At 38.6% G+C, this 1028649-nt stretch overlaps 5 protein-coding genes and 1 non-coding gene across 8 annotated transcripts; 3 read left to right on the top strand and 3 right to left on the bottom strand.

The window, feature by feature from the left end:
• Nucleotides 1-21850: 21850 nt before the first annotated feature.
• LOC137216583 (inositol polyphosphate 5-phosphatase OCRL-like) lies at nt 21851-32313 on the top strand. Its single transcript, XM_067722680.1, has 8 exons — nt 21851-21866; nt 25088-25275; nt 28284-28573; nt 28669-28830; nt 30032-30133; nt 30657-30771; nt 31886-32002; nt 32107-32313. Exons 1-8 carry the CDS (start codon nt 21851-21853, stop codon nt 32296-32298), a joined length of 1182 nt encoding a protein of 393 aa, XP_067578781.1. The 3' UTR covers nt 32299-32313.
• A 69856-nt stretch (nt 32314-102169) lies between these two features.
• Nucleotides 102170-102242, bottom strand: TRNAG-CCC (transfer RNA glycine (anticodon CCC)). The gene has a single exon. It is a non-coding gene; the product is annotated as a tRNA-Gly (tRNA).
• A 24960-nt stretch (nt 102243-127202) lies between these two features.
• On the top strand, nt 127203-233729 carry SH2D1A (SH2 domain containing 1A). Of its 3 annotated transcripts, XM_067723979.1 has the most exons (5): nt 127203-127514; nt 192505-192651; nt 227514-227577; nt 232204-232348; nt 233350-233729. In XM_067723979.1, exons 2-5 carry the CDS (start codon nt 192590-192592, stop codon nt 233388-233390), a joined length of 312 nt encoding a protein of 103 aa, XP_067580080.1. In that variant the 5' UTR covers nt 127203-127514; nt 192505-192589; the 3' UTR covers nt 233391-233729. The 3 variants fall into 3 exon arrangements, with proteins under 3 accessions (XP_067580080.1, XP_067580079.1, XP_067580078.1); XM_067723978.1 differs by lacking the exons at nt 127203-127514; nt 192505-192651 and adding an exon at nt 214592-214755 and having other exon boundaries at nt 232204-232339; XM_067723977.1 differs by lacking the exons at nt 127203-127514; nt 192505-192651 and adding an exon at nt 214592-214755.
• On the top strand, nt 201064-203028 carry TEX13D (TEX13 family member D). The gene is given in 3 exon segments (XM_067723980.1): nt 201064-201855; nt 201858-202598; nt 202600-203028. Coding segments are annotated over 3 exon segments (1602 nt in total). The 5' UTR covers nt 201064-201099; the 3' UTR covers nt 202705-203028.
• Nucleotides 233730-237988: 4259 nt separating the features above from the next.
• On the bottom strand, nt 237989-599753 carry TENM1 (teneurin transmembrane protein 1). The gene is made up of 32 exons (XM_067722679.1): nt 599723-599753; nt 598810-599050; nt 573917-574155; nt 540052-540179; nt 538504-538510; nt 531751-531758; nt 515314-515505; nt 513955-514165; nt 509069-509170; nt 507173-507367; nt 503263-503463; nt 428610-428795; nt 427016-427039; nt 425025-425171; nt 413570-413786; nt 397230-397349; nt 390459-390720; nt 381785-382052; nt 367426-367569; nt 359754-360003; nt 351540-351560; nt 346120-346352; nt 318990-319144; nt 284644-285010; nt 282719-283229; nt 271438-271610; nt 270052-270287; nt 258017-258313; nt 251524-251911; nt 249452-250672; nt 248730-248872; nt 237989-243308 (listed from the first exon to the last, which is right to left on the bottom strand). The coding sequence occupies exons 1-32, from the start codon at nt 599751-599753 to the stop codon at nt 242550-242552; spliced, it is 7677 nt and encodes a 2558-aa protein (XP_067578780.1). The 3' UTR covers nt 237989-242549.
• Nucleotides 599754-623268: 23515 nt separating this feature from the next.
• On the bottom strand, nt 623269-1028305 carry LOC137216580 (teneurin-1-like). Its single transcript, XM_067722678.1, has 4 exons — nt 1028237-1028305; nt 813890-814163; nt 735175-735435; nt 623269-623342 (listed from the first exon to the last, which is right to left on the bottom strand). Exons 2-4 carry the CDS (start codon nt 814104-814106, stop codon nt 623269-623271), a joined length of 552 nt encoding a protein of 183 aa, XP_067578779.1. The 5' UTR covers nt 814107-814163; nt 1028237-1028305.
• Nucleotides 1028306-1028649: the final 344 nt, after the last annotated feature.

Genomic DNA, 1028649 nt, shown 5'->3' with positions numbered 1-1028649 from the left:
ATGTAATTAACATATAACATTGTGTAAGTTTAAAGTGTACAACATGAATATTTGATACATGCATATATTGTGAAATTATTACCACAAAGATTAGTTAACACATCTACCACCTCATATAATTACCATTTTTTGTGTATATGGTGAGAACATTTAAGATCTACTCTCTTAGCAACATTCACATATACAATACAGTATTATTAACTATAGTCACCACCCTTCATTGTACTCTTAAAAAATGATTTATATCAATGTAACACTGGCACACTGGTCGTTTAGGCTACTTTGTAGATATTATAAGCCCAGTCTTCTGCCATTCGTGATGTGGAGCTGAACATAATAAATGACAGCTAAAAGCTGGGCACTGTTTGGTTTACATGCAGTAACTTACTAATAAGGCTCATGACAACAGGTGAAACATGTTATTATCATCCCCCCCCCTCCCCTACACCACCCCTGTCCCTCGACTTTTTTTTTTTAAAATCAGGAGGCCGTGAGGAAAATGAAGCACAAAAAAGTTAAAACACCTTGGGCAAGGTTATATGGCTAGTAGGTGATGCGGTTGGCACTCAAGCCCAGACAGTCTGGCTGCATTAAGTCCTGGCAGTATTGAAACTATTTGATACATAAGGATTACATAGATAATTGCATAAAGATAAAATGGCACATATTCATTGTGCCATGGTGAGGAAATGGAGCATCTTTAAGGAGTCCAGGTGGCTATAGAATTGAGTAGTATGAATCAACATAGTCCTTAATATGCTACCCAGCTGGCTTCTGTAAAGAGTATAAATTAAATCTGAGCCCTGAACACATTGATAGTTACTAGTTAATAGTTTTTAAAGTTGAGAGACTGGGGAAGAGGAGTAGGATTAACCAGAAGCGATGTCTTCAAAATCTTGCCAAAAAGGGAACTTGTAAGGATTCACATGGATTAATTCCAGGTCAGATAGATTATTCTGGGAGCTGTAATGATTCAGCAAAAGAAAATGAGCCAAGGTCTTTGATTATAAGGAAACTAGGAGATGAGTTCACTAAGCATCACTTCAGGTCAACAAATCTTACTGTCTACTGTGTGCCTGGCCTTGTGCTAGCTGCTGAGACCAAGAAGACAGACTTTGTTTTCAAGTTAATTACAGTTCGTTGGGGTGCAGATGCAGAACTAATAAAATGGGGTAAGTTCAGTGTTTTTACTGGGTGTTATGAGAGCCCAGAGGAGGGGCACTTACGGTGGGTGTGCTCTGGGAGGCTTCCTATAAGGCTGACACTTGAGTTTTTCCCTCAGCGTTTTACTATGAAAAATTTCACACAGCAACGCTGAATTTTACAGTGAACACATTTTACATTCTTGCTTTACCATATATCCATCTATCAATATGTCTTTTTCATGTAATTTAAAAGTAAATTGCAAACATGGGTACACTATCCCCTAAATATTCCAGCATTTATCATTAGGAGTTTAATATTTACCATGTTTTCCTTTTGGTATAAAACTCATATATGATGAAATACACAAACTGTAAGTATATATTTGCTGAGTTGTAACAAATGCTTACAGCTGTTTAACCCAAACCCCTATCAAAGATATTGAACATTACCATCAATCCAGAAAGTTCGTTTGTACTCCTTACCAATCAATCTCTGCTTTCATCCCCTCTGCAACAACTCTTGTTTATCTTTCCACCATAGATAAAATTTGGCTGTTCTAGAACTAGATATGAATGGAATCATACAATATCCTTTTGTGCCAGGTTTCTTTCACTCAGCCTGTTTTTGAGATTTATCCATACTGTGTGTATCAATAGTTTATTTGTTCAATAGCTAATGGACATCTGGGTTGTTTCCACTTTTTGACTATTATGAATAAAGCAGCTACTTGAGTTGAATTTTAAAAGCTGAAAGGTGGGCTAGGTGAAATGGGGGCAGGGTGACCAAGGCTGAGAATTCCAGGCAAAGGGGACAGCATAAATGACCATCATGGACAGCACTGTAAGTCACCTGTACTTCAATTTTTTAAAAAGTGGCCATCATGGGTGTAAGAACTATTTTGTAGCCACTTAGGGGTGGGTGGGGCAAAACTGGAAGATAGTTGGCCACCCACTACCTCACAACAGCTTTAAAAAAGAAAAAGGGCATTCACAGCTGTACCTTTGGTCACTTCATTGTTAAATGCAGTGTTCTCAGAATTGGCAAGTATCCAAGATAATAGTAGTAGTGTGCCTTTAAATGAGCTGTAATAAATTGATTTGTATACTAATATGATGGATTAGTCACATTAGGCCTTATTCTACCATTGAGAAAAATAATACATTCCCTACAGTTTCAGTTGTGTAGTTGTATTAAATTCCTGAGAAGTAGGTTCCTCAGTAGAAGTCAGTTTGGGGCTGATCGTGCAAACTTAAAATGGAGGGTCAGCTACAGTAAGTTTACTTGCTTTTTATTTTACCTCTTCCATCTTAAGTTCAGGATAGGCGGGAGGAGTTTAGTGAATCTTTGGCAAGTTAGCTTTTAAATAATTTTACGGTACTTATAGTAAAATTATAACTAATTTTGAAGAAATAACAGCCAATATTTGTTGGATGTTTACTGTATGCCAAACTAGTCAAAGCACTTCACTGGTAGTTAATTCTTGCATCAGATTTCTAGTTGATATTATCCACATTTTACAGATAAGGAAATGATGCACAGGTTAAATCAACTTGCCTAAGGGCACGTAACTCAAAAGTGATGGAATTTAGATTGAACCCATCATCTGACTCCACGGTGCATGCATGCTCTTAAACCACCTCTCTTCATCTTTGTGATACTAAAAATGTACCCAGCTACTTGCCTCTATTTGTATACACTGCATTTCCTTTTGTTACAGTGGAGAAACTGTCCCTGTATCAAAGACACTGGATTTCCCTCTCTCCTCTCCCTGCATTATCAGTTTTCCCCTCAACTCGATCACTCCTAACAACATGCAAACCTTCCATCTTCAAAACTAGGGAAAAAAAGCATTCCCTGGATTAAACATCTCCCTTTAGCCACTGCCCTGTTTTTCTCCTTTTGCTGTCTGAACTTCCTCTTCTCTGATTCTCTCTTGAAAGCTCTCCAATCAGGCCTTCCTTCCTACCAGTCCAATGAAACTCTTCCATGTGCCAGTCCTAGTGACCTTCATTTTGCTGGATTTCCTTACCAATATTCTCTCTAACCTATCTACAGAGCTTTGTTTCCTCCTCCAAATCACAGTTTCTCGCTCTGTACCCCAAGCTAACTCATTGATGGCCGGTTGAGAATCGCACCCTTCTGGTGGAGTTCTGAGGATGCCTTTCTTTGGCAGCCATCTCTCAGGGAACCGACAGAAGGGTGTTCCCATGTGGCTTTCCCATAGCCTGAACTTCTAACTGTTATATGAAGCCCCCAACCTCCATAGCTGTCAGGGTCTGGCTTATGCCACATGGAAACTTGCCAGTGATTTCCTTGTTAGTGAAGCAACCAATTTCATCATCTCCTCCTTTGCAAATGGCTTTGGTAGTGAGTTGAGAGAGGTTTGGATGGGGTGTTAAGATTAAGCTTGGAGCAGAGCGTGGCACTCGATTTCACGCCTGCCAAAACCTGTTTGGGTCATTCATTTTCTGATTCTAAATCTCTTGGGACCAGTGTCCTTTGTACCAAGTTTCAGTATAAGTGTAGACACATTTAACTGGCCCTTCCATAGCATTTAAAGGTTTAGCTGGCATTTCTTAGGATTTTAGCACCTTCAAAAGCCTTTTGTTAAGAATTGTCTGCTCTGAGAGCCCCAGTGGCCTCTGTATTAACTTCAGAAGGCTAAGCTGTTGCAAGGACAGACTCAATAGCGATTCAGTGGTTTAATACATAAATTTTCTCCTGCTGGTAGTAATTCAGGACAGCTCTTCCAAATTGGCAGGTGCCTTTTCTCTATGTGGTTGTTGAAAGACACAGGCTCATGGCAGGCAACTCTGACATCTTTAATACATGGTTTCCCAGGTTGTTTGGTCATCGCCATTCTAGCCCACAGGAGGTGGGGAAAGATCATGGATGTGCACCTGAAAATCGCACACATCACTTCTGTTCACATTTCATTGGAGAGAACTTTGTTATATGGCCACACCTAACTTGCAAGGGAGCTGGAAAATGTAGCCTAGCCATATGCCCAGGAAGAAGGGAGGAATGGATTTTGGCTGACCACTGACATTCTCTGCCTCAGACTTTCCCCTCTGGCCATCCGTGTATATCTCTCTTGCCATTCTTAGGACGTGCTTGCCCCATTCCCCAAGGGAAACAATCCAAAGTCCTAACCAGTTACTACATGCAACTCAAAATTTAGTTTCTCTGCCTTATGCTCAGTCTTCTCCATCAGGTCCAGATACAGATGGATATCCTCTAACACCCAATATAGAATAGTGCAGCATGAACAGAATAACCACAATGACCCACATTCAGAAGAAAGAAGGATGGCAGTGGAGGAAGTCCTTTGGTCAGATTCTCGTTCTGCTCTCTGGATGGGATTTCCTTATCCTTTGTCTTCCTTATCCTCCTTCTGGAAGTTTTTCCTTGTTCTTTATTCTCCATGGCCACCTCTGAACTGGGCAATGCCAAATACTTTATTTTGTTTGGCAGCATGCTGCTTTAAGGTACCTGATCTGTACTAGTTGGTGCAGGATACCCTGCTGTTAAGCTCCAACGATGGCTTACATACAGTGGCTTACATAAGAGGGTTTTTTTCTGCTCTTCTATAATCCAGGGTAGCTGTTCTAGGTTAGGATGTCATTCCTATGTGGTTATCCAGGCTGACAGTGAGAAGTTCTGTCATTTTTTGCAACTACTTTTTAGTATTTTACTGTGTTAAATTTAAAAATTAACACGAGGAAAACTGATATCTTTATGATGTTAAGCTGTTCTATTCAAGCGGTATCTTTCCATTTGTTCAAGTCTGCTTTGTATCTTTCAGGACCGTTTTAAAGTTTTCCTCACATAGGTTTTGCACATTTCTTGTTAAGTTTATTTCTAAGTATTTTATCTTCATTATTACAAGTTGAATGGGGTTTTCCTCTACCATTATCTCCCCTATTATTGCTTGTGTATATGAAGGCTATTCATTTCTGTATCTTAATTTTATATTCTGCTATCTTACTGGATAAAATGGTGCTGGAATAACTGGTTAACCTCAACCCTCATCTCACACTATGCACAAAATCAATCTGATATGGAATATAGATCTAAAGCTTCTAAAAGAAGACAGAGGGGGAGGGACTTCCCTCGTGGCACAGGGGTTAAGAATCCGCCTGCTAATGCAGGGGACACAGGTTCAATCCCTGGTTCGGGAAGATCCCACAGGCTGTGGAGCAAATAAGCCCGTGCACAACTACTGAGCTTAAGCTCTAGAGCCCGCGAGCCACAGCTACTGAAGCCTGTGTGCCTAGAGCCCGTGCTCTGCAACAAGAGAAGCCACCGCACTGAGAAGCCCACTCACCGCAACAAAGAGTAACCGCCGCTTGCCACAACTAGAGAAAGCCTGCGCGCAGCAACGAAGATCCAACGCAGCCAAAAATAAGTAAAATTTATTTTAAAGAAAAGAAAATACATCATCAGTATCTTAAAAATAAAAAGAAAGAAAACAGAGGGGAATATCTTTGTTATTTGGTGGTAGGCAAAGGTTTCTTAGGACATAGATAACAATATTTACCAAAGAAAAAATTGATAAAATAGACTGCATCAAAATTTAAAAATTGTGCTACTGAAATGACACCATTAAGAAAATATATAGTCAAGCTAGAGTGGGAGAAAATACAAAACATATGTCTTTAAGAGGACTGATATCCAGGATATATTAAAAAAAAAAACTCCTGACGGCTTCTGGGAAGATGGCGGAAGAGTAAGACGCGGAGACCTTCCTCCCCACAGATACACCAGAAATACATCTACACGTGGAACAACTCCTACAGAACACCTACTGAACGCTGGCAGAAGACCTCAGACCTCCCAAAAGGCAAGAAACTCCCCACGTACCTGGGTAGGGAAAAAGAAAAAAGAATAAACAGAGACAAAAGGATAGGGACGGGGCCTGCACCAGTGGGAGGGAGCTGTGAAGGAGGAAAGATTTCCACACACTAGGAAGCCCCTTCGCGGGCGGAGACTGTGGGTGGCGGAGGGGGGAAGCTTCGGAGCCGCGGAGGAGAGCACAGCAACAGGGGTGCGGAGGGCAAAGCGGGGAGATTCCCGCACAGAGGATCAGGGCCGACCGGCACTCACCAGTCCGAGAGGCTTGTCTGCTCACCCGCCGGGGCGGGCGGGGCTGGGAGCTGAGGCTCGGGCTTCGGTCGGAGCGCCGGGAGAGGACTGGGGTTGGCGGCGTGAACACAGCCTGCAGGGGGTTAGTGCGCCACAGCTAGCCGGGAGGGAGTCCGGGAAAAGGTCTGGAGCTGCCGAAGAGACAAGAGACTTTCTCTTCCCTCTTTGTTTCCTGGTGCGCGAGGAGAGGGGATTAAGAGCGCTGCTTAAAGGAGCTCCAGAGAAAGGCGCGAGCCGCTAAAAACGCGGACCACAGAGACGGGCATGAGACGCTAGGGCTGCTGCTGCCGCCACCGAGAGGCCTGTGTGCGAGCACAGGTCACTATCCACACCCCCCTTCCAGGGAGCCTGTGCAGCCCGCCACTGCCAGGGTCCCGGGATCCAGGGACAACTCCCCTGCGGGAGCGCACAGCTCGCCTCAGGCTGGTGCAGCGTCGCGCCGGCCTCTGCCGCCTCAGGCTCGCCCTGCACTCCGTGCCCCTCCCTCCCCCCGTTCTGAGTGAGCCAGAGCCCCCGAATCAGCGGCTCCTTTAACCCCGTCCTGTCTGAGCGAAGAACAGACGCCTTCCAGCGACCTACACGAAGAGGCGGGGTGAAATCCAAAGCTGAGCTCCTGGGAGCTGTGAGAACAAAGAAGAGAAAGGGAAATCTCTCCCAGCAGCCTCAGAAGCAGCGGATTAAAGCTCCACATTCAACTTGATGCACCCTGAATCTGTGGAATACATGAATAGAAAACGAATTATCCCAAATTGAGGAGGTGGACTTTGAGAGCAAGATTTATGATTTTTCCCCTTTTCCTCTTTTTGTGAGTGTATGCTTCCGTGTGAGATTTTGTCTGTATAGCTTTGTTTCCACCATTTGTCCTAGGGTTCTATCCGTCCGTTTTTGTTGTTTTTTTAAATTTTTTTTCCGTAATAATTATATTTTTATTTTAATAACTTTACATATTTTATCTTTATTTTACTTTATCTTCTTTCTTTTTTCCTTCCTTCCCTCCTTCCTTACTCCCTTCCTCCCTCCCTCCCTCCTTTCTTTCTTTCTTTCTTTCTTCTTCTACTAATTCTTTCTTTCTACTTTTTCTCTCTTTTATTCTGAGTCGTGTGGATGAAAGGCTCTTGGTGCTGCAGCCAGGTGTCAGGGCTGTGCCTCTGAGGTGGGAGAGCCAACTTCAGGATACTGGTCCACAAGAGACCTCCCAGCTCCACATAATATCAAATGGCGAAAATCTCCCAGAGATCTCCATCTCAACACCAGCACCCAGCTTCACTCAACGACCAGCAAGCTACAGTGCTGGACACCCTATGGCAAACAACTAGCAAGACAGGAACACAACCCCACCCATTAGCAGAAAGGCTGCCTAAAATCATAATAAGTCCACAGACACCCCAAAACACACCACCAGACGTGGACCTGCCCACCAGAAAGACAAGATCCAGCCTCATCCACCAGAACACAGGCACTAGTCCCCTCCACCAGGAAGCCTACACAACCCACTGAACCAACCTTAGCCACTGGGGACAGACACCAAAAACAACGGGAACTACGAACCTGCAGCCTGCGAAAAGGAGACCCCAAACACAGTAAGATAAGCAAAATGAGAAGACAGAAAAACACACAGCAGATGAAGGAGCAAGATAAAAACCCACCAGACCTAACAAATGAAGAGGAAATAGGCAGTCTACCTGAAAAAGAATTCAGAATAATGATAGTAAAGATGATCCAAAATCTTGGAAATAGAATAGACAAAATGCAAGAAACATTTAACAAGGACCTAGAAGAACTAAAGATGAAACAAACAATGATAAACAACACAATAAATGAAATTGAAAATACTCTAGATGGGATCAATAGCAGAATAACTGAGGCAGAAGAATGGGTAAGTGACCTGGAAGATAAAATAGTGGAAATAAGTACTGCAGAGCAGAATAAAGAAAAAAGAATGAAAAGAACTGAGGACAGTCTCAGAGACCTCTGGGACAACATTAAACGCACCAACATTGGAATTATAGGGCTTCCAGAAGAAGAAGAGAAAAAGAAAGGGACTGAGAAAATATTTGAAGAGATTATAGTTGAAAACCTCCCTAATATGGGAAAGGAAATAGTTAATCAAGTCCAGGAAGCACAGAGAGTCCCATACAGGATAAATCCAAGGAGAAATACGCCAAGACACATATTAATCAAACTGTCAAAAATTAAATACAAAGAAAACATATTAAAAGCAGCAAGGGAAAAACAACAAATAACACACAAGGGAATCCCCATAAAGTTAACAGCTGATCTTTCAGCAGAAACTCTGCAAGCCTGAAGGGAGTGGCAGGACATATTTAAAGTGATGAAGGGGAAAAACCTGCAACCAAGACTACTCTACCCAGCAAGGATCTCATTCAGATTTGATGGAGAATTTAAAATTTACAGACAAGCAAAAGCTGAGAGAGTTCAGCACCACCAAACCAGCTTTACAACAACTGCTAAAGGAACTTCTCTAGGCAAGAAACACAAGAGAAGGAAAAGACCTACAATAACAAACCCAAAACAATTAAGAAAATGGGAATAGGAACGTAAATATCGATAATTACCTTAAACGTAAATGGACTACATGCTCCCACCAAAAGACACAGATTGGCTGAATGGATACAGAAACAAGACCCATATATTTGCTGTCTACAAGAGACCGACTTCAGACCTAGAGACACATACAGACTGAAAGTAAGGGAATGGAAAAAGATATTTCATGCAAATGGAAACCAAAAGAAAGCTGGAGTAGCAATTCTCATATTAGACAAAATAGACTTTAAAATGAAGACTATTAGAAGAGACAAAGAAGGACACTACATAATGATCCAGCGATCGATCCAAGAAGAAGATATAACATTTGTAAATATTTATGCACCTAACATAGGAGCACCTCAATACATAAGGCAAATACTAACAGCCATAAAAGGGGAACTCAACAGTAACACATTCATAGTAGGGGACTTTAACACCCCACTTTCACCAACGGACAGATCATCCAAAATGAAAAAAAATAAGGAAACACAAGCTTTAAATGATACATTAAACAAGATGGACCTAATTGATATTTATAGGACACTCCATCCAAAAACAACAGAATACACTGGAATATTACTCAGCCATAAAAAGAAATGAATTTGTAGTGAGGTGGTTGGAACTAGAGTCTGTCCTACAGAGTGAAGTAAGTCAGAAAGAGAAAGACAAATACCGCATGCTAACACTTATATGGAATTTTAGGGAAAAAATGTCATGAAGAACCTAGGGGTAAGACAGGAATAAAGACACAGACCTACTAGAGAATGGACTTGAGGATATGGGGAGGGGGAAGGGTAAGCCGTGACAAAGCGAGAGAGAGGCATGGACATATATACGCTACCAAACGTAAGGTAGATAGCTAGTGGGAAGCAGCCGCAGAGCACAGGGAGATCAGCTCGGTGCTTTGTGACCGCCTGGAGGGGTGGGAAAGGGAGGGTGGGAGGGAGGGAGACGGAAGAGGGAAGAGATATGGGAACATAGGTATATGTATAACTGATTCACTTTGTTATAAAGCAGAAGCTAACACACCATTGTAAAGCAATTATACTCCAATAAAAAAAAACAAACAACAACAACAAAAACCTCCTGACAACTCAAATGAAAGAAATACCCAATAAAAATGGGCAAAAATTTGAACACACACTTCACCATGAAAGATAGACGAACGGGAAAAAAAAACCTATGAAAAACGTGTTCTATAGTATTAGTCATGAGGGAAATGCAAATTAGAATGAGATACCACTACACACCCACCAGAATGGTCAAAATCAAAAAGACTGACGGCATAAAATATTGGCAAAGATGTGGAGAAAGTGAAACTGCTATTTTGTTTTGGAAAAAGGTCTGGCAGTTTCTTAGGAAACTAAACATACACATACATACCCTGTAATCCAGCAATTCTACTCTTAGGTGTTCACCCAAGAGAAGTGAAAGCATATGTCTATAAAATGACTTGAACAAGAATATTCATAGCAGCTTTAGTTTTAATAACCCCAAACTGGAAAAAGCCCAAGTTCCATCAACAGGAAAATGGATAAGTAAACCGAGGTATATTTATACAGTAAATATGACTCAGCAATAAAAAGACATGGTGGAAAAAATCGTAACAGTGGTTGTCTCCACTGTGTAGAGGCCAGGATTGACTGGACAGTGAGACAAGCGAACAATATGTGGTGATAGATAAACTTTGTCCTGTGTGACTCAAATTCTTAGACTTAAGATTTGTGCATTTCACATTATTTATATTTTACCTACTAACAAAAACCATAAACAAATATTTAACTCTAGTTAATATTTATACTGAAGTGTTTAGGTGTGAAATGAACTTCTGTCTTATTTCAAAACGTACCAAAAATAAGAGTAATTCATGGATGAGCTGGATTAGATGGATAGATATGTGTAGTTAAAATGTTAGTTGTAGTCTCCAGGTGGTGGGTACATGAGTGTTCATTGTAGAAATCTTTCAACTTCTGTGTTTGAAAGTCTCCATAGCAAAATGTTGAACAGGAAGGAATGAGCAGAGAGGAAGGGTGGAGGAGGGGAGGAAAAGAAGAGAGGGAGAGGGAAGAAAGAATCACTTATCCCTAGCTTTAAGCTGGGACTATGTGGTCCGTGGAAACAAGGAAGGTTAACAATCTGTTCCTAGTACCGAATAAAGAGACTAGGTAGTTCACCGATCGTATGCAGACAATATACGGTTTTGGAAGACCACTTAATTTACCATTGTTTTAAAAAATACATACAGTTTTAATTCAAGAGTTTAAGTAAAAAAGCAACAAGAACACCACTGATGGCTTATTCACTTCCCCTACGGCAGAACTCCTCAAGCTTAAATCAATGCAATCTATTTAAATAAGATTTTGCCTTGTTAAATAATTGGTAGTGTGGCTGCATTCAGAAAGCTATTTAATTTTTGTGACTTATGATAGAGTGGCAGAGCTGGAAAGAACCTCAGAAATTTCTAATCCAACTCACCTCGTTCTACACAGAAGAAAGCATGCCCAGGGAATAACAAAGCAAGTTAAGGGCAAACCCAAGTTTTCCAACTACCTGTCTCTTGTTTTTCTCACTCCCAGGGATTTTCAAACATGTTAGAACTATTTTGTAAACTGAAATTGTACATGGAACCCCTATATGTGAAATGGATGAAAATAACAAATGAGTTCCGTAGGTAGTTTGAATCTCTGGTAGAAAACATTTAACTGAAGAACCTCTACTATTTCTAGGATCCCATTTTAGAAAATGTGGATAAAGGTAAAATGACTTTTTTATTTATGTCTTGGTAACTTACGATTTTCCACCTCTGCCTTGAAGGCAGTTATTGAAATTTAAGAGGATGTGCATATGGTCCTCTTGCCCAAATGACTTCTAGTTTGCTTTCTCTCAATATTCAAGGCCTTGTTTCTGTTCAGTTTCTTGTTTCTGTTCAGTTTCTTGTTTCTGTTCAGTCATGACTTGTAGAGGGGGCTAAACGGCCACTAATGTGCTTTTCAAAAAAGGATGCTTTTCAAAAAAGGATAATACAACAATATAAATATAAGCAAGCAATCAGGCTAGAAGACAATTACAAGTAAAAAATCAAGGTCCTGTATACCTGCTAGAAGTGGGCCATAAACTTGTTTCCAAGCTTTCTAAAGTGAACACCAAGAGTGAAAAAATAGTTACAGGATTCAGTGTCTCTAAGCATCTAAAACAAAACCAGTTATTCAGATTAAGCTTAACTCTTATGAATTCTTATAAATAGGATCCTGGGCAATAAATTTTACTTACTGTCAAAAATCTCACATTTCTAGTATATTTCTTGTGATATCCCTCAGTGTAAGCTACTAGTGTAATGCTAAAGTGCAATTCATTAGAAGTAATTCCAGGCAATTCCCTGATTGTCCAGTGGTTAGGACTTGGTTCTTTTCACTGCAGGGGCCCAGGTTCGATCCCTAGTAGGGGAACTAAGATCCCACAAGCCACGCAGCATGGCCAAAAAAAAAAAAAGAGTAGTTCCACAGCAGCATTATTCACAATAGTCAGAAAGTGGAAGCAACCCAAGTGTCCATCAACTGATGAATGAATGAGTAAAATTTGGCATATCCACAAACGGAATATTATTCATCCATAAAAAAGGAATGAAGTAGTGATACATGCTACAACATGGATGAACCTTGAAAATATACTTAGTGAAAGACTCCAGTCAGAAAAGACCACATATTGGATGATTCCATTCATGAACCATTTAGAAAAGGCAAATCTATAAGAGAAAAGAGAAGTGGTTGGCAGTGGATGATGGTGGTGGTTGGTGAGGGGAAAGAGGGTGTGACAGCTAATGGGTATGGGATTTTTTCTGGAGGGGAGTGATGAAAATGTTCCAAAGAATAACTGTGGTGATGGTTACACGACTCTGTGAATATACTAAAAAAACATTGAATTGTACATTTTATTTATTTTTAAAAATAAATTTATTTATTTATTTTTGGCTCTGTTGGGTCTTCATTGCTGTGCGCGGGCTTTCTCTAGTTGCGGCGAGTGGGGGCTACTCTTCGTTGCGGTGCGTGGGCTTCTCATTGCGGTGGCTTCTCGTTGCGGAGCATGGGCTCTAGGCTCTCGGGCTTCAGTAGTTGTGGCTCATGGGCTCTAGAGTGCAGGCTCAGTAGTTGTGGCTTGCGGACTTAGTTGCTCCATGACATGTGGGATCTTCCCGGACCAGGGCTCGAACCCATGTCCCCTGCATTGACAGGCGGATTGTCAACCACTGCACCACCAGAGAAGCCCAAATTGTACATTTTAATTTTTAAATAGAATTTTATGGTATGTGAATTATATCTCAGTTTTTTAAAAAGCAGTTAAGTTGGGGCCAAAGCAATTCAGTCCAGGGATACAGTATTCTTGTATTCAGGGGTACACTTTTTTTTTTTTTTTTGCGGTACGCGGGCCTCTCACTGTTGTGGCCTCTCCCGTTGCGGAGCAACAGGCTCCAGACGCGCAGGCTCAGCGGCCATGGCTCACGGGCCCAGCCGCTCCGCGGCATGTGGGATCTTCCCAGACCGGGGCACGAACCCGTGTCCCCTGCATCGGCAGGTGGACTCTCAACCACTGCGCCACCAGCGAAGCCCCAGGGGTACACTTTTATCCAGGGATAAATTTTAGACCAGAGAAATGGATGGACTTCATAGCCTTCAGGCAATCCTCCATAAAATTTGATTTCTCTCAGCAGAGCTTTTGATAAGTTGAGCAACTGTGGGTTTGAGGGTATGCGTCTGACAAGTCCTTAGAGCACAACTAGTCTGTGTTTGCCAAAGTACAGAGCCATGTGTTTTAAAAGTCAGCCTGAGTAAAAGATAAGCCAAACAAGAACCCATCCCGGAGTAGAAAGCCACTGCCCTTCAGTGTGAAGGCAGGCCAAGGGAATACTCACTGTCAGGGCCAATGTAAGTCTCGAGAATTAAGTTGGGATTTGCTTTAGCACACAGATGAATCAGATCCCCAAATTCTAAAGTAGAGAGCAACACTATAGCAATTTTAGGCTGGAAAAACTTTAAAGCAGTAACCAAATCTGCCATGAAAAAAGAACAGCAGGAAAGATTTAGCTTTGAACAGTGTGACTTCCTGATGAGCCAGCCACCGAAGAGGTACTAGTTGTAAAAGGTATGCCCAGGTAACCGAATGAATTGACTTACTGAATAAGATTGTTAGTGCTGAACTTGATAAATGTTGGGGAATGTCTACCCAAAATGGTGACTTTGATTTTTTAAAAGTGATATTAAGTTATGAAGGTACACCTAAACTGAGCAGGAGCTAGAATACATGCCCATTGGATGAATCAGAAAACTTACAATGGGTTAAGTGAAATATTCCTAGTGATTCTGCTGTTCTTGTTTACTTGGTGACTAGAGGTGCACTGAATATACATTTAGACAAAATGCTATATGCCCACATGTTAAAAACAATATTTTCCTGAAGCTAAGGCCAAAACTAAATAACACTATCGTAGGAAAAACTTCAGGAATAGAAGAGTAAATCCAAAATTTTATTGAAAAACTATTTAAAATTTTTGTTTAAAAATGAGGTTTTTCACATTAAAAATTTTGGCATTATGATGCAGGAACACTAATTTCTCAGCACTGTCAGTTTTGTGCACTGCTTGAAGAAAATGTTTTCTGAATATTTTTTAATAGACTTTATTTTTTAGAGCAGTTTCAGGTTCACAGCAAAACTAAGTGGAAGATATAGAGATTTCTTATATACCTCCTGCCCCCTCACATGCATAGCCTCCCCCATTATCCACTCTCTGCACCACAGTGACACATTTGTTAAAATCAATCAATCTATATTGATACATGATTATCATCCAAAGTCCATAGTTTACGTTAGGGTTCACTCTTGGTGTTGTACATTCCATGGGTTTGGACAAATGTATAATGACATGTATCCATCATTAGAGTATCAAAAAGAGTATTGTCACTGCCCTAAAAATCCTCTGTGCTCCACCTATTCATCCCTCATCCGCACCCCAACCCCAGGCAGCCGCTGATCTTTTTACCATCTCCATAGGTTTGCCTTTTTCAGAATGTCATATAGTTGGATTCATACAGTATGTAGCCTTTTCAGATTGGCTTCTTTCACTTAGTAATATGCATTTAAGATTCTCCCATGTCTTCTTATGGCTTGATAGCTTATTTGTTTTTAGCACTAAATAATATCCCATTGTCTAAATGTACCAGTTTATCTATTTACCTGCTGAAAGACATCATGGTTGCTTCCAAGTTTTGGGAATTATGAATAAAGCTGCTATAAACATCTGTGCGCAGGTCTTTCCATGGACCTGTTTTCAGCTTCTTTGGGTAAATACCAAGGAGCATGATTGCTGAATTGTATGGTAAGAGTATGTTTAGTTTTTTAAGAAACCACCAAACTCTCTTCCAAACTGGCTGCACCATTTTGCATTCCCAGCAGCAATGATTGAGAGTGCCTGTTGCTCCACATTCTTGCCAGCAATTGGTGTTGTCTGTGTTCTGGATTTTGGCCATTCTAATAGGTATGTAGTGGTATCTCATTATTATTTTAATTTGCATTTCCCTGATGACGTATGATGTGTAGCATCTTTTTTTTTGGCGGTACGCGGGCCTCTCACTGTTGTGGCCTCTCCCGTTGCGGAGCACAGGCTCCGGACGCGCAGGCTCAGCGGCCATGGCTCACCCGCCCAGCTGCTCCGCGGCACGTGGGATCCTCCCGGACGGGGGCATGAACCCGTGTTCCCTGCATCGGCAGGCGGACTCTCAACCACTGCGCCACCAGGGAAGCCCCTAGCATCTTTTCATATGCTTATTTGCCATCTGTATAGCTGCTTTGGTGAGATGGTTATTAAGGTCTTTGGCCCATTTTTTAAAATCAGGTTTTTTGTTTTCTTATTTAGTTTTAAGACTTCTTTGTGTATTTTGGATAACAATCCTTTATCAGATATGTCTTTTGCAAATATTTTCTCCCAGTCTGTGAATCAACTTTTCATTCTCTTGATAGTGTCTTTTGCAGAGCACAGAAAGTATTAATTTTAATGCAGTCTGGCTTATTAATCCTTCCTTTTATGAACTGTGCCTTTGGTGTTGTATCTAAAAAGTCACCATCAAATCCAAGATCATCTAGATTTTCTCCTGTGTTATATTCTAGGAGTTTTATATTCTACATTTAGATCTGTGATCCATTTTGAGCTAGTTTCTTGAAGGTCTGTGTCTAGATTCTTTTTTCTTTTTTGCATGTGGATGTCCACTTGTTTCAGCACTATTTGTTGAAGAGACTATTTTTGCTCCATTGTATTCCTTTTGCTCCTTTGTCAAAGATCAGCTGACTATATTTATGTGGATCTATTCCTGGGCTCTCTATTCTGTTCCATTGATCTACTTGTCTGTTCTTTAACCAATAACACACTGTCTTGACTACTTTATAGTAAGTCTTGAAGTTGGGTACTGTCAGTTCTCTAACTTTGTTTCTCTCCTTCAATACTGTGCTGACTATTCTGGGTCTTTTGCCTCTCCATGTAAACTTTAGAATCAATTTGTTGATACCCACAAAATAACTTACTGGGGTTTTAATTGGGATTACATTGAATCTGCAGATCAATTTGGGAAGAACTGAACATCTTGACAATATTGAGTCTTACTATACGTGAACGTGGAATATCATTCCATTTATTTAGTTCTTTGATTTCTTTCATCAGAGTTTTATAGTTTTCCTTATATAGATCTTGTATATATTTTGTTAGATTTATAGCTAAATTTTACATTTTTTGGTGTGGTAATGTAAATGACATTGCATTTAAAATTTTAAATTCCACTTATTCATTGCTGGTATATAGGAAAACAATGGACTACTTTGTATACTAACCTTGTATCCTGCAACCTTGCTACTATAATTGCTTATTAATTCCAGGATTTCTATTTTTTTTTGGTCTATGCATTCAGATTTTCTACATAGACAATCATGTCATCTGGAATAAAGACAATTTATTTCTTCCTTCCCAATCTGTATACCTATTATTTCCTTTTCTTGTCTTGTTGCATTTGCTAGAGTTTATGATGTTAAAAAACAGTGGTAAGGGGGAAGTCTTGCCTTGTTTCTGTTCTTAGTGGGAAAGCTCCAAGCTTCTCACCATTAAGTGTGATGTTAGCTATAAGATTTTTGTAGATATTCTTTCTACAAAAGTTGAAGAAATTTCCCCTCTATTCTTAGTTTACTGAGAGTTTTTATCATGAATGGGTGTTGGATTTTGTCAAATGCTTTTTCTTCATCTACTGATATGATCATGTGATTTTTCCTCTTTAGCCTATTGATGTGATGGGTTAAATAACTGATTTTTGAAAGTTGAACCAGTTTTGCATACCTGAGATAAATCCCACTTGGTTGTGGTGTATAATTCATTTTATGCACTGTTGGATTTGATTTGCTAATATTTTGTTGAGGATTTTTGCATCTATGCTCATGAGAGATGCTGGTCTGTACTTTTCTTCTAATGTCTTTGTCTGGTTTTGGTATTAGGGTAACACTGGTCTCACACAATGAATTACGAAGTATTTCCTCTGCTTCTATCTTCTGAAAGAGATTGTAAAGAATTGGTATTAAATACTTGGTAGAATTCATCTGGGCCTAGTGCTTTCTGTTTTGAAAGTTTATTAATTATTGGTTCAATTTTATTAATAAATATAGGCCTATTCAGATCATCTATTTCTTCTTTTTTTAAATTAAAAGTTTATTTTATTTTTTACAATTTTTAAAGTTACTTTCCATTTACAGTTATTACAAAATATTCCCTATATTCCCCGTGTTGTATAATACATATTGAGCCTATCTTACAATACTTTGTACCTCCTGCTCCCCGTCCCCTATATTGTTCCTCCCCACCCCTTCTGCCTCAGTTATTCTGCTATTGATTCCTTCTAGTGTATTTTTCATTTCAGTTATTGTATTGTTCATCTCTGTTTGTTTGTTCTTTAATTCTTCTACGTCTTTGTTAAACATTTCTTGCATCTTCTTGATCTTTGCCTCCATTCTTTTTCTGAGGTCCTGGATCATCTTCACTATCATTATTCTGAATTCTTTTTCTGGAAGGTTGCCTATCTCCACTTCATTTAGTTGTTTTTCTGGGGTTTTATCTTGTTCCTTCATCTGGTACATAGCCCTCTGCCTTTTCATCTTGTCTGTCTTCCTGTGAATGTGGTTTTTGTTCCACAGGCTGCAGGATTGTAGTTCTTCTTGCTTCTGCTGTCTGCCCTCTGGTGGATGAGGCTATCTAAGAGGCTTGTACAAGTTTCCTGATGGGAGGGACTGGTGGTGGGTAGAGCTGACTGTTGCTCTGGTGGGCAGAGCTCAGTAAAACTTTAATCCACTTGACTGTTGATGGGTGGGGCTGGGTTCCCTCCTTGTTGGTTGTTTGGCCTGAGGTAACCCAACACTGGAGCCTACCTGGGCTCTTTGGTGGATCTAATGACAGACTCTGGGAGGGCTCACGCCAAGGAGTACTTCCTAGTACTTCTGCTGCCAGTGTCCTTGTCCCCACAGTGAAACAGAGCCACCCCCCGCCTCTGCAGGAGACCCTCCAACACTAGCAGGTAGGTCTGGTTCAGTCTCCCCCGGGGTCACTGCTCCTTCCCCTGGGTCCCGATGCGCACACTACTTTGTGTGTGCCCTCCAAGAGTGGAGTCTCTGTTTCCCCCAGTCCTGTCGAAGTCCTGCAGTCAGTTCCCACTAGCCTTCAAAGTCTGATTCTCTAGGAATTCCTCCTCCTGTTGCCGGACCCCCAGGTTGGGAAGCCTGACGTGGGGCTCAGAACCTTCACTCTGGTGGGTGGACTTCTGTGGTATAAGTGTTCGCCAGTCTGTGAGTCACCCAACCACCAGTTACGGGATTTGATTTTACTGTGATTGCGCCCCTCCTACCATCTCATTGTGGCTTCTCCTTTGTCTTTGGATGTGGGGTATCTTTTTTGGTGAGTTCCAGTGTCTTCCTGTCGATGATTGTCCGGCAGCTAGATGTCATTCTGGTGTTCTCGCAAGGGGAGTGAGAGCTCGTCCTTCTACTCCGCCATCTTGTTTCCTCCAAAACCATGATTTTTAATGGCTAATATTTCGCCATAGATATGCACCAAATTTTATTAAATTAACTCCTTTATAAAATTAAGTCACTGTCAAGGAACATGGTATATCTATCTCTACTTACTCAGTTTCTCTTTATATCTCTCAGTAACATTTTGTGGTTTCTTCATAGCTATGATACATTTGTAGGTTAACTATTTTTTGATGGATTTTATTTGTTTGCTGCTATTGTCAGTGGAAACTTTTTTCTCTTATCTTCTAATTGCTTATTACTAGTATACAGAGCAGCTGTTGAATTTTAGATATTTACCTTTTTTTTTAACATCTTTATTGGAGTATAATTGCTTTACAATGGTGTGTTAGTTTCTTCTGTATAACAAAGTGAATCAGTAGATATTTACCTTTTATCCAGCCACTTTACAGAAATTTATTTTTATTTTTGGGGGGCTGTTTATTTTCTTTTTTGGTTTTGATAGACAGCCCTAGTCATCTGCAAACAATAGTTTTGTCTCTTTCTAGTAGCTATAACTATTAGTTTTGCTTCATGTCTCATTACACCAACAAGAATTTGGAAATCAACGTGAAATAATGATGATGATTTATGTTTAGGTCCTGGTTTCAGTGAGAATGCCTCAAGTGGTGCTTCACTGTTGAGGATGTTGTTGCCTGTTGATTTGATAGGGTTTTTTAAAACCATGTTAAGAAACTGCATTTATTTCAAGTTTGTGTGGTTTTTAAAATGGTGAATGTATATTGAATTTTATCAAACGTCTTTTGTATTTATAGAGATGGTTATATTGTTCTTCCTTATTTGACCTATTGATGGACTGTATTACACTAATTCCCTAATATTAAACCCTCTTTTATTCATTATTCAACAAATATTTGTCGAGTGCCTTCTATTTGCCAGGCACTATTCTAAGTGCTGCACAATCAGTAGAGAACAGCATAGGTAAGGTTGCTCCTCCAGCCTTGGTTCTTGCTTCTGTGCTGTTTGATGCTAGTGTCACGTAGATGCCTATAACCCATTAATGCATTCCATAAACATGTGAATACCTTTCATGTGCCAGGCGCTGTGTTCTGGGGATATAGCAGAAAGCAATGTAGTCATGGTACTTCATGAAACTTAGTGAAGGAAACAGAATTTAAACTGATAAGGTATAGTCGTATCATTGCAGGGGGGTTTTTTGGTTTGTTTTGGTGGGGGTTATTTTGGCCACACCGCGTGGTTTGTGGGATTTCAGTTTCCTGACCAGGGATCAAACCCAGGCCCTCTGCAGTGGAAGCCCAGGATCCTAATCACTGGACTGCCAGGGAATTCCCTGTAATTGCAGTTTTGATAAATGCTATCAAGGAGAAATACAGAGAGTTTATAAGAGTGCTAACTAAATTAGGCAGGGTACTCAGGGAAGGCCTCTTTGAAGAAGTGACATTTAAATTGAGACCAGAGGGGATAAGTAAGAGACAGGTGAAAATGGGGAAGAGTATTCCAGGTAAAAGGAACTGCATGTGAAAAGGCCCCAATTTGGGAAGTAGCTTGACACTTTGAAATGAAAGAAGGCCAGGATGCCTGAAATAAGGCTCAGGCACTAAGGTAGGACAGGCTAGGACCAGATCCAGTAGGGTCTTGTAAGCCATGAGAAGGAATCTGGATTTACAGATTTTTAAAAATTGAAAGAATATGAAGGATTTTATGCCTATGTTTGGGTGCCAGTTAGGAGCCTCCTTCAGTAGTTTAAGCTAGAGAGTAAGAATGGAGAGAAGTGGACAGATCTGATAAATGTTTTTGGAGGTTAAATCAACAGAGGTTGGTGTGGGTGCAGGGGGTGAGCTGAAGTGTCAAGGATGAATCCGAGATTTCTGGCATGAATGTGGATGGTGGTACCATTTGCAGAAATAAGAACGTTGAAGGAGGAATGAGTTTTCCTGGGGTAGGGGTCACGAATTCAGTTTTAGCTATGTTTACTTTGAGATTTCTTTGAGACATCTGAGTGTAGGTGATAAATTGGCAGTTGAATGTATGCATCTGAAGCTCAGAAGTAAAGTCTGGGTCTCTAGCACATAGAGGGTATTTGAAACCATGAGAGATGATGTGACTGTATATAGAGCTGTGCTCTCAGATACCATAGCCACTAGTCGTATGTGCCTATTTAAATTAGTTAGAACGAAATTAGAAAATCAGTTTCTCAGTTCCTCAGCACTCCTCAAGTACTCCTTAGCCACATGGGGTCATTGGTTACCATATTGGACAGTGCAGTTAAAGAACATGTCCATCATCACAGAAAGTCCTATTGGACAGTGCTGATACACAGTGAGAAAAAGGTTTAAGATTGAACTCACTCTACTTTTTAAAGTTCAGATAGAGGAGGAGATGCTTCAAAGGGCACTTAAAATTAGTGACCAAAGAGAGAGATAAACTAGATGAGCATGGTGTCATAGAAGCCTTTGGAAGAGACTGTTTCAAGGAGGGGTCAAGTGTTGATTTCTGCTGCTAGGTCTGATAAGATGACTGAAGAGTATCCGTTGGATTTAGCACTATGGAGATTATTGGTGACCTTAACAAAGCAATTTCAGAGGGGTGGTAGGAGCCAAAGTCATATTGGAGTGGATTAAAGAGAGAAATGGCAGGTGAGCAGGTAGCAACTGTGTGTCTTTTAAAGCTTGACTGCAAAGGGGGAATGTAGAGGTGGACCGGAGTTGGAGGAAGATATGGGGTCCAGGAAGGTTTTTTGTTTTTTAAATGAGGAGGATTTAGAACATGATTTATTTTAATGCTGATGAGAAGGAGCCTGTGTGAGGAAGAGGTTAAAGCTACTTGGGGGAGGTGTCTAGAGAATGACTGTGAGATTCCTGAGAGAACCTGAGGGGTTGCAATTCAAAAAGAAGATGGCCTTTGATAGGAGGACTCCTCCTTCGTGCATCAGAAGAGAAAGGAGAAGATGAGTACAGATACAGGTAGGTTTCCATGTGATGGCTTCCGTTTCCTCTGAGGTATGAGGTAAAGCTCATAAAGTATGAAGAAGAGAGCTTGAGAAGAGGGGGATCCAAAGATTGAGGATAAATGAGAAGGTGTGAATAGTGGTTCCAAATAGTAGTGGGAGACAAGTGGCCTATGGAAACTTAGATTGCTTCCTATCATATAGGGCCCCGTTGAGGTTAGCAGTCAATTTATAATGGTGTGTGTGTGTGCGTGTGTGCGTGTATGTATGTGTGTGTATGTATGTGTGTGCGTGTTGTATGTATGTGTGCGTGTGTATGTATGTGTGCGCGTGCGTGTGCGCGCGTATGTATGTGTATGCGCGTGTATGTATGTGTGTGCGTGTGTGTATGTGTGCGTGTGCGTGCGTATGTATGTGTGTCTGTGTGTGCGCGCGCGTGTGTGTGCGCGTGTGCGTGCGTGTGTGTTGTATGTATGTGTGTGCGTGTGTGCACACGTGCGTGTGCGTGCGTGTGCGTGTGTGTATGTATGTGTGTGCGCGTGTGTGTGCGTGCGTGCGTGCGTGTGTGTGTGGTTTTACTCCCTCAGACGTAAGTACAGAGAAGGCAGTTATTTTGATTTCTGAGGGTTAGGAGTTAGCCAGATAGGTGTTAGCCAAAGCAGAGTGAGAGTGGTAAGGCAGTTCTGGGTTTTTGCAACAGAGTGAAACGATGGCATCTGTTTGATAAAAAGGGAAGTGAAAGCAGGAGGAAGTGAATGGATACTGAGAAAGTGGAGGGATCAGTGCGCTGGAGGTTCCCATAAGAGCAGGTAAGCTGGAAGGAGTAACAGTTCAGAGTGGGATATTTGAATTAGAGATTTATGAGGTGATGGTGTTTCTGTGATGAAAGGTCCAGGGTAGAACTGAGGCAGCCCCAGTAGGGACTGAGGGAGTAGGTGGCTGAGGTGGAGGGGCAGGGTCGTTGGATGAGGAAATTGAAGGTGTTGACTGAGCTTTCTGTGCTAATTTTTCAGGGACGCAAAGTTAAAGCAGGGCTGTGAGTGGAGAGGAAGTCTTAATCAGGCCTGGATTTGGAAGTTTCTGGGAAGTTGGTACATGATTCCATAGAGGAGGGAAGGGAAGAAGCTGGCATAGCCCAGTGGGTGAGCCTCAAAGGAGAAGGGATTTTTCATGAGGGAGGAGGAGAGGGAATGGTCTGGAGATGGCATTAGGACAAATAAGGACATCAGTCTTAAATTACATAGGGTGTGAAAGGCTATAAATAGCCTCTAGTTCAGAGGGCCGCAGCGGGAGCTAGTCTCAGGGCCCAGCCAGTTTGCAGGTGACTCTGATTTTCAGTCTGGATGCACTAGACCACCTGGAGGAGTGTTTTAGAAACTCCCGGTGCCTGGGCTTCACCCCCAGAGATTCTGTTTTCTTGGCCTGGGATGGGGCCCCAAGTGGCAGTATTTCCTAAAAGCGTCTCTGGTAATTCTAATGCACGCTTAGTTGAGAACTACTGAGAGATGCAGGGAGTATTCAGAGGAGAAATTGAAGATAGAGGAGTGTTTGCTGATCACAAAGAGGCCAGAGGGGCTGGAAGGGAGGAGAGTAGAAGGTTGCGTGGTGGGGGTAATTTGTCCTCTTTCCCATGCAACGTGGTGAGAGAGCATCTAGTGTTACTTTGTAAGCAATTTCTGGAATCTTTTGTCCGTTAAGTGGGTCAGTTTATTTTTTATATTTGCTAAAATATATCTTTCAAGGATTGTGGGACAGAGAGAATATGTGTTCTTGTTCTAAGTCTGTATCAGGTAGGAACTGCTCTTTTTAAATTTTTTTCTACTTTTAATATAAATTATCTGAGAAAGAGAGGACTACTTGTGCCCTGAAGGAGGTTTTCCCATCGTATCTTCAAGGCTGCTCTAATTGACAGTCCTTATTCATGCCCCCTCTTTTTTTCTCCACCTTACAGAGGCACCCCCGTTAATTTTCTTACTGCTGGTCCTCTTGGGTGCCTTCTTTTTCATTTTTTCCTCTATGTTTATCTCTTTTATTCTGATCACTAAATATCTGTGAATACAGAAACTTAAAGAAATGCAAAGAAAGAGAGAGTCAAAGGTTCAGAAGTGGATTTCTACCATAAGAAACTAGGATTTTCATTTTATTTTCTCACCTCTTTGTTATTTACAAGTGTGAAAGAGTCCAGTTTGGGAGTCATTAAATGCCTTCTGTCTGTGAAGTCTGATGTCATTGTTATCAATAAAGTGACCGACGACCCGGTTTGCCTGGGACTTTCCCGGTCTTAGCTTTGGAAGTCTTGAGTCCTGAGAAGCCCCTCTGTCCCAAACAACCCTGGGAGACCATTGAGAGTGTTGTGTTGGATAACCGGTATGTGCAGCCTGCCTCTTGCCCTTAAGGAGCTTATCGTTTCCAGGGCCATGAGAAAGCAATAAATGTAATAAATCAGTTAAAATAAGAATGTAAACAAGGACATGGGTTTCCTGGGTCACCATATCCAGACAGTTGATGGTAAATAGAGGGCATTAGAAAAGGGGAGACAGTATGTTATATACATAAGAAACTAAAGTCCCAGATAACTTTGCTTCTAATTATACTGTTTTCCAACTGACTGTACTTGAACCAGACCACTCCTGGACATGGGTCATTATATTGTTTTTGTGAGTTTATTCAAGACATACATTTTTCACTTGACGTAAATGAGGTATACATGCTTCTTTTCAGAATAATTCAAACCAATCCCATTATGCTTTTCTTTTTAATTAGCTTATAAATTCAATTGCCTGGGTACAGTCTGTACCTAGGAACAAAACATCATATTTCCTTTTTTCCCTTCACACTTCAGAGACTCTTACTATATGATTTGGATTTGAAGTGGTAGGAATTTCCAGCTAGGAGATGGGAGGAGGATGGTTGAGGAATTGATCTTCTGCTAGATTTTGGAGGTGACATTTGAGCAATATATCAGAAAGTAGGAAACTGTGATTTCAGTACATACCATATCACTCTATCGGGCTGCTCATTTACACAGTTTATCAGCCTTCACTAGATTTTCCTCTGTGCATCACCCCCAGCACCACCACCACACCCAGTCCCTTGATCTTATAGGCATGCTTCACACGTTAGAGGTCTGGAATATTTGCAATCTGGACCTTCTCCTATTAAATTGGTAAGTTGAAAATATCCCAAGAAAACATTATTTTCCGTAGCTATATGTACATGGATTTCCATTCTTTTTAGGTGGCTGCAAAATTCGGATTCAGGGGGACTGGACCAGAGAGCGCCGCTTTGAAATCCCTGATGAGGAACGCTGTCTGAAGTTCCTCTCAGAGGTCCTTGCTGCTCAGGAAGGTAACTCAAGCCTCAGCAGTTTTCTTTCTACTACTTGCATGGGACATGCTGTACAGAGGCAAGTGGCCATTAGCAAAGTACCTCACCCCTAGAGCCTTGATAGGCGATTTTTTTTTTTCTTCAGGAATGGCCCCAGGGATAGGTTAGGGAATAAGTCTATTCAGCTTTAAGGACACTGAGTCAATTTCCAGAATCTTCAGTTTCATTCCTTGGACAGCTTACTGCAGACTGTAATCCTCCTCTGGTCTCAGATGATCCCAGAGCTGCCCTCATTTTCTTAGTCTCTTCCTTTGTATTCAAAAATGGCGCTGGCCCCTGCACTTGAGTGCTGAGTGAATGGCCTTTGGTTATGGTATATTCCATTCAATGGAATAGTCATTCCATTCTGACTATAACCCTTATCTCTCCAGCGCAGTCACAACTTCTTTTTTTTTTTTTTTCATTTTAACATCTTTATTGGAGTATAATTACTTTACAATGGTATGTTAGTTTCAGCTTCACAACAAAATGAATCAGTTATATATATACATATGTTCCCATATCTCTTCCCGCTTGCGTCTCCCTCCCTCCCACCATCCCTATCCCACCCCTCCAGGCGGTCACAAAGCACCGAGCTGATCTCCCTGTGCTCTGCGGCTGCTTCCCACTAGCTATCTACCTTACGTTTGGTAGTGTATATATGTCCATGCCTCTCTCTCGCTTTGTCACCGTTTACCCTTCCCCCTCCCCATAGCCTCAAGTCCATTCTCTAGTAGTAAGTCTGTGTCTTTATTCCTGTTTCACCCCTAGGTTTTTCATGACATTTTTTTCTTAAATTCCATATATATGTGTTAGCATACGGTATTTGTCTCTCTCTTTCTGACTTACTTCACTCTGTATGACAGACTCTAGGTCTATCCACCTCATTACAAATAGCTCAATTTCGTTTCTTTTTATGGCTGAGTAATATTCCATTGTATATATGTGCCACATCTTCTTTATCCATTCATCCGATGATGGACACTTAGGTTGTTTCCATCTCTGGGCTATTGTAAATAGAGCTGCAATGAACATTTTGGTACATGACTCTTTTTGAATTATGGTTTTCTCAGGGTATATGCCCAGTAGTGGGATTGCTGGGTCATATGGTAGTTCTATTTGTAGTTTTTTAAGGAACCTCCATACTGTTCTCCACAGTGGCTGTATCAATTTACATTCCCACCAACAGTGTAAGAGGGTTCCCTTTTCTCCACACCCTCTCCAGCATTTATTGTTTCTAGATTTTTTGATGATGGCCATTCTGACTGGTGTGAGATGATATCTCATTGTAGTTTTGATTTACATTTCTCTAATGATTAGTGATGTTGAGCATTCTTTCATGTGTTTGTTGGCACTCTGTATATCTTCTTTGGAGAAATGTCTATTTAGGTCTTTTGCCCATTTTTGGATTGGGTTGTTTGTTTTTTTGTTATTAAGCTGCATGAGCTGCTTATAAATTTTGGAGATTAATCCTTTGTCAGTTGCTTCATTTGCAAATATTTTCTCCCATTCTGAGGGTTGTCTTTTGGTCTTCTTTATGGTTTCCTTTGCTGTGCAAAAGCTTTGAAGTTTCATGAGGTCCCATTTGTTTATTTTTGTTTTTATTTCCATTTCCCTAGGAGGTGGGTCAAAAAGGACCTTGCTGTGATTTATGTCATAGAGTGTCCTGCCTATGTTTTCCTCTGAGAGTTTGATAGTTTCTGGCCTTACATTTAGGTCTTTAATCCATTTTGAGCTTATTTTTGTGTATGGTGTTAGGAAGTGATCTAATCTCATACTTTTACATGTAGCTGTCCAGTTTTCCCAGCACCACTTATTGAAGAGGCTGTCCTTTCTCCACTGTACATTCCTGCCTCCTTTGTCAAAGATAAGGTGACCATATGTGCGTGGGTTTATCTCTGGACTTTCTATCCTGTTCCATTGATCTATCTTTCTGTTTTAGTGCCAGTACCATACTGTCTTGATTACTGTAGCTTTGTAGTATAGTCTGAAGTCAGGAAGCCTGATTCCTCCAGCTCCGTTTTTCGTTCTCAAGATTGCTTTGGCTATTCGGGGTCTTTTGTGTTTCCATATAAATTGTGAAATTTTTTGTTCTAGTTCTGTGAAAAATGCCAGTGGTAGTTTGATAGGGATTGCATTGAATCTGTAGATTGCTTTGGGTAGTAGAGTCATTTTCACAGTGTTGATTCTTCCAATCCAAGAACATGGTATATCTCTCCATCTATTTGTATCATCTTTAATTTCTTTCATCAGTGTCTTATAATTTTCTACATACAGGTCTTTTGTTTCCTTAGGTAGGTTTATTCCTAGATATTTTATTCTTTTTGTTGCAATGGTAAATGGGAGTGTTTTCTTGATTTCACTTTCAGATTTTTCATCCTTAGTGTATAGGAATGCCAGAGATTTCTGTGCAGTAATTTTGTATCCTGCTACTTTACCAAATTCATTGATTAGCTCTAATAGTTTTCTGGTAGCATCTTTAGGATTCTCTACTTCTTGTTCCAGAGCAAAAGGACTCATCCAGCTGGTACCAGAAATTAGACACTGAGGACAACTCTGTTTTTTCAGGTACTGAAAAGATTCTTTTTTTCCCTGGTTGCTATGATTATTGCAGAGTCAATAGATTTTATCTGGGCAGATAAGATAATGTGGATTAATGTCAGTGTCAGATACCTTCTCCTATGGAGTGGTTTTATCAAGTCCGTACCCACTGACTCACGTTCACTCCTGATCCTTTCTGTGGCACATTAGCTCTTTCAGTGCCAGCTTAGCAGAGGGGTAAAAAGTGCAGGCTCTGGAGCCAGACTACCTGGGTTTGAATCCCCGTTCTCTGACTTACTAGTTATATGACCTTGGTCCAATTACTTTGACAACTCTGAGCTTCTGTTTCTTTTTCTGTAACATAGGAAGATTTTTAATAGCACCTACCTCATGAGGTCTTTGTGACAATTAAGTGAGATAATGATATAGCTCCTTACTATCAACCAGGCATTGTGCTAAAAGTCTTCTATAAAGACTAGCTCTTATTATTCACGTTCCAAGTTAACGTAACTTACTGTCATTCTAGTTAATATGTCAGTGCTTCAGGGACAGATGTGCTTCTTCCCCCAATCTACGTTATCACTACTCTTATACCTTTCTGTTTGGTAACGCCACTGAGCACAAAGTCCTATCAATCCTGGATAAGTTGGATGTTATCTTTTCCCCCCTTCCACTCTGGGTTCTGTGTCCTTCAGGGCTTCTTGGATTTGAGGATAATTTTTCATCTTTGAATTTGGACAAGAAAATAAATTTGCAGAATCAGCCTACAGGGGTTCATCGGGAACCGCCACCCCCACCATCTTCAGTGAATAGAATGTAAGTCCTATGTTGAAACAGATTTCCCACGTGTGAGACACACATGGGAATTGTTTAAGGCAATTTCACTTTTGAATTCCTCATTTATTTGCTAGGCTTCCACGTGAAAAGGAAGCTTCTAACAAGGAACAGCCCAAAGTGACCAATACCATGCGGAAGCTCTTTGTACCAAACACCCAGTCTGGGCAGCGGGAGGGTCTCATCAAACACATCCTGGCAAAGCGAGAGAAAGAATATGTCAACATTCAGACTTTCAGGTTAGTCTCTCTTCTACTTACTGAGGCTAAACGTTAGTACATATAGGAAAAAATGGTCTTTGGGTATTTAAGGTATTAGTTTAATTAGCTTAATTCAGAATAAAAGCATAAAGAAGAGAATGGTGAGCTGATTCAAGCCCCTGTCTTTATGCTGGTCAATAACATACATATCCAAAATAATGCCAGTGCTACAATTTCCCTTGGATTTTCTAATTACTAATGATACCACCTCTACTAACCTTTCTATCCACTCTTAGAGAACCAAGTCAAGCTCACAAGTACTAGAGAATTGTCTCCTAGTACATTCCATAAGCAAGTGTGTTTATCTATCTGACCTGCTGAATTTCTTCTTGCCAATATTGGAAAATTAAGTCCGCCATTACCACTAGACTTTAATTTACCTACTTTGGGAAGTTAACTGAAGGAAGTTTCACCCAAGCATCTTGATTGGGAGGTCTATCTTCGATTCTTTCCTCTATTATATTTTTCATTTCATCTTGGTGATATCTTCTTTTCTGGACTCACTACGTGTGGTGTGTGTCGTGTATCCCGATGTTCAAAGCAGCAACGCTTTCCTTTGTTATTTTCGAACAGCATGTACCCTTTTAGTCCAAGATTCCAGTCCCATCTGCTATCCCATTATGCCTCATTTATTCTAATTCAGTCATGACTATATCCCTATGCTGAAACCTCCCGATCTTCAGATTTCCCGTGATGCTTATATTTGTATGTAAACAGTTAAGACAGTCATGAGTTTTCCCTTCTGCTTTCCCCCTTAATACTATATCTGTCTCAACAGAATTTCCTACACAGATGTCCTTGTAATCCTTCGGGAAGTGAGTTTTTGGATTTAACTACAACTCCTTATGGAATAGTTATCCATGTTAGACATCCTTATAGCATGAAGATACCTCTTTCCCATCCACAAGCTCTCCCTTCAGATATGAGTTTGGATGGAATGTAATAGGAAGGAAATGTGGTAGAGCAATTAAACTTGTGTTTTTTAAATAGAGACTTGGTTCCTTTCTGTAGGTTTACCTGATGTAAACTTTGGAGAGAATAAGCCCACTGCCTTTGTCTTCTACAGGCAAGAGGGTTTTGTGTGTGTGTGTGGCAAAACAGTTTGAGAAATTATGTTGCTTATTGTGACCATCCACACTTGACCTTTGTTTTTAAATTATGTTTTGGAATCATGTATTAGGTTCTTTGTTGGAACATGGAACGTGAATGGCCAGTCTCCAGACAGTGGGCTAGAACCTTGGCTGAACTGTGATCCGAATCCTCCTGATATCTACTGCATTGGGTAAAATGGCGTCTGGAAGTTCATTTTGGCTGTATGTTTGGTGTTAGTTTACGTGACATTTTGCGCTTTTTTCCCCACCATTTGTAAAAACCTACTGTAGACTATATGTGAGAGTTAACTTGTGGGTCAAATTTGTGAGATCATAAAGGAACAGATACCTGAATTGGTGTAAGGAAGCATCTAATCCTCTCAAAACCCATAGAAAACTATATACTTCATAGAAACTGAGATTTGAGGTTAATTCTAACAGTGACTATTTCTAGGATATATAAACAAAGCTCTACAGTTATCCCTTATGGAGGTTTTTTTGTTTGTGTTTTGCATAGCCTGTGCATATACCTGTGGCGCGGAGTCTTTTGAAAAGAAAACTACTTGTCCTTACTGATCACCTGAGTCAATAGAGCAGTTCTCTAAAATTTATCTTTTCCGCATTGTTTCATCTAATGTCTCAGAAAATGGGACAGGAGGTAGTCAGAGATAATTATGGGATGTGTGTAGATCCGACATCCTCTTGTTTTCTCAGATTCCAAGAGCTGGACTTGAGCACAGAAGCCTTTTTCTACTTTGAATCTGTGAAGGAACAAGAGTGGTCCTTGGCTGTGGAGAGGGGTTTGCATTCCAAAGCCAAGTATAAGAAAGTAAGCCGCACTGAATTATCTTTTTTAGTATACAACTAAGTAGAACTCACTAGAAGTTACTCTGTTATCTATAGCTTGTTCCAAAAGAGTGGTTTAATTGAATTCTTCCCCATGTGTAATACTGGAATAGGGCAGACTAATCCTTTTTATTCCTATTTCCTAGAAAAAGAATTCCCTAAGTTTCCCGATCTTATAGTTTCATTGCTTAGGTAGTTTTTAGGAGAAAAGAAGAATTTTATTGTCCTCATAGCAGTAATTAATTCAAATGATGACACATAAGGTAAGTGATTTTTGCAATGAGAGTTTAAGATTGAAATTGTTTGCTGACATGGTCAGAACTGGATGCTTTACAGAAAAGCAGTTTGAAGCATGTGGGTGCATAGGGCAAGCTTTGGAATTGGAGCAAGAACAGGAGTGTTGTGGAATTTCAGTGAGCTCGAAACTTGGTTGTAAGTCAAGAATAGAGTTGACTTTAGCAAGGTGGCCCAATTTGTTGGTCTCTAGAAGGCACGTGGTAGAGGCTACCAGAAGAGTTATTTTAATTATGAGGCTACCATACCAAGCCCTTTAAAAGGAGTCATTTGTCTAAGTAATTTTCATCTGCATCTTCTAGCAGCTGATATAGGTGATAAGACTCCTGAAGATGTTATTCCTCTCGTATAGACTAATACACATTTCAGACATATTTCTAGTTCACAGACTTAAAAGTAAAAAGGAGTGTTATTTTATACATTTTAATTTCTTAGGAAATTGTAAATCAGAAACTAGGAAGAAGAGGCAAAAGGAACAAGCTGGGATAGAGGCTTTGTCATTATTATTCGAATTTTTAATGCTGCCTACTCACGGTAGGCTAAAAAGTGATTAAAATAATGAATCTAGAGCTGAGTGTACTCGTTGTCTCCAAAGACTTTTAACTCCTACTGGTCAGAGCCAGATTAAAGCTTTCCCAGAGAAGTTTTGTTTTCTCTTTATGAGGCCCACTGGGAAATTAGAGGATTTGGATTCAGATTAGGGCATGGTTATATCTTCTTGGTGGAAAATTAGTTGTGGGAATTCGATATGTGGCAAAGAGTGGTATTAACATGAACCTCTTCTAATTCCCTGCGACTCATAGGTTCAACTGGTCCGCCTCATTGGGATGATGCTCCTGATATTTGCCAGAAAGGATCAGTGGCGATATATCCGTGATGTTGCTACAGAAACAGTTGGGACTGGAATCATGGGGAAGATGGTGAGTTACTTCGGAAATGAGCTCAATTATGATTTATGTCCATGTGAAGTTCAGGTGCTAGTTGCATCTTTGTACTAACTGTGGATCATTACTCTTGCTAACAGGGAAACAAAGGTGGGGTAGCTGTGAGATTTGTATTTCACAACACTACCTTTTGCGTTGTCAATTCCCACTTGGCTGCCCACGTGGAGGACTTTGAGAGAAGGAATCAGGATTATAAGGACATCTGCGCACGAATGAGTTTTGTGGTCCCAAATCAGACCCTCCCACAGCTGAACATCATGAAACATGAGTGAGTGGTTAAGTCTTCCTTAGCCTTTGAATAGTGGTGGTGAGAAGAGACTAAACGTGGTGAGAAGCTATAGAAATGTGAAGAGTGAAGAGATTATTGTTTAGGGATTGGGGTCACGAAGAAGGGGGCGGGTTTGAGGAATAGCAGATGCATTGAGTCAGAGGAATTAGATTTGCTATCAGAGGAAAGGTTAGTTCTCTTAGTGGGCATCTAGAGTAATGGTAGAGGGGGGTCTGTCAATTGACATCAGTTTTTATTATTTTTTATTATAAAATAGAAATGTTCATTGTGAATGTAATAAAAGGTAAAAGTAAAAAATCCCTCATTTCTTACCTCTGCTCTCCCCGGCCAGTCCCTCCTTCTGAAGAAAAACACTGTGGACAATTCAGTGTGTATCCTTCCAGATCTGTGCTGTCCGTTATGACAGCCAGTAGCCATAGGTGGCTGTTGGGCACTTGAAAGTAGCTAGTCCAAACTGAGATGTGCTGTGAGCATATACACTGAATTTAGTAGGGAAAAAATGTAAAATATCTCAACTTTTTAAGTATTGATTACATGTTGAAATAACAAAAGTTTGCATATATTGAGTTAAATGGGATTTGTTTTCTTTTTAAAGAAGGCATTGGGGTTTTTTTGTTTTGTTTTGTTTTTTTAATTTATTTTTGGCTGAGTTGGGTCTTCGTTGCTGTGCACGGGCTTTCTCTCGTTGCGACGAGCGGGGGCTACTCTTCGTTGCGGCGCATGGGCTTCTCATTGTGGTGGCTTGTTGCGGCGCATGGGCTTCTCATTGTGGTGGCTTCTCTTGTTGCGGAGCACGGGCTCTAGGCGTGCGAGCCTCAGTAGTTGTGGCTCACAGGCTGTAGAGCGCAGGCTCAGTAGTTGTGATACACAGGCTTAGTTGCTCTGCAGCATGTGGGATCTTCCTGGACCAGGGATCGAACCCAAGTCCCTTCCATTGGCAGGCAGATTCTTAACCACTGCCCCACCAGGGAAGTCCCTATCTCTTCTGAATAGTGCTGTTATAGACTTTTCTCTATGCACACACAAACACACACATACTCATTATATAGGACTGTATTATCCTATTTATTGTGAATCTCTTTCCAAGTCAGTAAATAGAGATCTACATTATTCTTTTTACTGGCTGTGAATCATTAAGAAAAGGGGCTGTGGAGATTTAAAGACACCAATGGATAATGTGAAAGGTTAGTGAAGAATGGGACTTAATAAGGATAGAAACAAAAATCAGTTGAGGAATGGATTGTTAGTAGTAAATGGTTAGTTGTAAGGAAATTAATACTAGTAATTGAAATTCTGAGAGGGTGATGAGATTTGGAATAGTGGTTTGAGATGTGAATTAGTAGGAAAACAAAAGATAATTTGGGGGTATTAGGATCAGTAGAGAGTGGGGTAATTGAGGAAAGAGTAGGGAAAGGTAGTGATGTTGGCCTCTTTCCATATTGTCTCAACAATTAGGATCATATAGAATTCTGTTTCACAGTGGTAAAACCAGACCTTGACATCAGTAATCCATTCTTCTGCCTCAGTTATTCTGCTATTGATTCCTTCTAGTGTATTTTTCATTTCAGTTATTGAATTGTTCATCTCTGTTTGTTTGTTCTTTTATTCTTCTAGGTCTTTGTTAAACATTTCTTGCATCTTCTCGATCTTTGCCTCCATTCTTTTTCCGAGGTCCTGGATCATCTTCACTATCATTATTCTGAATTCTTTTTCTGGAAGGTTGCCTATCTCCACTTCATTTAGTTGTTTTTCTGGGGTTTTATCTTGTTCCTTCATCTGGTACATAGCCCTCTGCCTTTTCGTCTTGTCTGTCTTTCTGTGAATGTGGTTTTTGTTCCAGAGTTTGCAGGATTGTAATTCTTGCTTGCTCTATGTCTGCATATTTATTCCTGTCCTATCCCTAGTTTCTTCAGAACCTTTCTTTTTTTTTTTTTTAGATTCCATATATATGTGTTAGCACATGGTATTTGTTTTTCTCTTTCTGACTTACTTCACTCTGTATGAGGTCCATGCACCTCACTACAAATAACTCAGTTTTGTTTATTTTTATGGCTGAGTAATATTCCATTGTATATATGTGCCACATCTTCTTTATCCATTCATCTGTTGATGGACACTTAGGTTGCTTCCATGTCCTGGCTATTGTAAATAGAGCTGCAATGAACATTGTGGTACATGACTCTTTTTTTTTTTTAAGAAGATGTTGGGGGTAGGAGTTTATTAATTAGTTAATTTATTTTGCTGTGTTGGGTCTTCGTTTCTGTGCGAGGGCTTTCTCTAGTTGTGGCAAGCAGGGTCCACTCTTCATCACGGTGCACAGGCCTCTCACTATCGCGGCCTCTCTTGTTGTGGAGCACAGGCTCCAGACGCGCAGGCTCAGTAGTTGTGGCTCACGGGCCCAGTTGCTCCGCGGCATGTGGGATCCTCCCAGACCAGGGCTCGAACCCGTGTCCCCTGTATTAGCAGGCATATTCTCAACCACTGTGCCACCAGGTAAGCCCCATGACTCTTTTTGAATTATGGTTTTCTCAGGGTATATGACCAGTAGTGGGATTGCTGGGTCATATGGTAGTTCTATTTTTACTTTTTTTAGGGAACCTCCATACTGTTCTCCATAGTGGCTGTATCAATTTACATTCCCACCACAGATTGTCTATTTCTTCTTAACATGAGTTTTGGTAGATTGTATCTTTCAAGGAATTGGTTCACTTCATCTAGGTTATCACATTTGTTGGCATAAAGTTGGTGGTGGTATGCCTTCCTGTGTTACGTTTTTAATGACTATTAGATCTATAGTTCTTTCTTTCATTCCAGATATTAGTAATTTGCATCCTCTCTCTTTTTTTTTAATTAGCCTGGCTAAAGGTTTATCACTTTCATTGATCTTTTCAAGGAACCAGCTTTTGGTTTCAGTGATTTTCTCTGTTGATTTCCTGTTTTCATTTTCATTGATTTCTGCTCTAATTATTTTTTGAAATTAATTAATTAATTTTTGGCTGTGTTGGGTCTTCGTTGCTGCATGTGGGCTTTCTCTAGTTGTGGCGAGTGGGGGCTACTCTTCATTGCGGTGTGCGGTGGCTTCTCTTGAGGAGTACAGGCTCTAGGCGCACAAGCTTCAGTAGTTGTGGCACGCAAGCTCAGTAGTTGTGGCTCATGGGCTCTAGAGAGCAGGCTCAGTAGTTGTGGCACACGGGCTTAGTTGCTTCAAGGCACGTGGGATCTTCCCAGACCAGGGCTCGAACCCGTGTCCCCTGCATTGGCAGGTGGATTCTTAACCACTGCACCACCAGGGAAGTCCCTCTGCTCTAATTCTTATTATTTTTTCCCTTCTGCTAACTTTGGATTTAATTTGCTTTTCTTTTTCTAGTATGCTAAAGTGGAAGCTTAGATCATTGATTTTACATCTTTTTTATTTTCTAATATATGCATTCAATGCTGTAATTTTCCCTCTAAGCACTGCTTTTACTGTACTTTACAAATTTTGACAAGTTAGGTTTTCATTTTAATTTAGTTCAAAATATTTTCAAATTTCTATTGAGATTTCTTCTTTGACCCATGTGTTATTTGGAAATGGGTTGTATTTCGGAATTTTCCATCTACCTTTTGTTGTTGTTGTTATTGATTTCTAGCTTAATTCCATTGTAGTCTGAAAGCATGCATTGTATGATTTCTATTCTTTTAAATTTGTTAAGGTGTGGTTTTTGGCCCAGAATGTGGTCTATCTTGGTGAATGTTCCATGTGAGCTTGAAAATAATGTGTATTCTGCTGTTGTTTGATGAAGTAGTCTATAGATGTCCATTATATCTAGCTGGTTGATGGTGTTGTTGAGTTCAACTTTGGCCTTACTGAATTTTTGCCTGCTGGATCTATTTCTGATACAGGGGTGTTGATGTCTCCAACTATGATAATGGGTTCATCTATTTCTCTGTGCAGTTCTATCTGTTTTTGCCTCACTGGTTTGATGCTCTGATTTTGAACACATACACATTAAGGACTGTTATGTCTTTTTGGAGAATCAACCCCTTTATCATTATGTAGTGCCCTTCTTTATTGCTGATAACCTTCCTTGGTCTGAAGTCTGCTCTGTCTGAAATTAATATAACTACTCCTACTTTCTTTTGATTAGTGTTAGCATGGTATATCTTTCTCCATCCATTTACTTTTAATTTATATGTGTCTTTATATTTAAAGTGGGCTTCTTGTAGACAACATATAGTTGGGTCTTGTTTTTTCAATCCACACTATCTCTGTCTTTTAATTGTTGCATTTAGACTCTTGATATTCAAAGTGATTATTGATATAGTTGGATTAATATCCACCATATTTGTTACTGTTTTTTACTTGTTATCCTTGTTCTTTGTTCCTATTTTTGTCTTCTTCTCTTTTTTGGCCTTTTGTGGTTTTAACTGAACATTTTATATAATTCCATTTTCTCTCCTTTCTAAGCATATCAGTTATACTTTTTTTTAAACTTTTTTTAGTGGTTGCCCTAGAGTTTGCAATATACATTTATGACGAATCTAAGTTCACTTTAAAATAAGACTATACTGCTTCACAGGTAGTACAAGTACCTTATAATAACAAGATAATCCTAATACATCCCTCCTGTCTTCTGTATTATTGCTGTCATTTATTTCACTTATACATAAGCGTATACATATCTCATTTTATTGCCCCTCACTTCATTGCACTTCATAGATATTATGTACTTTACAAATTGAAGGTTTGTGGCAACTCTTCATCGAGCAAGTCTATGGCACCATTTTCTCAACAGCATTTGTTTGTTTTGTGTCTCTGTGTCACATTTTGGTAATTCTTGAAATATTTCAAGTTTTTTCATTATTATTATATTTGTTATGATGATCTGTGATCAGCACTCTTTGATGTTACTATAATGAGTTGCTGAAGACTCAGATGATGATTAGCATTTTTTAGTAATGAAATATTTTTAAATTAAGGTATATACATTGTTTTTTAGACATAATGCTATTACACACTTAATAGACTGCACTATAGTGTAAACATAACTTTTTATGCACCGGGAAAATAAAAATTTGTGTGACTTTGTGTGTAGCTTTATTTGTGTGTAGTTTTATTGCAATATATGCTTTACTGTGGTCTGGAACTGAATTGCAATATGTCCGAGGTGTGCCTGTACACGCGCACACACACACACACACACAGGCATAATAGTTGAATACAGTGTTGCTATTATTATTTTGGACAAACTATTTTATGTTAGATCAATTAAGAATAATAAAAATTAAAGTTTTAATTTTACCTTCAATTATTCCTTCTCTGATGCTCTTCCTTTCTTTATATAGATCTGTGTTTCTGATCTCTATAATTTTCCTTTTCTTTAAAAAAATTCTTTTAACATTTCTTGCAAGGCAAGTGTACTGGGAACAAATTCCCTCAATTTTTTTTTTTTGAGAAAGTCTCTATTGCTCTTTCATTTTTGAAGGATTCTGTTGCAGAGTACAGAATTCTAGATTGGTGGGTTTTTTTTTTTCACTCAACACTTTATATATACTCACTCTCTTCTTGCTTGCAGGGTTTCTGAGAAGTTGGATATAAATCTTATCTTTGCTCCTTTATAGGTAAGGTGTTTTTTTTCCCTTTGATTTCTTTCAGGAGTTTTTTCTTTATCTTTAATTTTCTGTAACTTGAAAATAATATGCTTAGGTGTAGTTTTTTCGGCATATATCCTGTTTGATGTTCTCTAAGCTTCCTGGGTCTGTGGTTTGGTGTCTGATACGAATTTGGGGAAATTCTCAGTAATTATTGTTTCAAATATTTCTTCTGTTCCTTCCTCTCTTTCTTCTCCTTCCAGTATGCCCATTATGCAAATATTACATCCTTTGTAGTTATTCCACAGTTCTTGGATATTGGGGGGTAGGTTCAATCTTTTTTTTTTTTTTTTTTTGCGGTACGCGGGCCTCTCACTGTTGTGGCCTCTCCCATTGCGGAGCATAGGCTCTGGACGCGCAGGCTCATTAGCCATGGCTCACGGGCCCAGCCACTCGGCAGCATGTGGGATCCTCCCGGACTGGGGCACGAACCCGTGTCCCCTGCATTGGCAGGCGGACTCTCAACCACTGCGCCACCAGGGAAGCCATAGGTTCAATCTTTTATCTGCTTGCTTTTCAGTTTTGGAGGTTTCTATTGAGATATCCTCAAGCTTAGAGATTCTTTTCTCAGCCATTTCTAGTCTACTAATAAACCCATCAAAAGCATTCTTCATTTTTGTTAGTGTTTTTGATCTCTAGCATTTCTTTTTGATTCTTTGTTTACATTGTCCATCTGTTCTTGCATGCTGTTCTTGCATGTTCTTGCATGCTGTCTACTTTATCCATTAATCATTGTTTTAAATTCCTGGCCTGATCATTCCTACATCCCTGCCACGTCTGAGTTTGATTATGATTCTTGCGCTATCTTTTCAAACTGTTTTTTTGCCCTTTAGTGTCTTGTAATTTTTTCTTGATAGGCAGGTATGATGTACTGTGTAAAAGGAACGGCTGTAAATAGGCCTTTAGTGGTGTGATGATAGGGTGTGGGGGAAGGGGACGGACTCTATAGTCCTGTATTAGATCTGTGGAAGAATGTTGCCTGCAATATCAGTAAACAAAAGATGCCATCAAGCCTTCAGCCACTGCAACCACCCTCAACTGTGCCCCCTGAGGGGATTCAGGATAGAGAAAAGCAGGGTACTGGCCCTTAAGGTGCGTATCAAAGGAATGATTTCAATGAGCCCAGACTCCTACATTTTTCTATACTTAGAAAAGTGCTAAATTCATTAACTTGAGATGTCTGGTTTTCTGTAATTAACAGCAATCTTTTGATGTTCCAACTACCTGGTTTTTTTTGCAAAACCTCCTATATATCCTGGCTCCTCCCTTACCTCTTCAGAGCAGTCCCTCAGAGCTATCTAAGAGGCTGTCTTCTGGGTTTAAGTCCTCAGAAATTCCTCCAAATAAAACATAATTCTCACCTTTTAGGTTGTACATTTTTTGGGGGGTTGACAGATCTCAGACTTTAAGGGAGACCTGTCCCTCTGGACTGTGAACTTCACATGTGCTTCTCAGGTTTTTTTTCTCCCCCCTAGGTGGGACAAGATGGCTTGAGTGGACTGGAGTTGGGTATTTCCCTTTTCCCAGGTGGAAGGCTAGAGTTGGCTGTATTTATTTCCCTTCCCCAGGTCAGTTAGGCTCTGATAAAACCCCAGCAAGTTAGGCTTTAGTTATTAAATAGTTTCTCCTGAGGGCAGAGCTTGTTAAGGAGAAAAGAATGCTCCAGCGTATTTCCTTTTCCCCTCCCCTTGCTGGAAGCAGGAGGGGATTGTTCTCTGACATTCACTATGAGAACCTGGTAGAGATCCAGGAGGTAAAACTCACAAAAATCTGGGGGACTCCTGATGGCTGGGTCCTCCTGCAGTTTTAAGGATGACAAAAAATATGTTACAGATGAAGGAGCAAAGTAAAACCCTACAAGACCAAATAAATGAAGAGGAAATAGGCAACCTACCTGAAAAAGAATTTAGAGTAGTGATGGTAAAGATGATCCAGAATCTCAGAAATAGAATGGAGGCATGGATCGAGAAAATACAAGGAATGTTTAACTAACACCTAGAAGAACTAAAGAACAAACAGTGAAGAACAACACAAGAACTGAAATGAAAAATACACTAGAAGGAATCAATAGCAGAATAACTGAGGCAGAAGAATGGATAAGTGAGCTGCAAGATAAAATGGTGGAAATAACTGCTGAGGAGCAGAATAAAGAAAAAAGAATGAAAAGAACTGAGGACAGTCTCAGAGACCTCTGGGACAACTTTAAACACACCAACATTCGAATTATAGGGGTCCCAGAAGAAGAAGAGAAAGAGAAAGGGTCTGAGAAAATATTTGAAGAGATTATGGTTGAAAACTTCCCTAATATGGGAAAGGAAATAGTTAATCAAGTCCAGGAAGCACAGAGAGTCCCATACAGGATAAATCCAAGGAGAAACACGCCAAGACATATATTAATCAAACTAACAAAAATTAAATTCAAAGAAAAAATATTAAAAGCAGCAAGGGAAAAGCAACAAATAACATACAAGTGAATCCCCCAACAAATAACACACAAGGGTTATCAGCTGATTTTTCAGCAGAAACTCTGCAGGCCAGAAGGGAGTGGCAGGATATGCTTAAAGTGATGAAAGGGAAAAACCTACAACCAAGATTACTCTACCCAGCACTCATTCAGAGTCAAAGGTGAAATCAAAAGCTTTACAGACAAGCAAAAGCTAAGAGAATTCAGCACCACCAAACCAGATTTACAACAAATGCTAAAGGAACTTCTCTCGGTGGGAAACACAAGAGAAGAAAAAGACTCACAAAAACAAACCCAAAACCATTAAGAAAGTGGTAATAGGAACATACATATCGATAATTACCTTGAATGTAAATGGATTAAATGCTCCAACCAAAAGACACAGACTGGCTGAATGGATATAAAAACAAGACCTGGGGCTTCCCTGGTGGCGCAGTGGTTGAGAGTCCGGCTGCCGATGCAGGGGACATGGGTTTGTGCCCTGGTCCGGGAAGATCCCACATGCCACGGAGCAGCTGAGCCCGTGAGCCACGGCCGCTGAGCCTGCGTGTCCGGAGCCTGTGTTCCGCAACAGGAGAGGCCACAACAGTGAGAGGCCCGTGTACCGCACAAAACAAAACAAAACAAAAACAAAAAAACAAGACCTGTATATATGCTATCTAAGAGACCCACTTCAGATCTAGGGACACACACAGACTGAAAGTAAGGGGATGGAAAAAGATATTCCATGCAAATAGAAATCAAAAGAAAGCTGGAGTAGCAATACTCATATCAGATAAAATAGACTTTAAAATAAAGACTGTTACAAGAGATAAGGAAGACGCAGACGTAGAGAATGGACTTGAGGACATGGGGAGGGGGAAGGGTAAGCTGGGATGAAGTGAGAGAGTGGCATGGACATATATACACTACCAAATGTAAAATAGATAGCTAGTGAGAAGCAGCCACATAGCACAGGGAGATCAGCTCAGCTTGGTGCTTTGTGACCACCTAGAGGGGTGGGATAGGGAGGGTGGGAGGGAGACACAAGAGGGAGGAGATATGGGGATATATGTATATTTATAGCTGATTCACTTTGTTATAAAACGGAAACTAACACACCATTGTAAAGCAATTATACTCCAATAAAGATGTTAAAAAAAAGAGATAAGGAAGGACACTACATAACGATCAATCCAAGAAGAAGATATAACAATTATAAATATCTATGCACCCAACATGGGAGCACCACAATACGTAAGGCAAATGCTAACAGCCATAAAAAGGGAAATCGACAGTGACACAATAATAGTGGGGGACTTTAACACCCCACTTTCACCAGTGGACAGATCATCCAGACAGAAAATAAATAGGGAAACACAAGCTTAAATGACACAATAGACCAGATAGATTTTATTGATATTTATAGGACATTCCATCCAAAAACAACAGAATACACTTTCTTCTCAAGTGCTCATGGAACATTCTCCAGGATAGATCATATCTTGGATCACAAATCAAGCCGTTGTAAATTTAAGAAAATTGAAATTGTATCAAGTATCTTTTCTAACCACAACACTATCAGACTAGGTATCAATTACAGGAAAAAATCTATAAAAAATACAAACACACGGAGGTTAAACAATACACTGCTAAATAACCAAGAGATCACTGAAGAAATCAAAGAGGAAATAAAAAAATACATAGAAACAAATGACAATGAAAACACAGTGACCCAAAACCTATGGGATGCAGCAGAAGCAGTTCTAACAGGGAAGTTTATAGCAATTCAGTGTCACCTCAAGAAACAAGAAAAATCTGAAATAAACAATCTAACCCCCTGCAGTTTTAAACTCTCAGACTTGGCCACACCGAGCTTCCAGCAATTCATCAATTACAATTTAGGTTTCCCTGCCCAGCACTGGTTCCCACAGAAGTTTCTGCTCAGGTTAAGTTGTGATTCTCCTGCATTCACCCGTTAGTCTCTCCCATTTGGTGAGCAGCAGTCTGCCCTGTGACATCATTTCGGTCACGGACCTAAGAAGAGTTGCTGAGTTTTCAGTTTGTTCAGCCTTTTAGTTGTTAGGTTGGAGAGGTGACTTCTGAGTTCCTTACATGTTGGACTGGAAACTGGACCTGTATTGTTAGTAATCTCTGAGATCCTTTAGGGCAGAAACTGTGTCTTGAACTTTGTCATAAACTCAGCAACTTACATAACGCCTGGCACATAATAGGTGCTCAGCTAATACTTGTTAAGTGAGAGAATAAATGAATGAAAGAATGAGTATTGGCAAAACAACTCACAGATGTCCTCAGCGAGATCTTCAGATGTTTTATAGCCTCCTCATGAACTCCCCAATTCTTTGCCCAATTGTATAGTACCAAATATGGGAAAAGAACTATTTTCCCTCCTAGTGGAGACTTACAAGCTTCTTTCATGCTGGACTGGAAACTGGAAGTTTTGCTTTCTTAAGATTTTTTAGATGCCATTTTAAGATTGCTGCCCTCATTTGTGTTTTTGTTTCTGATATTTTGTATGCCCTTGGTGTTTTTTTCCTTTTAATTAATTTTATTTATTTATTGTTATTGGTTTGTAACATTATATGTTTCGTGTGTATAATATTACATTTCAACTTCTGTATACCCTACAGTGTGCTCACCACCAAGAGTTTAGTTTCCATGCATCACCACACAGTTTATCCCCTTTACCCATTTCACCCTCCTGCAACCCCCTTCCGCTCTGGTAATCACTACTCTGTTCTCTGTATCTATGTGTTTGTTTGTGTTTGGTTTGGTTTGTTGACTTACTTTGTTTTGGTTTTGTTCCACATCTGAGTGAAATTGTATAGTATTTGTCTTTCTCCCTCTGACTTAGTTCACTTAGCATAGTAACCTAAAGGCCCAACTATGTTGTTACAAATGGCAAGATTTCACCTTTTTTAAATGCCTGAATAGTATTCCATTGTGTGTGTGTGTGTGTGTGTGTGTGTATGTTTCTATACCAACCACATCTTCTTTATCCATTCATCTGTCAATGGGCATTTAGTTTGTTTCCATACCTTGGCTACTGTAATGCTGCAGTGAACATAGGGGTGCATATATCTTTTCAAATTAGTGTTTTTGTACTCTTTGGGTAAACTCCCAGAAGTGGAATAGCTGGATCATATGGTAGTTCTATACTTAATTTTTTGAGGAATCTGTTTATACTGTTTTCCATAGTGGCTGCAGCATGGTATTGGCAGAAAAATAGACACATAGATGAAAGAAACAGAATTGAGAACCCAGAAATAAACCTGCATATATATGGACAATTAATTTATGGCAGAGGAGCAAAGAACATACAACAGAGAAAGGATAGTCTCTTCAATAAATGGTATTGGGAAAACTGGACAGCCACATGCAAAAGAATGAAACTAGACCACTATCTCACAAAAATCATACACAAAAATCAACTCAAAATGGATTGACTTGATTATAAGACCTGAAAACATAAAACTCCTAGAGGAAAACATATGCAGTAGATTCTTTGACATTGGTCTTAGCAACATCTTTTGATTAATTTTTATTTTAAATAGTGTTTATCTTAGTTTTCTTCTATTTCTCAATTTAACATACAGTAAAATTACTTTATTTTTGGTGTATAGTTCTATAAGGAGTCCATAAACCACTTTCTAGTGTCATTTTCCTGAGTCCCTCCCTCTCCACCAACTCCCTGGTCCTTTCTGGTTCCTAGGGCTCCCCTATTTGGTCCTCTGGCCAGAAAGCTGGGACTTTCGTTACCCTGTTCTGCCATGTACCTCTTGTGACCGTGTCCATATCTGGAGTAAAGAGAAAAAAAGCAATGGTAGTTTGCCTCACCCTTTTGGTACTACATCTTCCTGAAGAGGAAGGTTCCCCTCTCTGAGAGTGTTAGGCTTCCATGGGTCCCTGCTACTGCTACTGTCAGTGCTGTTTCCCCTGCCATCACAGGATTGCTTAAGGGTGCCAATTTTGTGGTACTTTGAATTCTTATTTTCCAAGATGTGTGGTAGCACTTACTGTACAGAGTTCTTAAATAGCTGCTCCATGCATTCTGTCCAGGTTTTATAGCTGCATTCAGTGACAGAGACAGAATAGAGTGTATACATCTTAGCAGGAATGGAAACCAGCCCTTGCTGTTTTTTTAAATCATTTGAGAAAATTTCCCTTTAATTTTTGGATCTAGAAATGTGACAATGGAGTGATGTAATTGACTCAAGGTATTAAAATCATCTATGAATTTCCACCTATATCTTAGTATTCATTGCATGTATATATCCAATCAACCCCCAGAGGTAGATTTACCTAGTTGACCCACAGCTGCCCATAGACACATGAAGAAGCTCAGCTGAGACCAGAACTGCCCAGCTGAGTACAGACTGAACTGCCAACCCAAAAAATTGTGAGCTAAATAAATGATTGTTATATTATTAAGCCACTAAGCTTTGGGGTAGTTTTTTTTTTCTTTTAACATAGAAATAGCTGATTCTGTAAGCAAGTAAAACAAAAGCATTAATCCATTGTGCTGTCTGATTAAAAATTTTTTTCTAGGTGTTTCTGCATGTCCAAGTGTATGATGCACAAAACTTAAAAAATAGCACATCTAATGGTATCACTAATCATTTTGTGCACAGTACAATATAATTCAGAAAAAAACGTTTTCCAGTAACTTAATTTCTAGCATAAACTTTGTACCTGGGATTTATAGCTTGGGCACATCTCAAAATCCTTCCATTTCAACTACTGAAAATCGTTGGCAGTCTATAAGTATCATTTCAACAAGTTTTGTTTAGATTTTTGAACTCCATAGACCTAAAATTATGAGGAAGTTGAAAGCATACCTGTAAAGTCTGTTGTTTTGAAGTTAGCTTAGTGAGAACCAATCTTTGGCTATCTCACTTGTCTCTAATACCTTCTTCTCTTTATAGTCACTACAATCTTTATCACTACATTTGGATAGAACACGATTTATCATGGGTGTTGTGCATGGTTTTGAAAATTTTCTTCGTTATAAAATTTTGAGATGGAAAAGTTGACATTTAGCTTTTATTACAGCTTCATACACCATGAAGGATTTTCAAATAAGGCTTCTTCTTAAAACATTCATTATAATTAAATAATTAAAAATCAAATATAGTCCTTAAAGGCTATTTTGCTTACTGTTATGAATGCTAATACAAAAGACAACTCTACAAAGGTTAGAATATGGTATCTAATTTTTATTTTTGTCTTATACTTAATTAAAAAATTATTGGCTCAAAGAAGATGATGCTTTTAAAGTTATTTGGTCACTTCATTTTTCTTAATAATTGTGTTGACTTCATATATTTCCCTATTTAACTGTAAGTTCCTAATAATTATTTTGGTACATAAAATTGAAAGTTTTCATAATCATCAATAAGTATCATAGCATTTTACTCCTGCCATGATAAATATGCATTTCTACTTCAAATGACTGAGAGATTTCAACATATAAAGCATATAGGGAGATTTTTCACTCCAACTGACATCTAGAATGCTTACCTATATTTGAAAATAAATGTTTAGCTATTAAAAATAAATGCAGGTGATATTCTTTGTTCATTTTTTCTGACATTTGGAGACTGATTATAAACGATGGTAACAGACAAGATTCCATTCTGCACGTGTTCCAGGATGGGAGAAGTGATATTGAGGTCGACATTTGGCCTTTAAAAGAGTGAGCCCATAGCTGAGAGATTTTGGCCAAATACTTCAGTACTTCCCTACAGTTGACATTCAGTAATTTCCCTGCTCCAGAACTTTCCTGGATTATGTGACTTGAAACAGTTGTGGGATGATTTTTATCCATAGCAGCACACAGAGGAACGTCATAAAATCCTGCTTCATTCAGCTCCACTTCCATATAGCATCATGTGTTTTCATTAACACCCCATACCTGCCCCAAGAAACACTAATTTCTTCCATTTGTGAGCTGGGTTCTTTTTTTTTTACATCTTTATTGGACTATAATTGCTATACAATGGTGTGTTAGTTTCTGCTTTATAACAAAGTGAATCAGTTATACATATACATATGTTCCCATATCTCTTCCCTCTTGTGTCTCCCTCCCTCCCACCTTCCCTATCCCACCCCTCTAGGTGGTCACAGAGCACCAAGCTGATCTCCCTGTGCTATGCGGCTGCTTCCCACTAACTATCTATTTTATGTTTGGTAGTGTATATATGTCCATGCCACTCTCTCGCTCTGTCACAGCTTACCCTTCCCCCTCCTCATATCCTCACGTCCATTCTCTAGTAGGTCTGTGTCTTTATTCCTGTCTTACCCCTAGGTTCTTTATGACATTTTTTTTCTTAAATTCCATATATATGTGTTGGCATACGGTATTGGTCTTTCTCTTTCTGACTTACTTCACTCTGTATGACAGACTCTAGGTCCATCCACCTCATTACAAATAGCTCAATTTCGTTTCTTTTTATGGCTGAGTAATATTCCATTGTATGTTTGTGCCACATCTTCTTTATCCATTCATCTGATGATGGACACTTAGGTTGTTTCCATCTCTGGGCTATTGTAAATAGAGCTGCAATGAACATTTTGGTACATGACTCCTTTTGAATTATGGTTTTCTCAGGGTATAACTGTTCTCCATAGTGGCTGTACTAATTCATATTCTCACCAGCAGTGCAAGAGTGTTCCCTTTTCTCCACACTCTCTCCAGCATTTACTGTTTCTAGATTTTTTGATGATGGCCATTCTGACTGGTGTGAGATGATATCTCATTGTAGTTTTGATTTGCATTTCTCTAATGGTTAATGATGTTGAGCATTCTTTCATGTGTTTGTTGGCAGTCTGTATATCTTCTTTGGAGAAATGCCTATTTAGGTCTTCTGCCCATTTTTGGATTGGATTGTTTGGTTTTTTGTTCTTGAGCTGCATGAGCTGCTTATAAATTTTGGAGATTAATCCTTTGTCAGTTGCTTCATTTGCAAATATTTTCTCCCATTCTGAGGGTTGTCTTTTGGTCTTGTTTATGATTTCCTTTGCTGTGTAAAAGCTTTGAAGTTTCATTATGTCCCATTGTATTTTTGTTTTTATTTCCATTTCTCTGGGAGGTGGGTCAAAAAGGATCTTGCTGTGATTTATGTCATAGAGTGTTCTGCCTATGTTTTCCTCTAAGAGTTTGATAGTTTCTGGCCTTACATTTAGGTCTTTAATCCATTTTGAGCTTATTTTTGTGTATGGCGTTAGGAAGTGATCTAATCTCATAATTTTACATGTAGCTGTCCAGTTTTCCCAGCACCACTTATTGAAGAGGCTGTCCTTTCTCCACTGTACATTCCTGCCTCCTTTATCAAAGATAAGGTGACCATATGTGCGTGGGTTTACCTCTGGGCTTTCTATCCTGTTCCATTGATCTATCTTTCTGTTTTTGTGCCAGTACCATACTGTCTTGATCACTGTAGCTTTGTAGTATAGTTTGAAGTCATGGAGCCTGATTCCTCCAGCTCCGTTTTTCGTTCTCAAGATTGCTTTGGCTATTCGGGGTCTTTTGTGTTTTCATACAAATTGTGAAATTTTTTGTCCTAGTTCTGTGGAAAATGCCAGTGGTAATTTGATAGGGATTGCATTGAATCTGTAGATTGCTTTGGGTAGTAGAGTCATTTTCACAATGTTGATGCTTCAAATGCAAGAACATGGTATACTCTCCATCTATTTGTATTATCTTTAATTTCTTTCATCAGTGTCATACTTTTCTGCATACAGGTCTTTTGTCTCCTTACGTAGGTTTATTCCTAGGTATTTTATTCTTTTTGTTGCAATGGTAAATGGGAGTGTTTTCTTGATTTCACTTTCAGATTTTTCATCATTAGTTATAGGAATGCCAGAGATTTCTGTGCATTAATTTTGTATCCTGCGACTTTACCAAATTCATTGATTAGCTCTAATAGTTTTCTGGTAGCATCTTTAGGATTCTCTCTGTATAGTATCATGTCATCTGCAAACAGTGACAGCTTTACTTCTTCTTTTCTGATTTGGATTCCTTTTATTTCCTTTTCTTCTCTGATTGCTGTGGCTAAAACTTCCAAAACTATGTTGAATAAGAGTGGTGAGAGTGGGCAACCTTGTCTTGTTCCTGATCTTAGTGGAAATGCTTTCAGTTTTTCACCATTGAGGATGATGTTGGCTGTGGGTTTGTCATATATGGCCTTTGTTATGTTGAGGAAAGTTCCCTCTGTGCCTACTTTCTGCAGGGTTTTTATCATAAATGAGTGTTGAATTTTCTCGAAAGCTTTCTCTGCATCTATTGAGATGACCATATGGTTTTTCTCCTTCAATTTGTTAATATGGTGTATCACGTTGATTGATTTGCATATATTGAAGAATCCTTGCATTCCTGGGATAAACCCCACTTGATCATGGTGTATGATCCTTTTAATGTGCTGTTGGATTTTGCTTGCTAGTATTTTGTTGAGGATTTTTACATCTATGTTCATCAGTGTTATTGGCCTGTAGTTTTCTATCTCTGTGACATACTTGTCTGGTTTTGGTATCAGGGTGATGGTGGCCTCGTAGAACGAGTTTGGGAGTGTTCCTCCCTCTGCTATATTTTGGAAGAGTTTGAGAAGGAGAGGTGTTAGCTCTTCTCTAAATGTTTGATAGAATTCGCCTGTGAAGCCATCTGGTCCTGGGCTTTTGTTTGTTGGAAGACTTTTAATCACAGTTTCAATTTCACTGCTTGTGATTGGTCCGTTCATATTTTCTATTTCTTCCTGGTTCAGTCTTGGCAGGTTGTGCATTTCTAAGAATTTGTCCATTTCTTCCAGATTGTCCATTTTAGTGGCATAGAGTTGCTTGTAGTAATCTCTCATGATCTTTTGTATTTCTGCAGTGTCAGTTGTTACTTCTCCTTTTTCATTTCTAATTCTATTGATTTGAGTCTTCTCCCTTTTTCTCTTGATGAGTCTGGCTAATGGTTTATCAATTTCGTTTATCTTCTCAAAGAACCAGCTTTTAGTTTTATTGATCTTTGCTATCGTTTCCTTCATTTCTTTTTCATTTATTTCTGATCTGATTTTTATGATTTCTTTCCTTCTGCTAACTTTGGAGTTTTTTTGTTCTTCTTTCTCTAGTTGCTTTAGGTGCAAGCTTAGGTTGTTTATTTGAGATGTTTCCTGTTTCTTAAGGTAGGATTGTATTGCTATAAACGTCCCTCTTAGAACTGCTTTTGCTGCATCCCGTAGGTTTTGGGTCGTCGTGTCTCCATTGTCATTTTATTCTAGGTATTTTTTTATTTCCTCTTTGATTTCTTTAGTGATCACTTCGTTATTAAGTAGTGTATTGTTTGGCTTCCATGTGTTTGTATTTTTTACAGATCTTTTCCTGTAATTGATATCTAGTCTCATAGCATTGTGGTCGGGAAAGATACTTGATAGAATTTCAATTTTCTTATATTTACCAAGGCTTGATTTGTGACCCAAGATATGATCTATCCTGGAGAACGTTCCATGAGCACTTGCGAAAAATGTGTAGTCTGTTGTTTTGGGATGGAATGTCCTGTAAATATCAATTAAATCCATCTTGTTTAATGCATCATTTAAAGTTTGTGTTTCCTTATTTATTTTCATTTTGGATGATCTGTCCATTGCTGAAAGTGGGGTGTTAAAGTCCCCTACTCTGAATGTGTTACTGTCGAGTTCCCCTTTTATGGCTGTTAGTATTTGCCTTATGTATTGAGGTGCTCCTATGTTGGGTGCATAAATATTTACAATTGTTATATCTTCTTCTTGGATCAATCCCTTGATCATTATGTAGTGTCCTTCTTTGCCTCTTCTAATAGTCTTTATTTTAAAGTCTATTTTGTCTGATATGAAAATTGCTACTCCAGCTTTCTTTTGATTTCCATTTGCATGGAATATCTTTCTCCATCCCCTTACTTTCAGTCTGTTTGTGTCTCTAGCTCTGAAGTGGGTCTCTTGTAGTCAGCATGTATATGGGTCTTGTTTTTGTATCCATTCATCCAATCTGTGTCTTTTGGTGGGAGCATTTAGTCCATGTACATTTAAGGTAATTATCGATATGTATGTTCCTATTCCCATTTTCTTAATTGTTTTGGGTTCGTTATTGTAGGTCTTTTCCTTCTCTTGTGTTTCTTGCCTAGAGAAGTTCCTTTAGCATTTGTTGTAAAGCTGGTTTGGTGGTGCTGAACTGTTTCAGCTTTTGCTTGTCTGTAAAGGTTTTAATTTCTCCATCAAATCTGAATGAGATCCTTGCTGGGTAGAGTAATCTTGGTTGCAGGTTTTTCTCCTTCATCACTTTAAATATGTCCTGCCCGTCCCTTCTGGCTTGCAGAGTTTCTGCTGAAAGATCAGCTGTTAACCTTATGGGAATTCCCTTGTGTGTTATTTGTTGTTTTTCCCCTGCTGCTTTTAATATGTTTTCTTTGTATTTAATTTTTGACAGTTTGATTAATATGTGTCTTGGTGTATTTCTCCTTGGATTTATCCTGTATGGGACTCTCTGTGCTTTCTGGACTTGATTAACTATTTCCTTTCCCATATTAGGGAAGTTTTCAACTATAATGTCTTCAAATATTTTCTTTTTCTCTTCTTCTTCTGGAACCCCTATAATTCGAATGTTGGGGCGTTTAGTGTTGTCCCAGAGGTCTCTGAGACTGTCCTCAGTTCTTTTCATTCTTTTTTCTCTAGTCTGCTCTGCAGTAGTTATTTCCACTATTTTATCTTCCAGGTCACTTGTCCGTTCTTTTGCCTCAGTTATTCTGCTATTGATCCCATCTAGAGTATTTTTAATTTCATTTATTGTGTTGTTCATCGTTGCCTGTTTCCTCTTTAGTTCTTCTAGGTCCTTGTTAAATGTTTCTTGCATTTTGTCCATTCTATTTCCAAGATTTTGGATCATCTTTACTATCATTATTCTGAATTCTTTTTCAGGTAGACTGCCTATTTTCTCTTCATTTATTAGGTCTGGTGGGTTTTTACCTTGGTCCTTCATCTGCTGTGTGTTTTTCTGTCTTCTCATTTTGCTTATCTTACTGTGTTTGGGGCCTCCTGTTTGCAGGCTGCAGGTTCGTAGTTCCCGTTGTTTTTGGTGTCTGTCCCCAGTGGCTAAAGTTGGTTCAGTGGGTTGTGTAGGCTTCCTGGTGGAGGGGACTAGTGCCTGTGTTCTGGTGGATGAGGCTGGATCTTGTCTTTCTGGTGGGCAGGTCCACATCTGGTGGTGTGTTTTGGGGTGTCTGTGGACTTATTATGATTTTAGGCAGCCTCTCTGCTAATGGGTGGGGTTGTGCTCCTGTCTTGCTAGTTGTTTGGCATAGGGTGTCCAGCACTGTAGCTTGCTGGTCGTTGAGTGAAGCTGGGTGCTGGTGTTGAGATGGAGATCTCTGGGAGATTTTCGCCGTTTGATATTATGTGGAGCTGGGAGGTCTCTTGTGGACCAGTGTTCTGAAGTTTGTTCTCCTACCTCAGAGGCACAGCCCTGACGCCTGGCTGCAGCACCAAGAGCCTTTCATCCACACGACTCAGAATAAAAGGGAGAAAAAGTAGAAAGAAAGGAAGGAATAAAGAAAGCAAGGAAGGAAGGAAGGAAGAAAGAAAGAAAGAAAAGAAAGAAAGAAAGGGGGGAGGGAGGGAGGGAGGACGGAAGGAAGGAGGGAAGGAAGGAAAGAAAGAAAGAAGATAAAATAAAATAAATATAAAATAAGATAAAGTTATTAAAATATTTATTAAGAAAAAAATTTTTTTAAAAGAAAAAAAAAAACGGACAGATAGAACCCTAGGACAAATGGTGGAAGCAAAGCTATACAGACAAAATCTCACACGGAAGCATAAACTCACAAAAAGAGGAAAAGGGGAAAAATCATAAATCTTGCTCTCAAAGTCCACCTCCTCAATTTGGGATGATTCGTTGTCTCTTCAGGTATTCCACAGATGCAGGGTGCATCAAGTTGAATGTGGAGCTTTAATCCGCTGCTTCTGAGGCTGCTGGGAGAGATTTCCCTTTCTCTTCTTTGTTCTCACAGCTCCGGGGGCTCAGCTTTGGATTTGGCCCCGCCTCTGCCCGTAGGTCGCCGGAGGGCATCTGTTCTTTGCTCAGACAGGACGGGGATAAAGGAGCCGCTGATTCGGGGGCTCTGGCTCACTCAGGCCAGAGTGAGGGAGAGAGTGGGGGGGGGGAGGGGCACGGAGTGCAGGGGGGGCCTGCAGCGGCAGAGGCCGGTGTGACGTTGCACCATCCTGTGGTGTGCCATGCGTCCTCCCGGGGAAGTTGTCCCTGGATCCCGGGACCCTGGCAGTGGCGGGCTGCTCAGGCTCCCCGGAAGGGGGGTGTGGAGAGCGAGCTGTGCTCGCACACGGGCTTCTTGGTGGTGGCAGCAGCAGCCTTAGCGTCTCATGCCCGTCTCTGGGGTCTGCGCTTTAGCCGCGGCTCGCGCCCGTCCCTGGAGCTCCTTTAAGCAGCGCTCTTAATCCCCTCTCCTCACACACCAGGAAACAAAGAGGTAAGAAAAAGTCTCTTGCCTCTTCGGCAAGTCCAGACTTTTCCCCGGACTCCCTCCCGGCTAGCTGTGGTGCACTAACCCCATGCAGGCTGTGTTCACGCTGCCAACCCCAGTCCTCTCCCTTGGGCTCCGACTGAAGCCTGAGCCTCAGGTCGCAGCCCCGCCCAGCCCGGCGGTGAGCAGACAAGCCTCTCGGGCTGGTGAGTGCCGGTCGGCCCTGATCCTCTGTGCGGGAATCTCCCCGCTTTGCCCTCCGCACCTCTGTGGCTGCGCTCTCCTCTGCGGCCCCGAAGCTTCCCCCCTCCGCCACCCGCAGTCTCCGCCCGTGAAGGGGTTTCCTAGTGTGTGGAAACCTTTCCTCCTTCACAGCTCCCTCCCACTGGTGCAGGTCCCGTCCCTATCCTGTTGGCTCTGTTTATTCGTTTTTCTTTTGCCCTGCCCATTTACGTGGGGAGTTTCTTGCCTTTTGGGAGGTCTGAGGTCTTCTGCCAGCGTTCAGTAGGTGTTCTGTAGGAGTTGTTCCACGTGTAGATGTATTTCTGGTGTATCTGTGGGGAGGAAGGTGATCTCTGAGTCTTACTCTTCCGACATTTTGCCCTCATCCGTGAGCTGGGTTCTTTTAAGATTAATAGGCGGGACAGTAAGTGGGGAGTGCACCTATAGTGGGGAAAGAGAGATACTAGAAAGAGATGAACGAACTTGACTAAGAGAGGATATGAGAAGAACCAGGGAGGACTCTGGTTTTCTTTAGAGAATAGAAGGCTGCAGAGGTAGGGCATCGTTTGAGTTATTAAACGATTGTTGGAGGTTACTCATTGTTTCTAATTTCCCCTAGGTATGGGTGTGAACATTGTTAAGTTTTAAGGAGAACAGTGTTTGATGGAAGAAGCCACGTTAAATGTTGAAGAAAGTTGCTGAGGCAGGATCTCAGGAGCAGTGAGGAGGAAAAACCAATGGAATGATGATATTCTCTGAAACCAGCAAACATTCTTACTAGGCAGACTTTCCACTTTGATGTCTTTATGGTTTTGTAAAAAGTGAGAATCACTTTGCTATAACAAAGCACAAAAGATGGGTTTCCTTCAAGCTCCTGGTTGTCTATTGCAGATTAAAAGGAAGGCCTGCTGAATGCAATGGGGTTTCCTGGATTGGATCCTGGGATAGAAAAAGGACATTAGTGGAAAAAACTGGTGAAACCTAAATCTGGAGTTTACTTAATAGTAATGTACCAATGTTGGTTTCTTGGTTTTGACAAATGTACCATGGTTATATAAGATAGTAACCTTGGGGGAAACTGAGTGGAGGTAAATGGGAATTCTCTGTACAAATTTTCTGTATATCTAAAATTACTAAAAAAAACTTAAAAATAACTAAAGTTGGGGGTAAAAAAGAAGGCTTCAATTTGAAAGAAGGATGCTGGGTTTTGGTAGAGAAGTGTTGCCTTTGGGGCAAGACAGACTCAACAGAGGTCAGATTAGAAAGATGGAAGGACTGCTCTAGTTATGGACTAGAAAGTAAGGTGATGGAACACAATTAAGGAAAGAAGTAGGCAGACTCGCATCGGGGTACTTAGTATAAATTTTAAGGAAAATATCTCAATAATAATATGCATATTATAATGAAATAGTAATGGTTGGCCTAATACAAACTCATTCTCTAACATAGGTTATCCTTTAGTCATTAGCCAATGTTCAGTTCACATGGAACTGACATTTGCCACCTTTGGTACAGGACACCAGATATATTTCTTCCCTTCTTCCCTATAGATGTGAGCTGCAGTTAAACTCTAGTTTTTGAGTGAGATGGTTCAGTTTTTTTCTTCTTAGCGTGTTGTTTCATAGTATCAAATTCTGCATTTAAAAAATTAAACAGCTTCAAACATGATCATAAACCACATCCACCTTTTTTTTTTTAAACCACATAATACAAGAAGCATGCTTTGGTAATGAGACTAGGCCTTCTTCATGTCCCCTGAGTCTGTAAATGATGGCTGGGCCTTAGATCACAACTTCTTGGATTTCTGAATGGTTACTACGCGTGTAACAAGTCACAAGACATTCCACCACCTAGCCTGCTCTCTACTACTAGGTGTGTAAATTGTGCCAGCCAACCAGTTTAGTTGCCTCACTCCCTTTTGGTAGACTTGGATAAGAAAGGTGTACTGGATAAGATTTTGGTTTTAAATAGTAAATAGTGTCTCAAGCCAGCTTAAGCAAAAAACCTATACATTGTCATTTACAAAAAGGAAATGGCGGAGGCCTCATGGTATCTACAGGCAAGAATGTAGGTGGGTCTCAGGTGGAAACTAGAACCAGGAACCAGAAAGCCAGCAAGGAACCCAGGAATCATACTCTCTTTTGGCCTCTCATCTTTGCTTCTCTTTGCAGAATGACTTTCTTGGCTTCTCTGTCTACACAGAGACTGACTATCTGACTCTAGGCCCCATGAAAAATTTCCCAGAGAGAAAAATCTGATTGGCTAACTCTGGCAGACACGACCCTTAGTCTAATAAACTGAAACCATGGAGGCAGAGTCACATAGTGTAAGCGTGGCTTCCTATCCATATAAGTAGAAGAATAGTACTGAGAGAAATAAGAAGTACTGTGAGCTATGGAGACACCTCAGAGGTTATCTACTAAAGGAAATGGTGATAACCATAACGCAGAGCAGAAAGCAGAGATCTGATTGTTGTGTGAAACCCACTCAAGCACACAAACCATGTGGTATTGAACATCCTCTTAGAGTTAAGCATCAAATGTTGCTTCAATTCCTCAAAGAATATTGAATATTTACTTTGTGCATAGGTTCGTCTAAGTACCATGGGCAGAAAAGAAGTTTTAGATAAGGTCTCAGCCCTCACTTGAGTTAGGAAGATGTGTCTATGAGAAAATAAACCAACACTACAAGGGAGTATAATATTAAATATCAAGTAGTACAGATGTTAAGTTTTACTGGAGTTCATGTCTAGAATGAAAACTTTTTGTTTATCTTTTGATTCAAGGTCCATTTTATTAATGGGGCAAATGCATACTGGTGTTAGTTTTATCTTATATAGTATGAAGACTGTAGGGGCTATGGAATGGCATAGGGTTAAAAGTCCAACTACTGTGTCTCAACAAGGAAGCTGTTTGAAGAAATCTGTGCAGCAGTGATCTAATTAAGCCCAGCACCTCCAGGTCCTGCCCCACCATAGGTGGGCCAAAAGACACAGTCTCATCTCCTCTGGTCATTTTTATGAACATTGCTCCACAAATTACTTTTGAAAAAAGCATATGCTATCTGGACTACCCTATTTGAGTGCAACTGCTCTTTGGAATACTGTATGATCAAGCATACCTTAGCATAGATTGGTTTATCTTATCCTAGAGAGTGGTAAACTTGGATGAGAAATCTGAAAAGATCTTGAGTATAGCGTATGGGCAATAGCCCCTTTGGGGGTCTGTGGTGGTGAATGATGAGGTGTAGAATGAGATGGTGAGAGGCCACTGGAAGTTACCTCACTTAGTTCAGGTTGTTGCCAAGTGTTCTGAAGTCTCCCCTAACTTCGGTTCCCAGAAAGCTTCTGTAAAAGTCTTAATGGCAAAGATTAAATCCTCTGTTGTCTTTTTCTTTTTTTTAATTTTTATTTTATGTGATCCTCTGTTTTCTTTTTAAAGTCCTATAAAGGCTTATACTCATACCAACTTTCCTCATTCTTGCAGAATCCTGTAAATAAATCTTCAGTTGACTGAAGGATCAAGATTAGGGAACATACTTCCGTCAGAAGAGCCAGTCATCTGTGTAGCCTCTTCCTCCCACCCCAAAATAGCTCTCTGACTGGTCTGATGCCAGGAAATTTCTTATTAGAGTCCTTGCTTTGGGGTATTATTAACCAAGCCTGGCCAAGATGGTGTTCAGTAGTATTTGTTGTAAGATATGGTGATGACATCAGGGATTAGCATGAATGTCTCTCAGTTTAATGAGATCAGATTACCCATATAAAAGATGTTGGGTGGGGGAAAGCTGGTAAAATATGTCATGGTTCTATTTATTCTATGACAGTGTAAACATAGGACATTTTAAAAGACCAAAATAGAAAGTAAAAACGGACCACGAGCACAATGTCAGAGAGAGGCTTACCACTACCACATCACATTGCTTCCCTTCTCTTCAATGACATCCTAGCCACCTGCCGATTGATGTCTGCTAAGAAGACCAGTGGTGGAGGCTGAACAGCTCTGCCAAAGTGAAATATACAAAGCTACTGCTTATCCCTCCTCAGCTGTTCCAAACAAATCATCAGAGGGTGGAAATAACTCAGTGGCTAGATTGCCTGCTTTGACTGGTTCAAAGCAATTTATCCAGATAAACCTTCCTATTTCCTCCATCATTCTGTGAAAAATACCATCAGAAAAGGTCATGCAAAGTAAATACACTAGGTTTTAAGGAAGTCTTTATATATTCCACTTTGAAGAAATATGTTTAAGGGAAACAAAATGAATTATGGAGTTTTCACTGCCGGTTTTAACACAAATCAACCATGTCTTCATCACCTGGTAATAACCTCGCCTTCTTTTGTTTCTAAAAAATTAGATAGTGGTTGTATATGGTGGAAAGTATGCTGATAAATCAAGAGGAAAAATTTTTAAATTTTAAAGTGAAATATTGAGATTAAAAAATTACACGGAGAATTTGGAGAACAGCTTGACAGAATTCAAATCAACCTTTGTCATTTTATAATACAGTACAATTGACTCCAAGGACCGTGTGTCTAAACCAGATTAAAATGACTAGGCCCTGGAGAGAAGGGATTTGAATGCATAAGTACTTTTCTATGTCAGCCATATTTTTAGTAAAATTCTGAGAAGACTTTAAAGCTCACATTTGCTACTAAAATTTTTATTTTTTAGAAATGTAGCTCATGCAAATAAAGGTCTCTTTGGGCCCAAATGAACATTATTTTATGAGAGAAACTGTCTCTAGTTTCAAAACTATACCATAACATACCTATCAGTATAAGAAAACAGTTCAATTATTTTTTAATATTTGTCCAGTCAAAATGGCACCGTATCTGACTTAATTCCATTATAAGAATTTCAATACCCTGCTATTACAGTATTGATACCCTGCTGCTTTTTTTTTTTTTTTTTTTTGTGGTACGCGGGCCTCTCACTGTTGTGGCCTCTCCCGTTGCGGAGCACAGGCTCCGGAAGCGCAGGCTCAGCGGCCATGGCTCACGGGCCCAGCCGCTCCGCGGCATGTGGGATCCTCCCAGACCGGGGCACGAACCCGTGTCCCCTGCATCGGCAGGCGGACTCTCAACCACTGCACCACCAGGGAAGCCCTACCCTGCTGCTTTTATGGTATGCCTTATTTTACAATAGCAATGAATTCAGAAAAATACACATGGAAATAGAATCCTGTTACCCTCCACTGATATTGTCTAATATGGTTCTGCTGATTAAGGAGACTGCTCAGTTACCCCTCCCCCCTTTTCCCTCTTTTGTCCCCATCCTCACCCCTGCCCAGTTCAGTAAAGTGTACTAGACCAATGGGATGGGGTGGGAAAGAGTGAAAAATTGCTGAATGCAAACCACCTCAGGGTAGTATAAAAACACATTTCATATAAATGGAATCATATATGACCTTTTGTGTCTGGCTTCTTTCACTCAGCGTAATGTTTTCAAGATTCACCCATGTTGAGGCATGTATCAGTACTTCATTCCCTTATATGGTTGAATAATATTCCATTATGTGGATATACCACATTGTGTTTATCCAGTTATCAGTCAATGTACATTTGAGTTGTTTCTACTTTTGGGCTATTATGAATAATGCTACTATGAAGGTGTGTTACAAGTTTTTGTGTGAATGTTTTCACTTCTCTTGGGCATATGCCTAGGAGGGGAGTTGATGGATCATATGCTATCTCTATGTTTAACTGACTCAGGAACCACCAAACTGGTTTTCACAGCAGCTACACTATTTTATATGGTCATCTGCAATGTATGAGGGATCCTGTTTGTCCACATCCTCACCGACACTTGTTACTTTCCGTGTTTTATTTTATTTTATTTTATTTATTTTTATTTTTTGCGGTACACGGGCCTCTCACTGTTGTGGCCTCTCCCGTTGCGGAGCACAGGCTCCGGATGCGCAGGCCCAGCGGCCATGGCTCACGGGCCCAGCCGCTCCGCGGCATGTGGGATCTTCCTGGACCGGGGCACAAACCCGTGTCCCCTGCATCGGCAGGCAGACTCTCAACCACTGCACCACCAGGAAAGCCCTCTGTGTTTTATTTTTTTAATAGCCATCCTAGTTGGTGTGAAGTGGTGTCTCATTGCGGTTTTGATTTTCATTTCCCTGATGACTAAAGATGTTGAGCATCTGTTCATATGCTACTTGGCCATTTGTATATCTTATTAGGATAAATGTCTATTCAAGTTCTTTGTCCATTTTTAAATTGTTTTTTGTTGTTGTTGTTGCAGTTGAGTTCTAAGAGTTCTTTATATATTCTGAATACAATACCATTATCAGATATATGATTTGCAAATATTTATCTCTCATTCTTTAGGGTTTCTTTTCACTTTTTTGCCGGTATTCTTTGAAGCATAAAGTTTTTAATTTTAATGAAGTCGAAATTATCTATTTTTTTCTTTTATTTCTTGTGCTTTTGGTGTCATATCTGAGAAAACATTGCTAATGAACATGATTTACTCCTATGTTTCCTTCTAAGAATTTTAAGATTTTTTTTTTTTTTTGCGGTACACGGGCCTCTCACTGTTGTGGCCTCTCCCGTCGCGGAGTACAGGCTCCAGAAGCACAGGCTCAGTGGCCATGGCTCACGGGCCTAGCTGCTCTGCAGCATGTGGGATCTTCCCACACCGGGGCATGAACCCGTGTCCCCTGCATTGGCAGGCGGACTCTCAACCACTGCGCCACCAGGGAAGCCCAGAATTTTAAGATTTTTAGCTCTTATATTTGTCATTGATATATTTTGAGTTGATTTTTATATATGGTGTGAGTTAGGGGTCCAAATTCATTCTTTTGCATATGTCTATCCAGTTGTCTCAGCACCAATTGATGAAGAGATTATTCTTTCCCCACTGAATGGTTTTGGTACCCTTGTTGAAAATCAATTGGCCAGAGATATGTGGGTTTATTTCTGTACTCTCAGTTCTGTCCCGTTGGTCTGTATGTCTGTGCTTAAGCCAATAATACACTGTTTTTGATTACTGTAACTTCATAGTATTGAAACCAGGAAGTGTGAGTCTTCCAACTTTGTCCTTTTCAAGATTGTTTCAGCTATTCAGGGTCCTTTGCCATTCCATATGAACTTGAGGATTGGCCTTTCCATTTCTTCAAGAAAGGCCGTTGAAATTTTGATAGGGACTGCTTTGAATCTGCAGATCACTTTGGATAGTATTGCCATCTTAAACAACATTGCCTTCCAATCCATGAATATGGGGTGTCTTTCCATTTAGTTAGGTCTTCTTTAATTTTATTCAGCAGTGTTTTGCAGTTTTCAGTACACAAGTCTTGGACCTCTTTGGTTTAATTTATTCTTAAGGATTTCATTCTTTTGGATGCTATGGTAAATGCAAATGTTTTCTTAATTTTCTTTTTGGATTGTTCATTGCTAATGCATAGAAATACAATTGATTTTTGGATGTTGATCTTGTATTCTGCAAATTTGCTGCATTTATTAGCCTAAGTAGATTTTTCTGTAGTCTTTGTAATTTTCTGTATACAGGATCATGTCATCTGTGAATAAATTTTTCTTCTTCCTTTCCAATTTGGATGACTTTTCTTTTTCTTTCTTTTTTTTAAACTGTAGCTTTTTCTAAAAAATAGATTTATTTAATTAATTTATTTTTGGCTGCGTTGAGTCTTCGTTGCCGTGTGTGGGCTTTCTCTAGTTGCAGCGAGTGGGGGCTGCTCTTTGTTGCAGTGCGCAGGCTTCTCATTGCAGTAGCTTCTCTTGTTGCGGAGCACAGGCTCTAGGCATGTGGGCTTCAGTAGCTGCAGCACGCAGGCTCAGTAGTTGCGGCTCACAGGCTCTAGAGTGCAGGCTCAGTAGTTGTGGCGCACAGGCTTAGTTGCTCCGTGGCGTGTGGGATCTTCCCGGACCAGGGCTCAAACCCGTGTCCCCTGCATTGGTGGGTGGATTCTTAACCACTGCACCACCAGGGAAGTCCTGGATGCCTTTTCTTTTTCTTGCCAAATTGACCTGACTAGAACTTCCAGTACTATGTTGAATAGCAGTGGAGAAGAGATGTCTTTGTCTTGTTCCTGAATTTAGGAGGAAAGCTTTCAGTCTTTTACCACTGCGTATGATGTCAGCTGTGAATTTTTTATAAATGCCCTTTATCAGGTTGAGAAATTTCCTTTATATTCCTAGTTTTCTGAGTGTTTTATCCTGAAAGAGTGTTAAATTTTGTAAATTTTTTTCTGCATCACTTGAGATGATTGTGTAGACTTTTTCCTTCATTCTACTAATGTGGCGTATTACTACATTGATTGATTTTCTTATGTTGAACTACCCTTGCACTTGCGGGATAAATCTCACCTGGTCATGGTTTATAATCCTTCTGATACACTGCAGAATCCGGTCTGATAGTATTTTCTTGAGGATTTTTACATTTGTATTCATAAAGGATATTGGTCTGTAAATTTCCTTTCTTGTGATGGCTTTGCCTGGCTTTGGTGTCAGGGTAATGCTAGCCTCAAGAATTAGAAAGTATTCTCTCTAATTCTATTTTTTGGGGAGAGTTTGAGAAGGGTTGGTGTTAATTATTTTTTAAATGTTTGATAAGATTCACCAGTATTGACATCTGGTCCTGGGCTTTTCTTTATTGGAAGGTTTTTTTGGTTTTTTTCCTTTGTTTTTGTTTGTTTGTTTGTTTTTTAGGCCATGCTGCAGCATGTGGGATCTTAGTTCCCTGATCAGGTATCGAACCCGCACCCCCTTCATTGGAAGCACAGAGTCTTAACCACTGGACTGCTAGGGAAGTCCCTGGAAGGTTTTTGATTACTGATACCATTTCTTTACTTGTTATAGATCTGTTCAGATTTTCTATTTCTTCTCAAGTCAGTTTCAGTAATTTTTTTTTGTCTTTTTTTTTTTTATTTTTTACTCGGGCCTCTCACTGTGGTGGCCTCTCCCACTGCGGAGCACAGGCTCCAGACGCGCAGGCTCAGCAGCCATGGCTCACGAGCCCAGCTGCTCCGCGGCATGTGGGATCTTCCCGGACTGGGGCACGAACCCGCATCCCCTGCATCGGCAGGTGGACTCCCAACCACTGCGCCACCAGGGAAGCCCAGTAATTTTTATCTTACTTATTTTTTTAAGTATTATTTTTTAAATTAATTAATCAATTTTTGGCTGAGTTGGGTCTTCATTGCTGCACGCAGGCTTTCTCTAGTTGTGGTGAGCAGGGACTACTCTTCGTTGCAGTGTGTGGGCTTCTCATTGCAGTGGCTTGTCTTGTTGCAGAGCACAGTCTCTAGGTGCACGGGCTTCAGTAGTTGTGGCACGTGGGTTCAGTAGTTGTGGCTCACAGGCTTAGTTGCTTCACAGTATGTGGGATCTTCCTGGACCAGGGATCAAACCCGTGTCCCCTGCCTTGGCAGGTGGATTCTTAACCACTGTGCCACCAGGGAAGTCCCTTTTAAAAGTGTTTTCAACATATGCATGAAATCTACTTTTCATTTCTGATATTGTCTTCCTTATTTATGTCTTCTTCCTTTTTTCCTTGAATAATCTCACCAAAACTTTGCCAATTTTATTAATCTCAAAAAAATTGGATTTGTTGATTTTTTTCTATTTTATGTATAGTTTCTATGTCACTAGTCTCTATTTTTTTTTGTTCTCTTTCCTCTGCACTTTGGTTTTTGTTTTAATTCATTGATTTTCAACCTTGTATATATATACATATATATATTAGGCTGGGCTATATAAAATTGTCTTTTTTATAGGAACATGATGATCAAATATTGGCAGCTTAATGTGATTCATTCTAATACTTAAGGCTAAAAAGGTTTGCTGTAAGCAACATTTCCCACAAGTTAAAAAAAATGATATTACAAAGTTATTTATTGTTTATGAGTGCATTTATTGGTAGTAAAAGTGCAAGTCATACATGGGAAATATACACACCAATTTCAGGGTAGTAGTTACCTCTGGGAAGCAAAGGAGGTAAAGGGATATATGTGTAATATTTTATTTCTTACAAGGAAAACTTTAAACTATAAATAAAGATGTAAAGCAAATAAGGTAAATTATCAATATCTGTTTAATTTTGTTGGGACAGTCCCACAAGATTTGATACTTTTTGTTATCATTCAGTTCAATATATTTTCTTATTTTAATATAATTTACGATTTCTTTCTTTCTTTTTTAACCTTTGAGTTGTTTGGAAGTCTATTTTCAAATTCCTAAGCATATGGACATTTTCTAGTTATCTTTGTGTGCGTGTGTGTGTGTAAATAAAGAGAGAGAAAGAGCGAGAGATGTGGTAATACATCTACATTTGAGGAATCTGGGTGAAAGGTATATGGGAATTCTTTTTTAGCATTCTTGCAACTTTCTTATGTCTGAAATTATGTCAAAATAAAATGTTTCAAAAATCTAAAAAACAAGATTTGCCTTTTCTAGAGACTCATGCTTAAAATGAATTTTGCTTCACATAATATTAATCCTAAAAAACTTGTATTTTAAACTTTCTCCTTTTAGCTCTTCCTTTTATAATACATTAAACAAGTTGATATGCTAAACAATTCCATTACTCATATTTGATATTCACTATACCTCATGACTATATCCAACTATGGCATATTGGGTTCTGTTGGTGAAATTAGCCTGTTTTTTTCTTATTGGGATAAATGTATCATGTTACTAAATATTATTATTTAATTTTCACAAATCTCCATAAGAATTATTAATATCATTTTATATAGTCAATATTCACTTACACTTACCTATGTACTCATATGTATATATATATTTTTGAACATCATTTCTTTCTAAATCTCAGGTTTTTTTTTTTTTTACATTTTTATTGGAGTATAATTGCTTTACAATGGTGTGCAGTTTCTGATTTATAACTAAGTGAATCAGTTATACATATACATATGTTCCCATATCTCTTCCCTCTTGCATCTCCCTCCCTCCCACCATCCCTATCCCACCCCTCTAGGTGGTCATAAAGCACCGAGCTGATCTCCCTGTGCTATGTGGCTGCTTCCCACTAGCTATCTATTTTACGTTTGGTAGTGTATATATATCCATGCCACTCTCCTGCTTTGTCACAGCTTACCCTTCCCCCTCCCCATATCCTCAAGTCCATTCTCTAGTAGGTCTGTGTCTTTATTCCTGTCTTACCCCTAGGTTCTTCATGACATTTTGTTTTCTTAAATTCCATATATATGTCTTAGCATATGGTATTTGTCTTTCTCTTTCTGACTTACTTCACTCTGTATGACAGACTCTAGGTCCATCCACCTCACTACAAATAGCTCAATTTCGTTTCTTTTTATGGCTGAGTAATATTCCATTGTATATACGTGCCACAACTTCTTTATCCATTCATCCGATGATGGACACTTAGGTTGTTTCCATCTTCTGGCTATTGTAAATAGAGCTGCAATGAATATTTCGGTACATGACTCTTTTTGAATTATGGTTTTCTCAGGGTATATGCCCAGTAGTGGGATTGCTGGGTCACATGGTAGTTCTATTTTTATTTTTTAAGGAACCTCCATACTGTTCTCCATAGTGGCTGTACCAATTCACATTCCCACCAGCAGTGCAAGAGGGTTCCCTTTTCTCCACACCCTCTCCAGCATTTATTGTTTCTAGATTTTTTGATGATGGCCATTCTGACTGGTGTGAGATGATATCTCATTGTAGTTTTGATTTGCATTTCTCTAATGGTTAATGATGTTGAGCATTCTTTCATGTGTTTGTTGGCAGTCTGTATATCTTCTTTGGAGAAATGTCTATTTAGGTCTTTTGCCCATTATTGGATTGGGTTGTTTGTTTTTTTGTTCTTGAGCTGCATGAGCTGCTTGTAAATTTTGGAGATTAATCCTTTGTCAGTTGCTTCATTTGCAAATATTTTCTCCCATTCTGAGGGTTGTCTTTTGGTCTTGTTTATGATTTCCTTTGCTGTGCAAAAGCTCTGAAGTTTCATTAGGTCCCATTTGTTTATTTTTGTTTTTATTTCCATTTCCCTAGGAGGTGGGTCAAAAAGGATCTTGCTGTGATTTATGTCATGGCGTGTTCTGCCTATGTTTTCCTCTAAGAGTCTGATAGTTTCTGGCCTTACATTTAGGTCTTTAATCCATTTTGAGCTTATTTTTGTGTATGGTGTTAGGGAGTGATCTAATCCCATACTTTTACATGTAGCTGTCCAGTTTTCCCAGCACCACTTATTGAAGAGGCTGTCCTTTCTCCACTGTACATTCCTGCCTCCTTTATCAAAGATAAGGTGACCATATGTGTGTGCGTTTATCTCTGGGCTTTCTATCCTGTTCCATTGATCTATCTTTCTGTTTTTGTGCCAGTACCATACTGTCTTGATTACTGTAGCTTTGTAGTATAGTCTGAAGTCAGGGAGCCTGATTCCTCCAGCTCCGTTTTTCGTTCTCAAGATTGGCTATTCGGGGTCTTTTGTGTTTCCATACAAATTGTGAAATTTTTTGTTCTAGTTCTGTGAAAAATGCCAGTGGTAGTTTGATAGGGATTGTATTGAATCTGTAGATTGCTTTGGGTAGTAGAGTCATTTTCACAATGTTGATTCTTCCAATACAAGAACATGGTGTACTCTCCATCTATTTGTATCCTCTTTAATTTCTTTCAACAGTGTCTTATAATTTTCTGCATAGAGGTCTTTTGTCTCCTTAGGTAGGTTTATTCCTAGATATTTTATTCTTTTTGTTTTAGTGGTAAATGGGAGTGTTTTCTTGATTTCACTTTCAGATTTTTCATCATTAGTGTGTAGGAATGCAAGAGATTTCTGTGCATTAATTTTTATCCTGCTACTTTACCAAATCCATTGATTAGCTCTAGTAGTTTTCTGGTAGCATCTTTAGGATTCTCTATGTATAGTATCATGTCATCTGCAAACAGTGACAGCTTTACTTCTTCTTTTCTGATTTGGATTCCTTTTATTTCTTTTTCTTCTCTGATTGCTGTGGCTAAAAATTCCAAAACTATGTTGAATAAGAGTGGTGAGAGTGGACAACCTTGTCTTGTTCCTGATCTTAGTGGAAATGGTTTCAGTTTTTCACCATTGAGGACGATGTTGGCTGTGGGTTTGTCATATATAGCCTTTGTTATGTTGAGGAAAGTTCCCTCTATGCCTACTTTCTGGAGGGTTTTTATCATAAATGGGTGTTGAATTTTGTCAAAAGCTTTCTCTGCATCTATTGAGATGACCATATGGTTTTTCTCCTTCAGTTTGTTAATATCATGTATCAGTTTGTTAGTATCATGTTGATTGATTTGTGTATATTGAAGAATCCTTGCATTCCTGGAATAAACCCCACTTGATCATGGTGTATGATCCTTTTAATGTGCTGTTGGATTCTGTTTGCCAGTATTTTGTTGAGGATTTTTACATCTATGTTCATCAGTGTTATTGGCCTGTAGTTTTCTATCTTTGTGACATCCTTGTCTGGTTTTGGTGTCAGGGTGATGGTGGCCTCGTAGAACGAGTTTGGGAGTGTTCCTCCCTCTGCTATATTTTGGAAGAGTTTGAGAAGGAGAGGTGTTAGCTCTTCTCTAAATGTTTGATAGAATTCGCCTGTGAAGCCATCTGGTCCTGGGCTTTTGTTTGTTGGAAGATTTTTAATCACAGTTTCAATTTCAGTGCTTGTGATTGGTCTGTTCATATTTTCTATTTCTTCCTGGTTCAGTCTTGGCAGGTTGTGCATTTCTAAGAATTTGTCCATTTCTTCCAGGTTGTCCATTTTAGTGGCATAGAGTTGCTTGTAGTAATCTCTCATGATCTTTTGTATTTCTGCAGTGTCAGTTGTTACTTCTCCTTTTTCATTTCTAATTCTATTGATTTGAGTCTTCTCCCTTTTTCTCTTGATGAGTCTGGCTAATGGTTTATCAATTTCGTTTATCTTCTCAAAGAACCAGCTTTTACTTTTATTGCTCTTTACTTTCGTTTCCTTCATTTCTTTTTCATTTATTTCTGATCTGATTTTTATGATTTCTTTCCTTCTGCTAACTTTGGGATTTTTTTGTTCTTCTTTCTCTAATTGCTTTAGGTGCAAGCTTAGGTTGTTTATTCGAGATGTTTCCTGTTTCTTAAGGTAGGATTGTATTGCTATAAGCTTCCCTCTTAGAACTGCTTTTGCTGCATCCCATAGATTTTGGTCATCAAGTCTCCATTGTCATTTGCTTCTAGGTATTTTTTTAATTTCCTCTTTGATTTCTTCAGTGATCACTTCGTTATTAAGTAGTGTATTGTTTGGCTTCCATGTGTTTGTACTTTTTACACATCTTTTCCTGTAATTGATATCTAGTCTCATAGCGTTGTGGTCAGAAAAGATACTTGATACAATTTAAATTTTTTTAAATTTACAAAGGCTTGATTTGTGACCCAAGATATGATGTATCCTGGAGAATGTTCCATGAGCACTTGAAAAAAATGTGTATTCTGTTGTTTTTGGATGGAATGTCCTATAAATATCAATTAAGTCCATCTTGTTTAACGTATCATTTAAAGCTTGTGTTTCCTTATTTTTCTTCATTTTGGATGATCTGTCCATTGGTGAAAGTGGGGTGTTAAAGTCCCCTACCATGAATGTGTTACTGTCGAGTTCCCCTTTTATGGCTGTTAGTATTTGCCTTATGTATTGAGGTGCTCCTATGTTGGGTGCATAAATATTTACAATTGTTATATCTTCTTCTTGGATCAATCCCTTGATCATTATGTAGTGTCCTTCTTTGTCTCTTCTAATAGTCTTTATTTTAAAGTCTATTTTGTCTGATATGAGAATTGCTACTCCAGCTTTCTTTTGGTTTCCATTTGCATGAAATATCTTTTTCCATCCCCTTACTTTCAGTCTGTATGTTTTTCTAGGTTTGAAGTGGGTCTCTTGTAGACAGCATATATATAGGTCTTGTTTTTGTATCCATTCAGCCAATCTGTGTCTTTTGGTGGGAGCATTTAGTCCATGTACATTTAAGGTAATTATCGATATTTATGTTCCTATTCCCATTTTCTTAATTGTTTTGGGTTCATTATTGTAGGTCTTTTCCTTCTCTTGTGTTTCTTGCCTAGAGAAGTTCCTTTAGCATTTGTTGTAAAGCTGTTTTGGTGGTGCTGAACTCTCTCAGCTTTTGCTTGTCTGTAAAGGTTTTAATTTCTCCATCAAATCTGAATGAGATCCTTGCTGGGTAGAGTAATCTTGGTTGCAGGTTTTTCTCCTTCATCACTTTAAATATGTCCTGCCACTCTCTTCAGACTTGCACAGTTTCTGCTGAAAGATCAGCTGTTAACCTTATGGGAATTCCCTTGTGTGTTATTTGTTGTTTTTCCCCTGCTGCTTTTAATATGTTTTCTTTGTATTTCATTTTTGACAGTTTGATTAATATGTGTCTTGGCGTATTTCTCCTTGGATTTATCCTGTATGGGACTCTCTGTGCTTTCTGGACTTGATTAACTATTTCCTTTCCCATATTAGGGAAGTTTTCAACTATAATCTCTTCAAATATTTTCTCCATCCCTTTCTCTTCTTCTTCTGCAACCCCTATAATTCGAATGTTGGTGCGTTTAATGTTGTCCCAGAGGTCTCTGAGACTGTCCTCAATTCTTTTCATTCTTTTTTGTTTATTCTGCTCTGCAGTAGTTATTTCCACTATTTTATCTTCCAGGTCACTTACCCGTTCTTCTGCCTCAGTTATTCTGCTATTGATTCCATCTAGAGTATTTTTAATTTCATTTATTGTGTTGTTCATCATTTCTTGTTTCCTCTTTAGTTCTTCTAGGTCCTTGTTAAATGTTTCTTGCATTTTGTCTATTCTATTTCCAAGATTTTGGATCATCTTTAGTAACATTTTTCTGAATTCTTTTTCAGGTAGACTGCCTATTTCCTCTTCATTTGTTAGGTCTGGTGGGTTTTTATCTTGCTCCTTTATCTGCTGTGTGTTTTTCTGACTTCTCATTTTGCTTATCTTACTGTGTTTGGGGTCTCCTTTTTGCAGGCTGCAGGGTCTTAGTTCCCGTTGTTTTTGGTGTCTGTCCCTAGTGGCTAAGTTTGGTTCAGTGGGTTGTGTACGTTTCCTGTGGAGGGGACTAGTGCCTGTGTTCTGGTGGATGAGGCTGGATCTTGTCTTTCTGGTGGGCAGGTCCACATCTGGTGGTGTGTTTTGGGGTGTCTGTGGCCTTATTTTGATTTTAGGCAGCCTCTCTGCTAATGGGTGGGGTTGTGTTCCTGTCTTGCTAGTTGTTTGGCATAGGGTGTCCAGCACTTTAGCTTGCTGGTCGTTGCGTGAACCTGGGTCTTGGTGTTGAGATGGAGATCTCTGGGAGATTTTCGCCATTTGATATTATGTGGAGCTGGGAGGTCTCTTGTGGACCAGTGTCCTGAAGTTGGCTCTCCCACCTCAGAGGGACAGCACTGACTCCTGGCTGGAGCACCAAGAGCCTTTCATCCACACGGCTGGCACAAGGTGGCCATCCCTGGTTTCACATCAACATGATCTCAGGCACAAACCTCCTTGTTTTTCCATTTTGTCTTTAAGTTACTTGTTGAAACAACCGGCCCGCCGTCCCCACGACTGTCGTGGCTTCGGCCGCCGGGGCCCCTCCAGAGCCTGCAGCCGCAGTGAGGCCGCCCTCCCCTCGGGCTCTGGGGCAGTTCCGTGACGGCGGAGGGAAGAGACACCTGGCCGTTTCCTTTAATTTTGAGAACTGTCAGTCCTATAGAGAAATTGACAGCCTGTATACCCTTTACCTGTATTCACTAACTGTTAATGTTTTGCTACATTTTCTTTCTTCTTCTCATTTTCTCCCCCTCTTTCTCTTCCTCCCCTCTTCTTCCTGTCTCCTCCTTTTTTTCCTCTTCTTTTTCTCTTTCTTGTTAACACTAACCCAATTAAGAGTACATTGCAGATATTATGACACTTCACCCCTAATTCTTCAGTATGTATCTGTTGAGAACATAGACATTCTCCTGTATAACCACAAAATAATTGTTACAGGATGCTAATGTTAATACAATATTATTACCAAATATTAAGTCCACATTTACATTTCCCCAATTATTCCAATAATGTCCTTTACACATTTTTTAAAAATCCATGAACCACCCCAGGACCATCGTACATTTAGTTGTCCTGTCTGTGATGTGTGAAGAAGTATCTTTCTTTATATGTATTCTGCTTCTGAATCATCGGGTTTCTTTAATCTGTTTATCGCTGTCCTTCATAGTTTCTGGAAAATTCTCAGTCATTACTTTCCTGTATATTGTCTTTGTCCAATCTTTCTCTCTTCTCTCTCTGGAACTCTTATGAAATACAGTAAATCCTCATTATTTGTGGATTCCATATTTGCAAATTCACCTACTGGCTAAAATTTATTTGTAACCGCAAAATCAATACTTTGTAGTGTTTTGTGGGCATTCGTGGACATGCGCAGAGTGGCAAAAAATTTGAGTCACTTGACGTGCGTGTTCCCAGCTGACGTCAAACAAGGTGATGCTCTGCCTTCTTGTTTCAGCTTTCCTGCTATAAACAGGTGTCCTTTTTTCAGCCTATTTAGTATCATGTTTTTTGCACTTTGTTTAAAATGCAATGTTGATTTTGTTGGTTATTTCTACTAGTTCTTGCTCTTGGAGTCTAGTTTCCTTGTGTGCTTAGTCATCTTGGACTGTGTGTTGCTCATTGTATTTAATTTTTTTTGTAAGAATAATTTGAGATCAAGAGTAAAGGTGTTTTCTGTTGGTAGGAATATAAGTTGATGCAGCCACTATGGAAAACAGTATGGAGGTTCCTTAAAATACTAAAAATAGACCCACCGTATGATCCAGCGATCCCACTCCTGGTCATAATATCCAAAGAAAACTCTAATTTGAAAAGATACATGCACCCCAATGTTCATTGCAGCACTATTCACAATAGCCAAGGCATGGAAGCAGCCTAAATGTCCATCAACAGATGAATGGATAAAGATGTGGTCTATATATATTTATATTTATACACACACACACACACACACACACACACACACACACACAATGGAATACTACTCAGCCTTAAAAAAGAATGAAATAATGCCATTTTCAGCAACATGGATAGACCTAGAGATTATCATACTAAGTGAAGTAAGTTGGAAAGAGAAAGACAAATACCATATGATATCACCTGTACGTGGAATCTAAAATATGACACAGATGAATTTATTTACAAAACAGAAACAGACTCACAGATATAAAAAACTTATGGTTACCAAAGGAGAAAGGCGGTGGAGGAGGAGTAAATTAGGGGTTTGGGACTGGCAGATACAAACAACTAAATATAAAATAAACAGCAAGGTCCTACTGTATAGCACAGGGAGCTATATTCAATATACTGTAATAAACCATAATGGAAAGGAATATGAAAAAGAATATATATATACATATATATGTATGTGTATATATATATATATATATATATATATATATAACTGAGTCACTTTACTGTACACCAGAAACTAACACAACATTGTAAATCAACTATACTTCAACTAAAAAAAAAAAAGGGCTTCCCTCATGGTGCAGTGGTTGAGAGTCTGCCTGCCGATGCAGGGGACACGGGTTCGTGCCCCGGTCCAGGAAGATCCCACATGCCGCGGAGCGGCTGGGCCCGTGAGCCATGGCCGCTGAGCCTGCGTGTCCGGAGCCTGTGCTCCACAACGGGAGAGGCCACAACAGTGAGAGGCCCAAGTACCACAAAAAAAAAAAAAAAAAAAGAGTAAAGGTGTCTTCCTCCAAAGAGGATATGGATTTGTTTCTGTTAGGCACTTGGGGGTACCAGCAATATGGGACTGCCTTAAGTCTAGTTCAAGGATTGAAGTTCTCAGAATGACCCAGAGAGTCAGATTTGGGCTGTATTCCTATGTAAGGACTGTCCCAATTCTGGTTCACCATTTCCCTGAGGGTGTAGCATTTTAGGGTCTAAGCTTATTGTGGGGAGAGTCTCCTGTTTGTGAGGGCTCTGGGCTTTGACTTATGTGCTGCTGCCACTTGTTCTGTGAGTTTCCAATGTGAAAATTTGAAATTTTTGGAATTGTCAAAAACCCCCAGGGAAAAAGTTCCTTTTGTTCTTATTCACCTCTCTGGTGAATATTTTCCCTTTACTTTTGGTCTGGTAGTTCCACACTGTCTTGTTGGGTCTTTTATGCTTTTAAGATGGTGATTTTTATATTTTTATCCAGGGTTTTCAGTTGTTTTCAGTAGGAGGGTTGTCCAAATAATCTAGCCCTCAATGACCAGAATTAGGAAGCTAGCATTTAATTCCATCCCATTTTATTTTCTATCTCTTCTGCAAGGTGAGAGCCATTCCTGTCTGTTCTTTCAGGCTCAATTTCTCATCTCCTGTATGTGAAGATATATTTCCACAAGAATAAGCAGTAGTTATAAGGCAAAGGACAGTTCCCCAGGGCAAAAAAACAAAAACCTGCAGAAACATAAGGTAACTGTAGTTCAACTACACCCAACGATTTTTGCAACACTTTACATTACCAAACAGAACTCAGTTCATCAGTCTAAAAACATCTTCATTCAGGTTGCTTCATAGTTTCCTTCAAGAACAAAGCATCTGGGCTTCCCTGGTGGCGCAGCGGTTAAGAATCCGCCTGCCAATGCAGTGAGAAGCCCATGCACCGCAATGAAGAGTGGCTTCCGCTCGCCTCAACTAGAGACAGCCAGTGCGCAGCAACACAGACCCAATGCAGCCAAAAACCAAACCAAAACAAACAAACAACGTATCATTATTTGCTTTGCATGTATGGAACTGAAGGGCCCGTTCAAGGGTTCTCCCCAACCTCTCCCCAGGAAGGAGCAGTTTGAACTAAAGATGGATTCACATTTCCAGTTTCCGAGCTCTGTGCTTGTTTTTTGTAAATAACAACCTTCTCAACTTTTATGTACCAATATTTTCAAAAAATTCCTAGGCCTCACAATTCATTCTAGGCACCTTGCTAACTTTCCATCATAACAGGCAGAGTCCAACTGACTCTTTCCTCCATTGTTCATGTTCCCAACCTTGGATAGTTTAAATGGAACAAAAGTTGATAACCTGCAATGCTGCCTTTCATAAAAGCTGCCTGTTGCTGAATAGGTCTTGCCAACACATTTGTTTATAAAAACCAGGCACCTCTGTGGCAATATGTTATTCCAATGATGCTATTTCCATTCTACCAGTACATGCCAGAAATGCAATTGTTTTGGTTAGTTGCCCTTAGTACAATGGAATCAACTGTTTAGCTTTACATTTTTTGGTCTTGTGTTTTGGCTGGCTAAGAAGCCCAAGCTGAGGTGTTTACTGAATAGGAAGAATATGAATAAGAAAGAGGGTGGTACTTGAAGGGGCTCTCTATTGGTTTTTTGTTTTTGTTTTTGTTTTTGTTTATGCAGTACGCGGGCCTCTCACTGTTGTGGCCTCTCCCGTTGCGGAGCACAGGCTCTGGACACGAAGGCCCAGCGGCCATGGCTCACGGGCCCAGCCGCTCCGTGGCATGTGGGATCTTCCCAGACCGGGGCACGAACCCATGTCCCCCGCATCGGCAGGTGGACTCTCAACCCCTGCGCCACCAGGGAAGCCCTCTCTATTGGTTTTTAAATTTGAAAATTAGTGCTCACTGTCCAGCAAGTTTTCAGTCATTATTTAATATAAGTACAGGATATTTCAAAGAAGCATCTTAAAATATTGAGTTTTAGAACAATTCGTTTTAACACGAGGAATTTTGTATAGTGGGCATAGATGGGAAAAGGAGGGAGAGTGTCTCTGTGTAATAGAAAATCCATCAGAAAAAAGGATGAAGGGAGGGAGGGAGGGAGTCAGCTGCTTCTTAGGCAAAGGAGAAGAATGGACAATTTGGTTAAAGCTGGCCACCTGCCTCCTCCTGTCCCTCCAAGTCTGTAGGGACATTAGTTGAGGATATTCTAGGTTATGACATGGTAACAAATAACTCCCAATGTTAGTGCCTTAATGCAACAAAGATGTATTTGTCTCTCATATCCAGTGTAGGTCTGAGGGACTTCCTAGCGCAACTGTACCTCTCTGTGGTAACTATTCCCTCCAGACTGATGGGGACCTTGCCATCTGATAATCGTACCCTCTTAAACATCTGGTTGTTTTAACCTTAGTTGATGTAATATTGGAAGAAAGAGAGTTTGAGGATCTTGCACAAGCAATTAAATACTCTGTTCCAGAAGTGATACATGCCACTTCAGCCCGTAAGCCACTGGCCAAACTTGTCATATGGCCCTGACCAAGTTCATGATGGATGGAGAAGTGTAATCTCCTATGTGCTTGGAAGGAGAGGAGAATAAGACATCAATGAGCGTGAGAAGTCTCTACCACAGAGGTGCACAACTGAGGTGCTTTCCCTGTCTTGCAAGTTATTGTGTCATAAAACATAAGTGGGAATGTATGGTTCTTAGCCACAAGATACAAGCCTGTCAGATGTATGGCTGTGGCACACGGTGTAGAGGAAGGAGCCATTTGTTTTTAGAAAAACTCACTCCCACTCCTACTGCCATTAGGATAAAGTCCAAGTTCTGATTTCATGGTTTGCAAGGCTCTCCACTACCTTGTTAAAAAGAAAAGCTCCTGGCCCAAAATAGCATCACTTGTGCTAAGGCCTATGATACCAAACCTAGATTTAATGCCTAACATAATTGCAATTTTGACATTCACTGGAAATGTAATCTTCATCACCCAGTCTGGAACTTTCTGGTCAGCACTGACAAGGTCATTTGTCATGTGGGCTCTCTCCATCCCCTGGAGAAAAGACAGTTTATTTGTCTTCCTCACCAGGATGTGAGCTCCATAAGGGCAGAGACCACCATGTCTGTCTTGTCCAATGCCTAGCACATGGCTTAGCAATTAATGGGTGTTCATAAACGTTTGTGAATGAATTACTAAGTAAAGGAGTGAATGAATGTCAGACATTCTGTAACTCCTGATGTCAGGATTCTCCCGGTACCTCAGCCTCCAAAGAAATTGCTGAGTTTTCCTGGGAAGGAACTCCCACCGATTTTCCTGTTTAATTTGACCCATATATGCAGCACTATCTTCCAGATACACACAGGGCAAAGCAGCCAAGTTCAGGGGTTCGAGGATGAGGCAATAGGGCAGTGGTGGTACTTGTGTTCCTGGTAGGTTAGTAGTATTGCCTGTGTAGATGAAGGCTAATTTTTTCATACTTGTAATTACAAAATTTTTTAGACAATTTCAACACAATGTAATAAATGTTATCATAAAGATATGTGCAGGAATCACTTTCTAGTGATTAGTTATTCATTTACACTAGTATAGTTATTCATTTACACTACCTACAGCATTTCCTCTTCATTTTTGGGTCCTCAGTGTCATGGCCATTGCCTCTTGCATCACAGAGATTTTTTTAAATTAAAGTATAATTGACCTATGACACTATGTTAGTTCTAGGTGCACAACATAGTGATTCCTAAAATTTTTCTTAATATCACATCTGTCTCTCTCAAGTGGAATGCCAGTTCCATGAGGACTGGTGCCAAGTTTTCTGCTACTTTTGGAGGCCTCTGACTTTGCTGGTCCAGTGCTTACCAGTAGATAAGGCAGCAGCCCCAGGGGCTGATTGAAAGTTTGTGTGCAGGGAGATTGATTGAATGCTTTGTTTAGCTCACCTTGCCAGAGGTAGCAAAGTTTTGCTGTTGCTGATTGGTTGCTGATGATTTTGAGGCTCACTGGCAAAGATAACCGATGAGAAGCATGCTCTTGCCCTTGTTTTATAGTGGTGTGGGGTGTCCTCTTGAGTGCAGGCACGGCCATATGCTAATACTGGGTTATTGTTATAACAACTCTGCTGTGGGAATAAAGTTTCTCCCCAGGTCTTTGTTATTCATTTTAATGTGTAAACATGTCAACTACGGAGTCTCCTTGGAAAATCCCACCAGCCACTTCTGAAAAGAAAAAGGGGCGCTTTACATCTGGAGGAAGAGATTACTCTTGTCGTACCCTCTGTATAATGAATGTCACAGTTTTGATTTTACTGTGCCTTTTAGTCTTCTCCTGGAGTTTAACTAACCATGAACCCCAGAGAACCTATGGTGGCTTCACCTAATAATTAACCCAGGTAGGACTGGTGCCCTCTCAGCTCTATAACAATTGGAATCCTGGAAGGTAATCTGTAAGCTGATACAATTCCCTTCCAGAAACCCTCCAATCCTGTCTCTTCCAGACCAGAGGCATACTGAACTACACTGTAGGTCTTGTAAAACAAAAATTCGAGGGCTATCTGAGTCATGATTCCTTCAGTGACTGTTCTTTTGCTAACAGATCCTGTACCCTTAGTGAAGAGGTGACCGCCTGACCTGAAGTGGACTAATCAGAATCCTTCCCCAGAATTTTTCATACTAATATAGGACATGAGCTGTAAAGATATAAGCCAAGATCTGTTTAAAGCCTTCTTCCCTACCTTGTGTGTAGAAAAGGTAGACAGCAGGAGGTAGAAAAGTAAACATTCCAAGAGAAGCAGCGATGAGAAATAGAGAAATGGAGATCTAGAGATAGTGAGCGAGAGCCAGCTAATGGTATTCGTGTCCCTTCAGCCAGTCATCACTAAGGTCAGCTCCATCCCTGCCATTTATACATTTTTGGTTCTTGAGTCAATAAAGGTACTCCCCCACCCCCATTGCTTCTTTGGCTCAGGTTAGTTTGAGTTGAACTTCTACCACTTACAACTAAATGAGTCCTGATTAGTAAAGTGGTTTAAGCAACTCTCTCTCTTCTTATTCTTATTTTAATGTGACTTTATGTCAGTGTTTCCCAACTGCTTTACATCACAACGCAAATGGAAAGTGATTACATTTGTATGGCACCTGGGGGTAAGCTGGAGGGGATTTGTGGGTGTCTATATGGGACAACAGTCATTACTTGTTTGTATCATTCAATTACGGTAAGAAAAATGAATAGAAAATATTCAAGAAGATATTAAATATGTATGTCAAACTTCTAAGTAAAATATTTTCAAAAACGTTTCATGAAAAACTTGAGGTTGCTTCCTTCAATATAACATTTTACATCTGGTGTTGTGCTTGAAATGATTATGTACAATTCCCTATCAAGATTTTAGTGGTGACTCTTTGAATTCTTCCAGGTCACCACTGACAAGGAATTTTGTTCCCACAAGTGGGTGATAAAGACAGTTTCAACTGTGTTTTACAGTCATTTCCAAAATTTACAACAGTTGAAATTATCTTTAGAATCTAACAGCTTTTCATTTTCTTTCACTGATAAATACTATGATGAAATATCTTATGATGACGCAAATGGATTTCAATTGCAATCGAACCTTTTCATGTCAGGTGAGGTATTTCAAAATAACGATGATGCTACAATTCGCAGCACACACGTGCAGTCACATGTGGCTAACTTGGATGCAACTAAAAGGGTGTATCAAACAGATGTTAAGTATGTGGCATGTGAAGATACGGATTTGAGTCTGGTACCTAGAGCTGTGCCACCCAGCAGCCCCCCTCCTCACTCTCTCCCCTAACCTCCTTCAAATCCCTGTCTGGTGGTGCAGCACCTCCTTGGGTGCACTCAGTGAGAAACAGTGGAGCAGCCGGAAGTGCCCTCAGTGCTGGCTGCCCGTGAAGACTGTAGGACAAAATCCCAGATTCTGTTCTACTGGCTCTGTCTTCTGAAGGAAAAAAAGCTCTATCAAGGCTGCTAGCAGCTGGTGGTGACTGGCCTGGGGGCTCTGGCTCCCCCAAGCCCTGTCTGATTGCTCCAAACCCCGAGAAGATAAAAAATTCTTGCCCACTTCTCACCCATTGGCAGCACCCAGTGTACCAAGGCCCGTCGGTTGGGAAGCTCTGCTTTATCTTTCACAAGAACTACACAAGAGGATAGGAGGAAGTCTCACCATTTTAGGCCTTCAGAAGAGGGGTGTCCCCTTGCATTGTCTCTCTCAACCCCTCTGTCTCTCAAGTCCCCCCAGTACTTGTTCTGAAGTCCCTCCAGCATTCTAACCCTCTTCCTTGAGAAACTTATCTCCTCAAGAGAAAGAGTTGCAGAGTGTTCTGGTTTCTTCATCTGAATGCAGATGGAGGCTTGCTACTACTCCGGCTTGACAGCTGAGGCTGAGGCCTACGGGTGGCATGACCTGCCCACACCTGAATATAACACTTCTGCTGCTACCCCCTCCAATACCCAGAGAAGCTTCTGTGCCTGTGCAAGCTTCAACCACCATGACACCAGGGATGGGGTTGGACTGCTGGACTCCTAGCAATGCCATGTTGTAGAAACAGCGACAACAGCTGAAGAAAACATTTCCTAGGTGGACCGAGCAGGCTTCCAGCTTTCTTTCCTCAAAGCAACAGAAACCAGCACTGACCCTTTGAAATGAGTATGTAGCCCTGAGATTTGTTGAACTCTTGTGAGAGGACGCACCCTAGAGAGGGCAGAAGTGTATTCCAATGATAGGTAAAGTGAGGGGCTAGGGAGAATTTAATTAGAAAAGTAATAGAAGTTTAATTGTTTTACTTCACGCTAGATAAATGGTATATACTTTTTTTTACACTTTTAATTTGTTATTTTCCAAAACATAATTGCCTTAAGTTATTATTGGCTTCTGGCACAACTGGCCATAAGGGAGATGTGATGACATATTAAAGGAGTGGAACAAAATGGGCTGCCCTCTCTGTTAATCTTGCCTGTTGTGGACATCAAATCTCATTCCAAACCTCATTTTCTTTGGGAAGCTAGTCCTTGCTCTGTCAGCTTCTTTAATCCTGGGTGTCCTTGGACAAGTAGAACAAAACTTTTGAATTTTTTTTCCTATTTGTTCATCTGCTCAGATGTACAGGATTTAGTCCACCAGCTGACCACTCAATGTACTGAAGTGCTCCCCATTCTGTGGCTCTGGCGTGCCTGGAGAACGTGAAGAAAAGAGCGAAGTACAAAGGAATGTTGCACCGAGTCAAGGTCCTGGGAGTTGCCTTCTTTTCTTCTCCTCGGAATTATAAATATCATTTAAGTCATGAAACTGCTACCCGGTAAGCAGCCAAGATACCGTCTACCGTCAGCGGGGCTGGTATTCCAGTTCACCAATTGCACTATTCATTTCTTGTTGACCCTCATGCTTCCTCCTCTATGCTCCCCTAAGCAAGTTAAGCTTTTCGCACCATAGCATTTAGCACCCTGCTTACTTTGTCTTCCCCACTATCCTAAAAGCTCCACGAGTCCAGGGCTTAAATCTGCCTTGTTCTCCACTGTACTTGCCACACCTGGCGTAGGCTCTGCCTGGCATAGAGTCAGCATTCAATACATATATATATATTTTTAGTATTTTTATTTATTTATTTAGGCTGTGCCGGGTATTAGTTGTGGTATGCAGGCTCCAAGTTGTGGCATGCAGACTCTTAGTTGCGGCCTGAAAACTTGTAGTTGTGGCATGTGGGATCTAGTTCCCAAACCAGGGATTGAATCCAGGTCCCCTGCATTGGGAGCACAGATTCTTACCCACTGGACTACTAGGGAAGTCCCCTCAATATATATTTATTGCATGAATTGAACCAAACTCTATTTGGCTTGGTGACCCAAGAAAATACATTCCTTTCTTTAAGCCCTATCTGTAAAATGAGGGCTATGGGGTAGATACTCTCCAAGGTCCTTTCAAGTCCTGACATTTTAGGGTTTACTTTCCTCAAACCTCAATCCAATCCCAGTCACATTTCTAACTGATGACTACACCTTCCATTTTGTAATCCCCAAATTGTCCAGTGAGATCTTGCAATATATCCTGTCCATTTCAAAATTAGTTTGCATAGCTGCCTCTTCCCCCTTTTATTACCTCTTGTTTCAAAGAAGAAAGCTTTCTCCTTCCAGCCAAAGCTCACTCCTTCATCCATACTCTCTACCCATCCCTGCCATTCTCCTCTGGGAGCTTACTTTCATCCATTCAGTCAGTGAACATTTGTTGAGCATCTACTATGTGCCAAACCCCATGCTAGACACCAAGGATAGAACTATAAGTGTCTAAGCCCTACCTTCAAAGGCTTTATACTCTTCCTCTATCATATCTCTGCAGATGCTCTCAAATCTTTATCTTCAGCCTAGATACTTTTCCAAAGCTTCTAGCTTTTTTTTCCATACGGATGTCCCATCAATCCCTCATATTATATATGACATAGCCCAAACTAAACTCTTCGCCTCCAAACTGTTTTCACTTCTTGTTGATATTCTTACTTGTGTTAATAATTCTATCATGATTTGAGTCATGCAGATTTGAGGTCCCAGAGTTACAGTTGCCTTCCTTCTTTTTACTACCTGTGATAGGTGAATAATGCTCCTCACACGATATTCACACCCTAATCCCTGGAACCTGTGAATGTTGTCTTGTACGGCAAAGGGACTTTGTGGATATGATTAACAATCTTGAGATGGGAAAATTATCTGGATGAGTCTGATATAATCACAAGTGTCCTTAAAAGGGAGAGGCTGAGGGAAAATTGACACAGAAGAGGAGAATGCCATGTGACTGTGCAGGCAGAGATTGGAGTGACACAGCCACAAGGCAAGGAATGCTGGCAGCCACCAGAAGCTGAAAGAGGCAGGGAACAGATTCTCCCTTGGAAACTTCAGAAAGAACCAGCCTTGCCTAAGCCTTGAATTTAGACCCATAAGACTCCTTTTGGATTTCTGGCCTCCAGAACTATAATAGAATAAATTTCTGTTGTTTTAAGCCACTAAATTAGTGGTAGTTTGTTACAGCAGTAATAGGAAATGAGTACACTGTCCTACCTCAAATCCACTGCTAAGTCCTTTTGAGTCTCCCTCTACCTGTCTTCCAAATCCATTCTTCCCCACAGCATGGCTACCACTAAGGCCCAGTTCAAGTTCTCATGACCTTTCCCCCATGTTACTGAAATAGCTTTCTAGCTAGTTTCCCTTTCTTTTTTTTTTAATATTTATTCATTTATTTATTTATTTGGTTGAAGCAGGTGGGCTCCTGAGTTGCGGCTCACAGGCTCCATAGTTGTGGCTCGTGGGCTCCTTAGTTGCGGCTCACAGGCTCCTTAATTGTAGTTCGCTGGCTCCTTAGTTGCGACATGCATGTGGGATCTAGTTCCCTGACCAGGGATCGAACCCGGGTCCCCTGCATTGGGAGCATGGAGTCCTATCCACTGCGCCACCAGGGAAGTCCCTAGTCTCCCTTTCTTAAGTCTTACCTCCTCCGATGCATCTACCAGACGAATGACGTTTTTTGTTCTAAAAACAAAGTGTGGATCCTAGCTGTCTTAAGTATTCCAAATATTTTGGCTGTAAATCTCTACTTGAATACATCCAGAGACGAGGAGCTTCCTGACTTATGATATAGTCAAAACGATTATCAGATAACTCAAGTTGTTTGACAGTTATTCCTGTAACATTTATTAGCCGGAAGTCTACCCATCAGGCCATTCCTGGTTTCCAGCCTCTACTTCTGTCCTTACTGTGCAGTTCATTCGGCTAAGCTGAACTACCTTTCCCAGAATTTCCTTCCCTGTGTAGGGAAGACAGATTCTTGTGTGACATTTGCAAGGTGGAAATGAAGCAGTAGCCATTTTGTAGCTCATACATGTTGTTCATCTGTTGACTCACTTCGTTGGTATGAGGCAGTCTGGGCCTGCCACTGCCCTACCTTCCCACGGATCTCTCTTCAGCATCTCCAACTCCTGGGACAGGTGTGTGTGTTTCTCAGGACACCCATACTACCAAAGTCAGTGGTGACCAGAACTGACGTGGGTTTTGGTTTGTCCTCCCGGGCTTCAGCTTGTGCTCGTGGGTTTCAGCGTGTCCTTGCTCTACTGCATTTTACATCCATCTTCCCTTGCCAACTGCCTGCCCTGTGGACTTCAAGCTGGAATATCCGATGCAAAGACCACAGCCTGATAGAGATCCAGAGAATGCTTAATCAGCTTTCACAATTATATAATGTCAAATCTCTGCAGCAAACCCATATAACCTACATATATACAGGATATATATGTAGGTATAGTGGCTCCTAGTGGCTAGGGCCACTCCTAGCGCCTCTGCTTCTTGAATTAAACCCTGACTGATGCACTCCCCCTGCTGGGACCATTTACTAGGGGATCATCCAGTTCCTGAGCTACAGTGTCAGCTCTGTCCCAGGCTCTAGGACCCACCCTGACCACGGGCCAGAGGGAAGTCGGTGATGGTAAGCCAGCACTCTGACACTCTTCCTCAGGTCACTCTTGCTTCTGGGCCAGCCTCGAGTTCAGGTCCCACTTCTGATAACTGGGCAGCTGCCTTCTTCTTGAGACCCAGTCTCCTCCAGGTTTGATAACTGGGGCCTGAGTGAGGTACACTTTTGCTCTCACCATGTTCTCACTGCAGCCCACATATGAGGCACTAAGAGGATAGAAACCACAGAAGCTTCTGAGTGGGGACTCATGAACCACATCTTTAGAAGCGCTGTCATTGATTTACACAACTCCCATCTCCTTCGGCACTTATGTGTCTCCCCTTAAGTCAGATTCCTAGAAGAGGGAGTTAAGTTGGTCTAGCTTGGGTCACATGCGCACCCTTGTGATTGGCAGTACAACAGAATCCTAAGAAGTGCAGGGGATGCAGATCCTCGGTGGACAGAAGTGAGATGTTCATCACATGTCTGCCAGCTTAGTTTATCCCCAGACCTTCAGCTTAATCCAGAAGTTCACCTTTCCTCAATTATGTATATCCCATCACAGGGGGCCTAGCAAATTTCCAACTATAGCCCTTCCCAGTGCTGTTTGTGGACTACATTTTTTTTTTTTTTTTGCAGTATGCGGGCCTCACTGCTGTGGCCTCTCCCGTTGCGGAGCACAGGCTCCGGATGCGCAGGCCCAGCGGCCATGGCTCACGGGCCCAGCCGCTCCGCGGCATGTGGGATCTTCCCGGACCAGGGCACGAACCCGCGTCCCCGGCATCGGCAGGCGGACTCTCAACCACTGCGCCACCAGGGAAGCCCTGTGGACTACATTTTGCTGTGTTCTCAAGGTATGAATTATTCTGCCTTTTGGAATAACGTAGAATAAGTCAATTCCTCTTTTATACAACATTCCTTTCAAGAGTTTAAAACAAGCTTCAGACTCTGCTTGACCTCGTTCCTTCCCTCTACCTTGGAGCCATCTCTTTTTCATGGTCCACTTTAAGTCTGCTTTTTGACAGCAGGAACTATACCTTAAGGCTTGGCACAGAGTAGGTGCTTAGTCATTGATCCATTAACGTGGTTTCTATACTAATCACTCTCCTGGTCAGTCTTCTGGAGGCAAATTGTCATTGGTTTCAATCGTGCACACAGACTGGTGCAGAAGAGAGTTGGAGGGATTCTTTCTTTGGCTGGGATGCTATGCTTATCTGAACGTAGTCCACTGAGCTCAGACCACATTTGAGAACATGATAGCAATAGCTCCATGATGACTGTTGAGCTCACTTCTACTCACAAACCCCACAAAAAAAGTCCAGAAGCTTGCTTAATTGCATTTTCTTGAAACTGCTTCAAAGGGATGCACTGGCAGTAAACCAGTTGTGCCTGTGAAAGAAAACATCTTAGCGCCCACCAGCGTGCCTGCACCAATATGCTGCCCAGGAATGTTAATTCTAGAGAAATAAGGGAAAATGAGCAAAAAGAAGAGAGTAAAATCCTACAATTCTGCCATCCTGAGGCAACCACCATTAATACTTTGGGTACAATATAGTTTATAACCTTCCAGGTTTGAATTCTGACTCTGCTAATGCTTTTTGACTTTGGGCAAGTTTTTAACTTTTCCTAGCCTTAATTTCCTCATCTGAAAAACTAAGATAATAATGCCAATCTAGCAGGGCTGTCGTGAAGATCTGACAAGATAATTTATGTAAAGCACTTAACCCGTAGTTACGCTGAAAATTGTAACTATTATTATTTTACCAGGTTATTCCAATTCCAAGTAACAGTCTTAACCACTCTTCTGATCTTTCTTGTGATGCTTTTCTTCCATAAAAAAAAGAATTGGAATATAGATGGAACAAAATTGGCCATAAGTTGATGATTATTGAGAACGTGGGTTCATTGTACTCTTCCCTCTACTTTCTATATGTGTGTGGGAGTTTTCCATAAGCAAATGTTTTAAAAAGACAAAAAACAGTAAGAAACCCTGAATTTAGATGTTGCCCCAATTTCTTGTTACAAACTTGTTTTCTACAGCTTAGGAGCTAGCAGGAAGGGACCTTGCAAGTTGGGGCTTGCAAGTATGAACTGGGGCCCAGAAGTAAGGGTATTTTGAGCTGTAAGTGTGTGGCCATGAGCATTAGTTTTGGATTGCATAGTTTATGGATATTGAAGTGAATGAGTGACTTTCTCCCTACAGGGCATAAAGCCTATGAGAGGTGGTCGGGGCAGTATAGAGGTCTGCGTAAAGAGGCTAATATGGTGGTGACCCGACTGTGATGTTGAGTAGTTCTTGCTATGAAGACCCTCTGGTACTGCCTAGTTGCTGACCTTCTTCTGTCTCCCTTCCATCCTGTGAGCTTCTCCCTATCAGCTCTGAGGGCCTATTGTTAACTTTTCAGGAATTTTGGGAACCAGATAATGTCACGTCAGTAGCTTGCAATTGGCCATGGTGGGAGTATTTATATGATGGAAATAAGTAAACCGTACGAGTCAGATTTTTTGTTGTTGTTGTTCTGAAGAGCTGGTTGTTAAATATTTACCAGTGTACCACCGACCAGACCATTCCAGTAAATTCCCTTTTTACTCAAATGAGCCAGAGTTGGATTCTGCCACCCCTCTCCTAGCTTCTCCGAGTAAAACAGTTAGTAAAAAGGTATACCTCGAAGAGAGAGAACAGCTTGTTACTGCTGCTGCTTCGAAGAGCTAAACATGGCATTGGGGCTCTTTTAGAGTCGGTGACTCCGTAGATACCGTTAAAGTGCTTAATTTCCTTTTCTAATTGTCAAACAGCTCTTTGGGGGAATCCTAAGTGACAGGTACCAGCACTGGAGGCCTCAGAGAAGGCAAAATGCACAGCGTCTTCTTCTTTTTTTTTTTTTTCACAGCCTCTTCTTGAACACCTCCAACCTGATACATTCCATGGTGTCATAACAAGCCTCTGTCCTTCTCTCTTTCCCTGTTCGCTGAGAGTGGAGGACTGGGTAGCACACGTCTCAGATTTAGTGGTTCACTGGTTCCTACTGTCATTTCCAGTTTTCTTCCTGGTTTTCGAATACAGTTTTCCTATGGCATTGAGGAGACCTGGGTTGTACACTTAACTTTGTCACTAACTCACTATGTCAACTTGGGCGAGTCGCATCTCTTGAGGTTGTGATCTATAAATTCATGCTGGGCTCTGGCATTCTCTAATTATGCTTGTTGCTGCTAGAGTAATGGGGCTACTACTGATTTCCCCCATCCCAATGTGTGTTAATGTTGTCTAAAAGCTTATCTTAAACAACTTTTTGAACTAGATGATTTTTTTTAGTGAGCTGAATTCACTGCTGTTCTAAATGTTCAAATAACATAGAGTTACATAGAGTAAAATGTGAGAGTCCTTCATTCCTTCCCCATTCCCCCATTTCTCTTCTTAGAGGTAGCTATGGTTATTAGTTTGTGTGTTTCCATCCACTTCTATTAAAATGAATTTACATACATACATAAATACATATACATGTATGCAGTACACACACATGAAATGGGATTATACTACACATCTTGGTTTATGACTTGCTTTCATGGGCTGAATCTGAGGATATCGAATCAGAACAATAGTGGAGACAAGGGACTCATCTTCAATGCCCCATTTCCCTCTACATGGCTATTTTGCTGTCTGATTTTGCTCTCCCCTCCAAGTCCCAAATCCTCTCACCCTCCCCCCTGACACTATAAGATAAGAATATTTGGCCTCCCCATCTGAGATTTGGGCAGAGGAAGAAGCCAATTGCCGATGATGTTAGGTTGGAATTTCTGTCACCATAGGGTATATATTGCAGGGTCTGTGATGCCATAATTTACTTAACCACGCCCCTATTGGGCACCCCTGTTTGCCTTCAGATTTTCACTATTACAATCTTGCAAAAAACATCCCTGTAAATATATCTTTATGCATGTGAGTGAATCCATAAGCTAAATTCCTTGAAGTGGAATTACTGAGTTAAAAGGAATTCACATTGAAAAATCTGAGAGATTATTACCAACTACACGCTAAAAGTTATTATTTCATATACCACCAATAGCATGTGAGGGCCTATTTCCTCACACATTACTGTCAATACTAGATATTCTCAATCTTCTTAGTTTTTGCTAACTAATAGACCAAGGATAATTTCATTTTAATCAGCACTTCACTAATAACTAGTGAGGTTGAACACCTGGTATTCATGACAAGTGATCACCTATTTTTCATCTTAAGAATTGCCTTAGGGCTTCCCTGGTGGCGCAGTGGTTGAGAGTCCGCCTGCCGATGCAGGGGACACGGGTTCGTGCCCCGGTCCAGGAGGATCCCACATGCCGTGGAGCGGCTGGGCCCGTGAGCCATGGCCGCTGAGCCTGCGCGTCCGGAGCCTGCGCTCAGCAAGGGGAGAGGCCACAGCAGTGAGAGGCCCGCGTACCGCAAAAAAAAAAAAAAAAAAAAGAATTGCCTGAAACATCACTGAAATGGCAAAACAGGGAACTCCAAAAGTCCATTCCTCCATAAAAACAATGAAAAAACCTGTGAATGCCGTCAGAATAAACTTTTTCATAACTCTGAAAACTAAACAAATACTTACAACAACCAGGGGAATACTTAAGCAAGAAACTGTATCTGAATCTCAGTAAGAGATCTGTGGCATTTAAGCTTACCCTGGTACCACTCCCTACCCCAAGCTTGGCAGTGGCCTTGAAAACAAGAGCCCATATTCCTGGTTACAAGCACCCAGTACTGGAGGAAGTAGAACAGACCTTATTCTCAAAGAACTGTGGTTAATATTTTGACCTATCTGGTATCTCCCTGGAGGATTAGCTCAAAAGGCTTGCGTTAATTTTACCTAACTTGGAACTTTCCCAGGGCTAAGGTGGCTACCCAGGGGATATTGGTTGAAAATATTTAAAGGCAAGTGTTTTCAGCTGCTGCTCCCTGGAGTAAGGGATAATAGTAGTAGCAAACAATAGAAAACTGAAAAGCTTGGGAGGAGAGGCTGGGAAATGAGATGCTTTGGGGGAAAAGACCTTTGAAAAGCTATGTATTCCTGGGAATCTACAAGGCCACGTGTATGCCCAAGGCTGTGCAGATGCTCAGGAAAGATCTGAGAAGGTTGTAAGCTCTCACCTATGGCTCACCTCGAGGATCTGGAAACAGGGAGGGAAGGTCAGGCAGAGCTGTAAAGTGCCTGAGCTAGTTGATGGCTCAGCACAACACACACAGAGGCCCTCTGCACAGACCAGGAGATTGTTGCTGTAGTTCCAGGCATTTAAGGAATTCTCTGTTAAATCACTAGCTGACCACTAAGTGTATGGAAGAAGGAGTTCAGTGGCCACACATGACAAAGAATACAAACCTTACAAAATTAGTTCAGAAAAGTCACTAAAGAAAGAAACAACAACCCTTCTCAAACTCTTCCAAAGTATAGAACAATAGAGAACACTTCCTAACTCCTTCTATGAGGCCAGTATTACTCTGATACCAAAGTCAGACAAAGATCCCACTGAAAAGAAGAATACAGACTAATATCCCTTATGAATACAGATGTAAAAATCATCAACAAAATACTAGCAAACTGAATCCTGCAGCATATTAAAAGGATTATGCTCCATGACCAAGTGGAATTTATCCAAGGTATGCAAGGGTGGTTTCAACATATGAAAATTAAACAATGTAATATGCCATATTAGAGGATGTTAATATTCTCTAATTAACATTCTCATATTAAAAGAATGAAGGATAGGACTTCCCTGGTGGCACAGTGGTTAAGAATCCGTCTGCCAGTGCAGGGGACATGGGTTTGAGCCCTGGTCTGGGAAGATCCCACATGCCGCAGAGCAACTAAGCCCATGTGCCACAACTCCTGAGCCTGTGCTCTAGAGCCCATGAGCCACAACTCCTGAGCCCATGTGCCACAACTACTGAAGCCCACACGCCTAGAGCCCGTGCTCCACAACAAAGAGGAGCCACCGCAATGAGAAGCCCACGCACCACAAAGAAGAGTAGACCCCACTCGCCGTAATTAGAGAAAGCCTGTGTGCAGCAACGAAGACCCAACCAGCCAAAAATAAATAAAGAAAAATAAATTTTAAAATAAAGTTTTAAAAACTCTTAAAAAAAACCCAAAACCACGAAGCTACAGTAATCTTAACAATGTGGTACTGTCATAAGTACACACATAGAGACCAAAGGAATAGATTTGAGAATCCAGAAATAAACCCATACATTATGGTCAATTCATTTTTTTTTAAAACCCACATTTGTTTATTTATTTATTTTTCTGGCTGTGTTGGGTCTTTGTTTCTCTGCGAGGGCTTTCTCTAGTTGTGGCAAGCGGGGGCCGCTCTTCATCGCAGTGCGCGGGCCTCTCACTATCGCGGCCTCTCTTGTTGCGGAGCACAGGCTCCAGACGCGCAGGCTCAGTAGTTGTGGCTCACGGGCACAGTTGCTCCCGCAGCATGTGGGGTCTTCCCAGACCAGGGCTCGAACCCGTGTCCCCTGTATTAGCAGGCAGATTCTCAACCACTGCGCCACCAGGGAAGCCCAAGGTCAATTCATTTTTGACAAGTCTGCCAAAACTGTTCAATGGAGAATAAATAGTCTTCAATAAATGACGCTGGGACCACTGGATACACACACACAAAAGAATGAAACTGGACCCCTATCTTAAAACATATACAAAAGTTAACTCAAAATGGATCAAAGACCTAAATGTAAGAGCTATAAAATGCTTAGAAAGAAACACAGGTGTAAATCTTTGTGACCTTGGATTAGGCAATGGTTATTTGAATATGATACCAAAAGCACAAGCAACAAAAGAAAAAAAGGAGATAAACTGGACTTCATAAAAATTAAAAACTTTTATGCTGCAATGGATAATACCAAGAAAGTGAAAAGACAATCCACAGAATGAGAAAAAATATTTGGAAATCATATATCTGATAAGCATCCAGAATATATAAAAACTCTTACAACTCAACAACAGAAAGAAAAACAACCAATTAAAATGTGCAAAGAAATAGACATTTTTCCAAAGAATATATGGAAACAGCCAATAAGCACATGAACAGATGCTTGATATCATTAGTTTTTAGGAGAATGCAAATCAAAACCACAATGGGATACTACTTTATACCCACTAGGATAGCTATATAAAAACAAACAAACAAACAAACAAATCCGAGAAAATAACAAGTTGTAGCAAGGATGTGAGAAATGGGAACGTTCATACATTGTTGGTGGGAACTTAAAATGGTACAGCCGCTGTTGAAAACAGTTTGCCAGCTCCTCAGTAAATTAAACAGAATTACCAAATGACCCAGCAATTCCACTCCTAGGTATATCTTTGAGAGATTTAGAAATATATGTTCACACAAAAACTTGTGTTTTTGGACAGCCCAAATGTCCATCAACTTATGAATAGATGAAAAAATGTGGTATATCCATACAATAGGAATATTTCAGCCATAAAAATGATGTATGTATTGATACATAATACAATGTGGATGAACCTTAAAAACATTATGCTCAGTGAAAGTAGCCAGACACAAGAGGTCACACATTGTATGATTTAATTTACATGAAATATCCAGAATAGGTAAATCCATACATTTATGTCAGCGGTCCCCAACCTTTTAGGCACCAGGGACGGGTTTTGTGCAAGACAACTTTTCCATGGACCTGGGGTGGGGGGATGGTTCAGAGGGTAATGTGAGCACTGGTTCAGGCAGTAATGTGAGGGATGGGGAGCTACGGGGAACGGCGGGTGAAGCTTCGCTTGCTCGCCCGCTGCTCACCTCCTGTTGTGTGGCCTGGTTCCTAACAGGCCTCAGACCGGTACTGGTCTGTGGCCCTGGGGTTGGGGATCCCTGATTTATGTAGATTGTGGATTTATGTAGAATGTAGATTAATGGTTGCAAGGGGCTTGGGGTAGAGAGGAATGGGTTACTTATTGGGATGATGAAGTGTTCTGGAATTTGCATAGTGGTGATGGTTGCACAACATTGTGACTGTATTAAAAACCCTCTAATGAAAAGAATTGCCTGTTTACATCTTTTGACTATATTTCTATTGTATAGTTGGTGTTTTATTAATTTGTGGAAACTCTTTATATTTGGTGGATATTTATCCTTTGCTTTATATGCTGCAAATATTTTCTCCCTGTCTGTTGCTTGTCTATTACATTTGTTTGCATTATTTTTTGCTGTACAGAATTTGAAAATTTTTACATAGCATGATCTGTTAATATTTTCCATTATGGCTTCTGAATTTGAAACTTAAGAAGATATTTTCCATCCCAAGATTATAAAAATGTTTTCAACATTTCCCTCTAATCTTATTGAGCTTTTATAAAATGTAGATTTTAAAAGTAGAATTTTTATATGTTTAGCATAAAGTGGGAGTTTAACTTTATTTTTTTCAAATGGTCCCACACAATTCATTGAATAATTCATGCTTTCCCCACTGATTTGAAATGTTCCCTGTACATATTTTGATAATAACATTGAAAATGTAGTCGTCTTTCACACTTAGGTCTTTCAGAGATTCCTCTGTAACAACTGATGGTCAGTGTAGCCTATTCTATTTGAATTATAGACATAAAAACAATGATATTTATACCTATGCAGTTATTTTAACTATTTTCCCCACAAGGCACTTTTGTATCTCTTAAATTATTTGATTGTCTCAACATTTTTCATGGTGGGTGTATTTGTTTGCTAGGGCTGCCAAACCAGAATACCATAGACTTGGTGTCTTAAACAACAGAAGTTTGTTTTATCATAGTTATGGAGACTGGAAATCCAAGATCAAGGTACCAGCAGGGTAGGTGTCTGATGTGGACTTTCCCTTTGGGCTGCCTTCTTCCTCTGTGCTCACCCAGCCTTTCCTAGGTGTGTGCATGGGGAGAGAGAGAGAAAGAACTCTCTGGTGTCTCTTTTTATGAGGACACTAATGCTATCAGATCAAAGCCCTATCTTTATGACCTTATTTAACTTTAATTACTTCCTTAGAGGCCCCATCTCCAAGTACAGCAACCCTGAGGGTTAGGGTTTCAACATAAGAATTTGAGGGACACAAACATTCAACCCATGATATTCCATTCTTTGTCCCCCCAAATTCATGTCCTTCTCACTTGTAAAATATATTCATCCTACCTCAATAGCCCCCAAAGTCTTAACTCATTTCAGCATCAACTCTAAATTCCAAAATCTCATCTAAGTCAGATATGGGTGAGGCTAGGTATGAGCATCCTGAGGCAAAATTCCTTTCCAGCTGTGAACCTGAGAAACTAGACAAGTTATGTGCTTCCAAAATACAGTGGGACAGGCATAGGACAGACATTCCCATTCCAAGAGGAAGAAATAGGAAAGAAGCAAGGAGTGGCAGGTCCCAAGCAGGTCTGAAAGCTAGCAAATTCCATTAGACCTTGAGGTTTGAAAATAAGCCTGCCATCCAGACCAACTGGGGTTTGCAGTGTTGTTCCCATGGCCCTACGTGGTGTTCTCACCCATGAAGCTCTGCTGGGTGGTGTTCCAGCCCCTGTGACTCTGCTCCAGGTTGTGGCAACCTGGTCTGTTGAAACTTGAGAGGTGGGCCTACCCTCAAAAACTGAGGAGGAATCAAGTTTGTCCCCTGGGACTGTGGTGGGAGTGGTGGCCCTTATGATCTCTAGCCATTCTTCTCTTCTGTGGAGGGATAACACATGTTTCACAGTCAGGTAGCTCTATGATCCCACCCTATAGAACTCAAGAAGTTCAACGGCCTTCTTTCTTTTTTTTTTTTTTAAACCCCACATTTGTTTATTTATTTATTTTTGGCTGTGTTGGGTCTTCGTTTCTGTGCGAGGGCTTTCTCTAGTTGCGGCAAGCAGGGGCCACTCTTCATCGCGGTGCATGGGCGCCTCACTGTCACGGCCTCTCTTGTTGCGGAGCACAGGGTCCAGACACACAGGCTCAGTAGTTGTGGCTCACGGGGCTAGTTGCTCCGCAGCATGTGGGATCTTCCCAGACCAGGGCTCGAACCCATGTCCCCTGCATTAGCAGGCAGATTCTCAACCACTGTGCCACCAGGAAAGCCTGGCCTTCTTTCTTTTTGAAGCCTCTCTCCCCCTTCAGTGGGAACTGGCAGTGTTTCTGCTTGTCTAATCCCAACATCTCTTTATTGAGTGATAGTGTAGGCACGCCGTACATGTTCTCCTCAGAACATCCATTTTCATATTTTGCAATATGAGCAGGGTGAGAATTTTCCAAATATTTAAGTTCTGATTCCTTTTTGTTTAACAACTTCTTCAATTTCCCTCTCCTCTCACATTTTACTATAAGCAGTCAGGAGGACCTGGGCCACACCTCCAACATTTTTCTTAGCAATCTCCTCAATTATATAGCCAATTTCATTGTTCATAAATTCTATCTTCCACAGAACAGTAGAACACAATTCAGCCAGATTCTTTGCCACTTTATAACAGAGATCACCTTTCTTCTAGTTTCCAATAACCTGTTTCTTGCTTTCCTTCTGAGACCTCAACACCATGAACTTTAATAATATTTCTACTAACATTCTGTTCATGAATATTTATGTGTTCTCTAATAAGATGGAGGCTTTCTCTCCAGCTCTCCTCTTTTCTTTCTGAGCTCTCCCCAGAATCGCCTTTATTTTTTACCATCAGTCCCTTTAAGGCAATCTAGGCCTTTCCTAGTCTGCACCTCAGAACTCCTCCAGTCTCTACCCATTACCCAGTTCCATAGCCACTTCCACATTTTAGGTAGTTGTTACAGAGGTACCACACTTCTTGGTACCAAAATCTGTATTAGTCAGCATTCTCCAGAGAAACAGAAACAAACAACTGCCCTCCCTAATGTGGGTGGGCCTCACCCAATCAATTGAAGGCCTGAATAGAATAAAAAGGCTGACCTTTGTGTGAGTAACATAGAACTCCTCCTGCCTGAGCCTTTGAGCTGGGACATCTGTTTTTTCCTACCTTTTGACTCAAACTGAAACACTGGTTCTTCTTGGGTTTTGAGCCTGCTGACTTTCAGACTGGAGCTGCACCTTCAGGTCTCCTGGGTCTCCAGCTCACCAACTGCAGGTCCTAGGACTTCTCAGCCTCCGTAATGGTATGAGCCAGTCCCTTAAAATCAATCTCTCTCTGTCATTCATTCTCTCTCTCTCTCTCTCTCTCTCCACACACACACACACACACACACACACACACACACACACACACACACTCCCTCTCTCTCTCTCTCTCTCTCTCTCTCTCTCTCTCTCTAGGTTCTGTTTCTCCCGCAAACCCTGACTAATACAGTGGGTGAAGCAAGTATTATTAACCTCATTTTGGTGATGGGTAAGTTAAAGCCCAAGAGTGGTTAAGTCTTACTAAATAAAGATCATTAAATGAGTTACAAACTATGACTAGGTCTTTCAGGTCACAGCCTCTTGTCTACTCAGTATCCCTACTGAGAATGCACATGGTGAAGGTCATTGTACCTGCCTACATTTTATAGTGTATCAACTCTTCTGAAGCAATGAAACCTCCTCTCAGTTCCTTGCATTATATTGATACTGGATAGCAAAAGCCCCTTTCACTTTAATATCCCTTTGAATGCAATTTCCCTGTTTTGGGGTCAATGACTTGTCCCCCATAGAGAGTCCCAGGAGGCCTGACCTCTAGGGCAATACTTAAAAACATTACTTAGTACTTTTTCTTATTAAGACCTTACTTTTTAAGTACTTTCTTCCTAAGTACTTTCTTACTTAGCCCTTAGAAAAATACTTTATTCCTTTCTCCTTCCTTTCCTGCATCCATTCTACCTACTTTTGGCCAGAGGACGTCAATTTCATTTTGAGAAATTCTCTCTATATGTAACAGATAAAGTCTGGCAGGAATATTAAAGATACCTTGTCCTCTCCTAGCTCAGGAGCAGTGATGTGGACCCAAGCTGGGTCAGTTAGAAGCTTCCACTTGGATTTGGCTAGTGAGTAGAGTGATAGAGACTAGACAAAATGCTAAGCAGTTCTTGCACAACACCTTCTGGAGTTGCCTGGTTTCTGCCCTAGTTTCTGGAGAGCTTGGTTCGCCAGCCTTTTCTTAAACCTGTTTGCTCCCCTGTATCTATCCTTCAATTAAATCCCTCTTTTTTCCCTAAGTTAACCAGAATTGGATTTTGTTATTCACAACCAAAAATCCCCAATTCATATAGTAAAGGTGATTCATTCATTCATTCAGCAGATATTTATTAAGTATTTACTATTTTTCAAGCACTGTGCTAGTCAGAGGGGAGGGCTTTCCAAGTGCTTAACAGGCTGATCTCTTTTTGTCAATAAGAGAGAAAACCCGGGGTTAACTCTACATGCCTTCATTTTAAGTGCCAGAAAAGAAAGAGACTCTAGGAAACTCCCAGTGCTTCACTGAGAGTTAATTATTAACTACCATTAAATAAAGTTTAATAGAAACAATAAAAACGTGAATGTTGGAATTGTAATACTTTTCTCTAACTGAAATATTTAGTTCAGAGCTGTAATAATTTTTAACTTTGTAATGAGTTTCTTTGGACGTCATATGTATTGTTATATTCTGGTGAGGTTTGAGTAGATCCCTGTTGCTAACCACTCAGGAACACAGTACATTGTGTTGCCTGTATGAGAAGTAGCTCCATCACAAAACAACGTTGATTATTTGAAGCATCTGTGCTTGTGATTTATTAATAGCCATGAGGCGAAAGATACTCAGTATTTCAGGCATTTAAAAGATGAAGGGGTAGTTTGAGGGAACGGGTGGTTTGGGGGAGTTAAATACTGATTCATCTCTACTGCACCCCATGGAAATATACAGTTTAAGCTCTGATATTATCTTAAAGATCTTGGAATTCTGAATGCTGCTTCATTAATAAAGATTTTAGCAATTTTGGGGGCTTAGTAATTGGCTCCGACATGACCTTTTCATTGGAACATTTAGGCTCTCCTTTCAGATTCCAGACATGGAACTGGTGTAGATTCCTTGGCATAATTGATTTGGAGCTCAAATTTAAAGGCACTATTTTCTCTAGCAGAAGCATCTGAATTCACAGCTCACATATCTCCTGATCAGTGGCCAAGTGTCTCTTTGAACTGGACTTTGGTTTCAACTGCCTGTGAAAGAACATGACTCCTGATTGCCCACCAAGCATTCTTCTCATTGCACTTTCATGTGCCCTTGAAAGAGCCTGTCTTTCCAACTGGCCCTCACATGGGTATGCCTTTCAAATTGGGTTTCCATCTCTCTTAAAATTCTCATTTAAAATGCTCTTGGTGACGTGAAGCTAATATTTATTACAAATCTTTGGTGTGGATTTTGTGGTATTTAATTTCTTTGTGTTCAGAGAAAAAACAAAATTAAAATTAATAAATTTGAAAAACTAATGCAATTTTGGAATGTCCTCTTCATCCATGACATTTTATTTTAGCAAAATTCATAAGGTGTACATTTCTTAACTCATACAAACCTTTCAAATTATGGGCCACATAATTCACTAAGAAAGGAAAAAACAACCAAGGCACCCTCCAGGGTCCCCAAAGTTAGTTTTGTCAATACAATGCATTCTAAATCACACCATCCTAAACATAGCCTGCAAATTTGGTGAAAATCTGTGTAGCTGTCTCCATACCACAAAGAAACAGACAAAACTGGATGTTAATTACATATAGATAAGACATAGGTAATCTGTCCAATCAGTGATGACTCTGGCCCTTTTTTCCTTGACTCCTGCTACTCCTTAGTAACTCCACCAGAGGGCAGGCAGTAAACGAGAAAGGAAAGGAGAGACCTGGCCGTGAGGCCCTCACGACACAAGGAAGGACTCAAGCTACCTAAACCCATTTCTGTACTCACTCCCCCATGGTCCTGGTGGGTCTAGCTTATTTGAGTGAAGTTCTTATTTCAGATAGGGACACTGGGTCCAAATCATGGCTCAGTCAGTTCAGGTAGTCAAGAACTATTTATTGAGTGTCTGCTGTATGCGAGGCACTGTTTTAGGCACTGGGGATGCAAGACAGACAAAAACATTAGCTTCTGGAACTAACATTCTAGTATTGTATTTTCATAATCCCTGTGAGCCTCAGTTTCCTAATCTGTACCATGGGGGCAATAATACTAGTTTCTGTGAGCATTTAAATGAGATACTTACACATCTAATGAAGTTTCTGGATTTATTATAATTTACAGTTTGTATACAGCTTTGCATAGTGTTTATAAAGTTTCGTGTCTGGGACTTCCCTGATGGTCCAGTGGGTAAGACTCCATGCTTCCAATGCCCAGGTTCTATCCCTGGCCGGGGAACTAAATCCCACATTCCACAACTAAGAAGTCTGCTTGCTGCAAGTAAAGATCCCACATGCCGCAACGAAGATCCTGTGTGCCGCAACTAAGACCCGGTGCAGCCAAAATAAATAAATAAATAATATAAGAAAGAAACATTAAAAAATAATGCTGCTTTAAAAATAAATAAAATTTTGTGTTCTACTTTACATTTTCATGAACGTTTTCCTATGAACATTTCTTTTCTACTCAGTATTTTAACAGTAATGTAATATCTCATTGTGTCAATTTATCATAATATTTAAACGTGACTCTGTTCTATTGTATACTTGGTTCATAGCAGGTTCTCAGTAAATATTTGTTGAAAGAAGACATGAATACCACACATTTATATTATTTGCATCTTTTCATTATCACAAATAATACTCTTTAGCTTCTGAATAATCTTTCTGGGAAAAGTTCTAAAAGTAGGGTTATTATATCAAAATGCATGACACAAGGCATGAATATTTTCATGATCCTCAATATATATTACCATCATGCTGCCATGAAGACTACTAATTTACAATCAATGACAACCACATTGTGGTTTAATCTGTATTCTATAATTATTCATATTATCTAAGTTCTTTCATATAGTTACTATTTGGATATCCCTGTTGTAAAACTTATGTGTTTGGGCTTCCCTGGTGGCGCAGTGGTTAAGAATCCACCTGCCAATGCAGGGGACACGGGTTTGTCCCTGGTCCGGGAAGATCCCACATGCCATGGAGCACCTAAGCCCGTGCGCTACAACTACTGAGCCTGCGCTCTAGATCCCGTGAGCCACAACTACTGAGCCCACATGCCACAACTAATGAAGCCCGCGCGCCTAGAGCCCATGCTCCACAGCAAGAGAAGCCACTGCAATGAGAAGCCTGCGCACGGCAACAAAGAGTAGCCCCCGGCTCACTGCAACTAGAGGAAGCCTGCGTGCAGCAATGAAGACCCAACGCAGCCAAAAATAAATAAATAAAATAAATAAATTTATAAAAAAACAAAAACAAAAAAAACCTTATGTGTTTGAGGGGCAGGACACTTTGGGGGGAAGACAGGGAAGACCCTACATGTAGGATGCTAATCGAGCAGAGCGAGCCTCAAAACTACCCCCTAAGCCATCAGGCCAGCAGGAGCAGAGAATGAGGTGACAGAGGAAGAGTGATGCAGAAAATAAATCAGAGGGACATTGAAGAGATGTGTTACATTTTTGCCAAAGACTTACAGATGACAGATAAAGACTATTACCACAAAGGAGTACCTCTTTGTTACATCACAGCAGGGGTGGGGCTGTTTTGTGCAATGAGCACCTGTGACATTGGAAGTGAAGTCTGCAAACCCTGCTGTCTCAGTTGGACTTGAGAGAGCTGATGCAGCACTGGGCATGGAAATGTTGATGAATTAGTTGATGAATTGGGGCCTGGTTAGCAATGTGATTTGCATACCTGTGGTTTGGGGTTAGGCGTACCATATCTTTACCTCTTTGCCCTGACGAATACAATTGGTTGAGAGGTTGAAATTAAGCAATGAGCCTTTGATCTGAAATGGGTTGGTAAAATAAGCAATTGTGTGGTTTTGAAAAATAATGTATTTTGAAATGTTTTCAAACCTACAGAAAAGTCACAAGTGCAGTACAAAGAACTTCCACATCCCTTTCATCTAGTTTCCTAAGTGTTAACATTTCACTGCATTTGTGCTCACTTGCTCTCTTTCTCCCTCTATAGTCCCCAGACTGACCCAGCAATGTTTCATTTTCCTCTCTGGTCCAGGATTCCATCCAGGAACATGTGTTGCATTGAGTTGTCATATCTTTCAGGCTCCTCCAATTTGATTTTTTTTTTTTTTTTTTTGGCCATGCTGCGCGGTGTGTGGGATCTTAGTTCTCGGACCAGGGATCAAACTTGCACCCCCTACAGTGGGAGGTGGAGTCTTAACCACTGGACTGCCAGGGAAGTCCCCAGGGACCTCCAATTTGAAATAGTTCCATAGTCTTTCCTATCTTTCATGTCCTTAGCAGTTTTAGAAACTTCTGGTTTTACATTTTGTAGGATGACCCACATGTTTCCTTAGGACTAGACACAGGCCATGTTTTCTTCTCAGTGCATCACATCAGAGGGCACACAATGCCAACCTGTCCTGTCACTGGTACCATTAACCTTGATCACCTGGTCATGTTGGTGTCTGCAGGTTTCACCACCATAAAGACACTACTTTTTTCTTTTTGTAACTAGCATTTTGTGGGGAGATATTCCCAGATTATGCCAACGTCTTGTTCCTCATCCATCCTCCACCAGCCACCCTTAGCCTCCTGAATCAACCACTATTTGTCATGGTGGCCAAATAGTGATTTTCTAGTTCCATCAATCTTTCTACATTTATCAGTTGGCATTCTACTATAAAGAAAAAACAGGATTCTCTCCTGTTCCAACTATCTGTTGCTGTGTATCAAAATATTCTCAAACTTAGTAGTTTAAAACAATAATCATTGATCTAGTTCAGGAATCTGCATCTGGGCAAGGTGATGTATCAACCAGTGCAGTCGACTGGGTCTGGAGGATCCACTTCCAAGGTGGCTCACTCACGTGGCTGACAAGGTGGTGCTGCCTTTTGGCTAGGACCTCAGTTGGTCAGCCTGAACCACTACATGAAGCCTCTCCATGTGGCTGCTTGATTTCCACTGCAGCACTGTGACTGAGATTCAACAGCAAGCATCCCAAGAGAGTAAGGGGAAAGTGCTTGGCCTTTTTCTGATACAACCTCAGAAGTCACAGGGCTTCACTTTCATTGTACTCTCTCGTTTAAAGAAGTTACAATTATCCACCCAGGTTCAAGGGGAGGGGACATAGCATTTACCACTCAGTGGGAAAGTTGTTAACATCACATTGTAAGAATGGCATGTAGGATAGAATATATTGTGGTGGGCTTCTTTGTAAAATACAGTCTGCCCCATTCTCCATTTGTTTATTCATTTGTTTATATCAATATGGACTCATGGATTCCAATTTTACATAATCGGTTGTAATCCGTTACTATCATTATTTATTTTGATGCTCAAACTGTCCCACATTTGACTATTGGGAGCCTCTTCCAAGGTGGTAGCTGTATTCTTTTGACATGTTGCCATTATTTTTTGCGCATTTTCTTTGGTGGAAGGTGGTACATATAAACCATGATCTGGGTACTTGGTGTGCTCATTGCTACCAGGCTGTCATTGTCTCTAGGTCCTCTTATAGATAGAGCTAGTCTGTAAGAGGGCCTAGAATAAACACACACACACACACACACACACACACATAGATAAATACATTTCCCCATCTCTCTGAGTATAAATGTTAAAAAACATGGGTTCATATCAAAACCTCCAATTTCAACTCAGAATCTTGGGGTTCAGTCTGGTCTTGCTCCTTTCCATGATTTTTCTATATTCTCCAACAGTAAGAAACCTGGTGTTTATTATCTTCAATATAATCCTCACTTATTTGCTCAATTAATATAACCAGTCTCGCAAATACGCTAGCTTCTCTCCTCCACCTACCACCCCTGCACCCTGCCACCAGCACTCTGCATTCTCAGATATCAGCAGGCACGTTGCCAATGTGCTTCAATGTGGCATCCTATACTGCTTCAACAACCCATATGTTTGGGCACTAACAGGCACACCTCCAGTGCATCTCTGTGCAGCTCCCCTCTTCTCCCCCTTACCATCCCATGCCCTTGGGTGCCACTGGGGATAATACTGACATCCCTCCATATAGCACCTCCTGTATCCCTCCCTAGCACTATATCCTCAGGCACCAGCAGGCATACCACTGATGTGTCTCCACGTGGCAGCTCTCTTCACTGCCACTGACTCCTCCAAGCTTGGAAGGGAAGATGGAAAGGGAAAGTAAGCAACTGTGTTTTAACATGATTGAAACTGGCCAATACGTGGTCCAGAGTCCTCTGTCTTTGAACATCCACACTAGCTCCTTTTTAATCATTTAAAAATGCAAACTTGATCTTGCTGTTCTGTTTCTTAAAACCCTTGGGTGATTTCCCGGCCCTAAGGCTAAAATCCAAAAACTCTAATATGACCTACAAGACCCTACATAATTTGACCAACCGCCTATTTTTTCCAGTATAATCTCTGTTTTATTTCTCTGGGTTCAGTCAGTTTCCCAGAGCAGAGTCTTCCAATCTCCAACTTGGAGTGTGTAAACTTTGGCTGCCAGTATTTTGGGGAACTGAGCCAAGGAAAGGGCCCGGAGGTCTCAATGATCAGAATGCAGACTTTAACTTAATCCCTAGTTTCAGAATGTCATCTCATGGTTGGTTTAAGTGTCTCATCCTTTACTCAGATGGAGGAAGGGATCTGGGAACTAGCTGCTCCTTATAAATATGTTCAGTCAATCATCCTGATTCCAACTGCATACTCCCATTTTCAGAGATACCTGGTACATTTAATTCTTGAGACCTTTGGGGTTTGCAGTACAAATAGCTTCCTTAGGTTTCAGCTTTCTCTAGTCTGCTAAATTAGTTACTACTCGTTTATCCATTTTCTAGTTTCCACATTTTGTTCGAGGTAGGTGGGGGGAGGGTGTTGTCTTGCCTGTTGTAGCCTCTCTTCCCATTTCTTTTGTCCTCATGGTGTTTGGCCTTTTAATTCCTTTACTGTCTTTTTTGTGGGGTCTCAGGAAGGAGCTAAGTGCATGTGTTCAATTCACCAAAGTTAACTGGAAGTGGAGTTGTCTTAAATAGCAAACACCCTGGTTCCTTTTAAAGCAGATTCCATGAACACAAATTGGATTTCATAGAATCATGAAATATTATATTATAATTAGAAACACTCATTCAGCCCAGTGGTTCTTTTTTTTTAATAGACTTGATTTTTTAGAGCAGTTTTAGGTTTACAACAAAATTGAGAGGAAGATACACACATGCATAGCCTCCCCCATTACCAACATCCTCCACCATAGTATTAGTACATTTGTTACAATTGATGAATGTACGTTGGTTGACACATCACCACCCAGAGTCCATAGTTGACCTTAGGGTTCACTCTTGGTGTTGTGCGTTCTATGGGTTTGGTCAAATGTATGATGACATGTATCTGTTATTATAATAACAATCAGAGTATTTTCACTGCCCTAAAAGTCCTCTGTGCTCTGCGTTCATCTGTCCCCACCCCCACCTCCGGAGATCACTGATCTTTTTACTGTCTCCATAGTTTTTCCTTGTCCAGAATGTCATATAGTTGGAATCATACAGTATGTAGTCTTTTCAATTGGCTTCTTTCACTTAGTAATATGCATTAAGCTTCCTCCATGTCTTTTCATGGCTAGACAGCTCACTTATTTTTATTTATTTTTTAAAAACATTTTTAAAAATATTTATTTATTTATTTGGCTGCGTTGGGTCTTAGTTGTGGCTCACGGGATCTTCGTTGCCATGTGCGGGATCTTCATTGCGGCATGTGGGATCTTCATTGCGACATTCAGGATCTTTAGTTGCAGCATGCGGGATCTTTAGTTGCAACATGCGAACTCTTAGTTGCAGCACGTGGGATCTATTTCCCTAACCAGGGATCGAACCTGGGCCCCCTGCATTGGGAGTGCAGAGTCTTAGCCACTGGACCACAAGGGAAGTCCCAGCTCATTTATTCTTAGTGTTGAATAATATCCCATTGTCTGGATGTACCACTCCTTGTCTTTTTACCACCAGGTACCTCTTTTATTATATATTCACCTTCCCTCACCAAATACCCATATTTGAAAAGAGTTAGACTTCCAAAACTCAGTTTGAGAAACTATGGTCTAGTCAGAGCCCTCATTTTACAGATGAGACTGAGCCCCAGAAAGGAGAGGTGATTCGCCAAAATCTCACAACTACTGATGGGGTTCAGGGCAGGCCATCCCAAGATGTGCCACTTTGGCATGCGGATTATTTTGAGCTGAAAACAATCAAGGCCCAAAAGCCTCAGGAAGAACTTTTGAGCTCTCCTCTAACTGCCTAAAAGAATTTACATAGAGGACCTGTTCTAGGAAGGGAGATATCACCACGGATAACTACAGCATAATATGAACTAGGTGTGGAGGGCAGGGAGGAACCTAGCAAAGTCTGTTAAAATTTCCCTCTGTGTCCCACTGTTTCTGTTTGGCCCAGCAATCGTTTGTTTACAAACATTTGCTCTTTTTCATCTTCCTGTGAATTGCCTTCCTTCCCTTTGAAGTCCCAGACCCCTACCCCCTTCTCCTTAGTCCAGGATGACACATATACCCTATTTTACCTGACTGTCCTGTGGGCCTCATAGTCCTACGGAGCCCACATATGCACAAAATTAAATCTGATTTTCTCCTCCTATTAATTTGTTTTATGTCATTTAAATTATTTGACCAACTAAAAGAACCAAGAGGGGAAGAGGGAAATATTCTCCTCCCTGACACTAATGAGGGGCCACGTTAGGATGTGAACCCAGGTCTCCTGCCTTTTGCTCTAGTGCTCCTTTTAGATCTGTGATATAAGATTTATGTTCCCCCAAACTGATAAGCAGGTGAGGGAAATCTTTCCTTCTGGCTCCATGCAGTGGTTTTTTCTCAGCAGTATCATTCGTGGCATTGAAACATTACTTCTTCTGGTGCCTAGGAGGAAAAACTGCCTCCCTCCCATCTTGAGGGCCACAGAGGGCTAAACACACTGGGAATCACTGGAGCTTTCTCAGGGCCCTGGGGGAACTGTTTGCTTGAAATGTAATAAAGGTTCCTCTCCACCAAACATGGAGAAAAAGCAATGCTGGAAACACGGCAGAGTCAGCGTGGGAGGTCTTGTCTCTCCTAGTCAACCAACCAATCGTCAGGGATAGATTAGACTCCTACTGTGAGCTCTTCTATGCTAGAAGTTACCAAGGATACATAGGCTTTGCCCTGAAGGGATTTATGATCAAATTGCAGAGACAAAAGGTTCCATCCTCTCAACCTCTCTGAAGGCACGGCCTTTGTCTTCCCCATTTCTAGCCGGCCTCAGTGCACCTGGCCTCCTTCTGGATACATGTTCGTTATCTATGGTTTGATTAAAGCTTCTTTGTTGCACTATTTCCTCTCCTACAAATGAGGAGGCTAACGATAAAACCCCTACTGTTTGTATAGGCTTTGTAGTTTACCTGATCTCAGTTAATCTTCTATCTTATCTTTTTCCTCAGCTGCTTTGTACACAAATGTTATTGATTCCCTCCAGAGGCAGCCATGTGTGGTGGAATAAACAGCATTAAAACTGGGGTTTTAGCACATACCCCTTCAAATAACTATCTGAGTGTCGTTAGGCAAGATGCTCCCTCTCCCCGGGCCTCAATTTACCTACATGCAGAAGGAGGAAAGGGTTTGGATTCCACAGAATCTGAGGCCCCTTCCAGTTTCTAATTTGAGTGCAGCGCCATTGTGTGGTTTTTGCTGTGCGTGTTGTTCCAAACCAAAGGGCAGGGACAGGATGCAGTCTGATAACCAGGGACAGAGGAGGAGTGGTTGAGCAGCTTTGCACATTTGTGGGTGCCTCGCTCCCCGTCCTTAGATTTCCCAGGCTGTTTAAGTTCACGATCCCAGGGCACTGCTTGTCCGCCCCCTGCCATACACGCCATGCCATTCAGGGTTTCTTTCCCAGGGTCTGCTTTGAAGCCAGAGGAAGATTTTCAGAGCTCTCGAATCTTCTTACTTCTTGCCCTCTTGACATCTGAGGCCTGAAAAGAACTTGGGTTGCCTGCCTAGGCAGGCTTCCGGAGGCCACAGGCTTCTGTCTTCAGGGGCTGGGGGCAGGAGGATGCCCGAGCGAGCGCAGGCAGTCATTGTTTGGGTATTGACTCAAAGGAGCCAGAGACACAATGCACAGGAAAAAGGATGAGCTCATGACGGCTAAATGAAAAGATTCTTATCTTGGAAACAGCGGTTTCTTATGCAAAACAGGGGGCGGCAATGTGATTGTGCCCCACGGAGTACATTCAACAACAGGGATTTCAAATGAAGAAGCTGTTTTGCATACCTACGGGAGCGGCAATGGGCCAGATTGTTCATTAATTAAAAAGGGGGGGCGGGTGCTGAAAAACCCACGCTCGCACTTGCTGCTGAACCGAAATAATTCATTTGCCTTCCTCTCAGTCCCAGTTGATCAGCTGGGAGACAAATGTCGTTTTTTCAACCGTAGCCACCTCTGGAGAAGGGAGGGGAGGGCAGAGGGGGAGGGAGGACGGGAGAAGGTATGGGCGGGGAGGGGAGCGCGTCACAGATAACTGGAATAGCGGTGATCTTTCAACCATTTCCACTTGGTGGTGTTCAAATGTATTGTACAGAGGTGGGTGGCTTTTTTGTTGCCTTCTCCCCCCCCCCCCCCGCGCCCCCAGGAGATTTACCTTCCTAGTTCTGTTTGATTTCATATGAAAGAAGTCTAAGCGAATCCCCATTGATGGGGTGGAGACGAAAGAAAAGAAGAGGGTGGGAAAGGGAGAAGCTAGGAATGTGTCCCTTAACTACAGTCCCCCTTTTCCCCAACTCTGACATGTGGTCCCCTGAGTGGATGGACCAGAGCTGTGGCTGTCCCGGAAATTCCAGAATAGAGGTCACCCACTGAATGGGTAATGTCACAAGTGGAGAGCAGGGTTGAGTGTGGTTGCAGGTGGGAGGCAGTAACCCCTCCCACGTAACTTTCCTACCAGCCAGACTGCTCTCCTTCTACTGCACATCATCTTTTGATTTAGGAATAAGATTGGTTATCATTTATCAAGCACTTTCATATACATTACTTCCTATGTTATGTCCTATCACTATGTTACACCTGGCGTCAGGCACTTTCACTTATGTTACTTATTTGAGCTTCTTAGTTACCCAGGGAGATAACTGGGTATTATTGCTCCTGTCTTAGAAATGAGGAAACTGTGGCTCAGACACATTAAGTGGGTCACCCAAGGTCACAGAAGTTGGAAATAACAAAGCTAGGATTTGAACCCACATCGGTCTGATGTCAAAACCTGTGCCCTAAACTACTGTGCAACGCTGACTCTCCTCCCTTTCCTCCATTCTTCCCTACTGTTAGTCAAAAGGCAAACCTCCCAAGGATGGCATTCTGGCAAGCAGGGCAAGGATGGAGGTCCTTCCTGAATGTGCGACATTCCCCCCAAACACGCATACCTTCAGTATGGAAGACAAGCTTGGTAGACCTTTTCTCTACCATAGGCTCACAATATGATTCATGTTTTTTAAAGTCCAGTTTATGGAGGTATAATTTTCATACAGTAAAATTCTTTCTAAAGTGCTGTTCAATGAGTTTTGACAAACGTCTACTGTTGTGTCGCCACCAACACAATCAAGATATAGAATATTTTCATTACCTCCCAGAAGTTCTCTGAGCTCCTTTGCAGTCAATCCCTTGCCCCTATACCCAACCTTTGGCAACCACTCATCTATTTTCTATTTCTGTAGTTTTGCCTTTTCCAGAATATTGTATAAATGGAATCATATCATATGTATACTTTTGAGTTTGACTTTATTTAGCATAATGCTTTTGAGATTCATCCATGTTTTAGTTCAGTCCTTTTCATTATCAAGTAATATTCCACAGTATGATTGCACTATAATTTTATACATTCATCAGTTGATAGACATTTGGGTTGTTTCCAGCTTGTAGTGATAATTAATAAAGCTGCTATGAATATTTATATACAGGTTTTTACATGAATATATATCTTCATTTCTCTTGGGTAAATAGGAGTTGATTGCTGGGTTATAGGGTAAGTGTATACCTAACAACAACAAAAAATCCCTGCCAGACTTTCCAAAGTGGCTGTACCATTCTGAATTCCCTTAGCAATGCATGAAAGTTCTAGTTGCTCTGCATCCTTGCTAATACTTGGACGGTCTTTTTAATTTTAGTGATTCTAATAGATGTGAATGTTAGCTGACTGTAGTTTGACTTTGCATTTGCCTAATGAGTGATGATGTTGAGGGTCCTTTCATGTGCTTATTTGCCACCTGTGTCTCTTCCTGGGTGAAGTATCTATTCAAGTCATTTGCCCAATTTTTAATTGGGTTGTTTGTGTCCTTATGATTGAGTTTTGAGTTCTTTATATAGTCTGGGTATATGTCCCTTATCAGATGTGTGTTTTGCAAATATTTTCACCCAGTCTGTGGCTCACCTTTCATTTGCTAAGCCTACCTTTGGAAGAGCAGAAGTTTGTCATTTTGATGCAACTTAGTGTATTAATTTTTCTCTTCTATTGTTCATTCTTTCTTTGGTCGTATCTAAGAAATCTTTGCCTAACCAGAAGTCACAGTTTTCTTTTTGAATATGTTTTATTCTAGAAGTTTTATAGATTCAGCTTTTACATTTATGTCTATGATCCATTTTGAATTAATTTTTGTATATGTATATGATATGAGGTAAGGGTTGAGGTTCATTTTTTGGCACATAGATGTCAAATTGTCCTGGTGCCATTTTTAAAAAAAAAATAAGTTTATTTATTTTGGCTGCATTGGGTCTTCATTGCTGTGCGCGGGCTTCTCATTGCGGTGGCTCCTCTTGTTGCGGAGCACCGGCTCTAGGCATGCAGGCTTCAGTAGGCGTGCGGGCTTCAGTAGGCGTGCGGGCGTCAGTAGTTGTGGCACGTGGGCTCATTAATTGTGGCTCGTGGGCTCTAGAGCGCAGGCTCAGTAGTTGTGGCGCACGGGCTTAGTTGCTCCACGGCATGTGTGATCTTCCCGGACCAGGGCTTGAACCCGTGTCCCCTGCACTGGCAGGAGGATTTTTAACCACTGTGCCACCAGAGAAGTCTAAATTACACTGATTGATCTTCACATGTTTAACCAGTCTTGTATTTCTGGGATAAACCTTACTTGGTCATGAGGTGTTATCCTTTTTATGTATTGCTGAATTCGATTTGCTGATAATTTGTTGAGCATTTTTTGGCCTGTGTTCACAAAGGATATTGGCCTATAGTTTTCTTATAACACCTTTGTCTGGTTTGGTATTTGTCTGGATTGCGTTTTGAATTGGAGTTATTTTTCAAGCGGAGGGACTGAATTTAGGGCTGGTCTGATGCAACAGTGTTATAAGAAGGCCAAGTTTCTCAGAGGCACTCAGTTTGCCTTCCTTTACTCTGCTGAGACACACTACTGACCTTCCCACAACTGCAGATGGTGCTGGACCCTCAATAGTCCCTGTGCTGCTCAGAGCGCTGGAATTTTCTGTCTCCCTTCTCTGCTCCATTTCCAAACCAACAACATGATGCACAAAACAATAGAGACCTGCTCCCTATGTGTAATATTTACCTAATCAGTTACATCAAACATCAGAGGCCCAAGAGACCCGTAGTCATATCTCTGTCTATGCTTCGGGTCAACTTGAATGCGCTCCAGGGGTGCCTGTGCACATGGTCACCAGGATGCAAGGGATGTCGAGGGAAGATTGCATCCAGCTTGTGAATGGGAGCACTTTCAAATCATCACCTGTACTTAGCAAAGGTTTGAGAGTTCTCTGTAGTATCCTAAGTATTTACCAAGCATTCTGATGCTGAGTAATGATTACAGCCGTACATAAAATAGAAAGATTAGAGTCTCAGTTCCCTGCTTAATATGTAAATGTATCCAGTTATGTGTGAGTGCTTTTAATGAAGTAACTTGCACTTCTGTTTCCTACACTGAGAGTGATTGATGCAAAAAACACTCTATAACCCCATCAGAAATTAGCAGCCCTTTGAAAGGGCTCTGTGGTGCTTGCCTGGCCTGGGGCTAGGAGGCAGTAGGAATGGGTTTTAGCCCTGGCTTTACAGTTAATTTCCACTTTTTTGGGCAACAGGAAGTAGACTGCCTTATCCCCAACTGAGCTCAGAGAATTGTTGGTGATGGATTGTGAAAGAATTCCACTCACTTATTTACTTTAGATTGGTTCTCATTCCAACACACAGGAATGGATAATAAAAATAGTAGCTACCACGTGCTGTGCTAAGTGCTTTGCTTATATCATTTCCTTCAATCATCATACCAATCTTGGAAGAGAGGAATTAATATACCCCTGCTTCATAGATGGAGAAACTGAGGTTCAGAGAAGATAAGTCCTTTGCCCAACCTCACCTTGGTAAGTTAACAGCTAGGCTGGGATTGGAATTCAGATTTCCATGGCTACACCTCACTGTCTCCCAATACCGAGGATGCTGACATCTGTCTGAATTTTCTCACATACCCGTAACGGGATGAGCTTGGAAGGACAAGGAGTGTTCTGTGTGTCTGTGATGAGGACCTAGTTGCAGACAGTGACTAGGGTTGAGCACTTCCTTCTGCACCCTACCACACACACACTGTTCCCAGTCTTTCAGGAGAAGGGCCATGATTTGAAGTGCATCTCTTCTGAAGTCTGGCTTAAGAAGCATGAATGAGTTCCACCTGCTATCTCTGTAGCAGAGAAAGGTCTTTCTCTGCAGAGGCCTCTCAGTGGCTGTGGGAATGCTGCTCTACTGAGTGTCTCTAATTGGAAAACAATTATATATAGCACTTATTAAGCACCAGACACTTCTCTAATCCCTTTATACATAGTAATTCCTAGAATCCTTATAACAGTCCTGTGAGAATCCTTATTATTCCCATTTCACAGATGAAAAAACTGAAGCACAGAGATGTTAAATAATTTGCCAAAGTCTCCCAGCTAATAAGAGGCAGCTCTGGGATTTGAACCCAGAGAGTTTGGTAACTCTAGACCTGTGCTGGTCCATGGTAGCCACTAGCCATATGTAGCTATTTAAGTTGAAATTTAAATGAATTAAAATGAAATAAAATTTAAAATTCAGTTTCTCAGTCATACCAGCCACATTTCAGGTGCTTAACAGCCACACGTGGCTAGTGGCTACCATATGGGATAGTGTATTTGTAACACATTTCCATCATCACAGAGAGTTATATTGTGTAGCACTCAGCTAGATTCTGTGCTTTTAAATGGCTAAAAGGCATTTAAATGGTATGGCCCTCTCAGAGAACAACCTGAGTACAGCTCCCTTTGTTCCTGGCTTGGTCTCCTCTTAACTTTCTCTCCAATTTTCTGTCCCATTCCCGCCCCCCACCCCCTTTTTTTTTTAGCTTGACTGGTGAAAGGGGAGTATTTTCAGCCCCTTTAAAAACTCTGAGCTAAGTCTTGTCTGCTGACTCACTCCCGCTGCCCCCTCCACCACCCCAACCAGGCTCACCTGACCTCAGACCCCTACTTAGGCTTTGATGTTTGAAAAGCCACAGCCTCTGCTCGGGACTTTGTGTTAAGACTGCAGACCCCTCTGGAAGCCTCAAGTCATGGCAGTGAAAGGAAAGATGCCAAGTGGGTGTTGGCTGTTAAGCCCCTTGCTACTTCTGTCTCTAGACCTTGGCCCTTATCAAATCAGTGCTGCCTACAGGAGGAGAAAAAAATAAAGGAGCTTCCAAAGAAGTGTCAAAGTCTGCAGCAGCTCTCCTCCGCTACACTGATTTATAGGCAATACCACAAAATTCCTCAGGACTGGGGCCAGCAGTCAAGTGATGGACAGTGATTACCAAAGGAGATTTTTGTGGGTTTTCAGAGGCCTAACGAAGTAGGGTCCTCCTTATTAGCAGGTGGCTATCTATAGGGAAACAGACAAAACTCTATGTCCCTCCACCCCTAAAATAAATCTTCCTCTGGACCTTGCAGGAAGTCTGTGATGTTTCCTCCCCTTCAAAGTGAGTGTGCTGTTGAGTCGTTGGCCAACACATCATGTCAACGTCAGTGGGGCAGAGTGTTGCCTGTTCTCACCCCGCAGGGCCCTGAGATGAGGGTGGGGATGTTTTGATGAGTGGGGAGTAGTTTGCTGAAAAGTTATAAATACGCCAGACACACTCCAGTTACTTCTCTCTTTAGCCTGTGGTCCTGTCTGTAGGTTCAAATTCAGTTGCAAGGAAGGTTTGCAAGGGTTCTTCAGCAGCACAATGCCTCTCATAAATGGATATTTCTCAGGGTCTGCCAGGACCAGAACTTCGAGAATGATAATGACAAGTTTTCAAAAAGAATGGGGAGGCCACGGAATGGTTATCTGTGGCTAGGTCTTGGCATCTGTGGTTGATACAGCAGGTGCTTTGCTGTCATGTTGACAGGAGGTGAGGGAGCGTGGTGGCAAGTATCCTACCAAGTACCCAGCACCTGGGTGAAAGGTGACTTGGAGAGACTATGTCTGAGTCAGGGTTGTCCCCTCTCCTCGTTCTTATTCTTGGAAGCAACCTGTTGCCCTCATGTGTGTTGTTATGAAACTTTTCAAGGCGAGAAACAACAAGTGCTGGCAAGGATGTGGAGAAAAGGGAACCATCACGCACTGTTGGTGGGAATGTAAATTGGTGCAGCCACTATGGAAAACACTGTGGAGGTTCCTCAAAAAACTAAGAATAGAACTACCACACAATCCAGCAATTCCACTGCTGGGTATTTATCTGAAGAACACAAAAACACTAACTAAAAAAGATACATGCACCGCTATGTTCATTGCAGCATAATTTACAGTAGCCAAGATATGGAAACAACCTAAGTGTCCACTGGCAGATGAATGGATAAAGAAGGCGTGGTATATATATATACACAATGGGATATTACTCAGCCACAAAAAAAAGAACAAAATCTTGCCATTTGCAGCAACATGGATGGACCTAGAGGGTATTATGCTAAGTGAAATGTCAGACAGAGAAAGACAAATACTGTATGCTTTCACTCATATGTGGCATATAAAAAAAAATCAAACAAGACAAAAACAAAGGCATAGATACAGAGAACAGAGTAGTGGTTACCAGAGGGGTGAGGGTGAGGGCAAAATGGGTAAAGGGGATCAACTGTATGGTGATGGATGGAAACTAAATTTTTGGTGGTCAGCATGCTGATATACAGAAGGAGAAAACATAATGTTGTACATATGAAACATATAATGTTACCTCAATAGAAAATAAATCTAGGGCTTCCCTGGTGGCGCAGTGGTTGAGAGTCTGCCTGCCGATTCAGGGGACACGGGTTCGTGCCCCGGTCCAGGAGGATCCCACGTACCGCGGAGTGGCTGGGCCCGTGAGCCATGGCCGCTGAGCCTGCGCGTCCGGAGCCTGTGCTCCGCAACGGGAGAGGCCACAACAGTGAGAGGCCCACGTACCACAAAAAAAAAAAAAATAAATTAAAAATAAATAAATAAATCTAAAAAAAAAAACTTTTCAAAATGCCTTGCTGGCCCATCTGTATAGAAATAATGAGCTCTCATGCCTGATTGGTCAGCTGCAGTTGATAGAGCATTTTTGAGCCCTTGGTCTGTCTTTACTCTCACCTGCTGTCTAGGAAGTTGGGAGGATGACAGTATCATCTCCATTTTTTTTTTTTTTTTTTTAGCCTCACTGTGCAGCATGTGTGATCTTAGTTCCCTGACCAGGGATCGAACCCATGCCCCGTGCAGTGGAAGCAGGAAGTCCTAACCACTGGACCTCCAAGGAATTCCCCATCTCCATTTTTTTTTTTTTTTTTTTTTTGTGGTACACGGGCCTCTCACTGCTGTGGCCTCTCCCGTTGCGGAGCACAGGCTCTGGACGCGCAGGCTCAGCGGCCATGGCTCATGGGCCCAGCCGCTCCGTGGCATGTGGGATCTTCCCGGACTGGGGCACGAACCCGTGTCCCCTGCATTGGCAGGCGGACTCTCAACCACTGTGCCACCAGGGAAGCCCATCCCCATCTCCACTTTAATGGTGAGGAGATGGAGGCTGAGAGAGGCCTCAAGGTTTCTTTGCAAGGTAGTGTTTGAAAGGTGCCTGACTGGAATCCCAGACATCTGGCTATCTTTCTGGTTCTCAAAGGTTCTAGTAAGCCCATCCTGCTGTCTCCTTTGCTTTTGGGAGAAGGTAGAGAAGTTTGGTTGCTGGGAAGGGGAGGCACCACAGCTGGCATGATGTGCTTCTTCATGGCATTGAGGTGATTATAGGGTTGACAGCACTAGTAGCTTCTGTAGGCTGTCTTCTGCCTCACTTTTTTTTCCTTAGCTCCTCCCTTCTAGCCCAGTCTCTCTTTCCCTGGAGTCAGAAAGCCCCTCTAAAACCATGCAATCCAGATTGGGACTTGAACCCACGGTCTTTTAATTCAGATCACACACCTGGTCTCAGGACTTAATGAAGCTTGGGTTCTTTATGTCTCATCACAGAAAGAATTCAGTGAGAGACAAAGTGATAGGTAAGAAGTAGATTTATTTAGAGAGATACACATTCCATAAAGGGAATGTCATCCATCTCAAAAGGTGAGAATGGCCCTTGGAGAAACACACTCCACAGAGTGTGGGCCATCTTAGAAGGTGAGAGGCCCCAAAATATGGGGTGGCTAGATTTTATGGCCTGGGTAATTGCATAGGCTAATGAGTGGAAGGATTATTCCAACTATTGATATTTTGGGGGAAGGGGTGGGGATTTCCAGGAATTGGGTCACGGCCCACTTTTTGGCCTTTTATGGTTAGCCTCTTCAGAGGCTGTCATAGCACCTGTGGGTGTGTCATTTAGCATATGCTACTGTATTACAACGAGCATATAATGAGGCTCAAGGTCTACTGGAAATCGAATCTTCCGCCATCTTGTACCTAGTTGGTTCTAACCAGTTTTTGTCATGTCCTATGGCTATGTCATTCTTTTAAAGGTTGTGCCCTGTCCCCTTCCCTGCTGTTTCACCTCCAGCATAACCCACCTCCCACCACTGGCCAAAGTCCAGCGAGGACAGCATAGATGCAGGAATCAGGGAATGTTCTGTGCTGCCCTGTCTTCTATCTTCCTGAGCTAGATGTCCAGCATGCCTTGCTGATTTCTGATGCTTATGGGGATTAAGCCATCCTTTCAGGACCATGGGGTACTTGAAATGGCAGGTTAACAAATTTGAGCTTTATCTTGTAGGCAGAGGTTAGCTGTGGAAGGGTCGGTGTGCTGGGAGTTAGAAGGAAACTCTGGGGGAAAGGTGTGCTCTGGGATGTTGTTGTAGAAAGATAAGCAGGAAGCAGGAGCAGCTCTGCAGGGTAAACAAGGTGAAGGCGTCACCTCAGAGGGATGATCCAAGGAAGACTTTGTGCCAATTAATCACGATAGCTGGTTCCCCACCTTCCAGCAAATGGTTACAGAAAGCTGGTCACAGCTCTCAAGTGTGCTGTAATTATCTGTTTACTTGTCTGCCTTCCCTGCTTTTCTATGAGTTTTGAGAGCAAAGGGGCCTAGTTTTATTCCCCATTTCCTAGCACAGGGCAAGACCTGGAGTAAATGCTTGTTTGAATGATGGGAATTTCATAACTTTGCTCACAGATACTGCAAACAAATGCCCATCAAGGGCTGCCAATCCTTAGCAGTCTTTCCTACTTATATATCAGGCACCTGGGTAGAGCCATTGGGGTCCTGCTTAGTGGGCTGAAGCAGGCCTTGACTAGCCAGAGAATAGTTGGCTAAAATGGAGTCCTGGTGCCTGGCAGAGGTAGTTTTTTCCCTTAAGGGCCTGTTAAAAGTTTTTTTGAGGCTTGTTAAAATGGTAAAGAAGACTTTCTTCAAGACTTTTGCAGTAGGGGAGAGAGACTGAACTCAACTCCTTTTTTTTAAAATAAATAAATTTATTTATTTGTTTATTTTTGGTTGCGTTGGGTCTTCATTGCTGCGCGTGGGCTTTCTCTAGTTGCGGCGAGTGGGGGCTACTGTTTGTTGTGGTGCGCGGACTTCTCATTGCAGTGGCTTCTCTTGTTGCAGAGCACAGGCTCTAGACGTGCAGGCTTCAGTAGTTGTGGCACGTGGGCTCAGTAGTTGTGGCACACGGGCTTAGTTGCTCCACGGCATGTGGGATCTTCCTGGACCAGGGATCGAACCCGTTTCCCCTGCAGTGGCAGGCAGATTCTTAACCACTGCACCTCCAGGGAAGTCCCTGAACTCAACTCTTAATATAACAAGGACAAGTGGAGATTTAAAGCCAATGAGCAGGGTGAGGGGGTAAGTGGATGCAAAATTACTAAGAGGAGTTTGATTAGATGTTGTTATGGACTGAATGTTTGTGTCTCTCCCATTCATATGTTGAGACCCTAATCCCCAATGTGATGGTATCTGGAGGTGGGGCCTTTGGGAGGTGATTAGGTTTAGATGAGGTCATGAGGGTGAGGTCCTCATGATGGGATTAGTGTCCCTATAAGAAGAGGAAGAGAGGCCAGAGCCCCTTACCCCGACTCCTCCCTCTTCCCTCTTCCCCTCTCCCATGTGAGGACACAGTGAGAAGGAGGCCATCTGCAAGCCTGGAAGAGGGTTTTCATCAGGAACTAAACCTGCCAGCTTCTTGATCTTGGACTTTCCAGCCTCCAAAACGGTAAGAAATAAACGTTGTTTAAGCTATCCAGTCTGTAGTAGCTTGTTACAGCAGCCCTAGCTAAGATAGACTAAGGGTGAGGGAATTCTTGCTAAGCTGGCTTAACAGTATTATTACTAAAGGGAAACCAAAGACTTAGAAATCAAAGGTGAGGGGTAGGAACTTGATCAGACATCAAGGGTGATCGGGTATCTCAGGTGGGGGAATTTTCCGCTAAACTGACTTTGCAGGATTCTTTGCCAAAGACAGGCCAAGGACAGGGCTGAAGAGGAGGTCTAGTTGAAAAGAGGGCTTAGAGGAGCCTGACTAAATGTTGGTCAAGGAGGGAGTCTCTTTCAGGCCTAGTCTGCTGGGGCATACCTTTGCTCATTATGTCTGGCATCTGCCACACCACTGTGACCTCCATTTGCCCAGGCAAATTTTGCATGGGTAGGCACACCTGGTGGGAAACCTAAGCTGATGCTGGTGGTTGCCAGGTGGAGCCGTCCATTAGAATCACCTGCGGAGCAGCTTTAACAATACCTATGCCTGGGCCCCACATCTGCTAAATCTGAATTGATGTGGGGATGAGGCATCTATATATTTAAGAAGCTTTCCTGGTGACCTTCATTATCAGCCAGGTTGGGGACCCAGAGGTTTACATGATGGATTGACCAAGAGAGTGATAGAAAGGGAATGGGAACTGATTGTTGGGGAGGGGGTGGGGAGAATGCTGGAGGGGATACGATGTCTACTTTGCCCCCTCTCCCCATAGACTTGGGTTCTCTCCACATTTGCAGGGTGCCAGGAATTGTGTACTCAGCAAAATAGCAAAGTAGGTGAACAGTGTTTGTAATGTCTGCCACTTTTGCTTCTCAGGTCTTTGTTTTTCTCTTTAACCCCTTCAGAGCATCTGTTCCCCCTCAGACATCTGGTACCCTCACCTTCTTTCTATTGTCTTCTTTCTGAAAGAGGCTGTTCACTAAGGTTCGTACTTTTGATGAGGCAGATTGGCATTTTTTAAAGGGGGCAGATCCAGAAGTTAAAGAATTGGATGTTCCAAAGTAGGAAATTCAGACATCTGAGAGGTGGCAGCAAGGTTGTGTGTGTGTGTGTGTGTGTGTGTGTGTGTGTGTGCGCGCGCGCGCACGCGTGTGTGTTCGTGTTCGTGCGTGTGTCCAGAGGTGGTGAGGGAAAGGCTCTCTAGTACCCCTACAACTGACACAGACGTAGCTGCCTTCTTTTCCTGTGCCTAAGGTTGGCTCAGATACGTTGTCTATGCCCCAGATTCCTAGGACTTTCTGGGAGCTATCAGGCAGACTTCTATCTTTTTCCTAAAAGAACTGAAAAATGAAAGGTTTAAAGCTAAATACTGACTCTCAGGTAAGATGCAACCCTTACTGAAATAGCACTATGTCAGCAGAACACGGTCTCATTGGTTCATTATCAAGCAAGGTCAGGACATTATTTCTGGCAGCTTCTGAAAGCCACAGCCTGTTAGAAAAAAGTCGTCTTCCTGAGAGTTTAATATAGCTTGCTCTCACTTGCTCTTCTCTGGAGCGCACGTGCTCTCTCTTTTCTTGGGCCTCCTTTTAAAATGCTAATTAAATTTGTTTGATCTCTGCTGCCCCCCACCCCTAGCTAATTTTGGAGATCAAGAAAGGGAGCTTGATATCTATAAAAGATGTGCCTGTTTTTCCACCTGAGCTACCTTTGTATTTCATTCTGTTTTATTACAGGAAATTGTGAGGGGGCCCTAAACACTAACATACATAACATTGATTGTATTCTGCATAACAAATTGGATTAGGATAATTACCACACAGATGTTAAAAAAAACGTTGAATGCAAATCAATGCAATTAGTCATGACTTAATATACTATAATTCACACATTGGAATGTCTTATTGTGATTATACTATTTTAGAACAAAATGCTTTAACAAAAAAAGAGGAAGAAAAGAATTCTTTTACTCTGGTGCTGCACGTGCTCTGAACGAGAAATTGTTTTATGCTAATTTGGAATTTCACTACTCAGAATTCTTATTAACTAATCAGATCCTTCAATTTCTCTTGCCCCCTTTTATATAGAGAAAGCTGCTTCTTTAGCAAGACAATTTCATGCGCAATTCAACTTAAATGCCACCATTATGAACAAAGGAATTTGCACACGGATGCTTTTGACAAACATGGCTTTAGAAAAGCAAGCCTTGGGTGGTGGGGGGCAGGGCCACCCCCCCCCCCACCACTGATAGCCCGGACCCTGAAACAAAGCAGACAGAAAGTAAGCAGTTGGAATGAATCCAAGTCAGCCAGCAAATAGGCGGATCTGTCACAAGGGCAGTAGGCTCAGAGCTGCCACAAAGGGTTGTGCAGCTTGTGCCTAGCTGAGGGGGCCCATGGGGGCTGAACTGCAGCCCAGGATCCATGCACCAAGCTGCACAACCAGGTGACCCAAGGAAAGGATGCCTTTTTCCAGTTCACACAAAGGTGCCTTATGGGTACAAGGCAGGAGTTTGGTCAAAGAGAGGAAAAAAATTCTCATGGCCAGAAACTACAGAAGCTGGGACCTCTGGAGTCTGAACTGTGAACTTGAATATAATTCCTAAATTTTCTGGTTTATCCTACAGCACCCCACCCCCCACCCCCCTTGTTTAGAATTCCCCGAGATCTAGGTTTTACACTCTGGAGTGCTTGCTCTTTGTAATTGCTATCATGTCAAAGCTTTGCACACCCAACTGAGCTGGGGGACCCTTGAGGGTGTGTGTAGGAGGAATCATTTTCCCTCTGTTCTTCTAGGTTCTTGGCTTAGACTCCCCACCCCGGAATAAAAACAGATTAACCGGAGAAAAACAAGTTTAATAACATGTGTACCTCTTGTATACCTGGGAGAGACCGGGAAAACTAACTCCTTGAAACGGGCCAAGCCACCACCTTAAATACCATCTCCAGCTAAAGACAAAAGATGCTGAGGGGAGGGTGGCCAGTTTTGGGAGGATATCAGGAAGAGCACAGTAAATGAGGGTATGGTTGTTATGCAGATTGAAGTGACTGCCTTCTCCATTGATGAGCATTTCTAGAGATTTAGTCATCTTGTGGTACAAAGAGGGAGACACCCTTATAAATGGAGATTTCCCTTATAAATGTAAATGTCTGTTACAAAAGGGTACCTTCTGCTCAGTTTTTAGAGTTTTCCCAGTGTCTGCTGTTTAATAATCAGCCTAAAATAATCCTTGTGCTGAAGAGGCACATTTCGGGGTGGCACATTGTGCTTCCCTTCAAGGGCTAGGCTTGTGTCATCATCATCCTGCCTGGAGTCTCCCCACCTAGAGTTGCCAGATTTAGCAAATAAAAATCCAGGATGCCCAGTTAATTTGAATTCCAGATATACAACAAATGCTTTTATAAACGTACAATAAAACAAATATATCCCATGCAATATTTTGGACATATTTACACTAAAATTAGTGTTGTTTATCTGGTATTCAACTTCAACTTGGTGTTCTGTGTTTTATCTGGCAACCCCACCTCAGCACAGAGCACAGAGCTTGTGGATTAAAATACATCTAGGCCAGTGGTTACCACATTGAGTGTGCACCAGAATCACCTGGAGGTGATTAAGACACAGACTGCTGGTTCCCACCCCCAGAGTTTCTGATTCAGCAAGTCTGGGGAGGTGCCCCCAAATTGGAATTTCTAACAAGTTCCCAGGTAATTGGGTGCTGCTGGTCTGGGGACCACACTTGAGGAACCACTGCTCTAACACAGCCTCAATAAATACATCCAATGGGAATGCAGCTCTTGTTGCCAAGTTGATACTATGCAAGCAGAAAGCTTCGCAGACTGCTTGCAGCAGGTCTGGGGGCTCCCAGGCAGTGCTCCTTCAAGGGGAGTGTAGTCACCCGTGCTGCCCTCAGCTACCTCCCTGCATAATCCCTCTTGACTGTGTTAGGTTGATGATAAGCAAAATTGCGGTTTGGATTTGTTGCTTCTGGTCTTGTTTGTACCTACATCAACTTTAACTCCTCTACCTCTGTCCCTTCCTCTAGGTGCCAGTGTCTTTCCATTCTCTAAACCAGGGATGTGAAGACACTGATTCACTTTGAGGCTTTCTTCCTTTCTTCTGGGCAAGTCACCAGAATGGCCCTTTAGTTACAAAAATAGAGATGACTACATGCCCATTGTCATAGGGTACTGACACTTGTCAGGGGAAATTTGTATAAGGAGTATCAGGATTTCTATTTGAGATTGAGATCCCGAATTTCTGACTGAGATCCTGACCCTTTCTACTTGAGGCCCAAAGTTATTGTAACATAATTGGGATGGACTAGGGTGGCCCTGGCCCATTCCAGGGTTCGAGAAAGGGTAACAAAGCTCCAGAGATAAAAAGCACTATGAGGGTAGAAGGAGCCAGAACCAGGTGGCTGGCCTCTGCACTGGAGGTCCTGTGGTACAAGGGGGATTGGGAGACATTTCTGCCAAGTCTTTGAAGCCACTGATACCAACATCTGCCTCAACATAGCCCCTCCCGGGAACAAAGTTAAGCCACAAGCAAAGATCCATGTGTATGAAAGAGTTGGAAGATAGAAACATTTGTCTGGGGCAATCAAGTCCCATCATCCTTATGGGACATAACCGGCCCAGCAGTCAAGGTCGTATACAGTCATCCCTCAGTATCCATGGGGGGCTGGTTCCAAGACCCCCACGGATACAAAAATCTCAGATGCTCAAGTCCCTTATATAAAATGGTGGCATAGTATTTGCATATAACCTAGCACATCCTCCCCATACTTTAAATCATCTCTAGATTTCATATAATACCTGATACAATGTAAATGTTATGTAAATGGTTGTAAATACAATGTAAATGCTATGTAAATAGTTACCAAGGCGTTGCAAATTCAAGTTGTAGTGTTTGGTACTTTCTGGAATTTTTCTTCCAAATATTATCAATACGTGGTTGGTTGAATGTGCAGATGTGAAACTCACTGATACAGAGGGCCAACGATCGTGGTCTCAGGGAGTGTGTCTGATACCCTGTGTTCTAAGGGACCCCAAGATAAAGGCTGAATTTTCTGTCAATATGGGCATATAAAAATCCAGTCATAATAATTTGAACACTGAAAGAAATGTTAAAATTTGTTCTTTGAGTTGGTGAAGTGGCAAGTACTTCTTATGCATGATATATATATATATGTTGTCACCTCTCTCTTTTGCTCTCATGGTAGACACTGTTATGTGATCACAGCCCTCTTTCCGATTGACCCTGGGCATGCCTTTTGTATCCTTCTGTTATTAGTTAGGGTGTTCTTGGTTGCAAGTGACAGAAAAACTTAAATCCTTATCTAGCACTTACTATGTGCCTGGCACAGTTCTAAAGTCTTTATAAATTTTCAAATTCACAGACTCTTTTAAATAAACCATAGAAGGTAGAGTTATTATCCCAATTTTACAGATTAAACAAAAAGGGGATTTTTTTTTTTTTTTTAGTATGGATTCAGGGGTGTCTCACAAAACCCAAGTGAATGTAAGTGAACTTCAGAGATGAACTGGGACTATGGGATAAATACTGCTTGGGTTCTCTCTTTACCACTTGTTTCTCTACCTCTTTGTACTGTGTTCATTCTTCTCTCTTATATTAGATCAGCTTTCTCTTTCTAGTCCATATGGAGGAAAATCTGGTGGCTAATACCACCCAAGTTTTACATGTTTTGAATCTGACCATCCAGAGAGAGAAACTGATCTCTCTCTTAATTCACACATCTTCTTGGAGGGAACTTATTAGCTCAGTTTGGGTTAGGTGTCCAGCCCTGGATTCAGTCTCTTGGGGATAAACTTTGGCTAACCAAATGTAACTCATAAAAGAGGGATTTACAAAACCATGGACAGAGGGCTGCAAGTCATGTTGTAGGAACAAGTAGTTCCTACTGATACCATGTGGAAAGACGAAGGAAAGGGAAAAGTCCTTGAAATGAAGTATGGGGAAGACAATAGCTGTTCACAAAATCTTAACTCACCATTCCATCTGCCTTCTACCCAGTGATCAGAACTGGTACATGGTACTATTTGTCATCTCTCCTCTGACGTCTTCCCTTTAGGATAGGTAATGAATGTGGTCGCCTCATTTACATTCATTGCATTGGTCCAAAGGGAGGATCCTCATATCTGTCCCAAGTTGGTCCTGTTCTCTGCCCCTGTGGCCCTTTTCTATTGATGTCCAATCTTGCTTGATCTCACCCTGCAGGTGAACTCAGTCAACTGAATGCACTTTCAATGAGCTTTTCCTAGACATGGTGACAGAGCTGTTATGGACAAGGAAATTACCCCAGAGAGGGATATGGCAATTAGAGGAGTGAGGCAGGGTGGATGTGTCATTAAGAACGTTTGTCTGTCTGGCAATTTAGGCAGGACCTCATAGGGTAATAATTAGGCCCAGAAACTGAGTTTTGTTAGAGATGCTTAGAGGTCAGTAATCTCCTGGGGATGGACTCATGCTAACCAGATTTAAATCACAAGCGATAGCGATCCAAAGCCAGAATTCCAACTTATTCATTTTCAGGGATACAGATACTGTTAATCAGACTGGAGTTGGCATGTCAGCCTGTCAGGCCAGATTTGAAAGGGAAGTTTAATGGTAGAAGAAGGTTGTTTGGGGAGAAAGGAATGAGAACTAGGGGAATTCCTTGAATTATCTCAACGGCATCTGCCATCCACCTGTGATAGCCCCACCCTAGGAACAGATCAGAGAACAAAGACTAAATACTCATATTTGTTTATGAGAATGAGCTTTTCTGGACCAGTTGAGCAACAATTGAGAGCTTCTTGTTCTTTGACTCACCACCTTCTAGATCTCCACACTAAGCTCTTCTTTGGTTAACACATCTATCCTCAGCTTCAGTCAAATTATCATGCAATAATTACCTCAAACAAGTGTTCTGAGAAAGGAACCTAGTTCTGCCGGATGATAACTGATGGTTGCAGCTAAAAATGTTTTCCAAGTCAACACGAGTTAAACTTAAGTAGGTTTCTTTTCCATAGGATTTCTCAGAGCCTTTAGTGAACTAACATGCACTGAGAATTTCTAATAGAAGGCTGGAGATCACAAATTTATTTGACCACTTAGTTGTATTTTTCAAAAGAAGTCATGACGGCAAGTATATTGGTTTCCTACCATTGCTGTTAACAAATCAGCATAAACTTCCGGGCTTGAAATGACACAAATTTATTATCTTACAGTTCTATAGTTCAGAAGTCCTGAAATCAAGGTGTAAGCAGGGCTTTGTTCCTTCTGGAGGCTCGAAGGGAGAATCTGTTTCCTTGTTTTTTCCAACTTCTAGAGGCCACCCACGTACCCTCTCCATCTTCAAGTCCACAGAATAGCAACTTTAAATCCCTCCCCTCTTTTTTCCCCTCTACTCTGCCATCACATCTTCTGACTCTGACACTCCTGCCTCACTCTTATAAGGACTCTTGTGATTCAGGATAATCTTCTCAAGATATTTAACTGAATTGCACTTGCAAAGTCCTTTTTGCCATGTAACCTAACATGTTCATAGGTTTTGGGGATTAGGATGTAGATATCTTTGTTGCGGGGTGGGGGTCATTATTTTACCTACCACAGGAAACAATGGGAAACACTGGACTGTGGTATTAAACACGCTAATACAATCATAGTCTTTGGAGACTGTGCTAAGGTCAAACTTCATTGAATTTGGGGGAGTTCCTGACATATCTCAGCTAACTGTTTAGAGGTTAGAATGGGCTCCTATACATCTCACAGAATTCTCAAAGGGTACTTACTACCTGTACGACCTAATGCTCTCTTCTTGCCGGGCAGTGGCAAAAGCTCCTGGATGGAAAAAAAGGAAGGGCTTGTGCACTGAAGAAGGGGACTTTCCCCAAGACTCCTTCCCAGAAACATGCAGTTCTCAGAGACTAAAGTCATGTAAAGGAATTCCATGGCAATGGGTTAAAGTTACTTGTTTAATCGAAAGTAGAGATAATCTATTATTTGAAATGGAAATTAGGGCTCCAGAATGTCTTAAATGAGAGTGTTACCACGCTGGGAAACCCCCTGCCGACTTGTGAGCCAGAAAGTAAGGCTGCAAGCAGGTGACCTTTTCATGCCACCCAGACATATTTGTGACAGGTGCTGCTCTGCGCTTGCAGAAATTGACACCCAAAGTTCTTCACTTTCCTGCAGAGAAAATCTGATCTCTTTTTCTCTTCCTCTAAAGATAATTTTAACACATGATGGTAATAATTCTTGACTTTGATCTAGTTTCTGTTGGGTATAGGGTCCCCAAAGCTCATGATGTCACCAGAAACCAAACTGAAGATGGAGTTACTGAAATTCCGTTAAACACTAATTTGACTACTTAAGCACCTGACTGTGCTAAAGATTCCATTGCAGGGCTTCCCTGGTGGCGCTGTGGTTGAGAGTCCGCCTGCCGGTGCAGGGGACACGGGTTCCTGCCCCGGTCCGGGAGGATCCCACATGCCGGGGAGCAGCTGGGCCCGTGAGCCATGGCCACTGAGCCTGCGTGTCCGGAGCCTGTGCTCCACAACGGGAGAGGCCACAACAGTGAGAGGCCCGCGTACTGCAAAAAAAAAAAGATTCCATTGCAGAGAGCAAGTAACTCAGATTGTTGAGAAATAATTCCACATGAGGCTTTGGGTCTGCTTGGGAAAATACATGCCAGAAGTTCCCAGACATTTTTGCTCACCAAATCTCAATAGCCTTTTCTTCACTCCCATGTTTTTCTTGTTCCCACTGACTACCCTAACTTACTAGATTTTAAAAATATTTTGGCTCCAGTGACCAAGCCCTATGCTAGTTTTCCTTCTATCCCTTTGGCCACACCTCTTGTACTTCCCGGTTCTCTTTTTTTTTAAAAAAAATTTGTTTTTATTTTTGGCTGTGTTGGGTTGTCGTTGCTGTGAGCGGGGCTCTCTCCAGTGTGGCGAGGGGTGGCTGCTCTTGTTGTGGAGCACAGGCTCTAGGCGCGCAGACCCCAGTAGCCGCGGCACATGGGCCCAGCAGTTGTGGCTTGCAGGCTCCCGAGCACAGGCTCAGTAGTTGTGGCGCACGGGCCCAGCCACTCCGCGGCATGTGGGATCCTCCCGGCCCAGGGCTCGAACCCGTGTGCCCTGCACTGGCAGGTGGACTCTCAACAACTGTGCCAACAGGGAAGCCCTCTCTCTTTTCTTCATTCAAACTATGAATTCTCCTGAAGACACAGTCATTGGCACTCTTCTCTTTTCTTTATGTGTTCTTTCATCCATCCATCAAACATTTTTAATGTTTATTTATTTATGTTTGGAGACTTAAATTGCACTCTGGGGATACAGAAATGTATTAGATACAATCCTTCTGAGAACTCAGATTAGGGAAGGAGACGGACAGGAAATCAATGAACACAATATAGTGTAATATCTACTATGAAATATATGTGAAATCTTTTAATGGAAATCCATGGCAGAGGCATCTATATGTGTTTCCAAGTGGGACGCTTTCAGGTGCAAGTAACAGAAAACTCAAGATGACTTAAACCATAAAAACAAATATTATTTCTTATAAAAAGGTATATCTAAAGGTAGAGAGGTCCCAGAATTGCTCAGTTCAGTAGCTCAAGGACCTCATTAAGAACCCAGTCATTTTCCATCTTTTCATCTGCTATCTTTAGCATATCCCTTGCAGAATTGCAAGACGGTTGTAGCAGTTCCACATATTACATGTAGAAATGATGATGTTCATCTAAAAAAGGTGTTTCCTGCAGTGTGTTTAATTTTATGAGTAAGAAAACCCATCTTCCATACCCCCACCCAACTTCCCCTTGGGACCCATCAGCTATAGTTACCTAAGTCAATTACTGACAAGGGGAATGAAACTACCATGATTGGTTTAGATGAGTGGATCTCAACTTTGTCTGCATATGAGAATCACCTTGGAGAACCTTTTAAAAGCCCATGCCCCAGGACTTCCCTGGTGGCGCAGTGGTTAAGAATCTGCCTGCCAATGCAGGGGACACGGGTTCAAGCCCTGGTCCGGGAAGATCCCACATGCCATGGAGCAACTAAGTCCGTGCTTCACAACTACTGAGCCTGCGCTCTAGAGCCCGCGAGCCACAACTACTGAGCCTGTGTGCCACAACTACTGAGGCCCACGTGCCTAGAGTCTGTGGTCTGCAACAAGAGAAGCCATCGCAGTGAGAAGCCCACGCACTGCAACGAAGAGTAGCCCCTGCTCACCGCAACTAGAGAAAGCCTGCATGCAGCAACAAAGACCCAACACAGCCAAAAATAAAGAAAGAAAGAAATTTATGAGATGCAGACGTAGAGAATGGACTTGAGGACACAGGGAGAGGGAAGGGTAAGCTGGGACGAAGTGAGAGAGTGGCATGGACATATATACACCACCAAATGTAAAACAGATAGCTAGTGGGAAGCAGCCGCATAGCACAGGGAGATCAGCTGGGTGCTTTGTGACCACCTAAAGGGGTGGGATAGGGAGGGTGGGAGGGAGACGCAAAAGGCAGGAGATATGGGGATATATGTATAGCTGATTCACTTTGTTATACAGCAGAAACTAACACACCATTGTAAAGCAATTATACTCCAATAAAGAGGTTAAAAAAAAAGAAAGAAAGAAATTTATGGAAAAATAAATAAAAGCCCATGCCCCAGCATGTCTTAGAGCAATCAAATCAGAATCTGACTGTAGGATCTGGACATCAATGTTTTTGAAGTTCCCCAGATGACTCCCCTGTGCAGCCAAGGTTGAGAACCATTGGCCTAGACCACTCCCTCTGATTTTTTCCTCTGCAGCAGAGGCATGCCTAGGCTCCCTTAAGAGCACAAGTATCTGCTATAGGACAAAACTGGGATTCTGTAAGCCAAGAAGAAATGAGGAAAAGCTTTGTGGTAGGCAAAGCACAATGTCTGCCACAGTAACTAATCAACATTCGTGATTTCAACGAGCACTTCTATGTGGAGACTGACGCTTCTGGTTCTGACTTCATCTGAGCTCCTGACCTATTTCAACTGTCTCCTGGCATTTCTACTTGGAGTTTTTGTCCGCACCTCACTCTCAATTTGTTCCAAACCAAGTGTTCCAGCCTGCTTTCCGTCCTGATGACATTATTTCCATCATGTGGTACCAGCATTCTCAGCGTACTTCAGGCTCAAATTCTTGGAATCTTCTCTTATCCATCCTATTTTTAAAGTCACCCTGGTTTTTTTTCACCGTTAAGCTGCAACATTTTAATTCTACTCCATCATATCACCTTCTATCCTTGTTCAGGCTGCCCTACAGCACTGCATGCTTGCATTCTGTAACAGCTACCTAGCCGGTTTCCTGATTCCAGTCTTTCACTCTTGGGGTCATTCTGCATATCACTGTAGCTTCATATTCCTAAGATAGTGCCTTCTGCATGTGATTCTGCCTTTTGATGGTTACAGATTCTTACCTGTTTTCAAGGCCCTTCAAATTTCAAGCCCTCCACATCTTTTAAGGCCTGGTTCAAGCCCTAGTTCCTCCAGGAAGCATTCTCTGTTTACTCCAATCCTCTTGCATTCAGACAGCACTTGGTTGAACTCCTGACTCTGCTACTTACTACCTATGTTTCCTGGGCAATTTGCATAACCTGAGTTACGGATTCTCATCTGTACAGTGGGGATGATACTAGTTTCTACCTTGTAGGGTTATTAGAAGGATTAAATGAGTTCCTTTTCTCCCTGCCTCTTTTCTGACCTCCTATGTTGCCTACTCTTTACTACATAACTTTGCCTTTTATTATCTAATGCCCTGTACCCGGCCTCATTGTTTCATGGATATAAGTATCTTTTCTCCCCAACTTGATAGTAAAGCTCTTTTAAGGGCAGGCACCGTACTTGCCACTTGTCTCTGATGCCCTCTGAATTCTCCTATGGTACACTGAGCCAACACAGAAGATATTCCACACATGCTTGCTAATTTTGTAAGTATTTAGTAGCACAAACTAAAAGTACTATAGGAGCTGGGAGGAAAGAACTGTCTGCAGCTTAAGGGGATGGAGCTTCCATACAGAGTTACTTCCTTTTTGCTACCTCCCTTCCTGTCAGCAACGTTCATGCTTGCTTCCCTCATGCTTGCTTCCCGGCACTGAGTTTCAAGCCAGAATCTTATTTGGATGGAAGAATCTCCACCCCAGTTTGTATTGCTTCCACCCTTGGGGCAAGGTGGAGGCCTGAACTGCTGTGGCACTGAACTTGCATTCAGCGACCTGTTCATCACATCAGTAAAGGCCAATGGCTTTGCCTTCCGGTAGGGTGGGTGGAGTAGTTTTATGTGGTAGTGGTATGATTTTTCTCCTTTGAATCTCTATTTGGCTGTTGCCTCTGAGTGTTACCAAAGTTGTTGCAAGATGATACTGCAAATGGGGATTAAGAAAAGTGTGACTCTGGGAATTCCCTGGCGGTCCAGTGGTTAGGACTCCACGCTCTCACTGCTGAGAGCCCGGGTTCAATCCCTGGTCTGGGAACTAAGATCCCACAAGCCGTGCGGCACGGACAAAAAAACAAAAAAACAAAAACAACATCAAAAAAAACTGTGAGTGACTCTTTGGAGAAAAATGTGTCATGTATTTTGCTCTGTGGCTTTACACTGTTTGGTTTCTTTTGTTTAGTTGTTTGATTCTTTATCTCAATTGTGATATTCTCCTTGCATGGAACCCCGTTTGAACCTGAATCTACATAATTGGAAGTTGAGTTGAAAAAGCTCTGGGAGGAGAATTAGAAGACCTGAGTCTGTGTGTACCTTTAGCCAAGTTACTCCCTTTCATTGTGCCTCAGTTTCCTCATCAGTAAAATAAGAATAATGCCTGCCTTACCTATCTCACACTGGTATGGAGAGAATAAGATGATTAGCTGTGTGAGCATGCCTAGGAAAGTGAAAAGCCTTAACAGCTTAGGATGTGTTATTTTAAATGGAGTTTAAACACAATCTGGCTTCGGGGGAACATTCTTTAACCACTGGGAGTTGGTAAATTTGCTTGTGTGATTAAGCATAATATTTATATTATTGTCTAAAGGTATTTGATGGCTTCCGCAGCCTTTTCCTTACAGCGTTTATAGTTCTGCATGTGTGGTGGTGGTGGGCTTCTGGAACCTGTACTCTATATGATTGTACTTTGGTTAGATGTGATTTATTTAGAAATCCTCTTTTTTGCACTATAACTAAATCACACCCCGCCCTTTTCACTGTTTTTGCAGGTTTTAATGTCATAATTAAATTCATTTCAAAACATAATAATAACAATGAACATTCTTTGAACACTTACCATGTATTGTAAACTGGCCTTAGTCAATTTAACTGTATCTGTGTTTGTTTGGAGATAATGGGAGCTGTCAAAGAAGTTTGAGTTTGAGATGGATGACGGTCTCACTTTTTCACAATCTCCCTATGAGGTTATAATGAAAGAAAGTCTTGGATGATGAAATTTTATCATACACATTAACATTTATTAAATGAATATTCATTAATAGCAGTGACAAAATATTTCATGCAACCAGTTCTATAAGCTTGATAATGTCCCAGCAATTAATATCCCTGTCATTTAAAAGGCTTTGACCACAACATGCCTAAGAAAGGTCACAGAAAGAAGGTACAACCACACTTCAGAAGAAGGATTTTAAAAAATTATTCCTTTGGTTAACGTAAAATTCAGACAACATAAAATTAACCGTTAATCATTTTAAAGTGTACGATTTCGTGACATTTAGTGCATTCACAGTATTGTGTAAGCATCACCACTAATTCCAGAACATTTCATCATCCTCAAAGAAAATCCTATACCTATTAAGAAATCATTCCCTACTCACTTTCTCCCTCCCCCTTTCCCAGCCCCTGAAAACCACTAATCTACTTACTGTCTCTATGGATATACTTATTCTGGGAATTTCATATAAATGGAATAATGCAACATGTGGCCTTTTGTGTCTGGCTTCTTTCCTTAGAATAATGTTTTCTTTTTTTTTTTTATAAAGATTTTTCCTTTATTCTGTGCTGTGCCTTTCAACTTGTCACAGTCTTTTTTTTTAAGGTCTAAAACATTTATATTAACATATTTCCATACAAATAACCCAAAGAAAGTTTAGTATTAGTTGTTTTTGTTTGTTTGTTTGTTTATACTGCAGGTTCTTATTAGTCATCAATTTTATACACAACAGTGTATACATGTCAATCCCAATCGCCCAATTCAGCACACCACCATCCCCACCCCACCGTGGTTTTCCCCCCTTGGTGTCTATATGTTCTCTACATCTGTGTCTCAACTTCTGCTCTGCAAACCGGTTAATCTGTACCATTTTTCTAGGTTCCACATACATGTGTTAATATACAATATTTGTTTTTCTCTTTCTGACTTACTTCACTCTGTATGACAGTCTCTAGGTGCATCCACGTCTCAACAAATGACTCAGTTTCGTTCCTTTTTATGGCCGAGTAATATTCCATTGTATATATGTACCACATCTTCTTTATCTATTCGTCTGTCAATGGGCATTTAGGTTGCTTCCATGACCTGGCTATTGTAAATAGTGCTGCAATGAACATTGGGGTGCATGTGTCTTTTTGAATTATGGTTTTCTCTGGGTATATGCCCAGTTGTGGGATTGCTCGATCATATGGTAATTCTATGTTTAGTTTTTTAAGGAACCTCCATACTGTTCTCCATAGTGGGTGTATCAACTTACATTCCCACCGACAGTGCAAGAGGGTCCCCTTTTCTCCACACCCTCTCCAGCATTTGTTGTTTGTAGATTTTCTGATGATGCCCATTCTAACTGGTGTGAGGTGATACCTCATTGTAGTTTTGATTTGCGTTTCTTTAATAATTAGTGATGTTGAGCAGCTTTTCATGTGCTTCTTGGCCATCTGTATGTCTTCTTTGGAGAAGTGTCTATTTAGGTCTTCTGCCCATTTTTGGATTGGGTTGTTTGTTTCTTTAATATTGAGCTGCATGAACTGTTTATATATTTTGGAGATTAATCCTTTGTCCGTTGATTCGTTTACAAATATTTTCTACCATTCTGAGGGTTGTCTTTTGGTCTTGTTCATGGTTTCCTTTGCTGTGCAAAAGCTTTGAAGTTTCATTAGGTCCCATTTGTTTAGTTTTGTTTTTATTTCCATTACTCTAGGAGGTGGATCAAAAAGATCTTGCTGTGATTTATGTCAAAGAGTGTTCTTCCTATGTTTTCCTCTAAGAGTTTTATAGTGTCCGGTCTTACATTTAGGTCTCGAATCCATTTTGAGTTTATTTTTGTGTATGGTGTTAGGGAGTGTTCTAATTGCATTCTTTTACATGGAGCTGTCCAGTTTTCCCAGCACCACTTATTGAAAAGACTGTATTTTCTCCATTGTATATCTTTGCCTCCTTTGTCATAGATTAGTTGACCATAGGTGCATGGGTTTATCTCTGAGCTTTCTATCTTGTTCCATTGATCTATGTTTCTGTTTTTGTGCCAGTACCATATTGTCTTCATTACTGTAGCTTTGTAGTATAGTCTGAAGTCAGGGAGTCTGATTCCTTCAGCTCCGTTTTTTTCCTTCAAGACTGCTTTGGCTCTTCGGGGTCTTTTGTGTCTCCACACAAATTTTAAGATGATTTGTTCCAGTTCCGTAAAAAATGCCATTGGTAATTTGATAGGGATTGCATTGAATCTGTAGATTGCTTTGGGTAGTAGAGTCATTTTCACAATATTGATTCTTCCAATCCAAGAACATGGTATATCTCTCCATCTGTTGGTATCATCTTTAATTTCTTTCATCAGTGTCTTACAGTTTTCTGCATACAGGTCTTTTGTCTCCCTAGGTAGGTTTATTCCTAGGTATTTTATTCTTTTTGTTGCAATGGTAAATGGGAGTGTTTCCATAATTTCTCTTTCAGATTTTTCATCATTAGTGTATAAGAATGCAAGAGATTTCTGTGCATTAATTTTTATCCTGCTACTTTACCAAATACATTGATGAGCTCTAGTAGTTTTCTGGTGGCATTTTTAGGATTCTCTATGTATAGTATCATGTCATCTGCAAACAGTTACAGTTTTACTTCTTCTTTTCCAACTTGGATTCCTTTTATTTCTTTTTCTTCTCTGACTGCCGTGGCTAGGACTTCCAAAACTATGTTGAATAATAGCAGGGAGAGTGGACATCCTTGTATCATTCCTGATCTTAGAGGAAATGCTTTCAGTTTTTCACCATTGGTTTGATGTTTGCTGTGGGTTTGTCGTATATGGTCTTTAGTATGTTGAGGTAGGTTCCCTCTATGCTCACTTTCTGGAGAGTTTTGATCATAAATCGGTGTTGAATTTTGTCAAAAGCTTTTTCTGCATCTATTGAGACGATCATATGGTTTTTATTCTTCAATTTGTTAATATGGTGTATCACATTGATTGATTTGCGTATATTGAAGAATCCTTGCATCCATGGGATAAATCCCACTTGATCATGGTGTATTATCCTTTTAATGTGTTGTTGGATTCTGTTCGCTAGTATTTTGTTGAGGATTTTTGCATCTATATTCATCAGTGATATTGGTCTGTAATTTTCTTTTTTTGTAGTATCTTTGTCTGGTTTTGGTATCAGGGTGATGGTGGCCTCATAGAATGAGTTTGGGAGTGTTCCTTCCTCTGCAATTTTTGGGAAGAGTTTGAGAAGGATGGTTGTTAGCTCTTCTCTAAATGTTTGATAGAATTCACCTGGGAAGCCATCTGGTCCTGGACTTTTGTTTGTTGGAAGATTTTTAATCACAGTTTCAATGTCATTACTTGTGATTGGTCTGTTCATATTTTCTATTTCTTCCTGGTTCAGTCTTGGAAGGTTATACCTTTCTAAGGATTTGTCCATTTCTTCCAGGTTGTCCATTTTATTGGCATACAATTGCTTGTAGTAGTCTCTTAGGATGCTTTGTATTTCTGCGGTGTCTGTTGTAACTTCTCCTTTTTCATTTCTAATTTTATTGATTTGAATCCTCTCCCTCTTTTTCTTGATGAGTCTGGCTAATGGTTTATCAATTTTGTTTATCTTCTCAAAGAACCAGCTTTTAGTTTTATTGATCTTTGCTATTGTTTTCTTTGTTTCTATTTCATTTATTTCTGCTCTGGTCTTTATGATTTCTTTCCTTCTGCTAACTTTGGGTTTTGTTTGTTCTTCTTTCTCTAGTTCCTTTAGGTGTAAGGTTAGATTGTTTACTTGAGATTTTTCTTGTTTCTTGAAGTAGGCTTGTATAGCTATAAACTTCCCTCTTAGAACTGCTTTTGCTGCATCCCATAGGTTTTGGATCATCGTGTTTTCATTCTCATTTGTCTCTAGGTATTTTTCGATTTCCTCTTTGATTTCTTCAGTGATCTCTTGGTTATTTAGTAACGTATTGTTTAGCCTCCATGTGTTTGTGTTTTTTACGTTTTTTTCCCTGTGATTCATTTCTAATCTCATAGCGTTGTGGTCAGAAAAGATGCTTGATATGATTTCAATTTTCTTAAATTTACTGAGGCTTGATTTGTGACCCAAGATGTGATCTATCCTGGAGAATGTTCCATGTGCACTTGAGAAGAAAGTGTAATCTGCTGTTTTTGGATGGAATGTCCTATAATATCAATTAAATCTATCTGGTCTTTTGTGCCATTTAAAGCTTCTGTTTCCTTATTTATTTTCATTTTGGATGATCTGTCCATTGGTGTAAGTGAGGTGTTAAAGTCTCCCACTATTATTGTGTTACTGTCGATTTCCTCTTTTAGAGCTGTTAGCAGTAGCCTCATGTGTTGAGGTGCTCCTATGTTGGGTGCATATATATTAATAATTGTTATATCTTCTTCTTGGATTGATCCCTTGGTCATTATGTAGTGTCCTTCCTTGTCTCTTGTAACATTCTTTATTTTAAAGTCTATTTTATCTGATATGAGGATAGCTACTCCAGCTTTCTTTTGATTTCCATTGTCATGGAATATCTTTTCCATCCCCTCACTTTCAGTCTGTATGTGTCCCTTGGTCTGAAGTGGGTCTCTTGTAGACAGCATATATATGGGTCTTGTTTTTATATCCATTCAGCAAGCCTGTGTCTTTTGGTTAGAGCATTTGAGCCATTCACATTTAAGGTAATTATCAACATGTATGTTCCTGTGGCCATTTTCTTAATTGTTTTGGGTTTGTTTCTCTAGGTCCTTTTCTTCTCTTGTGTTTCCCACTTAGAGAAGTTCCTTTAGCATTTGTTGTAGAGCTGGTTTGGTGGTGCTGAATTCTCTCAGCTTTTGCTTGTCTGTAAAGCTTTTGATTTCTCCATAGAATCTGAATGAGTTCCTTGCTGGGTAGAGTAATCTTGGTTGTAGGTTCTTCCCTTTCATCACTTTAAGTATATCATGCCACTCCCTTCTGGCTTGTAGAGTTTCTGCTGAGAAATCAGCTGTTAACCTTATGGGAGTTCCCTTGTATGTTATTTTTCGTTTTTCCCTTGCTGCTTTCAATAATTTTTCTTTGTCTTTTATTTTTGCCAATTTGATTACTATGTGTCTCGGCATGTTTCTCCTTGGGTTTATCCTGTATGGGATGTGCTGTGCTTCCTGGACTTGGGTGGCTATTTCCTTTCCCATGTTAGGGAAGTTTTCGACTATAATCTCTTCAAATATTTTCTCTGGTCCTTTCTCTCTCTCTTCTCCTTCTGGGACCCCTATAATGCGAATGTTGTTGCGTTTAATGTTGTCCCAGAGGTCTCTTAGGCTGTGTTCATTTCTTTTCATTCTTTTTTCTTTATTTTGTCCTGCAGCAGTGAATTCCACCATTCTGTCTTCCAGGTCACTTATTGGTTCTTCTGCTTCAGTTATTCTACTATTGATTTCTTCTAGTGTAGTTTTCATTTCAGTTATTGTATTGTTCATCTCTATTTGTCTGTTCTTTAATTCTTCTAGGTTTTTGTTAAACATTTCTTGCATCTTCTCGATCTTTGCCTCCATTCTTTTTCCAAGGTCCTGGATCATCTTCACTATCATTATTCTGAATTCTTTTTCTGAAAGGTTGCTTATCTCTACCTCATTTAGTTGTTTTTCTGGGGTTTTATCTTGTTCCTTCATCTGGTACACAGCCCTCTGCCTTTTCATCTTGTCTTTCTGTGAATGTGGTTTTTGTTCCACTGGCTGCAGGATTGTAGTTCTTCTTGCTTCTGCTGTTTTCCCTCTGTTGTCACAGTCTTTTTATTTGCTATATAATATTGTTAGGATAAAGCTGAGACTGGGAAGCATGGAGAAAGGTAACTGGAGAAAAGGAAAAGGTGAAGGAATCATTGCTCTGCACAGGCACAACTAAGGCACAGATTTCTTCACAGGACGCTGGTCCAGAAAGTCAGCATAATGTTTTCAAGGTTCATCTATACTGTAGCATATGTCAGTACTTCATTCCTTTTTATGGCTGAGTAATATTCTGCTGTATACATATTCCACATTTTAAAAATTAATTTTTATGGAAGTATAGTTGATTTACAATGTGTTAATATCTGCTGTATAGCAAAGTAATTCAGTTATACGTAATTTTTTTAACATCTTTATTGGAGTATAATTGCTTTACAATGCTGTGTTAGTTTCTGCTTTATAACAAAGTGAGTCAGCTATACATATACATATATCCCCATATCTCCTGCCTCTTGCTACATTCTTTTTTAAATATTCTTTTCCATTATGGTTTATCATAGGATATTGACTGTAGCTCCCTGTGTATATTCCACATTTTTTAATCTATTGATATGGCCATTTGGATTGTTTCTACATTTTAGCTATTGTGAATAGTGCTGCTTTTAACATTGACATGCAAGTATTTGATTAAGTTCCTGTTTTTAATTCTTTGGGGTATATACCCAGTAGTGGAACTGCTGGGTCATATGGTAATTTTATGTTTAACTTTTTGAGAAACTGCCAAACTGCTTTCCACTGGACTGCCACATTTCACATTCCCACCAGCAATCTATGTGTGTTCCCATTTCTCCACATCCTCACCAACTCTTGTTATTAATATATTTTTAAAATTATACTCATTCTAGTGGGTATGAAGTGGTATCTCATTTTGGTTTTAATTTGCATTTCCCTAATGATTAATGATGTTGAACACCTTCTCATGTGCTTGTTGGCCACTTGGATATCTTCCTTGGGGAAATGTCCATTCAGATCCTTTGCCCATTTTTTTCATTGGTTTTTTCTCCTTTGGTTGTTGGGTTAGGCCTTTCTTGTTCTTCAATTTCTCCATTACTACCTTCTTTTATGGTTAATTGGTTTTTCTTCTAGAGTACAATTTTGATTCCCTTCTTGGCTTTTTTTCCCCTGTATGTTTTAAAGTTTCTTTCTTTAGAGTTTACCCTAGAGATTACAGTTAATATCTAAATTTTATACCAATCAAGTTTGAATTAATACTAATTTAGTATTAATAAAATCAATAGTATACAAAAACTGCTCCTTTACATTTTTGTGCCCCTGCGTTGTGTTGTTTTCACAAATTACATCTTTATATATTGTGTGCCAATTAACATGGCTTTGTAATTATTATTTTACACATTTTTCTTTTAAATCATATGGGGACAGAAAAGAATGATAAAAAGGAGTTAGAAATCATATATGCAATATCACTGGCTTTTATGCTTACCTATGTAGCTTCCTTTACTATTGTTCTTTATTTCGTCATGTATCTTTGGATCATTGTCTAGTGCGCTTTCATTTCATTCTGTAGGATTCACCTTAATATTTATCGTATGGCAGGTTTACTGGTGATGAACTCCCTCAGTTTTTGTTATCTGGAAATGCCTTAATTTTTTTCTTCACTTTTCAAGGATAGTTTTGCTAGATGTAGAATTATTGGTTTACATTATTTTTCTTTCAAAACTTTAAATATGTCATCCTACTTCCTCCATGGTTTCTGAAGAGACATTGGCTATTAATCTTTTGAGGCTCCCTCATATGTGATGGGCTGCTTCTGTCAAGATTCTCTCTTTGTCTTTTGACAATTTGACTATTATGTTTCTTGCTGTGAAGCTCCTTGAATTTATCACGACTGGGTTTAGTTAAGTTTCTTGGATATGCAGATTCATGTTTTTCATCCAATTTGGGAAATTTTTGGCTATTATTTCCAACATTCTTTGTGCTCCTTTCTGGCTCTACTCTCCCTCTGGGAATCTGTTTATGCATATGTTGGTACGTACTGGAAGGTGTCCCACAGGCTTCTTAGGCTCTATTAATTTTTCTTTACTCTTTTCTCTTTCTGCTTCTCTGACTGAATAATCTCAACTGACCTATCTTTAAGTTTGCTGTTTCTTTCTTCTACTTCTTCAATCAGCTGCTAAACCCCTCTAGTGGATTTTTCATTTCAGTTTCCATTTGTTTTTTTATAATTTCTATCTCTTCATTGATAGTCTCTATTTATTGAGACATTGTTCTACTGGTTTCCTTTAGTTCTTTGTCCATGGTTTCCTTAAGTCTTTGAGCATATTTGACAGTTCACTTAAAGTCTTTGTCTATTAAGTCCAACACTTAGGCTTTCTAAGGAATGGTTTCAATTTTTTCCCTATGGATGGGCCATACTTTCCTGTATCTTTGCATTCCTTGGAAATTTTTTTTGTTGAAAACTGGGCATTTTGAATATTATAGTGTGGCAGTTCTGAAAAACAGATTTTCCACTCTACCCAGAATTTGTTGTTGCTGCCTGTTGTGGGTTTTTCTAAACTTTTCATAAAGTCTGTATTCTTTGTTATTTGTGGCCCTGAAGCCTCTGTTCTGTTAGTTTAGTGGTCAGCTGGTGTTCTGACAGAGTTACCTTAAATGCCTACAGCCAACAAAAGATAAAAGGAAGAAAAAATAATAAAGAAAGAAAAAGGACTACTCTCCTAGTCTTTGCGGGTTGATTCTGTGTTGGGGTTCTCCTTCAATGCTTAGCCAGGCTGATTACAACTCTTAGTCTTTACTTCCTACTTGTATAGAGCCTGAAAGCTAGCCAGACATTAAAGCTTAGGGTCTTCTCTGGCCTTCTATGAATATGCATCCCACGTAGGGCATGTGTATGCATTCCTCGATTCCCTGGTATACATGGGAGCTTGTTAAAGCCTTTATTCCCACATGTAGCTCCTTTCCCAACCTCTTCCTTCCAAGACTTCCTGGTCTCTTTCTTGTTGCAAATGTTCCTTTTCCCAGACTGCTTCAGCTAATACCTGTACCTTTTTGAATGCTTTTGCCCAGTAAACTGCCCTAGCACTGGGAACTCAGAGTTGGGCAAAACAAAGGGTAGCTGGGCTCTGGTTCTTGAGAGAAATGCCTTACAGGTCAAGGCCCAATTTTTTGAGAATAAGGTCCGTATTGCTCCCTCTGGCATTAGCAATCTGCATCAGAGGTGCAGGCTGTGGTTTGCACAGCCACTGCTAGTCTGATGTGTGTGGGGGGGGTGGGTGGGTGATTTAAAACAACACTGCACTCTATTACCGCAAAGCAACCTCCTCTTTCTTCACATCTCTCCCTGGTTATTGTCAGTTTTCGATTTTGTATTCAAGAGTTCCTCAAAAGTTGATTTTGGCAGTTTTTGCTGGGTCATTAGTTGCTATTTAGGGAGGATTCTTGTAGTCCTTTGTTCTTCTATATTCAGTGACATTCCTCCCAGAAGCAGGATTTTTGTGCCTTATAGTAGACATTAGACAACCAAGAAAAAAATTTTAAATCAATGGCTGGAATAAGGCTCTTTAGATATTTTCAAGTCTTTCATTAATGGTACAGAGAGGTTACGAGATTCGTTAGATTCTTATACCCTGTTCATGCAAGGGTGGGAGTGTCTCTAAGATATTTTTTTTAACCAGTTAGAGCCAATTTTTATATTTATCATTCAAGTTAGCAGGCATCAATGAAACAAACTTTTGACACTTGTTATGCTAATTACCAAAGTATAGGTTCCGTGTCGGAGATATAGGTAACAGAAACACTTGTGGTCATCAGCTCTGTATTGTGGCCCTTTCTGCTATAGCTCTGGCTCCCTTCCCCCGTCTATATCCTGATGAGGGCAAATGACTGACCCTAGAAGCAAAGCTAAAACCTACTGTCCCATATGTAATATCACACTGTGTATGCAGAAGTGTTATAAAGTAGATGGCAGACATCGTACCACATATATTATGTTTAATACTCACAACAATCCCATGAAGTAGTAGTATAATTATCATCCCTATGTCATAGAGTAGGAAACTAAAATTTAGGGAGATAAAGTTATTTGTTTAAGAATGCCCAGCTAGTAGTGCTAGAAGTTGGATTTTAACCCAGCTCCTTGAGACTCTACATATCTTAAGTATTTATGTCCAAAAGCATCTATTTTATGGTATTTTTTTGGTTATGTGAAGAATGCTTTTAAAAACTTCTGAACACCAAATGTTTTTAATGGTTGGAGGCTAGCCCATAGGTAGAATATGGTTGCCTGGCCTCATTACCTGCCTTTGGTCCTCTTACATGCTTGCCACATAGCAAGTCTCAGGTCCAAAGAAAGATTATGGGAAATGGGAGCACTGACCTCTATTGGGGGGTGTCTGGGAGGATCTAGTTATGGCTTTCGTGCTTGTGTCGTCCTGCAATGGACGAGGAATTGGACTGGAGCATAACTTTCTTTTTCCCCTCTGCCCTGCCACTAGAGTACTGCAGTGCTTGCTGAGAATTTTTGTTCCTCTGGCCTGTCACAGGGCCCTAGGAGCATACACAAGATGAGATGCACTTATGTTTGATAGACATGGAGAAGGACAGTCTTTTAGGACAGACTACTAGTGATTGTTGACTGGAAATAGTTAGGAACATGAATTCAGTTTTGCTCTTGAAGTATCAGACAGGTATGTGTTCTCATTATGGTTTTCTGAATGGACTTTCCACTGACTGTGGAGAGCATATTCAGCTTTCTGGTAACATCTTCAAGTTAACCCCAACAGAGTTAACTTTAAGAAGTGGCAGAAGACGTGGTCATCTACAAAATGAGATTTGAGGAAACAGCTGGCAGTGCATTACTCCCCCCAGTTCTGCTGCCAGTCGTTCCACCATTTCTCAATTTGCACCTAGCAAAATGCCAAATTCGGTAGATTCTACTAAAGCCTTTTCAGAATAGACCCCCCCACCCCCGAAAAGTGACTTCTTTTCCTTTTCATCAACTTTTGGAGGGCAGACAACAGCACAGGGATTGTCAAACTTACACTGAGGGAAATGAGGACGTCAGGAATTTTCCAGACGGCTTGAAATGAATGCAGGTGTGCCTGGAACTCTGCCATTGCTCTTCATCTTGAAATGGTAGTCAGTAAATGCACTTTTGGTGAACAATTCAAATTTTAAATATGCCAGTGGAATATGCTAGCTAAAGAAACGCAGCTATGAATCTGTTTATTCAGCAAATAAGTGTCCCTGTTTCTGAAATTTGCATTTTTATTTGGGTTCTTTAGATTCTTAAAGTGGTTTCAGAACTGTCATCACAGAAGAGAGTTAAAATAAGTACAAATGCTTATTTAGATGGTGTGAGTTGTAGGGGACCCAGAAGGAGAGAAGAGGAAAGATTTATGCTGATGGGCTACGGGGTGTGTGTGTCTGCGTGCCTGTCTGGCGGGGAGAGGTAACTAACATGTTTACTCTCTGCCAGGCACCGTGCTAAGTGCTTTTCATGTATTATTTCATTTAATTCTGATGTCAACTCTAAGGTATATACAATTAGTCTCCTTTTGCTGCTTAGAGAGGTCACAGTACAGTAGAGATTTGATTCTAGGTCGCAGGAGACCCAGACCCAGATCCAGCTGTGTGACCTTAGGCAAATCACTTCTCTCAGGGCTTCAGTTTCCTCACCTGTAAAATGAAAGATTATCTTTTAAGTACTTTTAGCTGTGACAGCCTATGATTCTGCACCTGCGCTTCTTTCTACTGTTTTCTGGCTGTTTCCTAAAGAGACAAAGGCCAGAAGTCAACAATGACCGACTTGCAAGTAGGAATATTTCAAAATGTAGCTTTACTGTACAACTGAGCTAGTGTCAGAGACAGCAGGTTACCATGGACAATATATTTGTTTAGGTTTTTGTGTTGTTATTAGCGGTGGTTTTTCATTATGTTGATATGAGTTCTCGACACTATTAAAATGCTTTGTTATCACCATTAGCTTTTAAGAGAGATGGACACTTACAACATTTATAATAACTTTTTTCTTGACTAAATTTGGATTCCTTTAGTGCTTTTATTACCCCAAAGTGCTGTCCTTGTTGACTGGTATGATATAGATTCAGTCATTCAGCCACACAAATTAATTGAGCATCTGCTATGTGCAAAATATTTTTCTAGGTACTGGAGATATATCAGTGAACAACAAACCCTCCCCCCACATTTCTGCCCTCATGGAGCTTATATTTTAGTGGACTGGGCAAACAATAAACAAAATATAGTAGTTCATTGTACAGTGTGTTAAATAAGTTCTATGGCAGAAAATAAAGCACGATGGGGGTTTGGAGTTCTGAGTACAGTTGCTTACTATCTCCCTGGAAAAATCAGTGCTGGTTCTCATCAGGGCTTAGGTAACAGGAAATTCTGTTAGGTAACAGGAAATTCTTAATTCCTAGGCAATTAAGCGTGGACTTTGGAGTCAGATAAACCTATTTGAATTCACAACTCTGCTCCCAGCTTTACGACCTTGGGCGAATAATTTTACTTCATTGAGCCTTGTATCACTCAGTGTTGAATTAGAGAAGCAGGACCATTAGGAGTGATATAAAACAGAGGATCTATCATGGGGATTTGACCTTAGACAATTGTGGGAGTGGATTAAACAGTTCACATCAGGCCGTTGCTTCTGCATTTGGTGTTGGGCCTGAAGTCAGCAGGACAGATAGTCAGGAAAGATGAATGTGAAGTAGAGGACAGCAAGGTCAAACTAGAACTTATAAGGACCAGCTGGAACCCATGAAACAAACTGGAATCCACATCAATCTCTCATAGTCTTTTAAGTCTCCAAATTCAAAGATGGGGCTGTCCTGCAGGAGAAGGTGGTGTGCTTCATTATGGAACTAAACTCACACCTGGCCCCTGAGTCAGACGGGCTGAAGGAGGAGGCTTAGCAGTCGCTGGGGGCTCAGACACTGCCCCACTCCAAAAGCAGAGCCAGTAGAGAAGAGGCAGCGTGCCTAGGCTGGAATAGCACCTGGCGCCCTGCCCCTACCATCTGGGCGTAAGAAAATGATGGCTGCCACTTCACTTACATCTTTCAAATTTCATGCAAAATCTCTCTCATGGCCCTGATAAAATTATTTGGAATAAGGAAGGAAATTCTAGAGACCCTAGTTCCAGCTTAGCTAGGTTGACAGAATACGAATCCACCACAAGCCTGTTTCTTAATTGGGATAATAATACCTAACTCATAGGATTGTTGTAAAAAAATTAATGAGATAAAATTTGTGTAAAAGTATCTAGCGCATAGTGGGTTGTCAATTTTCTTCCTTTCTCCTACCCTTTGGCCAAGGGATAGCAGAATTTCCAGCATCAGGGCCTGTGGAGAAGGTTTTACTGTTTTGGGGTTGTTTGGGGAGTAGTACTGGGGGAGACTGGGAGGGGGACTTTTTAATCGCTAAACAATTATATCAGATTGCAAGCTGTCTGTTATGTCTACATTTGAGGTTGGCCCTGTTTGAGGATATGAAATGAAAGAGAAACTGAATGACCTGGACCACTGAAGATATATCCAGCATAGAAACATACACACATGCAATGAAGATGGATTGGAAAAGACCACATAAGTTGGTGGAAGGCCAATATTTAATTAAGTCACAGTCTAGGAATGTCAGAGCTGGTAGGGAATGATGGGGAAACCGAGGCTCAGAGGGGGGCAGTTAATTTGCTAAAGGTGTAACTTGTTTGACCCAGGAACATTTTTTACAGGATTTTTTTTTAGAATCCTGCAGAAACAGTTAAATACATTTTAAGGATGTTGTTGAAGACTCCATCCACTCTATTATTCAGCGTCCTCCATATGATATCCCCACATGAGAAATTTTAGAACTAAGTGCCAGGAAAATCTTTTTTTATCCTGAGGAACTGGTATGCTTTTATTCCTCATGGACAATACAAATCTGGTAAATAACCATGCATGATCATATTGCTTTGGCTGCCAGGATGTTCAGAGCCAAATTTGAAGCTCCAACTTTATTAACCATGTAGGATTCTATGGCTTGAACATCTATGTCCTATTCTGCCCTCTGGCTTTGTTGCTTTTTTTTCCTCCCAATTTTGATATTTAGTTAATATAATTTTTACATGTAATGTGTTGTATGTATAAGTTTGTATACATAAGTATGTATAAGTTGCCTCAAATCCTCTGTGGTATGAGGAAGGACATTAACATATAAACAGACGAATCCTATATTATTTTACCTCTGTGGTATAGTGAAAAAGCACTGGATTTAAAATAGCTTCTAGTCTAAGCGCTATCATTTTAATAGACTTCTTAGAACTTCAGTTCCCTTTGATCAGTTTGGATAGTGTAACCCCTGGCATCATTCAGTTGATTATTAAAGAGGAGAGGTATCTGAAACCTATGTGATGATTGTCCCTGATTTATAAAAGGTGTGTGTGATTTGAAAGAAACTTTTTACTCAATTCTGGATAGGAAACAAGGATTAGAGTAAGTTTCAAGATTAGTTAGAGAACAGTACTTAAAGTAAAATATATTCACTTATTTGATTTAAATTTCTTTTAGTTTTTCAAATTATCATATATACAGTCATACATACAGTATGACTGTATGTATGACAGTAAAATTGACTTTTGGGGAAGTACACAGTTACATGAATTTTAGCACATGTATAGATTTATGTAAACCATCTCCCCAGAAACCTTCTTTGTGCTATCATTTTATACTCACACTCTCCTCCCACTCACATGCCTTGATTTTATTTTAAAATGTTCTACCCAATATTTTAAGAGAATACATTAAGAAGATGAATTTGATTCAACCATTCATTTACTCTAGAGTTCCTACCAGATGCTCACCTCCATGGTAAGTTCTGTAGGCTATGTAAGAAGTATCATATGCAGACCAGGGCTTCAAGGATGTTACAGTATGGTTGGCAAGATCAGCTTAACACATTGGAAGCAATTAGAGGACCATAGAAGACACTGTATAAGCAAGTGCAAATCTGGCACAGATCAGGAGATGGGGAAACATCTGTCTAGGCTGGACTAAAGGCTTCTGCAATTGATGACACACAGCTTGTATATGTATGTATCTTTCTGTGTGAGGACAGGTTGGAATGTATTTAGAAATGCAGAGTTAAGTTTTGCCTCTGAAAGTGATATAATAGTCTAAACAGATGAAAGGGAATCACATGCTTGTGAGAATATTTACAAAAGTCTTCAGACTCTACAGTCAAGGAAGTCTACCTAAGTACAAAAGATTATTATTTTACTTTTATAAGACGTGGAGAGACATATGACTGCCAAATGGCTTTGCTCTGTGTCCAGAGAAATTTAACAAAGCTGACATCCAGATATCTATTGCAGAAGTCTAACTAGAATTTTCCATTATGAATACAGTACATGTAAATTCTGAACATATGGCTCCCATCAGTGATCTATGAGGAGGTGATGGAATGTAGGTTGGGGAAGACAAGAGGAAGGCCAAGTCTCTGACTCTGAAGTGAGAGGCAGCTGGACACCATATGTGTGTGTTTGGACTTGGAGCCAGCTTTATGTCGAGGGCATAGGCAGTCACCTAAGCCTCGTGATTTGTAGGGTGTGGGGAAAGGATCTTCCTTTGTCAGATTCTTCCCCTACAGGCAAGCCCCAAGGCCTGAACTTCCCATTAGAGAAAGAAACAAAATATTGTTTGTTCTGGAGCCCCTCTCAAAAATATAGGGAGCTGGATGGGGAGGGACACCAATACATTAAGGTGGAAACAGTTATCAGAGACTTGCTGGGGAGGGGTTTATCTAATTAGTCTAGCAGAACTAGAGGGAAGAATAGGACCCATGGGATAGGGTAGGGGTGTGTGTGTGTGTGTGTGTGTGTGTGTGTGTGTGTGTGTTTGTCTGTATCTGTGTGCACGTGTGTGCATGCTAAGAGTCAGTGTGTTCGCAAAAGCTGACCCCATACAGATTACAATGATAGTATTTAGTGCACATGTATATATCTCAACTCATTGACCATATGTTTGGTGTCTGCAATGGTTTACTCTCTGAGATATTAGGTTGATTGCAGAGATCTGCTAAGAATTGATCAAGAAGATGGCTCACTGAAGCGTCACTGTCCTGAACATCTCAAGGGGCTTTCTTTTTTTTTTTGAGGATGAGGAAGAAGTTTATTATCTTGATTACTGTGGCAAAAGTTTCATGACTATATACATATGTCAAATCTTATAACATTATACATATTACTTTCAGTCATTGTATGTCAATTATACCTCAGTAAAGCTATCTATTAAACCCACACATATAAAACACATTTTTTAAAAGCCTGGTCATGGGCTGAATTGTCTCCCCAGAATTCATATGTTCAAGTCCTAACCCCTAATACCAAAGAATGTGACTGTATCTGGAGACAGAGTCTTTAGAGAGGTAATTAAACTGTAATGAGGTTATTACAGTGGGGCTGAATCCAGTATGACGGGGTCTTCATAAGAAGAGGAAATTAGCACAGAGACACACATGTATACAGAAAAAAACCTTGTAAAGACACAGGGAAAGACAGCTATCTACAAGCTAAAGAGAGAAGTCTTAGAAGAAACAACACTGCCAACATCTTGATCTCAGACTTCTAGCCTCCAGCACTGTGAGAAAATGAATTTTTGTTCTTTAAGCCACCCAGCCCATGGTGATATATTATGGAAGTCCTAGCAAACTAATATACCTGGTAAGAGATTCCATAATTTATATATGTAACTCACACTCTCCATGTGGCTATAGCATGAGTGCTTTCTTTCCTATCTCAATGATTTCCAGAAAGTGGGGGCAAAGTTAGGAGTGTGAAGCCCATGACGTGAATGGAGAGATTAGCCATTACAGAAGTTGTCACTTCTCTACAAATAACCTAGATACTTTAGGTTAGAAGCAGGACTGTCTGGTGTGTGTGATGCCTGCCAGAAGCCCCACCCTTTCTAAGCAAATGAAGTGATGTGGAAAGCAAAGCTTTCTGATTGTGTCCTCTATACTCTGTACTCTAGGTATGGCCCAGCCTTGCATCCTGAAAACTGACCTTACTTCTTAAAACAAAATTGCCTCTTGGGTCTTCTTTCCAAGCTATTTTTAGCAATCAGTCCAACCTCACTAAGCTGGGAAAACATAAAGCTCCCAGTTTGAAAGTGAAGGAAAATGTACTCTAAGAAGCTATGAAGATGTTGGACTTGACTACTTGAAATGTACAAGTAAAATCAGTCCAGAGTCTTGTCTAACCCTCAGAATATAGAAGGAGCGTTGGACCTACAAAGAAGGAACTTTATGGAACTTAAAATCTAAGGCCAAAAGGAATGCCATGGGGGGGGGGGGGAAGGAATGCCACGTTCATCGACACCTCTTTGACCTAAAATAGTTAATTTATCATCTCACAATCCCATCTCACTTTGTTAATTCTACAACTGAGCCTTTTGTATTCAGAAAGACATGTACTTTTCAGAATGGTTTGGGGTGCAGAAAATCAACAAAACCCCATGTGGGTGTGGTGTTGGCTTTTCTGAGTTTAATGTTGGATGGAAAATTCAGATTACTTCTCCATGAGTCATCTGAAAAAATTGGATTTGCTCATTTGCAGGTGGAAAATTTAATGTGCCCATTAATTTCTTCAGATGATGACATTTAAAGGTGAAAGTGATAATGGTGCTGGGAAGGTGCCTGGCGATCATGATCTTTATGGTGCCGGGGCAGAGAACTACTGTTGCGGTCACGTGAATGGGCTTTGTCAAAGGCAGAAGCCAGGGTTCCCGTATGGTTTCCCAGTAGATTGATAATGGAAATTTCCCATTACAGCTGGTGGGCATGTGATGTATAAGCGATTCATAAATACGGTTCTTGGGACCTGAAACCTACTTTCTGCCAGATGAATGGGTGTTTGTAACTTTTGGGCGGTATCTAGGGTTGGGGCCCCGCTGGCTTTCTCAGCAGCCTGCTCCATTTCCGGGGAAGTCAGGAAACTTTATTTCCAACCATGTCCCTCTTACTTGAATTTTGCTCATTTCTCCTTGATCAGTGTTTCATTTACAATGAGAACAGCTTCTCAGTGCTGTCCCCATCCAACCCCTTCATGGACCATTGGACCATACTCCTCAAGCCTTCTCTAGGCTAAATAACTTTCTGTAGTGACAACATAGGCTTTTCTCAGTTCACTCCAGAAGAAATGAATCTTTAGGTTTCTTGCTTTTACAATAATAATGATAATAATAATAGCGAATAATCATCATTTTTAAAAAAGCTAACATTTATTGAGTGCAAATTGCCAGGTATTGTGCTAAGGATTTTACGTGTATTAGTTCATTTTATCCTTCCAATAATCCAATGGGGGTAGATATTATTATTTTGCCATTTTAAAGATTAGGAAACTGAGACTGAGAGTTAATTTGCCCAGGTTCACATACTCAGTTTAACCCATATCTTTCTGTGATGCTCTGTAGCTTCTCTGATTATTAAGAGTACTCTGGTTTTCTTGTATGTTAATTTTTCAAATATATATATATTTGTGTGTATATGCATAACACATACATATATGTGCATATGTAAGTATGTATGTAAATTTGCTAAATGAGTGCCACGCTACTTTGTGCCATGCTGAGGTATTAACACTTTTTAAAGGAAAGACTAGCTGACCTTCATCTGTACTGAAATTATTCCCTCAGGAATATTCCATTTCTTTTTTCCATTAATAAGCTGCCTTGAAGAACAAATTAGTTCTATGAAGGATGCTACATTAAGTTTCAAAGTGCTAAATCCAAAGGAATTTTAATATTTTCACCTTTATTCTATACACATATGTCATAGTTGATAAAATTTTGCAGTAGCTCCTACTCTGTGCATTGCCTCCCAGTCCTAGGAAATGTCATGTGGTAACTAAGAGGAACCAATGCGTAGCCCCAGTGAATGGACCACAGGCCACTTTGCAACCCTTTATAGTCTGGTAGGAAGAATAAACTTAAGCATACACTGTAGGTGAAAACATCCCACGCTGCATGTGGCTTTTGTGCACTAAGTATATTTCCAGAGTTGCTCCTGGTCCTTGGAAGACTGAGGAACACAGATAGCAAAGTGGACATTTTCAGGGGGTTTAATAGTGTCTGGGAAGTCAGGGGTCCAGGATAAGCCATTCTGTTTAGGATTTGAAGGCAAGGACCCAAGGAGGATTAGAGGAGTTCCTGAAGTGGAATTCATTCGTTTTGTATTGGAATTGAGCTGCTGGCCCCAGATTGGCGCTGCTGTGTGCCATGTTAGGCTGGGGGCAGAAGGAAGAGGAGCGACACTTGAATCCTAAGCTTGGCTTTGCCATTTTGTAAGTGTGCAACCTTGAGCAAGTAAAATCTTCCCTCTGGGCCTCAGTTTCCTCACTTATAAAGTGGGCATGAGACTACATATATCTCATAGGCTTGCTGTGATGATTAAACAGGTTAATAAATGGGAGACTGCTTTGAGTCTATAGGAAGCATTAGAAATGTTAGTAATTACTAACAATTATATTTTAGGTACGTTGTATTCTATATGAAATTTCTTTATTAGCTTTTCTTTCTCAGAAACGTCTATTACTTTCATAAGAGTGTCTCACACTATGGAATTGAAAATATTGTTTTAGCACCTGATACTATTAAGTTTAGCCACTGATCCTATTTTGTCTCAGCTACTCCTTCAGCCCACTTCTGAGCAGACCTAGGATGGCCTTCCCCTGGTTAAGGACACTGTGTGAGCTACTCAACTCTCTTAATTACTCACCCTACCACCCACTTAGTCATTTGGCTTCAAAGTTTATGGCTTGCACTTAATCAGTAACCTAGGCCAGTGGTCTCCAAAGTGGAAGAAAGATGTATGGACCCCCAGGGGGTGTGCAAGATGACCTATTTGAGTATGAGGAAAACATTAAAATTTATATTGAATTTTTATCTCAAAAAGAAAGAAATTAAGCCTTACTAAAGTTTAATCTTTGGATTGACACTGCTCCCCTCACTTGGATCTCTGAGTTAGATGTGTCACATATATCCATCAGCACCGTGAAGGAAGAATGAGTGCTTCACAATTCAAAGTGGTTCTCAGCAGTGGCCTCACTTGTTCTTGCTTTCAGTGTATTACAACACGCTGTGGTCCACCTGTGCAGGGAGAAGGTTATGGCTCAAATAATCTTAAATAATAGAGTCTTTTGAATACTTTGTAGGAAGAATGACCATTGGAAATCTTTTGTACCACCCAGAGGGTTCACGAGTTATCTTGAGGAAAAGATTTGAAAAGTAGTTGAACTTAGAGATGTTATACTCTTTTCTTTTAAACAAAAACAAGTATTCCACATTTGCTGACTTTTACTTGCTAAGTAGTTGGCAATAATATGATATAATATTATATATATAATATATAATAATATAATATGATATCCAGAAGAGATTATTTAAAAAGAAAAAGACTTAATCTATCCCTTCAAGGTGACTTTTAATGAGTGAAAAGTAACTGCTTTTAAAAAAAAGTGTCTTTTAAGTGGTTTTGTTGCTTTGTCACCTAAGAAAGATCTCTGGTATCTGCATAATTTTTAAAAATTGAAAAAATATTTCTAACCTCTTTAAAACTTCCAGATGAAGAATTTTGCAGGCATAACATCAGGAAATATGGAAATTTGCTAGACAAATTACAACAAAAACACTTGAATGATTGGAGTATGAAATCTTTAAAACTGCTTTTGTGATGATACATTAAGCACAGGCAATGATGTACTTTTTCTCTTTGGATCTGTGTATCTTTGTGTCCTTTCTTTTTCAACCAAGATATCCAGTAAAACCTAGTATTGAAATAACCTAAATTTAGAACCAGTCCTTCAAATGGATATAAGATTTTAAAAATTAAGAAACTGTGTTGTCATATTGCTCTCATTTAATAAATTAAGCTGAATAATACTTTTAAGTGAGAAAGAAATTATTTTTGTACCATTAATAAAAATAGTCTTATTTCACTTATTTTTATGGAGGTATAGTTGATTTGCAATGCTATATTAGTTTTAGGTGTACAACATAGTGATTCAAAATTTTTATAGATTATATTCTATTTAAGGTTATTACAGAATATTGGCTATATCCCCTATGTATAGTATATCCTTGTAGCTTATTTCCTTTATACATAGTAGTTTGTACCTCTTAATATACTACGCCTATCTTGCCCCTCCCTCCTAAAGTTTTATTTTAAATACGACTGATTTTATCTTTTCTCATCCTATTAAAATTCATATTTTGTGTATGTTTATATCATGATATATGCAATCCATTAGTATAGTTGTAGTATGTATATATAATTTGTAAATAAATTTATATTTACTTTTTTTTTGGACTATACACCTTTTTTTAACTTAATTGTGTTAAAAATTTGGAGGCCACTGAACTAGACTAACTAGACTACCTACTTGCTCCAGACACTTGATAGGGAACATAACCTTGAATTGTCTGCCCTAGCCCTTATCAAGAGCCTGGTTGAGATAACTGACATTAGGTGAGGGACATGTTACCCACTCCCACCCCCTCCACTCCTATAGGTATTATGTGTTCTATCCTTGGCTCAAGGTAGACCACTGAAAGGCTACGTATCTAGGAGGTCTAAAGATGGGTTAAAGTGAAAGAGTAGAAGCTGGGAAGGTACTAGAGAATGAATATGGGTCAGTAACCAGAGACGGAGAAATGTACCGCCGTATGGTGAGACTGAAATTTTTTGACGCTCTCCATCTCCAGTTTGACCCACCTTTAATCCTTAGAAAGGTCATCCCAAGATAATATTCTACAGCACGTCTCATTCTCCTTATGAACCTGCCTCCAGTCACACAAAGCACACAAGACCACAAAGAGGAATGAGAAGTGCTGAGCAGTATTATCTGGTATTGTTCCTTAATTGTTTTATGCACGTAAGCCCTGGATAATGGAGTAATAGTTAAAAGCAAGAACATCAGACAGACCTTAATTTGAATCCTGATTCCACGGGTTGATTGCTGACTGTGACTTAGGGCAAGTAATTTAACCAATTTTTTGGTTAATCTTTGTTTTGAATCGTAGTTCCTTCATCCACAAAATGAAGATACAGTTGTCCCTTGGTATCCATGGGGGGGTTGGTTCCAGGATGCCTATGGATACCAAAATCTGCAGATGCTCAAGTCCCCGATATAAAATGGCGTAATATTTGCATATAACCTACGCACATCCTCCCGTATACTTGAAATCAGCTCTAGATTACTTCCAATACCTAATACAATGTAAACGCTATGTAAATATTTGCTGACGCACAGAAAATTCAAGTTTTGCTTTTTGGAACTTTCTGGAATTTTTGTTCCCTGAATATTTTCGATCCATGGCTGGTTGAAACTGCAGATATGGAGGGCCGACTGTACTAAACCTATCTTACAGGGTGGTTGAGAGGATTAAATTCATGTAAATTCATGGGAAGCATTTAGTAACGAATCTGGCACAGAGCAGGTACTTAAGAACAACAGCATTATCCCCCAGATTGTTACCTCCTGATGGTTGGGACCATGCTAGATGCTCTATGCTTCTTTCCTATCCCCACACTGCCTAACACAGAGATCAGAGTACACTAGGTGCTCAGTTAGTACTTGCTGAACTGAATAGAAATAGTGGGAAAGACATATCAGGACAAGGTTGATTTAGGAATCTAGTGCAAGCTGAGATTAGAAACTTTCAATCAATTTACCTCCTTCAGCCCACCAAAATACCTTCTTCTGGGACAGCATTCTGAATTTTTTCTAACCTCAAATCTTAGTGCAGCATCTCTTTTCATAGATTTATACGTTTCATCCCTTTAGGGGAAAAACAAAAAGCTTCCCTTTTCCATCAGTGGTATCACTTTTTATTAGTAAAGTTTGAAATACTTGGCTCTATCCTCTCCTTCAACCCTAATAGGCCAGTGCTAGCAATATCATTATGCTTCTCTCTGCATAAACACCATCTTCCCTGTTTGCCAGTGAAGCCCAAAGTCCTGAATCTGGCACTGAAGGCCTGATGTTTAACCTGGCCACATCTGACCTATCCAAATCTGTTTCCTACCATGCCTCCTGCTCCAGCCAGATGGGCCTTGCCATTGGGCTCTAAGCACTATGCACAACCCAAATTCTTATCTTTTCCTTTTGCTAGGGAGGGATCTCCCATTTCCAAATGTGACACTCTGCCTAGCTACTGAATGCCCACTGAGTTCTTGTACAATGCTCACTAGCTATACTGCTCGGATTCTTAGCTAAGTGTTGTATGTTGTATATTTGTTTTCCACAAATGAGATCTGACCCCCCCTGAAGGCAGGGAGAGTTATCTATTGCCCATAGTGCCATGTATTCTGCAGAGCACATAGTAAGTGATTGATTAAGATGAAAGAACCACGAAAGTGCTTTGTAAACCTACATATATATCAAAATTCATTCACGCATATAATAATGGTTTACTGGACACTTGCTGTGCTGGATAAGTAGGATAGATCTAAGGAATGTGTAAGTATTCCTTAGGGACTCTCAAAGACTCCCGGAGAGGGAAATCTGGTAAAAGATTAGATTTTCTGTAGTTAAGTGGGATAATGCTCAGATTTGGTCATTAAAATGTTGTGTGACCTCACAGATCAGTTAAATCAGAGATAATTAGGGGGCTTTCCTGGTGGTGCAGTGGTTAAGAATCCACTTGCCAATGCAGGGGACACGGGTTCGAGCCCTGGTCCGGGAAGATCCCACATGCCGCGGAGCAACTAAGCCTGTGCGCCACAACTACTGAGCCTGCTCTCTAGAGCTCGTGAGCCACAACTACTGAGCCCGTGTGCCACAACTACTGAAACGCGCGCCTAGAGCCTGTGCTCCTCAATGAGAGAAGCCACCACAATGAGAAGCCCGCACACTGCGACGAAGAGTAGGCCCCGCTCTCTGCAACTAGAGAAAGCCTGTGCACAGCAACGAAGACCTGATGCAGCCAAAAATAAATAAAATTTATTTTAAAAAAAGAGATAATTAGGTTGTAAATGTACTAACCTAGTTGAAAAAAGAGTGCACCCATCAGAAGGGATTTGTTAATATCTGTATTACTCACCATTACATCTTACTGCCTAGAACACCGAGTCTGGCACACAGAAGGCTCTTAAGGAACACTGTTGAATGACTAAAGGTGAGACTTCTGGGAGATTCAATTTACTCTGGGTACGCTGACAAAATAAGGCTCCCGAGATCATAAGCCTGAAAGTCAGACAATGGTAAATTCACTAAGTTGCCGTTGCCCCAAAAGAGTTCTTGGAAAACACCCAGCCAGGTTGCTAAAGGGCCCCCAATCTGTCCTTTTCTATTTGAAACTTCCTTAAAAGCACCTTTTGGCAATAATAACACCTTTTCCTCTCATCTGCGAACTAAAGTAACTTGATATATTTTTCATACATAATTAAAACACTGGATCTTAGTTTATCTTCTTTTCCATATCTGGCCTACATTCACTGTGTTACATTTTGTAAGTGCCACTCTGAAACAACCTACCTTAGTCAGTGTGTATCTCTTACTTGCGGTATTTGACACTCAAAAATTTTCAGTTAGCCGCCTTCTTCACTTTTAGCAACCTCATAGTAAACCACACCAAAATATGAGAAAACAGTTGCTCATTCTGTCACCTCAGAAGGCAGGTCATTTGGCAGTCATTTAGAAATACATGTAAAAAACTCGAGCCCAAGATGGGCTTGAGGACTAATTACTATTGCTGTTTTTGCTACTCAATCTAGGGAGGGAAAGTTCCCAAAATGATTTGGGAATCATTTTCATTCCACTGCTCAGAGCCAAATCATCTGGTTTGTGTGCTGAGTTCAAAAAAAACACTGCTGCATAGTTTCCCCAAGGAACAAGCCAGGGAGAGAGAATCTGAAAGATCACAGTAGGTTTTAGGTGAGAACTTCCAGAACTTCCTCGAAAATAAAGGTTACATGTGATAAAAATACTGTTTTCCAGCCATTGCCTCTGTGTTTTCTCTCTTGTATTAAATGGCAACGGAGGCAAAATGCCACTTGCCTCTCTGTTCTCTCTTGACCTATTTTTGGTGCTATTTCCTTCACTTCAGCCTTTTAAGTTGCTGTCCTTTAGTGGAAAGAGTGTGAAAGCAAGCATGGGGTGAGGATTGATATCTTGGGGGTTACAGGATGCATTTACCAGGCCGTATCAGCATTGGTCGTGTTACTAACTCTGGGAACAAGCATTGTGGCCTATGTTCTGCTTGGATTGCTCTTCCTTTGGCTCTTGGCATGTTGAACTCCTAGTTCTTCATTCCTCAGGTTATATGTATGGTTATGTCTTCAAAGAGGCCTACCCTGACCATCCCCTCTAATGTAGCTGGTCTCTCCCCAGCCTATTCGCTCTCTGTATCATATTCCTCTAATGTCTTTCGAAGCAACTTATCACTATCTGAAATAATCTAGTTTATTACTTATTTTTCCCCTCTTCCCTCCCCACTAGACTATAACCTCTATGCAGGCAGGGACCATGTCTGTCATGTTTAGCTGCTGTGTATAACCAATGCTTAGCACAGTGCCTGGTGCATTCTAGGTGATCAGGAGCTATTGTTTGTTCAATGAATGAATGAGGAGGACAGAGGGCAATGCAGGATCGCCACAGTGTTCCTTCTTCCTGGAGTGGACAGCCACAAAACAGAGATTCTGCCAAGATTTGTCAAGCTCACTGACCTCTATCCACATTTGTTGATTCATGTGGGAACAAATGAAATAATCAAGAGACTGAACGGGTTTGTTAGTGATTCTGAAGTTGGATGTGAAACTTGAAGGGCTTGGGAGTTATAGGTAGCATTTTTATTTCTTTCATAGGGTGAAAGGGATGACCTTGGCAGAGAATGGAAGATACAAGAAATTAACAGTTGACCACATTCATGATGTTGAGCAGGATCTAATTTTCTGGACTGTGCCTCATGGTAGAACAATGAGGCTTCTGCTTAAGGATGAAATGTATCTTGTGAAGACAGAAAAAATAGATTTGTTTAGGAGACTCATGAGCCTCCTCAGTGTAGGGTTGCCAGATTTAACAAAATCAAACAGGAAACCCAGGATGCCTAATTAAGTTTGAATTTTGAATTTCAGATAAACAATGAATACATTTTTAATATAAGTATGTACCATGCAATATTTGGTGTCCTGTATTTTACGTGGCAACCCTACACTCCAGTTTTCATCCAGTTCTCATTACTCTATAGTATTCACAAGAATATTATAAGAACTTTATCAGATTCACATCCTCATGTCATGTGACCAGCTTTGCTGAAAGTTTTGGTTCTGTCACTGGGCCAGGTTTTGTACTGGCTGACTTTACCTTTCCTCATGGGTACAAAGAGCACAGAAACCTGAGATGTGGGCCCTGAAGAAAAATTTTACAGTCTGGCTTAGGGTCTTGCTGCTATCCTCAGCTGTGTGAGCAAGCCAGGGCCGTTCAGGAGCCTTCTGAGGTTGTGTGCTCCTGACCGCATATGTGCCCAGCTTAGATGAAACCCTGTAGTGGCAATCATTCATTGCTTTAGACATATTTTGTTGCTATGGTTTTTAAAGTAGAGTATAACAATCTTAGTGTGGAAAAAACTAGTTTATTGTAGGAATTAATTTGTGCATAATTTTCTAGGTAAAGTCAAGAATGCATCTTCTTCAAAGGTAAACTTAATGACATTTGGTTTATAAATACCATCATTCCTCACTGTCAGTCCTCTGTGAATGCTCTAGCCTCTGACATTCAATAGAGCAATAAAGAAATCAAACATGCCTACCTAACCTTTAGGAAAATATTTTAAATTATGATTTAATTTTTAATCTCCCATGGCAGCAGTAAAATAAATGATATAAATCTCAACAGGACCAACTGTCTGCTTTGCAATAACACTTTAGGGTATGGCCTAGACAGTCAAGATTTCCTCTTAATCATAAACCAGTGTGGCATGGGCTGGGAAAAGGGAGGGTGATAGATGTGAACATTCTGCATTTCCTGGGGACCATATATGGTCTTTCACAGTGGTGGAGAGTGGAGAGACGGTTTTGACATGTCCTGTGTTAACAGTTTGGGTTTTCAAATAATGTCTTGTTCTTCCTTGCCACTAAACTTCTCCCTCTTGCCATTAAATAAACAAATACCAAAACCCTCAAAACACACAAAACAACCACCACAACAAGAATAAGGCGCTTCCAATGCAGGGGCTGTGAGTTCAATCCCTGGTGAGGGACCTAAGATTCCCCCATGCTATGTGGTGCAGCCAAAAAATTAAAAAAAAAAAAAAAAAAAGAAGAAGGCAAGAAAAAGTGTGGCTTTTCTGTTTAAAAGAAATGAAAGAATTACTCAGTAGTCTAAAAAGATGGGATTTGAGGTTTACAGAGTCCACTGTGAAACCTCTTACACAAGTAGCTGAGGCCTGGGGCACTATGCCACAGGAGTGGGAATGGGTAAATTGAGGGATGCCAAATTAAATAAGTTGGTTTATTGTGTTGAAATGATACTAATACAATATATTGTAGATGTAGTAACTAGTTTCTCAGTGTTTCCACAATTTAAAAAGCTAGAATCAAAAACCTCACACCCTTAGGAAGCAAATTTATTAGCTTTATAACATCTTGTGTATAATATATATTACATAAATGAATGGTTATATGAAGCTTAGGTTGTGAATACTTTGAGGCAGGCCAGAATCGAGCTCATATATACGTGCTCAGTACATGTATGTTGACCATGAATGTCTTATACATAACTGCAGTTTCAAGACAAAGTGATTAGATCTATGAGCAGTTGTCTATCCTACCAAATCTCTCTGGAACCTCTGGCAACTCAGCTAATCTCTTAGATTAAATTGACATGGTTTCTCAACCTAGGCATTGTTGACATTTTGGGCCAGATATTTCTTTATTGTGGGTCCTGTCCTTTGAATTGTAGAATGTTTAACAGCATTTCTGGCCACTACCCACTAGATGCTAGTAGCACACCCCTAGCTGTGACAACCAAAAATATCTCCAGATACTTCCAAGTATCCCCAGGGGGCCAAGGGGTTGGGTTGAAATTGCCCCCACTTAAAAACCACTGGGTTAGAAGATGGTAAAGTTTCAGGTTTCCATAAGTTGACTATAGTTCTGTATAGATCACAAGGTTCTGCCACACTTACTTTGACAGACAGGATCCAAAGACTTTCATGATTATAAGAGGAGGAGGCTCAAGATGAGAGGCCAGCCCAAAAGTCCACTAAATGGATAAATAAAATGTGATACATCCATATGATGAAATAGTATTCATCCTTAAAAAGAATGAAGTACTGATACCTGCTACACTGTGGATGAATCTTGAAAACATTATGCTAAGCGAAAGAAGCCAGACACAAAGTCACATATTGTATGACTTCATTTATATGAAACATCCGGAATAGATAGATCCACAGAGACAGAAAGCAGCTTGGTGGCTGCCAGAGGCTGGGGGAGGGGAGATGGGGAAAACTGCTTAATGGGTACCGGGTTTCCTTTTGGAGTGATGGAAATGTTTTAGAACTACACAGAGAAGGTAGTTGTACAACATCGTGAATGTACTAAATGCCACTGAATTGTTTACTTTGAAATGGCTAATTTTATATTATATGACTTTCAATCAATAAGTTAAAAGGAAAAAAAAAGGCCGGACAGATCCAACAGAGGCTCCACCAAGGGAGAAGGGAGCAGACTGGAGGAAGTAGAATTGCCCAGGTTTAAAAACTGTGTTTCATAGAAACAGTGAAAAAAGTGGTTGCCAGGGGCTGGGAGGTGGGGAAATAGGCAGAGATTGGTAAAAGAGTACAAACTGTCAGTCATAAGATGAATAAGGTCTGAGGATCTAATGTGAAACATGGTGACTATAGTTGACAACATTGTATTGTATAATTGAAATCTGCTACAAGAGTGGAACTTTATATATATATATATATATATATATATATATACACACATATATATATATATACATACACACACACACACATATATATATATATACACATATATATAGTGATTGATGTTTAACTAGATGGGAGGAATCCTTTCACAGTGTACATGTATATCAAACCATCACAACGTACACTTTAAATATCTTAACAATTGTATTTGTCAATTATACTTCAATAAAGCTGAAAAAATAAAATGCAATCTTGATAACTTTTCTCTTTCATGACACATTTCTTAAAGGGAACTATGAGAATGTGTGGGTGTAGAGGGACTTGAAGAAATGTGCCTGTGAAGAGAAAAACATTGATTGAAGGGACTTTGAAATGAAATGTATTTTGAGTGATCTCAAATTCCATACTGGGAGTTTAGGTGGCTCTTTCAGCTCTTTATGGGGAAAAAAAGGCTTTGGAGTACATCCTTTTCATTAGTATTAGACCAAGTTATTTTATATAAATAAGAAAAAGAAAGGCAAATGGGGGTTTTATGCTTTGGGCATGCTATTACATTTTTTTCCTTCTGATGCCATCTGTCTTCCCAGCAGATTCAGGAATTAGAGGGAGAGGTGAGGTAGAATTTTACCTACATAGAATCACAAACAAATGCATATTTGATCCACTGATGCTTTTCAGACTTCCTCTTTCTTTGTTTTTCCCAGTAGTATTGAAAAGTATTGGCTTCATATCAGATCTAGAAAAAGTTGGAGGGAGCTATGCACCGACGTGAAAAAAAATCACCTGATGAAAATATAATTCCTTCTATATAAGGAGATCCAAAATTGAATATAGATAAACATCTTTTATTGTTTGATTTAAACATTCCATTTCAATGGTAAATTGTATGAGCTTTGTTATTCTAGTGATGGATGTCTATTAGGAATAAAGACCCAGTGATTGGTTTTGCCTTTTCTAAATTCTGAGAAGGAGGTCTCAGAGGTTTCTGGCACATTTCCTACAGCAAAGCACCGGCTCCTTCTGAGAGGAAGGTTGGTTCTTTGGGCTGGTCATCTGGGGCACTCCACCTCGCTGCAGACTGCCTGCCCTGGACTAGTAGAGACTTCAGCTGGCTGCAAAACATGGCCATCAGAGACACATGCTCTTGCGTCTCTCAACAGACCAGAGATCAAGAAATGAGGCCCTGGACAAGGAACCTTGTGTTCAAGCAAACAGTAGGATTGTTAGCACAGTAGAAGCCTAAGCAAAGTTCTGACAGTGTTTCTTGTCCCTGAGAGAAGACAAGCCCCCTCTGGTTCCAACACCTTTGTAGAGGCCTTAAGAGTTGAGAGGCAGAGCCGGGAAGGGAGAGGGCCAGACCTTTCAACTCTTCTCCAGTTCCAGGAAAATAAATAAGAATGATTGATTTTTCAGGAAGGGAGCCATGTGCAAAAGAGGGCTCCAGGACCCCAGAAGAAGGCAGGGGGAGGTGGGAGGAAACAGATGTTTGAATAATAGCAAAGGGACCCAGGAGGCTGTTATGCCTTATCAATGATGTAATGCTCAATTGAAATGACTCCTAACTAGAGATGTGCAAGCTGTCCCTTGTCCTGGGAGTAAAGACTGTTCCCATGCAGGTGCACGTTCCTAAGTCCCAGACAGCAAGTCACAAATAAACTCGTGCGTGCTCCAATCTGTGTATGTCATTTCGGCCCAGTCTGGGTCTTAACGCTTGGATGCTGATTACTCTGGGGATAGAGATGAAAAAAGCTTTGCAATGTGATTCAGGAAGAGCCCACGAACCAGGGCTGGAGAGGACTGGTGACAGACCTTGAGCAACAGGTTTCCAGCTCTCCCAGTCTTATGCTTTCTTACCCTGCTTTCCTTGGACTGAAGTTCCCCTTTGATAAGACCCAGAACTTTTCTTATCTGTGGATTTCTCCTAGAAATCCCCGACAGTGCACAGATCGTCCCTAAGGGCACAGATTATCCCTAAGGGCTGGACTACACACTTTATGGTGAGAACTGGCAGATGCCATGAAAGAAAAAAAAGAAAAAAACCTAGTAGAAAACCTACCATTTCCTTTCTTTTTCCCATCTCTATAGATTCATCTTATACCACTCTACCCCCCACTTATTATGCTCTTGTCTCCCTGGCTTTCTATCAGTTTCTAGAACACGCCGGGCTTTATCTCACTACCAGGATTTGGCACTAGCTCTTTTCTCTGCTTAGAAAGCTCTTCCCTAAGATCCTTGATGGCTGGCTCCTACTCATTCTTCAGTTTTCAGGGCCTAGCCAGTGCTTAGTATGTACCTGGCACCGAGGAAACACTGATTGGGAGCAGACTGTAGTGGGATGACTGTGTTTCTTTCGGCCTGGTGATAGGAAGGGGCTGCAGAGAGTTGGTGGAGGGGCCAGGATTTCGGGTGAGAATGAAGATAAAGATGGGGCTGTGAGGCAATTTGTAGCTAGAAGGAACAAATGGAGAGAGTAGAGTGAGCAGGGGAGGGGCAGCGGGCGATCCTTGGGTTTACTCTGTTATCCAAGGCAGGTGGAGTTCTAGTACTGGGAATTCACTGATAGGTGCTGCTATAACCTGAAGCAAGGAGTAAAACACCTGGTCAGACTCACTTATTGACATAATCTAAGAAAGCCAAATAGCAGCCCCTGGGATTGCTAGGGAGAATTTCATTTACATTTTTAATTAAGAGGCTGATTATTGAATTATCATCTCTTCTTGGCTGATCTCCATCTTTGAGAGATCTTTTTCCAAACTCCTTCCCACTCATGGCTGGAATAAGTGTCCTTCCTCTGCATACTTCACGGTACTCTGTGCTTCTCTCCAACAAGACACTCATGTCACTGTACTGTGCTTGGCAGGTATGAGTCTGTCTTCCCCATCTGGTTGTGGGCTTGGTGAGGGAAGGGTCCATATCACTAGCAGGTGCCTGGCAAGTGTTAGGGATTTGTTGCTGGATGAATGAATGAAACATTCTCTGAACTTCCATATAGCTGCCCCTATATATGTGTATATATGTGTGTGGGGGGGCACACAATGTCTTACCATACCCACTCACTCAATCACTCATTCATTCAACAACCCTTTTTCTCTTTTTTAAGCAATGAACTCTATCAAGACTTCTACTAAGCGCTAGAGCTACAAAGGCAGATAGTGGAGGAGACAGACAAGCTAACAGGTTATTGCAGTACAATGTGGTGAGTGCTAAGAGAGGGAATGTAAAAGGTGCTCTGGGGCACAGACAGGAGACTAAAGAGCATTCCAGGTGAAGGAAACAGCATGTGCAAAGGCCTAGAGGAAAGACAATGTGGAGCAATTGAAAAAAAACTGGTTGGAGCTGACAGTAAGTCTATTGTTTTTAGATCTGCCGCCAGCCAGAACTTGTGGCCTTGGAAACTATGTCTTTTGGGTGTGTCATCACCCAAAAGTGAGACAGGTCCTGTGACCACTAGGCCCACAGACCACGTCCTCAAAGAGCTCACAGAGATGAAATGCACCTGCCTCTCACCCCATACAAAACACCAAAAACAAAACGACTTACCATAAACAAAGTGAAAAGACAAGTATTAGTATCCAGAGTATATTGAGAACTATAAATCAAGACCAAAAAGGCAATCAACCGAATAGAAAAATGGGCAAATGAAAGGGAATTCATAGAGTAGAAAACACGAATGGCCCATAAATAGGAGAAAAAATGCTCAACCTCACTAGTGATCAAGGAAATGAAAATTAAACACAATGAGAAGTCATTTTGTACCCATCAGACTGACAAAAAGTGAAAGTCTGACAGTACCAATTATTGGCTGGAATGTGAATCAAAGAGAATTCTTACTCACTCCTGTTGAGTAAGAGCATAAATTGGTTTTGCACACTTGAGAGAGGAATTTGACAATACATAGTAAACTTGACACTGTGCACATAACCTAGCAATTATACTTCTGGGTAAATACCTAGATAACTCATGTACATATGGACAAAAGCCATTCATTTTAGCATTGTTTCTAATGGTGAAAAATTGGAAACAACCTGTATATTCATATGTAGACTTCTAAATAGCAGATGAAAGGAATGATCTATATCCATTTGCAACAAAATGTTGTATGAGAAAAGCAAGTTGCCATATATGTACATTTTAAAACATACCAAAAGTATACTCTGTTATTTATGGATGCATGTAAATGTATTTAAAGTATAGAAGATGTTCTGGAATAACATACACCAAATTTATGATGGCAGTTGCCTCTGAGGAGGGGGAAGGATAATGGTATTGGGAGTGTGGGTCCAAGACAAGCTGAATTTACCTGTACGGGCTTTCTTTCTTTTATACATAAGCAGTAGTGTGCTGATAAATGTCTAACAACTGGTTCTCCAGGAATTAAAAAAACCCTGATTTATAGCATTTGTAGATTTCTGTGGTATAATACTCCCACCATGGAAAATTTCAACCTACCAAAGATTTAGCAGTCAGCTCTCAAAATTCCCCAAAACTTAACAAAAAGCTCTTGAGAATAAGTTATGAACTGGCTGCAGTGCAACAGTGTGTGTGTGCATGCGCGCAAACTTGAAGCATTGATGACAATATTAACAATCCTCAATTCTGTATAATGAAAATATATGTATTTTTTATATTATCCTCTGAAGTTTTATATACATTTTAAATTTCTTAGAAAAAAAGACAATCTTACAAGAATCAGAGTGAGTAGAAATACCTGACAGTTTAAATTGTAATTGGAAGTAGAATAAAGCAGGGCTTTGCCTTAGATGCCCTTCTCTCTACCTTCCATTTAAATAACTTGATAATTGAATATACTGAATAAACACATAGTAAGTCAAGCACCTTCTTCTCTGCTGGTGACATAGTTTTATGAACTAGAAGGAGCCTTCAGAAACAGCAAACTTTTACAATCAAATTAAAAAAAAAAAAACTTGTAAGAAAAAACCCCAGCAAACTGAACAGAATGGTGTGAATAATTCCCCAGTATCTCTCACAGGGCCTGACACTTTGTTGATGTGCTGTCAGAATATGTCTCATTCCATGGATGCACCACAAAAACGACTGCTAGATTATTTGGACAATATATTTTTTAATGAGCTTCAAAATCTTAGAGAAGTGATGATATATTATCCTACTGTATATATGCTGTTACTTCTTTCTGTTACTGCAACTGAAAGAGGCTCAACTATTAGTGTGGAAGGAACAGAGCAGTTAAATGTAATAAATAATTGTGCCTTGGTTCCCCATTCCCCTGCTATTTAGTGAGTGCCGAGAATGAATCTAGTTCCTATGGCTTTAAAACAGTTGTGAACTAATCAGGCATGCACTCCACTGAAGCATACACAATGAGGAAGTTATTCTTTCCTTAGTGATTGAATCTTTCCTTTGATTTTTGGAGATCAAAATGGGAAACCAGGAATCCAGAAAGAAATGCCTCAAAATGCCTCCTTTCTCCCTCTTTTATCAACCATTTATAAAATAATTTATTTTAGAAATAATATTCAGAAATTAATTCTATAAATAAGCTATATGATATCTGTTAAAAATATATTTATACTTAAAATTAGTATTTTATAAACAAATTCTGTTTATAATATTACAAATAAAATTTATAAAAATTACAAATTTATTTATAAAATAAATTAGGAATAAATTAGATTTATAAAATATACATTTAATAAATAATTTATTTGTAGATTTATAATGTATATATGAATCTTCTATATTTTCTAAATAAATCTGTAATTTACAAATAACACTGGAATAAAATGAATATTAATAAAGGATATTTGTGCTTTAGAATTAGATATAAAGAGAATTATTACTTGCTATGATAATTACATGTAATAAAAAGTCCTGTTATATTAAACATTTGTGTAAAATCAAACATTATAAGTAAAATCCACCCATGGAGGTGCCACACATAGGTTGCATGTTCTTGACCATTTCTAGCTTATGCAGCATGCTTTTTAGACAGATGCTCCTTCCATAGATCCAGGTTCATTATAAACAAAGATATACTCACATTCTTGATCAACTGGGAGTCCAGACCTCACTTAGCACATGCCACTGAAGAAGTTGAATTTTCTTATCTTTAATGCAGCCTATGCTTCCAAATCTTCAAATTGGATAGAGCACAGGGAATTGTTTCTAATACATTAATTTGGACTGTACCACTTAGTTTCCATGTGATGTTTTCTTTATTAAAAATACTTTATTTCTTGGAAAGATATACCATGCTCTTGGATTGGAAGCATTAATATTGTTAAAACGGCCATACTACCCAAAGCAATCTACAGATTTAATGAGATCCCTGTCAAATTACCCATGACATTTTTCACAGAACTAGAACAAATAATCCTAAAATTTATATGGAACCATAAAAGACGCAGAATTGCCAAAGCAATCCTGAGGAGAAAGAACAAAACCAGAGGCATAACCCTCCCAGACTTCAGACAATACTACAAAGCTACAGTAATCAAAACAGTGTGGTATTGGCACAAAAAACAGACATATGTATCAATGGAACAGAATAGAGATCCCAGAAATAAACCCACACACCTACGGTCAATTAATCTTCAACAGAGGAGGCAAGAATATACAATGGAGAAAAGATGGTCTCTTCAAGTGGTGTTGGGAAAGCTGGACAGCTGCATGTAAGTCAATGAAGTTAGAACATTCCCTCACACCATACACAAAAATAAATGCAAAATGGCTTAAAGACTTAAATATAAGAAAAGACGCCATAAAACTCCTAGAAGAGAACATAGGCTAAACATTCTCTGACATAAATTGTACCAATGTTTTCTTAGGTCAGTCTCCCAAGGCAATAGAAATAAAAGCAAAAATAAACAAATGGGACCTAATCAAACTTACAAACTTTTGCAAAGCAAGGAAACCATAAACAAAACAAAAAGACAACCTACGGACTGGGAGAAAATATTTGCAAACGATGTGACTGACAAGGGCTTAATTTCCAAAATATACAAGCAGCTCACACAACTCAATAACAAAAAAACAAACAAGCTGGGAATTCCCTGGCGGGCCAGTGGTTACGACTCTGAGCTTTCACTGCCGAGGGCCCTGGTCAGGGAACTAAGATCCCACAAGCCATGCAGGGCAGCAAACAACAACAAACAAACAACAACAACAACAAAAATCAAAAAATGGGCAGAATACCTAAGTAGACATTTCTCCAAAGAAGACATACAGATGGCCATGGCACATGAAAAGATGATCATTATCGCTAATTATTAGAAAATGGAAATCAAAACTACAATGAGGTACACCTCACACTGGTCAGAATGGCCATCATTAAAAAGTCTACAAATAATAAATGCTGGAGAGGGTGTGCAGAAAAGGAAACTCTCTTACACTGTTGGTGGGAATGTAAACTGATGCAGCCACCATGGAAAACAGTATGAAGGTTCCTTAAAAACTAATAATAGAGTTGCCATATGATCCAGCAATCCCACTCCTGGGCATACATCTGGAGAAAACTCTAATTCGAAAAGATTCATGTATCCCAATGTTCACAGCAGCACTATTTACAATAGTGAAGACATGGAAGCAACCTAAATGTCCATTGACAGATGAATGGATAAAGAAGATGTGGTATATACATACAGTGGAATACTACTACTAGGCCATAAAAAAGAATGAAATTATGCCATTTGCAGCAACAGGGATTGACCTAGAGAATATCATCCTAAGTGAAGTAAGTCAGACAAAGACAAATATCATATGATACCACTTACATGTGGAATCTAAAATATGATACAAATGAACTTATTTACAAAACAGAAACAGACTAACAGACACAGAAAATAAACTTATGGTTACCAAAGGGGAAAGAGGTGGTGGAGGGATAAATTAGGAGTTTGGGATTAGCAGATACAAACTACTATATATAAAATTGATAAACAACAAGGTCCTGCCATATAGCAGAGGGGACTATATTCAATATCTGGTAATAACCTATAATGGCAAAGAATATATATATATAACTGAATCACTTTGCTGTATACCTGAAACTAACATAATATTGTAAATCAACTACACTTAAATAAATACTATAACTTCATTTTCATGTTTTACTAATTGCAATTTTAGAAAATGTACATAATGCTGATTGTAGGGGGAATTCTTGTTTTGTCCCTGACTTTAAAGGAAATGCTTCTAGTGTTCTACCCTTAAGTAAGATTTTGGCATTTGGATTAAAAAACATTTTTATCTTAATAAAGAAACATCCTTGTATTTCAAGTTTATCAAGAGATTTTTTTCATTCTGTTTTTTAGAAGTGAAATTAATCAAATGTACTATTGCCATTGTGTTTATAAACACAATATTTTCTTCCTTTGCTTCAATGATGTGATGAATAGTATGGATAGGTTTCATTATATTCGTTATATTCCTGAAATAAACCATATTTAGCAACATATTCTTTTTATATGCTGTTGGATTCATTTTGCTGGTACTTTATATGGAATTTTTGCACATATACTCATAGCTAAAATTGGTCTTATGTTTGTGTGCACACACGCTATCAGCATGGAATAAGGATTATGATTACTTTGAAAAATAAATTGGAAGGTTTCCATTTTTATCCTTGTTTTTCTATTTAATAACTGTCATTTTGATTTCTTCTTTTTCTTTTCCTGTTAAGCTTTTGCTTTGCATTTCTGTTTTATCCCACCTTCAATGTGACTATTACCTGGTATCATTTCACTCAACTGTGAGCTCTAAGAGGGTGGGGACAGGGTCTATAAAAGCAACCTAAATGGCCATCAATAGACAAATGGATAAAGAAGTTGTAAGAGACATATTTATATACACCGCACAAAATGGAATATTGCTCAGCCATAAAACTGAAATCCTGCCATTTGCAACAACATGGATGGCCCTAGAGAAGTAAAATAAGTCAGAAAGAGAAAGACAAATATTTCATGATTTCACTTATATGTGGAACCTAAGAAACAAAACAAAGTGGACAAACATAACTAAACAGAAAGAGAGTCATAGATACAGAGAAGAAACAGGTGGTTGCCAGAGGGGAGGAGGTGGGGCATGAGAGAAATAGGTGAGGGAGGTTAAGAGGTACACACTTACAGTTACAAAATAAATGAGTCACAGGTATGAAATGTAGAGTGTAGGGAATATAGTAAAAAAATTATCTAATATCTTTGTATGGTGACAGATGGTAACTAAATTTTTCATGGTGATCATTTTGGAAGATATGGTTGAAGCACCTCCTGTACCCTTCCAGGGCCCCATTTTCCTCCATCCTTCCCTGCCCCCCCAACCCACCCCATGCACTATCCTGAACTTCATATTTAACATTTCCATGCATAGTATATACTTTCAATGTATACATATCCATAAATGATATTTAGTATTAGTTTTCTATAAAACTACATAAGTGGCATCATCGTGTATTTATCATCTTGCAACTTGCTTTTTGCTCAGTCATGTTTGAGAAATTTTCCACGTTGACACACGTAGCTCTAGTTCACTCATGTTGACTTATCTGTAGTATTCAACTGAATGACTGTATCACAGTTTACTCATCCGTTATCCTGCTGATAATCATTTAGGTAGCTCTAAGTTTTGTTATTGTAAGAAATACAGCAATGAACATTCTTATACTAGTTTCCTTATGTACATATGTAAGAGATTCTCTAAAGTATTTACCTAGAAGTGGAATTGCTAGTGCTCCCTCCCCCTCCTTCTCATCAAATGCTTTAGTAGCTTATTAACAATTATTTAACTTCAGTTTTTCTGAGACTTTATAAGAGTGCCTTGTATTAGAGTTTAGACTAAATCAATATAACGGAGATACAAAATATGCTGGCCAAACAAAATAGAAGTATATTTCTCTCATGTAGTAATCTAGAGCTCAGTTCAGATAGCTGGCTCTGTTCCATGAGTTGTTTCAGAACCCCAGGTCCCTCTGTCATAATGCTCTGACATTCCGTAGGGCAGGGAGCCACAAACTATAGTCCTAGGTCAAATCCTGTCCACCACTTGTTGTTTTATTTTTCCCCACCACTTGTTTTTTTGTTGTTGTTTTGTTTGTTTTTTTCTTTGTTTTGGCCACGAACTACGAGTGGTCTTTATATTTTTAAATGATTGGGGAAAAAAGACTATTTTGTGACATGTGAAAATTAGATGAAATTAAAATTCCGGTGTCCATAAATAAAGTTTTTTTGGAACACAGCCATATCCATTTGTTTCCATATTGTCCAAGGCTGCTTTTGAGCTATAGTGACAGAGCTGGGTAGTTGGGACAGAGGCTACATTGCCCACAGAGACTAAAATATTTATTTTCTGGCCCTTTATAAGAAAAAGTTTGCTGATTCTTACCCTATAGTGTAGTCCATGTCTACATGGTTCAAACTGGATAATGAGCATGACTTCTTCACTCTAGCCATGGAAAGAAGGAATGAGGGGTGGAGGATAGCCAGTTTCCTTTTCAAAGGATATAGTCCACTGATATCTCATTGGCCAGAACTTAGTTATCTTTTTGCTCTAATTTCTTCAACTTTATTTTAGAGCTTTATTTTCATTCTAATTATTTTTTTTCACTCTGTTACCCAGTTTTAAATTTCTAACAGCCTTTCCTTTTGTTCTCCAAATGTTCCTTTTTTATAGAGCCATGTTTTGTTTTGTGGATGCAATCTCCTTTCTTATCTCTATTAAGATATTAATATTTCTTAAAGTTTCCCTCAAATAGTCTGTTTCCTCCAAATTGCTTTTTGAAAAATATTTTATTGTAAATCAAAAGATGCAGAAAATAAACAAAACAAACATATAGTTCAGTGAACTACTATAAAGAGAACATTCTTGTAACTATTACCCAGATCAAGGAACAGAACTTTGCCAGCTCCCCCAGAAGCCCTTGCATGATCTCCATCCCAACTGCAACCCCCTCATTCCTGTCCTAAGAAACCACTATGCTGACCTCTAGAGTAATTGCTTCCTTGTGTTTTAAAAATAGTTTTATCATTAAAATATGCACATTTTGATATATCTTTTAAGTTTGTTTAATCTTTAGGCTCACCCTTTATCCCTCTCTTTTCTTTACAATTTAACTCTCAATGAACTCAGAGAATAAAATCTGTCATTTCCCAGTCTGGTTTTTGCTGATTTCACACTCATGGTGGAATCCAACATGTTTCTCCGTCCTCTGTGTTTCTGGAAAACTGGCAGGTGAATGCAGAGACTGGATCAAACTCAGGTTTGATTCCTTTGGCAAAACTATAGGTGGTGTTTGGCAAGAATATGGGAGGCATATAGTGTCTGGCCGTCTCTCTTTTTGTGATGTTAGCAGCTATTGATGCTTAATGCTTATATCTATTAAGCCGTAGAAGTTGCAAAATGGTGATATTTTAATTTTATAATTTCTTTTCCATTCATTAGTTGGAATAGATTTATGAAGAGCAATCACATTCATCTACTATTGGGTTAACCAGTGGCATAGTTCCTGTGATTTAAACATATTAGACCTGTTTCAATTCTCTGTAATTTTTATCAGCTTGGCTAAGCTGGAACTATGTTTTTCAGAATGTTCTTCCCTTTATGGTACCAGGTTAGAATTGGCCAAAAGAGAAATTTGTTTGAGATTTGGAAGGGAGAGATGAAGCAGCTATTTCACTCTCTGAAGGCTGTTGTCACATGCAGTGAGAGCCAGATGCAGAGGTGCCTGCCAGTTCCAGCTTGTCCTTGCTTTCCCCCAACTCAGAGTCCTGCTCGTCTTCCCAACTGCCAGACTTGCTGACTAAGGGCTATCCCTGGCTAGGGCTGTGAGTTGCCAGGTAAATCAGGACACCAGTTAAACTGAATTCAGAAAAACAATGGATAATTTTTTAGTATAAATATGGCTCATGGTATACACACACACTACCTATATATGTATATACATGTAATTTAAAAATATAAAATATATTTCGATGTAAAATATGTATATATACATATACACACATGCACATATGTGTATGTTTTATACACATATTAAAAACATACATATATATACATATGTGTCTTTATACACATTACACACACAGATTTCCATAGACTTCTCCATCATCAATCCTGTGAATTCCTACTCTGACAGCAGGACATGCCTGGATGTTTTGTGTCTTTCCCCTGATCTTCCAACTCTCTTTCTGATCCTTACTGTCCCAGCCTCTTTCACAATTATGTAAAGTTATATTCCTACAACAAATCTCTTATTCCATAATACATATAATTGTTCAGCTTCCTTGACTAAATCCTTTCTGCAAATACAACCACATGTTTCATTCCTTGTCCGTAGGCCAACTCTAAAATTAGAAAACTAAGTAAAAAATTATATATGTTCATATAATTGTCATTCGATACTGAGTCATGTAATGTTGGGCCAAGAAATGCCAAGCCAATCTGTGTTAAAAGTACATCACATTGGGCTTCCCTGCTGGCGCAGTCGTTGAGAGTCCGCCTGCCGATGCAGGGGACACGGGTTCGTGCCCCGGTCCGGGAAGATCCCCCATGCCGCGGAGTGGCTGGGCCCGTGAGCCATGGCCGCTGAGCCTGCGCGTCCGGAGCCCGTGCTCCGCAATGGGAGAGGCCACAACAGTGAGAGGCCCGTGTACCGCAAAAAAAAAAAAAAAAAAAAAAAAAAAAAAGTACATCACATTCTCTATGGAGCCTACTATCAAGGTGAAATGAATTTTCTGTATGTGTGTATTTTATAGTATTTCCTTACATCAGTTGAATAAAAGTTATACTAGTTTAGTTTGCTTGATGTTTGTAATATGGTTTCTTGTACATTTAAAATTTTTTTCTGGTATTTTATATTGGCTTTATTTCCTTCCTTCCCTCCTTCCCTCCTTCCTTCCTCCCTCCCTCCCTTCCTTCCTTCCTTCCCATGATTGGCAATGTTAGGTTTTTTTTAATTTTTAAAAACTTTTTATGGGAACTCCCTGGCGGTCCAGTGGATAGGACTCCACACTTTTACTGCCAAGGGCCCAGGTTCAATCCCTGGTTGGGGAACTAAGATCCCACAAGCCGCAGAGCGTGGTCAAAATAAATAAATAAAAAAAATCTTTTTATTAAAATATAGCACATGTAGAGAAAAGTAAAATGATCATAAATTTATTACAAAGTTAACAAACCCACATAACTACCACCAGGTCACAAAAAGTACATTACTAATCTCCCAAATGTTTCCATCATATAGCCTCCCAATTACCACTCCTCATCTTCCTCCAAAATAATCACTGTCCAGACATCTAGCGTTACAATTATTTTGCTTGTAGCTACAGTAATCAAAACAGTACAGTAGTGGTGCTGGGAGAACTGGACAACTACATGTGAAAGAATGAAATTAGAACATTTTCTAACACCATAAACAAAAATTAACTCAAAATGGATTAAAGACCTAAATATAAGACTGGAAACCATAAAACTCCTAGAAGAAAATACAGGCAGAACGAACACTCTTTGACATAAATTGTAGCAATATTTTTTTGGATCTGTCGCCTAAAGCAAAGGAAACAAAAGTAAAAATAAACAAATGGGACCTAATTAAACTTAAAAGCTTTTGCACAGCAAAGGAAACCATCTACAAAATGAAAGGGCAACCTGCTGAATGGGAGAAAATATTTGCAAATTATATTACTGATAAGAGGTTAATATCCAAAATATATAAACAGCTCATACAACTCAACATCAAAGAAAAGAAAAAAAAAACTTGATTGAAAAATGGGCAGAAGACCCAAATAGACATTTTTCCAAAGAAGACATACAGATGGCCAACAGGCATGTGAAAAGATGCTCAACATTGCTAATCATCAGAGAACTGAAAATCAAAACCACAATGAGATATCACTTCACACCTGTCAAAATGGCCATCATCAAAAAGACCACAAATAACCAGTGTTGGTGAGGATGTGGAGAAAAGGGAACCCTTGTACACTGTTGGTGGGAATGTAAATTGATGTAGCCACTGTGGAAAACAGTACGGAGGTTCCTCAAAAAACTAAAAATAGGACTACTGTATGTATGATCCAGCAATTCCACTCCTGGGCAATATCTGAAGAAAACTAAAACACTAATCCAAAAAGATACATGCACCCCAATGTTCACAGCAGCATTATTTATAATAGCCAAGATATGGAAGCAGCCTAAGTGTCCATCAACAGATGAATGGATGAAGAAGATGTGGTATATACTACACACACACACACACACACACACACAATGGAAATACTACTCAGTCATAAAAAAAGAATGAAATTTTGCCATTTGCAACAACATGGATGAACTTGGAGGATATAATGCTTAGTGAAATAAGTCAGAGAAAGAGAAATACCGTATGATATCACTTATATGTGGAATCTAAAAAATAATACAAATGAATGTATATACAAAACAGAAACAGACTCACAGATATAGAGAAAAAACTAGTGGTTACCCGTGGGGAGAGGGAAAAGGGAGGGGCAATGTAGGGGTAGGGGATTAAGAGGTACAAACTACTATGCACAAAATAAATAAGCTATAAGGACATATTGTACAGCAGAGGGAATATAGCCAATATTTCACAATAACTAAAAGTGGAGTATAACCTTTAAAAATTGTGATCACTGTGTTGTACACCTGAAACTTATACAATATTATAAATCAACTATACCTCAATTTTAAATAAATAAATAAAATGATTAGTTCAGTTAAAACAGAAAAAACACTGCTCAAAATACCCTCAACCACCAGCAGTTTTTTAAAAAAATTAATGTTCAGTATACTTGAAAAATTATAAATGAGTATGGTTAAACTGAAAAAAAAAACTATTTTGCTCATTTTGGGACTTTATATGAGTGAAATCATACGGAATATATTCTTTTATGTCTGGCTTCTTATATTCAATCTTTGTGAGATTTCATCAAACGATTGTGAATAGCTGTCATTTGTTCATTTTCATTTCTATGTTGTATCCATGGTAATATTAGTTTTGATCAATTGGTTAAGTTGCCCATTCTTTTTTTTTTTTAATTGTGGTAGGAATACACATGACATGAAATTTACCATTTGAGAAAGATATTTAGTACTTTTACAATGTTGTGCAATTATCACCCCATCTAGTCTTAGAAAATTTTTGTCACCCCAAAAGGAAACCTCATACCACTGAGCAGTCATAACCCATTCTCCCTTCTCCCAAGCCTCAGGGAAATGCTGATCTGTTTTCTGTCTCTATGGATTTGCCTATTTCAGATACTCCATATAAATGGAATTATATAATATGTAGCCTTATGTGTCTGGCTTCTTTCTCTCAGCATTTGAGTCCAAGATTCATCCATGTTGTAGCATGTATCAGGACTTTATTCCTATTTATGGCTGAATAATATCCCATTGTATGGTTATTCCACATCTTGTTTAACCATTCATCAGTTGATGGACATTTGGGTTGTTTCCACTTTTTGGCTACTATGAATAATGCTGCTATGAAGATTTGTTATAAATTTTTGTGTGAACGTATGTTTTCAGTTCTCTTGGGTATATTTCTAGGAGGAAATTCCTGGGTCATATTCTATGTTTAACTCTATTGAGGAATCACTAAACTATTTCCCACAGTGGCCACCATATTCATTCCTACCAGGAAAGTATGGGGGTGCTAATTTCTCTACATCCTCATTAGCATTTGTTATTTTCTCTTTTTTTGATTGTAGCCATCCTAGTGGGTGTGAAGTGGTATCTTGTGGTTTTGATGTACATTTCCCTAATGACTACTGATGTTGAGCATCTTTTTCTGTACGGTTGGTAGTAATTTCCCTACTTTCATTTCTGATTTTAGTAATTTCCATCTTCTCTCTATTTTCTTAATCGAGTTAAATGTTTAACAATTTTGTTGATCTTTTTTCAAAGTTCAGAAAACCAACTTTTGATTTAATTGATTTACTTCATTGTTTTTATATTATCTATTTCATTACTATCTGCTGTAAACTTTATTTCCTTCCTTCTGCTAGCTTTGAGTTTAGTTTCCTCTTTTTTTTTCTTCTTATTGATTATGGTGGAAAGCTAGGTTATTAATTTGAGATTTTCCTTTTTTTATTGTAGGTGTTTACATATATAAATTTCCCTCTGAGCACTGCTTTCACTGCATCTTGTAAGTTGTTATGTTGTTTTTTCATTTTCATTCATCTTAAAATATTTTCTAACTTTTCTTCTGATTTCTTCTCTGATCCATTGGTTATCTGAGAGTATCCACAAATGTGTACATTTTCCCAAGTTCCTTCTGTTGTTGATTTACAGGTTCATTCCATTATGGTCAGAGAAGATACTTTGTATGATTTTAAACTTTTCAAATTTATTGAGACTTATTTTGTAGCCTGCCATATGGTTTATCTGGGAGAATATTCCATGTGCACTTGAGAAGAATATACATCCTGCTCCTTTTGCATGAAATGTTCCATATACATCTGCTAGGTCTAGTTGGTTTATGGTGTCCTCATTTCCTTATTGATCTTTTGTCTATTCGTAATTAAAAGGGGAGTACTGAAGATTGCAACTATTATTGTAGTACTATTTCTCATTTCATTCCTGTCAATTTTTGCTTTATATATTTTGGGGCTCTGATGTTAGGTATGATATGTTTACAACTGCTATATCTTCTTGATGGGTTGACTCTTTTATCAACATATAAAGTCCTTCTTTGTCTCATAAAATTTTGACTTAGAGACTATTTTGTCTGATACTTATATAGCCAACCCAGCTCTCTTTTGGTTACTATTTGTATGGAATGTCTTTTCCCATCCTTTCAATTACAAATTGTGTCTTTGGATCTAAAGTAAGTCTCTTACAGACTTCATATAATTTGGCCATGTGTTTCTATCCATTCTGCCAATCTCTGTTTTTTTAATTGCAAAGTTAAATTTCTTTACATTTAATGTAATTATTGATAAGGAAGGACTTCTGCCATTTTGTTTTCTATGCCATATATCTTTTTCCTCCTCAATTCCTCTATTACTGCTTTCTTTTACATCTCATTGATTTTTTTCAGTGTACCATTTTAATTCCTTTCCCACTTATTTTCCCTATGTTTTTAGTTATTTTCTTAGTGGTTATCCTGAGGATTACAACTGACATGCTAAATGCATAACAAAGAAATTGAATTAATACTAACTTGTCTTCACTAGTATGCAAAAGTTGTATATAAAACTCCCATCTCATACAACTCTGTCCTTTTCCCTTTATGTTGATATTGGTGGCACAAATTACATCTTATACATTGCATGCACATTAACATAGATTTATAATTATTTTATTCATTTGTCTTTTAAATCATATAAGAAAAAAGGAGGAGTTACAAATGCAAAATACTGGATTTTATATTTACCTCTGTATGTAAAGAACATTTACTGGTGTTCTTTATTTCTTTATAGGGCTTTTACTGTCTAGTGTGCTTTAATTTCAGCCTGCAGGACTCCTTTTAGTATTTCCTAGAGGGCAGGTGCACTAGCAATGAACTCCTTCAGGTTTTGTTTATTTGTAAATGTCTTAATTTCTTCTTCACTGTTGAAGGATAGTTTTGCCAAATATATAGAGTTCTTGGTTAACAAATTTTTCTCTTTCAGCACTCTAAATATTTTATAGTCCTGCCTTCTGGCCTACAAGGTTTCTAAAGAGAAATTGGCTCTTGATCTTATGAGAATCCCTTATACATAATGAGTCACTTCTCTCTTTCTTATTTCAAGATTCTCTATCTTTCAACAATTTGATTATAATATGTTTTGGTGTGAGTCTCTGAGTTTATCCTACTTAGTGTTTGTTGAGCTTCTTGGATGTTTAGATTCATATATTTCATCCAGTTTTGGAATTTGGGGGCCATTATTTCTTCAAATATTCTTTCTGCTCATTTCTCTCTCTTTCTTTCTGGGACTTCCATTATGCCTATGTTGGCATGCTTGATGGTATCCTACATGTCCCTTAGGCTCTGTTCATTTATCTTCATTCTTCTTTTTCTGCTCCTTAGAACCTATCTTTAAGTTCTCTCAACCGTTTCTCCTGCCTGCTGAAATCTGCTGAACTGCTCTAGTGAATTTTTTGTTTTATTGTATTCCAGAATTTCTATCTGTTTCTTTTTTTGTTTGTTTGTTTTTTCAAACATCTTTATTGGAGTATAATTGCTTTACAGTGGTGTGTTAGTTTCTGCTGTATAACAAAGTGAATCAGCTATACATATACATACATCCCCATATCTCCTCCCTCTTGCGTCTCCCTGCCACCCTCCCTGTTTCTTTTTTATAATTTATTTTGCTTTATTGGATATTCTCTATTTGACACAGTATTCTCTTAGTTTCCTTTAGCTCTCTGTCCATGATTTTCTTTAGCTCTTTGAGCATATTTATGACATTGATTTAAAGTCATTGTTTAGTTAAGTCCAACGTCTAGGCTTTCTCAGGGAGAATTTCTATTGATATCATCTTTTCCTGGGAATGGGCCATACTTAGTTTCTTTGCATGCCTTGAAATATTTTGTTGATAACTGGACATTTTGAATATTAATGTGGTACATCTGGAGGTCAGATTCTCCCCCCTTCCCATGGCTTTTTGTTGCTACTTGCTTTGGGTTATAGTTGTTTGGTTGTTTAGTGACTTTTCTAAACTATTTTTGTATGGATTCTATTCTTTGTTTTGTGTGGCCAATGAAGTCTACAATCTATGAGCTTGGTGGTAAGCTAGTGTGTTGACAATCTTCTTAAATGCCTGGGGCCAGAGAAGGAAAAAAATCTGCTGCCATTCTTGACATATTAGCTTTGTCTTGGGCACTCCTTGAAACATTAGCCACATTGTTTACAACTCTGCCTCAGCTTTCACTTCATGCTTATACAGAGCGTGAAGGTCAGCCATAAGTGAAACTTACGGTCTTCTCTGGCCTTCTCTGTTTAGTCATTCAGCCCTGGGTATGTGCATGGCCTTCTCAATTCCCTGGAATATCTGGGAGCTTTCAAAATCTGTTATATCCACACATAGCTCCTTTCATAACCTCTTCCTTCCTATATGTTTTGGTCTATTACTTGTCCCCATTGCTGCCCCTTGCCACAATCTGCTGCAGCCAATACCTGTGCCTTTAATTGCTTTTGGTAAATACTACCTAAGAAGCTGTCCCAGTTGTGAGAATACTATGAGTCATGTGAAACAAAGACAAGCCTTTGTGCCTGTTCTTCAGAGGGCTGCCAGATAGGTAGAAATGGACAAGTCTTTGAGAAGAAGTTTTGTTGCTCCCTCTGGTACTAAAGACCTACTCCAGGAGTGTGGGCTGCCATCTTTGGAGCCACCGCCAATCTGGAGATTGGGGGATGATAGGCAGGCAATTTAAAATGCTGTATCTCTTTCTTTTACCATGTAGCAGTCACTTCTTTCTTCACCAAGCCTTCTCTGTATGTTTTAAGTTTTTGAGTAGATTCCAGAGTTCTGCAAAAGTTGATTCTGACAGTTTTTGCAAGCTCAATAGTTGCTTTTGTGAAGGGATGGAGCAGTGGAGTCCCCCACTCTGCAGTTTTTGGTGCTGTCACTCCCCTGTCCATTTGTTTTTAAAGAAAAATTACTGGGTAGCTGATGTGGGTTTTCTTTTTGTTGTTTTGGAAACCAGGTCTGTTTCCCAGGTAAAGCAGGTCTGTTTTCCAGGTAGCTCTCTTCTCTAACGGCTGACTGGGAATTCTGACAGGGAAGTCTTTATGAGGTAAGGCAGGCTTGGCAAGCTTTATTTCAGGGTTGGTAAGCTGGGAACTGATTGTCTGGCTATGAGCTCTCTAAATGCCCAGTGAAAAGGGCATTTCTCTGAGAAGCTGATATCCAAACTAGAAGTCTTAACTTTCTCTGTGGCATTCATTAGTTTTTAGATAAAAGCCCTCTAGTTTTTGTTTTGTTTTTAATTTTTTTGCTTGTTGGCAGATGCCAGTAACTGGTACTCTGGGCAAAGAATTCGGGGAAGATTTTGGTGGTGGAGACTGATGCAGCTGTTCTGTTTTACAAATCTTCAATTAATTCCCCAGTTTAAATCCCCACTTCTCATTCCTGCTCCCTTCTGTACTTGCTGACTCAGAGCCCAGAGTATCTCCAGGGTTCTGCCAGGCTGGCTGGCTCCCATCTCCTCTGTAGCTTCCTCATAATATATTCTAGACTGTGGTTTCATCCATCTGTTTCACCTGCCAACTTGCTCATATCCACTTTCCTTCTCCCAGAAATTTGTTGGAACCTCTTTTGTTGGCAGTCCCCTCACCTTCAACTCATTCTTTTTCCTGTTAGAGGTTCAGTCCTTTATGTACTGCTGTACTTTTATTTTAGTGGACTATAGGAGGGATTGTGAACAATGCATATACATAGGTCAATATCTTGAACTGGAGTCTACAAATAGTTTTGAGCACCTTCCCTATACCAGACACTATGCTAGGTTCTGGGGGTATAAAAGTGAGTTAAACTTATTTCCTGGTGTCAAAGAGCTCATAGTGTAGTAGTGAATGCAGTCCTATGCAAAAAATATTAAGATAGAACTTTCCTGTTTCGGTTTTAGATGAGAATCCAAAGTTGAAAACAAAGGGATCACATATTTAAAGCAAGGTGACACACCATCTTTATGGAATTTGCTAAAGGATGACTTCCAAAACATGATCTGTGGCCCCTTAGCCAGAGAATTGATTGAGAGAAAAGTAGTAGAAAGGATGATTTTGAAGAGAATTTTAAGAATGCCTTGGAGTCTTTTCTGCTCCTGGGGGAGTGGAGGAGGTACTTCCCACTCACTTAAGTGGAATGAGACTACAAGAGAAACAATCCAATGGCTTGATATGTATTCTCTGGGGATCGACATTTGCAGGGACTGGCTACTGACTTACATCTGAAAACAAAATCTTAAGGTGAGAGAGGCTATGGCTAAATCAGCCTGTGATAACAGACGAAAGGGCTGCACTTGCAGAGAGCTGTATTTCCACCAACATATGGGCAAAGCTGTCTATTTCTGAGGGGCCAGAAATAGTCCCCATGGTAGGAATTTAGAGTTGGGTCATCTTATAAGGGATGTCCCCTAAGAAGAATACTCAGAGGTGTGAAGTGACTGCAACAGAGGAATGGACTGACAGAAACCAGGGACAGAGGAGTTGAAAGAGGCTGTTGCCAAAATAAGTTCACGTGCCCAACACACAGTGGGGCCAAACCAAAGTGTTTGGAGTTTGGAGCAGAGAAAGGTTTATTGCAGGGCCAAGCAAGGAGAATGGGTGGCTCATGCTCAAAAGACCTTAACTCCCCAGTGCTTTTGGGGAAATAGTTTTTATAGGCAAAATTTGGGGTGAGGGCTATAGGATGAATCACTTTTTTCTGATTGGTTGGTGGTGAGGTAACAGGGCGGTGCTCCAGGAATCCTGTGCTCAGCCTGAAGTTACCATCCTCCACCTGGATGGGGACATTAGTTCCTGCAGAAGAACTCAAAGATATATATATATTGGGTTGGCCAAAATGTTCCTTTGGTTTTTAAGTAAAAATAAAAGACACATTTTTCATTTTCACCAATAACTTTATTGAACAACGTATTCACCCTTTTGCTCCACTACCTGCTGCTGTTTTTCAGGCAACTTCATAATTCCATCTTCCCAAAACTTTTTATCTTTTTGAGCAAAGAACTGTTCCAGGTGCCTTTTACAGTCTTCCAGGGAACTGAAATTGTTTCCATTAAGAGAATTTTGTAAAGACCTAAATAAATGGAAATCCAAAGGTGTAACATCTGGTGAATACGGCAGATAAAGCAAAACTTCCCAGACAAGCTGTAACAGTTTTTGCCTGGTCATCAAAGAAACGTGCAGTCTTGCGTTATCCTGATGGAAGAGTATGTGTTTTCTGTTGACTAATTCTGGTTGCTTTTCGTCGAGTGCCGCTTTCAGTTGGTCTAACTGGGAGCAGTACTTGTTGGAATTAATCGTTTGGTTTTCCGGAAGGAGATCATAATAGAGGACTCCCTTCTAATCCCACCATATACACATCACCTTCTTTGGATGAAGACAGGCCTTTGGTGTGGTTCGTGGTGGTTCATTTCGCTTGCTCCACGATCTCTTCTGTTCCACATTATTGTACAGTATCCACTTTTCATCACCCGTCACAATTTGTTTTTAAAATGGAACGTTTTTGTTACGTTTAAGTAGAGAATCGCATGCAAAGTATGGTCAAGAAGGTTTTTTTCTCTTAACTTATGTGGAGCCCAAACATCAAAGCGATGAACATAGCCAAGCTGGTGCAAATGATTTTCAGTGCTTGATTTGGATATTTTGAGTATGTTGGCTCTCTCCCGCATGGTATAACATTGATTGTTCTGAATTAATGTCTCGATTTGATCGCTATCAACTTCAACTGGTCTACCAGATGGTGGAGCATCGTCCAGTGAGAAATCTCCAGCATGAACCTTCGCAAACCACTTTTGACATGTTCGATCAGTCACAGCACCATCCCCAGACATCACAAATCTTTTTTTTTTTTTTTTTTTTTTTGTGGAGCACAGGCTCCGGACGCGCAGGCTCAGCGGACATGGCTCACGGGCCCAGCCGCTCCACGGCATGTGGGATCTTCCCGGACCGGGGCACGAACCCGTGTCCCCTGCATCAGCAGGTGGACCCTCAGCCACTGCGCCACCAGGGAAGCCCTGCACAAATCTTTTTTCTGTGTTTCAGTTGCGTTTTAATAAAGCACAATATGCCAAAAATGTTGCTTTTTCTCTTTCATCTTCAATATTAAAATGGCTACATAAAAATTCACCAATTTTGATACGTTTTTTAAAAATGAATGCTGAAATGACAGTTGTCACAATACAATCTAACAAAATTGTTTCGAATGAAGTTAAAGACAACTAAGCGCTACTAGAGCCATCTTATGGAAAAAAACGAACGAACTCTTTGGCCAACCCAATATATATACATACTTTTTGGCCACGCCGGGCAGCTTGTGGGATCTTAGCTCCCCAACCAGGGATTGAACCTGGGCCATGGCAGTGAAAGCGTGGAGTCATAACCACTAGACTTCCAGGGAACTCCCTCAAAGACATTGTTATGTATAGTCCTTGAGGAGGAACTAGGACTCTGCTTTATTGCTGTGCTATTGCTTCTTGACTGCTTCTCCTTTGCTCTTGACTACATTCCTTCCCTTCCCTGATTAGCAACTGTTTGAATTTGCCCTTTGGTACTCAGGGAAGGTCTAGGAGGCTGAAACCTTTTTCCTGCAAACAAGAAACAGGACACAGAGAGGCTTTTGTACCGAGGAAGGCCCCACAGGGTCCTGCTCAGTCTCAAGGCCAGCCAGAGGAGGTGTTGCCCAGGCCAAGGAAACTGCAGGTGAGAGATCTCCAGTGACAGGGGAGTTCCAAGTAACCCCCTGGAGAAAGTATCAGATTTGGACATCTGCGACACTCTCCAATGCCAGGTTAAAATTGAACCAATGAAGGAAAGCTTGTTTAGGTCCTTCCTTCTAGTCCTTCCCTGTGCTTCAACCCTGGAGGCAGGGTTTGAGGCAGTACAGTGAGTGGGGGAGGAGGGATAAAAGAGAAAAATGGATGAGGGGGGAAGCCAGCCACACTCCATACCCTTCCCCCACGGCAAGTTTCCTGGCTGAGTTAGACCTGAGCTGGGAGAGGGGAGAAGCTTGGAAATAGGTGACAGACTGAAGCTGTGATATATTAGACTGGACTGGAATTTTTAATGCCTAAAAAACAAAACTATTTTTTAATATCTGAGAGTGACTGAAAAAGGTATGAGCTCTGTCTGAAATTTCATGCAGGGGTGGGGAAAAATGATTCCACAGAGCTTGTGGTGTGAAGCAGTGGTGTGAAAGAACTATATTGCTTTCTGCTTACACCCTACTGTGTCTAGCTCATTCAATAAACTAGTTTATATAAGTGCCACACTATATGTATAGTCAAGGTTCAGTGAGTGGTAGCACATAGGAGAAAGTAATAAACTCTTCCCAGGGAGGCCAGGGAAGGCCTGACACCTTCCCTCAGAGGAGTTAGTGCTTGAGCTGGATTTTAAAGTACAAGAAGGAATTTTCTGGGTGAGGATGGGGTGGGAGGACATTCCAGGAAAAGGGAATGGTATGTACAAATGTAGGTATATATGCGCAACTGCATGTGGTTTAGTGATTTTGAATTACTATAGTATAAACTGTGGTTGGGTAGGGAAGGAGGTAGGCTAACATGTGGAAACATGCTTATGAAATGCCTTTTTTCTGAAAGCGACAGAGGGCCAGAAGAGCCAAGTATTTTAAGTAGGGGAGTGACACGATCATGTTTGCATTTTAAATGATCACTCTTGTCACAGTGTGGTGGGTAGATTGGTAGGGACTGTGGATACTGGGAAGCAATGCCAGGTTAAAACTGACCCAGTCAAGGAGATCTCTTGATTATGTACAAATATCCTAATAATAGACCCATCTAGTTTTAAAAACATTTCATCTACATATAGTAGGGTTCCCAGCTTGAGTCCTGGCTGGGATTTGGATTTGTCTGGGCTTATGCAATGAACTGCAGGGATGGGCAGCTATAAGTCTTTTAGCATGAGTACTCTTTAAAGAGAACTCATTCTAAGGCAGTGATTCTTAACCTGGGCTTCAGGAATAGAATTCATGGGGTCTGTGAACTTGGAAGGGAAAACAATTACAGCTTTGAAATTTAGCATTTTCCCCCAATTATGAACATAGGCAACAAACCACAATGGAGTAGCAGTATCTGTCACTCTGTCATGGAAACAAATCATAGATATTTTTATACCACACTGCGATTTTTTTCAAATGTCTCAAAATATTATTTACTCATGCACTACTTTGAATTATTGTGGTGTTAGACTTGCTGCTAGATCATTTATTTAACAAGCTAATAAAAAGCATATATATTACCATATAAAATTTGTGTTTAAAAATTGTTTGATAGGGACTCCCTGGTGGTCCAGTGGTTAAGACTTGTGCTTCCACTGCAGGGGGCGCAGGTTCAATCCCTGTTTGGGGAACTAAGATCCCACATGCCACGCAGCGAGGCCAAACAAACAAACAAAAAACCCCAAATTGTTTGAAAAACTGTATTTCAACATAATTGGTTTCCTTTGTAATCTGATGTATTTTATTTTATGCATATGAGAACATTATTCTAAGAAAGGGTCCATAGAGTTCTCCAGACTGCCAAAGGGGTGCATGGCATACAAAAAGGTCAGGAATTCCTATTTAAGGAAAATAGAATCACTCAGATTTGTCTCCCTGTCCATTTAAATGTGAGACTGAGTACTGTAGGGGAGGAAAAATTATTTCCCCTCTACCCTCTACATTCTTGGCTGCGACCCCTCCCTGTAATGAAACACAGATTAACATGAGAAAAATGAACAGAAGTTTAGTAGCATGTATTCCTCCTGCATACATGGGAGAGACCCAGGAAAACAAAGTAACTCTGAAATGGCCCAAGTCAACACCTTAAATACCATCTCCAGCTAAAGACAAAAGATGTTGGGGGCAGGGGAAGTTATGGGAGGTTGCCAGGAAAAGCACAGTAAACAAGGGTAAGGTTGTTAATGACACTTTAAGTCATTGCCCTCTCCATTGGTAAGAGTTTCTAAAGATTTAGTCACCTTCCCCTCCTTTTCTTGGGGGAGAGACAGAGAGAGAGAGAGACGTGAGTGCTTTACAAATGGAGATTTCCCTAATAAATTCTAATATATGTAAATTTCTCTCATAAAAGGGTAACTTCTACGTGGTTTTCAGGGCTTCTCCTGTGTCTGCTGTTTTTTTTTTAAAAAAAACCAACTTAAAATAATCCTTATGCCAAAGAGGTATAGTTTCATGTTGCAAATTCTGCTCCCCTTTGGTAGCTTATGATGAAAACGATATCTGCATGCTCCCAATAAGAATGATGAGGCTTTTAGTTCACTTATAGTATCCACTCTTCCTCCTTTCACTAAAAATAATAGGGCATAAGCAGCCTTCTTCCCCACTTGTCCACACAGCACCATGCAGATCTGACATCTCTAGACTCCAGTGCCTCAGCTTCAATGAGACATCGAGAAGCCTGGTAGAAGATGGCAGAAGATGACTAGAGGGGGACAGTGGTGCCTGGCTGATGCCATAATGCCCAGCGAAGAGAGTGGGTACGGAAGGTAGAAGCAGAAGAAATGGCAGAAACCACATGGCAGTTGATTAGACAGTGGTTAGAGTTGTTTGTGCTCGCAGGTGATACCCATTCCCCAGGAATGCCTAGAGGGCTCTTAATTGAAGAAGTTGGGGTTTTGGGTGCACTGAGTGGAAGAAACAGTAAAATTTGGTGATTACATTTAGTTCTGTAGTATCCACAGGCTAGAGGGGCCTGAAGAAATTTGTGTTCTAAAGGTATTTGTTGTAAGAGTAACAGCCATCATGTTGGCTTTTATTATTACTTTTTTATATAAAAGATAAAAACCAAGCGAGGTCTCCTTTTTGTGTTCAATATTCCATTAGCTGAACATCCTCTACATGTGTTCACAGAAATATTTTATGACCTGAGTGTAACTTCAGAGGCTGAGAGCATATTTCCCCTAGCAGTTGCTTTAGAGCTCGCTCGAGTAATCACTTCCCAGCTTCCAGAACAAATCTTAGTTTTCTTGAACGGCAGTATCATCAGTCATTCACTGATGTATATTTGAATGGAAAAAATGCCAGGTGTTTCAACTTCATCCCCTGCAGGTTTACAATTAAGCTGTCAGTAGTTTGCTGTTGGTTTTATAAGGTTTGTTTGGTTGGTTTGGTTTGTTCGTTTTATGAACAGAAAAGGAATTCTCTAATCCTTTGGGTGGAGATGTGCCACTGGAAATGCTGCTACCCTGTGACAGAAAAACGCTGGGTCTACCATCAGCGGTGTCCACTGAGATTTATCAATTGTAAACTGAGGCTCCTGCATTACAAATGCAGGGTATTCTCTCTCTTTTTTTTTTTTTTTGCGGTACACGGGCCTCTCACTGTTGTGGCCTCTCCCGTTGCGGAGCACAGGCTCTGGACGCGCAGGCTCAGCGGCCATGGCTCACGGGCCCAGCCGCTCCGCGGCATCTGGGATCTTCCCGGACCGGGGCACGAACTCGTGTCCCCTGCATCGGCAGGCGGACTCTCAACCACTGCGCCACCAGGGAAGTCCTGGGTATTCTCTTTTTCTGCAGGGTATTAATTAAAACTAGGCCATGGTATTAAATAAAATGATACGTGACAAGTGCTTAGAACAGAGCTTATTGGTACAGAATGAGTGCTTGATAAACGTTAGCTATCATCGTCATTATCACCATCACTATCACCATCATCACCCCACTCAAGAAGCATGAATTTGAATTCTACTCTCTAGGCTGCTGTCCTTCTGTATAGAGTATATATGTGAGCAGAGGGGCAGTGGAAGGGAGGAGTTGCAGACAAAGAAAGTCTTCTCACGTAGGTATGTGTTTGTTTGCAAGGTTATAGTTAATGCAAAAGGAGATAAACTAAAGCTTCAGCCTGGTAAGGGCTTAATTTGTTTAGGAGACAATTTCCCTAACCTTTTTCTGTGGAAAATTAGTCCTGCATGATTCCCTAGGAGAAAAGAGGTCCCTTGTCAAATAAGTTCGTGAAGCACTACATACTTTAGTTCTCTCTCAATCCCCACTTTGGAGAGTCATAATGTCCTTTAGCACATTAAGAGAGCTGAGAAGTCCTCCAGGAAAAAAAGCTATTTAATTTTTAAACTCAGTTTGACAAAATTCCTTGGCCACATAACTCCTTTTTCTGTCACACTTACTAACATCACCAAGCACTACTGTTCTACATGTAGTGGGTGTCCTATCCAATATACAATCAGCCCTCTGTATACACAGGTTCCAATTTCATGGATCCAACCAACCACTGATCAAAAATATTAGAAAAAAATTCTAGAAAGTTCCGAAAAGCAAAACTTGAATTTGCCATGCCAGCAACTATTTACATTGTATTTACAACTATTTACATAGCACTGACAATGTATTAGGTACTACAAGTAATCTAGAGATGATTTGAAGTCTATGAGAGGATGTGTGTAGATTATGCGCAAATACTATGGCCGTTATGCAAGGGACTCGAGTATTCACAGATTTTAGTATCTAGAACCAAACCCCTGAGGATACCGAGGGCTGACTGTAATTATATTTTCTCCTCTTCAGAGAAAGAAGCTGCCAGTTACTTTCCGTACAAGCAGTCAGAAGGGCACCCTGGAGCAGATCTTTGAGAGGCCATCTCAGTTATGCAGATGTTCACCAGACAGATGTACATATGTCTGGGGCAAGGGTGGGCCAGTCACGATGAGAAGTCCAGGGAGGGAAGAGAATTATATGTCCAGCCTCTCTGTCCTGAGATTTGGAGTTAGGAGGATCTATCAAGGTAGAGAGAGTGGCCATTTTTAAGGCCTAATGCCAGGGAAGGATAATAGGACCCATGAAATAAATTTACCAACAGTTTAAAGAGAGGCTGGTCTGGTGGGCTGTCGCTGGCACTGAGTAAAGAGGAGTGCAGGGAGTGGCAGCAGAACTGACAATATAATTTGTGGCGCCCAGTGCAAAATGAAAATGCAGGACCGCTTGTTCAAAAATTATTAAGAATTTCAAGACAGTAACAGCAAAGCATTAAACCAAGGGCGAGGCCCTTCTAGGCATAAGGCCCTGTGCAACTGCACAGGTTGTACACTCATGAAGCCAGCCCATGGTCTTGGTTTTCTGAGGCTGTGCACAAGAGAACTGTTCTTGCCCTGGCTCCTCTAGAGCTGCCTTACTAGGGAGGAAGGAGTTAGGTGTAAAATGAGATTGCTGGCCACTAAGAGCTATAACTAGATCCACTGAGGTCAGTTCCTTCATTTTCTATTGCTGCTGTAACAAATTACTACAAACATTAGTGACTTAAAACAACAAGAAGTTAGGATCTTCCAGTTCTATAATTCAGAAGTTTGAAATAGGTTTCACTGGGTTAAAATCAAGGTACTGGCAGGGCTAGTTCCCACTGAAGACTCTAGGAGAGAATGCATTTCCTTGTCTTTCCTAGTTTCTAGAGGCCACCTGCATTCCTTAGCTCATGGTCCCCTTCCTCCATCTTCAAAGCCAGATTATGTTGCATTTTTCTGATCATTCTTCTGTAGTCACATCTCCCTCTGACTCTACTCTTCGGCATCCTGCTTCCCCCCCCCCCCTTTTTTTTTTTTCTTTTTTCTTTTTTTGCGGTACACGGGCCTCCCACCGCTGCGGCCTCTCCCGTTGCGGAGCACAGGCTCCGGACGCACAGGCTCCTGACGCGCAGGCTCCGGACGCGCAGGCTCAGCGGCCACGGCCCAGGGGCCCAGCCGCTCCACGGCATGTGGGATCCTCCCGGACCGGGGCACGAACCCACGTCCCCTACATCAGCAGGCAGACTGTCAACCACTGCGCCACCAGGGAAACCCCTGCTTCCCCTTTTAAGGACATTGGACCCACCTGGATAATCCAGGATAATCTCCCTATCTGCTGATTAGCAAATATAATTTCATCCACAACATTAATTCCGTCTTTCTAGGTAACCTATCATATTCACAGGTTCCAAGGATTAGGACATCTTTGGGGCATTATCCTGCCTACCAAACTCAGGGAGATCCAAACCAAACTGGACCTTGCCTTTAAAACAAATTATTGGTTTTAACATATAAAACATGCCCAAATTTTAAGTGTACAGCTTGATGAACTTTATATAAATATACGCCTGTGTAGTGTGTAAATATACACCTGCATAACCACCACTCAAATCAAGATACGAAATAAATCTACCATGCTATCACATGCTCCTTCTCAGTCAATATCCACCCCCAAGAGGTAACCGGTATTCTGTCTTATATCAATGTATCGGTTGTCTATCACAAACCACTCCAAAACTTGGTGGATCAATACAACAAAACAACCATTTTATTTGCTCATAATTCTGTGGTCAGGAATTTACGCTGGACTCAACTGAAAATTCTTCTGCTGGTCTCACCTGTGGTGACTCATTTGGTTGCAGTCATTTGACAGCTTGACTGGAGCTGGATGGTCCAAGATGGTGTCATACATGTATCTGGTGGTTTGGTACTGGTTGTCAGCTGGGCCCCACTCTCCACATGGGTATTTAATCCTCAAAGAGGTTAGACTGGGCTGCTTCACATGGAGATCTCAGGGCAGCAAGAAGGCACAGCAAATTGCCCAGAAGTTGTACAGTATCACCCCCACTGCATTCTTTCAGTCAAAGTAAGACACAAGGCCATCCCAGATTCCAGGAGTGGAGAAATAAACTCTACTTCCTGATGGCAGGAGCTGCAAAAAAGCTTGTGGCCATTTTTTTTCATCACATTACAATTCGTTAATTTTGCCTGTTCTTAAACTTCAGATAAATGGAATCATACTGAAAGTATTCTTGTTTCTGGCTTCTTTTGTTTAACATTATGTATTTGAAATCCAACCATGTTTTTGTGTGTGGCAGTAGACGGTCCTTTTCTATTGCTGCTGCTCATATTCCATTGTATGAATATGCCACAATTTATTTATTCATTCTATTACTGATGAACATTTGACTTGTTTCTAGTTTGTGGCCATTATAAAAAAGCTGCTATTATATTCTTGTGCATGTCTTTTGAAGGGCATATGCACTCAACTATCTTGGGTATCAACTATCTTGGCTATGTACCTAGGAATAGAATTACTGGATCTGGGAGTAGGCTAGTATTAAGCTTTAGAAAATATTGCCGAATAGTTTTCTGAAGTGATTGCATTAATTTACACACCCATAAGCAATGTATGAGAGCTTTGGTTGCTCCACATGCTTGTGAACACTTGGTACTGTCAGACTTTTAAATTTCAGCCATTCTAATAGGTATTTAGTGGTATATCATTGTTTTGATTTGCATTTCCTTGATGACTAATGATGCTGAACATATTTTCACGTGTTTAACAGTCATTTGGCTATCTTTTTTGTGAAGTGCTTATTCAGTATTTTTGTGACGTGCCATTTAAAAAATTGGGTTGTCTGTCTTTTTCTTGTTGATTTGTAGAAGTTCTTTCTTTAGTCTGCCATGAGTCTGTTATTGTATATATCAACTGGGCCACACAGCAGGAGGTGAACAGCAGGCAAGCGACTGAAGCTTCATCTGCTGCTCCCCATCGCTCACATTACTGCCTGAACCATAGCTCGCGTTACCACCTGAACCATCCCCCCAATCGCTCACATTACTGCCTGAACCATCCTCACCAACCCCCACCAATTTTTCGTGGAAAAATTGTCTTCCACAAAACCAGTCCCTGGTGCCAAAAAGGTTGGGGACCGCTGGTATATATGTATTACAAGTGGCTTGTCTTTTCCTTTTCTTAATGGTCTCTTTTGATGGACAGAAGTTCTTAATTTAAACAAAGTCCAAATTATCAATATTTTCTTTTATGATGAAAGTTTTTTGTGTTCTGTGAAATCTTTACCCACCCCATTGGATCCTAAATGAGTTTTATAGCTTTAACTATTACATTTAGGTCTTTGATCCATTTTAAGTTCAGTTTGGTATATGGTGTGAGGTAGGGGTCCAAATTTATTCTTTGGCACGTGTTTAGCTTTTCCAGCATCATTTGTTGAAAAGACCATTCTTTCCCCATTGAATTGTCTTGACATTATGAATGACAGCTTCTCCACAACACTGAAAACTGACAACACAGTAAGGAATTATCATGTCAAAAATGAAGGGAAAATGGTAAAGAGCATGGAAGCTCAATATTATAACAGACAATACAAAATTTAAGGTAAAAATCATTACTAGAGATGAAAAGGGAATCTTCATACAAATAAATGGTTCAATTCACCAAGAGATATAAAAATGTAAAACATTTATGTTCCTAATAACATAGCCTCAAAACATAAAGGCAAACATTGAGAATACTACAAGGAGAATTAAACAAATCCACAATCACAGTGGTAGAGTTCAACATACTTCTCTCAATAGTTGACAGTACAGGCAGAAAAAAAAATTCTCTCTCTCTCCCTCTCCCTGTGTGTGTGTGTGTGTGTGTGTGTGTATAAAATTTGGACAATACAATAAATAAATGTTTTTAATAAACTTTTAATTTTGGAATAACTTTAAATATATAGAAAAGTTGCAAAGATAGTATAGAGAGTTCCCATATCCTCTTCACCAAGCTTCTATGCATATGAACATCTTAAGTAACAATAGAACATTTGTAAAAATTGAGAAATTAACATTGGTAGATATATTGTTAATTAATGTGCAGACTTTATTCAGATTTCACCTATTTTTCCACTAATGTCCTTTTTCTTTTCCAGTATCCAATCCAGGATACCACATTGCATTTAGTTGTCATGTGTCCTTAGTCTCCTCCAGTATGTCACAATTTGTCAGTCTTTGTCTTTCATGACCTTGGCTAAATTTGAATGATCAAGTATTTTGTAGAATGTCCATCAATTTGGGTTTGTTTGATGTGATATTTTCTCATGATTGAAATTTCATGATTTCTCTGGGGTTATGGGTTTTTGGAAAGAACACCATAGAAGTGAAGTACCCATCTCTTGCATCTTATGAGGGGGATATGTGATTTCAATATGACTCATCACCAATGATGTTAACTCTGATCACTTGGTTAAGGTGGTGTCTGCCAGGTTTTTCCACTGTGAAGTTACTATTTTCCCTTTTTCATAGTCTATTCTTTGGAATTGAGCCATTAAGTCCAGCCTGTACTCAAGGAATGGGGTGTTATGCTCCCCCTCCTTTAGGGTAGGGTATCTACATAGTTTATTTCAAATTCTTTTGCATGGGAGATTTGTTTCTTCTCCCCCATTTATATGTTTATTCAATTATTTATTTATATGTGTAGAGACTCATGGATATTTATTTTATTCTGAGTTATAATCCAATATTATTATTTACTTTGTTGCTCAAATTGTACAATGAACAAATTTGAGCTAATGAAAGGATACTGAATACTATACCAAAAACTGCAGAATATAATTTTTTTCAAGGACATGTGGAACACTTATCAAATATGATCATGAACTGGGCTGTAATGATATGCCTAATATTTCAAATAATTAAAATCACAGAGAATATACTTTCCAACTTTGACATAATTGAATTAGATATGAATTACAAAAATATATCCAGAAAACCCTCACATTTGGGAAATTAAGAAATAGATTTTGAAATAAGACTTGGATCAAATAAGACATTGGAAATTAAGAGATATTTTGAACTTCACAACAATGAATATATTACATATCAAAATCTGTGGGATGCAGTTAAAGTAGTACTTGGAGGGAAAGTTACAGCCTTAAGTGTATATATTAAAAAGAAGAAGCTTGAAATTTAAAAAGCTACGCTCATAAAGTTAAAAAAAATTAGTCCAAAGATTGCAGAAGGAAGAAAACAATAAAGATGATGTGAAAGACAAAATCACTGGACATTTAAGGAGATAATTTTATACAAGCTATTGCAATCAGGTGAATATTCCTTAAGAATGTCTTAAAAGGAAGGGGTCTGGGGTTTTATAGAAGCAGGTAAATAAGGGAATTGTAGGTAAGTCTTATGAGATTCACGAGGAGTGAGGAAGATGGATCTTACTTGAGGTGTTGAGGAAGAGTGGAGAAGGTATGTCTTCTTTAGGGATATGTGAGGGCAGGGTGGTCCTTTGCAAGTTAGCAGGAGTACTAAAGGGTGGGAACACAAAGCTCAGATAATGTTCAGCATTGTCAGTAAGAACAGAAATTAATGAAACAGAATATAAAATAATAATACAACAGAGTAGACCAGCAACACCAAAAGTTCTTACAAAAAGAACAATAAAGTTAACAAATCTGTAGCAAGACTGATCAAGAAAATACGAAAACAAAAAATGAGACATCACTACATATGCCACAGACATCAAGTAGATGATAAGAGTGTATTATAAAAGACTATATGGAAAACATTAGATGAAATTGGAAAATTCCTAGAAAAATATTACTTATCAAAACTGACTCAGGAAAAATTAGGCAATTTTACTCCTACTCATCCTTGCATGCCGTGTCTCTATAAATTGAAGAAAATTCATGAAAAGTTGTCAGGTTTTTGTGAACACTCCTTCTTTCCTCAGTACTAATTATGGGAATGGAGGTGGGTTTGGAAGCACCAGATACTCTTTTCCCCTGGTTATCTCTTTTGAAAATTTACAGCATAAGGTTCTTCTCCTTTCCTTGTCTGGCTGCTGTTGATGAATTTGGGGCAGTGAAAACAAGACTGTCTTTTCTTAATTAGCAATCTTAATACAGAATACAGCAGAATGAAGCAGAATTACCTAATTTCAACCCTCTTCCCTCCCAATTCTTACATGGTTCTTCTATGACAGCCCTTAGTAAAAGCCAAACACATATTCTGTGGTAATGTGTAAAGGGGAGCAGCTAATGCAGCCATATGTGTTGCTTTCTAATAGTCTAAATTAACATATGGTTAAAGGTGAAAAAAATCTTGAATAGTGAGTGTATGGTCAGAATGTAGCTGAGACCAGTGGTCTACAAACTCTAATTAACAGATCAACTGCATCAGGATCACCTGGGAGCATTTTGTCTGGGGCCAGGCCTGGAGATATGCATTCTATAAGTCCACTGGATAATTCTACTGGACATTGGGATGGGAACCAATGGCTTGGGAACCACTATCTTACACTGTTTCTCTTAGGCATCAGTTGTCTCAGCTCTGCTATTATGTTTAAGATGACTCTGTTTAGTAAGTTCTGAAATGCAGAAATTCTGTATTTGTAATCAGACTGAACTATATATAAACTGTTAAGACCATTCTGGAGAACAATTCAGCAATGTATAATAAAATTGGAGGTGCCTGTATGGGGAAAATTCCACTTCTAGGCATATACTCACATATATACACCAGTAGACTTGTACAGTGTTGTTGATCACAGCTGTTGCTAATGGTGAAAAAACTGGAAAATGCACATTCATAGAGTGAACTATTAAACAGCAGTTAAAAATGAATGAACTGATTTATAGTTATCAACATGTGAGGATTTAGAAAACATCACGTAAAGTGAAAAATGCAAGTTTGAAAACAGTTAATATCATTTACCACAGAGGTAATACTATATATTATTTATGGGTAAATACATATTTATAAAAGCATACCCAGGAAGATATACACCAACCTTGGGTTACTTTCAGAGAAAGAAGGAGGAAGGGAGAGAGGGAGAAAATGTGATGGAGGAGAACTTTAGTTGTATCACTAACATTAAAGTTCTTGAAAGAAAAAGATTGAAAACAAGTATGCCATCTTCACCAAAGTGTTAGATCCACCACTTCCTAGCTGTGTGATCTTGGGCAAATTACTTAATCTTTATGAGCCCCAGTTTCCTATCTGTAAAAAGGGATAATAATTGTACCTGTAATTCATAAAGTTGTTATGAGGATTCAATGAGGTAATATATAGTTGTTGTTTTTTTTTTTTTGCATAGTCACCACGTGAGCATTCCCTAAATCACAGCTGTTATTACCAGCAAGAAAGTGTCCAAAGCATTCACTCAGCTTTGGTCAGAGCAGATGGGAAAAAGTGCATTCCGGAGAGAGATGCTGGGTGGCACTTCAGAGCAGGAACACCTCTGGTGAGTGTACAGTGCCGAGCGTGCCCTTGAGCAGAGAGAGCAAGGCAGGAATGTTGCCCTCTCATTGTGCTGCTCTGTTGGGTACAGTGTCTGTCTCCCCTGAAGCGTTTGTATAAGTCTGTGTTTCTTGGGGTGGTGGGTAATGAGTGCCCCTATCTGGTACAAGGTTTTAATCTCAAATTTCCATAGAAAGAGGTGGTGCCTCTAGAGTGGTCTGCTGTCTTCCTAGCCACTGACTTGTGAAGAGCAGGACAGTAGTGGAGTGTGGAACTCAGACCCTGGCAGAGCTGGTGAAGAAGTCACCATCCTCTCTTCTCAGCCTTGAGGCAAGTCTGGAAGGATAACTGATTTCTTCTACCAATGGCTTTATGTCCTTCTCAGGTTCGGGAACTCTGGATAAAGTCCTATCAGCACTGCCTGTTGCCCATTCCTTTCTAATAGCTAAATGGAATCCACTGAGCAAGGGTCAAAAAGGTTATGGAAAAATCACAGGGATACCTTAAGTGGCATTTAAAAAAAAAAAAAGGCTGTGAGGTGGTGTGGGGTTAGGCTTGTCAGTGCTACCCTCACCAGAGAAAAACAGAAGTTGACTTCACCTCTTCCTGTTATTCAGTCATCAGCTATAGCCTATTGACCTTTAGGTATCCAGTGCCCTCAAAAGTCTCCTCCTTGCCTTCAGATCAAAACCAGAGCAGTAGTCATTTTACACTCTAGTATAAATGAATTTATATTAATAATATAAATGTATTTTGGAGATGGTGCTATTGGTAAGCTATTTCTAAGAACTGCTAGGGCAAAAAGGGCCTGTCAGTTTTCTCCAATTCTAGTCCAGTGATTTTTCCCAAAGGCTGCATCCCCAGTTTTTCTGTACCAGTCAGCCTATGCTTGTCCTGAGATAACTAGCTGCTCACAGATCTGCCACTTACTTGGTTCCTCCCCTTCTGCTTCAGCCCCCTACCTTCTGTACCAACCTTAAGACTCTCAGATCCTTGGGGATTGAGAGTCCATCCTTCTTTGTTTCACACCGCGGCACTTGGTTGATGGCTCATCTGTCTTTGCCCTCTCCTCCAAGTGTGGTGATCCAAGCGTGACTTGCCAGTCAGTTAGTCAGCTGGAGCTTAATGCCCCAGAGTTCCTGCCTCCTTGAGTTCTCCAGGGCACCTTGGAATGTGAGCAGATGTAAGAGGTTGTGTATATGAGTGTGTTTGTGGTGGGAATGGGGGTAGGAAGACATAAAATTGTGAGTGATTTCAGGGAAAATGTTCAATAGTGATGTTACTTACCGATACTTGAAAACTAACATGGAGAAAGGAAATACAAAAATCCAGTTTGTCTGTGTAAAATGAATTTACAGAATCTGCTTACTCTTCGTGGCTAATTTTACCATATAGACAATAATAACTATGCAAGTTGTCAATATGGGTCAGATGAAATTAATTGTAAGCTATATTTACTTACAATGTGATATATTGTGTTCAGCTATGCTCACACTTGGGTTGATTATCTACTATGGTTTCCTGCCCATGTATTGTGCTCACATGGGGAAAAGAATTCAGGGAACGTGGCTCTAGTATTTCTGAGATTAACTGCCCAGGTGCCTCCTCTCTTTTCTTTTGGCATCTTCTGGGCAGCTATATCGCAGAGGTCACTGTGGGTGCAAAGTACAAGAAAAGAAAGCCTATGTAATAAAAGGTGTAAATTTTCCTAAAGCCGTATAAAACTGTTCCTCAGTACTCAGCATATATAGCTTATATTTACTGTATATGCTTTTTCTCTATTCTGTTTACCACCTCTGATTCCTGGGAGATTAAATCTTCACAAGCGTAGATACATACTAATATGATGAACTTTAAAATGTTATTTTCCTTCCTTTATCATCAATGATTATCATTTAAAGTTGTTATGAAGGCTTTGTGACAGAGGTTACACTAAAATTGAAAGTATATGAACTTACTGAAAATCATGTAAAAATTAGCTATGTTTTTAATGTGGTTTCTCAGATTGATTAATTTATGCAATTGAATTGTTCTATTCTCTTGTAAACATATATTCGCACTTTGCAAACTTGCACACCTGCAAAGTAAAGTGTGGTGGTATTTGTGATGTTATCATTGTTTCATCAAGAATGATAACTCAGTCAGGTTACTTTTAAAATCTCACTTTACAGGCCATTATCTATCACTTTCCTGTTTCAATACAGTGGAAATTGATTCCATAAAGGTCTTAAAGGTCAAATGTATCTTAAATTTAATAATTTTAAAATACCTTGGCATTTATGAAGTGTTGTTGCATTAATTTAAAAATAGTTTGACGTTGTTATAAAGTTTAACATTGTATGAAAGCACTTCCCCACAAGATACATGCATCAGTTTGGCTATGGTGTATTTTTTTCTTTAGGGATGTGTATGTCTTTAACAAAATTACTATTTTTGGGGGGGCGGTGGTCGCGTCACAGAGTCCTAACCGCTGGACCACCAGGGAATTCCCAAAATTACTTTTTTAAAAAATTGAAACCATGACAAGGACATCCCTTTATAGGTTTCAGTTTGAATTTTAAACAGGATTATAGAAGTCATGGAATTGTCTGTTTCTCCCTCTTTCTTTCCCCCCATCTTCCATTATTCTGGTGTTCCTTCCCTTTGGCATTTATAAGCGCTATCATGTAAGTAGAACTATGTTAGGTGCTAGCGATCCAGAAATGAAAGGATACAGTCTCTGCCCTGGAGCGACTAGGTCTAGTTGGTGAAAAAGAAGAATAAAAAACTAATTACAGTATGGCTTGTAGAGTGGTCTTCCTGGAGGAGGTGATAGCTGAGCTGGAAGGATGAATGAGAGATGACAAGGAGATGAAATTAATCTTACTTGGATTATTAATGGTTTGGGGCTATGATAGCTTTCTTTATACCAAAGATGACAGAGTAGGGAACCCCAGGGCTCCATCCCTCCATTAAAGCAACTAATGAGCTGGCAAAACCTGTCAGAATCAACTTTTACAGAACTCTGGAGTCTAGTTGAAAACTTATAACAACCAGGGGAAAGCTTAATGAAGAAAGAAGCTGCTGCATTGCAGCAACAGAGTTCTCTGGTGTTTTAAATTGTCTACCAACCCTTCCCCACATACCAGATGGGAGGCAGCCATGAAGACAGCAGCCTGTACCCCTGGTGCAGGTTGCCAAGTACCTGAGGGAGCAATTACAGACCTTATTCTCAAAGAATTGTGGTTGTTTATTTCAATCTGTCTAGTGGCTCCTGGAAGGACTGGTACACAAGGGCTTGCCTTTGTTTCATCCGGTTCAGAGCATTCCCAGGTCTGGGGTGGCTTCCCAAATGGCATTTGCCAAAAGCACTTGAAGGCAAAAGTATTGGCCAGAGCAGCTTAGGGCAAGGGATAGCAGTCAGGACAAGCAAGAGACAGATCAAAAAGCCTGGTAAGAAAGAATTTGGGAAAGGAAATCTACAGGGGAGTGAGAGTTTTTAAAAGCTCCTGCTTAAGTCAGGGAATTGAGAAGGCCATGCATATGCCCAAGACTGGACACAAGTTCAGAAAAGGCCTAATCCTCAGAAAAGATCCTAAACTTTCACCTCTGGCTAACCTTCAGGCTCTGCACAAGCAGGAAGTAAAGGTGAGGGCAGTATTGTAAATGGCCTGGCTAAGCACTGAAGGCGTGTCCCAACACAGACAATCTTCAGGGAGTGGGGAGAGTTTTAAAAATTCTTTTAAAAAATATTATTGGGCTTTAGGTGTTTGTAGATACTCTGTCAATACACTAGTTGACCACTAAACTAATGGAACACAGACTTCAGTGGCCACATATGATAAATGGAAATTTTACAAAAATAATTTAGAAAAGTAACTAAAATGACAATAACAAGTAGCAACAACAGACAAAACCAAAAAATTGAGTTAATTTTTGTATATGAGCTGAGGTAGTAGTCTACCTTCATTCTTTTACCTGTGGATATCCAGTTATCTCCAAACCATTTGTTGAAGAGACGATTCCTTTCCCATTGGCTGGTCTTGGTGTCCTTGTCAAAAATCAGTTGACCAGAGATGACAGATTTATTTCTGGACTCTCAACTCTATCCCATTGATCTGCATGTCTATCTTTATGCCAGTATCACTCTGTTTTGATACTCTAACCTTGTAAGTTTTGAAATCAGGAAGCATGAAAGCATGAATCCTACAACATTATTCTTTTTTTTTTTGCTGCACTGCGCGGCATGCGAGATCTTAGTTCCCTGACCCGGGATCCAACCTGGGCCCCCTGCAGTGGAAGCATGGATTCTTAAACACTGGGCTGCCAGGAAAGTCCCTATTTTTCTTTTTAAAAATTGTTTTAGCTATTAGGGTCCCTTGAAATTCCATGTTAATTTTAGGATCAGCTTTTACATTTTTGCAAGAAAAGAAAAGAGTCTGTTGGGGCACTGCATTGAATCTGTAGATCACTTTGACATCTTCCAATTCATGAACATGAGATGTCTTTCCATTTACTTAACGTTTCCTTCACATTCAGCAATGTTTTGTGGTTTTCAGTGTATAAGCCTTGTACCTCTTTGGTTAAATTTATTCCTAAGTATTTTATTCTTTTGATAGTATTGAAAGTGAAATCATTTTCTTCATTTTCTGGAAATGAAATCGCTCATTGCTAGTGTACAAAGATACCACAGATTTTGGCATGTTGATCCCGTACCCTGCCACTGTGCTGAATTTGTTTATTAGTTTTAGTAACTTTCTTGTGGATTCTTTGGGAATTTCTCTATATAGGATCATGTCCTTTATAAAGAGAAACAGTTTTACTTATTCCTTTCCGATCTGGATAGCTTTTCTTTTTCTCGCCTAATTTCTCTGGCTAGACATTCTAGGACAATGTTGAATAGCAGGGGTACAACTGGCATTCTTATCTGTTCCTGATCTTAGCGGGGAAGCTTTGAGTCTTTCACCGTGGAGTATAATGTTAGCTGTGGGTTTTTCATAAATGCCCTTTATCAGGTTGAGGACATTCCTTTCTATTTTGTTTTTTGAGTTCTTTTTTTTTCTCATGAAAGTGTGTTGCATTTTTTCAAAAGTTTTTTTGGTATCTATTAGATGATCATGTGGGTTTTTTCCTTCATTCTAGTAATACGGTGTTTTACACCAATATTTATTGAGCCATCCTTGTTTTCCTGAGATAAATCCCATTTAGTCATGTTTTATAATTCTTTTAATGTGCTGCTGGATTCCATTTGCTAGTATTTGGTTGAGAAGTTTTACACCTATATTTATAAAGGATATTGGTCTATAGTTTTCTATTCTTGTGATGTCTTTGTCTGGTTTTGGTAACAACATAATACTAGTCTCATTAATGAGCTAGAAAGTGTTCCCTCCGCTTATATGTTTAGAAGAGCCTGAGAAAGATTTCTGTTAATTCCTCTTTAAATATTTGGTAGAATTCACCAGGGAAGCTGTTTGGTCCTGGGCTTTTCTGTGTTGGCAGGTTTTTGGTTACTTACTCAATCTCTGTACTTCTTATAGGTCTGTTCAGATTTTCTATTTCTTCTTGAATCTGTTTTGGTAGTTTTTGTGTTTCTAGGAATATGTCCATTCATCTAGGTATCTAATTCGTTGGCATATAATTGTTCATAGTATTTTCTTATAATTCTTTTTATTTCTGTAAGGTTGATAGTAAATGTCCCACATTCATTCCAGATTTTAGTAATTTGAATCTTTCTTTTCTTGAACAGTCTGTTTGTTTGTCAATTTTGTTGATCCTTCTGAAGAACCATTTATTGTTTCCTTTTTTTTCTATTGTTTTTTCTCTTCTCTATTTTGTTTATCTCCATTCTAATTTTTATTTCCTTTTTTCTGCTTGCTTTGGGTTTAGTTTTCTCTCCTTTTTCTAATTCCTTAAGGTGGGCTAGTTAGGTTATTAATTTGATATGTTTCTTTTTTCAAACATAGGCATTTGTAGCTATAAATTTCCCTCTGAACACTGCTTTCAGAGTCCCATTAGTTTGGGTATGTTGTGTTTTTGTTTTTATTAGTCTCAACATATTTTCTAATTTCCCTTGTTATTTTTTTCTTTGACCCAATGGTTATTTAGTAGAGTTATTTAATTTTCACATATTTGTATATTTTGCAAATTTCCTTGTTATTAATTTCTGATTTCATTCCATTGTGGTCAGAGGACATACTTAGTATGATTTCAATCTTCATAAATTTATTGAAACTTGTTTTGTGGCCTAACAAAAGGTTTATCCTGGAGAATCTTTTATGTGCACTTAAGAATATGTAGTGTGCTGTTTTTGGCTTGACTGTTCCACAGATGTTTGTTAAGTCTATTTGGTTTATAGTATTTTTCAAGTCTTGTATTTCCTTCTTGATCTTCTATCAAGTCTTTCTATAAATTATTGAAAATGGAGTACTGAAGTCTCCAACTCTTACTGTAGAACTGCCTCTATCTCCTCTCAATTCTGTCTACTTTTGGCATGTATTTTGGGACTCTGTTGTTAGGTGCATATATAAGGTGCACATATATTTATAATTGACATAACCTTCTTGATGGATTGACCCTTTAAATTTTTTATTTTATTTTATTGAAGTGTAGTTGATTTACACTATTGTGTTAGTTTCAGGTATACAGCAAAGCAATTCAGTTATATATATATACTTTTTTCAGATTCTTTTCCATTATAGGTTATTACAAGATATTGATTATAGTTCCCTGTGCTATACAGTAAATCCGTGTTTATTTTATATGTGATAGTGTGTACCTGTTAATCCCATACTCCTAATTTATCCCTCCCTTTCACTGTCTTTCCCCTTTGGTAACTAAAAGTTTGTTTCCTAAGTGGATTGACCCTTTGTTTAACATTATATAATATCCTCTTTTTTAATCCTAATTTTTGTCTTAAAGTATACTTTGATATTTGGAGAGCTGCTCTAGCTCTTAATTAATTACTGTTTGTACAGAATAGCCTTTTCTATCTTTTTACTTGCAACCAATTCAAGTCTTTGAATCCAAAATAAATCTCTTGTAGACAATATACATTTAGATCATGTTTTTTAAAAAGTATCCATTTTGCCAATCTCTGCCTGTTAATTGGAGTTTAATCTATTTGCATTTACTATAATTACTGATAAGGAAAGACTTCTGACATTTTGCTATTTGTTTTCTAACATGTCTTATATCTCCCCCCATTCCTCCATTACTGCCTTGTTTTGGGTTTCATTGATTTCTTTTTTTTTTTTTTGTAGTTTACCTTTTTGATTTCCTGCTCATTTTCTTTTCTGTATATTTTTTAGTTATTTTCTTAGTGGTTGCTCTGGGGATTACAACTAACATGTTAAATTATAACAGTATATTTTGGATTAATACAAACAATTTCAACAGTATACAAAACCTTTGCTCCTGTATAGCTCCACCCCCTTTATGTTGTTACTGCCATAAATGACACCTTTATACATTGTGTGCCCATGAAGACAGATTTGTATTGTTTTATGCAGTCATGTTTTAAGTCCTATATTAAAAAAGAGGAGTCACAAAATACAGTAATACTGTCTTTTGTATTTACCTATGTAGTTACCTTTAGCGTGTGCTTTATTTCTTTGCGTGGATTCCAGTTACCATTTAGGGCTGCCTGCAGAACTCCTTTAGCATCTCCTGTATGGAAAACACAGATCAAGAGAGAAGCATTTAGTTTAAAATAAGAGAGACATCGTCTGAGAACAAAGTTGATCAGGTAAACATGAGAGTGAAATTACAGGGAGAGTTCAGGAAAAATTCATGGCTCAGTCCCCGGATTTTCTTGATGACAGGGATTCTAAGTTTACCTGTGCAGGATGCTGAGGGAAGCGTGCCGACAGTGGGACTGACTGTATTAAAGGTCTGAAGTGTATCTAAGAACTAAGATGAAGCTGAGACAAAAGTAGAACTGCACCCACCTGTGCAGCTCCACCCAGCTAGAAATTCATTCCACCATGCTGGATATTGTCCTTCTGAAATTCTTAGAAACACTAAAGCCTTCTAGACGTTCACTGCGGCACCCAGTGCAGCTTCTGGCCTCTGCCACGTCTGGATTCACTGCTGCACCCAGTGCAGTTTCCGGCCTCTGCCACGTCTGGGTTCACTGCGGCACTCAGTGCAGCTTCCGGCCTGCTCACCCGGTAGGAGGGGCTCTGGCAGCGAGGTTGGTCCCAGCAGGCCTTGCGGAGCGACTCGGAGCTCACGTGTGACCCGTGGCGCCTGCGTCTGCCTTTTGGGGGTTGGCGCAGCGAGGGGATCTGCCTTACTTTCTGTGAGGAAAGCCGGACCGTGACAGAGGAAAGAGGCCGAGGAGGAGGCCAGGACTGGGCTAGAACTGAAGGAGGACTGAGCCGGGAGGTGAGGGGCTTTACCGGCGGCGGCGGCGGCGGCGGCGGCGGCAGCGGCATCTCCCGTGAGGCGGTTGGTTGACTAGGCCGCAGCGGCCATGGCCGTGGGCCTTGGGGACCATGCCAGCGGGTTCCGCCACAACGAGGTGATCAGATTCATCAACAATGAAGTCCTCATGAACGGGGGAGGCCCCGATTTCTACGTGGCCTTCTGCTCGCGGTCCTGGAATGAGGTAGAGGATCGGCTGCGCGTCGTCGTCGCTGACCCGCAGGTGCCGTGCGCCATCAAGAGGGCCTGTGCCTGGAGCGCGCTGGCCTTGAGCGTGCGTGTGGGCGCGAGGCAGCGGGAGCAGCAGGCGTTCCGGGTTCAGTGGCTGCAGGAGCAGGTAGGGGAACGCGAGGCGGCTTCCTGGGCCCTCTGAGCTGCGGCGCCTGCGCGAGGAGCGCGAGGAGTGGTCACGTAGCTGCGCCTCACGCGGGCCGCCTTGCAGCAGGCGCTGAAACAGCGCGATGTGCTTTGTGGGCGGCTGCTCCTGGTCGAGAGGTCGGCACAGGTCACCCCACTGGCCCAAGAGTTGCTGCCTGGGCCTCGAGCCGAACAACTTGGGGCTGCAGAGTGGCCCATGAGCGTAGAGCAGCAGAGAGATGTGGTAGCCATGGGGGAGCATGACAGGCTGTATTTCAAGAGCCAGATGCCAGCCCCGACAGATGTCCTTTATGTGCCGGGACCCCCGAGTCCTTGGGCCCAGGCCGTGCAACCCCCTCTGCCAGTGCCGATACCATACCCATTTCCATTCCATGCACCCTTCCCGATGGGATTCCCATTCTTGCCACCTGTACCACCAGCAGTAGCCATATGGAAACAGAAGCTGGAGTCGTCCCATTTCAGGTGCCTCCTCTGGGCATCTCTCCACCTGGCCCGTGGGCTGCAGTGGTCTTTCAGGGGGAGATGGCCCCACTGTGGAACCAGAGGAGCTACAGCCAGGGGGAAGGTCCTGAGATCCTGCAGGGTACAGTCCCCTTAGGGGATATCAGAAGTCTTAACCAGGAAGAAGGCCTAGAGAGACCCCAGGGGATGGTCCACTTGAGGGATAGCTGGAGTCTCAACCAAGAAGCAGGTCCAGAGAGCCCCCAGGGGGCCAATGGGAGCTACAGCCAGGAAGAAGTTCCCAAAAGATCCCAGGGGAATGTTCCCCGGGGGGACAACAGAAGCCAGAGCCAGGAGGGAGACCTAGAGAGGTCCCCGAGGACCATCCCCCTGAGGAACAGCAGAAGTCACAGGCAAGACGATCCAGAGAGGCCCCAGGGGACTGACCCCCTGGGGGTCAGCAGAAGCCAGAGCCGGGAAGGAGGTCCACAAGGGCCCCAGGGGATGCTCCCACCGCTGTTCAACAGGAGACATGGCCAGGAAGGAGGTCCAGAGAGGCCTCAGGCAACCGCCCAGGGGGACAGCTGGAGCCCTAGTGGGAGAGAAAACCCAAAGAAACAACAACCTCAGGGGCAGAAGACCAAGCGGCCAGAAGGGAAAAAAGCCTCAGAATCACACCACCAGGAGAAGTCTGCCTCAGGCTGCAGTTCAGTGAATTGGGAGTGCCCTGTGGTGTAAAGCAATGAATTTTCCATGGCACAAGGCTTGCTATGAATGCAAGAAAGTCTGCATGGCGGTTGAGAGTGGAGGCCCCGACCCAGGACAAACCCACTGATTTCAGGAAGGTAAGTAATAATAGAAACACTCCAAAGAAAAACCAGTTTTCTAAGACCCCCTCCTGATTAAAAAGTAACTCATTTACTTCACAGAAAATTTGTAACTAAAATTATGATATAGAAAATTAAATAAAATAATTCATTGTCCCATTACCCCAAATAACAACTTTTTATCATTGAGTACACACATAGATACATATGTATTTATATGCTTTCTTTTGTTTTTTCATTTACTTGAGCAAAGACGGATTGCTTTTGAGTATCACACTCACTCTTTAAGGAATTTCTCCTAATGCATTTATGTTTGCAGGTGCTGAATTCTGGGTGGCTGAAGCTGATTGGTTGACACCCTGCAGAAGCTGAAGTCAAGACTGTTTTTTTGAGGGAGACGCAAGAGGGAAGAGATATGGGAACATATGTATATGTATAACTGATTCACTTTGTTATAAAGCAGAAACTAACACACCATTGTAAAGCAATTATACCCCAATAAAGATGTTAAAAAAATTTTTTAAAAAAAGACTGTTTTTTCCTTTTTCACTCTTTTCTGTTTTCTTATTAACCTTGTTTTCCAGAAAATGCCATGTCTTTGGCTGGGAGCAGCCATGCATTTTTGGTTATAAGCTATAAGGAATTTTAGGAGCACTGATTTTCCTTGAAAATGCTATCGTTCCTTTGTAAACTACCGCGGTGTTCATGTTTGCTTCTTGTTCTCGTTTTCTAAGTTTTATAGGTGAGGGTCTGTTTTTATGTCTCTGAGCCCCACGGAATTTGCTTGTTGCTGAAGAATCTGAACCTATCCCATTAGAAGATCTTCCAAGAGCCTAAAGAAAAAACTCTTCGTTTCTGACTGACCCACACTCAGTGAGACCCCTACTGACTGGAGCCGAGAAGAGCGAAAAGTCAGGGAAGAAGAGATGCTTTGGCACTTGGGGGAAAAGGGGGGCAAAATAATTTTGTTAGGATGTAATTTCTCTGTTGGGACAAAGAATTAATTCATAAGATGTGGTGGTTGCAGTGTTAAATTGTATAGATGATAGCAAACGTGATGCATTTCATTTAATTCATTAAACAGTTATTGTCTGATATGTGTTAGGAGCTAGACTTACATGTTATTATCTGGTGCACACATTATAACCTGATTTGGTGAGTTTGGTTAGATAACAGGAGAGAGCCTAATTTGGGATACAAGTTATATCAGGAGTGACTTCTTTGCCTTGCATGTAGTGTGACCTTTGGGTAAGCCCAAATGAAATAACATCGAGATATTTCTGCAGTTCCGGGGGCAACAAAGAGACTTTAATGGAAGGACTTGATTGCCGAACTGCTCATCTCACTGGTCCCATGTGAGACAAGTGAGTAGTGGCAAAGAGTGGAAAAGTGGCCTAACAAAATTGCAGGCAGGACTTTTCTGATACTCTCCTCATTTCCTCCCTTGAGAGGGACAGCTAGTTTCCTGGTTGCCTGAAAGACCACTGGGCGACTATCTTAAAGAAGGACAGTGCTTGGGGGAGTGTTTGAGCCCTCAGCTTCGGGCAGCCACCATCCCAAGTCCCTTTCTGTTCAGTGGATGAAGAACAAAATGGATTCCAAGGACAGACATCGTGCTTTGGATGGCGCTTCTCTTGGGAGGACTAAATGGATTAAAACTAGAACTGGACTGGGACGAGCACGCTTGAGAATGCTCGTGGGCCCTTCTCTTCCACTTGGTGTGTTCTCTGCCAGCTTCTCAGAGGCAAGTGGAGCCCCGGGGCTGGGAAGTCAGATCAGCCTCCAGTCTGAGCAAAACGTGTCCTCGAGTTCCGCCAGGAGATTCCAGCTCACCAAGCTCAACCTTTGTCAGAGGTTTCCTGATTCTAACTAGTAATAAAGAGTGTGCACTTACTTGCTGTGTCTTCTGTGTAGTGTGTACCTCGGGGCAGGTTTGCTCAGAAGCGGCAGTTTGAATCTGCATCTTCCCTCCATCCCACTGAGGTGACAGAAAATCCAATCTCATTCACTATTGAAGGGCCCCTCCTCTTTCTGTGAGTTACTCAAGAATGGGAGGGCAGAGGGTGTTCTACAGGGTCGTCAATCCATTGTGATTGTCCCTGCTCCCCTCACTGTCCAAGTCCCCACGGTTCCTTGAAGGTGGGCATCTCTGCTACTCCTGGGCCCGTGGGGCACGAGAGGTGAGGTGAGGAGGGGGCTTCTGCCTAGGCTGGGAGCCCTAATGCCTGGTGTCCAGCCTCCCTACAGGCACCGAGAAGCCATTTCCCTGAGGCCCTGTATCCCAGAGGTCCCTTGAGCAGAAATTTCCCCCCTGCATTTCTGCCCTGCAAGACACTGCCCCCTCCCTCCTATGCATAATCCCATCAAGGTGCTCAGGATTCTGGAGAACAGCCAGGTTTAGACAGTCAGCTAACAAGACAAATGTTCCCTGAGGCAAAGGGGGGTAGAGTCTGGCTACCTGCTTGGTGTAGAGGCAGGGAAGGGGCAGAGAACAGACGTGAACCTGACCCACCAGCATTCTCTCTTCCCTCGGAGTCCTGATTACCAGGAGGCCTGGGTAACTCGGGAGGGCGCTGGGGAGGAAGGGGACCATCAGGGACATCGACCCAAAGCTAGGCTTTCTGGGTTGGAGAATGGCTTTGTGATACACTTGTGTATGCTGATAGCTCTGTAGAATTCTGGGAAGATGAGACTTGGGAATTTTCCAGCATAATCCATTTTGGTGTACCAGCAGATCATTTTAGATCTCACTACATTTGCTTTAATTTATGGTTTCAAATGGACTCTGCTATTCATTGGCATGCCTTTAGGTCTACATGAAAGCACTCACCCTGTGCATAGCTTTTATATAGTTTAATATGATTACAGTCTTTCAGGGCTGACTTTTTCCAAAGCAACCTGAATAACTGAGGCTGTCAAATCACTACTTTCTTCTGGAATGGGTACACACAAGAAAAGGCAGGAGGTTTCTTAGGCAAGAACCTGGGCTTTGGAATTAGAGAGACCTGAGTTCAGATACTTGCTCTGCTGTTCACTAGCTATGTGAACTTAAACAAGTTATTGAACTTCTCTGAGCCCCAGTGAGTGGTTGTTCCCTTTCCCTGCCCTCAGGGTTCTGCTCTGGATGCTGTGGGAATGAGTATAAGGGATTATCAATGGTCGTAAAATCATTAATACCATTGAGTGCTTACTGTGTGCTAGGCACTCTAAGCACATTACCATTTTGGTGACTGTAAGGTATAATAGGTACCTGTATTAATAGTTCTTCAAAGTGAATATTATTACCCCCATTTTATAGATGTGGTAACTCAAAAATTTGGGAATTGGTGAAGCCTGGCTTCAAAATAAAATTTTACTGATTCTAATGTCTGTGCTCTTTCCATTATATCACACTGCCTTAACCTTTTACCCTTACTAAGTAATGTATTTGTATGTTAACATGGATTATCAATGTCTAAGCTCAATGAAATGACTATAATGGAGAGACTTTGAGGCATAGTGACAGTCTGGTGGTCAGGAGCTGCTCTTTTAGAATCTCTCAGGCTTTGGGATACGTGATCATCTAGGCTGCCAGTAAGTAGGACCACTTATCTCAGGACTGCAAAAAGTAAAAAGGGGGGGGGGAATGGTAATTTAGGCAGTGGGAGTGGCTTGTATCTGATTCAGCAGACTGGCCTTATGAAAAGATCTTTGAGCCGAGTTCAGTACTATTAAGATAGAGCCCATCTTGATTGCTTATCTAAAGTCTGTCTGAATTACTCAGTTTTTAAGTGCGTAAGGTGCCAGCAGTAACAGTCCAATAGATATGCATACGTACTTTTCAGTGAGGAAGTAGGGGGAAAGGAGACTTCAAAAGCTCCAGACTCATGTTGCAAATGGTAATGGAATCGATGTTTTATTTTTTTTTTACATCTTTACTGGAGTATAATTGCTTTACAATGGTGTGTTAGTTTCTGCTCCATAACAAAGCGAATCAGCCATACATATACACATGTTCCCATATCTCTTCCCTCTTGCGTCTCCCTCCCTCCCACCCTCCCTATCCCACCCCTCCAGGCGGTCACAAAGCACCGAGCTGATCTCCCTGTGCTATGCGGCTGCTTCACACTAGCTATCTACCTTACGTTTGGTAGTGTATGGAATCGATGTTTTTAAAATCATGGTACTTTACAGATCAAGCAAACAGCATCCATGGAAAGAAGACTTCCTATGCACTAGGCAGCGTGTTAGACTCTGTGAAGGTGATCATTATTGCCCTCAGCGATGTCCTGTCCTGTTAGAAGAAATAAGACAAATATACACCAGACACCATTTATCAGTCTTTTTTCTTCAATTTTTCCAACATATTTTCTGGCCTGTAGATGCTGGTTTTCGAAGGATTCTGTGCATCAAACAGCACTATTTAATAAATGATTATTTTCTCAGTTAAAATTAAGAAAGCTGGGAATTCCCTGGTGGCACAGTGGTTAAGAATCTGCCTGCCAATGCAGGGGACACGGGTTCGAGCCCTGGTCCGGGAAGATCCCACATGCCGCGGAGCAACTAAGCCCGTGTGCCACAACTACTGAGCCTGTGCTCTACAGCTCACCAGCCACAACTACTGAGCCTGTGTGCCACAACTACTGAAGCTCGCGTGCCTAGAGCCCGTGCTCCGCAACAAGAGAAACCACTGCAATGAGAAGCCCGTGTAGCGCAACGAAGAGTAGCCCCTGCTCGCTGCAACTGGAGAAAGCCCACGTGAAGCAACGAAGACCCAACGCAGCCAAAAATAAATAAATTTTTTAAAAAAATTAGGAAAGCTTGTATAAAGTTTCCTTGCACAAGGTTGATATAATTCCAACTAAGAGCAGTCACTTTCCATTTAAGTTTAGGATTTTTGTGAGGATTCAATTAATATTATTATTATTACATGCAGCCTAATCGCAGGCAAATGGACCATTTTACTAGGCTGTTTGTAATACTGACAGTACCTCAGAATCCATCATTACTGCCTTCTTAAACTTCTATGAACCTTGGGAACACAAGTTAGGAACAAGGTGTATAGAAAGTTAGTAGTTTTAATACATGTTAAATACCAGTAAGTGCTAAAGGATTTTAGAGAAGTCCAAGTTCAGTATGGATCATTTTAGTTTGCAAAACTTCCATGATAGCCAGATGGTTTCAGATTGTGCCCTCATTTGATGAAGCAGTTGCTAGAAAAGTTGAGTTTGTTTTACTTCAAAATAATATGCAATATTACAGCTTCACTTGTGACATTCTGCAGCTTTTTGTTTTTATGTTTATATCTACTATTTTATGTTTTATTCTTCATTCTGCACTACATTACAAAAATAATTGCACACAAGGCAGAAAGTTGTGATTACTTTTCTGGCAGGCAGCAGTAAACCATACTCCAATGTTTATAAAATGATGACAAAGAGCCCTCTGAGGGTTTTGTCTGTAAGTAAAAATTTTAGGATATTTAACCTCATTTACTTTTTTGTTTGATATGTATTTACTTTGATCATTTCAATGAGCCATATTGGTTCCAGGAAAGAAAAGACTGAGCAAATGTTGAAAATTTCATGCTTTTGCCACTAAAATGCCTGATATTGTCTAGACAGTTTTGAAACTTCAGAACATATATGACCTGCTTTGTAAAAGACTCATACTGTTGAACTCCCTGTTGATCAATGTTTCTAACATTTTTTCATGACATATTTATTATTGAGAAGGAAAAGAAAAATAATGCCAATGTTGCATCTGTAACTACAAAATTCATTCAGAAATCCATTAGCTAGTTTCCTTGCTGGGATATAATTTTTTTTTAAGATTTATTTATTATTTATTTATTTTGTTTATTTTTGGCTGCGTCGGGTCTTGTTAGTTGCGGCACACAGGATCTTCGTTGAGTCATGTGGGATCTTTCGTTGCGGCACACGGGCTCTTCCGTTGTAGTGCGTGGGCTTCCCTATAGTTGTGGTGTGCGGGTTTTCTCTTCTCTAGTTGTGGCACGCGGGCTCCAGGGCGCGTGGGCTCTGTAGTTTGCAGCACATGGGCTCTAGTTGAGGCGTGCAAGCTCAGTAGTTGTGGCGCACGGGCTTAGTTGCCCCACGACATGTGGGATCTTAGTTCCCTGACCAGGGATCGAACCTGCATCCTCTGTATAGGAAGGCGGATTCTTTATCATTGGACCACCAGGGAAGTTCCTGGGATATAATATTTCATTTGTATTTACAAAGCTGCTTAGGGAAACATTTATAAAGTCCATTTCATTCCATTCTTTTGCCAAATTTTGGTGTTTGTGGTGTATAGATCAAACTGGTCATCCATGTTTCAAAGCATCAGAGATTTCCTAAAAAATGTTCAGGGAAAAAAAAAGTATGGATAAAATAGTCTTTTGGACTTTAATCTTTTAGTTTAAGCATCAGTGGTAGAACTTTCTTTTTGAGCTTCCAAGAAAAAGAATAGATTTTTACGAGGAACGCTGGAGCCTCCCTTACAAAGAGGTGATATTTTCTTGTCCTGATATCATACCTTGAGTGCCCACAGCCAGGATGAAGGGAGGTAGGAAGAAGATTCAGACACGATCCAAAGGCAATGGGTTTGAAGAGACCTAAAGGGCTACATGATGATTTATTTGTCTGTCAGGTGCTGAGATGTGAGTTATGAACTGTTGTTTCTATAAACCCATATGAGGCAGACCACAGGATTGTCATTGATAAACAGTGGATGTGAAAGAAGTCAATGTCAGAAATGATATACTCCTTGCGACAAATTTGCAAAGGGTTCTCTACGAAGGGAAAGAGGAAGGGGAAAGCAAGGGAGCTAAGTAGGTGCAGAATATGTGTTAGGATCTGGGTATGTAAAGAGGAATACGACATCATCCCTGTCTTCTAGGAGTTCACAGACTAGGAGGAAAAGAAACTTTGAGTGTCTCTTAGTTTCCAGGCACATCACATATGTCATTTCATTTTATCTTCACAAGGAAAGATAAGTAAAAACTGGCTAGGAGTGGCCTTCATTTGGTGTAGAAAAAGAATTGGGCAATAAGACTTTACCAGTATATCCAGGTCTTCCCAGGATAGAAGATGTCCAGACCACTTAAAAATCAAACAAACAAACTACTCAGGGATCTATTACTTTGCATGGATAAGCTGATGCTCCAGATCCCAGATCTTAAAGCCTGGACGAATAGACCTTGACTCTGGAAGAGCCTTCCAAGGCATACTGACCAATGAGGCCCAGGATAGAGCAGTGTATCTGATCTCATAAGGCATATATAGATAGACATAGACATGCTACAAGTCGGAGCATGGGAACATTTGACACTTGAGAAGTGTGAGAAGAATATTCTAGAAGTCAAAATTACAGTTGCTAGATAGGAAACTGAAGCCTGACCAGTCTGGTGCAGTGACCTCAGAGTTAATATTGGGAGACAGAAGAGGATATGGTGAGATGCACAGGCTCTGAAGTCAGCTGCCTGTGTTCAAATCCCAGGCCTCACACTGACCAGTTGTGAAACCTTGAGCAGGCTACCCAGGATCTCTGAGTTTTGGCTTCCCCATTGGTAAAATGGGGATAATAATAGTATTTGCTTCATAAGGTTGTTGATATAAATAAATGAGATAATATATGCAAAGTGCTTAGCAGGAAAGCCTGGAATGTAGTATTCAGTTAACATATATAAGCTATTTTTCCAAGAATAAAACCTCAGAAGCAGGCAGAGTTTCAGCTAGAATTAGGGAGTACCTTCTGAGTCATGAAGGAGGTAAACTTAGGACAAGTGAAAGGAACTGTACATAACAGACAGAAAGATAAAGACATTGCTGTCTCGAGCAGGTTGTGCAGGTTTAGAATGTAAGTTGAGTTAAATGTCCCATTACTGTGCCTCTAGAGCCCCATCCTTCCCTCTATCGCAGCTCTTATTGAGTTAATTGTAATTGTTTGTTTGCTTGTCTGTCTTCACTACACTATGAGCTACTTGAGATCAGGTATATGCTTTTCTTCTTTCTAACCTAAGTACTTACCACAGTGTCCATCATACAGTAGATGCTCATAAATGTTGGTTGAAAGAATAAACATATTTTTAGAAGGCTTAAATAAACACAACACTGTTTCTGAATCTTCACTTACAAAAGGGCATTAGGAAAATTAACCTCATAGGTAAACCAACATATCAAAAGGAGGTGCTCTTTTTTTTAAAAGATGTAATTTTTTTCTTTTCTCATTTTTGTAAAGGAAGTCAATTTTAGTAAGAGAGAATGTGTAAACTCACCACAGGTGACAATATCATAACACTGTCACAGGAGAATTCACACCTATAGATGAGCTAGTTGAAGAACAAAGTTAGTTTTGAAAGGTTAGAGAAAAAGATTTTGAAATGTCAGATCCACTCTATAAAACTAACCACCCTTGCCATCATCCTTTTAATCTATCTGGGTTTGAGAGTAGCCTAGGGCATTTGAAATGAAGGCAATTAGCACCTCAGACAGGGCATCCACAAACAAAATGCTGTCACCTCTCAGAGACCTCAGGAGGTGACAAGTTTAGATAAGAAGATACTTTTGACCTTGGCTGACAGTTTGTCAATGCTTTTATATTTGATTTAAATGGCATTTATATTCTAAAAGGTTGTAGTTTGCTTTAAGCTGTGAAGCTCTCTTCCTCTACCTCATGGTTTTTATTTGTTAGGTTATTTAAAAACAACAAGAACAAAAATCTTTCCTCTATTGGGTAAGACCTGAGGAAACAGCTCTTGCTTCTTGCACACAAATGAGTTCAGTCCATTCCCCCCTCTGGTTCTCTCTAAAGTATGCTTGGCTTTCGTTTAAAGCACAGAATGTTAAAGTTGGAAGTAGCCTTAGGGGTCATCTGGTTCAACTCCATTTGACAGATGGAGAAAATGAGGCTCAGAGAGAGGAAGTGATTTAGTGGCAAAATATGGAGTATAATCAGACTCTCATAATTGCTGGACCAGTGCTTCCAATTCATCTTGCTATTTCAAAAGTGGGCCAGAGGCACATAGAACCAAATTTGTGTGTGTGCATGTGTGTATTTTTTCCTCTTATTTTCTTGGGAGCACTAATTTCACTCATTCATTCACTCACTCAGCAAATACATTTAGTATCTGATATGTTCCAGACACTGAGGATACAATGGTGACCAAGGTACACAAAATCTAGCCATCATGGACCCTATGTTCTAGTGGGGGAGACAGACAATAAACAATCAGATAATTCTGCTTCTAAGGGAGCTATATTTGTATCACGGGGCCCATTCTTCCTAAGTCTTTCTCTATTGGTGCCTCTGCTATCTCTATTGCTCCCCTCTTGTATTTTTTGCCCTTTCCTCTCTTGTGGGTATGGTGAGAGAGAAGAAAGCCATTACAATTCTTCTTTCCCTATACTTCAAGCTCAGCGTGAGGTTTTGAATTTGCTAAAGTCAGGTTTAGTACTGGTGTAGCACTAGGGTGAAGATAGTATTTTTCATCAACACTGCAGTAGTGGGCTGGCTCAGCTGTCAGGCTGCTTGTGAGATGACAACGAGGGACGGGATGTGAGAGTTGTGCTATTACCTTATAATTTATCTGTTCCTTTTTTATACAGTTTTAGTTGTGCTGAACCCCATCGTACCTGGCTGCTTTGACAGGCGTGCTATTTTAGCAACACAGGACAAAACAGAGAACGAAAAGAAGAATGCATGGTACGCTTTTGCTGTCAGCTTGAGGTTGCCCTGTTCCTAAATTTGTGGATGATTTGTTCAGGGTTGTTCAGAGACAAAAAAGCTTAGGTTTTGTTTTTGCCTATGTGACACTGAATGTTCTCACAGTTCACCTCATAGGTGGGCTGTTGTCCATAGGGAGTGAATGTGGGGATCCCCTTCCCTATCATCTCCTTTCGGGTTTGAAATTCCACCACTCTGGGCTAATCATTTGCCCACTAATCTCTGGGCTAATCATTTGCCCACTCAAAACATAAAGAGTTCAGGGTGGACTAACTTCTCAAGTACTTAACATTGGTGTATGCATTCACTTATCAGATCAATTTCTTCCTTGACCCAAAGCATGAAAAAGGGTGAGAGGTGGAGTTGGCCATAGCAAGTGAGGTAGGCAGATAATGAGACAATCTTGGCTCAGTTCCCCAGAGCCATGCCCCAACATCATCTTGAATGCTGTTTTATTTTTTTATTCTTGGTGTTGGAAATGAATGTAGGAGGCTTATGTTTACAGTTTATCTACCAAGGTTGATAGATTCTAAGGCCGAGTATGCATCAATCAAGGAGAGTAACTATGAGCTGCCACTGAAATCGAAGAGGATTGTTTTCAACCCTAGCAGATGGACAGCAAATATCTGGCTTTTGGCGTAAGGCAACTCTGCACATCTGATCCATCTGTAGGACTAGTGAAGATTTAAAAATTGTTCTCCCGGGCTTCCCTGGTGGCGCAGTGGTTGAGAGTCCGCCTGCCGATGCAGGGGACGCGGATTCGTGCCCCGGTCCGGGAAGATCCCACATGCCGCGGAGCGGCTGGGCCCGTGAGCCATGGCCGCTGAGCCTGCGCATCCGGAGCCTGTGCTCCGCAACGGCAGAGGCCACAACAGTGAGAGGCCCGTGTACCGCAAAAAAAAAAAAAAATTGTTCTCCCTATTGGGCTCCCAGCAGTACCAGGTTCTCAAGGAGCTAGGTGCTGATGTTGTTGAAGAGATACAACAGACAACATAACTTCGGCTACTTAAATTCCAATTTAAAAAATTATTTTACATACTCAAAAGGAAAAATGTAGAAGACCGTTCAGCTTCAAACATTAAACAAAGTCTTGTTCTAGTGAAAAAGGAGGAAGTTTGGGGGAAATATTAACTGCACATCTTGAAATAGAAGAGAGAAGGAAATAAAGGTTGAAAGGTTCTAAAAAATTTATGATAGTTTAGCATCAACTGAACTAAAACCATATTCTCTATTAACAACAGATGATAAAAGTTACAACACAATTCTCAACACTCACAGTGTGATTTAAAACAAGTTCAATGCCCCAAATGCTAAAAGGTGGGCCCTATACATCAAAGGGCACGTACAAGTCCACATAAAGACAAAGCACCAATTAAATGGTTTATTCTCTCATCTAAGACCCATCAAATAGATAAATCTGGAACATTTTTGGATGCAGACTGATTTTTGTACCTCAACCAGCACCTTGGGATCTTGGACAAGAAGGTTGGGAAACTTTGATTTGTTCAGGATCAAGATTGCTGGAGATGACTAGGGCAGGGCGAGAGGAGGCACTTGTCCCAAGTCCGCTGTTCACTTACTACTTCTGATTCTGTAGGAGCCTCTTGGCTGTGCTCAGGGGTGTCTGTTCACTGACAGTACTGAGAGCTTCTGTGTTTTGGTCTCAGAACTTTGGGGCCTTTCATTCTCTGTCAGTGTGTTTCTGCCCCACATGAAGGTCATGTACAACTTGCCTCTATCATCAACCCCTTTGGGGACTGATTAGTTAAGCTAATTAAGTTAAGTCAGTTAGTTAAGCTAAGTCATGGTGGCCCCCTGGGAAAACCGCAAGGACAGGAGCATTACCAAGCATTCCTGTCTGCGTGCGTTGGGAGTACAGGCCAAATCTTGCAAAGTCCAATGGTCCTCCCCTCTCTGTCCACCCGTCCATCCGAACCCTGTGTTGCGTGGGTGGGCCTGGGACGGGGATGGAACCCTACGGCAATAACCAAGCTGCTAAACTGCTGAGCTGGTTTTAATTGAACCGTGAGAGGGAGGTTTTCAGGCAGGTAGACAACATCCTGTTGTTCGGGCGCTCCTCTCTCTTTTTTGCACATCTGGCTGAACTGGGAGGCGGGTGGCTGACTCGTGTTGGGTTGCGGCGGCAGCAGCAGCAGCAGCGGTGGCATCTGTCCGCTGCCGTTCCACGCCTAGGTCCTCCCAAGAGTTCCCCAGGCCATGGAGGCGGTGGCTGTGTATCATGGCAAAATCAGCCGGGAGACGGGGGAGAAGCTCCTGCTTGCCACGGGTCTGGACGGCAGCTATTTGCTGAGGGACAGCGAGAGCGTCCCGGGAGTGTACTGCCTGTGTGTTCTGTGAGTACATGGTGGGAGCCTCCACTGCCCACCGTGCGGCCCAGGCCCGGCGGATGCCCTTTGGGGTGGGGAAACGCAGTGTAGAATTTACCTTTGCTGCCGAAAGGACTCAGGCTCCCGATTTCAGTTTTGACCTCTAATAGAGGCCAGCAAGGTGGAGGCCTGCGATGGTGGAGCGGCCAGCTTTGGGGCCACCTCCTCAGGGAAGGAGAAGCCTCTCTCTCCAGCTCTCTTGAAATGGCTTTGGAGGTGCCTTCCCAAAGGAACGTCAAATTCAAGGAGAGGAAGAAGACTAAGAAACTGAATCTATTACTTTAAGACATCAATACCAGTTAGGTCAGGATGCAGAGAGAGGGATGTTTCTGAATAAAACCACCTCTCTGGATCTACTTACTGAGTTTTCTTTAGAGGAGTTGGCAGGCAGAGGGGAGTTTCAGAAATAGGGCCTTTCTTGATAAAAGCTTGGACTGACAATAGTCATAAAGGGAATGGAGGGAAAACACCCTTGTATGATTCAGTTTTGCTCTTTACCTAAGCATCTTAGTCTAACGCCCCATTTTGAATCAGATGCACCTTCATCTTTGCTTCAGGGCTCCAGAGTCAGGCAGATCTGAGACCTAATCTTGTGCTGGTCTGATGCTGACTTTGGCAAGTTAACCTCTCAGCCCCTCAGTTTTCTTGTCCATAAAATGTAAATAATATTACTACCTACCTCATAGGCGTGTGAGGATTAAATGCCATATGCAGGTAGAAAATTTAACACTGGACCTGACACATACTAAATGTTCAGTAAAAGTAAGCTGTTGTTGTTGTTGTTATTATTATTATATTATTATTTTTTCAGTCTGTTTCTTTCGGTACTCAGTATTATTATTATATTCTTTGTTTTTTTCAGTCTATATCTTTAAGTACTCACAGGGCATTTCTACGGAAGTACCTAGCTCGATCACTCTTTGTTAGCAGGACAAAAACATCCACGAAAACACCAGCCCTGCACAGTAGCTTCTAGACAGAAACAAAATGAGGGGAAATGCTTGGTAGTAATTTCGGTGTCTGACGATACACTGCAAGGTTTTGAAGTTCCTTCTGGGTCATTGAAGAGAGATTGTATTGAGCCTGGTGTTAGAGGATTTTCATTGTTTATTGTGTTTTTTTAAACGGTCAAGACATGTTTGTGGCAACTATCAGGCCACGCTAGATACATTTGTTATAAAAGCTTCCAGGACAATACGTGCAAGCTGTTGAATCTCTTGGGCTCAGATCTTACGTTTCCTTTATATTCTTGTTTTTCTCAAGTGGAAACTGGAGACAGTCAGTGAAAGCCAACTAGTATTCCTAGGCTCTTTTCTTATCAAAAGAAGGTGAAGGAGTGAGTAGACTGGTGAAAGGGGCTTCTTTAGGGAAGCTGATAAAGGAGGTAATGGGCCCCTTAACCTAGAGGTAAAAAATAAGGTACAAAAGAAGCCTAGGAAGGGGTGGAAGAGCAGGGGACAGTGTGTGGCAGGATGCTCTTAAGACTTCAGACACACTGGCCTCTTTGTTGTTTCTCGAGCTTGCCAAGCTGCTCCCTGCTTAGGATCTTTGCACTTAACTATTCCTTCTGCCTCTTCCCTCAGAGAGGACTTCCTTGACCATCCTATCTAAAATAAGTGCCCTCTCCCTGTCCCAGTTACACTCCATCACTTTGTTTTTCTTCAGGGAACTTTAAACTATCTGACATTTGCTTGTCTACTTATGTCTTGCTGGGCTTTCCTACTAAAATGTAATCTCCGTGAGAACAGGGACATTGTCTCCCACACCAGGAACACAGCCTGGCACGTAACAGGCATTGTGAGGCACGCAATAGGTGCTCAATAAACGGTTTTGAATTAATGAATGAACTGTCAAGACAAATACTGTTCTTTACTGCAGAAAGCTTTTGGGCTGATATCAGGAGGCCAGGGTGTGGACTCTGGGGAAATCACTCAACTTCTCTGGGTCTTGGTTTCCATATTTGTAAAACAGGAATAGTAATGTATGTTCTACCTTCTGCATAAGATTACAGTTGGTAAAAGATGCAAGAGAGAAGGATAATCTTAGCCTTTTTCCCAAGTAGGCCAGAACTACATAAGGTATTAATTTAGGCAGGTGGGAATTTCTCAAGTTAAGTTTTCACCCAAAGTAAATCTTGCATAAATGCAGTTTTTATGACTCTTAGTTCTCCGTGCACACCTCCTTATGAAGTAGCAGAAAATTGTCGGCAAATTGGGAGTCCCCCTAGCATATCTTACGATGGGCACACTGAGGCCTCTGAGTCCTGGAGGGTGATGGCCAGACTGCTCCAGAGGAAAGACACAAGGATGCATTGCCTTTTATGACAGTTTCTCAGCCTTTTTTGAGCCAAGGATCCCTTTTGATAAACGTAAACATTTCATTTCCTCCTTTTTACTACTACGCTGTAGTAACAAAATCAAATTTTATTTTGAAACAAACCACATACTCATTTTAAACCAAAACATCTATGGTTATGATATACAGCAGAAATAACAATGTAAATGGTGTCATATATATATGAACAGCAAGGTATAGCTAACAAACATATATTTGACTGTAGGGTTCACTCAGAATAGTTTCTCAATCTGTCTTTTGTTTCTTCTCATTATCCAAGAAGGTTTGGTTGAGCTTCAGTTTCTGTATTTTTATTGTAGAAATAACACATTGCATATGCCTTTCTAACTCTACTTTAAACTATACTTTCTAACTAGGTTTGCTCCTTTCCCCAGTTCTGAACCCCTAATCCTGGCCTTTAGATAAGGCCTTTTCCTCTGTTCATTTTGGGAAATTGAATCTCATAAAGTATTAAAGAAATTTTCCATTTATAGGATTGCTCACCTTCATTTAAAGCGAGAAGTTTTTCTTCCAATTATTTTCAATAAGTAAATCTAGATTTTGGTATAAGTCTATTAAAAATAGTTCCTAAACACTTATTCATATTGTAGAAAGTTTTTAAAATGTAGATAATGGAAATGAGGGAAAATCATCTATAGTTTTATAACCTAAAGACAATTATTGTTGAAAATTAAGTGTTTTTTCTTCTGTATTTTAATAAAACAAATTGCTTTATAAACATATGTGCTCTTACACTATTGTATTCTGCTGCATTTTCCACTTAATGTGAAAAAAACACAGTTATATATAATGTTCTTACAAATGATTTTAAAACATTATTTTTAATGATTTCATGATAGTCCAACCAGTCCAACTATATTTTCCTTAACCAGTCATCTATTTTTAGACATTTGAATCATTCCAGTTTTTTGCTATTATAAATTCCGTCATGATTCATATTTCAATCCATAAAGGTTTCCTTGTATTTATGATGACTTCCTTATAATGAATTTCAAGATGTGCAATTTTTAGATCAGAAAACATGAACAGCTTAAGATTCTTGATGTATACATGATCACCAAATATTTTTTCCTAAATGGTTATTCCAGTTTATATATATGCTCACCAGTACTGCATGAAAGTGTCTGTCTCACCGCACCATCCCTGGAAATGGGTATTCTTGTTAAAAAAAAAATTCTTCTTGAAATTTGGTGTCTCACTCTTTATTTCATATTTCTTTAGTGATTGAGTGTCTATATGGTTGGTAAACTTGTATTTCCTTGTTCATGAATTGGCTCTTTGTGTACTTTGCCTATTTAACCATTTGGATCTTACTATTTTTCTTAACACATTATGAGGTTTTTTTTTTTTTTTGCGGTACGTGGGCCTCTCACTGTTGTGGCCTCTCCCGTTGCGGAGCACAGGCTCCGGATGCGCAGGCTCAGCGGCCATGGCTCACGGGCCCAGCCGCTCCGTGGCACGTGGGATCCTCCCAGACCGGGGCACGAACCCGCGTCCCCAGCATCGGCAGGCGGACTCCCAACCACTGCGCCACCAGGGAAGCCCTTTTTTTTTTTTTTTTTAATGAGTGTTTATATACTAATCCTTGATCTATTGAAAGTATCTTTTCTCAGTTTGGTGTTTGCCATTACTTTTCTTTGACACACAAAAAATTAACATTTTTAGTAGTCAAGTCCGTCACTCATTTTCTTTGTGTTTGACTTCCCCCTTTGCTTCCCAACTTAGAAAGTTCTTTGACCTGCAGAGATGTCATAAAACTTCACTTCAATTTTTGTTTTAAATTTATGGTTTGGCTAGTTTATACTTAACTCTTTAATTCCATTTGGAATTATATTTTTATGTGGAGAAAGGATCCAATTTGATTTTGTTTTGAAATAGCTAATAATTTATAAATAGAACTTTCATTCCTGATTGATTTATTAGCCTACTTTACTATACATTAAATTCTTACATATAACAGTTACTGTTTTGCAGTTATCTATTTGGCTCAATTGATCTATTTATTTTTATACCACTAGCGCTATATATAGTATGATAATGTTTTAACACATTTAAAAAATTATTTGCTGTTCTTACCTGTTGGTTCTTCAAGATGAAATCTAGAATGATTTTGTTAAATGAAAAAAATCCCATTGGGGTTACCTTAAACTCATTAATAAGTTAAGGAGGAATTGTCATCTTTAAAGAATTTAGTCTTCCTATCCAAAAACCTGATATGTCTCTCCATTTATTAATTTTTTCATTTACATCCATCAATAGAGGTTTGTAGTTTTCTTCCCATAGCTCTTGCATAGTTTTTGTTGTTTATTTCTAGTTATTGTGAGTATGAATGTATGTGTCTATTTTTTTGTTTCTATCATGAATGGAATCTTTTCCCACTATATTTTCTTTTGCAACAGGAAAGCTACTGACTTTATGGGGTTTTTTTGTATCCATCCAGTATACTAAATGTTCTTATTAATGCAAATAGTTTAAATTTAATTTAATTTAATTTTACTCTTTTTGGTTTTCAAGGTATATCAAGTTTCTTTTCACTAAGGTACATGTGAGCTCTCACATTTCTCCCCTTTTCACCCCTAATGTAGACAGCCATTGGGAAAGTCCTAAATGCCCACTGGGATAGTTTGATGGTGATAAGAGAAAAACAAATTTAAAATATTTAAAATAATTACTTTGAAGAAATAGTTTATTTCTGTACATCCTCTGTACATATCTCAGTTTGCTACTTTTATCTGATGGAAGATTTGGAAAAAGAAATGCTATTATATTCTTTAGCCTCAAGGACACATAATGAAGTCATTTGACATATACGTCTTTAGATAAAAGGATAATTATCTTTTTGTCCTTTAAGATTTAAAGGATGACTGGGAATAAAGTGCCTATCAAACAATTGAACTGGAGAAATGGGTGAAGGAACAGTGACAAAATAAAACTCCAGCGTATCAGTTGTAATTGCAGGGAACAGAAGAATGAGAAATTATAAAACTTAGTTAATTTTTGAATACAGTTGGATATGTGTGTTGGCACCGCATTTATCTTCATGATAATTGAGGCCACTAGAATTACTTTGGATTATCTAAGTACAATCCATTAATGGCAGAGCAAGCCTGAAGGCCAGCCTAGGATTAAATGTGCAAATACACAAACCACCAAATGGACAATTCACAGGCCAATAAATCACGTGCTGACTCTGGTTGACAATGTAAAATTAAGTTGCAAGATTAGTCTGAAGATGTCATTTAGTTTAAAGCAAAAGGGAAGCCTAGGTTGACCTCTTTTGGGCTCTCCCCATCTTGTCTCTATGCTTTATACCCTTCCTTTGCCCTTTCTCTCCGGTCGTAAGGCCAAGCAGACTCCCTCCCTTTTTGAGAACTATGCTTTTGGATTCACCTTAAGATCAATTTGTTAACTCATTCCCTCTGATATAAGAGAGAGGCAGCATAGAAAGATGGTTAAGAGCCCATATCTTACAGCCAGACCCTCTGGGTGTGCATCTCAATTCTGGCCCTTAACCAGCTATTTTACCTTGAGCAAGTTACTTAAACTTTCTGTTTCAGGTTCCTTATCTGTGGAAAGGGTGACGGCAATAATAATACTACAGTACTTTACCTCATAGGGTTGTTATGAGAATTATTGCATGAGTTAACATTTATAAAGTTAATATGTAGTAGGTGTTTGTTAATATAAATAAAAGCTCCATAAATAATTGTGAGACAAAGTTAGACCATTGTATGAGTACTTAAATAAAACGTTCTGTGGCACTTCAAGGGAAGAAGAGATTATATTTATTGTCATGACTCATCGAAACTGGTATTACATAGTTTTACCATCAAACTTGAAGCTGAATGACTTTTGATGGTTCTGAAAAATTCAAATTCACTGAAAGAATGAAGATTGGGCCATAGGAAATTCAAAAACTTCTTGGATCAAAGTGGCTTTCTATAGGATACCATTCCTCTGGGTATAAAAGCTCTGAAGTATTTGTTACAAAAACAGTCACATCATAATTGTGCCTTGAATTTTGCATGTAACATTCGTTTGTATAGACATAGACAGCCTGGGCACTAGCTTGCTTTATTTGTGGTGTCATGAAGAAGTCAGATGTACCTAAACCTTTTCTTTTGTGTAGTCCTTGAAGTGGTATAAAGAAGGAATTGATGTGGTTTTGTCAATTGTAAAGCAAGACCTGTCCCCAACGCTGACCCTTTGAGAAAAGAAAAAATAAGTCAGGTTGCTTTCTTCTTGTCTCTTTCTAACCAGAACACTTTTTTAAGAGTTGGGGACAGCTTTTGAAAAATTAAAGGCAAATTTTAATATTAGCAGGGACTGAATCAACACATGCTTTGTGTCATTAAAATGCAAAATGTATTTTTTAAGAAATTAATTTTTTAAGAAAATTAATGGCAACAACAACAACAGAAATCTCTATTGTTTTCTACCAATTATTTATTTTCTAGATTTTTTCATGATAAATTTAAAATTCCAGGCTTATCATCAAGTGTGACAAAAAGGTTTGATGGAGGAAGGAAGTTAAAATTACACTACATTCTTGGTTTGTCTATATTAATGGGGAGTCAGAGGAAAAATAATCCTAAAAGGGATGTAACAGTTTTTAAAGACGAATGATATTTTTCTGATCTGTGATTTGCTTAGGCTAGATTTGTAAAGCTCCAAGTTGTAATTTTACTTCTGTTTCTTTAAAAAAATGTTGTTAGTCATTTGTATAACTTTATAAGGGAAATTACAAGACTTCCCTGGTGGTCCAGTGGTTAAGACTCAGTGCTTCCACTGCAGGGGGCACGGGTTCAATCCCTGGTTGGGGAACTAAGATCCTGCATGCGGTGGCGTGGCCAAAAGAAAAAAAAATGGAAAATTAATATGCAAGGACGCGTTTATATTAGTTTAAATTTACTTCTAGTTTATATACATATGGGGATAGTTTTGAACAGTAATCAGAGTGGCGGCTCTCCTTGAGTCCACTTCTTTCACATACCATCATTTTATATCAACATGGTCCAGGTGTTTAAAATTTTTTGAAAAATGTAGCTCTCTAATGCCTTTGAACTTTGGTATAGTTTTGAACCATTCTTTCTGCTGCCATTTCCTTATTTTGAGTAACATTCCTTAGGTTAATTCCATTTTTCATTATTAAAATAGAACTACTATGAAAATCTTTGTCAAATTGCTTTTTCCATTTGATTCCTTAGAGTATATGAAGATAAAGAAGGTCATTAGGTAAAAATACGCACAGTTTTATGGCTCTTGTTATAATTTGTCAGTTTATTTCCTAAAAGAGTGATTTTTCAGTGGACAGGGAGAGAGTATGTGTAGTTTGGAAAAAACATAATCAATATTTTCATTTACTTTTGTATTATAGAATTATTGTTTCATAATACAAGCTACAGAAAACAAAACTATGAAATCTTGTTGGGGAAGAGGGAGTAAAAAGTTCAGAAACACTGTTCTCTGAAGACCAAAAGCATTGAAAAAGCTTCAGCTTTTATTTAAATAAAATTTCATTCTTAAAGCATAGACTAAAAAAAAAAATTGAGTGACTATGGGGGTGGTGAAAGAAGCCAGCTTGACTTTGGAGAAATTGCCATCAATATTCCCAATGAGGTGTGAGCATTTTCCATGCATTTTAATCAATCCTTCTGTAACTTTAATGTTCCTACAAATCATCTGGAAATGTTGTTAAAACGCAGATTCTGACTCAGCAATTCTGGAGTGGGGCCTGAGAGTCTACATTTCTAGCAAGGTCCCAGGTGATGCACTGTTATTACCCTGGGAACATAATTTGAATCGCACTGTTTTAAATCTCTTCCATCAGTGATATATGAGAGTATATCAATGACAGTTGGCTACAGGGGATCTTTGGTCAGTGACTTCAGCAACTTGGAAGTGGAAGAGATGAACTGCTGGCTTGTTTGAGGGGTGAAACAATTTTGCTCATTCAGAAATTTGAGGAGTTGTGGAGTAGGAGATTGTTAAAATTGGATGGGTTAATCACAACGAGCTTTATGTGCCACTAGCACCAGGTTGTTCAAGACTGAAGGAGGTAAGGACTTTTGAAGTGGTACTCAGGTTCCTGCTGCTTAACTGAAAGTGCGATAAGATCAGATTCGTTAGGAAATCATTTTCAAAACAGACTCATTTATTTTGACTAAATGAGGCTGAATGATAGTAGGGAGATAGATTCATTGTATCTTTTAGAAACCCACTGTTTGAGAAAGTGGAAAACTGGTTGCCTATGATTTTGTTTGCATCGTTGCTGAAATTTTAAATAATGCATTTCCACAACACCTTTAATGATACTGAATTATTGCCATTCATCTCTTCCCATAGGGAAAATGGAACTAAAGGCCTATGCTATTTCCCTGCTCCTACCTCCATTTTGCCGTGTGACTTTTTTTTTCTTTTCTTTTTCCGGCACCTTGTGGGTCTTTGTTCCCCGACCAGGGATTGAACCCGGGCCCTGGCAATGAAAGCGCCGAGTCCTAACCACTGGACTGCCAGGGAATTCTCTGCTGTGCGACTTTAAGAAAACCACTTAAACCCTTATGTTTGGAGTCCCCATGGTGAAAAATGGAAATCAAAGCTCTTGCTTTGTTCCCTGTAGCGTACTTACTGAAATCAGTGAGGTACATTTCAATTGCTTAAAAAAACAAAAGACTTTACAATGTAATATTTTATATTTATTTAGCATATTATATATGCTAAAAAGTATACTATATGCATATATCAAGCTATTTCATATATGATCTAAGTATTCTGGCAGATCTTTATAACAAAAATGAAACATTTCCTGTAATTGTACCAGCAAATTAAATTGACCCTTTTTTGGGTTTCACAAATCGAATGAACGTGATTAGAGTGTTTTAGACCTAATTTTTTCATCCTTTAGGTAATAGTACTGATGGATAGTGATTAAAAATATAGTAATTTAATCCACATAAAGACTTTTAGTTCTATAGGGGATTAATGGTAAGTGAGGTCAGTTACTCAAGCTTGACCCTGTTTGAGATACTTTAGGTTCTTTTAGGTTTAAACACATTTAATTTTACCAGACTTTAGCATGTATTTTTTTTTCTTTTTTTAAAAAATTTTTTGGCTGCACCATGCTGCATATGGGATCTTAGTTCCCCAACCAGGGATGGAACCTGCGCCCCCTGTATTGGAAGTGTGGAGTCTTAACCACTGGACTGCCAGGGAAGTCCCAGCATGTATTCTAATCAAAGATATATTTTGACCCAAACTTGTGCCAAAGAATAGCAATCAGAAAATGTCTGAAATAAAACTCTGTGAAGATTCAGATTCATAATTTGAAGTAATTCAGCATAAAGTTTACCATACTTTTCTAGGAAGCAAAGGTTTGTTAGGCAAGTTAAGTAGCAGTACCATAGATACTAAAATATAATAAATAATCTATATCCATTACAGTGTGGGGATCAAAAGCCAGGGCTCTAGAGTCAAAGATGCCTGATTTAAATCCCATCTTTGATGCTTGATTTGTAGTGTGGCTTTGGTTACTTAACTTCTCAAAGTCTCAGTTTCCTCATCTATAAAATCAATTTCACAATATAAAGTTCATAAGATTACTGTGGGGCCCAAAAGAGATAATGCATGTGCTGTGGGCTGAATTGTGTCCTTGTCAAATTCATGTATTGAAGCCCTAACTCCCGATGGGGATGTACTTGGAAATAGGGCCTTTAAGAGGTAATTTAGGTTAAATGAGATCATAAGGGTGGGTCCCTAATCCAATAGCGTTCTGGCCTTATGAGAAGAGAGAGAGCACCCTCTCTCAATGCACACAAAGAAAAGGTCATGTGAGCACACAGCAAGAAGGTGGCTGTTTACAAGTCAAGAGAAGAGGCCTTGGAATGAAACCTTTGTTGCTAGCACCTTGATCTTGGACTTCCAGCTCCAGAACTGTGAGAAAATAAATTTCTTTTGTTTAAGCCACCCAGCCTATGGTATTTTGTAATGGCAGCCTGAGCAGACTAGTACAGATTTTGGTACTGAGAAGTACAGTGCTGCTGTAACAAACACCTAAAAATGTGAAAGTGGCTTTGGAACTGGGTCATGGGTAGAGACTAGAGGTGTTTGGAGATGCATGCTAGAAAAAGCCTACCAATACTGTGAACACAGTATTGGTAGAATGATGGATGTTAAAGGTCATTCTGATGAGGTCTCAGATGGAAATTAGGAACGTGTTGTTGGAAACTAAAGAAAAAGCCATCCTTAATTATAAATGGCAAAGAACTTGGCTGAACTGTGTTCTAGTATTTTATGGAAGGTAGAACTTGCAAAGTGGATATTTAGCTGGAGAGATTTCTAAGCAAGGTGTTGAAGGAATAGCTTGGTTCCTCCTGACTACTTACAATAAAATGCAAAAGGAGAGACATGAATTGAAGAAGGAATTGTTAAGCAAAAAGAAACCAGAATACAAAGATTTGGAAAATTCTCAGCCTACTCATATGGCAAAAAATGAGGAAGCTTGGTCTGGAGAGAATACCAAGGGAATGGCTGGATAATCACTCCTTAAGGAGATTGCCCATGATGTTAACTAGTCATCTCAACAGAAGCCAGGAATAGAGTTTGGACCAAAGCATCAGAGACACTGTCAGTTTGGACCAAAGGGAATAGGGCAGGACAATAGTGCAGTTTGGCTGCAAACATGCTTTATCTTTCAGGAAAATGGAAGAATGATCCTGAAGTTGTTTCAGAGATCATCAGGGTTACCACTCCCACCACAGGCCGAGAGTGCCTAAGCCCAGGTGGGCAAGGCTGCTTCCACCTAGATTTCAAAGGTGGGATCAGCTGCCCAACAGAGCCAAGTGGGTGGGGCTGCCCCTGCAGAGCCGTGGGGGTGGCAGTGCCACCCAGTGGGCCTGGAGGGCAGAGCGTCAATCCAAAAAGGATTATTCTCAAGCATTAAGATCTAATGGAATTTGCCTTATGAGATTTCGGACATTTTTGGGACCTGTCACCCCTTTTCCCCTTCAGATATCTCCCTTTTGGAATGGGAATATCTGTCCTATGCTTGTCTTCCTGTATTTTGGAAGCACATGACTTGTCTGGTTTCACAGGTTCACAGCTGGAGAAGAATTTTGCCTCAGCAGCAGTCATATCCCCAAGTCTCACCTGTATCTCATTAGATGATATTTAGAAGAGACTCTGGACTTTATTTAGACCTCAGAGTTGATGCTGGAATGTGTTTAAGACTTTTAAGGCTGTTGGGATGGAATGAATGTATTTTGTATGTGAATTTGGAGGTACCAGTGTTGGAATGCTATGGACTGAATCATGTTCCCTCTCCCCCCATATTCATATGTTGAAGCTCAACCCCCGATGTGGCTGTATTTGGAGATAGGCCTTTAGGATGTAATTAAGGTTAAACAAGGTTGTAAGGATGGGGCCCCAATCCAATAGGACTGGTGGACTTATAAGAAGAGAAATCTCTCTCTTCACACACACACACACACACACACACACACACACACACACACACACACACAAAGAAAAGGTCATGTGAACACAGCTAAAAGGTGGCTGCCTACAAGCCAAGAGTAGAGGCCTCAGAATAAAACCTATGTTACTGTCACCTTGATCTTAGATTTCCAGCCTCCAGGGCTGTGAGAAAATAAATTTCTTTTGTTTAAGCCACACAGACTGGTATTTTGCTATGGCAGCCTGAGCAAACTAATACAACATGTAAAACTCTTGGCATGTAGTAGAAATCAACTATACAGATGTACAATATGCGTACACAGTGAATAATGGGGGAAAACGTTTACCCCATCTAAAAGGACAAGCTAATTTCAAGTACTTTAGCAGGACTCCTTTTTAATTCGAATTACTATTAGTACTATATTATGTATTATAAAGTTATATAGTAATAGTAATATCATAGGAATATACCACATTTATATTTATAATTAATATTATTATTAACTTAAGTGGGCCTGATAGTATCTTATCCCCAGTGAAATGTTTTCACCTTAAGGCTCTGTATGTACTCAAAAAATAATATTACTATGCTTTGTTGAATCTGTTTAATAATTCATAATTTTTACCAATTACAATAGGTCTCTAGTTTCTTTCTGTCCCAACAGTCTCTCACCTTGACAAATCCTTAGAAGTGTGAGCACCCTCGTTTGAAAAAAAAATGAAAAGATAAAGAAGGCGTACTAGAAACTGTGATATGCAAGCAAGTTAGATTCCACAGGCTTTTCTTTCTATGAATGCAGTGGTGCAATATACGTGTGTCCCAGTATATGTATCATTTATATGTAATAGTTAAAGCTCAAATTTAGAGCATCCGTTGTTCTTTTGGAATTTTTCAGTAATGGAAGTTTATTCTTTCACAGGTATCAAGGTTACATTTATACATACCGAGTGTCTCAGACAGAAACAGGTTCTTGGAGTGCTGAGGTATAGCTCTTTTATTTATTTTTGCTTCTGGGGGTATCAGGGAGGTATTTGAAATTTAGACTGCTTTTATAAAAGAGCTGTCAAATCCTACGTTCCCAAAATATTCATCAGATTCAAATCACTAAAGCTCCAATCCAAAATTGCTCATGGATCATTAAGAAGCCTTTAGAGAATTTTGGTCCCAGTTCTGTTCAGCCACCACTGTATGGAGTGGTCTCACTTTGGGGGAAAGATAACAAAGTTAAAGGATTGTGTCAAACTTTTGGTGCCTGTGTGAAATTTTAGATAGCGTATCAAAAATATATTAAAAAATCAAATCGACAATTATTTACCAAATGATACTAATGCAAGTGTTGGCTCTATGGGGGATTAAACAACATGACTCCTGTTTTCTAACAGCCTGTAAGACCCTTGAGAGATACAACATGAATTAAACAGCAATGTGAGAGCCTGGTGTTTGCTGTCAGGTGGATGTGTGTTCCAGGTCTTATCTACCCCCAACCCCTTTCTGAGAGGTCTATGACCTTGGGTAGGTTACCTAATTTTTCTTTGAACCACTTTCTTCATCTGTAAAATAAGCCTAAAAATAGTCCCTTACTCATAGGGCTCATTTTGAATATTAAATGAGATAATGCATATAAAGAAAGCTCTTAGTCAAAGGACTAGCAAGCAAGCCCTCGAAAATGAGAACTCACCCAAGTTGCTGAACAATATGATTGTTTATAGTCAAGTGCTATCTAGCACAAGCATTTAAAGAATAGAGAATTTTCCAAGTATTAGGGTAATCAAGGCTACTCTTCTGTGGAGGCAGGACTCCCAGCTTAGCCATATGGGAAGGACAAGGATAGGTAGAAAAGAGAGAGAGGGAACATTCCAGTGACTCTTAAGCTATGCTCCGCAAAATCCTGAAGTTCTTTCATTTGAGTGCCTTGGAGTTGCCCAGGGGGTTACAGAAGGATAGGAGGATGTGTGGGTATGCTTTGGGTCCCCAATTTGTCTTTAATCTGAGCAGTCCCTTTTAGTTTGCTTATCAACTGGGGCTCTGAGAAAAATTTCATTAGAAAAATGGGTTCTTATGGCTTTGAAAACATTTGAAAGTCACAGTACCATTGCAAGAAATGCCTGTAGAGTGAATCTCTTTCCACATACCAGGGTAGTATCAATATATTACCATGCTAGCAAAGTAGAGGTCTCTACAATGGAAACTTCTGACTTCAAATGCTTTCTCTGATTTCTGACTTTTTATAAAAACAGTCTGTCTTTATAATGAAAGGACTTCATTATGAGTTGTTTGAAAACGTAAATGCTAATATCAACCTGTATTAATAACTCAGTCTATGCATTTAAGAAACTCTGAAGTCTAGACTTAAAAAAAAAAGTAAAATAGCTCTAACCTTTACAGATGCACTGGTGAACTAGAAAGCACAAATTGCAGACTACAAATGTTTTGAACTACTGAGATGAATTAGGGCAAGTTTTCAAACACATTGTTGCTTTATATCAGGATAATTGATGCTACCATTCTAATTAGAGGAAAAGCAGTACCATTTCTAATCAAAACTGTTTATACCCACTTATTTTTAAAAGTTCTCTGCATCACTGCAGAGATGATTGAATAGGTTATTAAATTTCATTTATTATGAGGAATAGTAGTGTATGATATATACATATATAGTTGTATATAATTTGACCAGAAATAGCCCTTCTTCCTAGAGAAGTAGCCTTCAGCTGCTGAAGAATATTCTTTATGGAAAGGATCTTAAATTAGTAGGGCTTAGGTAACGTTTTCTTTAAACTTGTTTTCTTCCATTTCAAGTATAACATCATATGCAGATTGTTACATGTTTGTGATCATGTTAGGGAAGAAAGGGCTTATTGAACACAAATGCTCTCTCATTCTGTTGTCTGGTCTGACCCGTTTATCTAATAATATTGTAATTATCTGCACCAAGAGAGCAGAAGATTGGCATGTTTTCTCCAAAGGGAAAACAGTTTAAAAAAAAAAACTCTTTAGATTTATTTTTGAAATGCATATTGCATTTTTTTCTATCTACTAAATTTGCCTTCTAGTTATGTTTTTCTATGGTGAATATTAAACTAGTGTGTATTCTTAGAGCTCATATCATCTGACTGGAAGAAATTTCTCTAGAGCATATTGAAGACCAGCTATGATCCAAAGCATGTTTCCATGGATAACTGTATGGGAAATGTGCAAATTTGAACAATAGCTGAGTTCAGTGACAGGATGGGAGATGTCAGTGGTACAATTCTTGTGGTAAATGTATTTTCAGAATGGGGTAAATAACAGATAATTTATATTGCTCTTTGGAACAATGCTTTAGTTTGCCACATTGCGGGAAAAATCTTGACAGTAGCACTAAATTTTCTGTGCAAAGATTGTGCTAGAAATCTAGGTGTGTCTGCAGTTTGTTTCAAAGAGTGGAGTGAAATCGAACCCTGGATCCACTGAACTACGAAAGACAAATATTATGTGATTTTCTAGCTTTAGGTAGACTTTTAGGTTTTATCATTGCCTAGTATATTAATTTATCTCATGTGACTCAGGCTAAAATTTTGCCAAATTGTTAATTCAGAGAATTCCATGTACAGTCACCTATCATTTATTAATATGTTCATTGTCTGTGGTACTTTGTAAAAAATGTACTAACATCCTCCTGCTGACTTCAGTGCTTTTGGGCTTTTCTGGATATTTGATCATCAGTAGATCAGTGGATGTTAAATAATTTTACTTATTGACCTAAGCAAAGCACTATAAATTCAGTCAGTTATTTGCCAATGCAACATTGCATGCCAAATTCAAATTGCTTTTTTACCTTCAGTGCTATTATTCCTCTCCATTGGCATGGAGAATCAAGTGTTAACTGCATACAAATCCTCATAAAAAAGATGCTTCTGTTGATAAATGGTTTTACAAGCCACAAGAACAGGTAAAAAGATGTGTGGTTTGAAATCTTTCCACACCGGGAGAGTGGATTAGTTTCCCTTCTGGTTGGTGACTCTAACTTCACTAGAACCTGTTTGGTCTCTAATCTGCCTAATCTGAAAGGAAAGAGACTGGGTCCTGGGATCTGGAGCCAGTTCTGCCTCTGGTTATCTGTGTGACCTTGGGCAAGCTGAATTATCTCTTTGTATTTCCATTTTCTTATCTGTCAAATGGGAGTAACCAAATCAGCCAATAACTGCCAGGAGATGGGAAAGTGCTTTGAAAATGAACAAGTACTCCAAGGAAGACATAAGAAGGTTATTTTGTGCCTATGGCCTGCCTTTGACATTTGGAGATTCTATCCTGGAGCCAAAGAACTGTTTGGATCCCTGTAAGAATGGCCATATTATTTTGGATGAGGTCTCAATAGAGTTCTGGGAAGGTGTTTTGACTGTAAGGCTGGAGCTGAGTGGGAGCGTATTCTGTATCTACTGAGTAGCTGTGTGAGCCTATGAGCTGACACTAATTTAAAGCTAAAAAGAACTTTTTCAGTGTTTTCAGTGAAAAACTCTTTACCCCAGTGTAGGACATGACCAAGAGTTATAGTGGACAGTGTGCTGTCTTTAGCATTTTGTCTAGCTGACACACGTCTGTATGCCAGCCTTCATGTTTTCTCATTAAATGCTAACAAACAAATAGCTCCCACCTCAAAAACTTTCTAGATGGAATAGCTGAAAAACAGCTTTCTAAAAAAACTGGTCATTGTTCAATTGCTTATAGCAATACTATTTTATTTCATGTAAAATGACAGTTTTGAGCTGACGCTTAAAGCTTGGCTCATAAGCTTTTGCAGGAAATTGTTGTTGATTTCAAGTAGTGTCTTTACAAGAGAATTCATGTCAGGAGAGGAGTACATTTTAATACTCACCTGCAAATAATGATCCCTTCAAAACCAAACAAATAAATAAAGGTGACCTTAGTCTTTCATTTTCGTGTCATAGAGAAAACCTTGTCACAGTGAAGTGTTGACATAAAGAGCAGTTTGGGGGAGGATAGGGAAGTTTCCCAAGGAGGAAAAAATTTAATGTGTAGGATGAGGCAGGACATATCGTGAAGTGAAAGAGTATGAGGACTAACTAGCCTTGCATTGTGTGCCTCATAACAGCCAGTTTTTAATTTCCTGTGTAGCATTTTATATTGTGGAATGATGGCAGGGAGGATGGGTTGTAGTTGTTGTTTTATTTGTTTGTTTGCTTTTTTTTTTTTTTTTTGGTTCTTTAGGCTTTTTATTAATGACCTGTAGGATCTGTGTTTTTTCTCTGTTTAACTGCATCCTCTCTGTTGGTGAATTCATTGTGGGTAATGGCCTGTGTACCCTTAGAGGTTCGGGATGTATGATGGGTAGCAGGCAGGAAGGGCAGGGCGATGAGCAGCAGCTTGTACAAACTAATACCACCCTCGGGAGAACTGAAATGACAGCTCATTAGCTCCTCTTACAGGGAAATTCAGCCAACCAAAGTAAGCTCTTCTAGAATGTTGTTTTTCCTTCTTCCTTATGTTTTCAAATATTTGAACAAGTTACACAAATGTTACCTCTCTAAGCATCGCTTGCACATTTTGTAGGCCCTTTTTTGTATCATTATGAGGTAGATGAATAATCTGCTTGGCCTTTTATTTTCCAGACAGCACCTGGGGTACATAAAAGATTTTTCCGGAAAATAAAAAATCTCATTTCAGCATTTCAGAAGCCAGATCAAGGTATTGTAATACCTTTGCAGTATCCAGTTGAGAAGAAGCCCTCAGCTAGAAGTACACAAGGTGCTACAGGTATGGTTTACTGTTTATTTTTGACAGGTTTGGAAGCTTAGGGCTATGAGTCACCCTAGTCATAAACATATAGAAAAATGCAATAAGAAGATGGAGCCAGCAGCCCCAGTGAGAGGGGGCTATTCACATACTATGATTTCCACATGCTATACTATAAACTTTTAATAAAACTCTGCAAAAATATAAAAAATTCTATGAGCCCACAACATTTTAATCTCTCTTATCCCGTCTTGTTTTCCCCAGCCTGTTTTGTCGCTCCATGAGTACCATTTCACTTCACTAATTCAGACACAAATAATTTGAAAGACGGGACAATTCAGAGAACATCTGGACTTGTCCTTTACTTTTGCTTATTATCAGGTAGTGTTTTCCCTTCAGGGATGGAAAGGCTAATGTTAGCTTGGTCCACATGATCCCGATTTCTGAATTTGTGGTGCTTGAATTAATACAATTTTATTGTAGCAAAGGAAAGGAAGTTAGTAGACTTTATTTTTCCACTAGCGCAAATTGTTACATCTCCTGAGCAAAGCTATTTTAGTGGACATGTCAAGCTAATCACCGAATACTAGCCGATGTCCTCAGCTGTCAGATTTGTGATAGTTGATATCTATTGAAGGGGGTTAATCATCTGTCTTGAGTAAGAGGATACGCGTTGATTGAAACAATAAATATTTATGATTAAATAAAATGAGTTGTTATTTCCTTTTTTGACAGGGACCCAGGCTCAGGCATAAACTGACAATTAGACTCAGACTCAAGTGGTGAATTAAATTAATGAGTAGTTAGCTTTTTTAAAAGAAATGTAAATAGAATTCCAATTTACAAATTGGCTCAGTATGCCATTCTCTATAACAGTTTTAAATACTTGTTGCTTGAGCTATATCATTGGATTGTATCTTTGTGAACTTTATGCAGTTGGAAATTTTATGTTTGAGTTAACCTGTAATTTTAATAGCTTGTAAGTTTATCTCTTCTTGATTTTTGTTATTATTTTTCTTTAGGGAGAAGAGAAGATCCTGATGTCTTCCTGAAAGCACCATGAAGAAAAATAAAACACACCTTGTACTTTATTTTCAGTAATTTAAATATATGCTAAGTCTTATATATAATTGATAATACAGTTCAGTGAGCTACAAAAGTATTTCTGAAACCATCATAGTCCTGTAATGGAAGCATCTATAGCATGATGTTAAAGCTGAAATGGACTTTTCGGATAATGAGGAGCTTTGAAATGAGGATTGGGGAAAAATAATTCCACAGGTTATTTTCAGTTATTGTATTTACAAATGGGAAATGACTTAAAACATAATGATACTTTATAAAAGATTAATGTCAATTCTTGCCAAATATAAATAAAAATAATCCTCAGTTTTTCTCAAAAGCACCATTTTTAGTGAAATATTATTTGATAGCTACTGATTTTAAAATGTCTTCCTTGATTATATGGCAGGAAGCTGGTTCGTGTCCCTCGTCTTTGTCATGTGCGGTTCTACATTAGGTATTATGCTCTCCAATAGCTATAGTGTTATAGGCTCTCTGGGGATATGTGAAACTGTGCACTGTGTGCTAAAAACAAGTACTAGATAGAGAGTGAAGAATTTCTGTTTAATTCTGAAAGCAACCTTCTTGCCTAGTGTTCTGACGTTGGACAGTAAAATCCACAGACCAATCTGTAGTTTAAAATTCCCGTAATTTAAAATATGCTCTAAATGTTTATTATATTTGATGCTATAGGATTTGAAATTATATTACAAATCTGATGAAGTGGACTTTTCTTCTTTTCATTTACCTCTGCCCCAGTAGTTGTCACTCCATGTAAAAACAGCAGCTGCGGCTCATCAGCTGTGGCTCATGAGTAGCTGATTTACAAGCAGTCTCCCTATCAGGTCGCCCTACAAGACCATTGGAAGCTTACAGGTTACATTAATTTTTAACAATTCCAAGTAATTGTAACCTAAGTGAGAGCCAAGATTGTAGGCAGTGATGGGTATTGGTATTTTCTTCTCACATTTATATTTTCATGACTCTTACAATTCAATTATATGTCAAGTTGCTTCGGGCCTCATAGAATTCATTCACCAGCAAACACAATAGGCACTGGGGTAGAGAAGTAAAAACACCTGGCCTCCACGCTCAGGTAGCCCCCTGCCTAGTTGGACAAGAAAACAATAGCAATAAAAGACAATAAAAGAAAATAACAATAAAAGACAAGAAAATAACAATAAAAGGTGGTAAGTACATGGTAAGTCAGGGTCCCAACATGTAGGTAGATCTTTTTTTTAAAGGTTCTACTCCATTTATAGTTATTATAAAATATTGGCTATATTCCCTGTATTGTACAATATATCCTTGTAGCTTATTTTATACAGAATAGTTTGTACCTCTTAATCCCCTACCCCTATATTGCTCCTCCCCCCTTCTCTCTCCCCACTGGTAATCAATAGTTTGTTCTCTATACCTGTGAGTTTGCTTCTTTTTTAAAATATTCACTAGTTTGTTGTATTTTTTAGATTCTACATATAAATGATATCATACAGTATTTGCCTTTCTTTGTCTGACTTATTGCACTTAGCATAATACCCTCCAAGTCCATCCATGTTGTTGCAAATGGCAAAATTTCCTTCTTTTTTATGCCTGAGTAGTAGTCCATTGTATATATATATATACCACATCTTCTTTATCCGTTCATCTGTTGATGGACACTTATGTTGCTTCCATAGCTTGGCAGTAAATAATACTGCTGTGAACATTGGGGTGCACGTATCTTTCAAATTAGTGTTTTTGTTTTTTTCGGATATATACCCAGAAGTGGAATTGCTGGATCATATGGTAGCTCTATTTTTAGTTTTTTGAGAAACCTCCATATTGTTTTCCACAGTGGCTGCACCAATTTACATTCCCACCAACAGTGTACAAGGGTTCCCTAGGTAGATCTGTCTTTAAAGGAAGAATAAGTTAACCCAATACTCTGGCCCATGGTCCATAGGAAGCTGGTTCCTTATAAGTTTCATTATAAACCAGTAACTTGGAATTCTGGGTTGTACATGAGAGGTGGTGAGCTTGGTTAATAATTAGCGAACTGCCAAGAGACAAAGCTACTCTCTCTGCTGGCAACATCTGACTTCTGAGCATTTAACCTGGATGCTCTGGGAGTGCAAAAGTGGGGTATAGCCACAATGATGTATTGAGCTCCAGTTACCATTTCTGGAAGTAAAAGCATCACTTTAATTTGTAAAGGAATTCAGAAAGCTGACTTTCCAAATAAAATGCATATGTTTAGATACTTTTTAATTATTTGTAGCTTGGGTTTAAATTTTAATAGGTGTAACTAATTTTTAATCTAATTTGTTCATTATGGAATAATCCTAAATATAGGAATTGTTTGCATGTTCCTTTACTAGGGCCTTTTTTGAATTATTTATGTTTTCTCATATTTTAATAAAGTATTTGAAATCTTTATTTTTCTAATTTGTCTTAAAATATTCCTTTCAAAAGTATTCAAAGATAGGTGCTATTAATATACTAAATAAAGCATCGATGAAGGTCATCTTATCTTATTGGACTGATTCACTGAAAAAGGTAAGTGCTTTTCTGATTTTGCTATTGTCAAATTTTCCAGTTGATGTGCCTACCCACTGTTTTCTTTTGCTGGCCTTTTATTCATCAAGTTTTTTGCACTTTTTCTTTCCTGGCATGAGCATCCTTGCTATTTCCCAGTACATAATAGCTTGCACCTTTACAGAAAGGTCATATCCTTGCCATATCTAAAATATTGCCATGTTAACATATACCTGTAAGATGCTGAGTAAAGGTAGAAAAATGCACATATATTTCTAAGTGCACACCTTTCTTCAGAAAAAAACATGTGTCAGCAAGCCCACAAGGAACATGACAGTTTATCAAATACTTGTTCATTTCCTCTGAAATTTGTTCTGAAGAGATAAGGTCAGTAGGGAGACAAGCTTAGGTAATTGTCCATTTGGCTGTTACAGGCAGGGAACTTTTGTGGTAGTACATAGGTAGAATAGGTCTACAGAGGATGCCTCTGATTAAGTCTTCTGGTATAAATCAAGGGCTGGATTTAAGATATTATTTGTGGTAGAATGGATAGAAAAGTTAAAATGTGAGAACCAGCTTTAAAATCTGTTAAGAATGTTTAGACATCAGCTTATGCTTTATTTGATTCACTTATTGAGTTCAGAATCCAAAGTCTATTAATAATAAAACCCAGATTTGCCCTTGAGCATTTCAAGGTTACAGATGCCTAGTCTTCCTGTTAGTGGGCTATAAATTCAACTTTGTCACCTATGTTTGCCCTTGCAGTAAATGGGACACCATAATTTTGCAGTTTGCAGCTCAGGGTGAAGTTAAACTGCCCAGTTTGGACACTTTCATAATTTGGGGTCATTGGCCCAACTTGCAGTAAAAGGCTGAATTTTCATCATTAGGTCATTTGCTTTTTAAATGAATATTTTTATGTGGAAAGAATATACCCTGATCGACTGGAGAGAGCCCATCAACATCGCAAATGAGACTTGAATTTGCTTTTCGGCTTTGTCACCGATTATGCCAGTGACATTAGGTAAGTCAGTCCGTTGCTGGTATTGCATTTGCCAAATAGGAACAATTAAGTCTTGCTCACCTCACAGGATTATTGAGATACTAGAATTATATAAATTTATGGTAGTAATATTACTAAATGTTTAAATAGCATTGATATTTAAAGATCTCTAAAAGTGAGGGTGAATAGGGAAGGAACATGGAGAAATCCCTTATCTCCTTTATAATTTTCTCCACGTAGGAGCTCTTGCTTCTTTCTTTTTGTACTGAGGGTGGGATGCATATTTTGAAAAACCAATCTCCTGGTGTTACTAATATCCCCCAACTCCACTCCCCACCCCCATTGCTTTTTGCTGATTGGTGTGTTGAAACAATCAGGATTGTCTTCTGCTCTGTCAATCTTTTCACTGTATCTCTGTATATATCAGTGAATAAAAGGCAGCAGGGCATTTTAGAGTGGTGTAAATTCCAGGATTCCAAGCAAGTTTCAGTAACAGGCTGTTTGGACTATAGGTACCTCATTACTATCAAGATGAATTTTGGAAGATCTGTTGGCCAGCCTTCCCAGTGTCACTCGTAAATGTCTTTTTGTGAAAAATAAGTGCCAATGGCCATTGTAACTGCCCAGGACTTCGGGCCTCAGAAGAGTTGTTTTTTAGTCTTTCCTGATTGCCTCCCCTGCCCCATTCATTCTTTGCCAATGCGTTGGGTTGCCCTGCTCTCCTAGCTCCCTCCCACCCCTGTTTTTCAATTCTTAATTTTCTTTCTATTGCCCAGAAAGGCATCAGCAGGAGAGAGAACCTTTATGAGTCCTAGCCTAGAGGCATTTAAACTTGAAACAGCTACTCTTTTTTTATTTTTATTTTTATTAAATGGTCATTTATGGCAGAGATCCTATATGTATGAAAAATAAAAGTGAAGAGGCGTCTGCTTAGGATTAGTGCCTTTTTGACTTATGCACCTATATTTTCAAGGTGATGTGGTTTTATTGCTCCCTTTTAGGGAGCCACTTTTCAAATCTCAGGTGACCAGACTGACTTGAGAATGCAGTTTGGCGCATGAATAAAATGGGACACAGTGTTCATTTGCAATTTTATTTTTTAAAAATGAAATATTCAAAGTACTTTTTTCTTTCAAATATCGACACATAATGTTTAACTTTAAATATTTACAGCATGTTGTGATGCTCTTGTAGAAAAATGCATGCTTCTGGCCTGAAAGCCAGAGCAAAATGCAAAAGACCATTTAACTGCAGCCAGAGAACATGAACCTGTACAGTATCCAGTCACTTTTCAGCACAGGATTGAGAGCAGGAATACAAAACTGGAACCTATTGTTTCCTAGCAACATGGCTCAGGCCATTATAACACAATTTCCTGTATGATTAGAACCTCTAACTGTTGTTATATAGAAACTGAAAATCTTGGCATACACTGTAAACATCTTTACTTCTCATGAGAAAGTAAGCAGCTAAAAAGAATATTTTTCTGACGTAAAGGCTATACTTCTCTTTTTCACCTTCTTTCTTACTGATGCTTTTGCCAGAAGAATAGTAAAGATTTAGACATTGTCATGAATCATACAAGTAAAATATTTTCAAGGACACAATCTGATATACTAACATTTATTTAAGAGGTTAAAGTCCACCACTAAATCTAAGGAAAGATTTTTTTAACTGCCAAACACGTTTCCTTTGACAAATAATGTAAGATGACAACTGCCAAGACAAAATCCACAGCAAGTTTAACTCTAACTATTTTCAGTTACTGTTTAGGAAGTAATTTCTTCTTACACACAGTAGTATAGTTGGTCCTTAATAGCTTTCACGTGAAGGACACACTGAAACAGTCACTATTTTGTGGTTGAATTCTTTTTTGTTGTTGTTTGTTATTTTCTGGTTTTTTTCTTTGTTTTGTTTTTTTGCTTTTTTTGTTTTTTTGTTTTTTTGCAGAATAAAGAACCTTACAGAAGGCTGTGGAAGAGCAGTCTGAGATCTGAAGTACTAGTCAGGTCAGCTATGTGTACGTGAGTTCCTCTAAGAACACAAGAACGTTGCATCCAACCTGTAGCCTTCTGTTTTTCCACAAGCTATAATACTCTCCAGTCTCTCCAAAAGTTCCTTTCAGTACTTGATTACTGTACTTTTGCTTCCATTACCACTGAACTCCATTACAGTTGCCCTTACAGGAACATATCTTTATAAATGCAAAAACTTTGCCCTGACTCTCTTAGGTGCTATTACAGTAGGGCCTGGTCTGGTTAAAAATTTTTTTAAAAAAAAGGAAAGAGAGGAAAAAAAGTAGAAACAACATGATAGGATGCTTGAAACTGTGTCAATAGTAATGAAAAAGAACAATCTTACAAAAATTAGAATTAATTGTATACCTCTCTACATAGCATGTGAATTCCAAATTATACATCATTAAGTTTTCATACATTTGGCTATGTTGTATATATTATATTATATATATAGTCTATATATTATAGATCTTCTAGATAAATTGACAGTAAAGGACACGCTTATTTTATACATTATTTTGTTGGGTTAAAAATAAAACATATGCCTATTTATATGGTGAGTGTTTCACTAAAAATTAGTATGAATTGGGCTTTATATCCCTTTCCTTCAGGAATCATGCTTCTAATCAGTAATGATTAGAATGACAACTAAAAATAAATATATTTAAATGTCTGTTCAACTGTGAACTTTTCAGCTCATTTGGATCTCTAGACTGTAGTGCAAGAGTCAAAACAAAATAAAACAAAGCACAAATAAAATGGGCCTAACTAGGAAAAAGAAACAACCATGGAGTATTCCCTGCCTCCGGCCCAGAATATTCTTCATAGGAGAGCCCAACTGCTGTGCTCTCACTTGAACTTACTTGAATGGTGTGTGGCTGTGTAGTGTCAGCCACCTGTCTTCTGGGTATGAGAAATTCATATATTTCTCTTTAAAATGCTTTTACTTTCATCAAGAAATACAAATGAATTGTTCTTTCATTAATTTAAACTTCAGAACTACAAGTCAATAAAGGCATCCTTTGTATTCACATGAATAGGAAGTGATGTACTCAGTATCTCCATGTTCTTATTAAGAAATGCCAAAATGTTTCTCTTAGATTTACTACTCATTAGTGCTAACCTTTTGGGTTTTTTTCTCTTTCCTCCTAAAAAACTTTGGAAGTGGTAAAGAGAACAGTAATAGTTCAAGGCAGTATTAAAACCACAGCTCTAAGTGATAAAAAGTGCATTTTCTGAATATAATACAAATATAACTTTAAGAAACTAAAGGCACAAATTAAATATGTATTTCAAACTAGAAATGCACAGTTCATGGTAATTACTATTAAGTAAAAGCTTCAAATACTTGTTTCTAATGGATATTTAAAGCAGTTTGAAAATGATACATCATCAGTGAATTGCAAAAAAGTATAATCGCTTAAAGTATAAGCAAAATAGACTCTAATATTGACATCTTGGATTAGTGATAAAATACATCATCACATTTATGAATGCACTCTTTATATACAGTTCATAAGTTACTTTTCCATTGATTTAAAAGAACATCAGAGGTTCTAGGAACTTAAGGTCCATTTTTAGGCTGGTGTGGAGGTATTCAAATTTTCAACAAGTTTGCTAGTAATTTTAGATCCTGTCCTGAATAAATACTATACCATTAACACAGGCCTGATTCAGGGGAAAAAAACCCCAATATGAGTTCATCGTGAATTCTTTCTCTCTCTTGGAATACATGTGTAATCCCAACCTGAAGGTTTTGAAAATGAAATGTCTGGATACACCCTCCCCTACTGTCAGCGGGCCCTTGCCTTTCTCTCACTCTTTGTGTAGTTAGGAGCCAGACTCTTTAAAAACCTTAATGTGAGCCTGGATTCTGACTTTGCATATTTTCAAAAAAGACTGTCATCACAAAGCAAGGCAATGACCCCACACTGCATTTAGGTAGTGGCTGGAAAGAATCCAAACTGCGACATTCCATCATAAATTCTCCTTCAGACATAGTGAGTGTCCAGACCTGGTGATGAAAGTGCTGAAGCTGGCTCAGGAGAATTTTCCACAGGCCACATTGTGCTGTCCTGTATTTTCATTTGTGGTAACTTACAATTGCACAGCAGTTTACAAACTGTCTCTTTGTCACTGGGCACAAAACTCCCAGCTCACCAAGGGGCTTCTTTTACGACAGGATTCATACAGATTGAGAAACTGCAGCTGATATTAACACTAATCCTGATCTTTTCTGCATTTTAAATGATTGTAGAACAAAATAACCCTTCCTGGAAAATAGCTATTTTCCTAGGCAGGAGAGATGATTAAATCAAAAATAAATGGGCAAAGACAGAGAACTAAAATAACTAACCATATAAATTATCTTAGTAAAAAATAGTCTGCCTCTCTATAATTAGTTGAAATGTTTTAGGTTGGAAAGGACTCACTTAATTAAATTTCCTATGGCTGGGAGATGTTCAATACAGAATTGCACATTTGAAAGATAAATCTAAGTGGGGTGAAACAATGTGGCAGCAACTTCCCGTGATGTTTAGTTTGGTCTTCCCTTTGGTACTTTCCTTTCACCTTAGTACTATGTCTATTTTTTTTTTTAAAGGTTTTTGGCTCTTATGAATTTCTGCAGTAGTAGTGAGTGTAATGTGTCGGCATCCCAGGCATGTATGCCTGTGAAAGCCTATTTTTTTTTTTGTACCAGAATCACACTTTGTAGTAAATTACCTTTCATGTGCACAAAACCATTGGATTAGTGTATAAATACTGAATCACGAATGTGAAACTATGACCAAAACACACCCTATATATAAATGAGAAATTCCTACCCAGGTTAATAAAAGCTATGTTTTCATGACACTAATACAGCTGGACAACTGAGTACAAAATGTAGTCAAAACAAGTTGGGTGGGAGGAGTTACATTGGCCAGCTGCCTTGGTATCATGTACACACGAGCAAATAGTGGCAATTGGGTTTGGTGACCACACCCACAGGGAAGCGTGGTAGACAGAACCCAGCCACCACACGCCAAAACACAGCACAACAACATGGCATCTATTTCAACAAGCAAGGAGGAATCATCAGGGATGAAGGGCAAATGGGTCCTGACTCTAGGAGATGGTGGCCGAAGACATTTTACACTTCTTTCAAAGTTTCCTATAACAGATCTGGAACATGTGAAAGAGCTGGCAGTCTTTCAAAATGCAAGGTTCAGATATGATTGCACCACCTTTCAAATAGCCCGCAAGTTCTGCCAAAAGCTGAATATGAAACCACGTGTCACAATAGACATAGAGAACCTTGGGTTCTTTCTTTATATTTGAACATCGGCATGGTTCCACAAATTGAAAGCGGTGCTTGCTGAAAAAAATTTTTTTTTAGTTGAGTTCTACTTGTGTTATTTTGAATACTGCCACACAAGAACTAAAAATCTCTGTCATTTCTTAAAGAGTTTAAACAAACAATATTAAAATACCATCTTCCGTCACATTGAAAGGCAGTTGGATATGTTTCTCCTCCATATTTACATATACAGAGTTCTGATCTAGAAAACCAATACAATAAACCATTTTATGTTTTAAAAACAGGCAGTCTTTGGTGACGCAAAGGCAGAGATTTTTTTTGTTACCTCCTGCCTATTTCGCTCTGTCTCATAAAGTGAATATTGTTGGCACTGTCAGAAAGTTCTAAATACTGCTCAACAGACAAAACAAAATACCCATCATAACTTTGTACTCTCCCAGTGCTCAGCAGCTGCTGCTTTTCCCCCTCTGTCCATGCCCGGATACCCTCTTCCCCTTCTTGCAGCCTTCTTTGCTCCTTAGTCCAGGCCTGGGCCACAGCACGCTGTCTGGCGATCTCCAACACGTGATTCTTTTCCTCTTCGACAGTTGTCCCATACCGGATGTTGAAGCACAGAGCCCCGTGCTGGAGCTGGATATCTGCAAACCGTCTAGTCCTCCCATTCAACACCGAAGTCATCTGGGACACAGTGACATTGACACCATTCTCCAGAATGCGCCTCCCCCCAGTGTTCCCGATGAGCACCAGGTCTTCCTCCAGAGACCCAAGCTTAATGAAGTAGTGCGTGTCCCTCCCCTCTATGGTAAAATGTAGGTTTTCCAGGTAATGAGCATTATTGAGAATGGCAGCCAGCCGCCTGCTATCTTCATTGGCTACTCCTATAATATCGGCTGTTACTATGCCATCCTTGATGGCGAATTTTATACCTTTGCCGAAAACAGAAGGAACAGCAGCAAACCTTGGTTGCTTCCCTCCTTCAAGGCACCGTCCATCATTATATCGGGGAGTCATAGGAAGTTGGTCCAAGGAAATGAAATTCCTGAGCTGTTTCTGGAGCTCACACTGGATACCCAGGATGGTCTAGGAAAGAAGAAAGGCACAGAGCAAAGGCAGCAGACGATTAGACACCTAGCATACGCTTGGTCACTGTAGAAAGCAAAGGCTTGCCAGGTTGCTTCCTTCTCTCTCTAATTTGCTGGTTTGTGATTTAAAAACAAGCCACGTTTGGAATCTCTTCACCAGAGCTTTGGAAAAGACTAACAGGTGACTTGATCACCTGGCATATATTTCTTGATATCTTGGTGAGTTAAGAGTTAAGCATAAGCAAATACGTTAAAACTTGATACCACAGAATCACAGAGCTAAAAGGCACTTAAGTGGGTCTAGTTCCCCCCAAACAAAGACATTTTATTTTTACCCATTCAACGGACACTGACTAGCTGTTTCTTATTGGATGTAGAGTAATACATTAGCCACAGTGAGGTATAAAGAGACGGTATAAGGCATCATTCTTGCTTTCAAGTAGCTTATGACCTTATAAATCACAAGGGCAAATCAGCAAGTCCATGGATCTTTTTATGTGGATTTTAAAAAAAAAACTTTTTACTATGGCAGATTTCAAACGTACTAAGAAATAAAGAGAAGAGAATAATGAACCTCCAAGTATCCATTGCAAAGCATCAGAAATTTTCAAAATTTTGTTAAACTTTTTTCAGGACGTTTAATTACAAAAAGCATTTACATGTTATATGTATTTACAAAAAGGGATAAGCCTATAGTACTTATTTAGAATTTCGTTTCCTTTATAATTTTTATACTTGAATTTCAAGCCCTCTCACCCCAAGTTTCAGTTTTATTTTGTTAAAGCCATTTTTTTTGGCAAACACAGATATTCCTCTTTCTTTCAGCTAAAAGATAAAGTTCTTTTCTTGTTGTCATTTGTACCTCATTAAGTGATGGAATTATCTGCCGAACCTTGAATGTTTTGGTATTCCTATTTTTCCAGAGACTTTCTCTCTGTAATATTTATTATTTTGCTTCATTACCCTTGTATACTGTTTTTTCTTGTTTTTTTTTTTAACATCTTTATTGGAGTATAATTGCTTTACAATGGTGTGTTAGTTTCTGCTTTATAACAAAGTGAATCAGTTATACATATACATATGTTCCCATATCTCTTCCCTCTTGCGTCTCCCTCCCTCCCACGCCTCCCTGTCCCACCCCTCTAGGTGGTCACAAAGCACCGAGCTGATCTCCCTGTGCTATGCGGCTGCTTCCCACTAGCTATCTATTTTACGTTTTGTAGTGTATATATGTCCATGCCACTCTCTCACTTTGTCACAGCTTACCCTTCCCCCTCCGCATATCCTCAAGTCCATTCTCTAGTAGGTCTGTGTCTTCATACCCGTCTTGCCCCTAGTTTCTTCATGACCTTTTCTTTTTTCTTAGATTCCATATATATGTGTTAGCATATAGTATTTGTTTTTCTCTTTCTGACCTACTTCACTCTGTATGACAGACTCTAGGTCCATCCACCTCACTACAAATAACTCAATTTTGTTTCTTTTTATGGCTGCGTAACATTCCATTGTATATATCGGCCACATCTTCTTTATCCATTCATCTGTTGATGGACACTTAGGTTGCTTCCATGTCCTGGCTATTGTAAATAGAGCTGCAATAAACATTTTGGTACATGACTCTTTTTGAATTATGGTTTTCTCAGGGTATATGCCCAGTAGTGGGATTGCTGGATCATATGGTAGTTCTATTTGTAGTTTTTTAAGGAACCTCCATACTGTTCTCCATAGTGGCTGTACCAATTCACATTCCCACCAGCAGTGCAAGAGGGTTTCCTTTTCTCCACACCCTCTCCAGCATTTATTGTTTCTAGATTTTTTGATGATGGCCATTGTGACTGGTGTGAAATGATATCTCATTGTAGTTTTGATTTGCATTTCTCTAATGATTAATGATGTTAAAGCATTGTTTCATGTGTTTGTTGGCAGTCTGTATATCTTCTTTGGACAAATGTCTGTTTAGGTCTTCTGCCCATTTTTGGATTGGGTTGTTTGTTTTTTGTTATTGAGCTGCATGAGCTGCTTGTAATTTTGGAGATTAATCCTTTGTCAGTTGCTTCATTTGCAAATATTTTCTCCCATTCTGAGGGTTGTCTTTCGGTCTTGTTTATGGTTTCCTTTGCTGTGCAAAAGCTTTTAAGTTTCATTAGGTCCCATTTGTTTATTTTTGTTTTTATTTCCATTTCTCTAGGAGGTGGGTCAAAAAGGATCTTGTTGTGATTTATGTCATAGAGGGTTCTGCTTATGTTTTCCTCTAAGAGTTTGATAGTGTCTGGCCTTACATTTAGGGCTTTAATCCATTTTGAGTTTTTTTTTTGTGTATGGTGTTAGGGAGTGTTCTAATTTCATACTTTTACATGTAGCTGTCCAGTTTTCCCAGCACCACTTATTGAAGAGGCTGTCTTTTCTCCACTGTATATTCTTGCCTCCTTTGTCAAAGATAAGGTGACTATATGTGTGTGGGTTTATCTCTGGGCTTTCTATCCTGTTCCATTGGTCTATATTTCTGTTTTTGTGCCAGTACCATACTGTCTTCATTACTGTAGCTTTGTAGTATAGTCGGAAGTCAGGGAGCCTGATTCCTCCAGCTCCATTTTTCTTTCTCAAGATTGCTTTGGCTATTCGGGGTCTTTTGTGTTTCCATACAAATTGTGAAATTTTTTGTTCTAGTTCTGTGAAAAATGCCATTGGTAGTTTGATAGGGATTGCATTGAATCTGTAGATTGCTTTGGGTAGTAGAGTCATTTTCACAGTGTTGATTCTTCCAATCCAAGAACATGGTATATCTCTCCATCTATTTGTATTATCTTTAATTTCTTTCATCAGTGTCTTATAATTTTCTGCGTACAGGTCTTCTGTCTCCTTAGGTAGGTTTATTCCTATATACTTTATTCTTTTGTTGCATTGGTAAATGGGAGTGTTTTCTTAATTTCATTTTCAGATTTTTCATCATTAGTGTATAGGAATGCAAGAGATTTCTGTGCATTAATTTTGTGTCATGCTACTTTACCAAATTCATTGATTAGCTCTAGTAGTTTTCTGGTAGCATCTTTAGGATACTCTATGTATAGTATCATGTCATCTGCAAACAGTGACAGCTTTACTTCTTCTTTTCTGATTTGGATTCCTTTTATTTCTTTTTCTTCTCTGATTGCTGTGGCTAAAACTTCCAAAACTATGTTGAATAACAGTGGTGAGAGTGGGCAACCTTGTCTTGTTCCTGATCTTAGTGGAAATGGTTTCAGTTTTTCACCATTGAGGACGATGTTGGCTGTGGGTCTGTCATATATGGCCTTTATTATGTTGAGGAAAGTTCCCTCTATGCCTACTTTCTGCAGGGTTTTTATCATAAATGGGTGTTGAATTTTGTCGAAAACTTTCTCTGCATCTATTGAGATGATCATATGGTTTTTCTCCTTCAATCTGTTAATATGGTTTATCACATTGATTGATTTGCATATATTGAAGAATCCTTGCATTCCTGGAATAAACCCCACTTGATCATGGTGCATGATCCTTTTGATGTGCTGTTGGATTCTGTTTGCTCGTATTTTGTTGAGGATTTTTGCATCTATGTTCATCAGTGATAGTGGCCTGTAGTTTTCTTTCTTTGTGACATCTTTGTCTGGTTTTGGTATCAGGGTGATGGTGGCCTTGTAGAATGAGTTTGGGAGTGTTCCTCCCTCTGCTATATTTTGGAAGAGTTTGAGAAGGATAGGTGTTAGCTCTTCTCTAAATGTTTGATAGAATTTGCCTGTGAAGCCATGTGGTCCTGGGCTTTTGTTTGTTGGAAGATTTTTAATCACAGTTTCAATTTCAGTGCTTGTGATTGATCTGTTCATATTTTCTATGTCTTCCTGGTTCAGTCTTGGCAGGTTGTACATTTCTAAGAATTTGTCCATTTCTTCCAGGTTGTCCATTTTCTTGGCATAGAGTTGCTTGTAGTAATCTCTCATGATCCTTTGTATTTCTGCAGTGTCAGTTACTTCTCCTTTTTTATTTCTAATTCTATTGATTTGAGTCTTCTCCCTTTTTTTCTTGATGAGTCTGGCTAATGGTTTATCAATTTTGTTTATCTTCTCAAAGAACCAGCTTTTAGTTTTATTGATCTTTGCTATCGTTTCCTTCATTTCTTTTTTATTTATTTCTGATCTGATCTTTATGATTTCTTTCCTTCTGCTAACTTTGGGCTGTTTTTGTTGTTCTTTCTCTAATTGCTTTAGGTGCAAGGTTAGGTTGTTTATTTGAGATGTTTCCTGTTTTTTTAAGGCAGGATTGTATTGCTATAAACTTCCCTCTTAGAACTGCTTTTGTTGCATCCCATAGGTTTTGGGTCGTCGTGTCTCAATTGTCATTTTTTTCTAGGTATTTTTTTGATTTCCTCTGATTTCTTCAGTGATCACTTCATTATTAAGTAGTGTATTGTTTAGCCTCCTTTTTTTTTTTTTTTTTTGTGGTACGTGGGCCTCTCACCATTGTGGCCTCTCCCGTTGTGGAGTACAGGCTCTGGATGCACAGGCTCAGTGGCCATGGCTCAGGGAGCCAGCTGCTCCGCAGCATGTTGGATCTTCCCAGACCGGGGCATGAACCCGTGTCCCCTGCATTGGCAGGTGGACTCTCAACCACTGCGCCACCAGGGAAGCCCATGTGTTTGTATTTTTATACTTTTTCTTTATCAGAATAATTTTTTTTTTTTTTGGCTGCATCATGAGGCATGCAAGATCCTAGTTCCCCAACCAGGGATTGAACCTGTGCCCCGTGCCATGGAGGTCAGAGTCGTAACCACCGGACTGCCAGGGAAGTCCCATTTATCAGAATAATTTAATTTGTTATTCCCATGCTCTTAATGCACTATGCCCTGAATTATTTTGCAGTTGGAGATCTGATGTTTTACGTCTCTTAGTGAACAATTTTCTCTATATAGAATCCATAATTGCCCCTTTTTTATTTTAAAGATTTTTTTTGATGTGGACCATTTTTAAAGTCTTTATTGAATTTTTTACAATACTGCTTCTGTTTTATGTTTCGGTTTTTGGACCATGAAGCATGTGGGATCTTAGCTCCCCCACCAGGGATCGAACCCACACCCCCTGCATTGGAAGGCAAAGTCTTAACCACTGGACCGCCAGGGAAGTCCCCCTCCATAATTGCCCTTGGTAGCCCATTTTAGAATTGTTAAAGTTCAGTTCCACTTTTTTCTTCTGCAGCAGTCATCAAGTCACACATTAGTCTTTTCTTTTCCCAAAGCTCCAATTCCCTGATCCTTTCCTCATGGAAGCTTTTTTCTACCTCCTTATTAATCATGGACATTTAAGTGAATATTCAAGAAGACTCAAACATAAGTAAGCAAATATATGTTTCACGGTGTTGGATGCTCTTCTGTTTTTTTCAGCTAAATAGAGATGGTAAAACATATACTAACCTTTCCAGGATCCCACTCTTGAGTTTTTGTCTGAAGCTGTAGAAGCTCATAAGTTAATTCCAAATTTTCTAATTCTGGTTTGGGAAATCCAGGTAGTACATTGTGTAGTTGGAAACCAAATAGCTCCAACCAACTTCCAATGTCTGTGAGACAAAAATTTAAAAGAAAAAAAGATTTTAAAGCCCATACTTTACAAATTTTGTGGAAAGCTTGAAAGATGCCTCTCCTGCCTTCGATATGTTTAGCCAATGGTAAGTTAGGGATAAACTCCCCCTTATGTCACCCACTCCAAAACATATGATCCGTTCCCCAGGGAAAGCTTTTGATTCATGGATAATCACAGAGATCAGCTCAGTTTACTGTGTGGAAATTCTCAATGTGGTAGTGGTAATAAGGCCACACAGACTGTGATATTAGATTTACTTGATGCAACAGAATCCCGATTTTTCTTCTATGAAATTATTTGTAGAAACTTTTAAGAGTGAAAACTACAAAAAGAAAGCTTAAAAGGAAAGAGAAAATGTACTGGGATGCAAAAGCATCATGTTTTATGCCAACATACACAGTTCTGCTCACTCTAGAAGACTAAGGAAGAGAGTGACTGCACAATAACTTGTGGGCTAGCTGGCAGGAAGAGGAAGCATATTTACAAAGGCATTGAGATTATGTGATAAACGAGTTTTCTCTTTACCTTAGCATAAAGTGTTACACCGTTTAAATACCTGTGGTATACTTTGCAACATCTTGAATTTTGCCAACTGGATAGTTATTTTCAAAAGAGTAGAGGTTGAATGGTTTAGGAAGGAGGTTCAACTGTTTCCATATGTGATGATTAGGCGTCGTCCATCTACCAGCAACAACATCATAGTCTCTTTGCCCCAGGTGCACTAATTTAGTAAGGAAATCATAGAGTCCTCCATGAAAACCAATGATGACCTGAAAGTCAGGGTAAGTGTCATGATAGATATCTCCATAAGGCGTGTACAGTATCTCTTTTATCACCTGACCTCGACTGCTGAACACGGCTAGCGGGGTTCCTGTATTATCACAGGCTACGTAATATTCTTCACCACTGCTTAGCTCCATGGCAATAAGGTGACCTTGGAGATCATAATACAGGGATGTAATCTCTGAGCTCGTGTGGTTGTACAAATGAGTAACTCTTATGGGGTTGGCAAGGTCTGCATAAAAGAACTGGAGGTGCTGTCCTAGGCTGGACTTACTGGCGACACGTCGCCCAAGCCCATCGTAGTAATACTGCACAGTCCAGCCAGAAGCCTTATTGTAGGCTTTCTGCAGCAGACCATTAGAATTATATTCGAATATGTCATTTCCCCTCTGCCTCAGAAAGCCATCTTCATCCATTTTATACTGAATTTCTCCTAGTCTGGTGATGCGATCTCGGAGGTCATATCGGAGAGGAGTAAGACGAGCACTATTCCCGTGGCTTAAGAGGTTGATGTTGCCATTCAGATCATAACTATAACGCCACTGGGTTTTATCATTTACAGAAACAGTTTGAAGTTGCCCATCAGCATCGTATTCATAGAAATATCTTGTTATATTGGCATCTACTCCTACTCTGATATCACATATTACCATTCGGCCCATATTATCATATTGAATAGTCATCCAGTAGGCAATTGCCTTTAGGATTTCATACTGGACTTCAATGACTTGTCCATTGGCGTTGAAGATCTTGGTGTGCTTCATCACTGTAGTAGTTATGACCTGATTTAAATCGTAATTAATTACACTGAATTTTCCAAACTGCTCTGTTCTACCAGAGACATCAACATATCGGTACAGATCTATGGGCAAAGGGGTTTCATTTATCACAGCTTGCATGCTGGTGACGCGGAAGTTGTTGTAGCTGTAGTCAAACCGAGCATTCACAAGGCCTTCTTCACTGAATCTGAAAATCTGGCGCCCAATAAGAGGTCCTGAAGGGATCAAAATAAAAATAATGAGAACAAAGCTAGGCGCTCAACACTGAACAATCAGAAAGTTCTAGTGTTCTTTTCTTTAGTATGGATGCTTTTACATTCAAAATAAAATATTAGAGATTGACCTCTGATATCTAATGCCTGGGCATCTCATCTCATAGATATATATATTCTCATAGTTGTGGTCACCAAATATGAAAAAATTTTAAATACTGTATATTATAATTATAGAATAATTTAACTATAGGAACTTTAGAAGTAATAACCCATCCAGTAGTTGAGGTGATGAAACTGATATTATAAACATGTTTTTTTAAAAACAATTACAGACAAAAATACTTTCAGTTTATTTAACCTGTGCTACAAAGTCAGAGGGTCAGGTTTTGACCAATTCCAGCATTCAAGTAACTGGATTTGGGCATTTTATAAACCGAAAGGATGAAGTATAATCAAAAGTTGTGACTTTTAAAGACATGTTGCCATCAACTGAGGCTTATAGAGGTTATATAGGGCTTGAGTTAGTTTCAGTGAGACTCATATCTTGCAGCTGCATTTTTGGGAAGATTTGGTGGTGAGTAGGGACCGGTACACAGTTAGACTAGGTACCTAGAACTCAACTTTCTTGAGAGCTGAGACACAGAAAGAGAAATGTACTGTATGTTTTTAAGGAATCAGCTTTCATGTCACTTATGTTTTTCATTTTCAATGGAAGATAATTTGATAATGCAAGTGAAATTTGGTTGAATTGAAGAATGTCTATAGGTTAATGCTTATATCTCAGACTGTGGCCAGCAAAAATTTCATAAGACTGATGTGGTTGTATACATCACCACCCTTTCACAACAAACCTGTTTGCCTGTATCTGATTGTGCAAATGAAGCCATCGTGCATCAGGTGTATTGTCTTAATCACTCCAGAAGACTCTTCGTATGTTAATGTGACCTGGGTGGTATCATAGAGAATCTCGGACAGCCTTGCTTGCTTGGTGTACTTGTATAAAACTCTGCGCCCTGTCCCCAGCTGCAGGGTCTGTAGTAGTCGGCCATCTCGACTATAGTCTTGGATAAAAGAAGTGCTACTGTCTGGTGGGGAGTAGATGTTCCGGTAGTAGCCCACTGAAAGCATGGTTTGTAAACTGTGGCGCACCATACTAGGCATGGTGACTGAGAGCAGACAATCCGATTGGTCATACTCAAAGATATAACGCCGCTGGCTATGTAAGAGAAGCATCACAGACTGAAACGAGACAAAGGCATGACAGCATAATAGTACCATTGGAGTTCAGGAGATTAAAGAAAATACACATTCATCCATTCAACACAAATTTATGGAGCACTTACTGTGTGCCAGGCACTGTGGTGGACCCTAGTGGATGCAGTAGTGGGCAATAATGTGTCTATCTTAAACTTACAGTTTAATGGAAGAGAAAGACAAATAACCAGACAATTATAATATAGTGTGAAATGTGTTATGACAGAGGAAGTACAGGGCGCTTATGGGAAGCGGAGGAAGAGCAGCTAACTCAGACTTAAGAGGTCAAGAAAGGCGTCCTGGAGGCTGGGACATCTGAGTTGAGACATAAAGGGTGACTAGGGGTTGCCCAGATAAAGGCAGGGTGGTGGGTGGAACAGGATGGGGAGAGTATTCCTGACACAGGGCATAGCACTGTGAGGGTCAGGATAAGAAAGAGAACATGGCTTTTTCAGGGAATGACAGGAATTTTGTGTGGCCAGAGTATGGGTGTGTTGGAAGGGGTGGGTGAATGGCAAGAGCTGAGGCCAGGCAGGTAGGCTGGATCTAGATCACACTGGGCTTTCTAAGCCACGCTAAGGAGTTTGGACTTTAACCTGCTGGCAACAAGGAAAACGCTGAAAGCAAATCGAAGGACAGGGCAATCCAGTAGGTAGTCCAGAAAGGTTACTATTGCTTCAATGTGGAGGTGGATTGGAGGGAGGTAAATGGGGGGCAGGGCATGCCACATATTAAGTATTAGTCACCAAAAAATACTTATTGACTTTATAGAGGTGTCTTTCTGAAAAGTTGTATATAAAATATTACTATTACAGTAGTCCCCTCCTTATCTGCAGTTTTGCTTTCTGAGTTACCCACAGTCAACTGCTGTCTGAAAATATTAAATGGAAAGTTCCAGAAATAAACAATTCATGAGTTTTAAATTGCACACTGTTCTGAGTAGTGTGATGAAATCTCACGCTGTCCTTCCCAGGATGTGGATCATCCCTTTGTTCAGTGTATCCACGCTGTATCTGCTACCCGCCCGATAGTACAGGAAATATCAGTATATATGGGGTTCCATACTATCCACAGTTTCAGGCATCCACTGGGGGCCTCGGAACGTATCCCCCGCAGGTAAGGGGGGACTACTGTATTGCTTTGCAATTCGTGTTTTAAACTATATTAGGGAAACATGCCATTAACAGTGAAGACTTCTCTGGTTATGCAAGCCCTCTCCCCCAAACTGATCTGTATTTCAGAAACAGTTATTTGTTGAGGTATAATGCTTTGCACGTTATGGGTGCTTCATTGATATTGGTTTATCTTATTTTAATTTTAAATATAGACATAAAAAGAACACTATTGTAGGGAGAACTCAAACCCTATTTCTAATTGAAAAGCATTTAAGCCTCATCTTTCAATAAAAATAAAAATTGTTCACCCCTGGGAATTCTGATATATCTCCCTAAGGGAGCTTTTACCCCTCCTTTCTTGAGAATTGGCTTATCAAGCAAAAAGATTTAGTTGAGCTTTATTTTCTGAAGTTTCTGTTATGAAAACAATAGGTATCTTTTCATTTTCTAAATATAAATTACATAAATAGTTATGAATATGAATTACATAAGCATATATAATGTACTTTTAAAACTTCTAAGTATGAAATTATACTCTAATATTGAACATGCTTCTTGAAACTGCACGTCATCCCTGCTCGTCTGAGAATTGATATGGAATCGCATGTCAGTACTGTGAAGTCAAAGTCAGCACTTATTTGCTTGTTCGCTTATCCTTTCCTTCTTTTCCACCAAGTACTCTGCCCGGGGATACAGAGCTGTGTGGAAATCCTATCACCTCATCACCTGTGGACACCCTGTAGCTCCAGAAAATCTGCTGAACAGAAGGCTGGAGACTTGGAACTCCTGCGGGGGCACGAGGACACAAAGGGACCACTGAGTCCTTGACCACGGCAGAACGCAACAGAACCTGGGAGGAAATTGGTGGGAAATGCCTTTGCATCACCTCTATGCTGAAAGCCAGATTTCTCAGCTACTTTCCACTCTCTTCTGTCAATTTGCCGTGAACAAATGACATCTGTCACCTGCGATGTGGGCCAGGGACAATCACCATATGGCTCGCACACATTATCTAGTACCAGCCTGCCTGGGCCAGGCCTTTTCCAGTCGCTGTACCAGCCTTGCCAAACATTTATAGCACATCGCCATTGTGTTCTCTCCCTGCTCTCATCCTCTGCGCTGCAGTAAACTACTGCCTGACCCTGTTCCTGGGTGGTGCTGATGCTGCGCTGTCTCAAAAGCTCCCTGGTCTGTTTTAAAGCTTCCTGCCAATGGCAAAAATGTGGATGATGTGATTAGAAATCTCATGAATGTAACCGTTGCGTTGCCAGACTACCATTTAGTTCTCACTTGCCTGCTTTTTCACTTTGGGTGGGCATTATTATCAGCTCTTTCAAAAACAATACTTATGAGTCCATCCAGTGCCCATAGTGCAGCTATACGGTAAAAGGCCATTTCTTATTCGTTGAAACAATGGAGTGGGAGACTTTGTATTTTTTAAAAATTGATTGTGAGATCCGAAAAGACTGTGACATCATTGTAAAGAAGAAAACAAGAACAATCATGGCTGTATACTCATTTGAACACGAGTAGAAATGAGAAATGGCAGAAATTTGAAAAATTAAAGCATTTGAATGACCACCAGATGGCAGTCTGGGGCCACCTGGAAGCACAAGCCAAAGGCTGCATTCTCTCCCTCGAGGCAGCCTTTGAAAATTTCAGCCCCAAAGAGGCAATTTTGTGTAAATGTATCAGACTAAAGCATCTTATTAAATGATTATAAAATATATTTAAATGTATTTAAAAATGAAGTTCTTAAGAACAATTTTAGGAAACGGAAAGATGTAAATGTAAATTTACTGTAATACAAAATTTTAGCCCCACAAGTCTTCAAAATATAATTAACTCAGGGAAGGCTCATAAATCAAGATAGAGAATTAATGGCCGCACAGAGAAAACTTAAGAAACAATAATTGATTTTCTTAAATAGAGATGAGATCATTTAAGCCACCGCAGCTATTAGCCAAATAATTATTTTTCTCCTAATGGCTACAAATCATTGCGCATGAAAATGATACGAGTAGTTTTTACTTACTCTAGAGGAAGTCAAACAATTTTTACAAAATTTCTGCACATTAAGGTGAAATATCTGCTGTTTGATTTTTAATATATCATGGTATAGGGATGGCAAGCAAATTTACAGAGGTACTACCAGAAGTATTTTGAGGTATAAAAAGAGACTTATATTTTAAAGTTTGAGAACTCTTACTTCAAAATATACTACTAGAGCCAGCCTCTTTGTCTTGCTCTGCCCCAGACATAGTGAAAGAATGTTCCAGCGAAGGCCATGTTAAAGAGAGGACTTTAAAAGAGCACGGGGAGGCACAGAACCTCATCACCTCACTGGAAAAGTTACATGTTAACTGGATTTTGGTAAATTGAATATTCTTTACCTTTTCTTTCTAGAATCACAATTTCAAAGTTGCTTTAATTTCCTTCCTTTTTTCCTTCCTTCCGTTCTTTCCTGTTTTAATTTACCTTCAAGTAGCAGTAACTGCCAGCCTTTAAGTTCTTCGATTCATATAAATACTAGAATAAATACTAGAATGCACAATTTAAATGGAAAGGAATTAACTTTTATTGAATGACTAGATGTGCTGGGTGCTTTATATTGTTATTTCATTTAATCGCTGCTTCTATTCAGTGAATTAATTATTATCACTGGTAATAATAATGTTAATAAAATCAATCTCGTGATAGATGATTTTTGGAAAGTAAAGAACCATTCCATAATTATGTGTTTTGTAGGTTCTGAGTTTTGCATAATAGCATTGCTTAAGTCACGGGCTATCTTGTAATTAGAGAACAAATTAAATGTGAAATCAAGAAAGGGAGAAAAGTCAACTAAAAGGCACAAGCGATTTGGCTGTCTCACTGGTCAGTTAACTAGTCTTTGGAAGTCACTGGGGCTTTTCTCCATACATTGTTTTGTGACAATAAGGTCTTATTTCTGTCTACTGCAGACACTGACAGTCTCAGGGAGCTCTCTTTGTTGTGTTTTTTTTTTTTAAAGAATTATTGCCAAGTAAGTTTCTGTAGCAAAACGGACGTATGTGAAGTTTGCTTCACATCATTCTTTGCTGAAATAACTGTGCTGAAATAATCAGTTAATCCAGAAAAGGGGAACAATAAAATTGCTTCATTGGTGTCAGAGAAGAGGCTAAATAACTACATGCAGGGCTGAAATTTAAGTTTCAACAGGCTCTTTTGTCATCGTATGGACAGCCTAAAGGGAAAGTTCTACGAGACACAGAAGCAACTGTCTACAGGCAGTTAGCTCAGTGGCCAGACTGTGGCGCTAATGAGGCTGGGGCTCTGAGTTCAAAACCGTACATACTTTTTTTTTTTTTGGCTGTGCCCGGCGGCTTGTGGGACCTTAGTTCCCCCGACCGGGGATTGAACCGGGCCCTGGCAGTGAAAGTGCTGAGTCCTAACCACTGGACCACCAGGGAATTTCCTCAAAACTGTACATACTCATAATGAGTGCCAGCTCCTTCACTAGTCACACGTAGACCTGTGGGAGGATCAGCACAAACCTATCCTCATTCCTGGAAAGACTAATCAGCCTACATTCTGCTAGAATCAGTGGCATCTTTTTTTCATATGATGGTCATCATTACATGCCTTGCCTCTGTGAACGTACACCAAATCTTTGGATTCAGTTAATTTTTTTTTTTTTTTTTTTTTTTTTTGCGGTACGCGGGCCTCTCACTGTTGTGGCCTCTCTTTGTGGACAGTAGTCATACGATTTTGCCAATCATCCTTGTTACTAAAATTCAAAAGATAAAAGATCTACTCTGTAAAATTCAGATGTTCCCAGTGTAGAGTACAGATTATAGAGATTTCATCGATTTCTTCAGCAGAAAAGGACAGGAGGTGGATACAGCAGAGAACTCCCTCCTTTACCCTGGCTCCCAAGTGGAGCTCTGCTTTATCTCCTAGGCATTCCCAACTTGGCAAATTCCCCAGCGACTGGCTCTGGGAAATAATACAATAGTTTTATAATAACATACAACCGCTGGCACACTTTTTTTAAAAAAAAACTTTCAGGGGTATATCAGAAAGGCTTAGCATCATTATAGTGAAATTTTGCGATGTGAGCTATGAATGCCCATGACTTTTCTAAGAACTTCTAGGGGTGACTTTGCACTGACTACCCTTGAATCCTCAAGGGAAGGCATCTTCCAGTTTTCCCAGAAATTAATTCAGGACTGATAAGTTGAATGGATAGATTTGGGAAAAAAGAGACAGTATCTTAGGACATCAGAGATTGAGATGGTAGATAGAGATCAATTTCTCTTATTGTCTTCTGATACTGATCCGGCTAGAAATCATTTTGCTGTGGGGGGCTGATGTTTGACAAATGGATCCAGTGATGGGATTAAAATCCTTGCCCATTCCAAGCAGACAGAGGCCACGAGCTCCTATTACAGATGCTACTGGAGAGTCATTACATACAAAGGACTATTACCAACGAGGCCCCACTGCTACCATTTCCTCAGACCGATTACTTGGGAAAATTAGTCTTCAAATGTATACCGCTAAACTTTTACTGACTATCCTAACAAAAGTAGAAGTCCTTATCCTCTGCGTAAGAGGCTCTTTTCCGGAGCTGCGATACATTAACACGCAATTTTATAATTTTCTACCTATTTTACTTCAGTGTGAGCTTTCATAATAATAAAGATACATTTTCAGGAGCATGAACAAATATGCTCAAATGAGGAGAAATCGAAGCCATTATCCTGACTTCAGTTTGAAAGAGTACCTGGCAGAGCGTGGGGTTGGGGAAAGTTTTCAGCTGAAAAACAGCTTATCCTTACAGGTATAATTTGTTGTTGTTACTTCTATAGAGCAGAACAGCCAGAACACAGACTTTTCTCCTGCAGGTCCTCAGCAAGGCGGGTAGTTCAGTGCCGCTTTCAATATTCTCATTCGGGAACTCAGAACTAGTTTATTTCCCCTACATGCTTACCTTTTCTAAGTAGGTATAGCTCCAAATTTTCCCATCAGCCCAAGTTCTTGAAATGATTTTTCCACTCTGGTCATATTCCATTTTTTCATTCCACGTCCCTCGTTGAATAAACGTCACCAATCCTGAAGGTGAATATGTGATATTCACTTCATTATATCTGCTTATGGGAGACCACAGAACAGGTCGTCCAGTCTGGTCATAAAGAATTCGAAGGGTGAATTTCCGATGGTCGTCATAGATCTTTCCTGTGCGAGTCATATGATCAAAATCTATGGAGAGCAGGTTTCTGTTATGGGCCTACAAAAAAGAGATAGGAAATACATTTGAAGCACTGCCTTAGCTCCCCTCATCAAGTGCATTCACAATTGAAAAGCTTTTTCTGTTTCTCCAGCAATGGGGTGTCTCTTGCCTTTGAATCCACCGGCTGCTCCTCGGATGACACTTGTCTTTATTCTCCCAGCAGACTGTACAGTCTTGGAAGGTTGGGGCTATGTCTTAACTACTGGTATGTGCTAGCTCCTCAACATACGGTTATTGATTGCTTTTGCCCAACTCAAGCCTCAAGTGTTCTGATACAATTTTCAGTGATTATGTAATCTTATTTTATGTGAGTCAGATGCCTACCAAGGAACGGGATTTCCTCCCCCTCTTTTACCAATGAAGTGGCTAAAACATAGAATGGTGAGTTATTTACATAATTAGAAATTAGAAAAAATGAATATAGAGCGCCCCCTCTAATTTATACAGAGAATCCCTTCTTGGGCTTCCTGTTCCTCTGGGCATGGAGCTTTATCACTTCACATCTATCACAGGGGAACACAGAGCAACTCAGATTGTCTCCTGAGATGGAAGCCCACTCAGCAATGTTTTACCAGAAGGTAAATGTGGCAGGTGTTGGTAGGCCCCCCAGTATTTGCGAGGGTGACACCACTCAGTGAGGTTAGAGCATGGAGTTCAATCTGGGTACCAAGTTTAGAAACAATTAGTAGCTCGGCTTGGTTCTGGTCTTAGGCTTCCTTGACTGCACGCCAGCATCCCCTCTGTGTACTTCACGGCCCCAAAGCTGTCCAGAGAAATCCTGCCTCTGAGGAAATTCAGCCTGGTCTACACAAGATAACCAAAGAACTAAATGGCTTAGTTAAAAAGTTTTTAAATTGGACAAAAGGCCACTTTTACTGGGTTTTCAAAGCAACTGGACAACTGACATGATCTGTTCTACTCTTCAGCTAGTAATGCCAATGTTTGGCACTCCCACCAGTAACTGCTATAGCAAGCTGATGACAACACAGAGCTGAAGAAGGCTCTGGAAGACAGGGGTTTTGAAGTAGGTGGGTGAGAGGCCAAGGGGAGGGCTTTAAAAATTTGTTTTATTTATTTTAGTTTAGCTCAGTTAAGTTTTCATTTCAGTGAGTCGTTTGTTTTGTTTTATTATAACTTTTTATGTGGAACTAGTCTGACTCACAAGAAGTTGCAAAAGTGGGGAATTCCCTGGCGGTCCAGTGGTTAGGACTCCAAGCTCTCATTGCCCAGGGCCCAGGGTTGATCCCTGGTCTGGGAACTAAAATCCCACAAGCCTCACAGTGCGGCCAATAAAATAAAATATGTAAATTGTTGGAGCTATTAAAAAAAAAAGAAGTTGCAAAAATGATACAGTAGCCATGTACTCTTCACCCAACTTTCAAGGAAAAGACTTCTTTTGGGTGAAGGGGGTCCAAGCATATCTGGAAGGAACCTTCTAGGTTCTTGGCTGAGACCCCCACACACTGCCACCCTCACCCTGTAATAAAAACAGGAGAAAAACAAGCAAGTTTAATAACATGTATACCTCCTGTACACATGGGAGAGACCCAGGGGAACTGATTAACTCTCCAAAATGGCCCAAGTCACCACCTTATATACTATCTCCAACTAAAGACAAAAGATGTTGGGAGGAGGGAGCCAGTTATGGGAGGTGACCAGGCAAAGCACAGTAAACAAGGGTAAGGTTGTTATGCAGATTTAAGTCATTGCTTTCTCCATCAGCCTAAAATAATCTTTATACCAAAGAGGCATATTTTGGGGTGGCAAATTCTTCTCCCCTTCAAATAAAAAAGGAGAAACTTTGAGAAGTATAAACAACAGTGGCTCTCGGGAGTCAGGAGACTGAATTAGCTGCTTGCCTGTGCACCAGCCATCTCTTGTATTCGGGCCTTAGTTTTCTTATCTGTGAAAAGGGAGTGATATTTACCACTCTACACCACACACCTGTGTTAAGAATTAAATGAGATTACATATACGGGTACCTGGTGATGTGTAAAAATAATATTAGTAATTGTTGTTTTTAGATATCATTACTTTTTGCATTTTAGTTAGGCTTCTGAATGGGCCCATGTGTCAGATTCCAAGGACTGTAGCTTGGTGTATTAGATTTATATCTGTAGGAATTGTCAACACGATCCTGAACAGAATATTAAATATCTGTTTAATGAGGTAGGGGAAAAAAACCAACATTAGGATTTGACTACATTAATCATAGTCGGACTAAATGGATTCACTAGCTATTCAACTAAACTTCATGTTCATTTATAATTTTTGTGGTCAAGGATTTCTTTAAATATCTGAAAGCTATATACTGTGTCCCCAGAAAAACGCACATAAGTACATAAACAAACATTTTAAACAAAATCTCAAGTGGGATCTGAAACTCAAACATGAAACCTTTAGGGGTCTTGAGTCCAATTTCAAAATCCTGGCTCAGAAAGAGGTTTTCAAAAATTTTTTGTTAAAATTTTTTTTTGCTATTTAAAAACTTGAGATATAACTGACATATACCATTATATTAGTTTCAGGTTCAATATGTGTATATATTGTGAAATAATTACCACAAAAATCTAGTTAACATCCATCACCATATGTAGTTACAACTTTTTTTTCTTGTGATGAAAACTTTTAAGATCTATTCTCTTAGCAACTGTCAAATATACAAAACAGTATTATTAGCTATAGTCACCATGCTGTACATTACATCCCCAGGACTTATTAATCTTTTAACTGGAGCTTTGCACCTTTTCACCCCCTTCATCCATCTCGCCCACCCTTCACTACCTGCCTCTGGCAGCCACCAATCTGTTCTCTGTATCTATGGCCTTTTTTTTTTTTTTTGATTCCACATCTAAATGAGATCCAGAGTTTTTATCTTAGTGCCCTACATGACTGCAAAGCCAGCATTCTCATTTCAGACTCTGGTTTTCCTTTGCTCAGTAATTTTGTGCACTTTGCTTTTTAAAATAACCTCCTTAACTTCTACCCCCATCATAAAAGTGATATTTTTTCATTGCAGAAAAATTGGAAAATATAGAAATATACAAAGAAAATAATCACCTGTAATCCCATCCTTCAATGTGAATCATTGCTAGTACTTTGCAGCATTTCATGCCCACTTTTGTTTTGCATAATCTATGCCCATACACTTAAAGAATACAATTAGAATTATACTTAAAGTTTTGTGTCCTACTTTTTCAGCTAATGTTTTGTCTTGAGCATTCCTCATGTTATTAAATATTCTTAAAATGTGGATTTTAGTGGTTACATAATATCTTCTACATGGTAAGCATTTATTTTTCCTTTCTCCTATTGTTGGAAATTAGAGTTTTTGTTTTCCATTTTTCTTTTATCTTTCATGTTCTGTTGAACATTTTTGTAAATAAATATTTCCTTAATACAAAACCCTATAAGGGAAATTATGGGGTCAAATGATAACGTATTAAAGACTCCTGATGCAACTCGAGATATTACTTCATGGTGCACAAAGGTTTACAAATTTATGCTCTTATTAACTAGCAGTGGAAGAGTTCAACTCATTCCATCCTTACCACCATTGAGTATTGTCATTGTTAGTATGCTTTTCCCAATATGAGAGTGGGAAAATAGTATGTTACTGTGGTTTAAATTTGCATTTATTTGGTTACTAATGAGGTTGAACCCTTTTAAACGTCTATTCGCCACATGTACATCTTCTATGAATTGTCTGCTATTTTCAACGTCTTTTGGTTTCAGTTTCTTCATCAGCCAGCTGGGGCTAATGATACTTGCCATTAATTTTGAGCTTCTGCAAGAAAAAAAAAAAAAAAAGGACAGCAAATGTTCCACGCCATGAATTCCAGAAGACTAGTGATTAGATACTCCAATTATTTGGGAGGAAGTCTTGTCAGTTGCAGGGGTATGTTTCATTCAGGGAATAGAGCCACAGATTGGGAAACATGACTCTTTAACCATCTGTAGCCAATGTGTGCAGTGCCGTGGTGCATAAATACACAGTAAACTGCTGTTATCACCTAAAAGGGGATAGAGAAGCGCGTATTTCCTGTCTTTTGATACACAGGGCTTGGAAACCTATACGAAACCAGGTGTTCTTTCTTCTACTACCTTTCCTGTGGTTTTATAGCCACATATCTCTAACTGTAATACTGTTCATTTACAATAGCTGTAAAATATCCATGTACTCCCAGAGACGGTTGTAACTGTTACAATTTATGTTATAATGATAGTTAAAGAGCCAAAGTAACAAGTGATTTCCAGTTCAACTAAATTTGTGGTTTTATTTGTCTGATAGATTAAGTTTACTACTCAAGAACACATTTCTTAATAAAGTCATTACAGCTACACAAGCAGGGACCACTGTTAAAAATCCACTACAGGCACTTCCCTGGTGGCGCAGTGGTTAAGAATCTGCCTGCCAATGCAGGGGACACGGGTTCGAGCCCTGGTCCGGGAAGATCCCACATGCCACGGAGCAACTAAGCCCGTGCGCCACAACTACTGAGCCTGCGCTCTAGAGCCCGCGAGCCACAACTACTGAAGCCTGCGCGCCTAGAGCCCGTGCTCTGCAACAAGAGAAGCCACCGCAATGAGAAGCCCGCACACCACAACCAAGAGTAGCCCCCGCTGGCCGCAACCAGAGAAAGCCCGGGCGCAGCAACGAAGACCCAACGCAGCCAAAAATAAATAAAATTTAAAAAAAAATCCACTACAAAGCGAGCAGAAGAAAACTCTGCCTAATGTTCTTTCCCTGCCTGCCAAGACTTCTGCAACCATGCTTCTGTTTCTGGATAATGCACTCGGATATTCAGATGTTGCTGAAACGCTAGTTTTAAAGTCAGGTTTGGAAGATAATGTAAAATTCGGCTAAGAGCTGAAAGGGGATGAAGGAATTGAAGATGCCACAGCCCCCCACCCTGCGAGTCTCCTATGGAACCCACATGTGAGAAGGCTGAGAGAAAGAATGCTAGGCTGACCGCCTTTGACTGCTGGGGTCATGAGCAAGGGTGGGAAAGCAACACGTTCATACAAACTCTTGTTTGCCTGAAAGACAACAATAGCCCTTGACCTAAGTGTGGGTCATCAATCCTTATTTTGGCTCTTCCTCCAAACAATCTATACCAATCTTTGCCCTGGAAAAGAGAGGGGCAAAGAAAAGGTTGACATTTGAGAATAGCCCCAAGTTAAAAAGAGTCTCTTTGGACATTGAGCAAGACACTTGAGTTTGGCAATTGATGAGTTGTATGTTGGGGTAAGAAAGTTGGACTTGGTAATTTTTTTAATAAGGAAAGTATTTATGCTTTAATTTATTCTTCGGTTTTCTTTAGGCTTTTTTTTAGCTTTGCTGAAGAGAAGTAAGGAGAAGGGCTTGCTTTTTTGTTCACACTTCGACCAGAAAGGGAAGAGGAAAGAGCATGCACTGGGGAGCCATGGGTTGTGTTGCCAGCAGAAATCAAAGTGCCTGCAAAGGGTGGGTACAGGCAGAAGCTCCAAAGAAAAGTGTCCTCTGCCTCCCCTCAGATCCTTTCCTTGCTCTTTCCTAGGAGTTTGAGTTTTAATTGCTTAAGAGAAAGTCCTTTCAACCCCTTGCAATTTGAGACTCATTCAATTAGCAGGATAAAAATATATTAGGTTGATAATATATAAAGATATATTAGGTTGATATATAGATATATAAGATATATAGACATATAAATATCCATAGGCAACTGCTGATATTTGAGTGTTTTGGGCCTACCAAAAGGGCAGTTTCCTATGGTTCAACCCAATACACACACACACACGTGCTGAACTCTAAGCTCCAATCATGGCAGTTGATTTTCTTCAGAATAAAGGAGGAGAAGGCTGAATTTTCAATGATGCTGTCTAGCATTTCAACTCACAAGGCAACTGAGGTACGTGTTTGATTTTTGCTGAAGAAGTTGAAAGGTGAATAAGTGAGATGGGCCAAATAACCACATTACAGTTTGGGAGATGCACTGCATTTAATTTCCATGAAGCTGTGGGAATGGACAGAGTCACAGCTGCTTTTAAATTGGTACACGCTACTCTATTCTCACTGGTTTTAAGGTAATTAGTACATGACTTTTAGAAATCGATCAATACAATTCTACAGATTTTATTTTTTATTGCTATTGCTACGCTGACAATGCAAACCGACTCAGGCTTGCTTCTGTTTCACAGAGTTGCCTACAGATGAACAGGGCATGTATGCAGGGTTAACATCAGCCTGCACGGCTCCACTGGGAATTTCTTTATACCTGTTTTTCTTCTTTTTTCCTCCCAAGGCACTCTCTTTACCTCGCCAGACCACAGAATCTTAGTGCCAGAAGGAATCTTACGACATGGGCTATTGACCTGGACTGCCTGGGTTCAAATCCTGTGTCACCATTTACTAGCTGTGTGCCCTCTGTGTGCCTTGGTTTCTTTATCTGTGAGAATGTTAATAAGAAAACACACCTGATAAGGTGTTATGAGTAATAAATGAGTTAATATATGGCCATACACAGATAATATTTCAATGAATGTTAGTTGCTATAATTATGATTAATGGTAATAATACTACTAGTCCTAATCATAGAGATTGTATAGCTCATATCCCTCATTTTATAGATGGGAAAAGTGGTGTAAAGTTATGGGCATACCAGTTCTTCTTCAAAACCTTACTCATTCCTCTCACTTGATTTCTGCCATACCATTTAACTTGGACACTTTGTGCACTAAAATAATTTGCTCTTGTTTAATTACTTTCCCGTTGGCGAATTCATCTGGGTAACCGTACAACAGGCATTTAAAAATTTTAATACCAAATCATTAATGCTTATATACAAGTGAAATAGTGTGTGAAATAATACTTTCTGTCTAGCTATCTTTGTGGAGTTGACCCAAGATTAACAAATATAGTAATTTGTTAAATTTACAAATCACAGTAAATTTCTGTGATTTGAAGGCCCCAAGAATCCCCTGACCCCAAAAACCAACACTGCCCAGTGGCCTCGATGCCTTAAATCTCCTGTCTCCAGGCGACTCCTTAGGGGTGAATACACTGCTACTTGGGACTGACACCCACAGATATATTTAAAAAATAGATGAATCTATCAGCAAGCAGGCTCCTTATCTAAATTTTCACAAAATGAAACCCTCCAGCAAACCTAGGGAGAACGAAGTTAAAAGTGTGAAGCAAACACATTTTCTGAGAAAGGAAGGAGACGCTGGAACCCTCTTGGCTGTCTCCCACATTCCCCATCATTTGTCAGCCTGGGACCTTGTGTTTCACCTGGGCTTGTTCCCCCTTTCAAAGCTCAGCTGGCATATGAACAGTCACATGTTGCATTTCAAAACAAATCTACCCTGTTCTCAGTTATCTTTGAATGGCGAGAAAAACAATCAATCGTGTGGGTTTTTAGATTAGTCTTGGCTTCATTTTGCTTGTAAAACATAATCATCTTACTTGATTTGATGACTTTGGTTTGAAGTGCTAAGCTTCTTGGTTTTTGTTTTTTTTTTAATAAAGGAGGCTGCAGTTCTGGAGTTTTGCTGTAACCTCACATCTCAGTCTGCGAAATCTTGTAAAGAGCTCTGAGGTCCAATGCTGGGATAAGTCACATTTAATAGCATTATTATCCACGGACACAGCAAGGTGCAATCTGGATGTAGTTCCTAAACCAGTGTGCTTTTGGTGAACGTCTAATTTCTCTATTGTCCAGGGAAATGTATTTATGGGGACAGACTGATGCAGCAGATGAGAAGGTACATAGACTGGATGGGAAAGTACTTTGTAAGGAAAATGATTCAAATACAACTCAGGTTGGGGGGGAAATGGCTTTTTAAAATAAATGAAATTTCAGGATGTTAATGTGATTTATTTCACTTAATGGAGCTGGTGCCGGATGGCCCAGAGGTAACAAATCCCTCGCCTGCTCAGGCTAAGCAGGATATCATGTTTCCCAGCAGTTTGTTTCCTCACCTTGAAGAGGACCCCCAGTGTGTATGGAAAAAGAAAATCACCGATGGTTGGAGAAAAGCAACTCTTGTTGCTTTATCTTCAAGAGAGGTCTATCATTTTCTGATTTTTTTTTCTTTCCACCTAGAAGGTCTGGGGTGGATGTGATAGGTAGCTTTGGGGAACATTTGATGTCCATCATCTTACCAAGGAAGCCTTTAAACGAACCTGTCATTCTGTGCCCGAACAATTAGTGTTTTATGACCTGCTGCCCAAGCACATTTGCAAATTACAAGCACACCTCTGTGTGGTTTTTCAAAGAGGAGCCCTATTTCCCCCAGGGCAGCAGGGGTTTCTATGTTGTGTGACTATCTGAACCTGTTATTCTGTCTGAAGAGCTCTGGAACAGCAGCTCCTCCAGGAGAAATAGAAGATTCAGTGCAAGGTCTCCAGGTACTTGGGGGCACCAGAGAGCCTTAATCTTTACATAGATGTTTACGAATGGGTCACCGCATATTTGGCCCAGAGAGAGAGAAAGTTACATCTCATGTGTCATCAGCTTGCCCCTTGAAAGCTACCATAAGTGAAGGGGGCACCATCTATGAAATAATAAAGTCAGTAAGGAAAAAGAATTTGCCTGGTTAAAACTGGATCTACACCTGCCTTTGGGGAGCGTATTCATTCCATTAAATTGGATATGCCTAATCTGGGGAAACTGAGGCAGTAATATAAGCCAAAGTGCCTAAGGATAGGGACAGCAGGTAAGGATTACCCAGTTAAACAGCCTCCTTCCTCTTGCCGCCTCCACACTTTGCCTGCCCGGAGGCCAGCCAGTTGTCCCGCACCATCCACACTTGCCAGTACATTAGAGTCGATTATTTGTCTCTTTTTGTCAGCACTGAAATGAGGAGTCAGGCCCTGCCAAGGTGGCTCCACTGAGCGGGGCAGTGATTTATAGATTAATTATTTTAAGGAACAAGGCAGCACAGCATGATGTAGTGGAAAGAGTGCTGCGCTAGGCGAAGCCCTGCATTTTAGTGCTGGCTCGGATCCTTAATAGCTGTTTGACTTTGGGCAAATCACTTAACCTCTCTGGGCCTTAGTCTCTTTATCTGAAAATTGGGAATAACAATAATTGATGGTTGTTGGACTTCCCTGGTGGCACAGTGGTTAAGAATCTGCCTGCCAAGGCAGGGAACACGGGCTCGAGCCCTGGTCCAGGAAGATCCCACATGTCGCAGAGCAACTAAGCCTGTGCACCACAACTACTGAGTCTGTGCTCTAGAGCCCGTGAGCCACAACTATTGAGCCTGCGTGCCACAACTACTGAAGCCCATGCTCTGCAACAAGAGAAGCCACCGCAACGAGAAGTCCACGCACCGCAACGAAGAGTAGCCCCCGCTTGCTGCAACTAGAGAAAGCCTGCACGCAGCAACGGAGACCAAATGCAGCCAAAAATAAATCTAAATAAATAAATAAATAAATTTATTTAAAAAATTGATGGTTGTGGTGATCAAATAAAACCCTGACTATGAAAGCATTTTATTGATTGTAAGGCACTAAACATATGTAAAGGATTGTTATTGTTGTTAGATTGCTAGGGACATGTACAGTAACACCACCTAGCCATTCTTCAGTCCCAGGACCTCAGGAAGAACCCTAGAAGTCATAGAGGAGAGGGCCCTGAATTTGTTGCCCTTATAAGCCGTTCCACAAATCTGCTCAACTCTACCACGGGATGGGAAACGGGTCAATTATCAATGGTACTAACTAAATAACACTTCACTCTACTCAACGCGAAAGAGCCCCCGTATGTTTTATGACCATTAGCTTCTCAGTATTAAGAACAATTTGGGATATGAGGTGCAAATTACAATTTACAGTCTCTCTCCATTATCCGTGCATATGGAAGGGAGAAAACAGGGTGGGTGATCGTAGAAAGTGGAAAATACTAAAGTCACATAGTATAGAATGAGTTCTCCTAAAGAATATAAAATCCCAAAGTCACATAGTGTATGATATGATTCACAATGTTTTATTCAGACTATAAGCTGGGGAGGCACTATGAGACCATTTATTTGATATAATTGTTCTGGGGTGAATCCATGAGGTTGGTGAGCCATATGTAGATAATTCTGACTTTTCTCTAGTATGACATTTCATTTCACAGGTGAAGAAAATAAAGGCGTTCCTTAAGCCAGTTGTAAGACTTCCCCATCGAGGGTTCTACCCAGGAGATCTCATTTCTAGAAGAACTCTGATAGAAACCCTCACTGCTCTCACACAGACAGGTTTGACTATTTGGACTGGTTTCACCTCCCAATTCAGTGGCATACCTAGTAAATAGTCTGGCCAATGGAATCAAAACCTACAAATTGACTTGTGCATGTAGACAACCTTAGTAGCTGTTACAAAAAACAAGCATGGAAGTCTGTGTCTTTGTGTTACCAACAGAAGTGACTGGAAAGTGAGCGCTAGTGTAGATCATTTAGTCCGTATCAAGCCATGGGACTGACTTGACGGCTTGTCACTGGAATTGGGTGGTTGTTTGGCATTGCGTTGCCACAGCCTAGAGGTTACCACATTTTTACTGTGAGTGAAATTTTACTGTGAGTGAAGAAAATGCAAGTGTTCCAGGTATCCCAGGCACGACACAGGTGCTCAAAGCAGGCCTCAATAATGAGTGATCTTCTCCCTCAGGCTGGCAGTTGCTCTCGGGCTGATATTGAATGTTACTATACTTGGAAAGTTGGTCATGTCATCCTAACATTGGTTCATGTTCAAGAAGGGACAGGTAGACAGAGCGCTGTGGTGTCTGTAGGCTTTGTGTGCTGCAGAAAGGCAATTTTGATTGAATGATCCCTGGTTAACTGTGGTGAACAGTGCTTGGTAAGAACTTGAAAACCCCCAAATCTTTCATTTCCCCGGGCAGCTGTCTCTGAGCACCATTAGCCCAATGTGAGTACTAGTCCTTGACCCCTTTGGCGCTTAATATGTATATTCATGACAATGATATCATTCACTGTTTTCGCCCTTTATCTTGCTTTTGTCCAGATGTTGCCTGATGTCTCACATCCTTCTGTGTGTGCCTGCCTGGCCTTTCCAAATGAAGTATCAACTACCGCAAAGCAGGGGTCTGGGACAGCTCAGTGGACCTGCTGACCATCTGCAGGCCTTGTGAGGGATTCTGGAGGGCCTCCCGACTAAACACATTTCTCGATCCAGATGTTCTTGGGGCCTGAAATTGCTATTGTCAGAGCACTTTAGCTGGCTAATGACAAAGAAAGCTCCTATTAGGAGGGGGAAGGGTAAGCTGTGACAAAGTGAGAGAGTGGCATGGACATATATACACTACCAAAAGTAAAATAGATAGCTAATGGGAAGCAGCCGCATAGCACAGGGAGATCAGCTCAGTGCTTTGTGACCACCTGGAGGGGTGGGATAGGGAAGGTGGGAGGGAGACTCAAGAGGGAGGGGATATGGGGATATATGTATACATATAGCTGATTCACTGTGTTATAAAGCAGAAACTAACACACCATAGTAAAGCAATTATACTCCAATAAAGATGTTTAAAAAATAAATAAATAAATAAAAAGAAAGCTCCTGTTAGAATGTTCATTTCAGGGTACTGAACCATTATCAGCCTTTAGCACCCTCTCTTGAATTAGTATACCATATAAGCTAGTCAGTCAGCTAGAAAAGCTTTGGAGAAATGGGACTTCCAAAGAGGGAGGCTCTGCCGTTTTCAAAACTAAAACACCAATTCTATAGCTTCTATCAGGTCGAGCCTTACCCTCAGCCTTCTTTCAAAAGCGGAAATGTTGCCTTTGTTCTGCTCCTTCCGCTGCCGCCACTCGATGAGGTTGGCGTTGTGCTCTCCGGGCAGTGAGATGTTGCATTTGCCCAGGGTGGGGTTGACCGCCCCGGACAGGATGTGGGGCTCTGAGCTGAGGCTGATCTCCATCCCGCTGGCAAAAGTGACACGTAGGGAGCCGTCTGGACTCACCCGATAGGTACTCTGGGTATTTTCTGCAGACAGAGGAGCAAAGGAGGAAGAGGGGGAAGAAAGGGAAGCACAGAAGCAGAGGAGAGACAAGTTTAGCTTTAGGAGGTAAGGTTGGGAAAGGATGAGCAGGTGGGGTGCCGTGGACCTAACTGCCCTCTGGGCTAGACAACCACTCTGACAGGCCAACACACTCTGTCCATTTGGGTCTCGTTATTTTCACAGCTGGGCTGTCTTGTTTCTTGGATAAAGGACTCCTGTGTAATACTGCAGGCTGTTTTTGTTTTGAGAAACTTTCTCACTTTTAAAGAATTCCCTCACAAACTCCCTTTCTGACTTGGTGGACTGGCCTCCTCCATTTGATATGCTGGGAGCTAGAATGGGCAGAGTATGAAGTTTAACTCAGTATCATCACTGCGGGGGGACACCAGCACGGTTGCCGGACTCCACAAAATGATACGCTGACAAAGGTCGCCACCGATCCTTTTACAGTGGCTCAGCCTAACAATAGAAGGAGTCCTTAATGACTGGGCAGAGAGAAAACAATTTCTCTGTGTCCACCTCCCTCAGCTTCCAAGATATTCTTTCCAAATCCACCTCCCTCCCTCCCTTCCTCCCTTCCTTCCTGTTTACTCCTCTATTTCTCCCCCTCTCTCTCCTCACTTCCCTCCTTTCTTCCTTCCCTCTCTCCCTTCCTTCTTCTTCCTTCCATTCCTTTACTTTCCTCTCTTTGAACAGAATGAGCTTTTAATTCTCTCATTTCCCTTATATTCCTGCTTGGTGTGTATCCTCATTCATCCTTTTTATTCACCCATGTCATCATTGCTCTAGAATGCTAATCTCAGATGGGACACAGACTTCATTTCTTTAGTATAACCCAATTGGAGCTTAAAGAGCCTTACAAACAGCTGCGTGTTGGGAAATGACTTGATGGAAGAGTAGATTTGGCAGGGATTTAACCTCATAACTCCCACTGGGATGTGGCCCAATGTTGCTATAGGAACTTTGTGAAAGGTGTGACTTTGTCTGGGCTTCAGCCTCCATAGCTGGAATATTGGGAGAAGAAGTCATCTTCTCAGCCAAAAGTGAATTCTAGTCATTGACGGTGTGCAGAGGTTTGATGGTAGAAGTAAGAGAGATGCTGTTAGAGTCTGGCGAAGTTGGAAATATTCTTACCTTGTTTTAAAATATATATGGTACTAGTTGCTGTCAAATTGGTTGACATGAGGACGTTTTCGCGGTTGGAAGTATCTAGCTCCACTTTTGTCAGCTTCTCCAGGTCACTGTGGAAGCTGCTGACCTCTCCAGTGGGAAACGTTGCATTGGTCAGATGCCCCTCGGGGTCATACCTGAGGAATGTAACCAATCCCAATGTTGAAGTCTCTTGGCAGTGATAACAGGCTTTTGCAAAACAAAAATCACTTGGCAGCTAATACAGTTTAACTTTGAGTGATAACAAGTATTATTAACCTTGTTCAATAAGAAGAAAAAGGTCAGAGAGATGATTAATCAAACGAAGGTATTTTTTGCTGCTTCTGAATTCTTGATGACTTCCTTGAGCTGTGCTGTTTTACAGAAAAAATATATCTGGTAATGAATCACTAGGGTGGAAAACTGATTTATGAGTCATGTCCTGCTGTGTGCAATGTTGCAGGGAGCCCTCCGTTTGCAATTTGGGTCGATCCCATCAGATGTGATGGGTCACAAGGACCAGCAGAGGGTGCTGTTGACAAAGAAAAAGGAGGCATGACTGTCCGCCGCCCCGCCCCCACCAGCCTGAGAAGGCTAATAAACTGATTCTGCACTGTGATAGGAAAATTATGTTTGCTGATCTTTAAGTTGCCAAATTTGAAATGAATGAATCATTCTTCCAACAAAATGACCAAGCACCGAAGACAATGGAAACATGTTCATTAAAACATTCTGGAGCCCCCTGATCTCAGTGCCACTTAATTTTTTAATCTTTTTATAATATAGTACATAATGTGTTGTAATTTGCCTATATGAGTAAGAGACGAAAACAAATAATTACCTGGGATAATAGGCAATAACCTATATCTAGAAATATAGTCTTGTGAGTTGACTTTTTTTAAAAAATCAGAATTGGCAATCTCACTGTCCTCCAAGTGGAAACTGCCTCCCTGAAGGCTTTTGGTGTGGAGCTGTTCTTTTATTGCCAATAGAACCATGAAAAATAAACCCTTCATTAAAAGTAAGGACATGCACTTGGAAACCCATTACTGCTTTCAAGTTGCAAATTACAAAATAGTTAAGTACTTTTTTTGTTTTTAAAATGTTAAACAATTATATTCTTTCTACCCAAAGTGAGCAGGATACAGCCTGGACACAGTGGTAGAGTCTGGCTCTACTGCCTTCTCCCACCAAAATTATGCAAAATGGCCTAGTGATTCAGTGTTAATCCACTACGCTTTAAAGAACTCAGCCTGGATAGCTGCTGAAATTTTAAAACTTAGACCAGCCTTTGGTAGGCTTGGGAAAAGGGGCTAGACATTATTTTATAGGACAAAACTGAACTTGAGGCTATACACAATGCCATCTCAAGTTCAGTTCTGTTTGTACATGAGTGTGTGCACTGCACACACATGCTATCAGTTAAAAGAGTCAGGCACGCAAATAAAAATAATCAAATAGGTCATTTGACATCATAGATATGGCAAGCCCTAGTTGTTTAATTGGATGCACGCTTTGCTTAAATGGATTTCAGTCAAAAAGGTTATTGGCATGTTGCAGCTATGCTGCTAAGGCCTCATTATCGAGGAAAGGCTGAAGGGTGCTGTTTGCGCCTGGGGTTAATGGCAAAATCCTCCCCCCTGCTCAGCCCGTTTGCCTGTGGCCTGCTCGGGGCTCTGTGGATGCAAGAAGAAGACCCCTGATGAGAAAGGGGCATGGAAGGGCCTGAACACCTAACACAGCTCCGACTTTGTCTGCCTGGTCTTCCTTCCAGGAGAGGAAAACGATATCCAGTTTTGATTCTTGCAAGGTACCAACCTGCTTTTCCCTGTAGGGAGGAGTTTCCAGGCAGCAGACAGAAGGGAGCTGCTGCAGGCCCCCCTCACTATGGAGACTGTGGTCCCACAGCCTGGACTACTCAGGCAGTTCCTCTCTGTTTCACATCCATCACCAGCAACTCTGCCTCATTGGTTTCCCTTTCCTGATTTCTGAAGGGTTTCCTCAGCACTTGGCAAGGTCACTCTTCATTATTCCTCCAGGAGATCTGACCTAAGATGCTACGCATGCAGGTTTCCAACGGGCTTTCCAGCTCAGGGCAGCTTCTTTCTTTCCCAGTCACATAGCCCCTTGTTTGAAAGCAAGATTTCATTGAAAGGTGATGGCAGTGGTCGTGCCCACTTCTCAGGGCAAGATGACAAGATCAGATGCTAACTGAGCCATCCATGAGCAGAGGTCAAAAATCTGAATGAACCTCAGCAGTGGCCTGTGGTGTAATTCCCTGGATAGATGTAGCTGGGAGGCTGCTGCCTGGCTCCTCGTCTGCTGAGAGAGGGAATGCAGTGGGGATAAGATAGAATTTCCCACAGTCCTGCCCAGGCACTAGAGAGCTAGAAAGTTGTATTGTCTGATTTCCTTTCTGTGGCTGGATAAGCCTGCTTATCTGAAAGTGTACATTTGACTTTATCATAAACAAAGCACTCTACCTTGAGGGCGTTATGCTAAGTGAAATAAATCGGACAGAGTAAGACAAATACTGTATGATCTCACTTATGTGTGGAATCTGAAAAAAAACAAAACCAAAAACCCGAACACAAAAAACTCATAGAAAGAGAGATCAGATTTGTGGTTACCAGAGGCGGGGGGTGGGTGGAGGAATGGGACAGAGGTGGTCAGAAGGTCGAAACTTCCAGTCATAAGTTACATAAGTACTGGGGACGCAATGTACAACACGACAATAGTTAACTGCGGTGTGGTATGTATGAAAATTCCTAAGAAAGTAAATCCTAAAAGTTCTCATCAGAAGGAAAAAATATTTTTCTTCTTTTTTTTTTGTATCTATATGAGATGACGGACATTCACTAAACTTACTGTCATCATCATTTTGCAATATATATAAATCAAGTCATTATGCTGCATGCCTTAAACTTATATAGTGCTGTATGTCGATTATATCTCAGTAAAACTGAAGGGAAAAAACCCAAAAAAACAAAGCACCCTACCCCCCCAGTACACTCACCCGCCCCAATTCTGCTAGTCACAGCCAAAGCAATGGCATTTGGTGGTGTCTGCAGTGTGGTGCCTCTCCTGGGCTCATTCAAAACCTACAGGCCCAAGTCTCTTCTGTGGGGTCATGTTCAAAGGAAGAGCAGATCCCACAACTTTGGAAAGATTGCTCCAAACTGGATAAGAAATAAAGGAAGCCTTTGATTTCTTATGGCTTGCTTGAGGTTTCTTTTTGTTGTTGTTGTTGTTGTTTCCCCTCCATCACAGGGGACTGCATGTTTCCAGAGTGAATGTCAAAGAAACAAGTTTAATCAAAATCTCTTACGCTGTTCTGTGGGCTTCCCTCTGGTGCCTGCATCCTTTGGTGCAGAGAACACAAGCCAATATGCTGCAACTGATCCCTTCAGGCCGTAACAGGGTTGTAACTTCCACCGCCCTGCCCCCACTCCCCCTCCCTACCCTGGGCTGCAAATTCTGGTCGGTGAATTGTGTGATCAGGCATTGACTGTTGCCTTCATGGTCATCAGGAGTGAGCTTGGGAAGAGGAGCTTTGCCATCACCTTGTCCCTTCCCGTCCCTGATTTTACAGAGTTCCACTGTGTGCGTGCGCACACACGTGTCCCCGTGGATCAAAGGAAACATTTGTAAAGGAAATTCAGAATTCATTCTTGTCCTTGAGGAACATATAGTTTATATTAGGGGAGATGATATTTACACATTATTAAAAATATATTTGGTCTGATATTTTCTCGTAAGGGATAGCCTGCCCTTTCCCTTGAGGACAATTTAAGCCAGAGCTAAACCGGGCAGGGTAAAAACTAGTAGCTCTTCCATCTTTGCTCTTCTTAAGAAAATATTGAAGATTATAGAAGAAAAATTCATTACTTATTTTTTTTAAAGGAAATAGACCCTCTTTACCCTCTCATGCCGGAAACCTGACCAACCTAATAAGCGTTCTTTAGGAAATACTGGATTGCCCTTTCTTCACCAATAACTTCATGTGGCCCCCTATGATTCAGCCCATGTCCATAATGCCCTTCTATCTTCACTTGTCCTTCACTCAATAAATATCAGTCTTGCGCTAGGTACTGGGGATACTGTGGTGAATGAACTTCAAAGTCTAGTAGCGTAGATAAGATACGCACACAAACCACTCTGGTGCCAGAACATTGCCATATACTTCTGTAAACAAGGAGCTGCAGAAGCTCAGAAGAGGCAGAAGTTACTTCCAGGCAGGCTGAGCAGAAGAGAAGGAGGTGGTACTTGAATCCTGGAGGGTAGCTGGAGATCAGTCCCTTGATAGGTAGAGACTAGGGACGGGAGGAAGGCACTCCAAAGGCAGGCACACCGGTGGCTGGGATGACCATCGAGGGAAGCATGGTGCTGGAGCACACAGGTCCTCTCGGAGGGGAGTGGGAGATGAGGCCGGAGAGGCACGTTGGAAGCAGAGCACGGGGAAACTGGGGTGTCAGGCTCTGGAGGAAAGCATGCAGTCAGTAGACAATGGAGAGGCGTAGGAAGCTCTTCAGGGGGAGAACGGTATGATTCAAGCAGTTCTTTGGTGGCAGTGAATCTCGGAAGGGAAGCTATGGAGCAGGAAAACCTGTTGGGAGGCTAACGCCTCAGCTTGTGTAAGAGAAGATGGTGGCCTCTTGCCTTTATGAAATGCGTTGTGATCGCCTATCCTTGGGACCAGTCTTCCTTCCTAGGTTGTAAACTCTCGCATCTTTAGAGAGAGGACAGTGTCTCATCACCTCTGTATTTTCGGTGTGTGGCACAGAGCAGACTCTCACTGCATATACTTGTTGAATGAGAGAAACAGGATCTGCCAGTGGAAATGGGAAGGAAGGGGTGGGTATGAGAGTCAGCGTGGTGAGAGGATAGACAGAGCCATCCCAGGTGGTGTGGAGGCTTAGCTTACACGGACGTCCTGTGAGGTGCAGCTCATTTCCCAGCCAGGCTCTGAAAGCTTGTTCGGCCAGCAGCCTCTCTTCCTTCTGTTCAGTCCCTTTCTCTTTGGTAGTTCTCTCTCCCCAGCATGAGCCACGACAGTTCTCTCTGCCCATTCCTGAGCCTTACCAAGGGCATAAAGCACAGGGGGAAGGAACTGAGCAAAGGTGTCCAGTCTGTCTCTGGAGTACTGAAGGAACTGTTGGCAATTCTACGTTCTTCTTGCTTAAATGAAATCCCTCACCTGCCCAGAGGCAGGGGCCTGGACCATGTGGTGCCTTAGCTCTCTCCCTACTCTGAGATTCTCAAAAGCACTGGAAACACTTCGATGTGTTTGGACTGACTATTCACTTACATAACCAGTTCCGCATGGGAATCACATCCTCTGCTTAGGCAAATATCTCACCCGGAGACGTGGCTTGTGTACCTTGCCCCGCCTCCCCGCTCCCCACCCCCGTTCTGCTAATCTTATCAGGGAGGAGAGAGAACCTCCCATTAGCCATCTTCCATAAGACTGAGCATTTGTAAAACAGCCTAGAAGGCACCTAGAGCTATCGTGAGGGCATTTCCAAGTTGTCAGTAAATGGCGTTTTCTTGGGGGGTGGGGGGTGGGGAATGTGCAAACCAAGTCCCGGGATAGAGAGAACACAGAAAACCAGGGATCAAGAGATCGTGCTCCCACAAAGGTCAAGGGCCTGAGGAACTGTCAGCTCGGCCTGCACTGGCAGCAGTGACAAAACTGACACTTTGGCCTCAGTCTGGGACCTTTTCAGTTGAGCGTAGCAGAAGCCTTTACCGGGGAAATGCTTGCGAAACAAGCAAGGGTGTCCTGGCTATCCTTGCAGCCTCTGCTGGGGCAGGGTCATCGCAATTAGGAGCCCGCCAGCCCCTCGGGCCAGAACCCCTGCCTCGTTCCTAGTTCTGCTTTGACAGCCATTTCTCTGTGGTCAGCTTTTCCCCTGACACTCAGGACACTTAGGCGCAGTCACATCAAGTACTAATACTTGGGGTGTGCAACTTTGATCCTGGTCCGAGTCAAACGGAATTATGGAAAGCAATGAACTATTTAAACAACATCACACTACACAAGACAAGCCCACATACTACCACGGCACCAGATGCATTTTAAAATCCCATTTGGACTGTCCACACTGTTCAGGGTCATCTGTGTCATTTCTCCCTGCGTTGTCGCTGATAACCGAAAGTTGAACGGATTACTGGCTTAGCTACCTCTATGCAGCAGTCTTCCATCCTTCCAACAATTTTGCTTCTGTTTCTCTTTTTCTGTTTCTCATCTCAGAACAGAAATCTGATGTCCACCTTAGCAAAGGATTTGTCACCTTTTGGCCAAAGAAGGCAGCCTCTCTCTCACCTCTGAGCAACGCTCAAGTTCTTTTAGGAGGGCCTGGTAACAGTGGCCCAAGGCCGCCTTCTACTGACCTCAGCATGGCTGTAACCCTGACTGGAAGAGTAGGTCCGATTCGGTGCTCCCTGGCTTCAGAAGGAGAAGGAAAACCTCGAAGGAGTGCTCAGAACCGGCTAAAGCGTTGGAGGATAAAAGTGAAAGAAGCCAGAGTTTCTACAGAGTAGACTGGGAAGAATTAGTTTCATTTTGAAGGTTGGGAAGTTGCTCATTCCCGTATGTACATGCAGGAACCGACAGGGACAGCATTCCCTTGGGGACAGAATGCACTGCTTCAGGAGGAAGAGGAACCTTCTCTCCACAGAGGGTTTCCGCATAATACTGGCTGGAGTCGAGAAGGTGGGAGAAGGACGAAATGGATATTCAGCCTCCCTTTCTCTTTCATGGCGCTCTCATACTCCTCTTGTCCTGCTACTGCAGCAGAAATCTTCTAGCTCCCCAGACTTCCCATGGTCACTCCTGTAATCCCAAATCCTCTTCCTTTTTCTGGAAGGCAGTGGGGTAGTAGTGGAAAGAGCAGTGGGCTAGAAGCTCAAAGATCTGACTCTAGACCCAGCCAACCAGCAACATGAATGGGCAAATTAGTCCCCTACTCTAGGCCTCCATTTCCTTATTTGTAAAGTGACCTCTGATGTCTCCTTGTGGCCATAAAATTCCATGATTACCCCCGCGTGAATGCCTGTGTTTCTCATCTCTTAATGCCTCAAGATTGGTTACCCAAAAACAATGATGTTAGATGCTACTTTTTTCTCACTGCCAGCTGAGTCCTGGTAACAGGCCTGGGCTCTGCTTGCTGTAAGTATCCGCCGGGACCACAAACTATCCGACTACAACATTCTGCTCTCTATCTGACATCATCAGTTTTCCCCTCTGTATTGGATTATTTTCATCAGCACACAAATGTACCATTATTTCTTTCATTTTAAAAACCTCCTTCTGATTACTCTGTTCCCCCACCCCGCTCCAATTTCTCTGCTCGTTACAGCAGTGCACTTCAGAAGGGTTCTTTACTCATTGTCCCCAAACTCTCCTCCCAGTTGCTCTCTTTATTATTATGATGATTATTATTGAAATATAATTAACATAGCATAAAAGTCACCATTTAAAAGTACACAGTACACAATTCAGTGGCTTTCAGTACATTCACAACGTGTGCAACCGTCAGCACCATTTCTAGAACATTTCCATCACCCCCAAAATAAACCCCGTACTCACTGGCAGTCACTCCCCGTTCACTCCTCTCCCTAGCTGTTGGTAACTGCTAACCTGTTATACTTTGTCTCTATGAATTTGCCTTTTCCGGATATCTCATATAAACGGAACTATATAATATCTGTCCTTTTGTGTCTGGCTTCTTTCAGGTAGCGTAACGTCTCTGAGGTTCACCCATGCTGTAGCACGTACCAGAACTTCACTCCTTTTCATGGATGGATAATATCGCATTGTATGGCTATACCACATTTCGTTTGGTTATTCATGACTGGATGGACATGGTCCTCTACACCTCTTGGCTATTATGAATAACACTGCTATGAACATGTGTGTATCCATTATCTCTTAAACCTCCTCTGCTAAAGCTTCTGTCCCCCAGTGCCCACAGCACCTGTTCTTGTGAAGGTACACAATGATATCCACAGTGTTGGATGGAACTGTCATTCTCCGTGCTTATCTTACTTGACTTATCAGGAGTATTTGACACGGCTGATCGCTCCTTCCTCCTTGCATCACTTGTTTTACTTCGCTTCCAGGACGTCCCACTCTCCTGGTTTTCTTCCTACTTCACTGGACTTTCTTTCTCCATCTCTTTTGCTGGTTCCTCTTCATATCTTCAACTCAATGTTGGGGTGCTCTAGGTTCCATCATCAGATCTCTTTTCTTCCTTGACTACACTCACTTTTCCATGAAGATCTCGTGGCTTTAAACACAGTCAAGACACTGGTGGACGCTAAATTTGGATCTCCAAATTTCACATCTCCAGCCGCTCCCCTCAATTCCAGACTCATAAATCCAACTGCCAACTTGATATTTTCCCTTGGATGTCTAAACTGATCATATCCAACCCTGAACTCCCACCCAGTATCATGTACTCCTTGCCTGGTCTTCCCCATCCTGGTAAATGGAAAGTCCAACACCCACTTGCTCAGGCCAAAAACTTTGGAGTTATTTCTGACCCTTTTTTTTTTCTCATACTCCACATCCCATCTGTCAGTCCTGACAGCTCTATTGTCAAAATATATTTAGAATATTATCACTTACTGCCCTCACTCCCTGGTCTAAGTCACCATTTTGCCTGGATTATTGCAATAGCCCCCTCCCTCCATTAGGTTCCTCTACTTCCACCATACAGTCTGTTTTCAATACAGAGTGATTCTTTAAAAATGGAAGGCAGATTCTGTCACTCCTTTACTTGAAGCTCTCCAGTGGTCTCACCTTTTACTCAGAGTCAAAAGGTCTTTACAGAGGCCTGCAAAGCCCTATGTGAAGTGGCCCTGGCCGCTTCGTTGATTTTGTCTCCCTACTGTGATTGTGCACTCCACTCCAGTCACAGTGGCTGCCTTACTATTCCTTGAACATGTCAGATTTGTTCCTGCTGCAGGGCCTTTGCACTTGCTGTTCACTCTGCTTGCAATGTTTTCGCCCTTCCTCCCCGGCAGATACCCACACGACTCACTCCCTCACCTCCTACAGGCCTTTACTCAAATGTCACCTTCTGAGCGAGGTCTTCCCTGACCACCCAGCCTGAAATAAAAACCCCTTCTGCCTCCAAATCTTGATTCCCCCTGACCCTGCTTTATTTCCTCCACAGAGCTTATCACCATCTGAAGTTCTGTGCATTTTACTTGTCTCCCTCCAGTACAATGTAAGCGCTATGAAGGTAGGGATTTGTATCTGTCTTGTTCACGGCTATATCCCCAGCACCAGAACACTGCCAGGTGTATACTAGCTGCTTAGCAAATATTTGTTGAATAAATAAATGAATGGTTAAACGGTTATTTTGTGGGGGCTTTTTCTCTAGTTTTATTGAGGTATAATTGACAAATAAAATTGCATGTATTTCAAGTGTACAATGTGATGATTGGTAAATAAGTAAACGGTTGAACTGGTTATTTTGAAAACTAGTTAATAATTCTGCCATTTCTTGTTGCTTAACTGAATTTAACCATTAGTTTTCAAAATAGTTGTTTGTCGGGCTTCCCTGGTGGCGCAGTGGTTGAGAGTCCGCCTGCCGATGCAGGGGACACGGGTTCGTGCCCCGGTCCGGGAAGATCCCACATGCCGCGGAGCGGCTGGACCCGTGAGCCATGGCCGCTGAGGCTGCGCGTCCGGAGCCTGTGCTCCGCAATGGGAGAGGCCACAGCAGTGAGAGGCCCGCGTACGGAAAAAAAAAAAAAAAAGTTATTTGTCTAATTTCAGCTGCAGTGTGATCTTGCATGAATTTTTGAAAAAAGATATTCTCATTAGAACTTTTATCTTTCTTAAGGGTAGTATATTTCAAAATGTGGGCTCTTGAGTCAGACTGTTGCAGTTTGAATCCTGGACATCTGTGTGAATCAGGACAAGCTCACCATGCTGGGCCTCAGTTTCCTCATCCATAAAACAGGCAAACCAGGAGCACGTATCCCATGTTGTTATTTTGGAGATCAAACAAAATACTTTATGTAAATCACCTACCCTAGGACCTAGCACATAGTAAACCCTCAGTGAACAGTAGCTTTTATTACTTTTATTAAGATGTAAGAGAAATTTTTCCAGAAATAGAGGAAGACCTGCGACAGAAACTGAATACATTTTTCTCAGTGAAACTAAAATAGCTGTCCAGCTCTTTTGTATAAGTGGCATTTCTTTGGGAAATGATCCAAAACTTGAAGGCCAACTGTTTTGTCCCTTTCCTCAGGAGGGTTTCGTGGGATCCAGTCTTTTCATATTCCCTACATTCTCACGGAAGAGTCACACCTGGAACTCCTCGTATTTAGTATCTCCGCTTCTCACGTTCCCCAACTTGAATGCCATTTCAGGCTCTGGGTTCAGTTCCATGCATTATCTTCACTCTGTAAACTGGTTAAAAATTCAGCAACTCCCTTCGTGGGGAAGAGGCTTGCCGAGCGCTGGCAAACTAGCTTTCTAAATGGGTTGACTTGCAAATAACGTTGTCCAGCCTTAAAAGGCAAGGACGATGGTCTCTATGTCCATGACAGGACACCTCCTAGTAGCCTGCCGTCAGACACACCTTCTGTTAATTCCCAGTTAAACAAAGTTATCACAGACCCGGTCTGTGAATACCCAAATGTATTGGAGTCTTTGCCTTGTGCAGGGAAACTGGGGGGAGGGCGCAGGCCTGTACTGAAGCTTTTGACTCCACATTTCCCAGAAGCAGCCAGTGGAGTGCAGCTTCCCCTGTTTCAGCATTTGCCCCACGTCATTTCACAACTTAAACTGAGTTGGGCTGGGCCGGGCTGCGCACACATTCATTCATTCATTAAACCCCACAGCGATCAATAAATACTAGTTAAGCTACACTGCTTCTTTGCTACTTTAGAACTATTTTCTAGTTTTGTCATTTAAATGAAATTTTCCCTTGTTTTCCCAGCTATGCTGTAAATTTCTCGAGCACATGGACTTCCGCCTCATTCTTGTCTCGTGCAGCACCATGCTTGATTCTTCATTCAGCCTATGTGTTTATTATTATGCTCTGCAAAAGTGCTTGCTCTGGAGAAATGGGTTCGAAGCCTAGGAGTTGGGTAAAATTTTCTCCTTGACTTTTTTTTTTTTTATTGTGGCTGTTAGGAGAAAATAGCATGCAACACTCAGCAATTACTAAGTCATTTTCCCACTGTAATACAACTGCAAATACAAACCTAACAAAGCCCATGTTGAGATTTAGAAACTTACTCATAAACGGTTGTCCATCCATTTTCGTTACTTTTGGTAGCCAGAAGCCCCGTGTTTCCTGGATAGGTCATCAAGGCCAGATTGTAGCCTTGGGCTGACACTCTTTTCAGGACTCCGTTGCTGCTTATGGTCAGCCAGTACACCTGCCCGCCAGGCACCACAAGCCAAAGGGGCATCCCGCTTGCGTCTCGGCGAATGTGCACAGAATTGCCGTTGTTGCTGGTAATCGCACCCAAGTCGCCTTCGGCATTGTAGGTGAAATTATACACATAGTCCCTCGTTATCAAGTTCAAGGTGTGCAGGTGGGTTCCATTGACAGTGAACTGGTACAGTTCCTGATCAGCAGGTGATGCAATCTCATAAAGGTTCATGTCATTCAAGTGAGCTTGGTTCCTGCTAATGGTACGAATTCGAACATTCCCAAGGTCTGCCACGTAGAGGGTACCATCAGGCGACACTGCTAAGGAGGAAGGGGCTTTCATCTTTGCATCTTTGGCATAGCCACCATCACCTGTGGGAGAAAGACCCTGATGTTAATAGTTGTGGTCACAAGCACTTATACAAACATACCATATACAGAAATCGCTGTGCATCAAGAATCATTTTAAAGGGAACAGTCAGTGAACCAACATTCTCCACATGCCCCAGCTGGATATTTGAAACCCGTTATTCCCAATTCTTGAGTCAGTGCCACTAAAGATGAACAGTGAGATGCAATTCTCTCAGTTAACACCAATTTTGTGAAATCGTCAATCCTGCTCTTCTGTATCTAAAGATACAAAAACAGCAAATGATGACAGCCACCCCAAATCTAGCCAGAGACTTACGCCTGTCCATGCTCATAGCATCTATCTCAGGGCTTTCCAGTCCTACTGTGCCCAGACACCTTTCTTCTGTTAACTTTCATTGTCATATTGTCAAAGTACACTAAGTCTGCAAGTGCGACAATCATTCAGAACATCAAATTTGATAACTGGAATAAACATTCCAGTTTTGCCTTGAAAGAAAGATATCAATTAGCAAAATAACTATAAAACTAGTTGTCTAGGAAAACATTGGAAATATCAATCAAAAGTCATATTGACCAAGTTGCTCACTCTTGATTCCTCTGTCCCAAGGAAAAGCAAAGGTTAAAAGAACCATTTGGGCGTGGATGAGCAGTTTAATAGGGCGGCATGCAGCATGGAGGGATGTCCACGTACCAGCAGTAAATGCATCTATTGACATTTACAGGACTGTTTACTGTCTGGAATATCCACTCTGTGTTTTGGAGAAAAGGCTCTTCTCCCCCCCCCATTTCAATTGAAGTAAAGGGCACTATTGGTTATGGAGAAAATTTTGGATTAAAAAAAAAAACAATGTAAGTAGCAGACTGATGTCCTGAGAACCCTCCATTGTGAGATTTAATTTTGCCCTTGTATCCTGAAAGCAGTCTGCTTCTAGTCCCTTTGGGTTTCAAATAGCACACATTGTTAATCTGGAAACCAGTCACTTATTGGAAGTAATTTTTTCCTTAGCTAAATCAGTAAATGTAGGTTTTACCTAGCTTCCCTTTCTCCAAAGTACAAATAATATCATGATCTTACATTTGTAGAGTGGTCTTAACTTCTTAGAGTACCAAAACTTTTATTATACTAGTTTATCTTCAAAACAGCAAGGTGATATAACTGAGACACGTGGTCCCTCTACTTAGCAGATGAAGTGAGTCATGAAGGGGTTTTATGGCTTTCCTAGGGTCACTCAGTGAGTCAGCTGCAGAACAAGGACAAGATACTAAGCTATCTCACCCTCAATCCATTGCTTTCTCCAGTGCCTCACACCAATGTTTACAAGTAATACTTCTGTTCTTTTTTTGACTTTTCTGATGCACGTTTTTCTTTTGAAAACAGAGAGGGGGAGCTACTGAATTGCTAGAAAGGTCATACCTGAAAAACAGTCACAGTTGGGATCAATTTTGCAGTCACAGTCAGTGGGGGCACCAGCCATGATGGAGATCTCCCCATTGGTGGTAACTTGCTGAATGCGGTTTACTTTCCTCTCGTCTGTTTCAGCTATGAAGAGCAGCCCGCTGTGGGAGACGCTGATGGCCCTTGCTGACTCCAGAGTGGAGTGAATTGCTACCTTGCTGACCAAGAAATGATTGATGCCTGGCACCTGGCAGTGAATGGGGCGCCCTGCAATGATCCGCACTCGCCTGTTCTCAGAAATTTGAAGCACAATGTTGTTATCCAAGACGTACAATGAATTGTCCAAGGGATTGACTGCAAGGTCTGTTGGCCACTCTAATCGCACCTGCAAAAAGAACAGAACACACACCATTAGGTTACAATATCTTTCCGGGGCCGTTTTACCTTGAAAGAAAAATTGGCTTATTGGTTCCCCGTCTCATGAATTTCAGCAATGTTGGTGTTATCCCGCAAAGTTCGGAAGGACAGCTGATTAAGTGCTCTGGTAAACACATTTACCATTTATGCCATTTCCAACATAATGTGAATTATTTTCTGCTATAATTCCGGAAGGATCCTTCTCAGAGTGTGGTCTCTGGACCAGCAGCAAGAGCATCACCTGAGAACCAGTTAGAAATGCAAATCCTCAGGCCCCAACCTAGACTTATTGAATCAGAAACTCTGGAGTTGGAGCCCAGCCAGCCACGTTTTAACAAGTCCTCCACGTGATTCTGAAGCACAATAAAGTTTGAGGGCCACTGCTCTAGGGCTTCTGTGGCACTATGAGATGCAAATCTCTCTCACTGCTCTGTAGATGCATGGAACAGCAAAGTCATAGAGGCATCTGGACAACAGAGTGCTAGAGAAACCCGATTTTACTCTATCAGCAACCTTTGGGGACAGGACCTTTCCTTGGCACAGACCTAGCAGCTGTCTTGTGGAGTACTCAGGTACAGTTCATCGGCTGGGGATTTGGAATCCTAAGTTGTAATGCACTGCTCATGTGGCTTGACCTGGTTCACTCCACATCCTTCTTTCCTCAGCAAAGAAACAGGTTGGTTTGTTCTTTCACTGGATGTTTGCTGAGCACCTTCTCTGTGCTAAGCCTTGTGCTAGGCTTTGGGCATTCAAAAGATCTCCAAAATGACACAGCTTCTGTCTTCAAATGCCTCATGGTCTACAAGAACCCTTGGAGAGCCATCAGGCAATTACTCTCCATGTCATGAGAAGGAGGCAGCAGAGAGGACGTGAGAGCTCTTTACCCAGACTAGGAGTCAGGAGGCAGGGTATTTCCAGAGAAGGTGGTACCTAAATAGGGTCTGCAATGACCAGTAGGAGAGGAATGGGGTGGAAATGGCAGGCAGCAGAGTTGAGGGCAATCCAGGGAGAGGGAGCAGCATGGGTAAAGGTTCAGAGATTAGAGACAGTATGGCCCATCCAGATACTACAAACAATCCAGTAAGGCTAATACAGGCTGAGTGATGGAGAGGTGATCGGTGAGAATCAGGAGGTAGACAGTGGCTAGGTATCAGGACTGAATTGTGCCCCCCTAAATTCATATGCTGAAGTCTAACCTCTAATGTGACTGTATTTGGAGATGAGGCCTTGACAGAGGTAATAAAGGTTAAATGAGGTCATAAGGGTGGGGCTCTCAGGTCCTTATAAGAAGGAGGAAATACCAGGAATGTGTATGCACAGAGAAAAGCCCATGTGAGGACACAGTAAGAGGATGGGCGTCTGCAAGCCAAGGAGAGAGATCTCAGGAGAAGCCAAACCTGCCGACACCTTGATCTTGAACTTCCCACCTCCAGAACTATGAGAGTATCACTTTCTCTTGTTAAAGCCACCTGGTCTGTGGTGTTTCGTTGTGGTAGCCCCAGCAGACTAATACACCAGGTAATGGAGAGATGTACATGTCCAGTTTTATTCTGATGGCTTTAAGTAGGGATGTGACATAATCATATTTGGGTTCTAGAGGGATCACCCTTTCTGCTGTTGAGATCATATTGGAGGAGGAGGTGAGATGGGAAACAGGCCGCTAGCTAAGAGGCTCCTGCAGTGGTCCAGGTGAGGGATGACGGTGGCCTGAATTAGGTTGGCGACAGTGGGGATGGAGAGAAGTAGATGGATTTGAGACACATTAAGGAGTTAGAAGCAAAAGGACTGGGGTGTGTGTGTGTGTGTGTGTGTGTGTGTGTGTGTGTGTCTGGCGTGTTGGTGCCAAGTGCTGTGCTGGGCACTGGGACACACAGGCCAAGCAAACATGGATCTACTCTAGCTCCCTTGTCGACACAGGAGTCAGCCCAATGTCTACCATCTCCTCGACAGCTGCTATTTATCACCGGGCACTTCTCAGAGAACTACGTTACGTGCACTCTCGACTCCACCACTCACTTATTCTGTACTTTCTTTCTCTTCTCTTATGGCTAGGCAAAGGCAGAAGAGTCTGCCCCATTCCTGGCCAAGATAGTAACAGTAATGTAGCTGCAATTCTTTTTGCCTTGAGTGAAAGCCCGAGGAAAGCTTTGTTTTTCTCATTGAATCCGAAAGTCTGAAAACAAGATATATGCTATCATCGCATTCTGAGGCCCACTATTTCCAGGTTGGAAGAGGCCTTCCACTCAGTAATGAAGTGGACAAAGGCCGGTCTGAGATAAAGCCCTTCCCTCTAATTCTGTCTCTTAATGGAGGACAACTGGTGATGTTATAAAGAAGACAAAGGTTGTCTTTGACCTCCCCTCTTGTACCACTTGGCTCTCTTTGTCCCCCGTCTCTGAGTGTCTCTCCCAGACATCCAGCAGCCTCAACCTGTCCTCCTGTCTCTACATGCCCGCAGCCTCGACATGGGCTGGCCTTCTCTGGTCAGCACCATATGCCTCTGGACAGCTAGGAATTTGAATGCTAATGGAGTATAAAGCTGAGCTTCTGTCATGCACGTTCTACAGAGCCTTTCAAACTGAGGCCATTGGATAAACATTAACAGCTCCCAGAGCAGTTTGCTGTGATGTGTTCCTCAGCACGTCTGTCTGAGGCCCTTGCATGTCAGCGCCCTGCCACGGAGAGGGAGAGCAGGGAGATGGAGCGCCTGCGCTGTGGACCCCTCCGCAGCCCTCACTCTGGACCTCTATACACACCATCGGGCTGCTACAGAAGCTGTCTGTGTGCGCTGGGCCTCTGGAGCACGGTCCCCCAGGAAATAAGCTGGGGCTGGCTGAGGAAGAGGAAACCAATTGATTTCAGTCCAACACTCGTATTTTGATCAAGTCTGAAGTCAGTGACCCAGAAAAAACAAAGCTGGCAGAAATGACGTTCTAATTATCCCCACTCTGAGAGCTGAGGCCGGGCCAGAGGCCGGGGACGGCACACACCTGGCAGAAGTCAGAGAAGGCCATGTTTTGGACTCTGCTCTCTGCTGTCAAGGCGGCCTCTGAGATAAAGGCTGGTAGTTGGAAGACGAGCTGTTAAATTCTCCAACTCGCCCGAGCTGATTTAAGTCAACGCTACTGGTGTCATGTTTATTAGGTTTAAAATTGCCTCAAAAATACACCAGCTATTGTGTCTGTTTGTTTTCTGTTCCATCAAATAAGTCACCCTCTGGCAGTTTCCTGTGACTAAAGTGGCCTCTGTGCTTCTGAGACACTTTCTGTATGAGCTACACAGAATCCCTTTAATTCCCATTTGATTTGTCTCTGAAAACGCCTCAGATGAAAGATGTGTGGCTACTTAGTAGTCTAGGGTCTGTCTTTTCAGAAACTGGACCTCTTCACCTCTCGTAGGTTGTTAGTTCCTTCTATCTGCTTCTCATGGTAGATACTCTCTTTTCCACGTAATTTTTCAAGGAACTGGTGCTTTATACCAAGGCATTTCCATAACACACAATGTAACATGCGGATTGGAGTCTTTGCCTCATTCCGGCTGTCAGAATTAGCATCTGTTAGCTGCAGAGAGACCCCAGAATTATAGACTACTGAGGTGGGACTAAGGTTAACCCCTGAGGGCTGTTGGCATTTGTCCAGGTGGAGAAAAATAAACATTTCTTTTGGGGGTGGTGGGAGAATCTTTGCACAGTAACCCAGCCTGCAGGGAAACCATTTGGCCTAATTTGTGGTCGGTGCCCCACCTTGTAAAAATACATTAATTTGCTTGAAATGTCAAAATGTATTCAAGCTAAACTAGCATTAAAGGTCACTGGTGTAGCCGCCAGCTGGTAGAATGTGCCCATCTCCCAACAACCTTCCCTGAGAAATAACCCAGAGCAGAAAGGGGCTCTTGGTCTGGATGTCAAGCCTTGACAGCACCATGTCTTCCTCTGCTAATTGAAAATCTGCCTTGAAGGCACTTGGCCCTCAGGTCAGCCAGTCCCATGGCTGGTTTAAAGAGTCAGCTAATTTTGACCTAAGTAGTAGTTTATAAAGCAACAGAATCCTATCGGGGAAAATCCATGTGTAACAGCAGTATCTAAATATGAGCCCTTGATTAGACTAAACTAGAAAATTCTTCAGTTATCCCACACTGTAGACGCAGACCATAATTTGTAAACTGAGGCTCTCCCTAACAGTTTCAAGGCTGGTTCCTTCCCATACTAGTAGTAATCCTAGGCAAATGAGGTATCGTCTATGAGTCTCTGATTTCTTCATCTGCAATAAGGAAAAGAAGCTGATGATAGTCTATCTACTTTTCAGAGATATTGCATGGATCAATTGTGATAAGGAGGCAAGGTACTGAGCCCAGTGCCTGGACAAAGTATGGGATAGCAAATGGTATTAACATGAAAAATGGTCTCAAAGTCATAAACCTTTAGCGCTAGAAGGAACCTAGTCCAGTTACCATTCAATATAGTTCCTTTTCAGCTCCGTTTCCCAGACTTCAGTTGTCCACATAACAGCTTCATGAATTTTGCCTTAGCTGTCCACCACTTGCACTATTATTGACTTAATATTTTTCTTTAAATTGACTTATTTTTAAATATAAATAGGTGCTGCCCCTTCCTTTGAACTGGTCCTAATCAGTAACATCTGTAAGATTACAGGCCCACTCATCTGAGCCTTTAATATAAGTAGCTACTGTTTACTGAGTGCTTCCTATGTATCAGGCTCTTTACATGGATTATTCCTTTATATTCTTAGGTCAATCACTTGAGAAAGAAACTATCAATATCCCCATTTTCAGATGTCTGCGCTTCGCCTCTATGCCGTCTGATTCCTCACCTAGAAGAGTGGACATGTTTCTTCACGCTCTCCTCACCAAGTCTGGCCGCCCCTTTACCTGGTTAGATTCAACCTAAAGGTTGATTTCAACCTTTTGTTTTGTTTTGTTTTGTTCCTGAGAAGGTCAAAGCTCATTAGGAGTTGAGTGATTGTCTTTCTCTCTGTCATTTGTTATCTTTCAGTTCAATGCTTTGTGGTGCCTACTCTGTCTCAGGCACTATTATAAAGGTAAATAAAAAAGGTCCCTGCCCTTTATGAGTTCACGGTCAAGTGACAGAAGGCAGATACAGAAACAGGTCATTTCAATATCACGTGGTTAAGTGACACGATAGACACATGCCCAGGGTGACATGGGAACACAGAGGAGGAAGCTTGGGGCAATACTCCTAGAAGAGAAATGTAAACTTAATCTTGAAGGATGAAGCAAAGGTACTGAGAAAAAGCAAGGTGGGAAGAGTGATCTCAGCAGAGGGAAAAGAATGAACAAAAGCACAGAAGCACGAAACCATATGGGAGTGTGGAGCTCACCGCAGTCTGGGATTGCTGGAGCATAAGTAGGGTAGGCAGTGGTGGTAAATGAAGTTTCAGTGTTTGCCGGGGACTAATTTTAAGTCTCTCCACTGAGGCACTATTGTCATTTGGGAGCAGGTGATTCTTCGTTGTGGGGCCTGTCCTGTGCAGTACAAGATATTTAGCAGCGTCTCTGGCCTTTATTCACTAAATGCAGGTAGCACCTTCCCTTGAGCTGTGACAACCAAAAATGTCTCCAGACATTACCAAATGTCCCCTAAGGGGAAAACTGTCCCTTGTTGAGAACCGCTGCATTAAGCCATGAAGGGCTGTGTAGGCTAAGGACTTTAGACTTGAACTGAGGGTGTTGAGGAGTCAATGAAGATCTTTAAAGTTGGGGGTTGACATGGTCAGACTAGGGCTTTAGAAAGATTACTTAGGCTGCAGTTTGGGGAGCAGGCTGGAGGGAGACCAGATTGATGCAGGAGAATCAATTTGGAGGCCAGATCTTCACCAGTACATTCACACATTTACATAGCTGTCCCTCCACGCCTCTCGCAAATATCTGATGCTGATTCAGACAGACAAGGTCCCTGCCTTCATGGGCTTAGAGTCCGCTACACTGTTTCTCATACTTTTTTGGATTTACAAAGTCCTTCGAGAATCTGATGGAAGCTATATACTCTCTCCGTAGAAAAAAGCTCAGATGTAGTAGAAGGAAGTGGTTAGGAGCTCGGGCTTCAGAGTTAAGACTTCCTGGGTTCAAAATTTTGTTATTTGCTAACTCTGTGACCTTGGAGCAAATCAGTTAACCTCTCTGAGCCTCAGTTTCCTTATCGAGAAATTGGGTATAGTAATAATACCTTCTCAAAAATTTATTATAGGAATTATACCAAAAAAATCTACATAAAGCACTTAGCACAGTGCCTGGTACACAGAAAGGGCTCTGTAAAGGCTACTTTTTATTATGGAACATGCCTGTATTTCTTCTCATTCCTGTCTGACTATGGACATGTTCTATTCCTTGGCTATCTCATGAACCCTTATTTGATTTTTTTTTTTTTGGGGCTGTGCCTCACGGCTTGTGGGATCTTAGTTCCCCAACCAGGGATTGAACCTGTGCCCCCTGAAATGGAAGTGCAGAGTCCTAACCACTGGACTGCCAGGGAAGTCCCTCTCATGAACTCTTAAGTGCAGTCACATCGTCATGCTCTTTCAAGGTTTCCCTTGCTTCTCTGTCACCGGCCATTCCCTCCTTGTTCATTTATTCCATTGCTTGAGAATCCTTTTAAGCTATGTGTCCTCCAAGAAACATTTGGCTTATATTGGGATATATTATTTCTCATACATTTGTCAGCCAATTTCATGGCTAATATTTCAGCTTATTACTTGGATTCCCCACTGTTATTTGTAACAGTACTCTTGGTGCAGTTCCAAGTGTAGAACATGCTACTTTATTTTCCTTTCTTCTGCCAATAAATGGCTCTTTATCCCATTTTAGGCATTATGCTAGGCACTAAGGAGCCAGCTCTAACCAACACAGACTAGGCCCTGCCCTCATGTAACTGACAACCTTTGGCTGACTTCATTTCCTTCATTTTCTAATAGATACAGGGTGTTGCCAGTGACACAGAGCAGTAGACTACTTCTGTTCCACTCCATCCATTTTAAGAAATTACTTTCCATGGAAAAGCCTCAGAAACACATCATGACTGTTACTATATTTTGCCATTGCTACCAAGTGCTAATAACTTCTTTTCCCCAAGTTCAACTGTGCTGAAGAAACCAGCTGTTTCCCAAACGGCCCTGTCTCACTATCCTAAACAGGACACTTCTCATCTCCCTCCTTTAGTACATTTCCAGCCTTGTGGCTCATTTGAAAAGTGACTGTTTGCTTTTGATCTCTGAGGCCTCTTCAGCAGGAATTTCAGGAAGCGTATGATTAGTGCTTCTGTAGTACGCCAACCTGGGGGAAGATGCAGTGACGGGACGCAGTGCTCTCTGCCAGGTGTTCTGCCAACTCCATGTTAGACTTCCCCATTCTTCTAAAAGCTGACAACTGCAGACTGTTAGCATCACTTTCTGTCAGTTTGCAAATGGCCTTCTCGTTTCTTGACACTGATACTGTCTGAGCTTCTTCAAATTTATAAAAGAGGGAAAAAACCGTCTGGAGAAAGTTTGGTTTTCTGCAGTTGGAAAGCACGATGACACCTTTGAGAGCGATGGACCTTATTGATCTTGCTTTTAAAAAGTGGAAATTATTAGAAGATGAAATACACTAAGACTACACGGACTCGTCAACCGGCAAATTATTTCCCATTATCTCAGATCCACATTCTTGTGTTTCTCTGAATAACGGCTGGAGAGTTTGAGGAACCCCTCAACCTTTGGTCAAATGTGTCAGCCTGGTCTGTGTCCATGGCTGCCCAATCAGAATAACTGACACGTAAGTCACATTATTCATTGCAGATGAATAGCCAGGATCAATCTAATCAAGAGTTACAATTGGACTGATCTTTAGAATCATTTTGCTGCAGAGCCTATAGATTAAATCACACCTACCCCAATGTTTCAAAAACATTGTGGAAGTTGAGGAAACAAAGCAAAGCAAAACAAACAAATAAAAACCCCCCAAAGCAGAGCTGGTATGTTTCATCTTGCAATAATTCACACTTTTTAAAAGGAAGATCAATAGGAACCATCACTCTGAAAAGTATCATTGTGCTTTCCAAGTGCCCCAAACCAAACTTTTTCCAGATGGCTTTTAGAAATTTGAAGAAGCTCAGACAGTATCAGGGTCAAAACAAAATGCTGAATTTGTGGTTACTAAGATGCCTGCGGCAGAGACTACTAGTTCTAGACCTACCCTATCATTCTTTCACTCTCTCCTCCTCCTTTAGTGCACTAATCTTAAAATTTGGGCATACTGCTATCTAGAATCGAAGGCATTCCAGCCTGATTTGCAGTTACCTGTAGCCATGTGATAAAGTTCAAGGCAATACGATGTAAGAGGAGGTGTGGAAGTATCCACACTTTTAAATTGATGCTGCTTAAGGACAGCTGACCCAACTGGAAGGAGCCTCTTTTTGCCCTTTCTTCCAGTATGCAATATGGATAGAAGTGGTGGGAATTTTAGCAGATGTCTTAGACCATGAGGTGGCCATGAAAATGGAAGTTCTGTGCCGGGTGGGCAGGGCAGAATTATAGGAGCCTGGGTCCCAGACGACCTTGTGGAACTGCCATCCAGTCCTGGACTATACTAGTGTGGCTGCTATCCTGCTTATGTCACTGGTGTGTGTGTGTGTGTGTGTGTGTGTGTGTGTGTGTGTGTGTGTGTGTGTGTGTGTGTGTGTGTGTGTGTGGCGGGGGGAAGGGGCTCTATTATTCTCAGCCAAATCCAATCACAACCAAGAAAATGTTCTGTTAAGCTTTGTTTTTGAATGGCGCTACTGACTATACCAATATGGTCAATCCGGTCTAACAAATTTCTAGGTTTACATCTCTGGATAGATCACCAGTGTTTGCAAAATTAAATTAAATTGACATAAATTAATGTCCCAAAGAGACTGACACATGTGCCAAAGTCCACTAGGGCAGCCCTTTGTTATGAGGATGACTAATTGCTTACACTTAGTGATTAACCTCAAGCATTCCTGAATACCCAGGGCTCCATCTTTGGGTACTTCAAGCTGTTCTTCCAGGTCCATGACTCATTCAGATCCAATGCTTCTCCATTATACTATAAATATTTGCTTGCCTTCCTTTGTCTTCTATTAGGTCTGTGAGTCTTCAAGGGCAGGAATGAGGTCTCATTCATTTTTGTATTTCCAGTATCTGGTATTACAGTTGACAAATGTTTATTGAATGAAAACATTAGTGCCTCACTGACTGTAACATCTTCAGTCCATGAATGCATTTTAAAAATTGTAAAACACAAATTAGCTCTAAGAAAAACTAATTTTCCTCAACATGTTTCGGTCAGTAAATCTGCATTTCCAGAGACCCACTGAGGTTAGTGGGAGTTGCCATATTTCCTCAATCTTAAGAACTGTATTTCCTACCCCTTCCATATTTTAAATTTTCTGAAGTGAGGTTGTGTCTTAAAATCAACGCATACATTTAATGGAGCATCTCTCCTCACCACCTAAAGTTATCAAATTGATGCTACGTTTTAGAACACATGGTGTCTTAGAATTGAGGAAATATGGTATTTCCATTTTGGTCTGCAGACTTCGGGGATCCCTGAGACTCTTTCAAGGAGGTCTGTGAGGTCAAAATTATTCTTAATACTATTTGCCTTTTGTACTTTCTTATGAGTATATAGTGGAGTTTTCTAGAGGGTGCCTGAGGCTACTATAGCTTTGTGTTTAAAAAAATTCACACTTTTACTTTCTAATAAAGTAAATAGATAAAACCCACATAGAGAAAAGCTCTTTGAAGTCTCCAACAATTTTTAGGAGTGTAAAGGGGTCCTGACACCAAAAAGCTTGAGAATAGGAAAGAAACAGTGAATGAAACCGCTCTGCTACATAAGAGTTTCATTCAAGCTCATTAAGAAAAAAGCACGTATCCCTTCCAAGATGGTTCCTGGGGCCATAAGCTCTGTCCAAAAGCACACTGACCGAGTGGCTGAAAATCTTTCCTTCCTCTAGAGACCCAAGGCCTGATGGGTGCTATAAAAGTTTGTTCTCAGAGGCTCCCTCAGAGCAATCGGCACGTACACACTCTGTATGAGTCTGCTGTGTAATTGCCACTACCTCATCTTCATAACAGGCATAATTGCTCTGAGTTTCCGTCACCCTTTCTTGCATCTCCTCTCTGAAGCCTCAATTTTGGAAATGGCACTTGTGAATACACAGAATGTTTAACCACTTCCAGTTTTTAATTTACAGTCAAAGTCATCTATCAGCAGGAGATGAAGGCCCAGTGTGAAAACTACAGCATGTCCTTCAGACTCCACAGCTAATTTGTTTGTAAATTTGATTGTTATTGTAAGAACACATTGTACACAATGCTACTTGCCGATTTACTATTTGTATCTCTCTGTATCTTGGGCTTTATCATTACAGTCAAAGAACTTAACACTTTCAGCACTTCTGCGGGTGGGGAGAGGAACATGAAAGTTGTACTGTTTTTTTGCTTTTTCTTTTGTGTCTCTATTTCAATTTAATTTTTTTTTTAATTATTTATTTATTTGGCTGTGCCAGGTCTTAGTTGTGGCATGTGGGATCTTTTAGTGGCGGCATGCAGGCTCTTAGTTGCAGCATGTGGGATCTAGCTCCCTGACCAGGGATCGAACCCAGGCCCCCTGCATTGGGAGTGTGGAGTCTTAACCACTGGACTACCAGGGAAGTCCCTCAATTTAATTTTACATGTATTTCTTAAATTCCCAGTGTATAGCCAGCACTGTGGGAGATACACATACAGAAGGGGAGATGACCAGAGAACAGTCCAAGGTAACACGAAATCCAATGTGAGACCAGGTGATGAGACCATGCATTCTGAGAGAATCTGAAGTAAAGAGAAGACCATTGTGGGTCTTCATGCAGTAGCGGGTGGGGCTCTTGTCGACAGACAAGGCTTTGCCTGCGTAGGAGCCAGGGACTTTGAAGAAGGCCCCGGAATCATTTGGTAGCGTTCCTTCCTGTTGAGCAGTTGCAGAAACTTGTCTGTTGCAGGTTGTTAATATTATAGTATTGGCTCGACAGGATAGACCACGCTTCCAATTCCCTTTGGCACCTAAAGCAATTTACGGGCCAGAAGTATGACTGCACTGCTTTTATGAAATGTTCTGATTTCATTGATCAGCCACTCTGAGATTATGCTTTCATTTCTGTAGCTACTGCTAACCCTGGTTTCCGGGATAATATTTCAGGAAGGAACTATTAAAAAATTTCACCATGGAGATCTTTAGAAGTGGGCAGGGTTCTAAATGGGAAGAGAAATGTCACAAGTCACGATTGCTCTACTCAAAAGTTTATTTCAAGTTAGACTAGAATTCCACCACAGATTGTGTCTCATCTTAACTCTGTAATGTTTCCAAATGATAAGGTCACTAATAAGGACAGATGGCCTAATGAACATTTAGAGGGAAGATTTAACTGGTCTTATTTTCATTAGGCCTCCAGTGCACTTCCGGGTTTTGCCCACCACTTCCCTGTGTGTAATACAAAACAGCACATCCTCAACAGATGGCCCAGCTCAGGCTTCATGCTTCTAGAACTCTGGAGACTGGCCATCTGACCACTTACCATGTGTACAGAATCATTTAAGGAAGCAGGCAGGCTACGGACTTGAGCCTGAACAAAAGCAAAAAATTGTGATGCGTATTGAGTACCCGAGCTTCAACAACAGGGGAGTCAGAATCACTAGCAAACAAACTGAGCAGCTCTGGTTGAGGTCTCCCCATAACAGCTTCTTATGGATTCAGTAATGATGAAATCCTCTGTGGCAAACAGTCCACTCTAATTAACATTTCATCCAAACCGTAAGCATATGTGAGTGACTCCGGCAGCAACAATGACATGGAAATCCAACACCTCGTTGCACAGTGTGTTAGTTAGTGAGCTATTGTCTCCCAGCTCCAGACTCACTCCTTTAAAGACACTGCTTTAGATGAACCGGTTTGCAGGGCAGAACTAGAGACACAGATGTAGAGAAACAAACGTATGGACACCAAGGGGGGAAAGCGGCGGGGGGGGGGTGGGGGGGTGGGAAGAATTGGGAGACTGGGATTGACATATATACACTAATATGTATGAAATAGATAACTAATAAGAACCTGTTATATAAAAATAAATAAAATAAAATTCAAAAAAATAAATAAAGGGCTTCCCTGGTGGCACAGTGGTTGAGAGTCTGCCTGCCGATGCAGGGGATGCGGGTCGTGCCCCGGTCCGGGAAGATCCCACATGCCGCAGAGCGGCTGGGCCCGTGAGCCATGGCCGCTGAGCCTGCGCGTCCGGAGCCTGTGCTCCGCAACAGGAGAGGCCATAACAGTGAGAGGCCCGCGTACCGCAAAAAAAAAAAAAAATAATAAAGACACTGCTTTGTGATACTGGGCTTGGGACTCTGCAAACTACATTTCTCTTTTTACCAGCTGGATATTTGATCCATCCTGACAATCTGGGAAATAAAGCGACTCTGGAAGGCTAGAGGAGGGAGAGGGCACTCACTCCTTCCTGCTTGCTTTCTGTTCCAGTCAGTGTTGCTATAACTGTAGCCCTTCATCCTGGTGGCAGTGGCTGGCTGCACTTTCCAGCTCCTCTCCGTAATCGGAGAATTGGTCTCATCATGCTCCCTCTCAGGGGCCGGAAGCAGGCTGACTGGTACCCTCTTCTCAGAGGAGTAGGTCCCACCTCTCTAGGTTCTGACAACTCCAACCCCTTTCTTTTGTTTCCCCAGCCCTAGAGGTGGTGACTGCCTCATGCAGATATTACCTCTTTTCTTGCAACCCTCTAACACCTGTGCAGCCCATTCCCTATATTAAATTTCTCTCTGTTAAAATCACTAATTTCTGTTTTTCTGACTGGATCTTAACTGAGATTCACAGCATCAACCCATATACAACGACAAAGGAAGAGCAATACCCACTGCAGGGCAGTGGTAATAGAAAACTAGTAAAAGTGAACCAGAACCAGCAAAGACTATCTGGTACTGCGAGAATTTATTAGTCAGTAGCATCCTCAGTGTATCTACTGGCCTGTGAAGCTGCCATGTCCAGAAAATAGCCACATAAAATAAATCCGCTGTGTTTGGACTTTAATGAAGTTGGTTGTGATTGACTTTAACCAGAGCTTCTCTGACTCTCTGGCGCTGCCATGTTGATGTCCTTACTGTTTAAAAGCTTCTCACCCTTGTGATTTTTGAGGATGATTTCATAGTGGATCATGCCACTCTCCCAAACATCTTTTGGAGAAAGAATTCTGTACTGAATGATTCATAAGGTGGGCCCATGACAATAGTTCCTGTGTGCTTAGAATTTACTTATTAAATAATAATACAATGGGCATTTACTACTAAATGGCTTTTATATTCTCTCTTGCTAGTCTCCTTGTCAGAAATTAGGATTGCTCCTTCAGAATCCTTTTCCCCTTGATTTGGAATGGGGAGTGTATTCTGAGGCGGATCAAATGAACACCTGTTTTTCTTATGTATCTCAAGATAAACACCTCTCAGCAGGTGTAGCCTCTTGGTGTTTCATATGTTCCCGTGTTCACTTTTTACATATATACTAACTTCTGCATGAAAAGATGACACGCCTCATGACAGCTAACAGAACTTTCTCTCTGAATTGTGTTTCCATTTAATAAATATGGGTTGGCACTGAATCATGAACCTCCCCTCCCACAGTTAATAGAGAGCAAGGCTATATTTAAAGATAAAGTCTGAAAGATAGTTAGGCCAATTGGCTCACATTTGGACTTAGCCCAGAATGTTGGGCATATAAGCCCTAGATGCTAACCACTGAATTTGCCAACCAGATACCTCTGCATCTTAGAGAGTTTCAGGTTTATTTCAGGTTATGGCGCCTGCCAGGCAAAATGTGTGCAAGATTGAGTGGTTCAAAAGTAGTTTGCAAGCTTTGCATCTTGTGACTCTCCCTGAACTCTGAAGATGCTTTTCCTCTAGTGCTTCATAGCTTTAATAAGAGCTAACATGCCATTGTCCTTTGTGTGGAAAGAGGACACTGCTGAGGGAGTTTTATTTATGCGATAAATTACGTTTTCGATATAGAATTGAGCACGGTACTTGACTTTTATTTTAAGGCCCCTGACAACTCTGGCTATTTGCTTGTGTGCAGACATTTCAGCAGAATTTGGATGTGCTGGAGTTGAAGATGTTGGCCTGCTGTTCTCCACTTCTTACATAAATAACCGAGCGTTCACTTTGGAGGGAGCAATGCAAATATCTTGCGTAATAGGCTATTCTACCCTGATTGTGATTTTACCTAAGAGATGTAGGCCTAAAAAGTGCAGTTAAAAGAAAAAGAGTTTGAATGAATTTGGAGAAGGGAAATGATTGATATTTAAAGAAACTCTGGGACTTCCCTGGTGGCACAGTGGTTAAGAATTCGCCTGCCAATGCAGGGGACATGGGTTCGAGTCCTGGTCCAGAAAGATCCCACATGCCACACAGCAGCTAAGTCCGTGCGCCACAACTACTGAGCCTGCGCTCTAGAGCCTGCGAGCCACAGCTACTGAGCCCACGTGCCACAACTACTGCAGCCCTTGTGCCAAGAGCCTGTGCTCCGCAACAAGAGAAGCCACCGCAATGAGCAGCCCGCACACCGCAACGAAGAGTAGCCCCAACTTGCCACAACTAGAGAAAGCCCACGCACAGCAATGAACACCCAACACAGCCAAAAAAAAGGAAAGAAACTCTGTGGGTAATTTTATTGTAATGCTTCTCCCAGTTTATAATTTTGTTAAATTTGGGTTTTTATACATTAGACTTTTTAAAACTGATTGACATGCTTGGAACCTGAATATCTTGATTAAAAAAAAGAAAAAGACAAAGCAACTCATAGACTAAACTTGCTTCAAAAATTCTAGGACACTGCTCTCTTTCTTACTATGAATATATTAGCCTCATAACTTCTTTCCTTTTGATTTTCCACTTAGCTGGGAGCCTCTGTTTTGTCTTGGGAGAGTCATATTCTTCGTATTGACCTAGAAAAACCCTGTCATCTTACTTATCTACTTTCATATTTAATTTTTTTGTGAAATTGACCCACCTAGGATGGCCACCCACTGAATGAGCTGCTCTTTACCTCTTGATTTCAAAGTGATGGAAGATGATCTAAAATCTATACATCTCAAATTCACAGACGTATGAAACTCACACTACATTCCAACCCTAGCTCCACAGTCCATGTGACACTTCTTGAAAGTAGAAAGAAAATGAAGGATTTGGGGCACCATTCAATGACTGCAGTGAACACGCTTTAAGCAATCTAGATAGAGCGTCACATTAGCATTAGGCACAGGAAACATCCTGTGAAGGTCACAGTAGATTAAGATCAGTCTCTGGAGCATATGCTTGATACAGCCCATCAAACTCATATACAGGTTTATGCATGCCTCTCTGCAAAAGGTACCCCTATGTACAAAGGACGGAAGGGAAGATTACACAATTTCTATAGCAGTTCCAAACTTCTTGGTCCTTTTATATCTTGGTTCTGTAAATTATCACTTCAATTTTCTGTTCTGTGAATGGAAGGTCAAATACTACTACTGGTGCTGCTACTGCTCATCCTGCTAATTTATTGAGCACTTATGAGCCAGGTACTTTGCTAAGTGATTTTTTATATATCAGTATTATCTCATTTAATCCTCACAACTTCCCTATAGAGAAAAGTATCACTGTCATCTCCATTTACAGATAAAGATTTTTTCCCAGAGGCACACTTCTAGCAAGTGGTGGACCTGGGATTCAAATCCAGGTGGTCTGTTTTCCCAACCATTCAACTTTACTGAATTTTTATATTAACATTATTATGAAGGAGAATCTACCCTAAAGGCCTGATTTTTGTCTCCTGCACCCTCTATTAAAGGATTAGAGAAAAGTTTGGCTCCCCTTTGCAGTTCCAGAAGGTGTTTTCCTGCATTTGACAGAGCAAGGAGAGTAGGTCTGGACTGAATGAGCAATAAATAACATTATCCAGGAATGCATTTAAAATAGAGACCGACAATCACAGATATTACAAAATCAGAATAAACACCTTGCAGACTTATTTTGTTCTTGTGTCCTCCCATTTTAGAGAGTGTATGATGAATCAACAGAAAATATTTCCTGAAGATGCCAATTAACATCTTACATCATCCCTTATATTTGTAAAGCAGTTCATACTTTTCCAAGTGCTTTCACATTAAAAAAAGCGATGACACTTAATCAACAATTGGGTCATTTACTGAATTAGCCTTCACAAGGAGGAATAATTAACCAGCTCTAAAATTCTAATGTGTGTTTTCCAAGTGTAGTGCTGAATTGGAAATGACAGAGAAACCTCTTTTAGGTCAAGAAGTAGACAAAAACGATTTAATTTTTAAAAAATATATTGCTAGAGGGAGAGACCTTCAAGAGGCAGAGGAGTAAGAGGTAGAGATCACTTTCCTTCCCACAAATACATCAGAAATACATCTACATGTGGAACAATTCCTACAGAACACCTACTGAAGGCTGGCAGAAGAGCTCAGACCTCCCAAAAGGCAAGAACTACCCACATACCTGGCTGTGTGGCTGACAGGGTCTTCGTTCTCCAGCCGGGTGCCAGCCCTGTGCCTCTGAGGTGGGAGAGCCAAGTTCAGGACATTGGTCCACCAGAGACCTCCTGGCTCCATGCAATAGCAAATGGCGGAAGCCCTCCCACAGATCTCCATCTCAACGCTAAGACCCAGCTCCACTCAACGACCAGCAAGCTACAGTGCTGGACACCCTATGCCAAACAACTAGCAAGACAGGAACACAACCCCACCCATTAGCAGAGAGGCTGCCTAAAATCATAAGGTCACAGACACCCCAAAACACACCACCAGATGCGGTCTTGCCCACCAGAAAGACAAGATCCAGCCTCATCCACCAGAACACAGGCACCAGTTCCCTCCACCAGGAAGCCTACACAATCCATTGAGCCAATCTTAGCCACTGGGGGCATATACCCAAAACAATGGGAACTATGAACCTGTAGCCTGTGAAAAGGAGACCCCAAACAAAGTAAGTTAAGCAAAATGGGAAGAAAGAGGAACACACAGCAGATGAAGGAGCAAGGTAAAAACCCACCAGACCAAACAAATGAAGAGGAAATAGGCAGTCTACCTGAAAAAGAATTCAGAATAATGATAGTAAAGATGATCCAAAATCTTGGAAATACAATGGAGAAAATACAAGAAACGTTTAACAAGGTCCCAAAAGAACTAAAGAGCAAACAAACAATGATGAACAACAAAATAAAAGAAATTAAAAATTCTCTAGAAGGAATCAATGGCAGGATAACTGAGGCAGAAGAACAGATAAGTGACCTGGAAGATAAAATAGTGGAAATGACTACTGCAGAGCAGAATAAAGAAAAAAGAATGAAAAGAACTGAGGACAGCCTCAGAGACCTCTGGGACAACGTTAAACACACCAACATTCGAACTATAGGGGTCCCAGGAGAAAAAGAGAAAAAGAAAGGGACTGAGAAAATATTTGAAGAGATTATAGTTGAAAACTTCCCTAGTATGAGAAAGGAAATAGTCAATCAAGTCCAGGAAGCACAGGGAGTCCCATACAGGAAAAATCCAAGGAGAAACACACCAAGACACATATTAATCAAACTATCAAAAATTAAATACAAAGAAAAAATATCAAAAGCAGCAAGGGAGAAACAACAAATAACATACAAGGGAATCCACACAAGGTTAACAGCTGATCTTTCAGCAGAAACTCTGCAAGCCAGAAGGGAATGGCAGAACATATTTAAAGTGATGAAAGGGAAAAACCTACAACCAAGATTACGCTACCCAGCAGGGATCTCATTCAGATTAGACGGAGAAATTAAAATCTTAACAGACAAGCAAAAGCTAAGAGAATTCAGCACCACCAAACCAGCTTTACAACAAATGCTCAAGGAACTTCTTTAGGCAGGAAACACAAGAGAAGGAAAAGACCTACAATAACAAACCCCAAACAATTAAGAAAATGGCAATAGGAACATAGATATAGATAACTACCTTAAATGTAAATGAATTAAAAGCTCCCACCAAAAGACATAGACTGGCTGAATGGATACAAAAACAAGACCTGTACATATGCTGTCTACAAGAGACCCACTTCAGACCTAGGGACACATACAGACTGAAAGTGAGGGCATGGAAAAAGATATTCTATGCAAATGGAAATCAAAAGAAAGCTGGAGTAGCAATTCTCATATCGGACAAAATAGACTTTAAAATAAAGACTATTACAAGAGTCAAAGAAGGACAGTACATAATGATCAAGGGATCAATCCAAGAAGAAGATATAACAATTGTAAATATTTATGCACCCAACATAGGAGCACCTCAATACGTAAGGCAAATACTAACAGCCATAAAAGGGGAAATCGACAGTAACACGATCATAGTAGGGGACTTTAACACCTCACTTTCACCAATGGACAGACCATCTAAAATGAAAATAAATAAGGAAACACAAGCTTTAAATGATACATTAAACAAGATGGACTTAATTGATATTTATAGGACATTCCATTCAAAAACAAGGGAATACACTTTCTTCTCAAGTGCTCAGGGAACATTCCCAGGAGAGATCATATTTTGGGTCACAAATCAAGCCTCAGTAAATTTAAGAAAATTGAAATCATATCAAGTATCTTTTCCAACCACAATGCTATGAGACTAGATATCAATTGCAGGAAAAAATCTGTGAAAAATACAAACACATGGAGGCTAAATAATACACTACTTAATAACCAAGAGATCACTGATGAAATCAAAGAGGAAATCAAAAATTACCTAGAAACAAATGACAATGAAAACACTACAACCCACAACACATGGGATGCAGCAAAAACAGTTCTAAGAGGAGAGTTTATAGCAATACAATCCTACCTCAAGAAACAAGAAACACCTCAAATAAACAACCTAACCTTACACCTAAAGCAATTAGAGAAAGAAGAACAAAAAAACACCAAAGTTAGCAGAAGGAAAGAAATCATAAAGATCAGATCAGAAATAAATGAAAAAGAAATGAAGGAAACAATAGCAAAGATCAATAAAACTAAAAGCTGGTTCTTTGAGAAGATAAACAAAATTGATAAACCATTAGCCAGACTCATCAGGAAAAAAGGGAGAAGACTCAAATCAGTAGAGTTGGAAATGAAAAAGGAGAGTAACAACTGACACTACAGAAATACAAAGGATCATGAGAGATTACTACAAGAATGCTATGCCAATAAAATGGACAAGCTGGAAGAAATGGACAAATTCTTGGAAGAGCACAACCTTCTGAGACCGAACCAGGAAGAAATAGAAAATATAAATAGACCAATCACAAGCACTGAAATTGAGACTGTGATTAAAAATCTTCCAACAAACAAAAGCCCAGGACCACATGGCTTCACAGGCGAATTCTATCAAACATTGAGAGAAGAGCTAACACCTCTCCTTCTCAAACTCTTCCAAAATATAGCAGAGGGAGGAACACTCCCAAACTCATTCTATGAGGCCACCATCACCCTGATACCAAAACCAGAAAAAGATGTCACAAAGAAAGACAACTACAGGCCAATGTCACTGATGAACATAGATGCAAAAATCCTCAACAAAATACTAGCAAACAGAATCCAACAGCACATTAAAAGGATCATACACCATGATCAAGTGGGGTTTATCCCAGGGATGCAAGGATTCTTCAATATACGCAAATCAATCAATGTGATACACCATATTAACAAGCTGAAGGAGACAAAACCGTATGATCATCTCAATAGATGCAGAAAAAGCTTTTGACAAAATTCAACAACGATTTATGATAAAAACCCTCCAGAGAGCAGGGCACAGAGGGAACTTACCTCAACGTAAAAGCCATATATGACAAACCCACAGCCAACATTGTTCTCAATGGTGAAAAACTGAAACCATTTCCTCTAAGATCAGGAACAAGAAAAGGTTGTCCACTCTCACCACTATTATTCAGCATAGTTTTAGAAGTTTTAGCCACAGCAATCAGAGAAAAAAAAGAAATAAAAGGAATCCAAACTGGAAAAGAAGAAGTAAAGCTGTCACTGTTTGCAGATGACATGATACTATATAGAAAGAATCCTAAAGATGCTACCAGAAAACTACTAGAGCTAATCAATGAATTTGGTAAAGTAGCATGACACAAAATTAATGCACAGAAATCTCTTGCATTCCTATACACTAATGATGAAAAATCTGAAAGAGAAATTAAGGAAACACTCCCCTTTACCACTGCAACAAAAAGAATAAAATACCTAGGAATAAACTTACCTAAAAAGACAAAAGATCTGTATGCAGAAAACTATAAGACACTGATGAAAGAAATCAAAGATGATACAAACACACGGAGAGATATACCATGTTCTTGGATTGGAAGATGAACATTGTGAAAATGACTATACTACCCAAATCAATGTACAGATTCAGTGCAATCCCTATCAAACCACCAATGGCATTTTTCACAGAACTAGAACAAAAAATTTCACAATTTGTATGGAAACACAAAAGACGCCGAATAGCCAATGCAATTTTGAGAAAGAAAAACGGAGCTGGAGGAATCAGGCTCCCTGACTTCAGACTATACTACAAAGCTACAGTAATCAAGACAGTATGGTACTGACACAAAAACAGAAAGATAGATCAATGGAACAGGATAGAAAGCCCAGAGATAAACCCACGCACATATGGTCATCTTATTTTTGACAAAGAAGGCAAAGACTATACAATGGAGAAAAGACAGCTTCTTCAGTAAGTGGTGCTGGGGAAACTGGACAGCTACATGTAAAAGAATGAAATTAGAACACTCCCTAACACCATACACAAAAATAAACTCAAAATGGATTAAAGACCTGAATGTAAGGCCAGACACTACCAAACTCTTAGAGGAAAACATAGGCAGAACACTCTATGACATAAATCACAGCAAGATCCTTTTTGACCCACCTCCTAGAGAAATGGAAATAAAAACAAAAATAAACAAATGGGACCTAATGAAACTTAAAAGCTTTTGCACAGCAAAGGAAACCATACACAAGACCAAAAGACAACCCTCAGAATGGGAGAAAATATTTGCCAATGAAGCAACTGACAAAGGATTAATCTCCAAAATTTACAAGCAGCTCATGCAGCTCAATATCAAAAAAACAAACAACCCAATCCAAAAATGGTCAGAAGACCTAAATAGACATTTCTCCAAAGAAGATATACAGATTGCCAACTAACACATGAAAGGATGCTCAACATCACTAACCATTAGAGAAATGCAAATCAAAACTACAATGTGGTATCAGCTCACACCAGTCAGAATGGCCATCATCAGAAAATCTACAAACAATCAATGCTGGAAAGGGTGTGGAGAAAAGGGAACCCTCTTGCACTGTTGGTGGGAATGTAAATTAATACAGCCACTATGGAGAACAGTATGGAGGTTCCTTAAAAAAGTAAAAATAGAACTGCCATATGACCCAGCAATCCCACTACTGGGCACATACCCTGAGAAAGCCATAATTCAAAAAGAGTCATGTGCCACAATGTTCACTGCAGCTCTATTTACAATAGCCAGGACATGGAAGCGATCTAAGTGTCCATCGACAGATTAATGGATAAAGAAGATGTGGCACATATATAGAATGGAATATTATTCAGCCATAAAAAGGAATGAAATTGAGTTATTTGTAGTGAGGTGGATGGACCTAGAGTCTGTCATACAAAGTGAAGTAAGTCAGAAAGAGAAAAATAAATACCGTATGCTAACGCATATAGATGGAATCTAAAAAAAAAAAAAAAGTTTCTGAAGAACCTAGGAGCAGGACAGGAATAAAGACGCAGACATAGAGAATGGACTTGAGGACACTGGGAGGGGGAATGGTAAGCTGGGATGAAGTGAGAGAGTGGCATGGACATATATACACTACCAAATGTAAAATAGATAGCTAGTGGGAAGCAGCCGCATAGCACAGGGAGACCAGCTCTGTGCTTTGTGACCACCTAGAGGGGTGGGATAGGGAGGATGGGAGGGAGACGCAAGAGGGAGGGGATATGGGGATATATGTATATGTATACGTATAGCTGATTCACTTTGTTATAAAGCAGAAACTAACACACCATTGTAAAGGAATTATACTCCAATAAAGATGTTAAATAAAATTAAAAAATAAAATAAAATATTGAAAAAAATATATTGCCATATTTCAGAGGAGAACAGAATAAATGATTCAGAAATAGATGTTCTGGGCTTCCCTGGTGGCGCAGTGGTTGAGAGTCCACCTGCTGATGCAGGGGACGCGGGTTCGTGCCCCGGTCGGGGAAGATCCCACATGCCGCAGAGCGGCTGGGCCCGTGAGCCATGGCCGCTGAGCGTCCGGAGCCTGTGCTCCGCAGCGGGGGAGGCCACAACAGTGAGAGGCCCGCATACCGCAAAAAAAAAAGAAAAAAAAAGATGTTCTTTTCCTCAAATCTAGATATGGCAACTAGAAGAATTGTTTATTTAGTGCTATTTTGTAATTTCCAGCCATAAACGCTAATGGATCACTCCTTTACAGGTGAGTAATGTGGAGAGTCACTAGGGACTCCTAAAGTCGACTTTCTTTATGGTTCTTGGTGCTGTTGTCAAATCAGAGTCTGAACAACAGTAACTGCCATCTCATGCTGTGTGACAGTATAATTTGATTGCTATATAGTTGGAGGTTTGTGAAACCTTTCCACATGCCACTCACCTAACTGGTGGGGCGAAGGAAAACAAAAGCCAAGGTTACATGTAATGCCATATGACCTCTCTCTTCACTTCTGATTAACACCAACAATTTACAGTTGCAAGTGCTTTTCAGAAAACAAAGGTCTTTCATATTTGTTTTCTTGTTTAACTATCAAAATAGCCTTAGGAAACAATACGGGCTTTTATCCCACTTTCTATTGTTGAGGAAGCTCAGACACAGAGACTTTAAGTAACTTGCCTGAGGTTGCACTGCTAATAAATGGTAGAATCTGGACTCACACCCAGGACTGGCTATGTTCTTTCTACTAGACATGCTACCTTAGTCAAAGGGAAGTGGGTGATTAGGAAATTGTCCAGAGAACTGGGAAAATATGGCTTAGTACTCCTGAAGAAGTGAATAATTGTTCCAAGCTTATAAACGTGTCTGACAGGAAGTTTGCTCATTTTTAGTCAATTGTCATCACTCTCTAATTTAAGTACTTTCACATTTAAGGTTATCGATATTTTGAGCTCTTTGAGAAGAGCGTGGCTAAGTTAGCAGCGCCTTCCTGCCACGGTTGGTGTAGACTAAGCTTCCTCTGTACCTTAGAGAGTGGCACTTCCCCCTCCCCCATTTTTACGTCCATGAGCCTTTGGATCTGCGGGAGGGACTGGCTGTGACTGACGTGGGTTGACAGAGTGCACGTGGCTCAAATGAATAGAGCAGAACATTCCTGACTTAGGATGCTTATATCTGGACTGCTGCAAGAACCGACTGCCGAGCAGCAAGACTGCTGCACTACTGATGCTGTCCAGGCATGAGAATAGGGAAAGAAAGTGAGAAAATCCATTGGAGGTTTGGTCGGTATGAGTTTATCATTATTATTGTAAAAAAAAAAAAACCCACGCATAACATTTTTACCATCTTAACCTCGTTTAAGTGTGCAGTTCACTTGTGTTAAGTATATTCACATTGTTGGGCAACAGATCTCTAGAGCTTTTTCATCTTGCAGTAATGACACTCTATACCCATTAAACATTAATTCCCTCTCTCCATTCCCCTTGGTATCTACCTTGCTACTTTCTGTCTCTATGATTTTGACTACTTTATTATTTTTTTTTTTAGGTAAGAAGTTGGATTTATTTAGAGAGAAACACACTTCACAGAGTTTGGGCCATCTCAGAAGGAGAGAAGCCCCGAAATATGGCGTGGTTAGTTTTTTTTTTTTTTCATTTTAACATCTTTATTGGAGTATAATTGCTTTACGATGGTATGTTAGTTTCAGCTTCACAACAAAATGAATCAGTTATATATATACATATGTTCCCATATCTCTTCCCGCTTACGTCTCCCTCCCTCCCACCCTCCCTATCCCACCCCTCCAGGAGGTCACAAAGCACCGAGCTGATCTCCCTGTGCTATGCGGCTGCTTCCCACTAGCTATCTACCTTACGTTTGGTAGTGTATATATGTCCATGCCTCTCTCTCGCTTTGTCACCGTTTACCCTTCCCCCTCCCCATAGCCTCAAGTCCATTCTCTAGGATTTTGACTACTTTAGATACTGCATATGAGTGGACTCATACAGTATATGTCTTTTTGTGACTGGTCTATCTCATTTTGCATTTCCTCAAGTTTCATCCATGTTGTAGGATGTGACAAGGTTTCCTTCTTTTTAAAGGTTATATAATATTCCATTGACTGTATGTACCAGATTTTCTTTCTCGTGATATGTTTTAATACCATCCAATTCATTATTTGGTGGTCACTATAGAAGTGGTTGATTCAGGGACTTCCCTGGTAGTCCAGTGATTAAGACTCTGCACTTCCACTGCAGGGCACATGGGTTCGATCCCTGGTTGGGGAGCTAAGATCCCACGTGCCACAAGGCAAGGCCAAAAAAAAAAAAAAAAAAGTGGTTGATTTAGTTGTTTAAACTAACCAGCCAAATAGGATGAAGTAAATGGTTGGCACAAGGGCTGTCAAATAACTTTTTTGGTTTCATTTTACTACTCCCTGGGCCTCATTAATCTGCTCTTTGAGCCATTCTCCACTCCCTAAACTTCTCTTATCCTTTCTGTCACCTCTCTTTTACTCCCACCTAGCTGTCCCTGCTGCCCACAGGCATTGCTGGCTCCTGATAGAGGTGTTTACAGATATTTCAGATTAACTTGCTTACATCTTCCCTGTTTGCCATTTACCGGCAAGTCACTCCTTCCTTCCACCGCACATCCCTTGGTCTGAATTATCTGGAGTTGGCCACAGACAGTTTCTTTGCTTTGACAGTGAGATAGGTTCCATAGTCACTGAGGCCTTGGGAGGGGGTGGTGGAGGGGGTGGAGGTGGTGAGATTTTCATCTCTGGTGCCAATAACTTTTAAAGTAAACTTTCTTTTTTTTTTTTTTTCTCCCTGGGAAACCCCTTTATTCAAGCAAACTTATTATAATTCATATTTTCTTGATTCCCTACAGAGCTTCACAAAATTCAGAAGTCTGTCCCTGCAGGGAATTTCACTTGTAATGGCCTTCATTCCAAAGATATAATTCTGTTCTCTTTCAGTGTGCACATGGGAGAGTGATGGAAGTGCACAAAGAAAGGCAAGTAACCCCTGAAGAACTTGAGTTTCAGTAGCTTCCATATCACTCAGGGTGATGGAGGACGTTCTGTAGAAATGAAAAGGTTGGCAGGGGAGAGAAGAAGAGACGATGAGGCACATTAGGCAAGAGTTTAAAAAGGGGAAAAGAAGGTGCCTTTTCTGTACTAAAATGACTGTTTCTTTTCTTTGTTCTCCCTGGATTGCTGTAACTTTTCATGCATGAATGTTATTATATATAGTTTTTCAAAACAACAGGAAATGCTGAATCCACTTGTATAAAATCGAATTGACATGTAGATTTCAAAGAGGAGGCTTATATTTCTCCTATCCAGTTGTGGTTAGGGTATCTGAGACTTGCAAAAAGTTTAAAGAACAATAGAAAATAGCTTTTCTTCAGGCACACAGAGACCTGAAGTCTTTCAGGGAAGGCAAAGGTCCTCGGCTTGGGGCAGGTGGTATAATGCAGATGGATGAGAGAGAGGAAAGTTTTGTTTCCTTTGTTAAACAGAATGACCACAAAGAACATTGAGTCAAAGTTACTAAAGTCCAAGATGGGTGAAGGGACTGTAAAATAGCACCAAACTTCTTTAAACTGAGTTCAAGTTTCCTGGACAGAAAGAATTACCTTTTAGAATTGCAAACGAGTTTTTAGAACCAAGTTTTACAATTACTGAGAAATACTGGGCAGTAGAAGATGTGTTGGACGATTAGAGGTGGTTAAACATAGGTCTGACCTCAAGAAGAATCCGAAGATGTGCCCCACAAACTGTAAGGAGGGAACCTGATGTTGATTTAGGAAAGGTCTTGGAATGGGTTATTAAACAGTTGTTTCTTAGTTCTTAGATGAGGATATGGTGTTTATAGATACTATGGCTGGAAACAAATTATGTCAAGGGATTCTTATTTTCTTTTAAACAGAGTTACCAACTTGGTAAGGTTTCTCATGATACCTTTGTGGATGAGTTAGGGGAAATATAGGTGAGTGTAGTGGCTTTCAAGCTTGTTTTGACTGTGACCCTCAGTAAGAATTATATTTTAGACCATTATTCAGGATATACAATTGAAATAAAAGTTTCATGAAACAATACTTATTTACCCTTACCACACATGATACACTCTGATTTTTTTGTTGTTGTTCTATTTCATTTTTCTTGAAAACTAGTCATAGGCCATCGTGTTGCTTTCCTGATCCACTATGAATCACAACCCATAGGTGATAGTTCAAACAGATGGATTCACAGTGTAAGAGATGACTACACTAGTGGTGCCACGATTTCATCTTAGCCTATCTATCCATCAGTTCTATCATGGATGAAGACATAGAAGGCATTCTTCAAGTCCATAGGTGACACAAGGCTGGGAAGGGTAGTGAAGATATTGGATAATAGCAGAATACAAAGATGGGGACTGAATCTAATGAGATGGAATTGAATACAGACTAACATAAGATCCGGTACTATGATGTATGTGTAGTAAGGGTAAGTCAGTATTGTTTCATGAAACTTTTATTTCAACTATATATCCTGAATAATGGTGTAAAATATAATTCTTACTGAGGGTCACAGTCAAAACAATCGGAAAACCAACAGTGCAAGTACAAGATGAGGAGATGGGGATGAGAGACATGTGAATTTTTAGTCCTCTGTAATCACGTCGTACGTCAAAAGTGTCCAAAAATCCAACTCAACTTTAACTGTGGTTTCTTAACCTGTGCTCTTTATTTCCCTAGCATTTTGCCCAAGTGCTTTGGGGGCTGCCATGCAAACTACCACTGGGTAGGAGTGAGCTTGAATAAAGAAGGTTCTAGGATACTACTTCTTGTTTGAATTTGCTGTCTGTAACAGTTTTATAAATGGGGACTTCTTCTGTTTGAAGTAAATGTTCTTTGGCAAAAGTCCTTCTGAAAACCACCAGGCAAAATGACCCGAAACAGAGAATACAGAAAGAGGGTTCTGAGTTAGTCAGAGCACATCTGGATTATTTTACTCATTTCTGGAAGCCTCACTTTCAAAGAGATATTGATAAATGGGAACATGTTCAGAGAAGAATGAGGAGAATGGTGAAGGAACTCAAAACCGTGGCAAGTGAGGTACAGTTAAATGAATCAGGGATGTGACTTAGGAGGCCTGAGAGAGTTGTTCACATATATTGAAAAGGCTGTCATGTGGAGAAGGCAGTTTGGTATAATAGTTTGGTGAAAAGAATGTGAACTTTGGCATCAGGTCAACCAGGTTCAAATTTCAACTCTGCCACTTATTGGTTGTGTGACCTTGACCAAGTTTCTCAACTCCTCTGAACTTTGTTTTTCATGTTTATTAAAAATAGGGGAACATAATACTTTCCTTGAAGGACTGTCATGAGGATTAAATAAGATAATATATATGAAAGTACTCAGTATAGTGCTTGGTTCACAAATATATTTATTTCATAGAAGACAGATTAATTCATACCACGAGGCCTAAAGAGTTGCAGTAAAGACTAGATGGTGAAAGTTAAAGGAAGATTAAAAAGTTAGAGGGATCCCAGAAGAGTTTTCCATCAGTCAGAGACATTCAAGGATGGAATGCGCTGCTGGGGAAACGTAGTGAATTCCCTATCCCAAGAGGCATTTGAGGAGATGCTGGACTATTACTAAATGGTGAGAATATTCTGGAGGGAATGACTGGGGAGAGGAGGAGAATTCCCAGTAGACTAGCTCAATAGATTGAATGCATGGGGTCAAGCTTGGCTCCTCCAAAGAACCAGATACTGTTCTTCTTTCATAACCATGAATGATGCCTCCTTCCACTTGTTAGGCCCATCGGACAAATGAGTGCTTTGGGGAAGCACTTTGTAGTATAAAGATGGTCCAACAAACATATACGGAGGACTGGTTATGCATTGGATACTCCAAGTGTGCACATTATGGACAGTGGGTCAACAGGATTAGCTGCATACGAGAGGTCCATGGTGCTCGTGTATCTGCTATTGGGCTGATTTTGGGGAGAGCACTGGGCTGGCCCCAAGGAGTAAATCAGCTCTCAAATTTGCTAGCACACCAAGAGACTTGGTCTAACTCCCAATTCCATTCTAGTCAGGCACAAGATGGAGGTGAGTTACCAGAGCAAGATGATTCAAAAGCAGCAACGGAAATAAAGAGCCCAATCTCTTCATAATCAACTCATCTCCTGAAGTGAAAGGCCTGGTTGTTTATAGCAGTGCTGACAATGGGAAGTTATGCTTCAGAGTTTATACCGAGAGTTGTTTCACATTTCAGTAAATCAGAAAAAGATATTGATTTTGAACAAATGGCTGATTTTATTGTCAAAGCAAATTTCATTTCTTGAGATGATTAGATTTTACTAAACTCTTTCCTAAGTGCCACTAAACACACATTCTGTGAATAAACAGCATATTCCTCAACCAAGTGACATTTGTCACCCACTAAATACAATTATATTTGGTCATCTCCAGTTGTCATTGAAAATGCAGAAGTGGGAAAATTGCACACTGGGAGTCAGAAAGTTTTTGCTCAACTCTTGGCTGTATGACTTAATAACTCTATGGTCATAGCACAATACATAATCCTTCTGACTACCAGTTTTCTTCTCTTTAGATGGGGAGGGTGGCTTCTTCTCTCAAGGGTGGTTGGGTCGTGGAGATAAAATGGAACAGTGTGAGTAAGATGCTTAGCATAGTTCCTGGCACATAGTAAGCTCTCAATAAGTAGTAGCAGTTATTATTAGAATTAACAGAAGGAGAATATTCATAATCTGTTGAGGATTAGGGCACGCTTTTGAGGATTGATTCTTCCCAGGGGCTCAGGTTTGCCTCAGAAAAGAACAGAAAACAAAGGCATCACGTCCCAGCTTCCAAAGGTATTATACTATGCTAGCATGAATGGGCCTTCCCATGTTGGGGACTTTTTGTGTGTGTGGGGGGGGGGATTTTAGTTTCCCGACCAGGGATCGAACCCAGGCCCCCCAGGCAGTGGAAGCGCTGAGTCCTAACCACTGGACAGGCAGAGAATGCCCAGGACCTTTTGGTTTTGAAATGTAGGGAGAGTAACAAGGAACTTTAGCAATTGGGTTGTATTTCTGTAGAGAAACCTTCATGATGTTGTAAGGGCCCTTGAGAAAACAGTTGATCCATCTTCCTGATTCCAGAGAGGCCTGTATTCCAAGCATTCATAGATTACTGCTATCCAACATTTGCTTTAAAAGTTTCAGAAGGTGGGGATTCTATAAGATCTTTGGATAATGTATGATACTGCCACATTGTCTTAGAATCAGTAAGCTCTTCATAAGGTCTGATTCAAATCTTCATGCTGCAGCACAGGCCTCTATTTTTTCTCTTGCCTCTGCCTGTCAGCAGAATCTGTGTGCTCTCATTTAGACATTTGTCTCTACCCTCACCCATCAATATATTTTGATTTACTGAAATATAAAACTGAGCACTGTAAGCTCAGCTGGATCACTGTAAGTACTACTATAAACAACTGGGGCTTTCCTCTTGGAAGGTGTTATGAAGCTCCCTATTCAGCTTTCTTCCTTCCAGCTCAAGACAGCCCATGTTCTTAAGCAGAGTCATGGGAAACCTAAGTCCCCAATCTGCCACCATTGTCTAAACAGACAGTGGAAACTCTGTCCGTAGAGGCTGAGCACCTGGGAAGCCGTGCCACGCGTTGGCTTCCTCCCGGTAGACGCTTTGACCCAGAGCATTTCCTTTGGTGTCTTCCAGCTTTTGTCCACCTGTGCCGCACCTGGGTGCTGATTTGCTTCAATGCCAGATCCTCCCCCTTCCCAGCCAAACATCTCAAAAGAGTGATCTATTTTCACTTTCTTCACTTCCTCACCTCCCACTCTACCACTGCAGTCCAACTCCAATTAAATTGTACTGTACCAAAGGCACTCTTATCAGAGTCACGAATGCTGTCCAACCAAATTGCTTCTTAAAACAACAACAGGGCTTCCCTGGGGGCGCAGTGGTTAAGAATCCGCCTGCCAGGGCTTCCCTGGTGGTGCAGTGGTTGAGAGTCCGCCTGCCGACGCAGGGGACGTGGGTTCGTGCCCTGGTCCGGGAAGATCCCACATGCCGCGGAGCGGCTGGGCCCGTGAGCCATGGCTGCTGAGCCTGCGTGTCCGGAGCCTGTGCTCCGAAACGGGAGAGGCCACAACAGTGAGAGGCCTGCGTACCGCAACAACAACAACAACAAAAACACACCTTATTTTACGTGACCTCTAAGCAGCATTTGATATTAACCGTTCCCTTCCTTTTGAAAAGCTTGCTTCCCTTGCGTTTTTGGACCACATGCATTCCTGGTTTTCTTCCTACTTGTCGGGTCTCTTCATCTCACTCTCCTTTTTGTGGGTTCCTATTCCTCATTCTTCTCTTGAATATTGTTATCGTTGGAGTTTGGTCTGAAGCCTTCTCTTTTTTTCTGCTTATGTACCCTCCCTGGAAGATCTCACCCACTTCCCTATTTGCCATTACCATGGGATAAAGCTGATAATCCCAAATCTCATCTCCATTTTAGGCCTTGATATCCAATTGCCTGCCAGATGTATTTACCTGAACATGCAACGGTACCTCAAACTCAGTTTGCCCCCAGATAAACCCCTCACCCAACCCTCACCCAAACCTGCTTCTCCTCTTCTTGTATTTCTTATCTCAGCGAATGGTACCACTATACACATACATCCTTAATTCCAAAATTGTCAGTCAGCAAGTTCTTTGATTGTAGCTCCAATATTTCACTAATCTGTCTCGCTTTCTTAATCCACACTGCTGATACTTTAGGCTTGGCCATTATCATTGCGTGCCTATGTAACCCGCATGAAGCTGGGCAGCTTCACGGTCAGGGTCATCACGGAGTTGTATCTCAAAGAAATATCACCTGAACAGCCAAAAAAAAAAACTGGAAAGCAATTTAATTTGCACTGAAGTTTCTTGAAAGGGGACTAATCATTTATTTATTGATGTTTTGTCCCTGTCACACCTACATTGCTTTGACTGCCTCTTAAGTGGTTTCCCTGCCTCTAATACTGTTTCCCTCCACTTGATTCTCTATACTACAGCTAGAATGCTCCTTTACAAATGGATTTCCATGTTTAAGACTATTTTAAAAATGCATTTTCTTGCTTAATGCTCTCATTGGCTCCCCATCGTCCGCTGGATAAAACTGGAACTCCATCACGCTTATAAGGTCCTTCACCACATTGCCCGCACTTAACTCCTTCATATTCTTTGTACCATATAGTGTCTTTTTCATATTGGTATATGTGTTAACGATGCCTGCTGAGCACTTACTATGCATGTCCAAACAAGGTACAGTGGGAAACTCGTTGGATACATAGTTTGGCAACAGAGAGCGAATTATATATTAAACATTGTGATGTTAAATTCCAGGAAGGGAATGAGACCACAGAGAGGATTAGAAGCATTAGGGAAGGGTCCCGTGGAAGAGGTGAGGTGTAAGGAGGGTAGGGAAGGGGATTTGGACCAGCAGAAGAAGTTCCAGTCTGAAGGATCGGGGCCATGAGAAGCAGGCTCCTAATAAAAGTGGAAGGTCATACTCTGGACACTGAAGTAGACATCAGTCCAGACTCATTGTCCTGTGCCGGCCTAAGAGGAAAAATGCCAGATACTCTTTAGGGTGCTTGAAGCACACAACACGAAGAGATGGCCAGCAGCGGAGATAGAAGCCAAATAATTTGGACATGAAGCCTGATTTCTCTCCCAGGCTGTCCTGCTGGTTTCGAACATGTACCCTGACTCACCCCACTTAACTCTCCATCTCCTCCCCACCTCCCCCCCCAAAATGACTGTTTTTCTCAAGCTGATGTTGTTTAAGGAAAAGGGAAGGGGGATACTGTCAGGGAAACTGAGGCTTGGAATGAAATGTCATAGAGAAACTGTGACTCTGTCTCCTGTTCAGTGGGCTGCACTCTGCATGCCAACCTGAAAGGGATGAGGTAGCTTTTACGGCGGCAGTTATGGCTTACGAGGTGTCGTGTGAAAAAGGACCCTTCTCACGGTGATGAAGATCCTATGTTTGCTCTATTCAGACAAAGAATTCTCTTTTCAGCATAACTTTCCACACCGAAACACATAAATTGTTTAGAGCTGACTGACTGCAATACTAAGTGTTCTATTTTAAAACTATTCCCACAAGTGAATCATATACGCGCATCTTCTCTCTTTCGTCCCCCTCCTCCATATAAACACATTCACGCCCTTCCTCGCCGCCATAAATAATGCTCCTTTTGCTTGCCTCCCGCAGGACTTTGCATCGTGGAAAGTTAGGCTGCTCTAGGACTTGATAGCCTGATCCACTCTTATCTCTCTTAAAGAGGGTTCATTCATTTTGTCAGTTTTCCAGGCCTTCCAATTCCGATTTTATTTTTGTAGTTGACTCTATTTGACTATTTTCTGAGGTTCTGGGGTGAGGCAGGGGCATCCTAACCGTGGAGAATATTGCTGGTTGCCTACTGAAGAGTAATCCTTCATTCCTTGCTAACAGAACCCTGATTTGGGTTCTAGAATTAGGTAGCAGTCTGCTCAGGGAGGTTGACCCAGTTCCAGAGGGTCTGAATCCATTTTGGAGACCCCATTTCCCCTTTGCCAGTGACTCACTTCTGGCCAATGTGACACAAGAAGGAAATCTGCCGGCATCTTTGCCTACTTCTGGTCATCTCACTATGTGAATTAATGAAACCTTATTGTTCAAATCACTTTTAGTTAAGTGTCTTACTACTTGCAGTCAAAACCATCCTCTCTGATACACTAACCAATTCTAAAACTCTCAACTTCTACTGTGATTCATTTGAAAAGATAAATCATCTACTTCATCAGAGTCATAGATTCATGGAATGTTAGTTTGAAAGTCCGTTTGACGACTGTCTAGTCTGTTTCCCTCACTGAACATACCAACTGCTTGTGTCTGCAAACTAAGAAAGTCATCCACAAGGTGCTGGGACTGTGCTCTATGCTCTGTAATCTCTACATGTCTAATCCTGATTTTGCATAATTCTGGTAAAATCAGAATTTTGAACTCAGACGGGAACTACACTGAATTTTCCCTTTTATTCTCATTGGCAAAAGGCTCTCCTAAATACATGTAAAATAGATCTCAGAGGGAATGTTGCTTTTACTTCAAAAAAAAAAAACCCCACAAAAAACCCCCCTAGAAATAGCTATTTACATAGACATGAATAATAAGTCATGCTCATATATTCATTAAAAAAGATTTCCAGACTTTAGTAGTCAGTACTTTTCCAAATGTGAGTTATTGTATTATTCAAAAATAATAAAATTACATATCTTGGACCATAGTCAATAAGTGAAATTGGCCTTACCCTCTAATTGATTCAAATTTGAGAGACTTTAATGTTCACGCCAACATTCCACCCACTGGTACTCCCATCCTAGTTTACTCTTTTCTCTCAACTGAGTTTTTCTGAGGAGGAAAAAAGTAACTTACATAAAGAGAAACTTCTGCTATCTGGTGTTATAATGGATACACCAGGCTTCCTTTCTACCTAATTTCTGTATGAGAAAATTGTTATCCGTTTCCATGATGCCAAATGGTGATAGCGCTTGAAAACCATTGGTGCCTACCTGAGTGATGTCCATTCCCGAGTCACAGCTCAGTGGCTGTGTGGAAGTCAGACCGTTTGAGCCGATTACAGTTGTGATCACACCATTCTCATCAATTCTCCGAATCATAGTCCCATCCACAAAGTAAATGAATCCATGCCTATCAACTGTGATGCCTGTTGGGGAAGAGCAATTGAGCATTAGTAGTCTAGAGGGCCACATTTGTGCCAAGATCAGTATTTTGAAAGAAGCCATAGAAATGAAAAGGCATTTTAAAGACATATGGATTTAATTTTGCTCAGCTCAGACAGAACAGTAACGGGAGAGGTTTGTTTGGACACACATTCACTCCTCTGTGTATTGAGAAGAAACGACAAAATGTAGTATGTGGAGAGAAAGCCAGTCTAACAATTTTGTTGTCCAGTTTTACATTTCTACCCCCTGGATACTTGCTTACTCCCACAAACAGAAAAAAAAAAAAAAAAAAAAAAAAAATCCTCTAAGACAAATGGGAAAAGACAGGGGAGGCAGTGTATGTTACATTTCTTTTAGAGTGCAGATGCATAGGCCGCTGCTTGTTTTCATAGTTGCATTAGAAATAACTGACTTGGAAAGCATTAAAATTATTTTCATCAATTCACTCTCAGTTAACAGAGTCTGTAATAATTCTGATAAACTGGACTGAGTTTTTTCTCTGTATTATCTGTTAAGAGGGCAGCTGGAGAGCAAAATTATGGTGTCACAAAAGGAATGGTTAAGCTTCTAGAAAAAATACAAGTCAATAAAATTCTCACAGTAGTTTTACACACTGTGCTAATTACAGTCTTGTTTCTTGGAAAATATATAAACGCAGTTAGAAGGCTGGGGTTCTAATACTGAATGCACCACTTACAACTGATGTGTGACTTTGAGTCATTCAGCCTCCTCTTTGGTAAAATATGGAAAAGATTATCTGCCTGTGATATTGTAATTTATAATAAAGAATTTTGGTCTCCGTTCCCTTTTCTAACACAGAGCTCCTAAAACTCTTGGGATTGCCTGTGGTGAGAGAGATAAAGGTGACTTCTGTTATGTTAATGAGGTGACTTTGGCTGCACTTTGGCCAAAGAATAGGCTGGTTGCCAGGAGAACCAACCTGGTGATTAGAGGATTGGAACTTTCAGTCCCACCTCCTGACCTGGGCTGGAGATTGAGTTCAAAGGCCAATGGCCAATGATTTAATCAATTATGATTATGAGGCCTCCACTGAAAACCCAGAAGGACAGGCTTTGGAGAGCTTCCATGTTGGTGAACACAGGGCGATTTGGGGAGAATGGTGCACCTGGAGAGGGCCTGGAAGCTTCCTCTCCTTTTCCCCATACCTTGCCCCATGCATCTCTTCCATCTGGCTCTTCCTGAGTTACATCCTTTTTATAATAAACCAGTTATCTAGTGAGTAAACTGTTTCTCTGAGTTAGCTGAGCCGCTCTACCAAAATAATGGAACCCAAGAAGGGAGTTGTTGGAACCTCCTATCTACAGCAGTTCTGTCCGAAACACAGGTGACAACCTGGACTTGTGATTGGCATGTGAAGTGGTGTTGGGGGAAGGCAGTCTTGCAGGACTCACCCCTTAACCTGTGGGATCTGATACTATTTACGGGTAGATCGCGTCAGAATTAAGTGAAATCGTAGGATACTCAACTGGTGTAGAATTGCTTGGTGGTGGTGTTGGTGGTTCTCCCCATGCTGGAAATTGGTCTCAGAATACCTTTTATTGCTTTACTTGGCTAAAGTGACCAACTGTCCTGGCTTGCATGGGACTGAGGCAGGGTTCAGTTTTAAACCGGCGACAGTCCTGGACAAACTAGGATGAGTTGGTTATTCTATGCCTAGGTTGTAGTAAGTATCTGATGAAATAATGCATTTAAAAAGTGTCAGACACTGATAAAGAACATATGGTTCAACTCCTGCTTCCCTTGCTACTTTGAAAATAACCACATGGCATTACTTTAAAATTAGTTTACAATTTAGTCTTTTCCTAGTTCTCCTTTATTCAGACCTTGTGAAACTCACAATGTATGTTAAAGTTAGGAAGATCTGTGATAACCAGCATGTCCTCTTAGTGCTCATGCGTGCACCCACACACACACACACACGCACAATAATCTTCCTGGCAAAGAGTGAACTCATCTAAAGACAGTTTATAAACCCAACTTAATAAACTGCCTTTAGATGAGTTAGTTCATTGGCAGGAGGTTAATATTAAGGCTTGACTTTATGATGTACTTTGATTAATCCTGATGTTCCTCATGAAGTATTAATCCTTAACATCTATGAAAGTTACAGATTCATTTTTTAAAAATAAATTTATTTATTTTATTTATTTTTGGCTGCATCGGGTCTTTGTTGTGGTACGGTGGGCTTCTCATTGCGGTGGCTTCTCTTGTTGCAGAGCACAGGTTCTAGGTGCGCCAGCTTCAGTAGTTGCAGCACGCGGGCTCAGTAGTTGTGGCTCGCCAGCTCTAGAGCACAGGCTCAGTAGTTGTGGCGCACAGGCTTAGTTGCTCCGCGGCATGTGGGATCTTCTGGGACCAGGGCTCGAACCCTTGTCCCCTGCATTGGCAGGCGGATTCTCAACCACTGTACCACCAGGGAAGCCCCAGATTCATCTTAACTTTCCCTGAATGCCTCTAAAGTCATCTATGTTTTGGTGAGTTCTCCAAGGAAACCAGCGTGTCCAAACAAGGGCAATTCCATGTCAATAAGTCCCTTTATTATTTTGGGTGGCATAAAGACCTTAAAGAAGGTTTTTAAAAAGACTTTCAAGACCACGGCAGGTCAAAGGATGATGGCATAGGAACATTTCTTTCATCTCCAGAATATCTGGACTGAAGATGAATCAAGGGGTATTTCTGCTTTCTATTTTTCTTTGTGTTTTGGCGAAATCAATTTCTTAAATGCCTAGAATTTGGTCTGGTGTGTGGCAGGCCTATGATTTGGGGTCACCTTTTATGACCTCTGTATTCAATATCACTGAATGTGAACTTGGAAATCTGGCTGTCGTAAGAGGATGACCTGAAAGATCAAGACTCAAATCTGGAGAGAGAAAGGCTAAGAGCAGACAGGCTTGAAGTGTATAAAATCATGAATTATTTACCAAACGCATACTGAATGGCACTGTGCCAAGTTCTGTGCGCGCTAAAGGACGAAGAATTCAGGTACATGGAAAGCAAGACTAAGAGGATACTGTGAAAGTGCTGCTCGAACTGGGAGATGATAAACTTAGAGAATCAAATCCCTGAAAATTGAAACAGATTCCCAAAAGGTATAGACAAATGTATTCCTCCAGAAACTAGCAGTACAGAAACATACATCTTTATGCTGACATCAGGGAGGACCATTCTGTTCCTTGACTACTACACTCCTCACCCCCGCCAGAGGGTGGAGTTTGGCCTGAGCTGGGGAGGATAATCTTGGACTTTCATGGTTTTCCCACTTTTAATTTTCGTGAACTTCTAAACACTGAACTTCTCTCTCTCTGTTCCTGTCAGCTGAACTCCACAGATGAGGCTTATTAAATCCTCGCTGTTGGCCTTCGGGGCTCATTTGGCTGACAGTTTGTAGGATATTCTCCTTTCATATATTTGTGTAGCAATTTCTTTTATCGCGGTCCAAATTCCAAAATACTCCAATTTTTGAGATTCTTTAATTAAATTTAATTGGGTTATACTGATGTTCGGAGTTGAAAAAGAAATAGTAGAAAGGGCTTTGAGGGACTGTGTGATAGGTGCTTTATTTATGCATCTAGGCATATTTTCTATGTACATATTTTCATTTCCTCTCATTTTCCTACCCCAACCAATGAACCAACCAAACAACCAACACACAGACAAATTCCCCAAACAACTAGTTTTACAAACTCTTTGCTGGTGAGGTTTAAAGGGTATTTAATTTTCACTGAGGTTAAAAACCAAACTGGAAATCACGGGTAAGAAAAAGAGAATTATTTCTGCTATTACTTGGCTGGGGAGCGGGAGGGGGTGTGGTCATCTCCCATAATGAGTATCGGTATAGCCCGGGGATGTTGATGACGCAGTATGATCTATTACTGTTTGTTAGACTGAGTGGGAGGAGGTAGCACATGCCCAGTCTATTTTAAATTTTAGTCTTCAGAGATGGGGACGTGAGTGATTTCAGAGCACATAAAGCCATCTGGGGCTAGCAAGATCTTACAGATTCAATAAGACGTTCATATTTTGATATAGTTGTACCCAGATTTCCAAAATTTGTTACCCAATGCTGTGGGCATAATTTGTTCCAAGGGTCACGTCCCTTGATGTGCTTACTTGACAGGGTTTTCATTAGCACTTAAAACACAATGGAAGGCACAGTCTTTGAATGAGAAAGGAATTAAACTGCATTGAAAAGACTCACTTCCAGGGTTTAAAATTTTAACCAGTATTCATTTTTAGAGCAAGCGAAAAATATATAGCTCTGTGCGATTACCACAAGGTTAGGCAGTGATGCAGGGTGGGTGGGATAGGGGTGGGACGAACAACCAAGGAATACACTTCCCTCAGATGCCCAGACAGCATGTTTAGCTTGGAGCACATTTTTACATTTGTGAGAAAATAAATAAATCCTTGTAAATTAGTGCATATAATGAAAGCACTGACAGACCATAACCTGGAAGTGTGAATGGTGCTGTCTCCATTCATCAGCATTAAGCCCTAACAAGCTCTTTCTATGGAGGAAACTGCTCATAAATAAAGTGCATCTTGTAAAAAAAAAAATTATTCGCAGTGTCTTATGCAAAGTAGGGGACATTATATAATATCTGAACTGCAGGCTCTTTTCTCTGTGAAGCATAGCTCTGTATGAAACAGCTGCAAATTAACGGGCGAAAGTATTTGACTTCTACCCTTGTCTTATTATCCTCTAATGAATAAATACTATAATTCTTAAGAAGACAATTGCCTAAAGCTGGGGCAGCCTGGATAGTTACTAATAAATTTATCACCTGTTGGGGAAGAGGATGCTGCTGATCGATACTGAAGCAGCAGGGGCAACCTGATGTGGTATCACTGAGAGTCCAGATGTGGAGGTTAACAGCCTGGAAATAGTAGCTAAAATCCCAAATTAGATAACAGAGAAGATCAGAGTTTTTGGCTGTGCAGAATGCCAATTTCAAATGTTGGCAGAAGGCATCTCTGTATTTAATTTATAAAAATTACAGCTGTTGAGGCCACCTACATTTTTATTATTTCTGTATTAAAAATGAACCTTCTTTCAGAATATAAGCTTTGGAAAGTAGTCATAAAATTCTCTCCATCTACAGCCCTAGCAACCACAAAACTGAAATACTGCTTTTTTTTTTTTTTTCCTGCCACAATCTGCTCTTTAATTTTATGAGACAGAGGTAAATGGTTAAAATAAACTTTCAGGGAATGTCTTAAGTGCAATATGGCATCAGCTCAATCTCCAATACTGAGTGTGCTGAATTGTGTAGCTGACATTAGCCAGTTGATCATAAAGTGCCCTTTAAGTCAAAGAGTTTAAATTTTTTGCTTTGTTTCTGTGCATTTCAATTCTCTGAAAATTGGTATCATATGTGTGGTCTATATGGAAATTCTCCACTAGGCAGAAAAGTCCATTCCCCAACTGATCTAACTACTGTCCACTTATAACTACCTACCCAAAATCAGAAAGGGCCAAGTTACTTCTGTACAATAAGCCTGTTATCTTGCTAGGTAGACACCAAATGGAGCTTCTAGAATTTGGAGGGATTACAAATATCTGTGTGTTACTAGGGTTGGAAGGAAGCAGAGCTTAATGACCAGCTGAGATGATTTCACTGTGTGGTTAACAATGAGAACAGGAGTTCTCAAATATGACACTCTAATAAACCTACCGTAACATTACAGGACAAGTGAACAGTGTGAGTTATTTAATCAGATGACCTCTTTAATTAAAAAAAAGTTACACTATATTCTAACAGTAAAGGTCAATTTCCAAAGAATTTAAATACAAATTAAAAATGATAAGCATTCAGACTAATATGTCCTTCCTTTCAAGACTCAGAAGGCACTCAGAGACATCACGAGGAATGAGAGATTCGTGGGCTAGTTAAACCAAGAATTGTGATTGAAAGGCAGGTAAGGCCGCTTGTCTTCACTTTCGCTCCTTCTGATTCTCTGAAAGCTTTAGCCCTCCAGGCAAGGAACAGTGAATGAAGAGCTCTCCCACCTCCACCAGCACTGTTTTCCTAGAAGTTTACTGGGAAAGTTGTTTTTGTCCTCACTTATTAATTTATTCAGGATTTATTTTGAACCTATTATATGTCAGGCACTGTGCTAGGCACTGGGACTACTGCAGACTATAAAACAGATATGGCATTGCTCTTGAGAAGCTCAGAAACCAGTGAGGGAGACGGAGAAATAACCAGGCAATTACAGTGCCTTGAGATAAACACTAGTTTGGGGCAAGTCCACGGTACCATGGGAGCAGCCTTGGGAGATGGGCTGGGGAAATGAAGGTTACTAGTGTTTTCTCAGATTATAAATCACACGTAAGCAGAAATCTGAAGGACTATGTTGAATTTCTGATGAGCCCAGTGTGAAACCCAGGTAAGCACCACAAAAAACCCATTAAGGCTGACTATTATCACTAAATAATAACCATTTTCATTTGCTGAGAATACTAAGATATTCCAGGCACTGTGCTGGACTCTTTTTTTTTTTTTTTTTTTTGCGGTACTCGGGCCTCTCACTGTTGTGGCCTCTCCCGTTGCGGAGCACAGGCTCAGCGGCCATGGCTCACGGGCACAGCCGCTCCGCAGCATGTGGGATCTTCCCGGACCGGGGCACGAACCCGTGTCCCCTGCATCGGCAGGCGGACTCTCAACCACTGCGCCACCAGGGAAGCCCTGTGGACTCTTTACATACATTTTCTCTTTTTAATCCTCACAGTAGCCCTGTGAGGTAGGTATTATTAGTGTCATTTTTTAGAAGAGGAAATAGAGGTTCAGAGGTCAAATGACTAACTCCAGGTTGCCAATGCTAGATTTAGCTCATGTTCGTCTGACTTTCAATGTCCATTCTTTTGATCCCTATCCCATGTAGCCTAAGTGGGGCTATCAATCACTTTACCACAGGAGTGGTGTACAGAATGGTTTCTGAGGGTCCAGAAACTCCATGAAATTATCTGCAAAAAGTTTCGTGTATGTGTATCGTCATGAGGAGATGGTCCATTGCTTTTGTTAGATGGTCAAAGTGATCCATGATCCCTCCCCTGAAATTGTAAGAATTCTTATATTCCTGTAGAGCTCCTGGACCTTTTCAGAATTATTCTTCAAAGATATTCTGCAGCTTCATTCCTACAGAGCTGGTGAGTTTTAGGAAAGCACCCAGAGTTTCCATGTGATAGGGACTTTGGTAACTTGACTATTATTTATGATCTACTAAATAAAAAGGAGACCCCAGAAACAAGGGTCACAAACTCATATGTCATCAGGGGACAGGCAGGTAGCATTAGTCTGTGAGTTAGGTCAGGTGTTACATTATACAAGTTCTAGGGGAAACGAAGGTTAACTAAATAACGCATGTCCCACCTAAATGCACTCAATCTTTTTTTTTTTTTAATAAAGACACAGAGTGGGACAAATGAATTATATTTTGAACCAGATTTATTCCCTGAGTTGCCAATTTATGATGCTTGCTAGAGAACAATCAAGAGGAATATATCGTCAGTGAAGAGGCTGCTGTGAGCAGACAAGATCCATGAACTTAGAATAAATCTAATAACTAGTACTGCCGTTAAAAGTTATGTCCCGATAACAGAGATTTCCCATAAACCGCCTGCCTCCACATGCATACCTCTCCCACTATCAATGTCCTGCACCAGACTGGTATGTTTGTTACAATTAATGAACCCACACCGACGCATCATTATCACCCAAAGACCATAGTTTACATTAGGGTTCACTCTTGGTGTTGGACACTGTCTGAGTTTGGACAAATGTGTAATAGCATGTTTCCACCTTTAGAGTATCAGACAGAGTAGTTTCAGCGTATAAAGATTCTGCTTAATTTTTCTGTGAACCTAAGACTGCTCTAAAAAATAAAGTCCAGTTAAAAAGAAGTTATGTCTTGGTTTATAAGCTCTGAGAAACCAAAGATAATCAAATCTAGTTCCAATTCTCCATCACGGGAAAATGAAATCCCTGGATGGCTAGTGACACAATACTTGCTAAGCATGCAGCTTCTTTTGTTCCCACCAAGATCAAAGCTCAGAATTTATGACAAGTTCATCAAATTTAGTCAAATCAAACCAGAAAAGTAGGTGTTCAAGCTGAACTTGACTTTGCTCTTGCTCTGTCCCCCTTCTCTTCCTCATCCTTCCTTCAGGAAGCTCTCCCCCTTTAGTACGGCGGAGACAATGCTATGTATTCAGGTCATCCTATCTGTTTTTCTTTCTGAGAATACAGCTAGATTACATTTCCCAGCCTCCACTGCAGTTAGGTGTGGGAAGAAGTGATATATGCTACTTCTAGGCCTGGTCCCTAACAAAACCTCTGTTGAGCTCCTTTATGGAGCCCCCCCTCCCTCTAGGCTGGCTGGATGCAGAGTACCCACTGGAGGACTCCAAGGCCTAAGAGATTGACAAGCCACTAGATGGAAGGAGCCTGGCTCCTGAGTCACTGCTAGGAGCAGGGATTTCTCCTATCCCACAGGCAACCTTTTACTGCACTGTGATGTGAGCAAGAAATAAACGACTATTTTGTTAAGCCATTGAGATTGTGTGTGTGTGTGTGTGTGTGTCTGTGTGTAATATATAGTTGTTAGCTTGGCCTCACTATTACATTCACCAACCACCAATTCAAATCCTGTTTATCTTCTAAGGTTTTTATGAGATGTTTCTTTTCCAGGAAGCCTTCTCCATAAACTCCACTTTCTGGTCTCTCTGTTTTCTAACCTAAAGAAGCTTCTTTTTTTTTTTTCAAATGTGAATTATCCAGTCATGCTCTGTCTAGGCAAAAAGCTCCTTGAGGGCAAGAACTGGATTTTATGCTTTAGTTTTATATCTCAACAAATCCAGTAGACCCGGGCACAAATGTTCAATAAACCTTGTTGAATTACAGGCTTAACTGCCACGCATCTATAATGAAGCACATCTATCTTGAATCAAATAAAGCATGCCACGATGTCAAGATCTGCATATGAATTTCTCTAAAAATGAGTTTAGAAAGGAGGCAATGGTAATCTCTTTCTCCAAAGACCTTTAAGAGGAGTACAGCCCCCTATCAATTAGTGATGATGAGAATATGGGAAAAAGGGGAATCGACCACTCGGAGAAAATAGCATAAGGACCATGGATCAAATTAACTGCAACTGAATTTGATCCATGTAGATAGCTACACTGAATAGCTCAGGTTCCCTGCAAATCCACTTTGCTCTATCAACACAACTTTGTGTTATGATCTTATGACCTCTTCCAACCGTACTCTAATGTTAGGAGTTCTAAGGAAACAGCAATATCTCAAGATTTCACCTTAATTTGCTTCACTCTGGACCACATAAGGGAAAGCAGAGAGAACACTGGCTCCAGGGTCACATCAGGGGATCTGGGCTTCAGGATGACCTCTCTTACAGATTAGCTGTAGAACTTGTCTTGATTTCCTAACCCACACCCTACCTACTGCACAGGGTTAAAACAGTGTGAAGCTCACAAGGGTCAATGAAATAAGAGCCCTTTGAAGAGGATGAAGTCTTACAGTGGTGCTAAGTGGTGTCCTAATTGCTCAGTCATTGCTGTAATTCTTTCTGAAAGTGACTTTTCTAAGCCTTAGAACCATAGACAAAGATTTCCACATAGGCTCTGCTTCAACATTTTAGGCTCTTCTATGTTGGACAGACATAGTCGAAGCTTTAAGTCCATAACCCGGGTCAGTGGCAGAGTGCCCTATGTTAGATTCACCACAGAGACAAGGCAGAGGTTGAAAACAATTTTGTTAGCTTAGGGGAAATACTGCACTACTGAACTACTGGTGTAGAAGCCTTCAAGCTTTTATAAGATAGCTAAAGTTTTCATCCAGAGAATCAAATAAATGAAGCTCCATGCTGTGCAACTGGCTCAGGGAGACCCTGGGCTGGGGGTGGTGCTGGTGTCTCAACATTTAACAGTGACACCAAACACTAGGGATGGTATGAGTTATTTTTCCTTGCTTTATAGAGGTCTGTGTGTGTGTGTGTGTGTGTAAGCGATTGGGTTAAATAGACAGTTCTAGTTCAAGTTGAAATGCATACCTCATGTTTTACTTTTATGCTAGAATTCTTGCTCAAAAGATGCCTATAGGTTGAGATTTAAGGGGACTCAGTACATTTGGGCTAAGATAAATGAGGTTTATTGGACACGATCTGAATATTTTATATCCCCCCCCTTAAAAAATTCTTCAATTATCAAGCAACTGTATCTGGGACACTACTCAGATACATTTTGAAGAAATGCCTTTGTCATCCTAAGGAAACAAACCACCTCACAAGAACCTTACGCGAACAATTAGCTTGAAGAGGGAAAGTTCATTTATTGCCCATGAACCAGCAAAAAACTAATTGCAGTTGTTACACTCTGGGGGAAAATGAGTCTCTTTCAAGATATGTGAACGACCAAAAGGTTCTGATAAAAAAGCACACTAAGTAGAATACCTTGGCCTGAATACTCAATAAAAGGAGGATATGAGGAATTAAGCCTGACAGTGCTTACTATTCACAATAGTGGGCTAACTCAAGAAGAATGAAAATTTCTGCAGGAAAGTTATTTGCATGTAGTATCTATTCAAAGACAACGCGGAAGGCCCATTTAAAATTCTTCCAACAGCCGTACATCTTGACTAATGAAGCTAACACTAGAAGAGAAGTTCAGGAAGCCAGAAAGGCAGGGTGATGAACACTCTGTGAATACAATTTTCGAACATTTGAAATGAGGTTTAAAGAGACACTTAGGAGGACCAGTTTGGGCTTAATCAAAAATATATTATTAGAACAACAACAAACACAAATATGACAGTTGAGTAAAAGAAAAAAATTAAGCAAAGCAGTTGTCCAATGAGACAAACAACTCTTTGACTTTTTCTTTTCCACGCTCTGACCTACAGGTTTGACAATCTGAGTGCAGAAGAAGGTTACACTGAAAGGTATTGAAAAAAACTGGGATTTGCTGTTCAAAGGGGGCTGGTGACACCTCTGGCCTTGTCTTGATTGAGACTGGGGTTTCCAAGGCCATTTCCCCACCTTTTTCCCTCTAAGTTCAATTACCCAGACACGTTCAGGAGAGCTATGAGAGTAGCACATCAGGGTAGAAGCTATGAGGAGATCCTGTCGTGAGGCTGACTGTGACTTTCAAAAATTTACATAATCTCCCAGTCCTTGGGGTTTTGCCTTTGTCTAATTGCGAGAAGAAAAGCTGAGATGCCCATGTCAGTGGATTACTGTAAAGACCAAATAAAATCACATCGGAACAGAATAGTCTGTGAAATTGTTTTGAAAGGTTAACACAAATGGTGTTAATATTTCTGTTTTTGATTAACTGTTAGGTTTCTGGCATCTTGCTGTGGATTACCTGTTACATGATGACCTGCTTCAGCACAGCTTGACTTAGATGGCAGGAACCCTCTGTGCAATTCTGTCAGCGTCTCCTCCATGCTGATGGTGACGAGCAGTCTGTACAGGGGTCCTGTGTTACTTTTCCAGTCAAACTGGTCTATTCACTGTCTCTGAAACACATCTTTCTCTTTCCCTGGTTATCACTACATATTTGCCTGCACTACTCCTGTGCCCGGAATCCCCTCTCCCTCTCCTAGTATCCAGATCCTACTCATCTTTTAAGACACAGTGCAAAGCCTAGCCTCAATAATTATAATATATAAACTAACTCAAAGACTTGTAGATATCTTGATGGAGGTACTTCCTTGTCGAGTATATCAAACAATTTCATCAATCTTGTCTGATGGTAGAAATCTGAGCCTCTTAGAAGAGATGTGTTATTCCACCGATATAAGTGGCTGGGAATGAGGATCACATCAGGTATACATCATTAAGCTGCAAATCTAAAGCGTGGCCTGTAACTAAGAGTGTGAGGCTTTTTGACTAGACTCAAGAATGCATTTTACATACTGAGATAGGGTCATTTTAACCAACCCATTTCAAGACCACCCCAGCCTTCGTAGGAGGAGCTGAGTCATTCACTTCCCACTTAGGTGGCCTCTTTGTTCTCCACTGCCCTACCCTTACTTCTTTGCCTTGTTCTTTGATCTCATTCCTTTATGAATTCACTTAACCTACCAGGAAGAGAGGTTAGAATCTAGTTCCCAGTTTTTCTTTACCCACGTGTCCAGTCCTTTTTCAGATTCCTTTCCTTTCTTCCACATCTTCCCCCTTCTGCTCATTTTCCTCTCCCCTTTTCTCCAAATCCCAACCAGCTCTCCATTCTCTGAGCCCCTCGAGTGCTTATGGTTTATATCACACAACCTAATGCTGATTACTGTTTCCTCTGACGATGTCTCCCTTCATTCCCTAACCAGATCATATTTCACTCATAGGCAGGGATCAAGCCTTTTTACTGCACTTATAATTTCCAAATTTCCCAATGCAGACCAGATTGTCTGCTGCTTGAAAAGCTCAACAAAACACTGAAGGTCAGTGAACATGGTTCTTTTTCTACTAAGATATACCAGGAGCATGACATGGGTCTGACAGAGTAGCTAAAACCAGTGGGAGTCTTATAAATAGTATAGTGGGTCATTGACACTAGTGTCTCATTGACACTAGTTAAATATGTTGAAAGTATTAGTTAAGATGATGGCACCTCTGGACACCTGCTTGATAACCAGGAGATCTTTGTTGTAACAAGAGATGGTTGCAGTGTGTGACGACAGCATTTAGCATAGTTCCTGCCATACAGAAGTGCTTTATAGAATAATAAATGACTAAGCTCTATATTAGAAAGAGAACAATTTGAGCAATTAGAAAAAACCAAATTAATAAGCGCCAGCAAGTCTAATAAAGAAGGTAAAACGAAAGGAAACAGGCACTTACAGATACCGCTAGATAACATTTTGCAGCTGCAATGGTTCCTTAATCCAACCGCTCAAAATATATTCAGCATTTCCAGGAACCAGGAAGATATCAACTTAGGGCCAATTCAGAAGGCAGTGGTTTTGGTCATGTATTAATTGACTAATTTTTTTTTAAACATTCAAATAGATTATTTGAATAAAGACATGCTGTTAAAACTAGACCAGATATACCTGGGAAATAAAATAGTGCCCAGCATAACTAAAAAAACCCAAACAAACAAACAAAAATGAACACCCCCCCCCCCCACACACACACACAACCACATAAAGAAAGGTTTTGAGGGCGCTAAGTGTTGATCTCTGGGTTTTCAAAAATTTCAAGCCTAACAGGCTAAAATCAGAAGATGTAAAAGTAGCCCTTCTTCAGACCGCTCTCCCCAGAGATGCCCCCAGTTTCACCACTCTGGGAAAAGTGGGAGGCACCTTTTGAGGGACCTCAAGCCCTAAGGTAGGGCTGGGGCAGTTGACTGCCTACAGTTCTGGTTTTACTTTGTTCAAGAGAACACAGAGAAAAGATTATAGAAACCAAAGTAGATAGTCTTGGCAGAAGGCATTCTGATGGGTTTTTGACTGGGGGGTGGTAGTGGGGAGGAGGACAAAGCAGACCTATCAATCCATTACCATGGCTTCAGTTTCCTTGGGTTAGAGACGCCTTCCACAATGAGGAATGATTCCTGCCTTCTAAGGGAAATTACTGCTGTAATCAGCTTTCTTTCCTGAGCAAATACTGGTAAAATGGGGCACCTACCCACCTTCCTTTCCCCAAAAACCTCTTATACAGTCTAACAAGCCTTTTGAAAGACCAAATGGAATAGCTAGTAAATGAAACTGGAAGAAAAACAGAGCAAAAAACACTGCAGCTTCCTGGCTAGGCTTTGATATTTGGGGCTTAAAGACAGCCTCACATTTCAGTTATTAAGCCTTTGATTCCTCAGAGAGAAACTTTAAATGGCCCAGGACTCACTCGCAAGGGAACAGTGACTTTCTTTGGTCAATGATAAAGCTGACTCATTATATCAAGGCTCTTTAATATTAAGGAAGTTCAGTGTCAGCCATTTAGGGAACTCCACATATGGACACACACTAGATGTGTTGGTGAGCTCTGCAGCTAATGGAAGAGCCTCACTCACATCCAATCAGTTCAGAAAATAAGGGATTAATACTGGCCACTGTAGGGGTCCCTGAAGACCCTACTCCAGGGCCAAAGCTGGTGTGTGTTCTGATATGTTGGTTCCTGTGCTTTAAAGGTTGTTAAATATTTTGAACACTGTCTCTGTATGACTGAAAGCCTTATTTAAAACAAACACTTTTTAAAATGGAATTTTCAGGTATAAATTTGCAAGTTGTTTTCTAAACCCTATTTCTGACTTAACATTTTTTTTAAATTACGAAAGATTTCAAATGGTCGACAACTCAGAAAATCATTACACACTGCCATGCATCTACCACCCTAATTTAATAGGTGTTAACATTTGTTTCATATAGCTCTTAAAAAAAAGAGAAAATATTATGAATACAGCCAAAACCCATGTCTTTATCTCTGTTCCCTTTTCCCTTCCCTCCTCAGAGGTAAGCACTAGTCTGCAGTTAGTGTGATCCCCTTGCATGTTTTTATACATTTGCTACATATGTATATGTCAAAAAATAATATACAGTATGTTTTTATGCTTCAGAAATTTATGTAGGAGATGGATGGTGGTGATGGTTGCACAACAATGTGAATGTACGTAATGCCTCAGAATCGTACACTTGAAAATCGTTAAAATGGGGGAATTCCCCGCTCCAGTGGTTAGGACTCCACGCTTTCACTGCCGGGGCCTGGGTTCAATCTCTGGTTGGGGAACTAAGACTCCGAAAGCCGCAAGGTACAGCCAAAAAAAAAAAAGTTAAAATGGTAAATTTTGTTTTGTATATTTTACCACAAAAATATGCTAATGATATCACATCATATATATTCTTTTGTAATTTTCTCTTTCATTCATGCAACCTTATGTTTTGTGACTTAATGTTTTTACACGGGCATCTAGTTAATTCATTTTTACTGTTGTATAATATTCCATCATTTGACCAAACCCGATTGACAGACTATTAGGTTGTTTCCATTTTTTATACTGTAATGACAGCGTAGCACATCTCCTTATACACATGTGTACTTGTGACTTTCCATACATTTTTCTTCAGCCAAGCTCCCTTCAGTACCTCTCTCCAAGTATTTTAAAAACATAGTTGCAAGTTTTCCTTTTAGTTGGACAATGTATTTTGCAGGCAAAGAGAATTAAAGTAGGGCTGTGTATATACAATCAACAAAGTTTGACAGAAGAGAATTTGAATACAGTAAAACAATTTTGAAAACAAAATGTTTACTACTGGTCTTGAAAACAATCCAGTTAATATTAGTTTAAAAAATTATTGGGCTTCCCTGGTGGCGCAGTGGTTGAGAGTCCGCCTGCCGATGCAGGGGACACGGGTTCGTGCCCCGGTCTGGGAAGATCCCACATGCCACGGAGCGGCTGGGCCCATGCGCCATGGCCGCTGAGCCTGCGCGTCCGGAGCCTGTGCTCCGCAACGGGAGAGGTCACAACAGTGAGGCCCGCGTACCGCAAAAAACAACAACAAAAAAACAAAACAACAAAAAAAATTATTTACTTATCCTCCTTATCATCATACTTTATTTAGTACTTGATCTGTGCCAGGTACTGGCTTAACCCATATTGTGTCATTTTATCCTCTATAACCCTACAAGGAAGGTAGGAGCACTGTCTCCATCTTACAGATGAGAAAACAGTGGCTCAGAGATGTTAGTAATAAATTCGAACTCATTCTTACCTGCCTGATTCCAAAGTCTCTGGTTTTAACTACTCTAAACACTTCCTAAGTTTTCCAGATTTCACGGGGCCCAAATGGGAAATACAAAGAGTACGATTTAAAGGTCATTGAAAGGCCTGCCCACTTGCCTTAAAAGTACCTTTACTACAGGAAGGCTTTTCTAGAAGGACACAAACTTTAGAGATCTTAAGGACATATATTGCATATATTGCTAAATCTGACCAAATAAAGTTAGAAAACTTCTACACTGTTAAAAGAAATGACAAACTTGGAAAATATTTGCAACACATAGGAGAGACAAAAGGATGCTTTTCTTAATTTTCAAAAGAGAAAGATCAACGGCTCAGTAGAAAAATTGGCAGAGGATATGAAAGTGAGTTTACTGGAAAAGAAATACACATGGTCACAACAGATATGAAATGACACTCCTCTTCACCTAAAATTAAAGGAATTCAAATTAAAGCTACAAGCTATGAGATACCATTTTCCACTGATCAGATGGGCATATATTAAGAGGTTTAATGATAGTGTGGCTGAGGGTATGGCAAAATGGGCATCCTTACACGCTATTGGTGTAAATGTGTTCAATCTTTTAGGAGGGCAATTTGGTAATATCTACTACTGCCGAAAATTAATCCGGTGTATATACTCACAAAAGTGTTTCAAAACACGTGAATTAGGTTGTTCAATGCAGTGCTACAGTGATAAAGGATTTAAAAAAAAAGAAAAACAACATCAATCAAGAAGCAAATTACTAAAAAAAAAAAAAAAAGAAGCAAATTACTTAATAAATTATGGTATGTCCATATGTTGTAATATCATACATCTCTTAAAAACAGAGGCAGATATATACATGCTTTTATGGAAAGATCTTCAAGAAATATAATCAAATGAAAGAAGGAGGGTGAGGAGTAATGTATATGATATGATTCCTTTTATGTAAGAGAAAAATACATATAGAGGTCTCAAAGGAATCGCAAGAAACTGTTAACACTGGTTACCTTAGAGAGAGGGACTGGGGTGTGCGTGTTTGTGGTAAAGAAGCCTAGAATTTTCTTTCTGTGCTTTTCTACAGAGTTCCAACTTCCAAACCACAGACATATATTACTTCCATATTTTTATCTTTCAATATCAACAGGGCTTATCTAGATGGTGAGATTATAGGCCATTTTAATTTGTATTCTTTATATTTCTCTTTCTTAAAAAATAATAAATATAATTAAAATGTCTTTTACTACGGGCCTGCCAGGATGCCTTCAAGGTCTTCCACTGAGCTTTTTTCCTTGGCTGATGGTATAGCCCCTCCAGCAGGTCTCCAGTAACATGCTCAGATGAGAGCAACCCACTGGCAACCATCAGTACTATGAGACCCTCTCTGGAAAGCTGTCATTTATGAAGGCAAAGAGACCTGGGTCCTCAGAGGTCGGTCATAGGACAGGACAGAATGTGTGTGTTTTAAAATAATATGCTTTGTCTTTTGTTGCATTATAAAAATAACAAATGCTCAGAAAATTAAAGAGAACAAAGGCAAATCACTCAAAATTCCTTATGAAGCAATTATCATCGCTAACATTTACTTTCTTTATTTTATTTTATTTAAAAAATTTTTTGGCCATGCCGCACAGCATGTTGGCTCTTAGTTCCCCGACCAGGGATTGAACCCACGCCCCCTGTATTGGAAGCGTGGAGTCTTAACCACTGGACCGCCAGGAAAGTCCCATTGCTAACATTTAGATAAACTTCCTCTCAATTTTTTTTCTCTGTACATATATACCACCCCTGCCCCCTTACAGATGTAGCAGTATACAGTACATAGTTTTGTATCCTGAACTTTCCACTGAGTATTATTTTGTGAGTATTTTCCTTATACCTGCAGGTTTGGGGGCTATGGGAATGGTCTGTTCTGGGTGCAGACAATGAGGGGAGTGCATTTTTGATAGGAAAATTAAAAACAATAATAAAACTGATGAATAACAGGACTGTGTTTACTATCCCCATTCACTGGAAATTGTAAACAACATCAGGATAAAATATTCTTCGCACTGTCCAGTCTCCCTGTAGCATACACCACTGTATGCCCACACAGCTCTGACTAGGGGAGAGGGAAGGGAAAGGCTGGATTTCTATCTCGGGAAGACAGGCTGAGGGCTGCAGGGAGGGGGCTCAGAGTTAGCCAGGGGAGTCCCTGAAAGAGGGAATGAAGAGGTGACATTTCAAACAGCCTCTCCTTTACTGCTAGTTTGTTGCTTAGTTAGATTCAGTTCACTTGAGAATCTGCTTGACTTAAAAAAAAAACCTTAGCAGTTGTCTTATGTGCATATAACTTAAGTCATTAGTACCTTCAGAATGCTGGTCTAAATACCCTCTGTTGTGCCATCTCTAATCCTTGGTCTGAAATGGCCAAAAAACGCAATTAATTGATCAATTATAAAATAAAAATGGGCTTCCTGACTCCATTTCCAGCTGTGTTTTAGCCTGTGATGATGTTAAAATAATGGATTTCCTTAGTTATCTAGGTTTGCTGCATGTTGTTTGAGTTTTACACTCTACTAATTCATCCAGTATGGCTGGAGGATCAATGAAGCTAAAAACATCTTCTGATGACTCCTCTGTTGTGGAGCGAATATTCTTGGTTCCCTGGGAAGTCAACCCACGGTAGATTTCAGATTCCTTCAAGAATCAGCAAAGCATGCTAGACTCACCAGGAAATGACTTCCTCATTTCTTTGATTTTACAGTCAGCTCCATGCATTTGGTAAACTTGAAATTACTGGGCCATCTTGTACTGATGGTGGAGCAATATGGGGCCATGATCAAAGCTTTAGCTCTAATACAGTTTCATGTTTTAGAACCTTAAAAACAAACATTTTGCATTGAAAGAAATTTCCTAATTAACTTCTGAAGAATTTGTACATTAAAACATCTTACCCTGCTGGAGAAGACTGATAGAGCAAACGTACTACCTTCTGCTGAAGAGAAACTGTATTTAGAAGGAACTTGCTATTCTCATAAAACTTTTAATAGGAAGAAGTGAATCAAATTCCTTAATTACCATTTTATGGTTGGTAAAAGGGCAAATTACATGCCATCCATTTCTAAACTTCTAAATGTCTCTGGTGCTTTTAATTAAAGCTGCCATCTAGAAACTACTAAAGCAATTTTACGCAATTAGTTATTTATAGGTTACCATAATACACCACTCAAAATATGATTTTAGTGATTTGCAGTCTGTTAGTGTGTGATCCCTGTCATTTTTGTTTGATGGAGAGGGGGTTCTTTTTTTAATCAGCTGAGGTGATGTGACACTGACGAGCTGTGATAAGGAAAGTTTTGGGGGCTAGTGATCTCAAATAAAAAGAGGAAGAATCATAATCCCGTTCTGTCTGTCCTGATTTGTAGGGGTTGAAGTTTCATTCTAGACAATACTGCAGAGAAGTATATCATGGTCATTCTCCCATCTCTCTCCACTTTGCTGCCCTTCTGCCCGATACCTAGCACTGCCCTTCCTCATGCTACCTGGAGTAGTTGCCACCTTGGCTTGTCCCCCTCCAGTGATCTCATCTCTCCAAACACATCCATCCTGTGCTCTATGTCCTTAAAGCCCCCATAAAGTGTTTTAATGAGGAATTAATGTGTTGCTCTCCTAGGCATTATCCTGCATTCAACACTGAAGTTCACATCTGAAGAAAACCCTCATGGAATGAATTTAATGGTAGGCTGCTAAGGGAATTATTTTGGTTACATGGGTCTTGGTGGGGGGGCTCCTCAAAATACAACACGTTGGAAAGACCCAGCACTAGAATTACTGCATCTCAAGGTCGGGAGGGATCAGCTAATCAAATCACATGTAATACTCGAATCCCACCCTACCTTGACTCCTGCTTCTTTTGTGGCACCATTCTACCCTAGAAATGACCAAGTCTCCTTGGACAATTTGGAACTTGCCTCCTTTAAAAGTAACTTGTTCCACGCTTGGGTCACTATTATAAGCAGCATTAGTATTAACAACCAAACAGCAAGCCTGATCATAATGGCAGGTAACACTTAATGTGTACACCCCACAGGCTGGGCACCGTGCTTTACAATGCACTTCACCGGCATTACCAAACACTCTCATGTAGGCACTATTACTCTTATTCTAACTTCATAGATGAGGAAGCTGAAGCTCAGGGAAGTTAGGTGACTTACACAAGGTCACACATTTAATGAGTGGTGGATCTGGAATTTGCATCCAGTTGTTTGACTCCAGAACCTGGGCACTTATCTCTCATGGTATTTGGCCTCTAAAGTATTATCTGTTTGCTAGAATGCTATACATGCATGAAAATTAAAATAAATGCAGAAGAAAAAGTCATTTAATGATGTATTTGTGGCTTTATAAAACCTGAATGAACTTAATACAAGTTCCGCCGTATTAACCATGGATGTGGCCTGGACCAATTAGCCAAGGCTAGATATAAGCGCCTTCCTTTTGTCTGACTTCTCCACCAAAAGCTTATGGCTTTAGGATTGTGACAGAAAAGGAAGAAAGGTTCTCAGATTCCAGCTGCTGACATAATGTAAGGTCTAAATCTTTTGACTATTCATAAGCAGATGCATTAGACCAACTGTGCAAATAACAAGTTAAGCTCTCATTCTGGTTGCATCATAGGTACTAAGTAAGTCATCAGGTGTAGCTACCGTAAACTGAGAGACCAATAACATAGTTTAGGAAGGAAATACCCAGGAGTGGAAACAGCACAGGATCACTGAATAATAAGGAACAAATATTTTGCCTGAATTCTAAGGCTTTGTCAAACATATTTTTCTCAAGATGCCTCTGATTCTAGGACAAGGATGTGGGAGGAAAGTTCTCACAAGAAATGCCTTGACACTGAGCTGGGAATTTGGCATGGGTGGTAGAATGTTGATCTTACCCAAAAAGCTGACCTCACTAAGTGGTGTTTCCGAACCATTCTCACATACCTCAAGGCCTAACTGTACTTCCTCATTTTTAGCAGAATAGACGCACTTCTCTAGAACACTGAGGCTATCAGAATGGAGTACCATCAACTTTCTAGCACCTTCTATCTACAAAGTTCTCAGCCTCACACCTACACATTATCTTAGGATGGTCTCTGCAATCTCCCCTCCCATTCAAGGCCTGCTCCAGTTTCCTCAAGATCTGGTTTCATCATTTATCCTCTGTCTCCTGTATCTTCCCATTTACCTATCATCATTGCCATGTCTCCCACAGAAAAAGCCTCCCCTGAGCGCCCTGTCCTCTTACTACTTATCACTCTGTCTTTCACATCCAAGCCTCTCAGAAGAATGATCTTCACTAATCATATTTACTTCCTCACCTCTCACTGGCTCATCAAATGCCTGAAATCCGGCTTCCACCTCTACCACCATTCAGACCACCAAAGGCAGGGTCACCAATGAGCTCCTCCGTGCCTCATCCAATGGCTACAAATGTGTGACATCTGATATTGTTTCTCACACCTTCTCGAAACAAAGGATTCCCTTGGCTTCCTGGACACCAAGCTTTCTTTGTTCACTTCCTTTTCTTGTGAAGATTTCCTCTCTCTTTCATTAGATGCTCTTCCATTGCCTACCCTATAAATATTAGCATTCCCTATGATTTCTTTGCCCCAGTCTTGCTCCTGTGCATTTACCCTGTCACAAAACAATCTATCAAGTATGCATCCATCAAGTGATCATGTCACTTTCCTGCTTCAAATCTTTTGCCTACAGGACAAAATGCAAACTTCTGATTCTGGCCCTGCTCCTATTACCCTCAAATATGTTTACTTTAATAATACTGGATTATTTCCCAAATATACCATTCATTTTACTCGTGCTGCAGCTTGCCTGTAATTTTGGTGAGGGCTGGCCCTGGTGCCAATCCAAATGGTTACGTCACCATAATGGATCATGTACTAAAGGAATGTAGGAAAAGTCTTACTGCACCCTAGTTGCATAGTAGAACCAGAAGAACATTCTCATGTGTGTTTGTGCACTACACTCTCTCCCTCATAGATACCAGTTACATGAACAAGATGTCACTGATGAGAGTTTTACCATCTTTGCACTAACCCCAAGTTTAGCCTTTCAGAATAGCATTTAGATACCAGGGGAATCAGCAGAGCTCCAGGATGCACCCCGGATAGATCTGGGTAGGGACAAAAACAGATTGCTTTTGTCTAGACTTTACCATACCCAGCTTTCTTAATTGCCAATGAAGTTAAAGGAACTCCTGTGTGATTAGTGTCATGAACAACCTAAAAACACTTTCGGAAGCCATCAAGATTTGAGGATCATTTCCCTCCTTGGGAGTGGCTCCAGGGCTGTTTGCATTTCTGGGGATACTGCCCAATTCCTGCTGAGTTCTGAGGTCAGTTATGCTTAAAGATGCACATGAAAATAGAAATATACTCCATGGTGAGGTCCAAGAAGACCAAATTAAGTCATTGATTAATTTCATCCTGTCCAGTCGCTCCTTCACCCTCTGTAGCTACTTAAAAAAAATAAATGTATTCAGCTTGTCACAAATTTTATTTTATATCTCCACCTAGTAGCATTTCACATTCTGCTTAAGTACTTGGTCATCTATTACATGACTCATTAGTTTGAGTTCTCTGTAGAATTAAAGAACGTTGCAGTAAAAATAATAAATGGAACCTAAGTTTCAACTACATCAGCCATGCATGTTTTAAAAGCATCTTTTTGCAAAGTCAGTTCAAACTCATATACAATGCCAGGGATTAGCACACCATCAACTTCTTTGCTAAACTTTTTTCCTTGCCCCATTACATTGAAGTACTGATGAGCAAAATGGCAAATGTTTCTCTTTACTGGGATTCAAATCAAAGTGTGTAAAACTGGATCAGATAAAGACTTCTTCCCAGGAGAAGTACCCAGGGGCTATCTTATATAAAACTCTATTCAGGGGTACTTCCATTTTTCCTTTAAACACAATTTTTAGCTACCAGTTGTAGTCAGTTTAATGAAGTTAAGGTTTCCTGACTCCATCTCTTAAGAAAAAGTTGAAGTTGCTAACTGCAGAATCTTCCAAAGAGATGTGACAATGTTTCCTGGAGATTTATTTGAACAATTCCATTTACAGATTATGCAAATGCTATGGAGTGCACTATGGGTATACTATCGGGTCAGAAAAATCAGAGGAATAGTTTTAATAGGAAAAGGAAACTGGACTGAAAGTCATTCATCTTCCAAATAAAAATATTTTGTTTTCACTGAATACATGTCATTAGATTGAAAAGCATTTTCCACTATTTCCTACCCTCCTAGAGAAGCCAACAGAGATCATGGATTTTAGCTGAAGGGAAGGCTACCCCGCCCCCCACCCCAGCTCATGGGTTTTGGAGTCAGGTAGACCTGGTTTGAATTCCAGTGTTATCTGTAAACTGTCTGACCCTAGATAAATTTCTTAAGGTATGTGAGCCTCTATCTCCTCATCTTTACAATGGGGATAATACTATTTACCTTGTGAATTGTGAAGATTAGAGATACCCTGTGTAAAATATCGAACACAGTGTACAGCACACAGTAGACACGAAGTAAGTTAGAGCTATGGTTATTTTAATACATTAGAGCTGGGAGGGAGATCATCCCAAGCCCTTCAGTTTACAACTGAGCAATCTCAGGACCCAGTGTGTATATGACTAGTCCAATGTAACAAAACTAGTCAATGGCATCATTAAGTCTATTTCAGCGTTCAGGGAGGTACGGTGACTTTCCAAGAAACAGTGGCATTACATGGATGGAACACGAAAGCCTAGGCTCCCTAACCCAATATTCATCACAATTTGCTGCCATTTCTCAAAAAAAAAAAAAAAAAAAAAAAAAAAAATCCCATGGCTTCTCACCTTTTTTTTTTTCTGACCTTTTGCTGACTGGTTTTAATCCCATTTGATAATTTATTCCAATGTTAGGACAAATGATCTGAAAAGCAAATTTTATTTCATCCTATTTTTAGAATAGATTCAGAAAATAAATTAGCTGTCTTGCAGATTAACATTTATTTGACTTACCTTGCATAATTAAGGACATGCTGGAGAGCCTGCCTGTAATTGCAATATGTTGCTTGTTAAAGTCTTAGAGCGAGCTCTCTTTCCTAACCTAGAAATGATACTCCCTAGATGTACATTTCCATTTTCTACTGATCTACAGCTTTTCTTTATTAGCTTCTAGGTGGAGAGAAAAATCAAACCTCTCCTTCAAGAAATCCATTAAACATTTGCTGTCTTCTAAGGGGGAGGGATGAAGGAGCTGATGTTCATGGTAGCTGTAAAGCCAAAAAACAAACAAATTGGGCTTTCTTGAGAGACAAAGAACCTGCAGGAGAACCTCAAAGACATAATTAGCAATTAGCAATACTCTCCTCTCAATATGCCCACCGTGCCCTAATGACTTCCTGCATATTTCCTTCCTCTACGGAAGTCTCCGAAATTGCCCTGCAGCATTCCATATAATGAGAACCTCACTTCTGATTCACTGCCAAGGGTAAGTGCTGTCTAGATTCAGCGTGGAGATAGGTGCCCTAGCTAGGCACCTCAGTGTTCTGACCAGCATTTTCAGATCAACCGATGTCTGGACATAGGTTCTGCCATCTGAGTGATTTCGAAGATCACTAACAGGGTCCTCAAACACTGTGAATATGGTTGAAGGAGGTGTGATGGACACTTAGTGTGAGTCACACATTCCCTCCCTTTAAACATCCTCATTCACTCACTGGATCAGAGCAGATGTTGCCAACAGCAGCTTTAGTACATTATGTGAAAGCTGTCTTGGATGGATTAGACATTCAGCTGTCTGAAGACTGGGCCAGCTGTTCTTAGGGCCCCTTACTGCTTTGGGATGAATAGTGTACCAGATTACTGTAAAAGCCACGCTCAGATAGAAGGTTGCGTAAGTCAAGCCAAAGGAAAATGCGCTACTAGCTATGACAAGAAGAAAAACTTAGTTTAATGTTAACTTTAATAGATATATAAATTTTGACACTCTCATTACTGACGTTTCCAGAGTTCATGTAAACCCTGCTCATCAGGACTCTATTATTGCTGCTTTCCAAGCCAAAAAAAAAAAAGCAGAGCTGCAGTGAACCAATTATTTGCTTTATTTGGAAAAGCTGACATTCATCCTGTGTGGCAGGTTGAATGTGGTAGGTGAGATGAGTGGTTTTCACACCAGCAGCAACTCAGGAGGGTGTCAATTTCAGGCACAATACAAGCTTGATTCCTCCCTATTTCTCATGCAGAAATCCTTATAATACCTGTAAGCGTTTTAAACCTGTGTAAAAGGTGGGACCCAGCCTGACGTATTTCCTTGAAAGATGAGCTGATTATATGTTGCACCCGAGTTATGCATTCACTCATCAAATATTTATTGCAGACCTACTATGTGTAAGGATGGAGCACAGGTACAAGAGGAAAAAAGAAACATTCCCAAACACTTTACCATGATACTTATGGGTGGGGACGCTTATGTTCCCTTAGGGAAAAAAGGTCATCCCCTTTAAGTGCCATTGAAATTCCTCTTAGGAATACTTGGGTATGGATAAGAGTTACCTAATTGGTCAATTACATAAGAAGCATGTGTAGTGGATCTCACACTGTGCAAGATATTGCTGAGGAGGTGGGGAAGAGTCAAAAGAAATATTAGATATAGTTTCTCATCTCAAGCAGCTCACTTTGGTAATAAAAAACACTCCATTCATGAAAGGACTGGAAAGTAAAAGAAGGCAAAATATAATCAGGTGCTAATTGGGTAGTGGAGACACTCTTAAAGAAATTCAGATTTAATGGGCTGGGTTAGCCAGAGGGGCTTTATGAAAGACACATGCCTTGAGTATGGCGTTGAAGAAAGGGACGGCTTTAAACTCCGACTGTAGTTGAAATTTAATCCCCATACGGCAAATGTCAAATAGCTAAAGAGTAACCTCTTAATATTTGAAATAGTAAGTTGACCATCTAACAAATTAAACACATTGACCTCACTATATTTTTCGGCATGGAAAGGTGTTCATAATACATTACGTATGAAAAGCAGATTACAGAACAGCATTCTATAATACGATTCCATTATTAGAGAATAAAATATATGATATGCATAGAAAAAAGTCTAGAAGGATATACACTAAAATGTTAACAGTGGCTTTCTAGATGTGGTAGGATTATGCGTGACCTCAATTAAAAACATTTTTTGTGTTCTCTCTTTTCTAATTTTTCTGCAACAATTGTGTATTATTTGTGTAATAGTTAAAAAGAAAAAACACATTGGGTTCTTAAAACCCACTACAATGAATACTTCATAAAACCTGCTGAAATAAAAGCACACATACACACAACATCTTGGAGAAGGAACAGAGAAGAATGATTAAATAATTAAGGAGATAGGGTGGATGATATATGACGACAGACTTAAAAGTTGACTATCCTTCAGCTTAGTGGCCTAAGATGGGAATATGATCCAAGTCTATAAAATCATGAAGCTGACTGGGAGAACACGTTTATTTACAAATCCCAGGCAACAGAATTGAGGGTTGGCCCTTTAAGGTTGAGAAGCTGAATTTAGAAAAAAATAACAGTAAGGCTGAGCTCTCACAGAAGGCCAAAAAAAAAAAAAAAAAAAAAAAAAATTGGAATTTGTTATACTAGGGGTGATATAAATTGAAAATATAAATAGCTTCAAGAATGATTTAGATAAATTAATGGAAGATAGGTTCATTAAAGGTTGGTTGTTAAGGAAAAGCCAGGAGTGTCTAAAGTCTGTGAGATACTCAATATATTTGAAAGTGGTAGAAGGTGGCACAGACCTGATCCCCAAACCAGTGCAGGCCACAGTGCTAAAGCCTTCCTCCTGGAGGCTCTCTGCTGGCCAGGAGTTAACCCTTTAGTTGTTGGACTATTGGGAGTTTCCAGGAAGGAGATCATGGGGAGAGGCTGGGGTGTCCGGGAGGCAGAGGGTTCTGGGCAATAACTATTTATCAACCAGAAAAGAAGCATTCCAATATTTTAGTAACAGTTATGACTATACTAATGCATATGGGCTAAAAATTAGTCCTGGGTGTGCCTATCTTCCGAGATAGACTTCAGAGATGATGTCTGTCAGAGGTACATTGGGACGGATGGACTACAGTGTGATAACAATCTTAGGATTCTGCCAAGTCAAATGAAACGTTTAGATAACCAAAGGATTTTTAATTTTTACCTCGAGGGCTGTTCAGTGAAGCTTCCGATGCTCTCCCTCCATCTCCACAGTGACTCTGGTCAAAGGGAAGGCACTGATCTCCTGTTCCTGCCACCACTTCAAAATTCTTGGACAAGTCTTTTGTTTCCACAAGAGATTTCAACTTGTAGACTTTTCGGGTATTGGTGTCTGATAGATAAAGTGATTCAGACACAGGGTCCATAGCCAGATAGTATTTGTGAGCAGGACTTGTGCTAAGGAAGAGAAAAGTAAAGTTATTCAAAGCAATTTGTTCAGCATACACTCCCTGGGGTCTGCCTTTTGTCACAAATGGAAAATTCTCTTAAGAGGTAAAAGAATTAATGTATCTTCCTTATGTACCGAGCCGATAGGTACCTCTTTGTTTTTCTAGTAATGGGTCTGGGATTAAAAAATAATTCAGTGCGTACTGCTAACCTGTAATGTTCCTGATATTCCAATACCGTCCATTTGGGGGTAGAGAAAGAAGCAGAAGATAGAAAATCCCAGGAGATCCTTTTTCTCATACATACCTTTCATACCCCCCTCAGTTCTCCAATTACCTACTAGATGACTGCCTGGATGTCTAAGTCACCTCAAACTCAACAAATCCAAAACAGAAGTTATTCTCTTCCTGCCTTCCCCATCCTTCAAAAACCTACTTCTTGTCTTCTGGGCTTCCTGCCTCACTTGCAGTCACTACTGTCCTCCCAGGGTGCTGCTGGAAATTGAAAGGCATGTACAAAAAGTGAGGAGTGTGTCTTAGGGAGGGCTGTGCTGGAGATACTCTTCCACTCCAAGCTTCCTTTTGTTAGCTGACCACCGTACTTCTCTAATACACTTTTTCTTTTTCAGGACATAACAGAAGTGATCATATTTGACCTTGTCTTGGTTATAATTAAAATCATCCATACCTCCAAAAGGTGACATTCAAGTTACCTTGATCGGATTTTGGTATTCCTGAAACTCTTCAGTTCCATATTTTACATAGGATCTTGTGTTATTTTTATCTGCATACATGGCTGAGCTCATTCATTAGTTTTGACTATTCCTAATATCATTTTTCCAATAGCTGCAGGAACTTTGGTTTGGGGGACATTTTGCTTGAACTTAAGGTTCCTGTACTGCTGATATCATCCAAGCTCCCAACATGGAAGTCTAACCCTTACTCTCCCCTTTTCTCTCCACATTGTGCCTAATTGTGCCTGAAAACAAGCTTTCAGAAGCTTTGTCCCTCCTGCCATCACATTAGTTCTAACTCTTATCATCTGTGGCCTGGAATATTTTCTATAGTCCTGCCCATAGGAGGTGTTTTTGAAATCTTAAATCCATTTTTCCCCCATACTGACTCCAGGGTTATTCTGATCATTTGGTTCCCATCTTTAAAAACTGTACAAACTTTTAAATGTTCCTTAGTGTGGTGCACATTCCTTTCTTCACTTAGTAATTAATTCTCTTTAACCTTTTAAGGCTTTACTCAGGCATCATCTTCTGAAGAAAGCCTTCCGGAAATGTCTAGGCTCGGTTATTTGCACTATGCTTACCTCTATTCTCGGGGATCACACACCATATTACTTTTTTAAAAATGTATTGGTATGCCCCAGTAAACCATGAGAGCTTGGAGGAGAGTAATCTTGTCTTATCTCTAACGTGCTCACTGCACAGCACTCTGCCTCACACCCAATGGTCTAAGCCAGAAACCAGAAGCCATTCTTTACTGCTCCTTCTTTCCGCCATTCCCCATATCCAGTAAAACATCATTAAAAAAAAATTCTACCTCCTAAACTCTTTTCCAATCTGCCCACTTCTCTTTATCTCCACCGTCATTAGTCCTGACATCTCTCAGCTGCACTCCTTGCTTGGTAATACCATTTCTGTATTGTGGATTTATTCAAGTCATTCAAAAGTATTTACTAAGTGCAAACAATGTGCCAAGGAACTGTGCTATGGTCTGGAGACCTACCTGTGTGTCCAATACAGCCCCTTGCTGCATGGAACTCACAGTCTAGTGGGGGAGTCAGATCAGTAAATAGGCTATGACTGTCATAAATCCAAGTGTTACAACAGAAGAAGAAAGGGAGAGAAATGAGCAGATAGGAGGGACACGTGACCTAGCAGCAGCTATCACATTGTATTAGCATTATTGTTTTAAATTATGAAGTCCATACTTTACTCCTATTTCCTTAGTTTTTAATTAATATCCTTTTTCTGTTTCAGGATTCCACCTAGGATACCAAGTTATATTTAGTCTTCGTCTCCTTAGGCTCCCCTGGGCTGTGACAGTTTCTTAGACTTCCCTTGTTTTTGATGACCCTGATAGTTTTAAGGAGTACAGGTCAGATATTGTGTAGGATGCCCCCACGGCATCGTTGTCTGATTTTTCTTTTTTCTCATAGTTAGACAGCGACTACAGGTTTTGGGGAGGAAGACCACAAGGGTAAAGTGCCATTCTCATCAAATCAAATCAAGGGTAGTAATATCAACATGACTTACTGTTGATGTTGACCTCGATCGCCTGGCTGAGGTAGTGTTTGTCAAGTTTCTCCTCTGCAAATTTACTTTCTCTCTTACTTTCCACATTGTATTCTTTGGAAGGAAGTCATTCTGCCAAGGCAACACTTAAGGAGTAGGGAGTTATACTCCACCTCCTTGAGGGTCGAGTAGCTACATAAATTATTTGGAGTTCTTCTGCATGAGAACCTTATCTTTTCTCCTCCATTTATTTATGAACTCAACCATTTATTTATATCAGTATGGACTCATGGATATTTGCTTTATACTTTGCATTAAACTCCAATGTGACTTTATTTTGCTGCTCAAATTGTTCCAGCTTTAGCCATTGGGAGCTCTTTCTGTGGGCTTATGTGCCCCTCATAAACCCCCATCAATGTCGGTGCGTTTTGGTTTTTTTTGAGCACTTCCTTACTTTCTGGAAGTACAAGATGTTGCAGGCTCATCTTGTATAATCCCTGCTCCAGGACTGGAACGAATCATTTCTCCAAGGACCCCTGGTTCCTTTCATTGAAGAATGGTATTAGAAACTGAGATCTGAGTGCTGGGTGTAAGCACTATTTTTTCCACATCTCTCTCTCTCCAGATACACTGTGAACTCTTTGCAGGAAAGAACATTATTCCGCTCTCTACCTCAGTGCCAACAGAGGGTCTGACAGGGTTGATGTTCAGGAAGTGCTGGACGAAACTGCAGGACATGAAACTAACTAAGACGTAGAGGAGTTCGGGCCTTGGCTACTTAGCCAAGCAAAATGGAGGGGAGAAGGTCATTAGAATAATTAAGATACTCTTAAGGACTGGCATGTTCCTGATTGTATTTGTAATTGCATTTGCCCTCTAAGCATATTTATATTAATGATAGTAAGGCTGGCAAATACTGATTTGAGACCCAGTTTATGGTTTTAATTGGAAAAAAATCAAATCCAATCGGAATACTTGATTTTTTTCTACTTACCTTCATCAAATAAGAGAATCCGGTAGATTCCAGGGACATCTTCAACCCTGGAACCACCATGACAGCTGCTGTAAATAAACTGTAAAGGGTCCCAACAGATTCCAGAATTGATTTGGCAGTCATATCAGACAAAGCATCTCTGTAGCAAAGACTGCTTAAATAGGGGTCTGAGTAAAAGTTTTGACATATTTACTTGCACTTTTTGCCTTCAGAATAAAATTTTTCCAGTGCCCTTAGATCTTTCTAGAATACAGAAGGGGTCACAACCCTTCCCTGAAATAACCTTCAATACTTTGGTAGCCAGTCTGTGGAAGTTTCAACTGAGCCAGATCAATCGCGTTTCGTTTAGGAGAAGTCCATAGGCTATTTTTCCAAGAGAAATGTTACTTGCACAAAAGCACTTTGGAATGCATTCCTTTCATTTACTATCGAATATCCCCTATGTGCCTGTGAGGGAAGTTGGAATTATCATTCTTCTCAAACCTCAGCTGGGGAAACCCAGACACATAGAAGGCTCGCCCAAGGTCACCAACAAGCCTGTGCTTGGACTAATATTAGATTAGATCATATGTGACTGTGTATGCAAAATAAATACCTACAAGAATAGTCTTGTTCTGAAAGTGGCAAAAAAAAAAAAAAAAAAAATCAGCGTTACTGTCTTCTTCTAACTATGTTGCTCAGCGAGGCTGTTCTCAAACTTTGCACACTGGCCTTTAGAAAACAGAACAGCCCAACGCACCAAATTCATATCTGATGGTTATTTTCTTGACAGCCAACAGTCAGGAAGGTCTCTTATATTGAGATGTAATTTCTTGCCATTTCATGCCATTTCCCAAGTGCACGTCAGCTCTTTTGAGATTGTTTCTTTCTACTTTGTGGAAACATGCCAAACCTGAGAAAGAAAAACCACTGGACTACATTCCAATTTGTTCTAATCCCTTGTGTCTAAACGCGTATTGCAATTTGAGATACGTGAAGATTTCTCTTACAACTTCAGTGTTGTTACACTTATTGTCACCTTCTGGTTCGTTTTATATTCAAGCAATGCCCTTCAACTTAGCAAAGATCCCTTCATTCATGCTAGTTAAAATCACACAGATTGTTAAATGGGCAATTAATGCTTATAATTAATACTGGGCAACATTTTCCCAGAAAGCAATTTGATAACCAATTTAATTTGCTTAAGGAATCAGTTATGCCAAAGTAGCAAGGCTGATCTTGTGCACTGGTATTTAGGAAGTGGCATCTCCCAAACAAAATCCAAATTACAAACCCTACCAGCGCCATTTTGATGACAATTGGCATTTGAAAGTGAACAAATTCAATCTTCTCCTTTGCAATTTCAGGTAATTTAGAACAGTTTTGACAAGTGTAATGCATAAACAAATTGAATACAAATACTCATTATGACTAATTTCAGAGTTATGTGCCCTTGTCAGTAAATGGTCAGTTTAAAGTTTATTATTTTTTTGGTGGGATAAAATAGAAACCATGAGGTCACATAAGAGGAAAATGGAAAAATCTTATTCAAGAAGGTCATCATGGGCACTCTCTCTTAATACACACGTCAACTACATTCCTGGAAGCAGGAAGATTGCTGTGCTACCTCTCTCTCTACCTGCAACTTGAAAACATCGAATCTATTTGAACTTACAGACTCACTTGTGATATCACCTAAGGAAAACATAAGCCTGAAAGTTTTGCTTTCCCATGAAGTACTGAACGGCCAGCTTTCACTTATCTTGTTTTCTTTTTGGTATATTTTGATCCTCCAGCAAATTCCCACTTAGTGGAGCTCTCTCCTTTTGGAAGACACTTACCTGAGTTATAACTTCCAAGTTCATGTTCACATTATGCCTTTAACCTTACTTAAGAAGTTTCCCTGTTAGCGCATTATTAGGAGGTGGCGTCTTAGGCAAGAAGGGGCATTAGGTAGCCACCCATGTGATTTGCTTACCTATGTCTGGTATCTCTGTTTCTAGGGTGCACAAGGTATCCACGAGTGGCAAGTAAAAGCAAACAGAGAGTCATCAGTGTCATTCAACAAGCCAAACCTAACCAGACACACCCATTCAATTCCTAACTCAGCTTGTGGCTATTAGAGGGACTCCACAGGGATCACTTAGATGTGCAAGCCAATCCCTCCAGATGTGGACCCAATCCCTCCAGGCTGCTCCTCCTAAAATGGTGTCAAGGTGACTGAATATCCTGCTTGGTGGGTGGGCAAAGCTCTAAGGCAGTTTTTTCAAAAAGTTCACTCGGGACCGTTTTCATTGGAATCGGTTGGGTTCTTGCCACATACGCAGTTTCCTGGGGCTCTCCCCAGTCATATGAATCAGGACCTTGAAGTGGGAGTGGAATTCCCAGGAATTCCATTTTGAACGAACTCAGGTGGTGATTCTGTTGCAGAATAAGGTTTAAGAACCACTAGGCTAGGTTTTGAAGAAGCAGCCACTGCAAAGGGTCTGACTGTTCTAGGCTCTATTTTGTTTTTCTGTTTTTTTGAATTTTATTTTATTTATTTTTTAATACAGCAGGTTCTTATTAGTTATTTTGAAAGCCACTTTATCAAAATGCAAACTCTTTCATTATCAAGTCTTGCGTGCAACAGACATCCCAAACCCAACTTTAAGCCACTTATATGATTGCAGAGATAAGACAGGGACATGTCTTGTGAACATTAGCACATTATTTAGCAATATTAAACAATTTAACAAATTGAAAGTATAAAAGTTTTCTCTTCGACCATGATAGAATGTCCCTGGCATCAAAACTGCTGCCTCAAAATAGCTTCAATAAAACACCATTTACATCAAACTCCTAGGGCCTTGTGTTGTCCAGTTATCCATGCACCAAGGGGGCAACCGGGGTGGGCAAAACAGAACTATGTCAGAAGCAGCAGAACGTTTTGGGGAGCCCCTGATCTGTAAGCCCCTTGGCACAGGGCACTGCCTAGGCTATTTCACTCTGCGACCTGGTATGGGTCTTCTCAGCCCGGGAGCGCAGTCCGTGGACAGGCCTGACTTTGGGTCAAATCTACCCAGAATTAAAAGGCTATAATCATCTGTGAAATATAGTCATTTAAATTTTAAAATCCTTTTAAATCTGGCCCTTATGTCATTTTGAAAAATATGAAGATAACAAATCTTTTTATCTAAACTAGAAAATGTTCTTATTCTTTGGAACATCAGGAAAGAAGAAAAGATACAAAATGATTTCTTTTGAAGCCATCTGCAACTACTGATTCAAGTCTTTCTAAAGAGAATCTTTCTGGGATTTTACTAGTTGGGTTATGGTGAGGATCCACTGACTTTTCTGTTTCATGGGGCCACCTCAAAAGGGTGGGTATCCCCTGGGTTGACACAAAAGATCAAAAGGTAAGGGTGGGGAGATGTGATTAGAAATCTGGCCCCAGACATTTGAACCTCTTTGAGTTTTTTTGTCTTCAGACACTTCCTTGTTTTCATGGTCTCTAAATTACAGGCTGAGTGTGCTTGAGGCTGGCTCTAATCACCATTACAGGGTTGATCTTCCTGAAGGAAGCTGAGTTGTAAAAATACTAAAAGGATCTCATTAAAGCAATGGTTTCGTCTACCACAGAGTCTCATGGTACAGAACCATTTGTGTGGCTACAAAGGGTTCTGAAATTCTTAGGTGATGGCAAGGTGTGGGGAGGGGGATGGTCTGAGTTTCTTGCAGCTTCTTCTGATCCTGCCAATAATGTCACTGTGAATTTGGAAAGATGTCCCATATTATGCAGAACAGCTTCTCTCGTTAGCATCTCAGAGGGAGGAAGTGAAAATGACGGAATTTATTTCCAGTGTGTGACCTTGTTCTGTCCCAGAATTACTTTTAGTTAAAGATTTAGGATTGAGCTACCACCAAAGTCGGTCTGCTGTCTAGCTGGCAATGGACTGCATGCTGAGGTGTCAGCGTGTGAGCGCTTCACAAGTGCCTGGGCCCATCAGCGGGCATCACCACCTGGCAACTGACTGACTTGAAGCTTGCGGTGAGTTCGGAGAAAGGAGTGGAATGGCGAATCTTTTTAGAGCAATAAATGCTCCTGATGGTAGGACCTTTAAGTAGATCTTTGATTTTGTTCAGGACCTACATGATTAAAAGGGTTGTCTATTCTTTTTTAATTAAAAACTTTTTATTGAGATATAATTCACAAACCATAAAATTCACGCTTCTAAAAAGTGCAATTCAGCAGTTTCCAGTACATTCATAGAGTTGTGCAACCATCACTATCACTGAATTCCAGAACATTTTCATCATCCCATGAGGAAACCCCGTGCCCATCAGCAGTCGTTCCCCATTTCCCCGGCTCCCCCAGCCCCAGGCAACCATTAATCTGCTTTCTGCCTCTATGGATTTGCTTATTCTGGACATTTCGTATGAACAGAATCATATAATACGTATCCTTTTGTGTCTGGTTTCTTTCACTTAGCATCACTTCTGACCTATTCTTTATATATTCAGTGAGGTGGGGGATGGAGAAAAAAGGGACATGCCAACTTCGGAGGTGCTGTCTCGTGACCAGTCGTGGCCTGCTCTGTGTTGGTTGCAGCACTTTGCTTGTTCTTCATGCTGTTTTCAGCTTCTTCCCTCATACGTAGCCAGAAATATCTGAAGTCAAAGAACGAACTTCCCTGCCTGCTCATTGTCCCATGGTAGTCTTCCTTTGAAGACCGAGTTCCCACTCCTGCCACTCGTTGACTTCTTAGATCTTCCAACTTCAGCAAACCCTCATCTAAGACTGTCCTCATTCTCTGGCTCTGTCCCTTGGCCTTATCTCAACTTACCTGTCTTGTGTTTAGGGTCCTGCTTTCAGCTAGCAGTTCGTTTGAAAAGCAGTCTCACAAACGAATCCATGCCCAGGGATTAATGATGACTTTAGCTTGATGGGTCATTCTAACACAGGTTCCTGTGTTGGGGACTCTTGGAGAGGCAATGTCTCAACTCAGAGGAACACATTTCTTAGAGTGGAAATTGGGGCACTGTGGAAGGCCAGCGAAGATGTTTTGGGGTGACGTAAAGGGAGCCTTTGAGTGTCAATGTTAATACATGAGATTACACTGGGAAGGTAACCACCTATTTCATCTACGTGTAGTTTGTTTCTGTCTTTGTAGCTCCAGCGCTGCTGACAAGAGGAAGGTTCTTGGTCACTTCTCAGATATTTTCAAAGCCCTCACAGTCCACATTCCATATGCCCCTCAGCATGCTAACTGCCCCTAAATGGGTGCTATTCCAGTTCTACTCAATACCTAGTCAATGACAGGAGTTGAGTCCTGAGAACAATGTAGGAAATATTCACCAGTCACTGTAAAAGAAACAGTAACATCTCAAGAGAAATTTTCATGTCACATTGACATCTGTCAAGTCCAAATTACTCAAGGTACCAAGAAGCATCTGCCAGGCTCTTACTGTTTTTTCTTTCTTTCATTTTTAATGAAAGGACAAAATAAATATCTGGAGAATAACAGCATCTTGAAGAATAACAGCATGAGGTTTTTATAAAGAATAAGTCATTTCCAGTTATGCTTAATAAGTTTTCTAATAGATTCATGAAATTAGAAGATGAGAGGGGAGCAAGAGGATATTCATACTTAAATTCTTGCAAAGCACTTGACATGGTGTCTCCTGTTTTTACTTATATAACTATCCATGTAAGTTTTAGAAAACTGAAAAATGACCCTGAGGCCATAATCAAAGGAAGAGGAAACAGAGCCATTAATTGATGAGAAATAGTTGAAGGACTTGGGGATGTAGAGAATGAAGAAGAGAAAGCTCAGGAACCTATGGTAATCTGTCTTTACACTTGTGAAAGTTTCTCAGGTAAACAAGGGAAGTGGCTTCTGTGCTTCAGATGTTAACATTTGCCACTACTGAGTGGATGTTTCATGAAGACAATATAAGGAAGAATTTTCAACAGAGCATTCCAAAGATGCAGTGGACTGTCTAGAGAGATACGTAAGTTTTCTGTTATTGAAAAGGATCAAACAAAGTAGAGATGATCAACCGTCAGGGATGCAGTGGGCACTACGTTGTACCAGATACCTCCATGGACTCTTTCTATCGCTAAGCTCACAAATCTGTGATATCACTTTTGCGTTACTGAAATATGTGTGTGTGTTTAAAATTTTAACACGAGAAGCAAGTCACTAGGGATACCTAGGCCTAAACTATCTCATATGGAAATAAATCTATCTTAAAAAAAAAATCTTCACAGAATGTATTTTTGAGACTCCCTTGGGTTTAATCGCATGATCTTATAAGCTTCCCTTCTTTATTATTTTATCTCAATTTCTCACTGGAAGGAAGCACTAAGATGTATATGTGCAGATGACATCTGCAGTAAACAGGCAAAGGGATACTATATACTTAAATAACAAGAAATAATATTGTTGTTCTTGGCATGTTGCTAATAATAATCACATAACTGACTTTTCCTTACCCTCCCCATGCAGCCAATGGGGGATCAGCTTGAGGAAATAAATGATCATCCAACAATGAAAATGAAATTATTTTTGAGGTCAGATGAAAGAAACTCAATTGGGGACAGTTTGGATCGGTAGAGCTGAGAGGAAAAATCTATAGTCTTCTAATCTTTGAAATGTCAAGGGGCATCTGGAATTGTTCAATGTGGCCCAAAATGGAACAAGAGGATGAAAGAGAAGGAAATCTAGAAGGGCAACCAGTAGGAGCAAGCTTTATGTCCTCTCAAAATGTCATCAAACTCTGGGCTGAGAAGTACACATCTGTGGATCTTAAAACAAGTTAAACCGTATAAGACATGTAAGAGGATGCTCAAATATTAATGTGAAGCCAATTTTATAGATAGAAAAGTAGAAAACAGAGTAGTTAAGTTATATAATGAATAACCTGACAGAGAGTGAAGATCTAGAATGTTCTGTATCCCTTTCTGTAACAACTTGTTGACGATATTGCTCTTTCATTCACAGCTTTAAATGCAACTAATAACATAATGACTATATATAGTCTGTGTTTCCAAGGAAACAGATGACTCAACCAAATAAAATGACTAATATGCACTGGAGGGGGGGTAATTAAATTAACTGATTTTAACATCAACCAAAAACTGGTACAAAATGAAGTTTCTGTCTATCTACAGTAGAATTCAATGAACATTATGGTTGTTAAGCTAGCAAAGCCCCTTATATCAACTTATTTCTCCCCAGGAAGTTTAAGCCTGGAAAAGTTACAAAGCAAATATAAAAATTCACCAATTGTATGTGAAAGATGCAATGTGTACAGTATAGGCTACCGATCAGGATAGATACTTTTTTTAAAAAAGTGAATCTAATAAGAGCTATATTAGTTTCTGAGTAAACATGACAGATAATGTTTGCTGTCACAGACTGGGTGGATGGTATTGACTGCAGTCAAATAGGGAGTTACCTGTTAATTAGGTCAAAATGATCATATATATATATATTCAATCAGCTTATTCCTCCGATGGCCAGTCAGAGGAGTGTCGGAGTAGAGAAGGAAGAACTATTTTTTTCTTCTTGAACCTAATGCAGGGAATCTTAACCATGAGTCTATGAAAGGGCTTCATCCACAGGAGGGGGGAATGTGGGGAGAGGGAAAATATGTGACCCCTGAATTTTTTGTGAATGTTTTTTTCTGGGGAGAAGGCACATAACATACAATAGATTCTCAAAAAAATCTGAGAATTTTACAAAAGAATGTTAGGGGGCTTCCCTGGTGGCGCAGTGGTTGAGAGTCGCCCTGCCGACGCAGGGGACACGGGTTCGTGCCCCGGTCCGGGAAGATCCCACATGCCGCGGAGCGGCTGGGCCCGTGAGCCATGGCCGCTGAGCCTGTGTGTCTGGAGCCTGTGCTCCGCAACGGGAGAGGCCACAACACTGAGTGGCCCGCGTACAGAAAAAAAGAATGTTAGGAAGAATTGCTCTACAGGAAGTCAGCTCAGAAGAGTCAGCTAGGGAGACTCAGGCTAAGTGAGAGCCTGGGTGTATGAGCTCATGGTGTGCACTCGCCTATGCATTTGAAGAGCTGTGACAGTGAGAGAGAGCAGTGTTTTGGAGTAAGAAGGAATAGAGGGATTGGAAAATACTTCACGCCATCAGAAATGAATTTTCCTTTATACTGAGAAAATCACTGCAATTAGGGTCCAAGTTATTCTACTTTAGTCTTCAAATGACTTTGTGTTGAAGGTCATAAGGTACTTTGGACTAAAATTCAAATTTGTGAACTGTTAAGGATCCTTGACGAGGGAGAATCTCCTTGATGAATGACAATTGCTCCACCTTAGGTAAATTTGCATTTAAATTACAACGGAAGGGACTAAATTTAGCTGGGTTTTCTTTTTTGTTTTTATAGATAATCCTATGGTTTTTTCCTCTGAGGAGTTAGCTATATAGGGGCTAGCTATATAGGTTTTATAGGGTTGGCTATATAGGGTCAGCAAGACAAGGTCTCTGTCTACCCGATGGCCAAGATCTGCATGCCTGGAAATATTCAGATGGTGAATGAATTGTTCAGTGCTCCACCCATGTTCGGCATCAGGTGGACAGAACTTCCCTAGGATTTTGAAAACAACATAGAATGTTGTATAAAACATTTGCAAATCCAGGCATACAGCCATCTTGGCCTTCCTTATTGACTTTCCAGTAAGTAGGTACCCAAAGGGATATAGTGCTTGTAATGACAAATCCTGGTGAGGTATGACGTCCCGAGGTACATGAACATTTGATTAGGGCAGGGTGCTATGAATTAGTACCTCTCTAGACTCTGTAGATGTGCTTTATCTTTATAAAATCTTAATTTTACAATCTATTTTTTTATCAGTCAAGGGATTTAACAGCTTTGTTCTCTATGACAGCGTTTGCAATTATAATTAAGAAATGTATTAAAACTGGAGTGAATTAATGTGAAAAATGGATGGGGGCTTGGGACTAGAAGATTTCCCCAGCTAGCTATGAAAGACTAACTCAGTCTGAGAAACGGGAGGTAGATTCCAAAGCAAAGCACGAGAATCTGAAAAATTTCGAGGACTGTCCTTATGTATTCAAATTTCCACGTTTGTGTCAATATGAGTATTAAATGAAAATGACCCAAGATTTTGCATGTGCTTTCACTGGTCTTGACTGTGCTTCCATACATACAAGTTGTTCCATCATTGTCTCTATTCTCCCAGTCACTACTTTTCAGGTCAATGAGGTGATGAATGAGGCAAGAACTGTTTTGTGGAATAGTTTATAGAGTGGCGCCAAAGTCTTCCGGAACATAGGGAAATTTTCAGCCTAATGCCCTGAAGGCATGTGTCAGGGATAAAGCTGTGATAACCAATGAGAAGAAAGGCTCTACCAGTTTACCCAGGGAAAGGGAAACAGGTCTGTTTATCTCTACTGGGATGAGAGAGGATGTTTTCCTTTTCTAGGACTCCAGGGGACATATATTTGGTCTTATATCCTTAGAAAGGGAGAAATAAAGCTGATTAAGCCATGGTCTATTTACTTGCTATCTTTGTGTAACTTCAAAATATGAAATACCAAAAGGTATGAATTCCTTTCAAAAGGTGCCAAAATACTTTGTACTCTCAAGAAAATTCCTAAAACAGAGGAAGAAAGCCTAAAGATGAATGCTTTAATCATTTTTTCCAATGGATTAGAGCTTTTAAGGATAAAAAAAGTAATCCTTCCTCAAAATGTCACACAAACACAGACGGCAATTTTCCTTTTGATGAACCGATCACTTCAAAAGACTGGACCTGGAGAACTTAGAAAATTTAGCCTTTTGGATTTGACAACACCTCTACCTGCTAGAATGAATACTAGATATTTCTGATCAGTCTTCATAGTGGCCAGAGCACGGGTTGAGTGACTTACCTGAGCACTCAGAAGTACTGAGATCCACGTCAGTGACAGGAATGCACCCAGGGAAGGCCACACATACAGCGATGTCAACACTTCCTGGTTCTCCAAAGCAGTGCTCAAAGGTTTCTTCAAGTACGAGTAGCCATGGTGACCTATGTCTGTGCCCCTATTCCTGCATCTTAGCTCAGTACTACAATATGGGCAACTGCATTTTCTGCTCCTTCTGGCAATGCCTTGTCTCTTCCTGTTTTCTCATTCTTGCTTTTTCCTTATCCACTAAGCAAACACAGAGATTAGAGGAGACTTACCTTAATTCCAAAATACTAACGGAGTTTCCCGAGGGAAATATTCGCCTTACAAAATTGAAGTCACCAACATACACACTACCATCAGGGCCAGAAGCTAAGGCAACGGGAGCAAAGAGTTTGTTGTTGTGGGCGAGGCCATTGCAGTTGGTGCAGGCAACACTCCGTTGGTGTCCATTACCCATTATGGTTGATATGACTGGAGGCTGCTGGGAAATGAACATATTTTCTCCATTCCCTTTGTGTATGATTCCTAGATCCAAGGGAAAAAAAAAAGAATTAAAAAAATTACCACACAGTATTCTCAGTGATATTTTAATTTCTCATTGTTCAAAGCAGGAAGGAGCGTTGGCCTGCTATAAAAGAACTTGAGAGTGAAGCGCATTGCCCCAGGTTTTAGTTAACTGCACAGCTACAACAAATGGCAGCATAACACTTTGCCTCAGTTTGCCCATCTGTGAAATGGAGTAATATACCCAGTCCTTTTAATGTTGATTCTAAATGCCTCAATGGAGCATTTAATGACTAACTTTTAATGATCTCCTGTTCACTTTGGGCTCTGTGAATCATCCATGGCTGATTTTTCATCTCTGGCTGGCTTTCTTCTGATGCCTGGCGCACACCTGTCTGACTTCAAACCACCCGCACTATGCAACGGCTTCGTGAAAAGGGAGTATCAGTCAATTTAATATTAACCTTAGCAAAACACAATCAGGAAGGTAATCTACTTCTGTGAAAAGGAAAGAAATCATATTGCTAGAATGCACTTCAAAGATATAAGAAAAGGACTTGAATTTTCCACTCTTTTGGACCATATCTCACTATCATCAGTGCAGGAAATAGAGATACTGACTTATGAGAATGCTGGAAAATACTCTGCAGTCATTTTCTTTGGGCAATCTCATCCATTCCCACGGCTTTAACTCCCATCTCTCTATGCTGAAACTTTCTCCTGTCTAGTCTAGAGTTTTCACCTGACATGCAATTTCCTAGTAGATCTCTTTACTTGGATGCCTCACAGGTACCTCAAACTCAACAAATTGAACACTGAACTCGTTATTTTTATTTTATTTTATTTTTCTGCACTCCCCTACCAAACCCTCCTCCTCCTTCTGTGTTCCCCACTGATCTTCCGAGGTATCACTAGGCGTGTATTTACCCAAGTTGGGAATGTGGGCACCACTGTGGCTCTTCTCTTCCTCACTCTCTAAACCTAATTAATTACTAAACCCCCATTGAGTCTATCTCCTAAAATATGTTGAACCAGTTTCATGGTCTCCGTTTCTACCACGACTGCTTTCGTTCAGTTTGTCTTAAATTCTGGGTCTCCTGGTCTCCATGCATACCCATCTCCAAACCACTGTCCACACTCCTGCCATAGAGATTATGTCAATCTGTGGCTGAAAACCTTTTAATAGTTCCATACCCTCTGTGGAGTAAGGGGTCCATTCCTTATTATTAAGGAATACAAAGCCCTTCATGATTTGGCGCTTGCCTCTTTCTTCAGCCTTCTGTCTCATCGCCCTCTCACGTGTATCCCGAGCTTCAGCTACAGCAAACTGTTTACAAGTATTTTCACATGCTTCCATTCCTCTCTGCTTTTTAAAAAAAATTATTTATTTATTTATGGCTGTGTCAGGTCTTTGTTGTGGCACGTGGGCTTCTCTCTAGTTGACGTGCAGCATGTGGGATCTTAGATCCTCGACCAGGGATCGATCCCACGTCCCCTGCACTGGAAGGTAGATTCTTAACTGCTGGACCACCAGGGAAGTCCTTCCTCTCTGCTTTTGTACTTCGCTAGTCCCTCTATCCTGAATGCCTTCCTCATCTTGTTTGTTTGGGAAATTCTTACCTATCCTCCAAAGCTCAGCTCAGTTCTTCCCCAATGCTCTATCCAGCCAGAATTAGTTACTTCCTCCTCTGTATGTGCAGTTTTCCATAGCTCTGTTATAACACTTGACACATGTATGATACGGTTTTCACTACTTCTCTATCTTCCCCATTAGAACATGAGCTCCTTGAAGGCGCACCCTCTGTCTTACTCCTTCCTGCGTTTCAGCGCCCATCCCTGTGGCCAAGTTGTTATAAGTGCTCAGTAAATGTTGAAAATAAGCTTTGAGTCTTTTATAGTTTCCTTGTCCAAATTCCAATGATTTTGAAAACCTGCTGAGCCTGGGCAGAAAACCCAAGGAACAAGTACTGCTGTGCTAAATAGCTCAAGTCTGCCCAGAATGAGCCAGGACAGGTATAAAAAAAAAAAAAAAAAAAAGCCATGTGGTGAGAAGGCATGCCAATGTGTCAGGCTGAAGTAACTGACAGCAAATGAATGAATGCAGTTATCCTGTCCAGTCTTATTTTTTCTCCCATGACCCCTGCTATCTATCTCCTCGGACTACCTGTTACTCTCCCTAAACATTTCCTGAAATGTCTCCCTCGGTTTTCTTCCAACTTTTAGTCCCACAGTCCTACAATAGAAACTACTGATCACTCTGAAATAGGAACGTTGCTGGCAAAAATAGACAAGAGGGTAAAACACGCACAAAACCATGGCACCAAATATAAACCTAGAAGGGGCCTTCCAGGAAACAGAAATCCCATACTCATATAGCCTTTGCATTTCAAATCTAAAGTAATTTTACTTTCCCTCACAAGGTGATTTCTGGCTATTTTTTCAACATATGATCTGCAGGACCAGCTATGAGCTTATGCCCCAACAAATTGGTCTGTCATTGTAGAACCATGAGATAGATATCTTGAGGCTCACTACTTTCTTATTTATTTTATTAATAACTTTATTAGGCAGTAAAGAAATTTCTTAAGATTTAGAGTAGTTAATTAAGTTAGATTAATAGGATGGAATTTCATTTCTCAAAAAACACTTAATTGCAATGTGATCAATACTGCAATTTAAATGAATTGGGAGAAAGTGAATGAGAACTGGCATGACGGTTGCACAACATCATTGAAAAGAAATCTCCTGATGATCACTCACTGAATATCCTACCAATGAGACCATGATATGTTCTTTAATAAATGAGAAAACCAACTGTTTAGCATGTCAGTATTTCAGCAATGCACTACAGGGTATATCATTCAAAAATATTTCCAAGTATGGGCTTGGAAATAGCAGACTTGCTATTAACATCTATTTTCACAGATAGATCTCCATTTTTTTTATATTAATATAATGGTATAGTTAACAATTACCTTCAAAATGACATGTTATTACCAGGCTCCTGCCAATTTAAAAACTAAGATGGCTATTCTAAACCATTCTTCTAAGCCTGCAATTCTAAAACTCCTCTTTTCTATTAGAAAGCCCAGCACTCCATCAAAGAAGAAGAATGATTAAAGGAAATAAAACATAAGGCAATGTACTTTCTGATTACATCTCAACAATTGATGTCTTGCTTTCATGCAAGGTACTAAAGTGCCCGTGTACTGAAATTACCATTCCTGTTTAAAGCTGAAGCAATCAAAACAAAAATGGGCAAACCCCTTTTGTATTGCCCTGGAAAGATAGATCATTTTGAAGGGTGTTTTTGTTGTTTCAAGAATCTGTTTAACCTTCCATTACATAGAACCGGGGCATACCGTCTAGCAACAATGATTTAACACCAATTCTTCTGCAAAAGGTTGCTTTGAAAATATTTTGTTTATGTTCCTGGAAATCTTGATCAATTACTGCTGCCTCCTTTCCAGTTTATTCTGCCACACATGCTCATTTTGAAAACAGAATCAAATGATCCTGAGACTACGCACATTATTTATATGAAGGCCAACTTCCTGCTAAGGATTGGGTGTCTTGTTTACAGTCAACAAAGAAACCCCACTGGCTGGAGCCCTACAGCACATTTTAGATCTCCCCCAAGGTTTCCTTTCCTCTGCCAAAAAGTCAAGCCTGTTGTATAGTAAGTTAAGCATACTTTTAAACACACTACTCATACCTTCCTGCTACCTTGCTCAGAACTTCTTTTGAAGCTTATAAATAAGTTTGAAATAAAAATTCCCCTTGGGAGCCAGTGAGTGGTGCTTTATGCTGATTTCAAAGAAGAAACCATTTTTCAGGCTTATGAACAACATGGGACCCAATACATATGGGTATTATGCCATGTTATGTTGGGAGATATTGGGAGATATGCCAACATGATCAATGGAAACTTACTTGTCCTCCCACTAAAACCATTTGCCAACAAACTACTGGCCTATCTTGGAGGCTAAGTTAAAGGAAATTCTTTATCCATTTCAGACAGATGACAATACCCAATTAGAACCCTGGATTGTTTTTTCTAATAATTTTAAACACTCAACTGGCATAATTTTAAAGAACTGATTTTTCTTAAAAGAATAAATATGTACTCTCTGTAATCACTAAGAAGATGTATTTTGAAGGAATAATATTGAAAAACACAAGTTCCTAGTTTTGTTTTTTTTTAATCTCACAGTGAAAGCAGGAACCATCTCCATATATCAGGCATAATATTTGGAAACAATGCTCCACAACCAATGGTTAATTGTCAGGTAAATACAGTTGCTGCAACTGAAATGACAAATGGTCTGAAAACACTGCCTACTAGAAACTACCCGCTGCATAATGATTTTGGAGCCAAAGAAAAACTGCAGAATTGAATGGCAGCAGACATCCAATCTAATTACAGGTGTCTTTTTAACCAGCGAGAGGAAATTGGGGGAAGATAGATTCTTGTTTCTAATCTGCTATCTGTCTCAGATCAAAAAAGCGGGGTGCCTAAAGAGTTAGGCTCTGGCCTTAATCAGTCAGAAAAGACTGTCTGACCTGAGGGGGAAAGAGCATTGCTTTCTAATTGGTCCTCTCAAAGCTGCTCCTTCACACTTATCATTCCTGTTTCGAAAACTGCATTTATGGGTGGGATTTAGATTCTGAAAATGTCCCAAGAGAGGTGTTCGTGTCCAAGGGCAGGCTGAAAGGCACTGGCAGAGCTGCCTTCAGATCTGTTTCCTGGCAAGTGTGACCAGTTCTTGGTGAGAAATACAGTGTGCCTACAAATGAGATGATAAAATGAACAAATCTTCCTTTTAAAAAATCTATCTTAAGTAAGGTTTCTTTCTCAGAATAAAATTCTCAGAAAGAGACAGAAAGTAGATTTAGTGGGGTTGGGGTGAGTACAAGGGATCTTTTGGGGTGATAAAAACATTCTAAAACTCTGTGGTGGTGACGGTTGCACAACTCTACCATTTACTAAAAAGCATTGAAGTGTACACTTAAAATGGGTAAATTTTGTGGTGTATAAGTTATACTTCAGGAAGGCTGTTAAAAAGATTCCCAGAAATAACTTGGTACCTATTACCTAAAAACCAATTACTGGTGAATTAGGGGTGAAAAGGACACATCTGTGGAAATCAGGGGGGCCCCTAAAGCCAACTCTCTGAATGGCTCCCCTCTGTTCTGAATTTTTAAACCTGGGTGAAGCAAATGGTAAGAGAATATAGGACTGGGAGCACACAGCTGGGGGCTGGATTGAGGTCATTTCCACTTTGTGTTTAATGTCAATGACAGGCATTTGAAAGAGACAATCCATACGAGCCAATAAAAGTGAGTGGAAAAGAAACGGCTGCTTAAAATGTCAAACTCTTTCAAACCAAAACAAAAAACCTAATAATTTAATAAGTGGCATCTGCCCTTTCGTTTTTATACTTTTAAAACTGTGATTCTCCTTTTGACAACAGAAAAAAAGTTGACATTTTATATCCGTGCCTGAATCTTTGCTCTTAAAAAAACAAACAGTTGGAAGTGGAATTTGGGATCTTCCTTGAATGGGGGGAAGAAGGTATAACAAGGGCATATAGCAATGGACTCCATCTTCAGGGCCCACACTGGGACTCTGGTAGGTGGTCTCATTCTGTGGTTGAAGCAAACCTGGTTAGCTATGCCGATCAAAATTTCCCAGCCTGTGTGGCTGGTTGGATTGGTTGATTTAACTACGGTGCAAATGAATAAGACCATAGGTGTGATTATAAAACGGATCTCTTAGCCTTGGTCAGTTCATGGCCTTACAAGATAACCCGGCCTTAGCCAGCTAGGTGAGAGGGATACAAGGGCAGCTGGACGGAAGGGTGTAGCTGCCTCATATATACATTCATTTCCCCAGTCCTGGAGAAATAACCCAAAGTACACGTTCTACTAAAGGTTGGTCAGAATCTGCCTCTTCAGATGAAAAGGAGTATGATTTCACAGTGAAAACTTACCAGTAGATGTTCAAATGACGCTGGATGGAAACACCAACGATTGGTTTCCCAGCAAAAGGAGGTGAAGTGACTTGGATGATTTATAACCAGGGTAGCAAAATCAGTTTGTCTGAGAGAAGCATGGACTTAAGGGCCACCTGTGGTCTCCTCTCCTGATTTATTTAACATTTAAATTACAAACTAGGAGAAAGCGACAGCAGGAAAAGTGGTACAAAGAAGGCAAAGGTTGAAGATGAGAGTGTCCTGATTCTCACTGCTTTTCCCTCTTTCCTAAGTCCAGGACTTAGGAGGCTTAAAACTAAGTGAAGTCCAGAGCTGTAGCCTTTTCCCAGATTCTTTCTCTTCTTCCCCTGCGTTCCTCTTACCTCTTTTTCTCTATTACCCATTACTGTCCCTTTACTCTACCCCTAGCTTCTTACTGCATATACTGACATTTATGTGGATAAAAAACTGGCGTAGAGAAAGAGCACATGGACAGCTCTTGGCCACTTACTGTGAGCCCTAGGGGAAAGTAACGTGACTCAGCTTCGGAGTCTTGATTTTTAAATGGGGTTAAGGCCACACTGCAGGGTTGTTGTGTTTAAAATGGGACAGAGTTCACTAAAACTCTTTGAAAACTGTATCACTTAGATTATTCATTAATTCTAAGATGCACATTTTGCTTCCTATTTTCACATCTCTGGAATAAGTATGTATCTTGCAGTCAATGTGTGTCACTGTTTAATTGACACCGTTTTCCATAAAATAATGGTGAACTTATAATCGATGGTGTCTTAGATCACATGAAATACGGCAAATATTATTCCAATTTTTAGAAGTTGGTTACAGTGTCAGATAAACTGGTTAACCACCTGGGATACTGCAGTAATGACAGATGATTTTTTAAAAATAAATTTATTTATTTAATTTATTTTTGGCTGCACTGGGTCTTTGTTGCTGCGTGCGGGCTTTCTCTAGTTGCGGCGAGCGGGGGCTACGCTTCATTGCGGTGCGCGGTCTTCTCATTGCGGTGGCTTCTCTTGTTGCAGAGCACGGGCTCCAGGCGCGCGGGCTTCAGTAGGTGTGGCTCGCGGGCTCTAGAGCGCAGTCTCAGTAGTTGTGGTGCACGGGCTTAGTTGCTCCGTGGCGTGTGGGATCTTCCTGGACCAGGGCTCGAACCCATGTCACGTGCACTGGCAGATGGATTCTTAACCACTGCGCCACCAGGGAAGCCCCGACAGATGATTCTCAAAACCCAGTTTCGTATTACTTTGTGAAGAGGTCTCACTCTACTAGCACTAATTTGAAATCAGATCCATTTGAAAAGAAATATAATGTGGTCATCTCTAGGTGGTGGACTTATAAGTACTTTTTTCCTTGTACTTTTCCAAATTTTCTGCAATAAGTATTACATATATACGTATATAGCATTAGGAAAATAGTATTGATAAATATCAAAAAATGTGCTTACCACTTTGAGGGTTCAAAATATGATGCTTATTCAATGACCAGCCTCCTAGGTTAGAAGCATCCATCTCGAAACCTTGTAAGATAACAGTCCTTTTTTCCCAGAGAATAAAGTCGGGGCACATTTCATATTCATATCCCACAGACACTGCAAACAAAGAGTCAATAACACATTAGAACATTTAAAAAGATTTGCTTCATTTTTGCACTGGTTGGTAAACCTCTGGCTAACACATCTGCTATTGAATTCTGATTTGGGTTGAAATTTGATCACAAATACTTTTCACCTAGCATAGCATCGGGCATCCGAAAGTGACCAGTCAGTGCATATTGGATAAATATATGAATGAGTGACTCACTGAGGCTGTCATTAGGTATGCACCATATGTTTTGGACATCAAGCTTTAGTATGCGCTTTTGGGTAAAAGGCTGCATTGTAAAACTGAAGAAATAAGCTCCCTGAAGGCTTAAGCTGTGGTGATACAATTTCTTTCTTTACCTTTGTAGTAGAAGTGCAGGGAAAGTTGTTTTCTGATCTCTCTGGAGTGCAAAATGCACTTAGGAAGCTGGCTTTGGAGTACTGGGTCACTTATACAACAACTGACTACACATGAGACTAATAAAAATCGATTCGCCCATTTATATTTTCTCCCATGCTAACTGGCCTTTAGTTTGCCAAGAAGTCTGAGTTTGCTTAGAGTGCTACAAGCACTGTGAGTGTAAATTCCACTTTGTGCATGTTAGACTTTGGTTTCTAACCAATGGGACATCACCCAACACTTGGCTCCAACCCTCATGAAGCACGGATGTCGTGCATTAAACTGGGAACCCCAGTACGGCGCTAAAATGGGAAGTGCAGAATGTGATAACTTGGGTGCCTCTGCTCTACTGAAATATGTAGAACTCAAGTATACCAAGTCCCAACCATTTTCTCAGTTGGTAAATCTGCTTACCTGTTGGAACCCCAGAGTTCTGATTCTTGAATTTAAAATGCTTTGTGTCCTCATAATGTTCTAAGCCTGAGAGTATTGGCTCATTACACTGCATAGCCCAAAGCTAGCTGCTTTTCCCCCTTTCTGGCAGCTTAAAATATCCCTAGCTGGTCGTGTGCTATTGCTTTCGAGTACCTGCCTCTACCTGACTCTTCAGATGCCCCTGGAGAACTCATTTCTTTCTTTGTCATCTGGTTATGAAAACTGGTAATGAAAATGTGTGCTTAAACAATGCCAGTGCAATAGGTCCTAAGAGGAAAAATTCAAGCAGACTAGTTTTGGATTTGGGCATTAGGTGAAGAGAAAAGATGGTAATTTTAGTCCAACTGATTTAGGTGTGCACGTGCATGTGTGTGTGCAAGCACATGCACAGATAAGCCAAAAAGTCCTTATGATTGTGAATATACAACTCGTTACCTTTGGGGGGTCATCTGTGGCCAATTTTAAACCACAGGCTGACTTCTCTTTGTCCCCCCTCCATCAAAGCTTTAAAAGGGACCAGGACCATCTTCACGCTTAGAAGGGCCCCATACTTGGTTTAATGTTCTCCTGTCACTGTCTTGAAATCCTTAGTACTTTTTTAACAAGAGGCTGGGTATTTTCATTTAACACTGGGCCCTGCAAATTATGTAGCTGGTCCTGATGGGGATGCCCTTCTACCCTGCCATCAGCTGGTGAAGACTCTTGGAATGCAAACTCATTTTAGTATTAGCCCTAACCAAGCACTATTAGCAAGGGAGATCAATAGGAAGCAGGAAAGACTAATCATACAGTGGAAATGATTTCTAAAGGGAAATTAGTTTGGGATCATCTGGTTCAATGCTGTTCTCTATTAAGATGGATAGAAACACAGAATTTCAGTGGTGAAGAGGATCTCAAAGGTAATCTAGTTCAGGTTACACGTGTGGCACGAATCATTGCTGTCTACAATCTCCTTGATATCTTATCATGTCCCCAGTGCTTTGCTAAAACAACTCTGGTATAGTGGAGATAACTGGTTTCAGACCTAGAGTCAGAAGAGACTTCAATTCTTGGGTCTGCCATTAACTAGCTGTGTGGTTGCAGGCATATTATTCTCCATCTCCGGGAGTCTGTTCTTCATTGTAACAAAGGAGGAGGGGAGAGGATGGACTAGAATTGGTGGTTCTTAGACCCTTTTGGATCAGGGAACCTTTTGTTACGAATGTGATAAAAGTTATGGATCGTCCTCCTAGAAAAACGCATATGCACACAAAATTTTATATATAATTCTAGGGGGTTCACGGATCTCCTGAAGTCTAAATAAAGATCTCAGATCAAAGACTGCTGTACTAGATAATTCTTACAGTCCCCCTTTAGCATTTCACTCTATGATTCTAAAGTGCATTCTTTCAAGATTGCATTTGATCAGTTCAAGTTGGGGAATCAAACCCAAAAGCCAAAGAGAGCACTGTATCTCATGTTGGAAAAATCAGGGGGTGAGAAAGCACACTTAGGGCCATGTTGGTGTGAAGAATAACACAGTTTCTGCTTCTCTTGCCAACACTTAAAAGTCTTGATTAATAAATAATCACAACGATAATGCTTACAAGTTCCCTTAAAGCCACATCTCCTTCCCTGCTATTGTCAGGATCTGCCTCTTACACATTTGAAGCCTGATGTGCTCCCCTAGAATCTCTTCTCCGGAAGTTGATTGTGCAGTTTTGCAAGTAAGTAGTGTGCCCTGGTGACCTCCGATGGTGGTTTGGAGCCTGCTTTTTCCCTCTCAGGAGCAAAGATCCTCCCAACTCTGTGGCAGGAAATGCTTATATAAAGTATCCTCAGTGCAATGGTAATGAGACATCCTCTTCACCTCCTCATGTCTGAATTGCTCTCTAGCCCACAACAAAAAAGTGCACTGGCTGCAAACCCCACAATTATATTATTTTTTCCCCTAGTCATAGCAAATAGCAACAAGGCGGCCACTTAATAAGTTCCCTCTAATTTTTATTAGATTTACTTTCTCTTGAGAAAACTCTATGAGCTAATCATGTTATGATTTATACTTAAGACTTGTCCAAAATTCCAACTGACTTTAATGAGAATGGCTGTGTGTGGCTCCTTGCTCAGAGTAACAAGGCAAGGTTTCTTTCTGACAGCAGCCGCTTTAACAGAATCCTGGAACTTGCAGTTGGTGTATGAGAAGGCAGACGTTTCACCCCGCGGAGTTGAGCTGCTCTCCAAATGCACAAGGAACTGGCAAATACAGTAGCAACCAATCCTAGACTTGCTCTCATGGAAGCAGACTGTAACGCACTGAATGCCTACTCTTTTTCATATAATTAAATATGGGGGAAAAAAGGGCTACTCAGGGGTTGGCACTGAAAAGGCTGAGCACCGACATTACACTCTGCCTGGTACTGTGACAGCTGAGTCTCAGTTAACTAAGCAGAGTGGACCCACTACCACTTCCCAGGTGGCCTGGTGCCTATCACATCTGATCATCAACACAGCATGGTGTAGGCAAAGGATTCAGCCTCCAGCATTCTGGAGTGGGGCCTGGGAAGAACAGCGTAATAGGAAGAAAAGAATAATTATTCATCAACATTTCAGAGGCGCTATGGAGGACAGACCAGGCTGGCAGTGAGTGGAGACAGGTGGGGAAGGAGGGGGTCCTGGGCTATACTTCCTAGGGGCTGGTGTAGTGGTCCCATGCTGGTGTGTACATATTGGGAAGGCAGTTGAGAAAGAGCCGTTAATATGGCAGAATACTTTCTCAGAACCATGTGACTGCCTCTCTTGTGACACCCTTAATTCCGTCTGGATTTCTGTCTTCCCATATTCTCTCCCTCACCTTGACACAGAGATATTAATGGGATGTTCCTTAACCAAGAGTCACTGATTGTCAAGATAGCCTTGCTACTTTTGTAGAGGATGCCGTCCTCTGGTCACAGGATTTGCACCTGACTTCACTGTTAGTCATCTTGCAACAACACTGGCTTATAAAGAAGACTTTATTCTACTGGCTTATAAAGAAAGACTGCAGCTTGCTCCCCCAAAGCCATTTGACATTAGAAAAATAGTAACTGAATTACACTCTACTTATCAGAGCAGCAGCATTAGTGTGATGCAGGGACTGCAAGAAGGTGGAGGGCCACAGCGCTCCTGACACCCGACTTAGTGACTGTGACATTCACCTATAAGGGTTGCGATAGGAGACTGACATTATATAGCCAAGGTAAAGATGCCATGCAATGAAGCTGATGTGCAAAATATGACAAGATTAAGCAGATGATTTTCAACAGCTTCAGGCTAAGGCTTCAGAATTCATAATGGCTGCATTTATGAAGGCAATATATAATTAAAAGTAGTCTGATAGTCAGTGTGAGAAATTTATGTTACCTTCATGAACTCAAGGAACATCTAAAAATAATTTCATCACATTTAAAAGGTAAGTAACAACAAGATCGAAACGTTCTTATTGAAAAGAAATCATTAAATAGAACAAGAAATATTTCCCATTCTTTTAAAATAGTAGATTAATATAAAACAACAACAATAAAAGACGAGAGGCCTAACAAACCAAATGAAGGCCACGGCCACAATAGACAAAAACTACAGATAAAATGCTATCTACTGAGAACGGGTACCTGCTCCCAGAATGACTTCTACTTTCTCCTATTCTCTAGTGATTTCTCATAGGATAGGATAACCCCAGAGACTCCTCAATTTGACACAGTGCCCAGTGGCCTGAAATGCTTTGTTTATCTATTATTCCTGGCTTACTAAGAGTGTCAGAATCAGGTGATGAATTTTTACCAAGTGCCTTTTCAGTACTTATGGAGATATTCACATAGTTTTCTCCTTTAATCTATTGAGGTGGAAAATTCTAGCAATACATTCCCTAACGCTGAACCATCTTTGAGGTCCTAAAGTACACTCTACGGTACTTGGTTATGATGTATTATCTTTTTAATGAGTCACTGGATTTGATTTGGTAATATTTTACTTAGGATCTGCACCTTACCAGTTTACAAAAACAACCCTACCAGTTTAAACATCATAGTTCTAAAAGCGACACAGTAGTTGAATGAAGAGAAAATACAGGTAGAAAAGGTAAAAAGCATCCAGGAGTGAGGTAGCCACACAGAGTTTCGGCCAAGAGGTCCTGTACACTGACAACTTATCTTATGAATTTTTTTTTTCGGGCTGCTTTGTCCGAGCCTAGCTGCATAAAAGCGAACCCAGAACCCAGATGACCTGTGTACCACAGAAGGCAGGGTGAACCAATTCACGATATTTAATGAGTACCTCCTGTTGTCAGGCACTGGGAATGTGAGAATGAACAAGATAGCACTCCCGCCAGCGGAGCTCACGTTGCTCACATTCTAGTGAGAGGGACAAATATGAAACAAGACAACACGTACACACACAAATCATGATAACTGCTATGGTGGGAAAGTGCAGGGTATCATGAGACAGCGTAACAAGGGAATTTAAGTTGGAATGGGAAGACAAGAGAAAGCCTCTTCATGTAGAAGGGGTTTACCTCATGAAGAACAGGGAAGAACATTCTAGGCAGAGAGCATGGCATGTGGGCAAGGCTTTGAGGTTTCATATCTTTGGGAGATTGAAAGAAGGTCAGGGTAGCTAGACAGTCAATGTCTGGGGAGTGCATCAAAAACAAATGAAGGGGCTTCCCTGGTGGCGTAGTGGTTGAGAGTCCGCCTGCCGATGCAGGGGATGCGGGTTCGTGCCCCGGTCCGGGAAGATCCCACATGCCGCGGAGCGGCTGGGCCCGTGAGCCATGGCCGCTGAGCCTGCGTCCGGAGCCTGTGCTCCGCAATGGGAGAGGCCACAACAGTGAGAGGCCCATGTACCGGAAAAACAAAAAAAAAAACAAAAAAACAAAAAAAAAAAACAAATGAAGAACAATCCCTTCCCCTTCCCCGCTCCCCCGCCCCTCACCCAGTACAAAAGAAAACAAAAGGTTACTATCTTCTAGCAGTATTTAGGCATTTTTCTTTGGGAGGGGGTTTAGGAGATGGATTCACCTTGAAAATGGACTAGTTATCCTTTGAAACAATGTGATTGATTAACGGGGATGCAATACTGTAATGGAAAGAAAGGTGCTGGTTATTTAATGACTCAGCAAACCTTCGCTGAGCAGTTCTACGTGCCAGACAGGTGATTTGCTAAGCACTGCAGACACAGTGGATATTACACAGGGCAGGATAATTCGTCATGTCAGAGAGGCCATACCCTGAAGGGTTACCTGCCTTTTGGAACTTTCATCCATGGCCTCCTTAAAATAATATCACCTTACATTTGCATAACACCTACCATTTTTGTGTATATTACCTAATTTGAAGACTCATGCAAGCTCATGAGGAAGATATATTTACTCCCATTTGATAGATGAGATAATAGACTCAGAGAGGTGAAGTGACTAGTCCAAGGTCATCTGACTAGTAGTAAATGGCAGAACCAGAGCTCAAACCCAGTCACTTCTTAGCAAGTGCCTTTTACTTCTATGCTAGATCACAGCTATTAAGGGAAAGACCCATGATTCAGAAGTGCTTTAAATAAATAACCTTTCATTTGCTCTGAGTTTAAGGTATAAGGATTGGAAGCTAGGGATAACCTTGAAGCAGAAGCACCATGTATCCTGGTTGGCCCAAAACAGTATCCAGTTATGCTATTGTTAACAGCATCCTCTTTCACTCTCAAGAGTATATTGGTTTGAATGACAAATTATATATATCGTCACCTAATCTTGAAGAGATATCACCATAATGCCCTGAGATGGGTTGGTAGCAGGGACTGGGAGGCAAGAACAGTCATAAATGCTGACTTGGAAAATAAACCATATGGTTTGGTAAATCATTTAATTTTTCTGTCTCTTGACTATATTACCTTGCCAATGGCTTTCAAATTCTTATGCCTGAAAGTCATTTAATTGTGACCCAACACACATGTAAAGATACACACACACACACACACACACACACACACACATATAAGTGAAAGGAAGTTTTCCCAAACCATACTCTCCTCATAGTTTTACATTCTGATCTATTCTATTCTATTCTATTCTATTCTATTCTATTCACTTATGTTCTATTCCATTCCATTCCATTTTATTCCATTAAAAAATATTGATTGACTCACCAAATGGATTTCACAGTCTAATACTGGGTGTGACCAGCAGTTTGAAATGGGCACAGACCACTTGCTTACCAGAGTGTCAATCAAGGGTCATTTAAAAACCCTGGTAAGCTCTAGGTACTCTTCGGAGGGCCAATCTCACATTTTATCAGAAATATTAAAATGGATACAACCCACAACCCATATCCAACATTGAACACATTTCACGTGTAAGTGTGAAAACTGAGTTGGAGTTGACAAGCTGACATAATGCTCCATTTTGCAGACATTTATTTAAACAATTTATTAATGTTGATTCCTGGTTTTCTTTGCACATTTTGGTGCCAATAAATTTATTTTTCAGGTTGTGAAGATTTTTGTAGGTCCTTGAAAAACTCATATCCTTGGTGCTGTGCCTATAAAGCTGAATGGATAAAACAGCCCTGCTCTCAGTTAATGATTACGAATTCATGAGTGGAGAGAAATGATGAAAGATTATTATCTCTGCTAGCTTCTTTGACAGAAAGCCACTGGGGCGTTGAATTGGGTACTCAGTAAAGTGGGTTGGTCCCTTTAGTGAAGACAGGCAGCAGTAAAAAGGCATGCAGAGCTCAGGACTGGGAGACCTGAGTTTGAATCCCTGCTCTGGAACGGTCTTTCGGCAAGTCACTTGTTGTTTCTGAACCTCAGTTTCCCGCTCTGTAACATGAAGATCATATTCATTGTGCCATACCTATCAGGCAGGAATGTTATAAGGATTAAAATGAGAAAATGTATGTGAAAGAACTTTGTAAATTGCGAAGCACTACCCATTTATTGTCGAAATATTCAGTGGATGCTATTTTTGTGGCTGCCCAGCCTGCTTAGGTTTTACTGAAGGGAAATTTATGAACACTAAAGCATCATTCTTGGGGATGTTTTGTGTGCACAAAGCAAACTTAGCTTAGCACCTATTACCATTAATGTTCCCCTGTTTCTCTCTAACACAATTTAGACAGACTCCGTTGCGTCGTGAACCTTTAGGAAGTCTAGTTCTCCCTGAAACACCACTCCTTCTTGCCAAACTACTGTACTAAATAATTATGCAGTTGTTGTTGCCAATAACCTTGAAGAAAAATAGAATTGTTTATAGCAGTGCTACTAAAGGCGGATGGCTGATTTCCTGCACTTCCAGGACTCCAAACCACTGCAGTTTAATTTAATTTAAATGAAGACCAGGCAGAATGCATTATTATATATTGATAAGGTATGCGGACACAGGCGGACATAGGGAATTATTTTGACAAAATTCATATAATGGATGCAGATCAGAGCCCCTGAACAAGCCAGTTTGTCAAATTAAATAAGCCGTCTCTAGAATTTTAACAGCACTGTGAACTTAAAAATGATTTTTTTTTTTACACTGTTTTGCAAGCAGCAGAGTTGGGAAAGAAACTAAATAATATACAGTGATTTCCAGACATCACACCTTATTTAGAGCCAGAGAATAAAGCACTAAGGGCAAATTAGTTCAAATGCTCACATGGAGTTTTTAGCAGGGGAGTCTTGTCTGTGTATCAGACACCAAAATCTTTAAGCCGGATGAACTAGTGATTGTGGTTTTTGTATTGCAACCCCGAGGGAGATTTTACTCTTCTTCCACTTGATCAATATTGTACTTGGATTAATCAATCTTATCAGCTGCCATTGATACTTCTCCAAGGAATTAGTTCACACAACCTCTGTTGGTAATTTATTCACTCTGGTATTATCCCTCTAGTTGCAAAATCTGTGTCACTGTAAAAACTGGTGGGATACCCTAGGATCTCAAGTACTCCTTTTCTCATTTTGCCTGTCTCTCAACCATCTGTTCTTCTTTTGTGACACTCTAGGCCTTAGAGATCACACCAATCTCCCACAGCTGAGCCATGGGGGAAACAAGAGTCCCACATTTCACACTAAGTGGGCATTTCAACTTAGATATTCACCATCATTTCCAATTCAGCTTGTTTAAATCTGATCTCTTTCTCTATCACCCAGAAACAGGTGGGAGAGGTTCATATTTAACTGGCATGGGAAGGAAGAAGAGTGGGAGACCTTTCAAGCCATAGTTTTAATCAAAATCCTAGCTATAACTGGGACTGTAAGGATAGTGGTCAAGGTTTGTTTCCTATTGCTGTTGTAACAAATTATGACGAATTTAAAGGCTTCAAGCAAGACAGATTTATCATCTTATAGATAAGGAGGTCAGAAGTCTGAAAAGGGTCTCACTGAGCTAAAATCAAGGGGTCAGTGGGCTGACTTCCTTCTGGAGGCTCCAAGGCTCCATTTCCTTGCCGTTTCCAGCTTCTAGAGGCCACCCACATTCCTTGGTCCTTGGCTCCCTTCTTTTATCCTCAAAGCCAGCAAAACTGCATCTTGCTGTGCCTTTCTTCTATAGTTATATTATCCTCTAACTCTGACCTACCCTCTGCCTCCCTCTTCCACTTTTAAGGACCCTTGTGATGACAGTGGGCCCACCCGGACAATCCAGGATAATCATTCCATCTCAAGGTCAGCTGATTGGCATCCCTAACCCCATTTGTAACCTTAATTATCTTTTGCCATGTAACATAATATATTTCCATCTTTGGGAGGTGGTGGCTATTATTTTTCCTACCAAAAGCCTATACTAGGATTTCTGAATTTGAAGCAAACCTGAGAAGTGTCATATATAGCACCATTGTTAATATCTGGTGCAAAATTTAGTCTGTTTCTTCTAACATCAGTTAAGTGATTAAAAAATATGGCTAGGAGTACAACTAAATGTTTGCTTCTTTGTTTAGATTCAATCGTATCTATTAAGGTGTGAATTCAATGGTAACATACTTGATCTCTTTGTCTCCATCCATTTATCACCTGAACTATTTATTGTCTGTTATGTTCTTAAGGCACTCACAATCCATCTTCAGAGAAGTAGATTGTCCATCTTCATTCTACCACACATCCTAATGCTTTACCACTGTCAAGAAAATTCCCTTAGTCTCCGCGGAGATGGAAATGGAGACTAGGTAGTAAATAAAATCCCTTTAACCATGATTAAGTTATCAGGAACACTTCCTACAAGGTAAATAATCCATATTCCATCTTAGGTACCACACCTGAAATTATTTTGGCTGTTTTCCTTGGGATCCTTGCCAATTTCCTTTCTCTACTCTAAAAAAAAATGTCCCTTAAGTATACATAAAACACCACGAGGAACATTTTTTCCCTCTCCCTTGGACACTTCTGAGTGGGTCAATTGTCTCTTGCTTTTATTACTGTTACTAGCCTTAAAAGGGAACCAACAATATATATTTCAGCATTTTAATTAAGGCCATGTTTATAGTCAGAATGCTGGAGCAAGTTCTGACCAGGAACTTAACTGTAGAAATAGGAAGTAAAACAACATCCATAGGCAAACAATACGGATGAAGCCTTCATCACTGGCGTGTATACTAGAACATCTTTGTTTTTCTTTGTGTTTTAGTTGTTTATTCAATCATCCATGGATATATCAGAAACTAAGTCATTAAGAGTGCTTAACTACAACAAGGAGGAAAATTCTAGAATCTTCAGCACTGGGAGTATTTAAAAGGAAGATGTATAACACATTTTTATGCATAAAGTGAGGTTGATAAAATAGTGCAGTCACTGTGGAAAAGAGTTTGGCCACTCTTCAACATGTCAAACAACTACCATATGACCTACAGTTCTACTCCTAGGTATATCCCCCAAAGAATTGAAAACAGGTATTCAAACAAATACTTGTATGCAAATGTTAATAGAAGCATTATTCACAATAGCCAAAAAGTGGAAACAACCCATAAGTCCACCAGTTCATGAATGGATAAATGAAACGTGGTATATCTGTGCAACGGAATATTATTCAGTCATAAAAAGGAATGAAGGACTGACACCTGCTATGACATGGATGAACTTTGGAAACATTATGTTAACTGAAAGAAGTCAGATACAAAAGACCACATATTATATGATTGCATTTGTTTGAAATATCCAGAAAAGGTAAATCCACAGAGACTGAAAGGAGATTGGTGGTTGCCAGGGCCTGGAGGGGAGGGAGGAGTGACTAGTGACTGCTAGTGTCTATAGGGCTACTTTGTGGGGTGATGAAAATGTTCTGGAATTAGATGTTGGTGATGGTTGTACAACATTGTGATAATACTAAAACCCACTGAATGGTACATTTTAAATGGGTGAACTTTATGGTATGTGAATTATATCTCAATAAAGCTTTTACTTTTTTAAAAAAGTCAGGCTGAGTTGCATTTATGTGAACCCTAGCAAGAAATGACTGCTAGACACTGTCTTGGTCAGCTCTTCATCAGAGTACTGGGTAAGTTGCTAAGTGTCACAACTTAAGAAAAAAGTAAAAAAATAAAAACAAAAAACCCCCCAAATCTCACAACTTGGCAAGGGTTCTGAGCAAAGCCATAAAGAATTGGAAAACAAAGCCCTATGGAGAAAAGTTAGAGGGATTTTAGATTATTCTAGTGAAGCAAAGGCTTTAGGATAATATCCTGGAGAGGGGAATATGAGGCTTTGAGGAGGCATCAGCCAGGCTGTGATATTTGACTCCCAGCAGGAGTCAGATATCACACTCAGAAGTGTTCACAGTAAAGAGCTGTATGAAGGGACTATTTAAAGAAGCATGAGCAGGGTGAAGGGAATCAACAAGGGTCGTGACCCACCCAGGGACTGGCAACATTGGGAAGCTGTCTGGGCTTGCAGAGAGGGGTAAGGGGAGGGAGTGATACAGGAGACCAGAGAGAGCCTGGGGATTTGGAGGAGGGGCTACTCAACAGGAGCTCCCATCTTCCAGTGTAGTCACTGCCAGAACTGCAGTGAAGCAGGGAGAGGGATAAATACCCTGACCTCTCTCTCCTTCCACCCTGCTGTCTCCTGATGGTGCCATCCATTGACCAAATCAAGAGGGAAGCCAGAGAGCAAAGGAGTCCAGGCAATGTGGTCCACAGAAGCCAGTCTTTCAAAGCACAGAGACGGTCACAGAAGAGACTGTGTGTGCGTGTGCGTGTGTGTGTGTGTCTGCGTGTGTGTGTTGTGTCTGGGAGGGCAAATGGAGAATAATTAACACAGTACCTACCTGTTAAGCCCACAGCTCCCTTATTAGAGAAGCTGAGGCAACAAACACCTGCATAGGCGCCATGCTTTATACCTTGTGATTCCAATATGCTGACCATACCAGCAACCAGCACTCACTCACCTCATTTAATCCTCATAGCATAATAATAATAGCAGGTGTGGTACCATAGCATAATAATAATCCTCATAGCATAATAATAATAATCCTCATAGCATAATCCTCATAGCATAATAATCCTCATAGCATTTAATCCTCATAGCATAACCTGTAACATTCTCTTTATGATAGATGGAAAAACTGTGGCATTTGGAGATTAAGTAATTAGATGGAAAAACTGTGGCATTTGGAGATTAAGTAATTTACCCAGTGTTGCACAGCTGCTAGTAAGTAGAGAAGGGATGATGTGAACTCAGGGAGGGAGTCTGGCTCCAGAGTTATTCTCTTCATCACTACACTCACTGGACTAGGGATTGGGCAGGACTCCACAGGCTGGCCAGCGACCTCATTGATAGTTAGCCTAACGGTAGAGCTCTGCCTTCGGATGTTCTCTACTGCATGGTGATTGGCTGACAAAACCCAATATTGTAAGAGAGATCTGAATGCAAAATACAGAGCAAGACACCAGATCATGGAGTTGGTAAGAGCTGAGAGAAAAAGGGGTAGTTAGAACCACAGGAGAAGTAATGAGCTCCACCATCACTATGGCTGGGTCACCATGGTGGGAAGCAGTGGACTCTTGCTGCAGAGGGGACAACTAGAGCTGTTGCTCAGCTGATAGAGCAGATGCTGATCTTCTAGGACTACAGTGTATCCCAAGCCAGGCTGCAATTTGATGAGGCCCACCTTTGAGGCTGCTGATGCCTTTTCTTGTTCTTTCCTTACTTTCCCCTGTGTCGTTACAATAATTCCTCACTAACTGAGGCAATCTGAACCACTCCATGGTCCTTGCATTCTAATAAAGCCCAACAGAGATGAGTTGATTATTTAAATATATGAGGGTCTCTTGGGCAAAGAAGAGTCACCAGTCTTTTTTTTTTTTCCCCCTCCCTATGCTTCCCTCTGGAAAGAAAGAGAGGAAATCGACACACTGTAGTCTAAGAAATATAGGTCAGTTATATGCGAATTATACCATGATAGACACTTCCAAGGGAGAATATGAAAAGATCTCCTCTGGAGAACTTTAAAAATAGTCTTCTCATCTGTCCAAGGGTGGTTTCCATGAGCTACTGCCTGAAGGCACAAGAGTCAATGGCTCCCAACCGTGGTTCCGAAGACCTGTCAGGTCTCTTAGGAAGTTTTCACTGTCTTCTACAGACTGAGAGAAATAAAGACATTGGTGTCTCTCTGCCTATCTGTCTGTCTCTCTGAGCATCAGTATTAGATTGCTTACTACCATTTCTTAAGACAGACTATTCCTTTTTTTGATGCTAAGGTATTCCTCCTTGATGAAATTATGGTACTGGTAGGCAATAGTAGATTGTAGGGGCTTTTTTTTTTCCTTTAAAAAATATTCTTACTTGGCAAAATAAAAAGTTGGCAAATCTGTCTCAGTCTCATTTAAAAAAAATGCCGTTTGTCTAAAGGAATTAAATATCTGAAGATCACAGACCCCCAAGGACCTCTTAAGGTCCCCGCTATTTGTAAGATTCTAGGTTTTAAAGTCAAAAGGACTAGGAAGGCAGGATGACTTTTTATTTAACCTACCACAGTAACAAGTTAATGGAGTCTAACTATCCTAGACATAAAAAATAGTACGTGGAGATGCCTGTAAGTTAAAATTTTGTATTTTCTAAGTGGAAATGACAGTCTAAATGTCAAATATGAAAGCATGACCTGAAGAACGCCACACCAAAGGTCACAGTTAGAAGTCAACACTCAGCTCTGGAGACAGTTACAAGTCAGATATTGTGTGATTCCACTGGTATGCAGCCATCATGAAAGAGGAACTAAAATCGTTTTGAAGCAAAAATGTGTCAAAAGGGAACTCTAAACAGGCCCAAAGGGAGTGTTTAAATGAAAAAGTGCCTTAGATCCCTCAAATAGAAGAAAACCCATAATTATTCCAAATACAAATTAATATGCAGCTAGTACTTTCTGTTTTGTGAACACAACACTGCTATTTACACAGAATTATTTCAACATACCCAAAGCCTCTGCCAGGCCCCAAACCTTCTGTCCATAGATGTCGGTCTTGTTCCAAGCAAATGTGTAGACAAGATTAATTGCAGCGGGAAACCACTTCTGTGTGAGTCGCCCTTCCACAGCTACTGTGAGGTGTACTTTTATCATCCCCACGGGAATGGTTGAATGTGTTAAAAGGATCCGAAGCAGGGTTTTATACCCGGGGGTGCGGCTGCTTAGGTAACTCAGCCTCACAAAGCTGGAAGGAATGGGGATCTCCTCCTGTACAACCTGAAAGAAAAAAAGTCACATTGGCTCTTATCAGCGGTCACAGGTAGGCAAGGATACTGCATGCTTTTGTCTTAGAAACATGCCAGAGGAGAGAGCTTAAAGGGATTATGGATGTCAAGGCATTTGGTCTAGAATCTTTGTGAGGCTACATGACGACCATAGGTTTCAAATTTTGCACCAAATCTGCATGCGGACAAGACGTTTAGCCTATCCTGAGGGTTGCTCTCCTTTTTTTCCTGCCAGGAGAGACTGTGAAAATAACAATTTTGGTTTTTCAACAATGTTCCAAAAATTGCTTTGTAGGAGTTGGAGAAGATCACACTGCTGAATGTCAAGGATTTCAGTGCTATGGGTTCCATCAAAGGTTTTTTCTCATATATTCAGACACAAAAGCTTGTTGGATGTGTTAAGTTATATATCACAAACCACGGTTGTAGCTCTTATTCAGGTTAGGCTCTCTAAGAGGAAGGACTCTGGAAGCAGGCCCAGCAAGTGATATTTTATGACAGAGATTATGGTGTCCCTAGAACTAATCTTTCCTGATGCCATCAAACTTGCCTTCTTTGGAGCTTTGCAATGACCCCGAGGGCCAACTTTTAAATCAAATTTTGCTTGCATATTTCTCTGTGTTTGGATGTATCAATAGCTAGCAACAAGTTTTTCCAAGCTGGCACCTGTGACTGAGAAGCAAATAACTCCCATTAACTCCTCTGCAAATCTTTTACAAACGTTGGTCCCAGAGTGAAAATAACTCTTGGCTTCCTTAATTAATTACTATTACTTATTTGTTTATTAGCATGGATGGAGTTAACCAAAGGGGTCACTAAAACTACATCTTGTATTCTGTGACTTTCAACTTTCCAAATACAGCTGAAGAAAGAGCCCATCCTATTTAACACATTTAAGGGGACATGGATAGTGTGGATATTTTTGTGCCCTTATTCACTTTTATCTTAGAACCTTGTCCCTTCTTCCTTTTCCAAACTGGTGCACATAGTAGAACTTATTGTTAAACATACTCTATCTCATATAGTCCAGGATTTCTAGTCATTCTTTTCTTTCTGAGGGCACAAATCCCTTTTGTCTATTCTTTGCCCAGTTTTTCTTCCTTTACATTAGCTATTTGTGTGTGTGTGTGTGTGTTACGCGGGACTCTCACTGTTGTGGCCTCTCCCGTTGCGAAGCACAGGCTCTGGATGCGCAGGCTCAGTGGCCGTGGCTCACGGGCCCAGCCGCTCCGCGGCATGTGGGATCCTCCCGGACCGGGGCACGAACCCGTGTCCCCTGCATCGGCAGGCGGACTCTCAACCACTGCGCCACCAGGGAAGCCCTACATTAGCTATTTGATACCAAAGCTGTCCACTGGCTCTATCTTCTTAGATGCTGGCAGAAGTACAATAGTGAAGGATAGCATGACACTCACCACTGTGGTATTTCATTTCCCTAAGGAATCATGCAATCCTAGAGCAGTTTGAAAACTTGTACTGAAAGAGACCCATGCTTCCTAATATCTGTGAAAGGATTGGTGTACCCGCCCAAGGTACTCATTAAATACTATCTAGTTTTTTCTTCCTTTCTTCAGGAAAACAATAGAAAAGACAGGAGTGGCAACTCTCCAGACTCCTTTTTGTGGAGGGTACTATTTTTTGTGAGCCTTTCTCAAGTGGTCCTCTGGGCAGTGCTAACAGCTGGTGGGGATGTTGTGATGGAAGAAAAAACCAATTCAATCTTTGACTGTTCATTTACCTCTTCTTGAGTATACTTGAATCCTGGATCTGTCTGATTTATGAGTCCATTTTTGTGGACATTAAACTATCATTAAAATATTAAAATTAAAGTACCATTAAAATGTTTCTATAACATAGTGAGAAAATTGTACTATGGATATCTGAATGACTTAGAATTGAAATGAAAATACTGAATGATCAATAAAGAAAAATCCTCAGGCTGCCACTTCTGGGCTGCGCCCTAGCCCAGCAGCTCAGGCATGGTTGTACCCTCATGGATGGTGGAGGTGGCAGCGAGCTAGAGCCCGCTTTGCAGTGCGTGGCCACGTAGAGGCTGGGCGAGCCCGGGCACTGGGACCCGGCCCAGGCTCGGCGAGCAGCTCTGCGCGTGGCGGGGGTCATGGTATACTGAAAAAGCACTCAATCAAGAGAAATCTCGGGGGAGCTGGAAACTATCAAGTTACTGAGGCCACACAGGGGTCTGAAAAGATAGTTTTACAGGAGGAGCTTCAAGATGCTGGAAGAGTAAGACGTGGAGATCACCTTCCTCACCACAAATACATCAGAAATACATCTACATGTGGAACAACTCCTACAGAACACCTACTGAACGCTGGCAGAAGACCTCAGACCTCTCAAAAGGCAAGAAACTCCCCACGTACCTGGGCAGGGCAAAAGAAAACAGAAAAAACAGAGACAAAAGAATAGGGACGGGACCTGCACCAGAGGGAGGGAGCTGTGAAGGAGGAAAGGTTTCCACACACTAGGAAGCCCCTTCGTGGGCGGAGACTGCGGGTGGCAGAGGGGGAAGCTTCGGGTTCACGGAGGAGAGCACAGCAACAGGGGTGCGGAGGGCAAAGCGGTGAGATTCCCGCACAGAGGATCGGTGCCGACTGGCACTCACCAGCCCGAGAGGATTGTCTGCTCACCCGCCAGGGCGGGCGGGGCTGGGAGCTGAGGCTCGGGCTTCGGATGGCTAGCCGGGAGGGAGTCCAGGAAAAAGTCTGGATCTGCCGAAGAGGCAAGAGACTTTTTCTTGCCTCTTTGTTTCTGGTGCGTGAGGAGAGGGGATTAAGGAACTGCTTAAAAAGAATTCAGAATAATGATAGTAAAGATGATCCAAAATCTTGGAAATAGAATGGAGAAAATACAAGAAACGTTTAACAAGGACTTAGAAGAACTAAAAAGCGAACAAACAATGACGAACAACAAAATAAATGAAATAAAAAATCCTCTAGAAGGGATCAAAAGCAGAATAACTGAGGCAGAAGAACGGAGAAGTGACCTGGAAGATAGAATTGTGGAAATAACTGCTGAGGAGCAGAATAAAGAAAAAAGTATGAAAAGAATTGAGGACAGTCTCAGAGACCTCTGGGACAACATTAAACGCACCAACATTCAAATTATAGGCGCCCCAGAAGAAGAAGAGAAAAAGAAAGGGACTGAGAAAATATCTGAAGAGATTATAGTTGAAAACTTCCCTAATATGGGAAAAGAAATATTTAATCAAGGCCAGGAAGCACAGAGAGTCCCATACAGGAGAAATCCAAGGAGAAACACACCAAGACACATACTAATCAAACTATCAAAAATTAAATAAAAAGAAAAAATTTTAAAAGCAGCAAGGGAAAAACGACAAATAACACACAAGGGAATCCCCATAAGGTTAACAGCTGATCCTTCAGAAGAAACTCTGCAAGCCAGAAAGGAGAGGCAGGACATATTTAAAGTGATGAAGGAGAAAAACCTACAACCAAGATTACCCAGCAAGGATCTCATTCAGATTTGACAGAGAAATTAAAATCTTTACAGACAAGCAAAAGCTAAGAGAATTCAGCACCACCAAACCAGCTTTACAACAAATGCTCAAGGAACTTCTCAAGGCAGGAAACACAAGAGAATGAAAAAACCTATAATAACAAACCCCAAACAATTAAGAAAATGGTAATAGGAACATACATATCGATAATTACCTTCAATGTAAATGGATTAAATGCTCCAACCAAAACACATGAACTGACTGAATGGATACAAAAACAAGACCTGTATATATGCTGTCTACAAGAGCCCCACTTCAGACCTAGGGACACATACAGACTGAAAGTAAGGGCATGGAAAAAGATCTTCCATGCAAATGGAAATCAAAAGAAAGCTGGAGTAGCAATTCTCATATCAGACAAAATAGACTTTAACATAAAGACGACTACAAGAGACAAAGAAGGACACTACATAATGATCAAGGGATCAATCCAAGAAGAAGATATAACAATTGTAAATATTTATGCACCCAACATAGGAGCACCTCAATACATAAGGCAAATACTAACAGCCATAAAATGGGAAATCGACAGTAACACAGTCATAGTAAGGGACTTTAACACCCCACTTTCACCAATGGACAGATCATCCAAAATGAAAATAAATAAGGAATCACAAGCTTCAAATGATACATTAAACAAGATGGACTTAATTTATAGGACATTCCATCCGAAAACAACAGAATACACTTTCTTCTCATGTGCTCATGGAACATTCTCCAGGATACATCACATCTTGGGTCACAAATCAAGCCTCTGTAAATTTAAGAAAACTGAAATCATATCAAGTACCTTTTCTGACCAATTACAGGAAAAAAATCTGTGAAAAATACAAACACATGGAGGCTAAACAATACACTACTTAATAACCAAGAGATCACTGAAGAAATCAAAGAAGAAATCAAAATATACCTAGAAACAAATGACAATGAAAACACGATGACCCCAAACCTATGGGATGCAGCAAAAGCAGTTCTAAGAGGGAAGTTTATAGCAATACAATCGTACCTTAAGAAACAAGAAACACCTCAAATAAATAACCTAATCTTACACCTAAAGCAATTAGAGAAATAAGAACAAAAAATACCCAAAGTTCGCAGAAGGAAAGAAATCATAAAGATCAGATCAGAAATAAATGAAAAAGGACTGAAGGAAACGATAGCAAAGATCAATAAAACTAAAAGCTGGTTCTTTGAGAAGATAAACAAAATTGATAAACCATTAGCCAGACTCATCAAGAAAAAAAGGAAGAAGACTCAAATCAACAGAATTAGAAATGAAAAAGGAGAAGTAACAACTGACACTGCAGAAATACAAAGGATCATGAGAGATTACTGCAAGCAACTATATGTCAATAAAATAGACAACCTGGAAGAAATGGACAAATTCTTAGAAATGCACAACCTTCCAAGACTGAACCAGGAAGAAACAAAATATGAACAGACCAATCACAAGCACTGAAATTGAAACTGTGATTAAAAATCTTCCAAAAAACAAAAGCCCAGGACCAGATGGCTTCACAGGCGAATTCTATCAAACATTTAGAGAAGAGCTAACACCTATCCTTCTCAAACTCTTCCAAAATATAGCAGAGTGAGAAACAGTCCCAAACTCATTCTACGAGGCCACCATCACCCCGATAGCTGAACCAGACAAAGATGTCACAAAGAAAGAAAACTACAGGCCAGTATCACTGATGAACATAGATGCAAAAATCCTCAACAAAATACTAGCAAACAGAATCCAACAGCACATTAAAAGGATCATACACTATGATCAAGTGGGGTTTATCCCAGGAATGCAAGGATTCCTCAATATACGCAAATCAATCATCGTGATACACCATATTAACAAATTGAAGGAGACAAACCATATGATCATCTCAATAGATGCAGAGAAAGCTTTCGACAAAATTCCACACCCATTTATGATAAAAACCCTCCAGAAAGTAGGCATAGAGGGAACTTTCCTCAACATGATAAAGGTCATATATGACAAACCCACAGCCTACATTGTCCTCAATGGTGAAAAACAGAAACCATTTCCACTAAGATCAGGAACAAGACAAGGTTGCCCACTCTCACCACTATTGTTCAACATAGTTTTGGAAGTTTTAGCCACAGCAATCAGAGAAGAAAAAGAAATAAAAGGAATCCAAATCGGAAAAGAAGAAGTAAAGCTGTCACTGTTTGCAGATGACACGATGCTATACATAGAGAATCCTAAAGATGCTACCAGAAAACTACTAGAGCTAATCAATGAATTCGGTAAAGTAGCAGGATACAAAATTAATGCACAGAAACCTCTTGCATTCCTATAGACTAATGATGAGCAATCTGAAAGTGAAATTAAGAAAACACTCCCATTTACCATTACAACAAAAAGAATAAAATATCTAGGAATAAACCTACCTAAGGAGACAAAAGACCTGTATGCAGAAAACTATAAGATACTGATTAAAGAAATTAAAGATGATACAAATAGATGGAGAGATATACCATGTTCTTGGATTGGAAGAATTAACAATGTGAAAATGACTATAGTACTGAAAGCAACCTACAGGTTCAATGCAATCCCTATCAAACAACCACTGGCGTTCTTCACAGAACTAAAACAAAATATTTCACAATTCGTATGGAAACACAAAAGACCCTGAATTGCCAAAGCAATCTTGGGAACAAAAAATGGAGCTGGAGGAATCAGGCTCCCTGACTTCAGACTATACTACAAAGCTCCAGTAATCAAGACAGTATGGTACTGGCACAAAAACAGAAATATAGATCTATGGAACAGGATAGAAAGCCCAGAGATAAACCCACGCACATATAGTCACCTTATCTTTGATAAAAGAGGCAAGAATAGACAGTGGAGAAAAGACAGCCTCTTCAATAAGTGATGCTGGGAAAACTGGACAGCTACATATAAAAGAATGAAATTAGAACACTCCCCAACATCATACACAAAAATAAACTCAAAATAGATTAAAGACCTAAAGGTAAGGCCAGACATTATCAAATTCTTAGAGGAAAACATAGGCAGAACATTCTATCACATAAATCACAGCAAGATCCTTTATGACCCACCTCCTAGACAAACGGAAATAAAAACAAAAATAGACAAATGGGACCTAATGCAACTTAAAAGCTTTTGCACAGCAAAGGATACCATAAACAAGACCAAAAGACAACCCTCAGAATGGGAGAAAATATTTGCCAGTGAAGCAACTGACAAAGGATTAATGTCCAAAATTTACAAGCAGCTCATGGAGCTCAATATCAAAAATAAAAAAAAAAAAACCATCCAAAAATGGGCAGAAGACCTAAATAGACATTCCTCCAAAGAAGATATACAGATTGCCAACAAACACATGAAAGAATGCTCAACATCATTTATCATTAGAGAAAAGCAAATCAAATCTACAATGAGGTATCATCTCACAGCAGTCAAAATGGCCATCATCAAAAAATCTACAAACAATAAATACTGGAGAGGTTGTGGAGAAAAGGGAACCCTCTTGCACTGTTGGTGGGAATGAACATTGATACAGCCAGTATGGAGAACAGTATGGAGGTTCCTTAAAAAACTAAAAATAGAACCAGCATACGACCCAGCAATCCCACTACTGGGCATATACTCCGAGAAAACCATAATTCATAAAGAGTCATGTACCAAAATGTTCATTGCAGCTCTATTTACAATAGCCAGGACATGGAAGCAACCTAAGTGTCCATCAACAGATGAATGGATAAAGAAGATATGGCACATATATACAATGGAATATTACTCAGCCATAAAAAGAAACGGATTTGAGTTATTTGTAGTGAGGTGGGTCGACCTAGAGTCTGTCATACAGAGTAAAGTACGTCAGAAAGAGAAAAACAAATACCATATGCTAACACATATATATGGAATCTAAAAAAAAAAAAAAAGGTCATGAAGAACCTAGGGGCAAGATGGGAATAAAGACAGACCTATTAGAGAATGGCCTTGAGGATACGGGGAGGGGGAAGGGTAAGCTAGGACAAAGTGAGAGAGTGGCATGGACATATATACACTACGAAATGTAAAATAGATAGCTAGTGGGAAGCAGCTGCATAGCACAGGGAGATCAGCTTGGTGCTTTGTGACCACCTAGAGGGGTGGGATAGGGAGGGTGGGAGGGAGGGAGATGCAAGAGGGAAGAGATATGGGAACATATGTATATGTACAACTGATTCACTTTGTTATAAAGCAGAAACTAACACGCCATTGTAAAGCAATTATACTCCAATAAAGATGTTAAGAAAAAAAGAAAAATGCTCAGGAATCCTAATATATGAAGTTTCAAAAATGTCTTCCTCTGACTATAAAGCTTGAACACTTAGAAAGCAGTTTTAGAGAAAATGCATAGGCTTGACAACTACCTTTACTAAACACAGCTAAACAAGAGGAGTTGTCATGACTTCTAAGAACAATGACAGCGGACGCAATTTAGACAGTGGGAGAAAACTAGATTTCTTAAGGAGCTTTAATTTCAGAGCCACAAATGGTCCCACCTCATTGATTATACTGTTATCACTATTGAGCCAGCAAGCTCTGTTCTTTTGAACACAGTGTTCATCAGGTCAAGGTTTGGGGTCTAATCCTCATGACAGCTAGTTCATCTTGCTTTGTTCCATGGCCAGAGATAGCACCTTATAACCCCGGCCAATCACCTTGCAAATGTGTGCCAGAGAGATTACATTTGAAGGCTTCTCTTGCAAAATGAAGGGCAGCACATTTTAGGGCTGGCAGGAGTACCAGGAAAAGGAATCTAGCCATTATACACTGTTGAGCACGCCATGGATACTATGATTTTATACTTTCAAGGTCAATGTACCCACCTGCAGCTCAGGAACAATAGTTCCCCTCTCTGGACAGGACCCTCCAAATGATGTGAGTGGTGAAGGAAGCACAATAGGGTTTGGGCTGATAAAGTTGGAGATATCGCAGGATGGTGGGTCTGATACAACTCTCTGCATGGTCACTTTCTCCACCACAATAAACTGATTCCAAGGTAACCAGAGCGTCCTCTTCTCAGGTAGAAAAGGTGACCGATCAAAGATTAAGACGACAGAGATACCACCGACAGCTACGAGGTCAAAGCTGAGAAGGAAAAACAGAAGATAGTTTCAACCAAATGAACAACTAAAATAAAGTTAAAGTTTAAAAAACAGGTAATTTCAGTGCTCTTTCCTTCTTTTGGGATGCAACTATATCCATTTGTGTTCTCTATTTTATTCCTTCTATTCCATCTAACTAAATATTCATTCCATGGAGTGTTCTTTTCACTATCCAGTAGACTTGGTGAGAAAAAATTCCACATCACCAGTTGATATTCACCTAGGATTTATAAATCAATTTTAATGCTTTCTTAAACAAAATCACTGCATGTATTTCTGCAAAGCCAAATCTGACATCACTGCTCCTCCCTGTGCTAGAGAGAACTGAAAGATGGCCATTGAACATTAAGCAACATCTGTAATATGCCGCATTATTCATCTTAAAAAAATTCCTATAATGTAACTCAATAAAAGTAAGGAGCCAAAAGGTTAAATACCTTGTTCACAGTCACAAACATAGTGTCAGAAACCTGATGGTGACTTTGAGATGGCATTTGGAGAGAGATACCAGCTGAGGAAATTTGTTCAGTGAAATTTTCTTGAACAATACCATGCTTGAACCCTCCATATCTGGCTGCCCCCTTTGGCGCCTGATTCTACTTGAACTCTAGATTTAGGATTTCTGGTTCGCTCTAGAATGCCTCTTCGTTTCCTGTTGTAAGGAAGTCTGCAATGGACCCTGTCCATCTCCACTGACAACTCCTTCCATATCTCTGACTAAACAAGACTACCTCTTCTGTAAGTCCATCTCTTGGTGTGGTCTCTGAAATGACTCTTCAGCTGGAGCATAATAGACTCAGATTTCAGTTCATTCTGCACTAGATGGCTCTACCTTCCTGCTCTTTTAAGTACAATGATGTCTTTGAGATAATGTACTTGAAAGCATTCAAAAAGCATAAAATACTATGTATACAAGATAATGATAAATTATCATTATATCTTAAAAATGGATAAAGGGCAATGGATACTCCTTAATATTCAAAGCAACTTAAATCCACAGGAGAGAGATGTAAGCAATTCTGTGTTTAAAAAAAAAAAAAAACAACTTTCTTAAAACACTTTTCAATGGTAAAATGCTCTGAGAGTGAATCAGACTTAATTATGGATATCTCACCACTCCCTTCATATGACATTTATTATATTTATTATAGTATTACCAATTGTGTCCTGTTGCAGAAATCTTTCATGTAAAGATAAGTGGACAGTAACAAAGGATAGCTAATACTGTATTTGTTATTGTTGCTTTTTCAGTCAAGTAGCTGTAATATTAAGGCAGTTTCCAAAAAGAGGATTTGAAGAACTGCATTAGCTTTAGAAAATAATTCAGGTTTGAAGTAAAAAAAGAAAACCCCAAACAGCTTATGGTTTAAGACAGAGAGGCTGAATTCATGATAATACAGGAGGAGTTTAAGGCAAGTGTAGTGGGGGAAAATCCTACATTGCTTGTCAGAGACCTTTTCTCTGGTTCACATTCTACACTGATTCAACTGTGTCCTTGGGCAAGTTTATTTGCCTCACCCAAACCTCAGCTCTTGAGTCCTTAAAACTGAACTGCTTATTTATTTGAAAACAAAAACAAATGCAAACACGAAAACAAAATAAACTACCCATACATATGTTCTTACATATGTACCTGGGAATTATTCTCTACTTCTAGAAAGATTAAGCAGACAGGCCAGGCTTGTTTTGTAGAAAGAATGTGATTTTGGCTTCATACACACCTGGGTTCAAATCTCAAAATTCAAGCTTTGTCATGTTAACTTTGTGTCTTTGGGCTAATTATTTAACCTTCATGAACTTCAGTTTCCTCATTAGGAAAATGGGGCTAATATGGTCTATCACTCAGCTACTGCCATAAGCGAGTAAATAAGATAAAGACTTAAGAACCAAGCATATAGTAGGGACTCAACAAATGTTAACTTTCTTCTCAAATCAGATCCATTGCCCTATTAAATTTACAGATGTCTTCTCTTGTAGTTCAGATGGACTCTAGGCCAGTTTTTGATTATCTCCATAAGCAGATACTGAGTTTTAAGTTCTCCTGGGAACTTCCCCTAAGCATCCTGTGTTGGGTTAGTTTTATGTGTCAACTTTGTTGGGCTACAGTACCCAGTTATTTAATCAAACACTAATTTAGGTGTTGCTGGGGAGGTATTTTGTAGATGTGGTTAATATCTACAGTTAGCTGAGTTTAAGTAAAGGGGATTACCCCTGATAATGTGGGAGGGCCTCATTCAATTAGTTGAAAGAGCAAAACTGAAGTTTTTCAGAGGAAGAGGACTTCTGCCTCAAGACTGCAGACGTAGCATCTACTCGTTGCCGAGAGATTCCAGTCTGCTAGCTTACCCTGCAGTTTTTGGAGTTGCCAATCCCCACAATCACATAAGCAATTCCTTGAAACCTCTTTCTTTCTCCCTCTCTATATACAGTTAACCCTTGAACAACGTGGGGGTTAGGGTTTCCCCCCAAGCACAGTTGAAAATTTGCTTATAACTTTACAGTTGGCCCTCCATATCCACAGTTCCACATCCACGGATTCAACAGACTGCGAATCATGTAGTACTGTAATACATGTTTATTGAAAAAAATCCACACGTGGACCCATGCAGTTCAAATCCATGTTGTTCAAGGGCCAACTGTATATATATTATACATATATATAATACACATTATATATATGTATAATATGTATTATACATATAATACATATTATAATACACATGTATATGTATAATATATACACACATGTATATACACACATATGCATGCATATGTACATGCATATATGCATGCATACACACACACACACACACACACACACACACACACACACACACACACACACACAGAGGTTCTGTTTCTCTGCAGAACCCTGATTTCTCCTCTTCCCACCTAGCTATTATATATAGTAAACACTGTCTGGGTGGCTCATTAATTGCCATGGTGGTGGAAGGTGGATCTGTAGCCAACAATCCATCTAAACTATTGCAATACCCAATAGAATGCTCTCTCCATGATTAATTCCTTTGGGATTTCCCCCACCACAAATGGTCTCCATTGGCAAGAGTCAGTAAGAACAGGTTACAAAGTCACGTGAGAGTGAGCATAAAACACCCAAGGGAGAGGGCATACTTGTCTGGAGACCGTTAATCCGTAATAAGTCAGACCCGTCCTATTCATAGATGGAAGACTATTGTAGCTTATGTAAAATGCTTATTTCTGCCTTATGGTATCCATAAATGAACAAACTCTTACCTTGAGGGGAATCAGAGGAAACCCTCTCTTCATCTCCCAAAGTCTTCTGAACAAAGTTCTTGAGACCTTTAATGCTCTCAAGAATCTTCTAGGAATGTCAATGCTTCACCTATTTTGCTTATCATTAGCTGAACTATCAATATGAGCATCTGTTACATATCTAAGTTGAAGGTGGTAAATCATAGAAGGTAAGAGCAAGATCACTTGGGTTCAACTTTTGGCTCTACCCTTATTAGCTGTGTTAATTTGGATAAGTTTTCTCGTCTGCCAAATGGGGAGGATGATAATAACGATTCCTATCTCATAAAGTTGTTATGAGGATGAAACAATATGTATGAAAATGCAAGGAATGCAGTAGATACTCATACATCATCTTTCCTTTAGAATTGCCTTTTTTTTCTTTTCTGCTACTTTGGCCTCTCCCAATCTGCATACCTAACCTCTTCTTACTTTTAGAGGGACCCGTCTTCCACTCCCATCCTTCCTTCTGCTTTTTATACATCACTTTGGTCTCATAACCTAGACTTTTCCTGGTTCCCTATGGAAAGTTGTCAATTAACTTGTGCAGATGGATGATAACGTGGGTAATTAGTTCTCCAGCCACCATAACATATTTGCATATAACGGGGAGTTTGAAAGAGTCAATAACTTAACCCAAAGCAGTGATACCACTGATGGGAACAAAAGGCACAGTGGCAGAGAGGTGGGATTGAGATTTGGAGACAGAAAGCCAGAACTTTACAGCATTTTGCATATCACACCCTGTCTACCAGGTACCTAAATGCTAACCTCAACCTTTCTATAATCCTTTTGCCCTCAGGTACACAGATGGTCCCCAAGTTACAATGGCTTGACTTAGGGTTTTTCAACTTTATGATGGTGCAAAAGTGACAAGCGTTCAGTAGAAACCATACTTTGAATTTTGATCTTTTCCCGAGCTAGCGATATGCGATAGAAACTCTCTTGTGATGCTGGGCAGCGCAGCGGGCCACAGCTCTGTTGGCCACGTGATCACGAGGGTAAATAACTGATATGCTTACAACTCTTCTGTACTCACACAACCAGTCTGTTTTTCACTTTCAGTTCCGTATTCAATTGATTACATGAGATATTCAATACTTTATTACAACAGGCTTCGTGTTACATGATATTGCCCAACTGTAGGCTAATGGAAATGTTCTGAGCACATTTAAGGTAGGTTAGGCTAGGCTATGATGCTTGGTAGGTTAGGTGTATTAAATGCATTTTCAACTTAAAATATTTTCAACTTATGATGGATTTATCGGGATGTAATTCCATCATAAACTGAGGAAGATCTGTAGTTTCTCTAGATATTCTACTTCTGAAATGTACTTAACTCAATCTGAGGTAGCAACCATCAGAGACATATAAATGGAAACTCTCATCACACTGTCACTTTATGTCTAAGAGATGATAGTGGGACTGTCTGGTTGGTATTTGGGGCATATATTTTGAATGCCTACATCCTTTGTGGAGCCTGAGGGAAGAGTTACTGCCAGAGGGGACTCTGGCTAATATCTGTCATCTATATAAACCTAGTTCTCACAGTGAGCTCAGTGGGAGGGTCCTGGTATTTTACTTAAGATTAAAAACACAAAAATAACAATAAAAATTGTCATTCTTTAATGCTTTCTATAAACTGGAAACAGAAAGTTTATAGACTTTTTAGACATCACATTTCTTTTAGGTTCTTTTGTGAATATCGAATAACTCACTGAAACCTTTGGACACAAGCTAAAAAACCTAAGGCACATCATTTCTCCATAAGAAGCCAAATATCCCTGTGGGCATATTCTATTTAAAGAAATAATCCATTTCTCAATTTCTGGCACATGGTTGAACCTGCTGGCAAGGGAGAGGCCAGTTTTCTGTACCAGCTACTGGTGCGTGAACTACCAAAATTCCATCATTCAATCTAATTGAGAAAAAAGTCCATTTGAATTAGTAGAGAGCTCTGATTATAGAATATTTGAAAGGAAATAGTTTTTATTGCATATATATATATATATATATATATATATATATTCAGACTAGATGCTCCCAGAGTAGTTCTGCTGAGCTTGTTATAATGAATAGACGGCTCATTTCTAATTAGTAATATAATTTACATACAAATAATTCATATAATTTCCTAAAATCTTAAAAAGTTTTTCTTAAATAGGTTTAAACTCTTCCTTATTATCTTCTTTAACTATTTTTTGTAAGCCTTTTCTTGAGAGGCAGTTGAAAAAATAAATTCAGCATAGCCCAGGTTGAACAATTAACAATTCTGAAGTGGCTAGGACTAATAATAACGTCTGATTTTAGGTTCTTGAAATGACATAGTCTCTCACACTGTGATAAAGCTTCAAGGCAATAGGTCTCTTTATATGAGTACTGAAGCGGCTTGTTATCAGTAGGACATTTCAAGGGTAGCCACCTGGAGTCTAGGGTACCTCAAAGCCATCATTACAATGTTCCTGAGAATCATAAATAGGTACCTTTAAGCTGGACACATGGGCCTATTGACTCAAATATTCTAAACGAATGTCTACCTGAAGGATGGCAACAAAAATGTTTTTGTGAGCAAACCCTTTTCCACGAGGAAAAGATTTAACTAGTGGTCTTGCTTTCCAGGTCTCTGAGAACCTGGGGAAGCCCTTAGAGAGCAGCTTGGTGGTTGGTGCTTAAGGTTAAATCACTATGGTTATATAGACACCAAGGGAAATTGGTTAAGCTGGCCATGCTTTTCGACCTGTTATAGCCACTAGTAAAATAGGCAGTCTAGGGAGGACACATTTTTTTTTTCCTTTAATGTCTCAATGTGGTTGAATTGTATACCTTTGGAAGAAACCTTTTGGACAACTTTACCTCTGAAATATTTTGAGGCTATCATGGAAAGAACAGCCTAGGTGTTCAATGCTTCATTACCTGCATCATCTTACTGGATTTTGAATCTGTATTTATAAATGATGAAGGCTTAGATGAAGGCTAGACAACTTTCCACATGGCCAGGGTTTCAGGAAGACTTGACAGTAATAGTACAGGGTTGGTTAGGAGCTAAACTTGGTTTGATTTAGATGGGGAATAGAGGAAATAAATAACACCAATGACTTTTTTAGATACAGCTTGAAGGAAGATGGGCTTATAAACACTGTATCACTTGAGCCCTGGTTTGACTCATGGCTAGAAGTCAGTATTTGGCCCACACAATGATCAGAAGCAATATTGACGTACCTTCCATCTTGCCGGCTGATGGTAAACCCATAATCACTGTGGTGCAAGAAACTAACATTCACCCCTACTAGAGGGGTTCCATCTACAGCCATCACTTGGCCTCGAATCACACAAGCACGCCTGCAACACAAGATCAAAGGCAAATATAAAAGCATGTTGAAACTAGATTCTAGAAGCCAAGTTGGAGAAAGTTTGGAAAACACAGTTCAGTATAACAAAGAAAACAATAATTTCACCAACGAGTAGTAACTTCTAATAACATTTTGGTGACGGTATGAATACCTTTTTTTACCAATAAAAATTGGGATTATACTCAGTATAGTTCTGAATCCTGATATTTTTTTCATTTTTTTTCTTTTTCTTTTTTTTTTTTTTTTTGCGGTACGCGGGCCTCTCACTGTTGTGGCCTCTCCCGTTGCGGAGCACAGGCTCTGGGCGCGCAGGCTCAGCGGCCATGGCTCACGGGCCCAGCCACTCCACGGCATGTGGGATCTTCCCGGACCGGGGCACGAACCTGTGTCCCCTGCATCGGCAGGCGGACTCCCAACCACTGCGCCACCAGGGAAGCCCATGAATCCTGATATTTTAAAGTTGGCAGTATATTATTAACACTGTCCAATGTAATTAGAAATTCCTTAATATATCATTTTGATATTAGATAATATAGCCCTAAAACAGTATTCCTTGTTTAATCCATTCCCTATTTTAGGATATTTAGTTGTTTCTTATTTTTTCTGCAATGAATTTCTTATTATTTCCTTGGGAGATAGTCCTAGTCATGGAAAGATACTTTTCTCTTATTAAAATTAATTAAAATGAAAATTAGTTAATACATAAATACACTGTAGACGTGACTAAAGTCCCTGCTGACCACCTCCCTCCCAGTTCCTGGTCTTCTCCCCAGAGGTAATCAGCAATATCATTTTGTTGAGGGCATTTTCTATGCATTTACATACATAGGTGTGAACACTTTTAAGGCTCTTAATACATATTGCCAAATTACTTTTTCTGGAAAAATAATAAAAAAAAAAAAGCAGACTTAGTTGGGCAAATTTTAACAGTTAAAGTCTGCAAAAGAGACATGGTCCCTGACTATATAGCACCATGTTTCTCTGGCCTGATTGAAATAAAATATTTCAGGAGATTTTCCCTTTAAACAAATGAGTTTCATCTTTGCCAAATAAGAGGATTCCATTAGACTAGCCCTTAACAGAGCTGTCTCCCAGGGACATAGTCCACTAAAACGAGTATACTTTCAGCTCTAGCTTGGCCAACAAGTTGTAACAAAGTTTAGGAGCTTGGCAGTTAAGAAGGCCCAGGGGCAACCCCCAAGCACAGATTTTTCACTTGTCTGTTGTTTTTGGGGTTGGGGGGAAGGGGGTCTCACCAGAGTCCAGTCCTAGCCTTGGCAGTCCTGAGCTCTAGAACGTGCATTTTATAGCTGGAGCTGGTAGGGTTGAAGAAGTTGGGCAGGGTCAATGATTTTTCCTAGGGCATTAATGTCATTTTTTTCACCAAGTGAGATCAGGGTATCCAGGCAAGCTCAATCTTGGATTAAAAGGGGCCATGTGATTTGGGCAAACATGACTTTCCAAAGTAACCATAATAATTCCACCCTGGCATTATACATTCTTTCAATCAGCAAGTCAAGGCAATGTGTCTAAAGGCTCTTGGCCACAAAGATCGTTCAAGAGAAAAAAAAACTGTGAAAAAGCAAGAGACAGTTACCAGCCAAAGCTTGTGTTATATGTTATGGCCAATAAACATCACTACTAAATTCTACTGCAATCAGAAGAACTGGGATATGTTATACTGATAGGATTTATCCTGCATCACCTAAAGCCTTCCCCCAACACAAACTATAAGCCAGTAAGTATTGCACAAAGCTAAGCTAGTATAATTGTTGCTATTAGTGTCTTTATTGAACTCTTCAGACCGACATTCCTAGTTCTGACATAAATTAGTGGGTTTCTTCTTTCCAATGAGCTGTCCATCTTATGAATTCCGTAAATAATGGTTCTGAATGGCATGCAAATGGCACACTGGCACTTGCTTTGCCTTGTCTGATTCTTCCAGTTCCTTTTTGGGGAGATTTTGAAATCCCATTTGTTCTAATAGAGAAGACATTTGAAAGTCACCAAGTTCTGGATTTTGAACTAATCCTGACAGATCTGGTCCCTGGTTCTAAATCCAATGTAACAAGACATGAAAAGAGAAGGATGTCTCTAGTTTTATACAGTGACAGTTTGAAGGTCTTTACAAAGCAAAATTTGACATAAATTAGTGGGTTAGATTAAGATTAAGTGGGTTAGATATAGATTAAGTAGAAACCAGCTGAGAAAATCTCCCGCAAACTACATAGGGATCGGAGCCAGAGGGGCTGAGAAGAAACGTGCATTAGTGAGGCCACCTTCATTTGAAGATCAGTTCAACATTGCTTCCTGAGCCCTATGTGCTGATGGCTTTTGGGGGGGTGTAGTAGGGGGTAATTATGAACTTGCCAAGGCTTTACCAGTTAACAAGGTGGGCTTTTCAACAATGATGCCTACTTAGGTGGTCGCTGATTCCCTACTGGCAAGACAATTCTACACGCGCTTATTTTATTTGTTCACATTAATCTAGACATTGTGTCTTCCCACAGCTGTACTAGGCTCAATTATTTTTGTTTTTATTTTGTCAAGCCTAGTTGACATTATTTGCTCATATTTTATGACAGACACAGATCTGTCTCTTCTCTTCGCTGCTCTTTTATTTTCTATACAGCTTATATTTATGAAGGATCCAGGCTGGTGAGTGAAAGTCTCATAAAAGTCATCATTATTCTGTGCACTTCTCTTGTATTCTTCTCTTCCTTCATTCTGTATCTCATTCTGAGTAGACTTGTCTTTTGAATCCTCTTCTCTTTAATATTCCTTTAATATTCCTCATATTTTATGAAGCACACAGATTTGTGTGATAACGACTCATCAAAGTCATCATTATTCAAGACATTGTCTACCTGTTCTCATTCATTTCACTCATCATTCATAAATAATGCTCAGACTTGTCTTTCAACTCCCCTACTTTTTTTATTCCTCATATTTTATGATCCACACCAACTTACAGCATATGATAAAGCCCCATAAAACTTATTATTTTACATTTATCAGCATTGAACTCTCTTTGTAACGTACTGGATTTTAAATGTTCTAAGATTCCCTGTATCTTGCTGCATTTGCTTCCATTATTTACACACTCCATGTCATCCATTTTTCACAAGAATAACTCTTAGCTCCTTTCATTCCTGGGTTACTAGTACTTACTATAATCTTTGACCAACATCAGTCATCCTGCGTCAGTATAAGTTGTCTAAATTTCCGGACAGTATTATTCTTTTTTAATTGGCAGTAATTTGGATTGGCACTGCATGCAGAAACCTAGGAAAAAAATCTTCTCAGGCAAACTCTCCATTTCAAAAAGAATGCTCTCAAGTCTGCTCACTTCCCCAGGCTACTCGAGCTCCAGATGGCCCTTAGGGAACCTTCAGATATAGTCTTGGCAGATACGGTGTATTGTGCCACTTCATACAGCACAACTGCCACTTTGTGCGCTCCAGCTTCTAAACTCAACTTTCTTCATTAATTGTTGGGGGGTAGCCTTGTATCTGCTTTATTTTTCCTGATTTACGCAACCACTAAAATATACTTTCTCCCCCATGTACATAATCTATTTGTTTATGTTTCCAATATCCAAGGTGGCCTGCATAATTCACCTTTTTCCTAGGTTAGATCCTTGCTGAAGTAGTGAGGTATCTATGGCTGGGGTCTGTCTTCAGTCATCCCACAATCCTACTTTCCGTGTTTTTTGTCATGCCCAATTGCGGTGCCTCCCTGTTTCCTGTCCAGCTTCTTCAAATCACCATTTAAGTGAGGCAGTCATACTTGGCCTGTCCTTGGTCTGTCCTGAGGAAACATCTTGAACTCTTAAACTTTTGCCACATGAAAAAGTTCAACGTGAGTCCTAAACCTTTAAGGACCTGTCTTTTCCTGAAACTTTTTCAATTAAGTAATATACGGAACTCTTGTGAACCTTCCAAACTAGATTACAGAAGCTACTGTCTGGACTATCATGAAGCTGGCCCTGCACATGTGTATAGCAGGTATGTGCCCAGTGTGACTGTCTTTTGTGTTGGTTGTGTGTGTGTGTTTGAGTACTCTCAATGGCGGGTACTGCATGCTTTCCATCTTTGTCCGGGGCTCTCCTTCTTTGATCCACAGACTTGGATGGGATATTTTGCTTCCTTGAACCTCTAAAAACAAGGACTTCTCCCTGCTATTGTGGGTTAGAGCAAGATAACTTGAACTTGGATGAACGTGTCCAATGTGACTTTAAAAACATGTATGGAGAAGATCACCCCTCCCAAGTGTCTCTTTTCTTCTTCTCTGGATAATACAGGCCAAGCTGTCGACCTGCTGTCACTATGCTAAAGCAGCAACCTCAGAGGAACTGCTTCTCCCTTTAACTAAATGCTGAATCCTCTAGGTGTTTGGAGCTTGGTCTGAAGAACAGGGCATCTTGGGAAACGCAAGTCAGTACACTTTACCGAGAGGCTTATTTAACTAACAAGCTGCTTGTTAGACAGTTCTGATGCAAAAGGTCTAATTCATTCTGTATTTGCTATTTTCGTGGCATAGTCAAATTATCCCTAGCCTTCAATAAATTCTTGGTTTCATTTTCCTCTTCCCTTCTTTGTTGTCTTTTGTCTTTGGTGTCAAATTTCCAATATTCATTCAACACCTCAGGCAAAAAACATTAACCTCAAGCACAAAAGTTGGTTTGAAAAACAAGGCTGAAAACTAAATTGCTGAAAGAAGATGTAATTTACTGCATGGTATTTCTGATTAAAATCTTTTGTAAGGAAAATGAGGCTCAAGGGCTAGGGAAGTTACAGCTATTTGCTTTTGTTGCTAACAGGAGCATAAGCAACCTTTGAAGGGTAACATTCAAAATCAAGGACCTGGCCAGCAGGGGATCTAGCAGCAGGTGGACAGGTTAGGTTGTTTTTTCCACAGGAACAGATGAAATCCTTTCCGCAGCTGACAGCTCTGGTCAAGAGATAGCATCGAGAAGGACTGGGCTGAGAGAGGCTATGTGAATCCTCTGCTCAGTGGTGTTGGAATCCTGCCCTGTAAATTCCTCTATGAGTTGTCAGTTGGTTCAAATCTCCAAGGGACAGAAACCTGCTGCATATGAGGTGTGGTTTCATGGTTCTCCTGACATCTTCTCCACGGGCTTATTATACCGTAACGTTCCACAGCTGTAGATTGTGTCATTTGGGCTAAATCACTGCTGCTTCTGGGGGTGCTACTGGAATGCAAATACCTCTGAGCGGTTGGGACAAAGGGCTTATGATGCCCTCTTATCCACTGTGGCACACATGAATAAAGGATCTTCTTTTAAGAGTGTAATTTTGGGACTGTAGTATTGGTCCTCAGTCCCTTCTGGTTATCTTTCTCTCATATACACCAGTGACTCTCAAACTTGATCATGCACCAGAATCACCTGGAAGTCTTGTTAAAACACAGGCTGCCAGGCCTGCCCTCCCGTGTCCCCTGCATTGGCAGGCGGACTCTCAACCACTGTGCCACCAGGGAAGCCCCAACTCAAGTATTTTTATATGAACTTGTAAAATACTTCCAGCCTATCCCACAGCACTACTTCAAGGGTTTCAGAGACCACTTTGAGGTTCCTGTGTAACAGTTCATTTATTAGAAGCCAGCATTCTGGATTGTGAATTACGACCTCATCATGAGAGTTTTGTCTGATAATTGACTACTTCAGGGAATTAAATAGTACCCCTGTGATTGGAAAGAATGAACGGTCCTCCTCAAATGCTTAATTTATAAATACTAACCCCATTATTCCTTTATATACAACTATATAATTACAATTTGGTATTTCATAACTCAAATACATTTGAGGGTTCTAATATTCAGATATTTTGGGGGTTTCCACACATCACATGCTAGTTTTTTTTTTGATGTATGTTATCTAAGCTGGTACAGTACCACGAAAACATTTACTTCTATAGCATAAACCTGTTTTCATGTTCTGCAAATGTGAATGCAGTGAATGTTTATATGTAAACCCAATAAAATCTCATTAGTTTTTAGTTAAATAGAGCAGGCTGATTTAATCCTACTCAGTTGGTCACTAGCCCAAATAAATAATACCTACCAAATGGGTAACATTAAAAGCAGCTAGGAGCATTACCCATCAACATTCTAGGACTTTGGGAAAGGTGGTGCTATTGCAAATGCAGATAGCTTTTTAAGAAGAATTATTTTCCTCATGGCTAGTGATGTTTCAAGTAAAACAAAATGGGGGCACTCACCCTGAGGTAGGGTGCCTATTTTCCCATCTGCCCTGGTAATTGCTTGTCAAAAGTAGGCTTGCTTTTGATGCCTGAAATCCCCAAAGTAATGGGAAAAAGATCAAGTGTTTTGAAGCAATAAGAAAACTGACAACACAGTCACATTTTCAGGACTGCAGAAGTGCCAGTTTGCTTCATTTAGACACATGATTATTTTTGTCCAGAATTTGAATCCTGAAATATTTGCCCTGGAAGCCCTTGTAACTCTTGAATAGTCTCAAGTTTTATTTTATTTTTTTGGTTGGTTTGTTTTTGTCCTGTTTTCCACATTACTCAAATGGTTTATCTTTGTAATCAGCCTTATGGGGTTTTGTTAACCTCATTAACCTTTCCTGTCACTTCTCTGTGAATCTGCCCTTCAAATAAATGGATAGTCGTTAAATACAGGGCAAGTCTGTCTTGTTGGCTATAGCCTGGCCATGGATTACTCTTCCCTCCAGGAGGAAAAAGTGTGGCCTAACTGTCCAGGCCAGTTCTAGCTCTGGCTTGTTAATAATCATCGATGTGACTTTTCCTAAGAAATGGGATTACTCTCAGCCTCCTTTGCTCCTTATGGAAAGTGAGAGTGATAGTTCTTCCCTGTCTTATCCCCAGTCACCTCACAAAGATGCTGTAACAGTAAAGTAACCCAGTAAAGTGACTGTCTTTTGAACTGGACCTTTCAAATTATATTCTATTATGTACCCTATATATATAAAGTATATATATATGTAAATACATGTGTTTGTATAAATAAGATATTAAGCACTTACTATGAGTCAGGTACCATGCCAGGCACTTTTCTTATTTTATTTCACTTACCATCAATATAACCCTGAGTAGGTACTACTATTAGCCTGTTTTAAAAAATGAGGAAACACATTCAGAGAGGTTAAAAAAAAGTGCTCAAGATAACGCAGCTAGTAAGTGGTAGAAATGGTGGACGTCTTTTGACCTGGACCCTAAATGGCCTAAGCTGTAGACTTTTTTAGTCAAGATGTAAATAATGTGGCTACAGATGAAAAGAAAGTGCTTTTCATCCACAGGATGTCACTACTTTGTAGACATTTACCAGCTGCTGAGCACTTTCTACGTGCAGGGCGTATGGTGGAGATGCACCACAAGATGTCATTTGTTCTTTCTCCCTAGACTTGCATTGACTCTGCCCTCTCCAGGGACAAGATAAGATGACAGAACTAGCTAGAGTCACTGCAAGCAAATCGTATGGCTGAGAAGTAGGTATTAAGGATTTGATCCTTTCGAATTTCAATCCTAATTGAGCAGTAAGTAAGACAGGTAAAATATTAGAAGACACCTATTCACACCGAGATAAGCTGTAGACAGCTACTGGTACTACTAATCACCATTATTAAGCACCTCAGAACATCTGAGTTTCAAAATATCACAAATAATCAATTGAACAGCTTTTGAAAGATTTGTGCTCAGATTTCTTTGCCCAAGAGCATTTGCAAAGAAGTGAAAGTCACACATTCCTTCTTTTTTGGTACCTTTAGGTGTTGACTGCTGATTTCAGGAGCTAGCCAGCACTATAAATCTTGGAACCTTCAGCACTTTGTAAGTTTTTAAATGTGTCTTGAACATGTTTCCTGAACTTTAGCATTAGACAAAATAGTTGTCTGAAAATCAGGAGATCCCATCTTCACACACGTAACACCTTTCACATACACGAGATCAAAGTGCTTTATTAGCAAGTAGCAGAAATCTTACTTCTCACTTGGGACAACTACAGAAGTGATAAGCAAAGGAAGTTGCTTAGGAAAAGCAACATGGGAAGACAGACAGACTCACAAGGAATCATGGCAGAGCCAACCCACTCTTGGGTCCCTTTTCCAAATGTGGGCAGGTTATGTGCAGTGCCTCACTTTAGAAAGAAAGGTGAACACAAGATAGATTTGCAGGTGCTGATGCCTTAGAAAGAGCTTCCCCCAGTCCTTAGTTTACTCAATTTATTCAGCAATTGTTGCATTGTGTGTTTATCAGCCCCTAGTTGTGTACCTGGCATAATGTCTTTCACATTCTTAAGATTAAAAATACACAAAGATTTGCCATTAGTAAGTAAGTATACTTGGAGGTCCTTAACTACTAGATTCATGAAAAAGTTAAACACAAAGCATATGAATTCAAATTTGTTCCTCAGCAAAATTATGAATGATTAGGTACAGACCTTCTGGGGGATACCTGTACATGGACTGTGAATGTTAACTCAATGAATGCTTTAATGTTATAATAACATTGCATTTCCTTATAAATATTCTAAAATATAAGCTTTCCTTACCTCCTCTTTTTCATAATTCCAAATCAGGATGTGGTTTCTACGTATCTGATTTCTTTTAGGGTCAACACTAATTGATGACAATCTGCTATTTTAAAAAATTCTTTTCATGACTTAAATGGTCGAGGGCTGTTGCTGATTTCTCTTTCAGAGGCCATTCAGTTTGTCTGAGGTATTCAGTTTTTCTCAATGTATTCCTGAAGGACAGGCACCCCATCCATTTATCAGTAAAACCTGGTACAATAACCAGCATGTAGTAATTCCTTGAGAAAGGTTTGTTCTACCTTTCTGTTTCACACAATGCCACAGAATCTTGATTCAGTGGACCCTAAAAGTGACAGCCAGGCTCTGGATTGTGTGATAAGCTGCTGCAGAAGGGTCCAGGTGGCAGGAAACATTCTTGCCAAGATCATCTAACATATAGATGAATGCTATGAGCTCTCTGCTCTAGTGCCAGAGAGGATTTCCCGGACCACTCTGTCTAAAATGGTCACTCTCTGTCCCTAAATTTTCTTTATCTAGTTTGACAGTACCTACCTGACATTTACCTTTTTCATTATTGTCAGTTTTCCTCACTAGACTGTATGGGGAAGGCAATTTGTCTGCTGTAGGCCAGAGCCTAGGACAGTGCCATTACGCGAACCAAGTAAACACTGCCATGTTCATCGATCTCAAGAGTGAAATGATTAATCTTCCCCAATGTGGATTATCTTGAAAGAAACTGTAGGGTCTATCATTACAAATGACGCCAAAGTGTGGTTAAATGGGAATTTTTTCCAGTGTGGTAAATGGGAATTTTTTTGGATGATTGTTTTTCCCCTTGAATTCATCTGTTTAACACAAACATTTCAAATTGTACTAAAATTATTTATAGGCCCAGATGTCAAAGGATGAAACTTCCTGCAAATAGTTAAGCTGCTCACTGTCCAAATAAGCTTTGTATTCTTTCTTGCAAGTCATCCAGGCGCCTCCTCAAGCTCACCTGAGTCAATTAGTTCCATCCCTGAGTTTCTGCTGAAAACTTCCAGGTCAGTCTCACTTCTGTAATTGTTTAATGACTTGGTCTCATTTGCTAGAATACCTTGTCTTACCTCCATTATGGTTACCTGACTGCTTCATCAAAGCAGTCGAATTTGGGACCCTGAGTTGATGAACCCCAAGCTCCCTGATGTTCCATTATCCACAGAATTTATTGCAATTTGTAATTCATTTAATTCTTTATGTATCTACTTGATGCTTTGACTGCTTCTACCACTAGAATGTAAAGGGAGTTCTGTGAATAAGGGGACTCTGTTTCTTTTGTTTACCTCCATCTGCACAGTTCCTGGCACAGAGTGGGTGACTCAAGAAATATCTGTTGAATAAATGAGTGAATACATATCCTCATCACTTTATAAAAATGAGTTGATAGGAGGATATTAGATTACATTAGAGACAGCAGAGGACTTTGGTATCTCTTGTAGAGAAATTTAAAGTTCTCAGTTTACTCTGGAAATATTAATATTTCAATAAAATGTACATTTTAAAAAACAGGAATTTGTATCTGTCAAGTATGGTTATTCTTAAGTCTTCATCAAATCCGAGATCAACAGCAATGATCATCTTCCTGCAACCTTCGCCTTAACCTCATTCTTGATTTAATAACTCATTTTGCCATTCACAGGATTTCAAATGGTATACGTTCCCAGATCAACTAAGTGCAGAAAGGCATAATTTATTAAACAAGTTATGATAGTAATCATGGCTGTTGCCAGGTATCATGAATAATGATTTCGTTACTGAATGGGGTATAGTAAAGGAAGGGAAGGACTTGGGTAGGTAAAGAGTTTGCCAAGAATGCCATGCTCAAGGCATTTGCGGTACCTCAATTAGTTTTGGGGTGCTTGTCTTTGGTTTTCTCATGAGCTGGAAAAGCAAAGTGAGCCAGTTCACAGCAGTATTCCTATGACTTCCTGATATTGCTCCTTATTTTCTAATTTTTCCTTGGTTTCAAATTTTGATTATCTAGCCCACTGAAGGCAGAGAGGATTATTGATGCTTACACAAAGTTATAAATGATGCCAATTATGAACAGGCTCTGGCAGTGGTGGAATGTCTCATAAGTTAAAAAAAAAAGAGTAATTACTTTGCTACTGTTATATAATCACTTCATCTTTTATGAATTTGTTCCTGTGCTATTTGGAGAACAGTAATCTTACCTTTAGGCTGCTTCTACATTTGGGAATTGACTTATTTGAGGTCCTAATATCATCTGCGTGTTCTAGGCAACCAAAAAGAGTTTTTCATTAGCAAATATGAGAAGAGCACTTCAATATCACTACAACTAAGCCACTCACTCATTCACTCATTTTCTTACCAATTTTCTGCCAGATGCTGTGTTCGGATCTGGGGATACAGTGGTATGGCAGATTAAGGATGGCCACGAATTCTTTGATACTTCTCTCCGCTAGAGGTAGGATTTATGACCCTCCCTTTGAATCTGGACAAGCTCTGTGACTACTTTGATAAACAGTATATAACACAAGGGACACTGGGGCAATTTCTGGACCCAGGCCTTAAGAGACTGGTATCTTGTTGTTTCCTGTCTCTTGGAACGTTACCTCTTGGAGCCCTGAGCCACCATATAAGAGCTCTGACAAACTCGAGACTGGCTGCCATGCCCATAGGAAACCCAAGTAGAGAGGCTGTGGGTAGAAAGAGGGATTCCTGGCTGCTGTCCAGCTGTTCCAGCCCCCAGCTATTTGAGTTATACCAGCTGAGAGCCCAAATATCATGGAGAAAAGAGAAGTCATCCTGGCCATACCCTGTCAGAATTTCTGTCTTCTTTCCCTACCCGGGAAAAGAAAAGAAAAGAAAAGGAGAGGGGAGGGGAGGGGAGGGGAGGGGAGGAGAAAGAAGTTTCTTTTTTCTAACCCACAGAATCATGAAATGTAATCATAATAAATTGTTTTAATCCGTTATGTTTTGGAGTAGTTTGCTACACAGTGATAGATAATCAAAACAGGGAGAGAACAAATCAGACTTGATCCTTGTCCTCAAAGAACTTAGATTTTAGCAATGAGGACAGTTCAGAACTTAAATATTGCACATCCCAGTGTGGAGCAAGAAACTGAAATACAGCAACTTCACAGAAAGTTAGCACTAGAAGAAACCTATCACCCTGCTCAACCTCTTCATTTTGTAGCGTGTTAACAGTGCTGTCATGTGCTTAGTGCTGGATTAAGTTTGGTCCCAACTCTAGACCTTTTCAACTAAGGCTAGGGATCCCACCAGGAGCAGGCACAAGAGGCAGCCACACCCACACCCAGCAGCATTGCTGCAAAGTTTTAGATCTTTAAATTGTTCTTAAAACTTACTCTAAGTGACAAACAATCGTCAAATGCCTCTCAACATACACATCTTTCTCACAGAAAGTGGACATTTTGCTTCTACTATGGTGGGACCTGGGGGTTTATTACTCTAAGATGTGAGGCAGAATGCACATCAACTTATTCATGAGGTGTCCACAGGTCCCCCAGTGAGCTAAGGGGGGAAATATCCTTCCATTAATGTGGTTTCTGGTTTATGTTCGGTCACTTTTTTTCTCTTTTTAAACCAACACAGCAAAGGTTCAAAAATTAAGTAAAGAGTTAAGATTGGATTTTTAAAGACTCTCAGGGAAACAGATCAGAAAGAAAAAAAACGAACACTTGTGGCCTTTCCATGAAAAGCTATAGAAGCTGTGTAGTCCAGAGGTTACGAACTCAAAGGCCAGCAGGGCCAGGCAGGACCCTGAAAGTGAGGGAAGTGAGTCAGGTGCAAGGGAAACAGTGAATGGTGAGCTAGAGAGGCATGTCATAGTCATTCCAGAGGGGTAACTGGCCCTCAGCTCTGGATGGCCTCTACCAGAGATGTCAAGCTTTGTCAATTTTCTAGAGAAGGAAGACATTCCAATTTTTATGTTAGATCTCTTAGTTTCTAAATGTTGGGCCAAACAAAATACATCTGTGGGCTGATATTAAGCAATGCCTGATGTAGACACTTGACATGGATTGATGTGGGGATCAGCCTCTCGTGGCTACAAAACAGACAAATGAGTTTGGCCAGACCTTGCTGTCAGCGGTTGCACTAACCCCGGTAGGATTTTGTTTTTTAAATGCACTTCTCCATTAGTGATGATGAGTGAAATGTCCGGCTTTGCAAATTACTGCTGTCGTTTAGTTTAATGTACTCTTGTTTTTACATATTTATAAAAACCTTTTACATTATTAATAGTGATTAAATGCTTAGACACTGAAGATCAATAATGCTTCTGTTCACCTATTTACATTATTAAAAAGTAATAAGTCATACAGGGCACGTAGAATATGTGGTTTACTTTGTAGTCATGTTTGGAGTCGACTGAAAACAAGAAACTCAGGCTACAGGGTAAAATGTATTTAAGGAAAAAACGGTAACTGACTTGGGCTTGCTGGAGACTCTACCATGGGCAAGTGGCATGTTCCCAGTGACATTACACCATCAGGGACACAGGAGGTCTAATGTTCCATGTGCTCTCACATGCCAGTGCAGCAAACTCAGAACAAGAAAGGCTAGTCTCATTTGGTTGCACAAGGATGCACAGTTATTTAACCTTTATCTGTCCTTGCAACAGTTAGTCACCTATATGCCACCATCTTTAGCTCAAAGGCCTCTGATGGTGGCAACACTCAGCAGCAAGTCCTCCATGCAGGTCACATTTTGCCAGTAGGCAAATGAGCCCCTCGGCAATGCCGTCTTCATCCACCTACTCAGCTATCACTCAATTATGTGGCAAAAGCCAAAGAGGAGAATGGTTCCCCTGATTATAGTACCTAAGTGTTCTAGATCTGTCTGAGGAGAGCAACCCCACAGTCACAGATGGATAAGGGTCATAAGTCTTCAGCAGAGCTTTCTAAGTAGCCAAAGTGGCTCAGCATAGTGGTTTAGAGGTCAGGCTCTCAGTATGAATCTGCTTGGTTTCAAATCCTGGCTCTGACACTCACTGGCTGTGACCCTGGGCAAGTGACTCACTTGAAATCTCAGTTCTTGTTTTCTCACCTGAAAAGTGGGGATCATAATGGTGCCTACCATATCGGGTTTTTGTAAGGATTAAATGAGATAACACACGTAAAAGCTTAGTAAGAGATCTGACACATAAGAAGTGGTTAATAACAATTTACACGAAGCAAAAGGCCTGTTTTACCAGTTGTTCAAAAGTGTTCTTCTACCAAGAAGCTCATTACCATTGACTCAGAGTTTGTAAATAATGTCACTGAAATGTGTTAAAATGAGCTGGATTTCACAATATCGCTCGGTTTCTAAGTTTCTTGTGTTAACCCAGATGTCACTCATCCAGTAAAAATGAGATCTGAGTCACTAGGCTCATTTAAGGACAAGTTGAAATGGGGCAGCAGTGGTATAACAGAAAGATTATAAGAGTTGCTACAAAGAAACTTGCTGGCTGTGTGATGTTGGGCAAGTTATTTAATCTCTCTGAAGCTCAATTCCCTCACATATAAAATGCACCAAGACAATACCTACTTCACAGGGATACTGTGAGGCTAAGATGAAATAATGTATGTTTGAGAGCTGCACAAACTAAAAAGTACTATGGAGATGTAAGAGCTTGTACCTATTATTACTTATACTCTACATGATCAGAATTGGATTGATTTTATCCAGAGATAACCCGAATAACACTGCACGCGTTGATTTTTTAAAGGAAATATAGTTACATTGCTTGCCCTCAACCGTTTCCCTTGGAAAAGGCCTGCACCTTTTCTGACAGATTAGACATGTGTGTCAGAGCGGAGACCACTGGAAGAAGGAGTCGTTCTGAATTCAAATGTGACTTACAGGCCAAATGATAACTTGGAGCCTTTTACAAAAGAATGAGGAAAACTCAATCAAACCAGGAGGAGGAGAAGGGCATTAAGTACCACAAGTAATAGGCTTGTTCACTCTGTGAGTGGCTGGCAACGCTGCTGAAGCATGAAGCTGAACCGCAGGGGCTGGAGTTTCCCTTCACTTTTCTAAGTTTATTGCTCAAACGCCCTCCTCTGGATCACAATGACTTGGCTCCTGTCTCTCTCAGGTCCTGACTTTCTCCCTTTGCTTGAGCTCAGTGAGTCATTTAATACATATCTCCGTGTCATGGCGGTGGTTATTTCATTTACCTATTTTTTTTTTCTTTTGGACTGACTTTTCCTTAAGCATGAATAATGCTTTTTGTTTCCTTTGTTCGTCTGGTGTGCAATAAGTAAGGCTTCACTACCTCAAGAATTACTTTGACTACAGCCATTTGAAATTACCCCAGAGTTGTTAATGAGCTGGGGGAAATACTTCAAAATGGGGCTGACTGAGTCTCTTGGGAGAAGGCAAACTTTGACTAGATCCCCTGGCAGAAAAGGCCTTTCTTGTGATGCATTGGCAGTTGGTTTGGGGTTCTGTCAAAGATTTAAAAGGTTAGAACTGCACATAATAAACATAATGAGAAAGTTTTAAGTTTCACTAACAGTTCTAGTGTACAATCTGTGCGAAGGACGCTGAGTGTTTTAAATTTCCACGCACATCATTTTTTTTCCCTTTCCTCGTGTGTATAGGTCAAGATTGAGTTGTGATTTTCTTAGATTATCACTCATATCAATATAAACTCTTGACCGAGTTTTTCCTGGGGCCTGATAACACCCACCAGGATGCAACTGAGTGGGTGGGATGTAGACAGGAGCTCCTGGACAAATACTTTCCAAGTTTTTTTTTTTTTTAAATTTCTGTTTGTAATAGTCTAGAAGCTAGTGAGATATGAGAAACAGTCAGAGTGAAGGGAAGAGTTTATATTCCATGCTTGGGGGAGTATTTTTCTCTTTCTTCCTTTGGTCCTTGTTGTGTCTGAAGTGAACCTGCAGCTGCCACAGCCATCTTGCTACCAACCTAAGAATGAAGCTTATGCTGAAGATGGTAGCACAGAGAAATGGAAAGGACCTGGGGCCTAGATGATGTTACTGAACCCTTAGGTCAGCCAACCCCCAAGCCCAACTGCTGGACTTTCTATTCTGAGAGATAAACATCCTTATAGTTTAATAACAATATTTACACATGTTGAATTGTGGCATGAACAAGGCATGAACATTTTTAAGAGATCAGAAATGTTGACTTCAGTGACTTACTTATATCTAGTGCTAATGACTAAAATATATCATTGCTGAAGATGAAGCTGAGAAGAACAACGAGCAAATTCATGTTATTACACTTCAAATAAGTAAGTTAGCATTTTAAAATTTCTTCACCTTATGGGTTGGACTTCGGTCTCAGGTCTTTAGTGACAATTCACGCATTTGAGCTTGCCTAGAAGACAGATTTTCACAAGTCTTGCATTTCACATTGGGACATCAGACTCACCCAACTCATATGGAAACATTTTACACCATGGAATAAAACTTAAAATTTGGCTTTTGAAATTCAAGAATTTTCTAAGGGATCAATCCAAAAGCTGAACAATAAATTTGTAAATTATACTTCTGTTTTTGTCATTAAAAGCCCCATTTATACTTTACTACGAATAATACACATCATGTGTTGTGTGTGTGTATCTTCCTTTCACGGTTAAGGAAAAACATGACCACTGTTCATTAAGGAATAGAATAAATACATATATACCTGCTGTCAAATGAGACCTCTGGAGGAATGACATGAGTACTGTCCTTGCCAATGAGGAATTTGATTCGATCATAGAAGAGTCTCGAAGTGTGCTGAGAGAAGAGCGGCTGGCTTTGCTGAATGAGGTCAAGAGGATCTGGTGAGCCTTGGCAGAGAGGACTTACATAACAGTTGCTTTGTTGACAACAATCGGGGTCCACACAGTCAGTCAAACCATCTGAAAAAGAATTTTTGAAATTTAGTGTCAAGAGAAACAACATAGTTAATAACATGCACAAATGGAGAGATATCTAGAATATCGCCAAAGGTAATGGTCCACATTTTGAGTTTAGAATCTATTAAATTCACATGTCTCTCATGAATTATCACCCACTCTGAATTTACGTGGCACGTCAGTGAAATTCAAACTATTGTGTTCATAAATCTTTCCTGAATCCTCCAGCAGTACTACATTGTTTAGCATTTGAAGAGAGTATTCTGTTAGTTATCACTCTTTTGAAGTTTCTTTCTTCCTCCGCAAGACCATTCCTCTGGGATTGCAACTATTTCTTATAATTTTTTGGAATTTCTCACATCATGTACATTTATGAACACGTAATTAACAAATGCTTGCCAACCTGAATTTGTATTTTTAAAAGATTCTCCCAATATACTTGTCTATTCCTAATTCCCACAATAGAAGCTGGTATTCTGATGGTGACAAAGTGTCTAAAGCAGGGCAGTGATTTTCAAACGTGTAGTCAATTACCTGGGGAGTTTATTCAATTTGTATATTCTTGAGTCCCGCCTATTGAAGCAGAATTTCTTCAGAGCCCAGGATTATGCCATATTTAATCTGAGTGATTCCGAAGCATACTAAATTTTCAGAACCACTTTTTTAGGAATCTGTAGAAGTGACTAGAGCTTACTTGTTCCTAACTGCAGTTATTTGAAGCAAATACTAAGAAATTTCCAGTATATAGTGATGAATGGCTCTCTTTCATTTCCTAGGCCTTCACCGTTTACTCCAGACTCCTGAATCCATGGTTGTTCCAACAAATAAATCACATAAAAGCTTCATTCTTTGGTAGAGGAATGATGTGGGACACAGGGGTTACAGGAGGAGGGGAGACTGTTGAGAACCTGATATAGTTGTCCCTCGGTATCTGAAGGTGATTGGTCCCAGGACGCCCGCGGATACCCAAATCCGAAGATGCTCAAGTCCCTTATATAAAATGGCACAGTATTTGCACATAACCTACGCAAATCCTCCCGTATACTTTAAATCATCTCTAGATTACTTATAGTACCTAATACAACGTAAATACCATGTACATAGTTGTAAATACAATGTAAATGCTATGTAAATAGTTATGAGGCATGCGCCAAATTAAAGTTTTGCTTTTAGGAACTTTCTGGAATTCTTTTTTTTCCAAATATTTTTCATCCGTGGTTGGCTGGATCCAAGGATGCAGAACCTGAGGATACGAAGGGCTGACTGTAGGTGCACAACACTGTGTTAGGTGCTTGGGGAGGGAAAGAGGTAAAAAAGAACCCTTTCCCTGTTTTTAAGAGCTCAGAACTTAGGAGGAATAGGTGCATAAAACAGCTGACTCTTACACTAGTTAAACCTGCAATAAGTGTTATAAGAATTACGTGCAAAGAGAAGGGGTTGGAGTGATTATTTGAGCATATGGACACTTCATTCCACACCCAATAAGCAAAAAAAAAAAAAAAAGAAAGAAAAGTTAAAGCCCTTCCATGGTCCTTAAAGCAGACCAGTAGCTCTAATTCAGATTTTTTGTTTGTTTGTTTTGCGGTACGCGGGCCTCTCACTGTTGTGGCCTCTCCCGTTGCGGAGCACAGGCTCCAGATGCGCAGGCTCAGCGGCCATGGCTCACGGGACCAGCCGCTCCGCGGCATGTGGGATCTTCCCGGACCGGGGCACGAACCCTCGTCCCCTGCATCGGCAGGTGGACTCTCAACCACTGCGCCACCAGGGAAGCCCTAATTCAGATGTTTAACAAGGGTAAATATAAAGATGCTCATCTTCTTGGCTTGCAGTGGAATAGGGAGGTTCAGATGGATTACCCGTTCCTTAAGGCTGATGATGAAAGTTACTGGCACCGGTTTCACGCGGCTCTTTTGCTCGCTCTCTCTCCTTTACATGGCTGCCCCTGTTGAGCTGGAGGGGGAAGCACCACAGCTGGGGGCAATGAAAGTCAGGAACACCAAGAGAGCAGGCGTTTGGAACAGTAGCCCTAGGGCACCCTGGAAATATTCTTCCCCACATGAGGTCCTTTCAAATTCCCTGTACCACAGACACTACTTTGATTTAAAATGCAGTTTGCTGCTTTCTGGCCTCTACCCTGTTTGTTCAGTGTAGTTCTGCCCCTGATTTTTACTTCTCTGTATATATATTTCTTTTTCACTGATGAATAACTTTTGTGTGCATTAGTTTCCCTAAGAAGTTCCCTTCTGCTGCCCTTTCTCCCCTCATTCAGCAAATTACATTAACAGATTTTCTATAGATTTTAGATGCCACTATCACCTCTCTCTCCAATACATTGTTCTCAGCCTCCTATTAGCACATTATCTCTTTACTCTGCCAATTAAACATCTGGATGTGCTGGAAAGCTGGCAAAAATATCAATCTGATTTAAACAGTTTTCTGATGTCTGGAATTGATGCATAATATACTAAACAATGAAAAACTGCTTTTCAGATGGCCAGTCACCTTTATCTTTCAATCGGCAGCAAGTGCAGTAGTAATAATCAGATTGGGCATTCACAGGTTTCGACCTGTCAACCACACAATTCTAACTTATTTTTGAAAAGAAATAGATTTTAAATAAATAGTAATGCCCCAACGATCTTCAAAACCGGATTCTAAAACTAAACACAGAGCCAATTCAAAATTGGGACTCACATTCTCATCTAGTTATGTGCTATAAATTCCAAGTTAATGTTTCATATTCACTAATTGCCTATTATACAGGGCTGACCCTCTAAGACCTCTGTTTTCTGAGAACAGCAAGACTTCTGTTGAATCTAGAAAGGCTGCAGGCAAGCAGACCAATAATGGTATGCAACCCCGAATTATAATTCATAGGTAAGCCCAGTACATGGGCAAAGATCTACTTACCAATTATCACATTGGATAACACTCCATACAGTATGTCTAGACTGTTACAAAGGAGTGCAAATGATATCACACTGCTTGTGTGGGTTTCCTTTTTTCTTTTTCTTTTTTTTTTTTTTGGCTGTTAATGGTTCTTTTATCACCCTGAATTGGAAGCTGTGGCACCCTTGACAGCCAGGCTCAAGGTGTCAGATATGGACATATCAAATGTTAGCTTACTTTACTTTTAGGGCCTGTTCCCTTTAAAGGAATAAAAATAAAAGCTAGCAAAATAAAAGGGAGGTTAAATTGTCTTGAAGGACTAAACAGGGCATTCACTGGTCCTAGCTTTGCCAGCCAGTTAGGGACTATGCCAGCTGGCTCAGTTGGGGTTGATGAAGGTCAAGGACACTGGTTTCTTCTGTACATGATCAAGTCACTCACTATTAAACTTTTACCTACTAGATGTATGCCCTTGGTTGAAAGCAGGATTGGACAAGGGAATATGAACAATACAGGGAAAACCCACGTTTTCCTAATCCTTAAAATGAATTTACAAATATATATCCTCTTAGGGACAGCACCCATATTATTACCTTGATAAAAACGGACAGCTAGTTCCATGGCAGGCTATCCAAAAGGATTTGGCACCACGTATAGATTAGTTAACATTTGTCAGGTATGGCACTAGGTACATCTTCATGTAGTATTTTAACTAAATCCTTGTGACAACCCTGTTAGGTAGACATTCTCATCTCCATTTTATAAATAAAGGAAGGGAAGCTGAATGTGGTTGGAAGAAATATGGGAGTCATATTAACACCCAGTGCTCTGACTACAAATCACACGTCCAACATCACCATCCAAGAGGTATGACTAGTACTACTGACCTAGGCTGTAAGACCTCCAAGTGACTGATCAATGTAGGATTTAGAACACATGAAGTGGTTAAGGTGAAAGAATCAGACGACTTTGATTCTAATCTTGACTTTGCCACTTACAATGTACACGATCCTGGACAAATCAGTGCAACTCCTGGATTCTCAGTTTCCTCATCTACTAGATGGGATGAGTAGAATTGTCGTAAGGATCACATGCTCTCATAATCATATCAGCATCGTGCTTAGAGTTTAGTAGCTAGCACTCTCGATAAATGTTAGCTCTTGCCATTAACCAAATTATAGACTGTACAGGCTACAAGGAGCCTAGGGATAGAGTCCTGGGGTAGATGCCAATGGTCTGCAGTGGCAGCTGAAAATGTTCAGACTCACTTTTATTTAAGTTGCCTTATCACTGGCCAGAGGGCAGTTAACTTTTCTGTAGCATATTCAGGTCGTTAGAATGTGTTCATTTTGTGAACTCTGCTTGGTTAGGTTGTCAGATAGGTAGGAATCTATGTGGCTCTAAACAGATACTAATGCTACAGTAAATCTTTATTCATTGAATTTCACAAATTCAGAATTTGTTATCATTTGGACAGGGGCTGGACTGAAGCTTAACCTTTTCAGCATCGATAGAATAGAGCGTCTACCAAGCAAATTAATAGTGAAAAAGAAACTGAAGGGCTGATCATTCCAGTGATTCAGTTGAACAAAATCTTCTCGGGCATTTTAGAAACCTACAAACAATGGACTCATTACAAATCATTCATAAATTTTTACTAAAGCAGGCCCTCTACTAGGCACTTCTGGTAGCTTAGTTGTTGTCATTATATGCATTGAAGGTAATATGACTGTATTTCCTTTGGAAATAGTCTCTAATTCATCTTTTTTCATTTATTCAGGCTGACTTTCACCCTAGTATTTTGCTGTATTGGTAAAAAGAAAGTGGGAGAAGTTCAAGTGCACTTGGTACTGGAACTGCCCAAATCATTGTTATTGCTATAACCTATACATTTACTTTTTCTGCATCAGGAAAGTAAATTGTTTATATGCCACTAATGTTCACGTCCTCCCCACCTGCCATCAATGGCTTCCCAAATCGCTCAGAATAAAAGCCTGTGTCCTGACCAAGACCTACTTCCTCACAGTCTGGTTCTTTACCGTCTCTCTCTTACCTCTCTGACCTTACCTCCCATTACCGTATCCCACAACCCCCTTCCCCACTGTTCCTACGCCTCGAATCTTCTTTTCTCCAATGTCAGTATGGCTCACCCCTCACCTCCTTTAAGTCTTTACTCAATTGCCACCTTCTCAGTAAGGCTTCCTCTGGCCACATTATTTAAAATGCCACCTCTGTCGCACACTCCCTATCCTTTTTTAACCTGCTTAAAAAACAATTTCTCCATAACACTTACCATCTTCTATCAGACTATTTAAAAAAATTTTTAGTTTATTGTCTGCCTCTCAAAACTAGAATATAAGATCCATGGAACACGGATTTAGTCTTTTTTATTCATTGCTATTTCCTCAATGACTAGAATAGTGCCTGACCCCAAGTAAGCTTTCAATAAATATTTACTGAATGAATAAATGGATGTCCTAAAAGTCCTATTTTTAGGACATTTATAAATGCACCTAGAGATTAATAAATGTTCAATGAATGCATCAAAATATGTAAAGTTACAAATAGATTCTTCATTGATACCACATCTTTATCACACACTTTATATTACTGTATTTCAAACATTCTCATTCATTTTCACCACTACAAAGTAGGAAGATGTCAAGTATTACTAGTCTTAGTCGATAAATAATGTGACAGATCCATTATAGAGGGGTTAACTGAGTTATAGCGTTTAAATGTTCCAACTTCCACTCGTATCTGGAATCACTTGGCAGTTTAGGCTCTCATAACTAAGTGATGACCTTCTAATAAATGGGTTCCTTGGAAATGAGGGGGGTATGGTCAGAAGAGAATAATTAGGAATATGCTTTCTGTTGCCAGGTCTTTTTTCCCAGCCAAATCTTAAAAGTAAATGCAGAGAGGGGCCCTTAAACAGAGCAAATGTTACCAATTCATTGCTCCTTCTATTTCATTTTCCTATTTATTAAACCCTGCAGCATGCTGGTGACATTCAAAACATGAGGCTTATTGATCCATGAGCTTATATGTGTTCATAATTCACCCATGGTGCTGATTTCTAGATCTAGAAACACTGCATCATAAAACAGGCTTGCAAATAGCTATTGTTCTTAATGAATGGTGACTTGTTATGAAGAATGATTCCTGGAAGATCATTCTCTTTTAGGCAATTAACTTATTGATTTTACCAATGAATATGAATACAGACCACCGGAAGAGTTTATATAAGAGAAGCTTGGACAAACATGTGACAAACACTTAAAAGATTGGGGGAAAAAGAGTGTTTTGATTAAACACTCTTATTGTACGTCTTTTTAACCTCCGTGACAATCGTTCCACAGTATCAGAAGTCATCTTCCTTCCTCTATGACTTGAGGGACTAAACTGTAATCTTTGATAGCTGAAGATCTTTAAAAATTTACAATGTTCTGTATAATCAGGCCAGTGCCTACCTTTATATTCTCATCTCCCACCAATCTCTCCCTGACTCATTGTATTCCAGCCACAATGACTTACCTTTCACTTTCTAGAAGAGTCTAGTATATTTCCACCTCAGGGCATTTGTACATGCTGTTTCCCTGGCCTGGAACATTCTTCCCCTGACTCATGTGAGGCCTCCCTTGCCATATAGACCTGGTTAGGTCCTGCTATACATGTTTATAGCACTGTAAAAACTTTACAGCACTCTAAACAATTGTAAATATATAGTTATTTGTGTGGTTTCTTGTTTAATACCTAAACCATAAGCTCCATGAAGGCAGAAACTTGTTTGGCATTTTCTCCTCAGTGTCAAGCACAATACTCGGCACAAAGTAGTAATGAATGAATGGAAAATTGGGTGCCCAATCTGAAATGTTTGGCTGAAAGGTAAATAACTCTTTGAGTCAAACATTTGGATCAGCGCTATCCAATAGAACTTTCTCCATTGATAGGAATGCTCTAGATGTGCACCAACACAGTAGTCACTAGCCTCATGTGACTGTTGAGCACTTGAGATGTGGCTAGTGCAACGGAGAAATGGAATTTTTAATGTTATTTAAATTGTATTTAAAGAGTCATATGTGGCTAGTGGCTACCATATCAGACAATGCAGATTTTGGTATCTCCAAATAGATGTCGGATGGTCTATAAAACTTAGCCAAAGAATACAAAGAAGTTGGAAACTTTTATGAAGTCCAACTTATCATTTTTTTCCTATTGTGGTTTCTTTCCTAGCTTTTATGTTTAAGAAGTCCTTTCCAATCTTGAGATCTACCATCTATGTTTTCTTCTAATTGTGTTTGAGTTTTCTTTTGCCTTCAACTCATTAATCAGCTGCAGTGTTTTTATTTATTTTGTTTTGGAATAAGATATGAATTGAAAATCTAAGTTTTTTTTTTCCTTAATAGTTGTCTCAGCACCACCTATTTCATAATGTTTCTTTTCCCCAATGATTTTTGATGCTGGTTTTATAATATCCTAAATATTTGTACTGGGGTGTGTTCCTGAAGCTTTTATTCGGTTGTACTGATCTGTCTATGCTTACATCAGTACCATTTTGTTTTAATTATCATAGTTTTAAAATATTATTTTAACATCTGATAGTTCTAGCTTGCTCTTACTATTCTTTGTTTTAGCTATTCTGATTCAGTTAATATAATGTCTAAACTTTTTTTCTCATGTCAATTCATATGTGCATGTAATGTATGGTGATTATATTTTTCAAACCCTAAATCAGGACACATGATGAACACATGAAAAATGTGGTCACCATAAGGTTAAGTCTCCTCTTCCAAGCACAAGGTTGTGTCCATGGTATGTGCTTGTTGACTAAAGGGATACATGAGGTCAAGACATTTGATAGATTTGTGATTTCTGTAGTAATTAGTTCTTAAATATACAATGTAAAAGACAGTTTTCAATTTTTTTGCATGTTAAGAAAAAAATCCAAGGGTTATTTGTTCTTAGCTCTGTTTTTATTATTCAAGGAGCTCTTAGGTAGCTCCTAGACCTGTGTCACCCACATATTCAATGAGCCCAACTAGTTACTAAGAGTCACAATGCATTGAATCAGAGTGTAACTAAAGTCAAAGCTTCAGGAAGTAGCAGTAATACTAATGAGTATTCAAAGCTGATTAGAATGCAAAAAAAAAAAATCCTGCCATTCTTTAAGTATCAGCAATGATATGTAGTAATCAGGAAGCAGCTACTTGAAGCAACTGCTTGAAAGTGATTTTTTTTTTTGACTGGGAAGATTTCTTAAGAATTAACATTTAAAAAATTAGGACCACTTTTTTTTCCCCCAAAAGGTTCAATTGGCACTTTCTGATTTAATTAAAACTCACACACATACATGCACAAACAAGTATGCAAATATTAATCATTAGGCATATACAATCATTCTGGATGGCTGGAAATGAATCCAGCCATTCTGGATAGCTGGAAAGCTGAGACCACCAAATGCAGGGCATTTAATATATTCTTAGGGATGTTACTTAAACAGTATAAAAATGGATTTATTGTCCAAAATCTTAGTCATGAGGCTTTCAGAGGTTATTTAATCCATCTTTCCATCTCAAAGTAGAACTAAATATTTATTTGTCATCAGTATCATCTTAATCCTACCAAATGAAAAAATGGTAATTGAATATCTCAAGGAGCCTCCCCCTGCTACCCCCTAAAGAGACTATCATAAAAATACACTAAACTCACATCAGCGTCTTTGATTTTTGATTCCCACGTAGATACATAATTTTAAAGGAATGTTCATAGGTCAATACACATTCAGCAACATCTTCTATACCTTTTGTATCTATATATGCCACAGATATTGAAAATTGATAATCCATTATTTCATTAATATTTAATTGATCCATTCCTTAAACATTTTTGGCTCCCTTGAGGTGACCTTGACGCCACAGAAAATGCTTGATAATTATTCAATTATTTTTATCAAGCTGTACTTTATTAAGCAGGAAACTTATTTTAGCTCAACCCTGAGTCAGAAATTATACTTGGGACTTCCCTGGTGGTACAGTGGTTAAGATTCTGCCTGCCAATGCAGGGGACACAGGTTCGAGCCCTGGTGCAAGAAGATCCCACATGCCACGGAGCAACCAAGCCCGTGCGCCACAACTACTGAGCCTGTGCTCTAGAGCCCGTGAGCCACAACTACTGAAGCCCGCGTGCCTAGAGCCCATGCTCTGCAACAAAGAGTAGCCCCTGCTCACCGCAGCTAGAGAAAGCCCGCGTGCAGCAACAAAGACCCAACACAGCCAAAAACAAATAAATAGAGAAGGAAAGAAAGAAAGAAATTATACTTGCATAGGTTGTTAATGTATTTTCTGAGCATAACATTTTAATCAATATATCAATTGAGAAATCTCCATTACTGCCTCCGATCTTTTTTGGAATGAAGCAGACCACCTAGGTTTACACCCTGGCTCTATCGTTTACTTTCTATATGATCTTGAGCAATTTATTTAACTTCTCAGTGCCTCCGTTTCCTAATTTGTAAAGTAGCGTTAATAGTAGTTTCTACCTCATGAGGATTAAGTGAAATTATTCACATAAAGGACTCAGCACAGTGCCTTGTACATAGTAAACCCTGAATACAAGTGAGCTAATATTATTAGTAATTATATTGGGCATCAAACTATGGACTCTGGGTCATACTTAACATGTAACAAGGAAACAATATAGACAGGATATAATTTAGTGCTTGATTGTATGGTGCATATGATAAACACCATGGTAGGCTGGGGTGGTGGATGTCAGAGATATCATGGGAAATATGGCTTGAGTTGGGACTTAAATGATGAACTGAGAATGATGGGTGTAGAAGACGAGTCTTGAAAAAAACAAAAAAAGAAAATGAGTCTTGGCGGACCACAGAAGTCAAGTAAATGGTTGATTAGTGTACCATTTAACTGAAAATCTCACTCTGGCCTCCCCAACAAAAATTTCAAATTAGATAGGAAGTAAACAGTCTCTTCAGAAAATGGTCTGTTATCCTAAATTTAGTGTGTGTGTGTGTTTGTGTGTGTGTTTGTGTGCATGTGTGCGTTGATTGGTGTAGTTTATCACCCTTTAAGTAGTGCACATGAATTATCTTGTTTAATTCTTATAACAACCCTATTAGACAGTTATTATTATTATCAGCCCCATTTTGAAGATAAGGAAATTGAAGCACAGAGATAGCAAGAAACTTTTCCCAAACCCTACAGCCAGAAGTACATAGCAGAGCTAATATTTGACCCCAGAAATTCTAACTTCAAAGCCCTGTGCTCTTAATCAGAAAGTTGCTTCTACTTAAAATTCATAAGGTCTTATAACTTTTAAAGGTAAACTGTTAGCCAGAACAATAAAAGAGGACACTTTTACACCTAATTTGGTGCTTAAACGATGATTGCTACCTTATTGTTTTAAGCCCCATTTGGATTCAAATGACAAGGTATATAATTGTCTAAGCACAAATAGAAACCTTGAGGAGTCAAATGTAACAACCTACTTCATTTTAAGTCAATATACAGAAATTAGAAATAAATTTTTTTGTCAATTTCATGTTTTATTGAGTAGAAAGTAAGAGGAAAGTGAGGATTTGTTGTTTTAGGCTCATTCAGAGGTGATTTGGCTGTTTTGAGGCCTGACTGTACAATGTATTAGATGCCTTTGTTTGCTTGATTAAAACAGAAGTGGTTACCCGGAGGCCTTGGAGCCACATACGGCTTTCTAAAACATGTGCAGCTCTTGAATTAAATGTAAAATACTCTACTGTGAATTGTCATGATGCTGTGTCCTTTGAAAGATGTAAAGTGGTACTAAAAGGTAAAGACACAAGAGGGAGCTCTAAATAACTAAGAACAAAGAAAACTACCTCACGATGTGTACAGTGCAAGCTACACTAGCATCTGACAGTTTAGACAGTGGTACGCTGATTTAATTTAGTAGAATAAATGCCACAGATATGGGAAGCAGCATGGTTGTAACAATTAAGAAAACAGAAACTGAAGTCATACAGCCCTGAATTGGAACCTTGGTTCTGTTACTTTCTAGCTGTGTGATCCTGGAAAAGTCACTTACCATCCCCACTCCAAGTATTAGTTTTCCCATTTGTAAACAAGGAAAATAGTACCTATACCTGATAACGTTATTGTGAGAATTAAATGAGATATAATACATGGAAAGAGTTTGGAGTATTGCCTGGTTACTGTAAATATTCAATAAATTGAGATTTACAAAATAGTGTGACTTTATAAGGATTCCTAATTTTCACTCGTGGCCAGATTGGTCATCACTGTGCTAGAGGCTGGGCTATTCCTTTCTTTTATGAACATTTAATAAATGACTCACCTCCATCATTGTCCAAGTTATCTCCACAAAGCATTTCCATGACAACATTGCAGCCTGTCCCACTCCAACCCACCTGACACACACAGTGCCAACCATTTTGATCCAGGGTACATCGCCCATTTCCAAAGCAGAGCCCTGGGCAGCCATCTGAAAAGACAGCAGAGAGTAACAAATTCAGAGATATCAGAATGGGTTTGGCCAACAATGATGTATCTGCCTAGAGGGAAAAATCGAATCATCTGGGCTCCATTCAGATGAGGTGTTGAATAAATGGAAGAGGAGCTTGCTTGCTTATACCACCTTCCCAGGGAACTTGTTATCCCTTACTCTGCTGTGCTTTTCCTTAGAGAGCCAATTAAACGTTATTAATGCTAACCCCAATTCCCAACCTCTGATTCAGACAGGATGAAAACTATGATGGGGACAAGACATGTTTTTTGTTTCTTTTCGAAAAAGGTATCTCCTCATCTCAATCAAAACTGGATGGATGATATTGTATCTAGTTATGACCAAAAAGTTGGGAAAAGACAGCAGTTTCTATGAAGAGATACTTCTCCTAACAACTGCTACTCTGTGCTGATTTTTCCCTTGTGATATGTTGCTTCAGGACTTAGGTATGTTGGTATACAGTTCAGACCATTAATTGCCCACATGGTGCCTTAGAAATGTGCTGCAGTTGCTTTACACCTATTCAGCTCTTCTCTTCAGGATTATTATTGATCTGAAAGCTAAGGATTGATTTTTTTACTTATCTGGTATCTCTCTCAGAAACTAGCATAATAGTATACCTGTAGTAAGTGCTCAACAAATGTTTATGGAATTAATGCACACCAAATTTAGACTTTCAGAATTCTAGAGAATAACTGGATAAATATAGTCAAGAGGAAATTATAATGCTTAAATGACTTCTATCCATTGATAACCCTAACCACAAACACTAACGACGGTCTCTATTTAGACTTTTAATTTCTCAGGGATGACCTACTCTTTCTACCAGTGGTTCAGAGATAGGCTATTCCAAAGGGCAACTCTGCATGTCCCAAGTGCTCAGTGGGCAGATGAACAGAGAGAGCAATAATGGCACATAGCTTCTGGAAATTTCCCCAGTAGCAACACAGGACCAGATCTGGATTTTACAGGAGAGAGTCCAATCAATATTCTTTCCATTTTCTGTCTTTGAAAGAAAATTCCAGCAGTATAAAAAGCAAAAGAATTTTTAAAAAAATCTGTAGAAGTAATCCAGTGTTTCTTGCAAATGGTTTTCCTAGCAACTCTCAACAGACCAGAGGAAGAAAAGACTTTAAAATAAAATGACAGATGGCTGTTAGAAAATATGAAAAGATTATATATATATTCCTCACTCACATGTATAAGATTAAGAAAGAAATTTATCTAGTTCCATTCTCATGCACATACAGTGGATAAAGAGAAATTAGGGATAATTTGAGTATGACATTTTCAACCTTCTGAGGCTGAGGTAATGAAAGGCACCAGGAAATCTGACAGAAAAACCCTTGCAGTCTCTATTGAATGCAGATCCCTGGTGGGGATGGATGATGAGGTACTAACAGGGGAATAATTCTTCTGCCCTTGTAAGGATACTCTACACGGACTTAAAGCTATATTGTTATGTTAGAGAGAAAGTTCAGCTGTCTACCTAAACCTAGTTTATTTAATAATTACCTCTCTGTCATATAAACAGACACACACACACACACCCCTCGACATCAAGACAAAGAAAAGTAATTCTTAAAACTGCTTATCAGTCTATTAAACTCTATGGCAAAAAATCAATCTTTGATATTGGGAAAGCAAATTACTTTTAAGTCTATTACAGCATGAACCTGACAATATTGCACTTAAGTAAGACTGCCAACATTAAAAACAACAACAACAAACAACACCCAAACCCCACCAACACTTCCTTTCCCACATGCATATTTTCGGTTTAAAATATTTTTCTGTTATAAAACTAGAGAGAACGGGCTTACCTCGGACAGCATCTAAGTAGTGAGCTAAAAAGGGGGGAAAAGAGTGATTGAATGAATTTCTGGGAGACCAAAGCTATACAACAAGTACTAATGGTTTACCATCTGTTGCCTGGGAGAACAGCAAACTGTGAATTCTGAAATGCCTGCAGCTCAAAAGTTAGTACACTGGCCTGTGTGGTTTGTGAATAATATTTTCTGTGGGAAAGATATTAATGGCTTTTCTGTAAGAAACTCTATTAGGCGTCCTAAAAAAGTGTCATATTTCATTAAAAGTATAAGAACTGCATTTTTACATTTCAGTAATAACTCATGAAGGAGTGCTAGCTTGAACTTCTTATTAGTAATATCTTTAGAAGGGAGTTCTGGAGTAACCACCTTTGGTAATCATGACAATATTTAAATCCTCCTATGTGAAGGCAATAAACTTACTCTAGTGCAGGAATGTAATTACTTAAGCTGCATCTGAATCTCACTCCTCACCACCTTTTTAATGAATCTTAAGTATTTTCCACAGTCACAGAACAAGACTGACTGTAGTTGAGTAGTAATGCAGTTTATTAAAATTATGTTATATATATTATATATACTATACATTACTTTGGCAGGTTCCAACCATTATAACAAAAATCACCTAAAAATGAAAGCTGTAGTACAGTCTAGAGGGAAAAAAAAGCCCATAAACAATGAACTGTGTACCCAGAGGCCCACGCTTGCTTTTGCACTGTATGAATTCTCTGTGTGCTCATAGAATGACACTGGAACACTCTGTTACCCACTTTCCTTAGCTGAACAATGGTAATCATACTTGTCCCTCTGTATGCGCAGGGAACCTTGGTGGCAGATACATGTGTGTGTCAAGGGCTTTGATATTTTTCTCAGAAAAAAGTATTTTATAAATGAAACTTTCATTATTATTAGTGTTTTTTATGGTGTGAAGACCACGTGATAGATTAATTATTACATAGACTTTCTCACATCCACAGGTGTTCTCCCAGGAAGCAGCCTGAAAATTAGTGAAATTGGTGACAAGGGACGAGAGAGGGTGGATGCCTCGGTACGAACTCTCTATACTACCCAATAAACAATTCAACACAGATGTTCTATTGATAGCAGGTCAGGAGTGTCTTCCTTGTACACATTAAAGACAGCCCTTAATGATACTGAATGGCCCCTGATAAAGTAGTCCCATTTAATGAAACTGCCTCTAAGTGCTTTCAACCAAAACAACCTATACTTTTCAAAAGGAAAAATGGCCAGTGAATGTTAACTTTACAACAAAAGCACTTTTCTTATTAACTAATGACACTATATTCTAATGTATCATCTTTCATTTGAGTAACTCAAAGCACTTGAAAGCAGAAAATATAAAGAATAATGAAGTAATGAGAAAGGAAAAGACACAGAAATAAGTAAGATATTATCAACAAAACAGGAAACCTCCCAGTTAAGGAAACTTTCAAACTTATGGCCAGCCCTCCTACTTCTTCCCTCTTCCCATCTCAAATTCTACAAACAGCTTGGTGATTGACTTGCTAGACTGCTTTACTTCTTCAATTCATCCAATTTACTTTGTTCAAAGTATGGTGGTACTTACCGATTGTACAGTGGTCGCCCTCCCATCCAGGGCTACACTCACATTTTCCATCTTTGCATTGGCCATGCTCAGCACAATGAGAATGACAGGAGCGTTCTTCACATGTTGGTCCTACCCAACCTTCTTCGCATTGGCAAATTCCCCTTGAGCAGACTCCATGGCTACCACACTCCATGGTACAGAGCTCTGTGGGGAATTCAAAGAAGATGTATTTACATATTTTATTACAACCAGAGTCTACTCTTTCAAAAACACATTAGAATTATCAAAATCTCAGTCTATACCTGTATTTAAAATATATAATCAAAATGGCACAAAGCCCTCTAGCATCTGAGTGAATGTACAAGGAACTCTGTTAAAAAAGGTAGTTATATCTCTATGTATAAAATAAACTCTAAATCATATTGCTTTTGAGCAGTCCACAAAATGATAACAGCACTCAAGGCTTAGAAATGAAGTCAGTGCCAGACAAATGTCAAGTGGTTTTCACTAACATTCATTAAGATTACAGGTAATGTTGTAGGGATTTTGTGATGCTACAAGAAATCACTGGGGAAAACACACAGTGCCCTAATTTCATTCGGGTTTTACAATCAGAAAGATGATAACTTTCTAATAAAATTCATAATATACAAGAGGTAAAGCTGCCAGTGACAGTAATCAACTGCTTTCTCTGATCATACTAACAATATTTGCATTTATTTTAAGGATTTAAAATGACTCTTGGTTGATTAAAATACACAGTCTTCTTATCTCAAAATGCCATTCAATATTTAGCCAATATAATCAAGGTGTATTATTAGCTCTGCCCAGTTTCTCTCTTCTGTATCCCTGACTTTTTTTTTGAGAAACACTGAATATTAATAAAATCATGACAGTAGAAAACCAAAATAAAAGTTTGGTTAGCTTGTTTCTTCATAAAATTCCCTTGCCGGAGGAGCAGAAGGGAGATAAAAGCCTATCGAAAGAATGCAATAGGTTTTGGGTACAATTGGCCACATCCTTGAATGAAAAAGAGGGTGTGCTGGAAGCCAAGTTGTCTATCTTTCATAGTCTTAAATTCTGAAACTGGTTTTATATATTGACAGATATTGACATATGATGATATAAGTATTACCCTATATTACATGTAACAAAGCTCTTCATATGTAGCAAAGGTTTCTACACTATAGGTAGCAGAGTTATTTTTCAGTAGGTGAGAATATTCTTCTGATAAAGCCATGATTATGAATTTTATTACTATCTGGATCAATATATTCACTAATTCATTCACAAGTATTCTTTGAGGGTCAAGATTTCATAGAAAGAGTAAACGGTTTGGAATAAGAATTCCTCTGCATAAAAGCTGCGTATCCTTAGGCAAATTACTAACATGCTTTCTTAATCTCTGCTTGTGTAACTACACAATGAAAGTAATAATATTTACACCTGACAGGGTCATTGGGCAGTTTGAGATATATTTTGGAGGTAGAACCAATATGAATTCCTTAAGAGAGGATGTAGGAAATGAAGGAAAGGGAAAAATAAAAGTTTTGGCTTAAACAAATGGGTGAATAATGCTGCCACTAACAAAATGGAAAAGGATAAAGGAAGAATAAGATGGAAGATCAAACAGATTAACATTGAGATAACGTATAGATAGCCAAATGAAGATGTCAATTAAGCACTAAGATATATGAATTTGACAGGCCAGGTTAGAGATATGAAATTGGCAACCATTAGCATATAGGTGGTATTTAGCATCTAAGTTTGAGACCAGATGATATCCCCTAAGGAATGAGCCCTGAGGTGTTCTGTGATTTAAAGATAAGGTAGAAAAAGAGGAACCATCAAAGGAGACTGGGAAGGAGAGAGCAGTGAGTGATAGGAGGAAATCTTATAGATTGTGGTACAGCTAAAGCCAAAAGAGGACACTTTTTCAAGAAGAAGGGGGTAGTCATCAATGGGACAGAGTAAAGGGCCAAAGTAGGTGATTAAACAGTTAATCTCACTAGGGGATTATAAGTAAAGAAAAAAGTATAGGAGACCCCTGTAAGTTAATGATCACTCAAGAAAGCAGGTTTGCTTAACCACAAAACCAAGCAGGCTTGCTTAGCAACAAAACCAGGTAACAGAAACATGAGACATGCCCCCAAATAATAAAACAATGGTGGCATGAGACCCACATCCTTCCCAGTGAGCTCAGTAAGTTAATGATTACTAGGACACGCTCCTCTGCACGCACTAAAAACAAAAATATAAGGAAAAGGTGACATTATACTAAAACCTGAAATGATTTAACATATTTTAGTATATGTTATTGCCTTTTTGCTCATTTCCATTGCACCATGACAGTCCCAGCTTGACCATGTAGGGACAAGAAAACTCCCCCACCCGACGTGGAGGAGGAACTGATGATGATGGAATTTTGATGTCTATTCAAGAATGAGGAAGAAGGTGGTTTTCTACCCCTCCCCACTTTTCCTTTGATCATAAAACTGTAGCCCACTAAGTTCTTGGGGTGCGGCACCCTCTCGTCCACCTGCTTGTAAGCCTCACAAGTGTCCTATTCTAATAAATCACTTCTTATCTATCACTTTGCCTCTTGCTGAATTCCTTCTGCGTTGAGACATAAAGAACTGGAGCTCCTCGGAGCCCCTGAAGTGCCACCTAATGGTTTCAGTTACGTAAAAAATATTGCTCAGAGGTCAAGGTGAGACATGGGCAGAGAAGTACCCATTGGATTTACCACATGGAAATTGTTGGTAACTTCAGGAAGAGCTGTATTGATAAAGTGGTAGTTGTAAAGCCAGACTGCACTGGGTGGAAGAGTGAATAGAAAACTGTGTGTGGGATCACCAGGTTGTGAGAAAAGTCTAGGACCCAGACAATACCAAAAAGGGGGGACTTAGCCTAACAAATGGTAGCTCAAGTAGGTTAATCTTGAATTAGCACCAACACTCTATATCTTGATTTTGAATCTATGATTGATAATTTGGATTTTGAAATTCAGTTCTTATAGTGAATTTGATATTGTAATTCTGCTCCCCTTAATGGCCTCCCTCAAGACACTAAAAGCTGAACTGAAAGGGCATTTCTAAGATTAGAAAGCTAAGTGGTCAAAGCCAATCAAGCCAGAGCTGACTGAAACAATGAGAGGCAAACATTTTGCATATATTGCTTTATACAACTATAAATTTTAGACATAGGAGTACATCATTCTGATGATTTCCTGAAAAGTAGTAGGACTAGATGAAATAGTATTCATCTAGTATTCATTCACTGTTCAGAACTAGATGAACAGTATTGGCAAAATGGCAGACTAGGCTATCTTTAAACCACCTTGATATAAACCCTTAGAAATGGTGAATATAATGTAATAATTTTTAAAATTGCATGTCTTAGTTCACAAGAAAGAGAAATTCTCAAACACTGGAAGCAAAGAGGATGCTAACAGTCAAAGACGTAAGCATATAAGTCAACCCTCTGGCAGCATAGAGGGGTTATTATACCCAGTAATGACCAGGGGATTGGGTATCTGTGTCCACAAAGGGAAAAGAGATGAGGTCTTTGGCCCATTTAAGATGGAGAGTTGGACGGAAACACCTGCAGAAAGCAAGGACAACCCCTGAAAAGCTGCAATCTCAATGAGATGGGGACTAATAAACTATCCACTAGCTCAGAGAGATGGCAAAGAAGCACTGACTATATAATAGTAACAACAACAACATCAACAACAATAACAATTGGGGGGTTAGAAGACAGTAGTGAAATAAAATATTACCTTATCATAATATGTGCAATGGAGTACCCTGTGTTCAATATTTCTAAAGCCTTGTATTTTTCAGGAGTTAGGTAAGAGATACTTTGTCAAGTATGCATATAAAAATGTAAAGGTGGAGCTCTGTTTCTAGTGATTGTGACCTAAATAATTTTTACTATTCTCTTCTGATGAGAACTAGAAAATCTAGACAAAATATATTCTAAAATTTGTTGGATGTTACTACTAGAATTCACAAAAGGGTAAAGAATTGCTGGGCCAAGTTCCAGCAATTATATTTGCTTATTATAAAGCTAGGAGAAAATGAAAACCCAGAGAGGTGTCTGATATTTTTGGATGCTTCTTTTCTAGAAGTGTCTGTCAATTCTGGTAGATGCAGCTGGAAGTTTCAAAGGTTGGGTAAAGCTTTTGTCAGTCTCATGGGGACAGAAAAAATACTTGACTGGATAATGGCTAGGAAATTTCCAATACTGAAGAAAACACCAAGCCAAATATCGAAGCAAAACTGAAGGAACAAAAAAGAGAAAAAGGCAGATTCACAATTATAGTCAGAGACTTTTATGACCCCCTTTCTCGTTAACTAACTGACAGAACAAGCAGATGACTTAGAAAGAATATGGAATATTTGACCAACATGATTAACAAATTTGATCCAATTGATACATACAGAACACTGCATTAAATAACTACAACATACACAGAAATTCCAAGTGCACAAAGAACATTTACAAATATTGACCACATGCTAGGCTATAAAGCAAGTCTCAACGTATTTCTAAGTATTGAAATTATATATAGCATGTTTTCTACCTACTATGGAATTAAACTTGAAATCAGCAACAAAAGATAATTATAAAATCCATATAATTTGGAAATTAAGAAATAGACTTCTGAATGAACTACAGAACAGAGAAGAAATCATCATGGAAATAGGAAAATATTTTTTTTGTTTTTTTTTTTTTGCGGTATGCGGGCCTCTCACTGCTGTGGCCTCTCCCGTTGCGGAGCACAGGCTCTGGACACGCAGGCTCAGTGGCCATGGCTCACGGGCCCAGCCGCTCCACGGCATGTGGGATCTTCCTGCACCGGGGCACAAACCCGTGTCCCCTGCATTGGCAGGAGGACTCTCAACCACTGCGCCACCAGGGAAGCCCAGAAAATATTTTGAAATGAATGAAAATGAAGGTACCACATATCAAATTTTGTGTAATATAACTCAGTCCCTATGTATAGGAAAATTTATAAGGTAGAACGGAAAACCACCTGGAGAACAATGACCCAAGCATCCAATTTTAAAAAATTAGGAAAAGAAGAGCAAAGTAAACTCCAAGAGGTATAAGGAAGAAAATAATAAGAGCTGAGATTAATTAAATAAGAACAAACATATGATAGAAAGGATCAACAAAGCCAATACCTGATGATTTGCATAGACTAATAAAACTGATAAATCCCTGATGGGGACTGACCAAGATGAAACTACAGAAGACCCAAATAACTAATATCGGGAATGAAAAAGATGACATTGTTGCAGATCCTTCAGACATAAAACATCATAAGAGGATATCACAAACAACTTTTTGTCAATACATTTAAAACTTTCAGTGGAATGGAAAAATCCCTACAAAAATACAGCTTACAATAATAAACACAAGAAAAACAGGAAACTGAATAGTTTCTATAAAAAACCTTAATAAACAATGAAAAATATTCCCTCGCCCACAAACAATTACAGTCTCAGATGACTTCATTTGTAAATATACCAAACTTTTAAGGAAGAAAAAATTGCCAATCTTGAGTAAACTTTTCCAAAGAATAGAAAAAGAGAAAACACTTCACAAATATGCTTTATGAGTCCAACATAACCTTGATGTAAAATTCTGACAAGTATATTATAAGAAAAAATACAGGCCAATCTCACTCATAAGTATGGATGCAAAAACTCTAAACAAAATATTAACACAGTAAAACTGGTATTACACAACAAGAAATTGTATAATGACCAATTTGTGCTTATTCTAGAAATGCAAGATTGTATTAAAACTTGAAAATCAATCATTGTAATTCATCATATATATGGAATAAAAGAGAAAACTCATATGATCATCTCCACAGATATATAATGAGTATTTGATAAAATACTAAACATTCATTTGTGATAAAAACTTATAGCAAATTAAGACCAAAAGGAACTTTAACTGATAAAGATTAGCTGCAAACCCCCCCCCACAGCAAACATTATTTAGTACTGAGATGTTGAATTCTTTTCTTCTACTACTGAGACTGAGAAAAGATGCCTATGATCATCACTGCTATACAACATAATTCTAGAGGTCCTAGCCAGTGCAATAATGCAAGAAAAAGAAAAAAAAGTATAAAAATTGAAAAGCAATAAATAAAATAATCATATGGTAGTTCTATTTTTAGTTTTTTAAGGAACCTCCATACTGTTCTCCATAGTGGCTGTATCAATTTATATTCCCACCAACAGTGCAAGAGGGTTCCCTTTTCTCCACATCCTGTCCAGCATTTATTGTTAGTGGATTTAAAAATATATATATTTATTTTATTTATCTATTTTTGGCTGCGTTGGGTCTTTGTTGCTGCTCGCGGGCTTTCTCTAGTTGTGGTAAGTGGGGGCTACTCTTTGTTGTGGTGCATGGGCTTCTCACTGCAGTGGCTTCTCTTGTTGCAGAGCACGGGCTCTAGGCGCGCGGGCTTCAGTAGTTGTGGCATGCGGGCTCAGTAGTTGTGGCTCACGGGCTCTAGAGCACAGGCTCAGTAGTTGTGGTCCACAGGCTTAGTTGCTCTGTGGCATGTGGGATCTTCCTGGACCAGGGCTTGAACCCACGTCCCCTGCACTGGCAGGTGGATTCTTAACCACTGTGCCACCAGGGAAGCCAATTAGTGGATTTTTTGATGATGGCCATTCTGACCAGTGTGAGATGATACTTCATTGTAGCTTTGATTTGCATTTCTCTAATGACTAGAGATGTTGAGCATCCTTTCAATACCACTACTGGGCATATACCCTGAGAAAACCATAATTCAAAAAGAGTCATATACCACAATGTTCATTGCAGCACTATTTACAATAGCCAGGACATGGAAGCAACCTAAGTGTCCATCAACAGATGAATGGATAAAGATGTGGCACATATATACAATGGAATGTTACTCAGCCATAAGAAGAAATGAAATTGAGTTATTTGTAGTGAGGTGGATAGACCTAGAGTCTGTCATACAGAGTGAAGTACGTCTGAAAGAGAAAAACAAATACTGTATGCTAACACATATATATGGAATCAAAAAAAAACAAAAACGTTCTGAAGAACCTAGGGGCAGGACAGGAATAAAGACGCAGACGTAGAGAATGGACTTGAGGACACGGGGAGGGGGAAGGGTAAGCTGGGACGAAGTGAGAGAGTGGCACTGACATACATACATTACCACATGTAAAATAGATAGCTAGTGGGAAGCAGCCGCAGAGCACAGGGAGATCAGCTCGGTGCTCGGTGACCACCTAGAGGGGTGGGATAGGGAGGTTGGGAGGCAGACGCAAGAGGGAGGGGATATGAAGATATATGTATACGCACAGCTGATTCACTTTGTTATACAGCAGAAACTAACACAACATTGTAAAGCAATTATACGCCAATAAAGATGTTAAAAAAAGTTAAGAAAATCATTATTCACGGATAGTATGATTGTGCATGTACAAACTACAAAAAGAATCCGTATAGATAAATTATTAGAATTAATATGTGAATTTAGCAAGATCTCTAGATACATGGTTAATATAGATAAAAAAGTTATTTCTATATATGAACAGCAAACAATGAGAAAATTTTAAAATACCATTAACAACAGCATCACAATATCATATACCTAGTAATAATTTTAACAAAATATTTGCACGATCTGTACTGGAAAACTATAGAACTTTATGAGAGAAACTAGAGAAGACCTGGATAAATGGAAAGCTATAACATATTTGTGAATTGAAAAATTCAAAATTAAAGATGCCAATTTACCCCAAATTCTTCTGCAGATTCAATGCAACCCCAATCAATATCTTGGAAGTTGTGTGTGTGTGTTTGTACATTTATGTGAATTTTGATCAGCCAAAGAAAGAAGCAGAATAAAGTGAGACGACGTACTCTAGCTGATAGCAAGACTTATTATAAAGCTATGTTAATTTAGACAGTGGGCTTTGGTACAATGGCAAATAGACCACTGAGAGTAAATAGAGTCCTAAAACAGATCCATACATATAAGGATACTTGATTTATGGTAAAGGTGGTACTGTAGGCAAGTGGGAAATGACTACTGTTTTATATTAAATGGTTCTGGGAAACTGAATATCCATTAAGAAAAAATTCATCTTTACCTCAGCACATATACAAAATCAAATCCAGATAGAATGTACTAAACATAAACTGATAAAGCTTCTAGAACAACATAAGAAAACAATTTCATGATCTTAGGGTACAAAAAAATTTTTTTTAACTGTACACAAAAATGCTAACCATAAAGGTAAAAGACAATAAATTGGACTGTATCAAAATTAAGAATTTCTTTTAATCAAAAGATAGAGAGGGCTTCCCTGGTGGCACAGTGGTTGAGAGTCCGCCTGCCAATGCGGGGGACACGGGTTCGTGCCCCGGCCCGGGAAGATCCCACATGCCGCGGAGCGGCTGGGCCCATGAGCCATGGCCGCTGAGCCTGAGCGTCCGGAGCCTGTGCTCTGCAAGGGGTGAGGCCACAGCAGTGAGAGGCCCGCGTACCGCAAAAAAAAAAAAAAAAAAAAAAAAAAAAAGATAGAGAAAAAGCATGCTATATCAGTGGTAGAGTATATTCACAGTGGTTACCAGGTGTTTCTTACTTGGATAGTTCACTGTACTGTACAGTTAGGACTTTTGTCCTTTTCTCTGTGTGTGTGTTATATTTTAATGAAATGTTAAGAAATTAAAGATAATGACCATGGACTTCCCTAGTGGTCCAGTGATTAAGAATCCGCCTTCCAGTGCATGGGATGTGGGTTCGATCCCTGGTCAGGGAACTAAGATCCCACATGCCACGGGGCAACTAAGTCACATGCTGCAACTACTGAGCCCACGCGCCACAACTAGAGAGCCCGCATGCTCTGGAGGCCACACGCCACAACTAGAGAGAAGCCCACACACTGCAATGAAGAGCCTGCGCGCCGCAACAAAAGATCCCACATGCCAAAACGAAGCTCCTGTGTGCCGCATCTAAGACCCAATGCAGCCAAATAAATTAATTAATTTAAAAAATTAAACCTCCCTTAAAAAAAAAATAAAGATAATGACCAAAAGAAAATAAACAAAATATATAACTTCCTAACCAGAAAAAGAGAAATAAGAATGAAGATAACCCAATCAGAGCAAAGGCAGAAAAAGGGTAAAAGTCAATGAAAAAATAAATGATGTAAATAGGAGACACAAAAGAAGATTATAGGATATAACTCCAAACATGTCAGTAATACTACTAAATAAAAACAAATTGAACTTGCAATTTAAGAGTGAGACTCTGGAACTGAGTGAAGAAGAAAGTCTAGTTATGTTCCTTCTGTTAATAAGAGATGTGCTGAAACACACTAATACAGAAAAGTTAGCAAAAAGGGAAAAAAGGCACTGTAGTAAAGTACCAAGAGAAACTTGATATAGTTATAATATTATCAGATGAAATAGATTTCAAGGTATAAAATATTATTATGGATAGAGTCATTATGTAATGATAAAAGGATTAATTCACCAGGAAGATGTAACAATCCTGATCCTGTAAGAAAATATAGCTTCAAGATATATAAAGCAAAACTCGACATACTTATATTAAGACAAATTGAAAATTTCAACTTCAGGAATAAGAAGATAAAAAATTAGTGGATGTAGAAAATTTGAATAGTACAATTAACAACTTTAATGGACATATATAGAACCCCAAACGTATGACTATACAATACATATTCTTTTCAAGAACACACAGAATACCCACAAAACTGACAATTATTAGTTCACAAAGCAAGGCTCAACAAATGACAAAGATTCGACACCACATAGATCATGCTGTTTCAGCAAAATGCACTAAAATTAGAAATCAATAAACAAAAAGCAAAAGAAAAAATGCAGAAAAGTGTTCCTTAAAAATACACTTTAAAATAATTTATGAATCACATAAAAATTATATTGGAAATTAGGAACTGAATAACAATGAAAATACTATTTATAAAAACCTGTGGGATACAGCTTAGACAGTAACTTAGAGGAAATGTACAGCCTTTCATACATTTAGTAGAAAAGAAGAACAACTGAAAATTAATGAAGAAAGCATCCAACCCAAGGAGTTAGAAAAAAGACTGCATATAAGTAGAAGGGAGGAAACAACAAAAGAGCTAAAGTTAATGAAATGAGAAACAAAGAAACAATAGAGAAGATGAACTAAACCAAAATCTGTGTCTTTGACATGAATAATAAAATAGAGAAAGCTTTGACAAAGTAGAACAAGAAATAAAGAAAGGAAATGAACAAGTAAGCATTAAAGATTAAAATATAAAAATAAATTAGAGAGTGCTATGAACAACTTTATGCCAGTAAGTTTGAAACCTTAGATGAAGTAAATTATTTTTCAAGAAAAAAAAATGAATTTGAGAAGAAACAGAAAGCCTGAATACACCTTAAAGACATTGAAAATGGCCCAGATGGTTTTACAGGTGTATTTAGCCAAACTTCTAAGCGACAGTTAGATAATCTCTATTTTAAGTCACACCAGAGAACACAAAAAGAGAAAAGACTTCCTGAATCATTTTATGAGACTACTATAATCTAGTTCTAAAATAAGGTAAGTAAAGAAGAAGGGACTTTTTTGTAGGCCTATCTCACTTATAAACATGGCTGCAAAAATCTCCAATAAAAGATCTGAAAATCAAACCAGCAATGCACACACACGCGCACACACACACGTGCACACACACACACATAGAAAATTACAACCAAGTAGGCATGAATGCTAGGATGGTTTAACTTTTGAAAATCTATTAATGCAATTCATCATTGAATTAATCTGTTTCACTTTAATCTCATTTCATAATGTATTAAAGAAAAAATATCTTATATACGGAAAGATTATATAATATTATATATTTATAAAATAACTCCTATTTATGATGTAATCTCTTAGCAAAATAGGACTAGAAGGGAATTTACTGAATATAATAAAGGTGATTTACCAAAATCCTAAAGTAAGCGTCAAATGTAGTAATAAAATAATAGAATTCCCTTAAAGTCAGAAGTACTACAATTAACTGCTGCTTCGAATTCAATGTGGTACTGGAGAACTTAGCTAGCACAATAAGGCAACCAAAAATATAAAATGTTTAATGTCTGGAAAGGAAGACACAAAATTGAATATACAGGTAAACTATGGAAACAGGAAGAGAGGATAGCAAAGTTATTGTAAACAAGATCAACAGAAAAAAATCAACAGCCTGCCTATATATCAGGAACAGCCAATTAGAACATGTAATTTTTTTAAAAAGATCTCATTCATAATAATAACAAATCTAGCAAAAAAAGTTCAACATTCTTTTATATAAGAATTTAAAACTTTCTGAAGAACACATACCAAGACTCAATCAATGGGGAGATATACTGTGTTCATGGCTCACACACCTCAATATCATTAAGATGTCAATTTTCCTCTACTAGTTCTGTAAATTCAACAACCGTTTTCATAGAGCTTGAAAACCTGATCCTAAAATCCGTATGAAACAGAAAAGACTAAGAACATTTTGAAGTATATTCATTGATGTGTGTATGTGTGTCCAGCCTAAATGTACATCAATAGGAAAATGGATATATAAATTTTGGTGTAGTCATACAATGCAAAAATATACAGAAGTTAAGTTGAATAAAGTAGAGGTACATGCCTCAAAACGGATAAACCTTAAAAACATAATGATAATGGAAGGAAGCAAGTTATTCATATGAAATTTAAACATACGCAGAACAATATAGTTTTATGGGTATATACATATTTGTAAAAGCCTAAAAATATGTACAAGAATGATTAAATTTAGGGTAGTGGCTTCCACTGCAGGGAAGGGAGGGGACTGGAAGCACAAAAGGATACACAGGGAGTTATTTGTATTTGTTACTTTTTAAAGCTAAGTTGTGGGTTTACAGTTGTGCATTATGTTGTTTTATGTGTTTGGAATATTTAGTAATAATATCCAAAAGAAAAGAAATAAAGAATAGATAAGAAATGACTGTCTTAGGACTTTCCTGGTGGTCCTGTGGGTAAAACTCCTTACTCCCGATGCAGGCGGCAAGGGTTCGATCCCTGGTCGGGGAACTAAGATACTGCATGCTGCAGGATGGGGCCACCAAAAAAAAAAAAAAAAAAAGAAACGACTTGTCTGTTCTGGCTGCCTCTGAGTCTGAATCTCCCAAAGAACAAATTTCTAGGAGGCACTAGATTGCAGAAGAGTCGGGGACAGCATTCTCTCAAAGACCTTACATATTATATTGATGCCATACTCAGCAGTGAGCTATTCTATCCATTTGGGGAAATCTCCATAATTTTCAACTTGTAATCTTTTTAAAACCTTCCTGTATTTGTTACACGTGTGTGACCTGAGTGGTGTTATCAGTGTTTTTGTCAATATTTACTATGTTTTTCTATTTAGGTTAATTCCAACAATTTTGTACTTTAATAAAATGTTGTAAACAGTGCAAGAAAAAGAAACAACTGTCTTTAGGGACCACTCTGTTGAATAAGTAAGTGGAGATGTGACTTAACCTCAACACGAAACCCCCCACAGACATAAGCCACAACTACTAATCTGATTGACAGTTTCAGCACTGCAAGGATCCAGGCGGGAAGCGATATCTGCATGAGTAAGGGAATCCTCTAAGAAATAAATTACTACACATGGAGAAGCAGATCTTCAACAAGAAGCATTCCTCACTTTGAACTGCATCAACATTCCTGCAATTGCCTCCATTTCCAAATGAAGTTTCTGGACTCATCTAAGATGTTTTTCAATCCCAATCTTTCATGATTAGCAGTGGGGTGGGCGTGGGAGGACTAACAGAAAACAGATGCTGGCAATTGTATAATTTATAAACATGCTAGAAATGATATTTGCTCTAATATATTTGTCTTATGAATAGTTCTATTCCATGTGTAATATTTTCTATCTGGTTGAAAATACATTAACATTACAGGCTACAAAATATGACAAAAGAATGCTAAAATATAAACATTCTTTTGTGCAAATGTATTGGAAAAGAACATGAAAAATATAGGTAGACACTTTAAAGTTCTATTGAGACATTTCATTTTTAATAAGTTTCTTTATGCATGTCAACAATGAACAACACTTGTATAAACTGAACTAGGATACAACTGGAACACTTCTTTGTTGCATGCTGACAAAGAACAATTTGATTAAACAGTAAATCCTTCAGAGCCTCCCTCAGAACCATTTCTCTTAGGTTTACTTCTTAGACGAAAGTTCCCAGTAAAGTAAATTCTGTTATTCTTAGCACTTTGGCTGTGCCCAACATTAGACAATGATAATATTGGGCACCCTGAAATATTAAATCTGGGTATTAGTTAGGCTCTAAAATACACATTTATGTAACATTTTCAATAATTCAATATGGCATTCTAAACAAAGAAAGGACACCTTTGATGTAAAAATTCATGAAAATTAAGGAAGTATTACATGTCCACTTGTTCAGCATCTACTAGAATCAGTTAAAGATCAAAGGAAATCAGGCTGGGAGCATAAGGAAAATCAAGAATTGGGAATGAATGAACCTGAATAGATAGAGACCTTCTCTTTGATAGACTATCATACAATTTTTATTGGGGAAACTATGAGATTTTCTCATTGTTTTATGTGATTAATATGGGAAATAAGAGTAAGGAAAAAAAGTAAGTTGATTTGATAAGTGTGAGCAGTACCAAGTCAAGCAGGTTAAGGACTGGAAAAGTTTTTACAGTGTATCCCAGGCTCTTCACTAAAATCAAGCAATGAATCAACCAAGAATAATAAATATTATTAAGAATAAAGGTCTGTGTACTTGGTATTATTTTTCAAATATTTGAATCGTTTTTATTTTACTACTACAGGTCCTTGCATTCCTCAGTGGCAGACATTCTACTTGAGAGTGGGACTATTATAAATAACTGTTAACTTTGTAGAACACATGTTCAGGCTCGTACACACGCAGGTTCGCACATAGACATGCATACACGCACACTTTTTGGGTCCCTGTTTCTCTGAAAAGCAATTGGGAAAATATTATCTATTTTATTGCACAGAGTTAAATTCAATACCACCTCCACCCAATCTTTATCAGTACGTTGCTATGACAAAGATTTGGTTTTACTGTGGGCCATGTATCACATTTTCTGTGTTTCAGGTGTAATAGTGTATCTCTCATTTTAACACAGAAACCTATGACATAAGCATAACACTTGTCTTTCAGCCCCAACATTACAATGAGCTTCAATATATTTTAGTAATCTGAACACTGTCTTACATTTGAACAACAATTTGATTGAAGAGACTACAAATGATACATGTCAGCTAGCTCTTTCTGTACAAATAGCAACATAGAAGCAGCAGTAACAACACCACCACACTCCATCCTATAAAACTCTTGAGATGAGTCTCAAATTCTCGGATAAGAACTAAATCTGAAGGAATCTAGTATGTGAAGATCAAAAGTTGAATTGACCTTCAGCTTAATGTTTCATGGAGTATGGTTATCACATGGCTTTGGATTTCCTTTATAAACTGGTGAACTGCTCTTTGGTAAATGTGAAAAACCTGACAAGACAGAAAAAATCATGCCTGGCTTACAACTTTTGAATTCAATAAAATACTCAACTGGCTTTTTTCAGTAGCTAGACTCTTTCCTTTGGAATAAATCCTGTTTGCTTTTCGGCCAAATGAAATATTCTCCCATAACTCTAGAGATCATATTTTGTTTAACTCAGTGATCAGAAGCTGGAAACACTGAGGCTGAGGTGAATTTCTACTTATTCATAGATACAGATGCAAAACTGTCTCAATCCTTTGATTACGAACCCAACATACTCGTCTATCCAATAATACCCCAATTGGCAAAGAATGTTGATATCTAGACACTTGTCTCACAACTGCTTTTCACTTGACCCAATCAGGTACCAGATTGTCAGGGTAATACCATCACCCTTAAGGAGAAAATATTAACTTTGGAAACTCCAAACATATGATTTGTAGCAGGCCCTGTGCTCTGAACTGATTGTTCAGCTGTAGAAAAGTTTGTGTCAGTCTATCCACAGTTTTGTGCTTAGACTTTCTTACCATCGTTGCTACCTATTTGCAGTCTGTGACCACCTAAAAGGGCAAGCCTAACTGGCTCATCAAGGTATCAAACTCATGTCCTTGGCCTCAATAAGACAGTGACCTCACTCATTAAACTATATACAACTACTACTGGAGCAATTATCATTACATCCTGGCTCAGAGTGGCTACTTAAGAAGTATTTATTGGTAAGTCAGAAAGCTGTTCTTTATATATTACGTTTAGCATTCTTTTTGGCATGATTAGACATAATGTTAAAATTGTGCTAAGGAGAACTTTCTCTTCCTTCTGATTGATATTAGACCTCTTCTTGCCTCTTGAAAAAATTTTGATATTACCTCTCTTCTCCCCAAAATGAATTTCATTAAGCATATCTAAAACTCCTGCTTGGTGTTTTTCTGAGGCAATAAGCCTTCCAAGTGAGCACAGAAAGGTCTATGTTCCCTGAAGCGCTACAAATGATGGACTGAGAGATCTTCAGACACATCCAAGCTCCAAAACACATCTGATAGCATACTTCAGGGGTGAAGCCAAAGCTGTTTGCTGGAAGGACACTTCATGCAGACTGGAAAATTTACTCTGAATAAAAGAAAGCTTATATAGCTGTTTTTACCCCATTCAACACTCTTGCTAAGGGCTCTCTGGATTTAGAAAATGAAGTCTAATTGGAGTCCACAAGAGAGACAAGGCTAGCAGTCATCAGGCAATCTCTGAAACTGTGGTAGGCTCCACCTGCATCCTTAATGTGTAAGGTGTGTTCAAGGCATTACACAGGCACAGAAAGCAGCTTTCTGTCAAAGACCTGGGGAAGGGCTGCATACATATTTACAAAGCTGCCATCATTGCCCAGCAGACCATGCACCTACAGTTTATTTTTACCCCTATAAATAAATATGACACGGAGAAATGAAATGTAAAGAATCCAGCGTCAACAAAATCCTCTGCACGACGAAGACAAAGGCATATAAATGTCCTTATGTATCATCTGAAGGCACAATTTAGTGCTATTTAATACATTTAGTTTTTAATTTATAATTTTACTCTATGGCAATCACTAAAATGTTTAAAAGGCTGTATGGTTATTAGTGTCATCTGAACTTCAAGAGACATACTTTATATGTTTCCTAAAAGCTACCATATTCATTCTTCTAAGAACTAATAATGGGATTATTATTATATAAAGAATTTGACTTCATGTCTGTCCTTGTGCCACAATATCAACATTCCACAGAGGCTGTACTGTACTGTGGGAAAGCTATGGGTAGGGAGTATATTAACCTGGCTATATTAAGACAAACTTTAAGTCCTTGACTTACTTTCAATTCCACAGACATCATGCTACATATTTCTACTTGGCTAGGCCATCATCACCTTAAAATCAAAATATTTATAACCTACCTTTTAATTTCTACTCATAATCCCATTTTTTACCCTGATTTCACTTTTTTTTAACATCTTTATTGGAGTGTAATTGCTTTACAATGGTGTGTTAGTTTCTGCTTTATAACAAAATAAATCAGTATACATGCCCATATGTCCCCATATCTCTTCCCTCTTGCACCTCCCTCCCTCCCACCCTCCCAATCCCACCCCTCTAGGTGGTCACAAAGCACCGAGCTGATCTCCCTGTGCCATGCGGCTGCTTCCCACTAGCTATCTATTTTATGTTTGGTAGTGTATATATGTCCATATATACACTACCACTCTCTCACTTTGTCCCAGCTTACCCTTCCCCCTCCCCGTGTCCTCAAGTCCATTCTCTAGTAGGTCTGCATCTTTATTCCAGTCTTGCCCCTAGTTTCTTCATGACAATTGTTTTTTTTTTAGATTCCATATATATGTGTTACCATACGGTATTTGTTTTTCTCGTTCTGATTTACTTCACTCTGTATGATGGACTCTAGGTCCATCCACCTCACTACAAATAACTCAATTTCGTATCTTTTTATGGCTGAGTAATATTCCATTGTATATATGTGCCACATCTTCTTTATCCATTCATCTGTCGGTGGACACTTAGGTTGTTTCCACGTCCTGGCTATTCTAAACAGAGCTGCAATGAACATTGTGGTACACGACTGTTTTTGAATTATGGTATTCTCAGGGTATATGCCCAGTAGTGGGATTGCTGGGTCGTATGGTAGTTGTATTTTTAGTTTTCTAAGGAACCTCCATACTGTTCTCCATAGTGGCTGTATCAATTTACATTCCCACCAACAGTGTATGAGAGTTCCCTTTTCTCCACACCCTCTCCAGCATTTATTGTTTGTAGATTTTTTTTATGTTTCCAATTGAATTTATTTATTTATTTTTAACATCTTTATTGGAGTACAATTGCTTTACAATGGTTTGTTAGTTTCTGTTTTATAACAAAGTGAATGAGTTATACATATACATATATCCCCATATCTCTTCCCACCTGCATCTGCCTCGCCCCCTATCCCACCCCTCTAGATGGTCACAAAGCACCGAGCTGATTTCCCTGTGCTTTGTGGCTGCTTCCCACTAGCTATCTATTTTACGTTTGGTAGTGTAATTATGTCCATGCCACTCTCACTTTGTCCCAGCCTACCCTTCCCCCTCGCTGTATCCTCAAGTCCATTCTCTAGTAGGTCTGCATCTTTACTCCCTTCTTGCCTCTAGGTTCTTCATGACCATTTACTTTTTCTTTTTAGATTCCATATATATGTGTTAACATACGGTATTTGTTTCTCTCTTTCTGACTTACTTCACTCTGTATGACAGTCTCTAGGTCCATCCACCTCACTAGAAATAACTCAGTTTGTTCCTTTTTAATGGCTGACTAATATTCCATTGTATATATGTTCCACATCTTCTTTATCCATTCATCTGTCGAGGCACACTTAGGTTGCTTCCATGTCCTGGCTATTGTAAATAGGGTGGCAATGAACATTTTGGTACATGACTCTTTTTGAATTATGGTTTTCTCAGGGTATATGCCCAGTAGTGGGATTGCTGGGTCATATGGTAGTTCTATTTTTAGTTTTTTTTTTTTTTTTTTTTTTTTGCGGTACGCGGGCCTCTCACTGTTGTGGCCTCTCCCTTCATGGACCACAGGCTCCAGACACGCAGGCTCAGAGGCCATGGCTCCTGGGCCTAGCCGCTCAGCAGCATGTGGGATCTTCCCGGACCGGGACACGAACCCATGTCCCCTGCATCAGCAGGTGGACTCTCAACCACTGCACCACCAGGGAAGCCCTATTTTTAGGTTTTTAAGGAACGTCCATAGTGTTCTCCATAGTGGCTGTATCAATTTATGTTCCCACCAACAGTGTGTGAGGGTTCCCTTTTCTCCACACCCTCTCTGGCATTTATTGTTTCTAGATTTTTTGATGATGGCCATTCTGACCAGTGTGAGATGATATCGCATTGTAGTTTTGATTTGCATTTCTCTAATGATTAATGATGTTGAGCGTTCTTTCATGTGTTTGTTGGCAATCTGTATATCTTCTTTGGAGAAATGTCTATTTAGGTCTTCTGCCCATTTTTGGATTGGGTTGTTTGTTTTTTTGATATTGAGCTGCAAGAGCTGCTTGTAAATTTTGGAGATTAATCCTTTGTCAGTTGCTTCATTTGTAAATATTTTCTCCCATTCTGAGGGTTGTATTTTCGTCTTGTTTATGGTTTCCATTGCTGTGCAAAAGCTTCTAAGTTGCATTAGGTTCCATTTGTTTCTTTTTCTTTCCATTTCTCTAGGAGGTGGGTCAAAAAGGATCTTGCTGTGATTTATGTCATACAGTGTTCTGCCTATGTTTTCCTCTAAGAGTTTGAAGGTGTCTGGCCTTACACTTAGGTCTTTAATCCATTTTGAGTCTATTTTTGTGTATGGTGTTAGGGAGTGTTCTAACTTCATTCTTTTACATGTACCTGTCCAGTTTTCCCAGCACCACTTACTGAAGAGGCTGTCTTTACTCTACTGTATATTCTTGCCTCCTTTATCAAACATACGGTGACCATATGTGCATGGGTTTATCTCTGGGCTTTCTATCCTGTTCCATTGATCTACATTTCTGTTTTTGTGCCAGTACCATACTATCTTGATTACTGTAGCTTTGTAGCATAGTCTGAAGCCAGAGAGCCTGACTCCTCCAGCTCCGTTTTTCTTTCTCAAAATTGCTTTGGCTATTCGGAGTCTTTTGTGTTTCCATACAAATTGTGAATTTTTTTGTTTTAGTTCTGTGAAAAATGCCAGTGGTAGTTTGATAGTGATTGCATGGAATCTGTAGATGGCTTTGGGTAGTACAGTCATTTTCACAACGTTGATTCCTCCAATTCAAGAACACGGTATATCTCTCCATATATTTGTATCAACTTTAATTTCTTTCATCAGTGTCTTATACTTGTCTGCATACATGTCTTTTGTCTCCTTAGGTAGGTTTATTCCTAGGTATTTTATTCTTTTTGCTGCAATGGTAAATGGGAGTGTTTCCTTAATTTCACTTTCAGAGTTTTCATCATTAGTGTATAGGAATGCCAGAGACGTCTGTGCATTAATTTTGTATCCTGCTACTTTACCAAATGCATTGATTAGCTCTTGTAGTTTTCTGGTAGCATCTTTAGGATTCTCTATGTATAGTATCATGTCATCGGCAAAAAGTGACAGCTTTACTTTGTCTTTTCTGATTTGGATTCCTTTTATTTCTTTTTCTTCTCTGATTGCTGTGGCTAAAACTTCCAAAACTATGTTGAATAACAGTGGTGAGAGTGGGCAACCTTGTCTTGTTCCTGATCTTAGTAGAAATGCTTTCAGTTTTTCACCATTGAGGGCGATGTTGGCTGTGGGTTTCTCATATATGGCCTTTATTATGTGGAGGAAAGTTCCCTCTATGCCTACTTTCTGAGGGTTTTTATCATAAATGGGTGTTGAATTTTGTCGAAAGCTTTCTCTTCATCTATTGAGATGATCATATGGTTTTTCTCCTTCAATTTGTTAATATGGTGTATCATGTTGATTGATTTGCGTATATTGAGGAATCCTTGCATTCCTGGGATAAACCCCACTTGATCATGGTGCATGATCCTTTTGATGTGCTGTTGGATTCTGTTTGCTAGTATTTTGCTGAGGATTTTTGCATCTATGTTCATCAGTGATATTGGCCTGTAGTTTTCTTTCTTTGTGACATCTTTGTCTGGTTTTGGTATCAGGGTGATGGTGGCCTCGTAGAATGAGTTTGGGAATCTTCCTCACTCTGCTATATTTTGGAAGAGTTTGAGAAGGAGAGGTGTTAGCTCTTCTCTAAATGTTTGATAGAATTCGCCTGTGAAGCAATCTGGTCCTGGGCTTTTGTTTGTTGGAAGATTTTTAATCACGGTTTCAATTTCAGTGCTTGTGATTGGTCTGTTCATATTTCCTGTTTCTTCTTGGTTCAGCCTCAGAAGGTTGTGCATTTCTAAGAATTTGTCCATTTCTTCCAGCTTGTCCATTTTATTGGCATATACTTGCTTTTAGTAATCTCTCAGGATCCTTTGTATTTCTGTAGTGTCAGTTGTTACTTCCCCTTTTTAATTTCTAATTCTATTGATTTGAGTCTTCTCCCTTTTTTCCTTAATGATTCTGGCTAATGGTTTATCCATTTGTTTATCTTCTCAAAGAGCCAGATTTTAGTTTTATTGATGTTTGCTATCATTTCCTTCATTACCTTTTTATTTATTTCTGATCTGATCTTTATGATTTCTTTCCTTCTGCTACCTTTGGGGTTTTTTGTTCTTCTTTCTCTAACTGCTTTAGGTGTAAGGTTAGGTTGTTTATTTCAGATGTTTCTTGTTTTTTGAGGTAGGATTGTATTGCTATAAAGTTTCCTCTTAGAACTGCTTTTGCTGCATCCCATACACTTTGGGTCATCGTGTTTTCATTGTCATTTCTTTCTAGGTATTTTTTGATTTCCTCTTTGATTTCTTCATTGATCTCTTAGCTGTTAAGTAGTGTATTGTTTACCCTCTATGTTTTTGTATTTTTTACAGATTTTTCCCTGTAATTGATATCTAGTCTCATAGCGTTGTGGTCAGAAAAGATACTTGATATGATTTCAATTTTCTTAAATTTACAGAGGCTTGATTTGTGACCCAAGATATGATCTATCCTGGAGAATGTTCCATGAGCACAAGGGAAGAAACTGTATTCTGTTGTTTTTGGATGGAATGTCCTATAAATATCAATTAAGTCCATATTGTTTAATGTATCATTTAAAGCTTGTGTTTCCTTATTTATTTTCATTTTGGATAATCTGTCCATTGGTGAAAGTGTGGGGTTAAAGTCCCCTACTATGATTGTGTTACTGTCGATTTCCCCTTTTATGGCTGTTAGTATTTGCCTTATGTATTGAGGTGCTCCTATGTTGGGTTAATAAATATTTACAATTGTTATATCTTCTTCTTGGATTGATCCCTTGATCATTACATAGTGTCCTTCTTTGTCTCTTGTAATAATAGTCTGTTTTAAAGTCTATTTTGTATGATATGAGAATTGCTACTCCAGCTTTCTTTTGATTTCCATTTGCATGGAAGATCTTTTTCTATCCCCTCACTTTCAGTCTGTATGTGTCCCTAGGTCTGAAGTGGGTCTCTTGTAGGCAGCCTAGATACGGGTCTTGTTTTTGTATCCATTCAGCCAGTCTATGTCTTTTGGTTTGAGCATTTAATCCATTTACATTTAAGGTAATTATCAATATGTATATTCCTATTACCATTTTCTTAATTGTTTTGGGTTTGTTATTGTAGGTCTTTTCCTTCTCTTGTGTTTCCTGCGTAGAGAAGTTCCTTTAGCATTTGTTGTAAAGCTGGTTTGGTGGTGCTGAATTCTCTTAGCTTTTGCTTGTCTGTAAAGGCTTTAATTTCTCCATCAAAACTGAATGAGATCCTTGCTGGATAGAGTAATCTTGGTTGTAGGTTTTTCCCTTTTATCACTTTAAATATGTCCTGCCACTTCCTTCTGGCTTGCAGAGTTTCTGCTGAAAGATCAGCTCTTAACCTTATGGGGATTCCCTTGTATGTTATTTTTCCCTTGCTGCTTTTATTATTTTTTCTTTGTAAGTAATTTTCGATAGTTTGATTAATATGTGTCTTGGCGTGTTTCTCCTTGTATTTATCCTGTATGGGACTCTCCGTTCTTCCTGGACTTGATTAACTATTTCCTTTCCCATATTAGGGATGTTTTCCACTATAATCTCTTCAAATATTTTCTCAGTCCCTTTCTTTTTCTCTTCTTCTTTTGGCACCCCTATAATTCGAATGCTGGTGTGTTTAATATTGTCCCAGAGGTCTCTGAGACTGTCCTCAATTCTTTACATTCTTTTTTCTTTATTCTGCTCTGTAGTAGTTATTTCCACTATTTTATCTTCCAGGTCACTTATCCGTTCTTCTGCCTCAGTTATTCTGCTATCGATCCCTTCTAGAGAATTTTTAATTTCATCTATTGTGTTGTTCATCATTGTTTGTTTCTTCTTTAGTTCTTCTAGGTCCTTGTTAAACGTTTCTTGTATTTCCTCCACTCTATTTCCAAGATTTTGGATCATCTTTACTATCATTACTCTGAATTCTTTTTCAGGTAGACTGCCTATTTCCTCTTCATTTGTTAGATCTGGTGGGTTTTTACCTTGCTCCTTCATCTGCTGTGTGTTTCTCTGTCTTCTCATTTTGCTTAATTTACTGTGTTTGGGGCCTCCTTTCCGCAGGCTGCAGGTTCGTAGTTCCCGTTGTTTTTGGTGTCTGCGCCCAGTGGCTATGGTTGGTTCAGTGGGTTGTGTAGGCTTCCTGGTGGAGGGGACTGGTGCCTGTGTTCTGGTGGATGAGGCTGGATTTTGTCTTTCTGGTGGGCAGGTCCACGTCTGGTGGTGTGTTTTGGGGTGTCTGTGGACTTATTATGATTTTAGGCAGCCTCTCTGCTAATGGGTGGTGTTGTGTTCCTGTCTTGCTAGTTGTTTGGCATAGGGTGTCCAGCAGTGTAGCTTGCTGGTTGTTCAGTGGAGCTGGGTCTTGGTGTTGAGATGGAGATCTCTGGGAGATTTTCACTGTTTGACATTATGTGGAGCTGGGAGGTCTCTGGTGGACCAATGTCCTGAACTTGTCTTTCCCACCTCAGAGGCACAGCCCTGATGCCTGGCTGAGCACCAAGAACCTGTCATCCACAAGGAAAAAGAGGAAAAGGGGAAAAATATATATATATTGTTGCTTCCAAAGTCTACCTCCTCAGTTTGGGATGATTCGTTGTTTATTCAGGTATTCCATAGATGCAGGGTGCATCAAGTTGATTGTGGAGATTTAATCCGCTGCTCCTGAGGCTGCTGGGAGAGACTTCCCTTTCTCTTTTTTGTTCGCACAGCTCCCAGGATTCAGCTTTGGATTTGGCCCCACCTCTGTGCGTAGGTCACCTGAGGGCATCTGTTCTTTGCTCAGACACATTCGTGGGGAGTTTCTTGCCTTTTGGGAGGTCTGAGGTCTTCTGCCAACGTTCAATAGGTGTTCTGTAGGAGTTTTTCCACGTGTAGATGTATTTCTGATGTATCTGTGCGGAGGAAGGTGATCTCCACATCTTACTCCTCCGCCGTCTTGAAGCTCCTCCTGATTTCACTTTTGTTATTACTGTGATAATATTCCTGGTTTCCAAACTAGGAACCTTGTCATTATGTGTTCATCTTCTTTTTCCCTTCTGCTCGTATCTAGCCAGGTCTTTCAATGCTTCTGTTTAATTTTCCCCTTTTATTTCTCTCTCTGAGAGCCAGTAGAGCATAGTAGTTAAGAGTCTGGACTCTGAAGCCTGAATTCGTGGGCTGGAATACTAGGTGAGCTATGGATTAACTATGTGACCTTGGGCAAGTCACTAAATCTTTCTGTGCTTTGGTTTCCCATCTATAATATGGGTTGCTGTAAGGATCAAATGAGTAAATATATGTAAAGTGCTTACAACAGTGCGGGGTAGATAATAAGTGCTATGTATGTGTTAGCTATCATGATGATCTCTGCTTATCAGGGCTTTCATCACTTGTCCTGAGTCTCACAAAAGCCTCCTTATTGGTTTCTCAAATGTTCTGTTCTCTCTTTAAACACGCCACAACCAATCATCTTCTTTCTTTCACCAATTTATTTTATTTCTGTCCGTTTGATCTACCAGAAATTGACATACTCTCTCTTCCACTGGTCTGCCTCTCGGATAATTGAAAATAGTTACGTGATCTCAAAGTTTTTCTTCTAACCATTCCTGAGTTCTTTAGGTGTTCTTTGTATTACATGGTTTGTTTACAGTTAACATCTTGGTTTCTCTTCTCTGGACAAAGCACAGCTCTGGTCACACATTATGTGTAAAAATATTTCATAGTTTCCCAAAGCACACTAATGTCCAAAATCCTTAGCCTAGAAATTGAAATTCTTCCCAACCAAACGATGCACATTACCTTTCTGACTTTAGCTTTCATTATTCTCCTATTTGCATCCTTTGCTACAGACGAATTTGACTACCAGCCTGTTCTGGAATCACCTTCCTCTTCATGCATCTGGAGCTACATCATGTTTTCCCTTCCTTCAATGCTCTTCCCTCGGTCTATCTCTATCTGCCCCAATGGTCCTTCAGCTTACAGCTTGAATGACACCTTCTTAAGGCCAACAGTCTATGGTCCATGATGCTCCAAGGCAGGGATGATATGACCCTCTTTGTACTCCTACAGTGCTTTGTTCACACATCTATTATGGCTGTTACTGCATATAATCTGATACTGTAGCTCTGTATACATATTGTCCCTACTGTATTATAAGGTGATGAAGGCAGCAGCTGAGTCTCAATCTTTTTTTCTCTCTTTTACATTTCCTAACACATGATAAGCACTCAATAAATACATGTGGAATTATTTCATTAATTCACTTAGTAAACATTTATTGAGTACCCCATGTAGCTCAGGGTATAACAAGACCTTAATGTATGTTTTTTTTTTTAAGAACTTTCTGGATTGGCTTATTTAATTAATTAATTAATTTATTTATGGCTGCGTTGGGTCTTGTTGCTGTGCGCAGGCTCTCTCTAGCTGTGGCGAGCAGGGGCCGGTCTTCATTGCGGTGCGTGGGCCTCTCACTGTGGTGGCTTCTTTTGTTGCAGAGCATGGGCTCTAGGCTCACGGGCTTCAGTAGTTTTGGCACACAGGCTTAGTTGCTCCGTGGCATGTGGGATCGTCCCGGACCAGGGCTCAACCCATGTCCCCTACATTGGCAGGTAGATTCTTAACCACTGCGCCACCAGGGAAGCCCCTTAATATATGTTTAATACATTGATTACTGATAAACATAAAAGTGTCTGACTGAAATTCTCAGTCTGGGTGACTACAAAAATGTTGGCACTATTGAGAGAAATCAGGAAGTCTAGAAAAGGCAGTGACTGATTGGGATGAGCATTGTGTTTGGTTTTGGATGTGTAGAATTTAAAATGCTGGCAAAAGATGAAGAATGATAGATATTTACGAAGCTGGCACATTGCAAGCTCCATGCTAAGTGCTGTTGTGGATACAAAAAGAAAGCAGGCACTCTTGGGCATATATCTGAAAAAGATGAAAACTCTAATTCCAAAAGATAAATGCACCCCAATGTTCATAGCAGTGCTATTCACAGTAGCCAAGACATGGAAACAACGTAAATGTCCATCGACAGAGGAATGGATAAAGAAGATGTGGTACATATATATATATATAAAATGGAATATTACTCAGCTATAAAAAAGAATGAAATAATGCCATTTGCAGCAACATGGATGGACCTAGAAATTATCATACTAAGGAAAGTAAGTCAGAGAAAGACAAATATCATATGATATCACTTATATGTGGAATCTAAAATATGATACAAATGAACTTATTTACAAAACAGAAATAGACTCACTGACATAGAAAACAAACTTATGGTTACCAAAGGGGGAGGGGAGGGATAAATTAAGAGTTTGGGATTAACAGATACACACTACTATATATAAAATAGATAAACAAAAGGACCTACTGTATAGCACAGGGAACTATATTCAGTATCTTGTAATAACCTATAATGGAAAAGAATCTGAAAAAGAATATATGTATACGTATAACTGAATCACTTTGCTATACACCAGAAACTTACATAACATTGTAAATCAACTATACTTCAATTTAAAAAAAATTTTTTAAAAGGCAGGAAAGGGGAGAGTGTTAATTCTTAAGCACTTGGCTGAGATTAACAATAAACCAAAGTAACGAGATAAAACCAGTGGCTATGAGCCATTACGTTTCTCTCTTAGATACCTGAATCTCTATTTTCATTCTTATCCTCATTTAGTGAGGACTTCATTCTATACAATTGTTGGTTTGAAAGGCCTAGAATGTGAGTATAGTTAAGTTTTGCCTAAACTTCAAAAGTCAGTTCTCACAAGTTACAACCTCCCAAGTCACTTGCAAACCAGCAATAGACACACTAGACAAATGCCTTTGCTCTTTTGGAGGAGCAAAATTTTGTTTTAATTTGAGGTTTGGTTTCCAACGTTTACAAACACAAGAGCAATCCAGATTCAAAGGACAGAGGTGGCTTCCACTCACTCTGCTGTCAGCTACCTCCTGGGGAAAACAATGTTTTGATCCACCTCTGAGTCAATCACCCCCAGAAACCAAAGTGTCCTTTAACTTGAAACAATATGAAATATAAATGATCAACAAATAAGTTACAATTATGTGAAATATTCTTTTATCAAAGTAGAAAATATCAGCTAACTTGAAAATTATAGAATGTATTTGCAAATAAAAAACAAATATTTTGATCACTTATAAGGGAAAATAACCCCTTAATCTTTTTCATTTTAGCATCTAAGTCCAGGCTGAGATTTATTTGGTTGGCTCTTATAAAAGGAAATGAAAATCAAAATTCTTATTTAGCTTCTAATATAGCCAACCACATTTCAGATTTTCTTTAACAAGCCTAAATATTAAAACAGCTTTTAAAAATGAGCACATAAAATAAACAAATCATCTTTATCATGAAAGCACTCTGATTTTACTTTCCTGCATATTTAAATGATGACCCTTTTAGAGTTATCCAAACCCTGTAACTGTCAAATTCTTAACTTTCCACTTTTTAATAAAAATGATTTCCATAAAGTTAGAAATTAATCTAACCTGACTCTCAAATCTAATATATTTTAGTGCTGGAAGCTGTAAAAATTCACCTATCTAGTTTTAATAAAGACAGTTTTTTTCAATTTAAATATACATTGCATTTAATAAGCTTGCATGATAATTTCAACAATGTTCATGGGTTCTTTAAATTACCTTCCTGCTGTGTCCAGGATACAATCCAATTTCATTTTTGAGCAACTGAGTTAAGAAAACGTTTCAAAATCACAGAGTGATTTCTGAATGACACAAAGTGAAATGATTAGAAGCCGGCCAATCAAACTGGATCTTATGCCTGACTTTAAAAAGTAGTTTGCCTATATTTATGTAAACTTAAAATATGTGATTATTTGGATATATCTAAATGTTTGACTGAAATCTCTTACCCAAATATTTGTCTTTGGGAGGATCAGTATTCCTTCCTTTTTTACTTACTTTTAACTTTCTATCCATTCATCCATCTCATAAATATCTGTTGAATGTGCACCACGAGTTAAGCACAATGTGCTAACTGGTGAAATTACAATAAAGATAGATATGGACTCTGCCTTCATGAGCATAAAATCTACTGCATAAACATTCAAAGAACTATGTAGCTAGAAACCGCAGTAAGTACTATGGAGGAACAATACAAAGTGCAATGAAAGAATGTAACAGGGTGACCTAATTTAATTTGAGGATGTCAGGATTTTGACCTCATTCAGGTACTGGTATTTAAGTTGAAACCCACAGGATGCGTGGGGATATGCGTGTGGTGATGGGGTAGATAAAACAGATAATGTGTGTTCGAAGCAGAGTAAGACAGAGGAGTAGAATGGTGTGAGATGAGACTGGAGAAAAGACAGAGGTCAGAGAATTCAGGGCCTTGTAAGCTTTGCTAAAAATTTTGGACTTTATAGTAGTAGCAATGGAAAAGTATTGAAAGGTAGTAAGGAAGTGACAAAAATCAGATTTGTATTAAAAAGGTCTCTTTGGATACAATATAGAGAATGGGGTGGAAGGAAGAAGAGATTCAAGGAGATCATTTAGGTGACTATCATAAGAGTCCAGGTGACAGACGATGGTCGCTAGGGCTAGGGTAGGTGCAATAAGACTTAGTGAATTATTAGATAAAACAGGGGTAAAGGATATGGAGGTACCATGAATGATGTCTAGATTTGGCATGGGTAACTGCATGGGTAGTTAGGCTATTTCTATCAATATAGGGAATAATGGAGGAAGAGCAAGTTTTCGGGGGAAGATCATGAGTTCAGTGTTAGACATGTTAACTTGAGGTGCCTGTAAGTAAAGATATCAAGTAAGCAGATGGGTTTATGGGTCTGGAATTAATAGAGGTTAGGACTAGAGATTAAATTTGTGAGTCACAAGTAAAAATATTAATTGAAGCCAAGGGAATGAATGTAGACTAAGATGAGAAATGAATGGGGCCTAAGACTGAGGAACTTTAACATTTAAAGGTCAAGTAAAAGAGGCAGATCCAGCAAAGGAGAGTGAGAGGGATTTGCCATAGACGTTAAGAAGGAAATCAGAAAAATGTAGCATCACAGAAACCAATGGAAGTGTTTTCCATAAATATGGAGCAGTTAGCTATGCCAAATGCTACTAAAAGTCAAGTAAGATAAAGATTTAAAAGTGTCCATTGTATTTAGTAAAATGATGATCACTGGTAAATTGAGTGACAGCTGTTTTGGTGCAGTGATGAGGGGTAGAAGCCTGAATCAATAGGTTGATGAATGACATTATTAAGTACATATCATATATATGTATTATATATATTAAGATATATTAAGAGTACATATATTAAGGATAAGGGAATTAAGGCTAAACTCTTTCAGAGAAGAGACATACAAATATGAAAAGGGAGAAAACTAGAATAGACATTGTGTTGTTGGATCGGAATTGGAACTATTAATGGAAATTCATAGTTTTCTATAGATAGATAAAGTAATATAGATGTAAATAAGTATATTATGCTTGTAAATGTATGTGTATATTCCCTAGCCCTGTTCACTGTGAGGGTCTAGCAATGAATATACCTAGTGCCCAGAACTTGACTTCTAAATACCATTACACCAAAAGGAATCAAGCTCTTTGAAGAAATCCTGATTCCAGGGCTAGAACAGGGAAAATACAAAATGAGACTGGCACATCTTATTGTGCCAGAAAGTAATGAAGTGCTCAAAGAATGATGAGGATATGTCAAAAGGACACAAAAGCCAGCTTGAAGGGGTTATTACTGGCCAAAACGAAACAATTTGAGTAACAAAATAAAAATAGCAACAAATATAATTTGTTGAATTATAGGGGAAACCATGAGTTCAAACAGATATAAAAAAGTGAATGTATAAATTGAAAGTTTGATGAGTAATAGAATATATACATAGTTTCAAAGTACCTCCCCACAAAATGCTTATTAATTACAAGTGGAAAGGGGGAGAGTACAATGGAGACGCCTTGCAGATACCATCTTAAGTATTCAAAGTTAACTTCACTGGTAGTGGGACAAATCAATAATGGACACCACCTGATGGGATACAATGAGAAGAACACAGCATTAATTCTGTGATATTCTTGTCAAAGACGCATAACCTAAATCTCATTATGAGGAAATATCAGGGAACCTAAAATTAAGAATCATTCTACAAAATAACTGGTGTACAACCTTCACGAATGTTAGTCATGAGAGTCAAGGAAAGACTGAAGCACTGTTCCAAGATGAAGGAAAATAAAGGGACGTGACAACTAAAATGCAATGCTTCATTTTGAACCAGATCCTTTTGCTATAAGGGACATTACTGGAACAAATGGCAAAACATGACTGGGGTCTGAGCATTAGATGATAGTGATGTTTGAATGTTAATTTCATTATTTTGATAGCTGCATTGTGGCTATGTAGAAAAATATCCTTATTTTAGGAAATAGACAATAAAAGAATTGGGGAAAATGGGTCGACAACTTAATCGTACATGTTCCGGGGGAAATTCTTTACTTAAAATTCTGTACTTAAAATGTTCTGTAATCTTGTGACTGTTTCAAAATGAAAAAGAAGTATGAATGGGAGGAAGTGGAGAAGTGAAGTTGAATCATGAAAGGGAGGAAAGAGATGATTGGCTAGCTAGCATAGAATGTAGGATTCCAAATGAAATTTTTTTCAAATGAGAAAGACAAGATCATGTTTAAAAGCTCTTGAAAAAGATATAGCAGAAACTTTGGAGTTAAACTTATATGTGAGAGAAAATGAAACAGGGGTAGGGTCTTGAGCACAGGCAGAAGGACTGACGTTTGACAGGCAGGAGGAAGAAAGAGGGCATGGGCGCAATCTTATTTAAGATTTGATGGCAGGAAATTGAGAGAGTTCTCATGTGATGACTATTTTCTCTGTGAGGTAGGAGGCAAGGTCATCCATTGAGAGTGAATGGACAGTGAGGAAGTTGAAAGTTTGAGAAAAGTATTGCTGCGCAATATTACCGTTGAGGGCCCAGGTGAGGTTGGTGATCATGAATTTTTCTTGGTACCAATCTACACAAATGGTGATTTTTCTCCAACAGAGTTTGGCTGCTGGGTACAGACAGGGACAAGGCTATGGGTGACATCGTTCCTTGTTTGTTTTGCCAGGAAGGGCCAATGGGGCAGGGGATTTTAGGGTATTTGCAAGAGAGATTGAAATGACAGACCATTTGCATTGGAACTCGGGGGAAATAAGTATTTGTGCATTCTCCCTTAAATGAACTATTTATATAGAAGTTCTGTAACCTTTTACTGATGGGGAAAAAATAAAACCCACTGAACCTATAATTTAGTAAACTTCTGAGGTGTCAGAATAAATCTAAAGTTGAATACTCTCCAAGCTGAAAATCTTACTCTTCCCAATAAATTACAGTAATGTTCCCTAGTTTGCTTATCATTTGAAATCACTAATGAGAACTTTAAAGCACTAGCACATAATTACAGATTTTAGGTTGAGAAGGTCCTATCTGTTCAGTATCATTACAAATGGGTTAAATATATTGATTCTGGAGTCAAAGGACAGCTACTCCTTTGCAGCTAGTGCCTGAAATCTCAACCACTAAGATATTATCTCATTACAGTTCAGATACCTCCATGTCCACATGAACAGCTCCACTGTTACCTGTGTTATTTATTGGGGCTCTGAAGAAGATTTAACTGGAAGTTTCTGTTGCCAAAAATGGAGTTCAAAAGTCACTGACTGATCTAGTGAAAAGAACCCCTAGCCAGTGTGTCAGCTTTCTCACAAATTTTAATCTTAAGGCTGACATTATTTTCCTTACCAGATTTTTAGGAGAATGCACTAAAAAGCATTGTTAAAATAAATGATAATAAGATTACTGGGAATTTGCAAGGAGAAAATTAAGTCTTGAATCTGAAGTGCTGCTCAGGGTAAAGAAGACTTGGGGGGGATGGCAGGTGGGTGTCCTAGGCAGAATGAGGGTGCTATGTGTAGAGGAGAGGAACAGAAGAGCCACATAGGGGAAGGCAAGAGCCTAGGGAGAGGTTATAGGCCACTGAAGATAAACTTTGCTATTTTCACAATTTTGATGAAATTATGTCTTTGAGACAAAGACAAAATGATACAGCTCTTCTATAGATTGACTGTGTCCCCACCCCCCACCCCCAATTCATATATTGAAATCCCAATCCCCAGTGCGATGGTATTTGGAGGTGAGAACTTTGGGAGGTGATTAAGTCATGAGGGTGGATCCCTCATAAATGGGATTAGTGCCCTTATAACAGAGACCACAGAGAGCTAGCTCACCCCTTCTGCCACATGAGGATGCGGCAAGAAGGCATCATCTATGAACCAGAAAGCAGGCCCACACCAGACACTGAGTCTGCCAGTGCCTTGATCTTGGACTTCCCAGCCTCCAGAAATGCAAGAAATAAATTTCTGTTGTTTGTAGGCTACCCAGTCTGTAGCATTATGTTATAGCAGGCTGAACGAAAAAGCCCTTTCCCTGATGTATCACTCGAAGAGTTGATGAAGGCAGAGGAAATGAAACTACAGATGTTTTACCTAGTGTGGTGAGTAGAATAGTATGTCCTTGTCATAACCCCTAGAGCCTATGAATTTGACCCTATTTTGAAAAAGGGTCTTTGCAGATGTAATTAAGTTAAGGAGTTGGAGATAATATCATCCTGGATTAACCTGGTGGCCCTAAATCCAATGATAAGTGTCCTTCTAAGAGACAGAAAAGGAGAAGAGAAGGAAGACCATGTAAAGATGGCTGCATAGACTGGAATTATGTCATAAGCCAAGAAATGCTGACAGCTACCAGAAGCTGCAGAAAGCAAGAAAGATTTTTACTCTAGAGCCTCCAGAGGGAGTGCTTCCCTGTTGGTATTTTAATTTCAGACTTCTAACCTCCAGAACTGTGAGAGAATACATTTCTATCGTTATTTAAACAAACAGTGGTTCTACTGTAGCTATCAAGACTACATAAAGTATTCTCAACCTGTACCCCTCTTGGCACTAAGCAAGAATAATGATGGTAATAGCCTTTGCTAGTATTTATTGGGAATTTTAGATACTAGACACTGTACTAAATGATTTAAATGAACTCTTTTCCTTAGTTCTCACAACGGCTCTATGAGAGAGGCACTGTTATGAACCCCACTCTACAGATGAAGGGATGAAGGCTTAGCAATTTGTCTAAGGTCATATAACTACCAGGCAGTAGAGCAGGGATTTGAACCCATACAGTCTGACTCTAGAGCCCACACTTTTAACTCCTATACTGGACTGCTTTCAAGAGTAGTTTGTTTGTTTGCTTGGGTTTTTTTGCGGTATGCGGGCCTCTCACTGTTGTGGTCTCTCCTGTTGCGGAGCACAGGCTCCGGACGCGCAGGCTTAGCGGCCATGGCTCACGGGCCCAGCCGCTCCGCGGTATGTGGGATCTTCCCGGACTGGAGCGCGAACCCATGTCCCCTGCATCGGCAGGCGGACTCTCAACCACTGCGCCACCAGGGAAGCCCCTCAAGAGTAGTTTGGATGCCCTACAGCAGTTGGTAGGCACTTGTATTCTGATTGGCTGGATAAGAAAGGGAATTTCATTTTTAACTACAATCTAAATTCAGATAGTCATTGCTATATAATAAGCGCAAGTGTACATTACAATGAAATGGAAGCTTTACAAGACTTCTTATCACTTAGTTCAAGTGACCAGAGGTGACAAAAGCAGAAAAATTGTAACTTTTGCAACACCATACTTACCGCAGCCAACATTAAATTGGGATGTTATTCTAATGTGTCCAATTTTTCTTTTTTTCATTTAAGCTATTTGCTCTATAATATATGCAAATGACACTTTAATAAAATCATTACATTATCAGAATAACATTTTCACCCTTTAATTTGACTATATTCCTCTTTTATTCTCACACCTTTGCACTAACTTCTGTTGTAAATTTATTTAATCTACATATGTTTAGCATAATGGAAAAAAGACACAGTGATATGGTGCCATCTCAAAATCAGCAGTTCCCCCTCTGCTCTGCCCTGACATGTGGATTGCTCAGCTGTCATAGGAAATTCTTCTACTTAGACACCTTCCATTCCCTTGGCATTATCTCTTGATTATATTTTTATTTATTTCAGAAGCTAACAATGACATAAGAGAGTACTAATGTGCAGTAGGGTCAATCCCATTTTTTTTTTTTTTTTTTTTTTTTTTGCGGTACGCAGGCCTCTCACCGTTGCGGCCTCTCCCGTTGCCGAGCACAGGCTCCGGACGCGCAGGCCCAGCGGCCACGGCCCACAGGCCCAGCTGTTCCGCGGCACGTGGGATCCTCCCGGACCGGGGCACGAACCCGTGTCCCCTGCGTCGGCAGGCAGACTCCCAACCACTGCGCCACCAGGGAAGTCCCAATCCCATGTTTTTAATATCTCTCTATGTATGAGATATCTTCAAATGTTGCCTTCCTCAAACAGAATCACATTGCTTTTTTCCAAAATTTCATTCCTTCAAGGGATAGAGTTCTTTACTTTTCTGTATTAAAATGCCCCAAATGATCAGTTTTTAAAGCGTTGGGGCAGAAACTCATCTTTAGGTACAAAGTCACTGGTGTGTGACGTAGAATCAAGAGACCCAGCTGGGAGTCCCAGATCTGCTAATTATCATCCACATGAACTTGGATATGTGATTTAATCTTTCTGAGTTTACGTCTTTATGTGCAAAAGGAGTACGCTATCACCTACCCTAATTTACAGGAATATCAAAAATATGGTGTAAATATGTGCAAACACTTTGAAAGCTTAAACAATAAACCAGAATAATCTTGATATACAGGAATAGTATGAGCTTTCATGATGGACAGACTTAGATTTGAATCCTGGATCTGCCATCTTCTAGATGTGTGGACTTGCAGAAATTAATCTTAGTTTCCTAATCTGGCAAATGAGATAAAAATAGCTACTTAAAAGGGTTGTTTTAAACAGGTGATATGGGGACTTCCCTGGTAGTCCAGTGACTAAGACTCCATGCTCCCAATGCAGGGGGCTGGGATTTGGTCCCTGGTCAGGGAACTAGATCTCACATGCCGCAACTAAGAGTTTGCATGCCGCAACTAAGGATCCCGCATGCCACAACTAAAGATCCCACACCGGCAATGAAGATCCCAAATGCCACAACTAAGACCCGGAGCAGCCAAATAAATAAATATTTAAAAATAAAATAATAAATAAATTAAATATTTATTTAAAATAAATAATAAATAAAATATTAAAAAAATAAACAGGTGATATGTATGAGAGTATTTAGCACACCGACTGTCATATCATATCATTCCCTTCCTATCTCTCCCCTTTATGCCCTTTCTATTTCTGAAGAACACCCCTAGACCCAGGACAAATATGATAACCCATTTAGGACCAATATTTGGTTTCCTCTACATGGAGCTCATAAAAAAAAGCCCTGAGCATGTAAAGAGAGGAACCGGTCATGTGTATACCTTAGCAGGACTCTCAGGGTTTTCTGGAGACTTTATCAACAATTAAAATTGTCTTCTTTGATACCCTAGTTGGCCATCTCAAATAAAAAATAAAAAAACTCCAGCCTGAAAAGAAAAAAAAAGCCCTGAGGACGGAGCCCCAGGAACTACTGTGAAGTCAAAGTGTCAGGCTCCAAATTTTCTTAGAAAAATCAATTTGAGTCCAACCAGAAAGGAGGCTGCATTTTGGAAAATTGGCCTTTAATATCTAGAGTATGAGTTTTCAAAGTGTTCTCTAAATTCAATACCACTTTCACCATACTAGATGGGCTTTTCTTTCACTACAGATAATAAAAGGGGTGAATTTTACTACTTTTGACTGGGTGGTTTTGTGTATATAAGAACAGTTTTGTCCTTTCTTAGGTCCAACAGAAAGTTTCACCTTAAAAATCACACATAAAACAACTTTTTTTCTCCTTTGGTCTATTGCTCAAATAACTCCAGGTGTGATCTATATATGGAGTCAAGGGGCAAGAGAATTGCTGGTGAGCTTTGGGAGCAAATTCCATTTTCTAATCTTCAGTATCTTTTCCCAATATTGAAAGCACAGCTACCTAAAATTTATGAATACCCTTCTGGTTTTGTTTTGCCAATTTCGTCTTTGGTAATGTTTGCTTTTCTCAGTGTTGTATTTTCAGCCTTTGAGGACTGATGTCACTTGTCCAGTAACCTAACAATGATTTCAAACTCCATTTTCCCATAATGAAAGATTATTAATCCTTGGGGTGTTTACTGTAATACAATGTATTAGATAATATGGAACATGATCTACTGTTCCACTGGAATGCCAATGTCATGCATCATTAATAAATGCACAGTTCCCATTAAGTGAGAGGGTTTTAATTAGCATACATACTTTTGTCACCATATATCAAACCAAGCAGACTTTTTTTCATCTTGTGTTACTTTTGCTGACTTGAAAAGCTGAATTCTTACTGTGGCAGTGTGTATTAACGTCTGAAATTTATAAACCACTTCAGTACGGAAATGACAATTTGATTTTCTCCAAGCTTTCTTAAATGAAGCAATGTGATGATGTTTTTCTTCTTAAAAATAATTTCTGTGGCACCTTTGCAACAAGACCATATACTGTCATCCTAAACCTGGTGCGTTTGGATTATATGAGTTTAGCTAAGTATGGCCCCCAGACCGCCTGCTGGAGATGCATTAAATATGTAGATTCTTGGGCCCTACTCCAGACCTACTGAATCAAAATGTGAGGGAGGGGCCTGGGAATTTGCCTTTTAACAATATTCTAGGTAATTTTTATGCATTCTAATATTTTAGAGCCACTGATTTGGGGGAGCAAGCACTCTTCAATCCCTCTCTTCTTTCCCTCTCTAAGAGCCTTTATCATCTTCTTCATCTGAATCCTTTCTCAGTAACCTCAAGCTGCCCAGCTGGCTGTTAAGAGATGTGTAGGTGTTCCACTGAGAATACAAGATTGGGAATAAGAAGGTTCCAGTCCTCATTTTGCCTCTTATTATCCATATGAACTTGGACAAGTCTTAATATTTCTGAGCTTTATTTTCACCAACTGCAAAATGGTGGAAGGTAGGAAAGGAAGGGGAGGAAGCAAGATTATTAGATGAGTTAATGTTTAAGATTTTGTCTGGATCCAACATTCCTGTATTTTATGAATGTTCTAGCTGCTACAGGGAGAGTAGCGGAGGGAAAAAGAGGACAGGAGGATAAGCTGAAAAAGCCACTAGGTTTGCAGGAGTGGAATGAGCATGAGTTTTGGAATCAGACAGACTGCAGTTTAGGTCATAGCTCTAATATACTATTTGAGTCATCTTGAGCAAATTACATTACTCTCTGAGCTTTAATTTGCTCGTTTATTAACGTGAGGATAATATACCTTATAGAGCTCATCGTAATGAAAAGAGTGAGAACAATATCTGCAACAGCACCCAGCAACAGGTTCCCAATACATAATAGATGTGATAAAGAAGAGAAGGAAGGGAAAGAGGAGGAGAAGGACAAAGGAAACAAGGAGGAAGGAGAGGAAGGGAATGAGACGAGATGGTCGGCCTTCTTGTGCTCTGGTAGATTTGTTTGATAACAAATATTGGTTGGGAACTTATGATGTGCCAGGTACTGTTCCAGGCACTGGAGATACAGCAAAGACCAAAACAGATCATTTCTACCTCGTGGAGCTTATATTCTGAAATGTATGTGTATGGGGAGGGGGTATGGGTAAGGAAGACAATAAATAAATGAATATGGAATATTTCAGGTGGTGATAACTGCTGTGATTAAACTTAAAGCAGTGCAAGGGGACAGAGTGATGGAGGGTGAGGAGTTGCCATTTTACATAGGGTGGTCTCTCTAATAATGTATCAATTATCAATAATGTTTCAACTGAACAGATAATTGAAGTGAGAAAGCCTTGAAGCCCTTTTGGGGAAGGGCAGAAGGAATAGCAAATAGAAAGGCCCAGAGTGTTGAGGAATAACAAGGAGGACAGAGTCCAAACTGTGTAGCTGGAGAAGGGTGAATGAGGGAGAGAGGAGATGGTGTGAGAGAGGTCATGGGAGTGGGAGGGAACAGACTGTGTAGAGCCTTGTAAACTGTGGTAAGGAAGTCAGCTTTTACTCTGAAATGGGAAGACAGTAGAAGGTTCTGAGCAGAAGAGTGACATGATGTGACTTACAAAGGACCAGTGTGTTAAGAATAGACTCTAGGGGGACAAGGTGGAAACAGAGAGACCAGTGAGAGGCTATTGCAATAATCCAGGCAAGAGATGATGGTGGCCTGGGACCAGGATACTAGCTGCATAGGCAGTGAGAAGTGGTCAGATTCTGGATATATTTTGAGGATGGAGCCAGGAAGATGTGTTGATAGACTGGATGTGGAAGGGAGAGAGAATGATGACTTCACAGTTTTTGGCATGAGCAACTGGAAAAACAAAATTGCATTTCCTGAGATGGGGAAGACAGGGGGCGTAGCAGGCATGGGGAAGATAAAGTACATAGGCGAATCAGTTGATATCGTGAGAAGAGTCAGTCAACTAACATTTAGTGAGCAGTTCCTGCGTGAGGAGCCCAGGAACAGGTGCTCTGGGATTTTATTAGTAAAGTGCTCTTGTTAGTATTATAAGGGAACTAGGGAATGCTGTCTTTAGCTTTAGCATAGTGCTCAGAAAATTATTTGGGGAATAAGCTGCAGTTTTCCTCATGCAAGGGAAGTCCACATTCAGCGTTAATATACATCACTTTTCAGCTTTCCAAAGCCACATTCATTATCTCTGAACTTCAGCTTTAACCAAATCAAATGAAAACTAGTACAAGTTGAGGGGCTGCAACTTTGCTATTTGCTTACTCACAGTGATGCCTTACCATCGCTCCAGTAACTGCCTTAATTGCTTTCTGGAAATAATCCTACCCCATCTGGTGGGATGTTTCTGAAGCATTAAGTGCTCCAAGAAAAAGAGCTTCTATGCTTTACAGTAAGCGCACTGCCATCAGGAGCCTCACTGACTGTTTTGTACTTCAGTTTGTGCTGCTTCCCAAAGAGCTGAATGGAACGCTATTGTGTCATTTAAATCTAAAGAAGGCATTTGCACGCTGATGATGTTATCTCAAGTCCTAATTTGTGCAAACATTGATCTGCTTTGAACAGAAAAGAAATCTCCACTCAGACAGCAAGGACTGAGCTCAGATTAATAGTCAGGGGAAAGGACTAAAGCACCAGGAAGGGTAAACTTTTTTCTTTTTTTTTTTCATTTTAGGATGCTTTATCAGATTTTCTTTCCAGATTTATTTCTGCTCCAACGAAGAATATTCTTCTTGAGCTAAATCCAATTTGTATATAAAAAATACACACCCATATTGATTTCACTCTGGTTTAAGATGGTATTTTTGCAGTGCAAAAATCTAATCAATACAGCCTTATGAGTTGGACTGGTAATGGTAAACATACTAACAGATATTTCATTTCATGGGGCCAAAGCTCTGGAAATTGATACTACTGAAAAGGATTACTCATTCACCATTGGGTATAACTTTGTTTACCCAACCATGATATAGGTGTAAAGCAGAAATACAATTATGCTGTGGCCAACACACAAGGGGTTTTTGAATAGCAGAACTTGCCTTCCGCAGTCCCCCCTAGGGCCCATAGATTGTACAAGTTGGCAGATCAAATAAGGATATTGTGGGAAATCGTTTACAATGAATGAAAAAAAGCTTAATCTGATAGGGTGGAAAATTAGACTGACATAGTTGTTGAAGAAATAAGAGTCTCCCAAGCCAAGACCAACTTTTTAAAAATGAAGCTTTTAGAGGAGATGGATTTGCAGATCCCTGAACCAGTGCTGTTATTTCTTCTCTCACATGTTCTCTAAAACATTCGGTTTTGAGTAAGGCATGCTACAAGTGAAATTGTAAGACAGTTGTTGCCAGGGGTTCAAATTGCAGCCAACAAGCCTTTTAACATGCTTAATCAAAATTGTGGCAACACCGAAGGAACTGTGTTCCATCATTTCTAGTGGACTTGGGGTGGGGAAATGAAATTCATCAAAAGATATAACTCAGACTTGCCTCTGTCTCATGCTCACGTAACCCTTGGTTGCCCTCACTGGAGTTAAGAGTACTTGAAACCTAGAGTGCAGAAGCACACAAAGAGTTGAGACTGGGAGAAATAATTCAGCTGGAGTACAGGAAAAAGCAACATTGTCCCTAAGGATTATGACTCTTGAATATACGATTGATGCTTAAAGCCAAGGAAGCATGAAGGTAAGGAAAACATATGGCTATGGCTATGGCTGTAAATATACCGTCACCATAAGAGGTAGATATTAAAAATTCAGACATAAATTTTACCCTGGAATCACCCAAGGGCAGTCTAGGCAATAAAGATTAATGCCGGTAAGCACCATGTTGTGATCACTGTGGGTGATCAGAAGATAATAATTGATACTTCCTATAATCGATTTGTAAGTGAGGGCTTTCTCACAATAGCTCACAATGCTTTCTAATTCTCTAACCCAAGTTAACATAGGCACATAATCACCTCATTAGAGATGGATAGCTATTTTTGTTTTGATAATTGAAAAAAAGAGGCCCAGAATAATTTGTTGAAAATCCTATAGCAGTTTCATTGTACTGCTTTAGACTCCTTCAGAAAGTTGACAATGTATAAGCTCAAAATATCATCGGATTCTGCTTATAGTGTGCAAAAATAGGAACTAATAATTCAGAAATGAATAGGGAAAAAGATTGTCTTCCATGACATACAAATTTATACAGTTTAGGAAGTAGGTATTTGCTCTCTACCTTTGAACATATGAAATAACTGTAAGAGAAACATGTATTTTAAATGTCCAAATTTCAGTGTCCTTGGAATCTATTTTGTAGTAATTGTATCATAATACAGAAAAGCTATGAATTCTACCTTTGTTTTTTGGTCTTTTACAAGCTTTGTAAAGTTTACCGCCATCTAAATTCTTTGCTTGCGACATGTCTTGCATTTCTTCCTATAAGTGTGTGTAGTCAGATCTCAACAGGAATATTATTTCTTGGTGGATCCTTAGTAAAATGAGTCAGCCAGATTTAGGTATACTAGTGGCTTGGAAAAGGGATGACGCCTCCTTTACATAAGATCTTTTCTACCAGGGGAGGTACTAGGCACTTGGGAGAAAACACTTAGGAATTTGGTCTTTTGTTCTCCCCTTTAGAGACATTTTCAGCATTATATTGATTTGCAAACATTTATATTGGTTAGAGTTAATAAAATGATACTATAATTAAATAATTATTCTTTCATATCCAATATATCATTTTATCTCCTAAACATTCTATGAAGCATGCAGCTTACTTATTTCTGCTTTTTAATTTTTATTTATTTATTTATTTTAACATCTTTATTGAATTTGTTACAATATTGCTTCTGTGTTGTGCTTTGGTTTTTTGGCCCCAAGGCATGTGGGGTCTTAGCTCCCTGATCAGGGATCGAACCCGCACCCCCTGCATTGGAAGGTGAAGTCTTAACCACTGGAACGCCAGGGAAGTCCCTCTGCTTTTTTAAACAAGAGGAAATTGAAGCTCAAAGAAATGAGTGACTTGACTAAAGTCACAGTGTTGGTCAGTGGCAGAGCTGGAACTAGATCTAGGGCTCCTGACATTCAGCTCTTTCCATTATAGCAGTGGCTCTGAAAGGTCACTCTTGTACTAGTCAGTATAGGTTAGATCAGGTAACAAATGAGCCCTCAGCTCTCAGTGGCTTGAAACAACAGAAGCTTATTTCTCATTTATGCAACATGTCCAAAGTAGTTCAGGAGGTGATGTTCTGATCACTATTTAGAATACTGCCATTATGACATGAGGCTTTTCTTTTAGGGTTTTCCAAGACAGAATAAAAGAACTTGGAGAATTATGCAGTGGTTCTTAAGTGCTTCCCCTTGGAAGTGTTACACGTAACATCTGCTCATATTTCACAGGCCAAAGCAAATCATGCGGTCACACCTAATTACATAGGGGCCCCGTGCCCCCTAAGAGAAAACAGCTGGAATCTTGGTGAACACTAATATGTCTACCACAACACATTTTGCTCAAATGAAATCTTAATTAGAACCTCTGTTTATATAAAACAGATACAAAATGGTGAAGACATAAAAACCTATTTAACTTCCCCTTGCTTTTTAAAAAAAATTTTTTTTAACATCTTTATTGGAGTATAACTGCTTTACAATGGTGTGTTTCTGCTTTATAACAAAGTGAATCAGCTATACATATACATATATCCCCATATCTCTTCCCTCTTGCGTCTCCCTCCCTCCCACCCTCCCTATCCCACCCCTCTAGGTGGTCACAAAGCACCGAGCTGATCTCTCTGTGCTATGCGGCTGCTTCCCACTAGCTATTGGTTTTACATTTGGTAGTGTATATATGTGCATGCCACTCTCTCACTTTGTCCCAGCTTACCCTTCCCCTCCCCACGTCCTCAAGTCCATTCTCTAGTAGGTCTGCATCTTCATTCCCGTCCTGCTCCTAGGTTCTTCATGACCATTTTAATGCACAGAAATCTCTTGCATTCCTATACACTAATGATGAAAAATCTGAAGGTGAAATTAAGGAAACACTCCCATTTACCACTGCAACAAAAAGAATAAAATACCTAGGAATAAATCTAACTAAGGAGACAAAAGACCTGTATGCAGAAAACTATAAGACACTGATGAAAGAAATTAAAGATAATACAAACAGATGGAGAGATACACCATGTTCTTAGATTGGAAGAATCAACACTGTGAAAATGACTCTACTATCCAAAGCAATCTACAGATTCAATGCGATCCCTATCAAACTACCACTGGCATTTTTCACAGAACTAGAACAGAAAACCTCACAATTTGTATGGAAACACAAAAGACCCCAAATAGCCAAAGCAATCTTGAGAAAGAAAAACGGAGCTGAAGGAATCAGGCTCCCCGACTTCAGACTATACTACAAAGCTACAGTAATCAAGATAGTACGGTACTGGCACAAAAACAGAAATATAGATCAATGGAACAGGATAGAAAGCCCAGAGATAAACCCACGCACATATGGTCATCTTATTTTTGATAAAGGAGGCAAGACTATACAATGGAGAAAAGACAGCCTCTTCAATAAGTGGTGCTGCGAAAACTGGACAGGTACATGTAAAAGAATGAAATTAGAACACTCCCTAACACCATACACAAAAATAGACTCAAAATGGATTAAAGACCTAAGTGTAAGGCCAGACACTATCAAACTCTTAGAGGAAAACATAGGCAGAACACTCTATCAGATAAATCACAGCAAGATCCTTGTTGACCCACCTCCTAGACAAATGGAAATAAAAACAAAAATAAACAAATGGGACCTAATGAAACTTAAAAGCTTTTGCACAGCAAAGGAAACCATACACAAGACCAAAAGACAACCCTCAGAATGGGAGAAAATATTTGCAAATGAAGCAACTGACAAAGGATTAATGTCCAAAATTTACAAGCAGCTCATGCAGCTCAATATCAAAAAAACAAACAACTCAATCCAAAAATGGGCAGAAGACCTAAATAGACATTTCTCCAAAGAAGATATACAGATTGCCAACAAACACATGAAAGAATGCTCAACATCATTAATCATTAGAGAAATGCAAATCAAAACTACAATGAGGTATCACCTTACACCATTCAGAATGGCCATTATCAAAAATCTACAAACAATAAATGCTGGAGAGGGTGTGGAGAAAAGGGAACCCTCTTGTACTGTTGGTGGGAATGTAAATTGATACAGCCACTATGCAGAACAGTATGGAGGTTCCTTAAAAAACTAAACATAAAACTACCATATGACCCAGCAATCCCACTACTGGGCATATACCCTGAGAAAACCATAATTCAAAAACAGTCATGCACCACGATGTTCACTGCAGCTCTATTTACAATAGCCAGGATATGGAAGCAACCTAAGTGTGCATAGACAGATGAATGGATAAAGAAGATGTGGCACATATATACAATGGAATATTACTCGCCATAAAAAGAAACAAAATTGAGTTATTTGTAGTGAGGTGGATGGACCTAGAGTCTGTCATACAGAGTGAAGTAAGTCAGAAAGAGAAAAACAAATACTGTATGCTAACACATATATATGGAACCCCTTGCTTTTTTAGAAGATAGTAAGGTACCTTTTAAGGAACCTCAGATTTAGTGAACACAATTCAAAATCGCTGCCCCAGTACACATACAAAGCAAACATATAGAATGAGTATCTTTATATTACAGATAAGAAGACCAATAATCTCTTTCAGGGTCACGAGATAAAATGGAAGCTATAATGGGAGCAAATCACAGAATGATCTATTCCTTGTCTCTTGTTTTACTCACTATACTTTGGTTCTCCCACTGTGATACCCAATCCTCAAGAGTATTGTGACTTTTTATATCACAGTGTATTAGGTGCACACAATGTTACCCATAGTGAATGCTGAATCTCAAGTGCACAGCATGGTTTAGAAACTAAATTCCAAAGGAGGTATACATTTTTAGATCCATTTTGAACTTCACAGCTGCCTATTACCACTAAGCAACTTGCCTTATATGCAAGAGTAAATGTTTTAATAAAATATGCCTATAAGTTTTTATCCTTGCTGAATTTTAAAATATGATTTGTTCAGAAAACAAAAATTCTTTATTGGATTATGGCTGGAAGAAAAATGATCATTTCGAATATAAGAAAGGTCATTCAGTGTCACCAGCTTTTATGAGGAACAGTTTCAATCAAGACAGAAAAAAATCAGAGTATGTATATTTCAGGAGCACTTGTTTAGGCATAGAATAAAAATGGTTAGAACGGTGATGTCAAGGCGTGTGTGTGTGTGTGTGTGTGTGTGTGTGTGTGTGTGTGTGCGTTGGGGGACATATCAAAACCACCTGGGGGAGCTTTTTCAAATTATACCCACTCTACCACACCCATTCTGATAACTACCCCCTATTAAGAATCTATACTGTGAAAAGTTATCCTTACTGAGAGGAGGAGCCTATCATAGCCTTCAGGTAGATCAGATAGAATAAAAAGCTTGAAATCTAGTAGATTGAAGCAATATTCTGTACTGCAAACATATGTGACAATGTTTTTCCTAGGAATTAAACCCAGAATTCTCTTTCCAACAGTGTCATCCATCCATCTCCAACTGTGGTGATAAAAAGCATGCCAACAGCAAATCCCCACGAGAGAAGACATTTCTTATTGTGCTATGCATTTGAAATGACAACTGATTACGTAACTATACACAGAATAAAGATATTTTTGTTCAAGGCCTATAATTTCCAAGTTGGGGAAATAGAGGGAAGAGGAGGACCTATTAACCTGAATGTTCTCCCTTTCTCCCTTCCTGCCTCTCTCTCACTCGCATCCATCCATCCATTCATCTACTTATCTATCTATCTATCTATCTATCATCTAAGCACATTCCCACATCAATTTTGTGTTCACACATGAATGCAAAGACTTTTCACGTATAACACATATGCAGTCGATCATATAAGAGATTAGCAAAACAATCTACTAGTCCCTCAGTCCATTTTCTTCCCAGAGCAGGAAAGAAAAGAAAATCCATATTCCATTCTATTGCCTAGATGTTACCTTTCTTTGCTTTCTACATTCTGTAAAGCTGAGTGAAGGCCTTAGCTCAAAATTCCCTTTTGGTGTTGAGTGAGGGGTACTATTTGAAGCAAGTCTGCTACAGAAAGATGCTGCCTGCTAAGATGATCAACAAGTTACATTTGTATAGAACTTTACTCTTTACCAAGCACTTTCTGATCCATTATCATAACGCCTCAAGTCACGTACATCACCTTAAACTTTCCCTGCTTCCTATGCCTGAGGCATTATGAGGAAAAAATAGAAATGACCAGGGCAAGAAATAAAGTTGAGAAAATCCAGGAAAGGGCCACCTGCTGATCCCAGTGTACTTGATTTTAATGTATATGCACACTGAACTTAATACGAAAATAAAATAAAAGAAGAATAGAGTAGTGTCCTAGTTTCAATAAACCATTAACAAAACCAAGTGTCCTTGAAAATTCAGACAGAATCCAGGCACAGAATGAAGAGACAGTGGGAAATGGAAGAACCAACTATAATATAGGTCAGGTGGTCATGAAGTATTTCATTCTTCAAATTATTTTTGTAACCTTTAAATCTGCCCATCTCATCCTCTGTTTCATTTCACTGCCTGATAACATCTCACCTGAATCACAAAACTCTTTTCCCCAATGTATTTTCTGTAGCACTAGATGGTTGGGCCTTAACAATACTAAAAACTCCAAGACACTATATCACCCTTAGACCTGGGCAACTAGGGTCTCCTTTGAGCCCATTTTGAATGGCCCCACCTGGCCTTCCTACAGCCACACTCCTCCTTTGGGGCAAGAAGTTCACTGGGCCAATGGTATATGCCTACCTGGAGTTTGCATCTCCAATCCCCATTAGACCACTTCCTGGGCAGCTGGGAGCCTGGAATTCCCTGTCTAAATGGCCTGAGCCTACTATGTAGGACTCTGCCTAGTAGGAAATGTATTGCCAATATGTGCACCACTAAGCTTGAGCAATGGCCAAAGGACAATTGTTTTTTGGGGGTGAGAGGACATGGTATATGGATAGGGTGTATCCAGGAACATCCGTATGAAGCCCCTCATTGATAGTCAGTGCTGGGAGGAGACGGAGGTCTGGACATAGGCAGGTCTCCATTTGTATCCTTGCTCGAGGCTCCACAAATATTAGCACAAATTTTAGGGGTGGCCATGTTTGCCCCTATTATACTTGTAAAGGATGCAGCCCTCACATAAGATTCTCTTTTGACAGCCTAATATGTGGAATGTCAAGGCAATCTAAAAAATTAGCCGTGGTATAGATGGTTGCACCTAAGAAGTTAATATATCTACCTCCCAAGAAGCTCCATGCTATGCTTGCTGCCCCATGAAAACAATCTCCAATTCTTCCACTTCTAGGTCATGCATATACAACAAGACTACACTGAAATGGGGTGGCTGCACATAGGATAGCATACAGGAGGAAAGGAGCCAGGGTTTATTCAAGCTAGAAGGGAGGTTACCCAGATAGCATTTTAGACGTACTGAACAGTAACTAGAAGGCAGAATCAAGGATGGAAACTAGGAGGAATTGAACATGCTTCAAACTGGAGGGAATTTGGTTGAAGGTATAAATGTAGAAGGGGGTTAAATATCATAATTAAAGAAGTTTGAAGAAAAAAACAAGAATTGAGGTATGAGATGGTCAAAGCCAAATGGTTTAGGATCTAAATCTATAAAATCTGGGCACAGAGTGGGTAATTTCTTTTTTGTGTGTTTTGGTTTGCTTAGTGCATTGGGCCAAATGCCCCTATCTGGGAAGTTATGATAAAGGTATTTCCAAGAGCAAAGTAGGGTCTCTTTGCTAAGAACAGGCCAAAGATTTAATATTAGGCCAGTAACTATGAACTATGTGACGTTACGCCTAGAATCCATCTTCTCTACAGCATTCTTAATTCCTGTTTCATCCACAAAAGGAAGAAGAAAGCAATGTGTATTGATGATAATACAAAGATTTATATTTACTTTTTTTTAAAATTACAAATGCATTGGAAGTTTCCTGGGTACTCTTTATTTTTTAAATTAATTAATCCATTCATTAAGTTTTATTTTTGGCTGCATCGGGTCTTCATTGCTACGTGTGGGCTTTTTCTAGTTGTGGCGAGCAGGGGGCTACTCTTCGTTGCGGTGCGTGGGCTTCTCATTGCGGTGGCTTCTCTTGTTGTGGAGCACAGGCTCTAGGTACACGGGCTTCAGCAGTTGTGGCACGCGGGCTCAGTAGTTGTGGTGCACAGGCTTAGCTGCTCTGCAGCATGTGGGATCTTCCTGGACCAGGGATCGAACCCATGTCCCCTGCATTGGCAGGCGAATTCTTAACCACTGTGCCACCGGGGAAGTCCTATATTTACTTTTTAAAAAATGTGTAGCACTGGGTATAGCAGGACAATCAAAACAGTTGAGTAAATACTGGTTGAGGTAGCATTTCACGCCTAGATCAGACGTGTTTCTGCATGAAAGTGTCGTGGCTTCAAACCCTGAATTGAAAGGCTGTTGAAATTCAAACACACTTTACTGATACTCAAGCATGATCTCAGTTATTAAACAACCTGTACACAGGGTGAACTGGACTCGCTCAAGAAACTTAGTATTGGGCTTCCCTGGTGGCGCAGTAGTTGAGAGTCCGCCTGCCGATGCAGGGGACACGGGTTCGTGCCCCGGTCCGGGAAGATCCCACATGCCGCGGAGCGGCTAGGCCCGTGAGCCATGGCCGCTGAGCCTGCGCGTCCGGAGCCTGTGCTCCGCAACGGGAGAGGCCACAACAGTGAGAGGCCCGCGTACCGCAAAAAAAAAAAAAAAGAAACTTAGTATTTACTTGAGGCACTTCATGGACTGGGTGAACTTGAGCAAATCATGTATCTTCTCAGGACCTTGGCTTCCTCATCTGTCTAATGGTAAGAATATTTCCTTATAGGATTGTTGTATCAAATGCAATAATGATTGGGAAACAGCTTTGAAAAGTGCAATGCCACACAAAGGTAAGCTAGCATTTTTTAAAAGCCAAAACCTCTTACAAAAGCTAACAACTTCTAGGAAATAAGGTGGAAAAAGAAAGATAATTCATATATTGCCTAAGTGTTTTCTCTTACTTTATCTTTTTATTTTGGTTTTTGGTAGTGTCATATACTCTACTATCACAACTACTTAATGACTTTTTTTTTTTTTTACTTAATGACTTTTCAATACCAATTAACTTCTATGAAGTCTGGATCATTCTGTAGGGAAAAGATATTTATTGAGCACCTACTGGAGCCATGAAATAAACATTTTTACATGTTATGTCATTTAATCCTGGCATTATTGGCATTATTATGTTCCTTTAGGGATGAGGACATAAATATTCCTTGCCATCATTAGTTGTCAACACTCAGATCTGAATCAGCCATTGGTGGATCGAAAAATTAAACCGTTTCAATAGAAATTACTTAGAGCGTTCTTCTTTACGCTTTGTCACCATGATTAGGAAAGAACTACAAAACCGTCCTTGCTGTGACTTGCCAGACTTTGGACATGTCTCAGTGTTAGTATGGCACCATCAGCTCAGTTATTTCGTTGGGCATCTTAATGGTTGAATTGACCACGTATCTGTTCTGATAGATTGCACAGCAACTGGCTATTAATATGGCCGAAAGCCCAAAATCAACCACAAAATGGTCAATTCTGGGCTGTGTCTAGACTTCTTATATAAAGAAGATGCTAAGCATCTGTCTTCTGTGTCCAGAGAAGACTGAACAGAAAGTTAATTGCCTTAAATTAAAATACGTGAAATACTAATTAGCCATGAGCAAAAGTGCAGGCAGTGTTCTCAACGTGTTGTCCTTCTATCATCTGCATCGCAATCATCTGGGAAGCTTGTTAAACATGCTGATAACTGATCCCCATCCCAGGCTTCCCATAATAGAATCTGTGTGGAGGGGGGAGGAGGGGGGAGTGCAAAAATGTGTATGTTCAATAAGCACCCCAGTCATTTCAGATGCACATTCAAGTGAGATTTAAGAAACATATTCAACAAGGGAGTGAGTCCTTATTCTCGGTGAGGGTGCTATGGTAGAAGTAGAATGCATGGTCTCTATGTACCAGACCACCTCAAGTGTGAGTTCTATGAAGGGAGGGAATGGGTTAGGATTTTTTCACCATTGAATCTGCATCATGTAAGCACAGTGCCTGGCATAGAGTGAGTATTGGTTAAATATCTATAGAATGAATCAGTGGAAGAACTTACATAGGAATTCAGAGAAGAGGAAACAACAAAAAAAACCTACCTGCCCAAGATATTTCTATCTGAAGGAGGGAGGCTCTACCTTATTGAGAGTCCTCCCCGCTTTTAGACTTCCTTTGGATCATGCCAAAGTTCTGAGTGTCATTACTACTGATGTTAATTAGGTTTCCTTCTTTAAAGCAGAAATTAAGGTGCTTAGTATCTTGCCATACGTCCTAAGAGGTGTCACTAAATAGGAATGCCAAGGGTGACTTGAGACAAAAGGATACTAAGGGATTTCTAATCATCCCTCCCTAATTTTCACACCTGACTAGATTGAACAGTGCCAAGTATGAGGAAAATGATATATGTGTAATAAAGGTAGGCTTTCTGGAGAAGGTTTATTTTTGAGATAACTGGAGCTGAAGCAGAGGGGAATTGAGAATTGACTAGATATAACACAAAGAGGAAAGGGGGCAGGGAAGAGGCAATATTTCTGACCCTCCTGCCGGTAATATCAAGCAGCAAATGATCAAGTAAAGGTTGGCAGGCTAGCCTCTGCCTTGTAGGTTGCCTCGTTGTAACTCTAATACCTTTGACATATCCTATCTTTCAAATCAATGAATGACTGCATTAGGCCCTTCTGGTTCAGCTTGGACTGGTTCCAAAAACCTAGGGCTTTCCATCTTGCTGCCCTATGATTTTTACTTTCAATTCCTCGGAGACTTGAATTAAGCTTTTGTTCCTGTTATGATGACGATTTTTTTTCCCAGAAAGGAAACTTGTTGACCAGTTAGTTTCCCCCCTCCCTGAATTCTTTTAGAGTCTATAAGAAATACTGAGATTCCTGGACAATGAGACCTTATTTATAAACTCACCAGAAGAGGCAAGAGGTCGTGGATGAAATGAAAGTGAGGGTCATATATTAAGGAAAATAATACCTGGCTTCTATCACAAACATATTCATCCTTGAGAACTTCCCCTATCATTTCCTGTGTCATCACAGGAAAGTAAAATCTTTAAGTAAAAATATAGAACCTAAGAACCATGAAAAATCAGTATATTTAAACCAGTACCATTCAAAATTCTTTACGCTGTGGAATTACTCCTACTCTGGGGAATTCTATTCCACCCATCATTTTCCTACTTATTCAGAGAGACGTGGTAAGACTTTCATGCTGCTTGGGCTGGGATGAAACTTTTTGGTTTATCCATCCTATCCTTATTGATTTATCATACTCCAAATTCTTATGTGTACTCAGTTGCTTTCTAGACTTTCTATCCCATTCCATGATGTGTCTATTCAGGCATCAATACCAACTTGTTTTATTTACTTAAGTTTTATAACACATTTTGACACCTGGCAGGGCATTACTCAGTAGTTTGATACTTTTCTTCACAGTTCTGCACATTTTGTATTATTTAATCTTAAGAATTTTTTTTGCTTTTGTAAGCATGATTTTTTTCCCACTATATTTTGTCTCTCCCTGCAAACCCTGTTGCCACCATCCTTTTTAGCTTTAGCCTAATCTTCCTAGTTTTTTTCCTTGTCAAATGCCATGAACATCTATTTTAAACATTTGCCTCCATTTCTATATTGTATACCCGTTTCCTAATTTTTATTTGTCTTTAATTACATGCTATTACAAGTAATTAAAAAATACATTTTCACTGTAAAACTTTTGACTACAGATAAAACAATAATACATCTTGAGCCACCAGTCGTAGTTACTTCTCAAGAGGGTAACCACCAATAACTCTTTGATAAAATTCTCTGTGGACATCTTTCTATGCAATAAATTGATATACGTACACAGAGATACATGACTAAACAGTACTTTAACCTAAATGGTATAATATTGTATATATTTTTCTAGAACTGGGAAATATTTCTAAGACAATATTATTGTTCACTTAGAACTAACTCATTCTTTTGGTATATAGCATACCCTAGTCTGGATGTTATATAGTTTAATCTTTACAAATGGACATTTAGATAGTTTGTACACTTTTTTCTATTGTAAACACATGTGCAGTATTTCTCTAGGATATTTCTTAGAAATGGAATTACTGGGGTGAAGGCTATCTGCATTTTAAATTTTGATAGATACCGACAAAAGACTGTACCAATTAATACACCCACAAGGAGAGTGAAAGAACACTTGCTTCTAGATACTTTTGACCAATATGAGTGAAAAAAGAAGTCTCTTTTTGATTTTTATTTCCCTGATTACTAGTGAATTGAGCATCTTCTCCAGTTGCTTTGCTAAAGACTATCAAGATGGATTTGAACAGAATGGCCCATAATAAAGGGTATAATGTTCAGAGGCCAGAGTTATAGCATGTGCTCTGAGGGCACAAAATAAAAGATGTAATCAAAGGACGAAGTAATTTCAAGATTATAATCAGTTAACCCTTCTGCCTTTAGGAGACTGCCCAGATTGTTCCTGAATCTTCATAGGCAGATGAACAAACTGCTGTTCAAATCACCTAAAAAGGAAATGCCATGATTTGCCATCATAAACAATTCTGATTTTTAAATGATCTCCTCCCCCTATGAAATTTTCCCAGATGGCCAAACTTGATTTCTTTTGCTGTATTTTACTTATATCTTTTTACTCTCTCTCTCTCTCTCTCTCTCTCTATATATATATATATATTTTTTGTTTGTTTGTTTGTTTGTTTGTTTGTTTGTTTGTTTTTCAGTACGCGGGCCTCTCACTGTTGTGGCCTCTCCCGTTGCGGAGCACAGGCTCCGGACGCGCAGGCTCAGCGGCCATGGCTCACGGGCCCAGCCGCTCTGCGGCATGTGGGATCTTCCTGGACCTGGGCACGAACCTGTGTCCCCTGCATCGGCAGGCGGACTCTCAACCACTGTGCCACCAGGGAAGCCCCTTTACTCTATATTTTTATGGGGTTGGGAACACCTGGTCACTATACCTTATCTGAAAGCTTTACAAGTACTTGAAGACTATTACTAAGTCTCTTACAAACTCTCTTTTCTCTGAATGAACAAGGGCCTTAACTTATCTTCAAGTATCTTTTTGCCCAGAATTTTAAATTATGTTGCTCTCTACATTCCTAAATCCTGTGAGTCCCTAATACAGAAAAGAGTAAAGAAGAAAAAGACAGCCCCCCAGTCCAGTGAAAAATGCTACTGATATTTTGGCATCTTTCCTTCTATTCTGTACTTTATGGACATATTAGATACATTTTTTTAGTTTACTTTTGGACTTCCTATATCTTGAGAACTTTCTAATATAAATTAAAAATTCTTTGTAAACATTGTAACTATATTCCAAAACGCACCCTAATTTACCTAACAATCCTGATACTATGGCACATTTAAGTTGCAGCTGATTTCTCTCTCCTTTGAATAACAGGCATACTGTTTGGATTACCATTCTGTTTGTATGTCCCATTCTCACAACACATAGGATTCAGCACATAGTAGGTGCATAATATAAGCCTGTTGCCTTACACAGAGCCTGAGTAAGTTCTTTTTTCAGAGCTGAAATCATTCTTCTTATGGAGATAATTACTATAAATGGTCAAGGTCACAACCAAACAAAGCACGCAATATCACCAGTATGTACCTGAAGAATAAATAACAGGAGGAGTTACCTAGAAGAAGGGGGTAGATTGTATCTTGTCACTCTACTCGACAGGAGTTGCTAGAGACCCAAGGAGATAGGAGAAGAATAGAATAGAACAAAACTGTAGGTACCTGTATTGACAGAGACTGGGTTCAATCCATATAATAGAGAAATCCAGATAGAGTTGAAGATTTCTTAATCCTCCTTATGCAGGGGTAGCTGAAGATAAATGTTTTCAGCATGGAGATGGTTCAAATTATTAAGTATTATATTTGGCCCTGATAGTAAAAATGGAGAAACCCTTTGGGCAAGCTAGCTTACACACTGAGAACAGCCTGAATAAATGAAAGATCCAGACAAGGGAGGATGCACTTAAGTTTACTTGTATTGCAATTTGGACTGTTTAACAACATACCTGCTATTTGATTTCAGCCAGTTAACTTCTGAGTTATGTGTGGCAGGTTGGTTTTATTCCCATTTTTTAACACATGAGCTACTAGCAATTAAGTAACTAGCTACATGTCTCTGAAATGATTTTGAGATCACTTTTATTTTCAGTATACTGCTGGGGTCAGCACTCCTTTCCCTCCGAAATCTAGTTTTATTGAAAATATTAGCTTGAATCGTATGAAAATATCACATTTATAGGTCAAATATCAGCAATTTCATACAGTTCAATCTAATATTAGGGGTGGGGAAAAGAGGAGATGAGTAGCTTGACCATTTCCTCCAGGCTAGTGTCACCACCTTCCTTTGCAAAAAGATCACAGGGTCAAGTCTTCCACTGATAAGAGGTTTGCAAGTCCTTTGCAGAAGGTACCTCTTACACTGATATGTAATATAAGCAAAAGGACGTCCCACCAGAAACCAAAACAGAGCAGCAAACCTTGGGCACAGCTCAGTTTTCAAGAATATTTTAAACAGACATATGTTTTATTTTCATTGACAATCCTTGTCCTTGCCAAATCAGGATGACTGACACCATTAATTTGCAATTTCCTAAATTTCAAGAGGTTTTTTTTTTTGATTGCAATACATATAATGGTTTACCTAATTATTTTTTTTCAAGGTTCGGTTTTTGATGTTTAATTTCAAAATCAACTTAAGATGTCTCGAGCTCCATTAATACACTGTGATACTGCTTCACTCATTTTCTTGTGAGGCACTTACTTTAAAAAAATTCATCTTTCTAATGACTTTAAATTACTCTACAGTGCACATACCAATTTACAACTATTACAGAATTTTACATTTTTTTCCCAAAGCACTTCAGTTTTAAAGATGTTCTGTATTTGGAGGTAGAATGAGAGAGAGTTAACTTTCAAAAGGGCATGAATACAATTTGCAGCCTCTAACATTCTCTACCCTCTCTGATGTAGAATGTAACCTAAGTAAATAAATTCTTAAGTGCTCAATGGGCACATAAATAAGCTTAGGCTGAGGATTTTATAAAATAATTTTCTTTTCATTCAAACTAATGACAATATTCTTTATAAATGGACGTACACTGTGTGTGTGTGAGTGTGTTAATGTGTGCAAGTGTGCAGGGGTGTGAATGAGGGAGCAAGCATGTGTTTGAGTGCATGCATGAGTGTGCGATGGTATATTTCAGTATATGTGTGCTGTGCAGTGTTAAAGACTGTGTGCATGTTATTTTTGGTGTCTTCCCCCAGTGGCTAAGGTTGGTTCAGGGGGTTGTGTAGGCTTCCTGGTGGAGGGGACTGGTGCCTTTGTTCTGGTGGATGAGGCTGGATCTTGTCTTTCTGGTGGGCAGGACTACGACTGGTGGTGTGTTTTGCGGTGCCTGTGACCTTATTATGATTTTAGGCAGCCTCTCTGCTAATGGGTGAGGTTGGAGAACTATGAACCTGCAGCCTGTGAAAAGGAGACATCAAACACAGTTAAGTTAAGCAAGATGAGAAGACAGAGAAACACACAGCAGACGAAGGAGCAAGGTAAAAACCCACCAGACCAAACAAATGAAGAGGAAATAGGCAGTCTACCTGAAAAAGAATTCAGAGTAATGATACTAAATATATCTAAAATCTTGGAAATGGAGTGGAGAAAATACAAGAAACGTTTAACAAGGACCTAGAAGAACTAAAAAGCAAACAATGATGAACAACACAGTAAATGAAATTAAAAATTCTCTAGATGGGATCAATAGCAGAATAACTGAGGCAGAACAACAGATAAGTGACCTGGAAGATAAAATAGTGGAAATAACTACTGCAGAGCAGAATAAAGAAAAAAGAATGAAAACAATTGAGGACAGTCTCAGAGATCTCTGGGACAACATTAAACGCACCAACATTCGAATTATAGGGGTCCCAGAAGAAGAAGAGAAAAAGAAAGGACTGAGAAGATATTTGAAGACATTATAGCTGAAAACTTCCCTAATATGGGAAAGGAAATAGTCAATCAAGTCCAGGAAGCACAGAGAGTCCCATACAGGATAAATCCAAGGAGAAACACGCCAAGACACATATTAATCAAACTATCAAAAATTAAATACAAAGAAAAAAAATTAAAAGCAGCAAGGGAAAAACAACAAATAACATACATGGGAATCCCCATAAGGTTAAGAGCTGATCTTTCAGCAGAAGCTCTGCAAGCCAGAAGGAAGTGGCAGGACATATTTAAAGTGATAAAAGGGAAAAACCTACAACCAAGATTACTCTACCCAGCAAGGATCTCATTCAGTTTTGACGGAGAAATTAAAGCCTTTACAGACAAGCAAAAGCTAAGAGAATTCAGCACCACCAAACCAGCTTTACAACAAATGCTAAAGGAACTTCTCTAGGCAGGAAACACAAGAGAAGGAAAAGACCTACAATAACAAACCCAAAACAATTAAGAAAATAGTAATAGGAACATACATAGCGATAACTACCTTAAATGTAAATGGATTAAATGCTCCAACCAAAAACATAGACTGGCTGAATGGATACAAAAACAAGACCCGTATCTAGGCTGCCTACAAGAGACCCACTTCAGACCTAGGGACACATACAGACTGAAAGTAAGGGGATGGAAAAAGATATTCCATGCAAATGGAAATCAAAAGAAAACTGGAGTAGCAATTCTCATATCAGACACAATGGACTTTAAAACAAAGACTATTACAAGAGACAAAGAAGGACACTACACAATGATCAAGGGATCAATCCAAGAGAAGATAAAACAATTGTAAATATTTATGCACCCAATGTAGGAGCACCTCAATACATAAAGCAAATGCTAACAGCCATAAAAGGGGAAATCGACAGTAACACAATCATAGTAGGGGACTTTAACCCCCCACTTTTACCAATGGACAGATCATCCAAAATGAAGATAAATAAGGAAACACAAGCTTTAAATGATACATTAAACAAGATGGACTTAATTGATATTTATAGGACATTCCATCCAAAAACAACAGAATACAGTTTCTTCCCTTGTGCTCATGGAACATTCTCCAGGATAGATCATATCTTGGGTCACAAATCAAGCCTTGGGAAATTCAGGAAAATTGAAATCGTATCAAGTATCTTTTCCAACCACAACGCTTTGAGACTAGATATCCATTACAGGACGAAATCTGTAAAAAATACAGACACATGGAGGCTAAACAATACACTACTTAATAACCTGAAATCACTGAAGAAATCAAAGAGGAAATCAAAAACTACCTAGAAACAAATGACATTGAAAACACGATGACCCAAAACCTATGGAATGTAGCAAAAGCAGTTCTAAGAGGGAAGTTTATAGCAATACAATCCTACCTCAAGAAACAACAAACATCTCAAATGAACAACCTAACTTTACACCTAAAGCAATTAGAGAAAGAACAAAAAAACCCCAAGTTAGCAGAAGGAAAGAAATCATAAAGATCAGATCAGAAATAAATGAAAAACAAATGAAGGAAATGATAGCAAAGATAAATAAAACTAAAAGCTGGTTCTTTGAGAAGATAAACAAAATTGATAAAACATTAGTCAGACTCATCAAGAAAGAAATGGAAAAGACTCAAATCAATAGAATTAGAAATGAAAAAGGAGAAGTAACAACTGACACTGCAAAAATACAAACGGTCATGAGAGATTACTAAAGCAACTATATGCCAATAAAATGGACAACCTGGAAGAAATGGACAAATTCTTAGCAATACACAACCTTCCAAGACTGAACCAGGAAGAAACAGAAAAAATAAATAGACCAATCACAAGCACTGAGATTGAGACTGTGATTAAAACTCTTCCAACAAACAAAAGCCCAGGACCAGATGGCTTCACAAGCGAATTCTATCAAACATTTAGAGAAGAGCTAACACCTATCAATCTCAAACTCTTCCAAAATATAGCAGAGGGAGGAAGACTCCCAAACTCATTCTACGAGGCCACCATCACCTTGATACCAAAACCAGACAAGGATGTCACAAAGAAAGAAAACTACAGGCCAATATCACTGATGAACATAGATGCAAAAATCCTCAACAAAATACTAGCAAACAGAATCCAACAGCACATTAAAAGGATCATACACCATGATCAAGTGGGGTTTACCCCAGGAATGCAAGGATTCTTCAATATATGCAAATCAATCAATGTGATAAACCAAATTAACAAATTGAAGGAAAAAAACCATATGATCATCTCAACACATGCAGAAAAAGCTTTTGACAAAAGTCTACACCAATTTATGATAAAAACCCTCCAGAAAGTAGGAATAGAGGGAACTTACTTCAACATAATAATGGACATATATGACAAATCCACAGCCAACATCGTTCTCAATGGTTAAAAACTGAAACCATTTCCTTTAAGATCAGGAACAAGACAAGGATGTCCACTCTAACCACTATTATTTAACATAGTTTTGGAAGTTTTAGCCACGGCAATCAGAGAAGAAAAAGAAATATAAGGAATCCAAATCAGAAAAGAAGAAGTAAAACTGTCACTGTTTGCAGATGGCATGATAGTATAAAAAAAAAAGTCTGTGCACCTGCACCCAACTACATGTTTGCAATGTACCACAATGTTCACTGCAGCACTGTTTACAATAGCCAGGACATGGAAGAAACCTAAGTGTCCATCGATAGATGAATGGGTAAAGAAGATGTGGCACATATATACAATGGAACATTACTCACCCATAAAAAGACACGAAATTGAGTTATTTGTAGTGAGGCGGATGGACCTAGAGTCTGTCATTCAGAGTGAAGTAAGTTAGAAAGAGAAAAATACTGTATGTTAACACATATATATGGAATCTAAAAAAAAAAAAAAGAAATGATTCTGAAGAACCTAGGGGCAGGACAGGAATAAAAACGCAGATGTAGAGAATGGAGTTGAGGACACGCAGAGTGGGAAGGGTAAACTGGGACGAAGTGAGAGAGTGGCACGTACATATATACACTACCAAATGTAAAATAGATAGCCAGTGGGAAGCACTCGCGTAGCACAGGAGATCAGCTCGGTGCTTTCTGACCATCCAAAGGGGTGGGATAGGGAGGGTGGGAGGGAGACGCAAGGGGGAGGAGATATGGGGATGTATGTATATGTATAGTTGATTCACTTTGTTATAAAGCAGAAACTAACACACCATTGTAAAGCAATTATACGCCAATAAAGATGTTAAAAAATATAAATGCCTTTTTAAAATCTGAAATAAAGAAAAGAGTGTGTGCATGAGTACAAGTGTGTTTAAGAGTGTGTGCATGAGTGTTTCAGTGTATGCATGTTTGTGCATTTGTGTGGCTGTGAGCATGTTGGACTGTGTGTGACTTTCTGGTTTAAATATGTGCTTGGAGATTAAATGCGATGTGCACTTTTATTTAGGCAGTCAGTAGAGTGTGCTCTAGCCTCAGCATAGAATGGGGGAAATGCCCCCCCACCAAGTGTATCTGGAACACATCTATAAGATATTTGCATAAACACGCACAGAATTTATACCTTGCTTGAAAATTTGCAGGGAAAAAACAGCGATATTTAAATTTTGCCCCAGGATTTTGCACCTGGTTATATCAGTTTAATAGATGTAAATCAGCTGCCAAAGTTGGGAAATGTTCCTTCCCTGTTGCTTTAAAAATTTTTTTGGATTACTTTATTCTCTCTGGGCTCCTTATTCTTAATGACACATGTCACTTTCACAGCGATTGAGGATACTTTGAGATTGATAGTTAAAAGACTGTAATTAACATCGTTTCCACTTCAGACCACCTTGAGGGCGCCAGGCACATTTCTGGGACCAGGTAGATGCCCCTTCGTGGATACATTTCCCTTTTGTTGGTTAAAGTATGCCGCTCTAGAAGGTAGAAGGCAAAGTCCTAGGGGCCAAACCTACCATGTCATGAGTGCCAGGTTCAGTGCTAGAATCTTTACATACATTACCGCGTTTAATCTTCATGGCAACCTTGCAAAGTAGTGTTAATTCCATGTTTGAGATGAGGTGTTGTTGCTCAGAGAGGTTAAATGAGTTGCTTAAGGTCATGTGGCTAATTAGGGGTGAGGCTGGCATCAAACTCAGTCTGTCTGACACTGAATTGTGTTCTTTGTATTACCCTGTGCTGAACCTTTTTGACTGAATCTGAAAGTATGACCTTTACAGAATTTATATCTTCCCTCCCTGGGCCTGGGGTTTATTTGATTGCCTGCTACTCTCTGGCCCTCAACTGCCTTCTCTAATGATGCCTAAAAACTTGATTGATATCAAGTTCACATCTATCTACCTTAGAGGTAATGAATAAATTCACGAACCATACTTCCAATGATGTTAAACCTCACTATGTGTTTTTTAAAAAAATATTTATTTATTTTGGCCGCTCCAGGTCTTGGTTGTGGCACGCGGGCTCTTTAGTTGCAGCATGCAGACTCCTTAGTTGCAGCATGCCAACTCAGTTGTGGCATGCATGTGGGATCTAGTTCCATGATCAGGGATTGAACCTGGGCTCCCTGCATTGGGAGCACAGAGTCTTACCCACTGGACCACCAGGGAAGTACCTTGCTATGTGTTTATTTCAAAGTATACTGGCTTGATTACACTTGTTTTAGAAACTATTTACTAACCATTATGTGCCAGAGATATTACACCCATTTTACAGATACTGACATTGAAAATTCAAGAGGTAAGGTAATTTGCTTCAGACTACATAACCAGAACCAGCCAGCTCTACAGTCCTGTTGACAGCCCTGGATAAGCTTTTCTGGCAAGGTCTGGGTAAGTCATTGGATCTAATCAAGCCTCATTTTCTTCATTTATAAAATGGGAATAACAGTACTCTCACTGCAGGATTGTTACAAGGATGAAAGGCAATATACATATAGCATATTGAACATAATAGTTAATACGTGATAACAATTATCTGAGTCATTACAGTTAATGATGAGTATGGGCTTTGGCAATAAATAGACCTAGCTTCAAAGGTTCTGCCTCCAAATGGCTATGTGATCTGAGGCACACTGCTGAACTTCTCTAGGTTTTCATTTCCTTATCTATAAAATGATGATAGCATTCTATAGCACCTTTTCCCAAAGTGGTTCCAAAGAACACTTCTATCTCTGCAGGATATAAAGAAATGTTAGGTGAAACCTGGGTTTACTGATCAAAATTTTGTGGGAAGCTCTGGTAGACAGCTTTCCTTACGCAGGGAATTTTTAGAATCTATAACATGAGAATGTGCTTTGTGAATTTTCAAGTGGGAACTAACATGTAGATTTCTCCTTTTACTTTTTCACCATAGAATGGTTTTTGTTTGTCTATAACATCTTGCAGTAAACAGTTGTATAGAAAATACTTTGGAAATACTGACTTGTCATGAAGATTAAATGGATAATATTTGTAAAGCACGTATATAGTAAGAGCTCAATAAATGTAGTATCTTTGTCACTATTATTATTATCATAATCATCATTATAGTCATTAGTGAGCCCCACCATGGTACAGATTACCTGGGCCAGAAAAGGTATGTCTAACACATTTGCAGAAATAGGGGGTCTTCCAACTTTGCAGACAGAGGTTTTTGTCTGCCAGATTAGGTTGAATTTGTCCAGTGTTGGTAGAAGCTTCAACAGACAATGTACTATATAATAATTATATTGGTTGTATCTGTCTATATAAAATAGAGTCCTCAGAGTCACCGAAGTGTTCTTTGATGACCAGGATTTTTCTGGTACATCCCAGGCTGGAATTCCACAGGTAGAGACCCTGTTGTTACACTGTCTTTTCTGATTGGTTTAAACATGTTCATGAGACCTTGTGTTTAACACAGGTATCTTCCCATATATGACAGTTTTGCCTCTTTCCCTCTCCACTTAGCTAAGAAACAATAACAATTACAAAACTTGGCAGAGGTAAGGTGAACCGCTATTGAATGTCTTGACTTATATACTGGACTGTCTTCCTTTTGGTCCTGATTCAGTTCGCTGACAATCTGGAAATGATTTGCCTTTACCCTTGTATATCTCCTGTCAAGGTGCACACAGTTTGCTTAGATATACAGCCCTTTTAAAATCATCTTTAAACTTTTATCCATTCTCTGCTCCTTTTGGTAGAATTAGTCATATCTTAAGAGTTGAATTCTAGGATGGTGGTGGATCCTATTGCTTTCTACCAGAAGTCTTCAGGGACTATGTGGGTTGCTTCCCCAGGAACCAATCTTTTAGAGAGAGATACATTTTTAGAGGGAGATGTATTAGCCCAAAAGGAAATTTCCTCACACATAAAAAATGTTTTTACGCACCAAACCTGCTGGTACTGAAGAGTAGGATGTGGGATAAATGTACAAGAAACTTTGTCTGTATCTAGCCTGGAGGCCAACATTATAGATTTTATTTGCTATATAGGATTATTGACTAGGATTAGCTTCTCTTTCTCACTACCTTGCTTAGATGGATATTACGAAACAGGCAGAAATTAATAATTTTGTCACTATTTTAACCCTTGGTATAGCTGTTCTAGAGCTTTCTTGCATTTATGTTTGGACTAACAATGCCAGGAGGCTGAGAGGATTGAGATGGACTGGGAGCTATCGCACTCCATTGATTCCCAAGGACCGTTTCAATCCTTCCCTCATGGTCCTTAAGCGAGGGACATCTCTCATTATGAATGGGTTGATGATAATTAAAATGGATACACTCTCTGTCTCTACTGTCCTAGTATCTGGTTTGCCAAGAATGCTGGATAGAGAAAAACAAACGTGGTGACCTTCCTAAATAAAAAGAGGCCATCGGATTTTTATCAAAGTCAAGCTGTGTTTATGAAAAGCTTATTGCTAAGTAAAAACTCAGATTTCATATGACCTTGTGGAAAGATCTGAATTTGGTTGTTCCATAAAGAGGCCAGGGTCTGTGGTAGTTACACAGGTATGTACTTAGAGAGCAAGGTCATGGCATCTCAGATGACAACTGACAACTTGGTGATCCGGAGCCACCTCTGTCTATGTTTTAGTAATTCCCCCTTATATAGCACACATGATTTTTTAAACAATCAAGCTAAATAAAGCAGCCGAGGAAGATTTCATGGTTGAAGAACCACCCAAGAGCCACTCTGAATGACAAGCTCTAATCCGTGCCAGTTTGTTTATTATCTCTATAGGCTTTCTGGCTGGACTCAAGAGTGTTCTAACTCATTTTATGACATAAAAACTCTTTCGTCCATCCAAGTTAGAAACCTATTACTTCATTAGACATATTATTTAAAACATATACTGGTTTCCTTCTTGAGAGATTAAAAGTCTGGGCTTCACAGGCCTATGTTCTATACAAGAAGTAGGTTATCATTAGGCATTTAATTATTCTACTGTTGTCCCACATTTGTATTCTTTATCAGATTTTGCAGAACTCTGAGTATAATGACTTGATGCTTCTCCTGTCTTAGGAAATATAAGTATAAGCATTCTTCTATACTTCTTTCTTATGGGCTTATTGTTATAAACTAGAACTGGATTTAATAATGGTTACCCTTGGTGTCTTAGTGCCAAAAAGGATTGTTGATCAATTATACTAAAACCCAAATCATCATTTTTGGTAAACCCTTTTCCACATATAGCTGACTTTGTTGACAATCCTATATTATAAGGTACTTATTCAAGTTACCTTGCTACCTGAATATGTTCAGTTTAATTTGGAAGATACATTTAGTCATATTATGTTCAGTTTAATTTAGAAGATACATTTAGTTATATTTTCCAGGCTAAACTTAATACTGCCATATGCTAGAGCAATGCTGTCCAATAGAAATATAATGTGAAACTCAAATGCAAGCCACAGATGTAACTTTAAATTTTCTAGTAGCCACATTAAAATATTTTTAAATACAGGTGAAATTAATAATATATTGTCATTGTCAAAAATATTATCATTTCAACATGTTATCAATACAATAACTAATAAGGAGATACCTTAATTCATTTTCCATACTAAATCTTGAAGAGGATCCGTAGGTGAAGTGTCTCACTGTCCCAATACAAAGAAAGTTTTATTTCCATTGAGCTATGGGTTTGGCTTTATGTTGAGGACATGGTGAGTCATGGAAGTGATCTTGTTGCCCTGGTGTGTTGGTTGGAAGCTAGAAAACTACAATGAAATTTGATGTTATTTAGCTGTGCACATGGCTTCCTTAAATAAAGATTACATTTCTTGGCTTCCTTTGCACCTAGGTGTGGTCACACGATTTAATTATTGGTCAATGAGATATAAATAAATGTTTCCAGCAGCAGCATCAATGAAGTCTCCTTAAAAGAGAGGAGACAGGCCCTTTTCTCCTCCATTCTTTCACCTTGCCTGAAATGAAGATGTGGTGGCTGGAGCACTGGCTGCCATTCTGTACTATGAGGATAAGGGTCCCATCTTAGGGATACTAGAGGTGTGAGCCAGCAGAAACTTTCTTTCTGGAGTCATCATATAAGCCTTGGTCTGCCTACCTCTAGATTTCTTTTGTGTGAGAGTAAGGTCAAAGTTGTATCTTGTTAAACCTACTCTTTTTTGGGCCTCCTTTGAGGGAGGTATTTCCTGTTACTGAATCTAATTTAGCAGACAGATAAGGAATATAAATTTTCCTTGAATGTGATTTTATGAAGAATAGCAGGACTTAAAGTAAAGGGAGTGAAGAGATAGAATAAATACTTTTTAGCCAACTTTTCAGTGAAACATCTATTCTACAAACACAAGAAATAATACCATTTGGGAAGGGACCAAAAAAAATGTAATGACTTTGGAATAGAAAGAATTTTCATACTCCTTTAAATTAATTCAGCTTTACCACGTCTGAAAATGAATTTCTTTGAGACAGCTACTAATCTATCTTCTACTTACAAAAGATTTGTCTTTGAAATGTGTCTTTACAATGAGAATTGAAATATAATGACAATAATGGCTACCATTTATTATTATAATTTAATGTCTACTATGGGAGAAGCACTATGCTAGGTGTTTCAGATATATTATCTCATTTAACCCTTACAACTACCCTACAAAGTAAGAATTACTTTCCCATTTTACAGGAGAGGCTCGAAGAAACCAATTAACTTACTCAAGGTCACACAGTAACTCTTAGAAGCAGAGCTGGGATTTGAGTTCATTTCTGTCTGAATTTCTCTATGCTGAATCTCTGATGATTTTCATAACATTGTTTTTTTTTTCCAACACTGGCTCAGATCACTTTCATCAACCTACTTCTCCCCTAAATCATAACATTCTGATAGTCAAGGAAGAGACAGATGCTGGGATCCTGCCCTGTATATATGCTCATTGCCAATTTTCCAGAGATTCAGTGGCAGTGCTGACAAAGGAAAGGTAACACCTGTTGAATTTGAACAAGGCTCTCTGAATGGTATATTGGACAAAAGGTCTAAACCAGAAATCACGAGACTTGTCTCTCATATTAACTATATGTCTAATTAGCTACTTGACCTTACACAAAATCATTCAACCTTTCTGGGCCTCAGTTTTCTTTTATAACAGGAAGGGCAAACCTAGGTGATCTCTAAGATCTAATCCAGTGTCAATATTCCATGATTATGCCAAAAGTCTGTCAAAGGAGAAATAAACAAAGATGGTTGGAAATGAAAGCAGGCAGTAGTATTTAGAATGCTTTACCTCTCACTGCTTGACATGCAGAATTCAATTTTAAAAATGAATGGACCTAGCAGAGAACTGTGGGAAGCTCTCTTTGATTGTTGAAATTGTTTACTCTTGACTCTACCGTTAACTTTGACTGCTATGGCTTCAGAAATATCTTCTGAACAATACTTCTCAGAACATTCTTCCAATGCATACTAACTGAACCATTTTGCTAGCTGGAATAAACTCTTCTAGGTTTGTTGGACTCTAATGTGTTCACACATACCTTAGTAGAAAAAATTCTTGATTTAATTAGAACTTAAATATTTTTTCTCCACTTAAAGTGAAAAACGTTAATTATTAAAAATAAATTGAAATGCAAATTTAGCTGAAAAACACATTTTGCAGGTGTATAAACTGAGATCCATAGTGGCTGATTAGCTTAAGATTATATGGAGAGTCAGAGGTATGCCAGTACACCAGAGGCATCTGCTGATCTGGGTGACCTAGAGTTCTGGTGAGGGTCCAGAGTGGGAAACAGACTGTTAGCTGAACCTTGGGCCTGCACAGGATCAGGGATCCATATTAAAACCAATCTAGATGAAAATGTGCCTTGCAGAAACAGACTAGAAGGAAATAATCTGTCTCAGGCTTGGGTCTGAGGATGTTAAATAACAAGCCTCCTCTGATACTTCATGGTGACTAGCCAAGTTTCATGTGGGTTTGGGGCCTGAATTTGTACCATCTGTATGGTCCGAAAAACTGTAACCCGAGATTTTTAATTTAAACTTTAAATTAGGGCTTCCCTGGTGGCACAGTGATTGAGAGTCCGCCTGACGATGCAGGGGACACGGGTTCGTGCCCCGGTCCGGGAAGATCCCACATGCCGAGGAGCGGCTGGGCCCGTGAGCCATGGCCACTGAGCCTGCGCGTCTGGAGCCTGTGCTCCGCAACTGAAGAGGCCACAACAGTGAGAGGCCCGCGTACCGCAAAAAAAACCAAAAACAAACAAACAAAAAAACTTTAAATTAGTACAAATAGTTACCATGTTGTACACCTGAAACTAACATAATATTGTAAGTCAACTATACTACAGTAAAAAAATAAAGTTTGCCCTGATCTGTAGTGCAGACAGGTTCTGACAGAAACAAATGTAAATCTTCCCCAGACTCAGAATTTAAACATATTTGAACCAACAATTAAAAAATAAAAGAAACAAAAAAGCAAGCCATCATATACAAGAGTTGACAGAAACAAGAAACCACAGACCCAGACCCACAAAGCCTTAACATGATCTATTTTCAAATATAGCATATAAAATAACTATGTTTAGTATGTTTAAAGAAAAGAAAGTAAACAAAAACAGGATTAAGGAGCAAGAAATTGCCAAAAATTAATGAGGCATATTTGAAAAAAAACTGAATTAAAATTTTAGAAATTAAAAGAAATCACTGAAATTTAAAATCTAATGGAAGGGTTAACCATCATAATAAACACAGATGAAGAGATATTTAGTGAGCCAGAAGACAAATTTGAAGAAATCACCTATAAAACAAAAGAGAAACAAAGAAATGTAAAATCGGAAAAAGAATAAAAGACATAGAGACCAGAGTGGGACGGTCTAATGGAACTTCTGAAAGGAGGTAACAGAGAAAGTGGGAAAATCAAGATTCGATGAGATGATGACTGAACATTTTCTATGATTTATGAAAGACATGGGTTCTTTTCTTTTTTAACATCTTTATTGGAGTATAATTGCTTTACATTGTTGTGTTAGTTTCTGCGGTATAACAAAGTGAATCAGCTATACATATATCCCCATATCCCCTCCCTCTCGCGTCTCCCTCCCACCCTCCCTATCCCACCCCTCTAGGTGGTCACAAAGCACCGAGCTGATCTCCCTGTGCTATGTGGCTGCTTCCCACTAGCTATCTATTTTACATTTGGTAGTGTATATAAGACATGGGTTCTTATATTCAAGAAGCTCTGCAAGTCACAAGCAGGATAAAAACAAAATTAATCCACACTGATCCTTAGGATAGGACACTGGGCTGTGAATTCTATTGCCAACCTCAACTCTGAAGCATACACAATAAAGTAACTTTTTCCCTGTGTCTCACAGCAAATTAGTTCCTTCAGTTATAAAATGAGGAAACTTATTACCAACCCTGCTTAGACCTTATGGATGTTACGAGAGTAATAGAAACCTGTTTGCTAGGTTATTGGGAATGTGGAAGTACAAGTACAAGTCAAGTTCTTTATAGCAGAGGCAAGTACCCATTCAGAATTTCTATGAGCTCCACCTTATTAAGTTTCCAGGGAAAAATGTATTGTCCTTACTCTTTAATGAAGGACTAATCTCTGTCCTTCCTATGCCTCTTCTTCTTTCCAATGACTCAGAAGAATACATGTAGAGCAAATCTCTGGAACAGTCCTGGAGGTATCTTGTATCATTAAAGCTCAATATGCAATCCACATTCTAATAATGACCCCGGCTTATGGCCATAATAATGAAATGAAGAAAATGGATATGTAAGTATTTGGAGAAAAAATTAAAACCAACAGATAAACGCAGGAAGTTTTAATTACAGGAAGGAAAGTATCCTTCAGTTTATTTGGGGGAGATGTATGGGGTGCTCTTCAATATCTCTAATCATTTGATTTTGCACAGGACTGGGACAACTTATTCTGATCCTTGCCCATGTCCTGGCCACCGACTGTGCACAATTGATTTCTGGCTTCCTTGGAGCTCTCTCAGCCATCTCCACTAGAGAAGCAGGCGGCAGGTCAGACTGTGGAGGTGGGTACCCAGGTGACCACTTGCCCTGCAGGATCTCACCTACAGGGCCAAATACACCTTCTAGATACACCCTTTTCTGGGTCTGTTTTCATTTCATGTAGATAAATGTGCATTGAGAAAAATGCCAAATAGAAAATGAATTGGAATTCAGAATAAGACTTTGGGTAAATGAGAGGAATGCACTTAATAGTGAAGCACAGAATTTTCCTGTTTTCTTTTGATGCCCCTATTGGTCTGTCCCAATGCATTCCTTATTATTAACTGTACTTTAACCATGTAAGTAAGCATGCATCTTCACACTCATGCTTACTTAATTACATTTTCATGCTTCACAGTTGCCACCTTATTTTAATATATGTTCCTGGTTTGAAAAACAATTTTAAAGCTTTAATGTCCTGGAACAGTCAGCAGAGTTAGTTCAGATTTACAGAGAGGAAGCTGCAAATGTTCCTCCTTTTTCAAACTTGTCAAATTGTCAAAAGTTTCGCTGGATTTTTGCATTGCAGCCTGCTAATGATGGCAGAACAGGCATGGTTTTTATTGTCTCAGAACAGAATGTAAAAGACGTATTTTGAAAACATTTGATATTTGATGCGCTTTGAATCACCACACTGTGTATATAATCTTATGGCTATTAAATGAACTCTCTTTTATAAAAATAAGGGATTTTTGAATCTGAGAATATTTTGGGGTTCAGTTTCTATTTTCACTTGAGACAAAAAAAACTTAGGGGGTGTCAAACCATCTCTGAGTAGGATGTGTTGCTAGGAAATCATGATAATAGTATGATTTTTTTTCCATTTCATATCTACCTCTCAAAAATATTTATGTGGATTCCATCTTACACACTTAATTTGAATTGAAATTCTATTAAGGATGCTCTTGGGTTATATTTCTAGTGTCACCAATGAACTTCATTTACTGATTCAGTAAATCTACAGTTAAGGTTTTGACCTCACTGTAGTGTTAATGGTGTAGCCACTATGTTTCAAGCAGGGGTTTGTTTTATTAAATCAATCAAATCAGAGTCACCTTAAGGTTTACCCTTTATTTTTTTACTGAGTAGAAAAAGAATTACTTTAAAGTAAATTAGATCAGAGGTTGTCATACTTTGAATGCAAGTTAAAAATAATTAAGCCTACATAGGAATTAGTCATAAGCCTTTTGTCCCTGTACGCTAAAAAGTACTTCCCATCATGGTTCGGTGACTATTTGTCTATATTTGAGCTTTTCTTTAAGTCCAGGGAATCTGTAGCATTATAATATATTAACATTGTTTACTAATTAATAGAAACTTTTCTTCTGAGAACTCAGCTACTGTGCCTAAGAAATTCAAGTGTGTTCCCCGAACTGAAGAGGGAAAAGTACCTGCAATCCTAGGTTCCTAATCTGGGTACATTGATTATCTATTTTCTACTGAGATACTTAATGGTAGTTACTTTATATATGAGTGGATTTTTCTCTTCAGTGGCATGATGAATGACTATATCATTGTGCCCGCAGCATGTACATTAGATTTTGAACAAAGCTTCTTTATCAAATGGCAGGTACAACCCTGCTGTTACTGTAATATCTGTAGGAAAAATACAGCGTACGCACTAATCATTTCAAATGGCCTAATCAATACTGGAAATTGCAGGAAAGTGATGCATTGCATATGATAGGTATGTAGAATCAGATGAAAATCTTTTGATTATTGGCACTTTCAATAAAGGGGAAAACTAATAATGTTTTAAAAGCATATGATACTTGTGTAATCAAGGAAAGTTTTCCTAGCAATAATAATTATATGAGTCTTTTACAACTTCCTCCTCTAATTATCCGTTTTATTAGTAGATGCACATCACCATCCATTAGGCAACACTTAAAAACATAACGAGACATTGTTATATATACACATGTATACGTGTGTGTGTGCATATATATCTCTACAAATAGAGGTAGATTCTCAAACAGCATGGTCTATATATCAAAGTATGTTTGTCCTTATAATGAAAACAAAACTATTTACAATTAATATTTCCTCACCATAAACAATATGGAGTTAAGAGAGTTTATGGACTACATCCATGAACCATTCATAATCAGTGTCAACAGCTCAATAAACAGTATCAAGAATCATAGATCTCAGTGTTGAAAGGGGCCTCAAGGGTCATTTGGCTAATCTTCTACCATTTCAAAAATGAGGCAGCTGAGACTCAAAGAAGTTAAATTAGTTACTCAAGGTCACTGTGCTGTGAATAGACACACAGGTGCACACGCACAGAAATACACACACGCAGTGTCATCTCTCTGATGGACAAGATGGCCACATGTCATAGGATAGCCTGAAAACAAATATCCTTATAACAAAGCCTTCTGGGATCTTCAGGAACTAACCCGGCTTGGAAGGGGTACATGATGATAGTACCTCAGATGATTTCTGTTATATAGCAAAAACAAAAAATATATAGCAAAAAAATATATATATATATCTGAGGTTCAGAAATACTTCAGGGCGTAATGTTCCATCTCTCTAGCTGATTAATCCAGTTCTAAGATCCAGTATAATGAGAGGTAATCATGGTAGAAAGAGCAGAAGCTGTCCTCTCTTTGTGAACGCTTACCTTCTATGAGCTTTTGTGCTCCCCTTCAAAGACTATGTGACCAGGAGAAGCCAGATTTTATGAAAGACATGTAGTAGATGCATTTTACAATGCTGATATTAGAAGCCAAGGCCAGTATCTTCAGTATAGGCTAAATGTATTACTGGGATTTCATGGCAAGGAGTTCTATTTTAAGGGAGTATGATTTGACCTGCGGTATATCCAAATCTAAACTATGTTATAACTAGCTTCTAGTGTATTCCTCTTGAGGTATTTTTAAAGACTAATGAGTTAACCTTTGTGAAGTACCATGAGACCTTCAGGTTAAAGAATCCTGTATCAAGTATCAATTCACTGCCACTAACAATACTCAACGTACCTAGAAAACAGACTGAAAATAATCAGTAAACGATTCACTGCAGTCCCCTTGGTATCAGAGCAGCACAGTTAACATGCTAACAGCTAAGCGTCATGCGCTTAGAGGAAGAAAATGATCAATGGCAAAGAGCATATCCACCACCTTTGAAGTGACATGATCCATTATAAGAATCAGATGTTAAATTGCATCCTGTACTGAGCACACTCAATTAAAAGTCTGCACAGTGAGATCATCTCGATGGTTAAGTATGCTCTGTGGGAACAACCTTTATGGAGCTTAAAAATCACAGAAGGACTATTCATACCATGACACCGGAGATTTGGAAGGCATTTCCTCCCCCTATTTTTCAAGTTGGTAGTTTTATTAGGAAGCCTTTTTCCTGAAAGGCTGCAAAGTTTTGGATCATACTTATTCACTCTTTTGTTTCTTTGAGCAAGAGATGCTTCCAGTGTTTTTTCTACCGGGTCTAGAATGGATGAACGTGGCTTTAGTCTGCATTCTAATTTAGTCTACGTTTAGTCCACATTGTATCTGGACAAGAATGTGTCATTCATGCACTTGATATTTGATGCCCTTCATCTCCTTGAACTTTCCCTTTTCAGTAAGCTAATCTATACACCTGAGTCCCTGGCTCCTTGTCTAACTCTTCCTTTGGTGGGGGTGAGGGTGGAGGCTAGAAGGAACGCTAGATGTAGAATGAAATCAACAGCCCTGGTTTCTACTTGCACGTTTGCAAATTAGCCAGGTCTATGGCCTTGGACAAGTCATTGAACCTCGCTGGTCCTCAGTTTCCTCATGTTTCAAAAACTTGTACACTTCTTGTTCATCGTTTACTGTCTATCTCTCCCAGCCAGACTGCAAGCTCCACTAGTGCAGGAATCTTTGTATTCCTCACTGATGTATCCCAAGAGCTAGCACATGGCACATAGTAAGTGCTCAAGGAAAATTTGTTTAATAGAAGAAGTGTAGAGATATGTGGTTCAATGTTTCACAAATGTGGTAGCCTCTAGTTCACCTGTCTCAGCACCCTTAAGGATTCTAGTGCACTAAAGCCAGAGAGGCAAAGCAGTTTGCCCCTAGATGTGAGAGCTAGGGCACCATTCTAACCTCCTCATTTAATTGTCCATTGGCCAAACATTTATTGAGCCCCTATTATGTCCCTGTCATATATGTGGAATCTAAAATATGACACAAATGAACCTATCTACAAAACAGAAACAGACTCACGGACATATAGAACAGACTTGTGGTTGCCAAGGGGGGGTGAGGGAGGGATGGATTGGGAGTTTGGGATTAGCAGATGTAAACTATAATATATAGAACGGGTAAATAACAAGGTCCTACCGTATAGCACATTCAATCGCCTGTAATAAACCATAATGCAAAAGAATATGAAAAAGAATGTATATATATGTATAACTGAATCACTTTGCTGTACAGCAGTAATTAACACAACATTGTAATTCAACTATACTTCAATAAAATAAATTTAAAAAAAAAAAGACTTTTCCAAAGTCTTCTTGGCCGTAGGGTTTCTTCTCAAATAACCCAAGCCCCCCTCTTTGTGCTCTGCAGTACATGGCCTTGGACACAGCCTAGCAATGATACCTCTTTATACATGGTGAATTAGGTGATGGGCTCCCAGAGGACAGTATAGTACAATGGTTCAGTGCATGGAGCGTGAAGCCAGAATACCTCAGTCCAAATTCTGACTCTGATACTTGTTATAGGGGTGACTTTGGGCAAGTTATTTAATCTCTCTGTGCCTCAGTTTCCTCATGTGTAAAGTGGGCCTAATTACAGTACTTATCTCATAGGGTTGTTATGAAGATTAAGTGAACAGAAGTCCAACAATTAGAAAAGTGCCTAATACACAATACTTGTTATGTAAGTGTATGCTCTAGGCCATGATACTATATCTGACACATGGAAGGATGGAAGGTATTTAATAACATTTAGTAAATAAATTAATAATCAGGTTAGAGCTATACTGTACAGTCCCCTAATATGCAGTTACTTCCCTTTTGTTAACTATCTTCTAATTGTTCAATGTGTGTTCTCCACTAGCTCCTTGTGTGCAAGGACCACGTCCATCTTGTTCATCACTATATCCCCAGCACCAAGCACCATGCCAAGCACATAGTAGGCACACTACATTTGCTAAGTGTAAAAATGAGTGATTTTTAAGATTTGCATTTTAGTTATTATTACACTGTCTTTAGCATTTTAATCATTTTCTGAAATTGTAAAATGCCATCCTTTCTCCCATATTATTTCTATGTGAGGCAACAAAATTTTGTACAGTGAAGTATTAGGTTAGAATTAATTCCCTTAACAGAGCGATTCTCCTGTTTCTTTATAGTACAGGATTGCAGATTTTTGGTTCAAAACTATTTCAGGTGCTCACAGAGCACCTGTCCTTCTTGCTTATCACGTGCCATTTTACATCCGCAACAAAATTCATCAGCAGAGGCTTTGTAAGAGCTATTACTTATTAATTCTGCTCACTTAATGAGCACATGGTCTGAGGATAAGAAAAAAAATATATAAAGAACGATCCCTTATTTTTGGTTTAGGTGGAAAAACAAGTCACGTACTCAAATACCTACATCACAACGCCTTTTTTTTTTTTTTTTTTAACCGGTACGCGGGCCTGTCACTGCTGTGGCCTCTCCCGTTGCGGAGCACAGGCTCCGGACACGCAGGCTCAGCGGCCGTGGCTCACGGGCCCAGCCGCTCCGTGGCACGTGGGACCTTCCCGGACCGGGGCACGAACCCATGTCCCCTGCATTGGCAGGCGGACTCTCAACCACTGCGCCACCAGGGAAGACCCACAATGCCTTTTTGATTCTCTAGCAATGAGTGTGGTAGGATTTCAGAGGATCCTGTTGATGTGATCAGGAAAAGTTTTATAAAATGGCTAAAACTGTAGTTGGTCTGGGTGGATGAGTTGAATTTTCACAGGTGGACAGGGACTAGCATTCCTGCTGAGGAAAGGGCATAAAGAAAAGTGGGGGTAAGGAGAGCATACAGATCACTTTAGTGCAAGGAGGGATTTATGCAGGAAGCAGAAGTAGAAGATAGGCTGGAGAGAGAGATATGGAATAGTTTGTACTGGGCTTTTGGTAACAGGCTAGGATATCTGAAGGTTTTCTATAGACAACGGAGAACTGTGGATGATGTTAGGGTAGAGAAGCAAAGTTGTGGGACTATTAATCGGGCAGGAACATGGCAATATAGAAATAGAGTAAAGTGCCTGGTTAAGTTGAGTTTTTACATGATGGGACACCCAGTGTAAATATTCTGCAGATGGCTGGAAAGGAAGGACTACTTAAATTTGGGGAAGACATAGATTTCAACTAATCTGTATAGAACTGATAACAAAAGACTTGAGAATGGATGAAATAACTACAGGAGAATACAGAACGAGGACAGAAGTTCAACTACAGAACTATGACAACGAAAAATACGATTAAAAGCCCAGCAGTATGTTGTATATGAAAATCCAGTAAAATACTAGCCTAGGGAATACCTGGAAGCCCTTTATAACCCATGAAGGCATACAGATCAGAGTTTAAGAGACACTACCTTAAGGTAAAGACCGGTAAGAACTTGGGAGTGAAGGAAGAAGAACAAGAAGAAAACTCTGACATACCTGTTGAGCAGTCAGATCCTGTCCACTTGGGATCGCAGCTGCATGTTCCAGTGTCCAGGAGAAAAGTCCCGTGTCCTGAGCACTGCTCTTGACATATGGGAAGTGGCGTTTCACAGTTGATTCCTCCCCAACCAGTAGAACAGTGACATTCTCCTTTTACACAGATGCCATGGCCAGAACACATTGGGTCTAAGCAGTCCTCTGAAGGCCCCAAAAAGGAGGGAAAAGGTTGAAAGTAAACAGGTGTGGCCAGTTTACCTTAGGACAATGAAACCGAGATACACTGATTTCCTAATATTATATCATTTATGCTGTTTTAATTAGGCAATAAAATGACTCATGTAAACGCTGTGTTCAAACCAGAATATTATTAGCACTTAAAAACATGGTAGGCTATCATAAAGGTTGCAACCTAAATTTAGAAGAAGGAAACCACACATATGTTATGTGAAATTATGAGCAGTGTATAGTACTCCCACGCAAATGGGTTGGTGGACCAGTGTGGGCCTTCAATAAGAATTCCTTGGCTTTGTAAGAAAGATCAAGAATTTTTAGTAAGTCATTCCTCGTCTTTTCTGAAATTGGAATCATAGTTCCCAGAAATGGCTTTTATTTGATGTGTCTAGAGGAGTTTTTATATCTATTTAAGTTTGGATTATTTAAGGTATTAGGTGAGGTGACTGCTGTTTCATGAAATCATACAATATAATCAATTTCTTATAATTTCTCATTTATCCCTAAGCACTGAAAATGAAGCATTTTTAACGTAATTTCAAAATTCTTTTCCTCGTGGCTTCTCCTTCTACCAGGATGCTGTGACATAGTTTTCAATGCTTTAGAATATCACAGACTCAATTATATTTGTCTCGGATTCTGTGAAGTCTGGAAATTTTTGGACACATTCTAACAAACACTCTATTTTAGAAGTAGATTCCTATGTTTGCCTTGGGGAAAATCATTTTGTGCTTTTAATTGAGTGACCATCCCACGGAAAATGGGAAAGTTGATTTCCAAATTTTTGATCTTCCCATACAAATAAGATGAGACCAAAATAACTTAACCATGATGAGGATGTATGCTTTGAATTACTTTTCCAGCAATGGAAATAGACTGATACAATCTGCCATCATCTGCAAGACTGGCCTACTTTTAGGGTGTGGCATGTACCATGGAACAGAGTCAGTCTAACTAAGCAGTATTATAATTAGTGTTATTGCCATTATAATTAGCCCATGATCTCAGGATCATTAGCACAATGCTTTAATACCTGAGCGAATCAGCAAATAAACACCAGAAGGTACATCTGATTTCATCCGTTCATTATTTGGAGGGAGAGGAAAAGTCTAAAATGTAGAATATTGTTTCAGAAGGAGGTAATTTTATTACATCAAAATACAATAATCTTAATAAATGATATAGTAGTTAACTTAATATAGTATCTTTTTTTAGAAGGCCACCTTCCATGAATAGGCAAGTCATACGTAAGTAAGAGGCACAAAGTCATATGGCTGAAAGGACCAGGTTGGTAGTATACATGAATGAGATGGGCTGGATGTAAGAAAACAGGGTGTCAAATGAGTTGAAAATGACACCCCCACGAAAACCTGCCCATGGATGTTTACAGTAGCTCTATTCATAAGTGCCTAAATTTGGAAACAGCCTTGATGTCCTTCAATAGATGAATGGATAAACAAACTGGTGTATCAAGACAATGGAAATTCAGTGAAAAGTAAATGAGCTATCAAGCCATGGAAAGACATGGAGGAGACAAATTCATGTTGCTAAATGGAATAAGCCAGTTTTAACTTTTCCATACTGTGTGATTCGAATTATATGACATTCTGAAAAAGGAAGACTACAGAGACAGTAAAAAGCTCAGTGGTTGCCAGGGGCTGGAGTAGGACGCGGGATAAATAGGTGGAGCACAGAGGATTTTTAGGGCAGTGAAATGATTCTGGATGATACCACGATGGTGGATACATGACATTATCCATTCAGCAAAACCCATATAATGCACAATACCAGGAGTGAACCCTAAGTAAACTATGGGCTTTATTTAGTTACTAATCATAATGTACCAATATTGGTTCATCAATTGTAACAAAGGTACTTTACTAATGCAAGGTGTTAATAATAGGGGAAACTCTGTGTGTGTGTGTGTGTGTGTGTGTGTGTGTGTGTGTGTGTGTGTGTGTGTGTGTGTGTGTGTATGTAGGGGTGAGGGCTATATGGGAACTCTGTACTTTTTGCTCAATTTTTATATCAGCCTAAAATTTCTCTAAAAAATAAAGTACATTAATTCAACAATGAAAAAAACAAACAAACAAGGTGTGCTGGGAATAAGTGTCCAGTTTAAAGGAAGCTGCTGCTAATTGGCTACAATCATTGCCACCACATAGGAATGTGGGTCCAAGGTTACCAGATTTTCTAGTTGTTCAAGAGAAGCTAGAAACAGAGACTTTTATATGACATTTCTCTATTTTAAATTTTGGGAAATACGTCACATTAAACAACAACGAAAACACCACCACTACCACTTTGTGAATCAAACAAAACCCATCCATGGGCCCAGTTCAACCTGTGAGCTCCTGGTTTGTGATGTCTGACTTAAAATATTTTTTGTTAAAAAACTGTATTTGAAAAGTTTATACCTTTAAACATGGTATTCCTTGCTATCTTGGTTATTCTGTAAATTTTCTTAGTGGCCCCTAGAAGGCAAACATAAGCTAAGTCTTTTTTCCAACGACTTACAAGATTTAAATTAGAAGGGTCTAAATTAATTAGGTTAAATGTTTTTCAGGGCAGATTGTAGATGTTGTGATAGACACCATTTTTTGGTGAATGTCTGTGTGTCCATATAGCATCTGAATGTACAACTTAAATATCATGATTGCAGATGGGTTCCCATAAAAACAGCTTCCAAAAGTAACTCAGGAACTCTACTGCCTTCCCTAGGCCCAATGACATTCATATTGGAACAGATACAATCTTTACACCAAAATTCTACTATGGCTAATGGGAAGTGGAAAGCTAAACTCTGGCTTGCTCATGGAGTGGAATGAGATTAAACTCTTTAAAATGCTGTGTAATCGTCTCAATGAGCCATCTTTAAAAAGCAATTATAGTGCATTTTCAGCAGTCTCTTTCCTGAACAACAGTTGTGATGAGACCATCTCCCATGGTAATGGTTTAGTATTATTTCTGAAAACAGTCTTATTTGAGGAATGTGACATGAAAAAGGTCTGATTACTAGTAAATTTATTTTCCAATGTGTCTTCTTTAAATTATAAAACTATTACTATTTTGAAGTATGTTTTGTAAATGATAAAACTATTGTGTGTGTATGTGTAAAGGCTCCTTTGGGGGTGAATTTTAATATAAAGGCACTGCCTCAAAACTCATTAGTGGTAAGTCTACTTCCTTAGGCATGGACGTCAAGTTTCAGCAGGAGGTATGTAAAAATAAACAATATAAAGCAATAATAATAATGGTAATTACAAATCACTCCCAAAGAAAACATTCGTGAAATGGTTCCAAATGTGCACGTATTATTTTTATTATGTGCTTTAAAGTAAGATGTAGCCTAGTGCACTCTGTAATAATGAAAGCATGTAAATTAACACCTAAAATCATCAGTATGGAAATTCTCAAGTTATAAAACAGTGTTAAAACGAGGGGGGAAATGCCATTTTTCACTACTGCTCTGCAAGGGCCACAGATAAAGCCTCATGTTAATATTAGAGGCTGTCAGAAGAGACACGAACTCCCCCGCTCCATGTACTAAGGAGACATGTTGAGCATTTAATGGTTTGCAAAGACCACTTACATCTCTACTAGAAACCCAGAATGACACCTTGGACAATTCAGTGAGAGAAAAGCCTGGAGCAATAGATTAACACAGGGCTCTGACCTTCCTCGCATATTTCTCCTTTGTATCCTGGCACACAGATGCAGACTCCCATGATGCAGGTGCCGTGGCCAAAGCACGTTGGGTCAATGCATTGCTCTTCTGGAACGTCGCACTCTGGTCCCTTCCAGCCATTTCGGCAGACACAGTGTCCTTTCTCGTATTCTCCGTTCCCACCACACAGCACAGGGCATGAATCTGAAGGTTGGCAAATGAACTTGTAATGTTCGCATAATGCTTTTAAAATCTCCAAAGAGCAATTCTCTATCGATTCTCGTATAATATTTCTGGTAAAAAAAATTGTACTATTTCTGTCTTACCATTTATTAAATCGGCACATGTTCGTGATTACAAACAGAATTTTCCTCTTATGGGATTGGGGGAAAGATAAATTATAAAAACATCCTGAGTGGAGAAATTATTTCAAGTACTTGCTTTTGATTCCACCATACTCTTAAACAATTATTATTATCATCATTATTATAAGCTAGGATTTTTCTCTTTTATGGTTTTTCTTCCTCAAGCAGATGTATGCTACTTTCAGGAAGAAAACCCTGAAAATCTGTAAAACTAGTAGGGAGTTATTCGTATTATAGAATGTTATCTTTAAAAAGTTGTGCATTTAAAGAGATTTATGCTGGACAGATGTCTGTGCCTACCCCACACTGTGCAGACCTTTATTAGAACACTCACTCCGCTTTGTCACTGTAGGTCTCCTTATTAAAAATATGGGCTTCCTGAGGGCAGGGCCTGTACCTTCTCTTATTCATTTTTTCAATACCAGCCATCACCTCTACTTCTACCTCCCACCTCCTCAAGATCTATCAGAGAACTTGGAACCTAGCAAATGCTGTAGAATTCTCTGTTGAAAACAAATATCGTATATTAACGCATACATTTGGAATCTAGAAAAACGGCACAGATGAATCGGTTTGCAAGGCAGAAATACAGACACAGATGTAGAACAAATGTATGGACACCAAGGGGGGAAAGCGGGGGTGGGTGGTGGTGGTGGTGGTGGGATGAACTGGGAGACTGGGATTGACATGTATACACTGATATGTGTAAAATAGATAACTAATAAGAACCTGCTATATAAAAAATACATAAAATAAAATTAAAAAAAAAAAAGAATTCTCTGTTGAATAGAATTTAATCTAAAGAAAACGGAGTGGCTGAGAAACCTGAGATTAAAGCATTAGCAGACTGAGAACTTTACGAACACACTGCGAATGAGCAGAAAGCATCTCTAAAGTAATAACTGGAAGTCTATGGGGAAAACACAGTGTGATTTATCTACAGCTTTTCAAGAATTAAACTATGGGCAAGTCTAGTTTTAGTAAAGTTTGAAAGTTTAACTTCTGCCTTTCCAGTCTTTCCTTTCTAGGCTACTCACGAATTTGGTGACTGCCTACCCCTTCCTGTTTACCTTGGTGTGTACAACCGGTTACCCACTCTGCCCTTTCTTAAAGTTCATCCATTATAAATGAGTTTATGAAGGGAACAGAAGCATCATGGAGTGGTTGGGTCAGAGGATCCAGGTACGAATCCCAGCTGTTAGATAACCTTGGTATTTCACCTCTCTGAGGTTATTTCCATAACCTCATGCATGCCCATAAAACTGTGATAATAGATCTTTGCATGCCCATAAAACTGTGATAATAGATCTACATCGTAGGACTATCGTAGGATGTAGGAATTAAAAGAAGTACTGCAAAGTGTTTAGAACAGTGCCTGGCAGAGCAAGTGCTCAGCTTTTGGTAGCGGCAGTTCGGATGTTGTTGCTATTGCTGCTGCTACTGCCACTCCTGTCCCTCCTCTTCCTCTTATTGCTACTAATTCTGAGTTCTCAAACGACATTGAGCTCCCTAATCAATCAGTGTAACAGAGCAACCTCACCTCTAGCACAGTCAGGCCCAAGGAATCCTGGGAAGCAGTGACAATGGCCAGAGATACACTCTCCATTTCCATTGCAATTGGTCGAACAGTCATCCATTATTTCTGTTAATAGAGAGAAAAAGAAAAAAAAGAACAAACCTATAGATTGTAGAGTCCTTAATTTTTTTCTAAATTGCGAAAACTCTGGGCCTGTAACAATCTTTGCCCTCTGCTGTCTACAAAGCACTTCCTATTTAAAATCAGATGCCAAAGATTTCTGTAAGATGTCATATGCAGCACCGAATTATTAAAAGCGCCCTGGATTTGCTGAATTGGCTATTCAGGAATGAAACTAAAAACCAACCTCACCTCTAAAGTGCATGAAGGGTCTAGATGAGTTGTATTCTTATGAGACATTCACGATAAAGCTAAAAATGTACGAGGATTATAAGTCATTTCTCAAAAGCAAAATGGACTTTAAAATGTAACCCAGAAGACGAAGTCTATTGTTTATTTTTCAAATTTAGGTTGTAGCAAATAAAAATTTCTTCTCTAGCACCTAAAATGCTTAATCTACTATCTTGACAGCTTAAATACGATAATCAGTATTTCATTTTCATTAATAAGTGACAACGGAAAGCTTTTAAAGTAAGTGTTCATATTAAATTCACCACCACTAAAAGCATTAGAACCTAAGTATTTTGTTGAGAAATGCTTTCTTGACTGTAAATGCTTATCAGTTCTTTGCCACTAATTTCCCTTCAATCCATTCCTAGAGAAGAATAGGTTTCAGGGGAATTGAGAAGGCTTTGAAGGTGCCCATAGGTAGTTGTGGTGACATAAAGATGTGCAATGCAACAGTACTTTGATAAGTCTTGTGTTAAGTAACTTGACTGAAGAGGTATAAAGTTATACAAAAATCAGTCTCTGACGAGGACGTTAAAAACTGTTTTTAGTTTAAAACTGTATTTGAGTATGATAGCATCAAATTCCAAGTCTGTGAACTATTATGATATGCATGTTTTACTCCTGTAGCTTAAAAAAATAATCTTCTCATTACTCTTTTCTGGAAGTTTTCCATAACTTAGCACTCCTGGATTCTGACTTTTATGTTCTAGCCCATTACACTCATACTTCTCATATGTACCAGTTTTTTCTTTTCAATCCAAATTATCTACTTCATCTAGTTTCACTTGGATAAGCTATTTCCAATTAGAAGGAAATATTCTAGTAAGTAGTCTTGGCATCTTCCATTAAACTATGAGAATTTATAAAGAGAGTTGGGAAATAGCATTTCTTCAGTTGTGGCCTTTTGACCACCTAGATCAGTAGGATCACCTGAGGCACTTAAAATGCAGATACCTGAGCTTCACTCCAGATTTACTGAATTTGCCTCTGAGGGATGCAGCCCAGTAATCTACATTCTAGCAAATACCTCAGGTGACTCTACAGGCGATGACCGAATTAAAGCATTGAGAACCAATGCTTCAGATAGTAAATTTCCAGGTTAGAGGAATTCTAGTCTAGACTTGGAATTCTGCAATAAAAGCAAGAGGAAGAAAGTGGTATCTAGTCCATTTAGGTGATTCTTAGAAAGCTGAGAATGAATCCAGCGGCTGTGTGGATAGCCACCCTATTATCAATCAGAGATTATTCTTCTGACATCTGTGTGAATACATCAGATTCCTTTTTGCAGGTTTATGGTGGCCTGTTTTCTGATCCCTGTGCTAGAAAACTGAACTGGATAAGAAACTGACACGTGTCATTTGCTGAACAACTGGGCTGGCAGGAATGTAACATTTGACAATGAGCTAACCATTTTTAACTCATTAAAAAATTAGTTATTTTCAGAAAATCATTAATTTATTTAAAAGGTCATTACGAAAAGGCACAAAGGGTCTTTTTTTCTCTTTTCATTCAGAGATGGAACAATTATTATCTATTTTCTTATCTTGCTTTCTTGTACCAAAAAGTAATGGCAGTTCTTAAATCTACATTTGGATTTCCCCTGCCCTGGATGGTTAATAGGAGGCCATGGAGGAAGCTTTCAAAGGTAAATATACTTGAATTTAATTTCACACCAGGTCCTATTGACAACTTTATGGAAGCAGCCTTGTGGGAATGTAGCTATTGTAGAAAAAATGTTTAATAAAGTTTGCTATCAAAATGAATAAAAATCCCTACATCTTATTGACTTATCTAAGAACCGTTCCTGGGCCCATAATGCTGCACAGAGCTTAACACCTGCGATGCAAATGAGAAGAGAAGGCAATATAGGAGGTTTTGGAAGCTGCCATCTCCACTGGGTATCAAAGAGACATCGGGATAGCCTAGGGACTCCAAAAGGAGGATGGCTACAGCAGAAACACATAGATAACTAGTGATGAAAAAGAATGTGCTTTTCTGTTTATACTGGCCTCCAGGAAGTTTGCCTTCTATCTTTTAAATCTTACTTCAGACTCACTTCCTAGACACCAGTTCATTAGAGTTGAGAATCATTTTAAAGTTCTATGCTTCAAACCCTGTTTTTATGCTACAGCCTAAAGCCCCTTGGTTTCTGCATCTGCTCTGATGATGGGTTTTGCTTCTGGCAGGTTTTCTCATGGGAAAAGCCAAAGCTAACGAATAATCGTATGGAATGAGTATGGTCTAAAGGGCAGGGGTTTGGAATCAGAGATACTGAGTGTCTCCAATCTCAATTTTGCCACTTGCTGGCTGTGAGACTTTACCAAATTATTTACTCATCCCAAGCCTCTGATTCCTTACTTGTAATGTAAGTAGCACTATACCTATGCTATCGAGGTTGTGATGAGAATCAAACAAGATAACTGAATGTAAAGCATCCAGCAGAGTGCTTGGGGTGGAATGGCACTCCATAGATGGTATATATTATCATGTTATTGAGCAGGTTGGCTGAGATTAGGGGATATTGATAACTGTGTCTATACAGCTAGAAAATAACATATAATAATATAGGCCAGTAGCTAGCCTATATTAGTCATTCAATAAATGTTGGTTATTAATGCTGTTTTGATCCCTATGAGTAGCAGACCAAATATAGTTAAGATCAATCAACTGACTCTAACATTATCATGAAATAGACAAAGGAGCAACATTTAGAACAGTTCATACAGACCTTAATTTGTTTAATCAAATACATTATCCTCTTTTTTACTATGATTAAGATAAAGTACAAAAACATAAAAATAATGGGGAGAATTTAGAGTGAATAACTTATATACCTTTGACATTTTGGGAAATTTACTTGGATTCTCTTTAAGTGGAATTATAGGAGAAATGTTTCTGTTGCTTCTAATCTTAAAGACAACAGAAGAGTAAAGAAACTGACTTGCATAAGGAAAAGCAAATATGTTGTTGCAGATGAAACTAACAGCTTCATCTCTGGATAACAGAAAATTATATCTCAAAGGTTAGGTTCTTTGGGGGGAGGAAGTAAGGAACAGGAAAAAAACTTCAAGCATGTTTCTGGGTCTATTGATTTTTGAAACGTTAATAGCTTGGTTAGTGTTTTAACTTGAGCTTAGGGGTAAGGATAACAGGAAGAGAGAAAATCTTCTTCACAAATGTTTTAAATCTTCTAATTCCTCTGATTTCGTAGGAGAAACTCAACCTCTCATAACTCATTAGTATTTGCATTATCAAAACTAGGTCTTGGTGGACAAATATCATGAAAGGTGTGTCTGCTGAATTTGCCCCACTGAATCTGTGAGTGGCAAAACAGTGTCATGACTTAAAATACTTTTTTCTCTAATTTAACAAACACTTTGTCTTTTGAAGATGTAAGATCAGTGGAGTTTTCTCTAGGGGGAAAATCATCAGTGCATTTTTATTGCCTTTCTGATTACTTCAGAGGAAAGTTTTTGATAATCTTGCAGCGGGAATACCATTTTCTACTGACAAAAGGTCTTCAGCATCAAGTAAAAATAAAACATAATTGTTATAAAGAGCAGATGGTATATCTATTAACAGTCAACACAATTTCCTAAACATATGGTTGAACAGGTTAACTAAAGGATAAAGTGGTGAGAGGTGTATAGAAAACTGACAGCTGACAGTAAGATACTGTCCCTTCTTTTAAAAGACATGTGTTTTAGGAAAATTCACACAGTAAAACTGTGTCTGTGAGTTGTTTACCCTTAGGGCTCTAAATCTGCTAAGATCTCAGCTTTATTCACACAAAGGGTTATGAGGAATGACTTCACCCAAAAAAATGACAAGAGCTTGCTGTCTCTGATTAACTAGGGTGAAAGTGAATAACAGTGTGTGTAGACATTGTATTAAAAAGAACATGCTTTAAAAGGCTCTGAGTGCAGTGAAAGAGCCATTGTGATGATTTTTAAACTAAACAGTTCTAAAGAAAGAACTTTGAATGACCCAAGTTATTATCCTTAAGACTCTTCTCTACTCTTAAGTTGTATTTTTAAATCTTAATGGTTCTAGAATCAGTTGTTGTAAAGAAGAACTGGATTGATGCTAGTTTTTTCATTTAAAAAGGTATTTATTCACTTTTTCTTTTTTAATAGAACTTGAATTAACAGGGCTTCTCTTGCTTATTTCCCTTCTTCATGAAGTTGTTCATCTATGTATTCTCGGTAACAGTATTAATATTATCCAGGTAAGTATTCCTGTTGAAAACATAAAAAAAGGAGCGTGGCAAGTAACCTAAAATAGCAGCAAATAAAGGAGCATTTTAAAAAGCTTAATCAACATTTAAACAACATTACTGACAACAACAATATAAACCTTTCTCATTGTGACCTATCCCGAGTAATGACTTTAAGGTAGAATGAGCAATATGCTTAAATAACATCTGTATCACTTTCACCGCTGACTGTGTCTTTCTGGAGTTATACTGTCAATTCAAAATCATAGCCAAGGCAGCTTACCAATTGCTGTAGTTAACACAAATACTTGCTCCATCTTTTTTCCATCATTGTAAAATGCCAGATACCAAGGCCCTTGGTCCATATACTCTATGAAACCTGTTTCTTGCAGTGAGGTTAAGATCAGGTTCCGAGGGGAGTGCTGGGTATCATCAGAGCTCTTGGAGTCCTGTTTGACCAGTTGTTTTCCATCCATTAGTTTTACAAAATCAAACTGGAACAAATACAAACACAAATATGAGCCGCTACTCTTACTTCTAAGGCTGATAAACATCTCTCATTTCAATTGTGCTACTTCATACTTCTTTGCTTTGGAGGTGGGCAAAGTGGAAGAGGTTATTCATTCTTAAGACTATCTAAACCCAAAAGCATATTATTAATTCTGAAAAAAAAACTCTCTACTATATTTATAAATGTTATAAACCTTTCGGTTTTAGAGTATTAAAAATAACTGTTTAAAAATAACAAACCAAGAAATATAAAAATTCCTATTTAGTATTATGCAAGAGAATCTTGATATTTTACGAAAGTATCTGATAGAAGATACTGGAAAATAGACATTCCCCTTGAAATGTTACCATGACCTTCTTTACAAATTAAAAAGTTTTACAGTTTTTAAAACAAATAAATGAACAGTTGAAAACTTGAGAACATTCATCATAATTTACTACATTTGTGGTAACATATTTAAATATTCAAAGACCCTGTCCTTTTTTTTTTCCTCATCGGTGGACAAGCACATGGCACATGTATCCCAAGCCCCAGATGGTTATGATTCCCTATGCTACTTCTTAGATGGAGCAGGGCCTCAAATGGGTTCATGTAAGGAAGAGATAAGGGAAGGAAATTAAGGGAAATGATGTGGCAAAGGTTTATAAAAGGGTCTTGTAAACCATAGAGGTTTTACATATTTGTGTTTTTATTAACAATAACAAGGGAAAAGTTTTACCTGCAAGACAAAACGTGCCTTTTTGACTCATTTCCCTCTTGATTTGCATTCCTTTATTGGGACCACAGGTCAGGAATGTATGGAAGCAGCGGAGGAGGTGTGGGCACCAAAGCTAATAAGTAAGAGGAGGGGGCTGGGAAGGCTCATGACCATCCTGTTCCAGGAAGCAGAACTCAAGTTGCAAGAATATTTTCTTAAACTCCCTTTTTTGAATCTGCTCTGCTAAATGCTAGTCCTTGTTTCTCAGTACCATTTTTTTCATTCGCTTGACTGTGATTATTCTCGATATTTGCTCATTACAAAAACTGTCTGCCTTCACCTTTGACTCCCACATACTTTGCAAGTCACAACCCCTAAACTATTCATCTCACCACTCTCTAAAAGGGTCAAGAAATACCTATAATATCAAATACCTGAGTATGTGTAGGTGGAATGTTTCTTCTGCCATAAATTCCCAGCAGAGAGTCCTTGGCTAAAGAAATATTGAATTTCAGATATATAGGATGGTGGATAGTAATCTGGAAACGCCAGAATAAGCCAGGTGGAATGGTCTGCATGACCTGTGCACCAATGTCAACTTCTCCGGTGTCTATTGCCCGTCCCTTCTGAAACACTGGTTTTAAAAGTAAAGAAAATTATACATAATATTAATCTTAATTTATAAAGCAATGGTTTTTAGATTTTCAAGAACAGGTATATCAAAAAGACTTACTCAGCTCTTTCTTCCTCCTCACCCCACCCATCTTTTAAGACTTTACCCAAATTTAATATCTTCCAAGGAGCCTTCCATAACCAACCACTATATCAGTCTCTCTTTCCTCTCAACTACTATTGCATTTATTTCCATCATTTGAGTCATTTTAACCATTATTTACTGAACTTTGTCTTGACAGCTGTAGGAGATACAAAGGTGAGTAAAATACAGTTCTCGCTCTTAACGAACTTTGAATATAAAAGAGAAAATAGGACAAGTACACAAATATCCACATTGTAAAGAAAAATACCTGAGCTGGGTATACAAAGGAAGGAAAAGGTTTTGGTTGGAGGATACTCATCATTCCTAGCTGTCTCAGTCCCCTTTATATTCTTTAATTTTCTCCTTAGCACTTATCACCACCTAACAGAGCACATGTTTTATTTATTTATTGTTTATCACCTGTTTTCTCCCAATAGAATATAAGGTCCATGAGGCTGTGGCTGTTTTGTTTATTGCTTTATCCCCAGTAACTAGAAAAATATAGGCAAATAGTATGTGATCAGTACATATTTATTCAATGAATGAATGAAAGAATGAATCAGAAAAGCCTATGTATGGGAAGTGGTACTGAAGATGGGCCTTAAAGGATGGAAAGGATTTCAACAGAGCTGTTGGGAAGGATTTCCCATGTGAAGGGAACAGCTTGAACCAAAACAAAGAGAGAAACCGTAAAGCTAAGGTGCAGGGTATGGGTATATAGAGAGGAGCAGTTGGAGATAGGGCTGGAGGGAAAGGACGGCATGATATTCTATAGCTCCTTGAGAGCCAGTCCTAAATAGTTTACTTAGTAAAAGATGGAAAGCCATTAAAGGTTTTTAGGAAGAGGGGAGAGGTTGGGTACATTAGAAAGGCTAATTTTGGGACTTCCCTGGTGGCACAGTGGTTAAGAATCCACCTGCCAATGCAGGGGACACAGGTTCGAGCCCTGGTCTGGGAAGACCCCACATGCCCCGGAGCAAGTAAGCCCATGCACCACAACTACTGAGCCCGTGTACTGCAACTACTGAAGCCCGCGCACCTAGAGCCCATGCTCTGCAACAAGAGAAGCCACCGCAACGAGTAGCCCGCGCACCACAATGAAGAGTAGTCCTCTCTAGCTGCACCTAAAGAAAGCCCGTGCTCAGCAACGAAGACCCAACGCAGCCAAAAAAATAAATTAAAAAAAAAAAAAAGGCTAATCTTGAGGCAGAAAGTAGGATGCTTTAGAGCAGGAAGGCACAAGAACGATATAGGAATTATGGGGCAATAATTCAGGTGAATGACATGAAGATCTAAATTTAGGGTAGAACCAACAGCTCATGTGGAAAAAGTACATTCAATCAATTGTAAAATTAATAAGTGGGACTACATCAAACTAAAGAGATTCTGCACAGCAAAGGAAACAATAAATAAATTGCAAAGGCAACCTACAGAATGGGAGAAAATACTTGCAAACCATATGCAGCCATCCCTCAGTTCTGTGAGGGATCAGTTCTAGGATCCCCACGGATCCTAGAATCTGTGGATGCTCAAGTCCCGTATATAAAATGGCAAAGTATTTGCACGTGACCTATGTATATCCTCTCATATACTTCAAATCGTCTCTAGATGGCTTACAAGACCTAATACAATGTAGATGCTATGTAAATAGTTGCTCACTTGTGGCGAATTCATATTTTGCTTTTTGGAACTTTCTGGAATTTTTTTCCCTGAGTATTTTTGATTCGAGGTTGGTTGAATCCGCAGATGTGGAACCCGAGAATATGGAAGGCTAAATGTATCTGATAAGGCATTAATATCCAAAATATATAAAGAACTTGTACAACTTAATAGCAAAACAGCAAATAATCCAATTTTTAAAAATGGACAAAGGACTCGAATATATATATTTTCCAAAGAAGACATATTAATGGCCGATAGGCATATGAAAGTTGCTTAACATCACTAATCACTGGGGGAATGCAAATCAAAATCACAAAATCACCTCACAGCTGTTTGGTTAGATATTATCAAAAACACAAGAGATAGGGCTTCCCTGGTGGCGCAGTGGTTGAGAATCTGCCTGCCAATGCAGGGGACACGGGTTCGAGCCCTGGTCTGGGAGGATCCCACATGCCGCGGAGCAACTGGGCCCGTGAGCCACAACTACTGAGCCTGCGCATCTGGAGCCTGTGCTCCGCAACGAGAGGCCGCCATAGTGAGAGGCCTGCACACCGCGATGAAGAGTGGCCCCCGCTTGCCACAACTAGAGAAAGCCCTAGCATAAAGACGAAGACCCAACACAGCAAAAATAAATAAATTAATTAATAAACTCCTACCCCCAACATCTTCTTTAAAAAAAGAAAGACAAGAGATAAATGTTGGTGAGGATGTGGAGAAAAGAAAACCCTTGTGCACTGTTGGGAGAAATGCAAAATGGTATTGCCATTTTGGAAAACAGTATGGAGGTTCCTCAAAAAACTAAAAATAGAACTACCATATGATACAGCAGTCCTACCCCTGGGTACATATCCAAAGGAATTGAAATCAGGATCCCAAAGAGATATCTGCACTCCCATATTCATTGCAGCATTATTTACAATAGCCAAGATATGGAAACAACCTAAATGTCCTTCAGTGGATAAATGGATAAAGAAGATGTGAGATTTTATATATATATATATATATATACACATACATATATATATATTACTCAGCCATAAAATATTACTCAGCCATAAAAAAGAAGAAATCCTGCCATTGGCAACAACGTGGATGAATCTGAAGGGCATTATGCTTAGTGAAATAAGGCAGACAGAAAGAAGTCGATTTCATGGAAACAAGAATAGAATGGTGGTTGCCAGGGCTGGAGGGAGGGGAAAATGGGGTGATGTAGGTCAAAGGGTACAAATGTTCAGTTATAAGATGTTTTGAGGATCTAATGTACAGCATGGTGACTATAGCTAATAATATGGCAATGTATACTTGAAAAATGCTGTCAGTAAATCTTAAGCATTTTCACCACACACACACACACACACACACACACGAGTTGACTGTGTTAACTATGCGAGGTGATGAATGTTTTAATTATCTTGATCTTGGTAATCATTCTACAATATATATGTATACCAAATCATCATGCTGTATATTTTAAATATATATGATCATATTTGTCAATTATGCCTCAATAATGTTTAAAAAAATCACATATTATCTGGGAAGTGTAAAACTGGATTATCCTGAAGAATGGTACAAATATCAACTAACTTCAGATTATTATAAATTTTAAAAATCTTATAACTTCAAGCATAAATACTAAAAACGAAAAATTTATTTTTTGAACTAGCATAGAGAAAATAATACTGAGATAAAAATCATTTATCTAAACAAAGGTAAGAAGGGGAAGACAGACTAGATGGGACAATTAGAAAACATAAAAGAAGATGGAAGATAAATTTCATATATCTATATCTATAATTAAAAATAAAGAGTACTGAACTAAACGTTTGTGTTAAAAGGTAAGAACCACCATTTGGAATTAAGAAGTAAAATCTAATTATGTTTCTTACAAAAAACATATCTAAAATATAAAGAGAGTTATTTATAATAAAAAAACAAATTATTTCCCCAGGAAGAAAAGACAAGAAAAAAAGAAAAAAAATGGAAGAAGACAATGTAAAGGACAGTTTTATAGCAGTGCTTCTCAAACTGGAATGTGTAGGGACTTCCCTGGCGGTCCAATGGTTAGGACTCAGTGCTTTTCACTGCCAGGGCCCGGATTCAATCCCTGGTTGGGGAACTAAGACCCTGCGAGTTCCCAACTAATGCCCATGCTTCGTGGTCCACAGCCCACATTCTGGGAAGCAAGGTTCTGAGGACCCTGGGAACCTACGTGTGGGGAATGCGGTGGGGTGGTCAAAATTGTAATTTTGTGTGACTTAGTGACAGTAGCAAAAACAGGAAACCTAGAAGGAGCTGGTTAGTATGAGACAATGTTAGTGTATCAGGTCTTTATTATTTCTTGCCATATTTTCTAATTATTTCAGCTGTGCTAGCTTAATATCAGTTTCTTGGGATTCTTTATTATGTGGTGGTGGGGAGGGAAGAGAGAGAAGCAGAGGGGCAAGAATTAGTTTGCCTTGATTTTAAGCAAGGAGGATTACATCTCAGGAGGGCAAGTTCAATTTGGCCTCATTTCACTCTGCCTTTATATTTTGCAGCCATCAACTCCTTTTCCACACCAAACACAGTTTAAAAACACGCATGGTCTCTGTCCTTTGTGTTCACCCACTATAAAATTAACAGCCCATTAAGAAACACACCTGCAGTGGCTTTATTCAGAGGCCAGTGCCTTGCAGCTTTTAACTCCCTAAAATACCTCCATTATTGCTTTCTGTGTTAAGGCTAAGAGTAATAACTATTTTAAGAATGTTCACTGTTAACTGTTAATAATAGATTTCAAATGCAATTTTGAACATAATTATGTATTACAGGACACATAATTTTGTGGAATTGACATTTATAATAAAATATGCCCTTTGAGATGATAAATGACCAACTGAGGACCTTATTTTTCAGTGGAAGTTACTTTTTTCCATGTGAGGCAGAACAGTTTGGTCCCTAAAGGGTTGATTATACATTTAACTCCTAAGGTCCTGGAGCGGACAAATCTCTTCAATCAGCAGTAATTAACAGACCATGTTTATGTGGACACGTCTGTTCTCAATTTAATGTTCAGTTTGTTCAACTGCTATCCTCATTAGGGGCTTTTATCACTTGTTAAAATGCATCATTTGGTCATGCAAACAATATTATAAACATAAGAATTTAAAATGTTTTAGGTTCAATTTCTCCAAAGAAGACATACAGATGGCCAAGAAGCACATGAAAAGCTGCTCAACATCACTAATTATTAGAGAAATGCAAATCAAAACTACAACGAGGTATCACCTCACACCAGTTAGAATGGGCATCATCAGGAAATCTACAAACAACAAATGCTGGAGAGGGTGTGGAGAAAAGGGAACCCTCCTGCACTGCTGGTGGGAATGTAAATTGATACAGCCACTATGGAGAACAGTATGGAGGTTCCTTAAAAAACTACAAATAGAAGTACCATATGACCCAGCAATCCCACTACTGGGCATATACCCTGAGAAAACCATAATTCAAAAAGACACATGCACCCCAATGTTCATTGCAGCACTATTTACAATAGCCAGGTCATGGAAGCAACCTAAATGTCCATTGACAGATGAATGGATAAAGAAGCTGTGGTACATATATACGATGGAATGTTACTCAGCCATAAAAAGGAACGAAATTGGGTCATTTGTAGAGAACGTGGATGGATCTAGAGACTGTCATACAGAGTGAAGTAAGTCAGAAAGAGAAAAACAAATATTGTGTATTAACTCATATATGTGGAACTTAGAAAAATGGTACAGATGAACTGGTTTGCAGGGCAGAAATAGAGACACAGATGTAGAGAACAAACGTATGGATATCAAGGGGGTGGGGGGGGTCGGGTGGTGGTGGTGTGATGAATTGGGAGATTGGGACTGACATATATACACTAATACGTATAAAATGGAAGACTAATAAGAACCTGCTGTATAAAAAAAATTAAAAAATAAAATTCAAAAATTCAAAAAAAAAAACCAGCATGGCACATGACAAGTGCTCAATAAATGATGGTTATTATTTGTACCTAGAAATACCATCATTCCTGGTGCTGTGCAATGTAGATTTTCACCATAGTATTTAGCTCATTAACAGCAAATAAATTCACTTTGAAATAAAAAAAGTGACAAAAAATGTTTTAGGTTCAGCAAACGGTATTTTAAAGGTGCTGTGAACAGTCTCCAATGAATATAGATTCTGTCATTTTTAAAAAATCAGGACAAAACTGGCTGATGGACATTAACCTTTATATATGAGCTTTACCGAATGCTACACCATCTCTCCTTCTGTATTTTACAGCATCATATATTGCATAATAAGGCCACTTAAATGTTATTCACCAAATCTAAAGAAACTCATGAAGTTGTGTTGTTGGAGTTTCCTAGTTATTAGCATTACCAAATATCCAAAGCATATATACATGTCATTTATAAAAATTTTAAAAGAAGATGGTCTTACCCTTTGAGAGCCTGCATCACAGTTAAGACAAGGTAGGTAAAGAGACGTGACAACATGAATGAACATGTGGGCTATAACTTAAATAAAAATAGCAAAGCAAGCTTTTTGCAGTGATTTGGTATTAGAGAAATTCTCACAGCTTGCAGATGGAAAATTTCTCAGCCCCTAACCTTTTAGAGCTTAGTGCATCAGAAAGGAAGATATCTCCCTGTTAGCAATTTACTTCACTAAATAGACTGTTCCTTTTTCACTTCTCCCAAAATTAGTTATGGATTACAATGTGGTGATTATTGGTTAATTTATTATTTCATTATTTTTCTTAATGTAGTTCAAAGGAGGAAACTAAAGAGAAATAAATTACATGCAAAAAAACAATATGTAATGTGATTTCATGATGAAATTCTGCATCAATATAGGTAAGTGGAATAAGTTTGGACAAACTTAACACTGATTCTGATCCTTCATTTGCAAATCGTCAGTGGCAGAGTTAAAATACAGCACTAAGGGTACAGATTTCGTTTTAATTATCATTTTAATACTCATGTTTTAATTATCACTTAATCACTTATTTTACTGAAGCATATCAGAAGGCCCAAGAGGGTCATATTCTTCAGTAACAGGCACTTCCTTGCACAAATCCAAGATGAAGTGCAGACAGCCATGGATTATATCAGACTGTGAAGTACTGTAGCTATCACAGTCTCACCAATATCCACCAATTTAGTTTGAGCTAAACACTCTCTTTACAGGTTGCAACACAGGCATCAACTGCAGAGTAGGAAAAAACAATGGCAGATAGGCTGGGTTGAAGGATGGCAAACTGATGGTGCAAAAGGAGAAGGTCAAGCTACCTGAAAGATAAAATACAGAGGCTGGAATTGGTGACAGACATCATATGTAGTGGTTCTATTGACTAAACCAAAGCTTCGTTCAGACACATACCTGACTACTAATAACATGATTTTAATAGCATTGTCCTTATAAGAGAGGGGGTAAATAACTGGACATATACATGTATTTGTTTTTTCTACTTAATATAGCTAGACTGGATTCAATGATTCTGTGCAAAACTCAGTGGGACATTAGTAGAAGATACTGACACATGGTTATTTAAAAGATTCCACTATCAGGTCCTTGTGTAAAAATGACTAGTTTAAAGGCTTTGGTTGTGTCCATAACAGCAATCTTAGAAGTCTTTTAAAGACATTTGCAAATTCCATAAAAAGTATCTAAGCTAAAAAAGTACCGTTTTAACTGAAGGGAATGTTGTCCAAAGAGATGAAAAAGAAATATGCCTTAAGATTCTATTTCCCCTTCACTTCATCCTATAGCACAAAATACACAATCAAGTGGCTTTGGTACGTCTTTCACCTGAATTAGTCCTAGTGTGCCTCTCATGTTTTAAGTACCATCTTCTTTGTGTTCTTTCAAATACAATAATTGTTCCACAGTAACAAGTCATTGTGAAATTTAGAATATCAGTGCTTGGAGCAAAATGGGCCTATTCCCTGTGATCCAAAGGTGTTAAGAGATGAAAAGAGGATGGGGAAAAACCTAACCTGTCCATCTATGTGGCTTTGTATAATTTTCCTTATACGAACCATTGAAGAAAAGTATGTATTCAACTCTCACTTTCCAGATGGTGTATTACACATGCCTTTTATATTGTTACACCCAGGAGTACGCAGGAGAAAGAAAAGGAAGAATGAACCTTGTACATAGTAGGCGCTTGGTAAATACTGTTTCAGTGAATTAATAAAATAGTAATCTTGATAACTTATTTAGTACTGTTGATCATTTATTTTGACATTTCAGTACAAGGTCTGGTGCGAGGAAGAATTGAAATCATCTACATACATAGACCTTTGGGAATTGACTGTGAATAAAATATGTTCAGCAATGAAATACCTCTGTCTTACTGGCAATGATAATAGCTGATTGTGTAGAAAAGTCCATTAACTAATCTTACACTTGAGAAATACACTACTGTATAAGTGTAAATAGTTATGTCCACACACTGACAGACTTCAGATTCCAGTACAGTATCTTATCGAGTATTGCATACATCTTCTCAGACAGAAATAAAATGGCATTGTTAAAATCTTACCCTTAATTAAAGGACTAATTTTGAATTGCATTTTGACTCTATAGATCTATTTTTGAACACATATCAGCATTATTCATAACAGCCAAAAAAGGTGAAAATCCACAAAGATCCATCAACCAATGAATGGATAAACAAAATACGTTATATCCATACAGTGGAAGATTATCATACAATGGAATATGATAAAAAGGAACAAACCTTGAAAACTTTATGTTAAGTGAAGGAAGCCAGAAAAGAAAAGTCTACACATTATGACCGCATTTATAGGAAATGTACAAATAGGCAAATCTATAGAAACAGAAAGTAAATTAGTGGTAGCCAGGGGCTGGGGAGAGCTGGGGATACGAAGTGACTGCCAGTGCCTATGAAGTTTCTTTTTGGCGTGATGAAAATGTTCTAGAATTAAATAGTAGTGATGGCTACCCAACTCTGAATATACTAAGAATCACTGAACTGTAGACATTAAATCAGTGAATTATACAGTATGTAAATTACAGCTGGCCCTCCATATCCATGGGTTCCATATCCGTGGATTCAACTAATGGTGAATCAAAAATACTCAGAAAAACAAAATCCCAGAAAGTTCCATAAAGCAAAACTTGAATTTGCTGCACTCAAATATACAACTATTTACATAGAATTTACATTGTATTCGGTATTATAAGTAATCTAGAGATGATTTAAGGTATATGGGAGGATGTGCATAATTTATACACAAATACTACACCATTTTATATAAGGGACTTGAGCATCCACAGATTTTGGTCCCTGGGTGGGTCCTGGAACCAATCCCCGTGGATACCAAGGGACAACCGTATATGGATGTACATATTCCTGTCACTTTTTAAAAAAATTCTAATCATACAACTGTATATCTCAACAAAGCTATTACAAAAAATATGGTTGGAAGGTATAAATTGCCATGGATAACCTACACACACATTCACACAAACTATCATGCACTGTCATAAGAGTTTTGATGTGTTTCCAAATGGTATTAGAAGGTCACCTGTTACCTAGAAGCTGAACTGTCTCCTGGCCAGTACTTTTAGGACATGTAATTGGTAGTTCACAGCAGGGACGCCTATTTTCTATATTTTATACAATGTTAGATGTTTGTTATAGGTAGGTTACTATGATCACATCCTTCTGGACTTTGGGATAGTGGCAGGAGGGCAGGTCATGGCTCATTTTCTGTAGCTTCCCCCTTTGTATCTTCGAATATAAGTTCCCAGAGGACAGGACAGTCACGTCTGTCTAAATTCTTGACATCTACGTACCAGGCATTTAATAAACACAATTATATTATGACCCTCCTATCCCATAGCTGAGAGTAATGAGGGGGGTACATATCTTCTTATGCCAGGTCTTGGGAAAGAGAAGCAGCCAGCGTAGGCACCAGTTCTCATGGGTTGTCATATTGCTACAGATTTTGATACATTTTGAGAATCCAGAAAATCTATAATTATATCAAATTAAAACTTTGTGACTTCCCTGGTGGTGCAGTGGTTAAGAATCCGCCTGCCAATGTAGGGGACATGGGTTCAAGCCCTGGTCCGGGAGGATCTCACATGCCGCAGAGCAACTAAGCCCGTGCACCACAACTACTGAGCCTGCACGCTAGAGCCCGCATGCCACAACTACTGAGCCCGTGTGCTGCAAGTACTGAAGCCCGTGTGGCTAGAGCCTGTGCTCCGCAACAGGAGAAGCCACCACAATGAGAAGGCCGCACACCACAATGAAGAGTAGTCCCTGCTCACCGCAACTAGAGAAAGCCCGCACACAGCAACAAAGACCCAACGCAGCCAAAAATAAATTAATTAAAAAAAATTAAAACTTTTCTTCACAAATAAAACTCATTACAGAGAGTAATAATAATAACATAACATCTATTGAACGTATTGTGTCCTCTTTTTGAACTCCTACCTCTTATTTCCACAATATCAAAGTGTCTCTCTCATACACAGTGTGCCATACAATCGGTGTCAGTTTATCTCTGAGGCTCCTCCCTCCCCTTCTCTCCTCCTCAGAGACTTTGTCCCTTTACCATCTCCTTTCTCACTAGCACCATCCATGTCTCCCTCTCTACTGGTTTCTTATTCTGTATATTCAAACAACCACACATCTCTCTTCTTTAATAAAAAAAAAGGAATAAAATGAAACAACTGCCCCTTCATCTAGTTATCAAACTATTTATATCCTTCCTTTCCTTGCCAAACTGTCTCCATCTGCTGCCTCTATTGCTTCATTATTCATTTACCACATAGGTTATTACCACCTGCATTTCCCCCTTACCACCCTATCATTCCAGTCTCCTAAACGTGCGCTCTTTAAGGTCAACTAGGATTGATTTTTCTTGTTCCTCAAGGCTCAGCTCAAGCTACTTCTATAATAACAATCATCTTTTCATCTTCTTTCTTTTAAGTCTCTTAGTCACCTAACCATCTTATTTCTATTTCTGTACAACAGTTGGTTGCATGTTATTTTGCACTGTGTGTGTATGTATGCATGTTTCTTCCAGCTCTACTATTTAATAGGAACTTTCTCAAGGGCAAAAGCTATGTCTTCTGCTTCATTTTTTAACTCTCCACAGTACTTACTACAGTTAAAATAGCACCTTGACTCAAAGTAGCATTAAAAATCATGAGCTTCTACTCTATGTTTCTGAATACTAAGATTTCATTTTTCTTCCCTTGATATTATTTTAATGGAGAGTTTGAGGTGGTCAAGAATCTCATACAATTCAACTTTTTACATGTATTCTTCCCTCTCACTGAACCACTGGCAATGGCAAGACGGAATCCGTATACAGTCCTGGTGAAGACACCTTTGGTAGGATATAAAATGGAAATAGGAAAAGGCAACTAAAATGACTAAGGGAGCACAGGAGCTACAAGTAGTGTACAGAAGTAAAACCAAAGACTCTTAGTATCAGAAAAGCAAAGGCTAAGAAAGGATTTGTGATTATTATCTATGGGATTGCCAGAGTTATGCATAGGAAAAAATGCAGACTTGTGCATTAGATCCTGGAACTTTAGCACTTTATTTTCAAAAGTAAATTTTACATACTAGAGTTACCTTGACTTCACGAAAAAGCTACTAAATGTTTGAACTTCCTCCAAAAATAATACAGGCCGAAAGATATAACTGGACACTCAACAGGATTAGATATACACATGGTTGATAAATTTCTACAATGGACTGCTTCTTTCAAAAAACTAAGACGTTATAAACATGTTATGGGAAGATCCCGTAGCTTTCAAAGGACTACTCCAGGAGGATAAATATGTCATTCTATAGCATACCATTTAGTGCCTCTGTCAGGTGTAGACTATTGGGGTAGAGGGACCAAAAGGCAGACATATTTCATAGGCATCACAGGAAAGGTATGTTTAAAAAAAAAGTTTAAAAAAAGGGAAAATGAGGATTAAAATGAAACAAGAATGAAACGTAAAACATATATGGCCAAGAACATTTAACATGAATTTTTTATAATGTAAATAAGTTGGCCTTTTAGCATAGTGAACGCTTTCCATAAATCTTTTTAGAAGTCAGGCCTCCAGTATGCTTTAGAAAAGCTTTTGTTAAAACTGAGGTATATTGATAAAGTGATTTAATATAGTGGAAAACAAGCTGCAGCACTCTAGCTGGGCCCCCTGAAACCTTGTGTTAGAGAAACGTCTATATAGCATTATAGGAAACATTTACTGTAATTTGCCATCAATCTTTAAAACTAATAATGTTATGCTCCCAACACTGTTGTCTTTGTTAGTGCATTACTACTATTTTATTCATGTGGTTTGTTGTGCTTATATGAATTATTCGCAATTCTACAACAATATCCTAGGCTCTAATATCCTCTAAGTAAAAGATACTGAAACTATGGGCTGACTCAAAGGGCAACTGAGTGCATTTTAATATCGACAAGTCCTATGGACGAATATTGAAGAACCACAGAATTATAATGCAGGACTGTGTTCCATCTGAATGCACAATGATTACCTGGGTGGGGATGGTGCAGTTTTTTACTCTGGTACCACAAAATGGATCTTCACTTACTGACTGGGTCTGTGAAATAAATATCAGTGAAACTGTAAGTAAATTTAGAATTCAACCTGTTATTCAGGGCCCACAACTGTTATAGCATAAATTGCCTCCAAATGTATCTATGCTGTAGGTGGAAAGAAAACAAAACAAAGCCAAAAAACAAGCAACACACACACACACACACACACACACACACACACACACACACACCCCTCTTCAGCTAAGTCTACAAGGAAAGGAGGTCAGAAAGGTGCATTCTGTGCTGTTGTTTAATTTTCAATTCCCAAGGGTACTTGCGTGTGTGCAAGTGTATGTGTTCTCCTTTGAGGAGGGGGGAGTGCTTGGGGAACCTAGATCTTTGGTGTGAAATGTAAGATTTGCAAAGTACTCTTCGGGAGAGGAGGGAGATACAGATGGCAGAGTAAGAGGACATGGAGCTCACATCCCCCTACCAACACATCAAAAATACATCTACATGTGGAACAATCCTCACTGAAAACTAAATGGAAACTGGTTAGAAGGACTCCTATACAACCAAGGTTATAAGAAAGATACACACATAATCGGGTAGGAGTGAAAGAAAAGTCTTGGCTTGGGACCTGTGCACCTGGGAGGGGAACTGGAGGAAAAGGGATATCACATAGGCAGATACCGGCCCTGGGGAGTGAGCAGGTCGAGCCACAGACTGGACGTCTCAGTCCATGAGTACTATGTGGAGAAGACAAGCCCCCTTAGCTGTCTGGAGGACCGCTGGATCAGATAGAAAGTCTGGTGAAGCCTGGACTCTGCTTGTGAGGTCTGCCCCAGCAGTTGCTGGGTTTCCTGAGACCACCATGCCATGCACCACAGCCTGAGCTGAGTGAACGCTCTGGCCCCGGTCACTCCACGCCATAGCACGGCACTGGATCTGGGGCTGATATGACCGGGGAAAAGATCAGATCACGGGCCGCCGAGGTGATCCAGTGCGGGGGCAGAGCTATTGTTAGCACTTATTCAGGCAGTGCCTCAGAAGAAGCCCAGATCTCTGACAGCAGCCGCTCTACTGCAGCTCACTACTTGATACACACGGAGAGTCCAAGCGGGTCCCGCCAGACCTGTGGAGCAATTCCACAAGGGGGCAGGGGTGGTGGAGGCAGTGGGCAGTGATCAACTGTGAGAAACGAAGGGGTCTCGCACCCGAGGCTGCATCTGAGTGAAGCCTCAGACACCTACACAGGCAGTGCATCAGACCTCTGCCTGCACATGGGCCCCGCTTATTTCAGCACTCCCCTCCTCTGGGGCAAAGGTCTCAGTGTGGGGAAGGTGAAAATCACACACTTGAAACAGAGCCAGCTCAAGTCAAACCCTTGGGGCTTCTGCTCCAGCAACTTGATTAGACCCTGCCCCTGACAGGGCGGTGATAACCACTGAGCAGAGAGGAAGTCCCACCTCACACCCTGAGCAGCTCTAGTTCCTCCATTTCCAGCCTCACACCTTACCAAGGTGAGAGCTGCCAGCACACCCTGAGGGAAGATGTGATTTGCATCCACGTCAAATCCAGTCCTCCCATCAAAGGCGCTGGGCACTAGCAGTCTGTCTGGGGCTGCTCCCACATAAGAACACTCCTTCAAGACCACAACAGGTAACTGTTTCACCTAAATTCATACAGATGGAGAAAGTTAAGCAAAATGAAAGTGCAGAGGAACTACTTTCAACTGAAAGAGCAAGAGAAAAGTCCTGAAAAAATGAAACAAAGTATCAGATAATAATTTATCAGATAAAGAATTCAAAACATTGGTATAAAAATGTTAACTGAATTACAGAAAAGAAATTATCTAAACAATGAACATTTTAACAAGGAACCAGCCCAAACAGAAATGAATAATCAAAAGTTGAAACAAAAAACGTATTAGAATGAATATCAGACTAAGTGATACAGAAGAATGCATAAGTGGTCTGGAAGATAGAATAATGGAAATCACCCAATCAGAACAGCAGAAAGAAAAACAAATTAAAAAAAAAAATGAAAGCAACTAAAGAGATCTCTAAGATAATATCAAGCTTTCCAACATTTGCACTATAGGGGTTCCAAATGGAGAATAGAAAGAGAAGGGGATCAAAAATGTATTTGAGGAAATTATGGCTAAAAATTTCGCAAACCTGAAGAAGGAAACAGATATCCAGGTACAGGAAGCACAGAGGGTCCCAAACAAGATGAACCCAAACAGCCACAGCAAGAAATATCATAATTAAAATGCCAAAAGTTAAAGATAAAGAGAGAATCCTAAAGGCAGCAAGAGAAAAACAAAGATTCACATACAAGGGAATCCCCATAAGGCTACTAGCTGATTTCTCTGCAGAAACTGTGCAGGCCAGAAGGGAGGGGCATAATATATTCAAAGTCCTGAAAGGGAAACACCTGCAACCTGAGATACTTTACCTAGCAAGACTGTCATTTAGAATAGAAGGACAACAAGTAATAAAATGGCAATAAGTACATACCTATCAATAATTACTTGAAGCGTCAATGGACTAAATGCTCTGATCAAAAGACATAAGGTGGCTGGTTGGATTAAAAAAACAAGACCCTTCTGTATGCCAACAAATTGGACAACCTAGAAGAAATGGACAAATTTCTTAAAAGATATAATCTGCCAAGACAGAATCAAGAAGAAATGGACAATACGAACACAGAGACCACTAGTAGTGAAATTGAAGCTGTAATAAAAAAAACTCCCAGCAAACAGAAGTCCAGGACCAGACAGCTTCACAGGGGAATTCTATAAAACATATAAAGAAGAACTAATACCTATCCTCAAATTATTCAAAAAAAATTGAAGAGGATGGAACACTCCTAAATTCATTCTACGAAGCCACCATCACCTTGATACCAAAATCAGACAAAGACATGACCAAAAAAGAAAATTACAGACCAATATCTCTGATGAATATAGATGCAAAAATCCTCAACAAAATATTAGCAAACCAAATCCAACAATACACAAAAAGAATCAGACACCATGATCAAGTTGGAGTTATGCCAAGGACACAAGGATGCTTCAAAATTCAAAAATCAATCAATGTGATACACAACACTGACAAAAGGAAGAATAGAAATAGAAATCACATGATCATCTCAATAGACACAGAAAAAGCAGTTGACAAAAATTTAACATCCATTGATAAAAACTCTCATCAGAGTAGGTATAGAGGGAACAAATCTCAATATAATAAAGGCCATTTATGACAAACCCACAGCTAACATCATACTCAAGGGTGTAAAACTGAAAGCATTTCCTCTAAATTCAGGAGCAAGACAAGGATGGCCACTCTCACCACTTCTATTTAACATAGTATTGGAAGTCCTAGCCACAAAAATCAGACAAGAAAAAGAAATAAAAGGCATCCAAATTGGAAAGGAAGAATTAAAACTGTCACTCTTTGCAGATAACATAATACTTTATATAGAAAACCCTAAAGTCTCCACCGAAAAACTATTAGAACTAATAAATGAATTCCACAAAGTTGCAGGATACAAGATTAATATACAGAAATCTGTTGCTTTTCTATATAATAATAATTAACTATCAGAAAGAGAAGGAATAAAATATCAAGGAAAAACTTAATCAAGGAGGTGAAAGACCTATACTCTGAAAACTATAAACATTGATGAAGGAAACTGAAGATGATACAAAGAAATGGGAAGATACCCCATGCTCTTGCATTAGAAGAATTAATATTGTTAAAATGTCCATAATACCTAAAGCAATCTACAGATTTAATGCAATTCCTATCAAAATATCCAAGACATTTTTCACAGAACTAGAACAAATAATACTAAAATTCATATGGAACCACAAAAGACCCTGAATTGCCAAAGCAATCCTGAGGATAAAGAACAAAGCTGGAGATATCACACTCCCAGAGTTCATACTATAATACAAAGCTACAGTAATCAAAAAGCACAGTACTGGGGCTTCCCTGGTGGCGCAGTGGTTGAGAGTCCGCCTGCCGATGCAGGGGACACGGGTTCGTGCCCCGGTCTGGGAAGATCCCACGTGCCGTGGAGCGGCTGGGCCCGTGAGCCATGGCCACTGAGCCTGCGCGTCCAGAGCCTGTGCTCCGCGACGGGAGAGGCCACAACAGTGAGAGGCCCGCGTATCGCAAAACAAAACAAAACAAAACAAAAAAAACGCACAGTTACTGGCACTAAAACAGACACATTGATCAATGAAATAGAATAGAGAGCCCAGAAATAAAACCCATGCACCTATCATCAATTAATCTATGATAAAGGAGGCAAGAATATACAATGGAGAAAAGACAGTCTCTCCAACAAGTGGTACTAGGAAAACTGGACAGACACATGTAAAACAATGAGATCAGAACATTTCCTCATACCATATACAAAAATAAACTCAAAATGGATTAAAGACCTAAATGTAATACCTGAAACCATAAAACTCCTAGAAGAGAACATAGGCAGAACATAATTTGACATAAATCATAGCAATATTTTTTTGGCTCTGTCTCCTAAGGGAAAAGAAATAAAAGCAAAAATACACAAGTGGGACCTAATCAAACTTAAAAGCTTTTGCACAGCAAAGGAAACCAGTGACAAAATGAAAAGACTGGCTATTGCATGGAAGTAAATATTTGTAAACGATATGACCAACAAGGGGTTAATACCTAAAATATATTAACAGCTCTTACAACTCAATATCAAAAAAAACCAAACAACCCAATCAAAAAATGGGAAAAAGACCTGAACAGACATTTTTCCAAAGAAGATATACAGATGGCTAACAGGCACATGAAAAGATGCTCAACATCGCTAATTACTAGAGAAATGCAAATCAAAACTACAATGAGATCTCACCTCACACCTGTCAGAATGGCTATCATCAAAAAGTCTACAAATAATCAATGCTGTAGTGGATGTGGAGCAAAGGGAATACTTGTACACTGTTGGTGGGAATGTAAATTGATGCACCCACTGTGGAAAATAGTATGGAGTTTCCTCAAAAAATTAAAAATTAAACCACCATGTGATCCAGCAATCCAACTCCTGGGTATACAAATGGAAAAATGAAAAGATACATGCACCCTAATGTTCATAGCAGCTCTATTTACAATAGCCAAGACATGGAATGAACCCTAGTGCCCATCAACAGATGACTAGCTTAAGAAGATGTGGTATGTATATACAATGGAATATTACTCAGCCATAATAAAGAATGAAATACTGCAAGCTGCAGCAACACGGATAGGCCTAGAGAATATTAAGCTTTGTGAAATAAGTGAGACAAAGACAAATACTGTATGATACCACTTATATATGGAATCTAAAAAATAATACAAATGAACATATATGCAAAACGGAAGGAGATTAACAGATGTAAAAAAACTAATGGTTACCAGTGGGGAGAGGGAAGTGGCAAATTAGGGTTATGGGATTAAGAGATACAAGCTACTATGTATAAAATAGATAAGCAACAAAGATATATTGTATAGCACAGGGAGTTATAGCCATTATCTCGTAATAACTTTTAATGGAGTATAATCTGTATCGAGTAATAATAACTTTTAATGGAGTAATAATAATAACTTTTAATGGAGTAATAATAACTTTTAATGGAGTATAATCTGAATCACTATGCTGTACACCTGAAATTAATATAGTATTGTAAATCAATTATATTTCAAAAAAATTTTTTTAAATAGAAAATGCAGAACACTATGGAGACAGGTGAGAAGATTAAGTATACATCTGAAATTAAGTAGTGATGGCAACCAGATGTTAAGGATACAGCAAGAGAAAATTGATAAAACATGGTGGATATGGTGACTATTTATATTGGTAGTGGGACTAGAAAGGGTATAACTGAAGATGACTATCCACATGGGGAAGATATGGTAATGTATGTAGTGGGAGAATAAAAGACTTAAAAGGAATTACAAGGACAATAAAATATCAATAAAAAAACTGCAGAAAATGGCAAACAAAAAGTATTCTTAGGAAGGGATGTGACTATTAGCATTGAGATGTCTAATCAAGACAGCTGTTACTTAAACAACTGGCCTTGAGAATAGAATTTTTTAAAAAAGAAAGAAAAGACCCAAAAAAGGGTGCTGAGATAACAGTTAAGAGATTGGATCCTAATCTCAGCTCTGCCAGTAGTTATGTCTATTATGTAAGGCAAGTCACTTAACCTTCTTGTGTTCTCCTTTTCAACTGTAAAACAAGGGTAACAATAGCTGCTACAGCATAAAACTGTTATGTGGATAAAAGACATTAAAGTATTCTGAAACTGTAAATGCTCTCTAAGTGCATATGATTATTGTTATATACATGTCAAAACCCGAAACTTATAATGCAGAAAACTGGGAATTAATTATTTGAATGACAACAGAATTCTCTGCAAGTACTTTAAATGGGAAAACAGCGGTTTACAAATTTTACAGACACACATTTCAACCACTTCCCAGGAGTATATCCCCTTTTGCAAAACTAGGTCAACTTTTACTTGGAATGGCTAATTTTTCTTTGTTAACTGCATAATTCGGATTCACTGACTCATACTGTATACAGCTAGAAGGGACCTTAGAGATAAGCTAGTCCTACGGAGCAACACCCCGTCTTGTCAGAGCCTTAGCGGCTGGGAAGAGAATGGAGGAAAAGGAAGGAAAGAGTAAGGAAAAGAGAGGGGTGGCAGGAGTCTGCTCCCCTCCCTCACCTTATCTGGAGAAAGGTGGCTCTTATCTGCTATATATTTCTAATTGCTAGGTAAGATTTCATTTGCAAAAAGTGTTTCACTTCCCATGACCTCTCCCCCACAAAGGGTTGCAAGCTGAAGGGGAGCAGAATTTGCCACCCCAAAATATGCCTCTTTGGCTTAAGGATTATCTTGAGCTGATTATTTTTACAAAACAGCAGACATAGGAAAAGATCTGAAAAGTGAATAGGAGTTACCCTTTAGCAAGAGAGCCTTTAGCAAGTTAAAAATTACAAGTTAAAAGTTACTCTTTGCAAGATTTATAAGGGAAACCTCCATTTGTAAGGGTGTCTCCCCCTCTCTACCAGGAAGAGAAGGATAACTCTAAATCTTTGGAAACTCTGATCAAAGGAGAAGGAAATGACTTAAATCTGCATAACACCCATACTCCACTTACTGTGCTTTTCCTGATACCCTCCCTTAACTGACTCCCCTCGCACCTTTTGTTTTCAGATGAGATGGTATCTAAGGTGATGGCTTGGGTCATTTCGGGGAGGTGCTCAGTTTTCCTGGGTCTCTCCCATGAAAACAGGAGGTGCACATGTTATTTAACTTGCTTGTTTTTCTCCTATTTATCTTTCTTTTTATTACAAGGCGGTCTCAGCCAAGAACCTGAAGGGTAAAGGTAAAATTATTTTTCCTTCCCTTCAAAGCCAACTCCCTTTTTTTTCAGAGGAGAAACTGGAGCCCAGACAGGTGAAGCTATAGTCACAGTTTGGTCCTGGCTGAAGCATCTTCACGACAGGCTATAGACTGTGTCATATGAATCAGCTATACGTTGTTTACATGGTCGTATATTCAGCAGACATTGACTAGAAAATGTCTTTTTTTTTCCTTCAACTTTGCGGAGATAGATTTTGTAGGATGAACTTAAAAGAAATGTCACTTCCTCCCAAGGCCAGCCTTTTGCAAAAATTGTAAAGGAGATAAAGGTTGTCTTTAGTGTCCTTTAGTTTTCTGTCTCTCTACCCACCCTTTTTGTTCCTGGGCATCCAACCTGCAGGAATTCAGTACCCTCATCTACCCAACAAACTTCTTCCTCATTCAGATTGTTACTGACAATGTTGGATTTTACCTGAGCCCTATGCCCCTGGAAAACAGAGCTGGTTAAGAGATTACCCCAAACTTTTGCTTTCAGATATCCTTCCACGCTTTTATGATTTAGGAAGTGGCTTACCACAAAACAAACAAATAAATAAGCAAAAATAACCAAATTGAAAACCCCTTTCCCTAAGACTTATTAGAGAAGGCTCTCTGTCCATTCTTTCTCAGCACTCCCGTAAGAATTGCACATGACTCCTTTGTTACCTGTGACAAAGCCAAACACAGACCTTTCCCCTTTTGCTGGAACCTGCTGAAAAACCAGATACAGACCCTCCAATTTCCCATTCTTTCATAAATAGTTATCGGAGTTTAGAACTGTTTGTTCCCCTTCAACTAGCTAGACACAGAGAAAACATTTCCTGTTCATCTGACTCACTGAGATTTGCCCTGAGTACAAAACAATTCCAACTGTAAATCATCCCGCTTGTAGCTCATGTACTCCTCCTATAAAAGCCTTAGGCAAAACTGATCTTTGAACCTGAGGTGCTCTCCCTATTGCAATAGCCTGAATAAAATTAATTTTCTTACCAGCTCAGTTTCTGTCTTTGATTCCCCCTTAGAAAACCTCTTTAGGAATTTACATGTTTAGATTGTGTTACATTATTACAATAATAGAAAACAGAAGAGGTGGAACCAGGAGTCCTTGGTTCTAGTCTCAGTTCTCTGTGTGTTCTTTTTTTTTTTTTAAATTATTTATTTATTTATTTTTGGGTGTGTTGGGTCTTCGTTTCTGTGCGAGGGCTTTCTCTAGTTGCGGCGAGTGGGGGCCACTCTTCATCGCGGTGCACGGGTCTCTCACTGTTGCGGGCTCTCGTTGTGGAGCACAGGCTCCAGACGTGCAGGCTCAGTAGTTGTGGCTCACGGGCTTAGTTGCTCCGTGGCATGTGGGATCTTCCCAGACTAGGGCTCGAACCCGTGTGCCCTGCATTGGCAGGCGGATTCTCAACCACTGCGCCACCATCTCTGTGTGTTCTTGACCCCTCTGGACCTCAGTTTCTTCATCTTTAAATAATGATATTGGATTTGATAATCTTGAAGATTTTAACATTCTCTACTAGTTGATAAATTACACTGTAATTATTTTCAGTTCAATTTATGGACCTTACATGACTCAGGTCTAGGAACAAGTCTTTCATTTGTTCATATCCCCTGCTCTGTTTAAAGCAGCTGTTACATATTTACAAGTTAAAGAGAAAGAGTGAGTTATGACTAGTTTGTAAGCTTCTAAGGTAGTAGGGCCTGTTTTAGTGCAATACTTTCAATTTTACATTAGTGAAAAACTGATAACTGATTTTTCTGGTAGATTCTGACATATGGTTGTGACTTATATCTTCTTTTTGAAACTAAATTTAAATTATTCAAATAAATTTAAAAAAGAAAATTTTAGCATACTAAATAATCAAATATTCTTTTTTTCTTTCATTTTGAAAATTAAGTGGTGAGAAAATTCTTTAATCTCCTAATGAGAAGCAGATACATATAGCTACTGTTAATGGGGAACCAATTCCAGTAAAATTTGATTATTTTTAAAGTGCTATTCTACTTATCCATGGCTTTGGTGATGAAAGTGATGATATTTTAAAAATAATAGATGTTAAATTGGTAAGTAAAGAGAAATCAAACTTTAAAGAGAGAAAACATCTAAATCCTAAGGAGGCCATCATTCATAAAAAAGTTGATGTCAGTTTGAAAGCAGGATCTATAGTATCTAATAGGATGCCAATACAAGGTAATTTTCCAATCATCTGACCCAATAATAATTATTTTGCTAAATTAAACAATGTCCTTTACATCCATTGTCTCACTTACTCCTTACAGCCACTCTATGCGACAGGTACTATATTATCATCCATATGTTGCAGGTTAGGACACTGGTTCAGCAAGGCTCTGTCAATTAACTGCCTGAGGTTGGAGTGCCAGCAAATGACAAAGTCAGTATTCAAAGCCAAACCTGACTCCAGAGTCCAGGCTCTTAACTACAGTGCTACACTGTAAAGTGCTACACTGTAAAGTGCTACACTGTAAAGAAAACAGTGTAAAAAGAATTACCTGGTTTTCGAGTTTAGAACTGTATTTATGGAGTTGTGTGATGTCTAGAAAATTGTAAAAGGATACAGGTGACCATTTGAAAATATCCTTATAGTATATTCCATCTTCTGCAAGGTTTGGTTTAGTATACACAGGACTTTATAAAAGAGGAGCTATGTTTTTACTGGGTAAGTAATACACAGTAAAGACCTAATATAACAGAACTATGATGTGCAGCTATTGCTAACGTTTTGTCCAGACTTCCATAAAAAGTCAGTTTAAGATAATAATTTGGTATACATGGCATGAACCTTTAATGATTTTTCTTAATAAAGAAATTGGTTTGGCCTGCTTGTTGTTGTAATTGAGCAGAATCTTAAAAACATTTTCCATTTATGAAACTTGTCACAACACATTAAAATACAGAATTTACCTAAAATCTATCATGAATAGACACTGGGGCTTTGCTTTCAGGGTGTAAAATGTCTTTTGTGGTTTTCATATATGTTTCATGTGTGGATTTCAGTATAATGCAGAAGTTAAGAGACAAGTCTCTGGAATCAGACCACCAGTTTCTAGCTCTGTGACCTTGGGCAAATGACTTAAACTCTCTGTGCTTCTATTTCTCATTTGGAAAATGAAGACCATAGCATTACTTTCATGATATAAATACATGTTTAGTGTCTGGAGTAAATCTTGGCACATGGTAACTGTTTAATACAATTTAGTCATCATCATCAAACTATTTTTTGGAAAGGAATTCTAGAAATCTGAATTAGAATAAAAAAATGAATATGCTCTGATGACAACTATGTGATGATCTTCTGCTGTCTTGTATGCTTCATTTTCATCAAACAGATAATTCATGATTTTCAGTGTGACTGGCAAAAAAAATCCCTAAGCATATGATACCAAATGGTGGCTCCTGTACTTGCAGATATAAAGGAATCAAATAGCAGGAGGGAAGGTAAGGGAGAAAATGTCCAAGTGTATTCAGACCCTTTCCTCTGCCATTTCTGACCCCTGCACTACCCTCAGTCCCTCTCAGCAGCAACAATGAAATTGCTGGGAAAGTTCAGCCCAGGCTAGAAACAGTAATTCTAAAGGACATAAAGCAAACGGCACTGTGAATTGAAAACTGGAATAAACCATAATGTTTTCCTGAACCCTAAGCATTAACTTTTACTGACGCATAGACCAAAGCAAAGTTCCTTTTTCAAAAGCAAACAAAAATAAAACAAACCCCACAAATAACTCCCCAGAAGGAACTAAAAACACAAGAGTAGTAATTGAAACAACTCTAAAAATCTCTTATTTTCAACTAATGAACCAAAACTGATTTTCCACCTCTATAAAATTATAAGCTTCTTAATTTAAGGGTAGGGTTTGGGTCATTCATTCATTCATCTTTTTATATTTAATCTAAAAATATTTAGGATAGTACTGGCTATACGTTTTGTTTTCAAATTTTACTTTTTGAATTGACATCCCCGATATTTTACATGGCTCAAGGCCCTCTGTACTGTATCTTATATCAAGAGAAATCACAATACAAATTTTCAGTTATTTTCAATATTTGAATATTAAGACTAAGATCATTCAACATGAATAAAATGTTGGGACTGCTGGTACAGTACTGTGACATTTATTGTAAATGTCAGGCAGTTCAAGCTTACGTTGGTTAAATTTAACAATTCAGTACTCAAAAGTGCTTTTTTCTTTTCCCCAACTAGGAAGAATTCATGTTTCCCAACTAGGAAAAAAATTCATATTCTCCCACTTTGACGTAAACATTCGCCCTTGTATTACACATAGAAGGCATTTTCTTATTATAAACAGAAGAAATTTCCACATATCCTTTGTAAAGTGTTCTATATAAATGCTGGGCTTGGACACAGAGAACTTAATCAAAATCCCACGTTGCTTCAGGGTACTTACATGTGAAATGCAATTTCCATTGTATTGAAACCTCCATCCTGTAAATATTTATCTATTTTCAAAATTGCCAACATATTTGAAAGGTTTAATTGGTTTATATTCAAGGCACTAGAGAAAGGAAAATCTGCTTTCACAAGACATTTACATGTATTTATTCCGTCCACGTAGAGTATTTCTTTCGAGTGATCATGAAATTTAATGTGAAGTGAAACCATCCCAGGTTTGGTTCTGATGACTAAATTAGAAGAAAAGTAATCAATAATCAATCAGTCACTTTGATCACTGTACCTTTTTTCTCTGATTTATTGGAAACTTTTCCTCCAATTGGAGAGTAAGTGGTATCCATGGATTCAGTCCCTCTGTTCCCCTTGCTAACTCCATTTTCATAGAGCTGTCCTTCAGCTGGTTGCAACTGCCAAGTCAGGCCGAACAAATGTACTGCTGCAAGAAAACAAGCCATACATGAACTTATTCCAGACTTGTCAAAAAGTTCTCTAAACCAGCTGTCCCTTTCCACCCAAAAATGCCATGACTGGTTTTCTTTCAGTTAGGCCAAGCAACCTGGAGTTGATACCCACATCACACATGTAGTGACTTTCCCAAACAGTGCTTAAAATTTTGAGGCTGAAGCTATCCCAGTGATAGCAGAAGTTGAAATTCTGGTCAAGCAATTACAGTGGGATTGGACTCTGCTCCTCAGTGCTGTGACCCCTTCCTCTTCCGTTTCCCTCAGTCGTGTAACTCTACTTTGCACATGGAAACCGCAGAGTAATGGTGGACAGGCTATCGCGAGAACATGAGAGACCTTCTCTATGGCCCTTGTTCAATTCAATTCAGCAAATATTTCCTGAGTGCCTAGTATGCATAAGGTCCTATGATAGCTACTCCAGATGTTGACATCTAGATGCCTATTAGGGTAGGAGCTGAAAGTAATACAAGTATAAAATAATGATAATACACAGAACAATTGAGGTAATACAGGTTCAAATTGCTATCATATGGCTTCCCTATATGATAAGCCCGTGCACAGCAACGAAGACCCAACGCAGCCAAAAATAAATAAATTTATTTTAAAAAAATTGCTATCATAGGATTAAAAAATACTCAGTGTTGATCAGCATGCAGGAAAATGGGGACTCTCATACACTTTTTTTTTTAAGTCAATCTTTTTTTAGATTGACTTAAATCTTTTTTTAGATTGCGCGGGGGTTTTCTCTAGTTGCAGCGAGCGGGGGCTACTCTTTGTTGCGGTGCATGGGCTTCTCACTGTGGTGGCTTCTCTTGTTGCAGAGCACGGGCTCTAGGCGCCCAGGCTTCAGTAGTTGTGGCGCGAGGGCTCAGTAGTTGTGGCTCGGGGGCTCTAGAGCGCAGGCTCAGTAGTTGTGGCGCACGGGCTTAGTTGCTCCACGGCATGTGGGATCTTCCCGGACCAGGGCTCGAACCCGTGTCCCCTGCAGTGGCAGGCAGATTCTTAACCACTGCGCCACCATGGAAGCCCTCTCATACACTCTTTTTTTTTTTAACATCTTTATTGGGATATAATTGCTTTACAATGGTGTGTTAGTTTCTGCTTTATAACAAAGTGAATCAGCTATACATATACATATGTTCCCATATCTCTTCCCTCTTGTGTCTCCCTCCCTCCCACCCTCCCTATCCCACCCCTCCAGGCGGTCACAAAGCACCGAGCTGATCTTCCTGTGCTATGCGGCTGCTTCTCATACACTCTTGATGTGAGTATAAAAAACCAGTCACCTTTTGGAGGGTAACGTGGCACCATTTATTAAGAAAACTTGAAATTTGGCTGAATCTTTTAGGAAACAATTCAATTTCTATGAATTAGCTATGAATGTGTACTAAACTACAAGTCTATCCATTGAAACATTTAAAAACTAGTAAAAAGTTATGATCAATCTAAATATTCATCAAAAGGAGATTAATTAAATAACCGATGATATAAATAATACAAGATTAAGCAGTTATTAAATCTTGTTGCAGAAGACTATGTAATGGTATGGGAAATATTTATGATGCATCAAATGAAAAACATCAGGCTACTAAACAGTATGAACAGTATGATCTATATTGTGTGTGTGTGTGTGTATGTGTGTGTGTGTGTGTGTGTGCGTGCATACGCGCGCACATATGTTGCTGTGTGGAGAAAGAAAGGGCTGAGAGGATGTATTGCAACATAGTAACAGTATGCGGGGTTTATGGAGGATTTTATTTTCTTCTTTATGATTTCTGTATTGTCTATATTGTTTACAATGAATATGTGTGATGTTTGCCATCTGGGGAAAAAAGAAATTTTTGTTTTAAAAGAAATGGTTTAAAGGAACAATAGATAAAAATTGGCTTGGTTGATCAGGGATGATTTAATGAAGGAAGTAGGATTAGAGATAGACCTTGAAGGATATGTGGGGCAGGTGTCAACAATAGGTGGGGTGAGGGGGCAGGGTGAACAAAATATGACTTTGTAAAGCACAAGATGTATTTGAGGCAAAGGAAGTTGATGGGGTTGGTTGGAGTTTAGCTACATATAGAAGTTAGTGGAAGTTAAGGCTGGAAGGGTCGATAAGGGCCATATTGTGGAGGGCATTGAATGCCACACTTAGGTATTTGGATTCAATTTACTGGGCAACAGGGAGGCACCGCTATTTTCTGAGCAGATGAGGGCTATGATCAATTTTCTTTAGGAAGATTAATTTAATAGCAATGAGGAGCACTGATGATTTCTAGGCAAATAAATGATATCATCAGAGCACCCTCTGTAGAAAGATAAATCCAGTAGTAGTGTGGAGAAGGATGGATTGGAGGCCTAAAAATGTGGCAAGAACACAAACTGGGATGGCACTGCAATAATCTAGGTGAAAAATGATGAGTGTCTCATTTAGGGCCGTGGCTGTGAGAATGCCAAGAAGGCAATTCCTTAAGGAGAAATTGCATAAATGTCATTTCAGGATTTGGCAACCAGCTCTGTGTATGAGTGGGTGGGTGTGTGCTTGCACGCTTGTGTATGTGTGTAGGTGTGCTGGGGATGGGCATAGGAAAGAGTGACAGAAAGGGAGGAATCCAAAACGTTAAGGTTTTGAGCCTGATAACTGAAAGCACTGTGGAACCATTAACAGAGTTAGGGAATTCGCACTTAGCTCAGCACTAGCTACGAACAGTTGGTGCTGGATATGTGTTTGTTGAATGCTTACTAGTTGGTCTGGGGAAGGGTGACGTGATGGGAGGAATACAATGAATTAATATTTGGAGATTCCAGGTTCCAGGGACTGATGGGCTATCTAGATAGTCATGTCAGACACAGGAGTTTGAAGTTCTGGAGAAATATTAGGTCTAGGACAAGACTAGAATCACACATGCACATAAGCAACAGTTGAAGTGAGAGCAAGTGAGATTACTGAGTGGAGAGAATGTTAGGAGAAAACAGTGCCTCGGACAGAAGCTGGGGACATCCTTTTATTTGTTTTCTTACTGCAATTTTCAAATCAACCAAATCTTACCAAAAGGCAAAAAAAAAAAAGTGTATCTGTTCATAAGCCATCTCATATTTTTCTTTATGTTCCTAGGCAGACTGAAAGGGGCTAATTTATATGTCTAACACAAATACATAGCATATGAATTAGCAACCGAGAACAGGAAAGCTAGCCAGATAGCCTATTTAAAAATCATTCATCCACTTTTAGTTGAGCTAAAGAGATTTCTAACACGTACCTTCTAATTTATCCTTAAAACTTTTAAGCATTTAATTGGTTTCTACCCTTTTCTTTGGATTACGGCCAGTACTGCCTGATGAATTTCTCTTGCAATTACTGGAAACAAATGAAACTCAAATGATACTGGTTCTGAGTAAGGTACAGTATGGCATGCTAATAGAGCTATATGAGGGACATCCCTGAGATTTCCTTGCCAAAAGACTCAAAGTACAGTTGGTTTAACATCCTCGCTCCAATTAAAGGTATTTATCAGCTTTATAGAAAATTCAGTCTACTCAGTCCCCTAATAATTTGAATATGATGGATATTAGAAGCTATATTGAAAATGTGTTTGACTTTCTTGGTTCTGTTACTTTTTTGAAATTAGATGGGCCATAAGGAACAAAAGGCATAGTAGTTCGCATTTTGCAGATCAAGAGGGCTATTTTATATACTTTATTTAAGTTAAGCCAGTTTCGTGAGGGCACTTAACAATGAGAGAGAAAATACATGTGCTGAGAATCACTTCAAAATAATAAAATAAGGTTTAATTTTTCACCATCAAATGAAAGGGACTGCTTGTAGCCAATCATGACAGATAGAGGTATGCACAATTAGTCAAATACCTTTTGAGGGTGGTAAAGCTTTATAATTTTTCGAGTTTACTTATGCCTTTTCTAGGCAATGAGCTGTGTGTAATGTACCCATTGTTTTGTGATGTCCCTATGTATGAATACATAATGAAAATGATTTGCTACAGACTATGGGTACCATGGCAAGGCTATGGGTCTTTTCTCTCCTCCAAACTGAACTTCCATATACTGAGTTGTGAAAGGAAATCAAAGAGTGCATTTATGTGCAGGGTAGACTGAGGTAACTAAATAACTCCAGTGTTTGTGTTCTGTTAGAAATAAATAATACTTTGTTCACACTAAGACCAATACATAAAACTATGTTGAACTTTGGGATATACCAACACACCACTAGAAAGATATGGCAATACTTCTATTATGGGGATGTATTTATTGATTCATTCAACAAGTATTTTCAAAGCATATGCTGAGCACACCAGGAATGTCGGGAACACAGGAAAAGGTAATAAACAGCCAGGACTGCAAAGGTATTGGCTGACCCATACGGATGTTGGATGTAAACAACCAACATATCCTGACCAGGACCTACTGGCTGCGTATCAGCCTTGGATACACAATGAGGAAGATACAGAGTCCTTACCTTCTAATAGATCACCATTCAGATCTATGCTATGTATTTATAGCCACACTTTAAGCAAGTCCCCTAAACCCAAGTATAAACATTATGAGCCCACTCATAATGAAATAAGGGTACAACTGGTAATGAACAAACAGGGCAGTGTTAAGTTATATTCATATATTGATTCAACAAGTATTTCTTGAGTGCCTACTTTGTGCCAGGCACTGTTTTCCTAAGTTTAGAGCAGTGAATTAAAAAAAAATCTCTACCCTCCCAGAACTCATGTAAGAGGGTGGTAAGTTAAGAGAGGCAGACAATGAATAAATATATGATGTAATATAATATGGCTATATAGAAACAAAGAAGCAAATAAGTGAAATAATGTCCAGTAGTTACAAATGCTATAAAGGAAAAAAATAAGTCCGAGTAGTCAGGGAAGGTCTCTTGGAGTAGGTAATATTTGAACCAAGATTTGAATGAAGTGAAGGCATATGAATATCTAGTTGAAAAACCTCCTAGGAAGAAGGAACAGCAATTACAGAAAACCCTGAAGTCTTGTACGGAATATGTGAAGAACACTAAGGAGCTCAGTGTGGCCAGGGCTCAGTTAGGAAACAGAAGAGTGGTAGGAAAACTCAAAAACAGGATTGGGACCATAATCCTGTTATCTCTGTGCTCTAACCAACTTCACAAACTGGTCACCAATAAACTACAAATGAATAGAAAGTAATAAAACTAAAATCACACATGCCCCAACATATACCTACAAATGAGCACTACTGGTTATAGTAGGTCTAATATAACTACTCCTGACCCCAAACAAAGTTCTCTTTCCTAAAGACATATATAAAAATATACATACGCAATGAGCAAGGTTGGACACTAGCCAGATCTCTCAGGAAGTACCAGTTCCATTATTTGCACTTCACTAAAGTTCAATGGCTGGACAGAATGTGTCTGCCTATTCAGATATTCCAGGAGTAATGTCTTTTCAGCTGAGTAAGAATGGCAGTCCCTAATGCTCTCCTCACAAATGTTCCTTAGTGCTGAGTCCTGTAGATTTTATAATTCTTATCCTTCTTGTTTTATCCAATTGCAAAGAGCTATGCTCCGAAATTATAAATTTATTACAAAGTTAAGGTAACAAATGGAGTATCTTGCTGTCCCCAAGTGTCAAACTCAATCAAGCATCTTGGATCTCAAGGCAGCCTGACTTCATAAGAAGCCCTTCTTAACTTGCATATTTCTATAGGCTGGAGCCTCAAAGCCTCTCTGCAGTTATTTTTCTGTACTCTCTGTTAGGATGTTGGTCTTTGTTTCTCTTAAGTAAGACTGATGGTCTCTGGAAATGTTTATAATTGATAATGCTTCCCCATTCCATGCCCCTTCAAAAGGCAAATATTCACTTATAAGGGAGAGACTGCAGAAGTGCTTCAGAAGTAGATGTAGGAAATACATGCTGAATGACCTAGGTCCGTACTGTCTAATATGGCAGCCACTCACCACATGTGTCTATCAAGCATTTGAAATGTGGTTAGTCAAAGTCGAAGATTTCATATGAAAGTAAGAATGCAAATTATCCAATTAATAATTTTTATATTGATTATACGTTGAAGTGTTAATATTTTAGATATGTATTTCATTAAATTAAAAATCTATTTAAATTAACTCCACCTGCTTATTACGTTTTTAATGTGGCAACTATAAAATTTAAAATTATATATGTGGTGTGGGTTGTATTTCTATTGGACAGTACTGATCTTGACTATCTAGAACATTTCACAAAGAGATATGGTGTTTCTCTCTTAGCACCTCGTTATAGAACCCACCATGCTATGTTGAAGATACCTATTTATATGAATGCCTCATCATTTTAAGCACTGAGAGGGTGGGTACCATGTCTTCTTCATCTTTTTGTCCCTGGTACCTAACTCAGCACCTGGTAGTCAAGAAGTACTCTTGCTTAAACACTGCTGATAGGACTGTAAAGTGGTAAATCGGCTTTGGAAAGCAATTTTGTGATTGCTATTGATTGTCTATCAAAATTTAAATTGGGAATGTTCCTTGACCAAGGAATTCTACTTCTAGGAATCTGCACTAAAGAAAGAATCACATACAGGCATGCCTTGCTTTGCTTCATTTTGCTTTATTATGCTTCCCAGCTATTGTATTTTTTACTAATTGAAGGTTTGTGGCCACCCTGTGTCCAGTAAGTCTATCAACACCATATTTGCAACGGCATTTGCTCACTTCGTGTCTGTGTCACAATTTTGTAATTCTCACAATATTTCAAACTTTTTCATTCTTATTATATTTGCTGTGGTGATCTGTGATCAGTGATCTTTGATGTTACTACCTTAATTGCTTTGGGGCGCCATGAACCGTGCCCATATAAGACAGCAAACTTAATCGATAAATGTTGTGTATGTTCTGACTGCTCCATTGGCCATTCCCCCATCTCTCTTGCTCTCCTCCTGCCTCCCTATTCCCTGAGACACAGCAATATTGAAACTGGACCAGTTAACCCTACAAAGTCCTCTGGGTGTCCAAGTGAAAGGAAGAGTCACATGTTGCTCACTTTAAATTAAAAGCTAGAAATGATTAAGGTTAGCAAGGAAGGCATGTTGAAAGCTGAGATAGGCCTTTTGTGCCAGTTAGCCAAGTTGTGAATGCAAAGGAAAAGTTCTTAAAGGAAATTAAAAGTGCTACTCCAGTGAACACGTGAATGATAAGAAAGCAAAACTGCCTTATTGCTGATTTGGAGAAAGTCTTAGTGGTCTGGATAGAAAATCAAACCAGCCACAATATTCCCTTAAGCCAAAGCCTGCTCCAGAGCAAGCCCTCCTCTTTTAATTCTATGAAGGCTGAGAGAGGTGAGGAAGCTGTGGAAGAAAAGTTTGAAGCCAGCAGAGGTTGGTTTGTCAGGTTTAAGGAAACAAGCCGTCTCCATAACAACAAAGTGCAAGGAGAAGCAGCAAGTGCTGATGTAGAAGCTACAGCAAGTTATCCAGAAGAATTAGCTAAGATAACTAATGAGCTGGATACCTTAAACAACAGATTTTCAATGTAGATGAAGCAGCCTTCTATTGGAAGAAGATGCCATCTAGGACTTTCATAGCTAGAGAGGAGAAGTCAATGCCTGGCTTCAAAGCTTTGAAGGACAGGCTGACTCTCTTGTTAGGGAGTAATGCAGCTGGTAACTTTCAGTTGAAGTCAATGCTCATTTACCATTCTGAAAATCCTAGGGCCCTTAAGAATTATGCTAAATCAACCCAGTCTGTGCTCTATAAATGGAGGAACAAAGCCTGGATGACAGCACATCTGTTTACAACATGTTTTCTTGAATATTTTAAGCCCATTGTTGAGACCTACTGCTCAGAAAAAAAGATTCCTTTCAAAATATTCCTGCTCACTGACAATGTATGTGGTTACCCAAGAGCTCTGATGGAGGTGTACAATGAGATTCATGTTGTTTGCATGCCTGCTAACACAACATACATTCTGTAGTCCATGGATCAAGGAGTAATTTCAACTTTCAAATCTCACTATTTAAGAAATACATTTCATAAGGCTATAGCTGCCATAGATAGTGATTCGTCTGATGGATCTGGGCAAAGTAAATTAAAAACCTTCTGGAAAGGATTCACTGTTCTAGATGCCATTAAGAACATTTGTGATGCATGGGAGGAGGTCAAAATATCAAAATTAACAGGAGTTGGGAAGAAGTTGATTCCAACTCTCGTGGATGACTTTGAGGGGTTCAAGACTTCAGTGGAGGAAGTAACTGTAGATGTGGTGGAAAGAGCAAGAGAACTAGAATTAGAAGGGGAGCCTGAAGATGTGACTGAATTGCTGCAATCTCATGATAATACTTCAACAGAAGAGGAGTTGCTTTGTATGGATGGGCAAAGAAAGTGGTCTCTTACTACTAGAGCTAATCAATGAATTTGGTAAAGTAGCAGGTTACAAAATTAATGCACAGAAATCTCTTGCATTCCTATACACTAACGATGAAAAATCTGAAGGAGAAATTTAGGAAACACTCCTATTTACCATCGCAACAAAAAGAATAAAATACCTAGGAAAAAACCTACTTAAGAAGACAAAGGACCTGTATGCAGAAAACTATAAGACACTGATGAAAGAAATTAAAGATGATACAAACAGATGGAGAGATATACCACGTTCTTGGACTGGAAGAATCAACATTGTAAAAATGACTATACTACCCAAAGCAACCTACAGATTCAATGCAATCCCTATCAAACTACCAATGGCATTTTTCACAGAACTAGAACAAAAAATTTCACAATTTGTATGGAAACACAAAAGACCCCTAATAGCCAAAGCGATCTTGAGAAAGAAAAATGGAGCTAGAGGAATCAGGCTCCCTGACTTCAGACTATACTACAAAGCTACAGAAATCATGACAGTATGGTACTGGCACAAAAACAGAAATATAGGTCAATGGAACAGGATAGAAAGCCCAGAGATAAACCCACGCACATATGGTCACCTTATCTTTGATAAAGGAGGCAAGACTATACAGTGGAGAAAAGACAGCTTCTTCAATAAGTGGTGTTGGGAAAACTGGACAGCTACATATAAAAGAATGAAATTACAACACTGCCTAACACCATAAACAAAAATAAACTCAAGGGCTTCCCTGGTGGCACAGTGGTTGAGAGTCCACCTGCCGATGCAGGGGACATGGGTTCATGCCCTGGCCCGGGAATATCCCACATGCCGTGGAGCGGCTAGGCCCGTGAGCCATGGCTGCTGAGTCTGTGCGTCTGGAGCCTGTGCTCCGCAACGGGAGAGGCCACAACAGTGAGAGGCCCGCGTACCGCAAAAAACAAAAAACAAAAAAACAACTCAAAATGGATTAAAGACCTAAATGTAAGTCCAGACACTATAAAACTCCTAGAGGAAAACATAGGAAGAACACTCTATGACATAAATCACAGCAAGATCCTTTTTGACCCACTTCCTAGAGAAATGGAAATAAAAACAAAAATAAACAAATGGGACCTAATGAAACTTCAAAGCTTTTGCACAGCAAAGGAAACCATAAACAAGATGAAAAGACAACCCTCAGAATGGGAGAAAATATTTACAAATGAAGCAACTGACAAAGGATTAATCTCCAAAATTTATAAGCAGCTCATGCAGCTCCATATCAAAAAAACAAACAACCCAATGCAAAAATGGGCAGAAGACCTAAATAGGTGTTTCTCCAAAGAAGATACACAGATTGCCAACAAACACGTGGAAGGATGCTCAACACCACTAATCATTAGAGAAATGCAAATCAAAACCACAACTAGGTATATCACCTCACAGCAGTCAGAATGGCCATCATCAAAAAATCTACAATCAATCTATGCTGGAAAGGGTGTGGAAAAAAGGGAACCCACTTGCACTGTTGGTGGGAATGTAAATTGATACAGCCACTATGGAAAACAGTATGGAGGTTCCCTAAAAAACCAGAAATAAAACTACCATACGACCCAGCAATCCCACTATTGGGCATATACTGAGAAAACCATAATTCAAAAAGAGTCATGTACCACAATATTCATTGCAGCACTATTTACAATAGCCAGGACATGGAAGCAACCTAAATGTCCATCGACAGACAAATGGATAAAGAAAATGTGGTACATATATACAATGGAATATTACTCAGCCATAAAAAGAAACGAAATTATTTGCAGTGAGGTGGGTGGACCTAGAGACTGTCATACAGAGTGAAGTAAGTCAGAAAGAGAAAAACAAATACCGTATGCTAACACATATATATGGAATCTCAAAAACAAAAAAATGCTTCTGACGAACCTAGGGGCAGGACAGGAATAAAGACGCAGGCGTAGAGAATGGACTTGAGGACACGGGGAGGGGGAAGGGTAAGCTGGGACGAAGTGAGAGAGTGGCATGGACATATATACACTACCAAATGTAAAATAGATAGCTAGTGGGAAGCAGCCGCATAGCACAGGGAGATCAGCTTGGTGCTCTGTGACCACCTAGAGGGGTGGCATAGGGAGGGTGGGAGGGAGACAGAAGAGGGAGGGGATATGGGGATATATGTACACTTACAGCTGATTCACTTTGTTATAAAGCAGAAACTAACACACCATTGTAAAGTAATTACTCCAATAAAGACGTTTAAAAAAAAGTGATTTCTTGAGATGGAATTTACTCCTGGTGAAGATGATGTAAAGATTGAAATGACAACAAAGGACTTAGGATATTACATAAACTTAGTTGATAAAGCAGGGGCAGGTTTTGAGAGGATTGACTCCAATTTTGAAAGACATTTTACTGTGGGTAAAATGCTATTAAACAGCATTATGTGCTACAGAGAAATCATTTGTGAAAGAAGAGTCAATCAGTGAGGCAAACTTCATCATAGCTTTATTTTAAGAAATTGCCCCGGCCACCCCAACCTTCAGCAACCATCACCCTGATTAGTCAGCAGCCATCAACATCGAGGCAAGGCTCTCCACCAGCAAAAAGATTATGACTTGCTGAATGCTCAGATGATGGTTAGCATTTTTTAGCAATAAAGTAGTTCTTAATTAAGGTATGTACATTGTTTTTTTAGACATAATGCTATTAAACATTTAATAGTCTACAGTATGGTGTAAACATAATTTATATATGCACTGGGGAACAAAAAAATTCATATGACTCACTTTACTGCAGTGGTCTGGAACCAAGCCTGCAATATCTCTGAAGTATGCCTATACATGCATAAACAGGCATGTACAAGGAGGTTCAAAACAGCATTGTTAACATAATGATTTTGTTAATATAGTAAAGAAAAAATACCCCACCAATATATCCATCTATGAGAGAATGGTAAACCCATAATATAAAATCCTACATAAGAATCAAAAGGACTGATACTGACAAACTGTCAGACTAAAGGACACTAAGAAGACATCACAGTTAAATGCAATGTGGTATACTAGATAGGATCCTGGAACAAGAAGAACAAATAGTGTAAAACTGAAGAAATCCGAAATAAACTCTGAGTTAATAGCACCATACTAATGCTAATCTCTTACTTTTAACAACTGTACTATGGTTATGCAAGATGTTAATATTGGCAGAAACTGAATGACAGGTTCACAGGAATTCTGTGCTATATTTGCAACTTTTCTGTAAGTCTCAATGCATTTCAAAATAGGATGCCAGAAAGAAAAAAAAAAAACAAGAGAGAGAGAGAGAAAGGACTGACCCAGTGGTGTGACAGAGCCAGCTTCTACTGGTTTACAAGAGCCAACTGTGCACATCTCTTCCAATTCCACTTTCAGTGACTTCACATTGGTAGTTGAAATCACCATGGTGGGTGTTTTAACACTCCAGGAATCAGCAAATGTTGCACATCAAGGCTTTTTTGCCCAGAGAGCTGGTTGTTAAACATTTATCAGCACACCACTAGATGACCTATATGTACTGACATAGAAAGAGCTCTAAGATTTGTATAAAAAACAATGTAGAACAAGGCACATCCAATGACCCTATTTAAGTAAAAGAAAAGGTATCTCTATGTATGTAAATGCATAGAAAGAGAAATGGAAGGATTAATATCAAATTATTGATCTTTAGAGTGGGGAGCTGGGGGAACTTCAACATTTCCATAGTATTGTTAGAATCTTTTACAGTGATACTGTATTCACATATTGTTATACAATAAAAAAATAGTAGGTGCTCAACAAACCTTTTAAAAAGCTGAATGGATAGATGCATTCTTTTATTCCATCTCTTTAATTTTTGTTTTCTAAAATAGGGCTTTTCAAAACATTTTAAAGCAGTAGAACAATCCAGCAATTAAATATGAATAACCCTCAAACCCATCAAAAGATAAAACAGAACTCTTTTGACTGAAAGGAACTGGGAGTCCAAAAGCTCCACAGATATAGTTTGAAATGTACTGTCCTAAAAAATTATCCTTGAAATATCTGAATCAAGAAAATTTGGGTGCTGGGAAGAATTCTTTCTAGGCAATTAAATTTGTTGGAATAGTTTCATAATGCCAGTGTCAGAAGATATGAAACCTTCCATGTTACTCTGTATCTCTTGGTGTTTTGTGTCCACTCTTTTACAGATAATATTCCAATCCACTTAATAATAAGGTAAATAGAGCTCTGATAATAAATACACAAGTAACCTTGAAATTGCAATATTTGCAAGGCAAATACAAGTTTGCTTTCAAGAAATTCATCTTGCATCTCAAACTGCACACATATTCAGCTAAGGGTGCTATATTTTTTATTACAAGAAATTTTTTGGTGCTATTTTCAAATTTGACTAAAATTTATTTTGAAAATTTGAAATCTGTCTTACAGATAAAAGTCCTGCCCATTATAGATGATGTCATAAGCTTCAAATCATGCCAAGACAAAAGCATGTGATATTTTTCAAGGTAATTTGTTTTTCCTCTTTGTCAGCAATTTTTGCCCCCACTAGTTCCCTTACATATCTTGCTTCATATTCCTTCAGGCTAAGGGATGCTACTGCTTTTGTACTTGCAAAGCTTGTCAAAGCTACAGATCTACTTGTATGTTGGACAGTTCCCTTCCTGAAAAATATACCAGGTACATTACCCAGATGGTGACCCCTGATGACTTCAGGCTTTCAAGTTAACTCCTGTTGGAAGCAATTTCACCAGACCAATACTTCAGTGGACATCGTGTGAAGCAAGAGGCTTCCACAATAAGGAACATCACTGCAAAAATAAATGCTACCTGAATTAAATGCAGTGACTGCTAACATTACAGAAACCAGGTTATCTTTCCATCTTAAAATAAATCCCATTTTCATTACATTAAACATCAAATTGGTGTATGAGTGAACTATAGCCCTTTGATAAATCACCTTCAGATCTTGGCTTTATCCTGGTAATAACCAGATTATATGCAGGATTGAAAACCATTAGTTTTCAGAGAAACATTTTTTAAGAACTAAACAGAGGAAGTAATGCATGTTTATTTATGGTACCTTACTTTTGCTTCAGCAGTTTCATTCAAATTTTCTCTTTTTTTCCTAGGGTTATACATACACATTTTCTACTAAAAATATTATCTGTGGTTGCACGACATCATAAACATAAATAAAACATACTTAAATGTTCCTTTTCAAAGCAATTTGAATGGAGTCAGTATGGCTGTGAGATTCCTTTCAAACCTTTTTAAAAGCTGTCATGTCGGGTATGGGTAGAATTTCCTTTGAAAGAAGGACTTCATTAATTTAAAAAAAAGTGGAAAAAAAGCGTTTTATAATTTGAACAGTTTTACGTAACACATTTTGCTAGTCTGCCACAGTGAAACAGTAAAATTAAATGCCAATTAAAGAGAAGATTGAGACAGTACAACAGAGGTAATGACACCTTTCTTGTTGCTCCACATGTTTGAATCCCTACATTTCCTCTCCCAAATGAAATGAAACATTCTCTACTGCAGCATACATTTTTTTTTTTTGCCTTAGTACAGTCCTAGTTTTATCCAATATTGAAGCTAGAAAAGATTCTATCAAGGTAATAAATCATTTTAATATCCCAGTTCTATATTACATTATCTTAAAACTTTCATTTACTATGTATTTTATATTTTCCATTCCAAGGTTGCAGCAATATTTATAAATAACATGTCTATTTGGGTACCTTATCACAGGTTTAATATATGATCTCCATTTGCAGTTGCGTAACGGGCCCATCTGTGTATTCCTTATCAGACAGACACAATTATTTAGTGTTTTCATCTCAAGTCACAGCACCAATAAATAAGTGCTCTCCATAACTCAAATCTTATTTACTTTTGTATTATTATTTGCTTTGTGGAGTCAGGAGAAATAAGCAGCATAATGACGGGACACTTTTTTTTTTCCCCCAAAAAAATCCCACCTTAATGAATAATGCAGCAAAAATGTCAATTTAGCCAGGACTCGGCACTTTTGATTCTTCCTTAAAATTTTCTTTTTCTTTCTCATTTTACTTCATTTTCTGCTCAATGAAGTCTCCCTTTCGCTATGGTCCAAGTCATTGCCTATTACTTCATCATTACTGATGATGGAAGTCTCTTAGATTCCTAAACAGTCTCTCATCCTCTTTCCTGGTTGAATGCTTATTGGTAATAATATGCATATTCTTTTAAAAAGATCCATATAAAACTGGTGACTGGAAAGTGAGAAACAGACTTACACAGAAGCTCTCTCCTCCTCTTACTCATTTGACCTGAATGTATTTAAATTTAAAAAATGGGAATGTATTCATTGATTTATGTCCTCAACCCCTGGTAGCTGATGCTTTTAAACTCACTTTCCTGATCTGGCATCATGTTGTCACAGCCATGGATACCTGGCATGTGTTCTTCTGCAAACTTTTAGATTTTGAGATGTTAAAACCCTTTCCATTACCTGCTTATTCAGAGTTAGCATTAAAGAGTAGGGCTCAGATGAGGTTGGGGAGTCAGAATATATAATAGAGAAGGTGGAAAACAGATGAGTAGGAGAAAACTACAGCTGGGTATGTACCAAGCCCTTCTACCTGCCTTATAACATTTGATCGGATGGGGCGATACAGAGAATGAACTGGTGGAGATTATAATGGCCCAGTTTGTTCTGAGTTTTCTGAGGTGGCATCATGACGGTGTTCTTCTGGAAGAGTCACCAATGTTTGGGCTTGATTCATGATCAGGATCCTCAAGCCTTTCCCTCCCTTCATGAAATAATTATTTGCTAGCCGACTACTAGGTATTAGACACCGTCCTACGTGTTGAAGATACAACAGTAACTGCTTGGTTACAAAAACGCTTGCCCTCCTGGAGCTTTACACTCTATCTAAAGGGAGGCAGTTGTCATGTGTCTGGAGCGGAAATGTCTTGTTTCAAATCTCAACTCTGCTACAGTTAGTATCAGAGGGACCTTGGGCAAGTTACTCAATCACCGTGTCTCAGTATCCTCACTATAAAATGTGCATAATAATAGCACCTTCCCCATAGGGTTCTAGTGAGGACCTTGTGAGTCAGTACATGTAAGGCACCTAGAAAAATGCTTTGTACATAATAAATGCTCCATAAATGTTAACCATTATTATTAGGCCTGGTTAATTGTCCCCTTAAGCTAGGCTTTCCAAAACTATCTTGGAAGTGGAGAAAGGCAGAAGGTCATTTGCCCATCGCATCCTTTGCTTTCTTGCCCTAAATGAGGTTTGTGTAGTTGCATTTTTTTGGCAAGAGCAATGTAGAGGGACTCAAGTCTCTAATAGAACTTCAGCTACCATCTTCACACAGCTCTACAGCAGAATTCAGACAAACACACACCTCACCTGATTTCCTAATTCCAAATCCTCAACTTAATTTAAAACAGACATTCATTTCTCTCCTCACCCTCACCAACATTCCCCAAACCTGCTCGTTTCTTCTTCTCCATCATATTGATCACTGGGATTTGGAAGTTGTAGATTTGGGGTTCTCTTGGTAAAAGGTTTCCAAAAATCAGAGCATCCTTAAAATTTGTAAAGTCATCATTTCTTTACTAAGAAATGTAGAGTGCACTTTCTACAAAGAAAGTGATTAGAGTCTCATTCTATGAAACATAATGGAGATTTCTCACATAGCCATATAGTATGAAATGGGTCCCAAGAAAATTTTCAGCTGAGTTACCCAGCACAAGTATACATTCCTGGGTAATGGATGCAACTCTAGCAAATTGATCTGTGCAGGTAAGGGAATCTGTATGTAACATAATAAAATCATGGTATGTCAGAGCTCAAAAAGATCACAGGCTAATGGTTTAGAAAAGAGGGAGGGAGTAACTTTACAGTAGAGAAACCCAGAAACACAACCTCAGCCGAGTGATCAAGATTAACATCATCAGTGATAGCATGTACATTGATAGCATGTATCCTTGACATGATGCGATGATAATGCACCTCTGTAGTCTTCCTCCTCCAAACCTATAACCCCAGTCTAAACATGAGAACGACACTGGCAAAACTCAAATTGAGGGACATTCTGCAAAAAACCTGACCACTGCTACTCAAAACTGTCAAGGTCATCTAAGAAACTGTCACAGACTAGAGGAGACTAGGGAGACATGACACATAATGTAATATCCTATCCTGGATGGGATCCTGGAACAGAAAAATGACATTGGGGAAAAACTGGTGAAATCTAAATCAAGTGTCAGGTTCAGTTAATAGTAATATTCAATGTCGGTTTCTTAGTTGTGACAAATGTACCATGGTGATAGAAGATGTTAACAATAGGAGACACCAGATGAGGAGTATATGGGAATTCTCTGTACTACTTTTGCAACTTTTCTGTAAATCTAAACTTGTTCAAAAATTAAAAGCTTCTTTTGGAAAAAAACAAAACAAACAAACAAAAAAAGACCACAGACCAACCATTTGGTTCAATCTCATTTTACAGAAGAGGAAACTAAAAGCTGGAGAGGAAGTGCTTTGCCCTAGGACACACAGAGACCAGTTTCTCTCTTATTCGGGACCAAGAGAAGATGTGATCCATTTCTGCTAGTCACTGACATTTTGTACTGAAGTAATTTGGTTGGAATATTGGGCTAATGAGGCCAATGTTATAGGTTAAAGTTTTATGCCAACCAGTTGCTTTTGCATAGAGGAAAACTCTGCTCTTTGCCCACAGAATGATTACTCAAACTAATTTCGTCCATCCTTCTCAGGTAAGTGCATAGGAGAGAACTAGAAGCTCTCTAACAATCTTTCATCAATTCAAAATACAAGAACATGAGTAGAATCATCTTTTTATATGGACACTGATTATTTTATTGGATTTCTGGGTTACATGTAAGTGAAGTATACACCATATATTTTCTACTGGTTTTACAGTCTGTTTTCTTTTTTATCTCAACCTTCTTAGCATTTCTGTTAAAACTGATCACTTTGCTGTCCAAGCCTTGTTTTCTATTTTTGAAGCAGATTCAAGTTTTGCTTTAAAGAAAAGGTAGGCTATAGGAAGTTTACTCAACTTCATATAATTATCGAAAATGGGTCTAAATTTCTTTTTACTATTTCCTGAAATGTCTTGCCAGGATTTCAGGAGATGTGGGAAAAGAATATGGCAGTCTCTCAGTTTTATTTTTTTTCCCTATGATTTAAAATTTTAATTTTGATTCTTTTTTAGTCAATGTTAAAATATGCAGTTTATGTCAAAATCTTTAATATATAAAATTCCTTATAAATCAATAAATATCAGCTGACCCTCTAGTAGAAACACGGACAAAAGGTATCAACAGGCAATTCACAAAAGAAGAAATGCAAGTTAGCAGTGACATTTTAAAATGTTCAACCACACTGGTAATTTTAAGATGCAAGCTAAAACACTGAAATATCATTTTGCCTATCAAAATGGCTTTTTTTTTCTTTTTTTATAATTGACGATATCAAAAGTTTTCAAGGGTTCAGAGAAATGAGCATTCTTGTGTACTGCTGGCAGGAGTGTAAACTGTTGCAAAATGTTTGGGCAAATTGGCAATATATACCTAAAGTGTTGGAAATGTTTTTAAACATTTTGATCCAGGAATTCCATGTTTAGAAATTTATACTAAGAAAAGGATCTGAATAAATTTTAAAACAACGATATTCAACATGATGTTGTATATAACAGCAAGATAAGGAAAAGTACTTAAATGTCCAGCAAATAGGGATTGATTATATAAGTGACTGTATACAGTAGAGGATGATGCTGCAATTAAAAATAATGTTGTAGAAAAATGTTAAATAATAGAAAAAGATGTTCCCAAAGCAGGTTATAAGACAGTATTTGTTATATGAGCTCATTTTTAGAGGCCAGTTAGTGTAATAAGGGCACCATAGGCTCTTTTTGAAAAGTCAGACAGATCTTAAGGTGATGGTCCTTCCTCTAACTAGCTGTGCGGTTGAAGGCAAGCTGCTTAACCTCTCTGAATGTCAGTTCTCACATATAAATTAGAAATAATAATACCTAATTTGAAAGATACTATGAGTATGCATAAAGGAATCTACATGAATTACAAAATAATTCAGATCTATTTCTAGAAATTAAGTGCCTTTTATTTTTAAAGTATTACAATAGACTCAGATTCTTTTTTGTTGTTGTCGTTCAACGTATAATCCATTACCATCATTACATACTCAAATTTGGCCAGTGGGAGCTCCTCTAAATTGGTTTCTGTGTCATTTTGACATGTCTCAACTCTTCCTTGCTTTCTAGCACAAGATATTCCAGGCTTAATTTGCACTGACTTTTTCTGACAGACCTAGAATCAGCCATTTCTCTAAGGAGCTTTCAGTAGAAAATGTATTTAGAAACCAAAGTCTAGTTTTAAGATATGCTCATTACTACTGAGGTGTCGTTGTTTTTAAGTCCTTTCAGGGAAAAGAGCAAGGATATAGACACATAGAACAAAACCTTTAGATTTTATCTTTGTTAATGTGTATGTGTGCGTGTGTGTGTGTGTGTATGTACACATATACACACGTACATATATCTGTATGTATGTTTTTTAAAGAATGAGTGCATATTGATATTCCCAATTCTAATCCAGCACCACAGAGCTCTTTCTCCCTAATCCCATAATTTTATCTCCTTTTTCACAGAGTGAACCAAATTCTCAATAACATCAATGTATTTACTCATTTGCTTATTGTACAAGACACACAAAATAAGTATTAGAGTTACTACACCAATGCCACTACCAGAATTAATCCTACTAAGTTCAAAGTTTGTGTTTTTTTTCCTTAGAATATATCCTCCTGAGGGTGTACAGAGTTGTGTATTAAAAATAGTGAATCTTCCTAATACGTAAAGAACTCTTAAAAATTGAGACAAAGAGGACCAAAAAAAAAAAAAAAAAATAGAAAAATGGACAAAAGATATGAACATACAGTTCACAAAAAAAGATCCCTAAACACATGAAAAGATATTCAGCTTCACTGAATATTCTTTCATAATAAGAGAAATACAAACTAAAACTACCCCAAGGTACCCTTTCTAACCTATCGGATTGACAAAGATCCAAAAACTTGTGACACACTGATGGGAAGTCCATCAGGACATGGGCACAGTCACACACTGCTGGTGGGTGTACAGAATGCTACACCCCTGTGAAAGAGATTCATGCAAAGTAGCCACTTACCATGTTTTTAAACTTTCCTCTGTATCAATGGATATTTCCCGTCATTTCTTATTTTGCATACATTTCACCCTTTCCTCTTGATTTAAGGTAGCTTGTGGTCTGCCTGTTTGTTGATTTTTAACACCACTTTTCTATTACTTTTCTGTTTTCTACCCCATTTATTTCTGCTTTATTTTTATTATTTTCTTTCTTGTACCTTCTTCTAGCTTATTTTATGGCTTTTTAAGCTTTATTTTCATTCTTTTATTTTTACCGATACAAATTTTTTCTTATAAATGGTTTACTTATATCCCATAAATTTTGACATGTGCTGGGTTCATTATCATTATTTCTTAGAAATTTTATAATTTTAAAGTTTCATTTCCCCCTTTACCCGAGACTTAAGATTTTAAAAATTTCCAGGTGGAAGGACTTTCCTGGTTTTAAAATTTTTGTCCTAATTTTCAGTTTCATTTCACCATGATCTGGGAATGATGTTTGTGTAACTTCTACTTTATGAAACTCACTGAGGTTCCTGTTGTGACCTAATACACAATCAAATTCTGTGAAGGTTCCATGAGTACTTGAGAAGAAGGTATATCCTCTATTATCAGGGTGTTAAGTTCAATATACAGCCATAGATCTATCTTACTGATTTTGCTTTTTTAGGTCTTCTATATACTTAATAAGTTTCTATCCATGTGACCTGAGTGATGGGTTAAAATATCCTATTACTAGTTGTTTTTGTTTATTCCTCCTTGAGCTCTTACAGTTTCTGTTTTGTAAAGGCAGTTGTTATTTGTGCATAGATAGTCATAGCTTTTTATAGAGTATACTCTTTGTTGTGTTTAATGGTTTTTGGCTTGAATTCTACTTTGTCTGATATAAAGATTATAAGCTTTGCTTTCTTACTGCTTCTTCCATTTGCCCGATAAACCTTTTGTCTATCCTTTAATTTTTAGCCATTTCTGACTCCTTTCATTTCAGGTGTGTCTTCTAAACAGCATAGAATTAGGTTTTGCTTTGTGAGCTCTTTTGAAAATCTTTTCCTTTTACTAATAGGTGATTAAACCCACTTACATTTACTGATATGACAGATATGTTTAGCCTCAACATATAATTTTGTTATATTTACAGTGTTATGTTAATTTTATTTCTTTATGTAGTTTGTTTCTTTGGTTTTTTAAAAATTTCTTTTGATAAACTGGAAGATTTGGATTGACACATACACACTACTCTATATAAAACAGATAACTAATAAGGACCTACTGTATAGCACAGGGAACTCTCCTCAGTACTCTGTAGTGGCCTATATGGGAAAAGAATCTAAAAAGAATGGACATATGTATATGTATAACAGATTCAGTTTGCTGTACACCTGAAACGAAAACAACATTGTAAATCAACTATACCCCAATAAAAATTTTTAAAAAATTTTATTTTGGTATTTAAGAAGGTCTGTATTGTTGTTCTATTGATTACCTTTACGCTATTACTTTTTATAAAGCTCTTCATCCCCCTTCTGCTCGCTTGGCTTTCTACTATTTGGTTTGTCAGCCTGAAATTATACTCTCTCTATGTGACAATCATTGAGCTTATTTTACTTTTTTATTTTCTTCTCCCAAGCTTTAATTGTAATAACTACTTTATCAAAAATACGTAACATTTTAATACAATTCTCCATCGTTGTCCTCACCTTTGTTTTAACCTTAAATCTACAATTAAGCATATTATCATTCACCAACAGCCCTTCTGCCAAAGTTTCCCTCATTAACTCTTAGGTGGATTAAGCTTGCTCTCTAGATCATAAGTCAAAAAACTACAACTCTTGGCCAAATCAAGCCTGCTTTCTGTTTTTGTAGGGTCTGAGAGCTAAGAATAGCTTTTTTTTTTTAAGTTTTCTTTTCATTTTTTAAAAATTTAACTTATTTATTTATTTGGCTGCACAGCACAGCTTGTGGGATCTTAGTTCCCCAACCAGGGATCTAACCCGGGCCGCTGGCAGTGAGAGCGCAGAGCCCTAACCACTGGACTGCCAGGGAATTCCAGCTTTTACATTTTTAAATGGTTGAAAAAGATCAAAAGAATAACAATATTTCAGGATACATGAAAATTTTATGAAATTCAAATTCCAGCGTCCATAAATAAAATTTTATTGGAACATAGTCACACTGATTCATTTACAGATTGTCTACGGCTGCTTTTGGGTATAAGTTGAATTGTTGTGATAGAGGCTGTATGGCCTGCAAAGATTGAAATATTTACTACTATCTGGTCTTTTTTTTTTTTAATATAAATTTATTTATTTATTTATTTATGGCTGTGTTGGGTCTTCGTTTCTGCGTGTGGATTTTCTCTAGCTGTGGCAAGCGGGGGCTACTCTTCATTGCAGTGCACAGGCTTCTCATTGCGGTGGCTTCTCTTGTTGCGGAGCATGGACTCTAGGCACGCGGGCTTCAGTAGTTGTGGCACGTGGGCTCAGTAGTTGTGCCTCGCGGGCTCTAGAGCGCAGGCTCAGTAGCTGTGGTGCACGGGCTTAGTTGCTCCACGGCATGTGGGATCTTCCTGGACCAGGGCTCGAACCCGTGTCCCTTGCATTGGCAGGTGGATTCTTAACCACTGCGCCACCAGGGAAGCCCCCAAGGGCATTTTAATTGATCAATTCTGCCATTGCTAGGCCCCAGCTCTCACATCTTCTTTTCTATTTAGTCTTCGTTTCACTCTTGGCTCTGGCATGGGCTACAGAGCTAGTTCTGCTTCTTTTGAGTATTTTTCTCTCCTTATGTGTAATTTGAAGTGTGTGGAATTCCATCTCCTAGTTATGCTATTGAAGTGGGTTATGTGTGGTTTTATTTGCTCTCCTTGCTGATCTGAATTTCTTTCTGGAGGACGGTGTGGAGAGATTTGAATTTAAGGGGCCAGCATTATTCTACGGGAACTCAGAACTCACTATTAGTATCTACTTTTACATTTGTATAACACATATTCAGAAACATATACTTGAACATTGTGTACCCAGTATTTACAGGACATTCATTTGAAATGAGGCTCTAATAATGAAGATGTGTTATAAATTTACCTGTCACTGTTCTTTATGTTCAATTCCATGCATCTATGAGATAGTTGGCCATGGTTAGGGCTACCATTAGTAACTGTGAACAGGGTCAGATTTTAATAGGGTGATTGTGTTATATTTTTCTGCCCCTTACATAATTTCTCCTCCTAAACTTCTAATGATAGGAAATTCATAATGAGTATTTCATTTCTTTGGCTGAAAGTAGTGATGGCAAATATATTCCAACTTCTGAGTAAACTCAAATTGCAGAATCTAGACTCAGCAGGAAAGAATGTTTGTTGCTTTGATTACTTATATCTTCCGTGGGTCTGGGACAGGGAAGCAATGACATTAATGTCAGGGATTTGCCATTCTTGGCGTACAACTCTGTCTTCTGTTAAAATGCAAATAATCTTGGGGAGATATAATACATTTTCTTTGTCACAGCCCTTTTTACTTCAGTGTGAATTATCTTATTACATAGGTTGCAAGCGTAAATGCCAACTGAGAAGGAAGGCAGGTAGTATAAAAAAGTGAAGAGGGCAGTATGGCTACTCTGATGGACTGGAGAGTTCATGGGCCTTTTGGGAGCAGCCCCTATTTAGCTGCAGTCAATGGTTTTCATATTATTTTTGCAAAACAAAAGACTAGAATAGTGTGTAGCACATAGGTACTCAAAAATGTGTGGATGAATGCGTGAATGCACATCTGGGAATGTCAGATCTTTTTATTTTTAAAGAGAGGCTAGAAATTTTATGTAAACCAGAGATTTTATGTAAAATCTCTAGACTTAAGTCTTTAAATTAGTTGGGAGCATTTAACAACTTCTACGTATGTCAAGTAAAACCTGCCTAGTTTATCAGATTCATTTCTGAGTTCAGGTTTTGTTAGGGGGTAGAAGGCAGGACTAGGTTTCTGATTTGGGGGATGGAGAAAAAAGGGAGATTGAGACCGTGGGCTTTAGTAATGAAACAGAACAGAGCTAAAAGGTTGAAACAGTAACTGAGCCCATGACCTTGGCCTCATTAGTGGGAATGCTGCTGAGACAGTAAGTAATCTAAATATTTTTCTTTCCTACCTACTCAAATCACAAAAGATACACACACTATTATTTCCAATAAAAATAGAACTATATTCACCAATTTGCTGTGTATGCTAACAACTAATTCTGTTTATTTTGGGGCAAAAGACATACCCATCACTGGACCCCATAAACTCATGTCATTTTTTTTTTGTGAATGTTTATTTATATATTTGATCTTGATTGCCCATTGCATCTCTTATTTTTAAAATTTAGCTTTTTTTCTCCCTCTGTTGATGGGTTCTTATCTCTACATTTTATATTTCACTGTTTCAAAAGACTAGACTGGTGCCTGTCGGCAAGGAGACTTACGCCAGCTAATCCAAGGGCAGGATTTGGTCAGGGAGATCAAACTAATAACATACAGCAGATAGGAATAGAAACCAAAGACACTAATGGTTTATTTGGGTTTTGTTCAATCTTGGAACAGGCTGTATTTTAGCCATGACAAAGGAAGAATCTATTGTGCCATCTGGCTTTCAAAAACTCCCACAGCCTTCTATGTTGGTAAGTCTTAACTAGTGCCATGTCTGCAATATCCTATATGATAATCCTTGAGCATGTGCTATTACAGCCTGGAGTAGCACCGAGCATGTGCAATGCTTTACCACATTTTCCCACTGGCATAAAAATTTTCATCTCCCCAAAACCAAATAGTTCAACTAGGTTCAAAAGTCATCTGACCTTTCAACTACTCATGGGTTGACTAATGCCAGCTTTACCACCAAGGTGAATGATATAAAAAGACTTATTGCCTCTCTGTGAGGTGGTGGGGAAACTACTAAACTGTTTGATAACTTCAGAGGGTTTGGATTTATCAGAATTCTGTCTGGAGGCAGCACAAAATCTTTTAACAAAAACTGCTTCATTTCAAAAATTTCCACTTTCTTTCATAGCAAAGTACACTTGTTCCTAATTTCTTAATAGCGGGCATCTCTCTTAAGCACTGTGTACCCAGTATTAGCTTGGTTGCTTGCTATGAGTAAAATCCAAAGTCTAATATGTACTCTCTCTTGATATTATTTTCACTTAACCCCATAATTTTATTAGTTAATGTTGCAAAGTATTTGGACCTATGGAATACAGAAAAGACACTGTGGTATTGTTATTTGCTATATTTAACATCTATGTTTAATTAAAATAAAGTTCAAGATCAAAGGGAATCTAGGTTCTTCCTTCAAGGAACAAAAGGCAAAACTGAATTAAGGTTGAAACAAAGTTATCTACAACATAAAAAGTGGGGCTGGTTGATTTGGTGAAACCTATGAATATCAAAAAGCAAAATCTGCCTCTTCTGTACCAGGTGGTAGAACAGCACAGATTGCTTGCTGTCAAAATCCCATTTGTACTCATTTTTGGTCATAGCCACAACTAGTTTATCTGAGAACTCACAACCTCCTCTGATGTTCCATGTACATATGCTAGCCTTCAGTCTCCTGATCATTTGATCAGGACATGAAGCTCATTTAATATAAAAGAAATGAAATGGAATCAAGAGTTTTTGTTTTTTTACAAAGCACCATATCATAAGTCTTTTCTTCCAGTTAAAAATTTCCTGTTGCCAATTCAACGTGATAATGAGACATTTGTGAGGCCCTTCCTTAGAAACTCTCATGGTAAGCAATTACTCTAGATGTTAACTATAATTTCTTATATAAGATCTACATTAATTAGATTGGCAAAGCTATAATGAGGTTTTAATCAGCAGAAAATTACAGTGGGTCATCTTGGATCCTCTTAATTTGTTCATTATTATCCCACAGAGATCAACAGGATCCCCAAGAAAGGAGCTCTTGAGGAGCCATACTGTGATCTAGGATTCCACATGGGTCTTGTCTATATTGGAGGATCCAATACAATGTGGTGCTCTTATTTAAACACTATCCACACTTTGGTGAGCTTGTGAGTCTACCCAGGGAAGACCACCTTGTGAGATTATCCCTAGCTAAGAATCTAGTCTTCCCTGAACAAATGATTCATCTGGAAGGAGGTCCTCATATATGTTCCTTAACTAGGTCTAAAATATACAGGGGAGTCACATGTTTATGCTCCAAGTCTGAAATCTAAAATTCTGATACACTAGCCTCTGACCATCTCATTTTAGCTATTCAGCTTGCTCACAGCTATAACTACCCTACGGTATCATTGATAGTTCTAGACACTTGGACCCACCTCTTGTTTAGAATGCCATTAGTTTCTTCTTGCTATTTGCCTTCCCTACTAAGTTTGATACTTTGGTTGACCACTTTAAAAACGTTATTAGCAGCACCTATAATTTCCTTATCTGTTTTGTCTTCTTTCTGCACTCGTCCTGCAAGCCTCCGTTTTGGTGCAACTTGGTCCTGTCTGCCAATTCCAACTTCCATACTGCCATTAGGGTGATTTTTCTAACCACAAATCTGAGCAAATCATTTTCTTGTCCTAATGAAAGACCATAAAAAACTTCCCATTTGCTCTTAGGATAAATTCCAAGCTCCTTACCATGACTTAAAATGCCTTTCGTGATCTGCCCCTGCTTATTATCTTCATTTCCTGCCACTATATCCTCCATTTGTGCTGCCTCAGGTTTTCCAATATATTTGTATTTAATAAAACATATTATGCTTTTTCACCTCTCTTTAAAGGGAATATAGCTAAGCTCCAAATGTATGTGTCTCCACCCTGTAAGATGCCACCTCTTTGTTTTGACTGTGATAAATCAGATACTCTGCTGGTGATCCTGGCCCTCCCCATTCTGGCTGTTCTATATGAAAATTCAGTCACATTTCTGAAGTTTAAAATGGGTTAACCTGCCATCTGTTTCAAAGCCATTGCTCTAATTTAGTTTATTCTTATTCACTTCAGAGTAAGTATAGCTTAACGACTTACGCAATGTGGGTCTAAAAATATTCATATAACATATCTATATATGTATCCTATATATATAATTTGGATGAGCAGAAACTAAGCTAAACAGGAGTGAAATTTCCTTTATGCAAAAGAATTCAAATTATTTACTTTTTTTTTTTTTTTTTTTTTTTTTTGCGGTACGCGGGCCTCTCACCGCCGCGGCCTCTCCCGTTGTGGAGCACAGGCTCCGGACGCGCAGGCTCAGCGGCCATGGCTCACGGGCCCAGCCGCTCCGCGGCATGTGGGATCCTCCCGGACCGGGGCACAAACCCGCGTCCCCTGCATCGGCAGGCAGACTCTCAACCACTGCGTCACCAGGGAAGCCCTCAAATTACTTACTTTGAAAGAGATTTCTTGAGAGAGAATTTTTCCCTTGAATTTGCAAGATTGATTCTTGCTGTTGTAAAACTTCTTAAGCATGTAAACCTCCAAAATTACTAACATGCTGCCCAGTCCTCTTTTACTATGCCTTCCAGTGGATCTTTATCTATTGGGCTGGCCAAAAAGTTCGTTCGGGTTTTCCATACGGTGGTACCAAAAACCCAAACGAACTTTTTGGCCAACCCCATATTTCACAAATCCTCATTTTAATTTCTCTACCCAGGCTTAGACAGTGGTGTATGGGAAGTACTTAGTAGGGTGAATACCTCTCCTTGAGACAAAACAGTAATCTCTTGATGCAAGACTTATGTTTAGTATCCATTACTCACTCACCCAAGAAATTATCTCTCCTTATGTCTTAAACTACAGCATGCTAGAGTTCCAAAAAAAAAAAAATAGAAGTATAGTATTTGCCTTTCATTAAAGTGCCTTCATTTTCAGCAATAGGTGCTAACTATGGTTCTGAAATTAGTTGTATGTGGCACAGGTTCTTCCTGTCATTTTAGTATGTTTAATTCAGATTGAATCTATACTTTTATTTATGACAGGTAAAAGTGCCACTTAACATAGTGGGGATAAAACTTATGGGACATATTACACCAAAAAGGTGATGTCAGATGCAAATATAAACCTTTTTTTAAAGAAGAGTTCTGATAAATGCATGGATGGCAGATTTATAATTAGACTGAAGTTATACCACCATTTTCCAGATCCCTGCCTAGAGAGATGGCTAGAAAGTTGGTAGATTCATGGGCAGGAGGCAAAGTCAATGCTAACGCAGAAACTGCCATCATTATCATAAATGGGTCCACAAGAGTGAACTGAAAGTAGTAATAAGTATAAATGTGACACCAAAAGGATTGATTATGGTCTATAGGATAAAGTAAAATGCTTCTTAGCATTTTATGTTGAGTCATTTCTTGAATGTTATAAGCTATAATGCATTTTAAAGAAAATGTGTTTCAACCTAGATATGGCCTCCAGATAGAAATACAAAACCATTTGAAGGGCCAAAACACCAAGGAAAAGGGAAATTAGTAAAATAAAGGCAAAGTTACAGATATTATAGACCAGGCAGAAGGAAACAACAAACCCACTAGAGGATTCTTGTGAAACAGATATTCCAGCTCTGAAAAAACTGTTCTAGATGACTTTGGGAGGAAGGAAAACAAAAGTAGTTTATGTTAGGATAAACTGTATGCTCATTATGCTTATCTCAGCTCAAATTAATAATCCTAATAATAATCCTGTTCCACTAATAATAAGCATTAATCTTTACTTAGATCTGCTAAGCAATGTCCTGGGTGTTTTACATGTTTCCCTTCATTTAATTAAAAAGAAAATCTATCAGGAAGGTATTATCAACATTCCCACTTTATAGACGAGGAAACTGAGGCACGGAGGCATTAATGAAGCTACTAGTAAGTGAAAGAGATGGTTTTTGTTAAGTGTATTTATCTATACTTAGCAAACTTTGTGGGAAGGGGCATTGTCTATCTAGATCTGATGGGGGAAAAAAACTCCATTTCAATTCTCTCCATTAAAAAAAAATAAGTTCTTGAATTTTCCAAAATCAAAATTTGCCTTACTCTATTTTGTTTCTTCCCTGTATTATAAAGTATTTGCATTTTTTTTTTGTGATGGAGGCAAAATAAACACACTCCACTCCTCTCATTCTATCACTTTCAGCATGTTCTTACTCCACCGTCATAACAACCCTAGAAAGTAGAGCAATTTGGACTAGTATAAAGGAGGCAGAAGAAAGCACTAAAATCATTGTTACTCGATTTTGATGCAGAGAGCAAGGTGCAGTAGGCCCTTTGCCCTCTCGAATAGTTTCATCCCTAAACTTTCAATCACAGAATTGGGCTCAATATTCTATCTCTCCTAATTCTGTATTAACAACCATTCTGGTCAACTTTCTACATGTGGGCTATATAGTATGTCATGGCAAGGAGATTCATGGACTTAAATTATTTCATCTGTAGAGTTTGGACACTACCTGCATCCCCTGAAGATGGTATGAATCACTACTAATTTCATGGCAAAAGAAGAAGAACATTGATATCATTAACTGATGATATTGGGTTTGAGAGACAGAAATCCCTACTCCCCAAGTCATTCAATGCAACAGTCCATTTGACCCCAGGCACAATGTATTCTTGTGAGTTTCTATTGCCTCTTATACAAACTGCTGACTGTGGAGAAACTTGATCAAAACATCAAAGATTACCAAAGAAGCCGAGTTTGTGCCCTTCACAACCATTGATGAAGCACCTTAACCTCGCCTCCTCTTGATGCCTTGCAAATGGTCATCTGTCTTCCTGACTACTACTTCATATGGCTTATTTGTAAATTCAAGCAAATGTGCTTCTGACTGGCACTGATACATCACTGATGCCAAAATATCAGAGAGGATGAAGTGTAAGGACATATTTTTTGATTCAGATGGAAAATATTACAGATTTATGGGTAAGTGATGACAATAGCCATTCCATAATATCTTCAAATAATCAGTATCTTTCCATGCCTCCCTTCACTGAATTTTATGACCTCAAAACTTATTCAAAGAAATTATCTACTTGCTGACCCAAAAGGTATAGTGGGTAGGAGTGGGGATGGGGCTGGTTGCCTGAATAATCCAGCTCTGACTTTTCACTTGTTGGATTTGCACTGCTTTCCAATGACCACTTACAGAGCCATAATGCACAGAACATCTATTGATGGCCCATTGATACTGATGTGATTTCCCGTAGTGGATTGAGGGCAGCACAGCCTATAGCCATTCGTATCTAAAGGTTATGTATAATGGATAATAGAGGAACATGAAATAGCAGAAAGAAATTTGCACGGGAAACAGAAGCGGTAAATAGTTTCAGTGAAAGATCTTACTTGGGTTATACAGAAACTGCAAAGGGGGACTGAAAAAAAACCAGATGACTCTTATAGACTCAGCAAGAGTTGAGAGTGAAATGGTTTCATATTTTGAAATATAATACTTTTTTATTTCAACCACAGAAAGCCATTTAAAAATCATCTTGTATGTTACAGTTCTTATGCGACATCTTTCACTTGAATGCCTCTTTATGAATTCTTACTCTGCCCTCCTGAGGTGGTCAGTGATGGATGAGGTAAGTAGAGGAAGAGATTTTAACTGATTATCCAAAGTCACATAATGTCCAGTCCATGACAGAACTCAGAACAAAGTTCCAGTGTTTGCCATCAACATCTCCTCATTTTGAACCCACTCAACCTACTGTGCTAGTATTTAGCCTGATACTTCTGCATTTTCAAAGTCACACAGAAAAGCATTTCAACAGATATCTCTCACTGATCCACAAATCTCAGTTGCAGTAACTACTGCAATGGATGACCTGGTAAATCTAATTTAATTTGTGATTTAATAAGAAAAAAAATGGTGGATTTATTTAGTAGACCAAGAAGTAAATGATCTGTAAGTTCTGCTGCAGTGCTAGAAGGGCAGCAAGGCCTAGCACTCAACAGCATGTCCTCTGGGGTCAGTCTGCTTCTCTGGCTTAAAGCTCAAAGCTCAGGATCCCTACTTTTTAGTGCTGTGACCTCTATGTGATCTCTTACCTTGGCTGTGCCTCAGTTTCCTCATTTATAAAATAGATTTAATACTGATAGCTACCTTAAGGACTGTTCTGATAATGCAATGAGCTAATACAAGTAGAGTGCTTAGCATAATTTGTTTTTTTCAATAAACTTTTACCGACAGGGCTGCTATGGGCCAGGCACTCTTCTTAGTGCTGGGGTACAGCCATGAATAAAATGGCTAACTCTGAGAACCAGTGAATTTTAATAGTGAATAATGATTATATAGGTAGTTATGGTAACAACAACAATAATAATATTTAACATTTATAGTATACTTACTGTGTTTTAAGTCCTATTCCAAGTTCTTTAGTTATATTAACTCATTTAATTCTTATGAAAACCCTATGTTACAGATACTGTTTTAAGACAGTTTTACAGATGAGGAAACGGAGGCCTTAAAAGGGTGAATAATTTGCCCAAGGTAACATGCCTAAGAAGCGGCAGAGGTCTGAAAAATCCATGCTCATAACCGTTGTACTATACAACCTTACTGTCATATCAGATTTATATGCCATTGTTTACCCTATTAAAAAAGGCAGTCCTTGAAATAACTGAAACATTCTGCTTTCACTTTTTTTTTCTTCTGGCCGCACCACATGGCATGTGGAACTTCCCCGACCACGGATCAAACCCGTGCCCCCTGCAGTGGAAGCGCAGAGTCTTAACCACTGGACCACAAGGGAAGTCCTCCACTTTTGCTTCTGAAATGAATCAACATAATCTAACTAAACAAGTCTCAGAGTATATAATACAATTTTTTATATGAGTGGCCATATAATAAATTTAAATAGAAACATAGGTTTGAACACAGTATAAACCTATTAATAAGAAGCTTGCTATACCTGGATTTGTTTATTCCAGAGGTAAAGTCTTGAATCTAAAATATTATCTCTCTGTATAGTAAAAGTTAATAGAAGCTAACCTACAAGATAAGAGTTGGTCTCATAATTGAACAATAACATTTTAAAGGGCCTCTAATGTATTTCAACTTTTCAAATTACTCCTTGCTTTGAATGATACCATATTAAAACCCTGTTTATATTACAGTACTTTCTCATCTCCAACCTCCATTCCTTCAGCGCTATTCCTCATTAAACGTTATTACAAAACAAATAAACATACATGTTGGGTTATCCTGAAATGTCTGAGATAAAGGACACATTTTGATATTATAGGTTAATATTATCCACATTTAATAGAAGCATTGTTCAAACATATTCAGATTGTACGATGAAAATAGAAAAGAGATAATCATGAACATCAATATAGGCTATGATCCTATACTGTTGACATTATCAGTGACTCCCCTACAAAATATATCTGTTTATTTAACTTACTACCCTTTGTTCTGTGACTCTTATAAAAACTGGTTATGGGAAATTTCTTATTGTTCACGTTTTTTAATAAATCAGACTCAACAAAACTTACTTTTTTATAATTATAAGAAACTCTAAATCCCTTTTTAATCTATCTCTCAGAATCATATTCAATGTATCTTTGTGGGTAGCTCCCCTTCAATTAAGAAATCAGGCTAAACCTGAAAAGAAGATAAAAGTGACGTACTTAGAATTCTTTTTCTACCATGATATGTTATTCTTCTAGGAAAAGTGCTTCCACAAAATACATGTTTTTTAAGTTAATTTACATCTTAGACTGTAAAACCACTCAGACAAGGAAATTAATGTTCAGTCAAAATAAAATGCCAGCCAGAAAAATCAATACGATTTGCTATCAAGTAAGGGTGACTTTAATCAAGATGCCTCAAGAACAACATTTTTCTTAAAAGTGGAAAGTGTGCCTCACTACTGTTTTCTCTTCTACCCTCACAAACACAGTAACCACACAATTCTGCAGCCATTTACCTAGTGAAAATAAGAAGACATTTTTTTTAGTCCCAGTGTAAAACTCTGCATTCTTGGAAAGAGATTATGCCCTGGATTTTCCGATAGCTTCCAAGTAACTACTACTTTAATGAAATTGCTACCTGAAAGTTTGGTAGCAGTATTATTGTTTAACTATAATTTAAGAAGCTATTGTAGATTGGTACTTATGACTTCTAATGAGAAAACCGTAACAACCTTTTAATTGAAGCGGAAATGGTTAACTACAGTAATTGCAATCAATAAGACTGTGCTAGTAGCGTAAATATTTCTTCTCAAAGAGCAATCCTTATGCTCCTCAGCAGTATTTAAGGTTAGGAAGTACCAAAAAATAAATAAATAACCTAATTAGAAATCTATTTGTTTTTTTTTTTTTTTACATCTTTATTGGAGTATAATTGCTTTAAATGGTGTGTTAGTTTCTGCTTTATAACAAAGTGAATCAGTTATACATATACATATGTTCCCATATCTCTTCCCTCTTGCGTCTCCCTCCCTCCCACCCTCCCTATCCTACCCCTCTAGGTGGTCACAAAGCACCTAGCTGATCTCCCTGTGCCATGCGGCTGCTTCCCACTAGCTATCTATTTTACGTTTGGTAGTGTATATATGTCCATGCCACTCTCTCACTTTGTCACAGCTTACCCTACCCCCTCCCCATATCCTCAAGTCCATTCTCTAGTAGGTCTGTGTCTTTATTCCTGTCTTACCCCTAGGTTCTTCATGACATTTTTTTCTTACATTCCATATATATATGTGTTAGCATATGGTATTTGTCTTTCTCTTTCTGACCTACTTCACTCCGTATGACAGACTCTAGGTCTATCCACCTCATTACAAATAGCTCAATTTCGTTTCTTTTCATGGCTGAGTAATATTCCATTGTATATATGTGCCACATCTTCTTTATCCATTCATCCAATGATGGACACTTAGGTTGTTTCCATCTCCTGGCTATTGTAAATAGAGCTGCAATGAACATTTTGGTACATGATTCTTTTTGAATTATGGTTTTGAACCAGGGACCTTTCGCGTATTAGGCGAACGTGATAACCACTACACTACGGAAAGAGCTCTCTATTTGTTATTGATAATATTAAGCCTTAGTTCAAATTTGTAGGTCGCAGAGTAGAGAGAGAAACTCCCCCCGGCTCCCAACTCCACCACAAGCAAAACAATATGTTGATTAAGAAGAAAAGCGAAGCATGGAAAAAAGGGCTTACCAATCACATAGGCTAGTAACAAGGCCAAAGTCACTGTGATTGCAGTGGCACTCAAGGCCGTGCACTTCCAATTGCAGCACCTGTAGGGTTTGTTGAAGGTAAAGGCAGGTCTGGAAAAGGTGCTTCGAGGAAGTGGCCTGGGAGGAGGCGAGTACACAGTATTGGATGTCAGAGGGTAGTTCTGACTGGCTGCACTGAAGATGGCCGAGGAACCAGATCCATGTTTGAACAGGAAATGCCTGCGGAAAGGAAACAAAAGTTTGGGCTATCAAAACCAAAGCCACTTGCTACAGAAACACAAATCCCACTAATTTGAAACAATCATGCTATGACAAAGCACAGGACAACTAGGAGGAACTCAACAAAAGTTTCTTATACCTAACACTTAACTACAAAGTGCCATTGGTGATCTCCTTTTTGTTTTCCTATTTTAGACTTTTAAGAGGAGGAAAGAGGTCTTCTGTTCCCTGACTTGTTGACTAATGAAATTCTCAAATTCGAAGCATTAACATTCCACATTTGATGGTATTAACTATACTGCTCCCTTTCATTAAATATAATACTCAAAAAGAGAAAGAGAAGTATCATCAAGCATTTTGATAATATCAATGGCCTAGAGACCAGTATTTTATTTAGAGACCAGCTTTGACAGACATATTTTCACCCAATATTTTATTATAAAAATTGCCAAACACATAGCCAAAGGAAAGAATTTTATAATAAACACACATCTACTCAAGAGAATATCAAGTAAAGAGATTCAGTAAATCTGGAGTAGGTCCTAAGCATGTATTTTTTAATAAAACGTCCTAGGTAAGTTTGATGTGCGTATCCAGTTGAGCAGCACTGGCCTTAGAAATGCTAGATTCAAATTTTAAAAGATTGTTATCAAATAAACAATTTTAAAAATTAAAAAAAAACCAAAACCACAGATGTACTTGTCAACTAAATTCTATATTTAACATATGACTATATTCACTCTATCACATATTTATCCATCTCTCCATTCCTATCTTAGTCCATCTTTTTTTAAAACATTTCATTTCATTTTTTATTCAAGCATTTCAAAGTAAGCTGCATACATCGGTACACTTCCCTTCACATATTTCAACTTTCATATTATTATCTAGAGTTCAGTAATTTTTTTACAGATTTTTAATGTAAAATTTATACATGATGGGTTTGAGTTTTTTAGATTCCACATATGAGTGATATCATACAGTATTTGTCTTTCTCTGTCTGATTTATCTCACAGCATAATATCCTCGAGGTCCATCCATGAACTTGTTAAAATGAAGAGGAGAGTGTTGGTTACCGGGAGCTGAGAGGTGGGGGATAGGGAGATGTTTAAGGTTACAAATTTGCAACTAGCAGATAAATAAGTCTTGGAGATCTAATGCACAGTATTATTATAGACAATAATAATGTAAAATAAATATCAAACTTGCTGAGGCAGTAGACCTTAACTATTCCCACCACAAGAAAGAAATGATAATTATGTGACAGAGGTGTTAGCTAACATTACAAATGGCAATTGTACTGCAATATATAAATGTACCAAATCAACATGCTGGACACCTTAAACTTATAAACTGTTATATGTAAATATAATATAAAAAATTATACACAATGAAATGCACAAATTTTAAGTGTACATTTACTGAGACTTGAAAATGCAATCACCTGTGTAACCTAAACCCCTATCAAGATACAGAACATTCCCATCACCCCAGGAAGTGCCCTCCTGCCTTTTGAAGTAAATCCCTATTCCCTAACCCCCAAAGGCAACCACTATTTTGCATTTTTTCTACCCTACATTACTTTTGCCTGTCCTGGAACTTCATACTGCTGTCATGTTTGAATTACTAGAGGATGATTATTGACAGCTCATGACTATTGTAATATGGGTATTTCATAAACAGTAGTGATTTATTCACATGTAAGGAGTTGGCATAAAAATATGTTTTTGTGCAATACTCTACCCTTATCGGGTACTAAGTGCCATGCATTGTGTTAAACACTCATTATCTCAGTTAGTATTCATTCATATGAAATAGGCTACATTATTATCTGCATGGTGTATTTAAGGAAATGGAGGCCGAAAGAGGTTAAGTAACTTGCTTAAATCCACCTAGGAAATGAATAACAAAGCCAGAATGAGATCTCAAGCCATTCCAGCTCCAAAGTCCTCAATCTACTCTACTATGCTGCCTGGGGCAGTAAAATGCACTGCTAAACAAAAAACATTCTGGTGCCACATTTTCATGTAATACATCACAAGACCCTTCCGCTGAGCAAAGAGCCAACATCACCTTGTACATGTCACATACGCCCAAATGCATAAATCATTAAGAATATTTTAAGACTGATTTTAGCTTCCATTTTTAAAGAACAAAAGCATACATGTTTAAAGGAAAAAACAACTGTCAACATGCCAGTTAATGAAAATATCCACATTAGAGAGTTTTGCTTTAGTATATGAGGATAAAAGTTATTTAAAGGGCAGGATTGCCGAGGGGAGTGGAGATTCACACGCCTTTCTGGAAGATAATTTGGCATTACGTAACAAAAGACTTAAAATATGCATATTCCTTGTCCAAAAATTATGCCTATAGGAATTTATCCTTAGGAAATGATGTGTATGACAATGTATATAAAAAGTCATTCATTGAAGTGTTATTTATAACAGCAAAAGATAAACACCCAAATGCTCATTAATAGATAGTTGGGTAAGTATATTATTTTATAAACACGCAGTAGAATACTATACAGCCATTACAAATTGTACTGTAAAAGAATATCTATTCACTAGGAAAAGTGTTTACAGATATCACCAGGTAAAAGCAAGTAGGTTTCAAAACAATATGGGCAATAGAATACAATTTTTAAAATAAAAAAATATATATGCTCATGGAAAGATAATAATTTGTGTTACCTTTGGATAGTAGGGGTATTTTTTGAAGTTTTCTGCCTTGAGCTTGTATTGTTCTTGTAACTAGTATCAAAAAGATTGGGAGTGGGGTCAGTGGGAAAAATGCAGTGACTAATACCAACCACATGAATAGTGGGTTCTATTTATGCGAACATAATTTATTGAGCACCTAGAAAAGCCAGGCACCAAAGTAGGTACAGTATATGCAATATTTTGATCCTAATACATCTGTGGGGTTGATATTATTATTATAATCTTACAGATGATGAAACAGAGATCGAAAGAGGTTTAGTAGGAGCAAAGAGGTAATGATAATAGTTATCATAATAATGATAATAAGAGGTAACATTCATTAAGTGCTTACTTGTGCCAGACATTATTCTAATTAATTCAGAAAGCATTACATAATTTAATCTTCACAACAATCCCATTACAGTAAGTATGTACATTTACAGATGAGAAAACCAGTGCACAGAGAGGTTAAGTAATTTGTCCACGGTCACGCAGCTAGTACTGGTAAAGGCAACTTTCAAGTCCAAGCAGTCTGGCTCCAGAGCCATTGATCTTAACCACGACATTACAGTACAGTATATCAGGGTTCTGCAGTTAGTGGACACATGAAGCTTTGAATCCAGGCCTTATAGGGCACAGAAGAAGCATGCTTTGTGTTGATTTTGGCATGTGGATGATGTTGGATTGAGCCACACTTTTACCCTTTTTCTCTCAGGCCTTTGGGACCTGAGAGAAAAACGTGAGAATGATGGCTACAGAATCACAGAGTTAGAGAGATCTCAGAAATCAGCTAGCAGCCCAACACCCTCATTTTGCAGTTAGGGAAATGGAGGCCCAGAGAATAAAAGTGGATTATTTAAAAGAAACATCAGTAGTTAATGATATCAATGTAGTTAGAATCGAGGACTTGCAAAATAGTGTATTTCCACTACACTGTGCTACCTGCCAACCAGTCTTCACCAGATTACCACCAGGTTCTATCTAATCTTCTGGGTTAACTGACCAGGGCTAACCAAATACAATCTATTCAAACAGTACTTCATAATACATATCTATTTTTCTGTATGTCACACGTTCTCATAGTAAGTTTTAAAGACCACCTTAACTTTTTTGAATGAATGGGGAACCATTAGAAAGAAGCTAGTCTTCAGTCGTTAAGACTGTAAAGGAGTTATTGCTGCTTCTAAAGGCACTGAACGTATCCCCAGAATGGACAAACAGTATGTAGTAGAAATAAGAATAAACATATTTTATTGAAAAAGTGACTCACAGCATTATGTTTCTTCCATTTGATTGTACTTCCTCTTTAGTCCCTGAAATAATCACCTCCATGTCATAAGGAGGTAGATTTCTTCTTTAATGTCTGGTTATCTCTCCCAGCCTATGTTTTCCCCTTTGGCCATCTAATTGACTAGTTGAGGAAGAAGTATAGCACTTTACAAACAGCAGAGTGGAGAAGCCTCCCCATTTCCCCACCACAACTTTGTGGTTACACTGGAGGCGATAATATGTCACTTGCATATAACTGATCCTATACAGCAACACTCTGATATGTTCCTATGGGATAGAAGAGAAATCTAGCAGTATGGGGCTTTTTTATTCACTGTTTGGAGATTAAAATCTTCGATGCTTTGCGTATTTATGAAGGAGAACAATTGGATTTTTGAGACAATGTAAGTGGCCCCATATGCTGGATATTGATTTGGTTTGGTATATCATTAAGAGGTAGAAGAAAGACAAAGAAAGACAGAGAATTGTTGGCTATTATGATGGCAATTACAAGCAATAATCAATATCCCTGAGCACTGTAATTTCATCTTGATATATACCAAAGGATTTCCAAATGCAGTTTCATAAGTAAAATATTACAACATAATGAATAAATTCGACAGTTGCAGCAGAGCAACATTTAAACTAATTCATATTTGAGTGGAATCCAAATCACAGTCCTCAGTGAGGGTAGATAATAAAATGAGTTCACATACTAAGGTTCCTGTTTTCTTATTAACAAACTGAGATTAAGATTCTCTGCTGAAAGTGATCTATACTTTGATGTGCATCATGAACAACAGCAATGCAAATGCTATGTACTGTCAAAGGCTTTGCAGTCCATTGTTGGAAAGCGAAACTACTGCCTAAATGTGTTTTCATAGTCCCTGAAAAAAGTAGGAGCATAAAGACAAATGCACACTGCTAGACTTCAGCTATGTGCTCATAAAATCAGATCATCTGTCTAAGCACATTGCTTTTCCCAGGGGACCTGAGGATATACTAAAATGTTGCTATCAATTTCATACAATTAGGTTTTTTTCCACAGAGGAAATGATAAAAATGCAGTTCAAGAGTTTATGTGTAAGTAGTACTCTCCTTTGCATCTGTTTTAATATTCAATTTCAAATTTAAAAAGGAAAAGTAAGATATTGCCAAAAGGAAATGGGCATATAAGGAAATTGAAAAAAATATATATCTTTAAGACTGATGAGACCCAGTGCTGGTAAATGGGAATTTAATAAATATTCCTGTAAGGATTTTAAAATCATCTATAAAAAAGGGGAAAATGTACTTTCTCTTTTTAAACCCTACATACAACATAATTCTGAGGGTACCTGTTAGCACTAAATGATGCGATTTAATGTGGCACTTGAAATTCTATAGGAAATAGACAGAAATCTACAGCTTTCTAACAACAGATGCATAAATGACCAATGAATTTTTTCTTTTACATCTTGTAAACATACTTATGAGTCTCTAAACCTGCATTCCCTTAGCTACAAATATTAGACTAATTTTTATACCCAAAGGAAGGAATTCAACTTACCTCCAGTTAGAAGCTGAGGTTGATTTAAAAAAAATAATAAAGAAGAAGACTGCAATAAAAAGGCCTTGAGTCAAGGTGTTAGGGCCAAATCACATTCAGATAGGACAGTGGAATTCAGGTATTTATTCTTTTAAAAAAATTATTAAATGCATTTTTATTGTGATAAAAAACACAGAACACAAAATTTACCATCCTATACCGTTTTTAAGTGTATAGTTCAGTAGTATTAAGTATATTCACATTATTGAGAAAGAGATCTCCAGAACTTCTTCATCTTGCAAATGTGAAACTCTACACTCATTAAACAACTCCTCTTTCCCCCTCTCCCCAGCCTCTGGTAACCACCATTCTCATTTCTGTTTCTACAAATTTGACAATTTTAGATATGTCATATAAGTAGAATCACACAATATCTGTCTTTTTGTGACTTGTTTACTTCACTTAATTTAACGTCCTCAAGTTTTATCTGTGTGACTGGATTTCTTTCCTTTTCAAGGCTGATGACTTGTACGTATATACTATATTTTGTTTAGCCATTCATCTGTCGATGAACATTTGGGTTGCTTCCGCCTCTTGGCTACTGTGAATAATGCTGCTATGAACATGGGTGTGCAAATATCTCTTTGAGATCCTGCTTTCAATTCTTTTAAGTATATACACAGAAGTGGGATTGCTGGATCATATGTCAGCTCTATTTTTATTTTTTTGAGGAATCTCCATACTGTTTTCCATAGTAGTTGTATCATTTTACATTCCCACCAACAGTGCAAAGGGTTCCATTTCTCCACATCCTTGCTAACACTTGTTATTTCTTGTCTTTTTGATGATAGCCATCCTAATGGGTATGAGGTGATACCTCATTGTGGTTTTGATTTGCATTTCTCTGATGGTTAGTGATGCTGAGCATCTTTTCATATGCTTGTTGGCCGTTTTTCATATCCTCTTTGAAGAAATGTCTATTCATAGGTATTCATTCTTATGCCTCCAAAAACATGAGAAGATAAAAGAAAATGTCATGCTGAGTCAGCCCCATTTTCTTCTCTGACAAGAATATCTAGTGAATATCTAGTGTTCTTTTGTGGCAAAGCGTGGTTACTGGCAAGATATCAACCTCAACATCTCTAGTTTTTGCATAATAGCCTATTCTTGATATTCCTTTTTAGGATAAATGCTCCTAAAAAGAGTATTTATCTAAACTCTCTCTGAGCCTAAATGGTATTATCAGCTTGGACAACCTCTTGGGGGTAACAATTTTTTTTTGTTATTAACAACTATATAAAGGTGGATTTCATTTTATTTGCCCTAGGTTTCTTTCTTCCAAATTTTAAGTCACCCTGTCCATATGTCCCATTCAAACCTTATATGCCAAGTGTTCATAAAAAAGTTTATAGTCTCTCCATGTTGTTCATAATTTTTAAGAGATTTTTAAAAAAATATACTTGCAGGATATATATATCTAAACCTTAATTTTTCTAGGCTTAAGCCTTAGTTCTATAATCTATTCTTAAATGGTAATACTCTATGGTCTAGATTGGTATTCATGTGATTTTCCAAATGAGGTAGTTAGCAGCTAATGGGAGAGCTCTTTTAAAAACCTTTTTTGTGGCTATTATTCCCTCTTGTCTTTTAATCAGAAGTAGTATCTACCCTACCTCCTCAACTGCCTCTGGATTGTATATTCCGTTAGGGCAGGGACCAAGTCAACTTCTAGGTTCCTTGTCTCATACTTCAAAGGTACTCAATGAATATATATTGATTTGCATGATGTTTTTGCTTTTTCTAAAGGCTCTTGATTCTCTGTACAGAATGAATGAGGCTTGGGGACTCTAAAATAACTGTTTCACTCGTGAGCAAATATCTCCTGGTTTCCTGAATATAAAAGGACAATTACAAGCTTTCATTTTATTTTCACATAATCTAAAGGAAACAAATAAGTCAAAAAATAGTTGAGTCACATTTCGTCTCTATTTGAGACATCTGAGTAAGGAAAGAATTATTGTTAATAAAAATACTAATAATTAGAAATAATCGCTGTGAATGATAATGGCAATAGCAATGACCACTTACTGAACATCTATGTGCCAGGCACTCTGCTAAAGTAATTTGTGGGGTTTGTTTTCTCACTGAATCCTCAAAGTAACCCTATAAAGTAGATGATATTATCCACATGTCATAGTTTAGGAGGCTGAGGTTGAGCTACTAAGTTTAAGTACATTTCCCAAGGTCACGCAACCAGTAAATGATAGAATCTACTTCAGTTTTTCTGATTACTAGGATGCAATCTACATGAGAGTAGAAATTTCGTTTGTCTTATTTATTGCTGTATCCCCAGCATCTAGAATTGTGCCTCACAAAGACTAGGTGCTTAATAAATATTTTTACTTCTATGCACGAACAATGAAACCCATTTACTTAACCACTGTGCACATACTAACTCATGACATCCCTGATGTCACTCTTACTGCTAATCATTAAGGTAATAAAATCTTCTTAAATCACATGATCATCTGGCATTTCTCTGTTCAGAATGAACATATATGAGCGTATTATTCCACTGAATATGTTTTTATGGATATATTTATTTCAACTCTTTTAATTATAGAATTGACAAATGATATTAGGAGGATACATACTTATGAAAGTGAACTGTCACGTCTCCTTGTTTAGAATACATCAGAACATTTTTCATTCAACAGTGTATCAGACTTCCCAATATAAATTAAACATTTCTGTAACAGGACATTTAGAGATACATTGGAGCTAGCAGGGTTGGAATATATATATATATATATATATATATGGCATATATATAAATGCTAGAGAAAGAAAATACTACATATTCTATAATGTTTGACCAAGATGCTTTAGTAGACTCCAAAATAAATGAAAATGAACAATTATCCTCCACTTCATAATAATGCCCTTTCAAGTCATCCTCTCTATCTCTAAGTTAAATCCATGCTCTATAGATGTACTTTTTAATTTAAAAATCGATATTAAAAAATCCTACACCACTTGAAGGGTAAATATCAAATTAGTATTTTCTATTAATGTACACGTTCCTGTATTAAAAGGATAAGGCCAACATATAAAAATTATTTACTTAGATTAGTAATCTTACCATTTTTTCATTCTCTTTGTATTTAAAGGTAATTTAGGTCCCAAGATATGGTGTGGAAGCTGTAATCCTTTCAAACTAGAAACAATCTGGAAAGCTACTGATGGGTGAGACTTTCAATCCTCTTATGATTTTATACATCTTCTCCATGAAGGCATAACAAAATGCCACCCCACAGTTTTCAAGAGTTCATTTCCCACCAGGGAACCATTTTAAATGGGAACAAACATGGAACCTAGGCAAAATTTATTAGCACACGTTTAAAATTAAACCAGACCCCAAATTTTCTAAGATTTAAGAGAATTTCATTCATTTTATAAAGAAATTCAATTATGCTTCCCTTTATAAAAGCTGAAAGTCCATTCCCAATTTTACTCACCAGAGCAACCTGCTGATTTTGTAGAATTGGTCTTCACTGGTTACTTGGCTTATTTATTTATTTCTCTTTTTAGAGGAGTGGATAGCGGGCAGAGTATCATATACCTTAATTACCTTTTTATTCACCCTCACTTTCCTCAGATATGTATTATCCTCGTTTGTTTTATGAGCCAGTTGACATGGTATACTTTTCTGTATCATTTCTTTTTATTGAATTGTAATCTATATTAGCAAAGACATTTTATTTTAAAGAGAGAGTGTTTCAAACTAAATACAAAGGAGTATAATAAGGACAGAACCTGAGAGTTTACCACTGAGCTCTTCAGGTTAAAAATCTAGATTATCATTCTCATGCAACTTTTAAAGGATGTTGATCAGCACTTGCTTTCATTAGCTTTCACTTCTCTGAAAGTCTTACTCATACATGTATAATAAAGGCAAGAATGTTTTTTATAATGTTATAAAATAACATAAGAAATGCCACTCAAATCAGTCCTCTAACCTATTCAGCATAACGTTTCTCTAAGGGAGAAACTGGCAAAGGGCACGGCTGTCCTCTGAAATATCAGCCTCAAAAATCAAAGATGTGGCCTGAGGCAGGAACTGTCCACTCCTGACCAACGTCCATGTTCTCCTTTTCTCTTGGGCACACAGATAGACTACATTTCCCAGTCACCATTTCCATTAGGTATGGTCATGTGACTAAGTTCTGGGTAGTGAAATGTGAAGGGTGAGAAAAAGTGGTGTTTGACACTTCCAGTCTTCAGCCCTAAAAAATTCCAACCCATGATTCTCAATGTCCTTTTGCATAAGAGAGCAGATTCAAATATGGAAGGAGTCTAGTCCATTCATTCCATGGAACATTATGACGTCAGAAAAAATATTAAGACTTTTTAACCATAAAAGCATATTAGATATGCTGACCTTTGTCTCTCTGCAAAGAGCCCTGGACAGAGCATCCCTATCCATGACTTTCCCAAACCCACTCCCCACTGCTCACAGTCATAGTTAATTGGACCAGAATTGGACATCCAACCTCAGAGACAATGATATTTTCTCTCCCTCCCTCTCTTCCCCTCTCTCTCTTCCTCTCTCTCTCTCCATCTTTCTCTCTCAGAAATCTAGACACAGAAACCTGTCAGCTAGGAAAACCAAAATGCAAGGTCATTTTGAGCCAGAGCTGAAGTTGCAGCAGAACAGAGGAACAGATTAAAAAATCCCATTTAGAATGAAGCCTGAGAATAGAGCATGTGTGCAGAGAGAGGCACGCATGTGGCCCCAGAAAGAAACAGAACAATGGGGAGAGCTCTATCTCTCATTAGGCCTTGTTGTACTCACTGTCCTTTCCCTGTGAGACTATCCTGTATCATTTTTTAAAACCTCCTTTTTACTAGATTTGGTTTTTTAAAGCATTTCTGTTCCCGTTAACCAGATAATTTCTAAGGCAATAAGTGATTTTCCATGTTGGGAAACAAAACCCAGAATTCATATATACAGCACAACCACAACTACGTGCTGTCCCTTCCCACACAAAAACAACAACAATTCCAATTTCAAATCCCTATTCTGCAGAAATCTAACCCCAAAGAAAACGTATGGAAATCTTAATAGTAACTATCTTTGGGTAACAGAATTTGTAGATATATTTTTCTTTCTGATTTCCTGTGTTTTTCCTGTTTTTGAATGAAGGTCTGTTACTTTTATAAGAGCCTTCATAATTTGGCCTCTGCAGGCCTCTCTGACTCACCTCAGCTATTGTCTCCCGTGCTCTCTAAGCTCTGAACATCCTATGTCATATACGGTTTCCCAAATATGCCATTTTTTTTCAGGCTTCTGTGTTCTCATGTAAGCTTTTTAGAAATATCAGAAGAGCTAAGAAACGCCCAAGAGTGGTGTAGATATAAAGATAAGAAAGAGAGAATAAAGTGTGAATATAGGAAGAATGAAGAGTGTAGGGGAAGAGAAAGGAATAGAATAAGAAAGGAAATTTTATAGAGAGGTAGATGATGGATAGATAGATGATAGGTAGATAGATATGGCTGTATATGCAAGGGTAGGAGATCATTTGTTAGTTGCTTTAGGGGTCACTCTGGCCTCCCTTGTTATAGGCTGTCTAGCTATTAGTCAGCAATGATACACTGACTAAATGGATTTAGTTTAGTGGTTGTTTTAGTCCGCCTGGGCTGCTATAACAAAATACCATAGACTGGCTGGCTTATAACAAACAGAAATATGTTTCTCACAGTTTTGAAGGCTGGACGTCCAAGATCAGGGTGCTAGCATGGTAGGGTTCCAGTGAAGGCCCTCTTCTGGGTTGCAGACTGACAACTTATTGCTGTGTCCTCATGTGGCAGAAGGGGGTAGGGAGCAATCTGAGCTCTCTTTTATGAGAGCACTAATCCCATTAACAAGGGCTCTTCCCTCATGACCTAATCACCTCGAAAAACCCTACCTAATACCATCACCTTGGGCGTTAAGTTTTCAACATGTGAATTTTGGGGCGATACAAACATTGAATCTATAGCGGTGGTTTCCAACCCCAATTATGTTATAGACTGGAGAATTATCTAAACCCTCCAACAAAGGCTTAAGAAGAAAGGAATAGGAAGGGGGAAGGTGGGAAGGGAAAAAAGAAATTGCAAGAGTCTGAAGAGGGGTGAGTAAAGTGAGCAGGTAAGGAAACAATAGATTTTGTCTAGCCATTAATCTAAAAGGGTGTTTCTCAACTGGGGACAAATGGGCCCACATTTGGCAATGTCTGGGGACATTTTTAGTTGCCATGACTGAGGAGCAGGGACCCTGGCATCTAATGGGTAGAGGTCAGGGTTGCTGCTATACAGCCTATAATGCACAGGACAGCCTCCCACAGCAATGAATTATCCAGGCTGAAATATCAACAGGGGCAAGGTTGAGAAACCTTCGTTGAAAACTATTCCTCCGATTGGAACATGCAGTTTTGAAGTATTCCATGTCCCTATGGGAAGGAATCTGTCATTCTTTAAAGACTCTCAGAGAAAGATTTTCTTGCCTTTCTCCCCAAGCTCACAGCCGTTCCTCCCTTGAGACTATCTGCACTTGGGATTGTTCTATTATCCAAACAAATATCCTGAACCCTAGGACCAGAGAGCATATACAACTCACTCATAATTACCTCCAACATTTACGCTGCTGACCAAATAAGAAATCTTTATGAAATATGGAGAATAGAAAACATTTTCTACTTTCAATTTTTTTAAATTGCTTTTCAAACTGTACCCCTCATGAACCTGTCATGAGACATAAATCCAAAACCTGAACTACTGATTAAAACATACACAGTTGGGACTTCCCTGGTGGCGCAGTGGTTAAGAATCCGCCTGCCAATGCAGGGGACATGGGTTTGAGCCCTGGTCCGGGAAGATCCCACATGCCGCGGTGCAGCTAAGCCCATGTGCCACAACTACTGAGCCTGCATGCCACAACTACTGAAGCCTGCGCGCCTAGAGTCCGTGCTCTGCAACAAGAAGGGCAACCACAACGAGCAGCCCGCGCACCGCAGAAAAGAGTAGCCCCCGCTCGCTGCAACTAGAGAAAGCCTGTGCGCAGCAACGAAGACCCAATGCAGCCAAAAAAAATAAAATAAATAAATTTTAAAAAAACAAACATGCACAATATATAATAATCACAGCAACTGAAATAGCATTAACTCCCCTCAGGTTAGGCCACCTAACAAACAGTCAAATTCAGCTTTGTGCCATGCTCTAAACTCAGTGATTATATTCCCACTTGAGCATAGAAGAATTTGTGGAAACCAGGTCTTCCTTCCACAGAAATATTCTCTCCCTGGTTCCCTGCTGAGCGGATTGAAGAACACAAAGGAGAAAGATTGGTTCATGTTAATTATTCAGGGACAACACAGAAAGATCAACAAGGTAAGACCAACTTCAAGAGTATAGTGATTTCATGTACTTCTTTGACCTCTAAACATACATCTCCATTGGGCAAATATATTATTAAACCTGAGCCTATTTCCTCTCTGCATTGTTGTCACTACACAGAAAAAAATTATCATGAATTTACACAATGCGATACAGTAGTGGCTGACTGGAACTTAAACCCAAAACAGACTGTATTTTTACCTTTGAATAAGAAACACAAAAATGAAGTTATATTTATATCACAATTAGACAGAGAATGACAATATGAAAGAAAATATTGAAACTACTGCTGCTTCACAATATGACCCAAGGCAAGATAAATTTCTGCATAAGGTGTTGCATGTTGAATCCTTTCTCTATGAAGGCTTTTGTTCTTAAATTCATTTATTCAACAAACTTTTACTGAATACCGATTATGTATCAGGCAAAACGGAATCATAGACTAGTCATGCATTGGCCTAAGACTGCCTTCTTGATTATACTTGCCTGTCATTATCGCTACCCTCTGACACACAGGGATATATAGTGTTTTCCTCATTTCCTCTTGGCTACTGGAAATCCTGAAAGGAATCATGATTTCTCAACTTAAATTTATCTGACTTGTTTGGGGACCTCACCTAGAATTAGTAATCTTGCAATTAATTAGCATCCAACTAACTGGAAAGCTCAGTAGAGTCAAGGAGCAAATGACAAGAAGGCAAAAGCCATAGAATAACAGTTAGTAAAGCCAGAAACGACGTCAAATATCATTTAGCTTTATTCTCTCACTGGACTGTTGAGTAAAATGAAGTTGGGAGAAAGAAAGACACGTTATTGGGGCTTCCCTCGTGGCGCAGTGGTTAAGAATCCGCCTGCCAATGCAGGGGACACGCGTTCGTGCCCTGGTCCAGGAAGGTCCCACATGCAGCGGAGCAACTAAGCCCGTGCACCACAACTACTGAGCCTGCGCTCTAGAGCCTGCGAGCCACAACTACTGAGCCCGCGAGCCACAACTATGGAGCCTGCATGCTGCAACTACCAAGCCCATGCCCTAGAGCCCGTGCTCCGCAACAAGAGAAGCTACCGCAATGAGAAGCCCACACACCACAATGAAGAGTAGCCCCCGCTCACCACAGCTAGAGAAAGCCCACGCAGCAATGAAGACCCAACGCAGCCAAAAATAAATAAATTAAATAAATAAATTTTAAAAAAAGAAAGAGACATTATCAAGGTCACACAACTATTTAGTGGCAGAACTGGACTTGGACTCATGATTTCTAACTCTAAATTCAGTGCTTTTTCAACTACTCACAAGAGGCCATCCAAAATTTACAAAGGATATCCCGGGACTGCTAGACATTTTGTCCTATCAATATCTTTTACATCTAGAGTGCTGTACAATAAAAAATCACGTTCAAAATGACAACCCTCACTTACTGTAAGATTTTCAATTATAAAAGTTTAAATTATGATCATTTGGATTAAAATGGAAAGTAGATTCACATTTAAGAATGATTTTCAACAAGAATGGTAATTTTTCAAAAGTTCTATTTAACCTTAAGCTAACCACCAAATCCAATTAACCAGAACCCCCAGTTTTCTGGGCATTTAGGCTCATCAAGATTTTAATATAAATAGAATAAAACCTAGATTATGTCTCCAGGCAGGGAAATTTAACTGAACTATAAATATTCACCAAAAGACAAAAAGGGATGACTTGGGGTTCTTTATATTCCAGAGGCAAATAGTTACAGTACAAAGAATATTGGATTGGTTGCATGGAGACTTGCACTGTAGCTCCAAATCTTGTAAAAAACTGCCACGGGGAGAAGTGAGTAAAATTTCCCAAGACCCAGTTTCTTTATCTTTAAACTGGGCATGATTTCTATTATGTCTACCTCCCAGGGTTGTTAAGAGTTTAAAATGAGATAACGAGTGAAAGGACTTTGGACAGTAGATAATTATACATACATATTTATATATACACATATGCCTACATGTGTGTTCCCACACACATGCACATATATACAATATATTATCTAAAATCGGAGTATTTTGAGTATTACAAATAAGGAAAAGTATTTAGCTACAAGCGTATCTACTAAAAAGCAACTAACCATGGTGTTATAAAACTAAGTTAATGATACTATTCAGTATGGTAAGTGACAGATTTGAAAGATCTGACTGTCATAGACCAAAACCAACCAATTATTTTAGTTGAAAGGTTGAACGGTGGGGGAAATAGCAGATTGCAAATATTTTATTTGAAAAGAAGATCAATTTACTTAGGAGACTAATATAATGCCACAAAAGAAAAGAATCAATGATATCTTGATATTATTTTTATATCATACTTGATATTTTGATAGTTCAATCGGAAATAGTCATAAGTTAGCATTTATGTCATCAATGAGGCCCTGGGCATACGTCACTATTGAGTACCTTCATCAACAACAGGGGACTGCCTAGAGTTTTGTATGTGCCAGGTGGAGACCAGAAGTCTGAATTATAATCTTGGGTTGGCCAATAATAGCTGCTTGCCCTTAGAAATGTGACTTATATTTGAAAGTCAACTTTAAATAAGCAGGGTATAATACCTCCCTCTAGTATGAGATTAGCAAAGACAAACTTTTGGCACCTAAGGGATGCATTATTCCCCAAAGGCAGTGTCATTATCAGTTGTATGCCCTTGTTGAGACTTGGCAACCCAGGATGCCTGTACCACTGTGGGATCATGCAGTTTTCCTCAGCATTATGTGATCATCTCTGCAAGTTTCCATATTCTTTACCATTAAGGAAACTTGATCTCTAACTTGGTCTGTAGGTTTCCTTCTGTCAATCACATCACCATCCTGGTGACTACTGTGTACCTCCTTATTAAATATAGTTCTCCCCTTTTCTTTTTCCTCCTTCCAATTTATAAGGACGTTTTACCCAGATTCAGCTTCTTCTCAATCTACTGTTCCATTTCAAAACAGTACTCTACCTTCTATTTCCATTTTCTCCCCTCTTACCAATTCTTCAAACCCACTGCAGCCTTGCTTCAATTTTACCGCTGTACTGAAATTAGCTGCTTAAAAATCAAGAAGCCTGTAATGGACAGAATCAATGATGTTTTCTCATCCACATCCTATTTAATTCCTCTGAGACATTTGGAAATCATGATCACTATCTCCTTGAAATTTTCTTCTCCCTGGTTTTGTTCTATTCTATGATTACTCCTCAGTCATCTGTACTGGCTTTCTCTCCTTCATGGACTCCCAAAAAGGGTTTCCACGGTTTGGTTTACTGTCCTCTTCTTACACTAAACTCTCCTATAGGTTTTTCAGTATTTCTTCCATCATTCACAGAAATTCAGTTATTATGTCTACCTATGAAATTCTTAGTTATCCACATCTATCATGAGCTGGCTTCATTACATACTAACTGGTGACCTTGTGGTACATTTTTCAACTTCTATAAACCTCAGTTTTAAAAACCGTAAGTTGGAATAAATGTGATAATGGCTTGGCACAATATTTGGCACACAGAAAGCATTCGGTAAGTGGGAGTAGAAAAACGTTTTTTCCTTTCCTGGGACACAGATCCATATTTGCAGCTATTTATTAGATATTGGACATTTCAAACTGGATGTCCCACATACATGTTTATAAAATAAAACTCACTGCTTCTACAAACTACTGTTTCTGATTTCAGAAATCTACTCCATCTGTAGTTCCTTGCTCACTTACTCTATCGGTCTATCCATATACCCTATAAAAATTTTGTTGAACTATATAAGCCAAGAACTAAGGAGTCAAAGTAAAAAAAGGGCATAGTCCTTCACTCACGTTGCAACGGGGAACAAAGACAAGTAACTGAAATATTTCGAGTGCAAATATACAATGGAATAAGGTCTTCACAGACACATGAACAGGGTGCTATGAGACCATAGATAAGGGGCAATTCTATGAAAGTTGCTGTGGGGAAGTGAAGGCAGGTAAAAGAAGACTTCTAAGAGGTATCTTCGTACCCTCTCCCCTGTCTCCCATATTACATCTAGCCAGGCCACAATTCCTACAGTATTATTAGTCTCAATATAATCAACATTTTAGGGTAAAAACTGTCTCCCCCACTAGAATGTAAACTCCATAAAGACAGAGATTTTGTCTATTTTGTTCTCTGATGTAGCCCCAGCAACTAGAACAATGGATGGTACGTGGTGGGCACTCAGTAAGTATTGGTCAAAGTTTGTTAAAACTCATCCATGCTAGAATTAATTCCTCATAGTGTTTATAATGAATCGTTTTTCATTAAAAATATTCACATTGTACACATTCTTATACCTTCAGATATTGTACCAAAAAAATTAACAGAATGGTGAAGCAGATGTTACTGTTTATTTGCTTATTCGTTCGCCAAAGGGGGCAATTGTTTTTGAGCTTTCCTGTTCTTTAAATGGAATACTCAGTACCACACTTTCACAATTCTTGCAGAGACATTTCAAAGACCTCAGGACTTAACCTGATCTTGTCTTTTGCTTTTAAAGCTACAAACATTTTTGTGTTGTGGAATTAATAAAAAACCAGCTAGATTTTCCCAAAGGGAGATGTTTAGTAGCATGTCTTTGACACACACACACACACACACACACACACACACACGCACGCACCCCTCTGTAGAAAATAAGGAGAATAATTGACAGGAAAATCATTTTTTGCTACTTCAAATATATTTTATACTTTTAGTAAAATACAACAGACAAGTATCTATTAACTCGACATGGCAATGAAAATATTTATTATGATTAACTGGATAAATAACTTTGTAGTCAATGAAGAACTAGTTTGTCTCTGGATCAAAACCGGATATTTTTGTTTAAACATACAACCCAGAATAGGGAAGTATATATGATGAGGGAGGGCAAAAAGGTTAGTACAGAGATTCCTCTAAAATGTATTTTTTGTTTGCTATACTTATATATTTCACCGATCAACTCATTTTTTATAATTCCTTAAAAATATCTGTTTAGATTCACATTTAGATTGCTAAATAAATATTCTCCATATTAAAACCAGATTTCACCTCACCTATAGTTAAATTCCTTTTCTTTATAAAATGAAACACATTATGTTTGCCTATGGTTTTAATTTTCAATTGAAACTATAGATAGTCAATTCAAAAGCATTTAAAAAAATAATATCACTACCAAAGTGACTAGAGACTATATCATGATAATCTCTAAAATATTGCTCTTCACTGTCCAAGAGCAATAGACTACTATAGATATATTTTTATTCTCAATATGTAAAATATATTTTAAAGGCTACAGAGTTCTCCTTCATGTAAATTTAACATATTCCACATCCATCATTTGGTGTAGGCTGAAAAGCTTGGTTGATTCCTGTTCATCTGTAGTAAACAGGATTTATAGGTCATAGATTAGTCCTACGAAGTCTTTTCTTGTCTTAAAAAGAATCTTTAAATCTGTGGCTGAAGATAGATTTTGCTAACCCCAGTGCTGTTAAAGGATTCAAGCATGCGATATTGTTGGATCTAAGCACTGAATATGTATATTCTGAGCTTGGAAAAAAATGATCACTGAATCTATTTTTCCACAGCAAACACCCTAAGGGAAAAAAGAAAACTTACTTATAAATGTTAGGTAGATTTTAGTAGTACTATAAAATAAAGATAACTACCACTAGAGGCCTTACATTTATGGGTTAATATTTGAAGAGTATTATCCCATAGATATTTAAATCACTGCCATCACCACTAATGAATATTTCTTCCAAATGATTTTTATTTCCCCAAGATAGACACTAGCTGTATAAGTCTGGTAACAAGCATTGGTCATGTAGATTTCATTTCTCTTTCCATTCCTTGTCAACATCTCCTCCGCCAATGGCCCTGGCTCTTCTTTTGTAAAAATAACCCATTGGCTCCCGTTAACTGTCACATTGGCCTAAAGCCACCAAGGGCAGTTAGCCTCATAACAAGCTACAGCCATCTGTCAGAATATGCTAAAAATCAATGAAGATAGTTGCTACCCATTATTCTGGCCTGACTCCTCCACACAACTCTGATTTGTCGTTGTGAGTTGAAGTGGTGATGTTAATATCAGATCCAAGTTCTCCCTAGTACTGAATATCACAGCAAAACCTTTAAGCAGGATTCATTTTGGTGAAGAGATCAGGGAGTCTACAATAAGCCACTTGGCCAGATGGAGGAAATAGATGCTCCAACACAGTTGCTCCAAAAGTGTTCTAAGAGTAAGTGTAGTAAACATGAGTGGTTTCAGCTCCATAGACATCCACTAGACGTATCCTTTAACTAAAGGCCAACATCTGACAAGTTTTCAACCTCCACTGTTGACAACTCCACCTCCCAGAAGGTAGAGAAAATGATAAGGATATTTGTTTCTCTCACTGACTAAAAAAGAGAAACTGGTGAGTCGAAGGCAATAGAAACCTTCAGAGAAAGCAACCATTTTAGCTTAGAGTTCATAAGTATTTTATGAAGCAAAATCCTAGACTTTAGGAAAGCAGTTCTCTAAAGTGAAGTAGGTATGATTCCATGCCCGGAGACACTCTAAAAAAGGGAGAGGAATTAAGAGTCAGCTGGGGAGCTTTGCTGACTATTGAAACCAGTGTGCCTGTACTGGGTGCTCTCCATCCAGTTTTGATTTCTAAAGAACATGTACTGAAATAAAGGGATGAAAATCAAGGATAAATAAATAGAAGAGGGCGTGGTGAAAAAAAATGCCAAGAAGATTCATATCCAAAATGACCCTAAAGGTTGAAAAATACCTGCTAAAGATGACAGAACAGTTTTTTTTTTTTTTTTTTTTTTTTTTGCGGTACGTGGGCCTCTCACCGCCGCGGCCTCTCCCGTTGTGGAGCACAGGCTCTGGACGTGCAGGCTCAGCGGCCATGGCTCACGGGCCCAGCCGCTCTGCGGCACGTGGGATCTTCCCGGACCGGGGCGTGAACCTGTGTCCCCTGCATCGGCAGGCGGACTCTCTTCCACTGTGCCACCAGGGAAGCCCGACAGAACAGTTTTTAAAAAATACGTTTAGAGCAAGAAGAGCAAGGATAGGATAGACATGCAACTCATGGAATAATATCGAATGACTGTATCTTTTTTGTGAAAAAGAATGATTCTAGACTTAAAAGGGTAGTCAATATCATAACCATAAATTGAAGCCTAAGATAGGCAAGGTGTCCCTAAGAAGGCACTCAACTGTTCTAAATGAATTAAAATTACATTGCAGAGTGGTGAGAGGTCTTGTGGATTGGATGGCCCAGTCATAGTTGCTAAAGTTTTGGGACTGTGGTATGGGTGACGTATGTCAGAAGACTGGAGACCTTAGTATTGGCTTTGGTTTTGAAAAGGGACAGAAAGCACATGGGGTCCTTAGATTAGGCAAGGGACATCATGTTGATTGAGTGCAAAAGCCTAAAACAGGTTATTAAAAGGATGATTTGTTAATGCTTAAGAAAAAAGTAGTAACCGTCAGAAGGCAGCATAAATTCTCTAAGAACAAGTCATGTTAGACAAATCTCATTTCATTTCTATTTTTGATATCATTATTGGATTGGCAGATCAGTAAAAATGTAGGCACTCTATCTGGATATCAGCAAGGCATTTGACAAGGTCTCTCATGATATGCCTGTGAACAAGATGGAGAAATGTGGGTTGTATGCTAGTAAAAGAATGCTGCCTGATGGATAAATGTCAACCTGCTGGGAGGTTTCCAGTGGTATGCCACCAAGCTCTGACCTTAATATTATCCTATATAACATTTTTATTAATGACTTACATAAAAATGAGGAAAACATACCTAACAAACTTACAGATGATACAGTTATGAGAGCAATAGAATGCAAATATTGGGATGGCCAAAAAGTTTGTTCGGGTTTGCAACATCTTTTGAAAAACCCGAACAAACTTTCTGGCCAACCCAATACTTTGGATGGCAGAATTAGAATTCAGCTACATATCCACAGGTTAACAAGATGAAATCAAATTAGGCCAAATCAAACCTCTAAACCTATTTACACCTACATCTTCCCAATCCCAAACACACAATTAAAATACCCACCAACTCTATAATTATAGAATAACTAAAATGTGGCTTAGCCTCAGAACTCGTTTAAAAGTTTTAAGAGTTTAGTTACTTAATGTTTGCGGTGTGTATCAGTAGTGTTATGTGTTCACCAAAAATGCTGATATTGGAGTAGACGGCATTAAGAGAAACTTTTAGTTAGAACCGGGGAGACATCTGATTGTTGGTCATAGCACAAATTCCTGAATGAGTCAGTCAAGTTGATTGTCTGCTGAGACTTCCATCTAAGGTACCTCAGATCTGCTCCCAGCTCTTGCTCAGGGGCAGCCATAGGTGTCCATACTGTTGCTTTTTAAATCACATGATCTTTCTCTCCCCTTAGTCTCAGCTGACTGAGAGAATAACTGACAGGGCTTGCCAAGAAACTTAAACACTGCCTGGTACAGAAGGGATGACCTGGGCTAATCAAATTCACTCTCTTAAGGTTTTTTGTTTTGTTTTGTTTTGTTTCGGTACGCGGGCCTCTCACCGCCGCGGCCTCTCCCGTTGCGGAGCACAGGCTCCGGATGCGCAGGCTCAGCGGCTATGGCTCACGGGCCCAGCCGCTCCGTGGTATGTGGGATCTTCCCGGACCGGGGCACGAACCCGCGCCCCCTGCATCGGGCAGGCGGACTCCCAACCACTGCGCCACCAGGGAAGCCCCTCTCTTAGGTTTTTAAACCTAGAACTAGCAGGAGAATTAGGCAGGTAGCAATGGAGCAGGCGGTGAAGGGATAAAGTAAGAGGTGCTGGGAAGTATACTTGGAGTCACGTAGTGCAATGAAAACCTGACATTGCTATGAGAAGGTAGAAACTACGTGGTAGACAAAAGAAATATTAAGCTGACAATAAGCTATTGGGCAAAGAAAAAGACAGAGAGTGGCAAAACTGCAGAGAATTGCTGAGTCATATTGGTGCCAGAGATCTATAGGCCTTATCCTTCCTTGTGGGTTGACCAGTATTTCCTGGGTTCCCAGGGAGAGAGAACAGTCTTAAAAAGATGTTCTCAATTATTTGAGGCAATCTGAATGACCTCTGCTCCTTTCAACCAAAGAGCCTAATAACCTATACCTGCATTTAACCTTGGCTGTGACACTTCAAGAGCAGTCTGGACAGACTGAAGTATGTTCTAAGGGAAGAGACCTTAGATGGAGGATTGAGGATTGATCCTCAATCAATGGAGGATGGAGGATTTGAAACCAGTTAATGTGAAGAGCAAGTGAAGGAACTGAGGAAACATTTAGTAGAGAAGTATCAGCAACAGTGAAGGGCTGTCAGGTGTGAGAGGGTTTTTATTTATTTTGTGAGACCCTAGAACTAGACCTGGGAGGAATGGGTAGAGTTAAGAGGTGGGAGATTTTGGTTCAATAAGACTCTTCCGGTAGTTGTCTGAGATGAAATGGAATGCCTTAGGAATGAGTCCATTCCTTATTTTGGAGATATTTAGGCAGAAGCAGGTAACCACTTAGTAGGCAGAGCAAGATTACCTTTAAATTCTATAATGCTTTATGATGTATGAGGCACATTCTGTTACACTAGCTTGATCTTCTTAACAATCTGTTGAGACAGGCATTTTTATTTATTTATTTATTTTTTAAATCGAAGTATAGCTGGCTTACATATCCATTGTTTTATTTATTTATTTATTGGCCACGCTGTGCAGCAGGCGGATCTTAGTTTCCCAACCAGGGATCGAACCTGTGCCCCCTGCATTGGGAGCGCGGAGTCTTAACCACTGGACTGCCAGGGAAGTCCCGAGACAGGCAATTTTATATTCATGTTTACAGATGAGGGAGCTGAGGCTCAGAGCGGTATGTCACACAGCTCATGATTAAGTGCCAGGGTACTCACAGAGTTACCTTCTATTGACTACATGTGAAATGAACACTGTAAAGGATAAATTTGGAAAATCCTTGCTGATCAAGCTGATAGGGTTTCTAGGTTTTTTAAAATTCAACTTTGTGACGTTGAATATATTTTCAAATGTACTAAAAAGGTACTCTCTCTCTGCTCAGTCTCACATGAAAACTTATGTTCTTCTCTGCGTCTTATGAAACTGAGACCAATTAATACATTCCTTGCATAGATACAGAAGGTCCGTGGGTGCAGTTTGTACAAACATGCCTAGATGTACATTTCAAATAAGAATAGTTTTCTCTTCCCATTTGCCTCAGCCCATTCCCCACCCTCCTTCCAGATTTCCTGTTATTTGGCTTCTTAGATGAAAGAAGTGTGTTTGCTTATCAAGATTGCTAGTTATCCAGATTGGCCCACTGCTTTCTTAGCTATCACTAGGCCCTGCAAAGGAATTAAAAGAAGAGTGAGTAAATCAGCACTGTCAGTGAAAACTCCTTGAAGATATACACTGCTCTCTGCTTCTCTCACTTCATTCACTTCCCTGCCTTTCAATTTAAAAATCAAAAAAAAAGGAACGATACACAAACCTTATCACTAGCACAGTGATAATTCAGTTATCTTCACCGTAGGTGCTGACCGCTATTTTACCTCTTGGGAAAGATTAGAAATATCAGTTTATGAAGCTATTTAATCTAGTTAGTGAGGGATGATATAGAGTTTCCTGGATTTGGGCCATAGTGCCATCAGTTTGTTGGTGGTGACATATTTCTGATGCTATGGTTGGCATTTAAGTTAATATGCTGCTAAAGAAAAATAGTCTTATAATGTGAGTTTATTAGTCTTCCCCTTTCCATTCCAATTCTCAGATTATTGGGATAGAAGTTGATCAGAGTTGACACCAGACATTGCTTATGAAGTGATATATTATACCCACAGTGTTTACACACAAATGTGTTTAGAAAAACCTTTGGTGGTAGATCTAAAGACGACATATAGAAGGGGAAGTCCTTCAGTTTAACAAGATAACAGAATACTATGTTTTATTAGTTAATGTTTTTCTACTTTAATAGAAAGTTGTAATTTTTGACTTGAGAGAGTAACTAGAAATGATGAATAATTTCTCAATTAATCGCATCTAGTGCTAAAGTCTATTATGATCAAGGCACATAGAACTGTGGAGGAGTAGAACTTTAATCACCTGACAAAGACTTGAGGAGGAATCTGGAAATCTAATATATGAAGCAACAGAAAAACAGAGGCAAACTTTTTGCTCAAAAGATCAAACTTCATCCTAAAGGCAGAATCAAGTTTTTGAAATTACACATGGACTTCCGATGGAGCAAATCGTTTTTAAAAATGTTTGAAGGCAACTTACTTTGTCAAAGAATCTTAAAATAAATAAAATGTAAACTATCGCTGTTCCTCCAATTGTGTCTGGATTTTCCTGTAATATCGCAGCATCTGAAAACAAGGGACAAAAGTCTTTTCCTTCGAGGATACAATGACAGTTTGGGTAATTGCTTGGTTTCCTATATTTTTTGTGGGTGTCCACCATAGGGGTGTTGATGCATCATCTGTGGTTTCCTCTTTACACGGGCGTCTGCTTTGGTCTGTGGCTGTGCCTGGATCTAGATTGTGTGCCTGTGGAGGGGTCTGCCTTTTTGCCCAGGCATCTGGGTGTGTATCTGTGTGAGTCTTTGTGCGTCTCTGCAGATGTCTATGCGTTTCTGTACTCAGTGGAATCATCCTGTGCCAATATTTAAGTTCAGTGGGATCAATAATAGCTCAAGTACCTGGTCTCCAACGGAATGTTGCTATTCAAGACCCAGCTGTTATGCAGATGAACTGAATCCTGTGTACTGGTTGGGGGAGCTGGAGCGGCTGGGCTGGGCTGGCTGCGGGTAGTCATTGATCTCCTCTGGAGAGAGTCGGCGGCAGAGGGCGGCTTCCTGGCACAGGTGCAGGCGTGCGGAGGCGGCGGCGGCGGCGGGAGGGGTCTGAAGGTGAACTGGTTGTGTGAGCTGCTCTGCATGTCTAAAGAGGAGAGAAGGAGAAAAACACAAAATAGACACAGACTCTCTCACTTGGCAGGCAAGAAAACAGCACGGCAGACTTATCAGGATTTCAGAATAATATAACCTGTGGGGTGGGGGGAGAGTCTGAAGTTCAGTCTACTTGTAAAAATGTCACTTAACTTACAAAAACACGTGCAGCACGCTTATGAAATGTAAAACATTCACAGTCGCATTTACATGTAAATTCTTCAGGGCTATAGCAGCTCAAAAGTAAATGAGGCCGCCTCACACAATTTGTCATCGTTTCTGCTACTGAACAAATAAATCATCAACAAGACACTGAATTACAGAACAGAAGTGAGCCGATTTCCATCGGTTGCAAAAGTCTCACTTCGGAAAACACCAGTGAAAGGGACAAATTTGTTGCAAGGAAGATCATTCCACACTTCAAATAAAAGTATAAGGCCACCTTCTAGCTTCCTCAGGAAAGGATGCTAGCCTGCCTACATGGGAGCAAATCCATACTTCGGAAAAACAGCTCACAAGTGTGTAACTGAACTGTGTGAGACTAATCTCTCCGCCAGCCCCCCAACTCAGAGTGCTACTTATAAAAGGGAGGCTAGAAGGAGTTTGTTTAGGTTGTTACACATATTTCCATGGCCATGCAAAGCACAGTCCACACTCCACCCACCTTTGCCACACCCTTCTAGAAGCTCTACCATATTAGCTGCAGCTTAGGCAGCAGATAGACTGTTCTTTCTGCCTGTTTGCAGAGGGGGCAGCCTGGGACAGCGGTCCTCAGACTTCTGTTGTTGTTATTGTTTGGTATTTTTCCTCCGTTTTCCTGGCAGGCACACGTACACACAGTAAGTTAGAATTTGGCCCATGAGAAATACCCCAATTAAACCTCTTTGAAAAGAAATCACTACTGTAGTTGATAACCATCTCTCTTTCACGGGAGAAACGTAGCAGATGTCAAGTGATTTCTTGTAACACCAGCACATTCCAGATGAACTTTGTAGACAGCATGGCTTTGTCCCACCTCCCAAATGACTGAGAGTTGAAAAGCAGAAAAATGCCACAGACTTCCGATGCCCAGCAAAGGGCTCAGCTGGTTTGTGCCGAGACTCACTTTGCAGTGGCTGATCGTAGAAAAAAAAAAAAAATCACTCTTTTCAACCCTTCCACCTCAAACTTGAATTTTGAAGACACAGGCATCATTTTCGTATTTTAAAACGATACTAGTGCCCCAAGAGCATGACAAATTCTTGGCTGTGTTTTCTAGTACAGGTGGCTCTCCCTTTAAATAAGCTTGCTATATGAAGAACGCAACTGTACAAAAGATAAGGAGTGGTGATCATTCATTTTATACAAAAAATTCCTTTAGAAAGTCAGCTACCCTTGTATATTTAAAAGGAACTAAAATGCTTCATGAATTTTCTAAATCACCCCCATTACTCCAGGCCCAGCCCAAATCCCATATCCACTAAAAATATCATCACAAGTACTTAACATCTAGTTAATTTTTTTAAACCTCTGGGCTCATACTCATAACCTTAACCAGAAGCATGCTTTCCATCCTTGGGGCTCAAAGAAGCATTGAATGCTGGAACCCAAAACACCCGGGGAGACTCTAACTTTGTAGATGAGAAAACTGATGCCCAGAGAATTGCTTGTCCAGACACTTGGCAAGTTAGTGGCATGGCCAAGATCAGAACCCACACCTCCTGACTCTGGCCAATGCTCCGTTCACTGTCTTGCAGATCCCTGTAATACAAGTTCTCTTTACTTCCTTAAGATACAGAGATACAGATTCCTCCACATTTTCTGGGTTCTTCACTTATGACACACCACCTGCACTGCAGTTATTTGCTTCTATGTCTGCTCCCCTCTTAGACCGTTACAAAGGAATGCATACTGGTGTAATGGTGTGCAGCACAGCACAGTGGAAAGGGCACAGAACTTGCAGGTACGAAAAGCCTGGGTTTGAGTTCTGCCTCTACCGTTTAGAAGTTTTACTCCCTCATATGTTAAATGGAGATAATAATCCTTTTTCCTAATAATTAACTTTAATTCATGTAAAATGTGCTCAGACGTAGTATGTCAGTGACTGTCTTTTGAAGGTAGCAGGAGTATAAAATTTTAAGACTGGAGAATTCCTTGGTGGTCCAGTGGTTAGGATTCCGCCCTTTCACTGCTAGGAGTCTGGGTTCAGTCCCTGGTCAGGGAACTAAGATCCCGCAAGCAGCGCAGCATGGTCAAGAAAAAAAAAAGAGAGAGAGACTGGAATTGACCATAGGAATCACCCAGTTCGGCCCTCCCTCATTCCCTCTCCATTTTACAGCTGAGGAACCCAAGGCTCAGAGAGGTGAAGTGATTTGTTCAAAGTCATTCACCTTGTATGAATTTGCCTGCCTACGTCTGATGATTCCCAGCCCAGAACTCTTTGCATTATACTACTGCAGAAAATAAATGACTCTCTTCTCTGACTTCAACACTTACTATTTTTATCATAAAATTGGCCTCTGAGTTTGTAATTTTACAACATTCCCTTGCTACTCCATGTTTTTGTCCTATCTCCCCAAAGGGACAACATGTTTCTTAGAGCAAATCACCTTCTACCTTTCTTGAATGCCACGTAAGATTGAGCACAGTGCTGGGTACAGAGTAAGATCCCTAAAAGTTTTTTTGTTTTTGTTTTTGTTTCTTGCGGTACGCGGGCCTCTCACTGTTGTGGCCTACTCCCGTTGCGGAGCACAGGCTCCGGACGCGCAGGCTCAGCGGCCATGGCTCACGGGCCCAGCCGCTCCACGGCATGTGGGATCTTCCCGGACCGGGGCACGAACCCGTGTCCCCTACATCGGCAGGCGGACTCTCAACCGCTGCGCCACCAGGGAAGCCCCTCCCTAAAAGTTTTTATTGATAGCAAAGTGTTTCACTGGTCTGTGGGACCTAGAGAACCACCCTTAAGGTTCCCTTGGCTCTTCCGTTCTGATATAGCCACTGGATTTCTAGACAGCTCATAGAGCACTAGGTTTCCCCCTTGGAGGTCTCAGGGACATCTCTCCCAGAGCCATGGGGAAGGACAATGATACCCTGAAGAGGGTGCTTAAAATCATGCCCTCTAAGATGCGAAGAGAGCAGCAGTGACACACTCTACAGATTTGTCACCTAAATACATGAACTTAATGATGCAAGGAAGGGAAGCAAAAGGTGGGAGCCCAGAGTTAGAAAGAAAAGGAATCAGTTTTAGGTCTTGTGTTCAGAACACCTTCCAAGCAACACGTGTGACATCTACTAGCCTAATGAGTAGGTGTTTCTGTCAGTACAGTTGTTCGAAAGAAAGAAAGTTCCTGTTCAGTACAATTGTTCAAAAGAAAGGATCACTCATTATCATTTGGATTTACTGCTTGTTGGACTTCCTCAAAATCTTTGCAACTCCTTTCTAACTATGAAAAATGATAAAAATTCTACTTCATTGAAAAGTACAATCATTCTATTATTATAACATATTATATCATTTCTTCCACAGGTAGTACTGCTTTGTATAGTCATTATGATTATATATATCGATTATATGTATTGAAAACATATATTTTGATTATATATATGTATATTTTTATTTATATCTATTTTATTGTCTATTTTTGTTTCCACATTTTAAATATGCAGAGGTTTCCCTACTTGTTAATACTGTCTTTAAAATTCAGAATATTGGACTGAGTGGAATATATCCGGACCTTAAGCCTTTATGAAATGCAAATCATCTCGGCTTCATTCTTTTTTTCACCTCAAGAAAAAGATGGGGAATGCACTGGTTCCCTCCCAAATGAAGTAATTTAATCCTTGGGCTCCATGAAATGGGACTTCTCAACATTAAATACTAATAAAAACTACATTAGGGTTCAGTGTCAGGAGCTCTAGAACACCAGTTCCAAGGGGTTAAGAGTCACATGCACTCACTTCCAAACGTATCTGGCAACCATACATTTCTGTGCCCAAGAGAGAGACGCAAGGGAGAAGGGGGGAGTAGTGATTATGCAAATATGGGTATCCAGACATACTTATAAAGCTTTCTGAAAGTAAATTAAGTTTTCAGATGGAAAGGTCTAATTCACATAATATACTTGGGTGGGAGCCAGTTTCAGGTTTAAGGTCCTAAAATAACTTGGAAAGAAAATCTCTCGGGGGGTGGGGGGGTAGGAGTCCTCCAAACTCTATATCCAAGGCATTTTAGGTGTGGCAGAGCTGTTAACTGAAGTATAAGCCTTCAGAAAAAACATTATCCTTGTTGTCAAAAGGTAAGTGGGAGAAGAAAGGTGTCATGCATAGACTTTTTTTTTTCTCTTTTTCTGCAAATAAACCTTCTTCTGGATCATGTGTCAGAGAAACTTTTCACGAGAAATTAGAATATATCTGCCCAGAAACACTGTGTGGGAACTTCTCAAGGTATCCGCCAGGGTGTTTTACCCCTTTCATTTCATTAACACATATGGTCAATTCAGCTATAAGGTGATGTTTGCATTTTGAAAATTCATTGCATATCACAAAATCATGCATGGGTAAGGGGCTTATGGGAAAAATGGGGTTTGGGCACAATATCTGAATGTGCTTGTGAAAGTGGGTGTCAGAAGGGTTGCAACCTGTGAGTTATTGTGAAGTGGTGGAAGGAGGGTTATCTGAATCAGACAGAAAGTTCTAACACCAGATGTGGATGGGCAAGGCTTCTAATACATGTGGTGAACGAAGATAGCTGGTGGATGTTTCAGATGTAAGCATGTGTGCATTTTGTGTATTCCTCCATGGCTCTATTTGCTGTATGCAGTTTCCTGCACTCACCTAGTATTTTTAACAGATGGATCGCACATATGCAAACATGCAATTTCTCTTACGTTCAAATTGTTCTCAAATATACCGATAGCATGGGAACAAATTAATGTTTTCAAAACATGCACTGTAGCAGAACTGACTGTACAGGCAAAATAACTTTCGGTAGGTGTTAAAAAAAATATTGTCATTAATATGGTAAAGTCAAATAGATAATTTTTCTTGAACAATTTGACCAAAGTGGACACAGGCCTAGTTTTTTAAACTCCATGTACTTAATTAATTAATTGATCATTCTTTTCTATAGTGACACTATGACAATATCCCCCAAAATATGTTTTTTCCTAAAGTCACTATACAGTATACGTTGCAAAAGGGGGCGCATATATTCCTATAGTTCTAGGAAAAGGTCACAGAAGGTCAGAGAACATGTCTGTACTTTCTCACTTTAGTCTTTGTTTCATTACCCCATTGGCCAAAGCAGGGATAGCTCCACAATGCTTTGACTGCAATTCTGGAATTGAAAAAATGTCTGAAAATGGAGGGTTTTTTTTCTAACTCATTGGTGGGAAAACCTAACCAGAACTGATATGAGGATATTTACAGTCTTTATGTATTTCATTTAGTGAATTCTCCTACCTTTAGCTACAAAAATACTGATGCATTTTATTAAGAGGTGCTGGCCCACATCCCAATCCAGGGGTTGCACAACAGACAGTATATATTTATACCATTGCTTTTATAAAGTCTGAAAAATTCTAAATTCTGAAACAAGTGGACCCCAAAGATTTTGGATAAAGGATTATGGGGCTGTATTTAACCACCTCTCTGAACTCTTATAAGGCAAAATTAATTAATACTTCTGAAGACCTTAGTAATCTACCTGAGCAAAGAACATCAGGGCACCAAGGGTTATGGCCATAACTACTTATATCAAGTCTCTTGAGGCCAATTGTAAGCCTTTGGTTCCTTGGGTTGGTTTTCTGAGCTGTTCTCCCTCCCAGGAAGGAGAGGGGATATAAAAAAAAACAGGTTTAAAAGAAAAAAGAGAGGTTTATTAGTAATATTAACTATTCCTACTAATTCTAAATGTATCAATATATTACTACTTTACAGTACTTGTCACAAGGAGCTTTCACAACCGGTGAGGACATAGTTTATACATTTGCATGTTATGGCTAATATCCATTAACTTGATAGTGTTCAGGGATCATCAAATTAGTCTTAAGTGTATCTGGCTGTGGACATTTCTGTTCTTAACCTTATAATTATTATTAGAGGCTCAAAGAATATGAAGGTAAGAAAATTGATTTTCCAAAGAAAATTGAACAAGTATACCTTATTACTCTTCTGGCTCAAATAATACTGCCTTAATATTAATATGCTAACAACCTTTAATAAAAGCAGATTCATTAGTTAAATAAGCCATTAGATTGAGAACAGAAATAAAGTCTATTACATAGCTAATGCTTAATAGGTATTTGTGTGTATGTATTAGCATGTGAATGAGTGAGACACAGAAAACAACAGAAAGAGGCAGAAGGAAAGAGAAACAGAGAATTTGCAATGAAAGCAGATGACTGCAGGAGAGTCACAGAAGCCCTGCGGGGAAAGCCAACAATAATAAATTATAATGTCATCCAGTTTACATGGTTTCAATCGGGTTCTGGATTACTGCCCTCTGCCTGCTCCCGAGCCCTGCAGTGTTTTGTACTATCTTTGAGATTGTAAAGTCCATCCCTTTGAGGACTTTGAATGGTCCTCTCACTAAGCCAGCAAGTAAGAGAATATGCTCTATTAATTTTTGTCAGTTAAGTTGATCTTCGTTACAACCACTAGAAATAAAGGTCAACAGTGAAGCACCTACTATCCTTTGACATGTCTGTGCTGAAACACATATTTGCACTTCAGTCTCTCCATAAGCTGATGCTTATCTTCAAAGGATGTGCTAGTCTACCTCCAGAAAACCTAAACTTTCTATCTTCTAGGTCTCATTAATCTCTTTTCCTGTTTTCCAGTGTGTTGTACAAGCATAACAAAGAGTTAAATATCCACAAGGCAGGACTCCCGCAATCCATTTCTCCTTGTCTCTGTTTTTGGGGGAACCCAACTGTGCTGCACGCTGTATTGGCTCTACATAGTGCAATTAGCCAATCTCAGGCATAATAGTCAATATTCCTGCCAATAAATGCCTGGTCTGTTAACTCAGTCAACTCTCTGACATAGATTAAGACAAACAAACTAGGACTTTACAACCAAAAAAAAAAAGAGAGGACTGTGGCTAAATGCTATTTTGCTTAAATTACTAATGTAAATGTTTAAACTATCTGATTTTCTTGGTTGTGAAGATACAAGAAGAATACATCTTTGCTTATGTTTTTAGAGTAATTTGGCAGTGTTAAAAAAAAAGAAAAGAAAAATGAATCCAATACATTTATTACCTATTTATTTTTCTAAGCAGAATGGTAAAGAGCTCTACTTCATGGCACAATTTGGAATTTTAAATGTCAAATTCTAAATATTAATATATGATATTAACAATTAAAATTAGTGGTTGGCCAAAGCCTTTTCCACTATGGTCTTGAAGGAAACTCTGTTATTCATTATGTATGAAACATGAAATAGATAATTGCCCTGTTTTATCTTATGCTGACAATGATGCTGTGGCTTCCATTATTAGTCAGTGAAGTATATCAAAAAGAAAATATAAAAAAGTAATGATCCTTAAAAGTTCATATTTAGTTTATACTCAAACTAAAGTCGTATGTAGGTATTTCAATTATTTTCAGTCCCCAAGTTCATTATTTATTTGCAAGTAGGTAATGGAGGGTTATGAATTAATTGACAGTGAATCATTTAATAAATTAGCTAATAACAGATATTATGGAATTTTACAAAGTTTTCATTTTCAGAGCTTCATTTTTCATTAGACTATTAAAAATGGTCACCCTATATTTGTTCAAAATGCAATGGATGAAAATCATTCTAATGTTATTTATGAAAATGGAATTCTGAATGTTTGAAGCACAAATTAAGAAAACATTGTGACCTGTGTCTAAAGCTCTAAGAAAAATATTTTTCAAACTACCATATGTTAAATAATGAGGGCAAACTATATTGAGTAATAAAAAACAAAAAGCAAAAGACAAAAAATTCCTAGAGGATAAAAAGAAAGCATGGAGAACTAGGAAAGGCTGGGGCAAGTTTTAGCCCCTCCACCCCAAGCTTTTCTTTTCAAAAAAAGACTGAAGAAAAAGTTCTTATTATTAACCATTAATAATGTTACATTAAACACCATCTAACAATCATTGTCTGGCTATTTGATGAGAAAGTTCCCCCATACCCTGTAGGTCCTCCCCCATGAACAACAGGGACCCACAGATGCCCAGTGGAGTGGTGGAGAGGGGTTCCAACATCTATACTTGGAGACTCAAAACATACGTAGTCTCCACCAGGGACAATGGGAAGAGACAGCACTGTTACAGCAGTATTTACAAGACCCAGATGATTCTCAAATTTCACCCATGTTTTGGTCTGTTGCACTAACTCAGCAGTTCTCTGCTACAGGATCTAAATAAACCAATGTTTTGCAATCGCCTGTTACTACAATAGAGGACTAAAGTTCACAGACAACTTATTTTAAAAATGGTAGATGAAAGTGAATTCAAGGTGATACCTCTAATACACTCTGAGTTACATTTGGATATGCTTTTCTGGATGGGAGAAAAAGGGGTGGGGCTAGAGTTAGTGCTAGTAATTGGGTACAACTCTGATCCCATAAACCAGTTCCATATCACATGCTTGTAAAATGAGTCTATGCATATAACAGGGATGATGAAAGTTTGGTTATTCTCACCCCCAAAAAAGAAAATGGGGAGGGGTGAATTGGGAAAAAAATCTTGGCATTTTCACAGGAGTGTTTTATACATGTACATGTTATTCAAATATATTGGAGCCAAATAAAAGGAGAATTGTGATATAAAACACTACTGGCTTCCATCAACCATTCTGCAGGATATCTTTTGGATTACTGAGGGAATCTCCCAAAAGGTATGGCTGAGAAGCGATAGTTCTGCAGGAAGGAGAGAGTATGTTTTATTTCTGTCATGCATTCAAGCGTTGCATCTACTTGTCATATATCAAGACCCAGGTCTGAATCATCTTTATAGCTCCCACACACTTAGCTCATAATTTTATTCAATACAGCTTTATAATTTTGTTTGCAAATTTAATTAATTTGAATGAATTCAAAATTTTAAAGTTTGAATTCAATTAAAATTTATTTTTAAAAAACCAATTATAGCCACTATGGTGGGAGAGTATTTGATGATGACAAATACCTTATTTGACTGAATTTTTCACATTCCTACCAGCTGTTTTGGCATTGTGTGGGCACAGCCTTTATCTGAAGTTTTCTGCCTGAAGTGTTCTGAAATGTTCATTGATTAATTCACCCATTATTACAAATTTTCATTTTCTTGTTTTTCAACATGTTATTTTAGTGAGACGTTAAATAGAGTTACTTTTTGGAGAGGTGCCAACATTAAGACCTATTAGTAAGCCTGCCTTATAAACTTTGTTTATGCTAAGCTATGCATATTTAACTCATTTTATTTTTCCTTCAAATTCTGATTCATTCCCTCAATTACATTACTGCTTATCTCCCTGGACTCCCTCCAATTTAACTAGGTCTTTATGGTTCCCCAAACAAAATGCAATATTCTGGATGAACATTGCCCAGAATACAAAAAAGTTATCTGAAAAATTCTTTTGTAATGATGTCTTTTCACATGTATCCTCAAATTATGTATAGATTGCACTTGAGACTTCATTAACTGGAAGATGGCTAATAAAGTCATGAGAAAGCGGCTCAATTAGGAAATATACTGATATATTGGTATAGATGTGTCTGCTAGAGGATCAAGTGAAAGGTCCCACAAAAATAAGCAAATTAGTGCAATCTATTAATATAACGTTAGACTTGAATGAACAACTGGTGAATTCAGACAAGTTCCTCCCAACTCTCACCCACTGAGATTTAATGTATAGATGCCTTAGGAAAACTAACAAATTAACTTGTCTCAAGAGGAAGAGTGTCAGCCTGCACAAACAGAAGGAAAAATGAGAACATATGTTGAGGAAACTATGAATATCTGAGACTGCAGTAACAAATAAATATAAATGGTAATCCTAGAAATTAAGAAAATATTTCATAGGTAGTGATTGATCAGTGTTTCCTTTAAGAAAGTATCTTAAGCAACTTAATTCTTAGTCAAGGTCATTTAAATAACCTTTTTCAAACGGTACTCAGGGGAAACATTTTATGTATGATAGATGAGATGCTGAGAGGGACAGAGGATTTAAACACACATTGCTTATGTGAAGCAGTTCTCAAAGAGACCTCTTGTAGTGCCTGAAATCAGTGAATGAGTGCACAGAAGCTCCTTCCTGTGTATTAATAAGGGGGATCTGCACCAGGCCAAACTGCAGTGTGATCTGGGTTCATGGTGGGGTGTGATGACAACCTGGACTTGACTCAAGTTTGCTTTGTCAACTGCAAAAGATACTGAATAAAATTTGAACACAGGCATGTGTACACGGCTCCATGCCGTGTACTTCATGAAAACAAGCCTTGATTTGGTGGTTGGTAGCCTACACAGAGTGAAATGTCTAACGGGGAAAAGAACATAGTATTATAGGATTGCTGTCTTTTGTACTCCCAGATTCATTAGCATTTGGAAACAGCTTATGTAAAGCATAGTTCTGTGACTCAGTCATATCATGCAGGGTAAATGTCCAACCAGCTCCCTGATCTTCAAGTTCTTGCTATGGCCACACTAGGGAAATGTCCCCTTATCTCTCTGCACAATACAAGTTCTAGGTGTTTCCCATTTATTCCCACTTAGGGGATTTACATGGGCAAATTGGGCCACAGTATACCACAGGGCCTTCTAGTAGTAATCACAAAAAGTCAGTTGCAGGCTTCTCTGGTGGCGCAGTGGTTGAGAGTCCGCCTGCCGATGCAGGGGACACAGGTTCGTGCCCCGGTCCGGGAGGATCCCACATGCCGCGGAGCGGCTGGGCCGGTGGGCCATGGCCGCTGAGCCTGCGCGTCCGGAGCCTGTGCTCCGCAACGGGAGAGGCCACAACAGTGAGAGGCCCACGTACCACACACACACACAAAAAAAATCAGTTGCAGGTCAAGGTATAGAAATAAAAGGTCAAGTGTGAACCACTATTGAAATATACTTTTGGGGGGTGACTTCCTTGGTGGCACAGTGGTTAAGAATCTGCCTGCCAAGGCAGGGGACACGGGTTCAAGCCCTAGTTCAGGAAGACCTCACATGCCCTGGAGCAACTAAGCCCGTGTGCCACAACTACTAAGTCTGCGCTCTAGAGCCCATGAGCCACAACTACTGAGCCTGCAAGCCACAACTACTGAGCCCACGAGCCACAACTACGGAGCCCGTGAGCCACAACTACTGCAGCCCGCACGCCTAGAGCCCGTGCTCCGCAACAAGAGAAGCCACCACAAGGAGAAGCCCACACACTACAACGAAGAGTAGCTCCCACTCGCCACAACTAGAGAAATCCCGTGTGCAGCAACAAAGACCCAACGCAGCCAAAAATAAATAAATAAAATAAATAAATTTTAAAAAAAGAAATATACTTTTTTTAAAAGTAGGGCTCATATCTTACTAGTATGTTATTACTGCTTATAATGTGCAACAGAAATGATAGAGGAGCCAAATCAGAGAGGGAATTAAACCTAATTAGTTATGGAACACCTTTCATTCAGTAGCAGAAGACAAAGGAGAGGGTGCCTTGGTTTCATTTGTTTATTTTCAATAAGGTGAAACAAGTATAGAGTACTTTCTCTAGTACTCATCTACTTAGAGAACTCAATCTGCACATAACTTGTTTAAATTTGTAAGTACATCCTGACATTTCCAAATGACAGACTTTAAGATGAGATCAATCTGAGTTTAAATCATAGCTCTGCCGTTTACTATCAGTTTGATGTTGAGCAATCAAACCTTTTTGAGACTGTATTTCCTTATCTGTAAAATAGGGATAGTACTAAACATCTCTTAATGTTTTTGTGAAAATTAAATGAGGTCATGTGTATAAAACACTTAGTAGAGTACCTGGCACATAGTAACCACTAAATAATATTATTAAATGAATGATCAGTTATTGAATCCAGCAAAATCTATAAAATTCAAGCACTAGCTAGTAAGTAACCTAAGAAAAAAATCTATCTGATTCTAAGCTTTTTGATTATTTAAAACTTCTCCATTATAGTTAAAAAATATTTTACAATTTTCACACGTTTCTTATTTTCTTCCCAACAGTTCTAAGAAGCTATTATTGAAATCATGAGTCAATATAAGAACAGTTGAATCCTATCCTTTCCTCTTCCTCCAAGCCACACCAAACACTCTCTATTGATTAGCTTTATTATGCTCTCAGTCCCTTTTACTTCAGATAACAGACTCTATTTCTAAATGATAACACCTCGGGATTTTAACATTAGAGCAAAGGATGTGAAGAAAAACCATTTTCATGAACACAACATTAGTGCTTTGTATTTAGGAAGCAGCTTTCACCTGCATCTCTCAAAGACCTTCAGAATATTATCTGATGCTTTATTCACTGGGCCAAGCTGCAAACAAAACTGCCTTTCAATGAAGTTCGTCAAAGTACATAAAACCCCACGAGGGAAGGAACTGTAGATAGCTGGTTAAAGTGTCAAGAATATTCAGAGACATTTACAAATAGTATATACGAAAATATCAGTGAACAAACTATGATTACTACTTAGAAGTATGGGGTCCCATAGGTATAGCTTTCATTGTAAATACATACACAGGAACTTTGTTGTATTGGCACTGAGACCAATATCCGCATTATATGCTAATGATATTTGATCAATTTTGTAACCTATATATATATAAACACTGCATATTAATGATAGTCCCTAGTACATATAAAAAGCATGGGCGGGCTTCCCTGGTGGCGCAGTGGTTGAGAGTCCACCTGCCGATGCAGGGGACACGGGTTCGTGCCCCGGTCCAGGAAGATCCCACATGCTGCGGAGTGGCTGGGCCCGTGAGCCATGGCCGCTGAGCCTATGCATCCGGAGCCTGTGCTCCGCAACGGGAGAGGCCACAACAGTGAGAGGACCGCGTACCGCAAAAAAAAAAAAGCATGGGTGTCAGACCAGAATTGTATGCCAAGTACTTAGCACAGTGCCTGGTCCTCAATTAATGTTAGTTACCAAACTAATTATTATTGTAATTATTATCATTATGAATTTAGATTAGGAAAACATGGCTAACGTGCATGGCTACTTGCACGTTGAGACCTCTTCCAGCCTTCCGACTGGAATCATTTACACAGTGTCTGTTTGTCACAGAGACTATGGTTGTGGATATGTCCTTAAAACACATGGGTAATTCTGGGGGGTAGGGGAGGGGAGACTGTATCAAGTGAGAGCCTTTTTATAATCCAAATGAAATAACTGACAGAGTTTTAATCAATTGTACTGGTGCCATGAACACACATTAGTCTACACACATTCACAGTGGAGATACCATCAGCTTCATTTACTGCTTCTTAGGGTTAGTATTTTTGGTCCTCTATACTCTATTATTGTACCTTCTTGTTTACATAACTAATATGTTGTGAAATTGGACTATGAAAAAAATATTAAGAATGTGGGATTATGAAAGTCTTCTGAGGCGATGAATAATTTCCACTTCTTTGAAGAAAATGCATTGTTTTAAAGTCATATATTGTTCCGCCTTTAGAGATGACGAATATGAGGCTTAATGAAGTAAAGAACCTGGTCCAAGGCCTTGATACCATAGTACTGAACTAACTCCATTAGCTGCCACTCAGCCATCTCTCCTGGGATTCCAAGCAAATCACACCAACGGTGCTTCTATCACACTTGCCATTCATATTTATAGCAACCAATGAAGATAAAATGCTGTGACTGAATTAGCTATGTAACAACTCATAATGAAATCTAGGTAGTGGGTTACTCTATCTGTAAACCCAGTTCAGTATGCTCTTTCACACATCATTAAGTGCTTCTTTTTAATTCTCAGTAGCAAATATCCTCATTTCAGAAGTGTCTATATAATTTATGTGATCCTTATTAACAGTCTTTAACTTAGTTGGTATATCATTTTATCCGAAGTTGATCCTGAAAATATCAGAAGAGATTGCTTAATGGGCTTGCTTTAAAAAGACAACTGAGCAATTTATTTATGTTATTTTTCTTCCTTCACGTTAAAACCTAATCATATTTATTAATGAAATACTATGGCTCTAAAATAAATTCTTGTACAACTGGCACTCATGATGACCATCTCTCTATGGAGAGTACAAAATTGGTTTCAAACACATGTTATTAAAATAAAATGGATTTCCTTCAACTACGAATCACATGTAGGGATTTTCGTTTACTAAATATGTGTTAGAGTTACAACAATGGATAATCGTGAGGATGGCTTAAGTTAGGGTAGTTCAAGTAGCAACACTAGAAGTAGTACCACTACATGTCACTCAGTAAAATAGCTCTAACGGTTGGCTATATTATACAAATCCATAGTGTAATGCTTCATGGATATGTCAAAATCTAAACTCTAAAAATGCTAGGGATATTAGAGGTGGCTTTTATTTTTAAAGAGGAATTAAATGTTATTTTGTATTTTATGGATTTTAGTAACTCGTTATGCATCAATTACTGTATTCTTTATAACACAACCATTCTAATGTAATTTGTATTACGCTTCCATTTGAAAGACCTGAAAATGTAAAAAAAAAAAAAAAAAAGGAAAAGAAACTAAAACACAACATTCTCTAACACCATATACAAAAATAAACTCAAAATGGATTAAAGGCCTAAATGTAAGACCAGAAACCATAAAACTCCTAGAGGAAAACATAGGCAGAACACTCTTTGACATAAATCGCAGCAATATCTTTTTGGATCTGCCTCCTAAAGCAAAGGAAATAAAAGCAAAAATAAACAAGTGGGACCTAATTAAACTTAAAAGCTTTTGCACAGAGAAGGAAACCATCAACAAAACGAGCTACTGATTCAGACAAACTACTGAATGGGATAAAATATGCGCAAATGATATGATCCATAAGGGGTTAATATCCCACATGTATAAACAGCTCATACAACTCAACATCAAAAAAACAAACAACCTGATTTAAAAATGGGCAGAAGAACTAAATAGACATTTTTCCAAAGAGGAAATGCAGATGGCCAACAGGCACATGAAAAACGCTCAACATTGTTAGTCATCAGGGAAACGCAAATCAAAACCACAATGAGGGGACTTCCCTGGTAGTCCAGTGGTTAAGAATCCACCTTCCACTGCAGGGGGCATGGGTTCGATCCCTGGTCGGGGAACTAAGATCCCACATGCCACGATGCAACTAAACCCACGTGCGGCAACTACAGAGCCCATGCACCACAAAGAAGAGCCCGTGTGCTGCAATGAAAGATTCCACATACCGCAACTAAGACCTGACGTGGCCAAAGATAAAATAAATAAATATTTTTTTAAAAACCCACAATGAGATATCACCTCACACCTGTCAGAATGACTATCATCAAAAATAACACAAATAGCCAACATTGGTGAGGATGTAGAGAAAAGGGAACCCTTGTACACTGTTGGTGGGAATGTAAATTCATGCAGCCACTGTGGAAAACAGTATGGAGGTTTCTCAAAAAACTAAACATAGAACTACCATATGACCCAGCAATTTCACTCCTGGGTATATACTGGAAGAAAACAAAAGCACTAATTCAAAAAGATACATGCACCCCAATGTTCATAGCAGTATTATTTACAATTGCCAAGCTATGGAAGCAACCTAAGTGTCCATAAACAGATGAATGGATAAAGTAGATGTGGTATATATACACAATGGAATACTACTCAGCCATAAAAAAGGAAATGTTGTCATTTGCAGCAACATGGATGGACTTGGAGGGTATTATGCTAAGTGCAATAAGTCACACAGAGAAAGACAAATACTGTATGATATCACTTATATGTGGAACCTCAAAAATACAACAAACTAGTGAATAAAACAGAAAAGAAACAGACTTACAGATACAGAGAAAAAACTAGTGGTTACCAGTGGGGAGAAGGAAGGGGGGAGGGGCAATATAGGGGTAGAGGAGTAAGAGGTAAAAACTATTAGGTATAAAATAAGCTACAAGGATATATTGTACAACATGGGGAACATAGCCAATTTTTTATAATAACTATAATTGGAGTATAAAAAGTTTACAAATTGTGAATCCCTACATTGTATACCTGTAACTTATATAATATTGTATAGCAACTATACTTCAATTAAAAAAAAGCAAAACACAAAACCAAAAACAAACCCCTAATGCCCTAAACATTACAACAAGTTTGTTTATCCAGGAATCCAATGAGCAGAAGTATCAGAACAACATATTTTTCCTAAAAATTACTTTTTAAATGATTGTTCATTCTGTGAAGCAAAGGAAACAACCTGCAGAATGAAAGGCAATCTATGAAATAGGAGAAAATATTTTCAAACCATATATATCAGGGGTTAATATACAGAATATGTAAAGAACTCCTATAATTCAACAACAACAAAAAATCTTATTTTAAAATAGGCAAAGGAAGTGCAAAGACATTTATCCAAAGAATATGTACAAATGTCCAACAAGGCTACAAAAAGATGTTCACCATCACTAATCATCATGAAAATGCAAATCAAAACCACAATGAGATATCGCCTCATATCCATTAGGATGGCCACTATCAAAAAATAGAAGATAATGAGTGTTGGTGAGGACATGGAGAAATTAGAACTTTGTGAAGTGTTGATGGGAAGAATGTAAAATGTTGCAGTGCTATGGAAAATAGTATGGAGGTTCTTCAAAAAATTAAAAATAGAATTACCATATGATCTGGCAATCCCACTTCTGGGTGTACATCCAAAATAATTGAAAACAGGATCTCAGAGAGATATTTGCACACCCGTGTTTATTGAAGCATTAGTCACAATAGCCAAAATGTGGTAGCAACGTCAATGTCCACTGGTGGATGAATTGAAAAGAAAAATGTGGTATATACATACTATGGAATACTATTCAGCCTCAATAAAGAAGAAAATCCTGTTGTATGCTACAATATGAATGAACCTTGAGGATATTATACATGAAATAAGCCTGTCACAAAAATACTGCATGATTCTACTTGTATGCAATATCTAAAGTAGTAGTCAAACTATTAGAAAATGAATGGTGGCTTCCAAGGGTGGAGGGGAAGTGGGGAGCTGTTCAATGGGTATAGAGTTTCAATTTTGCAAGATTGAAAAAGAGACCCACTGCAAAACAATGTGCATATAGTTAACACAACACCACTGTACACTTAAAAATGGTTAGGATGGTAAATTTTGTATGTTCTTTTACCTCAATAAAAATGTCATGCCATTCTCCCACTAACTGAATCTTTATTTTACCTTAGTCATATAGTCATAGTGTGATAATGTGGGTTAGTGATATCACAGTGGCCAAATCCAAGCATTATGGACAGGGTGGACAAATTGTAATAGATGATGACATGGTCATCATCTTAGATCTTGCTGGTAATACAAGAATTGTGGTGTTCCTGGCCATTTATGCTTTAATGGGCAAGAATAGTTTTAATGCACTGAATTGTGTAAATATGTACAGCCTATTCCTTAATTTATACAATGGAAAGAGAAAACAAGTGATTGCATTTGGAAAATTTGGGCCAAATATTTACATAAATAGAATGATAAGCAGCCAACTCTCTTCATCAGATCAGGCTGCTATAACAAAATGCCATAGACTGGGTGGCTTAAACAATAAAAATTTATTTTCTCACAGTTCTGGAGGATAGAAGCTTCAGATCAAGGTGCCAGCATGGTCAGTTTCTGGCCTTACTTGTAGATGGTCACCTTCTCACTGTGTCTTCACATGGCAGGGAGAGAGGGTGAGAGAGAGAGAGAGAGAGAGAGAGAGAGAGAGAGAGAGAGAGAGAGAGAGAGAGAGAGAGAGAGGGAGGGAGGGAGGGAGGGAGGGAGAGAAACCTCTCTTCTTATTAAGGCAATGATCCCATCATTAGGGCCCCTCCCTCATGACCTCACCTAAACCTAATAATCTCCCAAAGGCTCCATCTCCAAATATATCACATTGGGGGTTAGGGCTTCAGCATATGAATTTTGGAGGGATGCAATTCATTCCATAGCATTCTGCTCCTGGTCCCCCCAAATTCATGTTCTCACATGCAAAATATTTTCACTCCATTCAAACAGCTCCAAAAGTCTTAACACATTCCATCATCAACTCAAGTCTAAAGTCCAAATTCTTATCTAAACATCATCTAAATCAGATTTGGGTGAGACTAGAGATATCATTTATCCAGAGGCAAAAAAAAAAAAAAAAGGGAAGGAAGGAAGGAAGGAAAGAAAGAAAGAGAGAGAGAGAGAGAGAGAGAGAGAGAAAGAAAGAAAAGCAAGGAAAGAAAAGAGAGAGAAAAGGAGTGCTAGTTCTCTGGTGTCTCTTGTTATAAGGGCACTAATCCCATCATTACGACCCTGCCCTCATGACCTCGTCTAAACCTAATTTTCTCCCAAAGGTCTCATCTCCAAATACCATCACATTAAGGGTTAGGATATCAACATATGAATTTGGGAGGGGGGATGGGACACAATTCAGCCCCTAGCACCAACATATTCCTTAATTGATCTGGATAATAATATATAAATACTAAATAAACATTTTCTAAGACTCATGCTTTAAAATCTTATTTTCTACCATATTTTGCATTCCATATTATGTTTCATACTTCCTAAAAGTGTTGATTTAAAAAATTATTTGTCACTATACTTTACCATCCCACACTATATGGCATAATTTATGAGCTAACATCCCTTTAAAAATTGTTATGCTCATTTAGAATTAGGATATCTAAACACTGATATAATTAATGTAGAACAGATCAGGTCTCAGACTTCCCGAGTAAATGGTTTTCTACTGTATTTAATTACTCTCAGTTCTCTGACACAGAGAGAAGTGCAAACATCATTCCATTTACATATCATTCTCATTATAAGATGTGGTAAAGTATTATGATTTTACAGTTGCTGGTGCAATACATAAATACATTTAAATATAAGACGAAAATGAAGCACAGAAAATTTATGTTATTTGCCCAAGATCACACGGTCAAACAAGGGTGGCATTTCTGATGAAGGTAGCTTTACTCCATGTCATAATCACTTTCCACCTTTATACCAAATGATCAGCATCTTATGTCTTTCCCAAAACACACTATAGGCTGAACTAAGGAAGAACAAAAGATACATTTGTGTATTCTTTACTGACTAACCTCATTCCAAAGATTACAGACATAGAGCTGCCATTCAACCCTTTCACCCTTCCCCTAACATAGGCATTGGCCTGAAAAATCACCATAAGAAACAATGGGTGGTCATCAGAGATGGTAATACAACCGACACAGGGGGAGGGGAAGCACATTCATATGAACCTAACTGACTTAACCAGCAAGGAACAGTAAAGAGTGATACAGTTAAAAAGAGAGAGCAAGAGAACAGACGCATCTATAAGGTTTCACAGAAAAGTTGAGTGATAGGGAAGGGAAGTGGCCTGAGTGAAAGGGATCAGAGTTTGTTGGTGGCTTAGTGAATGACATGTAGGAATGGCAAGGTGGCAGGAGCAAATAATGAGATAAAAGATGGGACACAAAACTATACACATGCTAATGCTGAGTTAATATTTTCCCTACTCCAACCCGGTTATTTAATTCTCTAAATAAGCATTTATAGACTACTTATTAAGGGTTAGGCATGTTTTATACACAAGATATAATGGTGAAAGTGAATGTCACAGCTCTCAAAAGCTCACAGTGTGATGGGTTGGGGGCCGGAGCATGGGGGACAGACATGTATACAGTTAAAGCATATCACAAGACCATAGTTTTTTAAGTGCCAAGTCCATTTGTTTTAGAAGTATTTTCTTATTGCTGTAAATTATTTTCCATGAATCTACTATAACTTTTTATATTGAACTAACGGTATCTTGTTTTAATACCTTATAAATACTATTAATCCAAGATACTAGAAAGAAGTTCAATAAAACCAAATTACATGTTAAATCTTCAGCTTACATAAGAAAGCTTATTTCTATTATTTTATTTTATTTTATTTATTTATTTATGGCTGGATTGGGTCTTTGTTGCTGCACTTGGGCTTTCTCTAGTTGCGGCGAGTGGGGCTACTCTTCGTTGTGGTGCACGGGCTTCTCATTGCAGTGGCTTCTCTTGTTGCAGAGCACGGGCTCTAGGCAGGCAGGCTTCAGTAGTTGTGGCATGCAGGTTTCAGTAGTTGTGGCGCATGGGCTTAGTTGCTTCGCGGCTTGTGGTATCTTCCCAGGCCAAGGATCGAACCCGTGTCTCCTGCATTGGCAGGCGGATTCTTAACCACTGCGCCACCAGGGAAGCCCCAAGAAAGCTTATTTCTATTATCATGCAGTCATACACACACATACACATACATCTTCTTCGAGTCAATTTGAAGAAATGGTGAGAACATGAGGTTCTTTGTCTCTGTAGAAACCTGTCTGCTATTCTCAGTAGAGCTGCCACTACTAATGGCCACATCATTAATCTGTATATAATCACTCCACAAATATTCTAAGTTTCATGGGAGGACACGTCTCTGTTTCTTTCCAGAGCCATTTATATGTGTGCTTTACAAGGTGATCAGTGCTATGGCAGTAGTTGAATTAGGTAACAGGCATAGAGATATCTCTTGGGTTTGAAATTAATTTGGAATAGGTGTGGATGCGGTCTTCTCTTTCTGGAGGGCGTTCAAGAGAAGCAAGAAGATACCTTTCTATCCTGGAACAGACTGGGACTTTGTTGAATCCTATTGTAATCAGGTCACCTTGAATTAGTTAGCCTCTATTTCCTGGAGAATTAGTAAGAAAAATAAAACACTTTTGCTAGTACATCTCAACTATTTAACATATAACTGTTATTTGCAGGGTTTGGTTAAGCTTTGACCCAACACTTATCAAGGAATTTATGTGTTAAGCTCTTATTCATGTTACTTTATCAAAGGCAATCAAATTTTATCAGTGATTCATTGTTTGCTCTTCTGCCTTCTATCAAGAAAGACACTGAGATCCTCAAAAGACAGTATTTTCCAATGATGAATAAGTCTGAGACTCTGGAGAGGAGAGCATGGCTAAGTACAAATGGGAACAACATAGTCAGATGAGTTTGGGGGTGGGCAGCAATTGATTGTTGGCCTTTAAGCCCAGGACTAGATATTTCAACCTGAGAACCAATTAGGTGTCTCTTTGTGCTGCTGAAGGGTAGAGGAGGAAGGGATCTGAAAAAAGGCAAGGGGACAAGAAAGCTAATAAGGTAGTTGGGTAGTACTACCTGTGTACAATGGTTAGGGATTATGCAAGCACTTGGTGACAGCTGTCTACAAGTACCTGCTTCTGATACCATTATGTCTGTGTTTGTGCTTGTTTGTCTTGTCCCTCAACTAAATGGTGAATTCTAAAGACAGGGAATTTCTTATTTTATCAGTTCACACACTGCCTAGTGCTGTGCCTCACTAAATAACCTTGTCAATGGAGTGACAAATGTCTTCCAATTTCTGCAAAATAAACAGAAGAAAAGGCCAGTGGAAGACATTTTTTTGAAGTATGCTCTGTACAAATTGTTTCTTAAAATGGAAAACTATTTATATATATAATCATTTTATAAAATATATTATTATAATTTAATATGTATATAGAGATTGGTTACATTACAATTCAATTCAAAATTAAAAAAAATATATTTGGGAGGTTAAAAGGGCATCATTTTGCTGCAGTCTACCTTTCGCTACTTCCTCTTCTCCAACCAAATTGCAATGTTTGTCATTTAACAGACAATTAATGCATTCCATTTCTGAATGTTTATTTTCATACCTGAATTTCCACTTTGGGTGTCCTTTCATCTCATATTCTGTCTACATCCCACTCCTCCAAGGCCAGTTACCAATGTTACTCCTTTCATTAAGCATTCCTTGAAATCTAAATCTGAATAAAGAAGCAATGTTTTTCGCTTCTGACCTCCTAGAGCACTGTATTCCTCTTATGCTCTCAGCACCTCCTAAGACATGTGAAGCTAGGTGGTGGCAGGGAGAGAAGCAGATGGTCACAGAAAAAAGCAGACATGAGGCCAGTCACTGCATCATACCAACAGCAGAAGCCTAGGTAAAGATTCACAAATTTGTACTGCTGAGGTTTCTAGAGCTGGATTCATTTTCAGTCTTTGGATATGCACGCTGACAATAAATCCTTATCACCTGAGCTACTCTGAGCAAGTCTATGTTTCAAGAAACCGAAACAACCTAATATTGTGCCTTGTGTTTATGTACTTGTTTTACCTTCCCTAACAGGCCATAAATTCTTTGCAAGGCAGTGACCACGGCTTCTTTTTTTCTAATGACTCCACTAGTACCTGCAGTGTGGCACAGTCAGTGTGCCATTTATTGAGTCAGCGCTCAATAAATGCTTGCTGGAAGGATGGAGAAAACTGGGCAATTGATCATCACGTCATATTGCATTTCAGGTCATTTGTAGCAAGGCAAGAACCAAACACAGGTAGTTCATAATAATACTTTACTAAACATTGCTTTTTCAAATGAGTGGCTTGCCTGTCTCTCTCTTTCTATTAGAGTTCTGCAAACGTGTTTATGACATATCTTCGCCAAAGGCTAACTTTAGCAGTAGTACCATGTATCATAAAAGATGTGTCATATAAGCAAATTACATAATATGAAGCCATGCATTCCTCCCATTATTTTAACAAGTATCCTTGTTTAAAGGGTGGTGATCTGTATCAGGTTCTCTTCTGAGAGGCCAGAAATGTAAACTGTATTGAACTAATGTCACTGTTGTCTCTTATTCAGAATGGGAAACACTTTGTCAATCTTATTTTCATATATATCTGGTGTGGCTAGATACCCTCAAGGAAATTATTTTTCAAGAACGAATTTGAAGGATTAAAAGGTTCGCCAAAGTCACATGAAATACATAACAATGAAGTATAGTCTCATTTCATGGATATCACCTTCTTACACCTACATAGTGTTTTACGGTTTGCAAAGCACTTTGAAATATATTATCTCATTTGTTCCTCACAACAGGAGTCTGTGAGATAGACACAGAAGGCATCATCCCCACTTTGTATATTAAAAAATGGAGAAGTTAACTGAGTTTGCCAAGGTCACAGAGGTAGTAAATAGTGAAGAGAGCTAGGGAAAGAACCCAAGTCTTTCAACTTCTAATCCAGTAGTCTTCTGACTTCGGATCCAGTTTTCTTTCAACTAGTCTATCTATGACAGTGCTTTTTAAACTTCTGGCTATGACCAATTGATCGGTTGTGAGACCAACTTTGACCAGCATTTAAAGAATGAAATAGAACATAATATATCATAGAGCATTAGCTCCATGACTTCATTTTTTACTGTAAGTAAGAATTTGTTTAGTAAAGGAAAGAAGTGTTTCCTGAAACTTTTGTTTCAGTTTTGTCTATTATAATGTAAAATATGTTTCTGTGAGAAATTTTGAGAAAAGTACATCAAAAGTCACTGATCAGTATACCATGTTGCCCATTAAATCAAGTTGCTCAAAAGTAATTTATGATGCCAAAAAAGTCTCCATGTTTTTGTTTTTAACATTAAAATAATTGTGGATAATAAAAAAGTATTTTCCGGCAATCTTTCAGTTAGGTATTAATTATGTGGGGTAAATTCATTGTTTGACCTCTTTTAAGAGTTCTACTTGAATATTATATTTAAAAATTGAGGGTTTCTATATAGACATGATACTGATTATATTCAAGCTTTTATGGGAAAAAATGTTAATCATGCTTTACTAAGAAATCATCTTAGAAAATCTTTACCTGACTAAATATATTTAGGGTAATGTAGGAAACACTGAGTATAGATAACACCCTGGAATTCAAATATTTGATTCCTATCAAAGTAAGAATATCTGATAGCTGTGGAATTTATTAACAACGTATTTAATTACATATATGTATTATCAATGAATAATCAAAATGAATGAATCCACAACTGTTTTCTTAATTACGATTAATACAGTGGCTCTTCATTGCCTATAACAGGGGTTCCCAACTCCTGTGCTGCGGACCATTACCGGTCCGTGGGCTGTTAGGAACCGGGCCGCACAGCAGGAGGTGAGCAGCGAGCCAGCGAAGCTTCATCTGCAGATCCCCATCGCTCGCATCACCACCTGAACCATCCCCTCCTCCGCCCCTACCCCGGGTCCATAGAAAATCTGTCTTCCACGAAACCTGTCCCTGGTGCCAAAAAGGTTGGGGACCGCTGGTCTATAAGATATAGTGCAAAATCCTTAGTAGAGCATATAAGTGCCGGGAGCTTTATCTCCTGTCCCTCAACTTCATATAGGCCACGCTCTTCCATGTCTCTATAATTTTGTACATGCTTCCTTTGCTTGGATGCCATTGCCTCCCACCTTCCTCAATGAAGCTGGGTCTTAAAGGATGAATACAAGTCTTCTAGGCAATGTTACCTCCTCTGTGATGCCTTCATCCATTCCTTTTCAAGTGTTCTCACGTAACTTATTACAGTTTATTTATCAGAGATCTCACATTACTATAATTATTTCTTTGTGTGAGTTTCTTCAGCTAGGCAAGGAGGTACTTGAAGTTGAAGTCTCTGTCTTATACATTCCTGAATCCTTGGTGCCCAGAACAATGCCTAGGACATAAGAGACACCTGATTCGTTGCTAAATATGTGAGATATATTATTTCGTTTTAATGGACATTTTGCATTTTGTAAATGCAAAACACAAAGCATTTTACAAGAGGTCATAAGAATTTTAATCTATAATCTATTGTCTACTATTTTTCACACTGAAAGCTTCATTGTTCACTTCTAAATTAAAATATTAATTTAGGGGCAGAAGATTATACTTCTATCTATTATTCTGTGGTCCATACATCGGCAAAAGAGCTGGCTGATTTGGTCTGTTCAAACCAACATTTAATCAAACTGCTGACATCATTTTATCTGATTATGTGCAAGATACAGACCAAGGCATTTTTACTTTTCCATAGGTTGAGATGGTGGCTTAGAGATATAGCCTACATGTTAGAATTTTCCCTCCAAATTTTAGTCATCATTGTATTAAGAAAAAAATGAAAAGATAAGCAATTTTTCATGGATAGTTGGGTCATTTAGTATTTTGTGATATGGTACCATTAAAGTTTCGTTTATATTCCTATAGGGTTTTCTCCTCACTGTTTCAGCTAATAGATTTTGAAGTCCCAGTGTGTCTATCACTCCTTTGAGGGATTTTTTTTTTTAATTGTTGCTCTGAAAACACAGCACTAACTTCCTCAAAAGATAAAACAGAGAAACCACAGCTGGAGAAGTGTGAATGCCAATTTACTCTTCATAGCACAAAAAATTATACTCTATGATTGTAGAGGAAGGCAATATTTAATTGACAGATATTCTAATACATAAATGTATTAGGGTGACATCTGTTTGAGGGCTCTACTGTGCATATCTATGCTACAAAATAATGTCAAAAAATTATGGTAGGCTATGAATTTCTAACTCACGTGTGAATCTGAGAGACAAGTATTTTTTATTTTCCTCATTTGAATTCTTCACACATTTCTCCCTTGTATTACAGCTGATTGTTTACATGTTTAACCTTCAACTCAATAGAAAGCTTTAGGATGGTATCCAAATCTTACTCAGCTCCAGATTCCCAGTGTGGTCAACACCATGTTGACACATAATAAATGTTCAGCAAATGTTTATTGGAAAAATAAATGAATAGATTATTAAAGCCCTGATGCTTTAAACATCTCCCCTAGGAGCCATTTGATATTTCTCCTGTGTTATAATGTCACAAAGATAAAAACCTCACAATTTCTTTCTTTGCTTATTGAAAAAGATGGCAGTAATGACAGAGGAAGTTGGATTACTCATAACACACAAGACAATCTTTTATAAAAATCTAACACTTTGGCCTCCAGGTGTGAAGCACCTGAACCAAAGGTGAAAAATTCAATAAAATATTTGGATTTGTATCTTCAACTAAAAACCAAACTGTTGGATAGTAGGAAACATCTAGGTGATTAAACCATGCACATATTCAGTATTCGCCCAGAGCCTCGGGAGTCTAAATGTTGGCTATTGCTTTCAGGTTACTTGTAGAAATCACAACTGGCTTCCCTGCCTTTTCATCTGAACTTCAGTGTAACCGAGGAGTCATTATTTTTTTTATATTTTGAGGAGCCAGCAAGTCATATTGTGTATTTTATCAGAACCTTGCCTTCTAGGTTAGTAAAATGCCTTTTAAAATAACGTTTTTTTGGATAATAGAAATTATACCTATCTAATATTAAATAAAACCATTACTATAACAAATATAAAGAAGTATTCAGCAAAACATACTTTATCAACTGATTCTAACCAACAAAATATTTTTAATGAGTGCACATCTATTAAAAGAATCCTCAAGATGCTGTAATTATTATTCATTTTCTGGAATTGTTTCACCATGAAGCTTTATGCTTCTATGGGGACTTTAATGTTTATGTTTTGTGACGGCTGCATTGACTATTAAAAAGCAATTTGGCTGACATTTTAGGTCTTTTGTTGCCAGTTTTAATTGGATTGTTCATCAAGCATCAACTCCCCCGTTAACTGCAAAAATTTCAGGCCAACGTCAGTTTACAGTAATGACTGTTTAATGATTTTATCCCGTCAGTATGCAAGCTTCGTATGGATATATGCATGATTAGTTTCATATCAAGACCTGTAATTAAATAATTGAAGCTTAAACAGAATGGATATCAAACGTGAACACATATTTAATAAAGACTCAGAAGCTTATCAAAATACTGATTAACAAGTCAAGTCAATGTTTTGAGTTCATCTGTGTTAGTACACTTACGGTATCTTAAAAAATATTTGTATAAAGTTTTTACCCAACGTTAAAAGAAATTCTCTTTAGCACAGCAGTAAATTTGGGTTTTGAAAAGGTAATTTATATCTACTTTCAAAAGGTAATTTATATATAGGCATCTATCTGCCTGAGTAAGAAAACTCACTTTAACTGTTACTTTTTCTGGAGAAAAATTAGCCAAAACAGAACACCCTAGAGCAGCAATAAATATTCTTATCAGTCACACACAATTCCAGTCCTTAAGAAGTTGACTTAATATACCCATATTATGCTGTCACCTATTTGCATTTCATAGCATGTTAGAGCTGGAAGGGACCTTGGAAACCATCTCTTCTAAATTCCTTATTTTACAACACTGAAGTCCAGATGAGTTAAATGAGTTGCTTAAGGTCATATAGCTAATTAGTGGCACAGCCAAGAAAAAAACTCTAGGTCCAACATGTTAACTTATGTATTCCTGGAGAATCAACAGGTAAAAAAGAATTTTATGTATTGGTATTGGTAAATTCCTTTTCTCCTGATTCCAATAATTAACGTTTCAAAACTAAAAACAAACCAACAAACCCCAACCTGTACACAGAGATATACACTGAGAAGTTTCATTTTCTCTTGTTTCCCAGTCAACCCCATTCTTCCTCCAACCCCTGCAGGTAACCATTTTTACTAGTTTCTTATTCATCTTTCCAGTATTTTTTCATGCCAATGCACAATGTATGAATGTATATTATTATTTTCTCCCTTTCTGTACGTAAATATAGTACACCCTACATACGTCTTTACATCTTGCTTTTATTCACTGAAAAATACATCTTGAGATCATTCCATATCAGTGCATAGAAATCTTCCTTGTTATTTTTTTCTTTTAAGCTGCACAGTGTTCCCTTGCATATATATTACAGTTTATTCAATGTGTTGGCAAATTACGAATAATTAATTGAAAATGTGTTAGATGCTAAAAATTATTTCACTCTACCTATAAGAAATACATATCTGCATAATGGAAAATGTAGAAAAAATATATATCACGACAAAGACAGGGCAGTGTGCACAGCACTGAAGAAAAACTAGAAAAGCTATTACTTTCCCTTTGATTTAAAGTCCTAGTCTTGAAGCTCATTGCATAATTAAGATGTTTTCCCAGGGTTTACTGGTATGGGTAAGTGAAAATATGTGTTATAATGAAAATGTTTGTAATGCAGCACATAGAAACTTTTACTTTTATGTTATGTTCAGTAAGCATAGCATTTCAAAATCCTTCTATCTTCAGTCCAATAGATCATACTACTTATCCTCTGCTCATGGTAACCCACATATACCTTGCATTTTAAAATAGTTTCATTTCACACTGGAATGGAAGGCCTGCCTACACTGCTGTAGTATAGTGAAAGACATTAGGGGGACAGACCAATCAAGGTAGAAGCAGAATTCTTACCAAATGACAGGTCCCAGATTCCCATTTCATGAAACATGTACTCCTGCTACATGCCAAATTCCTATTAACTTCAAGAAGGAATTATGCACAGAAGAAATATGTAGGCTGAAGAGGGCAGGATAAATTAGTCCAGAGCGATCCTTAAATGTCAGTTTAAAATTCAGTGAACGCTTCACATTATGTGTAGTCATGTTGTTTGCATTGAATATTACCCACTCACACCCTGTCTCTGACCACATCTTCAAAATGAATGAGACAAAAGATTACTTGAAATAGAGAAGAGACATGAGCAGCTCGATGTGGGATTGTAAATAAAAATGGAATCCAAAGGTGTGAGTCATGAAAATGTAACGATTCCTTAAGAAACAGCTTAAGAAAAAGAAACTGTGCTTTCCCTCAGTTTATAAAATATTTACATTTAAGAAAATGGGTAGAAATGTTTTTCACCTCTATAAATTCAGCCTAATTCAAAGAGTCAAGTTTCATTGTTAAGTTTGAATCATATTTAAAATACAAGTATGTTGTATTTACTTTCACGTGCACTGCAAATATGTTGCTACTACTAATGTCCTATAGAGGCACTTAGGGTCACGGATAAACAAAAACTGTAAAAATGTCTATTTGTTCTTATTACTGCTTTTAATGTGCTTAAAATGGTTTATGCTCTTAAGCAGGTGAAACGAGCTCTCTGTAATCTTCATAGTACCCTTTTCATGGGCTATTTCAAGGTAAATTTCAGCTCAACCCTGTCAATGTAAGTCTTAAAATTATGAGATTTCGCTATATTAAATTAAATAAAAAATTGTCCCTTAAATGGCATATAAAAGGTGTAAACATTATAAAAAGCCAATCTCTAATTTCCAATAGTTACTTGGTAGATAACAATTTAAAATCCCCTTTCTAGGAACTCTAAAACAATATCACAACATACTGTAAAGGAGATACCTTATTAAAAAGCAGATGTTGAAAGGCAGATATATGTCACTCTGTGTCAATTATACCAAAGAATGAACCCGTTTTTATTTTTGTTAATTGCATCGACCTGAGTTTGCATTTGTCACTAGATAGGACCTTGAATCTGTGGTTAATAATCTAGCAGCTGATTTCTTTTCACCCAGCTTTTACAGGATTCAGTAACATAAACTTTCTTAAGAAAAGTAAGTCTTTATTGACAAAATAAAACTTTATAACTTACACAACTAGCCAACTGGGTCACAATAGGCTTATTTCCTCACTGTTTCTTACCAAATGATAGAAAACAGATAACATTAAGAGCAATTTCCTTGAAACAATGGCTTATGCTAAAAAAGGAGCAATGTGACTTTCCAAGTACTCTCTAGAAAAGACCTCTGCTTTTTCACTGATGTAATGGTAAGACTGGTTAAAACATTTTCAAGCATCTCTCTGTCTAGAATGTCTGAGACCTCTCTAGTTGCCCTGGAAGCACTACAGTTTTCTCTGAAGTTAGAGGAATCAAGATTTTTTTCTAATAACATGGTTTCTTAAACTTTAAAGAGAAGATATGTCGATGGCAAGTGAAGTTTGATGCTTGGAAACCAAACTACAGGGAGATAGTATAGAGGAAGAATGAAGAATTCAGCTTCTGGAAATACTAGTAGACTAGAAAACCTAAAATTTTACACTACAAAACACTTAGAAATGCTGGACAAACACAGCATACATCTATTCACATGAAGAATGGCACTCAGAAGAAGTAGGAAAAAAACAACAAAAGCCAAAGCCAAGGTGGGAACTGTAAACAAGAGTGGCATGCTCAGGAGTTGATGCTGCAGCTCCCCTTCAAGTGGTAATCTAAGGACATAGGTTTAAAGGCTAAAGTGAGACAGGCAGGAGGTAGGCTTTGGGTCTTTGCAAGGCAGGGAGTTGCCCATATATATATGGACCTTTATACATGCTACAGGCCAAAAAAGGGTATGTTAGAAAAAGAGTCTGGTCTTTGGGGGGCTAATGGTGGACTCTGGGAGAGCTGACACCAAGGAGTACTTCCCAGAACTTCTCCTACCAGTGTCCTTGTCCTCACGGTGAGCCACAGCCACCCTCCGCCTCTGCAGGAGACCTTCCAACACTAGCAGAATAAGTTGAGACCTGAGGGCAGACAGCAGAAGCAAGAAGAACTACAATCCTGCAGCTTCTGGAACAAAAACCACATTCACAGAAAGACAGACAAGATGAAGAGGCAGAGGGCTTTGTACCAGATGAAGGAACAAGATAAAACCCCAGGAAAACAACTAAATGAAGTGGAGATAGGCAACCTTCCAGAATAAGAATTCAGAATAATGATAGTGAAGATGATCCAGGACCTTGGAAAAAGAAAGGAGGCAAAGAACGAGAAGATGCAATAAATGTTTAAGAAAGACCTAGAAGAATTAAAGAACAAACAAACAGAGATGAACAATATAATAACTGAAATGAAAACTACACTAGAAGGAATCAATAGCAGAATAACTGAGGCAGAAAAATGGATAAGTGACCTGGAAGACAGAATGGTGGAATTCACTGCTGCGGAACACACTAAAGAAAAAAGAATGAAAAGAAATGAAGACAGCCTAAGAGACCTCTGGGACAACAACAAACGCAACAACATTCCCATTATAGGGGTCCCAGAAGGAGAAGAGAGAGAGAAAGGACCAGAGAAAATATTTCAAGATATTATAGTCAAAAACTTCCCTAACATGGGAAAGGAAATAGCCACCCAAGTCCAGGAAACGCAGCGAGTCCCATGCAGGATAAACCCAAGGAGAAACACACCAAGACACACAGTAATCAAATTGGCAAAAATTAAAGACAAAAAAAAATTATTGAAAGCAACAAGGGAAAAATGACAAATAACATACAAGGGAACTCCCATAAGGTTAACAGGTGATTTCTCAGCAGAAACTCTACAAGCCAGAAGGGAGGGGCATGATATACTCAAAATGATGAAAGGGAAGAAGCTACAACCAAGATTACTCGACCCAGCAAGGATCTCATTCAGATTCAATGGAGAAATCAAAAGCTTTACAGACAAGTAAAAGCTAAGAGAATTCAGCACCACCAAACCAGCTCTACAACAAATGCTAAAGGAACTTCTCTAAGTGGGAAACACAAGAGAAGAAAAGGACTTACAAAAACAAACCCAGGGCTTCCCTGGTGGCACAATGGTTGAGAGTCCGCCTGCCGATGCAGGGGACGCGGGTTCGTGCCCCGGGCCGGGAAGATCCCACATGCCGTGGAGCGGCTGGGCCCGTAAGCCATGGCTGCTGAGCCTGCGCATTCGGAGCTTGTGCTCCGCAACGGGAGAGACCATAACAGTGAGAGGCCCGCCTACCGTAAAAAAAAAAAAAAAAAACAAACCCCAAAACAATTAAGAAAATCGTCATAGGAACATACATATCGATAATTACCTTAAACGTGAATGGATTAAATGCTCCAACCAAAAGACACAGGCTTGCCGAATGGATACAAAAACAAGACCCATATATATGCTGTCTACAAGAGACCCACTTCAGACCTAGGGACACATACACACTGAAAGTGGCGGATGGAAAAAGATATTCCATGCAAATGGAAATCAAAAGAAAGCTGGAGTAGCAATACTCATATCAGATAAAATAGACTTTAAAATATTTTACAAGAGACAAGGAAGGACACTACATAATGATCAAGGTATCAATCCAAGAAGAAGATATAAAATTATAAATATATATGAACCCAACATAGGAGCACCTCAATACATAACGCAACTGCTAACAGCTATAAAAGAGTAAATCGACAGTAACACAACAACAGTGGGGGACTTTAACACCTCACTTACACCAATGGACAGATCATCCAAAATGAAAATAAATAAGGAAACAGAAGCTTTAAATGACACAATAGACCAGATAGATTTAATTGATAGTTATAGGACATTCCATCCAAAAAGAGCAGATTACACTTTCTTCTCAAGTCCGCACGGAACATTCTCCAGGATAGATCACACCTTGGGTCACAAATCAAGCCTCAGTAAATTTTAAAAAATTGAAATCATATCAAGCATCTTTTCTGACCACAATGCTATGAGATTAGAAATCAATTACACGGAAAAATATGTAAAAAACACAAACAAATGGAGGCTAAACAGTACATTACTAAATAACCAAGAGATCACTGAAGAAATCAAAGGGGAAATCAAAACATACCTAGAGACAAATGACAATGAAAACACGATGATCCAAAACCCAGGGGATGCAGCAAAAGCAGTTCTAAGAGGGAAGTTTATAGCTATACAAGCCTACCTCAAGAAACAAGAAAAATCTCAAATAAACAATCTAACCTTACACCTAAAGGAACTAGAGAAAGAAGAACAAACAAAACCCAAAGTTAGAAGAAAAGAAATCATAAAGATCAGAGCAGAAGTAAATGAAATCGAAACAATAGCAAAGATCAATAAAACTAAAAGCTTGCTCTTTGAGAAGATAAACAAAATTGATAAACCATTAGCCAGACTCATCAAGAAAAACAGGGAGAGGATTCAAATCAATAAAATTAGAAATGAAAAAGAAGTTACAACAGACACCACAGAAATAAAAAGCATCCTAAGAGACTACTACAAGCAACTCTATGCCAACAAAATGGACAACCTGGAAGAAATGGACAAATTCTTAGAAAGGTGTAACCTTCCAAGACTGAACCAGGAAGAAACAGAAAATATGAACACATCAATCACAAGTAATGAAATTGAAACTGTGATTAAAAATCTTCCAACAAACAAAAGCCCAGGACCAGATGGCTTCCCAGCTGAATTCTAACAAACATTTAGAGAAGAGCTAACACCCATCCTTCTCAAAACTCTTCCAAAAAATAACAGAGGAAGGAACACTCCCAAACTCATTCTACGAGGCCACCATCACCCTGACACCAAAACCAAAGATAGTACAAAAAAAGAAAATTACAGACCAATATCACTGATGAATATAGATGCAAAAATCCTCAATAAAATACTAGCAAACAGAATCCAACAACACATTAAAAGGATCATACACCATGACCAAGTGGGATTTATCCCAGGGAAGCAGGATTCTTCAATATACGCAAATCAATCAATGTGATACACCATATTAACAAATTGAAGAATAAAAACCATAGGATCATCTCAATAGATGCAGAAAAAGCTTTTGACAAAATTCAACACCCATTTATGATAAAAACTCTGAGAAAGTGGGCATAGAGGGAACCTACCTCAACGTAATAAAGGCCATATATGACAAACCCACAGCAAACATCATTCCCAATGGTGAAAAACTGAAAGCATTTCCTCTAAGATCAAGAACAAGACAAGGATGTCCACTCTCACCACTCTTATTCAACATAGTTTTGGAAGTTTTAGCCACAGCAATCAGAGAAGAAAAAGAAATAAAAGGAATACAAATTGGAAAAGAAGAGGTAAAGCTGTCACTGTCTGCAGATGACACGAAACTATACACACAGAATCCTAAAGATGCCACCAGAAAACTACTAGAGCTAATCAATGAATTTGGTAAAGATGCAGGAAAAAAAATTAATGCACAGAAATCTCTGGCATTCCTATACACTAATGATGAAAAATCTGAAGGAGAAATTAAGGAAACACTCCCATTTACCATGGCAACAAAAAGAATAAAATACCTAGGAATAAACCTACCTAGGGAGACAAAAGACCTGTATGCAGAAAACTATAAGACACTGATGAAAGAAATTAAAGATGATATCAACAGATGGAGAGATATACCATGTTCTTGGATTGGAAGAATCAATATTATGAAAATGACTATACTACACAAAGCAATCTACAGATTCAATGCAATCCCTATCAAATTACCAATGGCATTTTTTATGGAACTAGAACAAAAAATCTTAAAGTTTGTATGGAGACACAAAAGACCCCGAATAGCTAAAGCAGCCTTGAGGGAAAAAAACAGAGTTTGAGGAATCAGACTCCCTGACTTCAGACTATACTACAAAGCTACAGTAATCACGACAACATGGTACTGGCACAAAAAAAGAAACACAGATCAATGGAACAAGATAGAAAGCCCAGAGGTAAACCCACGCACCTCTGGTTAACTAATCTATGACAAAGGAGGCAAGGATATACAATGGAATAAAGACAGTCTCTTCAATAAGTGGTGCTGGGAAAACTGGACAGCTACATGTAAAAGTATGAAATTAGAACACTCCCTAACACCATACAGAGAAATAAACTCAAAACGGATTAGAGACCTAAATGTAAGACCAGACACTATAAAACTCTTAGAGGAAAACATAGGAAGGACACTCTTTGACATAAGTCACAGCAAGATCTTTTTTGACCCACCTCCTAGAGTAATGGAAATAAAAACAAAAATCAACAAATGGGACCTAATGAAACTTCAAAGCTTTTGCACAGCAAAGGAAACCATAAACAAGATGAAAAGACAACCCTCAGAATGGGAGAAAATATTTGCAAACAAATCAACAGACAAGGGATTAATCTCCAAAATATAGAAACAGCTCATGCAGCTCAATATTAAAGAAACAAGCAACACAATCCAAAAATGGGCAGAAGACCTAAATAGACATTTCTCCAAAGAAGACATACAGATGGCCAAGAAGCACATCAAAAGCTGCTCAACATAACTAATCATTAGAGAAATGCAAATCAAAACTACAATGAGGTATCACCTCACACCAGTTAGAATGGGCATCATCAGGAAATCTACAAACAACAAATGCTGGAGAGGGTGTGGAGAAAAGGGAACCCTCTCGCACTGTTGGTGGGAATGTAAATTGATACAGCCACTATGGAGAGCAGTATGGAGGTTCCTTAAAAAACTAAAAATAGAATTACCATATGATCCAGCAATCCCACTGCTGGGCAATATACCCAGAGAAAACCATAATTCAAAAAGACACATGCACCCCAGTGTTCACTGCAGCACTATTTACAATAGCCAGTCATGGAAGCAACCTAAATGCCCATCGACAGACGAATGGATAAAGAAGATGTGGTACATATATACAATGGAATATTACTCAGCCATAAAAAGCAATGAAATTGGGTCATTTGTAGAGATGTGGATGGATCTAGAGACTGTCATACAGAGTGAAGTAAGTCAGAAAGAGAAAAACAAATATCGTATATTAACGCATATATGTGGAACCTAGAAAAATGGTACAGATAAACCAGTTTGCAGGGCAGAAGTTGAGACCCAGATGTAGAGAACAAACGTATGGACACCAAGGGGGAATGCCGCAGTGGGATGGGGATGGTGGTGTGCTGAATTGGGCGATTGGGATTGACATGTATACATTCATGTGTATAAAATTCATGACTATTAAGAACCTCCTGTATTAAGAAAATAAATAAAATTAAATTTAAAAAAAAAGTCTGCCCACTTGTATAAGGGGACAAGAAAGAATCTTTTCTGTCCTGGAATGACCTCCGGGTGAAAATAATAAACACTCATTCCTGAGAATTCATAAGCATGGGTCTATGTCATGCACGGATTTAGAGTTGAGTTTACAGGGACTTCTCTGGCATCCATTGGTTAGGACTCTGTCCTTCCACTGCACGGGGCATGGGTTTGATCCCTATTTGGGGAATTAAGATCCCACAAGCTGCACTACATGGCCAAAAAGAAAAAAAAAAATGAATAGAGTTGGGTTTACAATTTCTGTGTGGTCTCAAAATTAGCAGTATGAGACCTTAATATAGAAGTATCTGGAGGCCTTGGCAGAGGCAACTGCAAATAAGATCACAATCCAAAATTAAACATTATATGAGGAAACAGTTTACCTAAACAAAAGTCAACAGATTCAACAAACTATAAGATTAGATCCCTGAGAATTTCAAATAATAGTGCCATTATTTAAAGACTGTAAAAAAGCATATGTTTTTATTCCTGTCCTGCCCCCAGCTCGGTGCTTTGTGACCACCTAGAGGGCTGAGATAGTGAGGGTGGGAGGGAGGGAGACACAGAGGGAAAAGATATGGGGATATATGTATACATATAGCTGATTCACTTTGTTATACCACAGAAATTAGCACAATATTGTAAAGCAATTATACTCCAATAAAGATGTTAAAAAAAAAAAAAAAAGTCTGTGCACATGCACCCAACCACATGTTTGCCATGTACCACAATGTTCATTTCAGCTCTATTTACAATAGCCAGGACATGGAAGCAACCTAAGTCTCCATCGACAGATGAATGGATAAAGAAGATGTGGCACATAAGTACAATGGAATATTACTCAACTTAAAAAGAAACGAAATTGAGTTATTTGTAGTGAGGTGGATGTACCTAGAGTCTGTCATACAGAGTGAAGTAAGTCAGAAAGAGAAAAACAAATACTGTATGCTAACACATATATATGGAATCTAAAAAGAAAACAAAAAGGTTATGAAGAACCTAGGGGCAGGACAGGAATAAAGACACAGATGTAGAGAATGGACTTGAGGACACAGGGAGGGGGAAGGGTAAGCTGGGATGAGGTGAGAGAGTAGCATGGACATATATACACTACCAAATGTAAAATAGATAGCTAGTGGGAAGCAGCTGCATAGCACAGGGAGACCAGCTCGGTGCTTTGTGACCACCTAGAGGGGTGGGATAGAGAGGGTGGGAGGGAGACACAAGAGGGAGGGGATATATGTATACATATAGCTGATTCACTTTGTTATATAGCAGAAACTAACAACATTGTATAGCAATTATACTCTAGTAAAGATGTTAAAAAAAAAGTATATGTTTAAAATGGTCAAATGAAAACATAAGAACAAAACAGTATTTAAAAAAAAAGATCATGTAGACAATAAAAAGAACTAAGAGAAATTCTAAAATTAAAAAATATATAATATTGAAGTGAAAAACTCAATGGAAACTAAAACATAAAGGACAAGTTAAATAGCAAGTAAGGCATAAATAAAGCAAGAATTAGTGAACTTGAATGTCTGTCTCAGGAAATTACACAGAATGCAATACAGAGAGATAGAGAGATGGAAACTTTAAAAGAAAGGGTTAAGGGTCACGGAAGACAGAATGACATGGTACAATATAGCTCTAATAAACGTTCTAGCAATAGAGAATAAAGAAAGTGGGAAGAAGCAATGATGGCTAAGAATTTCCCAAGACTGATTCAAGAATCTCAGATTCTGGGAAAATTCTCAGATTCAGGAAGCACAGCCCCCAAGCAGGAAATATAAAAGTAAATCCACACCTAAAGAACATCTGAGGCAGCCATGAAAATGCACCACACAGATCTGCTATGGGTGCAGAATTGACCAGTTCCGGCCCTTTTGAATCCAGTACCAGGTTCATGCTAAGGCCTACTCCTAGGCAATGATTGAATGAGGTTTAGGTACTAGTGCAGGCCATTCCTGCAAGATGGGGGACTCCTTTAATTGTAAGTTTGGTTCTAGGACTCTACATAAGCCTGGCTAAAACTTTCCTGGATCCACATTGTAGTATGAAATTCTTCCCACTCAATTTTTCCTCCCCTACAGGACAGACCTTGCATATTGGTCTGAAAATCCTCCCTGGCTTCAGCTCTCTCTCCTGTATCCTTCAAAGAGACTTCCAAAAAACTCTTGCCTGTCTAATCCCATCTTGGCATCTGCTTCTTGAATTATGTGAATTATCACAATATCAAAGAGAAAGGGAAAATCTTAAAACAACTAGATAGAAAGAGATAACCTACAACGGAACTATATATACTTAATTAGACTGACAGCTGATTTCTCAATTGCACCCCAGGAGCTGTAAGACAACGTGTGCCAACCACTGTAGTTTGCCTACACAACAGTCATTAACCTCTTCTGCATAGCTAACAGAACCCTTAGTTGTTCGGGTATGAAAGATGTACCCCACCCTGAGTTCCATTACTGGTTTAAGCAAATCAGGGTATTTCATTCTCTTTTTGCCAGTGACTGGGTTAGAGGGTGGACATGTTTCTGGCAGAGAGGAAGTCTGAAAGAGGCTTTTGGGAAAGATTACCCTATCTGATATAGAGAGACAGACAAGGAGAAATCTGTCCTCTCCAGCCTCTGGACATTGTCATTGTGAGGACATGATGTTTGGAGCTGTTAGCCATTTAGCAACTAAAACAGACAAGCCAAAAGAGTCACAGAGAAGCTGATCAACAGCTCTCAATTAATCAGCTGCTCTCAATTAACTGAGCTTCTCAATTAATCACCCTTGCCTTGCCTAGCTCTGAATTGCTTGTTATGCGAGGAAAATACATATCTCTATATTTTAAGCTATCATTTCTGGATATTATATTACTTGTACCACACAATCTAACTGATAGAATTTTTTCAAAATGCTTAGAGAAAACTGTCAATATTGGATTCTATATCTAGTGAATTTGTTAGTCAAGACTGATGCTGAAATGAAGAAAATTTCTGACAAGGAAGGAGAAATTACCACCAACAAACCCTTGCTGAAAGCACTATGAGAGGAGGCACTTCAGGAAGCATAAAACTGAGTCTAGAAAAAAGGAGTGAGCTACAAGGAGTGGTGAGTAAAATAACTGGTAAACACATGGGTAAATCTAAATGAACACTGAATGCGGAAAATATTATAATAAATAATTTTGGTGTGTTAAGAAAAAGTGATACCAAAAAACTAGATAATAATTACATGTAAGTGAAGAGGGGAGGATCAAATTAAAGCATTCTAAGCTCCATGTATTATTAAGGAAAAGGGCAGAGAAACTAATTTTTAGACTTCAAGCCAAAAAAGGCTGATAAAAATTAAAGTTATCTACTAAAATAATGGAATTAAAATGAATAATTATTAATAGAGGGAGAAAAGAATAAAATCAACTCAATAGAGGGCAGGAAAAGATAACAATTAAAAAGTAGTGATCATCTTTACTATCATTACTCTGAATTCTTTTTCAGATAAATTGCTTACTCCTCTTCATTTAGTTGTTCTTGTACTCAGCCATAAAAAAGAACAAAATAACGTCATTTGCAGCAACATTGATGGACCTAGAGATTGTCATACTGAGTGAAGTAAGTCAGACAAAGACAAATATTATATGATATCGCTTATATGTGGAATCAAAACAAGGCTACAGGGGCTTCCCTGGTGGCACAGTGGTTGAGAATCTGCCTGCTAATGCAGGGGACACAGGTTCGAGTCCTGGTCTGGGAGGATCCCACATGCCGCGGAGCAACTAGGCCCGTGAGCCACAACTACTGAGCCTGCGCGTCTGGAGCCTGTGCTCCGCAACAAGAGAGGCTGCGATAGTGAGAGGCCTGCACACCGCGATGAAGAGTGGCCCCCGCGTGCCACAACTAGAGAAAGCCCTCACACAGAAACGAAGACCCAACACAGCAAAAATAAATAAATAAAAATTAATAAACTCCTACTCCCAATATCTTCTTTAAAAAAAAAAAAGCCTTCAAATGAACTTATTTACAAAACACAAGTAGAGTCATGGATGTAGAAAACAAACTTATGGTTACCAGAGGATAAGGGGGGGAGGAATAAATCGGGAGATTGGGACTGATGTATACACACTACTATATATAAAACAGATAACTAATAGGAACCTGCTGCATAGCACAGGGACCTCTACTCAATACTCTGTAATGGCCTATATGGGAAAAGAATCTAAAAAAGAGTGGATATATGTATATGTATAACTGATTCACTTTGCTGTACACCTAAAACTAACACAACATTGTAAATCAACTATACTCCAATAAAAATTTTTTAAAGTAGTGATTGTGAGAGAATGAGAAAAAGCACACTATAGCCAGACTTAGTTCAAAGGCCTAATCCCAGCTCTGCCACTCATGTGCTAGGTAATCTTGAATAAGACACTTATTACTACTACTGTGTTTTTGGCTTCTTCAATTTCAAATGAAGATAATAATAGATTCTATGTCATAGGGATTTTGTAAAGATTAATGAATTAACCCACAGAACATACTGTGAATAGTGCCTGGCATATAGTTATTACTCAGTAAGTCACATCTGTTGTTGTTATCATTATTCATTCTTGCGATAGAACTGGTTTAATCAATTAAACATAGAAAAACATATTAATGTCATGAACAAAATGTCAAAAAATACTGTTTTTTTCAAAGAAGTAATAAACTTTTCCCATGAATACTGGCTGAAAAAGCATTCCAAACTATATCTCTGTTCATGTGCAAATTTATTAGGTTTAACATTTTACAAAATTTGATGAGTAAATATTAAACACAACTTTTTTTCAGTATGTCGCAAGTATTTCATAACAGGAAAACAAAGGACAAAATAAGTGGGAGACAGCAACCGAGCATAAGCCTATCAGGACATGCTGGAAATTAGATGGGCTGGACACACATATTCCATTTCTTTGAGTAAGCTTTCTGATTCACTTTCAGTAAGACACTGCTAATTGAAAATACATACTTCCTCTCCACGGAAGAGATAGACAGAAGAGAGAGATCCAAGCAAACAGAACTTTAAGACTCATCTTCCCTAGCTTCATCATCACCTTTACTTCGTTTTTCATATCTTGGCTTTCCACTTGAAATTTTGTTTGAAGAAAGGGTTCTGCAAATAAAGTCTGAGTACCACTCCATCTAATTGTTTCCCTGTCTTCCTGATGCTGAACTCCTGTATTTCAGAAATGACTTTCTGCTTCTCCCTCAGATTCTGAATGTCACAATAGCTCCCTCTGTGGGATGGCTTGATATCAGTGTCGGTGTTTGTTTGAGGCCATTGAGTGATATTATGTCTGAGTGCATTAAGGTTGTACAACAGGGAGGTTAAAATGTTCTGTTTAATTTTCAATACCCTTTCTGATAACAATTAACATTTAAAGTAAAGTGGTGTCAGAAAACTATAAGCCACTGATGAAAGAAATAAAAAATGACACAAACAGATGGAAAGATATACCATGTTCTTGGATTGGAAGAATCAATACTGTGAAAATGACTATACTACGCAAAGCAATCTACAGATTCAGTGCAATCCCCATCAAATTACCAATGTCATTTTACACAGAAATAGAACAAAAAAATTGACAATTTATATGGAAACACAAAAGACCCTGAATAGCCAAAACAATCTTGAGGAAAAAAAAAGGAGCTGGAGGAATCAGACTCCCTGACTTCAGACTATACTACAAAGCTACAGTAATCAAGAGAGCATGGTACTGGCATCAAAACAGACATACAGATCAATGGAACAGGATAGAAAGCCCAGAGATAAACCCACGCACCTAGGTCACCTAATCTATGACAAAGGAGGCAAGAATATACAATGGAGAAAAGACAGTCTCTTCAATAAGTGGTGCTGGGAAAACTGGACAGCTACATGTAAAAGAATGAAATTAGAACACTCCCTAACACCATACACAAAAATAAACTCAAAATGGATTAAAGACCTAAATGTAAGAGTGGACACTATAAAACTCTTAGAGGAAAACAAAGGAAGAACACTCTTTGTTATAAATCACAGCAAGATTTTTTTGACCCAACTCCTAGAGTAATGAAAATAAAACCAAAAATAAACAAATTGGACTTAATGAAACTTAAAAGCTTTTGCACAGCAAAGAAAACCATAAGTGAGATGAAAAGACAACCCTCAGAATGGGAGAAAGTATTTGCAAATGAAGCAACTGGTAAGGGATTAATCTCCAAAATATAAAAACAGCTCATGCAGCTCAATATCAAAAAAACAACCCAAATCAAAACATGGGCGGAAGACCTAAATAGACATTTCTCTAAAGAAGACATACAGATGGCCAAGAAGCACATGAAAAGATGCTCAACATCACTAATTATTAGAGAAATGCAGATCAAAACTACAATGAGGTATCACCTCACACCAGTCAGAATGTGCATCATCAAAAAATCTACAAACAGTAAATGCTGGAGAGGGTGTAGAGAGAATGTAAATTGATACAGCCACTATGGAGAACAGTATGGAGGTTTCTTAGAAAACTAAAACTAGAACTACCATATGACCCAGCAATCCCACTACTCGGCATATACCCTGAGAAAACCATAATTCAAAAAGAGTCAGGGCTTCCCTGGTGGCGCAGTGGTTGAGAGTCCGCCTGCCGATGCAGGGGACGCGGGTTCGTGCCCCGGTTTGGGAGGATCCCACGTGCCGCGGAGCGGCTGGGCCCGTGAGCCATGGCCGCTGAGCCTGCGCGTCTGGAGCCTGTGCTCCGCAACGAGAGAGGCCACAACAGTGAGAGGCCCGCGTACCGAAAAAAAAAAAAAAAAAAAAAAAAGAGTCATGTACCACAATGTTCATTGCAGCACTACTTACAATAGCCAGGACATGGAAGCAACCCAAATGTCCATCGACAGATGAATGGGTAAAGATGTGGCACATATATACAGTGGAATATTAGCCATAAAAAGAAACGAAATTGAGTTATTTGTAGTGAGGTGGATGAACCTAGAGTCTGTCATACAGAGTGAAGTAAGTCAGAAAGAGAAAAACAAACATCATATATTAACGCATATATGTGGAATCTAGAAAAATGGTAGAGATGAACTATTTGTAGGGCAGGAATAGAGACACAGATGTAGAGAACGGACATGTGGGCATGGTGGTTGGGAGGGAGGGGGGTGAGATGAATTGGGAGATTAGGTTTGACATATATACACTACCATGTGTAAAAACAGATAGCTAGTGGGAACCTGCTGTATATAGCATAGGGAACTCAGCTCAGTGCTCTGTGGTGACCTAGATGGGTGGGATGGGGGGAGGGGAAGGCCCAAGAGGGAGGGGCTATATGTATGCATATAGCTGATACACTTTGTCGTCCAGCAGAAACTAACACAACATTGTAAAGCAACTATACCCCAATAAAAAAATATGAAAAAATAAAGTGGTGTAGAATATTCTCCCTATATTTATGAATTTGCTTCCATAATCCTACAATATTGAAATATTAAATTAGAATTTAATATTTACCTGAAATAACTTAATATTGCATAAGTCAGCAAACGTTTTCTGTGAAGGACCAGACAGTAAATATTTTCGGCTTTGCAGGTCTTTATGGTCTCTGTCCAAGTATTTCACTCTCCAAAGCAACCAATACATAATTAATGGGTGTGCCTGTGATCCAATTAAACTTCATTTATAAAAACAGGCAGTAGGCCAGGTTTGGCCCACGGGCCATAATTTGCTGACCCCTGTTGTACTGGTTTGGTTTTCATTGCTCAGTGAATTCATTTCACAAAACGGAGTTCACTGCCAGGATTATTTAATTGTCCTCTTAAACTGCAAACTACTTTTGTTCCACCGAGTGGAACTTTTGTGAAAAATTTGCTTTTAAGGACTGAAAGAAATGCTGCCTTGGTTTTTCAATATTCTAAAGGTACTTCAGCTTACAAGTCAACGGGATGCATTTATTATTAATTTTTAACATCTTTATTGGAGAATAATTGCTTTACAATGTTGTGTTAGTTTCTGCTGTATAACAAAGTGAATCAGCTACACATATAACATATATCCCCATAAGGGGATGCATTTATAGTTCCAATATATTTTAAGTCATAAAAAAAGTAAAAGAAGGAATTTCATCTGTCAATGTGTGTAAATTATATTCAACTCAATCACTTCCAGGAAGATTATTACAAATTTTACATTTAAATTCACAGATGGCACCTAATCTGCTTATAATTTTGTTGACAGCTGAATTTCTGTTCTTTTACCTACCTACAGAGAAGCCCTTGAAATTCAAGAATCTCTGTAGTTTTAATGCTTTATTTGAACACAATTCCTAAAGATTTTGTAAAAATTTTTAAGTGAATCTTACATTTTTAATTAGCTGCCATTTTAAATTACCCAAACAGTTCACCTTCATTAAAAAATGTGGATATTGGCAGGGTCACTGTGTAATGGTCAGGAGGTTGCACACTACAAAAGAGTGCACCACCCCAGGGAGTGACAATTCACATTGGGACACTATGGATCATTGAGTATACTGAAAATCTACAGATTTATTAAAACAGTTTTCTGGAAAATGGCTGTAGAGAGTCTTATTCTAACAACCAGTATTTTACAGTCATGTTTTGATGGATTGTAATAAAGTGTCTTGAGGAAGGGATGAAGTTTATATTCACATTAGAAACAAAAACCAAAAAACCCATAAACATCTGTTCCAGTAGTAGCCTTGCATTATATGAGGGAATTAGTCCCTTCCTCTAATAATTGTGGGCACAGGTGGTAGCTATCCTCCTTGGCAAGACTGCAAGAAAGATAGGAAACCATGAAAAGTTTATACCTCTCTATTCAAAGGACATCCATTTCCATTTTCTTCTTTTTGAAATGCTAAGGTCAGTAGGCATAGTGCACAATTTTCTTGTAGGTTTCTACTGCAGTGATTTCATCACACCAACCATAGAATAAATATTTAGATCACACAGGGATCTAACAGAAACTATACAGTGTTTTCCTAATCATCTTGCTATTGTTCTTAAAGTTACATTTTAAGTTTCCCCAGTCCTTTTAAATGTGTGCCACTGAGGGAATGGTTTTCAAATTGTGTTTCAGGAACATGTCTTATGGACTAGGATGGGGGTTGGAGCTTTGAGGTCCTCACTTTCACTTTTACCTGTTGTGTATATTGAAGTTGCACATAATACCTTGGTGCAAAGGGGGGAAAGTTTTAAAAGTGTTACATATGCAGAGGACAGTTCCAAACACGCTTTCCTCCTCCCCCAGAATAACTTTAATTGAAAGATGCAGACAACAATACTGGCGGCAATAGAAGTTTCCAATCTTTAAACACCTCATACTTGGTGATTTCCACAATATAATCTCTAAGTCTCAAAAAATCCTGCAAGAGGGTAGCTGTTACTTACAGACTGCTATGGAAGGAATGTTTTGTGCCCTCAAAATTCATATGTTGAAACTTAATCCCCAATGTGATAGTATTAGGAGGTGGGGCCTTTGAGGGGTGCTTAGGTCACGAGAGTGGAGCCCTCATGAGTGGGATTAGTGCCCTGAAAAAGAGATCCCACAGAGTTCCCTGGTCCCCTCCACCATGTGAGGGTACAGTACAAAGAGGGCCATCTATGAATTAGGAAGTGGGTTCTCACCAGACACTGGTTCTGCTGCTTTCTTGATCTTGGATTTCCCAGCCTCTGAAACTGTGAGAAATAAATTTCTGTTGTTTATAAGTGACCCAGTCTATGGAATTCTGTTATAGCAACCCAAATGGACACAGATGAAGAAACCAAGGCTCAGAAAGGCTACCTTGTTAGTAAGTGGCAAACCTGAGAGCTGAACTTGAGTCTGTCTGACATCAAATATTCACCCTACCCTATTTTTATTAATGTAAGGTATTTATTAGTAGGAAAACACCAAAGAAGCTTTAGGTATACCTCATTTTAAAAGAGCATCAATTCTGCCCAGGTAGATTAGGAATTGAGCTCATGGAAAATTAAACCACAAAGTTTAAATTATAATCGATACTTATTTTATGCATAAACACACAAATGAGGATACCGAAATTCCAATGAAATAAAATTACATTTTCAAACACCTTGCCCAAGTGCTCATTTCTTAACTTATTATCCTATTCTGAAATATTCCAGGTTAAAATTATTACCCTTTAAGGACCAAAGGGTACTTACATACTTCAAGTAGTAAATTTCACTAAGAAAATATGGTTGTTAGCTTTTAAGAAATATAGTTCTACTACAGTAAGAGAAATTCAAACCACTGGTGATTCACATCGCATAAAGCTTTATTTGTTGGGCCTCCCTGGTGGCGCAGTGGTTGAGAGTCCGCCTGCCGATGCAGGGGACGCGGGTTTGTGCCCCGGTCCGGGAAGATCCCAGATGCCGCGGAGCGGCTGGGCCCGTGAGCCATGGTCGCTGAGCCTGTGCGTCCGGAGCCTGTGCTCCGCAACGGGAGAGGCCACAACAGTGAGAGGCCAGCGTACCGCAAAAAAACAAAACAAAAAAACTTTATTTGTTGCCTCAATCTGATTTTGACTTCAAGATGGTATTTGGTGACACTATTATTTCAGTTAGGCATCTCACTTTGAACAGAAATTGGGATTCAGAAGGCTTATATCAGTGATGGTTTGCAACTGTGATTTAAAGCAACCACATACACCAGCAAATGACTTTGTAGCCTTAGGGGAATGCAAAGTGAGGTCACCAGCAGGGACAAGTAGAACCTTCAACTACTGATGGAAAAATCATTATTTTACCACCTCTGTTAATTACTTTGATGTCTGAAGTTGGAGAGAAGTAAACTAAACATACTAGCAAGGACTATGAAAATGCATACAGGGATAGAATCCAACCTTTCTGAGCATCTGCGAAGGGCTAAGGACTATGGTAGGCAAGAGGGTACAGATATTAACACAATCTGGTTCTTACCCTCAGGAGCACTATACTTCACCTTCTGCCTACTCGTCATTTTTCCTTCTTTGCCTCTGTATTGGAAAGACCTTTCTTCACTCATCTTTCATCTTTGGTTTGTGTGGTCACCTGCGCTCTTCTTTCAAGACAAGCTCAAGGGTCTCCTTTACAAATACTTTCCTGAACACTCCTTCTTTTGTGCCCTGACTGGACCATTCTATCCTACCACCCGTTACACTTTTTCATACTAGCTGATTTACCTGTATGTTAATCCTATTGAACATATTACTTATTTCAAATAAGTCCCTCAAAAGCAAGGACTGTGTTTTATTTGTCTCATTAAACAATATTTAATTCAATAAAAAAATTAATTCAGCCCCTTTATGAGCAAGGCACTACAGTTATCAAGCACACCATACATTTAATACATGTTTTTTAAATGAAGGAATAAAATCTAAACCCCAAACTTAGTCCAAATGATCCCATGTACCCCTGATCACAACTCTCCCCTGAATATCTCTAGCACTCTGGATTCAGTTTGTGGTGAATTAATTTATGTTACTGATACACACAAAATTCTCAAATTCTTCTTTTGGTATATTCTCCCTCCCCGGATAGATGAAAAACTCCTTGAGGGAAAGGGCTCTATCAAATATTTCTACTCTATCGGCCTATAGTTCTTAGTAAAGGGCACCGATCAATTAAGCACTCAGTAATTATGAGTCTAAGAAAGCAACCTTTTACTTTTGGATGTGCATTATTGACATGAAGCAGAGAATTCACCGTTCATTTAGTTGCTCATGTTAACAACCTCCCCACCCCCAAAATCTCAGTCACCTAATTCTGCCTCTGCAGTATATCCCTGTTTTACCCTGCTGCAAATGCCTTAGGCATTGCCTGAGGGGCCTCATTATGTCTCATCTGAACTATTACAACAACCTGCCTTTAGTATCCTCCCCTCCAATCTAGCAGTAACATTGTCACCAGAACATGCTTTCTAAAAACTAAATCTGACTGTGCAGGACACAGACTACCTAGCTGTTCACCACCTTTTTCGTCTTCCAAGGAACACAGTTAGACCACATTTTCCAGCCTTTCTTACAGATAGGTCTAGGTATATGTCTGAGTCTAGAAAACAGAAGTGTTGAGCACCATTTCCAGGTCTGATCCATAAAAAACTCCTATTCATGATCTTATTTGCCCCTCTCCCCTCCTCTAGCTTAATGCAGACAAACATGGCAACTTTTCAAGCCATCTGTAGAAGACAGTGGAGCCATAGAGTGGAAAGAGCCTGGGACCTGGGTCAAACCTGGGAAAACTGCCTACTAATGAGGAATTCTCAGGTTGCATTTAGATGAACAAAAAAGAATTTACTATTTTTGAGCCAGTGTACATTTTTTGATTAGTTTGTAACAGAAGCTGGTACTGTCTTAACTAACACACCATGCTATTCTTCTGGTCAAAATCCTTCACCCATTGGCTATCATGCTCTACACAAATTCCTTAGAAGGACGTGTATAAGGCCCTTTATGATCTAAATGTGACTCACTCTACCAGTCTCATTCTACTTTAAATCCTTAACTTTTACCCTCCCACGGTCATATACCATAACTTCTGCTTCAACCACAATGAATTACTGTAGTTGGCATTCTCAGAAGGAAAAAGAATACATTCATGCCAACACCCAAGTTGTTCCCTCATCTTAGAATCCATTCTCTTTCTTCTGTTGCATACTTGAAATTATTTTTATCATTCATGATCCAGTTCACATGTCATCATCTCTGAAGACATCTTTCTCTGTTCCTCTTTGTCAGAATCAATTGCCTTCCCATTGGCACTCCCATAACACATTAAAAAAAAATCTGTATCATTAGCATTAACTTTATTTCTAAATTGAAATACGTTTTGGCTGTTCATATGCCTATTTTCAAAACTAGATTGCTATCACCTTGAGGATAGGGATTGCTTCTCATTTATTCATATAAACCCCAGCAATTAGCACAGACGCTTACTGAAGAAATATAGGTTGAATTGATATTACTTGGTTTATTTATCAATTTAAACTTTTCAAAGTATTTTTCATATATATTATTTCATTGTTAGCCTTATAATGATTATGTAGACTTAAATGATTTGATTAAAATAAGGACAGTTGGTTAAATGTATAGTCTAGATCTCAGTATTCTGACACTGGTCATGGGCATGGTTTAACCACCTAAGGGAGGAGGAAAAGAAAACTAGTTTGTGATGCTACCCTAACCATAAAAATTCATTCATAAAAATGACTATTGCAACTTTCTCTATGAAAGTACCCAGTCTGTGAGTGTGTATGTGTTTGTGTGTGTGGATTGCAGTAGTAGTAGTAGCAAATTTATTTTAGATAATTCAAGATTTAAAGTGACTTGGAGAGATATCTATAACATAGTGTGAGTGTGAAAAACATATTGCAGAAAGATGATATGTAGTATAATCTCATTGGTGTAAAAAATATCAGGAAGAATACTCACCTCTCAGGGAGGAGAATGACAGGAGAATTTAAACTTCTAAATGTACTTTACATCATTTTGTGGTACTCGATTTCATGAATTAGTTAATATATGTAAAGTGCTTAGAACAGGGCCTAGCACAAATTAAGTGGTATACACATGCTAGCTACTTTTATTATATTGTTTTTACAGTAAACATGTGTAACATTAATTTGAAAAATGAAAAAACTTAACTTATAAAAAGCAGTGAGAGTTATCCAATAAGTGAAGAGAAGTGTATAGCTGAGGAAACTTCTACCTTACTCTGCCCTCCTATAGACAATAACCATTGGACAAACTTCAATTAAAAAAAAAAAATCAATGACCTTAGGCACTGGAGACTAAACAAAGGCAAGCAGATTCTGGTGGGGAATCGAAACTTGAAAGAAAAGAAAGTGTGACTGAGTTTCCATTTTTTATGTTTTTTTAACCTGAGGGTAGGGAGTGGTCAGAGCTGCAAAAAGTGGCAAAAACTCTGACAGAAAATTCTTAGTATCTGTGAGTTAAAGAACCAGAAGACAGGGACTTCCCTGGTGGCGCAGTGGTTAAGAATTCTCCTGCCAATGCAGGGAACATGGGTTCGAGCCCTGGTCTGGGAAGATCCCACATGCCGCAGAGCAATTAAGCCCATGTGCCACAACTACTGAGCCCACATGCCACAGCTACTGAAGTCCTCATGCCTAGATCCCATGCTTCACAACAAGAGAAGCCACCGCAAGGAGAAGCCCGTGCACCGCAGTGAAGAGTAGCCCCTGCTCGCCACAACTAGAGAAAGCCTGCACGCAGCAATGAAGACCCAATGCAGCCAAAAATAAATTAAAAAAAAAAAAAAAAAAAAAGAACCAGAAGACAGAGTTCAGGCAATGACAGTCACTGAAAAGTAAAGAGGGAGCCTCCAAAAGGAAATAAAGAAGCTACACCCCACATTCTGCATATAAACTCTGCCCCAGTCTCTGGCTGACCCGGGAGCCATGCATGTGTGGGGCAAACTCCAACTGAGAATAAAGGAACTGAATTGAGATTTGAGCTGCAACCCAAGAGGCAGAGTTTGCTGATTGAGTGAAAAAAAAAAATTGAATTGCTTGCTAAAGATAAAAAGGAAAAAGAAAATCAAAATTCTTCAGCAGAATATAACACATTTTTTTTTTTTTGCATCCAAAGGTCCAAAGTTTTATTGTTTTGAATACATTCTCCAGCAACCCCCAACTTCCCTCCCCCCAACCTCCATCCCCAATACAGAATAAGGCTTGACCACAGACCCCCAGCCCAGGGGCCCCAGCTGGGAGGCAGAGGGGGCTTCCAGTTTGGTTTCAGGGCATCCTCTTCCCACCTGCCTGCCTACGGGCTAGTCCTAGGAGCAGCTGGGGGTGAAGGGGTTGGACTGGCGCTGGGGCGGGGAGTAGGAGAGGGATAGCAGGCACTTGTAGAGGTTTGTGGCCTATGGGCGGCACCCCTCACCCTCCTCCACCCCCAACTCCCCCACCCACAGAATTTTTGTTTCATCATAAAATGTTCCTCCCTCCTCTGCTGCAACCCTGTGGGGGGCTATGAGAAACCCAGGCACTCATGGCCCCTGGAGTAACATAACAATCACAATGTCCAAGATATAATCCAAAATTAATAATATGATAAAATAGGAAAAAATGACCCATTCTCAAGAGAAAAGATAACCTTATAGAAACTCACCCCAAGGTAACCCAGATGCTGGAATTAGCAGACAGGGATTTCAAAGTAGCTATTGTAACTATGCTTATGAATATGAAGGAAGATATGCTTATAATAAATGGAAAGAAAGTAAATCTCATCAGAGAAATAGAAAATATTTTAAAAGACAAATGGAAGTTCTAATGTAAAAATCACAATAATTGAACTAAAAGGTGAGGATGTGTAAGTCAAGAACATGACTAATTCTCATTACCCTCTTCATAGGTAACAATTTGGGGGTATTTGCTTAGTTCACCCTCCCTTTTATTTGAAAACTGCCCAACACCCACAGAGAAAGGGCTCCTGTGACACTTAACGTGATTCTTCTTCTAATATTCTGAGGGCTAAATATCTTGGCAGTGGGCCCCTGATCCAAGATTTACTAATTAGATATCTCTCCTGGGATTTTAGAATTAGAACAGAGCCTTAGTCAGTCTCAGTCAAGTTTTTAAATTGAGATGTCATGTCAATTCTAAATCAGAGGTGTGGCCCTTCCCAGCCATGTACAGATTTAAGCAAACAGAACTCATCTGCAGAGAGAAACACATGGAGAAATTGAGACTTTGGGAGTTACTGATTTTTTTTTCCAATTCCTGGTTCCAGTCCCTCATTAGGCCTTATAATGATTTATGTTCTTGGGTTCTCTGATATGACCCTATATTTTTATAAGAAATTCAGTTTCCCACTTTTCTTGTTTACATTTCTGTTACTTGCTATCAAAAGAGTCTTGATTATGTGGCTATGTATATATCTATTCTTTGGCTATTCACCTATGCGTGAAGTGCGGGATGTGGCAATAATTCAAGGCTGAGAAGCGGAAGCAATAAGAACACGCAAATAAGGTATCTTCTCAAATTTAAAAGTAAAGGCCATTAATTGAGAATGAAATTAGGAAAATATGTAGTGAATGAGATCAGTTATTTGTAGAAGAAACCCATCCTGAACAATAATCTATAACTGAGTGGTCAAGTATTTCAGGAACAGCTAGATGTGATTAAATTGACATGCTAATATAGTTATAGTAGTTTATCTGAAGAAAGAACATGCTATCAGAAACATGAGTCATAGAAAAGGGGAATCAGAGGAAGAATTCATCACTGTCCCCCTTGCCCATTTTGTCTAGTGAAAGGGGTCCCCTGATTCAGGAACCTAAGTATCTGGCATTAGACTAGGTCTATCCCATACTGGGATATTCAGTTTGATCTTCCAAACTAACTCCTTTTTCCCCTCAAATCCATTGTTGTCAAGTGAGGGGGAGCAGAACACACTGCCCCAAAATGTAACACTTTGGCATATGTATTGTTTTGAGATGAAGGCAATTGAGACCAGCAGACTCAGGAAAAGCTTTTTACCTCCCCCTTAACTGCCTAGAAGAATTGAGGTAGGGGGCCAGTACCAGGAAGACAGCTATTACCAGAGAGAACTTCTATATCACAAAGCCTTATCTGCATGGCATGGCAAAAATTTGTTTTTGCCAAACATTTGCTCTTCTCATCTTCCTGTGAATTGTTTTCCTTCCGTCTGAGGCCCTAGACCCCTACCCCCCTTCTGCATAGCTCAAGATGGTATATGAGTATTTTTATGGGCTCCTATATGTATGAAATTTGTTTTTCTCCTGTTGATCTATCTTGTGTCATTTTAATTATTAGATGAGCCAAAGAACCTAGAAGGGAAGAAGGAAAAATGTTTCTACCCCTACACAAGAAGCGTTCTGGTTATCATTTGATTTCCCATGTAGCTTCCCAAAGGAAGTTAATGCTTGGACCACTGACAAGAATATTTTAACCTGTTTAATAGCTATATTTCACATTTTAAAAGAATCAATTTACCTACTGGTTTTATACATCAGTATCTTATGAGTTTGGCTAAGGAAAGGCAGACTCCCACTGGTCAAATAACTCTAGATGTCATAACAAAATAAATAGACTTAATGTGCCAAATAGTGGTATAGGATAGTACCTCCCCAAGAGGCCCAGATTTGCAATCCAGTCTTTCTAGGTAATGACTCTATCCTGTCATTCACCCAAAAAAAATATCCAAGTAGGTTAAATTTCAAATTATTCACAAATATTGTATTTTGCTCAATTGTGTTTACTCTAGTCCATGAATATTTGGAAATTCTTATAGGAGCTTCATACTGAAAATACATTTGTCTCAAGTAGGAACTATATATAGCTGATGTATTGTATTATTCGTGTAATATACCAATGTTACTTTTGAATATTAAAAAATATATAGATATATACAAATGTTCTAGGGCATTTCCAGGTAAAACTGGAAAATGTACATTGTAAGAATGTTGACTATAAAGCAAAATATATATTCACTATGAAATTATCTTACTTAGAAGCAGGGAAAGAAAACCACTCTATATTCTCTACCTTAACTCTGCACTTTCAAAGTGGGAAGCAGCTGATATTTATACAGGAAGACAAATTAATAAAGGAAATTTGCTTTTGCCAACGAGTTTTCAGACATATCTCTTCCGTGTGCAACATATATGCTCTGGCAAGTGTATATACATAATCAGTGCTCTGTTAAATTATATTTTAACCACATGATTTAAAATGAACTTGTAATAAATTATACTGCAAAATAAAGTATTTTTTTCTGTAGATCACTCCCTCTAATACCTATACACACCAATTTAGGCTTATGGTGTGCAGGAATACCGTGTGGTCAACTTCAAAGGATTTAGTGGACCATCAGTCAACATTCAAATTATTTTCTCAAACATTCAGGGAATTCTTAAGTGAACACTACCCACAAATTGAACATTGTGGAAATCAACTGTATCCAAATGAAAGAGCTTAAAAGAAATATATTTAATTGTTACAAAGCAGAAATGAAAAACCAGTGGAAGCCTGGTGCTCCTATAGCTGAGTTTTAATATGGAATGCAATATTATCACGGTCCAACAACTTGCTAGATTTTCATTTGAGCCACTATTTATATGGACAAAGCAAGTTATTACACAATGCTTGCCCTTCCTCTTCTTATCCATGATAATGCAAAAAGCAAGTCAGAAAGACAAAGCAAAGGAATGAACATGGCCTAACAACAACTCAATGCAAGTATGGGATGGAGAGACTTTTTTCTATTCTTTAAAAAATAATGGGGCTTCCCTGGTGGCGCAGTGGTTAAGAATCTGCCTGCCAATGCAGGGGGCACAGGTTCGAGCCCTGGTCCACGAAGATCCCACATGCCCCAGAGCAACTAAGCCCGTGTGCCACAACTACTGAAGGCTGCGTGCCACAACTACTGATGCCCGCGCGCCTAGAGCCCGTGCTCTGCGACAACAGAAGCCGCAATGAGAAGCCCGTGCACTGCAATGAAGAGTAGCCCCTGCTCGCCGCAACTTAAGACCGTGTGCAGCAAAGAAGATCCAACGCAGCCAAAAATAAATAAATACATAAATTTATTTTAAAAATAATGTAACTCACTATGAAAATGTGACACCAAAATCTCACTTTGAAAGAGGTTAATAGTTCTATAATCACGGGAATTCTATACTTTCCTCTTAGTGTTCATGAAAACATTAGTAATTTCATTCAATACCCCATACTCTACCATTTAAATGAAAATGTTATTGCTCACCCAACACAAATCTCAGTTTTAAATGTTATACAGCATTTCATTGCGGTGCTAATTGTTAACACTTCTATACAAAAGCAGATGCATATTAGTTGCAACTGAAATATCTGAGATCATCAGCTATGGTATTGATCAGGCATCGAAGTTAATATTCTGCGAAACTGGGAAGTTTAATCCTACTAACAATCACTGTCTCTCTATAAACATTTTGTGTGTACCTTCACCATATGGAATTAATTCAGTTAAAGGATTTCACAAACTTTGGGAAAAGTTATCCTCTTGTAAATCTTGTCTTGATGTTACTGGCTATCAGCAGAATTTGAGATCAGGTTGTTTTTGGCTTCTTTCCAGTTTCTTTTAATTCTCTGACTTCAGGCCCTGCCTTTAGTAATACTCTTGATGTAGCCTGATATTCATAGTTTAGTACCAGGGTCAACCTCTATCAAAATGGTATTGGAGGGTCGCCACCTGCCAATAAGTTCTCGCTTGTCCCTAGAGATCATATTCAAATAACAGCATCAAACTACACTAGAGAAGCTCCTAAAACCAAGTAGAAGTTATCCTTTTGTAAGAGATATTTACAGTTATGTGGAAAATCTCCATTTGTAAGGGTATCTCCCAGTCTGTACCAGGGAAAGAAGGATGGCTCTAAATCTCTAGAAACACTTTTATAATAGAGAGTGTAACGACTTAAATCTGCATAACAACCTTACCCTTGTTTACTGTGCTTTTCCTGAACCTCCCATAACTGCCGCCCATGCCACCACAACATCTTCTTGTCTTTAGTTGGAGAAGGTATTTAACTTGGTGGTTTGGGCAATTTTGGGGAGTTACTCAGTTTTCTTGGGTATCTCCCAAGGTATACATATTATTAAACTTCTGTTTGCTTTTCTCCTGTTAATCTGTCTTTTATTATGGGGGTAGGGCTCTCAGCCAAGACCCTAGAAGGGTAGAGGGAAAACTGTTTTTCCTTCCCCACAAACTTTTAATATTATTTTATAAATTTCCAATTAAAACTACTTTAAACCTCCTCCCAGTTCCCTAAAGATGTGCTAAATGATTTACAGAAATCTAGAAAACAGTGAAAAAAGGAGCTAGAAGGTAAAAGTACATGCACTTGAACAGGAACAAATAGACTAGTAATTTTAAGGCAGCACAAATTTGGCTAAGGCTTTCATCTGGAAAGCCTGTGGTTGCACTTTGTCATACCTTCCCATATTCTACTTTTCCTAACACTTGATGACAATTGTGTGGTGCTTTATACTTTATAAAATGCTTTCACCTGATCATTGGGTACAGTCAGAGAAAGTCAGGGACTACAAAAAGCTACTTCATAAACCATTTCCAAATGCAGTGTCATTTTCTTCAAAAGCTGTGAGGAATACTACTTCTCCAGAAACTTTTATTGAGAACATATCTAAAAAAAGAATAGTCAGTGGAAAAGAGGAACATTAAAGACTATTATTTCTATAAGCTGCCCCCAATTAAATACAACTTAACTTGATAAAGGACAAGTTTATTTTCTCTTCCATACAGCAAAGAAAAACTCAAAAGCAAAACTACAGGAATAGCATTTAGTTTTGGCTGAAAGAGTTTTATAATTTTATTATTTGACTATGTATTATTTACCTCATTTTTATTTATATATACACTATTTACAGCCAACGACCAAACAGTAGGTAATGCTAGTACAGAGACAAACAAGAAGTAAATGAATGAATCAGCATTTTACCTAGGCTTCTACTGTGATGAATACTAATTCGTTAATGTGCAAGTTTCCGCATTAAAGTGCTAAATTAGCCTTGGTCCTTGTTGTGAAATTTAGGCAATCAGAAAAGTTCAAATACATTATCACATATTAATTGCCAATAATGACTTGCATCAAGGTAATTTGTGTTATTTAAAATAGGTTAACAGATACAGAAAGAATCTTAATTAATGAATTTACCAATTATCTGTCTTGCTATAAGTATGAGCTTGTGTTTTGTTTTTAGCCCTATCCACATCCTCTTTTGAATTCTACTTATAATGATTTCTGAAGCTACAAAGGTTGGCTACATGACCTGTCCTATTCTCGGTGGCCATCATTTCTTTATTCACTCAATGCTTTGTCAGAGAATGAAGGTATCAAAGCAAATCAGAGTGTGTGTATATACAAAATATTTCATTAGGAAACAAATTCTTAAAAAAAATAACTTCATAAGGCACCCAAACAATACCACACATAAAAGAGAAATAATTCAAGTGAGGCATTGTATGATGAGACTTAATTTTCTCCCATTCTCTTAATATGCGCAGACCAAAAAAAAGCTTCTTTTCCATTACCTCATCTTAAGTAGTTTTTCAAATCAAACCCATACTCACACTCATGCTGTCACTGATAATGGATCTTGTGTCAAAGAAAAAGAGTATAAAGGACCCGATAATAAGTGCAATTATCAAACATCAAAAATGGAGATCAAAGTGGATTTCCTGACTCTTCCATATGCAGTCACTTCACAGCATTTTACTATTCATATCATGTGGCCCTGACAGGATATATTAATTTTCTGTATCATGAGAGCAATGGGATTGGCATACTTCAGTCAGAAGCTGGGAATAAGTAGAGTCATTATTTCTCTACCTTATTTTAGTGGGGTGTGTGTGTGTAAAATATACCCCCCAGACACATCACACTGTGTCTCCAGAGGTGATAGCGAGCCTTCAGGGAAATGTTAACCTCCCTATAAAGGATGGATCCAGGCAAGGATTTTATTTCTTTCGGATAGTACAATACTTCCTCTCTCCGACCTATCTTTGGGAGGACTGAATTATCTCAGAGGGAAACTGGGAGTATTTCTAGAAACTTGCCAACCTGAATCATTTCAATAACTCAAGTAATCTGATTTTCCACCTCCCTAAATCCCATACTCTCTCCTTTCCCCAACACTTTTCCTTATACATTTTTTCTTTGAGAGAATTTGCATTTTCTTTTCCTACTCAATGCTGAATAAAAATTGTTTGCTAAGTATTCCGTAGGTAGATTTCCAGAACTCTGATAGCCTGCAAGCTTCCAGTAACTGTAGGTCATTTTGTTTTATAGATTTTGTCTATTATTTGGTCAGGGCATTAAAAAAACATGTCAGTGACACAGGAATTACCTCTAAACCGACCTTCCATTGAAGTACTGTTGATGACGATCAAAAGAGAGAAAATTTTCTCATAATTTTTGCAAAGATCCATCAATAACTTCAAGAGACAGACGTTCTCAGTAATAAACTCTTCAGAGTCGTAAGTTTTTACCATTTCTCAGCCACAGAATAAGAGCAACCTCTGTTTCATATTTACTATAAAAATTGGGAACATATTTATTAAAAGGGAAGTAGATCATTTGCAAAAGAAAAAGGGCAAGACCATAGGCACAGGGACAGATGGGAACCAGGCATAAGGAAAAAGAAAAAGGTTTCTTTAAGATTTTTTTTTTTTTTTTTTTTTTGCGGTATGCGGGCCTCTCACTGCTGTGGCCTCTCCCGTTGTGGAGCAGAGGCTCCAGACGCACAGGCTCAGCAGCCATGGCTCACAGGCCCAGCCGCTCCGCGGCATGTGGGATCCTCCTAGACCGGGGCACGAACCCGTGTCCCCTGCATCGGCAGGCGGACTCTCAACCACTGCGCCACCAGGGAAGCCCTCTTTAAGATTTTTAAAAAAACATTTAAAAAAGGCAAAACACTTTCAAATTAGTAAGTTGAAAATCAATTGATTACAATAAAGTTTCAATGAGTTTTAAGTATTTTGAGGTTAAAAAACAGCCAGTCATTAACATATAACTTTAAACTCAATAAAAGATCATTTTTGTTTTGTTTTAAACATCTCAATCAAGCTTTTCTCTACACTTGGGTAGTTCTTGAATGTTAGTTTGAAAATAGACTGGTTTCTAAACACGGGCTTAAATATATGACCAAACTAACTTAAAACTATCCCATTAAATAAATAAATATCATAATATATAGATTAGCCAATTAGCATGCCTCATTTCTCTCTATGGAGTAAAATGGCTCAGAATCTGACACAGCTGCTGAGGTTGTTCACCACAATACTAGTTAGATATAAGTTTCTGGAATTAAATGTGCCAGGTAAGAAAATAATTTTATAGTCTTCTCCCCATGGGAGGAAATATGGTTAAAGAGTTTGAGATAGCAGACTTCATCAATAAATTATGGTCAGTATAACAGGGTTGCAGAATTGCGTGGTGGTTTCTATCCCAACCAGTGAATACTGCTCTTGTTACTGTTTTTAAAGGGCAAAGAGCTAGGAAATAAGAAAACAAAAATAAAATAAAGTAAAATAAAAATCACGAAATATGTAGACCAGGAAGCAGATATCTTCATGTTACAGAACCATCATCACAATTACTCTCCATGCCATAAAGTATGTGGAGCTTACAGAATGAAAAATAATGAATATTAAGATGTCAGTGGCACTCATGTTGAAAGACCGACTTATTAGAGATACATAAGGCCATTTACAATCACATTTTTATATTACTTGCAAACTTAAATGTATAGTGTAGTGTTTAGACCAGGGGTTCTGGAAGCTGACTACCATGGTCTTAATCCTAGCATACCACTTAATATCTCTGTTAATTTAGGCATTACTGAACCTCTCTGGGCCTGTTTCCTCATGTAAAAGTGGTCAAATAACAAATATCCCATAGATTTCTGGAGAGAATTAAATGAGTTAGTTCATGTACTTAGAATGGTGCCTGGCATATAGTAAGTGCTCACTAAATTTTGCAATTCTTATTAATAAAGAGGAATTCAGAATAATTTACATATAAATATTTAGTAGTAGGCGTGGTTCTATGCAAAGTTGTGAAATGACTCAAAGTTTCGTTCAGAGCACTTTCTTCCCTCTTTCTTTAAAACCCCCTTTCCTTTACAGCTTCCTCTTTTCCTCCCAAGTGGCCCTTTCCCCTCTGGCTACGAAATCTCACCCAAATATACATTCTTAAATAAAACTATAATCGAGTCCCTTTAAAAAACTTTTCTGTATCCCAACAAAACTCATTCAACCTGTTGCACATTCTCTCAAGTCAGTGCCGTGAGACAGCATCTGGAATGATCAACTACCATGGAGGTGGTGCCGATATTTTGAGTAGAGCCTTCAATGCCTGAATCCAAAGGGGTAAGTATTCAGGGACTATCGTCAAGAAATGATGACTCTAAATGCAGCTGTTTGCTGACTCCTCCCAGTTAGTTGAAGGCTAACTCCAGAACTCCTAGAGCCTAGGTTTGTATATCCAACTGAAATTCAAGATATAGTCTGGGTATCTCATAAGCATGCATTTAACATCCCTAAAATATAACTCTTGATTTCCTTAATCTCACCACACTCTTTTCCTCATCTTACCTAGGTGACACCACAAGGTACCCAGTTGCTTAAGCAAGAAAATGGAATTATCTCAGATTTCACCTTTTTCCATACCTCCTACATCCAATTCATCACCAAATTCTATCGGCTTCCTTCAGAAATGTATCTTGCACCTATCCACTTCTCTCTGTTTCCTATTCCAAGCTACTTTCATGTCTCACCTGAATAACTGCAATAATCTCCTTCTTGGTCCCCCGCTTCCAATCTTACCCTCTTCAATCTATCTCTTGTACAATAACCAGCCCTAGACACACCCTTCCCTTGCTTACATCCCTTCAAAGGCTTCTTATTGCATTTAGGAAGACGTTTGAACTCATCATCATGGCCTCCAAAGCCTTGTGACTTGACCGCTGTTTAGCTCACAGTTTCCTGCTGAGCTGTTCTCCATCTAGTCCACCACATTTTTGGCACACTGGTCTTCTAGCAGTCCCTAGATGGGGTCATCTTTTCCCACAAGTCCTTTGCCTATGCTTGAAAGATTCTCCCTACCCTACCCTTGCCTCATCACATCTTGTATATTTCCTTCATAGTACTTACATCTTTAATTCAAAATTTTGTCTTTGTTTTTTTGATGTTCCCCTCTTTTTCCCACTAGAATATTAGCTCCATAAGCAGCATTATTCAATGCTGTACATCCAGTGTCTGGCTGTAGTTGGTGCTCAACAAATATATGAATAAATAGTACGTTTCAATACTTGTTTAATGAATGGTTGGGAAGGAACATGTTTTTTTAATCTCCTCTAAAACTGAAAGATGTACATAGCTTCTCATTGCCACCATGTATAAGACCAACCCATCATCTAAAAATAGTTATCTCAGTACAACACCCACTTGTCATTTTGATTATCTAAAAGCTAACTATCCTTCAGAAGGAGCTAATACTTTAAACAAGACAGTCAGTAAGTGTAATACTGCCTGCTTTTAACTGTCATACAACGTGTTCCAGTTAATACCTATAATATTTGCAAAATGTCTTTGCTTTAAACCTCCTATTGAAATAGTAGGTTCAGTCATTCCTTTTACAGATAATTAGAAAAACACCCTAAGAAATGAAATGTCACTTTAACCGAAGGTGGTGGTTTCTGAGTACCTAATATGTAATGAGATGCTAAAATCTTGAAAGAAACTTAAGTTTAAAATGAAAGGCATGAGATGGCTCTGGACTCAAACTTATCTTGGGGATTTATTTTCTAAAGATGGCCTCAAAAAAGCAACAAAAAGAAATTAGAATAGTAACTTTATTATAGGCACTTTCCTTTTAAAGATCAATAAGGGTTACTTGGTTCTATTTCATTCTAATAATATTCTAATGATGTCAATTAAAAGTCACTCTCATCTACTCTCAAGGACTGAGATAGTCTCTTAATCAAAGTCACTTTATTAGCTTTAGATTTGATCCGTGCCATGACATTCAAAAATAATTTTTTCTGGGCTTCCCTAGTGGCGCAGTAGTTGAGAGTCCGCCTGCCGATGCAGGGGACACGGGTTCGTGCCCCGGTCTGGGAAGATCCCACATGCCGCGGAGCGGCTGGGCCCGTGAGCCATGGCCGCTGAGCCTGCGCTCCACAGCAGTGAGAGGCCCGCGTACCACAAAAAAAAAAAAAAAAAAGAACAAGAAAAAAAAATAATAATAATTTTTTCTTTTTTTTAAAGAAATTTTTAGAAAATTCAAAATAGAGACAATAATATACTTTCACCTCCAGACTTACTATTTAAGCCTAAAGAGAATCTTATTTGTGTTATCTTCTGGTACCATAATTGCTGTCTGTGAGGAAGTAGTCATTTCTTACAGAGAACTCATATCCCTACCTCCTTTAAGTGTTTTTGGTATCAGATTAAATATTAATTTGAAGTACATCTGTGCTTATTCAGCTCAGCAGGTCCTGCTTATGAAGGGTGGTATAACACATTTTCATTTTGCAGCACACGGCAATATGCACTACACTGCTTTTCCACTAGGGATCACTATTTTGGAACAGATAACAGACCCCTATGACCTTTGCATTATATTTTATGCACTTTTCTATCCAAGTCAATATATAAAATCAGGACTTCTCAACCTTAAAACACAGGATAACTCTTCTGTTTTCTTCTTTCTAAAACAAGTACCTTGAGTACCACTGTCTCGCGACCAGCATCAAACATTAGATTTCAAGAATGTTGTGCTCTGCTGGGGAGAGCTCATTATTATACTAAATATGGAAGATATACTTTGTCAAACAGAATAAAATTTCTGTCTGAAATTTTATAAAATATAATGTACAAAGCTATATCTTCTGGAGTACCAAATACAACCTCAGTTATTTAAACCTCAACTGTAAGATTTATACTTACGGGACCTTGACATTCATTGTTATAAATGGACTTTTTATGAAGGAAAAAAAAGTATCCCTGGATTGTAAAAGATAATCATACATCATTAATTTCACTTTGGTATTTAAAACAGCCATTTAAACTACAATGAATATTTCTAGATTTCTACTAATTTGTCTTCCATGAAAATGTGATAAGAATAAGGGGCATCAGTCCAACTGGAACCGTTTTATCTAGGAATTGAAAGAAATATAGTCATTTCCCATTCCCTGGCCACCTCTGCATGTCCCACTCTCCCATTCTTACTCCTGTTCCAAAGTTAAGTAGAATTTGTATTTCATCTCCACAAGTAGACTATAAACTCCTTATGTATTCAGGTTGTATCCTACTCAGTTTTAGCCCATGAAGTGCCTTGTATATGGTAATGACTCAAATATTTGTTGAACTGAAATTTAGTCCTACTGTGAGTGAACTGGATGTGAGTTTGGCTGGCGGTGTCCCACACAAATTCTCTTTTCAAGTCATGTCAAGAATTTCAATTGCTGACAACTTTTATTAACAATTCTCCATGTTTCTGTCATTGAGGGAAAAGGAGGAAACAGCCTCCCTGGTGTATTTCTCATCAGAGAGGCATGAGTATTTTGCGCCTTCTCAATTTTTGAAGTAAGCTACATTTCAGGAGATGAAACAAAGGAAAATCTTAACATCTGTCAATATGTTTCCAGTTCTTATATCAAAGAAAGTGAAATAGCCACCAATCCTAAAGAAAGAAATCAAGTTTTATAATTTACTTAATTAGAAGATGTGAAGTCTACTTTGGCAAGCAAAGTGTTGTTGACAGAAGCTTTCAGGAAGAAGCACCTTAACTGCATGAGCCTTTTTGGTTATGTTTCGAAAGCCTCCGGGCTTAGCTGAGCTCCCCAGATGCTCTAGCAAATGTGTGTGTGTGTGTGTGTGTATCTTCATTTTATTTTATTTTTTAAGCATCTTTATTGGAGTATAATTGCTTTACAATGTCATGCTAGCTTCTGCTGTACAACAAAGTGAATCAGCTATATGTATACATATATCCCCATATCCCCTTGTAAACCCATCATGTGCATTTCTCAAAATAAGCTTTAGTCCCAAATTCATTTTCACGTAGGTGAGTAGATGAACAAGAGCAATTTCCAGTTGATTATTTTCTAAGTGGTTTTCCATATCACATAGTTTTGGGGGACTTCGCAAAATGATTTATAGGAACCGTTTTCTCTCCAGCTTTTCAGTCACTAGGTACTCCTAGAGATTTGTTAATCCAGGTATAAAACCTTGATAAAGCCTAAAATACCACAATTCAAGAAATTCCTTTCAAGGATCTCCTATTTACTTGACTGCAGTTTTCAGAGAGGGTGGCATGATTTATTTTTCCCTGGGAACATAATTAAAGTCTTAACACTCTAACTGAGCTAGCTAGGTGTTACCAGCATTTGATGCAGGATTGGCTTATTTAGTTGGTCTTAATACAGGGATTTGGCTACCTGAAAAAGTCCCACTATTTAAGTCCCACTGTTTTAGCCCCAAGTGGTCTTATAACTATAAAAACAAATTATGGGACCTAAGAGTGGGGTGCGGCAGAAAGATGTGCTTATTGCCATGTTACATCTATTAATATCACAGCATTTATGTCATCTATAGGTAACGGGGTTTCCTAATAAGTGTCAGTAGCAGCTAAGGATGTTGACTACCTCAAGCATATAGAGTATTTTTCTAAAGACTAAATTGAGGCAAAAATAGATTAAAAGTTTTAACTCTACCTTATAGCAAATTAAACCCAGTTTATGCTACTGAAAGAAATTTTCAACTCCATCTTTTCTCATTTGTTTTTTCCCTTCACTGATCAGGTATTTCAATCACACAGAAAAGTACTGAGAGTAGATAACAAACATCCATAAATCCACCATGGGAAATTAACAAAAGTTAACCTTTCATCATATTTGCTTCATATCTCTTATTAAAGAATTAAAACATTACAGCTACTCTTGAAGTCCCATTCTTAACCTCTGCTAAATTCTATTCTGCTCCCTTGTTCTCCAGAGGCAACCACTGTCTTGAAGTGGGTATTGTATTCTTTTTGTCAGTTCTTTGAAGACATCAAGCTCTTTCCTGCTTCAAGGCCTTCCTAAGCACTGTTCTCTCTTGCTAATATGCTCTTCCTCACTCTCTTCACTATCACCTGCTCATCCTTTGGGTTTCAGCTGAAATGTTGCTTATTAATAGATAGCTTCCTAACTCTACCCAAATTGTGTCCACTTGACCCCATCATGTTTTCAAATGGCACCCTCTCATTTCACCTGAGTGCTAATAATGATATTAATATATTTGTGTGTTTATCTGTATGTTTACTGTGTGTTTACTTGTGGAGCCCAACTAGACTATGAGCTCCATGAGGCACAGACCATTTCTGCCTTGTTTACCGCTGAATGCCTTGCACTTAATGCAATTCTTTACATACGGTAGGAACTGAATAAATATTATAACCCATAATAAAATCTCAATATTTGGCTATGATCAGTAACCAGCCAATGTACTTTTTACTTACCATTCTAACCTCATACATGACATTCTGCAAAGGAATAGCAACTTGATGCACTGTGTAATTAAAAGTACAAGTTATACATTATATGCCTTCTATGAACCTAAAGCACTAAGATGTATATATTTTTTAAAATTTTATAGGTGCTGTAACTGTGTTCCCATAGACTTTAATGTTTTTAAAAATATTAATTGGCAGTAATTGCATTATTTACATGTTAATGAACAACACCTGGCCTCAGCTGGGTATAAAGACGCTGACAATGTTTTTCTCTCACCTCCTTGGCAAGGAACTAAGCATATGCAATTTTAAAGAGACCTGCTTGCCAGAAATAACACATTCATAATTGGTAGGACTATATGAAATTAGTTCACTCATTTCACCATTCTCAAACAAATGCATAATATTTTTCATGTTTAAAAGCTTTATGATTCAAAGAGGACCTTATTTCCTACACTTGGTGATTATTCACAATCATTAAATTATTCCTGTCAATGAATGTGCCAGTAACTGGCTAAATGGAGGCCCAAGTGGCCTCCTGTAATAAGGGCCCAGTTCCTGGCTTAATCCCTTGAAAAAAACCTGAGTTTCCTTTGAAGTCATTCAAAATCTGTAATTAAATATGTTAATTTCCTGGTCCCTCTATCCTATGATATTTTAAATCACTACAGTTTTTATTCCATTTTCCCCTACAATCCTAAAACCAATTAAGAGGTTGAAAAATGACTTTGAATAACAAAGATTTTGTGAGTCACAAAATGCTAAATTTGTGTATCCAGTCATCTATAAACCAATAGACATTAGCAGGGACCACAACAAGACAAAAAAAGAAGTACCAGGTCCTCAAATTATATGTGTTCCTAGAATTATATCTTACCAATTGAAGAAAGTTTGACGCTGCTATCCTATTTTCACACATAGACAAACCAACCACCAAATATTTATTGAGTACCTGGTATCCTTGGCATTATAACACATGTTTTGGGGAGGGGAGTAGTGGACATACAAGGAGAAAAGTTTCACTTCAAGATGTTTATAATCTAGTTAGGGAGAAAAAAAATTACAAATAGCATCACTGCAAGATAGCATTGGTTTGTGTGACACAGGGAGTGTTTGCAGTTAAGAGGAGAGAGAGATTAGTTCAGAGGAGTGTGCATTCAGTGAAGTCTTCAACGAAAACTATGTGGAGTGAGGCTGGAGAGAAAAAAATTTAGTGTCTTCTAATGTGCCAGGAAATATGCTACCTGCTTTTATCTCTTTTAACTTGCTCAAGGTCACACAGTTATTAAGAGCTAGTAAGATCTGGGACAAGAACCCAGATATGACATTATGTGTATTTCTCACTCAGAAACATGCTAGCCTTGAAGGATGGAGAAAACAGATAAGGTGAGAAGAACAACATGAGTAATGAGAAGAGTGATTTTGAAGTGTGCTGTGCTGAGGAGATTATTGCAAGAGCAAATATGTTGAGGAGTCTTAGGAAAATAACATCAAATAGATACAAAGGGAAGTGACAGATGATATTTCCAAACTTGAAAGCCTCAAAGAAGAATTTGGACGTAATGAGGTAGAAATTCAAATCAAATGAGATACGTGGTAAGATGGAACACACTAGTTTTTCAGAGGTTGATAGGGTAATAAGAGGTGAGAGAGGAATGGAGTCAGTATTATATAGTAGAGCTGGAGAGTCATGATGATAAAAAAAGGCAACTTCATTAAATAAGCCAGAACATATGCACCTCAGCGGAGCTGTATCTCCAGCCTTTAGCACAGTGCCTATATAATAAATGCTCAATAAAATTATGGTGATTATCATAATGAGTGAATAAAGGAATGAATGATTACGGGAGATATTTCTGATATCATGGACGTAAACCAGACAGAAATTTAACTTGACACTAAGAAAATGCTTTGGAACACAAATGAAATTATTTGTGCTAATAACTAACAACCATTTAAATCATTTCTTAACAGTTATCAAATAGGCTTGGTATGTAATGAGTGCTCAAGATAGTATTTCAAAAATTAAAAGCAGCTAAAATAAGAAAGCATTTAATGTGTCATTATTGATGACTTTTAAAATATTCATGTTTGGCTGGAATGAAAAGAAACAGGTGATCTCAATCATTGCTAAATATTAAGGTTTTATTTTACATTCCTATCGATAAATACAACTACCTAACAAATGTCATGACTTTATCAGTAGGCTTAATGACAGTATCAGTATCATAAAATTTGATAACTTTTTATAATCCATTTTGGAAAAAGTTTTCCAATTTGTTTCCACAAATCAGAAACAAGGATCACAACAAAAAAATTATGCTGAAAGGTTTTCTTGTTTCTTCTTATTCTATTTTTACATTTATATGAATACACTGTGGTAACAAGAAAAAATATTTTTATGCATTTTATATGACACACTGTTCCAAGCATACAATGAACGCTTATACAAAATCATTTTTAGAATTAAAAATCTAGAATAGAAATTTTGAAATAAAGGATAAAAGTAACTAGTTTTGATTAAAATAAAACAAACCACTAGAACCTTCCCAACTACATCAAAAATTAGCCAGCCAATTTTGAAACTTTCTTCCTTCAGATTTCTTGATTAGTAAGTACAGTCTGCTTTTTACAGTACAGGTATTTTTAAACCATATAGAACATTTTAAAAAAACTATTATTCATACACACACACACACACACACATACACACACACACCATTAAAAACATAAAAGAAACACAATGAAATGGAAAAAGTATTTGCAAATCAAATCCCAAATAAATGACTGGTTTCCTTAATATACAAAGAGCACCCTACAAATCAATAATAAAAGACCAACAATTCAATGTGGTAAACAATATGGTTTATAGAAAATAAAATATCAGTGGCTCTTGAACATATGAAAAATCCCCCCTCTCATTCATCGTTAGTAAAATGCAAAATGAAAATACAGTAATATTGGATTTTGACTCTATCAGATTGGCAGAATTCAATAAGTTTGATAACACCCTGTGTTTGCAAGTGTTTGAGGAAACCAGCACTCTCACACATTGGTGATGAAATCAAATTCATCTAACTTCTGTTGATGGCAATTTAGCAATATTTGACAAATATTGTCAATGTTTATCAAAATTTAAAATGCACAGATACTTCAGAACAGAAATTCTACTTCTAGCACTTTTTCATGTATAAAATGACACACATAAAAATATTAACTATAGTATGTTTTTATAATAGCAAATGAAAAAAAGAAGAAAAAAGCAAATGAATGAAACTAATTTAAAGCAGTATTGGTAAACACATTATAGTACATTTGTGTAACTGGAAACTTGGTAGCTGTTTAAAATAAGGATCTTTAAGATACTGCTAAATGACAAAACGCAAGGTGTACAACAGTAAGTATAGTGTGCTTCTATTTAGGCCAAAAGAGGGAATATATATGTGATCGTATGTTTACATAATATCTCTGGAAAGATACCTAGTATCTAGTAGGAGTGGTTGATTTCAGAGAAACTGGGAGGGGGGGAATGGGAGATATTTATCTTTACTGGATAACCTCTACATTAGGTTGAACTATAAAAAATTGCCAATACTGAACTGTTTTTGATATACAAAAACATCAATTTCATATGGTTCAAAAATAACATTACAATATGTACTCCTCCATGCATGTGTTTCCTATTATTAAAAAGGCATTTTTTTTCCTTTTTTTAATTGAAGTATAGTTGATTTAAAATATTGTATTAGTTTCAGGTATACAACACAGTGATTCAAAATTTTTATAGATTACACTCCATTTAAAGTTATAAAATATTGGCTATATTCCCTGTGCTGTACAATATGTCCTGGTAGCTTATTTATTTTATACATAGTAGTTTGTACATCTTAATCCCCTACCCCTGTCATGTCGCTCCCCTCTTCCTTCATCCCACTGGTAACCCTGGTTTGTTTATATCTGTGAATCTGTTTCTGTTTTGTTATATCCATTCATTAAGTTTTACCTTTTAGATTCCACATATAAGTGATAACATACAGTATTTGTCGTTCTCTGACTTATTTCACCAAGCATAATAACCTCTAGGTCCATCTATGTTATTGCAAATGGCAAAACTTCATTCTTTTTTATGGCTGAGAAATTTTCCATTGTGTATATATATATATATATATATATATATATATATATATATATATATATACACACCACATCTTCTTTATCCATTCATCTGTTGATGGACACTTAGGTTGCTTCCACATCTTGGGCTCTTGTAAAAAATTCTACTATGAACACTGAGGTACATGTATCTTCTTTTTTAAATTTAATTAATTAATTTATTTATTTTTGGCTGCATTGGGTCTTCATTGCTGTGCACGGGCTTTCTCTAGTTGCGGCGAGTGGGGGCTACTCTTCATTGTGGTGCGCAGGCTTCTCACTGCGGTGGCTTCTCTTGTTGTGGGGCACGGGCTCTAGGCACATGGGCTTCAGTAGTTGTGGCTCGCGGGCTCTAGAGCGCAAGCTCAGTAGTTGTGGCACCCAGGCTTTGTTGCTCTGTCGCATGTGGGATCTTCCCGGACCAGGGCTCGAACCTGTGTCCCCTGCATTGGCAGGCAGTTTCTTAACCATTGTGCCATCAGGGACGCTCACATGTATCTTTTCGAATTACTGTTTTCATTTTCTTTGGCTATATACCCAGAAGTAGAATTGCTGGATCATACGGTAATTCTATTTTTCGTTTTTTGAGAAACCCCATACTGTTTTCCACAGTGGCTGCACCAATTTACATTCTCATCAACAGCGTTCAAGAGTTCCCTTTTCTCCACATCCTCTCCAACATTTGTTATTTGTGGGTTTTTGATGATAGTCATTCTGACAGGTGTGAGGTGATATCTCATTGTGGTTTTGATTTGCCTTTTCCTGATGATTAGTGCTGTTTGAGCATCTTTTCATGTGCCTGTTGATCATCTGTATGTCTTCTTTGGAAAAATGTCTATTCAGATATTCTGTCAATTTTTTAATTGGGTTGTTTACTTTTAAATATTGAGTTGTATGGGCTGTTTATATATTTTGGATATTAACCTCTTATCAGTCATATTATTTGCACATATTTTATCCCATTCAGTAGACTGTCTTTTCATTTTGTTAATGGTTTCCTTTGTTGTGCAAAAGCTTTTAAGTTTAATTAGGGCCCATTTGTTTCCTTTGCCTGAGGAGACAGATCCAAAAAAATATTGCTACAGTTTCTGTCAGAGTGTCTGCCTATTTTTTCCTCTAGGGGTTTTATGGTTTTCAGTCTTACACTTAGGTCTTTAATCCACTTTGAGTTTATTTTGTAGATGGTGTGAGAAAATGTTCTAATTTCATTCTTTTAAATGTAGCTGTCCAGTTTTCCCAGCAGCACTTATTGAAGAGATTGTCTTTCTCCCATTGTATATTCTTGCCTCCTTTGTTATAGATTAATTGATCTTAAGTGCATGGATTTATTTTGGGGCTCTCTATTCTGTTGCATTGATTTATGTGTCTGTTTTTGTGCCATACTACAGTGTTTTGATTACTACAGCTTTGTAGTATAGTCTCTAGTCAGGGAGCATGATACCTTCAGCTTCGTTCTTTTTTCTCAAGATTGCTTTGGCCAAAAAGGAAGTGTTTTAATAAAAGCTGCAAGGCATGCAAAAGGTTTTGTTGTCTCTTACCAAAATTATTATAGTGTCATCAAATTAACTTAGGACATGGTCAATTATGTAGATGGCTGGGGAATGGAATGGCCAAGAGGGAAACAGCATAGTTTTTCTTTGGGAGGTAGTGTAGCGTAGAGGTTAAGAGCCCCATTTATGGAATGAGACTGCCTAGATTTGAATCTTAGCTGTGTGACTTTGGGAAAGTTAAATTATCTTTCTGTACCCCAGCTTTGTCTGTACAATGGAGATAGTAGTAGTGCCTAACTCAGCAGGCTATTGTTGGATAAAATAGACCTAATGTCTAATGTGCTTGGATCAATGCCTGACACATAGTGCTCCACAATGTTAGCTACTATTATCATCATCATCACCACCATTATCATTGTTATTATTATTATTAACATGGCTTACTCACTTCTCCAGAGCTTCAAGCTCACTTTTATCCTTTTGTTCTCTCCTCATTTTCCTTCCAAAAGCCCACAGCAATTGTGCTTGTTTTGGATCTGTTTGCCCTCAGGTGCAGTATTCATGGTTCTCCTCCTCTGTTCCTTATCCCTGCTCCCCATTCCTAGGTTTCCATGTCAGTTGACTCTTCCCTTGTCCCTTCACCCAAGAGGCAGTGGTGGCTTCCTTCCATTTCTTATTGTGGTGGCCTCAGTGTCCCATATTCAGTTCTTCAGTTCCTCCACGATTTGTGTAACCAAGTTCCAATGTTAACTCCCTCTATTTTAATTTCTATTTCTCTCTTCCTGATTAGACCTTAATTGACACAGTAGGGCCAACACAAAGAGGTGTGATAAAGGATGGAAGGTAGGCAGGATGTGATTCACGTTGGTGGCCAGGAATGATTCCAGTTCCTGACCAGTCTTATTTAACTGAATCCTATGGGTATGAACTTACACTGAATGTTAGTACTGTGGTAACCAAGTCTTAACAGGATTTAACATTTTCACTAAATCAAACAAAAAAGTTATGTCTGCCTTGATGGCATATATCTAATGTTTCCATTAGCAACTGCTGGAAACTATTAATTAAAACTCTAGAGTAGGCCTAACCAGTACTGAAAGGCAATGCAGCATCAGTAGTAATGCATCATCAATTGAATGTATTTATGACTGTTTCCTCATTATTTCCTAATGAGGAATTCAAGAGGCTATGCATGACTGTAAATGGCTGGCAGGCTACTACATCAATACCTTGGGTCTGTCAGAGTCAACTCAGGGTTTTAGAAATGCTTGTTTATACACTCCACGGAGCCCATGTGCATAAAATAAAAGGTTTACTCTCTACTTATCCTCCACCAAATCATATGCTGTAGCCCAAGTAAATACAAATAAATACATAAAACAATGTAACTTACAGTGCTCTACAATGTTTATGAAGGCAATTTTCAATTTGGTCGCATGAAACAATACATTAAGGAAACATTCCTAAAACCAAGACACAATTGACTTACTCTGTTAAATCCAGGCATTTTTATTCCAACCCTGATTTCATTATACAGTAAATTATAACATTCTAATTGGGACTCTACAAAACACCAGACAATATTAAATTTTAAATGACTATTGTCCTCTGAAATCATTGCCAGAAAAATTATGGGCAGAAGCTAAATAGATTCTATTTTTTTTCTTTAAAATACCATCAGTATATACATAGCATTTTATACTTCAGAGATAATTTTCAATAATAAAAGATTCTCTGTTAATTAAAAAAGAAGTAGTTTAGGTGAATAAAGCAAATTTTATCTAAACACTGTACTCAGGGAAATAAAACTGATTTAAGACATTGTGAATTGTTCGATGAAACAGAATCGTTCAATGAAACAATCTGAAAAGACTTGGCAAATAGTTATTTGAACTTTAGATAGACTAGAAGAACTCGTATGAAACAAAAGCACGTAAAATAGCTGAGAGAAGGATTCCTCTGTGCAAAAAATAGTATTTGTTTCAAATTTTAAGCAATTTTAAAGGAAATTACTTTTACTTAGGGGTTTAACATATTTGAAAAAAGTATTTTAAAATCTTGTAAAACTGTGTTAATGAAAATAAATTGGATATGAAGTTTGAAAATGAATGGAACATGTTTCTGTTTCTTTCTAAATATTTTGGAAATTATTCTATCTGTGAATGTATCAAGAGATGATTACAAAGATGAAAATCATACAGCTGTCATAAAGACAAAATCAATCATTGGGCATAAAATGGTAATTACATTAGTATGCTGGAAAGAAAGGAGATGATAAAACACAACAAAATAACCTTTCTTTCGGACCAACTTGCAAAAAGACTCATAAGAATTATAGTTCATTAAAAAGCAAACGATTAATATACGCATGTATGTATATATGTGTGCATGTGTGTATGCAGTTGTGTATGTGTTCACGCAACATATTTAAAATATATACAAGAGTTCAACATAGGCTAAAGAAACACTCCTAAGCACTTGCTTTTGGAAATATAGAAGAATGATTCACAAGTTGCATATCAGTTATTTCTATGTAAACGAGTGCTTAGAAAGTGTTTGAAAACACTTTGGTTTCCCTGAAGTATTGTATGCTATTTGCCACCTTATTCTATGTCTGAATTTGCTTATCACCTTACACAGAGCAATGGGATGTAGCCTAGCCATTGCACTCATAATCATAAATAATTAATAGTTTCAGGATTAATAGATTTTACTATACAGAATTCATAAAATGGACCATTTGCTGTAAAACTTTAAAAATTACCTTAGTTATTTTGGATTAGTATTTTATCATTGTCATTTGTTATAAAAGGAACAAGGTACTTTCATAATTAATTATCTGTATAGAGCCCATTTGAGATTTGTCAACTTTCAAAGAATATTCTCTTGCCTATGCATCATACTTCATGTGTTTCTAAAGCAAGATATATGTTTTAAGTTGTCTTTCAGAGTGCATGAGATTCTCACAGCAGCGGCAACTATGTGATTTACATACACTACTCGTTCAATCTTCACAACAAACCTGAGACTAAGTGGGATTCTCCCCATTTCATAGAAGGGGAAACTAAGACTCCGAGATGTTAAGAAAATTGCCTAAATTACATGACAGCTAAATGACAGAACCAGGATTCTAATGTAATCTTTTCATACTCCAAAACCTGTGCTTTCTCCACTGTGCACTACTGGCTCTCCATGAGACCACTGGCAGAGGAAAACAAGGCTATATTAAAACATTAACAGCGTAACCCTGCCCACACTGGCGAGAAGGAAAAAACAACTTCTAGAGAATGTTATGAGATTATTTATGCATTTAATCTAATGTATTACACCTTCTCCATTTATGATTCTGTGTGAAACAACTGATGCTTGAAGCTTCTCCTGGGACCCTGAGAAAACCTTCAATCAGCTAATCAAAAATTCAAGAATGTCCTCTAGATTCTATTTAGTGAGGCAGGAAAGTCACTAATTTTTTTTTTTTAATTTGCAATGAAAAGGGTTAAAATAAAAAGGAAGTGTGATGCTCTGTTAATCATAAAATTCAATCAATTAATATACTTCATTTCTAGAACATTTATATTAGTAAAAGCTTTACTCTATTTAACTTGCTTTTCACATAGGTTTATATGGTGAGTAAATGTGATAATGCCTAGAACAGTGCCTGGCCCATCAGTTACTGAAATTTTTAGCTGTTGCTGTTGTTCATTTGTTCATGCAACAAAAATTTACTAAGTGCCTAGTATGTTCCAAGCACAATTCTAGGTGCTGGAGACAGACTGGTAAATAAAACAAAGTTCCTGCCCTCATGAAATTTACCTTTTGGGGATATAAATGTGATGTAGTAATGTGGTTGCTACTTTTATTGTTATCTTCTTTCTTATCATGCTTATCATTGTCATTTCTCAACCAACCAACAACCCAGGATACACCATCTCTGAACTTAATACCATGATTACATAGTCTTCTCACTATCAGGAGCACCTTTTATAAGACAGGATTAACCCATAATATCTTTTAGGACTCTCTTAGAGAAGTTGTCTGGCTGAATCTCTTAAGCACCTGAAAGGACAGTGAACTGGGATTTCCTTGAGTTTAGAGAACACGCTGAACAAACTGTTTTATATGCTAAACTGCTAATAAATATTAATAATATATGTGTATATGGCAGGATTTGGTTTGAGATTTGCTTTTACTGTAACCTGATAGTGAGATTTTGGAGAGAGTAACCCTCAATCATCTCAAGACTTCTCCAGAGGCTATCGTTACTTATTAAAAAACCCTAAAAGTTCTGCATGCTCAGGTCAGTCCACAGCAGAAAGCTGTCAGGTTGTGTAAGAATACTTTAAACATTAAAGAAGAACTAAACAATTTGCCTAAGAGCAAATAGTAACCTCACAGTAAGGTCATTGCAAGGCTATACACCCCAGGCCAATTTTGGACAAAATAAGATAATGATGACATGAAGATAAATGATTCCGGGAAGATAACAATTTAATCTAATCCAAAAAATTTTAAACACCCCAGCCACAAATTTCAGTGCCTCCTGGTCTTAATCAGGCTATGGATTATTCTTATTATTAACAGCAATATCAAGAAGGACTTGCATGAAATAATTTGAGAAATTTATCTGAATTTCAAAACTTCCAGGTGCTCCAACCAATCCTAAATTTAAAAATATTTTCATTGCACAATCTTATGAACCAAGTCACTTAAAATTAAAAAAAAAACAGGACAGCAAAGAAGAAGGTACAAGAAGTTGGTGAATTTTTATAGCACCTTAAAAATCTCAAAGTGATATACCCCCTGTTTGATTCTTATGACATTCAACTCCATGAGGTGCAATCCCTATTGGCTATATGAGAAAAGTTATATAGATAGGTTCAGTGACTTGGCTAAAAGCTTGACATGTCATTGATGTCATTGGCAGAGTGTAAACCAGACTCTAGAATTGCCACTAGATCATGTGGTCTCAATGGTTTGACACCTAGAGTCTAAAGCTCTAATTCTTTCTTTATTACAGAGTGTTATAACGGAAACTTTTCCAATACAAAGTCTTTTTCAGGCAACAGGCAAAAGAACATAATGCCTGAGACAGTAGGAGAAAATGTTTCTGGCCTATATAATTGTAAGAAACTTCTTCCCCTTCTTTAATTACTGCTAACCTTCACTCTCTCTCACGCATAAGCACCATGAAATTCTCAAGTTCCAAGTGTTTAAATTAATCTGAATGATACTGGGCCATATGAATTTAAAATATTCCAGCCCCATTCCTTTTTCATATATCGGTCAATGTATTTTTGTCCTAGTGTTGCCGTCCCAATTTCACTTTCTGACATGCGGCCCATCATTTTCATTCCAGTTCTCCCCTGTATCAGACAACTCATTTCTCTTTCTGCTTGGCTTTTACTTATACTTTTCAGTAAGTCATACATTATTTTCATGTCTTCTCTTATTCTGATTACATAAATTAGAGTTTATTATCTTATCCAAAGTCAGAGAACCAACCCCCACCCCTTCACTGTTGAACACACACAGACCTTCAATTTTTATTCTTTCCATCTGGGTTCTCTCTTAATTCATCTGATGAGTAGAGATTCACTTGTGAAAATAGCATCCAATTTATATCTTCTGGGGGTTTCAGAGAGAAGAAGAGAGATCTCACTGTTTGCCCAACAGTAATCATAAAGTCCTCACATTAGAAGCATTCTTGAAGGTCACTGAAAGCAATCACTCGAAAAATCTTAGATAATATTTCTCCATTAAATATTATCGTTACTGGGAAAGTGAACTTCTCACACTTGTATTGTTTTCCCTCAGTGTTCTGTATTCTCTATCAATAGGTAGTTTCTATTAAGTGTACAGCTACATAATTCAAATAACCACATAATCTCTTTGGGATCATAGTCGACTTAATGCAACCCCCTCATATTGCAGGTGGGGAAACTAAGGCCTAGAGAGAAGCAGAAACCTGCTCAGAGTCGCATACTCAGGTGGAAGATATCCCGGAAGCCACATCTCCTGCCTTACAGACCAGTCCTTTTCTTCTGATATAACCTATACTTAACATATTGCCTTGTCCTTTTGAGTAAGTATATGTTGTCTTCTATTTGATAAAGGCAAAGATCAACCAAAGGCTGAGTTCACTCTTCCTCCTTTATGTAACCCTCTACAACATCTAGAATAATATCTGGGAGCAGCAGTTAATTTATAAAATTTCATAAATATGCTCTTATTTCCTTCTCCTAATTTTCAAATTTCTCAACACATTAAGATAAAACAGATTTACCAGTGACTTACTAAATACTTCCCTTATTTGTCATTTATCAATATCTTGTTCTTATCATCATTTAGTTGACAATCTAACTCCAAGATTGAATTATCATTGCAATTAAAATTCCATAAGATAAGTGATCACTACAGACATGTGGCTTCTTGTCCTTCCATTTCTGAGTTACAAATAAATCATCATGTCAACGGGATACAGGATGAAAAGTTGCTTAAAAATAGACATTTCTGCACAGCGTTCAATTGGTATAATTCCCAAGCTTGGATAAGATGATGCGCTACGTCTTATCCAAGATGACTATGAAAAATTAGAACAATTAGAAAAGTACACACTGTGAAAGCTATAAACTTCTATGACATTGATTATTATCCGTTTAATTTACTATAAAATATTTCACAAATAGACAACTATTATTTGAAACTTCAAAATGAACTGTTGAAGATTTTTTTCTGTAAGTGATTTTTAAAAGGCAAAGGAGGGCTTCCCTGGTGGCACAGTGGTTGAGAGTCCGCCTGCTGATGCAGGGGACACGGGTTCATGCCCCGGTCCAGGAAGATCCCACATGCCGCGGAGCGGCTGGGCCCGTGAGCCATGCCCGCTGAGCCTGCACATCCGGAGCCTGTGCTCCGCAACGGGAGACGCCACAACAGTGAGAGGCCCGCGTACCGCAAAAAAAAATAAAAGGCAAAGGAGAAGAATTTAGTATAGAATAAAGTATTTCAACCAATTTTCCCTTGCCACTCTATTGTGAAATGAATTAATCAAAAGAGCAGGGCATTTGGTGCTGGTGGATGCACTGGTTTTGCAATTCACTCTTTTATAACCCATTGCTTCACAGCCTGATACTTAGGGGCAAAGATATGAGCTTTAAGCAGTCAAGGAAGTTTACTCAGTGATAGCCTGAGCTAGGCTTGGGAATGGTTTAGATCCTATTCTATAGAAATAGTGACAAGAATATCTTGGGTTTGAGTCACTTACATAATAGAAAATTCCCTACTTAGGGAGATGGACTAGCCATCTCAGATCACTGTGGTCCATTTATGGCATGGTAATAATAGTGTACTGTGCAATAGGAATAATAGCTGTGGCAGAGACTACAAGCTCTATCCACCAAAATCTGTCTTCTCTTTCTTCCTGAGTAACATTTATAGAAATCACGTGACTGCCCAGCCAGAGACCACATTTTCCAGCCCCATTTCAACCAGGTGACCATGTGCTCACCAATGGAAGCCTTAACACATTGCAAGTATATTCCTCCATTCTTTCCAACTTCCTGTCTGCTGGAATTAGGATGTAGTAGGAGAAGTTTCAACTATCCAGATGATAACAGTGGCCCTAGGGATGATGGAATAACGTGAAGAGATGAATCTGGGTCTCTGCATGGCTGTGTGCAGCAGAGGTGTCTGCTCACCCACCTTGGACCGTTGCATGAGAATGCAATAATTTTCTTTGCTGGGTCTTTTTGTTACAGCAGCTAAGCCTTTTACCCTAATAAATGTACAAATATGCCAGAAACTTATTACACACCAGAAAGTATTTAAAGAGCTTATTATTACTTGTGTCCATTGCATCCATCTACTTGTGCCAACATGCTCCCCATACTTTGGGTCATAACTGAAATGCAACTTCTCCACAAATCTTCTCCCCATTTACCTCCAAGCTCCCACTAGCTGAACACAACCTTGTTTGTTCCTTTCTCACGGGACTTCTCATTTTCTAACCTCATAACGTAAGTTTTGTTTGTGTATGTCTTATCTCTTCTACCAGAGCAAACTTCATGAGAGTGAGTTCATGTTTATTCTCCTGTGTAACCTCTAAAGTGCTAGTACTGTGCCTTTCTCAAGAATTGCTTACTGTCTGAATGAAGGACTGAAACATTTGAGCTTCATGCTGTTTGTCTATAACCCACTGTTGTAGCTGAGTGAGCCTGGAGCAAGGACATATTTGTCACAGGCAACAGAAGCAGAAAAGAATCTAGGTCCCAGAATCGATGACAAGTTGACCTCAAAACAACTTTTACCTATGACCTTGCTATCTTATGTCTTATGCTGCTTTCCGTTTCCAGCATTTCATAGCACCAAAGAAGATAAAGGATGCATGTTAGTTATCTTAAAGAGTTTACATTCACTTCTGACCAACCCCTGACTGGATTGTGGCAAAGTGCTCCTTCGTGGCAACTTTTGTCCCTTTACAAAAGCTTAGTAGAGTCAGGCACTGAATAGGCCAAGAACCATTTCGAGTCGAAAACCTACACTGTTATATTAAGCTGCTTTTCTTTCACTTGTCCTCACGTGCCACCATCATTTTTACAATATGGCAGAGACCTGTGTGTTATATGTCATACTAAGGAGCAACAGGCATTGGTAAAACTGGAAACTTACCTGAACTTTTCAAAGAAATTACTCAGAAACAGATAAATAAATATGCTTACCAATTTGCACATGAGATCTTGGGCTGAGATTTATTATTTTTTTCCTACCGTTCTAAATCAATGTAAAATAGGAAAGTTTGAGCAAACAGTCTAACAAACTTATTTTCTTCTTTGTACTTTGATATGTCATCATTCAATAACATTTCTCAATTCCCTGTGCCAGGCAAAGAGGAAAGTGAAAAGACAAAAGTGTAAAACACTAAATAATAGTTTTTTATCTGTGAGCCTAAAAGGCTAGTATGAGAATATACTATCCTTACAGAGTTCGTTTTCTTCCTTTACCTGAAAATATTTTAAATTTATGAAAGTAATGTAGGTTTCATACACTCATTGCCCAGAGATGACCATCATAAACAATTTTGTGGACATTCTTCTGGTTGATTTAAAACACATATAATTATGTTTCCCAAGAAATCGTGATCATTACATAGACACTGTTTTATAATTAGCGTTTTTTCCACTTAACGCATCATGAAAAATGTCTCATGTCATTTGTCTTCTAAAGCATTATGGTTAATGCTGCATAATGTTCTGCTGTACAGATATACCCTAACTTATTTAACTAGACCTCCATTATAGGACTTCCCTCCTGTCTCTATGTCTCTTTCTTCCCTCACATTTATTTCATTTATACCTAATTACACAAAATGTGGGGGTAAAAATACTTATCAATTATTTAATAAGATATTTTAAGAGGAGTTTGCTTTTGTCAAAATTTTTCTTAAAAAGTTTTAAAAAGAAAATTGCTGCTTCTTTAGCCAATTAAAGGTAAATGAGGCAATGGGACTTCCCTGGCTGTCTAGTCGTTAAGATTCTGCACTTCCAATGCAGGGGGCACGGGTTCCATCCCTGGTTGGGAACTCAGATCCCATATGCTGCACGGCGTGGCCAAAAAATAAAAAAATTAAAAGGTAAATGAAGCAAATATCCCTGACTATGGCTCTCTGCACCTGTCAGCATATCTTTTCCTTAGCTGCTATATCCACTGTAGACATTTTTTGTTCATGCACTTCATGGAGGGCCACAAAACAAACACATGAAGTGGGGTTAGTAGCCACGGGATGGAAGGAAGAACCAAATAGGTAAGTATAAGAGGGAGTATCACATACATGCATTTACATGGGCAGCCTGTAATGAAATGTGTGTGTACTTAATTCCCAATAATCTTATAATTTTCATCCCCAGTCTTAAAATTACTATTATTTCCATTTTACAGATTAGAAAACTTAGTTTCCAAGTATTTAAACTAAGATCACACAGCTGGTAAGGGGCAGCATCAGAATTTGAGACTTTGAGTCTGTTTGACTTCAAAGTCCATGCTCCAAACCACTGCCAGGGTGTTCTTATCATGTCCAAATAAAACAATAGCAGGATGTAACTTAGAAAATTACAAACACAATCCACTTAATGTGCAGTATTACTAATGTGCATTATTACTTCCTTTTTAAAAATTTATTGGAGTATAGCTGCTTTACAATGTTGTGTTAGTTTCTACTGTACAGCAAAGTGAATCAGCCACATGTATACATATATCCCCACTTTTTTTGGATCTCCTTCCCATTTAGGTCACCACAAAGCACTGAGTAGAGTTCCCTGTGCTATACAGTAGGTTCTCATTAGTTATCTATTTTATACATAGTATCAATAGTGTATATATGTCAATCCTGCATTATTACCTCTTACCTTCCATACTTTAAGGCCAGAGTAATGTTATTAAAGGACAGCATTTTTTCCAATTAGAGGATTTCTAGAAATAAACTGATTTCACATCCCAAACTTTTCCTTACCAAAAATAAAATTTTAAAAAGGACAGAAATTCTTTTCTCATTACACACATTTCCTTCCGCTGAAATAAAAAAAATGAAATGGGAAGGTGATGAAATATAGGAAAGTAAGGCAAATATTATTATTTTTTTTTACCAGATACAGTTAATTTCTTAACTCTCTACCCATGCTTCCAGGTTGGTTGAAAGAAAACATTTATCGCACATTCAGGCTTGGCTACAAACATCACACCAAACCAAAGCAAAGCACTCCAGGACGGGAAAGACAATGCTTAACATTTTTTTCTCTCAAGCTCTTCCCAGAAAGGTGATAATTTGGAAAATACTGTTATACTATAGACTGATTTTGAATTGAATGATATTCTAACAAGTAGAAAATGACAAGTTTCTCTTTCACACGAGTCAACTTTCTTTATCCCCTTTTAGGTAGAAAACTGGGCAGAAAATATCAATCCCAAAAGATCCAAACAATTCAGGATGACAACTTCTGCATGTTTTTACTCTTAAGTCTATGGGTTATGATATCCATGATTGAAAAGAAAAAAAGAATCAGGCATTAGTTATGCAAGCATTTTTCCTTTTGAACCATCCTAATCCCCAATTAACCATTTTTTTGCATTTAACTGATATAAAATATGTGTGCATGATATACTTTTTATATCATTTCAAATATGCAGCAATACTGAATAGGCAATTTTTACTGTAAATAACGTGTCTCACTTCCTGAAGAAGAGCCTGTGGTGCAGGATCTGGCCTTCAGGTCTGTCATCAAGTTTATATTAGTTTGAAAATTGATCAAAGGCAAAAAAGGTTATTAAAACACAAAACCACCCTTTACCAACAAACTTAACAAAGATTAAAAAGATATTAAAACAGCGTTGGGGAAAGTGAGTAATGAGACAGGTCCTCTCATACATTGTTGTCTGTAATATAAATTAGTTACGTTTTTCTGGAAATTAATTTGAAACCATAATAACAGAAATCTTAAAAATGTTCCTCTGTTTGACCTATTATTTTATTGCTGGAAGCTCTCCTAGGGAGATAATCTGAAATGTATGCAAAAATTCATGCAAAAAGTAGTCAGTGTAGAATTATTCAGAATACCGAAAAATTGGAGACACCCTAAATATCCAGCATCAGGGGAATATTTAAGTAAATTACAGAACATGATAGAGCCACTAAAATAATTTCCAAAAAGTTGTTTACTGGTATTATAACTTACATGTGACTAGTGTTGAACAAAAGGCAAGATATGATCTAAATAATACAATACACGTTAAATAAAAAATGAAAAACCTGTAAGAAAATAAGCCAAAACGTTGACAGTTGTTCCTTCTGGGTTGTGGGAAAATAAACAGTTTTCCCCCTTCCACTTTTATACTTTTCTGTATTTTTGAAATTTATTGTTCTGTGCTTTCTAAATTTTCTAGTGATCATCTATTTCCTCAAAAATCAGGAAAAAAAAATTTTTTTTAAATCACCTGACAGCAAAGGTTTGGACTCTGTTTTATTGACAGGACCAATATTTGTGAAGGTCACACTTCTGTCCACTGCAACATCCCTTGCTTGTTTCTGACGCTAGTGTTGTTTCAAATAGCGAAAATGTGTCACTTTTCTCCAAATTGCAGATTCTTTACAAGAGCAAAGCAAGGCAAGAAAAGTGAATTTGCTAAAAAGTTTATGTGGGTTTTCTGATTTTTATCAAGCCCACCTGGATGACTTTCACTTTCTAGTTGAAAGGCTTGCAGGCAGTCAATATGGAAGCATAAATACTGCCCAAGCAGCCCCATGCGACAAAGGGGCCTCACACTAAACCTGGGAGGGAGTGAAAATGCGATTATGTTGCAGTGAAGTGAATCTGAGGAATTCTTGTGTGAAAATTTTGCTTAGGAGCCCCAAATAAAACTTAGACCTTTGGCTCAGATCCAAAGTCTGTGACCTTCCCAACAGCCAAGGTTCACATTATTATTTTTTATATGAGGGAAGCCCTGACGCTGGGATTTACACCAAAGTCAATAAAACTATCTCCTGCTTCTGAAAAAAGTGTCAATCGGATAAGCAGCATGTGTGTCCTTAGTATCCTGAGAAGAGCCTGGTTATAATGCCAAGTCAAAGGCTATTATCTAGCCTCACTGCATTAAAAAAAAATTAATGTGCAGTTTAAAATATTTTTGGCCTGATTTAACTAGTCGCAGGTTTTTCCCTTTAGGAAAAGTCAATATAGTGAACACAGACTTAAAAGCATCGGCAAAAAAAGGTAAATTATTATTCACATAGAAAGTCAATCCTTTTCTTTCTATGTATATATTTCAAAAGAAGGTGACCCTTAAAATAGAAAGGGCCCCAGTGCTAGTACTGTCAGATGATATAAAGAAAGCAAGAAATTAAAAACTTAAGATAAAACATTAGGAGTCATGGTCAATTTCAGAGCAATCAGAATGGAAGGTAACAGATTTCAGAAATTTGAAAGTAAATCAAATCAATTTAAAGACAGGCTTTGATTAACAACCATTTACACACATTTTCCAACGATATTTTCATTTCAAACAGTGACTTATCTTACTCTAGGGTTATTTCCTGGAATACTACAGTCCTTCTGCTCTGATATTAAAATCTAAGTATTTATAATGGCTAAAGGATACATTAGAATATCATTCTTTTGAAACACATTTTTCATAATTCTCAGATCTGTTAGAGTCAAGCATGGAATACAAGCAGTGTCTGCTGTATGCTATACTCCTAGTATACTCACTATCCAATTGTTTTAGCCATGACTAAATAAGAGATAAATTTAATTTCTGGCAAGCATTTGCAATTTATGAGTCAAGAACTCTCCGAGAAGAGAATTTGATGCACTTTCCACCTGCCCTTTTATCAACATTAAACAAACAGTATGTTTTACTACAACTCACTTCTGACATTTATCAGTTGCTTTTATTTGTTTCTCTGCCAACCTCAGCCTTGTCAGCGGGACTTCAACATGACAGCAACGGCAGCTCATGCCAGTTAGACCCTTTTCAAATAAACTGTTCTTTTTAGCACAGTACACATTTGATTAGACAAAAGGAATGTAGAGAATGATTATCAAAGAGGCCGAAGGCAAGGAACTAACCCATTCTACATGTACCCATTCCTTTCCTTATTGAAGCAACAGAGACTCCCAACAGAAAGAAAGAAGGAAGGAAGGAAGGAAGGAAGGAAGGAAGGAAGGAAGGAAGGAAGGAAGGAAGGAAGGAAGGAAGGAAGGTAGGTGGAAAGGAAGAAAGAAACCACAGAATGTAAGTTCTTTGGTGACTTGAAACACACCATGATATTTATATGTTGTTTGGAAACAATACTGATGATTAGAGTATATTCCCAGGGCTTGAATTAATAACAAGTGATAGAACTCCATTTTTTCATGAATTATTATGAAAGTAGTAGATGGGAATTTTTGTCCTGAGGATTCTACCCACACTCTTCCCACACACATATGTACAAATCCTCTGAAAAAATGGCCTCAAGAAAGTCTCCCCTCTCTTTTATTTAACAAGGCACCACGCAGCTTGCCATCCTGGGCTAACAGCCAGAAAAAGATTACAGCAAAAATAATCACCTTTGCAACATTAAGGAAAACTTGAAACTGGCACTATGATTCAGGGGCTTATTTCTTTCCCTCTAAATATGATACCACGTTTTTGTATTTTATTTGGGAAATGCTTTTCTGCAAGACGTATCTGAAAAAAAAAAAAAGACTTGTTTTCAACAAATAGCTAGAAGTGCTGAGAGATTTCCTGTTAACACCATGTAAGGCATTCCACTACTTAAAAGGGAATTTAGTGTTGACGAAAGATGCCAGTTTGACAGCCATGGAAAATGAAGGAAGCATCCTTTATTCCCAGGGCACATCATCTCAAAACAAGGAATCATCTCTTATGGTTAAGAGGGCCATACCTTATTGTTTAATATTCATTGAGAGTACACGCATGCTAGATGACGGAAAGATACACAGGAGACACAGTCTGTGTCCTCTAAGACATTACATTCTTCAAACCAACATATCTCAAGTCTCAGGGGCATCATATATGAGACCAGTGGCCTCTACTTTTAAAAGGTCCAAGGCGGGGCTTCCCTGGTGGCGCAGTGGTTGAGAGTCCGCCTGCCGATGCAGGGGACGCGGGTTCGTGCCCCGGTCCGGGAAGATCCCACATGCCGCCGGAGTGGCTGGGCCCGTGAGCCATGGCCGCTGAGCCTGCGCGTCCGGAGCCTATGCTCCGCAGCGGGAGAGGCCACAACAGTGAGAGGCCCGTGTACCGCAAAAAAAAAAAAAAAAAAGGTCCAAGGCAACAAAAGCTAGTGGGTGAGAGATTCAAACGGGAGGGTGAAATCGCTCAGTTCAGAAATCTTTACTATTTCCTGTAAGTGTTCACCCTGTGTAATTAAAAGTTGGGACTTCTTGGGCTCATAGTTGTGTGCTGGCTGTTACATAGTTTATTATGTTATGATCTGTGGGCAATATTCATCACAAACTACCTCTACCCCACCTCCCCATAAAACAAAAACAAAACCCAAAACACCTCTTCTTAAATACTCATTCCTCATGTTTCTTCAAATAGCACATAAAACCTAGAAAAAAACATTTGGCCCCAGTACCTCAAACATAGTAAGTATCCGTGGCACTAGGTATCCCAAGTTAGGTGGTTAGGTGGTCCTGACCTAGCATAAACTGAGAGTGAGCCTGGGAGATATAAGAACTCCCAGGGGAGTTTATTTGTATGAATGAATTAAATAGGGAGTAGGAGGAAAGATCTTTGAGTACATGTATTGTATGGAAATTTGTAGTGAGGGATATCTGGCCGTCAGAGATGGAGAACTGAGACTGGCCTGACGTAACACATTTTCTCTGTCTGCCCCCGGGAGCCCGTATGTTAATAAGGGCTGCTGACAAAAATGGAAGGATCTGTGTTCATGAAGGATTGAGCAAAAGTGAGTGGCGATGCTTCAGGGACCAGGTGGCAAAAGTTGACATAGAATAGGGGAGAGGGACAGTTTGATCATTTCTGTATGGAACACAGTATGACTCTGGCAACACAGCAAGGGCTGAGAAGTAGTGGTAGAGTTTGGTACATTGAAGGGGTGGGTAACATTCGGAGTCCTTAAGGGGAAATTGGCTACATAAAGAGTGCATTAGTTGCAGCAATGGCAATAGAAAGGCAGAGCAGAAAACTGTGAAAGGATTGGCCTTGAGCATGTAAGGTACTGGGTGATTCCAGAAATAACTGGAGAGACAAAGGCAGCGAGAAGCTGTGATCCTGCACATTGCAGGGAAAACCTGTGAGTGCTTATTGGGATGTTAGGGAAATGTGAGTACTGACGTCCACGTGACCTCATTCGTTTCCAGACAGATGAAGGCCTATGGTCTTTGAATAATGAAAAAATTCAAGGCATTTTCTAAACAGGCTGTTGAGCTTATTCACAACCAATCCCACCTCTTACACACACAAGGCAGGCTACAAAGTTAGGATACTGAACTCCACAAGCCCTCGCGAGGGGACCAAAGAGCATCACATACATGTCAAAAGCCACTGGAGTTCCAGACTGGTTTTGTTTGTGCTCCAAGTTTTCAGGTATTCCTGGGAGTAACAGGCTGTGATGATTTAGCACGGAGGCAAGTCCATAGTTGTCTTCGTCTTAGTGAAGGACAATTTTTGAAGATCTGAATGTCCCTTGACTTTTTTCCTTGTTCCCAACACAACATTTTCACAGCTTCATTCTCTGTCCCCTGACTGCTCTACCTCTGGAGATTGTTTCTTTAGTTTTCACAATCCACTGCAGCCTTCTGCCTCTCCTCCCTTAAATTTCTTCTTAGGGCCTGAACTGAGAGCTTCCCTAGACAGCCTCTCTTTCCTAATCTCTTACTCAAAGGTTCTGAACAAAATCCTAGAGCATCTGGAAGTTCCTGCTGATTTAAGGCAGCTCACTCACTGTACCAGTATCCCACAGGCTGCACTGAATACTGAAGTGTATATGTGTGTGATGAGAAATGGTACTCAATGACTCTTGCAAATTTGGAAGCTGCTTCTTTTTCATTATCATATTTTATTCATCAGTGACCAGAAGGCTGAGACTTTAATGAACTTTGTACCAACAGAAATGTATTATATAAGGAACTTCACTCACTGTTTATCCAACAGTCCAGAGAAAAAGCAAGTTTATAGTCTATTAAGGCATGATGAAGAAGAACTTCGGAATTGTCTTCAAAACAGAGTAGTATTTAAAGGATTCTAAACCTTGGAAGTACTTTAATATAGGATCTACTGTTTTAAAACTATGAAACCCCGAATTCGCATTCTGAGAACTAATAATGCAACATGTTAGCATCAAGCTTCAGATGGAGTGGTATTTATTGCATTATGAAAATTGCGCCCTCTGTGAAGTCACCTAAGCATAGCTTGGGAGGGAAAAAGGAAAACCTTCAAGATATGGCAGCAGTCAGTGACTTTCCAACCTCTCCAAGTACATGTTTATCTCAGAGAAATATTTCACTGACTAGCACTTTGTCACACGGCTCACTTCTCATTACCATTTCAAATGCACTTTCTGTGCTCTGAGGTACTTCTCTGCTACCCCAGGGTTTTGCCAAGACACTAAAAAGTTTAGTTGCCATGCATAATATACAACACAAGTTACTAGTATGAATTTTTAACATTGTTTTGCTTTATCACATGCCAGAGTCCCTGGAGATCCTGGCAGGGGGTGCTTATTTACTTATTTATCCCCACCCCCTTCCTTTTTTTAATGCAACCCTTGCTATTGCCCTGGGTGTATATTCATAATAAGAAACTTAAACAAAATTTGAACAAATGAAAACATATGCATCTTAAGGCAACTCGCAAAACAGAAATAAATGCCTGGATGAAAACTTTAGCAGAGGAAAATGAGAGAAATAAATATTATTAAGGGAGTTATAATCATACCTGAACAGAACAGTGCTGTGTAATGTTCAAAACAGTGTCTGTTTCTTAGCCAGCAAAACATATTAGTTAGTATGATGAGAGGGTAAGAGCCTGGCTCTGGGGTCAGACTGCCACTGCCTGTGTTTGAATACAGGCTCTGCAATTTACTAGCTGTGTGGCCTTGGCCAAACTACTGAAGTTCTCTGACTTCGATTTCCTCTTTTGTGAAATGGGAAACATAATAGGGTCTCTCTCACGTAAGGATTAGAGGAGTTCATATACACAAAGCACTTAAAACAGTGTCTGGCAGATAGTAAGTACGCAATGAACACATTAGATGTTATTGACACTATTAGATGTAATAGGAAAAAAGTTTTTGGTGACATGCCTTGTGGCCATCAAAGGATGTCTTTTATGGAAATAGCAAAAAATAAAAGTAGCTGAAAGAAAGGTCAATAGAAATTTTATGTCCTGTACTGATAGGTGGAAATTACCAAGAGCCAAAAGCTAAAAGTTAGGTACACATTACAGGTGAAATTGGTAGAGAGAAAGATGAACTTCTAAACGTAGGCTGAATCAGCTCAAGAGATTTTTACTAACACTTTTCAATGCTAGAGCTATGAGTGGTTATTAAATGATCCCTCTAGGTCTGGAGAAGCATTTCATGGAAAATCACCACCTTACTTTCCAAAATGTCTCTGCCCAGGAGATCCTGAGTTGAGTGAACCACAAATAGAGATGCTTATGTGCTTAGTGGATTCTTGGAGTTGTAGGTTTGGCAATTGAACTGGACAGACTCTACAGTTCATTTTGGCTTTAGGATTCTATGATTCTATGACACACAATATTTCTCATACTTTTAGTACATTACTTTCATGCTTAAAACTGTCCATTAGCTTCCTACAAAGAGTAACTCATTACCTCAATGTCCCATCTATCTTGCTTACCTTTTCTTTTTATCCTTAGTTCTCTACCCCGTAGTCACCAGACACTGTTCCTATTTTTAAGCCATATCCCCAAATATAAATGTACAAATAAGATTGTATACTTTTTCTCTCATTACTGAGAAACAACCATTTATACCACTCTTCAACTTCTCAGGGGCTTTGCTTGCCATTGACAACTTTATCTGAAGGGAAAACTTGGGGGTCATTGTAGATTATGTTCTTTCTTTCAACCCCTAGGTACAACTGGTTACCAACTTCTGTAGATCACAGCATCCAAATAGTAAAATAATATTAATTATTAATTGAAAGCTCACACCAGGCACCATGCCACATCACTGTATGCTCAGAGAAGTTAATAACTTTCCAAAAGCCACAGAGACAGTAAATGGTAATTGCTGGAATTAATAGTTATTTCTGACAGACTCCAAAGCCCATGCTCACACCATGCTGCCTCTTCCATCACCTTATTTCATCTTCCACAATGTTAGTCCAAACCATTATTTCTCATTTGGATCAATGGAACAACCTCTTAATTGGCTTCCTTGTCTCCAGATTTAACCATCTCTCATTCAGTCTTTATTTCAAGCTGCTGCTAGATTTAGCTTTCTGAAATGCAAATGCAATCATGTCACTTGCATGTTCCCCGTTGACTTTAGAATGAAGTCCAAATTCCACAGAGGACATAGAAGGAAGGCCCTTGGTAAAGTAGTCCCTGCCCACCTCTCTAGTCTCAACTCCCCCACGGGTACCTTTTGCTCTGGGTAAACTAAGCTGGCCTTAGTTTCTCCCATAATTCCATGCTCTCATGCCTCTGTGATTCCCACTGCCTGAAAAGGTCAACCCCGTTTCGTGACCTAGACTCCCATCTGTCCTTTAAGACTCCTCAGCACATAGGATGTGCTCAGTAAATATCTTTTGGCTAAAACAACAATTATAAAGGCTATTTCCTTTTCAAAATTAAGGGCTAGAGATGAACATGGGTAAATACAGTAATCTGATTTGCTAAAATGCTATGAAAAGTACATTTGGGGCTTATGCTTCTAGAAATTGTTTTCCCAGCCATGACCTCTCATCTGTAAAATGTTGCCCAGTGAGCAGATCATAATTATGAAATATAATGTTTGGATATTAGGCAGTAGAATCCTTGCCATGTTCATTAAATATACATTAGTTGATATTTATAAATGTTTCATATATATTGCAAAATGTTAAAATACATTTCTGCTCTATGAATGAATTCATTACAACATTTGACTCTAGTTTTTATTAACATCTTACCCTAAGTGTTAATATTTCCCATCCTATTGGGAGCAATAGGACGCATTCCCCACATTAGCTTCTAAGAGGTCACTGATTTGTTTTCAGTTTGCTGGTCACTACGAGTTGGCACAGAGAGTTACCTTCATAAATGATTCAACGTAATGGGAAATATTAAAATTAAAGAAATAACAGCAAAAATGGGGCTCCAGAAGTGAAAAATGATCATTGGAATATCACTCCTCAGGGGAATCATCTCACTTAGCCATTCATTAAAAGTTGCTTCAAGGACATAGGAAAGAGGCACAGCTGTTGCATGCACAATAGGGGTGTTTTTGGAGGGGGTGAAATTCAGTTTAAAATACATAGTGTGGGCTCTGGAAAGACTCATGACAACTTTGCCAATAAAATGATTTTCCACGGACCACAGGTGGCTTAGTGATATTGGTTTAAGGGATAAGCAGGTGAACATTTTAAATCACAATCTCATGTCAGACCAGTAAAGCACGTTCAACATAACTTGATTTTAAGAACTGTTGTCTAAAATATATCACTTCCTAGGCCCACATCAGTACTCTGTACAGAAGAGTACATATATACCCAAATGATAAATATATTTGTGATTATGTAGGAAAATACGCCTTCCCTCCTTTCAAAGTACCATCTCTCTTTTATCTCCAGGTCCTTTACAACCCCCTCTTCTTTTTTTTTTTTTTTTTTTGCGGTACGCGGGCCTCTCACTGTTGTGTCCTTTCCTGTTGCGGAGCACAGGCTCCGGACGCGCAGGCTCAGCGGCCATGGCTCACGGGCCCAGCCGCTCCGGCAGCATGTGTGATCCTCCCGGACTGGGGCACGAACCCGCATCCCCTGCATCGGCAGGTGGACTCTCAACCACTGCGCCACCAGGGAAGCCCTACAACCCCCTCTTCATCATTAGTGTCCGAGTCTCTCTCCTAGCTCCCTCACAACCCTTACTTCAAAAACTTTGTATCTTCTTCCTCTTTCTCCTCCTCCCTTTTCCCTCCTTCTCCCACTCCTCCCTAGAGTACTTGTAATCAGTCTGACTACTACCCTTTATCTCTATATAAGCATAATAAAATCTTTATCCTTTTGAGAAGGGAGACATTTTTCTTGTAATTTTTTACCTCTTGCATATCCAAGCTCTAGAAAATATATAAAGATTAAAAATGCAGAACCACCTAAGTATTCTGCACCACCATCTTATTTGCCTGACTGTTGAACTGCCCCTCTCATAAAAGTAGACAGTTTCCTGATATTTGGATTTAGCATTAGTCCTCTGTGATGTGTCACATCCTAGAATCAGACTTAAAACACTTAGGAAAACAGCCTCCATGCAATCTCTTGATTTGCTATTACTTTATCTTTGCTTTACTTCCTAGTGCTCTGGCTTTCTAAGTTTGGATCTTTGTCACTCTTAAAGGATTTGTTTGGATCCTTGTTCTCTATCTGGATTTGGACTCTTACTCTACTGATTCCAGTTTGTTAATCCCATGACTTGTGATGTTAATCAGGTTATGTCCCTGGGCTGCTCACTTGCCTCAACCTGGTATGATCTAGATTGTAGTTTGAGCCTTAAGTTTTGCCATCCAACTATGACACGTAGATCTTATTCTCTCTTACTCGCTCTGTCTTGACCAGTTGGTTCAGTGACACATACCTCTAATAAAACAGAGTTGAAAAAAAAAAAACTACTTATTTCCCTTGAAGGCAATTATGTCTAAAGATGTGAATATGGCTCCATCAGCGTAGGAAACAAAGGCAGAAATGTTCTTTGCTTGGTGAAAATCAGTGAAGTGTAAAATGGGTTATGCTCAAACCATATAAATGCCGCCTCTAAACATATCATATTACCATCCATCAAGAACCTGAAACAATCAAATCTGAGTGAATGCAACACAGCCTCTTCCATACCTAAAATGTCTACTGGGCTTATGGGATAACAAAAGGGAATTACTGAAACTCACAAGGATGATGACAATGGAAAAATATTTTAAATGCGGCTTTATTTTAATTATAGGTTAGACAGGGGAAAAAACACATAGAGTTTTGCAACACTGCAGAGAGGGAAGTTAACTGTTGCATAGTTAAGGTGCAAAAAACCAACAACGCATCGCCAAATATTTTGTATTTTACAGATGTGTATTTTGGAAAAGTATGCTCCCTAATGTTATTCACAAACAGAAAATACATTGCTCACACTTAAAGAAAATGAAATCAAACAGGATAAAACATGAGCAGAGAGACTTCAGACATATCCCCCAGGCATACCAGCTCATCAAACTTGTGAAGAAGAGCAGTTCTCTAGCTATATAGAGAGATTCTTCCTCCACCTGGGCAGATGGGTCTGGTAAATGCATAAGCTTTTGTGCTTAAGCAGAAAGACCAAGAGGAAAAGAAATAAATGTGCACCACATCAGTGCAATCCAAAATTAATCTTATTTTGCTCTGTAATCATAGAGATGCAGTAGTCATTTTAGAATTTGAGCTGGATTTTTTTTTTTTAAGTTTGAAAGTTATATGGAAGACAGGAAGATCAAAACAATTGTATTTACAGAAGGCATCTGTCTCTTAACAGGGTATGAAGCTAGGTTTTCCATAATTTGTTTTCCATCAGAAAATTGAAATAAAAGAAAAAGATTGGAAAAGGTTACAAAACCATAAACAAAGTGAAAAGACAAGCCATAGACTGAGAGGAGATATTTTCAATGTATACAGCTGACAAAGGATCAGTATCCAGAATATATAAAGAATTCCTACAAATCAATTAGAAAAACATTAATTACTCAAAAGAAGGAACAGGAAAAGGACAAAATGAGGCAATTTAGAGAGGAAGAAACTCCAGTGGTAACTGGTTAACTCTGGGAAGGAAAGGATGGGGTACAGCTTTACACAGGTCTTTAACATTTTATTTCTTTAAAAAGAAAGAGCGTTGTGGAACAAATGTGGCAAAATGTTAATATAGGTTTAATATTGGTTGTGGACACATAAATTTTATATTTTCTGCACTTTTTTGATATGGTTAAAAGGTTTCATACAGAAAAATAAAGTCTGTGTCTGTCTTTAGAAAAGACTAGGGGGCTTCCCTGGTGGCGTAGTGGTTGAGGGTCTGCCTGCCGATGCAGGGGACGTGCGTTCGTGCCCCGATCCGGGAGGATCCCACATGCCGCGGAGTGGCTGGGCCTGTGGGCCATGGCCGCTGAGCCTGCGTCTGGAGCCTGTGCTCTGCAGCAGCGGGGGGTGGTGGGGGGTGGTACAGCAAAAAAAAAAAAAAAAAGAAAGAAAAGACTAGGGACAGAAAATGGAGTGCCTCTGTACAAAAGGGCAATGGAGAGTTGCTGATTAGACAGAAGTGACATTATCAGCTCTGTTCATCTAATGAAAATGTTTATCAGCTAGTCATAAAAGGATACCATATTCAGAACAGGGAAATTCATGAAACATCTTCACAGCACTTTTTTCTAAATGAAGTACATCAGTGGTCATTTTAGGCATGGACCAAAAAAAACAAAAAAAAGTCCTTTTAAATCATCTGGTCCCTGTCCTTCAGATGTAATCAGCCTCAATCCATTCTGTCAAGTGATTGGACCTCATCTCTTTGGCATATCATAAGTGAAGGAGATCCTGTTTTTAGTTCTGCTTATAGTAAATCCTTGGCTTCACAGCTGAGTGACAGAAGTGGATAGAGTACAGGACTGGAGCCTTGAGAATTCAATCTCTGGCAATGACTTCTTAAAAGCTGGACATGTGGTTTGACCTCTCTGGACCTCTGTTCTTCCATCTTTCAAATGAAGATGATAATATTGACACTACTTTTAAAATATACTTCTTTTCTTGGATACTCATCATTAGATAAATGCACGGTGCTACACAAAAGCCTTATGATAATGATGTCATTGGAACACGTGGTATAAGATTCCCTTATAGTCAAAGGTCACCTTGATAAGTTCTTTTGGTACCCACCCCCCATCAAATAAACTGTCTTGGGAGGGCCTAGAGATTCATCTACTTCACAGTGATTATAATATGATTATAAAGTATTTATTAAATTTCCCAATTAACCTTCACTGAGCTATGAGTATTCACTATTCATTTTGCAATGAGACTTAGTAATAAACATAGCGGAAACATGGAAAAAACATTCAGACATTTATTTAACTCGCAGAATGACTTCTAAGGTATCTTTATGTGTACAAATTATGTTAGATGGTAAACTTTAGAAACAGCTTAGGACTAACCTCTTGAATGCACATTTGTAGATAAATGTGAAAAAGATAAAGGAGAGGGGCTGCCATATAGCTCAAAAATCATACAAATCTGCCAATGCACGTAGCATATCTCTGAAATGCCTTATATTCCAAAAAGCTGCTGATCTGTTCTCTTTAGGTTAAACAGATCATGCTTAAAATATGTGATACAATGAGATATCATCTCACACCAGTCAGAATGGCCATCACCAAAAAATCTAGAAACAATAAATGCTGGAGAGGGTGTGGAGAAAAGGGAACACTCTTGCACTGCTGGTGGGAATGTGAATTGGTTCAGCCACTATGGAGAACAGTATGGAGGTTCCTTAAAAAGCTACAAATAGAACTACCATATGACCCAGCAATCCCACTACTGGGCATATACCCTGAGAAAACCGAAATTCAAAAAGAGTCACGTACCAAAATGTTCATTGCAGCTCTATTTACAATAGCCCGGAGATGGAAACAACCTAAGTGCCCATCATCGGATGAATGGATAAAGAAGATGTGGCACATATATACAATGGAATATTACTCAGCCATAAAAAGAAACAAAATTGAGCTATTTGTAATGAGGTGGATAGACCTAGAGTCTGTCATACAGAGTGAAGTAAGTCAGAAAGAAAAAGACAAATACCGTATGCTAACACATATATATGGAATTTAAGAAAAAAAAATGTCATGAAGAACCTAGGGGTAAGGCAGGAATAAAGATGCAGACCTCCTAGAGAACGGACTTGAGGTTATGGGGAGGGGGAAGGGTGAGCTGTGACAGGGCGAGAGAGAGTCATGGACATATACACACTAACAAACGTAGTAAGGTAGATAGCTAGTTGGAAGCAGCTGCATGGCACAGGGATATTGGCTTGATGCTTTGTGACAGCCTGGAGGGGTGGGATAGGGAGGGAGGGAGACGCAAGAGGGAAGAGATATGGGAACATATGTATATGTATAACTGATTCACTTTGTTATAAAGCAGAAACTAACACACCATTGTAAAGCAATTATACCCCAATAAAGATGTTAAAAAAAATATATATGTGATATTCAGTACCCAACTGCCTATTTGACAACCTCAAGTGAAAAGAGCTAAAAATACCTGGAGATATGCATACGTATCTTCAGGTACGTACACACACACACGTTATAATTTTACTTAGGCGTTAATATGTTACAGCAAAGTTAATATGCCATTTTACTTTTACATTTCAGCTCGATTTCTCTAGCAAAAAAGGAATGAGGTTAGAATATGATTCGCTCTGCTTATTTCAAGGTGATTTACACTTTTTTGTTGATCAAAATAGGGACTTAGTCACCATGGATAAGATATTTCTATGCCTAAAATTACTTCTAGAGAGTTTATACCCAAGGGCTCAGAAAAGTAACACCTTTCCATGTAACTAGATACTTTTGGTAAAACGACAGGCAACAAAAATAGAAAATAGTTAGCTGTTTCTAAACATTATCCTCAGCTGGGTGGAGAAAGCATTTTTCCTGATGCCTTCCTACCTCAGTGGAAAGCACACAGTTAGATAAACACACCATCTTTTGTCCTTTTGGCTAAAGAAAGGGAAAACAGGAGAGCAACCAGATAAGCAATAGAATTTAAACTAAAACTAAACCTACCTACAATATTTAGGGAGCTTGTATTCTGTAAATGAAAGCAAGGACTCCTGGACTCCTGCAAAGGCAAAAAGACTTCCTTGGTACACAACATGTGTTCCCCATTATTAGAAAAGAGTGGACAAAACTCAGCTCAGAGGAGTACCAATCATGTACAATTGCTTCTGCATCATTCCCAGTAACCTGGGGCTTCTCAAAAGCTCTGCATGCAGAGCATAGGTTGTGACCCATCTTGGCTAGCAGGTAAGTAATCTGGCTGCTTCTTTCTGAGAATGATTAAGGAAAAAAAGGAATGAATTTGGAGAGGATTTGATAGACACAGAATCAACATGCCACCTACTGGTCCTTTTACCTGTGGTCAAGACCTACTATGTCTTTATCACCTCAGATGCTCTCAAACCACCACCCACATACGGATCAGGAAGATGTGTGATGCCAGGATCACCTTCATGGAAACAAGAGACCCTACTGGGGATTATATAAACTTCTGAAGATCTGTAAACAAAACCTCCAGGACATATCAAGAACATGTTGAATAACTTTGTCTTTCATGAATAATCACTTTAGGTTTATTTAGGTGATCTGTTTTGTTTTGTTTTCATTTTTATTGGGGTATAGTTGATTTACAATGTTGTGTTAGTTTCAGGCATACAGCAGAGTGAATCTGTTATACATATGCGTATATCCACTCTTTTTTAGATTCTTTTTCCATATAGGCCATTACAGAGTATCGAGTAGTGTTCCCTATGCTATACAGTAGGTCCTTATTAGTTATCTATTTTATATATAATAGTGTGTTTATGTCTGTGATCTGTTTTTCAATAGCTAGTTATACTTGCCATTGAGCAGTTGGCCTCTAGAAAGTCAATGTGGTTTCCTAGAAATACTTCCAAGTTTGCAGCACTTAATGTCTTACTTGCAGTGTTATCAGAGCTGAGTGTAGACAAAATCATGACACAGGTGTTTACCTTTCTTCCCCCTAAGTTTACTATGTCTCTTCTGATATTTTTTCATCACACCTTGGGATTTCCATGCTCTCAGTCTACTGCCTAGAAATCCATACTACCATGACCAAATGCCTAGTCTACCCTCTGATGCAAAGTATGCACTTAACAAATATTTGTGAAATAAATAAATGAATCAATGAAAAAAACCCCAAGGCCTGATAATTTCTCAGAGATGTGGGAAATGACCAGAAAAATGAGATAAGCTCATGGGTTTGAAATAATTAAGTTTGATATGCAAACATTGTCCATTCTTTACTCCCAAGCAGCAGATTCCTTTGCTGATGCTCTATTTATGAAAAGGAAACTAAGTTGGAAGTTGAATGACAACTACACTGCGTCTTAGTCAGCTTGGGCGCCATAACCAAATACCACAGATGGGGTGACTGAAACAACAGGAATTTATTTTCTCACAGTTCTGGAGGTTGGAAGTCTGAGATAAGCGTGTCAGCAATGGACGGATTCTGGTGAGGACTTGCGGATGGTCACCTTCTTGCTGTGTCCTTACATGACAGAGCAAACACAGAGACAGCAAACTCTGTGTTTCACCTTATAAGAGCGCTAATGCCATCATGAGAGTCCCACTCTCATGACCTCATCTAAACCTAATTATCTTCCAAAGGCTCGATCTCCAAATACCATCACATTGGGGGTTAGGGTTTAAACATTTAAAATTTCAGGGACACAATTCAGTCCATAGCACACTGGTTTTGTTTTTAAGTTAATTACTAAGGATTTCTAGTCTGAAGGTCAGAATACAGTTAGAATAAATTTCTGGAAAAAAGCCCTGCATAGAATTCTTTGACACCATTACCATCAGCCATTCTATTCGGGTTCCCTTGTATCAATTGATGCCACTGCCTACATAGTCCCACCTCTTCTTTCAAACCTCAGGTCCTCTCATCAAGCATGAACATATCTGTATTAATGAAAGCCTCAAATGCTGTCATTCATTTTGCCTTATCTGAGCTCAAATGCAAGCAGTAACAAGAAGCAATCATGTACTAAGTATCCCTATTGGCACACCAGCCATATTAGAACTAGATAGCTAACAGCATTTCTATTACCTGTAATTAACAAATAAAATTTGTTCCCACTAAGCGTTGTTTCACTTTCAAAATGAGATAGTGGTTTTTTTCTTTATTTTTTGTTTTTATCCAAGCTGCACTCTCTTCGACTTTTCTAGATCTATGCCATTAACTCTTGGAGCAGCTTTGCCCAGCATTCTATTCATCTGGAACCCCTTGTTCTTACGGCTATTTGCCACTTCATTCAGAGCCTAGGAGTGTATTAGCCACAGCTGATTCCTGTTGCCTCTCCACTCCTCCTATTCCTATCACAACCTCCCCCATTTCAGAGACCTGATCCTCACTGCACAACGCCTCCTTAGTTGTTCTGCAGCTAATTTGAACAATGCTCAAAGCTGAGTGGAAGCTAATCAATTTATTTTTCACCTATTTCATAAAACACTGCAGCAGCCCACTGGGAGGAAATTCAGATATCATTAGCAGTTTTCTTTCAACCAAAAAACTGCTTTTTTAAAGGAAGGGTCCAAACTTGATTCTGTTTCTTCTTTATAAATCCGTGTAAGTAATGACGCAGATCTCCGCTGGGCTCCCCTACCTCCTAAGCGGCGCCATGTGGTACTCATAGATCCATTCACTGAGATGCCTACTTTTCTTAGTGTTCTAGTTTGTGTTTTTGTTTAACTTCCTTGAGGTTTTATGTTTTATGGTGCTCTCCTCCTGGGATGCCCGAGGAATGCAATGAACAGATGCATTCAATGACTCATTACCATTAGCAGCCAGAGTGGAATCAAGAACTTTATCAACTTCCCTGCCGCCTCCTTTGGTTCACAGTGGAAGTACATAATGCCTCACCTTCCTCTCTAGATGCACAGTTTATGTAACAGACTTACGTTCTCCAGTTCAGTGCTCTGTGGAATCTTTACTTACCATAGGCAAAGCCTCTCCTTTACTGCTACATCTAGAGTTTACGGCACTGGACCTTCTAGCCAAGTAGAAAGGAATTTTCAAGGGCACACAACTATAGACATACTTTACTATTTTTAGCACACGAACTATTGTAAATGTGTCTTCGAGGTTATCATTTCCGATGTATCTAATAACTCAATACTAGAATCTGTTGCTAGGCATTTAAATAGACACATCCTGACCCAAGTTATTCTCAAGTTCTTATAAATGCATGGGCTACAATCTATAGATCTACATTGGATCTTTAAGGGAAAGTTCCCCTTCTGCAACATTCCCTTTGGTGCTCCCAGCAGCAATTTCTCATTCTTGACGGACTATGTGGTTGAATGGGGTGGTAGCAGTGGAGGACGAGGGGTGGTCATTTTGTACTACGTTTTGAGTGCTTCCTGTAAAAGACTATATACACTCTGATAGCTAATGATAGCTAAGGCTTTTAACCACAGGCCCTTCCACAGAACTAATACTTCATGTTGAAAAATTATGTGTCACTAACTGTGGAGCTTTGGCAAACATGAATAAAAGTTGTGCTGGAGGTAAAACATGTTGTTCACCTGGTCCCTTGAAAATAAACAATCTGCCATTTGGTATTGTAGTTTTAAGGAAGTATCTACAATTGGCTTGATGCAGATGGTGTTTATTTTACTGTATTTATATTGCATTCTCTCTCCTTATCACTCCCAATCTCCCACTGTTTTTCAAAATGAGATCCATGGACCATCTGCATCACACTCACCTTTGCAGCTTGTTAAAACGGGAGATTCATGAACCCATCATAGGCCACGTAATACAGAATCTCTGGGGCTGTGGTTGAGAAATCTGCATGTATAATGAGCACTCCAGGTGACCAGGGGGTTAAAAATAAAAGAAACACAATTATTCTAAAAATGAAAAATTAATATTTTGTCTCATTTTATAAAACACTGGGACTTATACTTTTTTAAAAAAAGTTTGACAAGGCGGGGAAATTACACGGTGTGACTGGATGTGTATGGGAGGGGGTATGGGAAGAGTCGTGGAGAAACTGGCGTTGAAGTTTAGATCTAAAGGCTGCATAGGACTCTGGTAGGCTGGGAAGGAGATGGGTGAGTGGATGGGGGGAGAAGAGAGAGGAGGAGAATGTTTCAGGCACAGGGAACAGATTATACGAAGGCTTAGAAGTGATAAAAGTTTTGCATGAATAAGCACTTGGCCAAAATGTACCTTTCACAGAAAATATATTTAGACCCAAAGGAGAAGGTAATATGAAATTTCAGGCCTTGTGACAATTGTATAAATACTTTTTTTTTTCTTCTTGGGGGAAGCAGGGTAGTTGGAGGGAGGTTAGGAAGATATATGCCCCAAATCAGACTAGGTGTAAGCCTTGCCCATGATATAGTGCAGGGGAAAAAGGAAGCTTTAGTACTTTCGTCCTGCTAGGAAATTGCTGACCTGCTTCTTTTGATTGTGAAGAAAAACGACTTCAGTGGGTGTCAAGCGGCAGGTGGTGACCACTGTTTCTTTAAAGACAATGTATGAAACACTGAAAATTTATTTCCTAATAAACTTGACTTTCTGAGCTGAACCAAAAAAAAAGTGCCATACGATAAAAGCATAAGGAATAAGAATATTTCCAACTGCTATTAAATATAATCCAAGTGAAGTGATTCACTGTGGCTCAGGTGCAGGCTCCCCATCAATACAATTTATAATGGTTCAGCTTCAAAGCTACACTTCCATTTGACAGTAATTTCCTTCTTTATTTTGTTTTGTTTTAAGTTGACTACAATTTTCAATCACAGTTATCAGTTCATCACTTGGATGAAGGTGACCCAGCAGCCCTTCTTTATCAAATTCCCGAGGTGCCCTTAGATTATCTTTCACAAGCAAAGTCTACAATGGTAACAGGAAAAATAAATTCAAAGATGAGGGTTTATCAAATGCCATCTTCTGTGGGCTGTGTTTTTTATTAAACATGAATCAAATAATCTTCTGAAATGAGGGGTGTGGTTATCCAGAATCACCTTCTTCCCCATTGCATGGCTAATTCAACAATCTTAATTAATAAGGCTTTTATGATGAGTTTCATAAACAAAAGCTGCCATCAATTTGCCAGCCAAATGTATATCTTATTATTTTGAGATATATTTGTATTTTTAAAAGGAATGAAAATTTTCATCAAATGAATCAAAAGGAATGACATGAAACTAGCATGGTAAATGTTGAAATAAATATTTTACAGCTAAATAATTCTAATACTAGTAATGATATCTCTTAAATCAGCATTTCCTAATGTATGGGAATGTTCATGAGTGTTTCAAGAGAAAAAAGTTCTCAATACAAATAAATTTGGGAAACTTTGTGTTAAACACATGTTTAACAGGTTTCTTAATTACAGGATGTCTCAGAATCTTTAATATGCTGATAGGTATCATCAATTACCAAGAGAAGGATATGGTAAGCAGCATTTCCTAGACACATTGACTGTTTATCTTTTTCAGTGCATAGTTCAAAACTAGGGCTTCACTTTAACATATTTTGAGAAATTAGAATATATTGGAAATAATCATTATTTCTAAACTTAAGAAATGGTATAAATCTTGTTTAATCACTCCTTTAAAAACTGCCTGTATTAAAAATATCTTCAAATCTCTCAAAACATTTCACCAATGCTGTCCTCTAATCAGCAACTTTCAGCGTTGGCAGTGTAGTGTGTCTATAACTTCCAGATTGGACGTGCAATTCAGGGTAATTAAACAAACTGGACTAAGCCAACACTACCACTTTACATGATCGATCCACAAATCGTCGACATAAAATTAATGAAAAGTGTGTGTGTGCAAAACAGAAAGCATGGAGAAAGAAGGTTTATTTGCTTGTTGTATTCCTCCTATACATTCTCCTTCGAAACAGAAAAACTAAAATTGGAGTAGCTATCGGAATGGAGTTGTCTAGAAATTGGATAAAATTGAGTGTTTCTGCAGCATTCATAATTACTTTCAGAAGACTGAACAAGCAATGTGGGTCTCAACAAGCCACAATGGTTTGGAATGAGCCTTGGTATTCTGAGTAGGCTTTGTAATCAGCAAATTGAAAAATCTCCATGCAGCCCCAGAAATACCATCCTACAGTGTATCCTTTGGCATTATTATATATTATGAAAGCCACTGTATTTCTTTTTGGGGGGTTATGTATTGTGACATTTTTACATGATAGCTCTCAACAGGCTTTTTAGTACTCTGAGAGATAACCTAGTTTACAGAACTATTTTACTTGTTTTAAGAGGTCTCTAATCATGTAATCATAGATGATTTGGAAATGGCTTTGAAGAAGGACTCTTAGAGCTGTTGAGTTAATAACATGCGTTACCAACATTCCATGATACTTTTTATACTCCCAAAATGTTCACTCTCTAAATGAGCCATTCTCATTCTCTTTCCCTCCTCCTCCTCTCTCCCCGTCTATGTAGGTATGTGTACATAATGTGGGCTGAATTAGAATGAGTACTCTAATTTTATATACCACAAGAGATAGCATCTCTCGATATAATACAGCCCTGAAAGTCATTTTCAAACACTATTAGGATACTTAAGTTTTTTGTGGCCAGCCAAAAGGGCACTAACCTTGCCCATCGTTTCCAGTGCTTTCCCACTCCTACTCATGCCTATGCTCATCAACTTCTACTGCTCTCCCTATGGAGTTGATAAAATGTAACATGTTACTGATTTTGGAAAAGGCCATTCTCTGAAAAAGAATGGGTACTCTCATGTACACACTGTTGGTAGGACTGTAAACATATGCGGACTTCGGGGAGGACCTTTTAGCACTATATATATATCAGATATCTTTGATTTATTTTCCTATCAAGATATTAAATGCGTATACCCTTTGACTCATCAATTCCACTTCCTAAAGGATAATTAACACAGCTGCACAAATATGATGCACATGGAATTCACTGTAGTGTTGCTCATGTAAGTAAAAAATTAGAAATGGCCTATTTGCCCCTACATATAAAGGAGTATCAAGCCGCAGAGGTAGATCTATATATACTGACATAAAAGGATCTCCAATGTACATTGTTAAGAAAGGGAAGAAGCCAGTCATAAAACACATATAGCATGATCCTATTTAGGTTTTGAAAATATTACAGAAGGATACCTCCCAAACTATTATCATTGAGTACCTCTGGATAGGGGGATGGGTTAAGACAGGGTGGGGTGGAAAATAAAGGACTTTTCAGCTTTATACTTTTGTATGATTTGTTTCATTTTTGCAATAAGCATATAACGCTGTATTAATTGTGTAACTAGTATTTTTACAGTAAAATGATACTGCAATAATCTCTGAAACATTAGTTTCAAAAGTCATATACTCAGAGAAAAGAAATGAGAGGCATTTGATAATAGTTCTCATCAGGCAGATTAAAGAATTATTAAGGGACACACCCATTATTTGTCTTAGGTTTTAGGCCAGTGAAATATCTATTACAGTAAGTCCCCCACACACGAACCTTCAAGTTACCAAATTTCAAAGATGCGAACGTGCGTTTGCATGTCCAATCACGTAAGTTAGTTCATGTGTCTGGCGTACATTGTCACATGTGTGCATCCTCTACAAGTGGTTGTGCTTCTGTGTACTTTACTGTACAATACTGTATAGAGTACAGTATCTTTATTTCAAGCTCAGGATGTCTGGAAGCAAGCGTAAAAGAAGTGGTGATGTAGCTGGTACTACTGTACTTTTCAAGGTACTGTACTGTAAGATTAAAAATGTTTTTTTATTTTTTGTATTTGTTTTTTATGTATTATTTGTGTGAAAATTATTATAAACCTATTACAGTACAGTAATATATAGCCATGTTAGTTGTGTTAGTTGGGTACCCAGGCTAACTTTGTTGGACTTACAAACAAATTAGACTTACGAACTCACTCTTGGAATGGAACTCATTCATATGTAGGGACTTACTGTACTTCTTTGAGTACTGTGGCTCATGGACCCTAGAATGTCCCCCATGTTCATGCCCTTATATAACCCCCTCCTTTGAGTGTAGGCACAGCCTATGACTTGCTTCTAACCAATAGAGTATGGCAAAGGTGATGGAATATCACTCCCCTAATTATATTACCACTTAGACATGTAAGACTCATTTTACCAGCATATAATAGAGAGTCTCTCTCTCTTTCTCTCTCTCTCTCTGATGCTGTCTTTGAAGAAGCTGCCATGCTGCGAATGGGCCTATGGAGGCAGTGTTGGAGGAGGTCATCAAAAAGACATGACCACCAGTTAACCCTGGAGCTGAACCTGGACAGTCAGAGGCTCCTCATCCCCTCCCCTGCCCTTGGATTGTACGTTCTGCCCACAGTTCCCACAGTAGGAGTTCTTTCAAAGAAGCAGCCTTGAGAAAGTAAAATGTTGTGGAGACCATCTGGATGGTATAAGTGACCAAACCCAGTTAAGGTCTCTACGTAAACTTTTAAGATTGTGACGAGCTGGTGCAGAGATTTACTCATCTTGCAGCCACCCAAGACAAACCTTGTGTGTAAGTTTCCTTGCTTATTAAAACCGCTACCTACCAATCTGGAGTGGTCTGCATCTTTCTTCAGTCTCTCCTTGCCCTCCATGTATGGGGGCATTTCAGATTTTACCTGGGGAACTCCTGAGTTTGCATACCAACAAGGGGGCCACGTGGCGAGGACTGGAGAGTAGCCTCTGGTATCTTGAGAGCGATCCCTGGCTTATAGCCAGCAAGAAAACAGGAAAGTCAGTCCTACAACCACAGGAATTTAATTCTGCCAACAACCACATGAGCTCAGAAGAGGATCCTCAGATGAGACATCAGTCTCAGCTAACATCATGATTTCAGCCTGGTAAAAACCACGTGCAGATAATTCATTTGAGTGTGCCCGGACTCCTGACTCATTGCAATTGTGAGATAATAAATGTTTGTTGTTTTAAGTCCTTAAGTTTGCACTCATTTGTTACACAGCAATAGGAAACTAATACAATTACGTTGTTTTACAATCTGTCTGATGCCACAGTAAGGAGCAGAAGACAAGAGAATGCACTCAATCAGCTAATTTGTCTACCAACTCCCTCTCACTGAATCATTAATGAGTGCATACATGCAAACTTTATAAATCACATTCTGTATGTTAGGCACTATCCTATGCATTTACATCCCTTATCTTACAACATCCTCACATGACTCCTATGAAGTGGCTACACATAAGGATGCTGTGGCTTTAAAAGGTTACAAAATTTGCCCAAGGTGGCACAGCTAGTAAGTAGCTAAGCCAGGATTTATACCCCAAATCTGTGTTTAACATGACTAAAAAAAAAAAAAAAGAAAAATCAACAAATGACCCAACGTTTAAAAAGTCACTTCACTTTCAGATAATACATTCAAAATCAGTGATTAAAAAACAAGATGGTAGTCTGGCAATCCACCCAAACAGTAGATCAAATGCTACTTCTTTCCCCTCAAATATGTTACATTTTCCAGTGATTTAAAATAAAAACTCAGTAAGAGTTATTAACAATAGAACTTGGCTACAATACCACACAGCTTTATGTATTCTGCCATTCACATAATTTCCTCTTTGAGTTACACCAAATAGAGTAGTGGTTGATAACCTATGTCAAGGGTAGTTCTGTTCCTTAGTATCAGGAGATCAGTGACTTTTTAAGTTCAAATGGACTTCCTTTTAAAGGAAGTAAACCCTACAAAACTAAAAAGCCAGAAGCATAGAGCTGCATATCAGAATATGACACAATCAACGTAATCATCAATAGGCAAGTTGAGATAAACATCATACTGACAGGATATGTTGCTGAAAAAGGCCAGAGGAAGAATGACTTAATTTTACTTTTCCCATGGGCAAAGGCAGAAAGAGTGTCATCATGAACAAATTAAAGTCCTACCACAAAGCATTTGTACACTGTGCCATGCCAGAAAGCAAAGGGCAAACCACTAATCTCCACAGATAATAATTAGAAAAAAACAGTACAGAAAATATCAGGAATACTAAGGGCAAAAGGATGTTAGGAAATATCATTATCAATTGTGATTACTCTTCTAGAATGTGCATTTTGATTGATTTTATAGGTTGTGATTTTCTTACCGCAGGCACTGAGAATTGGCATTCAAACACTAGGAGAGCAAAGTTTAATTAACGTAGACTTCTGAATAAAGAGACAACCAGAAAGCAAAAGGGACATCCAAGGCTATGGCTCAAATTTGCGGTTCAAACTGCAGACTATATGCACTGCTGCTTTTATTGCCTCTTCACCTTACCAGCTGAAAATTGTTGCCACATCAAGAAAATGATCTCTGTGATCCACATTTTATCCCATTTATGACCTCTCATCTTTCTGCTTTCCCTTCAGAATCAGTGCAATGTATAACTTGGACCCTGAGATCAGAGACTGAGGTCAAAATGGAGTAGACTCCAGAAGGACAGCGTTGAATATTACAGGATAATGCGAGAGGATAACCAGATAGATTCTCTGAGGACTCCAGAAAACTTTTGGTTTAGATCTGGTCATTTTAGGATGAGAATGGACAGAAAAGGACAGATAATAGGGCAAAATATATCTTGTATCTAAGTGGCATGCATGTGCCTAGGCACACACGTACCCAATACAAAAATAAATTCATGATATTCAGGCAACCCATAATCAAGTTCAAATTTGCCTATCCAAATATGCATCTCACTACTCTTCCACTTGACCTTGAGCAGGATGATGAAGCGACATCAGTGGAGTCTAAAAATTTTGGAGAACGTAGAGAAATCATTTTTCCCAAGGGAACAATTGAATAATAGTACTAATTTCTATGGAAAGTTTAAGTAGGATGAGAACTAAAATGAGGATTTGGCCAAAATGTTAGTGATGATCTTTATGACTAATAGAATAGTGGAAATAGAAGTCAAATTACAGTTTATTTTATTCATTTGATTCAATAAACTTATTTTTCTCCTACTATGTGCCAAACATTGTTATAGCTGACAAGGATTCAGACAAAAATCCCTGCCCTATGGAGTTATATTCTAGTGGGGAAAGCAGATATAAATGATAAGACAAGTTAAAGTATGTTAGATGGTGACAAGGGCTAACGGCAAAATTAAAACAGAAGGGGGATAGGGTGTACATGTATGGGTAAGGAATCCAAAGTTGTCATTTTAGATTACATGGTCAGATAAGGACTCACGGAGCAGGTTATCATTAGGTAAAGACCTGAAAAAATTAAGGAATAATCCATGAAGACTGAGGGCTTACTGGTAAAGGAAGAAGTATTTACAAGGTAACGGAGAAATTAATAATACACGTGAGAGAGAAGTAAAGGTTTAAGCTCCAAAGGAAGTGAAGAATGTACAGGATTGAAAACACAGAATGGGAATTGACATTGAAAAGGGGGAAGGCAACTTCTGACTGTGAAATTTCTGGTGAGACTGAGTATAAATACAGGAATGTTAAAGGTGGGGTGATAGGAAGTTGAGACAGGAAGCAAGATTTTCTGCTGTCTGTGAGGGTGTGAGTAAAGCAAGTAGTTCAAAGAAGATGGCAACAGAGCAGTAAGAATGGGGTGCTTAGAAAAGAAGCTGACTTAGGGATAAAAATAAAGACAAGGGGTAGTCTTAAAGACTTGGCTAAGGTTTGATATTACGAATTTGAAGTGGCACCAATCAATGAGGCATGCGATTTTCTTTGACAGTTGTCAGCACAATGGGAGAAGGAAGAAAGAAAACATCAAGTGAAAATGATCAACGTTGAGGATTGGCAAGATGGTGCAATACAAGGATGTCAATGAGTTAGTGGTAAGAATGTGTTGGGATTAGTAAGAAAGAAAGCATGAAAAGATCTGAATGGTAGATAGGTAGCTAGGGAGTTGTGAGGGCCTAGAGTTCTTGATGATACCAGAGGTGATTTAATGAGAGGAAAGGAGTGGAAGCAGTGGAAGTGACTTGCTCATGAGGAGTGCAGGCAATGATCACTGGCCTGAAGAAGGTCAAGGAAGTATGAAGTAAGTTAGGGTTTCAGATGAGTTATCTATTAAAACATACAGGCAGATAATTTCAGATATTTTTTCTATCAAAAAAGTAGATTTCAGCCCAAACCAAAAATTCAGCAGAGTATAAATCTAGTACATGTTGTATCATCCTCATGATCCAATAAAACACTGAAATGCCAATCATAAAAGTCCAGCTAGAATTTCCCTTCAAGTGAAGGCTCCTTGCATCCCTCTTTATTCTGTCTCCTGGCCAAATTACTTACTTCCTCCTCTGCATTCCTTTACTCCTTTCTTCATATCTCAAGTATGGCATATATTATACTGTTATTATAGGATACTTACTTTTCTGCTTGTATCTTAATCTTATGGAGAGCAGGTACAATATATTGTTTACCTTTTCATCATTAGAGGCTGGCATGGTGAAAGAGGTAAATAAATGAACTGAATCATAGATCTATTTACAGTTGTCAACAGCCATTTAGTAAATGAGAAAATATCCCCCAAAATGCCAATTATAAAAAGCTCATTTCAATAGAACAACAGAAAATGTTTTGTAAATACTATTTGGAGAAAGAATCTCAAAATCTGAAGACACACTTTAACTAAATAGATACTCTCACTGTTGTTAGGTAAAATAGTGGAAAACACGTTTAAGTTTCAATAATGACTTTCAAAGTAATAAAATGCATTAACTCTGGACAAGTAGGATAAACTTATTCAGTAAAAGATAACACGAGTCCAGCTATATACTGCATTAAACTCTGCCTGGTAGGATAAGAGAAAAATGTAAAATTGAATTGGGTTAAAAATGATTTTTTTTTTGGAAATGAACATGGAAAGAATATTTTATACTTGAAGACTGAATATTAGCCAACATCACTAAAGAAAAAAACTCATTAATTCAAGTCCACTTCATAGTCATCTAACCTATGTAATTGTCATTAGTGTTATTTTGAGATGTTCTGGCTTAAAGTCATTAGTCCCCAAGAATAAATGAAAGCATGTTTGCAATTTCGCAGGTAGGTGAGACTTTCATATACTTTACATTTGACAACTTTCATATATTTTACATTCTTGTATTTACCTTTATGTCATAATTCTTAACTGAAATCAGGATAAAGCTTGACTATAGAAGCATATACTAAACTTTTCATCTATGTTTTTTCTTACCTTATTTGGGCATTATCTGCCATTTAGAAAATATATATACAAAACCATCTTCCCCAGCCATTATTGGGCATTACTTAAATGCAGTGCTTTGTGTGAAATTCTCCACCCAAAGAAATAACAAATCGATACAAAAAAGGCTAAAATTGGATGTTTGATGGAGCTGTTATGATGACCTATGCTGGAAATATAGATTTTAAAAAGGATAGAGCTTGAATAAATAAAATGAAGAACATGTAACATGCTGGAGGGTTCTAATACCTTTACGTTCTTCCATTGTAGGATTCCCTCAGCCCTCACTGTGTGTGGTTACTTCTCAGTTTTGATTTTGCAGTAATTTTGCAATCAAAACTTAAGTTCTCTGAAATATCAGGGTGATAGGTAAAGAAGAAAAAAGGGAAGTTGAAGTTTCTGCCCTTCCCCCTCTAATCCAGATTGTATTTTCTGTCAGTTTTACATTTTGGATTCTTTTGGAAATGAAGGCCACAAGTATAAGAGGGAAAAGAAGACTCTGGATGGGGTGGTGCGGGAGGAATAGGAAATAAAGATAAGGGGAAAGGAAGGTTTGTGTATACGAGGTAGGAAGGTACTTTAGAGCAGTTTTCCCAGCTTATATGTGTTTGGGGAGAAGTGTGGGAAGGGGAAAAGAGTAAATTCAGCAATAATGTCCTATAGAAAGAGAATAAGAGTACTCTTCTACTTAGGAACCATGAAGAGGTGCTATGTAAGGTTGTAGGAATTGTAGTTTTAAAAAAAACAGGCTGCTATTATATAGTATCATATTGTGTCCTAGACACACATTTTATTCACAGTTATTTCAATTCTAACTGGCAATTATCCTTCCTTCTAGAACCTAAACTGTTAAAACCAAATTTAGTAAAGCAGAGCATATGAAAAAAATCTCAATAGTCTTTCAGGTTATTCTAGTTTCCACAGGGAACATTTTACTAATGTTTCCTTTGGACTTGTCACTCCAGAGAAACCTTGTCACCTTAAGACATCCTTTAAAATACAGGTGGGGCACATGAAAAGATGCTCAACATTGCTAATCATCAGGGAAATGCACATCAAAACTACAATGAGATATCACCTTTCACCTCACACTTGTCAGAATGGCTATCATCAAAAAGATCACAAATAACAAATGTAGGCAACAATGTTGAGAAAAGAGAACCCTGGTACACTGTTCATGGGAATGTAAAGGGCAACACGGGGTTAGGGTGCTATGAGGGACAAACTATTACGTAAAAAATAAGCTACAAGGATATATTGTTCACCACAGGGAATATAGCCAATTTTTTTATAATGACAATAAATACAGTATAACCTTTAAAAACTGTGAAACACTATATTGCACATCCGTAACATATAATATTGTACAGCAACTATATTGCAATTGAAAAAAAAGGAAAAAAAAATAGTGCACATGACAAATAACAAAATGAAATAAAATATAACACGGATGGGAAGTCCCATAAAGAGTTTGTCATGGTAACAACGTTTAAATGGTAAATCTTAGATTCTTGGTACAAAAGAAATATTATGGGTCATAAGAGGGAAGGTGATTCCTAAGAGAAGGGAATAATATGCATAGCACAGTTACTCTAATTGTTCCCAACATGACAAATTATGCCAATAATTACTCTTTTGCTTCTCAAGGTCAGTAGGTTGAGAACAAAGTTGTCATCATAGGGGCTTTCTATTATCCACAAACATTTGATGGGTATCAGACAATAAAAAATCATTCTTTAGCCATTACCTCAGAAAGATGAGAAAGTATCTTTCTGGATAGTGTTTTTGAATCTTCAGGTGGTGATCCATTAGTGGGTTGTGAAATCAATGTATGGGATGATGAAGGGCACTTTAAAACAAAAGAATATTGTAGGGTAGGGTAGAAAAGAATAGACTAGAATAGGATAGGATATCACAGTGCATTGGTATGTAGTGTTTGGTGAACTGTTTTGTGAAACTTTAGTATATTCATATATATTATGTGTTTACTGGGTTGCAATGGAAAATGTATTTATTATGGTGGATCACTGCCAAAAAAGTTTGAAAGTTACTGTTTTAGGAGCTGCTCTACATCTCACAGAGAGTAGAGAAAAGCTTTACTTATGACCACAGATATGACCAGAAGATTATTTTCCTCTGAGGGAAAACCACATTTATCTCATTCTCAGGAGAACAAATACTTCTCAACTGGGAAAAATGATATAGATGCACATGAATCTCCAAGATGATAAAAAAATTCAGCAAGATGGAACAATAGAAACATAAAAGAAAAAAAGAGTAAACTCCCTGTGAAAATTTCCAAGAACTGGTGGATAAACAGATGTGTTGTATCCATACAATGGACCATTACTTGGCAATTAAAAGGAATGAAATGCTGATGCATATTATGCCATGAACAAACCTTGAAAACGTACAAAGGGAAAGAAGCCAGATGCAAAATGCCACATAGTATATGATTTCACTTCTGTGAGATGTTCAGAATAGGCAAATCTATAGAGACAGCAAGTAGATTAGTGGTTTCATAGGGTTGGGAGATACTGGCTTAGGGGTGTGATAGCTAAAGGGTTGGAGTTTCTTTTTGTGGTAATGAAAATGTTCTAAAATTGACTGTGGTTATGGTTGCATATAACTGTGACTATACTGAAAACCAGTGAATTGTATGGCATGTGAACTATATCTCAATAAAGCTGTTGAAAAAACAAAGAACATTCTTCAAAAACAAGAGGCTCAGTAGCAATCAGTATCAATAGTAAGCACAGGTCAGGAGAAAGAACAACTAAGCCAAACAGTGTTGATGAGTTGTTGTTTTTGCTAGCCAGTACTTTTCAACCTTCTTTTTATAAAACTGTACCTTAAATATTTTCTTGTAAACTACCCCTCTATAACTCTCATGTTTTGGATGAGACTGATCTCATTCTCAGCTCCATAGGTAGGCCCTTAATGGGCTTAAACAATCAGCAAATCTCACTCCTCTGGCCATGGTGATTAGTTCAGGGTTGGGCAAATGACTAACCACTAACCAAAGGGAATGAGATGCACTTAGACATTTCCTAGAGTTTCTGGGAAAGAAGAAGGTTTTCCTCCCCGCTCCAGAAAAGTTTCTGTCACCACTACATAGCCTGACAATGTAGCTAAGACCCCAAGAGTAGACCTGAGCCAAGCAACAGAGATAAATTAGATCTTGGTGACATAGATTGAGCCCTGATCAAGATCAAGCCATATCTGAAGACAAATATAAACCTGAAGTCCAACATTCACCTCGTCCTTAGGCCAGATTAAATCAGGTGATCTGTCACTCTCAAACTGAAGGGTACTAACTGATATAGATACTAATCATGTATGCACAACCACACATACATACACACACACTTATACAAGAAAACAAGGAAAAATACAGATGCTTGTTGTGAGGAGAATAAGACTTGCTAGAAACCACAAGAAAAAGTACAATTTACTTGAAAAGTATATCCATCCTGCTACAGTAACCTTAACTAACTGCCTATCACTTCATCAATTCAGTTCAAGTGCAAAACCACCACCACCTAGTATTTGCAGTACATAGGATTATTGCAAAAATGTACTTAAAAATTAACTCAGCAAAATCAGAGGTACCTCTCTGTTTCCAAAGAGACCTATATGGAAACAAGTGTGGAAGAGGGAAAAAAACAAAACAGAGGGCTTCCCTGGTGGTGCAGTGGTTGGGAGTCCACCTGCCAGTGCAGGGGACACAGGTTTGAGCCCTGGTCCGGGAGGATCCCACATGCCATGGAGCAACTAAGCCCGTGCACCACAGCTACTGAGCCTGCGCTCTAGAGCCCGTGAGCCACAACTACTGAGCCTACGTGCCACAACTACTGAAGTCCGCGTGCCTAGAGCCCGTGCTCCGCAACAAGAGAAAACAATGCAATGAGAAGCCCGCACACCGCAATGAAGAGTAGGCCCCGCTTGCTGCAACTAGAGAAAGCCTGCGCACAGCAACAAAGACCCAATGCAGCCAAAAATGAATTAATTAAAAGAAAAAAAAGTTTAAAAAAAAATCAATAAAATTAAAAAAACAAAACAGGGACCTAAGAGCCTAACATATAATGTATTTAGGTTAGTAACAGTTCATTAAAGATATGTATTTACAGAATAGACAGGTAAGGCAGTTATTGTCTGACTTGAAGAGGCATCAACAAGGGTCCTTTTGACTAATAAATACATTACCAACTAGCCTCATTGCCTGAAATCGATGAATAACTACATATACTGCAGGTCTACATTAGACAAAGCATTGTGCTAAGTCCTGTGGGATTGTATAAGGCATTCTTACTGTCTAGGAGCCTATGGACTATATGGGGAGAGAGGAAAATACGTGCACAAACACGCACATAAAAAGAACAATGAAAGATAGTATACAGAGTTAAGGAAACAGAGATAGAACGAAATGTGAGTACTGCAGGAGTTAAGAAAAGGTCAGTGTGGGCTAGAATACATAACAAGCAGACTCCTGATGACCCCATATATGAGATACACTTTGAAGAAGGGGTAGGATATGCCTGAGTAGAGAAAAGATTCAAGCCTATTCTCAGTAGAACAATCTAGGTAAAATCAAAAAGAGACAGAGCTGACTACAGTAGAATTTTCACATTGTTGAAATTAAATTAGGGATGAAGAGGAGTCAGATTATGGATCATTTTAAATGCCAGGAAGGGAAGTTTAAATTTATTATAAGAGAAATTAGGAAGTAGAAGGGATTCAATGTGAAGAAGGTTCTCTGTTGCTGAGATGGAAGAGGCTACAGGACAAAGACCTGAGAGGTGTCTCTAGGAGCTAAGAGTGGTGCCTTCTTTTCTCTTAATTGATATGGTATATATTTTCTCTGCTGTGTGTATTATATGTGCATATTTCTTCTGATAATGTGGAAGTTTTGTATTCTGTTTTTAGTTCTACTATTACCTACGAATGGTTACCTTTGCAGTTATAAATTATTTATTTATATTTATAACATATTATATACTTTTGTAGCCAGTATCTGGGGCTGGTATTAGGGAGAGGCAAGTGAGGCACCTAGAGCACAGAATTCAAGAAGGCACTAACTCTTTTGTGAAGAGTAGTGTTGGCACCTGAGATTGAGTGCTACCTTAAATTCAGTGGTCTAGACACCTTGCTTGCCTCACATTTCTTGAGCTCTATTTTTTACCCCAATGACTTTGTAGGCACTGATTCACTATTTACTAGTGTTGAACTTTATTGTGAAGTAGTCTCAGGGCACCCTGTTTTACCTAGGTGTGCTAAAGATTCTTGAAATCTCATCACTTTACCAGTGTGTGTCTCAATGATCATCCTTTTAACACTTTTCCTGGGATATGTTGTGCTTTTTCAACCTACAAATTCAAGTTAATTTCTAGAGTGTTTTCTTGAATTTTATCTTCACATATTTTTGTTACTTTTGTTTGGTTCTTGTCTTTGGGAATAACATGTGCACTTAGATGGGATCTACTTTGTCCACATTAAATAGATTTGACTTTCTATTTCTTTAAAACTATTTGTTTATCCCATTAATTTCTTTCCCTTTTTTCTGTTCTGTTCTTCATGTGTCTAAACTGTATTTTTGGCAGTGTCTGTTCTCCTTACTGCTGCTTCCAATGTTTTCTTCATTTTCATGATTATTTTTTGCTCTTTTGTTATTTTCATGAGCTTCACTGTCTCACATTATTTCCCTTTATGTTGTCTGATTATAACTTTATGACTCTCTTCGAGCTCTCTGATTTATATACTATGTCCTTTCATGGCTATATCGTTTGTTCCAACTTTTTTCTGCTTGTGGGTCATATTTCTCTAGCGAGTGCTTAACTGCCATTTGTTTTTCCTATTTTTTATTTTTCTTCTAGTTCCTTTGTATAGATTATGTTCTGGTTCCATTTAGATTATTACTCATCTTTGAATAAGGTTAGTTCTTTCTAGACCAGCTATTAGTAATAGGTTCAGGTAGGGGACAGGATAATGCACTGTTCCTGACTAACAGAAATTTCCCCTGGTTCAGAATAAAGATCCTTTCAACATGGGGTGTGTGTGTGTGTGTGTGTGTGTGTGTGTGTGTGTGTGTGTCACAGAGAGACAATTGTTTTAGCTTTTATTTATCTCCAGTCAATGAATATTGGAAGTTGAATGGCTACTCAAAATTCAATCCCTCTCCTCTACCATTCCTCAAAATGATTACTGCAAAGATGATGTATGTACATGCTTCCTTCTTCAGACTTGAACTCCCTTTGGCCCATGGAAGCTTCCACCAACAGTCTATAACCCTATTCCCATTTTTCTAAATAAAGGATTATTGGTTTATTTCACAGTATGAGCTGATTACTTTGAGAATGTATGCTCTGCTTTGTCTGAAAACTAGTCACCTCTAGGCATCTTCCCACACTCCTTGATCATCATGGCACTTGGCAGGCTTTATCCATTCATTGTGATTCAGACATAAGGTTATTCTGCTTTTCATTCTCCTTTTGTATTTGGGTAATTTTAGAGAAAAGAAAGGGCAGGGTCCACTTTACTATGCCACTGTAAAAATGTAAGTCACCTCTAGATTTTCCTTATGCCACGATGTCTTTCTTCTCTGCCCATGTGACAAAGTTCTACTTTTCCTTTAAGTCTTAGCTAAACTGTCAACATACTTTCTGAAACGTTATCTTACTTCCTCAAGATAACTTAGGCACTCTTTGCTCTCTGTTCTCATTGTATTTTGGGCATAGTTATAATAAAGGACATATTATGTTGAATTGTAATCGTCTGCATATCTGTCTTTCTAACCAGGCTGAGTTTTCTAGGGCAGGGGCTATGATTTATTGGTCTTTTTATCTCTACCACTTGCCTGACAAATGGTAAGTATTCAATAAATACTGTTGAATTAGTGAATGAATTCCAATCAATATTCTGCAATGCCATAAAAGTTGTCTTTCTAAAGTACAAATCTTATCACATTAACAAATTGGTGGAGCTCCATATTTTTAGGAGAAAAATGCCAAGCATATGAGGCCCTTGCAAACTGTCCCCAAATTATCTTGACGTATCATCTTTTATCTGTCTCTGTTAGTATGCTATCACTTAGCCAGACTCAAATTCTTGCAATTTCTAGAATATGCCATGCCCTTTAATGCCTCTGTGCTTATGCACATTCAGTTCACTCTGCCTGAAATATCCTTCCTTTCCTTTTCTGCCTGGTAAATCTGTATTCATACTTCAAATATCACCTTCTGTGTGATGGCTTCCCAGATTTCCCCCGTTTGTTATTTTATTCTTTATGCTTTCATTGCATGCATTTTGCTTATATCTTTATTATAAAACTTACTACATCAAACCATAATTATTAGTTTGTCTACTCATCCACCCTACCAGCTGACAGTGAACTTCTCAAGGTCAGGGAAAATGTCTAATTATTCATTTCTGGGTCCCCAGTCTTTTGCATATGGTAGGTGCTTGACAAATGCTTGTTGAATAAATAAGTTCTAGTGTTGAAACATTCTTTAATAAATGCTAACAAATGTTTTCACTTTAAATTGCTAAAAACATCTTTTTCTACTTATATCTTTAAGACCCTTCAAATGACTTTACTCACTGAATCAATTCTGGATATAAATAATGACTTGCAGAAATCATCTGATGAGCTTGCTCTTATGGAACTGTTCCACCACATGGTACTTGCCTACTAACTTGCATTTGAATTTCCTCCAAGTGTGATTTATTTCAGTAATCTTAACTAATGAATTGGATCAACTGTGCAGTGATCCAGTCAAACCCGTGGTGATTGGCTGTCTTGACAATTGGGAAAAAAATACTGATCTTATTTGGTCAACTGGCCTAGTTGTATAGAGATAGGCTAATAATGCCATCAGAATTACTTTTATCAACACCATTAGGTCCAAGTAAGCAAGCTGTTAAGTAGAAGGCCTGTGACCACATTTGTTTTTAATCCGTTATCTCTCCCCGCACACCTCCCCATATCTTTCCTATAACAATGCCTTGCCCTCAAAGGGAATTTTAAAGTGTTTAACAACTTTAGAAGTCTCACAGAATGGTAATAATGTTTCATACAATATCTGAAGTAAAGCAAATTCATACATTGTAGTTAATTATGTTTAAGGCATCAAACTGATTCTTTTTCTCTTGTTAACTCACTGGCATATGCAGCGTGCTGCTAATTATATAGGGAAATCTTGTCACAATGGCTTGGTCTAGAGAAGATTAAGATTGCAACATTTATATTTAATAGTCCAATCATATATCCATAATATATTTTTCTCTTCTAGAAAATGTTTCCCAAAAGAAATTTATTTCCCTTCTGAACCAATAAAACTAAATTTAACTGAGTTTCTTACTAAAATTCCTCCTTTTGTAAATATGTTCACCATTTCCATCTTAATTTTTTAATCTTTTGGATAGAGGTACCTGGGAGTTTAAATATTTCTGGAGTCTAGATGAGCCATTAAACATAGTAAGGCTTCAATTTGGTATGGGGTACATCATGTAGGAAAACATTTATTACTACTTAATATACATACTATCCCCAAAATGTGTGAAAAGTTTGAGGTTCATTTCTTTATTACTCTAACTGTTGAGGTGCACTGTTAATATAAGACTTCAAGTTTTGCAAAATACATGGGATAAATATAACCAGTAATTTAAATATTGTTCACAATGCAGTATCTTGAGAAATGATCCTGCCTGGAGCAAGTGTTTTGTTTTCTTATGTCCATATCCCTCTTGGGTTAATTAAAAATGTATTTCATCATATCCATGTTAGAAAATGTGACATTTAACACAACTAATTTATTTAACAGAAAAAAGATGAACAAATTGCTGACCTAATTTTTTCTCCCACACATTTCACATATTTGAACTTCACACCTATCACAAAGAATAAGAGTTATATGATGAAACAATTAAAATCATAAGAAACTTGAAAGAAACACTAAATATTTTTCCGTCAAAAAACACAAATTTCTCCTTTTCTGCAAATGACTAATAAGTTTTAATGGCACTAGAAATAGGGGCCACCTTAAATAAATCCAGCAAACAAAAAGCCCAAGTCATGAAAATCATCAATTTGGGAGCAGGGTAATTATTTGCATGATAATGTGACCAGATTTTCTAAAAAATTAGTTTATATACTGATCCCCTACAGCAGGTAAACTATGAAAAGATTTGCATATGATGCTTTTTAAGAACATGCTTTGTGCGGGGATTAAGAGACACCTGAGCTTCAAAGGGGCACTTAAAAATCTACATTCTTAAACAAGCTAGCCAGTACTCAAATGCACCATGATAAGGCAGCAATTACTATGCATTAAAGTTACAAGACCTATAAATATATTATTGGAGAATGATTTTCTGAAGCAAAACAAAAATTGAACTGGCATGGAGAGGGAAAGAGCCAGAACAGTGAAGAACAAGCAGCAGTCTTTTCTCATCCATATCAGGACTGTGTAATAAATTACCCTCTTCTCTCTCATACTGTCAGGAGAAAACGATGTTTAGATTAAACCTCGCTAAGGCCTAAAAGGATAATTTGTCAGTATTTTCCAGTTTACTACCAATGCAGTATTGATTTGCTAGGGCTCTTCTTTCTATTTTATTTACACTAATTCAATCTGGAACAACTGAAACTTAACTTGTTGGAAGGCAAGATATTTCTTTAAGTCTCACAGGCCCAAGGTATAAGGTATAAGAAAATATGTCCAAATTATTCTTTCTAGTTCTTGTGGGTAAAGACCAACCTCTTCATTGGAGGCAAACCATTATCAGAGAAAACCACTTTTCTGCTGAGATTTACCTTGGGCTAATTTCTTTTTAGAAAATTATGGTTCTTAGAAGAACGTGATAAAAAACAAGTTCCAAATGACTGCCCAATTTAGCAGACTCGTGACTCCAGTTCCAGGCAGCTCCTTAGAAACAAGAAGTGAAACAGAAACACCTTGATAAACCTTCTTGTGGCTGAAGCTGATAAAAATGGCAGTGTTAGTCTGATGTACAAATGACAGAGCTCAGGGAGAAAACTACACTTGAGGGAAAAGATAAAATTACTTTCCAAATCCTTACTGCTTCCTGTGCAAGTTATACAAATTAATAAACGGTATCCTACAGATCCAGGACTAAAATGAAAGCAGCCAAAGGTTAAAATAATTTATGCACATATGTCGTGGGTAAGTAAACACATATATATCAAGTACTTAATTCATAGAGCTACTGCTTCCTTTCTTTCTTTTTTGTGGTTGTTTTGTTGTGTCTTGCTTTTCCTTCCTGAGGTACTTCAATATCTGTTGTGGCACTGTTTTGACACCAGTAAGTATGGAAGAGCTGGTGAAAATGTCATGAGTTGATGGGTTCATGACTCTTTCAAGGCTGAAATGTTGAAATTTCATTTCCCACTGTTTTTTCAACTTGTACAGACACTTCCTCAAACTCTGACATGACTCAGGATTAGTAAAATCTCACTTTAACATCTTCATATAATTTCTTATCCTAGTCTTAATTTAGACTTGACTGTCCTATAGACTCACATTTCAATTTTGACTGAATTGATTGATCAATTCTAATTGGAATGGTTTTTTAAAAAATCAATTGATGCGTCATTTGACAAAATATGGTTGTGTCTTCATAAACAAAAGGTTCAATAACTTCCACCGGAATGACCAGGCAATTCAGTCAGACAACATATCAACTTAGGCAATGTCTTAAATGAATCAAACTGCTTGACAATTTTGATTGACTTGCTTATTTTCATAAATCACTCAAAAAGATATATGTATGCGCTTATTTATTTATTTAATTACGGATACGCAACCGATTGGTATTTGCTATTTCTTAGTCTTAAAACCAACTATGCTGACTATAAAGTTCTCCTACAATACTCATTTGACTTGTAGTTTAATTGTGATTGAATATGGTTATGTCTACATGCATTGATTTGGCATATCAATTGCAGTGGTTTTTCCATGCATAAATTAGCTTGAATATTTTACCTATAAAAGCCAGTACCGTCATCACAAACTGAAACTAAACAAATCCAGGAAACAAGTAAACGGGTCTGACTGATTCAACTATTAACAAAGGGGTTTAAGAACTACTGAGTTTATTGAGCTGACCGATCAAATCATTCAGAAACCAAATTGGTTTACGCATATAGACAAGGCGCTAAAAAAATCAATTGTGCAAGAAATAACAGTTCAAATCAATCAAAAACAGTTACTCAGTTCTGTGCAAAGACACAGTCAAAACATATATAGCAAGAATTACATCTCTATATTTATTTATTTGTTCAAAATATTTGTTGAATACTTACTAAGTGTCCAAAACTATTCTGATAGAAGCTTTAAATACTTCAGTGAACAAAACAGAAAGGATCCCAGCCCTTATGGAACTTGTAATTCTGATGGGGGGAACAGACAATAAACAATCATCACAGTACACAAGTAAATTATATAGAAGATGATACTTGAGGATGTGTGAGAGTTAAAGATGCAAGATCTGGAGGAAGAGAGTTCCAAGCAGAGGACTTAGCTAAGACAAAGTCCCTAAGACAGAAGTGTGCTCCAGTTTTTCTGGAGAGGGACAGAGATGCCACTGAAGTGGGAGCAGGAATAATAAGGGGAAGTGTAGAAGGAAGTGAGGTCAGAGAGATATCAGGGAGGGAATTTTAGACCACTGTAAATATTTTACTCTGAGTGAAATGAGAAGCCACTGCAATATGTTTAAGCAGAGCAGACTGACATTTTAAAAGGATCATTCTAGGAAGGAGGGAGACCTATTAGGGGGTATTAACCAGACGAGAGATGATGGTGGTTTGGACAAGGGTGATAGCAGTAGGGTTGGTAATAAAGGAACAGTGTTTGCTGATAGAGTGGATGTAAGGTGTGAGAGTGAGAGAGCTTTCAGGACGATGCCAAGGTTTTTGGCCTGAGCAAGTGGTAGGCTGGCATTTCCATCAACTGAAATGGGCGAGTCTGCAAGTGGAGCAAGTTTGAAGTAGAGGGAGGGTTAGGAGCTCAGTTTTGGACAAGTGAAATTTAAGATACCCATTAGCCATCCAGGTGCAATCATCAAGTAAGTTGAAAATGGATGTTGGAAGAGAGGTCTTGGCTGAGATATGAATTTGGGACTCATTTGTGTATTAGACAGTGTTTTAAGTATCAAGACCAAATGAGATCACTCAGTGAGTGAGTGTAAATGGAGAAGACTCTAGGACAAAGACAGCACTGGGACATTACAATATTAAAAGGTCAGAGAGAAGAGGAAGAATCAGCTAACAAGACAGAGAAGTGACTACTGAGATAAGCGGAAAACTAGGAGCATGGTAATCTGGAAGCCAGGTGAAGTAAGCACAGAAAACTCATGAATTCATCAGGAAATGAGATACTCCCTTAGTTTTAACCGTCTCTTGTCTTGGCCCTTCTTTAGCAGAGGTAACCCAAGGTTTATAAAAAATGTGGCAGAAGGGAAATTCTTGGATTATTTCACAAGGCTGCCAATTTTCTCATAGTAAAAGTTATTAAACTTTTGCACAGAAGATTTCTACAGGCCACACAATCTCTCTAGCTGCAGGATTAGTTCAGCGAATATAAACTTGCCAAGGGACAATGAAAATAAAAGATAAGTTATCTCAAAAAAACTAGTTTTGCACTTACAAACAACAAAATAAATGAAAATTATTTAAACACAAATTTCTAGATGATAGGAGAATAAAACTGAAAACAAAAAATTAAAAATATAGACCTTGGAGAATAAAGAAATGCTATTTAAAGTCAACCGCCTAGTATAATAGTCATTGGTCCATGCAAACACAATTACGTGTACATTGCTGAAATTGTTAAATGACAAATACATGTTTTTGGTTTCAAAGGAAAATAGTATGGTATATATTACATGAAAGGTTTGAAATTCTCAGCTGTCTTTGTTTTAAAACTGCTCATTTTGGCAGACAACTTTTAAACATAAAACTGCTGGTCGGCTGGATAACAATACTTCCATGCCTTCTTTGCTTTCTCTGTAAGGCAGAAACGATCTCCAAACATAGCTTTTTTCCAAGTAAATAGAAGAATATGGCTCTTCCATAGACAGGGCTCTAATTTCATAATGACAATTAAAATGAGCAAGTGACTTAATGGTAATGTAAAGAGCAAAATATTACCCTTGGTCTAATAGATTTGTTTCTCATCTTATTTTTACAAGGAACACACACCAAAAAAGCTGTGTTAAAGAAATAAATCAAGAGCTACACCTGGAGACTGCCATAAAGGGAATATTTAATAATCTTGCGCTGATTTGTTTTAGGGAAGCTTTTATTTTTTTCATTTATTTTCAAACATTGGAAAGAACCCTGTAAGCAGCAATTAATTACTGGTTATTTTTCTTTTTTTTCTTTAAACATCTTTATTGGAGTATAATTGCTTTACAATGGTGTGTTAGTTTCTGCTGTATAACAATGTGAATCAGCTATACATACACATATATCCTCATATCTCTTCCCTCTTGCATCTCCCTCCCACTCTCCTTATCCCACCCCTCTAGGTGGATACAAAGCACCGAGCTGATCTCCCTGTGCTACGTGGCTGCTTCCCACTAGCTATCTAGTTTACATTTGGTTATTTTTAAAAAGTGGTCTAGAAAGCAAGTGAGTTGGATTCATTCCTCCTTGATACCATTGTCATTTTATTTACTTTTTAGTTATGTTAAATTAAAAATTTTAATAACACATGGTACCAAGTTCTAAAAGTGCAAAAGAGCACAGATGAAAATAAATCTCCCTCCAACCCTATCCCACAGTCACCTAGTTCCCTTCCACAAATGCAATCAGAATAATCCATTTACTGTGAATGTTTCCAGAGAAATTCTATACATCTACAAGCATATATACATGTTGTTCCATTAAAAATCACACATCAAGTGTAGTGTACTGGACACCACAGTTTTTAAGTTGCAGGTTGTGACCTATGAATTGGTTAAGAAATAAATTTACTGGATCACAGTTAACATTAGAATGACAAGAAATAAAACAGAACAGAAAATGTCAGAGTGCGCTGTTCATAGTAAGGGTAGGTATTGTCTTATGAAAATTTTTTCTAGTTTTTATTTTTGTTTATAGATTCATTAAGAATTGGGTCACAATGTAAATTTTATTTCTTACTCTGGGTCACAGACAAAAAGGCCATTTCTATATACGATGATTCAAACCCTGTGGTTTTTGTTTAATGATGTATGTTGAAGATTGCTTTACTTCGATACATAGTTGTCTCATTTTGTTTGTGTTAAGTTTATGAAAAAATATTTCAGACATCCATAAAAGTGTATAAAGAGCAATAATGTAAACACTAATGTACCCCTACCACCTAGTTTAAGAAATAAACTATTATAAATAAATATGCAAATAAATATAGTGTCAACAGAGTTGAAATCTCCCTGTGCCATTTCCGCTAAGGCATTCCACTTCTCCTTCCACCATATATATTCACTCTTTGTAAGGCTACAGAGTATTCCATTGCATGACTCTACCATAAACTATACAAGTAGCCTCCTACTGATTTACATTTTGATTGATATCCCTGATTTTTAGATATTTCAAACGATGCTACTATGAACATCCTCACACGTTTCACTGCATACTCATTGACTAGCTGTAGGATAAATTCCGGGAAGTGAAATTGCTAAGTAAAAGGAGGTATATTTTTTGCTAGATATTGCCAAATTTTCTTTCATAGAGATTGTATCTATTTATACTCCTATAACCAACATTTTATACACATTTACCAACAAAGTATATTATCAAATTTTTTATTTCCAATGTGATCAGTGATAAATAACATAGTTCTATTATGCATTTCTCTTAGGAGTGAGGTTAACATATTTCATAGGCTCATGAACCATTCTTATTTCCTTTTCTATGGCCTAGAGTCACTTTATTTTTCATTTTATTGTTGAGACTTTTTTCTTATTGACTATGAATACTTTTTACATAAGAGAAATTAACCCTTTGTCTTTGGATGCTAATACAGATAGCATGACAACATTTTTGTTTATGGCTTCTTTTTTTGTTGTTGCTATATCTATAAAAGCTTTTCTACTCTAAGGTTAGGACAAAATTCTCCCAAATTTCCTTCTACTATTTATTTTCACATTTAAAATTTGATTCACCAGAATTTATTTTGGTGTAGGAAGTGAGGTAGAGAATCAATTTTATTGTTTTCTCGACAGCTACCCAATTGTCTCAACACCTTTTTTAAACAATCCATGTTTTCCCTATTGATCTGAAATGCTAGCATTATCATATATTATATTCCTATTTGTATTGGGTCCATTTGCAGGCTTCCTTTGCCATTCTAACACTTTATTCATGTATTAGAATATTAGTTTAATTAAAATGAACTTAAATATATTTAAACATCTGGCAAACTTATTATCACAACATTATGTTTTTTTCCAAATATTTTCAAGGTATTCTTGCATGTTGGTTTTTTTTTTCCCATTTGAACATTAGCGCCAGTAAATCAGAGTTTTTACATGACCAATTGATATTGTTATTGGAGCTATGTTAGAATTATAGATTAATTTAGGGAGAATTTTATGATAGTGATACTTATCATCCAAGAACAGGGTAGGGCTTTCCATTTACTTATGTTTTCTTCTATATTCCTCAATAGCATTGTTGTGTGTGTGTCTGTGTTTGTGTGTGTAAACGTATGTGTGTATGAGTGTGTGTCTTGGTCTTTTTGCTAGTTTATTCCTAGGCATTTTGGTTGTCATTGTTGCTTTTGTAAAAGTAATAATTTATTCAACCACATTTTCTAATTGGTTGTGATTTATATGGAAGAAAACTATTAATTTGGTGTCCTAATGTTATACCAAATTAATTTACTGAATTTTTATCATTTGTATTAATTTATTGTTTAGTTTTCTTAGAATTTTTAGATATACAACTGTATAACTTACAAATAATAATTGACCTCGTTGTTTCTAATTTTATTCCTCTTACTTCAGTCTCTCTTCTCATGGCTACAGTTGCTACCTTCATTATAAGTTTAAAGTAATTGGTGAAAATGGACATCCTTTTTCTGTTCTTGATTCTAACAGAAATCTTTGTAGCGTTTCCTCACTTAGAGTAAAACTGGATTTTGTGATTTTACATAAGAAATTATATATATTATATACTTTTTAAAATTAAGAGTCTCTATCAAAAATTAATGAGCAGTAGTATAGTACAGTGGATAAATGCAAGGGTTTGGAATCGGACTGGATTTAAATCCTGGCTTTGCCACGTACTAGCTAAATAACTTTTTACTTATCCTCACTGTGCCTCAGTTTCCACATTTGTAAATGGGGATGTTATTAGTACCTAAGTCATAGAGTGGTTGTGAGAATTAAACTCATTAATATCTAAAATACTTAACAGTATCAAGCAGAGAGTAAATATTATGTGTTTGTTTAATACAACATTGGGTTTTATGAAATGCCTTTTTGTCATCTATGCAACTTTTCATATGGTTTATCTATACTTATCTATTCATATGATAAATTAGAGTAACAGAATTCCTAGTATTGAACTATCCTCGCATTCCCTAGTATGAACTGCACTTAGTTGTAGTGTATTATTCTTTTACTATATTGCTGGACCTTGTTTGCCAGTATTTTACTTAAAAATTTTGCATCAGTATTCACAACTACAATTGGTTTGTAGATTTACTTTGTGATTTCTTTTTCTGCTTTAGATCTCATTGCTTTTCTTCCTTTCAAAAAATTAAAAAAAGATTTGGAAGCTTCCACTTTTGTTATGCTCTGAAAACATTTAAGTAGCATTGAAATGATGTATGTGTTCCTTAAAGTTTTGGCAGATTTTGTCTATGAAACTGTCTACATTTGCTACTTTTTTTGGTTTGGGTGGTTCTTTGGAAATTTTATTTCTATAATATAAATTAGAAAGTTTATATTTATCTATCTTCTCAGAGCATTTTGGTCATTCATATTTGTTCTATAAAATCATCTATTCCACCCATGTTTTCAAGCATATCTTAAAAGAGGTACACAAAGTAGTCTCTTATGAAGCAGTTGCCTCTTTATTTAGTTATTTTGACATGCTTATTTCTTATTGTCTCCCATTTTCTTGATTGTCTTATCTATTTTATGCCCCCCATCCCAGAATTGGCTCTTGGATTTATTCATTAGTTCTAGATTTTTATGATACATATTTTCATTTTAACTAATATATTTTAAAATACTATGAACATGCCTATGTTTTAATTCAACTAAAATATCAAGTTGCATGGATCCTTATAAAGTAACATGCTGTACTGTAAGCACATTAACTCATTTTGGGTTTTGTTTGTTTGTTTGTTTGGTTGGTTGGTTGGTTGAGTTTTTTGGCCTCACCTCACGGCTTGCAGGAGCTTAGTTCTCCGACCACTGATTGAAACCCTGCCCTCAGCAGTGAAAGCGCTGAGTCCTAACCACTAGACTGCCAGGGAATTCCCCACATTAACTCATTTTGGCTTCTTAGTACACTACTCATTAGTACACTATTTAATGTACTAATAAATAAGTGGTTAAACAATATATCAAGATCAATCATGATGACTAACCTAAAAAATTCTAACTTAAAAATTACATTATTTATGCTGTATTTATACTGAAACTACTTCCACATTGAAGTCTGTTTTCAGGTAAATATAACCATGATGCACACTACATTCATGCATACCATCCATTTAGATTTATGATCTGTATATAGATATTTATATTCTAACCTAAAATGAAAATAAATTTTCAAGCAGTTTACTTTTAGAATTGGGGACATTATAATATTGTTAACAATTATATCTGTATCTTTACCTACTATCTATTATCTCTCTATCTATCTAATCTTCATATACTTCCATAAGCTATAAAGTATAGATGGTTGAATTTGACCACTTAAAAATATAAAGCTCTATATCTACAAACACAACTGCATCATATGAACCTATTTCAAAAGGCAAATGAAAAACTAGGAAAAATGCATAATGCATTCAAGGTTTTTTTTTACCTCTTATATATAAAATGTTCTTGAAAATTAATAAGAAATATGAAAATTTGTATTAGATATAGAATGGATAAACAACAAGGTCCTATTTTATAGCACAGAGAACTATATTCAATATCCTGGGATAAACCATAATGGAAAAGAATATAAAAAAAGAATGTATGTCATATAACTGAGTCACTTTGCTGTACAACAGAAATTAGTACAACCCTGTAAATCAACTGTACTTCAACTTAAAAAATTAATTAAAAATGAAATAGAAAAATTCAAATAGAAAAAATTGGTAAAGGATGTCAACAGACAATTTAGGAAAAAGAAATGTATATGGTCCATTAACATACAAAAAGATGCCCAAGCTCACTCATAAGTAAATTGCAAAATAATAGCACAAAAAGATACCATATTTCATCTAGCAGATTGGGTATTAGAAATCTTTTTCATTCCTTGCCAGTGTTGAAAAGGATACAGGAAAACAGATGCATTAGTAGTATATAGCATTAGTAGGAAGATAAACTGGTTGTTTAAAGGGGAAATTTGGTAATATCTATAAAAAATGTCAAATGTACATATCCTTAGCCCATCATTTCTACTTCTAAGAAATTATCCAACAGGTATGCAAAAAGATGTGTACAAAGATGTTAAGTACAGCATTGTTTTTTGTTTGTTTGTTTACGGGCCTCTCACTGTTGTGGCCTCTCCCGTTGCGGAGCACAGGCTCCAGAAGCACAGGCTCAGCGGCCATGGCTCACGGGCCTAGCCACTCCGCGACACGTGGGATCTTCCCGGACCGGGACACGAACCCGTGTCCCCTGCATCGGCAGGCGGACTCTCAACCACTGTGCCACCAGGGAAGCCCCAGCATTGTTTTTAATATCAAAGTCCTGGAAACATAGATTTCCATAAACAGGGGACTAAGTAAAAAATGATACATACAGAAACAGAATACTATACAGCTATTAAAAAGAATAAGGCAGGGGAATTCCCTGATGGTCCAGCATTAGGACTTGGCGCTTTCACTGTCAGGGCCTGGGTTCGATTCCTGGTCGGGGAACTAAGATCCCACAAACCACTCAGTGTGGCCAAAAAAAAAAAAAAGAATAAGGCAGATCTATACTGCAAACATGGGAAAATATAATATTAACTAGATGATAATATTACATATATTATATAGATATAATTTAACATTATATATATTTAATATTATATAGGTATAATATTAACTAGAAAAAAGTTATTGGTCTTCTTTTACTATGTTATCCCATTTGTACATGTACAGAACATTTGCGGAATGATACATAATACACTGTTAACACTGGCTACCTCTCAAGAGTTTCTTGATAATTTCTTGCCCTGGTGATACAACTGGAAGTCCTAGTTATAAAATTACCTAAAAGATTTATATACCGGTTAATAATTTTTATTTTCTTGCATATGCACGATGGAATCTTTGTAAACCTATGACTTTTATACTTTATATAGAAGCGTAAAGAGGGAGAGGATTTTCACTTTAAACATGTTTTTACTGTTTTAATTTTTAAACCATCAGCTGATATTACTTTCATACTAAAAAAATAGTAGTTAAAATTCCCTACTAAAAAGGAAAATATAAGCTTGTTATATCTAACTTTATAATGGCTTGAAATTTCAATATCATCAAAATTGTTTTCAACTGTAAGAGTATCATGGTCAACGCAGAAGTGTCTCACCCACACATAAAGTGATCCCAATGACTTACACTCTTCCTCTGATTGTGTAACGTCTCCAAAGGAGCCATTACAAAGTCATCTGCACTGTCTTATACATGCCTAATGGATCCAACAGAGCCATTAGGATGTAAGTTATATGGCAGGGCTCCTGCCAAAGCTATTACCAAGTCATTGCATTGTTTCACACACTTCCTTCGACATTCAGATGGTTCCCGAGGAACTGTTATGGCTATGGAAGTGTCCTGTATAACTTACACTATCAAGGGAAAACAAAAAAAGCAAAAGAAAGAAGTGTAGAACAAACAAATCCCTTCCATTAAATGCACATGAATGGCCCCACATGGTCAAATATCAGAAGGCATAACTCCTCATTTGGGTATAACTATTATATGTCATTCAAGAAACCCAGGTGTTAGGCTAGCTATTTTTTCACCACTCCTGCCTGCTGTTCCGATGAAGCAATTCAGGGTCTGAGAATGACAAATGCATGGCTATGATGGTATGGTGTTTATTGGTAGTACATGGTATATTACCAGGTTTCTGTGGTATGCAGTACAGAAGCAATAGGGAGTAGTACTAACGGATTTTTTGGCTATCATGGGATTGTATCAGATAATCTGTTACCTGTAAAGTTCCTGAGCAGTGCATAGGGAGCTCAGCTGCCCAACAATCATGGAAATCAACAGGGCTTCTGAGTAACTGAAATTCCAGCTCTACCTTAAGGGGCTACTACAATGACAATAGGACATACAATAGTACAAAGTTAACCCTCAACCAGGTTGAAGTGCTTCATTGAATTCCCTCTCATAGTCTTCTCTACTTAGCAGAACAAGATTGTTGGCTATTAAAATGATGTATTATTTAAGGTAAGACAAGTGCAAGGAATTTTACCCAGTTTGAAATGAGAAGGTAGGCTGAACTCTGCTACGCTAGAGTTTCCTGGGACACCAGATGTTTCAGAAGCCACATTGCATGTCTGGCTAATCCTTGATAAAAGAGACTTCACCCTGTATCACCTACCTCATAATACATGCATAATAAATTCTTGTTGTGTGAAAGATAACCACGACTAAGATTTATTGAGCATTTAATTTAATATAAAACACTGTAAAGTGCTATATGTCCATTTTCTCATTTAATCCTCACATACAAAAACTAAAATAGGTAATGTCTCCATTTGACAGACAAGGAAACTGAGGCTTGGAGAGCTTTAGCTACCGGTCCAAGGACACACAGTAAAGTGGCAGAACCATGGCACAAACCTAGATCTATCTTATACCGCAGTCCATGTTCTTAATCACTCACCGTCCGGAGAACATTGTTATTTAGATTGCATTAATACAACAATTTTTACTTTAATAAATGATTTCACATCCCTTGTGTTCTCATAGCAAGCTGCACATATTTTTTTATCAGGGTACTAACTAAATCATATTAAAGTTAGCTCTTTATCTTCTCTGGTAGACCTCACTGGGTATACATGCTCACTTGACTCTGACCGCCTGCATTGCAAACTGCTCCAAGAATCCAGTGGATGGGTTCCCAGAAAGCAACATTTGTATTGCTGACCTTACTCCCTGGTTGTAGCTGATGTGACCAGTGGTAGACATCTGACTCAAGCTGGGAAAATTAATCTGTCTCATTGGAATTTAGAAACGGCATTGAAAAACATCCAGTTAATCTCAACTTCTTTCCTGAACAGAAGAAATATAAACTGGAGAACTGTATGAGGTTTTATGCCTGCCTTGTGGATGGAGATTTAGAGAAAGTAAATCTGCAGAGACAGGACTGAAGGAAATGGATTCAGAAGCAAGAGGCAAAGCCCAGGCAATTCTTCTAATCTAGTTCCTTCTTTTGTCCTGGTCCCATGAAGCATTCACATGCCCTTTTTATGAATTTGTTTTTCTCTCTTTAAGCTAGCTCAAGCTGTTACCTGCAATAACAATAATAAATAATAATAAACAATCCTAATTAACAGGGCATCAATCTTGCCCACTAGACTGTAAATTCCTTGGGGGTGGAGATCACGTACTGGTCATCTTTTATATATCCCCAGTCTCCAATACAGAGCCTGGCGAAGAGTAAGTGCTCAATAAGTATTGCTTACATAGAAATAGCATTATCAACAAGAGCATAGCCATAAATAATTTCTTTGCAACTTATACTTTATTAAAGGTTATAAATGTCTTTTCTCTACCTATTTCCCTCTATTTAGCTTCTTGATAAGCAATTTCGTTTTCACATTTTCTAATCCAAGTGTTTCATTTAGGCCATATGTGAGAAACACATTCTTGGAAATTGATTATTCAGATTTAGCTGTTGATATAGTTTTTTCCTCCAACCTAATGTAGAGTCAAATGTAATTATTGAGGAACACCCTAATCACTGAGGTTAATGCTCAAGTAGGACTGCCAAATCCTTCTAAGAAAAGCCCACTGGATCACCTGTTAGAGGCAGTTGTGTGTTAGATGACCAGAGGTTTGACCCACTGTAGCATTTCTATTAGAGAAGATCTACAAAATATATTATCTCTCAGTTTTAATTCTTCCCCTCAGAGCAAAGCATATTTTTCATTTATTTAGTGCCTACTGGGCTCCAGATCCAGTGGCTAAGTACTGAAGCAAAAATATGGAATAAACCAGGCTTTGTCTTCAAGTAGCTTCCTATCTAGTACTTATTAAAAACCATCGTGAAGATAGAAAATACACAACTCAAGTATAATGAATAGTAAGGTTGGTAGTAACGTGGAATGGGAGTAGAAAAGGAGTAAAATGAATAAAGTATTATGACTGATATCAAAGTGTCCTGCTCACGGGCCTCAGGCTGAAGCTAACTTGAGTAAATCTGCATTTTTCCTAACAGCCGATTAAGTGTCAATAGACAACAAAGGGTTTACTTAGGACAAATTTCAGGGAATGGAAATGAAGTGCCTTAGTGTTCTGATTGCCCTGTGAAAGACGAGAAATCCACATTCTCTTCTGTTACCTGCTGCTCTCCCTTCCTTGTACTGCAGACCTCTGTCTGTTTCGGTACTGAAATGGAAGGTTATTTATTTTAATTTTTCATGGGTTAAAGCATATCAGAAACTTCAATTCAGTTAAGGGTAACCAAATAGAGTTTACGAAAATGAGAAAAAATAAATATTTTCAAAGGCTTGATCGATTAATTAAATGAAAGAAATAAGTCCTTATAGACATGATTTTGGAAATATAAGTAGAAAATCCAAGACATTATAGCCTAGGATGGATAGAATTGAAAGTGTCTTTGAAATCACATCTCAGAATCTTTCTCAGTTGAACAGCACACCCAAATTAACAATTTCCCCAATCTTCACTTCTCTCCCAAATTTACAGGAGTGAAGCTTAAATCATCCTAAACCGATCCATGATATAGTGCCCATTGCCTCATCAATAATCTAAAAATCAGAATGTATATAGGAAGACAGAAACAAAATAAAATGTCATTGACATTAACTGAAACACAGGGATGCAGTGGCATGGAGTCTGAGGTAGTGAAGTATATAAATCCCTCCAATTTTAAGCTATTTACTCTTTTCAACATAGTATATAGAAACTCAAATTACTGAAATAGATTCCTTGCTAGGCCTGCTTTCACGAATGTATGAGATCAATGGGAAATAAATAGCCACATTTGCACACAAATGTTAATTCGTTAAAAATAACTTGTTTTTTCAAATTAACATTTTTTTAGAAAAACCATTTACACTCTCAACTCAAACCTCCTCTGTGAGAATCTATGGAAATGTTGAAGGCAGGCCAGGCCTGGTATCACTGACTGAAAATTTTTGGAATCTAAATTGGTGAAATCTTACTCTAAGTCATAAGATTCCAAATTGTATACTCCTTACTGAAAATTACTAGTAGGAGCAGAGTAAAACTTAACAGAACTCTGAGTGGAGAAAAGTTGTTCAAGTTCATATCTTATATTCATTCATGATCCAAGGGAGGAAAAAAGTGGCTATTTGGAAAACAATCAATTGTATTTAGCTAACTTGTTTCTGAATTGCTGTTTAACTCTTCCTCCTATGTAAAATGCTGATAACAATAGAATCATTCCACAGATGGGTCAGGAGGATGAAATGAGATAAAGATATTAAAAGTGTGTTTGGAAATTGTGAAGTGCTGATCAGTAAGAATAGTGAACATTCTTATTGTACTCATATGTTACAAGTACTATTCTAAACCTTTATATACATTAATTTATTCAATCATCACAAAATCTTAGAGGTAGATAGTAATATTCTCCTTGTTTTACAAATGATGAAGTTCAGGCACAGAAACTTTAGACAACTTTCCCAAGATCACACAGCTGGGATTTAAATCTAAGCTGTCTGGCTTCACAATACAAACTTTTTATCACTATGTTCTATTGAAGTCCCCCTTGGAGGTGCACATTGGGTCAAAAGAGGCTTACAGTTAAGGACTAGTTTTTAGCAGAGCGGATCATAGTTTTATATCGGCGCCCTGCCCAATTTTGTGGTCGCGCATCCAGTTCCTAAAATAAATCATAAGGAAAATAAACCTATAAAGAAAAGAAAAGATACACAGCCTTTACTCCTGAGTCTTCCAACTCTGTCTCAGTAAACAGTGTTACATGATCAAGGGAGATGGCTGATTATAGACTGAAGGCAAAACGAAACTGAACAGCCCCAAACATTCCTGAAGGTTCCTAACACATCCAAGGGACGTGGCACGTGAACACAGTGCGTATAGTGGCTCATCACAGTAAGCAGTTCTCGTGGTGGAAGAAGGGGAGGATAATATGCATTTTGATGAAGCTGATTCTAATATATCTTCCCTCTGATCCATTTCCCCCAGTTTCTTACATATTTTGAGTCATTGCCCTGTGGTCAGATGTGAGGATTCCCTCTGCCACAAAGTGTTTGATTTTCATTAAAATCATTAATAAATATTGCTTTCAGTATCCCTCTGCAAAGGGGCAAAGCCCAATGAGCACAATGAAGGCAAAAGTAAAAGGACACCAATGTCCCCTCACTAAGGAATGACACAGTATAAAAACAGGTCTACAGAAAAGAATGAACAACATTTCCTTCATTTGAAGGTGTTATTTATAATTGATGACATAGGTATAGTGTGATTCTTAAGCCAAGCCAGAGTGTCGGAAGGAAAAGACCAAGACCATTTGCTAGGTGTAAAGTTATGACAGTATCTGAACTATATACTATGTTAATGGCTAGAGTCATGTAAAAAATCATAGATAATGTATTGATAGAACAGAAAGTCATGAGGCCAAAACCAACCCAACCTGATGTAAATCTCTGCCTTCATGCTAAATCAACGTTTCCCTATTCTACCTAGCTCCCCCCTCACCTCCTCATTACTATCAACATACACATACATGAAGTCTTCCACAGGAAAGCAAACCAACAAGCTACCAATAAACTAATCTTTGACAGGTTAATTAACCAGGCCTGTGTGTTGTTTATCAGACAGGCAGGGTTGAATGTTGTAGGGTGGGTGTCAGGGATGGGGTGAGGTAAAATAATTTGTCATTGAATATTTGGAAACACTTGCCTTGAGTAGACCCAGCTTGAGCCTCCATGTCACAACAAACAGGAGAGAATTTAAAACCTGTAATAGCAAACATTTTTACTAATTAATCCTTGTCCAAGTCATCTGGGATTCTTCAATCTTCAATCCTTACCCTTCATCCAGTAGTATTTTTTAAATAACAAATTCAGTGAAATACGATTCACATACCATAATGTTCACACTCTTATTAAAGTGTACGATTCAGTGGCTTTTAGTATTTTCACAGAGTTGTGCAACTACTACCACTATCTAATTCCAGAGGTTTCATCACCCCAGAAGAAACCCATACCTAGGGTCTTGCAGGAGTAGAAGAATGGTGGAGCACTACGGGGAAATTCCTTTCTTTTATTTTAATGTTTCAACCCAGTGAACTGGCTATAACTTCCTTATGTCAGGAGTGAGATGACGAAGAACAATGTCTTTGAAATACAGGAGAGCCTCTATCACCCCATTTCACATAAATTTGGTCATTATTTTTCCTGTTTGACAGTTGAAGCCCCAAAACTGTAGGGACTAGTCCAAGGTCCCCCAACTTCCATCCTATTGCTGCTTCACTTACATGAATATGCACGACATAGATCAAATATGTTCCCTTCTCACTTCCACACTTCACCTCCTCTACACTCTTCGCCTAAGTCAACAATACATACATACATACATGAAAATAAACCTAAAATATCAAGACCCTCAAGGATATTTGGTGATAGGATATTTAGTGATATTACAAATGTCATTCCTGATTATATCCTTGTGGCCAATGTCTCCTACAGGCTGAAGGAGGCAGAGGAGGATAGAATAGAAAAAGCTGCAGGTACAGGGCTGTTGGCTACCTCTCTGACACCTGAGAAAATACTCATTAGCCACTGCTAACAGACCAGGCTTTGTGGTCATGGTGATGGGACCTATGAAATTTAGACAAACAGAATGAGGAGGAGATTAGATTAATGTGTTTAATAAGCAGTAATGTGATTTTTATGAAAGGACTTTGTTCTTCGGTAGGGACAGAAAAGCAGACAACAAAATAAATTAACCTCTTCCCAACAAATCAAAATGACAAAACTTTTCCATTTCTAAAAGTTGTAAGAAAATAATATATAACTACAATTTAATGACACTGCTGTTACTACTTATTGTCTGGCAAATGGCTGATGTTCACCTTCTGTTTTTTTTTTAATCATTTCAGTCCAATCTGGTTAATTTGCCTTTCTCTGTACACTTGGCAGGTTAATCTGAATCAGAATAGAGAGCACATACATAATAAGCTTGCTATACAGCTGTTCGTCTCATTGTTCATATATTGATACAAAGCCAAAATACATGACATGAGTACTTCTAAAATAAATATCACTAGTATTGCACTGGAAAATAAAGATGAAAATGAAAGGTGAGTAATGAATAAGACATGCACAATATTACTGACTCTATGAGATTTATTTCCTTCGGGGGAATCACCAGAAATAAAAAGTACTTCATCTATTATTGTAAATGTATGTGTCTATTTGCCAGATACTTAGGTACATGCCTTGTCCATGGGACCCTGCTAACCTGCATCTCCATTCTGCAGACAAAATGAAGGGTAGGCAGACATAGGGAAGGAAAACAAATCAAAGGCTAAAACCTGCATCCTCTCTGGGTTTTATGTAAACAATACAGATAGCTCTATTACCATTCTCTCCATCAGACTTCCTTTCATGGTCAGTGTCAGTCAAGGACAATGCGGAGTTGGCCCGGCTGGACAAACATGAACTATGCTCTGACTTCATCCCCCTTATCCACATTCTCAGCGCATGGTCAGGTGAGGCAGCACCTTCTGTCTCCGTGTCCACATCAGATCCCATCTCTAGCTGGTAGCCATGCCGAGAAACACTGTGCATGTCTGTCTGGTAGCCAGAGCACAGGGTGTGAGGGGTTTCACAAAATTCCATCTCTGAGAAGACACAAAGTTCAGAGAAAAGGTTTATAAACATACAGAAATACCTGGTAAAATTCGACCTTTTTGTCCTTATGTCCCTCTCCCCCATTGCTAGTATTTATGTGTTTTTGCCAAGTTAGAATTCTGGTCTTTATATTTATGGTAGCTAGGATTCTGTGCTTATTTTGCACTTCTGTAGCTTAAAATTATGCTCCTGTTGATTCTTACAAGGTTCTGGAAAAAGCATGCCCAAAATAGCTTTATACCTACAATTTTAGGTTGCACAAATGTAATGAAATAAGTGAGTGCAGGGGAGTATAAAGTGTAGAGAGCTGTCCTTTAAAAGATATTTCTCTTCTAGGAAGAATATATATGATCTGCAGAGCACACCTATGCTTAAAATATTAAAATTATTGGCTTTTCTAAGTATTTAATATACCTTAGGGTTAAGAAGAAATAATTCAATGTGAAAACTCTGAGGAAAAAACATTAAGTATACTTTTTGAAAGTATTTTTCCTAAAACACATTAGTCTAAACTCTAAAATTATGAGTATTTAATATCACTACTTTCCATTGTCTCCAAAGAAGTATGAGGCTGACTTTATGCTAATTATTGTTTCATTCATTCTTTCAAGAAATACATAAAAAAACTTTCAATCGTATATTGCACCTCAGCAATGCTTCAAGGCTTGGATTCTCCCCCCAGTTCCCCCTAAGCCTTAGAATCATAAAATGTTTAAGGTCTTAGAGATGCTGTAATGAATCCCTTCTGCTTACAGTTGAGGAAAATGAAGTCCACAGGGTAGATGTCACTTGTCCATAGCCAATGTTAGATAGCAACAGAGCCCCTTTTCCTAAAACACTCATCTGGGCATCGTGCCTGCTAGACACCAAGGAAGCCCCATCAACTTACTGCATGAATATCAGGCATTCATTCAGTCTTACAGTCAATTTTGCATTCAATTATGGCAAGGTGTCAAAAGGGGGAAAAGATGCTTTAACAGACCTTAATAAGTTAATGAAAAATGACCACATGCCAAGACATATCATCTGAAATGTCCATGTAATACTTAGATAAGGTAATCCGGGGATGTTGTACACTATATAGGATTTTCTCAGACTGACATCAGAGACAGGGTATGTCATTTGGCCAGGAAGAAGCTTAACTGAGCGCATCTAATCCTTAGCACATATCAATAAAATGCAAACCCTAAAATGAATTTAATTCTTTGAATACAGAAAGTGCTAGAATTTAGACTGACCGTATACTAGAAAGAAGAGTACAGAATACAAATATATTTTTAATAGCAATTTTTGTGACATGTAATTGCCAAACAAGGGTTTAACAAATCATATCTTAATGCTTATTCAACAGCCATTAGGTACCCAGCACTGTGTTCTGTGAAACAGGTATTACAGGTAAATAAAGCTACTATATTTTATTACGAAAAGTCAATTATAAATTCTGTCAGGGTTATATGTCACTGTTGAGGATGTTACTTATGATTTCTGTGATGAATGTCTTTTTCAAAAATAAATTTATTTATTTTTATTTATTTTTGGCTGTGTTGGGTCTTCGTTGCTGCGCGCGGGCCTTCTCTAGTTGCGGCGAGCGGGGGCTACTCTTTGTTGTGGTGCACGGGCTTCTCATTGTGGTGGCTTATCTTGTTGCGGAGCACGGGCTCTAGGTTTGCGGGCTTCAGCAGTTGTGGCACGCGGGCTTCAGTAGTTGTGGCTCGTGGGCTCTAGAGCGCAGGCTCAGTAGTTGTGGTGCACGGGCTTAGTTGCTCCGCGGCATGTGGGATCTTCCCGAACCAGGGATAGAACCCGTGTTCCCTGCACTGGCAGGCAGATTCTTAACCACTGTGCCACCAGGGAAGTCCTGTGATGAATGTCTTTAAGAGTAATTCTATTTTTCTACCAAAATTGTCTAAATTCTATAGGAGTGATGCTTAAGAAACGGCATGGTTTCCACTTGTCAAACATAAAACCTTATGAAACTGTGCTTCTTGACATAAGGCTAAAAGTAAAAATCCATTTTGCCCAATATAAATCTTAGTGATCTAGAATATGGGATTGGTTAATATTCATGCGTCTTAATTTCACAAAGTTTCATTATCCAATCCTACTGTGCAGTTGTTGCTACAGCAACCTCATCATGAATCTGTCAGCTTGGAGCTGTAGGAAAGGAATTTTATATAGGCCTGCATTCACAACTTCTTTCATTCCCCTAGACCAGTGGGTCCCAAACTTTGGCATGCTTCAGAATCACCTGGAAGGCGTGTCAAAACACAGACTGCTGGGCCTGACTTCCCCACGCCCCCAGTTTCAGTGTCTGATTCAGCTGGTCTGCAGTTGGGCCAGAGGATCTGCATTTCTAACAAGTTCCCAGGTAAGGCCTATGCTATTTGTCCAGGGACTTTGAAAACTTTGAAAACTGCTTCTCTAGAGATTTCTCTGAAATCAGCGGGAGCCAAGAAAAGGAGAGAAGTGAGAGAGCAACCTTATTGTGGCATTACCAAAGATTTTTCAACAACAGCTCAAATTCTATTTGGAGACACAAGCAAGAAAGTGTTTGAACTGAATTACTGTGAACTGCTGCCCCCCCCAACCCCCCATTTATTTGCCATGGATTCAGGGCACTAATTAGGAAATTTACTTTAGGAATTAAGTTTACTTTAGGAATATTTAGGAAATAAATTTACAGACTTGCATTTATTTTCACTCATACGATGGCATATGAGATGAGACTTTCCAAAGATTTTAATATGAGCATCTGAGTCATAGTAAAGACATTCATTGGAAAAGGATGAGCAAATAAAAATAAATACATGGCTAACCTGTCATTTCAGATAATAACAGAGAAGTTTTTAAAAATAACCACTGATGGATGTAAGCACAATCCCTCTTTGTTAAAGAGTTTTGTTTCCCATTCAAAAAGAAACTTGAACGTGGATTTGTTCCCTTCTAAGGAAATGTGGTGTAACACGATAAAAAAATTACATAATATTTCTATTGGAACTATGATTTGAATACAAAAAGACTAAACCCCACATTCTCTTAGATACAGTCAGATAAAAGTATACTGCCTTGCCGATAAATAACTTTTGAATGAAACAATGCAAGTAAGTTATCAGTTGTTCATTTTTTAATGATAAAGAAAGAAATAAATAAATAAGGAAAGAAAGAAAAGGAAAAGTTTCACTTATTTACAGTAAGTGTTATTCATTGAACAGCCTCGCTTCTCATTCTTGAAATCAATGTTACCATTGTAAATTATTTCCTTAAATACACAAATGTCTTGGTGGTGTTCAAAATTCCCACAGGATGCATTTTCTATAAAGCATTTACAAAGCACCATAAGTGGATGTTTTTAGCCTTGCACATATAACCTTGTTACCTAAAATGCTACAGATTCCCTAGAGAAGATAAAGTTCAATGGATTTATTATAGATCTATTCTTACCAAAAAGCTAGTCACAAGAGAAATATAAGTACAATCTTAGAATATCTAGGATTTAAATGGACAGACTGGAAACATGAGAAACTACATTTCAGGAGTAAACAGACACAGATGTTGCCAAGTGAATGATGTATGTGGGCCTTACAAATGTGTATTTAATTCTTATTGTAAGGAAAACCTATTTTGCAGCCTTGTAGGAGACAAAATCTGAGCAAATTAATAAAGAGTTGAAATCCAGTTTTTAAAATGGGCAAAAGATTTGAAGAGATCCTTCACAAAAAAAGATACAGGAATGACCAATAAATGAATGAAACGATGCTCAACCTCATTAGTTATTAGGAAAGTGCAAACTAAAACCACAATGAGATACAACTACAGACCTACCAGAACGGCTAAAAAATTCTGATCACACCAACTGTGGAGCAACTACATACACGGCTGGTAAGAAAGTAGAATGGTACAACCACTGTGGAAAACACTTCGGCAGTTCCGTAAAAAGGTGAAGCTAAATTTAACAGGAGAGCAAGGCACTTCTGGTCATTTATCACGGAGAAATAAAAATTTCTGTCCACACAAAAATCTGTACGAGGTTGTTCAAAAGGTTTACTCACTAACAGCTAAAAATTAAAAACAACCCAAGTGTCCATGAATAGCTGAAATGATAAATCATCTGTGGTATATGCACACTATGGAATACTACTCAGTCAAAAAAAATGAACTATTGATATATAACAAGATGCATGGACCTCAAAATAAATGAGTGAAAAAAGACCAACAGAATGTGTATGTAATGCATGCTTCCATTTAAATAAAGTTCTAGAAAATGCAAATCAACCTATAGTGACAGAAAGTAAATCAATGGTTATCTGGGGAAGACAATAAGGGAGAAATGGAGAACAAAGGGGCACAAGGAAACCTTTGGGACGATCTAAATATCTGCTATCTTGACTATGGCAATAGTTACACATGTGTATACATACCAAAGTTTATCATATTGTACACTTTGAGTATGTGTAGTTTATTGTACTTCAATTATACCTCTACAATTGTTTTTTTAGTGGATTGTACCCCACCAGATAGTAAGAGAGTGGAGTTAAGCGTCTCTGAGCCAGAAGGAGGCCCTGCTTTTTTCCCCTAGTGGAAGAAAGCACATGCAATATGAACAAAAAGGTAGTCAAAATTCTGTTTTGCTTATTTATAAGTCAAGAGGCAATCAAGGCTAAGTGACTCGTGATTTCTCACTGATCCTCTAGGGAGCACGTTTTTCCTAGGAACATTATTGAAAACCATTTTTCGAAAATCAGTTTTAGGGGGGAAACTGAAGATGAAACTGATCACTGGTAGCTTTCAGCAGCTAAGGGAACATTCTGTAGTTGGAAATCATGTGACTAGATTGAGTGGATTGGCACGAAGGATCACTTTAGGCCTCTACTAATGCCAATAATTTAATAATTTTTAAAAATTCTATGAAGTGCTGAATAAAATGAACTATTGTATATTCTCTCTGAATCTAGGGATTGATCTTCAGGTGTTCAGCCTGGAGAAGTCATTTATCAGAACTTGAAAGGGACAGTAATACTTATATCAGCATTTTTCTAGAACTTCTGAGTTTCTGATGTGCTCAAGACTTTATTATTCTTTAAATTCTACCCATCCACACTTCCTCTTAAAATGGAGCTTTAAGTCATCACACTCCAAATAAATAACTGGAGGCCAAAAAGCATGGTATATCTTAGCCATGACCTGAGTGATTTGGAATATAACTTCCAAAGAGTGTAGTCCATTTCCAAAATAAGAAAGAGGGAGAGGGGATAAAATTATTAGCTTTAATTACTGTAATTCATAACAAGACTTACAGACTATATGCAAAGACAGCTGTTATTAATTAGCCATGCAGTTTTTGGGTAAGTCATTAAATATCTTGGAGCCTCAGTTTTCTCATTTGCAAAATGTTCAGGTCCAACTAGAAACAAATCTCTAGGTGACCTCCCTTGACCTCTATAAATTTCTGTAATTATAACTTAAGCCTGTTATGGAAAAATGGGGAATGGTTAATATTTTCAAATTGGAATGGGAAAAGAACTAGTGGTTTTATGAGTCAAGGTGCTATTCATACTTCCACTGTGAAAGATAATCAGTCATATTAGCTAAATAAGATCTTGTGTCATGATTACAAGTCTCGCTATGTTAAAGTACTGATACAACCTAGGTAATCCATTGTGAATTGCAAGATTATTAATAAACCGAGTACATAAAATATATCATGTAAAAAGTCTACTTAATAAATAGTTCCTCATCAAACATGAAATTATCAGTTTATAAACATGGCTATTACAAACTGTACTCTATGGCATAGTGAATAAAAATTCACACCATTAAAAATACTACAGGGTTTCCCTGGTGGCGCAGTGGTTGAGAATCTGCCTGCCAATGCAGAGGACACGGGTTCGAGCCCTGGTCTGGGAAGATCCCACATGCCGCGGAACAACTAGGCCCGTGAGCCACAACTACTGAGCCTGCGCGTCTGGAGCCTGTGCTCCGCAACAAGAGAGGCCACGATAGTGAGAGGCCCGTGCACCGCAATGAAGAGTGGTCCCCGCTTGCCACAACTAGAGAAAGCCCTCGCACAGAAACGAAGATCCAACATAGCCAAAAATAAATAAACAAATTTAAAAAAAATACTACAGACCCACTAATAATTCATTACTGGCTCTAGGGAAAAATACAATGAGTTATTACAGTCTTAAGCAAGAAATACAAAGGAAGGAATGAAGGGAGGAAGGAAGGAAGGAAGGAAGGAGCGGAGGGAGGGAGGAAGGAAGGAGCAACACTACACAGGAGGCAGATAATTTTCACAACTGGCTACCATTTTATATTTCTCAGTTTGGGGGCTTTGAAGGGGAAATGATATCAAATTGTCAAACAAATCAGTTCATCTAAGTTTACTTAAACACACCTCTGCTGAACATCCACTCAATTTCAAGTCAAGAAAACAAAACAAAATAGACTTCTCTGATTTCCCCTAGTCTTAGAAAATTAGCCCAATTTAATTCTCTCTTCTCTTCTGTTACTTTGTGAAAAAGGTGTATCAAATGCACAGTACTGTACTAGGCACTGAGCAGAGTGAGTTAACAGGACCATGTCACGTCCTTTGGCTAGTATCACAGAGAGCCTTTTTAAAGGTCCAAATGACAACAGAGTCTTAAAGGCACACCACCCAGACCTGACCTTTGTTTTTGTGCTCAGGGATCATCAGCCTTTTCTGGGGCACCAGAGTGAGAGATGGAGTGCTCCCACATGCAAGTCTGGAGCCTGTGGATATCAGATGACTTAAATAACTAAGCTTCCTGAAGCCTAATCTCCCCCCTCACAGTTCCAAATGCACCCATTATTTTGGTACTCAGGACCTACCAATTTTGCCTTATTTAATTTTCAAGATTTCCCCATCTGTCAGTATAGTGAAAAGTAAGGCAAAAAATCTGGTAGAGTTAAAAGCCCGAAGTATAAACATTCATCCTTTGTGACCGATATTGGCTAACTGGAGCCATCCCAGAACATAGTTAAAAGACTATGTTAATGTAAAAAAAAGATGCTCTCAAAAGTATAGTGATTTGTACACACTGCTATATTTAAAATGGATAACCAACAAGGACCTACTGTATAGCACAGGGAACTCTGCTCGATATTCTGTAATAACCTAAATGGGAAAAGAATTTGAAAAAGAATAGATACATGTATATGTATAACTGAATCACTTTGTTGTACACCTGAAACTAACACAACACTGTTAATCAACTGTACTCCAATATAAAATAAACAGTTAAAAAAAAGTATACTGATTTGCAAATCTGTAAAAATGGCTCAAACCAGAGAAGGACACAGAATTATAGCATAAAGTCAAAAGGAAGGGAGATGAGATAGGAACCTAGAAGAAATCAAAAGGGACTCCAATCTTATTTAGAAAAAGATGAAAATATCCTTCAGCAATCTAAGGAAGGAAGGAAATTTGATGTGGGAATAAACAACTTCTATTTATTTCCTTGAACTAATATTCATCTTAGTGCAGGGTCCAGCTTAGACTGTCCTCACATAAGATGGGAGAATTTGCTCTGAAGCTAACTCAGACAGCAGTTACCACTACAATAAAAAAAGGTGAGGCCTGCTCTACAGCCTTCATAACAAGAGTCTGGAAAAATAATCAAGGACTAGAAAAGATGGTGGGAGGTCCTGGACTTCAACAGAAATTTAGATCAATGAGAACCTGTGCATGTTCTCTTTATTTCAACATTTCAAATGAGACTGAGACTTCCTGGCCTAAATGAGAGATTTTCAGGGCTACTGAACACTGAAAATGCATGATGTTCAATGGCCCTAAAAATTTCTCATTTCTTACCTGTGCTGGTCCAATTTTCTGGCTGTTCATATCACTTTGGAGCCTGAATCTTTATTGACCACTATGGTCTTCCATGTATACTTCCATATTTTCATTATGTTCACAAAGTATGTGAAGCTGTTTGTTTAATGTATGTATTTGTATGTGTACGTGTGTGTGTTAAACTGCATTAATGTGCAGCACAATTTCATCTAGAGAAGTGAGAACAGTGAGCTAAAGAGTTAGATGCCCACTAAAAACACTTGAGAGTGCTTCAAACACATACTCTTAAAAGCAAACAATGTGACTTCTACAACATTCTACCCTAATCTGTAAGCATTTATTTTGTGATGATTCAGTAAAGATGTCAAGGTAGAACTGTGCACCAGAGTCACTGTCCACAAAGAACTACTGAATAAACTACATTCTGCTCCATTAGGGGATTCCTGTTAACCATCTTTCAAAGATGACCTATTTATTTGTGCCTCAGTATCTTTGGACATGTTGTGTCAACCACCTGGAATATGGCCCTCTGATTTTTCACCAATCTAATTCCTAATATCCAGTTTGGGTCAGTACCTTCACAAAGTATTCTCTGACTTTCTTCTCCCTCCTCCTAATAATCTCATCCTTCCTTATAGCATTTCTATTCTTTACTACATGGCTTTAAGTCTGATTTTATATTTTTTTCTCTATATGTATATCATCTGTATCACCTCCTGAATCAGACCTCCGGATCCTAGAGTTTTCTAAACTTTTTGGTATCTCTCAAAATCAAATGAGATAATTTCTGCAAAGTGTTGTATGATCTATGAAGGAACATATAAATATAAGGTAGTATTGCCATCCCTTCCAGCCTTAGAATAATTCTAGGCAAGGAGTGAGCATAAAATACCAAAGTTTTAAAGTCAGTACTTAATATGAAACCACTCTTGAAAGGGTTAAGTTCTTGAATCCAATTCTGACACATATGAGATGGTTTTATTTAACACAAAACAATGCCTACCACTGCAAATTGAAAAATTGCTATTTTGGTAAATTAGCTATGCATTTTGACTGATGCGCCACAAATGTGGCAGAAAGAGAAAGACAGCAACACACTGGCTGTGGATTTAGGGAAAAAATCCAATTTATAGCAATATTAAACTAATGGGGAACAAGCTCTCTGTACCATCTTCTGACTGAGATAGTCTCACCAAGGAAGCTGTCCTCACTATTCTTTTTGGCTTAAAGAATTGGGAAACTAATTCCTATTAAAATTCTTCAAAATATACCCTAGGGTATAGAACTGGGAGGGCTTTGATCAAACCAGCCACAAAGCCTTGGTAGAAGACGATCTCTCAGCTGACTTGAGTCAAAACTTCTCTTGTCCTTCTTACCCATTGGTTCCATCCCATATACCAGATAGAAATTACCATCTTGGCAAATTTGTAGAGTGTCCTGGACTAAATAGGTGGCTCCTCTGAGAGACTCTGTTTTCATGAACTCAGAGAATGTGTCTTTTTTTTTTTTCCCCAGAGATAGAAGAAACTTTCCAAACGGGCAAAAGTTGTAGAAAGAACTTTTAGGATACTCATCAGGGACTTCTGAATTTGAATTCAGTTTAGAGAAAAACGTTAAATTCTGGAGAAGAATTCCACTTCCAGTCAAGATAGGGTGACAGGGACGAAATTTCTCCTCATGCCTGAAACAGCAGCAACAAAAACCAGACAAAATATATGTAACAATGGTTTTCAGACATTGGGCAAAAAAGGACGGTAATCCCTGAGATGTCGGAAACAAATGGGATGAGCCCTATGAGTGCGCCAGCTTACTGCCTGCAAAGAGTTTCCAGGCCTTAGCACAGGGGAGGGAGACTGTAGGGGAGCCTGGCAGTCTCTCTGAGTTGTGCAGACGGACCTGGTAGTCTGGGAAAGCCAAGACAGCTAGAGTTAGCAGTACAGAGTACCAAAGAGGAGAGAGCTGCAGAGAAAGAAAATTCCAGAGATCTGCAGAGGGTCCCCCTGGATGTTCACCGGGTCCGGAACAGCACATGGATGCAAGGAAACACTTGAGACTGGAGAAAGAACCATCTGAAAGGATTAAAGGAAGCAACTTTGAATCTGAAACAGGGCTGCAAATCTGAAACAGGACTGCCAATAGTCCCTGTTCTCAACCAGAGTGAAAAACCTCGTAATTCATGAGCACTGAGTAGAGTATGCAAAAAGGGTTTTGCATTCCTATACCTATTATTGAACTTTGTTTTGATGTGTGGTCCATACTTGGCAACGGTTTTACCCTTTTGGGTCTTGCTATTAAGCTTTGTTAGGTGGGTGGAGTGCAACGTTTGCTCTAGGGCTAATTAGACCTTCACGTGTTATCAAGTTAAACATACACCTACCATATGATCTAACTATTTACCCAAGAGAAATGAAATCGTGTGTCCATACAAAGACTTGTACATAAACAACAGTTTTATTTGTAATAGCCAGAAGTTGGAAATAGCTCAAATAGCCATCAACAGGTGAATAACTGTAAACTCTCATATATCCATACAATGGACTACTGTTGAGCCACAAAAAGGAATGAACTATTGATACATACAAAAACATGGGTAAATATCAAGCTATGCTGGATTTTTTTTAAAGGGTCAAAAAGTCCATTTATGTAAAACTCTAGAAAATGCAAACTAATCTACAGAAAGCAGATCCCAGGTTGCCTGGGAGTGGAGTAGGTTGGGAGTGGTAGAGGAAGAAGCATTACAGAGTGGCAAGAGGAAACTTTGGGGTGTTATGGATATGCTCACTATGATGATTGTGGTGATGTTTTCATGGGTCAAAATTTGCCAAATTGCACACTATAAATATGTACAGTTTACTGTATATTAATTATACCTTAATAAGCAAGTTTTTAGAAAATGGAGAAGACAAGAATGTTTTGTTTGCCTAATTCAAATGTCACAATTGAACACTGGGAGCAGTGAAACAAAGTAACATAATTGATAAGACTGAAAAACCAATCTGTGTTCACAAACCGCCATGAATGAGGGAAATGACAGGTGAATTTCTCTTGACTTGTCTGCCATTTTGCCTTCATTATGGTGAAATCAGAAGGGCTTCGATTCTGGACACTAAAATTCCTGAATGCTTTGATTGTTAGACTGATGCAAACATGATCAACAAATTAGGTATGATCCTAATGTGGCAGGAAGGATTCATGGGCCAATCTGAGCTCAGCGATAAAGTACTGTGACAGATCAGGTGGACTCAATACCAGTGACACACATTTGCCATTCCTACCTTAACAGGCTAGTTGCCTTTGTTTTAGTCTACAGCTATAGATTTCTCACATAATCCTGGCTAACTGTTCTGTTCAAATGCATGTTATTTGTTTCAAAGAAGACTTAGATGAGAGGAAATGGTTAACTCAGTGCAAATGCAGCCCTAACCTTCAAAAGCTATCCCTCACTAATGGGAGGTTAGTAATGTCCCCTTTGTTTACCACTAATTTCTACAAGGGCTCTTTAGTAGCATAGTGTATATATAGTCAATTGTAGAATAGGTTATTACACAGAAACAGTAGCACAGTAGTCAAATAACTCTAGTAATCAGGGCCAGTCTTGACCTCATTCTAAAGTACAGTTCAACTGAACTGTATATTCTAATAATAGAATTATTTTTGAGAGTTGTGTTTACATTACAATCCTACCTGTACAAACCTATATTTAGAAAGAAAGGCCATTCTCTATTTGCTGTGGAAATTGAGATACTAATCTACCTCATTTACCAGGAAATTCATTTGTAACTGACAAAGTACAAGGTTTTAGACTTAAACACTTTGACTAGTAATTCTGATTTCAAAGCACACATTCTCCAGTCCTAGGGCACAAGCGGATGGAACTCAAGCTACCAAGGAACATGCAGGGGGATTTTTTTGCTTTTTTTTTTTTTTTTTTTTTTATGTATTGAAAAAAAAGTACATCTGAGGCAGGAGGACCCTAGGCTGATACTCCAAGATAAAGATAATGGCAGGAGCAAGGAGGAACTGAGTCCTGCTTGGATAAAAGATAAAGAGACCACATATTTCTCCTTCTTGAGGTCAAGGAGACCTCCCAGACTACCCATGCACAGGAAGCTCCTCAGAGGTCAGAGAAGGGAGGGGGCGCCAGACCATAATATGTTTGGTCTATTTTCCAGAAACCCTTGGAATCCATCTGGCTAAAAGATGCGTGCACACACAGGGGAGGGCCCTGACTGAGACCAAATATGGACACAGAGCCTGGCAAAGCAAGATGATTGGCCAGAGGAAACCCGGAAGAATTGCCTCCATATAAGTGATTTAAACTACCACAAAGGTGTGACTCTTTCTCTGAGCCTGCCCATGTGTGTCTATCCACACGTGCTTTTTTCCACCTAGTAAACACTTTACTTGTTTCACTACTTTCCGTCTTTCTGTTGAAATTCCTTTCTCCAAAGTAGACGAGCCAGGGCCTTGTAACCAGCCACTGGCCCTCGTGGTCTAGTGGCTAGGATTCAGCGCTCTCACTGCCGCAGCCTGGCTTCAGTCACTGGTCGGGGAACTGAGATGCTGCTTCAAGCCGCTGCAGGCTGAGGCCACCAAGATCACATCCAGATGTAAATTTAGCACCTTCAATGTACCAGGTCCCAAGACATACATTATTTTATATAATTCTCACAGTATGCCCTGTGAGAAAGGTTATTATTATCCCTATCATTTAAATAGAGCAACTGAGGCTCAAAGAGAGTTTATGTAAATTGTCCAAGGCCACATAGATACCAAGTGGCAAAGCCAACTTGGAACAATTTTATCACTGAGTCCTAATCACCTTATACAGCATATGAAGTTATAAGTAGCACATTCGAATTCACAGCCTAGTTTTCCTCTTTTGTACAGTGTGCATGTGGCTCATGCTAGAACTTCCTGCTTCTCGCCTTCCCAGGTTTCATTCACCTCGCTGCCGTTTCCATCTGGATTTTCACAGCCAGCCGCCAAAATACTTTGAGGGATATGGCAGCTGGGAGGCAATGAGCATTTCCTTTGTCACTGACAGTATGAAAAAGAGATCCTTAAACTATGCATATATAAGCTCATTGCTCTTATAAGAGTTTAATATATTTTTATACCTTTTGAAGTATTATTTCACTTTGTACAAATTCTTATGGATTCACTTCATCACCATCATGGCACTTTAAGTCACTGAAAGTAACAGTGATATTTTAGAGCATATTCCAGGCTTCCAGACAACACAAACAACATCTGTGTCTACAGGCGGACAAATAAAACGCTGGCCTCTCCTGTGTTTAGATCCCTAGCTCACAGCAGCTGCCTTGAGTTTTGAAATTATTTAACATTAACAAAATTGAGAGGAATATTATTCATTGGGAAATGCGTGTTGGAGTATTACTTCAACGCATGATCACCCCTCCAGAGGAGACAATCAGATCAAAATTGGGGGCATTTCCTGTTTACAAGGTAGCATTACCATTTCAAGCTAAATAGATTGAGGCTAAATCTGTGATCTACGTTCAGAACTTTACATGTATTACAGCATTCAGAGAATGGCTTTGAGTTCAAAATATTCCAGTTTCTGATTAAATGTTGAGGAAGTTTCTCTTTATTTTAAATTTATCAAGGAGGTATGAAATTAGAAAAAGGCATGCTTCTCTTTAGCTATCATTTAGTGCTAACACTGCAGGCGATTTCTACAGAATGTGTTTTCCAAAACCTCTTAAAGCTAGAAAGCAAATACAAACAGCAACAATAACATTAATGCTTTTGAATTGGAAATTCATATGGCCCAATTCCTTATTAACGTTGCTCTAAATATTTAACCCAAACAAGCAAACGAACATTTCAGGCACTTAAAATACAATGGTCAATCTATATACATGAATGCAACTGTGTCCATTTTACAGATTTTGGAAAGATGTTCGGGTGAATCAGTCTATGAGAATTGCCCAACGACATTAATGATATAAGGACAGATATAATATGAGTCTACATAATGCCTGAACAGTTGACTCCATTCAGTCCCCAAATCATCACCTTGAGGGAAAAAAATCAACCTACACAAACAGCCAAAGAGAGATTTGATGTTGTATTGACAAAACATCTGCTTGGTTGAATACTCACTTCCGACATAGTCACTGGCTCTTTCAGCGGTTCCAAGGTTTGTCCTAGATATGATTCTAAGGCAGGTCTGTTCCTTTTGTCCACCCACTTGCCCGTTAGCCTCTCTGACTCCATATCCAGCATCCATTATTTTTATTGTGTCACCTCCTTGCCTAGAACTTTAACTCCATCTGTTTATTCTCTTTCTTTTTCAACTGTTCCTTTGTGTGGCCAGTTACCTCAAACCACAGCACTGTGCTAGCAAATCTGATAAATTTAAGCCAGGTTTAGTATACTTACTTTTTCCAAACTCATGCCAAATTATATATTATCATTTTTAATAGAACACTCCCACCTTTAGTTTTCATACACTCAGTTCGTAAGTTATTTAATAAGCATTTATTAAGCACCTACTGTGTGATATACACTATGATATGATCCAGGCAGATAAGAAAGAAAGGGAAAAAAGACATGTCCTCTGCCCTTGAAGGGCTGACAATCCAGTGCAGACCTGGAAATGATGACAGGACAAGGAGGTAAATGCCATGACAAATTTATGCATAAAGGACTGTGGAGCCCAAGGGATGTGAGGGACTCCTCCTGCCTGGAAGATTGAGAATGGCTTCAGAGAAGAGATGATACTTTGAGTCGCACCTTAAAAAAGGATGAATATGCCTCTGGCAAGTTAAAAAGGTGGTAAGAGCATTTCTAGCACAGAGAAAGGCAAAGGTATGTGCAAGGAAATGGTAAATTCAAAGAATAGCAAATGATTTGCTGTCTATGCTATAGGTGTATAGGTAGAGGGGCCAGTTTGCAAAGGGCCTTACTTGTCTCAAATTATATCCCATGCTGCTTACTGTGCCTTATATGTAAGGGTGTCAGAATCATTACACACAAATAATCAAATTTTAAGACATTTTCAGAAATCTATGAAGCATCCTGGAAATTCTGGAGCTCTGAGTTTTCATCCAGAATGTAAGAAAATTCATTTTTTTAAGCAAATATTTATTAACCATATAATGTGGCAGGCACTGTTCTAGGTACTAGCGAAAAAGCAACGAACAAGACAGACAAAAATCCCTGCCATCATGGAGCTCATATTCTAGTTGGAATAAATTTGTAAGAATGGTGTTCAGACCAAACTCAGTATCAGTATTACACAGATTTTCATCTGTATATTAATCTGTGTATTATTGTCTGTGTATTTCATCGGGGGTTAATTTAAGGTCTTTCCAGAGGCTTCATTAAATTGTGTATATGAAAGCAGTGACACGGAGGAATTTAGCTTCTTGTAACACCTGAATCTACGATGTGAAAACAATGTCTTCTGTGCATCCTCCAGCAGGGAAGTTGAGGACCTCAGGAAGCTAGGCTGAGATATGCTACATTTGGCCCTGCTATATGTATTCACTTTGCTTCCAAAAATATTTTTGGCTAAATACTTGAGAGGTTAAAATAATCTTGAGTGCAGGGGAGGAAGTGAGAGGCTAGCCTGCAGTGACTGGGATTTGGTAGGGGGGAGAAAGAGAAAAATTGAATTATTCCACAGTTTATCTATAAAATGATACGTCTATCAGTGTTCTACTTCATGATATATAATCAATAAAAAAAGTACATTCTGGATAGGGTGCCCCATTTAAATACCAAATAATAGTTGCTCTAAGAATTTCAAGTCTGGGCAGGGTTATTTAAAACAGTCAATTTGTGAAGAGTTTAATTTTAGCATTAGGCTAAAATTATAGAAAGATAACTTTCACTCATCTAGGAAATCAGTTTTATTTCTTAACCTACATAAAATTCAAATGGGCCTTAGGAGAAGTGTGAAAAGAAAACTGGAAAGGCCATTTGGAATTCTAATTATTCATATATGAAATTGAAATATATATTATCTACTGGTATATTAAAAATGCAACTGGATTCCAAATTCACATTTTAATAAAAAAGCCCTTTACAATAAGAATTAGAATAATTTAAGTATAAAATTAGACTCGGCATGTAAAAGACTGGAAAAACGTTTATTATAACTTTTTTTTTTTACTACTACTATTCGTGTAAAAGAGACACTGGATTTTTATAAGCAGAGGTAGCAATTTATGTCTACTATGCACTTATATACATTCCCAACATGATTCCATACATAAATATTTCATTAATTTAAATAAGGGGAAAAAATCCACACGGCCTCCCAAGGCTCTTCATGTTAAAAAAGAAATATCCTTGTTCTCTTGGTGAGGTGACAGAAAACTACTTAGTCTTCAGAGATACATTACTGAGGGGGGTGGGGATGGGGGTGGTGACTAGGGCACCATTAAGGCAACTGGAACAAGTAATTTATAAAAAGTACCCCCTACTTGTTTAAAGAGTTAATATGCTTCTCTCCTCTAAAATGAGTGATTTCTTTTCAGTTGTTAGCAACATAAAAACCAGTACATGGCACGCACCATAAGCAATGGGTCCTCTTAATAAAAATGATTAATATGTACATATTTATGTACATATAGCCACATGTGCACACAACTCAACACATTATGATTTCCAGCCATACCTTAACTTATGCTTTCTGAAACCCAAGAGACTGTCTCCATTAGAACATTCTCTAAAACCAGGAGCCAAGCTCCAACCAGGGATAATGAGGACAAATTGACAGCTGATCTCCACTAGATGTCACATTAAATTATGGTACCTTCTGATCCTTACCAAAATAATAACAACAACAACAGCAACAACAAACAGTTACTCTAATGCTTACCATGTGCCAAACACTATGCTATGCACTTGGCAGATAGTATGCATTTAATCCTAACAATAACTCTCTGAGAGAGGTATTAGTATTATCCTGAATTAACAAATGAGGAAACTGAGAAGAGGTTAAAATACTTGACTATAGCCACCATTGCTAGTTAGAAGTGAAGTCAAAATTCAAATCCCAGTCATTTAACACCTTTTACTTCTAACTATATACTGCCTAGTAGCAGAAAGGCTATACATTCACTTTGTTACAGGTAAAATGAACTCTTACTATATGTAGAGCTAGTGGCGGTAGTGAAGCATAGTCTAATCTAACATGGTCTCCAATTTCAAGGAACATACACGTGGTAGAGTATAAAACTGGAGCCCAATGAGTGGTCCAGACAATAAGTACTAGGAGAGCAGAGAGGAGAGGAAGGTCAGAGAGAAAAATAGCTCGGTGACATCTCATGGTGGTGGTAGATTAAGCTAGGATTTAATGAATGGATAAGGTTTGAATGAGCAGAGGGAAGAGTTTAGACCCAACACTGTGCTCCAGATTTGTATATCCAACTGTTCATCTGTCATCTAACTTAGATGCTTAAAATGTACCTCAAATAAAAAGAAAATATCCAAAGCTAATATGACTATTATTGCCTCTAAATCAGATCCTCCTCTTGGCATTGCCTTTTAGTGAATGAAACCACACAATTGCAGAAGCCAGAACCCTAGGAGGCATCCCCCCATCCCCGTATTCAACACAACATCAAACCCAGTCATTGTTATCTCTTAACTATACCTTGAACCTATCCAGTTCTTTCCTTTGCCACTTTCAATAATCCCTGGCTTAGATGACTGCAGTAACCTAACTGGTCTCCTTGCTTCTAATCTTGTTCCGTTCCAATCCATTCTCTGCATAGCCACCAAAGATATGATAAAACTAACCACATCACCCCCTTTCAATACTTTATTGTAATGTTTAGGGTAAATCCCGAAGTCCTTAATATACTGTCCAAAGCCCTCTATGATGTGGCTCCCTGTCTATTTCTGTAGCCTCTTACTCTCTTCCTCCAGCAACCTTGTACTTCTTCCATTTTCTCAGATGTGTCATCCTCTTCACCTCATGATATTTGTACATATCGTTCCCTCTTCTCCTTCCCATCTCTTTACTCTTTACCTGGTTAATTCCTTCTTATCTTTCAGATTTCAGCTCACTTCTTTGGCCCTTCAGCCCAGATTAGGTCCTTTTTTCTTCGTAGCACTTACCACAGTTATAATTTTTGGATTATTTACATAATTATGCAATGACTGTCTAACATGACCAGAGTGTGAATTCCTTGAGAGCAGGGACCATATCTGTCTTGATCATCATTGTATATAGCCGTGACCAAAACAACTTTTTATACAAAGAAGCATCAATACATACTTGGTGAATAAAGGATTGCATTGGGAAGGCATTCTAAGTGAAGACAGTAGCATAAGCAGACAGATGTGAATGAGGATGTCAAATCTAGGGGACTGATGATAGCGTGAGAGTGGCTTCAGCACATGGTTCTCTGCTCAGGAAATACACCAGTCTGGCTGGATTAGAGTTCATATAGAGGGTGAAAAGAAAGATAATATCATGAAGGACCTTAATTAATAAGGTAAGTATTTCAGAATTTATTCTGTAGGCAATAGAGAACAACTGAAGGCTTGAGGTGGTCCAGACATGCCTCTTGGTATCTGCTGCTCTCACAATCGCTCATGTAGTCTCCATTTCAGCCTAGAGTTTCCAAATACCTGTCCCAACCTTCAGCATCGCTAGACCAGCTGTGATTGGAAAGGTTCCTGCCCAATGGAACTGCCACATGTTTGAATGACTGGCTCACACTGATTTTCCCAGTGACCACTCTATCTGTAATCTCACTTCTTTAAGGAAACCATTCTTTTTTATCACCATTTTAGACTTGTGCTTTTGGAAAACAAGCTCCTACCTTTGTGTTGCAGTCTTAGCCACAGTGATTATTCAAGAGGTAGACAGCTGACCTAGTCTGGGACCTAGGCCAGGCCAATCCAGGCATGTCCTCAGGTTTTCTTCCTTTGCTTTTTAAATGTTTTCTGCAAATAGGCAGAAGAGGACCCTTTCCTCTTAGTCAGCTAGGTAGGTTGATGGCCCAGAGCAGTCAGCACGGTCAGATTTCCAATTTTTGTACACAATGAAGCTGACATGCAGAGAGAGCTAGGCTTAAGAAGAGGTCTTGACTGTCCTCAAGTCCATGGTTCTGGCCTGTGTTCTAGCTTTCCCTAAGACCATGTCCACCTCGTTGACTGGTTATATGAACCAAAAAAATTCTTTTCTTTTCTTAAGCTAGTTGGGGTTGGGTTTCCATCGTTGCAATCAGAGTCCTGACTACTAAAATAAAATCAGAGGAAACAGTTGTAGAGTTGGATTTAGAAAATATCTTCATGGTCAAGTCTCTGCTAATGGATGTTTGTATCTCATCCCTTAACCCCACACAGATTTACTGGCTCTTGTTTTTTGACTTGGATTTTTAACTGTCCTTGGGTGTATTCCCTGTACATCCCAGGACCAAGAGGAGAGCCTGGTCCATAATCAGTGCCTGTAAACTGTCTATTGAATTGAATTGTGGTAGATTCCTCCTGTAGATTTTTAATTTTCTTATCTCTTCAACTCCAATAAACTCTGTTTATGTGCTTGTTCTGCTAGCTGGTCACACTATTTTGCTATCGCCTGATATGATTTAACTCTGGACACCCCTGTTTAACTTATTCACCCTCTGCTTCTTTCTAGTACATTCACTGGCTCATCTGACTTTCTCACCTTTATCAAGTAAAATTAAGTCGCTTGCCTCAACACCCTTCCGTGGTAGCCAGGTAATGTATATACTCAGAGCTCTCTGACATCAGCTCTGCCCCCTAGGAACGAAACAGAAAGGGAACATGTAGCTTATAAGATCTGGACTCAAATCTCAAACCCAATTGTGATGCTGGTTTCTCAGCTCAGGTTAACCAAACAAAAACCTTGTCTACATTCTTCCTTCTTTCTATCCAAACTCCTTGGACTGAGTTTCACATCCTGGCTTGGGCTGTCTCTGAAGTACAGGAATTAATATTTACATATAAGAATTAGGAAGAGGAAGACAACTCGATGAAGATGCTGAAAACTTGAGTCAGAGAGTAGTCAGTTTTCTAACAGAAGCAAGGAAAAGTGTCATGGTGGGGCTCTAAGCCTGAAGAGAAATTCCAAGAAAAATATACTGCCCATTACCTATTCAGCCAAGTGAAAGAGGCCTTACTCAAGTCAATGTCAAGGAAAAGAAGGGAACTGACTGCAGTAAGGGCCTACTTTGTGCTAAGAAAGAGCTTTACATAGATTTCACATTTAAAGATATAGTCATCACAGTTACTCAGAGAGGTAGCCATTATTAACTTTATTTTACAGATGAGAGAACAGGGTCAAGCTAAGTAACCTGGCAAGTTAAGTAACGTTGCCAATTTTTTTAAAATGGAGCTAGAATTTTAGAATAGAATTAAAATGGAGCTAGAAACATATCTGTTTCACTCTAAAGCCTGTTCCTGCCTAGCCTGAGTAAGGCAGGCCTTCAAGTACCTACACTCCAACCACACCTATGCTATTCAGTATTTGAATATTGTCCTTAAATTCCCACTTTTGCACTCAAGTGACTCTTTTGCACAGAAAGTTCAACCTCTCTATATTTGCCTGTTGAAAGTTATAATCATTTTTCAAGGCTCACTTCAAATCATCTCTTTTCAAAGTCTTGTTCTAACCACTTAGTCTTCTATTTAGTTTTATTTTACTCATTACTAAATACTCACTATTAAATGCCCTGTAGTGGTTCTTTGGTTTGTCTCTTTCTTCTACTACCAGACAGTCATAGAATGAAGGTTCAAAAGTGTTTCCTAGATATCACACAGACAGAAAAGGAATCATTTTTAAAATATTTTCAACAATTAAAGGTTGAAATTTTTTAAAAGTATGGTTAACCCTGAATCAACCAAAAATATGGATTTACTTGAATTCCTCGTTCTGTAAGCATCATATTAACTGATACATATCACAAGTTCTGTAACTTGTCTCTCTCACCTCTCAATACTATATCATGGACCTTTACCGTGTCAGAATATATAGATCTACTTCCTTCTTTTTAATACTTGCAAGGAATTCCACTGTCTGAAGATATCATGATTTATTTAACCAGACCTGCATATTTAGCTTGTTTTGAAGTATTTACTATTACAATCAAAGTTCAGTGACTCTCCTTGTACAGACATCTTTCTGCACTCTTGCTATTTTTATATAAGATATATTCCTGAAAGCCTGATTGCTGGGTCACAGCATATATGCTTTTTAAGTTTTGTTAGGTTCTGCCACGTTATGCTACAAAAGATTATTCTAATTCACATTCCCACCAACAGTGTGCCCAAGTGCCAGCTTCCTTATGTCCTTGCCAACAGTAGATCTTAGTCATCTTTTTGTTCCTTTTGCCAAATAAGAAGGTAAAAATGTTATTTCATTTTTATTTGCATTCTATTTATATGTATTTATATTCTTTTTATTTGAATGTCTTTTTATATATTTATTGGTTATATGTAATTCTTTCATTTGTACATGGAATGTGCTATCCCGTTGCATTTTATATGTGCCAAATATTATCTCTCAGCCTATTGCTTCTCCCTCATTGTTTCTTATGAGTGTTCAATTTTCATGTTATCAAATTTGTCAAGTTTTATCCTTTACAGGTTCTGGGTTTCATGCTTTGCTTAGGAAGGCCTTCTACATAACAGAATTGTTTTTATACTTTTTTCCCCTTTAATCTCACCCTCCCTTTGTTAATGACTGAATTATGCTATTAACTCAGGTTTTGACTCCATCAAGAGAGATCAAATTCCTTCTACTCACCAAGAGCCATTGCTGTCTATTTCTCTTTCTCAGTCCATTTATACTATATAAGATGGTTTTGAAATTACCAAAACATTCCTCATTATAACGACTCAAACAATACAGATGTTCATAAAGACAAAATGAATTAATAACTCCTTCTCTGCCTCCTCCAATCCCATTACAAGGCAACTGATATTCATTAAAGAGTGACTGTCTTGCCTTACCTTTCTCTAGGCCCATAAACATATATACAAATATACAGACACATATGAATAGACTTTCCTCTTATGTTTATGAAAATGGGATATTTTATAAATTACATTACACTTGTTTATTTTAATGATATAATATGGATGTTCTTCTATGATAGGATATGCATCTAATTCATGCTTTCCATATCTAGGAATATTCGATGTTATGAATGTGCTGTTAATTATTTAAACTAGTGTTCTATTGTTAGATATCCAGGTTGTTTCTTTTTCTTATTATTGTTAACTGTAAAAATGATATTACATTCAATATCTTTCTCCCTTATCTTCCTGACTTCATGAGATTTTCTGAGTGCTGTTACTTCCCCCCTTTTCCTTACCCCCAACTCTTATGTTTTGCTGAGATGGTTTAGTATTTTTAGTTATAGGTTTGCATTGTCCAATTATGGTAGCCTGTGACTATTGAGCACTTGAAATGTGGCTAGTCTGAACTGAGATGTGTTACGAGTATACAATACATATGTGGGGTTCCTAAGATTTAGCATAAAAAAGAAAGCAAAATATCCCAATAATTCTTTACACTAATTATACGTTGAAGTGTTTTAGATATATTGAGTTAAATAAAATATATTCATCTGTTTCTTTTTTATTTTTTAAAATGTGTTTACTGAAGAGTTTTAAATTAGATTTCATATTTCTATTGGAGAGTCTGTTCTGAATGTTATTACATTTCCCTTATAAAATATCCTTTCTGTTTAAAGAATACTAATTTAGACCTTTATCCGAAGCAATCTGCCTTTCTATTTAGATTTAAATATTTTTCCGGAGAGCAAGGTTCATTGCTTATCCTTGTTTCCTCCCTTATTTATCTTCTCTCACCTTGAAGTCTCTGTTCCGATTAATTTATTGTTGCGTTTGAGTTTTTTCTCAAATATTTTTTTCAATGCTGTATGAGAGTGATGTACTTTCTGAATTCTGGTATGTCCTCAAACATCTCTCTCTGAATCAAACAGGTGAATGATATCCTGATTGGGTAATAAGATGCTTGGATTGTCCTTTTTTCTTGGAAATTTCTAGATGCTATTACATTATATTCTAGCTTCCACAATAGAGATGAGAAAAAAACCAATGCCTGTCTTAATTTTTTTCTTTGTAGATAACTTGCTCCTTCTGCCAGGAACACTGCAAGATTTTCTCGTTATTCCTGGAGTTCAGGAAATTTATCAATGTATGTTTCAGTGTAAAACAAAGAACTCCTGTTCTGTACATCTTTTTGTAGAACCAACTTTTGGCTTTTAAATTCTTCAAATAATTTTACCTTAGTTTCGTATGACTACTTTCATGTGATACATATATTTTTTCTTTTTCTGTTCCCTTGAATTGGATGTTTTCTTTCCAATATTTCCTTAAATTCATTTAATGCTATAAAATTTCCTTTGTGCTGTTTTTAGCCATATCCTTAGGCTTTTTATGAAGTAATCTGATTTTTGTTTATTTTTAAATAATTTTAAATTTGTTTAGACTTCCTTTCTCATCCAAAAATTATTTACGAAGAGTATTTTATGATTCCAAGGCTTTTTCCTATTTACTTTTTTGTCATATTTTTTATTGTTTATTTCTAAGCTTTATAAAATTCTCAACAGAGAATGTCACCTGTCAGTTCTCTACTTGGGAATTTATCCAGGTTTTTCCTGTGGCAAAGTACATGATCAATTTTTTTAATGGTCCAGGGCATATGATATGAATGTGTATTCTTTTCCATTAAAGTCTATAATTCTATGTATTTGTCAAAATATTAGGTCAAGTTTCTTAATTATATTATTCAAATACATTGTATTGTTACTTTTTTGCCTACTTATTTTTCAAATTGTGAGAGTTGCATCCCACAACTGCCTTTGTAGTTTTACCAAATCATTTGTGTATCATTCCAAAGTTATGTATAATAAATATTTCTTGAATAAATGAATACATGTAGGTTCTACTTTAATGCTTTTGGCCTTAAATGCCACATTACCTGATATTGGCATCTCTCTACTCTACTCACTATTTATTGAAAGTTTTCTTACACCTCTTTGTTTCTTTATTTTGAAACATTTTCACCATTTTGCTTAATGTTTCTCTCTTTTAGGCGTACATAAGTTAAAATTTATAAATCTGTGTGTTTTACTCCAGGAATAAGAAACGTCAACCCATTTTTATTATTGTGACAAACCCAATGTCTTAATCAGTGTAATAATTTATATTTATTATATTTGTGGTTGGCAGGATAATGGTCCCCCCAAAGATGTCTATGTCCTAATCCCGATGCCTTGATTTTAGCCCAGTGAGACTCATTTCAAACTTCTGACTTCCAGAAGTGTAAGATAACAAATTTTTGTTTTTTAAACCCAGTAAGTTTGTGGTAATTTTATTGCAGCAGCAACAGAAAACGAATACAATATTGTAAAATGTAGGTAACGGTACGTTTCCAAATTACTGGGGGCAGAAGGGAGAAGTAGATGGATAATGAGAAAAAGTCAATTCAAGAAATAAATAAGGATATTAACGTTCACCTTTGTTATTTATTCTTTACATTTTCTTATTTAATTTTTAAATTGGCTTTTTCTCCCTTACCTGCCCCTTCACAGCAATTTGCAACTTTACTGGTATCTTTATTTTACAGTATATCTCAATCTAAATTAACAAAAGCTTTCAGTTATAGTGGCCCATTCCTCAAGCACTAATACTAATTGAAGTCTTACTATCCTTTTAATTTATAACCAACAGATAACGTGAGGGTTAGCCCCAGGGAGGGAGTAGCAGGAAGTAGGTGAAATTTAACCTTATTTCACTTTTACCTCCCCATTTTACTGTCCCTTTCCTTTATCCCCAACCAAGAATGGACTGTTCAAGGCTCTCCACCAAAGAGTGCCATGACCTTCCTGGTGAATATCTTATATCTGGATCCAATTATTCTCTCTCTTCCCTTAAGAGTTACCTGTTCTGTGTCCTGTTCCCCTAGGGACTTGCTCTATGCTCCATGACACTTTGGCATGCAAAGCAATGAACAAGTTCATGCTGTTAATGAAACATATATTACTTATATGGGGGACAATGGCTTCACCTTTTTTCCTAAGCGGTTTTGCTTTCCAAAAGGGAACAATAACTATACTCAAAGAAATGGCTCTCCAAGGCTGGGAATCCCAGGCATTGTGGCCGGCTACATAAGGAGACATCTGTGGCTGGCTACATAAGGAGACATCTGTGGCTGGGACAAGGGAAGGGGACTTCGCATCATACTTCACCCTGCACTATGTAAGTGAGCTCCAACTACACCTGTGTGAAATCAAACAAGTAACAACAAAGTATGAACCACCAACCAAGACTTAGAGGTGACTGTGCCTCAGGGCAGCTCTAAGGCAACTATACGGACAGATAATTGGGCCTGTGAGATGACAAAACAACTTGTACCCATAACATTAAACACAACTGTAATTCACTCTGACTCTAGCAGAGGTTCCATTGTTTACCACTATAAAATAAATGCTATAAATCTTATAAATACGGAGAGAAAAAGAATTTAACATAATAATGCAATAGGGTACCTTATATCACAGAATACTAATAAAAACTTTTATATTATAGAAATACATTTTAATAATGCTGTGCTTAAGAATAATTATACTTTGATTTTCATGAAAAAGATCTTTTCCCACACACTTTTCAGTATTATCATTGGATTTCTCTTCTCACCAAAATTAGCTTAATAAATTATTTGGATCTTAAAGGTTATGGTGAGTAACAGACTTAACTAAAACATGGACTTCTAAACTGGCTTACATGCTTCCACACTGGCAAAATTCAACTACCATTATGAATTACTTGTTAATTATGCTGTTTATATTTTATATGCATGCTTGAGACTTAACATGTTTAGCATGTCTCACATTTTTTTTCCTTCATAAAGACTCACTGGATCATATTTTTAAATGGAAAAATAAAGAAGTTAGTGTGCAGTTTTGATTACCACTTACATGGTTGCTAAATCATAAAATATAAGCAAAGCGAGAAATACATGAAGGAAGAAAACTCACTGAAATATAGCTAAGGCTGTCAAATAAATAGTTAAAAGCTTAAAAGAAAAATATAACGTTTATAACTGAATTTTCAACATTGGATTATATTTTGGAACTGGAAGGGGCTTTTCAGACCATGTGGTCTAGTGAGTCACACATTCAAATACCTGCATGGGTCGGGTAGGTAAGTAATATAAGCGAGGGAAGTGGGTGGGTTATGGCCATAAGGATTGGTGGAGAGCCAGAGAATATACTCTGTCTCAAAGAGGTGCTACTGCTCAGCTTCAGCTGGTGTTGACAAGTGGTAATACAGGCTTGGAGGGGGCGGGGGGCAGACTTTCCAATACGTAAAGACAAGTTGGAAATCAATAATTTTAGACGAAATATGTTACTTTTAAATGCTAACTACTTCAATTTTTAAAATGTTACTATCTGCAAGACATATAGGGTGCATAACATGCCAGATTTAAATTTCTGATCAAGTCCAACATTCTTTTATTACAGAAAGGAATATGGAAACATAGATGAAGTCACTTAAGTACTTAGCCACATGTAGCAGAAAGAAAATGGGATTTGAACTCTGGTATATCTGAGTCCAATTCTAATTCTGTTACATAGCTACTATGTAACCTTAGGCAAGTTTCTTAAACTCTGAGCCTAGTTTCCCTCTCCTTAAAACAAAGGTAATAATACATATGACATAAGATACTTATGAAGATTATATAAACATAACATATGGGAGGTGCCTATAGTGGATCTTGACACATAGAAAACATCCACTATTTTAGCCTCATTCATCACTCTATGGCCCTACCCTGCTCTATTTTTTCCCAATAGTAATTCTGTGCACCTGTAGTTTTATTATGCCCCACCTCTTAACTAGAAAGTAAGTTTCATGAGGGTAGGGAATGTGTCTATTTTTTTCACTACTTTATTCCAGGCTCTAAAATATTGCTGGGCATATAATAGGTGTTGAATAAATATAGACTGAATAGATTAATTAATGATTTCAACAAATGATAATGCCTTGACTCCTTCCCTTTAATGAATAAACAAATGCAAGTACATGTATGTGTATGCTGCCCAAGTTCAAAATGCAAGTTAATAACTGTACCTTGAACTTAAATTCATATCAACTTTCTTCTTTAGGATTATTTCCATAGCACTAATGAAAGCTGCCAAAATTACGTAATGTCCTACATGGACATAATTCTCTTTCAGCTTTATAGAGAACACAACCTTTGAGGAAAGAAGCCTTTCAAAAACAGTCTATTTCTTTCACTTCTACTGAATTTGATGGTTAAAGGCACTTATAGTGCTCTATTGATTCTTCCAGGCTTTTCATCCTGACAAAAAGTCTATTCGCTGGCTTTATAAATCATAATAACAATTTTACATATATCTAGCTTATTGTACTTAAAAATACTGTCAAATGAACACTCATAACTATAAATTTCAACTGAATTGCACATCAACCCTGTGAAGTAGATAGGGCTGAAACTATTTTCCTCATTTTACAAAGATCAGAGACATCCAGTGACAAGTGCCTTACCTAAATAACTAAAAGATCCAGCAATAGACTACAGTTCTAAAGTGGCATTTTCTATCCACAGGATCTAGCCAGGACTTTCCCGCTACAGCCACCACCAGTGCCTCCTACAATCTGGATTTTTCCTGCCCCTCACCCCTTATATAAAAACTCATGTGTCCTAGGTCCTATTTCCAATCCCAGTTACCACTTATATCTCTACTTAATATTAATTTAACGAACTTTACTGACCACAGCCCAGTGAGTGACATAAAAGGGAATAAAACTAGGACCTGCCCACGAGAGCTTTCAATCATCAGTGTAACATTAGTTTTTAGTCTCGTTAAAATATATGTCCTTTGCAAAAAGTGTTATGCCTTAAGGGACTATATAAGGAGGGAAGAGGGAAAGATGCTGGCTACCTATTACAATCCCCTAGGGAGCTTTGGAAAATACCAAAGCTTGAATTAATCTAGGGTGGAGTCCCAGCAGTGAAATTTTTTTAAAGTTCCCATAGAAATCCTAATGTACAGCCAGCGTTGAGAACCACTGGGCTAAAGGAAAGAAATCATGCTGTAGGGGAAGAACAGAGGAAGGCAAAAGACAAATAAGTAAAGATATACTTGACTTTTTCCCTTACAGTGTCATTTAATTAACCTCTCTTCTTGATATCAATTATCTTTAAAAGGTTTTCATTGTAGAAGTAGCTTTCCTGAGTCTTCATTTCCAATTTGTTAAAGAAAAGTACTTCCTTCCCTCAAATCTAGCAATCAAGTACCCTTTGATGATGATATAAATATAACGAAGTTTACGCTTACAAAGTTTAACAGGAAAATAACCAAGTGCATGAATCAAAACTGAAATAACTAATTGTCTTAATGTTCATGTATAATTCCGCTGATATTTACTTTATGTCCTGAGTTCTCTGCAGTGCCCATCTTCTTATTCTAGTTTGTCTTTCTTTGGGATGGCTCTTGTTTGCTTTTCTATTTTCAGCTACATCCTGGGTTTTGGGTCGCCCACCTAAATTATTTTGATTTGCGTACATTTTCCTCTTGAAACACACTGTTTCTCCTAAAAACAAACAAACAAAAGAACTCCATCTTTTTTTATACGCTCCACTTTTCCTACAGTAAGAGTTGCCAAGCTATTTCATCAGCCTTAGATGGAGAAAATTTGAGCGCTAGCTCTAATAAAAAGGAGTGACAATTCCTAAAAGGAAATCTGTAGAAACCGAATCAAAATTGAGAACTGGAGATTTTCTACCCTGAGGTAAGTGCATGGTCCCTCTAACAACGGAATCTAGGACTTTGTTGGGAATGGCCTGCATGACTTCTTTGAGGGTGGGATTCAAGTCAAATATGTGCTTCTTTTTTTTTTTAACATCTTTATTGGAATATAATTGCTTTACAATGGTGTGTCAGTTTCTGCTTTATAACAAAGTGAATCAGTTATACATATACATATGTTCCCATATCTCTTCCCTCTTGCGTCTCCCTCCCTCCCACCCTCCCTATCCCACCCCTCTAGGTGGTCACAAAGCACAGAGCTGATCTCCCTGTGCCGTGACGCTGCTTCCCACTAGCTATCTATTTTACGTTTGGTAGTGTATATATGTCCATTCCACTCTCTCACTTTGTCACAGCTTACCCTTCCCCCTCCTCATATCCTCAAGTCCATTCTCTAGTACGTCTCCGTCTTTATTTCCGTCTTACCCCTAGGTTCTTCATGACCTTTTATTATTTCCTTAGACTCCATATATATGTGTTAGCATACGGTATTTGTTTTTCTCTTTCTGACTTACTTCACTCTGTATGACAGATTCTAGTCCATCCACCTCACTACAAATAACTCAATTTTGTTTCTTTTTATGGCTGAGTAATATTCCATTGTATATATGTGCCACATCTTCTTTATCCATTCATCCAATGATGGACACTTAGGTTGCTTCCATCTCCTGGATATTCTAAATAGAGCTGCAATGAACATTTTGGTAGATGACTCTTTTTGAATTATGGCTTTCTCAGGGTATATGCCCAGTAGTGGGATTGCTGGGTCATATGGTAGTTCTATTTGTAGTTTTTTAAGGAACCTCCATACTGTTTTCCATAGTGGCTGTATCAATTTACATTCCCGCCAGCAGTGCAGGAGGGTTCCCTTTTCTCCACACCCTCTCCAGCATTTATTGTTTCTAGATTTTTTAATGATGGCCATTCTGACCAGTGTGAGATGATATCTAATTGTAGTTTTGATTTGCATTTCTCTAATGATTAATGATGTTGAGCATTCTTTCATGTGTTTGTTGGCAATCTGTATATCTTCTTTGGAGAAAGGTGCATTTAGGTCTTCTGCCCATTTTTGGATTGGGTTGTTTGTTTTTTTGTTATTGAGCTGCATGAGCTGCTTGTAAATTTTGGAGATTAATCCTTTGCCAGCTGCTTCATTTGCAAATATTTTCTCCCATTCTGAGGGTTGTCTTTTGGTCTTGTTTATGGTTTCCTTTGCTGTGCAAAAGCTTTGCAGTTTCATTAGGTCCCAACTGTTTATTTTTGTTTTTATTTCCAATTCTCTAGGAAGTGGGTCAAAAAGGATCTTGCTGTGATTTATGTCATAGAGTGTTCTGCCTAGGTTTTCCTCTAAGAGTTTGATAGTGTCTGGCCTTACATTTAGATCTTTAATCCATTTTGAGTTTATTTTTGTGTATGGTGTTAGGGAGTGATCTAATCTCATACTTCTACATGTACCTGTCCAGTTTTCCCAGCACCACTTATTGAAGAGGCTGTCTTTTCTCCACTGTATATTCTTGCCTCCTTTATCAAAGATAAGGTGACCATATGGGTGTGGGTTTATCTCTGGACTTTCTATCCTGTTCCATTGATCTATATTTCTGTTTTTGTGCCAGTACCATACTGTCTTGATTACTGGAGCTTTGTAGTATAGTCTGAAGTAAGGGAGCCTGATTCCTCCAGCTCCATTTTTCTTTCTCAAGATTGCTTTGGCTATTCGGGGTCTTTTGTGTTTCCATACAAATTGTGAAATTTTTGTTCTAGTTCTGTGAAAAATGCCAGTGGTAGTTTGACAGGGATTGCATTGAATCTGTAGATTGCTTTGGGTAGTAGAGTCGTTTTCACAATGTTGATTCTTCCAATCCAAGAACATGGTATATCTCTCCATCTGTTTGTATCATCTTTAATTTCTTTCATCAGTGTCTTATAATTTTCTGCATACAGGTCTTTTGTCTCCTTAGGTAGGTTTATTCCTAGATATTTTATTCTTTTTGTTGCAATGGTAAATGGGAGTGTTTTCTTAATTTCATTTTCAGATTTTTCATCATTAGTGTATAGGAATGCCAGAGATGTCTGTGCATTAATTTTGTATCCTGCTACTTTACCAAATGCATTGATTAGCTCTAGTAGTTTTCGGGTAGCATCTTTGAGATTCCCTATGTATAGTATCATGTCATCTGTAAACAGTGACAGCTTTACTTCTTCTTTTCTGATTTGGATTCCTTTTATTTCTTTTTCTTCTCTGGTTGCTGTGGCTAAAACTTCCAAAACTATGTTGAATAAGAGTGGTGAGAGTGGGCAACCTTGTCTTGTTCCTCATCTTAGTGGAAATGGTTTCAGTTTTTCACCACTGAGGACGATGTTGGCTGTGGATTTGTCATATATGGCCTTTATTATGTTGAGGAAAGTTCCCTGTATGCCTACTTTCTGCAGGGTTTTTATCATAAATGGGTGTTGAATTTTGTCAAAAGCTTTCTCTGCATCTATTGAGATGATCATATGGTTTTTCTCCTTCAATTTGTTAATATGGTGTATCACGTTGATTGATTTGCGTATATTGAAGAATCCTTGCATTCCTGGGATAAACCCCACTTGATCATGGTGTATGATCCTTTTAATGTGCTGTTGGATTCTGTTTGCTAGTATTTTGTTGAGGATTTTTGCATCTATGTTCATCAGTGATATTGGTCTGTAGTTTTCTTTCTTTGTGACATCTTTGCCTGGTTTTGGTATCAGGGTGATGGTGGCCTTGTAGAATGAGTTTGAGAGTGTTCCTCCCTCTGCTATATTTTGGAAGAGTTTGAGAAGGATAGGTGTTAGCTCTTCTCTAAATGTTTGATAGAATTCGCCTGTGAAGCCATCTGGTCTTGGGCTTTTGTTTGTTGGAAGATTTTTAATCACAGTCTCAATTTCAGTGCTTGTGATTGGTCTGTTCATATTTTCTGTTTCTTCCTGGTTCAGTCTTGGCAGGTTGTGCATTGCTCAGAATTTGTCCATTTTTTCCAGGTTGTCCATTTTATTGGCATAGAGTTGCTTGTAGTAATCTCTCATGATCTTTTGTATTTCTGCAGTGTCAGTTGTTACTTCTCCTTTTTCATTTCTGATTCTATTGATTTGAGTCTTCTCCCACATGTGCTTTTTTTACAGCTATGGTAATATTTGTATACCCTTCTCTCCCTTCTCTAACCTGTCCTGTATATCAGTATCATATTCACCTTCTTAAGATACTCCCTTAACGATCATGCTGTACTCCTATCTTGCAACTATCAATGGTTCCCCATTTCTCAATATATTTAATTCAAAGTATCTGACCTGACTATTAAGGTCCTTTGACAATCTGGCCGTACCTAACTTATTTTCTACTGATCTCAAACCTGTCTTCCATGCCAATCAAACCGGTCTCCTTGTTAAACTATAAGAACACCAGGTTTCTTCTTTGCCTTCCTTTGAATTATTCTCCACATAAACAGATTTCCTTTTTCCACTCTGTTTCTTTAAATTCTACCTATCTTTTGAGTTATAGGACCAGTTTATTTCCTTCATGAAGACTTCCCCAATCTATTGAGCTAACTGATCTCTCCCTTTGCTAACATCCTAAAATACTCACCCTTCTCCCAAGATGGCATTTGATTCAATATAGCCTTGTCACTATTTTAGTTACTTTAAGTATGTCAGCTTGGTTGCTCAAACTAGACTGAAGTATTTGAGGGGATTGTGTATGCCTCTTCTTTTATAACCCCCTCATTTCTAGCTTGGTGCTAGGTACATGGTCAAGACATAATAAATATTTGCTGACTGCTAACTGATTGCTGGTGTTGTCTAGTAGCCTGGGCCGATAGACACTGTCAGTTTTGTCAACAGAGGCTGTGAAATTTCTGCCAGAGATTATGTCTGCATAAAAATAAGCCTCTGGGGGCTTCCCTGGTGGCGCAGTGTTTGGGAGTCCGCCTGTCGATGCAGGGGGCGCGGGTTCATGCACCGGTCCGGGAGGATCCCGCGAGCCGCGGAGCGGCTGGGCCCGTGAGCCGTGGCCGCTGAGCCTGCGCGTCCGGAGCCTGTGCTCTGCAACGGGAGAGGCCGAAACAGCGAGAGGCCCGCGTACCGCAAAAAAAAAAAAAAAAAAAGCCTCTGGCATAAATTGTGATAACGGCCACTAGAGAATTCACCTGCAGGAAAGGGACCTCAGGCATATTACTTGGTGCTCTAGGAAGCTCTTATGCCAGCTTTTCCAGTGTCATAATACAGCTAAGCCATGTGCTAATGTGATGATGTGAGTTTCTTAAATAATTCACTGCAAATCTCTACCTGCTTAGTTTTCTGACATGGCTTTGGCATTCTAATTTCCAATAGGCTATGCCCTAGACTAACCATGGATTACAAATATGTGGAAAAATTGGGCATACTCTAGAAGTCAAGAATTTAGCACTTTAAAGATACACTTTATTTTCTGTGAAAACACTATTTTCAAATTTAAATGTTCTCTTTCATTATGCATGAGCAAGATAAGTCCAAGGTTTCACTGACAAATCCATTCAGAAGGTAAAGAATTTAACTCCAAGATCTAGAACTATGAATTCTTCTCTTTGAACACACTCTCTTTTCTTGTACTCCTTTCCTCATTTAACTTACTATTCACCTATACTGTAACACCTAATTCCCAGACCCTGCCCTATTCTCCAAGTTTCTCTCTCTCCCTCTCTCTGTCTCTCTTTTTTTCTCTGCCTCTCTCCCTTTCCATATGTCTCTGGCGCTCTCTCTCTCTCTCTCTCTCTCACACACACACACACATCACCCACCTCCCCAGGTAGACTGCAACCCATGGTCATACACTTAACACTTCAAGAATGTATTTCTTGGTAATTCCCTGTGGTCCAGTGGCTAGGACTGCGCGCCTCCACTGCCATGGCCTGGGTTCAGTCCCTGTTCAAGGGACTAAGATCCCGCAAGCCCTGTGGTGCAGCCAAAAAGTTTTTTAAAAAATGTATTTCTCTAAAGCTTATATTTTCTTGTTCTCTTAATTTTTCCACTCATTTTACACTGACACAGAGTAAAAATTCAATAAATAGTAGCAGTTATTATTATTATCTTATAACTCTATCAGAAGACAAACCTGTTTTCTGCACTGTTCATTCATCACCTTTACTGAAGTCCCTGAAAAGCCTCATGAGAAAAGCTCTTCCACTCACACCTTTCACTCCTCTGAAGCTCTCACTAAAGACGCCTACCTCCTTCCAACTGTGATCACACATTCATTTTATGCATCCCCCCCTTATGTACCCAATGGGCACTTGTGTCACTGTTACCCATCCGGTGCCTTCAAAATACACATAAGCCTTTTATTTGTATGCACTCTGTCTCCCTCAGTTCGTCTTAAGTTCCAGGTCCCTTGATTCCTTGAGTGTTGGAATGGTATGCTTGCTTCTTTTGTATCTTACCAGGGGACCACTATAAGGGTCCTGCACACTGTTCGGGCTCAGTAAGTGTTGTTATACTGAGAGCCGAGTGCATGCCTGAAAGTATTCCTTTAAAGCTAACTCTCAAATATCTACAAAATGCCCAAAGGAGCCCAACAGAGGCATAGGTAAGATTGAGCAGCAGTACTTATTAAAAATGATCTGGGTCTGTAATATAATTTCCTTGGGACTGGATTTTTCCTTAGGCTTAGGACATGTGCTAATTCTCTCAGCTGCTTTAATCATGTAGATATTAAACAACATGGGGGCATCAAATAGTCCTTTAGAGTTATGAGAAGTACACGCTATGAATAGAAACAAGGGAGGATAAAAGCCAAGCATGTTGTGACTGGCGGTCCCAGCAGCAGGTGTCTTGACTGAGGACAGATCCCAAGATCTACTGGAAAAGGCAAAAATGGAGAAACCCAAAGCTGTCACAGAAGAAGCCTTCAAAACTCAATCCAAATCAAAGAGGGCTGCGGACTTTCCTGGAGGCTTTTAAAAGGAAAACGTTAAGTTTGTCTGAATTGTAAATAGAATCCATCTGAAGACATATTTTCCCTTTTAAAAAATCAACACAAAGGCAAAAAAACACCAAACAAACCAACAATGACAACAATGACATTTCAACAGAATATAAAGTCCAACGATGGCGGTTGACAGCCAAACCTTTTTTAAAGTAATGGTAGCCAGGAAAGAAGATGATGGGTTGTAAGAATTCACCACCTGGAAAAGGGAGTTACCTGGGGAGTGACAGCTGCCATAGGAAAAGTAGAACAAACACACCTGCTGTCAGGCACACCTGTTCTTTTCAGGGAGAGGAACCATGAGGCTGAAACAGCAGAAAACGCCCAAGTGCAGGATAGGATTCCTCTTGCGACCCTGAACTATTGTCCCTGATTCCTCTGGAGTTATTTCCTTGGCAGGGCTGGCTTGCATAAGATTCCACGCAGGTCTCTCAAATTTTATAGTATCTCAAGTTGTTTTTCTGGCAGATAGAGGGAAATTTCTCAAAGATCTGAGCAGAGGAGGGAGGCAAACATTTTCTATGGCCTACGTTGGAGAAAGAAGATAAATTGTTATGTGCTATATTAAAATATGACATAAGTATTAGAGCTCAGGTGGCATGAGGCCTATTGGGACTGGCGGGGCAGATAAAGAGGCCAAAAGGCCCTTCATCACCACAGGAAGTGTTTGGTCTTTAAAAGTGTAGATGGTCACTTGTGAACATGCCATAATTTCTGGTTCCACAGAGTTACTACCTGGTCACCGATGCTTGCAAAAGTCGAATTCTGAGCTTCCACAGTCACCTAGAGAATACTGCAGTCCCATGAAAATAAATCAGACCAAAAGGGTAAGATAGCTCTATAACAGATTAGCTATACTAGCTTTGTAAATGCTCACAGTGCCCTACAGGAAAGCCTGCTGCCAGCAGATAAGCCAAACTAGAGTTCAGTATCAGTGGCAATATTTTGTCCTGCTTTGTAAAAAAAAAAAAAAAAAGATATAGTAAGCGATGGAACTAATTGAGGCAGTGGCAATAGTGAGATACTAAGAATTTTTAATGTAACTTGCGTAACAGCCTGAAAATGGACTAAAAATAAATCCAATATTACTGAGCACCCACTAGGTCCTCTATGTCAGGTGCTATAAGGAATTCAACAGACCTCTATGTCAATACAATTAAAACTATTTATAGTTCCTCCCCTTAAGGAAGCTACCATTTCTTTGCAGAGACAAGCTTTATTACCAATGCTTAAGCTAGTAGTAAACAGTCAACTGCAAGACTGTGAATGTCAGACAATAAAAACCATAGGAGTTCACAGAAGGCAGTGAGCAATACATGAGGAAGTGGAGAAGGAAGACTTTATCAAAGGCAGGAGACTTGAGTTAGGCCTTGAGGGATGAGTAGGATTTGCAAATGCAAGAAAGAATCCCAGAAAGAATGTTTGTAACCAAAGCTCAGGGGAAATATGAGATTCCAAATATGACCTTCAGCATGAGTCACAGTTACTATGTTTACTCTTGAGTATAAGAATCAGTGGAGATATTCTTATTAATATGGAAATTAAAGTCCCTAGAGATTAAAATGAAATAAATCACAATTCATGTGGGGTTTTTTCTAAACTTGCCTATGATGCAAACAGAAAAATAAATTTAAAAAATTTATTTTAATTAAATTTCAGGCATCTTTGCATACTTCCGTTCAAGATCAGAATCAGTGCCAGAGTAAAAAAATCCCAAGAGGTGCCTCTGAATGTGTTTCATAATAAAGTCAGTACACTTGGTGAGTTCATGTTCAAATCAATCATAAATTCTGTTTAAAAATAATCCCAGGAATAATAGTAAAACCAAATCCTCCAACTCTACAGATTCTGACTCTTGATTATCCATGTGGTAGCAGTAGAGAAAATTAACCTGTGGTTTTCATAGAACCCTCCTCCTAGATTTTTATCCTGGGGGCAGCAGTATTAACCAGTTTCCAGCACTCTCAGGAAGGTGTTAATGAGCAGCTAAAAGGCCAAAGGCCAGCAGCCACAGAAAAAAAGGCAACCACAGTCTACCAACTGGGAAAGCCCTCTTTCAACAACCCAAAGTTGTGAGCGTCCGGCTCACCAAACAGAACATATCTATGATTTCAAAGAGGAAAAATAAATCTAAAGACACATCAAGGGTGATTAGAGCAATCTTGAGTGACTTCTCAACTTACAGACAATATTCAATTCAGTGTTTCAAAGAGTACTTTAAAAGAGGGATTAGATATTATCCATTTAATTTTAAAAAATGGGTAAAATCCTCTTTCATGGTCTAAAAATCCAGAATTTGTTAAAATTCCAACAGGCTTTGTCAGAAATTTACTATTAGTGAAAAAATACACGTAAGACAAATTAATTGCAAAATTAAAATTTGAAGAGAAAAAGCTTCAGCTATTTAAAATAAGCCTTTTAAAAAGTGTTTTAAAGGCATGCATTTACATTTCCAACAATTGGTAATCATTCTTATCTGTTCATTAAAGCAGACACCAAAGAATCTCTATTTGGCCACACTTTACCCAGTTTAAGTTCCTCTGCATTTAAAAATCATTTTGATATATTTTATTCCATAATTTTTATATAGCTATATAACACTATGTATATTATTTTGCACGATATATTTTCCATACAAATATTTTCACGTTATTTCATACTTTTTCATTATAAAAAAAATACTTGCACATGGTAAACATTTCCAAAAGAATAAAAAAAAGTATAGAATGAAAAGTGATACTTCCTCTATCGCTGTTCCTAAGTGCTACTCTCCATAGGTAACAGTTAAGAATATTTGTGTATCTTTTATGCATATACACACCTATATGTGTTTGTAATTGTGTGCGTGCTCCTTTGTATATGTGGATAAAAGTATAGTGCATGCGTATTTTTTGTATGAGTGTATGTATATTTTTTTTAAATTTTGGGAACTTTTCACATAGACTATTCTATACTTTGTTAACTTTGTTTAACAATATAATATCTTGGAGATATATCCATCCACATCCTTTTTAAGGGCTGCATAGTATCCCATTATATGGAAGAATTGTTTGTTTGTTTTTTTAACCAGTCCCTACTGACAGAGATTTAAGATGATTCCATTTTGTTTTTGTCAGATACTAGCACAATCTTCCCCCAAACAGACTGCATGGACTTGCATTACATAAGAGTGCTGATTCTCTATATTTTAGAGTAATAAGATTGCAATTCTTACTAATACATTCAAACGTTCTGAGGAGCTTCTTTTCAACTGGTCTAAATTAGTGAGGACCAGTATACAATCCTTTCCTTTGATTCTGAAGACACTGCTGCTACTGTGACATATTTTGCCCTCTTTGCTAGTTTTCAGCTCATTTATACTGTCTTTGGCATTACAGGGAGAGTAAGAAGATGAAAACTGTGTTATTCTCTGCTTTTGTATTATTTTGACTATATGGTTTGTGAGGAGCTGCTTTTCCTAGTATGTACCAAACTAGAAACAATCGTGGCAGAACAAGTAGGAAATCAATGGTACAGCTGAACAGAGAGTCTGGCAAAGGATAGGAGCAGTAGAAACAAAGGGCTAAGAGACAACCAAATGTAACTTAACTATGAATAGTCAGTTCTTTCATCTTTCCCCCAAAACACTGGTATGTCGTGTGGAAGAAATGGAAACATAAATGGCTTAGGAGGTAAAAAGAATGTTTAACATTCTTAACAATTAAGAACATTCTTTTGAAAGACTATATGTTAATGTTGCCCTATAAAGTTAAACAGTCCGTTTAATTGCAGATACCACTCACTGAAGGATTGCTTCACATTATTCCCTGTGAATTAAGGGGGAAAAAAATAACAGAGCAGAATCGGGGTATAAACGTAATCTGCCTGAGAATAAAATACTCTTTTGTAATAAGTAAACAATTCAGTGGTTTAAATTAATGCTTTGGGAGAGGGACCTTCAAGACAGCAGAGGAGTAACACGTGGAGATCACCTTCCTCCCCACAAATACATCAAAAATACATCTACATGTGGAACAACTCCTACAGAACACCTACTGAACACTAGCAGAAGACCTCAGACCTCCCAAAAGGCAAGAAACTCCCCACGTACCTGGGTAGGGCAAAAGAAAAAAGAATAAACACAGACAAAAGGATAGGGACGGGACCTGCCCCTCTGGGAGGGAGCTGTGAAGGAGGAAAGTTTTCCACACACTAGGAAGCCCCTTCGCGGGCGGAGACTGTGGGTGGCAGAGGAGGAAAGCTTCGGAGCCACGGAGGAAAGCACAGCCACAGGGGTGCGGAGGGCAAAGCGGAGAGATTCCCGCACAGAGGATCAGGGCCGACCGGCACTCACCAGCTCCAGAGGCTTCTCTGCTCACCCGCCGGGGCGGGCGGGGCTGGGAGCTGAGGCTCAGGCTTCGGTAGGACCGGGAGGGAGTCCGGGGAAAAGTCTGGAGTTGCCAGAGAGGCAAGAGACTTTTTCTAACTTCTTTGTTTCCTGGTGCGCGAGGAGAGGGGATGAAGAGTGCTTCTTAAAGGAGCTCCAGAGACCGGTGTGAGCCGCGGCTAAAAGCGCGGACCCCAGAGACGGGCATGAGACGCTAAGGCTGCTGCTGCCGCCACCAAGAAGCCTGTGTGCGAGCACAGGTCACTCTCCACACCTGCCCTCCCAGCAGCCTGTGCAGCCCGCCACTGCCAGGGCCCCGAGATCCAGGGACAACTCCCCCGGGAGAACGCACGGCGCGCCTCAGGCTGGTGCAACGTCATGCCAGCCTCTGCCGCCGCAGGCCCGCCCCGCACTCCGTGCCCCTCCCTCCCCCCCGGCCTGAGTGAGCCAGGCCCCCGAATCAGCGGCTCCTTTAACCCCGTCCTGTCCGAGCTAAGAACAGACGCCCTCCGGCGACCTACACACAGAGGCGGGGCCCAAACCAAAGCTGAACCCCAGGAGCTGTGCGAACAAAGAGAAAGGGAAATCTCTCCCAGCAGCCTCCGGAGCAGCGGATGAAATCCCCACAATCAACTTGATGTACCCTGCATCTGTGGAATACCTGAAGAGATAACAAATCATCCCAAAATTGAGGTGGTAGACTTTGGGAGCAACTGTAGACTTGGGATTTGCTGTCTGCGACTGACATGCCTCTGACTTTCATTTTTATCTTAGTAGAGATTTTAGCGCCTGTTATCATTGGTGCATTTGTTTATTGGTTTGGTTGCTCTCTTCTCCTTTTATTTTTTACTTTTTTATTTTAATAACTTTATTTATTTAGTCAGCCTTTGTTTTTTTCTCCCTTTTCTTCTGAGCCGCGTGGCTGACAGGGTCTTGGTGCTCCGGCCTGCTGTCTGGCCTGAGTCTCTGAGGTGGGAGAGCCGAGCTCAGGACACTGGTCCACCAGAGACCTCCCGGCTCCAGATAATATTAATTGGCGAGAGCTCTCCCAGAGATCTCTGTCTCAACACTAAGACCCAGCTCCACCCAACGGCCAGCAAGCTATGGTGCTGGACACCTTATGCCAAACAATGAGCAAAACAAGAACACAACGCCACCCATTAGAAAAGACGCTGCCTAAAATCATACTAAGTTCACAAATACCCCAAAACACAGAGCAGACACAGCCCTGCCTACCAGAAAGACAACATCCTGCCCCACCCACCAGATAACAGGCACCAGTCCCCTCCACCAGGAATCACACACAACCCACTGAACCAACCTTACCCACTGGGGGCAGACACCAAAAACAACGGGAACAACGAACCTGCAGCCTGCGGAAAGGAGACCCCAAACACAGTAAGTTAAGCAAAATGGGAAGACACAGAAATACACAGCAGATGAAGGAGCAAGGTAAAAACCCACCAGACCAAACAATGAAGAGGAAATAGGCAGTCTACCTGAAAAAGAATTCAAAGTAATGACAGTAAAGATGCTCCAAAATCTTGGAAATAGAATGGAGAAAATACAAGAAACGTTTACCAAGGACCTAGAAGAACTAAACATGAAACAAACAACGATGAACAACACAATAAATGAAAGTAAAAATTCTCTGGAACGAATCAAGAGCAGAATAACTGAGGCAGAAGAACGGATAAGTGACCTGGAAGATAAAATAGTGGACATAACTACTGGAGATCAGAATAAAGAATAAAGAATGAGAAGGATTGAGGACAGTCTCAGAGACTTCTGAGACAACATTAAACATACCAACATTCGAATTATAGGGTTCCCAGAAGAAGAACAGAAACAGAAACGGACTGAGGAAATACTTGAAGACATTATAGTTGAAAACTTCCCTAATATGGGAAAGGAAATATTCAAAATCAAGTCCAGGAAGCACAGAGAGTCCCATTCAGGACAAATCCAAGGGGAAACACACCAAGACACATATTAATTAAACTATCAAAAATTAATTAAAAAGAAAAAATATTAAAAGCAGCAATGGAAAAGCAACAAATAACATACAAGGGAATCCCCATAAGGTTAACAGCTGATCTTTCAGCAGAAACTCTGCAAGACAGAAGGGATTGGCAGGATATATTTAAAGTGATGAAAGGGAAAAACCTACAACCAAGATTACTCTATCCAACAAGGATCTCATTCAGTTTTGAGGGAGAAATTAAAGCCTTAACAGACAAGCAAAAGCTGAGAGAGTTCAGCACCACCAAACCAGCTTTACAACAAATGCAAAAGGAACTTCTCTGTGCATCAAACACAAGAGAAGGAAAAGACCTACAATAACAAACCCAAGACAATTAAGAAAGTGGTAATAGGAACATACACATCGATAATTACCTTCAATGTAAATAGATTAAATGCTCCAATCAAAAGACATAGACTGACTGGATACAAAAACAAGACCCATATATGTGCTGTCTGCAAGAGACCGACTTCAGACCTAGGAACACATAAAGACTAAAAGTGAGGGGATGGAAAATGATATTCCATGCAAGTGGAAATCAAAAGAAAGCTGGAGTAACAATTCTCATATCAGACAAAAGAGACTTTAAAATAAAGGCGATTACAAGAGACAAAGAAGGAAATTACATAATAATCAAGGGACCAATCGAAGAAGAAATAACAAATGTGAATATTGATGCACCCAACATAGGAGCTCCTCAATAAATAAGGCAAATGCTAACAGCCATAAAAGGGGAAATAGACAGTAACACAATCATAGTAGGGGACTTTAACACCCAAATTTCACCAATGGACAGAACACCCAAAATGAAAATAAATAAGGAAACACAAACTTTAAATGACACATTAAACAAGAGGGACTTAATTGAGATTTATAGGACATTCCATCAAAAACAACAGGGTCCAATTTCTTCTCACGTGCTCAGGGAACATTCTCCAGAATAGATCACATCTTTGGTTACAAATCAAGCCTTGGTAAATTTAAGAAAATTGAAATTGCATCAATTATCTTTTCCGATTGGAATGCTATGAGACTAGATATCAATTACAGGAAAAAAACTGTAAAAAATAGAAATACATGGAGACTAAACATTACGCTACTAAATAAAGAAGAGATCACTGAAGAAATCAAAGAGGTAATCAAAAAATACCTAGAAACAAATAACAATGAAAACACGAGGACCCAAAACCTATGGGATGCAGCAAAAGCAGTTCTAAGAGGGAAGTTTATAGCAATACAATCCTACCTCAAGAAACACAGAAAATCTCAAATAAAACCTAATCTTACACCTAAAGCAATCAGAGAAAGAAGAACAAAAAGACCCCCAAAGTTCACAGAAGGAAAGAAATCATAAATATCAGATCAAATGTAAATGAAAAAGAAATGAAGGAAACAATAGCAAAGATCAATAAAACTAAAAGGTGGTTCTCTGAGAAGATAAACAAAATTGATAAACCATTAGCAAGACTCCTCAAGAAAAAAAGGGAGAAGACGCAAATCAATAGAATTAGAAATGAAAAAGGAGAAGTAACAACTGACACTGCAGAAATACAAAGCATCATGATGGATTAGTATGAGTAACTCTATGCCAATATAATGGACAACATGGAAGAAATGGACAAATTCTTAGAAAAGTACAGCCTTCGGAGACTGTACCAGGAAGAAACAGAAAGTATAAGCAGACCAAGCACAAGTACTGAAATTGAAACTGTGATTAAAAATCTTCCAACAAACAAAAGCCCAAGACCAGATGGCTTCACAGGCGAAATCCATCAAATATTTAGAGAAGAGCTAACACCTATCCTTCTCCAACTCTTCTAAACTATAGCAGAGGGAGGAACACTTCCAAACTCATTCTATGAGGCCACCATCACTCTGATACCAAAACCAGGCAAAGATGTCACAAAGAAAGAAAACTACAGACCAATATCACTGATGAACATAGATGCAAAAATCCTCAACAAAATACTAGCAAACAGAATCCAACAGCACATTAAAAGGATCATACACCATGATCAAGTGGGGTTATCCCAGGAATGCAAGGATTCTTCAATATACGCAAATCAATCAACGTGATACACCATATTAACAAATTGAAGGAGAAAAACCATATGATCATCTCAATAGATGCAGAGAAAGCTTTTGACAAAATTCAACACCCATTTATGATAAAAACCCTGCAGAAAGTAGGCATACAGGGAACTTTCCTCAACATAATAAAGGCCATATATGACAAATCCACAGCCAACATCGTCCTCAGTGGTGAAAAACTGAAACCATTTCCACTAAGATGAGGAACAAGACAAGGTTGCCCACTCTCACCACTCTTATTCAACATAGTTTTGGAAGTTTTAGCCACAGCAACCAGAGAAGAAAAAGAAATAAAAGGAATCCAAATCAGAAAAGAAGAAGTAAAGCTGTCACTGTTTACAGATGACATGATACTATACATAGGGAATCTCAAAGATGCTACCCGAAAACTACTAGAGCTAATCAATGCATTTGGTAAAGTAGCAGGATACAAAATTAATGCACAGACATCTCTGGCATTCCTATACACTAATGATGAAAAATCTGAAAATGAAATTAAGAAAACACTCCCATTTACCATTGCAACAAAAAGAATAAAATATCTAGGAATAAACCTACCTAAGGAGACAAAAGACCTGTATGCAGAAAATTATAAGACACTGATGAAAGAAATTAAAGATGATACAAACAGATGGAGAGATATACCATGTTCTTGGATTGGAAGAATCAACATTGTGAAAACGACTCTACTACCCAAAGCAATCTACAGATTCAATGCAATCCCTGTCAAACTACCACTGGCATTTTTCACAGAACTAGAACAAAAATTTCACAATTTGTATGGAAACACAAAAGACCCCGAATAGCCAAAGCAATCTTGAGAAAGAAAAATGGAGCTGGAGGAATCAGGCTCCCTTACTTCAGACTATACTACAAAGCTCCAGTAATCAAGACAGTATGGTACTGGCACAAAAACAGAAATATAGATCAATGGAACAGGATAGAAAGTCCAGAGATAAACCCACACCCATATGGTCACCTTATCTTTGATAAAGGAGGCAAGAATATACAGTGGAGAAAAGACAGCCTCTTCAATAAGTGGTGCTGGGAAAACTGGACAGGTACATGTAGAAGTATGAGATTAGAACACTCCCTAACACCATACACAAAAATAAGCTCAAAATGGATTAAAGATCTAAATGTAAGGCCAGACACTATCAAACTCTTAGAGGAAAACCTAGGCAGAACACTCTATGACATAAATCACAGCAAGATCCTTTTTGACCCACCTCCTAGAGAATTGGAAATAAAAACAAAAATAAACAGTTGGGACCTAATGAAACTGCAAAGCTTTTGCACAGCAAAGGAAACCATAAACAAGACCAAAAGACAACCCTCAGAATGGGAGAAAATATTTGCAAATGAAGCAGCTGGCAAAGGATTAATCTCCAAAATTTACAAGCAGCTCATGCAGCTCAATAACAAAAAAAACAAACAACCCAATCCAAAAATGGGCAGAAGACCTAAATGCACCTTTCTCCAAAGAAGATATACAGATCGCCAACAAACACATGAAAGAATGCTCAACATCATTAATCATTAGAGAAATGCAAATCAAAACTACAATTAGATATCATCTCACACTGGTCAGAATGGCCATCATTAAAAAATCTAGAAACAATAAATGCTGGAGAGGGTGTGGAGAAAAGGGAACCCTCCTGCACTGCTGGTGGGAATGTAAATTGATACAGCCACTATGGAAAACAGTATGGAGGTTCCTTAAAAAACTACAAATAGAACTACCATATGACCCAGCAATCCCATTGCTGGGCTTATACCCTGAGAAAACCATAATTCAAAAATAGCCATGCACCACAATGTTCATTGCAGCTCTATTTAGAATATCCAGGAGATGGAAGCAACCTAAGTGTCCATCGACAGATGAATGGATAAAGAAGATGTGGCACATATATACAATGGAATATTACTCAGCCATAAAAAGAAACAAAATTGCGTTATTTGTAGTGAGGTGGGTGGAGCTAGAGTCTGTCATACAGAGTGAAGTAAGTCAGAAAGAGAAAAACAAATACCGTATGGTAGCACATATATATGGAATCTAAAAAACAAACAAACAAAAATGGTTCTGAAGAACCTAGGGGCAGGACAGGAATAAAGATGCAGATGTAGAGAATGGAACTGAGGACACGGGGAGGGGGAAGGATAAGCTGAGACAAAGTGAGAGTGTTGCGTGGACATATATACACTACCAAATGTAAAATAGAGAGCTAGTGGGAAGCAGCCACATAGCTCAGGGAGATCAGCTCAGTGCTTTGTGTCCACCTGGAGGGGTGGAATAGGGAGGGTGGAAGGGAGATGCAAGAGAGAGGAGATATGGAGATACATGTATACATACAGCTGAATCACTTTGTTATAAAGCAGAAACTAACACAACATTGTAAAACAATTAAACTCCAATAAAGATGTTAATAAATAAATAAATAAATAAAATTAAGCAAAAAGAGAAACAATAAAATAAAAAAATTAATGCTTTGGGGCACCACTTAGACTTTGCATTCACAGCATACTTAGAATATTTGTAAACGAAAAAGTAACGGTGGAATTGATTCTTTAGAAAGGCCTCTTTTCTCAGTCTAATTCCGCACCTGTAAAACTAGGTGGCTATGCCGGATGATTTCTAACAGCTCTTTCACTTCTACGATTCTGATATTGGGGACATATTCAATAATCATATTGTATAGACATAAAATATTCTGTGGTCAGAAAAATACTAAAATGCTCCTTTTCAGATTTATCATAAGTCCATTATTGACACAATTCTTTCCAATAAAGATAGTCTGGAATGACTTCTGCTTCTCTGTGCCTGGCTAGATTTTACTTTTGAACCAAACTCAGATATCATTTTTCCAGGAATCTTTCCCTTACCCTTCCAATCCCCTATTTGAGTTAGATGTTCCTCCTACTGTTATTATCACACTGGATTTTAAATTATTCATGTTTTTTTCCCTCCAGTCTCCTCATTAGATTATAATAAACTCCCTATCGGCAGTGACTATGACTTACTTACTATTCCTAGTGCTTAGTACAATACCTGCCACATAGCAGAGACTCAACAAATGTTTGCTGAATTGATTAAAGCATGACAGTCAAACCACTCTTGTCGATTATTTTCATGGAAGAAACTTCGGAATTTCCTCCATCATTGTCTAGTAAATAAAAATACCTATTTATATTCTTAGATATCTAATGAGTGTCTCTAAGTGAAGATGTTTAAAACAAAATTCTTCATTCACAGCCTAAAACCCATTCATTTCTTATTCTTCTTCATATCAGTTGCTCCAGCCAGAAACCTGACTCGTTCTTGATTCTTCTCTCTCCCTCTCCACTTAAATATAACCTGGAACAGAAAGTCCTATAGGTTGTATCTCCAGAATATATATCAATTTAGTCCACTTCTCTCTAGCTTTACCTCTTATGTGAACTTCTGCAATAACTTTATAATTGATTTCTCCTATCCATCTTTTGTGTTCTCCAGTCATTATCCAATCAGCAGCCAAAGTAATCTTTTAAACGTGTAAATCCCCTCCTATCACAGATTAAAACCCATCAATATCTCCTATTACCCTTAAGAGAAAGACTAAAATCTTTAGCATGACCTACAGAGCCCTAAGTCTGGTCTTTTCCTATCTCCCCAGGTTCAAGTAGCACCTTTTCCCTCTTTCTTTGCACTACAGCCACAGAGGTCTCCTTAAAGTTTCTGAAACATACCAAACTTTTTCATGCCTTTGAGACTCTGCATATGCTGTTCCCCTGCTCAGAGTGCTCTGTCCCTGGTTCTTCACGTGCTTGGCTCTTTCTTATTCTCTTATCTCAGTTTAAAGATTACTTCTTTAGACAGGCCATCCCTGAACACACTAAGTAGGCCCCTAGCTTCATCCTCACATCTTCTAACAGTACACTCTGTTGGTTACCTTCATAGCACTGTTTGCTGTGTGTATCCCCTAGTAGATCATTAACTCAATGAAGGTAGGATCTATATTTCTTTCGTGTACCACAATAGTCAGCATATACATTTCAGTATGTTGAAATGTAATCCTAAGCAAATGCATAATAGATACCGATGGAGAGTACAAATAATGACAACACTGTCTTTGGTGCAAAAGCAAAATATGGTTAATCATGGAGGAGGGGTGTTCTTAATAAATAGATCTTTAGTGGTTAGTCACAATTCTTATAATGACCTATAATTATTTAGCACTTATCCACCACACCTCACCCACAAATACTGGCAAGAACCACTGAAAACATTCACCCATTTATTCAGTCATTCATTTAACAAATGACATAGTAATATGGAATCAATAATGACTATGATAACCTATATGTATAAAAACTGTTATCATAAATGGATGGATCCAGTTAAAAATAAAATGGAACTTTTTTTTTTTGGTAAATTATATTTAACTGCCTGTAAACTCCTCCACAGGTATGTGCTTATTCTTCCTATGTATGGAGAATAGACGCTATACGTGGAGAGTAGCAACTGTAGATTTTATTTTTATCGTTCCAAGAGTGCCTATTGCAGTGCTCAACAAATAAACGATGCTCATGTCAGGGCTTCTCCCTGTATTAACAGACATAGACCATGAACTTTTCCATTAGGAAATTCACACTAAGATTCAAATGGAGACATTTCTGAGAAAGCACAGAGAAAATATAGATAAGAAGAAAAAACCCTAATGAGAACTGGAAACTTAGTCAGTGATGATGGGCACAATCACACTAGAAGAAGCACTATCATGTGGCATCGAATGCACATTCACATTTAATTTAGGGGTGGTACTAGGCTCAACACTGTATGTATACTAAGTTTGATTATCCCTTCTAGTAGCTTACCATCCAAGATGCTGATCATACTGTAAGGTACATAAATAAATCAAGGGCTATTATTCATGCTGCCTCATATAGCAACTCGATGGGCTATGTCATTGCAGTATATTATTTGTTATTGAACTTCCTCATTTTCATTTGCTGAGCTGATTTTTATCAATACTATCACAGCTTCTTTTTATTTATAGCTTCTATTAATCTTGACTGTGCATTGTTTGCATTAAGGAGTGGTCTGAAGTGTTTCTATTAAAATGATTAACATTTTTTTTCACTGAAATTTAGCCAAAATACTAAAGAAAATACATTGTGATAGAACGCCATATATGTTGGTGCAAAGAAAAATGTAATTTAATTTCAGTTGTAAATAACCCATCCTCCATAATATTATAAAACACAAATATAATATAAACTCATAAATGCTTGGACATGGGTACCATCCCCAAAATAGCACAGCAATGAAGTAATATTTGACCAGAGAGAAAAAGCAAGATTTGGAAAATATCTTCTTAAAGGTAGTAATATCCTTACAATTTCAACTTCAAATTATAAGGACAAACTTGGGTAATTCAAACTGTTTTCAACAAGAAAAAGGAATTTAGGAGTGCCCTCATGTTTTTTCTGCCTATGAGATGTCAAGTATCTGGTTTATTTAAACTGTTCAACTTTCAAGTGACTATTGCAGTATCATACAAACACTGCCAAACGACCTTTACCATGAGCAGGCCTGTGATATGTGTGGATGACTACCACAACTTTAGGTTTCACAATAGCCACAGTAAGCGATTTGCGTCTAGCAACTCCATCGACCTACATGTCAGGAGAAGGACATGGTTTAATAAATTTGAATTGGTTCTGAAATAAGAATTGCGTAAGGATGACGATAGTGAGAAATATGGTATAATGAAAGAACTATTTTGAAATCTCTTTTCTTCATGTAGAAGACTACTGAGAGTTTGAAGAATTACTGAAAAGGGCGAAAACTACATTTGTGGATTTCTTAGTGAACATAATCTCTCCACAGATTCCTGGCTAAATTGTAAAACTGCAGCATTCTGGTAAGTAATTGTATATACAACAATGCTCAAATGAAGGCATTCTGTAGAAGTTGTATGCACAATAAATCACCATCTGTACTTGGCCCTTGGAGTCTATTTGAATGCCCATTCAGTCCAAGGCGGCTGGCTAGATATGTCATTGATTTTCTTCTTCAGTACCATCCCTGGGAAAAAAGCCAGTGTTTAATAATGGAAAAGATCACAATTTAAAAACAGAGGGAGGAAAAAGAGAGGGTATTTTGAACCCACATTAGAAAGTTCCTGGAAACTAGGTACATTAACAAAGTATTCAAGCATGTAGGTTAGACATAGGTAAAAATATGAAAACAAATATTCATCTGAACGAGAAAGGGCATTACAACACCTTTAACTAGGAAATCCCCCTCTGACAATGATTTCCTACCCTTCTACCTAATGGATTTTATCATGGCCGTAAAACCTACTCTTCAATTTGGTGGTCCAAAAACCACAAGGCTGAGGACATCTTCCTATTCTCCCAGTCTATCAGCCCCATTCTGCTTTACTTTATTCAGTCTATCAATAGCCAGAAACATCTTGTTGTTTATTATCAGCCTCCCTTTATTAGAGTGTAAGCTCCCAGAAGTAGGGACCATAGCGACCATGTCTATGCTTTTCATCACTGTGTATCCAACACCTACAACAAGACCTGGCACACTCTAAGCACCCAATAAATACTTACTGAATTGATGTAATGAATTGCCACAGTTGATCAGTTCATGTGTGAGCACCTGACCCAAGCTTTATCAATCAGGGTACATTTCACAGGTCCCACCCACCCTTGGTCATAACTGATGGATCCGGAAGTAGGCAATTGAACCATGCAAGAATAATCAGAGTCCTTGCTTACTGTTTTAGGACTTAGAGTCCATAGAATAGAATCCTTTTCGCTCAGGGTGGCTAGAACTATAAGAGGAGAAGCTCATGAGCCCTTACCAGCCATGTTTCTGACTCTGTGGAGAAATTCTATGTGCATAAAAGAAAATGAAGCTTAAATATAAAGACCACTAGAAAGATTTAAAGACTATGCTGGTAATATTTGGTTCATTAGCTCTAGTTGTTTTTGGTGTCAGTCACAACCCTACCTTTTCCGAAGTTTGATATTCAAATTTTTTTTTCTAAAATTCTCTAAACAAATAAGTTCCCATTTTCTGCTTTGGTTAGTTTGAGTTGACTTTATCACTTAAAACCAAGATCCTAATTTATATGTTAACCTTCCCTGCAATCCTAATACCACTTAGCATATTTATTCCTAGTATGTTCAATGTCTTAATTATTCACTCTGCTAATGTCTTACCCCATTCACAACCGTCTCTCACTGAGTATTGGTAAATGACATTGTCTCCTACTTAACATAGAAAACAGATATTAAGAGACATCATGAATGCCTTCAATTATCCCTCCTTCTCTCATGTTTCAGAGACTCTTTCATCTGTATTCCAGATCCCATCCCTTTTGGCTTTCTCCAGGACCTTGCTCTATCAGTTATTACCTGTCTTTCCTATCACTTAAAATTTTCTTTCTTCATTAGTCCTTTTCTTTCATTGTATAAGCATCCATTCATTCACACTTCAAATATTTATTCATTGCCACTGTGGGAGATACAGGACTAGGCCAGCCTACATGCTCAAGTTTTTCTTTTTTTCCCATAAAATAAATAAACAAGATGAGAAAAATTCCTTCCTGGAACCTGTGCCCTCCTTAAGCTACTGTCCCTATCCTTGACCATCCCATCCCTTCTCAGCCAAGCATATTAAAAGCTTATACTTAATGTCCCCACTTCTTTCCTTTCCTCTCATTCTTCAATCCACTGGAATCTGTCTTCTGCCTTTGCTATTCCATTAAAAACTCTCTTGGTGAAGTCAGCAATGAACTCCTAATTGCCAAATCTGGTAAAGATTTCAGAGACCATTTTTCGTATATGATACTGTTATCCCCTCTTTCTGGATTCTGTTCTTTTTTGACTTCTGTAATACCACTTTGTCTTCATTCTCCATCTAGTTCTCTAACTACTCAGCATTTTTCCTGGGCTCCTCTTCCTACCGGTCCTTTAAATGTTTGTGTACACTATGATTTTGTCCATTATCTGCATTTTTCTGTGTTCTTCTCACTGTATATGCTCTTTCTGTGTGATCATATCCAATCTCATGTATCAATTATACATCAACAACTCCCAAATCCATTTTCCAGCACCACTACTTCAAGTTTATATCTAACTTCATACTAGATATTTCTACCTGGAAAACCTGCAAAGTCATGTTCAAATGAGAACACTTTTTCTCCAAAACTCTGTCTTTCTTGCTTCCCTACCTTAATTGTTAGCACCCCTCTTCACTCACTTACCAAAGATGGAAACCTTCATTCCTCTCTCTCCTTCATCACCCACATCCAATCAGCCACCAAGTCCTGCAAACTCTAATTTCTCTCTCATGTATGTCTCCTTTTCTTTACTCAGAAATTCAATGCTTACATTAAGCTCTTCATCATCTCTTCCTCTGGATTATTGCAATGCCTTCCTAACTGGGAACTTTTCAACCTGTCTTTTGCTCTTCCAATGGGCCCACTACATTCCCAACAGAAACCACAAAAGTTAGGAAATCTCCCCCAATGTACAGGAATGTGCTTAAAATACACCAAAGTCCACCTTGAGGACTGTACATTTTCCCCCCACCAGGCTCATTATAAATGATTCAAAAATGTACCTTTGAATGTTTCAGAGTTATTTTGATAAGGCTGTAATTAACTAAGTAAAGTAGAAGTCTATTAGTAGCAATAAGAAGTCACTGAATACTGGTAATAGCATTAGACAAAGAGGTAAAACAGTAGAGAAAAAGAGATGGAAATGTAATTTAGAGGAGAATTAAATTCTTACCTGACTTCTTATTACAATTTGGATATTGCTAGAGTTCAATCACTTCTTCTGAACCATATCTATATGCAGATCAAGCCCGATATTATATGATTAGCATATATTGGAAGTCATTGCTGTTCTCTTGTACCTTAACACAGGCATCATAAAGAAATATCACCAGTTTTATTATTTTTATTTCAAATAGATGTCAGTCTCGTCATTTTCTAAGGTCTGTTCTTCAAATGAGGAATTATAAAGAAGAATCTCAGAAATGAGTATTTCAGTTTTAGGAGACTAAGGAGGATCAGACAGGCCAGTGCCAAAAAACAAAATCATCACACAGAGATATTGTTGATTATCTTAGCAAATCTCCCTTTCCATTTCACTTTTCTTCTTTGGTTCAAAGATTCTCTCTAGAGGCAGAAGGGAGGGCTGCACATTTCAAATTATTTTTAGGACTTTGATTAACTGTGCCACAAGACCCCAGGTGACTATTAATATACTAGTAAAGGCAGTTAAAAGAAGACCTAAGGTCATTCAGTGAGTGAATGAAGCAAAATTGAAAGCATGAGTCTTGACCCAGTGATGTGATCTTTCTGGTAGACAATATAGTAGAGGCTATCCAAAAGGGGGCAAATGGGAATAAGGGACACTACCTGCACAAAAGGTTAGAAGACAAGGCTTCTCAGCATGGAATTCTGTATTAAAATAAAAGAAGTTACCAAGTGAACTTTCAATGCATCCATTCTATCTCAATAAAGCACAATCCTGTTACAACGCAGCCCACGATTATAAGGCTGCAGATATACTATAGAGGAAATCCTGCGCCTTGAAATACAAAGGCTCAGTAAGACAAAAGCCAAAATAAAAAAGCTACCAGTTATGCTTCCAAACATTAGCTTTACAAAGGGCTGCTGCTGTATTTAATTTGTGACTGTGACCAAAAGGAAATTCTCTGAATAGTAAATGCCCCATAAATGCTTGTCTAATTGAATTATCTAATTGGCTAATGTCAATTTTTTAATGTTTAAGGAGCATTTGGGATTTTACATTGATTAGCTAACAAGTACTTCTCATCCAAAGAAAACCGGAAGCTCATGCCATAGCTTGCCAAGGTGTTCGCAAGAGGAGACAAACATTTATAAGATTGCTGCTAATTATGTTTCCACTTCTCATGAATTGTTTACTTTTATTATTTACCTATGTCTTGAATGGTATTGAAGCAAGCCATGTAAGTCCCTTTGTCAACTGCCAGAAGTATAATTCTCCACAATTAATCAGTAAAAAGAGAATTAAGCGTTGCTTCTTTAGAATTAGGAAAAACCTGCCGCTGATAAATTGAATGCATTAAGAAATTAACATACCAGTAAATGATTGATCATTATAATTACCTGAATTTGCATTTCTAGAACTCTACTGAAAGAACTCAAAATCACTCTTATAAGATATTTTTAGCCACATTCCCCAACTGGATAAAGTAGTGCACAAGAGATGTGCTACTTTTTATTACAATTAGAAGTTCAAGCTTTTTTTTAAGATGTTCACAACTGGACTTTAAATAAGCTAATCCAATGTTCTAAAACACGAACTTCCTACAAGGTTTTACCAGCTAATTTTTTAAATCTGCTCTGATGTATAAAAGAACAGTTCATCAGTATGTCAGGAATCACAAAGGATTGTAAGTCACCCAACTATGAGGCATCTTGATTAAAAAACTGGAGGAGGGCAGGCCATTTCAATAAAAATTATTTGGCAGTTGCAAGCATCTCTATACAGGTGGCCCATGAAAATACTACTGGAGAGTAAATAAAATAGAGTAATGCCACCCGATACACCATTCTCAGTCAGAGCTAAAAGCAATCACTTCTGTTTGATGATAAATAGTAAGTACTGGTAACAATAACTAATATTCATTGAGAGCTAATTATGTACCAGACAGTCTTCTAGTGGGTTTGCATTAATTCAATAAATATTTATCAGATGCCTAATATGTTCCAGGCAATGTTCTAAGTACCAGGATTCAGCAGAAATCAAAACAGATAAAAAGTCCTGCTCTCACAGAACTTAATTCTAGTGGAGGAGATAGAAAATAAATGAGTAAAGTAAAATATAATAAAAATACAAATAACTATGTATTTAATTATACATTATGGTATACATACATAGTAAGTATAAATATATAAAATAAAAATAAGCAAAATAGTATGTCAGATGGTGATAAGTAGGGTGACCATAGTATCTCCGTTGTCTCAAACAGTCTTGGCTTATATCTGTGGTCCTAGTGTGATTTTTCCTAGTGCGCTCTTTCACTCTCAAAAATGTCCCAGTTTGGACAATAAATTATACAGTCACCTAAGTAATAAGAACTATGAAAAACAAAAAAAGCAGAAAAGGAGTGTATGGGGGGAAGACTGTAATTTTCAGTAGTATGGTCAAGGAATGCCTCACTGAGGCGACATTTGAGTATGGACCTCCATCGGGTGATAGACCAAACCTGGTAGTTATCAAGGGGAAGAACATTCCAGGCAGAGGGAATAGCAATTACAAAGGCACTAAGGCAGAAATATGCCTGCATTGAGAACTATCATAGAGGCCACTGTGGTTTTAGCAGGACGACTGAACAAGTTAGTAGTAGATGAGGTCACAAATGTGAAGGGAGACCACATTATGTAGACTCTTATGTTCTGAGTTAGATGGAGAGCCATTGCAGCTTTTTTTTTTTTTTCCCTGCACCGTGCGGCATGTGGGACCTTAGTTCCCCGACCAGGGATCAAACCAGTGCCCCCTGCATTGGGAGCGCAGTCTTAACCACTGGACGGCCAGGGAAGTCCTGCCATTGCAGCTTTTGACTGGGGGGTGGGCATGATCTGCCTTAGGTTTTAAAAGTATCATTCTGACAATTGTATTGAGAATAAATGTTGGAGTAGAAGGGCAGAAGCAGAGAGACAGGTTAGAAGACTACTGCAAAAATCAATATGATAAATGATACTGGCTTAGACTAGGAGAGTAACAGAGGAAGTAGGAAAAGTTAGATTCTGAACCTATTTTGGAGGTAGAGATGACAAGGTCTCCTGATAAAATAGATGAGGTTAGTGACCTCACCAAGGTTTTTGATAAGAGGACCTGGAAAGAAGAGCTGCCATAATCTGAGATAGAGAAGTAAGTTTTGGAGGGAGAACCAGGAGTTTGGTTTTGAATAATGTCTCAGTCAGGTTTCCCAAAAAGCAGAACCTGAGACAAGAGATTGTGTTGCCGGGAGTGAACTTTGGGAAGTGATTCCCAAACAGGAATGGAAGACCAGAATGGAAAGTCAATCCAAGGGTGAGTTTTTGAGCCAGTCACAGCTATGGGTAATTGAAGCTTAATCTAACTGGGGGCCCTCTGAGGAGCTTGTAAAATGCCTGGAAGATTATCTGCTTGATCTTAGAAGAGGGAGACATTCACGACTGGCTTTCTGTCTCTTATAGGTCAGGAATTGTCCCATGCCATATTAACTCTCTCACACTTCCCTGTTTACACATGCTTCAGATTGACTGAGTGGGCTGCCACAGGCATTCCACACAGAGGTAGCAGAAAAGACAGGAAATAGAGCTATCTGGTGCAGCTGAGAGGAGATGTTGTTAGTGTACATATGCACACAGCTGGTAGCTGCAATAACAGCTGGAATAAAAAGGTGGGATGAGAGAATGTGAGGTGGAGAACAAGAGGTGTTTGGTATAGATATGTTAAGTTTGAGATACTTATCAGCCACCCAAGTGGAGATGAAAAATAGCCAGCTGGATATACGAATCTGAATTTGAGGGGAAAGTTCCAAGCCGGAGCTGTGAATTTTTTTTCAGCATATAAATGGTATTAATATCATAAGACAGGATGATAGGACCGAGGGAATAAGTGTATCAAAGATAAGAGAAGAAATCTTCGGGCCCTCCAATGTTTCATGGTTGGGAAGATGAGGAAAATCCAACAGAGAATCACAGGATGACTCAGAAGAATATAGATATCCTGAAAATCAAGTGAAGAGGAAGGAGGCGTGATCAACGGTGTCAAATGCTGCTGAAAGGTCAAGACGAGAACTAAGAACTGACCACTGAATTTAGCAACGTGGAGGCCTTGGTGATCTTGACAAGTGCATTTACTAAAATGCCAAAGAACTCTAAGGGTTAGATGTTAGAAAAACTGTTAACCTCAATGTTGGATTTCATGTAGATATTAGTAGAGAATGAAATGATGCAACATTCAGACACTGAAAAACACCTGTCAGTAGTCTGAAGATTGATAGACCACTTTAATGAGGCAGAAGGAAGGAGAAAACAAAAGTCAGATGGTATGAATTTCAACAGAAGAAAGGCTGTTAAACTGAAAGCCTGGAATAAATAGTTTATCCGTGAGTACACTACCTCTGGCTCAGTTAATTCAAGTAGTTAGAGCATAATGTTAGAATAAAGTCAAGAATTTGACCCTAATCCTAGATAGCTATTCTGACAAAGAAAAGAACACTGTCCCATGGCCATGGCATACACTATAGTCATGCACAGCCATACTGGCCTCATGCCAATGACAGTGGATTCCTGACATTAAAGAGCAGAAGGCTCAGGGTGTTACCCTATATCTAGGAAAACCATAAAGATATTTCTAATGGTAGGTAAAGAGCATCATCTTCTATTATAGACCTATTTGAACATCAACTACTATATCTGATGAATGAATTTTATATACACAGTATACTGATTAAGAACATGACCTTTAGGGACTTCCCTGGTGGTCCAGTGGCTAAGATTCCATGTTCCCATCGCAGGGGCCAGGGTTCGATCCCTGGTCGAGGAACTAGATCCCACATGCCACAACTAAAGATACCACATGCCGCAACTAAGATCTGATGCAGCCAAGTAAATAAATAGTTTTATAAATAAAGCAAGTATTTACCCTGTGTTTAAAAAAAAAAAAAGGACATGATCTTTAGTATCCAGCAGACATATGTTTAAGTCTCAACTAGGCCACTTACTAGATGTCATATTGGGAAAGGAACTTCCCTCTCTAAGTCTCAATTTCATCACCTGTGAACTGGGATTATAAGTGTGTCTAAACGTCATAAGTTTGTCTTAAAGTTCATGCTTAGCACAGTGTCTGACACATAATAAATATTAGCTCTTACTGTTCTTGAAAATGGGAAAGCATGAGCATTTATTTGCTGAAATATAATTGTTTACAGGGTCCTACTGTGCTGTCTTTGTTAGCCTAGAAGCGTTTTTCTGCAGCAGCTTTCAACTTTATTTTAAACTTGGGAACTCAACAGAGACTAATTTTTGTTTGTTTCAGCTTTTCAGAAGTCACCTATGAAGTTAAGCCTCTTATGTGGATTAAGTCAATGGCAATATTGATTTGGGCTTTTTATGAGCTATGAATTCTAGTTATCATAACCTTTCAAGGAAGAAAGAAAAATCCCCTAGAAGATTAGAAACTCTCCCATTCTCACTCTGAGTAGACTAAACTGTAAAATAATCCAGTGGATGCTTACTTAGGAAGGCTGTCAGGATAATAAAGAGCAATATTTCCATTTATTCAAACTACAACATCAATTAGAATGTGCCTCCTATACTCTACCAATGAAGGGAAGTGTTCAGATAAATTTGTTCAATTTTTTAACAGTTCCTGAGAACTCCCAGCATAATAGACCTATTAATATGTACAGAGTTTTGATTATATATATAGGTGTGCAATGATAGTAACTGAAATGAGATTGGATCACAAAACTTTTCAAATGGGTTTGTGGCATGAAGGCGATAGAAGGTGATAAAGAATCCAACAGGATAAGACTCATCTGCTACTGAAAGGTCTTTGAGGTCAGTGCTGTCAGCAAGTATTAAAGGGAGTACATGCTGAACTACTTTGGATAGAGTTTTTAGAGACCTACAGTGTAACAAAAGCCATGACACTTCTGCTAGATTATAGCAGAGGAAGACTCTTCTAATCTAATTGGTTAATATGCATGATTACAATACTGAAAAAGATGGATGTTAGACATTTGATTCTCATCAATATTCTTTCAAGATTTAAAATTTTTATTATCTGGTGTTAACCACGTCATTTTTAGCAGACATTCTCAAGAAGATCTGAAGTGAAAACCATTCTCTGGTGTTCCACAGCAACTTAATTGGAGGTCTTACAATTATAACCACTATGACAGAGCCAAAAAGTTTGTTAAGCCTGTTTCCACTACTGCTCATCCATATAGTTAAGCTACAGAGCAAATACATAAGAATTTACGATCCTCAATGAACTCAGACCAGCTGGTGTGGACATAGCATGTGCCCTTATTCCCATACATAATGTTCTGCTTCATTCATTTTCATATTATTTCCAGTGACACAATTTCCTAGATCCTAAGAATGGGCAGGAAGTCACTCTCTGAAAACGGCTGTAATTGGCATTCTGTGAGTGGAAGGCACCTGTGAAAGGATTTGACAATTGGGAATAATATTTGTGTCCCAGCAGCTTTCAGAATGATTTATGTATACAATCTCAGTTGATCCTCTGTACCACAGTAAGCAAATACCATCTTCATTTTACATAAGAGGAAACAAAACCTTGTAAAAGTTATCTTATTAAAAGAAAAAATATGTTTTGAGAACTTACCTATGTAGCAAAGTCTACAAGAGTAAAAAAGACAGTCCCTGCCCTCGAGAAGTTTACAGTTTAGTTGGAGACACAAACAAGTTAATAGTCAGTTACAATTAAGAGTGATTGATGCTTTGGTAGGAATATGTACTGAGTGCTGTAGGAGCACATAGGAGGGGCATCTAGCTGAGATTGCACAGGACCAAGAGAGGATTTCCAGAGCAGGCAGTGTCTAGATGGAAACATGCAGGCTAAGAAGGACCTAGCCAGGTGATGAGAGGGGAAGAGCAGGTTTATAACAATGCTTCAGCCACAAATGAAAGCTGGTGCAAGTGAACCTGGGGCTATAACAACATTTGGAATCAATAGGAAGAATTTTACCAGTTCCAAAAACAATACAGAAATAAGGGACCATGCCAGTAGGGTTGGTAAAGTGGTATAGCTAAATGGCATGCACCACAGACCATGCCAGTAGGGTTGGTAAAGTGGTATAGCTAAATGGCATGCACCACAGACCATGCCAGTAGGGTTGGTAAAGTGGTATAGCTAAATGGCATGCACCACAGACCATGCCAGTAGGGTTGGTAAAGTGGTATAGCTAGATGGCATGCACCACAGAGGAGCAGGATTTTTGTTTTATTGAGGTTTGTTGGTTTTTAACGTAAGGGTTTTAGTGCTGCAGTGGGAACTGAGGTTTGTGGAGTGTGAGAGAGTGAAGAGTAGCTCCAAGAAAGTGGCTGATGGAGAAATAGTAGCCTCAGAGGAGAGTCATGTCTGAGGCAGGATGGAAGGTATGAGGAATTGCATGAGAGGGTTGCAGGGGAAGGGGTGCCCAAGGCTTCGTTCATTCAATTCAATGCCTTCAATCTTTGAGGAAATAGTTACTAAGCACTTATTCTGTAATGACACTGTGCTAGGCTATTAGGTAAATCACTGTTAGTTCAGTAGCCTTTCTCTTATACCATCCTGAATAATTTATCAACAAATACATCAAAACCAAGGTATTCAACTTTTTAATTCAATTTATAAATATTTGTTCAATTCCTGGCTCACTATGTGCAAAATATTGCACTATAAAAAATGTCCAGTTACTGGTTAATAAAGTCTGGTTTTAATCCATAATCTCCAAGGATGGGACAAGGGGAAAGGGGCTTAAAGTTCTACCTGTGGAATTCTGGTAAAATACGCTCAGCAATAAACATTGTCAAACACTAGAAAATGGTACAAATTCCTTGATGCCTTCAAAATCAATAATCAACAAATACTTATTGAATGCTTCCTCTGGAAAACAATGATTACTGCGTTGAACTCTGGTGAGACTTAGGGTATAAAGAATGAATAATTAGAAATGCTACACTTACATAGGGAGGGAAAAATCAACACACCCCACTATCACCAAAGCTTGGTGATACAACTGAAATAGAACCAAATTTCTCAAAACTCGTAGAGAGGTAGGTTTAGTGTGTTCCTGCCTGAAGGCATGTTCTCTGAAGGTCCTTGGCAGCCTTGTGATTCAATTTTAAGTGCTTTGAACTTTGGTTCAGAACCTGAGTAATAAAAACTGCTTAATTGGGTTCCTTTTTACAGCTTCTATTTTTTTAAGCTTTATTTTAGCAGAAGTTCAAGTGTTTTACCAAGAGAATGACTCATGAGAGTTTGTTTACTTTGTTGAAAAGGTAACTTTTTGATGGTACTCTTGTTGAATCTGGACATCACATAAGGTTACAAATCCGGGACAACAGCCCTCCACCTTGTTCTATCCTAACAACATGGGCTCCAAACTTTATACTGAAATTTACATTTCAATCCCACAATATTTAAGTATGTGCAAATAAGAATTGCAAATAGACCTTTTAGATCATCTTATTAGTACAGCATAACCATGATTAAAAGTCTAAATAATAGGGAGTCTCATTTAATTGGAATTATCTCCCTTTCCACTCATCACTGGCAGCTGGCATTGATAAGAATGAGATAAATATGAACAATACAAAGCCACCTCTGAGCTTTGTTTCTATATTTCTACACTGAGGTCATTCTTCATTGGCTGCTACATCTATAGCCTAGTACAATAAAACTGGAAGTAACTGATCAGAATAACACCCTCCTCATACACAGAAAGTCACTTAAACCAATCCCACATCCAAATCCAACTCTACAAACTAAGGCATGGGAAAAAAGAAGACTCACACATTTTAGAAAGCTTTCTGTCAATGAATTTTACGCTAACTGTTGTTAACTGCAAAAGGTTTTGAACTTATAGTTCAATTTTATCTAAATTTGTTATTTATGGTATGGCAAAGACTACAAACCATTCAGACAAAGTATCATACACTAAAACTATCAAATACTCTTCTATGAAAAGTAAAAAAGATATGTAGCAATCAAGGTGGGCAAAATTCAAATTTGAGCCTCTTACAAATTTAATTTACCAGAAGAGAATATTAAGTGTGACATATTTAATGAATTCATTTGTTCAATAAATATTCATCAAACACCTATTATGTGCCAAATACTGTTCTAGGCTCTAAAGTTAATTCCAAAAGCATGGTGGCAGAAAGATGGCATAGCCAGCCCAATTGTAAGTCAAATAGATCAGACAGGTTGCATAGCCCACTGACCATATTTACTGGCCCCGCCAATCACAGTGTGGCTTGGAAACAGCATGCTGACTGAGGGACTTGGCAGTGTGTTACAGTTAGGATGCAGCAGAAATCAGCTTTATTGCCATCTATTTAAGAGGTAGTTTGAGAGGAACAATTGAGAAACACATAGTTTGCCAGCCACTAACACTTGCTGAGCGTACTTGGAGCATAGGGCATTTGGAGTGGGAAACTATGGGAAAAACAGGAGGCATGTATCCATGTTCGAATTTTAGATGCTACTTCATATAGCTTCTCTTCTGTTTTGCCTCTCCATTATTATATACAAGTATGTCTTGCTTAAGAAAATGCAATCAATAGGAAAAAAATCAGAGAGCCGTTCCATTAAAAATTAATCTACCTCACTGTTTCTTTAAGTTACATATATAAATTATATAAATATAAAACTATACATTATGTTACATATATATAAATGATGATCACAAAGTATATGATATAAATATGTGTATTTATACATAGAAAATGTACAATAAAATTCTGCATTTCCTGTGACTCTCATTTTTCAATACCACACATTACTTTTTTTCCAATTAGTGAAGGTGGTTTTGGACCATATTTATTGATTAATTTCAGACACAATAGCATTCAGCCTACTTGTATGTCAATGTGATAATTTTTTAAAGTGTTCTCGAAACTCTAGACTTGAACCATTAATGAGGAGACATAATTGGACTTTAGTAGCGAAGCCTTGTAAATGTCTTAGTTGAAGGTAGAGAAATGAATCTTACCTTACACCTTTAAATTCTATGAAAGGTTTGGGCGTGTCCTTATTAATTTCATTTTTTTTTTTTTTTGCCTTTGAGCTCATTTCTAACTTCTTCTTACATGACATAAAAGACACAAACGGTCATTTGCTCAAACAGTTAAAGGCTCAAGAGTAATAAAATTAAATACTTCATGTGTTACAGGAATGACTGGCACCAAAATAGCACTGCATATGGTTCAGTTTACACTGACGGGACAGCAGAATCCTCAGCTTTTAGTATAAAGGCTTCAAATGAGACTATTTCCAAGGTTCCAGAAGATTCAAGATTTATCTTCTGTCACCTCTAGACCCTTTCAGAATTATAATGAGAAAGAAAAGTGCTGAAGATAATAAATAGAACTTATTTGTATATGGAGCTAGTTCTGCATCACAGATGACCAAAAAAGCAGAATAACCGTTTTCTGACAGGGCAATTTCCTGACAGGACATGTTGGCATACCTCACAGTCATTCCTTTGCAAATATTTAAAACTGTTTTTTGCTGTTCACAGAAATATAAAGCTACGTTTTCAAATGCCAATTCTGAAATCTTGTTCAAATCTTTGTAATAAAAGAGAATCAACATGTAACATGGATATAGTCTCAATCAACTCTATGAATCCTTCAAGACGCCACAGCTTCCCTGTTATGTACTGAAACAAATCCATGCCCCTTCACTTCACTTTTTAGGTTTAGCAACTGCTTTCTTCTATGTTTCACCAACCTCCCTTTTTCATCAATCTTCAATAGTCTCTCTGCTTCAGCCATGTTATCTATCATGTTTGTCATTCAAATGATCTGACTTACCCTTGTCCGGCCTTTGTGTTAACCATATAATAAATGGGCCCTAAAGAGTTAAAAGGAAAAGAACAAAGCTTTTTTTCCCCAGTCTTCACAACCCCAGGGTATATATCCCCTTTGAGCCTGCCCTGTAGCTGAAGCAGTTCAAAAAGAGCAACCAAATTATGCACCTAAAAAGAGGACAGTTGCTTTGTTTCCCGGGGCATAGTCATTTCTGTGACACTCAGCCAGGGAGCCAGTCTTTTCCTTCTGAAATCATGTAGATCCTCAAAGGAAAATACATAATTCCACTGAGTAAAGAGTTATTTAAGAAGAAAACACCAGAATTATTCTCCATACTGTGGTGTAGGTTTTAATCTAGATTGAGAAAGAAGCATTAAAGGGTTAAACAAAGTATTAAGCAAAGTGGGCTCAGGGATAGGCAGCTGAAATGGATGAGTGTGCAGAGATGAGATATTTTCAGACTGAGAGCAAAAGGCCATGTAGCCTCAGAAGCAGCAAGGCTGAAGAATTGGGAAACTGACCTAGCTATTCCTGGATAAAGAGTGTCCATCAACAAGAGAGATGGTCAAAGGTAAAACCACACTGTGTAATATGTCTATAATTAGTGGTAACTGCGTATTGTTTTATAAAGTTAGTTTAAGAATCTATATAGAGAATTACTTCCATGCAATTTAGCCCTACTAGGTGAACCTCCCATTTGATAATGACTTGGTATCTAGGAAGCGACAAATTGTGACTGACTGTGGCTACCTATACTCGTGGCTAAATGAAGAGCAAAGGGGAGTTTTACAGAAATGAGGACTTCCTGAAGGTTGCATGAAGGTACAACTTCTATAGTGCATCACTGTAAATATCCTTCCTCCAATTTTCCACCTGTTTGGTTCTCTTCCCTTCTCCACAGTCGGCATCCAAACTTACCTGTACAATATACATTTTTGCACATATCAGCCTAACTTAAAATCATTTGTATGTAGGGGTGTGCTATATAAGTGTCTATATAAGGAAATATTGTCTCCCTTGTTGGAAACAAAATGCAGACAACCTGTGGATTTAGCACTGGGTAGAAAACTTCCTAGCTGATGAGGAACATAATAAATCAAGGTGACTGAGTACCAAGGGAAGGTGAAATTCAGGGGCTGAGTCTTCCACCCCCAACAGCTTCTCCTTGTACCTTCTACTTTTAGTACTAGATCGTGGAAGATCTAAGTTGCATTAACTCAGGGGAGATGAAATTCCCTTAGCAGAGAATCTTAACCCATGGTCCATGGATGTAGAATGACTTCAAGCTTCCTGAAACCCTTGAAATACATGGCAGATACTGTGTGTGTGTGCATTTTTTTCTGCAAAGAAGATAGAGAGCTTTGACTAGACTCTCAAAGCATTTAGTAGTGTGCCCCCCTCTACCCCCTGCTGTGAAGAACCACTTCTCTGGGCATTGGGACGTGCTGAAGGATTTTCAGAAGAATGGTGTGATCTGATTTGTGTTTTTACAAAGATCACCGGTAACAATATGGAGGAGAGTCTGGAGTTCCCTTTTCATTAGAAGAAGAAACTTTAACACATAAAGTAAATACCCTATCTCCTTTAAATCTGTTACAGAGTGGCATCCCCCAAAATAAAGAATTTCCAACTTCAGTTTGGCACTCAATACTGTTTGGAAACCATTTTTTCAAATGAGAATATTGAAAGCATGGAGCACAGTGTGGACATCATGTACTAGGGCTGCACCTAATAATGTAGTGGAAAGAACATCGGTCATGAATTTATTTTTTAGCTCTGCTATCTACTCAAGCTATGTACTTCTATAAAATAGGTGTCATGACGATTATCACTACATCACAGGGTTATGACAAGGACTAAATACAAGCAATATGTGAACCCACTCAGCAGACTACTTGACACATAGTGGTCAATAATATTTATTGTCATTAATATTCCCACATCTCCATCTTCCGTCCTGCATCACCTGAGCTGCAGATATGTATGTACACTCCATCTTGGCCAGGTCAAAAACCTCCCTCATTACTCATCTGAAGCTCCTGACGCACACTTTGAGCAGACAACCTTCCCCTCCTTTATCCAAGACTCGAACTTCAACACTTGCCACTCCGTTTTGGAATTTACTTCCTGTCTCAGAGGAAGCAATGAACCCTTTCAAAGCCTTTCCTTCCACCTGAGATTCCTAAACATTCTCCAATAGAGCCTTATTCCAGTCATTATATTCAGTTGTACTCACTCTTCAAATCCTTGGATTTGGCGTCTTTCTCTAAGATTATTGAAACTGTTTACTCTAAGGCAGTAGATCCTCATCTGAATGCACATTGGAATTCCTTGAGATTTTTTTAATGCCTGGGTCCCACCACTGAAAATTCTGATTTAATTGGTCTGAAGAGCAGGGTTGGCACTGGGATTTGTAAAACTCCCTAGGTAATTTTAATGTCCAACCAAGGTAGAGAATCTCTGGTCTAAAGTCAGAAGTGACCTTTTAATTGCCTGTTTTATTGCTTTTTCTCAATTTTCATTCTATTTGTTGAAGTGTTTGACTATTTAGTCACATCTTCCCACTGGAAAGCCTCTTCCCTTAGCTTATGTGATACCCCTTCCCCTTGTTTCTTCTCTGACATCTCAAGACCAACTCTTTTCTTCTGCCCACTCCTTTAAATTCAGATGTTTCTCAGGGTATTATACTTGGCTCTCTTTATTTCTGACTGTACATATTCTCACTGGATGATTTTTTTCTACTCTCACTACTTCAGGAACCATCTATTTCTAGATGATTACACACACACACACACACACACACACACACGCACAGTGACACCATTTCCTTGAACTTAAGATCTGAATTTGGAGCTATCTCTGCATACAGCAGTTGGATCTAATGTCAGACTGCCTGGGTTCCAATGCCAGTCCTATGACTTACTACCTCTGTAATATTGGGCAAGTTATTGAGCATCTCTGTGCCTCACTTTACTCATCTTTACAATGGGGATAATAATGATCCCAACCTCATAGCATATTGGGAAGATTAAATAACATAATCCATCTAAAGTGCCTTACTCAATGCCTAGTGCTTAATGAATGTTAGATATTTCACTTATAATCATCGTTATCATTCCCCAAAGAGAGTACATGTTTCTAGCTTCTAGACTCTCATAGTACTTTACCTACACCACTATTGCAACATCAATCATATTGCAGCACTGTAGCTGGTTTATACCTGCCTTCCTAAACGTACTCTGAATTCTTTGAGGGTAAAGATTGCTTCTTATTCATCTATATCTTCAGAGAACTTGGCACAGATAAGCAGAACACAGATAGGAAATAGGTTTCATCTCTCTTGCCAACTCTAATTGACTGACAATGTTTGCATGGAATGCTGTGATGATAAGGATGTGAGGCCGCAGTTGGGCTCAACAAGAAAGAGCACAACTGTTTGATCAGGGATGTCTGCCATAGGACAGGTAGAGAGAGCAGTGGCACAAGTGCCATTGATATCCCATACCAGTTTTAGACGCTATATAAATAATTATTTATTGATTAAATTTTCATGAACAAATTATATTGGCTGAAAGACATGAGCAAATTGGAGTTGTTGCTAAATAACTTACTTTTCTCTTAGAGTTTAATTTTTTGGGCAGTCATTATAGATTTTTATGCTAGAAACTTGTGACAACTAGAAGCATAACATGCTTACAGCAGAAAATTCATCACAGGTGATCAAATGCTGTTGAAATTTTCATTTCACAGGCTTTGCTACATTATATTACACCTGCCATCTGTGACATTTACCACGTAAATACAGATTCTGAGGTTGAGTTCTTTCAAGATTTTTGTAGGAACTGTTATCCAAACTGTTTAGACATAAGCCAACAATAGTTTATACTACTGCTAAGTGCTTGAAATAAGAGTCAAGAAATGTGCTTTTCAAATCTGGGCTTCTGTCTACACCTTGAACCCACAAGTGGCAATACTGTTTGAGCAGCTTCCGCTGTGGGATGAAGTGGCTTATTAGCCAGGGGCAATTAAGAGGAAAATAACAGTCACTTGTGCCCATTTATTTCAAGATGAACTGCATTCACCTAACAAAGTACCTGGAACAGTTGACACTAAATGAATGTTTGATGCATAAATGAGTAACTGAAAAAACGGATGGATGGATAGATGGATGACAGATAAGCTTTGCTCCCATGTAATCTTGGTAAATACAGATTGGCAGTTTTAGTTTTTTTCCACCAGATGGCGATAATGTGAGATTTAGGTTTAGGTTGTAATACAGAAAGCAGAAAACAACCAACCAAACAAAAACCATATTAGGAGAAAGAGAAGCCACAAAACAGAGGTTAAGAAGGGAGAAATGAAATGTCTGTGTCAGCTTCAGTATCTCAGGAGTCTACGATCTTCTGGGATTTGTAATAGGTCCTCCCTATACCTTTTTTTATGCATGGGTGACTTTCATTCATAATTACTTTTCAGTAAAACGGCTATATTCAAAACTAATCTTACCTGTTATAAAAATTATAGGGCAATTCTCATAACTAAAATTATTATCCTTGATTTATATAACAATATTTTTTTTCATTTGTTTTTTACTAATTTCTTAGTTAACGGATGCCTCCCTTGGAAGTGAGGCTGCTTGGGAAGAGTTGCTAGCCTGTGTGCCTCCGCGAAATGTACCCCTGCTATTAGACCTACCAAAAGTCATATAAAGTAAGCTTGCCTAAGCCTCATTCATCCTATTAGCAAAGAATTGTGAATAATATTAGATTGGTGTCCATCTCTTAATTCGAAAGCTTTTGGAAAATAAGAAAACCAGTTTTAAAATCCAGCACTCTGTGTACATGGCGGAGAGGGGATTCTGCTTTCTTGGCAAATAAAGATAAGAATATGAAGATACTTTTAAATGGGATCAAGTATTTCCTCTTATTAATGTTTCCCCCCAGCAAGCCCTGAATTGAATGACACAGTAACCTCCCTAAAAAGTGAAAAACAACAAACAGACTCAGGAATATTTCATTATAAATTACATAGCATATCATCTACCCTTTACTAAAGAAAATCAGAACAGAAAGCCTTTTTAAACCTCCTTGTAAACCCTTGGTCATCGGAACACAAAGAGGCTGACAAGTCTTTTAGGGAAGGAAATGAAGGGAAACTAACAATTACTGAGTCCCTAAAAACTTTCACACTTATGATCACAATTAATCCATATCACAACCTTATGATGTACATACGAGAGTCACAGACTTGATTTCCAAACCCAACTCTTACTACTTCTTAGCTGCAGAAACTGGAAAAGTATTTCTCTCCAAGCTTCAGTTACCTCATTGGTAAACTGGAGATAACATCTCATATCTCATAAGGCATGCATGAGCAGTAAATTTAAGCATCTAGCAGAGTCCTGGAAAAGAGCAGGTACTATTCAAGTTTTTTTATTATTATTATTACTACTTTTATCATTGTGATTATGGTGTTGATGATGATAATGATGAAGTCAACTTTGCAGTAAACTTTACAGGCTCAGAGGGCTGAAGTAACTTGCTTAAGGCTGCACAGCTGGTGAGCTTAAAAGGCATCTAGCACAGTGTCTGGAACTATAGCAGGTGCCCAATCAACACTATGTTATCTTTCTTCCTTCCTATCTTAAAACTCAATGATTTTCTAAGAATTTTACTCCTTAAAAATAATGTCAGGCTCACCTTTAGCTAGGTCGATGCAAGATGCTACCATGTATTTGTGAAAATCAACATTTTTTTTTACACATAGGTAGCAATATATGGACTAGAACAACAAAGAGGATTCCAGACTTCACAAAAAAGATGATCACGGGGCCCACAATTTTGCCTAATGTAGGTTAATTCATTTCTCTCCCAAAGAGGTACATATTTCCCTTCCTAGGCGTCTGTAAAGATCATGAAGTCAGTAGCAAGAAGACCCCAAGTTTCTAGACCTTCACCTCCTGGATATTTATACTTTACATAAGTCAATATAGCAAAGGATGGTGCTAGTTAAAATTTTAAATAGGTTGAAAACATGTTTATTTCAGTTCATGGATGATAGAATCAGGTTTTTGCCCTTGACTTTTTTCAGGTCTCACTCTACACATTCTACCTGGGTAATCTCATCCATCCCCAGGCATCTCCTACTATAAGAAACCTGTGAATTCAAATCTACTTATATCAACAGTCCAGATCGTTCCTGAACTCTAGGCACACATTAACAACTGCTTGACAGGAAAATCTACCAGGATGTCACCCAAGCAACTTAAACTTAACATGTTCAGAAAGAAACTCATTCTCTTCCCTTCCAAACCCACTCGTATTTTACTTCTCTTGGTAAATGGATCACCATCCTCCCAGTTTTCCAACCTTGAAATTTAGAGTCATCCTTGACTCTGTTATCTCTTTCAACCTCGACAAGTAATCAATTACTAAGTCTTATCAATTCTACCACACTAATACCTCTTGAATATGTTTCTTCACCTCTACTGATACAGCCAGAGCTTAGACATTCATCACCATTCTTAGCCTGGGCTATTTCAGTTCCTTCAGAGATTGTCTCCCTGCACCCAATTTTCCCCAATTGCAATCAATCGTCTATACTGCTGCTTACACAACTACAATTCGCTTCTACAATTATCATCCTAAAAATTATAATTCATCGTGAAATTCTCTATCACTTAAAAGCTTTTTGTAAAAAAAAAGTTTAAAGAAAAAAAGGAACTCCTAAATTGGGCATGCAAGACTTTTTGTCATCTGGCGCCAATGCACCTCACTCTTTTTATATTGAAATTTTCATCATGCTAGGCCTTTTCACAGTTTTATCCTTTGCACCTGCTAATCTACCCTCTTGAAATGTCCTTTTCCTAGTAAACTCTTATTCAAATGTCAAGACCTTGATTAAATATCACCTTTCTATGGACCCTGACTCACCCATGTACTTCCATAGCACTTTATCTGTAAAAGTACTTACTACATTTAATTGTAATGATTTGTTGGATGTCTATTTTCTCCACCACATTATGAGTTTCCTACAAGCAGAAACTATCATGGTCATCTCCATCCCCAGCATCTGACTGGAGGCCTAACACATAGCAAGTGCTAAATAAAAACTTAATGAGTAGAGACCACTTCAAGATGGCAGAGGAGTAAGAAGTGGAGATCACCTTCCTCCCCACATATACATCTACATGTGGAACATCTCCTACAGAACACCTACTGAATGCTGGCAGAAGACTGCAGACCTCCCAAAAGGCAAGAAACTCCCCACGTACCTGGGCAGGGCAAAAGAAAAAAGAAAAATCAGAGACAAAAGAATAGGGACGGGACCTGCACCAGTGGGAGGGAGCTGTGAAGGAGGAAAGATTTCCACATACTAGGAAGCCCGTTCGCGGGCGGAGACTGTGGGTGGCGGAGGGGGGAAGCTTCGGAGCCACGGAGGAGAGCGCAGCAACAGGGGAGCGGAGGGCAAAGCGGAGAGATTCCCGCACAGAGGATCAGGGCCGACCGGCACTCACCAGCCCGAGAGGCTTGTCTGCTCACCCGCTGGCGTGGGCGGGGCTGGGAGTTCAGGCTCGGGCTTCGGTCAGATGCCGGGAGAGGACTGGGGTTGCCTGCGTGAACACAGTCTCCAGGGGGTTAGTGCGCCACGGCTAGCCGGGAGGGAGTCCAGGAAAAAGTCTGGAGCTGCCGAAGAGACAAGAGACTTTCTCTTGCCTCTTTGTTTCCTGGTGCGCGAGGAGAGGGGATTAAGAGCGCCGCTTAAAGGAGCTCCAGAGACGGGCGCAAGCCGCGGCTATCAGCGCGGACCCCTGAGACGGGCATGAGACGCTAAGGCTGCTGCTGCCGCCACCAAGAAGCCTGTGTGCGAGCACAGGTCACTCTCCACACCTCCCCTCCCGGGAGCCTGTGCAGCCCGCCACTGCCAGGGTCCCGGGATCCGGGGACAACTTCCCCGGGAGAACACACGGCGTGCCTCAGGCTATTGCAAAGTCACACTGGCCTCTGCCGCCGCAGGCTCGCCACGCATTCCATACCCCTCCCTCCCCCGGTCTGAGTGAGCCAGAGCCCCCGAATCAGCCGCTCCTTTAACCCCCTCCTGGCTGGGCGAAGAACAGACCCCAGAGGGTGACCTAAACGCAGGGGCGGGTCCAAATCCAAAGCTGAATCCCAGGAGCTGTGCGAACAAAGAAGAGAAAGGGAAATCTCTCCCAGCAGCCTCAGGAGCAGCGGATTAAATCCCCACAATCAACTTGAGGTACCCTGTATCTGTGGAATACCTGAATAGACAACAAATCATCCCAAAATTGAGGTGGTGGATTTTTGGAGCAACTGTAGACTTGGGGTTAGCTGTATCCAACTGACTAGTTTCTGATTTTTTTGTCTATCTTAGTATAGTTTTTAGCGCTTGTTATCATTGGTGGATTTGATTATTCGTTTGGTTGCTCTCTTCCCTTTTTTATCACTTTTTAAACTTTTTTGAAATTTTAATAATTTTTAAAATTTTAATTTTTTTATTTTACTTATTTTTCTTTCTTTTTTTTTTTCTTCCTTTTCTTCTGAGCCATGTGGCTGACAGGGTCTTGGTGCTCCAGCCAGGCCTGAGACTCTGAGGTGGGAGAGCTGATTTCAGGACAATGGACCACGAGAGACCTCCTGGCCTCATATAATATCAAGCAGCGAGAGCTCTCCCAGAGATCTTTGTCTCAACATTAAGACCCAGCTCCACTTAGCGACCAACAAGAGCCAGTGCTGGACACCCTATGCCAAACAACTAGCAAGACAGGAACACAACCCCACCCATTAGCAGAGAGGCTGCCTAAAATCATACTAAGGTCACAGACACCCCAAAACACACCACCGGACATGGTCCTGCCCACCAGAAAGACAAGATCCAGCCTCATACACCAGAACACAGGCACTAGTCCCCTCCACCAGGAAACCTACACAACCGACTGAACCAACTTTAGCCGCTGGGGACAGACACCAAAAACAACGGGAACTACGAACCTGCAGCCTGCGAAAAGGAGACCCCAAACACAGTAAGACAAGCAAAATGAAAAGACACAGAAACACACAGTAGATAAAGAAGGTAAAAACGCACCAGACCTAACAAATGAAGAGGAAATAGGCACTCCACCTGAAAAGGAATTCGGAATAATAATAGTAAAGATGATCCAAAATCTTGGAAATAGAATTGAGAAAATATAAGAAACGTTTAACAAGGACCTAGAAGAACTAAAGAGCAAACAAACAATGATGAACAACACAATAAATGAAAATAAAAACTCTCTAGAAGGGATCAATAGCAGAATAACTGAGGCAGAAGAACGGATAAGTGACTTGGAAGATAAAATAGTGGAAATAACTACTGCAGAGCAGAATAAAGAAAAAAGAATGAAAGGAACTGAGGACAGTCTCAGAGACCTCTGGGACAACATTAAACGCACCAACATTCGAATCATAGGGGTTCCAGAAGAAGAAGAGAAAAAGAAAGGGACTGAGAAAATATTTGAGGAGATTATAGTTGAAAACTTCCCTAATATGGGAAAGGAAATCGTCAATCAAGTCCAGGAAGTGCAGAGAGTCCCAAATAGGATAAATCCAAGGAGAAACATGCCAAGACAAATATTAATCAAACTATCAAAAATTAAATACAAAAAAAAAAATTGAAAGCAGCAAGGAAAAAACAACAAATGACATACAAGGGAATCCCCATAGGGTTAAGAGCTGATCTTTCAGCAGAAACTCTGCAAGCCAGAAGGGAGTGGCAGGATATATTTAAAGTGATGAAAGGGAAAAACCTACAACTAAGATTACTCTACCCATCAAGGATCTCATTCAGATTTGACAGAGAAATTAAAACCTTTACAGACAAGCAAAAACTAAGAGAGTTCAGCACCACCAAACCACCTTTATAGCAAATGCTAAACAAACTTCTCTAGGCAGGAAACACAAGAGAAGGAAAAGACCTACAATAACAAAACCAAAACAATTAAGACAATGGTAATAGGAACATACATGTCGATAACTACCTTAAACGTAAATGGATTAAATGCTCCAACCAAAAGACATAAACTGGCTGAATGGATACAGAAACAACACCCATATATATGCTGTCTATAAGAGACTCACTTCAGACCTAGGGACACATACCGACTGAAAGTGAGGGGATGGAAAAAGATATTCCATGCAAACGGAAATCAAAAGAAAGCTGGAGTAGCAATTCTCATATCAGACAAAATAGACTTTAAAATAAAGACTATTACAAGAGACAAAGAAGGACACTACATAATGATCAAGGGATCAATCCAAGAAGAAGATATAACAACTGTAAATATTTATGCACCCAACACAGGAGCACCTCAATACATAAGGCAAATACTAACAGCCATAAAAGGGGAAATCGATAGTAACACAATCATAGTAGGGGATTTCACACTCCACTTTCACCAATGGACACATCATCCAAAATGAAAATAAATAAGGAAACACAAGCTTTAAATGATACATTAAACAAAATGGACGTAATTGAGATTTATAGGACATTCCATCCACAAACAACAGAATACACTTTCTTCTCAAGTGCTCATGGAACATTCTCCAGGATAGATCATATCTTGGGTCACAAATCAAGCTTTGGTGAATTTAAAAACATCGAAATCATATCAAGTATCTTTTCCAACCACAAGGTCATGAGACTAGATGTCAATTACAGGAAAAAAACTGGAAAAAATAAAAACACATGGAGGCTAAACAGTATGCTACTAAATAACCAAAAGATCACTGAAGAAATCAAAGAGGAAATCAAAAAATACCTAGAAACAAGTGACAGTGAAAACACGATCACCCAAAACCTATGGGATGCAGCAATAGCACTTCTAAGAGGGAACTTTATCACAATTCAATTCTACCTTAAGAAACAGGAAACATCTCAAATGAACAACCTAGGTTTGCACCTAAAGCAATTAGAGAAAGAAGAACAAAAAAACCCCAAAGTTCACAGAAGGAAATAAATCATAAAGATCCGATCAGAAATAAATGAAAAAGAAATGAAGGAAACAACAGCAAAGATCAAAAAAACTAAAAGCTGTTTCTTTGAGAATACGATAAACCACTAGCCAGACTCATCAAGAAAAAAAGGGAGAAGACTCAAATCAATAGAATTAGAAATGAAAAAAGAGAAGTAACAACTGACACTGCAGAAATAAAAAGGATCATGAGGGATTAGTACAAGTAACTATATGCCAATATAATGGACAACCTGGAAGAAATGGACAAATTCTTAGAAAAGTACAGCCTTCCAAGACTGGACCAAGAAGAAATAGAAAATATAAACAGACCAATCACAAGCACTGAAATTGAAACTGTGATTAAATATCTTCCAACAAACAAAAGCCCAGGACCAGATGGATTCACAGGCGAATTCTATCAAACATTGAGAAAGGAGCTAATACCTATCCTTCTCAAACTCTTCCAAAATATAGCAGAGGGAGGAATACTCCCAAACTCATTCTACGAGGCCACCAACACCATGATACCAAAACCAGACAAAGATGTCACCAAAAAGGAAAACTAGAGGCAAATATCACTGATGAACATAGATGCAAAAATCCTCAACAAGGAGCCTGTGCTCCACAACGGGAGAGGGCACAACAGTGAGAGGCCCACATACCGCAAAAAAAAAAAAAAAAAAAAAATTTCAACAAGATGCTAGCAAACAGAATCCACCAGCACATTAAAAGGATCATACACCATGATCAAGTGCGGTTTATCCCAGGAATGCAAGGATTCTTCAATATATGCAAATCAATCAAAGTGATATACCATATTAACAAACTGAAGAATAAAAACCATAAACTAATCCCAATAGATGCAGAAAAAGCTTTTGACAAAATTCAACTCCCAAATATGATAAAAACCCTCCAGAAAGTAGGCATATAGGGAACACACCTCAACATAATAAAGGCCATATATGACAAACCCACAGCCAATATCGTTCTCAGTGGTGAAAAACTGAAACCATTTACTCTAAGATCAGGAACAAGACAAGGTTGCCTGCCCACTCTCACCACAATTATTCAACATAGTTTTGGAAGTTTTAGCCACAGCAACCAGAGAAGAAAAAGAAATAAAAGGAATCCAAATCAGAAAAGAAGTACAACTGCCACTGTTTGCAGATGAAAGATACTATACATAGAGAATCCTAAAGCTGCCACCAGAAAACTACTAGAGCTAATCAATGAATTTGGTAAAGTCACAGGATACAAAATTAATGCACAGAAATTTCTTGCATTCCTATACACTAATGATGAAAAATCTGAAAATGAAATTAAGGAAACACTCCCATTTTCCACTGCAACAAAAAGAATAAAATACCTAGGAATAAACCTACCTAAGGAGACAAAAGACCTGTATGCAGAAAACTATAAGACACTGATGAAAGAAATTAAAGATGATACAAACACATGGAGAGATATACCATGTTCTTGGATTGGAAGAATCAACATTGTGAAAATGACTATACTACCCAAAGCAATTTACAGATTCAGTGCAATCCCTATCAAACTACCAATGGCATTTTTCACAGAACCAGAAGAAAAAAAATTCACAATTTGTATGGAAGCACCAAAGACCCCAAATAGCCAAAGCAATCTTGAGAAAGAAAAACGGAGCTGGAGGAATCAGGCTCCTTGACTTCAGACTATACTACAAAGCTCCAGTAATCAAGACAGTATGGTACTGGCACAAAAACAGAAATATAGATCAATGGAACAAGGTAGAAAGCCCAGAGATAAACCCATGTACTTATGGTTACCTTATCTTTGATAAAGGAGGCAAGACTATACAATGGAGAAAAGACAGCCTCTTCAATATGTGGTGCTGGGAAAAACTGGATAGCTACATGTAAAAGAATGAAATTAGAACACTCCCTAACACCATACACAAAAATAAACTGAAAATGGATTAAAGATCTAAATGGAAGGCCAGACAATATAAAACTCTTAGAGGAAAACATAAGCAGAACACTCTATGACATAAATCACAGCAAGATCCTTTTTGACCCACCTCCTAGAGAAATGGAAATAAAAACAAAAATAAACAAATGGGACCTAATGAAACTTAAAAGCTTTTACACTGCAAAGGAAACCATAAACAAGATAAAAACACAACCTTCAGAATGGGAGAAAATATTTGCAAATGAAGCAACTGACAAAGGATTAACCTCCAAAATTTACAAACAGCTCATGCAGCTCAATATCAAAAAAACAAACAACCCAATCCAAAAATGGGCAAAAGACCTAAATACGCATTTCTCCAAAGAAGATATACAGATCCCCAACAGACACATGAACGGATGCTCAACATCATTAATCATTAGAGAAATGCAAATCAAAAGTACAATGAGGCATCACCTCACACCGGTCAGAACGGCCGTCATCAAAAAGTGTACAAACAATAAATGCTGGTCGGGGTGTGGAGAAAAGGGTACGCTCTTGCACTATTGGTGGGAATGTAAATTGATACAGCTACTATGGAGAACAGTGTGGAGGTTCCTTAAAAATCTAAAAATAGAACTACCATATGACCCAGCAATCCCACTACTGGGCATATACCCTGAGAAAACCATAATTCAAAAAGAGTCATGTATCACAATGTTCATTGCAGCCTTATTTACAGTAGCCAGGTTGTGGAAGCAACCTAAGTGTCCATCGACAGATGAATGGATAAAGAAGATGTGGCACATATATACAATGGAATATTACTCAGCCATAAAAAGAAACGAAATTGAGTTATCTGTAGTGAGATGGATGGACCTAGAGTCTGTCATTCAGAGTGAAGTACGTCAGAAAGAGAAAAACAAATACCGTATGCTAACACATATATATGGATCTAAAAGAAAAAAAATGGTTCTGAAGAACCTAGGGGCAGGACAGGAATGAAGATGGAGATGTAGAGAATGGAGTTGAGGACACGGGGATGGGGAAGGATAAGCTGGGACAAAGTGAGAGTGTGGCATGGACATGTATACACTACCAAATGTAAAATAGATAGGTAGTGGGAAGCAGCTGCATAGCACAGGGAGATCAGCTCGGTGCTTTGTGTCCACCTAGACGGGTGGGATGGGGAGGGTGGGAGGGAGACACAAGAGGGAGGAGAAATGGGGATATATGTATACATATAGCTGATTCACTGTGTTATACCGCAGCAACTAACACAACATTGTAAAGCAATTATACTCCAATAAAGATGTTAAAAAATAAACTTATTGAATAATAATAGGTTATTAAAATGAAATTAGGGTGACATCTTTAAAGACAAACTTCTCTTGTCTCAGAATTCATTTTGATCACAATGCAGAGAGACAAAATCCGAGGCTGGCTAGTTCTTTATATTGACTTAATATAAAATTGCTTATACTTTTAGAACAAACTGTCACCAGAAATACATTCTTATTTAAATTCACAACATTATTAGGTCAGGCACTCTACACTCCAATTCCGTAAGCCACAAGTCACAATTGTAAGTTCACAGTCTGTAAAGACAAACTTAATAGAAAAATATTTTAATGGTAACTACACATTTCTTAAAGTATAATAGAACACCCCACCAAAAATTCCCGTAAGACATTTTCCAATTTCCAGTTACGCAGAAGAATAAAATTACTCATAACAAAGTTTCAGTCTTTAGCTGAATAAATAGGGAAGATTAAAATGAATTACTTGAAAAGACAGATATAAGACCTTTAGCAAGTATGTTAAGAGCTAAAGAATGAGTAACATAGTTAATATAAACATTTAGTGCATATCTAAATGTTGGTATGAATATCTTAAATCTTTGGCTCCATTTAAAGTTTTTCTAACATAAGGTTCCAATACTAATTAGAATACAGCAATTTTCATTTGTAATAACCACACTTTACATGATCTTTGGTGATCCCAGAGAATTTGCCTTTCTAACAAGTCTGTGGGTGATGCTGTTCCTGCTGGTCCAAGGTCCATGCTTTGAGAACCACTGATCTAGATAATAAAATTATTTTTTTTTTAAATCTCAACACAGACTTATTCTTTTTTAAAAAAAGTAACCTGTGCCAATGTCAGTATCTTTTTTTTTCCTGTGTAGTTAAAATAGTCTAATACCACGTATCTATCAATTGAAAAGAAATAAGGAAATAATATTTCTATCTGTTTTCTATTTATTAGAAACTGTCTTGTCAATCCATAATTGAAAAACCAAGGCTGTCCAAAGGATATGTCCCACATTACGGCTGTGGTAGGAAGGGTTCCAACCAATTCTTACCTTCCCTTAGGACTGTGTTGCACAAGGTTTCAGCATTCTGTGGATAAACTTTCTGGACCTTTGCTTGGTAGTCCCCACTAACCTTTTTAAAGCTCTTTTAGATGCCAAATATTTATTTGAGACTTTTGTCCCATATAGGCAATGGCTTGAAAAGCACTTAGCTGTTTACTTTTCATCTTACTATAAATTATTTATCCTTCAGTCTGTAAATGGCTATTTGTAGGATTAGACAAATTTTGAATGCTCTGATAAGAGGATTGTTGCATCCAAATTCATGCACAATCCGACAACCTCAGCTGGATTGGCATATGAAACAGATTCACTAAGCATATGTAAGTAGCGCAAATTATTAACCAGTTAACATTAGCAAATTTGTTTTTGAAACTTATGTTTATGCATACAAGCATTCCCTAATGAGAAATAATATTAACTATAAAAATCCAATAAAAACATACCTTGAGTAGATTTCTCTACTTCTTTCCTCTTCCTACTCTGGCTATTGTAATTCATCCTCAGCTCTTGGTTATACTCATGCAGAGTTTCTCTGGAGTTGTATGACTGTCTTGGTTTTCTTCCATCTTCACTCTCATCGGAAGAACTAGTATAAGCTAGGTCCATTTCATGCTTGACTTTTGACAGAGGCTGATAGGGTTTGCAGTCTGTTTGCTCCATCTCTGATTAAGCAAGCTCAGTTTCATGAAAAAAGGAACTCCTTTAATGTAAGCAGTCCTGAAAGAAAGAGGGAAAAACACAAGCCATCTTAGATTTGTCCTTTTGCGAGAAAATGCATCTGGCCGATTCACAATTGGTCCTGATAATACTGTCAAAGGAGGGGAGCAAAAGACAAACTAGATGACATGAAGCTAGCCGGAGGCAATAATAACACTGTGTTACACGCATACCTTGTCAAGCAGTTAGGATTAAGCTGGAGGTAGCAGTATTAGAAAATACTCAAGGTGAAAGAGAGTCTTCAAAAATATTTGTATTGGAAGGCAAATAAAGGACAGCGTTTTTCTATGGTGTGTGCATGTGTTTAATGTTAAAGTCTGTGGTCAGATTAAAAAAACATTATAAGATTTGAAAGTGGCCAGAAGTACAAATATTAACCCAGCACATCCTACATCTGAAATGAAAACTGGTAAGAGAACTACATTCAGAAAAAAACACATACTTGCCTCTGGTTTAATACTGCATTTAAGAAAGGGGCTCTGAGGAAGAGAATGATTCTGAGTTAGAGAGGCTCATGAAATAAAGTGTCCTTAAGGGGGACTGAGCTCTATGTGTTCATACAGTGGCTTCTGCGCCTCAGGCTTGCAGAGCATTTTTAATGAGTTAGGTGGTGGTAAATTTTTGTTCTTCATAGTACCGAGAGGATATAAACAACACTTCTGGTGAGTATACTGGTGTAGGAACAGCAGGATCTAAATTGGGTTTAGAAATAGAGATTTAACACTTCATGATAAATCACTGAAAGAACCCCCCTTCCCCACAGAATGCTGAGCTAGGAGCCACTAAGGCTCTTAAGACCCATAGAGGCATTATCCACCTTACTTAGCACAGAGTGGTCAGAGAAGATCAAATGACACCTGAGCTGTCAAAGTCTTCTGAAAAGTTTAAAGTCCTGTCAAAATGTTCTTATTTTCATTCTCATTTTCATCCACTGTTGTAACTCTGCAACTTGGTCCTTTCATACAATGTTAAAGAAACCTAGCTTGAAACCAAATAATGCCATGATTTTATTTTGCAGTGAAAATGACTCCCTTATTTTTCTTCAGCTCTTCACCATATGCATTGTCAAAGAAATCTTCAGGCATCTAGGCAGTGGCTCCTTTATCATGTACAGTATCTCACTTTTTGGAATTTCTATTGCATGTACAGCAAAAAGAACACTGAAATCACTCAATAAAGCTTATCAATTGACTGATATGCATTCAATGGTACATAATGCTTCATAGTATGAGCAACGTTTCACTAGTTGAAGCCTTAGTTCCCTAACCAGGTCCTTGAAGGCAGACTCTGAGTCTTATTCCTCTTTATGTCCCCCATACCACTTAGCACTACTCTAGGCACATACATAGTAAAAACTATTTAACTCCTGAATCTACAAATTCCATTAAGTGGCCCACGGAGACACCTAGCTTGGTTGAATTGACAGCAGAGTTGAGCATCCTTGGAGAGAAAGCAGATAAAGTATTGTAAATGAATATATACTGATGATTCAATAATAATCTAAGCTCATACCATCTGACGGCTTCACATACTGACTATACACTCACAGTCCCCCAATCTGTAGCTCCAGCATAGGTCCCTCCCCTGAGCCATAGACTTGAATATCCAACTGCTTACTCAGTGTCTCTACTTGGATATCTAAAAGGTATCTCAAACTTACTATGTTCAAAACTGCTTCCCTTCCCAAAACTGCTCCTTTCATAGTCTTCTCCACCTTGGTAAATGGCAACTTCATTCTTCTGTTTGCTGAGGCCACACTACTTGAAGTCATCCTTGATTCCTGTCTTTCACATCCCACATGCAATCCATCAGTTCATCCTGTAGATGTTACCTTTGAAATATATCCAGAATCCAACAACGTGTCTCCACTTCCCTACTACCACACCAGGATTATTGCAATAGCCTCCTAATTGATCCGCTGCTACACCATCAGTCCCTTATAGCAAGTTCCCCACACTCCAGCCAGAATGAAGCTTTTAAATCTAAGTCATAGCATGTCTCTTCTTGGCTCAAAAGTAGCAATGGCACCCTATTTCCTTTAAAATAAAAGCTGAAATCCTTACAATGACCTAGGTGGACCCCTACAGTGTCCACCTCTCCCTCCCCTAACGTCTCCAAACTCATCCTCTGATATTTCCCCCATCTCATGCACTCTAGATGTACTATCCTTCTTGCTGTTTCCAAAAATACCAGGCACGATTCCACCTCAGGGCCTTTGCAACCTCTCATTGTAAACCACTGAAAAGTGTCATTTCTCATCCTCCTTCCTGTCTTTCATAGCACTTGTCACTAAATGATATACTGTATATTTTGTTTATTGTCTGCCACCTGTCTCTCCCCTCTGAAATGCAACCTCTATGAAGGTAGATATTTTTATCTGTTCTATTCATTCCTATATCCCCAAAATGAGCACAGTGCCTTGCATATAGTAGACCTTTGCTCAATACCTGTTAAGTGAAATGAATAAACCATTGCCAAGACTCACAAGAGGGGCCAGGGAGAATATAGAAATGAATAGGCCATAGTCTCTGCCCCCAAGGAACTCACAGTTGTTATGTAATATAAGTGATAAATAAACAACTCTACTACAAAGCATAATGAAATGACTCAAAAAAAAGACAAAGTAATGTTTGAGCACCAAAGATGAAGATATTGGGAAAGGACTGCTTATTTGTTCATCACCAACACCATCACCACAACCACTGAAATTCCATTGAGCATCTAAAGCCAATTTTAATCTCTCTCTTCTTAGGTTCCCATAGCATATTCTTCAGAAAGTAAACAGTTGCCTGGATTTTAGACCTTGACTTAGCTACAAACCGTGCAAAGTGAGAAATGTACCAATAGCAGACTTCCCCAGATGCACTGTTGCAGCTGAAGATTGGACTTTCACCCAGAAACGGAGGCATCAATAAAATTCACGCCACTTCATTTTAACCAACACATACAGTTCTTTGTTCATTAAAGACTGAAAGTTTACTGAGCAGGGCTGGAGAGCTATTTTCCACATAAGGTCATTGATAATGCAAAAATATCAATCAAGGACCTTATAATTAAAAAAACCAATAACATGCTTGATAAAATGTTATAATAAGGAGATAAATAGATATTATTTTATTTTCTAAAGCACACTTCCGATCTCTCACTTGCTCTTTCAGTAAAATCTTTGGTTCACTCTGCTTGGGATTAACATAGCAGAGGTATGGCCAAAATAATGCTCCCTCTTAAGCCTCAGCTGGTTATAAATTTATACCACTCGAACCTAACAAGTTAAATTTAAAAATGAAAAACATCTCACTTCTAATGCCTAACGTTGTGTTTTGGTTACTATGATTTATCATGTTAAAATCACCTGTATTTTTATGTATGAAAATCTAGACATTCTTCTTTCCCTCAGTATGTGTACTTGCAACATGAAAGTGAGATGAGAAGAGAGAGAGATTCCTATAGCCATTCTGAACCATTCTTGAAGTTCTAATCACAGCTATTCACAGCTATAATCAGAGTGTCCGTTGGAAACAATCTTACATCACAAATTGGTAAAAACCAAGAGAAAATAATCTTTCCCTGTTCCCTGACCCTCAACCACAATTTCTTATGTTAAAATCTGCGTCAGTGGACAGAGATGGCAGAAGATATACTCCAGCTCTCTTCAGACACGTGATACGGAGGCACACATAATCATGTGCCTAGAGCTGTGAAAGTATACAACTGTGAGATTTAACAAGGTCTTGAGAGACAGAGCTTGATGTTACTCAAAACTAGTTCACCTTTTGAAAGTAAAAAAGTGGTAAAACATTAAGAAAGAGATTAATATTTTAAATGTAACGAAGTTTGAAAGCACAATAATTCTGAAAAGATGCTGTTCTAAATACTCTAAGGTAAAGAATAGGTTCATATCTGCTTAACTGACGTTTTCATTCAGTGCCTGGAGGTCCACTGACAAGCCAATGTCATTTAGACATGATGATGACATTATCAACTCGTAGAAAAACCAAAGGTACATATAATGCAATTCACATCAAAATAATTTTTTATTTCTCTATTATTTTGATAATGATAAACTTTTTTAAAAAAAGCAATTGTGTAGGTAAACGCATGCTGCTAATGTAACAGTAGAAAACAAAGAAGTCAATTATCTTTGCTACTGCAGAAGATCCATTCAGATAGATCACATAGTATAAATTTAAATGTCACCACCTGTGGTTTACCCTTGTGTTTTCCACTTTCTACTTGCTAACAAGATAAACTCCAAGGTGACTTCAGAGGAGACCCAAGGAGGTTTTATGTTTATTTCTTTAGTCACATAAGGCTATGGACAGACAATTTGGTATGGGGAAATCACTGGCCTTGGAATGGCAGGATTATCACAACAAAAGCAGCAGCTGCCCCAGCAGCAGCTAACTCACAGCAGTTACCAGGTATCAGGCCTACCAGACACTGTTGTAAATGCTTTTCATATATTACCTCTTTTCATTCTTATAGCACCCTATGAGGTAGGTACTACTTTTATACCCATTTTATAAAGAAAACTAAGGAACAGAACAGTTAGGTGACTTGCCCAAGGTCACACAGCTAGTAAGCAGAAGAGCTGAGATTTCAATTCATACAATCTGTCTCCAAAGGACACACTCTTGATCACTATTCCACTTTGTCTTTCAGAAGAATACCTGGAATAGTGGCCTAAGGTACATCATCTTCCCTCTCTCGGGGCCTCTAGTTTACCTAAATATAAAAGGAGATTAGATTATCTCAAAGAGCTCTTCCAGCTCTAAAATCCCATGATTGTATATGAAATTGAAGGGAAGCTTAAATTGATTGCCCCCCCAAATGGTGGGTATGTTCAAAGCCAAGTTTACATTATTTATCATTCCTCCTCCTATCAGCTTGCCTTCCTTCCTTTCCCCTCCCTTTTCCCAACCCTTCATACTCATTCCAATCTATTATAGGGTAGTTTAAGTAAAATACTGCTTTTGAATCCGTGGGTCTGTGTATACATCTATTCATTGAGGATAACCTCTCTTCCTCTTCCTCTATTCCTGTTACTTTCTTTCCATATCTTGTTCTTTATCATATATGGCTGCCCTCTCAAATCGGAAAACAGACTTGTCCTACTCATAGCAACTGTTGGGGCTTTCACCAAAAAGGCTCACTCCACCCTAGAAAAAAAATTAAAGGGTACAGAGCATATTGCCCAAGGAAAACAGGCCTTCAGAGCACACCAGACAAGACCAAATGAGGCCACCAAGTACCTGGAGAACAGCTAGCAAAAGGGGGATCGTACTCTTTGGAATTATTACAATAATTTTCCTTAATAAGGACCTTTTATTTTGATGCAGATTGACTGACTCAGAAGACATTGGACTTCGGAAGTAAATGTGAATTCTTCGCTGATTCTTCTCTCACCTGTCTTTGTTTTTCTTAAGCAAACATTTAAGTAGTGAACTGTTGGGGGGCGGGGGGAAGCTTTAAAAGTAACATAATCACTTGCATCTTTGCAAAATTGAGGGAGAAATCTCCCCCATAATCCTACCAGCCTGTAAGAGTGACTGCTGTCATTCTGGCCCATTTCCTTACAGTCATAATATACACATATTTTTTTCATGTTGTTTCCTTCACAGTAGATGTTTTTTGCATGTTTCTGTAGAATTTGTGTAACCATCATTTTTAATAGCAGTGTAGTGTGGATGTACTGTAATTTACACACCCATTCCCCTATTATTGGGCATTTATATTCTTCCCTTTCTATTTACAAGTATTCTAACTGGAGTCAAATAAAAATAACATGAACATCTTTGATATTTTTTATTATTTCCTTAGGGTAGATTCCAAGAAGTTGAATTAATGAGTCAAAAGGTTTGGAGGATTATAATGATTTACCCTGCTATTAGCAATGTATGGGAACACTCTCCTTTCGCTCTACCCTTGTCAACTTTGAGTATTACTTTTTAATGTCTACTTGAAATAAGTAAATTAAAGGTATCCACTTTTACTTTGCATCTCCTTGATTATTAGTGATGTTGAATATTTCCTCTGCATGTGTTTGCTAGTTCTTTATCCTCTTTTGTGAACTATTTATGGCTTTTGTGCATTTATCTACTGGGGTCCTTAGTGAGTTTTAAAAATTAAACTATATTGGTACAATACGGCAAATAAATTAAGCCTTTATAATATTTGCTGAAACTGCCTTTCACAGTTTGTTGTTTGCCCTTTTTATTTTTGTCCTTTTTAGATGAATGAACTTTATACTAAAAGGAAAGCATGATCACTGGCTGGACATAAATCAGTTGCTTTAGATGCTTTAGAAAAATATGACAAACTTGATAAAACCAAGAGGCTTTCTGAAGACAATTTGTTAGTATCTAACTACCCAGCAGCTGTTTGATTGACTTCATTTACTCATACACCAAATAAATTGTAGTCTGACTGAATTCTATTATTTAAAAAACAAGAAAACCTATCAATATGTGTATGATGAGAGCCTAGATAGGTACATAAAGCCTAAAGCACTAGTTTGCTTTGTTATGGATTTGGCCAGGTATTATGGTGTCTCATGGATACTGCTATAACATTTTAGTAAATAAAAAGAGAAATAAATCATCATTTTTCAGGAGATAGGCTGAGAATTTTATGTACTGCATATGGGGCTTCTTATCCAGGAAATGATACCTTTAGAAGTAGACTGCTTTTGTGGTACATAGATATCCCATTATATCAAAGAGATAACACTCAAGAGTTGAAATGAAATTCTGTTTACCGCATTGGTTCACATGAGTTTGTTTAACCTAATTGTTCTATTAGTGCTTTTAAAGTCTTACAATGGAAGCATGAAAGGTCCCTCCTGGAAAAATATTCCTCTAAAACTGATGTGACTCAGTTGTGAGAACAGCTGCAGTGGATTTCCTCCCAGTGCCTCGGCAGGCTCTTTAGGCCATTTTGAAAAAGAAAAATGGAAGTCATTTAATTCCACAACTAAATAGTGATGATTAATCTCACATCTCTTTCTGTAGATGCTCTGTTTTCTTCTGGCTTCTTGTGTCTATTTTTTCTCATTATTTTTGGATAAAAACTCTAAACACTTTTATGGATATGGATGCTAGATCACATGAGACAAGCAGGGAGAGAGAAGAATTAGTAAATGGCAAAGTTGGTGTTGTTGCCAGACTCCACAAAACACTCTAATCTGGAAAATGATTTTAAAAGGAAAACATCTAGAATTCTAGACCAATTATTTTAGACACTCTAATTTCGTATTCCCCATTGCTGCTTAGGGAATTTGGACTCCAAAACTCACACACAGACACAGACACACAGACACACACACACAGACGTTTGGTCAAAGTTCTTGGGAACTGGAACAATATATATCATAATTTTAAAGATTTATTGAGTATTTCATAATATCCCATTAGATAAATGGCAACAGCTTACCACATGCCAAAATGAGGGCCCAGAATCTCTGGTTCATATTTCAAATTTGTTGAGGCAGGGATTTTTTAAAAACTGTGTACAAATACCTAGCACATCTCTATACCTTAGTAATTTGAAAATAATAATACATTTCTGAGTTGCAGTGACATCTATCTGCATCACATCATCCCTCTTTTGGAACTCCAACAACTACCTAAAGTAATTTCAAATTATCTTTCTCTTATAACTTCTCAATATCCTTTGTGGCAGATTATGTAAATCAGCTAAACACTTAATATGGGGAACACTCTTCAAAAAAACTGTATGTATACAGGTAACTCAATGTATAAAAGTCTTCTCACTCTTTGGAGAAGAACAATAGCTGCTTATTTCCCCAAATAAACAATTACAGTCGATTCATTTTTCTTACAATGAAATCCACTGGGGTGTTGTAAATTTCATAGTAATTTTAGCATTAACACACTTATCCAAAATGTAGCATCAAATTTAACACAGTATCTTGAAAAGTAATAGGCTTTAAATATGACATTGAACAACCAGAGATATCACTTTCTTCCACAGTTTGCAAATAGCAAATACTAATCATAGCCTTCTGTTGCCATCCATCTTCTACATTAGTTCAGTGAAATTCGCACTTTATCAGTAACCCTCTCAAGTTTCATGTAAAACAATTGGGAGCAGAAACATTTTCACTACTTACTGCTTGAACTTCAATTTCAATTATGTTAAATATTAGGTGGAAAAGAAGCTAATCAAATTAACATAACATATGCTACAAAGATGTAGACCCTTTAGTGACTTAATTGTAGAGGTGGATACAGGGGTTAATAATGATTGCTGAGTTTTGCACCAAGTATTTTGCTCCTTTGGGCAAATGCTAACTATGTTAAAGGCAGCAGGCTGTATTAGAAAGAGCCCCATGAGAGAATCTTAAAATGTGTGTTCCAGACCCAGCTTTATGACAAAGTAGTGTACCACTATTTTCTTTTCTGTAAAGTGGGGAAAATACCTAATATCATTAATCCTATGAGCCTCACAGGGCTGTTACGGCTAGCACATGAAAATAATATGATTGAAAGTTGTAAAAAACAAGTACCAGAGGAAAGCCTGTAGTATAAGTTCAAGTTTTCGGCTTGCTTAAATAATAATTCTTCCTCTTCTTCTTCCCCCTCTTCTTCTCCTTCTTCTTCTTCTTCCTTCTTCTCCTCCCCCTCCTCCTCCTTATTATTATTATTATCAGAAGTAAAAGGACTAAAAAGAAGATCCAGGAACTCTTTTAAGCAATATACATCCATGATTGCATTTAATCCTCAAAATTTTCATAATGAGATATGTTTTCCTCATTGACAGATAAAGAAACAGAAGCACTGAAAGGTTAAGTAATTTCACCAAGATCACACAGCTAGTGAAGCTAGAATTCAAATCCAAAATGTCCAGCTCCATAGCCTGTACTCTTAATCTCTTTGCTATGAGGGTCACAGATTCTTCGAAATAAGATTCAGAGGAAGGTGCTGGAACCAGAGTGGGAAACTCAGGCAAGATTTTAGTTTGCAGTTTAGCAGCTTAGGAGACTAAGTGGCTTCTAGATCCTACAAATCATCTGAAAAAGGTATTGCATATGTAACAAAGAGAATAAGCTTCATGGACAAGGATGACATAAAGATGCCCAGGAAAGGAGGAATTTAGATCTAAGTGGAAGGGTCCTACAATACCATGAGTGATACCAGTAAACCTATAAAAACATGGCTGTTCTGCAAACGCTATTGGGTATAAATCTCCAACACAATTTCTCCTGCCTACCACATTTTGCCTTTACTAGACACCCAGATGAAAGAGGCCTAGAACAGGCTTGGTGTTGCTGGGTCAACGTGTGATCAGTTTGATACAGATTTCTGCACCATTCCAGGCCACAAGCCAGAAGTTTACTAGACTTCCTCAGCCTCCCTACCAACAAATGCTCAGTAAGAACAGAGCACAGATTGAGTTGTAATTTTCACCTTTGTGATTCCCTCTTCTAATATCTAAGGTTCCATATTTACCTACAGGGAGTAGTACAATGTAATTCCAATTGGGTTGCTACCACAGAGAGTGGGGTTGATATAATATAGCAGAAAGGGCACTGAACTTGGAGTCAGAAAGTCTGAGTTTGGGCCCATCTTGTGTCACTTACTGTATGGCATCGGATAAATCAGCTAACCTCTTCTCCTTTTTGCATAATAAAGGCTAAACAACCTTCCTCCCCCAGAGTGCTGACAGATGACCCCAATAAAATATATGAAATATATGAAAGCCCCATGTAAACTGCAAAACAATTTATACAGTTATGATTATTAATTAATGACTTTTGCAACTGTAAATGTAGCAATCCTAGGTTATCTATTGTTTTGAAAAAATAATATTCAGGGAGTCAATCGTTACTGATCTTTTTGTTTTGTTTCTGTTGTTGGTTTACTATTTCTTTTTTAAACTGCTTTATTTAGATATATAATTTATATAACATTTATAGAGTTCATTTATAGAGTTGTGAAACCATCACCACCATCCAGTTTTTAAACATTTCCATCATCCTAAAAATAATCCCTAAATCCATCAAGCAGTCACTTCCAATTCAACCTCCCCCCCAGCACCTGGCAACTACTAATACACTTTCTGTCTATGGATTTGCCTATTCTGGACATTTTCTATAAATGGAATCACACAATATGTGGTCTTTTTGCATCTGGCTACTTTCACAATGCTTTCATAATGCTCTTGTTCATCCATGTTGGAGCATTTATCAGTCCTTCATGTCCTTTTTATTTCTGAACATAATCCTTTTTGTATGTTGTTGTGTTAAATTTGCAAATATTTTTGTTAAGCATGTTCTGCCACCCCTTTCTTTTTCCACTTCCTTCTGGGATCCATATTATGTATATGTTGGGTTTTTGGTGGGGTTTTTTTTGTATTCTTAATGTTGCCCCACATGTCCCTGAGGCTCTGTTCATTTTTCTTTGATTTTTTTTTCTCTCTGTTCTTCAGATTAAATAATTTCTATAGATCAATCTTCAAGTTAACTGTTTCTTTTACCATCATGAATCTGCTGTTGAGTCCCTCTAGTGAATTTTTTATTTCAATTATTTCCATTTGGTTCTTTTTATATTTCTACTTCTTTGTTGAAAAGCACTAGTTTGTTCATTTTTGTCACAATTTCCATTGTCTTTATTCATGGTTTCTTTTTCTTCTTTGAACGTATTTATAATAGCTACTTTGAAGTCTTGCCTGTTAGTTACAACATCTGGCGATATTAAGAGACAGTTTATATTGACTGATTTTTTTTCTTTGCATATTTCATAATTTTGTGTTGAAAACTGGACATTTTGGAAATATAACAATTCTGGATTCTGACTTTTCCCCTGAAGGTAACTGTTGCTGATTTTTTAATTTATTTACTGACACGCCTGGCCTAAATCTGTGAAATATGTCACCCGATGATGTACGGCTGGTTTCTCTGGTCAGTATTTTTGTTATATTCTTTTTTAAGCTTGGTTTCCTAAGGGTGAACTCTGTGTCCCTGTAGCTTTGTGATCAGTCAATAATTGCAAAGAGGTTGTCCTCAACCACCTCGAATCTATAAGGGTTCTATCTTCTGCCAATGGATCTGTGTGTGGAAAAGGGAGCACATTCAAAGTTCATGACATTTTTAAGTTTGCCAAAGCTTTCATTTTCCACTGGGCCTCTTCACGTCTCCTCTGTGCACTGCCTCAGGGTTGATGAATAGAGCTGGCTTGAGGCTCTCTCAAGTCTGCACTGCCTACTGCACATGTGCACAGTCTCAGACAGGAATATGCTTACCACAATCTCAGATTAGCAGAACGGTTGGCCCGCCCCACTGGTCAAACTCCACTGAGATTATCACTTATACCAGCAATATCACTGGACATGGGCATCGTGCACCTCTCCACATTAAGTGAACCACTGTCAACCATGGCAGTGCAGCTACAATTCTTACTGCCTGTCCCACATGGGCACTGATCAGTCTGTGTGTGTGTGTGTGTGTGTGTGTGTGTGTGTGTGTGTGTGTGTGTGTGTGTGTGTGTGTGTGTGTGTGTGTGTGTGTGTGTGTGTGTGTGTGTGTGTGTGTGTAAAAAAGGGGGGAGGGGTGTGTGTAGAGCACAAGTATTCCCAGGCCAAAAAACCACAGAGTCCCACTACTATTACTTAAAGTCCAATAGTTTACTCAAGTATGGGTGCCTTTTGGATTGTTGGAGGCTTTTGGTTGATTTCCAGGGTGCTTAAATGGTTGTTTTTGTCAACTTGTAGAGCTTCATAGTTTATAGCTGTTTTTTAGGAAGTGGTTTTGTAGATCCTTACTAGGCCACAGCCAGAAATCTAGCCCAAATCACTGATCTTTTAACGGCAGGACTTTATAAAAATGCTACACATTAGGGATTTATAGCCTTTTTGCTTAGTATTTCAAAGAATATAATAAAAACCATTTTAAATGCCTCATCAATAATTTTATATTGATGTGATAACAATTGGGCGTATTGGGTTAAGTAAAATATATTATTAAAATTAATTTCACCTGTTTTTTTTCCTTTTTTCAATGTGGCTCCCAGAATTTAAAAACTACATATGTGTCCTGCATTATATTTCTATTAACCAGTGGTGGTCCAGATCTAACATCCAGTTAATAGGAAATACTAAAGACAGAGAAACACATCAAATAATGCAACAGGAATGCAAAGAGCAAAATCAAGAGTGTGAGAAATGATCGAGTTTCCTCAACAAATAAATTGCAAGGAAAAAAATTAATAGCAGGAAGGGAAATACAGGAATTGAAAGAGATTTAAGAGACATAGCTATAAATTGTAATATGTACATCTTACTAGGATTCTCATTTGAACAAAGAAATGAAAAACTACACATACATTTATGAGATAGTCTGAGAAATCTGAAAATGTACAGCATATCTGATGATATTAAAGATTTATTGTATATTTTTAATGTGCAATATGGTATCAAAATTAGGTTAAGGAAGAGTCTTTATATCTTGTAGTCATATACTAAAGTTTTATGGATGAAGTGATATGATACCTTGGACTTCAAAAAAGTCTAGGGAGGCAACAGAGGGAAATGAGTGAGATGTAGATAAAGCATGATTGCCCATGAGTGGAAAATTACTGAAGTTATGTGATGGCTAAATATTGGATTCATTCAATCATGCTCTCTACTTCAATATATATTTAAAATTTTACATACTAAAAAGTTAAAATAGTTTCTGAGAATTTTTAATGATTTGGGGAAACACTACAATACAATGTTAAATGAAAAAAATAAGGTACAAAACTGAAATACTGAAAAATTGTTAAACCTAGTTTCATAGGAAGAGGGGTTGATTACAGAGAACTATTAAATTTTCTATAATTAACTTCTATTAATTTTTAACCAGAAAAGCAGTACCCCTCATACACAGAGGTTTATTACCAATTATTTTTTGAAAATTAAAAACTGAAAGGAAATACATCAAAATACTAATGGTAATTATCTTTGTGTTGTGTGACTATGAATGATTTTTATTTCCTTTATATTTTCCATATTCTCTACATTGAGGATGTATTACTTTTTCACCAGAATATTAGGAATGACAAGTTTTGTGTGGAAAACTTGAAATTTTTACTGTCCTTCCTGCTTTTCCTATCCACGTTCATATATGCATGGCTATTTGGCCATTCATTAGAAGGTATATATTAAGAGTACCTCGCACTTTGCAAAGTACTTTAGACATTTTCAACTTTTAAATTTCACATACAATATTACAATTTATATGCTTACGCCCCTCTGACATAGCACGTTGGCAGGATATTATTACTCCCACTTTCAGATGAGAAAACAGAGCCTCAAATATTTGCAAAACACAGCAAGGCAGTAGCAGACTTTGGACGAGAACCCAGGTTTCATTATTCCTAGTCTGCTCCTCTTTTCACTATAACATGTTACCTCCCATAAAGAGTATCAAACTCAGAATAGTGTTAATTTAGCAAATAACTAACTTAGGCCCAAATGAATTCAAGTTATTTACATCAATTAACTGTACTATCCATTTTACTTAACTGCAACTGAGAGCCATGTGCAGGAAAGAGGCACTCAGATGAAATAACAGGGAGGAAGCAGTAGAATTTTGTGACATATGGCATGCTTGCTGATGAAATCAAAGGTATGTTTCATGCCAGCTTTTGGTCTGCAAAGTGTCTTTCATTTCACTAAGAGGTATACTCCATGCCAGGAAATGCACCAACCTCCTAGCCCTTTCTTTTAAAATCTAAACCTGTGAGAGCATGGACTTGGCATGACTTGATGGAACACTGAATGCAATATGCTTGACCCATTTGTGGCTACAAACTATCCAGATTATCCACTGTGGAGAAGGACTCTAAGCTGTCATCTGGATTCGTCATCAGGTCAAGGAAAGTGGGGATACAACGGAGCCTTATGTTTATCTCTGGCTAGCGAATGGGGATTTATAATTTCAGAAAATGAAAGTAACCTCCAGGAAAGAAAATGAAAGTTAAACCAGGAAGCAACCAAGAATACTAAAAGCATAAGGGCAAAAGTAGCTAAGGGCTCCTATGCAGAATAATATCTTTGCCCTTTTTGCCCTCGGAGGTTGTAAAATCTCCAAGTAGCCCTTAGTTTGATACAAATGATCTAATCATTGCAAGTGAGTCTACTTCTTCTCTAACAGGGAGGGAAGATGCTGGAGAGCAGGGCACTGTGGAATATCTGAAGAAGACATTTCTGGTTTTGTCTGTTTGTTTTTGGCTGTGCCACACGGCTTGCGGGATCTCAGTTCCCCGACCAGGGATTGAACCCATGCCCCCTGCAGTGGAAGCGCAGAGTCTTAACCACTGGACCACCAGGGAAGTCCCATGAAGAAGACATTTCTGTAGATTTTTAAGAATAAGAAAATTTTGCTTTATCTGCTACAAGAACATTTGCTATCAGTTTAATAGAAACTCTCAGGGAAAATACCTCCTGTTTAAGTGAAGGGGTTCACTGAGTGAGACAGGGGACTTTTCCAGAAATATCACTGTCACTTTGGATGACAGACAGTGTCACTTGGTCCTCCAGCAGGTATGGTCAATCTTTTTTATTTGGTAAACCTTGTCTTACATGCATATGACTCCTTACTGGCAAGTTGTTTTGTATAGGGGAAGAAATGAAATATTTTGGAGTTCAGCCTAAGTGCAGATGTCTACTTAGCTAGAGGGAGGAGTATGTATCCTCAAATACCTCTATTACAGAAGAGTGAGAAGAAGCATACTGGAGAATGCTCTTGAGTCAGACAGACCTGGGCTCTACTACCATCTCTTCCATTCACTTAACTTCATGTTTGCTCATCGATAAAATTAGAACAACAATATCTACCTTGCAATGTTGATGTGAGAATTAACAAAAACATACCCTGGATGTATTTTGTAGCAAAAAGTTTGAAAGTATATATATCATCAAGGTATCAACAATGGATAAGATGGTAGAATTCTTAGGTTAATTATTAAATAATAGCACTAAGGCAAATTTTTACTGTTTTCTACCATCTTATTTTTTCTTACAATGAACACATTCTAATATTATAATGAGGAAAAGGATATCACATACTATTTTAAAATAATATATGTGAAGTTCCTATTCTAGTGTGGGAAACAGAATAAGGACTCATTCCTCATTGGTGGCTGCCATCATCATTGTCATTGATATCATCATCATCTTATTCCTCCTATTACAGCTGTGAAAATAGAGGCCTAAAGAGGTTTGGTAGCTTACTTATTAATTCCATGTATCTCAGAAGCAAGCAAAATGCCTAACATACTGCTTGAAATCTACACATATATAAACACATCTCATTTTATGAATCATGAATAAGTAGATTTGGTTGAGAAAGTCACCAACCCAAACTTGAGCAACACATAAGCCCTCACTCAATCCAACTGCTTAAAATGGAGCAAAATTTTGACAAGGGGACAAATGTATGCAAGAAATTATATGAAGATTTGAAAGAGTCATAAAATCACATCAAGAAAAGGAAGGGATTTCCAATATTGAAAATTAAAGAATAACAACAGTCTTCAATAATAATTTGCCAATTCTCAAAGATTTCCATCAGTAGGTAAAGCTTTTCTCTCTCTCTCAATATTGTATAGGTGCCTGAACACCCACACCCACACCCACGATCCCTTCCCCTTATTTCTTTGGAATTCCAGTGGCTTTTTGCTGCTCCCAGACTGAATAAAAGATCCTACCACAGTACCTTTCCTTCATCCCTACTCTAAATCTATCCCTCTTTCCTCTCCTTCATCAAAGGTTACTTGATCTGTCTATATATCCCTTTCTCTCATGTCTTTTCCAGATGTTACCTGTCAACAACTTATTCAAAGTGATTAATGACTAATCAGAACTAAATGGGTTATCCCTACCAGAAGAAGTTAATTTTTACAGAGGGCATTTGGAAATTCAGCATCTTTGACTAAAGGTATTAATTTCTAGTTTTGAAAAATAAGCCCCATAGTAGACCATTAAGAAGATAGCCTGTGACTAGAGAGTGCTTTCCTTTGTGCTTCTAAAGTCAAAGTATTCCAGCAACCACCAACTTTACAGGGCTGAGTTCTAGCCAGACATGATTTTTTAAGCCTTAGGGCAGAGACAGGACTGGCCTGAATCCTCACGGAATGTCTCCCATGGGTTTAATATTAAGTGAGGAGAATTGAGCTCATCTCTAGATAGAAACTAACAAATGATAAAATTTTTCCCCTCTGCAGCCTCAGAGGGACTCAGTGTTACATCACTGGTTGCTTAAACATATGAATTAACACTGCTGAATAAGGTTAAGAATTTGTGGCTTCCTATGAATAGTTGTATTCCTGTGCTTATATAAAATTCCTCTAATAGGATTCAGTGATACAAAGCTAGGGCTCTTTTCCCCCTCTGCCAATGCTGTAAGAGTCCTGAAGAAGCTACCGGCCTCAAGTTACTGAGAAGGAATTGGTATTTCTAGAATTTTTTTTTTCCACTGAGTCTCATTTGGTGTTTGTTTCAAATATCTAAGGTTAAAAATGCCCACAGTAACTGACTCTAACCCTTTTGTCGTCAACAAAGCATGTGAATTACAGTCAACACTCTGTGTTCTGGCATTCTGTCAGTAAGAAATCTCTCTTGATTGGGGCTTCAGTCAGTACTATAATAGCTAATTCTAATGATGACCCTGAAGAAGAGCCTCAACTGGAAGTGCCTTCTGAATATTCAAAGAAAGACTGTACTCCACTCATGGAAGATTTACATTTAAATATTGTTTACTAAATTCTCATTCCTTGGAAGTGCTACAAAGCATATTATTTGATTAAGCTGGGCATCTGATTATTCAATCATACTGCAATTATAAAAACACTGCCATCAAGACACAGACCTCTGAATCACCATCTAGGACCACTATAACTTTCTTTGATGCAGTGTCACCTTAAAACATTTACTCATGAGCAACTGTGACTAACACATGGGTGACATCCACTATGCTTAGAGATAAGTAGTCATTTGTATCTCTAAAGTATCTTGACATCAGAATACACATAGGTTGACAAATGTGGCATGAGCTGTAATCATTTACAAACTCCTTGTCACAGAAAATGAACTGGGTGTGGGCTATCTTTTGGCAATGCTGTCAGTGTTTCATATAATACGTAGCCTGGACCTCCAACTGTGTCTAATTAAGAGAATATTATAAACACTAACTGGCTGCATAGTTTAAGAGGAAAAAAACTGAAAACAATAGACATGGTCTCTGTGCAATGTAATTAATGTTTGGGAAAAGCACAGCATAATGAGGCTGACAAGTCAGTAGCCCTGACATTTCTACACAACATCACAACTCAAACATCATTTTGAAAAGCATGGAAAATTAAATATGGCACATCAAATGTGCTCAGCTGCAGTGCCAGTGATGGGGGGAAATCTGGTAGTTAAACGTTTGCAGTCTCTTACTAATATTCAGGACATAGGTTAGAAAGAATGGTGTATGAGCTGACACAGTGGGGGAAATATAAGAAGAGGTGATCACTATTAATTTTTTAAATAATACTAATAATAATAGCTCTAGGGGCTTCCCTGGTGGCGCAGTGGTTGAGAGTCCGCCTGCCAATGCAGGGGACACAGGTTTGTGCCCCGGTCCGGGAAGATCCCACATGCCGCGGAGCGGCTGGGCCCGTGAGCCATGGCCACTGAGCCTGCGCGTCTGGAGCCTGTGCTCCGCAACGGGAGAGGCCACAACAGTGAGAGGCCCGCGTACTGCAGAAAAATAATAATAATAAATAAAAATAAATAATAGCTCTATTCAAAATCAGATAATCAGATATCTATTAAACAAGGAGTTATTTCATGTTCTATTTCTTATATTCCCTTTTCTTTGACCTAAGACCTTTCCATCAGTGAAAATGAAATACTAAGGTGTACAGTTTCTTTGGGAAAGGCTAGCCCAATGTTATCACATAATATACTTTTGAATTTTTTCAAGAATCTTTCTGAGCATGATGGTCAGGGTGACCTTTCTCCTCTTAATTAAGAAATGAAATGGAGTTGTCACTTTCACATAATAATACTTAAACCTTATGCTGAGGAAGAATTTGAAAGCCTCCTGGACTCAAGTGTGGAGGCTGCTGTCCTAGGGGTTACTTGATCACACAACACTCTCTTTTAGGCAATCTCTTATAAACGTTTCCCTCTGAATACAAGACAATATAATGTCCAACAACCTTAGAAGCATTTGAAGCTTTGAATTCTTACAGAGAATATTTAAGTGATTTTTCTATGAAACAAGGGCCTTCCCAGTGGATGTAACTCACCTCTCTCAGCAGCAGGCTTTAAGATGCTACATGTCTGCTTACTCTTCAGGGGAATTAACTGTACACCTTGCCCTACCATTCCTTCACCACATCCTTCCCCTAGACCTGGGTTCCTTATAAATCCATGATCTTGAAAGGCTTAAAGTTTTCCTGTGTTTCTGCTATACTATACCTTACCTTTCGCTCTCAAGAATTTTTTTTTTTAGTATGCCAAATTGAGATCCCATGATAATAATACTAATTACCATTTTCAACATGTAAGGAATTCCAATAAGAAGTTTACGATCACAGTCTCTGCAGTTAGCCTAATTTTAAAAAAGAATCTGGTGGCTTTCCTATTTAACACTCGATTACAATCTCACCCCTATGAACCCATCCTAATTAAAAGAGACAAAATATTGGGGAAAGTTATATATATGAAGATGTTCATCTCAGCATTGTTTAGAGAACTGAAATACTTAGGGAAAAATCCAATGGGTCAAGGTAGGGAAATAGTTATATTTTGGTATACCACTTGATTTACTATGATGCCATCATTAAAAGTGAAGGCAACAAAAACTATGTAGAGACTTAAAGACATGTATATGATATACTGTTAAGTGAAGGAAAAAGAAATATATCCTATTGTTTGTAACTAAGTCAAAACAAATCTGTGCATAAAAACGACCAAATGTAAACACCTAAAAAGGACCAAATGAAAATGCATGAAAATGACAGCAGTTAAGATGCTGGAACTATAGATGATATACATTGCCCACATGCTCTCCATTTTATATATATCTTTTAATTTTAAAAGATGGCATAAGACTATCTTCAAAGACATTTATCTAATTTTCAACAAAGATTTTATACTTCCTAACAACCTTTATGTTTCTCCCCCTAGGAATTTAGAAGACAATCTCTAGAACCATGAACTCTGGCTGATTAATTCAAGCATTTACATTAACACCAGATTTTTGGTTGTTCCTCAAACAATCTGAAAACTTACTGTAGCTTAAAGTTCAAAGTGGTAGCTATTTTTGGAGTCAGGTTTGATTGGCTCAAGGTAATGGATTGTTTCTTAATGATTAAAACTTCCCTGAAAAAAAAATAGCAGTAATTTATACAGAAAAAAACTGTTTTTCTGTCACAGACATAGAGAATAAATCTGTGGTTGCCAAGGGGGGTCGGGGGTGGGGGAGGGAAGGATCGGGAGTTTAGGATTAGCAGATGCAAACTAGTATATATAGGATGGACAAATAATGAGGTTCTACTGTATAGCACAGGGAACTACAGTATATTCAGTATCCTGTGATAAACCATAATGGAAAAGAATATATATATGTATAACTGAATCACTTTGATGTACAGCAAAAATTAACACAACATTTTAAATCAACTACACTTCAATAAAATATTTTTTAAAAATGATTTTTCTGGGTAATTGTAGAATTTTGGGAAGGATGGAGTGGTAGATTATTGAAGAGAAGGAGAAACAAGTGCCTAGAGTTTAAGAAGCACTGACTATGGAATTCAGGATTGACCTATTTCTTCACTACCACCAAATAAAGTGGAAGACATATCAGGAATGAAGGTAGGGATATCAATACAGATCCCATAGACATTAAATAGGATAGGGACAGCTTTACAGCAATAAAAACATAGGTAAAATGGGCAAATTCTCTTAAAAATTGGCAAACTTACACAAGAAGCAATAGAAAATCTAATTATGCCCATATCTATTAAAAACATTGAACTTGTAGTTTTCAAACCAATTTCAGAAAAGAATTTTTGACCCAGATGATTTTACTGGTGGAGTCTATCAGACATTTAAAAAAAAAATAAATAATAATCATCTTAGACTATTTCAGAAAATAGAGGAGGAAATATTCCCAACTCATTTTACAAGGCCACTATAACACCAATACCCAAACTTGACAAGGACATTACAAGAAAAAACATTATGCATCATTATCTGTCACAAACATAGACATAAAATCATCAATGTAACAAAGGTAATCAAGCAATATATAAAGAAGGATAATAAATCATAAATACATAGGGTTTATCACAGGGATGCAAGGTTAATACAACATTCAAAAACCAGTCAGCGTTATTCACACTATTGAGAGGATAAAAGATAAAATTCATATGATCACCTCAAAAAATGCATGCAGAAAATATGTGACAAAAATTAACACACACTTATGATTAAAAAAAACTTTTGGCAAAGTATTAAAAAAGGGAACTTTCTCAATCTATAAAGGGGATCTATAAAAAATTTATAGTTAATATTATAACAGTGAAAGACTAAAAACTTTTCTCCTATGATCAGGAACAGGCAAAGGATGTATGGATTCACCACTTCTAGTCAATATTGTACTACAGGACCTAGACTATGCAATAAGGTAAGCAAAAATACAAAATAAACGAGATACCAGTTTTGAAGAAGGAAGTAAATCTGCTTTTATTTGCAAATTACAGGATACCTAGAGAATCCTAAGGTGCTAACAAATTAACTACTAGAAACTAATAAGTGAATATAGGAGGGTCACATGACTCATGATCAATATATGAAAATCAGCTGTATTTCTACATACTGGCAACAAACAACTAGAAAATCAAATTTAAAATGCCAGTAACTATAGCATAAATGAAAACATAAAATATTTAAGAAAAAATTTAACAAAAATGTGCAAGACCTCTATGCTTAAAACTATGAAATGTTACTGAGAGAAACTAAACAATATTTAGATAAATGAAGAAATATACTATGTTCATGGATACATATCATTAAGATGTTGATTCTCCCCAAACTGCCTCCCCAGTCAAAATAACAGGCTTTTTTTGGGTAGAAACTGACAAGCTGATTTTAAAATTTAGGTAGAAAAACACATAACTTAGAATAGTCAGAATAATCTTGAAAAAGAACAACGTTGAAGGAGTTATGCTACTTGATTTTAAAATGCATTACAAAATGGCAATAACCAAGAACGTATAGCATTGGTGTAAGAAAAGACAAATAGACCAATGGAACCAAATGGAAGCAATTTCTTAAAGAAGCCTTATGCAGGAAAAAAAGTCTGAAACCCCAGGTCTGGCATAAGGATATATGAAATGTATTCACTTATTAATAATCTTTACATTCCCCATAACGCCTTTCACAGTTCTGGTACATAGTTGGTGTTCATCAAACATTTGTTGAATAAATCCATCTTAAGCATTCAGGCTAGGGCAATAATCCATTTGGCAGAAATTTAATTAATTCTCTGTGGTAACTGACATCATATTATTTGAAAATAATCTAACTCCATCAACCTCAAAATTAATCATTTATGTGTAAAAGCAGATTATGTGCGTATAGCTTAGCAAGGTAAAATTAGCAAACCTTTTAAAATCTGTGGTAATATACTTCTTACGACCTCTTTTTTTAAATAGAATTTTTAAAGGTTACTCTTATGACCTCTTAAAGATATAATTGACCCCAAATGGAATACACCATGGTGAGTTAATCTGAAGCCTCCTGGATAATAGAAAGCAATAGAGTGAGATATTTGTCTCCTCTTCTAAGATGTCCCACTACATGCTCCCCTTCCCAGTACCAAGAGAAAAATTACATTCAAAGTGGCATACTGTACGCACTGCAAACAAACATTTCATAAGAATACATTTTGGATAAATTTTATCTGGAAAATAATTTCAATTCAAATCCTAGCTAATCTAATTTCACAGCACCATGCATCTTATTAGGCTTAGCCATTCATCTTTGCCCAAAAGGTCTTGAGGTTTTGCTCTAGAGAATCCACAAATCTAATAAAATACTAAGGAAGGACAACCATAGATCATAATTCTGGCTTTTAAAAATTACTCATCAAAGCTGGCACAACACATAAGTGGAGTAGGTAGCTGTCTATATGGTGTCACTTCTGAGATATGTACATCACCACCTTCCTCCCCACCCCTACAACTGCAGCTTGGCACTGACTCTGGCTTTCTTACCCTGAAGATTCAGTCCTTTGACTTAAGGGATTATCTCCAGAATTGCTCCATTAAAATGCAAATAAGGTATGTAGGAGGGGTGACACATCAACATACTCACAGTAATTATGTGCTGCTGTCATCCTATCAGTATTAATTTATCAACTGTCCAGCAGAAACAAAAGCTCTGAGGGTATCTAATGTAGGAAAGATACAACTTAATGTGGGTGGAGCTGGGGATGAGCTCAGGTGTTGAAACCTAGGTAGAGCACTGTGGTGGCGGAGTTTGAGCAGCAAGGGAACAGCACTCGCTCCCTCAACCAGTAATCTTCCATTGAGTGCCTATAACATGACAGCTACTGTGTTAGTCACTAAGGCTAGAAACAAAAATAAATTCATTTTTCACCTTCCTCACAGACACGGAGAAGAACTGGTGCCTGGAAAGACAGAGAATGTGCCTCCCTCACAAAACTGTGGTAAGGACTGAATGTGATAATGCATTAAGTGCTTAATATTCTGCTTGGCATGACATAAGAACTCAAAAATGGTTGCTGCTATTATTATTATTAAATTGGTTCTGGTACCAATTCCAGTGTGCCAGTGGGGTTGAGTCCTCACACAAACAAGCACTTCTCAGGACACCAGCTGGGTGGCCTACAATTAATTCAACTCAATTCTAACGCCTATCTACCCGGGGACAGCATTACATTCCACAGGTTAAGACTGCCCCCCTGCCCACTTTGGCCAGCAGTTGCAAGCCCAAACTATTTACCTGTGCTTCTGATAGACCAGCTATAGACTAGAGATTCCCATGACCTACTCCTTGGACTTCAGATGGCAGTTGCAAGTCCAGGTTGTTACCTGTACTTGTGACCAACTGGCTGTAAATCAGAGGATCCTAAGACCCCCTCCTTGGGTTTGATTCATTCGCTAGAGCAGCTCACAGAACTGAGAGAAACATTTTACTTACTAATTACTGGTTTATTATAAAAGGATATAACTCAGGAACAACCAGATGGAAAAGATGCATAGGGCAAGGTATGAAGAAAGGCTGCAGAGCTTCCATGCCCTCTCCCAGCACCTCCATGTGTTCACAACCCGGAAGCTCTCTGAACCCCATACTTTTGAGTTTTTATGGAGGTTTTATTACATAGGCATGAATAATTAAATCATTGGCCTTTGGTGATTGAACTCAATCTCCAGCCCCTTTCCCCTCCCCAGAAGTCAGGGGAGTAAGACTGTAAGTTACAACCCTGTAGTCACAGGGTTGGTTCTCCTGGCAACCAGTCCCCATCTTTAGGTGAGGTCCAAAAGTCACCTCATGAACATAACAAGAGACACCTTTATTGCTCTCATCACTTAGGAAACTCCAAGGGTTTTAGGAGCTCTGTGCCAGAAAAAGTGGATGAAGACTAAATATCTATTTCTTATTATAAATCACAATATCATGATTATCTATTATCACTGAGTGACAGTTAATTAAAAAATTAATTCTAGGGGCTTCCCTGGTGGTGCAGTGGTTGAGAGTCCGCCTGCCGATGCAGGGGACACAGGTTCGTGCCCCGGTCCGGGAAGATCCCACGTGCCGCGGAGCTGCTGGGCCCGTGAGCCATGGCCTCTGAGCCTGGGCGTCCGGAGCCTGTGCTCCGCAACGGGAGAGGCCACAACAGTGAGAGGCCCGCGTACCGAAAAAGAAAAAAAGTTAATTCTAGAAGTGAAAGGAAATGTTGAAATAGGTCCAAAGCACGTGAAATAATATCAAGAGAAATTTCATGAAAGAGAAAGGGTATTTAAGATATGATCATAAAACTAATTAGAGTTATTATATATTGAACATATTCTATGTGTCAGGCACTGTGCTTTGCACTTTTTATTCATTTCTCATTTAATTCTCACAACCCTCCTACAAGAAAGGGACTATTATTACCATTTTATACACGAGGAAATTAAGGTTTACAGAAGGTGAAATAACTTGCTCACAGTCACACAGTAAGTGGAAGAACCATGATATAAATAATATAAATAAATATATATAAATAAATGTAAATATAAAATAAATAAGCTCACCACAGACAAGACTATGTACACTTAAGGCTGGCTCTGCTGTCTTCTTGTGGATCCATATATTTGTGAGAGTGGAAGTGGTGTGTGTGTGTGTGTGTGTGTGTGTGTGTGAGTGAGACAGAGAAAGAGCATTCAAATTCATGTAGCAAAGTTGTTCTCATGACTCTATCATTTTCACTCAAATGATTGACGGAAAAGGGAAACTTATCATCCTGCTCTGACAATGATAGGATACTTGACTCCATATTCTTCTAATATGAGCAGCCAGTGTCACTAGGTACCCACATTTGTGTTCAATGCTCCCCCCTCCCATCCTTGAATCTGGGACCAGTTAGACAAGCGGAAAAATTTTTTAAAGTTCTAAGTGACTCAAGTGTCTGGCATCCAATCAACTTTGCTGCTAGACTTGCTCTAACCCTGTGAACTCTTAGTATTTCACTATTGCTCCTTTACAATTAAGCCCCACCCATGATCCTAGTTCCAGGAACCAAGTCTTTGTCTTGCCTTCTCATAACTCTCTAGCCTAAAACTACAGTTCCCCGGTCATGGCTAGTACCTTCACTCTAGTATTTCTGGGGAATGGAAACCTGGCTCTGAATCTCAGGCCCCATCAGCTCCTGGTAGAGCTAGACCTGACATTTAGTGACTACCAGAATACCTGAATATCTGTCACTGGCCTTCTCTGATACATGTTAAACTTGCTTATTAAGACTTTTATTTACTGCTTGGTTTCCCTGAGGACAATTCTCTACATGTCTAGATTTCCTTCTATTTATTCCCCACAACCAAGACCTTCCTGGGTTTGTGTAATGCTCTGTCTAGTCCCTCTCCATCTGCCTGGCTTCCAGATTTTGGCCTCTTTAGGTTGCCCTCACCGCTGGTCATGCTCCACTCACGAGAGGCAGAGACAGTGGCTTTGACTCAATGCTAGAGCAAAACTTTTGCTCAGAATTGGTGTCAACTAAGACTTGGCAAACGCCCTTCTTTTCCCCCTGCAACCATCTCAGTCTATAGTGTTCAGTAACAATAATATAGCATGAAGTAAAAGTATCTCATTAAATAAATCATGGAAATGTCAACCTACCTGTCTCAAATTGAAAGAATTTTATGAAAAATATCTTTGGTTTTAGGCTTAGCTTCCTTACATTCATTCATGACAAGTTGTAAAGAATGGAAACGAACTAGTATTTCATAAGGATGAATTATGGGTATGATTCCATTAAAATTTTTACTTTTTCCTGAGATACTCAATTATTCACCCAATTGCCATAGTCCATATACTCAGAAGCCTCATTTTGCACACCTATTGCATAAGTCATGCTCACGGTTAACCCTTGATCATCCCTGTTAATGGTGAGGAGCAGAAAAACATTTCATCAACAATAGTATATTATTCAAAACTTAAAATCTTCTGAGCTTTGGGAGTACATTATACGATGCTTCTACCCCATTCCCACACAAACATTTATTGAGCAGTGGCTACAGACAAAATATATACCAATTAAGGATGAGAGGAAGCTATTTCAGAAAACTTTGAGTGGCAAGGATAAAGCCAAATGAGACTTAAATACAGACAATTCACAAAGCTAAGAATAAGCATTTTTCAACAAAAAAGTTTATAAAATTAAGAGATGTCCAAAACATTCATTAAGTTGAAAAATCAGATTGCAATATAATATTCTTCATATAGTTTTATTCTGCCAAACGTGCACGTACACACGTATCATTTATGTACCTGGGCTGTCCCACTAATCTGAGGCTGCAAAACAAGAGGCAATGGCAACACCCATGACTGGAACAGGAAGTAACATCTGCAAAAACAATAACTTCTATTCAGAAAGTAAATGCCTAGTACAGCCCTCACTTCACAAGGATTGCTCTGATTTGCTTTGTTTAGTTATTGCATTGGTGGGTAATCCATACCTTCCTGATTGCCACCCCTTAAGTTGGCAGCTGGGTCTGTTATAGTCATAATACATATACTTATGTCCATTCAAGTCTACTGCTTCAATTAATTTTACTGATTTGACTCATTAACTGAATATACAATCAGTCCTTCATTGAACTGACTGATTATTTCCTGCAATTGATCAAATCAGTTGGCAGGTTTATGTTGACGTGGTCTTAAGGACATTATATCTGATAACTGAGGTAGAAAGCTTTAATCCAGCTACAACAGCTAAGTGGAGTAGTTGCAACAGAGGCCGCATGTTTCACAAAGTCAAAAATACCGTCTGGTCCTTTACAGAAAAAACTTGCTAACCTCTGCTCTAGAGGACACAGAGACCTCAATGAATCATCACCCTCATCTTACAGATTAGGAAATTGAGGCCCAAACATGTTAAATGACTTCAATTCAATATATCTGATTTAAGAATGCATGGTTTTTGTTACCCTCCTGGACCCCCAAAATAATCACAATTCTTCTACAGTGTTCTTCATTTCAAGGAACAACACACCATCTACCTAGTTAGACAAGCCTTAAATCCGCAAGTCATCTAACAGACCCCTCTATATCATCCCTAGATCCAGTCTAAGCTCTTCCAGTTTTGTGTCCTCCCTATTGAATCTTTCCACTTCTCTCCACTGCCACCATTCTAGTCCAAGCTGCCACCACCACTCCCCTGTACCACTGCAACAGTCTCCTAAGTACTCTCCCTGCTTCTCCTCTGGCCCTACTCTGATTTGCTCTTCATGCTGTAGTCAGAGTGATCTTTCACAATGCAAATCTGATCACAACTTACCTCTGCCTAAAAGTCTTCAAAGGCCTCTGATTGATCTTAGGATGAACAATAAACTTCTAATGTGACCCAAAAGGCCCTATAATATCTAGACTCTGCAGACCTCTGCAGTCTCATCTTGTTCCACCTGCATCCTCACTTTCTGCTCTAATCATTCTAACTTGCTTTCAGTCCCTTAAACTTGCCAAGCTCCCTCACACCACAGGGCCTTTGCACATGCTTTTCCTATGTCTGGACTGATCTTCCCTCCCCCTCTTTGCCTAATTTGTACCTTCAGGTATTAATCATCACTTCTTCAGGGAAGCCTGTTCTGACCTTCCTGACTTGTTCAAATTCCCCTATTTTATGCTCTTATTTAGCACTGTATCTTTCCTTTCACATACTTACCACAGGTACAGTTTTATAGTTTAGATGTATGATTATTTTAATAATGTCTGTCTTCACCACCAGACTGTAAGTTCCATCAGGGCTGGGATCCTATTTTATTTTACTGTAGCCCCAATACCCAGCTCAATGCCTGCCCTTAGTTCAATAAATATTAATTTAATAAATTAATGCATGAATTTCCAGAAGTTCACAGAGTTAGAATTCAAGTTTCCTGAGTCCTAGTTTGGAACTCTTCATAGTACAATGCTGCTTCTATTTAGGTCAACAACACAGGATTGGGACACTTTTCTATTTCTTGGCTTCATATTAACCCCTTAACTTCTGCCAGCTGCTACACATATGTATGACATTTTTCACCAAGGGGAGTGTATGAATGCATTAGCAACTCAGTCCCACTGGTAGAACAATAAATCACATGCTTTAAAGAATGTGAGCACAAAGTGTTTTTATTATCATCAAAGTAGTACGTATATATGTGAATTTTAAAGGTAAGTAATTGAGCATTAACCATAAAAGGAAAGAATGTAGTACTATTACAAGCGCATTTAAGTTTCTTTTGAAAGTTTTTCCCAATACTTTCAGTTTGCTAACCTGGGTTTCTGAATTTCATTCTTCTTTAAAATGCCTAATGTTTTTATAGAAACATCACAAACAACCTTTCACAGACTAAGTTGTTACTTATTTGGAAGGAAAAAATAAAACAGAACACCGTTCTTCCTTAAAGAAACATAAGTGGAAATATGTATTTACGTTTTTAGATGTTTAAAGCTAAGTGACATAATAAAGAAAACTGATGAAATGCTTTTCTGGAAAAACTACTTATAGAAGGTTTTTATTTTAAATTCATAAGTAGACTTGTAATAGTGAAATCTGAGAATTGTGCATATTCTTTAGAAAATCCAAGTTATAATCCTGAAGTACTAAAATCATCTAATAGGTGCCTGATCTTTCCAATTCTTTAATCCTTCTCCATATTAACTTTTTGACCTAGCTTTTTGCAAACCCTCTTAAGTCCCTGAAAATATGTTAGTGACACAAAAACCTAATTTATTCAGTTACCCTATGTTAGCAACTATCTTACAGATGTAGTTTGGTTCTGAGTAGTCCATATGAAAACATATGTCTAATACAGACTCCTAAAAATAGATATTCTAGTCGAAAGTCCAATTTTATTTTCTGAATTGCAGGATTAGAAACCTAACAGCTACTTACCAACAGATTCCATGTTAAATCAGAAGGGGATTTACTGCTTCCATTACAGCTAAAAGGCAAATAACCAAATAACAACAACAAAAACCCCAAACAAACAAATAAAAAAACCACAACTACCACCATCACAACAACCAACCACTTTTATCCTTCCAGAATACTACAACTGCATTTTCAAATGAAATTCAACCCTGTACTTCATTCATCATGAAATTCTCACTTTCTCAGAATCCTCCTTATAGTAGGCAATATATACTCATCAAATAAACAATTTCAAAGGTACATCAGGCCAATCAACCACTCGATCATAGATCAGTAAGTGTTGTTTATACGCTTAGCACTGTGCCGGGCACTCTGGAGGATTTATAAGTGAATAAGATGTGGTCCTTGCCCCTTTAGCCATTATAATCTTGTTAAAAAGATCTATCTTTGTAAAACATTTATCAACTAGCCAGCAGAATCTAGCACCTAGCCCCAAAGAAATTAAAGTAAAGAGGGAAAGCATAGAGGAGGCTATACTACAAGGAAAACTTTCAAGAAAAGGTGGGATTTAAGTAGACTTTAAAAGACAGGTAGTTTGAAAGCACAGAAGTATGAAGACAGCAGCTTGATTAAAGTACAAGGAAAGCTGGGAAAAGGAGGAATATACTTGGTTTATAAAGCAACTACCTTGTGCAGGGAACTTACAAGGGAATTTATGAAAGGAAAAGGCAAATTGGGACCAGATTTTGGAAGGTCTGAAATGCTAGTAGATTAAGGAGTTTGAATTTGAGCCAATAGCAATTAGCAACTCTATTCCAAAACCTCTCCAAAGCACAACTTTAGCTGAGAGTGCCATTTGTCTATGGCCCTGAGATACAGTTAATTCCAACTCTTCAAGGTGAATGAGTTGCATAATGGTACAGAATATGGTAAGTATAATTAATTAAAGGAAGAAGGCCTTTTAATTTTATGTTGGGGCAACAGGATGCTCAACTATAGAAATGAAATCCAAATGGCAGCAAATAAATTGGATCACAGGAGAGTCCAACCCAGATTAAATATGGGTCCTCTTAAATCTCACTTTAAAACCAAATGTCAAGTATCAACAAACGCAGATGTACATAGTGATTTGGCTGTTTCATTACTTTGTGTAATGAGAAATCTCAAAACAGAACATTATTCTGCAGAGACAAAAGGTCTCAGTTTAATGTGATTTAACATAACTGGTGTGCTCTCATCACAAATGCTTCCATTAATTTAGGTCAAGTGAACGATAAGAACTTTGACCATGTGCTCTGTCAAATGCCAAAGTCTCAAATTCCCTGGTACAGTTAGTGCCAGGTGTGAGGCAGTGGTTCTGGACACCACACGAAGACACAGAGGAGACCTGAACACAAACTGGGCTGTAATTTTCGACTTTAGATCTGATTGCTCCCTTGTCCCATTTTCAACATGGATAGTAAGGTTATTCAAGTAGAACAACATCTGACCATTTTTTAAACCACTCTGGAAAGCCTCCATCTCCTAAACCACTCTGTTTTCATCTATGTACAAGGTCAAGGCAATGATCCCTGAGTCTGTTTATTAACAGCATCAGTTGTCCATGTTCATTTTAGAAGGGATGAGTTTTTCAATTGCTTCACCTGTGATTCTATATTATGGCCAATCACCATGTGGCTTTGAACTGGGGAGTTTCATTTCAGAAAAAACTTTTTGTTTCCCACAAGTGCCTTTCTGGTTGCTGCTAGTTCTTCAACATAGCTCATTATGGTATTACTGTTATTTATTAACATAATTTACATGATGCTAGATACCATAAAGACATATAGTCTCTGACTTCAATGAGTGTAATAGGATATAAGCATTGAAACTGGGATCAAGGGGTTTTAAGTTAGAACAGAATTAAATAGGAAGCTACGGAGAGGTTTCAAGAATAAGAGAAAGCTCAGAAACAGATAAAGATGATTTTAGCAGGAGTGCTGTGTATGGTCACTTAACATAAGACGACTGGGATCCAAAATATGAAATGTGACCAGAGGATTTGAGAAAAGAAGGTAGACATGAACAAGGATTTATAAAGAACCAATGTTAACAAGAGCAGTTAATATTTACTGAATATTTACTGCATGGCAGGCTCAATGTATAACTGCTTTCTATGTATTCATATTTAGTGTTCATAGTATCCTATGAGACAGGCCTTATTATAACCATTTGACTTATGGGAAAAGTAAGGCACAGAGAACTTAAGTAAGTTTCCTGAGATTAAATGTCAGGTTGAGGCATGAGGTTACATTCTGGTTGAGGCAATTTAACATATGCCTCCTGAGAACACAGCAACCATGGATGATTTTTAACAATACAGCAGAATTTATACAAACAAATGAGGACTGTCTTGTTCAAAGTAGTCACCTTAGGGAGCCATACACTTATTACACTGCTGCAAACATTTCAAAACTCTGTTTTTAGTGACTGTGTTCTAAACCTGAAACACACTTATCCTATTCACTAGTGGAAACCTTCTAACCTTGAGGTGAAGTTTAAATTTTGTAAATACCTAAAAATAAATAAATAAATTGGAATAAAGTCTGTCAAATGAAGTTAGCTATCAAGCTACATAATTTCATTGGGGATCAAGAACATGATGTGACATGAAGAAGTCAGATGGAATTTTTCTCTGAAAGGACTCCCCCCAAATTCTGGAGCAGTGGCAGCATCTTTAAAATCAGCAATAATTTCCCTAGAAGAAAACCTAACTCTATAAATTCTGGTTCTAGTATGTGCGATATTAAAATGCAAATCTTTATATTAAAATTAAGAGGTTATACATTTTACATCACACATTTCATGTAAGACCATTAGAGAATAATATTCCTACATGTGGATATCCATGCACAGATACATTATAAATACTATGGGTATTCAAATTATGTGGAGATCAGTATGGACTAGACTAGCTGAAAAGGGCTTTATTGGAGAGATGTAGGGATGACCTGGGCTTGAAGAACGAGGGAAATTACAGTAAGTAAGGGAAAAGATCTTCCATGTAGTGTAGAAGAATCTGACTTGATGAGTTAATAAAAGTGGACTTGAAAAAGATTCTAATCCATGAAATAGAAGCCCACCTGAAACTCATTTTTAAACCAAACATCAGCAAAAGCAGATGTTAATATTAGAGAACAATGAGTGACAAACATAGACAATACGGTAGACCCAGATTACAGGGGGAGGAGGGCTGCCAATGAATGCTAGCTGGGGAGTTTGAGCATGATCTAAAGTTAGCCTAGGGACTTCCCTGGTGGCGCAGTGATTAAGAATCCGCCTCCCAATGCAGGGGACACAGGTTCATTCTCTGGTCCGAGAAGATCCCACATGCTGCGGAGCAACTAAGCCCGTGCGCCACAACTACTGAAGCCCGAGCGCCGCAATAAGAAGCCCGTGCACCGCAACCAAGAGTAGCCCCCGCTCGCTGCAACTAGAGAAAGCCGGTGCACAGCAACGAAGACCCAATGCAGCCAAAAAAAAAAAAAAAAAAAAGTAGAAAAAAGCACAAAGTTAGCCTATTATCCCTCCACCTGTGATTCTGTAAGTCTCAAGGATCTGTCAAGGCCCACTAATAAATGTCTTGCTCTACAAAGGCAATTTAAGAAAAGAAAAGTAACATGGATACTTCAAATTCTCTCTCCCTTGAGTAAAGGCCCTCCCACTGACCTTGCTTTAAAGACAGGGCGAGCTGGCAAGATCGAAAAGGGGCCAGCAGCAGCGTGTAGATAAGCTTTTATAAATGCCTTATTGGCTTTCAAAAGGATGAACAAGTTTTCAGGTAGAATTCAGTACATGCAGAGAATTCTTTTAACCAAGTATGAGTTTCCTTGGTTATTGGATAATTATTTTCTATATAAAATATGGCCCTAAAACAATCCTTGCTATTTTCTTAATTAAAGTAAATACTTGTTTACACTACTCTACTGAAAATCTTTAAAATGCAAGACAATAATGAATCCCATTTCACAGTGCATTGTAAATCATATTAGTAACTTCTGGTGTTCTCCAGGTTCAATAGGTGATAGCTTATTATTCATGTTCAGCATAAACTAAGTCATTAAAATTACAAATTTACAAGTAAGCTACAAAAATTATGCTTATCTTCAAGATTATGATTTTAATAACTGAAAATACTATCTGACCTAGAGGAAGGAAAATGTTGAAACTTGAAAGTTCATCTGAAATTCATGGTTGAGAATAACAGAAGTCTCTGAACACTGGGGCCATCTTTTTATTTATGTCAGAATAGAAAAATATAGAATACATGAACAAAGAAAATTACATTGTTTTGTGGAATTTATAGTTCCAGAATTCCTTTAAAACCATCATACTTCCAAAATGCATACGTTACAAATATGAGAGGAGCAAGTTAATGCACATCGAGTTAGAGTCTGGCATGAACAGATGTTTGCCTTAATATCAAAATAGTAAGTTTGTTTTTTTCACTAAGTGATAAACTGTATGGAAAATTCTGAACTCTGTTTGAGTCTGCTTTTTCATATAAAATGAGAAATGACCATGTACATGTTGTATTTGTTGCAGCCAGATGGTTTCTTGCTGGCCCACAAGCCCAGCCATCTAAGAAGTATATTCTGAAATAAAGTGTTTCCCAAACTCACCTTGAGCTGCTGACTCTATGAGGGTGAGGATTCTGTTTCTCGTTTTTGAGACTTCCAACGGCTTCTAATCGCAACCAGAGACTGACTCCACTGGAATTCAATTTACTGTACTTGAATGAGCTCAATTTTTTTTCCCCCACCTGTTTCAATTCAAATTAGTGTCTTGATTAAACTCCAGAGAGGACTTTGCTTACAAGCCTGCCAAGGGCTTGCCCGCTGTCCTAAGAGTGTATTCCAGTCATCCCATATGTACATGTGCGACCTTGTTTTTATTTATTTTTGTCTAATTTCAATTCTTTTCAAATTCTGCTGTATATTTGAAAGGATCCTCGTACACATAAATTTATGAGATGAGGGAGGCAAATCCAAGCATCAGAAACAGTGAATGATGTGGATTAACTAAAACACCCCTCCAGCCTCCCTTGCAAAGTATAAGGAAGCAGGGCCCACCATAGTTAGCTACCTTTTACCATCTCCTTTGGTCCCACAATATCCTTTCCATACGAGATAGGACACACTTGGCTGACTGTGTCAGGTGAGATTTATTGACTGAAATGATAGTCGTAGAACTATTTGCTAGACTTCAGTTTCCTTGTCTGTAAAATGAGGTAGTTGGGACTAAATGATGTGCAAATTCTTTCCCCTGCTTTAACCATCTACAATTCAACTCACTTTAAATGTGCTCTATCATTTGATTTAATAATCTACACACATTTAGAAAATTATCTTCAACAAACATATGATAGGCACTGGGGAGACAAAGAGGTCTAAGATTCTACAGGTGGCTAGAAACCCAGTTAGAGAAATAAGATTATATCCATACAAGGATACAAAACAGTGCAGGGGGGCTTCCCTGGTGGCACAGTGGTTGAGAGTCCGCCTGCCGATGTAGGGGACGCGGGTTCGTGCCCCGGTCCGGGAAGATCCCACATGCTGCGGAGCGGCTGGGCCCGTGAGCCATGGCCGCTGAGCCTGCGCGTCCGGAGCCTGTGCTCCGCAACGGGAGAGGCCACAGCAGTGAGAGGCCCGTGTACCGCAAAAAAAAAAAAAAAAAAAACAGTGCAGGGTAGGAAAAGGCTACTATGTACCAAAATGAGAAGCACAGTGCATAGAGTGGAGTCCCTTAACTCCCACTCCCACCAATCCACACTGGACTAAGAACTAAGCAAAAAAATAAACTTTCATTGTGTTTAACCACTGTGATTTGAGGCTGGTTTGTTACAGCAGTATTGCTTACCCTAACTTCGTATATACTTCTACATATACCTTTACCTCTATTTGTCTAAAGAGGTTACACACACACAGGCACACGCACACACTTCAGGTCAAAGCATGAGGCCCTACTGCTCATCAGGAAGGTATCTATCAATACGACCCCCACCCCCCCCACCCCCATGACTAAATTGATCGCACTGGGGAGTATAGGTATAGCTATTGAATTTTCATCCCTCCTAGACTATAAGCCCCAGGAAGGCAGGGGTCCTGTCTTTTATATTCATCACTGCCTTCTCAGTACCTAGTGCCAGGATCATAGTAGGTGTCCAGTAAATATTTGTTTAGTCAATGAAGGAGGCCTTAAATTACATGGTGCTTCTCACCTGGGCTTCCTGCACCATCCTTGCACCTATCACTTTATACTGTAATTGCTATATATTGTCTGTCTCCTTCTTTAGAGAGCAAGGTGCTCAATAAGTATTTGTTTAATCAAGGTCTGAACTCAGTGAATGTTTTCATACTGTAAGTGGAGAATGCCTTCTGGGGCCAACAAAAGAGTTCTTGCCTTGTGTACATAAAGGCCCTCAGTCAAACCTGCCCTCTAAGTCGCTTTCCCTTCCCCTGAGTGACTGAGGGTCCTTCCCTGCTTAAGACAAAGCTCAAAAGTGTCTTGGTACCCCCAAATCTCCTGAACCTTGTCCTTGTTCATTGCAAACTGGCCTGTAACCTGTCCTAGACTGAAAGCCTGGTTTTCTGCCAGAGTCCCCAATATCATTAAGAATGGTGGTGGCCAGGGGCTGGGGGTGGGGGGAATGAGGGAGATGTTGGTCAAAAGGTACAAACTTCCAGTTATAAGATGAATAAGTTCTGGGGACCCTGCAGCGTGGTGACAATAGTCAACAATACTGTGCACCTCAAATTTGTTGAGAGTAAATCTTGCGTTCTCACCACACAAAAAGGGTAACTATGTGAGGTGACAGATGTGCTAATTAGCTTGATTGTGATCAACATTTCTCAATGTATACATATATCCAATCACATGTTGTATGCCTTAAATATTATACAATTTTTGTTTGTCAATTATACCTCGATAAAGCTTAAAAATAGCCTCAACATTTATTGGTGTACATTTGACTCATAAAAGTAAGCCCTTTCCAAATGGGTTTCAGTTAAAATACTTCATATAGATTTAGATGAAAATAAAAGAAGAAAATGAACCACTTCCGTAAGACCTGCTCCTTCATCTTTTCCTCTTTACTAGACTCTGTTGTAGCAACTGCCAGAGAAAGACCCAGTAAATGGGTCCTTCCTCTACATACCCAAGTGAGTCTACTAATTAAAGGGCCCTCTGGTTTCTACAATTCACTTCTTCATAACTTGACTTAACTCTAGACTGTCCCAAGAGATTTGTTAAATGGAACTGGAAATTTTTCACAGTCCTAATGGCTCTAGAATTGAATAAATTAAAAGTAGGCAGGAAAGGAAACATTGTAAATGATATAAACCTATTGCAATACTGACTCATTGTACAAAGTGAGAACATGCCCTTGATTTGCCAGCAGGACAGCGCCAGTACATCTCATACTACAGCTGTCATGATTAGAAATGGCCATGGTGTCTATGAAGCCAAAAGCTTCTGCCATTTTTTGATGGGGCGACAGAAATAGGGAGAAGGTTCGAGGAAATTACCTGTAATGCTATGTCTGATCCTGTGTTTCCATGAACATTTGGGAAGAACGTTTGCCAAGCGTTAGCATAAAAAGTGAAATGCGATCAACAAAATGGCCTTCCTCATTAAGAAATGTAAGAACAGAGGGTTATATTGCTTTGCATTTAGAATACATATATAAGGCCAAGTATGCAATTAGAGAAAAGTTCCCAAATTTCCATTTTCTCATCAATCCCCCCCGTATGGAAATAATTCTCCTCTTCTCTAATTCAACAAGTTAATAGAGGAATGTAGAGCATTGTGAATTCCTCTGAAGAAGCGTGATTTAGGATTTTATTTTCAAGTTATAAGATGTTAGCCACCTCTACCATAGAGCCTCAAGGGACAGAGTTTGGGCTGCTTTATAATTTTTGGAAGCCTCAGCCTGATGACTATGGTTTCCTTTTGCTTTTTACCAAAACTGAGAAGGACATTTCTACTTTAGTAACTAGTTCTAGTTAAATAGTAACTGAACCCGAACTCTGTGATCCAGTAAATTGAGTGCTTTTATATATGCTGCGGGCATGGAGATGGGATGCGACCCATCATCTATAGATAAGCAGACCCTGCTAGAGAATATCCTTGTCACAAAAAAACAATAAGCCGTCCACAACAACTCAGAAGATGTGTCTAAAAATACCTGCACAATGAAAGGTTCTCACTGCATGCCATAAGCATGCCTTGTGTGGATGGGACTATTGTGGCACGCAGCAAGGCTCTCAGGTCATTAAGATAGTAGACACATTCTCAGCTCCTACCTCAATCTACTCACCCTGTGTAAACAGTGCTCAAAAGATGGAGAAACAGGTTAAGTCAAGCAATGATACAATCTCTGTTAACTTCTTCCTATTAGTATAGAGTTAAGAGAGAATTAACACAATGCTAACGATAGAGAGTTTTCATACTGCACTTCAGTCTATGTAGATCGACACAATAGGTTAGAGCAGTGATTTGTGATTTTAAAAACTGAGCATGCATCAAAATCATTTGGGGGGGCTTGTTACAACACAGATTTCTAGACTCCGCCCCCAGAGTTTCTAACTCAGTAAGTCTGGGATAGGACCTGTGGATTTGCATTTCGAGCAAGTTCCCAGATGATGTCAATGCTGCTGGTTCAAGGAACACACTGAGAATTACTGTGCTAGAGCACGGTCATAATCAGCCTAAGGTTTTAAGTTCAAATCTCATTTCAATCAGTTGGTTTTACACAAAGAAAAATTCTGATGTGATCACCCTAACCAGATATGACAGTTCAACATTTGTCTGCCCTAGGTTACAGGGAGGACAAGATGGCAAAATAGGCACGCTTCTTTGTAATCTTATGTCCTATTCTGTACAATCATGCAAACATGTCTAAATTGTAACTGCAGCTTTACATACAAAGAGCATACCACTTTTTTTAATTTTTAAAACTTTTAATTCAAAAAATTTTCAAACACAGATTAAAAATAGAATAGTATAATAGACATCCACATACCTAGATTGAATAATTATTAATATTTTGCTAAATTTGCTTTATTTTTCTTTTTTGCTGGAGTATTTTAAAGTAAATCCCAGAAATATCTCTCCCCAAAGTATTTCTGTATATAAAAAGAACATAACCTTTTATATTGTACTTTTACTTCCAAAATATTTAAATTTCTACTATTTTCTCAACATCTATTAAGAACGTAGGTCAAGAGATCTTCCTTTTTTTAAGACAAAGAAACTTAAGAAATGTTCAAAAGATTGGTCTGAGATACCAAGGCAAGTTTGTAACAGAACAGAAACGATGGATCCCTTTTCTGTGTCAGACATTGGGCTAGGCACTAGGAATAAGGTAATGACAACTTGCCTGCCTCTTAGCTCAATGCCCTTTCCAGGAAACTAAGTTGCTGTTCAAAATTCATTCCAAAAGAATATTGAAAGAAATTAGACTGAGTCAGCATTAGCCAAAGTGCGTTCCATGTAATACTCATTCATTAGGATGCTAACAGGTGTTACACACACCCACAAAAAGACTGCTATGGTCAAATAAGTTTGGGAAACCCTGGTTCGAATAAACAGGTTTCTTTGTTGCAGAACTTTATAGAGCCTCTAATTAACTAATATACATTGGGAATCTCCAAGATAATATTACAGTTTGTATGCAGTATTTCTCCATTGTATAAAAGGATGAACTTTTGATTGCTGTTGCTGTGTGTGTATTATTTTTGTTGTTTAAGGGGTATCTCCAGAAAACATTTTGATAAATGCTCCACTAAGAGAATCTAGGGTTTGCTTTACTTTACATGTTGAAGAAAACTTTCAAGGAAAAATGATGGAATATTCCAGTGAGAGAAACTAAGAACAGATTCCTGTCCACTTTCAAATATTAAAATGAGACTACCCATGTAGAAGTGAATTGCTTCCTTACAACTTAAAAATATTAAAGTAGATTTTCAAATTAAATATATTTATAACTGTACTTTAAAATAAAAGAATCATATAATTATAATAATTTCATCATACCATCATACCCAGAGCCAGTTTTTTAGGTTGTAATAATTTAATTAAAGTGTTCTTTTTGATATATATCTTGATAATCTCATTATAGTAAATTGGAAAGTGACTTAGATATTCACAGAATAGTATAATAATTATATTTGCAAAAAATACTCTAAATCAAGTGAGAATCATATTTAACCCGAATTATACTTTGTTATCCCTAAAATCAATTTAAATAAAGGCTAAAGGAAGGAAACGTGAAAACACTGATACGGCACAAGACCAAAGATGGGTGTGCAAGAGATCAAAACAATTCATGGATATTAGCTGAGGTCATTTGGTGTCTAGTTGATTGATTATCATGGTATTTTAGCTTTATCTAAAAATATACGAGATGGCTAGAGCAACAAGCTTGTCAAGCATCTGATTTACAGATGAAAATAAACAACCAGATATTTTCAAAGTATCTGAAAGTTGGGCATTGTATAGATTGACTACCTAGTTAACAGGCAACATTTCACTTTTTCTATGAATGGTTTTTTTTATCCGGAAGACAGAACACCAAAATATTCAATATCTACAATTCTGTCTAGTGCTGGCTGAGGACGAAGATTCAGAGAAGTCCCTTATGAAGTTACCTAATCTTCCTGCACCTCACTGTCCCTCATCTCCAAAGCAGCTGGTAACATGTTTAGATTTATATGATGATAAACAGAAAAGACAAAACTGGTTATCTCAAAAATCAAGATGTCTACGCAAATGGGGTAGGCAATCGTAAATGTAGAGTAACTACAAAATGATTGCTTTAGGTTAGAATTTTAGACACTTTATCTAAATTTTATTGCTGTAGAAATTTTGTTTCGACAGTGAATTTTAAAGTGAGCATGATAAATATCTTAGTATTTAATTTTAATAATAATCAGTGCTTGATACTTTAATCTACAATAACCTTAAAATACATAATTCATATTACAGTAACCACTAAAGATCCTGATTATTCATTTCTGCCTTTGGTTAACATGAAGAGCTAATATTGGATGTCAATTAGTAAAATGGTGTTTTCACACCTTTCCACCAAAAAATTTCACGGGGTAATTTGTGTTTTCCTTTATTTAGGAGGCTAGGATATGCCACAATGATAAACGATGGTCTGTGCTTGAGTGATATTATGTGATAAACTCAGAAATCAGTTTAAGTTTGGTATTTATTTTAGGTTGATTAAATCAAAGGGTAAAGATTTCTGAGTCACAGTGCTCTCCAACCTGAAAAGAATCAGTAAGTCCTAGTTAACTGACAGGCAACAGCCTAACCCGATTAAGCGTGTGAACCCTGGGCTGCTACAGCATTTCAGCAAGCTTAATCCACAAGTGGATGATACAATAGAAAACACTGCTATTACATATTTTTTGCATGATGCTAAACCTATCATTTGGGTGAAAATAAAACAAATATGTACAAGGAGAATTAATACATATCTCTAAGCTTCTTTCCTAGAGCTGTAATTGCCTAGATATTAATCTTCTCATAAAAACTTCCTCCTTTAAATCTAATAGTTCATATATCAATAGACACTTGAAGCACAGAAATGTGCAGTAATGTAATCTTTTAAATTAATTCAATAGAAATAAAAACAAGCTATGGTTTATAATAAAGATTATGATCTGATCCTCAATAGTTTAACCAGGTATCTCTCCACCCTGAGTTTTAGCTTTTTCATCTGCAAAATGGGAATAATATAATCATATCCCAGTGTTGAAAAGATAAATTGAGAAAAAATGCAAGGTATTATAATTTTACACTTGTTAACAATAAAAGGCTTTTCAGATTTGTATGTGGCCATTTTTAAAGGCAGCAGTCTTCTGCTTACCTATTTCTGGGCTTTCATATGGACCAGTGGTTTCCAAACTGAAGCTTTCTATCTCTACAACAGAATGGAAAACTGTAATTTTGTAATACACATTAAAATAACTATATAATTATTATTTAACCTTTGTTGAAGTTACTCTTTGAGAAACACTGATTTAGCAAAAAAGAAAGAAAAATTTAAATGGGTAGCTTGATTGAATACTTGACTTTTCACTGATTGGTTTTGGCATCTCTTAGACCACTGATTCTCAACTGGGGGCCTAATTCTCCAGGGTTGGATTTCAAAATCTCAAGAACAATGTTATATGGAGTGTAACTTGAAAAAGCATACTTACTATCATAATATAATTTTATATATGTAAAATGGAAAAGATTAAATATTTTCATAAAAGAATCTACAGAAAATAACACTCTCAAGGGAGTTCAGGGCCATAGGTTTTTATGTTTCTTAAAAGGAGATATGTGTTTGAATAGGTTAAAAAACAGTTCAAAGGTTTAGCCCCAGCTCCCAAAAGGCTCTGGGGAAAGGTTTCTGTTATGCCTGGATCACTAATCTGTTAACAGGTTCTGTAAATTGCTAGCATTAGCAACTGGCCCACAGTGATGCTCTGAAGATTCACTGACACACAGTAAAGAGAACAGCTAGCAAAGCAATCACCACCACTATTAAAATCAAGCAATGAAGAGCAGGCTGTCAAAAAGCAAATCAAGACAACCTTACATGGTAGATAATCTAGGATTGCCAGATTCAGCAACTAAGTCCCAGATGGGACATACTTACACTAAAAAGAAATATTAATTGTTTCTCTGAAGTTACAATTGACTGGGCATCTTGTATTTTATCTGGCAACACTTAGTGAAACCTTCCCTCTAGAGCATCAATAAGATAACACTTCCCAAGGGATTATGCAATATATCATAGAGCATACATGTAATATATCAGAGCAAGCAATTCAACTTGATCATTTATTCAGAAAATGTTCTTGCTCCCAGTGTTGCCCAATAGCTCTTTAATGAGAAAAAGCTGTGCTGTACATTAGTTTCAGCTGTCACTGCTGAGCTCCAACCTATAAAATAAAAACTGACCCCTTTATGGAGGAATCATTATTAACCTTAAAAGTTCCATATATATGCTTTGATATATTATCAATACTTTCTTTGTTTTGAGAGTGCAGCCTTATACTGGGACACAGTCTAAATAGCCAATCACCTACCCAACCCAAGTCAATGGAAATTAGGATTGAGGAAGCAAGGTAAATTAATTAAAAGAAACATGGTGCTGTAGAGGAAAGGGCAGTGAGTGGAAGGGGATTCAATTCTTTCCTCTTCTACCATTAACTTGTTGTGTGACCATGTAAAAGTCATTTCACCTCTTTGGGCCCCAGGTTCAAAAATAGTAAATAACAATAAGTTAGACAACTGACTTACTCATCAGTTGTTTACTGAGCACCTTTTATACACTAGACCCAGAGCTAATCAATCGAGACACACCTCTCAAGGGGCTCACAGTCCACTATGCTTCTGGTTCGAATATTCTACAATTTGGATTTTGAAATGACTTTTCAGGTCTTATCTATAGGGGAAAAAACATCTCTAAAACTCACAACGTTACTTATCCAAACTTCTCCAAATTCTCTGTAAAAGTCTGAGTAACTTAAAAATTAAAAGCAGACTATTTCAATGGTAAATTTCCTAACTCCTTCCTCAAAACTAATACTAAACCCACCTAAAATTAACTAAGTTACAAACCTTAGAGATGATGACACTGCAGTCTTTGAAATTTGCATCCTTTCTTTAGAGTGTGTCACAACTGTAATGTTAAAGTGTAGATAACCTTTTGAATATTGTCTTATTAAGAATCACTTGAATTATAGGTCACATGTAAAGCAGTTTAAAGGCCTTATTGACAAGCACATCCCTGCAGACTAATATGAGTGGACAGATCTTAGCTTGTCAGTTCAGCTTGGATGAAAACATACAATTAACAGATTGAACAAGCAATATAGATGTTTCACATCAACCTTTGACAAATGAAAGGTAAGCAGAGCTGTATGACTCTCATAAATTGCTGATTTTGTTGTGCTGAAGCTTGTGTTATATTGAAAATGCTTTACATCTGTGAATGGAAAATGAAAATCCTGTCAACCATAGCCAAATGTGTTTTGCACATAAGACAATGTGCACTACTTCAGTATGGACATAAACTCAATGAATACCCCACAAACCCAGGCCACTGCAGGTGGGCATTTTAGCATTAGTGCCAGGGAGGCTCAAAAATAAAAACAAAAAGCAAAACATAAAATAAACCAAACAAACCCCACTGAATTGCAAATTTACACTATGACTAATTCTATGCTCAAAGAACAATTCCCCTTTTAAAAATAAACCTATATGGGCAGAAGACCTAAATAGACATTTCTCCAAAGAAGATATACAGAGTGCCAACAAACACATGAAAGAATGCTCAACATCATTAATCATTAGAGAAATGCGAATCAAAACTACAATGAGATATCATCTCACACCAGTCAGAATGGCCATCATCAAAAAATCTACAAACAATAAATGCTGGAGAGGGTGTGAAGAAAAGGGAACCCTCTTGCACTGTTGGTGGGAATGTGAATTGATACAGCCACTATGGAGAACAGTATGGAGGTTCCTTAAAAAGCTACAAATAGAACTACCATATGACCCAGCAATCCCACTACTGGGCATATACCCTGAGAAAACCAAAATTCAAAAAGAGTCACGTACCAAAATGTTCATTGCAGCTCTATTTACAATAGCCCGGAGATGGAAACAACCTAAGTGCCCATCATCGGATGAATGGATAAAGAAGATGTGGCACATATATACAATGGAATATTACTCAGCCATAAAAAGAAACGAAATTGAGCTATTTGTAAAGAGGTGGAGAGACCTAGAGTCTGTCATACAGAGTGAAGTAAGTCAGAAAGAGAAAGACAAATACCGTATGCTAACACATATATATGGAATTTAAGGGAAAAAAATGTCATGAAGAACCTAGGGGTAAGACAGGAATAAAGACGCAGACCTACTGGAGAACGGACTTGAGGATATGGGGAGGGGGAAGGGTGAGCTGTGACAGGGCGAGAGAGAGTCATGGACATATACACACTAACAAACGTAGTAAGGTAGATAGCTAGTGGGAAGCAGCCGCATGGCACAGGGATATTGGCTCGGTGCTTTGTGACAGCCTGGAGGGGTGGGATAGGGAGGGTGGGAGGGAGGGAGACGCAAGAGGGAAGACATATGGGAACATATGTATATGTATAACTGATTCACTTTGTTATAAAGCAGAAACTAACACACCATTGTAAAGCAATTATACCCCAATAAAGATGTTAAAAAAAATAAAATAAAATAAACCTATAACAATAGTGATATTTACACATGTTGAGTTACTTTGAAAAGAGGAAGCCCAAAAAACTAAACATGGGTAATCATGTGTGATACTATATAAAATCAATCATATCCTCTATTTTGATCACAAATCACTGTGAAGTTTCAGATGGAAAATTTTGTTCTGATTATTTTTCCTAAGTAGCACATATTAAACCATCTTATTTTATCAGACAGAAATATGTTGTCTGTTGTGGATATTAATTAGTATTCAGACATTTATAATTCCAGGTATAGCTTAAGATGGAATGGTATAATAAAATGAGCAATTTGGAAATTTGGAACAAAAAGTCTGAATTCAAGGCCCTATCTGCACAATTACTAAACTGTTCTCTGAGCGGATTTGGGTAAGCTACTTGAGCTCCCTGAATGCCAAGTCTTCTTTTCCATAAAACGGGGATATTATGAGGACCCACACCACATGAGGTTCAAATGGTATGATATATGTGAAAACATCCCTTAACTCTAAGAGTTATAAAATCTTAACCATAATCTAACAAAAATAATGATAGCAATAAAATCCATGTCATAATTGTCCCTCGAAGGTGTTTTTGAGAATTGATTGGAAAACACAGGTTGGGTTTCAATGTTGAACAAAATCAAACAGTCTCTGGAATGAAATCTGCCTCCATACTGGGGTTAATTTCACATATTTCCATGTATCTTCTCTATAAACTCCCCATGAGTTTTCATCTTTCAGGTCTCAGCTCAAAAGCTACTCCTCAGGGAGGCCTTTGCTGACCATAGAGTAGTACCTCTTATCTCACTCTCTGTGGAATGACCTGTTTTTTTTAATTACATGAAACTCTTTGCTTCCTGAAATAAGTTTTTTAAATACAGTTTTCATCTATCTCCCCCAACAAGAATGTGAGCTCCAAAGAGGCAGAGAACCTATTTGTCTTATCCACATGTTTACCTCTGTATTCCCAATAGTTCCGCAAGTACTTCGTATATAGAAAGATTTCATAAATATTTACTAAATAAACAAGTGAATAAATCTGCTAACTCCATGAAGCAATATAACTGAATTTTTTTTTTTTTTTTTTTTTTGATCAAGAAAGGGTTTGGGCCTGTCGCTTCTGGGCTCAAATGTTTCCAAACTTGTTCCCTGGAGGGTTTTTCTAAATGGAAGGCCCAGGTTTATTTTTTTTTCCTAGTCAAATGCTTCAAAATTCAAGTTAATTCTCCAGGTGAGTAATTAGGATAAAACTTAAGTCTTCAGATGATTTCTAAAGAATTGATTATTTCTCCAGAGGCCATTGGGCTGCATTTAAATCACCATTTCACTTTGGACTCTGAATGATCCAATTTACAAATCCCCATGAATCAAATTAACTAGGTAACTGCCAAAATGTAATCCCATTTGGGGAGTGAAGTATCTGGTTTTAGTGTCTACATTAGTTAAACGAACTCCATTAGTTAAACTTCACTTCCATTTGTGCAGTTTTAAGATAGCCTATGTTGTAAGTTTGTAGTCCTAAAAATGGCTGTAGTCCTAAAATCTGCCAAATTTTCCTTGTATTATTCAAATTTTAATATTCCATTTTTTCTCCCTCTACCACTGAATTAATACGCTACACACTTACCCCATAGGAATATAAATATCTCACCAAGGCTTTATGTTGTGATTGTAAATAAATTGCCAAAATTTTCTATATGACTCATTAATAAAATAAAATGTAACTTTTACTTGAACTGGTTGATGTTATGTAAATTTTAAGGAAGTTAAGGTTTTGCCTTAGAAAACTGCTTTATGGTCTAGTAAAATTTATTGAGCTTTTGTTGGGCTGTCTATTAAAAATCCACCCCAGAGATTATACACATGAATTAAAGACAAATAATTATTTTGCCTGTGCTTCTTAATCGGTCTTTGGTGCAATTCCTATTATCATTTATCCTTTTTTTTTTTCCCCAGTGAGGACTTTCACATTTCCATTTCAGTTCCTATTCTTTAAACATCTGGCTGCAGCTATACCTGTAGTTTTGTATGAATGTGGACAATTATGGTAGGAATTATTGTTCTGTTCTTGGGCATTAGCACCTGTTACCATTAAAAAGGCCTGCAAGCAAATAGCTCAAAAATAATAGCAACAGATTTAGAAATGAAAGTCATAACGATTTGTGTTTATACTGCACTGTTTTTCCCCTAGTTGGTTTCTTTATGAGAACCATTTCATCAATCCTCTAAGTCAGGGGTTGGTAAACTTTTTTCTTTCTGTAAAGAACCAGATACTAAATTTTTTAGGCTTTGCAGTTCATAGAGAATCTGTCATACACAGCTCTTCCTTTGTAGTGTGAAAGCAGTAAGTATGTAAGTAAATGAACATGGCTGTGTTTCAGTAAAGCTTTGTTTATGGGCACAGAAACTGGAATTTCATATAATTTTTACATATCACAAAACATTATCCTCCTTTTGATTTTTTTGTTTCGACCATTCAAAAATGCTTCTTAGCTCACAAACCACACAAAAAAAAACAAAAACAGGAGGCAGGCTGCATCTGGTTGAGGGTTGTAGTTGGCTCACCCCTGCTCTAAGTTGTTCCGTGACACTTGTACATAGCAGAAATTATTATCCTTTTCTCCTCTGATGATGATACAACACTAAAAACTTAAGGAAGTTATAGCAAGTACTAGCACAATATATGGTCATTCATTCATTCAGCAAATTATTTGTTGAGTGTTTCTTTGGCTAGAAATGAATGTGTTAGCAACATCAAGCCCCTCCACCCCAATATTCAAATAATTGATATGTGCCTCACCCCTGTAGGGCAAATACGTAGTTTTTCCACAAGGAAAAAGACCTCACTTTAGAGCTTAGTGACTCTATACTCGGTGGCTGAAAGACCCAAAGAAACTAAAATGGTAGAAAAAAATAAAACCAGAACCTTACAGGTTTCAGTCTTCTTAGTATTGACCACATCTAGTGTCCCTCTGCAAAGAGGAAGCCAAAGAACTAGCAGAAGTGGTGCTCAGGGTTCCGTAAAAATAGGCTGAATACAAGATGAAAGCTTTCAGGTCAAAATGTATAAAATACATGATCTTGTTTTAGGTTAACTCCTCAGAGATTCGGGTGGCATTATAATATGGGGGCCAAGTAGCAAAATTATTACAGTAAACAGAGTTTGATGCTTGGTCTTAGCAACTTCAGTATAGCCCAGTGCTCTAAAACCTCCAGTCTCAAACATGATATATAATGAACCTTTTAAAGAGCACTTCTATGACTACTACAAAATTACTTTAAAATGTTTCTGTTTAGCATCCCAAGCATCAAAGGGCTTAATTAATTTAGAGTAAGGCACTTTCTACTAAAACGGACCATTTATCCCTCCGAGGTATGAGTTAAAGTACAATTGATTTTATATTTGAGAAACTTAGGTCTGCATTAAATGTGCATATATTCTCTGTGGATCCCCAAGAAATACAACTTAATTCTGTAAGACTTTTTCATTTCTCTTTCTTGTGTTATCTTTTTAAATGTAGATTTATTACACATCACATATTCTGCATATTGAATGTACAAAAATAACATGCAGGATTAAAGGAATAAGTGGTCCACCAAGCTTTGGGCCACATGAGTTCTGAAAGCCACAAGTATCAGGTTGTAAATCCACCATTTGGCTAAGTTTTAGGCATGGACATGTGACAATATATTTCGAAGACTGACCAGAGTCTTACAGCTCTTCATCAACTGGGCAGGTTAAGATTCTGGAAAGGAATAATGCTCCGGAAGAGTAACATTGGATGATGACAGATGATAACATGCATACACTTTTACTGAGTAGATTGTGCCTCATGAATAAAGACAAAAAAAAACTAAAAAAAATTCACTGGATGGGTCAGTGGTATAAATAATGCTCCCAGATGATTCATATAAAGCATGCAGCCACTGTTCTCAGTCATGGATGCTGGTAGAGGAGATGCATTCTACAATGCCTCCTTTAACCCAAAACCTATACTCTTACTACCCATTAAAATATGCTAGTTAGCTTTATTATTCTCATCTAATTACTATCAATATGCTTTACCTAACGCAAAAGGGATCTTTACATTTTTAGCTGTTTTTGCAGTGAAGTGATTAGCTTTCACTAAATCTCCTGATAAGCCTCGAGAATGCAGAGTCCTGCCAATTCCCAATCAATTCTGTTTGGCCTTATGATTCACTGTTACTTGAGTGAGCTGGTTATCAACAGGCAGCATGACCTTCAGTTTTATACTGAAAAGTTGAAAGTTTTTAAAAAATTATGTTGAGAATATTCGACACAAAAGTATTATTTTATTTGGGAATAACACTTCTGAAGGCTCCAAAAAACAGGGTAATGTTCCTATAAGTATTGAGCTGCCTGACCATAAAGCAAAGAGGAATTTTCAACATTGCATGAAGAGGGGTGTTTAGTCAAAATACAAGATTAATTTAGGCTATAAGTATATATACTGTTGCTTGCGGGGCAGGGAAGTGAAAGTGAAGATGTTATACCAGTTCTTTATCTTTACAAAGGAATAAAATGCCTTAACAATATGAAAGCTACTGGAAGTCAAAATGACTCATCCCTCTATTCGCAATACACAGAAATGATAGATAATTCATACAAAGGGAAAAGCAAAACAGAAAAAAAACATAGCTGGATTCAAAGACAAGATTAGCATCTCCTTGGACTAGGAACAGAAGAGAAACTGCAAAGTGGTGTGAAGCAAATGATGTGCTGGGTTCTGAGTCCAAAAGCATGTGGTGCTAACCAAGACTTCAGTTCCAGAGGACTGTCAGCAATAAAAGTGCTCTGAGGCAGGCTAGGTGAATAGTAAAACGTCCTGATGGCAGGCCACCTGAACAGGGTCACAGATTTATAAGAAACTGCTGACCTAGGGAGAAAAGATAACAAGGCACAGACACCAGCACTGAGCTAAGTACCCACTGGCTCAGGGACAGGATTAGTGAGAGCCCTTGAACACAGTGATGAGCACTAAGAAATCAATGTTAACAGGACAATCCTTAACCCCTAGATGTATGGAAACTTTAACTGCACTGCTAAATATCTAATGAGTTAAATATGAAATCATAATGGAAATTAAAAAACACATTTAGAACTTAGAGACAGCAAGGGTCCACGTATCAACAACTATGGGACACACCTAAAGTTATGCAACGAAGGAAAGAGATAGCATTAAATGCCTTTATTAACTAAAAAGAAAAATGGAAAAATAAGTCAGTTAATATTTATTTCAAAAAGTTAGAAAAATAACCTCAGACTAAACTTACAGAAAGTAAAAGGAAGGGAATATAGAAATATGCACAGAAATTATTGCAATAGAAAAAAGGAAGCAGAGAAAGGAACAGTAAAGCTAAAAGCTGGCTCATTTTAAAAAATATACATAAAATGAACAATCCTTTGGCAAAACTGATAAATAAAAAATGAGAAAAGGCAAAGTAAGACCAAACAGAAAAAATACTAGTATAATAAAAACTACAAAAACCATAAAAGATAACAATACACATCTTTATGCAAATATTTTTGAAAAACTATATAAAAGGAATATTTTTTAGGAAAATGTAAATTACCAAAGCACTTTAAGGAAGAAATTAAAATTGAACAATAACCATTATACAAATGCAATGTGTAATCAAAAATCTCCCACTCTAAGATACAACAGGCTCACACAATTTTAAATGCAAAATTTATGACTTTCAAGGAATAGATAACTTCTGTCTATATAAACAGTTGCAGAGACTAAAAAAAGAGCGAAAGCTATCCAACTCATTCACTGAGGCTTGTATAACCATGATAGAAAAACCTGACAAGGGCAATTTAAGAAAGGAGAATTAGGCTTCCGGGAAGATGGTGGAAGAGTAAGACGCGGAGATCACCTGGCAGAAGACCTCAGACCTCCCAAAAGGCAAGAAACCCCCCACGTACCAGGGTAAGGCAAAAGGAAAAAGAATAAACAGAGACAAAAGAACAGGGATGGGACCTGCACCAGTGGGAGGGAGCTGTGAAAAAGGAAAGGTTTCCAAACACTAGGAAGCCCCTTATCAGGTGGAGACTGGGGGTGGTGGAGGGGGAAAGCTTCGGGGCGGCGGAGGAGAGCGCAGCCACAGGGGTGCGGAGGGCAAAGCGGAGAGATTCCCGCACAGAGGATCAGGGCCGACCGGCACTCACCTACTCGAGAGGCTTGTCTGCTCACCCGCCGGGGCGGGCGGGGCTGGGAGTTGAGGCTCAGGCTTCGGTCGCAGCAATGGGAGAGGACTGGGGTTGTCGGCGTGAGCACAGCCTGCAGGGGTTAGTGCACCACGGCTAGCCGGAAGGGAGTCCGGGGAAAAGTCTGGAGCTGCCGAAGAGGCAAGAGACTTTTTCTTCCCTTTTTCTTTCCTGGTGCGCAGGGGGAGGGGATTAAGAGCGCTGCTTAAATGAGCTGCAGAGACGGGCGCGAGCCGCGGCTAAAAACGCGGACCCCAGAGACAGGCAGAAGACGCTAAGGCTGTTGCTGCCGCCACCAAGAACCCTGTGTGCGAGCACAGGTCACTATCCACAACCCCCTTCCGGGGAGCCTGAGCAGCCCGCCACTGCCAGGGCCCCGGGATCCAGGGACAACTCGCCCGGGAAAAGGCACGGTGCGCCTCACGCTGGTGCAACGTCACGCGGCGCGCCTCAGGCTGGTGCAACGTCATGGCGGCCTCTGCGCCGCAGACCCGCCCCGCACGCCGTGCCCCTCCCACCCCCGGTCTGAGTGAGCCAGAGCCCCCGAATCAGCGGCTCCTTTAACTCCGTGCTGTCTGAGCGAAGAACAGACGCCCTCGAGCGACCTACACGCAGAGAAGGGGCCAAATCCAACGCTGAGCCCCTGGGAGCTGTGAGAACAAAGAAGAGAAAGGGAGATCTCTCCCAGCAGCCTCAGAAACAGCGGATTAAAGCTCCACAATCAACTGGATGTACCCTGCATCTGTGGAATACCTGAATAGGCAACGAATCATACCAAATTGAGGAGGTGGACGTTGAGAGCAAGATTTATTATTTTTTCCACTTTTCCTCTTTTTGTGAGTGTGTATGTGTATGCTTCTGTGTGAGATTTTGTCTGTACAGCTTTGCTTCCACCATTTGTCCTAGGGTTCTATCCGTCCGTTTTTTTGTTTGTTTTTTCTTAATTTTTTTTATTTTAATAGCTTTATTATATTTTATCTTATGTTATTTAATTTTACTTTATCTTCTTTCTTTCTTTCTTTTCTTCCTTCCTTCCTCCCTCCCTTCTTTCTTTGTTTCTTTCTTTCGCTCTTACTTCCTTCCTTCCTTCCTTTCTTTCTTCTACTAATTCTTTCTTTCTACTTTTTCTCCCATTTATTCTGAGCCGTGTGGATGAAAGGGTGTTCCTGCTGCAGTCGGGAGTCAGTGCTGTGCCTCTGAGGTGGGAGAGCCAACTTCAGGACACTGGTCCACAAGAGACCTCCCAGCTCCACATAATATCAAATGGCGAAAATCTCCCAGAGATCTCCATCTCAACACCAGCACCCAGCTTCACTCAATGACCAGCAAGCTACAGTGCTGGACATCCTATGCCAAACAACTAGCAAGACAGGAACACAACCCCACCCACTAGCAGAGAGGCTGCCTAAAATCATAATAAGTCCACAGACACCCCAAAACACACCACCAGACGGGGACCTGCCCACCAGAAAGACAAGATCCAGCCTCATCCACCAGAACACAAGCACTAGTCCCCTCCACCAGGAAGCCTACACAACCCACTGAACCAACCTTAGCCACTGGGGACAGACACCAAACACTACGGGAACTACGAACCTGCAGCCTGTGAAAAGGAGACCCCAAACACAGTAAGGTAAGCAAAATGAGAAGACAGAAAAACACACAGCAGATGAAGGAGCAAGATAAAAACCCACCAGACATAACGAATGAAGAGGAAATAGGCAGTCTACCTGAATAAGAATTCAGAATAATGATAGTAAACATGATCCAAAATCTTCGAAATAGAATGGACAAAATGCAAGAAACATTTGACAAGGACCTAGAAGAACGAAAGATGAAACAAACAACGAGGAACAACACAATAAATGAAATGAAAAATACTCTAGATGGGATCAATAGCAGAATAACTGAGGCAGAAGAACGGATAAGTGACCTGGAAGATAAAATAGTGGAAATAACTACTGCAGAGCAGAATAAAGAAAAAAGAATGAAAAGAAGTGAGGACAGTCTCAGAGACCTCTGGGACAACATTAAATGCACCAACATTCGAATTATAGGGGTTCCAGAAGAAGAAGAGAAAAAGAAAATATTTGAAGAGATTATAGTTGAAAACTTCCCTAATATGGGAAAGGAAATAGTTAACCAAGTCCAGGAAGCACAGAGAGTCCCATACAGAATAAATCCAAGGAGAAATACACCAAGACACATATTAATCAAACTGTCAAAAATTAAATACAAAGAAAACATATTAAAAGCAGCAAGGGAAAAACACAAATAACACACAAGGGAATCCCCATAAGGTTAACAGCTGATCTTTCAGCAGAAACTCTGCAAGCAAGAAGGGACTGGCAGGACATATTAAAAATGATGAAGCAGAAAAACCTGCAACCAAGATTACTCTACCCAGCAAGGATCTCATTCAGATTTGCTGGAGAAATTAAAACCTTTACAGACAAGCAAAAGCTGAGAGAGTTCAGCACCACCAAACCAGCTTTACAACAACTGCTAAAGGAACTTCTCTAGGCAAGAAACACAAGATAAGGAAAAGACCTACAATAACGAACCCAAAACAACTAAGAAAATGGGAATAGGAACATACATATCGATAATTACCTTAAATGTAAATGGACTAAATGCTCCCACCAAAAGACACAGATTGGCTGAATGGATACAAAAACAAGACCCATATATTTGCTGTCTACAAGAGACCCACTTGAGACCTAGAGACACATACAGACTGAAAGTAAGGGGATGGGAAAAGATATTTCATGCAAATGGAAACCAAAAGAAAGCTGGAGTGGCAATTCTCATATCAGACAAAATAGACTTTAAAATAAAGACTATCAGAACAGACAAAGAAGGACAGACTCATCAAGAAAAAAAGGGAGAAGACTCAAATCAATAGAATTAGAAACAAAAATGGAGAAGTAAGAACTGACACTGCAGAAATACAAAAGATCATGAGAGATTACTACAAGCAACTCTATGCCAATAAAATGGACAACCTGGAAGAAATGGACAAATGCTTAGAAATGCACAATCTACCAAGACTGAATCAGGAACAAATAGAAAATATGAACAGACCAATCACAAGCACTGAAATTGAAACTGGGATTAAAAATCTTCCAACAAACAAAAGCCCAGGACCAGATGCCTTCACAGGAGAATTCTATCAAACATTTAGCGAAGAGCTAACACCTCTCCTTCTCAAACTCTTCCAAAATATAGCAGAGGGAGGAACACTCCCAAACTCATTCTACGAGGCCACCATCACCTTGATACCAAAACCACACAAGGATGTCACAAAGAAAGCAAACTACATGCCAATATCACTGACGAACATAGATGCAAAAATCCTCAACAAAATACTAGCAAACAGAATCCAACAGCACATTAAAACGGTCATACAACATGATCAAGTGAGGTTTCTTACAGGAATGCAAGGATTCTTCAATATATGCAAAACAATCAATGTGATAAATCATATTAACAAATTGAACGAGAAAAACCATATGATCATCTCAATAGATGCAGAGAAAGCTTTTGACAAAATTCCACACCCATTTATGATAAAAACCCTGCAGAAAGTAGGCATACAGGGAACTTTCCTCAACATAATAAAGGCCATATATGACAAACACACAGCCAACATCGTCCTCAATGGTGAAAAACTGAAAGCATTTCCCCTAAGATCAGGAAAAAGACAAGGTTGCCCACTCTCACCACTCTTATTCAACATAGTTTTGGAAGTTTTAGCCACAGAAATCAGAGAAGAAACAGAAATTCAAATCCGGAAAGAAGAAATAAAGTTGTCACTGTTTGCAAATGACATGATACTATACATAGAGAATCCCAAACATGCTACCAGAAAACTACTAGAGCTAATCAATGAAGTTGGTAAAGTAGCAGGATACAAAATTAATGCACAGAAATCTCTGGCATTCCTATATACTAATGATGAAAAATCTGAAAGTGAAATCAAGAAAACACTCCCATTTACCACTGCAACAAAAAGAATAAAATATCTAGGAATAAACCTACCTAAGAAGACAAAAGACCTGTATGCAGAAAATCATAAGACACTGATGAAAGAAATTAAAGATGATAAAAATAGATGGAGAGATATACCATGTTCTTGGATTGGAAGAATCAACATTGTAAAAATGACTATACTACCCAAAGCAATCTACAGATTCAATGCAATCCCTATCAAACTACCACTGGCATTTTTCACAGAACTAGAACAAAAAATCTCACAATTTGTATGGAAACACAAAAGACCCCGAATAGCCAAAGCAATCTTGAGAACGAAAAATGGAGCTGGAGGAATCAGGCTCCCTTACTTCAGACTATACTACAAAGCTACAGAAATCATGACAGTATGGTACTGGCACAAAAACAGAAATATAGGTCAATGGAACAGGATAGAAAGCCCAGAGATAAACCCACGCACATATGGTCACCTTATCTTTGATAAAGGAGGCAGGAATGTACAGTGGAGAAAGGACAGCCTCATCAATAAGTGGTGCTGGGAAAACTGGACAGGTACATGTAAAAGTATGAGATTAGATCACTCCCTAACACCATACACAAAAATAAGCTCAAAATGGATTAAAGACCTAAATGTAAGGCCAGAAACTATCAGACTCTTAGAGGAAAACATAGGCAGAACACTCTATGACATAAGTCACAGCAAGATCCTTTCTCACCCACCTCCCAGAGAAATGGAAATAAAAACTAAAATAAACAAATGGGACCTAATGAAACTTCAAAGGTTTGCACAGCAAAGGAAACCATAAACAAGACCAAAAGACAACCCTCAGAATGGGAGAAAATATTTGCAAATGAAGCAACTGACAAAGGATTAATCTCCAAAATTTATAAGCAGCTCATGCAGCTCCATAACAAAAAAACAAACAACCCAATCCAAAAATGGGCAGAAGACCTAAATAGACATTTCTCCAAAGAAGATATACAGACTGCCAACAAACACATGAAAGAATGCTCAACATCATTAATCATTAGAGAAATGCAAATCAAAACTACAATGAGGTATCACCTCACCCCAGTCAGAATGGCCATCATCAAAAAAATCTAGAAACAATAAATGCTGGAGAGGGTGTGGAGAAAAGGCAACCCTCTTGCAGTGTTGGTGGGAATGTAAATTGATACAGCCACTGTGGGGAATGGTATGGAGTTTCCTTAAAAAAATACAAATAGAACTACCATATAACCCAGCAATCCCACTACTGGGCATATACCCTGAGAAACCATAACTCAAAAAGTGTCATGTACCAAAATGTTCACTGCAGCTCTATTTACAATAGCCCAGAGATGGAAACAACCTAAGTGTCCATCATCGGATGAATGGATAAAGAAGATGTGGCACATATATACAATAGAATATTACTCAGCCATAAAAAGAAACGAAATTGAGCTATTTGTAAAGAGGTGGAGAGACCTAGAGTCTGTCATACAGAGTGAAGTAAGTCAGAAAGAGAAAGACAAATACCGTATGCTAACACATATATATGGAATTTAAGAAAAAAAAAATGTCATGAAGAACCTAGGGGTAAGACAGGAATAAAGACATAGACCTACTAGAGAATGGACTTGAGGATATGGGGAGGGGGAAGGGTAAGCTGTGACAAAGCGAGAGAGAGTCATGGACATATATACACTACCAAACGTAAAATAGATAGCTAGTGGGAAGCAGCCGAATAGCACAGGGAGATCAGCTCGGTGCTTTGTGACCGCATGGAGGCGTGGGATAGGGAGGGTGGGAGGGAGGGAGACGCAAGAGGGAAGAGATATGGGAACATATGTATATGTATAATTGATTCACTTTGTTGTAAAGCAGAAACTAACAGCATTGTAAAGCAATTATACTCTTATAAAGATGTAAAAAAAAATAAAAAGAATTACAGACTAATCTTAACTCATGCAAAAATCCTTTAAAAAAAAATAAAAGAACAAACCAATCCAGGAATGTGTAAGAAAAGATAATGTATCATAGCCAAGCTGAGTTTATCCAAGAAATGAAAGGCTGGTTCCACATTAGCAAAATTAATCAGTGTAATTAACCAAATTAACAAATATGGAAACAAAAATGCATGTTATTGGAATAGATACAGAAATAGCATTTAACAAAATCAGCATCTATTTATGTTTAAAAATCTATTTTTATATAACAAATTAGGAATACAGCAGTAGTCCTTTGACTTCGTAAAGGGTACCTATTAAAAACCTGCAGTAAACAGAATAATCAATGGTATAATTTTGGAAGTGTTTCCATTAAAGTCAGGACAAAGACACCCACTCTCACTACTTCTATTTAACATTTTAATGGAGGTCCTGGACAATGCAGTAAAATAAGGAAAATAAATCAGGTATAAAAATGGAAAGGATGAGACAAAATTGTTATTATTTGCAAATGATATAACTGTCTACATAAAAAAAAAATCCAAGAGTCAGTAGAAACTATTAGAACTAACAAGAAAGTTTAGTAAGGTTTCTGGAAACAAAATCAATATACTAAAATCAATAGCAAACCCCTATACAAGTAATAACCAATTAGATAATTCAATAGAAAAAAAAGTAAGATCCTATTTATAGTATTAACAAAAGCTGAAAAGAACCTAAGAATAAATCCAGCAGAAGCTCTGCAAAACCTTTATGGAGTAAGCTGTAAAAGTTACTGAAGGACATAAAAGATTATAATGAATGGACGACTTAAAATATGTTCATGAATTGGAAGACTCAATATCAGAAAGATATGAACTGTACTCAAATTAATGTATAAACCTGTTGCAATGCCAATCAATCAAAGACACAAGAAACAAACTGAAAACACAAATCACAAACTTGGAGACAAAAACTGCAAAGATCCTAACTACAGTGATTAGTGTCCAGGATTTATTTCTTTAAAAACTACAAGAAAAAAAAAAAGTAGAAAAATAAACAAATGATACCAACAGGCAATTCTCAGACAAAGAAACCTGGAAAAGCCCTTTACTTCACAAGCAATCAATGACATATAAATTAAATCAGTGAGGAACAATAACATGCATGCAGACTGGCAAAAATTTAACAAAAATAAATGTTGATAAGAATATAGAGAATTAGGAATTTCAGGTAGTGATGGTGGAAGTCTCACCTCGTGCACTTTGGAGAGCAATTTGGCAGTATCTAGTAAAGTCGAAGATACCCATGCTCTTTGACTCAGAAATTCCACTTCTAGGTATATACTCTAAAAGACTCTCTCACACATACACACAAAAAACACTCATGAGAATTTCTACTGCAGCTGTTTGTAAAATTAAATTTGAGGAACAGTCTAAATGTCTATTAGTAGGGGAGGATTAGTATATTAATTTAATAGACCATTTATATAAGTTAACAGATTGAAACAGAGCCTCACATACCAGTATAGTTAAATCACAGAAACAATGTTAAGAGACAAAAGACCATTGACGAAGCATATGTATTTAATGAAAACTTATGTGTTTGCTGAAAAAAAAGTATACATGAGAATGATAAATATCAAATTCAGGATACTGGTTACATCTGAGAATTGTATTTGAGAGTGAGGAAAACGAGGTGGGGGGATACATAAAAAGTTTCAATTTTGTCTGTAATGTTTTATTTCCTGAAAATAAATCTAAAGAAAATATGGTGACATGTTTAGATCTGAGCTGAGAAAAGAGCGATGGGTATACGCATATTTGCTATGTGAAATTCATGTATATTTGACATATTTCATCATTAATAAAAATATTTAGAGGAAAATAAAAACCATTTCACCCAATGTTCCTAAAAATTTCTCCCAAGTTTAGGAACCAGCCTGGCATTAAAAACCCAGGATAAACTCATCCAGAATTAAAAGTTTTATCCTGAGGTTCTAGTTAAGTTGGCATTTAGCAGCTGTATGCTGACTTCACATGCCACTAAAGATTTCCAAATATTGACTCCAAAGATACCAAATTCTATAAAACATCAAATGATTTAAATGAACAGAGAAGTTGGTTTAAATATATATTAATGCATCTTAATGCCCCCCCCCAAAAAAACGGCAGCAGTTAAAAGAGAAACCAAAGAAGCCTAAAAATTGTGAGCTGAGCAGAATTTTTAAAATTTCTTATGAATTGCTGCTAGGTTAAAGGTGCCTTTTAATGATATTTGACTTTAGAAGTCAAATATCTTACACAGTAATTGCCCAAAGCTTCAACAAAGAAGACAGTAGAGAGAGGGAGAGGAAGATAGGGAGGGGGAGGGAGAGACTATGTTCTGGGTATCCAAAACCCTGGAATTCCCCAAAGAGCTAGAAACCATTTCCAAGATTTTTAAGGGTTTCTTCCCCAAGTCCTTATCCCTGATGGCAGACATGATTTCTGTGTCCATATCCCCAGGTCCACTGGGGTCAAGAAGTAGCTGTTTGCAGGAGATGTGGATGGAGTTTACACATTGGCTGGAATGTCAACTGTGTATATGTGAGGACACTTAGAAGTGTTCTAAATTTGAACCTGACCCTCTAGGTCACTATGAAGATAAATTTCATAGGCAGGAAGGTATACTACATTGTATTTCAAAGTATGTCAGTTTAATATACAGCTTTAACATTTTTAGTCATATGATAATATATATATTCTTACCCTGAGGCCTGGCAAATGTTAGGGGTGGGCCTGTCTTGATCTTTTATCCTTTTACTGCTTCTCCCAAACCTGTTTCCTGTCTATTAAAAAAGACTTTTTAAAAAAGATAAAAATAGCTGTCATGCCTCTCCCACAGATTCGTGATGAGAATTAATTGGCTTTATGGATGTGAATCCTATTGTCATTAGATAAAAATATCACTCTTGTTTTCCTGGTATAGTCCTCCATTTTATAGACGCTGGCCATGAAATATTCTGAATTCCTGCTCTGCGAATACCTTGGGCACTGCTGATCCTGCCGTGATGAACACTGAGTAATGATGACACTGGGCTTCAGGCTGGTCCTCAGGCTGCCTGACGGTGAACTTATAGGTAGTTCTTTCAACCTTCTTCTGGAGAGCTCTCTGGTTCCAGTCCATTGAAGTCTCGCTTTTATCTATGTTCTATTTGATTTTCCTTAAATCTATTCATAAGCCAGATGTTAAGAATAGTTCTTATTTATTTTTATCATCATGCTAAATCTCAACAACAGGTATTAATCACTCCTGGAAGCAGTCTATATTATATCAACTCTTTCCAACATCCAGAAAATACCCCATCTCTTCTTATGTCTTGCCACACTTTAAAATCAAAGCATTCTAGCAGGTAATAGGCATACTTTTGGCCATTTTACAGATGGGGAGCCTAGGCTCAGAGTGGTATAGCAACTTGCCTGAGGTTACATGGCAAAGCTCATGTGTGTCAAATCTGGGATTGGAATTTAGGTTGGTCTGATTACAAAGTCCGTGTTCTTCTCCTACGTTTAAGATAACTTAGTTAACCTCAAAAGTAAATATTACACTGCTCTGCTCTTCTACTTTTTGGAACTCATGCAACCAGCACAATAAGAAAGCTGCGGAGTCCTCCTGTAGGGAACACAGGCCCAAGTTCACCACAGGCCTCTTAGAAAGCCAAGAGGAAACAAGTGGCACTGCATATCCCTATAGTCTGCCCATGGCCTAGGCAAATAGAGACCTTGAAGTTGACACATGGACCAACCCAGTTCCCAAGGTAGGGCACTGATGAGAACTGAGGACCAATGTTACCAAGCAGGGGGCACATTGGCCATGGTAGATATTAGGAGGCCTTTTCCCCCCTCTTCAAATTGCAGAATCACAATTGGCTAAATATTACCAAAATTAAATCCTGAAAGATTCAAAGGTTGGTATTTAGGGACACATGAAGCTCAAATGAACTCTTATGGGAAAAATACATTTCTCACTCTTAACTACATTGTTGTCTTTGCTTCCTAAATGTATTTACTTTAACCATTCTTTTATCGGCTTCCCAAAAGACTTCAGTTCAAAAAGATGTCAAAGAAAATTTAATTATCAAGGTAAAAAGCCACTACTCTAGTTTTGAGCCACCAGAGTGGCTTCCTATATCATGTAGGATTTTGTATTCCATACTTTCTTAACTACCTGTTCATGAAAAACGTTCAATCTTATGTTTTCTTTTCCCCAGACTTCTCTTTCAAACTATATATGACAGATGTCAGAAGTTCATTTATCTCTACCCAAACAGTCTAACAGTTGTTCTGCTTAATGTTATATGTTAACACATGTAACATACAGAGGGTAAAATCTTAGTGGTGTAAGAAAATTGTGAATTTTTTTAAAAAGGTGTAAATTTTAAAATATTTTAATTAATGCAATAGTTTCATTAATTTGTAAACAATGATTCTTGTTAACTGCTACATGATGTTCCCTTAGGGACATTTAACGACTAGATTAATATGAAATTGGTATATTGATTGTATATAAATGGGCACTTGAGTAAAACTATGTTTTGGAAATGTATTTCTTCCGAAGTTTAAATCACCAGCCTAGGAATCTTGTATTAGTTATTAATCTGAATTGTTTTATAAATTAATAGACATTAGTGAGTTGTTGCCATATTATATTGCTATATTAATAACTATATTGCCCCTTTTCTGGTTACCTTAAGTAAGTAGCAATTGTTCTGAGAAGTAAGGACATATATCATTCCCTCTTCTAACCCTCTTCCAACTGAAATTTTAAAACACTGACAATTGAATAAAAGAATCTGCTAAGAAAAACACGAGTTAATACAGTCCAATTCATCGTCAAGTTTTTTGTTTTTCAGAAACTAGAAGGCATTGTTCCTCTGTGAACTTCATCCATTCATATTTAAGAATTAAATTTTAGAGTTAAATGTTTCCTCTTATGCTCCCATTTCTCCTAGGAGCAGAGCAGATTGATGACTGAGTTGATTCTTGTTTCCATCTTCCAGTACTTTAAGGTTTTAAAATGTGAAATAAAGACTAGAAGATAAAACTATGCAGATTTTTAAAAATTATGCAAGTAATAGAATATGTTCCATTGGTACTAGAAAGGCAAGGAGAAGTAAAAAAGAAACATTAACAAAGTTTGGTATCAAAATACCCCAAAGAGATGAAGAAACAGTAAAAGAAAAATGTGGATGGGAAAACAAAAAAGAAGAGGGAATGACATATTTTCCAACTAGGTTATGGTAACAATTCCTCACTAGTCACCACTATGTGCCTTCTTATATCCAAATTATACCCAAATAACCAAATTCATCTTCATAAAATAAGACTTCCACTTTGTTATAACCTTGTACGCGAGCCTTTGGGAGCAAGGCTCAAGTCTAGACTCTTTGGCTGTCGACAGTCCGGTCCACTCCTACATAAACAAACATTTCTTATACTATCTCCCCAGTCTTCTAACCCAGTCAGCATGGCACCTTCCAAAACCTACTTTTATTTAATTTTGCTACTCTTATTTACAGAGGCTGCTAATCTCCCATTCAGTTTTGAAAGTCTACCTAGCCTTTAAGGCACAGCCCAAGGTAACAATTCATACAGCCCAACATAATACAGTATTGCTTCCCAGAGCCCTAATGTACCAGTATTCTGTTCCAAAAATTCTTACATGTGATTTCATGTTCTTTTGAATTATTCTCCAATTGTTATGTTTTATGAATTCATTCCTTCAGAAAATATTAACTGAGCTCCCATCATATGCAAGGTAACATCTATGAGGCTACAAAACAGCAACTCTCAGTTGAGGGGACAGTTACCCCAAAGGTGGAAATGTGCGGGGGTGGTTTTGGTTGTTACAGTGACTGAGAGATGCTACTGGCATTCAGTGTACAGGGTCCAGGAATAATAATTCTCATGCAATGGTGTGGAGCAGTCCCATATATGAAGAATTCTCCCTCCCGAAAGGTGAGTGAAGACCCCAAGATGAATGAGACATGGCTCATGGCCTCAGTGAGCTTACTGGTTCAAAGGGAAGATAGCATGAGTGTTATACATAAAAATGTTACATCTCAACATGTAAACTATTTGGTGTCAGGACTGTGTTGGTTATTTTCCATCAGTCCCTTGTGGTATCTAACACTAGTCTGGATACACGGTAGACACTAGGTAAAGACTTACTGACTTGAAATCTATTTTTTTAAAAAAACCCAAAATTCAGTGTTTATTATGTCATCCAGGGGAAGGATAGTTCTACAGATAATCATATCATCCTTACCACATTTTAAAATCAGTGAAGAAGACAAAGCTGTGACAGTAGAGCCTGCTCAGCCTCCTGAGGGACAGCAATGGGGTTTTAAGAGTGGAAAACGCAGCCTCTGGCAATAAGTAGTAGGAGACAGGGAACAACAAAGGGTCGGTAAAACAGTGGAAGTCGCAATTCCTTCTCTTGAACCATGAGTTTGCTATAGAACATTTTACTTTATAGAGAAAGTCGCAATTCCTTCTCTTGAACCATGAGTTTGCTATAGAACATTTTACTTTATAGAGATTGGTGCTGAATTACTGTGGATTTACTTTCTTTTTTCATATACTCTTCCTGACTATAACAATCATAAACTGCATGCATTGCAGAAGAAAAATGTACTCAGCTCATCTATACAATATTCTTCCTTTGTTCATAACCAAATTTTATTCATCTGTACCTCTTGTTGGGCTGCAACAGTTAAATAAAATGACAAATAGTTTTCATTATACATGTCAACAATGAAAAAACACATCATACGTGCATATCTAAGAACACTACTTTGGATGTATATTGTGCCTTTCTTCTGAAAGGAACACATTTTTTTTTTCTTTGCATTTGTCCTTATACTAGCACTATGAGATAGACATCATCATCCCATTTTATAGCTGTATAAACCGTGGCCCCTAGAGATAAAGTAACCTGCTAGATGTTACATAGTCTGTGTCAAGGCCTGGACTAAAAGCTAGAGTTCTTGACTCCCTAGGCAATATATAACTCAGGAGACTTTATTTATCTGCCTTTATTGCTTCACAGATAAGAGTCCTCCAGGAAAAGCAACAAATCTACATACCGTCCGAGATGCTAGACTTCTGCAATCTGTTTGGTTTTGCAGGATTTTCTATGGTATACTGCTCTTAGTTAACTATACACCAGAGGAGGCGGGAGACCAAAAATTGTCATTTGCAAAAGTTGGCATCAATATGCACTGATCAACAAATTCTAATTCAGTAAGTTGAGCCTGCTCTAAAGGAACAAGCTTGGGACTGCCTCATGCCTGCAACTCCCATGGAAAAAAAATGAAATTTTGATCTAAGATTACTGGTAGGATTATAGTAAACGCACAAACTAACACAAACCCAACAGGGCTGTAGACTACTTAATAGAAGATAAAGATCCTGTTATATGTAATGAAAAGCTTTGGAATAAAAAGCACAAAAGCAGATTGGTCAAATGAAGATTAAGATTTTACTATAATATCCTACTATATTCTTGATAAATCATTATAATATTCTATAAATCATTTAAAATTAGACATACAAAGGTTTTAACTTCAGAGACACCTACTTGAATTACCAGAAATTCTAAATTAATTGGTTTGTGAAAAAAATGAGAATGCAATTGACTTGGAAAACTGGATGTTGGACTTTCAGTTTATTTTCGGGTAAAACCCCTTATGCCTCTCAGGCCATCCTAAGGAACCAATCAGATGTAACTTTTATGACTTATCACTTCAAACAGATTACAGACTCCTCAAGAGCAAGGAGAACCCCTCATATGCTCATCATTAAAAGTAATAAGATATAATGCATGTAAAGGGATTACCCAATGTCTGACATATGGTGAATGAACAACAAATGAAAGCTTCTATATTAATATCTTTATACACTGTAGTGCCAAGCACAGTGTTTGGATATAGCAGGTAGTTAGCGCTTATACATACTGCTATTTAGCATCTAATTTTCAGATAAATAGAATGCTCTCTAAATTCTTAATAGTAATATAAGTAAAATTTACTAGAAATGATATACTACTTTTGGGAGTATCAAAAAGTGAGCATGGATAGCAGCATTTTAAAAATCTTTTTTAAAAAGCCCTCTTTGGGGATTTTTTTGTGCAGAAAATCTCTTAACTTGCAATCCATAATCTCCACATTATTAAAGTAAAGGTACATTGATTCTTTTAAAAAAGGCCGGTACTGGTCTTCAACTCCTATGATGTAAAACATTTTTCTAGATTTCTTTGTAGAGCTGATATTAGCACCAAGAGTCCGTTAAGATTCAGATGCTTCTGATACTCTGCTCTAATAACCAGTGAAGAGCAACTTCCAAGCTCATTAAGGTAGTAAATACAGTAGATCCTTGGAATTTATGGATTTAACATTCGCAATTTTGACTATTAATGAAGTGACTCCATGGGTCCATGACCTGTACCTGTAGTAACCGGTTGTGTTGCTGACACAGGAATTTGGATCTTTGGTGTTGAGAGGCTGGTCTACTAAAGTTGGTATAGCTACTGAGTAGCTGGCCAACTACCCAGCATCCAAAACTCTATGCCCTTCTATATGTGTTGGGGTGTATGCAGCAAGTCTACTGAAGTGATAAAAGCTAACTTTATTTCTGTGTGAAAAATGGCCCTGAAAAGAAAAACAACTGCTAGTGAGAATCCTGGCAGTGAAAAGAAAGTGCTAGTTCTTAGCTAGAAAATGGCTTTGTAAATGACTTTGGTCTTCTATTTATAGAATCATTAATGGTCTGAAAAGGGTCTGTTAAATTTTTCAGTTATACTTTGCTACATTTTATGAGGGAAATTATATGCTAAAGTGATATTTGAGGACATGGGGAGTCAAGAAGGTCTCAGGGCCTATCCCTCGTGAATGGAGAAGGTGTGCTGTCCTCCCATTACGGTGCTCCACTAGAAACAATAGCATGTCACTCTCAATGGACAACTTTATAAAAAAAGACTGCAGGAACTATCTTGTGTATTATCTCAGGCTACTCTGGAGACTGAGGGCTAGTAGTCGGGTTAAAAGGACAATCTAATCATTATTAAAATTCCACAGAAACAATTAAAATGCATGCTCACTCTAACAAAAACTGCAGGTCCTTATTAATTGACATTTCACAAACAGAGATGCCTTTAATCCTTACTAAATAAATGTAAATGTATTCTTTAAGTCTTAGCAACATTATGTAGCAGTTGGCACTTAGTCAAAATTTTCTATTTCCACCTGATTTATCTTTTAATGTAATTTATGCTTGGTATTGCTTTTGTTATACTCATTTTAAGGATGCATTTGTTGAAAGTTCAACCACTGTATCTTTAAAAAGAATGATTTTTCACCCTAAATAAAGCATCACGGTTTTGCAACATATTTGTGTTGATTTTAAACATCTGAGAGTTAAAAAAACATTTAAGTTTGAAATGTTTACGAGTTAAGGTGTCAAAATGTGCAAAGAATTGTAAAGGGGAAACAAAGACAAAAACCCCATAGAGTTCAACTATAATACAGGGTACTGGGGAGAGGTTAGGACACGATACACTTGTATTTACATGTACAGAAATGCCCACCACAACTTGGAGTGTCTATGAGAATATTCGAATGGCCAACTGGGACTTTCAACTTAATGAACATGGGTGATTTCTAGTGACAGAGAATCAAAAGGATAAGCAAATGCTTTGGCAAGCTATTGTATAAAATAATCTTCATTTCTTCTACCAGAACAATGTTGTGAAACACGGTGATTTATTTTTCTTTTTGGCGGCACCGTCAGGCTTCTACTCTGTGCAGAATGACTTAATTTGAATCCAAAAGTGAGTGCTTCAATAGTGGCTCATTCTGAAGTCCTAACTTCCCCCAAGGAGTTTAAGTATTATGACGACCCCTGTCAACACCCTCCTGATAAGGTAGGCATAATCAGGGATACAAGAGCAGGGAGTAGTCAAAGGAAGAGCTTAAACATCATTCTGTACCAGTTCACTGAGCACCAGATATATATATATATATATATATATATATATATATATATATATATATATATATGTCAGGGCTCCACACACAGTAGTTAACTGACCTGATGAGTATGTATTTTTTGCTAACCATGTTTTACAGATTAGGATATTTTGATTCAATGAGATTTGTTCATTCATCCATTTATTCAGTCTATAAATAAGTGAATACTTACTATGTTAAGTAAAATGCCCAATTTGCAATGTCTAATCTCCTGAGTTCCAGCCTCTGGTCTCAGCTTGAAATAATACTTCCTCCCTCAGGAGAACAGGTTTTGATTCTCACTGGTGCCCCTCTTGCTGTAGCAACACCTATCCAGGGAACCAGGCACAAAAACTACTGGACGTGCCACTGGGCAATAAAAAGAAAAACATAACAACCTTAACTCGCACTATAACATTGTTATGAGCTAGATGGGCAATGACCTTCCCAACTCTAAGGGATATCAGACTCTAGAACCAGAGTATTTAACCTAGACTACACCTCTTGATATACGTCACTGCACCTTCTTGTAAAACTTACTGATATTCTTAAAACCCATATTGGGCCCTTTTATGTTTTGTTTTATTTTCTGAATCTATTTTACAGTATAGTAGATATCACCTGTCAAGAAGGTTTATACACCAAAATGATCCATTCTGTAATTCCAACTAATGTTTCTAGTTCATCTATAAGTAAATCCCTTCTCTCCTTGTTATATTTGTTCTTCAAATACTTATAGACAGGTCTCATGTTTCTCATTAGTCATTACTTAACCAAGCTGTATATAATTAATCCTTTTAATCTTTCCCCATAAATTAGTCTCTCTAGACTCTTGAAATGTTCCCAGTACTGTGCACTACTTTCTCCCAGACTTTTGTTATAAGCTGCCCTGTCTTCCTCATGCCATTACGACAGAACCAAGTGGGAAAGAACTTTATCTGTTTCACATTGGTATATGGAACACCACATTCACAGGTGCATTTCTGCAGGGGCTGTAATCATTACCCCAAGGCAGAAAGACAGAGTCAGTAAAACAACAGAGCCTCACAGCCCTGTTTTCCACACTTCTCCAGCCATGCTTGTCTCACATTTCCTCTCTGTCTCATACTAGCCACTCTTGCAGATTATTATGATAAGTAGCTCTTAATAACTACATATTCTTTAGAATATAGTTTTGTAGATGTGAAATAGCTTTGCTTGGCTACTTCCAGAGATGTTTCTACACCCTTTGACAGCTTAGCCTTCCTTTGTTTTCCTTTTTTCAGTATGGTTCTGGAGTCAGAAAGTTCAATCCTTCCATCTGCCACTTAGAGCTCTGTGAGCTTAAACAGGTTACTAAGCCTCTCTGTGTCTCAATTCTATCATCTGTAAAATGGACATAATAAGAGTGCCAAACCTCACTGATGTATTAAAAAGAGTAAATCAGTAAATATATTAAAGCACTCAGAATGGTGGCTGACTCATAGTAAGTGCTATATACATACATTTACTGTACAAAAAGCACCTTATTGTTTATAACAGCTATTATAGGCACGTGGCATTCTCTGCTATTTAAACTGAGACCTCTACTATAATTTTCTCTGAGGGCCACATCTAACTATCTGCAATAGATATCGTGGTCACAGGGACATTCACACCTGTTTTGAAGTATGACATGCATGTCTACAGTAGACGATTTTCAAGTTAAAATTTTAAATCAGCCTATAAAGTTGTCATTTTTCAATTTATTTTTCATGTCACAAAAACCACTGTAATTGACCTAGACCTCTATACCAAAAGTGAATAGCAGAAAAGGGAGAGTGGGGGCTTCCCTGGTGGCGCAGCGGCTGAGAATCTGCCTGCCAATGCAGGGGACACGGGTTCGAGCCCTGGTCTGGGAAGATCCCACATGCCGCGGAGCAACTAGGCCCGTGAGCCACAACTACTGAGCCTGCGCGTCTGGAGCTTGTGCTCCACAACAAGAGAGGCCGCGATAGTGAGAGGCCCGAGCACCACGATGAAGAGTGGCCCCCACTCACCACAACTAGAGAAAGCCCACGCACAGAAACGAAGACCCAACACAGCCAAAAATAAAATAAATAAACAAAATTTTAAAAAAAAAAAAAGAAAAGGGAGAGTGAATATGAATTTAGTGGTGCATGAGCAGATGGTGACTGCAATGCTCATCAGTGGCAAGTGGCTTACAGACCTCAGTTTAAAGAACTCCAGATTAATATTCCAGAAGACTAAGCTAAAAAAAGTTTGATGCTCAACATGTATTTAACTAAACAGACTTTTGTCACTGGAAGGGACTAATTCCTATATGTTACAGAGAGGGACAACTTACAGAATTCAAGTGACATTCCTGAAGTCATACAGTTAGCTAGTAACCAAGTCAAAGAGTAGAACTAAGGTCTCATTCCCAATGAGCCAATTTATCACACTTATATCCCTAAATTCAAGTTGCGTGTGTATGAATACATTCCAATGACATTCATTATCTCCTTCTTGACTACACACCTTTAACTGGATTTATAGCCAAGCTCTTATCAGTTTTATATTTGGCATGGATCGATATCAGATAAGGTTTTTTTCCTTCCAGCAGGTTTAATTTTTCTGATGATTTGTGTTTTCAGACCAGTGTTTTAACCCCAAACCATAGCCAGAATGGTGAGAAGAATTTCAGGCACCAGTGCAGAACAGAGGGGGAGACATTCTGCAAGTGATCTTGTGGTGCCCCACAAATGGTACTACTCAGCGAGCCAAAAGCTTCCCTAACCTATATCACTGGTCCCAAAAGCATGAATCAATTGTGCTCATCCACCATTAGTAACCACCAACATATATTCTAACTTTTCTGCTAGTAATGATATACATAGACCTTAAGAAAAGCTTCTAATGAATTACAGAAAAAAAAGGCATAATTAAACTTGAAACTGATAGATAACAAAGTGTGTGTACAAAGGTTCTTATTGAAGCTGAAATCAACTCGATGCTGTTACTTTGTGAACTGCCCAGACAGTAGACTCAGATGCCTAAAACTATGGTGATTCTAGATTAAATTGCAGACTATGTATCACAAATTAAAAACTGAATCATTACTGTAATCCTAGATTTCATTTTACATGTTATACAAGACCATCTGTTTAAGAGGGCATTTATGAAAATGTTGAGCCTTTTCTTATTAACCTTGATCAGACTGAATGTATTTCTTGGTAATTCCCATTTCATTGGTATAAAATGTACTACCAATGATTTAAAATAATTGTAACTAAATTCCTCAAGATGCACTGCATAAAAATATACCAGATTGTCACAGCACTATCAAAGTTTAATTGATCTAATTTAGATCTCATCAAACTGTGCATTATAATTTCGTCTTTCTTTGACCAAATGATTGCAATCTTGTCACTTGTATTTATACATGTCATTAGCATATCAAAAACGCTGCCAATATCAAAGGGTTGTGGCTTTTGAAAAATTTCCCTTTCCTTCACTGATCAACTACTGAATTATTTAGTGGTGTGTTCTGCATGCCAGAGTGGATTTACCTTGAAGCTTAAGCCTCAGGGCACCTCACTTGCATAGGCCCCTTCTAAATATTCACTTTCATATCTAATTTTGCATTTGTGATCTTGTATTCTTTTTTTAAAGAGGGGCCCCCAAACTGTATAAACCTCAGGCCTCCAAAAAACCTGGATCTTCACCTGCCTGCATGTCTTCCAGAAGTGTTTCTGAAGGAAAAGCTGTAGAAACTTGGACACCAAAAATCGAATAATTGGAACTCTATGGAAATTAAACGTAATGATATGATATTTATTTCTCTCCCTCATGGTCAGCACCTCTTTAACGCACCGATTGCAGTTCTCAAAAACTGGAGAATCTCCCATCCATTGCAAAAACCCATTCAGATGCTTCATATAGGCAACTTTCATCCGCACAATATTTTAAAACATCTAGGTACATGTTATGACATCAACTGTCTTCCTAATTAATATGACATATTTTAATTAATAAGATTCCATTTGGATCCACTGTTTCACTGCACAATAACTGTTCTATTTGGATTCACTAATTACATCTGTTTTGCTATATATAACATCCTTTCCTCTGATTTAAAAAATCTGAGCTGAAGGAAAAAAATTGATACTATTCATCATTTGGAACTTTGCAATAAAATTTAGGCACGTGACCTCAGTAAACTGGTTTTCACCAGATATTGCTATTTGTTTTCAGAAAGTAATCTTCTAGAGTTGGGAGAATCTGACCTACAATTCACTCTCCTTTCTATTAAAGGCCACTTTCATTGAATATTGTTTAATGTCAATTAGGGAGTTGTTAAAAACAATAAAAATTGCTAATAATACAACACCCCTCCCCAATCTTCCTAGCCATATTTCAGAGATTCTCTTAAAAGTTGTAGACCCTACAAGGAAGGGTTCTATTTCAGAACCACCCTTATTCCTCCCCTTTTGGATTATTTTCCCTATGTTTGCCATTTCTCTATTTAGTATTACTACAGTATTATTATGTAGCATGTTCATATGAATATTTCCACAGAATAGGAGAAACTTGAGTGAGTTAAACAAAAAGTAATCACTGGACTAGTTCAATGGATAGAAAGAGGTCGGATTAGGAATCAGAATCAGGGCTTCTAGTAACACCTTTCTCCACAAAATAGTTCCGGGACTATGAGTTCATTTTAAAGTAAATGGAAGAACTAAGCTTCCACAGAACTGATAATGGCCAGAGAAGGTGAGCCCTAATGTTCTCTCATTCATCTATTTTATTCACTGAACTTTCATATCAAATCTCATTTAATGAAAGGATTCTGAAACAAAACAAAAAGAAACAAAAAATAAATCCAACTTTAATTAAAAACTGGAGAGGAGGGCTTCCCTGGTGGCGCAGTGGTTGAGAGTCCGCCTGCCGATGCAGGGGACACGGGTTCGTGCCCTGGTCCGGGAAGATCCCATATGCCGCGGAGCGGCTAGGCCCGTGAGCCGTGGCCGTTGAGCCTGCGCGTCCGGAGCCTGTGCTCCGCTATGGGAGAGGCCACAGCAGTGAGAGGCCTGCATAACGCAAAAAAAAAAAAAAAAAAAAAAAAACTGGAGAGGACCTCAAAAATCCTTTCCAACTCTAACATGCCAGGTTACCTAAGTCTTAAGGAAATGGAACATTTAATCTTCTCTCTGCCTTCTAAGAAATAAATGTAAGTATACTTACTTTGGACATAGGCACTACCCGTATGGGTTTTTTTGTTTGTTGTTTTTTTATTTTTTAGGCTTAGCCACAAACCATAACGAAAATGGTGGAAATTTCAGGCACCAGTGCAGGACAGAACAAAAAACACTAGCAAGCAGACCTTGTGGCATCCCTCAAATGGTACCATTCAATGGTACCACTCAGGGGACTATATATACTTTAGCCTAGCAATGTTGTGAACAGCTGAAGGAAGCATGAATGAATAGTAAGGAGGATAAAACGGAGAAAGAATAGAAAAAAAATTGAAGAGGATACAACCACAAAGGTATATACTGGCAAAGCTTATGTAAACATAGCAGGTCAAGTAGAATGTGTGCGCTTTAATGACTTTTAAAGATTATTCATTGTACTCTCCAAAGGATAATAAAACCTCTCATATCAGCACATATCCCATACTTCAATTAATGGGCACTTTCTATTCAACAGCTTTAAGTATGACTCTAGTGCACTTTAAAAAAATACCGAAAAGCTGAGGTTGTTCATTAATTTCTCTTCATCACAGAATTAGACACAGTTTAAGTTTAAAAGCAGCAATATACCTTGAAGTGAATGCCAGTAATGAGCTGAGTTACATTTTTGAATCAGTGTTGGGCAGAACAGTAAAGTAGGTAATGTTGGTCTTTGCAGATCTGCTTTTCCTTCTAAGTCCTCTTTCCCCGTTTCTATAGCCCTCCCCTTGTTTATCTTAATAGGTAACACTAGTAATTTTAAACAGTCTTCTCACTTAATAGCAGAATGGACAATAATATGATCTTCAGGCTTTTTCCTCTCATTCCCAAGCCAAGCCAAAACTTAACCTTTCCCTTAGGACTCTGCTCTCAAATGAGAAACCTGAAAATGACTTGGATAAACTAATCAAACAAAATATGTCAATACAAGTAATTGCATTTATAGCATGGGACTCCTAGAGCAATGATGCCTTAACTCTCAAGAAGGAATTTTAGGTACCATAGTGGGGTTGGTCAGAGATGTTTGGGGAGAAAATAAAAATGTGTAGATACCTAAAGAGAGGGCATTGATATGAAATTCCTCCTCTTTTATAATATACCAAGTGGAGCTCTTAAAACAAATATGATCGACCCATTAGAAGAGGATATCATTAGGTAACAAAGTTCAAGACCCTGAATAGACGCTGACATTTAAAAAATACCTGAAGGGATGGATGGTAGGTGACAAAAGTCAGATTCAGGCCTAGAGTTGAACAACAGGTTGGTCAGCACACTATACAGATTAGGGTATTACAAGGCAAGAAAATCATATCTGGGTATAATGTTTAGGAACAGGTTAATTTGACCTTCATCTTTAAAGATGAGTAGGTACCTAACAAATTACAGAGATTTAAAAATTATAAAATCATCAAATCGTATGTAATCTTCCTTAATAAACCCCGAAATAGAAATATATCTCTTTGGCAGAAGGATTCCTCACTAACCACAACAGAGACTATATAAATTCCAGGTGGTGGTATATTATCAGCCTAGAAAGCATTCACATCCCACTCATTATACAAGGATATTCTTCTATATTAAATGACAACTGAACCATTTGCAGGAATGGAGAGCTAACATACTACCAAATTTTGTAACTTGATGAGTAATTTCAAATTTGTTACAAGATATGACAATGACTTTATTATCTTTATACTAACGTTCGTATTCCATTACTGATTCAATTCTTAATAGCTAGTTCTTTGATTTCTTTCTGAAATATACCTAAGACTAATGATATTCTACGTAATCTCAAAGTTACGGAGTGGTCTCTAGTTTTGTTGTTGGTTGCAAGTACACTAGGTTGTAGATTGACGTACTCCATTCCTATGCATATATCCAAAGGGAAAGGCGGAACGATGTTTGTTTTTTCTTTTTCCTTTACTCCTGAATGTTTTACTACCTGTGGCTATAGCTCAGCATTAAATGCCAGAGAAATTATCAAATCTATCTTCAGGATTCAGCAAATCCACATTCCTTAATCATTATGCCAGTTAGGCATAACTCTTGTCAATGGAAATTCTGACCATCGTTGTGACTTCAGTGAAAGTAGAAAATAGTCCCAACACCCAAGTAACTGAATTATTGTCACGAGTCAGCTCCAGATTCTTTTCTCCAACAAATTCTTCATTTTTTGCGAGAGTTTAAAGCACATCAATGACTCATTCAGTTTAAGCCAAAAACAGTTTTACCAATTAATTTCAACTTAATTTCAATTAAAATATTTTCTCTCCTGAGAAAATATTTGCAAACGATGTGATCAACAAGGGCTTAACTTCCAAAATATACAAACAGCTCATACAACTCAGTAACAAAACAAACAACCCAATCCAAAAATGGGCAGAAGACCTAAATAGACATTTCTCCAAAGAAGATATACAGATGGCCAATAGGCACATGAAAAGATGCTCATCACTGTTAATTATTAGAGAAATGCAAATCAAAACTACTATGAGGTACCACCTCACACCAGTCAGAACTGCCATCATCAAAAAGTCTACAAATAATAAATGCTGGAGAGGGTGTGGAGAAAAGGGAACCCTCCCACACTGTTGGTGGGAGTGTAAATTGATGCAGCCACTATGGAAAACAGTATGAAGGTTCCTTAAAAAACTAAAACTAGAGTTACTATATGATCCAGCAATCCCACTCCTGGGCATATATCTGGAGAAAACTCCGATTCGAAAAGATACATGCACCCCAACGTTCACTGCAGCACTATTTACAATAGCCAAGACATGGAAGCAACCTAAGTGTCCATCAACAGATGAATGGATAAATGAGATGTGGTATACATATACAATGGAATACTACTCAGCCATGAAAAAAGAAGGAAATAATGCCATTTGCAGCAACATGTATGGACCTAGAAATCATCATACTAAGTGAAGTAAGTCAGACTGAGAAAGACAAATATCGTATTATGTCACTTATATGTGGAATCTTAAAAAAGGATACAAATGAACTTATTTACAAAAAGAAATAGACTCACAGACACAGAAAATAAACTTATGGTTACCAAAGGGGAAAGGGGGTGGGGGTGGGATAAATTAGGAGTTTGGGATTAGCAGATACAAACTACTATATATAATATAAAACAGATAAACAACAAGGTCCTGCTGTATAGCACAAGGAACTATATACAATAATCTGTAATAAACCATAAGGGAAAAGAATATGAAAAAGAATATATATATATATATATATATATATATAAAGTATATATATGACTGGATCACTTTGCTGTACACCAGAAACTAACACAACATTGTAAATTAACTATACTTCAATTAAAAAAAAGAAAACTCGGGGTGGTGGTGTGATGAACTGGGAGATTGGGATTGACATATATACACTAATATGTATAAAATGGATAACTAATAAGAACCTGCTGTATAAAAAAATAAATAAAATTCAAAACAAAAAAAACTCTCATATGCATTAGTATACCATTTTCCATTTACAAATACTAGAAACATTTCTTTTTCTCTTGAAGAAGCAGAGCAACCACTTCCAATATTTGCACTCCTGACTTGGAGGTAGTTTGGAAAAAACAAGATATTGGAAGAGTAGTACTAAAAATAAACAAAACCTCAAATTCTAAATTTTGCCAATCCATTTCTGGTGATAGAAACTAAACTGAGAGGAGGTCCACTAGGTAAACAAATCTGTTCACTTTTTATTGATGTTATTAAAGGATGAAGGAAATAAGTACAAAAACACTACCCTTTTAGAAAGTGTTATTTTTATCTGTATGCCTGCATTTAAAAAAGAGACAAACTTGCTCATGCACTCATACAAACTAAAAATCTTTCTTTGACCTCAGTCCAGAAACCTACAGTGTGTCTGAATTCAGTTTGATTCTGTTTGAAACCTTACACATGAGATATCTTAAATGGCTCTCCAAAGAACTCAAGCGCTTGAGCCTTTCAGAGGCATTCCTAATGAAGAAAATGTCCTAGATATCTACACTATATCTCTGTCATATAGCCATGAACTTGATAGTTGCCCTTTGCTACTTGCTCACTTCTATATAATCCCATATCCATTGGTTAAAGCCCAGCACTAATGAGGCCGAGGTAGGGGTTTGATCTTCAAATGGACCAGTTCCCTTTTCTCTCTTCCATGGATACAGAAGAAAGCCTAACCCCAACCAGCTGCTGCAGAAATGTTCGCCACAGGGAACAGAGGAACTGGCAAGGTCATCTGCATTTCTAAACTCAAGGGACATGGCCTACTGACTGTGGGTCAGTGGGGTCATCTTCATTTCACCTCTAAATCCTTCCATGCCTCCAAATGAACGCCCCTAAAAACCTGGCAACTGAGAAGGTTAAGACAATGGAACCCACAGCGTACCTGCTCATTCAAACGTGTGTGTTGGGGGATGGGGTGAGAGGAATACATTTGAATAAGTAAATGAGGCTTATTACTACCCAGGCACCATTTAATAGAAACACCAGAAGAGAGCATGTGCACTTCTGGGGGAACAGTTCAGTTTTGAATATTCCAAAAGAGCAGTGGTATTTTTCAATCCTTTCCCCAATGTTTCCTGTTCAGTAGATGATTATATTTACATATTTCTGGTTCTAGAGGTCACAAACTGACTTCCAAAAAATGAGATTCTAAATACTATTTTAGAGTAAGAACCTTGTTGCATTTAGAACCAATTTTTAGAATTATTTAAAAAGCACTGGCATGTCTGAATTATTAAATCTTTTAAGCATCCACCATGCTTTGAGTATATCAAGCACAAAATAGGTGCTTAAGGCTTTACATAATAAGAATAACAATATTGTTACCCACTTTTAGCTCAGAGTTGACAAGCTATAGGCCTCCATTATGAGTAATGCATATTAGTTAGAATTCACTACTAAGCTGTAAGTTCACTATAAATCATTTTTAGAAACCCCAGCTATATTTATTATGCTATCTTTAAAAATAAATCATGAAGAAGTTCTCAGGGCAATATGACATTGCCAAATATCTGGCCAGGTTAAATGAGAAAACACTAATTCTTAATTCCAATAATATAACACTCATAAACATATTTCAGAAATTAGTGGTAATTAAAACTCAAGGGCATTAGTATGTGCACTGTGAGTGTGATCACAGAAAAAGATTCCCAGAAAGAATACCTTTCTACTCGTTTTGCCTAAACCACTAATCCCTACTAAACTATACTACAGATCCTCTCTCAAGCATATACCCTCTCTCAAATACCTAGCCTGGTACTTAGTCAAGTACGGTCAGTTTCATTAATTCAAAGGTGACTTTCTAAATCCAACTCCAATTTAGAAACTCCCTTTCATGTTTTTGTTATACTTAATGAGGATTTTAAACTCCACCTTTTAATTTTTAGGTTAATTGTAACCCAGGGGGCACTAGTTACCTTTTGACACTCCCTCAAATTACTTGTTAACTGGAAGACATGCGCTCAAACTGAAGTCAAGAGGGTCAGGAGGAAAAGCAGTAGCTTCGGGACAAGGAGGGTAGGAAAGGTTTTCTTGCAAAGCCACTTAGCAAAACCATTTAGCTAGAGGGCATTGTGCCAATTTCAAAGTCAAGGAAAGTGTCTAACAATTTCTGTATCCTTGCTCAGAAGCAAAATATACTTTTTGCAATCAAGATTTCCTTTTTTTTTTTGGTTAGACCCAGCTCCTCAGTAAAATAATGTAATTCCAGAAACAGGGCAAATCGAAACCTGCAATGTCCCTCCTTTGCCTTCGGTCCATTTAAATCATATTCAGTTATTCCCTTTTCTAGCCATGGAGGTTTCCAAGCCATTTTTAAAAGGAACTCTACGTTCTCAATTCCTTGGTTGTATCTATATCGACTAACACAATTTTAACAGATAATACAGTGATGCAAGTGGCTACAGGTAGCATTATCAATCTACCAGCACAGTGACAGATTAGTGGTTACTTAGGGCTGGGGGTGGGGGTAGGGGTTGTATGTGTTATAAGATGAAAATGTCCTAAAATTGACTAGGGTGACAGTTGCATATATCCGTGAGTATACTCAAGCAAAGAAACAAACATTGATGGGTGGTTCATTTAAATGGGCAAACTATATGGTATGTTAATTATATCTTAAAGTTATTATAAAAAATATAGGCAGGAAGAACATGTCATAGTCAAGACGGCCAGATGGCTATCTAGATGCTAAATTCCAGTCCTTGGACTTTTTAGCCTATGGGACCTTGGGTACATTATGAAGTAACTTAAGTAATGTTACTAAGCTTCAATTTTCAGATCTGTAAAAAGGAGAAAACGTATATTATCTATGCACATACAGTTGTTCTGAACATTAAATATGATCATGTGTTGCAAAATGCTTAGCCTAATGCCTAGAATCCAGTAAGTGCTCAATGTTGGCTATTATTCTCTCCCTTTAAAAAAATTAGTAACAGCTTTGAGATCTAATTTACATACTATAAAATTCACCCTTTTTTTAAAAAAGTGTACATTTCAGTGATTTTTAGTATAACCACATAATTGTGCAACTATCACCAGTATCTAAATCCAGACTATTCCCATCACCTGAGAAAGAAACCACTCATTAGCAGTAACTCCCCATTGTCCTCTCCTCCCTCAGTGGCAACCAATAATCTTACTTTCTATCTCTTTGGATTTGGCTATTCTGGACATTTCATATAATATGTGGCCTTTTGTGTGTGGCTTTTTCACTTAGCATAATGTTTTTGAGGCTTACCCACATTGCAGCATGTATCAGAACTTTATTCCTTTTTATGGCTGAATAATATTCCCTGGTAAGGATAGTTCACATTTTGTTTTATCCATTCATCACATGATGGACATTTTGTGAATTTCTATTTTTTCACTATCATGAATAATGCTGCTTTGAACACTCAAGTAAAATGGACATATGTTTTTTGTTGCTGTTGCTTTTTTCATCAAGAGGGGGAATCAAAACTCCTGTGTGCCTTCCTACCCAACATCCCATATAAATATAGACGGTCTTAATGGCAAAGATATGTGTATAGGATAAAATGGTAACATTTTAAATGTTCATCACTGACAGAATATAAAAGTAAATGAAATCATCTTTTTAAGTTATGAAAAAGGAAAATATCTACTTCTATTTTATTTACTTATTTATATTTTAAATTGAGGTATAAGTAACATAGAACATTATATTAGTTTCAGGTGTATTAATGATTCGATATCTGTATACATTGTGAAATGATCACAACATGTCTAGTTAACACCTGTCACTAAAGAGTTTCATTTTTTTGTGTTGAGAACTTTTAAGATTTACTCTCTTAGCAACTTCCAAAGATGCAACCTGTACGTTACATCCCCATGACTTACTTACTTTATAACTGGATGTTTGTACCTTTAGACCCCCTCCACCCGTTTCGCCCAACCCCTATCCTCCACCTCTGGCAACCACCAATCTGTTCTTTGTACCTAGGAGCTCGGGGCTTTTTGTTAAGCTTCCACATATAAGTGAGATCATAGGGTATTTGTTTTTCACTGTCTGGCTTATTTCATTTAATATAATACCCTCGAGGTCTATCCATTTCGCAGATGGCAAGATTTCATTCTTTTTTTAATGGCTGAAGTATATGCCACTGTATGTATGTGTGTGTGTGTGTGTGTGTGTGTGTGTGTGTGTGTATTTGTATATAAAATCACATTTTCTCTCTCCATTAATCCATCAGTGGACACTTACATTGTCTCCAAGTCTTGGCTATTGTAACTGATGGTACAATGAACATGGGGTGCATAAATCTTTTCTAATTAGCGTTTTCATTTTCTTCGGATACATACCCAAAAGCGGATTCCTGGATCATATCGTAGTTTTATTTTTAATTTTTTAAGGCACCTCCACAGTGTTTTCCATAATGGCTGTACCAGTTTATATTCCCACCAACGGTGTACAAGGGTTCACTTTTCTCCACACCCTCACCAACAATTGTTATCTCTTGTGTTTTTGATAATAACCATCCTAACAGGTATGAGGTGATAATATCTCATTGTGGTTTGGATTTGCATTTCCCTGATGATTACTGATATTGAGCACCTTTTCGCATACCTACTGAGCATTTGTGTGTCTTATTTGTAACACATCTATTCAGGTCCTCTGTCCATTTTTAAAATCACGTTGTTTTTTTACCTATTGAGTTGCAGGCGATCCTTTTATATTTGGATATTAACCCCTTATCAGATACATGATTTGCAAATATTTTCTCCCTTCCCCTAGTTTGCCTTTTAATTTTGTCAATTGTTACCTTTGCTATACAGAGCTTCTTAGTTTGATATAATCCCACACTTTTATTTTTACTTTGTTTGCGTGTGCTTTGGTGGCATATCTAAAAGCAGTGTACATTAAAAAAAGAAAATCATTGCCAAGACCAATATCAAGAAGATTTTACTTTATGCTTCTTCAAGAAGTTTTATGGTTGTAGGTCTTACATTTAAGTCATTAGCTATTTCAAGTTAATTTTTGTGTATGGTGCAAAATAAGGGTGCAATTTCATTCTTTTGCATGTGGATATCCAGTTTTCCCAACATCATTTATTGAAGACACTATCCTTTGCCTATTGTATATTCTTGGCTCCTTTGACTATATACGTGTGGGTTTCCATTCTTTTTTCTTTTCGTTCCTTCAACTGGCTAATTTCAGATGACCTCTGTGAGTTTGATGACTCTTTCTTCTGCATGATCCAGTCTGCTGTTGAAGCTCTCTACTGAATTTTTCTGTACTATCATTGTATTCTTCAGCTCCAGGATTTTTATTCCACTCTTTTATGGTTTATATTTCTTTATTAAACTTCTCATTTTATTAACACACTGTTTTACTGATTATTTTTTAGCTGTCTATCCATGTTCTCTTGCAACTCATTGAGCTTCTTTAGGAGGATTATATGAATTCTTTGTTAGGCAATTCATAGATCCCCATTTCTTTGGGGTCACTTACTGAAACTTTATTAGTTTCTTTTGGTGATAGTATGTTTGCCTGATTCTTCATGATCTGTATAGCCCTGCATTGGTGTTTGCGCATTTGAAGAAGCAAACATCTCTTCCAGTCTTTTTTTTTTTTTTTTTTTTTTCCGCGATACGCGGGCCTCTCACTGCTGTGGCCTCTCCCGTTGCGGAGCACAGGCTCCGGACGCGCAGGCTCGGCGGCCATGGCTCACGGGCCCAGCCGCTCCTCGGCATGTGGTATCCTCCCGGACCGGGGCACAAACCCGTGTCCCCTGCATCGGCAGGCGGACTCTCAACCATTGCGCCACCAGGGAAGCCCTCTTCCAGTCTTTAAAGAATGGTTTTGGCTGGTAAAGTCTTTATGTCAGGTCCCTCATCTGATGGTACAGAGTCATAGTCAAGCCATTTGGAGCTAGGTCACGTGGCTGTTTTTAAGTCCACAGTGGAGTGCATGGTTGGCGGGCCTATGACCAGGGTCGCAGGTTGAGTGTGGATTCTGTCTGGCCCCTGAGTGGATGAGACTTCCTCCAGGACCTTGGTCAGTAGCACTGGGACTGTGACAAGCGTTCCCCAGTGTCTTCAGACAGCAAGACTATTTTCCAGGTATGCAAACAGTTGTGGCTCCTTCTGAGTCCCTGGGAAGGCTCCCAACAGGTCATTGGGCGGGTGGGATTGGCCCCGCATCACAGCTGAGTGGGGCTGAAACTGAGTAACAGGACTTCTTCAGGGCCCACAATTGGGACCAAAGATTATAGGCCTGCCTCAGGGCCACAGACAGGCATATCTCCCTCTGGGTCCCTGGGCCGACACGACTATTCCCAGGCCATGGCTGCAAGCAGCTGGAGCCAGGTTACAGGACTGTTTCAAGGCCCACAATTGGACCAAGGTCAATGGGTCTACCTCCAAAGGCACAGGCACAGGCACAGGCACATGGCTCCCAGTTGGCTCCTGGGTAGACAAGAATATTCTTGGCCCATGGCTGAGAGGGGCTTGAGCTGAGTTACAGGGATCTGCAGTTGGACCGATGTCACAGGGCCTGCTTCAGGGACATGGATGGGTGCATGTCTCACCTGGTCTCTGAGCAGGCCATGGCTAATGTTGCCATGTGTTGTCAACCCATGGCTGAGAGGGGCTGGAACTGAGTCATAGGCCCATTTCAGGATATGAAGGCCTGTCTCAGGGCACAGTCAGGCATGTCTCCTGCCCAGTCCCCAGGCAGGACTGATGACTGTGTGGGACTTGGAGCCGGGTCATAGTCACAGTCAGGATTGAGTTCAGCAGGCCTGTCATCTGGGGCACGAGTGGGCATGATTTCTGCTAAGTTCTTCAGCAGATGGTGGTGGTAAGGCAGGACCAAAGTCAAACAGGGCTATAGCTGAGTCCACGAGGGACCATGGTTGGGGAATCTGCCACCTGGTCAGGGGCCTGACTTCTCAAAATGCCCTCCTCAGTGTTGGACTCCACCAAGGTTTTACAATCTCCTACCTATCTTCCCCTTCCCCATCCTTCACCTTCATCCTCCATCTTCCATTATTATTATTGTTGTTATTGTTATTATTACTATTACTTCATCTATAGGAAGTAAAAAAGTGCTCATTAGAAATACTGATGCAATCACATTCCCATTCATGTTTCCTTGTAATTTCTAAATGATTCTGATGTAAGCAACACAGGCAGGTTACTCCAGCACCCGACAGCTGGAGAAGTATAGAATCTTCAAAGTGACAGCAGAAACAGTATCAAGTGTCAGCCAGAAAGCAGGGTCTCAGGGGACATTTAATGTGCTGTTGAAAATAACGAGTGAAGCTAACCAACCATGCTTAGGGAGACAGACCAAAATCACAGAAAATCTGGAAATAGCAAATGGACGGGGTCAAACAGAAACAGCACCAAATGGCTCTTCAAATGGTTGTTTTTTGCATTGCTTTACTTTTTATCATCCCATAAATTAAAAGAAATGCAGAAACGAGAAAACATAATTACAGTGGAATGCTATCCTTTTCAATTACTGAAGTAATTGGATGCAGTGGGGAAATTTAATGCATTCAGTTTTAACCAAAGACACTTTATACGGGAGAGAGCAAGCTCAACTGCTACCATAGTGCCACACAACAAGCAACCAGATTTCTCCCCTCCTTCAAAGACATCACCACCACCATCATCATCATAACAATAATAATATGAAAAGGACATTTAGTTCATTTTGCACATGAAGACCAATATTGTTAAAATTTTTTAAGAGACCTGCAATCCAATGGATAGATCCCTCAAATAAAGCAGACAATCCAACTCCCACTCCACTGCTTGCCAGCACCAAGTACTTTTATGAGCTGAACACAAATGTTTCAGGCTTTGCCAACAGAAAACAGAAGCAGAGAAATGGTTGTTGCCCAAACACATTTTCCAAAAGTGGCACAAATTTAATTAAATAAATTTTAAGGTAGCATGTTGACATGATAGTTGCTAAAACTATTATAAAAAAAACAGTAGAAAGTGACTGAAAATTGTAGGAAAGAAAAATACTAGGTAATATTGATTGAAAGTTTACTATATTCTAATTTACTATGCTCTAATTTAATTGAGATCAAACAAAGTTGAGATGACTTCAAAATCAAATATCTAATCTATGACAAAGTCCTCTTTGGGGAAGATGGTAGATGTGGGAGCCAACATGTAAAAATACCTGTATCCTTTGACATGCTTTTCTGCATGCGTTCAAATTCCATCTCTGCAGTTTACTAGTAGCATGACCTGGAGCAAGTTATTGAACTTTTTTCAAAATGGGAACTTTTGTGAGGATTAACTGAGTTAATACACCTAAAGCAATTTTCTCATTTGCCAACAGGTGACTGGCTTAGACTGGTGGTTTTCAAATTATTTCCAGGTTTTCAAAGTCTCTCCAGACTGCCTCTATTGGAAGAAAAAGGAATGGCTCCACATTGGTAGTGACTGTAGGGTGGAGTGTGGCTGAGCAGCACTGTCACTTCTGTCACCCTCTCCCATTCAACCAAAATGGTTTTCTTTTGTCTGCTGTATAGGTTTGGGTTCTATAAAAGATTCTTTTTTGGAAAAATATTACACATTTTAATGATACTTTCTTGGGTGCCAAGCAGTGTTCTAAGCCTTTTTTTTTATGCATTAGCTGATTTAATCAGCACATGATCCCCATTTTTTCAGATGAGACAATTGAGACACAGAGAAGTTAAGGATCTTGCCCACGTTCTCACAGCCAGTAAATAAAAGATGCAAATTTGGACCCAGGCAGTCTGGCTCCACCACGCACACTGTTCACCACTATGGCTATGCTGTCTCGAAAACAGAAGTTTCTGTTGCTTAAAAAATAAAAGGTAAAATTTTGAATCCCATTAGACTATATAAGCTCTAAAGACCTCTTTAGCTTTAAAAAATTCCATAGCTCTACAATGAGCTAATTAAATTAACATCAGAATTTACAGCATGGACACAAGGGTCTAGATACAATCAACTAAACCACCTATACCATCTCTAGGTACAATCCTGCACAGCAAAAGAAGAGTGTTTCAGAAGAATGAACATTATATATCTCAAATTCTGAATTACTTTGAAGAAATATTCACTTATCTGCAATACTTTTGTATTTGTTCCTTCACTAGCAGGAGATACACAAGAAGCTTCTAGTTGAGACAGTTGTTTCAGAGGTTGGGGCTTCAGGATGATGTCCTTGCTAACAGTGTCTCATGTTTGCTATCCAAAAGCTATCCTAAATCCAGAGTATATCCATTACCTAAAGTAATCTGTGTTTTCTGTGCCCTGACTTGTAACTACTTAACTGACTCCAAGCCTCTAGCTGCATTTTCTGGGTTTTCCAGCTGCTGACACCCCGGCCTTGTACCTCACCTTAGAGGACCCCAGACACTCTCCTGCTCACAGAATGAGAACGTTGCAGAGCCCAGGGAGCCATGCCCACACTGAGCCTGATCTTCCCCTCCATCCAGACCATGTTGTACCCCACAGTTCTTTGCCCAAAGTGTCTACAAAGAGCTGCGGATGGCAAGGAAGGGGGTCAGTTCGCAGGCCTGAGGCTACATTTGTATTTTTGTTCCAGGACCCACTGGGATGAGCCTGCTTGCTAGCTTAGGGAATGTCTTACCCTTCTCTTGTGTTCCTAAGCCTTAATTTTGGCTCCCTCATCCATTTCTAAGGCTCTGTAGTCCATTTTCTAATTCTCTGCCCTCAGTGATGCCAAAGGTTTCAGAAAGATTAATTCTTATTCACAATTTAAAATCTATTCAAGTGTCTTATCTGTAGGGAAGCTTTTCCTGACCTCTTCAAAATGTGTTAGTCACCCCTTCTCAATGTGTCCTTTGCACAGTATAATGATTTGTATCACTTGTACTATTTCTGGAGTTTACCTATGTTTTCCCTAGTAGATTAAGCTCATTAAGGAGAGGAACGATGTCTTTCACCCTCATGCCTAGTACACAATACACACTCAATAAAGTTTGCTGAACTGAACTCAGGTTTCTCTTGTACTATTTCTGTACTTTTCCCCGGTACACTGATCTGCCCTTCTTTTATTAGAATCCAGTGCAAGGCTTTTCAACGTCAGCACTATTGACATTTGGGGCTGGATAATTCTTTGTTGGGGGAGGGAGGAGCCCTGTCCATTGTATGTTTAGCAGCATCCTTGGCCTCTGTGCACCAGATACTAAGTAGCATCCCACTCCCAAGTTGTGACAATTAAATATGTCTCCATGAATATCCAAATGTCCTCTGGAGGGCGAAATCACCCCCAGTTGAGAACCACTGCCCTAACACAACAAATTGTCGTCCTTTCTTTGCATTGATCATTCCTCCTTTCCTCCACCTTTCAACTTAAATGTCACTTGCTTAGGGAAGACTTCCCTGCCCACCAGAATGAGTTTAAGGCCATATATATATATATATATATTTTTTTTTTTTTTTGGCCACACCACGCAGCATGTGGGATCTTAGTTCCCCGACCACAGATCAAACTGCACCCCTGCAGTGGAAGCGCGGAGTCTTAACCACTGGACTGCCAGGGAAGTCCCCTCTGAGATTATATATATATATTTTGTGTGTGGGGGGGGGGTGGGGGTACGTGGGCCTCTCACTGTTGTGGCCTCTGCCGTTGCGGAGCACAGGCTCCGGACGCGCAGGCTCAGCGGCCATGGCTCACGGGCCTAGCCGCTCCGCGGCATGTGGGATCTTCCCGGACCACGGCACGAACCCGTGTCCCCTGCATCGGCAGGCAGACTCTCAACCACTGCGCCACCAGGGAAACCCCCCTCTGATACATTTTTATACCATTTGGTAACTATCCTTCAGCATACTTATTACAATTTTAATTTTATAACTATTTCTTGTCTGTCTCATTATTAATTCCAGAAAGCAGAGACTGGGTCTGTTTTTTCATTGCTAATTACCCAATGCTTTGCATAGTAACTAGCATATAGGAGGTGCTCAAGAAATATTTCTTAAATGAATGAATGATAGCTATTGAAAAGATAATTGCCCTATCTTATCTGTTCATATTTCTATCATAGCACTCACCAAATTTCTACAGTAAGTCTCTATTTACACTGTGACCCTTCTTCAAGATGAGGGAAGGAGGTAGCATCTTATCTGCTTCCTCAGTATGTTTCACAATAGCTGGCACATGATACACACGTATTCCTTAATATACACATATACAGTGTGCTATCCACACCTTTATTGAATTTACTAAGGAAGTAAAATTACTTACTGGGCTTTTTACTAGTAATAAACTAAAAATGAATTTAGGCTTAATAGTCAGTTAACAAAAACAAAATGTGATTAAGTTGACACTCCTACTCCAACACAAATATTATCTCTCATTTGAAAGATACATTTAAGTCTGTACCAACATATCATAAAGTCAAAAAGCTCGAGAAGTGCAGTCAGTTAAAAAAAAAAAATCTGTCTATAAGCTGCCAACTAATTTGGCTGATTTTTTCCCAATGACTGAATGTTTCAACATTAAGTAAAGTAAGCTTGAAACCAGGGACATAAAGGACAGAGACAGGAAAACAGCACATAAAACTTTCTGCCATAAGTCAGGTTGAAGTATTTCTGTTTCTTTATTCAATGCTGGCTTTTCATGTCCTAAAGTGAGTCCAATTTTAAGGCTTCAATTTGACAGGGAAGATATCAGAGACTAGAAAGGAGACATGTGGAGGAAGGGAGGGTAACATTTTTCTGTGCACACTTTTCCTTGGCATGACCCTTACAAGGGAAGTATGAAGGAAAAATGTGTGAGACAGGAGTTAAGTGGCAAATGAAATTATTGTGTTTAAGGCAAGCGTAATATGCATTCCATGCTGCACAGATAGGAAATATGTCACCATAAAAGCATGTTTGGTGTGATCTATAAGCACTTGTAAGGCTTTGGGAAAATAGTCATTTTCTTTTCTAATGTTTGTCACTTTTTAAATTGTAAAAATCATGTTTCCGAAAAGAAAAAAAAAAACTCAGCCACACAACTGCAATCCATATAAGCAAATTATATATTAATAATCATGATCTTACTTACCATTTATTTGACTGTTCACAAAAGACTAGTCACACTATATGCATAAATTATAAAGCTCACTGAAATTCTGTGAGGTAATTATTATGGAATTTGAATTCAGGTGTGCCTTTTATTTATTTAATGGAGGAGGAAATCGAGAAAGCCTTTAGTATAGTCAATCGATACCATAAAGACACTTCTTTCTCAGCACCTTACTCCAACCTCTGTCCTCAGACTATGAGTTCCTCGAGGGCATATGCCATCTTCTTCATTTCTATATTCCCAGCACCTACCACAGTGACGGGCACATAGTAGGTATTCAACACATGCTTTTTGAATGAAGGAATGACATCTTGTCAACATAAATTCTATAAAACCATTTGAAGACGATTCTACCCACATTTTACCCATTCAGTTGCAGTGAAGGGCCATGTTCCAAAAAGGAACAAACTAGTGAATAGAAACATGGAAGCCCGTATTTAACAAGAACTGGGACTGCCTGACACGGGCTTCACTGTATATAGACGTGAACAGTTGTATATTTAAAACAACATATTAACAACATAGGATTAACAACACAGGATTGCCCCATCACATTTCATCTGAAAAAAAAATATGTTGATGGAAATGTGCAGTTAATTTAGAGGACTATTCTTCATTTTGAAAGTCAGGGCTCTTACTAAGAATCCAAATCATTGGCCTCCTCCTATCTACCCTGTCATATTTAGAAACCAAGTTTCACTTCTTATGAATGGCTTTTATTATTACTTTCTTTCATGCCCAACACATGGTACCACAAATCCTCTTTATAATCACAGTGCAATATTTTTCCTAGTTCTACTGCATCTAGCATTTGTACATGTTACAGAATGAAAAACAAATATTTGTGCCACAATTCTTACCTAAACTAGGAAAGATTGACCATAGATTATTATTGTGCCCTCCATTAATTTAAATCTTAAGCTTCTATACAGGCCATCAAAGTCAATGAAAATAGCAGCTGTCCTGAAGCAAGAAACCCTTGAATATTAGGACATAATAATGATTTCATTAAGTGACAGCTTTTCTTTTTTTGTTTTTTTTTTTTTTGCGGTACGCGGGCCTCTCGCTGTTGTGGCCTCTCCCGTTGCGGAGCACAGGCTCCGGACGCGCAGGCTCAGCGGCCATGGCTCACGGGCCCAGCCGCTCCGCGGCATGTGGGATCTTCCCGGACCGGGGCACGAACCCGTGTTCCCTGCATCTGCCGGCGGACTCTCAACCACTGCGCCACCAGGGAAGCCCTAAGTGACAGCTTTTGAAAAGTTTTTTTTTAAGTGTCTCAATGTGAATGATGATAGAGAATGTCATAAGATGTATATCTTACTTCTCTGAAGAGATAAGAGATGAATTTAAGCCAAACTAAAACAATATATCTGTGTCAGAAACAGACTATAATCAGACATCCTTTTAAAACTAGGTTTCTTTTTTAAAAAAAGAGTCTTTGTACAACGGGTTATTAAAGACTGCCAAAAAAATTCAGGGGGCTCTTCCTTACCTCTGCGATTGTCATTATACCCCTCGGGGCTACTGTCAGAAGCAGAAGTCTATGCTGGATGTACCACACTGCTGACCTAGAATGAGGCTTCTTCTCTTAAGCAGGGGAACTAAGGCAGATTTTATAAGTAGAACTCTGACATCCAAACACCAGTAAAGTGGCATTCATACATTCAAATGAGCCTTGGCTCCTTCACTGATTCTGTCATCTTGCCGTAAACGTACAAACAGTGTTGTCATTACTCAAAATACAATTCCTCATTGATGATTATCTTTAGTGTTTGTTTATGAGCTGCTTAAAAAATCAGCTTTACTGTCTGGAGTTTTTGATCAAAGGTCATACTACATATTTTGAACACCTATATTCAACAGACTTGACTCCAAATAGCATTTGCTTATTCCCCCCAAATCAGTTCCATCTTCAAAGAAAACAAATTCCACCAGTGAGCACATTTCGTGATAATTCACAAGGTCTAAAAGCAGTCGTCAGAAAGAAACCCTAAGAAAATGTTTAGCAGTGATGGCACTAGATTTAGTGTATAGGCTGAGATGATTATTCCTAAGGGAATCACACTCATCTGTATGCATTTATTCTTGCAAGATGATATACTGCACACCCACACCCACATACCCATTTGTATTTCCATAGGAAATTTCAAGAAAAATACATTTAAAAAACTTGTACCTTCTGGGGCATTTCAATGGAGAGTTGGGGGGGATGCAGAGTAGGGGAGGTTTTACTTTATGTATCCTGTTTCCAATGATATATCTATATCTATCTACACACACACACACACACACACACATATTTTTTTTTACCGTGTGTGTAATTGCTTTCATAACAAGGAAGGGAGAGAGGAAGAAAGGAAAGAGGGAAGGGAAAAAAAGCAAAAATGAAAAAACTAAAATAGAAATGAGGGAGAGAAGGAGGGAGAGATGAAGAGAGGGAGGAAGGGAAGAGAAAAGGAAAGTAGTACTAACAGCTAATACCCTATTGTCAGGTCTTCTGTGTTTTTAATTGCATTTTCTACTTTAAACCATTTTCTGTGCCTTTTTGTCTCCATTATAAAATTGTGTGTTGTAAAGACTCTTATCTGGTATATAAGAAAAGAGTAATAGAGTTATATTAGCATATAATGTAAGCACTGTGGCAGCTGTTATAATGAGTGAAGTGAGAATGCCTTGGCAAAAGAAAAATGATCTGAAATCTGTTCAATGTTATCATGTTTTTATTGATCAATCTGTGTCCAATTAAAAAATAAACAACCAAAAAATACCCTTAAACTTGAGGATGAGAATTAAGGAATATCTGATATCTATGAGGACAAGGGTCTGTGAAGTGGAGTATTGACAGCACTGGTAATTTGAGGGTTTCCTCCAGAGGGGACTTCATGGCCTCATCGAAAAAAAATAAGTCACATAAAGGTGTGATTTTAGTGTGAACTATATTTTCTATTGTACATCCCAGTCTATTTGAAAGCAACAAAGCAAACACTTTAAAGAAGTACCCATCCAAAAAATATCATAAACAGACAATAAAGAAAAATGAAAAAGTGGGCAATCTTGGCAGCATTTATGACAGACAAGGGGCTAATTTTCTTAATGTTTGAGAGCTCTTACAAATCAATAATAAAAAGACCAATAGCCCAATAGAAATGTGAACAAAGCATACAGAAAATTCACAAGAAGAAAACATATGAGAAAATATAAGATGTTCAACTTTCTTCACAATTAAAAACTGAAATGAGAAAAAAAATTTTTTACTTATCATATTGACAAAGATTAACGAGTTTGATAATACCCGGTGTTAATTAGGAGAAATAAGTGCTCTCAAGCCCTGTCAATGGGAGTCTAAATTGGTCCAACTATTGTATAGGGCAATGAAGCAATCAATACTTATCAAAATCCAAAATGCACATTCCAGAAATAGAGACACAGATGTAGAGAACAAACGTGTGGATACCAAGGGGCGAAAGCGGCAGGGGGTGGGGGTGGGGGTGTGCTGAATTGGGCGATTGGGATTGACATGTATACACTGATGTGTATAAAATTGATGACTAATAAGAACCTGCTGCATAAAAAATAAATGAAATAAAATTCAAAAATAAAATAAAATAAAATGCACATTCCCTTTCACTAGACAATTTCATGTCTCAGAATTTATCTTACAGACATGTTTCTACTGTCTTGTGAATAGATATGAAAGAATGTCTATGCAGCATTTTTGCAAAAACTGGAAAGAACTAAGAATTCTGCGGGAGGGAAATGTTTAAAAAGACTGTGATGTACCCACATAAAGGACTACTAGACAGCTGTTCAAAAGAATGTTAAAGCTGTATATGTGCTGATACAGAAAGTTTTAAAACATCATGGAGTGAAAAATCAAGGGACAAAACAGTGTTTCACCACTGAGTGAAAAATCAAAGACAAGACATATTAACAGTGGTTACCAGTAAGGAATGAGTCCCGGGGTGAGTGCAGATTGGGATGGGAGTGAAAGGGAGACTAACTTTCCAATATATATTCTTCAGTGTTGTTTGAAACTTTTCCTATGTGTACATTACTTTTCAACAGCTTTAGTGAGATATATTTCACATACCATACAATTCACCTATTTAATATGCACAGTTCAGTGGTTTTTAGTCTCTTCAGAGTTGTGCAACCATCACCACAATTGATTTTAAAATATTTTCTTCACCTCAGAAAGAAACCCTGTACCCATTTGCAGTCATTCCCCATTTCCCACTCTCCCCCTCAGCCCATGTTAACCACCAATCGTTTCTGCTCTATGATTTACCTATTCATGATACTTCATATACATGGAATCATACAATATGTGGACTTTTGGGATGTCTTATTTCACTTAGCATGTTTTCACTGTTCATCATTACTGTAGCATGAATCAGAACTGTGCCCTCTTTTATGGCTGAATAATATTCCATTGTATGTATATACCACATTTTGTTTATCTATTGACCAGTTGATGGACATTTGGGTTGTTTCCACTTTTTAGCTATTAAGAATAGTGCTAAAAAAAAAAAAAAAAAGAATAGTGCTGCTATGAGCATTAATGTACATGTGTATGCATTACTTTTAAATAAAAACTAGTTCAAATATTAAAAATTAATATAGCCACCACAACTATTAGTTACTCAGAGGAAACCTCCGTAAGATGGTAAGACGGTGCAAAAGCAGATAAGGGTGGGTTTTCTACGGAGAGTTACTGTACCATCAGTTACTTATAGAATAGAAAATTCGCGGAAGTCTTCAATAGGAAACAGATTTAAACACTTTGTTTTTCTTTTCTGAAGGCATATTTCTTAGGATGAGTTTGTTACAAATAAAAATATCTACCTTTATATATTATATTCATGACAATGTTGAATTATACCAAAGCTTCAGAGCTAAAGTTTCACCTTCCCAATTTACATTCACGTTCCTAAAAGATAATCTACAATCTGGAGAAGCAGACCCTGAATAGTACAAAATTCTCTTGCTATAAAGACTTAGATGGTTACTTTTACGTGTAAACTTGGCTAGGCCATAGTACTCACTTACTGGTCAAACACCAGTCTAGATGTTGCTGTGGAAGTCTTTTTTTGGATGTGATTAACATCTAAATCATTAGACTTTGAGTAAAGAAGATTATCTTCCATAATGTGAATAAATCTCATCCAATCAGTTGAAGGCCTAAGAGAAAAGACTGAGGTGGCCTGAGGAATAAGGAATTTTGCTTCCAGACTTCAGACTCAAGCTGCAACACTAACTCTTCCCTGGGTCTCCAGTCTGCCAGCCTACCCTGCATGTGAGCCAATTCCTTAAACTCCCTCTCTCTCACTCTCACTCTCTCTGTCTATATATATATATCATATATATAGTTCTATATATATGATATATATATATTTTATAGATCAATCAATAATCAATTGATCCTATTGGTCTTCTTCTCTGAAGCACTCTAATTGTTGGAAAATACCTTAAATATCATCTAGATCGAATATATCATTTTATAGTTGGGAAAATTGAGGACCAAAGAGTTTAAGTAATGTGTATGTATGTACAGACAATCCTACAATCAAAGGAGAGTAAGCTAAGGACTTCCCAGGATGATAATTTATTCCAAAAATTTTTTAAGGTACATGAGACTAATGTCACAAAACGTGTCCCCATACCTGCGTGATTAGGAAAGGTGAGAGGGTAAGTAAAATTATCAAATTATCATTTAAACATATACAATGTGTTGAAAAACATTCAGTTTCCCAGTTTCCCCAAACTACTTTATAATATGATTATATAGTTCCTGGAGGCTAGTTATAATTGAATTATAGGGTGCCTTGTTCACATTCTAGCTGGTGAAAAAAAAATTGCTCAGCTCTGCTTCGTGGTTCTCTAAACACTGGCTAGAATACTCATGAGGCAGCTTATAATTCAATTATAACTCCCCTCTGGGAACCATATAATTATATATAAAAGACCTAAGCTGTCATATGTTCTCCATTTACTTTTTGTTATGAAAAGATTTGTCTAAAGTCTGATATTAAAATTTGAATAGGTCTGAGTCAATTTTTACCTCAAGATTTACCCGGATACTAAGATAATAAACTGTATTCACCTACCTGAAACACACTACGAGTTCATCTGTTTACCCAAACAAAAAACACATAATATTCTTATCTGTCTTTGGAGATTATATAAACACACATCCCATACAGATACACACTTGTGTTTTTAATTGAACTTGTGATGAGACAGCATAGTAAACTGCTGGCATAATTACTATGACTCAGATCTGAATAAGAGACTTTAACACACTGGATCAATTAGTTAATGGTTCAAAAGAGTGTATATTTTTCAGAAATAAGGCAGGGGGGCCACTGATACGGATCTTAATCCAAGGAAACTCTCTCTGCCTCTCTGACTCATTCATTTATTCATTTAGCAGTCACTGAGCATTGCTCTATGCCAGGTACTGTGTTTCCCCTCACTACTCACAGCTCATCTGAGAATGTGTTTGAGCTCCTGAGTGTGCACATGCGCACACACCTCCTCTAGAAAACAGCCCATTATATTTTTTTGAATAATGAATTCCAAAGTTTGTCACTTATTTAATTCCACAAGGATTTCACGTACACCCCACATTTAACATCGTGCTTGGCTATAGTATGTGGGAAACATAAACCATACCCTCTAGAACTTTACAATTTAGCTGAAGATCTAAGGATAGCTTACAAGTAGAGAAAACCTAGAGGCTGGCAGCAAGAAGCAGTAGGGTAGTTAAATGTGCAGAAGAGGAGATGAGGCATGCCAAAAACTAATTCTGTACACCCCACAGGTTTGCCTGTAAGATGTTCTGAGACTGCATCATGATTGCCCTGACAATTCGGCCTTTCAGTGTCTGACCTGTGTTCTCAAGCAGTAGAGTAAAAGTTTAGATCCCAGGCTATGGAATCAGAATGCAGGGCTTCCAGCTCTGAGACTTACTAACCATGGGATTTGGGGCAAGCTCTATGCCCTCATATGCTCATATGTGAAATGGAGATGATAGGATTTATCTCAAAGGGTTGTTGTAAAAATTAAGAATTAACAAGGGAAAAGCACTAGGAATATGTTATGGATTGAATGTTTGCATCCACCCAAAACTCATGTTGAAATCCCAACCCCCAATGGGACAATGTTAGGAGGTGGGGCCTTTGGAAGGAGATTAGGTCATTTGGGTGGAATCCTCCTAAACAGGATTAGGACCCTTATAAAAGAGACCCCAGAGAGCTCTCTTGCCCCTTCCACCATGCGAAGGCACAGAAAGAAGTGGGCCCTCACCAGAACCTGGGTCAGCGGGCACCTTGATATTGGACTTCGCAGCCTCCAGAACTGTGAGAAATACATGCTTGTTGTTTATAAGCCATCCAGTCTATGGTACTTTGTTACAGCAGTCTGAACAGACTAAAACAGAATAGCTCTTGGCACCTAGGAAGTGCTTAATAGCTGTTAGCTCCTAGAATACTTTTGTTGCTGTCACTGCCATTTTCATAACCTTCATCATCATTATCTTAGTACTATTGACAGGAGAGTACTATTGACAGGAGACCAAAGGGAAATTTCCTTAAGATTAAGATATGGCTACAACTGGGAACTTTTTCACAAAGTCAGATTTTTTTTTAAAGATGATGCTAAAAGATGAGGATAATAGCATATCATCAAGAATAGGGTCTGATTAGCTAAGCCTAATATAATCTAGGAAAGATGTGGAGGCCCAAAAATTCAGGGGTGGAGGGTTTTTAAGGTATATCCAGGGCATGACGAAAAATGAGTGAATATGAACCCTGCTCGAGTCGGTGGCGTAATGATGATAGTCGTCAAGCAAACCCTGGAATCACTAAGTAGATAACTCCTACTTTGCATCTGTCTTTTCTATCAAAGAGATTTTTGAACTCGAAAGAATAACAGAATCATTAGTAAGAATAAATTGAAGCCCAGGATTCATGAGGAAGTACTGTTAAAAGCACTTATGTTTCTTGGCCCGCATGAGAGACTTCTGAGAGTACTGACTTAGCTCTGAGACTAGGATGCATCCAGAACGAGTAGCCAGCCTAGGCAACTCTGAATATGTCTTGACAGACTAACTTCACTTTCCTTTTGAGCAGGCTGACTCATTGACAGAACAGGGAAATAGGTAGATGTGTTTCATATTCAGCAAAGCATTCGGCAAAGTCTTTCGTGGTATACTATTAGATGAGTTTAAACAATATATGAGACAAATGACGGTGCCAATTAACACATAAATGAACGAACAACCATACCAAGGTTTAATTTGGTTAATTTGTCTCTAGCGATCTCCTTTCCTTCATCCTATTTAACATTTTTTTAAATCCATGCCATGGGTGAGGAAGTAGTTTTTAGGTGACACACAGCTAGCCAGAATAGCTAACATGTTGAATAATACTATCGTGATGCCCCAAATTGATGCCAGGATGGAACTATAAGCCAAATATGACATGTTATAATTTCATACACAGATATATAAAATCTTGCATTTGCATTAAAAAATATCAATACTACATAAGTACCTCGTGGGAGAAACTGGCTTTAAAATAGTGTGTGTATAGAGACTAAGAGATTTTAGTTGACTGTAAGCACAATGAGTTGGCAGGATGATGTGGCTGACGTGAGCATAGGCTGTGTGAATGGAAACGTAGACTCTAGGAAGAGAAATATGATATTCTTGATCTAATTTGGGCAGCCCAAACTATACCTAGTGTTGTATTCAACTATGGGTTCCCCGTCTTTAAAAGGCCATGGACCAAATAGAGCATGTTCAGAAGAGAGTGACGAGGATAGTTGAACAGCATGAAGATATGTCATCCCTGCATGTTTTTAATTGCCACTTGTCAAGAAAGTTGTGGAAAGGACTCAAACAACAGGAATAGATGACTTACATACCTATAAGGATTTTGCCAAGCCTAAGTCTGTGCCTTAAAGAGGCAAACTGGTGGGAAGCTGGGAACTAAGGCACACAAGATTGGTACAGAATTAAGGGTATTTCACAGATAAGTTTCTGTCTGGGTCAGCTTTTCTCTGAAACTCAGAGGGTCTGTGACAACCTTCCCCAGTTCCATCTACTACCGGCTTCTAGCCCAGAGTCCCTCCCTCCAATAAGCCTGATTCTGAGCCTAGCTACTTATGCTAATGAAGAGGAACAGAAACTTAGTGGCAACTTTTCACGCCCTTCATTATTGTTCTCTTCAAGTTACAATCCCCAAAGTGTTGACTACAGAGGGAACAACTTGCAGTATTGGAAAGATCACTGAACTGAGAGGATACCAAGGTTACATAAGACCTGCCCTTAGTTCATTTTCTCTGGGTCTCAATTTTGTCATCTAAGAAAGGAGGCAGTCAGATTAGTCTCTAAGGTCATTTTCAAATTGAAAATATACTATAATTCTATCACTATTGTGTTAATTTTTAAAGAATATCTTATGATATTTTTCAAAGGCAGTAACAAAGCATGAAAATAAGCCATCATTTGACTTAGTGAATTAAACTGAATGAAATAACTCCACACTACATATTCAGTTCAGAGAATGCTAAGAACTTTAAGGTCAGTGATTCAGGCAAACATAGTTTTATTTCCAGTTCTAATTGCTTTAAATGGTCTCTTGTTTGTTGTTTGGTTGGTTGGTTTAAACTCAGGTCCATTTTTTACAACATTAGTTTAATCTGGTAGAAATTCACACTATCCTTCTTTAAAGAGCTGCCTCTTAGCAGAGCAAATGCCAGGACAAGCCAAAAAGGAACTTGGAGCCAAAATTCTATGCTTGAGACAGAAGGTCAGAAGCCCTAAAAGGCCACAGAAGAAAAGTGAGCCTGCTATGAATTTTCCCAAGCAGGGTTTCTTCAAATTGGAATAGCTCCTTCTAGTTTTTGATTCAGGTTACATATTTGAACTTAAATGTGTCATTTATTTAAAGGCAGAAATATCTCACATTAGGAAAAAGTAAAAGGCCTAAACATACAGTATTTATAGATATAGAATTTAAAGCATAAATGCTTCATTTTCAGTGACTTTCAAATGTAATTTTTCTCAGAAATAGAAATGGCAGCTCAGAGACCAATTTTCACTTCTCACCATAATAATACATCGGTTTGCAGAGATGCACACCAAATGTTAACAGCTCATTCTTGCCTCAACACCCCCAAAGAAAGGGTTCATTCTCCTTAGAATTCAAGTCAAGGGATCTGGGGGAAAATCCAGTCTCATAAAAAATCCAATGACGTGGAGAGCTTCCCAAGCATTTTAGGGCATTTATTCCCAAAATAACATTGGGGTTCAAATAGATTTCAGTTTATCATGTTGGAGCCTTCTGGGTAAGGGACGTTTTGCCAGAGACTCTAGGTTAAAGAATTTGAAATACTATTTGTTGACAGGGAAGGGAAAATATAGTTTATCTAATGAAAGCTTTTCCTATTGCTCCCCTGTATTTTAAAAACCATTCAACTTTGCTCATCACTTCTTGGGTTCCAGTTGATCGACTATTATCACTTATCTGGGCTTTCAGTAACTCAAGTTCAGTCATTAAAAGGAATTGCTATTCAAAGATTGGTGAGGCAGGCAAACTTCTATCATGTCTGAGCTACATAGCAGGCCACAGCTTTCTTACTGCTGCCAAATTTTGAAATGGCCTCTCTAGGTGGTTGTTTCTTGCTTTTGTTCTGTTTTTTGTTTCAGAAGGAGACTGTTTCTGTTTTCAAGCTTTCACCTAAAGAAACTAACTTCAGGCTCCCATTCAACCTTTATACTTTTGCTTCTCATCCTTCCTCTCCTTTTTTGAGAGAATAAAAGTTGGCTTTGAAATATCCTGTAATTTTATATAAATTCCAGTGAAAAGTTGATTTAGAATTGATCTGCAATGCTTTGGAAGATGCATGTTCAAAGGAAGAGTAAGAACTAACATTCTAGTACCACACACTAAAATGCACATAATTTTAAGGACGACACTCTCTGGATTTGCATTATTGAGCAAAAAAAGACAAACTAATAATAAGCCACTGACTTGGAAATAATCACAACCGTTATGTGATTCAGTGAGAATCAGAAGCTGTCCTGGGGGAAGCAAGCAAGAATGAAAGAAGTAGTGATGGTAGTAGAACAATGCTGAGAATTTTCACCTAGGATGAATGGTGCTATCAGTTGCCATGGTGCCTCTCTCCCCACCCCTACCCCAATTATTCCTGCTCAGTGTTCTGCTCCACAACAGTTATGGAAAAGATCCAGAAAAAACCTCAATTAAAGGAATGGGGAACAAAAGAAGGTTCTTCAATCTGGAAAGACAAAGGTTAAGAAGAGAAGTATATGATAGAAATCTAACAAAAGAAGTTACAGATTGAATGAATCACATTGCAGAAAGGTAAAATTAGGTAACATCCTATGAAACTGATGAATGAAGTTTATGACCAATGAAATGAAATACTACTTTATATATCATTTATACATTAAATTTTTTCAAATATGTTAAATCTATGGGAAAGAAATATGAACAAGATATGGTATTTAACCTCAAGAGTTCACATACCAGTTGGGCAAATACATAAAACCTAAACATGATAAAATGTTATAAATGATTTAAAAGAGTTATGGGCTGTGAGTATAAGAACATATTAGGGGACTTCCCTGGTGGTCCAGTGGTTAAGACTCCGTGCTTCCAATGCAGGGGGCATGGGTTCAATCCCCGGTCAGGGAACTAAGATCCCACATGCAGCATGGCCAAATAAACAAAACAAAACAAAACAAAAAAAAGATGTTGTACATATATACAATGGAATATAACTCAGCCATAAAAAAGAACAAATTTTTTTTTTTAAAGAACATATTAGGGAATAGTTTTCTGATGGAAGGAGATGGGAATGAAGAGAAGCATAGGAAGATTTGACAAAAGAGAGGACATTTGACCTGGACCTTGAATTTGAAAGTTCACTGGTCTCAGAAGCGAAAGAAGGCTATTCTAGAAGACGGGCATGAATTAAAACAAAATAAATAACTCATTAATAAAACAGAGAAAGGTCAAAGGAGGTTGGAGTAAAGTCGGCATGGGAGAAATAATGGGAATTAAGGCCAAAGGTAGGCAGATCCTTAAATGCCATGATAAGGAACTTGGTACAATATCTTGGGCAACAGAGCCAACAGCAGATTTTAAGCAGTGGAGTGTTCTTGGTGCTACCTCCACCCTCTGGAGAACCAGTCTACTTGTTAAGATTCTGGGGCAAAAATCAGATCCAATAAGAGGACATGATTAACTGTTATTCAAGTATCTGAGGGGTTATGGTATGAAAGGGGTATGGTATGAAAGCCGTATTCTGTACATCTTAAACCAGCAAGCAGATGGACATATTTGAGATCAACATAATGAAAAGCTAACAAGGGCAGACATGGGTGGAATGGGCTGTGTCAGAAGTTCTCCAGATGATCTCAGTCACTTAATGGAATGCTGTAGAAGGGATTCAAATATTATATAGATATGTATAAGAGGAGGTATTGGAATAGGCAATTTTTCAGATCCCTTCCAAGTGGAATTCTACTCACTCTTCCATAAGAGAGCTCTTCAAAGAGATGAAAGATAGATCTATCTCCTGTTCTTTTTTCTTCAACCCGAATATATATATACATATATATGTGTGTGTGTATGTATGTATGTGTGTATATATACATATATATATATAGATAGATAGATAGATAGATATAGAGAGAGATATATATATTGTTTTTTTTTTTTTTTTTGTGGCCGCGCCACGCAGCTTGCAGGATCTCAGTTCCCCAATCAGGGATTGAATCCAGGCCACGGCAGTGAGAGCACCAAGTCCTAACCACTGGACTGCCAGGGAATTCCCTCAACACAAATATTTTAAATTTCTTTATCCATTTTGCATAATACATCTTAAACTTACACAATCTTATATGCCAATTATATCTCAATAAAGCTGGGTAAAAAAATAGCAACTCCCGCATGCTTTACCTTTACTTTCTGGTTGATCTCTTCTGGATACCATGATGTAGTCAGCCCATGTTCCTAACCAAATCTGGCACTGAAAGCTGAATGTACTAATTCCCAAAAACCCAACCAGATTCCCATGTTACTAATTAGGATTTTATGTACAGTAAAACCTTAATTAACTGAAGCCAAACTGATGAAACATTTTATTTCATGTTCTATACTCAACTTTTATGAGAAAAAGAAACATGGTGACTAAGCAAGCAGATATCTTGAATGTACTTAAAGAAAACCAAACTCATCTCCTAAGAAATGGTGTGGTCCAATATAAATTCATCACAATCTCTTGCTTTTCCTGTACAATAAGGACTGATTTCAGAATTATGAACTTGAGACCCTGAAAAAAATTCCAAATACTAAAGTAAAACTCAATTATGTTCACTAAACTGTACTTATTAAGGTAGTAAAATGGACTACAGTTTTATAAAATGTTTTAAACACAAAGACTGAAATAAAAGATAGCTGTACTACTTAATTTTTTAAAAGCCTCAATTAACATCCCTTTCCCTAAGTATCTACTTAGTCAAGAATTTTCTATATTATAGAACCATGTCCTTCACTATTATGTGTGAAGGGAAAGGGACTATTTCATTTTCACTTCTATATTGCCGTCACGTCATACAACTAAGGTACATAATTATAAATAAGGTACATATGTATTATGTACATTCATCATTTTAGACTATAAGATATTAAAACCAAAAGGGAACCTGAAGGTCATCTAATTTAACCATAAAATTGTACAGAGGTGGAAACTAAGGTGCAGAGAACTTAAGTGGCTTGTTAAAGGTCATACAGCTTGTTAGTGATAGCGGTAGGACTGAAACATTGGATTTTCTTTCTCTTGGTCCTGTGATTTTTCTTCTACAACAAACTAGCTCTGCATTTTTTAAAGTCAAGTATGAAATAGGTATACATTTTTTTGTGCTGAAACAAGAAGTTTCTCAGAAATGTCATTCCATTTTGATACTAGAGTGCTCAAGCACAAAGAAGGCTGGTTTTCCTCTCCTTTATGAGAAGGGTATCTTGTGTATTTAATATTATATTCTTGCTACTCTAAAAATCAATCTGATGATGTTTTAAGAGACAATAAAAGCTGTAATAATAAGTCATAGATTTATCTTTTAGTGGCAATAATGCAGGAACTGCCATCTACTATTATATATCAGTAATTCATAAGCATACCTGTTGAGCACCACGATATGAAGAATTGATTTGTGTTATCAAACTAGTATCTTCTCCCTTTCTTTTTAAGAAATTATAATTCTTAGTAAATGAGTTGCCCACACAGGGACTGTCATGAAGCAAGGTTTGGGGCTGTAGTATTCAAATTTTGAGGGTCTGTAATGAACAAAAAACGTTCGAAGTCTAGGGAAGAAACTTCAAGGCAACACTGGTAAGCCTTCCATCTCTAGTGGAATCTTCCATGCCACCTTGGTTTTATATCTCATTTGGTTTTGACCATTATGAATGTTACATTATGTTCATGTTCGGTAAAGCCTTTTTATGATGAAGGGGGAGGTTTTCATTCATTTGCCTTATGATCACATCGAGAGAATAGCTCTAGACAGAAGTTTCAAAAACTATATATAGTCTGGAATGACATGCTAAAATCTAACCTGGACAAAAAAAAAAAAAAAGAGTTACTCATGGCAAACAAGCCTCAATAGGGATTCAAGAGTTGCTAGTCTATAAGAGTATCAAATATTTCAGACTGTACCCTATGTATCACATTGAGGCACAAAAGCAGGAGGCAGAAAAACGAATATGCTGTATGCTGTCAATCCTCTAAGCACTCAATAATCTTTGTGGATACAGAGGGAAATTTTAACAGAAAGAAACTTGATAACTCATGAAAATATTAAGAAAAGCAATAATGACCAAAATAATCCCATTTCTTCAGTTTGTGAACTGTAGTATCTATGGTCTTTGGGAAAATGGGACACATTGATGAAGAAGAGATTAAAAGCATTCTAAAACTTAATGGATGATCAACTCAAAAATATCACACACTTACTTTGTTGTTATGACCAATCATAAAGTGTACCTGAAAAAATAAAGATGCAATTTCAATTTCCTTGATCTTTTATGTTTATATTATCAAAAAATGATAGCATAGCTCTTTAATTTATACATCAGAACAGCCGTTTGAGGAAAGATGGGCTTTCACAACTCTAATCCTTTATAGGCACTTTTTTTCACTTTTATAATGGTGATTAAAACTCAAGATAGGAGTTACCCGCAGTATTTTTCATTTCTGTATCTGTTGATTGTCAACACTGGTTTTTCTGAGTCATTGTAGGTATGTGGGTAAGAAAATGAACAGTCATCATTTTCAAAATAAATCACAGTATGGATAGTGGGCAGGAGGGACTAATGGCTGTCAAGGTTTCTATTTAGTTTATCACTTCAAGGTCTACTTAGTGCATTTTTACTTCATTAATCAATGGCCAAATACTTAATAATTTCCTTCCAAGTTAAAGAACATCACTCACCAGACCCCATCATTGCAGAGCTGAGTTGCAGCAGATTATTGCCACAGTAGATTACTGAGATGCTTGACAAACTAGCTTATAATGTTTCATTCTTCCCCTGTCACGTAAAATTTAGCGGAATTAGGATTGACAGCAAGGGCATTTCTGAAAATGTCATGATCTTATCACATCGCTTAGATTAAGCACTGTAAGGATTTGCTTCAAGTTGGGTGGGAAATCTTTAAAATTCTAGACAACTTCTAGAAGACATGTGGAGACTTCTCCCCCAGAGACCTCACTGAATTTGTTGGAAAGCCATAAGGTTGACGGGGCTGCTTACGTAATTAACTCATAAGACTGGAAGGTAGTGTAGTCAGCGCTTCTTACCTAATTCTGGAGCAGCCAGAGAAAAGATAGCCAGCTGGATCACCACTTTTTTTTACCTACATGTCTCCACAACTCTATCTTTACCTTACCTGCTCCCAAGCTAGTCACTCTGGGCCTGACTCCTCAGGCTGGCCCTTCTAGCATACTTGCTCAGACATAAAACTGATCTTACTATGTAAGTTACTGCTTAGACACCTGTCACACCACATCACACCCCACCAGTATCACATCCTATCACCTAAGCTCTTCCGAACGAAATCGGCCTCTAAATGGTTTGGATCAGCACCAGCCAGCTGACAAACTGTCACTATCACCTGGGTCCTCTATCACTCAGACCTCTTCATTTCTACCTACTCGTCACCGGTATGTGTCTTCAGTGTGATTGCAGCAGTTCCTTATCTACCAATAGCCCCTAGTAGACTCCATACTCTAGTTAGCTCTAAAGCAATACTCATTACATTAGGCCTATTTCTCACTCCAGGCCACTACTCACACTATTTCCTTATCCTTCCTTCTTTCCTTCCCCATTATCTAGCCAAAACCTACCCACCACCCATCATCAAAGGTCCCTTTCTTCAGAAGGCCTTCCCTGATTGCTTCAACAAAGATAAAAGCAATTATATTATAATATATTAAGCACATATTACTTGACACTTTGAATCCATTACAGTTTTATTGAGGTATAATTTATATACCATAAAATGCACCTATTTAGAATGTACGGTTCAATGGTTTTTAGTTAACTTACTGAGTTGTGCAAACATCACCACAAACCAATTTTACAATACTTATATTACCCCCCAAATATCCTTTGTGCCCATTAGCGGTCACTCCCTGTTCCCACCCCCAGCCCCTGGCAACGACTAATCTATTATTTGTCTCTACAGATTTGCCTTTTCAGGACATTGTCTATGAATGGAATCATACGATATGTGGTCTTTTGCATGTGACTTCTTTCACTTACCATGACACTTTTGAGATTTATCCATCAGAACTTCATTCCTTTTTATGGCTGAATAATATTCCATTGTATGGATATTTTACATTTTACTCATCAATTCACCAGTTGATAGACATTTGGGGTGTGCCTGCTTTGGGGCTATTAGTAATGACACTGTTATGAACATTCAAATATGTTTTTATTATTCTTGTCTCTCTACCTAGGAGTAGAATTATTGGATCATACGGTAAATTTTTACAATTTGGTAAATTTATATTTAACTTTTTGGATATATATATATATATATCACCTTATAATTCACCCATTTAAAGTATACAATTCAATGGATTTTAATATATTAACAGAGCTGTGCAACCATCACCACAATCACCTTCTGGACATTTTCACTACCCCAAAATGAAGTCCCAAACCAATGCATCCATTATTGACAATCTTCACAGGATCCCCTACAAGTTAGGTATTACACCCCTAGTTTTACAGATAAAGAAACAGAGGATCAGCAAAGTCACACACCCTCTAAGCATCAGAGCCTGCACTTGAACACAATCTGTATGACTCCATAGCTCACAATATTTCCACATCACCATGTAGTCACTAATCCTCTTCTTTGAGATCACTCTAGGATATTCACTTGATTTCCTGTTTACATCTTTTAGTATTTAATCATCAACTTCCTTATCTATGTCTTACACTTCAAAACAAATGCCTTGTATCTACGACCAAACCATAAGTTTATGAAGAGCAAGAAGTATGTACAGTAGCCCGCCCCTTATCCTTGTGGAGGTGATGGGGGGATATGTTCCAAAAGCCCAAGTGGATGCCTGAAATCTCGAATAGCACCAAACCCTATATATACCTTTTCTCCTATACATACATACCTATGATAAAGTTTAATCTACAAATTAGGCACAGTGAGAGATTAACAACAACTAATAATAAATAGAACAATTATAACAATATACTGTAATAAAAGTTATGTGAATGTGATCCCTCTCTCAAAATATCTTCTTGTACAGATTTAATGTCTTTTCCATCTTAACTAACCGCTTATCATGCACTGTGGCCATAACTTTAGCAGTTTGAGGTGCAACAGCAAAACTAGCACGAATTTCTTTTTCTTTCTTCAGTTTTGTGGAGAGGTTTGTTCTTACCATAGAGCTTACCAACCTCAGCATGCAAATTTTTTTCTTTCCTTATGAAGTCAAGAACTTTCACCTTTTCACTTAAAGGAAGCACTCTACAGATTCTCTTTAGCACATCAGAATTGCCAGCATCACTCCACTCGCGCTTTGAGGCCATTATCAAGTAAAATAAGGGTTACCTGTTGATCTGATACCCGAGGTGGCTACTGAAAGGCAGACAGCGGGTTACGGCGGACAAGGGCCAAAGGCAGCGCGAGATTTCGTCACACTACTCAAAATGGCACGTAATTTAAAACATGAATTGTTTATTTCTGGAATTTTCCATGTAATATTTTCAGACCACAGTTGACTGCAGGTAACTGAAACCATGAAAAGTGAAACCGTGGGTAAGGCAGAACCACTTACTATATTTCCTTTGACTTCTCCTCAGTCCCAGAAGGTAGCATAAACAGAGCTCAGTATTTTTTTTTAATTAATGAAAGTTATTCCCTAATATTAACCTAAATCTTACTCGTATTAAGGTCAATATTCCGTCGTTTCCTTTAGTGTCAGTATGGCACCAGCAGCTGAAGCACCATCATATTTCGTCACGTCATCCCATAACAATCTACCTTTACTCGGAATTGCTCCAACAGCATGTATTTAATCTGCTCCAGGTAGTCTTTTAGAGACTTATGTTTTACCTGAACTTGGACTTGTCCTCTAGGTGTTGCTGTAAATATGTTAGACCCTTGTCTTCCCTAATTGATAAAAAGCTTCTCATGGGCAAATACCATGTCTTTTTGTTTCGGATCCCCTGTGTTAACCAGCATAGTGATGAATAAACAGCATGTTTCTAATAAATGCTTCTTCCTGTGTTTGCATACTACCATCATCTCTCATGAGGATGTGTTATTTTTCTCTAGAAGAGTGGAGCTTGGCATTCTTCTATATGCTGAGGCTGCTACTATTTCACTGTGGGCCTTTGGAAAAATTGCTGCCCAGCCCTGGGCCCCTGTTTTGCCATCTGTAGCATGGGCACCGTTTGAATGAGAAAAATCTCAACAGTGCTTCCCACTCCTGAATCATATGTTCAATATGCTTACTAGAAGTCCTCGGTTATACATTCAATAGTTTCAATATTCAATCATTTTTGCCTTACATTAATGATGTGGTAACTAAAAACTCTTACCGCCTTCCTAAATTCATTTTTATTAACCCGGGCCAGTTTTCACTTCTTTGTGGCAAATAAGTATGTAATATCTTTCACTCAACTTGAGATACTTTTGTATCCTTATCATACTTTCAAATTGCAAAAATATTTTCTCATGTCTAAAATTCTTTCCTTCAAAGGACAATCTGCTCTCCTGAATTCCCTTCTTAGACACATCCTATAGCAACTTTCCCACGTCATTATGCTTGTGTTTGCATTTTTCTTTTCTGCTAGTTTTTTTCTTTAGAAAAAACTGAGACAGAAATAAGACTTGGACATTAAATGCTGTCGTATTTCAAAAGAAATGGAGCCTTTTCTCATTAACTGATAGAAAAACGAGCATAAAATTTGATAAGGAATAAAATAATTGAGAGAAACTGGAAGTTTTCCAAAATTTTCATCCAGAGAAACCATTTAAACAGACTATCTTATTTTTTTAACAGCACCTTACCTTTATATATAGTCTTGAAAGTACCTAAACTAGCATGTTAATTTCCAAATGTTATTAGATAACATTCATACAGTTAATAATAGATCTTGTTGCCATGGAACCTTAACTGAATTTTCTAGCTCTGAGAGTTGATTTTTCAGCAATTAAGCCCTCAGCGCTAATGTTTCATTAACAGATTTTTTATATGAATGTAATTATTTGAATGAGGATATTGAAAACATTTCCTAGTTTGCAAATCATACTCAAATTGGAAGAAAAGCAAACGATGAAGGAACTGTAATCAAAACCTTAAAGACACATATTATTCAGGTGACTGAATCAATATAAGGCAAAGCATATTCTCACATTAAGGATATTCGGGCATAAAAAAGTACATTCGGGATCTTCCTACTCTCTGATCTATCACCATCTCTATACCTAGCCTTGACCAACTCCCCCACTGAACACACACTCCATAAGAATAGTAAGAAATAGAAGTGATCAGGAGAGAAAGGAAAAACTCTTGAAATTATTGGCCCCAGGCAAAGTAGAACTAGGAGATTATTAGTGGTTTAATAATCTGCCAATGCCAAGACTATAAGTCAACCGAAGTAATCCTATTTATAGCCAAGATACTCATTATAGTACAACTGCACTTGAACCAGCAGTATTGATCATTCTCTTCCTGTTCCAGACCACTGCTTCAGAGTAGTACTTACTAATTAAAATGTGATCGCTAGCCCAAGTATTGAAATAGATGGAGAAATACAAAGTTTTCACATTTGGATTATTCTCACTGAATGGAAAATCAGAAATGCATTATCATAACTCATACCTACGAAGAAAAAGAAGACAAATCCTGGGGCATAATAACAGAGGATGTGCCGTCTTGGGTTGGCAGTAACTAGGGAATTTGGAGGAAATGGTCAACTCATGTGGTTCTGGAGGCAAGAGCAGCAGCCTAGCAGGGAAGTGGCAAAGGATGAAGTCTTTTACACAGAAGCCTCAGATTTAGATTTAGAGAGTCTTTCTGTACAAACATGGGTTCTGAATTCCAAGTTGTCACGTGGTTAGTGAGAAGCAGAACTGTTATGTGAACTCAATTCAGCTGTTTTAACCAAGAATCATATCTCAAAATTTTTTTTAAGGGATAAGGCAAAGGAGTATTTGCAATTAGTTAAGTAATCAGTTTGCATCCTATTTGAGTGGCCTGAAACTTGCTATTAAATTTCTGTGAGTTTCAGTTTTCTAATTCATGTAATTAATGTGAAGAATAAAGGATATGACATAGTGTCTAACAAAGTAAAGCAGGTACTTGATAAATAGGATTATTATAATTAGTATTAATTATTAGTGAGAAAATGTTTTCCATTTACCCCACCTCATTACTTGCTTATTGATGGAAGCGTTTCCTAATTGCAGTTTCTAATTTTTTTTTTTTTTTGCAGTATGCGGGCCTCTCACTGTTGTGGCCTCTGCCGTTGCGGAGCACAGGCTCCGGACGCGCAGGCTCAGCGGCCATGGCTCACGGGCCCAGCCGCTCCGCGGCATGTGGGATCTTCCCGGATCGGGGCACGAACCCGTGTCCCCTGCATCGGCAGGCGGACTCTCAACCACTGCGCCACCAGGGAAGCCCTGCAGTTTCTAATTTTTTATGTATAATTTACTTCATGGTAGTTGCATCTGCAAACCAAATCTAAAGTGATGATGGCAAACATATAGAAATAATAATGCATTGAAGGAAATAAACAGAAAATAAAAGATATTGCTCCCATAATTAAAATGTATTTGTAGTCTGGCTGGGGAGATAAAACATGAGCACTGATAGGAAATGGTTTACCATTTAACATCATTAATCAGATTATCCAAAATATTTTGAATGCTTAGTAAGTGTTCACAAGCACACTGGTCATAGTTTAGGCTGGTTTAAAGTATTAACTCATTTATTACTTACAACAACTCTATAAATTAAGGACTATTATTATTCCTATGACTATTATTATTCATCATTTCATAGATGAAGAAACTGACATCAGGACCTTAAGTTAGCTCTCCAAAGTCACACAGGTAATAAGTGGCAATGGCAGGATTCGAATCGGTCTCTAAAGGCTATGCTCTTAAACACTTTACTATACTGCCTCTCGTATCAATCAATCAAGTACAGAAAAAATTCCTAAAGGGCTGTGGATTGATAATTTTAAACAACAAAGAAAGACTGAACAATATACAAAGATAATAAATGCCTCTAAAATAATGGGATAAAACTTAATGTTTTATTCATTAAAAGGGTGGATCATGTTGAAAAGGCCAAGAGATCTGAGGATATTCAGCGGTATCTGAATATACTGTCTATTTCAATCTCCATTTATCAGAGGCCTTTCTTGAGGAAGGACTATTTTTGCAAGAAAATATGCTGGTCATATTGGAACAATATATTTGAAAGCCACATTTTTTATCCCAATAATCATAATGAAAGTCTTTCTGTATGTTACAAATATTTCTGATAAACAATATGCAATTTATATTGAATGATTTTTCAACTTTGCCCGAATTTCATTTTTAATGGTTGCTCATGTTCTGCAACAAACACTTCTCAGATAAACTTCTTTTAGTTGTGGGAACACTTTCTTGGCTACATTATTTCTCCATTGTCCTATCCATTCAAACAGGTTACAATAAAATCCCATTATGTGATTTTTCATGGAATTGAGAAAACATCATAAGGAGGAAAATGATAAAAACAAGATATATTACTCCATGGAGACTTTCCTCAGAAGCTCTCTCTGTAGTAGACAGCTGTGCACGCACATCTGTTTCAGGACAACATGGAGGTAGTAAGGGATCACATGCAGCGTTCTTGTTTTTGTTACCAGGGTTCCCCACCCCGAAATGCTCTCCTTACATGGGGTGTAATGTGAGAGAACCACTTGAGGCTGAGATGAGAAGCAGAAGTAATCACGGCAAGTGTGCCTCACTTATTTGAGACTCACATCACTGATTGTCCCAGCTCTATATTTTCTAGTGTTCTCCAGATAGGTTTCCTAGCTCAATGCTACTCAAAGTTTGTTTCATGGAAAGCAGAACCAGCATCAGCAACTCCTGGGAACTTGTTAGAAATGCAGAACCTCAAGCCCCACCCTAGACCTACTGAATTGAGATCGGCATTGCAACAAGATCCCATGGTGATTCCTGAGCACATTTAAGAAGCACTGCTCTAGAGATAGTAAGATGCCCAGTTGAAGAAAATATTTTCTTTCTCTCTGAGATAGCTGAGAGGGGACATATGAAAAGATCTTGACCCACACACAGTGAACAATGAAAGGATGAAATTAAGAAAAAAATTTAAAAGTACAAAACCAGACATATTTACCAAGCATTGACATCGATTACCTATGAGCCTCAATTAACCCGGTTTCTTCCCTCAGTTTGTTGGGAGGAAATATCAGACTGATGGAAAGCAATACTAGCTCAGCTGTAGAAGATTCTCAAACTTTATTATCATCAGAAGCAGTACTATTATAACATTTATTCACTGTGTACTATATACCAGGCAACTTCTTAGATACTTTCCATACTTTTCCATACTTTTCACTTTAATCCACACATGACTTTGGAACCTGAGCTCATAACCAGTTACTGCCTTTTTGATCTTTTCTCTACTTGTGACTCTAGGATGCCTTTTCTGGCACAATGTGAATGTACTTCTATTCCATATCTACCCTGAGTAAGAAAGATATTTTCCCATAGACTCAAAAACTTCTATCCAAGGCTTCCTCTGCCTGTATGTTCTCCAGAGATACCTAACCTCACTTCTGGAGGGGTCCCTGACTCTGATCCTCTTCTGCTTCCCCACACGTATCCTGAATACTCATTTTCTCTGTCTCCTGGTTTAACTGGAGGATATTGACTTAGCAATTGTTATGTTTGTTTTACTCTTTGTAAAGCTCAACGTTTTAATCTATCTTTCTGGGCGACACTTTTCTCCTAATCCTTTTATCAGCCATGCAGCTTTTCATTCTAAGCTCTGTAAGGACAGAAGCTCTATTTGGTTCTCCACTACATTCCCAGAGTTTAGAACAGTGCCTAACCTGTAATAAGCACTCAGAAACATTTGCTGACTGAACAAATAAATCTCAGTGAGAGCAATTTCTGTGGAATGCATATCTGTTGGAGCTCTTCTCTATCTACACCCATTCCCTAGATTATTACATCCAGTCCCACAGTTTAAATACTATGTATCCACTCCTCAAACTGTAACTTCAATCATGACTATACCCTGAACTCATGTATCCAACTACTTACTCCTAATGGCCACTTGGTAACAGTACAGACATCTCAAATTTAACATGTTCAAAATCTGTCCCTTGATTTGCGTCCCAAACCTTCCCCACCTTTATAACCCCACCTCTATAAATGGCATCACTACTTACCCAGTTACTCAGACCAAAAACCTTGGTGCCCTCCCTGGTTCCTCTCTCCCTTCCATCGCACAGCCAATCAATCAGCAAATTGTATCAAGTTTACCTTCAAAACATCTGAATCTAGTCAGTCCTCACCACACCCACTCTCATCCACCCACTCTCATCCACACCACCATTAGCCTGCACCTAGACTATGGCAATAACCTCTTAACTGGCCTCACTGTTTCAATTTTTGCCTCCCTAAAGTCTCTTCCTACCCAGCAACCAGGGTAATGTTTTTAAAACATAAATCAGATCACCTAACTCCTCTGCTCAAAGGCCTCCAATGGCTTTCCATCAAACTTGAAGTGAATTCCCCATCATGGCCTACAGGGTCCCACACAAACTGCCCCTGCCTCCTTCAAAATCACTCAGCTCCAACCTCACCGGCTTGTTTCTGTTCTTCTAACACTCCAAGCTTAACACCACCCCAGGGCATATTCATTTATTGATCAATCTGTTTGCAGTGCTGGTCCCTTCCCTGCTAGGCTTTGCATGGCTGCCTCCTGCACTTCATTCATGTCTCTGTTCAAGTGTCACCTCCTCAGGAAGAAGGCCCCTGATGACCATGATAGCCAAAATAACACTCCAACTGCACTATACCATTCTTTATCCCCTTGTCTTGATTTATTTTCTTTATAACATTTATCCCTAGCTAACACATTATACATGTTATTTGTTTATTCATTTATTGTTTGTCTTCCCATTAGAACGCAAGTTCCATGAAAGCAGGAACTTGGTAGATCTTGCTTACTGTTGTATCCCTGGTGCCTAGAACACTATCTGGCACATGGAAGGCACGCCAAAAATATCTGGTAACTGAATGAATACTGGCGGACACCACCTTTGTCTTTGAAACCTTCCTCATTCTAGTATTCTCTTTTCAAGCCAACTAAGTATGTGCCCTTTTCCTCTTTCATAAAGCCTGACATCTCTTGTGGTCTTTCCACAAAGATTCACTTTCTCTTTGAACAAGTGTATGTACTTTTTGGTTTATTTACAAAGCATACATAATTATCATACTCCAATCCCAATAAATGCTTAATCCTCCCTTCGAGTCCCATTTTTATTCCTGAATTCCTGGGGTCTAGATTCTATTATGTTACCCTTATCAGTCAAGTCCGCTTAACATCACATCTATTGGCACCCACTCCTCCACCACTTCTGAAGCTGAACGTGTCGTACCTGGGCTTTTGTACCCTGGTCATGACTATGGAAAAATCTACCAGTCTGAAATCCTCATAGGACTTCCTACAATAAAGAAATGTGTGTGTGTGTGTGTGTAATCTGGGAGATTACTGAATTTTTTGAAAGCCCCTCAGAATCCTTGTATTTTAAAAGATTCCAAAAACCATGGCAACCATGTGCTTCCAACATTTTACTTTTTTTTTTTTTTTTTTGCGGTACGCGGGCCTCTCACTGTTGTGGCCTCTGCCGTTGCGAAGCACAGGCTCCGGACGCGCAGGCTCAGTGGCCATGGCTCACGGGCCCAGCCACTCCGCGGCATGTGGGATCTTCCCGGATCGGGGCACAAACCCGTGTCCCCTGCATCGGCAGGCGGACTCTCAACCACTGCACCACCAGGGAAGCCCGTGCTTCCAACTTTTTAGGACAGCCCTAATTTCAGAGAATTTTATTATTTCCAATAATGGTAATTTATTAAAGGATATATGACATATATATCTTTTGAGATTGTCACCATGAATGCATTCACATATTAAAAAAAAATCTTTGGTCAGACCATGTGTCCCAATTTAAGGCTCAGAAAATAGGTCACTCTGGCCATGGTCCTTTTGCTCTGTTAGCCTAGATTCTGGATCCCCACAGACTTCAGAAATAGCTCCCTGGAGTAGTCTCTGCCTTGTCATCTTGTCACTAATTTTCACTAGGAGGGTAGAAGTGAAGAAGGGGATTCTCAAGTCCATCAGTAAGGCCATAAGAGTTTGCCTTTCTTACAGTATGTTCCCTGCTATTTCAGTTGGGTGTGAAAACAACATAAAGGACATGAGGGGCTTCCCTGGTGGCGCAGTGGTTGAGAGTCCGCCTGCCAATGCAGGGGACACGGGTTCGTGCCCCGGTCCGGGAAGATCCCACATGCCGTGGAGCAGCTGGGCCCGTGAGCCATGGCCGCTGAGCCTGCGCGTCCGGAGCCTGTGCTCCGCAACGGGAGAGGCCACAGCAGTGAGAGGCCCGCGTAACGGAAAAAAAAAAAAAAGGACATGAGGATCGTAATTCAAAAAGTTGAAGATGTTTTCACACCCTTGCATCTCCCTTTATCTTACCTTTCCCGTCTCTTCCCAGTTACGTATGTCCTCTCTTCTCCAGGCACACATGCACTGTATTCCTTCACACTACTCCCTGGCTACCAGGGGCTTTGATTTGTCACACCTCGGCCAGCCAGCCAGCCAGTGAGCCATCCATCCATCCATCTATTCAACAAATCTTTGTGTACTACTACCTGCTCGGAACTGTGCTAGGTGCTGGGGATAGAGAAATGGAAGAAATGGATGAAGTCTGTAAGAGCTACTTGCTCAGAACATTTCCTGAGAGCTACTTCTTTCCTTTTTAACTTAAGTACTTAGACTGGCAGCTCAGCTGATATTCTGTCCTTCTGGTAGCATTAGCTGTTAATGATAACAATAAAGTACCTTTTCCTAAAAACCTCAGTATTTTCTTTAGACATTCATTGTCTCCTGCAGTCCCTGATACACAATAGTAGTAACAATAGCTACCATTTTAATCGCCTACTATATCTCAGGCAATGAACTAAGTGTTTTATATAGATTTTATCTTTTATTCCATAACAAACTAAGGCTCAGAGAGGTTAAGCCATTTGCCTGAAGTCACTACCTAGCTGGTAGAAAAGCTAGGTATATCTGACCCCAAATTCTATGCTCATCATTCTGTTTCATGATAGATTAAGTGTCTTAACCCAAAGCACAGTCATTTTCAACGGCAGAGGGTTGTCTGGGAGACCTACATGGTATCTCCCCCTTCATACTAGGGAGACAGTAGAGGACAAATTTGAAATATGGGTGAACAACCAGAAAGAGTAGCGACCCAGCGGTAAGGAAAAGAGAGTTTCAGGAAAGTGAATGATCAACCTTTTGATGTACCTACTTGGGAGCAGAAACTGAGTTCTTTACTGGGACATAGTTTCTGAAATCTTTTCAGAGTTAGGTGATCTAAGCAGGTCGCAAGTACAAGTGTAATTTGATACTGCAGAACAGCAAAAGAGCAAGGTCCTGACCCAGGCCAAAAAATCCAACTGGAAACAGTGAATAGCACCTGTGTATAGTTTTGGAAATTCTATACAGTTTCCTTGATTCAAATATCAATCTTTTAATTTGATAAGGCTCAGGGATGAAAAGTGCAGGATGAGAAAAAGTTACCTACTCAAATGACAATTCAAATCCTGTAAGCCACATGGTTGTAAATGCCTGCACATTATGTGAATGGGTGTACTATAATTTTCTTTTAATATTTCCATCTTGTAGGTATTTAGATTTTCCCCAGTCTTTCACCACTGGTAATAATAATAAAATGACTGACCTTGCAAATATCTGTCCACATCCTGATCATTTTCTCTTGATTGTTTTCTAGGTACAAGATTCCTGGATTAAAGCTTAATAGCTTTGTAAAGTTCTTTGTACATATTACCATTTGCTTTCCAGAAAACATATATTAATTTACACTCTTCTAGAAGTACAGGAGATTGCCTGTCTCACAGTACCTTCACAAGAACTTCACAAGAACTAATCTCTGTGAATATCATTGGCAAAAAAAAAAAAGAAAAAATCTGCTTTTCCAAATGTTTATTGTCCATGTGCATTTCTTTGCATTTCCTACTCAGATCTTTGCCTTTTTCCTACAGGGGTGTTCACCTTTTTCTTAATGATTTATGAGACATATTTATATATTATTAGGCCTTTGTTATATACATTGCATATATTTTGCATGTTTATGATTTGCTTTTTCATTTTGTTAATTATGTTTTTTAAGAAAAAATATTGGTTGTTATAGATTTAAACCCATCAACCTTTTCTTCTGGGATTTCTTCTCATCATAAAGTTAGTTAATAGCCAACTGTATTTGTTTTTATTTTTAAACTTTTAAAACATTTAACTCAAATGTTTCAAAAATTTATTTAGGCATATAGTGTGAAGTGAGGCTCTAACCTGAGATTCTACAGTAAATTCCCTCACCTCTCAAACAGCCAATTTTCAAAGAACTATTTATTGAATTATTCTTTTCCCCATTTTTCATGTTTTTTATTATAAAAATAATACTTTTTCAAGGCTATCTGCTTCATTTTATTCACCTTTCCATTCTTACAACCTTACCACACTAATAATTATAACTCTGTGATACATTTTAATATCTTTTATTGATGTTTTTAAAACACATTTTTTAACTATTAAAATCTGCTTATTCTTCCAAAATGAACTTTAGAAACTTTGTCCAAAAAGTAAACAGAAATTTTTGTTGAATTTATATGAAACTTACAAATTAATTTTTAATTTTCTATACTTGCAAACCTATAAATTAATTAAATTGGAAAAACTTACATATTTTAGATATTCAGATATCCTAGCCAAGAACATGATGCATCTTTCCATTTAATCAAATTTTACTTTAGTTTCTCCAGAAATTTCGGTAATTTTGAAGAAAATATAGGCCTTATAGTTTTCTTGTTAAAACTGTCCTTAGAATTTGAAGATATTTATTTTTAAGTATTGCCAATAAACTCTTTTTTCATATTTATAATTTCTAACTGGTTATTGTGGCTACATCAACAGAGAAATATAGCACAGCCCATAGGGACTACATTAATAGGCATAAAAAAAAAAAAGGAAGACGGAACACTGTCATTTCAGAAACATTCTCTGCTGGAAGTTGCCTTCTGTAGAATCAAAGAGTTATGATATTACACATCACCCATCAAACTCAGAGAATTTAAGGCCATGTTCTCATTCCACAGTCATCATTCTCAGATGAGAGAGAAACCATTTATCAAGACACAGGAAGAAAGTAGCTATCCACAAGTCAAAGCACTGGGACAATAACAATGATTCTGATTAAATTTTCAAAGGAAATTTTCACAGTTTGCAATTGTGTTTGGCAAGTTTAAATCCCAAATGAAATTTTAGAGATGTTATATGCCCTTGAAAAGCAAGTTTACAATGAAAATGCTGACAGACCTTATGAGAGAAGACTGTAGTATCGTGAGCACCTCTAATGTCACTTATGTGTAAGTGGCAATCTCTGTATACATAGGCAGTATATGTAAACTGATAAGGTTTTTTTTTTTCCTGAAAATCATTTTCTTATTTATCATATCTAGTGTCCATTGTCTCCCTTAAAGTTACTATTAGGACATAATCAATCTACATAGCCTTTCAATTATTTAGACAATATATCGTATTTTCAATATTTTATACTGAAAAATGTCTTCTTCTAACTCATTAATTATAACTAATGCCTATGATGTCTGGGCACAAACATATCAACTACTTTTTTCTAAAGACTAAGGTTGATTCAGTGAATCTAAAATCCACAGAAGGCTTTGTAAATTTATGAAAGTCATCACCCACAAATTCCAGTTTAGTAGTATAGAAAACAGTTTAATTTTTTGGGAGATCAATATAAAGCATGAGAAGAATTCTTATTAACTGCAGTCTGAAGTCATAGATGAGAGACTAGTAAAGGCTTAAGTCATCCCACTTTTCTAAACTATTAATCAGCTTGTTCTGGTCATCTGTGATCATCTAACAGCTTCACAAAAATCAGTAAGATTAAAAGCAAAGAGCTGAATGTACAAAATGAAATGGAAATGAAAAACAGGAGCATCCCATTGTTCCAAAAAATAAGTAAATGCTTAAAAAAAAAATAACCGACATTGATGGGAGTATGTCAGAGGGTCACAGGAACCAAGTGAAAGATCTCCTAAGTTGGAACAATTTGAGCAACAAAAAAAATAGTATTGTACTATAACCCAAAGTATAAAATAAATATCCAAGAGTCCCTACTGATATAAATAAATGATTGAATAAATAAATGAATGGGGGAGAAGAGACAAATATCCTGTGCAGTATTGCAAATAACTTGTATAGATATTCTACCTTCAAGGAGGTAGACTCTAACTCTACTCATTAAGTGTGGGCTGCACTTAATGATTTCTTTCCAGGGAGTATACTATAGAAAGGAGGAAGAAGAGTAAGCTTACGGTGGAGAACCCTAACAAACACTATCCCAGTAAGGTGATGCAAGGCCAATATCAACAATAATTCTTGTCGATAATATGTACCTGTGATAATTTGTGAAGAAGATTTTATTTGCCTCTGTGGTCTTCCTACCAAACACCCATGACCCCAGTCTAATCATGAGGAAAACATAATACACATTCCAATAGAAGGCCATTCTACAAAATGTCTGACCTATACTCCTCAAAACTGTCCAAATCATCAAAAAACAAAAAATCTAAGAAACTGTCAGAGCTAAGAGGAATATAGGGAGACATGACAAGTAACTCTAATGTGGTAACCTGGATGGGATCCTGGAACAGAAAAAAGACATCAGGTAAAAACTAAGGAAATCTGAATAAATTATGGACTTTAGTTAATGAATCAATGTAAATTTCACTAATTGTAACAAATGTTCCATAATAATGCAAGACGTTAATAAGAGGGGAAATTCTGTGTGTGTGTGTGGGGGGGGTATAATGGCAAACCTCTGTACTATCTGCTTAATTTTTCTGTAAACCTAAAACTATTCTAAACATAGCCTATTAATTTTTTTACTTCATTTTGTAAAACAGCAGTGGTCAGAAAAATTAGGAGATTATAGTGAAGAAAGAGGAAAAAACTGAACTCCTGGACCTCTTGGAGGAAAATGGGTATAAAGACAACACCAGACAAGCTTTTCCTAACATCAAATCCACTTCATCTAAATGTCAATGTCATAACATAGCTCATTACAGTAGGATAAATTACAATATGAATAAATTCATATATCATGAGTCAAATCATAGCTTCAAAAATCCCTATACACAGTAAAATCTAGATATAAAACAGTTCTCCCCCATCACCAGTGACGTAAAGAGGGCTCACTGTATTCCAAATTAGCCCAAAGACTGTTCACTTTCCTAAATGGGATGCCAAAAAAGGGATAAGAGAGCTGAATAGAGGTTTGTCCTAGAATGTATGATATCAAGCATGCATTCTAACCATAGGATCTTAGACCTCAAAGGACCTCCAAGTTTATTATTGTCTGTAACATTTTACTGGGGTGTTGATCTTTTATAAAGATCTCCAGAGAAGGTTCATAAATTATCAGGGTCATCCTCACAGTTAAAGATCCCTCTGTTATGGTTTTAGCAATTACTTTGTAACACCCTATTTTGTCAAACTTTTCTTGGAGTTACCTGCACTAAAATACTTTTAAGACTGTTGGCTCTAAGATTATTGATTAGTACCACCTACCTTTAATCACCCTTATAAATGACTGGTAACTAAATTCCAAAAAACTACTTAAAAATTTAAAAGCAAGAGGAATGCATCATTTCAAACTAGTATATGAGAATATGACATCCACATAGGGCATGATGAACATTTTTCTGAGTACTCTGTGGTTTGGCACACAGTAGGTACTCTTAATCTGACTGTTGAATTAATGAATAAATAGGGCAGTCTCTCAACACATTTGGTTTAGAAGCTCATAATTTAAACTCATGTTATGCCTCTTAGTGGGTGGTTAGATCTATTTAGTCTTTTGAGACAGAAGTCAATAAAAATATTAGGCATGCTGTATGGGATAAAGCCAAATGGGAGGAGTCCGATGATGGTAGCAGGTGAGGAAGGGAGTAAGTTGAACCATCCTTCTTTTGGTGTTTCTACCATGGAGAAGCACAAGGAAGGACATTCAGGAACACCACAGTCAAGCGGTAGACATGACCCTTTGGGAAAGTATTTCTGGAGAGAAATGAAAGATACGGACTTCCTATATCCATCTAGGAGGACTACAGGAAGTGCCAGATAGAAAATCTAGAAGTGTGTGTGGAAGTCATGGGATGGAGAGGGGACCCATCATTGTCGGCCATTCTGCCTCCCTGTTTCTCTTTCTATCCCTGCACCCCTACTCCCCCACCACCAACACAAAAGACTCAGCTTGTGTACGGCTTTAGCAATCCCATAACTATCTCTGCCACTATCCATGTCATCTCCAACTTTGACTTTGCCAATTTTGTTGTAATGCTGTTTATCTTTTCAAGTGTCTGGAGTTTGAGGCTTCAAGTTATGCTTGACTATCCAAAATGAAATCTGTTCTGCTCGCTTGTATTTCTTCTACTTGCTCATTCAATAATATGGAGTATCTAATGCACGTCAGGCACTCTGCTAGAAAACTGAGAAACAAACATGATTAGGACTCGATGCTCACCAGGCTAGTAAGGATAGAAAGGCATGTAAACACATAATCGAAGGCAATGTGGAGACCCTGTACAGAAATATGCAAACGGGGCCATGGAAATGTATAGAAATTGAATGCTGCCTAGAGGTGGTCTTGAAAAGGCTTCACATGGAGGCAATATTTCAACGAGGTCTTGTAGGATGAGTAGGAACTTACTATGTCCAGAAGATATTGTAGGAAAAGGGAACAGAGATAGCTTCATGAGCAAAGCACAGAGATATAAAATTACCACTCGAGTGGCAAATCGCTCTGGCTACACTGAAGAGAATGGATCAGTGGGCTGGGGGACAAGACTGGAGACGATGTTAGTTATAAGATGACAGATGATGACAGTCTGAATTATCAGATTGTAGCAAGAAAGTAGAAAGCAAAAGGACAAATGAGCAAATACTGGCAAAACAGGTTTGTTACTCAAAAACAGGGAAAGAGGAAAAATGCTTTGAGCATATTTTTAAGCCTATTTTGAAGCCTATTTTGAAGATAGAGGTGAGGAAAGTTGAGGGCGTTCATGCTTGACAACCTCCATTTTCTTGGTGAAATTAGAAGGCCTAATCATCTACTGTGAGGCAGACACGGCTGGAGACAGCTATTGAAAGGAATGGAAAAAGAAGCTTGTCTTATAAAAGAAATGCAGAGAGCTCAGCTAAGTTGGGAAGTGTTAAATGGTAGTACAGTCAACTCACAGGAGACCAGGTAGGTTAAGTGTGTTAAGTAAATGACACAGGGTGTCAGGAGAATTGATCCATGGGGGAGCATAAAGACAGGTGGCCAGAAACCTGCTCCCGAGCAGACAGAATACCAAGAAGGCCATCTAGGGGTCAGGAGGGCTAGCCCAATGTTCATTCACAATAAAGAGTCCTAAGATCCAAATCTATCAGCTAGGGAACATAGGAAAGAAGAGAAAGTGTTTCCTTTGCATCTAATGTGGACCTATAATTCAAACCATGAGTAGTATTTCTAAGGGGAGAAATGGATGATTTTGTGGTAATTAGGACAAAGGATTGTTAAAAGTTTTTTTTTTTGGCTTGGGATATTTACACCATTATCTGCCAAAGTGATGTTTTGAAAAGAAAGATATCCACATGAAAGTAGGAAAAGAAAATGTCCAAATAATCCCTACCAACGGCAGAAATCTTGTCCCACCCTTGTATATAAATTCTTTCAATCAAAGCACACATCAAATGAAACTCTCTAGAATGTGACAACTCAAAACAATCTACCAAACAAACACATGCCTTGCTTAAATAGCTTATCAATCTAAGGATCCCAACAGACGGAAGCTATTCAATCAAGAAAACAAAGGGGGGGGCAGAGTCAAGATGGCGGACTAGGAGGACGTGGAATTCGCATCTCCACACAACTAGGGCACCTATCAGGCATCAGTGGGGGACCACGGACACCTAAAGGGATGGGAGGAACCCCCAGTGACCGGGTAGGATGTGGGCCATGGGGGAAGTGAAGGGGGAGGGGAAGTGGAGGTGGGATGGGACTGGGCCCCTGAAGGTGGCTGGGGGAGGGGACAGGATCCCACGCCAAAAGGGGGAAATTGGGGGACCACTGGGAGGGAAGAGGATCAAAAGGGAGTGTGGCCAGATTTCCCCTGCCCACTTGGACCCCCAGGAACCTGCTGAGATCTGGGGCCTGATCCTCTGCCCACCGAGGCCCCCTCCAATGGAACGGGTCCTGAGGGAGCAGGAGGGACGGAAGGGGGAGCAAAAGTAAAGGCTGGACCTACAGGACCGGCACCCCTGAGGGGTGGCTGGGGGAGGGGAAGAGTTCATACACCCAGCGGCACCCACCCACGGTTAGGGGTCCAGCAGGGACGGGGAGACCCTGAGGGAGATGATGGGGGCGGCACGGAGGAACAGAAGGGAACGCCGCCAGCACTTTCCCTGTCCACTTAAGCACCAGGGAGCCTGTTGAGCTCCCAGGCCTAATCCTCTGCCCTTGGAGCCTCCCTCCTGCCTCGCAGAGCCCAAGCCCTGCCCCTACACCCCCACCCAGGGCCCCACCTCTACACTTAGAGGCCCCCTCCAACGGGCCGGGCCTAAACCCCACCCACACACTCTCATTCAGGGCCCTACCTCCAAACTCCGGAACCCCACACTCCCGAGACCCTCCTTTCCATGTGCTGCCTCTCCCCTTCCACTCAGGTCCTAAGGAGAGGCCCTGCCCCATGCTTGAACTTGAACGTTGCCCTGCCTAAGCCCCGCCCCCAAGGCCTTTTCCGGCTGCATGGGTCCTGAGCCTAGGTCCCGCCCCACCCTAAACCCCACCCCTGCCTAAGTTCCACCCCCGCCTGAACTCCACCCCAATAGACAAGGCTTTTTTTTTTTGTTCCTCTTTTACACTGGGGTTCTGTTTTACCTCATTGATTCATTGTTCTTGATTCATTTATATTTTTATTTCTCCTAATAAATCTTTTATTATTCTAATTTCATTTTATTCTTTATACTTCCTTATTGTTCTTTCCTTTTGGCTTGTTCCGCCCACACCCCCTATTTTTTTTTTTCTTTTCTCTGTTGTGGTTTTATTTTAACTTGTTGCAGGTGTTTTAATTATAATTTTGTTTTTTCCAACTATATTTTTATCTTTCTAATTTTATTTTGTTTTTTATTCTTTGATATTGTACTGCTCTTTTTTTTTCTTTTTTTGCCATGCTACGCAGCTGGCGGGATCTTGGTTCCCAGGCCGGAGGTTGACCCAAGCTCCTGTGGTGGGAGCTCCGAGTCCAAACCACTGAACTAACAGAGAACCTCAGACCCCAGGGACTACTAATTGGAGTGAGGCCTCCTGGAGGTCTTAACTCAGCACGAAGACCCAGCTCTATCCAACTGCCTGCAAACTCCGGTGCTGGATGCCTCAGGCCAAACAACCAGTAAGAAAGGAATACAGCCCCACCCATTAAAAAAAAAAAAAAAGAAACAACAAAAAAACACATTACAGACAAAGGAACAAGGTAAAACCCTACAAGACCAAATAAATGAAGACGAAATAGGCTACCTACCTAAAAAAGAATTCAGAGTAACGATAGTAAAGATGATCCAAAATCTCGGAAACAGAATGGAGAGAATACAAGAAACAGTTAACAAGGACCTAGAAGAACTAAAGAGCAAACACACAGTGATGAACAACACAATAACTGAAATTAAAATACTCTAGAAGGAATCAATAGCAGAATAACTGAGGCAGAAGAATGGATAAGTGAGCTGCAAGATAAAATGGTGGAAATAACTGCCAGGGAGCAGAATAGAGAAAAAACAATGAAAAGAATTGAGAACAGTCTCAGAGAACTCAGGGACAACATTACACACACCAATATTTGAATTATAGGGGTCCCAGAAGAAGAAGAAGAACAGAGAAAGGGTCTGAGAAAATATTTGAAGAGACTATAGTCGAAAACTTCCCTAACATGGGAAAGGAAACAATCAACTCCAGGAAGGGCAGAGAGTCCCACAAAGGATAAATCCAAAGAGAAACAACCCGAGACACATATTAATCAAACTATCAAAAGTTAAATACAAAGACAAAATATAAAGAGCAACAAGGGAAAAGCAACAAATAACATACAAGGGAATCCCCCATAAGGTTAACAGCTGAACTCTCAGCAGAAACTCTGCAAGCCAGAAGGGAGTGGCAGGACATATTTAAAGTGATGAAAGGGAAAAACCTACAGCCAAGATTACTCTACCCAGCAAAGATCTCATTCAGATTTGATGGAGAAATTAAAACCTTTACAGACAAGCAAAAGCTAAGAGAATTCAGCACCACCAAACCAGCTTTACAACAAATGCTACAGGAACTTCTCTAGGCAAGAAACACAAGAGAAGGAAAAGACCTACAAAAACAATCCCAAAACAAGAAAATGGTAATCATATCGATAATTACCTTAAATGAAAATGGATGAAATGCTCCAACCAAAAGACACAGACTGGCTGAATGGATACAAAAACAAGACCCATATATATGCTGTCTACAAGAGACCCACTTCAGACCTAGGGACACAAACAGACAGAAAGTGAGGGGATGGAAAAAGATATTCCATGCAAATGGAAATCAAAAGAAAGCTGGAGTAGCAATTCTCATATCAGACAAAATAGACTTTAAAATAAAGACTATTACAAGAGACAAAGAAGGACACTACATAAAGATCAAGGGATCAATCCAAGAAGAAGATATAACAGTTGTACGCACCCAACATAGGAGCACCTCTATACATAAGGCAAATGCTAACAGCCATAAAAGGGGAAATCAACAGTAACATAATCAGAGTAGGGGACTTTAACACCCCACTTTGACCAATGGACAGATCATCCAAAATGAAGATAAATAAGGAAACACAAGTTTTAAAAGACACATTAAACAAGATGGAATTAATTGATATTTATAGGACATTCCATCCACAAACAACAGAATACACTTTGTTCTCAAGTGCTCATGGAACATTCTCCAGGATAGACCATATCTTCGGTCACAAATTAAGCCTTGGTAAATTAAAGAAAATTGAAATCATATCAGTTATCTTTTCTGACCACAATGCTATGAGACTAGATATCATTAACAGGAAAAAAACTGTAAAAAATACAAACACATGGATGCTAAACAATACATTACTAAATAACCAAGATATCACTGAAGAAATCAAAGGGGAAATCAAAAAATAGCTAGAAACAAATGACAAGGAAAACACGACAACCCAAAACCTATGGGATGCAGCAAAAGCAGTTCTAAGAGGTAAGTTTATACCAATAAAATCCTACCTCAAGAAACAAGAAACACCTCAAATAAACAACCTAACCTGATACCCAAAGTGATTAGAGAAAAAAGAACAAAACCCCCACAAAGTTAGCAGAAGGAAAGAAATCATAAAAATCAGATCAGAAATAAATGAAAAAGAAATGAAGGAAACAATAGCAAAGATCTGTAAAACTAAAAGCTGGTCCTTTGAGAAGATAAACCAAATTGGTAAACCATTAGCCAGACTCATCAAGAAGGATAGGGAGAAGACTCAAATCAATAGAATTAGAAATCAAAAAGGAGAAGTAACAACTGACACTGCAGAAATACAAAAGATCATGAGAGATTACTAAAAGCACCTCTATGCCAATAAAATGGACAACCTTGAAGAAATGGACAAATGCTTAGAAATGCACAACCTTCCGAGACTGAACCAGGAAGAAACAGAAAATATAAACAGACCAATCACAAGCACTGAAACTGAAACTGTGATTAAAAATCCTCCAACAGGGCTTCCCTGGTGGCGCAGTGGTTGAGGGTCCGCCTGCCGATGCAGGAGACACGGGTTCGTGCCCCGGTCCGGGAGGATACCACATGCTGTGGAGCAGCTGGGCCCGTGAGCCATGGCCGCTGAGCCTGCGCATCCAGAGCCTGTGCTACACAGTGGGAGAGGCCACAGCAGTGAGAGGCCCGTGTACCACAAAAAAAAAAAAAAAAATCTTCCAACAAACAAAAGCCCAGGACCAAATGGCTTCACAGAAGAATTCTATCAAACAGTTAGAGAAGAGCTAACTCCTATCCTTCTCAAACTGTTCCAAAATATAGCAGAGGGAGGAACACTCCCAAACTCATTCTACGAGGCCAACATCACCTTGATACCAAAACCAGACAAGGATGTCACAAAGAAAGCAAACTACAGGCCAATATCACTGATGAACATAGATGCAAAAATCCTCAACAAAATACTAGCAAACAGAATCCAACAGCACATTAAAAGGATCATACACCATGATCAAGTTGGGTTTATCCCAGGAATGCAAGGATTCTTCAATATATGCAAATCAATCAATGTGATACACCATATTAACAAACTGAAGGAGAAAAACCATATGGTCATCTCAATAGATGCAGAAAAAGCTTTTGACAAAATTCAACACCCATTTATGATAAAAACGCTCCAGAAAGTAGGCATGGAGGGAATCTACCTCCACATAATAAAGGCCATATATGACAAACCCACAGCCAATGTCATTCTCAATGGTGAAAAACTGAAACCATTTCCTCTAAGATCAGGAATAAGACAAGGTTGCCCACTCTCACTACTATTATTCAACATAGTTTTGGAAGTTTTAGCCACAGCAATCAGGGAAGAAAAAGAAATCGAAGAAATCCAAATTGGAAAAGAAGAAGTAAAGCTGTCACTGTTTGCAGATGACATGATACTATATATAGAAAATCCTAAAGGTGCTACCAGAAAACTACTAGAGCTAATCAATGAATTTGGTAAAGTAGCAGGATACAAAATTAATGCACAGAAATCTCTGGCATTCCTATATACTAATGATGAAAAATCTGAACGAGAAATTAAGGAAACACTCCCACTTACCACTGTAACAAAAAGAATAAAATACCTAGGAATAAACCTACCTCAGGAGACAAAAGACCTGTATGCAGAAAACTATAAGACACTGATGAAAGAAATTAAGGATAATGCAAACAGATGGAGAGATATACCATGTTCTTGGATTGGAAGAATCAACATTGTGAAAATGACTATACTACCCAAAGCAATCTACAGATTCAGTGCAATCCCTATCAAACTACCAATGGCACTTTTCACAGTACTAGAACAAAAAATTTCACAATTTGTATGGAAACACAAAAGACCCCGATACCCAGAGCAATCCTGAGAAAGCAGAATGGAGCTGGAGGAATCAGGTTCCCGTATGCAGACTCTACTAAAAAGCTACAGTACTAAAGACTGTATGGTACTGGTACAAAAAAAGAAATACAGGTCAATGGAACAAGATAGAAAGCCCAAAGATAAACCCATGCACATACGGTCACCTTATCTTTGATAAAGAAAGCAAGAGTATACAATGGAGAAAAGACAGCCTCTTCAATAAGTGGTGCTGGGAAAACTGGACAGCTACATGTAAAAGAATGAAATTAAAACACTTCCTAACACCATACACAAAATAAACTCAAAATGGATTAAAGACCTAAATGTAAGGCCAGACACTATCAAACTCTTAGAGGAAAACATAGGCAGAACCCTTTATGACATAAATCACAGCAAGATCCTTTTTGACCCACCTCCTAGAGAAATGGAAATAAAAACAAAAATAAACAAATAGGACCGAATGAAACTTAAAAGCTTTTGCACAGCAAAGGAAAACATAAACAAGATGAAAAGACAGCCCTCAGAGTGGGATAAAATATTTGCAAATGAAGCAACTGACAATGGATTAATCTCCAAAATATACAAGCAGCTCATGTAGCTCATATCAAAAAAACAAAACAACCCAATCCAAAAATGGGCAGAAGACTTAAATAGACATTTCTCCAAGGAAGATATACAGACTGCCTACAAACATATGAAAGAATGCTCAACATCATTAATCATTAGAGAAATGCAAATCAAAACTACAATGAGATGTCATCTCACACCAGTCAGAATGGCCATCATCAAAAAATCTAGAAACGATAAATACTGGAGAGGGTGTGGAGAAAAGGGAACCCTCTTGCACTGTTGGTAGGAATGTAAATTGGTACAGCCACTATGGAGAACAGTATGGAGCTTCCTGAAAAAGCTGAAAATAGAACTACCATACGATCCAGAAATCTCACTACTCAGCATATACCCTGAGAAAACCATAATTCAAAAAGTCATGTACCAGAATGTTCATTGCAGCTCTATTTACAATAGCCAGGATATGGAAGCAACCTAAGTGTCCATCAACAGATGAATGGATAAAGAAGATGTGGCACATATATACAATGGAATGCTATGCAGCCATAAAAAGAAACAAAATTGAGTTATTTGTAGTGAGGTGGATGGACCTAGAGTCTGTCATACAGAGTGAAGTAAGTTAGAAAGAGAAAACCAAGTACCGTATACTGACACATATATATGGACTCTAAAAAAAAAATTGTTCTGATGAACCTAGGGGCAGGACAGGAATAAAGATGCAGACGTAGAGAATGGACCTGAGGACAAGTGGAAGGGGAAGGGGAAGCTGGGACAAAGTGAGAGTGGCACTGAGATATATACGCTACCAAATGTAAAATAGATAGCTAGTGGGAAGCAGCTGCATAGCACAGGGAGATCAGCTAGGTGCTCTGTGACCACCTACAAGAGTTGGGGGGGGGAGGGAGACACAAGAGGGAGGGGATATGGGGATATATGTATGCATATAGCTGATTCACTTTGTTATACAGCAGAAACTAACACAACATTGTAAAGCAATTATGCTCCAATGAAGATGTTAAAAAAAAAACTGAAAAAAAAACTCAAAAAAAAAAAGAAAACGAAAGGGAAAGTTCAAATTAAATTTAAGTGTTTTATGCATTATAAAATTACTATTTTTGCCAATATTACTTTTCAGTTAAACGTTTGTAGACTTTATAGCAGCCAAAAAATTGCAGAACTAATTTAACGTTTCTCCCAAAAATGCTGTCAATAAAGGCAACAATAAAAAATCAAAGACACATTAAAAGTAGTCATATGAAAGACAATATTCTTCAGGAACATAAAACCCAACTGCAGATGTGATTTCAAGGAATGTAGTTGCTACGAAAACCAATTTTTGGATGAAGCTTAATTCTATGGTCTAATATGGGAGTAAGGTGCTCCAGAAAAGTAGAAATTTGTGAACCAGGGAAACTACAAGTTAATATGGGTTCTGACCCAAGTACCACCAGAAAATAACAAGGATCATATATGGAACAGAACTAAATATATGAATCACATCAAATTATAAAAACAACTAGCAAACAACACACAGAACATTCTCTATGATTCAATGTTGTTTACTAAAAGTATTTACATGAAAGGAAATCATTTTTCGTAAGGCTTCTTCCCATATTCCTAGAGCTAGTAAGAATTATGGGGATATTATTGGAGCTTGATATTTTTAGTTATGTATTTCTTAGGTTACACCTCAGGATTCCTGCTGAACATCTTGTGCCTGACTAACAACTGCAGAATCTATATACACTGCATATTCAAATGATGAAAACTACCTAGAACCTTCAGTTGGTTTTTCCCATTCCTGTGTAAACAAGAACCTTGGGATATTGTTGCTTATAAGTATATTCTATATGTAATAGGCTCTTCCCCCAGAGAACTATCTCTACTTGGAAAATTAAAGGAAAACACAAAAAACTTTGTTAACAGAATAGGATTTTTGTAGGTCACCTATCCATTTCTGAAATATACTTGTAAGGCTGACACAGTGGACGTTGAAATGTGACCTGGTTTGCTGCTCTTGAATCTCAAGCTATTCAAAATGTATTAGTGTAGGGCATCACCCCTCTGCAGCTCAGACCCCAGTGGGCCAGATAACAGCATGGGGAGTCACTCCCTCTAAATCCTAGAGGTAGTCATTATATACGAGATGGTTCCCTGAATTCCAGAATTCACACAGTTGTAAGAATCATACATATATTCTATCAGTCAACGTGAACCACAGGTGATTTTTACCTATAGCAAATATTGTAGGCAGGATGACTAGCTCGCTTTAAAATAGCAATCTAGTCATTTCTTTGTCTCAAAAATCATTCCTTTCTATTTATGTACCAAATTTCACCAAAATGTAGTAAAATTCACAGCATATATGATCATTTAAAATGTTATAGAGATGATGTACATCCCAAATTTTTCATTAACTTGACCAAGTTCACAAAGCAGTAACTGTTGAAATTAGGATTAAAACCCTGGGCTTTCTGACTACAAAGTCTCAGTTCTTTCTATTATAACACTAACGTGATCCTTGTATGATTTCTAGAAATATTATGGAACTCTTTTGGTATTCTGAGACTCAATTTCCAATGGGCGGGGGTGGGTGAGTGGGGGAACACCAGCTGGGTGTCCTACAATTTAACTCAATTCTGACACTATCCACCTGGAGACATAACTGAGACAGGAGCTCGATGGGCCCCAGGCTGTGCAGCTGGAGTTCATCCCCTGTGGATAGACTCCAAGATGAAGACAATAACAGGAGGCAGGAGAAGCTAAGCCCTGCCCAGAACGTCAAAAAGGGAGGGGACGCCACCCAAAGTAGGTGATGTCAACCTACCCATAGGCCTCTTCACTAGAATCCATCTTGGCTAAATGATGCACACGCACACACATGGGAGGACTCTGAGATAAACCAAATATGGACTCAGAACCAGGCAAAGCAAGATGACTGACCAAAGGAAACCCGAGAGAAATGCCCCATAAAAGTGATTCAAACTACCACAAGGGCTTGACTCTCTGAGTCCACCCGAGTGTCTATCAACTTGTACCCTTTTTCCTCCTAATAAACACTTGTTTCACTACTTTCCATCTGTATGTTGAAATTCATTTCTACACAGCTGATGGGCCAGGGCCTTGTCACTGGCCACTGGTCCCTGTTGATCTAGTGGCTAGGATTCAGCGCTCTCACTGCCACGGCCTGACTCAATCTCTGTCTGGGAACCAAAATCCTGCTTCAAGCTGCTGCAGGCCGAGGCCACCCGAGATCAGAATCAGATTCCGCACAGGTAAAAGGCTCAGTCCCACAAGACTGTCCCCCTGCCGCCCCCTCCCCCAACTTCAGAGTGAAGTTGCAAGTTCAGGTTATTTACCTGTACTTCTGACCAACTGGTTATAAATCAGAGGTTCCCATGACCACCTCCTCAGGTTTGATTAATTTGCTAGAGCGGCTCACAGAACTCAGAGAAACATTTTACTTACCATGTTACCGGTTCCTTATGAAAGGATATAGCTCAGGAACAGCCAGATGCAAGAGATGCATAGGGCAAGGTATGTGGAAAACGGCGAGGAAGCCTGCATTCCCTCTCGGAGCTCGCCATTCTCCCCAATCTCCACGTGTTCACCAAACCAGAAGAGTGCCTGTTCGGGTTTTATGGAGGCTTCGTAAAGTAGTAATGTTCGGTTAGATAATTGGCTATTGTCCATTGATTCAACCTCAAGCTCCTCTCCCCTCTCCGGAGGTTGGAGGGTGGGGTGGAAATAAAAGTTCCAACCCTCAATCACTAGGTTGGCTCTACCAGCAACCAGCCCCCACCCTTAGGCTTTTTCCAAAAGCAATTATTAACATAACAAAAAACACCTTAATCTCTGTCAACACTTGAAATTCCAAGGGTTTGGGGAGCTGAGATCCAGACACCATGGATAATGGCCAAATATATATGAGAAACATATTTTGGTCATCTAAATGACCAAATATATTTTTTTCTTATAAATCACAATATCACAGAAACCAAGAGGGACCAGGTTATGCCTTTTCAGCCCTTACCATAGCACAAGTTCTCCATGAAAGTGTTCTGTACCTTTAAGGTACAGTCAGAGGCACATGAGAGTAGAAATATCTTTGTGCAAAATAGAACAAGACAGTCCCTCGAGTTGGAGGAATTACCACAGGGTACCATCTCCAGGCAGAACAACTACAAAGGGCCCACAGTGAGTGGAGCGCAGACTAAATTTCAACCCAAATTCATGTCCCCTCAGTAGGGCATCCTTGTACACAAAACAAATCGCACAAGCATCTGTGAGGCCCTGCTGACTGCCTAAAATCATCTATTGGATTTGTTCTCTGGAGCTATCACTCCAGAGGACTTGGGCTGTTGGCTGGTATTTTCACCTTAGATCTTCACGTCCTCACAGGATTGGTGATCAATAAACCTGTATATCGCCAGCCACTTCAGTAAACAAAAGATGTGGCCATAAAGCCACCTGCCCCTGGTGCACCCTGAAGGGAATTCAAGATGGAAAAAGACAGGATACTGGTGCTAGATAGTTAAGGTTTATATCAAAGGAATAATTTCAATTAGCCCAGACTCTTGCCTCTTCCCATCCGTAGAAAAGCACTAAAATTATTAACTTGAGATGTCTGTTTTTTGTGATTAGCAGTAATCTTTTGATGTCCAACTATATGGTTTGTTTGTTGTTGCTTTTTTTTCAGCAAAAACTCCTATGAATTCTGGCTCCTCCCTCACCTCATTGAACAGTTTCTCAGGGCTCTCTACATGGCTGTATCCCAGGCTTACAGTCCTCAGTAATGCCCCAAATAAAACATCATTCTCAACTTTTAGGTTGTGCTTTTTTTTTTCAATCGACAAACCTCATTGTCCTTTTAATATTAAATAGGGGTCTACTCTATCCAAAGACATTTTACTCTGAGCCATGATGCACCCTGCTGTATTTTTGTAACTTAGGCTGTTCCTAAGAAATGAAAAATACCCAGAAAAAATTTTAATCAAACTAGCTTGCTTTGATAGGGAAACAAAATATCCAGAACCATGTTCTAAACTTCAATTAACTTAAAAAAGCCCATTTGCACTTTGACAAATTCAGACTAGTCAGATGCCCCATGGAAAGGGCCTGTCGTTTTGTTTTGTTTTGTTTTTTCCTACAGACTGAATAGTGCACTGTGGTAAGTGCTGTGATTGAGATATGTTTGGGATATTATTGGATGGTGGCTATATGAAATAGACTGTCTAGAACAGTCTGAATTCCAACTATGCTGCCATGTTGTATGACTGTGAGTCAGATAATATAAATCCACAGTCATCATGAAAATTGAAGACTTTTGAGAAATATAACCATTTTGATTGCCAGAGCGCTGTGGAAATAAAACTTTGACATAATATGCCAAATTTTTCTGGACATTTTAAGAGTTTTGCTTATAGATGAAACTTAACAGATTGATTATCACTCATCCAATTCTCAGTGTGTGTAAAGCAATGTGGTAAGTGCTTTCTATAAATACTCCTCATGTAATCTTTAAAGCAATCCTATGAGGTAAGTATCCATCATCATCCTCATCTCATAAATGAAGAACTGAGGTTCAGACACATTAAATAATTTACTACAGGTACCTCAGCTAGAAAATTGCATGGTGTCAATTATGAACTCACGTGTTTTCAGTCTCAGAACTTGAGGTTTCTACTGCTTCTAACACACTCCTTTCTAAGTCAACCTTAACAATGAAAATATAAAGATGCTCTGATATTGAAAAGTAGATTCAAAATCTCAATACTACTACCCTAGTGATTTGCACACAATGCTAAAATTCTTCTCCAGGATTCGATTTGGTGGAAATAAATAGTTGGGGCTAAACTTTTGCAAATATACTTGCACAAATATAAACAAACTATATTAAAAATAGGATATTTGGGGCAAGTTTGGGAAATCATTGGATTTTTTTTTTTTTTTTTGCTTTGTGCAGAGATTAATTAAAGTAGACCCCCCCCCCAGGGACTTCCCCGGTGGTCCAGCGGTTAAGAATCCACCTTCCAATGCAGGAGACGCGGGTTCGATCCCTGGTGGGGGAACCAAGATCCCACATGCTGCAGGGCAACTAAGCCCGCATGCTACGACAAAAGATCCCACGTGCCGCAACTAAGACCCGACGCAGCCAAAAATAAATGAATAAATAAATATAACAATAGACCACCCCAAACCTGCAGTTATAAGAAAAATTAATTAATACATGTCTTTTAAGTGAAATGATATTTAAAGAGCAATTATTTTTAAATGCTGCATTTGAAAGCCTTACTTCCCACACATTCAAAAATATCTATTATTTTACAAACTACACTAATTAGTGTATACAATTTCAAACGACTATTCCTCCAGATAGAAAATTACAATACAAGTATACTGAAACCACACCAACTAAATTATCTAGGCACAGAAAGACACCCCAGTGTTATAAGACATCCCAAAAATATTTTCTGCAAAAATAAAGCAGGATTTTGACCAACATTACTTCCTGAAAAGAGGTGGCATTGGCTTTATGAAGAGTTGATGAGCCACTATATTTAGAAACAAAATTATTACCAGTTTTGCTCTGGAAAAAATTGGGAGAGCTAATAATAGGAAAAGATGATTTGCCTCTTGAAAAAAAAAAGGTTTGCAAACCACAAAGACCAGAGGCCCGGGCAACTGGAAATTCTCTTCTCAAGGATTTGTTACTGATTAGGGAAATTAGCAATCAGAACCAAAGGGTGATGGTTTATGGAATGATACCAACCTTGCCCAGTCCTGTTCATCATTTCTAATCAACAGTTTGAATAAAGATGTAGATGGCATGCTCATGACATCAGTGAATAGCACAGATCTCAGACTGCTGATGAATGTACGGGATTACACAGTCAGGATCCAAAAAGGCAAGCTGGAGAGGTGGGCTGGATCCAATAAGATGAAATGTAAAAAAGAAGACCAATACTTGAATCCAAAAAGCCAAGTGCAGCAAAACAGGAAGATGTGACTGAACAGCAAGTTGTAGTAGAGAATAAGACTCAAGGAGTCTAAGGTCAGCTTGATATGAGTCCAAAAAGTCAATGCAATTTTAAGTTGCTTTAATAAATATGTATTATCTAGAAAGACATATACTGAAGCATTTTCTGTAGAATGGATATTAAAATATGTTATATGGGAGAAAGAGGTTTCATGACCAAATCAGTTGAGGGAAGCTCTTGGTTAATTTAAACAAGTCTATTTTCTGTAGGAATACTCAGAGCCTAAATGGTGACCATTACTTCTCAAACTTATTTGACCATGGAACACTTCTTTTTGTAAAGTACCTCTTGGGACTGCCACTAAAGAAGATACCCCTGAGGAAACACTGAATAAGGGCTGTCTCAGGAGGCAATGAGTTCCTTGTGAGATTCTTTTTAAAAACAGAAGACAACCAAACATCAGATGAATGTTGGCCTAAAGACCAGAAGGTTGCCTCCTACCGTGGAAGTCTGTGATACCTGATTAACTAGACCTAATACATAGCACTAATTCCCTATGACACCTGGAGCACAGTATCTAGTGAGGAAAATTTCTCTGGAGAACTACCACAGTAGCAGAGTGATGGGAAAAACAGTTTCTCCAGCAAGCACATGCTTCAGAAAGGCTATCTTGGGACTTCCCTGGCCGTCCAGTGGTTAAGACTTCACCTTCCAATGCAGGGGGTGCGGGTTTGATCCCTGGTCGGGGAGCTAAGATCCCACATGCCTCGTGGCCAAAAAACCAAAACATAAAAAACAGAAGCAATATTGTAACAAATTCAATACAGACTTTAAAAATGGCCTACATCAAAAAAAAAATCTTAAAAGAAAATACATTTAAGATGCAATCACTCAGGCTGCATGATAAACACACGTGCACAAATACACACTGACATTTAGGAAAAAAAAGGCTAACTTTTCAACTATCTTAATGGTAAAATATTAGGAGAAGGATTATTAAGATTGGTGAAAAGAGACAGCAGTGTGAAAACAAGAGCCCGGTAAGTCACAGAAAAACTGGACAAAGAGTGGCACTGTGTTTCGTGTGCTCAGCCACCATAGAAGAGTGCGGCCCTGTGCTCCAGGGCTGTCCAGTCTCCACATTCACCAACCACCACTACCCGACCCTCCTACTAGAAAGCTGGTTCCTCATCTGGGCCTACCTACTGAAGACTGGGTTTCTGGTACCGAGTGGTAGTTGTGACCTAATACCTGAGAACAAGTTGACGTGAGAGGGTATTTTCTGTTCCTTCTTTACCCCCTTCAGTATAATGTAAACTAGCTCAAACTCCAGAATATTTTGCTGGCCTACACCATAACCAATCAGGAAGGTATACATTGAATTAGACAAGTGGATTCATTAACTATGTTGTGTCTACCAGTTTTGACTGAATCCAACCTTCTTTTCTCAACTGGGGTCTCAACTGGTGTGTGTGTGTGTGTGTGTGTGTGTGTGTGTGTGTGTGTGTGTGTGCGTGCGTGTGTGTGCGTGTGTGTGTAGAAACAATCACAAAGCCCCATTTCTACAAATTCAAACAATGTTGTAAAGCAACAAAAAGCATTTTTTAAAATCTCACCTAAGGTGCAAAGACCTGTTACCAAAAATTCCAAATAACCTTCTCACACCCCAAAAGCCTCACTGATTTTTAATTTGTTCAATTTTATTTACTAAATGTATTAAAATTGAGGTCTGTGACACAAACATAGTACAGTATTTCTTATTTTGATCCTGAGGTAATGTGCCTTCCTGGGAAAAAAGCTTAGCAATGTAAATCACATGGTTACACAGACCATTACAGAAACGTCTGTCAGTGTTTTCTTAAAAGGCTACCAGTCAAGCAATTTAAATTTCCAAAAAAGTCACTAATTCAGCAAATATGTTGCTCTTTGCACAGTTACTAAGTATTAAAGTTTTGAAAATATACCATGCTTACTGATAAATATTGCCACCAATTTGGCCTCATTCTGCTAAAAATCTGATATTTAAAATTTTTAATTTTATTAACTACAAATTTTAAACTTAAGAAATTGTCCTGCTATGTTCGCAAAAAGCATCATAAGGTATATTTAGCACAATGCCTTGAACAATGTGATCAATAAATGAGTGAATAAATGAATGAATGAGTGAATAAATGAATAAATGAGTGAATAAATGAGTGAATGGATAAATGAGTAATAAATGAATAAATGAGTGAATAAATGAGTGAATGGATAAGTTTATAATAAATGAGTGAATAAATAAATGAGAATAAATGAGTGAATGGATAAGTTTCAATGTTGAAATTTACTTTTAAATCGCACTGGTAGACAAACTGATGGATTGATTGTAATTGTACTTGACACTTATGTAGGAAGAACAAAATAAGTGAATATTGGCTTAAATTGCGGCCAAAAATAGCCTTATTTCTTTTCAAGTTCATAAGTAGGGATTATCAAGCCTAAAGAAAGCATCAAGGAAATGAAAAACATATTATCAAAGCAAAAAGGAGCATCTTCATCTCTATATCTTTACAGGGCATGGAAAACTTTTGCTTAGCAAGCTGAAGCCAAGGTTTTGTTCTGCAGCTCTGTGGATCAGAGACTGTGATTAGACACTATCTTTTGCCCAGGAAAACAAGCTAATGAAATTTACCATCCAATTCATGTAAAGAGTAACAGCAATTGCTGATTAGGGACTAAAAACTAGTTGCAACATTTTAATTACATTTCAATGCAAGACTATAAATTAATTTATCCAGATGAAATACTGTACTATATTGGTTTACAAAATGGCTAATTAGCCCATCCAGAACTTGAAGGAGACCAAAGGACTTTCTATTTAATATATAAAGAAAATAATGAATAAACAACCACCAGCAAATTACTTCAAGGACATAAACATTTATTTCAGGCCAGAATCAATATTAGCATAGATCTTGCTTCAACCTCAGTCCTTCCTAAGTCACTGCTTAGCAGCAGAAGGCTCAGTATTTAATGAGTGTTAAGAAGTACTTCTGATACTTGCTTCATCTTTTGAGCTGCACAAAGACCAAAGGGTTTAGAAAAGAGTGAAAGAGGTTTTTGTTTTTATGTCTGTCTGTTTGTTTTTTATTGTCCATCCCATTCAGTCCCATAAGCTCTATTGAGCAGAACCCAGACGGTAGCATTAATCTACCCTACCCATGCGGCTGCCTTTAGAGAAATGCTTTTAGCAGAGTATAAGCTCGTTTAGGCTATGTACAGATTCCATGGCAATTACCCTTTTTTATATATTGAAACCATTCTTTAAACAGTGCCATTATTTTTCTTCTATTATTTACAGTAAAGATACGGATGCACACCTTTCAAGAAATCACAGTTATCAGAGAATGAAGCTTGTAATTTGAGGCTCTAACAAAGGACCTGGAATGTCATCACATCAAAGGCAGTTCTGCCCTCTCCAGTACATCTGGCACTACACCTCAGAGACCAAGTGGCCAAAGAAAGCAGCTTTCAGTGAATCTGAATGCTATCAGTTCCATCTCCTCTTTTCAGGATGTATTCTCTGTGTCTAGAAACCAGAGGTGACAATAGTTCCTAATCATATCAGAAACTTTTTAAAGGTTAATGAATTCTGGCATAAAGTAATGTCAGAGCCATAAACAACTCATAAATACAAAAATCTAGGAAAACCACGGAAACACCACACTTTTGAGAATGGTAGAACCCCGGATGATAAAACCACCATGGACTTTTAAATTATTCTTTTAATAAACTTGGTGGAGTATTATACTATATATCAATATTTATGATACCAGCTAATGATAGTTTAGGGATACAGAATGCAAAATTCAGTCTGCCTCAGTTCAGTTGTGCGCTGCCTTGGTAATTATTTCCAGATTGGAAACGGGATTCAGTTCAACTTAGGTAACAAGGAAATCAGTTTCCAATTTGGCAAGGTAGACATCTAATTAGCAGTCTCCTTCCTCTTTGTCATAAACCCATCACCACATTCAGGTCAGTATGTGCAGTACGTTTGGAGAGAACTGGAATTATGTGTTACATTGTGTTATTTATTTATCTGTAGAATTTACAGGTGGAACACATTTTTAAAGTCTCTCGAAATTTAGGGGGAAAATGTATCTACATCCAAATTATTCAAAACTCTTGCAAGAGGCTGAGTAGAAATGAGTTTACCTCATATGGTGAACTTGACAAATTAAGAGAGACAATAGAGTCCTAGGAATCAGGTACCATTCGGTAGAATTGGTAGAGTGAGGCTTAAAGCCATAGAAGCAAAGAAAGTTGCAGTTAAGGATCAAAGTTCCAATATCTAGTCATAATGTATTTCTACTCTTAACATTTCAAAACGGTACCACTGGGTGCTTTAATGCTGTACTACTCAATTTGATCAATCCGTGAATCTGAGAATCTATACCAAAAATTTACAGCATTTACAAAATGGAAATATATGCGCTCTGGTAAACATTCAGGGCAGATGCAACTATTTGTGTGTGTGTGTGTGTGTGTGTGTGTGTGTGTTTGTTCTTAAAAGTCAGCACTTAGCATTATATGTTATGAGTGAACATGTTTCCTGGGACTAGTTGTTGCCCTCTTCTTCCTCCTTCTCCTCCTATTTTTGTAAAGTACAAATGCTACTTGTGTGGCACTTTTTTGTCAAAATATGGTAATATAAATTCAATTCCTTTCATCTTTAAACCAACATCATTATTTTGATGTGACTCATAGATAAGGAAATTAAGGCAAGATTGACTGATTTGTCCAAAACGGTCGTACATAGCTAATTGCTGGCAGAGTCAAACATGAAAACCCACTATACAAGACTCTGTCACTGTTTGATCTGGAACAAATCATTTAATATAGCGGAACCTCAGTTCCCTATCTTTAAATATAGATAGTAATACCTAATTTAGAGTCTTATTGTGAAAATTCGATAAGCTAATATATACTTGACACAGAATACTCACTAAATGTTATTTCTCTTCCTAAGATCAAATATGTTTGCTAAATGCCAAGTTAAACAAATTAAACAGATCTTTTTGCTGCAAGACTCTTTGGAGCCTTTAATATGCTATGTGATGCTCCAAGAGGCAGAGTATGTCACATTTCTCCTAGCAACCAAGCGAGCAGTTATTTTTTCAGGAAGCATCTATTCATATCTCATGAAATACTAATATTCCATAGGACACACTTTGAAAACTCTGCTGCAGACCATAAAATATTTTGGGAAATATGTGAAATAAGTTATTTAGGTATGTAATTAATAAATTAATGGTTTAAATAGTCTGATCTGAATTCCTAAGCACCTTTTTGAGGTCACCCAAAACATCTAATACACAGGAAGTAACAAAGACTGGGAAATGGAGCCCCAAGCTCAGGAAAACACTTGAGTGTGTCAATTTTATTGCAGGTCTCTGTGAATGTTGGACACATTGTATGGTTATTTGTGCTTCCAAAGTAAAAATACAGGCAGCTTTCAAAAGAAGAAAGGTTCTTAGTGATTCTGCCTATTTCCCCCAGTGTGCTACATCACCTTTTCTGTGGTTTGTTACTATACGGGTCAAATCTTCAGGACAGTAAAGTGAAAGGGGGAAAGTGGGGGAGGTTTTTCATTTTTTCTCTATCACTCTTAATTAACTAGAATCCTTTGTGTCACAATGGATGAACTCTGCTCATTGAGTGGGGTACTGACCATTAAAACTGTGCTCCAGTGCGTGAGAGCTGTGACCCACATATGTGTCATCAATTCAACAACAGTTTATTAAATGCCCAATTCTGTGCTAAGTAGTTCAGGTTGTAAGAAAATAGATTTGAGCAACTTAGAATCCTGCAGGTGAGATATGACATATCCAAAAGGAGAAGTGCAGGGAAAGTATACCAAAGAGTACCTAATGAAGAGCTAGATCTTCAGGAACAAACTGTAACTGTCATATGAACCTAGAGAAAGAGGAAAGATCACTGAGCATCACGGGCTGGAGTTGGCACTTGAGCTGGACCTTGAAAGCCTGTAAGGGGGTTGCCACAGGGCTTCTGTAAGCAAAGCCAGTTCACCCCCTAATGTGCACCAACTGTCAAGGGAGTATTGGGGCCACTCTTCCTTTTCAGGAACAATAGAGGAAATGCAGAGATTTTTGCTTCTTTGCCTCTCCTCCTCTCTGCAACGGATGGATGTATCAGCTAAAGAGCCTCAAATCAGTAGCCCTTCCCTCTGGGTCACAGTGAGGATTTGGCTGCTTGCTTGTCCAATAAAGAAATAGGAAAAAAAACCCATCAACCATAACAACAACTTGAGGGTTAGAGCTGCGTAAGAACAATTCTGCAATAAGAGAATCTACACGGGCTTGTGTGGAAAGACGAGTGCTATTTTCTGCTTGAGTCTGTGACTGGTAGAGAATCACTCAACCCTATGATTGTATTATTTATACAGAACTCACGAGGGCACCATCTGGTGCTAAGCTAACCGCAAAAACAGGAAAATCAAACCCAAAGCCAACTGTCTTCATTGGAGTTTTTGCTAATGACCTGTTCCTCGCCAATATTCCAACTGATCACATTCTAGTTTGAAACAGGAAAAGACATTTAATGCTTTAAAGGGAAGTCTTAAAGGGAATTTAGTTAGACATACCCTTGAAAAGATTCTGTACCTATCTAGATCTTCTCAGCTGAGAGGGCACTGCCCCTATTTCAGGTCTTATTACATCTTATTAAGTTGTCAGATCAAGTTCATAATGTCCCATCTCAGTACCCAGTCACCAAGAGATAAGGGTGACAGCTGATCTTGCAAGATCATGTCCTGGAGATGGAAACTTAAGCCAAAACAGTGAGGAAGTTTCTGCTGAAGTATAAGAAACAAACTGACAAATGTCATGATGAAAATAATTCTAATCTGAAATGATTTTTAAATCCCACATTTTGACTCTCAATAAATTATTCTTGTTGAGGTAGCAGACTTGACATTGCACACATATTTTCCTTTGTAATCAAAAATTTTTAAACTATAATGCAAAAGGTAAGTGTGTGTGTTGAATTTATATACTCTTAATTTTTAAAAATCCAAATATAAAGATTTTCCATTTTAGTTATTTTTACTTTATTTATTTTATTTTTTGGCTGCATTGGGTCTTGTGTGTGTCATATTTTATTTATTTTTTTATTATTTTTTTAATGTTTATTTATTTTCTTATTAGTCATCCATTTTATACACATCAGTGTATACATGTCAATCCCAATCTCCCAATTCATCACACCACATGCACTGGGTCCTTTGTTGCTGCACTCGGGCTTTCTCTAGTTGTGGCGAGCGGGGACTACTCTTCACTGTGGTGCACGGGCTTCTCCTTGTGGTGGCTTCTCTTGTTGCGGAGCACGGGCTCTAGGCGTGCAGGCTTCAGTAGTTGTGGCTCACAGGTTCTAGAGCACAGGCTTAGTAGTTGTGGCACAAGGGCTTATTTGCTCTGCCACATGTGGGATCTTCCCGGACCAGGGCTCGAACCCGCGTCTCCTGCATTGGCAGGCAGATTCTTAACCACTGCACCACCAGGGAAGCCCTCCATTTTAGTTCTTATTGTTTTTCTTAGATTCTCCCAGCTCTAGTAATTTTCTTTTTGACATACGTATTGTAAAATGGTACCCCAAGTTAATTTTGTTTCAATATTATAAATTCATCATGAAAGCTGTGAACATTTCTAGTCCCATTTTGTTCTCATTTGGAGCTAACACTTCAGGTCTTAATGATACCTCAGTACATAATCAGGTGCCTTGGTTCCCCTGCTGGCTAGTGTTTGCAGTTCTCTTTGGCCCATGGTGCAATTGTTCATATTTTTAGGGCTCTGTTTTCATACAACCCTTTAGATATTTTTGACAATCCCAAGAAAAAGCTAATCACATAGCCCAAAACTGTGATATTAAGAGGGATTGCTCTCCTAAACTTGACAGCAAAATGAAGTATCATATAGAGTGGTTCCATAAAGTATCTTTCCATAATTCAACCATCTAATTATTTCCAGAGTTAGGGAGGTCAATCTTGCTTGCTTAATGTAAAATTAAGACTTGCTTACAGTCAGAAGCTTCGTTATGATGCACATTTAAAACTACAAATAAACCAGCAATTTTAAATAAGGCAGTTCATACATGTCATCACAAGGGCTGTAGTGTAAAGAGAAGGTAGGCTATGGTTTGAATCAGGAATCTGCCACTTACCAGCTTTGTCCCTTGAGCAAGTTACTTGAACTCTTTAAGGGTGAGTGGCATCCTTTCACCTGTTAAGAGGGCTTTACATTTCCTCCCAGTGTTTTTGTGGAAAGTGGATGGGATAATATTTAGAAAAATCTTGTAACAGTTCCTGGCACATTGTAGGAGGTCTGTAAATCTGAGTTCATTGCTTTTTCTCAGTTACTTCCAAAACTTTTCCCTAAGACCAACAACTCTGAAAGGGAAGTGATTTACATGTAGCACATCACTGATTACAAAAGCCTAGGGAAACTAAGATTTACCTCTAACTCCATCCTTCATTTAAGATATTGTCAAATGTCCTTCACAAAATTCTGGACCTCGTTGGACCCAATTTGTCACTGTATAGCTGAAGTGTGCTCTTCATTAGTAAGAGTTTCTTCAAAGATCCAATTCCCTCCATCCTCAACCATATCAACCCACTAAGGGAAACAACCAATTTCCTCACATTAAAAAAGAAAGTTTTACATTAGTAAACAGAGTACTTATAAGCAAGCAGAATACTTACAATTGGACGACTTAATCTAGAGCTACCCCAAGGATGAAATAACTAGAAAGGAAAAAAAAGAGAAAAGCCTTCCTAAAAGTTTTTATTTTAATTGTCGGAAACCTAAACACAACAATGTGTTGGAAGAATTAATAACTGCTTTCTAGCAAGAACTATAGACTAACCCTAACTAATTCAATTTCTCTGTCTGTAACAATGGCAAAGCAGCTATATTATTCATCTTCCACATCTAATCCATAAAAAATATCCTCTTGGCTCTATTTCCAGGATATTCACCACAATTTTTGTTCATTTCCCTACATTTTATGTAAAGATTGATATTTTCTTGGGGGCACTTTCTATGAGCTTTAACTTCATAATCTTTGACATACAATAAACCCTACCTTATAGGATTGGTTTGATGACTAAACTAGATTGCATATATGGCAATATTTGTGAGCATGGTACAAATAGAAGTTGCTTTTAACAATAAGAAGGCAGTTTGGTGGGCATAGAATCTGAGAAAGGGGCTTGGAGAATTCAGTAGGCAATATTATCCCCACTCTGGTGGAACCAAAAAAAAAAGTCCTTACTGCACTATAGAGACAGCTTTTCTAAGGACTCAAAGCCACCACACGTAGTCTCTGTGCCTTGGACATGTAGAGAAATCTCAGTCTCTAACACCTTTTTCCAAATTCCTTATTAGACACCCAAAGCTTCCATCCTCCTGCTGTCTCCTCACGAAGCACATGCTGAAATGACTGATGCTGGCTGCAGGGTCTCTCCCCGCCACAGCTGCACCTTCACTCCTCTGTCTTGAGGTTCAGCTGCAAGAAGTGGCACTGACCTACTCCAGGAAGATTCATGTTGCCTTCCATCTTGGGGGGGGGGGTTCTTTTTCTGATCTGGTCCCCCAGTTCTGGCTGTGCCCTTCTGTTGAGAACAATGAGGGGTTCCCACTCTGAGCCGGGGCAGGGGTGAAATTGGGGAGGGGCAGTGACAGCATAGAATGGATGGTTCTAGAATACCGGAGATCTGAGCATTCCTCTGGGACACTGAAAAACAGGTATCATTCACTATAGCAAGAAGCAGGATGAGGGGACACAAGGGGCCCAAAGGCAAATCTCAGAAGCCGGACTGGTAAACCCAGTGTGGACTCCCCACTGTCCTTGGAATCAAACCCAAGCTGCATAGCCCTTGAGGCCCCAAGTGACCCAGACTCCACCTGCTTCTCCAACGTCACCTCATATACTCACTCCCCCCCACCCCATCACTAGCTCTGTCCACACTGACCTTCTTTAGGTTATTTAGACCTGCCAACTCATTCCCAGCCTGGAGTCTGTGCACCTGCTCTTCCTCCCGTCTGCGACCCTCTTCTCCTATATGTCCTATATCTTTGCCTGGCCGAGCCCTTCCCCCCATTCAGGTTTCAGCCCAAATGTCACCTCCTCGGGGGTGGGGGGGGCTCCTCTGACAACAATCTTAGTTGATGTTTCCCAGCTCTCCAATACCACCACCACCAAATCATTCTATCCCGTTATCTTTTCTATTGTCTACATGACACTAATCTGAAATTACCTCATTTACTTACGTATTTGTTTGTCTATTACCTTTCTGTCTCATTACAGAATGTACAGTCAGGATCCTTGCCAGTTTTGCTCACCACGACAGCTCCAATGCCTAGCGTACTACTATAGTACCTGACACATAGCAGGTACTCAATACACAATTGTTAAAGTTTGAATGATTTAATGAATATTTCAGGACATGAGAAATGGCAATTTGTAAAACTATCTGGGATATTAAGAAAGGAAACAACCTTTTCTATGATGCAAAATACCACTGGGGATAGGAAGATCTCATTTATGAGCTGTGTTATAAAATGGGTAGTAGTGGGGACTACCCTAGCGGTCCAGTGGTTAAGGCTTCACCTTCCAATGCACAGGGTGTGGTTTCCATCCCTGGTCGGGGAGCTAAGATCCCACATGCCTCGCGGCCAAAAAACCAAAACATGAAACAGAAGCAATATTGTAACAAATTCAATAAAGACTTTAAAATTGGTCTACACCAAAAAATATCTTAAAAAAATAAAATGGGTAGTAGGGACAGGGAGAAGGGGAAGGAGCACGGAAATGCCAATTAGTTAACGTTCTGCTTCAGACAGAATGATAGAAAACTATTAAGAGCTTCGGCATCAGTGCAGCTGCACGCTTTCCAAATGGGCTCTGCATCAGTTAATTCTCTATTTCTAAATGTTACTGTTGTAGGTTGGGTCATGGTTCTACATTTAGTTAATCTGAGGTTAAAGATTTGCATGGCTGCATGTACTAATTCAGAGTAATCAAGTATTGATTTTGTCTTTTAGCAACAATGAAATAACAATAGTCGGCTTTTATTCGGTGCCCTGAGTCTTCTCAAATCCCAGAATAACCAGTGAATAGTTCATTTAAACAGTTGCATTGTGAGGCATAGTCGAAATATTATTCCTAAATTTTAAAACAAAAACTCAGTTTGTTCAATATCTTGTAATAACCTATAATGGAAAAGAATAAAAAAAAGAATATATATATATATATATATATATATATCCGAATCACTTTGTTGTACACCTGAAACTAACACAATATTTTAAGTCAACTATACTTCAATTTAAAAAAAAAAACTCAGTTTGCCATTTACTCAGTTTGTCAAAATTTTACAGAAGTTTTCTTCACAATGTGAAAATTCAAAATGAAGACTTCTCTCTGCCTCCATTAAATTCTATCAAACATCAAGCCTGAGAATATTTACTTAACAAAACACAAAATTAATACTTTTGGAAATGACTATATTTCCACCTTTAAATGAGGGAAGTAGCCCAACCCTTGGTAAGACTGGAGCAGTAGACACTTTCTCCTCGATTCCATTGCTCCCGATGCACAGCTCTCACCCAAAGCCCCTCATTTATGGTTTCTCAGAGTCCTATCTGCAACACCATCTCATGTTCCAAGGCAATCCACTATAATGAATTCACACTATGCACAAGGCTCTCTGCTAAATGCGTGCAGAAATTAATCAGAACAGTCTCGGTCCTCAAGTAGCTGATAATCCACAGACATCAGACAGATTTAAAACAAAACTCTATATAACACTAGGAAGCTTATGCTATTTAGCAAGGAAAATGTAAACAATTTTCAAAGGAAGGAGCATTCTATCCTTGGTGCTCCACTCTTTTACACTAAACTCCTATTATTGCCAATATACTGATGGTTCTAGATCTGTATATCCAGTCCAGATCTCTCCATGTGTATTTATAAATCTCTAGTGACCAGCTTCAATCCCCTGGAAGATCCTGAAGTTTATGAAACATCCAAATCCAAATTCATGAATACTTCCCACCACTCCTCTCCCTCCTAATGCAAATGGGTTTACCATGTCCCCCAAACCACATCTCCCCAGGTAGAAACCTTAGAATCATCCTGAATGCCTCACTCTACTTCATCCCTCTACATCAAGCCAATTACCAAGCCACATCAACACTATCTTTCTACCTCATAGGATGCCTCAGAGGACGCAACTCCCCCTGCTCTATATCCATGTTGCTAACGTCACTGCCTCATTCATTCATGTTCATGGACTCTGCGGTCATTCACACCTAGGTTTGAGTCTTAGCTCTGCCTTTTCCAGTTGGTAATCTTGGGCAACTACTTATTTTCTGCCTCAGTTTCCTCAACTATAAAATGGGGATAATAATATTCCTTATATCTCATATGGCTGATAGAAATCTTTGGAAAAGGCAATGTATATACAGCATTTAACACACAGCAGGTGTTCAATAAATTATAATTGCAATTATTACTGTAATATGATCCACAAACTGGCTCTAATCTACCTTCAGAGCCTCATTTCTCATTATTTTCCACTCCCTCCTCACCCCAATTCTATACTGAAACCTCATTAGACTCTGTGATTCCCTGGACACACAGAACCCTTTCACATCCTCAATCCTTCTGCATCTTCTGTTCCCTCTGTCTCAAATGTCCTCAGTGCTCTTGTTCACCTTGAAATTTTACATACCTCAAGTTCACACTCAAATGTTACTTTCTTAGTGAATGATTACCTACATCCATTTGCCACATCTCCCTCTGTGTTTCCATAGAAGACATACACAAGGATACACACACACACACACACACACACATGCACACACAGAAGGGTAGTACCACATCATATTACAATTTGTAAAATTTGTAAAAATTGTTTTCATGTGTGTCTCCTGTTTGTGATGAACTCTCAGGTCACTTTGGTCCTCATTTCTAAGGTAATATCTTACACACAGAGTTGGTGCTCAGTACCTGGTCTTTTAAAGTAACACTCCCTAGCTGAGATAACCTGGACGTACTTCATAAAAGGATATTTTACTGGGAGAGGGGAGCAGAGAGAAAAAGAGAAAATTTTTTTCAATCCTGCCCTCCCCTCTTTGAAATGCTATCAGCACTTCCATCATCACACCACCATCCACCCCTGCAATACCAAACCTCCCTATCCTTAAACAACAAGCGCTCTGACCTACTGAAGAAACCCTGGGGTCTACTAATAGAGCTTGAGTGAAATGTTCACGTAGAGTGGTAGGGAGGAAACAGCTGGGGTCAGATTGTGGAGGACCTTGAATTTTGAGCTAAGAAGTTTGAACTTTACCCAGTAGGTAATACAACACCATTGGACACTGTGTGGCAGGGCACAACAGGATCCAAAAGCTGTTTTTAGGAGATTGCTATGGTTGTAGTATACAGGATAGTTTGGACTGGAGAAGGATGGGATGTATAGAAGTTTATTCAAGAATAAAGTCAATTCTTAGGGGAACAGAAGAGAAGGACTAACATTTGTGGGAAACGTCTATGTGGCAGTCATTATTGTAAACGCACTTTATATACATTAACTCATTCAATCCTAGCAATAATAATATACCCATAAAGTACTATCATTAATTCTGAGTTAATAAAGCAATGCTTTAGAGCAGTTAAATAAATTGCAAAAGTAACAAGGTAGTAAATGGAAGAGCTGGGACTCAAATGCTAGTCTGCTTGATGTCAAAGTCTAGACTGGATATTCTTGATTTACTTATGTACCCTGGAGGCATTTGAGGACAGAAACTCAAAAAAATGAAAAGGCAACCTACGGAATGGGAGAAGGTATTTGCAAACCATCTATCTGATAAGGGGTTAGTATCCAAAATATATACAAAAACTCATACAGCTCAATAGCAAAAACAAAAACCTGACTGAAAAATGGGAAAAGGATCTGAGTATAGACACTTCTCCAGAGAAGATATACAAATGGCCAACAGTTACACGAAAAAGTGCTCAACATCACTAATCACCAGGGAAATCTAAATCTAAATCTCAATAAGATATCACCTCACACCTCTTAGGATGGCTATTATCAAAAAAAACAAGGGATAAGTACTGGCAAGGATGTGGAGAAAATGGAACAGAACCCTTGTACTCTGCTGATAGGAATGTAAATTGGTACGACCATTTTTGAAGATAGTGTGAAGGTTCCTCAAAATATTAAAAATAGAACTACTCTGTGATCCAACAATCCCACTTCTGGATATAAATCCAAAGAAAAGAAATCAGGATCTCAAAGAGATACCTGCACTCCTATGTTCACTGCAGCATTGTTCATGCTATTCAAAAATATGGAAACAACGTAAGTGTTGATGGATGAATGGATAAAGAAAATGTGGTATATAAAACATATATATACAGTGGAATATTATTCTGCTTTTAAAAAGAAGAAAATTCTGCCATTTGCAACAACACGGATGAACCTGGAGGACTTTTGGCTAAGTGAAACAAGCCAGACACAGAAAGACAAATACTGCATAATTGCACTTACGTGGAATCTGAATAGTTGAACTCATAGAAGCAAAGAGTAGAATGGTGGTTGTCAGGGGCTAGGGGGAGGAGGAAATGGGTGATGTTGGTCAAAAGGTACAAAGTTTCAGTTATGGAAAATGAAAAAGGTCTCAAGATCTAACGTGCAGCAAGGTGAATATAGTTAACAATACTGTAATGAATACTTGAAATTTGCCTAGAGGGAAGCTCTTAAGTATTCTCACAGAAAGGAAGGAAGGAAGGGAAGGGAGGAGGGAGAAAGGAAGGAGGGAAGGGAAAACGGTAACTTTGTGAGGTGATAGGTATGTTAAATAGCTTGACTGTGCTGACTATTTCACAATGTAGACATGTATCAAAACATCAAGGTGTACACCTTAAACATACACAATTTTTTATTTGTCAATTATACCTCAGTAAAGATGGAAAAACAAACCCCCAAAACCCCTCATTCTAAGTGAAAGAAGTCATATACAGAAGAGTAAATACTATATGATTACACTAATGTGAAATTCTAGAAAAGGCAAATTTAATCTATGGTGACAGAAGGCAGATCAGTGATTCTCTGAGACTGGGGATAGCGCAGAATTGACCAGGAGGGGGCAAAAAAAAAAAAAAAAAAGAAAGAAAGAAATCTATCCTAAGTCTTGAGCAGTGGTGGTGATTTTATGGGTATATATATTTATCAAAACTCATTAATGTATGTACTTAAGATGAGTGCATTTTATTGTATGGTAATTATACCTAAATAAAGTTGATTTAAAAAGGAACAAAAAATGTTCTCTAATTCCCTCAAAATTTTTTGCACAAATTTTCCAATTTAAATTTAGTAGTTAATTAGAAGGAACACCAGGAGAGTTACTTTTACGTGAAAAAGGATTATATGAAAATATCATAATGCTTATTTAGAAATATTGGGGTTTTCTAAATGCACACTTCTCTGGGATCTCAGAATCAACAATTTTTGTCATTTAGTGCTTTTTCTCTTCATGGTAATGGATCTAACACCTTCTATTCACATTTTCTCCTGCACTACCCAAAGCAGAACATAAAGAGCAACTGACCCAAGACAGATTTTCTCATCTAAGTGTCCAAAGTACTTGTTAGGGGTGCTTTGACTTTAAGGTAAGAAATGCAGAATGCTTTCCAAGTTTGTTAATTAATAGCATCCCTAGACAAATACCGTCTTACTGCTGTGCCTGATTACTAAATCTCTCTGCTTCAAGGCAACAGATGGCTTAAGTTCTCCCAGAATTAAAAAGGAAATAATCTAGGATTCCTTGTGATTCAAGGGACTAAATTTAATCAGGTTATCCTATTTTACAAGCTATAAATATCCTAGAAAAAAATGAAGATGATCAAAATGGAAATGAATGGTTGCTATCTTCTAATTGTGTGAGTAGTGAGTAATAATCTTTATAGCACCAGTTGATGACATACTGTTACCATAAAATCAGCATGTACTAAACCCAACCAAAGCCTCCAACAGTCTTTCTTCATGAACTTCTTCTTATGATAGCACTCTTTCACTCTGGACTTAGAAGATAATATAGATTGCAGGGTTCCTTGAGCAGTCTTCAATACCTCTGATTCAAAAGTACGAGTAACAAAACCCTTTCCTAGAAATTTCCTCTTAAGGTTCACTTGGATCAGAGATCTTTTCTGGATTAATCTGGATAATAACAATTCTATGCACTAACAATATTTAAATATCTGTCTGAGCAACGTTTAAAAAATTGTTCTTCTTTACAGTGTCATATGGTCCCCTCTAGGCTGAAAGTTGTCTAAAGGCAAGAACCAAAATGCCTGCATCCATTATATTATAAAAACACACTGCTCATAGATCCTCAACAAATGCATAATTATTGACACTATTTTAACATCTGCCTGTTGTACGGGATATGCCACGGCCAACGTAGCCTTATAAAGTATATCACCAGCTTGTTCCATATTGGTATTTTCTTTTCTTTCTTTTTATTGGAGTATAGTTGATTTACAATGTTGTGTTAACTTCAGGTGCACATCAAAGTGATTCAGTTATACATATACATGTATTGGTATTTTCTATTATCATTCTACTCACTCAAATCTTTGTCTGTTACTATATAACTATAGTCATGCAGGTTGCTTGCAAAAATAGGGCCTGTTTTTTTAACACAAATATCTCTCCAAATCTCTCTCATCTGTATTTCTTGCAGATGTTCTGGCCTTTCCACTGCATTTTCCAAGGCATTCACTTTGAATAGAGATTAATTTTTACTTTGAAAGCACATTTTAATATTCTTTATTATTTAGCAATATCTTACAGTTCTTTAGCTATACAATTTTATAATTTTTACTTGTTTTATGACACAGAAGCAGGGAATCAAAATTTTTAAAAAATCAAGGAAAATGATGCCCAGCCTTTTATACCAACTGCATACATCATTCTCCACTCCATCCCCACCTACCAACCCCGACCTGTAGCACAACTATCAACCACTTGCTACTTTGGTAGAGAGAGGAGACAAGAATATTGAAAAGAAAAGAAGTGGGTACCTTATAGTTTAATAATGTGACAAGGTTTAACCAACAAAATTAACCAACAAAATTATTAAATATTCAGATTATTTGAAAGCAAGCAATATGTGAAGCAGTCATCCTCAGCCTGTCTTTGAGCCTCACCCCATCCCTGATCTACATGCCGGAAGAGTATTAAATGACAAGAAGCTCACAAATAGAGTAAAAGATGAGGTTGGCCTTCGGCACCATCTGGCATCCACATGACATAAAACTAGGAGCCACGTGCTTATCACACATGCTCTTCTCACAACGGAGTATCAGTCATAATTCATTTTGTTTGCTGAATGGTTACCATTTCAAATTGGATGATCTCTTAAAGTTACAATGGTCATACTTAATCTCTAGTGATATACAGATTTAGCCTTGTAATCATGGAATTTGTCCTGTTTTCCAGTAGAATATGTTTTTTAAATGGCTATTTGTTTTTTGGTAGGTTTCTTGATTTCACTAACCCCATAAGACACTGGGGATGATGGATGAGAATAATTCTTCTAACAATTTCCACAGTGGTATACATACATTATATGGTAGCACTCTTATAATCATGGTTTTGGAAGACAAAACCACCCCTCTCCCTTGGAGGTTAACTCAATTGTATGCATTTTTAAAATAGTTCTCTTTTTTATGACTATAAAAGCAATATATTTTAATGAAAAAAATCAAACAATTTAAATACGAGTAAAGCAGGAAGAGAAAGAGCCATGCAGTCTGAGTGGTAGAGATAGAACTAGGTTCAGTAATGTTTGATATGATATACAATCCTTGGAAGGAAAAAAAAACAGTGATTTTATATTTCAAAGTATTATTTAGATGTGGTTATGTCAATATGCTCCATCAAAAAAGTCATGTCAAAGAGCCGTATCAAAACGCTCTGCTTTGAGAGGGAAACTAGTGAAACACAAGAGGGAAAGTATAGGGTAAGATGTGGTAAAGGAGGCATGCTCTTAAGAGGTCTATGTCATTTTTATCAATGTTGGGGAAGCTATCAAAGGGATCTGATAAGCAGCTGCAGTGTAATTGAGGGTTCATTCATTTTAAAGATCAATTTCTGCATCAGATTTTAAGACATTTCTAAATCATATTTCAAAAATGTTAAATTATATGCACAAACATTAATTGATTCCATAATAATTTGATAGCTACTCATTGCTAGGCACTGTTCATTACCCTCTTGTACACTATATTGTGTAGTTATCATAGCAGCCCAGAGTCGTAGTTATTACCCCATTTCATAGATAAGAAAGGAAAGCTATGGCCTCAGAGAGGTTACAGAACTACAAGGTCATATGGACTTCAAGGGTTATCATAGGTACTTAGCACTGATTCATCTGGTAAAGAAATAGGAACTTACTTTGCTGCACTTTCTGGCATAGTTACTATTTCTAATAAATACATTTCTAAGTTTAGGCTATTCTTTCTATAAGTCTGCAAAAAAAGTGTCATTTAAATTGAAAGTGAAAAAAATAAAAACATTCATAAATGATTAGTAGCAAAATAACAGGAATGCAATTACATTGTAAGATTTCTACACATGTAGAATGATACAATTGCTTTCCATAGTAATTGGCCTCTTTCTCCAGCAGAAATATGTCAATATTAAATTGCAGTGAAATAATTGTATTACACCCTAAAGCCAAAAGTATATTACACAATTAAACATATTTAATTTAAGTCCTCTTTTTAAAGAGTAATTTGCATCAGAATATCTTTAACAATCCTCACACCTAGCAACAGATAGTTCAAATCTGAAGCAATATCATTTTTCAGTTTTGGTAGTTGGCTTATTTTATGTGTGAGGTTATAGAAGATAGAAATTCCAGCTTTAAAACCCATAATTTTATCAATGTGTGAGTGCAAATAACTTTATTTTTTCCATTAGTTGTGTAGATTGTTCCTATATGAAAATCATTACTATAATTTATAAAATAGCATGAATATAATAAACTCGATTCTGTACATTCTGATATGATTCATGCATTTAATTTATTCCAGCAGCTTAAAGAAAGCAATTTAACAAACTAAACACATACTTTACCTTGATGAATGGTATTATACAGATTTACTCCAATGTATTACAATATAGCCACTATTATCCAACATATTCTCCACGTTTATTTAAAAGCTATGTAATGTGGTAGTTAGAACCAGGCAGATGTACATTTGAATATTGGCTCTGCCACTGAGTAGCTGGTGTGTCACTGGAGAAGCTCCTTAACATCTCTGAGGTTGGGTTTCTTCCTCTATAAAAAGAGTGATAAAAATAACTACCGCACAATGTTGTTGTGAAGTTGCTGTTAAATAAGTTTACATACATGACAGTGTTTGGCCCAGAGCAGGCACTCAGTGCACGTAAGTATATTTCCTTTCTCAAAATATTACATGACTAATTTGGAATGGGGTGCTTCCAAGTATTCAGTTAAAAAGGCTTATCTCTGTGTTTTAATTTAACTACCCTATATAAGCAACCAATTCTCAGCATTGTTTAAAATCAGTTAGTATAAAAAATACACTCTAGCTATTCTTTGTCAATTGTCACAAGATCTGAGAACTTAGTGACATGCGTTTTGGATTGGACTAAAAAACCCAGGGTTTTCTTCAAAATGACTATGAGTATGCATTCAGGTAACAATAAAAATGAATGCTGGGTCATTAGGTTCATCTTCTGGCTTTTCCATTGTTTAAAAAGATAGATTAAATAATTATTACACAAATCATTTGGGTGCTGTGATGAGAGAATGAGATTAGGAAGGAGCTTTATTACCAGCCTATAAATGTGTCATAAAAGTACAAAGTCATTTTATTGCCTTTTCTATTTCAAGCAGCTGTCATTTTAGTCATATGTGTTTTCTGCCATCCATGATACATAAGTATGTATTTTCAATATTTCTGACCAGTTAACAAGACAGGTAAGTAAAAGGCAGAATTTCCTAAGTCCAAACTCGAAGTTTTTAAGAGGCGAATGCAATTTTTTAAAGCTAAAGCAATTTTTAAAGCATTTTAAGGGAAAAAGTCACTTGCTTCATGTTTATGTATCTTTGTCTAACCTAGTGAATTGTAGACATCTTAAAGTGGAAATAACCTCTAAGCCTCTTTTGACAGTTGGTGAATATTTCTGTCTGTGGTCTACATATCAACCAGTGTCCTGGCATAAAAGTGTTACTTATTTTAAAGAACTAGGTCAAAATAGTCCTTAATTTTTATTTCAAAAGGACACTTCAACCCCCCACCAAGAGTAAATAACAGTGTTAATGATGGCCTATACAATTAGAAAAACATTTCTGAATCATTTGATCATTTCACTGAAAAGGATGGTCAAGATATCATTAAAAAAAGTAAATGTCAAACTGATTAGTTAAAGTGCAATGAATGGCTGTTGACTTGCATTGACTCATATCTAGATAATTCTGAGTGAGAGCGACACATAATCTACCTTAAATAAATGTGTTCCTTTGATCCTGCCAAGAAATCAACAAATGACCTCATCGGGTTTGGCTAATAATAGACTAGTGAAGAAATAACTTTAAACAAGTATCCAATGCAACCCCAGATAAGTTTACACCAAACTCAAACAACATGATTTTTTTAATTTACTATTTAGAAGTTATTCTTAAAATTCTCTTTGGAAGTCCAGTCCTATGATTAACTAAACTTTCAGTGGAGAATTCCTATAAAAATAACCTCTCTCTTGCTACATCTGAGCCAGTGCTCACCTATTTGTCCTATGTTCAAATTTCAAGAAAACAAGGGCACTTACAGAGCCAAAATGGCAGTTTGAGGTTTACCTTTTCCAAGGCTTTAGATGCCAGAGTGCTTTAACATTGCCCAGCTGTTCCAGTTACTTCCACATGTCTTAAATTTCCCCTTCACTGCGACCTTAATGTGCCTGTCTAATGTACAGCTGCACTCTCTTGAGTAGGCAGGTTCCTCTCACAGCATAGTTAGTAACTTAGTGGTACAGAATCAATACATCATAAGAATCGTTTGACTCACTTTGGAGGAAGGCAGGTAAACTTGACATCTGTAGTCATGATTCTTTCCAACCAACAGGAAGCTTTAAAGCCTATCAAAGGATGCTATTCAAATACTATGGCTACAAATAAATAAATCCCATCACGAGCCTATGAGCCTATATGCCAGTCCCAAAGCATTGCTTTTTTTTCCCCATCTTAAACTCAAAAATATATTTTAAAAATAGTTCAAACTGGCTGTTTCTAAACTTTTACTTTAATGTACACTAAGCCTTCAGAAATAATTATTCATAGCAAGCCAATTTATGTGTAATGTGAGTCTAGGAGATTATCACACTTATCTTACCATTTATTTGAAAATACTTTATTCCAGGAAGACTCCTTCTGTGTCACATTTAATTGCCTTTGAAGCTCCTGCCATTTGAATCTGTCTTCTGGAACATGCATTTCATCATTATTTTTTAGCCTTGTTACATCAATCACCACAACTGCTATAGAAGATTTCTGGGCTGTGAAGTGATAATTTGTTCCAGTGGTATTAATGAGGCAAGCAGTGGTCTTGAGGGAGGTGACAGCCCATTGCTTTACAGACAGCACCAGATTAAGGTGCTGGACAACATACGAGGATTTCAACATATACTCTAGAGCCTTTGGAGCGTTTTATAACTTTCCTTATCAAACTTAACATAGAAGAGATACCTCCGACACCTTATCTACAATGAGCTAGGCATATCTAATCACCAAGGGGGGAGCGTTAATAGTGTTGCTCAACTTACTTTGAGTTACAGACACATAAGAGAAACTTTGTACTGCTCCCAACTTGAAGGCTCCCTAATGCCTTATAGGCTCTGAATTGGTCTATTTCCATTACCATGGTTGTAATGGCATGTCCCTAGCCACAGAGGAGTCTAATTCCCTGAAGTGCAGCCCATGAAAACTTGTATTTCTGGGAATTAAGTCCCAGAACTAGGAATGCCGATTTGTTGTTGTTATAATACCATGCCCATGAATACTGCCTCTAGGAAGCAGTACATCTGGAAACAACAGATGGTACATGTGGAAATGGGTTGGATGGAGTATTTTAATATCCACACATCTCTAATTCAGTTCTACAAGTCTGGTTTCAATGTTTTCTCAGATTATAAAGTGTTTCAGAATTGGTAAGACAGGTCTGATCCATATTATTGCTACTATCAACAGCACCAGATGAAAGCCTAATGTTGTAATGTCATTGTCTATGAACCCTCATTTGACCACATATATATGCACAGGCAACAATCTGGACTTAGCTTTTAATAATGGAACAGGACAGTCCAGTGCACTTCCCTATCTCTTTACCAACAACCACAGAACACAAATTTATTTTAAGATGAAAGTATCCCAGTGTGCTACTCTCCTTAATATAGGAAGGAAACATTTAAGCTCTTTCACACTGTCTAAACACTTTATCTCCCTCCACCTTCAAAAGCTACCAGAACTATTATAGTATTGGAGAGATTTCACTTAATATGGTAGGAGAACAGCTTTACTAGAGCAATACTTCCTTCTTGTGCTTCAAGAAGGCTGAATTAAATTGTCTTTGAGATATGTTGGCATTTTTAAGAAACATACCATCTGAATGGTAGAAAAATAACTTTTAGGAGCTTAGAATTTCATATTCTATAGTTTCTTAGTGCAACTTAGCTAGAATTAGGATAGTATGGAACTATCCATCAAAAGAAAATGAACTCTCTTCATAGACTGGAAGAATATTGTTAAAATGATCATACTACCCAAGGCAATCTACAGGTTCAATGCAATCCCGATCAAAATACCAATGGCGTTTTTTCACAGAAATAGAACTAATGATTCTAAAATTTGTATGAAAACACAAAAAACCCTGAATTGCCAAAGCAATCCTGAGAAAGAAGAACAGAGCTGGAGATATCATGCTTCCTGACTTCAGACTAGATTACAAAGCTACAGTAGTTAAAATAGTATAGTACTGGCACAAAAACAAACACATAGATCAGTGGAACAGAATAGACAGCCCAGAAATAAACCCACTCACTTATGGTGAATTAATCTACAACAAAGGAAGCAAGCATATACAATGGGGCAAAGGCACTCTCTTCAATAACTGGTGCTAGGAAAACTGTACAGCTACATGTAAGAGAATGAATTAGAACATTTTCTCACACCACATACAAAAATAAAGTCAAAATGGATTATAGACCTAAACGTAAGATCGGAAACCATAAAACTTCTAGAAGAGAACATAGGCAGAACACTCTTTGACATGAATTGTAGCAATATATTTTTGGATCTGTCTCTTCAGGGAAAAGAAATAAAGGCAAAAATAAATGAGACCTAATTAAACTTGAAAGCTTTTGCACTGCAAAGGAAACCATCAACAAAACAAACAGACAACCTATTGAATGGGAGAAAATATTTGCAAATAATGTGACTGATTGGGGTTAAAATCCAAAATTTACTAACAGCCCATACAACTCAATATCAAAAAAACAAACAATGCAATTAAAAAGTGGGCAGAAGATCTGAATAGACATTTTTCCATAGAAGACATACAGATGACCAACAGGCACATGAAAAGATGCTCAGCATCACTAATCATCAGGGAAACACAAATCATAACCACAATTAGATATCACCTCACACCTGTCAGAATGGCTATCATCAAAAAGACCACAAATAACAAATGCTGGCAAAGATGTGGATAAGAGGGAACCCTTGTGCACTGTTGGTGGGGATGTAAATTGGTGCAGCCACTATGGAAAACGTATGGAAGTTCCTCAAAAAACTAAAAATAGAACTACCATATGATCCAAAAATTCCACTCTTTTGTATATATCTGGGAAAAACGAAAACACTAATTCAAAAAGATACATGCACCCAAATGTTCACAGCAGTATTATTTACAATAGCCAATAAATGGAAGCAACCCATGTGTCCATCAACAGATGAATGGATAAAGGAGATGTATCAATAGTATATATATACAATGGAATACTACTCATTCATAAAAAAGAATGAAATTTTGCCATTTGCAACAACATGGATGGACCTGAAGGGTATTATACTAAGTGAAATAATTAGGACAGAGAAAGACAAATATGATATGTTTTCACTTATATGTGAAATCTAAAAAATAAAACAAATGAATGAATGTAGCAAAACAGAAATAGACTCATAAATATAGAGAAAAAATTAGTTGTTACCAGTGGGGAGAGGGAAGTGGAGAGGGAAAAGATAGGTGTAGGGGATTAACAGGTACAAACTAATATGTATAAAGTAAATAAGCTACAATGATATATTGTACAGCACAAGGAATATAGCTAATATTTTATATAATAACTTTAAATGAGTATAATCCATAAAAATTTGAATCTCTATGTTGTACACCTGAAACTAGTATAATACTGTAAATCACCTATACTTCAATAAAAAAATTTTTTTTAACTCTCAACTACAATATAAGAATGGAAAAAATAGATGTTTGTTGAATATTGCAAATCAACCAATGCACCATTTAATGTGGTACAATGGAAAGGAAGCCCAATCCAAGTGGCTGTAAGTCACCCCAGATACAAAAAACAAGTGGCAGCCTATTGTCATTTATATTCAGTACTGTATTCACTTAGATAAAAGGGATGGGGGAGTCTCTTATCCCCGCCCTGTCTTGGATCACTTCAGGAACCTCTTAGCTCAGTGGGAAGCAGTACCCTAGTTCTTGACCTTTCAACTTCTGGTCAACACAGACAAATGGATTCAGATTCCAAGATGAGTTTGCATGGTCTCTTTGGACAGTACAACCTCTTTTGTTGAAGAGGTAGTTATGGGTGGACAGACAAAAGACTTCATATACTTTGATATCACCATCATACCCTAAACACATTCAAAGTAACTCTATTAATTTATGCCAATGAGGAAAAGACCCTAATGGTGAATAAGCTTCTATTAACAAGTACACATAAGATTGAATATAATGAACAGCATCCAACACTTCCACCAAAAGCTTGTTATTCTCGTTTGTTCTCCCTCTCTCCTTCCTTTATTTCTTCTTTCCTGTTTTGTTTCCTTCCTTCCTTCCTTCCTTCAGCAACAAAACAAATTAAAACTAAACAAACTGATCTATTATCCAAACATAGCAACTTGCTAAAACATCTTTGAGGGATGGTTGAAACATTTCAAATATTCCCTATAGTAATGAAATAATACTTCTATCCCTAGTTCAGAAAGAACAGCATAGCGTTTAAAAGCAAACCTCTGAAGTTAGACTGAGTTCAACACCAAATTACTAGTTGTGTTACTTTCAGCAAGTTACTCATCCTTTCTTCATTGGTAAAATAAGCACAACGATGGTACCTACCTCAGTGGGTTACTGTGAAGATAAATGAGTATGCTAGAGATGGCTAAAGCTCACCAAGATCTGTATTTCTTTGTTGTCCTCTTCCTCAACACACAGGTAGACTGCATCTCTCAGCTGTTAGGTATAACCATGTGATTAAGTTCTTGCTAATGAAAAGTGGTAAAGTATCATTTTCAGGCACAGACCATAAAAACCTCCCTTTTGCAATCCTCACTCTTTTTTAATCATCCACTGGCTAGACTCCTAGGACTTAGAGGAAACCAGAGCCATGTGATGGAAAGAGTTTGTGTTTTAAATAATTACATGGAAAAGAGCTCCTCTCACTGACCCTCATGGATTGTGATGTGAATGCCAAATAAATATTTATTGTGGGGAGTTACCAAAATATTTGACTACTACAATGAGATAATTCATTTAAAGTGCCTATTACAGTACCTGGCACATCTAAAAAAGTGCTTGATAAAAGTTACTCTAAACATTACTGTGGTGATGCTCTTGCAGTTTGTTATGGATTCAATGTTTGTGCCCTGCCTCAGATTCTTTTTTTTTTTTTTTTTGCGGTACGCGGGCCTCTCACTGTTGTGGCCTCTCCCGTTGCGGAGCACAGGCTCCGGACGCGCAGGCTCAGTGGCCATGGCTCACGGGCCCAGCCACTCCACGGCATGTGGGATCCTCCCGGACCGGGGCACGAAACCATGTCCCCTACATCGGCAGGCGGACTCTCAACCACTGTGCCACCAGGGAAGCCCCCCCTCTCAAATTCTTATGTTGAAGCCCTAACCCCCAGTGTGGCTATATTTGGAGATAGGGCCTCCAAGGAAATAATTAAGGTTAAATAAGATCATAAGGGCAGGTCCTGATCCAATAGGACTGATGTCCTTATAAAAAGAGACACCAGAAAATGCTACACAACTGCTCAAAACAGAAATAAAAACTGAAATTAACTAGTAAAATGCTAGTAAATTGTAGTGTTATCACTCCATTTTGGTTAACTTACTACTGAAATTTCTTCAAAATGGCATTATGTAAAGGAACAGTAACCTTGTTTTATTATTATTAAATCCTAGACTGCTGTGCTTAACAAAAAGGATTTCTTTCCTCATAGGCTCTGTTTCAATATTTCATGGGCTCACATCTTCATGTATTCTCCTTTCTCTAAAATGACAGCTTTATTGATGCATTGGTCTAAACATGCATTTATAGAAATCCCTTACATTTATATTAAGGATCTCCTGCCACCTAGTGAATAAAGAGAACACTACTTTGATTACGGTATCAACTGCCCCACAGGTCAAAAGTCCCAAGTCTCAGAATGTGGGAAATTTCTACTCAGAACTTAAAAGTCCCACTTAACCAAAAATGGTTAACTCTTCATCAGCTATTGTCCAATAACTTTGTATGTTGAACTTCAATACTCATGAAAGTAACTCAAGCTTGGAACCAGGAATTTCTCAGGTGGAAGGCATCTGGCTGAATACCCTTGGAAAATGGTGTAAAGACTAAGAATGAATTAGTAGAAATGGTGATCAATTACTAGAGGAACAAGTGAAAAGGATCCTATTTATTCTCACTTTTATATTAAAATGAAGGTCAAACCAGCAATGGCAGGAATCAGGCTAATTTAGCTCCATCTGCACACAGCTGGTTACTTTGTTGAATGCTGTAAGAAGAAACATGGACATTCAGGCAAATGATTTGAAATTGAGTTAAAGTGGCCCAACCTAATAGTTTCACATAGCTTTTGCACAATTTCAATAATATTTGGCACACAGAAAATCCATGGCTTTGAAAGTTCAATAGATTTAATTGATCAATTTAATACTTAATGATTATTCCTTATATCTCACAGGTAATGGAACTGATTTAATTCAGTCATTAAGACAGATAAACATGTTTGGTTGACCATTATTTTCCATTGCATGTGCATGGCCTTACAACTAGTTTTGAACCCTCTTTGAGTTACAGGCCAGAATATTAGATGAATTTTACGTAGTGGGTTTCTCAAACAGAGCTTAATGAAAGCCGATCGATCAATCTCATTGATTGATCACATGTTGTTGTTTTTTTTTCTCTACAATCTAATGACCTTAGGGGTTTAGAAAGGAAGGGTTGTTTTAGTGTAGGACACACTGAGTGTGGCACCTGAGACAATTGCTAGCCAGTGGCTTTCTAGTGACCATGCCTCTTAGTATAAAGTTCCATTTATCTTTGTTTTCAAATTTTGCCCTTATTTTTTTCTCACTGCCTTATCTTTTCATCTTCTGCTTGTACACACTGACTTACCGTGTCTCTCCTTACCAACATTCTTACCACTTGGAAGCACTATACTGTTGTGGAAATAGCAAGAGCTTTAGTGCCTGACATGTTTGGGTGGTAAAAGGGTGGTGATGATGACGATGACGATGACAACGATGATGACTACAAATAGATATCCTTTCTGAGCAGTTACTAACAGTATGGGACAGTGCTAAGTGACTTATACACGTATGTCATTAAATATCCACAAAATGCCTTTGTTTATAGGTGCTATTAAAATGTCTATTTCAGAGATGGTGAAAACAAGGTACAGAGAAAGTTTAATGATCTGTCCCAAGGTCATACTGCTAGAAATTAGGGGCAGCTAGAATTCAAACTCAGCTTCCTCTGCCTCCAGGGCCCTAATTCGTAACCACAATGTTTAACCGAGTTACTTAACATCTCTGAGCTTCAGTTTACTCAACTGTAAACTGAGCATCCAGTTTACTCAAACAAGGATGATAATATATACCAACTCATAATGTTATTATGAAGATCAAATGCACAAATGGTGGGTGGTTTTCTCTCCCGTTTCTCCCTCTCCATTTCTTAGGAACCCAGGAGAAGCTTCAATTCTTCAGGTATCACTGAGAACTTATTTTTGTCAGACTCAAATGGAGCCCTAACTTTCCTGGACTTATTGCCCCAGAATTCTTTAGGGCAGTCTCCCCTATCATCTTTCCTGCCCTCAGGGTTCCGAGTGATACTCTCTGGTTCATTGCTTCAACATCATGGCATAATGCCATCAAAAGTAATTAGCAGCTTGTTAAGCATCCCCTTAAAGACCTTGCCTCCTTCCCCTCTCACTCACCCAAGGGCTTATGTTTGCCTTTATTCCAGAAAGGGCACTAGTATCTGTTCATCAAATCACAGTTGACACTATGAAGAAATAATATACATCACTGTCTAAGTTGAAACCAGTATAGTAGCCAACGTGCATCAAACTAAATGACTAGAAGTACGAGTTGAATATTTTAAAATAAAAATTGAAAAAAACTTTTTAAACAGGGACTAATTTGGTACTTACCACTGTACTTAACAGATTCACTGATCACCTGGAATTTACCACAATCTAAGAACCCTTTCTGGGAAATCTACTGTCCTTAGGGACTAAGAGATGGGAAAAAAAGTTCTATTCAGATACCAATTGGTTTCCTCTGTTCTAAATGTTAAAAGCTGCTTTGATAGGAGTCAGCCTATATTCTGTATTTCATTGCCAAGAAAGAAGGAATTGTAAGAAAAGGTCCGATTCACTGCAGCCCTCAGACACTAGATATCATTTGACCTTCAAATGAATGTTTATTCATATTAATATGGCGTCAAAGGTAAAATTACAAGAGCTCACTCCAGGATCCCAGTCTGTGTTGCAATACCCAGGATCAGTAGCAGCCTGCCTCACCTGAGGAAGTAGCCCAAACCAGTATTCCTAAACCAAATATATCAGAAAAGTTGTTTAAAATCAGGGCAAGGGGAGGAATATAGATTCCCACCATGGCTGTGTTATTAAGTAGACATGCCTATCTGTTTTGAATCTGGGTCAAAACTCTTATCACCTGTTTCTTCTTATCTGGCATGAATGTACTTGGACTCCATTCCTGCCTGTACCCTCTAGCTGTGCTTGATCCTCTGGATGCAGTTCTTTCTCCCATCTACACAAACTAACCAGGCTTCCATTTGTGTCCCTATCATGGCTGGACTTCTTATATGGCCTCCCAGCTCCCCTGACATTCCCAATTGTGACACAGGTCCTCTGGTTTGAACTGACAGCCTGACCCCAAGTTTGCTCACCAAGATCACGCATCACCTCGTCCTTCTGCACAGTGATCCACCAAACCTGGCACGTACTCTTAAACTTGAACACTCAGAGGGCAGAAAATGTGTCTCTGTAATTCTCTTGGCATAGCACACACGCACTTAAGTGCTTTTTGATTATGATAACTGAATGTGCTCAGAAGTTCTCATAATGGAAACAAATTAAGTCCCTTCACAATGAAATTTATGAAGGCTTAGCAGATTAATACTACCTCAGAGTGGTGGAAGAAAATGCCTTTTCACCACCAGTAGAAATGAATCACCCTCAACTAACAGGGCAATGTCTTTATGAACAGGTAGAAAAGGAAAGTTGATGGGGGAGGAGAAGCAGAAAAGGCCCTGAATAGCAAAAGGCACACAGAGACCTGCAGAAACCAAACAAGAATCTTACTAACACCTACTGCCTTCAAGATCCTTTATCTAGATTCACTTCAGTTAGTACAATTTCTTTAGAAAAATCAGGAGAAACAGTGGTGTTGGGTGGGTATTCTATGAACATGATTGCAAAGTGTTTTTTTATCACTGAAAGTTGCTGGGTTTCCTCCTTATTAATACAACTTTTTCAAAAGCCTGAATTATATAACATTCAGAGTAAAAAGAAGATCATTCTACATGTGTGATCTGTGTTTTAGCTCCCTGGGGATCTGACTGTTTCTAACACAGGCCTATAAAGCAAATTCTGCATTGTTGGCTCTCAAATGTTTTGCAGCAATGATTGAAAGAAATTGGATAGGAAGTTTAAAAATTAAAGTTCTCGTTACAATGGTAATTGGTTATATGCAGGATTTTGGATTCACTGGATGACTACTAAATGATGTCTATCAAACCCTGGGGCTAATTATCTTTTTCCCCCCTCTGAATATATATCACTTTTATCAACACCAAAATTTAGGCAAAGCCTGTGTTTCTGTAAACTGAGCATTGCATTAATAAGAGTTCTACAAGTGAAGCTATACACCAGAAATCCAAGGAAACTCTAGAATGAAGTTATTAACATTGCAATAGATGTTAATCACCTTCTACCTTCTACTTTTCAAGGAGATTCCAAAGATCACTGATAGGCTTTTACTGGAAAGAAGGAGGTGGAGTAGCACATGTCCCTGATCTTCGGGAGAGTTCAACTCTACGGAATTCCTATATTTTTTCCCATAAAAGTGATGCATAAAATGTATAAGCGCAATTTAGTTGTTACGCCTCCATAAATCTTAGCCTATATATCAGACTAAAAATCTGAAAAAAAAATTCTTTGTTAGACCATGTGTCCCAATCTTTGTTTTGGAATATATAAGAATCACAGGGCCAGGTAAATAGGCATGAATTCTGCTCTTACAACATTTTAAAGGTTTATAATGCTAGAACACATATGATTTGATTTGATTGGGGTTAGTTTATATTTTTGTGGCTATTCTTTGGACCTTAAGGATGGGAAGACAGGCTCCTAAAAAATCTAAGTTTGAGAAACAAGATTCTTTTGCAATGACAGCCTCCATTGAACTGGTGAACCTAAACTCTGGGTGATAAGAAACATTTTCTGGCCCTGTTGGAACAAGAAAGCCTTCTGAGGGAGGCAACCAAGTTAAATATTGAGCAGGGGAAGAGAGACTGCCAAGGTCCTATAAGTTCAAAAACCATTCCTAGTATCACTGTTATTAATATTTCTTGAACACTTACTATGTGCTCTTTATTATTTTGATATATGCTTTCACCTGCATCATCTCATTTAATCCTTAAACTAGCTCTGTGAGGTTGGTTCTATTATTTGATCTACTTCACAGAAGAGGAAGCTGAAGTTCAAAGAGGTTAATTAACTTGCTACATACAGGTCACATAGGTGACAGGAGGAAAAGGCAGGCTTCAAACCTAGGACTATCCAATTCTAAAACCCAGTCTTACCAATATGTCAAAAATGACTGGGAAACAAATCAGTTGAGTGTATAAATATATCCAAATCAGCAGTTGTGTTTGTTTCAGAGACTTATTTTAAATACGCCAGGGTTCTCAAAGTATTAGGAAAATATAATGCAGAAAAGAAATGTGGGCCTTGGAGTCAGATAGACCTGAGTTCATAATTCAGTGCTTGGAAAAACCAGCTATGTGACTGAGGGCTAGTTATCTGACTTGGCCAAGACATACTTCCCTCATTTATAAGGGAAGTAATAATGATACCTGCTTTGCTGGATCACTGAGAGAATTAAATGAGATAATATATGTAAAGTGCCTACCAGTTCCTGGCACCTAGTATACACCCAATAAGTAGTCTAAGTGGTATTGATTACTATTGTGTATGGAGCCATAGTGGCCTGCAAAGACCTCTCAAGTGGTGTCTGGCCTGGTTCAATATGCAGGTCACACAAAATTGTGGGTTTTAAAAGTGTCATTTTGACCACTTTAAAAGGCAATAAAAACATTTTAAAATGAGGCCCAGTAAATAATAGCTCTTTATTCAAGCAACAGCACAACACCTTTTTTTTTTTTTTTTTTTAATGTGCGGTACTAAGAGTGGAAGGAGGAAAATAAATGGTGTCTTTTGCCTCCAAGTGGTCTCTGGCATAAAGTCGGAAAATGCTTGAGAGGGAGACAGACACACTGCATGAGCCAAAGGCACATCTTATTTCATTCCTTAAGTTTTAAAGCATTTTTAAGGCCTGAAGAACCCTGATCACGATCAAATGTAAAGCGAAAGGCCTTTTCCTTCTAAGACCATGTCAACCAGCCCCCTGGCTCCAGGCACACTTGCCTGAGACTCATGCTGAACACATGGCCACCGATTCCCCAGCTGTCTTCAGTAATTTGTGCAAGTGTTTGGCAACCTTGTCTATCAGGGAGTGCTTCCTCATTATATTGGACTCTAGAAGAGTTACTCCTCACCTTCCATAGATTATTTGCTGCCACATGTATTTTTAAAAAGAGATTTTCTAAGGGAAGGTTATTAAGGTGTATTTAATTAAAGCTTCTACCTTTCACTGTCACAAAAACATATAACTCATGATTAATAACTCGAAGAGATTTCTTCATCCCGAAGGCCTGTCCTTGCCAATTTTAAATCACACATAGTATCCTATTTTTATCTGTCTCTGTGTTAAAGTCCAGAAACTTAATCAGTTTTTTCATCGCCCCTCCCCCCCCGTAGGTCTTCTCATAACCTCATGCATTGAGAAGGAAAGAACAATGTTCCAAAACTCAGTTTAATAAACACCTTCAGGACATATGCATTAAGAATCAATAATTAAATGCTGCCCCTGGTATAAAGAAGTGGTACTACTGACATACCTCAGGGAGAGAGCATGGGCTCAAAAGACTTTTTATTTTTTTGCAGTAGCAGAGATGGACTTCAGTGGATCAGTAAGTATTTTTCCCAAGGGAAAATATTTGTAAGCTACATGTCTAAGATTTGGGAAGCAAGGGTAGAGGAAGCAAAGAAGGCCAAATGAATTTAATAGAACATGGCTCACCTCAGCACATAAATCTCCAATCTTCACTCTGTATGACTACCCTCCTTCTCCCATTACCTTGGCCTCTCACTATGTCTTGGGATTCACTTCCACTATTTAAAAAGATTAAGTGTGGACATGCAACAATATGGCTGATGGATGAATCTCACAAACACGATATTGAAAGGGTACAGACTATGATTCCATTTATATAAAGTTAAAATGGACAACTAATGTATGCTGTTAGAAGACAAGATGGTGGTTAACCCTGAAGGGATAATAACTGGAAGAAGGCATGAGGGGAGCTTCCAGGGTATTGGGGATATTCAGTTTCTTGATCTGTGTGTTGGTTACATGTTCAATGTATGAAAAACATTGGCCTGCACATTTATAATAAGGGAGCCTTCCTATATTTATATTAAAGTTTGATAAATATTTTTATTTTATTTTTTGCGGTATGCGGGCCTCTCACTGTTGTGGCCTCTCCCGTTGCGGAGCATGGGCTCTAGAGCGCAGGCTCAGTAGTTGTGGCGCACGGGCCCAGCCGCTCTGCGGCACATGGGATCTTCCCAGACCAGGGCACAAACCCGTGTCCCCTGCATCGGCAGGCGGACTCTCAGCCACTGCGCCACCAGGGAAGCCCCAATAAATATTATTTTTAAAAGGTAGGCGTGAGGACTTTTCATGTAGTAAGATTTGCTCAAACTCCTCAACCCTTTCTGCATGGATGCCACTAATACTAACCAAGTGAATATGAGAGACACAGCCAGTGTGGCAATAGATTTCTTATATGTTTTCTAGAGTGAAACAATGGCTTATGTGTCTCCTTTGTAATCATGGGTGATAGTGTTCCATTGCTTTCTTCATTCATCCATCCATCAAATACTTACTGAGCACCTTTTATGTGCGAGGCACTGTGTAAAGCACTGGGGATACCAATGGTGACTGACATAGATATGGTCCTTGCCCTCTCAGAGCTTACAGTCTGATGGGAAAACATTCAATAAAGCATAAAATGATTAAATAACTGTAGATTGTGATAAAGAAAATGTAGAAAATTAAACAGAGTGTAAAGTGAGATAATAGGAGGGATGAGGAGGCTGTTGTAGACAGGATAGCTGGGGAGGGCCTCCCTGAAGTGACAAGTCATCATCCATGAAGTCTAGGGGACTCATCACATATGAAGGCCCTGAGGTAGAAAAGCTTGAGCAACCACAGAGTGGCTAGCCCTCTCTAAGCTAGCACTAAACCTGCTGACACTGTGGGGAAGGCAAGAGGTAGTATCTAGAAGCAAAGCATCTCCAGGAAAAACTCTCAAACCTGAAAGTGATATGCTGCCAAGTTTGAGGAGTTGTTGATTATGACCATCTTCTTTACTTCCTCAGTTAAACGTTCATAGTGAAAGATGCCCGAGGAGTACCAAGGAAGCCTTTTTAGGCTTTTTAGAAAATTAAAGAGTTGCAAACTCACAACATGATACATCAAGACTAGACTCATGTACCCTAGAATTATCTTAACTACTTCCTTATATATCACAACTCTTATCATCTAGTTAAATCATAAGGGCCAAAGTTTGATATAACCTTATTAGCCTATAATGAAAGCATTACTCCAGCCTCACACTGCAATTCTCCATTCTGATCATAGACACACTCACACACACACACACACACACACACACACACACACACACACGAGTATAAAAGGGCTGCACTGTAGTTTGAGGATGTTCTTTGAAGTCCTGGGCCTTAAACGGTAGCAGCATTATAGATACTTCTCTTTCATGTATGCATGAACCTACGAGAAACAAAGCATCCAGTACATCTTATTCATAGAAATACGTTTCCTACTATTTGCACAAGTAAGACAACCCCAGGCAAGGTGGACTACATTCATGTTTCTTACCCATGTCTAAAGCAACTCTTCAACATGGTAAAGGCTTTTTATGTTGTTCATTCTAATTCAAAAAGTAGTTTTATAAGGATTGACTCCATACAAAAACAAATACCCAAGAACATTGTTTTCCATTTATTTTCCTACAAAGGTTTCTGAGCCCTCTGCCACTCTCTGGGATGCCCAGATCTAATTGAACTAAACATGTCTCCTACTACGAGTCCTGCATGGAACAATATGACCTCCTTTGTAGGAGAAAGTCCTGCTAGCTACCACAGTCCCTCCTTCCCTCCTATCCTAGAGTAATTCGGGTACAGGGGAGAAGAGTACACGTGGAAGCAAAGTCCAATATAAAGGAAAGTATACATGACATGTCTTGGGGTTTAGGCCCTACCTAGAGCCTCTACCGAAAGGACTATATCTGAACCTGTGAGCCACACCAATATAGCTGACTGGACCAGGGATGAATACCTAATGCAAGAAGGAGGGACTCTTCCGGAGCTGGGTCGAGCCAATCATAAGCCATCAGGAATTTAAACCTAGAGATGTGGAGGAAAAGTCCAGGTACTGGATCTGAAGGCTCATGCCAAGTTAGGGCTTGGACATCCATAGTGACCAATGCTTCAGAGGACTAAGAAGAGGAATCCAATTAAGGGGAGTAGAGGTGTGAGGGGAGAAAGAGCAGATGTTCCATGAGAATCCGGGAGAAAGTAGCGGGCATAAGAAAAACCATGCACTTGCGGAGAGGTGGAAAGAGATGCCTAAGTTTCTAATATAGTATTAGTGGGTTTTTTGTTTGTTTGTTTTTTGGTCATGCCACGCGGCATGTGGGATCTTAGTTCCCCGGCCAGAGATCGAACCCATGTCCCCTGCAGTGGAAGCGGGAAGTCCTAACCACTGGACTGCCAGGGAAGTCCCTAGTATTCATGTCTTGCCTTTGCATTCTGTGAGCTAGCTCTATGTTTTTTTCAATAACCTCCCCACTTTACTATCTTAAGTGAATTTCCATTTTTTGTAATCAAAAAGAACCTTGACTAGAGGAGAGGAGGACCTAGCCCCCTTAAGACTGTGCAACTCTCTCCCTACTGAGAGAGAAGGGAAAGGAGTAAGGAGAAAGAATATACTAAATATATTGCAAATGAAAGGAAGAGGTACTAGCATAGTAGTACACAGGCAGTAAATGAAAAAGACTGCATTTGTGGTCAAAGGCGTCCCTATGCAGATTTTCCAGAACTCTCTTGTATTTCCCTTTCATGATATCCTTGCCTCCCCTCATTATATTATTGGGAAGGTAGCATAACACTGGGGAAAGGGTATGGGCGTCAGCCAGCCAGTTTAGGGTTCAGAATCCAGATTCTTCACTTCCTAGCTGTGCGACCTTAGATAAGTTTCTTTATCTCTACAAGCCAAATTTTCATTATTTGTTAAATAAGAATAATGGCTATCTCCCAGGGTTGTTGTGAGAATTAAATTAGAGAATATAATACACACGGCAGGGCACCTGGCAGGCCGTAGATGCTCAACAAAAATTAGTTCCCCTCCTGCCAGCGGGGTGGATATGGGGGTAGGTGTGGAATCCAGTTTTCAAACTACATGAAACTTCATCACGTTTCATATATTTACTTAATCTTTTGTTAAGATGGTAAAGATGGACAGGTTTTTAATTCTTCCTGCATCCAGTTTGCATAGCAGGACTATTATTTTTACGTGAACTGATATGACTTTCCTAAACAGCTGACACTCCAATTTTAAAATGTAAAAAAAACCTTTTAAATATTCCAAAGTCAATGATCAATGATTTTCCAAAAAATTTTATTATTACCCCAGTGGTTTTCAATCTCATTTTTCAGAGCACTCAGGACTCCAAAGAGGTATGGGATAACGAGGAGGTCATGCAGAAGGCAGAGCAGACGAGAGACTGCTCTAATCCAGGCAAGTTCATGTTCTTAATTATTTTAGATATTGGAGTTCCACATAGGATTTTACTTAAAAAGATGGTTGTATTTCTTTAAGGAAAAAAGCTGTAAAACCCCACTGCTATACAACATGGCCTCTTTCCCTTGGCATGGACAGTCAAGCCTGGTCTGCAATTCCACTTGAGTCTAACTCTTCCACATTTCTAGCCATCTCATTCTAGTACAGCTATAACCATAAGGCTTCAGGTCATTCTAACATGGATCAGAATCGCTATCTGAAAATATAACCTATTCTAAGTATACTTGTATAAGTGTATGCTGCCCAAACACAGTCATGAACAAACTTATACAAAGGAAATAGCAGTAGGGGTTTGGATTCACCAGACCAGTGGCATGCAAGAACCCTTTGGAAATAATATGTAGGCCCCTGAACTGACTCTCCAAGAAAATGTCTGTTAATGATCAGTAATACTTGACAGGGTCTACCAAAGGAGAAAAAAGAAGGAGATAAAAGAATATGAACACTGAAGACAGTTCAAGTATGAAGCATCATCATGGGATACATACACAAGCAAAAAATGTAAAAAATAATAATCTCAGAAAGAGAGTCAAACAGGGTTTTTCAGGCAAGAGAAGCTATCTCAGAGGGTCCTTCTGGAACTGAACAAACTGATTTTTTTTAAGTTGCCCAGAGAGTGTATGACTATTAATAACATGATTAGTCTCAGAGTCACAGATAAATGGGTTCCCAACAGAGCAAGGGTATGTATCTCCACTGTACACAGTATTCCAATATATTTTTTTACTCAGTCTCAAACCAACTCCCTCTAATTTTATTTAAAGGAAAGGTTGTTATTCCTGAATGTGTAATGATACCAGAGCTAAAAGATTTCCCGATATAGACTCAGCTGGGATGTTACTCTAATATTATTAACCTAAATGAAAACTTTCTTGAGCAAAGCTGATCTTATTTCTATATTGTCAAGACTGACAATAGCTTATGTATCTTCTGCCATGGAAACTAATGTTAGCTACTAGGTAAAAGTAGTGCAACCATTTGTAACTTTCTTTAAAGTACCTATCACCAAAATACCTACATGCTAACATAGCGGTATTAGAAATCTGAAATTCTGTCAAAGAGAAATTAACTATCCTCTACACAAAGCAAAGGCACATAACAGTCTAGATTGTGAAACAAGAATTTTTCTAATACTGTAATGATTAATCCCATGAAGAAAAAAATCAGAAAAAAAGCCATAAGTCTTCTTGGAAAAGAGACTAATATAGCATTTACTTTTTCTCCCTTTACATTATCTAAAGTATCAATAGCAGATTTGGGAAAAATAGTCAATGTAGAGGTTAATTTTCCTAGACCATGAAATTAAACACCTGGATGTCTCAAAAAACATATGGATAACTTATACACTTTTATTTTTCAGAGTTTTAAAAAAAATTTTATTTTATGCTGGAGCATAGTTGATTAACAATGTTGTGTTAGTTTCAGTGTACAGCAAAGTGATTCAGTTATACGTATACATATATCTATTCTTTTTCAAATTCTTTTCCCATTTAGGGCATTATAGAATATTGAGCAGAGTTCCCTGTGCTAGACAGTAGGTCCTTGTTGGTTATCTATTTTAAATACAGTAGTGTGGTGTACATGTCAATCCCAAACTCCCAGTTTATCCCTTCCTCCAACCTTTCCCCCCCTGGTAACCATAAGTTTGTCAGAGATATTTCTGATGTCTTATTGACACTGAGGAATTCTGAGTCATAATGCAAATCCTTTTATTTAAGAGAGCAAGAAGTAACCAAATTCCTCAAAACAGAATGATTTTGAAATGTTTTTGTTCCCTAGTAAAGTACAGAATGGTATGTTACTACATCCAAATGTACACGATGTCTGAGGATCATTCTGATGATAACTTTTGGTCAAATTCATTAGCATTGTTAGCGATCCTGAGTCATTTATAAGTTAGGAAAACTAACCTTCCAATAAATCCAAAGATGTAGCTCACTTTTTACATTGTTCCTCTCTTATACATTAATACTTGTTCTGACAATATATAAAAATGTAAACACTGAATAAAACAGTTGCATTCATAATCACAGCTTACATCATAAAACTAAAATAAGAAAAAAAATGGTCTGGAATAAATGTCACTTCTACCTCCTGTGTAGCCAAACTGGGCTTCTAATTCCTGTCACTTTTCAAAACAATCATGAAAAACTTGAAATGGAGTCCTGTGCTGCCTATAGAACACATCCTATTTGCTAATCCATTGTGAAAGTTTAGGCAGGCAGTCAAAAAGGGAAAGAGGTAAGGAGAGAACAGCTAAGTTCTTCACATCAGTTTTGTTCAGCAATAACTCTCCTCCCTTCTCTCCACCTCTAAATCTTAATCATCTTTATTAAGTTAGGACTTTGACCAGAAAGATCCAGCCAAATTCCCCAAACAACTAACAATACCAAAGAAGCACATGAGCACCACATTTGAGAAGTAAAGGGATGAATATCCATGAGGGCAAGAACTGTCTTATTCACAGGACCCATCATAGACCTGACTCATAATAAATGTACTCACAAATATTTAATGAATGAATGAGTGAAATGAAGACATGTCCAAGGCTTTCTCCTTTCCCATTTTCCATTTCCCCGCTAACTATTATTTTAACTCCCATCTCCCACAGAAAATCTGGGCCTGACTTTTTCTTTGAGGCTGTAAGCATTTCACTGCAGCCAGAACATGTGACTCCCTTACGGGGTTCATAGTGGTGGGACTGACTTGTATTAGAGCATGGAGGTTTCTGCTTTTCAATTACCAGATACCTATATGTTTTGCATTAGTCCTCATTTGTTTTTGTTTTTGTTTTTGTTTTTTTGCGGTACGCGGGCCTCTCACTGTTGTGGCCTCTCCCGTTGCGGAGCACAGGCTCCGGACGCGCAGGCTCAGCGGCCATGGCTCACGGGCCCAGCCGCTCCGGCGGCACGTGGGATCTTCCCGGACCGGGGCACGAACCCGCCTCCCCTGCGTCGGCAGGCGGACTCTCAACCACTGCGCCACCAGGGAAGTATGATGATTGAGACATCACTACAAATACTGGAAATCATTAAAGCTATAACCAGATTTTCTCATAAATATTTCAAATAAATCCAAGTGATTCTCCAATTTTTAAAAATTTACCAACAAATAAAATGCACCTGAAAATTACAACTTAGCCTTAAGCTCTATAATTGCTATAGATTCTTAGTTTGCAAAATTTGCAAAATGTAACCTTGTATTTATTTAGCAAAGCTACATTATGTGCAACTTTAATATTAATAAAACAAGCCATCTCATTTATCTTTATTAACAAGACTGTCACTTCATAAATTTTCAACTAACACTCAATGACTTTTTATATTTGAATGCAAAAAAGACAAATTAAAATTCCTCATCCATTTCACTTCCACTGAGGGAAATCAAGCAGAAAACACTGAGAACAAATGCCCTCTTAGATCTGAGAACTCGAGTTTGGTTTGATCAAGGTTGGGTTCACTGGCATAGGACAAAGTTAAATTTTTACAACTTGCTTTCTAACTTTCTTAATCACGGAAACCATATTGATTCAGGACACTATGATAGCAAAACTAACTAGAATGCTGTCCCTTTTCAGAGAGAGCCTTTACACCTTTTAATCAGCACAAATGATCAGCAAAATTTACTAGGCAACATATGTGAATTTTACACAAACACAAAGTCAATACATCAACATAGAGGTATAAAGATCAATTCAAGAAGACATTTCTGAGGTAGAACCAACCATAATTAGGGACCAACTAGATAGGGGATGAGAGAGAGTTAATGGTAAATAGAGTGAAGGGTAGAGTTAATTGGCAGTTTTTTCATATTAATAAGGAAAATTTATTCACATTTTAGTGAGATGTAAAAAAACTTAAAAATTTATTCACATATTTAGTGAGGTGTAAAAAAACTTAAAAGGTTCATGATTAGCAAGCCAGACCTTCCTCATCCATGGTTCATTTTTGCCTCCCAGTTAACCCAAAATATGCCATAATTGAATTTGGTTGATTTCTAACCATTTCTTCAATATGTAAAAGTCATTTTTGAATTCTAAGCCCACCTACCAAGAATCTAAGCATAGCCCCTAATAGTTTCTGTTAGCTTCTCTCAGGTCCAATCTTTCCCTTTTCAGTTAAACACAGATTCATCTATTTTTTCAAGCTTTTCTTGTTTCAAATAGGCTGAAATAAAAATATATAATATATATCATATATAATAAATATTAATATATATAACAATGTATATATGTTTGTGTATATATAAACACACACAATATATATACAGAGAGAGAAAGAGTATTCCATTTCCAGCTTCAGTTTTTCTGATTTTATTCCTATAAACTTGTGCAACTCAAATCACAGGCACACACACTTCATGGGAGTCTAAAGATTCTTTTCATGTTTTACTCAACATTACTTTTTAGTTATAAAAATTAGTTAAGCCATAATAGACTCTCTGTTTACATCTGCAAGACTCTAACATTATAATTAGATGTTAAAATATACTTTTTCACTCCCGCTAAATCTGTTTTTCAACCTCAATGAAACCTCCAATTACATCCTAGTCTATCAGCCTCTTCCTGACTACCCTTACATGCCCACCTGACCCTCATCAGTAATCACAGTTCCCTTGTGCCCCTGACCTGCCAACACATGGGACCTGCCAATTCACAACCCTGTACCCATCCCTCCTTCGTTTTTTGTTTTCTTCTTTTTTTTAACTCTTCAAGCTCACAGGCAGCTGAAAGCAAGAGAAAACCCACATGTCCTTGCTGATTGGTTCCACTGTAGAGCTGGAATTTTTTTTTAACAACCGTTGGTCCTTAAAAATCTAACATTGATGCTTTTACTCAGCCCTACTTCATTCAGGCCAACTCACTCTCTTGGTCATGGATGACTTTTTCCCTTATTCTTACAGAAATCAAGGGTCATCAGGTCTGAACTCTCAAATTCCCTTACTTATACCTTCAAAATGTATTTTCATCTATTCTTACTCTTTTCTGCATCAGAGGAAGAAATGTCCTCCTTATTTTCCAAGAATCTTCCCACATCTGTGCTTTTAATTCCATCTCACCTGTATGGTCTTTTCTGAAAATTTGCTCTGTCAGTTATATTTCCTTTCAAAATTCTGTCTCAAACTGTGTGTGTGTATATCTATCTATCTATCTATCTTTCTCTCTCTTGCTCATTCTCTTGCTCTCTCTCTCTCTCCCTCCAGCATTCAATATCTTTCTCAATCACTCTGTCTCAATTTCTCTCTCAATCTTTCTCCCTTTCTTAATTTCTCTCTTCTCATTCCTTCTATTTTTTCTCATTCTCTTCTTTCAAGTTTCTCAGCAGCACTCTATCCTAGATCTCCTCTAGTCTGATCACGACACCTCTAGCTTTACCTGCTTCTTTTTCTCTAGCAGCTTCTTAAAACCTGTCTTTCCCCTGAGTTTTGTCCTCTTCCCTGTACTCTTCACAATTCTATATGCTCTCACTGAGCAATTTCACTCAGGTCATGGTTTTAACTACCCCGTATATGCTGATGACTCTCAAATCTGTGTCTGGCTCTAAATTCTCGAACTCCAGTTCCATTGTTCTGAATGTTCTGCATGCCTAGCGTTCTACAGTAATCTTATAACAAACACATCCAGCTTCCCCTTCCCCAATCAAACCTCCTCCCCTCCTCCCCCTCCTCCCCTCCTCCCCTCCTCCCCCTCCTCCCCTCCCCTCCTCCCCTCCCCCTCCTCCCCCTCCTCCGCCTCCTCCCCCTCCTCCGCCTCCTCCTTCTCCCCCCTCCTCCCCCTCCTGTATTCCTCTAGCTGGTAGCTGAAGCCTTTGGGTCATGCTTCCCTATTGTTCCTTATGCCCCAAATGTAATTAGTTACTAAGTTCTGTCTATCATATTTACAAAATATTTCTTCCTTTCCATTTACATTGCCCATGAACTAATTCAGACACTCATTATCTATCACCTGTATAATTGCAGTGAACTCCTAACTGATTCCATTACATCCCATATCCTTTCCCTCTAATGCATCTTCAATACTGCTACCAAAATTCTCTCTATAAAATGGAGATCATGCCAGAATCCTGCTTAAAACACTTCCAATGGCTCTCTATGCCTACAAAATAAAGTCCAAATTCATTAATTGGCATTCGAGGTTCTATCTTTCTAGTATTATATACATTAAATTGTCCCAATGCAACACTGGAACATATGACACAGATGTCAAACAAGTCATGTACTTCCATGCAACAAAGGATAAATTCTATTATACTTCGAGTGCTATGGAATCGAGTATATCTAAGCAATTGTACTGTAATGCTATATAAAACATTTTTCTGTCCCCATCTGGGAAGAGGAGTTAACTGTGATCATTGAAGGAAGTAAATGGAGAAGAAAACAGAATCATTTTTCACTTCTAATCTAAGAATACCCTAATCAAAGGAAATAAAAGTACCTTTCATATGTGAGGCACTGAACTAGGATGGAAGTGTACAGTGAGGGAATATAACATACAATCTAACCACAACTTACATCTTTTAGGTATCTGAGGACCCACTTCCTCTAGGGTCCAACACAGGCAACATCCTTATTTTTTAGCCTAATTATACCATTATTTCAGCAATGAACACATGTTTGTAAAATGTGTAATGAGGATCATCACTAGCTAAATATTTCTATAAGAAATGGAAGGAAGGAAGAGAGGGAGGGAGATAAGGAAAAGTCCAAAATGGTGGTTAGCTGTGAAAAGGGACTTTGCACATAGCAAACACAGACTCTGTTTACGTAAAGCCGGAATGAATAATCTGAGTTATTATTTGGTTTTCACTTCTATTTCCTCCTCTCAACTGTTCTAAATAGATCTACATGAGCTGTAAAAATTAAGGCCTAGTCAAAAGTCACAGAAAGCATATTGTAGTTGAAAAATACTAAAGTAAATAAACCTAGTACTTTATATGATTCTAGCAAATTTTCTCTATGGTGACTGAACTCTGCCGAGTCTACATTCCTTTCACATGGTCTCTGTTGTGACAGCTGGCCTGGGTAAGAGGGCACAGACTGGCAAGAACACAGAGTGAAAATAGGTGGCTCATTTGGGGGAATTCTAGCTTGCTTCAAAGCAACCAGTCATATACTATTAAACATACATGTGGCTATTCTACCACATCTCCTAGTGAATATTTAACCTAAAATAAAGTTGTAATCTTGTTTTGTCTCTAAATATATCTACAGATAAAGATTTAATAAATTAAAAGCTATCAACATATTAAAAGTATGCTTTTTATTCATAAAAATATGGGTAAACAAGCAGGACAAAGCATCACAATAGATTTTTAACCAGACATAATTTCTAGCAAAATTTGAGCACGGAGAAAACTTCTGTGTGATGAAAGTCTTTCTAAGAAAAATTGTTTCAGTGAGATCGTGATTCAATGTTTGACATTCCCTATTGTTTTCTATTAAAAGGCTTTTAGCAGTTCTCAGCAGAAAGTCAAACCAGTTCATGCACCAATATTTATTACTTAAATAGCACAGTGAGGTTTATACAAAATCAAAGTTATCTTTAAATAGGAAATCTGTCTGTATAAAATTCCTGCAAATGTGACGGGAAAAAAATCGAAATTCTAGTGGGCTGACTGGTCTTGAAAATGTATGATGCATCTCAAGCTTATAGCAGCAGTTATGTTGAAAGGGTACACTTAACAAATAAATCATCAGAATATGATATCTTAAAAAGCAATGCTGGCTAAAAATCCTTAGTAGAAAAGAAATCCCCTAAAATATTAAAATAAAGTGTCTTTAATCTTTCCAGCAAAGTTACAAAGCAATGAAAGTATTTATCCAAAATAGTTTAGCATCACTGCTTTAAAAATAATGGCAAGTCAGCATAACACACGGATCAGAGACCAATGCAGAAAACGACACAGATGAACTGTTTGTGGTATATTATAGATTATTGCTTTGTAAGAGAAAATGCTTGACAATGGGGCTTGGGTAAGGATATTATAAATTACTTTGATAATCATGTCACAGTCATAGAAAAGCGATGAGGCTATTTTTAACTCTTCAAATATAGGAAGTATATTCAGAGTCATGAGGGTATTGTATATATAGTTTATATTGGAAAGTGATTGTATCTTTTTAATGAAAGGCCAGGCCCAAGATACTCAAACCCAGTAGGTATCAACTGGAGGAAATTTTGTCCCCATCACCCCCCACCCCCCGCATGGGGACATTTGACAATGTCTGGAGAAATTTCTGATTGTCACAGTTAGTGGGGGATATGCTACTGGCATGTAGCAAGTAGAGGCCAGGGATATTGCTAAACATCCTACAACACAGAGGACAACTTCCTCACAACAAAGGACTGCCAACCCCAAATATCAATAGTGCCTCTGCAGAGAAACCCTCTCCTAAGTGACTATACCGAGACCTCACAAACCTTAGATAACATCAACTGAAATTTGTCACAAAAAATACCATCTTAGATCTCATGTCCAAGCACTGTACAAAACATATTAAAAGATATTTTTACCTAGGAGTTGATTTTACTTTTAATATGTGTGTCTTCCTAGAAAGCATTATAATAAATATACTCTGTGTTTTCATCTAGTAGGGCTATATACTCCATGGAAGGCAGTGAAGAGTCAGAAGTACTGTGAATGTGCAGAGGAATATGTGTGTGAATGTGAGTGGCTTTAAGAAGATAAAAGATGACTTGATCAATTGAAGGGGAGCAGAATACACCATCCCAAAATGTGCCTCTTTGGCGTAAGAATTATTCTAGGCTGATTATTTTTAAGAAACAGCAGATATAGGCTCTTCAGGCAAGGGAAACAAAATAAGAATAAACCAATGGGACTACATCAAACTAAAAAGCTTTTGCACAGTAAAGGAAACTATCAACAGAACTACAGCGCAGCCGACTAACTGCAAGAAAATATTTGCAAGTGGTACATCTGATAAGGGGTTGATACCTAAAATATACAAAGAACGCATACAAATTAACATCAGAAAAACAGACAACCCAGTTAAAAAGTGGGCAGAGGACCTGAATAGACATTTTCCAAATAAGATATACAGATGGCCAACAGACACACGAAAAGGTGTTCAACATCACTCATTATCAGGGAAATGCAAATCAAAAGCACCATGAGATATCACCTCACACCTGTCAGAATGGCTATCATTGAAAAGACCACAAATAACAAAGTGTTGGTGAGGATGTGGAGAAAACGGAACACTTGTGCACTGTTAGTGGGATTGAAATTGGTGCAGCCACGATGGAGAACAGTATGGAGTTTCTTCAAAAAATTAAAAATAGAACTACCATATGATCCAGGAATTCCACTTCTGGGTATTTCCACAAAGGAAACAAAAACACCAATTTGAAAAGATATATGCACCCCAATGTTCATTGCAGCATTATTTACAATAGCCAAGATATGGAAGAAATCCGTGTGCATCGATAGATGTATGAAGATGTGCTATATACATCACACACACACACACACACACACACACACACACACACACACACACACACACACACAGTGGAATATTACTCAGCCATAAAAAAGAATGAAACCTTCCCATCTGTGATAACACGGATGGACCTAGAGGGTACTGTGCTAAGTGAAATAAGTCAGACAGAGAAAGACAAATACAGTATCATTTCACTTATATGTGAAATCTAAAAAACAAACATAACAAAACAGACTCACAGAGAACAAACAGGTGGTTGCCAGAGAGGAGGGAAGTGGGGGGATAAGTGAAATAGGTGAGGGAAATTAAGAGGTACAAACTTCCAGATACAGAATAAATAAGTCAAGGGGATGTGATGTACAGCACAGTGAATATAGTCAATACTATTGTGATAATTTTGTATGATGACAGATGGTAACTAGACTTATTGTGGTGATCATTTTGTTTTTTGTTTTTTTTTAACATCTTTATTGGGGTATAATTGCTTTACAATGGTGTGTTAGTTTCTGCTTTATAACAAAGTGAATCAATTATACATGTACATATGTTCCCATATGTCTTCCCTCTTGCGTCTCCCTCCCTCCCACCCTCCCTATCCCACCCCTCCAGGCTGTCACAAAGCACCAAGCCAATATCCCTGTGCCATGCGGCTGCTTCCAACTAGCTATCTACCTTACTACGTTTGTTAGTGTGTATATGTCCATGACTCTCTCTCGCCCTGTCACAGCTCACCCTTCCCCCCCATAACTGATCATTTTGTAACGTATAAAAATATCAAATCACTATGTTGTACATCTGAAACTAAAATAATATTGTAAGTCAATTATACTTCAATAAAAAATTTAAATAAATAAATAAATAAATGAAATAGCAGACAAAGGGAAAGCTTGAAAACCCCTTTTTGTAAGAGATATTTACAAGGGAAATCTCCATTTGTAAGGGTGTCTCTGTCTCTGTATAAGGAAGAGAAACATGACTCTAAATCTCTAGAAACTCTTATCAATGGAGAAGGCAAGGACTTAAATCTGCATAACAACCATACCCTTGTTTACTGTGCTTTTCCTGGTAACCTCCCATAACTGCCCCCCACCCAAATCTTCTTTTGTCTTTAGCTGGAGATGGATTTAAGATGCTGGCTTGGGCCTGGAGTTATTCAGTTTTCCTGGGTATCCCCCATGTATACAGGAGGTATACATGGTATTCCACTTCTGTTTGTTCCTGTTAATGTGTCTTTTATTAAGGGAGGTCTCAGCCAGGAACCCAGAAAGGTACAGGGGAAATTATTTTTCCTCTCCCACACAATGCAGATATGGTTGAGGAAGAGAAAATAGTCACAAGTATGGAATACTACTTAGTTGTAATTAAAGGAGAGGACATGAATTATACAACAGAAAAATGATTATTTTTGTTCATTTGGTCAAAAACAACACATGCACTTTGAATCTCTGTTCACAATATTCAAAGGAAGCTTTCCATATGACTTAGGAGCCATCATTACATAAAAAAATTTCGAAGAAGAGAGCTACAGCCATATAGTTCTAGGAATACACAGAAGCAGATTTGCCTGACCAGTTTGTGCAAACTGATATTGTGAAGAAGGAAGCTTGTGAAGACCAAGATTACTGCCACCCCAAAATACCTTCTGGATTCAAGATGTGTTATATGGTCAAGAAGCTTGTAGATGTTATTAAAAAGGACAGTATGACAAGGCTAATCCAAAGTATACACACTGGAAATGTTGCTTCAGAAAAGGGAAAAGAGGGAAGGAATAGAGAACCATTAAGTCAGTGATAATGCAAAAAATGGAGGTGTGTCTTAAAATCCCAAAGAAACAATTCCTTCCTGAGCAAGCCGAGTCTCAAATGAAAAAGCAAATCATAAGGCTAGAGTCCCCCAACTGCTGTTTCCTCACTGGAGGAAATGTCTTGGTAATTCAGTTACCGCTTAAAGGAGAAAGGAATCTGTCAGGAGCCCAGGAAAAGCTTGAGGGAGACTCTTGTTTCCCCAAGAAGGAGCTAAATCAAGGAAATTTGGTGCTTAAGAAGGACTGCCACCAAGTGTTCTTTTTTAACACTGGAAAGGTAAAACAAGCTGAGTTCTCCGAGTTTCAACTGTTAGAATGCCCTTGGGTGGGGCGCGGTGGGGGGTGGACGGGGGATGGGGGACGGGGGACAGGGATTCTATTCAAACGCAGTTTCCAGAATCACTTACTGCATTAATTATAGGCCTTTCTACACTAGTTCAATCCTTTGGAGAAAAAGGTCTTTTCCGCTTTTAGATGTAAACTGAATTAATCTCCTGAGTGAAAAATAATAATAAAGAAAGCCTAACTGGCTTAAATTCCTCAGGTGAGTCTACTAAAACAGAAGTGAAAGTTACTTCTTTTTTTCCCCCTGTTTCTTGATGGGTAATCAGAGAAAGTTTACTAATCAGCAAAAAAGAGGGTGTTTAATGCCAAGCATACTTGAGTACAATAACCCCATCTAACATTCTGAAGCTTTCATTTTCACAAAGCACTTCCTCACTGGAGTCCTCTTATACCAACCGTATCTACATAAAGCTGGGATTTTCAGATTAAGCTATTCTTTGACCCTTAGTTTCTCCCTACTCTGGTACTGTGATTCTGCTAAAAGTCAAATTGGGTGTTAAATGTAAGGCACAAATTCACAGACAGCAATTCAGCATGAAAGTGGTTCAAAAGGGAACACTTGGAAAGGATTTGAATGTAGTGTCTGAGCAGAGATGAATAATGCACACTCACGTCATCCAGCAATGACACAGAAATCTTTTACACAAGACATCTGTCTCCACACTTAATAGATTGGTTGATTGTCATTTTCACTGCATGTAAGTTGTATTGACTATTGTTGAGCGGTATTTCTTCCATACCATAAGCTAAAACTGCATTTTAATCCTCACGTCGTCTCCTTAAACATTAGTATTCTCAAGACACTGTGTGATAAAATATAACACCATTCTCAAAGAACAGCGGGATGTTTTTACTGCTTCATACATAACTCAATTGCAAACATGGAATTAATAAAAAGAAAATACAATCAATTAGTTAAATGTTACCTGATTCACTACCCAACTAGATTTACTATAGGCCAAAGTAATTATCAAATCCCAGCTACGCCAGCATTTGGAGCCAATCTACACTAAAAAGAAAGGGCACTGGCATTACATTTCTTAAATTTACATATTTAAATAGGAGTCATAACCCTGGGGTATGGGATAAACTCTGAAGTCATTGAAGTTATGACAGAGTAAGAGATGGAAACTAGTTTGAAAATCTTCTGTTTGGAAAAGTTTCTGAGATGCAATTAAGAGTAAGCTAGATCTCAAAGTAGGAAGTTACACCAAGAATATAAACCAGAGACATTACTGTGCTACCAGACTTAGAAACTACCTTGAAAATTCTACAGAGGTCTCTTGCTCTGTTTACTCAACATATTTTCACCTTCCTCCTCTTTATATTATTATGAAAAGAAAAAGCAGACCCACCTGAAGTAGTATTTATTCCCATTTCTTAAGGGAGTAAAGACCAGGAAGGAGAGCACACAAAATGGAGAACATGGAAAATTAGTAAAACTATGTAGGTTACAAACACCTTGAGGTCAAAGCCTGCTATATTTTTGTTTTTGACACTTTTGCATTTTAGGCAAGACACAAACATAATGGGCCATTAGTTAAGAAACCCTCCTAATGAGGGCTTTTGTGAGATTATATTCTTTGTAACCACTCACAGCTCTCATTAAACATTTAGCAAATGTTGCTATTTGAATGCCTAAAAAACTGAATCTAAATGTTCATGTTTCTACCAACTCAACTGCTGATAACTTTGCATTTAACAAGTATTTATTGTGTCAGGCACTGGCCTATTCTCACAAGGCATACAGTTAAGCCCAGCAATTCTCAACTTTGGTTCAACATTACAATCATCTCGGGGACTTAAAAAAAATACTGATGCCTGGGCCCCACTCCAGACCAATTAAATCAGAATTGGTGAGAGCAGAGAGTGAGTGTCATTATTTTTTAAAAATTTCCCTAGCGGATCCTAATATGCTGGCAGAGTTGAGGTAGTCATACATGTAGACATAGGCTGTTTGCCTTATATTAGAAGCACTAGGACAATGTTATACTTCTGTTTAACTAGCTTGTTATAGCAATCACCCCAATATGCAATACAGTTTGAAAATAGCAGCACCAGGTCACAATCCAAGTACTCAGCACAAGGCTGCATGCAGATAGACACTTTTATATATTACATATACTTTTGTATCCATCGACTGATATCATGTTTTTGTTGCTCTTATAGATTTTGGAGCACTTTACACTATGCACATGTAATAAAACTTGATGATGATTGTTTTCTCTGGGAGTAATTTCCAAGAATGGCTGACCTCCTAACAAGTCTATCTGGTGTGAACAAACATGCTGCAATTTCCAAATGACTTTGCATTATGAATTCAACACTGATGGCCGTGTTTGGAATGCATTTCTAAAGTGAAAGGAATCCACAACCAAGGTATAAAAATAAAATCATGTTATTCAGAGCTTAATTAGATTACAATTCACAAAAGAAAACCTAGAAATGTCGAAATATGTTCCCCAGCACACTACACTGGGACATATATCTGAGCAATAATCTCACTAAATCAGGGGAAAAGGGTCATCATTTGAACAAACTCACTAGCTGATAAAAAGTAAAAGAGCAGAATACTCAATATGCTTCAGTATTCCTAAAACCCATCTTTTCAACTGAATGTATACAGCATATATCACACTAATGTGAAGAAACTGAACTTTCTATGATACACATCCCTAAACCAAAAATAAAGACATCGAATTTATGGATGGGAAGGAGTATTTTTTTGGATGTGTTCTTACCTACATCCTGACATAGATAACAAATATATTTTTTAAAAATCACAGAAAATACCAAACTGAATCAATAGGGTCCTTCCCAGGCAAGATGGTCTTTGTAGAGGTATCAAGGAGCATTTTGGAGTAGGGATAAAGGGTTGTGAGTGTCTACATGATATCAACCAGAAAAATTTAGGGTAGTATCCGAGCATAGCCCTTTATGACATTAATATGCATACTTCTCAAAGCAATTTTTTAGGAAGTTAGACTAGACGCACATTTTAATTACTCTTGGGAACTCGTAAAGCACCAATTTTGGGTTCCACTCCTAGAGATTCTGATAATAGGTTCCCAAGAGAGAGCAAGGGCCCATATGGTATTAGTAGGCAAAATATGATGCTCAGACCTGTTTCAAGGAACCACTGTATAAGTGTGAACCTGACTACTAATAGAGGTTAGTGTTTGAGATGCCAAGCCTATTGGCTTGAATGTAGTTCCTACAGTTAGAAAATGAGGACTAAACGACTTTTAAGTTCCCTCCATGTATAAAATATCAAGTATGATTATGACTCTAGGATTCTAGGATTCCTGAAAAATATCTGATATTATGTTAACAAAAAAGGAAGAGCAGATGGTTGTTGGATAGGCAAGTAGTGGTATCTGATCTTACTTATGCGCTTATTCAAACAAGGAGAGTTAGAGTCATCTCCAGAGATCCAAGTTGTGTAGGAGAGCCAAGGCAGAAACAGTCCATAAACACATGAAGAGGTGAGATTTTGAGATCCAAAAAGGGCACAACTAACCAGTAGGAAACCAAGTTCAGTCAAAAAAGAAATTGTACAATGACCCATAAATAATCAGGGAGGTAACATAAAGCACTATGGGCATATAATTGCTAATCACAAGAAAGAAGCTATAGACTCTCATTTGGTTTTAAGCCCCTTAACTTCTCATGTTAGCCCCCTTGACATTCTCAGACTGAATTTAGCTTTGGCCTATGGATTTACAGGACTCACACCCCCATCTCCTGAATAAGTCTTCCTGTGTGCATGATCATGTTTCTAAAAAAATTTAACTTTGCCATTGTTCACCAAACCCAACTCCCAGTCCTGGGATAAATGGACCTGACAAGTATTCTGGTCTTCTGGGAATTGATGTTATAACATTGATTATTTCTTGTATCATTCATACCATCTACTGGGGGTAATTAATACATCAGCCCAAATGAATTTGAAGAGTTATATTTTTCATACCATATTTTAGTTATAGAATTGATTATTCATGGTCTTACATTTAGGTCTTTAATCCATTTTGAGTTTATTTTTGTACATGTTGTGAGAAGATGTTCTAACTACATTCTTTTACATGTAGCCATCCAGTTTTCCCAACACTACTTATTGAAGAGACTGTCTTTTCCCCATTGCATATTTTTGCTTCCTTTGTCATAGGTTAATTGACCATATATGCGTGAGTTTAATTTTGGGCTCTCTATTCTGTTCCATGGACCTATGTGTCTGTTTTCATGCCAGTACCATGCTGTTTTGATTTCTGTAGCTTTGTAGTATAGTCTGAAGTCAGGGAGCTTGATACATCCAGTTTTGTTCTTTTTTCTTAAGATTGCTTTAGCTATTTGGGACCTTTTGTGGTTCTACACAAGTTTTAGCATTATTTGTTCTGGTTCTGTGAAAAATGTCTTGGGTATTTTCATAGGGATTGCACTAAATCTGTAGATTGCCTTGGGTAGTATGGACATTTTAACAATATTAATTCTTCCAATCCATGAACATGGTATATCTTTCCATTTATTTGTATCATCTTCAATTTCCTTCATCAATGTCTTATAGTTTTCAGAGTATAGGTCTTTCACCTCCTTGGTTAAGTTTATTCCTAGGTATTTTATTCTTTTGATGCAATTATAAGTGGTATTGTTTTCTTGCTTTCTCTTTCTGGTAGAAAAGCATGAAATTTTGCCATTTGCAACAACATGGATGGACCTCGAAGGTATTATGCTCAGTGAAGTAAGTCAGACAGAGAAAGACAAATACTGTATGTTATCACTTTTATGTGGAATCTAAAAAATAAAACAAATGAATGAATATAACAAAACAGGAAGACTCATAGATACAGAGAACAAACTAGTGGTTGCCGGGGGGAGGGGGTGGGGAGAGGGGCAAGATTGGGGAATGGGATTAAGCGGTACAAATTACTAGGTATAAAATAAATAAGACACAAGGATGTAATGTATAGCACAGACAATATAACCAATATTTGATAATAACTTTAAATGGAATATAGTCTATAAAAATATTGAATCACTATGTTGTATACCTGAAATTAATATAACATTGTAAATCAACTATACTTCAGTTTTTAAAAAGGATGATTATATCCAGATATGTTTGCTTATTATACTGAATCTTTCTCGAGTCAGTAACTGAGAAATTCTGAGAATTCAAAGAAATGTATAGAATATGAAGTTGAAGGGGGACTAGAGAGTGACTACTTAAAGGGTATAGGATTTCCTTTAGGGGTGATTTAAATGTTCTAAAATTGACTGTGGTAATGGTTGCACTACTCTGTGAATAGACCAAAACCATTGAATTTTACACATTAAATGTGTGAATTGTATTGTGAGTTATATCTCAGTAAAGCTGTTTTAAAAAGTCCATCCACAGCCCCGTCCTCAGTCCCAGCTAAGGCTGCAAGCCCAGACTCAGACCCAGACTCAATCACAGAGTGTCACTCTTGATTAGTGTACGTAGATTATGGTAACTCCACTTTCTTTGGTCAGCAATTGGCTAAGGAAAACTCATGCGACCCAATTTTAGCCAATAGGATGTAAGGGAATGGTTTCTTGAGGATAAAAGGATGAGAAAGATTTCTTAGCACTTAGAGACTTACAAGAAACAAATAATTCTTTTTTCTGCCCCTTTCTGCATTGCTGTATGACGATGTGATACCTGGAGCTGTTGCAGCCATATTGATATTACGAGGGGCAAATTACTCTACATATTGTGGATGGAAGAGCAGGAAATAAAATGATGTCTTTATGCTACAGAAGTGACAAACACTACCTTTGGAGTTCTTGTTATGGTGAGATAATAAATCTCTTCATTGTTAAAGCCACTCTGAGTTGCATTTTTTTCAATTTGTAGTTGAGAACATCCTAAATAATAAAAAATATTTATTTATATTCCATCTTATACCAAAATCACTTGAAGTACCTAAATAATCATTTAAAATTAAGCATTATAAAAGTCTTTAGGAGCTCATATTACCATGTCCATCAACCCTATCTGACAGTGAACCCTGCACCCCATTATTGAAGAGATGATAATTATTTAAATCACTAGTAGACTTTTAGAGAATGAATGCATTCCTCTCTCTCCATCACTTTTCAGTGTTTAACAGATCTCCTGGAAAGTTCTTCCTTGTATATAACCTGATGTGAAAAATCTTAACATTATATAGAAACATGCAAAACCACTGGTAGTATAAATTTTAGGCACTACAAATGTTTAGAATTTGTAAGTTAACAAGTAGTTCTAAACATAATAACCAGGTTAAGTAGATTTGATGCAGATGCTTAAGTCTGGATGATAAACCAATTAGATGAAAGAATGTCAGCAATGTTTTGTCTGAGAATCATGACAAATGTTTAATGAAACAAAACTCTAAATCATTCTCGGTTCTAGACAGAAAAGCCTCCATTTCACAATAGACTTTAAGTCAGTGTGTGTGCATGTCTATTTAGGTTAGGGAGTTTCTGGAGTTTCTGTTAAGATCATTTGCTAATATACATGAAGTCCCTAGTTATTACAACTGCTTTGAAAAACAGACAAAGAAACTAGGGGCATTTCACCACAAGCCCAGTACCAAACACTGGCACTGAAGAATAAAAATGTCAACTTCTCCTTTCTCAAAAGACATGGGAGCACGTGTGAGCCCTTGCCAGTGGAAAAGCTTTTATTTGGTTGTTTTTCCCTGAGGCAATCAGTGTGTTAAGACAGAGATTCTCAAGGGAGTCGATTCAATTCAACTAACAGTTGTTGAGTGCCTACTATGTGCCAGGTGCTGGGAGACCCAGAGGAACTCAGAAAAGGATTCACTAAGGGAATGACTTCCTTGACTTCATCTCTGTTGCTCCCTGTTTTGGCTGTGAAAATTACAATGGCTGTTGACAGAATTTCACAGTGCTATACTGGATTCATGGGAGATAAGCATATGGACTTGGGGCTATACCTAAGGAAGCATTTGTGCACTGTCAGAATTAAAATCCATAACCTTAAGGCAGTTTTCATATTTCGTTTTGCTTTATCACCATAGTTCCTATCACTGATGATACGTGCCCTAGCATGTATTTCCTACTTCTACTTCTTCAGTAACTCATTGCAATCTGATATCTGCTCTTTCCACTCCACTGAAATTGCTCCTGAAATAAAGGTCACCAAAGTGTCAAAGTGCCAAGTGCCTTTTTCAGTCCTCAGTCTCTTCAACTTTTCTGCAACATTTCATAGTGCTGACCACCCTCACACCTCTTGATTCCCTCTTTTCCCTTAGACTCCAAAACACTACATTATCATGGTTCTCATTCTATCTCTTTTTTTTTTTTTTTTTGCGGTACGCGGGCCTACTCACTGTTTTGGCCTCTCCCATTGCGGAGCACAGGCTTCGGACGCGCAGGCTCAGCGGCCATGGATCACAGGTCCAGCCGCTCCGCGGCATGTGGGATCCTCCCGGACCAGGGCACGAACCCGCATCCCCTGCATCGGCAGGCGAACTCTCAACCACTGCGCCACCAGGGAAGCCCTCATTCTATCTCTTTGACTGCCCCTTCACTAACTCTTTGATTGGCTACTCTTCCTCCACCAGCACCTCAAGGTCTTTTCCTCAGTCCATTTTATTTTGCTTTGTTTTCTTTGCTCTCTATATTCTCTCCATGGGCAATTGTATCCATTGCCACAGCTTTAGTTAACACCCAAACTCTGAATATACTGATGAATTCATATCTACATCTCCAGCCCTAATCTCTTACCTAAACCCCAATCTCACAATCCCAACAGTCAGTTGACTTTTACCCCCTTGGGCACCTCAAAGACATGTCCAGGATGGAACATCTTTCCCCATCACAAACCTACTCCACCTCCTAAATATCCAATTTCATTTAATGGTACCCACACTCCCAGTTGCCCAAGATTGAAACTTTGGAGTCATTTTACCTTCCCTCTCACTCTTAACATTGCATATTCCCAGAGTTACCAAAGTTTGAATGTCTCAATCGTATGTCCATCTCTTAACTACCCGCACTGCCAATACTTTAATTTGGACAAATGTCAACTCTTTCCTGGACTGTGCCAATGGCCTCTTAAATAGTATTCCTGCCTCTAGTCTCTCTGGATGCTGTATTACTGATATAGCTATAAATTGGAAGCTGGAAATAAATTAGTAGTGGCAGCATGTGGTTATTGGGCAAGAACTGCCACAGAGAAGTGCTTCTTTTCTCAAAGGGATTTTCTTGCTTCATATTGCCCCACTTACCCTAGGGCACATGCCATTAGTCAGTGAGTAACCCTTGCCACTGGTTGTCACAACCAGATTAACTTACTCAGCATTGACAATGTCATCATAATAGCTATCTAGAAAGCATTGATAGCTAATGTTCAAGAGAGATTGATATAACTAACTATTCTATGTAGATTGGCTATGAGAAGCAAAAATAAAGATGTCCCAGGATATCATTAAGGATAGAGTAGTTGGTTGGTATTCCTTCAGGAAAAGTAAGTTTGAAACATCATTCAGATCTGAGAAAATGAGTGTTTAAAAAAATACTCATGACCCCTGCTGAATGTTTAGCATGGTACTAACCCTTTGGAATATGGTTTTGACAAATGAACTCCTTCTCTTCAGAAAAGACTGTTTCCTTGCAATAGCGTATTCTTCAATATGGATTATTTTCAACATGATATATAAAATAAAGTGCTTTTAAGTCACCTTTTTCTCCTCAACCAGTCTCCATTCTGTAAATTTTAATTTATAAGTTAGCAAATTCTAAACCACTGAAAGTAATTTAATATACCATATGGGTTTTTGTAATTTCTTTGCTCAAGGATTTATTTTGCTACGGGAGATAACTTAAGTCTTTCCTAACACCTAGAAATTCTAACATATCTCAGTACTGCCTGCCAATATCTTATGTAACTCTTAAAAGGCTGTATCGACACAACACTGAAACTTCCAGCTGAAAAGCCAAACTTTTAGGTAATCTACAAGCTGGTTTGCTTGTGAGCCATGAAACAACAAGCTTAAGTGATTTTTTTTCTGAGTGTAATTAACACATAGTGCTGCTATAATAATGAGCTGATTTGGAGAGAACCAACTGAATTCAATCAAACTGGTTGTTTTCACAGCAGTTTCAAGTCACTTAATTTCAAAACAACTAGGTCTTTGACTTATTGCAGTCACGTGTGAACACAAAGCCTGAACTGGCCATTTGTTTAAGTAATGTACAAACATAGCTTACTGTGATACCCTTTTAAACGATGAACCCCCATCCTCCCAAGCCACTTTCAATCCCTCCAATACTATCATTTATCATGTCACCTACGTGCTTAAAATCCTCAAGTAATTTTTTCTTGCCTACAAATAAAGTCTGAGCCTTTGATTATGTCATTCTGCCCAAATGGAAAATTTTCAATCTTCTTCTCAATCTCTCCAGATTATAGATTCTCCTCAAGCCCCAGTGTCTCAACTCCTCTACAAAAGCAACCGTAACTACTACAGTGTGCACTAAGTTTCTCTTCTCTGAGTATGTATTGCACTGAAAATCTAAAGAACAGAAAGTTAACATGTGAAAAACACGTGTCAAAATTATTGCTCTGTACCTGGCAGAGTACCTAACAGAGTACCTAGCACATAGTAGATACTCCATGGACACCTGTAAACTTGTCTCATCGACTTCTACCAATGGAATAAGAATGCACCTAAGGTGTGATAACAACCTTCCAAATTATACTTCACTTAGTAAATAACAGGGAAAATCTCCTTTCCTTTGTGCCTTTAATTCTCCACTGAATCAATGTTAATTTGCATAAGTATACCATAGTTGTAGGCACTGTTCTATCACTGAAGACATAACAGAGTGGGTCAGCCTGCAATGGGCAGTAGGTTTCTGGAGAAGGAGTTAGGGCTTTCTTCCAATACCAATCACCTCCTCCATTCAACTTCTACCAAAGAGGTATTCATGACTGAATATCATGTTTATGACTAGAAAACAGACTTGATTCAGTAGGACAAGGGTTGCTAAAGCTGGCATAAAAAGCTGTCAGTGACACAAATGACACTGAGTATCATTACAGATTAGTTTACAGTGAGAAAGCGATTCTCATTCACATTATCTGGGCCATCAAAAGAAACTTTCTGTATTAATTTGCACAACCTCTAATGAAATTATACCAATTCTTAACATTATGAGGATAGAAGAGACACAGGAGGAGAAGGCGGGAAAGAACAGGATGGAGAAGGATTGGTTTTGCATATTAAACAGAAATGTGGAGGAAGTTGGATTTTTGCCATATTCTCTGGCTCTATTAATAGACAATACACCAATGGTTCAAAACAAAATCATCAGACACTAACATAGAGAAATGTGCATGCAGATCTGACACATTATTTTATTTATAAGACATCCTCTCCATAGGAAGAATAAATTTACTACACTGCATGAAATAAAAAGTGGAAAAAGAAATATTTAGACATCTGCATCATAAAGGCATCACAATGACAGGTAATATTCCTTGATGTGGTGAGACTCCCATGGATACAGGTGGGGGAGGAGAAGCAGAGACGCTTTTAATGACAGTAGGAAGACAAAAGCTGAACTACTTTTCTGTTCAACTTTTGAGAGACTGGTGGTACCAGGTCCACAATTCAGAAAGAGAATTATGCTAACTCCTTAAGCTTGTTTCAACGGAGGACACAGGTAGTGAAAATTACATGGACTTTTTTTTCTGGGAAAACATTTTGTCTTCTCCCTGTTCACCAAATATTTTATCACTACTATAATTAACAAAGTAGTCACATTTTTAAGCCATCATGGTTGGTCTGAGGTACTTTCTGGGCGCTTCAAGAGCCACAAGTCTTGCCATTAGAGAGAAAAACAATTTTAGTAAAGAATGAATCAAATGACTTGGTGCTGATGACATTCAAGTTTTGCACGTGTGATATATACTGACATAGAGCATTTTTTGAAATGCATATGGATGCACAATAGCATTGCAAGCAGAACAACCCAATATCTGTTCCTCATTCTGTACCCTACTTGTTAGGAAGTAGAACCTAGTAACATATAATGCCTTCTTTAAAAAAAAATATCATTAGGAATCTTTGAGAAACTTGGCCCTTTTCATTTACACCTGATAACTTTAAAACATCATAACCTCTTTAGGAAACAACATTGAAGTTCAGATGAAGCAAAGCTAACTTAAGAATGCTCATATTCACACTAGGGAATGAGCACCATTTACAAAAGTTTTACCATATGAATTTAAATAGTAACCCCAACCAAGTTATCAACATTTGCTATTATTATTAATAGCTACTCCTTCCACTCCACTTCATTTTCTGCAGAGTATTTCTGCATACACTATCTTGATTTTTCATCACAGTAGCCTTGGGAAATAAACTAGAAAACCAAGGCCTAGAGAGGTTATGTGAATTCTTCAATGTCACACAACTAGTTAGTAATAAAGTCAGCAATTGAAATTAAAGGACCCAGATTACTAATCTAACGTACTTATAGTGTAAAATGAAAGGCTCATTATGTTTACACTATAACATATTAAATATTGAAAAACTAGAAACATTTAAATTTATTCTTCTTAAATAGATTTTTAGAGAAACAGGATACCAAAAATGGTTGGCTGTAAGGGTTGGTATAACTTTAATGTGTCTGTGAAATGAGATACAAATAATTGAAGACAGATAAAATTGAATATTAGGTGGTATCTAAATGGCTATGGAATCATAAATTCCATTTCCCCATAATCAAATCCCCATAACTAGTTTGGTTTGCGGCTGTTAGCTTCAGCCAGATATGACACTGTTGTTTAATCTTTGAGTTTCACCTGCAGAAAACAAACAAACATTGCAATAGAATCCTGAGAGGGCTTTTGCAATTACCTTTCGAGATACCTATATGAAGCAAACGCCCATTCCTCTCAGGATTTAGTGCCCAGCACACTCTCCCACTGACAGGACAAGGCAGCTCTAGGTGACTAAGCAGTAACTCCAGTATACCATGTAAAGTCTACACGCAGACAGTAAGGATACAAAATTAAAAACTGACTAAACATTTGGCCTAAAGTAGTCTGAATAATATTTAGCACATAAAATCTGGGGCAAAATTGGATGAACTGCAAACATCCCAAAGTGGGTTTGAAAAAGCAGACAGCAGTGTCCTGAAATTTATTATCATCACTGTCAGTTGTGCAATAGCCTATATGAAATGATTTGGTGATTTCAGTCTCATTCCCAATGGGGCAGATATTCACATCATTACAATCACTGTGAAAACGGTACACTTGTTTGTAGTCTCAGTAGAAATATCAAGAAACTTACGGAGCATGGAGAACCTAATCGTAAGAAGTGGTCTCTCTAGGAGTGTCTGAGGACACTTTTTAGGGACAATGACTTTTACTTTCATAAACTCTTGAGTATAAATACTCTGACTCCATAAAGAACTCCAACCTCCATGGTTTGGGGCTTCAAAATGAACAAGGTTAAAAAAGGGCCCACCAAACACAGAATAAAATGGGAAATCTTGTATTACAAAATAGAACTAGAGAAGCTGGATACTTTTGTTTTCTATACTATTTTTTTCTCTCCACCTTCCTTCCTTCCTGTTAAATTGTAAGTATCCTACAGAAAACTCTGGATATGGAATAAGAGAGACCTAGGTTTTTGCCCTTGTTTTCTGCTATATCGCTTATGTAATTCTGGACAAAGAATTCCTCTGTAAAGTGGGAGTGGAACTTTGCTCTGTGTATGTGATAGGATTCAGATCCAAGAGAGTCAAACAAATTGTAAGTGATATGTTAAATGCCCTGACTGATCTGAGAAGCTTCTTTGCTCACCACATACATTACCTGAATAGACTCAATAGTGAGAACTTCAATCCCTGGCCTGGATCACTACAATTTCCCACCTTCCTCACAAGCTAAATAAAGAGGCCAGAATAAAGCAATCACAATTTTGTGTCCGGGGATATATTTGCAGATTGTTATATACAGTCAAACTCACTTCTGTTGCTTTGTTGACATGCTTATGTGTGTGTCTGTGTCTGTCTGTATTGTACCTCCACAGCAAGATATAAAGAACTCATGGCTATAAGTAAACATATTATTATCATCTATTTATTTAGTATTTCTTTTTCAGACAAATACATCTAATAGGGTTCTGGAGTGTTCTGGAACTGAACATTGTTTGTCTTCAAGAGTAACCTAAGGTACTTGCCACTCAGCATTTACTTCAACCTTAGAGCTTAACAGACGGCCTAGTGTACGGTAAGCATACAGTAAACGTTTGCTGAATAAATGAGCTACCCCCATGCAGGGTTTACCCATTTTTTCTGTGTTCCCTCAGTCCCTGTGCACACTTTACACTTAGATTTGTTGTCTGGACCAAGGTACTTGTATAGCCTTTGCTTGTATTTAGTGTCTGCTGTACGTGGCAAACACATCCTAGGATAACACCCAATAAGTCATGCCCTTATGTAATCCCTGCCCCTTGTGTGTGGACAGAATCTGTCACTTGCTTCTAATCAATAGAATATGGAAAAGGCAAAAGGATTTTTCAGGTATAATTAGGACCCCCTAATGAGTTGACTTTAGTTTAATCAAAAGAGAGATTATCCTGGGTAGACCTAATGTGGACAGGAGAGCCCTTTAAAACACTGTTAAGGCCATCTCTGAAATTAGAGATTTGAAGTAGCAGAGTCTCTCTCTCTCTCTCTCTCTGTGGCTGACTTTGAAGAACCAACCTGCCATGAATTTTATAGTTGGAAAGAAATTAACTCCAACAACAACATAAGGGAGTTGGAAGTGGATTTTTTCCCCAGTCTAGCCTCCAGATGAGAACAAGCCCAGCCAACAACCTGAGTGCACCCTTGTGAGACTCTGAGCAGAGAAATCGTGGAAGTCATGCCCAGACGTCTGACTTACAGAAATTGTGAGCTAATAAATTGGTGTCGTTTTCAGCCACTCAGGTTGTGATCATTTGTTACAGGGCCATAGAAAACCAGTACACGCTGTGTGTGTACAGATCATACTTCTCATCCTAGAGGATAAACACTTTGAGGGAAGAAAGCACATCTTTTGCTTTCCCTCTCTCTCAGTGCCAAGTGCCCAGCCAAGTACACAGCACGGGCATACTTGCAGGCTGAAATAAATCGTTTCTACTTGTGAGCACTAGGTATTATACTGTACTTTCTGCTGAAACTGTTTTCTACTGAGGAAGTGAAACGCAATATACTGACTTCTGTTTTGTCACATATTTTTCAGCAGAGTGGCAAAAATTAGACACACATGAAAAACAGTGGGAGCTGTGTACCTACTTATCAATGCATGAAGCTGAAAAATGACCACATTCCTTTTAAAGATGGCAATAATGTAAGATGAAAAAAAATAATTCAGCAATCCAATTACAATGAACTGACTAACAAACTGGCTATGGTGGCCACACATGGCTGGTATAAATCAGAATTATTTTCCTCTTTCTTAATTTGCTTCTCAGTCAGGCTACAGCTTTGCTTTTAAAGTAACGGAGGTATCTATTTCCTATCTGACCCTTGGAGAGTTTTTAAGAGATTCAGTTTTATCTTAAAACTAAACACCCCGAGCCCATGCTAATTTCCCTACAAAAAATGCAGTTCTCTTAATAGCTAAGTTTCTATTCAAAACCTTAACACTCTCCTTGCCAATCAAAGATCAGTTTCTTAAACTCAGCAACATGTAGGAGAAGCCAAAGTAAAGGTCTTATAGGAAAGAACCCAAGGCCCGGAAAACCATTTCTTCATTCAGTCTAGTTTTTTTTCTTTTGTTCTCACTCTCTTTTTCTCTCCAACTAAAATATTGTTTATTCATTACTATAAAGGGAAACAATAAGTGTGGGAAATAGTATGGACAATCAAATCCTTCATACAGTTTTTATTATAGAAATCTAGCTATATATTCTTATTTCAGTTGCAAGAAATATCAAAACTCAAGCAGCTTAATATTATGGGACAAGATGAAAGGACATAAAGTGTTATCAGTGACTTCTTGTTAATGTTGAGGTAGCAACTACCAGGGAATTCTAAAGTCTGTTATTTAAGTTAAGCAAGGCCTTTATCCCCTTGTTAAAATGCAAACAGCACTGGGAGACCATCTCTCAGAGCCTTAAGTCACTTTAGGGTTCCAAATGACAAAGTTTATCAGCTTCTTTTCTGAAAGTAGGCTTTATGTTTTCCAGGGAGTAGACACAAAGGAAGAGGGTAAACTTAAATCCCCTGGTTGCCTGAGGCAATAGGAGACATCCACCACTGAGACTTGAAAAAGTACCCAAGAAAGCGAGATCCGCATTCCAAACTGCCTGAAGAATTTTTCTGTATTCAAGCCTGAATGGGATGTAGTGTCAGCTGTCTGGGTGGCTGCCTACTGCTATGAGTTGTAAGATTTCAGTTTCAGGTGCATACTTGTTTTTTCCATTTTAATTAGTCATTAAAATGAATTAAGACAATCTCATCATTCCTAATGCAATGGAAAAGGACAAAAAATTACTGCGTGGCATATATAGAACAGTTGAAGAAGTTGACTGAAAATTTTATGGCAGAAGGGAATATATTTCCACAAATTCCTCTTGTATACTATCTCCCCCACTGCATGGCCTTCATCACTTTTCGAAAATGCTCAATGATATATATCCTTTAGGGAATTAAATAAAAGTACTTGGAAGATCAGTGATAAGCTAGGAAGCAGGCCTGCTACTCCAGTCCATTCTTCTGAAACGATTTCCCTAAACATCCTATAATTTAGTCATACCAGATGGTCCCTCAGACATACCATAGATTGCATGCCTTTATGCTTTTACTTATTATAATATACCCAAGTTAGATTCACTTTTCTATCTTTTCTAACAGCCAAGTTCCTAGTCATTTTCTAAAGTCCAAATAAATGTCACCTTTCTATAGTATATTCCCAGATATAAAACATGAGATACAGTCAGAGACTTCCTTCTCTGTGATTCTAAATCACTTCATATATACCTCTATTACTGTTCATTTTACATTATATTGTAGGGGGTTTTGTTTGTTTGTTTTTACGTTAGTTGTACCTCAACTTCCACACTGTGAACGCCTTGAGGCTAAAAATTATGTCCCATCAGTCTTTACACACAGCAGTCTTCCTCCAAAACCATCACAGTGTCTACAACAGAACATGGCCATAGTGTGTGCTCAATTTATGTTGGCCGGATTGGATTAGAAAATTGATATTAGAGGTCCAGAGAAGAAAAGTAACCAAAATAGCTCTTTCTTGCCAAACAGGTACTTGTTTCTCACAAATGGAATCCCCCAGATCTAAAGAACCAGAAACATTCTTTTTGGTTGGAATATTACTTCAATTTAAAGGCTCTAGAGCAGTAATTTCAGAGGAGGCCTCTATACCCTTTTTTAGCTACCAGAGAATCAACTGCCCATGAAAAGAGGCTATCTTTGTTTATACTCCAAATTCTTTCAATACAGGCGATAAGTGATTCACATCTCATCCAAATCAATTAATAATTTTATGTACTTCATAATGTAACAGGTTTAATGAAGGAAATAGGAGAAATATAAGACATATTCTTATATTAAAAACTCCTGCAATATAGTGGGGGAGATCATTTTAATGCACAAAAAAGAATTAGATAAAATGTGACTATACAAACATGCAAAATTCTGCATTCTGACTATATAAAAGCTGTACGCATTCAAAAAATGGGAAAGTCAAGTTAGAGTCATGCAGCTTAGAATATTTCATGGGCCTGAAAGAATTTAATAATGCAAAGAGAGTTGAAATAAAGGCTGCCTAAGACTTAAAAACATCTCAAATAATTCTAGACCACACAAGGAAATTAAGAGACGATTCTTCCTAAACTCCGCATTTTATATAAGAAATAAACCCAGATAGAGAAAATGACTTACCCAAGGTCCCAAAGTGGATGTGTGCAATGCTGGGAGAGAATCTTCATTGCTCCTATCACCTCAAGTAGTCTCCTACAAACTCACTTAAATTACATACAGGCTATTTGTTTTCTATTTATGTGGGGGAAGATGTGCTCAGATGCAAACTTTTTTTTTTTTAACATCTTTATTGGAGTATAATTGCTTTGCCATGGTGTGTTAGTTTCTGCTTCATAACAAAGTGAATCAGCTATACATATACATATGTTCCCATATCTCTTCCCTCTTGCGTCTCCCTCCCTCCCACCCTCCCTATCCCACCCCTCTAGGTGGTCACAAAGCACCGAGCTGATCTCCCTGTGCTATGCGGCTGCTTCCCACTAGCTATCTATTTTACATTTGGTAGTGTATATATGTCCATGCCACTCTCTCACTTTGTCGCAGCTTACCCTCCCGCCTCCTCGTATCCTCAAGTCCATTCTCTAGTAGGTCTCAGATGCATACTTTTTTGCTAGGAAAAACGCCCTGTTAAAACATTGTCTAGATCAATTTCTAAAAGAGAACCTGGAAATGTTGACAATATAACCATAAAAACTTGAGTAAATCTATTGCATTTAAACAACAACAGAAAATGACTTCTGGGGAGGGAGAGGCATAAAACCAGAATAACATTTCTATTATAGACTTTGTGTTATAGAGATGAGTTACGTCATCACATACATAGGAAACAAGAGTTCCCCAGAAATATAATTGAGCTTGTATTATAAGTGAATTATACTTTTTTCTTTTTTCAAAATTAGCCAATGGTTAACAAAAATGGCACTGCCCAGCAGAGACTATTGGCCCTCTGACAGAAGGTGTCTTCTGTTTTTACATGCTAATCCCTGACACACAGAAACAATTTTAATTTATGTTCTGGCAGCATCTGAGCTGCAAGAAACTGAGGCTACCGACATCTGGCTTGATAAACAACATAGCTGTAAGCAAGCTTATAAATTAAATTATTTAAGTATCCCCATTTAATTTCCAGCATCTCTAAGCACAGGATGACAGACTGAAATGTGTCAAACTCAAAGAAACCAGCCTAAACTCATCTCAAACATGACACTTAAAGTAATTCAATAACATTCCACATTTCACAAACAGACATGAAAACACATTTCACCCCATCAGTATAATTTGTAGTGCCCAAGCAGAATCATGCCGTGATATCCCACAAGAAGCATAATTTAGAATGGACATAAATTTTACTTAAAGATTCAATTATTGCCTTAAATATATGACTGTGTGGAAAAATCTCAGTATGTTTGGTACAATCCCCTCAGTCTAATATATTAGAGCAAATGAGGCAAGTCATCAGGAGACTTTTGTTCTCCCATTTGGGGACAGCATAGTTATCATTATCATTGGCATTTATTCATTAATTCATCCAACATATATTTGTAAATACCTACTAGATGCTAGGTACATAGCTAGGTGCTGGGGATCTGGCAGTGAATAAAGTCTAGATAGTTTCCACCGTCATGGAGATTATTATCTCACCCTCACTAGATAAAACGTACTGATTGTCAACAGGAACTCTCATGCATTGCTGGCAGGAACGCAAAAATGGTGCAGCCACTTAGGAAGACATTTTGGTGCTTTCTTAAAAAACTAAACATAGTTTTACCAGACGATCCAGCAATCATACTCCTTGGTATTTATCCAAAGGAAATGGAAACTTATGTTCACACAAAAACCTGCACAGAGATGAGTATAGCAGCTTTATTCATAATTGCCAAACGGAAGCAACCAAAAGATGTCCTTCAGTCCTTCAGTGATGGATAAATAAACTATGGTACATTCAGACAATGGAATATTATTCAAGGCCAAAAAGAAATGAGCTATCAAGCCATGAAAAAACTATGGAGAAACCTTAAGTACATATTACTAAGTCAAAGAAGCCAATCTGAAGAGTATTTCAACTATAGGACATTCTGGAAAAGGCAAAACTATGGAGAAAGTAAAAAGATCAGTGGTGCCAGGGCCTGGGGAAGGGAGGGGAGGGATGAATATGGGCGATGGGTGCACAGAGGATTTTTAGGGCAGTGGAACTATTCTGTGTGATACTATTATGGTGGATTCATGTCACTTTACATTTGTCCAAACCCACAGAACATACAATACCCAGAATGATGCTGATGTAAACTGTGGGCTTTAAGTGATTATGGCATGTCAGTGTAGGTTCATTATTTGTAACAAATATCCACACTATGGGGATGTTGATGCTGGGGGAGGCTGTGCATCTGGCGGGGTGGGGGCAGGGGGCATATGGGAAATCTCTGTACCTTCCTCTCAATTTTGCTGTGAACTTTAAACTGCTCTAAAAATTTGTCTTGTACTGATTGTCCTTCTAAAGCATTGGAACTCATTAATTCAGGATCTATTTAAATCCCTTTCCCCCTAGCAGCTCACAAAAGATAGATATATAATACTGACCCTGATAAAATATATACACTTGGCTACAAAAGGAATATTGCGCACGTGCAGGAAAAGATGGACTTCCAAAAATCTGGTTCCAAAAGTGACTTGCTCATTGTTGCTAGAGGTAGGAGGGAACTTGTGCCTCAGTCAATCACAAAACAAAAATACACTGAGTTCCTGCTACGGGCAAGGCAACACACTAAGCTTTGGTAGGGCACTAATGAGCAAGATGCTAAACTGTCTAAACTAGAGGTAAATCTCATGGCAGTGATATAAAAAAGAAAGGAGGGAAGTGAAAGACATTACGAACCACCAATGGGACACAGTGACTGATTATATACAGAAAGCAAAGTACAAGGAGGGGGCAAAGAAAGCCTCAAGGTTTTAAGCCTGGGTAGCTAGAAGAATAATGGAATTTCTGACAGAAAGCGAGAAGGTGAATAGGGGACCCAACCTCTATGTTTCCAACCTCGGAAACATGATGTGCTCACCTTTAGAAACGCAATGCGTTTCCCACATCAGCAGAATATCCAAGCATACATATGTGGCAGGAAGTTGGAGATTATGGGACCATAGTGCAGGAAACAGATTTTTAAAAAATAATTTATATAAGAAATGGTAGTTAGACTCATAAAGGTAGATGAAATCTCCAAGGAAGAAAAGGTAGAGGAAGAAAAATAATGGATCTTGAGTATATCCATAGTCTGAGTATAAAAAACAAAATAATCCAGGAAGAAATCTCCATTTTCTTTACTCAAGAAAGCTTCACGGGAAATGAACAACACTGATATCAGGCAAAGAGAAGACAAACAAGTTCTTCTCAGAATGGTGATATGAGTAGGCAAAAGATTGGGGGACACCACAAAACCAAGTTACTCTGATTCACTTCTCCTTCCTTCCTTCCTTCCTTCTTCTTTCCTTCCTTCCTCTCTTTCTTCCTTTCTTTCTTTCTCCTTCTTCCTTTCTTTTTATTCAGACTACTGCAAACACTTTTAAGACTATATTTCAGAATATACCTACTAGAATTATACTTTGGAGGCATCACATTAGGATCCTTTAGTTGAGGTATTCTACAATAAAAGCACTCTCTGGGCAGGTGTCTGAAATTCACCTGCCATATCCAAAGGTCCAGTCCAATATTCAGATGCCTTAACTTAGGAATTCCAAAATTTGGAATTTAAAAACAAGTCAGAAAACAAGAAAAACAAGTCAGATTTTAAAAAACCAGAGTTCTTTTCTTAACTGATTTAGTAACAAATAGAGATATAAGAGTAGCTGAAACCATATTTGTATACTGGCCATACCACTTAGTTTCTCTGTAACCTGAGCCAAATTACTTAACCTCTCTTGGCCTCTGTCTTCTAAACTTTATAACTGGAGATGATAGTAGTACCAGCTTCATAAAGTTATTGTGGGGATTAAATGAGATAACAGGTGTAAAATGAATGGAATAGTTCTTGGCGTAAAGCAATTGTTCATAATTTGTTATATCACACCCGTCAATAAGCAACACATAGAAAATTCTACATGATTTTTTAAATACTAGGTCAAAAACTGAATTTTCTACTATTATTTAAAATACAAGTATGTCAGTCACATAGGATTATCTATCTTCTAGGCAGAAAACTGAGAGAACAAGATGAAAAGTTATTTATAAAGACCTACTAAGTTTATAAAATAAAAAAAACACAAACTCAAGAATGAGAAGAGAAAATATAAAATGAAGAAAGTATATTTACCCTCTTTTGCCAAATGTCAAGAATGAGAAAAAAAGATTCTCATGTGATTTGGCAAACTGGAAATTTAAGATGGGAAATCATTATTTAAGGAATAGTCTATATGCAGCCCCCTTTCCAATTCTAGTCTTATCCAAAAGTACTATCATTAAAGAAAGGATCTTAAGACAATGGAAGTAACTATCAATGCTATGTGGATATCAAATTATTCTAGGCCAATTTTATCCCTTTCCAAGATAAAATGACAAGTCACAGAGATGAAGGCAAAATGATAAAATAATCTATTTTGATTTCTATAAGAAATTTAACTTCAATTACGTGACATTCTTAAAAGCAATGAGAAGAAAGGAGGCTTACGATAGAGTTCACTAACCTCATTACCCTGGAAGAGTGCTAAGGAAGGCCTGTGGCAAAACAAAGAAACAAGCAGTGGAAAAGGGAAGCAGAAAAAGATGTACTAAGAAAAACTACGGGAAAAAAGAAAGACTAGAAGGAGGGAAAAGCAATGCCATGACAAATGTGTCCAGTTAATGTTTGTTAAGTGCTCAGAACAGTGCCTGACACACAAATGCTATATATATATATATATATATATATATACACACACACATATTTGCTAAATAAAGGATTCTATACTCGTAACGCTGACAACATGACTCCCTTACCCTTTGTATAGACATTCACATGCTTGAAAGCAGAAGCCTAGAGCAAATGATTTCTCAAGGTCCTCTGCAGCTCAGTTATTTCATAGCTCTATGTTTTCCATCATTTTAAGAGATTTCACTAGAGAAAAAAACTGATGGCATTGTTGACGCATCAGAAATCTATCTTCTACATCATCATTTTCCATTTTACCTAAAGGTATGATAGAACTACCTTTTTACTAGACAGCACTCATTTGGTAGATTTCTTAGAATTTGTGGGCTTCATCTAATACTAAACACATTAATAGCTAGTATTCTTTCAACAGCCCGTTCATTTATAAGGCACCCCTGTCAGTAAGCTCTACTGTAGATCATTTGGTACACCGAACTCTGTATTCCCATCAGTAATGAAGTAGGCATTTTTATTCAAATGTAGCAGGATGTTCAGCTCCCAGGATAATGATTCAGTGAAGATCTTTTTTATTCTGCAGACAAAGCAGATACCATACTTACAGTTCAGGCTCTCAGGGACAAAAATCTTAATGGGGGCCAAGATTTCCTCAGACTTTATGGAAATAACCTTTTTGAAAGTTTGCGTTCTGTGGTCCCTCTCTATGGCAATTCTGATTTCTTTTTCCTAGGGTCAGAGTATTCTTGACAGGCCTCCCACTCCCTTGCTATTCTTTAATAGTACTGTGATTTCCTCACTACTCTTTCTAATGAATATTTCATCTGTCTGAAGGAATAATCATTGTGTGTTTACCAAATGACAGAATGACTTACAAAAATGTACTTAACTGAAAATCAGCCTTTCTTAGAATTACCAAACAGTCTTCTTTCAGCTCCTTCCTCCACCTCCTCAAACTACTGTCAACAATAAAATGAGTAGTAACTTCATGTGCTCTCTTATGATTAAAACTATAAGCTTGATGTAAATTAGTACTCATAGGTAGCATTCACATCATACAGCATGTAGATGCAAGCTTAGATCACGGCATGCGAAGAAGTGCATCTTTCATTTTGTGTTCATACACAGGATACAAAAGAGTCAAGCATGAATCAGAGTGCTTTTGAACAAAGCAGTGTGTAAAATTAAATAAAATTAAGAAGGGCATTGAAAACTTGTATTCTTTACATTAATTTATCATTGGAGGTTTACATCATACACTATGAATTATATCTAACCCACTTAACCAGGTGAGAACTTTGCAAATAGGAAGAGAACAAATCAGTCATCTATTACACACAGTGATAGTCAACCATATCACTTAAAGTGTACCTTTCAAAATTAAAGTTCACATGCAGTCGTACAGATGAGTCTGGGACAAAATAGGTAGCTGATGTGTTCTCGGAAAACAGCCACTTAAAATCATATAAGTTGAATAGTTTCCTCTGACATATGTCAGACATCTAGCGAAAGTAGAACAATATTTGAAGGTCACCAATTCAATGCCTATCCTATAGAAAAGACCCTGACTACTTCGGGTAGTGCACCACACGGCAAGGGATTACATTGCCCCTTTATACTTATTTCAGAATTTTTGTCATTGATTTTTCAATTTTTTTTACCTTTTTAAAAAATAATATATAATGATTCTCAATATACCTTGTAAGTATGTTAGGCTGAAGAAATAGTGATTTCAAATTTATAATGGTGAGATGGAGGGCTGGACTTTGCCTCACCCAAAAGACACTTTGCCACATTCGGCTGTCAGGTTAGCAATATTATGGGGCTGAAATAACACTCCTAAGGAAGATCATCTACTCAGAGAGATTTTCCAGAAACCCTAAGAGCCATTTCTATTAACTCTGATTCCATATCCTAAACATCCAATGTTGGACTTTCTGTTGGGAAATGATGGATGCATTTCAGATTCTGGCTTATCTAGAAACACTTAGGAAAAGCCCAAGGCTTTGTTTTCAGTTTTGTGATTGTGTGTGTGTGTGTGTGTGTGTGTGTGTGTGTGTGTGTGTGTGTGTGTGGTGTGTGTGTGTTTCCTGGAGTAGAGGAATAAGTACCAACTAAGCAATACTTCCATTTTCCTTAAAAGATTAGAGCTAGGGCTTCCCTGGTGGCGCAGTGGTTGAGAATCTGCCTGCCAATGCAGGGGACACAGGTTCGAGCCCTGGTCTGGGAGGATCCCACATGCCGCGGAGCAACTAGCCCCGTGAGCCACAATTACTGAGCCTGCGCGTCTGGAGCCTGTGCTCCGCAACAAGAGAGGCCGCGATAGTGAGAGGTCGGCGCACCGCGATGAAGAGGGGCCCCCACTTGCCGCAACTAGAGAAAGCCCTTGCACAGAAACGAAGGACCAACACGGCCATAAATAAATAAATAAATAAAATAAAATAAAAAAGATTAGAGGGCTCCCCTGGTGGCGCAGTGGTTGAGAGTCCGCCTGCCGATGCAGGGGACGCGGGTTCGTGCCCCGGTCCGGGAAGATCCCACATGCCGCGGAGCGGCTGGGCCCGTGAGCCATGGCCGCTGAGCCTGCGCGTCCGGAGCCTGTGCTCCGCAACGGGAGAGGCCACAACAGTGAGAGGCCCGCGTACCGCAAAAAAAAAAAAAAAAAAAAAAAAAGATTAGAGCTAAATGCTATAAGAAAATGAATTGAATCTACAAGTTAAGTATTTCTGCTCCCAAATTAAGATAATTCTACAGTTTCATGGAATTATAAGCTGACAAGTGAATTGGGAATCTATATATATCTATATATCTCTATCTACCTGTCGCTATCTATCTGTCTACCTATCTATCTATCTCTGTAAGGATATACTCTATGCCAGAAAAGATCGACTTACCTGTACAACTGCCCCCTTGCAACAAAATCAAGTCTATCGGTTTAATTCTTCTTGCTTAGTATCCACTTCTTCTGCTTCTCCAAAGTCTAATAGGCTGTTTTATTCCTCATCTCACCATTGCACATAGGTACTTCATCCTATTGTAAGATCTTTTCTTTGCCTACTCTCAACCTTACAGAGGTAGTTTGTAGCTTTGGTGAAAAATCTGAACATTACTGAAATAGGCCACACACAAAAAAAGAAAAGTAGAAAAAAGGGCAACCTAAATGATACTCTCTTACTCTCCCCTACTTAACAGCATGGATATTCTGCCATACTTTGATTTTTCTTTTAGGTGAAGCGGCAATATAGAGAAAGCTAGGTCACAGGAGGGTTCAAGGGGAATTTAAAAATGAACATGTTTGGATTCACCGATCTATACTATAAAAAGGATGAGTGTCAGCTACGAGCAAATTTAGCACTGAGAAATCCTTATAGGATTGACTGCAAATATACAGGAAGTCACTAGATGAAAGCTCAATCTAACTACAGGACCTATACCTTGACTATTCTGCTTTTACATAAAGAAAAGATGATGACCAAACTGAAATGAGATTAACTTATTTTAAATTCAAAAAACCTAAAAAACCCTAAAGCTTTAATTATTTTTTTGAGGTTCCCTCATTTAGATGCCCCATAGGCTCCTTAAACAAACAGGTATAAAATGGAACTCCTTAACCTACCTCCCCTAGACCTCTACTTTCACTTCTATCACCAAGGCAGGTAAATGGGATTGGGGTGGGGTGCGGTAGGGTTGGGAAAAACTGGTACAAAAGTACAGGGTCAAGATATCTAAAAGAGGGCCCTTTAAATCCTATTTAAAGATTTTTAGCTGAGGTTCCCTTGCTAGGGTCATGAAAAAGAATTTTTCAACTCAGCCTAAACTTGATCTCAGTAACACTGAATGGTATCACCATCCACTCAGTCTCCCAAGCCAGAAAGCTTTCCCCTACTCCCCATATCTACTGAGTGACCCATGCCTGTCAGTTCTACAGTTAGCATATCTCAAATGTCGAGATTCCCAAATTGTAGTCCCTGAACCAGTGGCATCAGCATCCCCTGAGAACTTGTTAGAAATGCAAATTCTTGGGCCCCACCCCAGACTAACTGAAACAGAAACTCAAGAGTAGGCAGGGTCTAGAGATTTGCAACTTAACAAGCCCTCCAACAAACCCTCAAGTTTGAGAACCACTGTTCAAACCTATCACTTTATCACTGTTCCCACTGCTAACGGCCACCTGGCCCTCGTCATCTGTCATCTGGCCTATAATAATAGTTTCCTAACTGGTTTCCTGGCCATCAGAAGTTCTGCCCCCTCCAATCCATTCTCCATACTATCACCAGGGTGAACCCTCTATATCACGAATATGATTATTAAAGTCCTTTCCTAGTTCCTCTATGACTATAGAAGTGGCTTTTAAGCTGTGTTCCTAGGTAAACCTGTTTCAAGGGTTGCCTGACAGACAAGACGAAAGCTCAGTGGGCAGTACACCAAACTTCAAAGTTCATAGTAGTGTTAAAAAACACTGGTCTCCTGGACCATCATCAAAAAATCTAGAAACAATAAATGCTGGAGAGGGTGTGGAGAAAAGGGAACCCTCTTGCACTGCTGATGGGAATGTGAATTGGTACAGCCACGATGGAGAACAGTATGGAGGTTCCTTAAAAAACTACAAATAGAACTACCATATGACCCGGCAATCCCACTACTGGGCATATACCCTGAGAAAACCATAATTCAAAAAGAGTCATGTACCAAAATGTTCACTGCAGCTCTATTTACAATAGCCCAGAGATGGAAACAACCTAAGTGTCCATCATCGGATGAATGGATAAAGAAGATGTGGCACATATATACAATGGAATATTACTCAGCCATAAAAAGAAACGAAATTGAGCTATTTGTAATGAGGTGGATAGACCTAGAGTCTGTCATACAGAGTGAAGTAAGTCAGAAAGAGAAAGACAAATACCATATGCTAACACATATATATGGAATTTAAGAAAAAAAAAATGTCATGAAGAACCTAGGGGTAAGACAGGAATAAAGACACAGACCTACTAGTGAATGTACTTGAGGATATGGGGAGGGGGAAGGGTAAGCTGTGACAAAGCGAGAGAGAGGCATGGACTTATATACACTAACAAACGTAAGGTAGATGGCTAGTGGGAAGCAGCCGCATAGCACAGGGAGATCAGCTCGGTGCTTTGTGACCACATGCAGGGGTGGGATAGGGAGGGTGGGAGGGAGGGAGACGCAAGAGGGAAGAGATATGGGAACATATGTATAGGTATAACTGATTCACTTTGTTATGAAGCAGAAACTAACACACCATTGTAAAGCAATTATACTCCAATAAAGATGTCAAAAAAAAAAACCAAACAAAAAACACTGGCCTCCTGGAAAAAGGAGATGTTCTTAGGTCAGAGAAGTCCCTCTTCATCTGTCCCCAGCCTACCTCTCCAGCCTCATCTTCTCTCATGTCTACCTTCTACATCACCCTTTAGCTGAACAGGATGATTGCAGTTCCTCTAAGAGACCAGGCTATTTGGTGTTTTTGTGCCACTGCTTCTTTTGCATAGAACATCTGCCTATCTCCACCATTTGTTCATCAGATAATACCAAATTGCTAGTCCCTACCCCCCACCAGTGCATACCTACAGAAACAGCTCCAGTACTAGCATTACCTTCTCCATGAAAACTTTTCAGATGCCTGCTTCTCATCCTTTTACTAGATGGACTTGATTAACCCCCCTCTGTGCCCTCACAGTGGTGATAATAGTAGTGGGAGTGACAATTAATATTTATTGAGGATGTACTATGCTGTATGTGCAAAGTGCTTTATGTGTCACGTGCAGGCTATTTTAAACTTCACAAGTCTATGAGGTGTGAGGTATAATTATTATCCCATTTTAGAGGTGAGAAGACTAAAGTTAGAAAGACTCTGCTTATTCTACTTGCCCAAGTTGTACAGCCAATATGTGGCAGAATTGAATCATCTCACCTATTTAAACTCCAAAGCATTTGCACTTAACCTCTACAGCACAGGGACCAGGATCATAACACACAAGTCAGGTAAGCAAGGAATAAGACAGTAGGGGGGTGGCAGACACTATGGAATTGAACAGGGCACACTCAAGCTATAAGCATTTTAAAAAGGAAGGGGAGCGGAGAGGAAGGAGTGAGGAAGAGGAGAGTCCTGGGATGCAAACAAAATATATCTGAGGAATGATCCTGAGCAGTAGGCCACTAGCTTGAGACTCCTGTTTCATACTATATTCAATTCCCAACTTTATGCTTGTCGTAAAGCCCCTGCCAGGATAATTTATTAGATAGTAGTGCCTGCATCTTTCTCACTGCTGTAGGTACCCCATGAAAGCAAGATAATTTTCCACTTTTCACCTGTCCACAAACCTTGCATCCTAGACCTCAAGGCAGAGGGAGGAAGGGCAAGGGGAGGGGAGGAAAGGGCATAAGTGGTCTACAGAAGAAGAGGGAAAGAGGGCTACATTCTCCTTGAGACTCGGGGTGGGAGCAAAGGAGAACTGCCAGGTATTTCAGGGATCTCATAGTGGTCATACTTCTAATAGAGGGGCCTGATATGGATATCCAGGAAAAATAATCACTAGACAAATATCTCTGTGTACCAAGATCAGCACAAACCATACCTTTCAGCCACAGCAATTGCTAACAACTAGAGACTTCTCCCCAGATTTTCTGTATTGGGCAGACCTCAATATACTTGTTCTCTATTACCATTGTAATAAACTACCACAGACTTGGTGGCATAAAACAACACAGATTTATCTTACAGTTCTCTAAGTCAGAAGTCATAAATGGGTCTTGATGGGCTAAAATCAAGGTGTCAGCAGCACTACATTCCTTTCTAGAGTCTCTAGGAGATAATCCTTTTCCTTACTATCTCCAGATTCTAGAGGCTACCCCCCATTCCTTGGTTCATGGCCACTGTCTTCAAAGCCAGCGATATCAGGCCGAGTTAACCAGGATAATCTCCTTATTTTAAGGTCAGCTGAATAGCAACCTTAAATCCATCTGCAATCTTAATTCCCCTTTGCCATGTGATGCAACATATTCACAGGTTCCAGGGATTAGAGCATGGACATGTTTGGGGGCCATTCTGCCTACCATGACCAGTGATTCCTATAGATTTTTTGAGTGGGGGGTTATCGAGACTATACATCTCACTGCCCTACTGGTTAGGTTCTGATGTGTGAAGTTTTTTTTAATTTAGAAAAAAGAATATGAATGCCATGAGCAAATAAATTCATATGCATTCCACACCTACAACACTTGATTATTTTACTTCTTTCTATATAGGTCAGTCCTCACCTCTCTATCAATAGCTTGTGATTGGGGACCGTGTCCCTCACTGATTTTTGTTTCCCCAGCAACTAGCACCATGCCTGGCACATTGCAGAAACTTACTGTTATCACAGTAATAAATAAATGAAAAATGCTTCCTCTGGCGAAAAAAATCATAGAGTTGTATTTGTTACTTATTTCAGAGCTGTACATGTCTCGAAAGCTGAATCTACTGCTAAAAAGGGAGAAGGAAGCTGAACATACACGATTTAAAAAAATCTATTTAAAATAGACGTCAGAGGTATTTTTTAATTATTTCTAAAATGGATCATTCATCAGTGGAATAAGAAGCAAAAGAAAGGGAACTGTTCCCCTAAACCATATGAATTCTCATTTATATTTCATTTCAACCAATAAGGGGAAAGTCACTTCTAAAATATTATGATTCATGAACTTCATTTACCGCTCCTTCTCTTGGTTTGATCAGAATAGACATCTTTATATAGTACTAGAATTGTTGACATTTTATTGCATTACCACATCTCATTATTATGTATTAAACGCTATTATTTATGGCTACTACTTAATCTGATGTGAGACAGAAAAATTATTGAAGGCTTGGCATCTCAGGAATAGGCATTTTATAGGGATGAAGGACTGACTAGGAAGAGTCAACGGTCCTTCAGCTGCCCCTCAGATCATTAACTCCAAGTGGTTATTTGCTCCCAGGCACTGTCCTGTGCCCAGGGTGTTATTGCTGTGATATGTAGATGAAGGAGAATATATTTTAAGTGCTTTAATATGAATTCAATGCTATGAAGGGTGCCAGATTGAAAGCATTGGAGTCTGAAGTCATCGGGTTATGCACTTGGCTGGTTCCAAGTTTCAGAGAGATACTTGACCTTGAATGACCACCTTGCAAGAGGGAGAAAACATACAGTTTTGCTGAACTTCAACAGACTGACAGAGGAGCGGCACAGCAGCACCCCAAAGTTGAGCATCTACTTGAATCTATTTAGTATAATGCCACTACTGGTGTGCACAGTGGAGGGTAGGGGGGTGGGCAATGGTGTTAGCATACACAGTTGCTTTAAGATAAAAAGTAAATAAATGCCCTATTACCAATGCACTAAACCACTTAAACAAGCAGCAGTCAACAACTGGTGTGCGTATTCCAACTTAATGGCCAGTTTAACAACTGGTGTGTGTATTCCAACTTAATGGCCAATCTTGACTCCATTTTGCATACTTGAGAAGAGCCCTTAATTTTTTAAAAATCATGGACTGTTTTATCAGGAAGAAAGTTTTTATTATAGATGTGAGAAAACCAAGGCTCAGAGCAGATAAGTGACCTAGGAGGACCATATCGCTCTTATAAGACTGGGAGTAGATCCTATGTTTTCTGATTGATAGGCAAGGGCTTTTCTGCTATACCATGTTGTCTCTCTAAGGGAGGGAAAGTAGCTGCTCTCTGAACCTTTTAAATATTTAGTGCCAATTATTTTCATAAGTGTGCGTTCTTTTGGCCTGCTAGGCATTTTTCCCCCATTCTTTGCAAGACCATCATTTTTCACACATTTAAACCTTTTTAGTATGAAAAAATACCTTTCAGTTAATATTACACAACTGGCAGACTCACAATTCCCAAATTAAGAAAATTATTTTCACAAATGACACAATATGCGAAAATCTCTTATTCCTTCCCAGTAAGTTTCTTTTTTAATGTCATTTTATTTTCTGATCTTACTTTTTTTTTTTCCTGTAGTGAAATGAACTTTTGGCAATGGTATCCCCTTAAAGGCAGTACCTCTAGAAGAATGGCAAATAGAACTAAGCGCAGAGTTAAAACTGGCAAATCCATTTAAAATTTCCCTAACAGACTAATCTCAATTAACTGGAGCCCAATTAAAAAACAAAAACAAAAACAAAAAAACCCTTAATGTATTTGTAGTGTATTTTTTGAAGGGCAATGCAAATTCCAAGATTTTAAAGATTTCATTTTTTATGTAATTTCATTGTTTAATGTTCTTTAAAGGAAGTATCAAGTGATTCCAAAAACTTAACACAAATTCAGGTCATTCTTTTGATGGGTGAGAATTCATATTTGAATAACGATACGTAGCAGTGCCAGATACAGGTATTAAAGAAAAAAAGTCAATGCTTCCTATTCCCTACTTACTAAGAACTTAACAATGATGAATATTTCTAATAAGAATGAAGCCCAATGAGGGAAGTCTTTTAAGTAACTGAAGATTTTGATTAATCTGAAAATCTCCCCCATCTTGCCACATTTTCTCACATATTTCACCTAACATAGGACTGAACATAGAAGCAGTCACTGTCTCAATATTCCAGGTGAATTCTGTCTACATTGGCATATTTACCAAAGGAAAAGACACAATGACTTGCAACCAGTATGGTTCAACAGATGGATAGATGAAAGGAAGTAAAAATGGAAGGGTAAATAAATTAATGTAATACCATGACAATACAGATATTTTACTTCAGACTTTCCTAAAAAATTAAAACATTCTTTTCAGGAGGCAAATATTTGTTTTGTCAGTAAAATTATCTGCATGGAAATACTTTTGCCATTGTTATGGAGAAATTCCATGTTTATTTGCAGTCAATGTTAACTACTAAATGGTTTAGCAAACATCCTCATTGGCCACTGCTGTTCCCTTGTACTCTGCAGATATTCCCATTAGTTAAAGAGTCTCCTGGTTTTAGTAGCTGTGTGTGGAAAAGGTCACAGAATCATTCAAATACAGAGGGCAGCCTGCATATTTGGTTTTGCAAAGACTCAAGCAATTATGGAGTACAGATACAAGCTTATCTATACAATGGCCGGATGGGTTTTTTAAAGTTTAAAACAATGTATTTCATTCACGTGGCACGCAATAAATATAACTGATTATAAAGGTGGAACATTCTGTTCTTTTCACATTATATATCAATGTGTTCAATTTCCAAAGTAAATTTCAGTGTAGAATGCACATACCTTGATAGATCCAGAAGTTATGGGAATCAAAAAGGAGACAGCTGAATAAAGGTCACCCTTGTAATTCCTGTAAACAAATTAGGCCAAATTATCCTTCAAACATATGTACAAGCAGGTCCAAAGCAGTCCTTATATGAGGGAAAGGAAGAGACACGTGGGGTGGGGGTGGGAGTGGGCATGGGAGTTGTGAATATTAGGCTTCATTTTGCAATTCACAAAGGATAAAGGGGTCAGTTTCTTAAAAGATCTGCTTGAAACTCCAAACAATTATGTTAACTATGCTGCTAATAAAGAATTTCTTCATTACGAATGAGTAGACCTGGAGGGCTATGGAATTCTCACCTACAAAGACTCTTCCAACTTAATACTATTCAATTTTTGCTCAATATACCGCTCATTTTGAGATGAAATGC

Source organism: Pseudorca crassidens, chromosome X (assembly GCF_039906515.1).
Source record: "Pseudorca crassidens isolate mPseCra1 chromosome X, mPseCra1.hap1, whole genome shotgun sequence".
NCBI classification, from domain to species: domain Eukaryota; kingdom Metazoa; phylum Chordata; class Mammalia; order Artiodactyla; family Delphinidae; genus Pseudorca; species Pseudorca crassidens.
The sequence above is the reverse complement of the archived record's forward strand: the minus strand, read 5'-3'. Positions and strand labels throughout refer to the sequence as shown.

Excerpts from the sequence above, each read along its gene's own strand:
- LOC137216583 (XM_067722680.1), top strand. Across the intron at positions 28,574-28,668 it reads CCATCTTCAGTGAATAGAAT|GCTTCCACGTGAAAAGGAAG; the intron begins GTAAGTCCTATG and ends TTTATTTGCTAG. Across the intron at positions 28,831-30,031 it reads GTCAACATTCAGACTTTCAG|GTTCTTTGTTGGAACATGGA; the intron begins GTTAGTCTCTCT and ends ATCATGTATTAG.
- SH2D1A (XM_067723977.1), top strand. The coding sequence starts at position 214,619 with ATGGAGGCGGTGGCTGTGTATCATGGCAAAATCAGCCGGGAGACGGGG. Across the intron at positions 214,756-227,513 it reads GTGTACTGCCTGTGTGTTCT|GTATCAAGGTTACATTTATA; the intron begins GTGAGTACATGG and ends ATTCTTTCACAG. Across the intron at positions 227,578-232,203 it reads CAGGTTCTTGGAGTGCTGAG|ACAGCACCTGGGGTACATAA; the intron begins GTATAGCTCTTT and ends TTTATTTTCCAG.
- TENM1 (XM_067722679.1), bottom strand. The coding sequence starts at position 599,753 with ATGGTAGAGCTTCTAGAAGGGTGTGGCAAAG. Across the intron at positions 507,368-509,068 it reads TGGGCCTGACTGTGCTAGAG|ATTCATGCCCTGTGCTGTGT; the intron begins GTGAGGTTGCTC and ends GCCAACCTTCAG. Across the intron at positions 271,611-282,718 it reads GGATGGACAACCGTTTATGA|GTATGACCCCGAGGGGCATC; the intron begins GTAAGTTTCTAA and ends TACATTCCTCAG.
- LOC137216580 (XM_067722678.1), bottom strand. The coding sequence starts at position 814,106 with ATGGAGCAAACAGACTGCAAACCCTATCAGCCTCTGTCAAAAGTCAAG. Across the intron at positions 735,436-813,889 it reads AGTAGAGAAATCTACTCAAG|AGATGGAATTTTGTGAAACC; the intron begins GTATGTTTTTAT and ends GTGTCTTCTCAG. Across the intron at positions 623,343-735,174 it reads GAAGTCTGATGGAGAGAATG|ACCAGCGGTCCCCAACCTTT; the intron begins GTAATAGAGCTA and ends TATATCTTATAG.